Source organism: Dendrobates tinctorius, unplaced genomic scaffold (genome assembly GCF_039654945.1).
Source record: "Dendrobates tinctorius isolate UK_male_01 unplaced genomic scaffold, ASM3965494v1 ptg000005l, whole genome shotgun sequence".
Classification (NCBI taxonomy): Eukaryota; Metazoa; Chordata; class Amphibia; order Anura; family Dendrobatidae; genus Dendrobates; species Dendrobates tinctorius.
Window position 1 is genome coordinate 23,888,640 of NW_027361673.1, and position 1,138,926 is coordinate 25,027,565.

The following is a 1,138,926-nucleotide window of genomic DNA, read 5'->3' on the forward strand; positions in this document are numbered from 1 at the left end:
AAGAAATCTCACTGTAGTTGTCTTTCCCACGTCCACCGGTGAGTTTCCAATGTTGCTCAGTGTCTCTTATTTGTTGCAGCACTGACTTCATGTCAACATCTTGGTTGCCAATCCGTAACTGCAACCATTCCATCTGCACGGTAATGCCCTGATGAGCTATTGATTGGCTGCCATGTTGGGCATGACAGCACCGCTGCAGTCAATACCAGGCACTGAGAGTGTCGTAGACTTTCCGATAAACCCAGAGAGGCTGAGTACAGTGTGGCTTGTTTTTCATATATTTCTTTGCTTGTTTTTTTTTTTCGTAGCAAACTGCAGCCAGGAAAAATGTAATGTTGTATGTCACACTATGCACTTCATTTGTACCCTGTAGCCACTTTCCCACTTGTCCACATCAGTGTATTGCTACAGTATTTGTAGGCCAAATCCAGGAGTGGGCCAAAAACATGAATGATGTGCAGAGCAATACATTATAGGGGGTTTTGTTTGATGTAATTTATTTTTTATTTATTTTTTATTTTTTTTGCAAGGGTTTCATTCCTGGTTTTGGATTTTAAATACTGAAGCAAAATACTACTAGGAGTGGATGGACCATATTAATTTTGACTTCTTGATGTTTTTTGTTTTGTTTTTAAGGAATAGGCTGACTTATTGGTTGTGTGTTGGCAATTCTTTGTGTGACTTAATCATTCTCATTTTAGGACAAGAAACATCTTGGATGACTTTAGAGAAGCGTACTACTGGCTAAGGCAAAATACTGATGAACATGCTCGAGTGATGTCATGGTGGGATTACGGCTACCAGATAGCAGGAATGGCTAATCGGACGACACTAGTAGACAATAACACGTGGAATAATAGTCATATAGCATTGGTAAGCATACAGAAAAGTCTCTTGACATTAAATAATGTATGTGCAGGCTCCAATGTCTACATATTTCAGTGATATTTAAAGGGACGCTGTCATTAGAAAATTACCTATTTGTTTAAATCCAGTTTTTGTTTTTTATTTTTGTACATATATCTGTCATGAACATTTTTTAAAAACAAAATGAGTAATCTTGCAATTTTCACACAAGCCACTTAAGACTCTAAGGCTGCGTTCACACGTCACGGTTTTTTCGCGTTTTTGTGGTGGCTTAAGGCCTGTTTCACACTTGCTTTTTTTTGCAGCGCGTTTTTCCCGCAAAAAAACGCATTGAAAAACGCATACAAAAGCATACAACTGCTGCGTTTTTTTCAAGCATTTTTATGAGCATGCATGAAAAAAACGCAGCGTTTTTAGTGCGTTTTTACCGCGTTTGCGTTTTTTTCCAACATTAGGTGGCCACTCACACTAACCCAAACCATGACTTTACTAACCCTGACCCTAACCCTAATCCTAACCCTGACCCTAACCCTAACCCTTAACCAAACCATACTTAACCCTAACCCTTAACCAAACCATACTTAACCCTAACCCTGACCCTGACCCTAACCCTTAACCAAACCATACTTAACCCTAACCCTGACCCTAACCCTAAACCCCCTTAGCTAACCCTAACTTTACCCAAACCCCTAAATTCCATTGTCTAAACTAATGGTAAAAAAAAAAACGCATGTGCAAAAAAACGCATACATAAGCATGCCAATGCGCACATATGCTCACCATAGACTTATAATGGGTGTCTTGCTGTAAAAAAACGCATTGCGCGCGCATGCGTTTTTTTGAGGCAAATCGGACGCACAAAAAATGCAACAAGTTGCATTTTGTGCGCCCGAGCGCATACCGCAAAAAACGCATGCGCGGTAAAACGCGTACAAACGCATGTGTATGCGCACATAAGCGCATCCCATGCAAAGTATAGGGAAAAAAACGCATGCGCTATTTGGCGCTAAATTACCGCGAAAAAAAACGCAAATGTGAAACCAACCTTAAACACGCGATTTTGCCGTGAAAAATAAGCATCCCATGCAATCCTATGGGATTCCGCAATGCTGTGCTAATGCTGCGTTTTTTTCCATGGCGGAGTCGCTTCACAGTAAACGCAGCATGCTCATTAATTTAGCGGAATCGCGGCGATTCCGCCCACATAGGAATGCATTGTTCTGCTTACTTTCTGCATGTGGCTGTGCCCACCATGCGAAAAGTAAGCAGAAAATAGAATTAAATATTGTTATTCTCACCTTCCAGCGTCCCGCGCAGCCTTCCCGCCTCTCTCCACGCTCCCGGCATCTTCCGGTCCCAGTAATCCTTTGCAAGAATGACTGCGATGACGTCGCGGTCTCGTGGTCATTCGCGCAAAGGATTACTGGGACCGGAAGATGCCGGGAACGTGGAGAGAGGTGGGAAGGCTGCGCGGGACGCTGGAAGGTGAGAATAGCAATATTTTTAATTTTTTTTTATGTTTTACATCCTATCTTTTACTACTGATGCTGCATAGGCAGCATCAGTAGTAAAAAGTTGGTCACACTTGTCAAACATTGTGTTTGACGAGTGTGACCAACCTGTCAATCAGTTCTCCAAGCGATGCTACAGATCGCTTGGAAAACGCTAGCATTCTGCAAGCTAATTACGCTTGCAAATAGCTAGTTTTTCAGCGGGAAAATTGCGGGAATTTAAAATGCGATTTTCCCGCGGAATGAAATTCCGGAATTCTCGCAGTAATTTCCGCGAGAGTTCCGCTACGTGTGAACCCAGCCTTACTGCTAGTTCTATCATGAAGTATTTTCAGCAGCCTCCTTATGATCAGAGACAAAATTACAATGACAGGTAACGCCTGATGACACAGGATCTACCAAACGTAGTAGTTGATGCCACTGCTGACTGCTCCTCTTCCCTTCATAATGATCTTTACACAGACATACACGTGCATCTCACTAAATCTGAATATCATCAAGAAGTTAATTTCTGTTCCTCACTACAAAAAGTGAAGCTCATATATAGAGTCATTACAAACAGATCTATGTCAATTCTTTCTGCGGATTCTGCTGCGGTTTGCCATCTCCTCCATTGAGGAGATGAAAAACCGCAGGGCAAAACCGCAGAGCAATCCGCAGGTAAAACCGCAGGTATTTTGACCTGCGGATTTTACAAAATCCACGCGGATGAATCCGCACCTAGTCCGCAGCGTGTCCACACAGCCTTAAATTAACAATATTTATTAAATGACAAGAAAGACACAGTTTAAAAACAACTAAAAAACAAAAAAGGGGGCAATTGCCAAACTATAATTCTTCACTTGCTCTTGATAATGCTAATGTAAAAAGAAAAACTTCGATACGGTCGATGGAAAATAGACCACAGCTGTCCATTAAACCTCTATGTAAAGTAGTAGTGCATTGTAGAGATACATATAAAATAACAAATATTGTATCACTTCAATCTTGGGGCAAAACCAATGCGCATAAATGTGCAACAAAAATCGTGGAAACCTGATTTGTCTAATACAAGATGTACAGGATATGCATGAGCGAGAAACCTAAAAGATATGCGGTAATATCAAGACAATGTAGGAGAGTGAAAAATCATAGGCCTGGATGTAATTCATGGAAAAGTATTATCCATGTGAGGTTCAAGCAGGTAGTGGAGGTGGGAAGAAAAGCCCCACTCGTATCGCCACCGGCGTTTATGGCTTCCTCAGGGGTAATGGGATTATGCGATCCGTCCCAGATATAGATAGTGTTGAAAATGCACACTGCGCGTGCGCTTTGCACGTCTGAGTAAAGTAGTGGAGGCATAAGTGTGCATGCGCAAGAGTCAAATACGAGCACCGGATAGAGATGTTTATGCAAATGCGCAAAAAGATCAAAACACAGCTGCGCAAGATTGTATTAGTTGTCAATGCCACATATAGGAATGTGAAAGCGCAAGTGGGGACGCAGATTATGCATCCTAAGCGAAGACCAAGATAACTGTGTGTGAGCACAAGGACCTACAGGTGCAAGTCCCAAATCTTGAAGTATGGTCATATGTTTTTGAATACACCGAGATCTTCCAAATAAAACATAATGGTATATGGAACAGAGTAAAAGAGATACAATGGTACAAATACATAGGGGGCGAAGGTAAGTATGGTAAAAGTTGTGAGAACTCAAAGATGATAATCACACACACAATATAATTTTGACATTGGCTTTATCATGAGCAAGTCAAAAATTCTGTTTTGGTGATTTCCCCCCTCTTTTGTCTTTGTTGTTCATTCAATTATTAAATATTGTTAATTTAAGGTGATTCGCTTTTTGGTATGTCTCATTCCTCTTTTATGCATTTTTTTTTTTTTTAGTTTGATGCTCTTCATGGTGAACCCTTTTTGTATATTATTTGGTGACCTCTGTGGTTTTTCCTTGTATCTATACATTTTCTTGTAGGTAGGGAAAGCGATGTCTTCAAACGAGTCGGCAGCTTATGAAATCATGCGGAGCCTGGACGTAGATTATGTGCTAATTATCTTTGGAGGAGTGATTGGATACTCTGGCGATGACATCAACAAGTTTCTCTGGATGGTTAGGATAGCGGAAGGAGAGCATCCGAAGGATATCCGGGTAAGAAAATGGGAATGACAGGCCAGAGAAGCATTCAGAGTCTTGACTGTTAGAGGGACAATTATACCCAAGGATTTCAAAGGTCTAAAGACTGATGGGGACGTCCAATAAAGATTCTTATTATATTATGACTAGTATCTCCAATTTGAGGACATCTAGAAATCTTTCTATACAAATACCAGCTTTCGTTTTTTGTGTTTTTTTTTTTTTTTTTTGTTTTTTTACTTTGGGCAATTTTTATTATTGTGGTTGTCAATTGAAATTTGTTACGTCACTAAAGAAAGTGTAAAATAATCATAAATAGTTTAATTTTTCACTTTTGAATAGGAGAGTGATTATTTTACACCTCAAGGTGAATTTCGAGTGGACAAAGCCGGTTCTCCAACACTGCTCAACTGCCTCATGTACAAAATGTCATACTATCGGTTTGGTGAAATGCAGGTAAAGATCTACCACTTCTTTACTACACAAAGTATTTCTTTTTGAGCATATAAGTCTTTATTTTGGGTTGGAATAATTCTTTAGGTGGAAAGAATGTAATCATAGGTCTTCAAAAATGTGGGTTTTTTTTACCTTTGTCTGGCCCGGTGTGGGTCTGCATACAGTCTGTTTTACTGTATATGAAAGACCAGCAAAAAAACAAATATATATACAGTATATTATTGTACACAGTGGACAGATGCCTAGCCCTCTTGCCTATGGCCATTGTTGGGTGCTATCTCCTGAGTGTGTATGCCTGACAGTAGGCCTTCTGTGCATCTAGCACCAGGCACATTTGGGTAAGTAGAATATCTACCTGACCTTTAGCGTTTATTCTGCGATCTTTTGATCCACATATGCATATCTTGGGGTGAGATGGAAAATAAGTTGGGCCTCAATTTTTTCTTTGTCGATTTGGTTATTCACTACAAGTATGATAAATAAAAATAAACAATAATTTGTGACCTAGTTGACAGTGGTCGGTAGAGTAGCGAGCTGTGTGGTCTTTAATACAGAACTGCGATTTCCTGTTTATTAACGTATGGTTTGTTTGTTTTTTTGTTTTTTTCCTTGGCTTGCAGTTAGACTTTAGAACCCCGCCTGGATTTGACCGTACTCGTAATGCAGAAATTGGGAATAAAGACATCAAGTTCAAACACTTGGAAGAAGCTTTCACTTCAGAACACTGGCTTGTCAGAATATACAAAGTCAAACATCTAGAAAACAGAGAGGCCCTTGATCATAAACCAAGAATTACCAACATTGTCCCTAAACAGAAGTATTTATCTAAGAAGGTGAGTGCTCATGTCTCCATCTTCACATATTGATTGCTGCACGTCTAGCTTTATTCACTCTTTCACAAGCCATAACCCGAACACCCCAATTCCTCAAATGTGACCCGATATTGCAGGTCTGGAAGCACTGATGGCTCTTGCTGCTTTGCAGGTAGCAGAAGTGTCACTTGTGAAGAAAGTGATGATGGTAATCTAAGGGAATCACTTTTCAAAAACAACTCCCAAATCTATATCCGCTGTCTTCACGTTTGTCCTATGTATATTATGTGGATAGAATTCAGTTTCATGGCCACATCATAACAAATAGTACAGGTGGCGTATATGTGTGCGTATTGATATGAATCGACCTTTGCATTAAGGTTGAATTGTCCCTACTAGAAGGCAGGTTTGGCTGACTTTTTCCCCCTGGGCTCTAAGATGTAGGATTTCAGTATTCCAACTCCTACTACATCTCTTCCATAAGTTACAACTGCGGCCTATTAATAATTACCCATGAACAGAAGTTTAAAGGGAGATATGTCACCAGATTTTGCAATACATCTTTAGTCCTGATGAGACTGGTGTATTTATTATGAAAATCCATGTGAGCAGATATTTCCATCTTGCCCAAACTCATGCTGGAGATGGAGCAGTAAAACGAGGACATTTGCTCACTTTTTTTTGGATTGCAAGATAAACCAGCCTCTTTGTAAAGCCACTATTCATACCCGGATGCTTACCAAATTACAGATCTGGATCACGCATGCCACGGCCCTGCTCCTTAGATAGGAGAGCGCACCTGCACCGTCACTGCGGATGTGCAGGGCTGGCAACTCAGTTCAGGCTGCTCTGGGCAAGAGAGCGATTTCTGGTTAATGGGGGTGCACGTCATATCAATAGAGGTGTTGGAAATGTCTACTGAACCCTTGACTACACCAAGGACCCTCATTTGCGTATGCTATGAAACCACTTTTCTGTACAATTTAAAGAAGGAAAATGTATAGTGCAGGACAGGTATGGTAAAAATAAGTAAACCTGGGCAGTACAAATGCATAGAAAGGTTGGTATTCCTGGATTTAAAATATAATATACAGCTCAAAAAGCGATTCTGGTATGTGTTTTAAGATTAAGGATATTTGTGTATTACAGTAGCTTTTAACCTTGCTGGGTTTTTTGTTCTTTTCCTTTTCCTTTTCTTCTTGATTGATGCAAGACTTCTATATTCTGTGTGTAGGAAGAACTAGTGTCAGGTCCCGAAATATTTGGACAGTGACAGAAGTTTTGGCATTTTAGCGGTTTACCAAAACATAATCAAGATGTATAATCGTTACTAGCTATTGAAAACAAGCATGTAGACACCGGCACTAAACACAATGTGCATACCTTAATAGATCCACGGCAGACTGGCAGCGCATTAGCTTCACAGATACAGGCACAACATCTAAGACGTACAATGTCATAAGAAATCCAAACGAAGCACTGAAGAGGTGGCGCTCTGCTTTCTGGTATAAAATCTTGCTCATTCAATTCATCAAGATTTAAAATTGTGGAGTCGGTTCGTTGGTGAACCACAGAATAGACTCCCGCCTCCACAATTTAAATCTTGATGAATTGAATGAGCAAGATTTTATACCGGAAAGCAGAGCGCCACCTCTTCAGTGCTTCGTTTGGATTACTAGCTATTGAACCCGTTTCACGCCTGGGCGGTGAGCATTTTTATTGGTACATTTCCGGTGCCTTTTTATATATTTTTTTTTTAAGTGTGTCTGCAAATTTGCATATACAGTGTCTTCAATAAAATGGATAGCACGGTATGCACAGGCTCTGACTCTGGCGCCATTTTAATGAAGTAATGTAGTACAGCATCAGCATAACAGTGCATATTCGCCAGCCATAGGGATAATGGACATGGGCAGTGCATGCGCACTGCTATGTTGATGTGGTAGTGCATTACTTTAATTAAATGGTGCCTGAGTCAGCAAGTGTGCATACTACACTATGCAGCGCAATGTTATTGAAGACACTGTATATTCGAATTCCGCAATCAGAGTGTCTTAAAGAAATTACTTCAGATAGAGCGGTGTTTGCATGTGCTGACTCCTGCACCACTTTATTGAAGTATTGTACTACAAAAATTAAAGGGATCCTGTCATCAGAAATAACACTATTAATCTGCTGATTCGAGGTTAATCTGCAGATTAATAGTGTTATTATGCTGTCCAACACCTGCACACAGCCGAATGCAGCAGGGAGAAAATTAACTTTATTCTCCTCGCCAGCATTTGGTTTGTGATGGGGACACAGCACTGAGTATACAGAGCGGCCGCTGTAACCATGCTCCCTGCCCTTACTGACACTGGCTCTACATTGAAGCAGGCTGTCGGGGTCGGGGGCACTGTTACAGTGGCCACTCTGTATTCTCGGAGCGATGACTAACTGGCGCCGCCCCCGACGCCATGTCTGAAACCGAATGCTCCCCCCATCCGAGTCTACCATCCTGGAATATGCTCCGTAGGGTGACCGCAAAAAATCGATGTCGGAATTTTGTCCGTCTGGACCCCACAAAACGATTCCCCTTTCCAGATATTGAGATAGCCAAAATTTGAGCTCGATCAAACGACGTTAACCCGTGCCGCTCGTCGCTCAAAGTTTGAAAAAATCCAAATTGAGGTATTTTAAGATTTAGGTATTTTGCATAGTCTGTTAGACTATAAAGAATGTGACAACAACATTGCAGAAATAGCCCTGACCAAATTTTCGAACCATTTGTGGTATTTGAATGCAGAGTTGGTGGGATTATCGTTTTTTGATCCCACCATTACAGACAATGAAAAGTTGTTAATGGCTAATAAACTGCTCAGTAGCACAGATGAACCATCAGAGCACGCTAGGGTTGTAAATCCAGAAGTTAGGAAAGAAAAATTAAAAGAGGTAGGAAGTAACCGACTTTAACGACCTTCTGACAAAAGATGAAGAACAAAAGCAATATGTCCTGCAAGTTGTAAGCAAATGCCGAGCATTCTATTCTAACGTTTCAAAAGCTACTTTAACAAAAGCTCTAGAATAGATTAGATAACTATGTAAAATTATCAACTCGTAGGTTAGCGTGCTCTGATGGTTCATCTGTGCTACTGAGCAATTTATTAGCCATTAACAACTTTTCATTGTCTGTAATGGTGGGATCAAAAAACGATAATCCCACCAACTCTGCATTCAAATACCACAAATGGTTCGAAAATTTGGTCAGGGCTATTTCTGCAATGTTGTTGTCACATTCTTTATAGTCTAACAGACTATGCAAAATACCTAAATCTTAAAATACCTCAATTTGGATTTTTTCAAACTTTGAGCGACGAGCGGCACGGGTTAACGTCGTTTGATCGAGCTCAAATTTTGGCACTCTCAATATCTGGAAAGGGGAATCGTTTTGTGGGGTCCAGACGAACAAGATTCTGACATTTTTTTTCCCCCCCATATGAGATCCGGTCACCCTAATGCTCCCCCATCCTGGTTCCCAATCCTGGAATATACTCCCAAATCCTGGTCTTCCATCCTGGAATATGTTACTTGATCCTAGTCCCCCATCCTGGAATATGTTGCTCCATCCTGGTCCCCCAATCCTATTATATTCTTCCCATCCTGCTTTTGCTGCTGTTGATCTATACATTTCATACATACGTACATACATACATACATCACTCCGACTTGCCTCCCTCCCCCTGCAGCGTGTGATCTACGCTATTTAAATAAAATTGCGCTGAATTAGCGTATGCGCATACCACACTATCGGACGCCATTTTGTTGAAGACACACTGTAGATTTGTTGTCACGGATGTGTCAGAGGCTGCAGAACATTGCACTGCATCTGTTTGTAGAAAGTCTCAGCGGATGGCCTTGCAAACTAGTAGCAGCCTCCATTGGCCTTAATGGTGTCACCTGGATCTGAGTGTTTATAATTCCCAACTTCCTCTTGGGAGTTGCGGTTATGTTATGTTCTATTTGCACTTCCCTGTTGCGGCTTGGCGCTACTGCAGTCAGCTATCTTCCTCCTTGGTGGTTTTGGAGGATGTCTGTTTCTCTGAGTCTTCTCAAGCTAAGTGTTCCCTTGTTTTGTGTATCCTAGCTGTCTTTAGCGGTAGTGGGAATTGACTAGCCCCCATCCTGTCCTTCCTGATGCAGGGCTTATCGCCAGGTCAGGCAGGGATTAGATATCATGCTTGACAATAGGTGCAGATCCTATGTAGGGACAATAGGACAACCAGAGTGACATTAGATCTGTCTAGGTGTCTAAACTCCCCTCTTTCCTAGTGTTTGTTTCCCCTTCCCTTTATCCCTTTGCGTTGCATGTAGTCTGTCCTACACTGTGCATGACCTTTTTCTTCAACAAAATAACGCCAGAAATCGTACTATGTGCAGGCACTGACTCCGGTGCCACACTCCTCCCTCCTCATCCTCCTCCCTGTCACTGCTTGATGTGTCCTTCCAAGTCCGGCCACACTGCTCAGGCGCAGTCAATATGGGTTTCAGACAGGACGCATCCGTCATTATAGATAGGCTTAAAGTGCAGACTCTCAGCTTTAATTAGAGGGCTGAAGATCTGCGGCTGTGGGCTGTAATAAACACCTAGGCAGATTAACGATGTAATTATTAATTCTTACGTCCACGGTCTTAGAGCAATTCCGGGTAGATGGTCACAATGCAGTGTCCCCCAGTCCACACGATCCCATTCTGGGGCTGATAGTACCACTGTCCCTGTACCAGGAGATACCCACTGTATCCAAACTTTTGATTGGCCCACATGTTTTTGTATCTCCTGCCGGGATAGTCTGTAGTCACAGTCCATGCTCCTCCTCATGATTGTTATCACGACAGTAGCGCGAGGAGTACAGTCCTTAATATAGTTCCTCACATTCAGACGATGGCTATCATGACCATTTCACATCTACCCAGCTCCAGCCGACAACAGCATATAGTACAGTCCCAACCTGGGTTCTCCATATGTTTTTTTGGGTTCAGTGATTGGCAGAGGAGCAGACATGTATTCCACCAGATGGAGCCATGGTTCCTTGAGGTGTTCCTGAAGAATGTCTCTTTGCAGAGGGTGCCAGAGACTTTATATCCACAGATCCCATTCAGGACGTTCTTCCACAGGATTGCACAAAGGTTTAGGGAGGGTGATCCGTCATTGATTGTTCAAATAACCTGCATGTTTATCCTAAGTTGTGTAACTTCATAAACTGCAGTGGGCTGATGCAATATGTAATCAGCATGCATTCACAAATTAACATACGAGAGTCAAAGTATAGGTTCATATTTAACAATGGCTCCATTAAGGCCTCTGAGACACTAAACAGCGTTATTACCAATCTCGTGTCTGGCCGTATACATAAGATCCAGCCTGCACATCTTCCTCTGCTTACTTTTATTGAATGGAAACATTGATTCCTGAAGCTGAACGCTTTCCAGGTGAAATTAGTGCACTTAAACTGACACGCAACCAAATCTCTAATAAAATACAATAAGATGGACGTAAACAGTACTTCGTGCTGGAAAAAGCCTGCATCCCTTAGAACCGTGGGTAGTGATGAGCGAGTATACTCGTTGCTCAGGTTTTCCCGAGCATTTTGGCGTGCTCGGAGATTTAGTTTCTGTCGATGCAGCTGCATGATTTGTGGTTGCTGGACAGGCTGAATACATGTGAGGAATGCTTGTTTGTTAGGTAATTCCCACATGTATTCAGCTTGTCCAGCAGCCACAAATCATGCAGCTGAGGCGACAGAAACTAAATCTCCGAGCACGCCAAACTACTCGGAGATCACCTGAGCAACGAGTATACTCACTAATCACTAACCGTGGGTTCCGCTCTACGTTCATTGGTCCAATAGTCTAATCCGTAGCCAGCTCCTCACAAAGAGGGTGTATTCACATCCTAATTGGAGTAAGGGTTTAGGAATTTCAGCTCTTTAATATGTTGCGGACTCTTTTTCAAGTGACCAAGAGTAACTGGACAATTATCTAAAAAGGTCTTTAACGAACTGCATGGACTAGTCCCTCATCAATTCATAAGTTGATTCCAGGTTTGCTTTTTGTAGCTGTAGCTGGGAACCCACAACATGCAGTCAAAGGAACTCTTTTGGAGGAGAAACAGACCATGAATGGGCTGAAAAAGAAAAATCCATCAGAGAAATGGCAGATATGATCGGAGCAGCCAAACCAAACTTTGGAACATTCTGCAGAAGAAAAAAAAAGCGCACTGGTGAGATGAGGAACCCAAGAAGACCCGGACATCCACAGAAGACAACAGTGATGGATCGCAGAATCCTTTACATTGTGAAGAAAAACCCGTTCACAGCATTCACACAAGTGAAGAACAGTTTGCAGGAAGTAGGTTTTCAGTATCTAACTCTGCCAGAGATGATGTCATGGGTGCAAATATAGAGGGTGCAAACCGTTAATTAGCCTTAAAAATTGAAAGGCCAGGTTAGACTTTCCCAAAAAATAACATGACAAGAAGCCAGCCCAGTTCTGGAAAAATATTCTTTGGACAGATGAAACTAAGATGTGTACCAGAATTATGGGAACAGGTAAGTATGAAGAAAGCTTGGAATGGCTCATGATCCAAAGGACATCACATTCTCTGTAAAACCATGGTGGGGTAGTGTGATGGCATAGGCATGAATGATATCCAATGTCACTGGGTCTCTAGTGATTATTGGTGATCTAACTGATGACAGAAACATGCGGATGAATTCTGAAGTGTGTGTACAGGGCGATACTTTCTGCTCATATTTAACCTAATGCAGCAAAGTTGATTGGACAACGCTTCACAGTACAGATAGAGAATGACCCAAAACATACTGCGAAAGCAACACAGTAGTACTCTAAGGCAAAGAAGTGCTATATTCTGCAATGGCTGAGTCAATCACCAGATCTCAACCCCATTGAGCATGTATTTCACATGCTTAAGACAAGCAGAAATACCCACAAACAAGCAACAACTGAAGTCAGCTGCCTTAAAAGGCCTGGCAAAGCATCACAAAGAAGGAAATCAAGCATTCGGTGACATCCATGGCTTCCAGACTTCATGCAGTCATTGCCTGCAAATGATTCTCTACAAAGTATTAAAAATGGACATTTTATTTATGGTAAAGTTAATTTGTCCAATTACTGTACTTTTCAGCCCCTGAAATGAGGATACTTTGTAGAAAAATGGTTGGAATTCCTAAACGTTTCACAGGATATTTTTGTTCATTCCCTTTAATTAAGCCTGAAAGTCTCCACTTCAATTGCATCTTGGTTGTTTCATTTCATGTAAAAAAAAAAAAATAGTGGCCTGCAGAGCTGAAATCACAAAGATTTGGTCACTGTTCAAATATTTCTGGACCTAACTGTATATTCCCAGAACCTTCATCAGTGATATATTGATGACTGAAAGGCAGCACTTATAGCTGATTGTGACCCTACTATTCAGTTGTATACAATGTAACACTGCTGGAATTAAGCCTTGGAATTGAGCTAAACCTTTCGAGTGCAGCTATAGAATGAAATGGCTCATGAGTCTGAGAATATTTACTCTCTGCACACTCAGCCTGACTGACTGCTGCTGCATGTGGTGAGCAGTGTTAGATCTCATCAGCAAGGAGGAGCAACGCTGAGGAGCTGGCAGTCAGGCTAAGTGGGCAGAGATGGAGTTCATATTTCATAAAGGATTTTACAGCCATTCTGACATGGATTTTCAGAGTAATAACCCCAACCTGATCATGTTTGCGATCCTTTTAGTAATGTATGCAGCTTTTATTGGGAAATCTGGTGATAGATGCACTTTGATTCATGTTCATAATAGTTTGTCTTTGACGGAAATTGTGAAATAATGTAGTGGATGTAGCTCATTAGATGTGCTCCTCATGTAAGGATTTAATAAGTAAACTCATTTATCAAGTTTGGTGACAAATTTATCCGAAACTGCAGTCTTGATAGGTTGACAATAAGCCGTGAAAAGTGAAACATGACAGCGTTCGCACTACATTTTGGATCCAGTTGAAACGTGCTTTTCTTATTTTAAATCTATTTTCAGAATTAAACGTTGTACAGGGATACACACAATGCAGCTCCTATTGTTTTCCCTGTTAAAGTGGAGCGATTTTTCGCCTTAAGGGGCATTTACACCATGATTTTCATGAACGTGTGTTCCCAGGAATGCTAGTTCAATGTAATCATGCAATCTAAACTGGCTAAGGAATAAATAATTATTCAGTCCCAGGCGCATTAGACTTATAACTGGAGTGTGTATGGTATTATATTGCTTTTTATGCTTTTTATTGTAGACATCAAAGAGGAAGCGTGGTTATATAAAAAACAAGCTGGCTCTGAAGAAAGGCAAGAAACCCATGAAGAAGACCATTTAAACCATCTGATCTCGCAGGAAGGAGTTGTCCTTCAGAAATAACCAGTCTTTGCCTTTAGATGAGCTCATGTTCTTCAGTAGCATGAGAGTACAGAACCATCTTTGGTCCAGAATATTGTACAAAATTTTCAGGCAATGTCTGATTACAAAATATATATTTATTGGCTTATTAAGAACAGCTGTTTTAGATTTGTAACGTGAAGCCAGACAGACAGAGCTGCTGTCCTCTCTAGTAACAGCAGATGGTTTTTCTTTTGTTTTTTTGTTTTTCGATTGTGGGATTTTTTTATTTCACTTTTTTTTTTTTTTTTTTTTTTTTTTTGGGGGGGGGGGTAACAAATGATGAAATTGTTGACAATTTGGACTGTTTGCACCAAAGAGCCCTCCATTTTGGTTGCCATACATATGCATACTTGTCAATTTTTTTTTATAATCACAACAGGTATAAATACTTTATTAACATACAATGTCCATTCACAAGCGGGCACATATATAGTGGCAGACCACACTTGTTCTGCATATTCTTCTTCCCTTTAAGATGTTTTTTTTTCTTTTGGATGATTATATATATATATATATATAGGCTAGGGTGTGGGTGTCTTCTCTTATTGCTGCTGTGTTTTTATTGGGATGCTTCTATTTCAAACAATCATAAATGTATCCAAGACAATGTGATCAATCGGTCAGTCCAGCGGTCACCTGTCGACCGTGCAGGTAGCCGTGTTTGTACCGGGCCTTTTCTTTTTGGCCCATCCATTTGAGTGATGTTGCCTCAGTCCGAGGCGAGCATCTCTGTTATATTGGTTCCTTACCCCAATTCTAAATGTTTTGTTTTTGCACAATCCTAAAAAATGCAAACGGCCAAATCAGTTTGAATGTTTACATGTTTAATACATATAAAAAGTTGACAAGTATACAGACCTGTTGTGTTAAAGCTGACCTTACATAGAGGGTATCTGAGCTAGACCAGAATTTCTAATTGATTTGTAATTTTATTTTTCCTCTTGATAAAACAAGTGCAGTAAACTTACGATGGGTTATATATTTAACAATCGCTATCAGTTTTGTTTAGTTTTTTTTTTTGTTTTTTTTTAAGACAAAACTGTCATTGTCATGCACTAAAATGTATATTGGGTTGAACATTTGGGTGGATCTTAGTTTTTCGGGGGTTTTTTTGCATTGCTTTTGGCATAATGCAGACTTGAACGTTTCTTAGTTTGACAGATGTCAACATTTTTTGAGATTTCTTGCTAGCTGTTTTTTGTTGCGTTTTTTTTTTTTTTTTTTTGGTTACTGGATTACCACCACAGTTACTGGATTACCCTGTGTTAGGATGTCTTTTTATAATAAAATTAAGAGGTGAGGACCAGTGACATCTCGCATAAGGAATATCACTTTTTTTTCATTTTGTTTTTCAGGCTTGTGATATTTTTACATACCATGAAACTGCATCGCTGTTAAGCCTATGTTTGCGGTTCTAAGGCCACTAAAAAAAGAAATGCTGGCAATCTGTATACTGGATTAAAAACTTTGGAAATTGACAATAGAAAAAAAATAAAGATTTAATTAAGGTTTTATGTCAAGTGTCCTGTTTTCGTTTCTAAATAAAAGCGTAATATGGCCAATTTCTAAACATGCTGTCTTATGACAGCCAGCATTGGGGTGAATTAGACTTAATAGCTCTTTGGGATAGATTTCTTTTTGGTATAGGTTAAATGAACTTATTTTGAAATTGTTTATTGAAGAATTGATGTGTGAACAGAAATGCAGTAAAAACTTTTAATTTGAAATAAAAAAGGAAATAAGTTTTTTGTGTTTTTTGTTTTTTATTTATCTTTATTTATTTAGTTATTTGGATTGTCAGAGAATGGAATGGAATTTACGCTGTGGCCATCAGCTTTAATGTAAAAATAATAGGAAATATTTTGGTTGTAATAAAATAAAAAAATACAAATACATGGATGTGGGAACCCGGCCTAAATGGTAGATGGAGTTTTTGTAAATTTGTATTCTATGGAAGGGCTGTACCTGTAGCAGTTAGACTTGGCATTTCTTGACTTACTAGTACTCAGCAGTAGTGATGAGCAAGTATGCTCGGATAACACCTTATCTGAGCGCACTCGCTCAGCACCACTCGGCAGCTCTTTCAACAAGTTTTGGAAGATTGGGATTTTATGGTACATATTCATACAGCTTTGGTATGCCATGTTCTGCAATTTTTACTGGTGTCATCCCTGGCTATTTTTGTTGACATACCGGGAATTCTAGTAGCAGCACAAATGTGAATTGTACCTTCAGACATGCAGGAGTTGAAGGGGTTGGGTTTTTTTTACTTATTTTTTTACCATAGCTGGCCTTTGCATTAATATTTGGTAGGAGTGCAACACCCGGCAAGCTCACCGCTCAGTTGCCGCCACCGGGTACTGCACATCCGCCCTCTATTCGATTTTTTTTTTAGTGGGTGAATGCGCAGTACCCTGTTTTGGTCTCTATTTCGTTGACTGAGGTGTACATAAATTGATAACCTATACTAAGGCCACATTCAGACATTCCATATTTGGTCAGTATTTCACATCTGTATCACCCACTCCTGGTTGTGGCTTAGATACTGCTGTAAAATGCTGAATGTGTAAGGAGATAGCTTTAGGAGATAGGCCATCAATGTAAAAGTCCCAGACAACTCCTTCAGGGTATTTGAGTGCTAGCGATACATACGATGGCATAATAATCTTCCTTAGATTTTTTTTTTAAATCAGACAAAATATGGAAAGCAAAATTGCTGTAATTAATCCAAACTTTAAGAAAAGAGAACAAAAATGTGTTGCTCATTTCAACCAGTCAGCGCTCAGTTTTAATTTCCTAAACTGTTCTAGTAAAAATGAAAGCTGTGCTTTAGTTGGTTTCTATGGGCAACAGTATCTTCAAAGTGGTTGTTCACGCCTTAAAAAATATTTTTTTACATAATAAAACCTGTTTATTTTCCCAAACCCCTGCCTCTCCTCTTCCAATTCTGCCCATATCCCTAGCAGATCCCTGGAAGTGTCAGCAACTGCCTGCCTGTAAGAGCTTTGCTCCAAAGCAAAAAATAAGGAAAGTTCCAGATGACTCCTTTAAAAAAAAAAAAATCAATAATGTTCTAAAATTATGACTATTAAATACAAGATTTGTTAGACAGGCACCTATTTTATGCAAATTACTTTAACGGGAAATCCAACAAACAATTGAGTCTAGAAATATTGCTAAGTAGCTGAAGTGCCCGGCGTTGCCCGGGCATAGTAACTGACTGCCATCCCGCTCACTCCCACCGCCGTCCCGCGCTCCACTGGCCGTCCCGCGCTCCACTGGCCGTCCCGCGCTCCACTGGCCGTCCCGCGCTCCACTGGCCGTCCCGCGCTCCACTGGCCGTCCCGCGCTCCACTGGCCGTCCCGCGCTCCACTGGCCGTCCCGCGCTCCACTGGCCGTCCCGCGCTCCACTGGCCGTCCCGCGCTCCACTGGCCGTCCGGCGCTCCACTGGCCGTCCGGCGCTCCACTGGCCGTCCGGCGCTCCACTGGCCGTCCGGCGCTCCACTGGCCGTCCGGCGCTCCACTGGCCGTCCGGCGCTCCACTGGCCGTCCGGCGCTCCACTGGCCGTCCGGCGCTCCACTGGCCGTCCGGCGCTCCACTGGCCGTCCGGCGCTCCACTGGCCGTCCGGCGCTCCACTGGCCGTCCCGCGCTCCACTGGCCGTCCGGCGCTCCACTGGCCGTCCGGCGCTCCACTGGCCGTCCGGCGCTCCACTGGCCGTCCGGCGCTCCACTGGCCGTCCGGCGCTCCACTGGCCGTCCGGCGCTCCACTGGCCGTCCGGCGCTCCACTGGCCGTCCGGCGCTCCACTGGCCGTCCGGCGCTCCACTGGCCGTCCCGCGCTCCACTGGCCGTCCCGCGCTCCACTGGCCGTCCCGCGCTCCACTGGCCGTCCCGCGCTCCACTGGCCGTCCCGCGCTCCACTGGCCGTCCCGCGCTCCACTGGCCGTCCCGCGCTCCACTGGCCGTCCCGCGCTCCACTGGCCGTCCCGCGCTCCACTGGCCGTCCCGCGCTCCACTGGCCGTCCCGCGCTCCACTGGCCGTCCCGCGCTCCACTGGCCGTCCCGCGCTCCACTGGCCGTCCCGCGCTCCACTGGCCGTCCCGCGCTCCACTGGCCGTCCCGCGCTCCACTGGCCGTCTCGCGCTCCACTGGCCATCTCACTCCCTCAGCAGCCTGTCTCCACTGGCCATCCCGCGCTCTCGCTAGGCCATCCCGCGCTCTCGCTAGGCCATCCCGCGCTCTCGCTAGGCCATCCCGCGCTCTCGCTAGGCCATCCCGCGCTCTCGCTAGGCCATCCCGCGCTCTCGCTAGGCCATCCCGCGCTCTCGCTAGGCCATCCCGCGCTCTCGCTAGGCCATCCCGCGCTCTCGCTAGGCCATCCCGCGCTCTCGCTAGGCCATCCCGCGCTCTCGCTAGGCCATCCCGCGCTCTCGCTAGGCCATCCCGCGCTCTCGCTAGGCCATCCCGCGCTCTCGCTAGGCCATCCCGCGCTCTCGCTAGGCCATCCCGCGCTCTCGCTAGGCCATCCCGCGCTCTCGCTAGGCCATCCCGCGCTCTCGCTAGGCCATCCCGCGCTCTCGCTAGGCCATCCCGCGCTCTCGCTAGGCCATCCCGCGCTCTCGCTAGGCCATCCCGCGCTCTCGCTAGGCCATCCCGCGCTCTCGCTAGGCCATCCCGCGCTCTCGCTAGGCCATCCCGCGCTCTCGCTAGGCCATCCCGCGCTCTCGCTAGGCCATCCCGCGCTCTCGCTAGGCCATCCCGCGCTCTCCCTCAGCAGCTCCACGTTCCACCCACATCCCACACTTTCCCTCTACAACCCTGCTCTCCAGCTTCCAGTGGACGAAGCTATGTGGAGTGAGCGTGAATTGAGACACACACAGCTTTATGTGTGTACAGTATATAAATATATAGATGATCATTGTTTAGCCGCTACACCAGGTCAATGGATCAAATGGATGAAGATGTAATAAATCTACACTTCCTGCTTTTAATCCAAGGAGTTTAACAAAAAATATTATTTTAAAATTACTCATTTTCTCTAGTAAAACAATTAGTTTGTATCTATGACATGTCAGAAAATCATTTTTGCTGGATTTCCCTTTAATATCACTCGTTAAAGGTCGGCTGCTTTGAGTATGTTTGCAACATTGTGTAAAAAGGTAGAACATGGCCTCTGGGAGACATCAAGGAAATGGATTTTTTCTGCATCCTTGTCAGCATTTCACGACCATAATCTTTACCATTTTTTTTTTTTTCTTTTAATCATTATCCTGTATCCGTGCAATTGTGTATAAGCATAGTCCAAATCTTAGGTATTCCTACAGCTGTCCTGGGTCTTCTCACAAGCTATAAGAAGTTCAGTTTGCAGCAATTAGCAGTGATGGTTTCCATATAAAAATAAGGACAAGGAATATAAAAGAAAACTGGAATCTTTAATTAAATGTGGCGTGTCTGTTATTTGTTAATTGCAAAATGAATCATAACATTTTCCATCTAGTACACAATTTAACATTTTGTCTTATTACCCGTCATATGATGGACACGTGTGTCTTATTAATGTTCAACATTATCTACTTTTAGTAACATTTACATCTCCCAAAGTGTAAAATAAATCATTGTTTAATATAGAGCTAAAAAGAATAGACTGCAAAATGCAAAAAAAAGTAAATCATAAAGAATTGGCGCCTGAGTGCAATGCACGTATGGTTTATATAGACGACATGGAAGGATTGAGAACGTGTGAGACTGGAAATGAATGATGGAAGGTCAGCTCTACCAAAGGCGCGAGTATCGGTACGGCCTATCTCAGCCATCCGGTCTCCACTTGTGTTGTAGCCATGATTTTCATAGCTTTCTGTTCTATGGGGCTGGTCCCATACCTGAGTTTTGTTTTTTTTCTGTGAGCTGAATGTCTAAAATAAAAAACATAAAAAAATGTATCCAAGTCATGGATAAAAATCGCTGATTGAATTCAAGGAGTTCCTGAAGAAAAAAACAAACAAAACACAAGTATTTTTTAACCCCTTAATGTCCAATGACGGACACAGTCCGTCATCAGACGTCTCCCCTGATTTTGATAAGGGCTCCGGCGCTGAGCACGCATCAAAGCCGGGACATGTCAGCTGTTATGAACAGCTGACATGTGCCCGCAATAGGCGCGAGCGGAATCGCCGTCTGCCCGCGCCTATTAACTAGTTAAATCCTGCTGTCAAAGCTGACAGCGGGCATTTAAATAGCATTTCCGGCCGCCGGGCCGGAAATGACGTCATCCCCGACCCCCGTCACGTGATAGGGGGTCTGCGTCATGTTGCCTGGACAACCAGAGGTCTCTACGAGACATCTATGGTTGTTCCAGACATATGGCTTTCAGCGCCACCCGGTGATCGGCGCTGAAAGCACAGCAGTAAATCTGCTACATATGGGCGATCTGCTCATCGCCCATATGTAGCAGAGCCGATCGGGTTGCGCATGCTTCTAGCCTCCTATGGAGGCTATTGAAGCATGCCAAAAGTTTAAAAAAAAAAAAAGTAAGAATAAAAAAACCTAAAAGTTCAAATCCACCCCCCTTTCGCCCCAATCAAAATAAAACAGTAAAAAAAAATACCACACACACTAGTTATCGCCGTGTTCAGAATCGCCCGATCAATAAAAAAAAAAGCATAAACCCGATCGCTAAACGGCGTAGCGAGAAAAAAATTCAAAGCGCCAGAATTACCTTTTTTTCGGTCGCCACGACATTGCATTAAAATGCAATAACGGGCGAACAAAAGCTGTATCATTAAAAACGTCAGCCCGGCACGGAAAAAATAAGCCTTCACCCCACCCCAGGTCATGAAAAATGGAGACCCTACGGTTCTCGGAAAATTGCGCAAATTTATTGATTTTTTTTTTTGCAGACTTTAGAAATTTTTTTCACCACTTAGATAAAAGAGGACATAGACATGTTTGGTGTCTATGAGCTCGTAATGACCTGGAGAATCATAATCGCAGTTCAGATTTAGCTTCTAGTGAACCTAGCAAAAAAGCCAAACAAAAAACAAGTGTGGGATTGCACGTTTTTGGCAATTTCACCGCACTTGGAATTTTTTTTCCCGTTTTCGAGTACACGACATAGTAAAACCAATGGTGTCATTTAAAAGTAAAACTCGTCCCGCAAAAAATAAGCCCTCACATGGCCATATAGGTGGAAAAATAAAAAAGTTATGGCTCTGGAAAGAAGGGGAGGGAAAAATGAAAATGCAAAACCAAAAATACCCCTGGTCGTTAAGGGGTTAAAACCATTTAATGGCAAGAAGTTTGCAAAAAAAAAAAAAATTTATTTCTTTTTTCCACTTCAGAAAAACATGTCACACTGTTATTAAAAAGTGCACACATGGATAAACATAAAATCAGAATTAGTCCACGCATCCAGCCATGTGCTAGGTTTAAATCTAGCTTCTTTTTTTGTAATTGATGCCCCATTAACAAAAAAGCCCTACCATATACTGTTAAGAATAGCGCCACCTTTGCTAGCACAGAGCATCTGTAAACCAGGGCGAGAATTCCTGTAATTGTCTCCATATGCTATGCCAAATAACACCGAGACTTATTGCTGCAGGAACGTCTGCACTGTAGTAGCTAATATGCTTTACTGCCAACCGCACCAAGTGATCTTCTCTGCCCTAATCAGTCCGGCTGCTCCTAAATTCTTTTCAATCATTGATGTGATGGACAAAAGCTACTCCGGTTTGGGCCAGCCCACCCCACATACTTTTAGAGGTAAAAGGAAATATTTTTAACTACTTGACCAAGAACATTCCAGACAAGCAATTTACCACTGATGCCTCCCTGTGACAGCAAAAGTGACCACACCAACAGTTATATTTTAGGCAACTCATCATTACTTGTAGGATTTTCCAGTATTGCATACAGCCATATAAATTGGGCCTGATTTTATAGGATAGCAGTGCTAACCACAGTATTGCCGTCACGGTGGAGACCGGACAATCTGCCTATAAGGCTACGTGCCCATGATCAGGAATAGTTGCGTTTTGGGGCATATTTTTGCTGCGTTCTAATTATCCCACTAGTTTGTTACTACATGCGGATTTACTGCATCTAATGACCGTCTACTGGTCAAAATACGCAGCGGAGACTCGAGTCTCGCTACAGAAATTGACATGCTGCGGCTTGGAATTCGGCACTGCGGGTCAGTTTTTTAGGCAGCGTTAAAAAGGAGCACAGTGGGCATGGGATTTCTATCCATGCTATCCACTCTGCTTGTAATGTAGAACGCAAATGTACTGCGTCCAAAACACTACTATTCCTGATCGTGGGCACGTACCCTAAAATGTATAGACTTTTTCATGTACAAGAGTAGAAAACAATGTCAAAGTGAAACATTTCTACAAAGTAATTACAAAATAATTTTTTATAGAAATATCCTGTCAAGTCAGTCCCCCAAAAAAGTAATATACTTTATTTTATTTTTTTTATAGATTTTCACATATGGCCACTTAGTGTTCTCTGTTGTCTTAGGGCTCACTCAGAAATTGTGATTTTTCTGTGAAGCCAAAAAATTATCAGCGTTTGGTCAGCGTGGTACTTTTCACCAGTGTTTCTTGTACGCTGGGGAAAAAGTTTCTCTAGATTCTAGTAATCAGTAAAAAAAAAATGGGGCTGATTTCCCCTCAAGAAAACCATAAACTTGCATTGCTGAGTTTGATCCAGAACTGAAAAATACGTAGAAACGTCGTGTGTGTGTGTAAGGACCACTCGGTCTGCAAAAATACACAGACATGTGAACAACCCCATAGACTATAACAGATGCGAGATGTATCCATGTACATGAAAAACTGAAGTCTGAAAGATCTAATCACAAGTCCCAATCTGGAGCGGCCTGCAGCGGGTCTTCTTTATTGTAACTGTTGCCTTCACACCCACTCGCTGCCCACAGCAGAATGTTTAGATCACTAGCTCTAAGCCTCTTGGATAGATGGCTTCCTCCAAAAGCTGACTTTCCTCATTGTTCGTTCTTATAAATAACCTCACAAAGTTAATTTATCTTCATTACAGGTACATGTACGTTACATTTATCTTAGGAGAATTTATTTGCTCACTTGACAACAGGAATCGCACAACACAGTTGTAGGAAAACAATTTCTCCTGGAAAATGTAGTAGAAATTAACTCATTCTGATCCCTGTAGTAACAGCAGGGGATGTAGAGACCGGAACATCCAGTTATCAATTGATACGTTTTCAGGAGAAATAAAAAGGGAATAGCTCTATACAAAGTTTCTTTTTTTTTTTTTGGGAGGTGTGAGGGGGCAAGAAAAATAAGTATTTACGACAATAGAAATGGCAAAGCAACTCCGGTCGCCTGTAGACCTCGTTGGCTACACCTAAACGACCTCCACGTAACCATGATGTATAAACTGGCCAAAAAACTCCTGCCTCATAGCAATGGATTATGCTGTCAAGTTTGGGTCAGGAGAACCTCAGGCCGTGTTACATGGAAATCTGAAGGAGGCAATTAAAATGCCTTCAGTTTGATAATTAGTCACTTTGTAACAATATGTTGGCATTTTGACATTTGGGTATGAGCATGCGGCAGATTCATAGCCAACATTTAACAGTTGAAACCGCTTTTGGTCTTGTAAATTTTACTAGTTGCCGTATTAAAAGCATGCCATGCCGATGACATACAAATGAAAAATTGACTTTTTTTTTTTGGTCAAATATATATGTTCCTCACTCTACAACATCACTGAAGGGGAGCTTAATTGTCTCTTCTCCAAATCACACCTCACAGACTGTGCACTCGACCCCATCCCACCTCTCCAACCTCACCACCACTTATCGCATCCCTAACGTCCGGTACCTTCCCTTCTGCTTTCAAACATACCACAATCACGCCTATCCTTAAAAAGCCAACCCTCGACCCAACCACTATGTCCAGCTATTGCCCAATATCATTGCTCCCATTCGCTTCCAAACTCCAGGAACAGCACGTCCATGCTGAACTTTCCTCCCACCTATCTTCTAACTTGCTCTTTGACAATCTACAATCTGGTTTCCGCCCCATCACTCCACTGAGACAGCCCTGACCAAAATTACTAATGACCTACTTACAGCCAAGTCAAATGGACAATACTCTATACTCCTGCTTCTAGACTTGTCCTCTGCATTTGACACAGTAGACCACTGCCTCCTACTACAGATCCTCTCCTCCTTCGGCATCAAAGGCCTTGCCCTATCCTGGATCTCATACTTTTCCAACTGCACATTCAGCGTCTCCCACTCCCACACCACCTCCTCATCCCACCCTCTCTCTGTTGGAGTCCCCCAAGGCTCTTGTTTTAGGACCCCTACTCTTAATCTATACACTTTGGAGCAAATCATACGGATTCCACTACCACCTTTATGCTGATGACACTCAGATCTACCTCTCTGGCCCAGACGTCACCTCTCTGCTGTCCAGAATCCCAGAGTGTCTATCAGACATATCCTCCTTCTCCTCTCGCTTCCTCAAGCTCAATGTGAACAAATCTGAACTCATCATCTTTCCTCCATCTCACAGATCTTCCTTACCCGACCTAGCTCTAACAATTAATGACATCACACTTTCCCCAGTACCGGACGTCCGCTACCTCAGAGTAACCTTTGACTTTGCCCTGTCCTTCAAACTGCACATCCAAGCTCTTTCTACCTCCTGTCACCTCCAGCTCAAAAATATTTCCAGAATCCGTCCTTTCCTCAACCCTCAATCTACTAAAATGCTTGTGCACGCCCTCATCATCTCCCGCCTCGACTACTGCGACATCCTTTTCTCTGGTCTCCCTGCTAACATCCTCACACCTCTCCAGTCCATCCTTAACTCTGCCGCCTGACTAATTCATCTCTCTCTTCGCTGCTCCTCTGCTTCTTCCCTCTGCAAATCTCTTCACTGGCTCCCATTCCCTCAGCGTATCCAGTTCAAATTACTAATACTGACCTACAAGGCTATCTATAACCTGTCTCCCCATATGTCTCTGAACTAATCTCCCGATACCTTCCCTCACGTAATCTCCGGTCCTCCCAAGACCTCCTCTCCTCCACACTTATTTGCTCCTCACCCAACCGCCTCCAAGACTTCTCCCGAATAGCCCCTATTCTCTGGAATTCTTTGCCCCAACAAGTCCGACTATCAACCACATTTGGATCCTTCAGACGGAACCTGAAAACCCACCTCTTCAAGAAAGCCTGCAATGACCCGGCTACCTCATTCTCTCTCACCACTACCGGTGATAACACCTCAACCAACACCAGAACTGCTGCAACCCACCAGCCTACTGTCTCCTTCCCCACCATCCTGTAAGCCTGAAAGGGCAGGGTCCTCTCTCCCCTCTGTATCAGTCTGTCATTGTTAGTTTGTTTACTGTAAGTGATATCTGTAATTTGTATGAAACCCCTTCTCATGAACAGCACCATGGAACCAATGGTGCTATATAAATAATAAAATATATATAGTTGTATGACCATAACTGCAATATAGAACAAAGTTTCCAGTTCTGTTTTCTACCATCGTAGAAAAGGAAAAAAATTTTTCAATTTCGGTATATTTTTAAATTAATAGTAACATTCAACACTACAACTTTTCCAGAATCCAAAAACAATACGTCATCATAAAGCTATGTCGACAGAAAAAATGGAAATGACATGGCTCTTTGAAGGCGAGGAAAAATCTTAAGTGCAAAAATGAAAAGTAGCCCAGGCCTTAAGGGGTTAAAGAGAACTAGGCAGCAAGTATCAGACATGGGCTGCGTGTTTTCAGCCATATTTGTCCTCTGGAGTGACCAGTCTCTGTCTTTCTCTGAAACACCATTTCAAAGTTAGACATGTATGGCTGAAATCATGTAGCCAGCAACTGGTGCATGTTGCCTGTGGATCGGGCAGCGTGTATCAGCTCTCAGGTTCCCTTTACAATGTTTTGGATAAAAACTGGCATTTCTAAAATAAATCTACAGCATGTGAACCTACCCTAATGGGTCTTCTGTGAACCAGTATCAAAAACAAGTAATTCCTCAACATTGTTGGACATTTGACATGACAAGGTCCAGGAGGTGAGCGCTTTTATCTGCACTGTACCATCGCTACTGAAACATCTATTAATTGAGAAGAACCGTGAATTGTTTTCTGTCAATTAGACCGATTTAGAAAGTAATAAGAACGTAACTGTGAACCATGTGCTGGAGCAGATGAAACCTCCATTATTTATGTTCAGTGAGAACTGGTTCAATTGTCAGAAGACGCACGTTGGGTATCTTATATGTGCACGTGGTGCTAATAAATAATGCAGATACCTAATGCCAGAACAGATTACACTTGTACGTCTCTCATTACTTCTCCATATGCCACTACTGGAAGTCACCCAATGGAAACATCTGCCTGAAAGACTAACACACCAGAAGGATACGATGTACATGCTTTTTCTTCAGGTTTCTACCTTGCCAAGGTTCAGTGATATTCACAACTGCGGCAGCCAGGACACAAATGTCACCAGAATAAAAATAGGGATTCACCAATAGGCAGTTTACAACACTCACTACACTACAATAGTAAACTGGCGTAATCCAGCTTAGGCGTCTAAGGATGACCGTTACAGAAGAAGCTGATGATCATTTTATTTCTACAAAAACTATCAAGAATCGGCTATGACACCATTTCCATTATAGAACGATGACCTTAAGCACTCAATGAGTCAAATGTAGTTGTACTGCAAAAAATATTCAATTCACAGCTGACTTTATAGCACTTTACAGACATAAATCCATCCAACGTTTCGGCAAGATTGCCTTTATCAAGGATATCTGGAAAGAGTCCGTCAGCGAAGTCCCAGTGCATCAGTGCGGCAATACAGTTCCGATGCAGCGGGACTTCGCCGACGGACTCTTTCCACAGATATCCTTGATAAAGGCAATCTTGCCGAAACGTTGGATGGATTTATGTCTGTAATGTCCTATAAAGTCGACTGTGAATTAAATTGAATATTTTTTTAAATACAACTACATTTGGCTCATTGAGCGCCGAAGGTCATCGTTCTATACTGTTATTTACCTTCCTTCTGCACACCACCTTGTCACCTAGAGTGCACCACTTTTGATAATTTCTATCATCTCCATTTTAGCATAAATTGATCTGCAGATTTCATATCCGCAGCGCTACTCCATGTAGAATGCAAAAATCTCATGCACCATGCTGTTACTGTAAAATAGATTTTCCTTTTGGAGAAAATCTGCATATATACCATATGTGCACAGACTCTTGAAAGAAAATGTAGTTATAAGAGTACCACTCCGGCGCTGAAATTAAACACAAACGCTGGAGTGGTGGCACTAATCTAAGTTCCCTGACCCTAGTCTTATACTCAACAGATGTTGTGTTCAGCTTTTCCCAGTGCCATCAGCTTGTTAACGCAACTTCTGACCAAAAGTCAGAGGTTATTGTCACAAAATCTCAATGTAAGTGTGTAAGATCCTCGCTCTGACTCTCATAGACTGACTTTGCTGGGTGATACAGAAGTCACAACCTCCATAAGACCCGCCTGAAGCGGCACAGAGAACAGATGAAGATGGCAGCTGGTGAGTATAATACAAAAAAAAAAGCTGGAGTGGCGGTTTAAAGGGAGTCCGCACAGATGACTTAAAACCAAGTACAAGCACTCGGTGCATCCTTGCATAATAAATAAGGGCACCTTACCACTTGCTTGTTTTCCCTCACTCTCTACCACCCCCTCCCCTTATTTAATTGACAGCTCTGGCTTTATAGAGCCAAAGAAGGGCAGAGATAGAAAACAAGAAGGTGGAAAATTGCAGTTAAATAGAGATGAGAGAACCCCTGGATGTTTGGGTTCGGCGAACATTTAAAAAAAGGTACCTTCACTTGAATGGGGCTCCGGGACATCCAGCCAACCTCCGTGTAGAGCCTGTGTCAGTGAGGGCTGGCACGGTTACAGCAGCTGGTCTGTATACTCAGTGCGGTGACTGGACCGTTGCCTCCCCTGTCCCTATGACTGAATGCTGCCTGGGAAAATAAAGATTTTCTCCTCGCTGCATTCGGCTGCGTGCAGGCGCCGGAAAGCACCATAATGCTGTTAACCTGCAGATTAACCCCTTATCTGCAGGTTAACAGCATTATTCCAGGTGACAGGTTCCCTTTAAAGGGACTGTCAGCACAGAATGACTGTTCAAACCAAGTACAGGCGCTCGGTGCCTCATGGGGTGGCCAATCATTTATATACACCATACACCCTCCCGACGGCATGTTTTCCATCTACCTCCACCCTACTTTGGCTCTATGAAGTCAGAGCTGTCAATCAAAGAAGAGGAAAGTGCATATTGAGGGAAAATTAGCAGGTGGGAAGGTGTATAGAAATGATTGGCCCCGCTGTCTAGCCCCGTACAGTGGGACTTAGCTTGAACAGTCATTCTGTGCTGACAGAGTCCATTTAAATGAAAACATTAGAAAAAACATGTACTCGAGTAGAGATGAGCAAACCCACACTTTAAAGTTAGGGGATCTTACCGGGCACCTAGTGTCTGGTGCTGAACTCCGAACACGGACTTCTGGAAGAGAGTGGGATCTTCCTGCTCCAGATTACACGTTTCCATTGATTTCTATGAGGTTCAAGTTCAATTTCGGGTCAAGTTCTGATGCCGGACCTGAAGTTTAGACTAAAGGTAGGACAAACCTGAACTTCCATGGGTCCGCTCTTTGACTGAAGAGCAAGTAGACTTAGACCTAAAGCCGACAACTATGTGCATTTCAGCCCATAATACATTCTCCTTAATGCATTTCAAAGAGGCCACATAAGAGTGACACACGATAACTAATAAATTTAATATATTTAACGCCTTCCCACTGCGGGAAATATTTTTGTATTTTCAGTTTTTCTCCCCTTCTTCAAAAAGCGATAAATTTTTCTTTTTCCATCTACACAGGTGTATGCAGGACAAGTTATACTTTTCAATAACACCATCCATTTTACCACACAACTGGAAGACGGGAAAAAAATTCAATTGCGGTCAAATTGCGGAAAAAAATGCATTTTCAACATTGTTTTTAGGTTTCTTTTTTATGGCGTTCAGTTTGCAGTAAATGTAACCTGGTATGAATATTCTCCAGCTCAGTATGATTATGTAGATACCAAACTTGTCCAGTTTTTTTGTATTATATTACTGACTAGCTGAAGAGCCCGGCGTTGCCTGGGCATAGTAACCAACTGTGGTTAGTTATAACAAATTATAACGATTATATTGCACATAAAAACCGTGCATCTAATCCTATTCTGTGTGATACTGTCTGCTGAGCCATGTATCTAATACTATTGTGTGATACTGTGTGCTGAGCTGCGTATCTAATCCTATCCTGTGTGATACTGACTGCTGAGCTGTGTATCTAATCCTATCCTGTGTGATACTGTGTGCTGAGCTGCGTATCTAATCCTATCCAGTGTGATACTGACTGCTGAGCTGTGTATCTAATCCTATCCTGTGTGATACTGTCTGCTGAGCCGTGTATCTAATACTATTCTGTGTGATACTGTGTGCTGAGCTGCGTATCTAATGCTATCGTGTGTGATACTGACTGCTGAGCTGTGTATCTAATCCTATCCTGTGTGATACTGACTGCTGAGCCGTGTGCCTAATCCTCTCCTGTGTGATACTGACTGCTGAGCCGTGTATCTATTCCTATCCTGTGTGATACTGTCTGCTGAGCTGTGTATCTATTCCTATCCTGTGTGATACTGACTGCTGAGCCGTGTATCTACTCCTATCCTGTGTGATACTGACTGCTGAGCTGTGTAACTAATCCTATCCTGTGTGATACTGCCGGCTGAGCCATGTGTCTAATCCTCTCCTGTGTGATACTGACTGCTGAGCCGTGTATCTAATCCTCTCCTGTGTGATACTGACTGCTGAGCCGTGTATCTAATCCTATCCTGTGTGATACTGTCTGCTGAGCTGTGTAACTATTCCTATCCTGTGTGATACTGACTGCTGAGCTGTGTATCTAATCCTATCCTGTGTGATACTGACTGCTGAGCTGTGTATCTAATTCTATCCTGTGTGATACTGACTGCTGAGCCGTGTATCTAATCCTACTCTGTGTGATACTGTCTGCTGAGCCGTGTATCTAATACTATTCGGAGTGATACTGTGTTCTGAGCTGCGTATCTAATCCTATCCTGTGTGATACTGACTGCTGAGCTGTGTATCTAATCCTATCCTGTGTGATACTGCCGGGTGAGCCATGTGTCTAATCCTCTCCTGTGTGATACTGACTGCTGAGCCGTGTATCTAATCCTCTCCTGTGTGATACTGACTGCTGAGCCGTGTATCTAATCCTATCCTGTGTGATACTGTCTGCTGAGCTGTGTATCTATTCCTATCCTGTGTGATACTGTCTGCTGAGCCATGTATCTAATCCTATCCTGTGTGATACTGACTGCTGAGCCGTGTATCTAATCCTATCCTGTGTGATACTGACTGCTGAGCCGTGTATCTAATCCTATCCTGTGTGATACTGCCTGTTGAGCCGTGTATCTAATCCTATCCTGTGTGATACTGTCTGCTGAGCCATGTGTCTAATCCTCTCCTGTGTGATACTGACTGCTGAGCAGTGTATCTAATCCTATCCTGTGTGATACTGCCTGTTGAGCCGTGTATCTAATCCTATCCTGTGTGATACTGTCTGCTGAGCCATGTGTCTAATCCTCTCCTGTGTGATACTGACTGCTGAGCAGTGTATCTAATCCTATCCTGTGTGATACTGGGCTCCCGCTGCAGTCTGTGTCAGAGTGTGGTCTGTGTTGGCACAGTAATAAATTGTGTTATTTCCAGCTTTACAGAAGGACGATAACACCATAGAAATAAGAATAATAGGCCTCAGTTACCAGAACTGTCTACAAAGAAAACTGTTGCTGATAGCAACCAATCACAGCTCATTTTTCATCTTTTAAACAGCTCTGGGACAGCGTGGCGAGTTTTGAGTGGCGACTTTTGTGTTTCGACTTTTATGTGGCGAGGTTGGTGTATGTGTGGTGAAATGTGTGCTGAGGGTGGTATATGTGTTGAAGCACGTGGTAGTGTGTGGTGCATTTTGTGTGTGTGTTCATATCCCCGTGTGTAGTGAGTATCCCATGTCAGGGCCCCACCTTAGCAAATGTACGGTGTATATACTCTTTGGCGCCATCGCTCTCATTTTTTAAGTCCCCCTTGTTCACATCAGGCAGCTGTCAATTTGCCTCCAACACTTTTCCTTTCACTTTTTCCCCCATTATGTAGATAGGAGCAAAATTGTTTGGTGAATTGGAACGCGCAGGGTAAAATTTCGCCTCACGACATAGCATATGACGCTCTCGGGGTCCAGACGTGTGACTGTGCAAAGTTTTGTGGGTGCAGATGCCAATACATACACTTTTTCCCCATTATGTAGATAGGGGCAAAATTGTTTGGTGAATTGGAACGCGCGGGGTTAAAATTTTGCCTCACAACATAACCTATGACGCTCCCGGGGTCCAGACGTGTGACTGTGCCAAATTTTTTTGGCTGTAGCTGCGACGGTGCGGATGCCAAACCCGGACATACTGTACATACACACACACATCCACATTGAGCTTTATATATTAGATGACAAAAATTGACAATTTGTAAAAAAAAAGTTGCAAACATTTTTCTTTTGCTTCGCCATTTTCCAAAACCAGTAATATTTTCATTTTTTGGTTGATGAGAGGGCTCGTTTTTTAGCGCAGCAAAGGACATCTTTATTGATATTTTTTAGATGTGACATGTTGATCGCTTACGTAAATTTTCTTGCCACATTACAGCGACCAGGAAAATTAAATTTTGGAGTCTTGCATTTTTTTCTGGTTATGGGGTCTACCAGTTGGGTTCATTAATTTTATATTTTTAGAGCTTAGACTTTTAATGATGAAGCAATATCAAGTTTGTGTATTTTTGTAATACTTATTTTTAATAAGGGGAAAAGTTGGAGTGGTTTGAATTTTTTTTTTTTTACTTTTAATACTTTATTTGTTTCTTAATTCAGGTGACGAGAACTTGCGATTGTCTGCATACTATTTACATTATTGCTCTAAATATAATGGTATCCTTTGAAGCCATGCCAGAACTGTGTCCCAGCCATTATCTGCCGAGTATGGTGCGAGCTCAGCCTCTGTGCCTGCTCTATACACTCTCTCCCGACCTGCACTGTACATGTACAGGTGATGTCAGGAAGGGGTTAAGGCATTTTAGAATTCCCTTACATGTAAGAAAATGTAAAAGAAGTTTTCTACACTAGTGATTAAAATTGGTAAAACTGGACACAAGCAACTCAATTTGCAGAACCTTGTTCTAGTGGCCACATTGGTAGTCCGTGGCCACTGAACAGCAGCCCTGCAAACTGCCTCTTCTGATTTCTAGTCCGAGAACGTGATATAATTGTGGCCGCATGACGTTGGGCCAGACCTATTAATCAGGGATGCCAGCAGGTAGGTTGCGGTTCCGCAGGGATCCCCACCCGGTAGCCTCAGTAGCACTAGGAAGGAGAAAGTGCCTTTTGGAGGTTCTATGGCCCACGACACCAGTTTGTTTTGTAATAATTACATAAAACATAAAATTAAAGAGACAGTTTAATGTAGAATGTAATTCAGCACATATTATGAAAGAATGATTCATAGTACAGTAGCTACAGACAATGTGAATCAGATAATTCAAACTTCGCAATGTAGGTTAGCAATTAGTTTTGAAGCCTTTAGCCTCAATTAGAGGCAAAATTAGAGCCTTACAACCAGAGATGAGCAAATTTGTTCGGATTTTGGCCCTGAATCTGATTTTGACATATTCTAGCCATATTCGAACAATTTTCGTGCCGAATGTATGTCTTATGATCAGTTCCGAACATATTTGGTAATTTCTACTCCCATTGACTAATGACGTTTGGCTGTGTTCGACGAATATTGCAAAAAGAATATTCGATTCCTATCATATTTGGAACCGAATCCAAACAAATTCGCTCATCTCTACTTACAACGGATTCCATGGAGTGAACAAAGTTGTGGGGTTTTTTGTGTTTTTTTGTTTTTGTTTTTTTTACACTTTTCAGATGTTAGAATGTGAAACCAAAATTGTATTAGTTTGTCTATTTTTTTTTTCGAGTGGGTTAAGATCAGGGCTATTTTAGGGCCATTCTAGCAATATAATAGGATTATCCTGAAACCCCGTTTTGCATCACGATGTGGAGCTTGATAATTTTAAATATAAAAGCCTTCATTAGGATCCCATGCAGAAGGCAACAGTTTGGGCTAAAGTCTTGTATTTATGTATTACGAAGTATTTGCTCTACTATTAATCCTACAAATTCTGCCAACACCTTTTGCCGTTATAGATTTTTAACACTAAAGACCCAGTTGGCTGAACCTGACGATCTCCCCTGACAGATGATATTGGGGATGAGAAGGATATGGTCTGCTAAATTTCAGCCACCAATCCATTTATTCTCCACAGAGATAAACTTCTGCGAGAGTGCACAGGGACACTCAACCGAGCTGCGTGTTCCTGTTTATACGGGAGTCAGGAGAGATACCCGTCAGACAAAATATTGATCGGCTGACAGTTATCTAATGCATATAGGGGCTTTAGCAGGGTGCCTTATGGCAGGTATAATGCAATCTGCATAGAAACCTTCTCTATTCCTGTTGTTACATACTTTATGCTATTACTACCAAGTAGAGAGATTCTGGTCTGATCACTCCAGATGATTCTCTCCCATGATTCCTCGACCCAGCTGTTTTTAGCTCGCTGCAGTACTTTATATCTTTGAGTGTTAAACATGGCTTTTTTTTTGGAATTAAAGAGTTTAGATCAAAATCTTTCAGTCTGAGCGGAACATTCTTTACACTCAATTTCAAACCACCATGAGACAGTTCATGTCTATAAACTCAGATGGTTTTCTTCTGTTATGAGACAGTCTTTCTTTTAATGCTTTGATCACCACCAGCTGTTGTGCACCTCTACCAGTCTGGTTGTGTAGTGTCAGAGAGATTCTTCTTATATTCCTTCAGAAGTTGTGAAATATCTCATTAAGGCTATGTGCCCACGTAGCGTTTTAAAACGTACAATGAAAACCGGACTCCTTCCCAGAAATTGCGCGTTTTTTTCCGTGCGATTTCACCGCGATTTTGCCGCGATTTTCTCAAGCACTTTCCAAGCGATTTGAAGCATCGCTTGGAAAGTGATTGACAGGTTGGTCACACTCTCACACTCGTCAAACATAGTGTTTGACAAGTGTGACCAGCTTTTTACTATTGAGGCCGCCTATGCAAATGCACTTGTTTACTGAAAAAGGTTTCCACAATTTTGGTCACTACTTTGGACAATTCATGCTTGGTAAAAGCCAATCAGATGTTTTCATGGTGATAGACTCTCCCCAGCGATGAACTGTAATCTTTGTGTGATCTTGAGTAGAGTTGAGCAAATTTTTCAATATTCGGTTCGGATTACGATCGCAAGCGGATATTTTATTTGCAATATTTGCCGAACACAGCCGAATATCATTGGAGTCAATGGGAGTAGAAATGAGCGAATAAGATCGGGAACGATCGTCAAACATAAATTCGGCACGAATAGGGTCCCAATATGGCAAATTTGGATTCAATGATCTTTTCCGAACATATTCGCTCATCTCTAATCTTGAGAACAAGCGTTTTGTTCCTTTATTTTTTTTCACTATTTATTAATCCTTACAATGTTTTCACAACGCACAAATGTACAGATTGCCAACAGTGCCACCACCGGAGAAATGAAAGATTGCATACATTCTTATAGAAATCAATATGCTGTCCTTATAATACATGACTGAGCCACCGTGTGGGTAGCATGACGGCTCAGTGGTTAGCACTGCAGCCTTGCAGCGCTGGAGTCCTGGGTTCAAATCCCACCAAGGACAACATCTGCAAGGAGTTTGTATGTTCTTCCACATTCCAAAGACATACTGATAGGTAATTTAGATTGTGAGCCCCATTGGGGACAGTGATGATAATGTGTGTAAAAGTCCTGCGGAATATGTTAGCACTATAGAAAAATAAAGATTATTATTTATTATGACTGTGGCAGGTTCCTCAGAGAATCTCCAAATTCAATAATAGGGTATTTGAACAAGGGTTTTCTAAGCCAGAAAATCCAAACAAATCATTAAAACTTCTCCCAAAATAGTGATAACAGCTTCACAGATGTTGATTTTTAATTTGATAACTTTTTTCTATTTTTTGAGCCGTAAAGTCTCTTTAATCTACTTTGAGGTGCCTTGCACTTTTACTCTTTGAGCTTCTTCCATTTATAAAATGCAGGAGATAAATGAAGCAGATAGGACAACGGAGACAAAGCACGGAAACTGGCGTCTCTTTATATATAAGGCTGGAACTTGGAAATATCTACAGTGACTTTGATCGGATCTAACGCTGGGGCTATTTTGTTATTCTATCCATTCTCCGGTACTGTAGAAAGCAAGTTCACCAAATGTCACTTGTTAACATATCGCCTGCGGGACTCGGAGTTAACCTGTCACCACATGGGCTTATTCTGAGCTGACTTTCTCCATAGCATCAGACCACCTCCTCACTATAGCAGAACAGCGAGGCTCTACTTTTACAAGAATCTGGCCGGCCGCCATGAAACTCATGTCAAGGCCATGTAGTGTGATATTAACAAGGGAACAATGACAGGATTGTAACGTTTTAGCAGGTAGGATACATGACATTCTTCCTACTCCGAGATGCCTCCTTAGGATATTATTATCCTACAGCAAACTCCACAATAGACCAGCACTATTCTCATGAACGATCGGAGGGGGCTCTAATAGTCTCTTTCTGCAGCCAAAAGTGACAAGACTATGACAATAAAACTTTAGCAGATTTTGAAGTGAATCAGTGTACATAAGGCAATGTATGACTGAGCCAAGTCCGCTGTAACAGCCTAAATGGCAAAAATATGTTTATATTTGGCTAATAGACTGCCGAACATTATTCACTGGCAATGGTATTGTCGGGAAGCTTGAAGAAACTCGGCACGATCCCACCATGAATGCAGTGTAGATAACTAACGCGTAAATTCTTCAACAGGCTCTATTAAGCAAACTGCACCATATTTTAGAGTGCATCTTGGACTAACAGCACGGCAGACCTGTTTCTATACTATTCCTTACCTAAGCTGTGCACTATAGTATGGTAACAGATCCGCCCTAAAGGACCACCATCTTTATATGCAGGCAATGCAAGTTCTTTAGTGAATACTTTGTAGCAAACTAAAAACTGCTCAAGCTACTGTCGAAAACATTATTATTGAAACAGGGGGATAGCTATTGGCATGTATACGTGTCTCTAATGGGTTTCTGTGCTAAAATATTTGCAACGATTTCTAGTCACATTTTCACTATGCGCTATCCTTAAAAATAAAGGTTTCTTACCTCCTATAATTGATGTAGCAGGACTTCGATTTCTGCATTTATTGATGATTACGTTATAGAGTTTAGAATTGACCTTTTAGGTAATCATCTACATACTGTATATTGCTGATATTACAGTGGGGAATATAAGTATTTGATACGCTGCCGATTTTGCAAGTTTTCCCACCTTCAAAGAATTGCAATTGTAATTGGAAACAAAGGTTTCTGTTACAAATATTAAGTTCTGTTTTCCTATTGCATCAAAAAATTAATTAGCTTTTTTTTGCATGAAATATGTAAAAATCTTACAATGTGATTTTCTGGTTGTTCTTTTTAGATTCTGTCTCTCACAGTTGACGTGTACCTACAATAAAAATTACAGACCTCTCCATTCTCTGTAGGTGGGAAAACTTGCCAAATTGACAGTGTATCTATCAAATACTTATTTTCCCCACTGTATATGTCATTACTAGTGATGAGTGAGTATACTCGTTGCTCTGGTGTCCTCCGAGTATTTTGGCGTGCTCGGAGATTTAGTTTCTGTCGCTGTGACAAACAGGCATTCCTCTCATGTATTCAGCCTATGTAGCAGCCACAAATCATGCAGCTGCATCGACAGAAACTGAATCTCCAAGCACGCCAAAATACTCAGAGGCCACCTCAGCATGCGCGGGAAAACCCGAGCAACGAGTATATTCGATCATCACTAGTCATTACATATAGGCTAATGTCCATCTTCCTAACGTAAATTATACAGTGCACCACAGCTAACTTCCATGCGGTGACATAAAAAGATTCTGTGTTTAATTTTGTTTTTTGTTTTTTTATAAGGGTGGTCCGCTGCAGCTCGGGGGTAGCAGTCTCAATACCCCAAATAACAGTACTAGCCACACTTGCCCAGCAGAGCCACCCCCCATAAAAACTCCAAACAGTGCAAGCTGCAATACCCACCATATCCCCATATAGTGCCAACGACAAATACTACAGAACCACAAAAACAGCATCAGCCAGACTGGCACAATGTCCATCATACCCCAAGTAGGGCCAGCACAATATCTTCCATCCCAGTGTGAACCATAAACGCCCTTACAGTGCCAGCCATAAAAGATTAGAAGCAATATGCTGTAAGATATGTCATTTGGTGTCTCCATGAAAGAAAATCTCCCAATAAACCTTGTTACCTACACTAGTACTAATAGCCTCAGGAGTGACCTGTAAATCGGAGCAAGGAGAATTTCAATTTATTTCTGTTCAGTGTCTACAGTATATATGGTCGGCATTTTTTTATCCAACATGAAGATGTAACGCAATAGGCCCTAGGCCGAACTAAGATTGCTGTAAAGTGTCCATATATTAGTGACTCCATTATTACTTCATTCCTGGACCTTTGGTGGTTCTACCACGTCAAATGTTGATTACTAAGAAATGACAGTGATCCAAGTTCTGCTCAGTAAGCCTGCAGTTCCCTTTATTGTGGTAGTAATATGAATGCTAGTATAAAGCCATCAGGCACATGGTGGTATCACGGTCTCCAGTGACATTGCAGCAAAAGTGAATACAACCATAAACCTCATGGACATACATAGTAGTGGTGTACGGCCACCCAGAAAGTAGTATATATGGCATTTTGACATAATAACTTTTTGATAAGTTAATATAATCTGCATCAGAATCAAATACTCTATGAATTGAGTACACACATTTTATTAGCTATTTAAGGCGTTCCCTGACCAACATTTATTGCAGTCATTGATTCCAAATGTTGATTAGTTTATCATTTTATTTATTTCACCCTCAAAACTATGGGTTCTCCTGTCACATTTCATTGGGTCTCACCCATAGTCCTGTTTACCCTGATTTTCCTTTTATAGTGAATAGAATAGTAGAACTGCAGTAGGGACTGGTACATTGGCAGGGCAGTATGAAGATTGGGGGGGTCTCTGTGGTAGGCGCATACCTGAAAGGTTTTTCTGTCTTTTTCAATAACTAAAAGCGATTTGATTTTCCCTCTATGGTCATACTAAAAGCTAATAAAATTTGTCGTATTGAAGTGGCGGTAGCCGTGGTCTTTTTACCTGAAGAGTGCAAAATCATTTGGCAACTAAAATAGCAAAAGGGCATATAAAACCTGGATACTTGGTGTATATACATGTATTTATATGTAAGCATTGATACAGAGAGTTCATCAGTATATATATTTATATATCTACACACTTTGTGAAATAGAATGTAGACTGGCTTTTGAGTACACAGATAAGCTAGCAGCTGCAGAATTATGCTGACTGGTTTCTTCATCCACATGCACGCCGTCCGTATTGGGTGCATGTCCTTTCCATATGAAATACTGAAGAGCTGCCAGGGAGGCTTGAAATCCTGTAGTTAGTGAGTTTTCCAAAGAGGGTTCACATATACCCAGCCTTCACCCTAGAAAAGAATAAAAGGTGTTTTCTATAAGTAACAGATTTGTCTACGTATATAAGACGGTTGTGCAAGTTTCAAGTACAGGACCTTGATGCACCCTTTGTAGTGGCCGAACAGTTCCGTTCCCCTTCCCACCTAATGGTTTTCTCCACCTTTCTCTTCCTTGATTGACTGCTCTGGGATTCCAGAGGTAGAAAAATGGTAGCTGGGAAGGTGCACTTAACTATTTTGTCACCTAAATAGGGAGTGGACGGCCTGTGCTTGGTTTGAACACTTATTTTCTGCTGCCTTTACGGATATCCAGCATGTCAGGGTGAACTACAGAAGTCTTGAAAACTAAAGGGGGTTTTACACATAGCTATATCGCTATAACGTCACCGAATTTGTGACGTGCTAGCGATATTGCTAGCGATATCGCTATGTGTGATACTTACCTCCGACCGGCTCCCCTGCTGGTTATCGCTGATCGCGCGAGAATGTCCGGCTCCATTTCTCGTCGGGCGCTTCCTGCTGGGCTTCCTGCTGGCAGCGACGCGTGAAGGCGGGCGGGAGGACGTCAGGATCGCTGTGTGTGAAAGGTGAGTATCGTGCTCTGCGTCGCTGCTGCATCGCTGTGAGATCTGCCTGTGTGACAGCTCACTAGCGATCAATTAGTGATGCACCAGCGATCCTGACCGGGTCGGATCGCTGGTAGGATCGCTGGTGTATCGCTAAATGTAAAGGGGCCTTTAGGGTCAACACAGTAAATGTTGAGTCTTTTACATAAACTTGATGTATTTGTCAATAAAAGTTAAGAAACTTATGAATAGCTGACAATAAAAGCTACTGATTTACAGTTAACGTCTAGCTCATCAATGTTTATTTTGTGATGGTATAAAGACAAGATCTCAACCATGCCATTAACTTTATCACCTCCTGTGATCTGAATTGGGGGAGTGTGCTAAATAACTTATGATACAGTGAGAAAACGCAATGTATGCCATAGTATAAGGATAACCATATATCTGTAGGAAAAATAACTAACAATAAATATTTGATTATTCAATGCTAACCACAGTGGAGGACTCATAATGGGGGGCAATGCAGAGTCCTTGGCAGCTCTGGTCTTAACCTAAATCGGAGCAGCAGCATTTTACAACAGGCTTACTTCTTCAATTATAGGAATACATATGGGAATATTGGCGAGTTACCTCGGTGACTGTAGACAGCTGTTCCACATAATTTATTAATTTTTTCACGATTTTTCTAGTTTTACACTTTCAGGAAATCTGACATTCATACATCAGCTCAAATGTGTCATTCAGAATGGCTGGCATTCATTTTCATGCTATACAGAAGTGGAGCTCTCTGCTATACATACAGTATACAAAACATACAATAGTCAAATATAATAGCGTTTCACATGAATACTTTAGCATCCTGATATTTCAATATATTGCTGCATGTATTTGATAGAAGTCTACAGCAGGTGCTGGTAGTCAGAGATTACGGCAATCATTAACTAAAAAAACATACATAACAAATGTACCCGCCATGCAGAAATCTGCATAAACCGATTACAAGGCTCACAAAGAATAGCATGTGACTCTCAGTAAATGCAACATTAAACCTTTTATCATTTGCCTTTTCTGTGCTACACTAGTATAAAGGAATATCTGAGGAGCGCTGGTAAAGTGAGCAGAGTAACCCCGGCAGTGACAATCAGCGGTGTTACTTCTTATGCGGAGATATGCAGCCCCTCAAAGTTACAGAGGGTCTGTGAACATCTTTTATGTTGGTATTACCTTATCTTATGCAGTGATCATCAGTATATATCAGAAGAATGTTGGTCGTTTCCTGTCGGATGTGCATGGAATCCACATGGACTGGTAGTGCAATCATGTAGTGGCAAGTATGGGCTTTTCTTCAGAGATGTGTTGTGGAGATGCACAGCGGGATTTAACTGGATTTAGCTCCATCCATGGCTGTAGCACGGTCTGCTTGTAACAAGATTCCTTTCCTACACAACTACTTTCTGAACAACTCTCTTAATCTGTTGGCCCTCACTGAAACCTGGATTCAGGATTCTGACACTGTCTCTCCTGCTGCCATTTCCTACGGTGGCTTACAATTCTCTCACTCCCCGAGACCCACAAACAGACCTGGTGGTGGAGTTGGCATACTCCTGTCCCCACAATGCACTTTCCAGGTCATCCCCCCAGTCCCATCACTCTTATTCCCTTCTTTTGAGGTCCATACCATCAGGCTCTTCCGTCCCCTCTCCCTCAGGGTAGCGGTCATATACCGGCCCCCAGGCTCACCCACCCACTTCCTTGACCACTTTTCAGCCTGGCTGCCACACTTCATGTCCTCAGAACTACCAACCCTCATCCTGGGAGACTTCAACATCCCCATTAACAGCCCTAATTCCACATCTGCATCCCAGCTTCTATCACTAACCACCTCTCTAGGCCTCTCACAGCTTTCAACCTCTGAGACACATAAGGACGGTAACACCCTTGATCTGGTCTTCTGCCGGCTCTGTTCAATCTCCCACCTAAACAACTCACCGCTTCCACTCTCTGACCACAACATTCTCTCCTTCACGCTCACAAATCCTCGCCCACCCCAGCTCATTCCTACCTACCACACAGTCAGAAATCTACAAGCTATTAACCCTCAGACACTTTCAGATTCCCTACATTCATCTCTGTCCCCAATCTCCTATCTTTCCTGTCCTAATCTGGCTGTTCATCACTACAATGACACTCTTAGAAGCACCCTTGACCAAGTAGCTCCCCTCACCCTCAGAACCTCCAAACACAGAGTAAAACAGCCCTGGCTCACATCGCAAACTCAACTTCTCCAGCGATGCTCCAGGAGTGCTGAACGCCTATGGAGAAAAACCCGCACACCAGAAGACTTCATCCACTTCAAATTTATGTTAAGAACCTATAACGCTGCCCTTCACCTTGCCAAACAGACCTACTTCACCACCCTGATCTCCTCACTAGCCAACAACCCCAAGAAACTTTTTGACACTTTTCACTCCCTCCTCAGGCCAAAAGCACAAGCCCCTATCACAGACATTTGTGCTGATGACCTGGCCTCCCACTTTACAGAAAAAATAGATAATATCCGTCAAGAAATCTGCTCCCAACCACCAAGTGCTGTGACTCCCATCCCTTCCTACATCTCCCCTGGCTCACTCTCCACATTTGATCCCATCACAGAAGAAGAAGTCTCCAGACTCCTCTCTTCTTCTCGTCCGACTACATGCACTACCGACCCCATTCCCTCACATCTCCTCCAGTCTCTCTCTCCAGTCGTCACAACCCACCTAACTACAATCTTTAATCTCTCCCTCTCCTCGGGCATTTTCCCATCCTCCTTCAAACACGCCATCGTTACTCCATTACTAAAGAAACCTGCTCTCGACCCATCCTGCACAAACAACTACAGACCAGTCTCCAATCTCCCCTTCATCTCTAAACTTTTGGAACGCCTAGTTTACTCCTGCCTTACCCGTTACCTCTCCATTCACTCCCTTCTAGACCCTTCACAGTCCGGCTTCCGCCCCCTACATTCGACTGAAACTGCACTCATCAAAGTGACCAATGACCTTCTGACAGCAAAACGTAACGGTGACCACTCTCTGCTCATTCTTCTTGACCTATCTGCAGCTTTCGATACTGTTGACCACCATCTCCTACTCTCTAGGCTCCAGTCACTAGGCATTAAGGACACTGCACTCTCCTGGTTCTCTTCCTATTTCTCTGACCGCTCCTTCAGTGTTTTGTTCTCTGGCTCCACGTCATCTCCTCTTCCTCTTGCTGTCAGGGTACCTCAGGGCTCAGTCCTTGGCCCCCTTCTTTTCTCTCTCTACACAGCCCCAATTGGACAGACCATCAGCAGATTTGGCTTTCAGTACCATCTTTATGCTGATGACACACAACTATACACGTCTTCCCCCGACCTTACCCCCGCTGTACTACAGAACGCCAGTGACTGTCTGTCCGCAGTCTCCAATATCATGTCCGCTCTCTATTTGAAACTCAACCTCTCCAAAACTGAACTTCTTCTGCTCCCGCCGTCTACTAACCTCCCTAAATCTGACATTTCCCTCTCCGTGGGTGGTACCACAATAACACCCCGGCAGCAGGTGCGCTGTCTGGGTGTTATGTTTGACACCAATCTCTCCTTCACATCCCATATACAATCCCTTGCCCGCTCTTGCCGCTTACACCTAAAGAACATCTCTAGAATCCGCCCTTTTCTCACTATGGAAACAACAAAAACCCTCACTGTTGCATTGATCCACTCTCGCCTGGATTACTGCAACGCTCTATTAATTGGCCTCCCCGTCACTCGACTATCCCCTCTCCAGTCCATACTTAATGCAGCGGCCAGGATCGTCCATCTGGGTAATCGGTACTCGGACACGTCCGCTCTTCGCCAGTCCTTACATTGGCTGCCCATTCATTATAGGATCCAATTCAAAGTACTTGTTCTCACCCACAAAGCTCTCCACAGTGCGGCACCCCCTTACATCTCTTCTCTCATTTCTGTCTATCGGCCTAGCCGATCGCTGCGCTCTGCAAACGACTTTCGACTAACCTCTGCACTAATCCGTACCTCCCACTCCCGACTCCAAGACTTCTCCCGTGCTGCTCCTATCCTCTGGAATGCTCTACTCCAAGAAATCAGGACTATCCACAATTTGCATAGTTTTAGGCGCTCCCTCAAAACACACCTGTTCAGAGCGGCCTATCACATTCACTAATCAAAGTCATTCTCTGTGTAAGTGTGCGTGTGTAGCCCATTCACTATCTCATTCTCCATCCATCCTTCACTCCCGCAAGATGGCTGGACCTTCATTGTAAATACACCATTGTAAATACACACCTGTACTCTGTATCTCCCTCACCTCATTGTAGATTGTAAGCTCTCACGAGCAGGGTCGTCTTATTTTGCTTTAATTATTGTATTGTTAGCGTTGTTACTTATGACTTGTGTTTTGAAACTGTTAAACTGTAAAGCGCTGCGGAATATGTTGGCGCTATATAAATAAAGATTATTATTATTATTATTAGTTAGCACATTAATAAATCAGCTGTCATGTGCAGGGAAAGATGCGGGATAGGCATCAGAGCGCAGATCAAAGTCAGGGACATGACATATGTCGCTAAGGGGTTAAAGGAAGGACAGATACCAGAAAAAAAATGAAAGGTTAAATATTTTATTTACGTAGTGACAACTGGGGCGAGAGACTGATGGAGATATGAGGGAATAGCGTCAATGGCGCAGTTGTAGAGCAAGAAAAACTGAGGACCCTGGTAACTTCCTCTTCTGTGAAAGATTCAAAGGTGGAAAGTAAACTTGAGATGTGGGAGAGAAGGAGATCCAAGCTCTAAGGGGATTGGGTGAAAATGTCCTGACTGATATGGTTGATTTTTTTCTTGGAAATGGCCAGATCGGAAGCACTGAGTTTAGTGACGGAGGCCTGTGTTTTAGAGCTCAGAAGTGAGTGTAAAGTTTGGAAAAGTCAGTTTAGATTGTTGGCTAGTGATGTGAGGAGGATGGTGAATGAGGCTTGTTTGGCCAAATGGAGAGCAGAGTTATAAGTTTTTGAGGATGAACTTAGTGATTGAAGTTTTCTGCTGACAGTGATTTTCTCCCACAATGCGACAATGGAAAATGTATTCAAATCAAGCACTTCCATCAGAATTTTTATATGCTCTACTCAAAAAAAATAAAGGGAACACTAAAATACCACATCCTAGATATCACTGAATGAACTATTCTAGTTGCAAATCTTTATTCCTTACATAGTGTAATGCGTTGAGAATAAGAAAACATAAAAATGATCAATGTAAATCAAAATTAACATCCCATGGAGGCATTAATTTGGAATGATACTCAAAATCAAATTGGAAAATCAAATTTGTCTGATCCAACTTCAGTGGAAATGTCTCAAACAAGGAAAGGATGCTCAGTAGTGAGTGTAGCCTCCATGTGCCTGTATGACCTCCCTACAACACCTAGGTATGGCCCTGATGAAGCAGTGGATGTTCTAATGAGGGATCTCATCCCAGACCTGGATTAAAGCATCAGTCAACTCCTGGAAGTCTGTGTTGCAATGTGGTGTTGGTGGATGGAATGAGACATGATGTCCCAGATCGGCTCGATTTGATTCAGGTCTGGGCAACAGGCAGGCCAGTCCATAGCATCAATACCTTCATCATGCAGGAATTTCTGACACAGTTTAGCCACATGAGGACTAGCATTGTCATGCATCAGAAGGAACCCAACTGCACTTGCATATGGTCTCACAATGGGCCTGAGGATCTCATCCCAGTACCTAAAAGCAGTCAGGGTACCTCCCTCTGGCTAGCACATGGAGGGTTGTGCAGCCCTCCAAAGAAATGCCTTCCCACACCATTACTGACCCACTGCCGATCTGGTCATGCTGGAGTATGTTGCAGACAGCAGAATGTTCTCCACAGCATCTCCAAACTCTATCACATGTGCTCAGTGTGAACCTGCTCTCATCTGTGAAGCGCTAAATGCGCCAACGTCAAATCTGCCAATCTTGGTGTTCTCTGGCAAATGTCAATCACCCTGCACGGTGTTGGGCTGTAAGCACAACACCCACTTGTGGACGTCGAGCCCTCATTCCTCATTCCTCATGGAGACTGTTTCTGATAGTTTGAGCAGACACCTGGATGTTAGTTGCCTGCTGGAGGTCATTTTACAGGGCTCTGGTACTGGCTTCTCCTTGCACAAAAGAAGAGGTAGAGGTCCTGCTGCTGGGTTTTTGCTCTCCTATGGCCCCCCCTCCACACGTTCTGGTGTACTGGCCTGTCTCCTGGTATCTGCTCCATGCTCTGGACACTGTGCTGACAGACACAGCTACCCTTTTTGCTATCCTGGATGAGCTGAACTACTTGAGCAACTTCTGTGGGTTGAAGAAACCGTCTCATGCTACTGTATAGTACCTCTAAGAGTGAGAGCAGTGACAAAATTCAAAAGTCACCAAAACAGCCAAAAAAGATGAGAACATAGAAATGGTCTGTGGTCTTCCCCAGCAGAACCACTACTTTATAGGGGTTTTCTTGCTGATTGCCTATCCTTTCTACCTGTTGTCTGTTCCATTTGCACAGCACGATAAATTGATTCACAACTGGTGTTGCTTCACACCTGGACAGGTTTATTTCACAGAATTGTGATTGACTTGGAGTTACATTGTGTTGTTTTAGTGTTCCCTTTATTTTTTTGAGCAGTGTATATAAATATATTGTAGTTATATTATATAGCACTGTGTATTTACAATTGCTCACTTTGCCCTTCTACCCAGTTAAGTCTTCTGTTTTCAATTAGGTCTATGACATCATGTGATTAAAAACTGACTAGCTGAATCCTTCTGTCATGATCTCAGTGCGGGTTTGACTCGCAAACGTGGGGTTAATGTCTGGAACCAGTGCTGATGACTGGCATTTCTGGGGTTAAAGGTTGTGATCCCGGTGCAGGCTTACCTGCACACCTGGGGCTATGATTGTGGCCTCTCCATGGTTCTGGGAGAGGCTTCTTATAGCCTCAGGACGCTCCCATCCCTGTCAGCTATACTCTTGCCCTTGGCATAGTGTGGTGACCCCTGAGTGTGTTTTTGCTGTGTTCTGGTTGCTTGATTATCTGTGTATGACTCAGTCTGTTCTCTGGATATTGCTTTGGATTCTTCTTGGTATCTTCTATGTCTGTTTGGTTTTTGACTGCTGCTTGGCCCTGACTATCCGCTCTGTCTCATCCTTGGTATGTTACGGGGCTATCTCTGTGTATGAACCCCATTTTGCATGACTCTGAGTAATTCTGTATAGTGTCTTTCCATCTCACTAAGCAGGATGCTAAGCCCCGCCCCCTTGCAATCACATGACCGTAGGTCCCGTGTCTGCTTGCTAAACTTCAGCATCCACAGGTCCTGTGCATCGGTACTTTCTGGCTGTACCTGACCCCGGGCCCCCCTACAGTGCGGGTGAGTCCCTGCTCTGCGGAGGCTGCACGCCGGCGCTGACAGGATCCTGACACTCAGGACACGTGCACTGGCTCAGTGAGCAAGTACAATGCGGTGTTCCTGACACCTTCCAAGCTCTATGAGGCAACAGAAAGTCTCTTTTCCCTGCATGAGTCACCACCACAAAAGCCTCTGGCAACAGGGAGGAGAGAAGCAGGAGTTGAAGAGGAGGATAACTCTTACAGGAAAGAGACGTTTCTACATAGAGCAAAGAGATAATAATTCACTGCGTAGAAAGGCAAAAAGAGCAACTGTAAGTACACAGTGCTATATAATATGATGATTGCAATATATTAAGAGGATAAAAACTTTGATCGGAGTGTTGCTTTAAAGAGCTACTCCCATGTTAAGGTATAACTAAAGACTATGGTATATATATATATATATATACTAGCTGAAGAGCCCGGCGCTGCCCGGGCATAGTAACTAACTGTGGTTAGTTATAACAAATTATAATTATCCTCCATCCCATAGTCCCGTGCCCATATACCCATCATACATATCCACCATCCCATAGGCCCGTGCCCATATACCCATTATACATATTCTCCTTCCCATAGTCCCATGCCAATATACCCATCATACATATTCGCCATCCCATTGTCGAGTGCCCATATACCCATCACACATCCTTCATCTCATAGTCCCATGCCCATATACCCATCATACATATTCTCCATCCCATAGTCCCATGCCCATATACCCATCATACATATTCTCCATCCCATAGTCCCATGCCCATATACCCATCATACATATTCGCCATCCCATAGTCGAGTGCCCATATACCCATCACACATCCTCCATCCCATAGTCCCGTGCCCATATACCCATCATACATATCCGCCATCTCATAGTCCCGTGCCCATATACCCATCATACATATCCTCCATCCCATAATCCAGTGCCCATATACCCATCACACATCCTCCATCCCATAGTCCCGTGCCCATATACATATCTGCCATCCCATAGTCCCGTGCCCATATACCCATCAAACATATCCTCCATCCTATAGTCAAGTGCCCATATACCCATCACACATCCTCCATCCCATAGTCCCGTGCCCATATACATATCCTCCATCCCATAGTCCCGTGCCCATATACCCATCATACATATCCTCCATCCCATAGTCGAGTGCCCATATACCCGTCATACATATTCTCCATCCCATAGTCCCATGCCCATATACCCATCATACATATTCACCATCCCATAGTCGAGTGCCCATATACCCATCACACATCCTTCATCTCATAGACCCGTGCCCATATACCCGTCATACATATCTTCCATCCCATAGTCCCGTGCCCATATATCCATCATACATATCCGCCATCTCATAGTCCTGTGCCCATATACTCGTCATACATATCCTCCATCCCATAGTCCAGTGCCCATATACCCATCACTCATCCTCCATCCCATAGTCCCGTGCCCATATACATATCCGCCATCCCATGGTCCCGTGCCCTTATACCCGTCATACATATCCTCCATCCCATAGTCCGGTGCCCATATACCCATCACACATCCTCCATCCCATAGTCAACCATTATGACATCATAATGAGCGGCGGCAGGGCTTGCAACCTTTGATGACATCAGCGTCGCCATGGCAACCATTGTGACATCATAATGAGGGGCGGGGCTTGATACGCACACACTGCTTCCCCAGTATGCAAATAGGGGCATTGTGACATCACAATGAGGGGCGGGGCTTGACACGCACACACTTTTTCCCCCAGTATGTAGATAGGGGCAAAATTGTTTGGTGAATTGAAACGTGCGGGGTTAAAATTTCGCCTCACAACATAGCTTAGGACGCTCTCGGGGTCCAGACGTGTGACTGTGCCAAATTTTGTGGCTGTAGCTGTGACGGTGCAGATGCCTATCCCGGACATACAAACATACACACACACATACACACATACACACTTTGAGCTTTATATATTAGATATATATATGATAGATTTGGGTGCCCCGGGTGGGATCAGTACCCATCTCTAAAATAGTGTCTCCCTAGCCCCATCCTGTAAAACCAAGCAGCTGCTGAAGTCAAGGCAGAGATCGATTGGAAAGGTCTCAGAGACTATTGCCATATTGTGTTCTCTCTATCTCTATTTGTTTTTACAAATTACCATGCACGTAGCCAAACTGACTCCCACAGAAATTTTTTTTTTTGTTTGTTTTGTTTTATTTTTACAGATTATCCTTGGGTTGTGTCTATAATTACAGGAGTTCTAAAGGCTTTAGGAGGTGGAAGAGCAAGTTGTTTAATTATTTCCAAGCTATTTAACCTTTGACAGGTTACCTAGATGATGAAATACATAATATATTCCCTTTCAGATAAATAATTAAGAATAATTTGCTAAATCCTTTGAGTTGGAAACGTTTTCATCCTGGTAAACCTCTTCGTAGTCTCGTGTACATTTTAAAAGTTTGGCGTTTCCTAGATTGAGTGTCTTACAGCTCAACATGATGTAATAGGTTTTCTTTGACTTTGCACTTTACCTTAAGAAACTTTTTTTTTTCCTCAGGTATTCAATCAATACCGGTGAGAGAATGAAAGACTGTCCGTGCTGAATTCATGAATAAGTCATGAACTGGTATCCTGAGTAATATTTAATTTATTTCTCGCTCACCAAACACCGCAAATGAAAGGAATCTTGCTGCAATGACTTGACAGTGAATGGATATTACCATTTACAGTTTACCTAGGGCATTCATTGATTTTCTTTTTACAAATCCTGCCGATGGGAGTACAGCAAAATTAATACATATAAAAATGGTCTAAACACATACATTCATAAAGTGCGCATAAAATCTAGGCAAGCTCCATGAGAAATAATAATTGGAAGTGCTAATAAGGATGCCACTTCACCAAGTCACTGACTTAAGGTGGAAAACAAATTTAAATATCAAAGCGGTCGTGTTACAATGTTACAGACGGCTTCCAAAGAGAAGTGAATACCAATGAGTACCGGTAAAGAGGATTTTCATTTTCAACTACAAAGAGAAAAATGAAAGCAGTCTACTATATATCAGGCCAAAGTATAGTGTGAGAGTCATGAAGAGGGTCACAGCCAGCTTCACATCTGATCCGCCATCATTTTATATGAAATGATATGGTTATCCTACAGGAATTGGTTATAATATTCTGGATATGCTTCATTATGGCAACATTATTGACTTTACGCTAACTCTGAGTACCACTTACTTTCCTTGGAAGCTGCATTGACAGATGAACTTTGCTGCTCTACACTGGTTTCCTAGTGCCGACCTGTCTGCTCACAAGTTTCCTCATGTCGACCTGTCTGCTCACTGGTTTCCTCATGCCGACCTGTCTGCTCACTGGTTTCCTCGTGCCGACCTTTCTGCTCACTGGTTTCCTTGTGCCCACCTGTCTGCACACTGGTTTCTTCATGTCCACCTGTCTGCTCACTGGTTTCCTAGTGCCGACCAGTCTGCTCACAGGTTTCCTCGTGTCGACCTGTCTGCTCACTGGTTTCCTCGTGCCGACCTTTCTGCTCACTGGTTTCCTCGTGTCGACCTCTCTGCTCACTGGTTTCCTCGTGTCGACCTCTCTGCTCACTGGTTTCCTCGTGCCCACCTGTCTGCTCACTGGTTTCCTAGTGCCGACCTGTGTGGTGAATGGTTTCCTCGTGCCGACCTGTCTGCTCACTTGGTTCCTCGTGCCGACCTGTCTGCTCTCTGGTTTCCTCGTGGTGACTTGTCTGGTGTATAGGATATGTAGCATACTATTCTTAATTGTAAAAAGGGAAGGCTGAATAATGTGCACTGACATGATTAAAACCATCCTAAATACTCACTCTTACCAATTTTATAGCCTCTAAGAAGAACGGTTTCTATAACCCGTCAACAATATCCTGAAATGGTTATGTGCAAAGATTTGTGTGGATTTTTTTGTTCTAGTATGGTAGATATAAGGAAAAAAAAGAACAAAAATCAGCATTCAATTGTTTCTTTCCCAAGAGAATTTTAAAAGTAATCATAAGATTGCAAGGGCAAGAATGAATTACTCTCTGTGATTAAGCCACAGCCATAATAGACTATTGCAGACCTTATTTGTTGGGACAAAATAGATAAAATGACAAGGAACAAAAAACACTGATTAGAATATGTGAAAGTATTAACAGAATATACATTTCATATTAAGAAGTTCTTTAAATTGTTTCGAGACCAGTGACCATTTCTGAGAAAGACCAGATGTATGACGTGATACAGCCTCATATTTGTAGCCATAGTGGCCACATTAGGTTGCATTCACACATCCATGTGACAGGTCCGTGTCCGGTCATTTCTTTCTCAAACAGCACACAAACTCGTAAGGTTTCATTGATCGATACACATTTGCATTCTAAAAACGGATCTGTGCCTGAAGTCAGTGAGACTCTGAGCATGTCCTATTCTCATCCATTTTTCAGATCTGACTAGACCATTAAAATCTCTCTGGATCCATAAAAAATATATGAAATATGGAAGACATACTATGCACTTCAGTCTTCTATTGCTAAGAGTCAAAGGGTACAAAAAGTTCAGACTGTCTACCTTTTTCAGTGAAAAAAAAAATAGATGAGAAAAAAATGGAAGCAACTAGGGCATCACCGGAGGAAAAAAAAAACAAACAGTCAATTTCTCTTGGATAGTAATACTCACATAGATGTGTGAATGCAGCCTTAGGCAGATCCAGCACAGCTTGCATTAATCAAATTTATCTTACTTTAGAGTTGTAATGTAGAAACATTTTTTTAGATTATGATGTCTATTAGAAAATAAATAAGATTAAAAAAAACATTTTTGCTGGGTCATCAGTGAAGAAAATATAGCTGATGGCCAGATGTTATTTAGACATACAGCACGTGAAATAAGTACTGAACGCATCACCAATTTTCTAAGTAAATATATTTCTAAAAGGTGCTATTGACATATAATTCTCACCAAATGCCTGTAACAACCCATCCACTCCACACAGGCAAAGAAATGAGACCACAGATGTCCATAAATTAAGTTATGTGTAATAATGAAAGTATTCATTAAAGTATTAAATACATGAAGAAAGAGAGGTGCAAAAATCCATGGACAGTTATGACACCAGATTAAATCTATCAGTATTTAGAAAGCAATCTTGCCACTTAGCGGAAAATAATATCAGCTCCTTCAACTTCCGGTCTATAAAAAGGTGTCCTATTACCAAGGTGTCACACAACAAACATCTCATAATGGGTAAAACCAGGGAGCTGTTTCAAGACCTTCACAACCTTATTGTTGCAGAACAAACTGATGGCATTGGTTACAGAAGAATTTTTAAACTACTGAAGGTTCCAGTGAGCACTGTTGGGACGATAATCCGGAAGTGGAAAGATCATCATTTCATCATAAACAGGCCACAACCAGTTTCTCCCTGCAAGATTTCAGACAGAGAATTGAAAAGAATAATCAGAAAAATCGTCATCTGCCAAGGGCCACCTGTAGAGAGCTACAGGAAAATCCAGGAATCAGCAGGAACAACTGTTTCAAAGAAAATAATAAGTAATCCACTCAACCTACATGACTCCTTCCTGTACCATTTGAATAAACTATTGTGTCACATAGGCCCACAACCAATACAATGAATGACTGAATTAACTGTATGCAGATGCTCAAATATAATTAAGCAGGTCCATCAAGTTCAACCTTTCTTGATCAAGTATACATTATTTGTCACTAGATTATTTATAAGCCCTCATATTGATATGTGATAAGCATCTGGACCTTTTCAAATTACCGTATATACTCGTGTATAAGCCGACCCGTGTATAAGCTGACCCCCCTAATTTTGCCAGAAAAAACTGGGAAAATTTATTGACTCGCACACAAGCCTAGGGTGGAAAATGCAGCAGCTACTGGGAAATTTCAAAAATAAAAATAGATACCAATAAAAGTAAAATTAATTGAGACATCAGTAGGTTAAATATTTTTGAATATTCATATTGAATCAGGAGCCTCATATAATGCTCCATACAGTTCATGATGGCCCCATAAGATGCTCCATACAAAATACACCACATATAATGCTGCACAAAGGTTAATAATGGCCCCATAAGATGCTCCATAGAATAATATGCCCCATATGCTGCTCCATAAAGGTTATGGCACCATAAAATGCTCCACAGATTATGCCCCATAAGATGCTCCATACATTATGCCCCATAAGATTCGCCATACATTATGCCCCATTGAGATGCTCCATACATTATGCCCCCATAGGATGCTCCATACATTATGCCCCCATAAGAGGCTCCATACATTATGTCCCCATAAGATGCTCCATACATTATGCCCCCATAGAATAGGCCCCATATGCTGCTGCAAATAAAAAAAAATGACATAATCACCTCTCGTCGCTGGGGGCCAGGTGCCGTTGTCACCGCTGGATCAGGGCCCCGGCACCTGAGATACTCACCTGTCCCCGGTCCATTGCTGCGCGCCGCTGTCTTCCGGGTCCCTCTGCCAGTATTTGTGCAGGTAGAGGGCGCGGCACGCATTGACTAAATCACCACACCCTCTGACCTGAACATTACAGACAGAGGACACGGAGGACAGAGTGGCCGCAGCAGTGGACCGGGGACAGGTGAATATCGCATATACTTACCGCCTCCTGGCACGGTCTCTGCAGCCCCTCCTGGCGCGGACTTCCGGCAGCTCTTCCTTCCTTCAGCGGTCATGTGGTACCGCTCATTAAAGTCATGAATATGCACATATTCATTATTTTAATGAGCGGTACTACGTGACCACTGAAGGAGGGTGCCTGAGACCGTGGGAGAAGAAGCGGGGGGGCTGCAGAGACAGTATGATCTCTGACACCCCCGCTCCCCCTCCCCCGCCGACCCCCAGTATATGACACTTATAAGCCGAGAGGGGGACTTTCAGCCCCAAAAAATGCATCTGCATTTACTACATTCCACAGTGTGACTACTCTAACTGGAAAGAACCATTTCTTTTCAGCTGCCTGCTCCACACATTCTGAATGTTCTCTGGTCAGCTGTAAGATTCTTGGAAAGAATAAATCATGTGCCATCTCTAGGTGTTGACCACACATGTATTTATACATGTAAATGAGTTAATCTCTGAGGCAACATACTTCTAATCTCTCATTATGCAGTAAAAGATTGATCTCATATCCCTTTTAATTATCTAGTTGTCAAATCGACATAGATAGAGTTAAAGTCAGGACACACCCATAACCTCCAAGAACATAAGGAAATTGTCCAGCTGAAATCTGTGAAAGTAAGCTATTCTGTCATCTATCCCTAGTTTAATGTATATTGCTAAAAAAAATAAAGGGAACACTTAAACAACAGAATATAACTGTGAGCACAACCCCCATCTGTGGACCTCGGGCACTCAGACCATCCTCATGGAGTCGGTTTCTAACCGTTTGTGCAGACACATGCACATTTTGACCCTGCTGGAGGTCATTTTGCAGGGCTCTGGCAGTGCTCCTCCTGTTCCTCCTTGCACAAAGGCAGAGGTAGCGGTCCTGCTGCTGGGTTGTTGCCCTCCTATGGCCCCCTCCATGTCTCCTGGTGTACTGACCTGTCTCCTGGTAGTGCCTCCAGCCTCTGGACACTACGCTGACACAGCAAACCTTCTTGACACAGCTCGCATTGATGTGCCATTATGGATGAGCTGCACTACTTGAGCCACTTGTGTGGGTTGTAGAGTCCTTCTCATGCTACCACGAGTGTGAAAGCAGAACCAACATTCAAAAGTGACCAAAACATCAGAAAGTATTGGTACTGAGATGTGGTCTGTGGTCCCCACCTGCAGAACCACTCATTTATTGAGGGTGTCTTGATAATTACCAATAATTTCTATCTGTTGTCTATTCCATTTGCACAACAGCATGTGAAATTGATTGTCAATCAGCGTTGCTTCCTAAGTGGACCGTTTGATTTCAGAGAAGTTTGATTTATTTGGAGTTATATTCTGCTGTTTAAGTGTTCCCATTATTTTTTGAGCAGTGTATATGCAACAATATGATTACTGTGGCCTAGGTGCATTACTCTACATTTATCAACAATAACTTAATGTAATGGTCAACATGTGACTGGACACACCGCCTCCAGCAGGGCGAATTTATATGACACACGCGACCCTGGATACACCGCCTACAGTAGGGCGAATTTATATAATAAGACGTGCAGCCAGATACACCGCCTCCAGCAGGCGAATTTCAGAAATACACGTGAAATTGGATACACCGCCTCCAGCAGGGCGAATTTAAATAATAAGGGGAAACAATTACAATGGTGGGCCCTGCGATAGGGAATGGGGACGTGGAGACCTCCTGCACTCCCGAGTCAGTGTCTCTTCATTCCTACCGATCCCTAGGCCAGTTCCGCACTGGGCGCCGATCAGGATACCTTTAAACCCTAGCTCGCCCTGCACCTACCCCTTTCTAGTGAAATGGCCTGTGCAGAGACTAATCCCACCACTGCACTGATACACACATAAAGGAAAGGCACAAACAGGGAAACACCACTTAGCTTTGCTCTCTTGCTCTTGCTCCCAGCAACAGAGTCCACCACCAGAATGCAGCTTTCCTCCTGAATAGCTGCCACCAAGCTCTGTCAGAGCTGCAAGGAAATACCCTCTGACTTCTTCCACACCAGAACTCTGACTGTGCTGCAAGGAACTCTCTCTAGCTCCTTTCTCCCCCAAGGATGGTTGGAAATGAACACTATCACCAACACCAGTGAGAGCACATGACACATCTTTATAGTTAAGCCAGAGGAATCACACCTGTTAGTGATTCCCGTGTAATAACGCTAACCACCACCGGGGGCAATCTTGAACAAAATACACCACTGTGTAATAATCCTAATGGCCACCGGGGGCAAAACCAAACTTAAGCACACAGCTTAAGGAAAAAAAAAGGTTACATGTGCTTTTAACTGTAATCATCCAACCTGGATCATGACACTTAACCCCTTCACCCAAAGGCTGTTTGCACCTTCATGACCAGTCCAAATTTTAAAATTTTTACCACTGTCACTTTATAAAGTGATAACTCTAGAAAACTATAACGGATCCCAATGATACAGAGACTGTTTTTTCATGACATATTGTACTTTATGATAGTTGTAAAATTTATTAGATATGACTTGTGTTTATTAGTGAAAAAAACTGAAATTTGGCAAAAAATTTGAAAATGTTGCAATTTTCAAACTTTTAATTTTTATGCCCTAAAATCAGAGAGCTATATTACACAAAATAGTTAATAAATAATATTTCCCACATGTTGACTTAACATCTATTTTTTATTAGGAAGTTTTAAGGGTTAAAAGTTGACCAGCGATTTCTCATTTTTCAAATTTACAAAACCATTTTTTTAGGGACCACATGACATTTGAAGTGACTGAGGGGTGTATATAACAGAAAATACCCAAAAATGACACCATTCAAAAAAAAAATCCTTTTTTTCAGAGGTATACAAAACTATGGCCGACGGCACTTTTATGCACTCCAAATCAAAAGATAGACACCGCTGGATCACAGGTCAGACGGCGTCCACAGTGCCTCATTATAGGTAATCTTCCGCCGGGGACTCTGTCTGAGTTATTTCAGAGATTTACACGGAAACCTCAATGTAAGTGCTCAGCGTAGAGCGCAGGATAAATGTGTGTCGAGTCTTACTGCGATCTTTGGGAGACAGAATGAAAAAAAAAATCAACAGCAGGCAAAGAATTGGTTCTATTTTTTTTACACCGTTCCTCGTGCAGCATAAGTGATGAGGAGACTTTATTCTTTGGGTCGGTGCGATTACAGATATTCAAGATTTACTGCATATCGGGCTTTTATGTTTGGCTGCCGTCACACACTAAAGAGACGTTTTTTATTGCGCATCCCCATATTTTGAGAACTATAATTTTTTCCATATTTCTGATGACAAATTAATGTGACAGCTTGTTTTTGCGGGATGAGTTGACGTTTTTATTGGTACCATTTTTGGTCTCATCACATTTTTTGATCACTTTCTATTTCGATTTTTGGGAGGCAGAATAAACAAAAAAAATTCAGGAATTGTTTATTTTTTAAGGCATTCCATGTGTGGTAAAACTGATAAGGCAGCTTTATTCTTTGGGTCAGTATGATTGCAGCAATACCATATTTATATTTTTTATATGTTTTGGTGCCTTTACACAATAAAAACAATTTTATAGTAAAAATAATTATTTTTGCATCGCTTCATTCAAACAGCTATAACTTTTTAATTTTTTATGGAGCTGTATGGTGGCTTGTTTTTTGCAGGAAAAGATGATTTTTCAGCAGTACCATTTTTATTTACATTAGTCTTTTTGATCGCGTTTTAGTCCACTTTTTGTTCAGGAGTATGATGATAAAGCATTGTTTTTCTGTTTCTTTTTTATTATTATTATTATACAGTGTTCACTAAAGGGGTTGAATAGTGGGACAGAGTTATAGGTCGGGTTGGTCCGGACATGCAAAATTGCCAAGACGTATCCACACGTCCAAGGTCGGTAAGTACCAGCTGACCTGGACGTATGGAAACGTCTAAAGTCGTGAAGGGGTTAGTTTAACATGTTTTTGCCCACATGTTTTTTACCTTGCAAAGTGTTGTGTAATCAGCAAAAACTGACACTTTACTCTCAATCCCATCCACAAGTGTTGTGAGTTCATTTTCCCCTTCGTCACTGAGGTCTGGTGAACTCCCTATTCTGGTAAAGGAAGGTAATGAGCCTGATTATCAGGCACCTGAGCCTAATGAGGATGACTGGCTGAGTGGAGTCACTGACTGGATATAATGCTGCCGATGCCCTTCTGCCCTGCAGGTGATTTCTCTGTGGACTTCTAGGACACCAGTCTGATTCCTGCTTCCCTAAAGCTAAGTTTTCTGCTTTGCCTGTTTGCATTTATGTTTTGTTTCTGTTTTCCTTGCTTTTCTGGATTCTGCCATTCCCTGCTGGGATGAGCTGAATCTCCTTTTGCCGGTTGCTCTGTCTTCAGAATATGCCTGAGTACTGACATAGCTTTTTTGAAGCCTAGCGTCTTCAGGGCCTTTTTCACTGTCAGTCTGTTGGCTCTTATTTTCATAGGGTTTTTCACGGATTGCAGACAGCAGCCTTCCTGTCCTTTCCTATCTAGGTAGTTTGGGCCCCGTCTTTGCTCAGTCTATCTTTCTGTCTGTGTTAGTGTTTTCATCTTGCTTCACTGTCATTATATGTTGGGGGCTGCCTATTGCTTTGGGGTCTGCTCTAGGGCAGTTTAGATTTCCCCTTTCTTTCTTTAGGCCTATTTAATTCTCCGGCTGTGATCGAGGGGTCTAGGGCATCGTAGGAACCCCCCACGGCTACTGTTAGTTGTTGTGATAGGATCAGGGGTCTGCAATCCGATAGCTGCCAACCTCTCTGGTTTTCTGGACTTAGCTAGCATTTCTGTTTTTGCCTCCTACGGTGACTCAATCATAACAGAATCACCCGCCATACCGCAGATCCTAGGGTACTCAATAGCAGGAAAGAATTGTGTTTAAAAAAAAAAAAAAGTGTGTATATTCTTTCCTCTATATCTCTGAGGCCGTAGGGGGAATTTTTTTTTCTCTCAATGGAGATAAAGCAATTGTCTGATCGTGTGGAGCAGCTCGCTGCGGAAGTGCTGGGAATTTCCGCCTACCTTGCTCGTTCGCATGCTGTTGAACCAAAGATCCCTACACCTGATGTATTTTTTGGGCATCGATCTAAATTTTTGAGTTTCAAAAATAATTGTAAATTATTTTTTGCCTTGAAGCCTAACTCGTCAGGGAGCTCCGCGCAGCAGGTTAAAGTTGTCATCTCTTTGCTGCGTGGCGATCCCCAGGATTGGGCGTTTTCTTTGAAACCAGATGATCCTATTCTGAATAATGTGAACGCATTCTTTCAAGCTTTGGGGTTGTTGTATGACGAACCTAATGCTATTGATCAGGCTGAAAAGACTCTGTTGGCATTAAACCAGGGTCGAGATTCTGCAGAGTTGTACTGTCAAAATTTCCAAAAGTGGGCGATCCTCACTACCTGGAATGATAATGCCTTGGCTGCTCTCTTTCGGAAGGGTTTGTCAGAAGCCGTAAAAGATACTATGGTGGGATTTCCTGTTCCCTCTGGTCTGGACGATTCTAAGTCATTAGCCATTCAGGTTGATCGGCATTTACGTGAACGCAGGATTGCACGAGAGGTGTTGCCACCGGTTGAACAGACGTCTGAACCTATGCAATGTGATAGAGTTTTGTCTAAGGCGCAACGTCAGGAGTTCAGAAGGCGTAATAAGCTGTGTTTTCTCTGTGGAGATGCCTCGCATATTATTTCTGTTTGTCCTAAACGAGAGAAACGCTTTGCACACACGTTTTCTGTTGGTGGTGTTCAACCTAAGTTTCTTCTGGCAATTACTCTGATCTGCTCCCTGTCCACATTTTCCGCCAAGGCTTTTGTGGATTCGGGAGCAGCGCTAAACCTAATGGACTTGGATTTTGCTAAACGTTGTGGATTTCCGATGACACCTCTGCAGATGCCTATCCCTTTGAGGGGGATTGATGCTACTTCTTTGGCTAAAAATAAACCTCAGTTTTGGACCCAGGTGGTCATGCGGGTCGCCCCAGACCATCAAGAAAATTGCAGATTTTTGGTGTTGCATGGTCTGCATGATGCCGTTGTTCTGGGGTTTCCCTGGTTGCAAATTCATAATCCAGTTTTGGATTGGAAGTCTGTGTCTGTGGTGAGTTGGGGTTGTCGGTGTGCCTTTAGTGAGGCTCCGTTTTTTTCCACCTCTCCTCAGTCGCATGATGTTCCTGACTATTTGGCGGACTTTTATGATGTATTTAGTGAGAATGAGTCTGCGTCCTTGCCTCCTCATAGGAGTTATGACTGTGCTATTGAACTAAGCCCGGGGTGTAAATTTCCCAAGGGTCGGCTCTTCAATTTATCTGTACCCGAGCACGAGGCTATGCGGTCCTATATTAAGGAGGCGTTGGAGAAGGGTCATAGTAGACCATCCTCTTCACCCTTAGGTGCCGTTTTTTTTTTGTGGCCAAAAAGGATGGTTCTTTAAGGCCTTGTATTGATTATCGTGCCCTCAATAAAATTACTATTAAATATCAGTATCCGTTACCCCTGATTTCGGATCTATTCGAGTTAGAGGTGCTTGCTGGTTTACCAAGCTTGACCTCAGGGGGGCGTATAATCTTATCCACATTAAGCAGGGGGATGAATGGAAGATGGCGTTTAATACTCCGGAGGGACATTTTGAGTACCTGGTGATGCCTTTTGGGCTCACTAATGCCCCTTCTGTCTTCCAGTGCTTCATGAACGATATTTTCCGAGACTTTGTCGATAAATTTTTGATTATCTATCTGGATGATATTTTGATCTTCTCCAAGGATTGGGATCCTCATGTGGAACATATTCGGACTGTGTTCCGGATCTTGAGGGAGAATTCCCTGTATGTCAAAGGATCGAAATGCCTTTTTGGAGTACAGAGGATTTCATATTTGGGATTTATTTTGTCTCCGTCAACTATTGAAATGCACCCGGCCAAGGTACAGGCCATTTATGATTGGGTTCAGCCCACTTCTTTGAAGGCCCTCCAGAAGTTTTTGGGTTTTGCTAATTTTTATCGGAAATTTATAGCAAAATTTTCTAGCATTGCTCTGCATTGGCTGGTCATCCAGGTATTTTTGGTACTAGAGATCTGGTGAGTCGCTCTTTTTGGTGGCCCACCTTGTCTCATGATGTCAGGAATTTTGTGCAGTCCTGTGGGACTTGCTCCCAGTCTAAATCTTGTTCTCGCTCTAGTGGGTTGCTGATGCCTTTGCCGGTCCCCAGGAGGCCATGGACCCATATTTCAATGGATTTCATCTCTGATATGCCGGTCTCTCAAAGAATGACTGTTATTTGGGTGATTTGTGATAGGTTATCTAAGATGGTTCATCTTGTACCACTCCCTAAGTTGTCATTTTCCTCTGAGTTGGTGCCCCTGTTTTTGCAACAGGTGGTTCGCTTGCACGGGATTCCTGAGAACATTGTATCTGACAGAGGAGTTCAGTTTGTGTCTAGATTTTGGAGGACTTTCTGTTCCAAGCTGGGAATTCAGTTGTCCTTCTCCTCTGGTTTTCACCCTCAGACCAATGGGCAGACAGAGAGAACAAACCAGACCTTGGAGTTGTATTTGAGATGTTTTATTTCCGCTGATCAGGATGATTGGGTTTCATTTTTGCCCTTGGCCGAATTTGCTTTAAATAATAGAGCTAGTTCTGCCACTTTGATGTCACCTTTTTTTTGTAACTTTGGGTTTCATCCTCGATTTTCTTCAGGGCAGGTGGAGCCTTCTGCCTGCCCAGGTGTTGACACTGTGGTGGAGAGAATGCACCAGATCTGGGACCAAGTGGTGGATAAGTTATCTCTCTCCCAGGAAAAGGCCCAGCGGTTTTCCAATCGACATAGGACCATTGGTCCCCAGTTTAAGATTGGTGATATGGTGTGGTTATCATCAAAAAATATTGCTATGAAGGTGGCTTCTCCTAAGTTTAAGCCTAGATTTATTGGACCTTACAAGATTTTGGAGATTATTAATCCGGTCTCTTTTCGTTTGGCTCTTCCTGTCACATTTAAAATCCATAATGTGTCCCATAAGTCCTTGTTGAAGAGGTTTGTTGAACCAGTTGTTCGTGGGGTGGCACCTCCAGACCCTGTATTGGTTGAAGGTAACATGGAATATGAGGTAGAGAAAATACTGGATTCCCGTCTGGCTAGACGGAGACTCCAGTATTTGGTTAAGTGGAAGGGTTATGGTCAGGAGGATAATTCCTGGGTCTCTGCCTCTGATATTCATGCCAAAAGATTGGTGCGTGCCTTTCATCGGGCTCACCCTGATCGCCCTGGTGGCGTGGTTGAGGGTTCGGTGACCCCTCCTCAAGGGGGAGGTACTGTTGTGAGTTCATTTTCCCCTTTGTCACTGAGGTCTGGTGAACTCCCTATTCTGGTAAAGGAAGGTAATGAGCCTGATTATCAGGCACCTGAGCCTAATGAGGATGACTGGCTGAGTGGAGTCACTGACTGGATATAAGGCTGCCGACGCCCTTCTGCCCTGCGGGTGATTTCTCTGTGGACTTCTAGGACACCAGTCTTATTCCTGCTTCCCTAAAGCTAAGTTTTCTGCTTTGCCTGTTTGCATTTATGTTTTGTTTTTGTTTTCCTTGCTTTTCTGGATTCTGCCATTCCCTGCTGGGATGAGCTGAATCTCCTTTTGCCGGTTGCTCTGTCTTCAGAATATGCCTGAGTACTGACATAGCTTTTTTGAAGCCTAGCGTCTTCAGGGCCTTTTTCACTGTCAGTCTGTTGGCTCTTATTTTCATAGGGTTTTTCACGGATTGCAGACAGCAGCCTTCCTGTCCTTTCCTATCTAGGTAGTTTGGGCCCCGTCTTTGCTCAGTCTATCTTTCTGTCTGTGTTAGTGTTTTCATCTTGCTTCACTGTCATTATATGTTGGGGGCTGCCTATTGCTTTGGGGTCTGCTCTGGGGCAGTTTAGATTTCCCCTTTCTTTCTTTCGGCCTATTTAATTCTCCGGCTGTGATCGAGGGGTCTAGGGCATCGTAGGAACCCCCCACGGCTACTGTTAGTTGTTGTGATAGGATCAGGGGTCTGCAATCCGATAGCTGCCAACCTCTCTGGTTTTCTGGACTTAGCTAGCATTTCTGTTTTTGCCTCCTACGGTGACTCAATCATAACACACTGGGTCATTAAAGGAATTGTCCAAAACCTAACAGTGAATTTAATGTTTATATCTAGTTACGTAAATTAAAAAAATGGAAACTTTTCTAATGTACTTCTATTACGAATTCCCTACCATTCACTCTCTTCCTATTTGTGTTTTTTTTTCTTATTTCCAATGATGTTGAGCCTCCCAGAATGCACTGGAGAATCTCAAATGGGACATCATCGGGCCACCAGGGCTGCAGTCATCACCCTGAATGGGACGTCATAGGGGCATCAGGGCTGCAGTCATCACCCTGAAAGGGACATCATCGGGGCACCAGGGCTGCAGTCATTACCATGAATGGGACGTCATCGGGGCACTAGGGCTTCAGTCATTACCCTGAACGGGACGTCATCGGTGAACAAGGGCTGAAGTCATCGCCAAGACTGCGCTGGTTTTAATTCCGCAGCGTTTCTCAGTATGCACACCCTGCTCACTTGTGTATTACTTTCAAGGTGCACTGACATTGCACTCCCCTGCCGACAATGAAGATAAGAGACGAGACGGCAAAAATTGTGCCAACACTGATCCTTGTGTACCAACGCTTCTGACTTCAGCACAATCCATTGTATTTTCTCACAATTCAGCAGCAGCCTATTACATGGGCAGAAAACGGTTTGGTAGCTTTTTGCTTATACAAATAGAGGAAGGTTACAATGTTTCATGATGCTTCACACAGCAGCACTTTTATCTCCAAGAGCCATAGCCCTATATACCCGTGAAATAATAGCAGAGGAAGCCTCCATCCTCCGCCTCATTATCCTGTGAATACATTCGAGACAGAAGGTTTCATCACTGCATTGGTACAATACACTTTATCTAATAAACCTTAGATTAGACACACATTTGAATGCATTAGTCTATCCAGTGTAACATTATTATGTTATGCTGTAACATTGTGATGCTGAGTCTCTACTCACAGACAAGCTGTGAGACTGGGTAGTCAGGAGGCCGGAGGTCAGATACCAGGAGGGCTCGTAGTTCACAGGGGCAACACAAAGACATAGTCCAGTGGTCAAATGCCAGGGGGGTACGTCAAGATAAAAGGATGAGAAACGGATAGTCTGGGGTCAGGTATCTGTGGTCAGAGAGCATCAAGAGCAAAAGGGATAACACACAGTCAAAACAAAGGTCTAGCAACAAGATTAGGAAGCTAGATACAGAGCAAAGCCACAGCTGACAATGGTCTGCTCACACCCGGAGAAAGCCCAGAGGCTCGGCCAGATTGAGCAGCAGGGCTGTCAATCAAAATGCTGACAGAGCAGCAGACTCCCAATCCTATAGGACTGCTGAGCTGTCACTCATAGCGTCCCTAGGCCAGAGGAGTGATAAACTGTGATGAAGATGAGTTTGCCATCGAGTTAACTTCCACAAAGATAATCTGAAATAAAGACTACATAAATCACAGATTATAACAGACATGTCAGCATAAACTTGCCTCTTTGATAAAATATTTTGGCTTCCATGGTGTGTTAGCAGATGCCCTCTGCCGTGCTTCTGCCCTTTGTTTTTCTTCAAGTTGGTGTTTGTGCTCCGATGCTGCGTCAACATTATCTGTTTTTAGCGCATTGGTGACATTTTCCCAAATACGTCTGAAGAGAAACAATAAATAAATTTGTCACTGACTTGCATGGGACAGAATTACAAAAAGTGCAAACTCTTCCAAAATATTTATTTCAGGGAAGTGTGTAGAAGTTTTACAAAGAAGTTCTGCAGAAATATTTCAGTATAATGTGGTGCACAAGGCTGTATTACCAATCTGCATTTGATTTCACAAGAGACACGCAGAGGTATAGTATGGATCAACATTTTCTCAATTAGGGCAGGTGCACATGACTGTTTATATCGGACTGGTGCTATCCGTGGTTTAGGCGGATCACGCTCGTACCCAAGTTATTCCATGTGCACATCTGATTTTTGTAATAATAATAATAAAAAAAGATCTAATATTGATCTAAGTTTCGAATGAAAATAGACAATGCAAGTCTATGGGACTGTGTGGAAACCATGTGGTCTGATTTTCACGAACTGACTGAATGGAGAGGGTGGAGAAACATTTTTTTCTTTCCACCTCCGAGAAAAACTGATGCCACTCTGATCTATGTCTGGTTAGCATAATCGAACCATTTTTATCAAATGAAGAGAAAAACGGTCATGTGCACCTGACCTCACAACGGTATCACTAGGGAAAAATGAAGTGTTGTACAGAGGCGCCTTTGCTTGAGCCCACGCAGCTGCTTGTCTTGAGGCTGCTAAACAGCTTCAACACATGTAGGGATTGAGCAAAAAACAGGCATGTGTTGCGGCTGTTGAACAGCTGCAAGATATGCAAGTGTGGGGATGCGAACATATTTTTCAGGCACGCCAAAGACACTCGGTTAGGACCCGAGTATGCTCGTATAACACTTTATCCGGGCACGTGCACTCATCACTAGTAATTATATTATGTTACGTACACATCTAAGCACCCCTATGAGAGTTTGCAATACTGATTGCATCACTGCCGTAAATGATGCAGAGTAGAGCTCGAAAAACAAAAGCCATCTCACCAGCCATATTTAGACATCGTTACGGTCAAGTTTCCATATGGAATGGTCCAGTTGTAATGGCGTAGCTGTTGTAGATTTTTCCCAGTTCCCTTGGATAATGTGCCTCATACCACCACTATTCTACAGAAGTGTAGAGCACTGCTGAGTACGTGAAATACATGCTCGCTGCTTTTTTACAATGTTTACCATTCAATAACTTTGAAGCAATCATTAGCAACTTGTGCTACAAAAGCGCCAACCGCTGCTTCTCTACTGCTCCAAGAAAAGACGATTACAAAGAGGGGCTTTGATGTTCCCCTTGTTTACTCTAGACGCTTCCATTTCACTTAAATCTCACTATGATAATATGGCTGCTCTTAACTGCCTGCTGACGCTGCTCTATCGCTGGAGGCAGATTTTTCATATGAATGCGGAATATTGCGCACAGAAAACATTGCTGGGAGTTTGCTTTAATATTGAACGTTTTTCATTTTTTTATATAACATGAAAGCTTTGATGTATACAGACTTTTTTTTTCATAACAGAGTGAAAATAAAGATAGCTGTGGACAGATATTCTATGTGTATGGCCAGTTTAATGAGAGCTACTGTATCTAGTGAATACAGAAAGTGTCAATGTCACTGTCTCTAGTGGATCCAGTGACAAGGTGATCCCTGGGCACTTCCTGACACGGTCTTAGGGTCCCGTTATATTTAGCGATGCACTAGCGATCCCGACAACGATACGACCCGGTCAGGATCGCTGGTGCATCGTTAAATGGTCGCTAGTGAGCTGCCAAACAGGCAGATCTCACCAGCAACGCAGCAGCCCGTCGGCGGTCGTTACCTGTCACACGCAGCGATGATGACGACTTCCGCCTGCGTCCATGAGTCGCTAGTCGGCGCCAGCGGGACGCCAGCGAGAAGAAAATGGCCCAGGACGCTCGCGCGCGATCAGCGATATTCAGCAGGGGGCCGGGTTGCAGGTACGTGTCACATGTAGCGAGATTGCTATGTGTGAAGGGGGCTTTAGCAGATCACCAAACGTGGCTGCTTTCCCATGTAACTGGGACATGTATGTTCGTCACATCTAAGGAATCTGCACGCCGGAATGATAAAATCTCATCAGGGCACTACAAAAATCCGTAACATGACAATTTATGCTGTGGATTCCATCGCAGATTATAGTCTGTGCCCTGCAAATGGCGGTGAAATCCACAGCACAAAATTGACGTTACAGATTTGTAGCTCTGCTACATAAACACGTGAGCATGTATTCACAGCTCTCCTAGATAAACAACTCTGCTACATTCAGGCACAAAGATCTGCCACACATCCACACACACAGCTCTACTGCAGACTGTGCATTCATAACTACCACATTTTGAAGTATGTTCCATGCATGCGAATGATCACATAACCTGATAGAGCCCTCAGCTAAGACTTTTAGCAACCATGCAGGTTTGGTAATGTGCAGGTTTTGGTAGTTTTCCCTCCTGTCCTGCACAGATCCGACTGATCAGTGTAGGGCAGGAGGATAAAGAGCAGTTCTCTCAGTGACTGGGAATGATGCAGTGTCAGCGTTCTCCTCGATCATAGTCTGCTTCTAGACTACACACATTTTAGTAAGAGTTTTCTGGCTAAAACAATTGTCTTATGGTCCAAAAAATATGTTACTCTGGTTATATTCCTGCATTTTTCATTGCAGGAAAGAAAAAAAACATGCTGGCATTGGACTATACAATGAACATACCTTGATTCTGTAGGTCCTTGTTTTGCCAGGGGTCGAATCTTTTTCCTAATAACTGAGAGCTTTGTAGTATCAATGACTTTGGTTTCTCCACTGTTGTAAGTGAATTCTAGGGATCCATTCCACTCCCCCTGGGCCTTACAAACTATTACATTGGTGGGGTTGTGTTTAATCTCAGCTGTGATTCTACATATGAAAAATCAACATATACGCATATTAATATAGTTAATAGGTTTGACCAAGTAGCGTAGAAACATAATATATATATATTATTTCATTTCTTTCAACCTACTACCCTACATCCTGTTCATCCTGATGAAGAAAAGAGGCAGAAGACAATATTCCTCAAACTAAGAACAACAATTATTTATTGGAAGAATCCAAATGTGTACTATGCTTTATGTCATGCCTTGCTCTTCAAGAGCTGCATAGTTATTTGAAAGTGGCATTACTGGAAGGCTGAAATATATAGAAGCAAGAAAAACAGAAGTTTACATAACAAGACAATGTTCTCTACTTCCACTGAAAACATCAGCTCAGAAAATGTAAAACACTTTATAGATGAGGTTTGGCCATAAAGTACTAAAGCCCCCGTTACACATAACGATGTCCCAGCGATCCCACCAACGATCCAACATGGATGGGATCGCTGGGACACCGTTAGGCTGATCGCTTGGGAGCTGTCACATAGACAGCCCCAGCGATCAGGACCAGCGACGCTGGACGCTGGATTCTAAAGTAAACGTTGGGTATCCAGGAGCTGTGGCTCCTGGATACCCGACGTTTACATTAGAAACCAGCGTCCAGCGTCGCTGATTGCTGGTCTCTCGCTGCCACACGCAGCGCTGCATGCTGGGCAACAGGAGACCAGCGATCAAAAAACGGCCCAGGCCGCTCGAGCACGATCAGCGATAACCGACAGGGGGGCAGGTCGCTGATCCCCGTCACACACAGCGATGTCGCTAGCGAGATCGCTGTGTGTGGCGGGACCCTAAGGCTATGTAGCGCAATGCTAAGCTCACGGCCGTAAGGAGAACGTTCTCTTACATGATGAATCCTGCAGCATCAAGGACAATTCTGGGTTTCACAAGATGTCAGGAGTGTATTATCTATCAGAATGGACATTACCAATTGTAAGTTTGGAGGAGGGAGTAGAATATTAGTAAGAGTAGGTTTCATTGTTTTGATTCTACTGAAAATAATCTTAGAGTGGTGTTCTCTTAAAAAACTTTTTAGTAATTGCTTGACTAATTCCGAAAATGCAATTCCATGTCCACCAAGAGAGGTGGCAGAGCCTTCATAAACATGGAATGTATGTTTCCATAACACTCATTGAGTGGTAAAACCGCTTTCATTTTTTCTGAAAATTCAGTTCTTTTTAATTTTTTTATGGTATTTAATTTTATTATTTTTCTTGCCCTTTTGAATACAGCAAAGGTCAAATTATTGTAGAACAAAATCCTGTAGCGTCTAACATTACTCAGATTGGTGTACTAAAGCTTAGCGGCCGAAAATTGGAGATTTTCACAGCATTATTTCATATATATATATATATATATATATGCTTAGTGGCTCTCGTGTTATTCAAATTGTTTAGCTCCTGGTCTCACAGTCAGACATCTGCACAATACTCTACTGTGTCTTCGGTAGATGCTTTAGGTGGCTCTTAAGACTAATGTAGTAAAAGTGAATACAAAAATGATAACTTAGTAAAAATAACAAATAATGAAGATTTAATAGGAAAAGTTAGTAATTAGGGACCACCCTGATTGGGTACATGTTGTTGCGGTGGGATGGCTTTTAAGTACTTTTGATCAAAATAGTATCAATGAAGAACCCCATGTTGTTTATGTGTACTATCACTATTTAATTTATTCACTTTCTGCAGGGTATTTGCTCATTGGTTTTATTCTATTTTTTTTACATATTTTAAAAAACTATAAAAATGTTTTAAAGGAGTATTCTCAAATTGTCTTGAGCAGCTCGGAGCTATGCAGTTTCTTTACAGTCTCCTTACTTCCTAGTTTCTGGTGGAGTGGGCTCTCCTTAAGGCTGTGTGCACACGCTGCGGATTTTGCTGCGGTTCCGCAGCGGTTTTGGCCGCTGCGGACCCGCAGCAGTTTCTGCTGCGGTGTACAGTACAATGATTCCCTATGGGAATCAAAAAACGCAGTGCAGACGGTGCGGAATTTTCCGCGCGGATTATCTGCGGTTTTCAATCCGTAGAAAGAATTGACATGTCAATTCTTTCTGCGGATTCTCCTGCGGTTTGCCATCTCCTCCATTGAGGAGATGAAAAACCGCAGGGCAAAACCGCAGAGCAATCCGCAGGTAAAACCGCAGGTATTTTGACCTGCGGTTTCACCTGCGGATTTTACAAAATCCACGCGGATGAATCCGCACCTAATCCGCAGCGTGTGCACACAGCCTAAGTCACAGTTCTGGTGAGCAGCAGAACAGCAGTACTAGTAGAACTATAAAGCTGAGCACAAGTTCTGCTGTAACACATCCAGCTATTGATATTTGTTCTAGAGTGTACACTGCCATAACTATAATTACAAAAAGAGATTAAAGGGCATTTGAGCAAGCACACAGCTCACGAAAGTCAGAGTCATGATTTGAAGAACTGCTCTGGGAGAAGCCGATGCTGAAGGCTGATGATTTTGCAATATTTATGATAGCAGCTCATCAGGAGCTGAAAGAGATGTGAGCAGCTAACTGCTGTATAGAAATCAATGGTCTGGAGAGAACTGACTAGTGTGTTAAGAGTAAAACCTTCTACTGGAATGTAACTGCTGAGCATTCTCGGCCGTGGTCTGGGCAGACACTGGTGGCCGAGCTCCATGGAAACCAGCAGTACACTATGAAAGATAAAAACTCTCCTTGGAGAGAAATGACAGATTGATAATTCAATTGTAAATTTGTTTATTTTCATGATATCTAACTAAGGTAAGAAAGTGAAAGAACTGGGAGCGCAGGTGGTCTTCTCTTCCATCCTCCCAGTGGATGGCCATGGAACAAGGAGGTGGAATAAGATTCTGCAGGTGAACAACTGGCTATGTTGATGGTGCCGTCAGCAAGGATTTGGATTTCTGGATCACGGAGTGAATTACCTATACGATGGACTACTTGCTAGAGATGGGGTGCAACTTACGAAGACTGGAAAACATGTATTTGGAAGTCGCCTTGCTACACTTATAAGGAGAGCTTTAAACTAGAACAATGCGGGAAGGGAAGCAAAAGGCTAGAAAAAGCCATACACCTGACAAATGCTATTGAGAACTCTGCTATTAGAAATGGGAGGAAAGAACAAAGACAAAAAAATCTAAATAATAATAATATTGGAGAAAGAGAAACCAATCACAAACTAAAATGTTTCTATACTAATGCACAAAGCATGGGCAACAAACAAGGAGAATTGGAACTACTAACGCAGGAAAAGAAATATGATGTCATTGGAATCACAGAAACTTGGTGGGACAATACACATGATTGGAATATAAGGCTAGAAGGATGCAACTTATTTGCAAGAAACAGACTTGATAAACGAGGAGGAGGTGTCACATTGTATGTTAGAAACGTGTATATCTGCACAGAGATTGAAGCTTCAGAGACTGGGAGTTCTGTGGAAACTGTTTGGGTAAGAATACAAGGATAGAACAATGGATAGGACACCAATGTAGGCATTTACTACAGGCCGCCTGTGCAAGCTGAAGATATGGATGCACTCTTTATGCATCAAATGGCCGAGTTCTCCAAAAAATATGACGTAGTTGTCATGGGAGATTTCAACTCTCCAGACATTTGTTGGGAATCTCTCTCAGGCAAAACTAACAGGTCAAGGAAACTCTTATCCTCTCTTGCTGACAACTTTATCTTCCAAAAGGTAGGGGAGAAAACAAGGGGAACTGCTACCTTGGATCTAATCCTTATAAACGGAGGAAATGGTTGAGGAGGTAAAAGTGGCTGGGACCCTAGGAGGTAGCGACCATGCTATTTTAGAATTTTGGATAACTAGAGGAGGAAGACCTGCGAAGACTCAGACGTCAAGGTTAGATTTCAGAAAGGCAGATTTTAAGGGATTCAGAAAGAGAATTGGAGGGATCCAATGGCTGGATATCCCTAAGGACAAAAATGTCCAGGAAGGATGGGAAATCTTGAAAAATAAAATTCTCAAAGCACAATTGTTAACAATTCCGAAAAGAGTGAAGAATAGGAAGCGTTTAAGGAAACCAGGATGGATGAACACAGAACTTAAGCACATGCTAAAAAGGAAGAAAGAAATGTTTATAAAATGGAAAGAGGGAGGCACATCTAAAGAAGAATATAATGCTGTCTGCAGAACCTGCAGGGCACGAATCAGATTATTTAAAGCTGACAATGAATTGAGGCTTGCAAGAGACGTCAAAAGCAATAATAAAGGATATTGGGGATATGTCAAAAGTAAAAGAAAAGTCAAAGATGCTATAGGATTTTTACAGGATGAAAATTATGAAATGGTAAGACAGGATGTTGAGAAGGCCGAACTTTTAAATTCCTATTTTGCATCTGTTTTCTTTCAGAAAGGAAATGTAACATCAACTATTCTTCACTGTCCTATTAAGGGAATAGAATCCAGGATATCTATAAACAGAAATATAGTGAGGAAACACTTAGCTAACCTAAATGAATTCAAGTCTCCAGGTCAAGATGAATTACACCCCAGAGTACTGAAGGAGATAGTAGAAGAAATTTTTCAACCGCTCTCCATAATCTTTGAAAATTCGTGGAGAACAAAAAATTTTGGCTCATCTTTCATCGTTTTTAAGAAATCTCAAGATGGAAGAGGCCAGGAGCCATTTGGTGAGCTGCATTTCTTGCTACATGTTCACAGATTTACCAGTGGAAAAGCCAAACTTCACATGCCACAAATGCAAGCTTGTGTCCCTGTTGGAGGAAAAGTTGCAAAATCTCGAAGAGAGGTTAGCTACGTTGAAGATCATTAAGGAAGGTGAAGAGTTCTTGGACAGAGCAGAATTATCTCTTCATGTTACAGAAAGAGAAGAAATTCGAAGTGCACCTGAAGAAACAGAGGAATGGAGACATGTGACCCAGAGAAACAGGAGGATCAGGAGGCAGTCAGCACCCATACTGCTCAGAAACCAGTACCAGGCTCTCACGCAGGAAAACGATGAAGAAATACATCAGGATAAGACTTTGCCCACAAACAGCAACCTTGTACGCCTTCAGAGTCCTCCTGGATGGAGAAAGAAAAATGTTGTGAAGAAGAAACGGAGAGTGGTGGTCATGGGGGATTCCCTGTTGAGAGGAACAGAGGCCGCTATCTGCAGACCGGATATAACTTCAAGAGAAATGTGCTGTCTTCCAGGTGCAAAAATTAAAGATGTGTCTGACAGGATATCAGGACTCTTCAGACCTACAGATGACTACCCATTCCTGCTACTACATGTGGGGACAAATGACACCGCAAGAAATGACCTGGAAACCATCTGCAGAGACTTTGAAGACTTAGGCAAGAAAGTGAAAGAACTGGGAGCGCAGGTGGTCTTCTCTTCCATCCTCCCAGTGGATGGCCATGGAACAAGGAGGTGGAATAAGATTCTGCAGGTGAACAACTGGCTACGTCGATGGTGCCGTCAGGAACGATTTGGATTTCTGGATCACGGAGTGAACTACTTATACGATGGACTACTTGCTAGAGATGGGGTGCACCTTACGAAGACTTGAAAGCATTTATTTGGAAGTCGCCTTGCTACACTTGTAAGGAGAGCTTTAAACTAGAACAACATGGGAAGGGAAGCAAAAGACCAGAAAAAGCCATACACCTGACAAATGCTATTGAGAACTCTGCTATTAGAAGTGGAAAGGAAGAACAAAGACGAAAGAATCTAATTAATAAAAACATTGGAGAAAGAGAAACCAATCACAAACTAAAATGTTTCTATACTAATGCACAAAGCATGGGCAACAAACAAGGAGAATTGGAACTACTAACACAGGAAAAGAAATATGATGTCATTGGAATCACTGAAACTTGGTGGGACAATACACATGATTGGAATACAAGACTAGAAGGATACAACTTATTTGCAAGAAACAGACTTGATAAACGAGGAGGGGGTGTCGCATTGTATGTTAGAAACGCGTATATCTGCACAGAGATTGAAGCTTCAGAGACTGGGAGTTCTGTGGAAACTGTTTGGGTAAGAATACAAGGACAGAACAATGGAAAGGACACCATTGTAGGCATTTACTACAGGCCGCCTGTGCAAGCTGAAGATATGGATGAACTCTTTATGCATCAAATGGCCAAGTTCTCCAAAAAATATGACATAGTTGTCATGGGAGATTTCAACTATCCAGACATTTGTTGGGAATCTCTCTCAGGCAAAACTAACAGGTCAAGGAAATTCTTATCCTCTCTTGCTGACAACTTTATCTTCCAAAAGGTAAGGGAGAAAACAAGGGGAACTGCTACCTTGGATCTAATCCTTATAAACAGGGAGGAAATGGTTGAGGAGGTAAAAGTGGCTGGGACCCTAGGAGGTAGCGACCATGCTATTTTAGAATTTTGGATAACTAGAGGCGGAAGACCTGTGAAGACTCAGACATCAAGGTTAGATTTCAGAAAGGCAGATTTTAAAGGATTCAGAAAGAGAATTGGAGGGATCCAATGGCTGGATATCCTTAAAGACAAAAATGTCCAGGAAGGATGGGAAATCTTGAAAAATGAAATTCTCAAAGCACAGTTGTTAACAATTCCGAAAAGAGGGAAGAATAGGAAGCATTTAAGGAAACCAGAATGGATGAACACAGAACTTAAGCACATGCTAAAAAGGAAGAAAAAAATGTTTATAAAATGGAAAGAGGGAGGCATATCTAAAGAAGAATATAATGCTGTCTGCAGAACCTGCAGGGCACAAATCAGATTAGCTAAAGCTGAAAATGAATTGAGGCTTGCAAGAGATGTCAAAAGCAATAATAAAGGATTTTGGGGATATGTCAAAAGTAAAAGAAAAGTCAAAGATGCTATAGGATTTTTACAGGATGAAAATGATGAAATGGTAAGACAGGATGTTGAGAAGGCTGAACTTTTAAATTCCTATTTTGCATCTGTTTTCTCTCAGAAAGGAAATGTAACATCAACTGTTATTCACTGTCCTATTAAGGGAATAGAAGAATCCAGGATATCTATAAACAGAAAGATAGTGAGGAAACACTTAGCTAACCTAAATGAATTCAAGTCTCCAGGTCCAGATGAATTACACCCCAGAGTACTGAAGGAGATAGCAGAAGAAATTTTCGAACCCCTCTCCATAATCTTTGAAAATTCTTGGAGAACAGGAGAAGTGCCAGAAGACTGGAGAAGAGCAAATGTTGTTCCTATCTTCAAAAAGGGGAAGAAGGTGGACCCAGGCAACTATAGGCCGGTGAGTCTGACTTCTATACCAGGAAAGATCTTTGAACAAATTATTAAACAACATGTATGTCAGTACCTGGATAAGAATGAAGTGATTAAACAGAGTCAGCATGGGTTTGTAACTAATAAGTCATGTCAGACTAACTTAATTTCCTTCTATGATGGTATCACTGATTGGGTGGATCAAGGAAATGCTGTAGATATAGTATATCTTGACTTCAGCAAAGCATTTGACAAAGTCTCTCATACAATCCTTATTGAAAAAATGACTAAGTATGGAATGGACAAGGCAACTGTTAGGTGGATTCATAACTGGCTTAGTGATCGGACACAAAGAGTGGTTGTAAATGGCTGCACATCCAGTTGGAAGAATGTCTCAAGTGGGGTACCACAGGGCTCTGTCCTGGGCCCTGTATTGTTCAACATCTTTATCAACGATTTAGATGAAGGAATTGAGGGTAAACTGATTAAATTTGCTGATGACACAAAGCTAGGAGGGATAGCTAATACTAGAGAAGAGAGAGAGAGGATTCAAAAAGATTTAAATAAACTGGAGCAGTGGGCAGCAACTAACAGAATGGTTTTTAACAGGGAGAAATGCAAAGTACTACATCTGGGCAATAAAAATGAAAAAAGCATATATAGAATGGGAGGAATAGGGCTAAGTGACAGCACATGTGAAAAAGACTTGGGTATACTAATAGATAACAGACTGAATATGAGTCAACAGTGTGATGCAGCAGCAAAAAAGGCAAATGCAATTCTAGGATGTATTAACAGAAGCATACAGTCTAGATCACGTGAAGTCATTATTTCCCTCTACTCCTCTTTGGTCAGACCTCATCTGGAATATTGTGTCCAGTTTTGGGCACCACATTTTAAAAAAGACATCAACAAACTGGAGCAAGTTCAGAAAAGAGCGACCAGAATGGTGACCGGTCTGCAAACCCTGTCTTATGAGGAAAGGTTGCAGGATTTGGGAATGTTTAGTTTGCAAAAGAGAAGACTGAGAGGAGACTTAATAGCTGTCTACAAATATCTAAAGGGCTGTCACATTGTTGAAGGATCATCTTTATTCTCATTTGCACAAGGAAAGACTAGAAGCAATGGGATGAAACTGAATGGGAGGAGACACAGATTAGATATTAGAAAAAACTTTTTGACAGTTAGAGTGATCAATGAGTGGAACAGGCTGCCACGAGAAGTGGTGAGTTCTCCTTCAATGGAAGTCTTCAAACAGATGCTGGACAGACATCTGACTGGGATGATTTAGCGAATCCTGCTTTGAGCAGGGGGTTGGACCAGATGGCCCAGGAGGTCCCTTCCAACTCTAAGATTCTATGATTCTATGATTCTATGATTCTAAGTCCCAGAAGACTGGAGAAGAGCAAATGTTGTTCCTATCTTCAAAAAGGGGAAGAATGTGGACCCAGGCAACTATAGCCGGTGAGTCTGACTTCTATACCAGGAAAGATCTTTGAACAAATTATTAAACAACATGAATGTCAGTACCTGGATAAGAATGAAGTGATTAAACAGAGTCAGCATGGGTTTGTAACTAATAAGTCATGTCAGACTAACTTAATTTCCTTCTATGACAGAATCACTGATTGGGCGGATGAGGGAAATGCTGTAGATATAGTATATCTTGACTTCAGCAAAGCATTTGACAAAGTATCTCACACAATCCTTATTGAAAAAATGACTAAGTATGAAATGGACAAGGCAACTGTTAGGTGGATTCATAACTAGCTTAGTGATCGGACCCAAAGAGTGGTAGTAAATGGATGCACATCCAGATGGAAGAATGTCTCAAGTGGGGTACCACAGGGCTCTGTCCTGGGCCCTGTATTGTTCAACATCTTTATCAACGATTTAGATGAAGTAATTGAGGGTAAACTGATTAAATTTGCTGATGACACAAAGCGAGGAGGGATAGCTAATACTAGAGAAGACAGAGAGAAGATTCAAAAAGATATAAACAAACTGGAGCAGTGGGCAGCAACTAACAGAATTGTTTTTAACAGAGAAAAATGCAAAGTACTACATCTGCTCAATAAAAATGAAAAAAGCATATACAGAATGGGGGGAATAGGGCTAAGCAACAGCACAAGTGAAAAAGACTTGGGTATACTAATAGATCACAGACTGAATATGAGTCAACAGTGTAATGCAGCAGCAAAAAAGGCAAATGCAATTCTAGGATGTATTGACAGAAGCATACAGTCTAGTTCACGTGAAGTCATTATTGCCCTCTACTCCTCTTTGGTCAAACCTCATCTGGAATACTGTGTCCAGTTTTGGGTGCCACATTTTAAAAAAGACATCAACAAACTGGAGCAAGTTCAGAAAAGAGTGACCAGAATGGTGACTGGTCTGCAAACCCTGTCTTATGAGGAAAGGTTGCAGGATTTGGGAATGTTTAGCTTGCAAAAGAGAAGACTAAGAGGAGACTTAATAACTGTCTACAAATATCTCAAGATCACGAAACAATCACTGACCTCAGGGAGACCAGTCAAAGAAAAGCGCCTTTGCCGGCTGCCGCAGTGTTTTCTTTAACTGGTCTCCCTGAGGTCAGTGATTGTTTCGTGATGTTGGTCTGCTAGGCATTGCTCCCACCTAGCCAGAATCCTACTCCACACTGATGAGGGGCAACACCCCGAAACAGCTGTCTGTGGATGGATACCTGACCTTGGTATTTCCCTTGTCATATCTGTAAACTCGTAAAGAGCTGGATATTGACTTAAAGGGCCACTTAATATGGTGGTAATGGTGGTTTTCAAAAGGAGCCACCCCTTGGCTGGGTCCTTCCCTGGAGGAAGATCTGGCTAGTCCCGTGTTTGAGACCCTTAAATGAGGCTTCACAGACTTTATTTGCATATACAAATATCTCAACGGCTGTCACATTGCAGAAGGATCATCTTTATTCTCATTTGCACAAGGAAAGACTAGAAGCAATGGGATGAAACTGAATGGGAGGAGACACAGATTAGATATTAGAAAACTTTTTGACAGTTAGAGTGATCAATGAGTGGAACAGGCTGCCACAAGAGGTGGTGAGTTCTCCTTCAATAGAAGTCTTCAAACAGAGGCTGGACAGACATCTGACTGGGATGATTTAACGAATCCTGCTTTGAGCAGGGGGTTGGACCAGATGGCCCAGGAGGTCCCTTCCAACTCTTCGATTCTATGATTCTAATTAAAGCACTTTAATAACTTGAGAATTTCCCTTTAAGCAATAGACTACTATTGTTAATAAATGAAAATAAAATCTTTTCAAATGTAACGTTTTCCTCAAAATTGTATATGATTATTTTTTTATTACATTGGAAGTTGAGTGCTATTTCAAAACATCCTTTCTTACCTGTGCACTTTTCCTCCATAGAAAGGCTTGGTGTGAAACGTAACTGTAGCCGCATATCCTGTCTTGGCACAGGTAATGTTCACTTTACCTCCTAATTCCACCCAGGGAACAGTGAGTATAGAACGAGCGTAGGCACTGGGAAGAGTAAATACATATTCCTCTCCATACTCCATCAGCTTGAGTACCCCTGAGTGATTAGAAAATTACATAAAGGAACATGTAAGTAAGCTGTACAATACACTTAAAAATGTATTACTGCTATAATAAAATGAGATAAATCAATTACATAGTGTTAAATAGGGTTTTTGCAATAAAGGTATTGTGCTTTTTTCTCAAAAAGGCTTACCATTGTCAGATTACTGTGGACTTTTCCAGATTTTTTTCTAATCAAGTGAAAAAAATAGTGTAGAATACAGTAGCATAAAATTACAGCATCACTTTATGGTCAAGTAGGAAAGGACACCAACTTTCAGAATTAGATTCATTTAGCAAAATCATTTACCACTATCACATGCTGAGTTGCCAGTTGAGTTCATGGTCAGGTGTATACAAAGAAATCATGAGGCCCCATAGCAAAAAGGTCAATTTGCACCCCACCCCCTAAAAAAAAAAAATCATAGCAGTTATCGGTCAACTGTCTGTGTAAAACGGCCAGCACCTGTCTTGTACAGAGGGGGATACATTAAAGTTATCCCTACTTCTGCCATACATATAAAGCAGATTTTATAAAGCAGATTTCAGAAAGAGCTTAAAATGTAAGAGGTTGACCAGGAACATCAGAATACATTGCTGCCAATAAGCAGAGCGTCTCTATGCGTAATGGCCAGCTTTATCTACTCTGTTTCTGGCCATTGGTTTGTGAGAGGTTTGATGTACCTACTTAATTTATCTTCTACCCCAACCTTAGACATTTCAAATGTAAAATATATATTAATATAGGTGGTGCTTTTTTGTTTTGCTTTTATAGAAGACACTTTAGCAGTATGCACAGTTCTTTGGTTCCATCACCAAATCCCAAGTGAGGAGTGGTGGAGAGGAGAGCACAAACAGCTTTTTTCCTGTTAACTGGGTTGTTAACTCTCTGATAGGTTTATCACAGATAACAGCTGTGAAATCCCATCATAGCTTCCTCCATGTTCCATCGGAAAATTGTATGGAAATTTCAGCACGGCTTGTAATGAGATCTTATTCTAAATCGTATTGCAATCGGAAGTGAGGCCACCAATTCACAGGCTCCATAAGAGTTAAACCACTTCACGACCTTCACGACCTTAAGGTTTTCTGTATGAGTTTTTTGCTTCTCAGAGCCATAACTCTTATTTTTTTAGTCAATATGGCTATATGAGTGCTTGTTTTTTGAGAGACGAGTTGTACTTTTGAACAACATCATTGGGTTTCCCATATAGTGTACTAGAAACGGAAAAAAAATTGCAAGTGTGGTGAAACTTCAAAAAACATGCAATTCTACAATTTTATTTTTTACCATGTTCACTAAATGCTAAAAGCAACCTGCCATTACCATTCTCCAGGTCATTGTGAGTTCATAGATACCAAACATTTAAAAGTTCTTTTTATTTTAAGTGGAGAAAGTTTTTTTAAGCTTATTAAAGAAGTTGTCCACTACTTGGACAACTTCTTCTCATAGCCCTTGCTTGGACCCCATAAAATAATAAAGCTTATTCTCAACTCCTGTGTCGGCGCTGTTCCCACGGTGTTGGCACTCCGTCTCCCGGGGCTTGCATGCTGTTGTTCTGACAGGCAACGCCAGAGCCCAAGCAGCGCTGTCATCACTTTCCTTGCCTCCTGTCGAATTGAGCAGGAAGAGGAAGTCTGAGTTCAGCTGCAGCCTGGACTTCATGTTCGATTTGTCCAAAGGCATGGACAGTTACGCCAGCGCTGATTGGGCGCTGAGGTCACGTGTCACAATAATCACACAAGAGCTCAGGGAGAGCGAGTGCTAACACCGCGGGAACAACGCCTGAGCCGGAGGTGAGCATAGGCTTTATTATTTTATTGGCGGAAAACATTTTGATCAAGGAGTTCTCCTAGTAGTGGACAAGCTCTTTAAAATATAAAGTAAAATGGCACCATTTTTCAAGATCAGTAGCACCTCCATTTTTTCAGGAGCAAGGAATGAGTGAGCGCTTATTTTTTGGGCGCTGAGCAGCCGTTTTTATTGATACCATTTTGGAGTAAATACAATGTTTTGATCGCCTGTTATTGCATTTTATTGCAATGTTGTGTTAACCAAAAAAAGTAATTCTGACCTTTTTTTATTCTTACATCATTTAACAATTGTGTTATTTTAGTTTATATTTTGATAGATTGGGCGTTTCTGAAAGCAGTGATACAAAATGTGTATTTTTTGGTGAACTTTTATATTTTCTAAATTTTATATTTTTTTAAAACATTCTTTTTTTTTACTTGCTTCAATAGTCTTCTTAGAAGACATAAAGCTGTGATCATCCGATCGCTTGTGCTACACATAGCAGGACTTCAGCAAATTATCATCTTCTTTTAACATTGGCAAAGGGGAGTCATTCATAGTGCAGCTGCAAAGACAGGCACAGGGGTCTTCTGCAAAAACCCGGCTGTCGTGACAACTGTCACGTGGACCCGTCCTGTGTGACACGGCTCGCAGGCCGGTAACTAAAACAACAAGATGCGGCACGTGATACTGTCTTCTGTGACACGGCTCGCAGGCCGGTAACTAGAACAACAAGACAAGGGGAAGGGAAAACAGTTACAACGGTGGGCCCTGCGATAGGGAAAGGAGATGTGGAGACCTCCTGCACTCCCCTGAGTCAGTGTCCCTAACGCTCCTAACATTCCCTAGGCCGGTTCCGCACCGGGCGCCGCTCAGGATACCTGTCACCCTACACCTATCCCTTGCTAGGGAGCTGAGTGGCGCAGGCACTGGCCCCACCGCTGTAGTAATACACACTAAGGAAAAACACAAATAGGGAAACACCACTTAGCTTTACTCTGTTGCACTTGCTCCTGGCAACAGAGTCCACCACCAGAATGCAGCTCTCCTCCTGAAACGCTGCCACCAAGCTCTGTCAGAGCTACAAGGAAATCCCCTATGACTACTTCCACACCAGGGCTAAGACAGTGCTGCAAGGAACGTTCTCCAGCTCCTTCCTCCACCAAGGATGGTTGAAATGAATACTATCACCAACGCTGATTGCAACACCTGTGACTCTTTTATAGCAGAGCCAGCAATCACACCTGCATTATAAACATGTGCACTTAACTAAAGAAACAGAGTGCAATGACGCTCACCACCACCGGGTGCAAACTTAGAACAAACGACACCACAGTGCAATAATCCTAATGGCCACCGGGGGCAAAAACCACACTTAAGCACAGCTTAAGAAAAAAAAGGTTACCTGTGCTTTATATCAGTCCTGATCCAGCATGGATCATGACAACAACCCATCGGCACCTCACGATCATGTGACAGGGGCACGGATGTACAAGGTTTGTGAAGTGCTTCCAGTTCGTGCGAGTTAAATGCTGCTGTCAGAAATTGGCAGCGGAATTTAACACGTTGATCGCAATTCCACCCTCAGGGGTTAGGGAATCAAATCAGCTGTCATGTGCCTGAAAAGATGCAGGCCCGCATCAAAGGGAGGGAGGCGACCTATGACGTACTTATAAGTCATAGGCCATAAAGGGGTTAAAGGATTATATATTGATTAGATTACCCCTTCAATATCAGGAAAAATATTTAAAATTGAGAGTCCTCAGTGGTTGATACCTTTTAATGGCTAACTGAAAAAATGGTAGCAAATTGCAAGCTTTCGAGACTACTAAGGTCTCTTCATCAGGCAAAGACTAATACAACATCTGAAGAATCACATATTTATGCACAAAACAGCACAGACACATTCATTCCTGCACTGAGTGTGTCAAAGGTTGTCATAAATTTATACTTTCAGACCTTCCTGTCTCTCTGAGACTTGAAGTTACCTTTAAATACAAGTAATTTAAAGTCCATCATGCTATGACCGGGGATCCAAAAATATTTTGCCACAGGTAGATCCATTCTTTTTTCTCTTATTGTGTGGCGATGAGAATTCATCTTTGTTCTTAGTTTTTGCCCATTCTCCTCCACATACAGACCCCCAGGTGGACATTTAGTACAAATAATTAGGTACACCACATTAGATGTGATGCAGCTGAAAGTACCTGGGATCTTGTAGTCCTGATGTGAGTTGGGGTTCTTTATCTTGTCCGTGGTCATTATAAATGGACAGGTTTTACATTTTTTTCTAGTTGCAAGGAAAGGTTTCTGCAGCTGTTGGAGAGGACAGGGAGCTTCTGACAATGGTGCTTCTTAAATTTGGGGGCTGCCTAAAACACAGCAGTGGGGGGTCTGGAAATATGGATTGTAATCAGGCATCTTTTTGTAGTAAACGCTGTAATGTCCGTGCAGCTCCTCTTAGCACATCCAGATTTGAATTGTAGGTGACCACTAGAGGCACCCGGTTATTTTCTTCTTTAGCTTTGTAATGTAGCTGGTGATTCCTTGATATTCTGGTGGCTCTTGTAATTTGGTTTTCAATTACAAGAGCCATCAGAATATTAAGGAATCACCTTGAAGCTAAAGATGAAATTAACCGGGTGCGAGAGTGGTCATCTACAATCCAAATCCGGAGGTGCTAAGAGGAGCTGCATGGAAATTAGTAGTAGTAGTCTCGAAAGCTTGCAATTTGTTACTATTCTTTCAGTTAGCCATTAAAAGGTATCAACCACTGAGGACACTCAATTCTAAATATTTTTTTATCTACTGGCTAACAAGATACAAAGATATATATCTTTCCTGTATCAATATCAGGAAGCACTGTGTTGTTGTCACACTATGACTGTCTTTGGTAAGGAAGGGGGCCTCAAGCTGTCCCTGGTACTGGGACTCTAACTATCCCTGTCTCAGGGGTACTCTTGAAGGTAGAGAGGCCCAAGTCCTCGACTTTACTATGCTCCTACTAAACCCTGATCTGTCCTCTCCCCCACCCCATGAGGCATGCATGGAACAGAAATGTAAGGTAAACAAAACACAAAGAACAGGAAGAACAGAAAACCTCTATTATACAAAAGCACTAATCAACAGTACGGATGAGGATAGGAATGTAATAACCGAATGGGAATAGGACAATGAGGAAAGCATAAACCCAAAAACAAATATAAGGAAGAAGTGGTACAGGCACTCACCGTCCCATCTATGTCCTTTATTTGGAAATCACATAAAAACAGCAAGGAACTGTGAAGAGGAGATGCAAAGGACGACGGCCATAGGAGAAGCGCACACCGGTGAGTGCCTGTACCACTTCTACCTCATATTTGTTTTTGGGTTTCCTCATATTTGCATTTGGAGTTTTACTGTTGGACTTTATGTGGAGTGGCATCTGAGGTCTCAAAGCCAGGATCTATTCACAGTCCAGGAGCAGTACACCTGTGCCTGGCCGTTCTGACCACTCCTAATCTTGATTTATAAACCCAAAAACAGCACACAACAATCTCCAGTAGCAACAACGATCTCCAATTCAGCACAGTGTCTCCAAGATGCTAGGAAGCAAAGCTTTCACTGGCAAGGAAGAGACAGTCTGGCAAGATTTTATAGGGAGAGGAAATGACCAGATCAGGAACAGCTGTGAGAGAGGATGTTGCAAGTTTCCAAGCAGCATAGAAAGGGTCAATAACCTTTCCAGCACCAAAGGAAACGGAATCCATTTAATATGAAGCACAAACACATAGGCTGAATCAAAGATCTGCAATTCATAACACGTAGTGATTTTCTAACCCCACATCTCCTAGGAGGACGTGACCCACTCATGACAGTTGCTCTGGATTCCTTGAGCTTCAACCTACAGTATGCTAATTGATTGTGCTGTTGTATATGTTGGATGATTGGTAGTAGATGGACTTTAAATCAAATGTATCATCATAATATAATTTATTTTAAATCAGATTTCTATGTTTAATATACGGTAGTTTTAAAACTATTTAATTTTTTTAATCTTTTATAGCAATATCTAAGTTAAAATAAATTCAGAAATTGCCATTTGAAAATTGAATTTTTTACACAGGCTGCTACATTCCATACTTCCTGTTTTGAACAGATAACTTCTATACAAATCAATAAGGTCAAAGTCAACCTATTGCTACTTATGTTAATGTGAAGCTCAGCGATTATGTGTTGTGAGAATGCTGCAGACACTGGGAAAGCTGGGCTACAACTCAACAATATTATGTTCTGAGACTGCTGCTGATGTTGGTAAAACTGGGTTAAAGATGGGGAGAGTGAAGGCAGTGCTAAATGGCCGCAGGGATCATGTAACATAATGTCACGTGATCCCCGGGAAAGCCAGTGCCAACAATGCTGTAACGACGTAGACGTCGGAGGCGAGTATAATTATTATTTACAAAGGTAAACATACAAATTTCGAAGGGGTTGTCCAAGTAGACATGTGTGTCCTGAGAGAATGTAGACTTGTCATACCAGCTGTTGATTAATGTTACTGCTTTTGAGGGTTCCTACCAGACCCCTTCCGCCGGGAGCTCCCCCAAGGCCAGTTTTAATGAAATTACTCCACTACAAAGACCGGGATGCCATCCTGAGGGCGGCCAGAAATAAAAATTCTATAATGGTAGATGGCCACAGAATATCATTTTTTCCTGATTACTCCGTTGAAATCCCAAAAGGAGAGCTCAATTTACGTATGTGAAAAGGCGCCTGAAGAACCTCCAAGTTTCATACTCTATGCTGTATCCGGCTAGGCTCAGAGTGGTAGCTTGGAATGAAACATTCTTTTTTGAAAATCCTAAAGATGCTTCACATTGGCTGGACATGAATCATCAACGGCTTAGGCAAGAACAGCGACCCTGTAATATATTTGTTACGGCATGTGTCATCTAGGATCATTAGTTCGGCCATTGTCACTATAACATAACCACTATGGCCCAGTGGACTGTCCACTTTGTTATCCATTATTCGGTCCCGGTGGATCTCTTTTAAATTTCATATTGCTTCATTTTCTGTTTTCAGAGCTGTAGGCTCGGCTCCATTCTGCGGCTTCAGGATGGAATGGTGCTCTTACATTGACTTTTTTGTCATGTTGCGGTTGCAGTTTGTAGGGTGGGAAGGGGTATGGTGGTGGCTGTTCTAAATGGGGGTTTTCGTTTTCATAATTTTTATGTGCTGCTGATCTTAGTGCTGCTCTCAGATGCTAGAACAGGTGGGATCCACCTGATAGTCATATTTGTTTATTCCATTTATCTGTCTCACTGTAATGACGGGTAAAGTCAACTTTCTTTCATGGAATGTTCGCGGTCTGAGGGATGCTACTAAAAGGGTGGCAGTTATGGATTATATTAGACCCCATTTTCCTGCAACAGTGTGCCTACAGGAGACTCATCTGGAACAAGATAAAATATCATTCTTGACTCGTGCATGGATGAGCTGTGGATATCACTCAACATATTCGGGTTATTCTAGCGGAGTCAGTATTTTGGTCCATAGGTCTATCCCTTTTATATTGATTGCAACTACGAGTATAATAGATCAAGACGGTAGATATGTATGTATTCACTGTAAAGTTTTTAATACGGAATTGTTATTGATAATTGTATATATTCCTCCCCCTTTCAATAATACTGTCATGAATATTATAGCTGGTATTATTGGAAGGACCCCTGGGGTTCCGGTGATATGCATGGGGTATTTTAATAACATCATTCACCCATATCTGGATAAGCACAATGCGGATGCAAGCCTACAACATCATCCTATTTCTAGATTTGGGGAGATGGTGGCTGAGCTCTCATTGTTAGATCTGTGGAGAATTAAATATCCTAAGTCCAAGCAGTTTTCGTGCTATTCTAAAACGCATAATACTCTATCTAGAATAGACTTGGCCCTGGGTTCGGAAGAAATATTGCACATGATGGACAAAATTGCATACTTACCCAGAGTACTATCTGATCACTCTCCCATACTAACTAGTCTTAACCTCCAACCAGGTTTGAGTCTATCTTGTAATTTGTGGTCATTCAACCCTTTTTGGTTACAGATTGTAGAGATAGAGCTGATCTCGCTTGCCCTCAAACATTATTTTCGTGAAAATGGCACTGGTGAGGTATCGCTTAATATGATATGGGATGCTATGAAAGCCTGTTTGAGGGGGACTTTAATTCAGGGGGTCAGCAGGTCCAAGACTAAATCTAATCAGTTTGGAGTATTTCTTAGGGAACGCATCCAGGCGACAGAGCATAAATACATATCTACAGGGGAATCACAAGATTTGTTGGAGTGGAAGGAGGTACAAAAGGCGTATGACTCTCACATTAAAGAAAGAGCTAATACCAAAAGATTATTTTCACAGCACAGATTTTTTGAAGAAGAGGAGAAGGCAGGCCACCTCTTAGCAGTAATTTCTAGGGCACAGAGGGGGAATTTATTTATTGGAGCACTCAGGGATCAAAATGGGGTATTGGTTAATTGTCCTGACAAAAACTTAACAATTTTCTCTGAATTTTATAAAGAGCTTAACAGCTCTAAGTTACAATTTAACAAAGAACAAATAATGTCTTACTTGGATGGTATTTCATTGCCCACACTTTCAGACACGGACAGGATTTACTTAAATAGCCCATTACAGTTGGAAGAATTACAAGATGCGGTTGCATCTATGCCCAATAATAAATCACCGGGTTCAGATGGCATACCTGCGGAAATTTATAAAAAGTTTGGAGATGTTTTACTTCCCCAGCTCCTTAAGACCTTTCAGGGAGGGGCTGGGACTGGCTCTCTACCCTCATCAATGCAGGAGGCTCTAGTTGTAGTTATCCTTAAACCAGACAAAGATCCTTTATTGCCTGATTCCTACAGACCTATCTCTCTGTTGCCTACAACTGTTAAAATTATTGCCAAAGTATTAGCCACCAGACTGAACAGAGTGATATCTTCCCTAATGCATACAGATCAATCTGGATTTATGCCCTCCAGATCAACAGCGGTAAATATTCAACGGTTATATCTTAATTTACAATTACCGTCCGACAACTCGGGAGACAGGGTTGTCTGCTCTCTTGATACAGCCAAGGCCTTTGATTCTGTTGAGTGGGAATTTCTCTGGGCTGTACTATGTACATAAATTTGGGCTGGGGGATTTATTTATCTCGGGTAAAGCTCCTATATTGCTCTCCTAAAGCAAGAATTAAAGTTTATGGCCGTCTCACTACTCCATTTCATTTGGGCAGGGGTACCCGACAGGGGTGTCCCTTGTCTTCATTGTTATTCGCTATGGCCATTGAACCCATGGCAGCAATGATTAGATCTAATCCAAAAATAACGGAGTTTCAATGAGGAGGACTAGAGGAAAAGGTTGCCTTAAGGGCCCATTACACACAGCAATCTCTCTGGCGAGATCGCTGATTTTGTGACACATCAGCGATCTCTCCAGCGAGATCACTGTTTGTGACATCCAGCAGCGATCGGCCCCCCTGCGGGGTATTGCTGATCGTGCTGAATCGTCATAGCCCGATAGCAGATAGCAGAGCTACGCCGGTCTGTCTGCGCGCTCTGCCTCCACCTCCCGCCCTGCCTGCAGTGCACGCTGGTATCTAGGGTAAACATCTGGTTTCTAAGGGCCCCGCAGCCCTTAGAAACCCGATGTTTACGTTGGTAACCAGCATGATCGCTGGTCCTGATCGCTGGAGGGGCTGTCTATGTGACAGCTCACCAGCGATCAGCTAACAATGTCCCAGCGATCCCATCCACGTCGGATCATTGGTGGGATCGCTGGGACATCGTTATGTGTAACGGTACCCTTATATGCCGATGACACATTGCTTTTTCTGGCTAATGCATCTCATGCGCTGCCAGAGGCCATGAGGGTGATTCAGGAATTTGGGCAATATTCAGGTTGAGGATCAACTGGGGCAAATCAGCACTTCTACCAGTGGATAATACGGCTAATACATCCAATTATAATTTTTCAGGCCTACGGGTGGTCTCACAACTTAAATATTTGGGGGTACAAATTACACCGCGGGTCAGTGATTATGAGAGCCTTAATCTCCTCCCCATTCTTTCTAAGTTTAAGCTTAAGAAAGATATCTGGCTATGTTTGCCTTTATCGGTGGTGGGACGAACTAACCTAGTCAAAATGATCTGGATGCCCCAATTACTATATATGCTACACAATTCACCACAATGGATCCCGCAGTGATTTTTCCATAAGATAAATTCACTATTTAGAGAGCTAATATGGGGTAAAGGACCTCCACGGATCAGATTGGAACTTTTGCAAAGAGAAAAAAGTAATGGGGTTTGGCTGTCCCTAACCCATGGGTTTACTACACAGCAGCACAGTTACAACACATACGCGGTTGGGATGATCCTGGGGGAGGGTGAGCTCAACGTCAATTTTTGCAACAATACATTGACTCAGATAGTCTGTACGAGGTATTGGACTTGGGGGGTTTTGGTACAAAAACACATGAATTCCCTACTCTGCTGTTAATACACAAACTATGGGAAAAAGTTAAAAAAATGCAGGATATCCATGGGGTGTCTCAGTATACTTCTATATGGAATACCACTTCCCTTTCTAATCTCAGCCACTTGGAGGGTTTTGAGAGCTGGGCCCGAAGAGGGAAACGTAGATTTAAACATATATTGGAGGGAGATAGAATTAGAGATTTTACTTATTTGCGTGTGGAATTTGGGATCCAGAATTCAGAATTTTACAAGTATTTACAACTTAGACACACGTACCAAGCAGAAAGTCTCATTGCAGGAAAACCCATGCAACAGAATAAGATTATACAGCGTATTCAAAAATCCACAGGAACAGCTGGGATGATTTCTCATTTATATTGGGACATACTGCATTTGGTGCTTCTGAATCATCCAGTACGTGCAAAGGTGAGGTGGGAGTGAGATATTGGTCCTATTGAGGACAATTTATGGTCAGAAATATTAGAAAGAGTTCCCGGACCCTCGCTGGGAGAAGCCCACGGTTTGTCACATTTATATGTAATTCATCAAGTTTATCGCACTCCCAAGTTTTTGTTCAATATTGGAGTTAGGCTCGATCCTCTTTGTCCAAGGTGTCGAACAAACACAGCCACCCTACTACACATGTTATGGTTGTGTCCAAATCTTGAAGCGTTCTGGACTGGAGTAATAGGGGTAATTAATAGAGTATATTCGGTTGAGCTGAGCAGAACTCCCTACATATGTATCCTAGGATATATAGAAGACTTGCCAACTGAAGAGGTCGGGAAGTTAGCTGTATCTAGAATGCTTTTTATGGCCAGAAAATTTATAGCCCAGTATTGGATCTCCCACCAAACCCCCTCAATTGCAGAATATGTAATACAAATTAACTGGTTAGTTAATTTGGAAAGAGGTATATATCGCCATAGAGATTCTATTTCCAAATTTGAAAAAATATTGGCATGTTGGATTGATCATTCTGGTCTTGCGTCGAGAGAGCTGACCAGGTTCAGGTTGGGTCTATCCTGATACGACGATATAAAGGTGGAACAAGATTTGACTCTGACAGAGATTATTACATTATAATTTGATTTGGCTTACAATAAGGAGACTCCAGATATGTAGCTCTTTAACTGAGACTTATATTAACCTGTTCTCATCTTCCTTTGTACTATTGTAACAATTTTGGGAGCGGCACTATATGTAATCAGCTATTCCATTTTACCATTAAAATATTGTTTTCATTGGGGTTGTAAACTGGGGGGAAGGGGGGAGCGGGGTTAGAGGTGTATGTACCTCTATTGCAGGTTGTTGTTTTCTTCTTTGTTTTTCCTTTTTGTATTAAAAATTTCAATAAAAATTACTTTAATTAAAAATAAATGTTACTGCTTTTGGGTTTTCTGCAATAAATGTCAGGTCTATGTCCAAGGAAGACTTCATGTGAGTAAGTCATCTATATAAGCCAGGGGAAGGTTTCTCTTACACCCTGTATTTGTCTTGCATACATTGATCAGGTCTTTGAAAGCCTGAAGTTGGGTGTTGGTCGTTATATAATTATTTCACTCGTGGTTTGTACTAAAATTTGGAGTTGAAACACTTTCAGGAACTAAGACCACTCTACGAGCATTTGCCAGATCAGTTAGATAAGTCTACCAAAGCTGACAATGGCCCCATACATATTAAACAAAAATTGGGAAATTGGCTAATATCGGTGATTTTGGCAGAAAGTCTTTTGTTTATAGAGGCATCCCAACTCTTCCCTGGCATATAATGCTCAAGAAAAGAAGAATCCAGCCACTGAATTTAGACAAGCAATCCTTTTGTTTGGTGGTGAGATGAGGTGAGCCAAGAATGAGTTGGAAGATATTTTGTTTCACAGTTATTTAATGTCTATCAGTGTCAATATACAGATTTTTGAACATGTTTCAAAGTCTCCTAGCTGGCAGTATAGATGGTTCAATAGGCATGAACCACAATGTCTTTAAACATTTACATACATCATTCAAAAGAGGGCTTGATACTGAAAGTATGTACGGTACTTATAAAATAAGGCCTACATTTACAGTACTTAATTGTCAAGCTCTTTAGAAACGGGACATAAAGACATGTTGGTTGTACATTTTTCTGTGTTGAGAAGTCATCTTTGCAGTGTTTGGAAAGTGATCAGGAGCAATTAGACTAATGCAGTTCATCTTGACTCGGCAAAACTTTGCAGCACAGTGAACAAGGTTCTCAGTCGTGACAATAAATGTACTATTTTTCTGACAAGGCATGCATAATAGTTTAAGCCCAAGGGAAGAAATACATTTAATACTTTGTTCCTTAAATCAACTTGACATTAAAGAAAAATGGTATTCTCTGGCTCAAAGTTTTAATATATTTAAGAAACCAAACAAGATTTCACCCCAGTAAATCAAGTTAGTAATTTAAAGTCCACAGGAAAAATATTCCATACTTACTACCAATATTATGGAAGGGAGAGTAATGCTTTAATATATAGGCATTTGACATCTACACTTCAAGGCTCCGCTTACATTTCCATTATACAGTGGGGGAAATAAGTATTTGATTTCTTGCTGATTTTGTAAGTTTGCCCACTGATAAAGACATGAACAGTCTATAATTTTAAGGGTAGGTTAATTTTAACACTGAAATCCTAGGTGCATTGCTCCCTGGGAATACGAATATGCAAATAAAGTCCGTGGAGCCTCATTTAAGTCCCGTGTTTGAGACTCTTAAATGAGGCTCCACGGACTTTATTTGCATATTCGTATTTCCCAGGGAGCAATGCACCTAGGATTTCACTGTGATTGAGCGCCTTTGCCTGCTGCCGCAGTGTTTTCTCTGACTGGTCTCCCTGAGGTCAGTGATTGTTTCGTGATGTTGGTCTACTAGGCATTGCTCCCACCTAGCCAGAATCCTACTCCACACTGATGAGGGGCAACACCCCAAAACAGCTGTCTGTGGATGGATACCTGGCCTTGGTATTTCCCTTGTCATATCTGTAAACTCGTAAAGAGCTGGATATTAACTTAAAGGGCCATTTAATATGGTGGTAATGGTGGTTTCCGAAAGGAGCCACTCCTTGCCTGGGTCCTTCCCTGGAGGAAGATCTGGCTAGTCCCATGTTTGAGACTCTTAAATGAGGCTCCATGGATATAAATTTAAGATAAACAAGACACAAAGACAAAACAGAGATAACAGAAAACCATGATCAAACAAAAGCACTCACCAACAATAGGGAGAAGGATAGGGACAGGGAGGAATAAAGGAATAGGGACCATGAGATAAACTGTCACGTACAACAGCAAAGAATAGATCACTACTGCAACTCCACTCCAACTACTCAGCTTTAGCACTAGCACAGGAAGGTAAATATTTTATCGTCAAGAACTAAACGGCCAGAGCCAGTATGTATAAAGGGAGTAAATGAAGCATTTGCAGCTGAGAATAACCATGTTGTACGGTATCAGCCAGCATTGAAAGAGTCCTTAACCCTCTCAGCACTGAAGGAAAGGAAATCCATTTAAAATAGGACATAAATCACACCATCTCAAAAGAGGACTGAGATTAATTATCCAACATGACATTCTAATTCCAGATTTTCCATTGGGATGTGACATACTCATGGCATTATGAATAAGAGTTTCAATATGTTGAGGGGTGCAGTTTTTAACATAGGGTCTTGTTTGGGGATTTTCTGACCTACAGGCCCTACAAAGTAATTTCAAAAGTCAACTGGTCCCTAGAAAATCAGGTTTTTCAAATTTAATTGAAAAAAAGAAAAGAAAAATTGCTGCTAAACTTTAGCCTTTTAACACATTTTAAAAGTGATACTGACGTAAAGTAGACATATGGTAAATGTTATTTAGTAACAATTTTGTGTAGTATCACTGTTTTAAGTAAATAAAAGTTAAAAGTTTAAAAATTGCAAATTACTCTAAATTGCAAACAAAACAAATCTCACAAACACACGACCCCTGAATAAGCATGGTGAAACACGCGTTGGGACTCTGGATAGTACTGTAGTACTTGGTAAGCTTACTCTCTCTCTAGGTGTATATGGAACCCTTTTTACACTTGTGCCCATAGTATAACCTTGTAAAATATATAGACTATCTTGTTTTATATCATGTTACTTTGGACTTTGTGATTAGTTACTTTACAAGTTCACTATTGTTTTTTCTGTGACTTCTCTTCTTTCTGACAGTGCATTTAATGAACACTTTGCACCTGTGCAATGGGAATTTCTACGTTTGGACGTAAATGATCAATTTCATTACTGTCCACTTTAGCATGTATGGGGGATAGTATGATATTCACCGCTATGATAACACACACCTGGGGGGGAATATTACTAACACTCTGAATTATTCTACACTTCATGAGTTTGTAACACTAAAAACCCTGTCCATGTGTTGTTATACCAATATATATCTGGTGGAAAGTATCATATTCTATGAATTGTTCAATAAATTGAGATATTATAATATCATTAGCCCTGTTCATATATTGTTTGGTTTAATTGTTTTCTTTAATTTGCTACCAATCGACATCAAGATTTTGTAATTCTCTCAAGTATGGGCTTTTTACTCAGTGTTTATCCTTGAGGCAATCTTCCTTTTTATGCATGTTTGTTATTTCTAGTTTTACAAACATCTAAATAAAAAGTGATTTAATTAATAGTTGCATTGTAATTTGCACCAGTCTTTTATCCCTATGACCATGGTCTATGGGATTTGCTTTGTTTGCTATTGAATGAGTGCACCCCATACTAATGACATAGGTTGATTTAAGAAATGTTGGTGGTATAAATTGTTCTAAATGTTCACTAAATTTATGTTATTTTCATAAGTAAAGTCAAATTTTATTGATCTTAACCATTAATAAAAAAATACAACTTTTCCAAAGAAAATAAATCTCAGAGTCACTGGGATATGTACTGTAGAAGCATAAAATGACACGTCACACGTCAGCTTTAAAAACTTTGGTCTTGTCAGGAAGGTGAAAACAGGCTTTGAAGGGGATAAAACACAAGGGGTAAAGATACAATTATTACCCTCAATAGTGCTTTAATAAGACCTTTGATGTTTTATTATATCAATATATAAATTAAAGGGAATCGGTCAGCCAATAGTATAAACTCACATTGACCGCCGACGTCATTAATGCCCCCAATCAGCGACTATCTGCTGAAGACATTAATGAGATGCTAAGGAAAGTCCCAAGGACGCTAATATTGTTCATAAAATACTGTATCAGTTTGATTCATTGGGGTACCTATATACAGAGGGCACGGAAAGTTTTCAGACCCCTTTAAATTTTTCACTCTTTCATTGCAGCCATTTGGTAAATTCAATAAAGTTCATTTCTTTTCTCATTAATGTACACTCTGCACTCCATATTGACTGGAAAAAAATCAGAAATGTAAAAATGTCTACATTTCTGTTTTTTTTCTCAGTCGAGATGGGGTGCAGAGTGTACATTAATGAGAAAAAAAACATGAACTTTTTTGAATTTACCAAATGGCTGCAATGAAACAGAGTGAAAAATTTAAAGGGGTCTGAAAACTTTCCATACCCACTGTATCAGTAGGCAGCGCTGAAAGAATAAACTGAGCTACTGATATATAAAAGGGCAGTGGCCAATGTGTTAAGCCATCTATATGGGCATGTAGGTCATAAGAAGGTGAATAAAATCATACCTTGATAACTAAAATAGGATGTTTTAATCCAGAGAAATCCTTGTTATTCTTAATATGTAGAAGAGCTGTTAAGATCTATTGGCCAGACAAAGATCTCCCAAAAACTGGCCTCCAGAGTTTATTTTAAATGAAAGGTCAGATCAGTGTAAGACAAGTAGATCAGGAGAGCGGACTGTCAGTCATTGCTTGGTTCACACTGGTAACTCCCCTTTTCATTTAAAATAATCTTTGAAGGAAGATTCTTATGGAGATTTCTGTCCAGCCCACAGATCTTAACAGCTCATTTACAAAGAAAAACGAGGATTTCCCTGGACTAAGATCGTATCACAGATATCAAGGTATCATTTAATTCAGCTTCCTATGACCTACATGCCCAAATAGACCTCTTATGAGGGATGATCCCACTGACCTAATCAGAGCACAGAAGCAATGTGCTACAATGAGATGCTTCTGACCTCCAATACTCAACATGGAAACAGAAAAAAACACAATGTTTTGGCTGTGACAACCTTTCACAACTAAAATCTTTAAGCATTTATAAAAGGAGGAAAGTAACTACAGGGACCTTATAGCCTTTAGATCCAGATTATTTGATAAGCGATTAGCCACATTGACCAAAAAGCGTAACACATGTGACTGCTGCAGCCGATCACTGGGCTCTGTGGCTTGGGCCATCCACATCAACACTGGGCCCAGACATTGGCTGCAGTGGTCATGTGTGCTGTAGCCTTTATGGCGCTGTTGCAGCCTGTCAACAAGATCAGGGGCAGCAGTGGAGAAGCGTCGCTGGACCTGCGGAGGATAAGTCCCTCTCATTTTACTATTCATAGTGCAAGTCAATGGGCATAAATTGTTTTTCTTTAAATAGAAAACAGCTTTAAAGTGTCATTTTAAGTGCTTGGCACTGCTAAAAACTATGCTTTTCTATTATGTCAAGATGCTGGAAGGGGTTAATTTATTTGTACTGCATAAGCAGCTCCAAAATCTGGATTATGCATAAAGCTCTTGGTGCAGTTGTATCCCCATGACAAATCTACAGTCTTTAGTACTTTTAATATACAGTAAAAGGTTATCTGTCGGTCAGCCTGAACTGCAACACACACAAAACAACAGAAATAGTCCCTACTTGGTTTTAGCACAATCCACCCACATGTTTGACAGTACATAAGAGGAGAAGGGGGGTTATGTACCAGGGTACTGTATGAATCATTTACATAAATGTAATAATAGGTGAATGATAAATAACAGATTAAGGAATATTACAAATAGTCAGTATAAGATTAAATTATTCATTTTCTGCCAAAAAGTTCATTTTCTGTGAAATCCAAAACATGCAGGATAGTGGCGATAATAGATTACAGCATTGGATGATGGAAGAGGAGAATTCTGCAGCTAAGTGACATTACACGGTTTGTGTTTTTCTGTGACGCTGCGTATATTCTCCTTTACCTTCTCCTCCTCGCTCCTCACTTGATATAGCCGTTTACGACATAGCTGAAGTGACCTAAAATGGTCACCAGTAGAAAAAAAAGCCGACTTTCCTAATATTCTTAAAGTGCCCTCTTGTGAGCTTACTTGTGAAAAGAAAGCAGTACTTAGGAAAAGTCCACTTACCCGGCTCCAAAACATTTAGCCGGCGAATGTAAGACTGCTCAGTAAACTGGGATTCAGGTGCTCGGCTTTATTGAAGTTTCTTTCAGCATAAAACAAACATTATTCTAAGGGCCGTATCTTGGTTTGAGGAGTCCTCCCAGCACTGGGAATATACTGGTAATGCCTTTGTGGACTTATAGTGCTTTAGTATATAAAAAGCAAACACAAGCCCTCGAGAACTCTGTTTTTTCCGGAAAACGGCAATTTGTTAGCTCATATCGCGGCCTCTCCAGCAGCAGCTGTTGCAGAGAACTGCCCATGACATGTGGAACACATTTAAGAGAGGGTGCCGCTCTTTGTGTATGAACCCTCCTTTCCATACCAGACAGGACAGGTTACTTCTGTAATTACTTACTACTCTAATATTGTGGAGGTGACCAAACTAAGTTTGCATTGCAGAATGCTGTAGATAAGCCCCTGATGGCGGTGGCCGCAGCTTATACTCGAAAAAATAGATGACAGATTCCCTTTAAAGTCTAGTTGGTTTATTTCATTCCTCATAAACCACATCACAAGAAAACTTACATACAGCCCTTGTTCGGCATAAAGTAAACCATAAAGTAAAGAGCTCATACAATAGTGCCCACTAGGGTTACAGTCAAGCTTCTCTGGCCTTTAGCAAAGGCACACAACCCTTGAGCTTTGCACACCTCCACACACAGAACATGTGTGAGACAAACCTGACCCAATTTACAATGTGAACCACAAACATGGGTGGAGATATGGTGAGCAGCTGTCCTGCCCAACTCTTCAGGTGCTCACATTAGACCCGGCCCTGTCATGGCCGATTAACCCCTGTTAGTACTAAGTGTACTAGAGCATTACTCCAGGTTTACATCACAGAGGACATCCACTATGTGTCCTGCAACCCACTTACAATATTATATATATAAAATCAATTAGCAAGTAAAATTAACTTAATGCTCACATTGCAATTGGTCCCATCAGTGGCTCTGTTTAAGCCTAAAGACACAGAAAGTGAGATTTGGGCATATGTTTTGAAATAGCCAATGACATTAATGATGCAGAGGGAGTCATTGTGTGCAGTGAGACGGGCACCATTTTTTTTAATAGGCAGATACGGCTGATAATGATATCTGAACACACTGTGATTATGTCTACATCATAACAAATAATAGACCCATCAGCAAAAAGGTCCAAATGCCGTTTTCTAGGGCTTCAGACGCAAGACCTGGCAGAGCCACAAACACAGTATGAACATAGTCTTATACAACAACTTAAACGCTTCCACTAGCAGATTACTAAAGTCTAAATGTCAATTTCTTAAGGCAGTTAAAATAATAAGGCAGTTAAAGGCAATTTGTAACTGGGTTTTTGCTAACCCATCTGAACGATAGAGAACCGGATTGCAGGGAAGTGTTACATATTGGGATGCTTGCTGCAATTTTGATAATAATCAATGTTTTCTCTGCTATGATCTAGCAGTGGTTCTCTTAATGTGGAGAACTTTATAACTCCGCCCACATCACGGTTTGGCAGCTTTTCTGTAAACACTGTGCATAAACAGAAAGCTGCTAATCAGTGGAGGGGCGGAGCTATACAGAGCAGAAAGATTACCTGGCATGAGGCAACTAATCCTCTAGTGATAATCTCCTGCTGATAAAACAATGATTTTATTGAAACTACAACAAGCAGCCCAGTAAGTGACATCTCTGGAACCAGAGTCCGTGCCCCTACATAATGCTGCTCTCAGAATAAATAGCAAAACCTGCTGACAGATTCCATTAAACAAGTTGTGGTAAACATGCACATTTACAAGTCAACTTATTGCTTTTACAAAGTGAGCCAAAATATTTTACATCGACACAAAAAAAAGTAAAAACTAAGGTGCGTGCCCTACAGTTGATGCAATTTGTGTGATAAACAGCAGATCCAAGTGAAAGCGTGCGCACTTCTGAACGCTTCAATAAGTTATCTTCCTACAGATAAACATACTAACAATGAACAAAGAAGAACGGTGCACGATTGTTCAGGAGATACATCTAATTTATCATTATGAGGACTGACAGCAGTGGATGTTACAAAGGAAGAGAATAAAACCCTGTTCTACAGCAAACGCAATGGGAGACTCCGGCTTCTTCTAGTTAAGAAAAACCCATCACCATGCATTGGGCAGCAGGGTGACAGCACTGTAAGTACTTCAAGCTGCCTACAGGCAAGGAGCTCTGCTTCCGCAGCATGGCAAGCAATGTCAAGAGCAAAAAGATGGGGAGTCACAGGACGAGGCAAAGTGATCATAAAACAAACTCATTTCCTCATTTAAGCGCCGCCGCTTTCCTACACTCCCGTGTATAGTTTCACAGCAGCTGCTTAAAGATTATGTTCTGTATAAATTATTTAGCAAACACTAGAGGTAGGGGACTCTTATGACTCAAGACGCCGATGCATAGATGTCAGCCATAACAGGGAATGTATGCATTCAGGTGCATGGATTATAATCAATAATTAATCCAATTAGTACCGTTGCTGCGTCCCAGTGTCAATGTGACATATGTGTCCTTGAAACGGAGAAGTTCAAGCAAACTTCTGGAGACGTGTTTGATCCTGGAGACACGAGCAGATGGACTTAATGAGCAGATCACAGCAGTTTGCTGTCCTAATGTACACGGAGGGATTTTACTATGACGCAACACTTAAGAATGAGCTACTACCTGTGGCTGCGAGATCCCGAAATCCACCACCCCATCCCTCTATGTGGGCGTTTAACAGCTGTAGCATTAAGGCACCTCTCCACACTGCAGAATTAGCCGCATTTGCTTATTATGGCGGGAGCAGCAGTTTATCGGCGCTTGGTGTTTTTTTTTGGATTGCTGCTGCAAGCACCGAGTTTCATCTCCGTTAAGGCACATAAGGAAGTTTATAGACAGCTGTGCCCGATACATCCGTATGGATGACAGGCTCTTATAGGCAAAATATTAATGATGACTTATGCTCCGATACAACAGCAGTCACATTTGGGGTAAAAGTGGTGGTATGGGATCTCTGGGACAAAAAAATTGCAATAATAATAAATAAAAATATAACAAAATGGCCACAAATGGTTTTTAGGAAATGCCTATATGATAGATCGAGCAAATATTTTACAGGAGAAATTAAAATTATGCAACCCCCACTGTACATCAGGTTTATTAGTAAGATGTACAAACGTTCTGCTGTTTGCAATAAACTAATCAAAGAAGAGCAATTTAAAATCGCACAGTGCAAAACAAGTGGTTTCTCTTAATTCTTTACAAAATATCAGTTTTAATGACTACTCCAGTCTTAAAACTAGTCGACCTTTTCGTGGCATGTGTCTATAGCACTTATGGCCCCCATACACAGAGCAAAGGCGACTGAACCCACTAATAATGGCGAGACCTGTTTCATGTGTATGGAGGCGTCCAGAATCTCCCACGACATAAGAGGTTGGTGGAAAGAATTTTGCCTGTTGAAATTATTATTTTTTTCTTCCTGTAGAATAAAAGTCTTAGCCAAGCAATGATTTATTATGGAGTAGCCTTTAGTACAGTAGGCTTTGGCTGTCACAACCTCTTGTAAATGTGATATATAGCCAGACACCAGTTTCTGGCAGTGTTCCTGAGGTCCTTAGCCATTTTTTATGGGCAATAAGCTCCAATTTGCAGTTACTCTTGATGTCACGGGGCAGTAGTGGGAAGACAGGGGATGAGGAACCAGGGCCCCTGAACTGCCCCTCAGGCTAAAGGGGGTGCCCTGACTTTCCTTAGCTTGGGGGTACACTTGATGGTAGTGAGGCCCACATCTCCGACCTGTCCCTATGTCCTGTTTAGCCCTAAGCTAAACCCCTCCCCAGGAGGTGAGACAGGGAATAAAGTGAACTGCACTAAAAACACAAAAGGAAAGATAATACAGATACCTCAGGGTTAAATAAACTAAAAAAACAAAACTTAGCTTTCTCTGCTGCAATGCCCCAAGCAGCAGAGTAAGGCTCCAGATCAGTATTCAGCTGCAGCTCCACTGCACACAGCCAGCTCCTGATAAGCTGAAGCACCACTGCACCAGGTAGGTCCAGTCTTCACCACGGTTGGTAGCAAAGGGAAGAGTATCACCAACGGTGAGTGGCAGCACCAGGTGGCCTAATAAAGGGAGGTGGGAGTGGCACCCACCTGCAAAGATAATTAATCACAATGCAGTAACTCCAGCGGCCACCGGGGGGAAAAACCCACCAGCAGACTAACTAAAGCTGTAGTAACACCAGCGGCCACCGGGGGGGGGGAACTGACATTAATCCCCGATGGCCAAAAAGGAAAAAAAGTTTTAATTTGAGCAGCCCAAATGACAGATCCAAAAATGGATCGTTAGTCGTGACACTTGAGTTTGTGTTCTGCAAGCACCTTCTTCATGTCCTACCAAAGATTTTCTATGATATTTAAAGAGGTAGTCCAAGGGCAAAGTAATTGACCTCTCCCAGAAATGAAGCTTGACACTTGTTTCAGGGATTAGCTAGTCCCTGCATACTGTGCACAATGACAGTGCACTCTGTGTTTTGTGTTTTTGGCTCAGACAAGTGGTAACGAGCTAGCAATAGAATGATGTCAGAATACCTGGCGTCCAGAAGTCATTGACGTCAGCTGTGGGGGCGGCGCTAGCAGCCTCTGCCACCTGATAACATTTCGTTTGAGTATCTCAGCTTACAGTTAGATCATGTAGTTAGTGAAGGATAGGGAATATTTAATGCAAGTATATTAGAAAATAGTATAGATTATGGCACTAAATAAAGAGAGAGGGGGCTTTAGAAAGAAAATTACTTTGGAATTCAGACCCTCCAGAATCTTTCAGGACTTTTACTGAAAACAAAGCCTTATTAGATTTCAAAGCATGTATTGGGATCATTGTACTGTAGCAGGATCCATTGATGCCCAAGTTTCAGCTTCATCACAGAAGGCATAATGCTTTCTCCTAGGATTTCTTGATATTTGATTGAATCCATCTTTGCCTTCACACGCTGTAGGCTTTGTTAACAAAATAACAGCCCAAAAGCATCACTGAGCCACCATTATGCTTCACTGCAGGCAGAATGTTCTTTTCAGTGTATGCTTCCTTCATTCATTCATTCATTCATTCATTCTCTTGCGGACATACTGCTAATCCATAGGCCTGACAAGTTCCAGTTTTGTTTCTTGTGTCAACTTGTTTGACTTATTTATATGGTTAGAGTATATTAGAGCCATTTATTCTTATGCTTATAGGTAAGTGTTTGGTAAGCACTTTCCTGTGCACACTGAAATCACAGTACATGCTGACACCAATTTTTGATGCAGAATTTCTGCAGTCGAGAACTTTTGACTCTTGCCTCCTCAGGAACCTGGTGGAAGACGGTAGAGGAGAAGACCGACCGGGCAGTGGGTGCTGATAGGGCACCGGATCCGGAACTGCTAGTGCCAAACCTACTGTTGCAGGGGGGAAGGAAATTGGAGACGGAGCAAACCCTTAGCCTGTGTAGAAGGGGCGTGGTGAGCCAGAGAGTTATAAAAAGGGTTTGTGCAGGAAAGGAAGGGGGCTTAGTGCCAGAGAGAAGAGTCAGAGAGGACCGGCGCTGAGCTGCGGGGAAAGATCAAGGCCGGGGTCAGCGAGGACTCCCAGGTTTCAGCAGGCATGCGGAGGAATGCATGCCGAGTGGAGGATTGCGGTGAACACCACTTTTCTGTGATACAGCATAATGGACTAGGGGATCAGTGGGTAAGACCGGTGACCGCCCGCTGCCGCCAGAAGTGAGGACAACTTGTTAGGTGGGGAAGCCAGAAGAACTCAGCAACGGCCTCAGATGGCAGTCGACCAACCATCTGACTCAGTAGAAGAGACAGACAACAGAGTCACGCTAAGTGGAATATATAGACGGCCATTTTGAAATACTCTTTCCCCTGTTTACCTTTCATCCTTTATCTGTTTATTTCCTGTTGCTCCCTGCAAGGAGGTTACCCCTGTATTGATAAAATAAGTAATTATTAAGCTGTGCTCTGTGCTTCTGTGTAACTGTATCCAAATATCTGTGTTACAGTTGGTGTAGTTGGCAGGATGTCTGCCCTTGTTCACACATTGAGGTCAACTTTGACACAAGGCAAGGTTTTTAATATTAGACAGTGTAGGACTATCCCGAACAGAGTTACCGTGTCATGGTGGGATGGCTTTCATGGTACTTTTGATCAAAAACAGTATTGCTAAAAACTCTGTATTATTTAGATGCACTTTTGCTTTTATTTATTTAGTTACAGCAGTGTTTTTGCTCATTTTGTCTTTTACAGGTTTTATATTTTAAGGCCAATGTCAACATGCATTTATATGCTGCATGTGTATCAACTCAAACCAAGCTCAATTTTTGTGGGGGTTTTTTGTGTGTTATACTTTAAAGAAGACAATTCAAGATTTGAAAGGCTGAATAAAATATAGTTTGCTTGTTTGTTTTTTTTATTTCTACTCGAATCATTTAGGTAGCCATGTAAAAAAGTAACATGCAAAAAACTAATGTGCAAAAAGTGGTGAAAGGTCCTCTGCAACTGCCAAGGGAAATGTCTTGAGAAAATACAAAAGATAAGAAATGCTAATGCTTAAGATTTTTATGCCGCCAAAGGATTAGGATTTTTATAAAACCAAAGATCCGGATCCTTAGAAAGGGTCCATGAATTTAAATCCTACAACAATAATAGAAGTTGTGAACACAAGACAACATGCCGCCAGATGAGATTATACAACAGGAAATCAAATTCTATTTTCATTTTGAATCATTTTCACTGCAAACCTAGAAGATACTTGTTCTTCCAGATTATAATATTCAGATTTTACAGTTTAAGAGGATTTTTAGAATTTATAGGTCATTTACTCTGATAGATTATTGTAAATGACCGTTCCTAAAAATGCTTGCTTCATAGTAGTGCAGTCTAAATGGCTACCGATCACCAGATGAGCTAGGAAAATGCTCGTTCATGAAGTGAAATGATTTTTTGGTTTGCCAAAAAGGTCATTGTTCCCTGCAGCGTATCATTATGGATCAAAAGAACTTGTGCTGTTGAGAACAATAGCCGTCTATGGGCACTCAGAAATATATTACAGATCTAGCAAATACTGTATATACTTGTGCTTAAGCTGAGTTTTTCAGCACATTTTTTGAGATGAAAACGCCCCCTCGGCTTATACACGAGTCATTGTCCCAGAAGACGGCAGGTGAGGGGTAGCAGCAGGTCACAGGAGACAGGAGCTGGCGGCTGCAGCTAACTCCTGTGCCTGCTGCTAAAGAGAAATGAATATTCACTGTTCGTCCTGTTTCTTGCCTGCATGCTTGCACTTATCCTGCCCTCATAAACCTTGTCCATGTATGCTTTTCTGAAATAAAGGACTTAGGTTTTTTATGATACGGTAAACGGAGTGTGCTGCTTTTTTTCCTTATTTTTTGAATATTCACTGCACTGACAATGAATATCCATTTCTCTTATAGCGCGCACAGTTACAGCCGCAGCCGCCGGCTTCCAGCAGCTGCCGGGCTATCATGGGTGCCTGCTCACTAATGTAATGAATATTCACCTCTCTCCATTCCCACACGTGATTGCTCGGCTGCAAGAGCTGCTGACACCGTAAAAAGTTGCTGCGAGGGCGCTCAGGGAAGGTAAGTAGGATTTTTTTTATGCTTTTCTCATGGGGGCCACGCATGCAAGGATTGGGGATAAAGAGCCACGCATACAAGGATGGGGATAAGGAGTCATACAGTAAGGATGGGAATAAGGAGCCATGCAGACAAGGATGGGAATAGGGAGCCATGAAGACAAGGATGGGAATAAGAAGCCACGCAGACAAGGATGGGAATAAAGAGCCATGCAGACAAGGATGGAGGTAAGGAGCCATACAGACAAGGATGGAGATAAGGAGTCATGCAGACAATGATGGGGATGAGAAGCCATGCAGACAAGGATGGGGATGAGGAACCATGCATACCAGGATTGGGATGAAGCGACAATGCATATCAGGATGGGGATGAAGGGGCAATGCATACCTGGCTTATACTCAAGTCAATAAGTTTTCCCATTTTTTTATGGCAAAATTAGGTGCCTCAGCTTATACTCGGGTCGACTCACACATGAGTATATACAGTATTTTGAGGTTGAAAGTTGCACATCATGTAATATGTAATGTACATGCATCCTTAGACTAGATATGGGCAGCACGGTGGCTCAGTGGTTAGCGCTGCAAGGCTGCAGCGCTGGGGTCCTGGGTTCGAATCCTACCAAGGACAACATCTGCAAGGAGTTTGTATGTTCTCCCCGTGTTTGCGTGGCTTTCCTCCGGGCACTCCGGTTTCCTCCCACACTCCAAAAACATACTGATAGGGAATTTAGATTGTGAGCCCCATCGGGGACAGTGCTAAAAATGTGTGCAAACTGTGAAGCGCTGCGGAATATGTTAGCGCTATATAAAAATAAAGATTAAAGATTATTATCATCAACGTCAGATTATTGTGGTTCTGACTCATCAGCTGTTTGAAGAGGCAGTAGTACTCTGCGGAGGCGGAGCCCAACTCTGTACATTACATTTTGTACATATGTGCCTTGTTTTGCAGGTCGGATAAGAGGGAATGTGCTAATATTGTTGGAGACTAATTACTATATTTTAGAGCCACATAAGAAAATGCGTCCAAAGACATAAGCATTTTGGCATTGATCATTTTACTGCTGTGCTTTAAAAACATTTGATCTGTTGATCACAATACTGTATAAAAAAACCCTGAACAATAGGGACAGGATACATACATTATATAGCATACATGCCAGATAGAAGCTGCACTGTTGATTTAGAATCATCCAGCAACTATACAGTTAAAATGGTTATAGCAGACAGGGAGTGGTTAGCTCAGCACCAGGGGATACTGGGACAGTTGTTATTATGCCCTGGACATCCAAGTGTCATGGTTTGAACAGGGTTCTTGCCCTGCACTCACAGGGTTAAGTGTTCGTGGCCTCTTCTGGATCTGGGAGGGGTATTTATACTCACTCTTTACCAGGGTTCTCTGTCAGCTATACTGTTGTTCTGGTGTGTCTGACCCCTGGTGTGCGTGTATTCTGCGTTGTTTGCTTCCCGTGTATGACCTGGTCCATTCCCTCACTCTGTACTCCGTCTCTCGTTTTGGTACTATTGTCTTTTCTGGTTCTGACCTCCTAGCTTGGCTATGGTTACTCCGTTACAGTTTGTCCCTATTGTACCGTCTAATGCCCGTTCTGGTTTTCTGATCTATTGCTACGTCCTGACTATCCATTCTGTCTAACCCTTTGGTACTGTATTGCTAACTCGTGCTTTGACCCGGCTTGATCTGGTTTCTGTCTCTGTCTATGACCCTTGGTAACATTGCCCTGTTGTTACCTTTCTAGGAGTTTCCCTGCAGCTCCTGGCTCTGTGGTGCTGAGGCCACGCCCCCAGCAGTCACGTGCTTCAGGTCCTGTGAGCTTGGAGCATGCATCGTCACCACTGAGACCCCGCTCCGCCGGTATCTTTGTGCACAGTCTTTGTACTCAGGACACGCGCACTGGCTCAGTGAGCAAGTGCAGTGCGGTGTTCTTGACATTATAGCTGACCATTTCAGGGGTTTTTTTTCTCTGAAGAGAAAAAAAAAAAAGTGTTATCCTCATGGATCCCATGCAAGCTTTGGCTGATCAGGTCAAGCACCTGACCCAAATGTTCCACAAACTTAATGTGGAACAGCGCACGATGGCCCATACCCAGCAACAGTTGGTGGATACTGTGCACGGGGCTGTCGCTGCAGGGGCTCCTAGTGCTGGGGATAGAGATGTGTCATTGGCATCCCCCGTATCTCCGGTCAAATTGCCCGACCCTTTCTCAGGGGATAAAAGGGAGTTCAGGTTGTTTAGAGAAGGATGCAAGCTTTTTTTTTCTCTGAGGTCCCGCTCCTCCGGGGATGAGTTCCAGAGGGTGGGGGTCGTCATTTCCCTACTTCGGGGGGCTCCATAGGCATGGGATTTCTCTCTTCCTCTGCTCCTGAACGTATGTTTGTGAATTTGTTCTTTGAGGCTCTGGGGCACATTTATGATGAGCCTGATAGAGTGCGTCTGGGAGAGGATATGTTGATGAGTGTGACACAGGGGAGGCACTCTGCTGATGGTTCTGCTCTGAGTTCAGACGCTGGGCAGCGGAGGTCTCCTGGGATGATGCTGCCCTCCGGGGTTTGTTCTGTAGAGGCCTGTCCGAACGTTTGAAAGATGCCCTATCCCTTCATCCTCCACCGGATTCTTTGGAGAATGCTATGATCCAGGCTGTCCGCATGGACCGTAGGCTGCGGGCAAGAGGGGTCATGCTGCAGGAGACCCCTTTATTCTCCAATCTGAGAGACTCTGCATCTAGTCCTGAGCCCATGGAGGTTGGTGCCACGTCATTGGAGGAAAAAGAGAGGAGACGCCGTAAAAACAACCAATTGTGCTTTCACTGTGGATCCGCTGGGCATTGGAGAAGTAACTGACCTTCTTGCCCTTCTTCAGTGAAGCCGTCAGGAAAACGACTGAGTCTGGGTAACAATCGAGGAGGTTGTCCAGACTCCCAGGTACCCTTTTCCTCACTTACTAAAATTCTGCTTCCGGTGGAACTAGAACTTACATGCGGTCCTGTTGGGTCTACCGCCTTTGTTGACTGTGGCTCTTCTATTAATCTGATCGATGCCAAAGTTGTGACATTTCATAAGATAGGGACGGTCAGGTAAAAAGATCCTGTTAAAATTGTGGCAATTGATTCTTCTCCTATCACCCAGGAGGGAATTTCTTTCATGACTGATACCTTTTCGCTGAAAATGGGTTCCACTCACATGGAAAAATTAAGGTGTTTTGTTCTAAATAATCTGCCGGCTGGGCTAGTACTGGGTATGCCTTGGCTTCAACATCACAATCCTACTATTGACTGGGTTACAGGGCAGATCATTCAGTGGGGTTGTATGGCTAATGGTCTATGTTGTAACTTGACAACTCTTGTCACCCAGTAAAATCTGTGTCAGTGTCATCTGTCGATCTGGAAGGTATTCTGGAGTACCTGAAAGATTTTGAAGACATATTTTCTGAAAGTGAGGCGGAGGTGCTACCACCACATAGACCCTCTGATTGTGCCATTAATCTAGTCCCTGGAGCCAAGTTACCCAAGGCTCGCCTGTTCAATTTGTCCGGGCCCGAACGTCTAGCCATGAAGGAGTACATTACTGAGAGTCTCCGCAAAGGGCATATTAGGCCTTCTGTTTCACCTGTGACAGCGGGCTTCTTTTTTGTTAAGAAAAAAGATGGTGGTTTGCGGCCGTGCCTCAACTTTTGGGAATTAAACAAAATTACTGTGAAAAATACATACCCTCTCCCCCAATTCCTGATCTATGTAACCAACTCACCGGGGCCAAGTGATTCTCTAAACTGGATTTACGTGGGGCATACAACCTTATAAGAGTCCGGGAAGGAGAAGAATGGAAAAGAGCATTCCTGACGACTGAAGGGCTGTTCGAAAACTTGGTTATGCCCTTTGGTCTCACCAACGCTCTTGCTGTTTTTCAGAATTTTATTAATGTAATTTTCTCTGATTTAATTGGTCGTTTTGTGGCCATCTATTTGGATGACATTCTGGTGTACTCGGTGGACAGTCAATCTCACTTGCACCATTTGCGGATGGTTCTCCTGAGACTGAGGGAGAATCTTGTACGCCAAGTTGCAAAAATGCTCATTTTTCATGCAAGAAGTATCCTTTCTGCGGTTGATTGTGTCAGGGGAGGGGTTCCGCATGGATCCTAAGAAGGTCCAGGCTGTTACACATTGGGTGCAGCCTCCAGCCTCATGACTTGAAAGGGTTGCAGTGATTTTTAGGCTTTGCTAACTTTTATAGGAAATTTATTAAGGGCGTCTCGCAGGTGGTAAAGCCTCTAACGGACCTCACTCTCAAGGGAGCTGATGTAAAAAATTTGTCTGTAGCTGCAAAAAATTCTTTCATGACATTAAAAAAGTGCTTTTCTTCAGCCCCTGTATTGGTACAACCCGACCCGTCAAGACCTTTTATCGTGGAGGTTGACACCTCGGAAGTAGGGGTAGGGGTAGTTTTGTCTCAGGGCCCTCCTACCCTTACTAATCTGAGGCCTTGCGCCTTCTTCTCTAAAAAATTTTCCTCTGCCGAGAGAAATTACGATGTCGGCAGTAGAGAGTTGTTGGCGGTAAAGTTGGCTTTAGAAGAATGGAGGCATTTCCTGGAGGGGGCTATTCATCCCATTACAGTCATCAATGATCACAAAAATTTGGCCTATATCGAGTCTGCCAAGAGACTGACCCCCAGACAGGCTCGGTGGGCGCTTTTTTTTTCTCGATTTCAGTTTACCATCACATTCCGCCCGGGATCTAAAAACATCAAGGCTGATGCCTTATCCCTAAGCTTTGATTCGGTGTCCCCTCCTGAACCTCCTTCCTCCATTCTTTAGCCAGAAGTAGTGGTGGCCGAAATCTCATCTGAGTTACAGAGAGAGATTTTGGAGGCCCAGGCTCGGGCTCCGGGTGGTAAACCCCCAGGTAAATTGTTTTTACCAGAACGTTTCCGTCTCGGACTTATGCAGGAATTTCACGATTCTATGTTGAGTGCTCACCCAGGGATTGCAGCTACCCGGGGGGCAATTGCGAGAGGTTTCTAGTGGCCCTCTATGGTAACAGATATTAAAAAGTTTGTGACTGCATGTGGGGTGTGCGCTCGTTCTAAAAGTTCTCAGGTTCGGCCGGCCGGGGAGTTGGTGCCTTTGCCAATTCCGGATAGACCATGGACACATTTGTCCATGGATTTTATCACAAATCTTCCTCCTTCCAGGGGCAACTCGGTGATATGGGTGGTGGTGGATATGTTTTCAAAACAAGCCCACTTTGTACCTCTCCCCGCGATACCATCTGCTGAAACCCTGGCCTGCTTATTTATGCAGCATATAATTCGGTTGCATGGAGTGCCTATGAATGTGGTGTCAGACAGAGGGGTACAGTTTGTAGCCAGGTTCTGGAGGGCTTTTTGCAAAAAGCTGGGGATTTCGTTGTCCTTCTCCTCTGCCTACCATCCAGAGTCTAATGGACAGACGGAGCGCACGAACCAATCGTTGGAGCAGATTCTGAGATGCTTGGCCTCTTCCAGGCAGGAGGACTGGTGTGAGGTATTGCCCATGGCAGAGTTTGCATTCAACGGTCGTGTGAGTCAATCTGCTGGGAAGTCTCCCTTTCAGATCAACTATGGGTTTAACCCACATTTTAGAGAGTTTTCCCGCATGGATTCAGGTTGTCCTGGAGCTGAGGGTGCGACACGTCTTAGAATTCTTTGGAGGGAGGTTCAGAGGAATAGTTCCAAGGCCCAGGAAAACTATAAGCGGTTTGCTGACAGGATGAGGGGGTCAGGTACAGCATTTGCAGTAGGGGAGAAGGTGTGGCTATCCACCTGCAATATCAAGCTTAAGATACCATCTATAAAGCTGGGCTCCAAGTTTATTGGCCCATACAAAGTTGTGGAGGTTGTTAACCTAGTAGCCTACCGACTGCAGCTGCCCACCTCCTTTAAAATTTCTGATGTCTTCCACAGGTCCCTGTTAAAACCTGTGGGGACGGTGAGAGAGGATCCCTCATCAAATGCTCCACCAGTGCTGGTAGAGGGGCAGCTGGAGTAAGAAGTAGGGCGCATTGTCGACTCCCGGTGGGTGCACCGGAGACTCCAGTATCTGATACACTGGTAGGGGTACTCTCTGGAGGATCGGTCATGGGTTCTGGCCAGTTCGGTGCATGCCGATCGTCTGGTGCGGGCTTTCCACGCCAGATACCCAGACAAGCCTGGGGGTCCAGTGGCCCCCCGTTAAGAGGGGGGTACTGTCATGGTTTGAACAGGGTTCTTGCCCTGCACTCACAGGGTTAAGTGTTCGTGGCCTCTTTCTGGATCTGGGAGGGGTATTTATACTCACTCTTTATAAGGGTTCTCTGTCAGCTATACTGTTGTTCTGGTGTGTCTGACCCCTGGTGTGCGTGTATTCTGTGTTGCTTGTTTGCTTCCCATGTATGACCCAGTCCATTCCCTCACTCTGTACTCCGTCTCTCGTTTTGGTACTATTGTCTTTTCTGGTTCTGACCTCCTGGCTTGGCTATCGTTACTTCGTTACAGTTTGTCCCTATTGTACCGTCTATTGCCCGCTCTGGTTTTCTGATCTATTGCTACATCCTGACTATCCATTCTGTCTAACCCTTTGGCACTGTAATGCTATATCGTGCTTTGACCCGGCTTGATCTGGTTTCTGTCTATGCCCCTTGGTAACATTGCCCTGTAGTTACCTTTCTAGAAGTTTCCCTGCAGCTCCTGGCTCTGTGGCGCTGAGGCCACGCCCCAAGCAGTCATGTGCTTCAGGTCCTGTGAGCTTGGAGCATGCATCGTCACCACTGAGACCCCGCTCCGCAGGTATCTTTGTGCACAGTCTTTGTACTCAGGACACACGCACTGGCTCAGTGACCAAGTGCAGTGCGGTGTTCTTGACATCAAGAGTAAGGTGTGTGCTAGAGAATCAGACAAGCTGTATAGACCAGTTCTTCCTGGGAAGAAATTGCTCTAATCATAGAAGCAGTCAGGAAAGCCAGAAGCATCTTTATTACCTCAATATAGAAGTTAGAGAGCTACAGCACCAGACTCATCCCCATCCTCCCACCTCTCTGTATGAGCAAGGTACAATTCTGCTTAAGTTAAAATACTGTGTGAAGAGAAGTTATCTGTGAAGAGAAGTTATCTGTGAAGAGACTTTCATATACATTGATGAACTATTACATGAAGAGAAGTGATTCTGTGTGATGAAAAGAAGCTTGAATAAAACCCCTGTGATCAACTTCAGCTCAGATCTGTGATAGCTGTGTGCCTGTAAACCGTTACTTCACCCTTCTTTGTGAAGAATTATAATTAATGGTCGCCCTGAGAAAGATTTCCCCAGGATTCTAAAAAGAACTAATCTTTCATTTGTATTGCCTTCATATACTGACTGGCAGACATGCAACACATAGGTCACCAATACCAAGGTCCCAGAAAACCCACTTAAATTCTTTTACACAAAAATATTAATTTTGTATTTGCCACAAAGAACTCTACTTTGCTTTTATTTCTGACACCTTACATTTATTAGTTAGCTATAGTACCAGTTTGATTTGAAGTAGCTAGAGGTTCGCACTTGGTATTTTTACATATATCCAAAGACCCCCATAAACATTAGGCTAACATTGGCAGAAACCCGCTAATATTAGGTTAGTCTAGTCTAATGTACATATACCGGAGCCTCCCACTCTCTTCAGACAGATCATGTTGGAGTTTAGAAGGATCCCTTCCTGCTGAACTTCAACAGCCAATACATTTGTCATCCATGAAGATAAGCTACTGATTTGAGTGTTAGTGTATGGGAAGTCAAAGGAAATTGAGGACAACTCATTTACAATTCGGTTAACAGCCATCTAATGTTTATGGGGGCCTTAACTGTTGAGAACTCTTCATGGCAGTGTTTTGCTAAATCACTCTTCCTTCACCAATACTTCATTCATTACTTTATTAGTATTAGCTATCAAGCAGTGAAATTAGCATCAGCTAATGGCATGAGTTGAGACTCACAAATCCTTTAATAATTCAGAAATAATTGAACCAAACCTATCAACTTATGAAGATGCATTTTTCCACCAGCAGATCAGACTTGTGACCTAACATCAAGATATTCTGGTCTTCAATCTGAGGATTAATGTGACGACTCCTGGAGTGGAACCTCTGGGTCGTGACACCAACCCTCCCAGGGCGAGCTGACCTAGTGAAGACCACCCCCTATACAGGGAGTGTCAGGGGCAAGCCCCAGGGGGTGGGGCACCACGACTGCTGGCACCAGGCGGCCGGCTCACAGGAGACACGAGTGGGTGAGTGTGTCTGCAGGAACGTGTAAAGCGTGGACACGGGATCACGTGGTATACAGAGACTTCGTTCGTCTGGGTGTGAGTGAAGCAGGATGCGTGCAAGGAGCATGTCAGAGCAGAGTCAGGCAGCAGGTGTGCCAGGAGGTGTAACAGAGTACAGGAGCAGGGTGTGTGCCAGAGGGCACAACTGAGCATAAGACAGAGCGCAGGATTGGTACGTGTGCCAGGAGGCACAACAGAGTAAGAGACTGAGTACAGGATCAGAGCATGTGCCAGGAGGCACAACTGAGTATGAGACCAAGCACAGGGTTCGAGTGTGTGCCAGGAGGCACAACTGAGTATAAGACAGAGCACGGAATCAGAGTGTGTGCCAGGAGGCACAACTGAGGACAAGGCAGAGTGCAGATTCAGAGCGTGTGCCAAGAGGCACAACAATGTGGGAGAATAAATTGTTTCAAAGTAGACTATAAAAAACACACAGTAGGGCGAGTGAAATAATGGCTGTACTTTGCTTAAAGGAGAATTAGTCTAATACAAAGAAACATATCTATTAATAGTGAACCTTCATGCGCCTTTCATTTATTTTCACATATCCAACATAGCAAACAAAAAATATCACGAATTTACAGATGTCAAGAACAAAATATGACGGTAAAAATACAGTGCGTCCTCTAGGATTTATACACTTCGTAAGAGACAATTCTAAAATCAGCACATTGGAGAGAGAGCACAACCATGGACCAGACCTCAATCAGTGAAGAATAAAACTTTCACACTCTTTATCTATAAACTGCTCCAATAATTACTGCCACAACTGTGTTCTCCCCTTCCATACTATCTAAATATGTGACTACAGATATTGTATATACTATGCCTGATGAAAATACCTTGAAAGCTTGCTATTTGTCATCATCCTTTAAGTTAGCGTTTAAATGTATCAACCAGTGAGCACTCAATTATTCTTAGGGTATGTTTCCACGTAGCGTATGTTTTCAGGATTTGCTGCGGATTGAACGCTTTGTACAGCCGTAGTGTTCAATCCGCAGCATCCAGATGTTACAGCATAGTGGAGGGGATTTTATGAAATCCCATCTCCACTCTACGGGCAGGGACGCGGGTGACACACCCGAAATTACGGACATGCGGCACATCTTTACAGACCGCAGCATGTCTATTTATCTTGCGGAGACGTACGTCGGGTGTCGTTGCATGGGCCTTCACCTCCTCTGCTCCCCGGTAAGCAGCCTGCCTTTACTTGTTTCCACACTTCGGTCATTTGGACCGCTGGGCGGGTCGTCTCCCGGGTTCTCTCTGGCACAATTGCGCAGTTTTGATATGCTGATACATATGTTATTTACTATGTAAGAATCCTTCCACATGTCATTGATTCATTTATGTTCAGTGTCCATTGGACTTGCACATTGACCCCTCTGGATGGTTTTTTTTTTTTTGCGCTCTAGACATGTACAACTATGTACAATACACATTTAATTGAGTATGCCATATTTGACTATCTTTTACCATTAGACACATGTCTGTTATGTGCAATGCCCATGGGCTGACTGAACGTTGTGCCATGTAGATTTCGAGCACTGGTATCATTTTATTTACCCTGTCCTTGTCTGTCCTGATTGTTGTATCATTGGGGCTTATCCCCCCTATTTTAGTCAACTTGTATACTTGTCAGCACTTGATGTGAGTATTAATAAAATTTATACTTTTGCATATATTTTGTATCCGTTACTCCGTTTTCTCCTTTTTAAGATTAGCATATGGAGTGGTAATCCATGCACAAGGCGTTTTTGGACCATGGTCACCGCCTTGTCTCGTTCTATGATACTGGGCATTATCATATATGTAAAGATAAATAACCCAGTCTATGGATAGGATGCGGTGATTCTGCATGTGTTCAATGAACACATGCTCTATAACTGCGCGTACAACAGGGTGTGGCACTTTGGGCGGAGCAAGGTTTCCGCTGCATCCAAAGCGCTGCAAGTAAGCAGCGTGGAGACATACCCTAATATTTTCACTTTGGACAGAAGAATTTGCCCATTTCCAGATTTGCAAGGACCGTGCTTTAGAATTGAGGAAAAAGATTTGAAGAACCCTACATTGGCAGCCATGTCAGAAAGTCATGGACATTGTCAGAGCCCTGTGAACCTCCTTCATCTTAGCGGCATACCCAACATCTTTTCTGATTAAAAAGTCCAGCACCAGTAAAGGTACTACTGATGTGGCCATTGGACTAGGGTTCCATGAATATTTTTACTGCGCATTGAAACCTCAGCAGACAGCACTAGCGGTGTGAGGAGTGCGACCACATGTGTGACCTCTACTCTGTTCATTGTCTATGGGACTGATGAAGATGGCCCGAGCACTATACTCAACTATCTCTGTCACTCCCATAGATAGTAAATGAACTAGAGACCATGCGTGTGCACCACTATGCAATTCACACAGGAAATTCAGGGGGCGCCATTCCCAAGTTCAATAAGGGTTTTAATAGTCAGACCAACAATGTTTAGACTTATTAGGCTGGATTCACACTAGCGTTGAGGAGGGCTGCGGATGGCAGCCCGCTTCCTCCTTCCTTCCTCCGTGAAGCTCCGTCTACTGCCGCATGTGTCCAGCGTTTCCCTCCGTACCTATCTATAACATTGGGTACGCAGGGACATGCGTTGTATGCGGATGCATCTGCATGCGGCGATTTGATGTGTGCGGCGACCGGTAGGCAGCGAAACGCTTGACGAATGCTGCAGTAGGTGGAGCGTAGGCAGAGCTTCACAGAGGAAAGGAGGAAGTAGGCTGCCATCTGCAGCCCTACTGAACGCTAGTGTGAAAGTAGCCTTACCTATTCACAGAATACACTGCAAACCCATTTAAGATGATGATGCTACATACCTTCTCCAACCATTGAAACTCCAACAGACATTCCAAGAAATTTACTTTTGGTCCATACATGAGTATTTACACACATCATCTTCTCTTTGCATTCACAATAAAAACAAGATACAGGTGGGTGATGAGATACTTGCTCGGCCACAAAACGCACTTTGTAGGATTCATTTTCAGATCCCTGGGATGTGTTAGTTTCTTTGGCTTGTACACAAGAACCATGAGTTCTACAAGGCTTCACTTTATTCTTGGGAACATTCCAACTGCAGTGAAATGTTTCACCTATAATTGGATTATAGGGTTTCTTGGCAACTGCTCCCTTACGACCTTCATGGAAGGCTGTCAAATAATATTCCACAAAGCTGATCATGCGTTCCTCAGGGTTTGTCCCAGCTGAAATGGACAAAAACAGGTCTGGATGTGCCAAGAAGTTTGCATACATTTCCAGTAGGGATCTTTTCTCCAAAATAAAGGTTGGTAGCACTACCTGTTGTGGAAGTAGTGAAGTAAGAAGCTTTAATAAATTATTACAGGATTATTATAATATAAGTAATAAAACATTCCATCTCAAATCTGTGAAAATGACATGCTTTTTTACTGGTTAGAAGTTTTGTGTAGTGATATACACACTATCGATGTATATGAATGAAAACACTATTATACCAAGAAGAGGCATTTCCACATATAACATTAATTGTCATAACAAAGAGCAAATATTACACTGAGTCTTAATAGTGTAGAACTGGGAAAGTTTGCTTGGGATTGGCAGGTCATATGTTATACCTAGAGCTGCTCTTGCAACTTCTTCCTTTGTCTCCAGAAACCACCACAGTCACTGCATCATTGGTAATGAAGTAGGTGATGTTGCATCCTGCTGGGAGTTGCCAATTATATTATTTGGTTTCCTCAGTAGCGGACACAGACAGAAAAGGGCCCATGTGAAAAAACTGTATATGTGCCCTTTGCAGTCCAATAGTTCTGTCTATGACAGAAGATCATTGCTGCTTTGGAGTTGGTAGTGGGCTCCCTTACCTATTGGGCCTCTGTGCGCTGCATAGGCTACACCAGTTATATGTCCGCCCCTGGGTTTCCCTTTAGTTCTGGTGTGCTCTTGAATTATTCAGTTCCTAATCCTAACCTAGCTTGTGAACCCAAATTCTCTTTTCTGTGCTTTCACCCTTATCCTGACAACAGCTAGTTTTGCCTTGCTTTGACTGACTTTCTCGTACCTGACTAGCTGTTTTCCTGACTTTTTTCCCCTAATGGTTATGTCTCCCAATTCTATCCCTGGTTCTGTCCCTCCAACTACTGACCCAGCTAGTTCAAGTAGTCTTGCCTCAGGCCTACGACTGCCATCAGCAACTCTACAAGGAGGCCCAACTGTAAGTCAAGATTCATGTATAGGAATTATAGGGTGAATGAAGGAGTCTTTCTGCGACCTATTAGACAGAATGACTAGCACTAACTTTCTCTGAGGTCGCAATTTTTCCGCCAACAGCCACAGACATTACAGTATCACTGGCATACTACCTGCATACAGTTATGGCCTTTAACTTTATTATTTCAGAGTCCACTGCTCATTATATTTGACTTTATTTTTACAAATTTAACATGAAAAAGTGTATTTATTACTTCACTTACAGAACAATTTTGAGGTTTCATATCTTTGTTTTAATCTTATTTGCAGAATGTCTACAATTCAGAAACAATGTGTGAATTTTTGTGAATCTTGCCATATAAACAAAATTATTTATACATCTCCACATAGTGGGCTTCATAGTTACTGGAGCAGTGTATTGGTGTCTTGTTGAAATACCTGTGTAGCAAGTAGCAAATTCTCACTTTATTTCTACTTGCAGAGAAGTGAAACTGACCTATCACCTCCTGGAAAATTTCATGAAGCAAAAGAAAACCACTTTATAGAACCTTTCTAAAATATATATAATTAGGAAAACTAAAATAAAATTCCTGTGTAATTTACTGAAAAAAGAACTGGCCCCTTAAAAAAGAACAACTGAAATCAGTTGAAGTGTGTGTGTGTGGGGGGGGGGGGGGGTTCTCCACTGTCTTACTAATTTTGTGGCTTAGTGACACTTCCTGCTTCTGAGCTGGGAGATAAAATGGTGAATATTGTGTAGAGATAGACGGAGTGTAGTGCATATCAAGACAGTGGAGATGTGATGTGTTGTCTTCATGCTGAATGTAGGTATGTAAAAAGAGATTTAAGAAGGAGCAGCAGGAGGAAGAGGCGGAGAAGCCTAGAAGAAGCAACAAGGGTAAACCTGTCAAAACATCTCCACAGTGTGCTGTGGTTGTCTATGAGCATCATATAGTGGTAAACTCAGATGAATCAGCATTCTATATCTGCCTTTCAAAGAGTAGCTCATTACAAGTAGCTATATATTCTTCTAGTAGATTGACCCTTTATATGAATCAGATTCTTCCTCCTTTATATGGGCCTTCTTATTTATTGGCTGATAACAACAATTTTCATTACATAGTGGTAGATATACAGGTAGACTAGGATGAATCAGCATTCTATATAATCCTTTAATAGATTAGCCCATTACAAGTAGCTATATACTCTTTTAGTATATTAACTCTTTATATGCAGCTGCATCCTCCTCCTTTATCTAGGCATTCTTATTACACAACTGATAAATGACAATATCCAATACATAGTCGTAGACTCAAATGAATAAGCATTCTAAAGCCTCCTCTAAAATATTAGCCCATTACAAGTAGCTATAAATATATATATATATATTAAGGTAGCGCTGTCATTCAAGGTTGGGGACACTCGCTTGGCAGCGAATAAATCACATCCGGCACAGGTTTCTTAACATAACTCCAACAGTCCACGCGGTTTATTAGGCATCATAAACCATGACCAGCAACAGAAAGTTCATATAAACAGCATAGCGTCCATGACAGAGCTTCACTCTGCTTATCCTGTGGTCACACAGGTTGTGCAATGTCCAGTACACAGGCTCTCTAGCCTCAGAGATATCTCACCCCGTCAAGGTTTACCTCATGGCCGCTTCTCAGTGCAGACATTCATTCCCTCCAGGGAACTCTCACACACACGTCTCACGTGTACAGGAAGGCAGACCCATCTTCCTTCAGTCGGTCTCATGTCAGCCCAGACGAGACCTTTCATACGGACCAACCGGGTCCAAGCATTCACTCATGTGACCTACCCTGGCCACCTTATATGGTCCGTAGCCACGCCCACCGGGTCACATGGCTATGACCTCATCACAGGTCCTACAAGCATTCATACATTCTTTAGTATGGCGTTCTAGACACACCCCTGGGTGGATTTGTAGGTAGCTCTCCCTAACACATTGGCACGAAAGATCAGCTCTGCTGATCAGCACATAATCCAGCCTTCATCCCGAGGCCACCCACCTTGAAATACATTACGATCATTCAGCATCCTACTCCTATCAGGACACTGGAAATGCTTATACGCCTGTCCTGGGACACCCACACAGCGCCCCCTAGCGGACACAGTGGTCACTACACCACAGTATATATATATACAGTATATATATTCTTGTAGTAAATTAACCCTTTACATGCAGCTGATTCCTCCTTTATCTGGGTCTTCTTGTTTTATGACTGATAAACTACAATATCCAGTATATAGTGGCAGTCTCAGATAAATCAGCATTCTATATCATCATTTATAAGATTAGCCCATTACAAATAGCTATATGCTCTTTTATTAGGTTAACCCTTTATATGCAGCTGCATCCTCCTCCTTTATCTGGGCCTTCTTATTAAATGGCTGATAAATAATATCCAGTTCATAGTGGAAGACTCAGATGAATCAACATTCTAAAGTCTCCTCTAAAATATTAGCTCATTACAAGTAGCTATATATATTATTTTAGTGGATTAACCGTTTATGTGCAGCTGCTTCCTCCATGTTTATCTGGGCCTTCTTCTTTAATGGCTGATAAATAGCAATATCCATTATATTGTGGATGAATCCGCATTCTATATCATCCATTAAAATCATTATCATCTATATCATCCTTTAAAAGATTATCCTATTACAAGTAGCTATGCACTCTCTTAGTAGATTAACCCTTTATATGCAGCTGTATCCTTCTCCTTTATCTGGGCCTTATTATTTATTACATGACTGAAAAATAATAATATTCTGCATGACGTTCAGACTTCTGGTTGTAGTTGAGGAAAAGTGATGCTTAATTCACAGATTGTTGATTCACTGTCCATTGGGATACATTGAGTTAATTGTTTGCGATTCTCTTTTACGAAATTTGAAAAATGGGTGAACCAATTCTCCCATTGTATTCTTTGGATTAGTGACTTGCCAAGTGAAAAAGCACGCTGAATCCTACCACATCAAAGCACTTGGTTCTTCTGTACCATTCAGATGCTGAAGAGAATTAACTCTCCCCTCTCACAGCTGGTATCTGCCTTTGAGCTCACTGTGATAAAGTGAAAATAAAATTGGTATCCATTTATGCTAGCTGAATAATGTAAAACAGCGTTCCTAGAAATGCTCATTTTCCAATAATTAGTGAGCATAAAGAATACAGAAATCATCATTCTTGTAAGTGTAGGCAGGCTGACCGGACCGCGGGTACCTGCATGCCGTGTCCGGAACTGAAAAGGCTGCATCTCCTGTTCCCGGGGGGGAGCCTGAGTGAGGCGGACCTTCCCCTGCTATCTTGGGGAAGCCTGAATGAGACGGAGCTTCCTGCCATCGAAGGAGGGCGGGGAGTGCTGAAAAAGGACACGCAGCATCGGGAGGATAAGAGAGAAAAGCGCGCGAAGCAGGGCAGTCTGGCGCCGGCACAGAGCAGCACAGAGAGCAGCGCACAGAGCGTTAAGCTGTGCTTCCCCCACCTGAGAGGACTGACTTGGCGACGGGCAGTGAGAGCCATGCAGAGCTGAGCTGTGCCAGCAGAGCAGAACTGTGTCAGCAGAGAGAGCCGTGTCCAGCAGAGCCATGTCAGCAGGGCAGAGCTGTGCCAGCAGTGAGAGCTGTGCGGAACAGAGCCATACATAGCCGTGCATCCAGAGTGGTGCTGAGTCGGGTGTTGCAGTAGACCAAGAGAGGATTACTCCGGCCGGGAGTACCAGCATCAAGCAGACCAGCGTCGCCTGCCGCCAACAGCAGGGATCAGGGAGAGCGGGACGTGCGGTGTGTGTGTCCAGTGACAGCCAGAGAGTACCAGGTGCCGTACAAGATGTGACCGTGAGTACCGCACATGCGCTGCCCTAGACAGACCACATAGGACTAACACTCACGCCCTAACGTGGACAAAGAATAGTTGTCCTGACCTTTGTGACCTCACTAAATCAGTTAAGACAGTAAAGGAGCCACGTTGGCTTGTACTGGTCTGTGGTCCGTGCCTTTAATAGCCACAGCAGTATATAGATAAGGGGCAGTGGAAAGTACCAGAGACTGACCACTGCCACCAGAAGACGGACCGTCGTGTAACTGTGTTTTCCTGGAAAGGACACCACACCAGCCGTTGTCCTCCTTATTGAGTTTGCAGCAGGAGTTGCGGTTTTAGGACTTCCTGACACAAGTTCTAACGAACTGCTTTTTTCTGAAATGTTATTCTTCACCTCATCATATCCTTTGCCACTTATACCATCTTATCCACTGTTTAACCCTTCACCTCCCTGCGTGGAGTATTCCCTGTTAATAAATCTGTTTAACCCTTGCTCTCCTGCCTGCATACCGTCACTGCATCCCGCGTTCCTGCATAACCCTACATAGCATCTTATCGTGAGTAAAGAGGACATGTGCTGCCAGTTACCCTATGGCAAAGATCACACGAGACGTTTTTTCAGACTTTTTTTGCGTGTAGCAAAACCTGATCTCTTGTTAGGAAAGAAGCTGCAGAAAAAAAAAGCAGGTTTTGCTTGTTTTTCTTGCGATTATTGCAGAATTTTTTGCATGCTAGATTTGTCTTTTCTGCATGCTGATAAAGTTTAGAGCAAAAAAAACTCCCATTCTATAGAATCAGGTTTGGGCACAAGAAAAAAGAAGCAAAACCTGATACCTGCATTTTTACTGCGGATTTTCAGCATTTTTTTTCCACCTCCCATTCATGTCAAAGGGTGAAAAATGCTGAAAAAACGCTGAAAAATCCATAAAAGAAGTGACATGCTCTATTGTTCAAACAGGCAAAGCAAAAAATACTGATGACGAAAAAAACAAACTGGGTACATGAGATTTCTAAAATCTCAGACATAGCTAGTACTGTAAAACAAAGCTGAAAATTTGCATTAAAAAAGAGCTAAAATAAAGCCTGTGAATTTACCCTAAGGCCACATGCACACATTCATTATTTGGTGAGTTTTATACCTACGTATTTGTAAGCCAAAACCAGGATTGGGTGAAAAATGCAGAAGTGGTGAAAATGTTTCTATTATGCTTTTCCTCTGATTGTTCCTCTCCTGGTTTTGGCTTACACATACTGAGGTAAAAAACTCACCAAATACTGAATGTGTGCACATGGCCTAAGTCTGGAGACACACTAGCGATTTAAAAAATGGGTCCGATTTTGATGCAGGAGAGTCGGGCGAATGTCAAGCGAGTATCATGCGTTTTTTTCTATGAGTACAATTCGATTTTTCACACCTAGTATCCGATTTACATCAGAATGCAGTGCGATTGCAATCTGATTGCAATGCGATTTTAACATGAGCATTTACATACAGCAATTCTGTCATTTACACCTCATTTCACACAAAATATTCTTCAAAACACACACATATATATCTATATACATATATATACAGTATATATATATATTTAATTTTAGATAGATATATATAGATTAAAAGGTGGCAAATGATCCGCCGTGTAGATAGAATAGACATATACACATAGAATATATATATATATATATATATATATATATATATACACACACACACACACACACATCTATTCTATGTCAGTGATATATATATATATATATATATATATACACACACACATTTATATTTCATAGAGAGCTAGATAGAAGAATAGTCAGTAATTCATTTGTCGGCTTCTGTAAAATCACTGCAGTAGCTGACAGAATAGAATAGAAGACATGGATTACATACACTAAATAGATGCAGAATAGTTAGCTGTCAGTGACCAATACAATTTGTAGTGTTTGTGTGCAAATTAAGGACATGTATGTAATTAATAAACAATTTTTTTTTTGGGGGGGGAATGGCGTGGGCATATATATAGATATATAGATATATATATACACACCTATATGTGTGTCACCTATTTTATGTGTATTCTATCTTTTCTATTCTAACATGTCAGGGTGTTTTTACAGTAGCCGCCTATGAATTGCCGGCTTTCCAAACGACACCAGTGCGTAAAAATCGGACAGCACTCGTATGTTGCGAGTGCTGTGCGATTTTTTTCTAGCACCCATTGACTTCTATTGCGGGATGCGATCCGATTTCTGATTGCAATTGCAGCATGCTGCGATTTTTTTCCAGCCCGATCGTGATCCGATCCAAGCTGGAAAAAAACGCAGATGAACGTACAATCATAGATTAACATTGGTCCGAATTCAATCCGATTTTTTATCAGATTGAATTCGTCCGATATCATCGCAAGTGGGCATAAGCCCTAGGTCTAACCTTCTGTGCCAATTAATTAGCTTTACTGTTGTATGGCTCCATTTTTATTATACAGAGCTCCAAATGTCTTGTGGTTCCATCTAAAGATGAGCAAACTTGTTCGGAAAACGTTCGCCAATTTCAAATTCGGCATGAACGTAGCACATTCGGATTTGTGTTCAGATTCCCGAGCATTTTTCTCAAAAGAGGGGGACGTATTTGATGAGGGGAGGGGGTGGGGAGAGGTCAGAGGAGCGTCAGACTGTTCTTTATTTTAACCCCTTTACCCCCAAGGTTGGTTTGCATGTTAATGACCAGGCCAATTTTTACAATTTTGACCACTGTCCCTTTATGTGGTAATAACTCTGGAACGTTTCAATGGATCCTGGCGATTCTGACATTGTTTTCTTGTGACATAATGTACTTCGTGTTAGTGGTTAAATTTCTTTGATATGATTTGCGTTTATGTGTGAAAAAACGGAAATTTGGCAAAAATTTTGAAAATTTTGCAATTTTCCAACTTTGAATTTTCATGCCCTTAAATCACAGAGATATGTCACAAGAAATACTTAATAAGTAAAAATGTCCACATGTTTACATCAGCACAATTTTGGAACCAAAATTTTTTTTTTTTAGGAAGTTATAAGGGTTAAAAGTTAAACAGCAATTTCTCATTTTTACAACACTATTTTTTTTTAGGGACCACATCACATTTGATGTCACTTTGAGGTTTCTATATGATAGAAAATACCCAAAAGTGACATCATTCTAAAAACTGCACCCCTGAAGGTGCTCAACCAACATTCAAGAAGTTTATTAACCCTTCGGGTGCTTCACTGGAATTTTTGGAATGTTTAAAAAAAATGAACATTTAACTTTTTTCACAAAAAAATTATTTAATATCCAATTTGTTTTATTTTACCAAGGGTAACAGGAGAAATTGAACCCAAAAGTTGTTGCAAAATTTGTCCTGAGTATGCTGATACCCCAAATGTTGGGGTAAACTACTGTTTGGGCGCATGGCAGAGCTCGGAAGGGAAGGAGCACCATTTTCCTTTTTTAATGCAAAATTGGCTGGAATTAAAATCAGATGCCAAGTTGCGTTTCGAGAGCCCCAGATGAGTCTAAACAGTGGAATTCCCCCCACAAGTGACATCATTTTAGAAATCAGACCCCCTAAGGAACTTATCTAGATCTGTGGTGAGCACTTTGAATCCCCAAGTGATTCACAGAAGTTTATAATGCAGAGCTGTAAAAATAAAAAATCATATTTTTTTCACAAAAATGATCTTTTCGCCCCCAATTTTTATTTTCACAAGGGTAACAGGAGAAATTGGACCCCAAAGTTGTTGTTCAATTTCTCCTGAGTATGCCGATACCCCATATGTTGGGGGTAAATCACTATTTGGGCGCACAGCAGAGCTCGGAAGGGAAGGTGCACCGTTTGACTTTTTCAACGCAGAATTGGCTGGAATTGAGATCAGACGCCATATTGCATTTGGAGAGCCCCTGATGTGCCTAAACAGTGGAAATCCTCCAAATCTAACTCAAACCCTAACCCTAATCTCAACCCTAACCCTAATCCCAACTCTAACCAAACTCTAACCCCAACTATATCCCCAACCCTAACCCTAACTTTAGCCCAAACCCTAACTTTAGCCCCAACCCTAACTTTAGCCTCAACCCTAACCCTAACTTTAGCCCCAGCCCTAACTGTAACTTTAGCCCCAATCCTAACCCTAACTTTAGCCCCAACTCTAAACCCTAACTTTAGCCCCAACTCACTCTAATCCTAATGGGAAAATGGAAATAAATACTTTTTTTTTATTTTATTATTTTTCCCTAACTAAGCGAGTGATAAAGGAGGGTTTGATTTACAATTTTTTTTTATTTTGATCTAGGGTTGATCACAGTTGCCAGGTGCTGGCCGGAAGATCCTGACGGGCACACTGCGCATGCGCCCGCCATTTTCTCCTGGAGGAAGAAGCCCGGTGGACCCTACTTCTTTCTCCTCTGATGTGCGATCACATCAGAGGAGAGAGAAATTAAATGGAAAATCTGACTTTTTTTCGGTCGCCGTTATACCATTACTAACCGCGATCGCAACACTGGGGTCGGTAAAAACCGACCTGAATCATGTTCTCTGGGGTCTCGGCTACCCCTGGCAACCGAGACCCTGGAGAAATTCCGACGCTGGGGGTGCTATAACATTAAACCTCAGCACTGTTAAAAAGTACCCTTAACTGCCGCCATTAAAAGGCATATCAGCATTTAAGGGGTTAAATGTTGTTTGTCGGCAGAGCAGGGGAGAATGATGAGAGCCGTGTTCAGCACCCGGCGCCAGGGAACAGCGCTTACTTTACCGCTTCTTCCCTGGCGCCCTTGTGTTACTGATGCAGCACACACATGCCAAACTTGTGCCGCAAGTATTACACACATGGACATCTCCGGCACCATAAATATGAGGATGTGTGAAAGAGGCGATTTAGTGGGTTTTTCTGTAATTTTCAGGTACATTACTTTTTTTTATCACTTTCTATTCCGATTTTTGAGAGACAGAGTGAGCAAAAACCAGCAATTCCTGAATTTCTTTTTTTTTTCGGGGGGAGGGCGTTTATGCCGTTCCGTGTGTGGTAAAATTGAAATGGCAGTTTTATTCTTTGGGTCAGTACAATTACAGCGATGCCTCATTAATTTTTTTTTATGCTTTGGCGCTTTTATATAATAAAAACTATTCTATAAAAAAATTTATTTTTTTTTGCATCAGCTTATTCTGCCATCTTTAACGTTTTTTATTTTTCCGGTGATGGAGATTTATGGTGGCTTAATTTTTGAGGGACAAGATGATGTTTTCATCGGCATCATGTTTATTTGTATCTGTCTTTTTGATCACGTGTTATTCCACTTTTTGTTCGGTGGTATGATGATAAAGCATTGTTTTTTGCCTTTTTTAGGGTGTTCACTAAAGGTGTTAACTAGTGGGACAGTTTTATAGATCGGGTCATTACGGATGCGGCAATACCAAATATGTGTACTTTTATTGTTTAGATTTTTTTTCATTCAAATATTTATCTAGTGATAGAATAAATATTGATTTTTTCTATTATTATTTTGGGACAATTATTTTTTGCAGGTTCATCGCTTCTATAGCATGCAGATAAAGCAGCATCTGCATGCTATAGAAGCTGTCAGCGCTGCAATCGGTGAACACTGACCCGAGAGACTTCCTGACATGCACTGCCCATGACAGGAAGTTTCTCAGCTCTGGTAACCTGGATGTCGTCATGACGACATAGGGTTACAATGGCAGTGACTGGGACCCGGTGTCATGCCGCCATGTCTCTGATCCAAAGACAGAGGGGTTGTCAGCCCTCTGCCTGCTCCCGGAATGCTGCCATTGCAGTATTCTGGGGGTTGAAGTGCCAGGAGCGGTTTGTGACGGCTCCTGGCACTTAGTGCCGGGTGTCAGCCGTGAGAATCAGCTGACACCCGGCCACGATGACGTACTATACCGTCCATGGTCAAATTGTGCCGTGTCACATGGACGGTATAATATGTCTGATGACAGAAAGGGGTTAATTAGCTTGATGTGTTGAGATTCTGGCAGCCAATCAGGGTGCAGAAACTATCCACATCATCCAGACACAAGGGCTTGTGTCATTGGTTGCCAAAGTCACATGTCCCTTCTCCATATAAAAAATGGACAAGTTGTTTTTGTGCCTTTTTGTCAGTGTAACAGTGCAGAGGGGCTGCTCCTGCTGCTGCAATTAGTCAGATAGCTAGGTGGTTTATTGTCAGCTAGTTCAGATGGATAGGATCTTGTGTCAAATCGACTTTCCAGCATCTATATCTGTAGTGCTAATTCTGTGGTGCAGCCACAAGTTGCCACTTTAGCATATAAACCCATAGTGCTGCTGATTCGTATCTATCCATATATCTGTATTTATCTGTCTATCTAAAATATATATATATATATATATATATATATATATATATATACAGAGAGAGAGAGAGGTATATTTCCTTGGAAATCTGTGTGCATATGACAGAGATACTCTATGTAAAAGCTCATGTTAAAATCGCATTGCAATTGGATCGCATTTGCATGTAACTCGGGTGTAGTTCGGATGCTAGGTGCTAAAAATCCCATTGCACTCGCAAGTAAATCGCACGACACTTGTGCAACTTTTCTGGACCAATAACGGGCTGTTTTGGGTTTTTTTTTAACAGAGATGGACATGAGCACTTACAGTTAATTTCCTCTCAGTAGTCAGATTCTCAGTTTGGCAACCGCACAGCTTTAGAACACTATTAATCTTCAGACTAACCCTATAATCCTGCAGATTAACCCCGTAACTTTAAGGTTAATAGTGTTTCTTTACATGACCAGTTCTCTTTAAAAGATTTTTTTCTTGAAAGAAAAAAATTTCTTATTTCTGCTGTAAAGGTTTTACGATTTTGTATTTATCAAAAAAATATTAAAATAATACAATGCAACATATCTAGCAAAGAATAATCCCTATGTTTCATGTCAAAGGTGTAATAGTTCTAGGTAGCCTGAGTGGCAAGATTTGTTCTACTAAGGTATTATTAATGCCAGCCACTACTATAAACCCTCTCTAATCCTCCCACGTACATCAAAACATAATGATGTTGGTATTAGAACTTCATTAAAAACTAATTGCTAGGCATGTAATCTATATATAAACTTGTAGAAACAAATGTAGAAGCAATAAATTGTACACAAATGCATGGCATGAAAGACTCTGCTATCCATAATGCAAGAAATACTCCAGGAGAAAACTGCCTCCATCAATAAACTACAAAGAGCAACAAAGTTGTAGTTTGCTGAAAAATAAGAAACAATCTTGTTCTGCTACATGAAAGGACATTATTCTGAAATTCTACTTGTAGTCAAACATCTGCTTTTTGAAGTTTTAAGCTGAAGGCATCAAGCTATACTAGAGAATAACCTTTGTTTTTTATACTGTAACTCTTATGTAGTATTGTAAGAGGTTGTAAAGTATGGTATTTCTCCTTAACCCCTTTAACCCCTTAATGTCCAATGACGGACACAGTCCGTCATCAGACATTTCCCCTGCTTTGATGAGGGCTCTGGCGCTGAGCCCGCATCAAAGCCGGGACATGTCAGCTGTTATGAACAGCTGACATGTGCCCGCAATAGGCATGAGCGGAATCGCCGTCCACCCGCGCCTATTAACTAGTTAAATGCCGCTGTCAAAGCTGACAGCGGGCATTTAAATAGAATTTCCGGCCGCCGGGCCGGAAATGACGTCATCGCCGACCCCCCGTCACGTGATCGGGGGTCGGCGTCACATTGCCTCGACAACCAGAGGTCTCTATGAGACCTCTATGGTTGTTCCAGGCATAAGGCTTTCAGCGCCACCCGGTGGTCGGCGCTGAAAGCACAGCAGTAAATCTGCTACATATGGGCGATCTGCTCATCGCCCATATGTAGCAGAGCCAATCGGGTTGCGCATGCTTCTAGCCTCCTATGGAGGCTATTGAAGCATGCCAAAAGTAAAAAAAAAAAAATGTTTAAAAATAAAAAAAATTAAAAAAAACCTAAAAGTTCAAATCACCCCCCTTTCGCCCCAATCAAAATAAAACAGTAAAAAAAAAAACCACATACACATATTAGGTATCGCCGCATTCAGAATCGCCCGATCTATTAATAAAAAAAAAGCATTAACCCGATCGCTAAACGGCGTAGCGAGAAAAAAATTAAAAACGCCAGAATTACGTTTTTTTGGTCACCAAGACATTGCATTAAAATGCAATAACGGGCGAATAAAAGAACGTATCTGCACAAAAGTGGTGTCATTAAAAATGTCAGTCCGGCACGGAAAAAATAAGCCCTCACCCGACCCCAGATCATGAAAAATGGAGACGCTACGGGTCTCGGAAAATTGCGCAAATTTTTTTTTTTTTTTTTTTTTTAGCAAACTTTGGAATTTTTTTTCACCACTTAGATAAAAGAGGACATAGACATGTTTGGTGTCTATGAACTCGTAATGACCTGAAGAATCATAATGGTAGGTCAGATTTAGCATCTAGTGAACCTAACAAAAAAGCCAAGCAAAAAACAAGTGTGGGATTGCACTTTTTTTGCAATTTCACCGCACTTGGAATTTTTTTCCCGTTTTCGAGTACATGAAATGGTAAAACCAATGATGTCATTTAAAAGTACAACTCGTCCCGCAAAAAATAAACCCTCACATGGCCATATAAATGGAAAATTAAAAAAGTTATGGCTCTGGAAAGAAGGGGAGGGAAAAATGAAAATGTAAAACCAAAAATACCCCTGGTCGTTAAGGGGTTAAGTTCACTATACATGTTTACCTCAGTGTATATACCGCTGTATATAATGTACCTGATTGTGTAAGTTGTTTTGGCTTATTGTGCTGCTATGTATGTTGTATTATTGCTAGGGAAAGTGAGTTGCCCCGGGTCGGCCACTAGATTGGGGTATAATGCTAATGGGGAGTATTACCTCAGATTGGCCAATAGATGGGGGAACTATAGTCAGGGAACAATGTTGGGAGTGTAGATAGTTAATATAGGAGGGGCACGGTGGGTTAAGATAGAGAAATTCCTGACAGTAGTCAGTCGGGGCGAGAGCACCCATAGCTCAGGAGGGCCGGCTAGCCCTGGGCAACACCGTGCCATGCAACGTTATTAAGGCACAGAACCCAGCAGATATTCATTACCTGGATTGTCACAGGAAGGAGATACAGCAGCAGTGCAGTTTAAGTGGGTCTGCAGTTGCTAGTAAAGACTAAGCAGTAAGGGCAGAACTTTCAACATGTGGCAGCTTATCTCATGCGCTGATGCCTTCGTTTCTGGGGCGAAACAGGCAAGGGAACACCTGACTGGAGTAAGGCTGGGCACTGAAGATGCTGTTGGACCGTTTGGTAAGGTCCACCCCAGAAGCGGGCTTGGTGAGAGAAATAGTGAAAGGGACAGAAGAGGAGTTGTAAGCTGTGAACCCTGATGATGATGATGCTGGAAAGAATATGAATATGCTGTGTACAAATTTCAGTAAAGTTGCTCTGTTTAAAGTTGAACTGGACTGTGATTCCGTTATTTCTAAAGTGGATCCTGAAGTCCTCCAGAAACATACCGAGGACCCTGATGGAGCTGTGAAAGGTGCTGCAGTTATGCTGAGTGATGGGCAATGTGTTTACATGATGGAAGACCAGGGCACACTGTTGCTGATGTTGGTGGCCACGACTACAGTCCTGGCAGTCCCAAAGTTATCACCTTGCCACAAGATTTATAAGAATTTGCTAGTTGATGGGGGATCCAACTACAACAGCACATGTGGATACCATGATTGGTGCCCCGAATAGGGCTCCTGAGATGACATAAGCTGCAGCCACTATCTGTCAGTGAAGATGTACTTCACTATCCCTCACATATTTCTATTCAGTCGCTGCACCAATGCCACCCCCCCTGTGCCAGTCATTGCACTAGTTGCCCATCATCTTCAGAATACAATATAAACTTAACATACTCACCCACAAAACTGCAAAATGCTGCATCAGCTTACATCAATTATGATAACAGGGGGATTTTCAAATAAAATCTAACATCCAAAATCCCCATAAAAATTATAACTTTTATTAGCTATGCAATAAAAATTTCCCTCATAAAAACACAAAAAACTAAAAACCCACTAGATCCCTAATTAATAAGAGAGTGTCAAGCAGGATAATGAAACAGCTAAAACTGCACCCTAATAATCCCTGTAGGTGGTACTACCTGGCAGTGGAGGTTGGCAGCCTAATTGTATGTGCAAATGGCACCCCCACTCACCGATGGCTGCCCTGAAAGTGCCCCAGAAACCCCTAATAGGATGTAATAAATATATAGGTGTCACAGGTAGGAGTCACTGTTTGTTCTCCCCAGGATGCACACGGAGGCGTATTGAGGCCACGGGGGTCATTGCAGTCGCAGGTGTAGCTGTGATTGCAGCGGCCTAAAGTTACCAGTGTCACAGGTAGGGGGTCACTGTTTGTTCTCCCCAGGAGGTGCACGAAGGCATATGAAGGTCATAGGAGTACATGGCAGTCACGGGCGTAACTGTGACTGCAATGCAGACTAAAAATAAAATAAGTGTTAGCCTTGGACATGCTAGTGTCCAAGGCAGATGTAGGGAAAACCTGCTCTGGGATGTTGTGTGGTGAAACAGACAGCAGGATGATAGTCATGCAGTCCATTTCATTCCAGGCCCAGGTTTTCCAAGTGGCTAAAGGCCAGAGGTTCCTTTGTTAAAAGCCCTGTAGCAAAGGGTATGCGTGTGTCAGGTCCAGTGTGTCAGTCTGGTGTATGCTTTTGTGCGGAGCAGTCGGCTTTGCAGAGCTATCCCTGTGTGAGGCAACACAGGCCAGCAGAGCCAGCAGCCAGGGTAGCTGAATAGCCTAGCACCCGCAACGTACACAGCGGTGCCGTCGTAAAAGGTAACTGGTCAGAGGAGGACTGGCGTGCGTAATGGCTGCAAACAGGAGGATATGGTTCTCAGTTGTGATCCGGAGGATATCAAGGACTGTGTATGGCTGTGTGAGTAAAAAGGTATTAACAGTGTTGTGGTCGCCCGCGGTAACTGGTCTCGGATGTGGACAGGTCTTGTGCCTGTCCTGTGCCCGAAGGAGGACTGGCATGTGTAGTGATTGCAAACTAAACGAGTAAAGCTGTGCGTAAAGAGACTTTAATACAGTGCTGCGGTCACCCACGGTAACTGGACAAAGGGAGGGCCAGCTTGTTTAGGGACTGCAATCTAAAGCCGTGCAGTATGTAGTGCTATGAAATTGACACTAATATTATATGCACTTGTGTTAACGAAACATGAAGTCTATGCACTTGGGTGAAATGGACATTTAATGTGTGAAGTAACACATTAAAGAGACTTTGTGTTTGAACTTTGTGGGTCTCTGCCTCCTCACTGCATAAGTGTGCTACCACTGCACTATCGTACAAATAATATAATATAAACAGGGAAAGTAAAATAATTCACAATAACTGTGTGCGTTTGCTGTACTTAGCCATCCACATACTGCGCTTCAAAATGCAATATCACCCTACACCTCTTCTCTCATCTCTGTCTACCAAGCTTTCTGTGCTCTCCATTACGTTACTGACCTAAGACTAACATGATCCATAGAGCAAATGTCCCATTCCCTTCTCCAGGACGTCTCATGTGCTGGACCAGTTTTTTGGAATCCACTACCTCAATCAGGCTAATTCCCAGGCAAGCATATCATACCAACCCATTAATCTAACATGTCTCAGTTCTTACAAATTTTCTTCAGAATTTGGTTCTGTCATGTCTGCCACATTCTCCTTGCTCTCATAGTAGTTTGTATTTGGACATATATAGATACTGGCTGGTGACTGGTTCTTGCAGTTTCACAGGAATATCCTTATTTATTGCTAAAAATGGCAAAATTAAGGATTTTTTTTTCACTTTTCCTTGTTAAAAAAAACTTGCATGCAGATCCATCATTCCACTTGTTTGGAATGTTGAATAAGGCCGGGTTCTCACTGCGCTATGGCAGTCCGTTTAATGGACTGCGTTACACCGCAGGATAACGTGGTGTAACGCAGTCCGTTAACACTGCCATACATCACCATTATGTGGCGCATCGCGACATATGCCGTAAAGCGGCACGCGTTTGTGATGTGCCATTAAGCACTGACGGAGCCTCGGACACGGCCTGCAGCGTCTGAGGCTCTGTCACAGCTAGCACTGATGATTCATCAGCGCTAGCGGTATAGCATGCCACCGCTAGCGCTGATGAATCATCAGCACTAGCGGTATAGCATAACGCATATCGCTATAGCATTAATGCAGCCCGTCAACGCTATGCATTGATAGGGCTGGTTAACGCTATGTGAACCTGGCCTTATGGGTTACTCTGTAATGGCTGATATTGTTTCTACATGTCCCCTTTGAATTGTAAAGTGTGAGGAATATGTTGGGAGTATATAAATATAAATTATTATCATCTCTGATATACAGTATGTGAACACATATCAATATGTTAGCTGCATCCCTTTAAGATTTGTAAGAATTTTCGACTGTTCAGTTAGTTAAATCTATTTTTGGTCCATTTTGCTTGAGGAAATAAAGCTGCCTAATAATTGTGCACATCTTAATAAAGTGTGATGATGCTCTTAGGCCTAACACTCCCTCACTACACAAATACCTGATTTACTTCAGCCAATATGCATTAAAGGTTATACAGTTTGTAGTTGGAAAATATTCATAAAAATTATGATATTATTATATTGATATTGTCAATATACTCACTTGTCTAATAATTCTGTACACAGTGTACTCGTAAATTTCCCCGATAGTGTCGATGGCAACCACTACAATGTACCACAATTTAGAAAACCAGCCATTCGAAATCTGCTTGTCACCACCAGTGTTTCTCCATTGCATGATTTATGTGCTTTGTCAAGTGTTGGGAGCAAAGGTCTTTCATGTGCTCCGTTTCCGCCCATTATTAAGGATATAAAAACTAAACTGACAACATCTTACCTGCAGCAGATAATGCAGCCTTTTTTTTGTAAGACAGTCTAATGGGTTATGTTTATAGTGAGACTTTTTATAGATTTCATTATACAAAGCAGTGAGCCATGATTGAAAAAAATGTTTTTTAGGGATTTTTTTTTTTTTTTTTACACAAAAAGAAAATAGTAGAAGCAATTGCTGGTGAACGTCTGCGTTACTGAAATACGTTTATTATTAATCCTGTGGCTGATTTACATTCACACGGCACACACTGATATCTACCTAAATGTTACACATTAAATTGTATCTGCTGGATTTAATGACATGCGAACCAAACCATTTCAAGACTTAATTTTTCCCAACATTCAGACAGATTTTTTTTAAAACAAATAGTCACTAAATATCAATTGTTAGAGTGAAACAACACACATTATATACACATTTTTATAATATATATATATATATATATATATATACACATACATACATACACACTCGAGTAGAGTTGAGCAACTTTGGTCGGATCGGGTTTCATGAAACAAAATTTGTTTCAGATGAAACTGGTCCGACTAGGGCAAAAAAAAGTCGGAGTTTCGTCCGAAACCCGACCCCAATGCAAGTCAATGGGAAATAAAAGTCGGAATTGAGTGGATGAATGTCATCCGCTCAATGCCGACTTTTATTTCCCATTGACTTGGATTGGGGTCGGGTTTCGGACGAAACTCTGACTTTTTTTGCCCGATCTGACCAAAGTCACTCAACTCTACACTTGAGTATAAGCCGAGAAATTCAGCGCATTTTTTAAGGCTGAAAGTGCCACTCTCGGCTTATACTCGAGTCATTGTCCCAGGGGTTGGCGGAGGGGGAGCGCGGCTGTCAGATTATACTCACCCCTTTCTTGCACGGTCTCTGCAATCCCTGCTTCTCAGATAGTCTCCAGCGCCGCAGTTCTTCCTGTGTACAGCGATTACGTGGTACCGCTCATTAAAGTAAAGAATATGTGCATATTCATTATTTTAATGAGCGGTAACACGTGACCGCTGAACACTGGAAGGAGCTGCCGGCATCGGAGAAGCAGGCACTGCAGAGACGCGCCAGGAGGGAGTGAGTATAATGGGAGAGCATATGCGATATTCACCTGTCCCCGTTCCACCACCGCACGCCGCTCTGTCCTCCGTGCGCTCTGGCTGTGATGTTCAGGTCAGAGGGCGCGATGACGTGGTTAGTGCACGCCCTCTGCCTGAACAGTCACTGCAGAGACTGGACGACAGAGCGGCGTGTGGCGGTGGATTGGGGACAGGTGAATATCGCAGATGCTGGGACCCTGAGCAAGCGGTGACACCGGCACCTGGCCCCCATAGCGCGCTGGTGTCCCCGCCTGCTCAGGACACCAGCACCTGGTCCCCAGTGATGAGAGGTGAGTATGCCTTTTTTTTATTCGCAGCAGCATATGGGGCATATACTATGGAGCATCTAATGGGGCTATCATCCTTTATGGAGCAGCATATGGGGCATATTATTCTATGGAGCATCTTATGGGGCCATTATTAACCTTTGTGCAGCATTATATGGGGCGTATTTTGTATGGAGCATCTTATGGGGCCATCATGAACTGTGTGGAGCATTATATGGGGCTCCTGATTCAGTATGGATATTCAAAAAAATTTAACCTACTGATGTCTCAATTAATTTTACTTTTATTGGTATCTATTTTTATGTTTGAAATTTATCAGTAGCTGCTGCATTTTCCACCCTAGGCTTATACTTGAGTTAATAAGTTTTCCCAGTTTTTGTGGCAAAATTAGGAGCCTCAGCGAATACTTGGCTCGGCTTATACTCAAGTATATACGGAGTGTGTGTATGTATGTATATATATATATATATATATATACACATACTGTATATATATAAATATATATATATACAGTGGGGCAAAAAAGTATTTAGTCAGTCAGCAATAGTGCAAGTTCCACCACTTAAAAAGATGAGAGGTGTCTGTAATTTACATCATAGGTAGACCTCAACTATGGGAGACAAACTGAGAAAAAAAAATCCAGAAAATCACATTGTCTGGTTTTTTTTCATTTTATTTGCATATTATGGTGGAAAATAAGTATTTGGTCAGAAACAAGCAATCAAGATTTCTGGCTCTCACAGATCTGTAACTTCTTCTTTAAGAGTCTCCTCTTTCCTCCACTCATTACCTGTAGTAATGGCACCTGTTTAAACTTGTTATCAGTATAAAAAGACACCTGTGCACACCCTCAAACAGTCTGACTCCAAACTCCACTATGGTGAAGACCAAAGAGCTGTCAAAGGACACCAGAAACAAAATTGTAGCCCTGTACCAGGCTGGGAAGACTGAATCTGCAATAGCCAACCAGCTTGGAGTGAAGAAATCAACTGTGGGAGCAATAATTAGAAAATGGAAGACATACAAGACCACTGATAATCTCCCTCGATCTGGTGCTCCACGCAAAATCCCACCCCGTGGGGTCAGAATGATCACAAGAACGGTGAGCAAAAATCCCAGAACCACGCGGGGGGACCTAGTGAATGAACTGCAGAGAGCTGGGACCAATGTAACAAGGCCTACCATAAGTAACACACTACGCCACCATGGACTCAGATCCTGCAGTGCCAGACGTGTCCCACTGCTTAAGCCTGTACATGTCCGGGCCCGTCTGAAGTTTGCTAGAGAGCATTTGGATGATCCAGAGGAGTTTTGGGAGAATGTCCTATGGTCTGATGAAACCAAACTGGAACTGTTTGGTAGAAACACAACTTGTCGTGTTTGGAGGAAAAAGAATACTGAGTTGCATCCATCAAACACCATACCTACTGTAAAGCATGGTGGTGGAAACATCATGCTTTGGGGCTGTTTCTCTGCAAAGGGGCCAGGACGACTGATCCGGGTACATGAAAGAATGAATGGGGCCATGTATCGTGAGATTTTGAGTGCAAACCTCCTTCCATCAGCAAGGGCATTGAAGATGAAACGTGGCTGGGTCTTTCAACATGACAATGATCCAAAGCACACCGCCAGGGCAACGAAGGAGTGGCTTCGTAAGAAGCATTTCAAGGTCATGGAGTGGCCTAGCCAGTCTCCAGATCTCAACCCTATAGAAAACCTTTGGAGGGAGTTGAAAGTCCGTGTTGCCAAGCGAAAAGCCAAAAACATCACTGCTCTAGAGGAGATCTGCATGGAGGAATGGGCCAACATACCAACAACAGTGTGTGGCAACCTTGTGAAGACTTACAGAAAACGTTTGACCTCTGTCATTGCCAACAAAGGATATATCACAAAGTATTGAGATGAAATTTTGTTTCTGACCAAATACTTATTTTCCACCATAATATGCAAATAAAATGAAAAAAAAAACAGACAATGTGATTTTCTGGATTTTTTTTTCTCAGTTTGTCTCCCATAGTTGAGGTCTACCTATGATGTAAATTACAGACGCCTCTCATTTTTTTAAGTGGTGGAACTTGCACTATTGCTGACTGACTAAATACTTTTTTGCCCCACTGTATATATATTATGGGAGAGTCTCACGGAGCCGCGTGTGAACAAGATGTGCGGAGTGGAGACGCGTGTGTATGAGGTGTGCTGAGCGGAGCTGCATGTGTGCGAGGTGTGCGGAGCGGAGCCACGTGTGTACGGGGTGTGCAGAGTGGAGATGTGCGTGTATTTTGGCATGGGGCCCCCATTTGAAAGTTCGCACCGGGGCCCATAACTTTGTAGTTACGCCACTGCAAGGAAGGGGGCTCAGTCAGGGGTGATACAGGGGAAGGGGTAGTCAGGGCGATTCAGGGGCAATATGGGGGAGGGGGTACTGTCAGGGTGATTCAGGGGGAGGAGTGCAGTCAGTCAGGAGTAAAAGGAGAGATGAGGTAATGGGGCCCTGATTTATCCCTAAGTAACTTAGCCCCTCCCCCTCTGTCACCCCAGACTAAAGGCCCCCCATTTACACTTACTTTTAGGCTGGCAGGGGGCACTCCTTCAACCATTGCAGCTGCAGCACTGAGTCCTCTATCTCCCTCTGCTGCTTACACTGTGGGGGAGGGGTGTTATAGGTGACAGCAGCTCATTATCTGAGCTGTGCTGTATGACTGGGGAGAAGACAAAAACAAAGCTAACACTGATTGGCTACACTGTGGCCAATCAGTGTTAGCCTTATCAAGAGCTGCTCCACTCTCCCTGCTTGCTCATCACAGGGAAGAGTGGTGACACAAAAAGTCATCACTTAACAAGAGCGCTGTATTATTTACAAATAGTGCTCCGCAGTCTGCAGCAGCCGAAAATGTGAGCTGTTAGTGAGGCCCGCACTGCTCTCTCAGGAGCTCTGAGCAGGAGCCGGGAGTAGTGGTGATGTCACGCTGGGAGGAGTCCTGCTCTCGGCTCCTCCCACAGAGCAGTGAATATTAATTTTTCTTTAGCAGCGGGGACAGCAACAGCCGGCTTCTGCTTCCTGTCACCCCGTGCTGCTCCGCTGGCACCGGAGGCCCCCATAGCAGCTGCCCACTGGCTGGGGGCCCCTGGAGCAGTGGCTGGGGGCCCCTGGAGCAGTGGGGGCCCTAGGCAGCTGCCTATGCTTGGGCCCACTGGAGAATCCTCCGGTTCTCGGTGGACTATGACCCTGAGCACACAATTCAAAAATTTTGCCCTAAATCAAAGACGCTTTTAGTCTGTAAATTGTTTTGTGGCTTTTTAGCTCAAAAAGTCACCTCTTGCTAAAGTTTCAGGTGTACATACAGGAAAATCACTCATAAAATAAATAGTATGGTATCAACATTAGTATCTCATATCTTGTGGTATGCTAGATAATAGGTATAGATAAACAATTACTTTATGAGTAACTTAAAGGGAATTTGTCAGCAGGTTTTGCTATGTAATCTGACAGCATCACAAGATAGAGACGGAGATCATTATTACCGTGATACATAATCTTACAGGGCATATAATATTTTTTGAATGCTTTCTATTGCGATTTTTGGGAGACGGAATGACTAAAAACCAGCAATTCAGAATTTTTTTTTCATGCCATTCACCTTATGGTAAAAGTGATTAGACAGCTTTATTCTGCGGGTCAGTATGATTACAGTGATATCACATTTATATCAATTTGTTTATGTTTTGTCACTTTTACACAATAAAAACTGTTTTATAGAAAAGAGAATTGTTTTTGCATCGCTGTATTCTGAGAGCTATAACTTTTATTTATCTGCTGACGAAGCTGTATGGTGGCTTGTTTTATTGCGGGACAAGATGACGTTTTTAGCAGCACCATTATTATTTACACTTAACTTTTTGATTGAGTTTTATGCCAATGTTTTGGCTCTATGATGAAAAATCCTAGTTTTGTTTGTTAATTTTATTACAGTGATCCCTGAAGGGGTTAAACGGTGTGACAGTCTTATAGATTGGGTTGCTCCAATCTCATAGATCGACAATACCAAATGTGTAATTTTTTTTTTCCATAAACATATGTATTTACTGGTATAATATTTTTTTTCATGCAGTGGGTAGCAAAAGTACAACCCCTGGCAAAAATTATGGAATCACCGGCCTTGGAGGATGTTCATTCAGTTGTTTAATTTTGTAGAAAAAAAGCAGATCACAGATATGGCAAAAAACTAAAGTCAATTCAAATGGCAACTTTCTGGCTTTAAGAAACACTAAAAGAAATCAAGAACAAAAAATGTGGTAGTCAGTAATGGTTACTTTTTTAAACCAAGCATAGGGAAAAAATTATGGAATCACTCAATTCTGAGGGAAAAAAATATGGAATCACCCTGTAAATTTTCATTCCCAAAACTAACACCTGCATCAAATTAGATCAGCTTGTTAGTCTGCATCTAAAAAGTAGTGATCACACTTTGGAGAGCTTTTACACCAAATGGACTGACATGAATCATGGCTCCAACACGAGAGATGACAATTGAAACAAAGGAGAGGATTATCAAACTCTTAAAAGAGGGTAAATCATCAAGCAATGTTGCAAAAGATGTTGGTTGTTCACAGTGAGCTGTGTCTAAAATCTGGACCAAATACAAACATGGGAAGGTTGTTAAAGGCAAACATACTGGTAGAAAGACATCAAAGTGTCAAGACCGGAAACTTAAAGCAATATGTCTCCAAAACAGGAAATGCACAACAAAATAAATGAGGAACGAATGGGAGGAAACTGGAGTCAATGTCTGTGACCGAACTGTAAGAAACCGCCTAAAGGAAATGGGATTTACATACAGAAAAGCTAAACAAAAGCCATCATTAACACCTAAACAGAAAAAAACAAGGTTACAATGGGATAAAGAAAAGCAATCGTGGACTGTGGATGACTGGATGAAAGTCATATTCAGTGATGAATCGCAAATCTGCATTGGGCAAGGTGATGATGCTGGAACTTTTCTTTGGTGCCGTTCCAATGAGACTTATAAAGATGACTGCCTGAAGAGAACATGCAAATTTCCACAGTCATTGATGATATGAGGCTGCATGTCTGCTAAAGGCACTGGGGAGATGGCTATTATTACATCTTCAATAAATGCACAAGTTTATGTTGATATTTTGGACACTTTTCTTATCCCATCAATTGAAAGGATGTTTGAGGATGATGACATCATTTTTCAAGATGATAATGCATCTTGCCATAGAGCAAAAACTATGAAAACATTCCTTGAAAAAAGACACTTAAGGTCAATGTCATGGCCTGCAAATAGTCTGGATCAAAAATCCAATTGAAAATCTTTGGTGGAAGTTGAAGAAAATGGTCCATGACAAGGCTCCAACCTGCAAAGCTGATCTGGCAACAGCAAACAGAGAAAGTTGGAGCAAGATTGATGAAGAGTACTGTTTGACACTCATTTAGTCCATGCCTCAGAGACTGCAAGCTGCTATAAAAGCCAGAGGAGGTGCAACAAACTACTAGTGATGTGTTGGAGTGTTTTTTGTTGGTTTGTTTTCATGATTCCATAATTTTTTCCCTCAGAATTGAGTGATTCCATAATTTTTCCCCTATGCTTGGTTTAAAAAAGTAATCATTACTGACTACCACATTTTTTGTTCTTGATTTCTTTTAGTGTTTCTTAAAGCCAGAAAGTTGCCATTTGAATTGACTTTAGTTTTGTGCCATGTCTGTGATCTGCTTTTTTTCAACAAAATTAAACAACTGAATGAACATCCTCTAAGGCAGGTGATTCCATAATTTTTGCCAGGGGTTGTATTTTCTCCTCTTGGAATTTTTTTGTGTTTTGCTACCTCACAACCTGGAATTTTACAGGTTTTTTTTTTTTTTTGAGGGTTTACATCAGTTCATGTAAAGAACATGCCTACAACTGTGAACATTTGGCTCTCATTTTATTGTGAAGCAAACAACAAATAGGACAAGATAACTGAAAACATCAGTGTGCATAAGTATTCACCCCCCTTAAGGCAGTACTTTGTAGAGCCTCCGTTTGTGGCAATTGCAGCTGCGCATCGCTTTGGATAAGTCTCCGTGAGCTTTCCACTAAGATTTTTGCCCATTCCTCAAGGGAAAACTGCTCCAACTCCTTCAAGTTAGATTTTTTTCCTCTGGTCAACATCAATCTTCAAATCTGATCACAGATTCTTAAATAGATTAAGGTCTTGGGTTGATTAGGTTACTCCAAAACATTTACATGTTTCCCCCTAAACCACTCTAGTGTTGCTTTAGCAGTATGCTTTGGGAGGTGAATCTCGTCCCCAGTCTAAAATCACTAACAGATTGAAACAGGTTTGGCTTAAGAATATCCCTGTATTTCGCACCATTCATCTTCCCCTTGACTCAGACCATTTTTCCAGTCCCTGCTGCCAAAAAGCATCCCCACACCATGGTGCTCCAACCACTATGTTTTACTGTAGGGATGGTATTCTTGGGGTTATAAGCTGTGTTGGTTTGTTGCCAGAACTTGGTGGCCAAAAAATTTAATTGTGGTCTCATTTGATCACAGCACATTCCTCCATACATTTGGGAAGTCTCCAATATGTCTTTCTGCAAACTCAAAATGAGCCTTTCAATTTTTGTGTGTGAGGCTTTTTTCTGCCCACTCTTCTATAAAAGCCACTTCTATAGAATGTATGGCTTATTGAAGTCGTATGGACTGATACTCCAGTTTTTGCTTGGGCACTCTGCAGCTCCTTCAGGATTACCTTTGGTATCTGTGCGGCCTTTCTGATTTATGCCCTCTTTGCTTGTGCTGAGAGTGTTGATGGGTGGCCCGTACTTGGCAGGTTTGTTGTGGTACTATATTCTTTCCATTTGATGATAATAGACTTCATGGTGCCCCAGGGGATCATCAGAGATTGGGATATTTTTTTCTTTTAACAACCCAATCCTGACTTGGATTTCTCAACAACTTGGTCTCTGACTTGTTTTTAGATCTCCTTGGTCTTCATGGTGGTATTTAGTTAGTGTTACTTCTTGCTGGATGGTGTTGCGGCCTTTGTGGCCTTTCAGAAAAAGTGTGTATATACTGACAGACCATGTGACTCTTACATTGCGCACAGGTGGATTTCCTTTCACTAAGCATGTGAGATATGAAGGTAATTGCTTGCACAAGATTTGTTTAGGAGCGTCATAGCAAAAGGGATTTATACATACTGTATGCACATGCCATTTTGTAGTTATTTGATCCAATAAATTTAACTTATGCCTATATTTTTCTCACTTCACCAATTTCGACTATAGGTTTTGCAAGCCACTGTACTTTATTTATGTTTGGATTTTTTTTTACAATTTTATTTGACTTCTTTACTTAGTCCCTCTATGTGACTAACTTTTGTTACTGCGATCACTGGTATAATGCATTGCAATGCACCAGCACTACAATGCATTATATATGTCAGTGTTACACTGATAGAACTCCTTTTGGTCCATGCTGGTAGCATGGTCTGAAAGGGCCACTGCAGCTGCCATACCAGGAGGCCGTCATAACAACCTCGGGTTGCCATAGCAACAATTGGGTCCTCATGATGATGTCGCATGGGGTGCCAATATTAAAGGAGTGGGAGTCACCTACCGATCCCAGTCTTCTAAATACTGCGATCACTATTGATCGCAGAACTTAGGGAGTTAAATGACCCAGGGCTGTGCTGGTACCACTCCTAGCTATCACAGCCGTGGCTTGGCTTTCACTTAAGTCAAGCTCCTTGCGATGATCGTGTGGGTATTGCTCCTGTGCCCGCCATGACATAAATTTACGTCATTTTGCAGGTACCCCTTCCCAACCATGACATAAACTTATGTCAAATGTCGTGAAGGGGTTAAGGCTCCCATTTTAAAGTCCTGTGGGTGCATAAGAATCAGGCAATAGGTATTCAATTGTCTGGTTGTTTTGTCCGGTGGAGAGATAAGCCGCTGCCAGATGATTCTGGCATTGGCCTCTTCATAGAGAACACAAGAACGTTTGACCAAGTCAAGCTTTCCTGATTCTACAGAGGAGTGAAGAAAAATAACTGGCAGTAGAACATTTGTTCAGCCAACAGTTATATAATGTGTATTTAGTCAGTTTGTCACCCATAAAGAGGAGATAGAACTGATTAAGACACCCCAACTACAAGAAGCATTTACTTTATTCTGCAGGGCTGGTATTGTAGAAACCACCTTTTACCTCAAGCATTTTTGAGAGCAAGATTTTAAGCTTAGCTCTACTTAGAACAGTCTTCCTTCTCTCACAAATGGACAGCAAAAACATCACCAGACGTTACCTCCTGGCATATTCCATACCCAGAGACTCACAGTGGCATGCCACACATAGGAACTGAGTCAGGCCAGTGAGTCCTATGGCTCTGCCAACTTGACTTGACGAGTTCAACATGCAGTAAGGCAAAACTCCCAACAGTGGGAGCAGATAACGTCTCCATAGCCAAGAAGGGACCGAAACCAACTGAGATGTGAGGAAAGGAGGAGAAAGGCCAGTCAGCTGACTAAAGATGCCTGGTGAGTGCAGTAGCTAAAACAGAAAACATTTCACCAGCCACAGGGCCATGATGAAAAAGCCTATTGTGGAGGAAGACATCTCTTATTTAACCTCCTTTTTTTCCCATTGCTATCAATGTGTGGAGTCAACCTCATGTGGTGCTGTCATGGAGTGCGATTTGAGAAAATGTAGAAATTGAGCCGACGCATATCAGCAGCATAAAATAATGAATATACTTTTAATTCACAAGGCGCACAAAAAATATGGAATGCTTTCAAAATGAAAATGGAAATATTGCACAAATTGGAATATGCTAAAATGTCTTGTTAATCAGCTTATTATGTGGTGAGAGACCAAAATAATATTAAATTACCACAATATTTTCCCAATATCTGCTTACAACTTTCTCGAATGCCTTCATTTATTATTTCCTGGGATTAAAAGCGCAATCATTACTTTTCCCTGTTGGGTTACAATGCAGCGTGTATCAATTTGTAAGTTGCAAGCAGAGCAATTAAAGTTTGTCTGGTGCTAAAACAACAGTTGCCATGGTAACCATTTACCTGCTTTGCTGCGGAGTATGAAAAGCTAAAACCAACCACCATGTGCATCTTTGAAGGTGTTCTCTGGTCTGATGAAAACTCTGCAGTCACCATGAGACTGCCAAATCATGTTAGTGTGCGATGCCCACACGGTCACGATTTATTGTCATGAATAACATTCATAATAATCTTTATAATAAGCTTTATTTTTATATAGCGCTAACATATTCTGCAGTGCTTTACAGTTTGCACACATTTTCATCACTGTCCCCGATGGGGCTCACAATCTAAATTCCCTATCAGTATGTCTTTAGAATGTGGGAGGAAACCGGAGTGCCCGCAGGAAACCCACGCAAACACGGGGAGAACATACAAACTCCTTGCAGATGTTGTCCTTGGTGGGATTTGAACCCAGGACCCCAGCGCTGCAATGCTGCAGCGCTAACCACTGAGCCACCGTGCTGCCCATTCATATGATTGTATGCTTGCGATTTGCATACTTCCAAGCACATGTCGACTAGTCTCATCCAGCTTCTCTCAATAGAAGTGAATTGATGGAAGTGCAGGAGTCTAGTCTGCACATGACCACAAATATGCAAATCCCCATCATGATTTGGAAGTCTGCAGCCCCAAAGGGTGACTGGACTTTTCTTCTTAGCTCAGTCATCCACTATAAAGACAGTAGCACAAAACATACACAGGCAAATAAATGAAGGAACAAAAAAAGGTTCTATGAGGACACATATATGCACTACAAACCTCAAATTAAAGTCATTGTCCACTACTTGGACAACCCCTTCTTAAAAACTAAACTCCTCAGTGTAGAATAACAGACACTCATCATCCACACGGGGATGTTCCAGAGATGTTGGTGCCAAGTCACCCAGTGCTCCCATGCCTTATGCCGCATGAGTAAATGGCTGCTAAAGAGTGGCAGCCAAAACAACAGCCACTAATGGGCTGCAGTTCTCACGCTTCCTTTGGATGTCTGAGGTTTGTCCGAAGGGAGTGTGAACATACCAGTCCACGGTTACAGTGCCCACGTGGCACTACAATGTCACATGAGTCCTATGTGACCTAGTGCCAATGTCGCTGGAACATTTTACACTAGGAAAAATAGCAACTGAAAAGAGGTCGCCTGAGAAGTGGGCAAACCCCCTTACATTGCTGACCCAATACAGTATGAAAATTCCATATGGGTTTCTATCATGGACCAACAGCCACTCTGTATGGTGCAGCATGGTAACTGCCTAAGGCACTATATTCCACTGTATGTAACATGGCATGTGATGAATCTGGTCTCCATTTTTTAAGCTTATATACCCTTTATGAATCCATCGTAAAAAAAAAAAAACACAACCGGCATATGTTCAGCAGCATGGGAGTGCAGAGACCGGCAGAAGACCTTGTAGGTGAGCACAACTTCTTTTTCATTTTATGGAATTCTAAGCTTTTTCAGATTTTTTTTTAATGGCTGAACAAACTCAAATGCAAGCAGCTGCCTGTGTATAGGATTCTAATGTCCTGAGTGCAGTGTCATGGAAGCAGCTTGTGTGTAGAACTGTATTGCTGTGTTGGCTGCTCACTGAACAGTTAGATCATACACATGTGTGGCGTCCTACGTCTTTAGCGCCACAAAAGGGTTAAATATGTACTGTTTTGTATGTGTTTTGTGAGCAATGGGAGTTGTGCTTTCTCTGCTAGAGACCACAACACACACACACAATTTACCTCACTCCCTTCAGACAAGAAGCTTAGAGCTTTGCAGACATGCCCGAACTGGGAGGGGGAGGAGTCGAGAGTTGTTGTTCAGTGAAGATGGAGGAGAAGAAGAATGCTCCTGGAAGCCATGATGACATGTGGTCCCTCCAGGAGTAAAGCTAATAAAATGCATCAGGGAATCAGCCCCTAGGCCATCCATGCTTTTAGAGCAGGGTGGTAAACTGAGATCTGTGTGGGTTTATACAACCAACATCAGAGTGTTTTCCATGGGAAGACTGCAGTGAACTAGGATCAGTGAAGGATTGTGCAAGAAGGAACTTGAGCTGCTTCACACAGGACCCAAGCTGCAAGTTGCCAAAGCGGAAATACACAGTGAGTAGTGCTATACTAGAAGTTTCTAAACTCTGGGAAGCCTTGGTCCCTGAAGGGATTAGAATAGCAGGAAGCATACACTGAGTCACAGCAGAGCGAAGGATAATTCCCATTCTGCAGAACAGACTAACATGGTGAGAGTTGTAATATATCCTCTGAACTGCACCTGAACTACAGTAAATGATAAAGTGACTTTCCTTGTCTCCTGCCTTATTACGCCATGCCTTCTACTTCCATCACAATCTCTGGGGGTCAGCCCTGGTTGGAGAGGGTTAAACATCTGCACTGCCATCACCATCTACTCCCCCAGGGATCATCTGCAGTGACGGCTATACTACAGTTGAACACTCCAACTTGCAACACGAATCACTACATAAACTTTATCCCTAATCAATACTCCCCTTTTACATGACCGCCTGGGGCCATGGACCAGGTCACTGCCACTGTGATACATCCCTTTAAGACGACCGACCCGGTACCGAGTATCCCATGGCCTCTGGGGAGCATCACATGGGAGGTAAAATATGACCTTCAGTGATCAGATAAAACATATATTTTTTATACATACTGCAAAGTAAATCTGTGCAGTTTCTTCTTTGCAAAGATCTTCCCTGTTATGAATAGGAACATTAATGAGAGAGTGGCTTCATCGCCATTAACTTCTTTCTCTACACACCTGAGCTCAAGGGACGTAGTGGGGTAATGGCATTATCACTGGAAATATGATGTGGCCCTGAGGCTAGCAATGTGTTGCGGCACTGTGGTGCACACAGTGGAGGGGCACGGTGGTATAGTATCTGTAGCGTAACATTTAATTCCAAAGTAAATGTACAGTAAATAAATTTTTCTCTTCTTTTTTAGGATCAATTTATGAGCACGTTGTTGTTCATTGTGACTGACTGACTTTCCTACACATGGTAAAACATTGATTAGTCAAGCTACATTTTTTTCAGCCTCAGCTACTCATTACTAGTGTTGAGCGACTTTTGATTTTTTAGGGTCGAGTTTCGCTTCATGAAACCCGACTTTTCCAAAAGTCGGGTCGAGCAAAATCGGCCGACTATAGGGAAAAGTCGGGGTCGTCCCGAAACATGAAACCCAATGTAAGTCAATGGAGAATTAAAGTTGGCAGTGAGAGGAGGACAGGAAACACACCAACAGTGCCCATTTGAATGCCAAAAGCCTAAATTCTTGTTACTGAAGCTTGTCAACCTTAATTAACTTCATAATACTAGTTACGCACTGAAAAATGGGGGTTATTTGGCTACAGTTTGGGGGGGGGGGGAGGGCTGGCTCCAGGTTTTCGTGGGCCCAGGGCCAAAGAGCGCCCCTTTAACACATACCACAACTCATGATGCTCCGATACGGCAGAGAAATAGCAGTATAGTACAATGAAAAATACTTCACTTCTTACATCTCATGACTGATATCCATTTTAAATTCTCCAATACCTCCAAAAACAGACAGTATATAATTCCATACAGTATTATGGCCAGCGCTTAGTGCGCTATACAGAATAATGAGGCCCATATATTTCTCCATACGGAATCATTATTCCCATATAATGTTTCAAACCGTATATGATGAGCTCCACATAATGCTACAGTATATGTTGGTCCCAATGGATGAAGCTCCACTGTCTTATGGGCCCAAATAATGCTCCATATATAATGGGCCCCATTTCTACTGCTCTAGTGTATAATGGGCCCTGTAAATGCTGCTCCAGTGTCTAATGTCCACCTTTGGAATGCTCCAGTGTATGGTGGGCCCCATATATCATTCACCAGAGTATAGTGCTCCCCAAAAATTGCTGTCCCAACATTGAAAACAATTACATAAGTCTCCTTGCTAGGGAATCCCTGCACTACTCTGAACTCCTTGTCGTCCCCATCTTCCATCTCACTGCACTTGGCTGTTTAGGCCCTCCCACCGGCAGAGACACTTTTGCGTACTATGCGGTGCCCTGTGCCAGTGCCATCGCCCATGAGTATGCCCCCCCACGTGCTCAAGGAACCTGCACTTTCATCTGCACCTTCCTCTTTGTCACCGTGTAAGGTGGTATAGTATGCGGGAAGGGGAACCTGAGTTTCCTCTGGGTCAGATTCTGGCTGTGTAGAGTGTGAGGGGAATGTAGTGGTCTGGGTCAATGTACCAGCAGCATCATCCAGCAGTGGCTGGGCCTCAGTGCACTTGTGGCGTCCCCAAGAGTACGGTCGCCACTGTGGCATTGCCTTCCTCCTAGGGAGTGTGTTGTCAAGCTTGAGAGCAACGAAGGATCTCTCTAGCAGTGAAACCAACACACAACACATTTCCCACTCCAGGCCAGCAGGGAGACCTCTGAACCTGACTGCTGAGGAGCTGCTCTCTGTGGCCGGGAGGAGGTAAGTTAGGGCACTCTGTGCAGGGAAAGGGAAGTGTGTGGACATGAGAAGGGGAGCTGGAGGATAAGCAGAGTTAAGGCTCACTCCTAGCTGGAGCGCATGGTCCGGATTCCGGTCTCCGAGTTTGTAGGGACACTGACGTTCCTGCAGCTGAAACCGGGGGAAGTAGCAGCTATAAATGCTCTGTACCCAACTAAGGCTCGGAGGCCCCAGCATCGACGTGTGCGAGGCAGAAGGAAAAGGCTACAGCTGTCTGCCATACAAGTAAAGTCTGAGGAACATCTGTTAGACAGAAGGCGTTTCAGTGAACCACTGTCCTGTGAGTGCTTCCCCCACAAGCGCTAGAAAGGAGACGTTCAGGAAGGTACATGTTGGCGGAGTGTTGGAAGGGAGCTTTCCATTCTGGTCCCGGAGGTTGGCAGAGGTCCTGACCTGGAGGACACAGCACGGAGGCAGGCATCTGTGTAACCTGCAGACTGTGAGTAAAGCTTTGGAACTGCACGCTCTGGTGTCCTACAGTTATTCCAGCACCGCTACATCTGGGTACCAGCACCTACACCGCCTGTGCCTTTCCCCCCATCACTACATCTACACTTCCCTGGGACTCCAGCTCCACCTGTGGGGAGCTTCACCATCTTTGCTGCACAACATCATCAGTCCCAGAGGATCTGCATGCAGCGTCGGCCTAACATCTATGTTGCCGAACACCACAGGTGGCGTCAAACTATCTATATAAACTCTTTACCATTATACCACGCCATTTACATGGGCGCCCAGGGCCACCGTCCGGGTCACCGCTGCTGTGACACATCCCACTGACACCGGCCCGGTACCGAGTACCCCACAGCCCTGGGAGGGCGACCCATATGCCGACAGCTGATCGGGCGGCGTTATTCCCACGAACCTCCAAACAGCGTCCCTGAAGGCAAAGTTTTTGGTTTCCGGGGGCAGTATGATTGCAAAGCTTAACCTTAAAGGAATGTCCAAAAGGGCACCACCAGGAGTGGAGCCTGTGGCTTAATTGGACTGCACCCGGGAAACCACTACCATACAAGCTACAGAAAAGATGGACATATTGCAAGCTTTGTCGATTCTGTGTGTGGTGTGGTATGTCCGTTTGTAGTTGTGCTAGCGATTTCTCAGCTTTATTCCGTTAACGACTGAGACTCCGGCATGGCCCCGCGGTACGCGTCAAGCTTACTAGAGGGATACGCGAGGCTGTGGCACGTGAGATCGAGCAATAACAGGTCTAGCATTCCAGTACATGTCAGGGGCTGCATGCACGCTACACTGAAAGGGCCAGCTTTTGTCGCTTACAGGTGCAGATAACCTGCTGAACTCCGTTAGTTATGGGGATCTGGGATTCAGATTATTCCCCGCGAACGATGATTTCCCAGTAAGTTCAGGTCAACCGCAATTCCGGAGTTAGGCCTAACCGTCATTCCTGAAAAAATTACGTGTCCAAACCACAGGTGCTGTAGCTTGCTTAACAGCTCGGCAGCCGTTCTCAGGTCCAGTATGGATTCAACAACATTGTAGAAAGTTGATAAAGGGTACAGTTTCACCGGATAACACGTATATATGTAGCCTAGTTTACACATTAAAAATATATGTCTATAGATCAGGAGGCAGACTCAGATGTTCTCAGGCCCAGTATGGATTTGACCAGATTGTACAAAGTTGAGAAAGGGTACTTTATCACTGGATAGCAGGTATATATAGCATAGTTTAAACATGTAAAATCTCTGTGTTCTCAGCATGGATTACACAGCAATCTAAAAAGTGGAAAAAAGGAAATGCATTTGAGGCGTACACAACTATATACTTTTGGTGTTATTTTTAAATCTTCATATATATTTCTGTCTCAGTAATACAGTCCAGCCTCTCCGCAATAGGAAATGAGATGCATACAATTAGTGACATAAAGGCTATTGATTGCAGAAATCTAGGAATTACTATTCACGGGAAAAACTTCCGTCACAATTCTCATAGGCGATGCTGACCCTCAATTAATTTGTGTGTTGAGACAGTGAAAACATTTTTTTGTGAATAAAGTCTTGCTGTATCGCACTTCCGTTGATTCCATCACTGTTACTCATCTCAATCCAATTTTTATCACAGGGAGCGATGTAAACATGGTGCTCACTGGCTATCATGATCTGTCACGTAACTTTGGAGTGCAAAAGACAGAAGCCACAGGCCGTAGGCGATTCTATTTGATTATCATAGTAGAAAAAGACAGCAGGATGGCACTCACCGTTCTCTTGAAATGATTCACTTTATTTCATGTTAATAAAGCATAGGCATCGGCACGGGAGAAATGCAAAAAGACGGACGACAGCCGTTTCGTGCACAATGCACTTCAACAGGTCCCATGCTCAGGCTCAAGGAAACACTAATTTATACCACATGTGTGAACAAAAGAAACTCCACCCTTTACCTGAACGTGTCTTAAAAAAAACCCAAAATAAAAAAATAAAAATAAAAACAAGCATAATTCATTTTAATGAAGGTTAGATCATCCACATTTTGGGTTGACAGATGGGTCCTTTTTTCTGTCAGGATTGATCCAGCTGCACTGAAGACTCTTTCCGATAGAAAACTTGCAGCTGGGCAAGCGAGCTCCTGTAAGGCATATTGTGCCAATTCAGGCCAGGTGTCCAGTTTAGCGGCCCAATAGAAAAAGGGGAATGACCTGTGCGGGAGAACATCGATATGGGAGGAAAAGTAGTTGTTAACCATAGTTGACAACTGCTGTCTCCTGTCACTTTCCATCGATGCAGTATTACCAGTTGTGTGAGCGGTCCGTGAAAAATCAGTCCACAACATTGTCATGAAACCCCTGTCTCCAACGCCACTTCTGCTGTGTGCACCATGAACACCTCTGCCAAGCTGCCCCCGGCCCGTACGGCTCGTGTGAGAACCATCACCGCTGCTGTGTGCTGGGAATGCCTCAACCAACCGGTTAACCAGAGTTGCTTGTTTAGTAGCCAATATTAGGTCAAGGTTCTCCTGTGGCATGATGTTTTGTAATTTGCCTTTATAGCGTGGATCCAGGATGCTGACCAACCAGTAGTCGTCATCGTTCATCATTTTGGCAATGTGTGGGTCCCTTTTTAGGATCTGCAAGGCATAATCTGACATGTGGGCCAATGTTCCCGGTGTCAATGATGCACTGCGAGTGCTGGGTGGAGGAGCACTTTCTGGCAAATCCACATCCCTCCAGTCACGCACAAACCCTGTACCAGACATTTTGCCACGCCAACATTTTCACTTGCCCCACGAGATGCATCCTCCTCCCCTAAGTAATCATCCCCATCATCATCATCCTCCTCCTCTTCTTCCTCCATCTTGTCCAGGAGAGGTCCCTGAGCAGACAATGGCTGAATGTCATCAATGATTCCCTCCACCTCTTCCTCCTCGTCAACATTGGCTGCAGATGCCTGCTCCTTAAGGTGCGTCAAAGTTTGCATGAGCAGACGCATAAGTGGGATGCTCTTGCTTAGGATGGCGTCGTCTGCGCTTACCAGCCGTGTGCATTCCTCAAAACACTGAAGGACTTTACAGAGGTCTTTCAGCTTCGGCCACTGCACACCTGTCAACTCCATGTCTGCTCTCAAAGTGCCTGGCCGTGTATCCTCCCACAAATGCATTATGGCCTGCCTCTACTCGCACAGCCGCTCAACCATGTGAAGGGTGGAGTTCCACCTTGTTGCAATGTCGATAATGAGGCGGTGGTTGGGAAGGTGGAGCAATCGCTGCAGCTTCTGCATACGAATGGAGTGTACAGGCGACCGGCGGATGTGCGCGCACAGTCTTCGCACCTTCTGGAGCAGGGCTGTTAACTCCGGATAATTATTGAGGAAGCACTGCACTACCAGGGTCAAGATGTGAGCCAAGCAAGGTATGTGGCTGAGTTTTGAAAGGGCTATGGCTGCCACAAAATTACGGCCGTTATCACTAACTACCTTGCCTGCCTCAAGATGTACACTGCCCAGCCATGACTCAGTTTGTCGCTTCAAGTACTCGGCCAGCACCTCGGCGGTGTGTCTGTCGCCCAAATACATCATCTGCAACACAGCCTGCTGACGCTTTCCACTAGCTGCTCGATAGGGGGACACCTCGTGTGCAACAGTGGCAGCTGCAGATGGAGTGCTCGTACGACTGCGCTCTGTGGACGAGCTTTCGCTTCTGGAGGAGGAGGAGGAGGAGGGTCGAACGCCTACAGCCAACTGTTTCCTATACCGTGGGCTAGGCAGCACTGTCCCACCACCGCTGTCCCCTGTGGACCCTGCATCCACCACATTAACCCAGTGCGCAATGATGGACACGTAATGGCCCTGGCCATGCCGACTGGACCATGCATCAGTTGTGAGGTGCACCTTTCCACTCACTGACCGCTTGAGTGCATGGACAATGCGGTCTTTCACATGATGGTGGAGGGCTGGGATGGCTTTGCGAGAGAAGAAGTGGCGACTGGGTAGGTCATAGCGTGGTACTGCATAGGCCATGAGTTCGCGGAAAGCTGCGCTTTCCACCAACCGATAGGGCATCATCTCTAACGAGATTAGTTTGGCAATGTGGGCGTTCAAACCCAGTGTACGCGGATGAGAGACTGAGTACTTTCTTGACCTACTCATAGTGTCTGGGAGGGTGAGCTGGACTTGAGAGCTGCATATGGTGGAAGTAGCGGTGGACAGGGCGGACTGAGAGAGGGTTGATGTTGGTGATGGAGTTGGTGTTCTTTCTGATGGCCTAGATTCAGTCTTTCGTTGATATAACAGTGGGATTCCCTGACTGCTGTGGCCTTGCAACGACACCTCAACATTTGCTGCTGTGCTAACCGGTGGGCTTACAGTGGGGGAAACAATGTAGCGTTGCTGACTACCTTCTTTGTGATCAGTTGCACATGTGGTACTTGAGGTTTGGTGTTGTGTCCACGCTTGCAAGTGCATGCTGGTTAAATGTCTAAGCATGCAACTGGTATTCAAATTTTTCAGATTTTTCCCTTGGCTAAAGGTCTTTGCGCACTTCTTACAGATAACCTTGGCCTGATCATGAGAATTTTGTTCAAAAAAGTGCCACACTGCACTCTTCCTACTTTGGCAGACATTTTGCGGCCTAGCACGCTGTGATATTTTGACCCTCTGGACAAGCTGTCCAGCAAATCTTTTGATTTTTTGGAACCTGTATTTGGAGTGCTCCGGGCCTGCCAGATAACAGCTGTTGCGATGTCGATGTCTGCTGTGGATGCTCCTCCTCCTCATCTGAGCTATTGGAAGCAGCACCCTCTTCCCCCAATGGATGCCAATCTGGGTCAACAACTGGGTCATCCATCACCTCCTCTTCAATGTCATGTGCACCTTCCTCTGTGTCACCGTGTATGGTGGTATAGTGTGCGGGAAGGGGCACCTGAGTCTCATCAGGGTCAGAATCTGGCTCTGTACACTGCGAGGACAATGTAGTGCTCTGAGTGAATGTACCAGCAGAATCATCTATCAGTGGCTGTGCATCAGTGCACTCCATGTCAGATTCATCTTGGCCTGGGTAATTCACCATTTCACTTGATAATCCAGGCATGGTATGTGAAAACAGCTCCATGGAGTAATCAGTAGTATGGCCTGCGTCATCCTTCAATCTTGGTTGAGGTGAAGGACACAAGGAAAGGTGTGGTTCATGAACATGAGCCTCCAATGACGACTCAGTGCTTTTATTTTTTACAACTTCAGAAGAGGAGGCGATAGAGCTGGAGGCTGAGTCAGCAATGTAAGACAAAACTTTTTCCTGAAGCTCTGGCTTTTTTGCCAACTCCTAGAAAACTAAGCCTTCAAGGCCTTGTGGAGCCAGACGATGACGTAGGCTCAACACCTCCTGCATTCGGTCCTATTTTGCTTTTGCCACTACCATCAGATCCACCACAAACACCATCATTACCAGCTGCCAACCCCCGCCCAATTCCACGGCCACTTCCACCAGCCTTCCTCATTTTTGGTAGAAATGTAGACAAAATCCAACAAACTATATAGTAATGTAAAACAAGGTACAAGGTGTCTATAGGACAGGGGAGATTTTGAATTTCTGCACACACTTGTGGACACTGGACACTTTTTGGATTGTGTGAGGCCCACTGAATATCACAGCGCTATGTCACAGGCTCGATGTTGCAGGTGTGAAAAATGTCACTAGAGGATAACGGAGGTTTTGAATTTCTGCACACACTTGTGGACACTGGACACATTTGGATTGTGTGAGGCCCACTGAATATCATAGCGCTATGTCACAGGCTCGATGTCGCAGGTGTGAAAAATGTCACTAGAGGATAACGGAGATTTTGAATTTCTGCACACACTTGTGGACACTTTTGGATTGTGTGAGGCCCACTGAATATCACAGCGCTATGTCACAGGCTCGATGTCGTAGGTGTGAAAAATGTCACTAGAGGATAACGGAGATTTTGAATTTCTGCACACACTTGTGGACACTGGACACTTTTGGATTGTGTGAGGCCCACTGAATATCACAGCGCTATGTCACAGGCTTGATGTCGCAGGTGTGAAAAATGTCACTAGAGGATAACGGAGATTTTGAATTTCTGCACACACTTGTGGACACTGGACACTTTTGGATTGTGTGAGGCCCACTGAATATCACAGCGCTATGTCACAGGCTTGATGTCGCAGGTGTGAAAAATGTCACTAGAGGATAATGGAGATTTTGAATTTCTGCACACACTTGTGGACACTGGACACTTTTGGATTGTGTGAGGCCCACTGAATATCACAGTGCTATGTCACAGGCTTAATGTCGCAGGTGTGAAAAATGTGACTAGAGGATAAAGGAGATTTTGAATTTCAGCACACACTTGTGGACACTGGACACTTTTGGATTGTGTGAGGCCCACTGAATATCACAGCGCTATGTCACAGGCAGAAATTGGCTAGTGTATGACAAACTACAAGGTGTATATAGAATTGGGCAGAATAGGAATCTCCCTAGAGTGTAGGTCTGTAAGAACGGAACAAGTCCTCGAATTATCCTTACAGAGCGACACACAGATAGCTTCACTGTGGCTGTGATAACAGCCGTTACATGGTACTGAGAGAGGAACGTGCACGTACACGGCTGTCCGGTGTACGTAAAATTGTCAAGCTCCGTGTCTTTTAAGTATACGGACTGACACACGCTGTCTCTCTATAGTTTTGAATGTGATCAAACAGCAAATATATTTAACTGTTTGAAAACTAGACAAAACTAGAAGGTGCAGGTCGGTAAGAACGGAACATGTCCTCGACTTATCCTTACAGAGCGACACACAGATAGCTTCACTGTGGCCGTGATAACAGCCGTTACACGGTACGGAGAGAGGAGCGTGCACGTACCCGGCTGTCCGATGTACATAAAATTATCAAGCTCCGTGTTTTTAAGTATACGGACTGACACGCTGTCTGTCTATAGTTTTGAATGTGATCAAACAGCAAATATATTTAACTGTTTGAAAGCTAGACAAAACTAGAAGGTGCAGGTCTGAACGGAACATGTCCTCGACTTATCCTTACAGAGTGACACACAGATAGCTTCACTGTGGCTGTGATAACAGCAGTTACACGGTACTGTGTGAGGAGTGTGCACCGCTGTATGGTGTGAAAAAATGCACACTCAGTACCTCACCAGGACAAAAAAAAAGCAGTTTGCAGAGCAGTGGGTAAACAGCAATGCAGCCATCAGGAAGCCTTAGAAGGCAGCCTAACAACCAACACCGCTGATCCAGCAAATTATAGCCTCCACTTGCACTGCACACACAGTGACTGGTGTGTTGTACAGGCAAAATCGCTAGCAGCAGAAGCAGTTTTTAGTGTCTTCTTCCCTGCCTAACGCTCTCCCTACAAAATCAGCAGGAGCAGCAGCTCTCCCTATTCTGAGGTCAGCATGAGTAACATGGCGGTCGGCGTGCACGCCCTTTTATACCCCCTGTGACGCCCACCAAAGCAAGCCAATCACTTGCATGCCCTTCTGAAAGATGGTGGTGACCCCTGCCTATGTCATCACGTTGCCACACAGTGTCCGTGGATCCTGATTGGCTGAAAAAGAGCGCAAAACAAACATTTGAAACGTGACTTTGGCACTTAAGTCGCCGACTTCGTGGCCAACCTCATCCTAGGGTCGGGTTTCGTTTCATGAAACCCGACTTTGCCAAAAGTCGGCGACTTTTGAAATTTTTCGACCCTTTTCGCTCAATTCTACTCATTACTATTATTGTCCATGGAATCAACTTGTAGGCTTGGTCTAACCTTCTCTCTTTGTGCATTATTTTTGATAGAAACCAATGTGAACCCACATGATTAACTATGAAGAGATGAATCAATGGCAGATTTAGTTACGTCTTTGTAACAGTAGCAAGATTTTGCGGAGATCACAATAGCTACAGTAAAAACAAAGTCCCAACTTTAAAGCAAATCAATACTTTGATAATAAGTTTTCTTAGTTAGAAAGCATGAAAATAAGCAAGTTTGCAACTGAAGTGCTTCTTTTAGCTGCTGTTATAATCATGCAATGAGGGCTCTTCTCTTACATAGCTAATAACTAGTTTCCACGGAGCTCCTTCAATACTGCCTGCCAAAACAATGACCAATGCAGTAGTTACAATCCAGGAGTGAAGTTAATGCCTAATATCCCAGCCATCTCTCTCCATCCCATTTATTTCTATACAGCAGTTATTTGCTCCACTACTTCTCAGATCCTAACAAGCTGCTGTTAAAATCTTACAAAATCACCAGCCCACAGCATCGACTTCTCCCATAGTAGTTTTAATCATGGCTCTTGGCTATTACTATCCCATGCTATGTGTTTGTCTAAATGCCCAGTTCGCTTTATATGTAAATAAATTGATAGCAGTGTAGTAGGGTTGGGGAAGTTGTCCTGAACCCCTAAACATGTCCCAATGTAAAATGTATATAATGTATATTTCATGCTGCTATGTATATTTATGTATAAAGTTGCTTCGTAATGTCGTTAAGATGACTATTGTATGTCCCCCTAAAATGCGTATATAATGTCCATACTTGTGTGTTTTATATAGGGAGAATGCAGTATTAGTAACTGGCCACTAGTTTGTGATAAATTAGTGCACATAGGATAGCATAGGAGTTCAGTAGTGTAGATAGTTAATGTAGGAGGGGTCACATAGGTTAGAGGAAGGGATCTTCCTTATTTAGAGTAGAAGGAGCTGAGTGCGCATAGGGCTCAGATGGGCTTAAGTGCCCTTGGAAGGAATGGATACCCCGCAACGTTTAAGTACGTGCCCAACTATCCAGGGGTTCAGGGGAGAAGATCTATGGCAGCAGCTTCCACAGACAGAGCAGCAACACAAAAGGAAGAAAGCAGAGAGAACACAGAAAGGTCGCAGTAGCAGTGTGCAGAAGGTTCGCTCACAATGTGGCGGATCACCTCCTGGGCTGAATCTCTCCTGACCAGGGCAAAACGGGCAGGGGAGCGCTTCACTGAGGTGACGCTGAAAGTGGAGGACTCTGAGAGGCCGTCAGGGACGTGCCATCCCGTACAATTGTTAAGTGGCTCAGGGAAGAGAGAAGAGAAAGACTAAAGGAAGTGTGTTGTGAATTCGCTTTCTGGCCTATCTCTGGTTACTAGTGAAGGTAGTGGAGCTGGTCATATTGACAGAGGAGTCGCGAGTTCTCTATCAGGGCTCCCTCTGGAGGTTACTGGAGGTAATGGAGCTGATCTGATTAACAGAGGCTTGCCACCTGATAATGAGGAGGACGATTGGAGATCTGTGGTTTCAGACTGGATTTAAGACAGCCGACTCCCTCTCTCCCTGCTGGTGATTTTTTCCTGACTCCTGAGGTCTTAGTTTCCAGCTCAGTCCCTGCATGCTCAGCTAAGTGTTCTTTTGGTATTGTTCACATTTGATCTGGTTTTGTCTATTTCAGTTTTGTGTGGTTAGCCAGCTCTGGCTGGGGCAGTGCTGAATCTCCATCCATATGTTACTGCTTGTGCCAGTTTGTTTTTGTTGTCCCTTATTAGATTGGCCTCTTTTTGCTCTGCTTTCAGAATATACCAGAGTGCTGATATAGTGGGCGAAGTCGTGCGACTTCAGTATTTTTCTATCGAACGTGTTGGACATTTTTTGCAGGTTTTTTTTGCGTGATTGCAGACAGCGTCTTTCCTTTCCTGTCCTGTCTAGTTAGTGTGGGCCCCATCGTTTGCTCAGTCTATTTTCCTACCTGCGTTTGTGTTTTCATCTTGTCTCACCGACAATATATGTTTGGGGGCTATCTATTCCTTTGGGGTCTGCTCTGGGGCAGTTTAGATTTCCCCTTTCTTGCTTTAGGCTTATTTAGCTCTCCGGCTGTGCCGAGGTGTCTAGGCTCATCGTAGGTACGCTCCACGGCTACTGCTAGTTGTGTGGATAGGATCAGAGGTCTGCAATCCGCTTAGTTACCAACCTCTCTGGTTTTCTGTGGCTTAGCATGGTCTTGCTCTCCTCCTCGGTGACCCATTCATAACAGAATCACCAGCCTAAACCGCAGACTTTAGGGTACTCAAAAGAAGGAAAGAATTGTAAAAAAAAAAAAAAAAAAAAAAAGTGTCAGAAATTTTTTTATATATTTGTTCCTCTTTTTCTCTGGGGCCGTAGGAGGATTTTTTCTTTAATGGAGATTAAGCAATTGTCTGATCATGTTGAGCAGCTCGCTGCTGAAGTGCGGGGAATTTCCGCCTATCTCGCTCAATCATCTGCTGTTGAACCAAAAATCCCTACTCCTGATGTGTTTTCTGGGAATCGGTCTAAATTTTTGAATTTTAAGAATAATTGTAAACTATTTCTTGCCTTGAAGCCTAACTCATCAGGGAGCTCTGTACAGCAGGTTAAAATTGTCATCTCCTTGCTGCGCGGCGATCCCCATGATTGGGCCTTTTCTTTGACACCTGGAGATCCTATTCTGACTAATGTGGATGCATTTTTTCAAGCTTTGGAGTTGTTGTAGATGAACCTAATGCTATTGATCAAGCTGAGAAAACCTTATTGGCATAGAACCAGGGTCAGGATTCTGCAGAGTTATACTGTCAAAAATTCCGAAAGTGGGCGGTCCTTACTAAAAGGAATGACGATGCTCTAGCAGCTCTCTTTCGGAAGGGTTTGGCAGAAACCGTAAAAGATATTATGGTGGGATTTCCTGTTCCCTCTGGTCTTGACGATTTCATGTCATTGGCCATTCAAGTTGATCGGCGTTTACGTGAACTTAAAACTACACGAGAGGCATTGCCGCCTTTTGAACGAACGTCTGGACCCATGCAATGTGATAGGGTTTTGTCTAGAACGCAACGTCAGGAGTTTAGAAGGCGTAATAAGCTGTGTTTTTTCTGTGGAGATGCCTTTCATACTATTTCTGTCTGCCCTAAACGAGAAAAACGTTTTGCGCACATATTTGCCGTGGGCAGTGTACAGCTTAAGTTCCTTTTGGCAATTACTCTGATCTGCTCTTTGTCTACATTTTCCGCTAAGGCTTTTGTAGATTCAGGAGCAGCTTTGAATCTGATGGATTTAAACTTTGCTAAATGTTGTGGTTTTCCCATGATACCCCTGTGGACTCCTATCCCTTTGAGGGGTATTGATGCTACTCCTTTGGCGGAGAATAGACCAGAGTTCTGGACCCAGGTGATAATGCGGGTCGCCCCGGACCACCAAGAAAATTGTAAATTTTTGGTGTTGCACAATTTGCATGATACTATTGTTCTGGGTTTTCCCTGGTTGCAAACTCATAATCCTGTTTTGGATTGAAAATCTGTGTCTGTGGTGAGTTGGGGTTGTCAGTGTGTTCTTAGTGACCCTCCTGTTTTCTCCACCTCTCCCCAGTCTCATGATATTCCTGATTATTTGGCTGATTTTTCTGATGTATTTAGTGAGAGTAAGTCTGCGTCTTTGCCTCCTCATAGGAGTTATGACTGTGCAATTGAGTTAATGCCCGGGTGTAAATTTCCCAAGGGTCGGCTTTTCAACTTATCGGTATCCGAACATGATGCTATGCGATCTTATGTCAAGGAGTCATTGGAGAAGGGTCATATTAGACCATCCTCTTCACCTTTAGGTGCTGGGTTTTTTTTTGTGGCCAAGAAAGATGGTTCATTAAGGCCTTGTATTGACTATCGTACCCTTAACAAAATCATTGTTAAATATCAGTACCCATTACCCCTGATTTCTGATTTATTTTCCAGATTTAAAAGTGCCTGCTGGTTTACCAAGCTTGACCTCAGGGGGCGTATAATCTTATTCGCATCAAGCATGGGGATGAATGGAAGACGGCGTTTAATACTCCGGAGGGCCTTTTTGAGTACCTGGTGATGCCTTTTGGGCTTACTAATGCCACTTCTGTCTTCCAATCTTTTATGAACGATATTTTCCGGGACTTTGTGGATAAGTTTTTGATCTTTTATCTGGATAATATTTTGATCTTTTCCAGTGATTGGGATTCTCATGTGGAACATCTCCGGACTGTGTTCCGGATTTTGAGGGAAAATTCCCTGTATGTTAAGGGATCGAAGTGCCTCTTTGGTGTACAGAGGATTTCATTTTTGGGATTCATTTTGTCCCCGTCGGCTATTGAAATGGACCCGGCGAAGGTACAGGCCATTTATGAATGGGTTCAGCCCACTTCTTTGAAGGCTCTCCAGAAGTTTTGGGATTTTGCTAATTTCTATCGTAAATTTATAAGTAATTTTTCTGGTATTGTCAAACCACTGCCTGATCTGACCAAAAAGACAGTCAAAAGCAGAAAAGAATAGGCCACAAATCGGGGATCACCCTGAGTAGGAATTAGCAAAAATATTACAATTTTTATTTTATTAAATTGAGCACAGCAAACAACAACAGATTAAAAACATTTAAAAATGGTCACACATGTGACACATTCAAAAGATATACATATCTCATACTAGAGAACCATGTCACCCGATTTGAGACGTGCCCTGGAGGAATTTCAGGAGGACAAACCTGAACGTTGCCCTATGGGAAAATTGTATGTCCCTGACCAGTAGAGGAAGAGAGTAATGTCTGAAATTCATTGCTCCGCATTGGCTGGTCATCCAGGTATTTTTGGTACCAGAGATTTGGTGAGTCTGTCTTTTTGGTGGCCTGCCTTATCTCGTGATGTCAGGAATTTTGTGCAGTCCTGTGGGACCCTGTTCTCGTTCTAGTGGGTTGTTGTTGCCCCTGCTGGTGCCCAAGAGGCCATGGACCCATACAGTGGCGGATTATAATGAGGTCAATTTGGGCAGTTGCCCCGGGCCCAGTGGGGTTAAGGGGCCCACAGCCCAGGCCAGTAAATTGCCCCATTATAATCCGCCACCGCGCAGGGCCGGATTATAGGCAGGGCAGGCGGGGCTTCAGCCCGGGGGCCCCCACCACAAGAGCTTCTAAGGGGGCCCCCACCACATTCCTGCTGGCTGCTGCAATGGCACTCCATCTTCTCCCCACCTAAAAGTGAGTGACCGTGGGGGCGGCATTATGTGCTCTGCTACCAGCAGCATCTACAAGTAGCGTGAACACTGATGCTGCTGGTAGCGTGCAAAGGCTTGTGATGAGATCACAGGAGGTAAGGTATCAGGGCCCCGATCATGTGACCCCTGTCTCCTCCCCTCCTGTGACCTCATCACAGGTCCTGTGCGCACAGCACAGAGCACTGAGAGCAACCATGTATGTGGAGTGCGGCTCTGCGGGTGGAGGCCGGTGCTGGAGGCCCCATTATTCTCTGTGGAGTGCGGCTCTGCGGGTGGAGGTCGGTGCCGGAGGCTCCATTATTCTCTATGTGGAGTGCGGCTCTGCGGGTGGAGGTCGGTGCCGGAGGCTCCATTATTCTCTATGTAGAGTGTGGCTCTGCGGGTGGAGGTCGGTGCTGGAGGCCCCATTATTCTCTATGTGGAGTGCGGCTCTGCGGGTGGAGGTCGGTGCTGGAGGCTCCATTATTCTCTATGTGGAGTGCGGCTCTGCGGGTGGAGGTCGGTGCCGGAGGCTCCATTATTCTCTATGTAGAGTGTGGCTCTGCAGGTGGAGGTCGGTGCTGGAGGCCCCATTATTCTCTATGTGGAGTGTGGCTCTGCGGGTGGAGGTCGGTGCTGGAGGCCCCATTATTCTCTATGTGGAGTGCGGCTCTGCGGGTGGAGGTCGGTGCTGGAGGCCCCATTATTCTCTATGTGGAGTGCGGCTCTGCGGGTGGAGGTAGGTGCTGGAGGCCCCATTATTCTCTATGTGGAGTGCGGCTCTGCGGGTGGAGGTCGGTGCTGGAGGCTCCATTATTCTCTATGTGAAGTGCGGCTCTGCGGGTGGAGGTCGGTGCTGGAGGCTCCATTATTCTCTATGTGGAGTGCGGCTCTGCGGGTGGAGGTAGGTGCTGGAGGCTCCATTATTCTCTATGTGGAGTGTGGCTCTGCGGGTGGAGGTCGGTGCTGGAGGCCCCATTATTCTCTATGTGGAGTGCGGCTCTGCGGGTGGAGGTCGGTGCTGGAGGCTCCATTATTCTCTATGTAGAGTGTGGCTCTGCGGGTGGAGGTCGGTGCTGGAGGCCCCATTATTCTCTATGTGGAGTGCGGCTCTGCGGGTGGAGGTAGGTGCTGGAGGCCCCATTATTCTCTATGTGGAGTGCGGCTCTGCGGGTGGAGGTCGGTGCTGGAGGCTCCATTATTCTCTATGTGGAGTGCGGCTCTGCGGGTGGAGGTCGGTGCTGGAGGCTCCATTATTCTCTATGTAGAGTGTGGCTCTGCGGGTGGAGGTCGGTGCTGGAGGCCCCATTATTCTCTATGTGGAGTGCGGCTCTGCGGGTGGAGGTAGGTGCTGGAGGCCCCATTATTCTCTATGTGGAGTGCGGCTCTGCGGGTGGAGGTCGGTGCTGGAGGCCCCATTATTCTCTATGTGGAGTGTGGCTCTGTAGGTGGAGGTCGGTGATGGAGGCTCCATTATTCTCTATGTGGAGTGCGGCTCTGCGAGTGGAGGTCTGTGCTGGAGGATCCATTATTCTCTATGTGGAGTGTGGCTCTGCGGGTGGAGGTCGGTGCTGGAGGCCCCATTATTCTCTATGTAGAGTGTGGCTCTGCGGGTGGAGGTCGGTGCTGGAGGCTCCATTATTCTCTATGTGGAGTGTGGCTCTGAGGATGGAGGTCGGTGCTGGAGGCTCCATTATTCTCTATGTGGAGTGCGGCTCTGCGAGTGGAGGTCGGTGCTGGAGGATCCATTATTCTCTATGTGGAGTGTGGCTCTGCGGGTGGAGGTCGGTGCTGGAGGCCCCATTATTCTCTATGTAGAGAGTGGCTCTGCGGGTGGAGGTCGGTGCTGGAGGCCCCATTATTCTCTATGTAGAGTGTGGCTCTACGATTCGTGACCCCCGTCACGTGACGAGGGGGGCCCACAGAGTCTGAACTGCCCCGGGCCCTGGCTACCCTTAATCCACCCCTGGACCCATATCTCAATGGATTTTATTTCCGATCTTCCTGTCTCTCAGAGAATGACTGTTATCTTGGTGATTTGTTATAGATTTTCTAAGATGATCCATCTTGTATCACTCCCAAAGTTGCCATCTTCTTCAGAGTTGGTGCCCTTGTTTTTACAACAGGTGGTTCAGTTGCATGGGATTCCTGAGAACATTGTGTTGGACAGAAGAGTCCAGTTTGTTTTCAGATTTTGGAGAGCATTTTGTTCCAAACTGGGAATTCAGTTATCTTTCTCCTCTGCATTTCATCCTCGACCAATGGGCAGACTGAGAGAACAAACCAGACTTTGGAGTCCTATTTGAGATGTTTTATATCTGCTGATCAGGATGACTGGGTCTCATTTTTGCCCTTGGCCGAATTCGCGCTAAACAATAGAGCTAGTTCTGCCACTTTGATGTCGCCCTTTTTCTGTAACTTTGGGTTTCATCCTCGATTTTCTTCAGGGCAAGTGGAATCTTCGACCTGCCCAAGTGTGGACACTATGGTAGAGAGAATGCAGCAGATTTGGGACCAAGTGGTGGATAAGTTGTCCCTCTCTCAGGAAAAAAGCCCAACGGTTTTCCAACCGGCATAGGACCATTGGTCCCCGGTTTAAAGTGGGTGATATGGTTTGGTTGCCGTCAAAGAATATTCCTATGAAGGTTGCATCTCCAAAATTCAAGCCAAGATTCATTGGACCTTTTAAGATTTTTGAGATTCTTAAATCCTGTTTCTTTTCGATTGGCTCTTCCAGTTACGTTTAAGATCCATAACGTGTTTCATAAATCTCTGTTGAAGAGGTTTGTGGAGCCAGTAGTACCTATGGCGGCGTCTCCTGACCCTGTATTGGTTAAAGGCAATGTGGAATATGAGGTAGAAAAAATATTGGATTCTCGTTTGGCTAGACGGAGACTCCAGCACTTGATCAAATGGAAGGGTTATGGCCAGGAGGATAATTCTTGGGTCTCTGCTTCTGACATTCATGCCCAATAGACTAGTTCGTGCTTTTCACCAGGCCCATCCTGATCGGCCTGGTGGCGTGGATGAGGGTTCGGTGACCCCTCCTCAAGGGGGGGTACTGTTGTGAATTCACTTTCTGGCCTACCTCTGGTTACTAGTGAAGGTAGTGGAGCTGGTCATATTGACAGAGGGGTTGCGAGTTCTCTTTTTGGGCTCCCTCTGGAGGTTACTGGAGATAATGGAGCTGATCTGATTAACAGAGGCTTGCCACCTGATAATGAGGAGGACGATTGGAGATCTGTGGTTTCAGACTGGATTTAAGACAGCCGACTCCCTCTCTCCCTGCTGGTGATTTTTTCCTGACTCCTGAGGTCTTAGTTTCCAGCTCAGTCCCTGCATGCTCAGCTAAGTGTTCTTTTGGTATTGTTCACATTTGATCTGGTTTTGTCTATTTCAGTTTTGTGTGGTCAGCCAGCTCTGGCTGAGGCTGTTCTGAATCTCCATCCATATGTTACTGCTTGTGCCAGTTTGTGTTTGTCCCTTATTAGATTGGCCTCTTTTTGCTCTGCTTTCAGAATATACCAGAGTGCTGATATAGTGGGCGAAGTCGTGCGACTTCAGTATTTTTCTATCGGACGTGTTGGACATTTTTTGCAGGGTTTTTTGCGTGATTGCAGACAGTGTCTTTCCTTTCCTGTCCTGTCTAGTTAGTGTGGGCCCCATCGTTTGCTCAGTCTATTTTCCTACCTGCATTTGTGTTTTCACCTTGTCTCACCGACAATATATGCTTGGGGGCTATCTATTCCTTTGGGCTCTGCTCTGGAGCAGTTTAGATTTCCCCTTTCTTGCTTTAGGCTTATTTAGCTCTCCAGCTGTGCCGAGGTGTCTAGGATCATCGTATCATCGTAGGTACGCTCCACGGCTACTGCTAGTTGTGTGGCTAGGATCAGGGGTCTGCTATCCGCTTAGTCACCAACCTCTCTGGTATTCTGTGGCTTAGCTTGGTCTTGCTCTCCTTCTCGGTGACCCAATCATAACAGATGTGCTGCGTAAACTGTGAACCAAATGCCGTGTCAGAAATGGATGTGCTGTGTCCTGAAGCAATAAAAGTTGTTCAGTTAAGATTTGCACTGGACTTGTATGTTCATTCAACAGAAATCAGGACTCTACCGAGGAGTGGACTCTACCAGCACCGTGAGTTCAGATTGTGCCATGCAGAATGAGAGTCAACCTATTTATGTAGAAGGAGGTCAGGGTATACAAAGCCAGTTAAGCTCAGTCACGACTACTGCCCTGGCCGACTCCTACAGCAGTGTAAACTCTAAAACAAATCACTAATTACTGAATGTGTTACAGCAGAACTTGTGCTGGGCTTAATAGCTCTACTAATATTACAGTTCTACTATCACCAGAACTGTCACTAAAAGGAGGGAGTGTCCATCCTGCCGGAAACCAGATGTAAGAAGAATGTAAAGCTATACTGCATAGCTCTGAGCTGCTCAAGAAACAAATTTGAGCATACCTCTTAATGTCTCGCTTGGAAACTATAAGAAAAAGTACCGTGATTTCAAAATGGAGCTTTTTAACAAAAATTCCTTTTATACATAATTTTTTAAATTTGTCAAAGTAGTAAAGGCCTCCATACATATTAAACTATTTGACCATCAAATCTGTATGGGGGGGCTTACTCACTTGCCAAGTGCTTTACTTTCCACTTTCCTCTGACGCATGATGTTGGAAGAAAGAAGGATTAGGAATTTTGATTTTAAAGACCTGATCATTTTGTTATCCCTGGAGATGGAAAGCTGCCCGTGGTTAATTGGTGCAGCTTTCGTCTCTTTCCCCATACAGAACATATGCGATTTGCCCGAGCATGCATGTCTATAGAAAGTTGGGAGCGATAGCTGTCAGCTGAACATTGTCAGCTGTAATGACTTCTCAGTTTCCTATGAATTAATTTTAGTAGTACGGAACTACAATAATATCTACCTATGGCATATGGCTACCTTAAAAAATTAATTTAAAAAAGCCTCGTAAAATTTGTTTTGCTCAGTAATCTATGCCTGGATAATATTGCCTTATGTAATATTGACTAATGCTAAACAAGAGACATTCAAGCACTCATATAAGCAGAAAGGTAGATTTTATGAGTTTTTTCAGAACTCTCAAACCATATTTACAGCTTAATGTGTCACTAATTGTATTGAGGCTGCATAACAATTCCTCTCCAATTTCTGTTAGTGGATAATAAATAAAAGCAGTATTCGGTGTCTTAATATCCTTTTTTAATGTATTTTAATGGTAGATATATGTGGTAGTATTACACTTCCTGAGCTATAAAGATATGGGATATCAGTTGTCATTGTCCAGAATAGTTGAAAACAAATCAAGTTACCGTAGTTAAATCTACTTCTCATGTGCTGTGATCGCCAATATTTCATATAAGAGTTTGTTAATTCTGTTACAAGGAAAAAAATACTAAAATATAATCACTCAGGTAGTTGACGAAGTAAATTGAACCAAGGCATTGAGACAATAAAGAAGAATCCTCTCTGCGTACCTTGGTGAGATCCATTCCAAGCTTGAGCTGTGAGATAAGGTGGAGGATTACACTGCGCTGATCATCCATGACGCCTAAATCTTTTTCCTCATTATCTTCTGAGTCTGTCAGCTCATCTTCAGCCTCCGGAGGACCAGCCTACAAAAATGAGGATGAAAAAGCAAATTGCTCCATTATCACTTCCAAACTTCAGGAATGTATTTATTTATTTATTTTTTTATGTCTACCGCTTTTGTAATAGAACAAAGTTTCAACCACGGCTTAAAAAAAAAAGGTGTTCCAAAAGCACAAAAGAGCTAACAACCACCAAAAAATATGTATGGTGGAGGACTAACTCTAAAAATTCTATTTATTCATATTTCAATCTATTAATTACAATCCAGACATTTACAAAGACAAGTCATTTGGGTGAATCAGAGATGACCAAGTTAACACAGCCATCAAATTACAAAATAAATAAAACATATTGGATGTTTATTAGGCATACTGTAGGACTGAAATACCCAATTATTATTATTATAGCACCATTTATTCCATGGCACTTTACATGTGAGGAGGGGTATACATGATAAAAAAACAAGTACAGTAATCTTAAACAATACAAGTCACGACTGGTACAGGAGGAGAGAGGACCCTGCCCGCGAGGGCTCACAGTCTACAATTGATGGGGAGGATACAGTAGGGGAGGGTAAAGCTGGTTGTGAAGTGGTTTGGTGGATCGGTGGTTACTGCAGGTTGTAGGCTTGTCGGAAGAGGTAGGTCTTCAGGGTCCTTTTGAAGGTTTCCATGGTAAGCAAGAGTCTGATATGTTGTGGTAGAGAGTTCCAGAGTACGGGAGATGAGGGGAGTAGAGAAGGAGATCTTGTGAGGATTGGAGGTTGCATGCAGGTAAATACTGGGAGAAGAGGTCACAGATATATGGAGGACCCAGACTGTGGATGGCTTTGCATGCCATGGTTAGAGTTTTGAACAGGAGTCTCTGGTGGATTAGTAGGGCATCAGAGTTTAGACTAGACTGGAGGTGTACAAGAGAGTTAGAGGGGAGGCAAAGCAGACCAGCACACGGCCAGCGTACCCACAGCTAAATAAAGGGTACGCCGTTCGCGTGCAGCGTCATGCGCCCATAGTAGGAACTGACCGGAGGAGGCGCATCCGGGGGCGGAGCTTAGTGGCGGCCCTGCACTGCGCCTCATAAAGCAAGTCTGAAAGTAGCCTTAGTCCTTAAAAATTTGAACCTAAAGGAGCTTCTGTGCAACAAGGAAAATATTATTTTAGATTCTATCACAGGGATGGAATATTATTATAATTAATGGTTGCAGGCTGCAGTTCCCTCCGCAGACCAGGATCACTCAAGTGCAAAGAAAACCAGAAAAGCGGACGCTGAGCTAAATAATAAAGTGGAACATGTGAAATCTCATTATAAGTCAATGGAGATCATTAGGGTCTGTGTGTTATGGTTCACACTGATAATGGCAACCATGACAAGGATGTAAACTCAAGCCTTATTCGTAAAAAAAAAAAATAAATATCAGAAGTGCATAAAAAACACCTAATTAATGTGGTTATATCAATTGTTTCTCAAAATGCATATCTGCAAAATATCATGCACAAAGCCAATTTCTGCTTTTCTAATCAATGTGTAGCCATTTACACTGGCACGAAATGCTAACAAATACTAACAGCATACTAGCTTACCACTTCCTCAAGAGCCCAAATGGAGTATTATAAATGTCAAATCATAAAACATTGTTTTTCTCATAATTGTCTCCTATTCCAATTTTGCTGAGCGTGCTACATCTCTCCAGATTGTCTAGTCAAGTACCTAACTCAAAGCAAATTTCCTACAATTATAACTTTTTGGGAGGTTGCATTTTACCCTGAACTCATCGAGATACCAATTAGCAATGTCCTCAACTGCATCAAGGAACATTTTCTGTTTCTATATAAATTACAATAAGCGTTGTCCTCCAAATATTTAGCAAACTTCAAAGTAAAAAAAAGAAGCATCAAGAAATACGGTAGAAGGAAAATTCCTAAAGTCTGTGAAAAATGAAAGAAGTCACAGTACAGAATGTGCTCCTAGTAGAGAGGTGTACCGTATACAGTATGGCCTAGATATGCTGATAATAATGTGCAGAATGTCAATGTTATCCATGCGCAGGGAGCACAGGCAACTAAGAAAATCCTTTTATTTTCCTTCTTCTGTGGATGTGGCCTGATGCAGGTCCAGAACTAGGGACGTGGGACCAGGGGCCAGCACAACCGACATGGGGGATGTCCTATTACTGTGCAGGGTGGCACTGTGTCGTCTTTTTATTTCATCTGGCGAAGTGTATAAGTAAGTGGGGAATGTGCTCTAGAAGCAATCAGCTATTGATAACTGTGTTTTATTTTCTGCAGGGAGGAGTCCTAGCTGTAAGAAGGAATGGCAGTCTGTGCCAGATGACAAGAAAAGTGAAGATGAAGGACTTCAAATAGAGACTTCACTGAAAAGTCAATGGGTTACCTGTACACTTACACTATAAACTATATGCTATATGCAGAGCTCCTGTGCATAATGTCACTGGTGATCACTGTAGGACCTGTACACTATATACAGAGCTCCTGTGTATAATGTCACTGATGATCACTGAATTACATGTACACTATATATCGTGCTACTGTGTATATTGTCTTTGGTGAGTCACTGTATTACCTGTACACTTACACTACACACTGTATATTATATACAAAGCTCCTGTGTATAATCTAACCGGAGGTTATAACAGTGTTGTTAAGTATTATGGCTATTATTAATGATCAGCATTGTAATATTTGGTCACTATGTCATAATATGTATTCCAGTCATGGTGTGGTGGTATTTGTTCCTTGTATGTAGTATAGTATTATTAGGCCACTAAGTGGTGGTAATATGTGGTCTGGTAACGGTGTGGTGGTATTTCTCCCTTGTACAGTATGTGATATTATTCTGTCATGATGTGGTGGTAATATATAGTCAAGTCATGATGTACTGTATTTGTTCTTTGTACGGGGTATTTTTCTATCCTATGTGGTGATAGTATGTAGTCCAGAAATGATGTGGTAGTATTTTTCCCAACCTACTGTCTCCTTCCCCACCATCCTGTAGAAAGTAAGCCCAAAAGGGCAGGGTCCTCTCCCCTCTGTATCAGTCTGTGATTGTTAGTTTGTTTACTGTAAGTGATATCTGTAATTTGTATGTAACCCCTTCTCATGTACAGCACCATGGAATAAATGGCGCTATATAAATATTAATAATAATAATCTATGTGGAATTATTTGGTTGCCATATGCTGGTAATATCTGGTCTGGTCACAGTGTGGCAGTATTTCTCCCTTGTACAGTATGTGGTATTATTTTGTCACTATGTTGTGATAATATTTGGTCTGGTCACAGTGTGGCGGTAGTTCTACCTTGTATGTGAAATTATTTGGTTGCTTTATGCAGGTAAAATGTGGTCTAGTCACGGTGTGATGGTATTTATCCCATGTATGTGGTACTATTGGTCTTGGAATAGTGGATTGTGTTGTCTATGCTGGTCAATTGTTCTCTCTGATATTAATTAGGAGAAGATTCTTTATTCCCATTAGTTTAAATACTAGGAACGAGATGCACTTTCAGTGGTTCTCCGGTGAAAAGATGTAATCACCTCTCCACAGGATAAGTGATAACTTATTGATTGGAGGGGGTCCGACTGCTGGGACATGCACCGATCGGCAAAACGTGGAACTTTGATCCCCATTAGACTGGAGCAGCATGTGTGACTTGACCACTGATCTATTCAATCCCTCAGTGGCTGTGAGCCCCAAAGAGAATGAACTGAGCTATGGTCAGACATCCCTCCTGCCGCTACATTTTAAAATGGGGATAAAAGTGTCCTCTCAGGGATAAAAGTTCTCCATTCTTCCAATTGGTTCGGTTTCCAATTGTTCGATTCAAACAATCAATGAATTATCATCTATCCTGTGGAGCCCATGGATTGGTCTGTTTTAACCAAAGAACCCTTTAATGTAAACTACCATAATTGTACATCCCAGTTATGGTGGTGCACAGTAGCTGTGCAGGAGCCACACCTATGTTTTACAGTCAATGCTCCACTATAACAGGGATAACAGCTAAAAGTTATTTGCTTACAGCTGTAGGGTAGGACCCTAGGGTCAATTCCTCCTGTGGGCCCCAGACACAAAAGCGTGACACTCCGGCTGCCATTTTCCCGAAACACAACCCAGGGAAAGTAAATGGGAAAGGAGACTACGCTCTCCGGCACCATCTAATGAGTGCCCAGGCACCACAGCATTGCCACACTCCTGCAGCCACCAGCCTCCTGTAGCAGCGACCCTGCCTCCTGTGACTCCTCTCCACCGCCCCATAGGTAAGCTACCGTTAAGATGGATTATAATACACACCTTTTTCTATCAAACTTTTTTTTCCTATTTTTCACCCCAAAATTTGGGGTGCGTCTTATAATTTGCAAAGTATGGTACATAGCTCAACACAACTAATATAACAAGTGGTTTCTCCAAATTCAACACCAAATCCCACTTTTGTCAATACTGCAGGCTCAGGATTATTCAAACCCTGTCAACACAATGTTTTTGATACTTGGAAGAGCACTCTTTGGGTGTTACCTGTGGATGAAAAGGAAAAAGTACAGTGTGAATACTGGGAGCCAAATACAGCTCCTGCCGCATGGTATTCACGCTGCACTTTTTCCTTTTTAACCAAGCATACACTTCTGAAGGGACTGAATTGGACCCTGGTTTACAGCTGGGAAGAGCAACCTGGAGCAAATATTACACATCCCATTGAGTTATGTCAAGAAAAAAAAAAAAAAAAACAGAACTACCCCAAAAGGTGAGAAAATGACATGAAAGTCTTAATTCCACATTGGTTAGGGACATACTACCTTAAGGAAGCGATGATGTCTTTTTTCTTTTTATTTAGCCTACTTTGAATGTTAGAAAAAGGAAGTTGCAGAATGTAAATCCAAGAATATTAGTGAACAGGAGGCCACTGTTGGAATAGGCTAAAAATTCCCAGGAAGGATGCCAGAGGCTGGTGTCTGGCTAGGCATCATGTGTGCAGCTAATCATAACAGCCAAAGATTCTCTACTAAGTACTAAAGACATTTGTCAAGAAGTGGGTTGAATAATTCTGAGTCTGCAGTATTCAGTAAAAGTGACATTTTGTGATGAATTTGGAGAAACATCTTATTATATTAGTTGTGTTGAGCTACTGAAATTGTTCTTGTTTGCTTGATTGGTTTATTTCAAACAGCAGAAAGATTGTAAATTGTACTAATAAACTTAATTTGCAATGAATTTTGAATCATTTTGACTAATTGTAAATCCAACCTCCAGAATGCATGTAAAATAACAGAAACACCAGTAAAAGTAACACTTTTCAATGGGCTTTGCATAAGACGTATTTTTGGCTGAGTTACAGGTCATTACAAATGCTTCCAGATCTAACCTCACAGTGCTGTCAGCTCTGGCCCTCACCCCCACATTGCCTGCCATGAGATGAAATCTGGAAGGGTTTGTAATAATACATACCGTAACTCAGTTCTGATGAGTTTCTACATCAATGCGGAGAGGAGGGCGTGTTCTTTTTTTTTTCCTCCTGTGTTGCAGCCTACTTACGATTGGTCAGCATCAAGTAGGGGAGAAGTGCACGCCCCCAGATTAATATTTCTGTTAGCACGCAGTTTAACTATAACATAGAATATAACAAACTTTACAATCTAAATTCTCAATAAAGGACAGGAGAATTAAAAAAAATATATATTTTTTTTACTCAGCTCTGCAGTCACTATTCCATGATGTGGCCAGTTTAACATGCTACGACTGGTGAAATGTCCTCTTTAAGTCGAAAAATGAGCAAAAAAGCAGATTTCACTGATACTACACAGTTTCTTATTTGTATGTGTACTATTGATTTCTGAAATAACGGTTAGTCTTTAAACTTTTTGATTGCTACATGTCCACATTTTTCAAAGCATTGGCAGTACGTATATATCACTCTCCTGCCTCACTTGTTACAGTCTCCTCTCATTTATAGCATAGATTAAATGAATATGATGATAAATCAGTACAAAATGCATTAGTTATACTTCTGATTTAGTGATGTCATTAGTGAGCATAGCAACAATCAAGTGAATAGGCAACTGCTGAATCTAATGCTTGGGTGAAGGATGGATTTCCCAGTCTGGTGCAGTATTCTTACGTCAAAGGTACAAAGTGACTCGTAGGTGGATAGCTATATGAAAAAAACTGCTAATTATTTCCAAAATTTAATGCAGAAGGTTAAATAAATCTACAAAGTATGAGTTACCTGATCTACTTTTGCAGCAAATTACACAACTGTGAAGCTTCGACTGCAACTTGATGTTTATGAAAAGTATTTCTCGAGCGTCTCAGCAAAGAACATGATTTTGCCTACGGACGGTGTTTTTATTTTACTTCATTTATTGAAAGTGAATGCAAATAATGAATGAGTTAGAAGGGTTCCACCGTTTTCACAATTAATAGTGGAGTAGCTTTTATGGGATTCCTACAGAGGCAGCAACTATAGAACTGTAGGTTATTACAGATCATTGCAGTAAAATTATTAGGATTTCCAGCAAATCAGAAAATTGCAACCAGATATGGATTACTCTGAAATGCTATAGAATTTCACTGAAAATATAGTTTGAAAGCCAACCGGGGAAACTAGATTTGACTAGTTTGGCAGCTCCCAGCTCTGATTGGTTGATTAGAAGGTATCACCTATGTGTGTACATAGGGAAATAAATGTCAATTATATAAAGTGGGGCAGAAGACAGCTGGAGACATCAACAGTCAAGTTTAATTTTTCCCTATAGTCCACTGCCAGTTTATCAAACTAAAGGACCAATTCAGCAAAGCTTTTCAGCCACAATAATGGCGTAAAAACTTTGAAAGGTCAAAAAATGTTGCCGGAACTCAGAGTTGTTCCAAAACTGGGTAACTCCAGGTGTTTTCACACCCGTTTCTCCCACCTCCGTCAAATGGGTCAGAGCTAGGGTGAAACTGAGACAGGGTTTGGAAAGGGTGGCATACCACAGCTTGTTTAAGGCTGGAGTCACACTAGCGTATAAAAAAAATTTCCGATGTTGATCTAGAAAAGTAAGACGAGTGTCATGTGATTATAGTGTGAACTAGCATCTCTATGACATCCGTATGCAATGCATTTTTATCATCTTACACATACTGTAATTCTATATGTAAATTAAAGCTAGTTTTCAAACTAATAACGCAGTCTTACATACAAATATAGATAGAATTGATAGATGTCCATGTAATACATAATTAGTGCTGTGCATGGGTATTTTACTGTACATTATTTAGCTAATTAAAAAAAAATGAAAAAAATGAAGTGAGGTCCTCCCTATTTTTAATGAAGAAAGATCCCGGGACTCAAATGTAGAATAATTGCATATTTAATCCAGTGAAGAGAAACCAAAATAAATACAGTGTGTCCATAAAGTCATGGTGCACTTTTGACCAGTCACAAGAAAGTATACAAGTATACCACGATCACCAGATATGACGCCCTTACTGTAGACTTTTACTTTTGGGGTTATGTGAAGCAACATGTGTACAATGAACGTATCAACGACATCACTTAAAACAGAGAATCACAGACATTATTCAATCTGTTACACCAGATGTCCTTACCCGTGTGTGGCAAGAACTTCACTATCGTTTGGATGTATGTAGGGCAACAAATGGAGCCCACATCGAACTGCACGGAATAGGTATGAAACTGGGAGTGTTTTTCTTTTAATTGCAGTAGATTTCACATTTCTATCGTTTTTTGTTGCTTTCCAGTGACTGGTCAAAAGTACACCATGACTTTACGGATGCACTGTAGAGACGTTTCAGCCCATCCCAGGCTTTTGTCAATAATGGAGCAAAGTTACAGTACAATGGGGATTTATATAAGGTAACACCAAGGAAATGACATCATGATGATTAACATGAAAAAAGCTTGCAAATAATAAAAATGTGATCATATTTAATACCAATAGTAATACCCAAACCACAATCCAATAAATACATAAATTATTTATGAAATATACATAAATATATATACATTATATAAATCCTATTGCATAAACATGTTATAATTCTCTCAATGGGTACAAACAAAATTGTAAGCAAAGTGGAATAATTTTCATGTGAAATTGAAAAACTCTATTTCTCAAAAATAATCATGAGGTCAAAGGCAATGTCAAAAATTGAGGTCCCACGACGATCCAGTCTTCTTTGTTCAGTGTACAAAGCCCCGGTCAGAGAAGGAAGCTCCATAGGCAGGAGCAGCACCCACTGATGGCTCTCACACTGTGCTCCACAAGAACCCGGCTCCTGCGACAAGCAGTGATGTCAGTAAGGTTACTGCAGTGCACAGTTTCTGTGTCTCGCGCTGCGCAGCCAGAATGATGAACGGTGACATCACTACTCATCATTCCAGCTGTCACGCTGCACTTTATGTGACCCGGCAGCTGTGAACTGTGGTAACCTTACTCATGTCAGTAGCAAAGACCATAAATTGGACACGACCAATACCGTAGAGGGAGATTAACCCAAACCATATAAAAGGGACATAAGGGAAAATGAGGAAAAGATATGCAGAAATAGAATATTTATTTTTTATTAGCACATATTATATAAAGACAACAAACCAATTAAAAACATTTAAAATTGGCCACAGGCCATATAATCACAACCTATGGCCTCCAAATAGGGAGCCATGGAATACCCAAGCTAACATTTAAAAACAAGTAGAAAGAGGTAAAAAATGCCCTGATAAGTTAATATATTAATATTATTATTAATATTAATAATTTTACATGATCTGAGATCTCAATGGATGGAGAGATCGGCTAACCCAAGGTTTTGCTCAAAAAATATATACATAACCACAAATAAGGTGCATAATATAAAACAGTGGTTAGTTATAACAGATTATAATGATTATATTGCACATAAAAACATTTCACATCATATATTCAACACTACAGATTCACAGCCTCCACCTGCAGTGCCTCACTCCTCTCTGTACACAGCCTCATACTGCAGCAGCACCTCACTTCTCTTATTTTTCCATCACACCTCTCATTTTCCCCCCTCACTCCTCTCATTTTCCCATCACGCCTCTCATTTTCACCCTCACACCTGTCATTTTCTCCCTCACACCTGTCATTTTCCGATCACTCCTCTCATTTTTCCCCCTCATACCTCTCATTTTCCGATCACTCCAATATTTTTCCACTCATACCACTATTTTCCCCTCACACCACTATTTTCCCCTCACACGTGCACAGCAACTTCCTGTTATGAGCACAGCAGTGTAATCCAGGAGGCTCCTCTCTTTCCCTTGACGTCATGCCTCACAGGATCTACTTCATTCTAGACATGGCGGAGCTAAATGTGGCCTGTGCCTGCCGTGTACTGAGACTCTGAAAGCAGTAGCCTTGATTGTAGCTCGCAGTGGCTGGGACGTCGCAGCTGGTGAATTTTGCAGGGTGGCTTTCGAGGTGAATGTGTCTCCGTCTGTGTGTGCTAACAACGTGGGCCGTGGGGCCGGGCTTTACATGTGGAGTAAGTGTGGCTATGTGGAGTGGGCGGGGATATGTGCAGTGGGTGTGGCTTGATACATACACACACATACATACGCTCAGCTTTATATATATAGACTTAAGGATAGGGTGCAAGTGTATGGTGATTATGTCGGCTCATGAGTTGAGTGTCAAATCTACCAAAGTGCCATGAATAAACCCAATGGTAGCATGAAATACATTGCTTAATATGGCCTTTAAACCATCCTAGAGACAAAGATAAATATCTGGCATGGAATACAATAGACCCTATGTTCTGGAGGATACACAGAGCAAATAAGAGTATAGACTTCAGTATACTATTGCCCCTGGAGAAGCTGCACCTACTTGCAGCGATACACGTGGGGTTACTTTCCCCTCTCTAACCTCTATCATCATGCAGGTTTTGTATTTAGCTCACTTTGCATAATGGCTGTTTGCAGTCTATACTCTTATTTGCTCTGTGCATCCCCCAGAACAATGTTCCTATGCGGAATATTTATCTTTGCCTCTGGGATGGTTTAAAAACCATATTAGGCTATATTATATACAGTTGTATGAAAAAGTGTTTGCCCCCTTTCCAGATTTCCTCTTCTTTTGCAGGTTTGTCACACTTAAATGTTTCAGATCACCAAACATATGTAAATATTAGACAAAGATAACATAAGGAAAGGCAAAATGCAGTTTTTAAATGAAGGTCTTTATTAAGAGAAATAGAAATCCAAACCTACAGGGAAAACCATTTATAAAACCAATTATAAATACACACAGGAATAAAAACTTAAAAAAAATAAACACTAGGGCATAACAGAGACTTTTGACTGTATAACAATCACAGTAACACAATAGGCTTCAGCCCTGATTTTCTACATCAGTGTTTCTCTTTGTAAGAAAAGAATATAGGAGAAAACGTGGTCTTAAATGGGTTGTCCACTACATTTATAATGCCTCCATTGATTTAAACCTTGAAATAAGTCTTTTTGTAAATACATACTACTGCCATATGTACCTCTGAGCAGCGCTATCACTGACCGCTCAGTCCGCATCACATGACGCCTGACTGCAGCCTCCGCTGATGTCACATCATGTTACAGAACCCGGCAACACCCAGGCGTGACCCAGTCGCAGACACCCTCGCTGATTGACTGGGATGGGTGGAGTTTCACAGCACATCACAACCCAGTATCCAGCACGTGCTTGTGGCCAATGAAAGCGGAAGGAAAGCGCGCACTGGATACTGGGCTGTGACGTGCGGTGAAACTCGGTGATGCAGAGTCAGCTTTCAATTCCAGAAGTTGACGTGACATCACTGGACATCAGAGTCAGCTGCAACTGGAGGTCATGAGATAGTTATGAGCAAACAGTGGTAGCTCAACTCTCAGGCATATTTGGAAACGCAAGGTATTTGAACAAAACCTTATATTCAAGGTTTAAATTGATTTGCCCAATACACATTGTAGTGGACAACCTCTTTAATTACAAAAGTTGGCATGATTCCCTAAGAAAATAAACAGTTTGTTAGGAAGACCCAATGTTGTCAAGTTTTGTGGGTGAATCAAGGTGTATGTACCATTAGAAGCCACCGTTTCAAGACATAGATGTAAATATTCCTTTTTTAATTAAATCTTGAAATGTTGATATGACTTCATATATTGGAAACATTATCACTAATATTCATGGAAAGTTTTGACTTTTGTGATGCAGTGACCCCTGTGACAGCTAGGGGGCGCTGTATGGCCTTCCCAGGACATGCATGCAGACGTTTCCTTTATTGTGATGGGGAAATGGTGAGCGGCAGGATTGTAAATGGACGATATGTATCACAAGGGTGGGTGCCTTGTAATGGAAGCTGGAACGTGTATTGATCAGCAGAGGTACTGCTGAGGGTTTGTTACTGTGTATAAGGGAAGCTTCCAGGTGACTTGGTGAGATGGGTGGGACCAGTCACCTACAAACCCACCCAGGGGTGTGTGTCTGAATGCCAAAAGTAAAGCCTGTATGTGTATAGCTGGGTGTGTGTAATAGGACCTGTAGTGAGGTCATGACCATGTGATCCATACCTCACCTGTGGGTGTGGTTATGTACCATATAAAGTGCCTGAGGTCTGGTCACATGAGAGAGAGTGTGTACCTGAATGGTTCAGGGTGCAAGGTCCTGGAGGGTCAGTGTTTGGAGATTCTGGGAGAAGAATCGGATCCCTGGAGCACGTGCTACGACCTTGGACCTGGTGAGGCATGATTGTTGGACGGTCACAGGAGGGGACAGACGTCCTGAATAGCACCCGCTGAGGCCCTGGACCTGCTGGCCGGTGTGTTGGGAGACTCTGGGAGGAGGGTTGGATCCCTGAATAGCACCCGGTGAGGCCTGTGTGTTGGACGGTTCCAAAGTGGGGACGGACGTCCTGAATAGCACACAGACAGGCTGCGTGTGTTTGCAGAGTCAGTGACAGCACTGCATTGGGGGAGCTACTGTCCGTCTGTGGATCTGGACTGTCAGGTGGCCTAGTGAGCAAGGCAGTGTCCGGGATGGTGATCCCAGTTCGGCAGCTTTCCTGAGAGAGAGGACTACCCAAAAGTCGGCATCTGGAGCAGGAGCTCCTGCGAGATAACCCCGACATGGGGATATAACTGTTGGTGCTTGTGAGGTTCTATGAACGTTAATGAACTGTTTGGCGTGCGGTCGCCCACGGTCACTGGACAGAGAGGTCCAGTGTATTTAGGGACTGCAAGGAAAAGCCATAACCTGTAAATGTCCTGGACTATGTGTTAAGCCTGTGAAGTGCACAAATAACTACAGACCAGTCTCCAATCTCCCCTACATCTCTAAACTTTTGGAGTGCCTAGTTTACTCTCGCCTTACCCATTACCTCTCCACTCATTCCCTTCTAGACCCTTCACAGTCCGACTTCTGCCCCCTACATTCGACTGAAACTGCACTCATCAAAGTGATCAATGACCTTCTGACAGCAAAACGTAACGGTGACCACTCTTTGCTCATTCTTCTCGACCTATCTGCAGCTTTCGACACTGTTGACCACCATCTCCTACTCTCTAGGCTCCAGTCACTAGGCATTAAGGACAGTGCTCTCTCCTGGTTCTCTTCCTATCTTTCTGACCGCTCCTTCAGTGTTCTGTTCTCTGGCTCCACGTCATCTCCTCTTCCTCTCGCTGTCGGGGTACCTCAGGGCGCAGTCCTTGGCCCCCTTCTCTTCTCTCTCTACACAGCCCCAATTGGACAGACAATCAGCAGATTTGGCTTTCAGTATCATCTTTATGCTGATGACACACAACTATATAGGTTATTCCCCGACCTTACCCCCGCTGTACTACAGAACGCCAGTGGCTGTCTGTCTGCAGTCTCCAACATCATGTCCGCTCTCTATCTGAAACTCAACCTCTCCAAAACTGGACTACTTCTGCTCCCGCCGTCTACTAACCTCCCTAAGTCTGACATTTCCCTCTCCTTGGGTGGCACCACAATAACACTCCGGCAGCAGGTGCACTGTCTGGGTGTTAAGTTTGACACCAATCTCTCCTTCACATCCCATATACAATCTCTTGCCTGCTCTTACCCCTAAAGAACATCTCTATAATCCGCCCTTTTCTAACCATGGAAACAACAAAAACCCTCACCCTAGCATTGATCCACTCTCGCCTGGATTACTGCAATGCTCTATTAATTGGCATCCCCGCTACTCGACTATCCCCTCTCCAGTCCATACTTAATGCAGCAGCCAGGGTCATCTATCTGGCTAGTCGGTACTCGGACACGTCCGCTCTTCGCCTGTACTTACATTGGCTGCCCATTCATTATAGGATCCAATTCAAAGTACTTGTTTTCACCCACAAAGCTCTCCACAGTGCGGCACCCCCTACATCTCCTCCCTCATTTCTGTCTATCGGCCTAACAGACCGCTGTGCTCTGCAAAAAACTTTCGACTAACCTCTGCACTAATCCGTACCTCCCACTCCCGACTCCAAGACTTCTCCCGCGCTGCGCCAATCCTCTTGAATGCTCTACCCCAAGAAATTAGGACTATCCACAATTTGCATAGTTTCAGGTGCTCCCTCAAAACACATTTGTTCAGAGCGGCCTATCACGTTCACTAATCAAAGTCATTCTACGTGTAAGTGTGCATGTGTAGCCCATTCACAATCTCCATCCATCCCTCACTCCCTCAAGATGGCTGGAACATCATTGTAAATACACCATTGTAAATACACACCTGTACTTTGTATCTCCCCCACCTCATTGTAGATTGTAAGCTCTCACGAGCAGGGTCATCTTATTTTGCTTTAATTATTGTATTGTTAATGTTGTTACTTATGACTTGTGTTTTGAAACTGTTAAACTGTAAAGCGCTGCGGAATATGTTGGCGCTATATAAAGATTATTATTACTATTATTATTAAGTGTAACATGGCCTACAGTGGTTTATGATGTTGGAATAAACCAAAATGGACTGTTTATGTGGAAAAACCTGTGCCTGACCCTATTAATCTGCTGCCAAGTGAGTGTCCCCCAACACTAACAATAAGCGCTACCTTACACTTTATAATATATTAATAAAAGAAGGGTAACAATGTGAGAATAATTAACTGCTATTCAAAGACCTAAAAAAGTCAATAAAAAGATTTTAAAAGATCTAGACGTGTACGTAAAGCCAATGACTCGAGTGAGACACATTGGAGTCACTCATCAACTTCCGAATGTTAGGTTAGGCATGTAGGTCCAGCACAAAAGTACAAGTCTTAGCACCCCCTTGTTTCCTCTCTACTATGATTGCCCACTTTTTGGGTCAAGACAGGACAGTGGAAGATTTGGGCTGACTTTCTCTACTTCAAAGTACCAGCCTTCTCTTGGTCACATTTATTGATGGTATGCCAACGCAACAGTAGAAATAAGACTTTCTGGGTCACGTGGGTGTGTGTAGACACGCCATGAAAGCTACAAGAACTACAGCACTTCCGAAAACATATGAGTATGTTACGAATAAGGCATTAGGGCACATTAAAGAAATGCATTAGAATATTATTTTTTCGTGCTAAATAACCAATAAGTAAATCAGGGCTATTTTCTACCAGAATACAGCATATGGTTTATTTTATTGAGAATGGAGAAAACGTACACACTTAAGCGGGAAGTTTTAGCCATTTAGATTAATGCCGTGCGGACATTATAGCAACCTGGAGGCTTTTAAGACACTATGAAATGAAGAAAATGTAATCAGACATATCCAGAGAAGCAGAGAGCATTAAGAGAGAAGCTTCTTACAAATGCGTACAAGCATGGTTTGCATTCTAAATCTAGGCCTGTAGAAAAACGGTCTTTATAGGGTTTTTCTTCCTTTATATACACACAGTTTCATTATAATAGCATAAAACATTATACAGTATTCTTGTATATGTTGTGTCTCAATTATTCGCCGAGATTTGTGATTGCTACAGTATAATTGAAGAGAAACATTTTGGTGCTGATCAAAAAGCCGTACAGAAACCTGTGTACCTAGGTTTGTTCACATGGTTTTATTGTGCAGATTTTGGCATGGAAAATTGCAAAGTCCATGGGAAAAATGCTTACAAAATAAGCTACATTGTGATCAATGCAAAAACCACATTGTATTTCGTAAGGCATGCTTTTCAACAGTCATATTTTGGATGCAAATTCCTAGCGAAATCGGCATCTAAAGCACATTGAAGTCAATGGAAGGCTGCAAAAACCTCACAAAAACCACAGGGAAAAGACTGAAAACAGCATAAACTGTGACTAAGAACAATTTCACACATCTGGCATTCATGGTCCATGTACATGCCAAAATGTCTGCACCAGGTGCAGGTTTCCTGATCCAAACTCAACAGTTGTACATGAAGTTGCTGAGTTTGTGTCAGGAGAAACATGACCAGTATAGACATAAGGTCCATAATTTGACAATGAATTTCGGACATGTGAAACTGGCCTAAAAGTGTGGGGTTCTCTATTTAAAATAAATAAATAATACATTGGGTAAGGCCTCTTTCACACATCAGTTTTTTGCTGTCAGGTGCGATCTGGCTTTTTTTTGTAAAACCGGATCCGGCAAAATGCAATGCCGGATCCAGTTTTTCCCCATTGACTTGCATTAGCGCCGGATGGCATTGCGTTTCATCCGTTTTTTGCCGGATCCGGCTACTTGTCTCATTCCGGCGTCTGGAAAAAACGGCTACTGTAACGTTTTTTGTCTCCAGCGAAAAAGCCGGAAGCGCCGGATCCGACGCTTCCGGCTTTTTGCCACAATGAAAGTCTATGGGCGCCGGAATGCGCCGGATCCAGAAAAAGACGGATCCAGCCACCGGATCCGTTTTTTTAAGTCTGCGCATGCTCAGATCCAATTGGCCAGCCCCCAGGAAACAGATATAACCTGCTAGACGGATCCGGCAGAAAAACGGATCCGTTTCTACAGTTCTCCAAAATTTATGCCGGATCCGTTTTTTCTAAAAATAGCCGGATCCTGCCTGACGGCAAAAAACTGATGTGTGAAAGTAGCCTAATTCATCACTGTTTTTTTGCCTGGTTGCTGGGGTTTAAAAGGTTGCAAAATTTTGCGCAAAGCATAGTGGCGTCTTTCTGCATTTTTTACGCCAGTCTTGCCACTTTTCTTTAAAGTGGGAAAGGTTCTGCAGAAGACAGATTTCCTAGAGTTTCTGAAGATAATCGAAATGGGCTGGGAAAAAATGGAAATGGAAAATCTTAATTATTAAGATTGGTACAATCGACAATCTTACAATTTATCCTCTGGATATTTTTAGTTTAGGTAATCCTCTATATAGCAGGAACAGCAAAGTTGAGAAAATTAAGCTCTGTTCACACATCTATGTTATAGAATGCATTGCAAATCCAGCAAAAAAATTTTTTAAAAAAATAATTGTTTTGAAAAATCTATTTTTTCACATGCACATGTGACAGGCAGAACAGGACACATCAGGGAACTGGCGCTGAACAGGATAAATTGTGTGAGAGACCATGGAAGTATTTATATTATTCTAAACAAAATTCTAGTATAATAGGTGTCAATAACTGCAGAAGCGAGGGGACAAAGATGTCGGCATGTATGATGGGACAGAACAACTTCATACAATGTATAGCTGCTGCTAGGTAAGAGAATAGGAGCAGAGCTGCAGTTTTCAGCAGCAGCCACTTCAGACAAAATGGACCTGAGCTGTTCAGGTCCATGTGATCACTGCCAGAGACAATAATACCTGAATGGGAAGAATGGTGGGTATTGGACACCCCCTGGCTTATATTGGTGACCTTTCCTGAGGATTAGTCTTTAATATTATATTCTTGGACAAGTCCTTCAATAATTTGTCCATCTGCATGGTAGGTGTATCTGATCACAATATAATCTCTGTGGTCATTCAGTATGGTGGAAATTTAGGTTGAGAATTTAACTGAGCATCAGTATGTTGGTATTTTCCATTTACTGTATGGGGGTGTTATTCAATAATGCTATAATTTTGTGATCCATTCGCAGTATGATGGTGACCACTCATCATCATTATTATTATTATTTATTTATATAGCGCTATTAATTCCATGGTGCTGTACATGAGAAGGGGGGTTACATACAAAGTTATAGATATCGTTAACAGTAAACAAATTTACAATGACAGACTGGTACAGAGGGGAGAGGACCCTGTCCTTGCGGACTTACATTCATCATAATCTGTTATTATACAATCAAAAGGACAATTAGATTTTCCATTAACGTTATGTTGGTTTTATCAAATCATGGTTATATATATAATAAATGTATGGTGGGGTTACTGTTATGAATGAGTCACCGTAGGAGGCAAAAGCAGAAATACAAGCTAAGTCCAGAAAACCAGAGAAGTTGGCAACTATCAGATTGCAGACCCCTGAACCTATCAACACAACTAGCAGTAGCCGTGGGGGGTTCCTACGATGCCCTAGACCCCTCGATCACAGCCGGAGAAATACATAGGCCTAAAGAAAGAAAGGGGAAATCTAAACTGCCCCAGAGCAGACCCCAAAGCAATAGGCAGCCCCCAACATATAATGACGGTGAAGCAAGATGAAAATACTAACACAGACAGAAAGATAGACTGAGCAAAGACGGGGCCCCAAAACTACCTAGATAGGAAAGGAAGGCTGCTGTCTGCAATCTGCCAAAACCCTATCAAAGACATAAGCCAACCAGCTGATAAGAAAAAGGCCCTGAAGCAGCTAGGCTTCAAAAACTGAAGCAGCACTCAGGTATTTTCAGAAGACAGAGCTAAATGAATTCAGCACACCCCAGCAGGGAATGGCAGAAATCCAGAAAAACAAAGCAAAAACAAAGTCAAAGCACAAAAGCAAAAGGCTGAGCAGCAAACTTAGCTTTGGAGGAGCAGGAATTCAGACTGGTCTCCAAGGATCCCACAGAGAAATCACCCACAGGGCAGAAGGGCGTCGGCAGCATTATATCCAGTCCGTAACTCCACTCAGCCAGTCACAATCATCAGCCTCAGGTGTTTGACAATCAGGCTCACTACCTTTCTTTACCAGAAGAGGGAGTTCCTCGGGCCTCAGTAATGAAGGGGAAAATGAACTCACAATAGTACCTCCCCCTTGAGGAGGGGTCACCGAACCCTCAACTATGCCACCAGGGCGATCAGGGTGAGCCCGATGAAAGGCACGCACGAATCGTTTGGCATGAATATCAGAGGCGGAGACCCAGGAATTATCCTCCTGACCATAACCCTTCCACTTAACCAAATACTGGAGTCTCCGTCTAGCCAGACGGGAATCCAGTACTTTCTCTACCTCATACTCCATGTTACCTTCAACCAATACAGGGTCTGGAGGTGCCACCCCCGGAACAACAAGTTCAACAAACCTCTTCAACAAAGATTTATGGAACACATTATGGATTTTAAATGTGACAGGAAGAGCCAAACGAAAAGAGACCGGATTAAAAATCTCCACAATCTTGTAAGGTCCAATAAATCTAGGCTTAAACTTAGGAGAAGCCACCTTCATAGCAATATTTTTTGATGATAACCACACCATATCACCAACCTTAAACTGGGGACCAATGGTCCTATGTCGGTTGGAAAACCGCTGGGCCTTCTCCTGGGAGAGAGATAATTTATCCACCACTTGGTCCCAGATCTGGTGCATTCTCTCCACCACAGTGTCAACCCCTGGGCAGGCAGAAGGCTCCACCTGCCCTGAAGAAAATCGAGGATGAAACCCAAAGTTACAAAAAAAAGGTGACATCAAAGTGGCAGAACTAGCTCTATTATTCAAAGCAAATTCGGCCAAGGGCAAAAATGAAACCCAATCATCCTGATCAGCAGAAACAAAACATCTCAAATATGACTCCAAGGTCTGGTTTGTTCTCTCTGTCTGCCCATTGGTCTGAGGGTGAAAAGCAGAGGAGAAGGACAACTGAATTCCCAGCCTGGAACAGAAAGTTCTCCAAAACCTAGACACAAACTGCACTCCTCTGTCAGATACAATGTTCTCAGGAATCCCGTGCAAACGAACCACCTGTTGTAAAAACAGGGGCACCAACTCAGAGGAAGACGGCAACTTAGGGAGTGGTATAAGATGAACCATCTTAGAGAACCTATCACAAATCACCCAAATAACAGTCATCCTCTGAGAGACAGGCATATCAGAGATGAAATCCATTGAAATATGGGTCCATGGCCTCTTGGGGACAGGCAAAGGCATCAACCACCCACTAGAGCGAGAACACGATTTAGACCGGGAGCACGTCCCACAGGACTGCACAAAATTCCTGACATCACGAGACAAGGAGGGCCACCAAAAAAACCGACTCACCAGATCTCTAGTACCAAAAATACCTGGATGACCAGCCAAAGCAGAGCAATGAACTTCAGACATCACTCTCTTCTTCCACTGGTCAGGAACATACAACTTTCCACTGGGACAACGCTCAGGTTTGTCCTCCTGGAACTCTTCCAGAGCACGTCTCAAATCGGGCGAGATGGCAGAAAGAACTACCCCTTCGCCTAAGATGGTAGCAGGCTTGGTCACCACAGGAGAATCAGCAAGGAAGCTCCTAGAGAGGGCGTCTGCCTTGACATTCTTTGTTCCAGGAAGAAAAGAAACCACAAAATCAAAACGTGTAAAAAACAAGGCCCACCTAGCCTGTCTAGTGGTCAAGCGCTTAGCCGACTCTAGGTAAATCAAATTCTTGTGGTCAGTGAGGACCACGACTTGATGCTTAGCTCCCTCCAACCAATGTCTCCACTCCTCAAATGCCCATTTCATGGCCAACAGTTCCCTATTCCCCACATCATAGTTACGTTCAGATGGAGAGAACTTTCGGGAAAAGAAAGCACAGGGATTCATTTTAGATGTTACAGGATCCTTTTTGGACAAAACAGCTCCTGCACCAATCTCAGAAGCATCCACCTCTACCTGGAATGGAAGTGAGACATCAGGTTGCCGCAAAACCGGGGCGGAGGTGAATCTTCGCTTCAACTCCTGAAAGGAAGAAACAGCCTCCGGAGACCAATTTAACACATCAGCACCCTTTTTAGTCAAATCAGTCAATGGCTTGGCAATACTAGAACATTTTGCTATAAATTTCCGATAAAAATTAGCAAAACCCAAAAACTTCTGGAGGGCCTTCAAAGAAGTGGGCTGAACCCAATCGTGAATGGCCTGTACCTTGGCCGGGTCCATTTCAATAGTTGACGGGGACAAAATAAATCCCAAAAAAGAAATCCTCTGTACTCCAAAAAGGCATTTAGATCCCTTGACATACAGGGAATTCTCCCTCAAGATCCGGAACACAGTCCGAATATGTTCCACATGAGAATCCCAATCCTTGGAGAAGATCAAAATATCATCCAGATAGATAATCAAAAATTTATCGACAAAATCTCGGAAAATATCGTTCATGAAGCACTGGAAGACAGAAGGGGCATTAGTGAGCCCAAAAGGCATCACCAGGTACTCAAAATGTCCCTCCGGAGTATTAAACACCGTCTTCCATTCATCCCCATGCATAATGCGAATAAGATTATACGCCCCCCTGAGGTCAAGCTTGGTAAACCAGCAAGCACCTTTAACTCTGGAGAATAGATCAGAAATCAGGGGTAACGGATACTGATATTTAACAGTAATTTTGTTGAGGGCACGATAATCAATACAAGGTCTTAATGATGCATCCTTTTTGGCTGCAAAAAAAAAACCGGCACCCAAGGGTGACGAGGATGGTCTAATATGACCCTTCTCCAACGCCTCCTTAATATAGGATCGCATAGCCTCGTGCTCGGGTACAGATAAATTGAAGAGCCGACCCTTGGGAAATTTACACCCCGGGCTCAGTTCAATTGCACAGTCATAACTCCTATGAGGAGGCAGAGACGCAGACTCATTCTCACTAAATACATCATAAAAGTCCGCCAAATAATCAGGAACATCATGCGACTGAGGAGAGGTGGAAAACACCGGAGCCTCACTAAAGGCACACCGACAACCCCAACTCACCACAGACACAGATTTCCAATCCAAAACTGGATTATGAATCTGTAACCAGGGAAACCCCAGAACAACAGTATCATGCAGATTATGCAACACCAGAAATCTTCAATTTTCTTGATGGTCTGGGGCGACCCGCATTACCACCTGGGTCCAAAACTGTGGTTTATTTTTAGCCAAAGGAGTAGCATCAATTCCCCTCAAAGGGATAGGCGTCTACAGAGGTGTCATCGGAAATCCACAACGTTTAGCAAAATCCAAGTCCATTAGGTTTAGGGCTGCTCCCGAATCCACAAACGCCTTGGCGGAAAATGTGGACAGGGAGCAGATCAGAGTAATAGCCAGAAGAAACTTAGGTTGAACACCCCCAACAGAAAACGTGTGTGCAAAGCGTTTCTCTCGTTTGGGACAGACAGAAATAATATGCGAGGCATCTCCACAGAAAAAACACAACTTATTACGCCTTCTGAACTCCTGACGCTGCTCTCTGGAAAAAACTCTATCACATTGCATAGGTTCAGACATCTGTTCAACAGGTGGCAACACCTCTCGAGCAGCTTTGCGTTCACGCAAACGCCGATCAACCTGAATGGCTAATGACATAGAATCGTCAAGACCAGAGGGAACAGGAAATCCCACCATAGTATCTTTTACGGCTTCTGACAACCCCTTCCGAAAGAGAGCAGCCAAGGCATTATCATTCCAGGTAGTAAGTACTGCCCACTTTCGGAATTTTTGACAGTACAATTCTGCAGAATCACGACCCTGGCTCAATGCCAGCAGGGTCTTTTCAGCCTGATCAATGGCATTAGGTTCGTCATACAACAACCCCAAAGCTTGAAAGAATGCGTTCACATTAGTCAGAATAGGATCATCTGGTTTCAAAGAAAACGCCCAATCCTGGGGATCGCCACGCAGCAAAGAGATGACAATTTTAACCTGCTGCGCGGAGCTCCCTGACGAGTTAGGCTTCAAGGCAAAAAATAATTTACAATCATTTTTGAAATTTAAAAATTTAGACCGATCCCCAAAAAATACATCAGGTGTAGGAATCTTTGGTTCAGCAGCATGTGAATGAGCAAGGTAGGCGGAAATTCCCCGCACTTCCGCAGCGAGCTGCTCCACACGATCAGACAATTGCTTTATCTCCATTGAGAGAAAAAAAATTCCCCCTACGGCCTCAGAGATATAGAGGAAAAAATATGCAATTTTTTTTTTTTTTAACAATTCTTTCCTGCTATTGAGTACCCTAGAATCTGCGGTTTGGCGGGTGATTCTGTTATGAATGAGTCACCGTAGGAGGCAAAAGCAGAAATACAAACTAAGTCCAGAAAACCAGAGAAGTTGGCAACTATCAGATTGCAGACCCCTGAACCTATCAACACAACTAGCAGTAGCCGTGGGGGGTTCCTACGATGCCCTAGACCCCTCGATCACAGCTGGAGAAATACATAGGCCTAAAGAAAGAAAGGGGAAATCTAAACTGCCCCAGAGCAGACCCCAAAGCAATAGGCAGCCCCCAACATATAATGACGGTCAAGCAAGATGAAAATACTAACACAGACAGAAAGATAGACTGAGCAAAGACGGGGCCCCAAAACTACCTAGATAGGAAAGGAAAGGAAGGCTGCTGTCTGCAATCTGCCAAAACCCTATCAAAGACATAAGCCAACCAGCTGATAAGAAAAAGGCCCTGAAGCAGCTAGGCTTCAAAAACTGAAGCAGCACTCAGGTATTTTCAGAAGACAGAGCTAAATGAATTCAGCACACCCCAGCAGGGAATGGCAGAAATCCAGAAAAACAAAGCAAAAACAAATTCAAAGCACAAAAGCAAAAGGCTGAGCAGCAAACTTAGCTTTGGAGGAGCAGGAATTCAGACTGGTCTCCAAGGATCCCACAGAGAAATCACCCGCACGGCAGAAGGGTGTCGGCAGCATTATATCCAGTCCGTAACTCCACTCAGCCAGTCACAATCATCAGCCTCAGGTGTTTGACAATCAGGCTCACTACCTTTCTTTACCAGAAGAGGGAGTTCCTCGGGCCTCAGTAATGAAGGGGAAAATGAACTCACAACAGGTTACTCAATCACTGTATGGGGTGTAAGGTAGCGCTTGTTATTTGGGTTGGGGATACTCGCTTTGCAGCCAAATAACCAGGTCCGGCACGGGTTTTTCATAAAACATCAACATAGTCCATGCGGTTTATTCATCATCATAAACGAAAGCAGCAAGCAACAGTCTTACAGCAGACAACAGGGAATCTTCATAGTGGAGCTCTGCTCCCCTTAGCACTCTGGTCAGACAGGCTGTGCTTTATGCAGCCAATAGGCTATACAGTCTCTTAGTTATACTCCCGTGTCCGGGTTACCTCTTAGCTGCTTCACCACACTGCAGACGTCCGTTCCCTCCAGGGAACTGTCAGACTCATGTTGCCATGACACACAGCATCTACACGTGCCCTCAGGAAGGCAGCCACATCTTCCAGCACGTCAGCCAGACGAGACCTTCCATACGGACCAATCGGGTCCAAGCATTCACTCATGTGACCTACCCTGGTCACCTTATATGGTCCATAGCCACGCCCACCGGATCACATGGCTATGACCTCATTGCAGGTCCTACAACCATTCACACACATACTGTTCACTATGGGCGTTTTAGTCACACGCCCCTGGGTGGATTTGTAGGTGGTTGGTCCCACCCTTCTCATCAACCACCTAAAGGCTTCCCTAACACATTGGAACAGAACATCACCAGTAGCCCTGCTGATCAACACATAATCAAGCCTTCATCCCAAGGCCACCCACCTTGGGATACATAACGGTCATTTAGGATCCTGCTCCTATTACCACCCTGGATATGGCTATACGCCCATCCTGAGACACCCACACAACGCCCCCTAGCAGACACAGTGGACACTACACCACAGGGGGTAATGTGCACTCACAGTGTTTATCACTATTTGAGTAGTAGGGCAGATGTATTTATTATGATTCCAGATTCTGGGTGCCCTATGTTACCCAATAGAATACTGTGGTCTTGGGGTACATTGTCCCAACTCCTAAATACCAGGATCTAGTTGTGCATTGAATTGCAATACCTTGCGTAACTCTCACTTTACATTACACTTATTAATCATGACTCCAACAATTATTGTTAAGCAATCACAAGTAACCAACTATAAACTACAATTTAATTTGTTATAGTATCCTTTTTTTCAACACTGGCCAATTCTAATCAGAGTAAGAAAGTTGATCCAGCACTTCAAAAATACAACCATAACCAGGTAATCAGGTTATGATTAAGAAGTATCACTTTGAAACTCATCAACCAGGACTCTGAAATTTTTTATTGGCTCTTTCACCTTGGATAATACATTTATCCATTTCAAGAATGTGGATTTTCTCTTGAATTATGTTTAATACTGATGGAACACAAATGGAATAAAATTTAGCATTTTTCAAGTGCTGGATTAACTATCTTCTTCTTATAAACTTCCTTTCCCTGATTTTGGGATGCTGTGCACTCGTGTGTGTGTGAGCTGATCACATTTTTTTTATTATTACCAATTGTCATCACCATTACTCAAAAAGGGTGAATCGTGACGAAAATAGGCAACTGGAAATTGAACTTTGAAGAGGGCATATTCAGGCTCAGCGCCTGGGGCTGTAAATATGACGCTGGCTAAAGATGCATGATACAACTGACAATGTGGAACTGACCTCTTTTCACCATCCCTTGAGAACAACAGATCCTATTGGCTATCACATCTATATATCCTGGATTCTGCCTATTTAGTCTCGTTTTCAACTGCAAAAGGTATCCATTTATAGACACACATTGCTCATCGATGAGAACATAAAGCCTGTGCTATAAATGACAGTGTTTTTCTGGACTGGTCTCTCTCTAGCAAATAAAATGAATCAATCATAATTATATGTTCCTTTGTACAGTATATAAAGGAGTACACCAAGCTAGTGCTTGAAATAAAGCCCAGGCTGCATGAGATGTAAGGTGATCTATCATACTTTGAAAAAACAATTTGGTGTTAAGATGTTGGAATAGGGTATAAATCTTACAGGAGCATTGTATTTCTATTTGCCGACAACCACGCAATATCTGCAGTTTCAGTAAATGTTAGGACACAACACACAGGTTGCTGCAATAACTATAAAAGGAGTATATACACAGATATTTTATGGTTACTCTGACTTATTCTAGATTTGTGCCTTGGTTAAACGAATACAGCCAAAAGAGTTCATGTCTTCAGCACAGTCAGTTAGACATATAACAATAAATTATATACAGTATCTATAGTAATTGGTGTCTAGAAAAACGAGGAAGAGTTTATGGTTATAGAAGGAAAAAACTAGACTGCGTGGCACATTTCTATAATTTGTTATTTCATAAGTCAGGTGAAAATACAGACTTGTCATTGGGATGATAAACTCCACTTGCTTTACAAATAACCTGGCAAGTAAAGCTCCAGTTGCAGACCACGTATTTGATATATTTCCAGCTTTGGAAGTAGGGGCCTGGCCTGTATTTCAGCTTAGTTCACTGGTAGGATCACATTTACATGATTTCATATTATTTTATATTTAACGCAATAAAAGGAATAATTAGACACTGTGATTTATACTAGTGCAATGGTTTCATTTTCAGATTTACCACTCTCAGGGGCCCCAATATAAGTAAGGCTAAGTGCACACGTAGCAGAAAATTTCTGCTGGAAAACCTGACTCCCTTCCCAGAAACCGCGGGTTTTTACCGCGATTTTTGCGCGCGATTTCTAAACCCATAGAAATAATCAGAAACGCGGAAAAATCCGCGAAATTAATGAGCAAGCTGCGTTTTTTTACCGCGATGCAGTTTTTTCGCGGTAAAAAACGCATCAATATGCACAAAAAGTGGAAAATGTATAGAAATGAATGGGAAGCTTATTTTTCGCGGTTTTATAGAGGATTTATTGGAAAATCCGTGGTAAAAAAAAGCGAAAAAAACGCTACGTGTGAACACAGCCTAAACTTTAAGTGACCCTTCATCCTGGCAATGAGAATTGACCATTCATTTGAGATATATACACACGTGGTCAAATTTGCTGATACCCCTTGTTTAATGACAGAAAAACCCACAATGGTTGAATAACTTGAATCTGATAAAAGTAATAATAAATAAAAAAATCTATTAAAATCTATTAAAATGAACAAATTAAAGTCAGACACTGCTTTTCAGCCATGCTTCCACGGGATTTTTTTTAAAAATAAAACTCATGAAATAGGCCTGGACAGAAATGATGGTACCCTTAACTTAATATTTTGTTGCACAACCTTCTGAGGCAATCACTGCAATCAGATTACTGTTACTGTCAATGAGACTTCTAAACCTCTCAACGGGTATTTAGACCCACTCCTCAAGAGCAAACTGCTCCAGTTGTCTCTCGTGTTTGAAGATTGCCTTTTCTAGACGGCATGTTTCAGCTCTTTCCAAAGATGCTCAATAAGATTTAGGTCATGGCTCATAGAAGGCCACTTCAGAATAGTCCAGTGTTCTTCTCTTAGCCATTCTTGGGTGTTTTTAGCTGTGTTTTTGGTCATTATCCTTTTGCAAGACCCATGAACTGCAACTGAAACCAAGCTTTGGGACTCTCCTATGTAGCGGAGAAGTGATTGGGAAACAAATGGAGGGCATAAAAGTCACCTTTCAATGCCAGGGTAGTGTTTCTCTTTAAAGGAGTAAATCTAAGTTTAAACATATCAACACTGCATCAACACTGCATCCTATAAAGAAAGGGTCATTTTATAGAACTTCCACTTTTGTGGAGATTGGGCATCTGTGGATTCCCTCTAGATAAAATGCAATGGAAAAGGAGTTGAGGTAGTGGTGAAGGGATGCAAAACTACACAAGCATTATGTCCTCATCATTCTCTAGCTCACTATGGGTTCCAGGAATGAGATCCCTACTGATCATAACAGTGATGGCATATTCTAGAAAATGCAATCATAGATGAGAAAATAACCCCTTTATGTTTTTTTCAGAGACTTATCTACTGATATATAAAATAAGGCTACACAAAGACTTCCTGTAGTACAATCGATTGATTTAGACTACTAAGTAACAGCTGTACTCCACAAGACAGCATGGAAATCCATGTATTAATGTGAACTTCAGCCATTACTCAATAGGTTAAATCACTCTAGTGCTACAAAAAGTATGTGTGTCCCAGGTTTATTACTTGAAAACCCTAAAAGGAAAAGTATGCACAAGATATCACTAAGAAATCATAAAACCTTCATTAAAAGGAATCTGTTAAACTATATTGACTCCCAAACAACCCACCCCCTGAAAGAACACGTGACTGTGTAGGTCTTTGAAAATGCAAGCAAACGGAGACCTGTATGGCTGAATGCATCGCTCCAGCGCTGAGAAATCCTGTTCTGAACGTATATTCTAATGAGGTTGCAAACATATTGGAGCAGATGGCGGACTGTGGACTGATGTACATTTGGTCAGTGGAAGGCAGAGCTTTCAAAATGAGGAAGGAGGATTTGGATAAGGAGTACTAAAGAAGACTTATGACCTTGCCATACATTGGTGTGCTCCAAATGCATATCCAGCCTCGTTTGTACAAGAAGTGGATTTCTCAACGCTGCAGTAGGGTCTTTGGGCTATAAAGGTATACATGCCTTAAACTTCAAGACCTACATGGCCATATATTGGGTTGGGAGGTATAAACTTGACGACAGATTCCTATTAAGAAGTTTAAAGCCCAAACAGGAGACACTCCTTATATTGCAGCTAGACAAAGTCAACCTGATGGACACTTTTGTTATCAATAACCTTCCGAGTTTTTGTACTCAACTAAGCCATATGTTCATTCAATCTCTCATTGGAAAATGTTACTTGCAGCAAGATATTATCCCATCACTGATAATTCTAAGCTTTGAAAACTTTTCACTGCTCAAGCAAAGAGACAATATTGAGTTCTACTTTAAAGCTCCATAGAGTCTACTTTCTATATTCCATGCTAATACCACAGATTTCTCCAGCAATCGCAGACAGCGTGTTTTTCTTTTATTTGGAATCAGAGACTTTACTTGGCTCTTCCTGTTCCAAGTGCTGCTAGACAATTTCAAGACGTATAATTACAGAGGAATAATTGAATTTTTCTATTGTACATTTAAAGGCATTGAGGGAAAGCATCTTATGCCTAACAGCTTGATAAAAAAGAACAATTATTATCTTACAATTACCTACCCTGCTATGTCGCACTCTATAATGCTTTTTACTCCATGACTACATAAACTCAATCTGTTACTGATCACACAAGTATGACTTTACCGTTTTGTAACTGCACATCTCACACTATTCTAGTAAGTTTAGGTGTGTATGATACAAATAATATTAGTTGTTGGTAAAAAAAATCTGGTGTTTTTCTGAGCAATTTGTCTTTAAGCTATTTTTGTTCTACATAAGAATTCAATTGAAAAATGCACTGAAATCTTTTTGGGTGGAAAACGAAAAATAAAGAGCTAAAATATAGAGGTTGCAGAAATATGCACACCTCTAAACTAATACTTTGTTGAAACACAATTTGAATTTATGCCAGTATTCAGTCTTTGGTAGGCACATCTAGAATTGTCAATCTTTGCCCACTCTTTTTTTGCAGCAGCTCTTTAAATCTGTCAGATTGTGAGGGCGTCTCCTGTGTACAGCCCTATTTTGTTGATTTGGAGGTATGCTTAGGATCGATGTCAAGGTAAAATTCACCTTCAGCTTTTGTCAGGGGCCTAAGGATGCTTTCACATAGCACTTTTCTTCAAGATCAAACGGCAGTCTAGTATGTCTGTGTGTCCACCTCCACTAGGAGTATAGAAGAAACCGTGTGCACTACCGAGAAGGTGCCATAGTAGGATCCCACACCATATATCATACAGTAAAAAACTAGGCACTCAACTTATGGATCAACTTTTGGAGGTTTTTTTAATGCAATCCAAAAAAACGTTTCGGCCACATCCGGCCTTTATCAATTACTACATTTAAGACAAAAAATATCAAATGACACCATTATTATAGTCGTAACGGACATAATCATTAAAACAAAATAAAGTATATACAAGTATATGTAATGGTCATAGGAAAATCTGTATAATAATAATAACATCCGCTGGTGGGTCCAAATATATTGCTCAAGAAACTGATTTCATGCTACTTAAAGGATGAAAAATAAAATTTGAAAGGGAGTAAAGATATTAAGGAACATACCAGACTGATTAAGTGCTGTGGATTTGTGGGAATCTTTATTACTAAGGCAGGACACGTCTCTATGAAGGATAAATGGGTGTAATTAACCTAATACTGAAGGCAGTGGAAAGGTTAATAGCAGAAAAAAGAGAAAAGGTGCCTACCGGTAAATGTGAACATTTAATCACGGGGATATTGTTGCTTAAATTCCATGGATAGGAAGTCCTAGTGTGATAAATAAAAGTAAAGCAAAGTGGCTTACTGATAAATAAAGTGAGGCCAAACTACATTGGAGTGGAACTTACCCAGGGCTTCAGTGTTTCAGCATGCCTGTAATCAGACGCGGTTTCCACCGCTCGTCTATGTCCATATGGGGCAAAAGGAAATGCTTATGAAGACAACGGGCGGGGCTAGAACGCTGGCGTGCAGCCTATCAATCCCCGTGATTAAATGTTCACATTTACCGGTAGGCACCTTTTCTCTTTTTTCTGCTATTAACCTTTTCACTGCCTTCAGTATTAGGTTAATTACACCCATTTATCCTTCATAGAGACGTGTCCTGCCTTAGTAATAAAGATTCCCACGAATCCACAGAGCTTAATCAGTCTGCTATGTTCCTTAATATCTTTACTCCCTTTCAAATTTTATTTTTCATCCTTTAAGTAGCATGAAATCAGTTTCTGGAGCAATATATTTGGACCCTCCAGCAGATGTTATTAATATTATACAGATTTTCCTATGACCATTACGTATACTTGTATATACTTTATTTTGTTTTATTGATTATGTCCATTATGACTATAATAATGGTGTCATTTGATATTTTTTATCTTAAATGAAGTAATTGATAAAGGCCGGATGTGGCCGAAACGTTTTTTGGCCTGCATTAAAAAAACCTCCAAAAGTTGATCAATGAGTTGAGTGCCTAGCTTTTTACTATATGAAAATGATGCAGGGCAGAGCGCACGTTTGCTCTACAGGCACCATTATAGTCTATGGCCCCATTGGCGCATACTCCCGAATCTCATTTTGCGCGGGAGGGGTGAGGTGGGGGGGATGTTCAGACGCACACCTGATGGGACTCATGAACATGAAGATAAGTGCAATGTCAAAGCACCCTTAAGGTTTTGTTACAAAATTGACTGATATTTGGAACTTTTCAGAATTCCCTGCAGCTTGACTAAAGTTCCAGCTCCTGATGACAGAAAACAACCCCAGAGCATAATACTGTGTCCACCATGCTTCACTGTGGGTATGGTGTTCTTTTTGATTTTTATGCAGTGTTGGATTACCACCAAACATACTTTTTGGAGTTATGGCCAAAAAGTTCAACCTTAATCTTATCTAATCATAACACATTTTCACACAGGCTTTTGCGAGCTTGATATAGATTTTGGCAAGACATATCTGGGCTTAAATGTTTTTCCCTGCAATAATAGGCTCCCCTCTAGTCATCTTTCCCCACATGCCAGGCAGCAGGCATATGAAGAATGGGATAATGTTGTCAAATGTAATACACAATCAGTAATTGGAAGAAATATCCTGCACCTCCTTTAATGTTGCTGCAGGCCTCTTGGCAGCCTATCAGTCCAATTTTCTTCTTGCCTTTTTCATCAATTTTTGAGAGACGTCCAGTTCTAGGTATTGTCTCTGTTGTGCCAAATTTATGCCGTGTCTTGATCTTTACAGTGTTCCATGGTATATCTAATGCCTTTGAAAAAAAATTGTACCCTTATCCTGATATAACTTAACAATGAGATTCCTTTATTGTTTTGTAAGCTGATTACAGACTGTTGTTTTTGCTGTAAAAAGCAACAAAAAAATGTCAGGAAAATCATACAAAAACAGCTAAACTTTATAGGAGGTTAATCAAAATCACTTTATATGATGGCAGCTGAGAACTTACCAATTATAGGAGGGTGTTCACTCTTATGCAACCACATTATTTTAGTTTTGTTATTTTTATTTCCCCTCTAAAAATAATTTCAGTTTATTTCTCAATTTATTTGTACAGTTTATGGGTGGCATTAAAAGTGGAACAAGTTCTGAAATTATTCTTCTTTGTATGATTTTTTTACATCACAAAAACATGGCAATTTAATGGAGGTGTTCAGAATTTTTGATAAAGGAATCAGGAATTAGGCTTGTGGCTAGCAGCTAAGTATGCATTAGCCTAAGGCTCCTGTTTCACATAGCGATGCACCAGCGATCCTGACTGAGATACGACCTGGTAAGGATCGTTGGTGAGTCGTTACATGGTCACTAGTAAGCTGCCAAATAGGCAGATCTCTTCAACGACGCAGCAACGATACGGCAATCCGTATAATGACCTCGGCGGTTGTTGGGACCTTGTCACACAGCAGCTATTCTGACGATTCACGCCTGCGTCCCTGAGTTCTGCGTCGCCAGCGAGGTCGCTCGTCGGTGTCAAACACAGCGATGCATGCTGGCCAGCAGGACGCCAACAATCAAAAATGGCCCAGGACATTCGAGAACGATCAGGGATATCCAGCGGGGATCTGGTCGCCGCTATGTGTCACACATAGCGATATCGCTGGCGAGGTCGCTGTTGCATCACAAAATCCGGTGTGCGCCCCGATAATATGCTCTCTTCACTTCCTCCCTGCACAGTCATCGCTAGGAACCATGTGTACATGGCGATGACTATGCAGAGAGGAAATGGGGAGAGCACCTTATCGGCGTGCACTCCAGAGGTCACTGGAGCAGAAGTCACCGGCGCCTGCGCAGGAAATACCTGAGTGCAGTGCCCACAGAAGTGGGGATGAGGTATGTATTTCTGAGGGAGTGAAGGGCGCAGGCGCAGGATTCCGGGGCCATAACTAACGCTAACGGGAGGGGGGTAGTATTGTATTGAGGAGAGGAGGCAGGGATTTCTTCCAGACACCGCACGCACCAGAGCCTGGAAGAATTCATAAACACAAAGACAGAAAGTAACATTTCTCAGCATCAAGACCATGAATATGAGGCATACAGGTAGTACTAGTGTAACATTTCTATTACCTGTATGCTCATATTAATAGTTCATACACGTCCCGAGGGTGACAGATTCTCTTTAATGGATAAATAGGTGACAGGGGTTGCACAGCAGATGTACCCCAGAGCTGAACAACAAAGATAAGCTGGCAAAGCTTCTTCTTCTATATATATTTCCTACAGAAGAATAACATACTTGATCTAAAATCTAACATAGGAAAAAAACATTGAAAAGGACTTATAAACCTACTTATACCTAGTTTGGGGGTTGAATTATTAAGCTGTGTTACTTTAAAAAATAGTTATTTTAGATTTATATTATGATTCAGCAGGACTGGAAAAAAAAACTGTAAAATACCAGCCTTGCTGGAAAAAAAATTAACCTTTCTTAGCGGTAGGAATATTGTAAAGAAATATATCGTACTTATTCACATAAGTTTGTGCACCAAATATGTGCTTACAATGTCATTCAAGTCTACCGTGGTAAATGAAAGTTTATTATAAATCATCAACGTGACTAAACATTGTTTTACGGATTTTGTCCTTGTATGGGGTAGTTTAGTAAGATACTGTGTATAAATTAGAAGGAACCATCCTGGCCACCATGGATGTGGAATCTTTGTACTCTAATATCCCACACCAAGATGGCTTAAATGCCTGCAAATTCTTCATGGAAAACACAGGGACTGATGCTGATGCTGTGGTGAAACTTCATCCTCACCCACAATTACTTTGAATTTGACAACAGGATCTATCTACAGGAGACTGGCACAGCTATGGGAAGTAAAATGGCTCCACAGTATGCCAGTCTTTTCATGGCCAAGCTTGAAAGCGATTTTTTGTCCTCATGCCCCATCAGGCCCCTGGCCTACTACCGCTTCATTGATGATATTTTAATCATCTGGACGGAGTCTGAGCAACAGCTAAAGACGTTCCACGAACAGTTTAATCAATTTCATCCCACCATCAATTTAACACTCAACTACTCCAGTACTGAGATTAATTTTTTGGACACCATCATTAAGCTAAAAAACAATGAAATAGAGACATCCCTGTATCAGAAGCCAATCGACCATCCAACATACCTTAAATGGGACAGTTTCCATCCAAAACACATAAAGAACTCTATTATCTATAGCCAAGCCATCAGATACAATCGTATATGTTCCAACCCCATGGATAGAGACAAACACCTTGGTCGCCTCAAAAAGACCTTTTTGAATCAGGGTTACCATCCAAGAACAATTGAAAACCAAATTACAAGAGCCACCAGATTGTCAAGGAATCACCTGCTACATTACAAAGCTAAAGAAGAAAATAACCGAGTGCCTCTAGTAGTCACCTACAACCCAAATCTGGAGGTGCTAAGGGGAGCTGCACGGAAATTACAACCTTTACTACAAAAAGATGCCCGATTAAAATCCATTTTTCCAGACCCCCCACTGCTGTGTTTTAGGCAGCCCCCAAATTTAAGAAGCATCATTGTCAGAAGCTCCCTGTCCTCTCCAATAGCTGCCGGAACCTTTCCTTGCAACCAGAAAAAATGTAAAACCTGTCCATTTATAATGACCACGGACAAGATAAAGATCCCCAACTCACATCAGGACTACAAGATCCCAGGTACTTTCACCTACATTACATCTAATGTGGTGTACTTAATTATTTGTACTAAATGTCCAACTGGGGGTCTGTATGTGGGGGAGACAGGGCAAAAGCTTAGAACAAGGATGAATGCTCATCTTCACACAATAAGAGAAAAAAGAATGGATCTACCTGTGGCAAAACATTTCTGTATCCCTGATCACAGCAACGTGGATATGAAATTACTGGTATTGAAAGGTAACTTCAATTCTCAGAGAGAGAGACGAGTTTGGGAGTACAAATTTATGACGAACTTTGACACTCTCAGTGCTGGAATGAATGTGTCGCATGGATTTATGTCTTTTTACATCAATTAAGGAATTTCCTTTTAAAACCTTGTGGGGGCATTACAACACAGAACTAGACCCCAATCAGAGGACCATAAAACATCCGGACTCCTTATCTATGAACTGGTCCAATGTTTATATTTATGTTTCTCCCTCTCCCATATTGATAGTTCTGCTTCACGTCACTTGTCTTATCTATTGCATTTTTTCTAGGCTGTATTGTGCATAAATATGTGACTTCAGATTTTGTATTAGTCTAGCCTGATGAAGAGACCTGAGTAGTCTCGAAAGCTTGCAATGTGTTACCATCTTTTCAGTTAGCCATTAAAAGGTATCAACTACTGAGGACTCTCAATCCTGAATATTTTATTAAATTAACTACGGTAATTTCTATTTTTGCTCACGACTTTCTCAATATGTGATAACTTACATAAAACTACTTTAGTGAAGCAATAAAAAGTGTGATTTTAGATCATAAAATTGCTGTATGTACAGGCAATCAATCAACGCTCTTGAACTTTCCAAAACCATCAGTTAAATAATTTGGCAGTAGCTAAATAAATGTTTTTCCAAATAAAAATATTCCTTTCCGTAGCCCGATGCTAGATATCATGAGAGTCCCTATGATTAAGCTGTCACATTTCCAAATACAAACATAAACTCTGCTTTCATAACCTAAAAGGATAAATGCCAAAAACACAGCACCTAGTTCAACTCATAACATAAAAAAATTCTTATGAAGTTGTGAATCCTTAACCCCTTAGTGACGGGGCCAAATTTTTGAAATCCGACTAGTGTCATTTTATCTGGTAATAACTCTGGAGCGCTTCAACAAATCCCGGTGATTTTCAGAATGTTTTTTCGTGGCGCATTATAATTTATGATAATGGTAAATTTAGGGTGATTTGTTTTGTGTTTATTCATAAAAAATTTTTTTGACAAAAATGTAAAAAAATGTGCAATTTTAAAACTTTGAATGACTATCCCTTTAATCCAGATAGTCAGACCACAAAAAAACATTAATAAATAACATTTCCCACATGTCTGCCTTACCTCAGCACCATTTGTAAAATGTTATTTTATTTTGTTAGAATTTTAGGAGGTTTGAAAATGTAGCAGTAATTTTTCATTTTTTCAAGGAAATTTACAACATTTATTTTTTAGGGACCTATCCAGGTTTGAAGTGACTTTGGGGGTCCTATATATTGGAAAACCCCCAAAAGTGATACCATTTTAAAAACTGCACCCCTCAACATATTGAAAACTGCTGTCAGGTAGTTTATTAACCCTTCAGGTGATTTTCAGGAATTAATGCAAAGTTGCATAACAGAAACAAAAAAGTGTATTTTTACTACCTAAATGTCGCTAACTTCTGAACAGGCCATTATGGTCAGCAGTCTCTAAGGCCGTTATTAGGCCGTGAAATGCCATGGCAAACATCAAGATCACACATTTATGATGTTTGGGTGCCGATGAGGTTAAATTGGAAGCCCCCACACTCTGTTAACCATTTATATGATGTAGTGACTTTTGACAGCAGCATTGAAAGGGTTAAACAAAGATGGACGGAGCCAACGCTGATCATGGCTAATACACCAAGTTATGTGATAGGAAATGTAGACTAAAATCTTTACTGCACTCATGATACACATTTACAGCCCCACAGACACATAGAAGCTATTACATATTTTACATGTTAAACATTTTTCAAAGATTTTAAATTCAGTACAAATTTTCCATAATTAAAAAAGACTACCGTATTTTTCGGACAATAAGACGCACCAGACCATAAGATGCACCTCAAATTTTCAGAAGGAAAATAGGGAAAAAAAATTAATGCGTCAAATGGGGGATCTGTCTTACAGCCCGAATTCAGCTTACCAGGGGGAGAATCAGCAGCGCTGGGGGAACAGGCTCACAGGGGGTGTTCGGTGGTCTGGCAATAATCTGACTCCCATCCCAGACTGGTGCGGCAGATTCGGCGGTGCGGGCGCTACGCCGACATCTTGTGAAAGCCTGGAGCCCCCACACACCATTGCTGCAATGCGATGGCCTCCGAAAAAAGACCACCAGGGGCGGCGCATGCAGATTGAGATCTCGGCACCGAGATCTAGTCTCCCAAGATCTCAGGACAAGATCTCATTGCTGAGATCTCAATCTGCACATGCGCCGCTTCCGCCAACGATTTTCCCAGAGGCCACCGAATTGCAGAGCATTGGAAGTGCGGGGGCTCTGGTCTTTGACAAAATGTCGGCGGAGCCCCCGTACCACCGTATTTTGCCACACCAGCCTGGTATGGGAGTCAGATCATTGCCCTACAGCATCAGACCACTGAACATCCCCTTTCCAGCCCAGGGTCGGCAGAATAGCCCGACTCCTGCTGCCACCACACTCCTGGTAAGTACATTCCAACTATATGGCTAAGTTCAAATTAGCGCTCAGGGGCTCTGCCGACGACTGTGTACTTCCTCCCTGAAGCTCCGCCCACTTCCGCACTTCAACAACATGTTGCATTCCCGTGCGGTCAGCAGGTGCATCAAAACGACACATCCGCATGTCCTGTGTACCCAATGTTAAAGATAGGTATGCAGAAGTAAGCGGACCTAAACGGAAGAAGTGTGGAAGTGGGCGGAGCTTCAGGGAGGAAGTACGCAGCCGTCCACAGAGCCCCCGAACGCTAATGTGAAACCAGCCTTAGACACACTTTTCTCCCAAAATTTTTGGGGAAAGAAGTGTGGCTTATAGTCCGAAAAATACAGTAGTTTACATCAATCTAGAAGTGGGTTATCACGACACAATGTCAAGAACATATTACCAGATATACAGTATGTGGATTAAGTTGTTATTTCACCTGAAGGTTATGAAATGATCAACTGATATTATTTTGGGCTGTTGCTATATTCTTTCTGCTTCTCCCTATTGTATTTGTACATTTTTGCCTGTGTATAGATTGTATAGACAAATGATTCTACAGGGGGTTGGACCAGATGGCCCAGGACGTCCCTTCCAACTCTACGATTCTATGATTCTATAATGGTATTGCAAGTGTGCATCTGATCAGTGACCAGTCTGGAACTTGGGATGGGTAGCGTCATCTCCAGTCCTGCAGAGACCTTTGCCCACCCATTTCACTCTTAGTCTCTGCGTGTTAAGTCAGTAAAATAGAAATGTCATTCAGTCTTCAATTCACAATCTGTTTTGGCACAAGATTTTCCAATTTATTTTTGCGAGACTAAACACAAAACATAGGTGCAAAATAAAAAAAAAAACTTTAAAAATGGTGCAAGTTTCTAAAAGTCTACCTACCAGAAAAAGGAAACAGTCCATTTACTTTCTGGTTTCGTAAGTCTCTATAAGGAACTGACAAAATACCTCTGCTAGGTCACCTTTATAAACAGTTCCAAATAAAAAGTAAAAGGGATAATTTAACATTTAGGTTATGTTCCCACGATTAGTGTTTGCTGAGTTTTTGATGCAACTGAATTTCCGCATCAATCCCGCACCTTTGTTCACTCGCATTTATCCTTGCAGTTTTGTGTGCGTTTTTGTCTCTCTTTGGTATGTAAGATTTAATTAAAACTATGATAATGTTTTGTTAACGGGAAGCTATCAGAAAATTACTGTATAGATTAAATCAGGTTTTTAAATTAAAAACAGACACTAGAAATCTTGCAATTGTCACTGTTTTTTAGGCTCATGCTTCCGTTTGTTTCCGGAAAAAACACATGTACACTATCCACAATAGTTCTATCCCAAACCTATCTTTTGTATTGAGGTGTCTAATAAGCATGTACAAAAGTCATTGTAAAGGCAGAAGGGTCAGCTGTGGCATCATTATTGTGAGTGGAGAACTTCACAAACAAAGAAAAAGAGTGGCACATCCAAATATTAAAGAAATCATTATTGCATAATTAAAATGGATAAAAAACTTCTGAAATGGAAAATATTTACATGATAGACATCAAACACTGACGCGTTTCCAGGCGTAACAATAACTCCCTTGTTCAGTCTAAATCAAGGTGTCATGGGAGAGTATATAAAACAAAGGCGGGTCAATCACATGAGCACTTAATAAACAATTATTTCAAGCTATGGTATAAATCGGCATGAATACAATACATTGAGTTATGCATATTTTGCAATTATACAAACAGTAATTGTTACATATATGGAGACCACGCAAGAAATATTTGCGCTAAATTTTTTCTCCCTTCCTTTCTCCTTCCGCTCTGTTGCATCTTTATTTGTATGCTTTCCTCATTGTCCTATTCCCATTTGGTTGGTACATTCTTATCCTTCCCTATATACCTCTCTACCTTTAGTGAGTGTTTGTATGTGTGGCACCCCAGGAGTCCTGTTTCCACAGTGGTATTGCCTCCCTTCCAGGGGGTGATGTCATGCCTTGAAGCAAGGAGGGTTTCCTTAGCCTGGTAATACCAACAACCAACACTTTTCCTACTCCAGACCAGAAGGGGGAGCTCTAAACCCAGTTTCAGGGGAGCTTTCCTATAAGTTCTGGGCTGGAGGTGGAGTTAGGTAGTTGCAGTCTGTACAAGAGACAGGAGCTGTGAAGAGCTCGTCCCAAGAGCAGAGTAAAGAGAGAGGAAAGTGGAAGTTTAGAAAAGCCTGGGGATTGGAGCTATGACAAAGCTCACCCCAGGGAAGAGCGCTTGACACCGAACGCTGGAGTCCGTGGCTGCACGGGTACAACAGTCCCAGCAGCCAAATCCGGAGGCCCTATCACACACCTGAAGGCACAGCAGCATACCAGAGCCGGAGCCACCATGAAGGAGTGACACCTGTAAAAGGCTCTAGCTGCCTGCCATACAGGCAAGGACTAAAAAACAGTAAGGAACAGAGAACTGAGCATAGCTTCAGGCAGCAAGGAGGTCAGAGAACAGCGCAGTAAGGAGGCCTCCAACACCATCTGGCTTAGGGGGTCTTAAATTGCTTCCAGGCTGCCCGGATCTCCATTTCCACCTGTACCAGTGCTCCAGTCTGCACCTCATAACATCCAGTAAAGGAAACTGTTCCCCTGCTGTGTCCTCAGAGTTATTTACTGCATTACCTGCCCTGAATTACATCCATCATCACCATCTTTTATAATATAATTGCCCTGGGACTTAGCTCTACCTGTGGAGACTTGTACCAAATCTACGGCATCACCATCAGCCCCAGAGGTCTCTTCAAGCAGCGTCGGCCAACACCTCATTGCTGAGTACCTTATAAACTTTATTTCCCCTTTTATCATTTTCATGGCCACAGACCGGGTCACTGCAGCCGTGACACATCCTCTTAAGAACCGACCCAGTACCGAGTATCCCCGAGGCCCTGTCGGGCGCTCCATATGTTTGTTGCTTTCTGTTATTCCGGTATGTCTTACGTGTTGATACACTAGCATTTCTGTTCCGCGCCTCCTGGGTGAGGGGCATGGGACAGCTTAGGGAATAAAGGACAACGGTAAGGCTGGTGGCCCAAACCTCCTCATCTTTACAGCTACTTTTCGGAGCAGGGATAGTCAGGGCCCCAGCCTTAGGGACGGTTCAGGGCCCCTTTCCCTAATCACGAACAGTTACAGCGTTACAATGTCGTATGGGTTATATATTAATGATTTCTAAAAGATAAGTTTTATTATCCTTTCCAGTGACAATTCATTATCTGTAGGTTACTAGGGTTTTTTTTACATGACAGGTTCCCTTTAATCGTCCAATTCAAATGTTATTTTTCGATTTAATGACAGCATATTCAACTAATTCTTCATCTAATTTAATCTACCAAATAAAATATGGACTTAAAAAGCAAAAAAGATTTCCCTCAGAGATTTCAAATGTGAAGAACTTCAGGATAATAAGTGCCGGTATATCAATGGTTTTGAGCTGCATTTAAAAGTTAAAATACAGTATTTTTTATCACAGATTTTTCCTGTAAATGGAATTTACATAATCTAGGCTTCAAAATATGGTGATGATATATCAATTTTTTAAAGTTATTGGTAAAAAATTGAAAATAAACATGGTATAAATTTGGTATCACCATAAAAGTACTGATCCATAGATTACCCTCACAGTAGTACGAAGATATTTCAGCAAGCTCCCGGCTGCCATGGCAATTCATCGGCACGAAACGGCACGCCCCAGGGATTAAAAGCCGTTATTGAAGATTTACAGTGGCATTTAAGGAGTAATCTGAGGCTAGCAACGATCACTGCAGTTAGTGATGGATCCCGGCTGTATAACACAGGTTCAGCTCCAGCACCTGGCAGTAAACGTATCACTACGACTAATTGCGGAAAGAACTCTCATATAACTACGCTAAAAATAAAAAAAAAGACATAAAAAAGACATAAAACATGGTACTCACCGTAAAATCCTTTTCTCCGAGACGCTCATTGGGGGACACAGATACTGTGGGTGTATGCTTCTGCTGTTAGGAGGCTGACACTAAGTGAAAAAAAGAGGTTAGCTCCTCCTCCGCAGTATACACCCTCACCCCTATTGCAGGCGGAAATCAGTTTGGTGCCAAAGCAGTAGGAGGACAACAAATCAGCCTTAATACAGGTACATGTCAAAAAACACCACCCTTATCTCAAATTAGTAAATGCACATAAATTTAAACAAAACAAGAGCCAACTGGCTATTAGGGTGGGTGCTGTGTCCCCCAATGAGCGTCTAGGAGAAAAGGATTTTACGGTGAGTACTCACAAAAATCCATGTTTCTCCTTCACCTCATTGGGGGACACAGATACTGTGGTACGTCCTAAAGCAGTCCCTGGGTGGGAGATCGACTCACCGATCCAAGCTATATGCCTCTTTTGTTTAAAGGTGTGCCACCGCTGCTTGGAGAATCCTTCTACCCAGGCTTGCATCCGCCAAAGCCTGAGTATGACTATTACAATGTCTGGCAAATGTGTGCAGGCTGGACCAGGTTGCTGCTTTGCAAGTCTGTTCTGTCGAAGCCTGATGCCGAAGCACCCAAGAGGCGCCCACTGCCCAAGTAGAGTGCGCGCTGATCCCTGCTGGAATCGGCGTGCCTCTAATGCAGTAGGACTCCTAAAAAGTCAAACAAAAAAACATCTGGCTATGGTCGATTTTGAGGCAGCGAGTCCCTTTCTGCACCCTTCGGGGAGCACGAACAGCGTGTTCGTCTGACGAAAGAGAGCCGTCCTCGACCCGTACCCCCGGAGGGCTCTTACCAGGTCTAACGTGTGACAAGCCTCTTCCACACGGTGCACCGGTGCTGGACAAAATGAAGGCAAAACAACATCTTCATTAATGTGAAAAGAGGACACGACCTTCGGCAGAAAAGGAGGGGTTGATCTGAGCACCCCTTATCCTTATGGAAAGTGAGGAATGGAAGTCGGCCGGATAGTGCCGTGAGCTATGAAAAACCGCCTGACAAAAGTGATGGCCACTAGGAACGCCACTTTCCAGGAAAGGAACTTCAAAGAAACCTTCTGAAGCGGTCCCAAAAAGGAGCTTCTTGCAGAACCCTTAGGACCAGGTCAAGGTCCCAGGCATCCATAGGCGTCTTATAGGGAGGTACCAAGTGGGAGACTCCCTGGATGAAAGACTTACCCTGTAACCTGGTAGCCATTCCGCACTGGACCAGGACGGATAAAGCCAATATGTGTCTCCTGAGGGAACTTGGGCCAGGCCCAAGTCTAGGCGCGACTGGAGAAAAATCAAGATGTTGGGGATCGAGAATCTCAGCGGAGAAACACCGCGTCCTCGAAGCCAAGCGAAGAACACCCTCCAGGTGTGGTGGTAAATTCGTGCTGAGGTCGACTTCCGGGCGCTAACTATTGTAGAGACCACCTTCCTCCCAAACCCTGCCTGGGTTAGAATCCAAGATTAACTGGCCATGCTGTCAAACACAGGGCCACTGAGCTCAAGTGGCAAATTGGCCCTTGAGAAAGTAGCTCTGGGTGCTCTGGCAGTCACCAAGGAATGTCGGCGAGCAGTTGCATTAGATCTGCATACCACACTCAATAGGACCAGTCTGGGGCCAGCCGGATAGCCGGAACCCCTTCCCTCTTGATCCTTTTGATGACTCTCGGCAGTAGCGACAGCAGGGGAAATAGATATGGGCGGCGACACTGGTTCCATGTCAGAACCACTGCGTCCACCGATTGCCTGCGGATCCCTGGCCCGAGCGCCACATGTGGGCACCTTGGCATTCACTCCAGAAGCCAACAGATCCACATCTGGTGTTCCCCGTAGTTAAAAAAAAAAAAAAAAATCTGCTGGAAGACTTCGGGATGTAGAGATCACTCTCCGGACACAGGACCCTGAGAAAGTCTGCCGCCCAATTTTCCACGCCCGGGATGTGAGCCGCCGAGATCACCGAGTGGTTTGTCTGACCCACTGAAGAATGTGCCCCACCCCCCGCATGGTTGCTCTGCTGCGGGTGCACCCTTGATGGTCTATATAGACCACCGCTGTGGCTTTGTCTGATTGAATTCAGACAAGGCGGCCTGCTAGATGAAACAGTTGCAGAGCCAGCCAAATTGCCCGTATCTCGACTAGCTTGGTCGGGAGGAGAGCCTCCTGCGGGGAACACCGCCCCTGGGTCGTGTGGTGGCGAAAACCCTGCTCTCCAGTCGAGGAGACTGGCTTTGGTTGTCATCACCAACCAATGGTCTGGGCATAAAGGGCTTCCCCTGGGACAGAGAGGGACTGGTTATCCACCATTCGAGCGACTCCCCGACTTGACAGGATCGCCGGCCCCGCTGAACGAACGTGAACGGAATTCTTGTCCCAAGCTGACAAGAGGGCGAGCTGCAGGGGGTGAAGATGGAACTGGCGAATGGTAACACTTCTATTGCCGCCACCATTTCTCTTAGAATCCTCATCCTGAACCAGATGGAATGAGGGACTGGTTGGCTAAGTCCAGACTCCCTCCTAAGAGTAAGCGCCTCTTCCTGACGAGAATTACCAGCCCCCGGCAAGTGTCGAGGATCCTTCCTAAGAAGAAAAAACCTCTGAGCTGGCACAAGAGATGACTACCTCGCACCGACCAACAACTCTAAGCGGCCAAAAGTATCCAGCGTGATGTTGACATTTTCCTCGCATGCCCGTATTGAAGGGCCCTTAACTAAGAGGTCGTCCAGGTAAGGAAAAATGACTACGCCTCAAGAATGTAGCATGGCCATGACAACTGTCTTAACCTTTGTGAACACTCTGGGAGCCTTGGCTAGCCCGAAGGGTAGTGCTATGAACTGAAATTGTCGACCATTGATGTCGAAGCGCAGATACCTCTAATGAGCAGGAAAAATTGGCTCGCCACCTGATGAATGCACTCATGCTCAACCTAGAATGGCCGGTGGCAATGTGCAGATATGCGTTCTGGATATCTATTGAGGCCAAGTATTCTCTCCACTCCATGGCCGATATGACTGACTGGAGAGACTCCATCCGGAAATGTCTGATGCTGACGAACCTGTTCAGAAGCCTCAGGTCCAAGACAGGTCTGACAGACCCATTCCCTTTTTGTGAACCGCAAACAGCTTGGAATCGAAACCCTGAGCTCTTTCGTGTTCTGGCACGGAAACAATGACTCCGTTGTGCAGGAGCGATTCAATGGCCCCTAATAGAGCCCTTGCCTAGGTATCCACCCTGGGAAGACGAGAAAAGGAAAACCGTCTTGGAGGGCATCTGACAAATTCTATTTTGTAAACCTGAGGCCACCAACTCCTTTAGGCTAGTTTCACACTAGCGTTCTGGAGAGCAGCGACGGCCTGCGCACGGCCGCCGCTAAGCCCCGCCCCCTGCCGCGCCTCCGCCGGTAGTTCCGCCTACCGGCGCATGACGCTGCATGCGTCCTGCGTCCCCTATCTTTATTACTGGTGATGCAGGCCGTGCGCAGTATGCGTTTGGCGGCGCATGCGCCTTTTTCACGGTGCGCCGGTGCAACCAAACTGCAGCAGGTTGCGTTTGGCGCAGGTCGGCGCACCGTCAAAAGGACGCATGCGCCGCCAAATGCATACTGCGCACGGCCTGCACCCCCAATGATAAAGATAGGGGACGCAGGGCGCATGCAGCGTCATGCGCCGGTAGGCGGAGCTACCGGCGGAGGCGCGGCAGGGGGTGGGGCTTAGCGGCGGCCGTGCGCAGGCCGTCGCTGCGCTCAAAAACACTAGTGTGAAACTAGCCTTACCCACGTGTCGCGTGCAACACTAAACCAGACGTGGCGGAATCAGAGTAGATGGCCGCCCACCTTGCCGGTGTCGTCTGGCAAACGCCTCGAGTCATTTAGCTGACTATCTTTTGGGATCTGGATCCCCTTGATCTGGGCTGCTGAGTCTGCATTCCCCCAATGGGTTGGATCTAAATGCTATCTGCCACTCCCTATCCTGGTTGGGGCGGCCTGAAGCGGCGGAATTGGCCGCTGTGGTCCACCCGGGATTGCGAAAAGATCGAAAAGGTGCCTGAAAAGGGTGCGAAAAAAGCGATTCGACCCTTTGTTGAGGGAGAAAAAACGCTCTTCCCTCCTGCGGAGTCAGAGATAAGCTTATCCAACTTCTCTCCAATAAACGGATGCACTGATCATAAGGCAGAGAAGTCAAGGACTTCTTGAAAGCAGAATCGGCCCGCCGTCCATAGCGCTCTTCTGATAGAAATTGTGTTAGCGCAGCAAGTGCCGAGCAATTAGCCGCATGCAAGGACGCATTGATTACATAGTCCCAGGTCCATCACCATCTGCCTCACGATCTCCGATATCTCGGCAGGTAGCTCTCGCTTCTGCGTGACCCTGCTTAACGATCCTGACCATGAAATCATGGCCTTGGCTGCCCAAGTTGCTGCGAACGAGGGAGAGAGCGCTGATCCTGACACCTCACTTACAGAGCAAGAAGCTCTTTATGAGGCGATCCATGGAATCCTTAATAGAGGAACCACTAGAAATGAAACAACAGGGTTTTAGTGGCTAGACGCGACACCGGTGGAACCACCATCGGAGACTTCATCCATTTCTTACGGATGTCCGGCAAATGGATACCTTACTTCGAGTGCCTATTGACCCGAGAAACCCCTGTCTGGTCATTCCCTGGGTCGCTGCACCATGCCCTCAAACTCAGGATAAGGGGAACCACTTCCGTGCCCGCTTCATTCGCTTAAACGCCACCTTATGGCCTAAAAGCCGCGGTGGAACCATCCTCAATCCTCAAGGTCTGACCGACGGCTTCTATGAGCCTGTCCACTATCTCACAAGACCCCGGAGCATCCAGGTCAAGGTGTCTGTCTGAGTCGACTTGAGGTCTGCTCGCTATCAACCCTAGTGACGGGGAGCGAGAAGCAGGACTTACGGACGCCACAGCACCGGATGGACTGGGCGACACCGCAAAAATTCCTTCCACCGGGTCTGCCTGAAGTACGAGTGGCCCCTGCAGGCCGAAGGCTCTAGTGAGGTGGAGGTCCCCTCTAAGGCCGATTAGTTACTGTCCCTGCCCCTATCTGGGGCCTGACAGAACTCGATTGCCCTCGTACTGTGACAGAGATAGGGCCCACTCCAGGCGGCTTGCACATTGGTCGTGTCGCAGGGGAGGGCTCCTGGGCGCGATCGGGCTCACAGGCTTCGCATAATTTTTGGCTCTGGCATGTGGCAAAAAAATTAACCCCTCCAGAAATGCTTGCGGCATAAGGGAACGCGATTTACCTTTTCCAATCATATTGCAGCCAGGCCTAAACCAAATGAGGGTTGAAGGGAAGGGAGGAGGGGAAAAAATGCCACCTTTAATCGTAGCGAGCCTCCAAGATCGGAGTCACACTTACCACGTGCTCCTGTCGCTGCCTCTGCGCTGCCCCGCACTCCTGTCCTCCGGGTAGGGCAGGCCGTTCCTCTCCCGGCCGCGGCCTACCTGCCATGAAGCCGGGGGCTCAATTTGTTCGGCGTCCACTCTAGCCAGGGGGCGGCGCCAGGAATTATGTCACGCTGGAGGCGGGACATCCGCCCGCGGCCCAATCACGGCCGAAGCCGCGGACTAAATTTTGCCTGCCCACCCGCCGCGGGAGGGGAGAAGGGGGGGCGGCGGCCTGAAGGAGGGAGGAGAGAGGAGAGGGAAGGAGGATTGCCCTACACTTCCTAAGATGCCTGGAGCTTCCCGGAATGCTGCCGCAGGCCCTCCCCAACCCTTCATACCTGACTCCAGCTCTAACCTGTTGCCACCAGGTAGAGGGCATGGGGTTAGTTCCTGGACGGTGCAGACACCCTAACTCAATCTAACCCCTTCAGGGGGTGAGGAGAGGGATCGTCCGCCGCCTTGCAACACCGACGTCTAGCGTTGGTGGAGCAGAGGGGGCCGCACAGACTAGTCTTGTGCCTCTGTGCAAGCCCATGGTTTCATTACCTAGGGGTGGACAGGGCTAAATCCGGCATCGTGTCCCACATCGCGGAAGAGGATACGTGGAGGGACACTCGCACGTGCTCGCCCGTTGTTGGTTTGGGGAAATCGGACCCTTTCAATAGGATCCGTTGCCCCTGTCTCTTCTTCATAAAATAACAAACAAAAATAGATGTCTGGAGAAAAAAGCCCAGATATGTCCCTCGGTGCGGGAAAGGATACGTGGAGACAATAATCAACACGTGCTCGCCCGTTGTTGGTTTGGGGAGATCGGACCCTTCTTATCTTCATGGAAAAAAAGAGAGAAAAAAAAAAAGTCTGGAGACAACCAGACACGTGTGCCTCCCAAGACACTAAGCAAAAAACTGATTTCCGCCCGCAATAGGGGCGAGGGTGTATACTGCGGAGGAGGAGCTAACCTCTTTTTTTCACTTAGTGTCAGCCTCCTAACGGCAGAAGCATACACCCACAGTATCTGTGTCCCCCAATGAGGCGAAGGAGAAAATAGTATGGCTTTAAGAACACAGAGACAAAATTAAACAAATGAGTGTCCTCCTGAAACAAATTAGGCCATGTATGTCTTCAAGGGTGTAAGCTTCCAAAGCTAGCGGTCATTTTTATTTTTTTGGCCTTGATATATTTAGAATTTATTGTAGCTTATTTAATTAATTTTTCATCTCATTCAATCTATTAAATAAAATACAGAGTTAAAGAGAGTATTTTAGTATGTTTTTTCATAGTTTCCAGATGTGAGAGGCCTCAGGATAATATGTGTCTGTATTTCAATGGTTTCATTAATTTATTCTAAGAATTATTTCACTAATTAGCATTTTAACCTAGAATAAAAATCTAGACGCCACAACAGCCTTTTATACATGCAAATTTTTCCAGCTACTCAAGGGGCAGTCACAGATGGCATAGAACCCCTGTGCCAAGACGGTGCATGGGTGCTAATTACTTATATGAAAGCAACTGTGGAGAAATATGATGGGGTTTAGTGGAAATGTCCATTGACTAATGAAGGTTTTGGGGTTTTTTTGCAGCATTTGAGAAGTATTACTTGCTTCACGCATCAGTATGATGTACATATGCATCTATTTTCCCCCCCAACACTGGCAATATTTTCTATAAGCTGTTCATAGGTCTGGTATTTTTTACTGTATATAATGGTTCTTTCAAAAACAGACATGTCTGACCCTGGTCCATTTTGCAGACACAATTCTTTCATTCAAATGAATGGGCCAGTGAAAAATAACAGGCAGCACAAGGATGGTGTCTTTATCTTCTCCTTTTTACTAACTAGATGAAAGAAAACCTCTAAAAGATTTTTTTTTGTGTACAAGAAAAATTGATGATGGACACAAGGGCCAAAAACACATAAAAAGTGGACTTTTTAAATTTTGTGGACATGAGGAAAACAATGATATGTGATTAAAGGCTGTAAGTATTATAAATACTCCTAAGCTGTCTACACACGTGGTCAAATTTGTTGGTACCCCTCGCTTAATGACAGAAAAACCCACAATGGTGACAGAAATAACTTGAATCTGACAAAAGTAATAATAAATCAAAAATTTATGGAAATGAATAAATGAAAGTCAGACATTGCTTTTCAACCATGCTTCCACAGAATTTTAAGAAAAATTAAAGTCATGAAATAGATCTGGACAGAACTGATGGTACCCAAATAATATACAGTACGTGACTCTTTGATTAGGGCTGATATAGGCATGACCAAAAGAGGTTCCACTCAAAGGTTTTTACAGAAACCAAAAATGGGCACCTACCCTTGTCTACAATGTACACAATGTAGCAACGTACTGCAGGGCAATTCTTTCTATCATCCTCACTCGGGCAAGAAATACTTAAGGACTATGCCACCTGTGACACAAACCATGTAGTATATCTCATTAAGTGCCCCTGTGGACTCCTCTACATAGGCGAGTCATCTCAAGCCATTAAAGATAGAATAAGCAAGCAAAAATCCACCATCAGGTGTAAAAATATGCTTCTCCCGATACCACATCACTTCCATACAGCTGGCCACAAAGTTTCACAATTAAAATTTCAAGTAATCGAGCATGTCTCATTACCAAGACGTGGGGGTGATCACATCAGTATCCTTAACCCCTTTAACCCCAAGGGTGGTTTACACGTTCATGACCGAGCCAATTTTTACAATTCTGACCACTGTCCCTTTATGAGGTTATAACTCTGGAACGCTTCAACGGATCTAGGCGATTCTGAGATTGTTTTCTCGTGACATATTGTACTTCACTTTAGTGGTAAAATTTTTTCGCTATAACTTGCGTTTATTTATGAAAAAAACAGAAATATGGCGAAAATTTTGAAAATTTTGCAATTTTCAAACTTTGAATTTTTATGCCCTTAAAACAGAGAAATATGTGACACTAAATAGTTACTAAATAACATTTCCCACATGTCTAATTTTCATCAGCACAATTTGGGAAACAAAATTTTTTTTGTTAGGAAGTTATAAGGGTTAAAAGTTGACCAGCGAATTCTCATTTTTACAACAAAACTTACAAAACCATTTTTTTAGGAACCACCTCACATTTGAAGTCACTTTGAGGGGTCTATATGGCAGAAAATACCCAAAAGTGACACCATTCTAAAAACTGCACCCCTGTGGCTACTCAAAACTACATTCAAGAAGTTTATTAACACTTCAGGTGCTTCACAGGAGCAGAAGCAACGTGGAAGGAAAAAATGAACATTTAACTTTTTAGTCACAAAAATGATATTAGCAACAATTTTTTTATTTTCCCAAGGGTAACAGGAGAAATTGGACCCCAAAAGTTCTTGTCCAATTTGTCCTGAATACGCTGATACCAAATATGTGGGGGGGAACCACTGTTTGGGCACATGGCAGGGCTCAGAAGGGAAGGAGACCAGTTTGACTTTTTCAACCTAAAATTGGCTGGAATTGAGATCAGACGCCATGTCGCGCTTGACGAGTGTCTCATGTGCCTAAACAGTGGAAACCTCCCACAAGTGACCCAATTTTGGAAAGTAGACCCCCTAAGGAACTTATCTAGATGTGTGGTGAGCACTTTGAACCCCTAAGGGCTTCACAGAAGTTTATAACGCCCGGGCGTGAAAATAAAAAATCATATTTTTTCCACAAACATGATCATTTAGTCCCCAATATTTTGTTTTTCCAAGGGTAACAGGAGAAATTGGACCACAAAAGTTGTCATCCAATTTGTCCTGAGTACGCTGATACCCAATATGTGGGGGGGAACCACTGTTTGGGCACATGGCAGGGCTCAGAAGGGAAGGAACCCCGTTTGACTTTTTCAACCTAAAATTGGCTGGAATTGAGATCGGACGTCATGTCGCATTTGACGAGAATCTGATGTGCCTAAACAGTGGAAACCCCCCACAAGTGACCCCATTTTGGAAATTAGACCCCCTAAGGAACTTATCTAGATGTGTGGTGAGCACTTTGAACCCCCAAGTGTTTCACTAAAGATTATAATGCCGGGCGTGAAAATATAAAATTCTGTTTTGTTCCCACATAAATGATCATTTAGTCCCCAATTTTTAATTTTCCCAAGAGTAACAGGAGAAATTGGACCCCATAAGTCGTTGTCCAATTTGTCCTGAGTACTCTGGTATCCCACATGTGGGAAAAAACTGTTTAGGCACATGTCGGGGCCCGAAAGGGAAGTAGTGTCGTTTTGGAATGCAGACTTTGATGGTCTGCTGGCGTCATGTTCCGTTTGCAGAGCCCCTGATGTGCCTAAACAGGAAAAAACCCACATGTGACATCATTTTGGATACTAGACCCCCAAAGAACAAATCTAGATGTGCCCCCAACTAATCTAATGTAAATTAGTAGTGCATGGAGGTGTGGTACAATTTGAAGCAATCCTTCATACACAGGCCAGGCTTTTCGAGGCAGGTGTCGAATTGATAAGTGGTGTCCCTGCGTATTCCTTTTTTGTAACACACTCGACACCTTTTTTGCGGCTTACCTTTTCTTGGGGTTGGCGGGACCACCCCCGGAAAATGCTGACCTGGTACAATACGAGCACCTTCAGTTCCAGAAGTACTGGGGTCCGCTCCTTCCTGAGCGCCAAACATCAGGGCCTTAACCACTACCTCCTGGAACTGAAGGTACGACGTATCCTTGGGGCATGTACATTGTGACAGCAGGAATGAGTTGAGCATTGCCATTTGGACGATGTGCACGGCCATTTTTTTATACCACACCTCGGCCTTCCTCAATGCATTGTACGGTTGGAGGAGTTGATCGGAGAGATCAACGCCCCCCAATGTTTTTGTTGTACCCCACTAAACATGTCGGTTTGCGGACCTGTGTAGAGGTACCCCGTACAGTGCAGAGAGTACTGCCATCACCGTGTATGGTGATCAAGAGATGGAGATCTCTCTTGTCCTTGTACTTGACCACCAGCAGGTGGTCGCTACATTGGGCTCTGCTCTCACCTTTGCGGAGCATCTGCTCAAGTAGCGTCTTTGGGAGGCCTCTCTGATTTTTGCGGACAGTACCGCAGGCTGCGGTATGTCGCTCAGAGAGGGATTTGTAGAGTGGGATGCTGGTATAAAAGTTATCAGTGTAAAGGTGATAACCTTTATCCAGCAGTGGGTGCACCAAATCCCACACAATTTTCCCACTCACTCCCAGGAAAGGAGGACACTCAGGGGGTTCAATCCGGGTGTCCTTCCCTTTGTAAACTCTAAACTTGTGGATGTACCCTGAGGTACTCTCACACAGCTTATAGAGTTTGATTCCGTACCTGGTCCTCTTACTGGGCAGGTATTGACGGAATCGCAGCCTTCCCTTGAAGTGAACCAAGGACTCATCCACGCAGATGTCCCTTTGGGGCACGTACACTTCAGCAAACTTTTTGTTGAAGTGTTCGATGACTGGCCGAACTTTCAAAAGATGGTGAACGTTGGGGTCATCTCGTGCGGGACACTGTGCGTTATCAGTATAATGCAGAAACTTGTGGATGGCCTCAAAGCGCGTCCGGGCCATGACCATTTGGAACACTGGAGTGTTGTATAAAATATCAACACTCCAATATTGCCGAATTTCCGGCTTCTTCAGTATCCCCATATGGAGGACCAGGCCCCAAAACTGCGTCATTTCAACTGCGTCTACAGGAATCCAGTTTGAAAATGATGAACGCGGGTTTTGCTCCAAAAATTGACTAGCGTACAAATTAGTTAGCTCCACCATGAGGTTAACAAAATCCTCAGAGAAAAAGACTTTGAAAAAGTCAATTTCTGTGAGGCCGGTGGTGTCAAACTTGATTCCTGATTCTGCCACAAAATCAGGAATCAGTGGCTCGTAATTTTCGGGGGGCGAGGTCCATACGGGGAGCACTGGGTCAGCTGTGGGCATGGTGGGTGCTGCCTCATCTTCTGCCCTGGAGCGTCTGCGTGGCGGTTCCGCAGGACCCGAGGAGGAAGATGAGGAGGAGGAAGAGGAAGAGGATGAAGAACCCAAAAAATAAAGAAAAGTGGGATCGCCATCCTCACTATCAGTGTCGGAGGCAAGTATAGCATATGCCTCCTCCATTGAATAGCGCTGTTGGGATGAATTTGATGACATTTTTGTGTAAATATGGTGCTTGGGTGTACAATTTATTGAAAACTGTATGTGTACGTGAGTGGGGGAAGTGATTGGTGTAAACTTTCTGTAAAGAAAAAGCTGTGGAAAAAAAGTCTAAAACAGCAGGCCCTAGCTGATAAGTGTCACTTATCAAAATTAGGCTGCTGGATGTGCGCACGGGGTGGCGCAAGGGGGGGGTGAAAAAAAAAGGAAAACGGCAGGCACAAACTCTGATAAGTGAACTGTGTCACTTATCAAAGTTTGCCAGCTGGGGGATGTGTGTGCGGAGTTGGCGCTAAGGGGGCTGAGAAAAAAAAGGGAGCACGAGTGTTGCTTGATGAACTGTGTCACCAATCAACGCTCGGTGGCTGCGCAAAGGTGGGTGGAGGGGGGGTACGAAAAAGGGGGGATGGGGGATTGGGGTAGATGAAGAGAGATCGGGCAGGGATCAACAGTTAGGGTTGTAGTTAGGTGGCACAAAGGGGGGTGAAAAAAATGAAAAACGGCAGGCACAAGCTTGGATAAGTGACGTGTGTCACTTATCCAAGTTTTGCGGCTGCGGGATGTGTGTACGGAGGTGGCGCTAAGGGGGCTAAGGAAAAAAAAGCGAGCACGAGTGTTGATCGGTGAACTGCATCACCGATCAACGCTCGGCGGCTCCACACGGAGGTGGCGCAAAAGTGGGGTGGAGGGGGGTAAAAATAGGGGGAAGGGGGATGGGGGGATTAGGGTGGATGAAGAGAGATTGGGCAGGGATCAGATAGGGTTGTAGTTAGGTGGCACAAAGGGGGGTGAAAAAAATGAAAAACGGCAGGCACAAGCTTGAATAAGTGAAGTGTGTCACTTATCCAAGTTTTGCGGCTGTGGGATGTGTGTACAGAGGTGGTGCAAAGGGGGCTAAGGAAAAAAAAAGCGAGCACAAGTGTTGATCGGTGAACTGCGTCACCGATCAACGCTCGGCGGCTGCGTGCGGAGGCGGCGCAAAAGTGGGTTGGAGGGGGGTAAAAACAGGGGGAAGGGGGATGGGGGGATTAGGGAGGATGAAGAGAGATTGGGCAGGGATCAGTTAGGATTGTAGTTAGGTGGCACAAAGGGGGGTGAAAAAAATGAAAAACGGCAGGCACAAGCTTGGATAAGTGAAGTGTGTCACTTATCCAAGTTTTGCGGCTGCGGGATGTGTGTACGGAGGTGGCGCAAAGGGGGCTAAGGAAAAAAAAGTGAGCACGAGTGTTGATCGGTGAACTGCGTCACCGATCAACGCTCGGCGGCTGCGCACGGAGGGGGCGCAAAAGTGGGGTGGAGGGGGGTAAAAATAGGGGGAAGGGGATGGGGGGATTGGGGTGAATGAAGAGAGATTGGACAGGGATCAGTTAGGATTGTAGTTAGGTGGCACAAAGGGGGGTGAAAAAAATGAAGGGGGGTGGAGGGGGGTAAAAAGGGGGTAAAAAGAGGGGGAAGGAGGGATGGGGGGTATGAAGATAGATGGGGGGGTTAAGATAGAATGGGCAGGGTATCATAGATCAGGAACACTTATGGTTGGCGTTTTTTCTCTCTCTTCTTTCTTCTTTCTGCAGGGATTGTGATGCTACACGTTGTGGCACCACAATACCCAGCACAGGAGCTCTTGCTGCGTCCGACCTCTCTGCAGGAATCCTCAGCTAGAGTGAGGACCCCTGCAGACAGGTCAGAGGCAGGTCAGGGGCAGGTCACAGAGCGGTCACATCGCTGCTGTGACCTGTCATTGGTGGGATCGAATGATTACATCGATCCACCAATCCCTGATCTGCCTGGTGACCATGGCAACTGCCTAGGATCGGAGCTCACAGCTCCGATTCCTAGGCAGGTCATGCCCAGGTCACCAGCAGGGCACAGAGAGGTCGCATGTGACCACAGCTGTGCCCTGTGGTTGGCGCGATCGCCGATCTAATCGATCGCGCCAGCCAGCTCCTGCAGGCCCTGCTGGGCCTGCACCAGGCTGCAGCCTAAGATCAGCGCTAATATAGCACCGATCCGCGCCGGTACCGGCAGGGCACAGCAACGGTATAGCGCCGCTGTGCGCTGCGATTGGCGCGATCGATTAGATCGGCGATCGCGCCAATCCGGGGGCACCCGGCTCTAGGATCGAGTACATCGGTACTCCGATCCTAGCCTAGGACATCATTGTTTCAGCCAAGCTGATTGGCTGAAACAATGAGAAACGCTGCGATTGGCTGTTCAGAATTGAACAGCCAATCACAGCACTCTGGATACCGGGGGGGGGCGAGATCGCAGCCCGGGAGGCCGACGCCATCTTCTGTAAGGTGAGATGGCGTCGGAATTTTAATGCGATCACCACGACTTTAGTCGCGGTATCGCATTAAAGGGCCCGATGTACTATCCCGTCCACGGTCATACGGGCCCGGGTACCGTGGACAGGATAGTACGTCAGATGTCAGAAAGGGGTTAAAAGTCGTGAATCATATTGGATTCATGAATTACAAAACCTATCCCCCAAAGGTCTAAACAGGACTATGATCTGTTGTCTATCATTTAATTATTCAACATCTGCAAGATACTCATTATGACTACTTTTTTGCTCAGTTAAGTTGTATATCATATGCTGTTATCATTTTGACAACAATTGTATGGTTTTACAGTTATGCTTGCCATATATGATATGGATGTATATATAAGTATATATTAGTGTAATATTTCGTTTTGCTTGCACATGTATTAGACTGGATCACTAATGCGATTTATTCTTTATTACAGAGCCGCCTATACTGAGCACATCTGGCTTCCCTTTTTATGTTCCTTCCCCTTGGATCCATCCATCTCTCCCACTCGACTGCATCAAACCATCGGCTATATACTCCTATCATTATCTGTCTCTATTTCTATTTCCTGCCCTTGGTAAATATAGGCATATATAGATTTTATTTCACCATAACCTACCATATCCCTGTTATACCCTGTTATGCTTTATATCCAACTATCTCATTCACCACATGGGGCCACCTTAACGCTATCTGTACAAAACAAACAATATTATTATTTCCCCTTTTTTATTCTCTCGTTGTCACCGTGCTATTCAATCCCAGTGGAACGCATACAATGTGATTTCCTATACAGTGGGGAAAAAAAGTATTTAGTCAGTCAGCAATAGTGCAAGTTCCACCACTTAAAAAGTTGAGAGGCGTCTGTAATTTACATCATAGGTAGACCTCAACTATGGGAGACAAACTGAGAAAAAAAAATCCAGAAAATCACATTGTCTGTTTTTTTTTCATTTTATTTGCACATTATGGTGGAAAATAAGTATTTGGTCAGAAACAAAATTTCATCTCAATACTTTGTGATATATCGTTTGTTGGCAATGACAGAGGTCAAACGTTTTCTGTAAGTCTTCACAAGGTTGCCACACACTGTTGTTGGTATGTTGGCCCATTCCTCCATGCAGATCTCCTCTAGAGCAGTGATGTTTTTGGCTTTTCGCTTGGCAACACGGACTTTCAACTCCCTCCAAAGGTTTTCTATAGGGTTGAGATCTGGAGACTGGCTAGGCCACTCCAGGACCTTGAAATGCTTCTTACGAAGCCACTCCTTCGTTGCCCTGGCGGTGTGCTTTGGATCATTGTCATGTTGAAAGACCCAGCCACGTTTCATCTTTAATGCCCTTGCTGATGGAAGGAGGTTTGCACTCAAAATCTCACGATACATGGCCCCATTCATTCTTTCATGTACCCGGATCAGTCGTCCTGGCCCCTTTGCAGAGAAACAGCCCCAAAGCATGATGTTTCCACCACCATGCTTTACAGTAGGTATGGTGTTTGATGGATGCAACTCAATATTCTTTTTCCTCCAAACACGACAAGTTGTGTTTCTACCAAACAGTTCCAGTTTGTTTTCATCAGACCATAGGACATTCTCCCAAAACTCCTCTGGATCATCCAAATGCTCTCTAGCAAACTTCAGACGGGCCCGGACATGTACAGGCTTAAGCAGTGGGACACGTCTGGCACTGCAGGATCTGAGTCCATGGTGGCGTAGTGTGTTACTTATGGTAGGCCTTGTTACATTGGTCCCAGCTCTCTGCAGTTCATTCACTAGGTCCCCCCGCATGGTTCTGGGATTTTTGCTCACCGTTCTTGTGATCATTCTGACCCCACGGGGTGGGATTTTGCGTGGAGCACCAGATCGAGGGAGATTATCAGTGGTCTTGTATGTCTTCCATTTTCTAATTATTGCTCCCACAGTTGATTTCTTCACTCCAAGCTGGTTGGCTATTGCAGATTCAGTCTTCCCAGCCTGGTGCAGGGCTACAATTTTGTTTCTGGTGTCCTTTGACAGCTCTTTGGTCTTCACCATAGTGGAGTTTGGAGTCAGACTGTTTGAGGGTGTGCACAGGTGTCTTTTTATACTGATAACAAGTTTAAACGGGTGCCATTACTACAGGTAATGAGTGGAGGAAAGAGGAGACTCTTAAAGAAGAAGTTACAGGTCTGTGAGAGCCAGAAACCTTGATTGCTTGTTTCTGACCAAATACTTATTTTCCACCATAATATGCAAATAAAATGAAAAAAAAACAGACAATGTGATTTTCTGGATTTTTTTTTCTCAGTTTGTCTCCCATAGTTGAGGTCTACCTATGATATAAATTACAGACGCCTCTCATCTTTTTAAGTGGTGGAACTTGCACTATTGCTGACTGACTAAATACTTTTTTTCCCCACTGTATGTGGAACGCTATTTTTCGTCACAACCAGGAAGTAGACTTCCTGTCAATGGAACACAAGTTAAGCGCTAGTTCCGGTTGGAGACTTCTGGTGAGCGTGACATTACTCCCGCTCCTCGGATACTTAAACCACGCAGTCTAGTCATCATACCCACATGACAAGCGATGGATACTGCTTCTTGCATGACACTCCTAACCCCTGACCACCACTGGTAAGTGCACTGATTTTTTTGAGCGACATAAGTCTACAACTTACAAAATAAGGCCTAATTTCTCCTCTTTACCTACAGTTATAAACGGATGCGTTAGACAAGCCGCGCGACTCCTGGATACCCGCTGTTTACCTTGGAAACCAGCGTGTACGCCGGTTTCCAAGGTAAACAGAGGGTATCCAGGATCCGCGGCTCCTGGATACCCGACGTTTACATTAGCAGCCAACGTCCAGCGTCGCTGATCGCTGGTCTCTCGCTGCCACACGCAGCGATGTGCGCTGTGCAGCGGGAGACCAGCGATCGAAAAATGGCCCAGGCCGCTCGATCATGATCAGCGATAACCGGCAGGGGGGGCCCGTCACTGATCCCCGTCACACACAGCGATCTCGCTGGCGAGATCGCTGATGTGTCACAAAATCAGCGATCTTGCTAGCGAGATCGCTTAGCGTGACGGGGCCTTTACATATGTTACTCTCCCTATTATACCCCTACTTGGAACGGTTATATATCTTGGACTACAACAGACATTTATTAATCTGATACAGGTAGCCCATTCTTTATACCACTATCTCACCTCACCTGTTTTGTCTCTATTATCACCGCACATTAGGTGGACCATACCATTATAACCATCAAACGCCCTTTTTTCTCTATTAACCAACAGAAGATCTAAAACCAATATTGTGCATATTCACCTCATTCCCTGCAAAACAGCAGTCAGGAAGGTTTTCCTATTCCTCCCACCCCTACCCCTCTCCCCTCACCATCTGATCATGATATCTGACTTATAATGTGTTGAATTTTTGCACATCATTGATTTTCTATACAAGTTTGGCTGCATTTGTATTAATTGACCATTGGACTATGTGAGGATTTATTATGTATTCATTTTTATTCTATAGTCTGTCGCAGACTGATGAAGGTCTTTGTTAGACTGAAACGTTTTTGCAGACTGCTTTAATAAATATCTTCTGAAAAGATACCTATAAAGTTGAGTGCCAAGTTTTGTATTTATTACAGATTGGAAAGCACTGCACTGGCACGATGAGAAGACCGAATGGAGCGTGTGAGATTTTTTGCACACAGACATGATCTAAAAAAACCAACGATTTGTCAACCAACCACATAATGGGTTCACTAGGTGGGGAATACAGTGGTGGCTGAGCTTAAACTCTATCAAAATATGTAAGTCCGCAAGGACAGGGTCCTCTCCCCTCTGTACCAGTCTGTTATTGTAAATTTGTTTACTGTTAATGATATCTATAACTTTGTATGTAACGATATCTATAACTTTGTATGCAACCCCCCTCCTCATGTACAGCACCATGGAATTAATGGTGCTATATAAATAAAAAATAATAATAATATAAAATTATTCAGCAAAAGCTTTTGGAACTGTTTGAGAAATCTACATAAACTCAACTCTTACCGAATGTCAACCTCTACAACAGATGCAAATTTATACACAAAGCACACAAGCAAATGCAGGAGAGTTGCAAGTCCTCATTTGCACTACATTCAGTTGCTTTAAAGAGATTTGTGCTATTTAAAATGGAAAGGACATATTACTATCAGCCAAACATTTTATAAAACAATCTATCCTCCTATGTAATCAGCTATTCGGAATTCAGAAAGCATGACACTGACTTCAGCAGGTCAATTACCTGAGGTCAGTGTTCAGTTCCCTGGTTCCCATTATAAAATACAATGATAATCAAGAAGGCATATATTTTCATAAATATTTGACTTTGAGCTATGAAATATATTGGTAGTTCTTTCTATCTTCGGTATCATAGCTAAAAGGAATTAAAGGGGTCGCCAAGGACAGGAAAGGTCGTCAATATGAAATCGGTGGGGGTCTGACATCTGCTCCCCACCTATCAGCTGAAATATGCTCTGGCTGGATATAAGTTATGTATGAGGTTAAACATTCCAGCTTCACAGAAGACCTTTCACTGGATTTTTACATTTAAACTGCGCACTGTACCTCCCTTCAATTTGCGCTGCTTCAATGATTCTGGAACAGTTTTTGATATATGACCAATTGCTTGAAGGGAAACCTTGCATATTTATTTCCAGGGGGCATAACTTTGGAATTGAGGGGCACAGAAAAAAAAAAGAATGGAGTGGAATCAATTTGATGAGGTTCTCAATTTAAAGAAAACCAATTAAAGTCAGAGGTCCGCTTCTTAGTGGCTGCAGCCACTAAACAATGTATGGTGGTGCCGTGCTTCGCGCAATGCTTCAATTACATCTGGCCACTGATGGTGCGAATTTCAGTTGAGGGGAAGGGTGTAAAGCGACCTATCAAACAGATTATCAAATTTAGAGTCCTTGACAGCCACATTAAAGATATTGTATTTTTTGTACCGTATTATTCGGATTATAAGACTCATTTTTTTCCCAAAAATTTTTTGTGGAAAATGGGGGGGTGTCTTATAGTCAGAATATACTTACAAATACTGTGGCGGCAGCAGGAGTCAGGCGATTCTGCAGCAGTCCGACTCTGCTGAGTGACGATCACACTCCCTTCTCATGCTGGTGTGGCTGGTGCAGCAGATTCAGCGGTGGTGCTCTGTGGTGCAAGGGTGCTCCGCCAGCATTTTGTGAAAACCCGTTGGCACCGCACATCCATTGCTGCGATGCGGTGGCCTCCAGGAAAATGGCTGCCGGGGGGCAGTGCATGCTCAGATTGAGATCTCGGCAACAAGATCTTATCTCCTGAGGAGATCTCGTTGCCGAGACCTCAATCTGAGCACGTGCTGCCCCCGGCGGCCATTTCCCCGGAGGCCACCGCATCGCAGCAATGGATATGCAGGGCCTCCAGGCTTTCACAAGATGCCGGTGGAGCCACCTGCACCACAGAGCACCACCGCCGAACCTGTTGCACCAGCCTGGGCTGGGATTTCCCGAAGCCCACTGCATCGCAGCAATAGATATGCGGGGCCTCCAGGCTTTCACAAGATGCCGGCGGCGCCCTGAGCACCACCGCCGAACCTGCCACACCAGCCTGAGATGGGATCTCCCAGTCATATCGCCGGTCCACTAAACATCTCCTGGTACCCTGCTCCACCAGCGCTGCTGATTCCCTCCATGGGTAAGCTGAATTTGGACTGTAAGACAGAGCCCCATTTGACATGTTAATTTTTTTTCCCTATTTTCCTTCCGAAAATTTGGGGTGTGACTTATGGTTCGGTGCATCTTATAGTCCGAAAAATACGGTACTTATTATGGCTCTATGCATACATATATAGATGTATAAAGCCCTTTATACATACCAAAATTCAAAAGCTTACCTCGATATCTTGATCTAGTATTTGATAGTCTTGAGGCATGCTTGGCAGTATTGGCCATGTGAGGTTGGCAGTAGCAGTTGGCAGAGAGCTAAAGCTTCCATTTTTGAGATTTTCCGTAGAACGTGACTTTGTTCCTTGCCATCCCAAAATGCTTTCTGAAAATTCAGAATCCATAAGTAATGCATACAAATATAAATCACATTTATAACTTGCTATGTGTGGATTATTTCCAAAATCTTACAGAGTGCTCTCGAATGTGAAAAAGTGGGTGCTCACAACAGTTCCAAATAAAAAGCAATAGACAATGTCCAAGCTTGGGTGAGGCAAATTTGACAAAGACTTACCGTACATTTAGTCGAAACATTGCACCTTGTATGGCAGAATAAAAGATTTATTTGCCTCCCCCAAGCCTGGACACTGTCTATTTTTACTGTGCATTTTTTCAAGAGAGCTCCTTGGAGTTTGGAACAACGGGTCTTCTTATGGGTATGGATAACCTGGTTCCTGTTTATCCAAAATGAGTGCTGCGGGCAATCTTTTTATTATCTGACAGTTCCAAATAAGTTTTTTGATGATATTAAAGTGAACCTGACAATTGATACATTCTGCCAAATCCAAGGTCCGCATATATCAGTCACTCCTTCAACCATGGAGTGACTGGTCTCTCCATATATTTGCATGTTTGGTGAGATCTGTCACTTATGAGGAGCAGGCGAGGAGTAGATGCTGTGGACTGGCCTAGTCTTTATGAGGTTTGGTCTCTGGCGGCTTTTAAAGCAAAAAACTGCATTTCTTGAGGAATTCGACTAGGGGTGTTTTGAGCATTTTTAACTCTCAGGCAATTCACAGAATTGTATACCAGTGGGCTAATTCATTGGTAAATTACTATTTTTTCCACTGAAATGTTACTTTGGTGCCAAATTTTAAATTTCCATAAGGGATAATAGGAGAAAATGGACCATACAATTTGTGATGCAATTTTTCCTAAGTACATCAATGCCCCATATGTGGTCAAAAACTACTACTGTGAAAAGCTCAGAAGGGAAATATTGATGTTCAGATTTTGTTAAAATGGTTTGAGAGTGCCATGTCATACTGGCAGAGCCCCTGAGGTGCCACAACAGCAGAAACCCCCCATAAGAGACTCCATTTTACAAACTACATCTCTCGATTAATCTAAGGGTTTAATGATCATATTGACAACTTGGCTGTGTCACAGAATTTTACACCATTGGGCAGTGAAGAAAAATAATTACGTTTTTACCACAAAAATTTTGTTCTAGCCCCAGATTTTACATTTTCACTATTTTTGCTGAATTTGGCAATACCCCATACGTGGCTATAAAGTACTATTAGGTCACACGCCGAGACTCGGGAGGGAAGGAGCGCTATTTGACTCTCTGAGAATAAAATTATATATTGTAGAATAGTTTGCGGACTCCATATACAGAGCTCCTAAGTGCCAGGGGGGCAGAATCACACCTCAAGTGACCCCACTTTGGAACTTACACCTCTCAGGGAATTAATCTACAGGTGTAGTGACAATTTTGAAGAGGATGTTGCTGAGGGAAAATTGCAAATCTGCCACTTTAGTGCCCAGTACATTGTAGTGTCCAGTATGTTTAAGTGTACATACATTATATTATGCCCAGCTCTTGCTTAGGCATGCACCCATAAATTAGGCATGCTCTCTTTGCTACAGAAAAGCCAAATGTGGATGCTAAATGTGGTTTAGGCACATTGAAGCTCAGAAGGGAGAGGTGCACTTGGATTTGAGAGCGCAGAATTCGCAGGATTTCTTTTGGGAGGTGAGAAGCCATAGTGCTTTTCCAGAGCCTTTGTGTTACCAGAAACGTGGAAGTGCCCTAGATTTCCATTGACAGATTATGGACTTGAGTGAGGGCTTTTTTGTCGATTGAGTTGAAGCTTCTATTGGGAATATTTCACATAACATTTGGGATCACATTTATCCTGTGCCCTACGTTGAGCACTTACATCGGAGTTTCCATCTAAATCTCCGAATGATGTGACTCAGATGAAACCCCTGAGGGATCCAATCACTATAATGGGGCAGCACAGTTACTCTGGAGTCTGTCTGATCCTGTTCAGAGATTTCTTTTTCAGAGATGAACAAAACTGTGGCGTGGCCTCGCTTTTATTGCATGCTTAAAAAGATGGACACTGCTGGAACATAGCACAGACTGCTTCCATAGTGCCTCTATCTGCCTCATTATATGGAATTTTCCGTTGTGGCTTCTGTCCGAATCACATATTTCAGAGATTTACATGGAAACCCCGGTGTAAGTGCTCAGTGCAGAGTGCAGAATAAATGTGCGCCGAGCCTTACTGCGATCTTTAGAAGATACAATGAACAAATCAACAGCAGGTCAAGAATAAGTTTTATTTATTATTTACGCCATTCCTTATGTGGTAGATGACTTTATTCTTTGGGTCGTTGCGATTACAGCGATACCAGACTTATATAATTTCTTTTACATTTTGCCGCTTTTACACAATAACATTTTTTACAGAAAGAAAATTATATTCTGAGAGCTATAGCTTCTTTATCCACTGATGGAGCTGTAAGCTGGCTTATTTTTTTGCAGGACAAGATAACGTTTTCAACTAAACCATTTTATTTCCATTCAACTTTTTATTCCACTTTATGTTCAGCAGTATGATGAAAAAGTATAGCTTTTTTCCAGTTTTTTTTCAGAGTTTACCGAAGGGGTTAACTAGTGTGACAGTTTTATAGCTTGTAACGCTCTGGACATGTGTACTTTTTTTGCCTATTTATTGATATATTATTTTTTATATTGAGATATTTTTTACAATTTTTTTTTTTTTTACTTCATCCCTCTATGGGACTTAAACTTTTAGTCGTGTAATCACTGATATAATGCATTTCAATGCACCAGCATTACAATATATTATACCTGTCAGTATTACAGTGACAGAAGCCTCTTAGACCATGCTCTGGGCATCGTTTAACAGGCTTGCCATAGCTTGCTGACCTGGAGGTCGTCATAACAACGATTAGGACGTCATGGTGGCGCTGATCGGAAGCCATCTCCCTCTTCTAGCCTCCTAAATGCTGTGATTGATATAGATCGTGGCATTAAAGTGGATAAACAGCGGAGAGAGGTGCAGGCACAACTCCTAGCAGTGAAAATCAGGGATTGGCGATCACATAAGCAGAGCTCCCAGCGGTGGCGAATGCACGGGCACAGCTCCTATGCTCCGCACCATTGCCATGACATACCTATACATTAAGGGTCGGGAACCCATACCCAACCATGATGTATGAATACGTCAAAGGTCGTAAAGGGGTTACTATCACCCACAGACTTATTTGGAATGGTGTCATGAGCTCCCACTTTTTTGACAAATCGGAAAGACTCTGTAAAACTTAGGATACAACAGGGTTTCAGAGTCAAACATACCTGTGTGAAATCATACAGCCACTGCCTGATACATGCTGAAGGTAGATCGGGCAGCATGTCTGAAATCATATAGCCAGTACCTGATACATGCTGAACGTGGATGGGCAGCATTTTTGAAATCATATAGCCAGTGCCTGATACATGATGAACGTGGATCGGGAAGCATGTCTGAAATCATATAGCCAGAGTCTGATGTACGCTAAACGTGGATTGGGCAGCAAGTCTGAAATCATATAGTCAGTGCCTGATACATGCTGATTGTGGACGTGGACGGGCAGCATGTCTGAAATCATATTGTTATACCGTGATGACTCCGGAGTGGTCCCTCTGGGTCATGGCACCCACCTTTCCTGGGCGAGCAGGCCTAGTGAGGACCACCCCCTATACAGGGAGTGTCAGTGGCAAGTCCAAGGGGTAAGATACCACAACTGCTGGAACCAGGTGGCCGGCTCACAGGAGACAGGAATGAGTGTGTTTGCAGGATGCAACGGAGAGTGAAGCGTGGTCACAGGAGTATGCAGGGTATAGGACCATACAGAGCGTGTACATGGGAGTGCGCTAGATACTGAACCGTGCAAGGCGGGTGTACGATAGCACATGTGGTGCGTACGGGCGAGCACGTCCGGGAGCGGGCAAAGCAGGATGCGTGAAAGGAAGCACACCAAAGTAAGGGACAGACAGGGCACAGAGCAGAGCGTAGGTACGGAGCATGTGCCAGGAGGCATGGCAGAGCAACGCACAGGGACAGGGCAAAAGGCAGAGGACCCGAATACAGCGTGCAGCCAAGCAAGGACCGAACCGACCAAGCCAGGAAGCACAACAATAATCAGGCAGCCTGATATAGCACATGATCGCCTGGACTTCCAGGTCAAGTACTCCAGGACATGGAGAGGATGAGACCAGAGACAGAGCTGAGAAGAGCGCGCGTGCGCACAGGAGCGCAGCGCAACCACGGGACTAGGTGCGAGAGGTGCGCGTGCGCACCCGAAGAGACCCCGGAGTGGGCGCAGCACTGGAAGAGGTGATGTCGGACCCGAGGCCCCGCCCCCATGTGAGAGCGGCATGACACATATAGCCAGTGCCTGATACATGCTGAACGTGGATCGGGCAAGCATGTCTGAAATCATATAGCCAGTACCTGATACATGCTGAACGTGGATTGGGCAGCATGTCTGAAATCATATAGCCAGTACCTGATACATGCTGAACATGGATGTGCAGCATGTCTGAAATCATATAGCCAGCGCCTGATACATGCTGAACTTGGATTGGGCAGCATTCATCAGCTATTAGGTTAGTTTGTAAATATCACACAAGATATGGAAATCTCTGATCTGAAAGTTTATGGGCTTTTTTCTATAAATCATTGACAATCTCAGCTAATGGATGATATAAAAGTTTTAAAAACTTTAGGTACACTTTTTCTCATCAAGATAACCACTGTCCATATGCTCATCTGATTTTCACCCAGAAAACTAGGACGATTTTCATGTGTATTGTCATGCTTGTTGTGACCTTCGTGTCTGTACTTTACGCCTATATGACGTCCGAATTTATACTTGAACAATTTAAAAAGTACACGATCAAATATAGTTTCCTATGTTACTAGTGGCAATGTATGCATAGAAATTAGATGCCATATGGATGTTTCCCATGGGATCTGCTTTTGTTTTTTTTTTTTTGCTTACTCAAAGACTTGAATGGTTATGTCTCATCTGATACTCAGAAGCGAATAGTGTGTGCTGCATTATGTGCATACAGATACTTGGTCCATATGAAAAATGGTCATCTGAACGGTCCTATTAAAATACACTGGTCCATGGGCCATCTGATTTATACGCGGACCCGACATGTCTGTACAACAGGCTCATCTGAACAAGCCCTTAAGGAATAAGGGCAGCATATACAAGTGTCCACTTTTATCTTTCTACAGGAACTGCAAATGCCCATGAAAATAAATATATTTTCACAATATGATAGCAAAACCTTAGGCAAGCTACAATTCACATTACATCTGAGTGGCCATATGTGGATGCATATAGTGCAAACCTTTCCAGACAGAAAATCATTAAATCATAGTTATTTAGAAAGGTGTCACCCCATGACACTCGGGATACATCGCACCAAGAGCAAAGGATAAGGAGGACACATGGGGTCCCTTGATCAATACCTACTCTGTGAGCAAGAATGGAAAAGAACTATGTAAATGTTAAACTTCCTGCACAAGAGCGATTTCCATCAAGAGATGAAAACAGATGATCACTTCAGTTACCACGTTGACACCAATTTACTCAAAGTGGGGCTGTCATCATGCGATAACCACTTTGAGAATAACTTCAATATATAGAATGGGTTATTTGTAAGTGAAATAATATATACTGAAAAAAAATATAGATGCAACACTTGTGTTTTTGCTGCCATTTTTCAAGATCTGAACTCAAAGATCAAAGACTTTTTCTATATGCACAAAAGGCCTTTCTGTCAAATATTGTTCACAAATTTGCCTAAATATGTATTACTGAGCACTGCTCCTTTGCCAAGATTGTTTTGTTCACATTTGAGAAGTGGATTGATATTCAAGATGCGGAGTAGACAGCATGATTATTGCACTGGTGCCTTAAACTGGCCTCAATAAAAGGCCACTCTAAAATGTGCAGTTTTAGCACGCAGCACAATGCCGCAAGTTTTGAAGGAGCGTGCAATTGGCATGCTGACTGCGGGAGTTTCCACCAGCGCCATTTCCCGTGAATTGAATGTTCATTTCTCTACCATTACCATAAGCTGTCTCCAAAGGAGTTTCAGAGAATTTGGCAATACATACAACCAGCCTCAGCAGACCACATGTAACCCTCCCGGCCCAGGATCTCATTATCCAGCATTTTCACCTGCAAGATTGTCTGAGACCAGCCACCCGGAGAGCTGCTGCAACAATCGGTTTGTATAACCAAAGAATTTCTGCACAAACTGTCAGAAACCGTCTCAGGGAAGCTCCTCTGTATGCTCGTTGTCCTCATCGGGGTCTCCACCTGACTGCAGGTAGTCGTCGTGACTCGTAACCAACTTGACTGGGCAAATGCTCACATTCGATGGCCTCTGGCACGTTGGAGAGGTGTTCTTTTCACGGATGGAATCCTGGATTTCACTGTACAGGGCAGACAGCAGACTGCATGTATGGTAACGTGTGGGTAAGCAGTTTGTGGATTTCAACGTTGCAAATCGAGTGGCCTATGGTGGCGGTAGGGTTATGGTATGGGCAATGAACACAGGTGCATTTTCTTGATACCTTTTTGAATGTACAGAAATATCGTGATGCGATCCTGAGGCCCATTGTTTGGGCCATTCAAGCACAACCATCACCTCATGTTGCAGCATGGTAATACATTGATCTGTACACAATTCCTGGGAGCTGAATACATGCCAGTTCTTGCATGACCAGCATACTCACCGGAAGAGTAACCCACTGAGCATGTTTGGGATGCTCTGGATCGGCGTATACGAGAGTGTATTCAAGTTTCTGCCAATATCCAGCAACTTTGTACAGCTATTGAAAAGGATAAGAGTCCCGTTTCACTTAGCGACGCACCAGCGATCCCGACAACGATACGACCTGGTAGGGATCGCTGGTGCATCGCTAAATGATCGCTAGTAAGATGCCAAACAGTCAGATCTCTTCAGCGACGCAGCAACGATCCAGCGATCAAACACCGCGATGTGGGCTGGCCAGCGGGACACCGACAACGAAAAAGTGGCCCAGGACAATCCTGCACGATCAGCGATATCCAGAAGGGGGTCGGTCACTGCTGCATGTCCCATGTAGCAAGGTCGCAGGCGAGATCGCTGTTGCATCACAAAATCGGTGACGCATTAGCGATCTCGCTAGTGATCTGCTATGTGAGATGGGTCCTTTAGACCAACATTCCACAGGCCACAATCAACAACCTGATCAACTCTATGTGAAGTAAATGTGTTGTACTGCCTGAGGCAAATGATGGTCACACCAGATACTGACTGATGATCTGACACCCCCCCACACACCTCCAGACCCACCCAATACTGTGAAACTGCACATTTTACTGTGGCCAGCCTAATGCAAACCTGTGCAATAATCACATGGTCTATTCAGCATCCGGATATACTACATGTGTGAGGTGGATGGATTACCTCGGCAAAGAAGAAGTGCTCACTAACACAGATTTTGACAAATTTGTGAACAACATTTGAGAGAAAAAGGCCTTTTATGTACATAGAAAAAGTCATAGATCTTTGAGGTCAGCTAATGAAAAATGGAATCAGAAACAAGTGTTACATTTATTTTTGTTCAGTGTAATTTCTATTTTTTTTATATTATAAAACAGCTCTCACCTGACATCACAGGCTTGTTGTTCTGTCCTGCCTGATAGACACTCTGCTGTAGTAAATGGAGGCATTCGCCAAGGCAGCAGAGGGTGGCAGCTGAGGTAGCTTTCAGGAGGAGAAAATCCTGATCCAAGGCAGAAAGTGGGCCAGAGCCTGAAAGGGATTCAATGGCATGTACCAGATTCTTTTGCTGCCCCTCCACATCGGCCATAACCTATAGAAATGAAAAGAACAGATATATTACAATAAATAATATTAAAAAAGTGGAAATTGGCCACAGTAAACTATGCAGTTCCCATGAAGGCAGGAGCAAGATTTTTTTTATTATTATTAAAAAAATTGGCTGCCTAAAAATGTAATCCATAGATTTTCTGATATGGTACTGGTTCAGTATCACAACGCTACCAGTACACGTAACAGAACTGTAAAGATATCCGCATAAATGAGCTCATATTACAATTTATTAACATAGACAAATGAAATTATGCACACACCAAAACATCACATTATAACGTGCCAGTTATATGGATCACCACACCCCACAATTTTTTTTTCACAAATACGTATAACACAAAAACTCGATTTAAACAATAGTTCATTTCTGATGATATATTAGATTTAAAGAGATGGTGCACCCTTTATACATGAACCCATAATGGTCCTTTAAAAAAAAACAACAAAAAAAACCAACATTTACCTACTGGACCACTACTGCCATCTATCGCCATTATTCTCCTGGTTTCCTTTTCTGGTGTAAGCAGTTGGGTGCCTGCCATGGCCAATCCACTACAGCAGGCATGGTATTTTTCATGGAAGAAGTGAGATGACAAAGAATTTTACCAGGACGTTGATAATGATGACGCATCATTTGGATTAGTTATCAAAAACAGATCGATTGCATCCGACACTTCTGATCTCACTTCCCATTAAAGTGAATAAGAACCGAGCTGGAGTACCTGGCACCAGACGCTACACAGTGTATGGAGCTGTGTGGTTATGGCTCTGTATATTGTGGGCAAACGGTTTCCAATAAAAGTATAGGCCATCAATATCCAAGTCATGGAAAAGCGTTTTAATATCTAATTTTGTCACAGAGATCAAATCAAGGAGCGCTAACATTCTTTAAGATTAAGAAATCTTTTTGATTCTGTGAATGTATGCTGGAAAAAGTTGGAAATAATTTTAGAAAGGTCTTTTGGATGGGACTAAAGGAGATACATAATAAAGTCCAGTAGGAGCAAAATCAGGACCTGCGATACTATAGCCTAAGTAATGCCCACAGTACACAGTTCTCCCAATTATACACGTGCATACAATTTATACCAAGGGTCTCAAACACGCGGCCGGTGGGCCACATGCGGCCCCTGAGGCTGCTTCATGCGGCCCGCAGGCACTGTAGACCACTTGGCGATCCCTACCCAGATCAGGGGGCCGCCGACGGCCGCTTTTTAGACGCACATTCACTTGAAATGTACCATATTTTACCTGCTGTGGGGAGCGGCAGCGGTGGAGCTGCTGGTTGCAGGAGGCGGGAGCCAGCTGCCACGACTAACACCTGTGCCCACTGCTAGAGAGAAATGAATATTCACTGCTCTCCACGCCCATTCATTTCTCATTCATTTAATAGCGGACACACTGTTAGCCACAGCCGCCGGCTTCCTGCAGCGGCTGGGCTTTGAAGTGTGCTTCTAAGTGAACTAAAATTCGCTGCTCTCCACTCCCATGGGCATGGAGAGCAATGAATATTCATTGATCTTTAATAGCGAGCACAATAGCCTCAGCCGGCGGCTTCCTGCAGCTGCCGGGCAATCACATGTGTCTGCTATTAAAGAGAATGAATACACACAATGTCAGACTTTAATGTGTTCATTATCATTGATTTTTCATTTATTATTACTTTTGTCAGATTCAAGCTATTTCTGCCACCATTGTGGGTTTTTCTGTTATTTAATGAGGGGTACCAACATATATATATATATATATATATATATATATATATATATATATATTATATATATATTACATATAATATATATATTACAAAATACATTATTTTATGCATATGACAAAAGTGCTTTTGTACACCACAGGGATGCTATAATGCTGAATTACTATCATTACTGGCAAAGTGGCATTGATACATCTCGACAAGATGAAAGCTTCCATCAGGTGAATGAGCGAGCTATCATTGCCCTGTCTTGCACCCATTCCCTTTGATTGTATGCCCATGCAGGCAATGAGATGTGGCAGATGGGGTATGGCAAAGCAAGAGCTGCAAAAAACTATGATGAAAGGACAGCTGTGATCTGCGTCCTCATTATTACAAGAGCACATTAAGGAAGCAGCTTTTTGCTATGAGCTCCTGTAGAGTAGAGCATAATAATGAGAAAGACGTGTATTTCTGGCCAAGGCTCCGCTCGCGTGGACATCAGACCTGTTCAGCTAATTAACATTTCTTGCTACTTTGCACTTTCATTTGACAGAACAATATCTCATCTGAAGGATTGTGTAACAATGCTCAGCAGCTAAAAGTGCTCAGGTTAGCAATTATAAGCTGAGCATAGCTGTTGTAACGCTGCACGCTACTAAAATACCACTTGTATCATTGGTTAAGTACAGGTGTACAGCAAATGCCCTGAGGAGTAATCTAGAAGTATCAAAAAGCCTCAGAAATACATCTTATTCCGGGAAAACCAAATGAACGTACCTGCTAGATAACAAACTGCTGCTAATGAAGACACTTCATTAAGTCGACCTTGACGTTACTTATTAAAAGCTTCTAAATATAAAATAATGAACAGGCAGATAGATCAAAATGGAATCGGCCAAATTGTAAAAGAACAGCTAAAGTAAAGGAAACGCAATTTGCTTATTAGAAAAAGAGGTCAAGAACATTTGACCAAGGGCCACAAAGTAATCCTGTCCTTTCCAGAAACAAAGCCATTTTCAATACATGTTCTTTAGAGAGATTACCGCAACAGCATACAATGTAATGCCGCAATATGACTGCAACAGAGAACTCATCCTAATAGGTCAGGGATGTCAAAGTCAAATACACAGAGGGCCAAAATTAAAAGCTTGGATAAAGTCGCGGGCCAACCTAGATATTTAGTTAAAAAAAAGTTTACAATTGAAAACATTTTTCCTTATCATTAAATATAACAATTAACTTTTTCATATGGAAACAAACTTAAAATGGGATGTACATTTAATTAATAGATCTAAGAATAAAATATTGGAATAATATGATATGTAAGAGCAGTAAAAAGCATATGGCCCAATGGCCTAATTTAAATATGTAATAACAAAGGATAAAAAAAACCTTGAATAAAACAGATAATAAAGTATGATGCAAACAAAGGTGCTCCCAAACACAGTATGATACCCCACAGTGAACTCCTCCACATGCACATAATGATGACCCTACTGTACCCCCCTCCCTCAGTTCCCCTAACAAAATATAGTGACCCCATCACAGTATAATTCTCCAACTGTAAACCCCACACAGCCCTGCATACAGTATAACAGGTACATAAAGTCCTCCATACAGTACAATGGCTCCACATAGTCCTCCATAAAGTATAATGGCTCCACATAGTCCTCCATAAAGTGTAATGGCCCCCACAGAGTGCTTCATAAAGTACAATGACCCCACATAGTGTTCCATACAGTATAAAAACTGAAGCAGCAAAATAAAAATGCATGTTAAAAATGTACAATAAAATACCGCAGGTAACCTACGGTAATTTAAATAATAGGTGCAAAAATGGTGCAGAAATTCTGCAACATCAAAAATTCAGCAAAAGCTCATTGTGGGAATGTAGCCTTAGGCTGCGTTCACACGTTGCGCTTTTTTCGCAACGGTTTTTAACACGCGACGCTGCGAAAACGCAAAAAAGCAGCATCCCATGCAATCCTATGGGATTCCGCAATGATGTGCTAATGCTGCGGATTTTCCCGTGGCGGAATCGCATCACGGAAAAATACGCAGCATGCTCATTAATTTTGCGGAATCACGGCGATTCCGCCCACGTAAGAATGCATTGTTCTGCTTACTTTCCGCATGTGGCTATGCTCACCATGCGAAAAGTAAGCAGAACATTTGCGGATGGTACCCAGGGGGTGGAGGAGAGGAGACTGTCCTCTGGGCTCTGGGTACCATATCCCTGTAAAATATAGAATCAAAATAAAAAATCGGGTTATATTCACCTTCCGCCGTCCCGCGCAGCCTTACCGATGCTCCCGCCAACACCCGTTCCCAGTAATGCCTTGCGGCAAGGACCTGTGATGATGTAACGGTCTCGCGAGACCGCTACAATATCGTGAGACCACTATGTCATCAAAGGTCTCGCAAGGCATTACTGGGAACGGGAGCATCGCGATGATCGGGAACGCTGTGCGGGACGTCGGAAGGTGAGAAAAACATGATTTTTTAATTTTTTTTATTATTTTTAACATTAGATCTTTTAACTACTGACGCTGCATAGGGAGCCTCAATAGCAAAAAGTTGGTCACACTAGTCAAACACTGTTTGACGAGTGCGACCAATCTGTCAATCAGTTCTCCAAGCGATGCTCCAGATCATTTGGAAAACGCTAGCATTCTGCAAGCTAATTACGCTTGCAAATCGCTAGTTCCGGAATTCCATTCCGCGGGAAAACTGCATTTTAAATTTCCGCGATTTTCCCGCGGAATGGAATTCCGGAATTCCCGTGGTAACTTCCGCGGGAGCTCCGCAACGTGTGCACATAGCCTAAGGAAGATGAAACCTCGCTTACACTTTCTTAAATATTCAGGTTTATTAACCTTTTGGGTTAACCGAGAGCACTGTAGTTGTTCAATTATAAAATAAATCAAAAATATAAAATTGCCCAATAGTGCACACACTGTAAGTCTTAACAACGGGAGCCTGGTTTTACCAAACACATTAACTACTACTAAGATGTAACTGCAATACATTCCCTGTAATTGAGACATACAATCCACCTTACAGCTACATCATGTGGATGCTGAGGGCTCAGAAGTAATCTTACCACGAGTTGCTAATGCACCGTTACGGCAGCCGCCCTAACAGTGGTCTCAATGGCTGCCTTCTTCCAACTTCTGTCAGCCTGAATATATTTCTACATAATATAATATTTTGTAAACAATTTGACTATAGCACGTTTAAATCCCTCAAAAGTCTAAAAAAAAAAAAAAACTGCTAAAATACTTTACTAAAATGATTAAAAAGAAAAAAAGAAAATAAAAATGACAAAAACTACCCTTTTCACATAAACTATTTATGTACCAAATTTAAAATGTCAGATTCATCAGTATAAAAAAAAAGTTAGTTCTCAGAATATGACAACAAAAGAAAATATTTTTTATATTGTAATAGTAGTAAAATATAGATAAACTGTAAAAAAAAAAGAAAAAAGTACACTGCATGGAGAATGCAATGAAAACCCCAAATTAAGCAGAACTGCAGTTGTCTAGAATAAAACAAAAAGTCAATACATTATATACAACAAAAAAATAATTAAAAGATGCCCTTCATTCTGCAAAAAACAAGCCCTCATAATAAAATGGCTACAGAAATGTAAAACAAATGATGGTTCTCAGGAAGTTGTGATAGCAAAAAATAATGCCTCATCTTAAAGGCCAAAACCGGTTGCGGTAAAGTCAACAAAACTTCAATTTATACTAGGTGGGAAGTAGATTACAGTATTTGGTCTATGCAATGTCCTGAAAGTGAACACTAATTGGGAATCGAGAAAGGAACATGTCAACCGTACTATTAGTTGAACTGGCTTTGGACTTGAAATCTTCATGTCTCAAAATTGTAAGATATTAAATCATCCAAAATTTTTCTTAATTTTTTTAGCAAATCTCCACAGAAATAAGTACTAAAAGATCTTAGAATAAAAAGCAGCAGCCCACTCCACATTGTATTATCTTAGAAGAAGCCATTCGATAAAGATGCAGATCTGCCATTTATCCCCTATGATAAGTTAAAGAGAATATGTGATCAAATTTTCCCTTTTATAAGCAGTGCTACCTCATTAGGGTTTGCCATAACTCTCCAACAAACCCTCTATTGCATGGTTTTAGATGTCCCAATAAGCATCTTTAAATGAAACTAAGTGACCCCCTTTGTGACTGCCTATGCTGCCCCTCAAACTCTGATGTGGATGACTTCTCCTACATAATCCACACAGCTTCTGAAATCTTGCGGCACAGTCAATGGACACCACTATCTCCTGATAAATGCACCAGTATAAGATTTTGAAGGCTGAATGGGTGACATTAGCTACATCAAAGGTAGAGGAGCGGCATTAGCAAGCACAAAGGGGATGCTACGAAGAGTCTGGAGATGCCTACAAGACATTGGTAATGACTACACAGGGCAGAACAACCGCAAAGTGTTTGTTTCTTTTTCACAAGATATGTGGGGCTGCAGGGCTGTAATAAAGGGCCTATTAGGAAGTTATTACAAATCATTCCACTGACATAGTACTGGACCTGAAAGAGAAAACCTAATGACAGATTCCCGAGTACATGGCAGAAGACATAAGCCTTATAAGACACATCACATGTACATCAGTATTGTGTGAGGTTAAAGGAAACCTGTGTGACTGATTTATGCTGCCCAATAGCAGGTATAGGGAATTATAACCTGACTGCTCAATTATAGCCGGGTATATTTTTCTCTAAAACACGCCACCACTAGAGGAAACAGACATTTTCCACATAGAAGAGTTAGCGGCAAAGGTAAATCACAATGCTATTAACTTTCAAGACGCTTGGAAGCACTGGATCCACTTTGGGACTCAACCATCCTTCTACTCAACAATTGCACCATAATTTTATTCTATACACATATCTCAAGGTGCTACCCCCCTCCTTTTCCAACTTCATTCCCTTCTCTCCCACTCACCCTCCTCCCCCTCTCTACAATCCCCCCCTTCCACTTTTCCATTTTGATTGTTCATTCCTCTTCGTTATATTGAATATTGAACTTTTCTATATTCTCTGGACCTGAAGTGATTGAGTTTTACATACAAAACTTAAGTATATCTTGACTGGAAATATTTGTTAAAAGCTACTGTTATTGCTATCAGTCATATCCCACTTCATTGTTTTCTTCATTTTAATCTGTTCAATAAAAAGAACATTGAAAGAAAGAAAGAGACCTATCAGGTACCTTGAAAGGCTGTATTACAGCTCTCATCATGGCTGACAAACACTAAAATGCCACTGTCAGTGATTTTGATGTTGCGATTGCTTGCGTACAGGCTCCTATTAGCCAACAGTTACACAATTGCATAGAGTGACGGGTTACAATGCCAACTGTGGGCCTTCCGTAGCTTCCACATTAAGTCCTCCAGCGAAGCCAATCCTGTCATTTTGTCACACAATCAACACCATAAAAATAAAATCCTCAAAACAATGGCAGAATTCTGTTTTTTTTCACAATGTCACTCGACTTTTTCTGTTATTCTTTACATTGTATGGTAAAATGAATGCTGTAATTCCAAGCCACAACAGGCCCTTAAACCGTAATGTCAACGGAAAAAAAAAAAAGCTAAAAAAAAGCCACACTTGACCATTGGCACATGCTGACCGATTCACGGGAAGCATGCATCAGACACTAGATTTAGGATTTCGGCTAAGAATGTTTACCTCTGAAACACTGAGTCGTTTTCACAAGAGACACAGCCGCACAAGAGACTAGTCAGACAGGCGGGTCCTCGGAGGCTTCTCTGTTATGAATGGGTCACCGAGGAGGATAGCAGGCCCAGGCTAAGCCACAGAAAACCAGAGAGGGTGGTAACTAAGCGGATGCAGACCCCTGATCGTGTCCACACAACTAGCAGTAGCCGTGGATCATACCTACGATGATCCTAGGCACAGCCGGAGAGCTAACTAAGCCTAAAGCAAGAAAGGGGAAATCTAAACTGCCCCAGAGCAAACCCCAAAGGAATAGATAGCCCCCAAACATATACTGTCGGTGAGACAAGATGAAAACACAAATGCAGACAGAAAAATAGACTGAGCAAACGATGGGGCCCACACTGACTAGACAGGACAGGAAAGGAAAGAGACTGTCTGCAGTCACGCAAAAAACCCTGCAAAAAGTCCATTCTTTGACTAAAAATCAACTTGAGGTTTTGAGTCTGGGTCTGAATTTTGTTCCTACTAATGATTTTAACTTTTTTTCAGCTATGAAGGACATACAATTATTCCTAAGAAAAGTCTTACTACGCAAACTTCACACGAAATCGGTTGATAGTACCACCTTATGCTCGTCGGCAGAACAGGAAGCTTTGGGCATATTGGAGGAATTAGAACAGGAGGGATCACTCAACCCCTCAGGTATTTTTCCTACTTCTGTTGTGCCAAAGTCCACCACATTCCCCCCTTTTTCCCTCTGTCCATCGATCGAGATATTCAATAAATTGGTAGTTGAGGATATAAAAGCTTTGACAAGGACACATAAGGGGGATAATTTGACAAGGGCCCATAGAGTTGCCCTAAAAGAGCTTAAATCCTTAAAGGATATTGTTATAAAATCAGCAGATAAAGGGGGGAATGTGGTCATTTGGCCAACATCAAAGTACGAAAAAGAAGCCTTTCGGCAGTTGAGAGATCAAGAGTCGTATGCCATTCTTCCGTATAATCCCACTAGTTCATTCAGTGCAGCCATTTATGATATTTTGGATCTTGCACTTCACCAGGGTATTATTCCTAAAAAAATTTTTGACGGATTGTTAGTCAAGAATCCAGTGGTCCCCACCTTCTATCTTCTGCCGAAGATACATAAGGATCCAGTGGATCCCCCTGGACGTCCGATTGTCTCTGGCATGGGAGGGCTTTGCGATCCCATTTGTAAGTTTATTGAATATTATCTTCACCCTTTAGTGGAGACGCTGCCCTCCTATGTCAGAGACACTACGGACGTCCTGAAGAAATTAGATGGTCTCCATCTTGAATCAGATATGCTGTTCGCTACAAATGATGTAGAATCTCTGTATACATGTATTGGACATAAAGATGGATTGGAAGCTGTGGGGTTCTTCCTTGGCATGAGTAATTTAGACCCGGCTCTACGATCATTTATCCTAGAACTGCTTGAGTTTATTTTAACTCACAACTATTTCACCTTCAAAGACAAATTCTATCTACAGCGACGCGGCACTGCAATGGGCGCGGCCTGTGCGCCATCTTACGCTAACCTCTTCCTGGGACACTGGGAGCGGGAGGTTTTCGGAGATGGTGCATGCGCCGCGTCCCATGTGCAGTGCTGGTATCGCTATATCGACGATGTCTTTATAATCTGGCAGGGAACCGAGTCTGGCCTCCTCGATTTCATCGGTGGTTTAAACCAAAATTGTCGTAATATTAAACTGACCCACAGGGTGGCGGCGGGTGAGATTGATTTTTTGGATGTTAAGATCAAATTATGTGGGGATGGTGCAATTCAAACTGATGTATTTCGGAAGGACACGTCTGTCAATTCCTTACTACATGCATCATCTGCCCATGATATTTCAACCATTCGAGCCATTCCTGTGGGTCAGTTTTTGAGAATGAAGCGAATATGCTCCACTGATGGGATCTTTGAGGATCAGGCTCGGGACCTTGCCCAGCGATTCAGAGATCGTGGATATAGTATGAGAAACATTAAGTCGGGCTATTCTCGTGCCAGGAGGACCCCCCGCCAACAACTCCTTGATTCTAAACAGCGTGCCAATACATCTAGAGAACAACCACTGAGGTGCATCATGACTTATAATAATCAGTGGCACAGGATTAGAGAGATCATGGGTAAACACTGGTCTGTCTTACAAACAGACATGACATTAAAGGGAATTCTACCTGAAAGACCCCTTTTGAGTGCTAGAAGGGGCAGGAATTTGAAAGACTTTCTTGTGAGAAGTCATTATGTGGCTAAACCCACTAACCCTTTCGGTGCTAGGCCCCAGAGGTGGGGGTGTTACCCATGTGGCTCATGTGTGGCTTGCCAAAACATCGTTAGGGCAACCACCTTCAAGGCGGCTGATGGTAGTATGGAATACCACATTACAAATTATATCTCCTGCAGCACCACTTATGTGGTGTACTATGCTGTATGTGGATGTAACCTGATCTACGTGGGCCTCACCTCCAGGGAGCTTCGTACTAGAGTTAGGGAACATGTTAGGGATATAAGGGTGGCTAAGGAGACTTTGGATGTTACAACATTGAAGACTATCCCTCGGCACTTCAAGCAAGTCCATAATTGTGACCCACGGTCATTTAAAGTCAAGGGGATCGATCGAGTACACTTGGGGACTAGGGGTGGAGATTACAAGAAGATCTTAGCCCAACTTGAATGCCGATGGATAGTCACTTTGGGTTCCATGACACCTCATGGACTCAATGAAAAGCTATCTTTTGCCCCCTTTCTTTAGTCTCATTATGTCCTTCTGCTGCCATATACACTTTCGTGTATAAATTGTTTTTGTTCTTGTTTTTAATTTTTGTTTTTATTCATCCTTCCTCAGTGTACAGTCAGTTTGAGCTATTGGATGCTCTATGCGGGGTTACTCTTGACCATATGTCCTTATCAAGCTTATCTGGAATGTTGGAGGAAATTGTGGATATTCAATTGCGTGGAACCTTATTTTCCTGCGCGGAAGGATATGTTATCGTTATTTTTCCTTGCTCGTTATATAAATTTTGGAATTATATTTCAATGTTGTATTTCTTTGATTTTACAAATTATCTTAGTTTTGTAATCTTCTGTCCAGTTCTATAATACATTAAGTGAGATTTTTGATAGCAGGATATATTGCACCCCTTAGATACTATGATCTATGATTGACTGACTATTATGTTTAATCTTAAGTGGGCTGTGTCCTAGTTTAATGATGTCATTACATTGAAAGAATAAGAGGGTGCTATAATCACTATCAGACATTATCTATACAGAAGTTCCGCTTAGATATTTTTGTGTTTTCATTTTTCCATATTGCGCTTGTTCCGCGCTTTTATCCCCACCTGCCCTCTCTTCTGGCCAGTACTTAAAATGGCCGCTGCGTGGTTGCGCATGCGCGGCTGGTCCCATGGTTAGTGGGCGTCTCTGAAGGCGTCAGCTCTGCCTGGGGCGGGACAATGACGTCAGGAGAGCTGTTTCTCTCCCTGTCCCTCCCGCAGGCAATGACGGCCGGATGTGACGCGCCGCGATCGGGGCCCGCCTCTCATGCGCTCACTTCCTCCCGCAGTGATGCTAATTTCGGACACCTGGTCTTTAGTCATTTATACCCCGCACCTCTAGCAGTACCACACATGCCCCCCGATGAAGCCTAGCGCGAAACGTGCGTAGGGGCTTTGGGGCTGGACGCCACGCACATGCACTTTCTTTATGGGTAAGCATGATCACTTTTCTGCAAAATCCCCCATGCTTTTTTTGCACATAGCACTTTATTGTAAAGTATTTGCATGAATTCCCCATGCCTTGTGCCATGCACTTTATTCCGACAGCAACACTAGATGTTTAAGTGTGAGACTTTTTTGCGTGGGTACTAGTTTTCATGCATTTTCTTGGGGCTTTGAAAACTCATTTTTTGTACTATTGCATTTACCATACATGTGCGGTGCATCCATCCCCTTCTCTTTGTAGTGTCATATCCGACATCTGATCATATAATTGCATCATGTAATGTACACTTTTTATGCACCTGTATTAATAAAGAGCGAATACTTTCTGACATTAACTAATTATTGTTTATTGACTCCATGGCGTCATACTCCGTCTTCTATGTAGGTCCATATATTTCTAAGGGAGTTGCCTTTTTGTTCATTCCATTTTGAACTTCCTTTTTTCTAGATAGGAAAAAGTACTATGTTCATTGCTATGTTGGACCATGTTAAAAAGTCCAACACGTCTGATGCACAAAAACACTGAAGTCGCACGACTTCGCCCCCACTATATCAGCACTCTGGTATATTCTGAAAGCAAAGCAAAAAGAGACCAATATAACAGGGGACAAAACAAACTGGTACAAGCAGTAACATATGGGCGGTGATTCAGCACAGCCCCAGCCGGAGCTGGCTGACCCGCACAAAGCAGAGATAGACAAAACCAGATCAAATGCAAACAGAATAGCAAATGAACCACTTAGCTGAACCATGCAGGGAAAGAGCAGGAGACATCAGACCTCAGAAGGCACAGGAAGAAAATCACCAGCAGGGATAGAGGGAGTCAGCTGTCTTAAATCCCAATCAGAAACCCCAGATCTCCAATCGTCTTCCTCATTATCAGGTGGCAAGCCTCTGTCAATCAGATCAGCTCCACTACCTCCAGTAACCACCAGAGGGAGCCCAGAAAGAGAACTCTCAACCCCTCTGTCAATCTGACCAGCTCCACTACCTTCAGTAATCACCAGAGGGAAGCCAGAGAGAGAATTCACAACACTTCTCCCTGCCTGTTGCTAGTGAATGACAGGTCTCTTCCTATACACTCACGCAGGGAAGGATCTGTCCACAACAGGACAGTGTGTGGGGAGAATCCATTGGGGACCCACCTGTCCCACTAGTCGGTAGCTTGTAAAGTATGCCATTCTCAGTCAAACATACGTGACTAAAATCATACAACCAGAAAAGTGTTTTTGGCAGAGAACTGGTATAAAATAGTTTGAAAAGTCACATTTCTGTGCAATGCAGAGTTGGGTAAAAATGTTGTGACCGTCACCATTTTCCGCCAGTGTGAAGCGGCTCTGCCCAAATACATAAAGTGGAGGTGACCAGCCAGTTACGCTCAACTGTCAAGTTCAGTTAAAAAGTGACAGCATATTTTTATGCCAGAAATGGTACTCCAGTTTCTGACCATAGTAGTATTTCTGGGGAGGTGCACGCCACAGAGATGATGCACTCAATGAAGTGGTGTGCGCCTCTTAAAGGAAATCTGCAAGGTGATTTTTTAATACAGCGCACTAATAGTATCCTTAAGCAGTGGTGGGATTCAAATTTTTAACAACAGGTTCTGTGTTTGTGTGTAGGAAAGCCACACCCATTTTTAAGCCACACCCATTGTTAAGCCACACCCATTTACATGCACCTTTTCCTCAAACATATACAAGTAGGGGCGCAGTCAAACAGTTAAAAAAAAATAATAAATTGGAAGAGATCAGAACAGTGCACAGGTCCCAAAAAGGCAGCACAGGTCCCTAATAGACAGCATAGGTCCCTAATAGGCAGCATTGTTCCCAAATAGGCAGCACAGGTCCCCAATAGGCAGGCACAGGTCCCCAATAGGCAGGCACAGGTCCCCAATAGGCAAGCACAGGTCCCCAATAGGCAGCATTGTTCCCTATAGGCAGCACAGGTCCCCAAAAGGCAGCACAGGTCCCCAAAAGGCAGCACAGGTCCCCAAAAGGCAGCACAGGTCTCCAATAGGCAGCACAGGTCCCCAATAGGCAGCATTGTTCCCTATAGGCAGCACAGGTCCCCAATAGGCAGCACAGGTCCCCAATAGGCAGCACAGGTCCCCAATAGGCAGCACAAGTCCCCAATAGGCAGCACACGTCCCCAATAGGCAGCACAGGTCACCATTAGGCAGCACACCTCCCCAATAGGCAGCACAGGTCACCAATATGCAGCACACGTCCCCATTAGGCAGCACAGGTCCCCAATATGCAGCACACATCCGCAATATGCAGCACACATCCCCATTAGGCAGCACACATCCCCATTAGGCAGCACACGTCCCCATTAGGCAGCACAGGTCCCCATTAGGCAGCACAGGTCCCCATTAGGCAGCACAGGTCCCCATTAGACAGCACAGGTCCCCAATATGCAGCACACATCCCCATTAGGCAGCACAGGTCCCCAATATGCAGCACATGTCCCCAATATGCAGCACATGTCCCCAATATGCAGCACACGTCCCCATTAGGCAGCACACGTCCCCAATAGGCAGCACACGTCCCCAATAGGCAGCACACGTCCCCAATAGGCAGCACACATCCCCATTAGGCAGCACACGTCCCCAATAGGCAGCACACGTCCCCAATAGGCAGCACAGGTCCCCAATATGCAGCACACATCCCCAATATGCAGCACAGGTTCCTATTAGGCAGAACACATCCCCAATAGGCAGCACACATCCCCATTAGGCAGCACACATCCCCAGTATGCAGCACAGGTCCCCAATATGCAGCACAGGTCCCCATTAGGCAGCACAGGTCCCCAATATGCAGAAAACGTCCCCATTAGGCAGCACTCGTCCCCATTAGGCTGCACACATTCCCATTAGGCAGCACACGTCCCCAATATTCAGGACACGTCCCCATTAGGCAGCACACGTCCCCAATATGCAGCACATGTCCCCATTAGGCAGCACACGTCCCCATTAGGCAGCACAGGTCCCCATTAGGCAGCACAGGTCCCCATTAGGCAGCACACGTCCCCAATAGGCAGCACAGGTCCCTATTAGGCAGCACACGTCCTCATTAGGCAGGACAGGTCCCCATTACGCAGCACACGTCCCCAATATGCAGCACATGTCCCCATTAGGCAGCACACGTCCCCATTAGGCAGCACACGTCCCCATTAGGCAGCACACGTCCCCAATATGCAGCACACGTCCCCAATATGCAGCACACGTCCCCAATATGCAGCACATGTCCCCATTAGGCAGGACAGGTCCCCATAAGGCAGGACAGGTCCCCAATATGCAGCCAGCACATGCCCCCATTAGGCAGCACAACAGGTCCCCATTAGGCAGCAGCAGCACATACTGACCTGACACAGCAGCACCGGTGTGACCAGTCCAGGATGATGAAGATGGCAGGCCGGGCCCGGGGTGACTAGGAAGGCAGGCCGCAGACCACGCGCAGCTCACACTGGGTAGCGGCGCGCGGTTCATCCTGGTTAGTATCAGTGCGCGGGGGCCGCTGGGGTCCGGCGGGGTGTGCTCAGTCCCTGTGGCTGGCCGGCTGCACGTATCAGTGCGCGGTATCCGGCGCGGCGGGCGGGACTAGGAAGCAGAGCAAGAGTCCTCCTCTGCTCCTGCTCCTTGTCGGCTGCTGCAGGAACATCAAAGTACCGGATCGCGGCTGTGAATCTCCCCGGTTCGGGGAATCGGCTGCTTTTTTAACAACCGGTTCCACCGAACCGGGGAGAACCCGCTGAATCCCACCCCTGTCCTTAAGTAGGGCTTGGGCAGCCCTTTCTGAATATGTAATGCTTATTACTGTACCATGCCCCATTGTCTTGCTGTAAGCACCGCACAATTCAGAGTCACGCATTGGCCAGTCAAGCTTATGTAAATCAACAGTAAATCATGGGTATTACCCCCTTCCCAGGCTATAAACATCGGCCCCCAGCCGTTGGCTTTCCCTCTGCCGGTTAAAAAAATTATGCGGGAGCCCACGCAATTTTTTTCAGAAAAATAATCTTTATATCTATGTATTCTTTGTATATATATCTATTCTATTCTAACCTGTTATTTTACTGTATGCGGCAGAGGAATTGACGACTTTTCAAAGGACAACGGTGCACAAAAATCAGACAGCATTCCCATGGTCCGAGTGATGTACGATTTTTTTCTGGCACCCATAGGCTTAAATTGGCAAGTCTCGGTGCCAATCGCAGCATGCTGCGATTTTATATGCACATCGAATACACCTGAGAAAAAAAAACGCTGCTATGAGCTGCCCCATAGATTAATACTGGGCCGAGAGCTATGCCATGTTTTTTTGCATAGTGCTCGGCCATATTCTACGGTACTGTGACTCCGGCCCAAGTACACCAATCTCATCAGGTCTAGGAGGATCTATTAATTATATATGCTGTTTGTATATTGAACAGTATACACTAGCACATGCAGGTTAGAGAAGAAAAGCTTTACAGTCCTGTACATAAAAAGAAAAGTAGGCAGTTCAACAGCTTTCTGCCAGCACTATGAATGTTAGAACTTCCCTTCCCAGCATGGATTGCCCCTTGTTATTTTACAACGAAATGCCTGCCTCAAATTCAAAGCTCACCCTCACCAGCTAAGCCTGAAAGTAAACTGACAAACATAAGAGAAGGAGCAGAGTGACGAACATGAAGACCCACTGTAATTTGTGTCAGTTTCTCTGACTGGTGACAGCAAAATAAACAGAAGGGGGACACCTAGCAGCATTCTGGACCAATTTTTCAAGTGTAAAAAGGTCACTTCAGGTTAAAGGGAATCTGTCACCTATTTTTTCGACTATCAGCTGCCGACACCGCCATCAGGGGCTTATCTACAGCATTCTGCAATGCTGTAGATAAGCCCCCGATGTAACCTGAAAGAGAAGAAAAACGAGTTATATTATACTCACCCAGGGGCGGTCCGGGTCCGGTCTTGGCCAGGAGGGTGTTGCAGTCTGGTCCGGCGCCTTCCATCCTCTAGCGGTGATGTCCTCTTTGCTTCCCGTCATGGTTCCTGCGCAGGTGAACTGATCTCCCCTGTTGAGGGCAGACCAGGGTACTGCAGTGCGCAGGCGCTGGACCTCTCTGACATTTCCCGCGACAAGAAGCAAAGAAGAGGACATCATCACTAGAAGATGGGAGGCGCCGGACTGGATCGCGACACCCTACGGATCAAGATCGGACCCGGACCACCCCTGGGTGAGTATAATATAGCTCGTTTTTCCTCTCTTTCAGGTTACATCAGAGGCTTATCTAAAGCATTACAGAATGCTGTAGATACAGTTGTGGCCAAAAGTATTGACACCCCTGCAATTCTGTCTGATAATATTCAGTTTCTTCCTGAAAATGACTGCAAATACAAATTCTTTGGTATTATTATCTTCATTTAATTTGTCTTAAATCAAAAAACACAAAAAGAATTGTCCTAAAGCCAAACTGGGTATAATTCCACACCAAACATAAAAAAGAGGGTGGACAAAAGTATTGGCACTGTTTGAAAAATCATGTGATGCTTCTCTAATTTGTGTAATTAACAGCACCTGTAACTTACCTGTGGCACCTAACAGGTGTTGGCAATAACTAAATCACACTTGCAGCCAGTTGACATGGATTAAAGTTGACTCAACCTCTGTCCTGTGTCCTTGTGTGTACCACATTGAGCATGGAGAAATGAAAGAAGACCAAAGAACTGTCTGAGGACTTGAGAAACCAAATTGTTAGGAAGCATGAGGAATCTCAAGGCTACAAGTCCATCTCCAAAGACCTGAATGTTCCTGTGTCTACCGTGCGCAGTGTCATCAAGAAGTTTAAAGCCCATGGCACTGTGGCTAACCTCCCTAGATGTGGACGGAAAAGAAAAATTGACAAGAGATTTCAACGCAAGATTGTGTGGATGTTGGATAAAGAACCTCAACTAACATCCAAACAAGTTCAAGCTGCCCTGCAGTCCGAGGGTACAACAGTGTCAACCCGTACTATCCGTCGGCGTCTGAATGAAAAGGGACTGTATGTAGGAGACCCAGGAAGACCCCACTTCTTACCCCGAGACATAAAAAAGTCAGGCCGGAGTTTTCCAAAACTTACCTGAAAAAGCCTAAAACGTTTTGTAAGAATGTTCTCTTGTCAGATTAGACAAAAGTAGAGTTTTTTGGGCAAAGGCGTCAACATAGAGTTTACAGGAGTAAAAAAGAGGCATTCAAAGAAAAGAACACGGTCCCTACAGTCAAACATGGCGGATGTTCCCTGATGTTTTGGGGTTGCTTTGCTGCCTCTGGCACTGGACTGCTTGACCGTGTGCATGGCATTATGAAGTCTGAAGACTACCAACAAATTTTGCAGCATAATATAGGGCCCAGTGTGAGAAAGCTGGGTCTCCCTCAGAGGTCACGGGTCTTCCAGCAGGACAATGACCCAAAACACACTTCAAAAAGCACTAGAAAATGGTTTGAGAGAAAGCACTGGAGACTTCTAAGGTGGCCAGCAATGAGTCCAGACCTGAATCCCATAGAACACCTGTGGAGAGATCTAAAAATGGCAGTTTGGAGAAGGCACCCTTCAAATATCAGGGACCTGGAGCAGTTTGCCAAAGAAGAATGGTCTAAAATTCCAGCAGAGCATTGTAAGAAACTCATTGATGGTTACCGGAAGCGGTTGGTCACAGTTACTTTGGCTAAAGGTTGTGTAACCAAGTATTAGGCTGAGGGTGCTAATACTTTTGTCTGACTCATTTTTGGAGTTGTGTGTGAAATGATCAATGTTTTGCTTTTTGCTTCATTCTCTTTTGTGTTTTTTCATTTAAGACAAATTAAATGAAGATAATAATACCAAAGAATTTGTGTTTGCAATCATTTTCAGGAAGAAACTGAGTATTATCTGACAGAATTGCAGGGGTGTCAATACTTTTGGCCACAACTGTAAGCCCCTGATGGCGGTGCCACCAGCTGATACTCGAAAAAATAGGTGACAGATTCCCTTTAATAAAGTATTTTGAAATTAGATGGTCACCACATGGGTATTGTATAAATAATATACTTTCAAAGTGAAAACATTTTTTTTTTCTCATTTACTGACAGGAATTGTTTGTAAACTTCCTTGAGTGATCATAGCCAAAGAGTATGTGCACGATTAGCACAAATTAAGTGTTTCTACGAAGCTGGCATCCCAGTACTGCATTGCCTCCTATACTTTTTGGCCTTCATTGACTTGCAGTAAGTATCTGCTAAGTGGATTCTGAATTATTTTCCACAGATATGGATCTGTTCCAGCACTTAGGAAATGAATTTCTATCGTAACGTTTTCTCTTTTTATTAAAGTGCAGTTGTGCATCTGGAATATTTGAGATTTACTTCAGTAACGGCTGAACTACCGGGACAATATTTATTTCCAGAACCGAATTACAAGCCTCGCTTTAGTAATATCCAAAAGCTCTTCTCTGTTTGATTAGCAGGTCGCACGGAGATCACAGAATGACAGCACCTGCTAATTTACTGTAATTGCAGATTTGCTAATTTATATATTTTTTTTTTACTAATGGGAATATATGAATTAAACAGGGACAATATTTTGCTTATGTCAATTTTAAAAAAAAAATATTTTGGATTAGTGGAAATAAAGGGTCTGTCTACTTTCTAAAGCACTTAAAACATTAAACATGCGAAGTGCTGCATAAAAACAATTGAAGTTGTATACGTTATTTATTATGCTGAAGCAATTATGAAGGGTCATTATTTTTGATGAGCACAAATAATGGGATAATCACAAAGCCTGTAGTTAAAGGTTTGTCCCACGAGGCACATTTTAATCAATAGACAATATAATAATAATAACTTCCACAATTGGATGTGTTAAATAAAATGTTCCTGTGCTGAGATAATCTTATAAATGTGCCCCTGCTGTGTACTGTGTAAGGGCTGTGTCTGACCGTGCAGGAATATGGTCGGTACAAACCACAATTTTTGACAAGAGGAGGAAGAATTAGGCCATGTTCACACATTGAGCATTTGGTCAGTATTTTACATTAGTATTCGTAATCCAAAATCAAGAGTGAAACAATCAGAGAAAAAGTTTAATAGAAACACGTCGCCACTTCTGCAATTTTGACCCACTCCTGGTTGTAGCTTATAAATACTGATAAGAAATACTGGGGCAAAATACTGCTGTGTGAACATGGCCAATGTGTGAGTTGTATACAAGAAATACAAAGATACAAGTTGGGAAAACTGAAGAATCAATAAAGCCCAAGTGGCACGCTCCGGTCCGAGTGACGGCGGCAGTGCCAGTTCTCGCATGAGAATCGTGCTTGTCTCTCACAAAGTGAGTATGAGCCCTTAACATAACTCTCATTTAATCCTCTCAACACGCAGTGCTGGAGAAAACTACTCTGGTTTTACATCACTGATGCCATCATGCGCAGTGACACGTATCTCCACTCCATCACTACACCAGTGACTCTGTCACAACAGTGAGAGTCGAAAGTGTTGGCACCATTGACATTGTTCCTGAAAATGAAGTATTTCTCCCAGAAAATTATACAAATGTTTTGTTATACACATTCCAAAGGGTGTGCAACCAAATATTACATTGAGGGTACCAACAATTTTGTGCAGACCATATTTGGGCGCTTGTATGAAATTTGTCCAATTTGTCTTTTATTATCTGTTTTTTTCTTTATGTTGTTTCCAAACACACCATGGAAATAAACATGTCTAATTGCAATAATTTTCTGGGAGAAATATTTCATTTTTCTGGAACAATTTCAAGGGTGCCAACACTTGTATAATCTGCACATTCCATAGATACCAATATATATAGGTATATAATAAAAAAGCAACAATCCTTCCAATAGATGCTATACAAAGAAATATTTTCACAAGCACATTGAAGCACACAGATGGCTGGTTGGAAAATGCCTCAAGCGGTTATATTAAAAAATGGTCGATAATTCATCAGAAGCCCAGCATTGTCCTTATCAAAAGCTAAACGCAGTGGTATATACAAAGGCCAATAAAAACCTACATTACTATTGTGTTCATGCTCATTATTTTTTATGAATGCTTACATTTTATTGAAAAGAAGCAAGTAAGAACACCTCTATTTTCTTAGGAGTAAGGAAAGCTACTTCCATACTACATATTTTGTGTAAATGACCTGAATTTTTCCCCCAAAATGTATTACTGTAATAAGTAAAAGGGACATTTTAGAAAAACATTTATATACATTGGGGGCTGTGACCCCCCCCCCCCTCTAGCCGAGGACCCTTATCCACCCCATTGTTCCCAAACAAGGTTTTAATCACAATCTATGCCTGGTGCCCTTTCACTTCCGCAGTTCAGATGAGGCCTAGGGAAGATAGGCGCCATCCATTTTTAGGGACACCTTGACATGGTTGGATGGCTTTTGCACTTTTTGATAAAGAAATGTTACAGAGTATCCTACGTCCTTAACGTGCATAGTAATGGTGGAATTCATAGATTCATTTAAGTGTGCCAACACAAAGTGTTTATATGTTAAAGAAAATGTCTCTCATCACTGGATCTGTCAGTAACCAAGATAATTTAGGTTATTTGTAAGGTGGTTTCACACATAGAATTTTAGGGGAAAATGCAGCACCTTTTGCAGTGTTTTTTCCTGGCTTTTTTTAATGTTTTGGTTTTTTTTTTCTTTTTTTATGTGCGGTGGCAACATCTGTGAACAGATAAATTCTATAACCAAACATAAAATTCAGTGCAACAACAAAAAAAGGTCACAACTGCTCAACACCCTTGTGTGGAATCCTCCCGCTGCATGGACAGTTGGTGATATCGCAAAAATCTCACAGTGAGGCATAGAAAAATCCAACATCAATAGTCTGTCTCAATAAGAAAAAATGTAAGGAACCCACCCTTTTCTCGGATGTGTTTCTTCTCTTTCCTGACAATGCTCCTCGTCGATCCGTGCCTGGCTGCACTATGTATGGTTTGTATTGGATTTTAGTAACCTCATAATTGGAAAATTGATGGCTTAAAATGTTCCTTTCTCTCCTTTTTCTTCCTATAACTTTCTTTCAATAAAAACTGAGTTGTGAAAAATTTAAGAAAATAATTAAAAACAAAAAACAAAAACATCTTAACTCGCTCAACGTGTAGGTGAGAGATATGATCCACCGGGCAGATGAGCTACAAGTAAAGCAGGCTGCACCATGACCGCTACGAACTGGTCGTAAGAAACTGCAATGGGTGACAAGACAGAGCACAAGGTGCCCCACGTGGCACGGTATCAATGGACGCCCAGAATTAAAGAGAAAATTTTGAAGAAAACAAATGTAATTTGTATCAATATTTAACCCAAACATTTGTGTCCTGAAGAATCATAAAAAAACGACAACTCAAATAAGTAAAGCAAAGGGTTATTGATAGCACGTAAAGCAGCATAAAAAAATATAAATGATTTAGATGTGGCCAATTCTATAGAAAACGAAAAGTACGATCCAGCTCACCGTGATTGTTTCAGGTAGTGATCTCTGGCACGGATAAAAAAAACACTCCTGCTTGATGCGGTAGAAGACATAGTAGAAAAGGGAGAAATCCAGCCGTTTTCAGACAAAAATATGCAAAAGGCTATATTCCAATTGAGACAAATCATTTCAAACTAGACCTTAGTCCATACTCATTCAGAACCCATGGATAACCCTTGAGCAAGGACTAGGTTATGGGTAGGAATTTCACGCATTTTTGTGGTACCAGCTTTGTCTCATGTTATCTCAATTGGAATAAAGCTTTTTGTATATTTTTACCCCCAAATAGCTGGATTTTTCCCTTTTCTACATTCTATAGAAGGCAAGAGCTTTTCTCCTTTTGTCACGAAAAGTAGATGTGTACAAGAATTAAGCTGGAGTCACACCAGTGTATTCGATGCGATACGCTAATGACCCTCGTATCCTGCTCTGCTGCGATTGTGATCCGACTGTCAGTGTCTGTGTTCCAATCCTCTCACATGACAGGATCGGAGCACAGATGTGGAGGAGACGGAGAAAGTAATTTCTCCATCTTCTCTGCTACCGGTGTCGGCAGGAATCACACTGCACTAGGTGATATCCAAGCGCAGTGCGATGTTTCCCTCACACCCAAGCACTTGTATGGGTGAGAGTGAGCCGGTCCGAGTCTCACTGCCAATTGAAGCATGCTACGATTGCTCTCTCATGCTGAATCGGCATGAAAAAATAATCGCAGATCTGAGCTGCCCCATAGAGTAACACTGGGCCAAGTGCTATGCCATGTTTTATCACATTGCAAAATGATTGGGAAGGAGATGTCACTCCTGCGTTGCTAATGATGAATCCACGAGTTTCCGTCTATGATCTCCTCCACTCATTGCTTGACGCACGGTTTCAATGTCAGGAAAAGAAAAGCTGGATACAACACCTTCAATTTCCCAAGTAGAATTATATGACAGCAAGAAAATAGTTACTGAATTTTGCAACTTTTTTCTTCAAAAAAGAGTTTCCAACTTTTTATTGTCAGAGCTTAGTGTCACCCAACAGTCAAATAATTTAGGCAACAAAATGGCAAAAAAAATAGCCCACGACTGGAGCCTTTTTCTGACGCTGATACACAAGCACCTGAAATATAGAACACATTCATTAAGAACCTTATGCCCCTCAATTAATATGGTGCATGTTACTCCAGTGGACTCTGGATCAATAAAACACCAGTCTTCATGAATTCCTCCCTATGTGTGAAGAAAACATAAAAAAGGTAATTATTTATATCCTATTGTATGACTACATACAGGCTTCATTCATTGGAGGCCTGATCGATACAGGATTGTAAGGCCCTGTGCACACGGTGCAGATTCTGTGCAGTTCTGCAGCAGATTTGGCCCTGCAGAACTGCAGCAGAACTGCACGCGATGTACAGTACCATTTAAGGCTATGTAAAACAAAAAACGCTGTGCACATGCTGCAGATTTTTCCGCGCAGATTTGGTGCGGAATAAAAGAAGCAACATGTCGCTTCTTTTGTGCGGTTTTGCTGCAGTTTTCCACCTGCTCCATTATAGAAAACTGCAGGGGAAATCCGTACAAAAACTGCACTAAATTTGCACTAAAACTGCAGGTAAAACGCAGGTCATTTTACCTGCAGATTTAGCAAAATCTGCGTGGAAAATTCCACAGCAGAATCCGCACCATGTGCACATAGCCTAAAGGTGATTTCACATTGTGAATGGCATTGCCATTATATACTTATGTTTCCTGTAGGAAACCTGTGACCAAAAACCATACTGCAAAACTGCAGTATTTCACAGTAAGGCTATATTCACACGTTGCGTTTTTTTCCTTTCTCGGCAGTTAAGAAGCTGCTTACAAAAAGCAGGTTTTATTGAGTTTTTGCTGCTTTTTTTCTGTGTTTTTGTTGTCTCTTGTAAATGCTGATACAGTTTAGTGGCACAAAAAAGCATGATTTAAAAGGGTATTCACATCTCCAAGTTCCTATCCCAATATGTAGTAGGTGTAATAATAATAATATTACCAAATGCTTTAAATTAGAGATGTGGTATAGTTTTCTCTGATTCGCTCTCTTTCCTCATGAGCAAGCATTGCAGGATCTTAGGGGTTTTTTTATCCCTCTTCTGTCGCTGTTGATGCGGCATGATGCTGGAGCCAGGCATAGAGACCAAGGGGGCACACACAGTTCCAAAGCTCAATGTCCCTTGGCTCTGGCTGTGCCCCCAGGTCCCTTGGCCCTGGCTGTGGTCCCTTGGCACTGGCTGTGCCCCCTAGGAACCTTGGCTTTGGCTGTGCCCCCTTGGCACCTTGGTCCTGGCTGTGCCCCCTTGGCCCTGGCTGTACCCCCTAAGAACCTTGGCCCTGGCTGTGCCCCCTTGACCCTGGCTGTGTCCCCCCCAGCCCTTTCCCTGCCGTCCCATGTCCCTTGGCCCTGGCTGGGCCCCCTAAGTCCCTTGGCCCTGGCTGTGGTCCCTTGGCCCTGGCTGTGCCCCCTAGGTTACTTGGCCCTGGCTGTGCCCCCTTGGCTCTGGCTGTGGGTCCTAGATTGCTTGGCCCTAGCTATGCCTGACACAGCGATACGCGGGAGTTTTCCCCTTGCTTCACCATGCTCTGCTATGTTATCTAACTCTCTCCAGGCTGAAGAGTTTCTAGGTTCTAGGTGCCAGTAGGTATATTACATATTTTCCACAGTCTCCCTTATGCTCTATGTGCCACTGTGTGACTGAGCTTTTCACCACAGCACATGATCTTATCATCTACCTCTATAGTGGGGCACACATGAATAACAATGTATTTTCTGTACTATTGGACACACATTTGTTAATGGGGTTTTCATGTGATCAGTAGTATCTTGTGACAATTGTTCAGCATTTCAAATATGCCATCTAGGGAGCATATAATTTTACCACTCTTTATAGTATCTCGAGCTCTACATTTTCTTTTGAGATTTGATATATTACTCCATCTCGTAATCCTTGTTACATCCTTGGAGTGATTGGCATAAAACTTTTTTTGATACTATTTTTTGGGGGATTAATTTATCATATATCCTTACTGTGATTGCATTTTTGTATTTTAGTGTCTTTGATACCGGGACTGTACTGTATAATTGTGGTACTTTTTTGTACATTATTCTTGTACCATTAGGGTTTATTTGGTTTATGAGAGCCGGATGAGCTGTGATTTTGGCATGCACTATCGTTAAAAGTTTTTAATGTTTTTCTATTTTCCCAATAAAGAATTATATACACATTTTATGAATTTTCAGGTGTGCTCATTGTTATATAGTGCTTTCTTTCTCTTTTTTATGTAAGATAATGCGTATAATGTGTATAATGTCACTGGTGATCCCTGTATTACCTGTACACTAACACTATATGCAGAGCGCCTGTGTATAATGTCACTGGTGATCACTGTATTACCTGTACACTATATACAGAGCTCCTGTGTATAATGTCACTGGTGATCACTGTATTACCTGTACACTACACAATATATGCAGAGCTCCCATGTAAAATGTCACTGGTGATCACTGTATTACCTGTACACTATATACAAAGCTCCTGTGTATAATGTCACAGGTGATCACTGTATTACCTGTACACGGACACTATATACAGAGCTCCTCTGTATAATGTCACTGGTGATCACTGTATTACCTGTACACTATACACTATATGCAGAGCTCCCATGTAAAATGTCACTGGTGATCACTGTATTACCTGTACACTATATACAAAGCTCCTGTGTATAATGTCACTGGTGATCACTGTATTACCTGTACACTATATACAAAGCTCCTGTGTATAATGTCCCTGGTGATCACTGTATTACCTGTACATGGACACTATATACAGAGCTCCTGTGTATAATGTCACTGGTGATCCCTGTATTACCTGTACACGGACACTATATACAGAGCTCCTGTGTAAAATGTCACTGGTGATCACCGCATTACCTGTACACTATATACAATGTTCCTGTGTATAATGCCACTGGTGATCACGGTTTTACCTGTACACTGACACTATATACATAGCTCCTGTGTAAAATGTCACTGGTGATCACTGTATTACCTGTACACTATACACTATATGCAGAGCTCCTGTGTAAAATGTAACTGGTGATCACTGTATTACCTGTACATTATATACAAAGCTCCTGTGTACAATGTCACTGGGGATCACTGTATTACCTATACACAGACTACTATATACAGAGCTCCTCTGTATAATGTCACTGGTGATCCCTGTATTACCTGTACACTATACACTATATCCATAGCTCCTATTTACGTCACTGGTGATCACTGTATTACCTGTACACTATATACAAAGCTCCTGTGTATAATGTCACTGGTGATTACTGTTTTACCTGTATACTGACACTATGTACAGATCTCCTGTGTATAATGCCACTGGTGATCACTGTATTACCTGTACACGGAAACTATAAACAGAGGTCCTGTGTATAATGTCACTGGTATTCACTGTATTACCTGTACACTATATGCAGAGCTCCTGTGTAAAATGTCACTGGTGATCACTGTATTACCTGTAACTGACACTATACACAGAGCTCCTGTGTATAATGTCACTGGTGATCACTGCATTACCTGTACACTGAAACTATATACAGAGCTCTGTTGTGAGTTCATTTTCCCCTTCACTACTGAGGCCCGAGGAACTCCCTCTTCTGGTGAAGAAAGGTAGTGAGCCTGATTGTCAAACACCTGGGGCTGATGATGATGATTGGCTGAGTGGAGTTAATGACTGGATATAAGGCTGCCGACGCCCTTCTGGCCTGCGGGTGATTTCTCTGTGGACTTCTAGGAAACCAGTCTGATTCCTGCTCATCTAAAGCTAAGATTTCTGCTTTGCCTTTTTGCATTAGTGTTTTGTTTTCCTTGCTTTTCTGGATTCTGCCATTCCCTTCTGGGGTGAGCTGAATCTCCTTTTGCCTGTTGCTCTGTCTTCAGAATATTCCTGAGTACTGACATAGCTTTTTTGAAGCCTAGCGTCTTCAGGGCCTTTTTTACTGTCAGTTTGTTGGCTCTTATTTTCATAGGGTTTTTCACGGATTGCAGACAGCAGCCTTCCTGTCCTTTCCTAGCTAAGCTAGCGTGGGCCCCATCTTTGCTCAGTCTATCTTTCTGTCTGTGTTTTGTTCTTTCTTCTTGCTTCACCGTCATTATATGTGGGGGGCTGCCTTTTACTTTGGGGTCTGCTCTGGGGCAGTTTAGATTTCCCTTTCTGTCTTTAGGCTATGTAGTCCTCCGGCTGTGATCGAGGGGCCTAGGGCATCGTAGGAGCCCCCCACGGCTACTGCCAGTTGTGTTGATAGGTTCAGGGGTCTGCAATCCGATAGCTGCCAACTTCTCTGGTTTTCTGGACTTAGCTAACATTTCTATTTTTGCCTCCTACGGTGACTCAATCATAACAGAATCACCCGCCATACCGCAGATTCTAGGGTACTCAATAGCAGGAAAGAATTGTATAAAAAAAAAAAAAAAGTGTGTATATTTTTTCCTCTATATCTCTGAGGCCGTAGGGGGAATTTTTTTTTTCTCTCAATGGAGATAAAGCAATTGTCTGATCGTGTGGAGCAGCTCGCTGCGGAAGTGCGGGGAATTTCCGCCTACCTTGCTCATTCACATGCTGCTGAACCAAAGATTCCTACACCTGATGTATTTTTTGGGGATTGGTCTAAATTTTTTAATTTCAAAAATAATTGTAAATTATTTTTTGCCTTGAAGCCTAACTCGTCAGGGAGCTCCGCGCAGCAGGTTAAAATTGTCATCTCTTTGCTGCGTGGCGATCCCCAGGATTGGGCGTTTTCTTTGAAACCAGATGATCCTATTCTGACTAATGTGAACGCATTTTTTCAGGCCTTGGGGTTGTTGTATGACGAACCTAATGCCATTGATCAGGCTGAAAAGACCCTGCTGGCATTGAACCAGGGTCGTGATTCTGCAGAATTGTACTGTCAAAAATTCCGAAAGTGGGCAGTACTTACTACCTGGAATGATAATGCCTTGGCTGCTCTCTTTCGGAAGGAGTTGTCAGAAGCCGTAAAAGATACTATGGTGGGATTTCCTGTTCCCTCTGGTCTTGACGATTCTATGTCTTTAGCCATTCAGGTTGATCGGCGTTTACGCGAACGCAGAGCTGCACGAGAGGTGTTGCCACCTGTTGAACAGATGTCCGAACCTATGCAATGTGATAGAGTTTTTTCCAGAGAGCAGCGTCAGGAGTTCAGAAGGCGTAATAAGTTGTGTTTTTTCTGTGGAGATGCCTCGCATATTATTTCTGTCTGTCCTAAACGCGAGAAACACTTTGCACACATGTTTTCTGTTGGTGGTGTTCAACCTAAGTTTCTTCTGGCTATTACTCTGATCTGCTCCCTGTCCACATTTTCCGCCAAGGCTTTTGTGGATTCGGGAGCAGCTCTAAACCTAATGGACTTGGATTTTGCTAAACGTTGTGGGTTTCCGATGACACCTCTGCAGACGCCTATCCCTTTGAGGGGGATTGATGCTACTCCTTTGGCTAAAAATAAACCTCAGTTTTGGACCCAGGTGGTAATGCGGGTCGCCCCAGACCATCAAGAAAATTGCAGGTTTTTGGTGTTACATAATCTGCATGATACTATTGTTCTGGGGTTTTCCTGGTTACAAATTCATAATCCCGTTTTGGATTGGAAATCTGTGTCTGTGGTGAGTTGGGGTTGTCGGTGTGCCTTTAGTGAGGTTCCGGTTTTTTCCACCTCTCCTCAGTCGCACGATGTTCCTGATTATTTGGCGGACTTTTATGATGTATTTAGTGAGAATGAGTCTGCGTCTCTGCCTCCTCATAGGAGTTATGACTGTGCTATTGAACTGAGCCCGGGGTGTAAATTTCCCAAGGGTCGGCTCTTCAATTTATCTGTACCCGAGCACGAGGCTATGCGATCCTATATTAAGGAGGCGTTGGAGAAGGGTCATATTAGACCATCCTCGTCACCCTTAGGTGCCGGGGTTTTTTTTGCAGCCAAAAAGGATGGATCATTAAGACCTTGTATTGATTATCGTGCTCTCAACAAAATTACTATTAAATATCAGTATCCGTTACCCCTGATTTCTGATCTATTCTCCAGAGTTAAAGGTGCTTGCTGGTTTACCAAGCTTGACCTCAGGGGGGCGTATAATCTTATTCGCATTAAGCATGGGGATGAATGGAAGACGGCGTTTAATACTCCGGAGGGACATTTTGAGTACCTGGTGATGCCTTTTGGGCTCACTAATGCCCCTTCTGTCTTCCAGTGCTTCATGAACGATATTTTCCGAGACTTTGTCGATAAATTTTTGATTATCTATCTGGATGATATTTTGATCTTCTCCAAGGATTGGGATTCTCATGTGGAACATATTCGGACTGTGTTCCAGATCTTGAGGGAGAATTCCCTGTATGTCAAAGGATCTAAATGCCTTTTTGGAGTACAGAGGATTTCTTTTTTGGGATTTATTTTGTCCCCGTCAACTATTGAAATGGACCCGGCCAAGGTACAGGCCATTTACGATTGGGTTCAGCCCACTTCTTTGAAGGCCCTCCAGAAGTTTTTGGGTTTTGCTAATTTTTATCGGAAATTTATAGCAAAATTTTCTAGTATTGCCAAGCCATTGACTGATTTGACTAAGAAGGGTGCTGATTAGAGTTGAGCGATACCGTCCGATACTTCAAAGTATCGGATCGGAATGGATCGGCCGATCTTTAAAAAAAGTATCGGTATCGCCGATTCCGATACCGGAAGTCCCATTCAAGTCTATGGGACTTCCGGTATCGGAATAAGAAAAACCCTGTTTTTGCCTTGTACAGCCTCTCTGGGGTCTGTACGGGCCTTTCGGGGGGCTGTGCCGGCCTGCCAGGGGGTCTGTGCAGGCTCCGGTGGTCTGTGCCGGCCTGCCGGGGGGCTGTGCCGGCCTGCCGGTGGTCTGTGCAGGCTCCGGTGGGCTGTGCCGGCCTGCCGGGGGGCTGTGCCGGCCTGCCGGTGGTCTGTGCAGGCTCCGGGGGGCTGTGCCGGCCTGCCGGGGGGCTGTGCCGGCCTGCCGGTGGTCTGTGCAGGCTTCGGGGGTCTGTGCAGGCATCGTCCGATGGGACTACAAGTCCCATCGGGCGATGCCTGCTACCATGACAGTGATTGACACATTAGCCAATGATGGGACAGTAGTAGTCCCATCATCCGGCTAATGTGTTAAATGTTAAAAAAAAAAAAAAAAAAAAAAATTACTACATACATACTTCATGCTACATACATACTACATGCTACATACATACTACATGCTACATACATACTACATGCTACATACATACTACATATATACTACATGCATGCTACATACATACTACATGCTACATACATACTACATGCTACATACATACTACATATATACTACATACATACTACATACATACTGCATGCTACATACATACTACATACATACTGCATGCTACATACATACTACATACATACTACATGCATGCTACATGCATGCTACATACATACTGCATGCTACATACATACTACATACATACTACATACATACTACATGCATGCTATATGCATGCTACATACATGCTACATGCATGCTACATACATACTACATGCTACATACATACTACATGCATGCTACATACATACTACATACATACTACATACATACTACATACATACTACATGCATGCTACATACATACTACATGCATGCTACATGCATGCTACATACATACTACATGCTACATACATACCACATACATACTACATACATACTACATGCTACATACATACTACATGCTACATACATACTACATGCTACATACATACTACATGCTACATACATACTACATATATACTACATGCATGCTACATACATACTACATGCTACATACATACTACATGCTACATACATACTACATATATACTACATACATACTACATACATACTGCATGCTACATACATACTACATACATACTGCATGCTACATACATACTACATACATACTACATACATACTACATGCATGCTACATGCATGCTACATGCATACTGCATGCTACATACATACTACATACATACTACATACATACTACATGCATGCTATATGCATGCTACATACATGCTACATGCATGCTACATACATACTACATGCTACATACATACTACATACATACTACATGCATGCTACATACATACTACATACATACTACATACATACTACATACATACTACATGCATGCTACATACATACTACATGCATGCTACATGCATGCTACATACATACTACATGCTACATACATACCACATACATACTACATACATACTACATGCTACATACATACTACATATATACTACATGCATGCTACATACATACTGCATGCTACATGCATGCTACATACATACTACATACATACTACATGCTACATACATACCACATATATACTACATACATACAATACATTCATACAATACATACATAGACATACAGTACATATAACATAGCGTAACATACTTACCAATACTTGTCACATTGTTCCCCGAAGCCATTGTCTTTTCCGGAATAAATATTAACATAACAAACCACAAAAATACTCACCCACGATCCGAAGCAGTCCACGAGTGTGTCCCACGACGATCTTGGGTAGAGAACTGCAGCATCAGATGATGCTGCCGTTCTCTACGGGCTGCAGGAATCCAATGACGGAAGGTAGGTATCCTTCCGCACTGTATTCCTCCGCCACTTAAAAAAAAAAAGTCCCTAGTCTCACTTTATGCCATTGCTGTGTGGGAAATTCCCACGCAGCAATGGCATAAAGTGAGACTAGGGACTTTTTTTTTTTTAAGTGGCGGAGGAATACAGTGCGGAAGGATACCTACCTTCCGTCATTGGATTCCTGCAGCCCGTAGAGAACGGCAGCATCATCTGATGCTGCAGTTCTCTACCCAAGATCGTCGTGGGACACACTCGTGGACTGCTTCGGATCGTGGGTGAGTATTTTTGTGGTTTGTTATGTTAATATTTATTCCGGAAAAGACAATGGCTTCGGGGAACAATGTGACAAGTATTGGTAAGTATGTTACTCTATGTTATATGTACTGTATGTCTATGTATGTATTGTATGAATGTATTGTATGTATGTAGTATATATGTGGTATGTATGTAGCATGTAGTATGTATGTAGTATGTATGTAGCATGCATGTAGCATGCAGTATGTATGTAGCATGCATGTAGTATATATGTAGTATGTATGTAGCATGCATGTAGTATATATGTAGTATGTATGTAGCATGTAGCATGTATGTAGTATGTATGTAGTATGTATGTGGTATGTATGTAGCATGTAGTATGTATGTAGCATGCATGTAGCATGCATGTAGTATGTATGTAGCATGCATGTAGTATGTATGTAGTATGTATGTAGTATGTATGTAGCATGCATGTAGTATGTATGTAGTATGTATGTAGCATGTAGCATGTATGTAGTATGTATGTGGTATGTATGTAGCATGTAGTATGTATGTAGCATGCATGTAGCATGCATGTAGTATGTATGTAGCATGCATGTAGTATGTATGTATGTAGTATGTATGTAGCATGCATGTAGTATGTATGTAGTATGTATGTAGTATGTATGTAGTATGTATGTAGCATGCAGTATGTATGTAGCATGTATGTAGCATGTATGTAGTATGTATGTAGTATATATGTAGTATGTATGTAGCATGTAGTATGTATGTAGCATGCATGTAGTATATATGTAGTATGTATGTAGCATGTAGTATGTATGTAGCATGCATGTAGTATATATGTAGTATGTATGTAGCATGTATGTAGTATGTATGTGGTATGTATGTAGCATGTAGTATGTATGTAGCATGCATGTAGCATGCATGTAGTATGTATGTAGCATGCATGTAGTATATATGTAGTATGTATGTAGCATGTAGTATGTATGTAGTATGTATGTGGTATGTATGTAGCATGTAGTATGTATGTAGCATGCATGTAGCATGCATGTAGTATGTATGTAGCATGCATGTAGTATGTATGTATGTAGTATGTATGTAGCATGCATGTAGTATGTATGTAGTATGTATGTAGTATGTATGTAGTATGTATGTAGCATGCAGTATGTATGTAGCATGTATGTAGCATGTATGTAGTATGTATGTAGTATATATGTAGTATGTATGTAGCATGTAGTATGTATGTAGCATGCATGTAGTATATATGTAGTATGTATGTAGCATGTAGTATGTATGTAGCATGCATGTAGTATATATGTAGTATGTATGTAGCATGTAGTATGTATGTAGCATGCATGTAGTATATATGTAGTATGTATGTAGCATGTAGTATGTATGTAGCATGCATGTAGTATATATGTAGTATGTATGTAGCATGTAGTATGTATGTAGCATGCATGTAGTATATATGTAGTATGTATGTAGCATGTAGTATGTATGTAGCATGCATGTAGTATATATGTAGTATGTATGTAGCATGTAGTATGTATGTAGTATGTATGTAGTATTTTTTTTTTTTTTTAACATTTAACACATTAGCCGGATGATGGGACTACTACTGTCCCATCATTGGCTAATGTGTCAATCACTGTCATGGTAGCAGGCATCGCCAGATGGGACTTGTAGTCCCATCGGACGATGCTTGCACAGACCCCCGGACATCAGCACAGCCCCCCGGCAGGCCGGCACAGCCCCCCGGCAGGCCGGTACAGACCCCCACAGGGTGCACAGACCACCGGCAGGCCGGCACAGCCCCCCGGCAGGCCGGTACAGACCCCCACAGGGTGCACAGACCACCGGCAGGCCGGCACAGCCCCCCGGCAGGCCGGTACAGACCCCAGGCAGTCCACACAGCCCCCCGGCAGGCCGGCACAGCCCCCCGGCAGGCCGGTACAGACCCCCACAGGGTGCACAGACCACCGGCAGGCCGGCACAGCCCCCCGGCAGGCCGGTACAGACCCCCACAGGGTGCACAGACCACCGGCAGGCCGGCACAGCCCCCCGGCAGGCCGGTACCGACCCCGGGCAGTCCACACAGCCCCCCGGCAGGCTGGCAGAGACCCCCGGAAGGCCCGAAATGACGGCGCATCATGATGCGCACACACCGCGCATCATGATGACGTCAGGCCGTCAATCAACTTTGAACTTCCGATTCCGATGCCGAATTCCGATATTGAAAAAATATCGGAAGTCGGTATCGGAATTCCGATACAGCAAGTATCGGCCGATACCCGATACTTGCGGTATCGGAATGCTCAACACTAGTGCTGATGTGTTAAATTGGTCTCAGGAGGCTGTTTCTTCCTTTCAGGAGCTGAAGCGAAGATTCACCTCCGCCCCGGTTTTGCGGCAACCTGATGTCTCACTTCCGTTCCAGGTAGAGGTGGATGCTTCTGAGATTGGTGCAGGAGCTGTTTTGTCCCAAAAGGATCCTGTAACATCTAAAATGAATCCCTGTGCTTTCTTTTCCCGAAAGTTCTCTCCATCTGAACGTAACTATGATGTGGGGAATCGGGAACTGTTAGCCATGAAATGGGCATTTGAGGAGTGGAGACATTAGTTGGAGGGAGCTAAGCATCAAGTCGTGGTCCTCACTGACCACAAGAATTTGATTTACCTAGAGTCGGCTAAGCGCTTGAACCCTAGACAGGCTAGGTGGGCCTTGTTTTTTACACGTTTTGATTTTGTGGTTTCTTTTCTTCCTGGAACTAAGAATGTCAAGGCTGACGCCCTCTCTAGGAGCTTCTTTGCTGATTCTCCTGTGGTGACCATGCCTGCTACCATCTTAGGCGAAGGGGTAGTTCTTTCTGCCATCTCGCCCGATTTGAGACGTGCTCTGGAAGAGTTCCAGGAGGACAAACCTGAGCGTTGTCCCAGTGGAAAGTTGTATGTTCCTGACCAGTGGAAGAAGAGAGTGATGTCTGAAGTTCATTGCTCTGCTTTGGCTGGTCATCCAGATATTTTTGGTACTAGAGATCTGGTGAGTCGGTCTTTTTGGTGGCCCTCCTTGTCTCATGATGTCAGGAATTTTGTGCAGTCCTGTGGGACGTGCTCCCGGTCTAAATGGTGTTCTCGCTCTAGTGGGTTGTTGATGCCTTTGCCTGTACCCAAGAGGCCATGGACCCATATTTCAATGGATTTCATCTCTGATATGCCTGTCTCTCAAAGGATGACTGTTATTTGGGTGATTTGTGATAGGTTCTCTAAGATGGTTCATCTTGTACCACTCCCTAAGTTGCCGTCTTCCTGTGAATTGGTGCCCCTGTTTTTACAACAGGTGGTTCGCTTGCACGGGATTCCTGAGAACATTGTATCTGACAGAGGAGTCCAGTTTGTGTCTAGATTTTGGAGAACTTTCTGTTCCAAGCTGGGAATTCAGTTGTCCTTCTCCTCTGCTTTTCACCCTCAGACCAATGGGCAGACAGAGAGAACAAACCAGACCTTGGAGTCATATTTGAGATGTTTTATTTCTGCTGATCAGGATGATTGGGTTTCATTTTTGCCCTTGGCCGAATTTGCTTTAAATAATAGAGCTAGTTCTGCCTCTTTGATGTCTCCTTTTTTTTGTAACTTTGGGTTTCATCCTCGATTTTCTTCAGGGTAGGTGGAGCCCTCTGCCTGCCCAGGGGTTGACACTGTGGTGGAGAGAATGCACCAGATCTGGGACCAAGTGGTGGATAAGTTATCTCTCTCCCAGGAAAAGGCCCAGCGGTTTTCCAACTGACATAGGACCATTGGTCCCCAATTTAAGGTTGGTCATATGGTGTGGTTATCATCAAAAAATATTGCTATGAAGGTGGCTTCTCCTAAGTTTAAGCCTAGATTTATTGGACCTTACAAGATTTTGGAGATTATTAATCCGGTCTCTTTTCGTTTGACTCTTCCTGTCACATTTAAAATCCATAATGTGTTCCATAAATCTTTGTTGAAGAGGTTTGTTGAACCTGTTGTTCCGGGGGTTGCACCTCCAGACCCTGTATTGGTTGAAGGTAACATGGAATATGAGGTAGAGAAAGTGCTGGATTCCCGTCTGGCTAGACGGAGACTCCAGTATTTGGTTAAGTGGAAGGGTTATGGTCAGGAGGATAATTCCTGGGTCTCTGCCTCTGATATTCATGCCAAAAGATTGGTGCGTGCCTTTCATCGGGCTCACCCTGATCGCCCTGGTGGCGTGGTTGAGGGTTCGGTGACCCCTCCTCAAGTGGGAGGTACTGTTGTGAGTTCATTTTCCCCTTCACTACTGAGGCCCGAGGAACTCCCTCTTCTGGTGAAGAAAGGTAGTGAGCCTGATTGTCAAACACCTGGGGCTGATGATGATGATTGGCTGAGTGGAGTTAATGACTGGATATAAGGCTGCCGACGCCCTTCTGGCCTGCGGGTGATTTCTCTGTGGACTTCTAGGAAACCAGTCTGATTCCTGCTCATCTAAAGCTAAGATTTCTGCTTTGCCTTTTTGCATTAGTGTTTTGTTTTCCTTGCTTTTCTGGATTCTGCCATTCCCTTCTGGGGTGAGCTGAATCTCCTTTTGCCTGTTGCTCTGTCTTCAGAATATTCCTGAGTGCTGACATAGCTTTTTTGAAGCCTAGCGTCTTCAGGGCCTTTTTTACTGTCAGTTTGGTGGCTCTTATTTTCATAGGGTTTTTCACGGATTGCAGACAGCAGCCTTCCTGTCCTTTCCTATCTAAGCTAGCGTGGGCCCCATCTTTGCTCAGTCTATCTTTCTGTCTGTGTTTTGTTCTTTCTTCTTGCTTCACCGTCATTATATGTGGGGGGCTGCCTTTTACTTTGGGGTCTGCTCTGGGGCAGTTTAGATTTCCCTTTCTGTCTTTAGGCTATGTAGTCCTCCGGCTGTGATCGAGGGGCCTAGGGCATCGTAGGAGCCCCCCACGGCTACTGCTAGTTGTGTTGATAGGTTCAGGGGTCTGCAATCCGATAGCTGCCAACTTCTCTGGTTTTCTGGACTTAGATAGCATTTCTATTTTTGCCTCCTACAGTGACTCAATCATAACAGAGCTCCTATACTCTTGTGTATAAATATCACTGGTTTTAGTATTGTGGTTTTTAATTCATGATCAGTATTGTAGTATTCGGTCTCTATGTGGTGGTAATATGTGATCTGGTCACGGTGTTGTGGTATTTGTCTCTGTATGTGATATTATTTGGTTATTATGTGGAAGAATATGTAGTCCAATCATGGTGTGGTGGTATTTCTCTCTTGAATGTGTTATTATAATAAGTTCTTTTAACCAAAGAAGCCTAATAATGCAAATTACCATAATTGTACATCCCAGTTATAGTGTGTGCACAGTAGATGTGCTGGAGTCTCTTCTATTTAACAGTCAATGTTCCACTATAATGGGGATAATGGATAAGAGGTATTCGCATATAGCTGTAAGGTGGGCCCCTAGGGTCAAATCCTCCTATGGGCCCCAAAAACCCCAGTCAGACCCTGTATGGAAGTCAATATTAACAATAAAATCATCCATTTTTTTCTGAATGACACGCGGACGATTATTTATATTCTAGTGTGAACTAAATCTAAAAAGAATTGCATTGATGTTACAAAGGCGTTTATGGTGGCACAGCTTCTACAGGTGTGACAAGTTGACAGCGCTTATTTGCTGCAAGCACTAACCCTCTGCCCACCTGCCCTCATGCTGAGCCATGTGCATCCACATGCATAGCTTTACATAGAAACAAAATAAAAATCACAAGAAGAAATGGCGATGTCCTTATATGAAAACAAAAATCAATGGTACGCTAGGACAGAAAGTATTTTAATTCAATTGTAGCTTCAGGGGAGCAAATCAATGGGACTTCTGCCTCCCCAAGGATAGGAAACTGATCAAAGAAAAGCACTAGCCAAGATCAAACAATATCACATTGATTGTAATTAAGAGAAAAGCATGCCGGGGAGAGAGCGCACATGCCAGGGTAAATACATTTCTCTCATCTTGTTTGTCTGCATATGAATGGCTCAAATGTAATCAAAATGTACACTTTATGTTATCTGAAATGAGAACAATAAATGTAAATCCACGTGCTAACAATTTAGTGTTGCCCAGAGGTTTTGCAGCTTCTCGTCTCTACCACACATGCTCACATAAGAGTAACTTTAATCAAATTGCATCAGGGTACCAAATTAAGATTTGGGAAAGGGAAGGCCCAGAAAGCATAAGACCCCTTGTACAAGAAGAGTATTTGGAGCCCCGAGTTTTCCACTTGCTCATTATATAACCCCAACCCTGTATGTTAGGGGCAGCATTGTGGCTCAGTGGTTAGCATTGCTTCCTTGTAGCACTGGCGTCCTGGGTTCAAATCCCACCAAGGACAACATCTGCAAGGAGTTTGCATGTACTCCCCGTGTTTGTGGGTTTCTGATAGGGAATCTAGATTGTGAGCCCCAATGGGGACAGAAATAATGTATGTAAAGCGTTGCGGAATAAGACAGTACTATATAAAGCAAAGCAGCATAATAATTATTCTCTTATTCGATTAGTAGTTGTAAGATAAGTTCAGCAGCTCAGTCCTTTACATGTAATCTAACAATCTAAAGACAGCCTGAAGTTTGTACAGGTGGGCGTAGACCGCATTTCTCAGCTCCAGGTCAGTGCTGGCTGTAATTATGGTGTGATAACCCTTGTTCTTTTCTTTTTAAGGCTATATTCTCACAATGAGTTATTGGTGAGTTTTTGCCGCTGTGTAATTTTGAAAAAATTTACGTATCCCATCTTAGGCTATGTTTCCACGTTAAGGAAACTCTGCGGAGGGGACGCAGCTCCGCCCAAAGCACTGCCCCCTTTTGTACGCAAGGTGATTCCACATATGTTCATTGAAAACATGCAGAATCACCGCATCCTATACATAGACTGTTATTTATCTTGTGGAGACTGAGGGTCTCCGCAAGATAAATAGACATGCTGCAGTCTATAAAGACGTGTCACATGTCCGGTTACACAGGTGTGCCACCTACATGTTTGCACTCATATTGGAGATGGGATTACATAAAATCCCCTCCACTATGCTGTAACATCCGAACACTGTGGATTGGAGTACTCAGCGTCCAATACGCAGCGTTTCCTGGCAACATACCCTTATTCAATAGGTGCAGAAATCCTGCATAAAATCTGCAACATCAAAAACTCACCATAAAGCTCCTCAGATTTCCTTCTACGTTATCTGCCTTCAATTCCACTGCTAGTCCTAATTTTATTTTTAAAATGACTATTTACAGATAAAATATCAAATTAATTAATGATATACTAACAATTAGTTGATCTACAGATAATTGCTTATTGAAAACTGCTCAAAAAGAGAGGGACTCGTTCATAATTCACATTTCTTAAGATGACAAACCTTCTTACTATGTACACCCCCAAATGACTTGGAATGGTAGAGCAGTAACAGCAAGCAGGCACTTTTAGATCAGTGAGGCAAATTAGGCAAGTCAAGCTGGGTTATTGGAGGGTAAACGGTACAGAAGACCAGGAACATTGCAGTGGCATGGATGATCAACTACCTTATTACTCAGGGGGCATCCCAGAATACCATGGTAACCCGAACTAACGATTCTCTTTTCCTAAACTCTTCCAGGTGATCCATAATAGTCTGGTAATAGCTGGAAGGTGATGGAGATCCAGTGTCTGTAGAATGATGATTCCTATCCCCCAACATGCCTGGGTCTAGGTTAGTCCTGCTGTCTTCAGTGAGTAAACATCACCGTTACAATCACGTGGAAATACATTTCTCAAATTACTCTGCGTAACTTGCACTGTTCTGAATAGCTGCAAAAAAAGGTAAAGAAACTGAGCATAATTGCCATGTGCAAAGAGGAACAAATGCACTGACTGCAGAAGGGAGAGAATGCCCGGTTTGCCATACTGTCTGTTCAAGACATATGCAGAAGCGAAAGGGAAAAAAAAACAAAACACCTCGTCAATTAGTTTAGGTCGAAACTTAATGAAACTTATTCTGCCAAAACACACAGAGATTTACTAATTCCAACGTGCCCAAAAGTTATTAACAGTATGGCATTGTTTTCTACCAGTGCAAACGTAGCCTAAAACACCTTACTGACTGTTTTTTTCTAACACATTTCCAGGGGCTTTCCCAATTAGTGGCTGCCGATTGGGAGCAGCACCGACATCACTGTGGTAGAACGCTTTCCCATAGATTTTTGTGCAGAAAAAAAAAAATCTTCATTATAATCCCACCCAAATGAACAAAAACAGCTTAATATGGTAACCACTGGGATGTTTCATAAATATCCAGTATAAGGCCTAGAAATGGCAATATTTTCTCATCTGAACATTGGTCATGTATTTAATTATATATTGGGATTACAAAGTAGCAGCATTAGTAAAATAATAGAACAAAACATATTTCACATGTACTGCTGTGTATAAAGCAACAACTATATCTGTGTGTCTAAAAGCCAAGACCTGCCAAAGAAGAAGAACACAAGCCTCCCATGGCGTGGAACCCATTCTGCTTATTGGCTTCTATATTCCCTCTGCAAGTTAACAATTTATGGCTCAATTCTCGGCAGCATTTTTCATCCCAGCGCAGGTAACAGCCACCGCTGTCCAACAAGGACGCTCTTTTTATGTCTTTCCAATGAATTGTGGAGACGCCTGCACACGTATTTCCTCAAGCCGAAAGGATAATAACACAAGACGTTGGGAGTTTGATTTAAAAACTCCTATATTTGATCTCTGTAATGGTCGCTTCTAAATTACTATCACAGATATCAAGCTAACAAATGGGATGCGTCTCCGGCTTATCAATACGAAATGACACATATAATGCCTCAGGCAGATGATTCTCAGGAAGAGAGGCCAAAATATTATCTCTGCCCTCGTTTTAAATCTAAAATGTAACGTTCTCGACATCACTGATTTAGTACACCAATCTGCCTGGTTATGTGGCTGCCAATCCTGGCATACCAAACCACGAATGCAGGGCTTTTGAGAATTTATGGCCGTCTGTTAACTCCTGCATACCCTACGGCAAAAGCTCAACGGCTTATGTTATATCATACATGTATAAATCTAAGCAGCGGTGGAGTTTACAGCTCTTGCAGATTAATCCTCCAGAGTTGGAAGTCTCAGAACAATCTCTTGGTCAGTGACAATTTGCAAATTTGCCCTCCTTAAGCTCATTTAAGGAAAGAGATGAAGCCCGATACTTCATATCCTCCTTATTTGTAACAAGTTGATAAAATCCATATCAGACTGCTCAGTTGCTTACACATTTTTCACCGCATGAATCCTTCATCAATAGATCCATACTGCGGTAGGCATGTGTCTAAGGTAGCACAATTCAGGTTGCAGGCTGTAAGGAGAATTACTGTATGTGATTCTTATTCCATTCTCTTTACTCATGAATGTATATAATGACTTTGTGAAAGTTACTGTGTGCCTGATTGAAGTGGATCTGTCACTAGACTGCACAATACAAACTGCATACATTATAAATAGACCTCTTAGGCCTGATGAAGATAATGTATTTACTTTGAAACCCATATCAGTAACACTAAGAGCATTATATTTAAAGAGTATTCAGTCTCAAACTGACTGACAGCTCTAGCTTGTACTGAGTAGTGTGAGATTTCAGCAACAACAGGGAAGAGGGAACCTGAGGGCATGTTAATTCAGTTAGGTGGGTGGAGCATCAGCAGCAGGAAGAAGGGAAGATGGCGAGCTATAGGGCCAGATGGGTGGAGATTCAGCAGCAGGAAGAAGGAAAGATGGTGAGCTATAAGGCCAGATGGGTGGAGAATCAGCAGCAGGAAGAAGGAAAGATGGCAAGCTATAAGGTCAGGTTGGTGGATAATCAGCAGCAGGAAGAAGGGAAGATGACAAGCTATAAGGCCAGATGGGTGGAGATTCAGCAGCAGGAAGAAGGAAAGATGGCAATCTATAAGGCCAGGTGGGTGGAGAATCAGCAGCAGGAAGAAGGAAAGATGGTGAGCTATAAGGCCAGATGGGTGGAGATTCAGCAGCAGGAAGAAGGAAAGATGATGATCTATAAGGCCAGGTGGGTGGAGAATCAGCAGCAGGAAGAAGGGAAGATGACAAGCTATAAGGCCAGATGGGTGGAGATTCAGCAGCAGGAAGAAGGAAAGATGGCAATCTATAAGGCCAGGTGGGTGGATCCTTTATGAGGATCCTTCAAGATCAGCACTGTTCTACCTTGTGTTAGCCAAGCTGGATGGTGCCCTTCTTCTAGCAGTTGGTTCATCTGCTTTGCCACGCATTCATGCACCACTGTTAATTTCTTTAGCCAGTAGGTGTGGATCACGTCTGGGCCAGGTGCTGTCCAGCTCTTCATGTTCTTGACCCGATGTTGGATGTCTGCTTCTGTAATGGTGTCTGGTTCTTGCTCTAGGTGGTTGCTGAGTTTCATTCTCAGACCTTGCAGCCACATTGCACTGGTGTTGTGTGTTTTTTCCTTCTCCCATATGTCGCTCCAGTATAGTTCAGTCTCTGCTATTGGTGAAGTTGCTGCCTTTGTGCTGTTGTTCTGCAGTTGGGAGCAGTGGCGGATTATAATGAGGTCAATTTGGGCAGTTGCCCCGGGCCCAGTGGGGTTAAGGGGCCCACAGCCCAGGCCAGTAAATTGCCCCATTATAATCCGCCACCGCGCAGGGCCGGATTATAGGCAGGGCAGGCGGGGCTTCAGCCCCGGGGCCCCCACCACAAGAGCTTCTAAGAGGGCCCCCACCACATTCCTGCTGGCTGCTGCAATGGCACTCCATCTTCTCCCCACCTAAAAGTGAGTGACCGTGGGGGCGGCATTATGTGCTCTGCTACCAGCAGCATCTACAAGTAGCGTGAACGCTGATGCTGCTGGTAGCGTGCAAAGGCTTGTGATGAGATCACAGGAGGGAAGGTGTCAGGGCCCCGATCATGTGACCCCTGTCTCCTCCCCTCCTGTGACCTCATCACAGGTCCTGTGCGCACAGCACAGAGAGCAGCCATGTATGTGGAGTGCGGCTCTGCGGGTGGAGGTCGGTGCTGGAGGCTCCATTATTCTCTATGTGGAGTGCAGGTGGAGGTAGGTGCTGGAGGCTCCATTATTCTCTATGTGGAGTGCGGCTCTGCGGGTGGAGGTCGGTGCTGGAGGCTCCATTATTCTCTATGTGGAGTGTGGCTCTGTGGGTGGAGGTCAGTGCTGGAGGCTCCATTATTCTCTATGTGGAGTGCGGCTCTGCGGGTGGAGGTCGGTGCTGGAGGCTCCATTATTCTCTATGTGTAGTGCGGCTCTGCGGGTGGAGGTCAGTGCTGGAGGCTCCATTATTCTCTATGTGGAGTGCGGCTCTGCGGGTGGAGGTCGGTGCTGGAGGCTCCATTATTCTCTATGTGGAGTGCGGCTCTGCGGGTGGAGGTCAGTGCTGGAGGCTCCATTATTCTCTATGTGTAGTGCGGCTCTGCGGGTGGAGGTCAGTGCTGGAGGCTCCATTATTCTCTATGTGGAGTGCGGCTCTGCGGGTGGAGGTCGGTGCTGGAGGCTCCATTATTCTCTATGTGGAGTGCGGCTCTGCGGGTGGAGGTCGGGCTCCATTATTCTCTATGTGGAGTGCGGCTCTGCGGGTGGAGGTCGGGCTCCATTATTCTCTATGTGGAGTGCGGCTCTGCGGGTGGAGGTCGGTGCTGGAGGCTCCATTATTCTCTATGTGTAGTGCGGGTGGAGGTAGGTGCTGGAGGCTCCATTATTCTCTATGTGGAGTGGGGCTCTGCGGGTGGAGGTCGGTGCTGGAGGCCCCATTATTCTCTATGTGGAGTGTGGCTCTGCGGGTGGAGGTCGGTGCTGGAGGCCCCATTATTCTCTATGTGGAGTGCGGGTGGAGGTCGGTGCCGGAGGCTCCATTATTCTCTATGTGGAGTGCGGCTCTGCGGGTGGAGGTCGGTGCTGGAGGCGCCATTATTCTCTATGTGGAGTGCGGCTCTGGGGGTGGAGGTCGGTGCCGGAGGCTCCATTATTCTCTATGTGGAGTGCGGGTCTGCGGGTGGAGGTCGGTGCTGGAGGCTCCATTATTCTCTATGTGGAGTGGGGCTCTGCAGGTGGAGGTCGGTGCTGGAGGCTCCATTATTCTCTATGTGGAGTGGGGCTCTGCAGGTGGAGGTCGGTGCTGGAGGCTCCATTATTCTCTATGTGGAGTGCGGCTCTGCGGGTGGAGGTCCGTGCTGGAGGCCCCATTATTCTCTATGTAGAGTGTGGCTCTGCGGGTGGAGGTCGGTGCTGGAGGCCCCATTATTCTCTATGTAGAGTGTGGCTCTACGATTCGTGACCCCCGTCACGTGACGAGGGGGGCCCACAGAGTCTGAACTGCCCCGGGCCCTGGCTACCCTTAATCCACCCCTGGTTGGGAGTACACTTTGGATGGTTCTTTGGAGAACAGGGCATTTATCTTCTTGGCCTCAGCTTCTCTACTGTATTTCCCTAGTCTTGCAGTGAGTGCTGTGAGCCTTTGCTTAGCAGTTTCTAGGGCTTCAGCTGGGGTCATGTATTTGTACTTGTCCAGCTTGGTCTTATTGTTGATCTTTACACCTTTCTTTATTTCTGTTAGTTGGCTGACTTCCCTTCATGTCACCTTGATTTTTGTCTCCAGCCTTCTTTTCCAAGGGGGCACATACTTCTGTTGTTCTTCTGTTGTTCTTGCTGGTTGTATAGTCGAGCATTTCCATGCCTCAGCAATTATATAAAGCTCAATGTGGATGTGTGTGTATGTAAGTATGTATTGTCCGGGATTGGCATCCGCACTGTCGCAGCTACAGCCACAAAATTTGGCACAGTCACACGTCTGGACCCCGAGAGCATCATAGGCTATGTTGTGAGGCGAAATTTTAACCCCATGCATTCCAATTCACCAAACAATTTTGCCCCTATCTACATAATGGGGAAAAAGTGTGTGTATGTATTGGCATCAGCAACATCATAGCTACAGCCACAAAATTTTGCATAGTCACATGACTGGACCCCGAGAGCGTCATAGGCTATGTTGTGAGGCGAAATTTTAACCCCGCGCGATCCAATTCACCAAACAATTTTGCCCCTATCTACATAATGGGGAAAAAGTGAAAGGAAAAGTGTTGGAGGCAAATTGACAGCTGCCCGATGTGAACAAGGGGAACTTAAAGAATGAGAGCGATGGCGCCAAAAAGTATATTCCGTACAGTTGCTAAGGTGGGGCCCTGACATGGGATACTCACCACACACGGGGATATGAACACACACACAAAATGCGTCACACACTACCACGTGCTTCAACACATATACCACCCTCAGCACACATTTCACCACACATACACCACCTTGCCACATAAAAGTCGAAACACAAAAGTCGCCACGCTGTCCCAGAGCTGTTTAAAACATGAAAAATGAGCTGTGATTGGTTGCTATCAGCAACAGTTTTCTTTGTAGACAGTTATGGTAACTGAGGCCTATTATTCTTATCATTTCTATGGTGTTATCGTCCTTCTGTAAAGCTGGAAATAACACAATTTATTACCGTGCCAACACAGACCACCCTCTGACACAGACTGCAGGGGGAGCCCAGTATCACACAGGATAGGATTAGATACACGGCTCAGCAGTCAGTATCACACAGGATAGGATTAGATACACGGCTCGCCAGTATCACACAGGAGAGGATTAGAGACATGGCTCAGCAGGCAGTATCACACAGGATAGGATTAGATACACGGCTCAGCAGTCAGTATCAGACAGGATAGGAATAGATACACGGCTCAGCAGTCAGTATCAGACAGGATAGGAATAGATACACGGCTCAGCAGATAGTATCACACAGGATAGGATTAGATACACGGCTCAGCAGTCAGTATCAGACAGGATAGGAATAGATACACGGCTCAGCAGATAGTATCACACAGGATAGGAATAGATACACGGCTCAGCAGATAGTATCACACAGGATAGGATTAGATACACGGCTCAGCAGTCAGTATCAGACAGGATAGGATTAGATACACGGCTCAACACACAGTATCACATAGAATAGTATTATATACACGGCCCAGCAGACAGTATCACACAGAATAGGATTAGATACATGGCTCAGCAGTCAGTATCACACAGGATAGGATTAGATGCATGGTCTTTATGTGCAATATAATCATTATAATTTGTTATAACTAACCACAGTTGGTTACTATGCCCAGGCAACGCCGGGCTCTTCAGCTAGCATATATATATATATATATATATATATATATATATGAAACAACGGTATGTTGTTAAACTAGTAGTTTCCTATTAGTATCAGCGCAGTCACTCCGGTGGTCCCAACTGCATCTGCAATGATGATATATTGTTCATGTGGCCCTAGAGGTCACGTTTGCAAGTGATTGGCTGCAGTGGTCAAGTGAATAATGAATGAGATGCAATTAGTGATGAGTGCGCATGCTTGTTACTCGAGATTTCCAGAGCATGCTCGGGTGATCTCTGAGTATTTTTATGTGCTCGGAGATTTAGTTTTTGACGCCTCAGCTGCACGACTTGCAGCTGCTAGACAGGCTGAATATGTGTGGGAATTTCCTAACAAATAGGCAATCCCCACATGTATTCAGGCTGGCTAGCAGCCGCAAACCATGCAGCTACGTCGACAGAAACTAAATCTCCAAGCACATCCAAATACTCAGAGATCACCTGAGCATGCTCGGGAAATCTCGAGTAACGAATATACTTGCTCATCACTAGATGCCACCATTGCAGGATGAGGAGTTCTTTGAGTAGTAGCACGGAACTCAACAGAAAAAGAATGGTTATTTATTTTATAACCGTCCCAATTCTCTGACAACTTTTCTAGAATCTGTTCAATCCCGTCTATTTTATTGCATTCCACAAAGAAGGAAAGACACTGTTAAAATGTTACAGGAATCTACTGCTGCAAAGCAAAAAAAGTGACAATATCACCTCTGCTACAGATGTACTTACATTTGAAATGTGTAGTTGTAGGGACACCCACATAACAGCCCACACGCCTGGAAATTACAGGAAACAAATACATAAGAATGCACTTTACAGAAATGAGACTCTGGCATCCATCCAACATAAATCTCTACATATATAAGATTTGTTTAGGGTTTGAGCATCAGAAATGTCAGCCCCCCCCGTAATAAAGAATAAAATATAAAGGGGGGGTCCCATGACCATACAGGCCACAGATGGAGTATTCAAATTATTTATTTTAGTCAGATTTTCTCCTCATAAAGTTATAATTTTATTGTGGTAATCGAATTTTATTCAAGGTTTCTGAGAGGAATTCTTGGTGCCGTTTTTACAGGCCTTGATTGGTGGATTCAGATTTCAGGTGTATTTTCATTGGTTGATTTTGCTTTGACAGCTGTGGTGGTAATATATAAATCCCTGTTTGGCAGTTTTTTCTCACACAGCATTTCTCTGAAGAAAAAGAAGATTCCCCTCCCTCCCCTTCTGTTCGAATCGAATGTCGTGAGGCTTATTTGTGGGAAAATCGCCCGTTAAGGGGCGGATTGTTTCTTCTGTGTAACTATTTTGGGTATTTAATATGGATTTATTTATGAATGGATTGGTTAATATTTATTTATTTAACCCAAAATCCGCAGGACAGTTTTTCAACACTTGCATATAATGGGCTATTAATACGCATTTTCACTCCTTACTGGAGAGTGGTAGCGTTCGTTCGCCATGAGATAAGCCTGAGCGATTTTTAAGAGGGATTTATAGAGCTGCATTCTTTTGACACAGCTGTTTTTTGGCCGACAGGCATAGCGTACTCACATTCATATTACTGCATGACAAATTCCTCGCTGGCATGGCATTAAGTAAATCAATACAAATGAGTCCATTAACACCAGATTAAGAAGCTAATGGCACCAGCTATACATTATGCCAAGCAGCGCAAATAACTGTGGTCTTATGGGATGTTCTACTCAAGCCAAACTGCTGCGGCTTAAAACAGCAGCGCCGATATAAACCCTCCCCCCCCGACTGAAGCTGGAAGTTAGATTATGCTCTTAGCATAACTTCAATTATTTTAAGAAACGAAAGACGGGCTCAAGGTTACCCAGATTAAGAAGCCGTTCCTCATCACACGCTTCCTGTGTCACTCAAAAAGACTACCAAGATTTTATAAACCAAACTATTAAAATGCGTGAAAAGCGGACCACTAAAATGAACCCAGACACTTTTCTAAAGCCATAAATCCTTCTGACATATTGTTCTAGAGTTCCAGGAAAAAAAAAATCACAGTATACATCATTTGTTACTAGAATTGTTCTTCTACATGGATGCCCCACTTTCTTCATAATTACCAGGCCCAATTGTCACAGTGAATCAATATAAATTGGTGTTTCAGAATCTGTAATTATACCATACCTATTAGCAATGTACAGTACATTTCTTGGGCCATTTATACCATAGCATACGCCTATACATTCTAGAGTCCTTGGTGGGATTCGAACCCAGGACTCCAGCGCTGCAGGGCTGCAGTGCTAACCACTGAGCCACCTTGCTGCCCATATCAATGTATAGTACTAATTCATGCAGCTCTTCTAATCTACTTTTTGCTTTACACCACATTTTCAGAATGATCTTTATTTTTATTTTCAACTAGTAGAATACCAGAGGCTTCGCTCGCGGAAAATTTGTTAAATTGTTGGTTAAGGTAGCTAAAGTAAAATTTTCAGTGCCACCCTGAATTTGACATTTTCGGTGCTTAAGTATTTTTTTTCACACTTTAAATTTTTATTATTTTGGCATTTTATGAATTTTCGTAACATAGATGTGAACAACTTTTTTTTCAACATTTTTAATGATTTTACATATTCAATACATATTATGTAAAGGGTGGGGCATTTATATGGATACACCTAAATTAAATGAGAATGGTTGGTGATATCAACTTCCTGTTTGTGGCACATTAGTATATAGGAGGGGGGGAAACTTTTGAAGATGGGTGGTGACCATGGCAGCCATTTTGAAGTCAGCCATTTTGGATCCAACTTTTTTTTTTTCAATGGGAAGAGGGTCATGTGACACATCAAACTTATTGAGAATTTCACAAGAAAAAGAATGGTGTGCTTGGTTTTAACATAACTTTCATGAGTTATTTATAAGTTTATGACCTCTTATAAAATGTGTTCAAAGTGCTGCCCATTGTGTTAAATTGTCAATGCAACCCTCTTCTCCCACTCTTGACACACTGATAGCAACACTGCAGAAGAAATGCTAGCACAGGCTTCCAGTATGCGTTGTTTCAGATGCTGCACATCTCATCTCTTCACAGCATAGACAATTGCCTTCAGATGAACCCAATGATAAAAGTCTAAGGGGGTCAGATCAGGAGACCTTGGTGGCCATTCAACTGGCCCATGACGACCAATCCACTTTCCAGGAAACTGTTCATGTAGGAATGCTCGGACCAGACACCCATAATTGATGGTATGGTGTGGTATATGGGGTACAAAGATAGTGAGGCCATTCTTCATCAGTGGAAACCTCAATGCCACTGGATATCTGAAATTGCTACATGATGATGTGTTGCCCTCTTTACGCACTGAAGATGGCACGTTCCCTGAGTTTTTCCAGCAAGATGGTGCACCACCACATTATGGGTGTCAGGTCTGAGCATTCCTACAAGGAATCCGACCCCCTTAAACTAGCATTTCTTCTGTGGTGTTGCTATCAGTGTGTCAAGAGTGGGAAAAGAGGGTTGCGTTGACAATCCAACACAATGGGCAGCACTTTGAACACATTTTATAAGTGGTCATAAATTTGTAAATAACTCATGAAAGAATAAAGTTACGTTAAAACCAAGCACATCATTGTTTTTCTTGTGAAATTCTCAAATTCTGTAGTATAAACTATTACAACTATTTTTTGAACTATTTTTTTTATCAAAAATGAATATTTAGGTACCTAAAAAGTGGTTAGAAGACCCATGTCTGATCATTATTTGGTAGGCATAAAAGTCCATAGCTAATATTTTTTTATTGGTTGGCCTAGCAGTCTTGGGATCAGTCAGTGTTAGATTAAAGTGATAGCCATCTTGGCAATTCCAAAATATTATCGGATATTGCAGAGCATCATATGATCTACAGTGTGTGTTTCTGCAATACGTTGAATATCGTCGCTTCATCGCTGAATAATTATATCTCGGCTTTGAAAGTCCTGTCCAACCATTACAATAGCTACTTCGTTAACAGTGGGCGAATTAAATTGCCTTTAATGCTCGCCAACTCGTGTCTTGTCTGCTCTTATTACAACCTGATATTCACCACTTGGCATTCTTTCTAAGGTTATTTTGAAAAGGGTTACTGATTGTGCTGATGGAAAAATCTTTGCAAATTCAACACAATCTCTATCAGCTTGCATTTGTTCATCTCCCAAAAAATATATTGAACCGATTTTGTGATATATTTGGCCCTGGACTTTAAAAGTTGGCATAAATCCTGCTTCCTGGAGTACAGCTGTCGTACCAAAGGATGCCATCTGGAAAGATGAATTGTGTCTCCTAATAATTTGCAGAAAATGCTTGGACTCAGGAGTTGTTCCTGACATGTATGAAAGAAGTGGTTCAGGAGGTAGATCTAAAGATGGCAAACTGACTTTGCCATTTGAGCAGTACATACCAGGCGATTCCAAGTTATACTTCTTTGCTTGACAATGTTTGCAGATTATGTCCATTTTTCCAATTATGACTTTCTGATGTGACCTATAGTCTTGAATTGGGTTGTAGTGAAATGCTTCCAAACTCAAATCAGCCTGCCTACATCTTTGCACACGTTGCATATGTCGTATGCGGTAATTTTCACAACGTTCATCCTTATCTTCAGATGTTTCCATATTCCTTGGTTCAGCCTGCTTTATCCAATTCTTGTGAAGACAATATTCCCTTTGGGCTGATGTCTCAGGTGCCTTACATTTAGCCTGTCCCATCCGTTTCTTTTCAAGCTGTGAGTCACGTTGTTCACTTCTATCAGCTCTTTGACACAATTTTACTTTCTTACCTTTTGGATGAACTTGCCCAATAGATGGTCGTTTTTGGGCGGCATTTTAAAAAACGGTCCTTAGTATTATGACCCTTTAGTATTCACCTGACACTGATAAGAGATGTAATAGGATGAATAGTAAATACAGAACAGCCCTAACACAGCATTACTATGACCTGAAGGAGCTCACATATCCGTATTGAAAACCGCCTCACAGGCAGACTTGTTTAATTGTCCATAGCAACCAATCAGAGCTCAGCTTTCACTTTACCTCAGCAGCTTCAGTGATGAAAGCTCCCTGTATAAGTAAGCTATAATGATAATCTTACTATGAGGCATTTTTCGCCTGACCAATATTGCTAGTAATGTTCGTCTGTGTGCGTGCGTAGGGTGCATCCATCTGAGTGTGTTTGCATGCATGTGTGGTCCTTGCATGCGTGTGTCTGTGTGGTGTGCATATGGTATTTATGGGGTGGTGTTGTGGTATTTGTGTTGTGTATGTCTAGAGTGGTCTGTTGCTTGTGTGGTGTGTTGTGGTATTTGTGTGGTGTTGTGCTTGTGGGTTGGTGTATGTGTGCTGGCTGTGTGATGTTTGGATGGTGTTTGTGAAATGTTTGTGTGTTGTGGTGCGGCCCCTTTAGCAGTGACTCTTTGGCGCCATCGCTATAATCCGTCCCTGTCAGTCATAACTGTTGTTTTTCCCTCAGCACTTTTACTTTCAACTTCACATTTCCCCATTATATCTATAGGGCTTAACTTCGGGGGCCCCAATCTCATGAGAGGGGGCGCTAGCGAGATGTAACATGCGCAGTATTCTGCTCCTGTGGGTGGAGAGGGGGCATGCCAAATTTCACCCAAATCGGGCGAGAACTATGGATTTGTATAGAGTGGACTGCTACAGATTTTGAGTTTTATATATAGATGTGAGCATTCATTGGCTGATGATGACGAATACAGATATATCACACTTACCACGTAACCTTCTGGGAATGGCCTTTTTTAGGGTGGTATTATGGGTACTAGAGAATCCTTAGTAGTTAATTTGTGTTACTGCAAGTCCAGAATCAGATCTAACACCCTTCAGCTTTCCATGCTTATGCTACGAAATGTTCTAGAACTAAAAGTTATCCCCTATCCACAGCATAGAGGAGAGGCTGCTGATAGCTAGGACTCCGACCACTGGGGTGCCCAGTGATCCTGAGAACAGCGCTCAGCAACCCGGAATATAATTCACCTCAACACCATTTATTTTCTATGGGACTTTTGGGAGCCAAGGCATGAACAAACACACCTCCATTCAGTTCAAGACCAAGCCCTGAGGAGCACTGCTTTCGAGACTGGTGGGGATCCCAGTGACTGGACCACCAGTGATTAGCAAGTTATCCATTACCTGCGATTTTGGGATTTCTGTTGTGAACTAATTTTCTGGTTTACCTCTGGCTTCTGGTGAGGGTGGTGGAGCTGGCTGTGTTGACAGAGGAGTCGTGAGTTCTCCATCCGAGCTCCCTCTGGTAGGGACAGTAGGTAATGAAGCTGATCTAAATGGCAGAGACCTGCCACCTGAGGAGGAGAACTGCGATTGGACATCAGGCATCTCTGACTGGATTTAAGACAGCCGACTCCCTAATTTTGTGCTGGTGATTTTCCTGCTCTGAGGTTCTAGTTTCCAGTTCTGTTCCTGCCTTCTCAAGCTAAGTGTGCTCTGCTATTTTTTTTAATCTTGAGATTTGGTCTGATTTACTCAGTTTTTGTGGTCAGCCAGCCCCCGCTGGGGCTGTGCTGAATTTCCATTCTTATGTCTGTTTATGCCAGTTTGCTTTTTGTCCCTGATCAGTTTGGTCTCTTTTTGCTCTGTCTTCAGAATATACCAGAGTGCTGATATAGGGAATTGAAGTCAAGCGACTTCAGGCTTTTTGTTATCAGAAAGTGTTGGACATTTTTTGGCAGGGTTTTTGTGCATGATTGCAGACAGCATCTTTCCTTTCCTGTCCTTTCTAGTTAGTGTGGGCCCCATCGTTTGCTCAGCCTTTTTTTCTATCTGTGTTTGTGTTTTCATCTTGTCTCACCGACAATATGTTTGGGGGCTGTCTATTGCTTTGGGGTCTGCTCTGGGGTAGTTCAGATTTCCCCTTTTCTTGCTTCAGGCTTATTTAGTTCTCCGGCTGTGACGAGGCATCTAGGATCATCGTAGGTACGCTCCACGGCTACTGCTAGTTGTGTGGATAGGATCAGGGGTCTGCAATCCGCTTAGTTACCAACCTCTCTGGTTTTCTGTGGCTTAGCTTGTTTTTCCTCCTCGGTGACTCAATCATAACAGATTTCCCTTTTAAGTAGGAAAATGAATCTTTTAGAATAGCAGCAGTCTACAAAACTATTTATTGTACTCACAACTAGAGATGAGAGAGGGAGATATTCCAGCTCCAAAGTTTGGGGGTATTCGGGTTCAAGTTCGGGTATAGCTCTGGACTTTAGCCGAACTTTGGACTTCAATTCGGTCAGGTACCAGAATCCGAATTTCTATGGGTCCACTCAACCCTAGTAACGGCCTTAGAAGAGTATGATAGGGTAGCACACCTTATCTTATATAACTAATTTAAGAGCAACATCCCTCTCTAATGATGAGCGAACATGCTCGGATAAGGTGTTATCTGAGCATGCGCGGGTGCTAACCGAGTGTCTTCGGTGTGCTCGAAAAACATGTTCGAGGGCCCAGCCATGAGACATGCAGGCACGGAGACTCTAACATACTTTTCTAGAATGCCTAAGACACTTGGTTATCACCCGAGCATGATCAGATAACACCTTTTCCAAGCACTTTCGCTCATCACTAATAGCATCGCCTACCAAAATAATAGTTGTGAAGGTGATTGAAATCTGAAAGCATGTTTTGTAATCTACATGTTGAGAGAGACACTTTCTTTTTTGGCGCATAGAATTGTTTCATAGACTGACCTTCTATCCAGGGTCCATGTTCTAATGTATTCCCACATTTCTTCAAATAAACTCTATGCATATAGTTATAGAGAAAGCTGGAACAAGCTAAACTTTGACTAAGATCAATCAGCCTTGCAGAACCAATGTCCTATTTCTATCAATATAATACAGCAGCTGAACTTTAACATTGCCGTATGGATCTTTCACGAAGCCCAGTAAGTGGAGTACTTGTCAAATTAAAAATTAAGCTCAATATTTTCCTTGTACTTATCTTAAAGATGATATTGATCACACAAGCCTGGTACAAATAAACTTCTTACCAGCATCTGTAAATAACGGGTAAAGCCTGAGTTAACCTATTCGGTGACAATTCTTACAGCAAACACCATGTATCATCCCAGTGATGGAATTTTCCAACAATTTTCTAAAATTTTCAAAAGGAACTGTCCGAATTATACACATGGGAATAAAGCCCTCCTAAAGATCTCTTTTTATGTAGAATATTTAATGAACTAACCAGATCCCTGTAGACTGTGAGCCCTCGCGGGCAGGGTCCTCTCTCCTTCTTTACTTGTGTGTCCCTTGTCTTGCACGTTTATTGTACTTTCCCCTTTTCACATGTAAAGCGCCATGGAATCAATGGTGCTATATAAATGTATAACAATAATAATAATAATAATTTACAGTAGAGTAAAATGTATAAGCAGGGCGGCAACACCAGACGCACCCACTCGGGCCCTGAGCAGGCGAGGGGGGCAACTCGCCATTGGGGACACCGGCACGCTATGGGGGCCCAGTGCCTGTGCCAGCGCCCGCGTGTGTTCCCAGCACTTGCGATACTTGCCTCTCCCCTGCTCCACTGCTGTGGCATCTTCCGGCTCTCTGCACTCTGAAGTTCAAGTCAAAGGGCGCTATGACGTCAGGTGTGTGAGTCTTCTGCTTGACCAGTCACAGTGCAGAGAGCTGGAAAATGGCGACACAATTGAGCGTGAAGAGTCCGGAGCAAAGCATCGGCCAGCGAGCAGAGGTGAGTATTTATTTTTTATGTTTGGAGCAATATATGGGGACCATTATACTCTGGAGCATCATATACAATGGGGAAAACATTGTTTAGTCAGCCACCAATTGTGCAAGTTCTCCCACTTAAAAAGATGAGAGAGGCCTGTAATTGACAACATAGGTAGACCACAATGATGAGAGTCAACATGAGAAAACAAATTCAGAAAATCATCTTATCTGATTTGGCATGATTTATTTTGCAAATTATGGTGGAAAATAAGTACTGTATTTTTCTGATTATAAGACGCACTTTTTTTTCACCTAAATTTGGGGGGAAAATGGGGGTGCATCTTATAATTCGAATATACCTTACCAGCCGCGGTGGAGCAGGGTCCCAGGGTCGCTGCTGGAGGCGGCAAGAGTGGTGCGTTGCTACAGGCCGCAGGCGGGGATGAGGGGGTTTCGTAATGGAAACATTTTTTTCTCTTCCTCACATCCGAGAAAATCATATCACATTCGGAAAAAACTCTGATCATAGAATGATTGGACCGATTTATCTCAGGTGAGAACAAAAATGATTGTGTGACCCTAGCCTTAGCGTTATAGAAGCCCACCCACTCATTCTTTACTCTCCTTTGTTCATTCTCCTACTCAATATCCTCCTTGCTATGGTGTCACGACTCCGTTGTCGGGTGAGCTGGGACCAAGGGCTCCTTCCCTGTCACTAACGCTAGGGGGCGCCCTAGCTCGCCCTATTCCCCGGGTTACTTCTGAAGGTGAAGATGCTGGGGCCATGTAACTTGCCTTATCTCCTGTATCCACCCTCTGTCTGTACCCATCCCTCACCCGTGGAAGAGGGGAGTCACCGTGTACTGCATTACACCAACAAGACAGACAAGGCAACACGAACAGGGGCAGCTGAAAATACCAGGCATACAAATATTCACTCACATATAACAGAGGAATGCATCGGTGAGTGGAGGATGGGGAAAAAGCAAAGTAGGAAGTAGGAGAAGAAAAGAGGATTATCACACTTACTAAACCCACCATACATCTTCTCAAATAACCACCAACTCCTATCCTCCCAGCCATACTGAATAAGCTAGCTCTGACAGTGTGTGTCAGTCAGGATATATAGGGGATAGGAGTGGTTAACTGTGATCAGCTGAGACCACAGACTCCCAGATCTCTCAACCCACCTGACGCTGCGGTTTTCGAGCTCCTCTCTGTTGTGATAACCTCATGACATATGCTTGGAGAAAGATTGAACTTCACATGCTCAGATACCCTGGAAGTGATGTCAGCAATGACATTCATCACACTGACTTGACTGCAAGACATCAAGGAAAGGCTGGTTTACATCACTTGATCCATGCCAAGATCAAGCAACACGCAGTTAACTAAATGCAAGTCAATTGAAAAGTGACTGGGATTATCAGCAAAATGTCAGTGGACGCTCGATGATTAGTCCTGGAAAACCCCTTTAAAGGAAGCAATTATGTTTGTCAGTTTCTAATTTGATTTAACCACTCTTCTGATGCATGTGAATAGTTCCTCTGAAATATTCTGACTTATAAATATGAAATTGCTGAACTGTGACCTTCTCTCTTGGAAGATAATACATTTCCGCTGTCATCATTTCTATGACTTATAGCATCGATTTATATGAAGGCTAGTTTATGCTTTAGAAATGTCGGCCTAAAATTATACTACCGCCATCACGCAAACAACTCAAGAATTTTAAAGCACTGAAATGCAGATAAATCCCAAACTGTCAGATTTTCACTTGTGAGCCACGCAGGCAATTATGTAAAAAGACAAATTACTGTCTTTGTCTTTTTATTTAAGCCCATTTAGAACTAGAACGCATTCTTTTTCAGCATTTCTTATTGAGACATTACAAAAATGTATCGCCAAAATCAATATTTGGAAGAAAAAATACTAAGGATTGGAAAGCAGTATGTCATATTCTGTAAGGCACCATTGCTCAATGTCCAGACAACCGGGTACGCTAGGAAAAGACAAAATACCCATGATTTAAGCTTTTATCGAAATATGAAGTCTACAAAAAATCTATTTGCAACATTAGCTTTTTAATGCCATTACTCTTACCACGCATGGATAAATCAAATATAACTACGTGATAATAAATATGTTTAACCCCTTATCAGCTGGACTTTTTTTTATTTTTATGTTCAATCTGTTTTATTAAGGATTTTCTACAAACACAAGAGGCATAACTTTTTTATTACTCCACTGACATAGCCATATGAGGGCTTGAATTTTTGGGCTGAGTTGTACTTTGGAATGATATCATTCACTTTACTATAGAGTTTACTGAAAAATGTAAAAAAAAAAAAAATCAAGTCGAATGAAATTGTGAAGAAAAAAAAATGCAATTCTGCAACAGTTTTGCTTCGACTTTTTAGGAAGTGCGGTTCCTGAAAAAAACGCAATCCTGGCGTTTGTCTCTTTACGGTGTGATCTGTACGAATTGATCAATTTTACATTTTGAATGACCTGATTACATTAATTGTTTTCATATATTTATTTTTACTGTGGAAAAGGGGGACACATTTTTAGTTTTTATATTAACTTTCTTATATTTTGGACACTTACTTTTTACTACCCTAAGGGAACTTGAATCTGCGATCATCTGATCACTTATACTACAAAATGGAATGCTACGGTATTACAGTATACAGTGAAAATCTTGGTTTCATTTGACGCTCTTTGTGTGGCTGACCTTCATAGAGAAGCACAAAGATGGCAGCAATTAGGACCTTCAGCAGGGCCTTGGCTGCCATGTTAACTTATCAGTTCCCCATGATCATGTTGCAGGGATCTGATGGAAGCTGGGACGCTACAGCATTGATATGTGTTCCATTTAAATGCTGTGGTCAGATAATGGCAACAGCCGCTAAAACAGTTAACAGCAGTAATTGGGGTTCAGCTCTGGCAACGGCTGTTAGACACCGATACTATTTATTTTAGCCGGCATCTGCTGCATGTGGTGCAGGCTCAGCTCTTGAGCCTACACCACTTACCACGACCTGCTCAGCAACCAATATGCCTATCATGAAATAAGAAATTAAATTAAACTTTCTATAATGCTTCAGGACTTCATTATTGTCTTCATGATAGTATAGTTTAGAGCAGTTACAGGTATGTAAAGATGGAGTTTTTAGAGCGGATCTACTCCAAAACTGCCACAAAAATCACCTAAGATGCTTGAAAGACTCTTCATATTTTATTCTTTTTTATTAGGGATTCACTGAAGATGACAAATTAGAGCAATATTTAATTTGCTTTTCTGTAGTGTCCATTTTAGGTTGTTTGCGCAGATTGTCTCTCTTAGCTAGGGAAGGATCGTATGACCTCAGGAGTGGCCTGGCGGGTTTCCCCATAATGCCTTGCAGCCATTACATCACATGGTATGGCACAACCAACCAAGAGGGACTATCAATACAGAATCAAGAAATACAGTAGCCTTTTTGTGGTGAATCTGGTCAGTGGGATGCTATGACAGCTTAGCCATAGAGACAGGGCGCTAAAGCCATAAAACACTGAAGAAACTGTACAGATAGTGTGTGATAAAACAGCAGGGAAATGTTAAGGTGCCGTCACACTAAACGATGCACCAGCGATCCCGACAACGATACGACCTTGTCAGGATCGCTGGTGCCTGGCTACATGATCGCTGGTGAGCTGCCAAACAGGCAGATTTCACCAGCGATCAGGACCAGCGAGGACACTGGTATCCAAGGTAAATATCGGGTAACTAAGCGAGCGCGTCACTTAGTTACCCGCTGTGTACCTTGGATACCTGCGTGCTCGCGCTGGGAGCTGGTATCCAAGGTAAATATCGGGTAACTAACTGTGTGCATCGCTTAGTTACCAGCTGTGTACCTTGGATACCTGCGTGCTCGCGCTGGGAGCTGGTATCCAAGGTAAATATCGGGTAACTAAGCACGCGTCACTTAGTTACCCGATATTTACCTTGGATACCAGCTCCCAGCGTCAGCACGCAGGTATCCAAGGTACACAGCTGGTAACTAAGCGACACACACACTTAGTTACCCGATATTTACCTTGGATACCAGCTCCCAGCATCTGCTTACAGTGCTGGGAACTCGCTGATCGTTGCTCTCCCGCTGCCACACGCAAAAAACGATCAAAAAACGGCCCAGGACATTCGTGCACGATCAGCGATACCCGGCGGGGGGCCTGTCGCTGATGTGTGTCACACACAGTGAGATCACTGGCGCATTACAAAATCAGCGATCTCTCTGTGTGTGACGGGGCCTTTACTGTGTGAGGAGAAGAGAATAATACTGATTGAACTGATAGGGAGCGAGACCTAGGGGAGTCACTGTGTCTGTGATGTGTGGCCTGGCAGGTCCACATATCTAGCAGTTGTCTGCCTCACAAGTGTGCACTGATTTTTTGTGCACCTGTTATGTGCCTAATTTGACATACGTACACGGCAAACCAATCCTGCCGACTTCGGCCTCGGTGCCGCTGTTATTCTTTTGGTGCTCGCCTAACATTTTATGGATGCTGCTTTTTGTAAAAGGGGAAAAAGATGGGTTAACAAAAGAAAGAGTATTAAAATAATAAAAAAAGGATAAAAAGATTGACAGCATAGTGTGTGATCAGGAGTCGCAATGGTTAGATAGAAAACAAGATGTCGAGATAATGTCTGCATCTGACACAGGCACATTCAGCTTAGATTGGCTGTTTTCTTCGCAGAGAAGAGAGAAAATGCAGAGAAAAAGAAATGAGCAAGAAAAGGTAGGAGATGATAAAAAAATGAAGTAGACCAGGGTGAATATGGCACCTGTGCTCTGTAAAAAGATATAAAGATGTGGAAATTGTTAGAGTAACTAAACATTTATAAGATTGTCTTTAATATTTCAGTGTCCTTATAATTATGAGCAGATTGGTGGGAGTTTGGTCCTAGGACCCCCCACGAGAGGTGTAAGTACATTTGATTTTTTTGTTCTTATGGAACAAACAGAATTGCTGACGAGTTAAAACTATTAACAGGGTGGTAAAAAATTATGTTCCATGGAAAACAGGGAAACCCACTACGCTATCCTGTGAACGCCGGTGCATACTCAAGAATATTTCTTTCTACGGGTTTCTCCTATTTATTTAAATGGAAAATGAAAAAATTTACAGAAGAAAAAACATGCAGGGAAAAGCAACCCTAGGGCTATGTTCACACGTTGCTTTTTGGCTGCTGTTTTCTGCAGCTAAAACCCGATCTCTTGGTAGTAAAAAAGCTGCAGACAAACAGCAGGTTTTGCCGACTTTTTTGCTGCTTTTCTTGCTGCGTTATTTAAGATCCCAAAGTTTACTTTTGCTTCCAGCATACAAGCAGGAATGCTACAAGGTGTTGGGCCATCAATGCAAGACATATATGAAACCATATATGAAACCATAAAACATTTTTGGAATAAAGGGCAATTTGATCAAATTATTTAGTGGAAAAAAGCTTTTCATGTCTGAAGAAAAAGGTGATTATTCTGAGCAAAAAAATTCTTGAAAAAATACACAATTACAAATGTAACAGCGGCCCTTGAGTTGGTCAGGCATTGTTCAATCTCACACATTGGTCAGGCATTATTTACTTTAACACACATCTTTAATTTAATTAAATTGTACTAATCCTAACTGCCACTCTGAAGTGAGACCAAGACATTGTGGTTTAAACTTGAGAAAATCACAAAAATACATGGGGTTCACATCCTGCCCTATCTGCTTTTTTTTTTTTCAAGCAGCAAAAACTAATGGCAACATTTTTGCTGCTTTTTTACATTTACTCATTTCTTTCTATGGGTGAAAAAACGCTGTAAAAAAGCTGAAAGAAGTGACATGCTGCAGTTACTTCTTGTTACTTAATGTTGATAAAAACTTTATTGATAAAGCCATGTGTGGACACTGTATGCATGTTTTTTTATCTGGATATTTTCCTCATCTCATTAAAGTTCATGGGGAAAATATACAAATATAATGCATATTTGCAGCAAGAGAAAGTGACATTTTGCGGATGTTAATAAAGAACCGCAGGTCAGTTTACCATCAGGACAAAAAAATCACAATGGGGATGAGATTTCAATAAATGCCGTTCACGTTGCTGGAACTGTAAGATGCTGCGCTTTTTGCACAATTAAAATACGCAGTGTAAAAATGCAGCAAATACTCATTGTGGGAACTTCGCCTAAGAAGCCAGAGCACTACTAAAATATGACATTGGCAAAATGTTGTAAGCTTTATAAGACATCTTGATATTTTTAGTAGAAATAAAAACAGCAGTAAACCTCTATATATACAGAGCACATTCGCTTACTACAGCTCCTTTAATGGCATGATCACGCATAACCATTTGGGTGCAGAAATTGCTGCCACTGAAAATTGGTTCAATACATCTAAATTGGGTTACGAGGGGCGCCTGAAAACTTCAAGGCCCACCCATGAAATCTTTTTTGCATGGTCTTGTTTTGCAATGCAATATGTTATGTAGTTAGTTGAATGGTCTCATGAGCAATCTGGATTTATTTTGATTTTTTTTTTTTGGTTCCGTTACAGCATTTTAAAGTTGGGTCGTAAGGCTGAAATATGGAAATGGTGAAGTTGGCAAAGTTCACACATTGGCTGCTGCAATGGCTGCAATTCCACCTTCCACCAAGGTGCTTTTTCATCTGTGGGAATAGGTGATAGTCCGAGGGAGCCAAATCAGGGGAATAGGGTGGGTGCTGAAGCAGTTGGAAACCACAGGAGTGAATTGCAGCAGCCGATGTGTGAACTTTGCCAACTTCTCCATTTCCATATTTCAGCCTTGCGACCCAACTTTAAAATGCTGTAACGGAAACAAAAAAAAAAATAAAAATAAATCCAGATTGCTCATGAGACCATTCAACTAACTAAATAACATATTGCATTGCAAAACAAGACCATTCAAAAAGATTTCATGGGTGGACCTCGAAGCTTTCAGACGCCCCTCGTATGTTTTCAGTAGGAACATTGATTTTGTGCAAGCCCTATTCTGACAAATTGTTCAGTCACAGAAATGCTTGCAGCAACCTGATTAGTGTGAATATACCATAAACCTGCACTGCAGCACAGTTCATGGTAAAGTCACTGGAAGAACATATGTAACACTGTTGTGCTTCAGATCTGGTAATAGCGCAGCTTTCTGAGATACCAGACACTTTCTAAAATAATTATTCCAATACATGAATACAAAGCAAAATTCCAACATAAATGATTTCGCAAATATTACAGCTGGAAATGACCAGTATGCATCATTGCTACTTTGCAGCGTAATATAGGTGAATGATCGTACTATGACCACCACTTGCAAGTCTGAAAATATTCAATTAGGTCTGACTTATTAGCACATAGAGATGTTTGGCCATGTGGCCGGTGTCAGCGCCTAAGTCGCCATGTGGCCCCAACCTACTAGCATTTTATTCATAGCTGAACTAAAAGTCTGAAGATTGAGCTACAGATCCTTTGCTGGAGTTTTATGGAATGTATGAAGATGGTTTCTCTGCTTAAAATGTAAAAAAATTGCAAAAAATTAATGTTATATGCTTACTTTAGTGAGTCTGCACTATGGATGAGTGACCCGTGGAAGTTCAGGTTCATCTGGTTCGACTGAACTTTTGTCCAAAGTTGCGGTTCCAGTACCAGAGCTGTACCCAAACATTAACCTGAACACCACAGAAATCAATAGAGACCTGAATTTTGGAGCTGGAAAATTTCTCTCTCCTCCCTGGACTCCCAAACTTCTCAGTCGGTCTTTGGAGTTCAGCTGACTTTACAGTTTAGGATCGCTCATCTCTAGTCTGCATTCCTCCAGCACTGCTACGTTCCCACAATGAGCTTTTGGTGCGTTTTTGAAATTGCAGAATTTCTGCACCTATCATTTAAATTAGGGTACTTACTTTTTCCTTGTACTTTTAACTTGCATTTTTGACACTACAAAATTTGCATCTTTAGATAAAGCTGCTTGTTTTGAAACTTTCTGGTATTTTGATTTGACTAAACTTTACTGACATAAGTAGGTGCGGATTATATGCGTTTTTGATGCATTTCCGCAGCTGAACTATTTACCTGCGGAGTTTCCACATCTAATTTAAGCCTATGGGGAAAATCCACAGATAAAGCTCAGTGTACCCACAAGAGAAATTGACACGTTGCGGATATGAAAAACACACCGTAGGTCAATTTATGCAGCTTAGATAGGGAATACAGTGGACACGAGATTTCTATATATCCCATCCACTTCGTTGGAACTGTAAGACGCTGCGTGTTTTGACATGGGAAAAACACGCAGCGTCAAAAAACAAGATAAAAACTAATTTTGGGAACATAGTATTAATCCTGGCTGATCCTTGCCGCTTTATAAATTATAAGCAGTAAAATCATGTGTTGCAGTCATGGCGGTCAGTGTCATGTGAATTCTGTGATTTTACCATGTACCAGATGTCTAAGGTGCAGATCTACGGGGGTCACTTGTGAGAGAGAGCAGAATCAATAAATAAATTACTAATTTACAATGTTTTTTATTTTTATGAGTAAGTATAAAAAGATGTGCAAAGCATCCAGGAAAGTAGAGATTTTAAGCTTTTTCCTGTGTCAATCAACCTTTTATATGTACATCAACATAGCAGTAAAAGAGTGGATTCATTTTGTAGCACACTGGCTACACTTGTTAAATGGGCTGTCCGGGTGTTGTCTGGTGCACATGAGGGACAGCACATGGGTTGAAAATAGGCTCTTCTGAACAAGCCTTTAGATTTAAGAATTAAACGCCTGGGACTGGAGCTTTCGCTGACACAATCTGTAAGGCTATGTGCACACGCTGCGGTTTTGGCCGCTGCGGATCTGCAGCAGTTCTGCAGACAGTGTACAGTAGTATGCAAGTCTATGTGATTTACATTCTGCTGTGCACATGCTATGGATTTTTAACTGCGGAAAAACTGCGGTTTTGAATCCGCAGAAAGAAATGACATGTCACTTCTTTTCTGCGGATTCTGCTGCGGTTTACCATCTCCTCCATTGTAGAGGTGATAAACCGCAGGCCAATCCGCAGGGAAAACCGCAGGTCATTTTACCTGCGGTTCCGCAGATACAAATCCGCAGACCAATCCGCAGCGTGTGCACATAGCCTAAGGCCTCGCTCACACTTGTATATAAATAAATCGATCCCATTCTCATCCCGGAAAGTGGGTCAATTTATTTCTCACTTATCATCCGTATATAATCAGCTTATTTACTATTTTTTTACAGGACCATTTACAGTTCCCTATGTCACAGAATTGTAATGAATCCGTAACAAATCAGATGTCATACCGACAGTCCGTATAGCATGCAATTTTTTATCGCACCCATCAGATTTTGGAGTGAAATTTGAGCACACTGCAATTTTTTTCTCATGCCGAATACAGCTGAAAAAATACACAGATCTGCACTGCTTCATTGAATAACATTGGTCCAATGGCAATCCGATTTTTTTATCGGACTGCGCTAGTCCGATTTACATGCAAGTGTGAGCAAACCCTTACCTGTACACTGTGTAATCAATAGGCTGAAAATTATGTCTGTGTGCAGAGACTTCGTCCCGATACTAACGTAAATTTCCGTTCTGGTTTGCAAATGCATAATAAAATAGACATAACTGTCTAAAAGATAATTATGGGATGCTGTCCTTACAAAGTCAGCTGTTGAAATAATGCATATAAATAAATTGACTATCAGGTCTCAAAAGTACCTAAAAAAGTCCTCCTTGAACATTTTTTTGCCCTAAACATGAGTATACTGTAATGTGTGCTAATATACTCAGAGGCGTATCCAGGGGGGGCATCCGGGGCAGTTGCCCCGGACGCAGCCAGCAGGGGGGCGCAGTCGGGCCGCCTAATGCAGCGGTCCGCAGTGCCTCCACCCAGCGGCTGCTGTTCTCTGTGACAGCTGTCAAGCTGTCAGCCGGCGCAGAGGAGGCCGCGCCGGCTCCCAGGCAACAATTGTACTGGCGTCTATACAGACGCCAGTACAATTGAAGCTCTGACCGCCGGGTCAGAGTGACGTCAGCAGCGTGATCAGGTCATGTGATCAAGCTGCTGACGTCACTCCCCATGCGCCCAGAGCGAACGCTGGTGGTAAGTGTGCTCCTCTGTGGAGCTGAAGAAACCAGCGAAGATGGGAGATGGGGGGTGTTAATGAGTGGGGGGGTTAATGAGTGGAGATGGGGGTTAATGTGGAGATGGGGGTTAATGTGTGGGGGGTGTACCAATATGTTATATGTTGATGTGGCCTCTAGGGGTCTCACTTCTTTGATGTGTGTACTATAGAGTGTAAGAACTTGTTGGTTAGTTATTGTTAGGAGACCTCTTGTAATGGAGGAATGTATCACAAGTCTCATGTAATAAACAAGCCTGGAGATATCCAAGGAGTTTGATCCTTGACCGAAAACACATAACAGAACATGGTGGCAGCTGGGCACAGAACCTGCAAATCCTCAGAGCTTGTGTGAGGCTGGGACTGTACAGAGGATCAGAGAATCACAGCACCTGTAAGTACAGACTCCCTGACATTACTGCAAAATGGAGACTGGTCTGAAGCCCCCTCAGGGACTGGATGTGACTTCATGTAATCTGTCCCAGACTTGGAGACATTGGAAGGAAGAGTTTACACTGTATGTGGATCTCACAGTGGCCCCCAGTGATGACAAACGAAAAGTGAAGCTGTTTTATTACCTTATTGGGGAAAATGGCAGAGAATTAGCCCACACCTTACTCCCAGACACAGACAACCTCCTTCTAGCAGATATTGTGCAGGCATTTGATAAACACTGTGACCCAAAGAAGAATGAGACAGTGGAAAGATATAACTTTTTCACAAGACATCAGGAGGATGGTGAAAATGTGGACAGATATGTGACAGAGCTGAGGAGGCTGGCAACAACATGTGGTTTTCGAGAGATCAGGGACAGTCTAATCAAAGACAGAATGGTGTGTGGCATAAGAGACAGTCATCTCAAAGAAAGATTACTGAGAGAGGACGACATGACTTTAGAGAAATGCATGCAAATCTGCAGGGCTGCTGAACTGACAAAACACAGCCTGAAGATGATGGCAGGCACCAGTGATAATGATGATGATAAGGTACATGCAGTATCTATGAAAGGAAAGACAAGACCAAGCTCCCCTATAAGCACTGTCCACTGCAAGTATTGTGGGAAAAGACATGAGAGAGGCAAAACCAAGTGTTCAGCATATGGTGAAACCTGCAGATTGTGTGGAAAGAAGAATCATTTCTCAGCTGTCTGCAGGCAAGGAACAGGCAAACAGTACAGACAGCTCCACACTGTGACACCAGACACTGACAGTGCAGAGGACATTACATGGCTACAACTGCAGCCTGCAGCAGAGAAAGTCAATGTAGTCAGGAAGTCAGCAAGCAGCTTTATATAACATTCTTGTTGGATGAGAAGTCCATTAGATTTCAGCTGGATTGTGGAGCAAGCTGCAATGTAATTCCATCTGCTCTGCTGAACAAACAGGTTTCTATTGAGCCAACTGACAAGGTACTGGTGATGTACAACAAAAGTGTTCTGAAACCGATGGGGACATGTAAGCTCAAAATACGGAACCCATGTAACAGAAAGAGTTATAGAGTTAAATTTACCGTGTTGCGTGGTGGTAACCATGTACCATTATTGGGAGTAAAAGCTGTTCAGGCAATGGACTTAATAAAAGTACAGTCACAGAATATTATGTCTGTTGAAGTTTCCCAGGATATACCAAATCCCAAACTAAATGCAGAGCACAACTTGGATATTCAGAAAATAAAAACAAAGTATGCTGATTTATTTGAAGGTGATGGGTGCTTTGAAGGTAAACATAGGCTAGAAATTGACAACACCGTGCAGCCTACCAGATTACCTACAAGGAGAGTGCCTGTAGTTTTATTGCAACCGCTGAAAGTAGAACTGCAAGATTTACAGAGAAGAGGCATGATAGCACCAGTCCACAAGAGCACAGATTGGATCAGCAGTTTGGTCATAGTGCCGAAACCATCTGGCAAGTTAAGAATATGCATTGATTCTAAGCCACTCAACAAGGCGCTGAAAATAAATCATTACCCCATGCCGACATTAGATGATGTTCTACCAGATCTATCAAAAGCTAAAATATTTTCTGTATGTGATGTGAAAAATGGATTTTGGCATGTGGCACTGACTGAAGTTTATTGACAATATTTTCTTCACCATTTGGATGTTTTAAATGGCTGAGAATGCCCATGGGACTAAAACCTGCTCCAGAGGTGTTCCAGCAGACATTAATGCAGGCTTTGGAAGGACATCCTGGAGTGAAGACAATAGCAGATGATATACTAATATTGGGAGAAGGTGAAGATATGGAATCTGCAATCAAGGATCACGATCAGAAGATGATACAATTTTTGGACAGATGCAGAGCAAAACACATAAAGCTGAACTTGAACAAATTCAAACTGAAAATGACAGAAGTGGCCTATATTGGACATCGTCTGACTTCAAACGGTGTAAAAGTGGATCCTGAAAAGGTGAGAGCAATACAAGATTTGCCTACCCCTACTGATGTTTGTGGAGTGCAACGATTTTTGGGCATGGTAAATTATCTCTCCAAATTTTGCAGTCATCTGTCAGACATGTGTGAGCCACTGAGACAGATAACCCACAAAGATGTACTCTGGGAATGGATGGAAATCCAGGAAACTGCTTTCCAATCAGTAAAGAAAGCTATTGCAGATGCAGCAACCCTAAAGTATTTCGATCCAGATCAAGAAGTAGTGGTACAATGTGATGCTTCAGAAAAAGGCCTTGGAGCTACATTAATGCAGAAGAAACAGCCACTCACATTTGCAAGCAGAGCCCTTACAACAGAGCAGGGATATGCTCAGATTGAGAAGGAACTACTGGCTGTGGTATTTGGGTTGAAGTTTCACCAATACACCTATGGTCGACGGGTAAGAGTACAGTCGGATCACAAACCTTTGGAGAGCATTACAAAGAAACCACTACTGAATGCCCCAAAGAGACTACAGCGCATGCTGTTACGACTTCAGAAATATGATTTTGACATTGGGTACTGTCCAGGAAAAGACTTACTGATTGCAGATACGCTAAGCAGAGCTTACCTTCCTATCACAAATGATGAGGAGAGACATTGAAACCATCAATATGTGTAACTATCTTGCAGTGTCAAAAGAAAAGTTGAAGAAAATCCAGACTTTCACAGAGAAGGATAAAAGTCTCCAGAGTTTAAAGACTGTCATCTTGCAGGGCTGGCCAAAATACAAGCAACATGCTCCAAAGGAAGTTTCACCATTCTTCCACATAAGAGATGAATTGTCAGTGCAGCAAGGAATCATCTTTAAAGGAGACAGGGCGGTTATACCAGTAGTTCTCAGAAGAGACATACTGAAAACATTGCACTTCTCTCACTTAGACATGGAAGGATGTCTACGTCGAGCGCGAGAATCTGTTTATTGGCCAGGTATGAATGACCACATTAAAAATTATATAGCACAATGTGAAATATGTGCATCCTGCAGTGATAAACAACCAAAGGTGACATTGCAACCACATGAAATTCCACATAGGCCATGGTCAAAAATAGGAACGGACTTGTTCACATGGAATGACAAAGAATACCTGATTACAGTGGACTATTTGTCTAACTTCTGGGAGGTTGATTTGTTGCTGGACACAAGGGCGGGAACAGTGAGTAAAAAACTCAAGGCCCATTTTGCCAGGTATGGCATTCCAGATGTCGTTTTCTCGGACAATGCGGCGCAGTTTACTTCGGAAGAGTTCAAAACCTTCATCAAGAAATGGGAATTTGAACACCGGACGTCTTCTCCCAGATATCCTCAGAGTAATGGGAAAGCAGAGTCAGCAGTAAAAACAGCCAAAAGACTCATGCAGAAAGCAAAACAAGCAGGTACTGATGTATATCTCTCTATACTGGATCATAGAAACACACCCACCCAAGGCCTAGACAGCAGTCCAGCACAGAGGCTCATGAGTAGGCGTACAAAGACACTCTTACCAACTGCTAGTCATCTGTTAAAGCCAAAGTTGCTGGGAAACATCAAAGCTAAATTACAGAAGAATCAAGATAGGCAAGCTTTCCATTACAATAAATTTGCAAAGGATCTTCCTGAGCTCCAGAGAAATGACAACATTCGGCTGCAGCCAAGCAGCTCGTTTGACAAACACTGGCAAAAGGCAAAAGTTGTCCAGAAACTAGGACCTCGGTCCTACGAAATTCTAACAGAGGAAGGAAGAAGACTAAGGAGAAATCGGAGAAATCTGAGGAAATCACAAGAAAGAGATAATTAATTTTCATGGCCTTTTGATCAGTATCCTGACACCCAAGACAACGAGGCAGCAAGTACAAGTCAAGTACCAACAGTGACAGCTGACCATCAGGGTGAGGATTCTGGCCAGAGACAGATAATATCAGAAGGCATATTACCAGAATCAGAAGAACTACCAGATGTAGGCAGTGACACATCTTATGTTACTAGAGCTGGCAAAATTATCAGAAAGCCGGCGCACCTCAAGGATTATATCTAACTGGACTTATTATGTTATAGCTATAACTTGGTCATGGTATACATTGTTTATTAATTTTATTGTTCTTTCAGTTAAAAGAGAAAGTATGTAGCAATATGTTATATGTTGATGTGGCCTCTAGGGGTCTCACTACTTTGATGTGTGTACTATAGAGTGTAAGAACTTGTTGGTTAGTTGTTGTTAGGAGACATCTTGTAATGGAGGAATGTATCACAAGTCTCATGTAATAAACAAGCCTGGAGATATCCAAGGAGTTTGATCCTTGACCGAAAACACATAACAGAACAGGGGGTTAATGAGTGGAGATGGGGGTTAATGTGGGGATGTGGGTTAATGGGTGGAGGGGTTAATGAGTGGAGATGGGGGTTAATGTGTGGTGGTTAATGAGTGGAGATGGGGGTTAATGAGTGGGGGGTTAATGAGTGGAGATGGGGGTTAATGAGTGGAGATGGGGGTTAATGTGGGGATTGGGGATAATGTGGGGATGGGGGTTAATGAGTGGAGGGGTTAATGAGTGGAGATGGGGTAAATGTGTGGGGGGATTTGGGAGTAGGGACCGGGGTTATTGAGTGGGGATGGGGGATACTTAATGTGTGGGGGGATTTGGAGTGGGGATAGGGGGGTTATTTAATGTGTGTGAGGGATTTGGAGTGGGGATGGGGGATTTAATGTGTGTGGGGAGATTTGGAGTGGGGATGGGGGATACTTAATGTGTGTGGGGAGATTTGAGGACACAAAATGAAGAGTATGTATGAGGGCATGTATGAGGAAACAGTCTGCGGGATGGGTGCAGACAGTAAGGGGAGCGAATGGGTAAATATATGTGGACACAGTATGAGTAGCGATGGGAAAAATGTATGTGGACACAGTATGGGGAGTGAGGGTGATAGCATGTGTGCAGACACAGTATGGGGAGTCGGGGGTATGTGTGAGCAGACAGTATAGAGAGTGAGAGGGTAAATATATGAGGAGACAGTATGGTGAACAGGTGGGATGTTAGAGAAGACAGTTTGAGGATGGAGGGGAATAGTGTGAGGAGACACTATATTGCAGATATTTTTATTTAGGATCATTATAATGACACTTCTATCTTTAAGGGCATCGTGTCCGGAGAAGATGGAAGCCTGCAGAGACGGCTGTGGATGAGAAAACTCATCATGGCGTCTGGACAAGAAGAAGAAAAGAAGGAGACTGACTCCAGAGACGACGTCATCTATAAGGTACCTGGATGTAAATATTATTTGTGATACTGACTTATTCTCATGTTTTTATTTATGTTAGGAACATTAAGGGTATGTGCACACGCTGCAGATTCTGTTGCGGATCCGCAGCGGTTTTGGCCGTGCGGATCCGTAGCAGTTTCTGCTGCGGTGTACAGTACCATTATAATCAATGAAAAACAAAAAATGCTGTGCACATGCTGCGGATTTTTCCGCTCAGATTTTCTGCGGTTTCTAATCCGCAGCATGTCAATTCTTTGTGCGGATTCTGCAGCGGTTTTACACCTGCTCCATTACCAGGTGTCAAACCGCAGGGGAAAACCGCAGGCTAATCCGCAGATAAACTGCAGGTCTTTTGACCTGCGGATATGGGTCGCCCTCCCAGGGCTGTGGGGTACTCGGTACCGGGCCCGATGAACTTCAATGGGAGATGTCACGGCAACTGGGACCCGGCCCGTGGCCCTGGGCGCCCATTGTAAAAGGGGAATGTTCAGTGTGCTTATGATGAGTGATTCGTGACGCCACCTGTGGTGTTCGGCAATAGAGATGTAAGCCGACGCTGCAGACAGATCCTCTGGGACAGATGGTGTGGTGCAGCAGGGATGTTATAGCCCTCCACAGGCAGGGCTGTAGTCCCAGGGCAGTGTAGGTGAAGTGACACTTAGATGGTGTACTGTCAGGCGCAAGGGATGTAGCCGTGCTGGAGAGGTTGGCGCAGGAATAAGTGGAGGACACCAGGGCATGTAGTTCCAAAGCTTTACTCACAGTCTGTTGCAGGTACATGTGCCCACATCCGTGCCGTGTCATCCGGGTCAGGAGCTCAGCCAACTTCCAGGTAAGATAAAGTACTCCTTTCCAACACTCCGCCAACATATGTGCCTTTTCTGAACGTCTCCTCTTATAGCGCCTTTGAATGAAGTACTCCTAGTACTGAGTTACACTGGAGTTCCTCCTGTCAGATGTTCCTATGAACTTTACTTGTACGGCAGACAGCTGTAGCCTGCTTCGAGGACTCCTTGCTACTAAGTCACGGCTCACTAATATGTTGCTGTTGTGCCCCCAAGTCTTGTGTGGGAATAAAGTGGTCACTACTTCTATTCCTCATGTGTCTGCTGCAGGACCATTAGTATCCGTACAACCTCGGGGACCAGACCCCTGCCTTGCGCTTAGAACTTGAAAAGGGTTCTCCTTTAATCCTGGTCCTTGTTCTCTTATTCTCCTTATGTTCCGTGCTATTCCTTCTTCCCAATGGAGAATCAAGCTTCCTTTCTCTGTCTCTTTCCTGTGCCAGCAGACCCAGATCACTGTGGCCTGCTGCAGCACTTCCTTCTTCCATCCCTCTCCCGGGGATCTTCTCTTTCTCACTCTCTGTCCTTCTACATTCTTACTCACTGACTGAATAAAAGGACTGACTGACTGACTCAACTCTTCCCGCTCTTTTATGTGAACTAAACCCCACCCACCTCCGAGCACGTTTCGTGTTCCAAGCAGGGAGCCACCAAGGGGTGCTATGCTACACTCCAAGCAGGGAGCCGCCGAAGGTGCTTTGCTACACTACTTTGTGGTGTGGGGTGCAGATGTTGGAGTGTGGTCATGTGTCTCCACCTTACCTGGATGGTGGGGTACCACACCTCAGGAGGAGGTGAAGTACCTCTGTGGCAACTGAACCCTCAGTGGCGCCACAGATATACCTGCGGATTTTGCAAAATCCGCAGCAGAATCCGCAAAGTGTGCACTTACCCTAAAGGGGTTGTTTAGGTTTGTGCTGAGTCTGCTGTCATTCTATGTGACTGCAGACTTCTGAATTCTCACAGTGCTCACTGAAAGCTGTTGGGATTCTCTCGTGCCGGTGATTTACATACATACGGTTGCATGCTGACTAGACATGTTTGACCTCACTCAATGAAAACGAACACAGCGAGGCCGGGCACGTCTAGTCGGAATGTGGCCAGAAGTATATAAATCACATACTTGTGCTGACATGACTGTGCATCGGCAAGGGAGAATCCTAAAAGTGTGCAGTGCATTCGTTGTGAGAATTCAGAAGCCTGCAATGTCAGGATTCAGCTCTGCAGGTTCCAGTGCCATCACATAGACACTTCACTCATATGCGATTTTCATAGTTATGGTCCTGTGACAACGAGCATCTCATCCTGCTTTCAGTTTTTTACTGACCATTGAGAGCATTAGGGAGAGCTGCTCGTGGGTACATGGCTAAGTGTGCAAGTCTCATATGTACTTGGGGGGGGCGCCAAAACAAATTCTTGCCCCGGGTGCCAGAAAGCCTAGATACGCCTCTGAATATACTGCCCTACTGCTGTCTTGTCTGGTGTCATGCACCGTTCCAATGCTGCACTGAGCGATGTCACCACTCTACTACACCTCTGTGACAAAGGAGTAAGTTTTACAATGTAAGTCTATGGAGTGTCAGATTGAGGGTCCATAGACTACCGACTCGCATAGAGCATAGTGTGATCCGGAGAGTCTGAAGAGCAGTGACGTCACTAAGAAGAGGAGCAGAACAGTGATGGATACAGGAGAAGGCAGTGGTGGAGGAGTAAATTAAAACACTGACAATACAGTACAAATACAGATTTACAGGGAGGAAAAAAGTTTGTATGAGGACTTCTGTAATTAACTTAAAGGAAAACATGTATACAATAGGAACCATAAAATGATGTCTACTTAAAGGGAATCTGTCAGCAGGTTTTTGCTATCTCATCTGAGAGCAGCATGATTTACACAAAGAGACCCCCAAATCCAATGGTGTATCACAGCCACAGCCATTCTGACACAATCAGAGTTGATAGATGCAGAATGCAGCAGAGCTGAGAAAGCTAACCCCGCCCGCACCAGGCTATATACAATTGCTATAGACCTTGAGCTGCATATCACAGCTGGAGGGGACTTGGTTGGACTAGAGTAGTCCGGCAATGACGATCAGAAGTGACAAAACTTTCACTATAAGTAAACTCCACACAGAATAATAAATGACACATTATTGACATCATTGTATTCTGTGTCTCGGCCTCTAGCTCCGGCTTTCTTCAGATTACATAGTAAAAACCTGTTGATAGATTTCCTTTAAAAAAAATATAATTACCAAGAACCAAACAAATGGGGATGTTACAAAACTAAATGTATCAGAATTCTGGTGCAATTGGGCCTTAATATTATCTTGCATCCTTTGCACCACACCGGGTTCTAGACCGATAATGATTGCGGCTCAAGATGGGAAAGTGGCACTGGTTAGTTAGAAGGGCATGAATTCCAATGCAACATTGTAAATCAAGGTTTTAGGACAAAGTGAGCCACCCATTTGTGGTATAAATTTAGACAAATGTTTAAAGATGCACCAGATTAATCATCCAACAAAAGCCGTAAGATAAATTTACAGCATTTTAAAGCTGCCTTGTCTAGAACGTTAATTTAGTAAATCTGCTCCAAAATCTTTAATGACACGCCACCATTTTAAGTAACTACGTTCTGTTGGAGTATCAGCTCTTAATTTTAGAGAACAAATAATTTTTAATTTTTTTTTTTTATTAGACTGTTTGATTCTGATATTGTTAGATCTTCATTCTAATAACCAGTGTATTTCAAATGACATTACCAAAATAACTCTAAAATATGATCTTGTATGGACAACTAGTAATCAGAAGAAGTTACACTGACCCTAAAGCCTTAGCTCGTAAAACACAGTATTTCTGACCTCTTTAACTTCATGCAGATGGGCAGGATTCTGGATCTTGGATCTTCGGGCAGCAGCAGGGGACTTGTGATGTGTGATGGTGACAACACTCGGGCCGCCTTGTGTCAGGTGCCTTTGGCTCCCAGGGGATGAGGAATTGGTAGTTCCATGGGGAAGCAATGAAAAGCTTCTGGCTCTCTGAGACAATGAGAAGAAGAATAGAGCAATGACATGTTATTATGAAGAGTAAACTTGAGAGCTGAGATCAATGGCTTGATGTTTTCAGAGCCCCATGATACATCAGGATTGACATTCTAGATTGATTCTCACAATTTTCTCCAGTAATTGTACATGGTTTTACAGAAGACAAATATAATGATGTGACAGTGGGGAACACAAATTTTCTTTCCGCCTGCACATATATTAATCTTTCAGGAGGGAAAGTCATAATAAGTATGAAAGTCAGCCTATATCTTCAATAATTTGATTCAATGATTGTCATATCTTGAAAGTTCAAAGTAGAGGAACAGGAGCAGAAAAATGTTATCCAAAAAAAGAAAGCCAAACAAATGCAGAGAAGTTTTCGCAACATTTAAAAAAAAGTGTAATTGTCCTTTAGATAATGTTCCTTTGTTTTCTCCTGAGGCCTCATTCAAACATGTTGTATCTGCAGGACCTAGACCCCTTTGAGGTTCAAGTGAAATGATCTTAGCACAAACGCTGTAAAGTATTACAGGTGTCTGAATGAGGTTTTAATCTTGGGTCTAGATTGATTTTGAGCTCTGCTCTGTTAAACCAGAGACACGATGAGTGACTTCTGTACCGCTATAACGTCCAGTTGTCTCACAACATTTCTATAGATGTCATAAAGCAAACTGCTGTTCCATCTTTGCTTCTTTTCCTTCCTAATGCTTTACAGAGTAATTGTGCTTATTCAGATTGTTGCATATAAGCAAAATGTCCTGCAAACTATATCAACGTAGCACAATATTTTCACACTATGGCTCAGATTCAAAAAGCTACTTCAATAGAATTTTGGAGTCAATTGCTTTGAAAAGCCACAAATTTTTTTCGCAACTCGGGGTTGTGCAAAAATGTAACTTTTGGAGTTTTCGCGACAGATTCTCCCAGCTCCATCGAAAAGGGCTGAGCTTAGGTAGGAGAGAGTCTATACGGGGCATAACGCCACAGCTGGTCTAATTCACGGCATGCTGTGGCATTCTTTAAACCTGAAATGTTACTCCAATCAGAAAATGGAGTAAGATTTCTGACATGGTGCCCGAGGCGCACTCTTCAGACACTTCTGATTTATTAAGAGGCATTAATCTGACATCTACATGCCCCCTCATTAACATCGGCGAGAACATCTATATGACAATTCAAGAAGGAGTAGAAAGCAAGATAGATGGAAGAAAAATGAGGACGGAGGAGAGAAAAATGTTTGTGCATAAAACATGTGTAAGGCTAGTTTCACACTTGCTTTTTTTTGCAGCGCGTTTTTCCCGCAAAAAAACGCATTGAAAAAACGCATACAAAAGCATACAACTGCTGCGTTTTTTTCAAGCATTTTTATGAGCATGCATGAAAAAAACGCAGCGTTTTTATGCGTTTGTATGCGTTTTTAGTGCGTTTTTACCGCGTTTGCGTTTTTTTCCAACATTAGGTGGCCCCTCACACTAACCCAAACCATGACTTTACTAACCCTAACCCTGACCCTAACCCTAACCCTTAACCAAACCATACTTAACCCTAACCCAAACCCTAAACCCTAACTAACCCTAACCCTATCCCTGACCCTGACCCTAACCCTAACCCTGACCCTAACCCTAACCCTGACCCTAACCCTTAACCAAACCATACTTAACCCTAACCCAAACCCTAAACCCTAACTAACCCTAACCCTAACCCTAACCCTGACCCTAACCCTAACCCTGACCCTAACCCTTAACCAAACCATACTTAACCCTAACCCATACCCTAACCCTAACCCTGACCCTAACCCTTAACCAAACCATACTTAACCCTAACCCAAACCCTAAACCCTAACTAACCCTAACCCTAACTAACCCTAACCCTAACCCTGACCCTGACCCTGACCCTAACCCTAACCCTGACCCTAACCCTTAACCAAACCATACTTAACCCTAACCCAAACCCTAAACCCTAACTAACCCTGACCCTGACCCTAACCCCAACCCTGACCCTGACCCTAACCCTAACCCTAAACCCCCTTAACTAACCCTAACTCTAACCCAAACCCCTAAATTCCATGGTTAACAAAAAAAACGCATGTGCAAAAAAACGCATACATAAGCATGCCAATGCGCACATATGCGCACCCATAGACTTATATTGGGTGTCTTGCTGTAAAAAAACGCATTGCGCGCGCATGCGTTTTTTTGAGGCAAGTCGGACGCACAAAAAATGCAACAGGTTGCATTTTGTGCGCCCGAGCGCATACCGCAAAAAAACGCATGCGCGGTAAAACGCGTACAAACGCATGTGTATGCGCACATAAGCGCATCCCATGCAAAGTATAGGGAAAAAAAACGCATGCGCTATTTAGCGCTAAATTACCGCGAAAAAAAAAACGCAAATGTGAAACCAGCCTAAGAGGACCATCCTAAAGCCTCAAAAATGGCTAAGTAGAAAATGCAAGTTTGTGCTCCTTTGCTTTACCCTCGGGAGAGGAGCAGAGCGACACAATAGCTTTTCTACCAAGTCAAATGCAATTCATACAAAATGTATATGACACTTTTAGGGCACAAAAACATTTCTGTACATTAATTTTACTCAATATATAACGATAAAAACTTATCCATGAACCAAGTGACATTGACTGCTCTATAAAGATGGACCTCTAAATCAGTTTCCACTAGGGACTCACCGGCCAGAACATACTGATGCCTGTACTTCACAAATGGTTATACTTCATGTTAACATTTTTGAAAGTTGCCTCAATTTATTCTATTGCTGATCTGTCACCAGTTTTTACAAAAGAAACTGCATAAATTACTAACTAGAACTCTTAGACCTGGTGAAGCAAATATACTTATTTTGATATTCACATCAAAACGTTTGAGTAATCCTTTTTGAAAGTTTTTCAGCTTAATATGAAAAATCTCATTTTAACATCATGAGGTAAAAAAAGCAGGAGCCAGCAGCTAACTGTTGTGCCTGCTGCTAAATAGAAATGAAAATTCACTGCATTCCACGCTCATGGGCGTGGAGGGAAGTGAATATTCATTTTTCTTTAATAGTGGGCACAGTAGTCGCAGTGGCCAGCTTCCTGCAGCTGCAGGACGTTCGCGTGTGCCGCTACTTAAAGCAATGAATATTCAATGCTCTCTACTCACATAGGCGTAGAATGCAGTGAATATTCATTCCCTTTAGTAGCGACATACATAAACGCCCAGCAGCTGCAGGAAGCCAGCAGCTGCGGCTGACACTGTGCCTGCTATTAAAGAACAATGAATACTCACTGCTCTCCACGTACATAGTCCCGGCATGGAGAGCAGCGAGTATTCTGGCAGCTGTCCTTGGTTTGTAAGCAGCGCATGTCGTCACTACCATGTGTTACAAGCATAAAGCAGCTGCTGGCATCGGAACAAGATGCTGCGAGGGAGCACAGGAAGATAAGTATAATGGTTTATGGGTTTTTTTTATGTTTTTCTGCTGAGGGTCATGCATGCCAGGATAGGGATGAGGGGGCCATGCATACCAAGATGGGCTTGAGGGGACCAAATACACCAGGATAGAGGATATTTATACACAACTGACCACATTTTTTGTCATTTTTCTAATTTTCTCCTCTTAAACCTAGATGCATCTTACGGTCCAGTGCGTCTTATAATCCGAAAATACGGTATATGCAGAATTGTTGGAGTATTACATTAATTTCTAAGCTAAATGATTTAAAAATCATTATTTTCTTAAAGACAATCACAAAATAAAAAGAAAATAATAAAACGGTCATGAATCTAATATCAAGAGGCCTGAAGATTGACAGCAGGGGGATAATGATGGCAGGGGAACTGAAAAGGGAGAAAAATGTAATGTATCACTTCAGGTGATGTAAGAGAAGATTAGATGTTCAAAAGTCAGGTAAAAACAATAATGTGACCGCTGCGGGCGTTACGCAATCTCACACAATAAGTATATGGCGCTTTGAGTATTTTGATTGAGTGACTAAACTTGGAAAAGAGAAGTACAACAAAAGAAAATGTGATAACAGACATTCATAAAACATTTATATAACAATGAATGTAAAATAGTGCAGCATATCCAAGGATAAGGATTTTCAATATTGTTATAAAGCTGTCATACTGAAATATTCAAAAGAGAACAAGGTTCACAAGAGTGAATATTAAAAATGTAATGCACATTCTTAAATGTATGACATTTTCTTAAAGGTTAACTATATATATATATATATATATATATATATATATATATATATATATCTAATATATAAAGCTCAAAGTGTGTGTGTATGTATGTGTGTATGTATGTATGTGTGTGTGTGTATGTGTGTATGTCCGGGATAGGCATCCGCACCGTCGCAGCTACAGCCACAAAATTTGGCACAGTCACACGTCTGGACCCCAAGAGCGTCCTAAGCTATGTTGTGAGGCGAAATTTTAACCCCGCACGTTCCAATTCACCAAACAATTTTGCCCCTATCTACATACTGGGGGGAAAAGTGTGTGCGTGTCAAGCCCCGCCCCTCATTATGATGTCACAATGCCCCTATTTGCATACTGGGAAGCAGTGTGTGCGTGTCAAGCCCCGCCCCTCATTATGATGTCACAATGGTTGCCATGGCGACGCTGATGTCATCAAAGGTTGCAAGCCCCGCCGCCGCTCATTATGATGTCATAATGGTTGACTATGGATTGGAGGATGTGTGTGAGTATATGGGCACCGGACTATGGGATGGAGGATATGTATGATGGGTATATGGGAACGGGACTATGGGATGGAGGATGTGTGATGGGTATATTTTTGCACTGGACTATGGGATGGCGGATATGTATATGGGCACGGGACTATGGGATGGAGGATGTGTGATGAGTATATGGGCATTGGACTATGGGATGGAGGATGTTTGATGGGTATATGGGCACGGGACTATGGGATGGCGGATATGTATATGGTCATGGGACTATGGAATGGAGGATGTGTGATGGGTATATGGTCACTGGACTATAGGATGGAGGATATGTATGACGGGTATATGGGCATGGGACTATGGGATGGCGGATATGTATGATGGGTATATGGGCACAGGACTATGGGATGGAGGATATGTATGATGGGTATATGGGCATGGGACTATGGGATGGAGGATATGTATGATGGGTATATAGGCACGGGACTATGGGATGGAGGATATATATGATGGGTATATGGGCATGGGACTATGAGATGGAGAATATGTATGATGGGTATATGGGCATGGGACTATGGGATGGAGGATATGTGTGATGGGTATATGGGCATGGGACTATGGGATGAAGAATATGTATGATGGGTATATGGGCATGGGACTATGGGATGGAGGATATGTATGATGGGTATATGGGCATGGGCCTATTGAATGGTGGATATGTATGATGGGTATATGGGCATGGGACTATGGGATGGAGGATAATTATAATTTGCTATAACTAACCACAGTTAGTTACTATGCCCGGGCAGCGCCGGGCTCTTCAGCTAGTATATATATATATATATATATATACATATATATAGTGGCCCCTAACCAGGTAATCACGATTATAACTATGGTGGTATAGGGGAAGCTTTGGAGATGACCGCACTGTTATTGAAAATAAAAATCTATATGTGGCACCCCAGGAGTCTGGTTGCCACAGTGGCATTGCCTCCCTCACAGGGGGGTGATGACATGCCTGGAGGGGTCACTTAGCCAGGTGATACCAACATCCAACACTTTTCCTACTCCAGACCAGAAGGGGGAACTCTAAACCCAGTTTCAGGGGAGCTTTCCTATAATTTCTGGGCTGGAGGTGGAGTTAGTTAGTTGCAGTCTCTGAGAGTCTGTACAAGGGACAGGAGCTGTGAGGAACTCGTCCCAAGAGCAGAGTAAAGAGAGAGGAAAGGAGAAGTTTAGGGAACCCTGGGGATTGGAGCTGTGACCAAGCTCACCCCAGGGCAGAGTGCTTGAAACCGTACGCCGGAGTCCGTGGCTGCACAGTTACAACAGTCCCAGCAGCCAAATCCGGAGAGCAGGAGACTGGAGGCCTCCTGGCCCCATTATACGCCTGAAGGCACAGCAGCAGATCAGAGCCCGGAGCCGCCATAGAAGAGAGACACCTGCAGTAGGCTCAAGCTGCCTGCCATACGGACAGTAAGGAACAGGGGACCAAGCATAGCTGTACACAGCAAGGACCTCATAGGACTGTGCAGAAAGGAGGCCTCCAACCCATCTAGCTTAGTGGATCCTAAGTTGCTTCCAGGCTGCCTGGATCTCCATTACCATCTGTAATCAGTGCCCTGGACTGCACTACAAACCATGAGTAAAAGTGTGAAGACTGCACCCTGCTGTGGCCTCAGAGTTATTTACTTCAGGATCCACACCACAACAACCATCACCACAATCTTTCACATCATAAGTGCCCAGGGGCTTAGCTCTACCTGTGGAGAGCTGTAACAACTCTGTTGCATCATCATCAGCCCCAGCGGTCTCTTCAAGCAGCGTCGGCTAACATCTAATTGCCAAATACCAGAGGTGGCATCACAAACTTTCATAAACTTTATCATCCCCTTATCATCATTTTCATTGGACGTCCAGGACCACGGAACGGGTCACTGCTGCCGTGACACATCCCCTTAAGAACCAACCCGGTACCGAGTACTCCCTGGCAGGCGCTCCATATACAAAGACCAGCACTGATATTACCGCCTTATAGTGACATATAGTGGTAGATACCAGTCCTGCAGGACATATAGAGATTACTGCACAATTATGAATGGTGACTTACAGATGACGATCTTTCTGGTGGAGTCGTTCACTTTTCCCGTCTTTTCCATCTGGCCCAGGCCGACATGTCGACTTCTCCAGCCAGGACTTAAATGCAGAGATTACAACAAAGGCACATCTGTCTTCTCACATTTCCAGCACCGTTCACATGTAGAATCATAAAATCCTAGAATGTTTGAGTTGGAAGGGACCTCCAGGGTCATCGTGTCCAACCCCCTGCTCAATGCAGCAATGCAGGACTCACTAAACCACCTCAGACAGATGTCTGTTCAGCCGCTTGTGTGAACAATTCCATTGAAGGAGAACTCGCCACCTCTCGCGGCCGCCTGTTCCACTCATTGCTCACCATCACTGTCAAAAAGTTTTTTCTAATATCTAATCTTTATCTTCTCCCTTTCAGTTATATCTCATTGCTTCTCGTGTTTCCATGTGCAAATTTATTCCCAACCTGCACAAACTCTTCATCCTGCCGATATCCCAATATTGAGCCACTGCTGCCGTATGTGTCCCTATTACTGCACCTGCTGTGTGGTAAAAAAAAACAGAGCTCCTCTTACTGCCCCACATAGTAATGCCACCACTGTGCCCCTTACATTGTAATAATGCCTCCTTTGTGCTCTCTAGATGGTAAAATTGCCCCCTAGAAAATATTAATTTCCTGTGCATGTGCCCTCCAAATTTTGTCCCTAGAAAATAATACTACATGTGCAACTTTGATGGTCACAATACTGAGAGCCCCTATAACAATAATGTTTAAGTGTCCACTTAACATTTTATAATGTCCCCTGAATTCCCCATGTACAACTCCTCTATACACAGTATGCTGGGCCCACAGCTCCACTATACACCGTATGAGGATCCCACAGCTCCCCTATACACCGTGTGACGATCCCACAGCTCCCCTAAACACACTATGATGGTCACACAGCTCCCGTACATACAGTATGATGGGCCCGCAGTTCCCCTATACACCGTATGATGATCCCAAAGCTCCCTTATATACAGTATGTTAGGCCCACAGTTCTCTTATATACAGTATGATGGGCCCGCAGTTCCCATACATACAGTATGATGTCCCCCAGAGTTCCCCTATACATATAATGTCCCCACTGATCCTCCAATACACAGTATAATAGTTAATAGCGTTCTGACACCTTGTGATGCCCACACTGAGAGCCCCTCTGCAGGGAGGAAATTACCTTAATTCCTCCTGGAAGCCTTGTTCTGCCAGCCATAAGGGTTGCACTGGCACGGTTTCAGTCACCGCTCTGTGTATAGAGAGTGGCGGCTGTAACTGCATCCCGACACTGACTGACAGCCGCCTCAGCATCGTCTACCACCCGGTAGGTACCCTACTGGTGCCCCTATAAATAATAATGCTTCTTAAGTGCCCACTTAATATTTAACTGAGTCCCCCTATGTACAGTAGTAATGACCCCAGCATCGCTAATGTGAGCAGGGGGTCGTGTGAGGACTTTTTCGGCTTCTCCCAATTATCTTCTATTGAGTCAAGTCAAACTTATTTAGTGACACACGCAAATAGCAAACGTGAGAGAGGTGGCAAGCCAGTCTGAGGATTGCAATGCGATACTCGCATGAGTTATACAGCTGACTGTCTGTGCCCTTGTTATACTAATACTGAAATATTAATTATTAAAGTATTAACAAGCTCACAAGTAAAAAAAAAGCCCCCTACCTCCCCCTTGTCCCCCTCCCACACCCCAACAGCCCATTCTCTCACATGCACCCCTCAGTGCTCTGTCCCCCCTCTCCCACAATACCCCCATCCTCTCACATTAACCCCCCAGTGCCCTAGCACCCACAATATCCCCATCCTCACATTCACCCCCCAGTGCACTGTACCCCCTCCCCCACAATTCTCCCATCCTCTCACATTCACCCCCAGTGCACTGTACCCCCTCCCCCACAATACCCCATCCTCTCACATTCACCCCCAGTGCGCTCTCCCCCTGCCTCACAATACCCCCATCCTCTCACATTCACCCCTCGTGCCCTGTCCCTCCTGCCTCACAATACCCAATCCTCTCACATTCACCCCAAGTGCTCTGTCCCCTTCGCCTCACAATACACCCATCTTCTCACATTGACCCCCAATGCCCTGTCCCCCCTAACTCACAATACCCCATCCTCACATTCACCCCCAATGCCCTGTCCCCCCTCCCACACGGCAACACCCACAATACCTCCATCCTCACATTCACCCCCAGTGCCCTGTTGCCCCTCCCCACTTCAGCCCCCACAATATCCCATCCTCTCACATTAATCCCCTCCAGTGCCCTAGCCCCCACAATTATCCACATCCTCTCACATTCATCCCCAGTGCGCTGTACCCCCTTTCCCACAATACCCCCATCCTCTCACATTCACCCCCAGTGCTCTGTCCCTCCTGCCTCACAATAACCCCATCCTCTCACATTCACCCCCAGTGCACTGTCCCCCCACCTCACAATAACCCCATCCTCTCACATTCACCCCACAGTGACCATGACATGCCTAAGCTGAATGAATTTAATAAATTCCATCCCCACTTACCGATGAAGCTTGCAGGAGGTGACTGAAGAAGGACCAGGAAGTGTCTGGTTTAATGCACACAGAGGGCACTAGGACCCAGCGTGGCTGAGACAACCAGAGCCTGCACGGCAGAAACTGCAGCTGCTGCCAGCCAGGAAGGAGCTCCTAGAGTGAGACATAAGCACCGTACACTGCACAGATAAGCTCTGCAACCTGCCTCTGTGCAGTCTGTCAGACAGGGGAGCCGGCATTGTGCTGCTCTCACTCTGACATCTCAGATACTGGCCATGTCTCCCAGTGAGCCCCTGCCTGTGACTGGGCCCAGGACAATGGCCCCTTCTGCCCCCCCAGTAGCTACACTACTGAGCTAAGTGTATCTGCTCATTCGTTCACCCTCTCTGTCTTTAGTTGCAGTGGGAGCCGACTAGCGCTCATCCAGTCCCTGTCCTATCCAGGGCCTATTGCTAGGGTCAGGCAAGGATGAGGTTCTTGCTCAGCAATAGGTGCGGAACCTATTTAGGTACGATTAGGGCAGACAGGGTGTTAGATCTGCCTAGGTATCTCCACTACCCACTTCCATAGTGTCTGGGCTTCCTCCTCCCTCTCCCCATTGTTGTACACTTTACTTCTTCCTCACCCAGCGTGACACCAAAGTTCTTTTCCTGACTATTCTTCAGTCTTGTGATTTTGTACCTTGATAGCCCTCGTGCTTTTTACCTGGCTACCTGACATCTGTCAGTCTGCATCATATGCCAACAGCTAACTCCGCGATGATAACCCCTCCCACACGGCAATAGCCACAATACCTCCATCCTCACATTCACCCCCAGTGCCCTGTTGCCCCTCTCCACTTCAGCCCCCACAATATCCCAATCCTCTCACATTAACCCACTCCAGTGCCCTAGCACCCACAATTATCCACATTCTCTCACATTCACTCCCAGTGCGCTGTACCCCCTTTCCCACAATACCCCCATCCTCTCACATTCACCCCCAGTGCACTGTCCCCCCCCCTGCCTCACAATACCCTCATCCTCTCACATTCACCCCACAGTGACCATGACATGCCTAAGCTGAATGAATTTAATAAATTCCATCCCAACTTACCGATGAAGCTTGCAGGCAGTGACTGAAGAAAGACCAGGAAGTGTCTGGTTTAATGCACACAGAGGGCACTAGGACCCAGCGTGGCTGAGACAACCAGAGCCTGCACGGCAGAAACTGTAGCTGCTGACGGCCAGGAAGGAGTTCCTCTGGTGAGACATAAGCACTGTACACTGCACAGATAGGCTCTGCAACCTGCCTCTGTGCAGTCTGTCAGACAGGGGAGCCGGCATTGTGCTGCTCTCACCATGACATCTCAGATACTGGCCATGTCTCCCAGTGGGCCCCTGTTTGTGACTGGGCCCAGGGCAATGGCCCCCTCTGCCCCCCCAGTAGCTATGCTACTGAGCTAAGTGTATCTGCTCATTTGTCCACCCTCTCTGTCTTTAGTTGAAGTGGGGGCTGACTAGCGCTTATCTAGTCACTGCCCTATCCAGGGCCTATTGCTAGGGTCGGGCAGGGATGAGGTTCCTGCTCAGCAATAGGTGCGGAACCTCTTTAAGGACGACTAGGGCAGACAGGGTGTTAGATCTGCCTAGGTATCTCCACTACCATAGTGTCTGGGCTTCCTCCTCCCTCTCCCCATTGTTGTACACTTTACTTCTTCCTCACCCAGCATGACACCAAAGTTATTTTCCTGACTATTCTTCAGTCTTGTGATTTTGTACCTTGATAGCCCTCGTGCTTTTTACCTGGCTACCTGACATCTGTCAGTCTGCATCATATGCCAACAGCTAACTCCGCAATGATAACCAAGAATTCCCTGTGGAAGACCACATCAGTGAACAAGGATTAGGTTGAAGGCCATGGCAACCCCTGGAATTTGGTAAACAGAGTGACTTGCACAGTATGTTCATGGAAGCCATTTATAGAGCTTCTAGACCACCACTGACAGAGCCACATATTTCTTTTACATGGCATCTCATAAGCAATTTACATGTCACTGGTATATTGAAGAAAACATCAGGGTTTGAAGGGATTGTCTAATTTAGAGGACTCAATGTTATCCACCATCTAAAACAACACTAAAGTTATACACGTAGAAAAAAAATTGTTGCCATCTTTTTGTTAACCTCTTAGTGACCGAGCCAATTTTGACCTTAATGACCAAGCCAGTTTTTACAATTCTGACCACTGTCACTTTATGAGGTTATAGCTCTGGAACGCTTCAACATATCCCACTGATTCAGAGAATGTTTTTTCAGGACATATTGTACTTCATGTTAGTGGTAAAATTTCTTTGATAAGACTTGCATTTATTTATGAAAAAAGTGGAAATTTGGCAAAAAATTTTGAAAATTTTGCGATTTTCAAACTTTGAATTTTTGTGCCCTTAAATCAATCATGTTACTAGTTAATAAACATTTCCCACATGTCTACTTACATCAGCACAATTTTGGAAACAATTTTTTGTTGTTAGGGAGTTATAAGGGTTTAAAGTCGACCAGTGATTTCTCATTTTTCCAACAAAATTTACAAAACCATTTTTCAAGGGACCACATCACATTTGAAATTGAAGGGTCAATATGACAGAAAATACCCAAAAGTGACACCTTTATAAAAACTGTACCCCTCAAGGTGCTCAAAACTACATTCAAGAAGTTTATTAACCCTTCAGGTGGTTCATGAGAACTAAAGCAACATGAAAGAAAAAAATTAATATTTAACTTTTTTCACAAAAAAATTATTTTTGACCCAAACTTTTTTATTTTCACAAGAGTATCAGGAGAAAATGTACCACAAAATTTGTCATGCAATTTCTCCTGACTACACCAATACCCTATATGTGGGGGAAATCCACTGTTTGGGCTTTTTGAATGCAAAATTGGCTGGAATCGATGGTGTGCACCATGTTGCGTTTGGAGCCCCCCTGATGTACCTAAACAGTGGAAAACCCCCAATTCTAACTGCAACCCCAACACAGCCCTAAACCCAACCCTAACCCCAATACAGCCGTAAACCCTAACCCCAACACAGCCCTAAACCCTAACCCCAACACAGTCCTAAACCCTAACCCCAACACAGCCCTAAGCCCTAACCCCAACACAGCCCTAAGCCCTAATACAGCCCTAAACCCTAACCTCAACACAACCCTAACCCAAATCCCACACACAACACTAACCCTAACACAACCCTAACTCCAACCCTAACTGCAAAAAATAGAAAAAGTTACAATTTTTTTATTTTATTATTCTTATCTAACTAAGTGGGTGACAAAGAGGGGTTTGATTTACTTTTTTTTTTTTGATCACTGTGATAGGGTCTATCACAGTGATTAAAATGAACCAATAGGAAAAATCTCCTATTGTTGCCAGGTATCAGCCATCAGATCTCGGCAGGCGCCCGCCATTTTCTTCCAGGAAGATGACGTGGAGGGCCGGGGAATGGAGCAGGAGGATTCGGGAATGGTGGAAGTACCGGGGGGTCAGAGGACCCCATATCTCCCTCCTCTGGTATGTTAGATCATATTAGAGGAGAGAGAAATGCATTTAAAACCGGACTTTTTTTTGCGGTCACCCTTATTCAGTGAATAACGGCAATCACGTGACAGGGGACGCTAAAAACTTACCCGAATCATGTTCTCCGAGGTCTCAGCTACCACCGGTAGCTGAGACCCCGGAGATTTTCCGATGTCTGGGGGCGCTATACACTTATTTCTCAGCGCCATTAAAAAGCCGCAATGTGCAGTAAGTACCCTTACCTGCTGCCATTAAAAGGCGTATCGGCGGCAGATGAAATCACTGTTGAAAGCAAGTCATAAAAAAAGGCAGGAAATTTCCAAAATGTATTGAATGAACACCAGGGGGAATAAGGAGGGATGCAGCAATCTAGAGTCAGAGTGTGAGGCCGCAGCTACGTGCGAGCTGCACGAGAGCAGGACCTGAGATATGTGACCACCGGGGTAATGGCCGGAGGTGGAGCTGACTCCCGTATGGGAGAGAAAATGAAAGCGGGAGCCGGCGGAGCCGGCTGTGAGGCCAGACAAGCCGAGTACAGTTACCAGAGGGTAATGCAGTGTTCTTGGGATTAGGCAGAAGAATGGTGCAATACAAGCTGAAGTTAGAAACCAGACAGGAACGCGGTAACCAGGGCCGTAGACAGGAGGGAATTCAGAGAACTTAGCCAAAAGGTCAGAACGGGAGATATAACAGAAGTACAGAATCACTAAGCAGACACAAAATGTTGGAAAAGCCGAATCATACACAGGACAAGCACACAGAGGAACAAACGATATACACTAGAGTCACTTAGGTCAGCTGCTCAGCCAAGAACGGAAGTATCCCTGACAAAGAGCCAGCACCAGAGCGGGTTAAAATAGCCCTTCCCTAACCAAAGGGAGGCCATGCAGAGTTAACCCCCACAAGCCCAGAATGGAAAAGGAAATCCCGTCCTGAGCCATGACAATGTATAATGACAAGCCAAAAAATACTTGGAGAATGTTCTTTGGACATATGAGACGAAACTGGCGCCTTTTAGCAAGTCACATCAGCTCTATATTCACAGATGCAAAAATGAAGCATGCAAAAAAAAGAACACTGTACCCACTGTGAAACATGGAGGAGGCTCCATGGGGTTTTGGGCCTACTTAAATGCATCAGGTATAGAGTGTGAATTAATGCAAGGTACAATGAAATTACATGAATATCAAAGCATCCTGGAGCAAAATCTGCTGCCTAGTGTCAGAAAGCTTGGTCTGAGTCGCACGTCACTTGGCTCTCCAACACGATAATGACCCAAAACACATAACATCTAAGACTGGCTAACAGCAAAGCATTAAGGGCCTGTTACACTAAGCGATATCGCTAGCAATATCGCTATAACGTCACTGGTTTTGTGACGCAGCAGCAATATTGCTAGCGATATCGCTATGTGTGATACTTACCTCCGACCGGCTCCCCCGCAGGTTATTGCTGATCGCACGAGAAAGTCCTGGGCCGTTTCTCGTCGTCTGCTTCCTGCTGGGCTTCCTGCTGTGCCGACGAGCGGCGCATGGACGCGGGCGGGAGGACGTCCTCATCGCCTCGTCTGACAGGTAAGTAGCGACCGCTGCTATGTCGCTGGTGAGATCTGCCTGTTTGGCAGCTCACTAGCGACCACTTAGCGATGCACCAGCGATCCTGACCTGGTCATATCGTTATCGGGATCGCTGGTGCATCGCTAAGTGTAACGGTACCCTTAGATTCATCTGAAGTGGCCTCCTATGAGCCATTATCTAAATTTTTTTGAACATCTGTTTAAGGAGCTAAAACATTCAGTCTCAAGAAGGAATCTTCAAACCTGAGAAAGCTGGCGAAGTTGGCTCACATGGAGTGGGCCTAAATACCTATGGACAGGTGCAGAAGTATCATCCAGAGTCACAAAATTTGCTGTAAGTGAAGGTCTCAGAAGGTTGGGCAACAAAATATTAGGTTAGAGGCACCATTATTTTTGTCCAGGCCATTTTCATTAATTAGTTTTTTATTTTATTTTTCTGTTGAACCGCAATTCAAATGCAATGTCTGATCTTCATTAATTGATATTCAGTAAATTTTAAATTGAAAATTACTTTGGTCATTTTCAAGTTACTTCAGTGACTGAGTTTTACTTGCTTTAACAGAAGGGTATTAAAAATTTTGCCCATGTGTGTATTAGAGGGGATCCTCTAATCTAGTGATAAGGATCCTGAACTCCTGAACAGAGGGTGAGTCGTTTCATGGAGCGATTCTCACAGTGGAGGACATGTCCTATCCTGCATTATCCAGAAAATTCATTCATTACAATAGGTGCTGTGTAACACCTATGTAATTTTCACTGTGGTGCCACTGCCTGAAAAATCGAACTCATGTGTCCTCACAGTATACACCACAGAGACACTTTGTGATCTGCTTGTTGTCAAGAGTGCTGTCTTAAGGCCCCATACACATTATATCTTCTGTATGCTGAATGATGCTTTGCCAGACAACTATCTCAGCCATCTCTCCCATACACAGGAGTACTTGTTCGACTGAGCGCTTTTGTATCCTCTCTGAGAAAGCCGTCGACAGACATCTCTGCAGGCGCTTATCTAAGAACAAAGTGATCGGCAGTCCAAAATAGTACATGCCCAATTAACATCATCTACAACATTTAGTTAGCTGGCACCCCCATACATTTATTTTTATTTCTTTTACTCACTTATACAGCACCATTTATTCCACAGCACTTTACAGACATTATCTAAACTTACTGCCCCACATAGTAATGCCACCACTGTGCCCCTTACATTGTAATAATGCCTCCTTTGTGCTCTCTAGATGGTAAAATTGCCCCCTAGAAAATATTAATTTCCTGTGCATGTGCCCTCCAAATTTTGTCCCTAGAAAATAATACTACATGTGCAACTTTGATGGTCACAATACTGAGAGCCCCTATAACAATAATGTTTAAGTGTCCACTTAACATTTTATAATGTCCCCTGAATTCCCCATGTACAACTCCTCTATACACAGTATGCTGGGCCCACAGCTCCACTATACACCGTATGAGGATCCCACAGCTCCCCTATACACCGTGTGACGATCCCACAGCTCCCCTAAACACACTATGATGGTCACACAGCTCCCGTACATACAGTATGATGGGCCCGCAGTTCCCCTATACACCGTATGATGATCCCAAAGCTCCCTTATATACAGTATGTTAGGCCCACAGTTCTCTTATATACAGTATGATGGGCCCGCAGTTCCCATACATACAGTATGATGTCCCCCAGAGTTCCCCTATACATATAATGTCCCCACTGATCCTCCAATACACAGTATAATAGTTAATAGCGTTCTGACACCTTGTGATGCCCACACTGAGAGCCCCTCTGCAGGGAGGAAATTACCTTAATTCCTCCTGGAAGCCTTGTTCTGCCAGCCATAAGGGTTGCACTGGCACGGTTTCAGTCACCGCTCTGTGTATAGAGAGTGGCGGCTGTAACTGCATCCCGACACTGACTGACAGCCGCCTCAGCATCGTCTACCACCCGGTAGGTACCCTACTGGTGCCCCTATAAATAATAATGCTTCTTAAGTGCCCACTTAATATTTAACTGAGTCCCCCTATGTACAGTAGTAATGACCCCAGCATCGCTAATGTGAGCAGGGGGTCGTGTGAGGACTTTTTCGGCTTCTCCCAATTATCTTCTATTGAGTCAAGTCAAACTTATTTAGTGACACACGCAAATAGCAAACGTGAGAGAGGTGGCAAGCCAGTCTGAGGATTGCAATGCGATACTCGCATGAGTTATACAGCTGACTGTCTGTGCCCTTGTTATACTAATACTGAAATATTAATTATTAAAGTATTAACAAGCTCACAAGTAAAAAAAAGCCCCCTACCTCCCCCTTGTCCCCCTCCCACACCCCAACAGCCCATTCTCTCACATGCACCCCTCAGTGCTCTGTCCCCCCTCTCCCACAATACCCCCATCCTCTCACATTAACCCCCCAGTGCCCTAGCACCCACAATATCCCCATCCTCACATTCACCCCCCAGTGCACTGTACCCCCTCCCCCACAATTCTCCCATCCTCTCACATTCACCCCCAGTGCACTGTACCCCCTCCCCCACAATACCCCATCCTCTCACATTCACCCCCAGTGCGCTCTCCCCCTGCCTCACAATACCCCCATCCTCTCACATTCACCCCTCGTGCCCTGTTCCTCCTGCCTCACAATACCCAATCCTCTCACATTCACCCCAAGTGCTCTGTCCCCTTCGCCTCACAATACACCCATCTTCTCACATTGACCCCCAATGCCCTGTCCCCCCTAACTCACAATACCCCATCCTCACATTCACCCCCAATGCCCTGTCCCCCCTCCCACACGGCAACACCCACAATACCTCCATCCTCACATTCACCCCCAGTGCCCTGTTGCCCCTCCCCACTTCAGCCCCCACAATATCCCATCCTCTCACATTAATCCCCTCCAGTGCCCTAGCCCCCACAATTATCCACATCCTCTCACATTCATCCCCAGTGCGCTGTACCCCCTTTCCCACAATACCCCCATCCTCTCACATTCACCCCCAGTGCTCTGTCCCTCCTGCCTCACAATAACCCCATCCTCTCACATTCACCCCCAGTGCACTGTCCCCCCACCTCACAATAACCCCATCCTCTCACATTCACCCCACAGTGACCATGACATGCCTAAGCTGAATGAATTTAATAAATTCCATCCCCACTTACCGATGAAGCTTGCAGGAGGTGACTGAAGAAGGACCAGGAAGTGTCTGGTTTAATGCACACAGAGGGCACTAGGACCCAGCGTGGCTGAGACAACCAGAGCCTGCACGGCAGAAACTGCAGCTGCTGCCAGCCAGGAAGGAGCTCCTAGAGTGAGACATAAGCACCGTACACTGCACAGATAAGCTCTGCAACCTGCCTCTGTGCAGTCTGTCAGACAGGGGAGCCGGCATTGTGCTGCTCTCACTCTGACATCTCAGATACTGGCCATGTCTCCCAGTGAGCCCCTGCCTGTGACTGGGCCCAGGACAATGGCCCCTTCTGCCCCCCCAGTAGCTACACTACTGAGCTAAGTGTATCTGCTCATTCGTTCACCCTCTCTGTCTTTAGTTGCAGTGGGAGCCGACTAGCGCTCATCCAGTCCCTGTCCTATCCAGGGCCTATTGCTAGGGTCAGGCAAGGATGAGGTTCTTGCTCAGCAATAGGTGCGGAACCTATTTAGGTACGATTAGGGCAGACAGGGTGTTAGATCTGCCTAGGTATCTCCACTACCCACTTCCATAGTGTCTGGGCTTCCTCCTCCCTCTCCCCATTGTTGTACACTTTACTTCTTCCTCACCCAGCGTGACACCAAAGTTCTTTTCCTGACTATTCTTCAGTCTTGTGATTTTGTACCTTGATAGCCCTCGTGCTTTTTACCTGGCTACCTGACATCTGTCAGTCTGCATCATATGCCAACAGCTAACTCCGCGATGATAACCCCTCCCACACGGCAATAGCCACAATACCTCCATCCTCACATTCACCCCCAGTGCCCTGTTGCCCCTCCCCACTTCAGCCCCCACAATATCCCAATCCTCTCACATTAACCCACTCCAGTGCCCTAGCACCCACAATTATCCACATTCTCTCACATTCACTCCCAGTGCGCTGTACCCCCTTTCCCACAATACCCCCATCCTCTCACATTCACCCCCAGTGCACTGTCCCCCCCCTGCCTCACAATACCCTCATCCTCTCACATTCACCCCACAGTGACCATGACATGCCTAAGCTGAATGAATTTAATAAATTCCATCCCAACTTACCGATGAAGCTTGCAGGCAGTGACTGAAGAAAGACCAGGAAGTGTCTGGTTTAATGCACACAGAGGGCACTAGGACCCAGCGTGGCTGAGACAACCAGAGCCTGCACGGCAGAAACTGTAGCTGCTGACGGCCAGGAAGGAGTTCCTCTGGTGAGACATAAGCACTGTACACTGCACAGATAGGCTCTGCAACCTGCCTCTGTGCAGTCTGTCAGACAGGGGAGCCGGCATTGTGCTGCTCTCACCATGACATCTCAGATACTGGCCATGTCTCCCAGTGGGCCCCTGTTTGTGACTGGGCCCAGGGCAATGGCCCCCTCTGCCCCCCCAGTAGCTATGCTACTGAGCTAAGTGTATCTGCTCATTTGTCCACCCTCTCTGTCTTTAGTTGAAGTGGGGGCTGACTAGCGCTTATCTAGTCACTGCCCTATCCAGGGCCTATTGCTAGGGTCGGGCAGGGATGAGGTTCCTGCTCAGCAATAGGTGCGGAACCTCTTTAAGGACGACTAGGGCAGACAGGGTGTTAGATCTGCCTAGGTATCTCCACTACCATAGTGTCTGGGCTTCCTCCTCCCTCTCCCCATTGTTGTACACTTTACTTCTTCCTCACCCAGCATGACACCAAAGTTATTTTCCTGACTATTCTTCAGTCTTGTGATTTTGTACCTTGATAGCCCTCGTGCTTTTTACCTGGCTACCTGACATCTGTCAGTCTGCATCATATGCCAACAGCTAACTCCGCAATGATAACCAAGAATTCCCTGTGGAAGACCACATCAGTGAACAAGGATTAGGTTGAAGGCCATGGCAACCCCTGGAATTTGGTAAACAGAGTGACTTGCACAGTATGTTCATGGAAGCCATTTATAGAGCTTCTAGACCACCACTGACAGAGCCACATATTTCTTTTACATGGCATCTCATAAGCAATTTACATGTCACTGGTATATTGAAGAAAACATCAGGGTTTGAAGGGATTGTCTAATTTAGAGGACTCAATGTTATCCACCATCTAAAACAACACTAAAGTTATACACGTAGAAAAAAAATTGTTGCCATCTTTTTGTTAACCTCTTAGTGACCGAGCCAATTTTGACCTTAATGACCAAGCCAGTTTTTACAATTCTGACCACTGTCACTTTATGAGGTTATAGCTCTGGAACGCTTCAACATATCCCACTGATTCAGAGAATGTTTTTTCAGGACATATTGTACTTCATGTTAGTGGTAAAATTTCTTTGATAAGACTTGCATTTATTTATGAAAAAAGTGGAAATTTGGCAAAAAATTTTGAAAATTTTGCGATTTTCAAACTTTGAATTTTTGTGCCCTTAAATCAATCATGTTACTAGTTAATAAACATTTCCCACATGTCTACTTACATCAGCACAATTTTGGAAACAATTTTTTGTTGTTAGGGAGTTATAAGGGTTTAAAGTCGACCAGTGATTTCTCATTTTTCCAACAAAATTTACAAAACCATTTTTCAAGGGACCACATCACATTTGAAATTGAAGGGTCAATATGACAGAAAATACCCAAAAGTGACACCTTTATAAAAACTGTACCCCTCAAGGTGCTCAAAACTACATTCAAGAAGTTTATTAACCCTTCAGGTGGTTCATGAGAACTAAAGCAACATGAAAGAAAAAAATTAATATTTAACTTTTTTCACAAAAAAATTATTTTTGACCCAAACTTTTTTATTTTCACAAGAGTATCAGGAGAAAATGTACCACAAAATTTGTCATGCAATTTCTCCTGACTACACCAATACCCTATATGTGGGGGAAATCCACTGTTTGGGCTTTTTGAATGCAAAATTGGCTGGAATCGATGGTGTGCACCATGTTGCGTTTGGAGCCCCCCTGATGTACCTAAACAGTGGAAAACCCCCAATTCTAACTGCAACCCCAACACAGCCCTAAACCCAACCCTAACCCCAATACAGCCGTAAACCCTAACCCCAACACAGCCCTAAACCCTAACCCCAACACAGTCCTAAACCCTAACCCCAACACAGCCCTAAGCCCTAACCCCAACACAGCCCTAAGCCCTAATACAGCCCTAAACCCTAACCTCAACACAACCCTAACCCAAATCCCACACACAACACTAACCCTAACACAACCCTAACTCCAACCCTAACTGCAAAAAATAGAAAAAGTTACAATTTTTTTATTTTATTATTCTTATCTAACTAAGTGGGTGACAAAGAGGGGTTTGATTTACTTTTTTTTTTTTTGATCACTGTGACAGGGGATGCTAAAAACTCACCCGAATCATGTTCTCCGAGGTCTCAGCTACCACCGGTAGCTGAGACCCCGGAGATTTTCCGATGTCTGGGGGTGCTATACACTTATTTCTCAGCGCCATTAAAAAGCCACAATGTGCAGTAAGTACCCTTACCTGCTGCCATTAAAAGGCGTATCGGCGGCAGATGAAATCACTGTTGAAAGCAAGTCATAAAAAAAGGCAGGAAATTTCCAAAATGTATTGAATGAACACCAGGGGGAATAAGGAGGGATGCAGCAATCTAGAGTCAGAGTGTGAGGCCGCAGCTACGTGCGAGCTGCACGAGAGCAGGACCTGAGATATGTGACCACCGGGGTAATGGCCGGAGGTGGAGCTGACTCCCGTATGGGAGAGAAAATGAAAGCGGGAGGCGGCGGAGCCGGCTGTGAGGCCAGACAAGCCGAGTACAGTTACCAGAGGGTAATGCAGTGTTCTTGGGATTAGGCAGAAGAATGGTGCAATACAAGCTGAAGTTAGAAACCAGACAGGAACGCGGTAACCAGGGCCGTAGACAGGAGGGAATTCAGAGAACTTAGCCAAAAGGTCAGAACGGGAGATATAACAGAAGTACAGAATCACTAAGCAGACACAAAATGTTGGAAAAGCCGAATCATACACAGGACAAGCACACAGAGGAACAAACGATATACACTAGAGTCACTTAGGTCAGCTGCTCAGCCAAGAACGGAAGTATCCCTGACAAAGAGCCAGCACCAGAGCGGGTTAAAATAGCCCTTCCCTAACCAAAGGGAGGCCATGCAGAGTTAACCCCCACAAGCCCAGAATGGAAAAGGAAATCCCGTCCTGAGCCATGACAATGTATAATGACAAGCCAAAAAATACTTGGAGAATGTTCTTTGGACATATGAGACGAAACTGGCGCCTTTTAGCAAGTCACATCAGCTCTATATTCACAGATGCAAAAATGAAGCATGCAAAAAAAAGAACACTGTACCCACTGTGAAACATGGAGGAGGCTCCATGGGGTTTTGGGCCTACTTAAATGCATCAGGTATAGAGTGTGAATTAATGCAAGGTACAATGAAATTACATGAATATCAAAGCATCCTGGAGCAAAATCTGCTGCCTAGTGTCAGAAAGCTTGGTCTGAGTCGCACGTCACTTGGCTCTCCAACACGATAATGACCCAAAACACATAACATCTAAGACTGGCTAACAGCAAAGCATTAAGGGCCTGTTACACTAAGCGATATCGCTAGCAATATCGCTATAACGTCACTGGTTTTGTGACGCAGCAGCAATATTGCTAGCGATATCGCTATGTGTGATACTTACCTCCGACCGGCTCCCCCGCAGGTTATTGCTGATCGCACGAGAAAGTCCTGGGCCGTTTCTCGTCGTCTGCTTCCTGCTGGGCTTCCTGCTGTGCCGACGAGCGGCGCATGGACGCGGGCGGGAGGACGTCCTCATCGCCTCGTCTGACAGGTAAGTAGCGACCGCTGCTATGTCGCTGGTGAGATCTGCCTGTTTGGCAGCTCACTAGCGACCACTTAGCGATGCACCAGCGATCCTGACCTGGTCATATCGTTATCGGGATCGCTGGTGCATCGCTAAGTGTAACGGTACCCTTAGATTCATCTGAAGTGGCCTCCTATGAGCCATTATCTAAATTTTTTTGAACATCTGTTTAAGGAGCTAAAACATTCAGTCTCAAGAAGGAATCTTCAAACCTGAGAAAGCTGGCGAAGTTGGCTCACATGGAGTGGGCCTAAATACCTATGGACAGGTGCAGAAGTATCATCCAGAGTCACAAAATTTGCTGTAAGTGAAGGTCTCAGAAGGTTGGGCAACAAAATATTAGGTTAGAGGCACCATTATTTTTGTCCAGGCCATTTTCATTAATTAGTTTTTTATTTTATTTTTCTGTTGAACCGCAATTCAAATGCAATGTCTGATCTTCATTAATTGATATTCAGTAAATTTTAAATTGAAAATTACTTTGGTCATTTTCAAGTTACTTCAGTGACTGAGTTTTACTTGCTTTAACAGAAGGGTATTAAAAATTTTGCCCATGTGTGTATTAGAGGGGATCCTCTAATCTAGTGATAAGGATCCTGAACTCCTGAACAGAGGGTGAGTCGTTTCATGGAGCGATTCTCACAGTGGAGGACATGTCCTATCCTGCATTATCCAGAAAATTCATTCATTACAATAGGTGCTGTGTAACACCTATGTAATTTTCACTGTGGTGCCACTGCCTGAAAAATCGAACTCATGTGTCCTCACAGTATACACCACAGAGACACTTTGTGATCTGCTTGTTGTCAAGAGTGCTGTCTTAAGGCCCCATACACATTATATCTTCTGTATGCTGAATGATGCTTTGCCAGACAACTATCTCAGCCATCTCTCCCATACACAGGAGTACTTGTTCGACTGAGCGCTTTTGTATCCTCTCTGAGAAAGCCGTCGACAGACATCTCTGCAGGCGCTTATCTAAGAACAAAGTGATCGGCAGTCCAAAATAGTACATGCCCAATTAACATCATCTACAACATTTAGTTAGCTGGCACCCCCATACATTTATTTTTATTTCTTTTACTCACTTATACAGCACCATTTATTCCACAGCACTTTACAGACATTATCTAAACTTACTGCCCCACATAGTAATGCCACCACTGTGCCCCTTACATTGTAATAATGCCTCCTTTGTGCTCTCTAGATGGTAAAATTGCCCCCTAGAAAATATTAATTTCCTGTGCATGTGCCCTCCAAATTTTGTCCCTAGAAAATAATACTACATGTGCAACTTTGATGGTCACAATACTGAGAGCCCCTATAACAATAATGTTTAAGTGTCCACTTAACATTTTATAATGTCCCCTGAATTCCCCATGTACAACTCCTCTATACACAGTATGCTGGGCCCACAGCTCCACTATACACCGTATGAGGATCCCACAGCTCCCCTATACACCGTGTGACGATCCCACAGCTCCCCTAAACACACTATGATGGTCACACAGCTCCCGTACATACAGTATGATGGGCCCGCAGTTCCCCTATACACCGTATGATGATCCCAAAGCTCCCTTATATACAGTATGTTAGGCCCACAGTTCTCTTATATACAGTATGATGGGCCCGCAGTTCCCATACATACAGTATGATGTCCCCCAGAGTTCCCCTATACATATAATGTCCCCACTGATCCTCCAATACACAGTATAATAGTTAATAGCGTTCTGACACCTTGTGATGCCCACACTGAGAGCCCCTCTGCAGGGAGGAAATTACCTTAATTCCTCCTGGAAGCCTTGTTCTGCCAGCCATAAGGGTTGCACTGGCACGGTTTCAGTCACCGCTCTGTGTATAGAGAGTGGCAGCTGTAACTGCATCCCGACACTGACTGACAGCCGCCTCAGCATCGTCTACCACCCAGTAGGTACCCTACTGGTGCCCCTATAAATAATAATGCTTCTTAAGTGCCCACTTAATATTTAACTGAGTCCCCCTATGTACAGTAGTAATGACCCCAGCATCGCTAATGTGAGCAGGGGGTCGTGTGAGGACTTTTTCGGCTTCTCCCAATTATCTTCTATTGAGTCAAGTCAAACTTATTTAGTGACACACGCAAATAGCAAACGTGAGAGAGGTGGCAAGCCAGTCTGAGGATTGCAATGCGATACTCGCATGAGTTATACAGCTGACTGTCTGTGCCCTTGTTATACTAATACTGAAATATTAATTATTAAAGTATTAACAAGCTCACAAGTAAAAAAAAGCCCCCTACCTCCCCCTTGTCCCCCTCCCACACCCCAACAGCCCATTCTCTCACATGCACCCCTCAGTGCTCTGTCCCCCCTCTCCCACAATACCCCCATCCTCTCACATTAACCCCCCAGTGCCCTAGCACCCACAATATCCCCATCCTCACATTCACCCCCCAGTGCACTGTACCCCCTCCCCCACAATTCTCCCATCCTCTCACATTCACCCCCAGTGCACTGTACCCCCTCCCCCACAATACCCCATCCTCTCACATTCACCCCCAGTGCGCTCTCCCCCTGCCTCACAATACCCCCATCCTCTCACATTCACCCCTCGTGCCCTGTCCCTCCTGCCTCACAATACCCAATCCTCTCACATTCACCCCAAGTGCTCTGTCCCCTTCGCCTCACAATACACCCATCTTCTCACATTGACCCCCAATGCCCTGTCCCCCCTAACTCACAATACCCCATCCTCACATTCACCCCCAATGCCCTGTCCCCCCTCCCACACGGCAACACCCACAATACCTCCATCCTCACATTCACCCCCAGTGCCCTGTTGCCCCTCCCCACTTCAGCCCCCACAATATCCCATCCTCTCACATTAATCCCCTCCAGTGCCCTAGCCCCCACAATTATCCACATCCTCTCACATTCATCCCCAGTGCGCTGTACCCCCTTTCCCACAATACCCCCATCCTCTCACATTCACCCCCAGTGCTCTGTCCCTCCTGCCTCACAATAACCCCATCCTCTCACATTCACCCCCAGTGCACTGTCCCCCCACCTCACAATAACCCCATCCTCTCACATTCACCCCACAGTGACCATGACATGCCTAAGCTGAATGAATTTAATAAATTCCATCCCCACTTACCGATGAAGCTTGCAGGAGGTGACTGAAGAAGGACCAGGAAGTGTCTGGTTTAATGCACACAGAGGGCACTAGGACCCAGCGTGGCTGAGACAACCAGAGCCTGCACGGCAGAAACTGCAGCTGCTGCCAGCCAGGAAGGAGCTCCTAGAGTGAGACATAAGCACCGTACACTGCACAGATAAGCTCTGCAACCTGCCTCTGTGCAGTCTGTCAGACAGGGGAGCCGGCATTGTGCTGCTCTCACTCTGACATCTCAGATACTGGCCATGTCTCCCAGTGAGCCCCTGCCTGTGACTGGGCCCAGGACAATGGCCCCTTCTGCCCCCCCAGTAGCTACACTACTGAGCTAAGTGTATCTGCTCATTCGTTCACCCTCTCTGTCTTTAGTTGCAGTGGGAGCCGACTAGCGCTCATCCAGTCCCTGTCCTATCCAGGGCCTATTGCTAGGGTCAGGCAAGGATGAGGTTCTTGCTCAGCAATAGGTGCGGAACCTATTTAGGTACGATTAGGGCAGACAGGGTGTTAGATCTGCCTAGGTATCTCCACTACCCACTTCCATAGTGTCTGGGCTTCCTCCTCCCTCTCCCCATTGTTGTACACTTTACTTCTTCCTCACCCAGCGTGACACCAAAGTTCTTTTCCTGACTATTCTTCAGTCTTGTGATTTTGTACCTTGATAGCCCTCGTGCTTTTTACCTGGCTACCTGACATCTGTCAGTCTGCATCATATGCCAACAGCTAACTCCGCGATGATAACCCCTCCCACACGGCAATAGCCACAATACCTCCATCCTCACATTCACCCCCAGTGCCCTGTTGCCCCTCCCCACTTCAGCCCCCACAATATCCCAATCCTCTCACATTAACCCACTCCAGTGCCCTAGCACCCACAATTATCCACATTCTCTCACATTCACTCCCAGTGCGCTGTACCCCCTTTCCCACAATACCCCCATCCTCTCACATTCACCCCCAGTGCACTGTCCCCCCCCTGCCTCACAATACCCTCATCCTCTCACATTCACCCCACAGTGACCATGACATGCCTAAGCTGAATGAATTTAATAAATTCCATCCCAACTTACCGATGAAGCTTGCAGGCAGTGACTGAAGAAAGACCAGGAAGTGTCTGGTTTAATGCACACAGAGGGCACTAGGACCCAGCGTGGCTGAGACAACCAGAGCCTGCACGGCAGAAACTGTAGCTGCTGACGGCCAGGAAGGAGTTCCTCTGGTGAGACATAAGCACTGTACACTGCACAGATAGGCTCTGCAACCTGCCTCTGTGCAGTCTGTCAGACAGGGGAGCCGGCATTGTGCTGCTCTCACCATGACATCTCAGATACTGGCCATGTCTCCCAGTGGGCCCCTGTTTGTGACTGGGCCCAGGGCAATGGCCCCCTCTGCCCCCCCAGTAGCTATGCTACTGAGCTAAGTGTATCTGCTCATTTGTCCACCCTCTCTGTCTTTAGTTGAAGTGGGGGCTGACTAGCGCTTATCACTGCCCTATCCAGGGCCTATTGCTAGGGTCGGGCAGGGATGAGGTTCCTGCTCAGCAATAGGTGCGGAACCTCTTTAAGGACGACTAGGGCAGACAGGGTGTTAGATCTGCCTAGGTATCTCCACTACCATAGTGTCTGGGCTTCCTCCTCCCTCTCCCCATTGTTGTACACTTTACTTCTTCCTCACCCAGCATGACACCAAAGTTATTTTCCTGACTATTCTTCAGTCTTGTGATTTTGTACCTTGATAGCCCTCGTGCTTTTTACCTGGCTACCTGACATCTGTCAGTCTGCATCATATGCCAACAGCTAACTCCGCAATGATAACCAAGAATTCCCTGTGGAAGACCACATCAGTGAACAAGGATTAGGTTGAAGGCCATGGCAACCCCTGGAATTTGGTAAACAGAGTGACTTGCACAGTATGTTCATGGAAGCCATTTATAGAGCTTCTAGACCACCACTGACAGAGCCACATATTTCTTTTACATGGCATCTCATAAGCAATTTACATGTCACTGGTATATTGAAGAAAACATCAGGGTTTGAAGGGATTGTCTAATTTAGAGGACTCAATGTTATCCACCATCTAAAACAACACTAAAGTTATACACGTAGAAAAAAAATTGTTGCCATCTTTTTGTTAACCTCTTAGTGACCGAGCCAATTTTGACCTTAATGACCAAGCCAGTTTTTACAATTCTGACCACTGTCACTTTATGAGGTTATAGCTCTGGAACGCTTCAACATATCCCACTGATTCAGAGAATGTTTTTTCAGGACATATTGTACTTCATGTTAGTGGTAAAATTTCTTTGATAAGACTTGCATTTATTTATGAAAAAAGTGGAAATTTGGCAAAAAATTTTGAAAATTTTGCGATTTTCAAACTTTGAATTTTTGTGCCCTTAAATCAATCATGTTACTAGTTAATAAACATTTCCCACATGTCTACTTACATCAGCACAATTTTGGAAACAATTTTTTGTTGTTAGGGAGTTATAAGGGTTTAAAGTCGACCAGTGATTTCTCATTTTTCCAACAAAATTTACAAAACCATTTTTCAAGGGACCACATCACATTTGAAATTGAAGGGTCAATATGACAGAAAATACCCAAAAGTGACACCTTTATAAAAACTGTACCCCTCAAGGTGCTCAAAACTACATTCAAGAAGTTTATTAACCCTTCAGGTGGTTCATGAGAACTAAAGCAACATGAAAGAAAAAAATTAATATTTAACTTTTTTCACAAAAAAATTATTTTTGACCCAAACTTTTTTATTTTCACAAGAGTATCAGGAGAAAATGTACCACAAAATTTGTCATGCAATTTCTCCTGACTACACCAATACCCTATATGTGGGGGAAATCCACTGTTTGGGCTTTTTGAATGCAAAATTGGCTGGAATCGATGGTGTGCACCATGTTGCGTTTGGAGCCCCCCTGATGTACCTAAACAGTGGAAAACCCCCAATTCTAACTGCAACCCCAACACAGCCCTAAACCCAACCCTAACCCCAATACAGCCGTAAACCCTAACCCCAACACAGTCCTAAACCCTAACCCCAACACAGCCCTAAGCCCTAACCCCAACACAGCCCTAAGCCCTAATACAGCCCTAAACCCTAACCTCAACACAACCCTAACCCAAATCCCACACACAACACTAACCCTAACACAACCCTAACTCCAACCCTAACTGCAAAAAATAGAAAAAGTTACAATTTTTTTATTTTATTATTCTTATCTAACTAAGTGGGTGACAAAGAGGGGTTTGATTTACTTTTTTTTTTTTTGATCACTGTGATAGGGTCTATCACAGTGATTAAAATGAACCAATAGGAAAAATCTCCTATTGTTGCCAGGTATCAGCCATCAGATCTCGGCAGGCGCCCGCCATTTTCTTCCAGGAAGATGACGTGGAGGGCCGGGGAATGGAGCAGGAGGATTCGGGAATGGTGGAAGTACCGGGGGGTCAGAGGACCCCATATCTCCCTCCTCTGGTATGTTAGATCATATTAGAGGAGAGAGAAATGCATTTAAAACCGGACTTTTTTTTGCGGTCACCCTTATTCAGTGAATAACGGCAATCACGTGACAGGGGATGCTAAAAACTCACCCGAATCATGTTCTCCGAGGTCTCAGCTACCACCGGTAGCTGAGACCCCGGAGATTTTCTGATGTCTGGGGGTGCTATACACTTATTTCTCAGCGCCATTAAAAAGCCGCAATGTGCAGTAAGTACCCTTACCTGCTGCCATTAAAAGGCGTATCGGCGGCAGATGAAATCACTGTTGAAAGCAAGTCATAAAAAAAGGCAGGAAATTTCCAAAATGTATTGAATGAACACCAGGGGGAATAAGGAGGGATGCAGCAATCTAGAGTCAGAGTGTGAGGCCGCAGCTACGTGCGAGCTGCACGAGAGCAGGACCTGAGATATGTGACCACCGGGGTAATGGCCGGAGGTGGAGCTGACTCCCGTATGGGAGAGAAAATGAAAGCGGGAGCCGGCGGAGCCGGCTGTGAGGCCAGACAAGCCGAGTACAGTTACCAGAGGGTAATGCAGTGTTCTTGGGATTAGGCAGAAGAATGGTGCAATACAAGCTGAAGTTAGAAACCAGACAGGAACGCGGTAACCAGGGCCGTAGACAGGAGGGAATTCAGAGAACTTAGCCAAAAGGTCAGAACGGGAGATATAACAGAAGTACAGAATCACTAAGCAGACACAAAATGTTGGAAAAGCCGAATCATACACAGGACAAGCACACAGAGGAACAAACGATATACACTAGAGTCACTTAGGTCAGCTGCTCAGCCAAGAACGGAAGTATCCCTGACAAAGAGCCAGCACCAGAGCGGGTTAAAATAGCCCTTCCCTAACCAAAGGGAGGCCATGCAGAGTTAACCCCCACAAGCCCAGAATGGAAAAGGAAATCCCGTCCTGAGCCATGACAATGTATAATGACAAGCCAAAAAATACTTGGAGAATGTTCTTTGGACATATGAGACGAAACTGGCGCCTTTTAGCAAGTCACATCAGCTCTATATTCACAGATGCAAAAATGAAGCATGCAAAAAAAAGAACACTGTACCCACTGTGAAACATGGAGGAGGCTCCATGGGGTTTTGGGCCTACTTAAATGCATCAGGTATAGAGTGTGAATTAATGCAAGGTACAATGAAATTACATGAATATCAAAGCATCCTGGAGAAAAATCTGCTGCCTAGTGTCAGAAAGCTTGGTCTGAGTCGCACGTCACTTGGCTCTCCAACACGATAATGACCCAAAACACATAACATCTAAGACTGGCTAACAGCAAAGCATTAAGGGCCTGTTACACTAAGCGATATCGCTAGCAATATCGCTATAACGTCACTGGTTTTGTGACGCAGCAGCAATATTGCTAGCGATATCGCTATGTGTGATACTTACCTCCGACCGGCTCCCCCGCAGGTTATTGCTGATCGCACGAGAAAGTCCTGGGCCGTTTCTCGTCGTCTGCTTCCTGCTGGGCTTCCTGCTGTGCCGACGAGCGGCGCATGGACGCGGGCGGGAGGACGTCCTCATCGCCTCGTCTGACAGGTAAGTAGCGACCGCTGCTATGTCGCTGGTGAGATCTGCCTGTTTGGCAGCTCACTAGCGACCACTTAGCGATGCACCAGCGATCCTGACCTGGTCATATCGTTATCGGGATCGCTGGTGCATCGCTAAGTGTAACGGTACCCTTAGATTCATCTGAAGTGGCCTCCTATGAGCCATTATCTAAATTTTTTTGAACATCTGTTTAAGGAGCTAAAACATTCAGTCTCAAGAAGGAATCTTCAAACCTGAGAAAGCTGGCGAAGTTGGCTCACATGGAGTGGGCCTAAATACCTATGGACAGGTGCAGAAGTATCATCCAGAGTCACAAAATTTGCTGTAAGTGAAGGTCTCAGAAGGTTGGGCAACAAAATATTAGGTTAGAGGCACCATTATTTTTGTCCAGGCCATTTTCATTAATTAGTTTTTTATTTTATTTTTCTGTTGAACCGCAATTCAAATGCAATGTCTGATCTTCATTAATTGATATTCAGTAAATTTTAAATTGAAAATTACTTTGGTCATTTTCAAGTTACTTCATTGACTGAGTTTTACTTGCTTTAACAGAAGGGTATTAAAAATTTTGCCCATGTGTGTATTAGAGGGGATCCTCTAATCTAGTGATAAGGATCCTGAACTCCTGAACAGAGGGTGAGTCGTTTCATGGAGCGATTCTCACAGTGGAGGACATGTCCTATCCTGCATTATCCAGAAAATTCATTCATTACAATAGGTGCTGTGTAACACCTATGTAATTTTCACTGTGGTGCCACTGCCTGAAAAATCGAACTCATGTGTCCTCACAGTATACACCACAGAGACACTTTGTGATCTGCTTGTTGTCAAGAGTGCTGTCTTAAGGCCCCATACACATTATATCTTCTGTATGCTGAATGATGCTTTGCCAGACAACTATCTCAGCCATCTCTCCCATACACAGGAGTACTTGTTCGACTGAGCGCTTTTGTATCCTCTCTGAGAAAGCCGTCGACAGACATCTCTGCAGGCGCTTATCTAAGAACAAAGTGATCGGCAGTCCAAAATAGTACATGCCCAATTAACATCATCTACAACATTTAGTTAGCTGGCACCCCCATACATTTATTTTTATTTCTTTTACTCACTTATACAGCACCATTTATTCCACAGCACTTTACAGACATTATCGGAACTGTCCCCATTGGGGCTCACAATCTAGATTCCTTATCAGTATGTCTTTGGAGTGTAGGAGGCGACCAAAGAAGCCGGAGGAAACCCACACAAACACGGGGAGAACATACAAACTCCTTGCAGATGTTGTCTTTGGTGGGATTTGAACCCAGGACTCCAACACTGCAAGGCTGAAGTGCTAACCACTGAACCACCATGATGCCCGTTAAAGTGTCGGCTGAACCAATCAGTATCAGCCCGTGCAGCGAACATTAGTGTATTGCGTATGGGTGCTTTACAAGTTGGGACTTCCCGCAAGTTCAACACACGTGTAATTTTATTTTCCAGGTAAATGCACTGAACAAAAAAGTTCAAATGCAATGTGAACAAATTTTATTGTATGAAGCTGCAATTCATTTACTTAGCTAGTACTCCAAAAACTAATAAGGCTATGTAGACTTTGCTGAAGTTACCAGTAGGAAGACAAAAGCATTTAATTACCGTACATGTTTTAATAGATGTCATTTAGCAGACAAGTCAACTGAGGTTATTGCTGATTCTACCAACATGGGAAAAAATGTGACGGAACGTTTTTTTTTAGAAATTATTCATTCATTTGAAATACTAACAGTGTCGCTGGCAGTCAAAAACGTTGTCTGAAGAAGACCTAGGATTTTTATTAAAAAAAAAAGCAGACAAAGGAACATCTTGAAACAACTCTGATAGTAGTTGTAAGAAACATTAAAGGCTCAAAATATTTTAGGACTGAATTATACAGAAAAGCTATATGCAGGATAAAATTACAAAGCGTTCTGCACTTGAGTTTCTAGCATTCAATGGAGAATGAACATTATTTAAAACTAGGGATGGGAAAAAAACACTCTAAAATTTAGATTAATGGAGGCTACCAAAACATAGAATTTTTTGTTGCTGAAAAGTCAATTACGATCGTTTGCAAAGATTATTTTCTAATTAGAAAGCAGAAAAAACACCCATGACCTTATTGGGCAGGTTGTCTGAAAAGTGATTTGTTCTCACTCAAAGATTTTAGGCTTAATGCTAATCTGTAACATCTGGGCTGGCTCCTGTCACCTCAGCTTCTGCTACAAGACAGCGCTGAGCCTTTGTTGCAGGACACATATGCGGCAGTCCTGTTTTATTCCTGAGACTTTTGATGCCGCGGAGATAACAGGTTAATTGTTTTGTGTTGATTACTCCTTTCTGGGAGCCCTAGGAGGGGCTGTCTACTATTTAAACCTCTACATTACTCAGGTGTGCTTCAGGTTGAATTTATGAATGGTAGTGATGATGCTTATGGAAATAAAACGTTACATAATGCATCATGAGTTCTGAAGCAGGAATTGCTGTTAAATTCTTTACATTATTTGAGAAAAGAAAGTTTTAGCTCATTTAAATCACTTATGCAACAGAATGGCCCAAACTCTATGGAGAGCTTATTAGTATTTGTGAACCCAACATGATACCTTTTTTCCTGATCTAGTATCGGGGTTTTTTTTATTAGACATTGTTATATTGACTACACATTATGTTAGGTTTAAAAACACATGTGACATGCATAAATGTGAACAAGTCGGTTGAACAGTGTTCACACCACCCACTGACTGAAACCCAAAAAGAAAGCACCGAATAACAAATGTGCAAAAATACCCTGCAGTAAAAAATATGACAATAATCAGCAACTGCTGGTAAAAAGATGACAACAAACACAGGGTATTTAGTCGATAAGTTTTTTGCAAAAAACTTAATACCAAGCCACTCCACCTCGTCAAGGTAACCCTTAATGGAGCAGTCCTATCTAATGTATTTAAAACCTGAACATATGAACAGTGTCTAAATGAACAGGATTAAGACAGGCGCTTCCTGGTATGGGCACGTGGTGTAAGATGGCTCTTTATGTGCATGTCACACAAGAGAGGGGTGAGGTCTCTCAAACCATGCAAAAGCAAGGAAAAAAATGGATTAAAAACACATGTGACATGCACAAATGTGAACAAGTCAGTCGGACAGTGTTCACACCACCCACTGGCTGAAACACAAAAAGAAAGCACAGAATAACAAATGTACAAAAATACCCTGCAGTAAAAAATATGACAATAATCAGCAAGTCGAAGATCCCTTCGGGATCCAAAATGGCTGACTTCCAAATGGCCACCATGGTCACCACCCATCTTGAAAAGTTTTCCCCCTCCCATATACAAATGTGCCACAAACAGGAAGTTGATATCACCAACCATTCCCATTTTATTTAGGTGTATCCATATACATGGCCCACCCTGTATACACTGTGATTATTAACCTATGAATCTGTTTAATCATTTAAATTTTACAATGTTCATATATAAAAATGAATGCCACCAAGGACAACATCTGCAAGGAGTTTGCACGTTTTCCCCGTGTTTGCTCGGGTACTCTGGTTTCCTCCCCCGTCATGAAGATATACTGGCAATTTAGATTGTGAGCACCACTGGGGACAGCGATGATGTATGTGAGCAAACAAATAATAATAAATAGATGTTAAAAAATGGACACCTGGATGGTTCATAGATTGCATACAGATAACAAAATGGGTGAAAATCGTAAAAATTTTCTGGATGACACTTGGATGACTTTTTATTCACTGCTCTGCCCTTAGCCTCAGATGGTCTGTCCTGCATTTTGTTTTGTATGTAGTAAAAAGTCTGGTAGCAAGCATATTTTACATATCCAGGCTTTTCAGCAGCTTTTTAGTTATCTGGCAACAAGTGAAGGAAAATAAGTAGATAATAAATAGTTTTCAGTGAAGGAATTTTTTCCGTTTGATACATCAGCATGTTGTTGGTAGTTTTCACATTAGGAAGTCTAACTCTGTGAGACAAGCTTTTGGCAAATCCTTTTAACTCAACAGTAAAAAATCATTGTAAAAACTACAGCACAAAAAAACAACACATTGACGCCGTGCCCTCTTTGCTGTTTTATAATGTAAGGGATTCAATCACAGGTAGCCAAAACCAGAACCGAATCCCACATGACATCTCTGAACTTCCAATGCTTTTGTAAAGGTCATCTTTTTTTACATTTTTCTGTCTTTTCTATTTTTTTCTAAATTATAAGTCAAAGTAGCATTATATATATATTTTTACCATATGGCAGGATTACGGTAAGTTGTTAATGTGTTTGAATATATGTATAATCTTAGTGGGTTCCAAACTTTTTCAAGGGGTAAGGTTTTCTCCCTGTGTTTATGTCTTCCCATACTGGCATGCCAGACCTAGCATGCAAATTATCTCTTCAGAGAGGAAGAGGACTAGAACTCTAGTGCCACCTATTGGAAGTAGCAATCCTAAAAGTCAATGTCGACTCTTTAACAAGCCTTGTTACATGACTTAGGATAAAAACCAAAACCAGAATCTCAATTTGCAGACACTGTGTTTCGGGGTACTGCCCCTCGTCAGTGCAAAGTGTGAGATCTGGTTTGGCTGTGTGAGAGGCGTCTGATCGATATCCAAGAAGTATCATTTCTCCTTGCGGAGAATGACATGCTAAGCATGTCGAGATGAGGAGACTTAAAGCTGAAATGCTCCTCTGGGAAATATGCAAATTGTCTCTTCAGAGAGGAAGAGGACTAGAACTCTAGTACCACCTTTTGGAAGTAGCAATCCTCAAAGTCACTGGGTTTCGGGGTAGACCTAGCATGTCACTCTCCACTACAAGAAGCCTTCATTAGAGTTCCAGTCCTCTTCACTGAAGAGACAATCTGCATAATAAACTTTTTCCAAGGATTCACTTTCTTTGCTAATACAAATAACCTGATATTCAAAAATAAAAAAAAAAGACATATTACCCTGCAGTCCACAGTGGTAATCTGCAGGGAAATACTGATTTAAACATGTTTAATAGTCTATGGGTATGTTCCCACGGTCAGTAAACGCTGTGGGTTGTACGCTGCATACTTGCACCAAATTTGATGTATTTTATTCACAATGCGACGTATGACATATGACTTGAAGAAAGCCATACACTTTCAAAATGCATTGCCCATTATATTTGCTCTTGAAAAAAATTGTTTTATCCCATGAAATCACAGATTGGTGACTGCTATATCCATAGGACTATGTCGTGCTATTCAGCGTTTTACATTTTTTTTCTAATTATCTGACATGGCCATCTGATTATCACTGCAGGGTTTACTGAGTAGGAGAAGCCCCTACATGCTAGTGTTGTGCCCAATCTTATACACACGTGGTCAAAATTTTTGGTACCGCTCGTTTAATGACAGAAAAACCCACAATGGTCTCAGAAATAACGTGAATCTGACAAAAGTAATAATAAAATAAAAAATCTATGAATCCCATCTGGAAAAGGCAACCTTCAAACACGAGACAACTGGAGCAGTTTGCTCTTGAGGAGTGGGCCATAATATCTGTCCAGAGGTGCAGAAGTCTCATTGACAGTTACAGAAATCATTCGACTGCAGTGATTGCCTCAAAAGGTTTTCAAGAGTAAAGGGAGACACGAAGCGCAAGATAGGGTCTTATCCCACAAAATAAACAGCGATTTTTCAAAGAACTGCTCACCTGGTGTTCAATAATCAAAGAACACGTAGTAGGCAAGGGCTGCCGCAGAACCACAAGTCGGTCACCGACTAAATGATACAGTATACTGCAAAAAGGATGTGGCTTTGGAACTTGATCATTTGGGCAGCACGGACGAAAGACACATCCTTTTTGCAGTATACTGCCTCAAAAGGTTGTGCAACAAAATATTAAGTTAAGGGTACCATCATTTCTGTCGAGGTCTATTCCATGAGTTTTATTTTTTTTTAAATTATGTGGAAGCATGGTTGAAAAGCAATGTCTGACTTTAATTTGTTCATTTTCATAGATTTTTGATCTATTATTACTTTTGTCAGATTCAAGTTATTTCTGTCACCATTGTGGGTTTTTCTGTCATTAAACGAAGGGTACCAACAATTTTGACCACATGTGTATCAACTCAAAGAAAGCATATAAAACTTCGATACAGTATATTCAGAATTTTTTACTTTTGTTAGACCCCACAACTTTAGTGGAGCACTGCTATGCTTTAGTTTTTCCTATAGAACCCCAACTGGAAGTTCCTAAGCTACGATCTCCCTGAAGGTGCTTGCTTCCAGTCATTGGGACGGTGCGGGGGGGGCTTTTAACAGTCAGCGCTCATTACTCAGTGAGAGCATTTAAAAATCCCACTCACAGCTCCTTGACCAACATCCTACCCAGCACATACATTGCAGAAGAGTTTGCCAAGGGGTAGGGGGAATGATTACTGCAATCTCACTGTACACAGAGCACAGACTGCTCAAAGTGCTGGTGCTGACCCAATGGCTCCTGCAGTGGAAACTTTACCTTTTCACCCTTCGCCATGACAGCACCCACTGGAGGTAGCAGGATCCGCCCCACAGGAACAGGAAACCTACAGAAAGATAAAAGGAGGCGGTCCGCCTCTCCTCCTCAGTTTTGGTTTCCTGTTCCCAGGGGAACCTCAGGAAGAATCCTTCAGAAATACATACCTGGGCCAATGCATGCCGCCTGTGCAGTATCCGTGAGAACGGCAGGGGCTGCGGTCGAGAAGCAGAGTCGGGGGAGTTTCCGTTAGACGGCTCCCCCCTTGTCTGGTGGATGGACTGGAGTGATGACCGGGTCCGGGGAGGGCCGCCCGGTCTCACTCAGGAGCACTCCGGGTGTGCTGCTTGGAGCGCCGGTACAGCCGCCAGAAGAGCCGCCTCAGTAGGAGCAGTAAGAGCGCCTGTGGCGCAGAGAGAAAAAAAAACGAGGCAGCGGCAGCTTTCCGGGACCGGGGGACGCGGCCCGGCGTACAGAGCGGGGCCTGCGCATGCGCCGCCCGACGTAGAGGCTCCGGGCCCCGGAAGTAATGGGTGAACTTCCGGGGCATAATGGCTGAGGTGCAGGACGCCTACAAGCGCTACTGCGCAGGCGCGAAGCGCGCGATTTGACCCAGAATTAGAGGGGACTTCCAGGTCGGAAAAAAAAAAAAAAAGAGAGAGGAAGGTCCTATTTTAACAAACGCCACAGAGCAGTCGGCGAGGAATCATGTCATCTCCAGGAGATGAGTACCTCCTGAGACCGCTTTGGCAAAGGATCTTCGGACACCTCTCGCTGAAGTGACACAGGAGAATCAAGATGCGAGGACTGGACCTCAGCCATCTGATCCGGTACCATAAGCTTCACTGGGTGAGTGCGCAAACAAAAGATACTCTGCCTATTAAGCTGACACCTCCTTTTTTTACCCCCCTCTTTCGAGGCCAAGAAAAAAGACAAATCTAAACACAAAGAATGCGCTTTATGCGCTCAGTCTCTCCCTGACTCCTACCCAAAAAAAAAAAAAAAAAAAAAAGGACCTCTGCAAGCAATGCATTATGGAGACCAGGCAGGGAGCTGCAATGTCATCTAGGAACATACAGACCATCATTATGGAGGTACTACAGGCTATCGCCCGTGCTAGTACTCCCTCAGAGGTTAGGAGCAAAAAACAAGTAACTCTCAGCTCTGGTTTGAAGGAGGAACAAGAGATAGTCTCAGACTCCTCACTCACGTCGTCATCATCGTCATCAAAAATTGAGGGATGATCATGGTTTCCCCTGGATAGTGTAGATAACGTGGTTAAATCCGTAAGTAACACTATGGGGTGGGAGGAGACAAAGAGCGCCCAAACCACGCAAGATTTAACGTTTGCGGGTTTGGGGAGAGAAAAAGGAGAGCTTTTCCAGTAATACTGGCGATTAAGGCCCTAATAAAGAGAGAATGGGAAAAACATGATCAGAGAAGGTTTCTCCCATCGGCCTCAAAAAGGTAATTCCCATTTAGCGACGACGAGCTACTAAAATGGATGAAAATTCCTAAGGTTCACGCTGCTGTAGCCTCCACCTCTAAACAATCTACTCTTCCGGTAGAGGATGCGGGTTTACTGTCCGACCCACTAGACCGTAAAGCGGAGTCATCATTAAAAGGGTCATGGGAAGCAACTACGGGTTTTTTTAATCCAGCAGTAGCCAGCACATGCACCGCCAGATCAATGGTCGTATGGTTAGACCAATTGGACCAACAAATTGAGCAGAAAGTGTCTAGGGAAAAGCTACGTGCTGCTATTCCATTCATTAGAGGAGCAGCAGCCTTTATGGTCAATGCGTCTGCAGACACCCTACGCCTAGCAGCAAGATCAGTGGGTCTTGTAAACTATGCCAGGCGGGCACTATGGATGAAAAGCTGGAAGCGGGACGTACAATCAAAATCTAAGATCTGCGCGATCCAATGCGATGGTGAGTTTCTCTTTGGGAAAGCCCTAGACGACATACTCACCAAAGCTAAAGAAGGGAAGAAAGCTTTCCCTGACTCTTCTATTCCTTTTTACAGGAGAGCCCTTAAAAGGCAGCCATTTGGGAGGGCCCACTAAAGGGAAGAAAACAAATACTGAACGATCAGTCCCCCCAGTAGGGGTTAGACTGAAACTTTATTTTCTAAAATGGAAAACAATAAAATCAAGCTTGTGGATTCTAAATATAATCAGAGAAAGAATACGATTAGAATTCCTTCATATTCCCCACTACTCATTTATTATAACCTCCCTTAACTCAACAATACAACAAAAAGCCCTTGAGATGGAAATTCGGAGTCTACTATCCAAGAGGGTCTTAGTAAAAGTCCCAGAGGGAAAAGAGAGGTAGAGGGTTCTACTCTCCTTTAGTTTTAGTTCCCAAACCTGAGAGTATGTTTAGAACAATTATAAATCTGAAAAAAGCTTAATACGCTTATCAAAATTAAAATTTAAAATGGAATCAATCAGGTCCTCCATTAGACTTCTCTTCCCGAACTATGTAATGGCAGGCATTGACTTAAAAGATGCTTACTATCATCTCCCTATTCATGACAGATACCAAAGGTACCTAAGGGTCACAGTAGCATTCAAAGGCAAGATCCATCACCTTAAGTATACGGCCATGCCCTTCGGTCTCTCTATAGCACCGAGAATCTTTACCAAAGTGATGTTGGAGGTGATGGCCGATCTGCGTCAAAAAGACACCTTGATTGTGCCTTACCTTGATGACTTCTTAGTTATCGGGAACTCGATCACCTAATGTGCTAGACATATGGCTGATACGGTCTCATCTTTACAGGATCTAGGTTGGATCATCAACCTCTAGAAGTCCAGACTTGTTCCACTCTCCCTCCAGACATTTTAGGGTTCCAATTAGACCCTACGACCCAGAGATATCTACTCCCTCACATAAAAATTATGCTCATTAAGAGTAAGGTTAGAGCAGCAATGGATAGACCACGCATGTCTCTGAGAGAGGCAATGTCGTTTATGGGGGTCGCTCACCTCTTGTACCCCGGCAGTTCAGTGGGCCCACTTTCACATCCGCACACTGCAACATCACATCCTCTAAGAGGACAGATGGCATGGTAGTCACCTCGAGAACAAGATAACCCTATCCAGGAAGTCTTGACTTCTCTAGAATGGTGGCTAGATAGTAATCATTTGACCGTGGGAGTTCCATGGGTAATATTACCATCCCATACTTTAACCACCGACATTAGCCCCCAACGGCTGGGGAGCCCATATGGGGAATAGCTTCTATCAGGGAAGGTGGAGTAAGGAGTAACTACAGTACTCATCTAACTTAAAGGAGCTGACGGCAGTAGATTATGCATTGCATCATTTTCTTCCACAGCTCCAGTAGAAGGATGTCAGGATCCTATCGGACAACACCGCCACAGTGGCATATTTAAACAGACAGGGAGGTACTCGATCAGAGACTCTGATGCCTTCTGCGGCAAGAATCTTAAGCTTAGCCGAGAATGATTTGTTGTCCCTTTCTGCCCTCCACATCAAGGGAGAGAACAACCATAAAAGCAGACTTCTTAAGCCGACACACACTTCGGCAAGGGGAGTGGCGCCTCAACCACCGCATCTTCAAGGACATAATAGCTCTATGGGGCAACCTCAAGTGGACCTCCTTACCACGAAAGAGAACAGGCAAGTAAAAAACATTTGCCTCACTGTCCTTGTCGGATCATCCAGACATAATAGACGCCCTCCAGGCCTCGTGGAAATTCGACCTAGTATATGCCTTCCCTCCAATAATCCTTCTACCACAGGTCATTCGGAAGACCAGAGGGGATAAGGTGAGGGTAATTCTAATAGCACCGTTCTGGCCCAAGAGACCATGGTTCTCATGGCTACGAACCATGTCGATATCAGATCCTTGGGTCCTCCCTTTGATCCCCAACCTACTCTTCCAAGACCCTTTTTTCCATCCCCAAGTGGACAGCTTACACTTGACTGTGTGGAATTTGAGGAGCAGCTACTAAAATCAAGAGGTTTTTCCGAAACACTAATTGCTACGCTCCTACAGAGCAGGAAGCAGTCCACTACTCAGATTTACATGAGAATATGGAAGAAATTTCTGCAGTTCCATACAGCCTCTCATTCCACAGAAATCCCGATAGTTCCTATTCTGGAATTTCTACAAAAGGAAAGAAGATCTGGGGCTGGCAGTAAATACATTAAAAGTCCAAGTGTCCGCATTAGGGGCACTTTACAGCCATAATATAGCAGGGAATGAGAGGGTGTCCAGATTTACTACAGCTTGCGAACGAACGGCCCCTGTTCACATACCTAGAATCCCTCCTTTCGACTTAAACTTGGTCCTAGATGCCCTAACGGAAGCCCCTTATAAACCAATAGACACTGTATCTCCAAGATACTTGTCACTCAAGACGGCTCTCCTTGTAGCTCTAACGACTGCTAGGAGAGTTAGCAACATTCAAGCCATATACATAGATCCACCCTTTATTCAGACATATCAGGATAGGTTGATTTTGAAACCAAACCCCTCATACCTTCCTAAGGTATCAGCAAAATTCCATAGATCACAAGAGATAGTTCTCCCGACTTTCTTCAGGGACCCCTCCAAGCCTGAAGAACAGAAATTTCACATCCTGGACGTTAGCAGAACTGTCCTAAAATACATTGAAAGATCCAGGAGCTGGAGGCAGTGTAGGGCTCTGTTCATATCTTTTCAGGGCTGAAAAAAGGGGTACGGAGTCACGAAGAGCACCTCATCCCGATGGATCAGGGATGCCATCCGACTACCATACTCCGTGGGAAGTAAAGATTCTCCGGAGAGCATCAGAGCTCATTCTACCAGAGCAATGGTATCTTCTGGGGTTGAGAGGGGAGACGTTCCAATCAAAGCCACATGTAAGGCGGCAATTTGGTCAACCCCTTCTACCTTCTATAATCACTATAGATTTGACCTTTCATCAACTTCCGACCTAAGCTTCGGCAATTTGCTCATCTCTATTAAAATGGTATTTGCACGCAGCTTACCACTAAGAAAATTTGCTTGGTTGTTTTTATTTTTATTAGGACAGTTTCCCTTTAATATCATACGTAGCTTGAGCTTATCCCATAGATTAGTCACAATTAGTCTCTGGTGCAAAACCACAGCGCAATCTTATTTTACCAACATTGACATTCTTGCCTCATTTGTATGTAAATTTGCAGCTCTCTGTAACATAATCAAGACAACATTTCCTCATAAATCTGCTTTTGTAAAGCGCTATAATTAGTGCAACAAAGTGAATGTCAGACACAACTAGATGCCTCAGAATGATGGCAAGAGTCCATCTCAGAGCGCCAAATAAATTACACCAACAAAACATTTTTATACTCTCTGTGGATCATGTCGCTAACAGTAAGAAATACTGATAAATCGCTACTGAACAACAGTAAAAACAATCTCCTCCATACCAAGAACACTGAATAATTGAAAGTTGCTGTAAACCAAGTAGCGAGATAGCTGTTCTAGTATGTGCACGAGTAACAGCTTTGCACAATACACTCACACGTTCATGGAGGATAAAAGAGAATATGCAGATTGGTTACACTAATATAAAATAGATGGGTGATTACTTTATGGAAATTACTAACTAAACTTAATCAAGTGTTAGAATCTGTTTAGTTTGTGACTATCCGCCATTTTCTTGTAGTGTTCTGGCTGCTGGTCTTTTTCCTCTGGTGCTGGGTTTGTCTTTGGTCAGGTGATTGTATCACCCTTTATTAACCTGCACCTGTCTCCCAGTCCTTGCTGGACAACACTGTTAATCCGCTTGAGTTCTTGCTTGGAGCTTTGCTTTGCCTTTTGTGTGTTGAATTAGTTCAGTGCTGGGACCTCTGGTTCTGCTAGTCTTAGTTTCTGTTTTCAGTTTGTTTCTGCAGCCTTCTCTTTGCTTTCAATTATGAGGTTACCCGTTTTTTGTACCCAGACCTTAGATCTTTCAGGGACCCCCTTCCCCCTATCCTTAGGTCTTCGCTTGAGAGTAACCTAGGATCGTCGGTGGGTCTATTCGCAAGGAATGGGTCGCCCACTCCATCTTAGGGTATCAGCCTAGTTGTCGTGCAGGGTCTGGTTTCCCCCTTCTTCCCTAGTTCTGTGCTGTAGATCCGTAACATCAAGAAGCGCCTGTGTGCTCATCTGCTCAAGTTTACTAAGCCTCCACATACATCGTCGGTGTAGGTTTTTTTAAAAACACTTTGTGAATCGCTTTATGATCACACAACGCTTTGCTTAATTTATTGGGGCACTAATTTTTTAGGCATCAAGACATAAACATAGTAATGATCTCTTTTGACCTCTGCCAAAAAAAAAAAAAATCACATTGCATTTTGCCTCCTGCCATCTTTAGGCAGGGGAGCAGCATTGGGGTCTACAAAATAACAATTGTACCAGGGTTTTTATACCTGAGACGGCATAAAGGAGCCTCTGTAACAGGTCTGATGCCAGTATTACAATTATATTTAATCAACCGGAGTGAATGTATTACATAAATCACAGAAGTGGGGCTTCCTCTGTAATGAATTTTGCAGTGGGGTCCAGGAGATCCAAGTTATACCTTTGTCCTTATGGAATCGCACACTTAGGCTGTGTGCCCACTAGGAGTTTTTGATGCTGCATATTTCCACTGCATCAAATACGCATCGTCTTACAGTTCCAGCAAAGTGCATGGGATTTATAGACATCTCATGTCCACTGGGCTTTTTTTCAACTCAGCGTAAAGTAATCAGCGGTGCAAGTTTCAAATTCGTAACATGTCAATTTCCCTTGTGGGTACGCTGAGTTTTCGATGCAGATTTTCCCCATAGACTTAAAAAATGCAAGTGCGTCTTTAGTGTGTTTCCAATGCGGAAACATGTAAAAAATGCAAGTAATTCGCACCTGACTATCAAAGTTTTGTCAAAGTCAAAAAACAGGAAATAACAAAAACAAAGCAGCTTTATTTAAAACATGACATACCAACTAGAGACAGAACATGCAATGTTAAAAATGCAGTCAAAACTTGTAAAAAAAATGCACCCAAAAATACAAAGAAAAATAAGTAACCTAATTTACTTAATAGGTGCAAAAATTCTGTAACATCAAAAAGTCGCCAAAACCTCATTGTGGGAACATAACCTTATATCCCAAGCGCTTTTTAAGTTTTATGTCTTTATATGTTTTATTTTTAAAGTGGTCCAGTGTCTTTCCAGCGTTCCCTGCCAGTCATCGTTGGTAGATTAAGCAAGTGACCGGTGAGGGGAGCAGAACACCAGGGGATCAGTGGTTGAGTTTTCATTATGTTTTGCACTGGGCAACATTTGGGGAGGTTGGTACTTTTTATTGCAGGCTTGGTGTGCAGTATAACTCCCCCAGTCCCAACATTGTTGGATATAACAATCTGCCCTGTTCTAGAATACTTTTTCTGCTAGATCTTGTATTATCTAGAAGAGAATATTTTTGTGCAGAAAATTCGGTACTTTGTGACACTATTCCACAGATAATAAAGAGAAAATAGGCCCTCCAAAAAATAATTCCTAGCATAAGTCATGTAAACCTTTATGAGGCACCAGTGTTAACATCTTTTACCCTCAGTTGTCATAATCTAAGCATAAAAAAGCAGATCTGAGAATCGCTTTAAAAAATGAGAGACTCACTTAAAGCATTTCAGATTCGTTAGAATGTGAATTTTTTCACGCAAATCCAGCAATATATCAATTAATTGCCTTTTAGCTAGAAAAGGGGTATAAGAAACAATTTACAAAACTCCAATACTAATTCTGACCCTTTCAGGTTTTCATCAGTCCAGTCTTCACTGGGCCATTTTTGGCATCTCCACTCCCCATTGTCCTGGTGCTTAGAGCAGTGACTATTTCGGCATCTGTCCTCTGCTTGTAAGAAGTGCATGACGTCCCTACCATGCGCAGATTACAAGCAGAAATAAGCTGCTGGCATCGTAACAAGACACTGCAAGGTACCGCAGGAAGGTAAGTAGGATGTTTTATTTTTTAACCCCTTTACTCCCAAGGGTGGTTTGCACGTTCATGACCGGGCCAATTTTTACAATTCTGAGCACTGTCCTTTATGAGGTAATAACTCTGAAACGCTTCCATGGATCCTGGTGATTCTGACATTGTTTTCTCGTGACATATTGTGCTTCATGTTAGTGGTAAAATTTCATTCAAATAACTTGCGTTTATTTGTGAAAAAAATGGAAAGTTGGTGAAAATTTTGAAAATGTTGCAATTTTCCAACTTTGAATTTTTATGCCCTTAAATCACAGAGATATAGCACACAAAAAAATTAATAAGTAACATTTCCCACATGTTTACTTTACATCAGCACAATTTTGGAACCAAAATTTTTTTTTTGTTAGGAACTTATAAGGGTTAAAAATTGACCAGCAATTTCTCATTTTTGCAACACCATTTTATTTTTACAGACCACATCACATTTGAAGTCACTATGGGGGGTCTATATGATAGAAAATCCCCAAAAGTGACACCATTCTAAAAACTGCACCCCTCAAGGTGCTCAAAACCACATTCAAGAAGTTTATTAACCCTTCAGGTGCTTTACAGGATTTTTTTGAATGTTTAAAAAAAATAACATTTAACTTTTTTCACAAAAAAAATTATTCAGGTTCAATTTTTTTTATTTTACCAAGGGTAACAGGAGAAATTAGATTGCAAAACTTATTGTGCAATTTGTCCTGAATACGCTGATACCTGTGGGGGGGGGAACCACTGTTTTGGCGCATGGCAGAGCTAAGAAGGGAAGGAGCGCCGTTTGACTTTTTCAATGCAAAATTGGCTGGAATTCAGATCGGACGCCATGTCACGTTTGGAGAGCCCCTGATGTACCTAAACAGTGGAAACCCCCCACAAGTGACCCCATTTTGGAAACTAGACCCCCCCCAAGGAACTTATCTAGATATGTGGGGAGAACTTTGTACTCACAAGAGCTTCACAGAAGTTTATAACGTACAGCCGTACAATTAAAAAATCATATTTTTTCCACAAAAATGATCTTTTCACCCTCAATTTTTATTTTTCCAAGGGAAACAGGACCCCAAAAGTTATTGTGCAATTTGTCCTGAGTACGCTGATACCCCATATGTGGGTGTAAACGACTATTTCGGCGCATGGCAGAGCTCGGAAGGGAAGCAGCGCCATTTGAATTTTTGGGCTGGAATTGAGATCGGACGCCATGCCGCGTTTGAAAAGCCCCTGATGTGCCTAAACAGTGGATACCCCCCACAAATGACACCATTTTGGAAACTATACCCCCTAAGGAACTTATCTAGATGTGTGGTGAGCACTTTGAACCCCCCAGTGCTTCATAGAAGCTTATAACGCCCGGGCGTGAAAATAAAAAAATAATATTTTTTCCACAAACAATCTTTTAGTCCCCAATTTTTTTATTTTCCCAAGGGTAACAGGAGAAATTGGACCCCAAAAGTTGTTGTCCAATTTGTCCTGAGTCCGCTGATACCCCATATGTGGGAGAAAACTACTGTATGGGCACACGTTGGGGCTCGGAAGGGAAGTAGTGACGTTTTGGAATGCAGACTTTGATGGAATGGTTTGCGGGTGTCATGTCGCGTTTGGAGAGCCTCTGATGTGCCTAAACTGTTGAAACTCCCCACAAGTGACCCCATATTGGAAACTAGACCCCCCCACAGAACTTATCTAGATATGTGTTAAGCACTTTGAACCTCCCAGTGCTACACAGAAGTTTATAACGCCCGGGCGTGAAAATAAAAAAATCATATTTTTTCCACAAACATGATCTTTTAGTCCCCAATTTTTTTATTTTCCCAAGGGTAACAGGAGAAATTGGAACCCAAAAGTTGTTGTCCAATTTGTCCTGAGTACGCTGATATCCCATATGTGGGAGAAAACTACTGTAAGGGCGCATGGCAGAGCTCGGAAGGGAAGGAGCACCATTTGACTTTTTCAACGCAGAATTGGCTGGAATTGAGATCAGACGCCATGTTGCGTTTGGAGAGCACCTGATGTGCCCAAACAGTGGAAACCCTCCAATTCTAACTCCAAAACTAACCCCAACACACCCCTAGCCCTAACCCTAATGGGAAAATGGAAGTAAATACATTTTTTATAATTTTATTATTTTTCCCTAACTAAGGGGGTGATAATGGGGGGTTTGATTTACTATTTATGGTGGGTTTTTATTTTTAGCAGCTATCGCATGCTAAAAGACGCTTTTTATTGTAAAATTAGTTTTTGCATCACCACATTTTGAGACCCATAATATTTCCGTATTTTGACCCACAGAGTCATGTGAGGTCATATTTTTGCGGGACGAGTTGACGTTTTTATTGGTACCATTTTCGGGCGCGTGACATTTTGTGATCGCTTTTTATTCCGATTTTTGGGACGCAGAATGAACAAAAACCAGCATTTCAAGAATTTCTATTGGGGGATGCGTTTACACCATACCGTGTGCGGTAAAATTGATAAAGCGGCTTTATTCTTCGGGTCAGTACGGTTACAGCGATACCTCATTTGTCTTTTTTTATGTTTTGGCGCTTTTATGCAATGAAAACAATTTTATATAAAAAATAATTATTTTTGCATCGCTTTATTCTGCGAGCTATAACTTTTTAATTTTTTCGCTGATGACGCTGTGTGGTGGCTCGTTTCTTGCGGGACAAGATGACGTTTTCAGCAGTACCATGGATATTAATATACGTCTTTTTGATCGCGTGTTATTGCACATTTTGTTCAGCAGCATGATAATAAGTCATTATTTTTTGCTTCGTTTTTTATTTTTATTTTTTAAGGGCTTCGTTAAAGGGGTTAACTAATGGGACAGTTTTATAGGGCAGGTCGTTACGGACACGATGATACCAAATATGTGCACTTTTATTGTTTGTTTGTTTTTATTTCCAAAAAATGAATTTATTAGGGAATTTTTTTTTTTTTTTATTTATTTAGCAATTTTTTAAAAATTATTTTTACACTTTTTTTTAACTTTATTACATTGTCCCAGGGGGGACAGAGCTGTCATGCGCTTTGCAGGCACTGAGGAAGCCAGCTCCCTGCAGGCCCCCGAAGGTCCCCGTCGCCATCTTGGATCCGGGGACCTGCAGGGAAGGAGACCCCGGCACCAGCGCTGCACATTGCGCTGCTGTGGGGGGCTCAGGGAAGCACGGAGGGAGCCTCTCCCTGCCGATGCTTCCCTTTAACCCCTGGTACACCATGATCGTGTTTGATCGCGGTATGCAAGGGGTTAACGTGTCGGGGGCGGTCCGTGACCGCCCCAGACACATAGTGCCGGGTGTCAGCTGTGATAATCAGATGACACCCGGCCGCGATCAGCTGCGCTCCCCCCGTGAGCGCAGCTGATCGCGCTAGACGTACTATCCCGTCCATGCGCATAAGGGCCCAGATCCCATGGACGGGATAGTACATCTGAAGTCAGAAAGGGGTTAAATGATTTTCTGATGGGGTCATGTATACAAGGATGGGGATGAGAAGTCCCTCCATACCGGGATAGGAATGAGGGTGACATGCATACCAGGATAGGGATGATGAGGCCATGCACATCAGGATAGGGATGGGGGAGCCATGCATACCAGGATAGGGATGAGGGGGCCATACATACCAGGATAGGGATGATGAGGACATGCACACCAGGATACGGATGAGGGGACCATGTATACCAGGATAAGAATGAGGGGGCCATGCATACCAGGATGGGGATGAGGGGGATCATGCATACCAGGATAGGGATGAGGAGACCTGTTATGAATGGGAAACCGAGGAGGAAAAAAAGACAACAAGCTAAGTCTCAGAAAACCAGAGAAGTTGGTAACTATGCAGATTGCAGATCCCTGATCTTAACCGCACAACTAGCAGCAGTCGTGGAGCGTTCCTACGTTGGTCCTAGACGCCTCGTCACAACCGGAGAACTACATAAGCCTAAAGCAAAAAAAGAGGAAAACTAACTGCCCCAGAGCAGACCCCAAAGGAAAGACAGCCCCCACATGTATTGGTTGGTGATGAAAATACAAACAAAAGGCAGGAAAATAGGCTGAGCATACGATGGGGCCCGGCTAACTAAAAAGGACAGAAAAGGAAAGACACTGTCTGCAATCTGCCAAAAAAAAACTACAAAAATATTGTCCAACACTTCTGATAGCAAAATTAACCCTGAAGTTACTAGACTTCTAAACCTATATCAGCACTCTGAAATATTCTGAGACAGAGCAAAAAAGAGGCCAATCTAAAAAGGGACAAAAAGCAGATTGGCAAATACTGATTAATAGGAGTGGAATTTCAGCATAGCCCCAGCAGGGGCAGGCTGAATACACAAAAAAACTGAATTGACCAACAAGCGCAAGTGTGAACAATAGCAAAAAACAAACTTAACTTGAGAAGACTGGAAGAGAGCTGAAGTCCAGGACCTGAGAAGCAGACTGAATCACCAGCACCCGGATAGGGCGTCGGCTGTCTTATATCCAGTCTGATACTCCAGAGATCCAATCGTTATCTTCCTCATCAGGTGGCAGATCACTACCACTTAAACCAACTGCACTACCTCCTGTCACCACCAGAGGGAGAACGGAAGGGGAACTCAACTGGTGGAGCAGAACATGAGTTCATGACAGTACCGCCCCCTTGAGGAGGGGTCACCGAACCCTCATCCATGCCATCAGGCCGATCAGGATGGGCCTGGTGAAAAGCACGAACCAATTTATTGGCATGAATATCAGAGGCAGAGACCCAAGAATTATCCTCCTGGCCATAGCCTTTCCATTTGACCAAATACTGGATCTCCGTCTAACCAAACGAGAATCCAATATTTTCTCTACCTCATATTCCACATTGCCTTTAACCAATACAGGATCAGGAGGTGCCGCCACAGGAACTACTGGCTCAACAAACCTCTTCAACAGTGACTTGTGAAATACGTTATGGATTTTGAACGTAACTGGAAGAGCCAATTGAAAAGAAACAGGATTAAGAATCTCCAAAATCTTATAAGGTCCAATAAATCTTGGCTTAAATTTTGGAGATGCAACCTTCATAGGAATATTCTTAGATGACAGCCAAACCAAATCACCCACTTTAAATCGGGGACCAATGGTCCTACGCCGGTTGGAAAAACGCTGGGCCTTTTCCTGAGAGAGTGACAACTTATCCACCACTTGGTCCCATATCTGCTGCATTCTCACAACCACAGTGTCCACACCTGGGCAGGACGAAGATTCCACTTGCCCTGAAGAGAATCGAGGATGAAACCCAAAATTACAGAAAAAGGGTGACATCAGAGTGTCAGAACTAGCTCTATTGTTCAGCGCAAATTCGGCCAAGGGCAAAAATGAGACCCAATCATCTTGATCAGCAGATATAAAACATCTTAAATAAGACTCCAGGGTCTGGTTTGTTCTCTCAGTCTGACCATTGGACTGGGGATGAAACGCGGAGAAGGATAACTGAATTTCCAGATTGGAACAAAAGGCTTCACAGAATCTGGAAACAAACTGGACCCCTCTATCGGACACAATGTTCTCAGGAATCCCGTGTAACCGAACCACCTGTTGTAAAAACAAGGGCACCAACTCAGCGGAAGATGGCAACTTTGGAAGTGGTACAAGATGGACCATCTTCGAAAATCTATCACAAATCACCCAGATAACAGTCATTCTCTGAGAGACAGGAAGATCAGAAATAAAATCCATTGAGATATGGGTCCATGGCCTCTTGGGCACTGGCAGGGGCATCAGCAACCCTCTAGAACGAGAACAGGGTTTAGACCGAGAACAAGTCCCACAGGACTGTACAAAATTTCTGACATCACGAGATAAGGCAGGCCACCAAAACAACCGACTCACCAAATCTCTGGTACCAAAAATACCCGGATGACCAGCCAATGCGGAGCAATGGACTTCAGACATCACTCTCTTTCTCCACTGGTCAGGAACATACAATCTTCCCATAGGGCAACGCTCAGGTTTATCCTCCTGAAATTCCTCCAGGGCGCGTCTCAAATCGGGCGAAATGGCAGAAAGAACTACCCTCTCACCTAGGATAGTAGTAGGCTCGGCCACATTAAGAGAATCAGCAAAGAAACTCCTAGAAAGGGCGTCTGCCTTAACATTCTTAGTGCCTGGAAGAAAAGAGACCACAAAATTAAAACGAGTGAAAAACAAGGCCCATCTAGCCTGTCTAGGATTCAAGCGTTTGACCGACTCCAGATAAATCAGATTCTTGTGATCGATGAGGACCACAAATTGATGTCTAGCTCCCTCCAACCAATGTCTCCACTCCTCAAATGCCCATTTCATGGCCAACAATTCCCGATTCCCCACGTCATAGTTGCGTTCAGATGGGGAAAACTTTCGAGAAAAGAAGGCATAGGAATTCATCTTAGAAGTCACAGGGTCTTTTTGGGACAACACAGCTCCTGCACCAATCTCAGAAGCGTCCACCTCCACTTGAAATGGAAGTGAGACGTCAGGTTGCCGTAAAACTGGAGCTGAAGTAAATCTCCGCTTAAGCTCCTGAAATGCTGAGACAGCCTCAGGAGACCAATTCAGCACATCAGCTCCCTTCTTGGTCAGATCAGTCAGTGGTTTGACAATACTAGAAAAATTACCTATAAATTTACGATAGAAATTAGAAAAACCCAAAAACTTCTGGAGAGCCTTCAAAGAAGTAGGCTGAACCCAATCATAAATGGCCTGTACCTTGGCCGGGTCCATTTCAATAGTCGATGGAGACAAGATAAATCCCAAAAATGAAATTCTCTGTACACCAAAGAGGCACTTTGATCCCTTAACAAACAGGGAATTCTCCCTCAAAATCCGGAACACAGTCCGGACATGTTCCACATGGAAATCCCAATCACTAGAAAAGTTCAAAATATCATCTAGATAGATGATCAAAAACTTATCCACAAAGTCTCGGAAAATATCATTCATAAAGGATTGGAAGACAGAAGGGGCATTAGAGAGCCCAAAAGGCATCATCAGGTACTCAAAATGTCCCTCCGGAGTATTACACGCCATCTTCCATTCATCCCCATGCTTAATGCGAATAAGATTATACGCCCCCCTGAGGTCAAGCTTAGTAAACCAGCAGGCACTTTTAACTCTGGAGAATAAATCAGACATCAGAGGTAACAGGTACTGATATTTAACCGTCATCTTGTTCAGGGAACAATAATCAATACACAGTCTTAATGAACCATCTTTCTTGGCCACAAAAAAAAACCCAGCACCTAACGGTGACAAGGATGGTCTAATATGACCCTTCTCCAACGACTCCTTAATATAGGATCATATAGCATCATGTTCGGGTACTGATAAGTTGAAAAGCCGACCCTTGGGAAATTTACACCCAGGCATCAACTCAATTGCACCGTCATAACTCCTATGAGGAGGCAAAGACGCAAACTTACTCTCACTAAAAACATCAGACAAATCAGCCAGATAATCAGGAATATCATGAGACTGAGGAGAGGTTGAGAAAACAGGAGCGTCCCTAAGAACACCCTGACAACCCCAACTCACCACAGACACAGATTTCCAATCCAAAACTGGGTTATGAGTTTGCAACCAGGGGAACCCCAGGACAATAATATCATGCAAATTATGCAACACCAAAAATTTACAATTTTCTTGGTGGTCTGGGGCAACTCGCATTATCACCTGGGTCCAAAACTGAGGTTTATTCTCCGCCAAAGGAGTGGCATCAATACCCCTCAAAGGAATGGGCGTCTGCAGAGGCGTCATGGACAAACCACAACGTTTAGCAAAGTCCAAATCCATCAGATTCAGAGCTGCTCCTGAATCCACAAAAGCCTTAGTGGAAAATGTGGACAAGGAGCAGATCAGAGTAATTGCCAAAAGGAACTTAGGTTGTATACTGCCCACAGCAAATGTGTGTGCAAAACGTTTCTCTCATTTATGGCAGACAGAAATAGTATGAGAGGCGTCTCCACAGAAAAAACACAGCTTATTACGCCTTCTAAACTCCCGACAAAACCCCATCACATTGCATAGGTTCAGACATTTGTTCCAAAGGTTGCAGCGCCTCCCGTGTAGTTTTACGCTCACGTAAACGCTGATCAACTTGAACAGCTTATGACATAGAGCCATCCAGACAAGAGGGAACAGGAAATCCCACCATAACATCTTTTACGGTCTCTGACAAACCTTTCCGAAAGAGAGCTGCCAATGCACTATCATTCCATGTAGTAAAGACCGCCCACTTTCTGAATTTTTGACAGTACAACTCTGCAGGATCCTGACCCTGGTTTAATGCCAACAGGGTTCTCTCAGCTTGATCAACGGCATTAGGTTCATCATACAACAACCCCAAGGCCTGAAAAATGCATCCACATTAGTCAGAATAGGATTTTCTGGTGTCAGAGAAAAAGCCCAATCTTGGGGATCGCCGCGCAGCAAGGAGATGACAATTTTAACCTGCTGCACAGAGCTCCCCGATGAGTTAGGCTTCAAAGCAAGAAATAATTTACAATTATTCTTAAAATTCAGAAATTTAGACCGATCCCCAGAAAACACATCAGGAGTAGGAATCTTGGGTTCAGCAGCATGTGACTGAATAAGGTAGGTGGAAATTCCCTGTACTTCAGCAGCAAGCTGCTCCACACGATCAGACAGTCGCTTAATCTCCATTAGGGAAAAAATCCTCCTACGGCCCCAGAGAAAAAGAGGAAAAAATACATAATAAAAAAAAAAATTCTGACACTTTTTTTTTTCTTTCTTTCTCTAACAATTCTTTCCTGCTTTTGAGTACCCTAGAATCTGCTGGATGGCTGGTGATTCTGTTATGAATGGGAAACCGAGGAGGAAAAAATGACAACAAGCTAAGTCTCAGAAAACCAGAGAAGTTGGAAACTATGCAGATTGCAGATCCCTGATCTTAACCACACAACTAGCAGCAGTCGTGGAGCGTTCCTACGTTGGTCCTAGACGCCTCGTCACAACCGGAGAACTACATAAGCCTAAAGCAGGAAAAGAGGAAAACTAACTGCCCCAGAGCAGACCCCAAAGGAAAGACAGCCCCCCACATGTATTGACGGTGAAACAAGATGAAAATACAAACAAAGGCAGGAAAATAGGCTGAGCAAACGATGGGGCCCGGCTAACTAAAAAGGACAGAAAAGGAAAGACACTGTCTGCAATCTACAAAAAAAAACCTACAAAAATATTGTCCAACACCTCTGATAGCAAAATTAACCCTGAAGTCACTAGACTTCTAAACCTTTATCAGCACTCTAAAATATTCTGAGACAGAGCAAAAAAGAGGCCAATCTAAAAAGGGACAAAAAGCAGATTGGCAAATACTGATTAATAGGAGTGGAATTTCAGCATAGCCCCAGCAGGGGCAGGCTGAATACACAAAAAAACTGAATTGACCAACAAGCGCAAGTGTGAACAATAGCAAAAAAACAAACTTAATTTGAGAAGACTGGAAGAGAGCTGAAGTCCAGGACCTGAGAAGCAGACTGAATCACCAGCACCCGGATAGGGCGTCGGCTGTCTTATATCCAGTCTGATACTCCAGAGATCCAATCGTTATCTTCCTCATCAGGTGGCAGATCACTACCACTTAAACCAACCGCACTACCTTCTGTCACCACCAGAGGGAGAACGGAAGGGGACAGAGACCCATGCATACCAGGATAGGGATGAGGGGGGCATGCATACCAGGATAGGGATGAGGGGGTCATGCATACCAGGATATGGATGAGGGGGCCATGTATACCAGGATAAGTATGAGGAGTCAAGCATACCAGGATAGGGATGATGAGGCCATGCACACCAGGATAAGGATGAGGGGGCCATGTATAACAGGATACGAATGAGGGGGCCATGCATACCAGGATGGGAATGAGGGGGATCATGCATACCAGGATAGGGATGATAAGACCATGCATACCAGGATAGGGATGAGGGGGCCATGCATGCCAAGATAGGGATGAGGGGGTCATGCATACCAGGATAGGGATGAGGGGGCCATGCATACCAGGATAAGTATGAGGAGTCATGCATACCAGGATGGGGATGAGGGGACAATGTATACCAGGATAGGGATGAGGGGGGCATGCATACCAGGATAGGGATGAGGGGGCCATGTATACCAGGATAAGTATGAGGAGTCATGCATACCAGGATGGGGATGAGGGGACAATGTATACCCGGCTTATACTCGAGTCAATAAGTTTTCCCAGTTTTTTGTTGTAAAATTAGATGCCTCAGTTTATACTAGAGTATATATGGTAGTTAGTTAATGGAAACTTTTTAAGAGCTTTTCCAACTTACCAGAGTTATTTTAGTGCTACCTAACTAGCTCTTAAAATATATACCGTATATAAATGAATAAAAGCAACAGATGAAAAAGAACTTTCCTTTGTGTGAATCTCAAGTGTGTATTATTAGCAGACAATTCTGACTTTTATTTAGTGCCTAACCACCCAAATCTAATCCCTTGTGCATTTTAAAGGGCCAATTAATTCTCTCTCATCAATGTGTCACTTTTTCTCAGCAGATCACATCTCTGGTGATTGCCACAGTAATATAGAAATAAATATTGTCATTCAGATGAACATAATCTCAAAGTCTTCTTTTTAAAAAAAAATAATATATCAATGCGCAAAAAATCTCCACATATTCACATTAATATACGATGCTAAAAATGCTAATGATTTTGTAACATCTAGTATAATAAAGTTTAATTATGAAAATGTGAAAAATATTTCAAGCGTACTTACTCTGAATATTTCTTGCAGAAATACCCTTTTGGGTGGACTATTTAAACCATAAATGTTTCTTCAGTAAATGCTAAAGAGTTTTATTATTTTGTTCCAGAAATTTAAATGAGGATGAGCGACAAGTCCGGACACAACCATAAACCAGATTGGCGCGGTTTCTGGAAGAATAACAGCAAACCTTTTTTACTACCGGAACTTTACTGTAGACAAAAAGACATGGAGCGCACATTGAAATATTGTACATTGGTCTATTTTGGCCAAGTAAAATAAATTAGGTTTTTAGCTATCACTACGATCAGAAATGAATTAAGCCCTCTATCACAACAAACATCTTAGTGGGTCTTTAACCTGACAAGCAATCACTGCCACCATGACACTGCCAGCAGGCTGAACTACTCAGGGCACCCCACAGCATCCATGCTCCAGGACAAAGCCTCCATGGCTTCAGTTCATACCACCCCACAAGTACAGCACCAACACCAAGCAATCAAATAAAAAAACTCATCTTCCAGGTGGTCTCAAGATGGTGAGGGTTTTTATTTTTTACAGCTATTCATTTGGTGCTGGACTTCTTTATGGCAATTGTTTCTGTGTATGTGGGGTGGTGCCACCTTGAGTAATGAAGCCTATGCTTTGCAGCGTCGGCCTAGGCTGTTTCCCCATGTTTGCATGGTGTTACTGTAGTGGTGGTCGCCGCACAGCACTAAAAACTAAAAGGCTTGACATGATGTGGCAGTGGGCTTTATACATTCTGATCACAATGTTAACTAAGAACCTCGTGTTCAGCTTTGTACATTTTGCTTAGCTCAAATATGTGACATCCAAGACTTTATTTCTACAGCTAATAATGTAATAATTATTTTATTTATATAGCGCCAACATATTCCTCAGCACTTTACAACTGAGGACGGCACACATACGGACAAAGACAATACAAAGTAACATAATTCAACAGTGTTGTAAATAAAATTCCAGACTTATAACCCATCTCAGAGTTACAATAGTGAATGTTGAAGCAAGGTTAGCAACAGACAAGCCTACAGCCTGCAATGATCCCCGGTCTACTGAACCACCGCACGACCTGCTCTACCTTCTCCTACTATATCCTCACCCATCCCTGTAGACTGTGAGCCCTCGCGGGCAGGGTCCCCTCTCCTTATGTACTTGTGTGTCCCATGTCTTACACATGTTTATTTTACTTGTCTATATTTCCACTTTTCACATGTAAAGCGCCATAGAATAAATGGCGCTATATAAATGCATAATAATAATAATATATTAAACTTTACATGACTCTCAGCTGTGACTGGAACCTTCTAGCCACCTCCACTGCAAACAGATAATTAAAGAGGATTAGCTATAGATAACAGACAGGAATTTCATCCTGAACTTGCAGAAGAATGTGGAAGGTGACAGATTTAAGGCCTTAAGGCCCCGTCACACAAAGCGATCTCGGTAGCGAGATCGCTGCTGAGTCACAACTTTTGTGACGTAACAGCGATCTCACCAGCGAGATCGTTGTGTGTGACAGCGATCAGCGAGCGGCCCCCCTGGCGGTATCGCTGATCGCTGGAAGAAACCTCTGGACATTTCTTTGGTCGCTGGTCTCCCACTGGCCAGCACGCATTGCTGTGTGTGACAGGCGGGAGACCAGCAATCAGGTGTAAAAAATAATAAAAAAAATAAAAAATATTACTATTCTCACCTTCCGATGTCCCGCGCAGCCATCCCGCCTCTCTCCACGCTGCGGTCCCAGTGATCCTTTGCACGAATGACCGCAAGACTTTGTTATCCCTCGAGACCGTGACATCTCGCGGTCATTCTCGCAAAGGATCACTGAGAACGGAGCGTGGAGAGAGGCAGGATGGCTGTACGGGACGTCGGAAGGTGAGAATAACCATATTTTTTATTTTGATTCTATTTTCAGGGATGGCCAGCGATGCCGGGCGCTTGGGATCGCTGTGCTGATCGCTGGTGAAGCTGTCTGTTTGACAGCTCACCAGCGATCACATAGCGACTTAGATGACATAGCGACTTACTAGCGATCCTGACACCTTGATATCGGTGTCGGGATCGCTGGTAAGTCGCTTAGTGTTTCGGGGCCTTTAGTCTCAGCCACAACTGGCAGGCAAACTACATTAAGCTGCTTTGTTCTATTCCAGTTATGAATATTGAGGGTTTTTTTTATGAACAAAGGGTTCTACAGCTATGAAAGTCATACGCACTGTTTTACATGACTGTGCGGTGACCATATACTTTCAAATGAAATATCGCACGGATAGATGATGCTATCCACACCATGTTTCCGAGCTATGTAAAGGTAAAATCGTGGTAGGAAACATGACCGTAATATCTCCAACCTGGGACCTCCACGGAAGAAGATATTGCAGAATGTAGGAATCCCTTAATTTGTTAAAGAATGAGGGCCCCATCACACATAGTGACGCACCAGCGATCCCGATAATGATATGACCTTGTCAGGATCGCTGGTGTGTCGCGATATGATCGCTGGTGAGCTGCCAAACAGGCAGCTTCACCAACGATCAGCATCAGCGAAACGCAGGTAAAAAGCGACGCACATTGCTTAGTTACCCGTTGTGTATGTTAGAAACCAGCGCGCTGGTGCAGGGAGCTGGTAACCAAGGTAAACATCGGGTTTCTAAGCGCCGCGCGCCTTCTAATACATCCAATTGCGCAATTGTCTTGACGATTGGAGGCGGCGGAGTGCTTGATTGTGCGCATCTGGTAAAGGCAGAGAGATATCTGCGGGATCTCCCATCTGTTCCCTAACAAACAATTGTTGGAGGAGTGAAAGTCCTGTTTGCAAGCTTAAAATCTATAAGGAAAAGTTTAATTTTACTAATCTAATCCATCCCTTGAAATTATTTCATGGAAATACAGTGTATTATAATTCCTCAATACAATTGTATTGCCATAGATAGTTTCTTTAGCCATGACCATAAAAGTTTTAAAATAAGCTGAAATGCTGCAAAGACCTTAAAGTCTGCAAAGGTAGAATTTGATTGTTTTTAATTTTCAAGTTGAAAATCAATACTATGTACTAACTACAAAGTATCTAGAGAGACTCTGGCGGGATGCTGTGACCTAACGGTTTCAGCCTTCCTCCGTGTTTTCTGAAATATACTACAGCTTTAACCATAATCTGAAATTCAGACATCAGTAGGAGAATGGTTCTGCCTTGGAGATATATCTGATCGTGGATTATATTTGAGAGAGCATGCTGTCATAAATAAAACATTTCATCATTCACATTAAGACTATATCTGGCTTTCCAAGACTTTTGAATTGAACTTTGTCCCACATCTACGGTAATAGCATTTTTTTTTTTTTTTTTTAGAAAAACTAGCTACATGCTATTTTGATATAAAGGAAAGAGATACTCTTCCCTTTTTAACTTATTCATCTCTGCGATAAGGAAAGGAAAATCAAGATAATATATCCACATTGAGGTGAATTACTCTAAACGATTCTCAGTTGTAAAAAGTTGCATCTCCAGAGATTTGAACATAAAGTGTTTACAGTCTGTGTTTCACGGTTTTCTATAAATCTGCTCCACGCGTGTTAAGGTCCCGTTTCACTTAGCGACGCACCAGCGATCCCCACAACGATACGACCTGGTAGGGATCACTGGTGCGTCGCTAAATGATCACTAGTAAGCTGCCAAACAGGCAGATCTCTTCAGCGACGTAGCAACGATCCAGCGATCAAACACAGCGATGCGCGCTGGCCAGCGGGACGCCGACGACGAAAAAATGGCCCAGGACATTCCTGCACAATCAGCGATATCCAGCAGGGGGGCCAGTCGCTGCTGTGTGTCACATGTAGCGAGATCGTAGGCGAGATCGCAGTTGTGTCACAAAATCGGTGACGCATTAGCGATCACGCTAGCTATCTCGCTATGTGAGACGGGGCCTTTAGGTATAACTTCAACTTTCTTTTCATGACATCTCATCACAAAATGCCAGCAGGACCTATTTTCATAAGGGGCAAATAGGAGTTTAAAAAGTAACCATTTTTTATGCAAATGCTGAAAAAAAGATTTCCAGAATTTCTTGGTTTCCAAATTATTTAAATAGAAAAAAAAAAATCAATAAGTGTTCTGCCCATTAGAGCAAAAGACAAAGTTAAATTACTGTTATCACTTTAATAAGCTCTAATAGTTTGCTAGTGATGTATAATGTGGCAATAGCACCATCTGGTGATATTTAATTGTATTGCAAGTTGTTTTTCTGTAAAGTTGTCAATTGCATTGTGGGAGAATCCAATGTGTTTTGGGTAAGAAGCATTCATTTTGTAAGAAGCACTCAGGCAGAACAGTTGGGTAAAACATTCTCCTGCATTTTGTTACTAAAACTAAATTACTCTGGATAAAGTATATCTGGAAAGAGAACAAGCTCTGCTCTGTGGTATTCTGTATTCAGAACTGTTGTTAAATTAGACCATAATTGTTACTAGGTCAAGTGTTCACATGTACAAGCTCAATCTTGCTGTGTGCTTGCACTGCTAATTGTAAATGTCATTTTTATGTGATATTCTAAGCTCAATACTTATACCAGTTATTTGTATTCTTGCTGCTTTATCACATTAAATTAATGAATATTAAACTGGATAAACTGTATATATGACAATTATGTGGAATCTCTTCCTAACGTAATGAATGTTTCCAAAATTCCAGTCTTCACGGTCCCCAACACTGATGTAAGGTGTATGGACAGCTCCAAAAAATGGTAAAACAGAAATTAATTTGTACATGCCTCAACCCATAGAAACTAACAGCGCTCCATGCTGAGCGCTTACGCTGGAATGTGCGTAAATCTCTGAAATATTTGCAATTCAGATGCAACCTCTGGTGGAAGGTTCCCTATAATGAGGCAGATGGAGAGGCTGTGGACGTAGTCTGGCCTATTAATAATAATAATCTTTATATAGCGCCAACATATTCCGCAGCGCTTTACAGTGTAACAGTTTCAAAACACAAGTCATAAGTAACAACGTTAACAATACAATAATTAAAGCAAAATAAGACGACCCTGCTCGTGAGAGCTTACAATCTACAATGAGGTGGGGGAGATACAAAGTACAGGTGTGTATTTAGTGATATATTTACAATGATGGTCCAGCCATCTTGAATGGAGTGAGGGATAGATGGAGATAGTGAAGGGCCTACACACGCACAATTGCACATAAAATGACTTTGATTAGTGAACGTGATAGGCCGCTCTGAACAGATGCGTTTTGAGGGAGCGCCTAAAACTGTGCAAATTGTGGATAGTCCTAATTTCTTGGGGTAGAGCATTCTAGAGGATTGGCGCAGCGTGGGAGAAGTCTTGGAGTCGGAAGTGGGAGGTAGGGATTAGTGCAGAGGTTAGACGAAGGTCGTTTGCAGAGTGCAGCGGTCGGTTAGGCCGATAGACAGAAATGAGGGAGATGTAGGGGGGTGCCGCACTGTGGAGAGCTTTATGGGTGAGAACAAGTACTTTGAATTGGATCCTATATTGAATGGGCAGCCATTGTAATGATTGGCGAAGAGCGGACACGTCCGAGTACCGATTAGCCAGATGGATGACCCTGGCTGCTGCATTAAGTATGTAGAGGGGAAAGTTGAGTCAGGGTATGTGCACACAGTGCGGATTCTGCTGCGGTTCCGCAGCGTTTCTGCAGCTGCGGGTCCGCAGCAGATTCTGCTGCGTTGTACAGTACCTTTATTTCCTATGGAAATTAAAAAAAGCTGTGCACATGCTGCAGATTTTTCCGCACGGTTTTGCTGTGGTTTACAATCCGCAGCATGTCAATTGTTTGGTGCAGAAACGTTGCAGTTTTACAGCTCATCCATTATGAGGTGTAAAACCGCAGGGCAAAACCGCAGGCAAAACCACAGATAAACCGCAGGACTTTTGTCACACAGTTACTGGTGTTCTGTAGTACCGTGGCGTTAAGGTTCGGTGGATGATGTTTATAGTTGTGTTTCATACCGCATATAGAATGTATTTAAAGACTAATCTGCCGATTGTCTGTGTAATTGTCGCTGTGTAGAGAGTGAAGATTACGGGGCTAAGGACTGAGCCCTGAAGTACCCCAACAGCGAGAGGAAGAGGAGATGACGTGGAGCGAGCGTACAAAACACTAAAGGAGCGGTTGGAAAGATAGGAAGAGAACCAGGAGAGAGCGGTGTCCTTAATGCCTAGTGACTGGAGCCTAGAGAGTAGGAGACCGTGGTCAACAGTGTCGAAAGCTGCAGAAAGGTCGAGAAGAATGAGCAGAGTGTTCACCGTTACATTTTGCTGTCAGAAGGTCATTGGTAACTTTGATGAGTGCAGTTTCAGTCGAATGGAGGGGGCGGAAGCCAGACAGTGAAGGGTCTAGGAGGGAGTGAGTGGAGAGGTAACGGGTAAGGCGGGAGTAGACTAGGTGCTCCAAAAGTTTAGAGATGAAGGGGAGATTGGAGCCTGGTCTGTAGTTGTTTGTGCAGGATGGGTCGAGAGCAGATTTCTTTAGTAATGGCTAATGGGGTAACGATAGAGTGTTTTTAAGTGTGCAAAAAACTGTGGTCGGCCACCGTTTTGTGCACCTTTGAAAAAAAAGGACACCACTGACCAGAGGCCAGATGGAGTCTAGAGTATCTTTGCTGCGTCACTATAGTGAATGGATCCCTCAAGGGTTTCATCTGAATTACGTCATTTGGAGATTTAGATTGAAACACTGATGTAAGTGCACAGTTTAGAGCGCAGGATAAATGTGATCCCAAATATGTAAAATGGTGTCAATAATACCTTCAACTCAATCCACAAAAAAAAATCCTCAGGTCTGTCATCTGTCAATGGAAATATAGGGGACTTCCATGTTACTGGCAGCACAAAGGCTCTGGATAGGCGCTATAACACCTCGCACCCCCTAAAGAAATCCAGCAAATTCTGAGCTCTCAATTCAAAAACACCCCCCCTTTGAGCCCCAGTGTTCCTAAACCACATTTAGCATCCGCAGCGATGAGAGCCCACCTAATTTACTGGGTCCAGCACAAGCTGAGCTTAATGTACGGGCACTACAATGGCAGATTTGCAATTTTCACTTAGCAACATGGACACTGACATGAGGGTTGTAACTTCCAAAATAGAGTCACTTGAGGGGGGATTCTGCTCTTCTGGCACTTAGGGACTCTGTATATGGAGTCTGCAAACTATTCTACAATAATTTGTCCTCAAACAGCGCTCCTTCTCTCTCGAGTCGTCCTGTACTGCCACTTTCAGAAAAAAATGGGTGACAAATTTTGGGGCAATTTTTACTCATTTCCCCATGTGAAAATGTAAAATCTAGGGCTAAAACAAATTTTTTTGTGGTAAAAATGTAATTATTTTTTCTTCACTGCCCTGTGGTATAAAATTCTGTGAAACACAAGTGGTGTCAATATGATCACTGCACCCTTAGATGAATTCATTGAGAGGTGTCGTTTGTAAAATGGGGTCATTTATGAGGGTGTTCAGCTGTTCTGGCAACTCAGGGGCTCTTACTGTGGGTGAAGGCAATCGCAAACAATAACCGCAAAATCTGAACTCCAATATGGCACGCTCCTTCTCTTCTGAGCTTTGTACTGTGCCTCAAAAGAACTTTTTGACCACATGTGGGGTATTGGCGTACTCAGGAGGAATCGGGTAACAAATGGTCCATTTTCTCCTATAATCACTTGAGAATTTGAGAATTGAAAACTTGGGGCCAAAGCAGCATTATAGTGTAAAAAACAATTGTACATTTCTATTGACTCTGTCCAAAGCTAATCAATTCTGTGAATCCTGAGGGTTAAAAATGCTCACTACACTCCTAGATGAATTTCTCAAGAGATGTAGTTTTCAAAATGAGGTCACTTGTTGGGTGGGAGGCTATCTGCTCTTTTGGCATATCAGCGGCTCTTCATATATGATATGTCATTGGCAATCTATTCCTGCCAAAATTGCTCTTCAGACTTCAATTTACGCTACTTCCCTTCCGAGCCCTGTCGTGTGCCCAAACTGTAGTTTTCCACCCCATATAATAAGAAAACTACAGTATGTACTCAGGAGAAAATACTCAACAAATTGTAGCTTTCATTTTCTCCTGTTACCCTTATGAAAATGAAAAATTTGGGGTTAATGCAACATTTTTTGGGGGAAAAATGCGATTTTTTTATCTTCATGGCTCAACGTTAAAATTATTTTAACTGGAGATACATATAAGGTCTCAAATCCAAAAAAATCATATATAATCCCTATTAAAATTATACTTTATTAGATATAAAATTAAAATAACAAAAAATTGGTTCACACCAAAAACTGTGACAACACAAAAACACTACTTTGAAAATCCAATTTGGAATAGAATGGCTCTATAATTCTGATATTAGGATGAGTCCAGTTGCAGAATAAAAAAATCTCCTGCCTCAAGTGCATTGAGGCTCTAGACTCCCAGCCTGACAGACAGATGCAGCTTGCTCATTTTGGTTGAAATCGGCCATTTTGTCTACCATTGGTTCAATGTGTTACATTACTGGGATAGAAGATGACAGTTTCAACTGATAACATTCTATATAAAGTAGATGAGGTTAGGAGGAAGAAGAAGAAGGAGCTAGAGGCAGAGCTCCGTCCCCCTCCCCATGACATATAATCTAAGCAGTAGTAACTGCCATCTCCTATCTAAGCAATGGGAAAGTGTCTTCACCGAATACAGATTTTACCCGAAAATTGAGAATTATGAGAACAAGGAGTCCAGGAGGTAAAAAAAAACAGATTTCCCTGATCAGATCAATTATAAAGTTGCTTATTTTTATGTGTAATATTGATTTATGAAATAAAAATGTAAACAATTACAATTTAAGTTGAAAGTACAAACAATTTTTTAGCATCAGATAACACTCTGTGACCAGCTAATCACTACATATAAAATAGCATCAGTGACACGCTAATTTCACTGTCTCACTAATCTCTCCCAGTAAAGTAACCGTGAATGTGACAAATGTAACCATTTCACAAACGCCTTAAAAACAGAATGTAGAAGTCAAACATTGTAAGTAGAACCTGAAACCTGACAGCAGCAGGCGACATCAGTGGTATCAGTGCTTAAACTGTTCTCAGAAGACTTATGCAAAACATAGATGAAATTGAACATGAGTTTTAGAACTAAATCCCACGCAGGTTTGAATTATTCCCACAAACATCTACATACCGATATAGAGACAAAGATGCAATACCAAGCATAATAGCTATGAAAAGTACAGTGTGTGAATGATCAAACATGTGCAAAACCCACACTAGATGAAGAAGCTGCAGTACTTACATAAGTGACACAGGTGCTTGGAGTCAGATCTCCCACTCAAGGTCGGATTGGCCTGGCGGGGTACAGGTGAAATGCAAGGTGGGCTCGAGAGAAGAAAAAAATGTTTTTAGGGGCAAGGGCCCTTTAAAAGCACAGGCAGAGGTGAGCGCACGCAGGGTTCATTACCTGACTCGCCTAACGACCAGTGCCTGGCGTCACCACCTGGCGCACCCTGGACGAACAGAAGGGGCCCACTTAGCATTGGGAAAACAGATGCTATGGGGCCTATGAGTCGGGGGAGCCCAGTGGCAGCGCCCATGAGTGGGCTCCCCACTTAATCAGGGCCCCGGCACATACAATACTTGACCCCCCTCAAATACTCACCTCTCTTCACTTCCCACAGCTCCAGTGTCTTCAGAGTCTTCTGACTCTGTGATATCTCAGGGCAGAGGGCCCGATGATGTCAAAACAGCGAGCCCTCTGTGCTGAGCACTGCAGAGTCAGAAGACCCAAAGGAGACCGAAGAAGTGAGGAAAGGGAGAGGCGAGTATCTTTTTTTTAAAAAAATGTATGGACCATTATATGGGGCAATATACCTAATATACTGTATGGGGCAATATCTATTGTATGGAGCAATATACGGGGCCCATTATACAATGCATGGAGAAATATATGGGGGTCATTATATACTGTATGGAGCAATATATGGGGTCATTATATACTGTATGGAGCAATATATGGGGACTATTATACTGCATGGAGCATTATATGGGGTTCATTATACTGTATGTAGCAATATAAGGGGCCCATTATACTGTATGGAGCAATATATGGGGCCATTATACTGTATGGAGCCCTATATGGTGACTATTATACTGCACGGAGCATTATATGGGGTCCATTATACCGCATGCAGCAATATATGGGACCCATTATACTGTATGGAACATTATATGGGGCCATTATATACTGTATGGAGAAATATATGGGGCCATTATACACTGTATGGAGCAATATATGGGGCTATTGTTTACTGTATGGAGAAATATATGGGACCATTAAACTGTATGGAACACTATGTGAGGTCATTATACTGCATGGAGAACTATGAGGCCCATTATATTGCATGGAGTAATATATGGGGCCCATTATACTGTATGGATCATTATATGGGGCCCATTATACTATATGGAGCAATACATGGGGCCCACTGTGTATGGAGCATTATATGGTGCCAAAATACTGTATGGAGAATTATATGGAGCCCATTATACTGTATGAAGCAATATATGGGGTCCATTATACTGTATGGAGCATTACATGGGGCCCATGATACTGTATTGAGCAATATATAAGCCCCATTATATGGTTTGGAGCACTGTGTGGGGCCATAATACTGTATGGAGCACTACATGGGACCAGTGTCAGACTGGAGGGCCAAGGGCCCACCAGTAACATTGACATGGGGGGGCACTTTTCACCTGCATACAAATATTACACTACTCTAGTTTACAAATGTACCTATATCTCTATGTAATATAAAACTGGGTAATTTTGTTAATGAATGTTGAGATGCTACTTTTTTCTGTACAGAGTGAAGCAAGTGAATTATGCCAAATACTACCCATGCAGTGGGGTTGGGGACCATATCTGCATGAGGGCCCACCAGGAGATTCCCTTGTTACCCAATGGGCCAGTCTGAGCCTGTGTTGGAACCATTATACTGTTTGGAATAATACATGGGGCCCATTATAATGTATGGAGTAATATATGGAGCCCATTATACCGTATGGGGACATTATACTGTATAGAGCAACATATGGGGCCCATCATACTGTGCAGAGCAAATATATCGGGCTCCTTGTACTGTATGGAACAATGTATGGGGCCCATTATAATGTATGGAGCAATATATGGGATCCATTATAATGTATGGAGTAATATATGGGTCCATTATACTATATGGAGCAATATATGGGGCCACTATTCTGCTTGTAACACTATGTAGGGCCCATCATATTGTATGGAGCATTATATGGGGCCCATTATACTATATGGAGCAATACATGGGTCCCACTGTGTATGGAGCATTAAATGGTGCCAATGAACTGTATGGCGCATTATATAAGGCCCATTATACTGTATGGAGCAATATATGGGACTCATAATACTGTATGGAGGACTATGTGGTGCCCATTATACTGTATGGAGGACCATGCTGTGTCCATAATTCTGTATGGAGGACTATGTGGTGCCCACAATACTGTTTGGAGGACTATGTGTACAAATATCAGAAGACCTACGGCCACTTCCTAAATAAAAAACAGGTGTGTACAGGTGCTTACTAAGAGTAGCCATCTCCATATATAACCAACAAATAAAGTAGCACTCTGTAGTGTTATAGCATGCAAACATGAAATATCTGAAATTTGAACTGCATTACTGCTCCAGAAAATTGGAAAAATTGAGAATACTTAGCGCATAAATTGGCCAATTCATGTATACCTGGCAGCCATATTTGTTGGTTATATACAGCTCTGGCAAAAATTAAGAGACCACTGCAAAATTTTCAGTTTGTCTGATTTTTCTCTTTATAGGCATATTTTTGAGTAAAATGTAAATAGCTTTTTATTCTATAAACTACTGACAACATGTCTTCGAATTTCCAAGCACTAAATTTTGTATTTATTTTCAGAAATTGAGAAATGGTCAAAATAGCAAAAAATGCAGTGCTTACAAACCTCAAATACGTAATGCTAAGAAAACAAGTTCATAATCATGTGTGGAATGGCGCATTGTCCTGCTGGAAAAACCAGTCCTCAGAGTTGGGGAACATTGCCTGAGTAGAAGGAATCAACTGTTTTTCCAGGAAAACCTTGTATGTGGCTTGACGTCCTTTGCAAAGATTAACCTGCCCAATTCCAGCCTTGCTGAAGCATCCCCAGATCATCACCGATCCTCCAAAAAATTTCACAGTGGGTGCAAGACAGTGTGGCTTGTACGCCTCTCCAGGTCTCTGTCTAACCATTAGACGACCAGATGTTGGGCAAAGCTGAAAATTAGACTCATCAGAAAAGATTACCTTACTCCAGTCCTCTATGGTCCAATCCTTATGGTCTTTGGCAAACATCAGCCTGGCTCCCCTTTGCTTCTCATTCATGAAAGACTTTTTTCAAGCTTTACATGACTTGAGCCTGCCTCTAGGAGCCTGTTACGAACTGTTCTTGCCGTGCACTTCACCCCAGCTGCTATTCCTTTTGTAGGTCACTTGATGTCATCCTGTGGTTGCTGAGTGACATTCGAATAAGATCACGGTCATCCCGGTCAGTGGAGAGTCGTTTTCGCCCTCTGCCGGTCTGTAGTTTTGTTGTCCCCAATGCCTGCTGCTTGATCTTGCTGTAATGGACTACCGTCTTAGAAATTTTAAGGATGGAGGCAACATAACGCTCACTGTATCCCTTTGCTAGTAAAGCCAGAATTGAGCCCTTCTTTTACTCACTCAATACTTTTTGTTTTCAACTCCTTTAGCATGGTTAAAAGTTATTTTTTCATTCCTATTACTTTTGGGATATTACTAGCACTTGTTTTGCCATCAAGGTTGTCCCATTGCAAGAGGATTGTGAACACCACAGCAGGGTTTTTTATACTTTCTTTCGTTAAATAAGATTTGGTTCAGGTGATCACCTGATCAAAAGCACATTAAGTAGAATGAGGTGTACTCTGGTTGGAATTCAACTGACACTGGAATAGAATGGCTGTCAGACATGTAGAGAAGCTGATTTTTATAAAACTGTGCAGTGGTCTCTTAATAATGTATATACAGCTCTGGCAAAAATTAAGTACCTGTACACACCTCTTTTTTGTTTAGGAAGTGACAGTCTTGATATTTTTAAACACAGGTTCTCTGAGCACTCCACCCCTCATCCTCAGGAGTTTTTAAATACAGCAGGATCCTACCTTCCCATATAAATGTAGGCTTTAGCCTAAAGGTACTGTCACACTTAGCGATGTACCAGCGATCCTGACCAGCAATATGACGCGATATCGCTATGCCTGATACTTACCTACAACCCGCTCCCCCGCTGCTTATCGCTGATCGTGCGAGAGCGTCCAGGACTGTTTCTCGTCGTCAGCTTCCTGCGGCGCTTCCTGCTGTGACGACGAGTGATGCGTGGATGCGGGCGGGAGGACGCAGGATCGCCTGGTGTGACAGGTAAGTAGCGACCCCCGTCCCCAGCGATGTCGCTAGTGAGATCTGCCTGTGTGGCAGCTCACTAGCGACCACTCAGCGATGCACCAGTGATCCTGACCGCGTCATATCGCTGGTCGGGATCGCTGGTACATCGCTAAGTGTGAAAGTACCTTTATAGCGATATTGCTAGCGATATCTCTAAGTGTGACAGTACCTTAAGAGAGGATTCACATTAGGCAGGTTCCCAGCAACAAGAATTGCCTTATCATGGCTGCCGGGTACACATGAATTGGCCAATTTATACGTTAAGTAAATTTTTCACATTTTCTAGAGCAGTACTTCAATTCAAATTTAGTATATTTCATGTTTGCATGCTATAGAGCTACAGAGTGCTACTTTATTTGTTGGAGGACAACATGGTGCCCATATTGTATGGAGGATTTTATGATTTCCATAGTGGTATTGTCACTATGTGGTGGTAATATGTGATCTGGTCATTGTGTGGTGGTAGTTCTCTCTTGCATGTGATTTTAATATGTGGTACTGTCATGGTTTGACTGTATTTATCCCCTGTATGTGGTATTATTCAGTCACTATGTGGTAGTAATATGTGGTCCAACCATGGTGTAGTGGTATTTGTCCCCTGTATGTGGTATTATTTGGTCACTATGTGGTCATAATATTTAGTTTGGTCATGGTGTGGTGATATTTGTCCCTTGTATGTGGTATTACTGGTTTTGGTATAAGGGATTGTGTTGTGTATGGAGGTCACTTGTTCTCTCTGATATCAATAAGAAGCTTCTTGATTTCTAATACAGATTAAATAAATAGTTGGACATTTAACCCCTCCCTGTCCTGTGACTATTACACATTAGTAAATATGCACTTACAGGGGTTCTGTAGTGAAAACAAGGCCATGTTCACCCATTCAGTGTTTGGTCAGTATTTTATATCAGTATCTGTAAGCCAAAACCAGGAATGGGCGATATATGCAGACGTTGTACATGTATTTCTATTATATTTTTCCTCTGATTGTTCCACTCCTGGATTTGGCTTACAAATACTGATGTAAAATACTGACCAAATACTGAACATGTGAACATGGACAAGGGATAAGTGATAACATATTTATTGGTGGGGGTCCCACTGATGGGACCTGCACCGATCTGCAGAATGTGAAACTTTTATCCCCATTAGTATGGAGCGGCATGTACGACTCGACCACTGATCCATTCATTCCCTAAATGGCTGCACTTGGCTTTTTCTTGAAGCCCTCAAAGAAAATGAATGGAGATGTGGTCAGACATCCCACCTGCCGCTCCATTTTAGAATGGGGATAAAAGTGCCCGCTCTGTCAGGGATAAAAGTTCTGCATTACTCCTATTGGTGAAGTTTCCAATGGCTGGAGTCCACCGATCAACAAAGTTATCACCTACCTAACCTGTGGATCGGTGATAATTTGTTTTAACCAAAGAACCCTTTAACACAACCTACTGCAACTGTACATCCCAGTTATGGCGGCACACAGTAGATGTGCAGGAGCCGCCTATACAGTCCATGCTCCATTATAACGAGGACAACTGCTAACAGGTATTTGCATTTAGCTGCAGGGTGAGCCCCTAGATTCAATTCTCCCTGTGGGCCCCAGACACACCAGTCCGACCCTGCTCGCACCGATCTAAGGTTGCTGACAAATTATAAGTACAAAAGTCTGAATAATTTTAATGTAATACAATACAAATTTAATAAACAGATTTATTCTAAAATGGGTTTGTCCTGATGGGACTACCGCTTTACAGGCTTGGTTCAACCCTTGATGGTAAAAATTGGCCAATAAAAAAAAGCCAAACTGCACTAAAGATCCTGAGTTGTCTCCTTGCTTCATTTTCTGGACATATGACTGCTGCAACCAATCAGATGGTATTTGTTGCAGGCAATGATTGGCTACAGATGTCACATGTCATTACAACCAGAACAGAATGCACAGAGCTAGTCTCTGGAAATATCGCTGTGGATGTATGGACCAGCCAATCAGTGGCCTTATTGGTCACATGCTCCTCTGCAGGAGACCAGGACACTGGAAGGGGTTGGTGGATGAGTGCTTCATTATTTTATTTTAATACCATGATGAACCACTTTTGAACAAAAAAAAGGGTTGCAACCCTTTAAGCAACTTTTATGCAGTTTTTACTTTAAAGTTGCCTAGAACTTGTTCTAAACATTTAGAACTTGCTGATGTTCTTCTGCAGAGTTTGGCTCTCTTACTTATGTCTTCAAATATCATACAGCTTTGAGAATATTCAGGTCAGGGTTCTTGGGGTCCTACTATTTGATGTAGAATTCCTTATTCTTCTGTTCGCTGAAAATAGTTCTTTAAGACCTACAGTAGGTTTTTGGCAGTCATTGCAGAATAAAGTCGGGATTGATCAGTCGCTTCCATCCTAGTATTTCCTAGTATTCTGAGATGGAGGTGAATACGTTTGTACTCGATATAGAGGATTCTAAAAATTATGAGTAGAGTTGAGCGATACCGTCCGATACTTCAAAGTATCGTATCGGATGGTATCGGCCGATCTTTAAAAAAAGTATCGGTATCGCCGATTCCGATACCGGAAGTCCCATTCAAGTCTATGGGACTTCCGGTATCGGAATAAGAAAAACCCTTTCCTGCCCTTGTACAGCCTCTCTGGGGTCTGTACGGGCCTTTCGGGGGGCTGTGCCGGCCTGCCAGGGGGTCTGTGCAGGCTCCGGTGGTCTGTGCCGGCCTGCCGGTGGTCTGTGCAGGCTCCGGGGGGCTGTGCCGGCCTGCCGGGGGGCTGTGCCGGCCTGCCGGGGGGCTGTGCAGGCTCCGGGGGGCTGTGCCGGCCTGCCGGGGGGCTGTGCCGGCCTGCCGGTGGTCTGTGCAGGCTCCGGGGGTCTGTGCAGGCATCGTCCGATGGGACTACAAGTCCCATCGGGCGATGCCTGCTACCATGACAGTGATTGACACATTAGCCAATGATGGGACAGTAGTAGTCCCATCATCCGGCTAATGTGTTAAATGTAAAAAAAAAAAAAAATTACATGCTACATACATACAACATGCATACTACATACATGCTACATTCATACTACATAAATACTACATGCAACATACATACTACATATATACTACATGCATGCTACATACATACTGCATGCTACATACATACCACATATATACTACATACATACTACATGCATGCTACATGCTACATACATAACACATATATACTACATGCATGCTACATACATACTACATGCTACATACTACATATATACTACATGCATGCTACATACTACATGCTAAATACATACTACATATATACTACATGCATGCTACATACATACTACATGCATGCTACATACATACTACATGCTACATACATACCACATATATACTACATACATACTACATGCATGCTACATGCATGCTACATGCTACATACATAACACATATATACTACATGCATGCTACATACATACTACATGCTACATACTACATATATACTACATGCATGCTACATACTACATGCTACATACATACTACATATATACTACATGCATGCTACATACATACTACATGCATGCTACATACATACTGCATGCTACATACATACCACATATATACTACATACATACTACATGCATGCTACATGCATGCTACATACATAACACATATATACTACATGCATGCTACATACATACTACATGCTACATACTACATATATACTACATGCATGCTACATACTACATGCTACATACATACTACATATATACTACATGCATGCTACATACTACATGCTACATACATACTACATATATACTACATGCATGCTACATACTACATGCTACATACATACTACATATATACTACATGCATGCTACATACATACTACATGCTACATACATACTACATATATACTACATGCATGCTACATACTACATGCTACATACATACTACATATATACTACATGCATGCTACATACATACTACATGCTACATACATACTACATATATACTACATGCATGCTACATACTACATGCTACATACATACTACATATATACTACATGCATGCTACATACATACTACATGCATGCTACATACATACTACATGCATGCTACATACATACCACATATATACTACATACATACAATACATTCATACAATACATACATAGACATACAGTACATATAACATAGAGTAACATACTTACCAATACTTGTCACATTGTTCCCCGAAGCCATTGTCTTTTCCGGGATAAATATTAACATAACAAACCACAAAAATACTCACCCACGATCCGAAGCAGTCCACGAGTGTGTCCCACGACGATCTTGGGTAGAGAACTGCAGCATCAGATGATGCTGCCGTTCTCTACGGGCTGCAGGAATCCAATGACGGAAGGTAGGTATCCTTCCGCACTGTATTCCTCCGCCACTTAAAAAAAAAAAAGTCCCTAGTCTCACTTTATGCCATTGCTGTGTGGGAAATTCCCACACAGCAATGGCATAAAGTGAGACTAGGGACTTTTTTTTTTTAAGTGGCGGAGGAATACAGTGCGGAAGGATACCTACCTTCCGTCATTGGATTCCTGCAGCCCGTAGAGAACGGCAGCATCATCTGATGCTGCAGTTCTCTACCCAAGATCGTCGTGGGACACACTCGTGGACTGCTTCGGATCGTGGGTGAGTATTTTTGTGGTTTGTTATGTTAATATTTATCCCGGAAAAGACAATGGCTTCGGGGAACAATGTGACAAGTATTGGTAAGTATGTTACTCTATGTTATATGTACTGTATGTCTATGTATGTATTGTATGAATGTATTGTATGTATGTAGTATATATGTGGTATGTATGTAGCATGTAGTATGTATGTAGCATGCATGTAGCATGCATGTAGTATGTATGTAGCATGCATGTAGTATGTATGTAGTATGTATGTAGTATGTATGTAGCATGCAGTATGTATGTAGCATGTATGTAGTATGTATGTAGTATATATGTAGTATGTATGTAGCATGTAGTATGTATGTAGCATGCATGTAGTATATATGTAGTATGTATGTAGCATGCATGTAGTATGTATGTAGTATGTATGTAGTATGTATGTAGCATGCAGTATGTATGTAGCATGTATGTAGTATGTATGTAGTATATATGTAGTATGTATGTAGCATGCATGTAGTATGTATGTAGTATGTATGTAGCATGCAGTATGTATGTAGCATGTATGTAGTATGTATGTAGTATATATGTAGTATGTATGTAGCATGCATGTAGTATGTATGTAGTATGTATGTAGCATGCAGTATGTATGTAGCATGTATGTAGTATGTATGTAGTATATATGTAGTATGTATGTAGCATGCATGTAGTATGTATGTAGCATGCATGTAGTATGTATGTAGTGTTTTTTTTTTTTGTTTTTTTTTGTTTTTTTTTTACATTTAACACATTAGCCGGATGATGGGACTACTACTGTCCCATCATTGGCTAATGTGTCAATCACTGTCATGGTAGCAGGCATCGCCCGATGGGACTTGTAGTCCCATCGGACGATGCTTGCACAGACCCCCGGACATCAGCACAGCCCCCCGGCAGGCCGGCACAGCCCCCCGGCAAGCCGGTACAGACCCCCACAGGGTGCACAGACCACCGGCAGGCCGGCACAGCCCCCCGGCAGGCCGGTACAGACCCCGGGCAGTCCACACAGCCCCCCGGCAGGCCGGCACAGCCCCCCGGCAGGCCGGCAGAGACCCCCGGAAGGCCCGAAATGACGGCGCATCATGATGCGCACACACCGCGCATCATGATGACGACAAGGCCGTCAATCAACTGAACTTCCGATTCCGATGCCGAATTCCGATATTGAAAAAATATCGGAAGTCGGTATCGGAATTCCGATACAGCAAGTATCGGCCGATACCCGATACTTGCGGTATCGGAATGCTCAACACTAATTATGAGCAAACACAGTTCCAAATCGGCAGGGAACATTCAACATATAGCACTTTCCAGATCTTCTGACGAAGACCTTCTGTTCAAGCTAAAATTGATAATACCTATCAGTTCAGAGCATTTGTTGCCATTGTTCAGCACATCAGTCCCTGCCTGTTAGCATACCTGGACACCCGTGGAGAAAGAACTTCTACTTGGTAGAGGTATTATTGATACTGGATGACTGCCTAATCTCTTGTTGGTCTGCTACTTCTTCCCGTTGAGGAGTAATAAATGATTTGAACCTTAAAAGAAAGTTGTGCTCATTAAACAACATGCTTTGTTAGAAGAGTCCTTTAAGGTTACTGTGAGATTTCAGGTTGTCTTGTGGCCAAATGCCGCTATAATCTGTAGAACAACTTGTCAGAAAGTGGTCAATGTAGGCATTTGGAGAGTCTACCAAGGCTACTTTCCCTACTAGAGGACCTGAAACTATTTGCCATAATTCCACCAAGTCTGGGATTAGTTTAGCAGATTGGTGACTCCATTTCCATTTTTTTCCAAGGTCTCACAGTTGGTAACTTGACCTGCTGGTCAATATTTTTAGTGATACTTGCCAATCTTAAGGTGCTGTACTGTTTTCCTACAAAATCTCTTTTAAATATTTCATTTAGAAATAAAACTTAATTTTTGATTTTTAAAAGTTCATCATTTATATTTTTATTGCTTTATGTTTCCATATATCAGAAAAAAAGCTTCAGTCCTGACGGAAATATTTAAACATTACCAATGTAAAGCAATGATTTTATTCTTCAGTGCGGCAATAACTGCGCCGTGTGGATTAATAAAATTATTGTTCTTCTAATTTATATAGAACAATTTACTGTAGTCAAATCAATCTCACTGGGGTCTGTCTGCCTAGAAAACATATTGGTCTGAGTTTACAAAGTGAGGAAAAAAAAAAGATTATTTTTCTTATAATGCTTAGTAGCAACAGAGATTAGCTTTGGAGAAAGTCATAACGGTAAGAAGCCAAAAACAGTAAATATTTCCCATTAGTTATACTAGATCAGTCTCCTTAGAGGAGACTTCTTAAAAGTATTAAGGTACATTCAGAAGAGCTAAAAAAACACTAGTTCACGGAAACAAACTGGTGATCTGTCTTAAAGGAATTGTCCGGTAAATACAAGTTAAAGTTATCACCTATCCATAACATAGATCATGGGGATCCGACCACTGGGACCCACACCGATCAGCATTTTTACCCCATTAGAATAGAGGTGCAGTGAGTGCTCGACAGCCACATAGGGGAATTGAAGGGAGCATGTTTTGCCAATTGGTGCAGGTCACAGAGGTCAGTAAGTTATCACTTATTCGGAAAATACAACCCTTTTTAAGGATTATATCACGAAAACGCTATTAATCTGCAGATGTGGGGTCATTCTGCAGGTCAATAGAGTCCTAAAGCTGTGCGGCCACTATACTGGAAACCCGACTGCCAGGAGGAAATTAAATTGATTCCTCCCAAGAGCCACAATCTTTCAATCATAATGGTGTGGCCAGCAAGGCTTCAGTCACTGCTCAGTAAATAGTGAGCAACGGAGGACGGTCTGGTGGAGAGGAGTCCTGCACGAGGATGACGCGCAGGAGACAGAAGGAGCTGGCAGCGTCAGGAAGCGCTCAGGCCCAAGATGGCGCCGAGGCTGCAGAGGAGGCGGCAAGGGCGAGCGCGGCATATCAAAGACGGATGGAGGTGATCGCTCGGCTGGAACGCTTTGCGAGGTCAGAGGAGGCTGCTAATGAGAGGTCAGCGGCTGAAGGTGAGAGACCTGACACAACGCAGATCCCTGGGAAACAGCAGGAAGGAGGGGGCCAGCCACAGAGTGGTGGGGAGGAACAGAGATCCCCTGTTGTGGCTGCACGCGCTAGCCAGCTTGAACAGCCGGACACATTAGATATAGCAGAGCCGACGCTCAAAGATATATTTTCTGTGGTAATTTACAACAAGTCTGCCCTTGCGGCTTTGAACAGTCGTGTGGATGATTTAAAGCGAGAGATGGCTGCGATTAATGCTGCAGTGCGCAAAGTTGAACAGAGAATGGAGGTGGTGGAAGAACGTGTGGGGAGCGCTGAAGACCAGGTTAATGATCTGTTGAAAAGGGAAAAAAAGTATGTGCAGCGTATAGCTGAACTGGAATTTAAAACCGATGATCTGGAGAACCGCTCCCGTAGGAGCAATCTGAGGATTGTGGGGGTACCAGAAAAAGCGGAAGGAAATAACCCCACTGAGTACATTGAGTCATGGCTGAAAAATACTGTAGGAGGGGATGGTCTCACTAAAATGTTTTCCGTTGAAAGAGCACATCGTGTGCCCACTAGACCCCTGCCCCCAGGATCAGCCCCAAGAGTCATCTTGGCCAAAGTTCTGAACTATCGGGACCGGGATACTCTGCTGCGGAAAGCCAGGACCGGTGCGGAACTTACTATAGATGGCAATCGCATCTCCATCTACCCAGACTATTCTGCAGCGGTTCAGAAGCTCCGGATGACGTTTGGAGAAGTTAAAAGACAACTACGAGATATGGATGTGCGCTATTCAATGATTTACCCAGCTAAGCTGAGAGTTGTAGCTTTGGATCGAGTACACTTTTTTCAAAATCCAGAGGAGGCGACACTCTGGCTTGACTCTAACATAAAGAATATCAGAGCGGGACAGTCCCATTGAAGCATACTCTGAGTGATGTTGAAATAGTGACTAACTGTGATTTAGTTTGAATTTGACAAGTTAATGGTCATCTCTGAGATGAAGTAATGCCATGTTGGATTATGTGGGTTGTGTTCGGCGGCGCAACGATTATTGCAGTTTGATAAATGTGGACGGGAGAGTAGTTGGAGTGCAGAGCTTGTATTGTTAGGCTGTAAAAACGCCCTCCTAGATCTCAAATAGAGAGGGAGAGAGAATTCTTTTCGGCTTAAATGTTGTGGGAGATAGCTGTTTTTTTCGGGTGGGGGAGAAGGATGAGAGTTATTTCAGTTGGAAGGTTGAGACAGGAGGTAAAGGCGGGAAAGGGGGGGTGGGGGGGAGGGATGGGGGGAGGATCGAGACTTCAGGTATAACATGTCAAATGTTTGGTATTGCAACATATCATGGGGGGTAGAATTAAAATTTTAAGCTGGAACGTTAGGGGTCTCGCTAATGTCTCAAAACGGGCCGCAATTTTACAATATCTGCTGAAGCTGAGGCCCTCAGTGATTTGCCTCCAAGAAACACATCTGGTAAAAGACAAAGTAGCTATGTTACAAAAAAGGTGGGTGAGGAAGGCTTATCACTCGACGTACTCAGCCTATGCTAGGGGAGTGTCGGTGTTGATCCACACTTCTACTCCATATGAAGAAGTGGAGGCTATAATAGACAAGGATGGGCAATATGTGTTTATTGTATGTAAGATATTGAATAGACTATTATGTATTGTGTCTTTGTATATCCCTCCACCATTTTCTGGAAAGAAGATACAGGAAATTCTGGACTTATCCGGGAAATGGACTGGGGTCCCGTTGCTTGTAATAGGTGATGTGAATAATATTGCAAATGATCATTGGGATAAGGGTAAACATGCGGGGAGCAGAGAGGGAGGGAACGTGACACCTTTTGGAAATTACATGAGGGAAATTGGTTGGATAGACTTGTGGAGAGTTCGGAATATGGAGAACTGCACTTACTCGTGCTACTCGGCGACGCATGGCTCCCTATCTCGCATTGATGTGGCTTTGGGAAATGAGGGGATGGATAACTTGGTACAGGAAGTGGAATATTTGCCCATAGTCCTATCGGATCATTGTTCACTGGTGATATCTCTACAATTGGGAGAACGGGGGAGGTTGACAGGTATGGGTTGGAAAATTCATCCCTTTTGGCTACGGTTGCTGGATATGGGAAAGATAGGAGAGGAACTGGGAGAATTCTTTAGGATTAACGAAGGTAGTGCAGAGGGTCATGTAGTCTGGGATACTATGAAAGCGTTTTTGAGAGGGATTTTATTCAGAGAAGTGTCTCGATATAAGACTAGGTCTCAAAATCTAGATGAAGCAGTGATGGGGGAATTAAGGGCGGCGGAGGAAGCATTGGGTGCGCAGTGTACTAAAGGTACGCAGACCCGCATGAGAGCGGCCCAGTCGGAAGTTAATAAACTTCACATCCGTAAGGCGGAGAGACGGCGGGCATTTCAGAATGAGGCATTCTATGCGGAGGGTGAAAAAGTGGGGCACCTGCTCTCTGTGATAGCTTCGGCACAACGGGAATCCTCACATGTGTATGCAATTAAATCTAAGGAAGGTAATGTGGTTACAAAGGGGGACCAAATTTTGGATGTATTTAAACAATTTTATAGTGAGCTATACTCCTCAAAGATACATAAAGGTCAAGAGGAGATGGATAGGTATCTGAGGGTGATTATGCTTCCTAGACTAGGGGATGAAGACAGAGACTGGATGGATAGGCCGCTTGCAGCGGAGGAGTTGAGGGTGGCACTGGCGGACATGGCGGGAAATAAGGCCCCGGGGGCGGATGGCATTCCGGCAGAGGTGTATAAAATTTTTAATGAAGAAGTAATAACCAAATTGGAGAAGGTATTTAATGAGTCGTTGGAGAGGGGAATGTTACCTACATCTATGAGAGAGGCCATTGTGGTGGTCATTCCTAAAGCTGATAAGGACCCATTGAATCCGGAGTCCTACAGACCAATTTCACTCCTTACGGCAGATGTAAAGATTCTGGCGAAGGCCTTGGCCAACAGACTGACCCATGTGATTGATAAAGTAATCCACCCAGATCAATCGGGATTTATGCCCAATAAATCTACAGCAATCAATTTAAGGAGGCTATATTTAAATATGCAAATACCAGCCGAAAATGCTGGAAAGAGAGTAGTAGTGTCTTTGGATGCCCATAAGGCCTTTGATTGTGTAGAATGGAAGTACTTATGGTCGGTTTTGATGGGCCTTGGGTTTGGGCCCAAGTTTATATCGTGGGTGGGGTTGCTATACTCCTCTCCAACGGCAAAAATTAGAGTGAATAATGAATCATCTGATAGTTTCTCATTACATAGGGGTACGAGGCAGGGATGCCCGTTGTCTCCGTTGCTGTTTGCCCTCGCCGTGGAACCTCTGGCCACTAAAATAAGGGATGCACAAGAGATAAAAGGATTTGTCTATGGAGTGAAGGAGGAGAGGGTGTCTTTGTATGCCGACGATATTTTGCTATTTTTGGAGGACTCAGGGGAGAATTTGGATAACGCGGTGGCATTAATTGAGGAATTCGGGGAATTTTCCGGAGTCAAAATCAATTGGGACAAATCGTGCATAATGCCCATTGATGAGGTAGATGGGGATATGGGGGAGGTGGGAAGGTCTGCAAAATTGAAGGTAGTTTCGAAATTTAAATATTTGGGGATACAAATCGCCCTTCCTTTGACTAGGTTTGAAGAACTTAATCTAAGCCCTTTGCTACAAAAAATTTGTTCCAAAATATCAGCATGGAATAAATTACATCTTTCGGTAATTGGAAGGGTGAACCTTTTAAAAATGATTGTGATGCCACAGCTGTTATATGTACTGCATAATTCTCCAATTTTGATCTCGCAGAGTAGGTTCCACAAAATTAAATCGCTGTTTGGTGAACTAATATGGGGGAGGAAAAGCCCACGGTTTAAACAAGAAACTTTGCAGAGGCCGAAGGAGGAAGGAGGTTTGGCACTTCCCAACCCCTGGGTATATTTTTTATCAGCACAATGCCAGCATATCGGAGGATGGGGGGTGGAGACGGGACAGGGACAATCGCCCAGTAGTTTGAGATATTTGTTTGGAAAATGGCCTCTGGGAGAGAGTTTAGAAGGGGGGCAGTTTTTAAAATTAGGCTCTCGGTTTCCTACTGTTCTCCTAATTCATAAGGTATGGGAAAAAGTTAAACAGATAAGGGGTGTCACGGGTCTTACCAAATACTCTCCTGTATGGGATAATATAAATTTGCCAGAATTCGGGCAAATGGAAGGATTTGGGCCCTGGAGAGAGGCAGGAATCAGAAGGATGGGACAGCTAATGGGTCAGGGAAGACTTAAGTCATTTATGGAGCTGCAGACAGAATTCCAGTTACCGCATTCAAATTTGTTTCATTATAAAAGAATTCAGCATGCGTGTCGGAGAAAACTTATTGAGATCCAGTTTGATATCACGCTGGCCTCCATTTTGGAGAACAGCATGACAAGGGGGGCAATCTCAGAAGTGTATAGAGATTTATTGTTCACTTTTCTAGTCAAACATCCCATCAAGTCTAGAGCGAAATGGGAGGTTGAATTGGGAGAGATAAATGACGATAGATGGGAATCTATTTTAGAATATGTGCCTAAGATTTCTATGAGCGAACCTGGGAGGATGTCTCAGTTATACGTAATTCATAGAGCTTACAGAACTCCTGATAGACTGTTCAAGATGGGTTTGAGGTCCGATTCCGAGTGTCCACGATGTTCGCAGGAACGGGCAGACATGCTGCACATGCTGTGGCATTGCCCTAGATTGTCTACGCACTGGACAGTCGTATTGAGTCGGATTGAATTGATATATAGTTGTGCAGTCCCCAGAGACCCTTTGGTCTGTATATTAGGGTATGTAGAGGAATTAGTAGCAGTATCCATGGTCAAACTGGCGATTGCTAGACTGTTGTTCATAGCAAGGAAGTTGATCGCTCGGTTCTGGATCAGAGAAGAGCCTCCGACTAGACGAGACTTTCTTACGCAAGTGGAGCATATAATTTCATTGGAAAAAAGTATTTATACTAAAAGAAATAAACTCGATGTATTTCATAAGATATGGCAGCCATGGGTAGAATGGAGTTAGATTTGTGGGGAGGATGTATTATGATATAGATGATGTTCATAATAAACAAGTATATATGGAGGTGGGAAAGAGGATCGGAATAGAAATGAGGAAGATACTGAAGGGGTCTCGGAGGGGGGGGGGAGGGGGGGAGTTTTGTTAATAAAAATTTATGATTATATGTGAACAACTGCTTGATGTCATATGATATACTTGTTATCATTTAATAAAAATGTATCTGATTAAAAAAAAAAACATAGTGAGCAGCGATTTTACATAGCTCATTTGTAGACAGAGAAGGGGTCTGGCTTAGCTATTGGAATGGGCAAGTCAAACAGCCCTATTTACACCTAAGCTGCAGACACAGGGAGATCTGCTTTTTAGAACTCCAACTGTAAGTGGAAAAGCCAGGATCTAGGACATACTCATGTCTGAACTTTAGGACATATTTGGTCAGACAACTATATTAGTACATTTTAGGGCTATGTTCACTGTATTTTTTATGCCAAGTTTAAGCAGCATACAAAAAAGCATGTTTTGCTTAGGTTTTGCTGTGTTTTTGGTGCTTCTTTTTACTGCGTTTTTCTCAGGATACATCTGTCTGCTGTGCACACTGATAAAATGTAGTGCTTTTTAAAAAATCTTATTCAACTTCATTAGGTTTTGGCACCAAAAACGCAGCAAAACCTGAAACCGCCTTGATGGGTAAGAATAGCCAATTTTGCAATTTTTAACACCCCCCTCCCTCAAGTCCATAGAAAATAGAAATGTAATCATGAGAATCCCCTTTAAGCCACACAATTATAACCTCACCTTCTTGCTTTAATAATATTACATTGCAGTGAAACCTATTTGACTAATTTAATGTCAATCTTTAATAATAGTTTGGTACTAATCAATAACTACAATGCTATCAATGCAATTTAGTATAATCATTTTGCAGATTTGTATTATTTCAAATTACCTGTTCAGAATCTCTAACTATGACAAGAGTACAGGGCTGGACTGGCCATCTGTCAATTCTGGCAAATGCCAGAAGGGCTTGTCTGGTTGTGGGCTGCTTTGTCTGCTACATTGTTAACAGAATCCATGTCTACAGACACCCATACTGTTAAGAGTTGTGATGGAGCGCAAAGTCGCCGACTCCATCACTTATCCCAGCCGTCCACGGGAATCATTAGAAATATTGGTCTTGTAGTAAATCTTGCTTTCCTCCATCCAGGGTAATATTAGTAATATATCCCATCTGGTGCTTGGGCCAGGGGACAGCATGGGCCTGTGTGATCAGCCCCAGTCCGTACCTGCAAGAGTACCCCAATAAGTGTACACAAATGGGTGCAATACCACCTCCTGAGGTTTGCTTGTTTGTTCGTGAACACCTGTTTGCAGATTATCAGATCCTTGGGGTTATTTAATGGTCATAATTCAGGAGCAAACTGCTCCCCTGCTCCCCCGGCTTTCCTAATTGCTGTTGGGCATTGCGGACCTGAATGACTTACAGTTCTAACAGGTGGCATGGTTGCAATTTTACCTCTGCAGCATCAGAGGTGTGGAGGGGCACCTAAAGGGAACCTGTCAGCAGGACACTAACCTACAGATAGTGCCAGGTCGGCACCGTTATACTGATTATCATAGAATCGTAGAGTTGGAAGGGACCTCCTGGGCCATCTGGTCCAACCCCCTGCTCAAAGCAGGATTCGCTAAATCATCCCAGTCAGATGTCTGTCCAGCCTCTGTTTGAAGACTTCCATTGAAGGAGAACTCACCACTTCTCGTGGCAGCCTGTTCCACTCATTGATCACTCTAACTGTCAAAAAGTTTTTTCTAATATCTAATCTGTGTCTCTTCCCATTCAGTTTCATCCCATTGCTTCTAGTCTTTCCTTGTGCAAATGAGAATAAAGTTGATCCTTCTACAATGTGACAGCCCTTTAGATATTTGTAGACAGCTATTAAGTCTCCTCTCAGTCTTCTCTTTTGCAAACTAAACATTCCCAAATCCTGCAACCTTTCCTCATAAGACAGGGTTTGCAGACCGGTCACCGATTACAATGATACCTTGGTTGATTAAATCTGTCTTGTGGTTGTTTAATCTTTATTTTCAGTTTTAAGTTAATGATATGCTCGTGCTCTGGGGCGGGGCTGTGGGGAGGTCTTCATGTGGTGTTCTGATTAGGTATTCATAATGCAAAGTGCTGACAGGTCACTGATCCCTCACTGACCTGCCCCCTAGTTTACATAATGAATACCTATATATATATAAAGCTGAGTGTATGTATGTGTGTGTGTATGTAACAAAGCAACACCACTTCACATAGCCCCGCCCACTCCGCATAGCCACATTCACTCCACACGCAAAGCCCCATCCACACGGCCCACGTTGTTAGCACACACGGGTGTAGGCACATTCACCTCGAAAGCCACCCTGCTAAACTCACCGGCTGCGATGTCCCAGCCGCTGCGAGCTACAATCAGGGACACCGCCTTCAGAGTATCAGTGAACGGCAGGCACAGGACACATCTAGCTCCGTTGTGTCTAGAATGGAGTTGCTCCTGTGAGGCATGATGTCATGGGAAAGGGAGGAGCCTAATGGATTACACCGCTGTGCTCATAACAGTAAGTTGCTGTGCACGTGTGAGGGGAAGAGAGGAGTGAGGTGAAAATGAGAGGAGCAAGGGGAAAATGAGAGGTGTGAGATGAAAATGAAGAGGTGTGAGGAGGAAAACGAGAGATGTGAGGGGGAAAACGAGACGTGTGATTGGAAAATGAGAGGCGTGATGGGAAAATGAGAGAAGTGAGGTGCTGCTGCAGTATGAGGCTGTGTATAAGGCCACATTCACACGTTAAGTATTTGGTCAGTATTTTACCTCAGTATTTATAAGCCAAAACCACGAGTGGGAGAAAAATACAGAAGTGGTGACGTGTTTCTATTATACTTTTCCTCTGATTGTTTTACTCCAGGTTTAGCTTACAAAAACTGAGGTAAAAATATTGACCAAATAACGTGTGAACTAGGTCTAAAGGAGAAAAGTGTGGTGCTGTAGAAGAAGTAGGCTGTGTATATGATACACAGGTCCGCTCGTGATTCGCTCTCGGACCACAACCTTCTTTCCTTCTCTGTTAAGGATTGTCTCCTCACCCGGGACACCCCCACTTACCACACTTATCGGAATACATGTACCATTAATACCCAGCAGATTATGGACAATCTCCACACATCTTTAGCCCCCATCTCCTCCCTCTCCTATCCAGACTTAGCATTGTCACACTTCAATAATACACTGAAGAATGCCCAAGATGAAGCAGCACCTTATACACGCAGAAAGACCCGACACAGAAAACGGCAGCCCTGGCTCACAATGCAAACACGCTTTCTTCAGCGCTGCTCAAGGTGTGCAGAGTGGCAGTGGAGAAAATCTCCCTTAGGCCTCTTTCACACTTCAGTTTTTTGCATCAGTCAAAATCCGCCAAAAGGACGGATGGCGGATCCGTTGTAGTACTGATGAGAGAGAATTTTTTTTTTTTGTCCGGCACCCAGAAAGAATTTCGGTTTAAATTAGTGTCTGGAGGATCCGCCAGAGAAAAAAACGTTGCAAGCTCCGTTTTGAAATCTTTGAGGATGGTGACGGACAGGAACTTTTGGCGGATCCGCAAAAAAAACGGATGCAACGGACGGCAATCCGTCACAATCCGCCATTAATGGAAGTCAATGGGGAAAAAAAACGGATCCTCAAAAGAAAATTGAGGATCCGTTTTTTTCAAAACCTGGCGGATTGTGACTGATTGTAAAAAACTGAAGTGTGAAAGAGGCCTTAGCAGAAGACTACGTCCACTATAAGTTCATGCTCAAAACCTATAACTCTGCCCTTCATCTGGCCAAACAATCCTACTTCACCACCCTCATCACCTCACTATCCAACAACCCAAAATGACTTTTTGAAACCTTAAACTCCCTCCTGAAACCTAAAGTACAGGCCCCCATCACCAACCTCAGCGGTGAGGATCTGGCCACTTATTTCCTAGAAAAAAATCAACCGCATCCATCAGGATATCTCAGCCCAATCTCCTCAGTGCCTGGATCCCCTTCCCTGCCGCACCTCAAGCTCACTAGACATCTTTGAGCCTGTTTCAGAAGAAGAAGTTTCCAAGCTCCTCGCTTCTGCTCGTCCTACAACCTGCAACAGTGACCCCATTCCTTCACATCTCCTGCGGTCTATCTCACCAGTGGTCATCACTCACCTGACTAAAATATTTAGCCTCTCTCTTTCTTCAGGTATATTTACCTCCTCATTTAAAGGGAATCTGTCACCCCTTTTTTGAGATATCATATAATGATATCATTGAATTGTGTGTCACATAAAAATTCTCTTAGTACTTTTGCTTCCCCCTGACCCCGCACCTTTCATGCATAAATACCTTTTTTATATCGGTTCAGATGTATGTAAACTGCCGCTGTCCGGTCAACTGGGCGGGGCTTATTCAACTGCTCCCCCCCTCCCTGTCTTGCTCTATGTATTTCTTCTTGTGTAGGGCAAGATGGGGGGGAGCAGTTGAATAAGCCCTGCCCAACGGACCGGACCGTGGCAGTTTACATACATCTGAACCGATATAAAAAAAGGTATTTATGCATGAAAGGTGCGGGGTCAGTGGAAAGCAAAAGTACTAAGAGAATCCTTATGTGACACACAATTGAATGATATTATTATATGATATCTCAAAAAAGGGGTGACAGATTCCCTTTAAACATGCCATCATAACCCCTTTATTTAAAAAGCCATCCCTGGACCAGAACTGCTAACTACAGACCTGTCTCTAACCTTTCCTTCATCTCTAAACTCCTGGAACGCTTGGTCCACTCCCGTCTAATCCGCTATCTCTCGGATAACTCTCTTCTCGACCCCTTAGGCTGGTTTCACATTAGCGCATTTTCAGCGCGCGCACGGCCGGGGGTAGCTCCGCCCCCGAGCCGGCTCTCTGCCCGGCGTGCCCGCCCCTTGCTTGTAGCGCCGCCTACTAGCGGACAGCGGCGCCTGCGATCGGCGCACCCTATCTTTAGCATAGGGTGCGCAGATCGTGCGCAGGCCGTGCGCTAGTTGCGCTTTGACCTGCGCTGCGCACTTTTGACGGTGCGCCGTGCGCGCCAAAATCCGAAAAGTTTGATTTTGGCGCGCACGGCGCACCGTCAAAAGTGCGCAGCACAGGTCAAAGCGCAACTAGCGCACGGCCTGCGCACGATCTGCGCACCCTATGCTAAAGATAGGGTGCGCCGATCGCAGGCGCCGCTGTCCGCTAGTAGGCGGCGCTACAAGCAAGGGGCGGGCACACCGGGCAGAGAGCCGGCTCGGGGGCGGAGCTACCCCCGGCCGTGTGCGCGCTGAAAATGCGCTAATGTGAAACCAGCCTTACAATCTGGTTTCCGCTATTTACACTCCAACTGCCTTCACTAAAGTCTCTAATGATCAAATAACAGCTAAATCGAAAGGTCATTGCTCCCTGCTGATTCTCCTGGATCTCTCTGCCGCATTTGACACTGTGGATCACCAGCTCCTCCTCACTATGCTCCGCTCTATAGGCCTCAAGGACACAGCCCTCTCCTGGTTCTCCTCCTACCTCTCTGACCGCTCCTACACTGTATCTTTTGCCAGCTCCTCTTCCTCTCCTCATCCCCTTAATATCGGGGTCCCGCAGGGCTCAGTCCTAGACCCCCTCCTCTTCCCTCTATACACTGCCCCTATCGGACAAACAATCAGCAGATTTGGGTTCCAGTATCATCTCTATGCTGATGACACCCAATTATACACTTCTTCCCCTGACATCACCCCTACCCTAATTCAAAATACCAAGGATTGTCTGTCTGCTCTCTCTAACATCATGTCCTCCCTCTATCTGAAACTAAATCTCTCCAAAACTGAACTTCTTGTGTTTCTCCCCTCTACTAACCTCACTCTGCCTAACGTCGAAATAACCCTGGAGGGTTCAACCATAACTCCCAAGCAGCATGCCCGCTGTCTTGGGGTCATATTCGACACCGAACTTTCCTTTACTCCCTATCGGATGATCAGATCGGATGATCACTCACTCGCTCTTGCCACTTGCACCTTTAAAACATCTCCAGAATCCGACCTTTTCTCACCTTTGAAACTGCTAAGACACTTACTGTCGCTCTTATTCATTCTCGTCTGGACTATTGCAACTCTCTTCTGATCGGTCTCCCTCTTACCAAACTTTCTCCTCTCCAATCCATCTTGAATGCGGCAGCCAGGGTCATATTTCTGTCCAGCTGCTTCACCGATGCCTTCATCTTGTGCCAGTCATTACACTGGCTACCTATTCGCTAAAGGGGCCAGTATAAACTCTCTCACCCACAAAGCTCTCCACTGTTCTGCACCGCCTTATATCTCCTCTCTCATCTCTGTCTATCGCCCTACACGTGCTCTCCGTTCTACAAATGACCTAAGACTAACATCCCCCGTAATCTGAACCTCGCAACTCCGTCTCCAAGACTTCTCTCGTGCTGCGCCAGCTCTCTCGAATGCACTTCCCCAGACGATCAGACTGATACCTATCCCTGACCTATTCAAGCGCGCTTTGAAAACCCATCTCTTCAAACAAGCCTACCACATCAACTACTCAGTAAACTAACTTTGCCCTGTTCCCTCCTTCCAAATATTATTCTGAATTTGCACCCTACTATTCATCTGTCTCCACACCCTCCATGCACACGATAACTGCACTTGATACTTGAAAATTGCACTTAAACACATGGGCTGATGACCACATCATGCAGCTTTATATGAAAATCCCTATTTATTATAATTGCCAGACCTGAAATAACAAGCACTTTTCACCTACTGTGTCCCCCCCCCCATTTCCTTGTAGATTGTAAGCTTGATAGCAGGGACGTCACTCCTAATGTAACTGTTTAAATTGTCTTAACTTGTATTGAGTTTATTGTCCGTACATGTCCCTGCTTAATTGTAAAGTGCTGCGTAATATGTTGGCTCTATATAAATAAAAAATATTATTATTATTATTATTGCAATTAGTGAAATTTCACTCACTTTACTATCAATACTTGGGTAATCATTTAGTTAATTTGTGTTGCAAATATGTCGGTGTTGAATATATGATGTGAAACGATTTTATGTGCAATATAATCATTATAATTTGTTATAATTAACCACAGTTAGTTACTATGCTGGGGCAACACCAGGCTCTTCAGCTAGATATATATGAGTATATGTATTATCTAGTTTAAGATTATATATTATTGGAAGTCAACTCAAGACCTATCCATTCTTTTTCCACCATGGATCTCCTGAGGTTGTCACCCTGTGTACACATGTTTGTATCTTTTTGATCCCTGTTCAGACTCTGCTTTGATAATTTTGGGCTTCCTGTGTATTAGTGATTGTCCAAGCCCGAGGCGTCATGCTTCCGATTTATTGAGGTATGCCGATAGTGAGAATATGCACATAGTATGATGGCTTATGAAAAGATCACGATTTTGCAATTTTTTTCTCTGTTCCTCCCCCGCCGATGCCTATGCACATTCTGAGAGGTTTTGGTGCATTTATATTGGGGTTTTGGAGGATTTATAGTTCCGTGTCTTTAATGAGCTTGAAGATGAATTACTGTGGTCACTGCTTGTATAAGCACGGCAATCTGACGGAACGCGCATGCGCAGTAAGTCTGTTTGCGTTCTAGTGCGTTCCATAGAGCGGAACTACTTTTTTGCTGCAGGACATGAGGCAGGAAAATACCTGGACTTAACCGGTAATGTATTCAGCGGCGAGTGCATTATGAGATGAACGCCGAGAGCGCCTCAGAGATGGCAATTTGACCGAAGCAACAGATCATGTAATTTTTTCCTGAGACTCCCCTGATGAATGAAAATGAAACGCGTCGGGAGAAAGGGAGGCACTTGATGTTATGGGGTCCGCTGTAAATCAACAGTCTGGTGAGACCGTTCCAAGCAATCTTGACAGTCGCATAAACTGATTATTTTGTGGCGAGAAATATATGGAAGTCTTTAAGGGCGCATATATGCATAATGTATTAAGTGCTTGTGTGATTAATGTATTTATGGACTCATCGCTTTCTTCCTTTGCCATGTTTCAATGGTAGTTGACTATTGGTCCCCCCAGAGGGAATTTAGTTTGACATGAGCCCGGTCACGATGTTTCTATTTAATATGCCTTTGTGATATATGAAAACTGGCTAATGTATGTGTATGCTGTGGTTTTCTATTAATTCTTTATTAACCTTTTAGGCTGCACAATGCATGATGAATAGTGACTGAGGCTGACTTAGTCTTTCCCTACTGCACAAGTAAACTGAATTTATAATTACAGTGCTAAACAATTATTTTGAAAATAATTGGTTGGTATTCTGGGTCATTCAATATACCTGTGTTGGTCTATTTGAGTCGAACAACTCATGTCACTGTGTACTGTCTGAAAACGGCACCGGCTGTGCCTGCGCAGTAGCAGTTTTCGAATGGCCGATAGCTGCTACTGCGCAGGCAGCGCCATCTTGGAGGAGGAATTTTGCTTTTATTCTCTAGCAAGATGGCACCGCTGGCAACTGAGCAGTAGCAGCTATCGGATCGCCGATAGCTGCTACTGCACAGGCACGGAAGTCATTTTCACGGGATTCCGGAGCCACAACTGCACTTCACAGGTCAGTGTGACATGCATGGGAGGGGGGTGATAGTGTAATGAAAAGTGGAGGTAGGGATTTATTCCAGGCACCGCACGGCCTGGAGCCTCGAAGAAACCATTAACATAATGAAATAAAAGTTTATTTCTCCACATTTAGACAACAACTATGAGGCATAGAGGTAAGACGAGATTAACATTTCTATAACCTGTATAACCATAGTAATAGCTGTAAAGTGTTCCAGGGGGTGACAGATTCCCTTTAAAAAATACAATACGTTATCCAGTCCACAAACTCCAGAAGGCAAATATTACACAGGGCGAAACACAATGCCTACTCACCCAAATTAATAACCTATAAAACAGAAATAGGAGGAGCAACATAAGTGTCAGAGGACACCCAGAATTCACCACTTCTCCAGATCTCCTGTCAACACATAGGGCCATTTTCAATATGAAAAAAAACATAGGGCTTCAACAAAAATCTGAACCTTTTTCAAACAAACAAAAAAAACAGAAGAAACTAGTGCAGACTCGGACCGTGAAAAACATCGCTCATCTATACGGCATTGAGTAAAATTGATTAGCGTGCTGCCTATTTTTTCACAGACCGCACTCAGACCAAAAATACAGTTGTGCGACCCTACCCTGAAACTGATAGAGTACAGAGAACTCCAAGCATAAAAAGCCTTGGTCTTGCTTTTCCTCGAGATGTCATCTGACAAATATTACAGTGAAGAGTTGTGGGTTCCCCCTGCAAGAGGCAATAACCCTGTGAGGGTGAAATATCATAAAAGTACAGTGATCAAATGTGCCTGGCAAAGATTACAACATAGATCTAGAAGAGCTGGATACACATAACTATGGACCCTACACCGCAATTACGCCTACCCCAGGTAAACTAGAGCTTTCAAGTACTTAGGAGTGCAGATTTTAGGGGATCGAGCAAAAACATTTTGCTTATATTATGCATCTCTCATTTCTACTATCAATTCAGGCATTTTTAAATTTGGAACACAAAGACTTGTTTGTTCGGGAGAATCAAAATATTAAAAATGAACATTTTCTCATGTCTCCTCTATTTATTTCAAACAATTCCAAATGTCCCAACTATGCATTTAACTACATTCATGTGGGAATCAAAACCGCCAAGAGTTGCCAAAACAGCCCTCACAAAAAAAAAATGAAAATTAAAAAAAAATAAATAAAAGTGGAGGCCTAGCCTACCTAGGTCCCTTATTCTACTTCATGCTAGCTGTTTTTGACAGTGCATACTAGTTCCACCAACAAAACTCAAAAACATGTGTCAAGCTAGAAAACTTACTCTGGCATTTGAATTCTGCTTAGGTTGACCTGTCCTGAGTGGGTACTGCTCAATGACGATTCCTTACATGGACAACATCACTGTACACGGATGTCAATTATCTCTTTCCAAGTCAAAACATTTTTCACCCGATATTCCTCTTATTCCAGTCATATATAGTCCACAGTTTCCCCCCAACTGTCTATCTTCCCACATTTGACCCCTTCCTCCTGACATTCCAGATAATTCCGAAACCCTACCTAGAATTGGTGCCAGAGTCTGACCGCTCCATGGTCAGACTCTTCGAGAACCTTCAATTACAACACTTTTATGAGACGAACAAAGTGTGACTTTCTCTGCACAAAGAGCTGACCCCTTCTGAGAAACTAGAATGACTCCAGTGAAGGCGATCTCATTTATTTATAATTTATCCCTTGATACTTTAACCGAGGCTTCACTGACCTTTCTAGTAATCTGTGGGAAAAAATACTCAATTGCACACCTCAACTCTACAGAGTGGGCTAATGAGTTCACGCTGTCACAAGCTCTCTGTATCTTGCAAAGCGCAAGAAAAGAACTATAAAATCAGCTGAGCGATGGGCATCCCGCAAATTTATTAGGCATCAGATCGTCTATGCTTGTTTTACTACTTCCCTAGTTTAGTGCACATTGTGCTTCCTTTTCTTTGCCCTCCCTTTCTTTTTTCATTTAAAATGCCTAAAGAGCTGAAGAGAGAAAATGTATAGAAAATTATAGCTGTCTTGGCTATTTCTTTGCAAGCTCATTCGTTTCAGAGTGAAAAGAAAGATAACCAAGAAGCCTAAAGTACTTGATTAATGTGATTTATATGGGATTGTTATAGATCTTTCAAGCTCTTTAGGTGCATTTACACTGCAAGCTCACTGGAAATGAGCATACCTTGGAATGCTTGTTTCTTTACAAAATGCAGTGAAAACAGATTGGCAAATCACCAGAAAAAAAATAGCCAAATGCTTGTTCATCAGGTGAAATTTTTTGTAAGCGTGCTTAGAAGGCATCCTTCTTATCGGTGCAATATCCTGTGTAAACAAAACTTGTGCTGCCGGAAACAGTGGCAGCATATGTGTATCGAATAATAATAATAATAATCATCATCTTTATTTTTATATAGCGCTAACATACTCCGCAGCGCTTTACAGTTTGCACACATTTTCAATCTATTACAGATTATTTAGCATGGAGCGTGGAAAAAGGCATTAAACCATTGGTGGTCAATAAATATTTACTGATGATCGACAGTCGTGACACCACTCAATTCTTATAAGCAAATCCTTATTGTCTGTCCTGTTCATTTACTTTGCAACCTTAACAAAACTTGAAATAAAAATAAAAAAAAACTTATAATAATAAATTATTATGGAGATGGAAACAGAGTTCACTGATTGGAAGAACAGCTCTATAAACTGCCGATGCTGGAAAATTATGATTATGCAGGACCAATAAGGGAGGGATGTAAGCAGGTAGCTGCTGTACGGAAATTAATTGGCTAGATACTGCGGACTGGGATGTCAGGATGATGATGGAACATAGAAAAAGCAAGCCAAATTGCAAACATACATATTCAAGTTGTCTAAGTAACTAAAGCAACTTTATAAAATGAGAATATCCCTTTAATGAACTTAAATATAATCCTTTAATGCAGGGGTGGGTAACCTATTTTCTACTAAGGGCCATTTTGAATATTTATACCATCGTTCATGGGCCATACAAAATTATTAGCTATAGGGTTCACTCACACGAGAGTATAACACGGCCAAGTGCTATCCCATGTTATATCGGATAGCACTCAGCCCAATGTTATACTACTGGGCAGTGCATATCTATGACTATTTTCTCATGCTAATTTGACGTTAGAGAACAAGTGCAGCATGCTGTGAGTGTATCCAATAATTGTATTACACTCACACATTCAAGTCTCTGGGTGCGTGTGAAACATCGGACTGCTCTCGGATGTCACCCGAGTTCAGTCCAATGTATGTGTGCAAAGACAATGGAGAATATGGAGAAATTAAGATCTCCATCTTCCCGTCCCCTACGCTGCGAATCTCTAGTGCAAGATAATTGGATCACACTAAAGTGACATTTGGATTAATCTCTGACAGAGTGTGACCACCGATCTAAACATTATTATTCAATATTTGATCAAACATTTAACCCCTTAAGGACCGGGGTTATCTTCGTTTTTGTTTTTCGCTCCCTTTCTTCCCAGAGCCATAACTTTTGTATTTTTCCGTCAATATGGCCATGTGAGGGCTTATTTTTTGCGGGACGAGTTGTACTTTTGAACAACACCATTGATTTTACCATGTCGTGTACTACAAAACAGGAAAAAAATTCCAAGTGCGGTGAAATTGCAAAAAAAAGTGCAATCCCACACTTGTTTTTTGCTTGGCTTTTTTGCAAGGTTCACTAAATGCGAAAACTGACCCACCGTTATGATTTGCCAGGTCATTACGAGTTCATAGACACCAAACATGTCTAGGTTCTTTTTTATCTAAGTGGTGAAAAAAAAATCCAAAGTTTGCTAAAAAAAAACCAAAAAAAAACAACACCATTTTCCGAGACCCGTGCCTATTGCGGGCACATGTCAGCTGTTCAAAACAGCTGACATGTCCCGGCTTTGATGCGGGCTCAGCGCCAGAGCCCTCATCAAAGCAGGGGAGATGTCTAATGACGGTCTGTGTCCGTCATTGGACATTAAGGGGTTAATTACCATACCTAAAGTGATGATTGAAATTGCTCTTTGGTGAGGCTTGTGAGGTTAGGTGGTATTGATGATGTTGCTACTTGCAAATGCTTTTCCAGGTTCAGTCAAGAGCGCAGTGGACACTTTGCGATGATAAGCTTTGAAAACAACTGCCTGCAGCAGCAAATTGTTCTGAACACAGATGCATATTTCAATGCATATCTCCACAAAGTGGTAAATTCTTCACTTCTCACATAACATTTAAAGAACTCAAGCAAAAAGAAGCCTGAAGTATACACATCATATATGATACACTGAGAAAGCTGAATGTACATCATATGCCATGTTGCAATTGCTGTACAAATCACATAAACAATGAGACTGCTGTATGTGCATCACATGGGAAACAATGAGGCTGCTGTATACATCACATAAGAAACAGACTGCTATATGCAAATCCCATAGGAGACACGGAGACTTCTGTGTACATCCCACAGGACGCAGAGACTGCTGCACACATCCTATAGGAAACATGAAGACTGCTGTATGCATCCCATAGGAGACACGAAACTGCTGTATACATCCCATAGGAGACATAGAGACTGCGATGTACACCATAAAGGATATACTGAGAATCTGTCGGATACATTAAATAGGATACCCAGACTTTGTTGTACATAGTTAGGTCTAGAAATATGAACAGTGACACAAATTTTGGCATTTTATCTGTTTATCAAAACATACAGTTATATAATTAATGTGAGCTTAAAATTCAGTCTTGGTTTTAATTTGAGTGGATTCACATCTTAATTTAGAGCAAGAGTTTGAGAATTACAGCTCTTTAGCCCCTTCACGCCATGGCCATTTTCCGTTTTTGTTTTTTTTCTCTTTTCGATTTTTCCTCCCCTTCTTCCAAGAGCAAAAAACTTTTACGTTTGTCACCATTTTCGGAGACACGTAGCATTTCCATTTTTCAGGATCTAGGAGTGTTTGATGGCTTATTTTTTGCACCCTGACCTAACGTTTTTATTGATACCATTTTGGGGTAGGTACGATGTTTTGATTGCCCCTTATAACATTTTATTGCAATGTTGCGGTGGCCATAAAAAATAAGATTCCGGTGTTATAATTTTTTTTGTCATTACACCGTTTGACGATCAGATTTATTTACTTTATATTTAGATAGATCGGACATTTCAAAACACAGCGATACCAATTTTTTTTATTGTTTTATTTTTAATCGGGCAATTGGGGGTGATTTGAAATTGAACTTTTGTGCTCTTCATTTTTTAAACTTTTTTTTCCCACTTTTTACTTTAAATACTCTCCATAGCAGACTTGAAGCTGCGATATAGCAGAAATCATGATCTCCTATGAACGCTGGCCACAAGCTCGCATTCACAGCAGCATCAAAATGACAGGCACTGTGATCTTCAGCAGACCCCCAGCTGACATGACAACCCATCGGCACCCCCGATCACGTGACAGGGGCATGAATGGGCGGCATTTATGACGCACATCCGGCTGACCCATGTTAAATCCTGCTGTCAGAGATCGACAGGGGAAGAGTCCTGAGGAGAGAATTTGCATATTCCCATTGCCTTCTGGGATAAGTGAAGAGTCTCCGTAAGCTCAACAATCACTGGATTTTGGCTGTTGCAGCTGAAAAGAGGAAATCGGTAAACCAGGGGAAGAGTCCTGAGGAGAGAATTTGCATATTCCCAGTGCCTTCTGGGATAAGTGAAGAGTCTCCGCAAGCTCAACGATCACTGGATTTTGGCTGTTGCAGCTGAAAAGAGGAAAATTTGCCTCATTTTTCATCACTTTAACAATAACAATATGGAAGAGGTCAGGAGCCATTTGGTGAGCTGCATTTCTTGCTACATGTTCACAGACTTACCAGTGGAAAAGCCAAACTTCACATGCCACAAATGCAAGCTTGTGTGTTGTGAGTTCATTTTCCCCTTCACCATTGAGGTCTGATGAACTCCCTCTTCTGGTGAAGGAAGGTAGTGAGGCTGATTACAAAGCACCTGAGCAGAATGATGATGACTAGGTGACTGGGATTGCTGACTGGATATAAGGCAGCTGCCGCGCTTCTGCCTTGCGGGTGATTACTCTGAGGGATTCTTGGAGACCAGTCTGATTCCTGCTCCTCAAAAGTTTTCTGCTCTACTTTTTGCATTAGTGTTTTGGTTTTGTTTTGCCTTGTTTTTCTGGATTTCTGCCTTTCCCTGCTGGGTGAGCTGAATTCCTTTTTGCTCTGTCTTCAGATAATACCTGAGTACTGATATAGTCTTTTTGAAGCCTAGCATCTTCGGGGCTTTTTTCCCTATCAGTCTGTTGGCTCTTGTTTTTGAGAGGGTTTTGGCGGATTGCAGACAGCAGCTTTTCTATTCTGTCCTATTTAGTTAGCTTGGGCCCCATCATTTGCTCAGCCTATCTTTCTATCTGTGTGAGTGTTTTTTCATCTTGCTTCACCGTTATTATATTTTGGGGGCTGCCTATTGCTTTGGGGTCTGCTCTGGGGCAGTTTAGATTTCCCTTTCTGTCTTTAGGCTATGTAGTTCTCCGGCTGTGATCGAGGGTCTAGGGCACTGTAGGAACCCCCCACGGCTACTGCTAGTTGTTGTTGTTAGGTTCAGGGGTCTGCAATCCGATAGCTGCCAACTTTTCTGGTTTTCTGGACTTAGCTAGTATTTGTTTTTGCCTCCTACGGTAACTCATTTATAACACTTGTGTCTCTGTTGGAGGAAAAGTTGCAAAATCTCGAAGAGAGGATAGCTACATTGAAGATCATTAAGGAAGGTGAAGAGTTCTTAGACAGAGCAGAATTATCTCTTCATGTCACATAAAGAGAAGAAATTCGAAGTGCACCTGAAGAAACGGAGGAATGGAACATGTGACCCAGAGAAGCAGGAGGATCGGGAGGCTGTCAGCACCCATAGTGCTAAGGAACCAGTATCAGGCTCTTACACAGGAGAACGATGAAGAAATACATCAGGATAAGACTTTGCCCACAAACAGCAACCTTGTACACCTTCAGAATCCTCCTGGATGGAGAAAGAAAAATGTTATGAAGAAGAAACGGAGAGCGATTGATGAACACTCTCATCCGCTGCTCCTGCTCTCACTGTTATTAGCAGCAGCAGGTATGAGCTCAGGGGAGCAGTAGTCCCATCAGCTGACACCAGTGACTGGAGGTAAACTTTATACCTCCTATCACAGCTGAGTGCTCACGCTGTCTTCTGACAGCATGGGAACCGCAGCTCTCTGACTGGCGGGGATGATTTCACCACCGATCAGAACGGCTATGCCGGTGTTTCCCACGCTGTCACACAGCTTGGGAAACACCGGCTTTTGTGCTGTGTATGTTCGGCTATATTCGGCGATTTAATAGACGATTAAATTGGCAAATATTGCAAATTCTGCGATCATGAGCTGAACCGAACATTGAAATATTTGCTCATTTCTACTTCCAAAGCAGGTGGAATTGTTTGTTATGGTGAACTATGGACTGCAAAGTGCCCAAATACAGTTCTTGCCCAGGGACAACTTTTTTGTGCATACATCCCTGCCTACCAATCTATGGTCATGGGCTAGGGTCATGGGCAGTGTTTCAAAGTAAAACATACACAGCTGCTACAATGTGCAGCATGAATAAGCTGTCAGGTATCCCTTAGTTTACCACTTGGTAAATTCTTCATAGGAAACTTTAGAATCGCAGTTAAATATGTACATTATTGCTCATATTCTAATTCTTTAACACAGTCTTCCTATTAATTTCCAGGTGGTATGATTACAAATAAACAGATGATTCTAGATTCTCCATTTTCTCCATTGTGTGTAGGAAAGCAATTTGATGCAGTCATGGATATAGGTTTTTCATTTAAATGTCTTCATATTGAATATGACATGGATTTAAACTAGAACAATGTGGGAAAGGAAGCAAAAGGCCAGAAAAAGCCATACACCTGACAAATGCTATTGAGAACTCTGCTATTGGAAGTGGAAAGGAAGAACAAAGACAAAAGACTCTAAATAATAAAAGTAGAAAGAGAAACCAATCACAAACTAAAATGTTTCTATACTAATGCACAAAGCATGGGCAACAAACAAGGAGAATTGGAACTACTAACGCAGGAAAAGAAATATGATGTCATTGGAATCACAGAAACTTGGTGGGACAATACACATGATTGGAATACAAGGCTAGAAGGATACAACTTATTTGCTAGAAACAGACTTGATAAACAAGGAGGAGGTGTCGCCTTGTATGTTAGAAACGCGTATATCTGCACAGAGATTGAAGCTTCAGAGACTGGGAGTTCTGTGGAAACTGTTTGGGTAAGAATACAAGGACAGAACAATGGAAAGGACACCATTGTAGGCATTTACTACAGGCCGCCTGTGCAAGCTGAAGATATGGATGAACTCTTTATGCATCAAATGGCCAAGTTCTCCAAAAAATATGACATAGTTGTCATGGGAGATTTCAACTATCCTGACATTTGTTGGGAATCTCTCTCAGGCAAAACTAACAGGTCAAGGAAATTCTTAACCTCCCTTGCTGACAACTTTATCTTCCAAAAGGTAAGGGAGAAAACAAGGGGAACTACTACCTTGGATCTAATCCTTATAAACAGGGAGGAAATGGTTGAGGAGGTAAAAGTGGCTGGGACCCTAGGAGGAAGCGACCATGCTATTTTAGAATTTTGGATAACTAGAGGAGGAAGACCTGTGAAGACTCAGATGTCAAGGTTAGATTTCAGAAAGGCAGATTTTAAGGGATTCAGAAAGAGAATTAAAGGGATCCAATGGCTGGATATCCTTAAGGACAAAAATGTCAAGGAAGGATGGGAAATCTTGAAAAATGAAATTCTCGAAGCACAATCGTTATCAATTCTGAAAAGAGGGAAGAATAGGAAGCGTTTAAGGAAACAAGGATGGATGAACACAGAACTTAAGCACATGCTAAAACGGAAGAAAGAAATGTTTATAAAATGGAAAGAGGGAATCATATCTAAAGAAGAATATAATGCTGTCTGCAGAAATTGCAGGGCACAAATCAGATTACTAAAGCTGACAATGAATTGAGGCTTGCAAGAGATGTCAAAAGCAATAATAAAGGATTTTGGGGATATGTCAAAAGTAAAAGAAAAGTCAAAGATGCTATAGGATTTTTACAGGATGAAAATTATGAAATGGTAAGACAGGATGTTGAGAAGGCTGAACTTTTAAATTCCTATTTTGCATCTGTTTTCTCTCAGAAAGGAAAAGTAACATCAACGGTTCTTTACTGTCCTATTAAGGGAATAGAAGAATCCAGGATATCTATAAACAGAAAGTTAGTGAGGAAACACTTAGCTAACCTAAATGAAATCAAGTCTCCAGGTCCAGATGAATTACACCCCAGAGTTCTGAAGGAGATAGCAGAAGAAATTTTTGAACCCGTCTCCATAATCTTTAAAAATTCTTGGAGAACAGGAGAAGTCCCAGAAGACTGGAGAAGAGCAAATGTTGTTCCTATCTTCAAAAAGGGGAAGAAGGTGGACCCAGGCAACTATAGGCCGGTGAGTCTGACTTCTATACCAGGAAAGATCTTTGAGCAAATTATTAAACAACATGTATGTAAGTACCTGGACAAGAATGAAGTGATTAAACAGAGTCAGCATGGGTTTGTAACTAATAAGTCATGTCAGACTAACTTAATTTCCTTCTATGACAGAATCACTGATTGGGTGGATCAGGGAAATGCTGTAGATATAGTATATCTTGACTTCAGCAAAGCATTTGACAAAGTATCTCACACAATCCTTATTGAAAAAATGACTAGGTATGGAATGGACAAGGCAACTTTTAGGTGGATTCATAACTGGCTTAGTGATCGGACCCAAAGAGTGGTCGTAAATGGCTGCACATCCAGTTGAAAGAATATCTCAAGTGGGGCACCACAGGGCTCTGTCCTGGGCCCTGTATTGTTCATCTTTATCAACGATTTAGATGAAGGAATTGAGGGTAATCTGATTAAATTTGCTGATGACACAAAGCTAGGAGGGTGTTATGAATGGGTCACCGAGGAGGAAAAAACCTAAACATGCTAAGCCCAGAAAAACCAGAGAGGTTGGTAACTATGCAGATTGCAGATCCCTGATCCTACCACACAACTAGCAGCAGCCGTGGAGCGTGCCTACGATGAACCTAGACGCCTCGTCACGGCCAGAGGAATAAATAAGCCTAAAGCAAGAAAATGGAAACTAACTGCCCCAGAGCAGACCCCAAAGGAATAGACAGCCCCCACACATGTATTGATGGTGAAATAAGATGAAAACACAAACACAGGTAGGAAAATAGGCTGAGCAAACGATGGGGCGCAAACTAACTAGGAAGGAGAGGAAAGGACAGACACTGTCTGCAATCTGCCTAAAACCCTACAAAATAATGTCCAACATGTCTGATAACAAAATTAACCCTGAAGTCACTAGACTTCTCCCACTATATCAGCACTCTGAAATATTCTGAGACAGAGCAAAAAGAGGCCAATCTAATAAGGGACAAAAAGCAAATTGGCAAACACAGATAAATAAGAGTGGAAATTCAGCACAGCCCAAGCCGGGGCTGGCTGACTACACAAAAAACTGAATAGAACAACAAAATCAAGTGTGAACATTAACAGAGAAACTTAGCTTGAGCTGACTGGAACAGAGCTGAGAACCAAGACCTGACAAGCAGAAGGAATCACCAGCAACTGAATAGGGCGTCGGCTGTCTTAAATCCAATCTGAGACTCCTGAGATCCAATCGTCATCCTCATTCTCAGGTGGCAGATCTCCACCGATCAAATCAGCCTCACTACCTCCCGTTACCACCAGAGGGAGTCAGGAAGGATAACTCACAACTGGTAAACCAGAGAATGAACTCACAACAGTAGGGATAGCTAATACTAGAGAAGAGAGAGAGAGGATTCAAAAAGATATAAATAAACTGGAGCAGTGGGCAGCAACTAACAGAATGGTTTTTAACAGGGAAAAATGCAAAGTACTACATCTGGGCAATAAAAATGAAAAAAGCATATACAAAATGGGAGGAATAGGGCTAAGCAACAGCACATGTGAAAAAGACTTGGTATACTAATTGATCACAGACTGAATATGAGTCAACAGTGTGATGCAGCAGCAAAAAAGGCAAATGCAATTCTAGGATGTATAAACAGAAGCATACAGTCTAGATCACGTGAAGTCATTATTGCCCTCTATTCCTCTTTGGTCAGACCTCATCTGGAATACTGTGTTCAGTTTTGGGCTCCACATTTTAAAAAAGACATCAACAAACTGGAGCAAGTTCAGAAAAGAGCGACCAGAATGGTGACCGGTCTGCAAACCCTGTCTTATGAGGAAAGGTTGCAGGATTTGGGAATGTTTAGCTTGCAAAACAGAAGACTGAGAGGAGACTTAATAGCTGTCAACAAATATCTGAAGGGCTGTCACATTGTAGAAGGATCAACTTTATTCTCATCTGCACAAGGAAAGACTAGAAGCAATGGGATGAAACTGAATGGGAGGAGACACAGATTAGATATTAGAAAAAACTTTTTGACCGTTAGAGTGATCAATGAATGGAACAGGCTGCCATGAGAAGTGGCAAGTTCTCCTTCAATAGAAGTCTTCAAACAGAGGCTGGACAGACATCTGTCTGGAATGATTTAGCGAATCCTGCTTTGAGCAGATGGCCCAGGAGGTCCCTTCCAACTCTACGATTCTATGATTCTATGACAGCGGGCTATAACTAGTTAACAGCAGTCATGTGCGGTGAAAAATGTAGGTGAAAGGTGTAGGCTCAGCGACAGAGCTCACATAAAAGTCAGGGACACAACATATGATGTAAATAAATGTCGTGAAGCGGTTAATATGCGGCTGACTTTTACAAGGGAGCAAACGTAATTGGATATTTATCTCAAAAGCGCTTTTCCTTCACTAATACATAACCAATTAAGCAAGTAAAAGGTCTGGAGTAGTTTCCAGGTGTGGCATTCTCAATTGGAAGCCGTGGCTGTGAACCCACAACATGGGGTCAAAGGAGCTCTCAATGGAAGTTAAACAGACAATCATTAGGCTCAAAAAAAGAAGAAATCCAATGGAGTGATAGCTGAATTGTTAGTAGTGGCCAAATCAACAGTTTGGTCCATTCTGCAAAAAAAAACGCTTGGGAACTCAAAAAAGCCTAAACGTCCATGAAAGAAACAGTGGTGGATGATTGCAGAATACTTTTTATGGTGATGAAATACCACTTCACAACAACCAGACCACAGGCTGGAGGTTTTCCACCTCTGCTTTAATGCAATCACACTAATTAGATATTTTCCATTTCCGCTAATCTAATTATTTGAAGAAGGTGGGCAACTACAGACAACATAGATAGATATGGCAGAATTAAAACACACACATATAATATGTGTCTAATATGGCATTCCCCATGACAGTTTCTCAAAATAACAAAATGCCATTTTTAAAAATATGAACACACAAATTATTTCTTATTTGCAGAATTATCTAAAACAAAAATTGAATGTATAAGTCAATCCATTTTATAGTCCTGAATGTTTGCTTCCTAGGGCCTGTCACACTAAGCGATATCGCTAGCAATATCGCTATAACGTCACTGATTTTGTTATTTTGTTGATTTTGTGATTGCTATGTCTGATACTTACCTCCGACCGGCTCCCCCGCTGATTATCGCTGATCGCGCAAGAACGTCCTGGACCGTTTCTCATCGTCAGCTTCCGGCTGGGCTTCCTGTTGCGCCGACGAGCGACGCGTGGACGCAGGCGGGAGGACGTCTTCATCACCTCATCTGACAGGTAAGTAACGACCCCCGACCGCTGCTATGTCGCTGGTGAGATCTGCCTGTGTGGCAGCTCACTAGCGACCACTTAGCAATGCACCAGCGATCCTGACCGCGTCATATCGCTGGTCGGGATCGCTGGTGCATCGCTAAGTGTGACAGTACCTTAAATGACCATCAAAATGCGTAATAATTCTGAATAATATAAAATGAAATAAGTGAGTTAGTGCGTGCCTGTGTACTCTATAAAATGAGGGGCCATATCTAGCACATTTTTGTAATGCATGAACATTTAATTGGAAAATAGATTAAAACATTGCATCCGGCATCACATTAATCTTTGTTCCGTCCTGTGCATTGAAGAATGAAGAAAGCCTGTACTTGGTATTTAATCAATCACTTGTCAGCTGGGCATTCATTTACAGGGAGTACTTGTCTAGAAACCATCTAGTGTCAGCTACAATCTGAAGAAAATATCTAAGGAGAAATATTAAAATAGCAGAAAAGTTTCTCATTTGTGTAGACGGAATTTATAATACAGATATGACAGTGGTATTAAATTCATCACCACAGGTGCAGCTGTAATTGCGGGCCCAGGCAAGCGAGTACTAAAAGGAAAAAATATATAAAGTTCTCTCAGTGAGAGAAACAAAATAGGAATCTTGTGGGTATGATGTGTTGCAGAAGTTCCAGTGTTGGTTGAGGTGATATCTCCAGTAGTGGTGAGGAGGTAGCGGGGTCATTGCAGGCTGTAGGCTTTCTTGAAGAGGTGGGTTTTCATGTTCCGTCTGAAGGATCCAAATGTGGTTGATAGTGGGACATGTTGGGGTAAAGAATTCCAGAGGATGGGGGCTATTCGGGAGAAGTCTTAGAGGCGGTTGGGTGAGGAGCGAATAAGTGTGGAGGAGAGAAGGAGGTCTTGGGATGATCGAAGATTACGTGAGGGAAGGTATCGGGAGATTAGTTCAGAGACATATGGAGGAGACAGGTTATAGATGGCCTTGTAGGTCAGTATTAGTAATTTGAACTGGATATGCTGAGGGAATGGAAGCCAGTGATGAGATTTGCAAAGGGGAGAATCGGAGGAGTAGTGAGGAGAGAGATGAATTAGTCGGGCAGCAGAGTTAAGGATGGACTGGAGAGGTGCGAGGGTGTTAGCAGGGAGACCACAGAAAAGGATGTTGCAGTAGTCGAGGCGGGAGATGATGAGGGCGTGCACAAGCATTTTAGTAGATTGAGGGTTGAGGAAAGGATGGATTCTGGAAATATTCTTGAGCTGGAGGCGACAGGAGGTAGAAAGAGCTTGGATATCCGGTTTGAAGGACAGGGCAGAATCAAGGGTTACTCCGAGGCAGCGGACTTCCGGTACTGGGGTAAGTGTGATGTCATTAATTGTGATAGATAGGTCAGGTAAGGAAGATCTGTGAGGTGGAGGAAAGATGATGAGTTCAGATTTGTCCACATTGAGCTTGAGGAAGCGAGAGGAGAAGAAGGAGGATAGACACTCCGGGATTCTGGACAGCAGAGAGGTGAGGTCTGGGCCAGAGAGCTAGATCTGAGTGTCATCAGCATAAAGGTGGTACTGGAATCCATGGGACTTTATGAGTTGACCCAGGCTAAGGGTATAAATTGAGAAGAGTAGGGGTCCTAGAAAAGAACCATGGGGGACTCCAACAGAGAGAGGGTGGGATGAGGAGGTAGTGTGGGAGTGGGAGACGCTGAATATGCGGTTTGAAAGGTATGAGGAGATCCAGGATAGGGCGAGGTCTTTGATGCCAGAGGCGGAGAGGATCTGTAGTAGGAGGCAGTGGTCAACTGTGTCGAATGCAGAGGACAGGTCTAGAAGGAAGAGTATAGAGTATTGTCCGTGTCATGCTAGCCATGTCTGTCATGTCCGCCATGTCTGTTTTGCCTCAAGAACCCCTGGAGCGATGTGCACGCACATATCATGTCTGCTATCCTGCGTGATCTCTGGTGCAGTGTGCACACTTACCTTGTGACTGCTGGGCTGCTAGATGCCTGAGTTTCTGCTCTGTCTTCTGCAATCATCTCTGCATGTCTGAAACCCCTGATCATGTGACCTTTCCTAGGATCCAGCACTGTCCGGTGCTGCAATCATCTCTGCATGTCTAAAACCTCTGATCATGTGACCCTTCCTAGGTTCCAGCATTGTCTGGTTATGCAATCCTCTCTGCATGCCTGGAATCCTGATCATGTGACTGCTCTCTGTTATCCTGAGGATCTGAACCAGAAGTTCTCCCCTGGTCCTGACCCGGAAGTGGAGGTGGCAATGCCCTATATCAGACCGCCCCTCCCTATGGTCAGGGCCTGAGTATTGTGTTGCTTCCCTGCATGGCTGCTTGGTCACTCCCTCTATTCTGTGCCCCTGCACTCTGCCCTGTCGTGCGTCTCTGCACACACTCTGTGCTTGTACTCCGTCTCTTGTCTCGTGCCATGTCTAGTGTTTGTCTTTTGTGCCATGTTTTGTCTCTGCTCTGCTTTGCTTGTAGTCCTTCCTTGCTCTGATTCCGTTTTGTGCTTCTGTCTAGCTTCCGTTCCTTGTTCCATACCTTGCCTTGCTCTGCCTTGTTCCTCCCTATGGTCTCTGTCTTTGCTTGCTCTGCCCCGCTCTCTCCTATGGTGCTCTGTAGTGCTCCCTGGCACACGCACCATTCCTCCTCTCTTTCCTTTTGTTTTTTTTTTAAATTCATTTATTGAACCAAAGGCAGGGTACACAATATGCAAACTGACAATGATGAAAATATCATGTAATACACATACATTTCGCAGAGCATTAATGTCAAACAGTGTATGTATACCAGCTGTACATAGAATAAATCATACCGTCAATTGCCTTACATTAGTCTGTGTGTTATTATTCAAATAGCAAAGCCTGCCAAACCTCTAAAACATTACTACTACTACAAAATAACTATTTGCAGCCTATGTCTATATAATTAGCTCTTTATCATGCGGTATCTCCGTCCTACAGTGTGAGGTGAGAGGAATTCCACCTCTCCCATATCTTCTCAAATTTATCCAGGTACCCTCTGTTTTGATAGAGCGTACGCTCGTATGGTATAATCGAGTTCACCAATTCTATCCAGGCCCTAAGGGAGGGATCCGAACCCCCCATCCACCGCAGTGCCAACACCTTCCGTGCCATGAACAATGTCTCTCGTAAGAAAATTCCCGTATAATGTCCCCATGTCTCATCATCCCACACCCCAAACAGACAAACCAATGGCTCAAGGGGAACAGGAATCTGTGCCAGGGAGGTTAATAATGACGTTACCTCTTTCCAATAGTGTATTATAATTGGACATTGCCAAATCATGTGGATAAAATCTGTATCGGATGTATGGCATCTCAGACACTCCGAAAATTGAAAACGGCCCATCTTAACCCCTTCACTACCAAGGGTGGTTTGCACGTTAACTACCCGGCCAATTTTTACAATTCCGACCACTGTCCCCTTTATGAGGTCATAACTCTGAAACGCTTCCGTGGATCCCGGTGATTCTGACATTGTTTTCTCGTGACATATTGTACTTCATGTTAGTGGTAAAATTTCATTCATATAACTTGCGTTTATTTATGAGAAAAACGGAAATTTGGTGAAAATTTTGAAAATTCCGCAATTTTCCAACTTTGAATTTTTATGCCCTTAAATCACAGAGATATGGCACACAAAAAAGTTAATAAGTAACATTTGCCACATGTTTACTTTACATCAGCACAATTTTGGAACCAAAATTTTTATTTGTTAGTAAGATATAAGGGTTAAAAGTTGACCAGCGATCTCTCATTTTTGCAACACCATTTTATTTTTACGGACCCCTTAAGGTGCTTAAAACCACATTCAAGGAGTTTATTAACCCTTCAGGTGCGTCACAGGAATTTTTTTAATATTTAAAAAAAATTAACATTTAACTTTTTTTCACAAAAAAAATTACTTCAGGTTCAATTTTTTTTATTTTACCAAGTGTAACAGAAGAAATTGGACGGCAAAAATTATTGTGCAATTTGTCCTGAGCACGCTGATACCTGATATGTGGGGGGAACCACTGTTTCGGCGCATGGCAGAGCTCAGAAGGGAAGGAGCGCCGTTTGACTTTTTCAATGCAAAATTGGCTGGAATTCTGATCGGACGCCATGTCGTGTTTGGAGAGCCCCTGATGTACCTAAACAGTGGAAACCCCCCACAAGTGACCCCATTTTTGAAACTAGACCCCCTAAGGAACTTATCTAGCTATGTGGTGAGAACTTTGAACCCACAAGGGCTTCACAGAAGTTTATAATGTACAGCGGTACAATTAAAAAATCATAGTTTTTGCACAAAATGATCTTTTCACCCCCAATTTTTATTTTCCCAAGGGTAACAGGACCCTAAAAGTTATTGTGCAATTTGTCCTGAGTACACTGATACCCCATATGTGGGTGTAAATGACTATTTGGGCACATGGCAGAGCTCGGAAGGCAAGCAGCGCCATTTGACTTTTTTGGCTGGAATTGAGATCAGACACCATGTAGCGTTTGGAAAGCCCCTGATGTACCAAAACAGTGGAAACCCCCCACAAATGACCCCATTTTGGAAACTAGACCCCCCAAGGAACTTATCTAGATGTGTGGTGAGAACTTTGAACCCCCAAGTGCTTCACAGAAGTTTATAACGCCCAGGCGTGAAAATAACAAAAAAATTTTTTTCCACAAAAATGATATTTTTGCCCCAAAATTTTTATTTTCCTAAGGGCAACAGGAGAAATAGGACCCCAAAAGTTGTTTTGCAAATTGTCCTGAGTAGGCTGATACCCCATATGAGGGGGTAAAACACTGTTTGGGTGCATGGCAGAGCTTGGAAGGGAAGGAGCACCATTTGACTTTTTCAACGCAGAATTGGCTGGAATTGAGATCAGATGCCATTTGGAGAGTTTGGAGAGCACCTGATGTGCGCAAATAGTGGAAACCCCCAATTCTAACCCTAACCCTAGCCCTAACCCTAACCCTAACCCTAGCCCTAACCCTAGCCCTAACCCTAACCCTAGCCCTAACCCTAATGGGAAAATGGAAATAAATACATTTTTTTAATTTTATTATTTTTCCCTAACTAAGGGGGTGATAACGGGGGGTTTGATTTACTATTTATGGCGGTTTTTATGTTTGACAGCTGTCGCACGCTAAAAGACGCTTTTTATTGTAAAAATAGTTTTTGCATCACCACATATTGAGAGCTATAATTTTTCCATATTTTGACCCACCGAGTCATGTGAGGTCTTATTTTTTGCGGGACAAGTTGACGCTTTTATTGGTATCATGTTCGGGCATGTGACATTTTTTGATCGCTTTTTATTTCGTTTTTTGTGACGCAGAATTTACAAAAACCAGCGTTTCATGAATTTCTTTTGGGTGGTGCGTTTACGCCGTTCCGGGTGCGGTAAAATTTATAAGGCGGTTTTATTCTTCGGGTCAGTGCGGTTACAGCGATAAATCATTTAGGTCGTTTTTTTATGTTTTGGCGCTTTTATGCAATGAAAACAATTTTATATAAAAAATAATTATTTTTGCATCACTTTCTTCTGCGAGCTATAACTTTTTTATTTTTTCGCTGATGATGCTGTATGGTGGCTCGTTTTTTGCGGGACAAGATGACGTTTTCAGCGGTACCATGGATATTTATATGCATCTTTTTGATCGCGCGTTATTGCACTTTTTGTTCGGCTGTATGATAATAAATCATTATTTTTTGCTTCGTTTTTTATTTTTATTTTTTAAGGGGTTCGCTTAAGGGGTTAACTATTGGGACAGTTTTATAGGGTGGGTCGTTACGGACACGGCGATACCTAATATGTGTACTTTTATTGTTTTTTTGTTTTTTTTATTTCCAAAGAATGAATTTATTGGGGAATATTTTTTTTTTTTTTTAATTTATTTGGCGATTTTTTTTTAATTATTTTTACACTTTTTTTTAATTTTTTTTTTACTTTATTACAATGTCCCAGGGGGGACATCACTGTCCTGTGACAGATCGCTGATCTGTCACATCACAGATCACTGTGACAGATCAGCAATCTGTCACAGGCACTGCACAGGCTTCCTCATGCCTGCGCTTTGCAGGCACTGAGGAAGCCAGCTTCCTGCAGGCCCCCAGAGGTCCCCGTCGCCATATTGGATCCGGGGACCTGCAGGAAAGGAGTCCCCCGCAGCAGCGCTGCACATTGCGCTGCCGTGGGGGGCTCAGGGAAGCAAGGAGGGAGCCCCCTCCCTGCCGATGCTTCCCTTTAACCTCCGGTACACAGCGATCGTGTTTGATCGCGGTGTGCAAGGGGTTAACGTGTCGGGGGCGGTCCGTGACCGCCCCTGACACATTGTGCCGGGTGTCAGCTATGATAATTAACTGACACTCGGCCACGATCAGCAGCGCTCACCACGTGGGCGCCGCTGATCGCGATGACGTAACATTCCATCCATGGTAATTAGGTCCATGGTCACATGGACGGAATATTACGTCAATTGTTGGTAAGGGGTTAAAGAGTCGAGTCGGAGTTAAATATGATTGGTTTATAATATAAAGTTGTATCATTCTATTGTTAATTGACGGAGACACCTTAGTTGGTGACTCCAGGATTTCCTCCCACTACTCTCCCTGCGCACCAGGGATGAGCCTTTCCCATTTCCCCCTAACCAAGCATATGGCAGATTCTGTCCCCACCGATAGCATGTGTGTGCACAGAGAGGAGATGAGACCCTGGGGACCTTGTGATTTAAGAATGCCTATCAAGGGTAGAGACGAAATGGCATTATTCATACCGACATATCTCATGTGCGATGGAAGGGCTGATCTTAATTGCAAATATCAGAAGAATTGTGACCTTGGGACATTGCACTTAACTTGTAATTGTTCAAAAGATAATAATGTACCACATTCATATATATCCCCCATCGTTGAGACATTGCACTGAGGCCAGAATTCATCAGATGGGTGGGCAAGCAGTGTCGGAAAATAACTATTATTCCATAAGGGCATTTCAGATATGATATCACTAAATCCAACCACCCTCTTAATCTGTCGCCACACTAATCTTGCCAGACGAAGCATGGGTAGCAGACGTGAAACTTTTACTTTTTCCAACTCCAAAAACCCCAGCGGGCAATCAGCATGTGCGGCATGAAGCAAATGACTCTCAGAATTAGGAAGATGATTACCGGGCATCCACTTATTTATAGCTCTTGCCTGCCCCGCCAAATAATATAGAAAAAAATCCGATAGTGCTACCCCCCCCCCCTTTTTTGGCCTTTGTAGAGTGGATAGCTTAAGTTTTGGCCTTGTTTTCCACCATATGAAAGACGTAATCTGGGAATTCAAATTAGTGAAAAAAGACTTAGGCACCACCACAGCACTATGTTGGAGAAAATAGCTGATCTTAGGGAGTAGTATCATTTTAATTAAATTAATGCGTCCAGCTACAGACAGCGGGAGTTTGCGCCAAATCGCAAATTTGACTTTAACCATCTCCAGTAATGGATATATATTAAGCTGCAGATCAAGTGTGCTGGATTGAGAAATATGAACACCCAAATATTTAAAATGTAGTACAATAGGCAACAAGGAGAGAGTCCCAAGTCGCGGCATGAGAAAGAGGCATCAGAGCAGACTTCTCCCAATTTATATACAGGCCGGAATATCTACTGAATTCATTTATAGTGGCAATCACTCCTGTCAGCGTCTCCTCCGCCCTATCCATGAATATTATCATATCGTCGGCATATAGGCCTATAGTGTCTACCCGATCTGCTATCTCTATAGCCATAATATTAGAAGTTCTCATGCGAATTGCCAAAGCCTCTATTGCAAGAGCAAAGAGGGCCGGTGAGAGGGGACACCTTTGACGAGTCCCCCTGTGCAGAGAAAAGGACTCGGAAGTGGAACCATTTACAACAACACTGGCTTTAGGTTTCATATACAATGTATTGACCCATTTTAAAAACCTATCTCCAAAACCGTATTTCTGCAAGCATGCGTGGAGGAAAGGCCACTCAAGAGAGTCAAAGGCCTTAGCTGCATTCAACGACGCCAATGCCCACCTATTGTCCGGCATCAGGGAACTACACTCACTGGCCACTTTATTAGGTACACCTGTCCAACTGTGTGTTAAGACTTCATTTCTAATCAGCCAATCACATGGCGGCAACTCAGTGCATTTAGGCATGTAGACATGGTCAAGACAATCTCCTGCAGTTCCAACCGAGCATCAGTATGGGGAAGAAAGGTGATTTGAGTGCCTTTGAACGTGGCATGATTGTTGGTGCCAGAAGGGCTGGTCTGAGAATTTCAGAAACTGCTGATCTACTGGGATTTTCACGCACAACCATCTCTAGGGTTTACAGAGAATGGTCCGAAAAAGAAAAAAAATCCAGTGAGCGGCAGTTCTGTGGCCGGAAATGCCATGTTGATGCCAGAGGTCAGAGGAGAATGGGCAGACTGGTTCGAGCTGATAGAAAGGCAACAGTGACTCAAATTGCCACCCGTTACAACCAAGGTAGGCAGAAGAGCATCTCTGAACGCACAGTGCGTTGAACTTTGAGGCAGATGGGCTACAGCAGCAGAAGACCACACTGGGTACCACTCCTCTCAGCTAAGAACTGGAAACTGAGGCTACAATTTGCACAAGCTCATCGAAATTGGACAGTAGAAGATTGGAAAAACGTTGCCTGGTCTGATGAGTCTCGATTTCTGCTGCGACATTCGGATGGTCGGGTCAGAATTTGGCGTAAACAACATGAAAGCATGGATCCATCCTGCTTTGTATCAACGGTTCAGGCTGGTGGTGGTGGTGTCATGGTGTGGGGAATTTTTTCTGGGCACTCTTTGGGCCCCTTGGTACCAATTGAGCATCGTTGCAACGCCACAGCCTACCTGAGTATTGTTGCTGACCATGTCCATCCCTTTATGACCACAATGTACCCAACATCTGATGGCTACTTTCAGCAGGATAATGCGCCATGTCATAAAGCTCGAATCATCTCAGATTGGTTTCTTGAACATGACAATGAGTTTACTGTACTCAAATGGCCTCCTCAGTCACCAGATCTCAATCCAATAGAGCATCTTTGGGATGTGGTGGAACGGGAGATTCGCATCAGGGATGTGCAGCCGACAAATCTGCGCCAACTGTGTGATGCCATCATGTCAATATGGTCCAAAATCTCTGAGGAATGCTTCCAGCACCTTGTTGAATCTCTGCCACGAAGAATTGAGGCAGTTCTGAAGGCAAAAGGGGGTCCAACCCCTTACTAGCATGGCGTACCTAATAAAGTGGCCAGTGAGTGTATATTGAACCACTGATTGAACCCGTCTGATATTAATGGAGGTGCTTTTCCCAGGCATAAAGCCAGTCTGGTCCGGATGTATAAGTTTCAAAATAACTGAATTCAGCCTAGTAGCCAAAATCTTCGTAAAAATTTTGTAATCCACATTTACTAAAGATATGGGGCGATAAGATCCACAGTCCAGAGGGTCTTTCCCTTCTTTCTTAAGCACTATTATATTAGCTTCATAGGACTCCGGCATGACCCCCCCCCAAATCCACCGGAACACCGACAACAAAAGTGGCGCTAAAATCTCCCGGTATTTCCTGTACAGCTCAATAGGAAACCCATCCGGCCCAGGGGCTTTTCCAGAGGCCATATCCCTCATGACATCTTCTATCTCTTCCAGAGTGAACTCAGCGTCCATAAAGGCCCGCTGAGAAGCACTTAGTGTGGGAAACGTTATATCTGATAAATAGTCTAGACACCCCTGGCTATCAATGTCATTTTTTGAGCTGTACAGTGAGCTATCATAATCATGGAAACATCCCATTATTTCTTCTGTCGAGGACACCATTGTACCATCTGAGCTGTGGATCTGTAATATTGTGTTAGTTGTATTGTGCTGACGCACCAAATAGGTCAGAAATTTACTAGACTGGTTCCCTAGTTCAAAGTAGGATTGGCGAGTAAAAAATAATTTACATTTGGACTTGGAGTCTATATGTTGAGTATATTATCTTTGGGCCGTCAACCACTCCACTCTATTAACACTAGTTTGATTGGATATGTAAGCGGCCTCTGAATCTTTCAATCGTTGCTCTATTTTGTCATCATCCCCCGACGTCACCCGTTTGATGTAGGAGATCGTGGAAGATAGAAAGCCCCTCAAGTACGCCTTAAGGGTGTCCCAAAATAAATTAACACTCTGGGGTTTGGGGTGGGAGGACACGAAGACATGTAATTGGTCGGTTGTTCTATCACGTGACTTAATCAATTTCAGCCAGAAAGGGTTTAATTTCCATGTTATTCTACCCCTTGGTGGGCCATACCTGAGTTTGAGGATGATTGGGCTATGATCTGAAATCCCTCTACTTCCATGTTCAATACTGTCCACCCACATTGCCAAACCACTAGATCCAAAGATGTAATCTATACGTGATAAGGAACGTCTAGTGGAGGAATGGCAAGTATACTCTCTTGTTTCTGGGTGACGTGTTCTCCATAGGTCTAACCATCCACTACCCTCTATAAACTGAGATAATTGGGATGTAGCTGCTGCCGGGGTCCCATCCTGTGTCCCGTCATCTAGTCTCAATCTGTCGAGGCAATTATTCATCACCAGATTAAAGTCTCCCATGCAAATGACATCCGCATCTGGGTAATTCAAAGCAAAACTCAATGCTTTCTGGAGAATTGACGTACCCGCTGGAGTGGGATTATAAACACACAAAATAACATATTTCTTAGAGTTGATCAGTGCATACACAAATATGAAGCGCCCTTCAGAATCTCTCCGGGCCTCCCGGACCTCCCATCTAACGTCCTTGTGTATTAGTAATGAGACCCCCCTGGAGTAGCTGGTGTGAAATGCATGTATAGACCACTGAACCCACGGTTTTTGTACAGTCCGAGCTGTATCTCTGGTCAAGTGTGTTTCGACCAGAGCCACAATGTGAGGGTGATAGTGCCTAATTTGTGAAAATACTTTAACCTTTTTTCAGGGGGTCTTGATACCCCTCGCATTCCATGTCATGCATATTAAATAAGAACCCATCTCCACTTATCTGGACATGTTGCGCATCGGCGCCTAAGTAGAACTTAAGAGACACCACATAAATAGCAAGATTTCCATTGGCTGCAACTTCTACCTAAATAACACTTAAAGCTAAAACTAAAGCTTTGGAAGAAAAAACAAAATATAGACTTTGTAACACAGGAGCAAAGTCCCGCTCCTCTAACAGAAAACAAACAAGGGGATACCATCACTAAACGTAGTGTCCGGTATTGTAGATATCTGGGTGCCCGCCAGGAGAGCTCCGACTAGGCCTGCAGTAAAAGGATCCAGATGAAGTATACCCTCTAGGATTCCTTTGCAGGAGATCCTTTATGGGACCGCAGCCACTCGGTAGCCTCCGCCGGATCCGTGAAAAACACGGAGGAGCCCCCGTGGACAACCCGAAGCCGAGCCGGATAGACCATCGAGTATACAATGTTCTTTTCCCTGAGCCGCTTCTTGATGTCGATGAATTGCGCACATTGCTTCTGGAGTTCCATGGAGAAATCCGGGAAGATTGAGATCACGGCACTGTTGAACTTGATAGGGCTCTTTTGTCGCGCGAGGCGCAGAATGGCGTCTCTATCTTTACAGTTGAGGAGACGTGCCAGGAAGGGTCTAAGTGGGGCTCCCAGAGGCAAAGGCTTGGTAGGTCCCTGTGGGCTCTCTCAACGGCGAACACCGAGGAAAATTCATCTCCCAGAGAGGTCTTAAGCCAGCCTTCTAAGAATTGCTCAGGTTGCTGACCTTCAGAGCGCTTAGGCAGACCGATGATACGGATGTTATTTCACCGCATTCTGTTTTCTAGGTCGTCTGCCTTTTGCCTCCAGGCGTTCATAGATCCCACTACCTTGGTTAACTTAGCCTCCATTGGCGTATTGGTGTCTTTCACCTGGGACACTCTCGTCTCGCCCTCGCATGGCCTGCATATTGTGACGGAGTCTCCCCACCTCAGTGTAGACATCCTCTATTTTCTCCGTCAGAGATGTCCTAGTGAGGGAGATAGCCTGCATCAGCTGTTCAGATGCCTGTTTAAGGGTCATTTCCTCCTGTTCAACCTCCTCTCTACTCCCTGAGGGACGATTTTTACGCTGATATTGTGGGGGGGCGTTTCGTAGAGTACGTGTACTCTTAGAAGGGTCGGGCCTGGTAAATTCCTTCAATTTTTCTGCTGCCATCGATCCCTTAGATCGGTTCATGATTAAGAGCAGTGAAATACCCCGGTATAGCTGAAGTTGTACAGTCTATAAATCTTCCCGTTGCAGTTATATATGCACAGTAGGGACCACACTCATTAATTGCAGCCTGGGAGCAGAGTCTGTGTGAATGAGGGCAGAATGTCACCAAGGCTCCTAAGGCGGGGGGGGAGGGATATCCACCCTCAGAGATAGTAGCAATGGGAGGGGGAGCAGTGTAACGGTACTAGCAGGCCAGCAGTTCAGTTGGGAAAGAGGGAATCATGCAGGGCCCGTCTTTCAGGGCACTCACTGCACTCCTCCTGGATCCTGCAGGATGTGGATCGCTGTCCCCGCAGCGCTGGAGACTGGACGCCGCGCTCCCTCTGATAGAGCGTGAGTCCAAGATGGCCGCCACTCCCCACAGGCCCCGCTGTCCACCCCGTCCTCCAAGGCTCCCGCTCACCGGAGCCGTTCTGCCCCTCTCCTCCGAGCTCCCTGGGGCTCCCGACACCAGCGGGCACCAAGTGCTGCCACGTTCTGTGCTCAATACAGGCGGTAAGTGCAGGATATACTGAGGATTAATGGGAGCTCCCGCAGCGTGCGTCCTTCTCTCACCGCTACATAGCCATGCCCCCCTCTCTTTCCTTTTGTGCTCTTTTCCATGTCTAGTCCCAAGGCTTTGCCTTGGCCCGGCTCTGGGCTTCGGCCTACGCTCCGCTGCTAGACTCTGTCCTATTGTGCTCTTTTCCATGGCTAGTCCCAAGGCTCTGCCTTGGCCCGGCTCTGGGCTTCGGCCTACTCTCCGCTGCTAGCTCTGTTCTTGCTCTGTCCTGACTCCGTGTTTCTGCCTATGCTTCCGTTCCTGGTTCAGTACTCTGCCTAAGCTCAGCCTGGTTTCCTGTCTTACCTTGTTTTGCACCCTGTCCCTGACATGTCTCTCTACACGTGCAGGCCTCGCCTTGAACCTGTCCCTGGCATGCCCCTCGGCACGCACAGGCCCCGCCTTGTACTTTGCCCCTGGCATGCCCTCTGCATGCGCAGGACTCTAAACACAAACAAAAAGCACAGAATGACAAATGTGCAAAAATACCTTGCAATAAGACATATAACAGTAGTCAGCAAGTGCTGATAAAAGGTAATAACAAAAACAGGGTATTTAGTCTATACGTTTTTTTGCAAAAAAATGTATAACAAGCTGCCTCACCAACGTCAAGGTAACCCGTATTGAAGCAGTCCCTATCTAATGTATTTAATACCTGAACATATGAACTGTATCTAAATGAGCAGGATTAAGACAGGCGCTTTCCGGTATGGGCACGTGATGCAAGACAGCTCCTTATGTGCATGTCACACAAGAGAGGGGTGGGGTCTCTCAAATCATGCATAAGCACGAAAAAACCGGATTAAAAACACACATGTGACATGCACAATGTGAACAAGTCGGTTGGACCATGTTCACTCCACCCTGACTGAAACACAAACAAAAAGCACAGAATGACAAATGTGCAAAAATACCTTGCAATAAGACATATAACAGTAGTCAGCAAGTGCTGATAAAAGGTAATAACAAAAACAGGGTATTTAGTCTATACGTTTTTTTGCAAAAAAATGTATAACAAGCTGCCTCACCAACGTCAAGGTAACCCGTATTGAAGCAGTCCCTATCTAATGTATTTAATACCTGAACATATGAACTGTATCTAAATGAGCAGGATTAAGACAGGCGCTTTCCGGTATGGGCACGTGATGCAAGACAGCTCCTTATGTGCATGTCACACAAGAGAGGGGTGGGGTCTCTCAAATCATGCATAAGCACGAAAAAAACTGGATTAAAAACACACATGTGACATGCACAATGTGAACAAGTCGGTTGGACCATGTTCACTCCACCCTGACTGAAACACAAACAAAAAGCACAGAATGACAAATGTGCAAAAATACCTTGCAATAAGACATATAACAGTAGTCAGCAAGTGCTGATAAAAGGTAATAACAAAAACAGGGTATTTAGTCTATACGTTTTTTTGCAAAAAAATGTATAACAAGCTGCCTCACCAACGTCAAGGTAACCCGTATTGAAGCAGTCCCTATCTAATGTATTTAATACCTGAACATATGAACTGTATCTAAATGAGCAGGATTAAGACAGGCGCTTTCCGGTATGGGCACGTGATGCAAGACAGCTCCTTATGTGCATGTCACACAAGAGAGGGGTGGGGTCTCTCAAATCATGCATAAGCACGAAAAAAACTGGATTAAAAACACACATGTGACATGCACAATGTGAACAAGTCGGTTGGACCATGTTCACTCCACCCTGACTGAAACACAAACAAAAAGCACAGAATGACAAATGTGCAAAAATACCTTGCAATAAGACATATAACAGTAGTCAGCAAGTGCTGATAAAAGGTAATAACAAAAACAGGGTATTTAGTCTATACGTTTTTTTGCAAAAAAATGTATAACAAGCTGCCTCACCAACGTCAAGGTAACCCGTATTGAAGCAGTCCCTATCTAATGTATTTAATACCTGAACATATGAACTGTATCTAAATGAGCAGGATTAAGACAGGCGCTTTCCGGTATGGGCACGTGATGCAAGACAGCTCCTTATGTGCATGTCACACAAGAGAGGGGTGGGGTCTCTCAAATCATGCATAAGCACGAAAAAAACTGGATTAAAAACACACATGTGACATGCACAATGTGAACAAGTCGGTTGGACCATGTTCACTCCACCCTGACTGAAACACAAACAAAAAGCACAGAATGACAAATGTGCAAAAATACCTTGCAATAAGACATATAACAGTAGTCAGCAAGTGCTGATAAAAGGTAATAACAAAAACAGGGTATTTAGTCTATACGTTTTTTTGCAAAAAAATGTATAACAAGCTGCCTCACCAACGTCAAGGTAACCCGTATTGAAGCAGTCCCTATCTAATGTATTTAACACCTGAACATATGAACTGTATCTAAATGAGCAGGATTAAGACAGGCGCTTTCCGGTATGGGCACGTGATGCAAGACAGCTCCTTATGTGCATGTCACACAAGAGAGGGGTGGGGTCTCTCAAATCATGCATAAGCACGAAAAAAACTGGATTAAAAACACACATGTGACATGCACAATGTGAACAAGTCGGTTGGACCATGTTCACTCCACCCTGACTGAAACACAAACAAAAAGCACAGAATGACAAATGTGCAAAAATACCTTGCAATAAGACATATAACAGTAGTCAGCAAGTGCTGATAAAAGGTAATAACAAAAACAGGGTATTTAGTCTATACGTTTTTTTGCAAAAAAATGTATAACAAGCTGCCTCACCAACGTCAAGGTAACCCGTATTGAAGCAGTCCCTATCTAATGTATTTAATACCTGAACATATGAACTGTATCTAAATGAGCAGGATTAAGACAGGCGCTTTCCGGTATGGGCACGTGATGCAAGACAGCTCCTTATGTGCATGTCACACAAGAGAGGGGTGGGGTCTCTCAAATCATGCATAAGCACGAAAAAAACTGGATTAAAAACACACATGTGACATGCACAATGTGAACAAGTCGGTTGGACCATGTTCACTCCACCCTGACTGAAACACAAACAAAAAGCACAGAATGACAAATGTGCAAAAATACCTTGCAATAAGACATATAACAGTAGTCAGCAAGTGCTGATAAAAGGTAATAACAAAAACAGGGTATTTAGTCTCACGTGCCCATACCGGAAAGCGCCTGTCTTAATCCTGCTCATTTAGATACAGTTCATATGTTCAGGTATTAAATACATTAGATAGGGACTGCTTCAATACGGGTTACCTTGACGTTGGTGAGGCAGCTTGTTATACATTTTTTTGCAAAAAAACGTATAGACTAAATACCCTGTTTTTGTTATTACCTTTTATCAGCACTTGCTGACTACTGTTATATGTCTTATTGCAAGGTATTTTTGCACATTTGTCATTCTGTGCTTTTTGTTTGTGTTTCAGTCAGGGTGGAGTGAACATGGTCCAACCGACTTGTTCACATTGTGCATGTCACATGTGTGTTTTTAATCCAGTTTTTTTCGTGCTTATGCATGATTTGAGAGACCCCACCCCTCTCTTGTGTGACATGCACATAAGGAGCTGTCTTGCATCACGTGCCCATACCGGAAAGCGCCTGTCTTAATCCTGCTCATTTAGATACAGTTCATATGTTCAGGTATTAAATACATTAGATAGGGACTGCTTCAATACGGGTTACCTTGACGTTGGTGAGGCAGCTTGTTATACATTTTTTTGCAAAAAAACGTATAGACTAAATACCCTGTTTTTGTTATTACCTTTTATCAGCACTTGCTGACTACTGTTATATGTCTTATTGCAAGGTATTTTTGCACATTTGTCATTCTGTGCTTTTTGTTTGTGTTTCAGTCAGGGTGGAGTGAACATGGTCCAACCGACTTGTTCACATTGTGCATGTCACATGTGTGTTTTTAATCCAGTTTTTTTCGTGCTTATGCATGATTTGAGAGACCCCACCCCTCTCTTGTGTGACATGCACATAAGGAGCTGTCTTGCATCACGTGCCCATACCGGAAAGCGCCTGTCTTAATCCTGCTCATTTAGATACAGTTCATATGTTCAGGTATTAAATACATTAGATAGGGACTGCTTCAATACGGGTTACCTTGACGTTGGTGAGGCAGCTTGTTATACATTTTTTTGCAAAAAAACGTATAGACTAAATACCCTGTTTTTGTTATTACCTTTTATCAGCACTTGCTGACTACTGTTATATGTCTTATTGCAAGGTATTTTTGCACATTTGTCATTCTGTGCTTTTTGTTTGTGTTTCAGTCAGGGTGGAGTGAACATGGTCCAACCGACTTGTTCACATTGTGCATGTCACATGTGTGTTTTTAATCCAGTTTTTTTCGTGCTTATGCATGATTTGAGAGACCCCACCCCTCTCTTGTGTGACATGCACATAAGGAGCTGTCTTGCATCACGTGCCCATACCGGAAAGCGCCTGTCTTAATCCTGCTCATTTAGATACAGTTCATATGTTCAGGTATTAAATACATTAGATAGGGACTGCTTCAATACGGGTTACCTTGACGTTGGTGAGGCAGCTTGTTATACATTTTTTTGCAAAAAAACGTATAGACTAAATACCCTGTTTTTGTTATTACCTTTTATCAGCACTTGCTGACTACTGTTATATGTCTTATTGCAAGGTATTTTTGCACATTTGTCATTCTGTGCTTTTTGTTTGTGTTTCAGTCAGGGTGGAGTGAACATGGTCCAACCGACTTGTTCACATTGTGCATGTCACATGTGTGTTTTTAATCCAGTTTTTTTCGTGCTTATGCATGATTTGAGAGACCCCACCCCTCTCTTGTGTGACATGCACATAAGGAGCTGTCTTGCATCACGTGCCCATACCGGAAAGCGCCTGTCTTAATCCTGCTCATTTAGATACAGTTCATATGTTCAGGTATTAAATACATTAGATAGGGACTGCTTCAATACGGGTTACCTTGACGTTGGTGAGGCAGCTTGTTATACATTTTTTTGCAAAAAAACGTATAGACTAAATACCCTGTTTTTGTTATTACCTTTTATCAGCACTTGCTGACTACTGTTATATGTCTTATTGCAAGGTATTTTTGCACATTTGTCATTCTGTGCTTTTTGTTTGTGTTTCAGTCAGGGTGGAGTGAACATGGTCCAACCGACTTGTTCACATTGTGCATGTCACATGTGTGTTTTTAATGCGCAGGACTCTGCCTCGTACTCTATGCCTTGTCTCTGATTTTTCGTGCACTCTTGCACCTCTCGTACTAGGCTTTGCTGTGCTGTCTCGCACGCGTCTCTGTCCTGTACCTTTGCCTAGCCCTGCCTTGTGGCTCCGTGCCCTCTTGCACGTGCCTGGTCATCCGTTGCCTGCCTGTTGCTCCTCATTCGGGCCGCTCTTGTCATGCCCGCCTGTGTGCCTCAACCGTGCCCACCGTCTAGTGCTATAGTGGTTACCGCCTGTGTGTGCCTCAGCCGTGCCGCCTCTAGTCGTGCCCGCCTGCCTGTGCCACCCGCCGATACCGCATGCCGGTGCCCCAGCCATGGTTTCCGTGCACCCTTGCACTCACGCTGGTTCTCGCACTGTGCGTTTTCATGCTACTCTTGCACAAGTCTTTTGCTTACTTTGCTCTGCTTTGAATCCTGTCCTGCTTGCCGGATTCCGTAACCTGCCGACCGATGCCAGAGGTCCGGACCTAGATGACTGTGGCCTGATGTCCGAAGCTGACTTCCGCAGCCTGATTCCAGGATCCTGTCGGTCGATGCCAGCACTCCGGATCCCGATGCCACCGCACCCTATCCTGGACCCTGGCGTGTTTCTTGACACGCATCACGTCTCTAACTTTTTCTTGTCTCCTTGCATGGAACACTTGTCTGCTTACCGAATGCCCGGATCCTGCCGATCGCCATCAGAGCTACAGAACCTGATGTCCCGGTTGATCGCTGCTTGCACGTACCATGCTTTGGACTTTGGCGTGCCCTTGCACGCACTTTGCTATGTGTTCCCTGTGTATTTACGTTTGGCACCTGTTATTACCCTGAAGTGTTCCTTAATGAAGTTACTTTGAATTAACGTCTTGTCTCGCCTTGTCTTGTTTCCCTGAGCCAGCCGTCTGGTCCAGCTGCCGTGGTGGCTCACCCCCTTGGTCTTGCTCCTGACACTCCCTGTATAGGGGGTGGCTCCTCACTAGGTCAGCTCGCCCTAGGTGGGTGGGTGCCACGGCCCAGAGGGTCCACTCATTCAAGAAACACGACTCAGTGTAAGCTGACGCTCATCACAGTCCATTTGCTTTGGCTGTAAATAGGTAGTTAGTAATTTTAGTCAGGGCTGTCTCCATGGAGTGATGAGGCGGAAACCAGATTGTAAATTGTCAAAGAGCAAGTTAGATGAAATGTGGGAGGAAAGTTCAGCATGGACATGCAGCTCGAGGAGTTTGGAAGCGAATGGGAGCAGTTATATTGGGCGATAGCTGGACATAGCCATTGGGTCGAGGGTTGGCTTTTTAAGGATAGGCGTGATTGTGGCATGTTTAAAAGCAGAAGGGAAGGAACCGGATGTTAGCAATAGGTTGAAGAGGTGGGTTAGGGATGGGATAAGTGTGGTGGTGAGGTTGGGGAGGAGGTGGGATGGGATGGGGTAAAGTGCACAGGTTGTGAGGTGCGATTTGGAGAAGAGGTGATTAAGCTCCTCTTCAGTGATGTTGGGGAGGGAGGTTATGGGGTTTGGGCATTGGTCTGGTATACAAAAGGGTTGTGGTGGTTGAACATTGAAGACTTGCCTTGTTTGGTCAATCGTATTTTTGAAGTGTGTGGCAAAGTCCTCAGCAGAGATGAGGGAGGTTGGAGGGGACAGTGGTGGGCGGAGGAGGGAGTTGAAAGTTTTGAATAACTGTTTGGGAATGTAGGATAGGGAAGATACGAGGGTTGTGAAGTAGGCCTGTTTAGCAGAGGTGAGGGCAGATTTGAAAGCGAGTGTTGCCTGTTTGAATGCAGTGAAGTCATCTTGCGAATTTGTTTTCTTCCAACGCCACTCTGCAGCCCTGGACACTTGCCGGAGCTTTTTAGTGGTGTTATTGTGCCAGGGTTGTCTGTTGGTACGTCGCATTCTGCCATGAACGAAAGGGACGACCTTGTCAATAGCTGATGTGAGAGTGGCATTGTAGAAAGCAGTGGCACTGTCTGTGTCTTGGAGTGAGGATATGGATGCCAGTGGTAGAATAGAGTCAGAGAGCGCATGGGTGTCTAGGTGTGCAAGGTTTCTGCGGGGGTGCACATGTTGCTGGATATGGGTGCCAGGAGAGGAGGACAGGGATGAGAAAGTGAGTAGATGGTGGTCAGAGAGAGGGAGAGGGGAGGTGGTGAAGTTAGAAAGAGAGCAGAGGTGCGTGAAGACCAGGTCTAATGTGTGTCCGTCTGTGTGGGTGGCTGAGGAGGACCACTGAGTAAGTCCAAAGGATGAAGTAAGGGACAGGAGTTTGGAGGCTGCTGACTGAAGGGTATCAGTGGGATTGTGGGATTGTTGAAGTCACCCATGATGATAGTGGGGATGTCAGTTGAAAGAACGTGAAGAAGCCAGGTAGAGAATTAGTCAATGAAGGCAGTGGTCGGGCCTGGAGGTCAGTATATGACGGCCACTTGGAGGTTGGAGGGAGAGTAGATGCGGACAGAGTGGACTTCAAAAGAGGGGAGGATTAGGGAGGGAAGAGGTGGGATTGGGTTAAAGGTGCAGTTGGAAGAAAGGAGAAGACCCACTTCTCCACTGTGTCTGTTGCCAGGGCGCGGAGTGTGGGTGAAGTGGAGGCCGCCGTAACACAGCACAGCAGGGGAGGCGGTGTCAGAGGGTGTCAGCCAGGTTTCTGTGAGGCCGAGAAAGGCAAGATTGCGAGAGAGACAGAGGTCATGAATCACATGAAGCTTATTGCAGATGGAGCGGGCATTCCAAAGTGCCCAAGAGAGAGGGAGCAGGGGGTTGGGTGTCAATGGCACTGGTTTTAAGCTGGAAAGATTGCGGTAGTTCTTATTAGACAGGGAGCAGTAGGAAGGGGTAGTAATGGGAGGTATGAGCTGTGGGGGTCCAGGATTGGGAGATATGTCGCCAGCAGTGAGGAGAAGCAGAGAAAGGGAGAGCAGGTGGGAGGAGAGTGGGCAACTTGTTTTATGTTTAATTAGGACAGATTTGAGGTTGAGGAGCAGTTCAGCAGAGGAGGTCAGGTGGGGAGGAAAGAGGGAAGGCGAGATGATTATTTGGTTAGAGGGTGCTGGGGTTTGGGGATAGTGAAGGAGAGTGAGGATTAAAGGAGCAAACACTGTGAGGGCATATGTAAGCATGGTGAAGGAGTAGGAGGGTTAATAGAAAAGCAAGATACAAGTAATAAGAAGTGCTTACTGAGCAGACATACCCGAAAGAGACAGGTGCATAGTGTGGGGTCCTGACTCCTGCCGTGACTAACTGCCGTAGTAATAACTGAATTATCTTGGACAGCAGACAAAAAAACATTATTAGGGGCTGGCTGCTACTCGAAACTGGGAGCAGGCCACGTCCCCTAATCTTAGACTGCAGTGAAAGACATTATCAGGGGACTGGCTGCTACTAGAAGACAGGAGCAGGTCACGGCTCCACGCCACGGCCCCATCTCAGACTGCAGACAAGATGACATTATCAGGGGGCTGGCTGCTACTAGAAGCCAGGAGCATGCCATACCCCTTATGTCAGACTGCAGCGAATGAAATATTATCAGAGACTAGCTGCTACTAGAAGCCAGAAACAAGCCATGCCCCACACACCCCCATCACCCTCATAACCCCTCATCTCAGAAAAGAGAGGGGGAGCAGTGAGGAGCAGCTCCAGTATCACCCTGAATTACAGGTACAGTGAGGGTTAAAATCAGCATTATTCATGTTAAATTTATTGTTTATGAAGACATGGCCATTAGAATATTTTTTTTATCTCCCCGTAGTATCCCTTTAAGAAATTAATAGACAATAATGTACTTAGACCTGTTATCATTTGACCACTTCACCATACTAAATGTATGGAATGGCCATAAAAGATGCATAAAGGCCATAAAAGACCCACACAGAAATGTGAAAAGTATCTCAGGGTGTCCTGACTATTTTATTGCATTAAGCCCGGATACTAGTGATTTGAATTGTTCTCCGTCTACAGCCTAAGAGGAACCTCACCAAAGTTCTCACCTAACAAAGTTTATTTGAAAAGGTGTTAGGCTCACTTGGTGAGGTGGATCCTTCAAGCACAAGGTCTAGGTGGGCATATGGGCTGCATACTGGAAACCGCTGCCAGACAGGAGCAGTGCACTAAAAGTGAAAGTCTTAGGAACACTGAAGTCTTAAAAAAGTTGTCCAGTAATTGAACAACCCCTTCTCATACTGTTCACTTGGCCCCCACAAAATAATAAAGCTTATTCTCACCTCCTCTAACAGTGTGGTTCCTTTGGTGTTGGTATTCGCTCTCCCTGGGGATCTCGTGCAGTGTTGTGACAAGGGCACCCAATCAGCGCTGGCGTCACTGTCCCCACTTTCGTACGAATTGAGCATGAAAAGGAAGCCATGGATCAGCTTCAGCCCAGACTTCCTCTTCATGTTCGATTGGTCCAAATGCGGGGACAGTAACACCGGCACTGACTGGGCTCCGGTGTTAAGTGTCACAACATCACACCATAGCCCCGGGACCACGAGTGCCGACACCGATGGAAAGGCGCCAGCATGGGAGGCGAGTATAGGTTTTATTATTTTATCGGGTCCAAACATTTTGATCAAGAAGGAGTTGTCCTAGTAGTGGACAACACTTTTAACCCCTTCACCCCCAAGGGTGGTTTGCACGTTCCAATTTTTACAATTCTTACCACTGTCCCTTTATGAGGTAATAACTCAGAAATGCTTCCATGGATCCCGGTGATTCTGACAATGTTTTCTCATGACATATTGTACTTCATGATAGTGGTAAAATTTAATTCAAATAATTTTCCAACTTTGAATTTTTATGCCCTTAAATCACAGATATATGGCACAAAAAACTTATAAGTAACATTTCACATATGTTTACTTTACATCAGCACAATTTTGGAGCCAAAATTTTTTTTTGTTAGGAAGTTATAAGGGTTAAAAGTTGACCAGCGATTTCTCATTTTTATAACACCATTTTATTTTTACAGACCACATCACATTTGAAGTCACTTTGAGGGGTCTATAAGATAGAAAATACCCAAAAGTGACACCATTCTAAAAACTGCACCCATCAAGGTGCTCAAAACCACATTCAAGAAGTTTATTAACCCTTCAGGTGCTTCACAGGAATTTCTTGAATGTTTAAAAAAAATGAACATTTAACTTTTTTTCACAAAAAAATTACTTCAGGTCCAATTTTTTTTATTTTACCAAGGGTAACAGGAGAAATTGGACTGCAAACGTTATTGTGCAATTTCTCCTGAGTACGCTGATACCTGATATATGGGGGGAACCACTGTTTCGGCGCATGGCAGAGCTCAGAAGGGAAGGAGCGCTGTTTGACTTTTTCAATGCAAAATTGGCTGGAATTCAGATCAGACGCCATGTCACGTTTGGAGAGCTCCTGATGTGCCTAAACAGTGGAAACCCCCCACAAGTGACCTCATTTTGGAAACTAGACCCCCCACGGAACTTATCTAGATATGTGGTGAGAACTTTGAACCCACAAGGGCTTCACAGAAGTGAATTGTACATCCGTACAATTAAAAATTATTTTTTCCACAAAAATGATAATTTCAACCCCAATTTTTATTTTCCCAAGGGTAACAGGACCCTAAAAGTTATTAGGCAATTTGTCCTAAGTATGCTGATACCCCATATGTGGGTGTAAACGACTATTTGGGCGCATGGCAGAGCTCGGAAGGGAAGCAGCGCCATTTGACTTTTTTGGATGGAATTGAGATCGGACACCATGTCGCATTTGGAAAGCCCCTGATGTGCCAAAACAGTAGAAACACCCCACAAATGACCCCATTTTGGAAACTAGACCCCCTAAGGAACTTATCTAGATGTGTGGTGAGCACTTTCAATCCCCAAGGGCTTCACAGAAGTTTATAACGCCCCGGCGTGAAAATAAAAAAATCATATTTTTTCCACAAACATGATCTTTTAGTCCCCAATTTTTTTTATTTTCCCAAGGGTAACAGGAGAAATTGGACCCCAAAAGTTGTTGTCCAATTCGTTCTGAGTACGCTGATACCCCATATGTGGGAGACAACTACTGTAGGGGCACACGTCGGGGCTCGGAAGGGAAGTAGTGACGTTTTGGAATGCAGACTTTGAAGGAATGGTCTGCGGGTGTCATGTCACGTTTGGAGAGCCCCTGATGTACCTAAACAGTGGAAACCCCCCACAAGTGACCCCATTTTGGAAACTAGACCCCTTAAGGAACTTATCTAGATGTGTGGTGAGCACTTTTAAACCCCCAAGGGCTTCACAGAAGTTTATAACGCCCGGGCATGAAAATGAAAAAATCATATTTTTTTTCCACAAAAATGATGTTTTTGCCCCCAATTTTCCTAAGGGTAACAGGAGAAATTGGACCCCAAAAGTTGTTTTGCAATTTGTCCTGAGTAGACTGATACCCCATATGTGGGGGTAAAACACTGTTCGGGCGCATGGCAGAACTTGTAAGAGAAGGAGCACCGTTTGACTTTTTCAACGCAGAATTGGCTGGAATTGAGATCAGACGCCATGTTGCGCTTGGAGAGCACCTGATGTGCCCAAACAGTGGAAACCCCCCAATTCTAACTCCATCCCTAACCCCAACACATCCCTAACCCTAATCTCAGCCCTAACCCTAGCCCTAACCCTAGCCATTTTCCTAATGGGAAAATGGAAATAAATTTTTTCATTGTATTATTTTTCCCTAACTAAGGGGGTGATAAAGGGGGGTATGATTTACTATATATGGCGGGTTTTTATGTTTGGCAGCTGTCGCACGCTAAAAGACGCTTTTTATTGTAAAAATAGTTTTTGCATCACCACATTTTGAGAGCTTTAATTTTTCCATATTTTGACCCACCAAGTCATGTGAGGTCTTACTTTTGCGGGACGAGTTGACGCTTTTATTGGTACCATTTTCGGGCACGTGACTTTTTTGATCACTTTCTTTTCCGATTTTTGGTACGCAGAATGAACAAAAACCAGCATTTTAAGAATTTCTTTTGGGGGGGTGCGTTTACACCGTTCCGCGTGCAGTAAAATTGATAAGGCGGTTTTATTCTTTGGGTCAGTACGATTACAGCGATACCTCATTTATGTCTTTTTTTATGTTTTGGCGCGTTTATGCAATAAAAACAATTTATATAAAAAATAATTACTTTTTTCATCGCTTTATTCTGCGAGCTATAACTTTTATTTTATCATTGATGACAATGTATGGTGGCTCGTTTTTTGCGGGACAAGATGACGTTTTCAGCAGTACCAAGGTTATTTATAGCCGTCTTTTTAATCGCGCGTTATTGCACTTTTTGTTCGGCGGTATGATAATAAAGCATTATTTTTTGCTTTGTTTTTTATTTTTATTTTTTAAGGGGTTCGCTAAAGGGGTTAACTAATGGGATAGTTTTATAGGGCGGGTCGTTATGGACGTGGCGATACTAAATATGTGTACTTTTATTGTTTTGGGGGGGTTTTATTTCCAAAAAATGAATTTATTAGGGAATATTTTTTTTTTTAATTTATTTAGCGATTTTTTTTATAAATTATTTTTACACTTTTTTTTTTTTTAACTTTATTACAATGCCCCAGGGGGGACATAACTGTCATGTGTCAGCGATCTGTCACAGACAGTGCTGCAGGCTTCCTCATGCGGGCGCTTTGCAGGCATGAGGAAGCCGGCTCCCTGCAGGCCCAGGTAGGTCCCCGCCTCCATTTTGGATCTGGGGACCTGCAGGGAAGGAGGTCCCCGCAGCAGTGCTGCACATTGCGCTGCTGCGAGGGTCTCAGGGAAGCACGGAGGGAGCCCCCTCCCTGCCGATGCTTCCCTAAACCCCCGGTACACTGCGATCGTGTTTGATCGCAATGTGCCAGGGGTTAACATGTCGGGGCGGTCTGTGACCGCCTCTGACACATAGCGCTGGGTGTCAGCTGTGATAATCAGCTGACACCTGGCCGCGATCAGCGGCGCTCACTACGTGAGCGCCGCTGATCGCTATGACGTACTATCCCGTCCATGGGCATAGGGGCCCGGGTCCCATGGATGGGATAGTACGTCAGATAGGGGTTAATGAAAAGACACAGGTGTGTGACTTGCTGAGGCTTATACAGTCCAAGGCAAAAGATCACTTGGGAGCACACTGGCTACTTACAAAGCAAGAAATGAAGCACAAGAAAGTTTAGCGGACTGGTGTGAAGGGAGCAGAGCCCAGAGTCGGGACAGGTGTGTAATAAAAGGTTAAATCTAAGGCCTCATCCAACTAATTTGAAATCAGACAAGAGCACGTATATCGTTAAATCCCTTGCCTCTGCAGCCTATTTTCCAATTTTATATTTCCATTTTTTTTTCCCTTTCCCTATCAACACAGCCGCCTTATAAGGGCTTGACTTTTTGCAGGACAAGTTATAGTTATGAATGGAAACGTTCATATTAGCATACAATGACTGAAAAAATGGGAAAAAAATCCAAGTTGGGTGAAATTGTGAAAAAATTGAATTTCACAATCATTCTTTTGGTTTGGTTGAGATGCAATTCCGTGTAAGGTAAAAGTTGACTTGGAATATGATTTTTCAAGATCAGTATGATTACAGCGATACCAAACCAGATAGTTATTTTTCCCCCAAAGTTAGTAAAAAATATAAATGTTGGTTTGTACTACCAACTTCCAACATTTTTCCATCAATGGAGCTATGCGAGGGCTTGCTTTTTTTCAAGGTGTGCTAATTGCTTTATTTCTACCAATATGGTGTACATTTGTCAAAATTATATTTTTTTTGCGTTTTTTTTAGGGAAGTATGGTGACAGAAAAACCACAATTCTGTAATTTGTTTTTTTCTATTCACTGCATTTACCAATTGAATTAATTCATTTTATATTTTGATGGACTAGGCATCCATGAACAACCAAACAGATTTATTCATTCTTTTTTGGGAAAAAATACCTACGGGAAATAAGAAATGGAACCTGACTGGCTGTTTGGATAACTACTCGAGGCTTTGATTGAAGGTGTCATGATCCAGGATGGGGTTTGTTTTTGGCCCGTCCTGGTCAGACAGGGGTTAATTGTTTCTGCCTCTCTCTGGCAGAGGGCGGCTATTTAATGCTCACTTGACCTAGGTCCGGTGTCAGTTATACTCCTGCCCTCGGCTGAGTTAGTTGACCTCGTGCGTACGTGTGCCTTGTGCCTGATAACTTGCTTGCTTGTTTGGTTTTGATCCGGTTCTGTCCCTATTACGAGTTCTGCCTGTCCCTCTTGTACTGCGCTACCTCTCTGTGTATGACCCTCTGCCTGTGACTTGACTATTTTCTGCTCGTCCCTCTGGTACTGCACAGCCCTCTCCGTGTACGAACCCTCGCTTGTCTGACCTGCGTTTTCCTTTCCTCTACTACAGTTTCCCTGCAGTAGGTACATTACATCATCTGCAGCAGTAGGACGCTAAGCCCCGCCCCCTGCAGTCACATGATAGTAGGTCCTGGGACTCCTTACTATTTTCAGTGCCGCAGGTCCTGTCTGCTTGAACCCTTACTACAGTATTGGACCCCGCGCTCTCCCATAGTGTGGGTAAGTCACCCTGCTCTGCGTATTAGTCCTGACAGAAGGAAGTATTTAGTTTCCAGTAAGGATTATATCAGACAGTTATTTCTGTTTTATTCCTCTTAATCTCTGTAGAAACGGATGATGTATAATAATGAGGCATAACTACAGTATTATTTTTTTCTCTCTAAGATCAGTTTTTAAAATTGCCTGGAATTTTACTATTTAATGCATTTTGAACATGGGGAAAAAAGTTATTATTACTATTTTTTTTTTTATTTTTTAAGAGATTAATCTGACCTTAAAGGCAATTATATACAGTGTTTAGGAGAAATGAGTACACCTCCCTTTTAAAAGATTTGAATCAATATCTCAAGAATACAAGAACAATTTGCAAATTTTTTACAAGACTGAGTGACACAGAACATTTTGTAAAGGTTAATATAAATTTAATTAAAAAAATCTTGAGCTAATTTGTGTAAAACTGATGCAAAAATGAATACACCCCAAAAACTACTACATCATGAAATTTGTATTCCCTCCATGATTTCAAAGGACAGCACCAAGTCTCATAGGCATGGAATAAACAAGTTAGCGACATAATGCAACATCTATCTTTTCCATTCTTCAAGAACGACCTCTTTTAGAGCCTGGATGCAGGATGGAGTGATGCTGAACTTGCCTCTTCAGAACTCCCAATAGGTGTTTTATTGGGTTCAGATGAGGAGACATACAGTGGCTTGTGAAAATATTCGTCCCACCCCCTGATGGAATTTTTCGATTTTTTTTACTACCTCACAACTTGGAATTTTACTTTTTTTAGGGTTTGCATCAGTTCATGTAAAGAAAATGCCTATAACTGTGAACATTTGGTTTTCTTTTTATTGAGACGAAAATAACAAATAGGACAAAATAACAAAACTTCAGAGTGCACAACTATTCACCTCCCTAAAGTCAGTACTTTGTAGAGCCTCCATTTGTGCCAATTACAGCTGCAAGTCACGTTGGATAAGTCTCTGTGAGATTTCCACATCTTGTCAATAAGATTTTTGCCCATTCCTAAAGGCAAAACTGCTCCAGCTCCTTCAAGTTAGATGGTTTCCTCTGGTAACCAGCAATTATCAAGTCTGACCACAGATTCTCAATTGGATTAAGGTCTAGCCTTTGACTAGGCCACTGCAAAACATTTACATGTTTCCCCTTAAACCACTCGTGAACCTCAGTCCCAGTCTCAAATCAGTGACTCAACTTGAACCATTTTCTCTGTCCCTGCTGCCGAAAAACATCCCCACATGTGGTTATATCCAGAGGAAGAAGTGTGTCAACTTCAAAACTACATCTACAGGGGTTGGACAAAATAATGGAAACCCCTGGAAACATCAACAAAAGTTAGTTTAATATGGTGTAGGTCCACCTTTTGCGGTGATTACAGCCTCAATTCTCCGAGGTATGGATTCATACATGGTGTGAATTGTTTCCAAAGGAATTGTAGCCCATTCTTCAGTTAAAACACCCTCCAGTTCTTTGAGCGACGATGGCGGTGGAAATCGACGTCTAACTTGAATCTCTAAAATCGGCCATAAATGTTCAATAATGTTGAGGTCTGGGGATTGTGGGGTCCAGATGAGATGCTCAACATCATTATACTGTTCCTCGTGCCATGCTTTAATGATTCTAGCTGTATGAATTGGTGCATTATCATCCTGAAAGATGGCGTTCCCCTCCAGGAACAGTGCTTGAACCATAGGATGCACTTGGTCGCCCAAAATGCCTAAATAATTGTGGCTGTTAATTCTTCCATGAAAAGATATCATTGGCCTGGCAGAGCTCCACGAAATTGCACCCCAGATCATCACAGAACCTCCGCCATGTTTTATGGTTGGGAGAACGCAGTCTGGATGGAATGCTTCTTTCGGCTGTCTCCAAACATACACTCGGCCGGAGGTCGGAAATAGGGTAAACGATGATTCGTCTGAGAATATCACATGTTTCCACTGCTCGAGAGACCTATTCTGGAGGTTTCTACACCACTCTAAACGCTTGGAAACATTTGTCATTGAGAGTAGCGGTTTTCGAATTGCAGCTCTTCCGTGGAATCCAGATTTGTGCAGCTCCCAACAAACATTTTTCGTGGAAACTGGGTTCTGTAGGTGTTCATTGAGCTCAGCAGTGATTTTCAGAGCTGTGGTCTTGCGATCCTCTCTCACAATTCGCTTTAGAGTCCAACGGTCTCTCTCAGTCACTTTCGACTTTCGGCCGGACCTGTGCTTTGCTGCGGATGTTTTTCCTTTTCTTTCAAACGCAGTCATTACTTTGGAGTCAGTACATCTTGACACGCCAAGCATTTGGGCACTTTCTGTTACACTAGCGCCTGCCATACAAGCACCAACAATTTGGCCTCTTTGAAAATCCGAGAGGTCTGCCATTGGTATCAGGTTTTCATCAATGTTCTTACAATTCTGCAAAACAAACAGTTAATTTACATACACATATCACATAACACAAATAATGAACTACAAAACATTAACATATGTCACGGTTTGTATGTTTATAACATGTTCGAAGATTATGATGCCAAAACGTTAGGTGTTTCCATTATTTTGTCCAACCCCTGGTATATATATAAAGCTGAGTGCATGTATGTGTGTGTGTATGTATAAAGCCACTCCCACTCCACATAGCCCTGCCCACTTCACACAGCCACACTCACTTCACACGCAATGCCCCGTCTATTCGGCCCACATCATTGGCGTACACAGTCGAAGACACATTCACCTCGAAAGCCACCCTGCAAAACTCACCGGATGTGACATTCCAGCTGCTCTGAGCTACAATCAGTGACGCCGCCTTCAGAGTATCAGTGCTTGGCAGGCACAGGCCACATCTACAGTTGTGGCCAAAAGTATTGACACCCTGCAATTCTGTCAGATAATACTCAGTTTCTTCCTGAAAATGATTGAAAACACAAATTCTTTGGTATTATCTTCATTTAATTTGTCTTAAATGAAAAAACACAAAAAGAATGAAGCAAAAAGCAAAACATTGATTATTTCACACAAAACTCCAAAAATGGGCCAGAAAAAAGTATTGGCTCCCTCATCCTAATACTTGGTTGCACAACCTTTAGCCAAAATAACTGCGACCAACCGCTTCCGGTAACCATCAATGAGTTTCTTACAATGCTCTGCTGGAATTTTAGACCATTCTTCTTTGGAAAACTGCTCCAGGTCCCTAATATTTGAAGGGTGCCTTCTCCAAACTGCCATTTTTAGATCTCTCCACAGGTGTTCTATGGGATTCAGGTCTGGACTCATTGCTGGCCACCTTAGAAGTCTCCAGTGCTTTCTCTCAATCCATTAAAGGTTGTGCAACCAAGTATTAGGCTGAGGGTGCCAATACTTTTGTATGGCCCAATTTTGGAGTTTTGTGTGAATTGATCAATGTTTTGCTTTTTGCTTCATTCTCTTGTGTGCTTTTTCATTTAAGGCAAATTAAATGAAGATAATAATACCAAAGAATTTGTGTTTGCAATCATTTTCAGGAAGAAACTGAGCATTATTTGACAGAATTGCAGGGGTCTCAATACTTTTGGCCACAACTGTAGAATTGTCGTGTCTAGAATGGAGCTGCCACTGTGAGGCATGACCTCAAGGGAAAGGGAGGAGCCTCATGGATTACACCGCTGTGCTTATAACAGGAAGTTGCTGTGTGGTGCTGCAGAAGAAGTACAAGGTGGGCCATTTACATGAATGGCCACCATGGTCTCCCGATCTGACCCCCTTAGAATTTTATCTTTGGGGTCATCTGAAGGCGATTGTCTATGCTGTGAAGATACAAGATGTGCAGGATCTGAAACAACGGATACTGGAAGCCTGTGCTAGCATTTCTTTTGAGGTGTTGCTATCAGTGTGTCAAGAGTCGGAGAAGAGGGTTGCATTGACAATCCAACACAATGGGTAGCACTTAAAAAACACATTTTATAAGTGGTCATAAACTTTTAAATAACTCATGAAAGAATAAAGTTACGTTAAAACCAAGCACACCATTGTTTTTCTTGCGAAAATCTCAATAAGTTTGATGTGTCACATGACCTTCTTCCCATTGGAAAAAATAACGTTGGATCCAAAATGGCTGACTTCAAAATGTCTGCCATGGTCACCACCCATCTTGAAAAGTTTCTTCCCTCCCATATACTAATGTGCCACAAACAAGAAGTTAATATCACCAACCATTCCCATTTTATTCAGGTGTATCCATATAAATGGCCCACCCTGTAGACTGTGTATACGATATGCTTTATTGCAATTAGTGCCATTTCTCTCGGGATCAAGTGTTTCCAATTGTATATGGAAGAGGAGTGTGAGGTGCTGCCGGAGGAGGCGACTATAAAGGAGAAAAGCTGTGCTGCATAAAAATGCTGTGTATAAAGGAGGAGCGTGAGGTGTAGGAGGAGGCTGTGTAAAAAGCAGGAGCATAAGGTGCAGGAGTAATAAGGCCCCTTAACTGCTGCCATTAAAAGTCGTATTGGCAGTCGCTAAGGGGGTGATATTGTGTTCACAAAAAAATTTGCTTCAACAAAATGGCGCCGTTGTGTTCTGTGTACCAGCGTGGGAGCATTGCTATATTCAACAGCGACAATTTCTTTTCCTTCTGCGCATTCCCACACTTGTCCTTGTGATCCTCGGAACACAGTGGGCTGCGCATGTGCAGATTGAGAGCATTGCTTGCCGAAAGATGTTATTGCGCATGCGCCAGCACCGTTTTGTTGAAGCAAAATTTTTCTTTTTTTGAAGACCACAATATTAAATGCGCAGGCGCAGTTTTTAAAATAGTAAGCACATCACTGAAGGTTCAATGACCTGTCATTTATGCCCAGAATGATCATGATGAGGCCAGACCACCAAAAAAGATCTGTATACCGGCACGCCCTGGAGCACTAGCATCTCATTAACTTAAAACTTCAAACACAGATTAAAAAAGAAATACGAGATGGATTTCTCCAACCTAGGTAATATTTTAATCCACGTAACAGCGCCAACCTGACAATGCTTGACGATTTTTATGTGCAATTTTGTCATTATAATTTGTTATAACTAACCACAGTTAGTTACTATGCTTGGGCAATGCCGGGCTTCTTCAGCTAGTAGATTATACAACCGCATTCTTTACAGTCTGTGTATCCTGGATCTTATTACAATCCAACAGCAGGGCGGAAAATCCACAAATTTTTCCTGTATCTATTGAACCAGTCGGACAATCTGTGGATCTGCAGCAGCTGTATACCTATGTCTTCCAACTTATCAGGTTAGCAGAACCTTTTAAAATTAACCAATTTTATACCCTATAGGGCTTTTTTTGTTCTCCAGCTCCTGTACTACATTAAAACAGAAGATGGTACCATAACTTTGTGCCTTTGATAGACGTGCACTTTTCCAACATGACAATAATTCAAAACAAACATCTTGGTCTCGGTTGCAATTCTGAAGAACAGGGTGAAATTGATTCAGTGGCCAAGTATTTCTCCTGATCTTAAAACAAAAAACACCTACGGGGAAGTCTGAAGAGATAAGTTGAGCATTACTCACAATTCCAGATTCTAAAAGAGGTAGCTTACGAAGAATTGAAAAAGGCAGATGTTACAATATGGAGCCAACTGGTTCATACCATGCCTAGAAGACTTGGTGCTGTCCTTAAAAATCAAGGAGGTCACATACAAAATAATAGATGTAGTTTATGTTGTGGGGTGAATTCATTTTTGCATTCTTTTTTGAGTAAAACTGAAGATTTTGTAAAAAAAAAAAAAAAAATAGTATTGACCTTACTCTCACGATATTGATTAAAAAAAGTGTTCCGTGAATCTCAGTCTTGCCAACGTTTTGGAAATTGTTCTTGTGTTCAGTGAGATATTGATTTCAATATGACCTCTCAAAGGGGGTGTACTCATTTATGCTGAGCAATGTATATGAGAGAAGGTGATGTCAAACACTCTTTCATCCAACAGCTCTCTCCTAACTTCACCGTAAACTTGCAAACTCCTGAAAGCACAAATTTATCACTACGAAAAGAGAGAATGAGTGACTTATTGTAACACCCGGTCCCTGTCCTGGCTCTGCGCCTCGGTCTGCCGCTGCTCCCCGTTCAGGGCACTCGCCTCATGCCTTGCACGCTGTGCCTGTGCAGCAGCCGGCTCCCTGTGTGTCCCATCCTGCTTCTCAGCGTTCAGTTCTCTCCCCTTCCCCCACCTCCTGGCATCCTGTCGGCAGGTCTTCAGCCAGAGCAGTTAGGGCACGCGCGCACGCCCCCCTGGTTTCTTAAAGGGACAGCGTGCATTTTTCAAAATAAGCAATTATCCAAAGGCAGCGCACTGGCTGCTATTTCTGGCCTCTCCTCCATAGGGAGAGCGCCGGAGCAATGAGTATCAATCATTGCTACACCCGGTTCTGTTACTAACCTAGCCATCCGAGTCCAAGAACTGAGTCAAGGTTACTGGAGCCAGCTACACACCATCTACCCGGATCGAGGACCCGTCTTATTACGAACTCTGCTGTCATTTCTGTTATCCCTTTTGATCCCGCTGGGACAGCTGCCACGTGTCCGGGGTCTAACTGGAGGTGGCACCTGTGTCCGCCGGGTATTCCATTTTGGTCCTGTCTGAGGGGCTTTACTACGGGTACCCGGGGCTCACTAGTTACGCCCCCTTTGGAGCCCCCCGGACCGGGGTCCCGAGGTTCCACTTTATAAATAAAAAACAAATATGAACGTCACCATCTCTGCCTCCGCTTCCTTTCGTTACACTTATGTACCATGTTAAAGACGAATTGAGCATGGTGAATTCATACTTTTTTACCCTTGACATTTGCACTAATGAGGCAATAAGAGGCAACAATATTAATCAGATTGTCTGTCAATCCTCTGAAAATTGACAATTTCATACTTTTACCTGATATGAATAACAGCCTAAAGAAATTTTACAAATTATCTCTGAACATAACTATATTACCTACTTTGCCCTAATTTAAACATTTAGGTAATTCTTGCTTTTCTATGTAAACTAAATATATATCACTATTTGTAGGGTCATAAATCATAACTGGAAAAATGCAGCAAGATCCACCAACTCTTTCCTTCCATGGGCGATTTTTCATTTTTGCGCTTGTTTTCTCCTCTTTTTACAAGAGCTATCACGGTTTTATTTTTCCATTGACGTAGCCATATGAGGGCTTGTTTTTTTGCAAGACAAGTAGTCATTTTGAATAACACCATTCACTTTGCCATGCAATGTACAGAAAATTGGGTTAAAGGTGGAATGAAATAGTGAAAAAAAATGCAATTCTACTGTAGTTTTTTGGGTTTCATTTTTACAGCATTCATTGTGCTTAAAAAATAACTCAGCAATATGATTAATACCAAAATCATACAGTTTTTTTCTATTATTTTAGTGGTCAAAAAAAAAAATCTAAACAAATTAATACCATTTTGGGGTACATAAAACATTTTTATTGCTTTTCATTGCATTTTTTGAAAGAAGTTGGGCAAGTAATAAACAGTAATTCTGGAGTTTCAAATTTTTTCTCTTTGCGCAGCTTACCATACGAGTTAAATATTTTTATATTTATAGAGATAGGCAATTCCTGAATTTTTTTTTATTTACTTTTAAACTAGGAAAAGGGAGGCGATTTTTATTTCTTTTAAAAATTATATTGTCTTTTTGTTTAGTCACCTTAGGAGACATGAACCTGCAATCCTTCGATCACTTGCTCTATATACTTTAATACAATATTAATGCAGTAGATAGCGTAAATAATGGTCTTCTCAGGACTAACAAGGCTGCAGAAGTGGAAGCAATCAGCAGGTTCCCCGACTGTCACTGTAACCCATCGATTCTTCACAATCATGTAGCAGGGGGCAATAGTGTACTGGCGATCACTCCATTTACATGCTGCTGACAGTGATTTATGGTAGCATCTAAATGGCTAAACAGCAGCGATCGGAGCTTCCTCCAGTTGCTACTGTTACAGGCAGATGTTGGCTGTGAAACACAGGTGATATTCACCATGTGTTTAGCAGGCTCTGCTCCTGAGACCGCTCCATACATGTGGACCCAGCTCCTGAGCCAGCTCCATACATGTGGACCCTGGTACAGTTTTATCTATACTAGATGGTGGCCCGATTCTAACGCATCGGGTATTCTAGAATACGTATGTAGTTTATTTATGAAGATTTAAGAATAATGCAATGAATACACAGGATTTTCCAAGTAAAATATATACATGAGTGAACTATGTCGCACTGTGAGTGAGGGTTAAATTCCACGCCAATATAGAGGAGTGAACTATGTTGCACTGTGAGTGAGGGTTAAATTCTGCGCCAATATCGCTGATTGGTCACTGGGCGTGACCAATCAGAAAATCGTGGTTCAAATCTCGCAGCAATTCGCGGGCGGACTGCACCTGTCGCTGATTGGTCATGGCCGGCCGGGAGCGACCAATCAGGCTAGCGCTGGTTATCTCCTGGCTGCGTCGCCGCTGACCTCCATGTGTCAGGAGATGACCCGAGGTAACCGTCAGGAGATCAGCAGCTAGCGCCACAGATCTCCCAACGGTAGGGGTGGCGTGCGTCGTTCGAATTCCGCGCCAATTCGCGGCCGGACTGTGCCGGTCGCTGATTGGATGCAGCCGGCCGGGCATGACCTTTCTGCCTTAACCAAACTGTCCTTAGTTTAGATAAAGTTCTACAACATTTGCAAATGTTTGAATTCAATTAAATGGAGCAATACAAACTTATCTAGAAGGTTATCTCCAGAATTGTAAGCTTCCAGACGCCAATTAGTGAAACATTAATCAAATATCTTGCTTAAAAGCATCTAACAAAGCTTTAGTGCATAACAGCATAAATCGCTATATTACGATTATTGAATAAAGGCTACTTACCGTGGACTCTGAATGATTCTTGGCACATGCTTGAAGCTGAGTCAACCAGAACTGTCGTTCCTTGGAATCAGCAGCTGCAACATTAATATAAAATAATACGCCATAATTACTTTTTCATGAAACCAGATCCTTTTTCCTAAAGCTGCCGACTGATATAATTTGATCAACTGTAAAACGTCGAGGTGTACAAACCACAGGGCAAGTAATACTAATAATATAAATGGGTCAGAATGACAAAAACGTAGGGCTAAAAGGACGGCTAATAAATGGGGAGGCATGAAGATTAATCCTAAAGAGGCCTAATCATCCAAGAAATCAAAAGGGAATCCTGTAGTCATTTTATAAATTTCAATGCATTATTTAGATATAGAAGCCAAAAATGAATGGTTATAAAGAGTAAAGGATGGGCTAAAGAACAAACTTTTTTGAAAGATCCTCTCTCCTTGTTGAGCATGCATAGACTGAATTTTTTACAAAAATTATTTTTATTTTTTTAAATAGGGATTGCAGTATATCATGTAAGCTATTGTAAAACTGACAAGCATCCATACTGTGCATGGCAGGCCTGGAGGCTACTGTTAGGTCTAAAGTTGCCATTTAGAAGAGAGGTCCGTGACTGAAACGCTACAAAGCACCACCCCGATGACTGAAAGAGAAGGTATATGATGCATTTGTGAGGGGTGCCAGGGCCGTAGTCGTGGCTGACAAAGATTGCTCAATCGCCCTGGTCTCCAACCACATGCACACATTGTCCCCTTTGCAGCATATCTTTCTTTCCATTTTCGGATCCATCCGGATCCTCTCTGATATGCTGAGGTTTGCTTTCAGTCGGAATCACACAAAGAAAGACAAAGTCCAGTTCCAACTTAACATAAACAACTTTACTTGGTTCCATTCTCAGTACGTCCAGATCAGTCACAGTTACATCCCAGGATCATCACAGAGAACATTCTTTGCCTTTCCTGTGCTTTCCCTCACTTCTTCCAGAATGCTCCAGGATCGTACCGACTCGTCCAGTACTGCAGCATTCCTTCGGGTCAGCCTAACTATCTTCAGGTGTTCCCCTGTCCATTTCGCCCCAGACAAAAGGGCATCAGCCAACTTAGTAAGGCTACTTTCACACATCCGTTTTTTTATATCCGGCACGATGCGGCGAAAATTGTGAAAGCCGGATCCGGAATTGGATCCGGTTTTTTCACATAGAATGTAATGATCGCCGCATCGTGCCGGATGGACATGCGGCGGCTCCGGGTTTTGCCGGATACAGCAAACAGGCACCGTCCGGCGTCTGCAAAAAACGTTGGCTGCAACGTTTTTTTGTAGCGCCGGACCGGCTTTTTCAACAGCGCATGCCCGGGCACTGTGAGTTTTAACCCCATAAGTGCCCGGCGCGCATCTCTCTCTCTCTCCCCCTCCCCGTCTCTCTCTCCCTCTCTCTCTCCATACACTCCATACCTTTCTTTGGCTGGCTCTCTCGTCCCCCGCTGTCTCTCTAGCTGCTCTCTCGTCCCCCGCTCTCTCTTTGGCTGCTCTCTCGTCCCCCACTGTCTCTCTGGCTGCTCTCGTCCCCAGCTGTCTCTCTGGCTGCTCTCTCGTCCCCGCTCTCTCTTTGGCTGCTCTCTCGTCCCCCGCTGTCTCTCTGGCTGCTCTCTCGCCTCCCGATCTCTCTCTGGCTGGCTCTCTCGACCCCCGGTGCTGCGGCTCCTTTAAATGTCCTCCAAGCCACATCAGGCGCCGCATGTACATCCGGTGTCACCGCTGCAGGCCGGATCCGGCGGCCCGGCTTTTCCCGCACACCGCCGGACCCCTGACACCAGATGTGTGAAAGAGGCCTTAGCTGCCACATATTGGAGCTGCCCTGCATTTTCTCACTGTTGTAACCTTCTGCCACCAGGCCGCGGACAACAGGGCTCCTTTTGTAACGTTAGGGGGTCCACTGCCCTGTCCGGGCTCCCAGGCCCTACTGGCTAGAATTCAGGAAATCCTACAACTTACCCTCATTCCGCTTGGTATTTGTTATAATCTATGTGATTATTGTTATGCTGTAATGTCTATTGTCTGTACAAATCCCCTCTGAAATGTAAAGTGCTGCGGAACCTGTCGGCGCTATAGAAATAAAATGTATTATTATTATTATTATTACTACCCACAGTTGGCCCCTCTTAATTTAACTAGTTGCTATCCTTTTACTATTTAGTCCTAATGTGCCCCCTCTAGTGGGCTAACTTGAGTACTGCACTCTCCCTATATACAATGGATACATAGCAGCATTATGATACATAACCATATGTACAGAGTAGAACATTTACATTTACCAATGTTTAACAGGGACAAGTGTGAGGCGTAAAACAGTCATTGTAACTCCTTACACATTCACCTAATGATAAAGTGTTTTTTTTAGATATAGACTGGGACCTTTTCTTTGCAAAGACCATGTTACTGATGCACATTGAATCAATAACAAGACATTGGGGCAGTTTAATACAGAAAAATGACTTGACAGGTTCCATTTAAATGCTATATCTGATTACAGTTGTATGTATATATGACTGGTGTAGTCAATCACTGGAGAAAGTGGTGATGGATTGCTCACATAATGTTCCCTTTGAAGAAGTGTTGGAGCCCAGCAAGGGATATTTAAAGGGAATGAGTCATCAGGTTTTTGCCTCTTCATCTGAGAGAAGCATAATATAGGAAAAGAGACCACGAATCCAATAATGTATCACTTAGTTTTCTCGGTGCAGCCGTTCTGACGCAATCAGAGCTTTTAGATGTAGCATTGCAGCAGAGCTGAAAAGCTAGCCCCACCCACACCAGGTTATAAATATACAATGTCTATAGACATTAAACTGTTTATCACAGGAGGCGTGGTTAGACTAGTGCAATCTGCCAATGCTAATCACAAGTGATAAAACCTTCACTATGAGTAAACAACAGATGGTAATAAATGACACATCCTTGAACTCAGTGTCTCAGGCTGTATCTCCTGTCATCTTCAGATTACATAGTAAGAACATGCTGATAGATTCCCTTTAGACAGTGTGAGGAAATTCTCCAGGTCAGTTTGTTTTTTCATTTTTTAAAACAAAAAATGGACTGGACAACCCATCCAACAACAAACATTTGTTCTGTGCTTTTTCTCACAATGGTCTCTAGGGGCACTTAACATATATTCTTATATTCATTAGAATAACAGTATTAAATAATATTAAATCACAAAAAATGCAGACGGAAACATAGGAATACACACATACGCTAAACTAGGTTGAATCTATGATGCCAACATGCTCTTCACTATTTATGTTTGCAGGAAAATAGCTGAAAACCAGTTGCAGAAATCTGCTAGAAATGCCATGGCAAAATGGATAACACAGCGTTAATGTCCTACTGTGCTAGTGTAGCATGGCGCAGGGCGGCAGCCGTGGGCAAGGCACTCGTCTCTTACACCCTGGCATGTTACAGGAGGTTGAGGGTGCAGGCTGGGTGTATGAACTTGTGCTATGGGGCCGCAAACCCCTGTAGGCCGCATGTTACCAATGAATTTTGTTAGCCAGGACCAGATGTTGAGGACATCAAAAAGGCAGACAACAAGTTGAAAATAAACTTTTTACTGAACGATAACCTTGTGGGAATTCTGGCTGATTATTGCAAAACTTTTGTCGATAATTAGCTAGTGTAAATGCATCGTAAGTAATCTTCGGCAGTTCTAAGCTGTGCATACTTCATGCGAGCCAGGACAGGCATGCATAGCCCCATAGCAGGCATAGTGGTAGTTATGCCCTTCTTTAGATGCAGTGGTATATATTTATTTGATACAAAGAAAACACTGCTCACATAGCCGTAACGGCACTACTTGCTATCAAGTCTTTCACACCCAAAAGATGATGGGAGATTCATCAAGACTGGCACTTTGTACACCAGTCTGGATGCAAAGTCTGCTGGAGGAAGCCAAGCCAAATCCTTAACCCTCCGTCAGGCGCAATATAGATTCTCCTCAGTTCATGCGCAATGTGCCTGACAAGCACAGGTCAGAAAACCACCTATAGTAGCTACATATTTCAATTTCAGGACTATAGAAGTAGTCAGTGACCTTCATAGGAATGTATTAAAAGAGATTACACCAAATCAGATGCAAAAAAAAACATTTATTAACCATAAACTTATTAAAACTAAAAGTACCACTTTTCGGTAGTACCGCCAAATAGGCTCCAGTTATCTTTACTTAACTATTGCTTAAATATAAAATTATGGAAAAAAACTTAAAGGATATTGCACTTAGATGTTACTTAATTATTTTCTACTCATCTTCAGTAGTTTCAATTGCAGCAGAAGATCATCGAAACTGAGGCAACGGATCAGGACTTTGAATCGTTTCAGATTCATCACAAGGCTGAATTTTTCGATGCCATCACCGTCTGTCCCCCACAGCTCCTCCAAACTTTGCCTATTTGCTCTGAAAGCACCAGCTAGGTATAACAAGCCAATAAATGCCTTGAGTTCAATCACATCAGTGTTTTTGATGTCCCTCTCTCTGGAGAATTGCTCTTTGATTGTGTCAATATACTGGTTAGTGAACCGAACAATAGTTTCCAACATGCTATCTGTAATTAGATTACTCCAACATTCCACTGCAGTTTTAGCTTTTCTAGCACTTCCAATAACTCCAGGAAGGTGTGTAATAATATTGTGGGATTCTCTGCGCTGTTTGTTCTTGGGTGCCTTTTTGTTCCACTTTGTATTTTTATCTTTGCCCAAATAATAAGCTAGATCTGTGTCTGTTTCCTCTGTATCAGTGTCATCACCATCCTGCTCTGTTCCAGAATCAGTGTTACATTCTGCTACCTCATCTTCAGATGAAATGTCACTAGATTCCTCTAAATCCTCAGTTACTGCTGGTTCTTCCTCATCATCTTCTAACAAAAAAATCTTCATTTCTTCTAAATGAAGGGGTTTAGATGAATCATACTGTTTTCTGGCCATTGCAGCAGAAAATCTGAAGCAAGAGAGAAAGAGTATGTGTTAGGGCGCAATGTGCCTTAGAAGCCACCCTCCTTTTGTCTAAGAAAACAGTACTTATGTACACTAACTTAGCATTAATCCTTCATAAAACAAGCTAAATACACAATCGTGATGAATAGAAAAAGAAAATACTAACCTTTCAATTTGTGTTGAAATCAGGCGCAATGTGCCTGAGAAGCCAAAGTGTTGATATCTGCTCACTAGAAGGTCTGCTGAGTCACTGTGATATCAGGTTTCACAGAGCCTGTAGAGTCAGGAGATAACTAGGAGGGGTGGGGTTTTCTGATAAGTGGGCAAGGAGAGAGAAGTGAAACTAATTACTGTGTGCCTGTCAGATCTATTGCGCCTGACGGAGGGTTAATGAATTTGGCTCCAGTATCAGCTGCAGACTCTGCATCATTAAGAGGAGTACATGTCTGCTATAATTTACTGTATACCTCTTTTTTGGCATAAATTATAATGAATTTGTCCGGCAACGCTAAGACATTCTCCTTTTCGCTACACTCCACCCACTTTCAAAAAATTTAGTAAAGCTGATGTAAAAATTAAAAAGCGCGAACGTGATTTTGTCAGATAGCTTGAACTCGACTGTAGGAGGCGCGTATGAAGATTCCAGAAGAAAGATAATTTTCCAGCAACTAAATAGCATAATATAACACAATGATCATACAATACAAAGTCCTCAAATTATGTACAAAGCATAATTCATTACAAAGTACATTCCTGCTCATCGTTATTGGCACCCATGAACTTTAAGTACATAATGTGGAATATCTACTAAAAAAAAATGAATCACGTGAAAGTTTTTTTGTATAGAGCCACTCAAGTTAAGCACAAAAGAGCAAATGATAAACAATAATTTAAAACAAAAACCAATGGAAGGGAAATTGTTGTCGGGATCGCTGGTGCATCGCTAAGTGTAACGGTACCCTTAGCGATGCACCAGCGATCCTGACAACGATATGGATCACTGGTGCATCACTAAGTGGTCGCTAGTGAGCTGCCACACAGGCAGATCTCACCAGCGACATAGCAGTGGTCGGGGGTCGCTACTTACCTGTCAGACGCGGCGATCCTGACGTCCTCCCGCCCGCGTCCACGCCTCGCTCGTCGGCGCCACAGGAAGCCCAGCAGGAAGCTGGTGATGAGAAACAGCCCAGGAAGTTCTTGCGCGATCAGCGATAATCAGCGGGGGAGCCGGTCGGAGGTAAGTATCACACATAGCGATATCGCTGATGCGTCACAAAACCAGTGACGTTACAGCGATATTGCTAGCGATATCGCTTAATGTGACGGGGCCTTTAGGGTATTTTTCGGGTGTTTATATGTGTGTGTTTGTGTTTATGTGTATCCCACTCTGTTTGTTTATAGGGTGTTCTAGGGTTCCTAGGGTTACCGACGTTGAGTGGGGGCGCCACATCGTCAACAACTAGGGTTCCAACCTCCGCAGTCAGGTAGGGCCAGTGTCAGGGCCCAGCAGGGTGAGACCAGTTCCCCTTCTTTGATCTGTGTATCTATTTAGATTTTTTGGACTAGAATCTGCCCTACCCTAGCACTCTTTTGTTTTTTAATATTGAATTCTGATATTTTAATCATTAAATTAAAAAGTATTTTTAGGGGTTTTCCTCTCTTTGGTTTGTTTTTTTTGTGATTTTCTCACCCCATTTAATTTTCTTGAGGTTGTGCATCAAATAAGCTGCTCAGGTAGCAAGGTAACATAGCGAAGCAAACCATGGTCAGTATGCACTTATAACTGAAAACTCCCAGCAATATGCTGGTGTGGTACTACCACATTTACCATGACAGGGAGGTGAATAATCCAGCTGGGCAGCTGACTGGGTGGGATCACAGGTCCTAGCCACACCAGTATTTCCCTCAGGAAAGTTATTGTGCCGTCCAGAGCTATTGGACATGACATCTCCAACAGCATCAGCCCCGCCTGCAGAATGAATATGGCAGCACCTGTGACAGAAGCAGATGTCACCAGTCCAGATAGAGATAGGACATAGGACAGTGGGGCAATGCAACCGCCAGAAACAATAATGAGAAAGGAGGTGTAATCTTAGACTACTTCAGACTCGTCTAAGATATCCGGCAAAGTGTGTCCGAGAAGAGGACAGATGACAATAATAAACTTTACAATATACATGTGTAGGCGGCTACTCCTTAAGGCTCACTTGCCTCAGTATATCGCGGCAGTAGCCAAATAATCACCTATTTCTCACTTGTATTTAGTAAATTGTACTTTACCACCATTCTGACCTTGCTAAATTAGACATTAGTTTTCATCTGCTCATGAGGCAGTGCTGGGAGTTTGTTTACACAAAGCAGCCAATCTGAAGTTACAGAGCTGCAGTGGGCAGGACCAAGCAGCAGCTGGAACCAATGAAGAGAGAGGAGGTGTGTCTCAGACTACCATAGATTCCCTGCACGCACTGTAGCTAAACTGAAGTCATAAATCAATGTAAAAAGCACGGATGGTAATAAGAAAAAAAATATTTATAACAGTCAATTTTTTTTCTTCATCTCACAAGCATGAATGCAAAGAGCTAAATCAGATCTCAGATTTGACGGTTCTACAAAAACCCTCCTCTTATCCAAGTCTCTGGGACATGTTAGTATGTGCTACAATTGGGAAAGGGAATTTTATAATAGTTTCTTCCAAACTAATGCTTGCCATTAAAATAATAGTAAGCTAATTGCTATGGGTCTGGCCCTCAGCAAACGGCTTTGAAGAAGAAGTCTAAATTGGCTAATGAGTGGATGTAAAATAATACCTGATAAATACAGTGGGGCAAAAAAGTATTTAGTCAGTCAGCAATAGTGCAAGTTCCACCACTTAAAAAGATGAGAGGCGTCTGTAATTTACATCATAGGTAGACCTTAACTATGGGAGACAAACTGAGAAAAAAAAATCCAGAAAATCACATTGTCTGTTTTTTTTTCATTTTATTTGCATATTATGGTGGAAAATAAGTATTTGGTCAGAAACAAAATTTCATCTCAATACTTTGTGATATATCCTTTGTTGGCAATGACAGAGGTCAAACGTTTTCTGTAAGTCTTCACAAGGTTGCCACACACTGTTGTTGGTATGTTGGCCCATTCCTCCATGCAGATCTCCTCTAGAGCAGTGATGTTTTTGGCTTTTCGCTTGGCAACACGGACTTTCAACTCCCTCCAAAGGTTTTCTATAGGCTTGAGATCTGGAGACTGGCTAGGCCACTCCAGGACCTTGAAATGCTTCTTACGAAGCCACTCCTTCGTTGCCCTGGCGGTGTGCTTTGGATCATTGTCATGTTGAAAGACTCAGCCACGTTTCATCATCAATGCCCTTGCTGATGGAAGGAGGTTTGCACTCAAAATCTCACGATACATGGCCCCATTCATTCTTTCATGTACCCGGATCAGTCGTCCTGGCCCCTTTGCAGAGAAACAGCCCCAAAGCATGATGTTTCCACCACCATGCTTTACAGTAGGTATGGTGTTTGATGGATGCAACTCAGTATTCTTTTTCCTCCAAACACGACAAGTTGTGTTTCTACCAAACAGTTCCAGTTTGGTTTCATCAGACCATAGGACATTCTCCCAAAACTCCTCTGGATCATCCAAATGCTCTCTAGCAAACTTCAGACGGGCCCGGACATGTACAGGCTTAAGCAGTGGGACACGTCTGGCACTGCAGGATCATGGTGGCATAGTGTGTTACTTATGGTAGGCCTTGTTACATTGGTCCCAGCTCTCTGCAGTTCATTCACTAGGTCCCCCCGCGTGGTTCTGGGATTTTTGCTCACCGTTCTTGTGATCATTCTGACCCCACGGGGTGGGATTTTGCATGGAGCACCAGATCGAGGGAGATTATCAGTGGTCTTGTATGTCTTCCATTTTCTAATTATTGCTCCCACAGTTGATTTCTTCACTCCAAGCTGGTTGGCTATTGCAGATTCAGTCTTCCTAGCCTGGTGCAGGGCTACAATTTTGTTTCTGGTGTCCTTTGACAGCTCTTTGGTCTTCACCATAGTGGAGTTTGGAGTCAGACTGTTTGAGGGTGTGCACAGGTGTCTTTTTATACTGATAACAAGTTTAAACAGGTGCCATTACTACAGGTAATGAGTGGAGGAAAGAGGAGACTCTTAAAGAAGAAGTTACAGGTCTGTGAGAACCAGAAATCTTGATTGCTTGTTTCTGACCAAATACTTATTTTCCACCATAATATGCAAATAAAATGAAAAAAAAACAGACAATGTGATTTTCTGGATTTTTTTTTCTCAGTTTGTCTCCCATAGTTGAGGTCTACCTATGATGTAAATTACAGACGCCTCTCATCTTTTTAAGTGGTGGAACTTGCACTATTGCTGACTGACTAAATACTTTTTTGCCCCACTGTATATGGTGGTCCATTTATTATTTTGATATCATCAGTCAGTCAGTGCAGGAGGTGCTATTTGCTATCAACTCTACATTCTGGCTCTTAGCATGGGATCCCCTCTATGATATCCTTATGCCCTAATAGGCCAATGGAACAGCCTTTGCAATTATTACAATATAGAAAAAATTCAAGAACATTTAATCTATGTGTGGTGGCAGTTGGAAGACGTATGGTGTCTTCAGCGGATATGCCATAAATGTAGGAGTTCAAATAAACCCTTTTTGCTAAAAGTAATGAAAAATTTCTTTGCAAGAGAATAAATATTTAGACTGACCACAAAAGCACGCTAATGAAACTTGCTGTACGGTTTTCTCCATCTCAATGTGCTTCTAAAATAAAATTATGATTTCAATTACCAGCCTCTTACAGTGGCTTAGTTTACATATGATAAAAAGCCAATCACAACTCCCGAGAGAAGCCAGCTCTGCCGAAGTCCTATAGTTAACATGCTAATTGTTAACTAGACGTTTGATGTGATATTTCATCTTGAGGACCTTGCAATCGTTTGTTACTGTTGGTACTAGTAAGATATAAAGTACAATCCAATAGGATAACTGCAGTAAGCAGAGCTTATCTCAAAGCCATCTCCTCATTATTGATATATGCATCCTTAAACAAAGTGCCTTCACTAAGCGCTTATGTTGTACTCTTGTAGGACAACCAAGATAACGTCTAGTTGCACTGCTCCTGTACTCTCTCAGTTCTACATCAATGTCGGTGTGTAACTTGCTCTAATGCACATTTTATCAAGGTGTATTAAAGAGAAGCTCTATAAATTCATGAGCTTTACTATCTTGTTTAAACATGTTAAATTTACTTTATGAAGCATGGAATCCTCCCAGGTCCAAGGGACAGCGGGTTTTCTAGTTACAAACATCAAAGTATTCAAATTCCAGAACAAAGCTTGGATCTTCAACTATTACTATTCACACAAGCGTATAAAAACAGTTCAATTTCCATTCAGAAAAAAACACACAATTTTCCATCTGAATTGTCATCTATACGGCTATATTATACACTACCGTTCAAAAGCTTGGGGTCACCCAGACAATTTTGTGTTTGTCATGAAAATGCATTCTTTTATTAATCAAATGAGTTGCCAAATGAATTTAAAATCTAGTCCGGACATTGACAATTTAAAAAAAAAGATTTTTATTTGAAATAATAATTTTCTCCTTCAAACTTTGCTTTCGTCAAAGAATGCTCCCTTTGCAGCAATTACAGCATTGCAAACCTTTGGCATTGTAGCAGTTAATTTGCTGAGGTTATCTGGAGAAATTTCACCCCATGCTTCCAGAAGCCCCTCCCACAAGTCGGTTTGGCTTGATGGACGCTTTTTGTGTACCACACGGTCAAGCTGCTCCCACAACAGCTCAATGGGGTTGAGATCTGGTGACTGCACTGGCCACTCCATTACAGATAGAATACCAGCTCCCTGCTTCTTCCCTAAATAGTTTGTGCATAATTTGGAGGTGTGCTTTGGGTCATTTTCCTGTTGTAGGATGAAATTGGCTCCAATCAAGCTCTGTCCACAGGGTATGGCATGGCGTTGCAAAATGGAGTGATAGCCTTCCTTATTCAAAATCCCTTTTACCTTGTACAAATCTCCCACTTTTCCAGGACCAAAGCAACCCCAGAATATCATATTACCGCCACCATGCTTGACAGATGGTGTCAGGCACTCTTCCAGCATCTCTTCAGTTGTTCTGTGTCTCACAAATGTTCTTCTGTGTGATACAATCACATCAAACTTGGATTCGTCTGTCCATAACACTTTTTTCCAATTTTCCTCTGTCCAATGTCTGTGTTATTTTGCCCATATTAATCTTTTCCTTTTATTAGCCAGTCTCAGATATGGCTTTTTCTGTGCCACTCTGCCCTGAAGGCCAGCATCCCGGAGTCGCCTCTTCACTGTAGACGTTGACACTGGTGTTTTGCGTGTACTATTTAATTAAGCTGCCAGTTGAGGACCTGTGAGGCATCGATTTCTCAAACTACAAACTCTAATGCACTTGTCTTGTTGCTCAGTTGTGCAGCGGGGCCTCCTACTTCTCTTTCTACTCTGGTTAGAGCCTGTTTGTGCTCTCCTCTGAAGGGAGTAGTACACATTATTGTAGGAAATCTTCAGTTTCTTGGCAATTTCTCGCATGGAATTGACTTCATTTCTAAGAACAAGAATAGACTGTCAAGTTTCACATGAAAGTTCTTTTTTTCTGGCCATTTTGAGAGTTTAATGGAACCAACAAATGTAATGCTCCAGATTCTGAACTAGCTCAAAGGAAGGTCAGGTTTATAGCTTCTCTTATCAGCCAAACTGTTTTCAGCTGTGCTAACATACTTGCACAAGGATTTTCAAGGGTATTCCAACCATCCATTAGCCTTCTTACACAGTTAGCAAACACAAAGTACCATAAGAACACTGGAGTGATGGTTGTTGGAAATAGGCCTCTATATACCTATGAAGATATTACATTACAAACCAGACGTTTGCAGCTAGAATAGTCATTTACCTCATTAACAATGTATAGAGTGTATTTCTGAATCATTTAATGTTAGCTTCATTGGAAAAAACTGTGCTTTAATTTAAAAAAATAAGGACATTTCTAAGTGACCCTAAACTTTTGAACGATAGTGTATGTACACATACACACAGATTAGTGCAAACCTTTTAGGCAGATGTGGAGAAAAAAACACAACAAAGTTAGGATGCTGTCAAAAGTAAGAGGACTAATATTTTGCTTTTATGGATTAATAAAATGCAAAGTTAGCAAATAAAAGATCAATCCAAATCAAATCAATATTGGGTGAGACAGCCCTTTGTTTTCAAAACAGAATCAAACCATCAATTTTTCTAGGCACACTTGCACAAATTTTCTGAAGGAACTCAGCAGGGAGGCTGTTCCAAACATCTTGGAGAACTAATCACAGATCTTGTATGCATGAAGGCTTGGGGGCATATCAGAATATCCAGGACTCCTTGTTACGATCCATCATATAATTCCATCAGATCGACTCTAAATTTATCCTGCAGCAGGACAAGGACCCCTAACATACAACCAATCTAATTAAGAACCATCTTCAGCCTCAAGAAGAACAATGAGTCAATGAGTCCTGGGAATAATGTTATGGCCCCCACAGAGCTCTGATCTCAGCATCATCTGACTGGGATTACACAAAGACACAAAAATATTTATGCAAGCCTACATCCACAGAAGATCTGTGATTAGTTCTCCAAAATGTTTGGAAAAACCTCCCTTCAGAGTTCTTCAAAACTTTGTGCAAGTATACCTATAAGTATTGATGTTTTGATGTAGTTTTGAAAGCTGAAAGAGTATTCAAACGAAATACTGACTGAATTTAGATTTCTGTTTTGTTTATTCACTTTCTATTTTGTGAATTGATAAAAATAAACTTTTAACTCTTCTACTTTAGAATATATATATATATATATATATATATATATATATATACACACAATGTGTATGAATACAGCATGGAAACATTTGCAGGTAAAGTTTAGGCTCCTATTTGAAAGTGAGGTAAATTTTTGTCCGATTTATGCTTTGTTGATTTAACTTTGGTGATTTTATGAAAAACTAAAATGAAATTGTCATTAGAAATACATTTCTACATATACCGTATATACTCGTGTATAAGCCGAGATTTTCAGCACATTTTTTGTGCTGAAAATGCCCCTTCGGCTTATACATGAGTCATTCAGCAGAAACCAGCGGGGGAGGGGGAGCTGCGGCAGGAGGCGGTAGCTGGGAAGTCATACTCACCCCTCCCGTGCCTCCCTGAACGTCCCATGCATCCTCCTTGTCCCAGCTCCGACAGCTTCTTCCTGCTTTCAGCAGTCACATGGTACCGCTCATTAAGCTCATGAATATGGATGCCCATGGGTGTGGAAGCATATTCATGAGCTTAATGAGCGGTACCATGTGATCGCTGAAGGTAGGAAGAAGCTATCAGCACTGGACAATGGAGGATGCAGGAAAGTTTAGCGATGGCACAGCAGGGTGAGTATGAAGGAGGAGGATGGAAGCAGCACAGGGGAGGACTGGGGCAGCACAAGGGAGGATGAGGGCTGCACGGAGGACAAGGGCAGCACAGAGGACTGGGGAAGGACAGGGGAAGCATGGAGGATGGAGGCTGCACAGAGGGCATTGGAAGCATGGAGGAGGCCGGGGGGCTGCACAGAGGGAATTGAAAGCACGGAGGAGGACAGGGGCTGCACAGAGGGCATTGTAAGCACAGAGGAGCACAGGGGAGGACAGGGAGCTGAGCCATACATAGAAGGGGGAGCCGAGCCACGCATACTGGGAGGGGGGAGAGCCACACAGAGCAGGACAGGGATGAGGGGACAATGTACACCCAGCTTATACTCGAGTCATTAAGCTTAGCCAGTTTTCCGTGGTAAAATTAGGGGCCTCGGCTTATAGTCAGGTCGGCTTATACTCAAGTATATACGGTAATTAGTATATCACATTTTTTAGTCTAGGTTAGTAATCTTTATAGGATATTATTAAAATGACCAAGGTCTTGTTACACTCTCCTCTTTTCAACTGGCTGCAGTTGTTTAAAAAGTCAGAAGTTCAAAAATCATAATGCTCCTATAAGAAAAATTCTTAAAAGAACTGGTAGCCTGTGAGCATGTGCAGTCGGAAGCTCTGCCACTGTAACCTGGAGATGGCCTGTACCACATTCTTTAAAGCTACCCCCAGGTCACAGCAGCAGAGCCTCCTTCTGCACATGCTCACAGGCACCTGACCGGTATTTAATCCTTCTATGAAAAGTTTATGATCGGGTAAAAAGATGGCAGCTTTTTTATTGTACTAAAATTGTGAATTGCTTATTAAAGGAATTAAGTGATTTAGTCATAATGACATCTTGATTTTTTTCTATTCCCAGAGTCCCCCTTTTATGTCAACCAATGCAGGAAGAAACATACAGATCTGAAGCAGATTGCTACCCTCAAAAGTTTTATTCACCACTGTAACTCCTTGATTATAATGTAGATCTGAAACTAATCCGATTTTCAGCCACTTTTTTTGTACACTAGAAACTTATGAAGACGACATTCTGAGAGAAAACTACCATATTTAGTTAGAGTTTTTTTAGGCTATTGTATAATAGGATATTGGAAGATAAAGAACCCTTTGTGTTTTATCATCCCAGATGGAAGAATCCCAAAATAGTTTCTTACAAAGTATTGTTCGCATAGGAACATAATGGTTTTGGAACTTCTGACTTTTTAAATAATTACAGCCTGTTTCAAAGCAGATACTGCATATGTTAGGTGATAAACGCTGATCTTTTTGTTATACACATTGTCGGGATCTATGCTCTCAGGTAGGCATTATGTAGTGTTCACAAAGGCACTGGATTCTTCGGTCAAAACAATGTGACGTTTATTTCCACTGGTTGCACGGTACCAAAGCCAAACCCATAAACAAAATCCTGAGCCTTGTCCATGAGTTATCTAAACAAAATAGACCCTGGCTACTAACACATGGCTGAGCTAGTCCCAGTTAGGTCCAGCAAAACAGCTATTGTTCATAGCAGCCATTGATACCTGCCGTTTGGTGCAGATGGCCTGTGCAGTCTTACTCTCTGGCTTCTCTCTCTAATTCCAATACAATCCACTTTGGTCAGCTCCTCCCAGCTGACTTACTAAGATGAACACCTAGCCTGATTATATGCAGAGCCAGACATGAGCAAATAATCAGAGCCTGCTGAGCTAGGATTTAACCCTAGCCTACCTGTCAAGAATTTATCCAACTTTTAGGACAAGAAATAGGAGGCATTTCTTTAAAATGCAGATTGGTAAAATTATCGCATTATCTCACACCATAACACAAATGTTTCCTCATCTGTTACCCATCAGTAATGTATGGTCACTGTATGCATTAAAATACTTACCGGTCACTATCTTCTACCATTTCTAGCGGTGCTGCAGTCCTCTCCTGGATCATGTGACCGCAGCTGTTTCTTGGCGGCTCTTACAATTGACCTTACTTCCTTTCTTAATATAAGTCTATGAGAGCCTCATTCCGAAACTCAGATACTTATAGGGGACCTGACACATGAAAAAAACGTTATTAAACTTCAGATGTGGTGTTAATCTGAAGGTTAACAGCATTCTGAACCTGCCTAGTGCCCGCACTGAGCTCTACTGCCGCTACGAAATTAACTTTATTCCCCCCGGCAGCGTTTAGTTATGGGGGTGGTACCGGCGCGGGTTTAGTCTCTGCTCTGTGTATAGAGAACGGCAGCTGTAACTGAGCCTCCAGCACTGACTGATAGCAGCTCATCATTAGGGACGGCTGTACTGACAGCCAGGGGTGGGGTCATAACCGCAGCTCTCTATACAGAAAGTAATGACTGAACCCGCGCCGCCCCTGTAACTGGATACTGAACATTGTCGGGGGGAATTAAGTTAATTTCCTCTCGGCAGCGGGGCTCAAAGTGTGGGCATTGGGCAGGTTCAGAATGCTGTTAACCTTCAGATTAACCCCACATCTGAAGGTTAATAGCGTTTTTCAAGTGACAGGTTCCCTTAACATCGAGAAAGTGATCTCCAGTCCACACAAACCCTGGAGTGAGCTGCGATCACATGATGCAGAAGACAGACCGGAGCAGTGCTGGGCATGGCAGAAGACAGTGACAGGTAAAATGCATACACTGTACATAAATTACTGATAGCTAACAGAAAAAAAACCCACACACTGTAGTGGTACTTTAACCTGTTGTATTCTTAATTGATATAAATTGCATAGCTGTTTACAATTAAACATTGATGGATTTAAAAAAATGCAAATGTGACACATTTTATAAAGTACAGCTATAGCTCCACATATCTAATTTCTTGCTAGGTGATGCGATTTGTGTTCCACTTCAGAAAACTTCCAAATGTCATTTGCCCTGCATGGTCTCATTTTTGTGATTTCATAAATGACTGTTACTGTCACAATATGCAGAAATGTCTAGCCAACCACAAACTAGCACATTATGAGATTGCCTGTTACTCGGGCCAAACATTATTTCATTTGAAGCTCAATAATAATCACAAAAGCTTCAGGTGTAAAGTTGGACAGGCCAAGCTGTTCCAAAGTGCAGACTGCACTAATTCTAATTTTCAGCTTCTCTTTAGGACACTTTAATCTGGAAGATAGAGCAGCACAGAGGTAATTTGGGATATTCAGATCAGATGCGTGATACTTAAAGATTTTGCTCGTTTTTTTAAAGCTTCTTACTTGGTCACTTTTAATAATTAGGATGCAATGTGTATTGCCTTGCAAACCCAAGAATATCGCTAGACAGGAAAATCAAATGCTCTATCAATCTAATATATAAAGCTCAATGTGGGTGTGTGTGTATGTATGTATGTGTGTATGTATGTATGTCTGGGATTGGCATCTGCACCGTCGCAGCTACAGCCACAAAATTTGTCACAGTCACACGTCTGGACCCTGAGAGCGTCATAGGCTATGTTGTGAGGCAAAATTTTAACCCTGAGCGTTCCAATTCACCAAACAATTTTGCCCCTATCTACATAATGGGGAAAAAGTGAAAGGAAAAGTGTTGGAGGCAAATTGACAGCTGCCAGATGTGAACAAGGGGGACTTAAAGAATGATAGCGATGGCGCCAAAGAGTATATACACCGTACAGTTGCTAAGGTGGGGCCCTGACATGGGATACTCACCACACACGGAGATATGAACACATACACAAAATGCGCCACACACTACCATGTGCTTCAACACATATACCACCCTCAGCACACATTTCACCACACATACACCAACCTCGCCACATAAAAGTCGAAACACAAAAGTCGCCACTCAAAACTCGCCACGCTGTCCCAGAGCTGTTTAAAAGATGAAAAATGAGCTGTGATTGGTTGCTATCAGCAACAGTTTTCTTTGTAGACAGTTGTGGTAACTGAGGCCTATTATTCTTATCATTTCTATGGTGTTATCGTCCTTCTGTAAAGCTGGAAATAACACAATTTATTACTGTGCCAACACAGACCACACTCTGCCACAGACTGCAGGGGGAGCCCAGTATCACACAGGATAGGATTAGACACACTGCTCAGCAGTCAGTATCACACAGGATAGGTGTCAGAGACACCGCACTGCACTTGCTCATAGAGCCAGTGCGCGTGTCCTGAGTACAGAAGCAGTGCTAAAAGATACCTGTGGAGACGGGCAGCAGAGGTGACCATGCGTGCTTCAGGCTAATAGTGTCAGGGTCCAATCAGCGCTGGAAGGTAAGGAGGCACGGGACCTGCGGACACTGAAACTGAATAATCTGGCACGGGACCTATGGTCATGTGACAGCAAGGGGGTGGGGCTTAGCGTCCTGTATTCAGATAAGACAGGACACTATACAACAACTCAGAGTCAGGCAAAACAGAGGTCACAGCAGTACAGGCAAACGAGGTACAGGAGGGACAAACAGACGGGTAGTCAGACAAAGCCAAAGGTCATACACAAGAGGGCGACGTGGTACCAAGGGGACAAGCAGAGAGAAGTTGGGTCACAAGCAGAGAGTCATACACGAGAGGTAGTGAAGTACAAGAGGGTCAGGCAGAACTCGTAACAGGGACAGAACCAGATCACAACCGAACAAGCAAGCAAGATATCAAGCACAAGGCACACGTATACAAGAGGTCACTTAACTCAGCCGAGGGCAGGAGTATAACTGACACCGGACCCAGGTCCAGTGAGCACTAAATAGCCTCCTGCTGCCAGAGAGAGGCAGCACAATTAACCCATAGTCTAACCAGGACGGGTCAAAGCGAAATCCCGTCCTGGATCATGACAATAGGTTTAGATACACAGCTCAGCAGACAGTATCACACAGGATACGATTAGACACATGGCTCAGCAGTCAGTATCACACAGGATAGGATTAGATACGCAGCTCAGCACACAGTATCACACAGAATAGTATTAGATACACGGCTCAGCAGTCAATATCACACAGGATAGGATTAGATACACAGCTCAGCAGTCAGTATCACACAGGAGAGGATTAGATGCATGGTTTTTATGTGCAATATAATCATTATAGTTTGTTATAACTAACCACAGTTGGTTACTATGCCCAGGCAACGCCGGGCTCTTCAGCTAGTTTGTCATATATACGGTACTCTACAAATGTAATTACTTCATTTCATCTTTGATCCTAATAATAATGAATGAATTCAATCGCACACAGGCTCTAAATATCAATACTATTGGAATACATTTTGTAAAGAAATATGATTATAAATTTTTTATATTTATAATTACTTCTCTATCCCACAGAACATAGCATTGTATCTTGCGTTATGTAATTAATTGGAAAATAAAAGGTTTTCACATTGGAGTGGATACTCAGTGGTAACTATACCTTTCAATGAGTACTTATTGGGTAGGGGTGCAGATACAATTTAGAAGGAGCAAATGTAGCAATAGCATTCTGACTTTGGTGCCAGAAGATGTTCAATGGTCATCCTGCCACATAGGAAGACACCTGCATTCTAAAACGGCAGAGATGGCAGAGTTATGCACTGGTGATAAAGGAACTTTAAATTACAGCTCTGATTCACATAAACCTGCACATGAAATATAGAAATACACATTTTTTAAATATTCAACACGTTGGACCACTGTGTGCAGTGGCATAACTAGAGCATGATGGGCCCCTGTGCAAGATTTGTACTACCCTCTCCCTTCATCTGGAATATTATACATATACATGCCTTCCATCCTGGTATATTTGTCCCTTATCCTAGTATATGTGTCCTCATACTTGCCCCATCCTGGCATATATTTCCCCCATCCTGATATATGTACCTTATCCTGGGCCCCATCATGGTATGTATATCCAATATATTGGTATATGTCCCCCATTCTGCTGCTGTTCTTTAACCCCTTAAGCCCCAAGGGTGGTTTGCACGTTCATGACCGGGCCAATTTTTACAATTCTGACCACTGTCCCTTTATGAGGTAATAACTCTGAAACGCTTCCATGGATCCCGGTGATTCTGACATTGTTTTCTCGTGACATATTGTACTTCATGCTAGCGGTAAAATTTCATTCAAATAACTTGTGTTTATTTGTGAAAAAAACGGAAATTTGGCGAAAATTTAGAAAATTTCACAATTTTCCAACTTTGAATTTTTATGCCCCTAAATCACAGAGATACGGCACACAAAAAACTTAATAAGTAACATTTCCCACATGTTTACTTTACATCAGCACAATTTTGGAACCAAATTTTTTTTTGTTAGGAATATATAAGGGTTAAAAATTGACCAGCGATTTCTCATTTTTGCAACACCATTTTATTTTTACGGACCACATCACATTTGAAGCCACTTTGAGGGGTCTATATGATAGAAAATACCCAAAAGTGACACCATTCTAAAAACTGCACCCCTTAAGATGCTCAAAACCACATTCAAGATGTTTATTAACCCTTTAGGTGTGTCACAGGAATTTTTTGAATATTTAAAAAAAAATGAACATTTCAGGTTCAATTTTTTTTATTTTACCAAGGGTAACAGGAGAAATTAGACTGCAAAATTTATTGTGCAATTTGTCCTGAGTATGCTGATACCTGATATGTGGGGGGAACCACTGTTTCAGCGCATGGCTGAGCTCAGAAGGGAAGGAGCGCCGTTTGACTTTTTCAATGCAAAATTGCCTGGAATTCAGATCGGACGCCATGTCACGTTTGGAGAGCCCCTGATGTACCTAAACAATGGAAACCCCCCACAAGTGACCCCATTTTGGAAACTAGACCCCCCCCCAAGGAACTTATCTAGATATGTGGTGAGAACTTTGAACCCACAAGGGCTTCACAGAAGTTTATAATGTACAGCGGTACAATTAAAAAATCATATTTTTTCCACAAAAATGATCTTTTCACCCTCAATTCTTATTTTTCCAAGGGTAACAGGACCCTAAAAGTTATTGTGCAATTCGGCCTGACTATGCTGACACCCCACATGTGGGGGTAAACCACTATTTGGGCGCATGGCAGAGCTCCGAAGGGAAGCAGCACCATTTGACGTTTTTGGCTGGAATTGAGATCGGACACCATTTCGCGTTTGGAAAGCCCCTGATGTACCAAAACAGTGAAACCCCCCCACAAATTACACCATTTTGGAAACTAGACCCCCAAGGAACTTATCTAGATGTGTGTTGAGCACTTTGACCCCTCCAGTGCTTCACAGAAGTTTATAACGCCCGGGCGTGAAAATAAAAAAATCGTATTTTTTCCACAAACATGATCTTTTAGTCACCAATCTTTTTATTTTCCCAAGGGTACCAGGAGAAATTGGACCCCAAAAGTTGTTGTCCAATTTGTCCTGAGTACGCTGATGCCCCATATGTGGGAGAAAACTACTGTATGGGCACACATCGGGTCTCGGAAGGGAAGTAGTGACGTTTTGGAATGCAGACTTTGATGGAATGGTCTGCGGGTGTCATGTTGCTTTTGGAGAGCCCCTGATGTACCTAAACAGTGGAAACCCCCCACAAGTGATCCCATTTTGGAAACTAGACCCCCTAAGGAACTTATCTAGATGTATGGTGAGCACTTTGAACCCCCCGTGCTTCACAGAAGTTTATAATGCCCAGGCATGAAAATAAAATAATCGTATTTTTTCCACAAACATGATCAATTAGTCCCCAATTTTTTATTTTCCCAAGGGTAACAGGAGAAATTGGACCCCAAAAGTTGTTGTCCAATTTGTCCTGAGTACGCTGATACCCCATATGTGGGAGAAAACTACTGTATGGGCACACGTCGGGTCTCGGAAGCGAAGTAGTGACGTTTTGGAATGCAGACTTTGATGGAATGATCTGCGGGTGTCATGTGCGTTTGGAGATCCCCTGATATACCTAAACTATTGAAACTCCCCACAAGTGACCACATTTTGGAAACTAGACCCTCCACGGAACTTATCTAGATGTGTTGAGCACTTTGAACCCCCAAGTGCTTCACAGAAGTTTATAACGCCCGGGCGTGAAAATAAAAAAATCTTTTTTTTCCACAAAAATGATATTTTTGCCCTCAATTTTTAATTTTCCTAAGGGTAACAGGAGAAATTGGACCCCAAAAGTTGTATTGAAATTTGTCCTGAGTAGGCTGATACCCCATATGTGGGGGTAAAACACTGTTTGGGCGCATGGCAGAGCTTGTAAGGGAAGGACCACCATTTGACTTTTTCAACTCAGAATTGGCTGGAATTGAGATCAGACGCCATGTTGCATTTGGAGAGCACCTGATGTGCCCAAACAGTGGAAACCCCCCAATTATAACTCCAACCCTAACCCCAACACACCCCTAACCCTAATCTCAGCCCTAACCCTAGCCCTAACCCTAGCCCTAACCCTAGTCCTAACCCTAACCCTAATGGGAAAATGGAAATAATTACATTTTCTTTTAATTTTATTATTTTTCCCTAACTAAGGGGGTGATAACGGGGGGTTTGATTTACTATTTATGACGGGTTTTTATGTTTGGCAGCTGTCACACGCTAAAAGACGCTTTTTATTGTAAAAATAGTTTTTGCATCACCACATATTGAGAGCTATAATTTTTCCGTATTTTGACCCACCGAGTCATGTGAGGTCTTATTTTTTGCGGGACAAGGTGACGTTTTATTGGTACCATTTTCGGGCACGTGACATTTTTTGATCGCTTTTTATTCCGATTTTTGGGACGCAGAATGAACAAAAACCAGCGTTTCATGAATTTCTTTTGGGGGGGTGCGTTTACACCGTTCTGCGTGCGATAAAATTGATAAATATTGATAAAAAAAATTGATAAAATATTCTTCGGGTCAGTATGGTTACAGCGATACCTCATTTATGTCTTTTTTTATGTTTTGTCGGTTTTATGCAATGAAAACTATTTTATATAAATAATAATTATTTTTTTCATCGCTTTATTCTTTTTTATTTTTTCGCTGATGATGCTGTATGGTGGCTCGTTTTTTGCGGGACAAGATGACGTTTTCAGCGGTACCATGGATATTTATATGCGTCTTTTTGATTGCGTGTTATTGCACTTTTTGTTCGGCGGTATGATAATAAATCATTATTTTTTGCTTTGTTTTTTATTTTTATTTTTTAAGGGGTTCGCTAAAGGGGTTAACTAATGGGACAGTTTTATGGGGCAGGTCGTTACGGACGCGGTGATAACAAATATGTGTACTTTTATTGTGTTTTTTTTTTATTTCCAAAAAATGAATTTATTGGGGGAATATTTTTTTTTTTTTCTAATTTATTTGGCGATTTTTTTTTTTAAATTATTTTAACGCTTTTTTTTTTTTAAACTTTATTACATTGTCCCAGGTGGGACATCACTGTCCTGTGACAGATCGCTGATCTGTCACATCACAGATCACTGTGACAGATCAGCAATCTGTCACAGGCACTATACAGGCTTCCTCCTTGCCTGCGCTTTGCAGGCACTGAGGAAGCCGGCTCCCTGCAGGCCCCCGAAGGTCCCCGTCGCAATCTTGGATTCGGGGGCCTGCATGGAAGGAGCCCCCCGCAGCAGCGCTGCACATTGCGTTGCCGTGGGGGGGCTCAGGGAAGCACGGAGGGAGCCCCCTCCCTGCCGATGCTTCCCTTTAACCCCCGGTACACCGTGATCGTGTTTGATCGCGGGGTGCAAGGGGTTAACATGTCGGGGGCGGTCTGTGACCGCCCCTGACACATTGTGCCGGGTGTCAGCTGTCATAATCAGCTGACACCCGGCCGCGATCAGCGGCGCTCACCATGTGGGCGCCGCTGATCGCTATGACGTACTATCCCGTCCCTGGGAATTAAGTCCCAGGGCACATGGACAGGATAGTACGTCATATGGGATTAAGGGGTTAATGTATAGAAAAAAATAAACCATTATACTAACCAGGGGCGTACATAGAAGTCATGGGACTCCAAAGCAGACTTATAATGCACTTCCCGTAGTCGTCCAATTAATATTCTGCACAGTCCATATTCATCCATGTAGTATAATGCATTCCCCACAGTTCTCCATATTAGTATAAAATACAGCCCATATCCTTCATATAATATAATGCACTCCCCATAGTCATCCATAAAGTATTATGCACCCCATACTTATCCATAAAGTAAATGCATGCCCAAAGTCATCCATGTACTGGTATGGCCACTGATTTAAAATATCCATCTTCTGTTCGCACCCCCGCCGCGCATCGTCATCTTGTGTAACCGGCAGCTGACTTCTGTGGGTGACGGGAACTTATGACATCACTGCCATGAGCCCCGTCAAAAACACACCAATGTCAGCTTCTAGCCTCTGGCCAGCATTGTGTATTGTTTCGCACGGTGGTCCATGCGTCGTAAGTCACTTACACTGGATGTGCGTCCGAGGACTGTGTGATTTCGACTGAATGAATGGAATGGAGCTTTTTGCACTTTATTTCATAATACACTTTTTTTAATCACATAGTATTTTGTATGTTGTTTATACATTGTATACACATGTGTACAAAATTTTTGAGACCCTTCTGTTAAAGGAAGAAAAACCCACAATGGTCAATGAAATAACTTCAAAATTACAAATGTCATTTTCAATTTTACTCAGACCAGCCTTTCTGACACTGGGCAACACATTGCGCTCCACAATGCCTTGATACTCCTGAGATTTCATGGTAACCTGCACAGATTCAAGACACCCTGTGTGAATGTGGCACAGTATCCCTAAAACTTAACAGAGCCTTCTCCATGTTGTACAGTAGGTACAATGTTCTCTTCTTTGTATGCTTCATTTTTGCATCTGTGAACATAAAACTTATGTGACTTGCCAAAAAGCTTCAGTTTTGTCTCATCTGTTCAAAATACATTCCCACATGAGCTGTGGCTTGTCAATACGCATTTTAACCAATTCCTGTCTACTTTTTTACGTTTTGCTTTCAACAGTGCTTTCCTCCTTGGTTGTCTTCCAGGAAGTCCACTTTGCCGGACCTGGTTTATCTGCAGCCAAGTGAGTGTCCCCAATACACTCAGTGAGCGCTACCTTACAACCCTTAAAGACAACAACTGGAGGGCCTCATTCAAATATTGAAGATTAAAAACAGTTTATGTGCTGCTGTCATCTGGTGGCATGGAAATGTTGGGACTAATCCAGGTTTTGTTCTTTTTTGTCAGAGTGAGCCTTTCTGCATTTTCTGTTGACAGGCGATAGCACCTGTCTGTTATAACCCCCCTGTGGCAGTAAATACCAGCTCATACAAGATGCTATTGGAAGGGCAGCAAAACATATCCAGCTAATGCCAGGTGTCAAGCTTTGAAACGCAATAGTTGAAGATTGCAGAGGAATATGGTACACTAGTTTTTTCGGACAGGTGCTAAGGCGCTGAACCTCTCTGACCTTTCCCGGCGCCTGCACACTGCTGTACTTTGCTCTGCCCTCAACAGGGCAGATCAGTATGCCTGTGTAGGAGCCACAACACGAAGCTAGGAAGAGAACGTCATCACTAGAAAATGGGAGGCGCCAGACCCAGACCTGCGACGTCCATGGGACCGGACCACTCTCCCGGGTGAGTATAATAAAACCGGATAAACTCAACTTCACTGCCACAAAATGGCCTGCTTTGATCAAATCAGTGATATTCTTGTTGACTCAGGAGAAAGCGTTAACTATGACAAGGCCAATGATATCACTCTATCATGCTGATTGAATTACAAGAAGACTGGTTGCTTTAAAATGGTGGTACATGAAATCATAGTCTTCTGTTAACCAAGGAACCATGTATAGTCATGATTGCTTTGCATCGAAAGAGGTTTACAGGCAAGGATATTGCTTGATGTAAGATTGGTTTAGTGGCAATCATTTATTGCATCATCAAAAACTTCAAAGCGTACAACTGCCATGAAGAAAGCTTCAGGGTGAGCAAGTGAGATCAGAGTGCCAGGACCGATGCATAGAGAGCATTCAGTGACTTAACATCAGTCCAGGGCTTGCCCAGAAATGGCAGCAGGCAGCTGTCAGTGCATCTGCACGCACAGTAAGCTGAAGGCCTTAGAACTCTGGCCTGATGTCAAGAAAGGCAGTACAAAACTACCTAATCTCCAGGAAACATACCGGAACTGATGCAATGTAACAAAGTATATATTCCCTAACAAAGGATACTCTCCACAGATTATAAAGAGTGAATAAGAGACAAGAGAGTTTAAATATTATTGTAACTGCATAGATTAACCTCAAAAGAGTGAATCTAAATTGAAGATGAAACGCACGTGGGGGCTTCAGCGTAAAGGTTTAGCATACTAATCATGGGTAAGAGGCTCTCTCATCATTCCTTTACATGCACATGTGGCGCTTTGTAATTATTCAATAATGTGTTTGGCAATATCCCCATACCTATACACTGACTAGGTTATATTTATAAGGATTGGAATTTGTCAAACTTCACATTACTTTCTCTTTTCTCATTTTAGGAAATTTTGTGAGGTAACCTTAGTACATGTATATATTATTGCGTTCAGCAACAAGTATTGTGATATAAACTCTGACCCGGGTGTCTAGGGTTTTCCCACTTGTCCTTTTATACTGTATGCCCCCCGTTACTCCATGGTTGCACTGCTGCAAGCCTATTTTTTACTATGAATATTTTGATGTATGGATTTGTTCACACTACTATTGTCTTGATTACCGTATGTGTATTTATTGATTAATAAAAATAATTTTGTACCTTTTAACATGTTTTTAATTTAGATACACTCTGATGAGGTTAATCCATACTATTACAAGGATATTTAAACTCTCTATGTCTCTTACTCTCCAATAAATAATCAAGGACATTCTGCAGGAAGTACAAGGACTGGACTGCAGAGGAGTAGGGCAGCATTATTATCATTGATTAAACCCTCTTTAGACTCTGGGACATCTGGAAGAATGATTGTCTAGAGAAGAAAAGGTGAGCACTACCATAAGTCTTGTGTCATGAGAACAATAAATCATCCTGGGACCATTCATGTGTTGAGTTGCTTTTCATCTAGCAGAGTGGGCTCACTCACAATTTTGCCTAAGAACACTGCCATGAATAAAGAATGACATCTAAACATCTTCCAAAAGCAACTTCTTCCAACATCCAGGAGCAATTTGGTGATGGCCAAATGTTTTTTTCCAGCGTGATGGAGCACCATGTCACAAAAGAAAAAAAAAGATAACCAAATGACTTGGTGAATAAAACAATTAAATTTTGAGTGTATAGCGAGGAATCTCTGCAGATCTTAATCTCATTGAAAACCTGTGGTCAATTCTCAAAAGAGGAAGGACAAAAAAAACACAGAAATTATGATAAACTCCAAGTGCTGATTAGGCAAGAATGGGTTACCATCAGTCAGGATTTTGCCCAGAAGCTGACATCCAGCATGTCAGGGCAAATTGCAGAAATTTTGAAAAATAAAGGTCAACAATGAGTGTTTGCATAAACTTGATATATTTGTGAAAAGTTTAAAAAAACTTATGAAATGCTTATAATTGTACTTTAGTTACCATAAAAACATTTCACTAAAAGACAAAACTTTCTGAAAACAAAAATTTGTGTTAGTCCCAAAACTATAGTGTCAGTCACAAAATTAAACACCTTGACAATGCATTATTCCAAAGCACATTATACCCTGTGATCTTAAAGTGTTAATATCCAGTATGTGCATTTTTTCCAAATGATATAAATGGATGAAAAAAAAAAAGTTTATACAGTTAAACAAAATAGATTAAAATATATACATAGAACATGTGTCAATTTACAGTACATTTATTTTGCTATAAAATACTAAAATGAAAGCATACTTTCCAAAGCAACAGAATTTCCTTGGAATAAAAAACTTTTTTTTTTTAACTTTAGTTTCTTAATAACTTTCTTTTCATTCGCTGTGACAGTGGGATCACTTCCAGAAGTTAATGGAGACAAGAGAAAAGAAATATACACCTCTATCTAGCATGGACATATGACAGCCTTGTCTGTGCCAGGCAAAATTACATCTCACCGGGGAGCCGTAAAGATACATTGGGATGCTTATCTAAACCTAAAAGTGGAGGAATCAAGTAAGTGGAGAGAAAACAAAATCTATCATGATAAAGATGAGAAAAAAAAGGTCCTGGGAATAAAAAAAAAGGCCAATATCCAGTACAGCAAAATTATCCTTACTAAACATTTAAGTGCTGAAATTTACACTTACCAGAAATAATGTAATTTCTAATAGTGTGCATAATTTAGAGACTTGTCAGGAGTCACAAAATTAAGACACAGCTCTTAATTTCGCCAGAATTCTAACGTAAAAGCTTTGATGCATCGGGCACCAAATGTTAATATCCATATAGTATATTTTGTATTGCACTATTCCTGGTAACTACCGCTACTCCAGAAAGAAGAAAGCTATATTATTACCCATGTAATAATTTTTTAAGGGTCATTTTTATCACTGTTTGTTATATATTAATATTTGGTGTAATAAAATTATACATTTTTTATAATCTATTGTATGGAACTCCATTTTTTGGTCTTTTGCATTACTAGCATAGCCTTTGGGTAGCCAACCTGTCAGTTAATATCCAACCCATTTGACACCCTTGAAACATTACTTGGAATATCGGCCATACCAGAACGTCTGGACAGTTGGCAACCATAAACTGGGGGATAGCAATGGTGCAGCAGGGGGTCAGTAAGGCTCATATTTATATAAATCAAACCAAGGAAGGAAAAAAGTAAGCCTGGAAAACCCCTTAAAAGATACTGTGAACATGACTAAGTGTTAGAATCTGTTCAGTTTGTGACTATCCGCCATTTTCTTGTAGTGTTCTGGCTGCTGTTCTTTTTCCCCTGGTGCTGGGTTTGTCTTGGGTCAGGTGATTGTATCATCCTTTATTAACCTGCACTTGTCTCCCATTCCTTGCTGGACAACACTGTTAATCCGCTCGAAGTCTGGCTTAGAGCCTTGCTTTGCCTTCTGTGTGTTTATTTAGTGCAGTGCTGGGACCTCTGGTTCTGCTAGTCTTAGTTTCTGTTTTCAGTTTGTTTCTGCAGCCTTCTCTTTGTTTTCTATTAGGAGGTTACCTGTTTTTTGTACCCAGTCCTTGGATCTTTCCGGGACCCCCTTCCCCCTATCTATAGGTCTTCGCTTGAGATTAGCCTAGGATCGTCGGTGGGTCTATTCACAAGGAATGGGTTGCCCACTCCATCGTAGGGTATCAGCCTAGTCGCAGTGCAGAGTCAGTTTTCCCCCTTCTACACTAGTCCTGTGCTGCAGAACAATAACACTAAGGATATCAGCCAAGCCAGACACACCCATCTGTAGACTGCTGTTTCAGAGTTCTTGCTCCTCATCAGTACAGCACAGGGTATTGTTTGTTTAGATGAAATGCTGTACTAGTCTTGCAAAGTCTAGTCCTTGATGACTGAATAGCATAATCTCCAATGTTTTTTTTCTTACTGACAGAAATTAAAAGTGATCCATCTTTCAGGGTGACTGCACGGACCTTCTTTTCTTCAGAGATCTTAGTTGGAGCAAAATTAGGAGTGTAGCAACGATTATTGCATGTGAGAAAACAGGGTTACGTAACAGTAGATCTATCACTTTGATTGGCTGAATACACTTTAATGAGCACACCTGGCAAATTATATTTAAGTGGATCCATGAGTGTAAGTGCTGTAGGTACCCTGCCTCTCACCTATAGGCACCTTCGCTGAATTACAAGGAGCAGTGACACTATTCTAGTGAGATACAATTAACCGTATCTGAGACCACTGGTGAGATCACAGTGCCCTGGAAGGTCATATAATGCATGTGAACAAAAAGGCAGCACCGGAAAAAGCATTGAATGAACTCCATAATATACGAGACATCATCCAAGGATTTCATTATATAGCCTACTCCTTATTCATTTTTACAGCTGAATAGCTCCTAAGAGCATGAGAATATCTCACATTTTACAGTATGGCGTATTTCAATGTCTCACCTCTGAGTTTATAGACTTCTCCACTGGCAGAAGATAGAACTATCATGTAGGGGGCCTCATCGCTCATTGAAATCACAGATCCAGCAAGAGACAAAAATCCTCGTGGCTTCTGAGTTTTGCTTGCCTCAGTGACAAAATATTGCAGAATTCCAGAGTCAAAGTCCAATATAAAGTATCTGTAAACCAGAACATGAGAAAGAACATTATTCTACATCACTAATATATTAGTAATGCTGATACATGTGAAAGCACATTATATTATGGCCGTAGAATCCCAAAGAGACCCTTCAGTCAAAATTGAAAATTTGAATATGCATGGGAAAAGACAATTGGGCTAATTCATTAATGATTTTATGTCACAAAAGTGGTGTAAATGCTATAAAGAGTCTCAAAAAATTTGCACTCAGCAGAATTGCGCAAAAATTTGTGACTTTTGGCCCTTTAACGCCGCTTTTGATCAGATCTCTAAAAAAAATGATGAAGCTGGGGAGGAGCCTGTATGGGACGGGCTGTAGCTACACCTACCCGGCCAAGTCATCAAATCTGCTTGCATTTTCTGCTCCACAAATGCTACTCTAGTCAATGACCGGTGTAGCATATCTAATATTAAAATATGGTAGGCACTAAATAATATAATAGATGTAGAGAGAGAACCAAGTACTCCAATTCTAATTTTATATATTTCTTATATTATGGGCAGCATGGTGGCTCAGTGGTTAGCACTGCAGCCTTGCAGCGCTGAAGTCCGGGGTTCGAATCCCACCAAGGACAACATCTGCAAGGAGTTTGTATGTTTTCCCCCAAAGACATACTGATAGGGAATTTAGATTGTGAGCCCCATCAGGGACAGTGATGATAAAGCGCTGGGGAATTTGTTAGCGCTATATAAAAAAATTAAGATTATTATATTTTGTATTTTATTCTGAAATACATATGTACACAAATATTTTGAAGGACGTGCTTAAGCTCATGTGACAGAAACGTATGTATTAGATAGATAGATTCACAGCTAACTTATTCTGCAGCAAGAAATGTCCAGAGAAACAGAGCCTATAAAAGCCAATATGTGCAAAAAGTTGAAAACCCAAATGTAAAAATTATTTTTAGCTTAAAATCCATATGTTTAAATACGTACGGTATGTCTTACATCATCCACATAGCATCCCCCCAATTGCGCAAATGCAGGTGTACTTCACTCTGCCCTGCTGAGGTCAGAACAAAGTACTGTAATGTATAAGCACAAGGGGAGGCCAAAGTGTGCCGACCTGGAAGTAAAGCTGACGCTTGCGCATTACACTACTTTGCTCTGACCTTTAAGAAAAAAGAATAATTGCCCAGAAATGTGTCTATATATCTATTGATAAATAGATATGTATTAATCTACAAAAATGGTCTCTAAATGCCTTAAAATATTCCAAACTACTTTCAAATGTCTTATTTTTATATTTTCCACAGCCCTCTGCTGGCTAAACATCACTGCTTCAGTAGCTGCCTTAAATTGCATTTATTGGTGTAACAGAAAAATCAAAGATAGATGTGCTGTCCCAAAAACCTACCGCATTCCTAGCTTATGTTTGTTGCACAATGATTCCCAATTGTTGATTTTTAATTTTTGTTTTTTCCTCCCCTTCTTCCAAGAGTCATACATTTTTACTTCTCTATTGAAGTACAGTACAGACCAAAAGTTTGGACACTCCTTCTCATTCAAAGAGTTTTCTTTTTCATGACTATGAAAATTGTAGATTCACTCTGAAGGCATCAAAACTATGAATTAACACATGTGGAATTATATAATTAGCAAAAAAAGTGTGAAACAACTGAAAATATGTCTTATATTCTAGGTTCATCAAAGTAGCCACCTTTTGCTTTGATTACTGCTGTCAGAGACACCGCACTGCACTTGCTCATAGAGCCAGTGCACGTGTCCTGAGTACAGAAGCAGTGCTAAGAGTTACCTGGGGAGCAGGGCAGCAGAGGTGACCATGCGTGCTTCAGGCTAATAGTGTCAGGGTCCAGTCAGCGCTGGCAGGTAAAGAAGCATAGGACCTGCGGACACTGAAACTGAATAGTCTGCACGGGACCTATGGTCATGTGACTGCAAGGGGGCGGGGCTTAGCGTCCTGTATTCAGATAGGACAGGACACCATACAACAACTCAGAGTCAGGCAAAACAGTGGTCACAGCAGTACGGGCAAACGAGGCACAGGAGCGACAAACAGACGGGTAGTCAGACAGAGCCAAAGGTCATACACAAGAGGGCGACGTGGTACCAAGGGGACGAGCAGAGAGGAGTCGGGTCACAAGCAGAGAGTCATACACGAGAGGTAGCGCAGTACAAGAGGGTCAGGCAGAACTCGTAACAGGGACAGAACCAGATCACAACCGAACAAGCAAGCAAGATATCAGGCACAAGGCACACGTATACAAGAGGTCACTTAACTCAGCCGAGGGCAGGAGTATAACTGACACCGGACCCAGGTCCAGTGAGCACTAAATAGCCTCCTGCTGCCAGAGAGAGGCAGCACAATTAACCCATAGTCTAACCAGGACGGGTCAAAGCGAAATCCCGTCCTGGATCATGACAGTACCCTCCTCTCAATGGGGGGCCACCGGACCCCCAGGTCTCTCAGGGTACTTGGCGTGAAAGGCTCGGATCAACCGATCCGCATGAACTGATTGAGCAGGAACCAACGAGCGTTCCTCAGGACCATAGCCCTTCCAATGTATCAGATACTGAAGGGCGCGACGGACCAACCTGGAGTCGACAATTCGTTCCACCTCGTACTCAGCCTGCCCATCTACCAGAACCGGTGTCGGGGAAGATGATGATCCCTCCCCACTGGACCTCACAGGTTTCAAAAGGGCCTTAAGGAAAACATTAGGGATCCTTAGAGATGGCGGAAGACTCAACCGAAAAGCCACCGGGTTAACTGCTTCGGTAATTACATAGGGACCTATAAACTTGGGTCCAAGCTTCGCAGAGGGGACCTTGAGCCTTATATTTTTGGTGGATAACCATACCTTATCTCCGACCTGAAACACTGGACCCACGGATCGTTTTTTGTCCGCAAAAAATTTAAATTTGTCCTGGGCCTTCGTAATGTTATTCTGGACCTCCCGCCATACCTCCCCCAACCACTGGATCGTCTCGTCCGCCCCAAGACACCCAGAATTCAAGCGGGAGAATTCTCCAAAATGAGGATGAAACCCATAATTGCAAAAAAAAGGAGATGTACCCGTAGACTGGTTAGTGCGGTTGTTAAATGCAAACTCAGCCAATGGTAACACAGAACACCAATCATCCTGTCGGGCTGAGGTCAAACAATGCAGAATTTGCTCCAGAGACTGATTGGTCCGCTCAGTCTGCCCATTAGTCTCTGGATGGTAGGCGGATGAAAAGGACAGACCAATACCCAACCTCCTACAAAAAGCTCTCCAAAATCTGGACACAAATTGCACTCCCCTATCAGACACCACATTCAGGGGTACCAAATACAACCGCACCACATGCTCCACAAACAATCTGGACAATGTTTCCGCATTAGGTAGAGCTGCCAAAGGTACAAAATGTGCCTGCTTACTAAACCTGTCCACTACGACCCAGACCACGGTATTACCCTTGGAAGGGGGAAGGTTGGTGATGAAATCCATGGACAGATGAGTCCATGGTCTCTCAGGAATTGGCAGTGGTACCAATTCCCCGGCCGGCCGGTTATGGGGAGTTTTCGCACGGGCACAAACCTCACACGCAGACACATACTCCCCAACATCAGAGGCTAAAGAAGACCACCAGAATATTCTAGCAATGGCCTTCCGGGTCGCTGAGATCCCTGGATGTCCACCCAGAACTGAGTCATGGAACTCCTGGAGGACCTTGAGACGAAACTGAGCTGGCACAAAAAGTTTATCCAACGGCTTAGCTGGAGGTGCAAGAGCCTGGGCTTCACGAATCTCCCGTTCCAACACATTAGAAACCTCTGCCACCACCACCCCAGGCTGAAGAATGGAGGATGGAGGTTCCGGGGGGGACACCGGATCAAGACTGCGTGACAATGCATCCGCTCTGATATTCTTGGATCCTGGTCGAAAAGTGATCGAGAAGTTGAATCGGGAAAAAAAAAGTGACCATCTAGCCTGTCTGGGAGTCAACCTTTTAGCTGACTCAATGTAAGCTAGGTTTTTGTGGTCCGTGATTACCGTTATAGGATGAACAGCCCCCTCCAAAAAATGCCTCCATTCTGCAAAAGCCAATTTTACGGCCAGAAGTTCCCGATTCCCCACATCATAGTTTCTCTCCGCAGGGGAGAACTTCTTTGAGAAAAAGGCGCAAGGTCTTAAATTGGTCAAAGTGGCGGGTCCCTGGGACAATACCGCCCCCACGCCCACCTCTGAGGCATCTACCTCAACAATAAATGGTTCAGAGGGGTCCGGTTGGATAAGAACCGGGGCCGACATGAAACATTTTTTCAAAAACTGAAATGCCGCTACCGCTGCGGTTGACCAATTCTTGATATCGGCCCCCTTTTGAGTCATGTCTGTGAGGGGTTTAACCACCTGTGAGAACCCCCTTATAAATTTCCGATAATAATTAGCGAACCCTAGGAAACGTTGCAGACCCTTCAAATCACACGGTTGAACCCACTCGAGAATGGCCTGCACCTTATTAGGATCCATGCAATACCCTTCAGCAGACACGATGAACCCCAGAAAGGACAGTTCCTGAACAAAAAATAAACATTTTTCAAGTTTAGCAAACAGACAGTTCTCCCTGAGCCTTTGGAGAACTGCCCGAACATGTGACCAATGTGAGTCTGTTTATCAGGCGAGTAGATTAAAATGTCATCCAAATACACCACCATAAAACGTCCAATCAAATCGGAGAACACATGATTTATGAAATTTTGGAAGACCGCTGGAGCGTTGGTCAGGCCGAAGGGCATGACCAAATTTTCAAACAACCCTTCAGTAGTGAGAAAAGCGGTCTTCCATTCATCTCCGTCCCGGACTCGGATAAGGTTATACGCTCCACGTAGATCTAATTTCGAAAACCACTTAGCTCCGGACAACTGATTGTATAAATCAGGAATAAGTGGAAGGGGATAAGTATTCCTCACAGTTATTTTATTTAACTCACGAAAATCGAGGCATGGGCGCAAACCACCGTCTTTTTTTTTTACAAAAAAGAACCCTGCCGCCACAGGAGAAACAGAAGGACGAATATGTCCCTTACGGAGGCTCTCGGAAATATATTCCTTCATCGCAGCCCGTTCCGGACCCGAGAGGTTATACAGGCGGGCTTTGGGCAATTTAGCACCTGGAACCAGGTCAATGGCACAATCAAATGGGTGGTGTGGTGGTAAAACCTCAGCCTCTTTTTCAGAGAAAACGTCAGTATAATCTATCAGGCACTCCGGAATGCCTTCTAGACCCACGGACGACACAGACACAGAAACAAGACATTTCTCAGAGCAATAGGGACCCCATTTAACAATGTCCCGAGATTCCCAATTAATCACAGGATTATGCAGCTGTAACCAGGGGAACCCCAACACCAGTCCCGCAGGCAGGTTGTTCATTACAAAACATGAAATATGTTCCTGGTGTAAGGAACTCACTTTAAGGAGAAACTCTTCAGTACAAAACACAATGTCATTCTTAACCAGTGGTGTTTTGTCAATAGCAACAAGGTGAATCGGAGTTTCCAACCTAACTGTCCCTAACTTACACCTGGCCACCAAGTCAGAGTCAATAAAGTTCAATGATGAACCGCAATCCACGAAGGCAGAAGTGGATGTGGAGACACCCCCACAACAAAGTTCCACTTGAAATGACATTTTAGAAAATGCAGAAAAGGGTACCTGAGAGCCTGGGTGATCTCCACGATAATCACCCGGGCTCACTCGCTTGCTGGTTAGTGGCCGGGAGGGGCAATCCTTTTTCCAATGTCCAGACTCGCCACTGTGAACACAGCATTTTCTCACGTGCCGTTGTCTCCTTTCTTCCTCCTTAAGGTTGATGGTTCCCATCGCCGTGATTTTCAATGAAGAACTGGCTCCCCTTCCTTGGGAGAATAATGATGTCTCGGTTTGTATCACTCCCCTTGCCCGTAACCTGCGATCCATTCGGACGGCCTGTGTCATAGCTTCCTCCAGGGCATCAGGTGGGGGGTGGAGAGCCAAGGCGTCTTTCAGATGCTCAGACAGGCCTCTACGGAACAACCCCCAGAGAGCGGCGTCGTTCCAGCAGACCTCAGCAGCCCAGCGTCTGAACTCTGAGCAAAACCACTCGGCTGAGTGTTTCCCCTGACAAACATTCATCAGCCTGTCCTCAGCCATACGCACCCGATCAGGCTCATCATAAATATGCCCCAGGGCCTCAAAAAATGCATCCACAGTCAAACGCTCAGGGGCCGTGGTAGGAAGGGAGAAAGCCCAAGCTTGGGGGGCTCCCCTTAACAGAGACATAATGACCCCCACTCTCTGACTTTCATCCCCAGAAGAGTGTGGTCTTAAGGAAAAAAAAAGCTTACAGCTCTCCTTGAAAACTCTGAAGTCATTTTTATCTCCAGAAAAGGTATCTGGTAACTTCACTGGAGACTCAGGGGAAATTAATGTAACATCCCGAGCCCCCAATGAAAGAACCCCCTGCACCGTGTCAGCGATCAGCTGCTGAGACTGAGCCAGGACTCTTTGTTCTCCAAAGAGTTTCTGAGACATCTGCGTCAGATGCTTAACCTGCTCAGAAAGAGTGCGCACAGGATCCATCACACACACAGGTGAATGGGAGCAGAGAAAAAAAAATGGTATGGGTCAGTTATAATGTCAGAGACACCGCACTGCACTTGCTCATAGAGCCAGTGCACGTGTCCTGAGTACAGAAGCAGTGCTAAGAGTTACCTGGGGAGCAGGGCAGCAGAGGTGACCATGCGTGCTTCAGGCTAATAGTGTCAGGGTCCAGTCAGCGCTGGCAGGTAAAGAAGCATAGGACCTGCGGACACTGAAACTGAATAGTCTGCACGGGACCTATGGTCATGTGACTGCAAGGGGGTGGGGCTTAGCGTCCTGTATTCAGATAGGACAGGACACCATACAACAACTCAGAGTCAGGCAAAACAGTGGTCACAGCAGTACGGGCAAACGAGGCACAGGAGCGACAAACAGACGGGTAGTCAGACAGAGCCAAAGGTCATACACAAGAGGGCGACGTGGTACCAAGGGGACGAGCAGAGAGGAGTCGGGTCTCAAGCAGAGAGTCATACACGAGAGGTAGCGCAGTACAAGAGGGTCAGGCAGAACTCGTAACAGGGACAGAACCAGATCACAACCGAACAAGCAAGCAAGATATCAGGCACAAGGCACACGTATACAAGAGGTCACTTAACTCAGCCGAGGGCAGGAGTATAACTGACACCGGACCCAGGTCCAGTGAGCACTAAATAGCCTCCTGCTGCCAGAGAGAGGCAGCACAATTAACCCATAGTCTAACCAGGACGGGTCAAAGCGAAATCCCGTCCTGGATCATGACAACTGCTTTGCACACTCTTGGCATTCTCTTGATGAGCTTCAATAGGTAGCCACCAGAAATGGTTTTCACTTCACAGGTGTGCCCTGTCAGGTTTAATAAGTGGGATTTCTTTCCTTATAAATGGAGTTGGGACCATCAGTTGTGTTGTGCAGAAGTCTGGTGGATACACAGCTGATAGTCCTATTGAATAGACTGTTAGAATGTGTATTATGGCAAGAAAAAAGCAGCTAAGTAAAGAAAAATGAGTGGCCATCATTACTTTAAGAAATGAAGGTCAGTCAGTCCAAAAAATTGGGAAAACTTTGAAAGTGTCCCCAAGTGCAGTAGCAAAAACCATCAAGCGCTACAAAGAAACTGGCTCACATGAGGACCACCCCAGGAAAGGAAGACCAAGAGTCATCTCTGCTGCGGAGGATAAGTTCATCCGAGTCACCAGCCTCAGAAATCGCAGGTTAACAGTAGCTCAGATTAGAGACCATGCAACAGAGTTCTAGCAGCAGACACATCTCTACAACTGTTAAGATGAGACTTTGTGCAGCAGGCCTTCATGGTAAAATAGCTGCTAGCAAACCACTGCTAAGGACAGAGCAGACAATAAGCAGAAGAGACTTGTTTGGGCTAAAGAACACAAGGAATGGACATTAGACCAGTGGAAATCTGTGCTTTGGTTTGATGAGTCCAAATTTGAGATCTTTGGTTCCAACCACCGTGTCTTTGTGCGACGCAGAAAAGGGGAACGCATGGACTCTACATGCCTGGTTCCCACCGTGAAGCGTGGAGGAGGAGGTGTGATGGTGCTTTGCTGGTGACACTGTTGGGGATTTATTCAAAATTGAAGACATACTGAACCAGCATGGCTACCACAGCATCTTGCAGCGGCATGCTATTCCATCCGGTTTGCGTTTAGTTGGACCATCATTTATTTTTCAACAGGACAATGACCCCAAACACACCACCAGGCTGTGTAAGGGCTATTTGACCAAGAAGGAGAGTGATGGGGTGCTACGCCAGATGACCTGGCCTCCACAGTCACCAGACCTGAACCCAATCGAGATGGTTTGTGGTGAGCTGGACCGCAGAGTGAAGGCAAAAGGGCCAACAAGTGCTAAGCATCTCTGGGAACTCCTTCAAGACTGTTGGAAAACCATTTCTGGTGACTACCTCTTGAAGCTCATCAAGAGAATGCCAAGAGTGTGCAAAGCAGTAATCAAAGCAAAAGGTGGCTACTGTGAAGAACCTAGAATATAAGACATATTTTCAGCTGTTTTACACTTTTTTGTTAATTATATAATTCCACATGTGTTAATTCATAGTTTTGATGTCTTCAGAGTGAATCTACAATTTTCATAGTCATGAAAAGAAAGAAAACTCTTTGAATGAGGTGTGTTCAAACTTTTGGTCTGTACTCTAGATATATGAGGTTTACGGTATATACTCATGTATAAGCCGACCCGAGTATAAGCCGACCCCCCCACTAATTTTGCCACAAAAAAACTGGGAAAACTTATTGACTCGTGTATTAGCCTAGGGTGGAAAATGCAGCAGCTACTGGTAGATTTCAAAAATAAAAATAGATACCAATAAAAATAAAATTAATTAATTGAGACATCAGTAGGATAAATGTTTTTGAATATCCATATTGAATCAGGAGCCCCATATAATGCTCCATATAGTTCATGATGGCCCCATAAGATGCTCCATACAAAATACACCCCATATAATGCTGCACAAAGGTTACTGATGGCCCCATAAGATGCTCCATATAATAATATGCCCCCATAAGATGCTCCATATAACAATAGGCCCCATATAATGCTCCATAAAGGTTATGGCCCCATAAGATGGTCCATAGAATATGCCCCATAAGATGCTCCATAGATTATTCCCCTATAAGATGCTCCATAAAATGCTCCACAGATTATTCCCCATAAGATGCTCCATAGATTAGGCCCCCAAATGCTGCTCCATAGAATATGCCCCCATATGCTGCCCCATAGAATATGCCCCCATATGCTGTCCCATAGAATATGCCCCCATATGCTGCTCCATAGAATATGCCCCCATATGCTGCCCCATAGAATATGCCCCCATATGCTGCCCCATAGAATATGCCCCTATATGCTGCTCCATAGAATATGCCCCCGTATGTTGCCCCACAAGATGCTCCATAGAATATGCCCCATAAGATGCTCCATAGATTATTCCCCCATAAGATGCTCCATAAAATGCTCCACAGAGTATTCCCCATAAGATGCTCCATAGATTATGCCCCCATATGCTGCCCCATAGAAAATGCCCCCATATGCTGCCCCATAGAATATGCCCCCATATGCTGCCCCATAGACTATGCCCCCATATGCTGCCCCATAAAATATGCCCCCATATGCTGCCCCATAGAATATGCCCCCATATGCTGCTCCATAGAATATGCCCCCATATGCTGCCCCATAGAATATGCCCCCATATGCTGCCCCATAGAATATGCCCCTATATGCTGCTCCACAGAATATGCCCCCATATGCTGCCCCACAAGATGCTCCATAGAATATGCACCATAAGATGCTCCATAGATTTTGCCCCGATAAGATGCTCCATAGATTATTCCCCTATAAGATGCTCCATAAAATGCTCCAGATTATTCCCCATAAGATGCTCCATAGATTATGCCCCCATATGCTGCTCCATAGAATATGCCCCCATATGCTGCCCCATAGAATATGCCCCCATATGCTGCCCCATAGAATATTCCCCCATGTGCTGCCCCATAGAATATGCCCCCATATGCTGCCCCATAGAATATGCCCCCATATGCTGCCCCATAGAATATGCCCCCATATGCTGCCCCATAGAATATTCCCCCATGTGCTGTCACATAGAATATGCACCCATATGCTGCCCCATAGAATAGCGCGCACTAATCATGTCATCACGCCCTCTGCTGGCTAAACGTCACTGACACAGGACGCAGCAGGCAGAGGTGAGCATTGTGGGAACGGGGACAGGTGAATATTGAATATACTTACCCCTTTTGGCGTGGTCTCTGCAGCCCAGCTTCTCCTACGGTCTCCCTTCCTTCCTTCAGCGGTCACGTGGTACCGCTCATTAAACTCATAAATATTCGCATATTCATGCCCAAAAAAAGCTATGTGTGGACACGGCCTCAGCATTACAGCTTTATTACATTTTTTATGGGTTTAATAGAGAGATATCAATCACGCCATTTTTTTACGTCATTTGCCGATCCCCGTAAATAATCTTATTGCTGTGTTGTGTGAGTCGTTATGATTACAGGGACACCAAATATGACCGTGTTATTTGCAGATTTGAGATGTTTATTTATTTATTTATTTATTTATTTATTTTAATTACCGGTACAATATTTTTTTCATTATCAAGTCTTTCTAATAGACAAAAATAGAGCGAATTACCGTACATTTTTCTAATTGCTGCTTATTATTTTTACTACTTTCGTAGGATCAAAAATAAATAAATCTTTCTTCACTTCAGTATACAGGGACTAGAGAAATACATACAGTAGTTATATATGCAATGTATTTCTATGGACTTGTAGAATCTGCTCCTGGGTTCACGGCCTGCAACAGAGGTCAATATTACCTAATTCTGCTCTCTAAAACATTATAAGCTGCAGCTTATGAATATTGAGACGAGAGTTTGAGTCCTGGTGAGTCCTTATCACAGGAGAAGAAGCAGTGAGTACATAGCTTAATTTATGCACTGAACAGAAATGCGGCCCTGTCCCCGAGGAGGAGCTACAGAGCGATGAAGATGTCGGAGAGCGGCAAGTATCAGAAGCTGGGAAAAAAAGCTGACGTGAAAAAGCTCTCTCAATTTGGGACAGTCCCGCTACATCTGGGACGGTTGGGATCTATGCTGTTGTGACTAAGTTGGTCAGCTTTCATCTGCCTCCATCTGCTGGGAAAGATGCAGTCTGAGGGAACCCGGCCGGGATATGCGGGGGGCCAATGACTGGACATAACGAGCAAAGGAGTGAGTTTATAATAATTTCCCTGGGAGCGCAGTTAAGGGTTAAAGAATCTGTTTGCTGGGCTTACCTGAATATGTGCGTGGTTGGTGGAGAATTACTGCTTCCGGGGCTGGTTCATCCTGGAAGGGGTATAAAGGGGAGGGCCGGATGTCGCTCGGCCTCTTTGTCCTCAGGATCGAGAGCGGAGGTGCCACTGTGAGGTGGGTGCAGTAATGGCAGCGTGGGAGGCTGAGATTACAGAAAGAATAGGCAAGGAAGGACTGGGCTGGATAGCAGCGCTAATGCAGGCGCCGGGGGTAACGCAGCAGAACGCGGCAGCAGGTCGGCGTTCAGTGCGGGGGGTTAAACCCAGGAGCCGTTGGAGCCCTGGGACTGGTAAGAGTGGCCATGCGCGCGGCACAGATGTGCCTGTGAGGGAGACACAGGCAGCTTCACAAGAAGGAAGCGAGTCTGTAGCCCCGCCCCCTGTGAAGGAGAGGAAAAAGAGGGGCGGGAAAATTAAGGAGCACGGCCGCCCAGTGCTGCAGCGCTCTGTGAGGAAAGGTGTTCTGTCACCTCAGCAGATGACAACTGATAGCGGGCTCTGTGGAGGGAATAAAGGGAGGGCAGGGATTAATGAACTGTCAGTAGGACATAAGACAGTTACAGAAATGGGGGGTGGTCAGAGCAATAATTCCTCAGCTAGTGAGGAGGTGAGAGATGTGAGGTCTGAGGACCGGCAAGGCACTGCTACGCAAGAACAAAGTGAGAAACGGGCAGCAGAGAATAGTGCAAGTAAAATGACACAAGGAATAGGTAGTCAGCAGGAGACTTTGAGTATGACAGTGATGGACACATTAGCTAGTCAGTCAACCCAGCCACAAGGGAGGCAGAACTTGCAGCCGCAGTTTTTTCTCCCTATGGCCGTTACATCGCAGGCTGTTGCCCTCCCTCAGGAAATGGTGGCACCTCCAATAGTGGCGGGTTCGGTGGTTACCTCACAAACAGGTGGGGTGATTTTGAACCCGTCACAGAGTCAGTCCCAGTTAGGTCTGTCATTGACGGATGTTACAGTTAACCCAGCCATGACTAGCTATTTGGGAGCCTGGAATATACCTCAACAGCAGGTTCCGTTGGCTTCATCCTTTGGGGGTATTGCTCCTGCAGGCGTAGCTAGCGGGGATATTTCTGTAGAAACAACGAGGCGTAGGAGCTTGGAAAAAAGGAGACGCAGAAGGTCTTCGTCCTCTTCTTCTGACTCACGTAAAGGGTCGGCTAGCTGTCATAGCCGACACAGTCGTCGCAGGAGGAGGAGGTCTGGGTCCAGGTGCAGTCGCTATTCAAGATCGTCACGACATCACTCATCATCCTCATCTGGGTCACGGGGCAGGAGTCGGGTTTCGGCTCGACAGGCTGAGCAGACCCGGCAGGAGAGCAAAGGAGGACATGCAGTAGAAGAGGTGTCAAGTCAGTCCGCAATTGTCGGTCGGGAGGAGTCGAGTGGTGAGTTTAATTACGCGGGAGCCTGGGGGGGTGTGGGTGAGAGATTTGTGACCATGGAAAATTTAAGGAGTATTTTGGAAGGAAGAAAATTGGTATTGAACCCAAAAGTGGTGCTAGGAGAGAAGGTTTCCAAGCAATCTGAGCCGGCGCCAAGAGCAGATATACATAAGGATGTATTTTATTGTGGTATAGCCCCACTAGGTTCCCATTTGGAGCAGGAGACAATAGAGAAAATTTGGTCGAATGATTATGTGGATATTTGGTCGCTGGTGACGCCGGATCAAAATACGGTGGACCAAGAGAGGCGGCACCTGGACAGGCCTTATGAACGAAGGCCAAAAGTTGCAAAGACAATTAATAACTGGCTGCAAGCCTTTTTCGTGTTAGGATGTGTGATGGGTAAGAAGCATCCGGAGCGTTGCTCAGAGTTGTTTTTATATATGGATAGCATATATAATTCGTATAAGACACATGGGGGTTCAGCGTGGTGGAGATATGACGAGGATTTTAGGAGGAGGTTGGCCATTAACCCACAATTGGGTTGGGGGGTTAAGGCTACGGATTCTTGGCTGAGGCTAATGATGTCGCAAAAAGGAAGTCATCCCTTTCATTCGGGGGCCCCTAGCCAGCAATCCGGCTCGGGGCCAGCAGCCAACCGGAGACCGGGAACGTGTTGGTTGTTTAACGATGGTCACTGCAGGTTCTTTGGGCTATGCAAATATAAGCATGAATGTGCATCATGTGGCGGACCACATGCTGTCACAAAATGTACACGAGGATTCTCAAAAGTCCCAGTTCCCAGGGCATTTGTCCAACAAGATAGCAAGGACTCCGGTGAAAATAACCGAGATGGAGCCTTGGTTAAGCAGGTATCCCAATAAGGCAGCAGCAGCACAGTTGAGAGTGGGTTTCAAATATGGTTTTTTCATACCTTTCAAGTTTTCAGAATGCCCATCGTTCTCGTTAAATTTAAAGTCTGCTAGGGAGCTTCCGTTAGTTTTGTCCCAAAAAATCAAGAAGGAAGTGGTATTGGGAAGGATGAGGGGGCCTTTTGTTTCGCCACCATTCACGAATATGAGGGTTTCGCCTTTAGGAATTGTTCCAAAAAAAGAGCCTGGTGAGTTCAGATTAATTCAGCACCTATCACACCCAAAGGGTTCATCGGTGAATGATGGAATCAGCGCTGAAGAGTCTTCAGTGGTATATGTGTCTTTTGACAAGGCCGTAAAATTGGTTCGACAAGCAGGGCCAGGGGCGCTATTGGCTAAGTCGGATATTTCTTCGGCTTTCCGATTGTTGCCTGTTCATCCTGATTGCCATCATTTATTGGGTTGTTTTGTTGATGGGGCCTATTATTATGACACCTGTCTTACTATGGGCTGCGCTATTTCTTGCAGATATTTTGAACTATTCAGTAGTTTTTTAGAATGGGTGACAAAATTGGAAACTGGATCACAGTGGATTACCCATTATTTGGATGATTTTTTGTTTTTAGGACCAGCTGAATCTGATGTTTGTGGGAAAGTTTTGAAAAAATTTAGGGAGATCATGGGTGCTTTTGGAGTTCCATTAAACGAAGAAAAAACGGTTGGCCCAGTATCTTGTTTGTCATTTTTAGGGATAGAGATTGATATGGTGGAAATGGTCTTTCGTTTACCGGGGGAAAAAATTTCTAAGATATTGGATTTGATAGATGGTTTTTTGGCACGAAAGAAAGTGACGTTAGTGCAAATGCAATCGTTGTTGGGGTTGCTGTCTTTCGCATGTAGGGTTATGCCTATGGGTAGAATTTTTTCCCGTCGATTGTCTATGGCTACACGGGGTGTTAAACTACCTCATCACAGGGTTCGTTTAGGTCTTCCGTTGTTAGAAGATTTGAAGATTTGGAAAACATTTTTGCAGGTATACAACGGTCGTACTTGTTTTCAGGATGAAGAAAAGTCATGTCAGGAGATATCATTGTTTGCGGACGCGGCTGGTTCGGTAGGTTTTGGTGTGATTTTTCATAGCCAGTGGTGTGCGGAAAAATGGCCAGAAATATGGGTTAGGAATGAGTGGACAAAGAATCTTACCCTTCTGGAGCTTTTTCCATTGGTTGTGGCTGTTGAGTTATGGGGAATGCAGCTTCGGAACTCTCGGATTTGTTTTTGGGGCGACAATGAAAGTGTGGTTCACGCGATTAATCATTTGTCGTCTTCTTCCATTCCAGTGATAAAGCTTATTCGCTTTCTGGTTTTGAAGTGCTTACAGCTTAATATTTGTGTACGTTCTCGGCACGTGCCGGGCAAGGAAAATGCCATGGCTGACTCATTATCACGTTTTAATTTTCAGAAGTTTCGGGAGCTTGCCCCAGAGGCCAATCGGATAGGAGCGCAATGCCCAGGATACCTGTGGACAATACCAGAGACCTCTTAATGCCGTTAATTAGGGCATCATTAGCACCATCGACATGGAACGCATATGGTAAGGCCTGGCAGGATTGGTTAAAGTTTGTAGGAGGTCGTCCAGTGGGCTCGTCGAAGGAGGCAAGGTTGGAAGTGACTTTGGGATATATTCAACATTTGCATTCCATTGGGGCGGCGGCTACGCTGGCAAGAAATAGATTAACGGGATTAGCATTCCATTTTAAGCTTCGTGGTTGGGAGGATGTAACAAAATCTTTTGTTCTGCAGCAAGCGCTAAAAGGTTGGAAAAAAATTAGTATACCAAAAAATTCAAAGCGACCTATTTCCTTTTCCTTGTTAGCCAGGATCATAGAAGGTACAAATGCGGTTTGCAGCTCTTCTTTTGAAGCGATAATGTTTTCCGCAGCGTTTGCGGTGGTGTTTTTTGGGGCATTGCGGGTGAGTGAGTTAGTTGCCCCGTCATCTAGGGTTATTGGGGGCTTGCAGCACAATGACGTGATTTTGTGTAATGGCGGGGTTCGGATTCGGCGATCAAAAACGGATACCATGGGTTGCGGTCTATGGTTTTCACTTTTTTCCATTCCGGGCCGAGTATGCCCAATTATCCTGGTGAACAGGTATTTGGAGGTCAGGTCTAACGAGAGTATAACGTTTTTTGCACATGCAAACGGGGCCCCGTTAACTAGATTCCAGTTCTCGACGTTGATGCGTCGTATTTTAGTAGTTCTGGGTCTTCCCGCTGGTGAATTCGGAACGCATTCATTCAGAATTGGCGCAGCGACAGAGGCAGCTCGCGCAGGCTTTAGAGAAGAGGAAATAATGAGAGTAGGCAGATGGCGGTCGTCGTGTTTTTTCAGGTATATCAGACCGGAGCTGTTAATTGCATAAGAAGTGAAGTGTGATGTAATTTTAAGTTTCTTTTCATTTCAGGTCAAGCCAGGCCAAGTGTGTGGATCTTGGGACATTCATATGTCTTTTGGGCTGAGCGGAGGGCAGAGTTGTGTCCTGGCGGGAAGGTTCTGGGGTTTTACAATATTGAAGTGAATTGGAGAGGTATACGGGGTTTGTTGTGGTCTCAAGTGCTCTGTGAAGTGGTGCAAATTTCAAGAATGGTAAACACCCCTGTCATCCTGGTAGTCCATGCAGGAGGAAACGATTTGGGGTCTATACAGTTGACAGAGCTGTTAACATTAATGCAAGCGGATATAGACAAGTTTTCGCGGTTTTTTAATCAGTTGGTTATGGTTTGGTCAGAGATTATTCCGAGGCTCGTATGGAGTGGAGCTAGAGATTGGGCTGGGATTGAGAGGGCGAGAAGAGTCGTGAATCAACGCATAGCTCGTTTTGTGCAATTTAAGCGAGGCGTCGTTGTTAGGCACAGGCAGCTTGAGGGTAATAATGCCAGGTTTATGCGGGCGGACGGGGTTCATTTAACTGAAATAGGGTTGGATTTTTTTTTGGCGGGTTTGCGTGAAGGTATTGAGGAGGCGTTGTTTACACTTGGGGGGGGTCGTAGCTCCGTTGAGGCGTAGCTACTCCGTGGCGGAAGTACAAGGCTGGGTAACATGTGCCGGGAGTCCGGTGACATAACCCCACAATCTTTCAATGGTTAATACGAGAGCTGCGACCTTACCCCTCCAACAATGGGTGTTATATATAAAAGAAGAGAGTTGTTGTTAAAAGGTTACTCTCCAATAAAATTGTTTTCTGAATTGTTTTGTTGCTGTTTTCGTTGCAAAGGGAAATTGGGAAGGGTTAAGTTTATAAGGTATGGGCAGTCTGAGGGAACCCGGCCGGGATATGCGGGGGGCCAATGACTGGACATAACGAGCAAAGGAGTGAGTTTATAATAATTTCCCTGGGAGCGCAGTTAAGGGTTAAAGAATCTGTTTGCTGGGCTTACCTGAATATGTGCGTGGTTGGTGGAGAATTACTGCTTCCGGGGCTGGTTCATCCTGGAAGGGGTATAAAGGGGAGGGCCGGATGTCGCTCGGCCTCTTTGTCCTCAGGATCGAGAGCGGCCCACCCTCCCTCCCATGTTTTGATGATTTGCTATTAATGTTCATTCTGTATAATTTACGTTGAAGTCGCAGTGATGGCGGAAGTACAAGGCTGGGTAACATGTGCCGGGAGTCCAGTGACATAACCCCACAATCTTTCAATGGTTAATACGAGAGCTGCGACCTTACCCCTCCAACAATGGGTGTTATATATAAAAGAAGAGAGTTGTTGTTAAAAGGTTACTCTCCAATAAAATTGTTTTCTGAATTGTTTTGTTGCTGTTTTCGTTGCAAAGGGAAATTGGGAAGGGTTAAGTTTATAAGGTATGGGCAGTCTCATCTCCTGAGCCTGGACATATGATGCACCAATTTGTCATATGTAAGGAAGAGGTTAATTTGTGTTTGCCGTTATCTACTAGTCATTATAATATTAGGTTTTGCATTTTATTTGCAGCTATTAATTACCATGATGACTTTCTTCCTTTCACTATTCCCAGATTGTTAGCTTGTCTTCTGCATTGCCCTCTTGTATGTTAGAAATAGGCATCAGGGCTGGAGAGAAGATTTTCCTTTGACCGTTATCATGTAATTTCTCGAGATCAAATCTATAATTTCCCAATAACTCCATCCATTGCAAGCTTTGCTAAAGAAGTGATAATAGGGAGTTCGATATCTTCCAGTGCTTGTACACAAGATTGTTGCTCACATCCCTCTGAGAAATCTGCGACATACATCAGTGGCATCTGTCTAGTTAAGGATACAAAAACCTCCAAAAAGGGGCCACATTCTCCATAACTGGGTCCATTTGGTTTTTGTTTATGAGGCCACCTTATCATTCTATCATAAAAAAGGTGTAACTTCTGAATACCACCTGCTCACCTGTCTTTTTGTGTTTTTTATGTTCGGCATTATGGGCAGGGTTTGGGGTTTTCAATGGGTTTCAGCATGTACACCAAGATCGGATATTTTGGTGCAAATGTTGTCACGTTATTCTACTTTTACACTTGCCGTGTTTTTTCGCAGCCGCCGTTTTTCAGTTTTCCAATACTATGGAAGAAGTATTGGGAACAAAACGGCGTTCTGCAAAAGCGGAAGTGGCGGTGCACCGCAAAAACAACGGAAGTTGTTTTTGCGGCCCCCACTGATTTTCAATGGGGGCCGTGTCTGTATGCCGTGAGAAAGATCGAGCAGGCTTGATCTTTTTTCACTGCCGCAAATACAGCCCTCGCGGCCATACGGTACACACCGCACCGTGGAATTTTTGCTGGCCCATTTTGTGGCCCCATAGAAATCTATTGGGGCCGCAAAAACGGCCAGCAAAAACACGGTATGTGTAAAAGTAGCCTTAACTGAACATGTTACTTTTTGTACTAAGAAGTTACAAAAACAAAGACAAAAGCTAAAGCATTTTTTAATTTTGCGCAAAATTCAAGAATCACCTACACTATTGTGAAGAAAACAACAAATATCACAAGAGAAAAAGAAGAGGACTTAAAAAAAATGCAAAACGATGAGTAGTTTATACATTTAGGCCCTGATTCATCAAACAGCTTTCACCAGAAATGTTGCATACAATTGTGTAAAATGTCTAAAGGCCCCTTTACATTTAGCGATGCACCAGCGATCCCGACCACGATATGACCCGGTCAGGAACGCTGGTGCATCGCTAAATGGTCGCTAGTGAGCTGCCACACAGGCAGATCTGACAGCGATGTAGCGATGCAGCAGCGGTCGTTACTTACCTTTCAGACGCGGCGATCCTGACGTCCTCCGCCCGCATCCACACGTCGCTTGTCGGCGCCAGCAGGAAGCGCCCAACGAGAAATGGAGCTGCGCGATCAACGACAGACAGCGGGGGAGCCGGTCGGTGGTATCACACATAACGATATCGCTAGCGATATCGCTGCTGCGTCACAAAATTGGTGACGCTTTAGCGATATCGCTATGTGTAAAGGCCCCTTAAAAATTTATGTCAAATTATTTTTGTCATTTTTTACATCAGCTCCTATCAGCTTTGACAACACGTTGAGAAGTGGGGAGAGGGAATGACTAAGTGCAGTCAACAAATTCATCAAAATTTAAGCCACAAAGGTGAAGTGAATTCTGTAGAATTGTACTATACTTCCTAAATGGAGAATAGTTATTAGGGCAGATGAAAAATGCACCAAATTCATTAAGAGACACAGGCCTTGTAATGACAAATGGTCACTAAGTTTATGTTATCTTATCTGAGAGCAACAGGATGTAGGGGTAGAAAGGCAAAGTCCAACAATGTGTCACTTACTGGGCTGTTTGCTGCAGTTTCGATAAAATCACTTTTTTTATCTTCTCTGAATGCTGAGCTGTGTATAACCCCACCCACACTGCTGATTGACAGCTTTCTGTTTACACTGTGCATAGGCAGAAAACTGCCAAATCAGTGGTGAGGATGTGGTAATACAGACCTCATGAATATGGAGGACTACATGACAGCACGTTTACTAGTCCTCTAGTGATAATCTCCTGCTGATAAAACTGTGATTTTATCAAAACTACAACAAGCAGCCCAGTAAGTGACACATTGTTGGAATTAGAGTCTCTGTCTCTTCATTATGCAGATCTGTTGAGTAGCAAAAACCTGGTAATAAATTCCCTTTAATAAACTTAGTGCATCTTATTCCAGAACACCCTTCAGTAACTCTGGCATGCAAAATACCAACTCTTGATGAATCAGTGTCTTAAAGTTGAATCAGCAGTCAATATTCATCACTGGTGTTAGTTTATCTGACACTTTATCTGGTGTTGCCAGATAAATGATGCATAGTGTATAGGATAGCTTGCGACTTTGGGAAAACAAATTTAAAAAGATTAAAAATAATACAATAATACATAAGGTACCTAGTACATTTTCTTAAATATAGGTCCCGTAACAAATTATATAAACCTATTTGAGAACATTAGGACCATAACAACGCGTGCTACAAATAAATTAGAAACTCACATTATTCCATCAAAAGGAGGAAGAAAAAAAAAGGAAATAAAAAACAAACAAACAAAGCTTCTTAAAGCCAAGTCACTCAAATCTTTAGTTTTATTTATTTTTTTGCTTTAAATGTATGACTGCCGGAAGGCAAAAAGCAAAAATATAAAAAATGAATTTCAAATTTAGACTGGTCTTCAGGGGGGTTCAAATCCGAGTAACTATCTCTCACACATTTTCTTTTCATGCTGATTTCATTGTCTTTTTTTTTACCTGCGTTTGTATTATTTGTGCAGTATGTTGGATCCAAGAAAAGCAAACCCGTCATATCTGTATCAGGTTTTATTTTTACTTTTGACAAACCATTAAAACTTTAGAATTCATCTCTAAAGCTGCCTGATGTATGTCGAGATGTTCTCACACAAATGGCCTTTTTCCTTGTACTTTAGATTTGAAATAATTGTAAAAATGGTCTTGACAAGGCTCTCGCCTTCTCACTCTGGCACAACCGCGGAATGAAAGCCTATCATGAGCATTACCTTGTCATGGTTAGCTGAACAAGCAAAGCAAATGTACCTTCACAATAGCACCATCAGGCGAAAAAGGCAGGCAATCACGAAGGAGAGCCCTGGTTGTAATGTTAATACTGGGTCTATGCAGGTAATCAGACACGTATTCAAGAAGAACAAAAATGAAAATGGAGGGATGAAAGCTTCTTACAATATCAATGGGATCGTTTCATATTGTTACATCCCGGTGCTCCTGTGATCCGTTAGAGATTAAACTTGAAATATCAGCCGCTATCACTGCGGCTCCCGTGGGGCAAGTCAACATTTGTAGACTTTAGTAATGTAAAAAGTAAATGCGAGTCATTCCCCCATTTTCCCATAACCAAGCAGATTTTACAGCTGTAGCTCTAGTTCATTAACTCTCCACCATTGAGTGACAGCTGCAGTCCATAAGATTGCATACAACTCCATGTAATCAGCTGGACTGCAGCTGTCACTCAAAATCTCTCAGTAGTCCCAGAAAAGCCCCCGATGATAACCTGAAAGAGAAAAAGGAGTTATATTATACTCACCGGCGGGCGGTCCGATCTTGGTCTGATGGGTGTTGCGGTCCGGCGCCTCCCATCTTCTAACGGTGACATCCTCTTCTTTGCTGACTGTCGTGGGTCCGGCGCAGGTGCACTGCTCTGCCCTGTTGAGGGCAGAGCAGAATACTGCAGTGCGCAAGCACCGGACCTCTCCCGGCGCCTGCGCACTGCAGGACTCTGCTCTACCCTCAACAGGGCAGAGCAGTGCGCTTGCGCCGGTGCCATGACAGGCAGCAAAGAAGACGTCATCGCTGCAAGATGGGAGGCGCCGGACCGCAACACCCATCAGACCAAAACCGGACCGCCCCCGGTGAGTATAATATAACTCATTTTTCTTCTCTTTCATGTTACTTCGGGGGCTTATCTACAGCATTACAGAGTTGCCTTATAAATTCTAGCCAGCAGAGGGGGTTGGTGAGTCAGCTAGAAGTCAGCTGAGGGAGTTGTCATGGAAACGAAGCAGCTGTGAGCTGTGAGGAAAAATGACAGTTAAGGCTACTTTCACACATCAGGTTTTCGGCGTCAGGCGCGATCCGGCGTCGTGCCGGAACGCCGGATCCGGCAAATGCTTAGTAAAACCGGATCTGACGGATCCGGTTTTCTGCCGGATCCGTCTTTTTCTTGACAGACAAAACCGGATCCGTCTCATCCGGTTCATCCGTTTTTCTATCCGTTTTTCTACGGATTACGCCGGATCCGGTTTTTAAAATTGACCCTTGTGGCCTTCCGAACGGGATTGGCTACTGGAAAACTATATATAGAGTGTTCCTACAGCCCTTCTTTGACAGGTTGTCGAGGAGAAAGTGCAGGTTGGAGAGAAGAGCAAGTTACTGGCGAAGATGGATGTTGTCATTGGAAATATTTTGAAGAATTTGGCGGATTTTATAGCGGAGGCGAATCGTTTGAGGGTGATTGTTCTGGAGAAGGAGAGAGCGAGACAGCAGCGCATCAGGCATCGTAGACGACGTTTGTGGATCCACCCCATCACAGCCAAGAGAATGACGCGTGGGGTCTATTCTACACTCTGCATGGACCTTCGACGAAACCCGGATACATTTTTTGGATATGTGCGGATGAAAATGGAGAATTTTGATTACTTGGTGGAGCGCATTGCACACCTCATAAGAAAAGTGGACACCTATTGCCGCTTCTCTGTTTCACCCGCAGAGCGTCTGATGGTGACTTTAAGGTAAGCCACATTTATTGGATGTGATCGCATCAGAGCACACTTTCACTGCAATCTTGTTGGTGGTAGTTTGTATCTCCAAGTGTTATAGCTCAGTTTTGGTATGTAATGCTGTGATTTAAAACTAATTTATTGTTTTTTAATTCCCCACAGATTTCTTGCAACTGGAGAATCCCTTTCGTCACTGCATTTCCAGTACAGACTCGGGATTTCCACCATATCTGGAATTGTGAAGTACACATGCCGTGCACTGTGGGACTCCTTAGCTGAAGAGTTTTTACCAGAGCCCACAACAGGGAGGTGGATTGAAATTGCTGACAAGTTTCAACAGATATGTCAGTTTCCCAACTGCTTGGGCGCTGTGGACGGGAAACATATCCGCATTGTAAAGCCAGCTGGATCGGGATCGGAATATTTAAATTACAAGAAATATTTTTCAATTGTCCTCATGGCCATCGCTGACGCGGAATACAAATTTATTGCGGTTGATATTGGGGCCTATGGCCGCTCCAATGACTCTCAAGTTTTCAAACTGTCTGCCATGGGGCGTAAACTGTATGGAAACACCTTCCAGTTCCCACCACCTAGACCGCTGCCGCAAACATCTGGTCCACCTATGCCATTTGTCTGTGTAAGGGATGAAGCCTTCCAGCTGTCAGAACACCTTTTGAAACCGTACTCTAGCAGAGGATTGACAAGACCAAAACGCATTTTTAATTACCGCCTCACAAGAGCAAGAAGAATGGTTGAATGTACCTTTGGTATTCTGACAGCCAAATGGCGGGTCCTATTGACTGCGATTAACCTCAAGACAGAAACTGTGGACGAGGTGATCAAAGCGTGCGTGGTACTCCACAATTTTGTTATCTGCAAGGAACCCATTTCCATTGAGGACACCTCTGAAGAAACCACCTTGCAAGATTACCATGACATTACCACTAGAAGTTCTGTGACGGTTTCAGTAATGAGGGACAATTTTGCACTATACTTTATGTCACCTCAAGGCAGAGTACACTGGCAGGATGACAGAGTGTGAAAGATATGTGCCCTAACCAAACTTGTGTACCTTCTGTACCAACAGTATATACCTTTGCCAACCAAAGTTGGCTATCTTGTCATGGTCTCTATTTTTAGCTTTAGGCCACAGGTGTGTACCTGGTTGTGTTTTATGCAAAGTATTTCACCTTTTAACAAAAGTTGTGTACATTGTTAGGAAATCACCAACAATAAACACAACTTTTTAGGTGAAATACTTTGCTTCAAACACAACCAGGAACACAACTGTGGCAAAAAGCTAAAATTTACCCACAGTTATTTACCTAGTTTTGAATACCATTTCACCTTTTAAATACCCTGTATTTAACCTTTTTCGCCGCAGAAAGAAATGACAGACAACCAGTGTAAAATAATTTAACTTTTATTGAAAAATGTTTTTTTTAGTAAACTTTTTTAAAATTTTAATAAACTTGTTTAATAAAGCTTTGAAACCATAAAACTGGTCATTTTTATTTAAATACACACATTATAAATCTGTGTAGTGTGTGGTGGAAATACTGCTGGAGGGGCTGCGGGACACTTCGACACTGGGAGTGTGGAGAGAGGACTGGGATCGTGGTGGGGAAGGAACAGTTAGAGGTGAAGGTGTGGAAAAAACTACAGAATGGGTGGACATGTGGGAAGCAGAAGAGGTGGTGGGTGGTGGAGTGGAGGGTTGGGCAGGGACTGTAGGAGCAGATGATGTTGATGGCAAGTTGTATGGGGAAGGAGTTTGGTACGGGGCAGGTTGCTGGAAGTGGGGAGATGTCTGGTACGGGGCAGGTTGCTGGAAGTGGGGAGATGTCTGGTACGGGGCAGGTTGCTGGAAGTGGGGAGATGTCTGGTACTGGGGAGGTTGCTGGTACTGGGGAGGTTGCTGGTACTGGGGAGGTTGCTGGTGCTGGGGAGGTTGCTGGTACTGGGGAGGTTGCTGGTGCTGGGGAGGTTGCTGGTGCTGGGGAGGTGGATGGTATGTAATAGGAGGGGGAGGATGGAAAGTGGCTGGAGGGGGTGTAGATGTAATAGGAGGGGGAGGATGGAAAGTGGCTGGAGGGGGTGTAGATGTAATAGGAGGGGGAGGATGGAAAGTGGCTGGAGGGGGTGCAGGTGGAGGAACTACTGTGGTGGGAGGAGGAGGTTGGGAGGTAACTTGCTGGAGAGCAGCGTGGCATGAATGCATTACATGCATCTGCTGGGCAGGAGAGAGCGTTTCCATGCGCTCCACAACAGACCTGAAAAAGGTGTGGTTTGGCGAAGATCTTGCTTCTGAATGCATGGTTTGCAGAAGTGTCTTCACCTCCAGAATGCTGGAGTTGATCTGCTGATAGCCTGCGGAGATTTGCTCTGACAAGACTTTTAGACAGTTCTGGAAAGATGCATTCAGATGCAAGAACTCTGGCGCATAAGTCTTTTCCTGACCCCTCTGCCGCTGCCGCCCAGTACCCGCAGGTGTACTAGAGGTGGCAGGGGCAGAAGGGTGGGGTAAAGGGAAAGCGATCTCCTCACCAGCAGCTTCATGTAATGTAGGCGGCCACGATGCTCCTGTGCTGGTGGATGGAACAGATGGGTCGAATGTGTGGGAAGGCTGGGAAGGTGCAGATGTACCGGGGCGGTCGAAGTGTCCCTCGGTGCCGGTCTCCTCAGGGATCGCCTCAGAAGGGTCCAATCGTGCAGGCTCCCGAGTGCTGCTCACCGTGCTGTGGAATAAAGAGAAAAAAAAACAATTAAAATAGTGACATGGTATGGCCCTGGCTGAAAAAAAAAGTTACATCTAAACATTTTTTGTCACATGTGGTGTGTAATATTTACCTTCTGGTGAGCATTGTCTCCCGGAGGAACGACAGGGCTCGTGCGTACTTGTACTTGCTCCTGCGTCCTCCAGATCCACTCGGGGCCCGCATCTCTTTATTGAACTCCTTCTTGAAACGATCCCTCACAGACCGCCACCGCTTCACAATTCTCTCCCCTGAAACGAGAAAGGACAAAGTGGTTAGTATACAACATCAGTGTTTCCCAAAATCCAGTCCTCATGGTCCCCAGGGGTCATGTTTTCAGGATTTCCAAAGTAAATAGAAATCCTGAACACATGATCCGTGGGGACCACGAGGACTGGAGTTCGGGAAACACTGGTTTAAATCAAGCAACCGGTACTGAATATACTTACGCTCTTTAATCTGGGCCCGAGCTTCGAGGTCCTCCCAGCGGTCCACAAGGAGCGAACAGATTTCCTCCCAGAGTCGTCGGGTAACGATCAGGTCAGCGTGGCGGCGGTCAGCCATATTCCAGAGCGGCTCCCTTTCTCTGACGAGATTGATGAGGCGGTCCACATCAATCCCTCCATCCTCACCGTCAGAGTCGGGAGCACGCTGTGAAGGCTGTTAAAGAAAAAGACAAAAATAACATAATTAGCCTCCACAAAAGAAATGAAATAAAAAGTGCAAAAAAAACAAAGCAAAAATATTTATACTTACACGCTGGTGACCGCCGCGTTGCTGTCGCCGACGACCCTGGGAGGCACTGCGAGGACCTCTTGGCCGAGCACCAGATTGGGAAGACTAGAGAAGAAAACAAAAAATGTTATGTCTTTGGATGTAGGCATTTGTTTGCTGTGTGTGGTCTGCAGAACATTGTTTTCTATGTGTTGTGTGTAGTGTGATGTTGTGTTTCTGCGTTTGATGCAAAAAACTTACCAATTGTGAGCCCACTCCAAGTGTCTGTCCACCCCTTCCTTCTTCTTCTGGGAGCTCCTCTTCATCTTGTGATTCCTGTTTTGAAATAAAAGGCAATGAATACACATATATTACAGAGATGATGGATTTTGGAAATAAAAACTTACCGTCAAACGCTGACGATGCGAGGGAGGGCTCCCAGAAGATGTGCTGTCTTCCTCATGGCCAGACTACATGGCTGTGGGTGGTGTTTTTGCTGCTGCCATTGCTGCTGCTGCTGCATCTATTGGGCGGCTGTTGAATAAAGAGAAACAAAGGGCCAATGAATATCTTGATATTCCATAGCCCTAGTTTGGAGGAATGGGGGATTTGATAATTACCGTCTCTCATCTGCTGCTGGACTCCCCTCCCGTTGTTCAGCATGCTGCTCCATTTGGGGTGGTGCTGATGGTGCTGCTGCTGCAGATGTCTGCTGCCTTCTCCTGCTCCTGGTTCTTGGCTTGGGTGGCATGTTGGGTGTGGCTGAGGGTCCCATTGTCTTGCTTTTATATATGTCCTGTGGGCAGAGCTACTGAGCATGCTCAGACCAAAGAAACCGGATCCGGCGCATTGCGGCGCTCATAGGCTTTCATTGTATGAAAAAGCCGGACATGCCGGATCCGGCGTGTCCGGCTTTTTCGCCAGAGACAAAAAACGTTACAGTAGCCGTTTTTTCCAGACGCCGGATCGCGTCACATTGCCAGATCCGGCGAAAATCGGATGAAACGCATGGCCATCCGGCTCGATCCGGCTCTAATGCAAGTCAATGGGGGGGAAACCGGATCCGGCATTGCATTTCGCCGGATCCGGTTTTAGTCAAAAGCGCCGGATCGCGCCTGACGCCGAAAACCTGATGTGTGAAAGAGGCCTAAACGTGAGGACGTGAGGTAAAGAGATCTTTCTGGAAGATCCTGTCAGTTCAAGACAGGCAGCTGATCTGTGAAGAGGGAAAGGACAAGAGCAGAGACTGAGAGACTCTAGGGAAGCTAAAATACTGCATATAGCAGACCCCTGAGTGAAGCACTAATAAAGAGAAAAGGGACATCAGAGTCCTAGGTTGACAGGAGCTGTAGGTCCTGATAGCCGAATCTGAAAGTACAGGGGATTGTAAATTCCTGTGCACATTAATCACCTGAGGGCACGGCAGCGGATAAGGAGCCCGGGGCCGACGGTGAAGAGAACGGTACCAGTGGAATAGGCTCACGGTGACAGCCGTACAGGTTAGTGAAACCATCACGAATAGAGGGTTGCAGCATAGTTATATACAGGGGAGACCCACACACATAGCGCAGAAAGGAAGGTCCTAAATCCCCACCTGGCAAGGTGGATCCCCTGAATGCCTCCAGGCGAGCCGGACTCATTCCATCACCTGTATGTGGTACTCCGGACTACAACCTATTACCAGTAAAAGGTAAAGAAACTGCACCTCTCTGTGTCTTTCTCTCATTTCTCTGCACCCCAACGTTCACAGCCATTTTTACTATTTATTTAACATCTTTGCCCTGGGACTACAGCCCTACCTGTGGAGGGCTACAACATCATAGCTGCGCCCAACATCCATCCCAGAGAAGCAACACCCCAGCGCTGGTCAACTCTGACTAGAATACCACAGGTGGCGTCACGTATTTCATCATCTAATAACTTTATTTTCATTTGTACCACATAAATACCACATAACTTTCCCCTATTTTATTACTGGACGCCTCTGGGCCACGGACCGGGTCACCGCCGCCGTGACACCGCCCCCCATGGAAGTCGACGGGCCCGGTACCGAGTACCCCAAGGCCCCGCGGGGCGCTCCAGGTGCCGGCAGCGCATAGTCTAAAAATGGGGTGACAGATTCCCTTTAAAGGTTTTATAAATCAGGTATCTTATACTGTATGTGTATCGAAAACCCTTTCCGATTATGGATATACCAATATTTTTAATTTTCCTTCTATCCCTTTAATTCTTTCTTTTTTCAGATTTTCCTTAAGATATCATATATTTCCTTCCCTCATCTCATCCTTAACACTTTCTACCCTTTATTTTGCCTATATCTTTCATCCCATTAAATGTTGCTTTTTTGCTTTTATTTTGCTCGTTTGTGTCTATTACTGTGTATTCATAACATGTCTCCCACCTTTTTCTTTACCCAATTCATGTAAAAAATCCTTACTAAAAACTACTTTAACAAAAAAGGTGCCTGCTGTGCACCCAAGGACACTGCTGAACTGTGCGGTGTTGGTGCTTTTTTGTTCCTGTCTTCCACGTGGAGCCTAAAAAAATGCAGTTACTTTATTAAGTGCAGAATCAAAGCTTTGTTATACTATAAAAAACACATTAAAAAATGTGGCTTCACATCTGCACCAGAAACACATCAAGATAAAGATGAGAAAATTCTCCTGGCTGCGATTGTGAATGAAGGAACAAAAAATAAATCCACAGGTCCAAACTGGAGATGAGCAGGATGCACAGATGATGCCGCACCAGCCCTAGATAATCAAAGCAGTGCCGGGGATGAATAAAGGTTAGAGATTCGTGGCCTCCTGTCCAGCTGCCAGGTACCACTGACCTGGACGCTGGACCAGACACCCTTTGTCATGATCCAGGTTGCCTCAACTAGAGGGTCCATATACGGCTTTGGCGAGGATGTGCCGTGGAGTCCCTGCTGGGGAGCAGTACTTGCTTATACAGGCGGACTTACCCAGGCAGGTGGGTGGAGTCAGTGTCCCCATGGTGCTGCCTGGTGTTCCCCAAGGTGAAGGGGTACGTCCCTGTAGTGAGCCGACTAATGATTTAGTCCTTGGCACTGACGCCGAAATTTCTGTACTATCAGAGAAGCCGTGCCCCCCTGGCCATGTGGAGGAAGATGACCTGGGAGGGTATATTTCCTCCTCGCCCTCAGAAGGTACTATGTCAGCAGAGGTGATGGTTGGTGAGGTACCTGAGGGAATACTGGTGCTTGTTAACAGTGGAGCAGAAGTCAGTCTGGTGGATGCTCAGTTTGTCTAGACTCATGGTCTGAGGTGTGAGACGCCAGACAAACCCATAAGCGTCCAGGCCATTAACTCTGTCCCACTGAGCCGGGGGGGGTTAAACCAAGTTGTAGAGGACATTGTGCTGCATAGTGGACATCAACATGAGTCCCAGTCATACTACGCCTTGGAGGGAAAGCTAGCACCTATCGTTTTGGACCCCCCTTGATCTAAAAAATACAACCCGGTCTTAGATTGGAGGACTAGGGAAGTAGTCAGCTGGGAGCAGTCGTGTGAGGGCTGCTGCCTAGGTGCTACTTTCACTGCCGTCTCTCTACAATCATCCCCTTCCTCTCCAGTGAGAGCAGCGGAGATGCTGCAGGAGTAGGGGCAAGGCTCAATTCTCACCATTAGCCAATCCTGAGAGGCGCAGACCTCGTAGTAGGAGGGGTTGGGGGGTGGTGTTTCCCTTGGTGAATTGCGGGGGGGGTGAGTGTGGTGACACAGGGGGATGCCTCTGTTGTCAGTTCCAGAATGAGTTCACCGAATTTTGACAAACGAATGTGTGGCAATAAACGTTGAGGTCCGGACCTGTGTGTGAACGAGCATATATGGGTGGCCACCAAAAACATCCAGTGGAAGTGTGTTGCGGGGGGTCTGGAATTCTCAGGTGATCGGGCCGTATCTGGTGTCGGCTGTCCAGGGCCCGGAGATTTACCAGCTGGAGTTACCCACATACTTGCCCATACACCTCTCGTTCCCCAGATCGGCGCTTTGGAGATGGGTGATGCCTCCGGAACATACATTGCCAATACCAGCGGTGCTCATTTGTCATAAACCTGAAGTGCAGGTAGTTGCAGGTGTGAACTCTGGATCTGGGCGTCCCTGCTGTAGGTGGTTCCCTGATGAGGAGCGGTCTTGAGGGTCCAGAGGCCCCTCATTGAGGGAGGGTACTGTCATGATCCAGGTTGGATTATGACAGATAAATGCACTAGTAACCTTTTTTTTCCTTCAAGCCTTTGGCTTTAAAGTAGTTTTGCCCCCGGTGGCCATTAGGGTCATTGCACTCTGGTTACTTTAGTTTAGTGCACGTGATGAAGCAGGTGTGATTGCTGGCTCTTACCTATAAAAGAGTGTCAGGTGGTTGCAATCACTGTTGGTGATATTGCTCATTTCCAACCAAGTCTGGTGGAGGAAGGAACTGCAGAGATGAGTTCCTTGCAGCTCAGTCAGAGCTCTGGTGAAGTAGCTTCAGGTGGAAGCTGAATTCTGGTGGTGGACTCTTGCTGGGAGCAAGAGCAACAGAGCAAAGCTAAGTGGTGTTACCCCTGTTTTAAAACTTTCCTTTTGTGTGTTTCAGTGCAGTGGTGGGATTAGTTTCTGCACCGTCCATTTCACTAGAAAGGGCTAGGTGCAGGGCGAGCTAGGGTTTTTAGGTTCCTGATCGGCGCCCAGTGCGGAACCGGCCTAGGGATCGTTAGGAGTGTAGAGACACTGACTCAGGGGAGTGCAGGAGGTCTCCATGTGCCCGTTCCCTATTGCAGGGCCCTCCATTGTATCAGATTCCCTGGTGTTTCCCTTTATTATTTAAATTTGCCCTGCTGGAGGCGGTGTATCCAGTTATACGTGTAATTCTGAAATTCGCCTGCTGGAGCCGGTGTATCCGGCTGCACGTTATATTAGTTAAATTCGCCCTGCTGGTGCCATAGAAATTCGCTCTGCTGGAGGCGGTGTGTCCAGTCACACGTTGACCATCACACCCATGAGTCCATCTGCTCATCTCTACTCCCAACTCTTCCAGATACAGAGGACAGTCCTGGATTTGGGTCTACCAACTGCAGTCTCAGGCGTCTGCTGAATTTCTCTCATTACCACCGCCCCTCTAACATCTCCTCCTGCCAGGGTAGAAAGAAATGGTAAATGGGTGTGGATTGGGCTGTGGGCAGAGGCATGGACAAAATGTGCCACATGATCTATCCCTTACTATTCTTCAAAAGTTAGGAGGTATGATATAACACTAGAGTTTTATGTTATTTATTGGTCTTTAAGAGTATGTTCACATTTCATCATTTATTAAAGTTTCAAAGCAAAAGACGCTTTAGTAATCGTTCTTTTTTTCTCACGAGTTTTGAAAATTTAGGCCACAATTCATCAAATAAACCAGGGACTGTGACATGAACAACACCGACCTTGAGGAATCGAGTCCTCGAATAGTCTTTTTTTGCATTTCTTGGATGTTTCCTGAGGTTTCTTTTTTTGCTGGCTTCTTTATTTAGCATTCCCATTGATTTCTACTATAAAGTACTGAATGTCTTCCTAGCAAAATATGCCTGAAGAATGGACATGTTACTTCTTTTCAACTCTTGGCGCCTTTTGAAAACCTGAGTGTTTAAAAGAGGCCCAAAAGCTTGAACATATAGTATCTGTGACGATCGTCAGCTTACGCGGAGTCATTTTTCCTTTTAAAGTGGACTCTCTTGGCCGTGGCACCCACCCACCTAGGGCGAGCTGACCTAGTGAGAACCCACTCCCTGTACAGGGAGTGTCAGGGGCAAGACCAAGGGGGCGAGCCACCACGGCAGTTGGACCAGACGGCCGGCTCAGGGAGACACTATTGAGTGTCTAGTAACAGGACGAACAGGATACGAAACATAAAGCGAGGTTGCAGGGTTTCTTCAACAAACGTGGTTTCACACTTTAACCCCTTAACCCCAAGGGTGGTTTGCACATTCATGACCGGGCCAATTTTTACAATTCTGACCACTATTCCTTTATGAGGTAATAACTCTGAAACGCTTCCATGGATCCTGGTGATTCTGACATTGTTTTCTCGTGACATACTGTACTTCATGCTAGTGGTAAAATTTCATTCATATAACTTGCGTTTATTTGTGAAAAAAACGGAAATTTGGCGAAAATTTTGAAAATTTTCCAACTTTGAATTTTTATGCCCTTAAATCACAGAGATACGGCACACAAAAAACTTAAGTAACATTTCCCACATGTTTACTTTACATCAGCACAATTTTGGAACCCAAATTTTTTTTCTTAGGAAGTTATAAGGGTTAAAAGTTGACCAGCGATTTCTCATTTTTGCAACACCATTTTATTTTTACGGACCACATCACATTTGAAGCCACTTTGAGGGGTCTATATGATAGAAAATACCCAACAGTGACACCATTCTAAAAACTGCACCCCTTAAAGTGCTCAAAACCACATTCAAGAAGTTTATTCACCCTTCAGGTGCTTCACAGGAATTTTTTGAATATTTAAAAAAAAATGAACATTTAACTTTTTTTCACACAAAAAATACTTCGGGTTCAATTTTTTTTATTTTACCAAGGGTAACAGGAGAAGTTGCACTGCAAAAGTTATTGTGCAGTTTGTCCTGAGTACGCTGATACCTGATATGTGGGGGGAACCACTGTTTCGGTGCATGAAAGAGCTCAGAAGGGAAGGAGCGCCGTTTGACTTTTTCAATGCAAAATTGGCTAGAATTCAGATCGGACGCCATGTCACGTTTGGAGAGCCCCTGATGTACCTAAACAGTGGAAACCCCCCACAAGTGACCCCATTTTGGAAACTAGACCCCCAAGGAACTTATCTAGATATGTGGTGAGAACTTTGAACCCACAAGGGCTTCACAGAAGTTTATAACGTACAGCGGTACAATTAAAAAATCATATTTTTTCCACAAAAATGATCTTTTCAGCCCCTATTTTTATTTTCCCAAGGGTAACAGGACCCTAAAAGTTATTGTGCAATTTGTCCTGAGTATGCTGATACCCCATATGTGGGTGTAAATGACTATTTGGGCGCATGGCAGAGCTCAGAAGGGAAGCAGCGCCATTTGACTTTTTTGGCTGGAATTGAGATCGGACACCATGTCGCGATTGGAAAACCCCTGATGTACCAAAACAGTGGAAACCCCCCACAAATGACACGATTTTGGAAACTAGACCCCCCAAGGAACTTATCTAGCTGTGTGGTGAGAACTTTGAACCCGCAAGGGCTTCACAGAAGTTTATAACGTACAGCCGTACAATTAAAAAATCATATTTTTTCCACAAAAAATGATCTTTTCACCCTCAATTCTTATTTTTCCAAGGGTAACAGGACCCTAAAAGTTATTGTGCAATTTGGCCTGACTATGCTGACACCCCACATGTGGGGGTAAACTACTATTTGGGTGCATGGCAGAGCTCGGAAGGGAAGCAGCACCATTTGACGTTTTTGGCTGGAATTGAGATCGGACACCATTTCGCGTTTGGAAAGCCCCTGATGTACCAAAACAGTGAAACCCCCCACAAATTACACCATTTTGGAAACTAGACCCCCCAAGGAACTTATCTAGATGTGTGGTGAGCACTTTGAACCCCCCAGTGCTTTACAGATGTTTATAACGCCTGGGTGTGAAAATAAAAAATTCGTATTTTTTCCACAAACATGATCGTTTAGTCACCAATTTTTTTATTTTCCCAAGGGTACCAGGAGAAATTGGACCCCAAAAGTTGTTGACCATTTTGTCCTGAGTACGCTGATACCCCATATGTGGGAGAAAACTACTGTATGGGCACACGTCATGGCTCGGAAGGGAAGTAGTGACGTTTTGGAATGCAGACTTTGATGGAATGGTCTGCGGGTGTCATGTTTGCTTTTGGAGAGTCCCTGATGTACCTAAAAAGTGGAAACCCCCCACAAGTGGCCCCATTTTGGAAAGTAGACCCCCTAAGGAACTTATCTAGATGTGTGGTGAGCACTTTGAACCCCCCCAGTGGTTCACAGACGTTTATAACGACCGGGCGTGAAAATAAAAAAATCGTATTTTTTCCACAAACATGATCTTTTAGTCCCCATTTTTTTGATTTTCCCAAGGGTACCAGGAGAAATTGGACCCCAAAAGTTGTTGTCCAATTTCTCCTGAGTACGCTGATAACCCAAATGTGGGAGAAAACTACTGTATGGGCACACGTCGGGTCTCGGAAGGGAAGTAATGACGTTTTGGAATGCAGACTTTGATGGAATGGTCTGCGGGTGTTATGTTGCTTTTGGAGAGCCCCTGATATACCTAAACAGTGGAAATCCCCCACAAGTGGCCCCATTTTGGAAACTAGATCCCCTAAGGAACTTATCTAGATGTGAGGTGAGCACTTTGAACCCCCCAGTGCTTCACAGAAGTTTATAACGACCGGGCGTGAAAATAAAAAAATCGTATTTTTTCAACAAACATGATCTTTTAGTCCCCATTTTTTTTACTTTCCCAAGGGTACCAGGAGAAATTGGACCCCAAAAGTTGATGTCCAATTTATCCTGAGTACGCTGATACCCCAAATGTGGGAGAAAACTACTGTATGGGCACACGTCGGGGCTCGCAAGGGTAATAGTGACGTTTTGGAATGCAGACTTTGATGGAATGCTCTGCGGGTGTCATGTGCGTTTGGAGAGCCCCTGATGTACCTAAACTATTGAAACTCCCAACAAGTGACCCCATTTGGGAAACTGGACCCCCCACGGAACTTATCTAAATGTGTGGTGAGCACTTTGAACACCCAAGTGCTTCACAGAAGTTTATAACGCCCGGGCGTGAAAATAAAAAAAAACATTTTTTTCCACAAAAATGATATTTTTGCCCCCAATTTTTTATTTTTCTAAGGGTAACAGGAGAAATTGGACCCCAAAAGTTGTTTTGCAGTTTGTCCTGAGTACGCTGATACCCTACGTGGGGGTAAAACACTGTTTGGGCGCATGGCAGAGCTTGGAAGGGAAGGAGCACCATTTGACTTTTTCAACGCAGAATTGGCTGGAATTGAGATCAGACGCCATGTTGCATATGGAGAGCACCTGATGTGCCCAAACAGTGGAAACCCCCCAATTCTAACTCCAACCTTAACCCCAACACACCCTTAACCCTAATCTCAGCCCTAGCCCTAACACTAGCCCTAACCCTAGCCATAACCCTAGCCCTAACCCTAATGGGAAAATGGAAATAAATACATTTTTTTTATTTTTTTATTTTTCCCTTACTAAGGAGGTGATAACGGGGGGGTTTGATTTACTATTTATGGCGGTTTTTATGTTTGGCAGCTGTCACACGCTAAAAGACGCTTTTTATAGTAAAAATAGTTTTTGCATCACCACATATTGAGAGCTGTAATTTTTCCATATTTTGACCCACTGAGTCATGTGAGGTCTTATTTTTTGCGGGACAAGTTGACGCTTGTATTGGTATCATGTTCGGGCACGTCACATCTTTTGATCGCTTTTTATTCCGAGTTTTGGGACGCAGAATGAACAAAAACCAGCGTTTCATGAATTTCTTTTGGGGGGGTGCGTTTACACCGTTCCGCCTGCGGTAAAATTGATAAAGCCCTTTTATTCTTCGGGTCAGTACGGTAACAGCGATACCTCATTTAGGTCTTTTTTTATGTTTTGGCTCTTTTATGCAATGAAAACAGTTTTATATAAAAAATAATTATTTTTGCATCGCTTTATTCTGCGAGCTATAACTTTTTTATGTTTTCACTGATGACGTTGTATGGCAGCTCGTTTTTTGCAGGACAAGATGACGTTTTCAGCAGTACCATGCATATTTATATGCGTCTTTTTGATCGCGCGTTATTGCACTTTTTGTTCAGCAGTATGATAATAAATCATTATTTTTTGCTTCGTTTTTTATTTTTATTTTTTAAGGGGTTCGCTAAAGGGGTTAACTAATGGGACAGTTTTATAGGGTGGGTCGCTATGGATGCGACAATACCAAATATGTGTACTTTTATTGTTTTTGGGGGTTTTTTTCCAAAAAATGAATTTATTAGGGAATTTTTTTTTTTTTAATTTATTTAGCGATTTTTTTTAAATTATGTTTCCTTTTTTTTTTTTAAACTTTATTAATTACATTGTTCCAGGTGGGACATCACTGTCCTGTGCCAGATCGCTGATCTGTCACATCACAGATCACTGTGACAGATCAGCAATCTGTCACAGGCAGTGTGCAGGTTTCCTCCTTGCCTGTGCTTTGCAGGCACTGAGGAAGCCAGCTTCCTGCAGGCCCCCGAAGGTCCCCGTCGCCATCTTGGATCCGGGGACCTGCAGGGAAAGAGCCCCCCGCAGCAGCGCAGCACATTGCGCTGCTGTGGGGGGCTCAGGGAAGCATGGAGGGAGCCCCCTCCCTGCCGATGCTTTCCTTTAACCCCCGGTACACTGCGATCGTGTTTGATCGAGGTGTGCAAGGGGTTAATGTGTCGGGGGCGGTCCGTGACCGCCCCTGACACATTGTGCCGGGTGTCAGCTGTGATAATCAGCTGACACCTGGCCGCGATGGGCGCCGCTGATCGCTGTGACGTACTATCCCATCCCTGGGAATTAAGTCCCAGGGGACATGGACGGGATAGTACGTCACATGACAGAAAGGGGTTAATCAGGTGCAAGGCATAAACAGAGAATCAGGTGCAGGGCACAAACAGTGAAACACGGCAAGGCGCGTGCAAGGGCATGCCAAATGTTCCAAATATAACACGTGCTAGAAAACATACCAGGGTCCAGGGCAGGGTATGTGTTAGGGGGTCACACCAGAGTTCCTAGGAAGGCTGCGTGCTAGGGCACGCCAAAGTCCAAGAGCAGGTGCGTGCTAGGAGACACACCAGAGTCCAAGGCAGGGTGCGTGCTAGAAGACACGCCAGGGTCCACGGCAGGTGTGAAGGCATCGGACTCCGAAAGACTGGCAAGGACTGACAGGATCCAGGCATCAGGATGTAGTCATCTGGTTCCGGACCTCTGGCAGCGGTCGGCAGGCTTCGGGAATCCGGCAGACAAACCAGGATACGAGGCAGGGTGCGTGCTAGGAGACACGCCAGGGTCAGGTTCAAGGATGGAGACCTGTGCGTGCAGTGGGCACGCCAGGGACAGCTACAAGGAAGGAGGCCAGTGTGTGTAGAGGGACAAGCCAGGGACAGGTACAAGGACAGAAGCCTGCGCGTGCAGAGGGCACGCCAGGGACAGGTTCAACATACAAACAAGGTGTGTGTATAGAGACACGCCAAGGTCAGAGTTCATGGCAGAGTCCTGCGCATGCCGAGGGGCATGCCAGGGTCAGGTTCAAGGCAGAGTCCTGCGCGTGCAGAGGGACACGCCAGGATCAGGTTCAAGGCAGAGTCCTGCGTGTGCAGAGAGACACGCCAGGATCAGGTTCAAGGCAGAGTCCTGCGCGTGCAGAGGGACTCGCCAGGGTCAGGTTCCGAGACAGAGTGCGTGCTAAGAGACACGCCAGGGTTCAGACTAAGGAAAGAACCTGCGCGTGCAAGGGACATGCCAGGGAAAAGGATAGGGCCTGTGCGTGCAAGAGGGAACGTCAGGTTACATGGCAAAACCTGCGCATACTTTTACAGAAGCACGGGGAGGTATGCCAAGGAGCAGGCGAGGGCCTGCGCGTGCTTTAGAGAGCACGTAGAGCACAGTGCAGAAACAGCGTGAGGTGCAAGGAAGCACAGAGAGCACGGCTGGGGCACTGGCTAGCTGATCGGGCTGCGGCACTGACAGACGGGCAAGACTCCAGTGAACCCGGCTGAGGCATGGCAGGCGACACAGCTGTCACTGACCGACGAGCACGGCTGAGGCACAAGCAGGCGGGCACGGCTAGGGCGGGCACGGCTGAGGCACAAGCAGGAGGCTAGGAAGGCCAGGCGCATGCAAAGGGCACACGGAGAAACAAGGCAAGGCAAAGCAAGAAACAAGGCAAGGCTAAGCGAGAAACAAGGCAAGACAGGGTATGGAACACGGAGCGGAACATAGGCAGAAACAGAGCCAGGTCAGAGCGAGAACAGAGCTAGCTGCGGAGCGTAGGCTGAAGCCCAGAGCCGGGCCAAGGCAGAGCCTTGGGACTAGCGTGGAAATGTGCAAGAGAGCACGATAGGACAGAGTCTAGCAGCGGAGCGTAGGCCGAAGCCCAGAGCGGGGTCAAGGGAGCACCTTGAGACTAGACATGGAAATATGCAAGAGAGCACCATAGGGCAGAGTATGGAAAACCAGGCAGAGACAAGAAACATGAGAAGTACTACAAGGCTCAGAATAGCAAAGACCAGACATGTCAAAACAGGCTAAGGCAGAGAACAGCGGAAGTAGTACAATGCAAAGCAAGGCAAGGACAAACATGGCACGAGAGACAACACAAGACATGGCACGAGACAAGAGGCAGAGTACAAGCACAGAGCATGTGCAGAGATGCACGACAGGGCAGAGTGCAGGGGCACAGAATACAGGGAGCGACCGAGCAGCCATGCAGGGAAGCAACACAATAATCAGGCCCTCACCATAAGGAGGGGTGGTCTGATATAGCACCATAGCACCAGTACTTCTGGTTCAGGACCAGGGAGGGACTTTGGGTTCAGATCCTCCAGGATCATAGAGAGCATCGCTAGAACAGCCTAGGTAGAACCATAGAGGAGGTCACATGATCAGGGGTTTCCAGGAATACAGCGGATTGCAGAATCAGAGCAGGGCTGGAACATAGGAAAGGTCACATGATCAGGGGTTTCCAGAAATACAGCAGATTGCAGAATCAGAGCAGGACTGGAACATAGGAAGGGTCACATGATCAGGGGTTTCCAGGAATACAGTGAATTGCAGAATCAGAGCAGGGCTGGAACATAGGAAAGGTCACATGATCAGAGGTTTCCAGAAATACAGCAGATTGCAGAATCAGAGCAGGACTGGAACATAGGAAGGGTCACATGATCAGGGGTTTCCAGGAATACAGCGGATTGCAGAATCAGAGCAGAACTGGAACATAGGAAGGGTCACATGATCAGGGGTTTCCAGGAATACAGCGGATTGCAGAGTCAGACAGACGGATGGTTACCCAGCAACAGCGTGCAGCCATGAGGTAAAGCACGCGTGCACACTGCTCCAGGCATCTTGCGGCATGACAGACATGGCAGACATGACAGACATGGCAGACATGACTATCATAGTTTTCAAGGTTGAAGGTAGACTTAAAGGGGTATTCCCAGCTCCAAGATCCTATCCAAATATGTAGGTTTAATAATAATAATAATAATAACAGCAAATGCCTCCAATTAAAAATGTAGTATAGTTCTTTTGATCCACTAAGTCTCTTTCCTCATGCGCAGGCATTGCAGGACCTTAGATATCCATAGTTCTGACTAGAGATTAGCAAACCTTTCAAGGTTCGGTTCGGCTAACGTCATGATGTTCACCTAACAGTTCGCCGAACATACCCGAACCCCATTGAATTCAATGGGAGGCAAAACCAAACAGCTAGACAACAATTTAAAGCGGGCAAAAAGCTTTTAAAACAGCTCAAATTAGGCGCAGACACAAGGAAAAATGGAATCATTTGACCCAGAGTACAAATCGTATAACTGCACAGCATGGATGCATGGGACAGGGCTTAAACCAGCAATTCTATATGAGACATTGACCAGTAACAGGTGGATAAGTGACAGGTATAGGCCTGGTGCTCTGAGAGTTCTGCCAAATTCCGGTAACACACATGAAGGAGACCCAACAAAACTGTGTTCCAAATTATTATGCAAAAAGAGTTTAGGAGTGATAAGGTTAGAATTTTTTGTTTCTCATTTAAACTCATTGATGGTGATGTGTGTCAGGGCTCTTTATATCACTGAAAGCAATTGCAGATACCTGTGCAACTTAGATTGGCAGGTGTGTCCAAATAAAGGCAAGACTACTTAAGAAGGCTGTTCCACATTATTAAGCAGCCTACATTTTTTGCCAAAATGGGAAAGAAAAAGGATGTGTCGGCTGCTGAGAAGCAACAAATTGTGGAGTATTTAGGTCAAGGCATGACTACAATCAACATTGCCAAGACACTTCATCGTAATCATCGCACAATCAAGAAGTATGTAGCTGATTCCCAGCACACACGTGTGCGTGCTGATAAGGAAAAATTGAGGACTCTTTCCAACAGGCAATTGCGTCAGGTTAAAAGAGCAGCTGCAAAAATGCCTTGTCATAGCAGCAGACAAGTTTTTGAAGCTGCTGGTGCCTCCAACGTCCCCCGAACAACAAGATGCAGGGTCCTTCAGAGGTTTGCAGCTGTGCGTAAGCCATCCTGTCGACCACCTCTATCCACTGCACATAAGCAGAAACAGCTCCAGTGGGCCAAACGATACATGAAGACTGACTTCCAAACTGTTTTGTTCACCGATGAGTGCCGTGCAACGCTCGATGGTCCAGATGGATGGAGTGGAGGATGGCTGGTTGATGGACACCCCATGAAAACACGGCTAAGGCGCCAACAAGGAGGAGGTGGAGTAATGTTTTGGGCTGGAATCATGGGGAGAGAGAGATTGTCGGCCCCTTTAGGATCTCTGAAGGGGTAAAGATGAACTCCATAATCTATGTTGAGTTTCTAAAACAGCACTTCCTGCCATGGTTCAAGAGGAAGAACCGTGCTTTCCGCAGCAAGATCATTTTCATGCATGATAATGCACCGTCTCATGCTGCAAATAACACATCTGCATCTCTGGCTGCTATGGGCATAAAAGAGGACAAACTTGTGGTGTGGCCACCATCTTCCCTTGATCTCAACCCCATTGAGAACCTCTGGAGCATCATCAAAAGGAGTGTCTATGATGGCGGGAGGCAGTTCACATCTAAGCAACAGCTCTGGGAGGGTATTCTGTCCACATGCAAAACAATTGAAGCACAAACCATCCAAAAACTGACAAATTCAATGGACAAGAGAGTTCAGAAGCTTCTTTCGAACAAGGGGTCCTATGTGCAAATGTAGCATCACCTAGAATAAAGTTTTGACTTGAAAACTGTTTGATTTCATTTTGTAATAAGCTGATAATGCTTATAATTTCACAATTGACCATTTTTTTTGTTCAAAATAAAAATAAAAAGGTTGAAAACTCTGCTGTGCATAATAATTTGGAACATGCATTTTGAGTGTTTCTTATTTTTAAAAATATACTGTTTTCATAGGCAGTTTGTTCAAAAACATTTCAATTATACTAGAATATTAGATGACTGGAAAATAACAATGACTGCAATTCATATAGGTAATTTAGAGAAAATATGAGGAAATATTTTTTGCATAATAATTTGGAACACAGTGTAGGAGTCCAAAAATTTCCAAAAGTTAGTGGCAGACCAGGGGAAAAGTGGCATCAATTGACCCACAGTAGAAATTTTATAATGGCAAAGCAGCAGTCACACATGGGCCATGCATGATGTATCAGGGTCTGGGCCAACATTTAGAGCTTTGATTCGAAGTTTCAGTTAAGACGAGGTGGAAGAGGGAGCGATGTAAGCCTGCTTTGCTGGGAGCTCTGATACCTCAAGCGACAGCTCAAACTGGATTTTTGCTCAGCCATACTCAGGTGGCACAAATATGAGCTTGGAAGACTACAAATGTTATCAAAATTTAAGGATAGTAACAGGTAGCTGACTGAAAATAACTGCAGGCCTGTCGGTCTGGGAGCCCTAAATGCTACAGGCAACACACATGAAGGAGACCCAACTTGGGGTCTCCACATTTAAAAAAAATATTGTCACACACCACTAAAATGGCATCAATGTCCCCAGAGTAGAAATTGTATAATGGGTTTCTGACAACCCTTCCACTACAGCTAACCCAACAGATGGATGGAGACCCCACTTGGAGTCTCCACATTTCAAAAAAATTGTTTGTAGCATCATCAGCAGGAGCAACAGCAGGCACAGAAGCCACAAAAAGGTGTCACACACTGCAATAATGCAAGATCAATGCATGACAATAAAAACATCATCGCCTAGTCTGCCCAGTCTACAATTGGGGTGCAAAAATCATTGGAGTTCCATGACTTGTTCATCTTTAGGAAAGTTAGGCGGTCTACACTTTCAGGGGACAGCTGGATACACTTATCTGTCAGGACACCACCAGCAGCACTGAAGACACACACTGACAAAATGCTGGCTGACGGACATGACAAAACCTCCAAAGGTGTGAAAGGCGAGCTCAGGCCACTCTTCCATTATTGAAGACCAAAATGCAAAAGGGTCCAAATTCACCCTGATGGCATTGATATTGAGCTTAAGATATTCCTGCACTATCCTCTCCAGTCATTCAAAATGGGTCAGACTAATATTCTGTTCTGCTGGTGCATGGGCTGGTGTAAAAAAATGTGTGAAAGGCCTCACAGAAATTGATTCTGCCACTTACACTGCTGCTAATATTTTTGCGTTGACGACTCAACGTTCCCAGGGTTGGAAGTCTATAACTGTGATGCACACTGTGTGCCTCACTGCTGTCTTGGAGAAAAACACTCTTAAGATTGTCTACAAGTGTATTTCAATACTCCAGCATGCCTGCTTACCTTTCCAGGGAGGGGAGAAAGCATCTGCAACATTTACTCTTGTACCGTGGATCTAACAGAGTGGCAACCCAGTAGTCAGCACTATTTTTAATCCTACCAATACGGCATCATGTTTCAAATAGTGCAGCAAGAAGATGCTCGTGTGTCGGATGCTTCCATAAGGTCCAAGTCCATGGTGTGTCGGTGGAGGGGTAACACTGATATTTGCTTTCTTCATCCCAACCCGCCAACCACAAACAGAGAGCGGATCATTATCCTCTTCATCTCCTGACTGATGCACAACCATCACCTCTTCCTCCTCCATTTGTTCCTCAGCTCATGCACCTTCACTAACAGTTTGCCTGGTACCATGAGCCCCCCTTGATCACTGTAGTCCACCCTCCCATGGCACCCAGCTGTGTGATGACAGTCCGGAACTTTAAAAATATTGTTATCCCTTCCGCATTATCCTCTGCTTCCACCTTTTCCTCTAGGACCAACACCACCTCCCGCAGGCTATTTAAAGTGTACTTTAGCATGTAGGATGACCGTAATAGTGATGCTGATGGCAGAATCGTCAGCGCTAACCATCTTAGCAGCCATTTCAAAACTGTGCAGGAGGTTCTTCATCTGTGCTCACTCTGCAAGTGTGATTTGCACCACGTTCATACTGTGTTAGCCCAAGCTATCTAAAAGGACGTACTGCATCACTGTCGCTGCAACATGTGCAGAGTGGAATTCGACCTTGTTGGCACATTGCCTATCAAACAGTTAACTGGTAGGCCAAAAGACCTCTGTAACTATGAAAATCGATGACCTGTGGGGTGCGAACAGCAGAAATAAGCACACAGCGACTGTGCTTTCTGCAGCAGCGCATTCAGGCTGGGATAGAGGTGGAGAAATTGCTGTACCACTAGGTTGAGGATGTGAGCCATGCAAGGCATGTGTGTGAGGTTGCCCCGGCATAGGGCCACCAGCAGGTTTGCACCACTCTCAAACACGGCTTTCCTTGGCTCCAGGTTCAGTGGAGACAGCCATTGCTCAAACTCGCCCTGGATAGCTGTCCACAACTCTTGAGCTGTGTGACTGCGATCTCCAAGGCATATTAATTTAAAAATTGCCTGATTGTGGTGAGTCCTGGCTGCGCACTACAGAGGTGGGGGATTCTCTCTGCACTGTTGGCACATGTTTCTCATTAGGGAGAGGTTGAGGGCGCAGGTGGAGGCCCTAGAGGAGGTGGAATAGCCAGAAGCAGTAGAGGAAGCGTTAGATATTGAGGTTTGTCCCACAAGCCTTGAGGATTCCAAGACATGTGGAGCAGCCCCTTGCCCGCCTGCTCCAACAGCCATGGTCACCAAGTGCCCTTGCCCATGTTTGCTTGTCCACGTGTCGGTGGTGAAATGAAGACTGGCATACAGATTTTATTTGAGGAACAGGAGATGTTGTCTGTGACATGCTGGTGTAGCGCAGGCCCAGCTTTTGTAATGGCGACTGGGCAACTGGAACTGGGGGGCTGCGATGGCCCTCAACTTTCATAAACCATTTCAATCCACCAGGCAGAAAGGCAGCATTTCCGTGGCCAACAGATTGGAGATGGTGGAGTTCAAGCCCTTATCTTTCGCATGTGTAGGAATAAACATTCTTTTAATTTACCACAGCTGTGGGAACTAGGACTGGCTGCTGAGCTGAGAGAGGGTGGAGTAGGGTGAACACAACAAACTGCTGGACTGTGAGCGAGTTACAGGCGGAGAGGTTATAGCGGATTGAGAAAGATGTGGCGTGCTCAATGAAACAAAAACAATGCTAAATTGCAGACTAGTGGGCCTCGCCATCCACTGGATGTCCCGTCAACTGCATCTGCTGCTTCTTCATTCTCCATCACCATGGCAAGTGTTCTCACACAGGCAGCAGAACCTCCACTTCTTTACCCCCCACAGTCGCAGTGAGAGCCAGTCAACTGTTATAGAAATGGAGATGCGATAAAACATCGCATAGCACTCGATCCAATGTTTTACTATGGGGCAGCTCAGATCTGCGATTATTTTATCATGCCGATTTGGCATGAGAGAACAATCGCATCATGCTCTGATTGGCTGTGAGACTTGGCTCACTCACACCCATACAAGTCTATGGGTGCAAGTGAAACATCGGACTGCACTCGGATATCACTCATGTGCAGTGCAATTGTCACAGACGCCGGCAGCAGAGGAGATGGAGAAATTAATTTCTCCATCTCCTCTGTACCTGTGCTCCTATCCTGTCATGTGAGAAGATCGGAGCACAGAGCACTAAAGGGGGCTTTACCCATAGTGATATCGCTAGCAATATCACTAAAAGCGTCACCGATTTTGTGATGCAGCAGCGATATTGCTAGCGATATCACTACATGTGACACTTACTTCCGACCGGCTCCCCCGCTGGCTATCGCTGATCGCGCGAGAACATCCTGGGCCGATGCGTGGACGTGGGCGGAGGACGTCATCATCGACGCGCCTGACAGGTAAGTAATGACCACTGCTGCGTCGCTGCTGAGATCTGCCAGTTTGGCAGCTCACTAGCGACCATTTAGTGATGCACCAGCGATCCTGACCGGGTCATATCGTTGTCGGGATCGCTGGTGCATCGCTAAATGTAACGGGGCCCTTATACTCGGGATCACACTCGCAGCAGAGCAGGAGCCGAGGGTTATTAGCATATCGCATCCGGTGCTATTCGTTGGTGTGACTCTGGCTTTAGGAAGAGCAACACAGTCTGGATTGTCAGTCTGGATGTAGAAAAGGGGTCGTATAATGCTATTTAAACTGCTGCAGGATGACTTCATTCTCATTGAAATGTCAAGTGTCTGCACCACTGCTTTCTGCATATTTAAGACAATTCCTACAGATGAAATGTAAAATCTGTTGCAAATTCAGACAGGAAATGGCAGGAAATGTCTTTGCCAATCATTGTGCCTCAGATGAGATGTTCTACCGTGAATACTGAGCCGTAAATATATACACTATATGGCTGCTTATTATGGGAGCTTATTTATTTCTGCTGGAAGCAATGGAATACATTGCAGCTATAGACATTCAGATGTCGACTAACATATGAGAAAGGATACAGCTGACAATAGTATTAGTTGTCCACAAAGAGGGTCTAAATATCACGGAAAAAGGAGGCTTCATTTTTTAATCTAATACAGAAGTGATGCACTAGATACGATCCAAGATCTGTGTGAATAATGAGATTGTGACTAGTCTGGTGGGTATACAGATATAACACTTGTGTGTATAAGGCATATAGTGCACACGACTGAGCAATGCCAGGCTTTACTTTACCACCCACTGGTAAAGGCTTTGTAAATCAGCTGTACTGGAAAGACACCTAGTTTATATGGACATTTTAAAAAAAAGCTGTGGATGTAAAAGAAAAAAAATAGTAGCAGGGGAACCTGAGAAATAAGCATTCACGCAGAACCCATAAAACTGCAGTCATTGATTAAATAAATCAGATTGTTTCCAATCCGAGGTTCTGCAACTGATCTACACTGACATCCGTTTCTATTGACTTTTTAATCATTCTTACATTGACCTCAATGTCAAGAAGATCATGACAGGTCCTGTAGAGAAAAAACTCAATCATGACAGAACTAATAACAGAATTAAGATCTGTTGGCGGACCCATGGACATCTTTGAAGTTTAAAGGCTGCCGTACACGAGACAGCTGTCAGCCGAATGATGCGGCCAAGCACTCCCGTGTGCTCTGTGACAGAGCCACCAATAGACATGTGAAAAAGATCGACAGTCCGAAATCTGACATGCCGGATCGATATCTCCCCTGTCAAATTGTCCAGAGCTACACCTCCCCCTATACACATTAGACAGTCAAACAAACTTGTCGATACTGGCGGGTTCAGTCCAATGTAGATGGGTGCTTAAGGGTGCCCATAAACATAAGAGAGTCAGCCCAGGGGCGTAACTACCGGGGTAGCAGCCGAAGCGGTTGCTTTGGGGCCCGGCCCATATAGGGGCCCGGATCCCCGGCTTCGATTGGCGCTATCCATTAGTGCAATTTAATTACCCCAACCACCGGTCCACGGCCCAGCACCGGGCCGTTGCAGTGCTCTTGCTGGAAAGCAGACACAAGGGGAGCCGGTGGCTGTGTAGCAGCTGATACCCACCCTGCATAGCGGTCCCTGTCAGCATGGCGGCTTCATCCAGCGCTGAGCTGTCAAGTGTACCGCTCATTTAAGGTCATGAATATGGACGCCACTCCTCTCCCATAGGCGTGGCGTCCATATTCATACACCTTAATGAGCGGTAGCACGTGACCACTCCGCAGAGGAAGAAGCTGAAGCACCGCGAGATGCAGGGAGGGAAGTTCAGCGACGGGAGGGAAGTTCAGCGACGTGAGGGAAAGTATGATGGGGGAGGATGGGGGAGCCGAGCGGAGCCATATATTCAAGGGAGGGAGATTGGGAGTGGAGCCATATATACAAGGGAGGTCGGGAGAGTGGAAGCAGAGCCATATATACAAGGGAGGGAGAGTGGGAGCGGAACCATATATACAAGGAAGGGAGAGTGGAAGCAGAGCCATGCATACAGGATGGGACAGGGGAGCCATGCATACAGGATGGGACAGGGGAGCCATGTATACAGGATGGGAGGGTGGGAGCAGAGCCATGTATACAGGATGGGAAGTTGGGAGCAGAGCTATGTATACAGGATGGGAGAGTGGGAGCAGAGCCATGTATACAGGATGGGAGAGTGGGAGCAGAGCCATGCATACAGGATGGGAGAGTGGGAGCAGAGCCATGTATACAGGATGGGAGAGTGGGAGCAGAGCCATGTATACAGGATGGGAAAGTGGGAGCAGAGCCATGTATACAGGATGGGAGGGTGGGAGCGGAGCCATGTATACAAGGATGGGAGCAGAGACATGTATACAGGATGAGAGAGTAAGAGCAGAGCCATGTATACAGAATGGGAGAGTGGGAGCAGAGCCATGCATACAGGATGGGATAGTGGGATCAGAGCCATGTATACAGGATGGGAGAGTGGGAGCAGAGCCATGTATACAGGATGAGAGAGTGGGAGCAGAGCCATGTATACAGGATAGGAGAGTGGGAGCAGAGCCATGCATACAGGATGGGAGAGTGGGAGCAGAGCCATGTATACAGGATGGGAGGGTGGGAGCGGAGCCATGTAAACAAGGATGGGAGGATGGGAGCAGAGACATGTATACAGCATGGGAGAGTGGGAGCAGAGCCATGTATACAGGATGGGAGGGTGGGAGCGGAGCCATGTATACAGGATGGGAGCAGAGCCATGTATACAGGATGGGAGAGTGGGAGCAGAGCCATGTATACAAGGATGGGACAGGGAGCCATGCATACAACAGGGGAAGCCACACAGAGCTGGACAGGACGGGGGGAACCACACATACATTTTCTGATGATTAGAAAATAATCAGCATGTACAGTACTCCAGTACAATTTTTCTTAAGTGCTCAATTCTCCATTTCCTTGTAGGTTCCAATCATCATTAGCAGTGACGGTCATCAGTAGAAGAAGCCCAGTGCTCCGACTGAAACAGAGAAACAAACCATCCAGGTGCTTCCACTCATTCAAAACCTATGGTGAGTTGAGTCTCATTATAAATGTTATAATTAAATGATAAGTATGCACTGCTAAACTACAACCGCGTCCATAGCCACACACCCTTATGACCAAAGCCCTGCCCCTGTCACATCTCCATCCCCGCCCTGTTGGGCCAAGGAAGAATGGTCTTGCTTGAAGCCGGTCCCTGGTGCAAAAAAGGTTGGGGACCACTGGTGTAGGGGATCCGGGGCCCCGGCGGAAAAAAATATACACTATTATTTTGCAGCCTACGCTGCATTTCTGTGCCTGCTGTGTGGAGCGAAGCACAAATTGGGGCCGCCTCCCTGCCTGCAGCCAGTCACAGAGTGTATTGCTTCAGACTAGTTCTGTTAGTCATCAGATTTCTGGCTCTGCACAGCGGGAATCTAGAGCCATACATCCAGCGGTCTCCCATTCTCCTTCGGCCGCTCAAGGACCTGTACAGCAATCCCGGCGAGCCAGGTGCCCTGCCCAGGCTCGCTCTCAGAGTCTGGATGTTGCTGCCACCTCTGGTCCAGCAATGGTAGCGCAACTTGCTTTGCAGGGAACCGCTCCAGAGGCTAAGTCCTCTCGCCGTGCTACTGAGCATGCCCGCAGGACGGCCTCTCAGTGGAGATCTGGGGTCACGTGTTCAGGTCCTGCTTCGGATCTGATTGGTTCTTCCCAGAGCAATGGAAGGTCCCGGAATCGCATGGCTATAAAAAGCCCGCATGGCGGCTCGGCCATGCGCTAGTGTAGATTATGATGCTGTGTGTGAAAGGTGATGGATGCATGTGCTGGTGACTGACTTATTTGAAACCCCTTCCCTCTGATAATACGAATGGTGACAGAGTGTTGGTCTTAGTCAGCGCCAGGTAGTGGCAGTCTATTCGCCACTGAGCTTACCATGCCATACACTAGCGTCCGACGATGTCCGGCCCCTCCGGCATTGTCGTTAAGCGGCTTCAGTTGCTGCCGCGCTGCAGTAGCGGCATCTATTGGCGTTCGCGGCTGCGACGTCACACGCTGGCTGGACCAGTGTAGTGAACAGGCCCAGCGTTTATTCTTAAGTTTACTCTAGGGCGTCTCTGTGTCCTTAACAGAGCCGCTTCTAGCACCTCGGGTGACGCTAACCGATTGCAGTGCTTCGCTTCCTAGCAAGTCTGCTATTATCCAGCAGCGGTCTTTAAATCTACCGCACGGTGGACGCCGGGCAGCGAAGCACCTCTTATTATTTATATTTGGTGCGTTCCGCCGTCCCTAACATTACACTAGCGCCAGGGTCTGGCTGGTAATGGCAGACGTGCAGCTGTTGCAGCGCTATATTGGGCAGCTGGAGAGCAGGTTGGCGGCTATAGAGAGCACCAACTCAGCTGCGAATGCTGCGCTAGCTGCTGCTCAGACACTCGCTGAGGCTGTCTCACGTGTGCCCGGACTTTTGCCCACGCTGACAATTTCTCGCCTCCCGCTTCCCGACAAGTTTTCGGGTGACAGCGCCACCTGTAGCGGATTCGTGAGCCTGTGCTCAATTCAGCTTGAGTTACTGGCTGCACGGTTTCCTACAGAGCGGGCTAAGGTGGGGTTTATTGTGTCACTCTTGTCTGGCCGGGCATTACAGTGGGCTACACCATTGTGGGAACGTGATGATCCCGTGGTTCAGGGCACTGCTCAATTACTCGCGGCCCTGAAGCAGGTCTTTTTGGGACCACAGATCACGCATGACACCTCTCTCCAATTATTATCCCTAACTCAGGGGTCGCTCTCGGTCAGCCATTATGCCGTCCGATTCCGGACATTGGCTTCCGAATTAGAGTGGCCAGACAAAGCATTAGTCCCGGTGTTTTGGAGAGGGTTAGCTGAGCATGTCAAAGACGCTCTAGCTACCAGAGAGGTTCCCACAAGACTGGAGGAATTGATTGCCGTCTCCACCCACATTGATCTCCGGTTTATGGAGGGCTGGAATGTGCACAATCCAGACGTAGGGTTAACTTGGCTCCCACATTCACCGAGCCGCTAACATACCCCGCACAGGAGCTTTCACCCTTCGAACCTATGGAGGTGTCTCGCACCAGCTCAAAGCCACGTCCGATGCGAAGCTCTGTACATTGCTATCAGTGCCGACAGTTTGGTCACCCGGCTAGCACGTGTCCTCTGCGGGCGAAAAAACGTCCACGTCCAGTGGCCGTAGGTGGTGGTCAGTCCAATATGAAACCCTTCTCACCCAAACTGGTATTCCGGGGCATCTTAGACAGTGGGTCCTCCACCTGGGAGGCAGAGGTCACCGTGGATTCCGGGGCCGAGGGGAACTTTATGTCCTCTACCTTAGCCCAGAAACACGCCATCCCCCTGGTATTACTACCACAGCCTCTGACCATCAGGGTGGTTAACGGAGTACCGTTACCCTCTCAGGTGACCCATCAGACAGCTCCACTCGGGCTCTCTATCTCACCCTCTCATCGTGAGATTCGGTCCTTGCTCATCTTGCCAGATGGCATCGATCAGGTGCTTCTCGGGGTTCCCTGGCTCCGTTGCCATTCCCCTCATATTGATTGGGCTACGGGGAATATACTGGGTTGGATCAAGGACTGTGAGGGAAGGTGCCTGAGGGGCAGTGTTCAGGTGGTTTCCACTGAAGTGCCTGCGGATCTCTCTGCGCTCCCTAAGCCCTACCACCAGTACGCGGACGTCTTCTTAAGAAGTCTGCGGAGTCGCTCCCGCCGCACCGCTCCTACGATTGCCCGATTGATCTCCTGCCAGGCACAGAACCTCCTAGAGGCTGTGTGTATCCGTTATCACTCCCTGAGACAGAGGCTATGTCTCAATATATTCGGGAGAACTTGGCTAGAGGTTTTATCAGGAAATCAGTGTCACCGGCTGGTGGAGGGTTCTTTTTCGTACAGAAGAAGAATGGAGAGTTACGTCCCTGCATTGACTACAGAGGTCTCAACGCTATAACAGTTAAAAACAAATACCCTCTACCGTTGATCTCTGAGTTACAGTATTTGACAGGTTGCGAGGGGCCCGGATCTTTACTAAATTAGATCTACGGGGGGCATACAACCTGATCCGCATTCGCGAGGGAGACGAGTGGAAGACAGCTTTTAACACCAGGGATGGCCATTACGAATATCTGGTCATGCCCTTTGGCCTTTGTAATGCGCCTGCTGTCTTCCAGGACTTCGCCAACGACGTCTTCTGCGACATGCTCTCCACCTCGGTGGTGGTCTACCTGGATGACATACTCATCTTCTCGCCAGATTTGACCACCCACCGGAGAGACATCTGCAGGGTCTTCGACCGTCTGCGGGCGAATTCTTTTTTTGCCAAGCTGGAGAAGTGCCAGTTTGAGCAGGAGTCTTTGCCGTTCCTGGGCTATATCATCTCGGCCCAGGGATTGGCTATGGATCCTGCAAAACTACAAGCGGTAATGGACTGGCAGGAACCCCATTCACTCAAAGCAGTGCAGCGCTTTTTAGGGTTTGTGAATTATTACCGCCAGTTTATACCGCACTTTTCCACACTGGTGGCTCCTTTGGTTGCTCTCACCAAGAAAGGAGCTAACCCCAACACTTGGTCTGAACAGGTCTCCAAGGCCTTCACGGCTATAAAATCTCATTTTGCTGGCGCTCCCATCTTACATCGTCCCGATGTGAATAAACCATTTATTCTGGAGGTTGATGCCTCTTCCGTTGGTGCAGGAGCAGGCCTTTTCCAGAAGGATGCTCAAGGTCGGAAGCATCCCTGCTTCTTCTTCTCAAAGACCTTCTCACCGACGGAGAAGAATTACTCCATCGGTGACAGGGAGTTGCTAGCCGTGAAATTGGCCTTTTCTGAGTGGAGACATCTCCTGGAGGGAGCACGGTTTCCCTTTCAGGTATATACGGACCATAAAAATCTGGTCTACTTACAGACGGCCCAGCGCTTGAACTCTCGTCAGGCTAGGTGGTCGCTCTTTTCCCGCTTCCGCTTCACCCTGCATTACCTCTCAGGAGAGAATGTCCGTGCGGATGCTCTCTCACGCTCGGTGGTTTCTGCGGAAGAGGGAGAGGCTGAGCCTCGGCTAATTCTCCCGCCGGAGAGTTTTACGACCGTGGCCCCAGTTGCACTCGAGTCAGTGCCACCGGGCAAGACCTTGGTGCCTCCTCAGCTACGTCCGGAGGTCCTCGCCTGGGCACATGCCTCCAGGGTGGGTGGTCATTTTGGCAATAAACGGACCACCGAACTCCTGGCAAGGTCATATTGGTGGCCGCATATGGCTCGAGATGTTAAGGAATACGTGCAAGCATGCGTCTCGTGTGCTCGGAACAGACCCTCTAGACAGAGGCCGGCGGGGCTGTTGTTTCCCCTGCCAGTGGCGGATAGACCTTGGGAGATGGTTGGCATGGACTTCGTGGTGGCCTGCCCAAGTCTGGTGGCAGTACGGTCATCTGGGTGGTCACCGACCATTTTTTTAAAATGGTGCATCTGGTGCCACTCGCATGGTTGCCTTCCGCTCGTGGTCTTGCCACACTGTTCATTAAACATGTATTCCAACTTCATGGCATGCCAGACAAAATTGTGAGTGACCGAGGGCCCCAGTTTGCATCTCGGTTTTGGAGTGAGCTCTGCAGTCTACTCAGCATCGAGCTAAATCTGTCCTCCGCTTACCATCCCGAGACGAACGGCTTGGTTGAGAGAGCCAATCAGACCTTGGTCACGTACCTGCGGCATTTTGCCTCTGCCAGGCAGGATGGCTGGGCATCCTTGCTACCATGGGCTGAATTTGCCCTAAACAATGCAGTGGCTGATTCCACTGGTCAGACGCCCTTTCTCCTAAACTACGGCCAACATCCACGCATCCCTGTCCCAATGCCAGTGTGCTCCGCTGACTCCAGGGTGGCAGACTGGGCAGTGGAGGCCCGCGATATTTAGGATCGCACTCAGGATGCTATCCATGCCTCTAAAGAATGGATGAGGGCGTCCGCCGACACGCATCGGCGACCCGCTCCAAGCTTCTCCCCTGGCGACATGGTGTGGCTCTCTACCCGAAATATCAAACTGCAGGTCGAGTCCCCCAAGTTCGCGCTGCGATACACAGGACCTTTCAAGGTCCTCGAGCGAATTAGCTCGGTGGTCTACCACCTGGCTCTTCCTCCACATTTAGCCATTTCGGACGTGTTCCATGTGTCCCTCCTCAAACCAGTTCACATGGCCCGGTTTTCTGAGTCATCTGCCGAGGCGTCAGACGAGTTTGAGGTTAACGCCATCGTGGGGCGCAGAATTGTCCGTGGCAAAAAGTTTTATTTGGTGGATTGGAAGGGTCATGGGCCCGAGGCTCTGACCTGGGAGCCGGTGGAAAACATCCATGCACTGCTCTTGATCGTGGCCTTTGAGCACAGTGAAGCGCAGAGGGGGGGCCGTGTTAGGCGTCGGAGTTCTGGCTCTGCACAACGGGAATCCAGAGCTGTACATCCAGCGGTCTCCCATTCTCCTTCGGCCGCTCAGGGACCTGCACAGCAATCCCGGCGAGCCAGGCGTCCGGCCCAGGCTCGCTCTCAGGGTCTGGATGTTGCTGCCACCTCTGGTCCAGCAATGGTAGCGCAACTTGCTTTGCAGGGAACCGCTCCAGAGGCTAAGTCCTCTCGCCGTGCTACTGAGCATGCCCGCAGGACGACCTCTCAGTGGAGATCTGGGGTCACGTGTTCAGGTCCTGCTTCGGCTCTGATTGGTTCTTCCCAGAGCAATGGAAGGTCCCAGAAGCGCATGGCTATAAAAAGCCCGCATGGCGGCTCGGCCATGCGCTAGTGTAGACTATGATGCTGTGTGTGAAAGGTGATGGATGCATGTGCTGGTGACTGACTTATTTGAAACCCCTTCCCTCTGATAATACAAATGGTGACAGAGTCTTGGTCTTAGTCAGTGCCAGGTAGTGGCAGTCTATTCGCCACTGAGCTTACCACGCCATACACTAGCGTCCGGCGCCTCCGGCACTGTCGTTAAGCGGCTTCAGTTGCTGCCGCGCTGCAGTAGCGGCATCTATTGGCGTTCGCGACTGCGACGTCACACGCTGGCTGGACCCATGTAGTGAACAGGCCCAGCATTTATTCTTAAGTTTACTCTAGGGCGTCTCTGTGTCCTTAACAGAGCCGCTTCTAGCACCTCGGGTGACGCTAACCCGAGTGCAGTGCTTCGCTTCCTAGCAAGTCTGCTATTATCCAGCAGCGGTCTTTACATCTACCGCACGGTGGACCCCGGGCGGCTAATGCACCTCCTATTATTTATATTTGGTGCGTTCTGCCGTCCCTAACATGTTCAGTCCCGCCCCTTCCCTGAGCCCTCGCTGTCTATTAGCTCTCTGCAGAGCTGAATGCCGCATGGACCTCTGGGAAATGTAGTTCCTGGAGGGGTGTGTCTTTGAGGGGGTGTGTCTTTGAGGGGGCCCCGTTTAAAAATTTGCCATGGGGCCCAATCAGTTCTAGTTACACCCCTGAGTCAGCCAAACCCATGACCAGCTGACTAATGTGTATGTGGCCTCCTGACTCCCCTGACAAATTACGTCAGGAAAACAATGGGTGGACATGATGAACATTAACGCTGGATCATTTTGTCAGAAATGAAAATAAGCCGCCAACACTGCCCCCAATCGGATTCTGCATGCTGCCTGCGAGCATAGCATCTAGTCATAATCTTTTTTATTAGATTTTATATTTTTGTTTTTCATTATAGTTCTATATACACTGATTATCACCATCGCTTGTAACATAACCGCTGATTCTCCAAAGGCAGAAGAAAAACATGATTAAACAAAGTGCTTCCAAACATTTACAAAGAACCACATAAAACTGTGAACCCACGGCAAAAACTCTATAAACAATTGCTAGGATGAAAACCATTTTAATCCCATATTTTGTTCAACGGGAAAGTGTATTTCAGTCCATTATACAGTCCATTAAATATGGGCACAGTCTTAGCAATTGTTTTAGCCAATGATATGAAATAATAGCTATCTTCAGAACAAGCAAGACCAGAAAATAAAAAAGGTTTGCTGAAATAGATGGAGAACTGCCTGGAACACACATCCGGAACGTGTAAATTGAATAAAAATATATTTAGTCATCGCACAGGTGGAAGCAATCACACGCAATTTCATTCTCTTATTTTAGGTTGTTGACTGTTTAAACGATCGTCTGCAGCAAATCTGCTCTTTCCATAAAGAGAAAAGATGATTTTAATAACTCTGTCATTTTTAATATTTAAATGAAGTTGAAATGCTCCACATCATTACAATAAACACCTGGGGATAGCAGATGGTCGTATAAAACTAATCAGCCATGTAAAATCACAATACCCGCTGCATTCACTTGAAAAATTACATTAATTTCCGCAGTATTTTTTACCATTATAATTTACTTTTTAAGAGTACGGCTGGAGCCTCCCAAATCTGTGCGCCTCTCATTAAGCCTTCGTCCGGTGGGCTCCATATCAATACCAACACATTCATCAAACTACATGAATATGGAAGATTATCTCAAGCATCAAAGCAGTTTATGACTACTTTTACCGTTCCTCCTACGAATGTGCCGCCTGCTGAGACTTATCATGCCAGCGTGCTACCAACAATGCGGATATTAAAAGAGAAAACGAAACAGCAACATGTTAGTGTTCACAGCTCCTCCTGCTCTAATATATAGTTTTGTATTTTATTCTTTTAAATCCCAACACTTCTTGGCTCAGAGGTTGTTTTCAACGTCAATCACATACTGAGCACCATCTAAAGTATGTACGTATTCTCCCCCCGTAGCCCGCCCTCTGGACCTCTAAACTAAAAATGGACAAGGATTTAAAATGAATAAAATGCAAGTTATATTGAATCCTTTTCCCAGAAAACTACACATCAAACGGCTCAACTCTGTCTACTCTATAACACAAAGCCCAGAGGACTAGATATCATTTCATTGTGACCGATTCCTTCAAACTTTTGCACAGTATTATCCTCTACAAAGGATATAACCTGAAGGCCGGGGTCACACTAACCGACGCAAAATACGGTCCGTAGTTTACAGGCGTAATACAAATGAATGACCCCTAAATAGTGCTCCGTATGTCATCCGTAAGCAAGGTGTGGTCGCGTATTTTGCGCATGTCAGCATCCGTATGTAATCCGTATGGCATCCGTAATCCGTATGCAATCCGTATGGCGAGATTTTCTCGCCGCCTTGCAAAATGGACATATAATGGAGCCCTATGACAGGGTTTCTAAAAGAAACGAAATAATAGATATAGACACATAGAATGCATATATATATATATATATATATATATATATATATACACACACACACAAGTCATTGAGATAAACATACATATATATATATATATATATATATATATATATATATATATTTCACAGAGTTCTTCATAGCAGAATAGCCGCTAATTAAATTGCCGGCTTCTATGAAATCATTCCCCAACCCGACATGGAATGACACACGGTTTACATTCAGTAAAGCATTTCATTTCATGTTTTTTTTATATGTCCTTGACTAATAATTAGATGCGGGTTTGTGTGCAAAATTTGGGAGTTGTAGTTGTTATTTTAAGGGGTTAATTCGTTGTTAAAAAATGCGTGGGCTTCCCATTGCCCTGCAGCGGTGGCGAATGGGTTAATCTAACAAAGGGTTAATGTCACTTTACAATCGAATGGTGACATTAACCCTTTGTTAGATTAACCCACTCGCCACCACTATAGGGCAATGGGAAGCCCACGCATTTTGTAACAACGAATTAACCCCTTAAAATAACAACTACAACTCCCAAATGTTGCACACAAACCCTCATCTAATTATTAGTCAGGGTCATATTAAAAAACATGAAATAAAATGCTTTACTGAATGCAAACCATGTGTCATTTCATGTCGGGTTGGGGAATGATTTCATAGAAGCCGGCAATTTAATTAGCGGCTATTCTGCTATGAAGAACTCTGTGAAATATAAATATACACTCACTGGCCACTTTATTAGGTACACCTGTCCAACTGTGTGTTAAGACTTAATTTCTAATCAGCCAATCACATAGCGGCAACTCAGTGCATTTAGGCATGTAGACATGGTCAAGACAATCTCCTGCAGTTCAAACCGAGCATCAGTATGGGGAAGAAAGGTGATTTGAGTGCCTTTGAACGTGGCATGATTGTTGGTGCCAGAAGGGCTGGTCTGAGAATTTCAGAAACTGCTGATCTACTGGGATTTTCACGCACAACCATCTCTAGGGTTTACAGAGAATGGTCCGAAAAAGAAAAAAAATCCAGTGAGCGGCAGTTCTGTGGCCGGAAATGCCATGTTGATGCCAGAGGTCAGAGGAGAATGGGCAGACTGGTTCGAGCTGATAGAAAGGCAACAGTGACTCAAATTGCCACCCGTTACAACCAAGGTAGGCAGAAGAGCATCTCTGAACGCACAGTGCGTCGAACTTTGAGGCAGATGGGCTACAGCAGCAGAAGACCACACTGGGTACCACTCCTCTCAGCTAAGAACAGGAAACTGAGGCTACAATTTGCACAAGCTCATCGAAATTGGACAGTAGAAGATTGGAAAAACGTTGCCTGGTCTGATGAGTCTCGATTTCTGCTGCGACATTCGGATGGTAGGGTCAGAATTTGGCGTAAACAACATGAAAGCATGGATCCATCCTGCCTTGTATCAACGGTTCAGGCTGGTGGTGGTGGTGTCATGGCGTGGGGAATTTTTTCTGGGCACTCTTTGGGCCCCTTGGTACCAATTGAGCATCGTTGCAACGCCACAGCCTACCTGAGTATTGTTGCTGACCATGTCCATCCCTTTATGACCACAATGTACCCAACATCTGATGGCTACTTTCAGCAGGATAATGCGCCATGTCATAAAGCTCGAATCATCTCAGATTGGTTTCTTGAACATGACAATGAGTTTACTGTACTCAAATGGCCTCCTCAGTCACCAGATCTCAATCCAATAGAGCATCTTTGGGATGTGGTGGAACGGGAGATTCGCATCAGGGATGTGCAGCCGACAAATCTGCGCCAACTGTGTGATGCCATCATGTCAATATGGTCCAAAATCTCTGAGGAATGCTTCCAGCACCTTGTTGAATCTCTGCCACGAAGAATTGAGGCAGTTCTGAAGGCAAAAGGGGGTCCAACCCCTTACTAGCATGGTGTACCTAATAAAGTGGCCAGTGAGTGTATATATATATATATGTTTGTCACAATGACATGTATGTATATATATATGTATTCTATGTGTATATATCTATTCTTTCGTTTCTTTATTAAACCTGTCAGTGTGATTTTACTGTATAGCGCACTGAATTGCCGGCTTTTCTAAAAGACACCGGGTGCGTATTTCTCGCAAATTACATGTGTGGTCTGTGTGTAATGAGTATTTTTTGCGCACCCATAGACTTGCATTGGCGTACTACGGCCGAAGTACGCTGACAATCGCAGCATGCTGCAATTGGCACGGACCGTAGAATACGCCCAAGAAATATACGGCTGTTGGGAGCAAACCCATAGAGAATAATTTGTCCGTGTGTAATGCGTGCTTTTAACGCCTCTCACTCGTCCGTATTCCTCGCCAGTGTGACCCCGACCGAATACTCTAATCAGCAGGGCTCTTACTGTAGAAACCACTCACTGACAATAAAACATAGGGATTATCGTGCGTTTCCGAGCAACAAAAGAACAAAAAAGAACAAGGATTAATAATAGGTAATAATGTTTATAACTGTTTCAACAGCTAGATATTTTAATTGTTTGGTTTGTTTGGGGTTTTTTTAGAAAAAAATGGACTATACAGCATTTACTCCTGTTTTTATTCTAGATTTGGATATACCCATTCATTTACCCTTCTAATTTCCCCTCCTCAATAAAATTTACTGTTGTCCTTCTTGCCCTTCTCCTGCCCATCTCTCCAATTACAATAAATAGTGTCTTAAGTATAGTAAAATATTGAGAGAAGTGATATGCCACATGCACAGCTCTTTATTGTTGTTAAAAAAAAGTTTGTGTTTTTTTTTGTAAAAATAAATAAAAATCTACTGAAACAAAAAGAGCTGGGAAAAAAAAAGAAAATTGAGTCCAACACACTAAGTTACTGATTAGAGGTAAAAAATACCAAAATCTTATTTCATTTTGCAAATGTGATCATTAATTAACTACCATATATACTCGTGTATACGCTGAGATTTTCAGCACTTTTTTGTGTGCTGAAAACGCCCTCTCGGCTTATACACGAGTCATTGCCGGCAGGGGAGGGGGAATGGGGGAGCAGAAGACATCATACTCACCCTCCTGGCTCTGCTACATCTCCTCAGTTGCTGCATCTCTGGGCACAGGCATCTCTCTTCCTGTGCTGAGCGGTCACTTGGCACCGCTCTTTAAAGTAATGAATATGCACGCGACTCCACTCCCATAGGCGTGGAGCGCATATTCATTACTTTAATGAGCGGTACCATTTGACCGCTCAGCAAAGGAAGAAGACAGGAAGAGAGATGCCGGTGCCCAGAGATGTAGGGACTGAGGAGATGTAGCAGAGCCAGGAGGGTGAGTAGCACTGGGGGAGGGTGAGCCATGCGATATTTACCTGTCATCGTTCCACCACCGCGCTGTGTCTTCCACGTCCTCTGGCTGTGACGTTCAGGTTAGAGGGTGAGATGACATGTTTAGTGCGCACCCTCTGCCTGAACAGTCACTCCAGAGAGCCGGAAGACAGAGAGTTGCACGGCGATGGAACAGGGACAGGTGAATATTGCAAGTGCCAGGGGCCTGAGCCAGCGGCGACACCGGCTCCTGGCCCCCATAGCGAGCCAGTGTCCCCGTCTGCTCAGGACACCGACACCTGGCCCCAGCAACGAGATGTGAGTATGTAATTTTTTTTATCGCAGCAGCATTATATGGGGCATATTATAATATGGAGCATCTTATGAGACCATCATTAACCTTTATGGAGCATATTTTTCTATGGGGAATATTATTCTATGGAGCATCTTATGGGGCCCATCATGAACTGTATGGAGCATTATGTGGGGCTCCTGATTCAATACGGATATTCAAAAACATTTAACCTACTAATGTCTCAATTAATTTTTCTTTTATTGGTATTTATTTTTATTTTTGAAATTTACCAGTAGCTGCTGCATTTCCTACCCTAGGCTTATACTCGAGTCAATAAGTTTTCCCAGTTTTTTTGTGGCAAAATTAGGGGCCTCGGCTTATACTCGTGTCGGCTTATACTCAAGTATATACAGTAATTTTAAGACTGCTTCCATGATTTTTGAAAAACCTGCAACGTGACCGCAAAGTGTGAATGCAGTCTTTAGACAGAGTTATTAATAGAATAAAAAAAATGAAATGCAGAGTTAGCTCCACCCATACTATACCAGCAACTACCCACAGTTTACATGCAGCAACCAGTAGTACTACACTGACAAACTAGTCTGTCCATTCTCATGGCCGCTACTTAGGCCTCTGCTTTCCATGTTTTTATCCTGCAGTGGAGTGCAGAGTGCCATTGACGTATTCTTACTGTAATAATTACTTACATCTTGTAACTATAACATTAGCTTTTAGCATGCAGCTTTAGCTTTTTAAATAGCGTCTAATTACCTACACTAAATGTTACTTCTACTAATCTTCTGAATTGCCCAGAAATACTCCACCAGGGGCAATTTCCAGTAGCTCGAGTCACACAAAGAAAATTAATACAGGTGCATCTCACAAAATTAGAATATCATCAAAAAGTTAATTTATTTCAGTTATTCAATACAAAAAGTGAAACTCATATTATATAGTCATTACAGAGCGATCTATTTCAAGTGTTTATTTCTGTTAAAGTTGCAGATTATGGCTTACAGCCAATGAAAACCCAAAAATCACTGAGTAAAATAGAATAATTAACAAGAAACACCTGCAAAGGCTTCCTAAGCATTTAAAAAGGTCCTTTAGTCTGTTTCAGTAGGCTCCACAATCATGGGGAAGACTGCTGACTTTACAGATATCCAGAAGGCAGTCATTAAGACACTCCACAAAGAAAGTAAATTTTGCATTTCATTTGGAAATCAAGGCCCCAGAGTCTGGAGGAAGAGTGGAGAGGCCACAATCCAAGTTGCTTGAGGTCTAGTGTGACGTTTCCACAATCAAAGATGGTTTGGGGAGCCATGTCATCTGCTGGTGGAGGTCCACTGTGTTTTATCAAGACCAAAGTCAGTGCAGTCGTCTACCAAGAAATTTTAGAGCACTTCATGCTTCCCTCTGCTGACAAGATATTTGGAGATGGGGAAATTTCATTCTCCAGCAGAACTTGGCACCTGTCCACACTGCCAAACGTATCAATACATGGTTTAAAAACAGCAGTATCACTGTGCTTGATTGGCCAGCAAACTCGCCTGACCTTCGCCCATAGGGAATCTATGGGGTATTGTCAAGAGGAAGATAAGAGACACAAGACCCAACAATGCAGACGACCTGAAGGCTGCTATCAAAGCAACCTGGGCTTCCATCAAAGCAACCTGTGCTTCCATAACACCTCAGCAGTGCCACAGGCTGATCACCTCCATGCCATGACACATTGATGAAGTAATTGATGCAAAAGGACCCCCGAACAAGCACTGAGTGCATTTACTAAGCATACATTTAAAGGAAACTGTCACCGTTCTCTCTGTATCTGCTTGTCGGCGTGACAATGCATGTTTTTGCTTTAACCTTTTGCTCCTTTCCCCCTAATTGAGCTGGGATGCTGTTACCTGTATGGATACCTACTCAAAAAAATGAATAAACCAAAAAAGTCCAGTTGAATAAAGACTTTAAAAATATTTTATTCAATTACACAGTAAAAGGGAAACCAAGCAAATGGACACAGTACAATACCACAATCTATCAAGATTTCCTTGAGAAAGCCACGGTAGGCAAAACGTACGTTGGAGGGAGCTGGAGACACACTGAGCCACTTACCATGGGTATTTATGATCTGATTACATTATCTATGCACTTTATTTGGGTACACAGACTTTAGGTCTGTTAACTATATGCACTTTATATTGTTCATGGATTTTTTTATGATCACAGTATTTACTTATGGCCCATGTGTTCACTATGTAATTATTTCCTCATTATGATAGATCATGGTATTGTACTATGTCCATTTGCTTGGTTTCCCTTTTACTGTGTAATTGAATAAGATATTTTTTAAGTCTTTATTCAACTGAACTTTTTTGGTTTATTCATTTTTTTGAGTAGGTATATATTGTCTTCCATGAATATCCTCATATGTTATTTGTATGATTAGTAAGCTAACCTCACTAGGTTGTTGGTCTGTTACCTGTATGGAGCCTACTCAGTTCCCTGCAGCATAGCTGTACATGTGTTAGGTCTTTGCTCTGCTGCATTACCATCTGCATATGCGGTCCCTGGTTGCCGCTGTGGAAACTGTCCACGGGTTGTGAGGTCATTTGCACCTGGTGCATGACTTTCCATATGTGTCTGGGCTTGCAGCCGCTGCCAGGTGCCCTGAGCCTCAGTTCCTGCACTGACTCTGCTGTAATGGTTTCTGTTTGTGCTTAGGATGTGCGCGGCCACACCTTCCCTGCTTTTATCAGGGTTAGTATGTACTTGAAATGCTGTCCCCAGCCCATTATGCTGATTAAAATGATACCTTGGTTGATGAAATCCGTCTTGTGGTTGTTGTGTAATCTTTATTTTCAGTTTTTGGTTAATAATATGCCCGCGCCCCAGGGCAACCTATAGGGGGGGATCTTCATGTGGTGATCTGAATAGGTATTCATAATGAAGACTGCTGACAGGTCATTGATCCCTCACTGACCTTCCCCCTAGTTTGCATATTGAATATTTGTACATACTTTAAAAAAAAAAAACCTTCTGCAGGCAGGTGACAGCCGTGGCACCTGCTCTGCAGCATAATCGCATGTTTCATGTGCCAATAACATATGTTCTTCATGTTATTCAGCTAGAGAAAAAAAAAAAAATCAATTTGAAAATGGTTCGCAGTAGCAGCTATCGGTGTATACCTGTGATCCGATAGCTGCTACTGTGCATGCGCCGCTGGTGCCATCTTGCTGGAGAAGAAAAACAAATCCTCCTCTAAGATGGTGCCGTAGCAGCTCTTGGAGATAGCCGAGCGCTACTACTGCGCAGGCGGTGCTATCTTGGAGGAGGAATTTTTTTTTTCTTCTCCAGCAAGAGTATACTTGGGACTACAGAAAGGAGGACGGGTAGCCTGGTTACAAGTAAGCTGAACAGTGGTACTCAATGTCAAGCAGCAGCCGCAAAAAGAAACAAGATTTTAGGGTGTATAAATAGAGAGATAAAATCCTGCAATCTCAACGTATTATTATCCCTTTACAAATCGCTTGTGAGGCCACATCTAGATTATGGGATCCAGTTTTGGGCCCCACAGTTAAAGGACATTCAAAAATTAGAGTCAGTAAAAAGGCAGGCAACTAGATTAATACAAGGGATGGAAGTCCTCTCATATGAAGAGGTTGGAAAAGTTGGGCTTGTTTAAATTAGAAAAAAAGATGACTCAAAGGGGATCTCATTTATATGTATAAATATATGTGTGGTCAATACAAAGGATTGGTGCATGATTTATTCCTTCCAAGGACTACACTAAGGACAAGGGGCACTCATTACGGGTTGAATAAAGGAGATTCCAGCAGCTAAATAGGAAAGGGATCTTTACTGTTAGAGCAGTCAGAATGTGGAATGCCATATCACAAGAGGTAGTAATGGCAGACACTATAGCAGTTTTTTAAAAAAAAAGGGCTGGACGATTTCCTTGATACACATAACATTCCGGCCTATAGCTAAATTAGTGACGAAATGTATAATTGGTGGCGAATGGTTGAACTTGATGGACCTAGGTCTTTAGTCAACCTACGTAACTATATAACCAAAAAAAATAATCTGTCAGTTGTTATTAAAGGGAATCTGCCAGCAGCTTTTTACTATGTAACGAGAAGACAGCATGCTGTAGGAATTAAAAGACAGATTCAAGGATGCCTCTCTTATCAAGCTCTGTGGTTTTGCTTACTTGCAATGATTGTTTTATCACCAGGAGCTTAGCATTGCTGGACTAAAGCAGCAGGTCATGCTAGCATGCTAGTCCGACACACCTCCCTCCTGTGATAAGCAGCTCAGGGTCTCTAGACATTGTACATACAGAACCTGGTGTGGGTGGGGCTAGCTTTCTCAGCTCTGCTTCATTCTAAATCTAACAGCTCTGATTGTGTCAGAATGGCTTCACCCAGTAATCTAAGTAATACATGGTTGGATTCAGGGTGTCTTTGCCTACATCAGGCTGCTCTGCTGACAGATTCCCTTTAATATGTCATTGTTTTATGTGGTCTAAATGCCGCTGTTCTCCTGAATGTGTGTTGGTTTTCTTTTGTTCTTGTGCCTCATCCCTGTATGTAAATCCAGTCTTGTTAGCCAAGGGGCAGGATTCTCCTGTAGACCCCCACAGAGAAGAGTTAAGCCCCACTAAACTAACAAGACTAGATTTACCTACAGAGTGAGGGCCCATATCTCAGGAGAGGCGCATGAGCAAAAATATATAAAAACAACCATACCATCTTTAGAACAGCAGCATTTACACCAGGTAAAGAAAATACACATCTATGGCAAGTGACAGGTCATCTTTAAGTGCATAATAAAACAAGAACGCCATTGTCAGGTTTACAAATTTCTTACTATTCTGTATAATTGGAAAAACTAAAAAAAAATACAATAAATGAAAGCAGTAGCCTCACAAGCTTGTTTCAGTCGGTGAGTCTGACATGTAACCTCTCATTCTGATAAGCACGGAAGGGGTGTACCTGACAGAAATTAACATTTTCATGTATAAACATTGTCAACCATGCGTCAGCAAGATGAAAGCTCTGTAAGCAATGCAACATATCCATTCTTCCCACGCAACGCTTTCTCTCTGCTCGGATGAATAAAAATAAACTGGAATATATTACAACGTTTAGTGCACTGAAGTTATTGGTGCTCTAATTTTGAGCAATACAATATACAAACACTCAATAACGAACCCATCCTAAACATTAGAGGTCTAGAAAAAAATAATGCTTAGAGAAAAAGGAATTGGCTCTAATGGGAAGAAATCTGAAAATAAGCCTTTCTATACATCAAGCATCTGGTGTTAAATGTATTTTTTTTATTTTAACAATGCTTTTTTTCTAATGTCACAATCTGTATTAAAAATAAAAAAAAAAATAGAAATCTTGCAAATTTCACAATGGCCAACATTTGCGATTTATTAAAATCACTTTAATTCAAAATGGTGCACGTGGTTCATGTATTTTAATGGAAAATTAAAAATGCTCTTTATTTCTGTCTTTTAGCTATTTCTTCGAGCCAAAAGTCACAAATCCTGTAAAAAGTTGCACGTTAGTCTAAAAAATTAAAAACTTCACTGGAAACCTACTTCAGGCAGTGACTGCAGTGAGGTGCACAAAAAAAAAGTGACAGATGGTAAAAGTCACATCTCATGAATCGGTCTAAACCATATGGGGTAAGCAAAGTTGTTGGCGACAGATTAAAAAAAAAATTTTTTAGAGAGAATGAGGCGCAAATACTAAAATAAGAGCAACAAACCCCAGAAAACTAGAGAAACAACAATGGTGAATTCGGGCCTTTATGTTTATTTGGTACTGTTTCTGAGCATTTTAAAGGGGATGTCCTCTACTAGAAAAAATCCTTCTGGATCTGAATTTTTGCCCAGTGAAAATAAAAAAAACTTGCATGTGGGCCAGCCACAGCTGACACCTTCTCTTGATTACGTATACATTTGAAGGCAGGGACAGTGACACCAGCACTGATTGGTCGCACGGCTCATGTGTCATAACTGCACGTGACCTTGGGAAAGCACTTATTTTTAAGTGCCAACAGTGCTAGCAGGGCTGCAAGGGAGGAGAGTATTAAGGCCCCTTTACATTTAGCGATGCACCAGCGATCCTGACCACGATACGACCCGGTCAGGATCGCTGGTGCATCGCTAAATGGTCGCTAGTGAGCTGCCAAACAGGCAGATCTCACCAGCGATGTAGCGATGCTCGGAGGTCGTACTTACCTTTCAGACGAAGCGATGACCGCCGTCTTCCGCCCGCGTCCATAGCTCGCTCGTCGGCGCCAGCAGGAAGCCAACGACGAGAAATGGACGTGGACGATCTCGCGCGATCAGCGATAACCAGCGGATGAGCCGGTCGGAGGTAAGTATCACATGTAGCGATATCGCTGTTGCGTCACAAAATCGGTGACGCTTTTGCGATATCGCTATGTGTAAAGCCCCCTTTAGTGTTTTTATTTTCATGGGGCAAACATTCAGATCGAGAAGAGGTTGCCCTAGTAGTGAACAACCCCTTTAATGAACAGAAATAAAACTGAAAGTTTTCATATAACTGGTAATTAGCTGGCATATTGATGCCCTTTTTTTTGCTGTATTACAATAATGACAGGATAGATCTAATAGACGAAAATATGCAAATATTTTAAGACTATTTTCATCAAAATGTCACAGTGATTCTCTGGGAATTAGGAACTTGTCAAATCGTAAAAAGAAAAATGACTTCTAGAATCAGCCGCATCTGTCATAAAGCTTGATTGGCGGGGACCTGATGTTAGACACTGCAACACTGAAATAATATTTTCTTGTGGGAAAGTGATGTGAGGATCCAACCAGTGATGAGGAAAATGTGCTACATCAAAGAAGCCTCAGTCAAGTCCAAATTATTACAGTCAGTGTGTGTGCACAATGGGTGAGGCAGAGTTAAACATATACTAATATATACTAACATTACTATATACTGTTTGTAACTTTGTATATAATAGTCAAGATTTTTTTAAGATATAGACCACACTTCTGTTGAGTTAACCCATTTCTTTTTTATAGAAAAAAAGAAGTTCTCCAGCAATGATGGAAACAGAAGTATAAAAATTCACATTTATTAGATCAGTAAAAGTCCAACATGTCTAGAGATAGGTTCCCTTAAAGTATTGATGACAAACTGGACCTAGGTATATTGGGCATCAGTTTGTCATTTATATTCCCTCTATGACAGTGTTTCTCAACTCCAGTCCTCAAGACCCACCAAGAAGCCATGCTTTCAGGATTTCGTTAGCATTGCATAGGTGATGGAATTATTGCTTGAGCAGGTGATGAAATTATCACTTGTGCAATACTAATGAAATGAAAACTTGACATGTTGGTAGGTCTTGGCGTTGAGAAACACTGCTCTAAGCCAAGCTCCATTAATAACTATGTACACTCTTAAAAAGAACTTGTGAGCACAAATGTATAATACCATGTAAGGACATGGCCTGTAATGGTGTATAATACAGATTACATGGACACTTTTGGTTAAGAAATCTACTTTGTGGTTTTTCTGTAATCAGAATTTCAAGTTTGCTACTAATTAGGTCTTCTCCTTCCTTTGTGTGATTCACCAAATCCCTCCGCCTGCCACCGATCTGATTCCCCGACCCCTCTTCCTGCCACGGGTCTATGAATGACAGGTCACTGCTGAAAGTTCACAATGAGGAAGAAGGTCATTCATAGGCTATAGACAGCGGAAGGGTCGGGGAATCACACACAGGGAGGAGAAGACACCATGCACAGTCCCGCCCCGTGAACCAAAATCTAACTTGCAGAAAACTTCAAAGGGTGATTAAAGAAGAAACACAAAGGGGATTTCTTCACCAAAAGTGTCTAGGTACTCAGTTTTACATCACCATTACAGCCATGTTTTTACTTTACATTACAAAACTGTGCTGATAGGGGCTTGCCCTGGCTTGGGACAAAAGTCTGTAGTCACGCTGTGATTCCCGGTTGGTGCAAGCAAGCAGTCACGTGACACATCTATGCGATTGTATACTTGCAATCAAGTGCTGACTAGAAGCGCTTGTCTTCTTTCCATAGAAGTGAATTGAAAGAAACTGGATACGTCTAGATGGCACATGTCAAGTATACAAATTGTGACTAACTGCCAGCACTGGCAATACTAGAGAGTTGTGACAGCATGTGCTCACAATTTGCCAGTCTGAAGTCACTGAGTGACTTCCATCTTTTGTCCCAGCTAGATAACTAACCCCCTTTAATAACATAGTATTTAAATAGGGCTGTTCAACATAAGACAATCTAATGCTTAAGGGCATTACATCAATAAAAGTCATGGGAAGCTGAAGCATATGTTATCTCCACTCCACCCTGAATAATATGGTGATCGATGCAGAACTAATCATAGTTTTTGTTGTTAGCAAAGCTTTTAAACTAATGTACCATGGCACATTATATAAACTGCTGGCTGCCATTTATACCCAGATAGCTGGACGGCCACAGCGTCCAAAGAAGAAAACACAAATACACGTGTCCAAATGCTGGTACAGTGCCAAGTAAATGAATGAAAATACATTAGAGGACTTTCTTCATTATGGAGACAGATACCTTGTGTGCTACCGAGCTGATGTACAATCCTGTAATTAGCGGGATTTACACACGATGGGGCCGTGAACATAACAGATCTTGGCTCCAATACTCTCCAATGATTTTATAAAAGCATAGTATTTTATTCTCACGTTAGTTACTGTGACAAATGCAAAGCTTGCAGATCAATGAAGAAATAAACAGACTAATTAGTAAATGCAAAACCAATGACAAATGCTAATCCGACAACACTTGTGCTTAAATTTAGCAGCGTTCTCTAAAAAGCACTTAAATCACAGCAAAATAGCTAAAGATGTCAGATTGGTAATCTGCTGTCTTCCTAATTGGTCATACGCTACAATAAGAAGGGGTTATTGAAAAGAACGGACTAGAGCAGAGTTCTGCAACCGTCAGCAAAAGGTTCCTGATCCCTACTTTAGAGTTAAGCCGCGATTTATCAGTAACTTTAGCAATACATAACAAGCAAATGTAGGTAAGAAAACATTCAGTATCTGGAATTCATGTCATGCTTGTGAAGGATATTATTCTTATCATGTGTCTTTATAGAGTGCTTAAAGGGGTTGTCCTAAGATAAATCTTCTGCACCCGTTCCCCAGTTTCCCGATTTGCGGGGGCGATGTTCTCCTGAAGATTAACAGTTCAGACAAGCCGTATGGACATGCAATTTGTCAGAATTTGTGAATAAGTGAGAAAACCCAGGACAATGGACGGTTATGTAGTTGCATGAAGCCAAAATCAGGTAAGCCAGAACGCTTCCAAAAAAAGGTAAAACGAGTATGGACAAGCAGGGGAGAGAAAACAGACACAAGACACAAGTCAAGCAAAACATCAGGAACTAATGAAAAACCTTGTCATATATCACAGGAATCATAATAGACCAGTATTTCAATAGGGCGCACACTAGTGTCGAGGTTCTTAATAGGTTAGAGGACCAGTACATTGGCTTCATCCTGTCTCAGACTAATATCATTGTATTAGTAAATGCAGCTAGAACGAAGGGACTATGCAAGTGATCATCCGAATGAAGATAGCCCGTTTATGGTTGCATTACAGGCTATACAGTACTAGAAGCAAGATGACAAACCCTAAAGCAGCCAGCCTGACATGGACAGGCTCTTAATAAAAATTGCTAAAGAGGAAAATAAAGAAATTAAAAGGTGTTGCCTGGGACAGACATATTGTTCATCTAACCTTAGGATGGGTCATTTTGAGATCGATGGAGGTCCTATACCTCGCACACCCACCAATGAAAGCTGTCAGAACTAAGCGTTGCATTGGCTGAACAAAGCAACTCCATACACAGATTAGTGGCTGCTGCCGAGTACTTCAATTCATCTCCAATTCAAGTGAATTATAGCAATAGAGGGCCTGTCCTGTACATTTATATTGATCGCCTATCCTTAGGAAAAGTAGTCCATATAAAATTGGTGGAGGTGGAACACCAGGCACCCCCTCAGATCAGATGTTCCCGAATTTGAATGAATAGGGGTGGATCTGCAGCATCCTGATGACGGAGCTGTGCCATTCCGCAACTGATAATATCTGGTTGGCGACGGCATGGGGAATATCTGCTTGGAGGGAGTGCCAAGTGTCACACCCCCAATGATCTCATATTAATGGCCTATCCTAAGGATAGGCAATCAATATAAAGTACCAGGCAACCACTTTAAGCTACGAATATATATACAAGATAAGTCTGATGAGCCTTTTCTATTTAGGGAGAACCAGCCAACTATATAACATGTGTGAAGGCCTCAAAACACTCACCCGTAAGAGAGTTATGGAGAAAAACAGATCATGCATGTTGAATTTTAACATGCACAATCCTTTGTTTTCACAAGAAATTTCAGTCAGCTATTTATTCTCGTCTCCCCACTGACAATACTATTGACAGCGTATGGTACTGTCTAGATAACACAACTTATAATCTATCATGGCAGCATACTGATAATTATTTACACATGTAAAATGCAATGTAAAACTTGCAATCAAAATAATTATGTACATTATGGTCAGGAGAGCGGAATTGTATTTTCAGACAGGAAATTAATTAATGGGTAGGATTAATACGGTACGTTTTCTTCAAGGCTTCCATTTTAACTATGGAAGGTGTGTGTTGATCTTCGGAGAGTATTTTTATTTAAAGAGTCAGCTATGAATTCTCCAATAATAAAAAGTTATGTTCAAAACTGTTGCAGAATAAAATTGTGAAAGAATCCAATTTGTATTTAAATCAAAGATTCCAGCAAAGTGGTAAAAATGCAAAGTAATAGTCAGAGAGAATAATGTAACTACCCTAGTTTTACATGCAATTCCTCATGGCAATCTTAATTAGGCCAATGTACGTATAATGGAAGTTGACACCTGAGTGAAGTGATAGGACCAGCTACTCGGCATGCTGAAAATGTCTCCATTAAATGATGCTTAAAACATTCACAAATGGGAAATCTAAATTAACGTCAATTTAAATGAGACAGTGATCTGTGACTTTCTTTCCAAGTCACGCTGAAAATTATGTGGTGTGACAATTTTAATGTCCAGGAAACTTGTAAGATTAAAATGAAATATAATAATGTAATTATTTAATACTTCTATTATAAATCAGCAGTCAGTCTTATATTGGAAGAACTCTGCAATGGAACAGAGTGTGCATGTGAAACAACGGGACTTCCTCCGTTAGTACTGGAAAGAGTTCTTTACAGTTAGAGTAGACAACTTTGGAATTTACTACTGAGAATGTAAAAAAAACATGACAATCTAAAAATGGTCTAATAATAAAGGGGTTGTCTTCTCTAGTTTTTTTCTCTCATTCAAATATTTTATTGTGTTTTATCAATGTGATAAAGTGTGAAATCTGGCATACAACTATGGGATGTGGAAAGGAAGAGGCACATGAAAAATGAGAAGAAAGGGGCTAGGAGTTGATGCAGATATCATGCAGTCAGGTATTAGCCAAAAGGGCAGGCCACACGGGTCCCAGATTTTGAAGAATTTAGCCCAAGTTTTACTTAAGACACTTGTTGGTCGTAAAGTGATCTATACAAGCTAAAACTTCTAGGCATAAGTTGAGAGGTTCTTCCAACCTTGGGCCAACATTTGCTTTGCTGCTAGACATAGAAAAATAATAATAATAATAATCTTTATTTATATAGCGCCAACATATTCCGCCGCACTTTACAGTTTAACAGTTACAAACATAAGTCATAAGTAACAACGTTAACAATACAATAATTAAAGCAAAATAAGACGACCCTGCTCATGAGAGATTACAATCTACAATGAGGTGGGGGAGATACAAAGTACAGGTGTGTATTTACAATGGTGTATTTACAATGATGGTCCAGCCATCTTGAGGGAGTGAGGGATGGATGGAGATAGTCAATGGCCTACACACGCACACTTACACATAGAATGACTGTGATTAGTGAATGTGATAGGCCGCTCTGAACAAATGTGTTTTGAGGGAGCGCCTGAAATTATGCAAATTGTGGATAGTCCTAATTTCTTGGGGTAGAGCATTCCAGAGGATTGGCGCAGCATGGGAGAAGTCTTGGAGTCGGGAGTGGGAGGTTGGGATTAGTACAGAGGTTAGCCGAATGTCGTTTGCAGAGCGCAGTGGTCGGTTAGGCCAATAGACAGAAATGAGGGAGGAGATGTAGGGAGGTGCTGCACTGTGGAGAGCTTTGTGGGTGAGAACAAGTGCTTTGAATAGGATCCTATAATGAATGGGCAGCCAATGTAAGGACTGGCGAAGAGCGGACGTGTCCGAGTACCGATTAGCCAGATGGACGATCCTGGCCGCTGCATTAAGTATGGACTGGAGAGGGGATAGTCGAGTAAAATAAGTTTACACTGAGACTAAATGAATGTTTAAGATTTATGGCACAACAAAGCTTCCCGGGGATCACTAATGAGGGAGATATGAAAGATAGTTTGGGCCAAATAGTATACTCGAGACCAGAAGAGATACCCACAGACAAGTGAACCCAAACTCGCAGCATATCACCTTTGGAAGCAAACTCCCTGAAAACAATAATTAGCAAGAAAATCAGTAACCATGTGTTCTGTTCACACAGAGGCCATGTCTCAGTGCATGAGGATTTTGTAAGTAGATCGCTTCTCATTGATGTATATGGAGCAGGAAGAAACCAGGACCCGTGCATTATTCCAGAAGGATCTGACATGTGTGCCCACCAAGTCCATCTCCCATCTGCATACACAATGGAGTATGGTACAATGAAGAACACTATTCAATAATGAGTAGATAACGGAAATCAGATCTCTGGAGTGTGGAGATGATTGGAAAATATGTTCAATTGATGTAAATGCATATAGAGGATCAAAAACAAGCACATAGCTCGACAACCAATGTTTTATTTGCAAATATCTCACATTTTGTGAAGGAAATTAGTATTTCTCTCATTACATCAAAGGGGACAAGGCAAGAAGAGCAGAAAAATGGAAAAACTCTCAAAGCCATTTGCCCACCATCACAAGAACGTGTAGCTGTCCTAGAAAGAAAAGAAAATCCACAAGACAGCTCTGGAGACGGGACATATCTCCCTCACATAGAACATATGAGATTAATTATAGCTGGGGAAGAGAGACACTAATTCTAACCAGGACTGTGGAGTCGGAGTCATGGAGTCAGAGTTGGAGCCAGTATAAAATGGACCGACTCTTAAAATATATATAAAAAAAGGTACAGTAGTACAATTTAGTATATGCTGTAAATGTTATCATAACAATTTGGGAAAGTTATGAAATGTCCTATAAATGTCTGTTCTATTCCTGATCTAAGGCTTTAAGTTGAGGTGAATCTGTGCTGCATTTTATGTACATGCTCAGAAGTGAGGCAGTGCTGTGCAGTCGAAAGTCAGGGAAATTGAGTCGTCGGAGATTTGGCTTAGCGACTCTACAGCCCTGATTATAACTGGGGAAGTGAGAGAGCTGAAGTCAACCTAAATGGAAGTGGGGATCTCTTGCAGTGATCAGGTAATTAAAACTGGAAGATTTGCTTTGGAAACCAGATACCAAAATTGTGATTTGTTTATTCAAATCCTTTGATCAAAGGATTTTTCTGAGATATTTTGAAGCCATTGGCCAGTGATGAATATTGGAATTTGAATTGATCCAATATTTATTGAGATATATTTTTGCATCATAGCGAAGGGACGAACATAATGCATTCACTCACATCAAGGTAAAGCTATTCTAACAACTTCAACTTAACGGACGAATGGCTGATGCCATCCAGACCATGTTTCATACTATATGAAAGGTAAAATCGAAATATTAAAACATAACGATAATATCTACCGCCTGGGATCTCCAGAGGCAAATATATCCTGTAAGTTAGAGATCTCATAAATTCTAAAAGACCCATCAGATACTGCAACCAGCCCCCTCATGAGCTCACAAAGGGGAGGTATTTGGGTGTAACCTTGATATAATAAAAATCAGAATTTGGGAATGGTCGTTTCTCAGTCATGGAAGGTAATGCTTGCTATGGGTTCTGTCCGTTTCCCTAAGGACTACCTCCCTCCACTTAGCTCTGAGCCATTTTCTTGAAAATCCCTACTGTAGTTTGTGAAATCTTGGACAAAAACTACAGGAAACGTCTGACCTCTGTAACTGTAAACAAAGGTTTCTGTAACAAATATTAAGTTCTGAGTTTCTATTGTATCAAATACTTATTTCATGCACTAAAATGTAATTTAATTATTTCAGAATCATACAATGTGATTTTCTGCTTTTTAGATTCTGCCTCTCACAGTTGATATGTACCTACGATAAAAATTACAGACCTCTCTATTCTTTGTAGGTGGGAAAACTTGCAATGAGCAATCAAATACTTCTTTTCCCCACTGTATATTAGAGCCGTGTGTGTGTGCCCGCATCGGGCCCCGTCTCTTCTGCTGATCAGGCCCCAGTGGCAGGATTTTGCCGATGCGCAGGGTTCAGTTATTCTATTGCCATGCAGGCCCAGGCCTGCATGGCGATATTTAAAGTCTCCAGTCAATTGGAGGCTGGCAGCTGACGTCAGCGTGCACGTCGCCGGCATCTGACGTCATTCCTATTTGCAGGCGAGTGCGTGCTTTCAGCCTGGAGGGAAGATGATGAAAGATATGGGGGCATGATTGGAGACACAGAGCAGAATGAAAGATATGGGGGCAGGATTGGAGACATGGTGGCATGATGAAAGATGGGGGCAGGATCGGAGACACGGGGCCGGATTGGAGGCACAGGGGGCAGGATGGGAGACATGGTGGCAGGATGGGAGACATGGTGGCAGGATTGGAGATATGGGGGCAGGATTGGAGACACGGGGGCAGGATTGGAGACACAGGGGTCAGGAATATGGGGCAGGATGGAGACAGATGGGGCAGGATGGAGACAGATGGGGCAGGATCATGGGACAGATGGGGCAGGATCATGTGACAGATCGGGCAGGATGTGGAGATCATACGGGGGCAGGATGGATACTCATGAGGGCAGGATGGGAGAACATATGGCTGTAGCCAAGAATGAGACACACGGGGGCCAGGATGGGGGATATTATTACCATAGGGGCTAATTAAGGGATATTATTACTGCAGTGATGTATTTATTTTATTTTTTGAGTATACTGTTTTAAATGGGGAGGCGGTCCTGTTACTGTGCAGAGTGATACCATGTTGCCTTTTTTTCTTCATTTGGTGTTGTATAGAAGTTGTGAAAAAAATAAGTAATGTGTTCTGCAAGCGGTGCTCTAGATAACTGTTATTTCCTGCAGAGACAAGCCCTGGCTGGAAGTGACGTCGATTTGTGCTGGATGAAGATGAAAGACTTCACCTACAGGCGTCACTGGTGAGTCAGTGTGTTACATATACACTGATACTGTATGCTATATACAGCAGTCCTTGGTAAAATGTCACCAGTGATCACTGAATTACCTTTACACTGACACTGCATACTAAGTAGAGATCTCCTGTGTATAATGGCACATATGGTGATATTAGTATTGTGTTTTTTATTACTGATCAGTATTGTAGTATTCAGTCACAAAGTGGTGGTAATATGTGGTCCGGACATGGTGTGGTGGTATTTGTTCCTTGTATGTGGTATTATTGGTCACCATGTGGTGGTAATATTTGGTCTGGTCATGGTATGGCGGTATTTGCCCCTTGTATGTGATATTATTCGGTCACTGTCGTTTTAACATGTGGTCTGGACATGGTGTGGCAGTATTTGTTCTTTGCATGTGATATTATAGGTTACTATTTGGTGGCAACATGGTGTCTGGTCATGGTACGGTGGGATTTGTCCCTTGTGTGATATTTTTGGTCATTTTAAAAATTTAAAAATATACCTAAATTGTATTGCACATTTTAACAAATGTTTAATAGGTTAGAGTAGAATAAGCATACAAAACCTACAAAAGACAAAATGAAAAAAACCCTGCTCTAATTAAATAAATAAAAAGCAAAAGTGCATTTAAATCATACAGAGTTCTTAGTAATACGGTATTTGATCAAACATAGCAAAAAAGCCGTTCCACCATCGACAAGGTGACTCTGTGGTCGGGGCGGTCCTACACTGTCTAATATTAATAACCTTATCATGTGTCAAAGTTGACGTCTGTGTGAATAAGGGCAGACAAGGATCGGGTTCCAACCACTGGACACCAGTCAGGGGAAGCCTCTAAACACAATTTCCAGCTTAGGAGAGGGAGGCCACACCCCAGCTTGCACAAAATGCAAAACTACAAAGAAAAAAAACACAAAAATTGAGCTTGGTTTGAGTTGGTACACATGCAGCATGTAAATGCATGTTCACATGGCCAAAAAGCATACAAAACCCACAAAAGACAAAATGAAATAAACCCTGCTGTAATTAGAGTAGAATAAGGCCCGGTAAAAAGAGTCTACCGTGTCGTGGTGGCAGCTTAAAAAATCTTTCGGCCTAAACAAAGGCTGCTGGTTATATGTGTGATCTGGTAATGGGAACTGTTAATGTATGATTGATAAGTGGAGTTTTTCCAAGAGAGAGCGGTGGAGCTGTGGACAGTTCAAGGGGTGGAGGCGGGGATGGGTGGAGCCTGGGCGGAATCTCAAGGGGGTCCCGAAAATTTTCCAGTATGGGGCCCCAAAATTCCAAGTGGCAGCCCAGGTAAATGTGCTTATTTAGCAGAGCAATGTGCATATGTAGCAGAGCTGCGGGTACATGTAGAAGAGCTGAGTGTGCATGTACTGTCAATGCAGCATTACTGTGAATATACAGTGGGTATGGAAAGTATTCAAACCCATTTTAACATTTTTCACCCTGTTTCATTGCAGCCATTTGGTAAATTCAAAAAAGTTCTTTTTTTTCTCATTAATGTACACACTGCACTCCATCTTGACTGAAAAAAAAAACAGAAATGTAGACAATTTTGCAAATTTATTAAAAAGAAAAACTGAAATAGCACATGGTCATAAGTATTCAGACCCTTTGCTCAGACACTCACAATTAAGTCACATGCTGTCCATTTCCTTGTGATCATCCTTGAGATGGTTCTACGCCTTCATTGGAATCCAACTGTGTTTAATTAAACTGATAGGACTTGATTTGTAACGGCACACACCTGTCTATATAAGACCTCACAGTTCACAGTGCATGTCAGACCAAATAAAAATAAAGATTATCATGAGGTCAAAGGAACTGGCCATGGAGCTCAGAAACAATTGTGGCAAGGCACAGATCTGGCCAAGCTTACAAAATTTCTGCAGTACTCAAGGTTCCCAAGAGCACAGTGGCCTCCATAATCCTTAAATGGAAGAAGTTTGGGACCACCAGAAGTCTTACTGGGCCTGGCCGTCCAGCCAAACTGAGCAATCGTGGGAGAAGAGCCTTGGTGAGAGAGGTAAAGAGTAACCCCAAGATCATTGAGGCTGAGCTCCACAGATGCAGTAGGGAGAAGGGGGAAAGTTCCACAAAGTCAACTATCACTGCAACCCTCCACCAGTCAGGCATTTATGGCAGAGTGGCCCGATGGAAGCCTCTCCTCAGTGACAGACATATGAAAGCCGGCATAGAGTTTGCAAAAAGAAAAAAACACATGAAAGACTCCAAGACTATGAGAAATTAGATTCTCTAGTCTGATGAGACAAAGATAGAACTTTTTGATGATAATTCTAAGGTTTGTGTTGAGAAAACCAGGCACTGCTCATCACCTGCCCAATACAATCCCAACAGTAAAACATGGTGGTGGCAGCATCATGCTATGGGGGTGTTTTTCAGCTGCAGGGACAGGACTGGTTGCAATTGAAGGAAACATGAATGCAGCCAAGTACAGAGATATCCTGGATGAAAACCTCTTCCACAGTGCTCTGGACCTCAGACTTGGCCGAAGCTTCACTTTCCAACAAGTCAATGACCCCAAGCACACAACTAAAATAACAAAGGAGTGGATTTTAAACAACTTTTTTACCATTCTTGACTGGCCCAGCCAGAGTCCTGACCTTAACCCAATTGAACATCTCTGAAGAGACCTGAAAATGGCTGTTCACCAACGTTCACCATCAAACCTGATGGAACTGGAGTGGATCTGCAAGGAAGAATTGCCGAGGATCCCCAAATCCAAGTGTGAAAAACTTGTTGCATCATTCCCAAGAAGACTCATGGCTGTACTAACGCAAAAGGGTGCTTCTACTCAATACTGAGCAAAGCGTCTGAATACTTATGACCAAGTGATATTTGTCAAGGTCAGGTGTGTCTGGATGCAGCGAGTACCGCAAGGTGAACCCATATGACACACGTGACCCTGGACACACCACCTCCAGTTGGGCGAATTTAAATAATAAGACGTGCAGCTGGATACACCGCCTCCAACTGGCGAATTTAGGTATTACACGTATTTATACAATAGTCTGGAAACCCTGCCTCCAGTAAGGTGAATTTAAATAATAAAGGGGAACCTGGGTAACATTAACAATGGTGGGTCCTGTGATAGGGAATAGGGACGTGGAGACCTCCTGCACTCCCCTTAACCAGAGTCCCTGCACTCCTAACGTTCCCTATGCCGGTTCCGCACCGGGCGACGCACAGGAACCTTAAAACCCTGACTCGCCCTGACCCTAAACCCTCTCACTAGGGAATTGGTCGGTGCGGAAACTAATCCCACCACTGCACTAAACACACACAAGGGAAAAATGACAATACAGGGGGAACACCACTTAGCTTTGCTCTGTTGCGTACGCTCCTAGCAACAGAGCCCACCACCTGCGTGCATCTTCCCCTCCACCCGGATCCATGACCATAGTGCAGCCTTGGAGCAGAGTCCACCACCAGTTGCAGCTGCCCAGTAAACAGAGTCCCAAAGATGAGTCCAGCTTCTGCCAAAAAGTCCAGCATGCTTGAGTCCAGTTTTCAGCAACCAAGTCCAGCATGCTGAGTGCAACTCTCACCATCATCACCACTCCACCAAGCCATGCAAGCACCTCCTGCTGACACCATAAACTGCGATTCCACCACGCCATGCCAGCCCTCCATGCAGACTCCATAGCTGACTCAACCCCTCTGGGGTATTAAAGGATACATGAAAACTTATTAATTTGTGATCACTATTACCCAAGTGACCCTCAACCCTTACATTTGATATGCGGTCTGGCCTGTTGGTTAATATTAGGTCTAGCAGTGCCCCCCTCTTGTTGGGTCCTGAACCAGTTGTGAAAGGTAATTGTCTCTCATCGTTGTCAGAAACCTATTACCCTTGCTGGAACTGCAGGTTTCGGTTCCCCAATGTATTTCAGGGTAGTTGAAGTCCCCCATAATAATGACTTCTCCTTGAGTCGCTGCTTCATCTATTTGCTTTATGAGGATATTCTCTGTAGCTTCCATTATTTTTGGAGATTTATAACAAACCCCTATCAGTAATTTATTATTTTTCCCCCCTCCCCTTATCTCTACCCACAGGGACTCTAAATTTTCATTAGATTCATATATATTATCACGAAGGATGGGTTTTAAGGATGATTTTACATATAAACACACGCCTCCCCCTCGCTTATTTGTACGGTCATTTCTGAACAGACTATAGCCCTGTAAATTAACAGCCCAGTCATGGCTCTCATCCAGCCATGTCTCAGATATCCCCACCATGTCATAATTATGTTCCAACAACATTAACTCCAATTCCTCCATTTTGTTGGCGAGACTTCTGGCATTAGTATACAGTACATGCACTTTATGTATCTCTCTGTACCTCTATTCTTTCTTAAATTATTAACTGTTCTAACCCCACCCCCATGCCACCTCCACCCCCAATGTCATTATTTGTGCCCAGGTCTCTATCTGCACTGTCTTCCCCTCCTATAAAAGGAATACCCTCCCCCCGTCCCTAGTTTAAACACTCCTCCAACCTTCTAGCCATTTTCTCCCCCAGCACAGCTGCACCCTCCCCATTGAGGTGCAGCCCGTCCCTAGCATAGAACCTGTAGCCAACTGAGAAGTCGGCCCAGTTCTGCAGGAACCCAAACCCCTCCTTCCTACACCAATTCCTGAGCCACTTATTAACCTCCCTAATCTCCCGTTACCTCTCTGGCGTGGCACATGGTACAGGAAGTATTTCCGAAAATACCACCTTGGAGGTCCTTGCTTTAAGCTTACAGCCTAATTCCCTGAAATCATCTTTAAGGACCTTCCACCTACCTCTAACTTTGTCATTTGTGCCAATGTGCACCATGACCGCTGGATCCTCTCCAGCCCCTCCCAGTAATCTGTCAACCCGATCAGCGATGTGTCGGACTCGAGCGCCAGGTAGGCAGCACACCGTTCGACGATCCCTGTCTTTGTGACAGATTGCCCTATCTGTTCCCCTAATAATTGAGTCTCCCACTACCAGAACCTGTCTGGCATGCCCTGCTCTCCTATTTCCCCCCTTACTGGAGCAGACACTCCTCCGGCTTTCAGAGGACATGCCTTGCTGCAGCAGTGCTACTCCCCTCATCTGCCAACTTAGCAAACTTATTGGGGTGTGCCAGATCAGGACTAGCCTCCCTGGTGCTCTTCCCTCTACCCCGCCTTCTAACTGTCACCCAGCTAGCTGCAAAATACTTTCTGTACCCACTGTATGTGCACTGCAGTGTTCAATAATGCACATGCTGTGACGCTTTATGTGTATAATGCACATGGTGTAGAGAAGCACTAACAATAGATTTATTTCTTCCCTTTTCTAACTTAGAGCATTAAAATTAGTGATAATGGAGTGTGAACTAGTGTTTAGAGTTCGGTTCTAGACATCACATAAAAGGAAGCCACCAGTCACTTCCCGAAGAATAGATATAGAGGAGGGAAATGTGAACCGGGCTTTGGCATCTGATGGCTGACACGTCAAAACCACATAAGGAAGTGAAGAAACATAGTGAGCAGCTACCAGTTCAACATGAAATAAGAGGGCTACTGCCCAGAAATGAAATAATGTCAGAAACTTATACCTCTTGATTGCTATAGAACAAATAGTCTCCTAGATGGGTGAGCAAACATTGCCTTTTTCTTAGGTGGCCCGTGTTCACTCCGGTTAAAAGGCACAATTTTTCACAATTGATACAAAAAACAAAAAAACAATTAAGAATGCTTGAAAATTAAAAACTATAAAGTATACTTCTCTTACCAATTCTCAACACTGGTCAGATTCCGCCGTCAGTCTCCATGCTACCTTTTCTAGCTGGATAGACAGTGACCTCTACAGCCAATCACAGCAGTAAACAATGTGTTGTTGCTTTAGCAGTCACAGGACCGTATGGCTAAAGGATGTAGTAGAAGGAGCAGTTGAGGATAAGTAAGGTAAATATATATACGGTATTTTTTTACTTTCTGGTAGGTTTATAAAAAAATTCAGGTGTGGACAATCCCTTTAAATTGAGTGACATGTCTTTTCCATGCAACTGTAATTCCCATCTGTAATCATGAATGCCGTTTCTATACTTGGTTATAGTTGATTAAATTTAATTCTAAGATTGCTGGAATTTATTACTTTTCTGTAAATTGGTGAAGAAAACCGACAGATTTCCGAAACGCGTTGGATTTTGGTCATACTCGATTATATCACCGTCACGTGACCGAAGACTGCAAGTACCCTCAGTGCTATCATGGGTACCGTCCGACCTCATGCATGAGCATTTGTCACCGGCTGGGACAGTGCTCCAACTTGACACAGCTTCTACTACCGCAGCACGGCTGCGCGCTCTCTGCTCTCTGGCTCAGGGAGCTCCAAGTGTACCAGCAAACTTCACAAAGGACTCAGCTAGAACCCTATAGGAGCATGAACCTCCATACAGCACTCCAGGTAACTCCTGCTATCTCATATTATAGTGTGTTCTTCGTGTATCATTACCAGTCCGGTCTTCACCTTTTGGTACAGTGCAGTATATTCACCTTTTGGTACAGTGCAGTATATTCACCTTTTGGTACAGTGCAGTATATTAACCTATGAACCCTTATTAACCCCTCTTAACCCATCCTTGTTACAACTTATACCATTCACCACTAAGCACAATTAACCTTAGCGCAAACTATATTTACCTTTTTTCGATAATGCCTATAAGGCTTAAAAAAAACAAAACATTTTTACCAAATAAATTAAAATGGCACATGTGGTTCATGAATTTTGTACAAATTTTTTTAAAAAAATGCTTGTTATGTTTTACTTTACCTTTTGGTGATTTGTTAACGTATAAAAATTTGCTCGTTCTGCTAAAATGGCACAAAATTTGCACCAAAATAGCTGTTTTACATAAAATCACTCAAGGAGGAACTGGAGTACATTTGCACCAAATTATACATTATTTTAAAACGTCCCAATTGTTGAATCAGTCAAAAACCCCAAAACCTACCCACAGTTCTGAGCATAACAAACAAAAACAGCTGAATACATATAATATAAAACAGACTTCAGAAACCAGAGCAAAAGAAAAAAGCAGATGAAAACACCAAAAATCTAGTTAAAAAAAATAGAGAAATGCAGTAACAAATCAGCCCAAAAAGTGTTAATGTTTGTGAATGATTATACTGGTAGTATATGGACTGTCCACATCACTACTTTCTCATTCTTTTTGTTTGATCTTTAATCATTTTTTTATACTCCTACTTGAAATGTTGAGATTGAAAATGTAGCATTTAGGACTGTGCAATAACTAAGGTATAACCTGTGTGCTTTGAGATGGCAAAAGCATTTTTTTTTCCACATTTCTGTCACAACCTTCACAAACTCTTAAAAGCTGGAAACTTTTCTAACAATCTAATGGCTGAGGTAATCATCTCTTGGAGTCCAGTCAGGGGGTCGGCAGCAACAAGCTTCACTGTAAGTGCCGGGAAATGTAAGTTCATGCCCGCTATGGTTTGGACAAAATATTCAACAATTCGGAGCCATTAAATCCTTTTTTCCCTTATTCCCATTGTGCCGAAATAGCAGAAATACACATTTTGCTGCACTTGGCCAAATGTTCCAAATGAATAAGGCTACTTTCACACATCAGTATTTTGCCGTCAGGCAGGATCCGGCTTTTTTTAGAAAAAACGGATCCGGCATAAATTTTGGAGAACTGTAGAAACGGATCCGTTTTTTTGCTGGATCCGTCTCTGTTCCTGGCGGCTGGCCAATTGGATCTGAGCATGCGCAGACTTAAAAAAACCGGATCCGGTGGCTGGATCCATCTTTTTCTGGATCCGGCGCATTCCGGCGCCCATAGACTTTCATTGTAGCAAAAAGCTGGAAGCGCCGGATCCGGCGCTTCCGGCTTTTTCGCCGGAGACAAAAAACGTTACAGTAGCCGTTTTTTCCAGACGCCGGAATGAGACAAGTTGCCGGATCCGGCAAAAAACGGATGAAACGCAATGCCATCCGGCACGATCCGGCGCTAATGCAAGTCAATGGGGAAAAACCGGATCCGGCATTGCATTTTGCCGGATCCGGTTTTACAAAAAAAAGCCGGATCGCGCCTGAAGGCAAAAAACTGATGTGTGAAAGAGGCCTAACAAGGACTAGAAGTGTTGGCGTTCTGTCCATGCAGCCGGGCTTTTTTTTTCATGTGTTTCCAGTGTGACTAATTACTGTTAATTGGGCAAAAATATTTTTAATCACTAAACTAAGAAGAGGTTTATTGCATATTGTTAATCTTTCCCTACATGTCGACTGGGTAACTATTGCGATGATAGTCTAGAAATTACATTTTTCAATCATTGTTGGCCTCATGTGAATGAGCCTTTAGAAATGACAGGCTGCTCAGATCTCCATCATCCTGAACCTACCTAAGGTTTCATTCAGACCTCCACGTTTCATTTTAAAACACCAGTCCATTGTTTGCTTTTTTTTTTTTAATTGCAGTATTGTATAGGGTGGGCCATTTATTAGGTTAGACCTGGGTGGGCCATTTATATGGATACACCTAAATTGAATGGGAATGGTTAGTGATATCAACTTCCTGTTTGTGGCACATTAGTATACGGGAGGGGGAACACTTTTCAAGATGGGTGGTGACCACGGCCGCCATTTTGAAGTCAGCACACGCAGGTGTATCCATATAACTGGCCCACCCAGGTGTATCCACTTAAATGGCCCACTGTTGTGAATTCGCTTTCTGGCCTACCTCTGGTTACTGCTGAAGGTGGTGGAGCTGGTCAGGTTGACGGAGGGGTTGCGAGTTCTCTTTCTGGTCTCTCTCTGTTGGTTACTGGAGGTAATGGAGCTGATCTGATTAACAGAGGCTTGCCACCTGATAATGAGGACGATTGGAGATCTGGGGTTTCAGACTGGATTTAAGACAGCCGACTCCCTCTATCCCTGCTGGTGATTTTTTCCTGCCTCCTGAGGTCTTAGTTTCCAGCTCAGTCCCTGCATGCTCAGCTAAGTGTTCTTTTGCTATTGTTCACATTTGATCTGGTTTTGTCTATTTCAGTTTTGTGTGGGTCAGCCAGCTCCGGCTGGGGCTGTGCTGAATCACCATCCATATGTTACTGCTTGTGCCAGTTTGTTTTTGTCCCTTATTAGAGTGGCCTCTTTTTGCTCTGCTTTCAGAATATACCAGAGTGCTGATATAGTGGGCGAAGTCGTGCGACTTCAGCATTTTTGCATCAGACGTGTTGGACCTTTTTGCAGGGTTTTTTGCGTGATTGCAGACAGTGTCTTTCCTTTTCTGTCCTGCCCCATCATTTGCTCAGTTTATTTTCCTACCTGCGTTTGTGTTTTCATCTTGTCTCACCGACAATATACAGTATGTTTGGGGGCTATCTATTCCTTTGGGGTCTGCTCTGGGGCAGTTTAGATTTCCCCTTTCTTGCTTTAGGCTTAGTTAGCTCTCTGCCTGTGCCGTGGCATCTAGGATCATCGTAGGCACGCTCCACGGCTACTGCTAGTTGTGTGGATAGGATCAGGGGTCTGCAATCCGCTTAGTTACCAACCTCTCTGGTTTTCTGTGGCTTAGCTTGGGCTTGCTCTCCTCCTTGGTGACCCAATCATAACAGCCCACCCTGTAGTGGTGCTACTAATGTAAGGTCTCTGCACTTAGTCTCAGACCACTTTCACACATTCAGTATTTGGTCAATATTTTACCTCAGTATTTGTAAGTCAAAACCAGGAGTGGAACAATCAGAGGAAAAGTATAATAGAAACACGTCACCACTAATGGTTTTGGATTACAAATACTGAGGTAAAATACTGACCAAATACTGAACGTGTGAATGTGGATTTACACTTACCAGTCGACGTCTTCTGCTATTATCCACACCACTCCGTTAGGTCTCCAGAAGTTTGTGACCTGCCATATCTCTCCAGAGGCCACTTTTCAATGCAGGTCAATGACAGCCTAGTTCTGGCTCTCAGACTTATATTGAGAGCTTGTCACCATTACATTACATCTGAATTCCGGCAAGTCAGAAGTTTGGTAACAAGATGGAAAAGCGGAAGACAGCGGGTGGAGAGAGTCTAGCATTAGTAGGGATCTTTTGTTAGTAGCACCACTTGAAAACTGCATTAAAAAAAAAAAATGCTGGAGTGGTGCTTTAAGGCCAGGTTAACGTCACATTTTTTCAACACGTCAGTGGCACCATCAGGGATTTCACCAGAAGCCCTTGAGAAACAGGATTCACGCGTATTCGCCGACAGGGCTATTTACTTTTATGAAGCAGACGGAGTGACTGAGTTCTGCATGACCTCATTTTCGGTAATATATGCCTTAGTCAGGCCAGAACTAAAACCTGATAGCTGGACAGCAGATACTGCCGAAAAAATGCTGTTTGGACACATGGCATGGCTCGAGAAGGAAACAGCACTATTTGATTTTTTAGAGTACAAATTGGTCTGGAATAGATTGTAAATGCCATGTCACATTTGCAGTGTCCCTGACATGACAAAACAGCAGAACCCCCCCAAAATGTACCCCCTATTGGAAACTAAACCCCACAAGGAATTCATCTAGGGGTGTAGTGAACATTTTTAACCTACATGTGACTTACAACATTTTGCAACATTTAGATGTGAAAACAATTTTTTGTCAACAAACTGCTTTAGCACAAAAATTAATAATTTACACTAGTTACAATAGTAGAAAATGGACCCAATAATTTGTTATGCAATTTTACCTAACATGGCAGTAACTCATACTGTATGTGTTTGCACACTACAGTTTGAGCACACAGCAGGGATCAGATGGGACAGAGGGCTATTTGGCTTTTAGAACTCAGATTCCGTTTGAACAGATTGTGGGTGCAATTAGCCGAGTCCTTGAGGTGCCAGTTCAGCAGAAACCCTCACATTTGACCCCATATTGGAAACTTCACAAATTTAGAATTTCATTTGGGGGCATAGTGAGTATTTTGAACCCACAGGTGCATCACAAAATTTTATAACATTAGGAAGGTAAAATATAACATTTCAGTGGTAAAAATGTAATTTTTTACTTGCTGCAAATTGTCAGTTACACAAGGGTTAACAGGTGAAAGTGACTACCGCATTTTATTGTGCAATTTCTCCCAAATGCAGTCATGCCCCATACCTCCTTGGAAACTATTGTTCAGCCACACATTAGGCTTATAAGAAAGGAGAATTATTTGGCTTTTGTAGCATAGATTGTACTGGAATAGTTTGCAGGCAACATTTGCAGAACCCCTAAGGTGCCAGAACAGCAGAAAAAACCCAAAAGTGACCTCAGTGTAGAAATTGCACCTCTCAATTCATCTACAGCTGAGGTGGTTATTTTGTAACATCAACATCATGCTTATTTTATTGAATTGCAAGTCTGCCAGTTTAGTGCCCATACATTGGGCCCTCATACAGTGTAGAGCCCCTATATATTGTAGCCCCCCCCATATATTGTGCTCAGTTTGTGCTTCTGGAGACACGCACCCTGTGAATTTTTAATTGAGCTTTCTTCATTAAAATAATGCCAAACATATGGTGGCTTACTGTGGTTTAGACACAGTGGGGCTCAGAAGGGGGGGATTTCCATTTGGAAGTGCAGAGTTCACCGGATTTTTGTTTGAGAGGGTGGGTGCCATGTCGCTTTTCCAGAGTCTTTGTTCTACCAGTAAAGTGGGAATCCCCTATATTTACAGAGACAGATAATGGACTTGAGTGGGAGTTGGTTTTGTGCTAGATAAATTAGGGTTGCTATTGGTAACGTTTTGGGGTACATACCATTTTTTTCATCGCTTCCAAAATAAGACTGGTATCACAATCTTGTATTCTATACTGAGCACTTACTTACCTCAGAGTTTCCGTGTAAATCCCACAAAAATGTGATTCAGAGGAAACCCTCGATGGAACCACTCACTCCATGAGGCAGATGAAGAGACTTTGGACTCTGTCTGGTCTCTGTTCCGGTAGTATCCATCTTTTTAGATGTGAAAAGAACTATGGTCAACCACACTTGTGCACTAAAAACTAAACTGATGGGACGCCACCGAAGCAGAGACCAAACAAAGTCCATAGTGTCTCCATGTGCTTCATAAGCGTGTGGTATAGTCGGGGATTTTGTCTCAATATTTTGGGGGATTTACATAGAAACTCCAATGTAAGCACTCAGCGGAGAGCACAGGATAAATGTGAACCAAGCAGTGTTCCAATTTTTGGAAGGCAGAATGAACAAATAGAGAACAGGACAAGAACAGTTCTTATTTTTATATTTGCAATGCTCATCGAGCGGTACAAGTGATGAGGCGGTTTTATTCTTTGGGTCGGTGAGATTACAGTGATATCGGATATATATCTTTTTTTAGGTTTTACTGCCATCACACAGTAAAAATGCTTTTCTATTAAAAAAAAGTTATTTCAGCGCCATATTCTGAGAGCTGTAACTTTTATTTTTTGGCTAATAGAGTTGTATGAGGGCTTATTTTTTTGTGTGTTGAGCTGGATTTTTTTGTTACCATATTGAGATACATAACATTTTTTGATCGTTTTTTTTTTTTCAGATATTTCAGCCACACAATGGACAAAAACCAGCAATTCGGTTATTGCTTTTAGATTTTTTTGCACAGTTCACCGTGCGGTAAATGTGATTAGACCAATTAATTCTTCAGGACAGTATGGTTACAGTCATACCAATTTTATATTCTTTTATGTTTTGCTACTTTTACAGACTAAAAACAATAATTTACAAAAATGAATTTATTCTTGCATCGCCATATTCTGAGAGCTGTAGCTTTTTTATTTTGTTTCCGAATGAGCTATATTTTTTGCCGAATTACCTTTTTTTTTTACAGGATGCTTTGTTTTGATTTGTACCATTTATATTTACACACAATTGCTTTTTTGTTTTTTATTCATTTTTTTGTGTTTAAATATGATGAAAAAGTGACATTTTTGTAGTTTTTTTATGGTATTGGCCATACAAAATAAATAATGTGACAGATTTATAGATCAGGTTGTTCCGGATGCAGCAATACCAATCATGTGCACTTTGTTTTATTTATTTTTGTTTTATTAGATAGGCTTCATTTTTAGTGGCGAATGGGCTTTTTGCGATTTGTGTGCGCTTTTTATTTTTTACATATTTTGTTCACCTTTAACTTTTTTTTTTACATTTTCACTTAGTCCCACCGAGGGACATGTATTTTTTTTACTTTGATAGCTGGTCTCATGAATTACATTACTCGCGTACATGAGTTCATAAGACCAGTCAGTGAGTCACTGACAGATCCTTTAAAATCCTGCTTATAGCAGGATCGCACAGGCTTCTGTACTGTGGGGTCATCAGATGACCTCAGGGTACCACCGCAACGATCGGCACCAGTGATTACGAACGCGGGTGTTCAATCCTGTTAAAGGGAGTCTTAACCCCCTTTTAACCACTTAAATGCCGCAACAGCAGTTTCTAAGAGGATAAAGCAGCCAGGGCCGATACTGCAGGGTGTCAGCTGTTATGTACAGTTATCAGCCGAGGAAATTCACTATTTACTTATGCTGATCTCAGTTTTAAAAACGAGATGAGTGAATAAGGCCTCTGAACAACAGATGGTTTAATGCGTATCGGCAGTTACTAAAGATATAAAGAGTAATCATCATTTTAAAAAAATATTGCAGAAATCAAGAGTACACAAGAAAAAAGCAACTTTGTAATTTATCTGATCAGATAAATCTGCTTTTTTCTCCTCCTGGACAGATTATTCATTTTCAAACTTCTCAATTCAAAATCTGTATTCAGTTTTGACAGATTTTGACAATATTGAGATTGAGCAGATGGCAGTTGGTGCCGATAAGAGTCTATGTAGAGAGGAGGAGGTGGGCCCTCTGACTTCAAATTCTCTCTCCTCAGTCCTCCTCTTCTCTCCCTCCTACAATACAATCCTGCCAGCAGTAACCGCCATCTCCTATCTCAGCAATGTGACAATCTGTCAGGACCAAATACAGTTTTTACGCGAGATTTGAGAATTTTGAAATTGAATGATCAGTCCTGACAGAGAAAGCAGCAGATGAGATCAATTACAAATTTTATTTTATTTCCATGCATACTACTGATTTAATAAACAAAAAGTAAAAATAACAGTTACTCTAAGTTGGCAGCACTAAGTATATGATGTTCATAATTCTGCTTCAAATATCATAAATCTTTGGGTCCCAGCAGCTGAGTTGAACCACTGAGCCTGCTGCTCCTCTAAGATAGTTCTCTGTCCATCGGTGCCCACCACAGCAAAAAAAGAAGTGACTGCACAGATTATCTCGGGTGTTACACTTATTCAGTTGAATTTCCATCAAATGCGTTCAAGTCATGTCATCCACTATACTTGTCAGTACAAATCCCAGCTGCATGTCACTCCACTGAGTAGAGACTGCTGCCTCTGCATATTTTGTTATTTTTACTACTAATGCCTGGGGGATTTCATTTTCATTTCCTCTGAATGTACACAATTGTTCATTTCAGCAAGGCAGCTTTTATGTTATTTTGCTTTCAGCAAACTTACTGCATGTTTTACTATATGCTTCACGGTTTCTACATTTAGGAACACAACTGATCATTGCAGAGGTTAGTTCAACATGTGTATCCTTAGCGATAGGAAGCTCATTGAACCGATACATCTGCACAAACCTGCTCATTTCTACTGTTGTGCTAAAGAACATCCTCACCGCCACTAACTGCTAGAGTTAAAGGGCTAAGGCACTAATCCAAGGGAGGTGCTCCTCCAGATCAAAGATTTCGGTATCTTAAAAGACTCTTAGGGCAAGTTATTGCTGACTTATCCTTAGCATAGGTCATCAATATTAGATCGGTGGAGGCCTACTACTGGCTCCCCCACCAAATAGCTGCTATTCGCTCCAGTAGAGGGTGAATGCACACACTGAAGTGAGCAAAAGAGTAGACAGACGGGTCAAAAAGAGTGGACAGACGGGACAAAAAGAGTAGACAGAACAAAAATATGTGAACCCAGCCTAAGGGCTCATTCAGCTGTGCGTATTACACAGAGGTGTGCTGTCCATGTGCGCTAAAGACTGCACATGGAGAGCACACACACCCATTCTAACCAATATGCCAGTGCACATGTCCAATTTTCCACAAGATACAATTGTCTGTGTTAAAAAAAAATCAAAATATGCACAACTATGGCCTGGTTTACAGACCAGACAAGTGCATGCAAATAACTGGCAGCTCCTGCACTCATTTGCTATGTTGACAAGCACACTGAGCAATTTGCGAACAAATTATGTGAACTCGGCCTAAGGGCTCATTATGGGCGTCACTTTACTGCTTATTAAACTTTCTAATATATAATAATGTATTCCTAAAGATCCAATCATCTGAAAGATATTTGCTTTCAGAGAGTGAAAAGCTAGGCTCTTAACAGCAGCTATGCTCTCTTTGACATCAATATGCTTAAAAAAAGCATATGCAAAGAAGCACTCCACAAGAGGCAATATCTTTAAAAGGGGGTGAGACTTTCAAATAAAACAAACAGTTGAGTATTGTGACGGAGAACTGTACAATCCTTCACTCCTTACCCCAATCTTTCACTTCAAAGCCCCCTGCTGCCCAATGACTGCATAATGGACATGGCAGTCTCCGTGTCTGTAGGACTCAAGTTGGTGGCAGACCCATACTTTGTCCACTTTTGCACAGATTTGTACAGTTACAAACAGCAAAATCTCTTACAGCCACAACTGGCAGAAGTGGAAACAGCTAGAGAACATGGTGGTCAAAAGTCGAGAAATTGCTTGACATTCCGTAAAAATAGGGTACTTTTTCCCTGTCTATAAAATTTTTTTGGAGGTGTCTGATTTATTTGAAACTGAACAAATTCATAATATTTTGGCTGTAATTATTTTAACAGTGAATGCAGCAGATTTCTTTATATAAAAATTATGTATTGTAGGCATATATAACTTTATTATGGTTTTCCAAAATGTCCATAAAAATATTGTCAGTCTGTGATTTTTTTTTACAAGGTGCTGTGGTGTAATGACTACTGTGTCCACTAGGGGGCGCTGTGTGGATGTCCCAAGAGAGAGGATGAGTGGCAGAATACTGAGTGGCCGTTGTGTATCTCAAAGTGGGTGGCTTTGAGATGAAGGCTTGGTTATGTGCTGATAAGCAGAGCTGATCTTTCGTGCCTATGTGTTAGGGAGAAGCCTTCAGGCAGCTGGAGAGATGGGCGGGTTCTAGCTGCTTACAAATCCAACCAGGGGTGTGTCTGATAACACCTATTGTAAAAGGCTATGTGAGTATGTGAAGGACCTGTGATGAGGTCATAGTCACGTGATCCGGTGGGCATGGCTATAGACCATATAATGTGGCCAGGGTAGGTCACATGTGGTGAATGCAGGGACCTGGTTGGTCTAGAGCGGAAGGTCCCGTGCGCAGGATTGTCTCCTGGCGAACAGCCTGTGTGTGGCTGTGTCTGTAATGGCTGCCAGAGCTTGAGAGTTCCCTGGAGGGATATGGACGTCTGCAGCCTGAATGAAGGAACCATGTGGAGACCCTGACGTGGGTGAGATAAATGAGGCTAGAAAGCCTCCTAAGCATAACCTGTATGATCACAGGCTTAACAGAGGGAAGCTCTGTAATGGACGCTATGCTGTGGTGAACTTTATGTTAATTGCTTTGGATTATGCTACGGATACGAGCTGTATAGTGCTGCTGTGGCTCTATGATGATGAATAAACCGCAAGGACTATAATATGGTTTTATGGAAAACCCGTACCGGATAAGGTTTATTTGCTGCCAAGCGAGTGTCCCCCAACCTTGAATGACAGCGCTACCTCACAGTGCCTAAAAAAAAATTAAAACGTCAAGTTGGCATCCGTGCTATTGAAATAACCAAAGAAGTGCTCATGTTGGACAAAGACCACCACATCCATTGTTCAAGCATGCTACCTGTGAAGGAGGGGACCTACCCATAACTGTTTAGAGAATTTTTACATTTTACCAGATAGTGGCGAACCCATTTAAGTTTCTACATGTAGAAAATTTGTTTCTTTTTTTTATCTGATAAAACCATGTTAAACATAGGCTTTTATGACAACTAATGACTTATCCATTGTGACGTTTCTGGAGCGGACAACGTCCAGGAGTGGACCCTCTGGATCGCGGATCTGGAGCCCCTGGGCCGAGCACGCCAGGTGAAAACCGACCCCTATACAGGGATCGTTAGGGGCAGGACCACAGGGGTCAGAACGGCGACAGCCGGAACCAAGAGGGACGGCTCAAGGACAGATAAGGATACAGGTGGACTGGAATGCAGGACAAGGACTAGGGTACCTGAGCAGAGGGTACCGGAGGAGGAGGGATACCAAAAGGGCAGCAGGAGGAAGGCACGGAAGGTGAGGAAAGGCAGGCGTAGAGAACCCAGAAGCAGGAATAACAACGGTCGGACAGAGGACGGGAACCAGCAAGACAGGGACCAGGCAAGGGACTATAACACCAGACGACAGACAGGAGGTAGCAGGGACTGGACTAGGAGAGGACAGACCGGAGGGATGGCAAGGAACGGAGACAGGAACAAGGCAGACAGGGACCAGGAAAAGACACAGCTGGAGAACTATAGAAGCACTATAGCGGCCATAATAGTGCAGGAGCACCACATAATTACCAGGCGTCTTCCCCTTAAGGAAGATGCCTGAAATACCTTATACCCGGAAGTAGATCACCACGGCCCTGCCCCTCAGCGACGCCCCCCGCCGTGTGAAGACAGCGGTCGGGCACGCGTCCGGGGCCTAAGGGTGGCGCACAGGACCGCAGCAGTACGGGAGGAAGGACGGGAGAGCGCCCAGGAGGAGAAGCGCAGGTGAGACGGAGCTGCGGCAGGTGCCGCCGCTGATCGAATATCGGCAGGCACGGCCGCCGATGTTACAGTACCCCCCTCTTTATGTCCCCCCCCCCCTCTGAGATTGGCCAAAAAATTTTTCAGGATAAGAGGGGCATTAACATTCTCTCGAGGCTCCCAGGACCTTTCCTCGGGCCCAAATCCTTTCCAATCGATAAGAAAAAATGTCTTTCCCCTGACTCTTTTCATGGACAAAATGTCCTTTACTTCAAAAACGTCATCAGACCCAACTGGCGAAGGAGAAGCGATGGGAGCTGATTGGAACCGATTCAGAATCACAGGTTTCAGGAGCGAGACATGGAAGGTGTTAGGGACCCGGAGTGAAGCCGGCAACCTCAATTTATAAGCCACCTCATTGATGCGTCCAAGTACTTCGAAAGGCCCGATGTATCGGGGACTCAACTTGTAAGAAGGGACCTTCAGGCGGATATGCTTGGTTGAAAGCCAGACTTTGTCACCAGGATGGTATGGAGGAAGGTCCTTCCGTCTTTTGTCCGCATGTTTCTTAATCCGGGCACTGGCATTCACGAGGGCCTCCCTGGTCTCTTTCCAGACTTGCGAAAATTCCATGGTGACAGCATCTGCTGCGGGGACTCCGGAAAATGTGGAAAAAGGCAGCGGCACACAAGGGTTCTGACCTGAGACCACAAAAAATGGCGACTTGGTGGTTGATTCACTGGAATGATTATTATGGGCAAATTCAGCCCAAGGTAAGCGTGAGACCCAATTGTCTTGATGGGCGTTGGAAAAGAGACGTAAGTAGTTCGTCAGAACTTGATTAATCCGTTCTGTTATGAATGAGTCACCGGAGGAGGAAAAAACAAAAAGGCAAGCTAAGTCCAGAAAACCGGAGAGGTTGGTAACTAGCGGATTGCAGACCCCTGATCCTATTCACAACAACTAACAGTAGCCATGGAGAGTTCCTACTATGATCCTAGATGCCTCGTCACAGCCGGAGAGCTAAATAAGCCTAAAGAAAGAAAGGGAAAATCTAAACTGCCCCAGAGCAGACCCCAAAACAATAGACAGCCCCCAACATGTATTGTCGGTGAAAAAAGATGAAAACACAAACACAGACAGAAAGATAGGCAGAGCAAACGATGGGGCCCAACTAACTAGATAGGACAGGACAGAAAAGATGCTGGCTGCAATCCGCAAAAACTCTACCAAAAATGTCCCAACACGTCTGATAGGAAAAACGGCCCTGAAGTCACTAGACTTCAAAATCCCTATATCAGCACTCCAATATATTCTGAGGACAGAGCAAAAGAGATTAAACCGATCAGGGGGGACAAAAATGGAAATTCAGCACAGCCCCAGCCGAGGCTGGCTGAACACGAAACTAAGTAAATCAGACAAAATCTCATGGAACAATAGCAGAGCAAAACTTAGCTTTAGAAGACAGGAACTGAACTGGAGGCCAGACCTCAGAGCAGGAGAAAATCACCAGCAACCCTACAGGGCGTCGGCTGCCTTATATCCACTCAGAGATTCCTGATGTCCAATCGCAATCCACCTGTTCAGGTTGCAGGTCTCTCCCATCCAAATCAGCTTCACCACCTCCTTTCACCAGCAGAGGGAGTTCATCGGACACCAAAGGTGAACCAGAAAATGAGCTCACAACAGTACCTTCCCCTTGAGGAGGGGTCACCGAACCCTCATCCACGCCACCAGGCCGATCTGGATGGGCCCGATGAAAAGCACAAACCAATCTTTCGGCATGAATATCAGATGCAGAGACCCAAGAATTATCCTCCTGGCCATAACCCTTCCACTTAACCAAATACTGGAGTCTCCATCTAGCCAGACGAGAATCTAGTATCTTCTCTACCTCATATTCCACATTACCTTTAACCAATACAGGGTCAGGAGGTGCCACCATAGGAACTACTGGCTCAACAAACCTCTTTAACAGAGACTTATGAAACACGTTATGGATCTTAAATGTAACAGGAAGAGCCAATTGAAGAGACCGGATTAAGAATCTCCAAAATCTTGTAAGGTCCAATAAATCTAGGTTTAAACTTTGGAGAAGCCACCTTCATAGAGATATTCTTTGATGACAACCAAACCATATCACCCACCTTAAACCGGGGACCAATGGTCCTATGCCGGTTGGAAAACCGCTGGGCCTTTTCCTGGGAGAGAGACAACTTATCCACCACTTGGTCCCAAATCTGCTGCATTCTCTCCACCACAGTGTCAACACCTGGGCAGGCAGAAGACTCCACCTGCCCTGAAGAGAATCGAGGATGAAACCCAAAGTTACAGAAAAAGGGTGACATCAAAGTGGCAGAACTAGCTTTATTATTTAAAGCAAATTTGGCCAAGGGCAAAAATGAGACCCAATCATCCTGATCAGCAGATATAAAACATCTCAAATAAGACTCCAAAGTCTGGTTTGTTCTCTCCATCTGCCCATTGGTCTGAGGGTGAAACGCAGAGGAGAAGGACAACTGAATTCCCAGCTTGGAACAAAAAGTCCTCCAGAATCTAGAGACAAACTGAACTCCTCTGTCCAATACAATGTTCTCAGGAATCCCATGCAAGCGAACCACCTGTTGCAAAAACAAGGGCACCAACTCTGAGGAAGATGGCAACTTAGGGAGTGGTATAAGATGGACCATCTTAGAGAATCTATCACAAATCACCCAGATAACAGTCATTCTCTGAGAGACAGGCAGATCAGAAATAAAATCCATTGAAATATGGGTCCATGGCCTCCTGGGCACCGGCAAAGGCATCAACAACCCACTAGAGCGAGAACAAGGTTTAGACCGGGAGCAAGTCCCACAGGACTGCACAAAATTCCTGACATCACGAGATAAGGCGGGCCACCAAAAAGACCGACTCACCAAATCTCTAGTACCAAAAATACCTGGATGACCAGCCAATGCGGAGCAATGAACTTCAGACATCACTCTCTCCACTGGTCAGGAACATACAATTTTCCAATTGGACAACGCTCAGGTTTGTCCTTCTGAAACTCTTCCAGAACACGTCACAAATCGGGCGAGATGGCAGAAAGAACTACCCCCTCACCTAAGATGGTAGCAGGCTTGGTCACAATAGGAGAATCAGCAAAGAAATTCCTAGAGAGGGCATCTGCCTTAACATTCTTAGTGCCCGGAAGAAAAGAGACCACAAAATCAAAACGTGTGAAAAACAAGGCCCACCTAGCCTGTCTAGGATTCAAGCGTTTGGCCGACTCAAGGTAAATCAAATTCTTGTGGTCAGTGAGGACCACGACTTGATGTCTAGCTCCCTCCAACCAATGTCTCCACTCCTCAAATGCCCATTTCATGGCTAACAGTTCCCGATTCCCCACATCATAGTTGCATTCAGATGGGGAGAACTTTCGGGAAAAGAAGGCACAGGGATTCATTTTAGATGTCACCGGATCTTTTTGGGACAAAACAGCTCCTGCACCAATCTCTGAAGCGCCCACCTCTACCTGAAACGGAAGTGAAAAATCAGGTTGCCGCAAAACCGGAGCAGAAGTGAACCTCCGCTTCAGCTCCTGAAAAGAAGAAACAGCCTCTGGAGACCAATTCAGCGCATCAGCACCCTTCTTAGTCAAATCAGTCAATGGTTTGGCAATACCAGAAAAATTAGCTATAAATTTACGATAAAAATTAGCAAAACCCAAAAACTTCTGGAGAGCCTTCAAAGAAGTGGGCTGAACCCAATCATAAATGGCCTGTACCTTGACCGGGTCCATTTCAATAGTTGACGGAGACAAAATAAATCCCAAAAATGAAATCCTCTGTACACCAAAGAGGCATTTCGATCCCTTAACATACAGGGAATTCTCCCTCAAAATCCGGAACACAGTCCGAACATGTTCCACATGAGAGTCCCAATCCCTGGAAATGATCAAAATATCATCCAGATAGATGATCAAAAACTTATCCACAAAGTCCCGGAAAATATAATTCATGAAGCACTGGAAGACAGAAGGGGCATTAGTGAGCCCAAAAGGCATCACCAGGTACTCAAAATGAAACTCCGGAGTATTAAACGCCGTCTTCCATTCATCCCCATGCTTAATGCGAATAAGATTATACGCCCCCCTGAGGTCAAGCTTGGTAAACCAGCAAGCACCTTTAACTCTGGAGAATAAATCAGAAATCAGGGATAACGGATACTGATATTTAACAGTAATTTTGTTGAGGGAATGATAGTCAATACAAGGCCTTAATGAACCATCTTTCTTGGCCACGAAAAAAAAACCCAGCACCCAAGGGTGAAGAGGATGGTCTAATATGACCCTTCTCCAACGACTCCTTAATATAAGATCGCATAGCCTCGTGTTCGGGTACAGATAAATTGAAAAGTCAACCCTTGGGAAATTTACACCCAGGACTCAGCTCAATTGCACAGTCATAACTCCTATGAGGAGGCAAAGACGCAGACTTATTCTCACTAAATATATCATAAAAATCAGCCAAATAGTCAGGAACATCATGCAACTGGGGAGAGGTGGAGAAAACAGGAGCATCACTAAGAGCACACCGACAACCCCAACTCACCACAGACACAGATTTCCAATCCAAAACTGGATTATGGATTTGCAACCAGGGAAACCCCAGAACAATGGTATCATGCAAATTATGCAACACCAAAAATCTGCAATTTTCTTGATGGTCTGGGGCGACCCGCATTACCACCTGGGTCCAAAACTGAGGTTTATTCTCCGCCAAAGGAGTAGCATCAATACCCCTCAAAGGAATAGGCGTCCGCAGAGGTGTCATAGGAAAACCACAATGTTTAGCAAAATCCAAGTCCATCAGGTTCAGAGCCGCTCCTGAATCCACAGAAGCCTTAGCGGAAAATGTGGACAGGGAGCAGATCAGAGTAATTGCCAGAAGAAACTTAGGTTGTACACCACCTACAGCAAATGTGTGTGCAAAACGTTTCTCTCGTTTAGGGCAGACAGAAATCATATGAGAGGCATCTCCACAGAAAAAACACAGCTTATTACGCCTTCTGAACTCCTGATGTTGCGCCCTAGACAAAACTATATCACATTGCATAGGTTCAGACATTTGTTCAACAGGTGGCAGCATTTCTCGTGTAATTTTACGTTCACGTAAACGCCGGTCAACCTGAATGGCTAATGACATAGAATTGTCAAGACCAGAGGGAACAGGAGATCCCACCATAGTATCTTTTACGGTTTCTGACAAACATTTCCGAAAGAGAGCTGCCAAGGCACCATCATTCCAAGTAGTAAGGACCGCCCACTTTCGGAATTTTTGACAATACAACTCTGCAGAATCTGACCCTGGCTCAATGCCAACAGGGCTTTTTCAGCTTGATCAATAGCATTAGGTGCATCATACAACAACCCCAAGGCTTGAAAAAATGCGTCCACATTAGTTAGAATAGGATCATCAAGTGTCAAAGAAAACGCCCAATCCTGGGGATCGCCGCGCAGCAAAGAGATAACAATTTTAACCTGCTGTGCAGAGCTCCCCGATGAGTTAGGCTTCAAGGCAAGAAATAATTTACAATTATTCTTAAAATTTAGACCGATCCCCAAAAAACACATCAGGAGTAGGGATCTTTGGTTCAGCAGCATGTGAATGAGCAAGATAGGTGGAAATTACCCGCACTTCAGCAGTGAGCTGCTCCACACGATCAGACAATTGCTTAATCTCCATTAAGAAAAAATTCCTCCTACGGCCCCAGAGAAAAAGAGGAAAAAATATACATACAACAGAAAAAAAATTCTGACACTTTTTTTACAATTCTTTCCTGCTATTGAGTACCCTAGAATGGCTGGTGATTCTGTTATGAATGAGTCACCGGAGGAGGAAAAAACAAAATGGCAAGCTAAGTCCAGAAAACCGGAGAGGTTGGTAACTAGCGGATTGCAGACCCCTGATCATATTCACAACAACTAACAGTAGCCATGGAGAGTTCCTACGATGATCCTAGACGCCTTGTCACAGCCAGAGAGATAAATAAGCCTAAAGAAAGAAAGGGGAAATCTAAACTGCCCAGAGCAGACCCCAAAGCAATAGACAACCCCCAACGTGTATTGTCGGTGAAAAAAGATGAAAACACAGACAGAAAGACAGGCAGAGCAAACGATAGGGCCCAACTAACTAGATAGGACAGGACAGAAAAGATGCTGGCTGCAATCTGCAAAAACTCTACCAAAAATGTCCCAACACATCTGATAGGAAAAACGGCCCTGAAGTCACTAGACTTCAAAATCCCTATATCAGCACTCCAATATATTCTGAGGACAGAGCAAAAGAGCTTAAACCGATCAGGGACAAAAATAAAAATTCAGCACAGCCCAAGCCGGGGCTGGCTGAGCACGAAACTAAGTAAATCAGACAAAATCTCATGGAACAATAGCAGAGCAAAACTTAGCTTTAGAAGACGGAACTGAACTGGAGGCCAGACCTCAGAGCAGGAGAAAATCACCAGCAACCCTACAGGGCGTCGGCTGCCTTATATCCACTCAGAGATTCCTGATGTCCAATCGCAATCCACCTGTTCAGGTGGCAGGTCTCTCCCATCCAAATCAGCTTCACCACCTCCTTTCACCAGCAGAGGGAGTTCATCGGACACCAAAGGTGAACCAGAAAATGAGCTCACAACACCGTTCCACTTGCCCATTGGTCTGTGGATGATAAGCGGAGGAGAAATCGAGAGACGTGCCCATAAGCCGACAGAGCCCTCCAGAATCGAGAGGTAAACTGAACTCCACGATCTGAAACAATCTGTTGAGGAAGACCGCGCAGCCTGAAGATCTGGTGGATGAAGATCTCGGCCAACCTCGGGGCAGACGGCAATCCGGGCAAGGGTATGAAATGGGCCATCTTGGAGAAGCGATCTGCTATGACTAGGATGGTAGTGCATCCAGCTGAGCAAGGCAGATCCGTCATGAAATCCATTGCGATTTGCTGCCAAGAAGCCTCCGCAGCAGGTAACGGGTGAAGAAGACCAGCAGGCATGCCTCTCGGTACCTTGTTCTGAGCACAGATCATGCAAGAGGCTACAAAGTCCATCATGTCTCGGTGAAGGGAGGGCCACCAATAGTAACGGGAGAGAAGCAGGAGGGTCGTCTTGGTCCCAACGTGCCCGGCAACCTTGGAGGAATGCCCCCAGTGAAGCACCTCCGAGTGTTTGTTCTGAGGAACGAAGGTTTTACCTGGCGGAGGAGTAGAGAAATTTAGAGGAGCCACGGGGATAACTTTGGTAGGCTCGATGATATATGATGGACCCTCATCCCCCTCAGGCGACTGCAAAGACCTGGAGAGTGCATCTGCTTTGATGTTCTTATTCCCGGGTCGGAAATGAAGCTTGAAATCAAAACGAGAGAAATACAGAGCCCATCTGGCTTGTCTGGAATTGAGTCTTTGAGCGGACTGCAGATAAGCCAAATTTTTGTGGTCCATGAAGATAGTAAAGGGGTGTACTGCCCCTTCGAGCAGATACCGCCATTCTTCCAGAGCCATCTTAATGGCCAGCAACTCCCGGTCCCCAATGGAGTAATTACACTCAGCAGGCGAAAAGGATCTAGAAAAAAAACCGCAGGGAACCAGACGCCCAGATGGTGCCTGCTGGGAAAGGACCGCCTCAGCTCCGGTGGAGGAGGCATCCACCTCTAGGATAAAGGGTCTACTGGCCACTGGGCGATGTAAGATCGGCGCTGATGCAAAGGATCGTTTCAGGGCAAGGAAGGCGTCCTCGGCCTCGGGAGACCAGCTGTTAGGCTTAGTTCCTTTACGGGTCAGGGCCGTGCTGGGTTTGGTCACTGAGGAAAAGTGAGGAACAAACTGTCGGTAGTAATTAGCGAATCCGAGGAAGCGCTGGATGGCTTTTATACCAACGGGCCGGGGCCACTTGATTACCGCAGAAAGCTTCTCTGAATCCATCTTCAGACCAGAATCTGTGATTATATAACCCTAAAAGGGTAACGAAGTTTGCTCCATGAGACACTTTTTAATCTTTGCATAGAGTCGATTCTCCCGAAGCCGATGCAGGACCACGCGTACACTTCTCCGATGAGAGGATAAATAGGGCAAGAAGATGAGAATATCGTCTAAGTATACCACCATGCAGGAATACAGTAGATCCCGAAACACCTCGTTAACAAATTCCTGAAACACAGCCGGAGCATTACAGAGACCAAACGGCATGACCAAATATTCATAGTGACCATCGCGGGTATTGAAGGCAGTTTTCCACTCGTCCCCTGCGCGAATCCTGATTAAATTGTAAGCGCCCTGCAGATCCAACTTCATGAAGATCCGGGCTCCCCTCAGCCAATCAAAGAGTTCAGGGATAAGTGGAAACGGATACTGATTTTTAACGGTGATGTTGTTCAGGCCCCGGTAGTCAATACATGGACGAAGTGATCCGTCTTTCTTCCGAACAAAGAAAAACCCTGCACCTGCAGGGGACGAGGATTTCAGGATGAAACCCTTGGCCAAGTTTTCCTGGATATATTCTGTCATGGCCGTGGTCTCTGCTGGGGATAGAGGATACGTTCTCCCTCTGGGAGGGGTGGCTCCGGGGATCAGGTCGATAGGACAGTCATAGGCCCGATGCGGTGGTAGGGAGTCCGCTTCCTTTTTGATGAAAACATTGGCATACGCGTGATACGACGCAGGAAGGCCCGGGAGACCGACTGGCCTAGGCAAAGAACGAGGATGGACGATGGCCCGCAGACAGCATTCATGGCAGGAGTCACCCCAACGCAGGATCTCCCCTGAGCGCCAGTTGATAACTGGCTCGTGCAGCCTGAGCCAGGGTAATCCAAGGAGAACTGCATGGGATAATCAAGGCAGGATGTAAAAAGCTATTTTCTCGAGATGGAGCGCTCCAATTTGTAGGTCACCTTCGGCAGTCACCATGGTGATGAGTTCAGGCAGTGGTTTACCATCGACGGAGGAGATAGCAAGCGGGTTTTTTAGGATGAGCACTGGGATTTGGAGTTTATCAACCTCTTCTTGACGAATGAAATTACCAGCCGCACCCGAGTCCACATACACCTCCACAGACCTACGCTCCCGACCTGCAATAATTAAAGCTGAAAGGGTAAGGGGCAGAGAGGAATTATGATCACCTAGGGAGACCTCTCTTACCTGGCCTAGGTGAAGGCGTTTCCCAGTTTCTCAGGACAGGTGCGCACAAAGTGGTTGGCTCCATCGCAGTACAGTCAGAGACCATTCGTCATCCTCTCCCTGCGCCGCTGCTCGGATAACCTGATACGATCTATCTGCATGGCCTCGGGAGTGGCGCTAGCAGAGGGTGCAGAAGAACGGGGAATGGGAGCTTAATACAGCCTAAAGGGCCTTTTCTCCCTAGCTGACTCTCGAGCGCGTTCCAGAAAGCGAAGGTCTATACGAGTAGCCAGGGATATGAGGTCCTCCAGGGTGGAGGGGGTGTCTTGCCCGGCAAGCTCGTCCTTGATTTTGCTAGAGAGACCTCTCCAAAAGGCGCCCACTAATGCCTCGTTATTCCATCCCAGCTCCGAAGACAATGTCCGAAAGCAGGTGGCGTACTGTCCTACAGTAAGGGAACCCTGGCGGAGGTTAAAAAGGGCCTCCGTAGTAGAAGCTAGGCGACAAGGTTCATCAAAAACTTTGCGGAACATCTCCAGAAAATTCTGGATACTAGAAACTACGGGATCATCCCGTTCCCATAAAGGATTCACCCAGGCCAAAGCCTCTCACTCGAGGTGGGACACTATAAACGCCACCTTGGCGCGATCGGTGGGGTACTGCTGGGGCAGAAGCTCAAAGTGTAGTCTACACTGGTTTAAAAAACCCCGACATAACTTAGGATCCCCGCAATACCTGGGAGGCTTTCCCAGACGGGGAGGCGGAGACGAAACTGAGTCCCGGGGGAGGGTTGAAGCGGCCGCAGAGGACTGCAAAGCAAGCAGTCAATCATCTATGGATGCCATATAACTCAGGATGTGAGATTGAGCGTCACGCTGCTGCGCGAGCTCCTGCTGGAGACTGGCTAAGAGAGGAGCCTGCCCTGGGTCAGTGGTTTGCAGGGCAGAAAGCTGGGTGTCCATGGATTTCATAAAGGACATAATCCGGGTCTGATTTTCTCATAAGAAAAGCAGTTCCTTCTGCGTGGCAGCTGTGGCACCGGCAGGGTCTATGGCCTGGTAATAGTGTGACGTTTCTGGAGCAGACAACGTCCAGGAGTGGACCCTCTGGATTGCGGATCTGGAGACCCTGGGCCGAGCACGCCAGGTGGAAACCGACCCCTATACAGGGATCGTTAGGGGCAGGACCACAGGGGTCAGAACGGCGACAGCCGGAACCAAGAGGGACGGCTCAAGGACAGATAAGGATACAGGCGGATTGGAATGCAGGACAAGGACTAGGGTACCTGAGCAGAGGGTACCGGAGGAGGAGGGATACCAAAAGGGCAGCAGGAGGAAGGCACAGAAGGTGAGGAAAGGCAGGCGTAGAGAACCCAGAAGCAGAAATAACAACGGGCGGACAAAAGATGGGAACCAGCAAGACAGGGACCAGGCAAGGGACTATAACACCAGACGATAGACAGGAGGTAGCAGGGACTGGACTAGGAGAGGACAGACCGGAGGGATGGCAAGGAACGGAGACAGGAACAAGGCAGACAGGGACCAGGAAAAGACACAGCTAGAGAACTATAGAAGCACTATAGCGGCCAGAATAGTGCAGGAGCACCACATAATTACCAGGCGTCTTCCCCTTAAGGAAGACGCCTGAAATACCTTATACCCGGAAGTAGATCACCATGGCCCTGCCCCTCAGCGAAGCCCCCCGCCGTGTGAAGACAGCGGTCGGGCGCGCGCCCGCGGCCTAAGGGTGGCGCACGGGACCGCAGCAGTCCGGGAGGAAGGACAGGAGAGCGCCCGAGAGGAGAAGCGCAGGTGAGACGGAGCTGCGGCGGGTGCCGCCGCTGATGGAATATCGGCAGGCACGGCCGCCGATGTTACAACCATAGTCTACGCACGTGATAACTAATATGACTCCAAATAAGTTCCAATACATATACATAATATGGAAAACAGTACTTGGGTGGGCACCTGACTATGACACGTTTATGAACTTGTTGAACATCATATTCCAAAAGATGATGGAGTTGGGTCCCTATTTGAAGCTAGATCATCTTTTACTCTTCTGTTAAATTACGTGATTTTTGCACTCAAAAGGAAAAAAAGGAAAAAAATCCATTTGAGATTAGACAACGATGTTGGACGGGAAGGTCTGCAGGTTGGCATTCTAATTTCCCACAAAGGTGCTCAATGCTGAAAAAGGCAGGACAACACACACAACTCACAAGGTCAACCACACAAATATGGTCTTTGAATCTTGGTTTGAGCTCTGGGGAACACTTATGTGCCAAGAGTAAAGGGCCTTTCATGAACTTCCGAAATAAACTTAACGCATGTTGTATGCTTTTAGAGAGTAATATGCTTCCATGATTAACATTATCCTTCACTGATCGTAAGGGACCGAGCCCAAACAATAAAGAAATAGTCTATTTCACCTTCACTTGTCCAAAGTTCCCCAGACAGCTGTCAAATCCAGATCAAACAGGCAGATAGAAGCACAGGATTTCCCATAGCAGAGAACAAATTTCCGCGGCTTTAACCCCTTTACCCCAATTTATTTGTGAAAAAAACTGAAATTTGGCGAAAATTATGAAAATGTCGCACTTTTCCAAACTTGAATTTTCATGCCCTTAAAAAATAGAAATATGTTGCACAAAATAGATATTAAATAACATTTCCCACATGTCTACTTTACATCAGCACAATTTTGGAACCAAAATTTCTTTTGTCACGAAGTTATAAGGGTTAAAAGTTGACCAGTGATTTCTAATTTTTACAACAAAATTTACAAAACCATTTTTTTAGGGAGCACATCACATTTGAAGTCACTTTGAGGTATCTACATGATAGAATGGTGTCAATTTAGGGTGTTTTCTAAAAACTGCACCCCTCAAAGTGATCAAAAACACATTCAAGAACTTTATTAACCCTTCAGGTGTTTCACAGGAATTTTTTGAATGTTTTTTTAAAAAAAATGAACATTTAACTTTTTGTCACAAAAAATTTACTTCAGATCGAATTTGTTTTATTTTACCAAGGGTAACAGGAGAAATTGGACCCTAAAAGTTGTACAATTTGTCCTGAGTACGCTGATACCCCATATATGCAAATAATCCATTGTTTGGGCGCATGGCAGAGCTCGGAAGGGAAGGAGCGCCGTTTGACTTTTCAATGCAAAATTGGCTGGAATTGAAATCGGACGCCATGTCTTGTTTGGAGAGCCCCTGATGTGCCTAAACCGTGGAAACCCCCACAAGTGACACCATTTTGGAAAGTAGACCCCTAAGGAACTTATCTTGATGTGTGGTGAGCACTTTGAACCCCCAAGTGCTTCACAGAAGTTTATAATGTAGAGCCGTAAAAATAAAAAATCATTTTTTTTCCACAAAAATTATCTTTTCGCCCACAATTTTTTATTTTCCCAAGAGTAACAGGTGAAATTGGCCCCCAAAAGTTGTTGTTCAATTTGTCCTGAGTATGCTGATACCCTATATGTGGGGGTAAACCACTGTTTGGGCGCATGGCAGAGGTCGTAAGAGAAGGAGCACCGTTTGACTTTTCAATGCAAAATAGGCTGGAATTTAGCCCGAACCCTAACTCTAACTTTAGCCCCAACTCCAACAATAACCTCAACCTTAACCCAAACCTAAGCCCTAAGGGGGTGGTAAAGGGGGGTTTAATTTACTATTTATAGTGGGCCATTATAGTGGGTTTTTATGTTTGGCAGCTGTCACACACTAAAAGACGCTTTTTATTTCAAAAAACAGTTTTTGCATCACCACATTTGAGAGCTATAATTTTTCCATATTTTGGCCGACAGAGTCATGTGAGGTCTTATTTTTTGCGGGACGAGTTGACGTTTTTATTGGTCCCATTTTCGGCATGTGACATTTTTTGATCGCTTTTTATTCCGATTTTTGGGGATGCAGAATGAACAAAAACCAGCGTTTCATGAATTTCTTTTGGGGGGGGGCGTTTATAGCGTTCTGCGTGTTGTAAAATTGATAAAGCAGTTTTATTCTTCGGGTCAGTACGATTACAGCAAAACCTCATTTATATCATTTTTTATGTTTTGGCGCTTATATAGAATAAAAACTATTTTATATAAAAAAATATTTTTGCATCACTTTATTTTGAGAGCTATAACTATTATTTTTTCGCTGATGACGCGGTGTGGGGGTTTCTTTTTTGCAGGACAAGATGACGTTTTTAGCGGTACCACGTTTATTTATATCCGTCTTTTTCATCGCGTGTTGTTATTCCACTTTTTGTTGAGTGGTATGATAAAGCATTGCTTTTTGCCTTGTTTCTTTTTTTGGTGTTCATTAAAGGGGTTAACTAGTGGAATAGTTTTATAGGGCAGGTCGCAATGGAAGCAGCGATACTAAATATGTGTACTTTTATTGTGCACTTTATTTGAATATTTATTTTTTGATTGAATAAATATTGATTTTTTTATTATTATTTTTTATTATTTTTAAAATTACTATGAATTTATTTATTTTTTTAAATTCTTACTTTAAGGCTACTTTTTCACTTCCCGTGTTTTTGCGGGTCGTTTTTGGGGTCCAAATAGATTTCTATGGAGCCGCAAAAACGGCCTGCATAAATACATCGGAGTGACGTGTGCCGTATGGCAGTGATGGCCATATATGCGCCTTGAAAAAATATCAAGCTTGCTCGATATTTTTCACGGCTCACGACCTCCATTTAAATCAATGGTACTGCAAAAACAAAGGTAGCTTGTTTTTGCGGTACATCGTATTTGTATCCGAGAAGGTAAAAACGGGCTGCAAAAAACACGGCATGTGTAAAAATAGCCCTACACTGTGTCCCACTATGGGAAACTCATTTTGTGCAGGCTGATCACTTCTATAGCATGCAGATCTGCATGCTATAGAAGCTGTCAGCGCCACACAAAGTTGCCCACTGACCTGACAGACTTCCTGGTCATCACTGCATATGACCGGAAGTCTCTCAGCAGTGGAGTCCCGGATGTTGTCGTGACAACATCGGGTCTCCATGGCAGCGATTGGGACCCCACTTCATGCCGCGTGGTCTCTGATCCAAAGGCAGAGGGGCTTGTCACAGCAAACAGCCCCTCTGCCGGCTCCCGGAAAACTGCAATCATGTTTGATCTCAGTGTCGGGGGATAAAGTGCTGGGAGCTGTCCGTGACTGCTCCTGGAACTTATGTCGGGTATCAGCTGTGATAATCAGCTGACACCCGGCCGCAATCAGCCACGCTCCCCCCCCCCCCTGTGAGCGCGAATGATCGCATATGACGTACTATTCCATTCCTGGTAATTAAGTTCCAGGGCACATGGACAAAATAGAACGTCATATGGCAGAAAGGGGTTAACGTCCAGTTGCATTTTGCTTTAGATAATTCCAGCCAATGCACATGGTGGACCTATGCTTGTGTGCAGTTACTTGAATATAGAAACTCATGTCCTGAAGCTTCTGATGCACAGTGTTTGCAACCGGGGACGGACTGGCACTGAAATTCAGCCCTGGCATTTGAAATCACAGAGGCCCATGGTGTCCCCACCCCCGAACCCTAGATGGGAAAATATTACTATTACCCTTCCTGGAGGAAATCAAGGTTACAAGACAAATAATTCTAATAATACCAATAATATTGCTATATAAGATTAAATAATTATATATCAAAATAATAATATTGCAACATTACAAAGAAATACGAACAAACCATAACCAAATATTATCGCATATACCGTTATAATAATACCACCATACTGATCGTTATAGCGCACACGGTGAGGAATCTCGGGTAAAGGTATTGAGAGCACACCATCATAGCTTTGCTAATTTCACTTGTATTGAGCGAAGCCGTGCACATCTAGTCAGCACCTGACTGCATGTATGCAAATCATATACTTATGATAAAATGATCAGGGGCGAAACTACAGTAGGTGCAAGGGTTGCAATCGCACCCGGTCCCTGGAGCCTAGGGGGCCCCAAAAGTCCCTTTGGCCTATATAGAAAGACTAATGCTACTAAAGAAGTGCAATAATTGGGGACCCCATTAACAATGTTGCTGTTTTTGGCCCAGGAGAGGTGACATTTCAGGACAGGGACCCAACTTAAATAGAACCTACCATTGAGGCTATGTGCCCACGTATGCAGAAAATTTCTGCTTCAAAACCGGACACCTTCCCAGAAAACGCGCGGAAATAAAACGCACGTTTTTGCGTGTTTTCAGCGCGTCTTCTGGACTCATAGGAAATAGCTAAAAGGGCGGACGCAAAATTAATGAACATGCTGCGTTTTTAACCGCTAAGCGTTTCGTTTGCGGAAAAAAACGCATCAATTGGCACAAAAAGGGAAAAATGCATTAAAATGAATGGGATGCTTATTTTAAGCGTTTGTGAACCGTTTTGACCGGGACAAACACTTCAAAAACGCTTACATGGGCACACAGCCTTAATCCTCTTCTTTGCAATGATATGTGCTATGTCTCATCTAGTTCAGATGATCTGCTGTAATGAAGCACCGACAGATGAGGGTGGCGCAGCAGGATGGCTAAGCAGAACCAATGGAGAACGTAGTAGCTTGATGGCAGCAGGAGGACCAGAACTGGAACCACAGGATATCATGAGCAGAATTGATTAAAAGGCAACGGGGTAATAGAGTTACAGACTTTGATTAAACTCAGTTTTTCTCGGACGTGGAGAGGGGAAAACAAGGTTTCTCCACCTTCTCCATCATGTCAGTCTGTGAAAATCGGATCGCACTCAGATGTCATCCAAACGGGGTCCAATTTTTTCACGAGCCCATAGACTTGCATTGCCGATTTTGGTTTGGCACTGGGATCAAAATCAGACTACAATTTTTTCCGTGGACCACTGGGACCAAGGAAAAAATCAAACATTTGCACAGCCCCATAGAATATCATAGGTACGAGTACTATCCGTCAAAACCACAAATAGCATTCAGATGACAAAATTGGTCGTGTGTACGTACCCTTATGTGTAGTGGATCAGTGGGCGACTGGGTCCTGAGAAACCCACTGATTGCCCCCAACAGCTGCTCTATAGCATGCTGTTCAACAAACAGAAGAACAGAGCTTCTGCCTTAGCAAGCTCGAATCTATGTACAGGCTCGATAGAAAAGTCTATTAGGCAGGGGTCACACTTGCAAGAAACTCGCACGAGTCTCGCGTCTCAATACCCGGCACTGCCACCAGCACTCGTACCGGAGCACTCAGCTGCACAGAAATACATGCGGTCCCGAGTGCCGGCGGCAGTGCCGTGTATTGAGACGCCAGACTCGTGCGAGTATCTCGCAAGTGTGACCCCGGCCTTAGCCTGTATTCTACTCTGTGCACAGGCTTATAGAATTGCACAAAATACATAAAAACAAATATATATATATATATATATATTTATTTTACTCGCTTACATAGCGCAATTAATTCCACAGCGGTTATGTATACATACTATATATAAATACATTAAAAATATATAAATATACTTATACATATATATTTACATTTTCTCTCCGATTTTCACAGACTGACAAACGGAGAAACTTTTTTTTCCCCTCTACCTCCGAGAGACTGATGCCACTCTGATCACATTCTGATCCAAGCCTGATCAGAGTTTGCAAATATACATATATATATATATATATAAGCTATGAATCCGTTCTACGCCCGGGTGTCGAGCATTTTTATTGGTATATGGTCTCCCATTCTGGTATGTGCTGCCCCCTCCTATCCTGTTATGCCTGGCACCCCTCATCCCTATCTTGGTGTGCATAGCCCCCTCATCCCTATCCTGGTATGCATGGTACCCCTCATCCCTATCCTGGTATGTATGGTACCCCTCATCCCTATCCTGCTATGCATGGCCCCCTCATCCCTATCCTGCTATGCATGCCTCCCCAATCCTGGTATGCATGGCACCACATACCTCATCCTGGTATGCATGGTCCCCTCACCTCCCAATCCTGGTATGCATTGTACCCCCTCATCCATATCATGGTATTCATGGTTCCCTTACCCCCCAATCCTGGTATGCATGGTCCCCTCACCCCCGAATCCTGGTATGCATGGTACTCCATCATCCCTATCATGGTATGCATGGTCCCCTCACCCCCTAATCCTGGTATGCATGGTACTCCCTCATCCCTATCATTGTATGTATGGTCCCCTCACCCCCCAATTCTGGAATGCATGGTCCCCTCACCCCCCAATCCTGGAATGCATGGTCCCCTCACCATCCAATCCTAGAATGCATGGTCCCCTCACCCCCCCAATCCTGGTATGCATGGTACCCCCTCATCCATACCATGGTATTCATGGTTCTCTTACCCCCCAATCCTGGTATGCATGGTCCCCTCACCCCCGAATCCTGGTATGCATGGTACTCCCTCATCCATATCATGGTATGCATGGTCCCCTCACCCCCTAATCTGGTATGCATGGTACTCCCTCATCCCTATCATGGTATGTATGGTCCCCTCAACCCCCAATTCTGGAATGCATGGTCCCCTCACCCCCCAATCCTGGAATGCATGGTCCCCTCACCATCCAATCCTGGAATGCATGGTCCCCTCACCCCCCAATCCTGGTATGCATGGTCCCTTCACCCCCTATCCTGGTATGCATGGTCCCCTCACCCCCCTATCCTGATATGCATGGTCCTCTCACCCCCCTTTCCTGGTATGCATGGTCCCCTCACCCCCCCAATCCTGTCCTGGTATGCATGGTCCCCTTACCCCCCCTTTCCTGGTATGCATGGTCCCCTCACCCCCCAATCCTGATATGCATGCTATCCCTCACCCCCCTATCCTGGTATACATGGCACCCCTTACATCCCAATTCTGGTATGCATGGTACCCCTCATCCCCCAATCCTGGTGTTGCCGCAGGGTCTCGCCGTGATGTCAGGAGAGGGCGGGATTGTGCTGCCGAAATCGGCGCCTGATTCCAATGCCACAACCCGCCCTCTCCTGACATCACGGCGAGACCCCGCGGCAATACCAGATCGGTATGTTGTTGTGCCGTGATGTCAAGAGAGGGTGGGATTGTGCCGGCGAAATCGGCACCTGCGCAGTCATCGCTTTCCGGCGCCATTTTCTTGAAGACACACTGCAGTATGTATTCCACAAAATGGAGCCAGAAAACGCGGACTGGGCATGCGCCGATTCCGGCGCCACAAACCACCCTTTCCTGACATCCCAGCAAGACCCCGTGGCAACACCGGATCGGTAAGGTGTTGTGCCAGAGATCGTGGTATGCTTTCAGTGTATGCGTTCAGTCTCCTGGGCCATCCTCCTCATCCCCAGGTGTGTAACTCTGCCCAGACTGCGCAGGCGCATCGCGCTTGCGCAGTCTATAAAGGCTTTAGACAGAATGATGCTCTCAGCGTTATTATATATATATATATATATATATATATACACACACACACACACATACACTGTGTGTATATATATATATACAGTGGGGCAAAAAAGTATTTAGTCAGTCAGCAATAGTGCAAGTTCCGCCACTTAAAAAGATGAGAGGCGTCTGTAATTTACATCATAGGTAGACCTCAACTATGGGAGACAAACTGAGAAAAAAAATCCAGAAAATCACATTGTCTGTTTTTTTTTCATTTTATTTGCATATTATGGTGGAAAATAAGTATTTGGTCAGAAACAAAATTTCATCTCAATACTTTGTGATACATCCTTTGTTGGCAATGACAGAGGTCAATCGTTTTCTGTAAGTCTTCACAAGGTTGCCACACACTGTTGTTGGTATGTTGGCCCATTCCTCCATGCAGATCTCCTCTAGAGCAGTGATGTTTTTGGCTTTTCGCTTGGCAACACGGACTTTCAACTCCCTCCAAAGGTTTTCTATAGGGTTGAGATCTGGAGACTGGCTAGGCCACTCCAGGACCTTGAAATGCTTCTTATGAAGCCACTCCTTCGTTGCCCTGGCGGTGTGCTTTGGATCATTGTCATGTTGAAAGACCCAGCCACGTTTCATCTTCAATGCCCTTGCTGATGGAAGGAGGTTTGCACTCAAAATCTCACGATACATGGCCCCATTCATTCTTTCATGTACCCGGATCAGTCGTCCTGGCCCCTTTGCAGAGAAACAGCCCCAAAGCATGATGTTTCCACCACCATGCTTTACAGTAGGTATGGTGTTTGATGGATGCAACTCAGTATTCTTTTTCCTCCAAACACAACAAGTTGTGTTTCTACCAAACAGTTCCAGTTTGGTTTCATCAGACCATAGGACATTCTCCCAAAACTCCTCTGGATCATCCAAATGCTCTCTAGCAAACTTCAGACGGGCCCGGACATGTACAGGCTTAAGCAGTGGGACACGTCTGGCACTGCAGGATCTGAGTCCATGGTGGCGTAGTGTGTTACTTATGGTAGGCCTTGTTACATTGGTCCCAGCTCTCTGCAGTTAATTCACTAGGTCCCCCCCCGCGTGGTTCTGGGATTTTTGCTCACCGTTCTTGTGATCATTCTGACCCCACGGGGTGGGATTTTGCGTGGAGCACCAGATCGAGGGAGATTATCAGTGGTCTTGTATGTCTTCCATTTTCTAATTATTGCTCCCACAGTTGATTTCTTCACTCCAAGCTGGTTGGCTATTGCAGATTCAGTCTTCCCAGCCTGGTGCAGGGCTACAATTTTGTTCCTGGTGTCCTTTGACAGCTCTTTGGTCTTCACCATAGTGGAGTTTGGAGTCAGACTGTTTGAGGGTGTGCACAGGTGTCTTTTTATACTGATAACAAGTTTAAACAGGTGCCATTACTACAGGTAATGAGTGGAGGAAAGAGGAGACTCTTAAAGAAGAAGTTACAGGTCTGTGAGAGCCAGAAATCTTGATTGCTTGTTTCTGACAAAACACTTATTTTCCACCATAATATGCAAATAAAATGAAAAAAAAACAGACAATGTGATTTTCTGGATTTTTTTTTCTGTTTGTCTCCCATAGTTGAGGTCTACCTATGATGTAAATTACAGACGCCTCTCATCTTTTTAAGTGGTGGAACTTGCACTATTGCTGACTGACTAAATACTTTTTTGCCCCACTGTATATTGTAGGGCAGCGGTAGCACCGTACACAGTGATGAGGCAGTGACCCACAAAGTTCAAACATAAGTCTCTTTAATGTTATCTTCACACAGAAAGGTTCCAATCCACGCAATTGCATTTAACTTCAATGCATATAACTTCAGTGCATATTATCAGTGTTCAATTCACACCAGTTCATAGCATCACATAGTGCACGACTTTGTATCACAGTCCCTAAACATGCCAGACTTCACGCCGTGCTACTGTCTCTCACATACAGCCTCCTTTAGTCTCTTTACTCACGCACACAGTCGTACACAGTATTTCATATCCTCCGGATCACAGCCGGGCACGATATCCATCTGTTTGCAGCCATTAAACATGTCAGTCTTTCTTTGGGCACAGGAAATGTCTACCTCCTGTTCACCTCTGGGCACAAGACATCCACATCCGATACCAGTCAGTGTGGACGGCAGCACCACTGTGTACGCTGTGGGTTGCCAGGCCTCACTCTGGCCCTAACACACCTGAGACTCCTTAGACTCACTCAGACCTCTAGTAACCCTTTCCTGCTGGACTTTTATCACAGAAATCTGTGGCTTTCAGCCACATTGAAAACCTGGGTCCAGAATGAAACAGACTGCAACACTATCATACTGCCTTCTGTTTCAAACACAACATCCAAAGCAGGTTTTCCGTACCTCTGCCTTGGACACTAACGTGTCGAAGACAAACACTTTTATTAACAGTCTGTATTGCAGCCACCGTTATGTCTGTGACTGCCATGCACACCTATGGCCTTCATACACCTCGTGCATATCCTGGGGAGACTACACAGCGACCCACTGTGACATCGGTCACTGCTTCACCATTGCAATTCCAGTTATGCCTGTGATGGCAATGCATTCCCATAGCCTCAATACGCCTCGGTGCATATCCTGGAGAGAACATGCAGCTCCCCCTAGCTGTAACAGGGGTCACTGCCTCACATATATCCCTCCTCTGTTCAAACCTGTGGGGTTCAACACTTGTCACCCCACATGGGCGTGAGACAGGGCATCCGCATTGCCCCTGCGATATCCCCACCCGACACTGCACTAAGAAACAAAAGTAGGGTCCGGATCCATCAATCAGCACATGAATTCCTCCCCTTTGCGTTTCTCCTCCATACTTCATTACGAGACCACCCACCACGCCGTTCTCCATTGCAGACGCCACGCTCACTTTCACGTTTAACCGTAGATTTGTGCTGATTTTGGACGGTCTCGACCTTGTTTATTTTGGGTTCAGTAACCCCGCATCTCATCCTGTCACCTAAGTACTCACCTTCAGGCCCCTGGTACCAGTTCTTCCGTAGCCTTACCTGTGCCTCAGTGACTATATCACACTGAAACGCCACAGTCTGCCCTGGCAACTCCGAGCATCCATCTTTATTATGCCGCACCCGAATCTGAGCCTCCGGACACTGCTGTCTAGCAAGCGCTCTATATATTATACCCTGAACCCCGGCCACATCCTTGGCCGGTGCCAGAGGGTTCCTCGTGCATATGTCCTCAGTCACCTCTGCGACTCCCGATTCTTCCTGTATTGCAGCCACTCTTATGCCAGTGACTGTCATGCACACCTATGGCCATCATACACCTCCGTGCATATCCTGGGGAGACTACACAGCAACCCCTACCTGTGACAAAGGTCACTGCTTCACCATTGCGATTCCAGCCATGCTTGTGACCACAATGCATTCCCTTAGCCTCAATACACCTCCATGCGTATCGTGGAGAGAACATACAGCGCCCCCTAGCAGTAACAGGGGTCACTGCCTCACAGTAAGCATGTATGTGTGTGTCTATATATGTGTATATATATATATATATATATATATATATCTATATATATATATATAGATATATATATATATATATATATATACACACACACAAACATACAGGGGTTAGACAAAATAATGGAAACACCTAACGTTTTGGCATCATAATCTTCGATCATGTTATAAACATGCAAACCGTGACATATGGTAATGTTTTGTAGTTGATTATTTGTGTTATGTGATATGTGTATGTAAATTAACTGTTTGTTTTGCAGAATTGTAAGAACATTGATGAGAACCTGATACCAATGGCAGACCTCTCGGATTTTCAAAGAGGCCAAATTGTTGGTGCTCGTATGGCAGGCGCTAGTGTAACAGAAAGTGCTAGAATGCTTGGCGTGTCAAGAGGTACTGTCTCCAAAGTAATGACTGCATTTGAAAGAGAAGGAAAAACGTCCACAGCAAAGCACAGGTCCGGCCGAAAGTCGAAGTTGACTGAGAGAGACCGTCGGACTCTAAAGCGAATTGTGAGAGAGGATCGCAAGACCACGGCTCCGAAAATCACTGCTGAGCTCAATGAACACTTACAGAACCCAGTTTCCACGAAAACTGTTCGTCTGGAGCTGCACAAATCTGGATTCCACGGAAGAGCTGCAATTAGAAAACCGCTGCTCTCAATGACAAATGTTTCCAAGCGTTTAGAGTGGTGTAGAAACCTCCAGAATTGGTCCCTCGAGCAGTGGAAACATGTGATATTCTCAGAAGAATCATCGTTTACCCTATTTCCGACCTCCGGCCGAGTGTACATTTGGAGACAGCTGAAAGAAGCATTCCATCCAGACTGCTTTCTCCCAACCGTAAAACATGGCGGAGGTTCTGTGATGATCTGGGGTGCTGTTTCGTGGAGATCCGCCGGGCCAATGATATCTCTTCATGGAAGAATTAACAGCCGCGATTATTTAGGCATTTTGGGCGACCAAGTGCATCCTATGGTTCAAGCACTGTTCCCGGAGAGGAACGCCATCTTTCAGGATGATAATGCACCAATTCATACAGCTAGAATCGTTAAAACATGGCACGAGGAACATTTGAATGAAGTTGAGTATTTCATCTGGCCCCCACAATCCCCAGACCTCAACATTATTTATAATTTATGGCCGATTTTAGAGATTCAATTTAGACGTCGATTTCCGCCACCATCGTCGCTCAAAGAACTGGAGGGTGTTTTAACTGAAGAATGGGCTATAATTCCTTTGGAAACAATTCACACCTTGTATGAATCCACGCCTCAGAGAACTGAGGCTGTAATTGCCGCGAAAGGTGGACCTACACCATATTAAACTAACTTTTGATGATGCTTCCAGGTGTTTCCATTATATTGTCCAACCCCTGTATATACAGTATATATATATATATATATATATATATATACATACATACATACACACACATACAGCTCTAGCAAAAATTAAGATGCCACTGCAAAATTTTCAGTTTGTCTGATTTTTCTCTTTATAGGTATATTTTTGAGTAAAATGTAAATTGCTCCTTTATTCTATAAGCTACTGACAACATGTTTTCGAATTTCCAAGCACTAAATTTTGTATTTATTTTCAGAAAATAAGAAATAGTCAAAATAACAAAAAAATGCAGTGCTTTCAGACCTCAAATAATGCTAAGAAAACAAGTTCATAATCATTTAGAAACGATAATACTAATGTTTTAACTTGGGAAGAATTCAGAAATCAATATTTTGTGGAATAACCATGATTTTTAATCACAGCTTTCATGCGTCTTGGCATGCTTGCCACCAGTCTTTCACACTGCTTTTGGTTGACCTTATGCCACTACTGGTACAAAAATGTAAGCAGTTCTTCTTAGTTTGATGGCTTATGACTATCCATCTTCCTCTTGATTACATTCCAGAGTTTTCAATGGGGTTCAGGTCTGGAGATTGGGCTGGCCATGATAGGGATTTAATGTGGTGGTCCTTCATTAACACATTGAATGACCTAGCTGTGTGGCATGGCGCATTGTCCTGCTGGAAAAACCAGTCCTCAGAGTTGGAGAACTTTGTCTGAGCACAAGGAATCAACTGTTTTTCCAGGATAACCTTGTATGTGGCTTGATTCACACGTCCTTCGCAAAGATTAATCTGCCCAATTCCAGCCTTGCTGAAGCATCCCAAGATCATCACCGATCCACCAAATTTCACAGTGGGTGCAAGACACTGTGGCTTGTACGCCTCTCCAGGTCTCCGTCTAACCATTAGACGACCAGGTGTTGGGCAACACTGAAAATTGGACTCATCAGAGATTACCTTACTCCAGTCGTCTATGGTCCAATCCTTATGGTATTTGGTAAACTTCAGCCTGGCTCTCTTTTGCTTCTCATCGATGAAAGGCATTTTTCTAGCATTACATGACTTGAGCCCTGCTTCTAGGAGCCTGTTACGAACTGTTCTTGCCTTGCACTTCACCCCAGCTGCCATTTGCCATTTCTTTTGTAGGTCACTTGATGTCATCCTGCGGATGCTGAGTGACATTCGAATAAGATGACGGTCATCCTGGTCAGCGGACAGTCATTTTCGCCCTCTGCCGGTCTGTAGCTTTGTTGTCCCCAATGTCTGCTGCTTGACCTTGTTGTAATGGACTGCCATCTTAGAAATTTTAAGGATGGAGGCAACATGATGCTCACTTTATCTCTCTGCTAGTAAATCCAGAATTGAGCCCTTCTTTTCCTCACTCAAGACTTTTCTTTTCAACTCCTTTGGCATGGTTAAAAGTTATTTTTTCATTCCTATTACTTTTGGGATATTACTAGCACTTGTTTTGCCAGTTGTCCTAATGCAAGAGGATTGTGAATACCACAGCAGGGTTTTTTATACTTTCATTCGTTAAATAAAATTTGGTTCAGGTTATCACCTAGTCAGAAGCACATTAAATAGAATGAGGTGTACTCTGGTTGGAATTCAACTGACACTGGAATGGCTGTCAGACATGTAGAGAAGCTGATTTTTATAAAACTGTGCAGTGGTCTCTTAATTTTTGCCAGAGCTGTTATATATGTGTAAAATAGGAAAAGAAAATATTTTGAAATAACATGGGGATGCATCTTCCAGTCTTGTTTAATGGTAGCTTGCCGGGGGGGTGGAGTCACAGGAGGCAGGGTCACTGCTTCCGGAAGCTAGCAGCATCAGGAGTGAGGCAATGTTGCGGGCCCTGGGCTCTCATAACACGTTTGCGACGGTAAGTGGAGTCTCCTTTCCCATTGATTTCCCTGTGGTGCGCTTTGGGAAAATCGCCGCCGGAGGCCGCACATGCATGAATTGAGATCTTGGGAGACGAGATCTTGGAAGTCGAGATCTCAATCTGCGCATGCGCCCCCTCTGGCAGCCTTTTTCCGAAGCCTACCATAGGGTAGGGAAAATCAATGGAAAAGGAGACTGCTCATCGGCGCCGACATCTCAGGAGAGCCCAATATACCTGCATGTATACTGTATATTGGATTGTAAGCTCCTAGGAGCAGGGTGTATATTGTATATTAGATTAATCCCATAATCCTATTAAATTTAGGCTGACTGCACTTGAATAATTAAATAACACATGAACTGCCATAGTGGAAAACCTTGGCAGAAAAAAGTGACCAGAAAGTGGAAAATAAAATTAAATTAATCTTTATTAAATACACAAAGTTAAAATGGGTTAAAAAGACAAAAAGGGTAATACCTCCAACAGAAAAAAAAAGGGGAGAGGACACAGCGATACTCAATTGAAATAATTAAGCCTGCACTGCTAAATAAGAGAAAAACAAGAGAAAAACAACCTGCTATAGGGGAACATGTAGATAATTGGAAGACAAAAAATGAATAAAGCTGATATTATATAACCATATGAACTGGTATTATCAAACACTTCCTAAGTCCAAGAGATGTAATTTTATATATGCAAATGCAAAAAAAGGGAAGAAAAATTCATAACAGGAAGTAATGATCCAGTGAATAAAGTAATATGGCTAAAAGCGTCACAGCGTCTCGTGTCAGATTAATGCAATGTACAGTCCAAACAAACAGCAGAGAAAGGGAGAAACTCCTCTGACATTAGGATGAAAAGAGGTTTTTACTTGATGCAGGTGTTGAAGGAAGCTAATGTAAAGTGTAGCAGAAGAGGAAAGGAAAGCTGTGGCCATCCCTGTGCCCGACGAGCGCCGTTTCGTTAAGCAGCTTCTTCATACTGGGGCTGAAAGTAGGTATTAAGGTAGGAAGTTTTATAATAAAGATAAACGGGTGCCGACTAGGACAAGGTGGGTAGCGTGACCGGATGTATCGTGCGTTGCCATGGCGCATGAAGGTGGAGGAGAGCTCCCGAGGCTAAAGTAAGTAATGTTTAAGGCTGTGTGCCCACGTTGCATTTTTTTAAGCATTTCCGCAGCATTTGTGCCGGATGAGACGCTGCAGAAACGCTTAAAAGCTTCCAATTAAATTTAATACATTTTTGGCTTCTTGTGCCAATGCATGTGTTTTTAAACGCTTAGAAAACGCTTAGCCATTTTTAGCCATTTTTAGCCATTTCCAATGTTCCCAGAAACCGCGCAGAAAAAAACGCATCAAAAACGCACGTTTCTGGGAAGGAGTCCGGTTTTCTAAGCGTTTATAAACGCTAACGTCGGCATATAGCCTAAAAATTAGTGTGGTGAGGAAGAAAAAGGGGGTGGGAAGGGAAAAGTACAATAAAAACATGGATAAAACCTAAAAACCTCGGAAACAAAGAAAATAGGTACAAAAAGGAAAGAATTACAAAAATGAGTTGAAACCAAGACTTTCATTGAGGCCAGAAGGGGCCATGGTGTTTAAATGGTATATCCATCTGCTTTCCTGTTTGGCTAAAATTTTGGCTAAGTCACCACCATGTATGCCCAGATCAATCTGATCAATGAGACCTTTAGGCTGGGAGTTATGGTAGATTTTAAAATGACGGGGAAATGTTTTGAGGTGTGATATCTTAAATGGTTTTAGATTTTTCAATGTCCCTAATGTGCTCTCTAACTCTGATCTTAAGCTCCCGTGTTGTTAGGCCGATATAAAATAGGTTACAGGGACATGTAGTATGGTAAATTACTCCTCATGATTACCATGTAAGGTGTTTTCTGATTGTATAAGACCTTGGTCCATTTCAATTAGAGAAAACATGATTTTCTTAAGTTAGAGCAAGCTTTGCACCTACTGTAAGGAAAAAAGCCTGGTGATGGAGATTGGTGAGGCAAAGTGGTGGGGGAATCATAATGACTATAAACTAGAAGGTCTTTAAGATTTTGGCTTCTTTTAGACACAACTGATGGATATGGAGGAAATACATTGTCGAAGTATGGGGTCCATCATTAGAATTTGCCAATGTTTTTGTAAGAGCCATTTTACGTCTTCCCATTGGGAGTTATTGGTAGAGATAAATCTTACCTGTCCATCCTGTGATCCTGTATTTTTTTGAACAGAATATATCAGTTGTTCTCTGGAAACCTTCTGAGCTTTTTTGTAACCCTGTTTTATAGAGCATTTACTGTAACCTCTATTTTTGAATTTCATAGTCATATCCAGGGCCTGTTTTTCAAAGGGACTGTTCTCAGAGCAAATTATTTTTGCCCTTAAAAACTGGCCAGAGGGAATGCCTTTTATGGTTGCCAGAGGGTGGGAGGAAGTTGCATGCAAAAGAGTAAAAGAGTGTTGGTAGCTGTCGGTTTTCTAAACAGGTCAGTGATAATTGTGCCAGTTTTCCAGTGATGGAAAAACTCTTAAATCCAGGAACTCCAGATGTTTGCCAAATTTATACGTTAGTTTGATGTTGCGGTCATTTTGATTCAACTTGTCCATCAGGATTTGTAAGATTTTGTATACCTTACAAAATACCTTAATACCTACCCTCAGCCCCAGTGTGAAGAAGCTGCTTAGCGAAACGCACTCGTCGGGCACAGGGATGGCCACAGCTTTCCTTTCCTTTTTTGCCGCACTTTACATTAGCTTCCTCAAACACCAGCATCAGGTAAAAACCTCTTTTCATCCTAATGTCAGATGAGTTTCTCCCTTTCTCTGCTGATTGTTTGGAATGTACATTGCATTAATCTGACACGGGACACTGTGACATTTTTAGCCATATTACTTTAGCCACTGGATCATTATTTCCTGTTAGGAATTTTTCTTCCCTTTTTTTGCATTTGCATATATAAAATTACATCTCTTGGACTTAGGAAGTGTTTGATAATACCAGTTCATATGGTTATATATCAGCTTTATTCATCATTATTATTATTTACTAGCTGAAGAGCCCAGCACTGCCCGGGCATAGTAACTAACTACGGCTAGTTATAACAAATTATAATGATTATCTCTCTCTCTCTCTCTCTATATATATATATAAAGCTGAGTGTAGAGCCCCGCCCACTCCGCATAGCCACATTCACTATAGGTTCCCACATCATCCCGTCAGCCAGAGCTACCGGACAACTACCCCTAATATCCCACATCATCGAGCCACTGGACTACTACCCCTAATATCCCACATCATCCCGTCAGCCAGAGCCACCGGACAACTACCACTAATATCCCACATCATCCCGTCAGCCAGAGCTACCGGACAACTACCACTAATATCCCACATCATCCCGTCAGCCTGGAGTCAGAACCAGAGCGCTGAGTGGAACGGTCCTAACTTCCATACCAGGGATCCCTTTAAGAGAGGCCTGGCGTCAGAACCAGAGCGCTGAGTGGATTTGCCCTGACTTCCATACCAATGATCCCTTTAATAAAAGAAGGAAACCATGTGTCATAAAAACAGTAGAATTTTATTATAAATAAATTTCTAAAAGCATTATAATAAATTCTCTGAACAATGTGTATATACATTAATGCCACTCCATGAGTATGGCTTTTGTGGGCTTTAGATGCTAATGATATTTGATATAGTCCCTCATTATTCTCATATTTTATTTTGGGAATTACATTTTTTCTGGAAGCTGTTGTAGCTCCATATGGACTATTGAATTGCACATAATTTATTGTACCTGTTGTATAGACCGTTGTTCTGTTGCATTCATTGTCTCCTTACATGATTGCATTGTACTTCAATGCTTTTATAAATTTATTTATAATAAAATTCTACTGTTTTCATGGCACATGGTTTTCCTTCTTCTTTTGTATGATTTATGTATTTATTGGAAAAGCTGCCTTTATTAGGCAATATATAATATTATGATATTTCCCGTTAATAAAAGCCTGGGGTGAGAATCAGAGCGCTGAGGGATTTACCCTAACTTCCATACTGGAGATCCCTTTAAGAGAGGCCTGGGGTCAGTACCAAACCGCAGAGTGGATTTTCCCTTACTTCCGTACCGAGGATCTCTTTAAGAGGGGACTTGGGTCAGAACCAGAGCGCTGAGTGGATTTGCCCTAACTTCCATACCGGGGATCCCTTTAAGAGAGCCTGGGGTCAGAACCAGAGCGCTTAGTGGATTTGCCCTGACTTGCATACCAATGATCCCTTTAATATAACCCTGAGGTAAGAATCAGAGCGCCGAGGGATTTGCCCTAACTTCCATACAGGAGATCCCTTTAAGAGAGCCTGGGGTCAGTACCAGAGCATTTGAAGGCAATTGCCCTGACTTCCATACCGGGGATCCCTTTAAGAGAGGCCTAGGGTCAGAATTAAAGCGCTGGATGGATTTGCCCTGACTTCCATACCGGAGATCCCTTTAAGAAGTGCCTTGGGTCAGTACCAAAGCGCAGAGTGGATATGCCCTAAATTCCATACCAATGATCCCTTTAAGAGACCCTGGAGTCAGAACCACATAGCTGAGTGGAACGGTCCTAACTTCCATACCGGTGATCCCTTTAAGAGAGGCCTGGGGTCAAACCAAAGGACTGGATGGATTTGCTCTGACTTCCATACCAATGATCCCTTTAAGGCTGCATTCACACGTTCAGGTTTTTTCGCGTTTTCCCAGCAGTTTTTACCACGCGATTTTGCCGCGAAAACGCAAAAAAAACAGCATCCCATGCATTCCTATGGGATTCCGCAATGCTGTGCTAATGATGTGGATTTTCCCACGGTGGAATCGCATCCCGGAAAAATACACAGCATGCTCATTAATTTGCAGAATTGCGGCAATTCCGCCCACATAGGAATGCATTGTTCTGCTTACTTTCCGCATGAGGCGACGCCCACCATGCGAAAAGTAAGAAGAACATTTGCGGATGATACCCACGGTCCGGAGGAGAGGAGACTGTCCTCCGGGCTGTGGGTACCATATCCCTGTAAAAAATAGAATTAAAATAAAAAAATTGGGTTATATTCACCTTCTGACGTCCCACGCAGCATCCCCAGGCTTCAGTGATACACGCGGCAGGTGCCGTTCCCAGTAATGCATTGCGATGACCTCTGCTGACGTCGCGTCTCGCAATGCTGCAGCGGTCTCACGAGACCGCAACGTCAAAGGTCATTGCCACAATGCATCACTGGGAACGGGACCTGCCGGAGCATCGCGGAGGCCTGGGGACGCTGCGCGGGACGTCAGAAGGTGAATATAACATGATTTTTTATTTTTTTTTAATTATTTTTAACATTAGATCTTTTTACTACTGACGCTGCATAGGCAGCCTCAACAGTAAAAGGTTGGTCACACTCGTCAAACACTATGTTTGATGAGTGTGACCAACCTGTCAATCAGTTCTCCAAGCGATGCTACAGATCGCTTGGAAAACGCTAGCATTCTGCAAGCTAATTACGCTTGCAAATCGCTAGCTTTTCCGCTGGAAAATTGCGGGAATTTAAAATGCGATTTTCCCGCGGAATGGAATTCTGGAATTCTCGAGGTAACTTCCGTGGGAATTCCGCTACGTGTGAACCCAGCCTAAGAGGGAAGATGTGCCTACAGGAAGGAGGATGTGTAATGGGTATATGGGCACGGGAGGGGGTGATTCATTTCTGTCATGTGCTCTCTGCTCCTTTCAGGGGGGCAGACAATGGCTGGGAGCTTATGTTCCCGAAGATGCTAGATTTCTCCCACCATGTCAGTGTCTGCTGAGGTGTTGTCAAGTGGGAAAACTGTTGGTCATAGCAACCAATCACAGCTCAGCTTCTTTTAACCAGCTCTGGTGAAATGAGAGTTGCTTAGTGATTGTTTGCAAGGAAAACTGTTGCTCATAGCAACCAATCACAGCTCAGCTTCTTTTGAACAGCTCTGGTGAAATGAAAGATGCTTCGTGATTGGTTGGTGATACACACACATTCATTTTTATATATAAAGATTATTATAGCACCATTTATTCCATGGCGCTTTACATGTGAGGAGGGGTATACATAATACATACAAGTACAGTAATCTTAAACAATACAAGTCACGACTGGTACAGGATGAGAGAGGACCCTGCCCGCGAGGGCTCACAATCTACAAGGAATTGGTGAGGATACAGTAGGTGAGGGTAGAGCAGCGGTTTGGTGGATCGGTGGTTACTGCAGGTTGTAGGCTTGTCATTTTTTGTCTTCCAATTATCTACTGGTTCCCCTATAGCAGGTTGCTTTTCTCCTGTTTTTCTCTTATTTAGCAATGCAGGCTTAATTATTTCAATTGAATATCGCTGTGTCCTCACCCTTCTTTTTCTGTTGGAGATGTTCCCCCTTTTGTCTTTTTAACCCATTTTAACTTTGTGCCACTGAGCTTTTCTTACTCTAAGATGCTTCAACTTTACAATAAGGAGTGAGGCTGAAACTCAAAAAATAAGATCGCTGATGTACAATAGATTTACACAACACATCAGTATAATTTGTATAGCACCAACACATTGCGTCCTTTACAATTCAAAGAACACAGTTGTAAAACGAATGTGTGCATGTGCCTTATGAGATACACCCCATTTAATTTTTTATCGATTTTTAGAAGAAAAAAAAATTATGTATTGCGCCTGTAATCTGGTAATTTTTGCATTATGCCAATGTATGGGGCAAACAGCTGAACTGTCTGGATTTCAAGCTGGCTGAGGCTTTCAAGGTGCACCTTTACCATGTGCTTGATGAGTCCATCTGGAGTTTAATGTCTGAATATTTCAGCTGTGTTTTCATGTATCGCTGCATCCTACAAAAGCTAATATTTTCTAACGAAGCCTGGCACACTAAGGGGATGGATCCTAACCACTGTTACATTTATTGATGTGCTTTACAGTAGAGTTCTACCTACATCAGTGCAATAAGGAAAGGTTTGCCTCTATTACATAACTTTTACCTTGAAATATCATCACTATCTAGAATTACCAACCGTTTAAGAGTCTTCATTTAATTTATTGCCTCCTCTGATTTAACCCTAGTTTAAGTCAGAAATATGAAATAGAGGGGTGCACTCACCATGATGCTATGACCCCAACGATCTATGAATAGATCCCCAATATATTTGTCCCGAAGACCTTTCTTTAAGGCCATGACAGTTGTCAAATAGTCAAACGTACAAACTTATGAGAGTACATGCTCATGGGTCACTTCCAAGTCAGACCTCTTGCACTAGTAATGCCACAGCAAAATACAGTTGCATAAATGGTTCATTAACGATAATCACAGCTGACAAATTTTCAAAAATCGTCAATCTATCCCAAGGATATCTCATACACCTTGCCTCTACTGGAAAAACAGCAGATTTTTCGCCTTCTGCCTTTGAACCTTGGGGGAATTTACCGTTAGATATTTATAAAAAACCGTCTGACATTTTACAGGCCAGATTAAGATGCTAAGACACAAAGAAAATACTACATATTCCACAGATTTGTGCACAAAACATAGTGACTTACATCACTGGACTCGTAAATCATTCTGACAATACTTATTCGGCCTCTTTTTTTATTCTTGGCTATCACAGCATAATACATTATTTTTGCTCACGTCATCTAAATCCCATGGATATGTTTACTGCAGAAACAACAAGGGATCCCGCTCGCAATATATCATGATAAATGACATATAAACCAAGAGTAGATCATCCACATCATGCATCACAATTTATACCGTAACATACCCTGAAACACCGTGCGAGGGTATTGTCAGGAAAGTGTAGCCGGCATCAATCACATTGTATGAGACAAATGCTGGAGTAAAGGAACAGGGATAATCAGTGCCGTTACACGATTGCAACATATCTTTTGGAAATGAAAATCAAAGAAAAGCGATGTGAAATCTGCCTCTCAGCCCGTCAGTATCGTCTCATTACTCACTTTTTCTAACCGGCATATGCTGAACTTTCTGTGAACCTGGATACTTTTTCCAGTGCTGGCAGCAAATTAGAGTACTTTTGTCCTATCATTTGAGGTTTTCCTCGTACATGTAGTTACCTACATTACAGATGTAAAAAAGGCCCATTAAGCATTTTGTGGCCATATATATGGCACAGATCTAACCCCCTTATGCCACACTCATGGAATCGTTGTGCGGGCACACAGAATTTCTGCACCTACTGCCAACATCCTTAATTAAACTGATTGTATAATAGTTTCCACTGTCTTACTTACAGAAGTGCAAGGACATTAAAATACTCAAAATAAATATTTTTTTTATCAAGGTGACTATTATACAGCTAAAGGCATATCACATAAAAACTAGCACTGCTCCGAATGTAAATAAAAAGGAGAAAAATGCTATCAACACCTCAACAGCCTGTGATGCAATCCCATAGTAAGTGCTTAAATAAAAAAATTGGTAATAACTTGTCATTTTTCCCCCCTTCTATTCCTACTAGCATTCATGGCTCTTTTTCTGATGCTCTCACCACCTTATTAATGGCTTCAAGCCACAGGCTGCCTCCTTCTGTTATTCCACATGAATTGGTTTGGTCTTTGATTTGATTATTGGTACTTATAATGTATTTCCTTGTGGTTACTTAGTGGGCCAGCCTATTATACCTCTATTGTGATATGAGCACACATTAAGTAATCTCTTAGTTTATGTTTTGCTCTAATTTATATTTATCCATATGGTGTTGTGATCAAGCATTTTTGAGCGTATACAGATACTCTTTTGTTCTACTCTGTTCCTTGCTCTTACATTTATGCAATCATTCACATGGTGTTGTGAATAGGTTCATCAGTCGTACAATAGAGTGGTTCCATTGCATATTACATCATTTTGTATTTCTACCCATATGTATTTGTCATTTGTTTCAGATCCTTATTTTGTATGATCTTATGCTATGTGGGATTTAGTGTGGGCAAATCATTGCCACACCTTGGGCATGACTAGCTCATGTTTCACCGTCTGTTTTTAATTGTTTTATTACATTGTGTGTTTTTTTTCTTTGTATGTGTTTTGAGACTTGTAAGGGATTGTCACCGCTTTTTACTGTAGGTGTTCCCAACTTTGTGGACATGCTGCTTTCCTCTTTTTTTGTATTGGTACCCATTAGAATGTCCTTGGAAAACTCAGCATTTTCCCAGTATAATTATCAGATATAGAACAAATTGTATATACAATTTTTTGTCAAGCACTATTTCAAATAAGATCCTATAAAAAAAATTGTGCATTGAAGACAATATAAAAATAGAATATAAATATATTTATTAGTGATTACATATACAGAAAAAAAAATATTATTAAAAATAGCTGAATAAATCGGAGCACGTACAAAAAAAATAGAAAAAAAATAGTAATATTACATCAAATCAATTAAATTTAAATATCCAAAGTGTATAGCCCAAAGAAATTTTAAATAGTTAACAGCATAGCAGTACAATACCATAAATAGCACAAAAATTAATAAATAATAACCCCCCCAATTTTTTTTTATATTTTATATGTAAAACCAGAATTTTACTGCATAATTTAATAGTGCATCAATATAAACTATAATAAAATTGCAAAAACACCACCACAATTAAAGTTAATTGCATAGAAACATACTATAAAGTGCTGTAGTGCAATATATCAATCCACCCAATAAAAATATGTGCAACTTATGAAAATAGTGTAAAGGGTGTAAAAAATATATAATATGAAATATATTATAATAAAACTATAAAAAGTGCAACAGTGAAATCATACATAGAGCACTAAAAAATACAAATGAATGTTGAAAATCACAACACAAATGAAAGTGCTGCAGTGCAATAGTCAGAACAAAGGGAAGTGTATAAAAAATAGAATTACTGCAGTGAAAAGAAAGTGCTGGTGTGCAATGTTCGAAAGCACCGTAGTGCCAAATACAAATAGGTATAAGGCTGCAATCAAATAACTAATATAAGGGCATAATTTACCAGGATAAACACGTTCTGCCGGATCCCTACGCATGTTTCGGCGCTTATTAGCCTTCTTCCGGGGGCATAGATCAGAAGAAGGCTAAGCACTATTGCTTTTTTCTGCAATCACAATTCCAAAACAGTAGAGACACTGAAAATGTCAAGAAAACAAAAATACAATCATTTGGAAATCTTATACATATACTTTATTCACAACAGAATACAGAATACACATCAGAAGGAAAGTTAGACTATTTTTTTCAGATGAAATGGAAATAACATTTAGAAATTGATGTAACTACCAAAAACATGGAGCATATCACCACAAGAGAATGATAAAAAATAAATTATATTTCACAATAAATTATAACAAATAGTAAATTCAAGTCACAGAGTAATCATTTCAAAACAGAGCAATTTGACTACGGTTAGGGGTGCACCAAAATGAAAGGGTATTACCCCATAAACACAAACAAGGGGAGAAAATATCTCACAAAACCAAAGAAACCCCTGCTTAGATTCAAAGTGTAAAGTGTCAGTGCACTAAATTCTATCTAAGCTACATAGTCCTAATTGGGGTGGGCCACATTACTACTAGCAAAAGTATAATCATAAGGGTTATCGCTGGTCAGTGACCATTTAGCTATTAAAGCCTAAGTAATAGAGAGAAGCATGGTCCCAAGTATTAGTTCTTACCCATATTAAGGTTCATGGGGATAAACACACGCCCCTACGTGCGTTTTGCGTCAGCTATCTCGGGCTCTCAGGCGGCTTTGCATTAAAGGGTCTGTCAGCACAGAATGACTGTGCAAACCAAGTAGAGGCGCTCAATGCATCATGGCAGAGCCAATTATTTATATACACTTTCCCACCTGTTTTCCCTCTATCTTCACCTGTCTCTTTAATTGACAGCGATAGATGGAAACGAAACAAGTGGAAAGGTGCAGAAGAAAGATAGGCCGCACGACGGAGTGCCTGTACTTAGTTTGAACAGTCATTCTGTGCTGACAGAGAGTCATGCAATCCACAAATGCAAGTTAAAGCTCCATCAAGCGAAGAGGTATTACATGGGAACACAACTCAGAAACACTGCCGTCTTCTCTAGGTCAAAGATCATTTAAAATAGATTGAGGCAAATTTGAAAACTGTCCTGGCTAAATGAATCAAAATAAGAAATCATTTATGAAAACCATGGATGCCTCGCCATGTCCTGCAGACTCTGGTGGAGAAGGACCATCCAGCTTTATATTAACACAATGTTCTGCATCTGTGATATTATGGAGCTGCATTAGTGCCTATGGCGTGGGCAGCTTACATATCTTGGAATGCACAATCAATACTGAGCATTATATAGAGGGCTTACAGCAACATGTGTTCCCCATTCAGACTTTGTCTATTTCAGGGAAGGTCTCACATATTTCAGCAAAACAATGCAGAACCACAAACTGCATCCATCACTATAGCATGGCTTCACAGAAGAAGAGTGGAGGTGATGAACTGGCGATCTACAATCCAGATGTTTCACCAACAGGAAACATTTGGCATGATATGAAACAAAAAAATCTGGCAAATCCCAAAACTGTTGAGCAGCTAGAATCCAAAATGAGGCAGGAATAGGACAATATTCCTCACCAAATACTCCACTAATTGGCCTCCTTATTTCCCAGATGTTTACAGACCGTGGGTACTACACAATGGTCGGAGTGGACCTGTTCCAACTATTTGGAGATGTGTTGGTGCCATCAATTTCTAAGCGAGTTAGTTTTTTCAAATGAAATGGAAAAATGTCTAATGATGTTCATTTTCTGATTTGTGCGAAACGTTCTGTTGTGAATAAAATATGGCCATTTAAATATTTAGAGAGATTTCCAAATGATTGCATTCTTGTTTTCTTTACATTTTACAATGCGTCCCAACTTTTTTTTTTTTAATTGCGGTTATATCTCCCTCCAAAAAAGATTAAAGAAATACATGTAACCCTACATATAAATTAGCCCTCATTCAGCTACATAAACAGGGAAATAAAAACGATGGTTTGTTGGGTCTCTCTTGATCAACAGCCTTCTCCAGAAATGCTGTGGTTAGAAGTGAGTATAAAAAGTTTGCAGAAAACATTTTTTAATACAAAGCATTTTCATCTTTAACAATTCTGGGGTCACTTGGAAAGTGTTTTTCTTTTGAGCATTTTTCACATACACTTCTTTATTACCAAGAAAAATGTGCGAAGAAAATGACTCTAAACAGAAAAATGCCAACAAAAAAGCAGTTATGTTATAAAAAAATAAAACGTAAGCAATCTAAAACATTACATAAACGGCTAAACCAGACACTATTATCCAGCATTTTAGGAGGGTACGGACCTGAAAAACGGACCCACACAATGTTATTCTGCATCTGGTGTGTTTATTTTACACGAAAGAAAGTCTTTTTTTTTTTGCTTCTGGGGAGAAAATGCAGCAGCGCATGGGAGTGTGTAGTATCCCACAATATGGACCTTAAGGCTATGTGCACACGATGCATTTTTGATGCGTTTTTGCAGTATTTTTTTACAAGCGTAAATGGTCCAAAAACGCAATGGAATACTTATGCAAGGTAAATCAATGATAATCCTGAAGTGTTGCGCACATGATCAGTACATTTCTGTCAGTATTTGCAGCATTTTAGTTTCTGAGGCATGTCAATTCTTTTTGCGCTTCTGCTGGGTTTTTAACTCATTGACATCAATTGAATTAGTCAAATCTGCAGCAAAAACACAAGTGTAAAAAGGTTTGCGTTTTTGCTGCAGATTTGCTGCTAAAAACGCTGCGAATTGTCAAAGGAAATGTCAGAAGGAGGAAGAGTGTGTGGGCGGAGAATGTGTGTGTGAGCAAAGAGTAGGTGTGGGTGTGTCTGTTTGTACCCATGGGATGAACAGCCCATTGTGATTGTAGATAGGTGTCGTCTGGTGGGAGTACTACTCCCACCCGGCTACGTCTTTTGTCACATATAACAGAGACCACATGAGTTGATGATGGGAGAATAGTCTCATCATCCAGCGCCTGTTTTCAATTGTAAAAAATAAATAAAAAATTTACATAATTCCATACATATTCACATACAAAATTCATACTCACCGAAGACCAAATCCCCGACGCCAGCGTCTCCTGCAAACAATCAAAAATAATAAACCAAGATATACTCTATGTCCGCCATAGTCCATTTAATAATGAGAGTCTGGAGATGTGACTGCTCTACCCAGCCACTGGCGATACACTGACAGGAGGTGATCTCTCCCGCAGTGTGTCACTGTGCTGCTGTGAGAGTTCACCAGCTCCGGTGCTCACACTCATGGCACCACTGCGTGAGAATCGGAGCTGATCAGCTGATGAACTCCGTGGGACACGATTAAATAGACTATGTCAGACAGGATAGTATTATATGTTGGTTTAATATTTTTTGATTGTTTACAGGAGACGACGGCATCAGGGATTAGGTGTTCAGTAAGTATGGTAAATTTAGATTCAATAAATGACTTTATACTGGGTGTCTGTCTTTTATACAATATAACTATGGGGTTAGTAATGGATACTTGTCATATAGACGCCTCTCCATTACTAAACTGTGGGCTTGATGGGGGCGTGGCCTGGATCGCTTGTGGGGAGAACGTGTGTTGCTGTTGCTCCCGCTGCCAGCCACGAAGGGAGCCCTATTTCGACCCTATCGGGGGTGTTTGTGTGCCCCCCAGAGAGAGCTGGACCAGGAGAGAGTGGTGGAGGATTGATTGGAGGAAACCGCGGCTCTCGGGGAGGAGAGCGGCCGCGGGGAACGGGTCTCGGCGCCGGAGGTGGACGGGCGCCATCTTTGCCGCGTCTTCCTGCTTCTTCCTGAGTGGCGTGGGCCAGAAGACTGCGGAGAGCCGTTGGAGGAGGTGGAGGGCCGCGGCCTATGTTAGAGGGGAGACCGCTGACCGCTACAGGAAGGGAGGAGAAGGTCTGCTTACCGGAGGAGAGGGAGGTGAGCTGGACGCAGAAGCCTGGCTGGTGATCAGAGGTTGGCCGCAGTGCTGGGTGCTCCTGGTGGCTGGGTCGGGAGCTCCTTGCTGTGTATAGTGACTGGAGGTTTGGGGGTACTGCTCCCCCTTTCCAGAGACGCCAAGACCGGCCTGATCCCATTCTACAGCAGTGAGAAACACTATATATAGGGCACCATATCAGGGCCTTATTTACTAATGCCAGCGCTCCACCTTTTAAGAAGCATGAGGTCATTTTCATCTATGAACATGTATTAATAGACTTTCCCTAAATGCACGAGTAGTGACTTTAAATGCACGCTTCAATTCAACACTATGGTCAAATCTAATAAAGAGCGTGCAAAATCGCTGGATACTGGGGTACATCGGGGCAGGCAAAGCGAAATGGAGAAATTTTTGAAAAATAAACCTGGGTCGGCTAGGCCCACACCAAAAAAGCTACACACTAATGCTGAGGTAGAGGAACGGGTCGAGGACTCGGACTCAAGTGAAGATGTCTCAGGCAGTGACATTACCCACTCAGACTCTGGGAAGTTCTCTAGATCAGTATTTAAAAAACTTCTGACCCAAGCATTAAAACCTTTGGTTACAGAGATATCCGGTATGAGAGCTGATTTGTCACATATTGGTAACAGAGTGGAGTCCCTTGAAGCATCTCAGTCCTCTCTCATTAGCCACTCTAATGCCATGAGGGACCATTTGGAATACCACAGAGAACAGCTTAATAACTCTCTTCTGGCCTTAGAAGATCAAGAGAACAGAAGCCGCAGAAAAAATATAAGGATTAAGGGATTGTCTGAAAGTGTTTCTGCAGAAATATTGGAAAAATCCACGAAAGAAATCTTTGCCCTCCTAATTCCACAAGAAAAATGCGACCAAATTGTGATTGAGAGGGTCCATAGATCGCTCAGACCCAGGCCTAAGTCCTCTGAACCCCCGAGGGATGTGATCTGCGGCTTGTTGAGTTATGTGGACACCAATGTTATTCTGTCTGCTGCAAGGGATGCTAAAAATCTCGCTTACGAAGGATCTGCCATACAACTCTACCAGGACATTGCGCCGTCGACCCTTGCAAAGAGAAGAATCCTGAGACCCTTATTGGAAATACTACGCTCGCGTAAAATTCTCTATAAATGGCTGTTTCCGTTTGGAATATCGGTGAATGGAGACGGCAAACAAGTAACAGTGAGAAGTCCTGAAGACTTAAGCAAAATATGGGACACTTTTGGCATTGCTTCTATTGATATCCCCTCATGGCTACCTTTGGATATGGATCTTCGCACGCCTCCTCCTATCAACGCTTATACAGGAGGTCAAGGGGAGTGGGCCTCAGTGAAGAGACGCATGCCCCCTAAGCGAGGGAAATCTGGGGCAAGAAGAGATGCCCCCCTGAATATTGTTTTATTGGGTCTAGTCGCATTTTCTTACATTTGGACTCAGTAGTTTTTTGGTTTAACTTTACAATGGCTTGGATCACTTTAGTTTGCCTTGATTGGCACCTGCCTAGGTGTTGACGCTTTCATTTAACTGCTATACAAGCTAATGTGTGCTACTCGTGTGTTGGGGATGTGATTCCCTGATCTGTCATGGGGGGTACGTTGGTCCCCCTGCTCCTGCCACAGGCAGGTAGTTGGTTATTGTTATCTATTGGTTACTGTTACTGTTATTTCACCTTGCATTTTGTGGTCTGTCGGCATGTGACACTTTATTATTTATTTTTTCTTTTGTTACATCTAATTTACTATGGGTGACAAGGAAAAATTTGCCACTATAGTAGTGGCTTCGTATAATGTAAAGGGGTTACGCTCCCCGTGTAAGAGAAATCAGATATTGAACCTTTTGCATACAAAAAAGGCTAGTGTGATCTTTCTACAGGAGACACATTTTAAAGCGGGGAGAGTACCAGACATGTCCAGCTCTCGTTACCCGACCTGGTATCATAGTACAGGTGGGTCGGCATCTAGAGGAGTGAGTATTGCTATTGAAAAAGGTGTTCCTTTTGTCTTGCATGATTGCCTTTCAGATTCTGAAGGAAGGTATATTATACTGAAGGGCCTTACTGCTAACACCAAAGTTACCTTATGTAACCTATATGCCCCAAACAAGGGTCAGATTGGATGGTTGTGCAGGACGATGGATACTTTAAAACTATTTACTGAAGGTTTACTACTGATGGGGGGAGATTTTAATGTACCACTCAATCCATCTTTAGATACTTCCACGGGCAAGTCTGCCCTTTCCCAAAAGGCACTGAGAAAATTACACCTTTCTTTCCAGGAGTTGCATTTGATAGACCCCTGGAGGACACTCTCTCCTTCGGACAGAGACTACACTTTTTATTCCCATCCGTGTGGCAGCTACCATAGAATTGATTATATATTGACACAGACAACCAACCTCTCATTAGTCAAAAATGCGACCATAGACGCTATCACACTATCGGACAATGCTCCTATTTTCCTCGATATGGGCATAAAAACCCTTCCGCGACCAGCCGGGTCTTGGTCGCTTAATGAGACATTATTAGATTCAGATTCCCACGTTACGAAACTGACTGACACTCTGGAATTCTTTTTCCAGACAAATCTGCACTCTGGCCCATCCACACCTGTGGTGTGGGAATCACATAAAGCGGTTATGAGGGGAGAATTTATAGCTTTGAGTTCCTATCTCAAAAAAGAAAGGACAAAACAGGTTATGTCTATTTTGCACCAAATTAATTCTTTGGAAAGATTGCATAAGAGATCTCAAGTAACTAAGACACTAACTGAACTAACGGACCTAAGAAATTCGCTAAAAAATCTTTTGAATATCCAATCGGCCAAAACCTATATGAGATGTAAACAGAGGTTTTATCTCCATGGCAATAAAAGTAGCAGGCTTAAGTCTTCATTGCTTAAAAAGCAGCAAGAAAGGACGTTTGTTAGGCAACTCAAGACTCTGGATGGCTCCTCAATTTTCGAGACTGCTGATATTGCCGAGGAGTTTAGATCCTTTTATGGCAGCTTATATAATCTAAATATACCAGATAGCATGCGAGACCCAATAACAGCTATAGAAAAAATTAGAGAGTTCCTGACTCCACTAGTTTTACCTAAAATAACCCTGGAGGGCCAAGCTTTGTTAACCGCTCCAGTTACCCCTAAAGAAATTTTGGATACTCTTTCCACCATTCCAAATGGAAAGGCCCCGGGCCCGGATGGTCTCCCTATTATATACTATAAAAAGTTTATAAAATCACTCTTACCTCAATTGGTGACCTTGTTTAACTCCTATTTGAAAGGCCAGCTTCCCCCTAAGCAATCATTAGAGGCATATATTACGGTTCTCCCGAAGGAGGGTAAGGACCCAAACTTGTGCGCCAGCTATAGACCAATTTCATTACTTAATGCAGACATAAAACTGTGGGCTAAAATACTAGCGGGCAGAATAGGTAATTTTTTACCCAAATTGATTCATGCGGATCAGGCGGGCTTTGTGAGGGGTAGGGAAGGGAAAGATAACTCCACTAAGGTCATACAGTCTATAATGTTTGCTAAAACCCGGCAGGTCCCCTTGGTTCTCTTGTCAACTGATGCCGAGAAGGCTTTTGACAGAGTGTGTTGGAGATTCATGGAGCAGGTGTTGATTAAGTTCGGCTTTCCTCCTCAATATATAACAGCAGTCCTTTCCCTCTACTCCCAACCGACGGCCAGGGTCAGGATAAACGGCACCTTATCAAAAAGTTTGGAGATTCACAACGGGACTAGGCAGGGATGCCCTCTGTCCCCATCTTTGTTCATTTTGGTTATAGAAACTTTGATACAACGCATCAGACAAGAACAACACATAAAGGGGTTGACGGTGGGCCCGGGGACATTTAAAACGCTAGCTTTCGCAGATGATTTGCTTTTCCTCATATCCAATCCACCTCAGGCATTCCCGATCATCCTCCAAATTTTTCAACAATTTGGCTCCCTCTCCAATTTTAAAATTAACCTAGCCAAATCTGAAGCGTTAAATATCACTCTCCCTCATTCCCAACTTTCCATTCTTCGTACGCAGACTCCCTTCTCTTGGGCTAATGGCTCTATCAAATACTTAGGAATATTCATAACTAGGCACCCTACTAACTTATTTCAAAGTAATTTCATACCCTTATTGAAGAAAGTTACTAACCTGATGCATAAATATAACCTACCTACTTTATCTTGGTTGGGTCGCATAAACGTGTTTAAGGCATATATTATGCCTATCATTTTGTATGCCATGAATATGGTACCGATTCAGATACCCCTGACCTTTTTTGGGTCATTAAAGTCACTGATAGGAAAATTCAACTGGAAATCAAAACCGGCTAGGTTACCTTATAGGCTTCTTACTTACCCAGTTGCCTCTGGTGGATTGGGAGTTCCAGACCCCCTGGTATATTATAAAGCAATTCACCTTGTCAGATGGTTAAAGGTAGTATCTTGCACTGAAGGAGGGGAGGGAGCTTGTGTCGACCTGACTTTGTTGGGTCCGAGGGGCTTGCCTTATCTATGGACTAGGGCTAAACCACCGGCTACCCTTAGACTGGATGAGATAACATCTACTACATTACGTACCAGGAGATTGATGTTGGGGGAATTACCGGAGGACACTTTCCCTTCGACATTTACGCCGATTAGCTCAATACCGTTTTTATTGGATTCTGATTTTCAGGATCCCTATAATCTGTGGTTTACCCTCCCTAGAGATACATTGAATAGCTTTTACGGTAATAAAATTACAGGGAGGAGTTTGGCCATCAAATGCAACGAGTCAACCAACTAATTTTCTCCAGTGCCAGCACATTCGACGTACGCTCCTACAGTTTAGAAAGAAATTCCCGATCAAATCGAACTGGTCCTGGTTAGATATTATGATCAAACTCCCGCTTCCACGGCTAAAAATCTTGTCCCGTATTTACTCACATCTGATCTCTCCGGGAGTACATTTTAAGCCCTCATTTATTTACTCCTGGGAAATGGAACTTAATATTACGTTCACAGGGGAACAAGTATCTAGGATGCTATCTAGTGCACGGGGATTCTCCAGGTGTGTTCTTTTGCAAGAAAACTCTTATAAAATTTTGACCAGGTGGCATTGGACTCCCGCGAAGCTCTTTCAGAGGGGTCTTGCTGATAATGATGCTTGTTGGAGATGCCTTAACCCTGGAGGGCATCATACACACATATTTTGGGATTGTCCCAAATTGAGACATTTTTGGGACGGTGTCGAGCTAGTTCTCAAGAATTTACAGCTAATAAAGACCAATCTCAGAGCTACGGAGGTTCTTCTTTCGTGCCCATCAAAGGATTTTTTACCAAAAAAACATGGCCTACTCCCTTTGATGCTAAGTGCTGCAAAACAACTGATAGCTGTTCATTGGAAAGATGTCGCTCCCCCCACATTGGAGGAGTGGCGTGACAAGATAAAACAGATTTCTCGTCTGGAGGAGCTGTCTAGCTGGGAGGTCTTTAGTCACAAATCTTATGTGTTGACTTGGGCCCCGTGGACTAGATATTTGAGGGATAATCCTCGAGGAGAGGGATCAGATACTATTTGAACCTCACTTAGACTTGATGGCCTTGATTTTTGGGGTAGCTGGTTCCAAGGTTACGTATAAAACTGTTCACCTGCTCTAATTTTATAATACATTCACTTATTGCTAGTGTCGATGCCGACGACTACTTTGTTTTGATGTTATTGTTATTGTTTGCTATTATATATCCCTCTTTTCCCTTCCCTTCTTCTTTTTCCTTTTTCCTGCCCACTTTTCCCTCCCCCCTTGTTTTTTCCCCCCTTTATTATTTTCTAACACCTTGGACGGACGCCTAAGCAATCTTTAACCATATGTATTTGTAAAGTGATGTTCTGTCTTATGGTGTGGTTGAAACTTGAAAATAAAGTATTTAAACTGTGGGCTTGATGTCACCTGACAATACAAAGGTGACATCAACCCCACAAATATGAACTCCACTTGCCACCGCTACAGGGCAAGTGGGAAGAGCGAGGCTAAGTGCCAGAACTGGCGCATCTATAAGATGCGCTATTTCTGGGGAGGCTGAGAGCTGATGTTTTTAGCCTGGGAGTGCCAAAATCCACGGTTAAAATTTCACCTCACAACATAGCCTATGTCGCTCTCGGGGTCCAGACATGTGACTGTGCCAAATTTTGTGGCTGTGGCTGCGATGGTGCAGATGCCAATGCTGGACATACGTACATACAAACATACTGTTAGGGCTGGCGGAACGCACCAAATTATAAAATAATAGTAGGTGCGTTCACAGCCCGGGGTCCACCGTGCAGAGGTGGTACACTGCTCCTAAGTAATGGCGGAAGAAATAAGAGGTGTGAAACCAGTCACACGTGGGTTACGTCACCCAATGTGAACAGGGGCGAACTCTGTTAATGCACAGAGCCGCACAACCGATGAACGTAGATGCCGGAGCCTGTTAAGCTCACAGAGCCTGGCCAAAAGAGCGCACAGTGTACGGCCACAGAACTCTACCCCAAGGACACGGGGTTAGAGTCCTTCTAATGTAGGCCCACTGAAGGCGCGCTGTCGCTGCCGCGAACGCTGCTATAGACGCTGGCTATGGAGCACGTGCACTGAGGCGTGCCAAGTCCCTAGTGAGGACTGATGCCTGACTTAACCTCTGTCCTACCTACGCCTAAGCCTGGGCGCTAGCAGGCTAGGCTGCACAACACAGGCGTACCAAGGGTAGGGGTTTCTTAATGAGTCATTCACCAGAGACATTCAAGCGTGCATACATCACTCACTCCACATAGTCTGTAAATACAGTCTTTTCCTAGCGTATGGTCGAGCGGCCATGCGAACCTTTTATAGCCATGAGCGTCAGGGACCTTCCTGGCTTCTCGGATGGGCCAATCCGAACAGGAGCCTGAGAACGTGACCTTCGATCTTCAATGGGAGATCACTCCACGGGCATGCTCAGTGGCCCGACATGGGGACTTAGTCCTTGGAGAATCTCGCTGCTGAGCAGCATGTATTGTCATAGCTGCGCAAGAGGTGGCAGCAGCAAGCAAACCCACGGAGCTGGTCTGGGCAGAGTGCCTGGACCGACGAGTTTGCTGAGCAACCTCCTCTGCGGCTGGAGAGGAATGGGAGACCGCTGGAAGTAAGGCTTGGGATTCTCGCTGTGCAGCGACAGAAATCCGACGCCTAACATCACCCCCCCTCCTAGGGCCCCCTCCCCTCTGAGCCTTGCTGCGCTCAAACTCCGCAATGATAAGAGTAGCGTGGATGTTCTTCACCAGGTCCTAGCCTCAGGACCATGACTGTTGTGAGCTCATCTGTTCATTCATCTTTTGTGTCCGAGGATCTCCCTCTTCTGGTGAAGGAAGGTAGTGAGGCTGATTTGGATGAAAGAAACCAAACACCTGATCAGGTGGATTGTAACTGGGTAACGGGAACTTCAGACTGGATATAAGGCAGCCGACGCCCTTCTGAGTCGCTGGTGACAGCTCTTCTGGATTCTTGGAGACCAGTCTGATTCCTGCTTCCCAAAGATAAGTTTTTGCTCTGCTATTGAACTTATTAGTTTTGGTTTTGTTTACCTTGTTTTTTGAGTTCAGCCATCCCCGGCCGGGGGTGTGCTGGATTCTTTTTCCTTGATCAGTGTTCTCTTTTGCTCTGCTTCCAGAATATTCTGAGTGCTGATATAGGGTTTGAAGTCTAGTGACTTCAGGGTCCTTTTTGCTTATCAGTTGTGTTGGGTAATATTTTTGGCAGGGTTTTCTCGGATTGCAGACAGCAGCTTTTCTGTCCTGTCCTTTTTAGTTAGCTTGGGCCCCATCGTTTGCTCAGCCTATCTTTCTATCTGTGTTAGTGTTTTCATCTTGCTTCACCGTCATTATATGTTGGGGGCTGCCTATTGCTTTGGGGCCTGCTCTGGGGCAGTCAGTTTTTCCCTTTTCTCTCTTTGGGCATATTTAGATCTCCGGCTGTGACGGGGTGTCTAGGATCACCGTAGGAACACTCCACGGTTACTGCTAGTTGTGTGATAGGATTAGGGGTCTGCAACCCGCTAGTTTCCAACCTCTCTGATTTTCTGGGCTGGGCTTGTGTTTTGTTTTTTCTTCCTCGGTGACTCAATCATAACACATGACCATTCCAATCCACCAAGTAAAACTTTTTGCCCCGCATCACCTTGCATCCCACGATGGCATTGACCTCAAACTCGTCAGACGACAGGTCTGATGTCCCGACAGATGACTCAGAAAACCGGGACATGTGAGCCGGCTTAAGGAGAGACACATGAAACGTGTCCGAGATAGCCAAGTGTGGTGGAAGGGCCAGACGGTAGACCACAGGGTTAATCTGCTTGAGGACCTTGAAAGGGCCAATATAGCACGGTGCAAACTTTGCGGATTCCGCCCGCAGCCTGATGCTTCGAGCGGAGAGCCACACTAAGTCGCCAGGGGCGAAGATCAGAGCAAGGCGCCGGCGAGTATCAGCGGAGGACCTCATTCTCTCCTTGGAAGCCCGGATAGCATCCTGCGTGCGATCCCAAATGTCATGTGCCTCCACCGCCCAGTCTGCCACCCTAGAGTCGGTGGACGACACGGGCATGGGCACGGGGACGCGCGGACGCTGACCGTAATTTAGGAGGAATGGGGTCTGACCGGTGGAGTCAGCCACAGCGTTGTTCAAGGCGAACTCCGCCCACGGCAGCAAAGATGCCCAATCATCCTGCCTTGCCGAGACAAAATGTCGCAGGTATGTCACCAGGGTCTGGTTGGCTCTCTCAACCAACCCATTTGTCTCGGGATGATAGGCCGAGGAGAGATTTAGCTCAATGCTGAGCAGAGAACAGAGCTTTCTCCAGAACCGAGACGCAAACTGAGGACCCCGGTCGCTGACAATCTTATCTGGTATGCCGTGTAGGCGGAAACCATGTTTAAAAAACAACGCTGCCAGGCCCCGTGCCGAAGGTAGCCGAGAGAGTGGTACCAGATGTACCATCTTGGAGAAATGATGGGTGACCACCCAAATGACAGTGCTGCCACTGGACTTGGGCAGACTCACCACAAAGTCCATACCGACCATCTCCCAGGGCCTGTCCGCAACCGGCAGGGGATAGAGTAACTCAGCGGGCCACTGCCGAGAGGACCGATTCTGGGCGCAGGAGACGCACGCCTGAATATAGTCCCTGATGTCACGAGCCATATGCGGCCACCAGTACGTCCTCGCCAGGAGATCAGAGGTTCGTTTTGGTCCCAAAATGTCCCCCCACCCTGGACGAATGAGCCCAAGAGAAGACCTCCGGTCGCAGGTGGGCAGGGACAAAAGTCTTGCCCGGAGGTACCGACTCGAGAGCAACCGGAGCCACGGTCCTCAGACTCTCCGATGGAAGTATCAGCCGAGGCTCCTCCTCCTCCGATGACACCACGGAGCGAGAAAGAGCGTCGGCTCAGACGTTCTTCTCCCCGGAGAGAAAATGCAGGGTGAAATGGAATCGGGCCTGGCGAGAATTCAGCCGCTGGGCAGTCTGTAGATGGACCAAATTTTTGGGGTCAGTGAACACCTGGAAAGGATGGCGAGCCCCCTCCAGGAGGTGTCTCCACTCTGAGAAGGCCAGCCTCATTGCTAGCAACTCCCTGTCCCTGATGGAATAATTCCTCTCCGCCGGTGTGAAGGTCTTAGAGAAGAAGCATGGGTGCTTCCGACCTTGCGAGTCCTTCTGGAACAGGACCGCTCCAGCACTGACGGAAGAGGCATCCACTTCCAGAATGAAGGGCTTATCTACATCGGGGCGATGTAGAATGGGAGCGCTAGTGAAGTGGGATTTAATAGCGGCGAACGCCTTGGAGACAGTTTACGACCACAGTTTGGGGTTTGCACCCTTCTTGGTGAGGGCTACCAAGGGCGCAACCAAAGTTGAGAAATGGGGGATGAATTGGCGATAATAATTTATGAACCCCATAAAGTGCTGCACCGATTTGAGAGAATGGGGCTCCTGCCAATCCATCACTGCCTGTAATTTGGCAGGATCCATGGCCAACCCCTGGGCCGAGATGATATAGCACAGGAAAGGCAAGGACTCCTGCTCAAACACACATTTCTCCAACTTGGCGTAAAGGGAGTTTGCCCGCAGGAGATCGAAAACTTTGCGAACATCTCTCCGGTGGGAGTCAATATCTGGAGAGTAAATGAGAATATCGTCCAGATAGACTACTACCGAGGTTGTAAGCATATCCCGGAAGATATTGTTCACAAAGTCTTGGAAGACGGCTGGCGCATTACATAGCCTGAAGGGCATCACCAGGTATTCATAGTGCCCATCTCTGGTGTTAAATGCCGTCTTCCATTCATCCCCCTCACGGATGCGAATCAGGTTATAGGCTCCTCGCAGATCAAGCTTAGTAAACACTCTCGCTCCCCGTAGCCTATCGAACAGTTCCAATATCAGGGGTAGAGGATACTTGTTCTTAACGGTTATGGCGTTAAGACCCCTGTAATCGATGCACGGATGTAATTCTCCATTCTTCTTTTGGACAAAGAAGAATCCCGCTCCCGCCGGAGACACCGACTTCCTAATGAATCCTCTTGCCAGATTCTCCCTGATATACTGAGACATGGCTTCTGTCCCTAGGAGAGATAGGGGGTAGACTCGACCCAGGGGAGGCTCAGCACCAGGCAAGAGGTCAATAGGACAGCCATAAGGGCGGTGCGGCGAAGGGTCTCCGCCACCTTCTTGGAGAAAACGTCTGCATACTGCTGGTAAGGCTTGGGAAGTGAGGAGAGATCTGCGGGAACCTCAGAGGTAGCGACCTGTACGCAGTCCCTCAAACACCTACCCTCGCAGGACTTGCTCCAACAGAGGATCTTTCCCGAGGACCACTCTATGTGAGGAGAGTGAGCTCGTAACCAGGGAACTCCTAGGAGGACCTGGTCGATACCTTCAGGCATGACCAGAAGAGACAGCATCTCCTGATGGGAAGGAATCATAGAATCATAGAATCGTAGAGTTGGAAGGGACCTCCTGGGCCATCTGGTCCAACCCCCTGCTCAAAGCAGGATTCGCTAAATCATCCCAGTCAGATGTCTGTCCAGCCTCTGTTTGAAGACTTCCATTGAAGGAGAACTCACCACTTCTCGTGGCAGCCTGTTCCACTCATTGATCACTCTAACTGTCAAAAAGTTTTTTCTAATATCTAATCTGTGTCTCCTCCCATTCAGTTTCATCTCATTGCTTCTAGTCTTTCCTTGTGCAAATGAGAATCAAGTTGATCCTTCTACAATGTGACAGCCCTTTAGATATTTGTAGACAGCTATTAAGTCTCCTCTCAGTCTTCTCTTTTGCAAACTAAACATTCCCAAATCCTGCAACCTTTCCTCATAAGACAGGGTTTGCAGACCGGTCACCATTCTGGTCGCTCTTTTCTGAACTTGCTCCAGTTTGTTGATGTCTAATTAAAAATGTGGTGCCCAAAACTGGACACAATATTCCAGATGAGGTCTGACCAAAGAGGAGTAGAGGGAAATAATGACTTCACGTGATCTAGACTGTATGCTTCTGTTAATACATCCTAGAATTGCATTTGCCTTTTTTGCTGCTGCATCACACTGCTGACTCATATTCAGCCTGTGATCTATTAGTGAGAGTCTCAGTGGAGCCGTCTGGTGGGTGATTTGGGATGGAAGTGTCGCACCATTCACCACTCTGATAGTGACTGGCTGAGGTAGCAGGACCAGGGGGGATTGCGTGTTATAGGGCGAAGGCAAATGACATGAAATTGCCCTCCGCTCCAGAGTCCACACAAACCTCCACCACCAGAGTGGAAGAATTAAATTCTAATGCCCCTTTAAACAGGAGCTTGGAGGAGAAAGTCGCTGTGTCTAGTAGGCCCCCTCCGATCACTACTAGACGGGAGCGTTTCCCGGACGCTGTGGGCACTGGTTAGCTAGGTGCCCAGTCTGCCGACAATGGAAGCAAACTGAAGGTACCCGCGCGGACCGGGTCCTGGACCCCGTGCGAGACACCTCCATGGCCTCTGGAGGCTCAGGCAGCTGACTGAGGGGTTCCAGCGGCCTAACAAAGTTTGGAACCAATCTACATTGTTGGCGGGACTTGGAGCGCTCCAGCCCTCGCTCAGTGAAGCGAATATTAATCCGGGTGGAGACCATAATGAGCTCCTCCAAGGTGGTGGGCACCTCCCTGGTGGCCAGGGCGTCTTTGACATGATCAGCCAGGCCTCTCCAGAAAATGGGTATGAGAACCTTATCCGGCCACTCAAGTTCTGAGGCCAGAGTTCTGAAGAGGATGGCATACTGACTGACCAGAGACGAACCCTGGGTAAGGGCCAACAACTGCAGTGCGGTGTCGTGCGTGACCCGAGGCCCCAGGAACACCTGCTTCAAAGTGACCAGAAAATGGGTGGCACTCTGTACCAGGGGATCCCCACGCTCCCACAGTGGGGTGGCCCACTCCAAGGCCCTGCCCGACAGAAGGGAGATGATAAATCAAACCTTGGCCCGCTCAGAGGGAAATCGTGTGGCCAGCAACTCCTCGTGAATGGAGCACTGACTCACGAAACCCCTGCATGAATCACTATCACCCGCAAACTTTTCGGGCAGCAGGAGGCGAGACAAGGTCAGGGCAGGACTAGCCGTAGAGGCACGGGCGACAGCCTCTGTAGCTGCTTGAACAGCGACCGAAGTAACATCCGCAGCTGAGGTGGAACTCTCTAGCGCTGCCAACCTACCCTCCAGCTGCTGGATGTATCTATGCAGTCGTTGTTCGTCCGCCATTAGCCAGAACCTGGCGCTAGGATAATGTAAGGGCTGGCGGAACGCACCAAATTATAAAATAATAGTAGGTGCGTTCGCAGCCCGGGGTCCACCGTGCAGAGGTGGTACACTGCTGCTAAGTAATGGCGGAAGAATTAAGCGGTGTGAAACCAGTCACACGTGGGTTACGTCGCCCAATGTGAACAGGGGTGAACTCTGTTAATGCACAGAGCCGCACAACCGCTGAATGTAGATGCCAGAACCTGTTAAGCTCACAGAGCCCGGCCAAAAGAGCGCACAGTGTACGGCCACAGAACTCTACCCCAAGGACACGGGGTTAGAGTCCTTCTAGGCCCACTGAACGCGCGGCGTCGCTGCCGCGAACGCCGCTATAGATGCTGGCTATGGAGCATGTGCACTGAGGCATGCCAAGTCCCTGGTGAGGACTGATGCCTGACTCAACCTCTGTCCTACCTACGCCTAAGCCTGGGCGCTAGCAGGCTAGGCTGCACAACACATGCGTACCAAGGGTAGGGGTTTCTTAATGAGTCATTCACCAGAGACATTCATGCGTGCATACATCACTCACTCCACATAGTCTGTAAATACAGTCTTATCCTAGCGCATGGCCGAGCGGCCATGCGAACCTTTTATAGCCGTGAGCATCCGGGACCTTCCTGGCTTCTCAGATGGGCCAATCCGAACAGGAGCAGGACCTTAGCACGTGACCTTTGATTTCCAATGGGAGATCACTCCACGGGCATGCTCAGTGGCCCGACATGGGGACTTAGTCCCTGGAGAATCTCGCTGCTGAGCAGCATGTATTGTCATAGCTGCGCCAGAGGTGGCAGCAGCAAGCAAACCCACGGAGCTGGTCTGGGCAGAGCGCCTGGACCGACGTGTTTGCAGAGCAACCTCCTCTGCGGCTGGAGAGGAATGGGAGACCGCTGGAAGTAAGGCTCTGGATTCTCGCTGTGCAGCGACAGAAATCTGACGCTTAACACATACATACACACCCACATTGAGCTTAATATATATGATTGATTACGTATTCGAAATAAGTATTCATTTTTTCTGTTTTTGATTACGGTTCATAAAATAATTTGATCGGCAATGCTGAATGGGTGTGGTGGTTGGGGGGTGTGGTGGTTGGGGGGCGTGGGCATGGGTGTGGTTAGGGGCACGGTCTAAAAATTTGCTGTGGGGTGCTACGTGCGCCACAGACTTTGTCACTCTTTCTTTCACAGAAATGTTGGGAGATATGGATTAATGACCACACACAATATCAAAGTTCAACTGAACTTATATGATCATAGATCAGCTGAGAGGAGTAAAATATAAGACAGATGAGGGCCATAGACCATCAACAGAAGGTGCTGCACAGGGCAATATCTAAGGAATCCTGGTTTCAATAGCAAAAAAAAGCAACATTAAAGAAGTCATTTAGTTTTCTCATTTCTGGCTATGAGCTTTCAATATTCATTTAAAGTGCCCATTTGTGCAAGGTAATGAACTTTTCGCTTAATGTTTTGGATCACTCTTTTTACAACCTTAAATATTAGTGAAATGGAGGCCATTCTTCATATAGGATTCCTCAAACACTGCCAAAAGCTGGTGTCTCGCTATGCATTATGTTTGCAGCAGGTCATAACAGCCAAAGGGGCTCTACTAAGTACTAAAGATGCTTCTCTGAGTAATTCGAAGACTGCAGTGGTCATTAAAAGTGGCATTTTGTGTAGAGATTGGGGAAACAACTTTATATATTTGTTGTGTTAATTTATTTAAATTATTCTTATTTGGTTTATTGCAAACAGCAGTAAGTTTGTAAATTTTGCTAATAAACCTAATTTGCAATTGGGGTTGAACAATTTTATCTGCAACTGAACTCCAACAGAGTTGAACTAAGGGCCCTGTTACATGTAACAATGTCCCAGCGATCCCACCAACGAGCCGACGTGGATGGGATCGCTGGGACATAGCTGATCGCTGGTGAGCTGTCACATAGACAGACCCACCAGCGATCAGGACCAGCGAATAAGCTGGTATCCAAGGTAAACAGCAGGTTTCTAAGAGTCGCGCAGCTCTTAGATACCCGCTGTTTACCTTGGAAACCAGCTCCGAGCATCGCTGATCGTTGGTCTCTCGCTGCCACACGCAGCGATGCGCGCTGGCCAGCGGGAGACCAACGATCAAAAAACGGCCCAGTACGTTCGAGCGCGATCAGCGATACCCGGCAGGGGGGCCGGTTGCTGATGTGTGTCACACACAGTGATATCGCTGGCGAGATCACTGTGGCGTCACAAAATCAGCGATCTCGCTAGCGATCTCTCTGTGTGTGACAGGGCCTTAAAAGATTGAAATAACCCTTGTCCAGCAGAGACATCAGTAACCTGAGGCCGCCAGAGCAGAGCACTGCAAACCTACAGCTACTTGCAAAATCCCTGATGGGTTGTTCACGACTGACAGAACCCGCTCCTTGATGGCAACCATGGGAGCCGGCATCCCAGTGTGAGCCGCTAAATTCTCTGAATGTATCTCACTGGGGCTAAATTGGTGGTGTTCGGCGACCAAATCCAAACCAAACCCCATCCACTCATAGATTTAATTGGCTGGCTGCAAGTACAGACAGTGTTTTGGCCAGGGCTGTGGAGTCTGTGCCCATTTTGGAGTATGAGTTGGAATAAAATAGACCGACTCTGAAAATATACTGTATAATAAATTGGCACAGTAGTACATTGCAGTATGTGCTGTAAACATTTTCATAAGAATTTGGGAAAGTTATTAAATGTCCTATAAATGTCAGTGTGGGGTACAGCACGCAAGCATCCCATAAGCAAAGCATCACAGAAGATAAGCATCCAGCAAAATGGCAGTTATACATGGCATGGAATTAACATTCATCTTCTCTCTTCACACAGGTAATCAACTGAGCCACCCTGCATGTATTTACTCCATTCACTGCTAGCAAGCAGCCTGAATGATACAACTTCCCACCTCTGCTGCCTCTATTCTCTGCTGTAATATATCCAAATGGTAATCAACTGAGCCACCCTGCATGTATTTACTCCATTCACTGCTAGCAAGCAGCCTGAATGATACAACTTCCCACCTCTGCTGCCTCTATTCTCTGCTGTAATATATCCAAATGGTACAACTCCATACTTCTGCTGCTTTACCATTTTGCTGCATATTTAAATGTGCTTGCTAAAGCTTTGGTATAATTCATTTGTTGCACTGTATGTAATACTTACTGCTTTAGATCTGTGACTGGGGCCTTTCTAGATCTTATCAGGTGGAAGGTGCTATAGCATATTGCCACATCTTGGTCTAGTGCCTTTGATCATCTAACCATCCCCTGGTGTGCTGGCCCCAGCTGTCAAATTATACCCAACCAGCTCCCACAATCCCTCTCTCCTGACCCTGTAGTGTGGCCTATATACAGTGGGGAAAAAAAGTATTTAGTCAGTCAGCAATAGTGCAAGTTCCACCACTTAAAAAGATGAGAGGCGTCTGTAATTTACATCATAGGTAGACCTCAACAATGGGAGACAAACTGAGAAAAAAAAATCCAGAAAATCACATTGTCTGTTTTTTTTTCATTTTATTTGCATATTATGGTGGAAAATAAGTATTTGGTCAGAAACAAGCAATCAAGATTTCTGGCTCTCACAGACCTGTAACTTCTTCTTTAAGAGTCTCCTCTTTCCTCCACTCATTACCTGTAGTAATGGCACCTGTTTAAACTTGTTATCAGTATAAAAAGACACCTGTGCACACCCTCAAACAGTATGAGTCCAAACTCCACTATGGTGAAGACCAAAGAGCTGTCAAAGGACACCAGAAACAAAATTGTAGCCCTGCACCAGGCTGGGAAGACTGAATCTGCAATAGCCAACCAGCTTGGAGTGAAGAAATCAACTGTGGGAGCAATAATTAGAAAATGGAAGACATACAAGACCACTGATAATCTCCCTCGATCTGGTGCTCCACGCAAAATCCCACCCCGTGGGGTCAGAATGATCACAAGAACGGTGAGCAAAAATCCCAGAACCACGCGGGGGGACCTAGTGAATGAACTGCAGAGAGCTGGGACCAATGTAACAAGGCCTACCATAAGTAACACACTACGCCACCATGGACTCAGATCCTGCAGTGCCAGACGTGTCCCACTGCTTAAGCCTGTACATGTCCGGGCCCGTCTGAAGTTTGCTAGAGAGCATTTGGATGATCCAGAGGAGTTTTGGGAGAATGTCCTATGGTCTGATGAAACCAAACTGGAACTGTTTGGTAGAAACACAACTTGTCGTGTTTGGAGGAAAAAGAATACTGAGTTGCATCCATCAAACACCATACCTACTGTAAAGCATGGTGGTGGAAACATCATGCTTTGGGGCTGTTTCTCTGCAAAGGGGCCAGGACGACTGATCCGGGTACATGAAAGAATGAATGGGGCCATGTATCGTGAGATTTTGAGTGCAAACCTCCTTCCATCAGCAAGGGCATTGAAGATGAAACGTGGCTGGGTCTTTCAACATGACAATGATCCAAAGCACACCGCCAGGGCAACGAAGGAGTGGCTTCGTAAGAAGCATTCCAAGGTCCTGGAGTGGCCTAGCCAGTCTCCAGATCTCAACCCTATAGAAAACCTTTGGAGGGAGTTGAAAGTCCGTGTTGCCAAGCGAAAAGCCAAAAACATCACTGCTCTAGAGGAGATCTGCATGGAGGAATGGGCCAACATACCAACAACAGTGTGTGGCAACCTTGTGAAGACTTACAGAAAACGTTTGACCTCTGTCATTGCCAACAAAGGATATATCACAAAATATTGAGATGAAATTTTGGTTCTGACCAAATACTTATTTTCCACCATAATATGCAAATAAAATGAAAAAAAAAACAGACAATGTGATTTTCTGGATTTTTTTTTCTCAGTTTGTCTCCCATAGTTGAGGTCTACCTATGATGTAAATTACAGACGCCTCTCATCTTTTTAAGTGGTGGAACTTGCACTATTGCTGACTGACTAAATACTTTTTTTCCCCACTGTATGTAGTAGTTGCTAAGGGGAAGCACGCAGTGTGGGGTACGGCACGCAAGCATCCCATAAGCAAAGCATCACAGAAGATAAGCATCCAGCAAAACGGCAGTTATACATGGCATCACAGAAGATAAGCATCCAGCAAAACGGCAGTTATACATGGCATCACAGAAGATAAGCATCCAGCAAAACGGCAGTTATACATGGCAGTTAGTCAGGGCAGGAGTCAGGTAACCCACACTTTGCCTTCCTCTTTAACCATGTGCTTTATTTTTATCCTCCTGTGTTCCCTTGCCATCCACATTCATCACCCTATCCCCCCTCCATCACGACTCATACACATCAGCCCCTCTATACTTCCTTCTCCCATGTACAGCTCCCACACACTCCTCACCTTCCTGAGAAACCTCAGCCCATCTTGCCCAAACACATCGCAGAACAAAACTACTTAGAATTCCGACAACTATTGGCTCTTTATCTTCCTTCTCCTACTGATTTCAGGGGACATCTCCCCCAACCCTGGTCCACCATCCCCCAACCTCAACCCTTACCCTACCTCATATCGAAACCACAATAATCTGATTAACATTACTTGCACTCCCTCATCTCAATCTTTTAATTGTGCCCTCTGGAATCCACGGTCTGCTTGTAACAAGCTTCCTTTCCTACACAACTACTTTCTGAACAACTCTCTTAATCTGTTGGCCCTCACTGAAACCTGGATTCAGGATTCTGACACTGTCTCTCCTGCTGCCATTTCCTACGGTGGCTTACAATTCTCTCACTCCCCGAGACCCACAAACAGACCTGGTGGTGGAGTTGGCATACTCCTGTCCCCACAATGCACTTTCCAGGTCATCCCCCCAGTCCCATCACTCTTATTCCCTTCTTTTGAGGTCCACACCATCAGGATCTTCCGTCCCCTCTCCCTCAGGGTAGCGGTCATATACCAGCCCCCAGGCTCACCCACCCACTTCCTTGACCACTTTTCAGCCTGGCTGCCACACTTCATGTCCTCAGAACTACCAACCCTCATCCTGGGAGACTTCAACATCCCCATTAACAGCCCTAATTCCACATCTGCATCCCAGCTTCTATCACTAACCACCTCTCTAGGCCTCTCACAGCTTTCAACCTCTGAGACACATAAGGACGGTAACACCCTTGATCTGGTCTTCTGCCGGCTCTGTTCAATCTCCCACCTAAACAACTCACCGCTTCCACTCTCTGACCACAACATTCTCTCCTTCACGCTCACAAATCCTCGCTCACCCCAGCTCATTCCTACCTACCACACAGTCAGAAATCTACAAGCTATTAACCCTCAGACACTTTCAGATTCCCTACACTCATCTCTGTCCCCAATCTCCTCTCTTTCCTGTCCTAATCTGGCTGTTCATCACTACAATGACACTCTTAGAAGCACCCTTGACCAAGTAGCTCCCCTCACCCTCAGAACCTCCAAACACAGAGTAAAACAGCCCTGGCTCACATCGCAAACTCAACTTCTCCAGCGATGCCTATGGAGAAAAACCCGCACACCAGAAGACTTCATCCACTTCAAATTTATGTTAAGAACCTATAACGCTGCCCTTCACCTTGCCAAACAGACCTACTTCACCACCCTGATCTCCTCACTAGCCAACAACCCCAAGAAACTTTTTGACACTTTTCACTCCCTCCTCAGGCCAAAAGCACAAGCCCCTATCACAGACATTTGTGCTGATGACCTGGCCTCCCACTTTACAGAAAAAATAGATAATATCCATCAAGAAATCTGCTCCCAACCACCAAGTGCTGTGACTCCCATCCCTTCCTGCATCTCCCCTGGCTCACTCTCCACATTTGATCCCATCACAGAAGAATAAGTCTCCAGACTCCTCTCTTCTTCTCGTCCGACTACATGCACTACCGACCCCATTCCCTCACATCTCCTCCAGTCTCTCTCTCCAGTCGTCACAACCCACCTAACTACAATCTTTAATCTCTCCCTCTCCTCGGGCATTTTCCCATCCTCCTTCAAACACGCCATCGTTACTCCATTACTAAAGAAACCTGCTCTCGACCCATCCTGCACAAACAACTACAGACCAGTCTCCAATCTCCCCTTCATCTCTAAACTTTTGGAACGCCTAGTTTACTCCCGCCTTACCCGTTACCTCTCCATTCACTCCCTTCTAGACCCTTCACAGTCCGGCTTCCGCCCCCTACATTCGACTGAAACTGCACTCATCAAAGTGACCAATGACCTTCTGACAGCAAAACATAACGGTGACCACTCTCTGCTCATTCTTCTTGACCTATCTGCAGCTTTCGATACTGTTGACCACCATCTCCTACTCTCTAGGCTCCAGTCACTAGGCATTAAGGACACTGCACTCTCCTGGTTCTCTTCCTATCTCTCTGACCGCTCCTTCAGTGTTTTGTTCTCTGGCTCCACGTCATCTCCTCTTCCTCTTGCTGTCGGGGTACCTCAGGGCTCAGTCCTTGGCCCTCTTCTTTTCTCTCTCTACACGGCCCCAATTGGACAGACCATCAGCAGATTTGGCTTTCAGTACCATCTTTATGCTGATGACACACAACTATACACGTCTTCCCCCGACCTTACCCCCGCTGTACTACAGAACGCCAGTGACTGTCTGTCCGCAGTCTCCAATATCATGTCCGCTCTCTATCTGAAACTCAACCTCTCCAAAACTGAACTTCTTCTGCTCCCGCCGTCTACTAACCTCCCTAAATCTGACATTTCCCGCTCCGTGGGTGGTACCACAATAACACCCCGGCAGCAGGCGCGCTGTCTGGGTGTTATGTTTGACACCAATCTCTCCTTCACATCCCATATACAATCCCTTGCCCGCTCTTGCCGCTTACACCTAAAGAACATCTCTAGAATCCGCCCTTTTCTCACTATGGAAACAACAAAAACCCTCACTGTTGCATTGATCCACTCTCGCCTGGATTACTGCAACACTCTATTAATTGGCCTCCCCGTCACTCGACTATCCCCTCTCCAGTCCATACTAAGGCTACTTTCACACATCAGGTTTTCGGCGTCAGGCGCGATCCGGCGTCGTGCCGGAGCGCCGGATCCGGCAAATATTTCGTAAAACCAGATGTGACAGATCCGTTTTTCTGCCGGATCCGTCTTGTTGTTCACAGACAAAACCGGATCCGTCTCATCCGGTTCATCCGGTTTTTGTTCCGTTTTTCGACGGATTACGCCGGATCCGGTTTTTAAAATTGACCCTTGTGGCCTTCTGAACGGGATTGGCTACTGAAAAACTATATATAGCGTGTTCCTACAGCCCTTCTTTGACAGGTTGGAGAGGAGAAAGTGCAGGTTGGAGAGAAGAGCAAGTTACTGGCGAAGATGGATGTTGTCATTGGAAATATTTTGAAGAATTTGGCGGATTTTACAGCGGAGGCGAATCGTTTGAGGGTGATTGTTCTGGAGGAGAGCGAGACAGCAGCGCATCAGGCATCGTAGACGACGTTTGTGGATCCACCCCATCACAGCCAAGAGAATGACGCGTGGGGTCTATTCTACACTCTGCATGGACCTTAGACGAAACCCGGATAAATTTTTTGGATATGTTAGGATGAAAATGGAGAATTTTGATTACTTGGTGGAGCGCATTGCACACCTCATAAGAAAAGCGGACACCTATTGCCGCTTCTCCGTTTCACCCGCAGAGCGTCTGATGGTGACTTTAAGGTAAGCCACATTTATTGGATATGCTCGCATCAGAGCACACTTTCACTGCAATCTTGTTGGTGGTAGTTTGTATCTCCAAGTGTTATAGCTGAGTTTTGGTATGTAATGCTGTGATTTTAAACTAATTGATTGTTTTTTAATTCCCCACAGATTTCTTGCAACTGGAGAATCCCTTTCGTCACTGCATTTCCAGTACAGACTCGGGATTTCCACCATATCTGGAATAGTGAAGTACACATGCCGTGCACTGTGTGACTCCTTAGCTGAAGAGTTTTTACCAGAGCCCACAACAGAGAGGTGGATTGAAATTTCAGAAAAGTTTCTACAGATACAGTGGGGCAAAAAAGTATTTAGTCAGTCAGCAATAGTGCAAGTTCCACCACTTAAAAAGATGAGAGGCGTCTGTAATTTACATCATAGGTAGTCCTCAACTATGGGAGACAAACTGAGAAAAAAAAATCCAGAAAATCACATTGTCTGTTTTTTTTTCCTTTTATTTGCATATTATGGTGGAAAATAAGTATTTGGTCAGAAACAAGCAATCAAGATTTCTGGCTCTCACAGACCTGTAACTTCTTCTTTAAGAGTCTCCTCTTTCCTCCACTCATTACCTGTAGTAATGGCACCTGTTTAAACTTGTTATCAGTATAAAAAGACACCTGTGCACACCCTCAAACAGTCTGACTCCAAACTCCACTATGGTGAAGACCAAAGAGCTGTCAAAGGACACCAGAAACAAAATTGTAGCCCTGCACCAGGCTGGGAAGACTGAATCTGCAATAGCCAACCAGCTTGGAGTGAAGAAATCAACTGTGGGAGCAATAATTAGAAAATGGAAGACATACAAGACCACTGATAATCTCCCTCGATCTGGTGCTTCACGCAAAATCCCACCCCGTGGGGTCAGAATGATCACAAGAACGGTGAGCAAAAATCCCAGAACCACGCGGGGGGACCTAGTGAATGAACTGCAGAGAGCTGGGACCAATGTAACAAGGCCTACCATAAGTAACACACTACGCCACCATGGACTCAGATCCTGCAGTGCCAGACGTGTCCCACTGCTTAAGCCTGTACATGTCTGGGCCCGTCTGAAGTTTGCTAGAGAGCATTTGGATGATCCAGAGGAGTTTTGGGAGAATGTCCTATGGTCTGATGAAACCAAACTGGAACTGTTTGGTAGAAACACAACTTGTCGTGTTTGGAGGAAAAAGAATACTGAGTTGCATCCATCAAACACCATACCTACTGTAAAGCATGGTGGTGGAAACATCATGCTTTGGGGCTGTTTCTCTGCAAAGGGGCCAGGACGACTGATCCGGGTACATGAAAGAATGAATGGGGCCATGTATCGTGAGATTTTGAGTGCAAACCTCCTTCCATCAGCAAGGGCATTGATGATGAAACGTGGCTGGGTCTTTCAAAATGACAATGATCCAAAGCACACCGCCAGGGCAACGAAGGAGTGGCTTCATAAGAAGCATTTCAAGGTCCTGGAGTGGCCTAGCCAGTCTCCAGATCTCAACCCTATAGAAAACCTTTGGAGGGAGTTGAAAGTCCGTGTTGCCAAGCGAAAAGCCAAAAACATCACTGCTCTAGAGGAGATCTGCATGGAGGAATGGGCCAACATACCAACAACAGTGTGTGGCAACCTTGTGAAGACTTACAGAAAACGTTTGACCTCTGTCATTGCCAACAAAGGATATATCACAAAGTATTGAGATGAAATTTTGTTTCTGACCAAATACTTATTTTCCACCATAATATGCAAATAAAATGAAAAAAAAACAGACAATGTGATTTTCTGGATTTTTTTTTCTCAGTTTGTCTCCCATAGTTGAGGTCTACCTATGATGTAAATTACAGACGCCTCTCATCTTTTTAAGTGGTGGAACTTGCACTATTGCTGACTGACTAAATACTTTTTTGCCCCACTGTATGTCAGTTTCCCAACTGCTTGGGCGCTGTGGACGGGAAACATATCCGCATTGTAAAGCCAGCCGGATCGGGATCGGAATATTTCAATTACAAGAAATATTTTTCCATTGTCCTCATGGCCATCGCTGACGCGGAATACAAATTTATTGCTGTTGATATTGGGGCCTATGGCCGCTCCAATGACTCTCAAGATTTCAAACTGTCTGCCATGGGGCGTAAACTGTATGGAAACACCTTCCAGTTCCCACCCCCTAGACCATTGCCACAAACATCTGGTCCACCTATGCCATTTGTCTGTGTAGGGGATGAAGCCTTCCAGCTGTCAGAACACCTTTTGAAACCGTACTCTAGCAGAGGATTGTCAAGAACAAAACGCATTTTTAATTACCGCCTCACAAGAGCAAGAAGAATGGTTGAATGTACCTTTGGTATTCTGACAGCCAAATGGCGGGTCCTATTGACTGCGATCAACCTCAAGACAGAAACTGTGGACGAGGTGATCAAAGCTTGCGTGGTACTCCACAATTTTGTTATCTGCAAGGAACCCATTTCCATTGAGGACACCTCTGAAGAAACCACCTTGCAAGATTACCATGACATTACCACTAGAAGTTCTGTGACGGTTTCAGTAATGAAGGACAATTTTGCACTATACTTTATGTCACCTCAAGGCAGAGTACACTGGCAGGATGACAGAGTGTGAAAGATTTGTGCCCTTAACCAAACTTGTGTACCAACAGTATATACCTTTGCCAACCAAAGTTGGCTATCTTGTCATGGTCTTACTATTTTTACTTTCAGGCCACAGGTGTGTACCTGGTTGTGTTTTATGCAAAGTATTTCACCTTTTAACAAAAGTTGTGTACATTGTTAGGAAATCACCAACAATAAACACAACTTTTTAGGTGAAATACTTTGCTTCCAACACAACCAGGAACACAACTGTGGCAAAAAGGTAAAATTTACCCACAGTTATATACCAGGTTTTGAATACCTTTTGACCTTTGAAATTATTTAACCTTTTTTTGTAAACATATTTCGCCGCAGAAAGAAATGAGAGACAACCATTGTAAAAGTAATTTAACTTTTATTTGAAATTTTTTTTTTTTTTGTAAAATGTTTTTAAAGTTAGTTAAAAAAACTTTTTGAATAAATGTTTGAAAACAAACAAATGGGCATTTTTATTAAAAAAAACATTACAACTCGGTGTAGTGTGGGGTGGAAATACTGCTGGAGGGGCTGCGGGACACCGACACTGGCAGTGTGGAGAGAGGACTGGGATCGTGGTGGGGAAGGAACAGTTAGAGGTGAAGGTGTGGAAAAAGCTACAGAATGGGTGGACATGTGGGAGGCAGAAGAAGTGGTGGGCGATGGAGTGGAGGGTTGGGCAGGGACTGTAGGAGCAGATGATGTTGATGGCAAGTTGTATGGGGAAGGAGTTTGGTACGGGGAAGGAGTTTGGTACGGGGCAGGTTGCTGGAAGTGGGGAGATGTCTGGTACGGGGGATGTTGCTGGTACTGGGGAGGTTGCTGGTACTGGGGAGGTTGCTGGTACTGGGGTGGTGGCTGGTGCTGGGGAGGTGGCTGGTGCTGGGGAAGTGGATGGTATGTTATAGGAGGGGGAGGATGGAAAGTGGCTGGAGGGGGTGCAGGTGGAGGAACTACTGTGGTGGGAGGAGGAGGTTGGGAGGTAACTTGCTGGAGAGCACCGTGGCATGAATGCATTACATGCATCTGCTGGGTAGGAGAGAGCGTTTCCATGCGCTCCACAACAGACCTGAAAAAGGTGTGGTTTGGCGAAGATCTTGCTTCTGAATGCATGGTTTGCAGAAGTGTCTTCACCTCCAGAATGCTGGAGTTGATCTGCTGAAAGCCTGCGGAGATTTGCTCTGACAAGACTTTTAGACAGTTCTGGAAAGATGCATTCAGATGCAAGAACTCTGGCGCATAAGTCTTTTCCTGACCCCTCTGCCACTGCCGCCCAGTACCCGCAGGTGTACTAGAGGTGGCAGGGGCAGAAGGGTGGGGTAAAGGGAAAGCAATCTCCTCACCAGCAGCTTCATGTAATGTAGGCGGCCACGATGCTCCTGTGCTGGTGGATGGGACAGATGGGTCGAATGTGTGGGAAGGCTGGGAAGGTGCAGATGTACCGGGGCGGTCGAAGTGTCCCTCGGTGCCGGTCTCCTCAGGGATCGCCTCAGAAGGGTCCAACCGTGCAGGCTCCCGAGTGCTGCTCACCGTGCTGTGGAATAAAGAGAAAAAAAAACAATTAAAATAGTGACATGGTATGGCCCTGGCTGAAAAAAAAAAGTTACATCTAAACATTTTTTTGTCACATGTGGTGTGTAATATTTACCTTCTGGTGACCATTGTATCCCGGAGGAACGACAGGGCTCGTGCGTACTTGTACTTGCTCCTGCGTCCTCCAGATCCACTCAGGGCCCGCATCTCTTTATTGAACTCCTTCTTGAAACGATCCCTCACAGACCGCCACCGATTCACAATTCTCTCCCCTGAAACGAGAAAGGACAAAGTGGTTAGTATACAACATCAGTGTTTCCCAAACTCCAGTCCTCATGGTCCACAGGGGTCATGTTTTCAGGATTTCCAAAGTAAATAGAAATCCTGAACACATGATCCGTGGGGACCACGAGGACTGGAGTTCGGGAAACACTGGTTTACATCAAGCAACCGGTACTGTATATACTTACGCTCTTTAATCTGGGCCCGAGCATCGAGGTCCTCCCAGCGGTCCACAAGGAGCGAACAGATTTCCTCCCAGAGTCGTCGGGTAATCGATAAGGTCAGCATGGCGGCGGTCAGCCATATTCCAGAACGGCTCCCTTTCTCTGACGAGATCGATGAGGTGGTCCACATCGATTCCTCCATCCTCACCGTCAGAGTCGGGAGCACGCTGTGAAGGCTGTTAAAGAATAGGACAAAAATAACATAATTAGCCTCCACAAAAGAAATGAAATAAAAAGTGCAAAAAAACAAAGCAAAAATATTTATACTTACACGCTGGTGACCGCCGCGTTGCTGTCGCCGACGACCCTGGGAGGCACTGCGAGGACCTCTTGGCCGAGCACCAGATTGGGAAGACTAGAGAAGAAAACAAAAAATGTTATGTCTTTGGATGTAGGCATTTGTTTGCTGTGTGTGGTCTGCAGAACATTGTTTTCTATGTGTTGTGTGTAGTGTGATGTTGTGTTTCTGCGTTTGATGCAAAAATCTTACCAATTGTGAGCCCACTCCAGGTGTCTGTCCACCCCTTCCTTCTTCTTCTGGGAGCTCCTCTTCATCTTGTGATTCCTGTTTTGAAATAAAAGGCAATGAATAGACATATATTACAGAGATGATGGATTTTGGAAAAAAAAACTTACCGTTAAACGCTGACGATGCGAGGGAGGACTCCCAGAAGAAGATGTGCTGTCTTCCTGCTGGCCAGACTCCATGGCTGTGGGTGGTGTTGCTGCTGCCAGTGCTGCCATTGCTGCTGCTGCTGCTGCTGCATCTCTTGGGCGGCTGTTGAATAAAGAGAAACAAAGGGGCAATGAATATCTTGATATTCCATGGCCCTAGTTTGGAGGAATGGGGGATTTGATAATTACCATCTCTCATCTGCTGCTGGACTCCCCTCCTCAGCATGTTCCATTTGCTGCTCCATTTGGCATGGTGGTGGTGCTGATGGTGCTGCTGCAGATGTCTCCTGCCTTCTCCTGCTCCTGGTTCTTGGCTTGGGTGGCATGTTGGGTGTGGCTGAGGGTCCCACTGTCTTGCTTTTATATATGTCTTGTGGGCAGAGCTACTGAGCATGCTCAGACCAAAAAAACCGGATCCGGCCACCGGATCCGGCTGTCGCCGGATCAGGCGCATTGCGGCGCTCATAGCCTTTCATTGTGTGAAAAAGCCGGACACGCCGGATCCGGCGTGTCCGGCTTTTTCGCCGGAGACAAAAAACGTTACAGTAGCCGTTTTTTCCAGACGCCAGATCGCGACACATTGCCGGATCCGGCGAAAACCGGATGAAACGCATGGCCATCCGGCTCGATCCGGCTCTAATGCAAGTCAATGGTGGGGAAACCGGATCCGGCATTGCATTTCGCCGGATCCGGCTTTTGTCAAAAGCGCCGGATCGCGCCTGACGGCGAAAACCTGATGTGTGAAAGAGGCCTTAATGCAGCGGCCAGGATCGTCCATCTGGGTAATCGGTACTCGGACGCGTCCGCTCTTCGCCAGTCCTTACATTGGCTGCCCATTCATTATAGGATCCAATTCAAAGTACTTGTTCTCACCCACAAAGCTCTCCACAGTGCGGCACCCCGTTACATCTCTTCTCTCATTTCTGTCTATCGGCCTAGCCGATCGCTGCGCTCTGCAAACGACTTTCGACTAACCTCTGCACTAATCCGTACCTCCCACTCCCGACTCCAAGACTTCTCCCGTGCTGCTCCTATCCTCTGGAATGCTCTACCCCAAGAAATCAGGACTATCCACAATTTGCATAGTTTTAGGCGCTCCCTCAAAACACACCTGTTCAGAGCGGCCTATCACATTCACTAATCAAAGTCATTCTCTGTGTAAGTGTGCGTGTGTAGCCCATTCACTATCTCCATCCATCCTTCACTCCCGCAAGATGGCTGGACCTACATTGTAAATACACCATTGTAAAAACACACCTGTACTCTGTATCTCCCTCACCTCATTGTAGATTGTAAGCTCTCACGAGCAGGGTCGTCTTATTTCGTCTTATTTTGCTTTAATTATTGTATTGTTAGCGTTGTTACTTATGACTTGTGTTTTGAAACTGTTAAACTGTAAAGCGCTGCGGAATATGTTGGCGCTATATAAATAAAGATTATTATTATTATTGTTCTGTTCCTGATCTAAAGATATGGGCTTTTAGTTCAAATGAATCTGTGCTGCACTTTAAATGCTTGTTGGTGGTTTGGCTTACCGACTCCACAGCCCTAGTTTTGGCTGCATTAAATTTAATCTTAAAAGTGGGTTCACCTCGGGGCAACACATTTAATAGGGATCCAATTAGGATCCAAAAGAGCTGAATCTTTTTGGTGAGGGGAGCCAAGTGATCCAGATCACCAAAAAGAGCAGGGCTGCCCATCACTTCCTAGCACCTCTTCTGATCAGTAGGCGACTGTGACATCATTACAGGGCAGCGAGACAAGCATGTTAATGTGGTGGCCTAGCAATCAGAAGAGATGATGGGGATGTTGCAGGTATTAAGAGTTTTGCAGTGTTCTGGTCTGGCGGCCACGGACTTCTGATGTAGCTGCTGGTCCAGGGTCATGCAAATTTTTTCAATCTACTCTGTATACTACACCAAGGGAGAATCTGTTGCTCACTGGGGCAGAACCAGACCCAATTTCAGTAACCATTCCACCACCAAAAAAAACAAAAAAGAAAAACAGGTCCAATGGCTGTAAGATTGGCTTCACTCAGCTAAAATGCTAGATTGCATGCTGTGATGTATGGCACTGTTAGAGCATACTCTACACTATTACAATGCATCCATTTGTGCGAAGCACTGCAGAATATGATAGTAGTATATAAATAACTTATAATAAATAATATATTTTTCTGTTTGCTTTGTAGCATTACAGGAACACAAATAAATAAATGACTGACGAAGAAAGCACATTTTCCACTCTGCCGAATTGAAGAAGTTAATGCACACACGTCCTCAAAATGGCACGAAATGCCAAAATCAGCACCGGAGAACAAGCAACAACACCCCTTTCTGTTGTGGATTTGAAGTTAGAACGGTTACACTTCAGCAAATGGATTTCAACAAAATATTCAACAAAATCCGTGGGAAATCCGTTTTTTTTTGGCATAAACATAATCTTTAGCAATGGCGTTACATAAATGCCTACGCTTTTCAATATATTTTTCATCAGATCTTAACGATAAAAATGTATATTTTGTCGAATGTGATTCCCTTTTGTGAATGCCCAGATATGTGTATGTATTCTGCTTTATTTATACAGTATTCTAAATAGTTTTAGAAGTCAAAAATGTGGAGCAGACAAAATTCTGTTATTACTGGAAAAGAAAGCAGGAAAACGATCTGATAGAAAACCAAGGCAGGAAAAAACAGGAGTGGACGGCATCGACCGGCTATGTACTTTGAACCTCAGTGTTGGTCACACTCACTTGTACAGAGCTGATAACAAAAGGAAAGAAATGTGAGTTATCCTATTTGTTCTATAAATAAAAGCTAACACTGGTCACACTGGCAGTATTAATCAGATTTAATATTCCACAGCTATGAGGAGTCACGTGACTGCAGACAACATAAGTCACTGGCAGGAAATCTGGACCAGGGGATGTCTGGCCTTAGGCTACAAGTCTGCAGTCACTCTGTGACTTGAGAATCCTCACATCGGACGCTCTGCACACTGACGGTTTTACCATGCTGGGAGTGGCAGGCGCATGACCACAAGTATGCAATTTGCATACATTTGGTCATGTGCCAACTAGACTTGTGTGCCTTGGTCAATGCAAGTGTATCCAGCGAGGCCAGACACGTCTAGTGGACATGTAGCCTGAAGAATGCAAAACGTATACTTGCAGTCACATGATCGCCACTACCGGCGTCAGAGAATCCTCACAGCGAGCAGTGTGCATGATATGAAAATTCACAAGTCTGCAGTCACCTCGAGTTACTACTAACATGTAGGCTAAGGCCGAACAACCCCTTTAAAGGCATGCTTTCACATACAGATGTAGTGGTATAGCTATAAAGATGCTTGACCCACAATAACATTTTTTTTTTTTTCTAGAGATCTGATGCACCAACAAAAGTAATCTAGTGAACAAGCCTAATACAAATCAGGCTTGGAAGTGAAAGAGGAGTGTGTCAAGAAGCAGTCCAAGTGCATTGACACCACCTTGGCACATTAAGCAGGATTTATTGGGGACAAACTACACCACTACTTCCATATGTAAAAATGAGATGATTGTCTCCCTCTTAGCTGTTTTGTGCGTACGAGTATTAACCCCTTCACGTCATGGCCATCTTCCGGTTTCTTTTTTTCTCCCCTTCTTCCAAGAGGCATAACTTTTTTGTTTTTCTGTCAATATAGCGTATGAGGGCTTGTTTTTCGCAGGATGAGTTGTATTTTTGAAAGACACCATTGATTTTACATGTATTATATTCGAAAATGGGGGGGGGGGGGATGCCAAAAAAGTGCAATTCCACAATTGTTTTTTGGGTTTTTGTATTTACCATGTTAGCTATATGGTAAAATCTTTATGTAGAAATTTTCTCTGTATTAAACAGAAGTCACTGCAAAAGTCCCTGGCAGGGGGGAGGAGGGAGCAGCTGGGTCAAGAGTTGAAGAGGGGAATGATAAATGCAGAGACAAGAGACTTCCTGTTTCTACATACAGCAGAGAAGAGACAAGAATTAGCTGACTAGAAAGGAAAATGAGCAACTGTAAGTACACAGTGCCATATAATATGACGATTGCAATATAGTAGGAGGATAAAACTGTGCTCCTTTAAAGGAAATCTATCATCACAAAGTTACAATGTAAGCCTATGGAGCAGCAGTGTGATCTGGATAGTCTGAATTGTCATCACGTGACTCAAAATAAGACCAGAGCAGCGCTGTGTACAGGAAACAATGAGGAGAGGCAAGTACAGTGCTGTGCAAATTAATTGGGACAAACCATTTTTTTTTTAAGTAAAATTGTAAGTTGGTTACCAGTCAGTGATTCAAACCAGTTTTAACTGCTTTGAACAGGTGTGAGTTGCCTGTTCAAAGCAGTTAAAACTGGTTTGAATCACTGACTGGTAACCAACTTACGATTTTACTTAAAAAAATGCTTTGTCCCAATTAATTTGCACAGCACTGTACATTAACACACAGAAATCATACATAGGTTTAAAGCTAACTTGTCAGCAGGATTTTGCAAAGAAAACTCCAGGCATTGTCAGGTTGCCGTTGTTAAACTGATTAAAATGATATGTGGGGTGAAGACATACGTCTTGTGATTCTTGTGTAATCAGTGTTAGAAGTGTTCAGTTAATGATATGTCCGTGCTCTGCCGCCCCGAAGCACAAACATGCTCCCCATCATACAGAGAGCGAACAACAGTTTGTGCTTCTGGGCGGACTTGTGGGCATGTCTCTTCTTTGTTTCTCTGGCTTAGAGTAGGAAGATAAGATACTGCCTGCAGTCCCGCTCCCGGGCATATCATTAACTGAAAACTTCTAACACAGATTACACAGGAAACACAAGATGGATTTCTTCACCCCAGGTATCATTTTAATCAGTTTAACAGCACCAACCTGAGAATGCCTGTAGTTTACTTAGCAAAATCCTGCTGACAGGTTCGCTTTGAGGAAAAAAGTTAATGCTAATGCTCCTTTAAGAAGGCATTTACAGACCATCTGTTCTCCCCATTCATTCCTAGCTTTAGGGTCCCTTTATTGCTATACAACAATAAATTACCTCTCTGTAATTGGTATTCTGGTTAAGTGTATTTACATTCCCTCCAATCTCATCAAATATAACACCAGATTCTTCCTTTATAAGGCCAAAAGACTACAATATTTATAGAGACTCAGTGAAGCATAGATCATTGATGCATTATTCAGACATTTTGGGCTCTGTGCTAGCAGTGTAGTTTCTCTGCTCATAAAAACACATGTGCAGATTTATGGCTGCCTACTTGGGTTTGCTATAATAACGTCACATCCAAGACAAACTCCGAGGAAGGACGATGTCAGTGCTGTGCAAACGTTTTCTGCTGGTATGGCTGAAAGATAGCACCATAATAGCAAATAAACCACATGAAGACGACATATTAAGTGCAAACAAACAAGAAGACCCTTCATTGTGCATCTAGGTCAAGGTTGTATAATAAATTAATAAATCTCAACTATGACCAAAACTGTATATCCTTTACCAGTGAGCAACGTAAAAAACTCCTACATACATTCTGCATTAATGCTTCATCTTCTGGTCACTTTTTTCCCCTTGTGACCTTATTGTGTGTATATATAGTTTTTCTTTCAAATTAAAAAGGGGCTATCAAGTCTGTTTTTGATGAGAGTCATAGAACAAAATTACTTATACAAGATGGCATCTGTGTATAGTCCGTGATGAACGTTGTAACGGATAGGTGATTCAGATGTGAATATCACTGATCAAACACTGATGGTAAAAAAAGATCTCACTGACCAAATACTAATGAAACTATGTGAAAATTCACGGATGACTGAATGATGTCTTAGGCTAGTTTCACATTAGCGTTTACGGCTGCAGCGTCGAGCTGCGCACGGCAGCCGCTAAGCCCCGCCCCTGACACACCTCCACCGGTAGCTCCGCCTACAGACGCATGACGCTACATGCGTCCTGCGTCCCCTATCTTTAGCACTGGGGACGCAGGCCGTGAGCAGTATGCGTTTGGCGGCGCATGCATCCTTTTGACGCTGCGCTGACCAGCGCCAAACGCAACAGGTTGCAATTTGGTGCGCTCGGCGCAGCGTCAAAAGGACGCACGGCCTGCGTCCCCAGTGCTAAAGATAGGGGACGCAGGACGCATGCAGCGTCATGCGTCCGTAGGCGGAGCTACCGGCAGAGGGCAGGGCTTAGCGGCGGCCGCACGCAGCCCGACGCTGCGGCCTTAAACGCTAATGTGAAACTAGCCTAATACAAGGATTGAGCAATATTTTATTTCTTACATTTATTTTTTCAGTGACCATAATTTTTTCTTAAACACATTCTTGTAATTTGGATTTAGTTCCTAAATAAGAACCATTGTTCATGCTTAAGTGGTAGGAAAAGTGTGTGCTACTACCACTGAAAGGAAAGTGCTGCACAACATGACAAGAAAGCTGACCTCGCCGTACTGACCATCAATCATGGTATTACAGTATATATACACTATGTAAGCAGAACAGGCTATGTTTCCTGATGGGAAGTCAATACACAGCTAAAACAGAAAAGACCTGCTGACACAAGAACCAAGAAAATAAACAAAATAATCACAGACTCCCTACTTGGACCCAACAAAAGCTATTGGACTATCTGCACGTCTTGTCTTGGTCCGTTGCATGAGTTGATGACTTCACAACATATGGCACGTGTAATCCCAGACATACAGTGCCTTGAAAAAGTGTTCATGCCCCGTGAAGGTTTCCACGTTTTTCACATGAAACCCACAAACTGAAATGTATTTTATTTGGATTTTATGTGATATACCAACCCAAAGTAGCAAGTATTTGTGAAGTGTAAAGGAAATGATACATGATTTTCTAAATATTTTAAAAATATAAATGCATTTGTATTCAGCCCTCTGTAGTCTGGTACCCCAAAGTAAAATCTGTCTGAGATGATTTAGTGAATCCTGCATTGAGCAGGGGGGTTGGACACGATGACCCAGGAGGTCCCTTCCAACTCTAACAATCCATGATTCTATGAAAATCCCGAGTGACCAATAGTCTCCAGAAGTCACATACTTAGTAAATTGAGTAATTTGTTACCACTATAATTCTAGCTGTTCTGTAAAGGACTCAGAGGTTTGTTTGAGAACATTAGGGATCAAACAGCACCATAAAAATCAAAGAACACCACCAGACAGGTTAGTGATAAAGTTGTGGAGAAGAGCAAGGCTATAAAGACTTAGGCATCTTAGTCAATAAGAAGCTAAATTGGAGTGCCCAGTGTCAGGCAGCTGCCACCAAAGCAAATAGGGTCATGGGATGCATTAGAAGAGGTCTGGGGACACGAGATGAAAACATAATTCTCCCTCTGTACAAATCACTCGTCAGACCACACTTGGAGTATTGTGTGCAAATTTGGACGCCGGTGCTCAAGAAAGACATTACTGAACTTGAAAGGGTTCAAAGGCGGGCTACTAAAATGATAAATGGAGTTGGTTCACTACAATACCCAGAAAGGTTATCAAAATTAGGTCTATTTACTCTAGAAAAGAGAAGACTTAGGGGAGACCTAATATATATGTACAAGTATATCAGAGGGCAATACAGAGATCTCTCCAATGAACTGTTTGTACCAAGGACTGTGACAAGGACAAGGGGGCATTCTCTTCGTTTGGAGGAAAGACAATTTCTGCACCAGCATAGAAGAGGGTTCTTCACGGTAAGAGCAGTGAGGCTCTGGAATTCTCTTCCTGAGGAAGTGGTGATGGCCAACTCACTGAATGAATTTAAGAAAGGAATGGATGCTTTTCTTGTGAGTAACAGTATAGAAGGTTACGAATAACACATATTGGTTTTAATTTTCCTGACTGATTTGGAAAACTGCCGCATTTTTGCAAACTGCAGCATGTCACTTCTTTCAGCGGTTTTTCACTCATAGCAAACAATGCATACTTGCTACTTTTTGTTGGTATATCACCTAAAATCCCAATAAAAAATATTTATTTAAGTTTGTGGGTGTAACGGGAAAATAAATTTGGAAATGCTCAGAAGGTATGAATACTTTTTTAAGGCACTGCATGTTCAATAAGTGTTGCAAGAAGAATTTTTGTTTTTAATTAACAGACACTAAAGAAGTTGTCCACTACTTTAGCATTGATGACTAGGGTTGCACGAGCGTGCTCAGATATTGCGTTATCCGAGCATGCTCGAGTGTTATCCGAGAATCCCAGGTGTGCTCGAGTAATATATTCGAGTCCTCGTGGCTGCATTCACGGATGTTAGACAGCTGCAACACATGCAGAGATTGCCTACCAAACAGGCAAATCCCGCATGTGTTGCGGCTGTCTAACAGCCGCGAATCATGCAGCCGTGGGGACTCTAATATATTACTCGAGCACACCTGGGATTCTTTGATAACACAAGATTTCCGAGAACCTTCTCTCATCACCATTGATGACCTATGCTTAGGTCATCAAGGTCTGATTGGTTGGGGTCCGACAAATGACTAAGGAGTGAGGGACGGTGCTGGCACCAGCCCTGAAACTTGCTGCAGGTACTCAATTGTCGGCAGCGATCCTGTGCTCACAATATCAATATGATGTAGAATGTAAGTCAAAGAATGGAAAGAGGTAAGCAATGACTGTTCATGTGTTTCTAGTGTCAGTGCAGGGCTACAACCATGTAGTTTTGAATATTTTTAAGATGTTTCTTGTTGTAGAGAAAAATTAAATATCCATAAAGACATCTCCAGAGAGGGGGCATATCACCCTCACATTAAAGGGAACCTGTCAGCAGGATTGGGCACAGTAACCTACAGACAGTGTCAGGTCGGCGCCGTCTCAATTTGAAAATGGTGCAGTGGCTGCTATCGGTGTAGCTGTGATCCGAGAGCTGCTACTGCTCATGTGCCGGCATCCTACTAGAGAAGACAAAAAATTCCTTCTCAAGTAAGATGGCGCTGCCTGTGCAGGCACCAGCCAGCAGAAGGGGTTTTTTATGTATGTACAGATATTCATTACGCAAACTAGTGGGCAGGTCACTGAGGGAGCAGTGACTTGTCAGCAGTCTGCACTATGAATACCTAATCAGAGCACCACATATCCCAGCCCCGCCTTATGTCACGAGAATCTCATTAGCACAAAACTAAAAATAAAGATTAAAGAACAACACAACACGGATTTCATCAACCCAAGTATCACTTTAATCAGTATAACGGTGCCGACCTGAAACTGTGTGTAGGTTACTGTGCACAATCCTGCTGACAGGTTCCCTTTAAACACATGGGATTAATTATAACTGGGGGAGTGAGAGTGTGGACACTAAAACTTCCATTACAGTAGGACCTCCTGCAGGGACCAGGTAATTACATCAGGAGATCTGCTCTGGGAACTAGCCACTAAGATTGAGATTTGTTTACAAAGCGGTGGCGAAAGACACTTCCTATGCAAGAGTTTCTGCAGTTCAAAGGGCTTGTCTGAGACAGTTTGGAGCCAGCGGTCAATGATGATTATTGGGGTTTGCATCGATTCAATATTTATATAGATATATTTTCTGCATCGTACTGAAGGGACGAAAATTACGCATTCACTCACATCACAGTAAGGCCATTCTAACCCCTCCTATACATGCCATATTTCATCTCTCTAGAAAGGTAAAATCGCAATAGGAAACATGATGACAATATCAACCGCCTGGGACCTCAGGGGCGAAGATATCCTGAAAGTTGGGGGATCTCAAACTTCTCAAAGACCTTGCACATCCCACAACCAACCCCCAGATGAGCTCACCAAGGAGAGATATGTGGGCGGAACCTTGATCCAATAAAAAGCAGAATTTTGTTGTTTTCTATTTTGTCAGTCCTGGAAGGTACAGCTTGGTGTAGTTCTGTCCATTTTCCTAAGGAGTACCTTTCTCTGTTAAGCTTTGAGCCATTTCTGTGACAGAGGTTTAGTAATCTTCTTTTGTTATCCCTTTTATTTTATGTAATTGTATATATAGTATTGTTTTGTTCCCATTTTGTATCATCTTTTTATATTTTTTGTTTATCAACACTGCCTACCTTCCGGGATTTAATATATAAAATGTAAAAGCTCTGTTCCTCTTGTTCTGTAAACAGCACCCCTGAAGCCATACGCTACCTGTAACGGGTGTCCAATTGGCCTGTATAAACGATTGGTGGAGGCAGCTAGTATTTCCCTGTTGTTATTGTGGAGTTGGTCAGTGACCCTACCGCGGTATATATGTTGTATTCCACGAGCTGGAAAAGGAGGTGTGTATACCATGTGCTCACTGAGTTCCCCAATAACTGACCTAGTAGTGGAAGCAGCCACCACCACTATCACTAGTCAGTCAATTGCCTAATTGTCCTGACGATTGGAGGCAGCGGAGGTGCGTCTCCTTGACAAACTGGTGAGGGCGGTGGGACCTGTGTAATCTCCTCTGCTTCGTTCCTTGACAAAACTGGTGGCAACGGTGGGATCTGCGTGATTTCCCGTGTGTTATTTTTGACATTTCGCTTAAACATCTTTTTGATCATTTTGAAAAGAGAACGTTATATACAAGAGAACCAACCCTGAAGGTGTCTTCATAACAAAAACTTCCCCTCCAAACTTTTCCATTGCATATAAAGCATGACCAGTGTGAAGATCCTGGAAACTATTGTATCCTTCGGGGGTTTTGAACGCCATCTGCTACTTTATTTGTTTAACGCTAAGTAAACACGTCTTAACTTTCCTTTGGTGCGCAAAAGAAATATTCTTGCAGCGCTGAAGTCAACTCTGTCTGTGTTTATTCATTATGTCCTGTAAACAAACTAAAGAGCCATTCACACTGCGCATCGCACAGTGTTAAACTACCGGCCATCTGCAACATGTTTGCCGGTCACCAGTCGTTTAATAACATGCAAAACACAAGCCGCGGAGACACCATCACATGTTTCTCAACGCAAACAATGACCAGCCAGGTCTTTTTATTTCACAGTCTTCTACTAGGCATTGCTCCTACTAGCCAGTTTCCTACTCCACACTGATGAGGGGCAATACCCCGAAACAGCTGTCTGTGGATGGATACCATGTTTTGGCATAGGTGGTCTCCTTCATTGGAGACTGCCCTTCCCGTGGTTGTTCCTTCCAGGGGAAAGATCTGGCTAGTCATTGCTTGCGTTGAGAAACATGTGATGGTGTCGCTGCGGCTTGTGTTTTGCATGTGCCTTGCAGGTTCTGCAGACAGCATTATATTCTTCTTTAGATATGCCTCCTTCTTTCCATTTTATAAACATTTTTTGCTTCCTTTTTAGCATGTGCTTAAGTTCTGTGTTCAATTCATCCATCCTGGTTTCCTTAAATGCTTCCTATTCTTCATTCTTTTCGGAATTGTTAACAACTGTGCTTTGAGAATTTCATTTTTCAAGATTTCCCATCCTTCCTGGACATTTTTGTCTTTAAGGATATCCAGCCATTGGATCCCTCCAATTCTCTTTCTGAATCCCTTAAAATCTGTCTTTCTGAAATCTAACCTTGACGTCTGAGTCTTCACAGGTCTTCCGCCTCTAGTTATCCAAAATTCTAAAATAGCATGGTCGCTACCTCCTAGGGTCCCAGCCACTTTTACCTCCTTCAATGGAAGTCTTCAAACAGAGGCTGGACAGACATCTAACTGGGATGATTTAGCGAATCCTGCTTTGAGCAGGGGGTTGGACCAGATGGCCCAGGAGGTCCCTTCCAACTCTACGATTCTATGATTCTATGATTCTATGTTTTTACATATTTCCCATAAGGGATGGGGGCAGTGCTCTAGAATCACTGCGTTGAGAAACATGTGATGGTGTCTCCGCAGTGTTGGATGTTGATCTCCATGAGTTCATTCATCCTCATTTTTCACCAGTCCTTTAATAGCCTGTTTACTCAGCTTCGGAAGCGCACTGGACAATCCATAATAGATTGCTCACTGTGTATAGACTGCCATCATTCAAGCAATTTTCTACAGTTACTTGATAAAAAAGGGAGCCATATGTTGGTAGAAAATAACATTTTTTATGGTTACAATTTCTAAAAAGTTCTAAAAATTCCTCTAAAGGTAAAAATGCAACATGCAATGCATTTAAAAAGTGAAATGCACAATAATAATATTTTATAAAATATTTAGTATTTTTATTTTGAAGCTAGAGATGACACTTACATTTTTCTACTGACTCTACCACCACCCAGCACTGACTCCACAGCCCACATTATAATAAACATGGCCACCATACTTGTTATAGTCCTGCCTGATATTTACTAACAAACAACCATCTTAACGTTCTCTTCTATTCCGATTTCCGAGAAGAAACCATTTGGTCTACAGAGTATAACATTTTCAGAAATTGCCTAAAACAAATGTTGCTCAGATTTTTGTTATGTTTCCAGTCTTCTCCTAACAGCTGTAATTTGAACCATTATGGAAGTCTTCGCAGCGTGGTACATGCAGTTTTTATTTTAGCAGGCGCAGTGGAAAATGGAATCAATTCCTTATGTTTCCAGGAAAAAAAAATCATGCTGAACTAAAATAGAAAAGCAAAATGCCCAGTAAAGTGAACGCTGTATTTTTACGGCCAAGTTTGTCAAATTAGGAACGGATGGATGAAATGTTGAATTTAGAGTTATTTAGATTAATCTGTTTTCTCTTCCGCTGCAGCAACAATTAAGACTGAAGACAATATTAAAATTAAAAAGGAACAAAGCAAAATTCACAAAGAATAATCACAGCTTTCTACTCCATTTACTTCACATATCCAGAAGTACACAGGTCAGTGAATCGTCTTCCTTCTCGAAATTCAATATATCGTCAAGTGACCACTCGCTCACAATGGGAATACTGCTGACATGACTCGGCAGTCCGCAGTCAGAGTAGCTACAGACTTTTGCCCCAATTCTAGAAAACCCTTTTAAAAATAATGCAAGCAACCTTGAACCTTTAAAGGGAATCTGTCAACATTTTTTGCTACCTTATCTGAGAGCAGTATGATGTAGGCAAAGAGACCTTGAATCCAACGACGTATCACTTAGTTTACTGGGTGCAGTCGCTCTGACACAATCAGAGCTTTTAGATTTAGTGTGCAGCAGAGCTGAGAAAGCTAACCCCGCCCACACCAGGCTCAGCATGTACATAGCTGTAACAGTGGGGAGGCGACAGTTCAATCACCGCTCTGTAACCACGACCGCTGTAACCGCGTCCCTAGCCATGACTGACAGCTGGCCCCAATGCAGAGGTAGCGTCAGTCAGGTCCAGAGGATGGGTTACAGCGGCCGCTCAGTATACTCAGAGGGAAATCTGAACGGTCACCTCCCCCCACCCCTATGACTGATTACTGAATGCTGGCGGAGACAATAGAGATAATTTTCTCCCCGCTGCATTCGGCTGCGTGCAGGTGCTGGACAGCATCATAATGCTGTTAACCTGCAGATTAACCCGATATCGGTACGTTAACAGCGTTATTCCTGGTGACAGGATCCCTTTAAGGTCAGATAAACTTTTTGTTCAATCAGACATTTCCTATATATGTGACCTAACTGTTGATGAACTTACAGGTGACACAACAAATATTAATAAGTGACTGATTACAGTGATCACAGCACAGCACAATGTGCTGATCCTGCAGTAAGAAGTGCTCCGCAGAGAGGTACCGTATGTTACTGCTAACAAGAAAGCATGTGAACGGGATACTATAAAGGTAAGAGTAAGCAGCAATTCTCCCACACACTACTGTAAAGCAGGAAATCCACAGAAAAATACCTAGATATGATAAACTTCCACAATACTTTCCAATTTACCAGGGTTTTTTTTCAGAAATGTAATCTGACTCATGAAATAGTTGCATTAAACATTGTTTTTTTGTATACACCTTGGATATTTTTTTTTTTAATTACCAAAACACAAAAGTTAGTAATTGTTTGGATACAAGGCTGAATATTAAGCTGACACTTCCCTTTCTGTACTGTAGAAAAGACTTTTCAGTATGTACCTAGTTATCATCAAAGTCAGGATTACAATGAGAGGCAATGCTTATACATAGATAACAGAGGATAATAGTAGTTACAGCTCACCGCTTCTCCCTCTCTGCAGAATGACCTCTGCCCAGATTACAGAGCATGCCTAGAAAATTGTCCCTAAATGTCACATACCTCCAGATTATAATATCCTATGTCTGTGTAGCTACTTTCTAAAAACATCATTGCTAAAATAGTCATCTGCCAAAAACAGAACAAAAAAAAACATTTAATAATTATTTTCTTATTTGGTTTAATGATTGCAAAAATCGCATAACTGATCAGGGCTGTGGAGACGGTAAGCCAAACCTCCAACTCCTCAATTTCCTGACTCCCGAAGCAGACTTCACAGCACTGATCATTACTGAGCATGTGCATAAAGTGCAGCACAGATTCATCTCCACAGCACTGCCTCACTACTGAGCATGGGCATAAAGAGCAGCACAGATTCATCTCCACAGCTCTGCCTCACTACTGAGCATGTACATAAAGTGCAGCACAGATTCATCTCCACAGCACTGCCTCACTACTGAGCATGTACATAAAGTGCAGCACAGATTCATCTCCACAGCACTGCCTCACTACTGAGCCTGTACATAAAGTGCAGAACAGATTCATCTCCATAGCACTGCCTCACTACTGAGCCTGTACATAAAGCGCAGCACAGATTCATCTCCACAGCACTGCCTCACTACTGAGCCTGTACATAAAGTGCAGCACAGATTCATATCCACAGCACTGCCTCACTACTGAGCCTGTACATAAAGTGCAGAACAGATTCATATCCACAGCACTGCCTCACTACTGAGCATGTACATAAAGTGCAGAACAGATTCATCTCCACAGCACTGCCTCACTACTGAGCCTGTACATAAAGCGCAGCACAGATTCATCTCCACAGCACTGCCTCACTACTGAGCCTGTACATAAAGTGCAGAACAGATTCATCTCCATAGCACTGCCTCACTACTGAGCCTGTACATAAAGCGCAGCACAGATTCATCTCCACAGCACTGCCTCACTACTGAGCCTGTACATAAAGTGCAGCACAGATTCATATCCACAGCACTGCCTCACTACTGAGCCTGTACATAAAGTGCAGAACAGATTCATATCCACAGCACTGCCTCACTACTGAGCCTGTACATAAAGTGCAGAACAGATTCATCTCCACAGCACTGCCTCACTACTGAGCCTGTACATAAAGCGCAGCACAGATTCATCTCCACAGCACTGCCTCACTACTGAGCCTGTACATAAAGTGCAGCACAGATTCATCTCCACAGCACTGCCTCACTATTGAGCCTGTACATAAAGTGCAGAAGAGATTCATCTCCACAGCACTGCCTCACTACTGAGCCTGTACATAAAGCGCAGCACAGATTCATCTCCACAGCACTGCCTCACTACTGAGCCTGTACATAAAGTGCAGCACAGATTCATCTCCACAGCACTGCCTCACTATTGAGCCTGTACATAAAGTGCAGAAGAGATTCATCTCCACAGCACTGCCTCACTACTGAGCCTGTACATAAAGCGCAGCACAGATTCATCTCCACAGCACTGCCTCACTACTGAGCCTGTACATAAAGTGCAGCACAGATTCATCTCCACAGCACTGCCTCACTATTGAGCCTGTACATAAAGTGCAGAACAGATTCATCTCCACAGCACTGCCTCACTACTGAGCCTGTACATAAAGTGCAGAACAGATTCATCTCCACAGCACTGCCTCACTACTGAGCCTGTACATAAAGCGCAGCACAGATTCATCTCCACAGCACTGCCTCACTACTGAGCCTGTACATAAAGTGCAGCACAGATTCATATCCACAGCACTGCCTCACTACTGAGCCTGTACATAAAGTGCAGAACAGATTCATCTCCACAGCACTGCCTCACTACTGAGCCTGTACATAAAGTGCAGCACAGATTCATCTCCACAGCACTGCCTCACTACTGAGCATGGGCATAAAGAGCAGCACAGATTCATCTCCACAGCACTGCCTCACTACTGAGCATGTACATAAAGTGCAGCACAGATTCATCTCCACAGCACTGCCTCACTACTGAGCATGTACATAAAGAGCAGCACAGATTCATCTCCACAGCACTGCCTCACTACTGAGGATGTACATAAAGTGCAGCACAGATTCATCTCCACAGCACTGCCTCACTACTGAGCCTGTACATAAAGTGCAGCACAGATTCATCTCCACAGCACTGCCTCACTACTGAGCCTGTACATAAAGTGCAGAACAGATTCATCTCCACAGCACTGCCTCACTACTGAGCCTGTACATAAAGCGCAGAACAGATTCATCTCCACAGCACTGCCTCACTACTGAGCCTGTACATAAAGCGCAGCACAGATTCATCTCCACAGCACTGCCTCACTACTGAGCCTGTACATAAACTGCAGCACAGATTCATATCCACAGCACTGCCTCACTACTGAGCCTGTACATAAAGTGCAGAACAGATTCATCTCCACAGCACTGCCTCACTACTGAGCCTGTACATAAAGCGCAGCACAGATTCATCTCCACAGCACTGCCTCACTACTGAGCCTGTACATAAACTGCAGCACAGATTCATATCCACAGCACTGCCTCACTACTGAGCCTGTACATAAAGTGCAGAACAGATTCATCTCCACAGCACTGCCTCACTACTGACCATGTACATAAAGTGCAGCACAGATTCATCTCCACAGCCCTGCCTCACTACTGAGCATGTACATAAAGTGCAGCACAGATTCATCTCCACAGCACTGCCTCACTACTGAGCATGTACATAAAGTGCAGCAGTTTCATCTCCACAGCACTGCCTCACTACTGAGCCTGTACATAAAGCGCAGCACAGATTCATCTCCACAGCACTGCCTCACTACTGAGCCTGTACATAAACTGCAGCACAGATTCATATCCACAGCACTGCTTCACTACTGAGCCTGTACATAAAGTGCAGAACAGATTCATCTCCACAGCACTGCCTCACTACTGAGCATGTACATAAAGTGCAGCACAGATTCATCTCCACAGCACTGCCTCACTACTGAGCCTGTACATAAAGCGCAGCACAGATTCATCTCCACAGCACTGCCTCACTACTGAGCATGTACATAAAGTGTGTAAGAGAATGGTGAGCCATAATATACTGAGCGGCCATGTTGTCTCTAGCAGCCATTTTGTTGAAAGTTAGAGAAGATTCAACTTTTACAAAAGAGCTGATAAAATGTACTAAATGGAGGATGGAAAATGAGATCATGTCTCCTAGCAACCTCAGCCGATGTGCGTAGAGGAAGATTGGATCAATAGGGGAATAGGGTCACCAAATATATGGTCAGTATGCTTATACGTGATAGTGTGGTAGCGAAGTGTGGAGTAGTTAAAATGTCAGGATGTTAGAATTTATGGACATAGATTGGAGACAATGATAAGATTTTAGGACAGTAGCCATAGATACCAATGACTTATGGGTTTTAGTGTTGCTTGGAGAAATGTTAATTAATATCTTTGTATTATGTCATTATATTCTCTGTTCTAAACCACGTTTCTGTAGATTACATGAAAACGCCTTAGAATTATAATGTTAACGCCCTCTGCGGCAAAATGCAGCTTTCTTTGTTCTGGTAATGTATAAGAAGCCCCTGTTACTGTCGATCGGGGCCATTCCATCGCCATCATGCCACTGTGCCTCACCATGGCCAGGGCACAGAGCCTTACCATCGCCAGACTTCCTAGCGAATCTCTACCTGTCTGCATTCCTGTTTTTGCCCGCATATTCCAACTCCTCTGTTATTCTGTATCTGTTTTGCCGTGTATCTCCGTATAAACCTTCAACCTCAGCTTGATAAGAGATCGTCTGTGGAACTTCTTCCCGACTCTTCCAGCTCTCAGTAGTACTTTTTCTTACAAGTGGCGATTGCCAGCCAGGAGGAGCGGCTCCGGAGAGCTGCCTCCAGAAGAACCACTGGAAGAAGCTGCAGATGAGGGCTTGGAGGTTGGAAGACAGAAGAGAAAAAAATTAAAGAAACGCGTGTGGCCACACGTGAAACCGATCAAAGGAAGCCAGCCTGAAGGAGAACCTCTCGTGATCGCTCCCAGACCGCCTGCCCGATTTTTTTATAAGAAAACCACGGACAAATAAAAAGACTATAAAAAAGATGAGTAACTAAGAAGAAGCTATCTACAAGGACGTGAGAATTTTTTTGTGTGCCCGGTAGCAAGAAGCTTTAAAAGGGCGTGGGGAGACACCTGGCAAGCTAACGAGTGAGGCTGGAATCACGGCTGCACCTCTTTTGATTTCTGGTCGACCCCCAAACAGCCGGCAGGAGGTCTTCCATTCGAGAGAGGTGTGAGTATCTAACGTTGCTTAAATTGCATTTGTTGATACTAGAACAGAGTAAAATTCGTCCTTGTAGACCACTGTAAATATGGAGTGGTTACGGAAGCAGGCAGAGAAATATGCTGGCACACCCCAGCTGGAGGGGGTTAATGTGGAAACCACGTGGTTAAATTGTATGCGTTGGTTTACCACAGAGAACAGGGAACTAGATAGAAAAAATTCGCTAGTTTAAGCTTATAGCCAAGTAGTGGCTTTGTGTAAGACAGTCATAACTTTTGATCAGGCTCTTGATAGGTAGCTTACACAGCAATATGTTAACATGATCACCCGGGGAGGGGAAGCGTATAGGGAGAGATTAGAAAAGCTGAGTGAGATGCTGGAGCTAGCACAGAAGGACAGAGAGGAGGGGTGCGAGCAGCAGCAGCAGCTGAGAGCAGTTATGTCACAGATGGACACTGCAGCTTCGAGACACAGTGCTGATGTAAATACAGGTGTTGAATGGAGAAGAGTTAGGAGAATGAGTGAAGTAGTACATAAGATACAGTGTCCCAACAGCTCCAGCTTATGCAGACACAGTTGAGGAAAGATATATTGTCCCAACAGCTCCAGCACATGCAGACCCTAGGTTAGGTGTGATGCTGCTTTACCCCGAAAAAAAAAAATCCCTGGCCAAATGTTCCTGATCCATCTTAAATTTATTAAAAAATGTTGCCTAATTGGGAGAAAAGTGTTTTGTTAGGACGATGCAATCCGAGGTGAAGGGTGATGAGCCTAATGTTTTTGCGTACCATTCTCCTCGGGGTGTATCTGCTGATTCAGGGAGGCCAGGAGTTCCGGTGGGGTATGCGCAGCTGCCGAGAATGGGCAGGTCCCGTTCGGCAGAGCCCCCACGGGATCCCATGAGAGGTCCTCCCTTGTGTTATTTTTGAGGACAGTTGGGACACTTTAAACGTTTTTTGTCCCAACTTTGTGCCAGGGCATATATCCCGAGAACCCCGGGAGCACTTTAACCCCCAATGGCCCCGGGAGTTTTCTAGACCACCTTTTGGAGTTAGACCTCCGTATCCAGCAGTGAATGACCCTAGGCAGTATCAGCAGTATAACGGTCTTCAAATGGTTAACCCAGTCTCACAGGAGCCTTCTGCTCCTGCTCCCTCCCCAATAGCTTTCACTCATCCGCGCCCGGAGGTCCATGCTATTCAGGGAGGGGTCACTCCTCCTCGTCCCTATGCTCCGCTGATTAGGGAGCTACGGGAACATGGGGACCGGACCCTGACTAAGGATCTCTTTGGGGCGGAGGTGGCGGCTGTTGGACGGAAGCCGTGTCCAGATGGGGATGATGGATTTTTCGGGCTTCCCACGGCAGGTAACACTGATGGAGTGCTCCCCCTGTTCCCCTCACCCTCCTTGTTCCCCTTTCCCTGGGCAGGGACGGTAGACCTTATGTCAGAGGGAGAATAGAGGGGCTGCCTTGGGAAGACATCCTCATCGATACAGGAGCCTCAGTTTCAATAACACGACACAAATTGCAGTCACCCCCTGGACTGCCTGAGACTACCATTTTGGGTATAATTTGGGAGGCTCCTGTATTCAAGCAGTAAAAAGTCGTCCAGTAAACCTGAGATTTCAGGACACAGGGGGATCGAAGCAAAGGGGTCTTCGATGCGCTTTTTGGGAACTGATGTTTTGGGAGCAATGGGAATTGTTGTTGATTTATGTAACAAAGTCTTGTGGCGGAACAAAGAAGCCACTATCTGTTCTGTAATTGTCCCTGTGGAGGAGGAGGAGGAGAGTCATAAATTACCCATTGCTAGTTTCAGAGTATGTACTGGTGAAAATGTTGAAAATGCTGACAATGATGCTTTAACCCCTTCACCCCCAAGGGTGGTTTGCACGTTCATGACCGGGCCAATTTTTACAATTCTGACCACTGTACCTTTATGAGGTCATAACTCTCGAACGCTTCCATGGATCCCGGTGATTCTGACATTGTTTTCTCGTGACATATTGTACTTCATGTTAGTGGTAAAATTTCATTCAAATAACTTGCGTTTATTTGTGAGAAAAACGGAAATTTGGCAAAAATTTTGAAAATTTCGCAATTTTCCAACTTTGAATTTTTATGCCCTTAAATCACAGAGATAAGGCACACAAAAAACTTGATAACTAACATTTCCCACATGTTTACTTTACATCAGCACAATTTTGGAACCAAAATTTTTTTTTGTTAGGAAGTTATAAGGGTTAAAAGTTGACCAGCGATTTCTCATTTTTACAACACCATTTTATTTTTAGGACCACATCACATTTGAAGCCACTTTGAGGGGTCTATATGATAGAAAATACACAAAAGTGACACCATTCTAAAAACTGCACCCCTTAAGGTGCTCAAAACCACATTCAAGAAGTTTATTAACCCTTTAGGTGCGTCACAGGAATTTTTTTGAATATTTAAAAAAAAATGAACATCTAACTTTTTTTCATAAAAAAAATACTTCAGGTTCAATTTTTTTTATTTTACCAAGGGTAACAGGAGAAATTGAACTGCAAAAGTTATTGTGCAATTTGTCCTGAGTACGCAGATACCTGATATGTGGGGTGGAACGACTGTTTCGGCGCATGGCAGAGCTCAGAATGGAAGGAGCGCCGTTTGACTTTTTCAATGCAAAATTGGCTGGAATTCAGATTGGACGCCATGTCACGTTTGGAGAGTCCCTGATGTACCTAAACAGTGGAAACCCCCTACAAGTGACCCCATTTTGGAAACTAGACCCCCCAAGGAACTTATCTAGATATGTGGTGAGAACTTTGAACCCCCAAGCCTTTCATTCAAGTTTATAATGTAGAATCCTGAAAATAAAAATCACAGAATTTACAGAAGTTTATAACGTACAGCGGTACAATTAAAAAATCATATTTTTTCCACAAAAATGATCTTTTCACCCCAATTTTTATTTTCCCAAGGGTAACAGGACCCTAAAAGTTATTGTGCAATTTGTCCTGAGTACGCTGATACCCCACATGTGGGGGTAAACCACTATTTGGGCGCATGGCAGAGCTCGGAAGGGAAGCAGCGCCATTTGACGTTTTTGGCTGGAATTGAGATCGGACACCATGTCGCGTTTGGAAAACCCCTGATGTACCAAAACAGTGGAAACCCCCCACAAATGACACCATTTTGGAAACTAGACCCCCTAAGGAACTTATCTAGATGTGTGGTGAGAACTTTGAACCCCCATGGGCTTCACAGAAGTTTATAACATAAAGCCATACAATTAAAAAATCATATTTTCTAAACAAAAATGATCTTTTCACCCTCAATTCTTATTTTTCCAAGGGTAACAGGACCCTAAAAGTTATTGTGCAATTTGTCCTGAGTACGCTGATACCCCACATGTGGGGGTAAACCACTATTTGGGCGCATGGCAGAGCTCGGAAGGGAAGCAGCGCCATTTGACGTTTTTGGCTGGAATTGAGATCGGACACCATGTCGCGTTTGGAAAACCCCTGATGTACCAAAACAGTGGAAACCCCCCACAAATGACACCATTTTGGAAACTAGACACCCTAAGGAACTTATCTAGATGTGTGGTGAGAACTTTGAACCCCCATGGGCTTCACAGAAGTTTATAACATAAAGCCATACAATTAAAAAATCATATTTTTTCCACAAAAATGATCTTTTCACCCTCAATTCTTATTTTTCCAAGGGTAACAGGACCCTAAAAGTTATTGTGCAATTTGTCCTGAGTACGCTGATACCCCACATGTGGGGGTAAACCACTATTTGGGGGCATGGCAGAGCTCGGAAGGGAAGCAGCGCCATTTGACGTTTTTGGCTGGAATTGAGATCGGACACCATGTCGCGTTTGGAAAACTCCTGATGTACCAAAACAGTGGAACCCCCCACAAATGACACCATTTTGGAAACTAGACCCCCTAAGGAACTTATCTAGATGTGTGGTGAGCACTTTGACCCCCCCAGTGCTTCACAGAAGTTTACAACGCCCGGGCGTGAAAATAAAAAATTCGTATTTTTTCCACAAACATGATCTTTTAGTCACCATTTTTTTATTTTCCCAAGGGTACCAGGAGAAATTGGACCCCAAAAGTTGTTGTCCAATTTGTCCTGAGTATGCTGATACCCCATATGTGGGAGAAAACTACTGTATGGGCACACGTCGGGGCTCGGAAGGGAAGTAGTGACGTTTTGGAATGCAGACTTTGATGGAATGGTCTGCGGGTGTGATATTGCCTTTGGAGAGCCCCTAATGTACCTAAACAGTGGAAACCCCCCACAAATGACACCATTTTGTAAACTAGACCCCCCAAGGAACTTATCTAGATGTGTGGTGAGCACTTTGACCCCCCCAGTGCTTCACAGAAGTTTACAACGCCCGGGCGTGAAAATAAAAAATTCGTATTTTTTCCACAAACATGATCTTTTAGTCACCATTTTTTTATTTTCCCAAGGGTACCAGCAGAAATTGGACCCCAAAAGTTGTTTTCCAATTTGTCCTGAGTACGCTGCTACCCCATATGTGGGAGAAAACTACTGTATGGGCACACGTCAGGGCTCGGAAGGGAAGTAGTGACGTTTTGGAATGCAGACTTTGATGGAATGGTCTGCGGGTGTCATGTTGCCTTTGGAGAGCCCCTAATGTACCTAAACAGTGGAAACCCCCCACAAATGACACCATTTTGTAAACTAGACCCCCCAAGGAACTTATCTAGATGTGTGGTGAGCACTTTGACCCCCCCAGTGCTTCACAGAAGTTTACAACGCCCGGGCGTGAAAATAAAAAATTCGTATTTTTTCCACAAACATGATCTTTTAGTCACCATTTTTTTTATTTTCCCAAGGGTACCAGGAGAAATTGGACCCCAAAAGTTGTTTTCCAATTTGTCCTGAGTACGCTGCTACCCCATATGTGGGAGAAAACTACTGTATGGGCACACGTCAGGGCTCGGAAGGGAAGTAGTGACGTTTTGGAATGCAGACTTTGATGGAATGGTCTGCGGGTGTCATGTTGCCTTTGGAGAGCCCCTAATGTACCTAAACAGTGGAAACCCCCCACAAATGACACCATTTTGTAAACTAGACCCCCCAAGGAACTTATCTAGATGTGTGGTGAGCACTTTGACCCCCCCAGTGCTTCACAGAAGTTTACAACGCCCGGGCGTGAAAATAAAAAATTCGTATTTTTTCCACAAACATGATCTTTTAGTCACCATTTTTTTTATTTTCCCAAGGGTACCAGGAGAAATTGGACCCCAAAAGTTGTTGTCCAATTTGTCCTGAGTACGCTGACACCCCATATGTGGGAGAAAACTACTGTATGGACACACGTCGGGGCTCGGAAGGGAAGCAGTGACGTTTTGGAACGCAGACTTTGATGGAATGGTCTGCGGTTGTCATGTGCGTTTGGAGAGCCCCTGATGTACCTAAACTATTGAAACTCCCCACAAGTGACCCCATTTTGGACACTAGACCCCCCACGGAACTTATCTAGATGTGTGGTGAGCACTTTGAACCCCCAAGTGCTTCACAGAAGTTTATAACACTCGGACGTGAAAATAAAAAAATCATTTTTTTTCCACAAAAATGATATTTTTGCCCCCAATTTTTTATTTTCCTAAGGGTAACAGGAGAAATTGGACCCCAAAAATTGTTTTGCAATTTGTCCTGAGTAGGCTGATACCCTACATGAGGGGGTAAAACACTGTTTGGGCGCATAGCAGAGCTTGGAAGGGAAGGAGCACCATTTGACTTTTTCAACTCAGAATTGGCTGGAATTGAGATCAGACGCCATGTTGCATTTGGAGAGCCCCTGATGTGCCCAAACAGTGGAAACCCCCAATTCTAACTCCAACCCGAACCCCAACACGCCCCTAACCCTAGCCCTAACCCTAGCCCTAACCCTAGCCCTAGCCCTAACCCTAACCCTAGCCCTAACCCTAACCCTAGCCCTAACCCTAACCTAACCCTACCCCAACACACCCCTAGCCCTAACCCTAGCCCTAACCCTAATGGAAAAATGGAAATAAATACATTTTTTTTATTTTATTATTTTTCCCTAACTAAAGGGGTGATAACGGGGGGTTTGATTTACTATTTATGGCGGTTTTTATGTTTGGCGGCTGTCGCACGCTAAAAGACGCTTTTTATTGTAAAAATAGTTTTTGCATCACCACATATTGAGAGCTATAATTTTTCCGTATTTTGACCCACCGAGTCATGTGAGGTCTTATTTTTTGCGGGACGAGTTGACGTTTTTATTGGTACCATTTTCGGGCACGTGAAATTTTTTGATCGCTTTTTATTCCGATTTTTGGGACGCAGAATGAACAAAAACCAGCGATTCATGAATTTCTTTTGGGGGGGGTGCGTTTACACCGTTCCGCGTGCGGTAAAATTGATAAAGCGCTTTTATTCTTCGGGTCAGTACGGTTACAGCGATACCTCATTTAGGTCTTTTTTTATGTTTTTGTCGGTTTTATGCAATGAAAACTATTTAATATAAAAAATAATTATTTTTGCATCGCTTTATTCTGCGAGTTATAACTTTTTTATTTTTTTGCTGATGATGCTGTGTGGCGGCTTGTTTTTTGCGGGACAAGATGACGTTTTCAGCGGTACCATGGATATTTATATGCGTCTTTTTGATCTCGCGTTATTGCACTTTTTGTTTGGCGGTATGATAATAAATCATTATTTTTTGCTTCGTTTTTTATTTTTATTTTTTAAGGGGTTCGCTAAAGGGGTTAACTAATGGGACAGTTTTATAGGGCAGGTCGTTACGGACGCGGCGATACCTAATATGTGTACATTTATTGTTTTTTTTTTTTATTATTTTAAAAAAATGAATTTATTGGGGAATATTTTTTTTTTTTTTTACTAATTTATTTGGCGATTTTTTTTAATTTATTTTTACACTTTTTTTTAAATTTTTTTTTACTTTATTACATAGTCCCAGGTGGGACATCACTGTCCTGTGACAGATCGCTGATCTGTCACATCACAGATCACTGTGACAGATCAGCAATCTGTCACAGACAGTGCACAAGGCTTCCTCATGCCTGCGCTTTGCAGGCACTGAGGAAGCCAGCTTCCCCAGGCCCCCGAAGGCCCCCGTCGCCATCTTGGATTCGGGGGCCTGGAGGATAGGAGTCCCCCGCAGCAGCGCTGCACATTGCGCTGCCGTAGGGGGCTCAGGGAAGCACGGAGGGAGCCCCCTCCCTGCCGATGCTTCCCTTTAACTCCCGGTACACCGCGATCGCGTTTGATCGCGGTGTGCAAGGGGTTAATGTGTCGGGGGCGGTCCGTGACCGCCCCTGACACATTGTGCCGGGTGTCAGCTGTGATAATCAGCTGACACCCGGCCGCGATCAGCGGCGCTCACCACGTGGGCGCCGCTGATCGCGGTAGACGTACTATCCCGTCCCCGGTCATACGGGCCCGGGTACCGTGGACGGGATAGTACGTCTCATGTCAGGAAGGGGTTAAAGAATGAATTGAAGCAAAAGTTCCCTGAATTGTGGATCTTAAAGAAAACTGATTGTGGGTTAATGCAAACTCAGGTTAAAATTGATGGTGAAAAACTGCCACCTTTCCAGCGTCAGTACCATATTCCAGAGGACGCAATCCCTTACATAAGGGTAGCAGTCAGTGAATTGGAGAAACAAGGTGTTGTTGTGAAAGGTAATTCTCCATGTAACAGTCCTATTCTACCTGTAAAAAAGGAAGATGGCAGTTTTCGAATGGTAGTAGACCTGAGACTTGTAAATAAGTACACTCCCTCAGCTGCTCACCTTGTTGCATCTGTCCCTGAAGTTATGTCGCAGCTGAGGAGTGATTGTAAAGTATTTTCTTGTTTGGATATTGCAAATGGCTTTTTCTCAGTACCCCTAACACCTGAATCTGCACTCCGCTTCGCATTCACTTTTGAAAATGTGCAATACTTGTTCACGCGGCTACCCATGGGATTTCACAGTTCTCCTGTGTATTTCCATCAGGCATTGGCTCAGATGTTAGAACCCCTCGGGTATGGAGACAAAGTCTTACAGTATGTGGATGATTTATTGATTCAAACTGTCGATGAAGGTGAACACAGAGAAACCCTTGAAAATGTTTGTCAGGCTTTACAAGAGGCAGGACTCAAAATGAGTCTAGATAAAGTACAATTGATGAAATCAGAGGTTAAATTTCTGGGTGTGTCTGTCTCAGCAGAAGGAAAGAAGCCCATGCATGATAGGGTTAAAGCTATTCAAGCTGTTCCCCTACCAACTAATATTACTGAACTCAGAACATTTTTGGGTCTTATTAATTTTTCCAGAGAATTCATTGAAGATTTTGCTTATTTGGCTAAACCACTGTATGATTTATTGAAAAATGTTGATAATGACTTTGACCTTGTTAATGTAGAGGGAACCGCCTTACAGGCTTTTGAGGGATTGAAGCGCGCCCTTACGGCAGCTGCTGCATTGATTAACCCTGACCCTTCCCAGCCTTTCTACGTTCAGACTCACACCGGTGATATCTCTATTTCTTCTGTGCTCCTACAAAAATGGCCCAAAGAAAGCCCAGAAGTGTCTAGTCAGTTGTATGCCCTAGGTTATTACTCCAGGTTGCTGACCCCCGTGGAAAAAGGATTCACTCAGTGCATGAAGCACCTACTGGGCGTGCACTGGACTATGAATCAAGTGAAGCATATAGTGGGATTTGCTCCTTTAATTCTACAAACCCTGCATGTCACTTTAAAAACTTTGCTGAAGGGAAAAGCTTCAGGTATTAATTCACAGAGAATGGCCCAATGGATCATTGATTTTGAGACTAGAGACTTACAATTCGAAGTGGGTGAGAAATATCACTTAGCCCAGATGATGCAATATGCAGGAAAAAGTCACGATTGTCAAATTGAACAGGCTAATGTTACTCCCTCTCCCTTCCGAGCAGACTTTCAAGAGGGAATCCCCTGTGCCTATATTGACGGAGCTCGCTATTGGCATGAGGGGCATTACGTCACAGGCTTCGCTGTGTGGTTTCCAGCTAAGCCATTGCTGCTGCAGTATAAACTCCCTGGTCATTTCTCCGCTCAAAGAGCTGAGTTGGAAGCAGCTCTACAGGTCATTCTCGTGTGTCCAGAGCCAATGAATATCTTCAGTGATAGCGCATATGTCGTGTCGTCACTCACTCTATATCTTAATGTATGGGCCCTTAGGGGGATGGTTGATTCTCAGAACAAGCCCTTGCAGCATGCAGACATTCTAAAACAAATTGAGCAACGGGGTAAAGAATTCCCAAAATTATGGTCCTTCTGCAAAATTAAAGGACACCAGAGGCTAATTCCTGACCCTCACATCCTTGGCAATGCATATGTAGATCACGCAGCCAGGGAAGCTGCACTCACAGGCGAGGACAAATATCCCCAAGAAGTCATCGCTGCAGTTACTAAAAAAACCCCGAGAGCCCCCCCTTGTTTATTCTTCTCTTCAAGATCTCGTAAAAGAGAAGGATGGAGACTCATCTCTGTTCAATTCCCTTGAGTCCCTGCCCATTGAGGGGGAGTGCTTGTACTACAAACGGGTTAATGATAGACTAGTGCTTTACATCCCAACAACAATGATTAAGTCTTTGCTCAAATTTTCAAGCTAAAAAGGTGATTAAAATGGTTCATATCAATCAGTGTAGACTTCTTAATTATTTTACGGAAATTTCTGGTAAGGACTGATACTCCACTCTTTTTTTCTATTTTCTCCAGGTCCGCTGAAGATTTTCATATTGGACTCCTGGGACCATGAACCTATTGGATGATCAGGAGAAGATGTTTCACACTATACAGTGGGACTCTGATAGTGTGAGAGGGGGAGAAGATCAGGAAAATCCAGAAGACAAAGAATGAGAAGAAAAAGACCAAAAGACTTGACTATTGTGCAACTTATTTTTTTCGGGACTATTTGAATTATTTTTTTATTATGTGTTTGTTCTATTTTTAGGGACTTTTGCCTTACACACACACGTGCATAAAGTGCTGAATTACCTCAATATTCTTATTTTCAGTAATTCACCAATGAATATTACAGTCCTGTATGTTGTACTCTGGATAGAGTACAAGAGGGGGACTTGTAAGAGAATGGTCAGCCATAATATACTGAGCGGCCATGTTGTCTCTAGCAGCCATTTTGTTGAAAGTTAGAGAAGATTCAACTTTTACAAAAGAGCTGATAAAATGTACTAAATGGAGGATGGAAAATGAGATCATGTCTCCTAGCAACCTCAGCCGATGTGCGTAGAGGAAGATTGGATCAATAGGGGAATAGGGTCACCAAATATATGGTCAGTATGCTTATACGTGATAGTGTGGTAGCGAAGTGTGGAGTAGTTAAAATGTCAGGATGTAAGAATTTGTGGACATAGATTGGAGACAATGATAAGATTTTAGGACAGTAGCCATAGATACCAATGACTTATGGGTTTTAGTGTTGCTTGGAGAAATGTTAATTAATATCTTTGTATTATGTCATTATATTCTCTGTTCTAAACCACGTTTCTGTAGATTACATGAAAACGCCTTAGAATTATAATGTTAACGCCCTCTGCGGCAAAATGCAGCTTTCTTTGTTCTGGTAATGTATAAGAAGCCCCTGTTACTGTCGATCGGGGCCATTCCATCGCCATCATGCCACTGTGCCTCACCATGGCCAGGGCACAGAGCCTTACCATCGCCAGACTTCCTAGCGAATCTCTACCTGTCTGCATTCCTGTTTTTGCCCGCATATTCCAACTCCTCTGTTATTCTGTATCTGTTTTGCCGTGTATCTCCGAATAAACCTTCAACCTCAGCTTGATAAGAGATCATCTGTGGAACTTCTTCCCGACTCTTCCAGCTCTCAGTAGGACTTTTTCTTACAAAGTGCAGCACAGATTCATATCCACAGCACTGCCTCACTACTGAGCCTGTACATAAAGTGCAGAACAGATACATCTCCACAGCACTGCCTCACTACTGAGCCTGTACATAAAGAGCAGCACAGATTCATCTCCACAGCACTGCCTCACCTTTGAGCCTGTACATAAAGTGCAGCACAGATTCATCTCCACAGCACTGCCTCACTACTGAGCCTGTACATAAAGTGCAGCACAGATTCATCTCCACAGCCCTGCCTCACTTCTGAGCATGTACATAAAGTGCAGCACAGATTCATCTCCACAGCACTGCCTCACTACTGAGCATGTACATAAAGTGCAGCACGGATTCATCTCCACAGCACTGCCTCACTACTGAGCCTGTACATAAAGTGCAGCACAGGTTCATCTCCACAGCACTGCCTCACCTTTGAGCATGTACATAACGTGCAGCACAGATTCATCTCCACAGCACTGGTCACTACTGAGCATGTACATAAAGTGCAGCACAGATTCATCTCTCCACAGCACTGCCTCACTACTGAGCCTGTACATAAAGTGCAGCACAGATTCATCTCCACAGCACTGCCTCACTACTGAGCATGTATATAAAGTGCAGCACAGATTCATCTCCACAGCACTGCCTCACTACTGAGCCTGTACATAAAGTGCAGCACAGATTCATCTCCACAGCACTGCCTCACTACTGAGCATGTACATAAAGTGCAGCACAGATCCATCTCCACAGCACTGCCTCACTACTGAGCATGTACATAAAGTGCAGCACAGATTCATCTCCACAGCACTGCCTCACTACTGAGCATGTACATAAAGTGCAGTACAGATTCATCTCCACAGCCCTGCCTCACTACTGAGCATGTACATAAAGTGCAGCACAGATTCATCTCCACAACACTGCCTCACTACTGAGCATGTACATAAAGTGCTGCACAGATTCATCCCCACAGTACTGCCTCACTACTGAGCATGTACATAAAGTGCAGCACAGATTCATCTCCACAGCACTGCCTCACTACTGAGCATGTACATAAAGTGCAGCACAGATTCATCTCCACAGCACTGCCTCACTACTGAGCCTGTACATAAAGTGCTGCACAGATTCATACCCACAGTACTGCCTCACTACTGAGCATGTACATAAAGTGTAGCACAGATTCATCTCCACAGCACTGCCTCACTACTGAGCATGTACATAAAGTGCAGCACAGATTCATCTCCACAGCCCTGCCTCACTACTGAGCATGTACATAAAGTGCAGCACAGATTCATCTCCACAGCACTGCCTCACTACTGAGCCTGTACATAAAGTGCTGCACAGATTCATCTCCACAGCACTGCCTCACTACTGAGCCTGTACATAAAGTGCAGCACAGATTCATCTCCACAGCACTGCCTCACTACTGAGCATGTACATAAAGTGCAGCACAGATTCATCTCCACAGCACTGCCTCACTACTGAGCCTGTACATAAAGGGCAGCACAGATTCATCTCCACAGCACTGCCTCACTACTGAGCCTGTACATAAAGAGCAGCACAGATTCATCTCCACAGCACTGCCTCACTACTGAGCCTGTACATAAAGGGCAGCACAGATTCATCTCCACAGCACTGCCTCACTACTGAGCATGTACATAAAGAGCAGCACAGATTCATCTCCACAGCACTGCCTCACTACTGAGCATGTACATAAAGTGCAGCACAGATTCATCTCCACAGCACTGCCTCACTACTGAGCATGTATATAAAGTGCAGCACAGATTCATCTCCACAGCACTGCCTCACTACTGAGCATGTACATAAAGTGCAGCACAGATTCATCTCCACAGCACTGCCTCACTACTGAGCATGTACATAAAGTGCAGCACAGATTCATCTCCACAGCACTGCCTCACTACTGAGCATGTACATAAAGTGCAGCACAGATTCATCTCCACAGCACTGCCTCACTACTGAGCATGTACATAAAGCGCAGCACAGATTCATCTCCACAGCACTGCCTCACTACTGAGCATGTACATATAGTGCAGCACAGATTCATCTCCACAGCACTGCCTCACTACTGAGCATGTACATAAAGAGCAGCACAGATTCACCTCCACAGCACTGCCTCACTACTGAGCATGTACATATAGTGCAGCACAGATTCATCTCCACAGCACTGCCTCACTACTGAGCATGTACATATAGTGCAGCACAGATTCATCTCCACAGCACTGCCTCACTACTGAGCATGTACATAAAGAGCAGCACAGATTCACCTCCACAGCACTGCCTCACTACTGAGCATGTACATATAGTGCAGCACAGATTCATCTCCACAGCACTGCCTCACTACTGAGCATGTACATAAAGAGCAGCACAGATTCACCTCCACAGCACTGGCTCACTACTGAGCATGTACATATAGTGCAGCACAGATTCATCTCCACAGCACTGCCTCACTACTGAGCATGTACATATAGTGCAGCACAGATTCATCTCCACAGCACTGCCTCGCTACTGAGCATGTACATAAAGAGCAGCACAGATTCACCTCCACAGCACTGCCTCACTACTGAGCATGTACATATAGTGCAGCACAGATTCATCTCCACAGCACTGCCTCACTACTGAGCATGTACATAAAGAGCAGCACAGATTCACCTCCACAGCACTGCCTCACTACTGAGCATGTACATATAGTGCAGCACAGATTCATCTCCACAGCACTGCCTCACTACTGAGCATGTACATAAAGTGCAGCACAGATTCATCTCCACAGCACTGCCTCACTACTGAGCATGTACATAAAGAGCAGCACAGATTCACCTCCACAGCACTGCCTCACTACTGAGCATGTACATATAGTGCAGCACAGATTCATCTCCACAGCACTGCCTCACTACTGAGCATGTACATAAAGAGCAGCACAGATTCACCTCCACAGCACTGCCTCACTACTGAGCATGTACATATAGTGCAGCACAGATTCATCTCCACAGCACTGCCTCACTACTGAGCATGTACATAAAGTGCAGCACAGATTCATCTCCACAGCCCTGCCTCACTACTGAGCATGTACATAAAGTGCAGCACAGATTCATCTCCACAGCACTGCCTCACTACTGAGCATGTACATATAGTGCAGCACAGATTCATCTCCACAGCACTGCCTCACTACTGAGCATGTACATAAAGTGCAGCACAGATTCATCTCCACAGCACTGCCTCACTACTGAGCATGTACATATAGTGCAGCACAGATTCATCTCCACAGCACTGCCTCACTACTGAGCATGTACATAAAGTGCAGCACAGATTCATCTCCACAGCACTGCCTCACTACTGAGCATGTACATATAGTGCAGCACAGATTCATCTCCACAGCACTGCCTCACTACTGAGCATGTACATATAGTGCAGCACAGATTCATCTCCACAGCACTGCCTCACTACTGAGCCTGTACATAAAGTGTACATGTACATAAAGTCTCCTCCACCACATCTATCCACTAGTGAAGCATCCTAAGGAAACAAGACAACATGCGTGGAAGATCTTTTCTAAGATCAACTTACAGTGCTTGATTATCGTGAACAAGCATTCCTATAATCGAGCAGTGTAAACAGGCAGCTGATCACCAGATGAACGAGGAAAAGATTCATCATTTAGGTGAAATGATCTTTTGTTCGGCACAAAAGACCATCTTTCTCGGCAGCACATCATCCTGTGTAAAAAAGAAATTTCGCTGCCGAAAAAAAAAAAAATGGCAGTCTAAGTGCACTGAGCGATCTATTACTGATCCTTCCGTGCACACCTGAAACTCAGACTGCCAGTGTCAACCCGAGACTAAATGACAGCAAACAAGTAACTGATCAGCGGACACTTAGTGCCGTACATAGAGTAATGTAAATGGACTTTTAGGCCCATTACAATTTGCACATTTATCTTCCCTGCTAGCAGAATCCTACCAGTAATTTAGAAGAATAATATGAAGGATAAAAAGCTGAAAAATTGTCCATTGTTCATAGAACAATGTAGTTATTATCTCTTTCCATTTTTCAAAGCACTCATTCAAGCCATTCTTTTTCCCAAGTCCATTGAGCGGTCTGTATATTTGTACCATTGTGCCCTTTGTATTCTCACAGCAATATACAAAAAATTGACTAAGTCGTTTTCTTCCATCCTTAATACTTCTTTTTTTATATTGTGAAATAATTGTGTGTCTTACTTATAAATACGAGAAAGAAAATATTTGACAAGATAAAACTTATGCTGTATTTTCTCAAATGACCTAAATTTCAAATGCTTAATCATTGTACAATATATACGAGATAATGGCGGAAAGAAAAAATACCTCTGTTAACAACAAGTATGCAATTCTTATGCATAAGTATAATACAACAACATCTTATGTACTGTATGTTGCATACTTCCAGAAAACCTCTGAAAAGCTGGGATATATGCAAGGGTATGGGGGGGGGGTTCTTAAGAAGCAAAAAATAAAAACAAAACAAAACTGAATATCTACAGATGCGTTTCACAAAATTAGAATATCAAAAAGTTAATTTATTTCAGTTGTTCAATGCAAACAGTGAAACTCATATATTATACATAGTCATTACACACAGAGTGATCTGTTTATGTTAATGTTGATGATTATGGCTTACAGCCAATGAAAACCCAAAAGTCGATATCTCAGTAAATTAGAATACTTTATAACACCAGCTTGAAACATGATTTTAAAATCCGAAATGTTGGCCTACTGAAATGTATGTTCAGTAAATACACTCGATACTTGGTCGGGGCTCTGTTTGCATCAATTACTGCATCAGTGTGGCGTGGCATGGAGGCGATCAGCCTGTGGCACTGCTGAGGTGTTATGGAAGCCCAGGTTGCTTTGATAGCAGCCTTCAGCTTGTCTGCATTGTTGGGTCTGATGTCTCAAAATCTTACTCTTGACAATACCCCATAGATTCTCTATGGTGTTAAGGTCAGGCAAGTTTGCTGGCCAATCAAGCACAGTGATACTGTTGTTTTTAAACCAGGAATTGGTGCTTTTGGCAGTGTGGACAGGTGCCAAGTCCTGCTGGAGAATGAAATTTCCATCTCCAAAAAGCTTGTTGGCAGAGGGAAGCATGAAGTGCTTTAAAATTTCCTGGTAGATGGCTGTGCTGACTGTGGTCTTGATAAAACACAGTGGACCTACACCAGCAGATAATATGGATCTACAAACCATCACTGATTGTGGAAACTTCACACTAGACCTCAAGCAGCTTGGATTGTGTGACTCTCCACTCTTCCTCCAGACTCTGGGACCTGGATTTCCAAATGAAATACAACATTTACTTTCATCTGGAAACAACATCTTGGACCACTGAGCAACAGTTCAGTTCTTTTTCTCCTTGACCCAGGTAAGACACTTCTGGCGTTGTCTATTGGTCATGAGTGGCTTGACACAAGTAATGTGACACTTGTAGCCCATGTCCTGGATACGTCTGTGTGTGATGGCTCTTGAAATGATGTAGCAGTCCACTCCTTGTGAATCTCCCCCAAATTTTTGAATAGCCTTTTCTTAACACTCCTTTTAAGGCTGCGGTTATACCGGTTGCTTGTGCACCTTTTTTCTACCACACTATTTCCTTCCACTCAACTTTCGATTAATATGCTTGGATACAGCACTCTGAGCAGCCAGCTTCTTTAGCAACGACCTTTTGTGGCTTACCCTCCTTGTGGAGTGTGTCAATGACTGCCTTCTGGACATTTGTCAAGTCAGCAGTCTTCCCCATGATTGTGGAGCCTACTTAAACTAGGGACTAAAGGCCCCGTCACACTAAGCGATCTCGGTAGCGAGATCGCTGCTGAGTCACAACTTTTGTGACATAACAGCGATCTCACCAGCGAGATCGCTGTGTGTGACAGCGATCAGCGAGTGGCCCCCCTGCCGGTATCGCTGATCGGTGGAAGAAACCTCTGGACATTTCTTTGGTCGCTGGTCTCCCGCTGGCCAGCACGCATCGCTGTGTGTGACAGGCGGGAGACCAGCGATCAGGTGTAAAAAATAATAAAAAAAATAAAAAATAGAGTTATTCTCACCTTCCGACGTCCCGTTCAGCCATCCTGCCTCTCTCCACGCTCCGGTCCCAGTGATCCTTTGCACGAATGACCGCGAGACTTTGTTATCCCTCGGGACCGTGACATCTCGCGGTCATTCGTGCAAAGGATCACTAGGACCGGAGCGTGGAGAGAGGCAGGATGGCTGAACGGGACGTCGGAAGGTGAGAATAACTATATTTTTCATTTTGATTCTATTTTTTACAGGATGGCCAGCGATGTCGGGCGCTCGGCATCGCTGTGCTGATCGCTGGTGAAGCTGTCTGTGTGACAGCTCACCAGCGATCACATAGCGACTTACTAGCGATCCTGACACCTTGATATCGGTGTCGGGATCGCTGGTAAGTCGCTTAGTGTGACGGGGCCTTAAGGGACATTTTGAACGCTTAGGAAGCCTTTGCAGGTGTTTTTTGTTGATTATTCTAATTTACCGAGATAATAACTTTTGGGTTTTCACTGGCTGTAAGGCTAAGTGCACACGTACCGGAACTCTCGCGGAAATTACCGCGAGAATTCCGGAATTCCAGTCTGCGGGAAAATCGCATTTTAAATTCCCGCGATTTTCCCGCGGAAAAACTAGCATTTTGCAAGCGTATTTAGCTTGCAAAATGCTAGCGTTTTCCAAGCGATCTGTAGCATCGCTTGGAGAACTGATTGACAGATTGGTCACACTCGTCAAACATAATGTTTGACAAGTGTGACCAACTTTTTACTACTGAGGCTGCCTATGCGGCATCAGTAGTAAAAGATAGAATGTAAAAAAAAATAAAAAATGGTGTTATTCTTACCCTCCGACATCCCGCGCATCCGTTCCCAGTAATCTTTTGCGAAAATGCCCGCGATGACGTCAGTTCTCGCGGGATCGCGACGTCTCGCGGTCATTCGCGATGACGTCGCGCGAATGACCGCGAGACTTCGCGATCCCGCGAGAACGGACGCCATCGCGGGCATTTTCGCAAAGGACTACTGGGAACGAGAGCGTGAAGAGAAGCGGGAAGGCTGCGCGGGACGTCGGAGGGTGAGAATAACAATATTTTTTATTTTTAAATTCTTTTTTTTACAGGGATATGGTACCCAGAGCCCGGAGGACAGTCTCCTCTCCTCCGGACCGTGGGTACCATCCGCAAATGTTCTGCTTACTTTCCGCATGGTGTGCACAGCCACATGCGGGAAGTAAGCGGAACAATGCATTCCTATGGGTGCGGGATCGCCGCGATTCCACAAATTAATGAGCATGCTGCGGTTTTTACCGCGAAGCGATTCCGCCGCGGTAAAAACCGCAGCATTAGTACAGCATTGCGGAATCCCATAGGAATGCATGGGATGCTTATTTTTCGCGTTTTCGCGGCAAAATCGCGCGGTTAAAACCGCCGCGAAAACGCGAAAAAAACGCCACGTGTGAACTCAGCCTAAGCCATAATCATCAACATTAACATAAATAAACACTTGAAATATATATGATATTCTAATTTTGTGAGAAGCATCTGTATGTTTTGAAAAGAAACATGTGACAGAGTTTCCTATTGAAAGAATCACCAAGGTAAAATGGTTATCCCACTAACAAAATGTATGTTTTTTCAACAGAATTGGTAATAAATGTTTTATTGGCTCGGATTTTATTTTGATCCTGAAAACAGGGATGAATAGAGTGAAGTCCCGTGTGAGTCAGTAAATAGATGATGATATGTAGAGTTTGTGCAAATTGATTCACAGGACCTGATCCAGTGGCGACATCAGCATATGTGGATGCTTGATGTAAGGGTATGTGCCCACGATCCAGAGTTGCTGCAGGTTTGACGCTTGTATTTGTGCAGTGTCAAATCCGCACCTGCCAGCTGTTACAGAATAGTGGATCCACTATGCGTCCACAGACGCCCGCGGATCACCAACAGAGACCGACATGCATTGCGTCTTTCCAGACTGCAGGATGTCAACTTCTATTGCGGAGACACCAGTCTCCACAATAGAAATTTCACCCATAGAATGTATTGGATGCAGTGAATCCGCACGGTTCAGTGAACACATGTGGAGTCACCTGCGTTCAATAGATGGCATGGCATCACTTTGCACGCAGCCATCATGCGCTGTGTCCAGAGGACTGCCATTTCCAGATCATGTGAACTTGGCCTAACAGAAACCTTTAGGACTGCCTCCTACCAGATGGCATGTGAGGCTCTTCTTTTGATTATCTGGCCTGGCGGTATATCGCATGTGCATCATGCGGCAACGATGACATCAGGCCAGGCCAGCTAATCAACTGAAGAGTCAAAGTACTCAGGCCTGACTTCCAGTGGCCACAGATTACTGACATGATAGATCGACGTGGTCCTGCAAATCAATTCACACCGACTCTAGTGATAAAGGTTGTTTGCGAGATAATACATTTAAGAGGAGGAAAAAGTGTGCTGGATGGAGATTGTCTGAAGAGACAATCTGGATGGAGAAGGTATGTAAAACATGGAGAGATTCAGGAGAAAGTAAGGCTATAAAAGGACTGATACGGTAGTAGGTATCACAAAACAAAACAAATAAATATGCAATCAATTGTTTGCTGTTTGTGATAGCTATGGCTAGCTGGAGATCACATTATTTTTTCGGACTTTCATGCTGCAACTAATTTGTAATAAAAAAAAATACAAAAACAGCAATATGTTAGAAAAGCAAAACCAAACCCCTCCAGTCCATCCTTATTTCTACTGCCCGAATAATCGACCTCTCCCCTCGCTACCCTGCTGCCAATTCCTTCCCTGGCTCCCAATTCCCCAGCGAATTCAGCAGGGCTGTAGAGTCGGAGATGCAGAGTTGGAGTCTGTGTCCATTTTGGTGGGGTCGGAATTGGTATAAAATGGACCGACTCCAAAATTATATAATACATTGGGTTCAGTAGTACAATGCAGGCTGTGCTGTAAATTTTTTCATAAGAACTTGGGAAAGTTATGAAATGTCCTATAAATGTATGTTCTATTTTTCATCTAAGGATCTTGGCTTTAGTTGAGATGAATCTGTGCTGCACTTTATGTACATGGTCAGGAGTGACCAATGCTGTGGGGTCAGGAGACAGGGAAATACATGATAAACTACTGTCAATGTTACAAAGCCCTTCTTAATCTGTATCCTCCACAGAGCTCCAAAATCAATCTCCAGATACTTTCCCAGATCTCTGATCCTCACAAGATCTTCTTCCCCCCTCCATTCTCATACGTTCCTCACCCAAATCGCCTCCTAGATTTTTCCCGAACATCACCCATCCTCTGGAATTTAGTGCCTCAACATGTCTAACTGCTTTCCACATTTGGGACTTTCAGACACAACCTAAAAACTCATCTCTTCAGGAAAGCTTACAGACTGCAATAACCCTTGTGGCCACCTCACCACCACTGGAGATGCTCTATCCCTGTCTACTGCCTTCTCCATTACCCCATAGATTGTAAACCCATGAGAGAAGGGTCCTCTTCCACTCTATCAGTCTGTCAGTTTGATTACAATATTTTATGTATGTTTATCTAATATATACAGCACCCTGGAATTAATGGTGTAATAGTAAAAAGAACAAGTGCCAATGCCAAATGCTATTTTCTAGGACATTAGCACTGCTAAATTTGTCAGCACCAGCACTTTTTTTTGTCCGAGCCAGTTTTCCCACATGTGGTCCAATGTTCCTAGTTTCTGCAATGCTGTTTTATTCTGTCCACATATGGGAACAACTTTCATTTTAGTGACAGTATCTTACCATCATAGTTCTCTGGATTTGTGATCTGGGAATAGACTGAAATATTTGTTTTCAACCTGCTCCTCCAAATTACAGCGAACACATGCTACCATCACTAAATAAGTGACAGCGCAGTTGTCGACAAATATTTATTACTGTGTTTATCACTTGGCAGGTCACAACAAGATGTTGATAATTATCTGCAATCTCCGTCTATCCAGACAAAGATAATCAGGATCAAAGTTTGCATGGCAACATTATAGGAACACTGTTGCAATGTCACTTCACTTCCGATGACTTAACAATACAGGTGACAGAAAGGGACATTCCTGGTGAGGTGCGAGCCGCATTACATATTTCAAAAATTATTTCATTACAAGTTTTCAAAGGAGTCTGTCAGGTGCGGCACTAAAGCAATAATTGTGCTACGTAACGAAGACGAAACATACGTGCAAACTTATATTTTAGCAGGAAATAAGTACTGTAAATATTGTAGTGAAAAAAAATAACCTGTATCCATTAATATATGCGAATGAGCTGGTAAGTGCCCTGAAAGCAGTCCCTGGCAGGTGCTCCGGCTCCTCATAGTAAACCCTACCCCTTGGCCTTAATTACTCTTATGCTATGTCCTTCAATTCAGAACTGAAACCGAATGAAGTTCGCTGCATGTTCCTGGCCTGGCGCATGTATGGTACCCTTCCTTCTGTGGGCAACGACTTCAATGTTTTACTGTGTTGCAAGGTAGGCTGGACGAACAAAACGAGAACGCTGTAATGTCGGCCATAACAGTGGTCATCTAGCTTTCTCATAAGTATATACACTTAGTTTGGTATACTACTGTGTACTGTAAAAAAATCAACTGGATAACTAATTGCCCCATTTATTAGTCAATGAGATGCATCAAAATACATTAAGATCTTTTAGATAAAGGAATACCATATATACTCGAGTATAAGCTGAGTTTTTCAGCACTGTTTGTACTGAAAAAGCCCCCCTCGGCTTATACTAGAGTGAAGGTCCAGAAGATGGAGGGGGAGGGGGAGCGACAGTGGCGGAGCAGCGGGTAGCAGGAGACAGCTGCTGCAGCTAACTCCTGTGCCCGCTGCTAAAGAGAAATGAATAATCACTGCTCTGGCAGTGAATATTCATTTCTCTGTTTTAGAGCACACAGTGTCAGCCGCTTGCTTCCTGCACCAGCTGGGCGGTCACGTGTGCCCGCTACTTAAGAGAAATGAATAGTCACCTCTCTTCACTCCCTTGGGAGTGGAGAGAAGTGAATATTAATTTCTCTTAAGTAGTGGGTACAAGTGACTGCCCGGCTGCTGCTGCTGACACTGAGCGCGCTACTTAACAGCAATGAAAACGCACTGCCCTCCACACACATAGTTCCGGCGTGGGGAGCCGTGAGTATTCCGGCAGCTGTGCTCGGCTTGTAAGCAGAGCATGACCTCCCTGTCATGCGCTGCTTACAACCATAAACCAGCTGCTGGCACGGGAACAAGACACTGTGAGGGAGCGCAGGAAGGCAAGTATAATGGATGAGAAGGTCATGCATACAACGATAGGGATGAGAAGGTCATGCATACAATGATAGGGATGAGGAGCCATGCATACGAGGATGGGGATGAGGAGCCATGCATACGATAGGGATGAGGAGCCAGGCATACAACGATAGGGATGAGGAGCCATGCATACAAGGATAGGGATGAGAAGCCATGCAGCCCAGGATAGGGATGAGGAGCCACGCAGCCCAGGATAGGGATGAGGAGCCATGCATACGATAGGGATGAGGGGACCATGCATACGAGGATAGGGATGACGAGCCATGCATACAAGAATAGGGTTGAGAAGCCATGCAGCCCAGGATAGGGATGAGGGGTCATGCATATCAGGATGGGGATGAGGGGACAGTGCATACCCGTTTTATACTCTAGTCAATTAGTTTTCCCAGTTTTTTGTGTTAAAATTAGGTGCCTCGGCTTATACTCGAGTATATACGTTAATCATGTTCTTCATGTTGCTCATAATAGAAGATATCATGTTTCCAGTGTGAACGGAGCTTGGATACTAAATATGCAATTATTTTTTATCTTGGTAGTTGGTTAATTGCCCTTTGATTAAGTGTATGTAATTAAAATATGGGTCTTACTTTGACACTTTCTATAATTTTGTTACACATGTAGAGTGATATGAATTAATGGATGGCACCGTTTTACAGAATTATAAAAAAAATGGGAATATGATCATGCAAATCAGACACAAAATAGTGCATGCAATCAATTGAGAGACTAAGGGATAATCACACGGTCAGTACTGTCAGCAGAAAAGCCTGCTGCAAATATGAGTGTTGACAAGAAAAAACGCTATGTAAAATATGTGCTTTTTGGCTTACGTTTTTGATGCATTTTTTTTTCCTCTCATTCACTTGAATGGGTGAAAAACGCTCTAACAACTGACGTGCCGCAGATCTGAAACTACTTCAAATCTGCAAGGAAGAAATAAGCATGTGCAAGAGAATTCAGAAATCTCATTTATTTTGCTGATACAGTAAAATACCTTTTTTCCTTGAAAAAAGTGCAGTAAGAAAAAGTGTATAAAAATGATACGTGTGAACATACCTTCAGAAATAATCTAGAATCATAAGCTTTTAGGCATAATTGTTAGCTGGTTTCTAGCAAAGGTCAACTCTCCTGCGGTCGTCCACAACAAAGCTTATAAGTACTGGTACTAGGCAGTGGAGAGCCGTGTTCGTTGCCAGCATTTGAAGTCGCCTGTGTTTGTGGGACTTCAAATGCTGCTCAGATGATGCATATATCAGAAGACTTCTCTGTGACATGCTCCCCCACCCGCGATCTGGGGCAGTAAAGTTGTGACGACATTTGAAAAGTCACACTATAGATATGTACATGTGCCGCTCCCAGGAATGATGATGCTTGTGTGAGATCTCGGGTGGGGACGCATAGGAGAGCTATAATTGTGGGCTAAGGCCCAGCTCATGTGGCTCATTTGCATAAAAATTTGCATATTAATTTCTATAAAATGGAAATGCGGCCTTATAAAACTAAAGGTACAGATGTAATCACCATTACAGGGACTTTACATAGCTGTTGTTAGTTTCGGGTCTAAGAGCCTGCTGACAAGTTCCCTTTAATATGATACCACTGTCTCCCCCCCACCAAAAAAAAAAAAAAAAAAAAATCTATACATTTTGTGATTTTGTCAGAAAAGTGATGAAGCTGAGATGTCTGGATACTTTCTTGTTTCTTTTTTATGCCGATATACTTTCAACTCTATAGCCAAAGATGAAAAATGATAGATAAACATAGACATGATATGCAGTTTTATTTATAACACTAGTGGATAATAACCCTAACATTATTTTGGTCTAATGAATGAACTGTATCTAGAATTAGATTGCACAACTCCAAAATCTCCAGAGCTTACGAGAAGGAAATGTGACTGTCATAGATATTTCATCAGAGGAACCCTCATGGCATAACACCAAAGTCAGCGCTAAACGGACACTTATTTATGCCAGAAAGCAGCTGCACTAACATAAATTTGTGCAACGTCACAGTAATTCGTGAGGGATGATGATGGGAAGGGTCTCCGGGTGATTCTTCTGGATGAATCCAGTAATGCACAACTTGATTTGATTGATTTTTACTCATCATAGCTGCAAATTATTCATAAAAAACAATACCATCAGGGTAATCATGTCCTAACCAGAAAAGACCATACAAAATGGCCATGATAATTTATACAGGAAGGTCACCCACTCATGTACACTTGATAGCCTTGCTTAAAGGGAATGTCCATTTTATGTTATTGCAACAAATACAACTCAAAAAGACAGCCACTGCCAGAGGTTGGGTAAGCCATTCCACCTGGCAGACGTCTACGGCACTATAGCATTCAGGTCTTTACAAGAATTTGGCCTATGCTGCAGAGGTTGCATTGAGTTGTTGCTGCTGGCTGGCGGAGCGAATTAAGGGACGAGATGTCAAATACCTGAGTCAGAACCAAAGAGTTGGGGTCAACGGTAAAAAAAAAAGCACAACAAAAACTTGTTCAGAGGAAAAGTCAGGTTCAATTCCAAGTGGTCCAACAGGGAAGTCGGATAAAGGAGTAAGCAAATCAAGGAGAGCAAGACGATTCCCGTACAAAAGGAGCCAATAATACATTGCGCCAAGCCCAGCAAAGTCACAGAGCCGCATTGCCTCACAGCAGTGGCAGTCAGAGTTGGATTGTGGAAAGTGAAATTTGATTTTAACAAAGGTTTTGGAGAAATATAGTAATTTTATGAAACTTAATTTATAGGTGTAACAGGTTGAACAGGTAATCTCTTTGTGAAGGATTGTGCTTCTTCATGGACTACAAGTTGCTTCAGTTCTCACCCTGGCTGCTAATACAGGTCTGGTCATAAGACCCACAATCAACCGCTCTGCTGAGAACAGGAACAATGTGCAGTCCATAATAAAGGCTACACTTTAAGCCCATACACACTAACGTCAGCTGAACCCAACGATATTGAAAGGTTCAGCCAGCAGTCTAATGTGTATGAGATCCCCGACAGGATTAAAGCCCTGCTATGTGTAGCGCAATCGATCAGATGATCACAGCTTCAAGTCTCCTAAGGAGACTATTGAAGCCAATAAAAAATAGAAAAACTATGTTTTAAAAAACAAAAGTATATAATATTATATTATATTCATATCACTCATTTTTCCCCATTCAAAATAAAAAAACAACAAATATTTGGTATATCTGCGTTCAGAAAAGCCCGATCAGAATATGAAAAGAAATAATCCGATATGTAAATGGAATAAAGAGAATAAAAATCAGAACACCAGAATTACGCTACGGTATTGGAAAATGGCGATATTCTTTTTTTTTTTTTTACAAACTTTGTAATTTTATTTTTAACCACATAAATAAAAAAGAACCAATACATGTTTGGTATATGCAAACTCTCAATGATCCGGAGAATCATAATGGCATGTCAGTTTTAGCATTTTTAAATAAAAAAAACAAACAAAAACAATCAAACTGTTACGGTATGCTGTCACGGGGAGGAAAAGTGACGACAACCCGGAGTGGACCCTCTGGGTCACGGCCCCAGAGCCCCCGAGGGCGAGCGGACCTGGTGTTAGCACCCCCCATACAGGGAGCGTTAGGGGCAGGCCCACGGAGGATGGAACCGCGACAGCTGGAGCCAAAGGGACGACTGGGGCAAGACACTGGAAACGAGGCACAGCGGAATCAGAGCTGCTAGGGCACAGACGAAACACGGGGACCACAGAGCGAGGGCAGGACACAGAACCGAGGCACAGAGGATGGCGGAGGCTGGAGGCTGCAACAGAGAGAGAGCAGGGTACAGGTAAGGCAACAATGGAAGACTGAGGAGGGCTACAGGTGTGCACAGGGAATAGGAGGCACAGAACGGTAGGAAGGAGAGGTAGGACAGAGGGAGACACAGGAGCTAGGACGGGCTATTGAGCACAGCAGAAGGTACAGCGAGGAAGCGCAAACAAAGACAGGGCCTGAGTTAAAGCGGGGGCTGACAGGTAGAGCAGCATCACCGCAAATGATAGTCAGGCGCCTTACTTGGCCTGATGCTGAGCAGAAATGGCCGGTGGGCGCTGCCATGTTGGGGGCGGAGCCAACGCGTCATAGTTCCTAGGGGAGCATTGGAGTACTGCCGGAGGTAGGATGTTAAAGCCTGGTTGACTCGCTCTACTTGACCATTTGACTGGGGATGATAGGCTGAGGAAAAATCCAGAGATATCTTCAACAATCCGCAGAGAGCTCGCCAAAAACGGGAGGTAAACTGGACTCCTCGATCCGAGACAATATGCTGAGGGAAGCCATGGAGTCGGAAGACATGGAGCAGAAAAATCTTCGCCAACTCTGGAGCAGTAGGCAGGCTAGGCAAAGGAATGAAATGGGCCATTTTGGAAAACCGATCAACGACCACCAATATAACAGTACACCTTGAGGAAGGAGGCAGATCGGTGATGAAGTCTATAGCAATACGGGTCCATGGATTCGCAGACACAGGTAATGGATGTAGGAGTCCCGAAGGGGGGTGACAAGGGACTTTGTTCCTGGCACAAGAGGGACAGGAGGTGATGAAATCCTGGACGTCTTTGCGAAGCGAATGCCACCAATAATGACGGGAGACGAGAGAGAGAGTCTTTTTAAATCCTGCATGTCCAGAAAACTTAGATGAATGTCTCCAACATAGGACCTTCCGTCTATCTCTACTTCGAACCAAGGTTTTACCGGCCGGTGGGGAGACCACACTCAGTGGGGCCACGGTAAGGATTTTGGCAGGGTCGATGAGATATGCCGAGCCATCTTCCTTATCCACTGACAAAAATGACCGCGATAGGGCGTCAGCCTTGACGTTCTTATCCCCGGGTCGAAAGTGAAGTTCAAAATCAAAACGCCTGAAAAACAAGGACCACCTGGCTTGCTGTGGGTTGAGTCTTTGAGCGGATTGAATGTAGGCCAAATTCTTATGATCCGTGAATATGGTGAACGGATGGACGGCTCCCTTGAGAAGATGGTGCCACTCTTCGAGAGCCAATTTTATGGCCAGCAGCTCTCTGTCTCCAATGGAATAATTTCGTTCAGGAGCGGAGAAGGCCTTAGGAAAAAAAACGCAGGTGAGCAAACGGCCAGAGGAGGATTTTTGCAGAAGGATTGCTCCTGCTCCAACTGAAGATGCGTCCACCTCGAGAATGAATGGCCTATTGGTATCCGGGCGATGGAGCACAGGAGACTTCGCAAATTTCTGTTTCAGAGCCTCAAAGGCGACCTCCGCATCGGGAGGCCAAAGATTCGGGTTGACTCCTTTCCGGACGAGGGCATAAATAGGCTTAGTCAGAGAAGAAAAGTGGGGGATAAAATCCCTATAATAATTGGCAAATCCCAAGAAACGCTGGATTGCTTTTACTCCAAGGGGGCGTGGCCAATTGAGGGCAGCCGAGACTTTGTCAGGATCCATCTCCAACCCCGAGCTCGAGACGATATACCCAAGAAAAGGCAACGAAGCTTGCTCAAAGATGCACTTCTCCAACTTGGCAAAAAGGTGGTTCTCTCTGAGGCGTTGGAGGACTTGGCGAACATCTCGACGATGCGTGGACAGGTTGGGGGAGAAGACTAAGATGTCGTCTAAGTAGACCACTACACAGGAGTAGAGGAGATCTTGAAAGATGTCATTAACGAGCTCCTGGAAGACAGCAGGTGCGTTGCAGAGACCAAAAGGCATAACTAAATACTCGTAGTGGCCATCTCGTGTGTTGAACGCAGTCTTCCACTCATCCCCGGAACGTATGCGAACAAGATTGTAGGCTCCTCGTAGGTCGAGCTTGGTAAATACTCGTGCTCCCCTCAGGCGATCAAAGAGCTCAGAGATGAGTGGCAGTGGGTATTTGTTCTTCACCGTAATGCGATTTAGGCCATGATAGTTGATGCATGGGCGAAGAGACCCATCCTTCTTCACAAAAAAGAAGCCTGCTCCTGCAGGGGATGAAGATTTCCGAATGAAAATGCAAATGTGCAAAAATACCCTGGCCTAGGCGGAGAAGTTTTCCGGACGCTCGGGACAGGTTCGAAGCAAATGGGAACTGCTGCCACAATAAAAGCAAAGACCCTGGAGGCTCCTCTCCCTATGACGCTGGTCTGAGAGCTTAAGGCAGTCCACCTGCATTGGTTCGGGCGCAGAGGCGGGAGCGAAGGTCCTGGGTCGGGGACTGGGTGGTCTGCATGCTGAAGGCAACGGTTGAGAAAGCCTTCTCTCACGAGCCCGTTCCTGAAACCGGAGATCAATCAGGGTGGCTAGAGAAATGAGACCTTCTAGGGCCGTGGGAGTGTCCCGACCAGCAAGCTCATCTTTTATACGGCCTGAAAGACCCCGCCAAAAAGCGCCCACCAATGCTTCGTTGTTCCAGCCCAAATCAGAGGACAAGGTCTGGAACTGGATGGCATACTGGCCCACGGTTTGAGAACCTTGGCAAAGATTAAACAGAAGTGTTTAAAGCAATAACATATTTACCAAAATGAAAGAATCACCCAGGGTCCCCCTTAACGCGCGTTTCGATGAATATCTTCCTCAGAGGGGTGCTTAAATATGTTATTGCTTTAATTCTCTAGCCATGAGGTGTATTTCCCTTACTTGATCCCAACCCACATCTTTTATTTTTAGGAAGCTTTTTTTCCTTCTGAGGAGATCAGCTATGGGAAAACCAGCAATATCTGGGTTTCATCTATTGCATTGTGCATAATGTCGCTGCAGGCTTTATTTAACATGCTATTAGGCTCTAATATGTGAGATTATATCATTAATATTATCTATTTCTGCTTGCTGCACCAGCACTTTAAGAATTGTTTTATATTCCCTCATGTGCTACATTATTGTACCAGTCATTTTATAGTTCTTATGTTTGTCACCCAATGTCATGCTATTTTCCACTTTCCGTATGGTTTGCTGTTTCTTTTTATTTTTTGTGTTATTTAATAAAATTTGAATATTTTATATAATATCCTTGGAGGACCTTTTTTTTTCTCTATAGTGTTTATACTAGGTTTCCTTTAAGGACTGCCTGCGCATTCTTGTGGTTACTGTTTACAGGCCCTGAGTGGGTTGTAGAGTCCCACTACAAAGTAATAGTTAATGAAGGTACCAGGACCACAGAGAGGGACAACTTGTGAGGAACAGATTATGTGCAAGACATCTCTACTCACTTCAGAGAAGTTAAAAGTAGGGTTATAATAAGATAAGCCATCTCAAGTAAGGATTAGTATTTATTAAGTGCAAGATTTAGGGATTGAGAATGTAGAATCTTGTAAAGATGTTGTTCTTGCTCCCCAAACCCACCAAAAAGTTCCCAATAACTAATAAAGAACAATGGGCATAAGTGTTAAATTCTTCTTTTTCTTGTTTAAAAGGTAAAGTACCATATGTTGGATTTTGGTGATTATTATATGACATACCAGCCATTGTCAAAGTCAAATACAAGCGTCGATAGCCTTCAATAGGCAAAGGCTACAATTCCAAGCTACTAAAATCCACATATAAGGGAATAGATGCTAAGGTTGTTTGTTGTACCCCTTTATCAGGGTATTGGCGAGGGTTATGGCTCTAAGATAGCATCCATATACCTGATACATCAGTAAATACTACAGCTTCAAAGCCTGAGGAATTCAAGCTTATTTCTTCATCCAAGAACCTCAGGTCACTTCTTGGTGATGGTTATTAACTTTGATAAATGTGAAAAGAATTCATGTATCACAAATAATACAATCTGCGGAACAACATGTTCTCCATTTTATGGAGCGAGGGTGTCCAGATTTGAACTAGTATCTAAAATAGGGTTTATGTGTCCGCCCTAATACATTATTTACCATCCCATTATGTCTGTTAAATGATTAACAAGCTGCTTTGGATAGAAATACATTCACAAAATGATAATCAATTATGCATGGAGAAACAATAAATGAGTCCTGTCCTCGTAGAACGCAGCCAGTGCTTTAGATGGAGATTTGGCCTCCTTGCCAAAGGTAACCAGTCATATAGATGCACTCTGCATAGGCCAAGTTCACATCTCGGATTTGACATGGACTTCATCAGATTCTGCACCAAAAATCAGCTTCAGTTCTACTACCAATTCATGTTTGGATAATTACTACTGTTGAGGGACAGCGGAGTTCCAGTTGTATCAGTCAGGTAGGAACAGTTAACTAACCCTTAGGATGTGGCAGCATCTAAGAAGGCTTTGCTCTGTTAGAGCATTGGTGCCCCGTAAGCCACTCATGGGACATCAACAGGTTTCTATGGCATCTGGGATTTGATTTGTGCCAGCACAATTGAAACTGGATGGTCAGTCCATGTGGAAAATCATTCATGGGCAGCACATCAACTGAAATGACGTAGCCTAGGGTTAAGATCCTGACCTACTGTATGAAGTGTAGCATGTTTCTGTTTTCACCCCACAAAACTCAATAGTAAACTGTACAAGTTACGACTTTCACTGAGCTTGTGATGTGTAATATTGCACAATTGTGTTAGCAAGGGTGTAACTAAAAGGGAGCAGAGGTTGAAGTTGCACTTGGGCACTGGAGTCTTTGGGTCCCAAAAATCGCTTTGGCCTATATGAAAAGATTGAGACTATCAAAGACAGGTGATAGTTAGGAGCCCACTGGTTATTTTGCAGATAGCAATTTTGGAGGCTATGAGCTTCAAGTTACATCGCTGTAATATTAGTCATAAAAAAGTTCCATTGTGACCCATCCAAAACTGCTCCCTAGCCGTGCAAAAACGTCTACACTCCATGTCCAAAGTGTTTGCACAGTTGCATCAGGTTGTGTCACCGCCTTTCTAGATCTCTTGTGTAAATCTGTGCTATTTCTTTAATTCACTGCCAAATGTCCGACATGACAAATACATTACAGATCCTGGTTTTAGCTGCATTGCCAGGAAAGCGCAGAAACTGGTTATCATGGAAAGTTTATTTCTTCATGCAAGTTTTCTGGCTCTGAAAACTGTAAACCTTTTAACATCTCACACAATCTAGAAGTCTTCTGAGTGACTATAAACCACACGCATTTCCCAACAAATACATATTTTATCTCATTTTCCTGCAAAGATAAAATACTGACTGCAATATCCTCATACATAATAAATAATGAAAATATGACTGTAAAGAACTGGTTGTGCTGGGCCTTTCCCTTTTCACTGATCTCTTAAAGAGGTTGTCTATGACTATCATATCGATTAGCATCCAGCACTTACATGGGAGATGAACTCTGTACCCAGAGGCGATGCAGCCACTAAACAATGTACGGAACTGCTGAATTCCTCCATGTACAATGCTTACATCTGGTCACTGCCAGATGTGGATGACAGGTGATCAGTGGGGATCCCAGGTGTTGAATCTCCATAGGATAAGTCTCCAATATGTTAGTCCTGGATATGTTAGCACCTACCCTAAGTGTAATTCTTCCAGGCTTCATCCACAAATAGTGTAGTGTAATGTGTAGAGATGAGCAAATATCTTTGGCTCCCTCCTTATATGGCAAGCTATAGCGCTTACTGAATAAGCTGCAGCGGGAACCCGGATACCTGGAGCGCTCCTGCTGACCAGCGCCGTAGCTGCATGTGTCACAGCTGTGTGAAAGTCACAACGCACAGGCTTCCATGCATGTGTTGTGACTGTCACACAGCCGCAACACATGCAGCTGCGGGCGTCAAACAGCTGGTCAGCAGGAGCGCTCCAGGTATCTGGGTTCCCGCTGCAGCTTATTCGGTAAGGGCTGTAGCTTGCTGAATAAGGAGGGAGACGAAGATATTCGCTCATCTCTAGTAATGTGGAGTGAAATTTGGGAGGACATCCCCATATTTTACATGCAGATTTTAACCCCAGATAGTGAAATCTGCAGTGAAAATCCACAACAGAAATCAACAAGACTGCAAATTTAAAACATGCATTGTAGGTAATGTTTTGTTAATTTATGTCAAACAGCGTGTGGATGAGATCTGGTAAAAAATCTCATCCACTTTGCAGCTATTGTAACACACTATAGCTTTTCACATTGCAAATTTACAAGGAATAATATGCAGTTTATCCACTATATGGGAAAATACAAGGGGTTCTCTTGTCTATTATTTACTTTAGCAATGGGCCTTGGTGCTAAAATAATAGAAGATATATTCACCCCTGGAATGGGCTCCTGGCTGCAGCGCTGCTGCTTGGGCACTCTTCACTGGTAGCAATGATGTCTCAACCACCAGCTCACTGCTGACACCGATTAGCTGCAGGGCCAGATGACTGGTGGTCGAGATGTCATCACCTCCAGTCCTTTGGAGATTAGGCAAGCGGCAGCAATGAAGTTGGGACCAAATTCCATGAGTAATCATATCTTTTATTGATTAGCACTATGGATCCCCACTGTAATGTTAAAAATATGTCTGGGTCAGTCTCCACTGAGCTGTGGGGTAACGGCGGCCACCAGTCACAGTTGTCTCACCAGCTGGCAGGCCATTCTCAGCAGAATTAAAAGGGGAAAGTTGTGGAAGGGATGCAAGATCAGCCTGTCTCAATAATCAATGTCCAGACCTCAAGTGCAATGGGGAAGGGGGAGAAAAAAAAAAAAGATCGCTTTTAGTTGAACAGATGATGGTTACAGCTCTCCATGGTAATTCTGCACAATGAGCCAACAGCCCCTCATGGTGTGATGACCCCAGCTCTTTTCCGGAAATGTGTAGCAGCTCCTTACTTCCACTGCATATAACACTATACGTGCACTAAAACTTCTCCTCTCAGCCTGGACCTCGGCATCTGCGGCACCTCAGTCATATAGGAATGCACCTCAGCTCTCTTCCCACCGTTAACAACTAAGGATTAAATCAAGACATCTCTCCTCTGATCCCTAACTGACGTTGTCTGGTAGTTGGACACTTCTTGAATCGCACAGGACACTATGTCCCATGTGACTGCATAGATTTTGCTGGCGTCCCGGCAGCGACGACAGGGAAGGCAACGGCTGGCCTCCATGATCTCCAGCACCATCCAATCCATGGGGTGCAGGGTTGCTTCTCCTGGGCTTGGTAGTTCTGTTTCAGGGGCTGTTGCCCACCAGACTTCACAATAGCCCTTACACTAATTACATTTGTAAAAATGGCTGAAGAGCTGGCTTCTCACACCATCAGAGTTCACAGACATTTGTGATGCTTGACTTTGCAGGGCACCACAAATAGACTGGAGAACCCAAGTGTCCATCCAGACACTACTGCCCCATTTGAAATCAATATAGAGGACTTCAACATCGACATCACTAGCAGAGCTACTGGGGGAGGCAGAGGGTGTGGCTGCCCTGGGCCCCGAGCTCTTGTGGAACCACCTGTAGCTACACTACTTTCAACTGTATGGGTGTGCGCAGCACGCAGATACAGTTAAACTCTGTGGCAGAGCAGGGAGATGCGATCACCCTGCACTGCCGCGCGGCCGCTATGGGGACCCCTACAAGTTCAACTGTATCAGCATCTGCTGATACAGTTGAAAGCAATGATGGAGGAAGGAGCGTCAGTTGACGCTTCTTCCCCGATCATTCTTCCTCGGCGTCTGACGTCTCAGCGTGAAATCACTACATGGTGTCCTCTATGCTAAGATGTGAGATGCTTCAGAAAACAAGCTGTTGAGACAGGAACGAGGAGGAGAGGTGAGTATTGTATTCTATTTTTTTAGAACTTTGTGGTGGTCATAAAACTGTATTGAGACTATAGGGTGCATTATACTGTATTGAGGACTATGTGGGGGTTATTATAATATTTAAAGGCTTATGCGGGAGCCTTTATACTGTATGCAAGCAATTATTCAGTGTGAAGGATTGTGTGTGTTCCATCATACTGAGTGGAGGCCATTAAACAGTGTGGAGAGGTGTGGGGCATTATATTGTATGTACGCCAATTATACTGCATGGAGGGCTGTGTGGAAGATCATACTGTGATGGGGTCACCATACTTTTCAGGAGCAGTTGAAGGGTGGGGTACTGCGGAGAAATTCAGTGTAGGGGTATTCTAGTGTTTGTGGGGCATGTTTGTTGACATTATACTTTACGAGTGCAATGAAAGGGGAATATCTAGGGCTCCAGTAGGAGGAATATAAGAGGGCACACAGTATGACACAATAGGTGCAGTAATAGGGACACATATGGCGGCAGCATTAGGGTGACACCAGGAAGAGGAGTTTGTGTAAAGGGCCTGTCACACTAAGCGATATCGCTAGCAATAACGCTATAACGTCACTGGTTTTTGTGACGTTATAGCGATATTGCTAGCAATATCGCTATGTCTGATACTTACCTCCGACCGCTCCCCCGCTGGTTATCGCTGATCGCGCGAGAACGTCCTGGACCGTTTCTCGTCGTCAGCTTCCTGCTGGGACTTCCTGTTGTGGAGACGAGCGACGCGTGGACGCGGGCGGGAGGACGTCAGGATCGCCTCGTCTGACAGGTAGGTAGCGACCCCCGACCCCGCGATGTCGCTGGTGAGATCTGCCTGTGTGGCAGCTCACTAGCGACCACTTAGCAATGCACCAGCGATCCTGACCGCGTCATATCGCTGGTCGGGATCGCTGGTGCATCGCTAAGTGTGACAGTACCCTAAGTTGGGAATAGATGGGGCCGTTTTGGGAATGTGAGAAGTCAAGTGTGTCTTTGTTGTAATCTCTGCAGCCGAGTCTTGACTGGAAGAAGTTGCCTTGATGGGAAAAGTTAATGACTCCATCAGAAAGAACGTCCTCTGTAAGTCACCATCAATAACTGTACTGTAATCTCTTAAGACATTCTGCAGCACTGGCACCTACCACTATATGGTCTCCATTGGTCTCTGTATAGAGATTTTTTTAGTAACATCTCTGTCATCTGCTCAGGTTCTCCATAATCCACTAAGATGCGCCACCATATTTAGAATCAGGGTTACATAGTTAGGGGCCCACTCAGAAGTTTCACCTCCCCCCAAACCAAAACCCTAGCTTCGCCTCAGACTAACATAAAATAATAAGGTTATTCTTGCTTACAAAAAATAGATTTATTAACAGATCCGGCCCAAAAATAAGGGACAGAAAATGTCCAGGATTTCGACCTGCAAGAGGTCTTTGTCAAAGACATCAGCCAGTGTGCTGGCCAGACGTGCCGGTAAATGGCATCAGTATGGAGAGGTGTAACAGAACGCTGGGTAGTAAAGAGGTCCACGTTACTCCATCTCAAGTGATCCCAGAGTTATGTAGGGTAACACAGTCACTTTTCTTCTTGTTATCATCCCCCTTACCAATGAAGGAGTTGATCTCTGACATAGACTTTGTTCCCCTACTGAAGGTTGAGAAGATGAGCTGTAGCATATGCAGTCATCCCCTGCACCTAATCAGCTCTGTAATGCACATGTTTGTAATATATAGTTCCCAGAGATTTGTGTCCTGGTGAACAGGTAAAATTACAGGCACAAAGATGAAGTGTCACGTATAAACATTATGTTTGAAGTTTATGATTAGATGCAAAATTGCCCTAGGCTCCTGAAAGTGTAAAGTTCTGTGTGAAAATATATGAAAACGCGAAAATAATATGATTGTTTGGTTTTTTTTCACTTGCTCAGCAACAAGAATCAAAAGGCGGAGAGTTTTACTTTAATACAGATAGTATAAGTAAGGCCTTGCTATGGAGCAGAACAGACTGTCTATATTAACCCTTCATGCCCTCGGGATTCCGCTTTTTCCTTTTTGCTCCCTTTTTTTCCAGAGCCATAACTTTTTTATTTTTCCATAAATATGGCAGTGTGAGGGGGCTTGTTTTTTTTTGCGGAACGACGTGTACTTTTGAACAACTCCATTGATTTTACCATATAGTGTATTGGAAAATGGGAAGAAATTCCGAGTGTGATGAAATTGAAAAAAAAAAGTGCAACTCCACAATAGTTTTTTTTTTTCTCTCTCCACGTTCACTAAATGTTAAAATTGACTTGGCAAGACGATTCTCTAGGTCATTACGAGTTTGCAGATACCAAATATGTATAGGTTCTTTTTTTTTTACTTAAGGGGTGTCCCGTAGCGTCTCCATTTTTCGGGCTGTGGGGCTGGGCGAGGGCTTATGTTTTGAGCGCCGAGCTGACGTTTTTTCTAATACCATGTTTTGATTGCCTGTTCTTGCAATGTTGCAGCGACTAAAAGAACGTAAATCTGGAGTTTTGATTTTTTTTTTGGTTCTCGTTACAACATTTACCGATCGGATCAATTATTTTTATATATTTATTGGGCGCTTCTAAACGTAGCGATACCAAATATGTGTATTTTTTACTGTTTTATTTTGAATGGGGCAAAATGGGGGTGACTTGAACTTTATATTTTTAAATATTTTAAAGTTTATTTATTTAATTTTTTACACACTTTTTGCTTGCTTCAATAGTCCACTTAGGAGACTTGAAGCTGCAATCATTCGATCGCCTGAGCTACACATAGCAGAGTTGTTGGGGAATTGTTAATCATGGAGACCCCGTGTTGTCATGCCAACCCATCAGCACCCTGTGATCATGTGACAAGGGCGCCGATGGACGTGTCTTAAGACACGTATACGGTTTGCGTGAGTCATATCCCGCTGTCAGAGATTGACAGCGGCATTAAAACATGTTAACAGCCACGGGGGATCGCGATTCCACCCGCGGGGCTGTTCGGGGAACATGTCAGCTGATCAGATCAGCTGTCAAGTGCTTGAAAATATGCGGCCTCAACCTGCAGCAAAAGCCAGCACATGACTAGGGATGAGCGAATAGCTTCAGATAAGTGCTTACCCGAACAGTTTTAGCGGTTTACGAATAGCTGCATCGGGAACCCGGACACCTGGAGCGCTCCCAACAATCAGCGGTTCGGCGCCGCAGCTGCATGTGTCACGACTGTGTGACAGTCACAATACATGCATGGAGAGCCGGTTTGCTGGGCTCTCCACGCATGTGTTGTGACTGTCACACAGCCGCTATAGCTATTTGGATAAGCACTTATCCGAAGCTATTCACTCATCCCTAGACACGACCTATAACATACCTATACATCATAGGTTGTGAAGGGGTTAAAGGGATATACTAGGATAGGATCTTGGAGATGGGTATGTAGTAAGTGCACTATTAATAATATTAGCAAATACCTCCAATGAGAAATTTAATATAGTTCTTCAGATTCGCTATGTTGCTTACCTCATATGCAGGGAATTGCAGTAGTTTAAGTATCCATGGTGATATGGTGACCGTTAGTAATACAGCGCTTAGTGGTCATAACCATGGAGATACCTAAGCTACTGCAATACCCTGCATGATGTAAGTGACAGCGAATCTGAAGAACTATCTATATTTCTATTTGGAGGTAAATGATCCTATTATTATTATTACACCTACTACATATTGGGATAGGACCTTGGAGACGGGAATATCCCTTTAAGACCTCGAAGTGTAAACTTGGGGGGCAAATCTGCCAAGGGATTATTACATCCATATAGCCATGATGGCTCAGTGGTTAGCACTGCAGCCTTGCAGCGCTGGGGGTCTGGATCAAATCCCAACAAAGGACAATATCAAGTAGTATGCATGTTCTCCCCGTGTTTGCGTCTGTTTCCTCTAAGTTTCTCAGTTTCCTCCCACATTCCAAAGACATACTGATAGGGAATCTAGATTGTGAGCCCCAATGGGGACAGCAATGATAACGTCTGTAAAGCGCTGCGGAATATGACAGTGCAATATAAGCAAAGCATAATAAATATATCCAGTAATCTGATAATGTGTCATGTAGATTGTCCTTTATATATACTTCATGTCTACACATACGGCTGTTAGTATGGAGAAACAAACACATCCAAAACCTGCAGTCACAATCTTGGTAATTTAGACATATTTGGGGTCTGTATATAAAATGATACTTGTAGCCATAATATGTGAATATTTATATATATACCAGGCTCTCTCTCCCCCCAGGATGAGTATTTTGTGCACATCTGATGCTGTCCCAATTAAACTAACATTACTTGTGTGTTTTGGTTTCTGTTTCCTTTTTTATCATGTTTTCTTACTTTTTTTTTGTTTGTCATGTTTAAATCAGACTTTGTTTTGGAAACTACCTGTTACTTAGCTGTAATAAAACTTTCTTGGTTAATCCGCTCCTGACTTTTCATGTGCTTTTCTTTCAAATCTTCAAGTAAAATGTATATTTACCGCAAGAGAAGTGACTTGTTATGGATTTGTAAATCGTTCTGCACGCCATTTTCCGCAGTTTGAACAAAACAGTACAGTTGGCGTAAAATTGATAGAAATCCTATCCATTTTGCTATAACCGGAAGACGCTACATTTATTTGCGCATGAAAATACACAGCAGAAAAATGCACCAGATCCTCGTGGGTGGAGCTTAGCCTTATGATAGAAAAGTTAGTAGGGGAGTGGGAGAACGTTCTTTATACATGATCCCATAATGGTAGAGAGCCACTTTAAAGGGGTTGTCAGGAGAGATAACCTGTTGATCGGTGGGGGTCTGAGCACTGGGGTCAGCGCCGATCTGCAGAAAAGGGCACTTAAATCCCTGTTACAATGGAGGGGCAGTGACCATGCGCGACCACTCCTCCATTCAGTCTCCATGGGGCTGTGAAGTGCTGCGCTCGGATTTTCCAGCAGCCCCATAGAGAATGAAAGGAGCGGCGCTCTGCTGCTCAACAATCTGCGCCAACTTGTAACGAGGCCGTAAGTTCACAGATCTGCTAATTGGTGCAAGTCCCACTCTGATCTGCTAGTAATCACCTATCCTGGGGACATGGGAGAACTTCTTACAGGACAACCCCTTTAGTGTTCTGACATATACTAGAAAGTTTCCTAAATACACCGCCATATAGTGCCTGAGTGAACAGCTGTTACTATACTGTCGCTGCAAAATGTGAACTGTCCCAACAGAAGCAAACCTAAAGCCATAGACTGGTGTAACCTCCATGATGCCTTGGTAAAGGCCCCATCCAAGGACAAGGTAATGTTATCATGCCCATTGGTAGCCGCCCCCATTGCCATCACCCAGGCACCATGTTGTGCAGACTTTCCTCGCACATGGGCACCGTGCAGTTACCTGTTCTGCCAGCCCTGGATGAGGTTGGTGTACTTGCTCAGCACCCCCTCTAGGACTTGTTTCTGTTGCTGGTCCCTTCTTCCTCCATCCAGCCTCCCAGCCGCTGTCAGTGCCACAGCCTGCTGCTGGCTGAGTCTCCCGGGTCCTGCCAGCAGCCCCCGGGCACCAGATGAGGGCGAGGAGCCTGCAGAGGTGGCCCTGCTGCTGCTCCGGCTGCTGCTGTTACTGCTGCCCGCTCCGCTGTGCTGCTGTGCCGCCTTGTCCATGGCCTCCCGCACGGTGCAGAGTTCCTGGCTGTCTCCTATTTCATGCAGCTTCCTGCTGAGCTCTCGGCTCCGGGCTCTGCGTCCATGATAGGAGATACACCCGTCTGTCAGCTGCCGCACACGACCGCTACATGTGTGCCTGTCAGTTCCTGGTCGTGAATGAGCTGTGCCCGCCCTCCCTGAAGCAGAAGCATGGAAGGGTCGTCATTCAATTCTCACAGCTGACTTTGCTACTGTGTGTATGGAGGAAAACCCATCCCACCCCCTGCCCTCAGCGGCTGCCAGCACCACCCCCGGTGCCACACCTCCCTGCATCCGTGCACCTCAGTCCGTCCCACCATGACCATCGTGCAAACTCTATCATGTAGACTCTATATATCCCTCCGTGCACCTCCGTCCGTCCCGTCCCTCCACAGTGCTCTTCCATCCGTCCCATCCCTTCCTTCCACAATACACCTCCATCCGTCCCATTCCTCCACAGTGCACCTCCATCCGTCCTGTCCCTCCACAGTGCACCTCCATCCGTCCCGTCTCTCCACAGTGCACCTCCATCCGTCCCGTCTCTCCACAGAGCTCCTCCATCCGTCCCATTCCTCCACAGTGCACCTCCATCCGTCCCGTCTCTCCACAGAGCTCCTCCATCCGTCCCATTCCTCCACAGTGCACCTCCATCCGTCCTGTCCCTCCACAGTGCACCTCCATCCGTCCCGTCTCTCCACAGTGCACCTCCATCCGTCCCGTCTCTCCACAGAGCTCCTCCATCCGTCCCATTCCTCCACAGTGTACCTCAATTCGTCCCATCCCTTCCTTCCACAATAGACCTCCATCCGTCCCATTCCTCCACAGAGCGCCTCCATCCGTCCTGTCCCTCCACAGTGCACCTCCATCCGTCCCGTCTCTCCACAGTGCACCTCCATCCGTCCCGTCTCTCCACAGTGCACCTCCATCCGTCTCGTCTCTCCACAGTGCACCTCCATCCGTCCCATCCCTTCCTTCCACAATACACCTCCATCCGTCCCATTCCTCCACAGAGCGCCTCCATCAGTCCTGTCCCTTCACAGTGCACCTCCATCCGTCCCGTCTCTCCACAGTGCACCTCCATCCGTCCCATCTCTCCACAGTGCACCTCCATCCGTCCCGTCTCTCCACAGTGCACCTCCATCCGACCCGTCTCTCCACAGTGCACCTCCATCCGTCCCGTGCCCCCACAGTGTACCTTCATTTGTCCCATCCCTTCCTTCCACAATACGCCTCCATCTGTTCCGTCCCTCCACAATGCGCCTCCATCCGTCCTGTCCCTCCACAGAGCGCCTCCATCTGTCCCATCCCTCCACAGTGCACCGCCATTTGTCCCGTCTCTTCACAATGTGCCTCCATCCGTCCCGTCCTTCCTTCCACAGTACATCTTCATCCGTCTTTTTATTTGTAAAAAAATATTTTTTCTTAACGAGTTTAACCCCTTTACCACCTTGGGATTTTCAGTTTTTTGACATTTCCTGGGAGAATGTGGAACCATAACAGACAACCAGTGGATCCTGCAGACCATAGGTGATGGTTACAGGATAGACTTCTCCCACCCCAATAGTTTTGCACCACCAAACCCCAGTCCCTCTCCGCACAAAACAGACTCTGGACAGATGTCAGGAACCTCTTAGAGTTTGGAGCAGTCTATTCGGTATCTGTTTTAGAGATAGGTCAGGACCAATACTCTTCCCTGTTCTCCATAAAAAAAGCCTTTGGGCAAATATTAGACCATCAAAAATCTAAAGGCCCTGAATCAGTGGGTCAGGTACAAAAGATTCAAAATGGAGACAATAAAATCAAGCATCCAGCTAATATGGAGAGAAAACGCCATGTGCACTTTAGATCTGAGAGATGCATACTACCATGTGCCAATTCACCCAGACCACCGCCAATATCTGAGGTTCGCTTTAGACCTTCAGGGTTCGGGCCACCATTTCAAGTTTACGTACCTTCCATTTGATCTATCCTCAGCCCCTCTCATCTTTATGAAGATAATGACGGATTTGGCAGCTTTTCTGAGGAAGCAAGGGATTATCGTGGTCCCCTACCTGGACAACATCCTGCTGGTAGTAGACTCGGCTATCCGCCTCAATCAACAACTGGCCCAGACTATCAACATTCTAGAGGGCCTAGGTTGGCAAGTGAACTGGGAGACATCCGACCTACGTCCAGGGACACAGAAGGTGTTTTTAGGAGTCCTTTTCGATTCCCAGCGCAGGATGTCTTCCGTTTCCCTTGTGAAACAAGAAGAAACCAGAAGCAGGATCCGGGCGTTGCAGAGGAAGAGGATTATCTCCATCAGATACGCCATGAGGATCCTAGGCCTGATGACATCCTCTATTCCAAACATACGTTGGAGTCAGGCTCATTCAAGACGGCTTCAGAGTTCGGTCCTTACGTCCTGGAACAGGCATCACACGGGCCTGGACAGAAAGATGAGAATCGCCTGTCTGAGGAATTCCCTGTCATGGTGGACATCCAGGAACAATTTCGGAAAAGGAGTGCCATGGGTCCTCTCTCCCTGCGTCCATATTACCACTGACGCAAGTTTAAAGGGGATGGGGCGCAGAGGTGGAGGATTATGTCCTGCTGGGTACATGGTCCCCGGAAGACCAGAGAATATCCTCCAATTACAGAGAGCTAAAGGCAGTATGGGAGACTCTGCAACGTTGTTGGAATATGGTCAGAAATCCTCATGTGAAGGTCCTGTAGGACAACATGACAGCAGATGCCTTTCTGTGGCACCAGGGAGGTCCAAGGGGCCACCTCCTACAGACCTTAGCAGAAAGTATATTTTTGTGGCCAGAAAGGAACATTTGGTCCATCTCCGCGGTGCACTTGAAGGGCTCCGAGAACATAACAGCGGATTTTCTCAGCAGAGAAAAGCTTTGGTCCTCCAAGTAGGAACTAAACCCGGAAGTATTCCACCAGTTGACCTGGAGATGGGTAACACCGCATATAGATTTGTTTGCAACACGAAAGAATGCGAAGGTGGCAAGATTCTTTTCCATGAATCCAGGGGACAACCCAGAAGGCATAGATGCCCTATCTCAGAGTTGGGAAGAAGGTCTTCTGTATGCATTTCCCCCCTTTCCTCTCATACTGAGGGTCTTGAGGAAAATTGACGAACAAGCCACAGTGATATTGGTAGCTCCCTTCTGGCTCAAGAGGAGTTGGTTTCCAGTATTACACCGCATGACTTTCGAATATCCGGTTTCCCTTTCAGACCGATGTGACCAGCTGTCCCAGGGTTCCCTCTGGCACCAAGAACCTCGTCTTCTGCACCTGATGGCCTGGATCCTAAGCGGAAAATCCTATGCTCCAGGGGGTTATCAGACAAAGTGATAACTACCATGCAGGCAAGTAGGAAACCAGTGACATCAGCGATATATTCCAAAATATGGAAGAGGTTCTTTTCTTCTGTGAGGGAATCTACTTCAAGCGCAGCCCGCCTAGACTTTCCCAGAATATTGGACTTCCACCAGAGAGGATTTGAGATGGGCCTAAGGCCTAGCACACCAATTCTCTGCCCTTAGCGCCTTTATGGACTATCCTTTAGTGGACCACCCTTGGGTGGCAAGGTTCTCTTGAGCCATTACCAGGTTAAGACCCACAGTTAGAGAGACCATTCCACCTTGGGACCTAAACCTTGTGTTAGGTACGTTGTTTAGATCTCCCTATGAGCTCTAGTAAGAATCGAGCATCAACTTTCTCTCTATGAAGACGGCATTCCTCCTAGCAGTCACCTCGGCGAAACGTTTGGGTGAATTACAGGCACTGTCAGTTAGGGATCCTATTTGTAGATCAGTTAATATTTAGGCTTGACCCATCCTTTTTGCCAAAGGTAGTCTCAGGGACAAATTTGAGCCAAGAGATTGATCTTCCATCTTTTTGCCATCTTCCAAAGAATGAGAAAGAGAGGCTGTGTTACACACTAGACGCGAGAAGGGCAGTGATGTACTATGTAGAGGTCACAGCTACTAGGAGGCAGGACTCAAATCTATTCATACAATATGAAGGAAAGAATAAGGGTAAAAAAGCCTTGAAATTAACTTTTTCTAGGTGGATCACATCAACCATAGCACTAGCATACGAGTCGGAGGCAAAAAGATCCCCCCGCTTAAAATTAAAGCCCACTCCACAAGGACAATTTCTGTATCCTGGAACAAAAGAGCAGGGGCTTCCATAGACCAGATTTGCAGGGCTGCAACTTGGTCTAATATAATGACTTTTTGCAAACACTACAAGTTAGATGTGATGTCAGGTTAACAATTAGCTTATGGGCGAAAGGTTCTACAGGTAGTGGTCTCACCCTAGAATGCCATTTATTTGGTATTTCTCCTGTGATGCTGTCATGAGGGACGTCCTGAGGAAAATAAAAATTAGACCTACCGGTAATTGAACTTCCAGGAGTCCATCATGACAGCACCATTACATTGCATCCTCTGAATTCTGAAATTGATGTGAGTTTAACATTTGTATGTAAAAGTTCAATAAAGTAGAGTTGCATCCATCCTGGTGTAGTGATTGGTAAAAGATACTGGGGGTGAGGCGGAAGTGGGGGGCTTTTAGCCTCTTGTGTTTCCTGTCCCTAGAAGATAAATATAATTACCTCCTGTCGTGCTGTCATGATGGACTATTGGAAATAAAATTAACGGTAGGTCTAATTTCTATTTTTTTATTTAAGTGGTGAAAAAAATCCCCATTTTTTTTTTACAAAAAATTTGCCATATTCTGAGACCTGTTGCGTCTCCATTTTACGCCATCTGAGGTTGCGTGAGGGCTTATTTTTTGATCGCTGAGCTGACATTTTTATTGATAGCATTTTGAGGTAGATACGATGTTTTGGTCGCCTGTTATTGCAAATTATGTTGCGGCGACTAAAAATATTTACCATACATACTCGTGTATAAGCTGAGTTTTTCAGCACCTTTTTTTTGCTGAAAAAACCCCCTTTGACGTATACACGAGTCACGGTCCCACCTACCTCTTCTCTGATGCAGTGCGGAGGTCCCTGGTGTCTCCGGATCAGCTGTGCGCTCCCCTGCAGCCACAGTAAGCATTCCGGTGGCTGCTGACAGAGCCGGCGGTCGGCGTTGGCACCGGGGCAAATGTCCTGAGCAGGCGGGGACACCAGCGCGCTATGGGGGCCAGGTGCCTGTGCCGCCACTTGCTCAGGCCTCCGGCACTTGCAATATTCACCTGTCCACGTTCCAGCACAGCGCTGTGTCTTCCATGTCCTCTGACTGCGACATTCAGGTCAGAAGGCGCGATGACATGATTAGTGTGCGCCCTCTGCCTGAACAGTCACTGCAGAAAGCCTGTGACGCTGAGGAGCACCGGCCAGCGACGAGAGGTGAGTATATCATTTTTTTTTATGCAGCAGCAATATAGGGTATATGATCAGCATAAACTGCATTATTGAGCATTATATGAGCATCTTATGTGGCCATCATCAACTTTATGGAGCATTATATGGGGCATATTTTGTATGGAGCATCTTATGGGGCCCATCATCAACTTTATGGAGCATTATATAGGGCATATTTTTGTATGCAGCATCTTATGGGGCCCATCATCAACCTTATGGAGCATTATATGGGCATATTCTTGTATGGAGCATCTTATGGAACCCATCATCAACTTTATGGAGCACTAGCTGAAGAGCCCGGCCATTGTAACTAACTACGGTTAACTATAACAAATTATAATGATTATATTTATATATAAAGCTGAGTGTAGGGCCCCGCCCACTCCACTCCACATAGCTACATTCACTATAATATCCCACATCATCCCGTCAGCCAGAGCTACCAGACTACTACCCCTAATATCCCACATCGTCCTGTCAGCCAGAACCATTGAACTACTATCACTAATATCCCACATCATCCCATCACAGCCGCTGGACTACTAGCCTTAATATCCCACATCATTCCATCAGAGCCACCGGACTACTACCCATAATATCCCACATCATCCCATCAGTGGACTACTACCCCTAATATGCGACATCATTCCATCAGTCAGAGTCACCAGTCTACTAACCCTAATATCCCACATCATCCTGTCAGCCTGGGGTCAGAACCAGAGTGCAACGGTCCTAACTTCCATACTGGGGATCCCTTTAAGAGAGACCTGGCATCAGAAGCAGAGCACTGAGTGTTAGGCGTCGGGTTCCTGCCACTGCACAGCAGGAATCTAGAGCCTTGCACCCAGCGGTCTCCCATTCTTCTTCGGCCGCAATGGAGCCTGCTCAGCAGATTCGTCGGTCCCGGCGCTCTGCCCAGGCCAACTCTGTGGGTTTGCTTGCTGCTGCCACCTCTGGCACAGCTATGACAATGCATGCTGCTCAGCAGTGAGATTCTCCAGGGACTAAGTCCTCATGTCGGACCACTGAGCATGCCCGTGGAGTGATCTCCCATTGGAGATCGAGGGTCACGTGCTCATGTCCTGCTCATGTTCGGATTGGCCCATCCAAGAAGCCAGGATGGTCCCGGACGCCCGTGGCTATAAAAGGTTTGCATGGACGCTCGCCCATGCGCTAGGATAGACTGTATTTACAGATTATAAGGTGTGAGAGATGTATGCACGTATGACTGTGGTGACTGACTCATTATGAAACCCCTACCCTTGGTACGCATATGTTGTGCAGCCTAGCCTGCTAGCGCCCAGGCTTTAGGTGTAGGTAGGTAAGGGTTTTAGTCAGACATTGGTCTTCCACAGTGATCCAGCACGCCACAGTGCATGTGCTCCACACTCCATTGCCAGCGTCTTTAGCGGCGCTCGTGGCAGCGACGCCGCGCGCTCAATGGGCCTAGAGGGACTCTAACCCCGTGTCCTTGGGGTAGCGTTCTGTGGCCGTACACTCTGCGCTCTTTTAGCCGAGCTCTGTGAGCACAAACAGGCGTTTATGTTCAGTGGTAGTGCGGCTCTGTGAAGCAACAGAGTCCGCCCCCGTACACACCGGGTGACGATAACCCGCGTGTGTCTTTATAGTATACCGCCATATAGCATCCGCCATTACTGAGCAGCAGGTTACCACCCCTGCACGGTGGACCTCGGGCTGCGAAGGCACCTATTATCATCTTTATTATTTGGTGCTTTCCGCCAGCCCTAACATTATCCTAGCGCCAGGGTCTGGCTCTTAATGGCGGATGAACAGCAACTGCTGCAGTACATCCGGCAGCTGCAGGGCAGGTTGGCGGCTCTTGAGCGTTCAGCCCCAGCTGTGGATGTTACAGCGGTCGTTGTCCAGGCAGCCACAGAGGCTGTCTCCCGTGTGACCACAGCCATCCCTGCCCCGATCTTGTCCCGCCTCCCGCTGCCCGAGAAGTTCTCGGGTGATAGTGCTTCTTGTAGGGGTTTCGTAAGCCAGTGCTCTATACAGCTGGAGCTGCTGACCGCACGATTCCCCTCTGAGCGGGCTAAAGTGGGATTTATTTTTTCCCTCTTGTCGGGCAGGGCTTTGGAGTGGGCCACACCGCTGTGTGAGCGTGGTGATCATGTAGTGCAGAGTGTTATGATTGAGTCACCATAGGAGGCAAAAATAGTAATGCTAGCTAAGTCCAGAAAACCAGAGAAGTTGGCAGCTATCGGATTGCAGACCCCTGAACCTATCAACACAACTAGCAGTAGCCGTGGGGGGCTCCTACGATGCCCTAGGCCCCTCGATCACAGCCGGAGGACTACATAGCCTAAAGACAGAAAGGGAAATCTAAACTGCCCCAGAGCAGACCCCAAAGTAAAAGGCAGCCCCCCACATATAATGACGGTGAAGCAAGAAGAAAGAACAAAACACAGACAGAAAGATAGACTGAGCAAAGATGGGGCCCACGCTAGCTTAGATAGGAAAGGACAGGAAGGCTGCTGTCTGCAAGCCGTGAAAAACCCTATGAAAATAAGAGCCAACAAACTGACAGTAAAAAAGGCCCTGAAGACGCTAGGCTTCAAAAAAGCTATGTCAGTACTCAGGAATATTCTGAAGACAGAGCAACAGGCAAAAGGAGATTCAGCTAACCCCAGCAGGGAATGGCAGAATCCAGAAAAGCAAGGAAAACAAAACACTAATGCAAAAAGGCAAAGCAGAAATCTTAGCTTTAGATGAGCAGGAATCAGACTGGTTTCCTAGAAGTCCACAGAGAAATCACCCGCAGGCCAGAAGGGCGTCAGCAGCCTTATATCCAGTCATTAACTCCACTCAGCCAGTCATCATCATCAGCCCCAGGTGTTTGACAATCAGGCTCACTACCTTTCTTCACCAGAAGAGGGAGTTCCTCGGGCCTCAGTAGTGAAGGGGAAAATGAACTCACAACAGTACCTCCCCCTTGAGGAGGGGTCACCGAACCCTCAACCATGCCACCAGGGCGATCAGGGTGAGCCCGATGAAAGGCACGCACCAATCTTTTGGCATGAATATCAGAAGCAGAGACCCAGGAATTATCCTCCTGACCATAACCCTTCCACTTAACCAAATACTGGAGTCTCCGTCTAGCCAGATGGGAATCCAGTACTTTCTCTACCTCATATTCCATGTTACCTTCAACCAATACAGGGTCTGGAGGTGCAACCCCCGGAACAACAGGTTCAACAAACCTCTTCAACAAAGATTTATGGAACACATTATGGATTTTAAATGTGACAGGAAGAGCCAAATGAAAAGAGACCGGATTAATAATCTCCAAAATCTTGTAAGGTCCAATAAATCTAGGCTTAAACTTAGGAGAAGCCACCTTCATAGCAATATTTTTTGATGATAACCACACCATATCACCAACCTTAAATTGGGGACCAATGGTCCTATGTCGGTTGGAAAACCGCTGGGCCTTTTCCTGGGAGAGAGATAACTTATCCACCACTTGGTCCCAGATCTGGTGCATTCTCTCCACCACAGTGTCAACCCCTGGGCAGGCAGAGGGCTCCACCTGCCCTGAAGAAAATCGAGGATGAAACCCAAAGTTACAAAAAAAAGGAGACATCAAAGTGGCAGAACTAGCTCTATTATTTAAAGCAAATTCGGCCAAGGGCAAAAATGAAACCCAATCATCCTGATCAGCAGAAGTAAAACATCTCAAATATGACTCCAAGGTCTGGTTTGTTCTCTCTGTCTGCCCATTGGTCTGAGGGTGAAAAGCAGAGGAGAAGGACAACTGAATTCCCAGCTTGGAACAGAAAGTTCTCCAAAATCTAGACACAAACTGGACTCCTCTGTCAGATACAATGTTCTCAGGAATCCCGTGCAAGCGAACCACCTGTTGTAAAAACAGGGGCACCAATTCAGAGGAAGACGGCAACTTAGGGAGTGGTACATGATGAACCATCTTAGAGAACCTATCACAAATCACCCAAATAACAGTCATCCTTTGAGAGAAGGGCATATCAGAGATGAAATCCATTGAAATATGGGTCCATGGCCTCTTGGGGACAGGCAAAGGCATCAACAACCCACTAGAGCGAGAACACGATTTAGACCGGGAGCACGTCCCACAGGACTGCACAAAATTCCTGACATCATGAGACAAGGAGGGCCACCAAAAAGACCGACTCACCAGATCTCTAGTACCAAAAATACCTGGATGACCAGCCAAAGCAGAGCAATGAACTTCAGACATCACTCTCTTCTTCCACTGGTCAGGAACATACAACTTTCCACTGGGACAACGCTCAGGTTTGTCCTCCTGGAACTCTTCCAGAGCACGTCTCAAATCGGGCGAGATGGCAGAAAGAACTACCCCTTCGCCTAAGATGGTAGCAGGCTTGGTCACCACAGGAGAATCAGCAAAGAAGCTCCTAGAGAGGGCGTCAGCCTTGACATTCTTAGTTCCAGGAAGAAAAGAAACCACAAAATCAAAACGTGTAAAAAACAAGGCCCACCTAGCCTGTCTAGGGTTCAAGCGCTTAGCCGACTCTAGGTAAATCAAATTCTTGTGGTCAGTGAGGACCACGACTTGATGCTTAGCTCCCTCCAACCAATGTCTCCACTCCTCAAATGCCCATTTCATGGCTAACAGTTCCCGATTCCCCACATCATAGTTACGTTCAGATGGAGAGAACTTTCGGGAAAAGAAAGCACAGGGATTCATTTTAGATGTTACAGGATCCTTTTGGGGCAAAACAGCTCCTGCACCAATCTCAAAAGCATCCACCTCTACCTGGAACGAAAGTGAGACATCAGGTTGCCGCAAAACCGGGGCGGAGGTGAATCTTCGCTTCAGCTCCTGAAAGGAAGAAACAGCCTCCGGAGACCAATTTAACACATCAGCACCCTTCTTAGTCAAATCAGTCAATGGCTTGGCAATACTAGAAAATTTTGCTATAAATTTCCGATAAAAATTAGCAAAACCCAAAAACTTCTGGAGGGCCTTCAAAGAAGTGGGCTGAACCCAATCGTAAATGGCCTGTACCTTGGCCGGGTCCATTTCAATAGTTGACGGGGACAAAATAAATCCCAAAAAAGAAATCCTCTGTACTCCAAAAAGGCATTTAGATCCTATGACATACAGGGAATTCTCCCTTAAGATCCGGAACACAGTCCGAATATGTTCCACATGAGAATCCCAATCCTTGGAGAAGATCAAAATATCATCCAGATAGATAATCAAAAATTTATCGACAAAATCTCTGAAAATATCGTTCATGAAGCACTGGAAGACAGAAGGGGCATTAGTGAGCCCAAAAGGCATCACCAGGTACTCAAAATGTCCCTCCGGAGTATTAAACACCGTCTTCCATTCATCCCCATGCTTAATACGTATAAGATTATACGCCCCCCTGAGGTCAAGCTTGGTAAACCAGCAAGCACCTTTAACTCTGGAGAATAGATCAGAAATCAGGGGTAACGGATACTGATATTTAACAGTAATTTTGTTGAGAGCACGATAATCAATACAAGGTCTTAATGATCCATCCTTTTTGGCTACAAAAAAAAACCAGGCACCTAAGGGTGACGAGGATGGTCTAATATGACCCTTCTCCAACGCCTCCTTAATATAGGATCGCATAGCCTCCTTCTCGGGTACAGATAAATTGAAGAGCCGACTCTTGGGAAATTTACACCCCGGGCTCAGTTCAATAGCACAGTCATAACTCCTATGAGGAGGCAGAGACGCAAACTCATTCTCACTAAATACATCATAAAAGTCCGCCAAATAATCAGGAACATCATGCGACTGAGGAGAGGTGGAAAACACCGGAGCCTCACTAAAGGCACACCGACAACCCCAACTCACCACAGACACAGATTTCCAATCCAAAACTGGATTATGAATTTGTAACCAGGGAAACCCCAGAACAATAGTATCATGCAGATTATGTAACACCAAAAACCTGCAATTTTCTTGATGGTCTGGGTCGACCCGCATTACCACCTGGGTCCAAAACTGAGGTTTATTTTTAGCCAAAGGAGTAGCATCAATCCCCCTCAAAGGGATAGGCGTCTGCAGAGGTGTCATCGGAAATCCACAACGTTTAGCAAAATCCAAGTCCATTAGGTTTAGAGCTGCTCCCGAATCCACAAAAGCCTTGGCGAAAAATGTGGACAGGGAGCAGATCAGAGTAATAGCCAGAAGAAACTTAGGTTGAACACCACCAACAGAAAACGTGTGTGCAAAGCGTTTCTCGCGTTTAGGACAGACAGAAATAATATGCGAGGCATCTCCACAGAAAAAACACAACTTATTACGCCTTCTGAACTCCTGACGCTGCTCTCTGGAAAAAACTCTATCACACTGCATAGGTTCAGACATCTGTTCAACAGGTGGCAACACCTCTCGTGCAGCTCTGCGTTCGCGTAAACGCCGATCAACCTGAATGGCTAAAGACATAGAATCGTCAAGACCAGAGGGAACAGGAAATCCCACCATAGTATCTTTTACAGCTTCTGACAACCCTTTCCGAAAGAGAGCAGCCAAGGCACTATCATTCCAGGCAGTAAGTACCGCCCACTTTCGGAACTTTTGACAGTACAACTCTGCAGAATCAAGACCCTGGTTCAATGCCAGCAGGGTCTTTTCAGCCTGATCAATGGCATTAGGTTCGTCATACAACAGCCCTAAGGCCTGAAAAAATGCGTTCACATTAGTCAGAATAGGATCATCTGGTTTCAAAGAAAACGCGCAATCCTGGGGATCGCCACGCAGCAAAGAGATGACAATTTTAACCTGCTGCGCGGAGCTCCCTGACGAGTTAGGCTTCAAGGCAAAAAATAATTTACAATTATTTTTTAAATTCAAAAATTTAGACCGATCCCCAAAAAATACATCAGGTGTAGGAATCTTTGGTTCAGCAGCATGTGAATGAGCAAGGTAGGTGGAAATTCCCCGCACTTCCGCAGCGAGCTGCTCCACACGATCAGACAATTGCTTTATCTCCATTGAGAGAAAAAAAAGAAATTCCCCCTACGGCCTCAGAGATATAGAGGAAAAAATATACACCCTTTATTTTTTTTATTTTTTTTTTTATACAATTCTTTCCTGCTATTGAGTACCCTAGAATCTGCGGTATGGCGGGTGATTCTGTTATGATTGAGTCACCGTAGGAGGCAAAAATAGTAATGCTAGCTAAGTCCAGAAAACCAGAGAAGTTGGCAGCTATCGGATTGCAGACCCCTGAGCCTATCAACACAACTAGCAGTAGCCGTGGGGGGCTCCTACGATGCCCTAGGCCCCTCGATCACAGCCGGAGGACTACATAGCCTAAAGACAGAAAGGGAAATCTAAACTGCCCCAGAGCAGACCCCAAAGTAAAAGGCAGCCCCCCACATATAATGACGGTGAAGCAAGAAGAAAGAACAAAACACAGAAAGATAGACTGAGCAAAGATGGGGCCCACGCTAGCTTAGATAGGAAAGGACAGGAAGGCTGCTGTCTGCAAGCCGTGAAAAACCCTATGAAAATAAGAGCCAACAAACTGACAGTAGAAAAGGCCCTGAAGACGCTAGGCTTCAAAAAAGCTATGTCAGTACTCAGGAATATTCTGAAGACAGAGCAACAGGCAAAAGGAGATTCAGCTAACCCCAGCAGGGAATGGCAGAATCCAGAAAAGCAAGGAAAACAAAACACTAATGCAAAAAGGCAAAGCAGAAATCTTAGCTTTAGATGAGCAGGAATCAGACTGGTTTCCTAGAAGTCCACAGAGAAATCACCCGCAGGCCAGAAGGGCGTCGGCAGCCTTATATCCAGTCATTAACTCCACTCAGCCAGTCATCATCATCAGCCCCAGGTGTTTGACAATCAGGCTCACTACCTTTCTTCACCAGAAGAGGGAGTTCCTCGGGCCTCAGTAGTGAAGGGGAAAATGAACTCAGAACAGCAGAGTGTCTCGCGGTTCTTGGACACTCTGAAGCAGGTCTTCCTGGGACCACGAGTCACCCATGACACCGTGCTCCGGCTGCTGGCATTGTCACAGGGCTCGTCCATGGTCAGCCACTTTGCCATCCAGTTCCGGACGCTGGCCTCAGAGTTAGAGTGGCCAGATAAGGTCCTCATTCCGGCATTCTGGAGAAGTTTGTCTGGCCATGTGATGGACGCTCTGGCCACCAGGGAGATTCTCGCTACACTGGAGGAGCTTATCACTGTCTCCAGCCGTCTTGATCTTCGCTTCGCCGAGCAAAGGTTGGAGCGGGCCCAGTGTAGGCAAAGGTTTAGGTTGGCACCTAGTTTTGCTAAACCTCTGGAATCTTCCAATCGGGCGTCCGAGCGTCAGGGGGCTTCCCGTGAGGGATCCAGGCCCCGGTCCGCTCGAGCTCCTGTGAGCTGTCATGTTTGCCGGCAGTCCGGTCACCTTACCAACCGATGCCCACAGCAGCTGGGAGAACGCTCAAGCCTAGTGGCCGTAGGAGGCGGCACACTAGAATCAGCGGCACTTTCCTCCAAGCTGTCCTTTAAGGGGACACTTGAGTTTGATTCATCCACTATGGCAGTGGAGGTTTGCGTGGATTCCGGGGCAGAGGGCAATTTTATGTCTTCAGCCTTCGCTCAACGGCACGCTATACCCCTGGTTATGATGTCTACACCAGTCACCGTCAGAGTGATGAACGGCGCCACTCTACCCTCACAGATAACCCACCAGACCGCCCCCTTGTTACTCTCACTGGCTCCATCTCATCAGGAGATGATATCCCTCCTCATCATGCCCGAGGGTATTGACCAGGTACTGCTAGGGATCCCCTGGTTGCGGTACCACTCCCCCCATATAGAGTGGTCCTCAGGGCGGATTATTGGGTGGAGTAAATCATGTGAGGGTAGATGTCTGAGGGAGTGCGTTCAGGTTGCCTCCACCTAGGTTCCCGCGGATCTCTCCTCGCTCCCCAAACACTATCGACAGTATGCGGACGTGTTCTCCAAAAAGGCAGCGGAGACCCTTCCACCGCATCGCCCCTATGACTGTCCTATCGACCTCTTGCCTGGTGCTGAGCCTCCCCGGGGTCGAGTCTATCCCCTATCTCTCCCGGAGACAGAGGCCATGTCTCAATACATCAGGGAGAATCTGGCAAGAGCATTCATTAGGAAGTCAGTGTCACCAGCGGGGGCGGGATTCTTCTTCGTCCAGAAGAAGAGTGGGGAACTACGTCCTTGCATTGATTACAGGGGTCTTAACGCCATCACCATTAAGAATAAGTATCCTCTGCCCTGTTTGATAGGCTACGGGGAGTGAGGGTGTTTTCCAAACTTGATCTGCGGGGGGCTTACAACCTGATTCGCATCTGTGATGGGGATGAATGGAAGACGGCATTTAACACCAGGGATGGGAACTATGAATACCTGGTGATGCGCTTCGGCCTCTGGAATGCCCCTGCCGTCTTCCAAGGCTTTGTGAACGATATCTTCCGGGATATGCTTACCACCTCGGTTGTAGTCTATCTGGATGATATTCTCATCTACTCTCCAGATATTGATTCCCACCGGAGAGATGTTTGCAAAGTTTTCGATCACCTGTGGGCAAACTCCCTCTATGCCAAGTTGGAGAAGTGTGTGTTTGAGCAGGAGTCCGTGCCTTTCCTGGGCTACATCATCTCCGCCCGGGGATTGGCCATGGATCCTGCCAAGCTACAGGCGGTGATGGATTGGCAGGAACCTCACTCTCTCAAAGCGGTGCAGCGCTTTATGGGGTTCATAACTATCGCCAATTCATCCCCCACTTCTCGACTTTGGTAGCACCCTTGGTAGCCCTCACCAAGAATGGTGCATATCCCAAGTTGTGGTCGTAACCGGTCTCCAAGGCCTTCTCCATTAAGTCCCATTTCGCTAGCACTCCCATTCTACATCTCCCCGATGTAGATAAGCCCTTCATTCTGGAAGTGGATGCCTCTTCCGTCGGTGCTGGAGCCTTCCTGTTTCAGAAGGACATGCAAGGTCGGAAGCACCCATGCTTCTTTTTCTCCAAGACCTTCACACCAGCGGAGAGGAATTATGCCATCGGGGACAGGGAGTTGCTAGCGATGAAGTTGGCCTTCTCGGAGTGGAGACACCTCCTGGAGGGGGCTCGCCACCCTTTCCAGGTGTTCACCGACCACAAAAACTTGGTGTATCTGCAAACAGCCCAGCGGCTAAATTCTCGCCAGGCCAGATGGTCTTTGTTCTTTTCCCGGTTCCACTTCACCCTCCATTTTCTCTCTGGGGAGAAGAACGTTCGGGCCGATGCTCTCTCCCGCTCTGTGGTGTCATCGGAGGAGGAGGAGGAGCCTCGGCTGATCGTCCCATCCGAGAGCCTGAAGACTGTGGCTCCGGTTGCCCTTGAGTCAGTACCTCCGGGCAAGACATTAGTCCCTGCCCGTCTGCGACCGGAGGTTCTCTCTTGGGCTCATTCGTCCAGGGTGGGTGGCCATTTCGGGACAAAACGGACCTCTGAGCTTCTGGCGAGGACGTCCTGGTGGCTGCATATGGCCCGTGACTTCAGGGACTATATTCAGGCGTGCGTGCCCAGAATAGGTCCTCTCGGCAGCGGCCCGCTGGGCTTCTTTATCCTCTGCCGGTAGCGGACAGGCCCTGGGAGATGGTCGGTATGGACTTTGTGGTGGGGCTACCCAAGTCCAGTGGCAGCACGGTCATTTGGGTTGTCACCAACCATTTCTCTAAGATGGTGCACCTGGTACCTCTCTCCCGGTTACCTTCTGCGCGGGGCCTGGCAGTGTTGTTCATTAAGCACATTTTCCACCTGCATGGCATGCCGGACAAGATTGTCAGTGACTGGGGTCCTCAGTTTGCGTCCCGGTTTTGGAGAGAGCTTTGTTCCCTGCTCAGCATTGAGCTGAATCTCTCCTCGGCCTATCATCCCGAGACGAACGGGTTGGTAGAGAGAGCCAGCCAGACCCTGATCACATATCTTCAACATTTTGTCTCGGCCGGGCAGGACGACTGGGCATCCTTGCTGCTGTGGGCAGAGTTCGCTTTGAACAATGCTGTGGCCGACTCCACCGGTCAGACCCCATTCCTCCTAAATTACGGCCAGCATCCGCACGTCCCTGTGCCCATGCCCGTGTCATCCACCGACTCCAGGATGGCAGACTGGGCGGTGGAGGCACGCGACATTTGGGATCACAAAAAGGATGCTATCCGGGCTTCCAAGGAGAGAATGAGGACCTCCGCTGACGCACACTGGCGCCCTGCTCCGACTTTTGCCCCTGGCGACTTGGTGTGGCTCTCCGCCCGAAACATCAGGCTGCGGGTAGAGTCCGCTAAGTTCGCAACCCGCTACATTGGCCCCTTCAAGGTCCTCGAGCTGATCAGCTCTGTGGTCTACCGTTTGGCCCTTCCACCACACTTGACTATCTCTGATACATTCCACGTGTCCCTCCTTAAGCCTGTTCACTTGTCCCGATTCTCCGAGTCATCTGCCGGGACATCAGACTTGTCCTCGGACGAGTTTGAGGTCAATGCCATCGTGGGATGCAAGGTGATGCGGGGCAAAAAGTTTTATTTGGTGGATTGGAAGGGTCATGGTCCAGAGGCTCGGACCTGGGAGCCAGTGGAGAACATCCACGCTCTGCTCCTCATTGCGGCGTTTGAGCGTAGCGAGGCTCAGAGGGGAGGGGGCGTTATGTTAGGCGTCGGGTTCCTGCCACTGCACAGCAGGAATCCAGAGCCTTGCACCCAGAGGTCTCCCATTCTTCTTCGACCTCAGTGGAGCCTGCTCAGCAGATTCGTCGGTCCCGGCGCTCCGCCAAGGCCAACTCCATGGGTTTGCTTGCTGCTGCCACCTCTGGCACAGCTATGACAATGCATGCTGCTCAGCAGTGAGATTCTCCAGGGACTAAGTCCTCATGTCGGGCCACTGAGCATGCCCGTGGAGTGATCTCCCATTGGAGATCGAGGGTCACGTGCTCAGGTCCTGCTCGTGTTCGGATTGGCCCATCCGAGAAGCCAGGAAGGTCCTGGACGCCCGTGGCTATGAAAGGTTCGCATGGCCGCTCGCCCATGCGCTAGGATAGACTGTTTTTACAGACTATAAGGTGTGAGAGATGTATGCACGTATGAATGTATCTGGTGACTGACTCATTATGAAACCCCTACCCTTGGTACGCATGTGTTGTGCAGCCTAGCCTGCTAGCGCCCAGGCTTAGGTGTAGGCAGGTCAGGGTTTGAGTCAGACATTAGTCCTCCCCAGTGATCCAGCACGCCACAGTGCATGTGCTCCATACTCCATTGCCAGCATCTTTAGCGGCGCTCGTGGCAGCGACGCCGCGCGCTCAGTGGGCCTAGAGGGACTCTAACCCCGTGTCCTTGGGGTAGCGTTCTGTGGCCATACACTGTGCGCTCTTTTAGCCGAGCTCTGTGAGCACAAACAGGCTCCGGCATTTATGTTCAGCGGTAGTGCGGCTCTGTGAAGCAACAGAGTCCTCCCCCATACACACCGGGTGACGATAACCCGCGTGTGTCTTTATAGTATACCGCCATATAGCATCTGCCATTACTGAGCAGCAGGTTACCACCCCTGCACGGTGGACCTCGGGCTGCGAACGCACTTTATTACCATCTTTATTATTTGGTGCGTTCCGCCAGCCCTAACACTGAGTATATTTGCCCTGACTTCCATACCAATGATCCCTGTCATGAATGGGTCACCGAGGAGGAGAGCAGGTCCAGGCTAAGCCACAGAAAACCAGATGTTAGGAACGGCGGAACGCACTAAATAAAATAATAATAAAGTGCGTTCGCCGCTCGGGGTCCACCTTGCAGTAGGTGGTATAACTGCTGCTAAGTGGTGGCAGATAAGCAATATGGCGGTATGATGCACATGGGTTAAACTTCACCCGGAGTGCGCAGAGCGGCCTCTGTTCACACACAGAGGTGCCGCAACAAAAAACATACAAAACGCTGAACCTGTTAGTGACACAGGCTTCAGGTAGATGCACACACGGTATCTGGTCACAGGAGCAGAACCCAAGACAGAGGAGCTGCGCGCCTCTAGACCTACCGTGTGTGCGGCGTCGCTTCTGCGGACGCCAAGGAGGGCTGCAACTGCAGCGCAGCGTAGGACACTGCCGCTCGACGACAACGCCAGAAAGCAAGCGCGAAGTCGGACGCTAGCATAGCGGTGGGATGAGCACAGTGGCTTAAGGCTTGCCACTGACTGGCGCTGACTACTAAACTAATTCCCTATCCACATGCTTTTTATCAAAGGGAAGGGGTTTCAAATGAGTCAGTCACTAGAGTCATGCATCCATCACCATTCACACATAGCAAGTATAGTCTATACTAGCGCATGGCGGAACGGCCATGCGCGCTTTTTATAGCCATGTGGGACCTTCCAGATCTCCAAGATGGACCAATGAGAACTGGAACAGGACCTGGGCACATGACTCCCGATCTCCAATGAGAGATCGTCTCATGAGCATGCCCAGTAGGAGCACAGAGGGACTTAGTCTCTGGAGCGGTCTGTTGCAAAGTAATCTCTTCAGTAGAAAGACAGCAGGAGACCGCAGAATGTGAGGCTCTGGATTCCTGCAGAGCAGACGCAGAAACCTGACGCCTAACACCTGAGAGGTTGGTACCTAAGCGGATTGCAGACCCCTGATCCTATCCACACAACTAGCAGTAGCCGTGGGGCGTACCTACGATGATCCTAGACGCCTCGGCACAGCCGGAGAGCTAACTAAGCCTAAAGCAAGAAAGGAGAAATCTAAACTGCCCCAGAGCAGACCCCAAAGGAATAGATAGCCCCCAAACATATATTGTCGGTGAGACAAGATGAAAACACAAACACAGGCAGGAAAATAGACTGAACAAATGATGGGGCCCACACTGACTAGACAGGACAGGAAAGGAAAGACACTGCAATCACGCAAAAAACCCTGCAAAAAGTCCAACACGTCTGATGCAAAAAACACTGAAGTCACACGACTTCGCCCCCCACTATATCAGCACTCTGGTATATTCTGAAAGCTGGCTGACCCACAGCAAGAAGAGATAGACAAAACCAGATCAAATGCAAACAGAATAGCAAATAAACCACTTAGCTGAACATGCAGGGACAGAGCTGGAGAAATCAGACCTCAGGAGGAACAGGAAGCAAATCACCAGCAGGGATAGAAGGAGTCGGCTGTCTTAAATCCCAATCTGAAACCCCAGATCTCCAATCGTCATCATCATTATCAGGTGGCAAGCCTCTGTCAATCAGATCAGCTCCATTGCCTCCAGTAACCACCAGAGGGAGCCCAGAAAGAGAACTCGCAACCCCTCTGTCGATCTGACCAGCTCCACTACCTTCAGTAATAACCAGAGGGAGGCCAGAAAGCGAATTCACAACAGTAAACCCACTTGAGGAGGGGTCACCGAACCATCATCCACGCCACCAGGCCGATCAGGATGGGCCCGGTGGAATGCACAAACCAATCTTTCGGCATGAATGTCAGAAGCAGAGACCCAAGAATTATCCTCCTGGCCATAACCCTTCCATTTGACCAAGTACTGGAGTCTCCATCTAGCCAAACCTTCAGTAATAACCAGAGGGAGGCCAGAAAGTGAAGTCACAACAGATCCCTTTAATAGAAGCCTGGGGTGAGAATCAGAGTGCTGAGGGATTTACCCTAACTTCCATACCGGAGATCCTTTTAAGAGAGGCCTGGGGTCATTACCAAAGCGCAGAGTGGATTTGCCCTCACTTCCATACCAGGGATCCCTTTAAGAGGGGCCTGGGGTCAGAATCAGAGTGCAGTGTGGAATTGCCCTCACTTCCATACCAATGATCCCTTTAATACAGACTGGGGTCAGAACCAGAGCGCTGAGTGGATTTGCCCTCACTTCCATACAGGAGATCCCTTTAAGGGAGCCTGGGGTCAGTACCAGAGCATTTGAAGGCAATTGCCCTGACTTCCATACCGGAGATCCTTTTAAGAGAGCCTGGGGTCAGAACCAGAACGCTGAGTGGAATTGCCCTAACTTCCTTACCGGGGATCCCTTTAAGAGAGGCCTGGGGTCAGAACCAAAGCACTGGATGGATTTGCCCTGACTTCCATATCAGTGATCCCTTTAATAGAAGCCTAGGGTCAGAATCAGAGCACTGAGGGATTTGCCCTAACTTCCATACCGGAGATCCCAATAGGAGAGGTCTGGGGTCAGAACCAAAGTGCAGAGTGGATTTGCCCTCACTTCCGTACCGGGGATCCCTTTAAAAGGGGCCTGGGGTCAGAACCAGAGCGCAGAGTGGAATTGCCTTAACTTCCATACCAATGATCCCTTTAAGAGACCCTGGGGTCAGAACCATAGTGCTGAGTGGAACGGTCCTAACTTCCATACCGGGGATGCCTTTAAGAGAGGCCTGGGGTCAGAACCAGAGCGCTTAGTGAAATTGCCCTAACTTCCATACCAATGATCCCTTTAAGAGGGAAGATGTGCCTTTGGGATGGAGGATGTGTGATGGGAATATGGGCATGGGAGGGGGGATTCATTTCTGTCATGTGCTCTCTGTTCCTTTCTGGGGGGCAAACAGTGGCTGGGAGCTTATGTTCCCGGGGATGCTAAATTTCTTCCACCCAGTCAGTGTCTGCTGAGGTGTTGTGGAATGGGAAATCTGTTGCTCATAGCAACCAATCACAGCTCAGCTTCTTTTAAACAGCTCTGGTGAAATGAAAGATGCTTTGTGATTGGTTGGTGATACACATATACACACATACATTCATTTTTATATATATAGATTATATGGCGCATATTTTTGTATGGAGCATCTTATGGGACCAATCATCAACTGGATGGAGCATTATATGGGGCATATTTTTGTGTGGAGCATCTTATGGGGCCCATCAACAACGTTATTATTATTATTATGCATTTATATAGCGCCATTTATTCCATGGTGCTTTACATGTGAAAAGGGGAAATATAGACAAGTATAATAAACATGTGTAAGATAGAGGACACACAAGTACATAAGGAGAGGGGACCCTGCCCGCGAGGGCTCACAGTCTACAGGGATGGGTGAGGATACAGTAGGAGAGGGTAGAGCATGTCCTGCGGTGGTTCAGTAGACCGAGGATCATTGCAGGCTGCAGGTTTGTCGGAACAGGTGGGTCTTCAGGTTCTTCTTGAAGGTTTCCGTTGATGGTGAGAGTCTGATGTGTTGCGGCAGAGAGTTCCAGAGTATGGGGGAAGCACGGGAGAAGTCTTGTATGTGGTTGTGGGAAGAAGAGATAAGGGGGGAGTAGAGAAGGAGATCTTGAGATGATCGAAGGTTGCGTGCGGGTAGGTACCTAGAGACCATGTCACAGATGTATGGAGAAGACAGGTTGTGGATGGCTTTGTATGTCATGGTTAGGGTTTTGAATTGGAGCCTCTGGGCAATAGGAAGCCAGTGAAGGGCCTGGCATGGGGGGAGGCTGGGGAATAGCAGGGAGACAGGTGGATTAGTCGGGCAGCAGAGTGTAGGATGGACTGGAGCGAAGCCAGAGTGCTAGAGGGGAGGCCAGAGAGTAGCAGGTTGCAGTAGTCGAGGCGGGAGATGATAAGAGCATGCACTAGTGTTTTTGTGGTTTCGTGGTTGAGGAATGAGCGGATCCAGGAAATATTTTTGAGTTTGAGGCAGCAGGAGGAGGCGAGGGCTTGGATATGAGGTTTGAAAGAGAGCGCAGAGTCGAGGATCACTCCAAGGCACCGAGCGTGCGGGACTGGGGAAAGAAAGCAGCCATTGACATTGATGGATAGGTCTGGTGGAGGGGTAGACTGAGATGGGGGAAAGATGATGAATTCTGTTTTGTCCATGTTCAGTTTGAGAAAGCGAGCAGAGAAGAAGGCTGAGATAGCAGACAGACATTGTGGGATTTCAGTCAGTAAGGAGGCGAGGTTGGGTCCAGATAGGTAGATCTGCATGTCATCGGCATAGAGGTGATACTGCAAACCGTAGGATTCTATGAGCTGTCCCAAGCCAAAGGTGTAGATGGAGAATAGTAGGGGTCCTAGGACAGAGTCTTGAGGAACACCAACAGACAGGGGGCGAGGTGAGGAGGTGGTGTGTGAGAGGGAGACACTAAATGTTCGGTCTGTTAGGTATGATGAGATCAAGGATAGGGTCTAGTCTGTGATGACAATAGATGAGAGAGTCTGTAGCATGAGGGAATGGTCTACAGTGTCGAAGACAGAGGACAGGTCCAGGTGAAGGAGGACAGAGTAGTGTCGCTTGCTCTTGGCGGTTAGTATGTCGTTAGTGACTTTAGTTAGGGCAGTTTCAGTTGAGTGATGCCAGATTGTAACCGGTCAAAGAGGGAACAGGAGGAGAGGTGGGAGGACAGTTCAAGATATACATGCTGTTCCAGTAGTTTTGAGGCGTAAGGGAGAAGAGATATCGGGCGATAGTTAGACACAGAGGATGGATCAAGGGAGGGCTTTTTGAGGATGGGTGTGATTGAGGCATGTTTGAAGGATGAGGGAAAGACACTATTTGTAAGTGAAAGGTTGAAGAGGTGTGTTAGAGATGGGATGAAGACTGTGGCCAAGTTAGGGATGAGGTGAGACGGGAGTGGGTCGAGGGCACAAGTGGTGAAGTGTGATCTTGACAGAAGGGTGGAGAACTGATCTTCTGTCATGGTGGAGAAGCTGGCTTTTGCAGAACAGGGCTGAGTGGCTAAGAGGGGCATTGGGGGCTGCGGGCCAAAGCTTTGTCTGATGTGGTCAATCTTCTGCTTAAAGGAGGCAAAGTCTTCACCAGAAATGAGAGGAGGGGGAGGAGGTGCTGTGGGACGGAGTAGAGAATTGAAAGTGTTGAAGAGTTTATGGAGCATTATATGGGGCATATTTTGTATGGAACATCTTATGGGGCCTATGTCTTAATTAATGTAACTTTATTGGTATCTATTTTTATTTTTGAAATTTACCAGTAGCTGCTGCGTTTCTTACTTGAGTCAATAAGTTTTCCCAGTTTTTTGTGGTAAAATTAGGTGCCTTGGCTTCTGGTGTTTTGAATTTTTTTTCTCGTTGATCAGATCAGCTGTCATGTGCCTGAAAACTTGTGGGCTCAGTGCCAGATCCATATGAAAAGGAGGGAGACCCGAGATTTTGTTCTGTGTATTTTAAAAAAAATACAAGTAACCTTTTTTACCTAATGGGTGCAGAAAATCTCCGAGGTTGGTTTGTACTTTAATCATCAGGCCAGTTTTTGCAATTCTGACCACTGTCACTTTATGAGGTAATAACTGTTAGGCCGGGGTCACACTAACCGACGCAAAATACGGTCCATAGTTTACAGGCGTAATACGGATGAATGACCCCTAAATAGTGCTCCATATGTCATCCGTAAGCAAGGTGTGGTCGCGTATTTTGCGCATGTCAGCATCCGTATGTAATCCGTATGGCATCCGTATGGACTCCGTATGGCAAGATTTTCTCGCAGCCTTGCAAAATGGACATTTAACGGTTTTGAGGCCTGCTAACTATTTAAATCATTAGCCTGCACCCTATTTATTGGCTCAGGAACAGGTGGCTGCCTCCATTCTGTCCATTTGTGACCTTACCTTCACTAGGTGTGTTGGGGTTGTATGTGCAACATGGCAAACAGTCTGACTTTCAACACAACTGAGCAGGTTCTCTTCAACTGGCTTTTGTCACGCCACTTTGGCCAACCATACCCAGTGATAGTGGATCCGCGGAGGAGGAGACGCATGTGGGTACATCCACTTTTGAGGCAACGACTCACAAGAGGTCATTTTCACCGCCTCTATTCTTCTCTGCGGGAGCATCCGGCTAAATTCTACCAATACTGTCGCATGAGCCTTACAACATTTGATAGACTCTTGGAGACAGTGTGCCCTGGGATAACCTTTCAGGATACAAGGATGCGCAAAGCTATATCTGCACAACCATATTCTCTATGTTCATGATGTGTTGGCCAAAGTATGTATTTTTTGCTTCTTGGAGTAACTTTTATACCCTCATCTTAGTCCACATATGTGTCAACTTACAGACCAGAATGTTAAGTGTAATATGTACTGAATATCACTAACTCATTGTGCAAAGCAAGATGTGTGTGTTATTTGCTCTGAAATCCTACCAAGTTTGTTATGTATGGACCTGTTTGTTTTGTAAATGTGTGCATTCTAAAATATTCCTTTTCTGTTGTTCTTCAGCTTCCTGGCCACTGGCCTGTCTTATGCTGCCCTACACCATGAGTTTCTGATTGGAAGATCTACCATTTCTAGCATAGTCAGGTCAACATGTAGTGAAATCTGGACAAGACTACTTCAAGTCGTCATGCCCGAGCCCAGGATGGAAGACTGGTTGAGGATATCAAGGGACTTTGAGGAGGAATGCCAATTTCCAAATTGTATTGGGGCCCTTGATGGCAAACATATCCGGGTGCGTAAGCCGCCGAACTCTGGCTCCCAATTCTTCAATTATAAACAATACTTTTCTGTTGTATTGTTGGTTCTGGCCGACCCTCAATGCAAGTTTATAATTGTTGACATTGGGGCCTATGGAAGGACGGGAGACTCTAGAGTCTTCAATACTTCCATTATGGCTCGGCGGCTACGCACCAACCAGTTGGATCTACCACCACCATGCCAGCTACCAGGCTCCACTCAAGAATCTGTCCCTTATGTCCTTGTGGCAGATGAGGCGTTTCAGTTAACATGCAATGTCATGAGGCCATATCCCCGGCGCAACCTTGACCACAGGCGCAGAATTTTTAACTTGCGCCTATCACGTGCTCGGCGACTGGTGGAGTGTTCCTTTGGCATTCTTTGTGCCAAATGGCGTGTACTTCAGTCTGCCATTCAGCTGAGTGAACAAAATGTTAATGAAGTAGTGAAAGCCTGTGTGGTTCTTCATAACTTCACCAGGATACATGATTGTTCCTCCTCTGCTGGTGTTGTGCGTAGGCCGGACAATGTGCGTAGAGTGAGACCACCTGTCAACCCTCAACGTAGACTGCTCTCTGGCCTCAAAGTGCGTGATATTTTCACTAATTACTTTCTGGCGCCTGAGGGGGAAACATCTTGGCAAGAGCATGCTGTCTCTATGTTGTAAATTTTGGTTTGATGTGTGTCCAAAAATATATATTTCTACCCCTTCTGAATCTATGACTGTTTAATTGCATTGGTAAGCCTATGTTGATACGTTTTTTGAGAATTGAGACAGAGACGTAAAGTGTAGTAGACAAATTTTTACTTTTGCCTTTTTTTTAGGGGTTTTTTTCTTAAAGGCAAACATATTCTTGCCCTATGTAAAACTTGGGCAATGGGCCAAATTGGCCATTTTGCAGATTTGAACATTGTTGCAAAATAAACTTTACAAACATATCCAACAAAAGATATAATGCAATAACAACACTGCAACATTAGACAAATGGATTTCAAAGTCAAAAAGAGGAGGTCTCCATCATCAAAATGATATAAAAAATATAATACAAACATTTATTATGAATGTTTTCAAATCATATTAATAAGCCACCATGACAGGCAAGGCTATCTTACGCGTTTCTGAGACATATTACATGTCTGCAAAAAAGACAATATTTCAGCGCACTATACAGGGAAACTCAAAGGATCACATTACAATACTCACTTGATAATACATAGAGAGAGCGTGATGTTCTTGAGGTTGTTTGCCTTGATTTGGAAAGAAAGTTAGCTGCCCACAAATTTACGAATTTTATATGGACAGCACGCCTTTTCTATGTATTATCAAGTGACTAGTCTGTTTTGATCCTTTGACTTTACCAGTATAGCGTGGTGAAATATTGTATTTCTTACAGACATGTAATTTGTCTCAGAAACGCGTAAGTAGCCTTGCCTGTCATGGTGGTTTATTAATATGCTTTGAAAACCTACATAATAAATGTTCGTTTTATAGTTTTTACGTCATTTTGATGATGTAGAGCACCTCTTTTTTACTTAGGATTGTGATTTTTAGCACCAGTTGTAACACACTGGACATCTCCTGCCATCAGTCCGCTTATGGACACTGATGTACAGTATGCATCAACAATTTGCATGTTTGTAGCCACTTATAAATTGTGGAATGTTGGGGAAGGAGAAGGCGTAAGAGCAGCCTGTGGTTGCTGCTGACTATTTTGAGCAACATCGCCCTGTGTGGGGGCATACTGTTGCCCATGATGTTGGTACTGACCTTCCTCCTGTGATTGTTGGGGGTAGTGGCCAGAGTAATACTGCTGAGGGGCTTCTTGTTGGGGCGGGTAGGCCCGTGTCTCATACCCACCAATATAGCCATGTCGTCCCCAACCAGGTTGGGACCAGCCTCCAACACTGGGTGGGAAAAAGTTGCCATATTGGTGGGGTTGGCTAGAGGCAGACATATGTTGCTGCTGTAGGGAAGGTTGGGTAGGGGGAGGAAGGGGGTGAGGTGTAGGGCCACGTATTTGAGGATGTTCAGACCCTGCTTGAGCAAGCATCTGTGTGGGTGGTCTCATGCGGAAAGGTCTCTGGGGGAAAGCTGCCACCTCTCCAGATATTCAAAAAGCTCATATGGGGTATTGGGGGGTGTGCTTGCATCAAGCAGGATCTGAAAACATCCTCGAATACGGAGCCTCACCTCACGGGAAAGGGTACGGAGATAAAGGGCAAGGCTACGTGAGTAGGCCTCCTCCCCATCATCTGCATTGACTCTAGATAGGTAATTTAGGACCCCAGTGTCCACATTGGTCCTGGTATCTTGAACAGCCATCTGCCGCCTTCTTCGTCCTCGCCAGGATGTTACAGCAGCCTGTGGGGAGCCCCGGATCTGGGCAGTTGGGCTGCTGCTCATGTTGCCCTGCTCCTCCAGTGTGGGTGATGGGCCAGCAGCAGACGGTCCTGGTGGTGGTGTTTGTTGGGCAGGCAATGGGTTCTCGTGTGATGACTCTTCACCCATGCTTCTTGTTGGGGGAGAAGATGGGCCAGCCACCTCATCCCCTACAGGATCAATTATGGCCTCTGTCTCGGAGCCCGTTCCTCGATCCGTAAGGTTGGATTGAGTTCTGTTATGAAATAGAACAGAGCCAAAAATACATCAATATTTTTGGCCCTGTAAAGTATGGGTGCAATGTGGTGTGAGGTATCTACTTACGGTCTCAGATCCAGAATTGGGGCGAGGAAGGAGAGGCAGTCATAATATACGTATTTTCTTTTTACGTAGCCCACATCCCAACTCCTGGACCACTGCTGACGTTCCCGCCGGTACTGATCCCGGATGCTGCGCCAGCGTTTCATAACATCTTCCACTGCAATGTGACAGGAAATATTATCAATTTCACATATTTAATCGGTCACATTTGCTACCAGTAGTCTAGGCATATGGCCTTCTGGGGTGTGCTTTCTAGCCAGGGTGGCATATCTAATTGGCCCATCCAGGCCAGATACACAGGGTCTGAATAGTTCATGTATCAAGTAACTACACTTAATAACTTGGTTGGCTAAGAGGATGAGGAGCTTGTGGCCTGGGCAAAATTATGGCAGTGTGAAACTATGTGTCACATCAAAATCTACCCGCCTCATGAGGAAAAAAGTAGAAGCACAGGAAGGGGAGGGGGGCAGAATCTGTATGTATTTTTGGTTGTGAGGTAATTTTAATCATTTTTGGGCCTTGTACTTACTCAATTTCTGCTGCTCCTCACGTGGCCGATCACCAAAGTCATGGAACATCTGGCGACATATGTGCCTCCATGACGCCTCCTTTCTTGCCCGGTTTGCATAATTGGCATCCCTTTGGTCCCAGAGTTCTGGCCGCTCCTGTACCAGTACAATGAGCATCTCCACATTTAGGAAATATGGCGCCATGACGCTGCTGTACTCCGTGGAGGCTGACTTCCTGGATGTCTGGAGCGCTATTTGAGGTGATCTGCATGTCTAGGCTTCCTGATGATGGATTGGACCATTTCCTGTCACCAGCCGAAAGACCTGCGTATTTCTCGCAAGTCACACGTGTGGTCCGTGTGTAATCCGTATTTTTTGCGCACCCATAGACTTGCATTGGCGTAGTATGCTGACAATCGCAGCATGCTGCGATTGGCAAAGACCGTAGAATACGCCCGAGAAATATACGGTTGTTGGGAGCAAACCCATAGAGAATAATTTGCCCGTGTGTAATGCGTGCTTTTAACTCCTCTAACTCGTCCGTATTCCTCGCCAGTGTGACCCCGGCCTTAGGCGTCAGGTTTCTGCGTTTGCTCTGCAGGAATCCAGACCCTTACATTCTGCGGTATCTTGCTGTTTATCTATCGCAGAGGAGATTGCCTTGCAGAAAATCTCTCCAGGGGCAAAGTCCCTCTGTCCTCCTACTGAGCATGCTCATGAGACGATTTCCCATTGGAGATCGGGAGTCATGTGCTCAGGTCCTGCTCCAGATCTCATTGGTCCATCTCAGAGGCTTCCGGAAGGTCCCGGCTGCTATAAAAAGAGAGCATGGCCGTTACGCCATGCGCTAGTATAGTCTCTAGTTGCTACTGTGTGAATGATGATGGATGTATGATTCTGGTGAATGACTCATTTGAAACCCCTTCCCTCTGATATTACATATGTGGACAGGGACTAAGCTTAGAGCCAGCGCACCACTACTACATCATCCACAGTTGCTAGCTTCCGACATTGCGCTTGCGTACTAGCTTTGTCGTCTAGCGGCAGTGTCCTACGCCGCGCTGCAGTTGCAGCCCTCCTTGACGTCCGCAGTTGCGACGTCGCACGCATGGTAGGTCTAGACGGACTGTCTTTCGAACTGCTCTTGTGACCAGATACCGTGTGTGCATTTACTCTGAATACTGTGACTCCAACAGGCTCAGCCTTATTATATTTGTCTTTGTTGGCACCTCTGTGACTTAACCGAGATTGCTCTGCGCACCTGGGTGACGTTTAACCCACGTGCGCATTTCTGCTATATTGCTTGCCTGCCACCACTAAGCAGCAGTCATATCATCCACTGCACAGTGGACCCCGAGCGGCGAACGCACCTTATTATTATTTTTATTTAGTGCGTTCCGCCGTTCCTAACAATAACTGGAACATTTCAATGGATCCCGGTGATTCTGAGATTTTTTTTTGTGACATATTGTGCTTCATGATAGTGATAAAATTTCTTCGGTATGACACGTTTATTTGTGAAAAATTTGGCGAAAATTTTGAAAGTTTCGCAATTTTCAAAATTTTAATTTTCATACCCTTAAATCACAGAGATATGTCACACAAAAAACTTAATAAATAACATTTCTTACATGTAGAGTTGAGCGACTTTTGGTTTTTTAGGGTCGCGTTTCGTTTCGTGAAACCCGACTTTTCCAAAAGTCGGGTCGAGCAAGATCGTCCGATTATAGGGAAAAGTCGGGGTCGTCCCGAAACACGAAACCCAATGTAAGTCAATGGGGAATAAAAGTCGGCAGTGAGAGGAGGACAGGAAACACACCTACAGTGCCCATTTGAATGCCAAAAGCATCAATTCTTCTTACTTAAGCTTGTCAACCTTAATTAACTTCATAATACAAGTTACGCACTGAAAAATGGGGGTTATTTGGCTAAAGTTGTGGGGGGGGAGGGCTGGCTGCAGGTTTTCATGTGCCCTGGGCGAAAGAGCGCCCCTTTAACACATACCACAACTCATCATGCTCCGATACGGCAGAGAAATAGCGGTATAGTATAATGAAAAATACCTTACTTTTTACATCTCATGACGAGGCCCATCTATTTCTCCATACAGAATCATTGGTCCCATATAATGTTTGAAACAGTATATGATGAGCTCCACATAATGCTACAGTATATGTTGGTCCCCATGGATGAAGCTCCACTGTCTTATGGGCCCAAATAATGCTCCAAACATAATGGGCCCCATTTCTAATGCTCTAGTGTATAATGGGCCCTGTAAATGCTGCTCCAGTGTCTGATGTCCACCTTTGGAATGTTCCAGTGTATGGTGGGCCCCATCTATCATTCTCCAGAGTATAGTGCTCCCCAAAAATTGCTGTCCCAACATTGAAAACAATCAAATAAGTCTCCTCGCTAGGGAATCCCTGTACTTGTCTGGATTCCTCGTTGTCCCCATCTTCCATCTCACTGCACAGTATTTCAACTTTGCAAGTGCTGTGATCCTGGGCAAGCAGGGGGGGCCCACTCGTTGGCGACGGCACTGGCACAGGGCCCCTGATAGTACGGTGGTGTGTCTGATGGCGGGTGGGCCGAACCTGCACTTTCATCTGCAGCTTCCTCTTTGTCACCGTGTAAGATGGAACTGTATATGGGAAGGGTAACCTGAGTTTCATCAGGGTCAGATTCAGGTCGTGTAGCGTGCGAGGGGAATGTAGTGGTCTGGGTCAATGTACCTACAGATTCATCGAGCAGTGGCTGGGCATCAGAGCACTTGTGTCGCCCCCAGGAGTACGGTCGCCACAGTGGCATTACCTTCTTCCTAGGGAGTGTGATTTCATGCTTGGGAGCAACGAAGGATCTCTCTAGCAGGTTAACTGATTGGGCGGCATTATTCCCACGAGTCATGACCCTCCAAACAGCGTTCATGAAGGCAAAGTGTTTGTTTTACGTGGGCAGTATGGTTGCAAAGCTGAACCTTAAAGGAATGTCCTGAAGGGCACCACCAGGAGTGGAGCCTACGGTTAAATTCGACTCCACCTGGGAAACCTCAACCATGCCAGCTACAGAACAGATGCACACATTGCAAGCTTAATTCCGTTAACGAACGAGACTCCGTCATGCCCCGCGGTCCGAGTCCGGCTTACTAGAGGGACACGTGAGGCTCTGGCACATGAGATTGGCCAATAACTGGTGTGTCATGCCCTTACATGTCCGTGGCTGCATGTGCGCTACACTGAAAAGGCCAGCGTTTGTCGCTTACAGGTGCAGATAACCCGCTGAACAACGTTAGTGATGGGGATCACTGATTACAATTATTACCCGCGAACAATGATTTCCCAGTAAGTGCAGGTCAACCGCAGTTCCGGAATTAGGCCTAACCGTCATTCCTGAAAAAATGAAAAACTTACGTGTGCAAACCACAGGTGCTGTAGCTTGCTTAACAGCTCGCCAGCCGTTCTCACGCCCAGTATGGATTACACGTGATTGCACAAAGGTGAGAAAGGGTACCGTATCCCCAGATAACATGTATGGATAGCGTACACATTCAAAATATATGTCTATACATCAGGAGGCAGGCTCAGACGGTGTTAGGCCCAGTATGGATTGCACGTGATTGCACAAAGGTTAGAAAGGGTACCGTTTCCCCGGATAACATGTATGGATAGCGTACACATTCAAAATATATGTCTCAGGAGGCAGGCTCAGACGGTGTTAGGCCCAGTATGGATTGCACGTGATTGCACAAAGGTTAGAAAGGGTACCGTATCCCCGGATAACATGTATGGATAGCGTACACATTCAAAATATATGTCTCAGGAGGCAGGCTCAGACGGTGTTAGGCCCAGTATGGATTGCACGTGATTGCACAAAGGTTAGAAAGGGTACCGTATCCCCAGATAACATGTATGGATAGCGTACACATTCAAAATATATGTCTCAGGAGGCAGGCTCAGACGGTGTTAGGCCCAGTATGGATTGCACGTGATTGCACAAAGGTTAGAAAGGGTACCGTATCCCCGGATAACATGTATGGATAGCGTACACATTCAAAATATATGTCTCAGGAGGCAGGCTCAGACGGTGTTAGGCCCAGTATGGATTGCACGTGATTGCACAAAGGTTAGAAAGGGTACCGTATCCCCGGATAACATGTATGGATAGCGTACACATTCAAAATATATGTCTCAGGAGGCAGGCTCAGACGGTGTTAGGCCCAGTATGGATTGCACGTGATTGCACAAAGGTTAGAAAGGGTACCGTATCCCCAGATAACATGTATGGATAGCGTACACATTCAAAATATATGTCTCAGGAGGCAGGCTCAGATGGTGTTAGGCCCAGTATGGATTGCACGTGATTGCACAAAGGTTAGAAAGGGTACCGTATCCCCGGATAACATGTATGGATAGCGTACACATTCAAAATATATGTCTCAGGAGGCAGGCTCAGACGGTGTTAGGCCCAGTATGGATTGCACGTGATTGCACAAAGGTTAGAAAGGGTACCGTATCCCCGGATAACATGTATGGATAGCGTACACATTCAAAATATATGTCTCAGGAGGCAGGCTCAGACGGTGTTAGGCCCAGTATGGATTGCACGTGATTGCACAAAGGTTAGAAAGGGTACCGTATCCCCAGATAACATGTATGGATAGCGTACACATTCAAAATATATGTCTCAGGAGGCAGGCTCAGACGGTGTTAGGCCCAGTATGGATTGCACGTGATTGCACAAAGGTTAGAAAGGGTACCGTATCCCCGGATAACATGTATGGATAGCGTACACATTCAAAATATATGTCTCAGGAGGCAGGCTCAGACGGTGTTAGGCCCAGTATGGATTGCACGTGATTGCACAAAGGTTAGAAAGGGTACCGTATCCCCGGATAACATGTATGGATAGCGTACACATTCAAAATATATGTCTCAGGAGGCAGGCTCAGACGGTGTTAGGCCCAGTATGGATTGCACGTGATTGCACAAAGGTTAGAAAGGGTACCGTTTCCCCGGATAACATGTATGGATAGCGTACACATTCAAAATATATGTCTCAGGAGGCAGGCTCAGACGGTGTTAGGCCCAGTATGGATTGCACGTGATTGCACAAAGGTTAGAAAGGGTACCGTATCCCCGGATAACATGTATGGATAGCGTACACATTCAAAATATATGTCTCAGGAGGCAGGCTCAGACGGTGTTAGGCCCAGTATGGATTGCACGTGATTGCACAAAGGTTAGAAAGGGTACCATATCCCCGGATAACATGTATGGATAGCGTACACATTCAAAATATATGTCTCAGGAGGCAGGCTCAGACGGTGTTAGGCCCAGTATGGATTGCACGTGATTGCACAAAGGTTAGAAAGGGTACCGTTTCCCCGGATAACATGTATGGATAGCGTACACATTCAAAATATATGTCTCAGGAGGCAGGCTCAGACGGTGTTAGGCCCAGTATGGATTGCACGTGATTGCACAAAGGTTAGAAAGGGTACCGTATCCCCGGATAACATGTATGGATAGCGTACACATTCAAAATATATGTCTCAGGAGGCAGGCTCAGACGGTGTTAGGCCCAGTATGGATTGCACGTGATTGCACAAAGGTTAGAAAGGGTACCATATCCCCGGATAACATGTATGGATAGCGTACACATTCAAAATATATGTCTCAGGAGGCAGGCTCAGACGGTGTTAGGCCCAGTATGGATTGCACGTGATTGCACAAAGGTTAGAAAGGGTACCGTATCCCCGGATAACATGTATGGATAGCGTACACATTCAACATATATGTCTCAGGAGGCAGGCTCAGACGGTGTTAGGCCCAGTATGGATTGCACGTGATTGCACAAAGGTTAGAAAGGGTACCGTATCCCCGGATAACATGTATGGATAGCGTACACATTCAAAATATATGTCTATACATCAGGAGGCAGGCTCAGACGGTGTCAGGCACAGTATGGATTTGACGGCCCAGACTACACAGCGGAGGAGCAGGGAGAGGTAAAGATTGCAAATGCTGGGGCCCTGCCCAAGCAAGGGGGGCCCACTCGTGGGCGTCGGTACTGGCACTGGGCCCCTCATAGTACGGCGGTGTGTCTGACGGCGGGTATGCACCACCACCGTCAGAGACACTTGATTGCACTATGAAGGACCCTGTACCAGTGCCCGCGCCCAAGAGTCGGCCTACCCACCTGTCCAGGGCAACGGCACACGCACGGTGTCGTGCGCTAGGTGGTGACCCCGGCCATGGGGGGGGAGGCAGCACAGTTAGGGAGTTTTAGAAAGTGGCATATGTTGATGTTGGACATTCAGCTGATGCAAAAGGTGAAATAGGTCAAGTCCCAGGAAGAGGTGGAACAAAGCAAGCCATTTTTCTGTCACCCTATGTGTCATCAGAGGAAGGTGGGACAAAATCCTTGGAAACCCATGCGTGGTTCATTTTAATGAAGGTTAGATCATCCACATTTTGGGTTGACAGACGGGTCCTTTTTTCTGTCAGGATTGATCCAGCTGCACTGAAGACTCTTTCCGATAGCACACTTGCAGCTGGGCAAGCGAGCTCCTGTAAGGCATATTGTGCCAATTCAGGCCAGGTGTCCAGTTTAGCGGCCCAATAGTCAAAGGGGAATGACCTGTGTGGGAGAACATCGATATGGGAGGAAAAGTAGTTTGTAACCATAGTTGACAACTGCTGTCTCCTGTCACTTTCCATCGATGCAGTATTACCAGTTGTGTGAGCGGTACTTGAAAAATCAGTCCACAACATTGTCATGAAACCCCTGTCTCCAACGCCACTTCTGCTGTGTGTACCACGAACACCTCTGCCAAGCTGCCCCCGGCCCGTACGGCTCGTGTGAGAACCATTACCGCTGCTGTGTGCTGGGAATGCCTCAAGCAACCGATTTACAGAGTTGCTTGTTTATTAGCCAATATTAGGTCAAGGTTCTCCTGTGGCATGATGTTTTGTAATTTGCCTTTATAGCATGGATCCAGGATGCTGGCCAACCAGTAGTCGTCATCGTTAGTGTTGAGCATTCCGATACCGCAAGTATCGGGTATCGGCCGATACTTGCTGTATCGGAATTCCGATACCGACTTCCGATATTTTTTCAATATCGGAATTCGGCATCGGAATCGGAAGTTCAGTTGATTGACGGCCTGACGTCATCATGATGCGCGGTGTGTGCGCATCATGATGCGCCGTCATTTCGGGCCTTCCGGGGGTCTCTGCCGGCCTGCCGGGGGGCTGTGCCGGCCTGCCGGGGGGCTGTGCCGGCCTGCCGGTGGTCTGTGCACCCTGTGGGGGTCTGTACCGGCCTGCCGGGGGGCTGTGCCGGCCTGCCGGGGGGCTGTGCTGATGTCCGGGGGTCTGTGCAAGCATCGTCCGATGGGACTACAAGTCCCATCGGGCGATGCCTGCTACCATGACAGTGATTGACACATTAGCCAATGATGGGACAGTAGTAGTCCCATCATCCGGCTAATGTGTTAAATGTTAAAAAAAAAAAAAAAAAAAAAAAAAAATACTACATACATACTACATGCATGCTACATACATACTACATATATACTACATACATGCTACATACATACTACATGCATGCTACATACATACTACATATATACTACATACATACTACATACATACTGCATGCTACATACATACTACATACATACTACATGCATGCTACATACATACTGCATGCTACATACATACCACATACATACTACATATATACTACATGCATGCTACATACATACTACATGCTACATACATACCACATATATACTACATACATACTACATATATACTGCATGCTACATACATACTACATATATACTACATGCATGCTACATACATACTACATGCTACATACATACTACATATATACTACATGCATGCTACATACATACTACATATATACTACATGCATGCTACATACATACTACATGCTACATGCATGCTACATACATACTACATACATACTACATGCTACATACATACCACATATATACTACATACATACAATACATTCATACAATACATACATAGACATACAGTACATATAACATAGAGTAACATACTTACCAATACTTGTCACATTGTTCCCCGAAGCCATTGTCGTCTACGGAATAAATATTAACATAACAAACCACAAAAATACTCACCCACGATCCGAAGCAGTCCACGAGTGTGTCCCACGACGATCTTGGGTAGAGAACTGCAGCATCAGATGATGCTGCCGTTCTCTACGGGCTGCAGGAATCCAATGACGGAAGGTAGGTATCCTTCCGCACTGTATTCCTCCGCCACTTAAAAAAAAAAGTCCCTAGTCTCACTTTATGCCATTGCTGTGTGGGAAATTCCCACACAGCAATGGCATAAAGTGAGACTAGGGACTTTTTTTTTTTAAGTGGCGGAGGAATACAGTGCGGAAGGATACCTACCTTCCGTCATTGGATTCCTGCAGCCCGTAGAGAACGGCAGCATCATCTGATGCTGCAGTTCTCTACCCAAGATCGTCGTGGGACACACTCGTGGACTGCTTCGGATCGTGGGTGAGTATTTTTGTGGTTTGTTATGTTAATATTTATTCCGTAGACGACAATGGCTTCGGGGAACAATGTGACAAGTATTGGTAAGTATGTTACTCTATGTTATATGTACTGTATGTCTATGTATGTATTGTATGAATGTATTGTATGTATGTAGTATATATGTGGTATGTATGTAGCATGTAGTATGTATGTAGTATGTATGTAGCATGCATGTAGCATGTAGTATGTATGTAGCATGCATGTAGTATATATGTAGTATGTATGTAGCATGCATGTAGTATATATGTAGTATGTATGTAGTATGTATGTAGTATGTATGTGGTATGTATGTAGCATGTAGTATGTATGTAGCATGCATGTAGTATATATGTAGTATGTATGTAGCATGCAGTATATATGTAGTATGTATGTAGTATATATGTGGTATGTATGTAGCATGTAGTATGTATGTAGCATGCATGTAGTATATATGTAGTATGTATGTGGTATGTATGTAGCATGTAGTATGTATGTAGCATGCATGTAGTATATATGTAGTATGTATGTAGCATGCAGTATATATGTAGTATGTATGTAGTATATATGTGGTATGTATGTAGCATGTAGTATGTATGTAGCATGCATGTAGTATATATGTAGTATGTATGTGGTATGTATGTAGCATGTAGTATGTATGTAGCATGCATGTAGTATATATGTAGTATGTATGTAGTATGTATGTGGTATGTATGTAGCATGCAGTATGTATGTAGCATGCATGTAGTATATATGTAGTATGTATGTAGCATGTATGTAGTATGTAGTATGAATGTAGCATGTATGTAGTATGCATGTTGTATGTATGTAGCATGTAATTTTTTTTTTTTTTTTTTTTTTTTTTACATTTAACACATTAGCCGGATGATGGGACTACTACTGTCCCATCATTGGCTAATGTGTCAATCACTGTCATGGTAGCAGGCATCGCCCGATGGGACTTGTAGTCCCATCGGACGATGCCTGCACAGACCCCCGGAGCCTGCACAGCCCCCCGGCAGGCCGGCACAGCCCCCCGGAGCCGGCACAGCCCCCCGGCAGGCCGGCACAGCCCCCCGTCAGGCCGGCACAGCCCCCCGGAGCCTGCACAGACCACCGGCAGGCCGGCACAGACCACCGGAGCCTGCACAGACCCCCTGGCAGGCCGGCACAGCCCCCCGAAAGGCCCGTACAGACCCCAGAGAGGCTGTACAAGGGCAGGAAAGGGTTTTTCTTATTCCGATACCGGAAGTCCCATAGACTTGAATGGGACTTCCGGTATCGGAATCGGCGATACCGATACTTTTTTTAAATATCGGCCGATACCATCCGATACGATACTTTGAAGTATCGGACGGTATCGCTCAACTCTAGTCATCGTTCATCATTTTGGCAATGCGTGGGTCCCTTTTTAGGATCTGCAAGGCATAATCTGACATGTGGGCCAATGTTCCCGGTGTCAATGATGCACTGCGAGTGCTGGTTGGAGGAGCACTTTCTGGCAAATCCACATCCCTCCAGTCACGCACAAACCCTGTACCAGACCTTGCCACGCCAACATTTTCACTTGCCCCACGAGATGCATCCTCCTCCCCTAAGTAATCATCCCCATCATCCTCCTCCTCCTCCTCTTCTTTCTCCACCTCGTCCAGGAGAGGTCCCTGAGCAGACAATGGCTGAATGTCATCAAGAATTCCCTCCTCCTCTTCCTCCTCATCAACATTGGCTGCAGACGCCTGCTCCTTAAGGTGCGTCAAAGTTTGCATGAGCAGGAGCATAAGTGGGATGCTCATGCTTAGGATGGCGTCGTCTGCGCTTACCAGCCGTGTGCATTCCTCAAAACACTGAAGGACTTTACAGAGGTCTTTCAGCTTCGACCACTGCACACCTGTCAACTCCATGTCTGCTCTCAAAGTGCCTGGCCGTGTATCCTCCCACAAATGCATTATGGCCTGCCTCTGCTCGCACAGCCGCTCCACCATGTGCAGGGTGGAGTTCCACCTTGTTGCAATGTCGATAATGAGGCGGTGGTTGGGAAGGTGGAGCAATCGCTGCAGCTTCTGCATACGAACGGAGTGTACAGGCGACCGGCGGATGTGCGCGCACAGTCTTCGCACCTTCTGGAGCAGGGCTGTTAACTCCGGATAATTTTTGAGGAAGCACTGCACCACCAGATTCAAGGTGTGAGCCAAGCAAGGTATATGGCTGAGTTTTGAAAGGGCTATGGCTGCCACAAAATTACGGCCGTTATCACTAACTACCTTGCCTGCCTCAAGATGTACACTGCCCAGCCATGACTCAGTTTGTCGCTTCAAGTACTCGGCCAGCACCTCGGCGGTGTGTCTGTTGCCCAAACACATCATCTGCAACACAGCCTGCTGACGCTTTCCACTAGCTGCTCGATAGGGGGACACATCGTGTGCAACAGTGGCAGCTGCAGATAGAGTGCTCGTACAACTGCGCTCTGTGGACGAGCTTTCGCTTCTGGAGGAGGAGGAGGGTCGAACGCCTACAGCCAACTGTTTCCTATACCGTGGGCTAGGCAGCACTGTCCCACCACCGCTGTCCCCTGTGGACCCTGCATCCACCACATTAACCCAGTGCGCAGTGATGGACACGTAACGGCCCTGGCCATGCCGACTGGACCATGCATCAGTTGTGAGGTGCACCTTTCCGCTCACTGACTGCTTGAGTGCATGGACAATGCGGTCTTTCACATGATGGTGGAGGGCTGGGATGGCTTTGCGAGAGAAGAAGTGGCGACTGGGTAGGTCATAGCGTGGTACTGCATAGGCCATGAGTTCGCGGAAAGCTGTGCTTTCCACCAACCGAAAGGGCATCATCTCAAACGAGATTAGTTTGGCAATGTGGGCGTTCAAACCCAGTGTACGCGGATGAGAGACTGAGTACTTTCTTGACCTACTCATAGTGTCTGGGAGGGTGAGCTGGACTTGAGAGCTGCATATGGTGGAAGTAGCGGTGGACAGGGCGGACTGAGAGAGGGTTGATGATGGTGATGGAGTTGGTGTTCTTTCTGATGGCCTAGAATCAGTCTTTCGTTGATATAACAGTGGGATTCCCTGACTGCTGTGGCCTTGCAACGACACCTCAACATTTGCTGCTGTGCTAACCGGTGGGCTTACAGTGGGGGAAACAATGTAGCGTTGCTGACTACCTTCGTTGTGATCAGTTGCACATGTGGCACTTGAGGTTTGGTGTTGTGTCCACGCTTGCAAGTGCATGCTGGTTAAATGTCTAAGCATGCAACTGGTATTAAAATTTTTCAGATTTTTCCCTCGGCTAAAGGTCTTTGCGCACTTCTTACAGATAACCTTGGCCTGATCATGAGGATTTTGTTCAAAAAAGTGCCACACTGCACTCTTCCTACTTTGGCAGACATTTTGCGGCCTAGCACACTGTGATCTTTTGACCCTCTGGACAAGCTGTCCAGCAACTCTTTTGATGTTTGGAACCTGTCTTTGGAGTGCTCCGGGCCTGCCAGATAACAGCTGTTGCGATGTCGATGTCTGCTGTGGATGCTCCTCATCTGAGCTATTGGAAGCAGCACCCTCTTCCCCCAATGGATGCCAATCTGGGTCAACAACTGGGTCATCCATCACCTCCTCTTCTATGTCATGTGCACCTTCCTCTGTGTCACCGTGTATGGTGGTATAGTGTGCGGGAAGGGGCACCTGAGTCTCATCAGGGTCAGAATCTGGCTCTGTACACTGCGAGGACAATGTAGTGCTCTGAGTGAATGTACCAGCAGAATCATCCATCAGCGGCTGTGCATCAGTGCACTCCATGTCAGATTGATCTTGGCCTGGGTAATTCACCATTTCACTTGATAATCCAGGCATGGTATGTGAAAACAGCTCCATGGAGTAATCAGTAGTATGGCCTGCGTCATCCTTCAATCTTGGTTGGGGTGAAGGACACAAGGAAAGGTGTGGTTCATGAACATGAGCCTCCAATGACGACTCAGTGCTTTTACTTTTTACAACTGAAGAAGAGGAGGCGATAGAGCTGGAGGCTGAGTCAGCAATGTAAGACAAAACTTTTTCCTGATGCTCTGGCTTTAAAAGCGGTTTGCCAACTCCTAGAAAACTAAGCGTTCGAGGCCTTATGTAGCCAGACGATGACGCAGGCTCAACACCTCCTGCATTCGGTCCTATTTTGCTCTTGCCACTACCATCAGATCCACCACCAACACCATCATTACCAGCTGCCAACCCCCGCCCAATTCCACGGCCTCTTCCACCAGCCTTCCTCATTTTTGGTAGAAATGTAGACAAAATCCAACAAACTATATAGTAATGTAAAACAAGGTACAAGGTGTCTATAGGACAGGGGAGATTTTGAATTTCTGCAGACACTTGTGGACACTGGACACTTTTGGATTGTGTGAGGCCCAATGAATATCTGAGCGCTATGTGACAGGCTCGATGGCACAGCTGTGACCAAAGTGACTAGAGGATAAGGGAGATTTTGAATCTCTGAACACACTTTTGGACACTGGACACTTTTGGATTGCGTGAGGCCCAATGAATATCTGAGCGCTATGTGACAGGCTCGATGGCACAGCTGTGACCAAAGTGACTAGAGGATAAGGGAGATTTTGAATCTCTGCACACACTTTTGGACACTGGACACTTTTGGATTGTGTGAGGCCCAATGAATATCTGAGCGCTATGTGACAGGCTCGATGGCACAGCTGTGACCAAAGTGACTAGAGGATAAGGGAGATTTTGAATCTCTGCACACACTTTTGGACACTGGACACTTTTGGATTGTGTGAGGCCCAATGAATATCTGAGCGCTATGTGACAGGCTCGATGGCACAGCTGTGACCAAAGTGACTAGAGGATAAGGGAGATTTTGAATCTCTGCACACACTTGTGGACACTGGACACTTTTGGATTGTGTGAGGCCCAATGAATATCTGAGCGCTATGTGACAGGCTCGATGGCACAGCTGTGACCAAAGTGACTAGAGGATAAGGGAGATTTTGAATCTCTGAACACACTTTTGGACACTGGACACTTTTGGATTGCGTGAGGCCCAATGAATATCTGAGCGCTATGTGACAGGCTCGATGGCACAGCTGTGACCAAAGTGACTAGAGGATAAGGGAGATTTTGAATCTCTGCACACACTTTTGGACACTGGACACCTTTGTATTGTGTGAGGCCCAATGAATATCTGAGCGCTATGTGACAGGCTCGATGGCACAGCTGTGACCAAAGTGACTAGAGGATAAGGGAGATTTTGAATCTCTGCACACACTTTTGGACACTGGACACTTTTGGATTGTGTGAGGCCCAATGAATATCTGAGCGCTATGTGACAGGCTCGATGGCACAGCTGTGACCAAAGTGACTAGAGGATAAGGGAGATTTTGAATCTCTGCACACACTTTTGGACACTGGACACTTTTGGATTGTGTGAGGCCCAATGAATATCTGAGCGCTATGTGACAGGCTCGATGGCACAGCTGTGACCAAAGTGACTAGAGGATAAGGGAGATTTTGAATCTCTGCACACACTTTTGGACACTGGACACTTTTGGATTGTGTGAGGCCCAATGAATATCTGAGCGCTATGTGACAGGCTCGATAGCACAGCTGTGACCAAAGTGACTAGAGGATAAGGGAGATTTTGAATCTCTGCACACACTTTTGGACACTGGACACTTTTGGATTGTGTGAGGCCCAATGAATATCTGAGCGCTATGTGACAGGCTCGATGGCACAGCTGTGACCAAAGTGACTAGAGGATAAGGGAGATTTTGAATCTCTGAACACACTTTTGGACACTGGACACTTTTGGATTGTGTGAGGCCCAATGAATATCTGAGCGCTATGTGACAGGCTCAATGGCATCAGCTGTGACCAAAGTGACTAGAGGATAAGGGAGATTTTGAATCTCTGCACACACTTTTGGACACTGGACACTTTTGGATTGTGTGAGGCCCAATGAATATCTGAGCGCTATGTGACAGGCTCGATGGCACAGCTGTGACCAAATTGACTAGAGGATAAGGGAGATTTTGAATCTCTGAACACACTTTTGGACACTGGACACTTTTGGATTGTGTGAGGCCCAATGAATATCTGAGCGCTATGTGACAGGCTCGATGGCACAGCTGTGACCAAAGTGACTAGAGGATAAGGGAGATTTTGAATCTCTGCACACACTTTTGGACACTGGACACTTTTGGATTGTGTGAGGCCCAATGAATATCTGAGCGCTATGTGACAGGCTCGATGGCACAGCTGTGACCAAAGTGACTAGAGGATAAGGGAGATTTTGAATCTCTGCACACACTTTTGGACACTGGACACTTTTGAATTGTGTGAGGCCCAATGAATATCTGAGCGCTATGTGACAGGCTCGATGGCACAGCTGTGACAAAAGTGACTAGAGGATAAGGGAGATTGGATTGCTTTTAAAAAAGCAGTTTGCGGAGCAGTGGGTAAACAGCAATGCCAGCCTGTCAGGAAGCCTTAAAAGGCAGCCCAACAACCAACACCACTGATACACCACAATATAGCCTCCCCTTGCACTGCACACACAGTGACTGGTGTGTTGTGCAGGCCAAATTGCTAGCAGCAGAAGCAGTTTTTTTTTCTTCTCAGGACAAAAAAAAAAAATTGGGATTGCTTTTAAAAAAGCAGTTTGCGGAGCAGTGGGTAAACAGCAATGCAGGAATGTCAGGAAGCCTTAGAAGGCAGCCCAACAACCAACACCACTGATACACCACTATATAGCCTCCCCTTGCACTGCACACACAGTGACTGGTGTGTTGTGCAGGCCAAATCGCTAGCAGCAGAAGCAGTTTTTTTGTCTTCTTCCCTGCCTAACGCTCTCCCTACAGAATCAGCAGCAACCTCTCCCTATACTGAGATCGGCAGAAGTAAGATGGCGGTCGGCGTGCACGCCCTTTTATTCCCCCTGTGACGCCCACCAAAGCAAGCCAATCACTTGCATGCCCTTCTGAAAGATGGTGGTGACCCCTGCCTATGTCATCACGTTGCCCACAGTGTCCGTGGATCCTGATTGGCTGAAAAAGAGTGCAAAACAAACTTTTGAAACGCGACTTTGGCGCGTAAGTCGCCGACCTCGTGGCCGACCTCATCCTAGGGTCGGGTTTCGTTTCATGAAACCCGACTTTGCCAAAAGTCGGCGACTTTTGAAATTTTTCGACCCGTTTGGCTCAACTCTACTTACATGTCTACTCTACATCAGCACAATTTTGGAACTAATTTTTTTTGTGTTAGGAAGCTATAAGGGTTATAAGGGTAAGGCCACATGCACACATTCAGTATTTGGTGAGTTTTTTACCCCAGTATCTGTAAGCCAAAACCAGAAGTGGAACAGTCAGAGGAAAAGCATAATAGAAATATTTGCACCACTTCTGTATTTTTCACCCACTCCTGGCTTACAAATACTGGGGTAAAAAACTCACCAAATACTGAATGTGTGCATGTGGCCTTAGGCTGGAGACACACTAGCGATTTAAAAATCAGCGATTTTGATACAGGATAGTCGGATGAGTGTAATGTGAGTGTCATGTGTTTTTTATGCGAGTACAATCTGATTTTTCACATCTAGCATCCGATTTACAGTACATCCGAATGCAGTGCGATTGCTATCAGACTGCAATACGATTTTAACATGAACTTTTACATAGTGTAAGATAGGGCTCGCTGTTTGTGTTGAGGGACACTCACTTGGCTGCGATATTGAGGCACACAGGAACGCTTTCTTACTTAAACAGTCCAGTTAATTTACACTTCATAAACCACACCGTAGGTCATGTTGCACATCACAGACCTAACTCATAGTCCAGAGCACTTACAGGAAATGGCTTTTAATTCGCAGTCCCTAAACACGCTGGACCTCTCTGTCCAGTGACCGTGGGCGACTGCACGCAAAACAGTTCATTAATGTTCGTAGAACAATACAAGCACCAACAGTCTGTGGAGGTACCTTACAAGAGCTACTGCTCCAGATGCCAGTCCACTCTCCCGGGGGGAAGCTGCCTTGCTGGGATCACTGTCCTTGTGACCAGGGCACTCCTGACAGTCCCAACCCGCAGAAGGTCAGTAGCTCCCCCAACGCAGGCCGTCACAGACTGCTCACATATGGCCACTCTGGGTGCTATTCAGGACGTCTGGGACCGTCCAACACACAGGCCTCACCGGGTGCTATTCAGGACGTCCGTCCCCTCCTGGGACCGTCCCACACACAGGCCTCACCGGGTGCTATTCAGGGATCCGATCTTACTCCCAGGATCTCCCAACACACCGGCCTCACCAGGTCCAAAGCCTACACGTGTTCTTCAGGAAGGTAGCACACCTTCCAACATCTAGGCCTTCCACACATACCAATCAAGTCCGTGCATACTCCCCATGTGACCAGACCTCAGGCACTTTATATGGTACATAACCACACCCACAGGTGAGGTATGGATCACATGGTCATGACTTCACTGCAGGTCCTTTTACACACAGCCACACACATACAGGCTTTATCTTGTGTTCAGACACATGCCCTTGGGTGGGTTTGTAGGTGACTGGACCCACCCATCTCTCCAAGTCACCTGGAAGCCTCCAATGTAAAACAAAACCATCAGCAGTAGATCTGCTGATTAAAACACATTCAGGTTTCCATCACAGGGCACCCACCCCTGTGATACATATTGGCCATTTACCACCCTGCCACTCACCATTTCCCCTTCACAATAAAGGAAACGCCTGCATTCATAACCTGGGAAGCCCATACAGCACTCACTAGCTGTCACAGGGGTCACTGCATCACAAAAGAGAAATGTTCTAAGTCATTTACACATCATTTTAAAATGAAATATTCTTCAAAACATATACAGTTGTGGCCAAAAGTATTGACACCCCTGCAATTCTGTCAGCTAATACTCAGTTTCTTCCTGAAAATGATTGCAAACACAAATTCTTTGGTATTATTATCTTCATTTAATTTGTCTTAAATGAAAAAAACACAAAAAGAATTGTCATAAAGCCAAATTGGATATAATTCCACACCAAACATAAAAAAGAGGGTGGACAAAAGTATTGGCACTGTTCGAAAAATCATGTGATGCTTCTCTAATTTGTGTAATTAACAGCACCTGTAACTTACCTGTGGCACCTAACAGGTGTTGGCAATAACTAAATCACACTTGCAGCCAGTTGACATGGATTAAAGTGGACTCAACCTCTGTCCTGTGTCCTTGTGTGTACCACATTGAGCATGGAGAAAAGAAAGAAGACTAAAGAACTGTCTGAGGATTTGAGAAACCAAATTGTGAGGAAGCATGAGCAATCTCAAGGCTACAAGTCCATCTCCAAAGACCTGAATGTTCCTGTGTCTACTGTGCGCAGTGTCATCAAGAAGTTTAAAGCCCATGGCACTGTGGTTAACCTCCCTAGATGTGGACGGAAAAGAAAAACTGACAAGAGATTTCAACGCAAGATTGTGCGGATGTTGGATAAAGAACCTCGACTAACATCCAAACAAGTTCAAGCTGCCCTGCAGTCCGAGGGTACAACAGTGTCAACCCATACTATCCGTCGGCGTCTGAATGAAAAGGGACTGTATGGTAGGAGACCCAGGAAGACCCCACTTGTTACCCCGAGACATAAAAAAGCCAGGCTGGAGTTTGCCAGCTCCCTGATGTTTTGGGTCTGCTTTGCTGCCTCTGGCACTGGACTGCTTGACCGTGTGCATGGGATTATGAAGTCAGAAGACTACCAACAAATTTTTCAGCATAATGTAGAGCCCAGTGTGAGAAAGCTGGGTCTCCCTCAGAGGTCATGGGTCTTCCAGCAGGACAATGACCCAAAACACACTTCAAAAGGCACTAGAAAATGGTTTGAGAGAAAGCACTGGAGACTTATAAGGTGGCCAGCAATGAGTAGAGACCTGAATTCCATAGAACATCTGTGGAGAGATCTAAAAATGGCAGTTTGGAGAAGGCACCCTTCAAATATCAGGGACCTGGAGCAGTTTACCAAAGAAGAATGGTCTAAAATTCCAGCAGAGCATTGTAAGAAACTCATTGATGGTTACCGGAAGCGGTTGGTCGCAGTTATTTTGGCTAAAGGTTGTGCAACCAAGTACTAGGCTGAGGGGGCCAATACTTTTGTCTGGCCCATTTTTGGAGTTTTGTGTGAAATGATCAATGTTTTGCTTTTTGCTTCATTCTCTTTTGTGTTTTTTCATTTAAGACAAATTAAATGAAGATAATAATACCAAAGAATTTGTGTTTGCAATCATTTTCAGGAGGAAACTGAGTATTATCTGACAGAATTGCAGGGGTGTCAATACTTTTGGCCACAACTGTATATATCTGCATATATAATTGCCAGTTGGCCACTGTCACCAAATCCCATAAGGCACCACGGCAGTGTCACTTGCACAGGCGCAAGTGACATACGGTATATACTCGAGTATAAGCCAGCGGGGGGAGGGGGAGTGGCAGGAGAGAGCACCTGTCACAGCATACTCACCCACTCCTGGCGTGGTGGCTGCAACGTCCCTGCGTCTCTCTCTGTTTTCCCAGCTTCCAGCAGCACTTCCTGTATTCAGGAGTCACGTGGTACCGCTCATTAAAGAAATGAATATGGACGTGTCTCCACGCCCATAGGCGTGGAGCGCATACTCCTTACTTTAATGAGCGGTATCACCTGACCGCTGAATACAGGAAGTGTTGCTGGAAGTCGGGAAAACAGAGAGATGCAGGAATGTTGCAGCCACCACGTGAGGAGGACCAGGGAGGCTGGAGGAGGACCGGGGAGGATGAGTGAGTACTGGGGAGGACGAGTGAGGACCGGGAAGCCGAGCCAAGGCAAGCCATGCATACAGGATGGGACCAGGGAGACATACATACAGGATGGGACCAGGGAGCCATACATACAGGATGGGACCAGGGAGCCACACACATAGGAGGGGGAGCCACACATACCAGGACAGAGGGGACAATAAATACCAGAACAGGGATGGGGGGAGCCATACATACCAGGACAGGGACGGGGGAGCCACACATACCAGGACAGGGATGGGGGAGCCACACATACCAGGACAGGACAGGGAGAGTCACACATACAAGGACAGGACGGGGGGAGCCACACATACTAGGACAGGACGGAGGGAGCCACACATACCAGGACAGGGACAGGGGGAGCCACACACACCAGGACAGGGACGGGGCGAGCCACACATACCAGGACTTGGACAGGGGGAGCCACATACCAGGACAGGATGGGGGGGAGCCACACATAGCAGGACAGGGACGGGGGGAGCCACATATACCAGGACAGGGACGGGGGGAGCCACACATACCACGACAGGGACGGGGGGAACCACACAGCAGGACAGGGATGGGGGAGCCACACATAGCAGGACAGGGACGGGTGGAGCCACACATACCAGGACAGGATGGGGGGGAGCCACACATACCAGGACAGGACGGGGGGGCAATACATACCCGGCTTATACTCGAGTCAATAAGCTTACCCAGTTTTCCGTGGCAAAATTAGGTGTCTTGGCTTATACCTGGGTCAGCTTATACTCAAGTATATTTGGTACACATCTCCGCTATTCCCACGCAGGCACAGTAACAGCCGTGTCGTTACTACGCATGCACGGGAATAGCGGTGAGGCATATGTCACTTGCGCAGGCGCAGTTCGTGGCCGCAATTCCCATGCATGTACAGTAACAGCCACAACTGAGCGCTCTACCCGTGCTGCTCCTGTCAGCACCACTAAGCATACACAGATGTTAGTTTCACCGCACTCCTGATGCGATAGCATCGGGCCTATTTCTAGTATATATACTTCTAGTATGTATATATATATGTGTATGTGTATTGTGGTGTAGTGACCACTGTGTCCACTAGGGGACACTATGTGGATGTCCCAGGACGAGAGTATAAGCATTTCCAGTGTCCTGAATGATTGTAATGTGTCTCAAGCTGAATGACCGTTATGTATCTCAAGGTGGGTGGCCTTGAGATGGAGACATATGTGTGTGTTGATCAGCAGTGATACTGCTGAGGTGCTGTTTCAATGTGTCAGGGACTAGTGACCTACAAACCCACCCAGCGGGTGTGTTTAAGAACGCTAGTATAAAGTGTGTATGAGTGGTTCAAGGACCTGTGATGAGGTCATAGCCATGTGGCCCGGTGGGCGTGGCTACGGACCATATAAGGTGGCCAGGGTAGGTCACATGATGTGAATGCTAGGACCCGATTGGTCTGTTGTGGAAGGTCCCGCTGGGAGATGGGGTTTCCTTTGCTGACAGCACGTGAATGCTGTGTGTAATGGCTGCAAGCGTCTGAGAGGGAATGAACACCTGCAGTATGGAGAAGCAGCCATGAGGAGACCCTTACAGGGTGAGATAACTTGGTGGCTAGAAAGCCTGTGCCTTGAACATTGCAAGACCTGTGTGACTACAGGGTAAACAGAGGGAAGTTCTGTCATGGACGCTATGCTGCTGATATGAACTTTATCTTGCTGCTGTAGGTTTATGATGCCTAAATAAACCGCATGGAGTTATGATTTTGTGGAAAACACGTGCCGGACATGATTTATTGGCTGCCAAGCAAGTGATCCCCTATGTGTATGACTGCGCTACCTTACAATTGGTGGAGAATGCTATGGGCAATGTTGTAGCCTTGTTGCTAGGAGCAACGGAAGAGGACTGCAAAATTCGGTTGCTAATGGCAACGGTTTCCAAAGGCACATGGTGCAGTGCTGGCAATGCTGAGCCGGGAGAGTCGGTCAGTGGAAAAGACTTATAGGACACCTCTGCGGTAGAGGGGTCCGAGAACCTGCGCGGCCAGCAGGTGATGGTCATGAAAGCCGTGTTGTACTGACCAGGGTCAGTGAAAAAGAGACTGGTGATTGCTAGGGTGCCTCTGCGGGAAAGAGGTACCCGAGGACCTGTGTGGCCAGCACAGGTAACGGACAGGTGTTTGTGTTGTACTGAGCTGGGTCAGTGAGAAAAACTGTGTACCTGGACTGTTCAGTGAGCAAGGTCCTGGAGGGTCAGTGTTGGGAGGTTCTGGGAGAAGAATCGGATCCCTGGAGCACGTGGTATGACCTTGAACCTGGTGAGGCGTGAGTGTTGGGCAGACTCAGGAGGAGATGGATGTCCTGAAGAGCACCCGCTGAGCCCCTGGACCTGGTGAGGCCGGTGTGTTGGTAAACCCTGGGAGGAGGGTCGGCTCCCTGAATAGCACCCGGTGCGCCCTGTGTGTTGGATGGTATCAGGAGAGGAGACGGACATCCTGAAGAGCACACAGACAGGACACGTGAGTTTTGTGTGGTGTGTTTTTTTTTCTTTTCTCAACTCAGCCTGCGGTGGCTCAGTGGGAGTCACGAAGGGGACAAACGGCTTCCTGTAACTCGGCGGGGTTATGAAGGGGACAAGCGGCTTCCTGGAACTTGGCGGGGTTACGAAGAGGACACCAGCAGCTGTGTGTGAAGAGCAACCGGTGGTGTTGGTGATTGGTGACAGCAGGAGCTGTGGTGGTGCCAACAAGGACTTGTGTGGTATCGTAAGAGACAAACTGTGTGGTGTGAACTGTGGTCTGAGAAGACTGGTATAACGGGCATGGGGAGATCCCGAAAGGAGGCGGTAGCCCAAAAGAGGGTGGAGTCCCAGAGGGGGGCGGTGACCCAAATTGAGATGGTAACCCAAAAAGGGATGGAGTCCCAGAGGGGGGCGGTGACCCAAATTGGGATGGTGGTCCAGGAAGGGGCCGAGTTTGCAAAAGGGGCAGCACTGGGTATCTCAGTGGGTATGTCTGGGGAACCGCAGTGTGTGTGTATGTCTTTTGAGGAGTGCGGCATGTATTTTTCGGATAATGACGGGCCACAGGTGTGTACCGTGATGCTGCATCGGGAAGGAGTCTCGGGTAGACTGGACTCAGAGAGTCAGGTGACTCTGACAGGAACTCCTCTTGTTTTATCTCTGACCGAGAAGAACGCCAGGGTTCGCTGTAAACACGGGGTCACGGTGAACTATGCCGTAGACAGAGTAATGTTCGAGGGGACCAAAGTTGGTGAGTGCCAAGGGGGCGGGATACCACGGGACTTAGTCTATGCCTTGGAGAGGGGCCAGGACTTTGTTTTGCTTGATGACGTATGGTCGGATGATGGAGACGTTTCGACTGTGGGGCCAGCAGCTATTGAGACAGTGACGGCCCCTGACAAGGACAGGTCAGGGGTAGAATTGACCGGAAGAAGAGGTACATCTGCCCAACTTACGGACCTGACGTCTCGTGACATGACGGATGGTGGGCTGGGAGATGAGACGACTGGACTAGACACACGGTCAGAGGGTAACTGGAGGGTTCACTCGACGGACTGGACTGACCCAGTGGTACCCTTTGACAATATAATTAAAGAGATAGTGGTGCGACATGTGCTGGCCAAAAGAGAACAAGATCATGAGATACAGTTAATAAAGGAGACAGTGGAAGAACATGTCAAACGAGAAAGAGTCCTGAGACAAATGGCCGAGCACAGGGTGGAGGGGCTTGAGAAAGAAGTCTTGGAGCTCAGAGGTCACCTGTCCACCTGGCAAAGTTTGAACAAGACCCTTAGGGAAGAGATGGAAGAACTCAGAGGAGTAGTAAAAGGTCTTCTGCGGGAGAAGAGCTTGGACGAAGATGTACAGCGGCCAGGTCCAACTGGTGGTGGGACGGAGCTGCCGGTGCCCGTCTTGGCAGACGGTCGTGAAGAGATGAGATCTCCAGAAGTTGCGGAGCTGAGAACTGAAGAAGACAGTCACTCGGTCGGGTCAACTGTAGTGAGGGAAGTGTCCGTGGTAAAGCCAGAGCCTCCTTGTCACGTGCCCCGTCCTGAGTGACACGGCCAGCAGGCCGGTAACTGATACAACAGGACTGGCACGTGTAATTGTCCTATGTGACGCCGCCCGCTGGCCGGTAACTAATACAATAAGACAAGGGAATAGGGAAAACATGGGTAACAATAACAATGGTGGCCCTGCGATAGGGAATGGGGATGTGGAGACCTCCTGCAATCCCCTGAGTCAGTGTTTCTACACTCCTAACGTTCCCTAGGCCGGTTCCGCACCGGGCGCCGATCAGGAACCTCAAAACCCTGACTCGTCCTGCACCTAAACCCTCACTAGGGAATTGGTCAGTGCGGAAACTAATCCCACCACTGCACTAAACACACATAAGGAAAAGTGACAAAACAGGGGAACACCAATTAGCTTTGCTCTGTTACGTATGCTCCCAGCAACAGAGTCCACCACCTGCGTGCATCTTTTCCTCCACCATGTCCGACATCTGGGTGCACTGTCCAGAAACGGATCTTCTCAGCACCATAGTGCAGCCTTGGAGCAAACAGAGTCCACACCTGTGTGCAGCTGTCCAGAAACAGAGTCCCGCCAATGAGTCCAGCTTGCTTGAGTCCAGCTCTCAGCAACAACGTCCAGCATTTTGAGTGCAGCTCTACACCATAGCTGCCACTCCACTAATCCATGCACGAACTCCTTGCTGACACCATAACTGCGACTCCACCACGCCATGCCAGCCCTCTTTTTGCAGACACCATAGCTGACACTCCCGGACTCTCACTGAGCTGCCCGTGACTCTCCTTTAGCTCCATCCTTCACCCAGGCTTGCTTGCAAATGAGGAACTTGTCACCAACAGTGATTAACACACCTGAAACTCTCTTATAGAGCTATCACATCTGCTACATAATTACGTGCACAAACTAAGATAACCAGAGTGTAATGACCCTAATGGCCACCGGGGGGGAAAACTACAACTGAAACCTCCACAGTGCAATGACCCTAATGGCAACCGAGGTCAAAACCACCTTTGGCACACAGCCAAGGGAAAAAAAAGGTTGCTTTGTGTATTTACTCTGTCAGATCCAACCTGGATCATGACACTCCTGGCCTGGAAGAAAGCAAGGCCACGACCTTCGAGTTTGTGATTGATGTACCAGAAGACATGCAAGAAGCCTGTGCTGAGGAAGGTGTGCATGAGGCTTTCAAAGAGGCGGTCAAAGCGTGTAAGGTGCACTGGGCGCCTGTCACGCCGCTGCCTGCTCTGCCTGCCCCGCAGCTGCACGTGCCCGCGCCCCGTCATACTCACCGGGCCCGGCGCAGTCCCGTCTGCTCTTTTTCCCCTGCACCTGCTCCTGTCTCGGCTTCCTGTCAGGCGCGCGCACGCGACCGGCCCCACCGTGCACGCGCACACCCCTCTCTGTGAGACCGGCCTCTCTCCCCGGCTCACTATAGGTCCTGACCCGGAAGCACCTCTGCACCTGCCCTTATCAGGCCACCTCTTCCTCCCTGGCATTGCCTGATCATCACTCGTGTTTAGCTAAGTGACCCTGGCCCCTTGTCTGCCTGCCTTCCCAGTTCCTGCTGCGCTACTCCGCTTCCTATCTCGGTCATCCTACAGTATTTAACCTCTTCCTTTGTGTCTCTCCCAGTGCCTGCCATCCCGTGTCCACCTCCAGTCTGTGTCCCTGTGTTCCTGTCAGCCTGTGTCTTCATCCAGTCCGTATCTCAGCGCTCCTGTCGTGCCTGCCTGAATCTTCCTGTCCACATCCCTGTGTTCCAGTCCTGCTAGCCTGTGTCTCCGTCCCCTCTGTCCACCGTGGTTCCGGTCCTGCACGTCTGTCCGCCTGCCTCTCTCATCTCCTGCTGTGTCTCCTCCGTCCTCCTCGGGTACCGGCTGCCGCGGTGAGTAGTTTCCCACCTGGCCCGCTCGCCCAGGGGAGGTTCGCTTACCGCGGTCCAGTGGGTTCACCCTTGGGAACCATCACAGCGCCTGAGACTCGGCAGTTGGTGATAATATCAGCCAGAGAAGATACATCAAACCGAGTAGCTGTCCTGAAAAAAATGCATCTGCAATGTCTTCACGCCAAACAGCAGGTTAGGCAGAGTAACGTGAAAGCTGCTTGATGCCTAGAGTTAGCAAGGGAGGCTATGGATTGGCTGGGTTTGCGAAAAGATGTAGTTTCGGTACCCAAAGTTCTGATTGGAAGATTCGGGAAGGTAATGCAAGACCTTGTGAATAACTCCGGTGTGGTGAGGATGAGGATCCCTCCTGATGATGAAGACCAGGTATCTAGTGAAGAGGGTAGGATTCCCATCATGGTGGTTGGCTCCGTGGAAAGCCTGAGAAATTTTTGGATGCTCTTGGAGTATCGAGTGGGGTACCTGCAAGAGATTGAGCAGTTGAGGCTGGACCGTCGGCGAATCAATAAACAGGTATGAAACACCAGGTGGCGGCCACCTGCAACCCAAAATGTAAGGACCCGAAGGGTTCCTCCAAGAAGTGACATGGCAGATAGCCGAAGAATGTCAGCGAGTGGCAGTTTGACGGGCCGTACGAGACTGAGAGACCTTAGTTCCTGTGAGACGCTGAATGGGTCAGACTCAGGCCAGACAGTAGGCTCGATTAAGACTTATGACCGCACCAACCGGGAGAGCCGGTCAGTGAGAGAAAGGAGTGAGGTGACTAAACAGTGTCTGATGATGCAGACAAACTGCGACTGGAGGGACAAAGATCAGGGCCGATATTCTGCCCGCTGGGGACGGGGGAGGCCTAATGTAGAGATGAGGCCGTATGACGGACGGAGACGGTTCTCTGTTGTGAGCTCAAATGTTCATTCATCTTTCGTGTTCGAGGATCTCCCTCTTCTGGTGAGGGAAGGTAGTGAGGCTGATTTGGATGAAAGAAACCAAACACCTGATCAGGTGGATTGTGATTTGGTAACGGGAACTACAGACTGGATATAAGGCAGCCGACGGCCTTCTGAGTCGCTGGTGATTTCTCTGCTGGATTCTTGGAGACCAGTCTGATTCCTGCTTCCCAAAGATAAGTTTTTGCTCTGCTATTGAACTTATTAGTTTTGGTATTGTTTACCTTGTTTTTTGAGTTCAGCCATCCCCGGCCGGGGGTGTGCTGGATTCTTTTTCCTTGATCAGTGTTCTCTTTTGCTCTGCTTCCAGAATATTCTGAATGCTGATATAGGGTTTGAAGTCTAGTGACTTCAGGGTCCTTTTTGCTTATCAGTTGTGTTGGTAATATTTTTAGCAGGGTTTTCTCGGATTGCAGACAGCAGCTTTTCTGTCCTGTCCTTTTTAGTTAGCTTGGGCCCCAACGTTTGCTCAACCTATCTTTCTATCTGTGCTAGTGTTTTCATCTTGCTTCACCGTCATTATATGTTGGGGGCTGCCTATTGCTTTGGGGTCTGCTCTGGGGCAGTCAGTTTTTCCCTTTTCTCTCTTTAGGCTTATTTAGATCTCCGGCTGTGACGAGGTGTCTAGGATCACCGTAGGAACACTCCACGGCTACTGCTAGTTGTGTGATAGGATTAGGGGTCTGCAATCCGCTAGTTTCCAACCTCTCTGATTTTCTGGGCTGAGCTGGTGTTTTGTTTTTTCCTCCTCGGTGACTCAATCATAGCAGAATCACCAGCTATACCGCAGATTCTAGGGTACTCAAAAGCAGGAAGGAATTGTTAAAAAAAAAAAGGGAAAAGAAAATTTTCATATTTGTATATTTTTTCCTCTTTTTCTCTGAGGCCGTAGGAGGAATATTTTTTTTTCTGATGGAGTTTAAGCAATTGTCTGATCGTGTGGAGCAGCTTGCTGCTGAAGTGCGAGGAATTTCCGCCTATCTTTCTCATTCACACGCTGCTGAACCAAAAATCCCCACTCCTGATGTGTTTTTTGGGGATCGGTCTAAATTTTTGAATTATAAGAATAATTGTAAATTATTTCTTGCCTTGAAGCCTAACTCATCGGGAAGCTCTGCGCAGCAGGTTAAAATTCTCATCTCCTTGCTGCGCGGCGATCCCCAGGATTGGGCGTTTTCTATAGTACCAGATGATCCTATTCTAGCTAATGTGGACGCATTTTTTCAGGCCTTGGGATTGTTGTATGATGAACCTAATGCTATTGATCAAGCTGAAATGACCCTGTTGGCATTGAGCCAGGGTCAAGATTCTGCAGAACTGTACTGTCAAAAATTCCGAAAGTGGGCGGTCCTCACCACTTGGAATGATGGTGCCTTGGCAGCTCTCTTTCGGAAGGGTTTGTCGGAAACCGTAAAAGATACTATGGTGGGATTTCCTGTTCCCTCTGGTTTTGACGATTCTATGTCATTAGCCATTCAGGTTGATCGGCGTTTACGTGAACGTACACTTATACGGGAAACGCTGCCACCTGTTGAACAAATGTCTGAACCTATGCAATGTGATAGAGTTTTGTCTAGGGCGCAACGTCTGGAGTTTAGAAGACGTAATAAGTTATGTTTTTTCTGTGGAGATGCCTCTCACATTATTTCTGTCTGCCCTAAACGAGAGAAACGTTTTGCACACACATTTGCTGTAGGTGGTGTACAACCTAAGTTTCTTCTGGCAATTACTCTGATCTGCTCCCTGTCCACATTTTCTGCTAAAGCCGTTGTGGATTCAGGAGCGGCCTTGAACCTAATGGATTTAGATTTTGCTAAACGTTGTGGTTTCCCTATGACACCCCTGCGGACGCCTATTCCTTTGAGGGGTATTGATGCTACTCCTTTGGCGAAGAATAAACCTCAGTTTTGCACCCAGGTGGTAATGCGGGTCGCCCCAGACCATCAAGAAAATTGCAGATTTTTGGTGTTGCATAATTTGCATGATACCATCCTGCTGGGGTTCCCCTGGTTGCAAATCCATAACCCAGTTTTGGATTGGAAATCTGTGTCTGTGGTGAGTTGGGGTTGTCGGCGTGCTCTTAGTGACACTCCTGTTTTCTCCACCTCTCCCCAATTGCATGAGGTTCCTGACTATTTGGCTGATTTTTATGATGTGTTTAGTGAGAGTAAGTCTGCGCCTTTGCCTCCTCATAGGAGTTATGACTGTGCAATTGAGCTGAGTCCGGGGTGTAAATTTCCCAAGGGTCGACTTTTTAATTTATCTGTACCCGAACATGAGGCTATGCGTTCTTATATTAAGGAGTCGTTGGAGAAGGGTCATATTAGACCATCCTCTTCACCCTTGGGTGCTGGGTTTTTTTTTTGTGGCCAAGAAGGATGGTTCATTAAGGCCCTGTATTGACTATCGCTCCCTTAACAAAATTACTGTTAAATATCAGTATCCGTTACCTCTGATTTCTGACCTATTTTCTAGAGTTGAAGGTGCTTGCTGGTTTACCAAGCTTGACCTCAGGGGGGCGTATAATCTTATTCGCATTAAGCATGGGGATGAATGGAAGACAGCGTTTAATACTCCGGAGGGACATTTTGAGTACCTGGTGATGCCTTTTGGGCTCACTAACGCCCCTTCTGTCTTCCAGTGCTTCATGAATGATATTTTCCGGGACTTTGTGGATAAGTTTCTGATCATCCATTTGGAAGATATTTTGATCTTTTCCAGGGATTGGGACTCTCATTTGGAACATGTTCGGACTGTGTTCCGGAATTTGATGGAAAACTCCCTGTATGTTAAGGGATCGAAATGTCTTTTTGGTGTACAGAGGATTTCATTTTTGGGATTTATTTTGTCTCCGTCAACTATTGAAATGGACCCGGCCAAGGTACAGGCCATTTATGATTGGGTTCAGCCCACTTCTTTGAAGGCTCTCCAGAAGTTTTTGGGGTTTGCTAATTTTTATCGTAAGTTTATAGCCAATTTTTCTGTTATTGCCAAACCATTGACTGATTTGACTAAGAAGGGCGCTGATTTGCCCAATTGGTCTCCAGAGGCTGTTTCTTCTTTTCAGGAGCTGAAGCGGAGGTTCACTTCTTCTCCGCTTTTGCGACAACCCGATGTCTCACTTCCATTTCAGGTGGAGGTGGATGCTTCAGAGACTGGTGCAGGAGCTGTTTTGTCCCAAAAAGATCCTGTAACATCTAAAATGAACCCCTGTGCCTTATTTTCCCGAAAGTTCTCTCCTTCGGAACGCAACTATGATGTGGGGAATCGAAAACTGTTGGCCATGAAGTGGGCATTTGAGGAGTGGAGACATTGGTTGGAGGGAGCTAGACATCAAGTTGTGGTCCTCACTGACCACAAGAATTTGATCTACCTTGAGTCGGCTAAACGCTTGAATCCGAGACAGACCAGGTGGGCCTTGTTTTTCACACGTTTTGATTTTGTGGTCTCCTTTCTTCCGGGCACTAAGAACATTAAGGCCGATGCCCTCTCTAGGAGTTTTTTGGCCGATTCTCCTATTGTTACCAAGCCTGCTACCATCTTAGGTGAGGGGGTGGTTCTTTATGCCATCTCGCCTGATTTGAGACGTTCTCTGGAGAAGTTTCAGGAGGATAAGCCTGAGCGTTGTCCCAGTGGTAGGTTATATGTTCCTGACCAGTGGAGGAGGAAAGTGATGTCTGAGGTTCATTGCTCCGCGTTGGCTGGTCATCCAGGTATTTTTGGTACTAGAGATTTGGTGAGTCGGTCTTTTTGGTGGCCTGCCTTGTCTCGTGATGTCAGAAATTTTGGGCAGTCTTGTGGGACTTGCTCCCGATCTAAGCCTTGTTCTCGTTCTAGTGGGTTGTTGATGCCTTTGCCGGTGCCCAGGAGGCCATGGACCCATATTTCAATGGATTTTATTTCTGATCTGCCTGTCTCTCAGAGGATGACTATTATCTGGGTGATTTGTGATAGATTCTCTAAGATGGTCCATCTTGTACCACTCCCTAAGTTGCCATCTTCCTCAGAGTTGGTGCCCTTTTTTTTGCAACAGGTGGTTCGCTTGCACTGGATTCCTGAGAACATTGTATCGGACAGAGGAGTTCAGTTTGTCTCTAGATTCTGGAGGACCTTTTGTTCCAAGTTGGGAATTCAGTTGTCCTTCTCTGCATTTCACCCTCAGACCAATGGGCAGACGGAGAGAACAAACCATACTTTGGAGGCTTATTTGAGATGTTTTATATCTGCTGATCAGGATGATTGGGTCTCATTTTTACCCTTGGCCGAATTTGCTTTAAATAATGGAGCTAGTTCTGCCACTTTGATGTCGCCCTTTTTCTGTAACTTTGGGTTTCATCCTCGATTTTCTTCAGGGTAGGTGGAGTCTTCTGCCTGTCCAGGGGTTGACACTGTGGTGGAAAGAATTCAGCAGATTTGGGTCCAAGTGGTGGATAAGTTGTCTCTTTCCCAGGAAAAGGCCCAGTGGTTTTCTAACCGGTATAGGACCATTGGTCCCCAGTTTAAGGTGGGTGATATGGTCTGGTTGTCATCAAAGAATATCTCTATGAAAGTGGCTTCTCCAAAGTTTAAACCTAGATTTATTGGACCTTACAAGATTTTGGAGATTATTAATCCGGTCTCTTTTCGGTTGTCACATTTAAGATTTATAATGTGTTTCATAAGTCCTTCTTGAAGAGGTTTGCTGAACCAGTGGTTCCTATGGCGGCACCTCCTGACCCTGTGTTGGTTGAAGGTAACATGGAATATGAGGTAGAGAAGATACTGGATTCCCGTCTGGCTAGACGAAGACTCCAGTATTTGGTTAAGTGGAAGGGTTATGGTCAGGAGGATAATTCCTGGGTCTCTGCCTCTGATATTCATGCCGAAAGATTGGTGCGTGCTTTTCATCGGGCTCATCCTGATCGGCCTGGTGGTTTGGATGAGGGTTCAGTGACCCCTCCTCAAGGGGGAGGTACTGTTGTGAGCTCATCTGTTCATTCATCTTTTGTGTCCGAGGATCTCCCTCTTCTGGTGTAGGAATGTAGTGAGGCTGATTTGGATGAAAGAAACCAAACACCTGATCAGGTGGATTGTGACTGGGTAACGGGAACTACAGACTGGATATAAGGTAGCCGACGCCCTTCTGAGTCGCTGGTGATTTCTCTGCTGGATTCTTGGAGACCAGTCTGATTCCTGCTTCCCAAAGATAAGTTTTTGCTCTGCTATTGAACTTATTAGTTTTGGTTTTGTTTACCTTGTTTTTTGAGTTCAGCCATCCCTGGCCGGGGGTGTGCTGGATTCTTTTTCCTTGATCAGTGTTCTCTTTTGCTCTGCTTCCAGAATATTCTGAGTGCTGATATAGGGTTTGAAGTCTAGTGACTTCAGGGTCTTTTTTGCTTATCAGTTGTGTTGGTAATATTTTTAGCAGGGTTTTCTCAGATTGCAGACAGCAGCTTTTCTGTCCTGTCCTTTTTAGTTAGCTTGGGCCCCATCGTTTGCTCAACCTATCTTTCTATCTGTGTTAGTGTTTTCATCTTGCTTCACCGTCATTATAAGTTGGGTGCTGCCTATTGCTTTGGGGTCTGCTCTGGGGCAGTCAGTTTTTCCCTTTTCTCACTTTAGGCTTATTTAGATCTCCAGCTGTGACGAGGTGTCTAGGATCACCGTAGGAACACTCCATGGCTACTGCTAGTTGTGTGATAGGATTAGGGGTCTGCAATCCGCTAGTTTCCAACCTCTCTGATTTTCTGGGCTGCGCTTGTGTTTTGTTTTTTCCTCCTCGGTGACTCAATCATAACAGTTCTCTCGACCTGTGGGGCAAGGTGTAATGAGTGCCCGGTCGCGAGATCCTGGGGTAATGTTGTGTGTTCAACCCCACAAGTTTGAACAGAGGGGGAGGTATGTGGTGTAGTGACCACTGTGTCCGCTAGGGGGCGCTGTGTGGAAGTCCCAGGACGAGAGTATAAGCATTTCCAGTGTCCTGAATGATTGTAATGTGTCTCAAGCTGAATGACCGTTAAGTATCTCAAGGCGGGTAGCCTTGAGATGGAGACATATGTGTGTGTTGATCAGCAGTGATACTGCTGAGGTGCTGTTTCAATGTGTCAGGGACTAGTGACCTACAAACCCACCCAGCGGGTGTGTTTAAGAACGCTAGTATAAAGTGTGTATGAGTGGTTCAAGGACCTGTGATTAGGTCATAGCCATGTGACCCGGTGGGCGTGGCTACGGACCATATAAGGTGGCCAGGGAAGGTCACATGAGGTGAATGCTAGTACCCGGTTGGTCCGCTGTGGAAGGTCCCACTGGGAGATGGGGCTTCCTTTGCTGACAGCACGTGAATGCTGTGTGTAATGGCTGCAAGCATCTGAGAGCTCCCTGGAGGGAATGAACGCCTGCAGTATGGAGAAGCAGCCATGAGGAGAGCCTGACAGGGTGAGATAACTTGGTGGCTAGAAAACCTGCACATTGAACATTGCATGACCTGTGTGACTACAGGGTAAACAGAGGGAAGCTCTGTCATGGACTCTATGCTGCTGATATGAACTTTATGTTGCTGCTGTGGGTTTATGATGCCTAAATAAACCGCATGGAGTTATGATTTTGTGGAAAACGTGTGCTGGACCTGATTTATTGGCTGCCAAGCGAGTGATCCCCTATGTGAATGACAGCGCTACCTTACAGTATATACAGTTGTGGCCAAAAGTATTGACATCCCTGCAATTTTGTCAGATAATACTCAGTTTCTTCCTGAAAATGATTGCAAACACAAATTCTTTGGTATTATTATCTTCATTTAATTTGTCTTAAATGAAAAAACACAAAAAGAATTGTCCCAAAGCCAAATTGGATATAATTCCACACCATACATAAAAAAGAGGGTGGACAAAAGTATTGGCACTGTTCGAAAAAATCATGTGATGCTTCTCTAATTTGTGTAATTAACAGCACCTGTAACTTACCTGTGGCACCTAACAGGTGCTGGCAATAACTAAATCACACTTGCAGCCAGTTGACATGGATTAAAGTTGACTCAACCTCTGTCCTGTGTCCTTGTGTGTACCACATTGAGCATGGAGAAAAGAAAGAAGACTAAAGAACTGTCTGAGGACTTGAGAAACCAAATTGTGAGACAGCATGAGCAATCTCAAGGCTACAAGTCCATCTCCAAAGACCTGAATGTTCCTGTGTCTACCGTGCGCAGTGTCATCAAGAAGTTTATAGCCCATGGCACTGTGGCTAACCTCCCTAGATGTGGACGGAAAAGAAAAATTGACAAGAGATTTCAACGCAAGGTTGTGCGGATGTTGGATAAAGAACCTCGACTAACACCCAAACAAGTTCAAGCTGCCCTGCAGTCCGAGGGTACAACAGTGTCAACCCGTACTATCCGTCAGCGTCTGAATGAAAAAGGACTGTATGGTAGGAGACCCAGGAAGCCCCCATTTCTTACCCCGAGACATAAAAAAGCCAGGCTGGAGTTTGCCAAAACTTACCTGAAAAAGCCTAAAACGTTTTGGAAGAATGTTCTCTGGTCAGATGAGACAAAAGTAGAGCTTTTTGAGCAAAGGCATCACAATAGAGTTTACAGGAGAAAAAAGAGGCATTCAAAGAAAAGAACACGGTCCCTACAGTCAAACATGGCGGAGGTTCCCTGATGTTTTGGGGTTGCTTTGCTGCCTCTGGCACTGGACTGCCGTGTGCATGGCATTATGAAGTCAGAAGACTACCAACAAATTTTGCAGCATAATGTAGGGCCCAGTGTGAAAAAGCTGGGTCTCCCTCAGAAGTCATGGGTCTTCCAGCAGGACAATGACCCAAAACACACTTCAAAAAGCACTAGAAAATGGTTTGAGAGAAAGCACTGGAGACTTCTAAGTTGGCCAGCAATGAGTCCAGACCTGAATCCCATAGAACACCTGTGGAAAGATCTAAAAATGGCAGTTTAGAGAAGGCACCCTTCAAATATCAGGGACCTGGAGCAGTTTGCCAAAGAAGAATGGTCTAAAATTCCAGAAGAGCATTGTAAAAAACTCATTGATGGTAACCGGAAGTGGTAGGTCGCAGTTATTTTGGCTAAAGGTTGTGCAACCAAGTATTAGGCTGAGGGTGCCAATACTGGCCTATTTTTGGAGTTTTGTGTGAAATGATCAATGTTTTGCTTTTTGCTTCATTCTCTTTTGTGTTTTTTCATTTAAGACAAATTAAATAAAGATAATAATACCAAAGAATTTGTGCTTGCAATCATTTTCAGGAAGAAACTGAGTATTATCTGACAGAATTGCAGGGGTGTCAATACTTTTGGCCACAAATGTAGGTAACCAGGTCTGCCCATCTCCTAGTTACCTGGAGACTTCTCCCTGTCACATTAAAGCAGCACCTCAGCAGTATCACTGCTAATCAATACATAAGTTTCCATCTCAAAGCCACCCTGTTGTGAGTTCATTTTTCCCTTCACTATTGAGGTCTGATGAACTCCCTCCTCTGGTGAAGGAAGGTAGTGAGGCTGATTATCAGACACCTGGGCAGCTAGATGATGACTGGGTGGCTGGAATTGAGGACTGGATATAAGGCTGCCGACGCCCTTCTTCCTGGCTGGTGATTTTCCTGCTGGATTCTTGGAGACCAGTCTGATTCCTGCATCTCAAAGCTAAGTTTTTCTGCTCTGCTTTGTACTCTTCAGTTTTGTTTTTTGTTTTGCCTTGTTTTTTGGGAGTTCTGCCATCCCCGGCCGGGGGTGAGCTGAATTCCATTTTTGTCTCTGATCTGTTGATCTTTTGCTCTGTCTTCAGAATATACCTGAGTGCTGATATAGTCTTTTGAAGCCTAGCGACTTCAGGGCCTGTTTTTCCTATCAGTCGGTTGGCTCATTTTTATAGGGTTTTTGCGGATGGCAGACATCAGCTTTCCTATCCTGTCCTATGTAGTTAGCTTGGGCCCCATCATTTGCTCAACCTATCTTTCTATCTGTGTTAGTGTTTTCATCTTGCGTCACCGTCATTATATGTTGGGGGCTGCCTATTGCTTTGGGGTCTGCTCTGGGGCAGTTTAGTTTTATCCCTTTCTGTCTTTAGGCTATATAGTTCTCCGGCTGTGATCGAGGGGTCTAGGGCACCGTAGGAACCCCCACGGCTACTGCTAGTTGTTGTGGATAGGTTCAGGGGTCTACAATCCGATAGCTGCCAACCTCTCTGGTTTTTCTGGACTTAGCTGGTATTTTGTTTTTTCCTCCTTCGGTGACTCATCATAACAGAATCACCAGCCATACCGCAGATCCTAGGGTACTCAATAGCAGGAGAGAATTGTAAAAAAAAAAAAAAAAAGTGTCAGAATTTTTTTTTTTGTGTGCATATTTTTTCCTCTATATCTCTGAGGCCGTAGGGGGAATTTTTCTCTCAATGGAGATGAAGCAATTGTCTGATCGTGTGGAGCAGCTCGCTGCTGAAGTGTGGGGAATTTCCGCCTATCTTGCTCATTCACATGCTGCTAAACTAAAGATTCCCACTCCGGATGTGTTTTTTGGGGATCGGTCTAAATTCTTGAATTTCAAGAATAATTGTAAATTATTTTTGCCTTGAAGCCTAACTCGTCGGGGAACTCCGCGCAGCAGGTTAAAATTGTCATCTCTTTGCTGCGCGGCGATCCCCAGGATTGGGCGTTTTCTTTGAAACCTGATGATCCTATTCTGAATAATGTGAACGCATTTTTTCAGGCCTTGGGGTTGTTGTATGATGAACCTAATGCTATTGTTCAGGCTGAAAAGACCCTGTTGGCATTAAGCCAGGGTCGGGATTCGGCAGAGTTGTACTGTCAAAAATTCCGAAAGTGGGCGGTTCTTACTACCTGGAATGATGTTGCCTTGGCAGCCCTCTTTCGGAAGGGTTTGTCAGAAACTGTAAAAGATACTATGGTGGGATTTCCTGTTCCCTCTGGTCTTGACGATTCTATGTCATTAGCCATTCAGGTGGATCGGCGTTTACGTGAACGCAAAACTACATGAGAGATGTTGCCACCTGTTGAACAAATGTCTGAACCTATGCAATGTGATAGAGTTTTGTCTAGGGCGCAACATCAGGAGTTCAGAAGGCGTAATAAGCTGTGTCTTTTTTGTGGAGATGCCTCGCATATTATTTCTGTCTGCCCTAAACGAGAGAAACGTTGTGCACACACGTTTTCTGTGGGTGATGTTCAACCTAAGTTTCTTCTGGCAATTACTCTGATCTGCTCCCTGTCCACATTTTCCGCCAAGGCTTTTGTGGATTCAGGAGCAGCTCTTAACCTGATGGACTTGGATTTTGCTAAACGTTGTGGATTTCCTATGACACCTCTGCGGACGCCTATCCCTTTGAGGGGTATTGATGCTACTCCTTTGGCAAAGAATAAACCTCAGTTTTGGACCCAGGTGGTAATGCGGGTCGCCCCAGACCATCAAGAAAATTGCAGATTTTTGGTGTTGCATAATTTGCATGATACCATTGTTCTGGGGTTTCCCTGGTTGCAAATCCATAATCCAGTTCTGGATTGGAAATCTTTGTCTGTGGTGAGTTGGGGTTGTCGGTGTGCCCTTAGTGATGCTCCTGTTTTCTCCACCTCTCTCCAGTCGCATGATGTTCCTCACTATTTGGCTGACATTTATGATGTATTTAGTGAGAATGACTCTGCGTCTTTGCCTCCTCATAGGAGTTATGACTGTGCAATTGAGCTGAACCCGGGGTGTAAATTCCCCAAGGGTCAGCTTTTCAATTTATCTGTACCCGAGCACGAGGCTATGCGATCCTATATTAAGGAGGCATTGGAGAAGGGTCATATTAGACCATCCTCTTCACCCTTAGGTGCTGGGTTTTTTTTCGTGGCTAAAAAGGATGGTTCATTAAGGCCTTGTATTGACTATCGTGCCCTCAACAAAATTACTGTTAAATATCAGTATCCATTACCCCTGATTTCTGATCTATTCTCCAGAGTTAAAGGTGCTTGCTGGTTTACCAAGCTTGACCTCAGGGGGGCGTATAATCTTATTCGCATTAAGCATGGGGATGAATGGAAGACGGCGTTTAATACTCCGGAGGGACATTTTGAGTACCTGGTGATGCCTTTTGGGCTCACTAATGCTCCTTCTGTCTTCCAGTGCTTCATGAACGATATATTCCGAGACTTTGTGGATAAATTTTTGATTATCTATCTGGATGATATTTTGATCTTCTCCAAGAATTGGGACACTCATGTGGAACATATTCGGACTGTGTTCCGGATTTTGAGGGAGAATTCCCTGTATGTCAAAGGATCGAAATGCCTTTTTGGGGTACAGAGGATTTCATTTTTGGGATTTATTTTGTCTCCGTCAACTATTGAAAGGAACCCGGCCAAGGTACAGGCCATTTATGATTGGGTTCAGCCCACTTCTTTGAAGGCCCTCCAGAAGTTTTTGGGTTTTGCTAATTTTTATCGATAATTTATAGCTAATTTTTCTGGTATTGCCAAGCCATTGACGGATTTGACTAGGAAGGGTGCTGATGTGCTGAATTGGTCTCCGGAGGCTGTTTCTTCCTTTCAGGAGCTGAAGCAAAGATTCACTTCTGCTCGGGTTTTGCGGCAACCTGATGTCTCACTCCCGTTTCAGGTGGAGGTGGACGCTTCTGAGATTGGTGCAGGAGCGGTGTTGTCCCAAAAAGATCCTGTGACATCTAAAATGAATCCTTGTGCTTTCTTATCCCCGAAAGTTCTCTCCATCCGAATGTAACTATGATGTGGGGAATCGGGAACTGTTGGCCATGAAATGGGCATTTGAGGAGTGGAGACATTGGTTGGAGGGAGCCAAACACCAAGTCGTGGTCCTTACTGACCACAAGAATTTGATTTACCTGGAGTCGGCCAAGCGCTTGAATCCTAGACAGGCTAGGTGGGCCTTGTTTTTCACACGTTTTGATTTTGTGGTCTCTTTTCTTCCGGGCACTAAGAATGGCAAGGCAGACGCCCTCTCTAGGAGTTTCCTTGCTGATTCTCCTGTTGTGACTAAGCCTGCTACCATCTTAGGCGAGGGGGTAGTTCTTTCTGCCATCTCGCCCGATTTGAGACGTGCTCTGGAAGAGTTTCAGGAGGACAAACCTGAGCGTTGTCCCAGTGGAAAGTTGTATGTTCCTGACCAGTGGAGGAAGAGAGTGATGTCTGAAGTTCATTGCTCTGCATTGGCTGGTCATCCAGGTATTTTTGGTACTAGAGATCTGGTGAGTCGGTCTTTTTGGTGGCCCACCTTGTCTCATGATGTCAGGAATTTTGTGCAGTCCTGTGGGACTTGCTCCCGGTCTAAACCTTGTTCTCGCTCTAGTGGCTTGTTGATGCCTTTGCCGGTGCCCAGGAGGCCATGGATCCATATTTCAATGGATTTTATCTCTGATATGCCTGTCTCTCAGAGAATGACAGTTATTTGGGTGATTTGTGATAGATTCTCTAAGATGGTCCATCTTGTACCACTCCCTAAGTTGCCATCTTCCTCTGAGTTGGTGCCCTTGTTTTTGCAACAGGTGGTTCGCTTGCACGGGATTCCTGAGAACATTGTATCTGACAGAGGAGTTCAGTTTGTGTCTAGATTTTGGAGGACTTTCTGTTCCAAGCTGGGAATTCAGTTGTCCTTCTCCTCTGCGTTTCACCCTCAGACCAATGGGCAGGCGGAGAGAACAAACCAGACTTTGGAGTCGTATTTGAGATGTTTTATTTCTGCCGATCAGGATGATTGGGTTTCATCTTTGCCCTTGGCCGAATTTGCTTTAAATAATAGAGCTAGTTCTGCCACTTTGATGTCACCTTTTTTTTGTAACTTTGGTTTTCACCCTCGATTTTCTTCAGGGCAGGTGGAGCCTTCTGCCTGCCCAGGTGTTGACACTGTGGTGGAGAGAATGCACCAGATCTGGGACCAAGTAGTGGATAAGTTGTCTTTCTCCCAGGAAAAGGCCCAGCGGTTTTCCAACCGGCGTAGGACCGTTGGTCCCCAGTTTAAGGTGGGTGATCTGGTTTGGTTGTCATCAAAAAATATCGCTATGAAGGTGGCTTCTCCTAAGTTTAAGCCTAGATTTATTGGACCTTACAAGATTTTGGAGATTATTAATCCGGTCTCTTTTCGGTTGGCTCTTCCTGTCACATTTAAAATTCATAATGTGTTTCATAAGTCCTTGTTGAAGAGGTAGTTCCTGTGGTGGCACCTCCTGACCCTATATTGGTTGAAGGTAACATGGAATATGAGGTAGAGAAGATACTGGATTCCCGTCTGGCTAGACGGAGACTCCAGTATTTGGTTAAGTGGAAGGGTTATGGTCAGGAGGATAATTCCTGGGTCTCTGCCTCTGATATTCATGCCGAAAGATTGGTGCATGCCTTTCATCGGGCTCACCCGGATCGCCCTGGTGGCATGGATGAGGGTTCGGTGACCCCTCCTCAAGGGGGAGGTACTGTTGTGAGTTCATTTTTCCCTTCACTATCGAGGTCTGATGAACTCCCTCCTCTGGTGAAGGAAGGTAGTGAGGCTGATTATCAGACACCTGGGCAGCTAGATGATGACTGGGTGGCTGGAATTGAGGACTGGATATAAAGCTGCCGACGCCCTTCTTCCTGGCTGGTGATTTTCCTGCTGGATTCTTGGAGACCAGTCTGATTCCTGCATCTCAAAGCTAAGTTTTTCTGCTCTGCTTTGTACTCTTCAGTTTTGTTTTTTGTTTTGCCTTGTTTTTTGGGAGTTCTGCCATCCCCGGCCGGGGGTGAGCTGAATTCCATTTTTGTCTCTGATCTGTTGATCTTTTGCTCTGTCTTCAGAATATACCTGAGTGCTGATATAGTCTTTTGAAGCCTAGCGACTTCAGGGCCTGTTTTTCCTATCAGTCGGTTGGCTCATTTTTATAGGGTTTTTGCGGATGGCAGACATCAGCTTTCCTATCCTGTCCTATGTAGTTAGCTTGGGCCCCATCATTTGCTCAACCTATCTTTCTATCTGTGTTAGTGTTTTCATCTTGCTTCACCGTCATTATATGTTGGGGGCTGCCTATTGCTTTGGGGTCTGCTCTTGGGCAGTTTAGTTTTTCCCCTTTCTGTCTTTAGGCTATATAGTTCTCCGGCTGTGATCGAGGGGTCTAGGGCACCGTAGGAACCCGCACGGCTACTGCTAGTTGTTGTGGATAGGTTCAGGGGTCTGCAATCCGATAGCTGCCAACCTCTCTGGTTTTTCTGGACTTAGCTGGTATTTTGTTTTTTCCTCCTTCTGTGACTCATCATAACACACCCACTTTGAGATACATAATGGCCATTCAGTATTCTGCCATTCATCCTTTCTCTTGGGACATCCACACAGCGCCCCCTAGCGGACACAGTGGTTACTGCACCACATACCTCCCCGCTCTGTTCAAACTTGTGGGGTTGAACACACAACATTACATCAGGCTCTCGAGACCGGGCACTCATTGCTCCTTGCCCCACAGGTCGAGAGAACATCTCCTTCTATCATACGGCCTCATCTCTACGTTAGGCCTCCCCTGCCCCCAGAATATCGGCCCTGATCTTTGGCCCTCCAGTTACAGTCTGTCTGCATCATCAGACACTGTCTAGTCACCACATTCCTCCCTGTTTGTTCCGTTCCCCGACCAGCTCCCCCGGTTGGTACTGTCATCAGTCTGTCATGATACCAGTGCTGGGTGACCGACACTTCTGGGGTTAATGTTCTGATCGCAGTGCAGACTCTCACCTGCACACCTGGGACCTATTAGGGTGGCCTCTCATTGGTTCTGGGGAGGCTTCTTATAGCCTCAGGAAGCTCCCATCCCCGTCAGTTATACTTTCGCCCTTGGCATTGTGTGGTGACCCCTGAGTGTGTTAGTGCTGTGTTCTGGTTGCTTGATTCCCTGTGTATGACTCGGTCTGTTCTCTGGATATTGCTTTGGATTCTGCTTGGTACCTTCTATGTCCGTTTGGTTTTTGGTCTCTGCTTGGCCCTGACTGTCCATTCTGACTCATCCCTGGCACTGTATTGATATCTTGTGTATGACCTTTGGCTTTGTCTGACCTCCCGTCTGTTTATCCCTCCTGTACCTTGCTTGCCTGTATTGTGCCTGACCTCTGCTTTGCCCGACTCTGAGTTTTCTTCCTCCTCTGAAAGCAGGATGCTAAGCCCCACCCCCTTGCAGTCACATGACCGTTCACATGACCGTAGGTCCTGTGCCGGCTTTCTAATCTTCTACATTCAGGTCCCGTGCATCTTTATTGTCCGGCTGTTCTTGACCCCAGGGGTCCATACGGTGCGGGTGAGTCCCTGCTTAGCGGAGGCTGTACGCCGGCGCTGTCAGGACCCTGACACAGTCTTAATCAGGCCTACTGTCTGGCCTGAGTCTGACTCATTCAGGGACTCATAGGAACTATGGTCTCTCAACGTCATCCTGCCAGTCGAACTACCACTTGCTGACATTTTTCGGCCATCTGCCATGTCATTTCTTGGAGGAACCCTTCGGGTCCTTATATCTTGGTTTGAAGGCGGCCACCACCTGGTATTCTGTACCTCTTTACTGATTCGCTGACGGTCCAGCCTCAACTGCTCAATCTCTTGCAGGTACCCCACTCGATACTCCAAGAGCATCCGAAAGTTTCTCAGGCTTTGCATGGAGCCAACCACCAGGACGGGAATCCTACCCTCTTCACTGGAGCTATCTACAAGGTCTTGCATTACCTTCCCGAATCTTCCAATGATTCTCCCAATCAGACCTTTGGGAACCGGAACTACCTCTTTCCGCAAACCTAACCGACCCATAGCCTCTCTTGCTAAGTCTAGGCGTCAAGCAGCTTTCATATTACTCCGCCTAACCAACTGTTTGACATGGAGACACTGCAGATGCATGTTTTTCAGGACAGCCACCCGCTTTGTTGTGTCTTCCCTGGCTGACATTATCACCAACTGCCGAGTCTCAGGCGCCCAGTGCACCTTACACGCTTTGACCGCCTCTTTGAAAGCCTCATGCACACCTTCCTCAGCACAGGCCTCTTGCATGTCTTTTGGTACATCAATCACAAACTTGAAGGTTGTGGCCTTGCTCTCTTCCTGGCCAGGAGGCTCTGGCTTTACCACGGACACTTCCCTCACTACAGTTGACCCGACCGGGTGACTGTCTTCTTCAGTTCTTAGCTCCCCAACTTCACGAGATCTCATCTCTTCATGACTGTCTGCCAAGACGGGCACCAGCAGCTCCGTTCCACCACCAGTCGGACCCGGCCGCTGTTCATCACTGTCAATGTTCTTCTCCCGCAGAAGACCACTTACAGTTTCTTTGAGCTCCAAGACTTCTTTCTCGAGCTCCTCAACCCTGTGCTCGGCCAGTTGTCTCAGGACTCTTTCTTGTTCGAGATGCTATTCCATCTCTTCCCTAAGTGCCTTGTTCACGTTTTGCCACGTTGATAGGTGACCTCTGAGCTCAGAGACTTCCTTCTCTAGCCCTTCTATTCTGTGCTCTCTTTCTCTCTCAGAGCCACAGTCACCCCCAGAGTCTGAGTCACAGCGGCCTGTCGAGTAATTCTTCCAGTTACCCACTAACCGTTTTTTCCCCCCAATCGTCTCATCTCCCAGCCCAACATCCGTCATATCACGCGACGTCAGGTCCGTAAGTTGGGCAGATGTACTTCTTCCGGTCAATTCTACCTCTGACCTGTCCACGTCAGGAGCAGTCACCGTCTCAATATCTGTTAGCCTAACAGTAGAAACGTCTCCAACCTCCTGCCATATGCCATCAAACACGACAAAGTCCCGGCCCCTCTCCAAGGTGTCACGCGGCGGCTGCCGCGCGCTCCTCTCTCTGCCTCCTCCCGGCCGCAGCTTACCCTTCCTCCGGCATCCTGCTTCCCTCTGCGCCGGCGTCCTCGGTCCTCCCCGGCTCCTCTTCTCTGTCCGGCGGTCCCCTTCGTCCGGTCTTTCGGACCGCGCCGGGTGCACGCCCCCGCCCCTCCTGCTCGGCGGGCGTGCGCACATACTGTGCCTGGGCACGCGCGCTCCTCCTCCTCCTCCTCCTCCTGAGGACGCGCGCCTGCTCCTCCTCCACTTTAGGTCACGACCCGGAAGTCCTCCTACTAGCCCTTATATCTGGCCGCCTCTTCCTGCCAGCGGTGCCTGAGTATCACTGCTTTTCCCTAGTGATTCTGGCCGCCCTCTATGCACGCTATCGCGTCCTGTCTATCCATTGTTCGTTCACCTCTCCATTTTTCCTCTCTCCTAGGTCCTGTGTCTCCCTGCCGTGCCCACCTGTCCTGTGTCTCCCAGCCGTGCCCGCCTGTCCTGTGTCTCCAAGCCGTGCCCGCCTGTCCTGTGTCTCCCAGCCGTGCCCGCCTGTCCTGTGTCTCCCAGCCGTGCCCGCCTGTCCTGTGTCTCCCAGCCGTGCTCGCCTGTCCTGTGTCTCCAGGCCGGTACCGTCAGTCCTGTACCCCCAACTCGGCTCTAGCTGTCTGTCTGTCGTTACTCTCCAGGGTACCAGCTGCCGTGGTAATAGTTACCCGCGGGCTTGCCCCAAACGCTCCCTGTATAGGGGGTGGTCCACCTGGTCAGCTCGCCCCCGGGAGGTTCGTTGCCACGGTCTAGCGGGTCCACCCCAGGTGTACCTTACAGAATACTCAGGCCATGGATTCCGCTGGTACCCCGACCCCGACCCAAAAGGAACTTTTGTTCCTTCGTGAGAATCAGGCGAGGATCATGTCGTTACTCAAGTCTATGGAGTCCAGACTTTCATCTCTGCAAACCTCCGATCCGGGGATTGCCTCCCAAATCTCCGGCTTACAGCAGGAGCTTGCTCAGCAGCGCGACACCCAGGCCCATATTTTAAACTACATAGCCTCTGTAGATAACCGCCTTCTAGCTCTACAGACGGCGGCCGCTGTCCCTGTGCCTGCGGCAGCTTCCCAGTCCTCGCCCCGCTTGGCTAAACCCCCACGCTATAGTGGGGATCCCAAGCTCTGTCGGGGGTTCATTAACCAGTGTCAGTTGCACTTCGAGCTGGCACCCCTGCAGTATCCCTCCGACCGGGCCAAGGTGGCCTTTATGATTTCCCACTTAGAGGGTGAGGCTTTGGCTTGGGTGAATCCTTTGTGGGAGCGAGATGACCCGATAGTCTCCCAGCTCGCAACCTTCTTGGAGACATTCCGCAAGGTCTTTGATGAGCCCGGGCGTCTGGTCTCCGCTACCGAGTCCTTATTTTGCCTTCGCCAGGGTGCTCTCTCTGTGGGACAGTACGCCATCCAGTTCCGTACATTGTCTTCTGAACTAGGATGGAACAATGAGGCTTTAGTAGGGGCTTTTTGGCGTGGCTTGTCGCCCCGAATCAAAGATGAGTTGGCAGGCAGGGATACACCTACGTCTTTGGAAGATCTCATCTCGCTGGCAACGCGAATTGACCTGCGTTTCCGAGAGCGTTCCCGCGAGGCCGTCAGGGAGAGAAGACCCACTCGGTTCTCTCCTCCGATGCGCAGTCCTCCCCGCGCTCGGCCTTCCACCTCGGCGTCAGCCCCTGAACCCATGCAGGTTGACCGACTCAGGCCCGCAGAGCTACGCCGCCAGGAGAGACTCACTCATGGTCTCTGTCTCTATTGTGGCAGTGCCTCCCACCTTCTACGTTCCTGCCCTGTGAGGCCGGGAAACTCCTCCGCCTAGGACAGGTAAGAGAGGCCTCCCTAGGTGCCTTCGACACCTCTCTACCTTTGACCCTTCCTGTTTTGTTTATCCAGGGATCCAAACGTTTCTCGGAGCTAGCCTATATTGACTCAGGGGCTGCTGGTAATTTCATCCAACTCGAGGCGGTGAAGAGATTGGGGATACCTGTTAGGTCCTTGGAGGTTCCCCGGCAGTTAGCCTCAGTCGACGGGATTCCCTTGCGCGAGACCGTAACGTTGGTCACTGAAGAGCTGGAATTACAGATCGGGGTCCTGCACCGTGAGAGAATAACCTTCTTTGTGCTGCCGTCTCTATCCCACACCTTGCTCCTGGGCCTTCCGTGGTTGAGGATGCATGAACCTGTCCTAGATTGGCGGACCGGAGACATCCTTCGCTGGGGCTGCGTTTGCCAGACTAGATGTCTTCGTCCAGTACAACCCCTCAAATGCTCGTCTCCTGTCTCGGGTCCTGCGGATTTGCCCTCGGCCTATTGGGCTTTTTCAGATGTCTTTGATAAGAAAGAGGCAGAGGCTCTTCCACCGCACCGGCAATATGATTGCCCCATCGAGCTTGTACCCGGCTCGACTCCGCCCCGGGGGCGAATCTATCCGTTGAGTCCACTCGAGTCCCAGGCCATGTCTGAATATGTACAAGAGAATTTGGCCAAAGGCTTCATCCGAAAGTCTTCTTCTCCCGCTGGGGCTGGCTTCTTTTTTGTTAAGAAAAAGGACGGGTCTCTCCGCCCCTGTATTGACTATCGAGGTCTTAACCAGATTACCATCAAGAACAGATATCCTCTGCCTCTCATCCCCGAGCTGTTCGACCGGCTGCGAGGTGCGCGAATCTTCTCTAAATTGGATCTCCGTGGAGCCTATAATCTCGTCCGTATTCGCTCCGGAGATGAATGGAAGACCGCCTTCAACACCAGGGATGGACACTACGAGTACCTCGTCATGCCCTTCGGGTTGTGCAACGCTCCCGCAGTTTTTCAAGAATTCGTGAACGACATCTTCCGAGACCTTCTGTACTCCAGTGTGGTTGTATACCTTGACGATATCCTGATCTTCTCTCCCGATCTGTCCACCCACAGAAGAGATGTCCGCCGAGTGCTGTTCCGATTGAGGGAGAATCGCCTGTACGCCAAATTGGAGAAGTGCGTCTTTGAACAGTCCTCCCTTCCATTTTTGGGATATATCATCTCCGACTTCGGCCTGCGTATGGATCCGGTGAAGGTGTCTGCCGTGCTCAACTGGCCACGTCCCCAAGGGGTGAAAGCCGTTCAGCGATTTCTCGGCTTCGCAAATTATTATCGGCAGTTCATCCCTCGTTTTTCCTCATTGGCCGGCTCTATCTCATCTTTGATTCGTAAAGGAGCCAACCCGCACGTCTGGACCCCTGAAGCAGAGGAGGCCTTCCTATCTCTAAAACGAGCTTTTACCACGGCTTCCGTACTCCATCGTCCTGAGGTCAACAAACCGTTCGTCCTCGAAGTGGATGCATCAGCAACTGGAGCCGGAGCGGTTTTGTCTCAAAAATCTTCTTCCGGTAAACTCGTCACGTGCGGCTTCTTTTCCAAGTCCTTTTCCACCTCAGAGCGGAATTATTCCATAGGGGACCGAGAACTGCTGGCCATCAAGTTAGCTCTAGAAGAGTGGAGATACTTATTGGAGGGCGCTGCACATCCCTTCACAATCTTCACAGATCATAAGAATCTAGCTTACCTTCGGTCTGCGCAGAGACTCAACCCACGCCAGGCCAGGTGGTCTCTGTTCTTCGCTCGATTCGATTTTGATCTACATTTTCGCCCAGGCAACAAGAACCTCAAAGCTGACGCCTTGTCCAGGTCCTTCCTTCCCGCAGATGTCGAAGAAGAACCCACGCATATCTTGGATCCATCCCGGCTCATCACGGTGGCACCACTCTCTCTTCTCTCACCTCCACCTGGCAAGACTTTTGTGCCGGAGAAGGACCGAGGACGAATCCTTCACTGGGGACATGCTTCCAAGCTGGCTGGCCATCTCGGGATTAAGAAGACACTTCACCTGGTATCCCGCTACTACTGGTGGCCGACTCTTCCCCAGGATGTCCGGGATTTCGTCGCCTCCTGCCTCTCCTGTGCCAAGATCAAGGTGCCTAGGCAGCTGCCTTCTGGGCTTCTACACCCGCTTCCTATACCCTCGTCCCCCTGGCAACACATTGCCATGGACTTTATTACGGACCTACCCCACTCTGCCAACTGTACAGTCGTCCTAGTGGTGGTTGATAGGTTTTCTAAGATGGCACACTTTGTTCCCCTTTCCGGCTTACCATCAGCCCCAGCCTTGGCGAAGATCTTTGTTCAGCACATCTTCCGTCTTCATGGACTGCCCCAACATATTGTTTCTGACAGAGGAGTCCAATTTACCTCTCGCTTCTGGAGAGCCCTATGCAGATCAATGGATGTCACTCTCGACTTCTCCTCATCTTACCACCCCCAGTCCAACGGTCAGGCCGAACGGACAAATCAGTGCTTGGTGAACTACCTCCGGCATTTTTCCAATGTCTACCAGAACGACTGGGCTGAACTTCTCCCGTGGGCTGAGTTCGCCTATAATAACCACGCCAGCGAGTCTTCAGGCAAGTCCCCTTTCTTTATCGTCTATGGACAACATCCTGGTGTACCTCTACTGGTTCCTCCTGCCTCGGGTGTACCGGCGGCTGACCTTCTGACCGGGGAATTCTCCAGGATCTGGCAGGAGACCAAGGCCGCTCTCGAGTTGGTACGTAACAGAGTTAAGAGACACGCCGACAAAAGACGCCTGGATGCTCCGCCATATCACCCTGGTGATAAAGTTTGGCTGGCCTCCAAGTTTATTCGCCTCAAGGTCCCTTCCCATAAACTGGGTCCCCGTTATATTGGATCTTTTGAGATCTTGTCCCGTATTAATGATGTCTCCTATAAACTACGGCTTCCTGCCTCTCTCCGTATCCCTAATGCCTTTCATGTGTCCTTGCTAAAACCAGTCGTCTTCAATCGTTTCCTTTCTAAGGCCCCTCACTCACCTCCGCCTGTCTCCGCAGACGATGTATTTGAGGTTAAAGATATTTTGGCCATGAGGAAGCAAAAGGGGAGAACCTTTTTCTTGGTTGATTGGAAGGGCTTTGGTCCCGAGGAGAGGTCCTGGGAGCCCCAAGAGAACATCCAGGCCCCTCGAATCTTGGCCAAATTCTTTTCCGGACTGCGGAGGGGGGCGCGTAAGGAGGGGGGTACTGTCACGCGGCGGCTGCCGCGCGCTCCTCTCTCTGCCTCCTCCCGGCCACAGCTTACCCTTCCTCCGGCATCCTGCTTCCCTCTGCGCCGGCGTCCTCGGTCCTCCCCGGCTCCTCTTCTCTGTCCGGCGGTCCCCTTCGTCCGGTCTTCCGGACCGCGCCGGGTGCACGCCCCCGCCCCTCCTGCTCGGCGGGCGCGCGCACATACTGTGCCTGGGCACGCGCGCTCCTCCTCCTCCTCCTGAGGACGCGCGCCTGCTCCTCCTCCACTTTAGGTCACGACCCGGAAGTCCTCCTACTAGCCCCTATATCTGGCCGCCTCTTCCTGCCAGCGGTGCCTGAGTATCACTGCTTTTCCCTAGTGATTCTGGCCGCCCTCTATGCACGCTATCGCGTCCTGTCCATCCATTGTTCGTTCACCTCTCCATTTTTCCTCTCTCCTAGGTCATGTGTCTCCCTGCCGTGCCCACCTGTCCTGTGTCTCCCAGCCGTGCCCGCCTGTCCTGTGTCTCCAATCCGTGCCCGCCTGTCCTGTGTCTCCCAGCCGTGCCCGCCTGTCCTGTGTCTCCCAGCCGTGCCCGCCTGTCCTGTGTCTCCCAGCCGTGCTCGCCTGTCCTGTGTCTCCAGGCCGGTACCGTCAGTCCTGTACCCCCAACTCGGCTCTAGCTGTCTGTCTGTCGTTACTCTCCAGGGTACCAGCTGCCATGGTAATAGTTACCCGCGGGCTTGCCCCAAACGCTCCCTGTATAGGGGGTGGTCCACCTGGTCAGCTCGCCCCCGGGAGGTTCGTTGCCACGGTCTAGCGGGTCCACCCCAGGTGTACCTTACACAAGGCATAGACTAAGTCACGTGGTATCCCGCCCCCTTGGCACGCACCACCTATGGGCCCCTCAAACATCACTCTGTCTACCGTATAGTTCACCGTGACCCCATGTTTACAGCGAACCTGGACCATTCTCTCGGTCAGACAGAAAGTGAGAGGTGATCCTGTCAGAGTCACCTGACACTTTGAGTCCGGCCGACCTGAGACTCCTTCTCGGTGCTGCATTACGGTACACACCTGTGGCCCGTCATTATCCAGAAAGAATATTCCACATTCAGAAAACAACATAAACGAACATTGCTGTTCCTCTTTTGGCACACCAGCTCCTTTCTGGACCACCCCAATTTGGGTCACCGCCCCCTCCCAAGACCCCACCCCTTTTTGGGTTACCACCCAATTTGGGTCACCGCCCCCTTCTGGGACTCCACCCCCTTTTGGGCTACCACCCTGATTTGGGCCACCGCCCCCTTTCTGGACTTCCCCATGTCCATTATACCGGTCTTCTCAGACCACCGTTCACACAACACAGTTTATATCTTTTAGCGATACCACACAAGTCCTTGCTGGCACCACCACAGCTCCTGCTGTCACCGATCACCGACACCACTGGCTGCTGTTCACACACAGCGGCTGGTGTCCTCTTTGTAACCCCGCCGAGTTACAGGAAGCCGCTTGTCCCCTTCGTAACCCCGCCGAGTTACCGGAAGCCGCTTGTTCCCTTTGTAACCCCGCCGAGTTACAGGAAGCCACTTGTCCCCTTCGTAACCCCGCCAAGTTACAGGAAGCCGCTTGTCCCCTTCATAACCCCGCCGAGTTACAGCAAGCCGCTTGTCCCCTTCGTAACCCCGCTGAGTTACAGCAAGCCGCTTGTCACCTTCTTGACTCCCACTGAGCCACGGCAGGCTGAGTTGAGAAAAGAAAAAAAAACACCACACAAAAAACTCACGTGTCCTTTCTGTGTGCTATTCAGGACGTTCCGTCTCCTCTCCTGAGACCGTCCAACACACAGGGCGCACCGGGTGCTATTCAGGGAGCGACCCTCTACCCAGGGTTTCCCAACACACCGGCCACACCAACACACCACACAAAACTCATGTGTCCTGTCTGTGTGCTATTTAGGACGTTCCGTCTCCGCTTGAGACCGTCCAACACACAGGGCACACCGGGTGCTATTCAGGGAGTGGCCCTCCTCCCAGGGTTTCCCAACACACCGGCCTCACCAATTCCAGGGGCTTAGCGGGTGCTCTTCAGGACATCCATCTCCTCCTCAGACTGCCCAACACTCACGCCTCACCAGGTCCAAGGTCATACCACATGCTCCAGGGATCCGATTCTTCTCCTTGAATCTCCCAACACTGAACCTCCAGGACCTTGCTCACTGAACCCTCCAGGTACACAGTCTCTCTCACTGACCCAGGTCAGTACAACACGAACACCTGTCCCTTACCTGTGTCGGCCCCACAGGTCCTCGAATACCTCTTCTCCACAGAGACACCCTATCAATCACCAGTCTCTTTCTCACTGACCCCGGTCAGAACAACACGGTTTTCACGACCATCACCTGCTGGCCGCGCAGGTTTTCGGACCCCTCTACCACAGAGGTATCCTATAAGTCTCTTTCTCCTGGGGAAACGGCCACACTTTCTCCTTACTCACTAGGCCACCCCACGGTTCCAGAACCATAGCCGAGCAGTGGCTTCCCCAACCGTCAGCCTTCCTGGCTCAGCGTTGCCCTTAGCAACCGACTTTGCAGTCCTCTTTCGCTGCTCCTAGCAACAAGACTACAACAATGCCATAGCTTTCTCCACCAATTGTGAGGTAGCACTGTCATTTAAGTAGGGGATCAATCGCTTGGCAGCCACAAAATCTGATCCGGCACAGGTTTTCCATAAACCAGTATAGTCCATACAGTTTATTAAACATCATAAACCATGACCAGCAATATATAAACGGCATAGCGTCCATGACAGAGCTTCACTCTCTTAGCAATGTCCAATACACAGGCTTTTCAGCCTCACAGTTATATCTCACCCCATCAGGGTTCTCTCATGGCTGCTTCTCCATACTGCAGACATTCATTCCCTCCAGGGAACTCTCAGGCACTTGCAGCCATTACTCACAGCGTCCACACGTGCTGTCAGGCAGGAAGCCCCATCTCAGCGGGACCTTCCACACTGGACCAACCGGGTCCAAGCATTCACCACCTGTGACCTACCCTGGCCACATTATATGGTTAATAGCAACGCCCAACGGGTCACATGACTCTGACCTCATCACAGGTCCTTCAAGCATTTACACACTCTTTCCAACAGTGCTTTAAACACACACCCTGGGTGGGTTTGTAGGTAACCAGGTCTGCCCATCTCCCTAATTACCTGGAGACTTCTCCCTGTCACATTAAAGCAGCACCTCAGCAGTATCACTGCTGATCAACACATAAGTCTCCATCTCAAATCCACCCACTTTGAGATACATAATGGCCGTTCAGTATCCTGCCAGTCATCCTTTCTCCTGGGACATCCACACTGCGCCCCCTAGTGGACACAGTGGTTACTACACCACAACACGTACGTACACGCACACACACACACACGTACGCACACACACACACACGTACTCACATACACACACGTACTCACACACGTACTCACATACACACACGTACTCACATACACACACACACTTACTCACATATACACACGTACTCACATATTGTTAGGAGTCTGATTTCTCCCTTCTCTATGGTGAAATCTAGACCCGTACATGCTGCAGTCTCCTGCGGTTCATCTGCAGTAAAGGAGATTGCAGAGGAGAGTGCTTTGCGGCAACTCGCTCCAGAGGCTAAGTCCTCTGTTCCCTCCACTGAGCATGCTCATGGGACGAGCTCCCACTGGAGTTCGGGAGTCACATGCGCAGGTCCTGTGCCTAATCCTATTGGCTCCTCCTGGAGTTTGGGAGCTCTCTGGAAGGTCCCGTTTGGTATAAAAAGCGCGCTGTCATGTCGGACACTGTTCGCACCAGGGTGTCCGGCAGACAGCGGTAATACCCCATCCTACCACATGGTTCTCAGCGGCGCTGGTTGGTCTTCTGATCTGGCTTGGATTGGGTTAACCAGGTTGTCATTCTGGCTGTGGGCTTAGCCACTCCCTCTGTCTTTAAATTGCCCTGTGTGACTATGGGCATCGCCGACTATAGCTCTTGCCTTGTGCTAAGCGATACCAGTCTGAAGTGGTGGTCTAAGGAGCATACGGTTGCTGGTGTAGTATATTCCATTGTTGCCATTTTGCCTCCCTGTGTTGTATTATTTGGTTGCCCTTGCACATTACTGTATTCCCCTGTGTGTACGCAGTGTGGTGCATTTCCGTTATCCCTGTCTATACTTATTTGTGGGGTCTGGTGTTTGGTCTCCTCACTGGGTGGAGGGTGGTGGGTTCAGCTTAGGGCTGGACAGGAGACAAGGACAGGGTGGAGGCCCAGGCAGGCACACCTTCAGTGTAAACCCTGGGTTGAGGGACAGACAGGGTTTCCCCTAGTCTGAGTGACACCGCAGGGGCCCCGGGGTTTCAGCCTAAAGTTACCTAGGCTTCCCATGACACGCGCATGACTGTTCTGCCATGCGCTAGTATTTCATACTGCTGCTGTATGTATGGTGACGGATGCTTGGACTGGTGGCTGACTTATTATGAAACCCCTTTCCTCGGATAATTTGAATGTGTGAGTGATTGAGCAGCCGCCAGTAGCAGCACTTGCGCCAGCGTGCTCCAGCTATATCTGTCCCAGCAGCTAGCGTCCTGCATCGCGCCAGCGATATTGCGGAGTCTCTTCTTTGGCTTCGTTCACACAGCGCTGCGATTGCAGTTCTCCGAGCGTTCGCAGTTGCGACGCCATGCACCTCTGTGTCACGGTAGGTCCTGTTGGGAGTAGTCCTGACGTTTAAGGCTACTCCTGTGACTTTTTAATACCGTGTCTATATCGCTGTTGTTCTGTGAGTTAAACAGACACAGCGTTTTTGTGTGCTTTATGTTTGCAGCTCTGTGTCCTCAACAGAGCTTGCTTTGGTGCACTCTGGGTGCAGTTAACCCCGTGCATATTAACGCCACAGTGCTCTGCCTCTCTAGCAGCGGTCATATCACCTGCCGCACGGTTGACCCCGAGTGGCGAAGGCACTTTAATTATTTTTTTTTTTAGTGCCTTCCGCCACTCCTAACATATATACACACACACACACATACTCACACACACACATACATACGTATTCACACACACACATACTCACATACACACGTACTCACATGCACACACACGCGTACTCACATACACACACGCGTACTCACATACACACACGCGTACTCACATACACACACGCGTACTCAAATACACACACTCGTATTCAAGTACACACACGCGTACTCACATACACACACGCATACTCACATACACACGCGTACTCGCATACACACACACACGTACTCACATACACAACACGCATACTCACATACACAACACGCATACTCACATACACACACGCGTACTCACATACACACACGCGTACTCACATACACACACGCGTACTCGCATGTACACACGGGTACTCGCATGTACACACGGGTACTTGCATATACACACACACGTACTCGCATATACACACACGTACTCGCATATACACACACATGTACTCACATCTCCAGCACGGGCGGCAAACCACCCTCTTTCCTGCCGGCTGTGACTGTACGGAGGTGGGTGGGCAGGCAGCTGTGGGACACAGACACATACACACATGTACGTACACACACACATGTACTCACACACACACACACACGTACACACATATGTACTCACACACACACACACGTACACACACACACACGTACTCACACACACACACCCCCCAGACACACACTTCCCTCCCCATGCGATAGCATCGGGCACACCTCTAGTGTTATTATAATAATGACAATAACATTATTAGTTGGCTATTAAATTGGCCACCTTGATGCCAGCTTTATGCCTAGAATACATATTGGCTATCCTGTAGTGAACTGAATTTGATGCAGGGTATGCCATTCTATTGTATGTGTTAGCAGTGTGCACCAGAAAGAGATCAGTGGCCGAAACTTATTTAATCCTTTAAAAGCACCCGTTACATATTCAAATTATTAAAATATGACTGTATGTCCATACTGATGTCAGCGTTTATACATATAACCTGTCTGGACCAGCTTAGAGTGAACTGAATTTAACGTTGGTCTTCCCTACAGTATAATTCAATTTGCAGTGTATAATAAATAGCCCAAAGTCATTTAACCCTTACAAACTCCACTTACTTATTCAAACCTTTTAAAATTGGCCATTTGCCAAATTCAATGCCATCTGCTATGCCCAAAGCTCATTAGGGCCAGCCCGGAGTAAAATGAGTTTGATGAATGGCATCCTTATTTGTTTGTTTTCAGTTTGAGTTCAGTAGCCCAAAGTTATTTAATCCATTAACTAACACCCTTAATGCCCATTTTTGTGCCAGCTGTATATACTTTGTAGCTGTTTTCAAGTGTATTCACCTCAGTCTATAATTTTAAGGGTAGGTTAATTTTAATATTGAGAGATAGAATATCAAAAATAAAATCCAGAAAATCGCATTGTATGAATTATATAAATTTATTTGCATTTTGCAGTGAGAAATAAGTATTTGATCCCCTACCAATCATTAAGAGTTCTGGCTCATATAGACCAGTTAGACGCTCCTAATCAACTCGTTAGCTGCATTAAAGACAGCTGTCTTACATAGTCACTACTGATGAGCGAGTATACTTGTTACTCAAGATTTCCTGAGCATGCTTAGGTGATCTCCGAGTATTTGGATGTGCTCGGAGATTTAGTTTCGGTTGCCGTAGTTGCATGATTTGCGGCTGCTAGCCAGTGTAAATAGTATTTAGTCATAAATAGTAGTATAATTTACCCCATAGTCATATATAGTAGTGTAATGCACCCAATAGTCATACATAGTAGTATAAATCACCCCACAGTCATACCTAATAGTATAATGCACCCTATAGTCATATATAGTAGTATAGTAGACTCCCATTGACAGTGTAAGGGGTATACCGGGACCGTGTAATGCTCCACTCCTTTCCTTTGGTATTTAAATGTATATGTTGCTGTATGTATATTAATGCCTTTAATACGTTCTGATTATTATGTGATGTTCCTCATGCTGATAAATGTACTGCCATATGTAGGTATATAGTTATGAACGGAAGGTGCAGTGCTTAGTTCAGCCACTAGAGGGGGGCATGTTAGGATACTATAGCAACAAGTACATAGAACTAGGAACTAGTTAATTTATGAGGGGTCAACTGCAGCTAAGATAGGGAGGACTTTCTGATAGTGGTGCCCAAACCGCTTGCACGGGCTTAAGTGCACAGAATTGTAACAGTGACCACGCAAGGTTTAAGGGAGAAGCCCAGCCATCAATAGCTGCAGGCCAGAACAGCGGAGGATCACAGCAGGCTTAGAACAGAAGCTTAAGGCAGAAACAGAGGCAACACGGGGACGCAGGTGGCTCCAATATGTGGCAATTTATAGCATTGGCTGATGCCCCCAGATCTGAGGTGAAACAGCTGAGGGAACTTCCAGAAGCAGTGAATTTGTACCGGGAGGACACTGTGTCACCACAGTACAGAAGGGCAGGTCACTCACCATGTGGCAACTGACTTCGGGAACAGATGATCTTATGTCTGGGGCGAAACAGGCAGTGGAGTGTCTAACCGTGGCAGAGCTATACAGGGAGGACACTGAGGAACTGTTCCAGGCTGTCCGACCTGGGAACGTGTTGTGTGACAGTGAGAGAAATACAGGGAAAGAGGAACAGATGTGTAATGTGGAATATGTGATTAATGCTGTGAAAACCTTGGATGTGCTGCGAAACGAATACAGTAAAGTTGTCCTTTTGAAAGTTGAAATGGACTGTGACTCAATTCATGCGAATATGTTTGCAGACAGTCTTCAGTAGTGCAGAAGGGATCCTGATGATGCTGGACCTGAAGTCACAGGTATGCTGACTAATGGACATTGTTTTCATGTGATGGGAGGCCAGGGCACAGATGCACCAGTGTCCTCGGCCATGACTACGGCCCTGGCCATTCCTCACAAAGGCACACCGCCGAATTGCGCGTAGAGGTTGTGGCACCATTGCTGTTTACAGGTAAACCATCTTCATATTACTTGCAGCACTACATGCTACTCTAGCTAACACCTTGTACTTTTTGTCAACTATGGTAGCCTTATGCACTATACAAGCAATTTTGTTTGAACAGGCCCACAATTGGTCATTACATTTTGTCATATTTATGCAATCATATTTACGTACAACTTAATCTGCTGCTATAGTACTATATATAAAAATAGTTTTAGTGCTAAATCTTTAGGTGATGTCATTACATTGAAAATAACGTTAAAGGGGAGCTCTCATCTTCTTTCTGCAGGAGTGATGATTGACAGTCCTTGACAGCAGCATTTCTGAGCTGCTGGCATGAACTGTGTCTCTGTAGAATCAGAGGAGAGCAGTAACTGAGGCTAGCCAAATCCATCAATATATAGAGCTATAGACCTTGCAATGGTGTGTTCCTTTCCTGAGAAACTGTCCATCTCTAAGGTGGTCATTAACTTCGGTAAAGTGCTATAATGGAAATAAGATGGAAAATAAAAATCCCTCCATTCTTGAGAGATGATGTTTATACGTAATAAATTGATAAATTGCTTGTTTGTGAAGTTTTTTTCTTTGCATTTAGAAAGATTTTTTTTTTCAAAGAAATATTAGATGGCAAAGACCAAACACATTCTATCCATATATTACCCTGTTACCAAGAATAGGACAGATCATAAATATCAATGCAGTTCTGTTCTCCTGCCATCAGAATAAGTCACTTCACCTTTGATCACTGTTTTATACATCTAATTAATCTACATAAAAAGTTCAGTCACTTTGTAATTATATTTATTACTGGTCTTGAACGTACAATGATTTACAGCCTTTTTTATTGTTCCAAACGGCTTATTCTTTTGGATTCCGAGCTGTAATCTCCTAGTATCTGATGGCTTAATGTCGGCACAGAGCTGACTGTTGTGATCTCAATTGCAAGAAGTAAGAAGTACAAGAGGTCTGATGTAGGAAATACAACTGTCCTATCGTATTATCGGATCTTAGGATCCATTTACACGGACCGACTTTTGGCACCATACCACCACCAATCAGTAAACCTTTCTTGATCATTGGTCATTTCAATGCTTATTTATACAGGCAGACCAAAGTAAACAATGCACACAGATTGATCTACTCAGCCTACATAGGCCGTAATGGTTCTCAGCAGTGCCAGTCCCGATTACACACAACGATGCACAGAAAAAAACGATGATCTCTTATTGTTCTGCCTTCATACACGTTGACATGGTGTGCAATCTAGCATTCAGCATAAACCATTGCTATGTCTTCCAAATAAGCAGACTGTTCTTTGTAGTCTAACTTGTTTATTGGTGAAGAGTATAGAGCATGCAGTAAAACTATAAAGAATACAAACGACATGGGTAAGTATTGGGGAGATGATCACACAGCTAACACAATTACAGAAAGTATACAGTGTGATGCAAACTTTACATGGAATACACAGGTGTCTAATTACATCTACTGAGCACTGACTGCTATACGGTTAATAACATCTCTATACATCACTGCATTGCAAGAAAAGATATTAATCTTACCAGATATGCTTTACCAGGATAACGAACTCAAGTAGGGATGTTGCAAGAGGACAAATAAAAACATGTGTCCTATGAAATACACAGAAGAAAATGTCATCTTCCTCATCCTAGAATACATTGCTTCAATCCCACAATGCAACACTCTGTCTACATTTTCCATCTTGGAAAATGGCGGGCGCATGCGCAGTGCGCCCGCTCGAATCTGCAATGCTGCAGATTCATTCATTTATTTTGATCACTGTGATAAAGTCTCACAGTGATCAAAATAACAAAAAAAGTAAATCACCGCCCCCTATATCACCCCCATATGTAGGGACATATAATAAAGAATATATATTTTTTTTATTTTTCCATTAGGGTTACGGTTAAGATTAGGGGTGTGTGTTAGGCATCAGACTTCTGTCGCTGCACTGCAAGAATCCTGAGCCTTACTTCCTGCGGTCTCCCATTACTCTCCAGCAGCAAAGGAGGTTGCTCAGCAAACTCGTCAGTCCAGGTGCTCTGCCCAGACCAGCTCCGTGGGTTTCCTTGCTGCTGCCACCTCTGGCACAGCTATGACAATACATGCTGCACAGCAGCGAGATTCTCCAGTGACTAAGTCCCCATGTCGGGCCACTGAGCATGCCCATGGAGTGATCTCCCATTGGAGATCGAAGGTCACGTGCTCAGGTCCTGCTCCTGTTCGGATTGGCCCATCCGAGAAGCCAGGAAGGTCCCGGACGCTCGCGGATATAAAAGGTTGGCATGGCCGCTCGGCCATGCACTAGGATAAGACTGTATTTACAGACTATGTGGAGTGAGTGATGTATGCACACATGAATGTCTCTGGTGAATGACTCATTAAGAAACCCCTACCCTTGGTACGCATGTGTTGTGCAGCCTAGCCTGCTAGCGCCCAGGCTTAGGCGTAGGTAGGACAGAGGTTGAGTCAGGCATCAGTCCTCACCAGGGGCTCGGCACGCCTCAGTGCACGTGCTCCATAGCCAGCGTCTATAGCGGCGTTCGCGGCAGCAACGCCGCACGTTCAGTGGGCCTAGAAGGACTCTAACCCCGTGTCCTTGGGGTAGAGCTCTGTGGCCGTACACTGTGCGCTCTTTTGGCCGGGCTCTGTGAGCTTAACAGGCTCCGGCATTTACGTTCAGCGGTTGTGCGGCTCTGTACGTTAACAGAGTTCACCCCTGTTCACATTGGGTGACATAACCCACATGTGACTGGTTTCACACTGCTTAATTCTTCCGCCATTACTTAGCAGCAGTGTACCACCTCTGCACGGTGGACCCTGGGCTGCGAACGCACATAGTATTATTTTATAATTTGGTGCATTCCGCCAGCCCTAACCTTATCCTAGCGTCAGGATCTGGCTAGTAATGGCGGATGAACAGCGACTGCTGCAGTACATCCGGCAGCTGCAGGGCAGGTTGGCGGCTCTCTGGCGTTCAGCCTCAGCTGTGGATGTTACTGTGGTCGCTGTCCAGGCAGCCACAGAGGCTGTCTCCCGTGTGACCACAGCCATCCCTGCCCCGACTTTGTCCCACCTCCCGCTGCCCGAGAAGTTCTCGGGTGATAGTGCTTCTTGTAGGGGTTTCGCAAGCCAGTGCTCTATACAGCTGGAGCTGCTGGCCGCACGATTCCCCTCTGAGCAGGCTAAAGTGGGATTTATTATGTCCCTCTTGTCGGGCAGGGCTTTGGAGAGGGCCACACCGCTGTGGGAGCGTGGTGATCATGTGGTGCAGAGTGTCTCGCGGTTCTTGGACACGCTGAAGCAGGTCTTCCTGGGACCATGAGTCACCCATGACACCGCGCTCCGGCTGCTGGCATTGTCACAGGGCTCGTCCATGGTCAGCCACTTTGCCATCCAGTTCCGGACGCTGGCCTCAGAGTTAGAGTGGCCAGATAAGGTTCTCATTCCGGCATTCTGGAGAAGTTTGGCTGGCCATGTGAAGGACGCTCTGGCCACCAGGTAGATTCCCGCTACACTGGAGGAGCTTATCACTGTCTCCACACGTATTGATCTTCGCTTCGCCGAGCGAAGGTTGGAGCGGGACCAGTGTAGGCAGAGGTTTAGGTTGGCACCTAGTTTTACTAAACCTCTGGAATCTTCCGATCGGGTGTCCGAGCGTCAGGGGGCTTCCCGTGAGGGATCCAGGCCCCGGTCCGCTCGAGCTCCTGTGAGCTGTCATGTTTGCCAGCAGTCCGGTCACCTTGCCAACCGGTGCCCACAGCAGCTGGGAGAACGCTCGCGCCGAGTGGCCGTAGGAGGCGGAGCACTAGAATCAGCGACATTTTCCTCCAAGCTGTCCTTTAAGGGGACACTTGAGTTTGATTCTTCCTTTCTGGCGGTGGAGGTTTGTGTGGATTCCGGGGCAGAGGGCAATTTTATGTCGTCAGCCTTAGCTCAACGGCACGCTATACCCCTGGTTATGATGTCTACACCAGTCACCGTCAGAGTGATGAACAGCGCCACTCTACCCTCACAGATAACCCACCAGACCGTCCCTTTGTTACTGTCAGTGGCTTCATCTCATCAGGAGATGATATTCCTCCTCGTCATGCCCCAGGGTATTGACCAGGTACTTCTAGGGGTTCCCTGGCTGCGGTACCACTCCCCCCATATAGATTGGTCCTCAGGGAGGATTATTGAGTGGAGTAAATCATGTGAGGGTAGATGTCTGAGGGAGTGCATTCAGGTTGCCTCCACCGAGGTTCCCGCTGATCTCTCCTCGCTCCCTAAACACTATCGACAGTATGCGGACGTGTTCTCCAAAAAGGCGGTGGAGACCCTTCCACCGCATCGCCCCTATGACTGTCCTATTGACCTCTTGCCTGGTGCTGAGCCTCCCCGGGGTCGAGTCTATCCCCTATCTCTCCCGGAGACAGAGGTCATGTCTCAATACATCAGGGAGAATCTGGCAAGAGGATTCATTAGGAAGTCAGTGTCACCAGCGGGGGCGGGATTCTTCTTCGTCCAGAAGAGTGGGGAACTTCGTCCTTGCATTGATTACAGGGGTCTTAACGCCATCACCGTTAAGAATAAGTATCCTCTGCCACTGATATCAGAGCTGTTTGATAGGCTACGGGGAGCGAGGGTGTTTTCCAAACTTGATCTGTGGGGGGCTTACAACCTGATTCGCATCCGTGATGGGGACGAATGGAAGACGGCATTTAACACCAGGGATGGGAACTATGAATACCTGGTGATGCCCTTCGGCCTCTGTAATGCCCCGGCCGTCTTCCAAGACTTTGTGAACGATATCTTCCGGGATATGCTTACCACCTCGGTTGTAGTCTATCTGGATGATATTCTCATCTACTCTCCAGATATTGACTCCCACCGGAGAGATGTTTGCAGAGTTTTCGATCGCCTGCAGGCAAACTCCCTCTATGCCAAGTTGCAGAAGTGTGTGTTTGAGCAGGAGTCCTTGCCTTTCCTGGGCTATATCATCTCCGCCCGGGGATTGGCCATGGATCCTGCCAAGCTACAGGCGGTGATGGATTGGCAGGAACCTCATTCTCTCAAAGCGGTGCAGCGCTTTATGGGGTTCATAAATTATTATCGCAAATTCATCTCCCACTTCTCGACTTTGGTAGCACCCTTGGTAGCCCTCACCAAGAAAGGTGCAAATCCCAAGTTATGGTCGGAACCGGTCTCCAAGGCCTTCTCCTCCATTAAGTCCCATTTCGCTAGCGCTCCCATTCTACATCGCCTCGATGTAGATAAGCCCTTCATTCTGGAAGTGGATGCCTCTTCCGTCTGTGCTGGAGAGGTCCCGTTTCAGAAGGACACGCAAGGTCGGAAGCACCCATGCTTTTTCTCCAAGACCTTCACACCGGCGGAGAGGAATTATGCTATCGGGGACAAAGAGTTGCTAGCGATGAAGTTGGCCTTCTCGGAGTGGAGACACCTCCTGGAGGGGGCTCGCCACCCTTTACAGGTGTTCACCGACCACAAAAACTTGGTCTATTTGCAAACAGCCCAGCGGCTAAACTCTCGCCAGGCCAGATGGTCTTTGTTCTTTTCCCGGTTCCACTTCACCCTCCATTTTCTCTCCGGGGAGAAGAACATCCAGGCCGATGCTCTCTCCCGCTCTGTGGTGTCATTGGAGGAAGAGGAGGAGGAGCCTCGGCTGATCGTCCCATCCGAGAGCCTGAGGACTGTGGCTCCGGTTGCCCTTGAGTCAGTACCTCCGGGCACGACATTTGTCCCTGCCCGTCTGCGACCGGAGGTCCTTTCTTGGGCTCATTCGTCCAGATTGGGTGGACATTTCGGGACAAAATGGACCTCTGAGCTTTTGGCGAGGACGAACTGGTGGCCGCATATGGCCCGTGACGTCAGGGATTATATTCAGGCATGTGTCTCTTGCGCCCAGAATAGGTCCTCTCAGCAGCGGCCCGCTGGGCTTCTTTTTCCTCTGCCGGTAGCGGACAGGCCCTGGGAGATGGTCGGTATGGACTTTGTGGTGGGGCTACCCAAGTCCAGTGGCAGCACGGTCATTTGGTTGTCACCGACCATTTCTCTAAGATGGTGCACTTGGTACCTCTCTCCCGGTTACCTTCTGCACGGGGCCTCGCAGTGTTGTTCATTAAGCACGTTTTCCGCCTGCATGGCATGCCGGACAAGATTGTCAGTGACCGGGTCCTCAGTTTGCGTCCCGGTTTTGGAGAGAGCTTTGTTCCCTGCTCAGCATTGAGCTGAATCTCTCCTCGGCCTATCATCCCGAGACGAACGGGTTGGTAGAGATTCCTGTGCGTTAAAAGAGTTCGCCCCTGTTCACATTGGGTGATGTAACCCACGTGTGACTGGTTTCACACCGCTTAATTCTTCCGCCATTACTTAGCAGCAGTGTACCACCTCTGCACGGTGGACCCCGGGCTGCGAACGCACCTACTATTATTTTATAATTTGGTGCGTTCCGCCAGCCCTAACAGTGTGTTGGGGTTAGGGTTGTGGTTAGGGTTATAATTAGGGTTGGGATTAGGGATAGGGGTGTGTTGGGGTTAGGAGTGTGTTGGGGATAGGGTTGGAGATAGAATTGAGGGGTTTCCACTGTTTAGGCACATCAGGGGGTCTCCAAACGTGACATGGCGCCACCATTTATTCCAGCCAATTTTGCATTCAAAAAGTCAAACAGCGCTCCCTCCATTCCGAGCTCCGACGTGTGCCCAAACAGTGGTTTACCCCCACATATGAGGTATCAGCGTACTCCGGAAAAATTGCACAACATCTTTTGGGGTCTAATTTCTCCTGTTACGCTTGGAAAAATAAAAAATTGGGGGCTAAAAAAAATATTTTTGTTGAAAAAAAAATATTTTTTATTTTCACGGCTTTGCGTTATAAACTTCTGTGAAACACTTGGGGGTTCAAAGTGCTCACCACACATCTAGATTAGTTCCATGGTTGGTCTAGTTTCCAAAATGGGGTCACTTGTGGGGGATTTCCACTGTTTAGGTACTCAAGGGGCTCTGCAAACGTAACATGACGCCCGCAGACCATTCCATCAAGTCGGCATTTCAAAATGTCACTATTTCCCTTCCGAGCCCCGACGTGTGCCCAAACAGTGGTTCCTCCCTACATATTGGGTACCAGCATACTCAGGACAAACTGAACAACTTTTGGGGTCTAGTTTATCCTGTTACCCTTGTGAAAATAAAAAATAGTGGGCTTAAATTCATTTTTTGAGGAAAAAAAAAATTTTTTTTATTTTCACAGCTCTGCGTTATAAACTGCGAAGCACTTGGGGGTTCAAAGTGCTCACCACACATCTAGATTAGTTCCTTGGGTGGTCTAGTTTCCAAAATGGGGTCACTTGTGGGAGGTTTCCACTGTTTAGGTACATCAGGGGCTCTGCAAACGTAACATGATGCCCGCAGACCATTCCATCAAGTCGGCATTTCAAAACGTCACTACTACAATTTACCACTAACATGAAGCTCAATATGTCACGAAAAAACTTTCTTGGAATCGCTAGGATGCGTTGAAGCGTTCCTGAGTTATTACCTCATAAAGGGACACTGGTCAGAATTGCAAAAATTAAGGTCAAAATAGGCTTGGTCATGAAGGGATTAAAGGCACAGGCTATAAAAGCTATTTAAGACACAGCTATAAATTTAGCCACCACTAGATGGTGCTATAACTAAACCAGAACATAATACAAACATACACTCACTGGCCACTTTATTAGGTACACCATGCTAGTAAGGGGTTGGACCCCCTTTTGCCTTCAGAACTGCCTCAATTCTTCGTGGCAGAGATTCAACAAGGTGCTGGAAGCATTCCTCAGAGATTTTGGACCATATTGACATGATGGCATCACACAGTTGGCGCAGATTTGTCGGCTGCACATCCCTGATGCGAATCTCCCGTTCCACCACATCCCAAAGATGCTCTATTGGATTGAGATCTGGTGACTGAGGAGGCCATTTGAGTACAGTAAACTCATTGTCATGTTCAAGAAACCAATCTGAGATGATTCGAGCTTTATGACATGGCGCATTATCCTGCTGAAAGTAGCCATCAGATGTTGGGTACATTGTGGTCATAAAGGGATGGACATGGTCAGCAACAATACTCGGGTAGGCTGTGGCGTTGCAACGATGCTCAATTGGTACCAAGGGGCCCAAAGAGTGCCCAGAAAAAATTCCCCACACCATGACACCACCACCACCAGCCTGAACCGTTGATACAAGGCAGGATGGATCCATGCTTTCATGTTGTTTACGCCAAATTCTGACCCTACCATCCGAATGTCGCAGCAGAAATCGAGACTCATCAGACCAGGCAACGTTTTTCCAATCTTCTACTGTCCAATTTCGATGAGCTTGTGCAAATTGTAGCCTCAGTTTCCTGTTCTTAGCTGAGAGGAGTGGTACCCAGTGTGGTCTTCTGCTGCTGTAGCCCATCTGCCTCAAAGTTCGACGCACTGTGCGTTCAGAGATGCTCTTCTGCCTACCTTGGTTGTAACGGGTGGCAATTTGAGTCACTGTTGCCTTTCTATCAGCTCGAACCAGTCTGCCCATTCTCCTCTGACCTCTGGCATCAACATGGCATTTCCGGCCACAGAACTGCCGCTCACTGGATTTTTTTTCTTTTTCGGACCATTCTCTGTAAACCCTAGAGATGGTTGTGCGTGAAAATCCCAGTAGATCAGCAGTTTCTGAAATTCTCACCAGCCCATCTGGCACCAACAATCATGCCACGTTCAAAGGCACTCAAATCACCTTTCTTCCCCATACTGATGCTCGGTTTGAACTGCAGGAGATTGTCTTGACCATGTCTACATGCCTAAATGCACTGAGTTGCCGCCATGTGATTGGCTGATTAGAAATTAAGTCTTAACACACAGTTGGACAGGTGTACCTAATAAAGTGGCCAGTGAGTGTATTTGCCCTATACTCAGAGGGCAGAGCACTTATGCTGCATGAAAGATAATTTTATTAACCCCTTAACAACCAGGGGTATTTTTGGTTTTACATTTTCATTTTTCCCTCCCCTTCTTTCCAGAGCCATAACTTTTTTATTTTTCCGTTTATATGGCCATGTGAGGGCTTATTTTTTGCGGGACGAGTTGTACTTTTAAATGACATAATTGGTTTTACCATATCGTGTACTCGAAAACGGGAAAAAAATTCCAAGTGCGGTGAAATTGCAAAAAAAGTGCAATCCCACACTTGTTTTTTGCTTGGCTTTTTTGTTAGGTTCACTAGATGCTAAATCTGACCTGCCATTATGATTCTCCAGGTCATTACGAGTTCATAGACACCAAACATGTCTATGTCCTCTTTTATCTAAGTGGTGAAAAAAAATTCCAAAGTTTGCTAAAAAAAAAAAAAAAAAAAAATTTGCGCAATTTTCCGAGACCCGTAGCGTCTCCATTTTTCATGATCTGGGGTCGGGTGAGGGCTTATTTTTTCCGTGCCGGACTGACGTTTTTAATGATACCACCTTTGTGCAGATACGTTCTTTTGATCGCCCGTTATTGCATTTTAATGCAATGTCTTGGTGACCAAAAAAACGTAATTCTGGCGTTTTGAATTTTTTTCTCGCTACGCCGTTTAGCGATCGGGTCAATGCTTTTTTTTATTGATAGATCGGGCGATTCTGAACGCAGCAATACCTAATATGTGTATGTGGGATTTTTTTTTACTGTTTTATTTTGATTGGGGCGAAAGGGGGGTGATTTGAACTTTTAGGTTTTTTTAATTTTTTTTATTTTTAAACATTTTTTTTTTAACTTTTGGCATGCTTCAATATCCTCCATAGGAGGCTAGAAGCTTGCGCAACCCGATCGGCTCTGCTACATATGGGCGATGAGCAGATCGCCCATATGTAGCAGATTTACTGCTGTGCTTTCAGTGCCGACCACCGGGTGGCGCTGAAAGCCATATGCCTGGAACAACCATAGAGGTCTCATAGAGACCTCTGGTTGTCCAGGCAACATGACGCCGACCCCCGATCACGTGACGGGGGTCGGCGATGAGGTCATTTCCGGCCCGGCGGCAGGAAATGCTATTTAAATGCCCGCTGTCAGCTTTGACAGCGGCATTTAACTAGTTAATAGGCGCGAGCGGACGGCGATTCCGCTCGCGCCTATTGCGGGCACATGTCAGCTGTTCATAACAGCTGACATGTCCCGGCTTTGATGCAGGCTTAGCGCCGGATCCCTCATCAAAGCAGGGGAAATGTCTGATGACATACTGTGCACGTCATTGGACATTAAATGACCGAGTATTTTGCATGTTCATTGGGTGTTCAACAGCCTGTTTACAGAGCAAGTGGAATAACAGTGAAATGAGCATTTTTCACGATGCTTGCTCATGATTATCTTGTAGTGTAAATGACCCTATAGTCAAATCTCTTTTCACATTTTGCTTTGCCTATGTATTTTGCATTATAGTTTTTTTAGGGTTCTTTTACACTTAGGCCGGGGTCACACTGGCGAGGAATACGGCTGAGTGAGAGGCGCTAAAAGCATGCATTACACACGGACCAATGATTCTCTATGGGGTCCCTCGCACCAGCCGTATATTTCTCATCTGTATTCTACGCTCCGTGCCAATCGCAGCATGCTGCGATTGTCAGCGTACTACGCCCGTAGTGCGCCAATGCAAGTCTATGGGTGCGCAAAAAATACGGATTACACACGGACCACACATGTGACTTGCGGGAAATACGCACCCGGTGTCTTTTAGCAAAGCCGGCAATTCAGTTCGCTATACAGTAAACTCACCCTGACAGGTTTAATAAAGAAACGAAAGAATAGATATATACACATAGAATACATATATATATATACTGTACATGCATTCTATGTGTCTATATCTATTCTTTGGTTTCTGTTATAAACCCTGCCATAGGGCTCAATTATATGTCCATTTTGCAAGCCTGCAAGAAAATCTCGCCATATGGATTACATACGGATGCAGACATGCGCAAAATACGCGACCACACCTTGATTACGGATGACATACGGAGCACTGTTTAGGGGCCATGCTTCTGTATTACGCATGTAAAATACTGACCGTATTTTGCGCAGGTTAGTGTGACTCCAGCCTTACTGTTTTTTTTGCGGCCGGTTATTGCGGGCCGTATTGCTACAATTTTTAGGGTCAACCACAATAACGGACCGCAAAAAACTTGTGGATCGCCGTTTTTCAGGTTTTTATAGCATTGGAAAAAAAAGGCGTTCCGCAAAACCAGATGTGACGGTGCACCGCAAAAACAAACTTCTGTTGTTTTTGCGGTCCCATTGATTTTCAATGGGGGCTGTGTCCGTAAGCCGTGAAAAAGATCGAGTAGACTCAATCTTTTTTCACGGTCGCAAATACAGCCCTCACGGCCATACGGCAAACAGCGCACCGTGGAATTTTTGTGGGCCGATTTTACGGCCCCATAGAAATCTATTGGGACCACAGAAACAGCAGCAAAAACACGGTAAATGTAAAAGAAGCCTTATACTGTAAATCTCTGTATTGGAAAGCACGGCAGCCTAAAATAAAGATATAAAGACAGATACTGTTTCAGTTTATGTCAAAAAGACAATCTTTTGTTTGGCCTTAATTGTAGACCAGAAGTGAGCACAGCCTGTGAAATCTGGATACTGTCAAATAGCTGCTGAATTAACCACTTTACCCCCGAGGGTGGTTTGCACGTTAATGACAAGGACAATTTTTACAATTCTGACAACTGTCCCATTATGAGGTAATAAATCTGGAACACCTTAACGGATCTTGGCGATCATGAAATTGCTTTTTCATGACATATTGTACGTCACATTAGTGGTAAAATTTCTATGATATAATCTTGCGTTTATTTGTGTAAAAACGGAAATTTGATGAAAATTTGGAAAATTTTGCAATTTTCAAAATTTGAATTTTTATGCCCTTAAATCAGATAAATATGTCACACAAAATAGTTCATATATAACATTTCCCACATGTCTACTTTACATCAGCACAATTTTGGAAACAATTTTTTTTTTCATTAGGAAGTTATAAGGGTTAAAAGTTGACCATTAATTTCTCATTTTTACAGCCAAATTTAGAAAACCATTTTTTTTATGGACCACCTCACATTTGAAGTCACTGTACCCCTCAAGCTGACCAAAACCACATTCAAGAAGTTTATTAACCCTTCAGATGCTTCACAGGAATTAATGGAATGTGAAAGGAGAAAATTAACATTTAAATTTTTTTTACTAAAATGTAACTTTAGACTATTTTTTTTTATTTTTACAAGGGTAATAGGAAAAAATGAACCCGAAAATTTATAATGCAATTTCTCCTAAAAATGCTGATACCCAATATATGGGGAAAAAAACACTGCTTAGGCGCACAGCAGAACTCGGAAGAGAAGGAGCACCGTTTGACTTTTTCAACGCAGAATTGGCTGGAATTATTAATTATTTTCCCAAGGGTAACAGGAGAAATTGGACCCTAGAATTGTTGTGCAATTTGTCCTGAGTACACTGATACCCCATATGTGGGTGGGAACCACTGTTTGGGCGCATAACAGAGTTCGGAAGGGAAGGAGCGCCCTTTGACTTTTTCAAACCAAAATTTCCCCATTTTGGAAACTAGACACCCCAAGGAACTTATCTAGATGTGTGGTGAGAACTTTGAACCCCCAAGCCTTTCATTCAAGTTTATAATGTAGAATCCTGAAAATAAAAATCATATTTTTTTCCACAAAAAGGATATTTTAGCCCCCAGTTTTTTATTTTCACAAGGGTAACAGGAGAAATTGGACCCCCAAAAGTTGTTGTTCAATTTGTCCTGAGTACGCTGATACCCCATATGTGCGAGAAAACTACAATTTGGGCACACGTCGGGGCTCGAAAGGGAAGTAGTGATGTTTTGGAATGGTCTATGGGCATCATGTCCATTTGCAGAGCCCCTGATGTGCCTAAACAGTAGAAACCCCCCCAAGTGACCCCCATTTTGGAAACAAGACCACCTAAGGAACTTGTCTAGATGTGCCTAAACAGTAGCAATGCCCAACAAGTGCCCCTTTTTGGAACTAATCTACTGTTTCCTGCTATGTGAATTTCAAAATGTGGAACTAAGTGAGTTGTGTAGTGTTTGTAAGGTTGTTATGCATCAGTTGTGTAGTGTTCGTCAGTTAGTCATATGTCAGTTGTGTAATTCAGAAACGAATTTAGTAGTGCGTGGAAGTGTGGTACAGTCTGAAGCATTCTTTCATACACAGGCCAGGTTTCTTGGTGCAGATGTCGAGTTGATAAATGGTTTCCTTGCATAATCCCCTTTTGTAACACACTTGGCAGCTCTTTTGCGATTTACCTTTTTTTTTTCCACTTTGAGGGACCTCCCTCGGAAAATGTTGACCTGGTACAATACGAGCACCATCAGTTCCAGAAGTACTGGGGCCTGCTCCTTCCTGATCTCCAAAGATTAAGGCCTTATTCACTACCTCCTAGAACTGAAGGTATGACGTATCGGTATGGCCTGCACATCATGACAGCAGGAAAGCGTTGAGCATTGCCATCTGTACGATGTGCATGACCAGCTTCTTGTACAACACCTTGGCCTTTTTCAAAGCACTGTACGGCTGGAGGAGTAGATCAGAGAGATCAACGCCCCCCATGTTTTTGTTGTACCCCAGTATACAGTCCGATTTGCAGACCTGTGCAGAGATAGTAAGGACCGCCCACTTTTGGAATTTCTGACAGTATAACTCTGCAGGATCCTGACCCTGGTTCAATGCCAATAGGGCTCTCTCAGCTTGATCAATAGCATTAGGTTCATCATATAACAACCCCAAGGCTTGAAAAAATGCATCCACATTAGTCAAAACAGGGTCTTCAGGTGTCAAAGAAAATGCCCAATCCTGGGGATCGCCGCCCAGCAAGGAGATGACAATTTTAACCTGCTGCGCAGGGCTCCCCGATGAGTTAGGCTTCAAGGCAAGAAATAATTTACAATTATTCTTAAAATTCAAAAATTTAAACCGATCCCCAAAAAACACATCAGGAGTAGGGATCTTTGGTTCAACAGCATGTGAATGAGTGAGACAGGCGGAAATTCCCCGCACTTCAGCAGCAAGCTGTTCCACACGATCAGACAATTGCTTAATCTCCATCAAGGAGAAAGGAAAAAAAAAAAGAATCCTCCTACGGCCCCAGAGAAAAAGAGGAGAAAATATACATATAAAAAAAAAATTTTAACACATTTTTTTTTGTTTTTTTGTTTTTTTTTTTTTACAATTCTCTCCTGCTTCTGAGTACCCTAGGATCTGCGGTATGGCTGGTGATTCTGTTATGAATGAGTCACTAAGGAGGAAAAAACAAAAAGCAAGCTAAGCCCAGAAAACCGGAGAGGTTGGTAACTAGCGGATTGCAGACCCCTGATCCTATCCACACAACTAGCAGTAGCCGTGGAGCGTGCCTACGGTGGTCCTAGATGCCTCGTCACGGCCGGAGAACTAAATAAGCCTAAAGAAAGAAAGCAAAAATCTAAACTGCCCCAGAGCAGACCCCAAAGCAATAGACAACCCCCAACATGTATTGTCAGTGAAACAAGATGAAAACACAAACACAGATAGAAAGATAGGCTGAGCAAACGATGGGGCCCTCACTAACTAGAAAGGACAGGAAAGAAAAGCTGCTGTCTGCAATCACGCAAAAAACCCTGCCAAAAAATGTCCAACACGTCTGATAGAAAAAGGCCCTGAAGTCGCTAGACTTCAATTCCCTATATCAGCACTCAGGTATATTCTGAAGACAGAGCAAAAGAGATCAACTGATCAGAGACAAAATGGGGATTCAGCCCAGTCCCAGCCAGGGCTGGCTGAACACAAAAACTAAGCCAGACGAAAACTCATATGAACAAAAGCAGAGAAAACTTAGCTTTAAGAAGGCAAGAACCAAGCTGGAAGCCAGAAGCCACAGTCAGGAGAAATCACAAGCAGGAAACTAGGGAGTCGGCTGCCTTAAATCCAATCAGAGATTCCTGATGTCCAATCACAGTCCTCTTCCTCAGGTGGCCGGTCTCTGCCATTTAGATCAGCTTCATTACCTTCCTTCACCAACAGAGAGAGTCCAGATAGAGAACTCACTACTCCTCTGTCAGCACAGCCAGCTCCATAACCCTCACCAGAAGCCAGAGGCAAACCCGAAAATGAGCTCACAACACACTTCCATCAGTCCTCGTTTGCCAAAAACCTGAGAGTCAGGTGGTGGCTGAGGTGAACTCTGGTGGATCTAGGCGTACTCACTCTAGGTGGTTTTCCGGTGAGGTGCGGTGTTGAGGGTCCAGAGGCCCCTCATTGAAGGAGGGGTACTGTCACGATCCATTTTTGGATCTGTGTCAGAGTCTGGATTCTCTTTTATAAACCTTGTTCTTTTCAGGCCCTTGGGGGTTAATATGGGTTTTTGCCCCCAGTGGCCGCTGGTGTTACATGTTTAATTAGTCAGCAGGTGGTGACCACCCGCTCCTTCCTATAAAAGGTCATCAGGTGCTGTAGCTCTCTGTTGGTAATACAGGTCATTTGGAAGCCAATCGTTCTGAAGAGACAAGCTATCTTGAGCAGTGGTGTTTGCAGCAGATCTGGAGCAGTTGTTTTCCTGCTTACTCTGCGGTCCAGTGCATGACTGCAGAGGAAACTAAGTGTTGTTTGTTTTTACCTGTCTGTTATTTTCCTTGGTGTTTTATTAGTACAGCGGTGGGACCAGTGTCCGCACTTGCCAGTTTCCTAGTAAGGGATAGGTGCAGGGTAAGTGAGGAACTGAGGTACCCTGGTCGGCGACAGGTTGAAAGAACCTTTATAGGGAACATGAGGAGAGTTCAGGGCACTTCCTTAGGAGAGTGCAGGAGGTGTCCATTTCCCCGTTCCCTATTTGCAGGGCCCACCATTGTAATTGTGTCCCCGGTGTCCCCTTGTTTGTCTTCATTGGTTTTGTGACTGACCAATCGTCGGGTCGGGTCACACTGGGCAAGTCACTCCGTGACACATGTATTCTATCTATTCTATTTTAACCAGTCAGTGTGATTTTACAGTATAGCGCACTGAATTGCTGGCTTTTCTAAAGGACACCGGTGTGTATTTCTCGCAAGTCACACGCATGGTCCATGTGTAATCCGTTTTTTTCTTGCACCCATAGACCTGCATTGGCGAATCTCAGCCGTAATACGATGCACATTGCAGCATGCTGCGATTTCACCTGCACATATAATACGGACGAGAAAAAAACGGATGATGAGAACTGCCCCATAGATTAACATTGGTCTGAGTGCTATGCGATTTTTTTCTCGCATAGCACTCGTCTGTATTTCTCTCTAGTGTGACTCCGGCCTAAACAAGATCCAAGAATGCAATGGCACAGTAAAGATGACTCGCTGGTCGGTGATGACTCACAAACTTACAAATAACAAATGAGTTAGTAGTGATAAGAGAGGAACATGAAACCGTGCAGATGACTATCAACAGACAGATCGATACACAGTCAGTAATATACAAAGGATACAGTCAATATTTCTTTGTTCAACTATTTAAGACACTTATCATGCCGCTGCAATGTAGGTAAGTGCAGGCTCCACAAGATAGCAGTAGAGTGGAAGCAGGACTGTACCTAAACAGAGCTGGCCTGCAGTGCAGCAGCAAGACTGCCGCAGGTGGCAGTAGAATAGTCAAACAAGCCGGGTCAAATTCTAGACTGTAGCGCAGTACCAAAGGAATAAGCAAACTCACGGTCAGAGACAAGCCAGGGAATCAGCAACGGTAGGAAGCGGATAAGACGAAAGACAGGAGCAGGTCAGGATACACACCAAGTCAAATCCAGGGAGTCAGCACACTTAATGGAAACACTGAGTCAGGACGAGAACAGGAGATAACAGAGACACGTGATCAGATAGAAAGCGTAGCAGGACAAATCAGAGCAATCAGAGTCAGTCACAGCAGCCCTAGGCAAAAACTATAACTGACATCGCCTGCAGGAAGCAGCGGCAATAAATAGCAACCCTGAACCCACACTGAGGCTGAGAAAGGTTAATCCCTACATGACCAGACCAGGAAAAAGGAAAAACAGGACTCAAACCCTGGTCTGGATCATAAGAACACTAATTAACAAGTATTACCTAATGTTACTTAATACCGATCTCTCTGTCAGGGAAATGTCAGTGTCGCCCAAACTGTTCACCATTTTCCCTTATAGAAACAGTTCAATATACAAATAGATAATTTAAAATATCAAGTTACAGGGCCTACAGGGGCTATGGTACCATCTGCTAAGTCACAAGCCCAATTAAAGTTAGCAACTTTCCTCAATTAGTACCGTACGTCTGCACAGGAAGCAATGGCCTTACTTGGAACTGCTTTTAAAGACGACATGCATTCTTCTCTATTATGTAATCAGCGTCTGACTTTCGGTACCCGACCTGCGAAGTCTGGTCTGCGTTGCTTGGTCTTCGGTGTTTGGTCTTCGTTGCTTAATCTGCAAAGTCTAGTCTGCGGAGCTTGGCATTTGGTGTTTGGTTTTTGGACGGGGCATACATAGAAACCATGAGGCCCCAAAGCAGAAGCCCTATTTGGAACCCCCTACCTCCTACTGGACCCCTAGCTTCCCCTTTCATTGCACTCATGAAGTATAATTGAATTCCCCAACAGTACCCTCCATACGCACAGTATGATGACCCTACTGTACCCCAGCTATCAACTCCCCTGGAAAATTATGTTGATTTCAGCACAGTATGATACCCCAACTAAACCCCACAAAACCCTCCATTCAGTATAACGGGCCTACAGTACAATGGCCCCCTGTTACGCACAGTGTAGGAAAGACTAAGTGCCACAACAAGGGATAAGGGAAAGAGCCCAACACTAGGGAAGCAGGAAGAGGAGACCCCTAGGCAGATCTAACATCACCCTGTCTGCCCTAAGTGACCCTATATACAGTAGGTTCTGCACCTATCGCAGAGCAGGATATCTAATTGCTGCCAGACCCTAGCAGTAAGCCCTGTTTAGGGAATGACGGGGTAGCACTGGTCAATCCCCACTACAACTAAAGACAGATGGGATCGACAAACAAGGGAAACACTTAGCTTGAGTAGACTCAGAGAGAAACAGACGTCCTCCAAACACCAAAGAGGAAGATAGCCGACTGCTATTGCTCCTAGCCTCAACAGGGGGGAAAAGGAAATATCACCGTCAACACCCAGGTCCATGTGTACCAGTTAAAGCTGGGAGGAGGTTGCCACTGGGTCCTAGAGTCAGCAGGACTAGAAAGGAGTCTGCAAAGCCAACGACTGAGACCTTCTATAGCTTGATGCAGTGCAACTGTCTGCAGCCTCTGGCACACCCGTGAAGCCCCCACACAGACCTCCCCACTGTGTGATGTACCCACTCAAACCTTCACACTGTATAATTGCTTGCATACAGTGTAGAGGCTCTCACATAGCCCTCCAAATATTATAATAGCTCCCACATAGTCCTCCAAATAGTATAATGCACCCAATAGTTCTACATATATTTTAATGATCTCCTCATAGCACTCCCCTTAATACTTCATATGGTATAACATACACCACGTGCAGAATTATTAGGCAAGTTGTATTTGAGAGGATTCTTTTTATTATTGAACAACAACAATGTTCTCAATCAACCCAAAAGACTCATAAATATCAAAGCTTAATATTTTTGGAAGTTGGAGTGGTTTTTTTTTAGATTTGGCTATCTTAGGAGGATATCTGTTTGTGCAGGTAACTATTACTGTGCAGATTTATTAGGCAACTTAACCCTCCGTCAGGAACAATGGATCTGACAGGCGCAGCTCTTCTACTTTCATTTCTCCCTTCTCACCAGATTTTCAGGAAACCCCCTCCCTCGAGATAGTCTCCTGGCTCTAGCTGTTGTGTGAAACCTGATACCACAGTTGGTCTGCAGAGCTTCAGGAAGGAAGATATAGCTGTGCTGGCTTCTCAGGCTCATTGGTCCCGAACACATCACACTTTATAAGGTTGGTATGTAATGTTTTTAGTCATTACTATTGTTTATTTAGCTTGTTTTATGAATGGATAGAGAAAGGTTTGTGGATATTTCATATACCGTATTTTTCGGACTATAAGACGCACTGGACCATAAGACGCACCCCAATTTTCAGTAGGAAAATAGGGGGAAAAAAAATAATGTGTCAAATGGGGGTCTGTCTTACAGTCCGAATTCAGCTTACCTGGGAAGGGATCCGGCACAGGTGGAGAAGTAGTCACAGAGGTCATTCAGTGGTCCAGGCTTGTGCGGTGGTGGCTCTGTGCTGGGGCAGGTTGGTTGTGCTGGGGCAGCTGCGCTGAGGTAGGGGCAGCTGTGCTGGGGCTGGGGCAGCTGTGCTGGGGCAGGGGCAGCTGTGCTGGGGCAGGGGCAGCTGTGCTGGGGCAGGGGCAGCTGTGCTGGGGCAGCTGTGCTGGGGCAGGGGCAGCTGTGCTGGGGCAGCTGTGCTGAGGCAGGGGCAGCTGTGCTAGGGCAGGGGCAGCAGTGCTGGGGCAGCTGTGCTGAGGCAGGGGCAGCTGTGCTGGGGCAGCTGTGCTGAGGCAGGGGCAGCTGTGCTAGGGCAGGGGCAGCAGTGCTGGGGCAGCAGTGCTGGGGCAGCTGTGCTGGGGCAGGGGCAGCTGTGCTGGGGCAGGTGCAGCTGTGCTGGGGCAGGGGCAGCAGTGCTGGGGCAGCTGTGCTGAGGCAGGGGCAGCTGTGCTGGGGCAGGGGCAGCTGTGCTGGGGCAGGGGCAGCAGTTCTGGGGCAGGAGCAGCAGTTCTGGGGCAGGGGCAGCTGTGCTGGGGCAGGGGCAGCAGTGCTGGGGCAGCTGTGCTGGGGCAGGGGCAGCTGTGCTGGGGCAGGGGCAGCAGTGCTGGGGCAGGGGCAGCTGTGCTGAGGCAGGGGCAGCTGTGCTGGGGCTGGGGCAGGTGGGCTCTGCGGTGGTGGCAGCGGGCGGCGCTCTGCGGTGCGGTGGTGGCGGCGGCTCCGCCGGCATTTCTTCGCAGCCCGGAGGCCTCCGCACTTCCCTTGCTGGCTGCCGCCATGTTGCGGTGGCCTCCGAGAGCATGGACGCTGGGAATATGGCCGCCGGTCCAGGGACGGCGCATGCGCGGGATCAGATCTCATCCCGAGATCTCGGGGGACGAGATTCAAATCTCGGCAACGAGATCTCGTCCCCCGAGATCTCGGGACGAGATCTGAACCCGCGCATGCGCCATCCCCGGACCGGCGGCCATATTCCCGACATCCATGCTCTCGGAGGCCACCGCAACATGGCGGCGGCCAGCAAGGGAAGTGCGGAGGCCACCGGGCTGCGAAGAAATTCCGGCGGAGCCGCCGCCCCTGCACCGGAGCACAGCCCGCTGCCACCACCGCACCGCAGAGCCCCGCCTGCTGCCACCAGCCACCAGGTTAGCACCGTGTATTGCGACCATAAGACGCACCTCCCACTTTCCCCCAAAATTTGGGGGGAAAAAAGTGCATCTTATGGTCGGAAAAATACGGTAAATAAGGCAGATTTTCTTACAAATGAAATTGTACTTCTCAGGAGTTTTGAAATTTGTGTATATCAAAGTTATTACTTTTATGTTGAGTAAATGGGTTTGTTTTGCACCTGATAATGTGTAGTCTCTTTTATTACATCCCTATGAAGGTCGCTGATCACTTTTAGATCACTGAAATTGAGAAAATTAGATATTCTAGGCATTTTTCTAGCCTGCGCTTGACAGGCACATTGTTCCATTACGAGTTAGTGCGAATATTGTTCCTGACGGAGGGTTAATAAAAACCAAATATATACCCATCTCACTTGTTTATTTTCACCAGGTAAACCAATATAACAACACAAAATCTAGAAATAAACATTTCTGACATTCAAAAACTTAAAAAAAAAAAAATCAGTGACTAATATAGCCACCTTTCTTTACAATGACACTCAAAAGCCTTCCATCCATAGATTCTGTCAGTTGCTTGATCTATTTACGATCAACATTGCGTGCAGCTGCCACCACAGCCTCCCAGACACTGTTCTGAGAGGTGTACTGTTTTCCCTCCCTGTAGAGCTCACGTTTTATGAGGGACCACAGGTTCTCTATGGGGTTCAGATCAGGTGAACAAGGGGGCCATGTCATTATTTTTTCTTCTTTAAGACCTTTACTGGGCAGCCACGCTGTGGAGTATTTGGATGCATGTGATGGAGCATTGTCCTGCATGAAAATCATGTTTTTCTTGAACGATACCGACTTCTTCCTGTACAACTGCTTGAAGAAGGTGTCTTCCAGAAACTGGCAGTAGGTCTGGGAGTTGAGCTTCACTCCATCCTCAACCTGAAAAGGTCCCACAAGTTCATATTTGATGATACCAGCCCATACCAGTACCCCACCTCCACCTTACTGGTGTCTGAGTCGGAGTGGAGCTCTCTGCCCTTTACTGGTCCAGCCTCGGGCCCATCCATCTGGCCCATCAAGAGTCACTCTCACATCAGTCCATTAAACCTTAGAAAAATCAGTCTTAAGATATTTCTTGGCCCAGTCTTGATATTTTATCTTATGTTTCTTGTTCAAAGGAGGTCGTTTTTCAGCCTTGCTTACATTGGCCATGTCCATGAGTATGGCACATCTTGTGCTTTTTGATACTCCAGTAATGTTGTGTGACACCCCAGAGTCCAGTTGTCACAGTGACATTACCTCCCTCTAATGGGTAAAGTCATGCTTGGAGGCAGAAAGGGACCCCCATGCCAGGTAATAGATTAAAACACTATTCCTGCTGCAAGTCAGAAAAGGGAGCTGCCTTATAAATTCTGGCCAGCAGAGGGGGTTGGTGAGTTAGCTAGAAGTCAGCTGAGGGGGTTGTCATGGAAACGAAGCAGCTGTGAGCTGTGAGGAGAAATTACAGTTAAACGTAAGGATGTGAGGTAAAGAGATCTTCCTGGAAGATCCTGTCAGATAAAGACAGGCAGCTGATCTGTGAATAGGGAAAGGACAAGAGCAGAGACTGAGAGACTCTAGGGAAGCTAAAATACTGCATATAGCAGACCCCTGAGTGAAGCGCTAATAAAGAGAAAAGGGACATCAGAGTCCTAGGCTGACAGGAGTTGTACGCCCTTATAGCCGAATCTGAAAGTACAGGGAATTGTAAATTCCTGTGCACATTAATCACCTGAGGGCACGGCAGTGGATAAGGAGCCCGGGGCCGACGGTGAAGAGAACGGTACCCATTGAATAGGCTCACGCTGACAGCCGTACAGGTTAGTGAAACCATCACGAATAGAGGGTCACAGCATAGTTATATACAGCGGAGACACACACACATAGCGCAGAAAGGAAGGTCCTAAATCCCCACCTGGCAAGCTGGATCCCCTGAATGCCTCCAGGCGAGCCGGACTCATTCCATCACCTGTATATGGTACTACGGACTGCAACCTGTTACCAGTAAAAGGTAAAGAAAGTGCAACTCTGTGTTTTTCTCTCATTTATCTGCACCCCAACGTTTACAGCCATTTTTACTATTTATTTAACATCTTTGCCCTAGGACTACAGCCCTACCTGTGGAGGGCTACAACATCATAGCTGCACCCAACATCCATCCCAGAGAAGCAACACCGCAGTACGCTGGTCACCTCTGACTAGAATATCACAGGTGGAGTCACGTATTTCACCATCTAATAACTTTATTTTCATTTTTACCACATAAATACCACACAACTTTCCCCTATTCCATTTACTGGACGCCTCTGGGCCACAGACCGGGTCGCAGCCGCCGTGACACCGTCCCCCATTGAAGTCGACGGGCCCGGTACCAAGTACCCCCAGGCCTTGTGGGGCGCTCTAGTTGCAGCTCTGAAATATGGTAAAACTGGTGACAAATGGCATCTTGGCAGCTTCACGCTTAATTTTACTCAATTCATGGGCAGTTATTTTGCCCCTTTTTTTATCAACACGCTTCTTGCGACTCTGTTGGATATTTGCCATGAAACGCTTGATTGTTCGGTGATCACGCTCCAAAAGTTTCGCAATTTCAAGACTGCTGCATCCCTCTGCAAGGCATCTCACAATTTTTGACTTTTCAGAGTCCGTCAAATCTATCTTCTTACCCAGTTTGCCAAAGGAAAGGAAGTTGCCTAATAATTAAGCACACCTTATATAGGGTGTTGATATCATTAGACCACACCCCTCCTCATTACAGAGTTGCAAATCACCTGATTTACATATTTGGCAGTTGGCTTTCAAGTCTATACAGCTTGGAGTAGGACAACATGTATAAAAAGGATGATGTGATCAAAATACTCATTTGCCTAATAATTCTGCTCACAGTGTAGTCCTCCATACAGTATACTGCAGCCCCATAGTCCTCCATACAGTATACTGTACTCCTCACAGTCCTTGACACAGTATAGTTCCCTCCTCATAGTCCTCCATACAGTATTATGCCACCACAATGATGTTCTCATTGATTAAAAAAAAATACAATACTCACCGCTGCCCAGGTCTCTGATGCTAGCACTCTGAAGTGCCGCTGTCATGCCTCAGGATTACATCCGGCAGTCTTGCATTTGTCTGCTAGTGTCTCTAGCCGCTGAACAACTGGAGATCCTTTCCCTGTCTGGGTGCTGATTACCCTTTGCCGTTCGTCCACTCCTTTCTTACAGCTGCTGTTTTCTAATTGATATTTGGCCTATCCTATCATTCTGTAGGGGCTTCTATTTAACCTCACAGCTGCTTCTGTTTCCTGCTAGTGATAGCTTACAACTACCCAGTTTGGTGGTGAAGGAGCATTTCTTATTTGTGTCAGTTTGTTGGTGTCTTCTCTAGGAGTTATCTGTATGGTTTTGGTAGTGTGTTTTTCCTTATCCTCTCTCATTTGGTTGGTCGCTCCTACTGTTCCCTTGACTTACAGTTTGTTGTTTACTGAGCGTTTTTGTATATTTGCAATTTCCTTTCATCCCAGTTTGTTTCTCCTGTCTGGTTTGTGCTTTCCATTTCTCGTCTGTCCCATATCTCCCTAGGTGGGGAGGAAATAGTTCAGTGTGGATTAAGGAGCTTAGTAATGTTGGAGACCCAGGCCTCTCTACCATCAAGAGTACCCCTGGGACAGGGATAATGAGGGTCTCAGTTCCAAGGACAGTTTTAGGCCCCTCTCACTTCAGACAAGCATTCTGTGACAGCTGCAAGTCTCAGCACAGTGGGCACCATGTAGTGACGCCATTGCGACCACTGCACTGACAAGTCAGACACCGAGGAAGAATTATGGAGGAGGAAGCATGACTTGAAGCTCCATGTTTCATTATTGCTTTCAAATCTAAAGGCTTCCAGTTTCGATGACAGGTAGGGGCCCGGTGCCCCATAGCTGCCGCATGTCCTGCCGCCACTGGTCTTCAGTGCTTGACCTGCAAAGTCTGGTCTCCTCTGGGATCAGATCACTCTCAGGTACTTCTACTGCAGCAGTGGCTTCAAGCCCAGTCCGCTGTTCATGCATCCTTTTCCCCTGCATGACCAGCCCGGCTTTTTTTTACTTAGCAACTATGCCACAGTTGTCACCTGACCTGGCGTCCCTTTCAAATTCTTCCTTTGAGGAACACCTATACTTTCAGGGAACAGCCTGATGCGCTTATCCATCAGGACACCACCAGCATAGCTGAAGACACGTTCTGAGAGAACGCTGGCTGCCAAGCATGGCAAAATCTCCAAGGTGTGACAGGCGAGCTCAGGCCACTCTTCCATTTTTGAAGACCAAAATGCAAAAGCATCCAAATTACCCCTGATGGCATTGATATTGCGCTCGAGATACTCCTGCACCATCCTTTCCAGTCGTTCACAACATGTCAGAATTGTTCTTTGTTCTGCTGGTGCAAAGAAAGTGTGAAATGACACACAGAAATTGCTTACACCACTTTAACTGCTGCTGCTAATGTTTTTGTGTTGACGACTCGACGTTCTTGGGGTTGGATGTCTTTACCTGCGATGCACACTTTGTGCCTCACTGCTTTCTTGGGGAAAACCACTCCGGAACTTTGCGTTATTGTTATTCCTTCCACATCCTCCTCTGCTTCCACCTTTTCCTCTGGGACCACCATCTCCTCCTGCAGACTATTCAAAGTGTGACCCAGCATGTAGATGACCGGAATAGTCATGCTGACGATGGCATCGTCAGCAATAACTGTGCAGAAGGGTGACAAAGTCCTTCATCTGTGCCCACTCCGCAAGTGCGATTTCCACCACGTCCGTACTACGTTGGCTCAGGCTATGCAAAGGACATATTGCGCCAGGGCTCGTTGCTGCTGCCACAGTCGCTACAATATGTGGAGAGTTGATTTTCATCATTCAGCACATAGCATATCAAATGATTAACCGGCAGGCCAAAAGACCTCTGTAGTGATTCAAGTCGATGACCTGCTGAATTGAGAACACAGTGACCGTGCTTTGTGCAGCAGCGCATCCAGGCTGAGATAGTGTCAGAGAAATTGCTGTACCTCCAGGTTGAGGATGTGAGCCATGCAAGGCACGTGTGTGAGAATGCCCCAGCATATGGCCGCCACCAGGTTCGCACCGTTATCACACATGACCTTCCCTGCCTCTGTGACATTCTGGTGTAGCACAGGTACAGCTTTTTTACAGAAGTAATGGCAACTGGTACTGGGGGACTGCGATGGCCATCAGCTTTCGGAAACCGTCTGTATCCACCAGGTGGAAAGGCAGCATTTCCGTTGTCCAACAGATTGCAGATGGTGTAGTTCAAGCTCTTAGCTTTGGCATGTGTAGGAGAAAACATTTTTTACATGACAACAACTGTGGGACCGAGGGCTGACTGTGGTGCTGAGACAGGGTGGAGTAGGGTGAACATGACAAACTACTGGAATGTAAGTGTGGTGCAGGCGAAGATGTTATGATGGATTGAGAAAGATGTGGTGTGCTTCGTGAAATAAAAACAGCAGGCATCTCCACTTCCGTGACAGCTGATGGGCTCTTACACACCTCGACTGTAAGGAGTAAATAAGTGGAGGTTCTGCGGCCAGAGACCTGTGTGAGAACACAGTGATGGAGGAGTAAGAAGCAGCAGATGCGGTTGATGGGATGGCCGCTGGTTGCCAAGGCCCGCTAGTCTGCATTTTTGCGCAGTGATATTCCCGGAGTAACGCATGTTGATCGCGCATGTGTAAGGGGATTGAATAATGTTACTGCTTTACCTTTCCTCCTCAGGTGGTCCCGGTACCACATGTTTTAGTGTAATATAAAGTTGACGTACGTTTGTTGATATATTGTGGTACTGCTACACTTAAATGTGTATTACCATTGTGCTTTATTGGTATTGCTACACGTGAATGTGTATTACCATGATATGAACAGTGTATAATGTACAATAATGTGTTATTGTATTCTTACAATAGGGTAAGCGTAGTTCCTAATAGTGGCCACTAGATGGGAGGCATTATAGTGTTCAAGGCTCTCAGCTAGTGTACAGTGTGCTGTATAGGAATAGGGATAGGAAATAGTTAAGATAGGAGGGGCTGTTGTGTGGTAAGGCTAGAGCCAGAGGGCGAGGGATGTCCGAACCGTCCACAAGGGCTATAGACCCCTGACACCACAGCAGCCATGCAACATTGAAGGAGTAAAGCTCAGTCATCGACAGTATCGGGACATTTCAGCAGCGGGCAAATACAGTTGGGGGGCCAATAGTGGTTCCAGTATGTGGCAACTCATCGCATGGGCAGACACCCTCAGGGGCGGGGTGAAACGGCTGGAGGAACCTACACAAGAGCACTTTTTGGAGACTTTTTGATAAAGATTTATAACTACATGCATTATTTGTGGTTGTTACTAGTTTTGGTGATTGCAATAATTGGCCACAGTGAGATTTTGTTGTATCTAAGTAATTGTGGCTGTCTTTGACAACCACTAAAAAGCACGGATTATCATTGTTCAAGAGGCCATAAACTCATTCGAAGGCAGGAAGAACCTGCGAGTATTTTTTATCTGTATGTCTCTACGTCTTTGTGGTTTTTTTAGTTTTTTCACACGGGTGATGTTTGTCATTTTATCATTTTTGATTAAAAATTTAATTTTATCCATTGCAATTTTGAATCATACTTTTGGATACAATCCCACTACTTTAATAGGAACCTACACATGCAGTGAGTTTGGACAGAAAGGACATGGTACAAGTTCAGGGAACAACACAGAAGGTCAGGTTGCTCTCGCAGTGGCTTCTGACTTTGGGAAATAATGATCTTGCGTCTGTGGCGCAGCAGACCAAGGGATGCATATCTGTAGCAGAGCTGTGCAGAGAGGATGCTAAGGAATCACCAGGGATGGTCCGACCCGGGCCCTCGTTTTGTAATCACGAGAGTAGCGCAGGGAAAGAGAAGGAACATTGTGTTGTGAAGCCTGTTGTAAAAGCTGTGAAGACTTTGGATGTGCTGTGTAATGAACTCAGTAAAGATGTTCTTGTTAAAGTTGAAATGGACTGTGTCTCAGTTATTGCAAATCTGCCTGGAGAGGGTCCTCTGCGGCATAGGGAAGATCCTGAAGGAGACGGACCTGAAGACACAGGTATGCTGATAAGTGGAAGTTGTTTTCCTGTGAGGGGAGGCCAGGACACTAATGCCCACAACGTAACCTCCTCCTCCACCTCTTCTGCTGAACTACTCAGCTGCGTGACTCTGGGTTCACTCCAACTTGAATCTACTACCTCATTGTCATCCTTTGTTCTCCCATTCTTCGCCCTGGGAGTCACCCTCTTCCTCTTCCTGCCCTGACAGCAAAATATAGCCTGTGTGCACATCAGGTATTTAAGTCTAAGGCCGGGGTCACACTAGAGAGAAATACGGATGAGTGAGAGGCGTAAAAACCATGCATTGCACACGGTCCAATGTTAATCTATGGGCCAGCTCCCATCACCTGATTTTTTCTCTGCCGTATTCTATGTGCCAACAAAATTGCAGCATGCTGAGATTGTCAGCGTATTACGGCCGTATACGCCAATGCAAGTCTATGGTCACGAGAAAAATATGGATCACACATGGACCACATGTGTGACTTTCGAGAAATACGCACGACTTTGGCAGGTGACAGGAAATGGTCCAAGCAATTATCAGGAAGCTTAGACATGCTAATTAACTCAAAAAGCGCTCCAGACATCCCAGAAGAACGCCTCCATGGAGTCCAGCATCATGGCACCCTATCTTAATGTGGAGATGCTAATTGTGCTTGTGCAGGAGCGCCCAGAAATATGGGACCAACGGGATGCACATTATGCAGACCGGTCCAGAAAGGAGGCGGCATGGAGGTGCATCTGTCGCCAAATATTTCCCGATTTTGGTGATCGGCCACGTGAGGACCAGCAGCAAATGAGTAAGTGCAAATAAATTATGTCTAGAAAATTACCTGCCATAAAAAAAATTATTTTCCAAGTAGCCCCCCCCATCCTGTGCTTGTCATATTGGCCTCTTGTGGCCTGTAGATTCTGTTTGGACCCACTGTTTGACCCAGACAGAATTGGACCCTGTCCGCAAGCTCCTCATAATGCCTACGCAAACCAGTTTAAGAGTTGATACTTGCCCCCTGAGCAACTGTGACCCTGTGCATCTGGCCTGGTTGCACCAATGATATATGCCACCCTGGGTAGAACTGACACCCTAGTAGGCCACATGACTATGATACTTTTTCAAAAACTTGTTTGATCATAATTTTAAATTATGATTCTTTTATGTCACATTGCAGTTGAAGATGTGATGAGACGCTGGCGCAGCGTCCGCGACCAGTATCGCCGTGAGCGCCAGCAGCGTGCAAGAAGTGGTGATGAAGACCACAACAAGCGCAAATATGTCTGTTATGACCACCTCTCTTTCCTCGATCCAATTATGGATCTCAGACCATAAGTAGAAAACTCACACCACATTACACATATGCTTTAGAGGGCCCGATACCAATTTTTGTTTTTCTGCATTTTATATGTCTTAAGAGAACTCGGTCTAACCTCACTGAAAGGGAGACTGGGTCTGATTCTGAGGCCATCATCGATCCTGTGGGTGGAGGGGATGAGGTGGCTGGCCCATCTTGTGACCCTCCAAGGAGCATGGCCCAAGTGACTTCTCCTGCTCGATCTGAGCCTGCCTTAGGACCTGGACCTGCACCAGCACCACCACCACCAGGACCAGAGCGACAACCAGGACCGTCAGCTGCAGCACCACCTGCCATCCAGGATGAACAGGGCTACAGCAGCAGCCCAACTCTTCGCCTAGAGGGCTCCCCTCAGCCTGCTGTGCCATCCCGGCGAGGTAGACAAAGGTGCCAGATCCCTGCCACAGATACCTGGACCAATGTGTAAACAGGGGTACTAAATTATCTGTCACGCGTTGCCAATGATGATGGGGAGGAGGCGTACACACGCAGCCTGGCCCGTTATCTTCGTTCCCTTCCCCGTGAGGTGAGGCTCCGTGTGTGAGGATCCATTCAGATTCTCATTGATGCAAGCACACCTCCCAATACCCCATATGAGGTATTTGAGTTTCTGGAGAGGTGGCAGCTGTCACCCAGGAATCTTATGTGTCTTAACCCCCACCCCCAAGTGCTTGCTCAATCAGGGTCTGAGGATCCTCCTACACGTGGGCCTACACCTCACCCCCTTCCCCCCCCTACCCAACCTTGGCAACATCATTCACAAATGTCTGGGTATAACCCACCTCACCAATATGGCCACTTGTTCCCACCCAGTGTTGGAGGCTGGTCCCAACCTGGTTGGGAACGACATGGCCATTTTGGGGGGTATGTGCCATGGCCCTACCAGCCACAACTGGAGACTCCTCTACAATATCATACTGCCCAGTACCCACCACAATCCCATGATCCGGCCCACTACCTACATCATGTGCAAGAGTATGCCCCTACACAGGCCGAGGGACAAGTTGGGCAAACTAGCCAGCAGGCAACACAGGCTGGGCTGGTGCCTTCTCCACCCCCTACATACCACAATTTATAATTTTAAATTAATGGTTTGCTATTTTCGTTATTGAAGTTTGATTGTGTAATGCAAAAATGTTACATTTATACTTTTTTTTGTAAAAAGGTCACTTTGGGCCATTTAGGCAAAAACCATATGCCAAGAGTATGGTTTTACAACCAAACTAAAAAACATTTGGCAACATAAAAAGTTACCAAATTCAATTTTTCATCTATTTCTCAATGATGCACTTACATCACGACATGCTGACATATGCTTACCAATGGAATAACAAACAGATACAAACATAAGGGGTTGAAATATATATATTTTCAAAGAAAAAAAGCCACACAACATAGAGACAGCATGCTCTTGCCATGAAGTTTCCCCCTCAGGTGACAAAATAATTAGTGTAAATATCACGCACTTTGAGACCAGAGATCGGACGACAGTGAGGGTTGACATATGGTCTCGCCCTACACACACTGTCTGTCACACGCACCACACCATCAGAGGCTGAGCAATCGTGAATCCTGGTGAAATTATGTAGGACCACACATGCTTTGATAACCTCATTGACATTTTGGTCACTCAGCTAAATGGCTGACTGGAGAACCCGCCATTTGGCACAAAGAATGCCAAACCAAACTCCACCAGTCGCCGCGCACGTGATAGGCACTGTGAGGTAGCGCTGTCATTTAAGTAGGGGATCACTCGCTTGGCAGCCGCAAAAACAGATCCGGCACAGGTTTTCCATAAACTCAGAACGGTCCATGCGGTTTATTAAACATCATAAACCATGACCAGCAATATATAAATGGCATAGCGTCCGTGACAGAGCTTCACTCTGTTAGCAATGTCCAATACACAGGCTTTTCAGCCTCACAGTTATCTCTCACCCCGTCAGGGTTCTCTCATGGCTGCTTATCCATACTGCAGACATTCATTCCCTCCAGGGAACTCTCAGGCACTTGCAGCCATTACTCACAGCGTCCACACGTGCTGTCAGGCAGGAAGCCCCATCTCAGTGGGACCTTCCACACTGGACCAACCGGGTCCAAGCTTTCACCACCTGTGACCTACCCTGGCCACATTATATGGTTCATAGCCACGCCCACCGAGTCACATGACTCAGACCTCATCACAGGTCGTTCAAGCATTTACACACTCTTTCCAATAGTGCTTTAAACACACCCCCTGGGTGGGTTTGTAGGTAACTGGCCCGCCCATCTCCCTAATTACCTGGAGACTTCTCCCTGTCACATTAAAGCAGCACCTCAGCAGTATCACTGCTGATCAACACATAAGTCTCCATCTCAAAGCCACCCACTTTGAGATACATAAAGGCCATTCAGTATTCTACCATTCATCCTTTCTCCTGGGTCATACACACAGCGCCCCCTAGCGGACACAGTGGTTACTACACCACAGCACAAGTTAAATATTCTACTCTGGTGGTCCAGGTTGCGACGGGGATATGGACTCATTACTTGGCGCGTTAATTGAAAGGCCTCATTTGCCACAAGGACATAAGGGATAGATTCTTGATTAGTGCCTGGTAACTGGCGTGGTGGGGGTAGATCCAACTCATTGTTGGTAGCCGCCGACCCATAATGGAAGTATTGAAGACTCTAGGCCCCAATGTCTACAATTATAAACTTGTATTGACTGTCGGCCAGAGCCAACAAAACAACAGAAAAGTATTGTTTATAATTGAAGAATTGGGAGCCTGAGTTCGGCGGCTTACGCACGTGGATATGTTTCCCATCCAGAGCACCAATACAATTTGGAAACTGGCATTGCTCCTCAAAGTCCCTTAAGATCCTCAACCAGTCTTCCATCCTGGGCTCGGGCATGACGACTTGATGCAGTCTTGACCAGATTTCACTACATGTAGACCTGACTATGCCAGAAATGGTAGATCTTCCAATTAGAAACTCATGATGGAGTGCGGCATACGACAGGCCAGTGGACAGGAAGCTGAAAACCAAAACAATTGGAAAATGATTTACAAAAAAATAAGCTAAATAACAGCTCCATCAATAGAACACAGTATAATTTGAAATATCTACAAACACACACCTTTTTAAAAGAATAATGCCTACGTGATATATAGTTAATACTACATATAATATTCTGGTATATAAGTTTAAATATATCTGGGCTAAGATGAGGCCAACAAATGTTAAACAAAGAAGAAAAGAAACATACTTTGGGAGAGACATCATGAACATAGAGAATGTGGTTGAGGAATACATACTGTAATGTGAGTAGACGTCGCTCCTCTGCAGATATAGCTTTGCGCATCCTGGTGGCCTAAAAGTTGATCCCAGGGCGCACTGTCTCCAACAGTAGATCAAAGGAGGCCAGGCTCATGCGACAATATTGGAAGAATTTTTCTGGATGAGTCCGCAGAGAAGAATAGAGATGGTGGAAATGACCTTTTAAGAGGCGTTGCCTCAAAAGCGGATGGACCCACAATCGTCTCCTCCTCGGATCCACAATCACTGAGTATGGCTGCCCGAAGCGGCGTGACAAAACCCAGCTGAAGAGAACCTGCTCAGTTGGGTTGAAACTAAGTGTGTCTGTCATATTGGCCAAACAACACCAATTCACCAAGACAAGGCAAGGTAAAAAATGGACAGATTGGAGGTAGGCACCTGTTACAGAGCCAATAAATAGGGTGGAGGCTGATGATTTAAATCATTTGCAGGCCTCAAAACTGTTAAATGTCCATTTTGCAAGGTGGTGAGAAAATCTCGCCATACGGATGACATACGGATGCCATACGGATAACATACGGATGCTTCCATGCGCAAAAAACCTGACCACACCTTGATAACGGATTACATACGGATCACTATTTCGGGAACATTTCTTCGAACTACGCTTGTAAAATACGGACCGTATTTCTCATCGGTTAGTGTGACCCCGGCCTAATAAGAATCATCTCCACCCCCGAGGGTTATCGTCTGATGACGAAGGTTTTCTTTCTGCCCGGATCCCACTGAAAAAAAATTTGGACATCGGTGCAGATGCTTTTCTCCTCTGGATTCTGTGAGTCTTTGGAGCAGATCTATGATGCACATGGAATAGAATGTGTGAACAGCTCTGCAGACTCGCCCATTTGTGCATCATCAAAGCCAGTTGACTGGTTGGAGAGTTGTGACATGGGGGGAAACAAGGGTAAATGGGGAGCCACCTCTGAGATTTGTACTGTGTGTGATGTTAAGGTGGAAGAAGAGGAGAGGCCACTTGATGCAGCGCTTGCCATCCACTGGATCACATTCTTTTTCTGGCCATTATCTACAAGGTGTACCACTGTGTGGCTGCCAAAGAAAGGGAGTTGAGTAGCCCGTCCAGTAAGAGATGTTGTCAGTTGTCTTTGGATAGGACAAAACGGTGTACTGTATATTCAGTAGAGCCCAAATCATTTTGATAAGGAAATGGGGCCTGGTGCTTGCACAACAATATTAACCCAAACGATTTTGATTATGAAATTTTGCCTGATACCTGCACAACAATATTAGCCCAAACAATTTTGATTAGGAAATGGGGTCTGGTGCCTGCACCCCAATATTAGGTCAAATAATTTTGATCATGAAATGGGGCCTGTTACATGAAATCTCAATACTAGCCCAAATGATTTTGATTTGGAAATATGACCTCCTGACTGCAAGACATTATTAGTCCAAACTATTTTGATTAGGAAATTAGGCCTGTTACCTGCACCCCAATATTAGCCAAAGTGTTTTTGATTAGGAAATGGGCCATGGTTCATGCACTCCAATATTAGCCCAAATGATTTTGTTCAGGAAATTGAGCCTGGTACATGCAACCACCAATATTAGTCCAAACGATTTTGATGAGGAAATGGGGCCTGGTGCCTGCACAACAATATTAGCCCAAATGTGTCACAGTCTAATTCTTGGATCTGTGTCAGATTCTGAATTCCCTCATTTAAACCTTTTTTTTCCTTTCAGGCCTTGGGGGCTTAATATGGATTTTTGCCCGCCCCTGGTGGCCACAGGTGTTATTACATGACTGATAGGTTTTTTTGCGTTACCTTTTGCCCCTGGTGGCCACTGGGGTTATTACATGTCTTTGGTTTCCCTGCTGATGGTGACCACTCCTCCTTTGCTATAAGGTCACCTGGTGTATCAGCTGGTGTTGGTTATGGCAGGTCCTTAGTGGATTCCAACCACGGTGAAGTTAGCAGCTGGCTCTGAGGTGTTTAGCCACTGCTGAAAGCTGATCTGTTGCTGAACTCTGCTGCCTGGTGTTTGCAGCAGAGAAAGATGGTGAAGGTAGCAGCTGGCTCTTAGGTGTTGAGCCACTGCTGAAAGCTAATCTGGTGATGAACTCTGCTACCCGGTGACTGCAGCAGAGAAAGATAAGTGTTTTGTTGTTTTCCCCTGTTTTGTGTATTTTCCTTCGTGTGCATTAGTGCAGCAGTGGGACCAGTGTCCGCACTATCCAGTTCCCTAGTAAGGGATAGGTGCAGGGCTAGTGAGGGATTCAGGTATCCTGGTCAGCGACAGGTGAAGAGCCTGTATAGGGACCGTTAGGAGTGTTCAGGGACACTGCCTCAGGGGAGTGCAGGAGGTCTCCACATCCCCGTTCCTTATTGCAGGGCCCAACGTTGTAACTCTTTCCCTGGTGTTCCCCTTTTGTCTTGTTGTTTCAGTTACCGACCTGCAGGTCATGTCACACAGGACAGGTATATGTGACAGTTGTCAGGATCCTGTCAGCGCCGGCGTGCAGCCTCCGCTGAGCAGGGACTCACCCGCACTGTAGGGGGGCCCGAGGTCAGGTACAGCCAGAAAGTACAGATACACAGGACCTGTGGACGCTGAGTTTAGCAAGCAGTCACAGGACCTACGGTCATGTGACTGCAAGGGGGCAGGGCTTAGCGTCCTGCTTTCAGAAATGGCAGGACACTATACAGAAATACTCAGAGTCAGGCAAAACGGAGGTCATACACAGAGATATCAGTAAAGTACCAGGGATGAGACAGAGCGGATAGTCAGGGCCAAACAGAAGTCAAAACCAAACAGACATAGAAGGTACCAAGCAGAATCCAAAGCAATATCCAGAGAACAGACCGAGTCATACACAGAGAATCAAGCAACCAGAACACAGCACAAACACACTCAGGGGTCACCACACAATGCCAAGGGCGAAAGTGTAACCGACGGGGGATGGGAGCTTCCTGAGGCCACAAGAAGCCTTCCCAGAACCAATGAGAGGCCACCATAATAGGTCCCAGGTGTGCAGGTAAGAGTCTGCATTGAGATCAAAACATTAACCCCAGAAGTGCCGGTCACCCAGCACTGGTATCATGACAACAGTCTTGTTGTTTCAGTTACCGACCTGTGGGTTGTGTCACACAGGACAGGCACACATGTCAAAATGATTTTGATTAGGAAATGGGGCGTGGTGCCTGCACAAAAATATTAGAGTAAACAATTTTGATTAGGAAATGTTAACCCCTGACTGCAAGACAGTATTGTTACGGCTCGGAGAGGCAAGCCTCCTGGAGTGAACCCTCTGGATCGTGGTACCGAGAGGCCCCCAGGTGAGCGAACCAGGTGGTGCTGACCCCTATACAGGGATCGTTAGGAGCAAGCCCAGGGGTTCAAGTACCACGACAGCCGGTACCAAGAGGGGTGGCTCTTAGGGAAGCAGGAAGCCCCTCCACGGGACAAAGCACAGGATACCAGGATTGAGCAGGACACAGAAGACAGGACAGGAGTAAGACTGCAGGACCAGGAGAGGACCACGGGACAGCAGGACGGAGCGGGACACAGGAGACAGGACTGGAGTAGGACTGCAAAAAACAGTGTCAGCATCTGTGTCAGCATCTCCTTCACCCCTTGGTACATTTGCTTTGGGATTTATTGGTATCGTTCTCTTATGGGCATGGCATTTCCAGTTGGAATCTGGTGGGTGATTGCTGTAGCGCAGCCGAAATGTCCTCGTGACATGCAATTACATCCTGATATCGCCCTAATAGAGCTTCTACCTGCTGGACCTGTTGCGGTGTAAGTTCTGTTAATTTGGCCTGCATTTGCTCCAAAATACGGCACCCCTCCCACAGGTGCTGAAGTTCTGGTACCAAAAACGTGTCTAGAGCCACGGTCCAAGGATCTCCCTGTTTCACTGTCAATTGTACGGCCTGTGGTGGTATCAGCTCCTCTGGCATGCCCAGAATTTGAGCAACTTCACTATAGGGTGGGAGCTTGAGATTACCTTCTCCCAAATTAACACATCATACTAGGACCGCCCCATTGTGCACAGTAGCTAACGTCCGCACAACGAGGAGCCCTGCAGGTAGTTGCTCCATAAAAGCTGGCTCTATCTGTACCTCGACTCCTTCAGAAGGGTACAAGCCCGGACGGGCAGGGTAAGCACAGTTTGGCCTGGTGGCAGAACAAGGTTGGCTGCGGCTTGAACAACCACTTTTCCCAACATCTTCCCATCACTAGAGGTTTCTTGGGCTTGGGCCGTATGGATAAGCTGCTGGAACACTCTTCTCTGGGGAGTACGAGGGATCCACTGTTTCAGGAACACATCTGGGGACTCGTTGATGAGAAGACTTCCGAATTCTTTCAGTACGTTCATCCCTAGAGCGACAGCATGTCCGGTACCTGCATCTCTGGTGGTCAGCACCACTCCCTTCCGACCCAGATCTTTACCACAGATGGTGATTTGCATCCAGACCACCCCTGCGACCGGGATGGGTAAGTGATTAGCAGCCGTCAACTTTATCACCGGGCCTCATTCAGGCCGCATCGCTCCAGAGAAATGTCATCGCAAGTATCTTTCAGGCATCGTGGTCACCTGTGAGCTGGTGTCAACCAAACAACGAACGGCCCGACCATCTATTTCAGCCCAGACGAGAGGACACATGGAAACTAGACTTGTGGGACTTCTGATTCTCCTTCTTGAATGTTCAGGCTCCGGGCAGAGTCCACCAGCCTCGGAGCCTCTTAGTTTAATGGACGGCATTAAAGGGGCCGCCTTCGTCAAACACAAACCTGAGCCAAATGTCCAATCTCACTGCAGTTGTAGCATGTAGGGAGTTTTTCTCTGCGGGATGTTCTCACTTTGCGACGAGGTTCAGGACCAGTTCTACCCCCTGGCGGGATTGATGATGCTGCTGGTTTCTTCTTTGAATCAGACAACTCTTCTCGTATATCCTTGTTTTCTTTCCGCAACTCCTCCACCCATCTCGGTTTGGTGGCCATTGTCACAGATACCTCTCCGCTCAGGATCTTCCCTGCCGGGACTCTCATCCCCTGCTCCTGCTCGCGTGTGTGCGCTTCGCTCCTCACCTCAGAAAAGGTCATGTGTAGATTTACCCGCTGTCACGTGTACCTGTCCTGTGTGACACGACCTGCAGGTCGGTAACAAACAACAAGACAAAAGGGGAACACCGGGGAAACAGTTACAATGGTTGGCCCTGCAATAGGGAACGGGGACGTGGAGACCTCCTGCACTCCCCTGAGGCAGTGTCGCTGAACACTCCTAACATTACCTATACAGGCTCTTCACCTGTCGCCGACCAGGATACCTGAATCCCTCACTAGCCCTGCACCTTATCCCTTACTAGGGAACTGGATAGTGCGGACACTGGTCCCACCACGCTGCACTAATACACACGAAGGAAAATATACCAAACGGGGGAAAACAACAAAACACTTATCTTTCTCTGCTGCAGTCACTGGGCAGCAGAGTTCATCACGGATTAGTTTTCAGCAGTGGCTTGACACCTAAGAGCCAGCTGCTACCTTCACCATCTTCAGCAGTGGCTCGACACCTAAGAGCCAGCTGCTACCTTCACCATCTTTCTCTGCTGCAAACAACGGGCAGCAGAGTTCAGCAACAGATCAGCTTTCAGCAGTGGCTTAATACCTCAGAGCCAGGTACTAACTTCAGCACCAGGTCAGCTTTCAGCAGTGGCTAAACACCTCAGAGCCAGCTGCTAACTTCACCGTGGTTGGAATCCACTAAGGACCTGCTATAACCAACACCAGCTGATGCACCATGTGACCTTATATAGCAAAGGAGGAGTGGTCACATCAGCAGGGAAAGCAACAGACATGTAATAACCCCAGTGATCACCGGGGGCAAAAACCCATATTAAGGCCCCAAAGGCCTGAAAGGAAAAAAAACGTTTAAATGAGGGAATACAGAATCTGACACAGATCCAAGAATTGGACTGTGACACCCGCAAACGCTCTCACAAGGACTGTTTCAGCAGCATGTCTCACAAGCCTGTCACCAACTTATCCCGCAGTACTATGTCAGTAGACCCTATGCCTACGCCGTCTTTAATAGTAAAAGCAGTGTGGATCTCCTGTAGCACATTCATGTACTGGGTCACCATCTCCCCCTCCAGTATTTGTAACACCTTATTAAAACTGTCCGTTCTCGAGGGAGTCGTAGCATGACAAAATCCCTCGCCTCTCCATCTAAATCCATCATGCCAATCTCCATCTCTAATGCAGGGGTCATGGGGTGCATCCTCATCATTCCCCTGATCCGCTCAGTCCAGCTCCATAGCATGGTGTTATTCCCAGTAAAGTTCTTGAGGTTACTCAACAATGCCCCAAGGGATATGCTGGACCTTGGGCCCACCGCAACTACTTGGTCTGCCGCCTCCGTTCTGTTGGACTGCATCCTGCCGACCACGCCAAGTGTGAGCAGGTTGTAGGAAGGGAGTAATGGACAGGAGGCAAAGCAAGGGTTAACGTTAATTTTACTTGAACAGGGGGATACTCCACGCAGGGAGGAGAAAGGAGAGACAGGGGTATAGCAGGTAATATGAGCACAATAGATGTGCAGGGTGAGGTAACAATTGTAATAAGTATAGCAACTGTTCATTAAGGGATAATTTATCAGTCTGACGGTTTCCTGACTGCAGAATCCTAGGTTCAAACGGTGGCGCCAATGCAGTTAGCACGTGATGAGTCCGGTGTTATCCTGAAGGCGTCGATGATCCGGTTCCCGGCGGTGACGGTGAGTCCTCGACGTCCTGTGCAGGGTTCTGAAGCTAGGATTCGTGATGCAAAGTGAAGTGCAGTCTCCAACACTGCCGGAGCTTAATGTAGCTTGGCAGAAGTATGTGTGTGAGAAAGGGCACAGTTCTTAGGTGGCATGCGAGCGGTACTTACTGGCCCGGATCGTTTGGCACCTTCAGTTGCGGGAGCCAACGGGCATACGGCAGGTCTCTGGTCACATTCTCTGTAAGAGGCAGCAGGGATTCTATAATGCGGGCCTGGGCTGTCACGGTGCTCAGAGGACGGAGCACCAAACTTCCCCTGCTGCATGCCGCGTGTTCCTGCCAAGTCCCCTCGCTTTTTTGCGTGCTCTGGCCTTTTTAGCTTAGCTACGTCCCCTGCTGTCGAGTGAAAAGGTCGGTCCGTGTTTCTAAGCTTTCCCACAGACAACAAAGGTGACAGCCCCGACAGTTCCAGACCTGGCGCAAAAGAGGTACCCCTGTCCGGTCCTTCTTCTTACTTTACCATTATGAAAAGGCAATATTTTGTGTAAAAACATTTATATTTTTTTTATTTTTACGACTTAACGTTATATACTTCTGTGAAGCATCTGGGTGTTCAAAGTGCTCACCACACATCTAAATACATTCCTTGAGGGGTCTTGTTTCCAAAATAGGGTCGCTTGTGGGGGTTTCCACTGTTTAAGCACATCAGGGCCTCTCCAAATGGTACATGAAGCCTGCTAATGATTCCAGAAAATGTTACATTCAAAAAGTAAAATGGTACTCCTTCCCTTTTGAGCTCTGCCGTGCGTCTGAACAGTGGTTTTCTTCATCATATGGGGTATCAGCATGCTCTGGAGAAATTGCACAACACATTTTGGAGTCCTTTTTTTCCTGTTACCCTTATAAAAAATTAAAAAAAAATTGGATCTGAAGTAATTTTTTTGTGAAAAAAAGTAAAATGCTAATTTTATTCCCCACATTCCAAAATTTCCTGTGAAGCACCAGAAGGGTTAATAAACTTCTTTTAGGTGGTTTTGAGCACCTTTAGAATGGGGTCACTTTGTTTTTTTTTTTCTATCATGTAGACCTTTCAAAGTGACTTCAAATGTGTTGTGGTCCCTAAAATAATGGTTTTGTAAATTTTGTTGGAAAAATGAAAAATCACTGGTCAAATTTTAGCCCTTACAACGTCCTAACAAAAAAAATGTTGGTTTCAAAATTGTGCTTATGTAAAGAAGACGTGGGAAATGTTATTTATTAACTATTTTATGTGAATTAACTCTCTGATTTAAGGGCAAGAAAATTCAAAGTTTGAAAATTGCAAAATTTTCCAAATTTTCGCCAAATTTCCATTTTTTTCACAAATAAACCCAAGTCATATAGAAGAAATTTTACCACTATCTCAGAATCACCAGGATCTGTTGAAGCATTCCAGAGTTTAAACCTCAAAAAGTGACATTGTTCAGAATTGTAAAAATTGGCCTGGACATGAATGTGCAAACCACCCTCAGGGGTAAAGGAGTTAATCATATTTTTCTTTTAATTTTTGCAACTTTTACATAGCTCAATCTGTATTAAAAAAAAATCTTGAAATTTGTATACTGTTAACTGTGGCTTTTTCAGATTCAAATTTCCTTTTGTGTCAGGAAATAACACATGTACATAGGCACAAAGGTCAGCTCATAACCATATATTTTGTATTAAGCTGACAGCCCTTATATTATTATTTATTTTTAGAGCACCATTGATTCCATGATGCAGTACATGGCATCAATATAAATTACAGTGAACAAACTAACAATGACAGACTGGTACAGAAAGGAAAGGGTCCAGCTTGCAGGCGTACATTCTGTAGGGTAATAGGGAAGTAGCCATTAGGTTAGGGAATTGCAGAAGCTTCGGTGGTGTTGAGGTTAGTTAAACAATCCATGGCAGTTTCAGTACAGCACAAGTTCATGTTTTCAGCCTGAGTTTTATCTCTCAATGCCGCCTCCGAGATACTCTTCCTGGCTCGACGGTCCCATATTCAGCCAGAGTGTTACGGTCTGTACTGAATTGGAGTCTATATTACTGCAACCGCTAGGGGGCACAGAGGCAGATAACGTAGTCAGATGGCAGCCGTGGGTCGGTACACTGGAGAAGCAGTTCAGTAGCAGAGGATTAAGCAGATAAGGTAGTAAGATGGCAGCCGTGGGTCGGTACACTGGAGAAGCAGTTCGGTAGGAGAGGAATAAGCAGATAACGTAGTCAGATGGCAGCCGTGGGTCGGTACACTGGAGAAGCAGTTCGGTAGCAGAGGATTAAGCAGAAGGAAGAGCTTGACTAGAGGCTGGAAGCACAATAATCTCGCACTGCAACAATCACAAGGCCAGGTTTCTATAGGGCGTGTAATTAGCAATCAGAGGGTCAATTAGAGAACACAGGGTGGAGCCGATCAGGAACAACAGTCACTGGTATCTGGGTTTTAGCAAGGAACTGTGCAGCTGACTTGAATAGCTCAGGAGGTAGAGCTGCAGGGTCGTGGACAGGAGGTAGGGTTCGATTCCTGATACAGAGCTTTCCCTGTCAATGCTGGCTCCTCTAGCCTCTGAGATGCTCTTTCTGGCTCGGGGGTCCCATATTCAGCCTGAGCCTTCCCTCTCAATGCTGGCGCCTCTGAGATGCTTGTCCTGGCTCTGGGATCCTCATATTTTTGCGCCCACTTTTCCACTCCGGCTCCCCTTCACTGGGAGATGAAAAAGGTTCCTTTGTCCTGATTCGAGTCATAAGCTCTGGATTCTCTATGGGATACCATCGTACCAAGTGGCAGCCGACCGCATTCTTATTTTCCCAAGAGTTCTATGCTTTTCTGTACTGTGCGGCCTTCTGGCCTGTTCTGCCTTCTCCTAAATCACTCTCCAACACTTTCTTAACGTTACAACTATAATACATTACTGTACATCGCTCCCACTGATCCCCTTATTTCTTTAACTATTCCTATACTGACACCCTAGTTTTCCTAACTATTGTGCCCCACTATACTAAACCCAATCCTATCCTAATTTATAGCTACCCTCTTATGTTATCCTTCACATCTTTCCCTAATCACTATGCATAAATGACATTTAATCACTATATACAGGGGCGTAACATACCCGGTCGCAGGGGTCGCAGCTGCAACGGGGCCACTAAGCGCTTAGGGGCCCAGGCCCCATGGCCGCCAGTCAGGGCATTAATGCCCTGACTGGCGTATGGAGCCCCTATGAGCAGACGGGGCCCGCATCGGGCCCCAGCGGCGGGGGTCAGAGACGCACCATGTCAGCGCAGACTCCCCCTGCCGCATTGAACTATACCGGTGTCTATGATGCCAGAACAGTTCAAAGCAATAATGGATTAGAGAGCGTCAGCTGACGCTCCCTCTCCCATCATTCCCCGCTCTGCCTCTAACACAGCGGGTGCGCGATGACGTCATCGTGCTCTCATTGTGTATCAGGCAGAGCAGGAGCAGCCAGAAGAGCGGGCACGAGGAGAAGGTGAGGAGAGTTTTTTTTTCTTTATGCAACAGTGAGTACAGCCAGGACTGTGGGGCCATTCTTGGGGGGGCTGTATACCATGGTGCTGTATACCGTGGGGGGTGTACACCATGGGGGAGTCTGTACTGTATACCATGGGGGTGCTGTGCTGTATACCATGGGGGTGTATACCCATGGGGGTGCTGTGCTGTATGCCATGGGGGGTTGTATACCATGGGGGGTGCTGTGCTGTATACCATGCAATGCTGTATACCATGGGGGTGCTGTGCTGTATGCCATAGGGGGCTGTATACCATGGGGGGTTGCTTTGCTGTATACCATGGGGGTGCTGTGCTGTATACCATGCAGTGCTGTATGCCATGGGGGTGCTGTGCTGTACCATGGGGGGTGCTGTATACCATGGGTACTGTATACCATGGGGGGCTGTATACCATGCGGTGCAGTATACCATGGGGGGTGCTGTGCTGTTTACCATGGGGGGCTGTATACCATGCGGTGCTGTATACCATGGGGGCTGTATAGCATGGGGGCTGTGCTCTATACCATGCGGGGCTGTGCTCTATACCATGTGGTGCTGTGCTATATACTATGCGGCTGTGTTATATACCATGGGTCGTACATTATATTCTATGGGGGAGGCTGTGTTATATAATAAGGGGGGGCGACATTATATTCTATGGTGTAGCAAGTCAGACACCTGTCCTCCACTCCTTTCATTCTTTGTGGGGGTGGAGTTATGGGAGCGATGGGGCTGTGGACAGTTCCAGGGATGGAGTCTGGGCTGGTCTCAAGGGGGCCCCAAAACTTTTGCCAGTATGGGGCCCAAAATTCTTAGTGGCAGCCGGGGGTGGGGGGGCTCCCTTTTGAAAGTTTGCACCGGGACCCATAACTTTGTAGTTATGCCACTGACTATATAATAACTTTAAGCGAACACAGTAATGTTTATAAAATTCTATGCAGCAGTACATAGTATAACAGTGACTACCAGCACCCATTTAATACCTACACTGTTTAGAGAGGGGTAGGCACATGACAGCCTCTGTCACCCCCTTACACATTCATACCAAAAAATGCACCGATTCACCATGATTTTCACAAATTGTGGCAAAAACAATGCAGTTTTACCAGCAAAAACATGCACAGCTGCTGCAACATGTGTACAGAACTTTAGCGTATAGTCCAGGTAGGAGAACTATGGTTTCATGAATAATCAATGGGAATTAAATATATACAAAAAGTATACAGGCACCCATTAAGATCTTAGAAAAAGATATTAAAATTAGTGTACATTTTTTTTACTTAAAGGGAACCTGTCAGCAAGATTGTGCAGTGAGCGGAGCATCAGGGACAAGTGGTGACATCATTGAGCTAACCTCAGGCACTGAGGCTGCATTCCCAGCCGGGCCGCTGGACTGCAGTGTCCTCGGTGGGCTTAACACTGCACCATGAGACTTTCTCTGTGCTAGCGCAGATTGAGCAGGGGACAATGATGTTAGCTGTCTTCACTTCAGCACCAGTTGCCAGGGAACAGCGCTAACAGTACCGCTGATTCCCATGCGCTGGAACGTGTCACACTGATGACACAGGGATGTCATCTGCGGGTCATCAGCGTACACATGTTTTGCACCCCGTTCTGCTAACAAAAACACTGACACATGAAAGAGCCTAGTGAACGCAGCCATTTACCGAACTTTGGGCGACTTTTGCCTATTTTTAAGAAAATAGCTTGAGTATCCGAACATGACTCCGAATGTGCAACATTCGTGCTGAATTTGAGAGTGTCGAACGTTTTCCGAACAAGTTTGCTCACCTCTATTGAAGACTCCATTGTGAAAAATTCCACCATGTCTGAAGGTTGTTATTTTACTTTTTAGGGTATGTGCACACAATGTCTTTTTCAGGTGGGCAGTGTCTGGAACCCACCTGAAAAAAGCATCACAAAAAATGAATATAATTAGTCATGTAAAATGACATGGCTGTGCACATATTCCGCCTTTTGATACTTTTTTTAAACACTTCAGAGTTCGGAAACAGCAAAGCAGATACCAGAAGTGCCATACTCATTGGTCAGGTAGATTCCTCTAGGAAGCCACTTTCTAAATATACCATAGTTTAAATTACAGAAAAAAAGGTGTCACAAAAACTATAGCAAAACCGTCATTGAAGTAGCTTCAGGTAAAAGACTGCTGGCTTTTTCTGGAAGTGGTTTTGCTTAGGAAACATTGTCGGGTGTGCCAGAACCTTAAAGACGTTGTTTGATCAGTGTCTTTATACAGTCATGGCCAAAAGTATTGACACCCCTGCAATTCTGTTAGATAATACTCAGTTTCTTCCTGAAAATGATTGCAAACACAAATTCTTTGGTATTATTATCTTCATTTAATTTGTCTTAAATGAAAAAACACAACAGAGAATGAAGCAAAAAGCAAAACATTGATAATTTCACACAAAACTCCAAAAATGGGCCAGACAAAAGTATTGGCACCCTCAGGCTAATACTTGGTTGCACAACCTTTAGCCAAAATAACTGCGACCAACCGCTTCCGGTAACCATCAATGAGTTTCTTACAATGCTCTGCTGGAATTTTAGACCATTCTTCTTTGGCAAACTGCTCTAGGTCCCTGATATTTGAAGGGTGCCTTCTCCAAACTGCCATTTTTAGATCTCTCCACAGGTGTTCTATGGGATTCAGGTCTGGATTCATTGCTGGCCACCTTAGAAGTTTCCAGTGCTTTCTCTTAAACCATTTTCTAGTGCTTTTTGAAGTGTGTTTTGGGTCATTGTCCTGCTGGAAGACCCATGACCTCTGAGGGAGACCCAGCTTTCTCACACTGGGCCCTACATTATGCTGCAAAATTTGTTGGTAGTCTTCAGACTTAATAATGCCATGCACACGGTCAAGCAGTCCAGTGCCAGAGGCAGCAAAGCAACCCCAAAACATCAGGGAACCTCCGCCATGTTTGACTGTAGGGACCGTGTTTTTTCTTTGAGTGCCTTTTTTTTCTCCTGTAAACTCTATGTTGATGCCTTTGCCCCAAAAGCTCTACTTTTGTCTCATCTGACCAGAGAACATTCTTCCAAAACATTTTAGGCTTTTTCAGGTAAGTTTTGGCAAACTCCAGCCTGGCTTTTTTATGTCTCGGGGTAAGAAGTGGGGTCTTCCTGGGTCTCCTACCATACAGTCCCTTTTCATTCAGACGCCAACGGATAGTACGGGTTGACACTGTTGTACCCTCGGACTGCAGGGCAGCTTGAACTTGTTTGGATGTTAGTCGAGGTTCTTTATCCAACATCCGCACAATCTTGCATTGAAATCTCTTGTCAATTTTTCTTTTCCGTCCACATCTAGGGAGGTTAGCCACAGTGCCATGGGCTTTAAACTTCTTGATGAGACTGCGCACGGTAGACACAGGAACATTCAGGTCTTTGGAGATGGACTTGTAGCCTTGATATTGCTCATGCTTCCTCACAATTTGGTTTCTCAAGTCCTCAGACAGTTCTTTGGTCTTCTTTCTTTTCTCCATGCTCAATGTGGTACACACAAGGACACAGAACAGAGGTTGAGTCAACTTTAATCCATGTCAACTGGCTGCAAGTGTGATTTAGTTATTGCCAACACCTGTTAGGTGCCACAGGTAAGTTACAGGTGCTGTTAATTACACAAATTAGAGAAGCATCACATGATTTTTCGAACAGTGCCAATACTTTTGTCCACCCTCTTTTTTATGTTTGGTGTGGAATTATGTCCAATTTGGCTTTAGGACAATTCTTTTTGTGTTTTTTCATTTAAGACAAATTAAATGAAGATAATAATACCAAAGAATTTGTGTTTGCAATCATTTTCAGGAAGAAACTGAGTATTATCTGACAGAATTGCAGGGGTGTCATTACTTTTGGCCATGACTGTAAATGCACAGAATCATTTTTAGCTAGACTGCTAGAATTGATCTTTAACTGAGAGTTGTGGTGTAAGAAAAGCACAACTTCATATGTGATTGTATTGGGGAATTATCTAAATACAAGTATATTAAATAAAAACACTAGAAACCTGCAGAAAAATATAACGGCACAACATAATACTGCTGTGTCTCGACTATTTAATTGGACATCACCATGATAAATATATGCTTTTACTACAAAACTAGCTAATGAAGTATTAGTTTGTATGTATACAATTCTGTATACATCTTACTGCTGAGAAAATGAAAATCTCCTAAACGTTAAGGTAGAACAATAGCGCAGGGGCTGCATAATTCATTGTTGATTCCACATGGGAGCCCAAGCACTTCTTGTTAATAAACTGGAAAATGAAAAGCGGCAAATGCTTATTTATATGATAAAGAACATTTACAGCTTTTGGTAAAAAAGGGAAAGAATATACAGAAAGGAAACATAAAAAAAAAGCAATGAGTGAAGATATGTTTTATTGAGAACTGTAATGATTCTAAATAAAAAGCAAAATTACAATACTGGTCATGAAATTGAGCAAAGATAGGAATAAAAAAAATAACATTCAAAAAGATGTAAAAAAAAAAAAAAAGAATACATCCTGGGAAAGCAGTTCCTTTATATAAAAATCAGTTACCCTGTAGCCCAGGAGTTCTAGCTCTGCCTGGCTCATAGATCGGGGGGGGGCTTTTGGGGCCCATTTTTCGGTTTTCTATTTAGTAGTGAGTCTTTTCATAAATAGTGTATAGGTGATTCATATTAAGGCTATGTGCACACGTGCGGAATTGCCTCGGATTTTATGCGTTTTTGCCGTGTTTTTTCGCCGCGAAAACGCTGCAAAAACGCATACAATAAGCAACCCATTGTATTCAATGGCATCCCGCACATGCTGTGCTAATGCTGCGTATTTTTCCGCAGCGGAATCGCATCGCGGAAAAATACGCAGCATGCTCATTCTTTTTGCGGAATCGCGAGGGGTTCCGCACACATAGGAATGCATTGTTCCACTTACTTTCCGCATGTCGCTATGCCCACCATACGCAAAGTAAGAGGAAAATGTGCGGATGGTACCCTGGGTACTATATCCCTGTTAAAAAAAGAATTAAAATAAAAAATCATGATATTCTCACCTTCCGGCGGCCCACGCAGCCTTCCCAGGCCTCAGCGATGCTCCCGGCAAGTCCCATTCCCATCGATGCCTTGCGACAATGACCTGTGATGACGTAGCGGTCTCACATTATGCTACATCATCTGGGGTCATTGTCACAAGGCATCGCTGGGAACGGGACTTGCGAGGATCGGGAACACTGCGGGGGACGCCGGAAGGTGAGAATATCATGATTTTTTATTTTTTGTTATCATTTTTAACATTATATCTTTTTACCATTGATGCTGCATAGGCAGTCTCAATATTAAAAAGTTGGTCACACTTGTCAAACATTACGTTTGACGAGTGTGACCAACCTGTCAATCAGTTTTCCAAGCGATGCTACAGATCGCTTTGAAAACGCTAGCATTCTGCAAGCTAATTTTGCTTGCAAAACGCTAGTTTTTTGTGGGAATTCCGCATGTGGATTTCCCGCGAATTTCCCGCGGCAGGGAGTTGCGTAATTGCCGCGGAAATTTCCGCAGCAATTCCGCACGTGTGCACATAGCCTAAAGCAAGTGCTTCTTAGACTAATTGTGAAATGTGATTCATCTTAGAAGCTGGCTTTGAGATATTGAGTTTTCTTGAATTTTTAGAAAACTGATTTACTTGCAATCATACCCATACTAGGGTCTTGCTTACCTTGAACCTAAAAAAATCTGAGGGAGAATCCATTTATAATACTATACCTCAACACAGAAAGACCAAGTATTATCTCTGCCCAAACCATGGCCAAATATTTATGCTGCAGTTTTGAAATATTACCACCAAGTGCTGACAAAATAACCGTTGGATACTTTGGCATGAACATATATTCAGTTCAAGTACTGTACACGTAAAAACAGACTTCAAACAGATAGCACTAGGACTAATGTTATTCAATTTAGATGGTTTTTCACACGAAAAAAATGTCTGTGTGATAAAGATCTCAGCATTCACTAGTCTGTTCCGTATTTTGGATCAGACTCGTTTATTCAAGTCTATGGGAACATGTTCTAATATTTGATTTTTAGAGATACATTGTAATCCCTAACATAGGAAGCTGTATTTGGTCTTGTAAATTTTATTGACTACTGATGTATAAAAACGGATGCTATGCAGATTTAGAAAATGGACAAATGGATAGCATACCGATGACAATTCAGATGAGCAATTGTCCAATTTTTCCAGAAGAAAAACTTTTTGTATACTCAAGTGAACAAATAAAACAGGTTATTAGTAATGAAGATAACTATAGAGTCAACGTTCTCTTTACTTACTGGTGTTAAAAAAATGCAACAAAAAAATAAGGACAGGACTTCATATAATAAGTCTAAAGAGGACCTGTAAATAGGTCAGAAGTGGTCAGCATATGCTCTAATTTGATTCCTGCTTCTCTCTTGATTATTCTGTTTTGTTTGCTTTTTTTTTAAATTTCATGCTAATTTTTATGATCTTTAATGCCTTTACGACCTTTGACGTATCTATATGTCCAGGTCAGTAGGTACTTACCGACCTTGGGCCGTATGGATACATCAGATCTGTGGTACGTCACTGTGACCGCAGTTGCAAGATCGCGTTAAGGTGCCTGCTGATTTTTGTTCTCCCAGGGGGTGTCGACGCCCCCCCCATGAACTACAATCTCTATGATCTGCTGTTCAATTCATAACATTTATCAGTGTTTCAAGCAATGAAATTGCCTGACACTCTGGTGTCCAGCCTACGATCAGTGCTGTAAGAGCACCAATCATAGGCTGGAGCCTAGCAACCACTGGTCACCAAGACTAGCTCGGATTCGTGCAATCGCACCAATCAAAGTGCAGAGACGCGATCTGAACTCTCAGTGACAACTCTGCTCTCCCTCATTCTGGCTTCCAGATGTGAAGAGCTGTCACTGAGACATCAGTTGTGCTGTGCTGGGCCTTTGGTGACACATTCTTTTTCAAGCCTGTGCCATCACTGCTGGTGTTCCTACTGCTGCTGCTGAAGAATAAAGAAGATGTTCGTGATCCTTTCTTGATCTGTTCCTGATCCCTGATCTTGCCTAATCTGCCCCAATTCCTCCCTCCCCACCTTTTCCACCTCGCATTTCCTCCCCTTGCCTCCCTTTTGTCACCAAGTGCTGATCAGTATTGATCACTGCTCGTCTTTAGGCATATTTTCTTTTTTGTGTGACCTGCAGCCGCCGAGCGCTGATCAGTGACGCACATCACAACACTTGTGCTCACTTTTTTCCACATCTTTTTTTGTCCCTGTCTATTTTCTCCCCTTCTCCTTTGCATCACCTCCATGTGTGCGTCCTGCAGCCGCCGAGCACTGATCATTGACACATATCACTGATTGGCACTTGAGCTCCCTGTTATCCAGGCCTTTTTTTGTCCTTGTACAATTTTTCTCCCACCCCTCCCTTGCACCATGCTGTGTGTGCGTCCTACAGCCGCCGAGCTGCTGAATAGACACATATCGCAAATTAGCACCTGTGCTCACGTTTGGCAAGGATTTTTTTCTTGTCTATTTTTTTCCCCCCTTTTTGCACAACATCCATGCATGTGTCCAACAGCCGTTGAGCGTTGATTACTGACGCACATCAGTGATCGGCCTCCGGTTTTTCGGTTTTTTTGCATGAAAAAAGATTTGCATTAAAAATAATTTAGATTAGTTGATAGGACTAGATTAGGGACAGTAAAAATATACTGTAGTAATCTGTGTCTACTACAGTATATTTTACTGATTTTAGTTAGGGTTAGTGTCAGCGCAGAAAAAAAGAATCACATCCGTGCATGCGTCATAAAGTCGTCAAGCGCTGATCACTAATGAACATCACTGATCGGCCTCCGGTTGTTGCTTTTTTTTGAGCGTGAAAAAAGAATTTTTTTAAAAATTGTAGATTAGTTGATAGGACAAGATTAGCAACAGTAAAAATATACTGTAGCAATCGGTGTCTCTCCAAATGGGGAGGGTCAAAGGTGATTACAAAAAGCACAAAAATACCTTAATAGAGAAAATTACTTGATAATCTTTATTGCTATAAAAAATTATTACACACAAAAAAATGATAAAAAAAGATGCCTCCGATGCAAGGGACGCATCAGGCTAGGGACCCTGTTAAACAACTATGGCTGTCATAATGATGATTAATATAAACAATAAAATGCATCATGAAGAAATAAAGGTAGTACTATTGATTGCAGATATTCATGAATAACCATCTCAAAAATGGAATTGGCGAGTTATCAATTATAAACTGTGTGTGCAAATGAGGGTATATACAACGAATATAGGCAGACAATTTAAAAATCTTGATGTATGGTTTAGGAGCTAAATACTGATTACGCCTTGTGAAATATAGGAGTAAAAACAAAACCACGATCAAGTAGTCCAAAAAAAATTTCATCCACATCTGCCAGGAAAATTGTTCGGGATGCACAGAAAAACCCATAAATGACATCAGCTGAAATACTGGACTCTCTGAAAACTAGCGGTGTGGCTGTTTCAAGATGCACAATAAGGAGGTAGTTGAAGAAAAATGGGTTGCATGGTCAAGTCGCCAGAAGACAGACATTATTGCGCAAATGCCACAAAGTATCTCGCCTACAATATTCCAGTACCATCTCTATGCTGATGAAACCCAATTATACGCCTCTTCTACTGACATCACGCCAGCCTTTCTAGAAAATACCAGTGATTGTCTAAACGCTGTGTCTAACATCATGTCCTCACTATATCTGAAACTGAATCTGTCAAAGACTGAAACTCCTTGTGTTTCCTCCCTCTACTAATGTACCTATACCCGACTTTGCCATTTCCATGTGTGGTTCCACTATTACTCCCCAACAACATGCCCGCTGTCTTGGGGTCATACTTGACTCCGAGCTTTCCTTTGCCCCCCCACATCCGATCACTGGCTCGCTCTTGTTATCTGCACCTCAAAAACATTTCTAGAATTCGACCTTTTCTTACTTTTTACTCCGCAAAAACTCTTACTGTTTCTCTTATTCATTCTCGTCTCGACTATTGTAACTCTCTTCTGATTGGTCTCCCTCTTACCAAACTCTCCCCCCTCCAATCTGTCTTGAATGCGGCAGCCAGGATCATATTCCTCACTAATCGTTACACCTTGTGCCAGTCATTACAATGGCTACCCATCCACTCCAGAATTCAGTATAAACTTATTACCCTCACCCACAAAGCTCTCCATGGCTCAGCACCACCCTACATCTCCTCCCTTGTTTCAGTATACCACCCTACCCGCGCCCTCCGTTCTGCTGATGACCTGAGGTTAGCATCCTCAATAATCAGAACCTCCCACTCCCGTCTCCAAGACTTTACACATGCTGCGCCAATTCTTTGGAAGGCACTTCCCAGGTCAATACGATTAGTCCCCAATCCCCACAATTTTAAGCATGCCCTGAAAACGCATTTATTCAGACTGGCCTACCGCCTCAACACATTAACCTAATCTATCCCTGTGTGGCACAGCCAAAAGTTTTACCATAACCAGGTTCCCCGCATCATGTTCCCACATGCTTTATGAATCCATTAGCCCTCTGTGTCCGTACTGTTACACACTTAAAATTATGGCTGGTCCATACAATTAGGGCAATTGTTACCACCCACCTTTCGTGTCTACCTTTTTCCTCATAGATTGTAAATTTGCGAGCAGGGCCCTCATTCCTCTTGGTATCTGTTATGATCTATGTGATTGTTATACTGTAATGTCTATTGTATGTAGAAGTCCCCTCTGAAATGTAAAGTGCTGCTGAATATGTTGGCGCTATAGAAATAAAATTTATTATTATTAATACGAAAAACAGCACAGAGACAATCCTCAAAACTTCTGGAACAAGGTAATTTGGAGCGATGAGACCAAAAATTGAAATTTTCGGCCACAACCATAAACGTTACATTTGGAGAGAGGTCAACAAAGCTCATAATGAAAGGAGCACCATTCTTACTGTAAGGCACGGAGGTGGATCACTGATGTTTTGGGGATGTGTGAGCTACAAAGGCACAGGAAACTTGGTCAAAGTTGAAGGAAAGATGAATGCAGCATGTTATCAACAAATACTTCTTCGCATGGGACTGTAAGGGTTCCGGATGTTCCATGGAGCCTGTTTTGCCCTTGTCCAAGATGGAGTCTTGTACTTCACCCTGTCTTGAAACTTTCTGTCCGTCCTGCTATTTAAGTTTGGGACAGGAGATCCTCCTTGCCTGAGTATTTTGTTGGTGTCTGCTTCTGAGCTCCCTCCTGGCTTGTGTGACGTCTGCCTGCGGTCTGGACTGCAGCCAGACAGCACCCCGAGAAACACTGATACCCTTTACCCCTATACAGGGATCTGGATTTATAGCAGAGCCCAGGAGGCACTGTCTGAATAGGAGCAATGACCAGAGCAGGACGGTCGCCAGAAAGGTGTTCCAATACAGGACACAGAGGCAATGATATCCGAGACTAAACCAGTCAGGCAGCAACGGTACAAAAACAGTAGACAGTAGCAGAGTCAGATTCCAGGCCGAAGCCAGAGTCATAAACCAGGAAAGTCGCAGAGGTACAGAATCGTTAGGCAGAAGCAGAGTCAGAATCCAGGCCAAAGTCAGAGTCATAAACCAGGAGAGTCGCAGAGGTACAGAATCGTTAGGCAGAAGCAGAGTCAGAATCCAGGCCAAAGTCAGAGTCATAAACCAGGAGAGTCGCAGAGGTACAGAATCGTTAGGCAGAAGCAGAGTCAGAAGTCCAGGCAAAAGTCAGAGTCAGTCAACAGCAATTCACACAGTAACACGCAGGGGAACCAAGAATATATCCGGCGGCTTTCAAGCCCAGTCCAAAGGTATTTGAGGGATCAGGTCATCCCTCACAGGCTCCCGGGCTGATGATGTCATCAGGACCGCCCCCAGGACCAGACCTGATGACGATGCACCAACCCCTTCATGACTGACAGAGGAGCGGAGTCTGAGTCCACTAGACGCCTGCGCAGAAGCCCTTTCACTGTTGCCGCCATTACTCGGGCGCGAGCCACGGCGCCTCACAGTGGCTGAGGGCGGAACAGCAGGCCCTGAATTCGACGATGACATGTCAGTCCGGCGCCTCCTGGTAGCCGAGGCCTGGACAGCAGGCCCCGAGCCCGAGAGCGGCGTGACAGTCCGTCGCCTCCTAGTGGCTGAGGGCGGAACAGCAGGCCCCGAGTCTGACAGTGACGTGACAGTACCCCCCTCTCCAGGAGGGGCCTCCGGACCCTCAAAACCCGGTTTGTCAGGGTGAAGAAGATGAAATCTCCTAATTAATGCCTTGGCATGGACATTCCCTGCAGGAACCCAGGACCTTTCTTCTGGGCCGTAGCCCTTCCAGTGTACCAGATACTGTACTGAGCCCCTCACAAGGCGGGAGTCAAGGATACCCTGGACTTCATACTCCAGAGCTCCCCCGACCGAAACAGGAGGAGGAGGGGACTGAACAGGGTGAATGGGAGAACGATAAGGTTTGAGGAGAGACCTGTGGAATACGTTAGGCAATTTGAATGACTGTGGAAGTTTTAAGCGGAAGGCTACTGGGTTAACCACCTCGATAATTTCGTATGGGCCGATGAACCTGGGACCTAGTTTGGCGGACGGTACCTTAAGCTTGATATTTTTTGTAGAGAGCCAAACCTTGTCGCCAACTCCCAGGTGCGGCCCCTTAGATCGTCGTCTATTTGCAGCCGAAGCCTGTCTAACCTGAGCCCCTTTCAAATTTGAATTAACCTCAGACCAAATCGTTTTTAGCCGATGTATATTTTGCTCCACCCCAGGGAGCTCCGACATCCTGGCCGAAAACGACCCAAAGCGCGGATGTAGTCCAAGGTTACAAAAGAAAGGGGTAGTTTTAATGGAGTCTTGATATTGATTATTGAGGGCGAACTCAGCCAATGGCAGATGTTCCACCCAATCGGTCTGATGTCCTGACACATAACAGCGGAGGTATTGTTCCAGAGCTTGGTTAGTACGCTCAGTTTGACCATTAGTTTCGGGATGGTATGCCGAAGAAAAGGACAACTCCACACCAATGCGTCTACAGAATGCCCTCCAGAACTTCGAGACAAACTGGGTACCCCTGTCGGACACAATATTTGCCGGAACGCCGTGCAGACGTACAATGTGCAGGATAAACAACTTACTTAAAGTCTCAGAGTTAGGCAACCCAGGCAGGGGAATAAAATGTCCCTGCTTGCTTAACCTGTCTACCACCACCCAGATACAAGTTTTCCCATCTGATGGCGGCAGGTCTGTAATGAAATCCATGGAGATGTGGATCCATGGACTCTCAGGGGTGGGCAAGGACTGAAGCCAGCCGGCAGGGCGACTATGGAGGGACTTGGCGCGGGCACAGACTTCACACGCTGAAACATAGTCCTTACAGTCCTTGACCACCGTCGGCCACCAAAAGTTCCTAGTTACCAACCTGGTGGTATTATTGAGACCTGGATGGCCTGCCAGGACAGAGTCGTGTGATTCTTTTAGAACCTGCAGACGAAGGTTAGCCGGAACGAACAATTTTTTGGGGGGCGTAGTGTCAGGAACTTGCCCTGAAGACCTACGGATCTCCTCCAGAAGGTCCAAAGACACTGCCGACACGACGATTCCATTAGCCAATATTGGGACTGGTTCACAGTCCTCGGTCTGTGTGGGGCAGAAACTGCGAGAGAGGGCATCTGCCCTCACATTTTTAGTCCCGGGGCGGAAGGTGATTATAAAATCAAACCTGGAGAAAAACAAGGCCCACCTAGCCTGCCTGGGATTCAGTCTTTTGGCTGACTCTAGGTAGGTTAGGTTTTTGTGGTCTGTAATAACAGTGACCTTGTGTTTGGCACCTTCGAGGAAGTGGCGCCATTCCTTGAAGGCCCATTTGATCGCCAGTAATTCCCGATTACCGACGTCATAGTTTCCCTCCGTGGCAGAGAATTTGCGGGAGAAAAATGCACATGGGCGAAGCTGAGTGAGGGATGCAGAGCCTTGCGAGAGCACTGCTCCCACTCCGACTTCGGAGGCATCTACTTCAACAATAAAGGGGTGGTCCAAGTTTGGTTGAATCAACACCGGGTTGGCCACGAAGCACTCCTTTAGTGTAGAAAAAGCTTGGGTTGCCTCAGGATTCCAATTAGTCACGTCCGCCCCTTTTCGGGTAAGGTCCGTGAGTGGCTTGGCAATCTCAGAGAAACCCCTGATAAACTTGCGGTAATAATTCGCAAATCCCAAAAACCGCTGCAGCGCTTTCAGCGATTTGGGTTGCACCCAATCCTTAATGGGTTGAATCTTGGCAGGGTCCATGCGAAACCCCTTGCCTGAGACCATGTATCCTAAGAACTGTACCTCTTCAGCAAAAAAAACACATTTTTCTAATTTCGCATACAAGGAGTTTTTTCGCAGTCTCTGCAATACCGAACGGACGTGTTGAGCATGTGTCACAGGGTCAGCCGAATAAATCAAAATGTCATCCAGATACACGACGACATACACCCCACAAATGTCCCTGAAAATGTCATTGACAAAGTGTTGAAATACGGCAGGTGCGTTACTGAGTCCGAACGGCATTACAAGGTACTCAAAGTGACCAAGAGGTGTATTAAAGGCCGTTTTCCATTCGTCACCGCTTCTTATGCGGACCAGATTATATGCCCCCCGGAGGTCAAGTTTAGTAAACCAGCGGGCTCCCAGTAGCTGATTAAACAGATCAGGAATGAGTGGGAGCGAGTACTGATTTTTTACAGTAATTGCGTTCAGCTCACGATAATCGATGCATGGTCTGAGTCCACCATCTTTTTTTTCTACAAAGAAAAACCCAGCTCCTACAGGTGAGGTGGAAGGTCTAATAAAGCCTTTACGTAGGCTGTCTGCTATGTAGTCATTCATGGCTACACGCTCCGGACCCGAGAGGTTGAATATTCTCCCTTTAGGGAGACGGGCACCAGGGACCAAGTCTATAGGACAGTCGTACTCTCTATGAGGAGGTAGTTTCTCAGACTCCACTATGGAGAAGACATCTTCATAATCTCCGAATGCATATGGAATGGAGGGGTTTTTAATTTTAACTTGGTTCACTGACAGTGACATACAGTGATTCTGACACCGTGGACTCCAGCGCACGATATCACCTATGCGCCAGTCAATAACTGGATTATGCTGGTGCAACCATGGCATGCCTAACACAACTGGATCTGATAAATTGTGTATAACAAAAAATTTGTTCGTTATGTAATGTCCCCACTGACATAGAAATTTCGTCAGTAATGAATTCCACGCCTCCCTGGTCTATAGATGTACCATTAATTGTAATAGTCTGAATAGGCACTTTAAGCTTTAGCAGAGGTACACCCAGACTCTTAGCAAATAAAAAATCCATAAGGTTGCCGGCAGCACCACAATCCACATAAGCCTTCACACACAGACGTTTCTTAGCAAAAGAAAGGGAAACTGGTAACAACAGTTTGGCCGCTTTTGCCGGCAATACCTGACCCCCAGCGCTGTCCAGGGGGCGATGCTCCAGGAATGTGGATTTCCAACAGCCAGCATTTTCTTTGAAGCTTCCAGGCTGCAGCATGCTTGAGCCTGAGAGTGACCTTCCAGGCTGTGCAATGTAACAGGTGTTTGGGCCAGGAATCAGCTCAGTCAGGAGGAAGAAAAAAAAAAGGTAAGGAAAACTGCTTTTATATGTGTTAAGTATAGACACAAGAGCAGTTTTATTTTTTTGGGCCGGATATAATGTGACGTCTGCCTGCGGTCTGGACTGCAGCCAGACAGCACCCCGAGAAACACTGATATCCTTTACCCCTATACAGGGATCTGGATTTATAGCAGAGCCCAGGAGGCACTGTCTGAATAGGAGCAATGACCAGAGCAGGACGGTCGCCAGAAAGGTGTTCCAATACAGGACACAGAGGCAATGATATCCGAGACTAAACCAGTCAGGCAGCAACGGTACAAAAACAGTAGACAGTAGCAGAGTCAGATTCCAGGCCGAAGCCAGAGTCATAAACCAGGAGAGTCGCAGAGGTACAGAATCGTTAGGCAGAAGCAGAGTCAGAATCCAGGCCGAAGTCAGAGTCATAAACCAGGAGAGTCGCAGAGGTACAGAATCGTTAGGCAGAAGCAGAGTCAGAATCCAGGCCAAAGTCAGAGTCATAAACCAGGAGAGTCGCAGAGGTACAGAATCGTTAGGCAGAAGCAGAGTCAGAATCCAGGCCAAAGTCAGAGTCATAAACCAGGAGAGTCGCAGAGGTACAGAATCGTTAGGCAGAAGCAGAGTCAGAAGTCCAGGCAAAAGTCAGAGTCAGTCAACAGCAATTCACACAGTAACACGCAGGGGAACCAAGAATATATCCGGCGGCTTGCAAGCCCAGTCCAAAGGTATTTGAGGGATCAGGTCATCCCTCACAGGCTCCCGGGCTGATGATGTCATCAGGACCGCCCCCAGGACCAGACCTGATGACGATGCACCAACCCCTTCATGACTGACAGAGGAGCGGAGTCTGAGTCCACTAGACGCCTGCGCAGAAGCCCTTTCACTGTTGCCGCCATTACTCGGGCGCGAGCCACGGCGCCTCACAGTGGCTGAGGGCGGAACAGCAGGCCCTGAATTCGACGATGACATGTCAGTCCGGCGCCTCCTGGTAGCCGAGGCCTGGACAGCAGGCCCCGAGCCCAAGAGCGGCGTGACAGTCCGTCGCCTCCTAGTGGCTGAGGGCGGAACAGCAGGCCCCGAGTCTGACGGTGACGTGACAGCTTGCTTCTGAGTCCCTGCTGCTGCTCGTTACACAGTGCTCTGCCTCTCCACTACCAGTTGTCTTCAGTCCTCTGAGCTGCTTCCGGATCCTGCTGGGGGTTACCTACTGTCCTACTTCTAAGACTGTGTCTGTGCGGGCTGCTGTGCGGGACTTGAGCAGGACTTTTGTGCCCAAAAAGGTACTCTGAAGGATCTTCTCCTTGTTATCCTCCACTCGCCTTTTTCTGGACTTCCATGAAAGGTGTTGTCTCCTCTGTCTGCATAAAGTGCCGGTCGCACTCTTGCCTCTAATTACTGCTGGACTTCCACGTATAAGTGCCGTCGCATTATTGCTTCTTATTATTGCTGGACTTCCACACACGTTGTTCCCACTATTTCTTGACTTCCATGTATCAGTGCAGTTCACACTACATTATATTACTGCTGGACTTGTTTGCTTTAGTGGACGCACACCGCTATTACTTTTACTGGACATTTCTGTTTGTGCTGTGCATTTCTCCATATTTGCAGGAAAGCCTCTGTTAGTTTCTGTTGTATTCCTTACTATGTTAAAATACAATTTATTTGTCTCAACTTTGGTCATAGATCCATTTATCCCACGCTATCAGTTTCCATAGTACACTCCCTGACAGAAGTTATGTCGCTTATCCATGTTATATAAATAAAAGCTTATAACCTGACGTTAAATTCATCCATTGGTTATATAAATTATTCTTTTGATAGCTGGAACCCTCCGAAATGTGGTTTCGGTTAAGAAAATAAATTGGCATCAATGCAGAAATATTGATCATTTAATAGACACAGAATGGTCAGATTTTGGCAAGACAAAAGTTTTGTCGGCCACAGAAAACAATGTGATATTCAAAAAAATAATTAACTTAAAATACAAATATATGTTGCATAACATTGGTGAATGAAGTTGTGGTGCTATTAGAGTCATATTTAATATTTTGTGTGAAAATAAAGAACCTCATCCACAACTACCACAAAAGACTTCAAGCTATCATTGATGTTAGTGGGGGCAATGCACAGTATAAAGAAATGTAATGTAAACTTTTGATCAGGGTCATTTGGATGTTTTGGGTTGTCATTATGATTTAAAAAGAAAACACAGTAGTTGACAATAAATAGCTTCACCCAACCACTAACCATGAGTGGAGAAAAAGTTTTGTTGTTATCATTCATATTCTGTGAAAAAAAGCAAGAAAACAAAAATTCTGTTGGGGTATGTAAACTTTTGAACACAACTGTATACCGTCATTTGCACACGCACTTTATAATTGATAACTCATCAATTCCCTTTTTCAGATGGTTTTCATGAATATACAGTAGGGAAAAAAGTATTTAGTCAGCCACCAATTGTGCAAGTTCTCCCACTTAAAAAGATGAGAGAGGCCTGTAACTGACATCATAGGTAGACCACAACTATGAGAGTCAAAATGAGAAAACAAATCCAGAAATTCACCTTGTCGATTTGGCAAGATTTATTTAGCAAATTATGGTGGAAAATAAGTATTTGGTCATTAAAAAAAAAGTTCATCTCAATATTTTGTTATATCATTTGTTTGTTATGACACAGGTGAAATGTTTCTGTAAGTCTTCACAAGATTGGCACACACTGTTGGTGGTATGTTGGCCCATTCCTCCATGCAGAGCTCCTCTAGAGCAGTGATGTTTTGGGCCTGTCGCTGGGCAACACAGACTTTTAAATCCCTCCAAAGCTTTTCTGTGGGGTTGAGATCTGGAGACTGGCTAGGCCACTCTAGGACCTTCATATGCTTCTAACGAAGCTACTCCTTTGTTGCCTTGGTGGTGTGCTTGGGATCATTATCATGCTGAAAGACCCATCCATATTTCATCTTCAATGCCCTTGTTGATGGAAGGAAGATTGCACTAAAAATCTCACGATACATGGCCCCATTCATTCTTTCATGTACACGGATCAGTTGTCATGGTCCCTTTGCAGAGAGACAGCTCCAAAACATGATGTTGCCACCCCCATGCTTCACTGTAGGTATGGTGTTCTTTGGATGCAACTCAGCATTCTGTCTCCTCCAAACACGACGAGTTTTGTTTCTACCAAACAGTTCTACTTTGGTTTCATAAGACCATATGACATTCTCCAAATACTCTTCTGGATAATCCAAATGCTCTCTTGCAAACTTCAGATGAGCCCGGACATGTACTGACTTAAGCAAGGGGACACGTTTGGCACTACAGGATCTGAGTTCCTGGCGGCATAGTGTGTTATTGATGGTAGCCTTTGTTACAGTGGTCCCAGCTCTATGCAGGTCATTCACTATGTCCCCCTGTGTGGTTCTGGGATTTTTGCTCACTGTTCTTGTGATCATTTTGACCCCACGGGGTGAGGTCTTGCGTGGATAATCGAGGGAGATTATCAGTGGTCTTTTATGTCTTCCATTTTCTTATTATTGCTCCATACCATAGATGTTTAACAGGGTCCCTAGCCTGTTGCGTCCCTCGCATTAGAGGCAACTTTTTATCATATTTTTTGTGTGTAATAATTTTCTGTAACAATAAAGATTGTCAAGTAATTTCTTTCCATTAAGGTTTTTTTTGTGCTTTTTCTGATCACCTATGACCCCTCCCCATTTGTAGGGACTTGGTGATTAGGACTGGTTTACTACGTATTTAGAGCACAATTATATATGGATCACATTCCCTATTGATTTAAGCAATCAGTGTCTACTGCAGTATTTTTTACTGAATGTAGTCATGGTTATTGGAAAATATTTTTTTACAGATGTCCATTTAGTAAGTTTGTTTTTATTTTACAAAATTTTTATATTTTTATCTTTTTTCTCCGTATTGCAATCACCCCCACGAAGATTATATGAGCCACCTATTCCTGATTTTGCAACGCAATCAGGAATAAAATTTGACACCACCGGCCTCACAGAAATGGACTATTTAAAGTCTTTTTCTCTGAGGATTTTGAAACCTTATGGTAGCCCAAACAAATTTGTTCACCCAGTAATTTTTGGCACAAAACTACCCTTCATCATTTTCTAACTGAACGCCTGCAGACAGAGCAGAAATTATGACGTTTTGGGGCCTGGACCTTCACATGGGGTTAGTGAAGAAGCCAGAACTTCGGCAGTGTTGGAGTGTTGACGTTTTGTATAACACTCCACTGTTCCACTTGGCTATGACCCGTAAATGTTTTGAGGCAATCCAAAAAGTTTTGCATTACAATGATAATGCACAATATCTCCCCGAGATGACCCCAACTTTGACCGAATTTTGAAAGTTTGGCAGGTCATTGATTACTTCAGCAACAAATTTGCTGAGGTGTATGTGCCCCAAAGGAATATCTGCATGGATGAATCCCTAATCCATTTCAAGAGGAGGCTCAAATTCCAGCAATAACTGTCCAGTAAGAGGGCCAGGTACGGAATTAAACTCTACAAGCTGACAACGACCCTGGTACTGTGGTGCAATAAGAAAATGAGGGGATTTGATCTCTCTGATCGAGTCCTCTAGCCGTACAATGCAATTTGAAAAGCCGAGCTGTGGTATAAGAAGCTGGCTGTGCGTATCTTGCAGATGGCAATGTACAACACTTAAGTGCTATCACGATGTGCAAGCCAGACCGTTATGCAACTTCTCTTCAAGGAGGTAGTAATCAACACCCTAATCTTTGGATGTCAGAAAGGAGCGGGCCTCTGTACTTCCGGAACCGAAGGTGGTCGTATCGTACCAGGCCAACATTTCTCCGGGGAGGTCCTTCAAACCACTAAGAAAGGAAGGTCACAAAAGAGGTGCTGAGTGTGTTACAGAAAAAGGATACGCAAGGACACCATTTATCAATGCGACACCTGCCCTGACAAACCTGGCCTGTGTATAAAAGAGTGCTTCAAATTGTACCACACTTCCATGGACTACTAAATTTATTTCTGACTTATACGCTTCACATTTGCCAACTGGACGTACACTACACAACTCCCGTATGCCAACCTGATGCATTCTACAATATTTGCGTTTCCCACCACATTATAAAATTCATATACCAGGAAAACACTAGATTAATTCCAATATAGGGTCTTGTGGGGTGTTTATACTGTTTAGGCACATCAGGGGCTCACCATACATGACATGATGCCTGCATACCTTTCCATCAAAGTCTGCATTCCAAAACATCACTCCTTCCTTCCCAAACCCTGCTGTGCGCCCAAACAGTAGTTTTCCTCCGCATATGGGGAATCAGTGTACTCAGGAGAAATTGTACAAAAGATTTTGGGGCCATTTTCTCCTGTTAAACTTGTGAAAATAAAAAAATTGGGAATAAAATAAAATTTTTGTTGAAAAAATGTGATTTTTTTATTTTCACAACTCAACTTTATTATTTTCTGTGAAGCGCCTGGGGGATCCAGATGCTCACCACACATCTAGATAAATTCATTGGGAGGTCTAATTTCTAAAATGGGGTCAATTGTGGGGGATTTCCACTGTTTAGGCACATCAGGGGCATTCCAAACGCGACATGATGCCCGCAGACCATGCTATCAAGGTCTGCATTCCAAAACGTTACTCCTTCCCTTTAAAGCCCTGCTGTGCATCCCAAACAGTGGTTTTATCCCACAAATGGGGTATCTGCGTACTCAGAAGATATCGCACAACAATTTTTTTTGGTTCCTTTTAATCTTGTTACCCTTGTGAAAATAAACAATTTCGGGGCTAAAAGATTGTTTTTTGGAAAAAAAATAATTTTTTATTTTCACGGCTCTAAGTTATAATTTTCTGTGAATCACCTGGGGGTTCAAGATGCTCACCACACATCTAGATAAGTTCTTCAGGGGGGTTCTAATTTCCAAAATGGGGTCACTTGTGGGGGTTTCCACTGTTTAGGCACATCAGGGGCTCTCCAAACATAACATGGCGTCCATTCCCAATTCCAGCTAATTTGGAGTTCAAAAGTCAAGTGATGGTCGTTCCCTTCCAAACCCTGCCGTGCACACAAACAGTGGTTTTCGCCCACAAATGTGGTATCGGCATGCTCAGGAGAAATGGCACAACACATTTTGGGATCCATTTTTTCCTGTTACCCTTGCAAAAATAAACAAAAATTTAAAGTAAAGGGTCTAAAGTAAATTCTGGGAAATGTTATTTATTAACTATTTTGTGGGTCATAACTCTGATTTGATGGCATACAAATTAAAAGTTTGAAAATTGCAAAATTTTCCGCCAAACTTTGGATATTTTCACAAATAAATGCAAATCATATCGAATAAATTTTACCACTATAATGAAGTACAATATGTCACAAGAAACCAGTCTCAAAATCAGTGGGATCCGTTGAAGCGTTCCAAAGTTATTTTCTCATAAAATGATACTGGTCAGAACTGTAAAATTTGGCCTGGTCAGGAAGGTGAAAACAGGCTTCAGGGTTTAAGGTGTAACCGTCGTTTTAATTTTTCTTTGTTTCATAAATCAATACTACACATGAAAATAAACAACTTTATAATATATCCTATCAGAAAATTTTGCTTTTTTTCTTAAATAATTGATCAGTCATTCTCAAAATTCTGTATCTCAGTAACTGGAAAGTTTGTCAACACTGAATACAGATTTTACCTCAGAATTGAGAATTTTGAGAAAGACTGATCAACTCTGACAGGAGGATGTCAGGGTCAGCAAAGCACTTGTAGAGCCAGAAGAAAATGATGGTCTATGAGCAAATACATCTTTTGGGCACTGTAGGATTGCCTAATGGTTTGTCAACATGGCAGAGGACTTGCTGTGGAGACGTGTAGTTCTCCTCTATTTAGGATTCCATTGTCGGAATTTAGGGAACAATTCTTATTCATGAAACTTAATATACATGTGGGGTGTTCATTAAAGATATCCCCTGACCCACTTTATCACAGGATGCTGAAACTGCACATGTATAATGATATAAGTCTCTATAGGTTAAGTGCCAATTTGCAGCTCAGATCTGATAACGGTCTTGATTTTACAGGTGCTGAAGTGGTGTTAGGTTTGATAATGGACCCAGTGGAATACAGAGCAGTTATTAAGTACCTTTACTTGAAAGGCCGCACACCAAAACAGATGTTTGATGAGATGAAAGAGGTTTATGGTGATGAATCTCCATCATATGATGTGGTCAAAAACTGGCATCGTCAATTCAAATGTGGTCGAACTTCGGTACAAATAGCTCCAATTCCAGGGCAACCCCACTTTGCTATTGATGAACACAATATCCAGCAAGTGGAGGTCGCCATTTTGGAAAATCGCCACGTAACTATTCGCCACCTAATCCAAAATGTCAAGATTAGTGTGAGATCCATGGAAAAAAATCATCCAAAACCATCTTCACATGCATAAGGTATCTGCTCGATGGGTTCCCCGGCTGCTCACACCTTTCCAGAATTAGGAACGAGTCAAATGCTCTCAGGCTCTATTGACGATGTGCCATGGAAACCAGGAGGACTTTTACAGGAGGTCCATCATTATGATCCAGAGACTAAAGTCTAGTCAATGTAATGGAAGCATCATGACTCACCACCTCCAAAGAAGGCACATGCCCACCCAAGGCAAGGTCATGCTCACAGTATTTTGGGGCCAGCACGGAGTAGTATTGATGGATTTCCTAGCAAAAGGTACCATGATCACTGGGGCATACTATGCTTCACTGCTGCGGAAATTGTGGGAGGCCATCAAAACGAAGAGACGTTGCATGCTTACCAAAGGTGTTCTCCTTCTAAAAGACAGTGCACCAGTTCACAACTCACATGTTGCCCAAATGGAAGCATGCTCCTGTGATTTTGAAATTCTACCGCATCCCCCCTTTTCACCTTCGGACTTCCGCCTCTTTAAAACAATGAAGTTATTTTTGAAGGGCAAGCTTTTTCCAGATGATGAGACTCTGATTTCCGAAGTCAAAATGTGGCTTTTGGAGCCACCAGTCGACTTCTACAAGCAAGGTGTTTACAGTTGCTTAAAGAGATGGGAGAAGTGTGTGTCCTTAACATGTACCCTTAGGCCTCTTTCACAGTTCAGTTTTTTGCATCAGTCAAAATCCGCCAAAAGGACGGACGGTGGATCCGTTTTAGTACTGATGACAACGGATGCCACCCGTCCGTTTTTTTTTTGACGGATCCGACAAATGAAGAATTTTAAAGGAATCGCAGGAGAGAGAGAGAGAGACCCAGAAAGAATTTCGGGTTAAATGAGTGTCTGGAGGATCCGCCAGAGAAAAAAACGTTACAAGCTCCGTTTTGAAATCTTTGAGGATGATGGCGGACAGCAACTTTTGGCGGATCCGCAAAAAAACTGGATGCAACGGATGGCAATCCGCCAATAATAGAAGTCAATGGGGGAAAAAAACGGATCCTCAAAAGAAAATTGAGGATTCGTTTTTTCAAAACCTGGCGGATTGTGACTGATTGTAAAAAACTGAAGTGTGAAAGAGGCCTTAGAGTATGTGCACTGCACACGGCATCATTTTCAGGCTGATTTAAAACTACATTACTGTGCACATGTTCAGTTTTTTGACACTTCTCTTAACTGCTTCTCTTTTTTATGGGAGAGACCTGTCAATAATTTTTAGCAGTGCTGTGTAAAGCCAATTGGATATTTAAGCAATAGCTTCTCTGGAATGTCTGAGCGTTTCAGGGAAATATATACCTCTGAATCTTGCTGCCTGCGAATCCGCCAGCACGATACAGGTGACAGATTCCCTTTAAGAAAATAAATGTAATTATTGACATCAAGCCTTGATTGACATCCTACCAGTCACAATAAATTATTACAGGCTAGCTTTAATAGCATCTGCCACATGTGCAGTGCGCAAATGAAGTAGAGGCCAGTAATGGTAATTTTCATGTGATACATGCTATGCTCAAACTTTTCAGATAATGCAACAACTACCGTATTAAGGCAACAACTATTAATAGATAAAGATATAAAGAAATGTTAAAAAATGCATATCTTACAGTATATGACCTTTGGTGACTTTTTAGCACCGTAACCAGCATTGACAGGTTACATTTAAAATGAAACTACAAGAAATAGATCACTTAGTAATTGTTAGTAATCTTACTTAAACAGCAAAGAAGAAAGAGATGTGCTCCATCGATGAAAGATACCATGATTAAAGCTTGTTGCTGAAACGCTTGGGTTTCATATTGCTGGACTTTCTGTTTTTTGTTACCCACTCTGGTTTTTTCATGTTTTTAATGAATTGAATAAACTACTAATTTTATTCTAGTTCGCAAGTGGATTTTTCATCGCTGGAGCATATCTCTTTCTTCTTTGCTGTTTGATTACGCCTGATACGGAGGCAGCTACGTGCAACAAGGTGCACACACTACCGGAGAGCTGACTTTCGTGTCCCCCTCTTTCCCTTTTTCTTGTAAACTTACTTAACCCTTTCGCACCAGAGCCTGTTTTTGCCTTCGTGACCGGGCCAATTTTATCAATTCTGACCAGTGTCACTTTATGAGGTCGTAACTCTAGAAAGCTTCAACGAATCCTGCTGATTCTGACATTGTTTTCTCGCGACATATTGTACTTCATGATAGTGGTAACATTTCTTTCATATAACTTGCGTTTATTTGTGAAAAGAAACGGATATTTGGCGAAAATGTAGAAAATTTTGCAATTTTCCAAGTTTGAATTTTTATGCCCTTAAATCAGCGAGATGTGGCACACAAAAAAACTTAATAAGTAACATTTCCCACATGTTTACTTTACATCAGCACAATTTTGGAACCAAAATTTTTTTTGTTAGGAAGTTATAAGGGTTAAAAGTTGACCAGCGATTTCTCATTTTTACAACAAAATTTACAAAACCATTTTTTTAGGGACCACCTCACACTTGAAGTGAGTTTGGGGGGCCTATATGACAGAAAATACCCAAAAGTGACACCATTCTAAAAACTGCACCCCTCAAGGTACTCTAAACCACATTCAAGTAGTTTATTAACCCTTCAGGTGCTTCACATGAATGAATGGAATGTGGAGGGAAAAAATAAACATTTCCTTTTCTTTCACAAAACTTTTCCTTTAGACCTTTTTTTTTACTTTCACAAGGGTAACAGGAGAAAATGGACTATACATTTTGCTTTGCAATTTCTCCTGAGCATGCCGATACCCCATATGTGGGAGAATACTACTGTTTGGGCGCACGGCAGGGCTTGAAAGGGAAGGAGCGCCATTTAACTTTTGGAATGTAAAATTGGCTGGAATCGATAGTGGACGCCATGTTGCGTTTGGAGAGCCCCTGATATGCGTAAACCGTGGAAACCCCCAACAAGTGACCCCATTTTGGAAACTAGACCCCTTAGGGAACTTATCTAGATGTGTATTGAGCACCTTGAACCCACAGGTGCATCACAGAAGTTTATAACATAGAGCCGTGGAAGTAAAAAAAGCAACATTTTTCACAAGTAAATCGTTTTAGCTTCATATTTTGCATTTTCATAAGGGTAACAGGAGAAATTGCTCCATACAATTTGTTGAGCAATTTCTCCTGAGCACGTCGATACCTTATATGTGGGACAATACTAGTGTTTGGGCGCACGGCAGGGCTTGAAGGGGAAGGAGCACCATTTGACTTTTGGAATTCAAAATTGGCTGGAATCGACAGCAGAAGTCATGTTGCGTTTGGAGAGCCCCTGATGTGCCTAATCAGAGATTTACACAGAAACCATGGTGTAAGCGCTCAGCGCAGAGCGCAGGATAAATGTGCGCCAAGCCTTACTGCGATCTTTGGGAGGCAGAATGAAAAAACCAATAGCCTGTGTAGAAGTAGTTTTTTTATTTATTTTTTATGCCGTTCCTTGTGCGGTATTAGTGATTAGGTGACTTTATTCTTCGAGTCGGTGCGATTACAGCGATACTAGATTTATACCGGGTTTTTATGTTTGGCAGCTGTCACACACTAAAAAAATGCTTTTTATTGCGAAAACTAGTTTTAGCCTCACCACATTTTGAGAGCTATAATTTTTCCATATTTTGTCCCACAGAGTCATGTGATGGCTGTTTTTTTGCGGAATGAGCTGACGTTTTTATTGGTACCATTTTCGGGCACATGAAAATTTTTGATCGCTTTCTATTCTGATTTTTGGGAGACAGAATGATCAAACGCCAGGAATTCTGGATATTTTTTTTTTTATTATTTAATGACGTTCTGTAGGTAGTAAAATTAATATGGCAGCTTTATTCTTCAGGTCAGTACGATTGCAGTGATACCACATTTATATTTTTTTTTACGTTTTGCTGTTTTTGCACAATAAAAACTATTTTATAGAAAAAATAATTGTTTTTGCATCGCTTTATTCTGAAAGCTATAACTTTTATTTTTCCGCTGTTGGAGCTGGATGGCGGCTTGTTTTTTGCGGGACAAGATGACGTTTTCATTGCTACCATTTTTATTTTGATATGACTTTTTGATCGCGTCGTATTCTACTTTTTGTGTGGTGACATGATGAAAAAGCAAAGGTTTTTCCTCCTTTTTTTTTTTCTTTTTATGAAGTGCACTGAAGGCGTGAACAAGTGTGACCATTTTATAGGTTGGCTCCTTCCGGACACGGCGATACCAAATATGTGTACTTTTTTGTTTTTAAAAATATATATATGTATTTATTGGTTTAATATTTTTTTTATTTATTTATTTTGTGATTTAATAGTTTTAAACATTTTTTTTCTTTTTTTTTTAACTATTTTACTTAGTCCCTGTATGAGACTTCAATTTTCATTTGTCTGATCACTGGTCTCTTACAATGCAATACACATGTATTGCATTGCAAGAGACCTGTGAGTGCTGCAGAGGGAGATCGCTTGTTAGACTCAGCTGCTGGCTGAGCCTAACAAGCCACCATAGCTGACAGAGCCAGAGGACATCATGTGACCTCCGGCTGCCAGGCAACGCTGATCTGACTGCGGGGGGCGTCTGAGAGGTAACAATAGCAGGGGTCTCCTCCTGCTATCTTCTAAATGCCGCGATCGTGGCATCTAGAAGATAGCAAAGGGTTAACACCATTAGGACCTGATCTAATCAGGTCCTGATGATGTCACCTGTCAGAGCAACGGCTCTGCACAGGAATCGCAGCGCTTGCAGGCTCCTGGGGGTCCTGAGAGCTGCGAGACCACCCACCGTAGACAAACGTCGGCGCTGCACATAGCCCAGCTAGCGCCGACGTTTAACTACTGTGGGCGGTCGGGAAGCAGTTAAAGGGGTTTTCCACTGCTCTGGAACCCCTTCTTAATGGCTCATGTGCCCCATATAAGATAAAAAAATATATACTTAACTCACAGACTTACGCTGTTCCTTTCATGTTGCAATGGTCACATTGATCAGCTGCAGAATTTCAGCGTTCCTTTGGAGCAGACATCAGCATCAACATTGTAGGAGCCATGCCGGTCTGAAAAGAAAGTATATTTTTTTGATAAAACAAACAAAAAATTAGCCTCACCGTGTCCTATATTATGATTCAGTTCGTCTTGCAATGTAGTGGGTCTTCAGCCAAAAGTCGTGACTTGCGACTTATCATAAGAAAGAAATTTTGGCGAGTCCCAAAAATAGATAAAATCCTCAAATTTATTTCAAATATTTTAAAAGATCATATAGGTTGGGGATACATCTCAACGCGTTTCTGGCAAAAGCCCTTATTCACTGAGATACAGATTCCTTATGATACATGGTATAAAAACAAATGGTAACCAACCGTTGATCAATGAACACTCATGTTAGCAATCAATCACATTTTGAGAATAATTTGTATAATCAGCAAGCTAGATCCGAAAAAACAAAACCCCTCCATAATCAAACCACCGGAATTTAATATAGATAAAAAGTGTCATTTCTATCATTCATACCATTGGGGCATTTTGTGTCAAGTTTGATGATCCAAAATAGTTCTCTTCGGAGGAGTTTTTTCTTCCACTCACTGCCTCTAATAGGATTACTCACTCTTTCTATCCCATAGAATGAAAAATTAGTTAATTCCCCTTTATGGCTCTCTACAAAGTGTTTATATGCTCCTGAATAGGATGCATTTTTATTTTTGATGTTGGTAACACGTTCTGCCATCCTTTTCTTTAATTTACGAATTATGCAGCCGATGTATTTCATTTTACAGTCTTGGCAAAATATGCAATATACAACATGGTTCGTGTTACAATTAATGAATCTTTTGATATCATTGGCTGCATCAATCTTTTGCTTTTGCAGTGTATATTGACACATAGTGCATTTGGGACATGCACATTTAAAAAAACCTTTGCAGCTTAGCCAAGTTTTTTTTATCACTTTTTAGAGGCATGTATAGACTTGGGGAAAGAGTAGCACGTATTGATCTCCCTTTTCTCGGCACACATACTAATCCATTTTCTAGGTGTCAAGGTCACGTGTGTCTGGACGCAGCGAGTACCGCAAGGCGAACCCATATGACACACGTGACCCTGGATACACCGCCTCCAGTGGGGCGAATTTAAATAATAAGACGTGCAGCTGGATACACCACCTCCAACTGGCGAATTTAGATATTACACGTATATATAAAGTAGTCTGGAAACCCCGCCTCCAGTAAGGCGAATTTAAATAATAAAGGGGAACCTGGGTAACATTAACAATGGTGGGCCCTGCAATAGGGAATAGGGAAGTGGAGACCTCCTGAACTCCCCTGAGCCAGTGTCCCTGCACTCCTAACGTTCCCTATGCCGTTTCCGCACCGGGCAACGCACAGGAACCTAAAAACCCTAGCTCGCCCTGAACCTAAACCCTCACTAGGGAATTGGTCGGTGCGGAAACAAATCCCACCACTGCACTAAACACACATGAGGGAAAATGACAATACAGGGGAAACACCACTTAGCTTTGCTCTGCTGTGTACGCTCCTAGCAACAGAGCCCACCACCTGGGTGCATCGTCTCCTCCACCCGGATCCATCACCATAACTGGATCCTTCACCGTAGTGCAGCCTTGAAGCAGAGTCCACCACCAATTGCAGAAGTCCAGTAACAGAGTCCAAACATGAGTTCAGCTCCTGCCCAAAAAGTCAAGAATGCTTGAGTCCAGCTCTCAGCAACCAAGTCCCGCATGCTGAGTGCAACTCTCTCCATAGTCGCCACTCCACCAAGCCATGCAAGTCCTTCCTGCCGACGCCATAAACTGTGACTCCACCACGCCATGCCAGCCCTTCTTGCAGACCACATAGCTGCCACTCATCCCCTCTGGCTGGGCTGCGCAGGACTCATGTTCAGCTCCTTCCTCACCCAGGCTTGCTTCCCAAATGACGAACACAATATCACCCACAATCATCAAACCCACCTGAACTCTTTTAAAGAGCCTCACACCTGATTTATAATTACGTGCACTAAACCAAAGAAACTAAAGTGCACTACCACTCACCACCACCGGGGGCAACTTAGAATGAACGACATCACGTGTAATAATTCTAATGGCCACCGGGGGCAATCACATCACTTTGGCACCTAGCCAAAGGAAAAAAGTTCACTTATCCATTTAAACTGTCAGATGCACGCTGGGTCATGACACCAGGATTTTATATAAGTCCCGATCTTGGAATAATATAGGGACATATCTATGTACAATATTTTTTATTTCCTGAAATTGGCAACTATATGGAGTACTAAAAATGGTTTTATTTTTCATTTTGTTAAATTTTGTTGTTATTAGTTTGTTATTACTATTTATACTATCATCTCAAGTATTTCTTACAAGAACTTTTTTTTTATTGCTGTATCATTTTGTTTTTTCCTACACTGGGTGCAGAATTATTAGCCAAATGAGTATTTTGATTACATCATCCTTTTTATACATGTTGTCTTACTCCAAGCTGTATAGGCTTGAAAGCTAACTGCCAATTATGTAAATCAGGTGATTTGCAACTCTGTAATGAGGAGGGGTGTGGTCTAATGACATCAACACCCTATATAAGGTGTGCTTAATTATTAGGCAACTTCCTTTCCTTTGGCAAAATGGGTCAGAAGAAAGATTTGACAGACTCTGAAAAGTAAAAAATTGTGAGATGTCTTGCAGAGGGATGCAGCAGTCTTGAAATTGCCAAACTTTTGAAGCGTGATCACCGAACAATCAAGCGTTTCATGGCAAATATCCAACAGGGTCGCAAGAAGCGTGTTGATAAAAAAGGTGCAAAATAACTGCCCATGGATTGAGGAAAATCAAGCGTGAAGCTGCCAAGATGCCATTTGCCACCAGTTTTGCCATATTTCAGAGCTGCAACGTTACTGGAGTATCAAAAAGCTCAAGGTGTGCCATACTCAGGGACATGGCCAAGCTAAGGAAGGTTGAGAAATGACCACCTTTCAACAAGAAACATAAGATAAAATGTCAAGACTGGGCCAAGAACTATCTTAAGACTGATTTTTCTAAGGTTTTATTGACTGATGAAATGAGAGCGACTCTTGATTGGCCAGATGGATGGGCCGAAGGCAGGATCAGTAAAGGGCAGAGAGCTCCACTCCGACTCAGACGCCAGCAAGGTGGAGGTGGAGTACTGGTATGGGCTGGTATCATCAAAGATGAACTTGTGGGACTTTTTTGGGTTGAGGATCGAGTGAAGCTCAACTCCCAGACCTACTGCCAGTTTCTGGAAAGACACCTTCTTCAAGCAGTGATACAGGAAGAAGTCGGTATCGTTCAAGAAAAACATGATTTTCCTGCAGGACAATGCTCCATCACATGCATCCAAATACTCCACAGCGTGGCTGGCCAGTAAAGTTCTAAAAGAAGAAAAAATAGTGACATGGCCCCCTTGTTCACCTAATCTGAACCCCATAGAGAACCTGTGGTCCCTCATAAAATGTGATCTACAGGGAGTGAAAACAGTACACCTCTCCGAACAGTGTCTGGGAGGCTGTGGTGGCTGTGGCACGCAATGTTGATTGTAAACAGATCAAGCAACTGACAGAATCTATGGATGGAAGGCTTGTGAGTGTCATCGTAAAGAAAGGTGGCTATATTGGTCACTGATTTTTTTGTTTTGTTTTTGAATGTCAGAAATGTTTATTTCTAAATTTTGTGTTGCTCTATTGGTTTACCTGGTGAAAATAAACAAGTGAGATGGGTATGTATTTGGTTTTTATTAAGTTGCCTAATAATTCTGCACTGTAATAGTTACCTACACAAACAAATATCCTCCTAAGATAGCCAAATCTAAAAAAATCCACTCCAACTTCCAAAAATATTAAGCTATTATATCTATGAGTCTTTTGGGTTGATTGAGAACATAGTTGTTATTCAATAATAAAAAGAATCCTCTCAAATACAACTTGCCTAATAATTCTGCACACAGTGTATATCCCCTTTCCATTAGTCTCGATGTCGCTATCTCTGCTTGTTCATGGAATAGTGTGATATCAGAGCTGTTTCTATAGATTCTATTTAGTTCAATCCCTTGAATTCACAGTGTGTGCAGGGTGGCAGCTCTCTGCTCTAAGTGTGGTGTTCCCACTGATAGGTTTTCTATAGGTTTTCTATAGTTCCGATATCTGACTTTTTGTTGTTTTACATCTCCCATAAGAAACAAATCCAAGAAACTGATTTTATCCTGTGGTTCGGTATACGTAAATTTTAAATTTGCATCATTGGCATTGATATAGGATAAAAAATGTGGGATTTTCTCCCTCCCATATTTTTCCCTACCCATATTAATAAAACATCATCCAAATATCTCACATATAGTTCAATGCCATTTTTGAAGGAATTTTTGTCTGTAAAAATAATGTTTTCTTCCCACCACGATACAAAAAGTACTGCTAAAGATGGAGCAAAACATGAGCCCATTGGGCAACCTTTGATTTGGAAATAATATTCCTCATTGAACATAAAAAAAGTTATGCTCTAAAAGATATTCAATGCTACGGATAATAATTTCCTCTGTTTCATCCGTGTATCCGCTGTATTTTTGTAGGTGATGAAACACAGCTAAATTATGTGGAATAGATGAAAACAGGTTTACCACATCACACGACAGGAATTTAGATTTTTCAGACCATTTTACATTTTTTCACATAATCTATTACTGATGACGTATCTTTTAAATAACCTGGGGTTCTGGGAATTAATGGCTGTAGATAAAAATCTACCCATCGGCTTAAATTTTCATTCAAGAAAGAAATGCTCGATATAATGGGACGCAGGGGCGTAGGAAATTCTAATTTATGGGTTTTTTAGAAGCCCATGAAATATTGGTGTTATCGGATTATCAGGTATAATATTGCAACTTATTTTGTTAGGAAACACCCCCATTTTCTCTCCATCTTCAACCAATTTACCCAGGGTTTTTCTGCATGATTCTGTAGGGTTAAATTGAATCCTTTTGTAAGTTTCATTATCGTCCAGGATATCATAAACACATTTTTCATAAAGTTTCTTATTCATAAGGACAATGCAGCCTGCTTTATCAGATTTCTTAATCACCAGGTCATCTCTTTGGGATAAGCTGGTGATTGCTTTTTTTTTCCTCTATGGTTAGATTATTTCTTTTGAGTGATACCTTCTGTTCATTTTTTTGAGAAATTTCTATCAAATCTCTTTCAATTAAAGACTGAAAAGTTGAAATTCATTCTACCTTGGAATCTTTTGGGTAAAAAGATGGATTCAAAACACGGAAATCATTTGTATCAACATTAATTGAATCCACTTCACCTGATTCACCTTCTAAATCCTCCAAAGTAAGCCGCATACATTGTTCGTCAAACATCAGTTGTACAGAGTTTTCACAATTATCACCCTCCTCATACAATTCTCCAGGAACATTGAGATCATTATAGAAATGCTTTTTAACTGTCAACAATCTAGCTAATTTATTCACATCTAAAATAGTTTGAAATAAATCAAAATCCTGATTAGGAACAAAATTCATCCCTTTATTCAAAACACTAATCTCATGTTCAGAGAGAATTGGAGGTGTAAGAACAATTACACTGGACCACAAATTGTCTATTTTTTCTTGCCCCTAGTATTGGAGCTTGGGGGATCTGAATTTTTTTCTCCTCCTCCTTGGTTGTTTCTCCTGTCGTTTTTTGAAGCCAAAAAACCTCCAACTCCTCCAGTTTCCTCATTTGAGGATTCTGAGTTCTCTGCATTAGTATCTGATCTCCTCAGATGAAAAAGTTACATTTCTAGATGGAGTTTTATCACCCATGTTGTTTTTCAGGATAGATTTCAAATCAGTTTTATCCCACAGTTTTTTTGGATTTGTGGAAATAAATCCTTTATTCCTCTACCAGTCATAAACTTTACAATGCTTATAATCCAGTCTCTTTGGAATTTTTTCTTTTTTATTGTCATGATGTTATTTTCCATTTTATCCAAATTTTCTTTCATTTTAGGCTACTTTCACATGTCCATCGGTGGCATTCCAGCGCCGGGCGGCGAAAAGATGGAGTGCCGGATCAAGCCGTGAACGGAGGGACTGGAAGTATATGCGGCGCATCTTACGGCGCCTGACACGGCTATGTTGCAAAGGAGTCGCCGGGGAAGAAAAGGATCCACGAGCCGGTGAACGGGGTATGAAAGAGAGAGAGAGAGAACGGGGTATGAAAGAGAGAGAGAGAGACCGGGGTATGAAAGAGAGAGAGAACGGGGTATGAAAGAGAGAGACCGGGGTATGAAAGAGAGAGAGAGACCGGGGTATGAAAGAGAGAGAGAACGGGGTATGAAAGAGAGAGAGAACGGGGTATGAAAGCGAGAGAGAACGGGGTATGAAAGAGAGAGAGAACGGGGTATGAAAGAGAGAGAGAGAGATATCCGGGCATGCGCACAGGGTAAAACCGTGCATGCGGTGGCCGGATCAGGTAGAAGCCTGATCCGGCGGCCGGAATGTGCCATTGAGAAACATTGTCCCGCAGAGCCAGAAGGGCCGCATACGTCCATGTCTGGCTTTTTTCGCCGGACAAAAAAACGCTGCATCACCCATCCTGTCCGGCCGCCGGACAGAGGAATTCAGCCGGATCTGGTAAAAAACGGAACAAACGGAAGCACATGCGGCGCGATTAGGCGCATGTGCTTCTCAATGACAAAAAAACGCATCCGGCGGTAAAAAAAAACGGATCCGTTTTTTTACACACATGCCGGATTGTGCCTGACGGCACAAACCGGATGTGTGAAAGAGGCCTTAGAATGCAACAATTCATACTCCTGGGTTTTATTGAAACTGACAAGTGAGGATTTTATCTGTGCAATGTCCAAATTAATTTTTTGTAATTTTTTTTTCCTCCTCAGAGATAATCAACTTCATGAGGTCATTTGAGCATTGAGATAAAATGTCATTCCACTGTTTTAGAAATGTATCAGAGAAAATATATGTGGGTACCTTTTAATTCGCAGTCCTCTTGGAATCATCAGCTTTTCCACATACGTGCTAGGTATTGCGATCCCACCATGTTCTCAGCTCTTGATGAGAGATTTTCTCCAGCTTATGCATTAACTCTTTCAGGCTCGGGTCAGTATTCCTTTCTGAATCACTGAATACCTCTTGTAGTTTATCCTGGCGTGACTCCATGGAGGAGAAGATAATACTTCTCAGCAGAAAGAGTAGGAATAATAATAAAAAGGGAAGTAGCTTGTGAAGTATAATAAATCCAGACGAATTTCTTCAATCCATTGCATGTATTATGCTGGTACACGGGGCTAAAAAAGTCAACCACAAGGTAAAACAAACAAAAAAATAGCCTCACCGTGTCCTATATTATAATTCAGTTCGTCTTGCAATGTAGTGGGTCTCCAGCCAATAGTCGTGACTTGCGACTTATCATAAGAAAGAAATTTTGGTGAGTCCCAAAAATAGATAAAATCCTCAAATTTATTTCAAATATTTTAAAAGATCATATAGGTTGGGGGTACATCTCAATGCGTTTCTGGCAAAAACCCTTATTCACTGAGCTACAGATTCCTTATGATACATGGTATAAAAACAAATGGTAACCAACCATTGATCAATGAACACACATGTTAGCAATCAATCACATTTTGAGAATAATTTGCATAATCAGCAAGCTAGAAAAAAAACAAACCTCCTTAATCAAACCACCGGAATTTAATATAGATAAAAAGTGTCATTTCTATAATTCATACCATTGGGGCATTTTGTGTCAAGTTTGATGATCCAAAATAGTTCTCATAAGGGCCTGTCACACTAAGCGATATCGCTAGCAATATCGCTATAAGGTCACTGGTTTTGTGGCGTAGCAGCGACATCGCTATGTCTGATACTTACCTCCGACCGGCTCCTCCGCTGGCTATCGCTGATCGCGCGAGAAGCTCCTGGGCCGCTTCTCGTCGTCAGCTTCCTGCTGGGCTTCCTGTGGCGCCAACGAGCGACGCGTGGACGCGGGCGGGAGGACATCAGGATCGCCTCGTCTGACAGGTAAGTAGCGACCCCCAACCCCTGCTATGTCGCTGGTGAGATCTGCCTGTGTGGCAGCTCACTAGCGACCACATAGAGATGCACCAGCGATCCTGACCGCGTCATATCGCTGGTCGGGATCGCTGGTGCATCGCTAAGTGTGACAGTACCTTTGGGAGGAGTTTTTTCTTCCACTCACTGCCTCTAATAGGATTACCCACTCTTTCTATCCCATAGAATGAAAAATTAGTTAATTCCCCCTTATGTCTCTCTACAAAGTGTTTACATGCTCCTGAATAGGATGCATTTTTATTTTTGATGTTAGTAACACGTTCTGCCATCCTTTTCTTTAATTTACATATTGTGCAGCCGATGTATTTCATTTTACATTATTTGCAAAATATGCACTATACAACATGGTTGCATCAATCTTTTGCGTTTGCAGTGTATATTGACACATAGTGCATTTGGAACATGCACATTTAGAAAAACCTTTGCAGCTTAGCCAAGTTTTTTTATCACTTTTTGGAGGCATGTGTAGACTTGGGGAAAGAGTAGCACCTATTGATCTCCCTTTTCTCGGCACACATACTAATCCATTTTCCAGGATTTTATATAAGTTCCGATCTTGGAATAATATAGGGACATATCTATGTACAATATTTTTTATTTCCTGAAATTGGCAACTACCGTATTTTTCGCTTTATAAGACGCTCCGGATTATAAGACGCACCCCAAATTTTGAGGAGAAAAATAGGAAAAAAACCTTTTTTTTAATAAAATGGTGGTGCATCATATAATCCATGTGTCTTATTGCTTACCAGGGGTGGTGATGGAGGAGGCCGGAGTGGAACATTGCTGCTGGGATGAGGGGGTGTTTTGATGTGCAGCGTGCCGCTGCCAGTGTCTGATACTGCCGCCGCCCTCTGTCCCCTGATGCTTGCCACCACCGCCATTCTCTGTCCCCCGATGCCTGCTTGCCACCACCGCTGCACTCTGTCCCCCAGTGCTTGCCATCTGCGCATGCGCGGCGGCCATTTTCTAGGAAGAAAGACACAGGAAAGCAGGCATGGAGCGGCAGAGACCCCCACGCTGAACGGGACAGAGCGCGGCGGAAGAAACTACCGGGGGACAGGAGCGCGGAGGTGGTGGTAAGAACCGGCAGACAGCGCAGCGGCAGCATCAGGGCACAGAGTTCCGGGCAAGTACCCTCAGCAGCAGCGCAAAGGTATATCCTCTTTGTAAGACGCACCCCCTTTTTCCCCACAATTTTGGAGGAAAAAAAGTGTGTCTTACAAAGTGGAAAATACGGTATATGGAGTACTAAAAATGTACATATACCGAACCACAGGATAAAATCAGTTTCTTGGATTTGTTTCTTATGGGAGATGTAAAACAACAAAAAGTCAGATATCGGAACTATAGAAAACCTATCAGTGGGAACACCACACTTAGAGCAGACAGCTGCCATCCTGCACACACTGAGAATTCAATCCCTTATGGTGAACTAAACAGAATCTATAGAAACAGCTCTGATATCACACTATTCCATGAACAAGCAGAGACAGCGACATCGAGACTAATGGAAAGGGGATATAGGAAAAAACAAATTGATACAGCAATAAAAAAAGTTCTTGTAAGAAGTACTAGAGATGATGGTATAAATAGTAATAACAAACTATCAACAACAAAATTTAACAAAATTAAAAATAAAACCATTTTTAGTACTCCATATAGTTGCCAATTTCAGGAAATAAAAAATATTGTACATAGATATGTCCCTATATTATTCCAAGATCGGGACTTATAAAATCCTAGAAAATGGATTAGTATGTGTTCCCGAGAAAAGGGAGATCAATAGGTGCTACTCTTTCCCCAAGTCTATACATGCCTCCAAAAAGTGATAAAAAAAACTTGGCTAAGCTGCAAAGGTTATTTTAAATGTGCATGTCCCAAATGCACGATGTGTCAATATACACTGCAAACGCAAAAGATTGATGCAGCCAATGATATCAAAAGATTCATTAATTGTAACACGAACCATGTTGTATATTGCATATTTTGCAAAGACTGTAAAATGAAATACATCGGCTGCATAATACCTAAATGAAAGAAAAGGATGGTAGAACGTGTTACTAACATCAAAAATAAAAATGCATCCTATTCAGGAGCATGTAAACACTTTGTAGAGAGACATAAGGGGGAATTAACTAATTTTTCATTCTATGGGATAGAAAGAGTGGATAATCCTATTAGAGGCAGTGAGTGGAAGAAAAAACTCCTCCCAAGAGAACTATTTTCGATCATCAAACTTGACACAAAATGCCCCAATGGTATGAATTATAGAAATGACACTTTTTATCTATATTAAATTCTGGTGGTTTGATTATGGAGGTTTTTTTTTTCGGATCTAGCTTGCTGATTATGCAAATTATTCTCAAAATGTGATTGATTGCTAACATGTGTGTTCATTGATCAACGATTGGTTACCATTTGTTTTTATACCATGTATCATAAGGAATCTGTATCTCAGTGAATAAGGGCTTTTGCCAGAAACGCGTTGAGATGTATCCCCAACCGATATGATATTTTAAAATATTTGAAATAAATTTGAGGATTTTATCTATTTTTGGGACTCGTCAAAACTTCTTTCTTATTTTTTTTTATTTATTATGGAATTAAGTAGTTGTAGTGGACAATCCCTTTGTATCCTCCTGCAAGGACCTGAAATAAACTTCTTTTTAGCAACTCAACTCCATAAAGTTTCTTTACAAATGACAAGGAAAAGCGATCAACTGTAGGGATGTTTTTTTCTTATTAGAACTTGCTCTCTTACTTCTAGCTTGATGTGCTTATTCTCCCTAAATAGGTTTCAAGACAACATGCTGCATAGTACATTTAGCTTCTATAATTCACTTGAAAAACAGATGGATAATATGTACGCATGCATAGTCTAAACCTTCAAATTAACCTTACACATAGATAAGAAAGCTTCAGGCGCAGCAGCTTTTTCCTAAATTTTTCTTGATGCTGTCTTCCTTGTTGCTGGTGTTAGAACAGAATGGACTCCAAAAATAGATGTGTTCATGTTTGCCTGGCCTTCAGACCATCTGTCTTTGCATTAATTGTGCTATGATTTGGATGCTGCCTGCGGTGGATAAATAGTTTTGCTGTTTTAAAGGGGTATTCCCATCTCCAAGATCCTATTTCAATATGTAGTAAGTGTAATAATAATAACATTAGCAAAAACATACAATTAGAAATGTAGTATCGTTTTCCTGATTCGCTGTGTCTCTTTCCTCATGTGCAGGCATTGCTGGCCATTTGGTATCCATGATTTGAAGCATACCTCCACTAAAGATTGAAAATTGTGGTTTATGTCCACTACTTGGACAACTCCTTCTTAAGTACTACATCTCATTTTTATGTTACACTGGGGATTACTCATCTCTCACATTGACGCTGTTCCAGCTATATCGCTGCCAGATCTCCCAGGGATCAATGTCATGCCAGGTGAGCCAGTCAGTGTTCACTAATGGGCTGCTTCGCTCATACTTCCTTTGGATGAACCTTTTCTTAACAATCATTTCAAGGCTGCGGTTATCCCGGTTCCTTGTGCACCTTTTTCTACCACACCTTTTCCTTCCACTCAACTTTCCATTAATATGCTTGGATACAGTACTCTGAACAGGCAGCTTCTTCAGCAATGACATTTTGTAGCTTACCCTCCTTGTGGAGTATGTCAATGACTGCTGTTATGATTGAGTCACCGAGAAGGAAAAAACAAAACACAAGCTCAGCCCAGAAAATCAGAGAGGTTGGAAACAGGCGGATTGCAGACCCCTAATCCTATCACACAATTAGCAGTAGTGATCCTAGACACCTCGTCACAGCCGGAGATCTAAATAAGCCTAAAGAAAGAAAAGGGAAAAACTGACTGCCCCAGAGCAGATCCCAAAGCAATAGGCAGCCCCCAACATATAATGACAGTGAAACAAGATGAAACACTAACACAGATAGAAAGATAGGTTGAGCCAACGATGGGGCCCAAGCTAACGAAAAAGGACAGGACAGAAAAGCTGCTGTCTGCAATCTGAGAAAACCCTGCTAAAAATATTACCAGCACAACTGATAAGCAAAAAGGACCCTGAAGTCACTAGACTTCAAACCCTATATCAGCACTCAGAATATTCTGAAAGCAGAGCAAAAGAGAACACTGAACAAGGAATAAGAATCCAGCACACCCCCGGCTGGGGATGGCTGAACTCAAAAAACAAGGTAAACAAAACCAAAACTAATAAGTTCAATAGCAGAGCAAAAACTTATCTTTAGGAAGCAGGAATCAGACTGGTATCCAAGAATCCAGCAGAGAAATCACCAGCCACTCAGAAGGGCGTCGGCTGCCTTATATCCAGTCTGCAGTTCCTGTTACCCAGTCACAATCCACCTGATCAGGTGGTTGATTTATTTCATCCAAATCAGCCACACTACCTTCCTTCACCAGAAGAGGGAGATCCTCGGACACAAAAGATGAATGAACAGATGAGCTCACAACAGTACCTCCCCCTTGAGGAGGGGTCACTGAACCCTCATCCAAACCACCAGGCCGATCAGGATGAGCTCAATGAAAAGCATGCACCAATCTTTCAGCATGAATATCAGAGGCAGAGACCCAGGAATTATCCTCCTGACCATAACCCTTCCACTTAACCAAATACTGGAGTCTCCGTCTAGCCAGACGGGAATCCAGTATCTTCTCTACCTCGTATTCCATGTTACCTTCAACCAACACAGGGTCAGGAGGTTCCGCATAGGAACCACTGGTTCAACAAACCTCTTCAACAAGGACTTATGAAACACATTATGAATCTTAAATGTGACAGGAAAAGCCAACCGAAAAGAGACCGGATTAATAATCTCCAAAATCTTGTAAGGTCCAATAAATCTAGGTTTAAACTTTGGAGAAGCCACTTTCATAGAGATATTCTTTGATGACAACCAGACCATATCACCCACCTTAAACCGGGGACCAATGGTCCTATGCCTGTTAGAAAACCGCTGGGCCTTTTCCTGGGAAAGAGACAACTTATCCACCACTTGGTCCCAAATCTGCTGCATTCTTTCCACCACAGTGTCAACCCCTGGACAGGCAGAAGACTCCACCTGCCCTGAAGAAAATCAAGGATGAAACCCAAAGTTACAGAAAAAGGGTGACATCAAAGTGGCAGAACTAGCTCTATTATTTAAAGCAAATTCGGGCTAGGGTAAAAATGAGACCCAATCATCCTGATCAGCAGATATAAAACATCTCAAATAAGCCTCCAAAGTCTGGTTTGTTCTCTCCGTCTGCCCATTGGTCTGAGGTTGAAATGCAGAGGAGAAGGACAACTGAATTCCCAACTTGGAACAAAAGGTCCTCCAGAATCTAGAGACAAACTGAACTCCTTTGTCCGACACAATGTTCTCAGGAATCCCGTGCAAGCGAACCACCTGTTGCAAAAACAAGGGCACCAACTCTGAGGAAGATGGCAACTTAGGGAGTGGTACAAGATGGACCATCTTAGAGAATCTATTACAAATCACCCAGATAACAGTCATCCTCTGAGAGACAGGCAGATCAGAAATAAAATCCATTGAAATATGGGTCCATGGCCTCCTGGGCACCGGCAAAGGCATCAACAACCCACTAGAACGAGAACAAGGCTTAGATCGGGAGCAAGTCCCACAGGACTTCACAAAATTTCTGACATCATGAGACAAGGCAGGCCACCAAAAAGCCCGACTCACCAAATCTCTAGTACCAAAAATACCTGGATGACCAGCCAACGCGGAGCAATGAACCTCAGACATCACTTTCCTCCTCCACTGGTCAGGAACATACAAGCTACCACTGGGACAACGCTCAGGCTTATCCTCCTGAAACTTCTCCAGAGCACGTCTCAAATCAGGTGAGATGGCAGGAAGAACCACCCCCTCACCTAAGATGGTAGCAGGCTTGGTCACAATAGGAGAATCAGCCAAAAAACTCCTAGAGAGGGCATCAACCTTAACGTTCTTAGTGCCCGGAAGAAAGGAGACCACAAAATCAAAACGTGTGAAAAACAAGGCCCACCTGGTCTGTCTCGGATTCAAGCGTTTAGCCGACTCAAGGTAGATCAAATTCTTGTAGCCAGTGAGGACCACAACTTGATGTCTAGCTCCCTCCAACCAATGTCTCCACTCCTCAAATGCCCACTTCATGGCCAACAGTTCTTGATTCCCCACATCATAGTTGCGATCCGAAGGAGAGAACTTTCAGGAAAAGAAGGCACAGGGGTTCATTTTAGATGTTACAGGATCTTTTTGGGACAAAACAGCTCCTGCACCAGTCTCTGAAGCATCCACCTCCACCTGAAATGGAAGCGAGACATCGGGTTGTCGCAAAACCAGAGAAGAAGTGAACCTCCGCTTCAGCTCCTGAAAAGAAGAAACAGCCTCTGGAGACCAATTCAGCAAATCAGCGCCCTTCTTAGTCAAATCAGTCAATGGTTTGGCAATAACAGAAAAATTGGCTATAAACTTACGATAAAAATTAGCAAAACCCAAAAACTTCTGGAGAGCCTTCAAAGAAGTGGGCTGAACCCAATCATAAATGGCCTGTACCTTGGCTGGGTCCATTTCAATAGTTGACGGAGACAAAATAAATCCCAAAAATGAAATCCTCTGTACACCAAAAAGACATTTCGATCCCTTAACATACAGGGAGTTTTCCCTCAAAATCTGGAACACAGTCCGAACATGTTCCACATGAGAGTCACAATCCCTGGAAAAGATCAAAATATCATCCAAATAGATGATCAGAAGCTTATCCACAAAGTCCCGGAAAATATCATTCATGAAGCACTGGAAGACAGAAGGGGCGTTAATGAGCCCAAAAGGCATCACCAGGTACTCAAAATGTCCCTCCGGAGTATTAAACGCTGTCTTCCATTCATCCCCATGCTTAATGCGAATAAGATTATACGCCCCCCTGAGGTCATGCTTGGTAAACCAGCAAGCACCTTCAACTCTAGAAAATAGGTCAGAAATCAGGGGTAACAGATACTGATATTTAACAGTAATTTTGTTAAGGGAGCGATAGTCAATACAGGGCCTTAATGAACCATCCTTCTTGGCCCCCCAAAAAAACCCAGCACCCAAGGGTGAAGAAGATGGTCTAATATGACCCTTCTCCAACGACTCCTTAATATAAGAACGCATAGCCTCATGTTCGGGCACAGACAAATTAAAAAGTCGACCCTTGGGAAATTTACACCCCGGACTCAGCTCAATTGCACAGTCATAACTCCTATGAGGAGGCAACGACGCAGACTTACTCTCACTAAACACATCATAAAAATCAGCCAAATAGTCAGGAACCTCATGTGACTGGGGAGAGGTGGAGAAAACAGGAGTGTCACTAAGAGCACACCGACAACCCCAACTCACCACAGACACAGATTTCAAATCCAAAACTGGATTATGGATTTGCAACCAGGGGAACCCCAGCACGATGGAATCATGCAAATTACGCAACACCAAAAATCTGCAATTTTCTTGATGGTCTGGGGCGACCCGCATTACCACCTGAGTCCAAAACTGAGGTTTATTCTTCGCCAAAGGAGTGACATCAATACCCCTCAAACTGAATAGGCGTCCGCAGGGGTGTCATAGGGAAACCACAACGTTTAGCAAAATCCAAGTCCATTAGGTTCAAGGCCGCTCCTGAATCCACAAAGGCTTTAGCAGAAAATGTGGACAGGGAGCAGATCAGAGTAATTGCCAGAAGAAACTTTGGTTGTACACCACCTACAGCAAATGTGTGTGCAAAACATTTCTCTCGTTTAGGGCAGACGCCTTCTAAACTCCTGACATTGCGCCCTAGACAAAACTCTATCACATTGCATAGGTTCATACATTTGTCCAACAGGTGGCAGCATTTCCCGTGTAATTTTACGTTCACGTAAACGCCGATCAATCTGAATGGCTAATGACATAGAATCGTCAAGACCAGAGGGAACAGGAAATCCCACCATAGTATCTTTCACGGTTTCTGACAAACCCTTCCGAAAGAGAGCTGCCAAGACACCATCATTCCAAGTGGTGAGGACCGCCCACTTTTGGAATTTTTGACAGTACAGTTCTGCAGAATCTTGACCCTGGCTCAATGCCAACAGGGTCTTTTCAGCTTGATCAATCGCATTAGGTTCATCATACAACAACCCCAAGGCCTGAAAAAATGCATCCACATTAGCTAGAATAGGATCATCTGGTACTAAAGAAAACGCCCAATTCTGGGGATCGCCGCGCAGCAAGGAGATGACAATTTTAACCTGCTGCGCAAAGCTTCCCGATGAGTTAGGCTTCAAGGGAAGAAATAATTTACAATTATTATTAAAATTAAAAAATTTAGACCGATCCCCAAAAAGCACATCAGGAGTGGGGATTTTTGGTTCAACAGCATGTGAATGAGCAAGATAGGGGGAAATTCCTCGCACTTCAGTAGCAAGCTGCTCCACACGATCAGACAATTGCTTAAACTCCATCAGGAAAAAATATATATATATTCCTCCTACGGCCTCAAAGAAAAAGAGGAAAAAATATACACACACAAAAAAAAAATTCTGACACTTTTTCTTTTTTTTAACAATTCCTTCCTGCTTTTGAGTACCCTAGAATCTGCGGTATGGCTGGTGATTCTGTTATGATTGAGTCACCGAGGAGGAAAAAACAAAACACAAGCTCAGCCCAGAAAATCAGAGAGGTTGGAAACTAGCGGATTGCAGACCTCTAATCCTATCACACAACTAGCAGTAGCCGTGGAGTGTTCCTACGGTGATCCTAGACACCTCGTCACAGTCGGAGATCTAAATAAGCCTAAAGAAAGAAAAGGGAAAAACTGACTACCCCAGAGCAGACCTCAAAGCAATAGGCAGCCCCCAACATATATAGACGGTGAAACAAGATGAAACACTAACACAGATAGAAAGATAGGTTGAGCAAACGATGGGGCCCAAGCTAACGAAAAAGGACAGGACAGAAAAGCTGCTGTCTGCAATCTGAGAAAACCCTGCTAAAAATATTACCAGCACAACTGATAAGCAAAAAGGACCCTGAAGTCACTAGACTTCAAACCCTATATCAGCACTCAGAATATTCTGAAAGCAGAGCAAAAGAGAACACTGAACAAGGAATAAGAATCCAGCACACCCCCGGCCGGGGATGGCTGAACTCAAAAAACAAGGTAAACAAAACCAAAACTAACAAGTTCAATAGCAGAGCAAAAACTTATCTTTAGGAAGCAGGAATCAGACTGGTATCCAAGAATCCAGCAGAGAAATCACCAGCCACTCAGAAGGGCGTCGGCTGCCTTATATCCAGTCTGCAGTTCCTGTTACCCAGTCACAATCCACCTGATCAGGTGTTTGATTTCTTTCATCCAAATCAGCCTCACTACCTTCCTTCACCAGAAGAGGGAGATCCTCGGACACAAAAGGTGAATGAACAGATGAGCTCACAACAGACTGCCTTCTGGACATCGGTCAAGTCAGCAGTCTTCCCCATGATTGTGGAGCCTACTGAAACAGACTAAGGGACCTTTTCAAAGTCTTAGGAAGTGTCATGTTGACCCGTCCTGTGTGACGCGACCCGCAGGCCGGTAACTAAAACAATAAGATGCGGCTCGTGATACTGTCCTGTGTGACACGGCCCGCAGGCCATTAACTAAAACAACAAGACACGGAGAAAGGGGAAACAGTTACAACGGTGGGCCCTGCGATAGGGTAAGGGGACGTGGAGACCTCCTGCACTCCCCTGAGTCAGTATCCCTAACGCTCCTAACGTTCCCTATGCCGGTTCCGCATCAGGCGCCGATCAGGAACCTGTCGCCCTAGCACACCCTACACCTATCCCTTGCTAGGGAGCTGGGTGACGCAGGCACTGGCCCCACCGCTGTACTAATACACACTAAGGAAAAACACAAACAGGGAAACACCACTTAGCTTTACTCTGTTGCACTTGCTCCTGGCAACAGAGTCCACCACCAGAATGCAGCTCTCCTGATCCAGTCCTGATCCAGTATGGAGGTGTTTTTGTTAATTATTCAAATTTACCGAGATAATGACTTTTGGGTTTTCATTGGCTGTGAGCCATAATCATCAACATTAATAGAAATAAACACTTGAAATAGATCACACTATTTGTAATGACTCTATATAATATATGAGTTTCACTTTTTGTATTGAAGAACTGAAATAAATTAACTTTTTTATGATATTCTAATTTAGTGAAACACTTGTACATGTTGTTGGAAAAACAAAACGAATGTCTCTTAGAAGGAGGGAAAGAAGGAAAATAATAAATCACAAATATGAATAATTGGCTGCATTTTTAAGGGGTTAATGTATACTTTACATTAAGGAAATTCTTTTTGCAACAAAGTTGATGGTCAATAAGTATAAAACAAACGAAAAGCAATCAAGTATGAAATTGCACACAAGAAAAACAAGGGCATACTATTGTGAAGTTATCATAATGCGGAGAATGGAAAATGAAACTGTCTTCACCTAGAAAACTGTAGCTAGAGTCAGGGCCGTTTTTAGGGGGGGCGGGGGGTGCGATCGCCTGGGGCGCCACCCAAGCCACGGGGCGCCTGCCCAGAGCCGCCATCAGGGTTTGACAGCCCTTACTGCTGTATGGGGCCCGATGAACAGCAGTACAGAAGGGGGCCCCGCAGATCAGGGGCCCCGCTCCTGTGCTTACAGTCATCGGGCCCCAAGTGCTGGATGTCATGGGGCACCAGGCAGGCCCCAAGTGTGCACTGCAGCCGGGCCTGCAGCGCACACATCAGCAGAGCAGCCACAGCGGCCGACATCCAAAGCTACAGAAGAGCTGAAGTACCTGTGGTGACGTCATCATTACCACAGTCCTTCACCACTGATCAGCCTGCCCCCTGATCACATGACGATGACGTCACCACAGGTCCTTTCAGCTCAGCCTCACACAGCTGCAGCTCCAACTTCAACGCAGGAGCGAGGCCAGGTAAGAAAAAAGTTTTTATTTTATTATTGAAAGGGGCAATATGTTTCCCTGGCAGAATGGAGACTCGGGGGGCAGGACTGGAGACACACAGGGGCATATATGGAGAAATGGGGGCAGAATGCAAGACATGGGGGCAGAATGCAGACATGATGGGGCAGAATGCAGATATGATGGGGCAGAATGCAAGACATGATGGGGGCAGAATGCAAGACATGATGGGGGCAGAATGCAGACATGATGGGGGCAGAATGCAAGACATGATGGGGGCAGAATGCAGACATGATGGGGGCAGAATGCAAGACATGATGGGGGCAGAATGCAGACATGATGGGGGCAGAATGCAGACATGATGGGGGCAGAATGCAGACATGATGGGGGCAGAATGCAGACATGATGGGGCAGAATGCAAGACATGGGGGCAGAATGCAGACATGATGGCAGAATGCAGACATGATGGGGCAGAATGCAAGACATGATGGGGCAGAATGCAAGACATGATGGGGCAGAATGCAGACATGATGGGGCAGAATGCAGACATGATGGGGGCAGAATGCAAGACATGATGGGGGCAGAATGCAGACATGATGTGGGCAGAATGCAAGACATGATGGGGGTAGAATGCAAGACATGATGGGGCAGAATGCAAGACATGATGGGGCAGAATGCAAGACATGATGGGGGCAGAATGCAGACATGATGGGGGCAGAATGCAAGACATGGGGCAGAATGCAAGACATGATTGAGGCAGAATGCAAGACATGGGGCAGAATGCAAGACATGATGGGGGCAGAATGAAAGACATGATGAGGGCAGAATGCAAGACATGATGGGGGCAGAATGCAAGACATGATGGGGGCAGAATGCAAGACATGATGGGGGCAGAATGCAAGACATGGGGGCAGAATGCAGATATGATGGGGGCAGAATGCAGACATGGGGGCAGAATGTGCCAGTAAGACCGGATGGGGCAGAATGTGACAGTGAGACACAGGAGGGGGCAGAAAGTGAGACATGGGGGCAGAATGCAAGACATGGGGGCCGAATGTGACAGTAAGACACAGCAGGGGGCAGAATGTGACAGTGAGACACAGGAGGGGGCAGAATGCGAGACATGGGGGCAGAATGTGACAGTGAGACACAGGAGGGGGCAGAATGCAAGACATGGGGGCAGAATGTGACAGTGAGACACAGGAGGGGGCAGAATGTGAGACATGGGGCAGAATGTGACAGTGAGACACAGGAGGGGGCAGAATGTGACAATAATGACACAGGAGGGGGCAAAATGTGAGACATGGGGGCAGAATGGACATGGGGCAGAATGTGACAGTAAGACACAGGAGGGGGCAGAATGTGACAGTGAGACACAGTAGGGGGCAGAATGTCACAATAAGACACAGGAGGGGGGCAGAATGTGACAGTAAGACACAGGAGGGGGCAGAATGTGACAGTAATGACACAGGAGGGGGCAGAATGTGAGACACTGGGGCAGAATGGACATGGGGCAGAATGTGACAGTAAGACACAGGAGGGGGCAGAATGTGACAGTGAGACACAGGAGGGGGCAGAATGTGACAGTAAGACACAGGAGGGGGGCAGAATGTGACAGTGATACACAGGAGCGGCAGAATGTGAGGCACGGGGGCAGAATGTGACAGTAAGACACAGGACGGGGCAGAATGTGAGACACAGGGTGCAGGATCATGGGGCAGGATGGATACGATGTAGACGGGGCAGGATCGGGAGATCATATGGGGGCAGAATGGATACTCATGAGGGCAGGATGATAGAAAATATGGCTGAAGTCAGGAATGAGACACACAGGGGTCAGGATGGGGGATATTATTACCATAGGGGCTAATTAAGGGATATTATTACTGCAGTGATGTATTTATTTTATTTTTTTGAGGATACTGTGGTGCTTAGCCTGCTGTCTTTGTGTGTAATATCAGGGGGTGATGCCTTAGAGGATTGGATTGATGCAAAGGTAAGACCCGTTTATCCAAGTTTATCTAAAGTATTCAGCATGTTAATGTTTTTTTTTTTTGGGGGGGGGGCGCTTTTTGATGTTCGCCCTGTTGGCAAAATTCCCTAGGAACTGCCCTGGCTAGAGTTTACTATTTTTATGACTATCATTCAAAAAAAACTATTTACAAACCAACAATCACCATTGGCAAAATAAATTTGTATAAAACATTCAGGTTTTATCTCCACATGACTGCATTGGATTACACTTTGCATCATAATTTGACAGAAGCTTAAGGCCACGTTCGCACTATCAGTATTTGGTGAGTTTTTTACCTCAGTATTTGTAAACCAAAACCAGGAGTTGAACAATCAGAGTGAAAATATAATAGAAACACGTCACCAATTCTGTATTTATCACCTACTCCTGGTTTTGGCTTACACATACTGAGGTAAAATACTGACCAAATACTAAAAGAGTGAACATGGCCTTACATCTCAAATCTGCAAGGGGAATGTAGTAACTGGATTTGCACACAGACTACCGCATATACCTTTCATAAGTAACTATGGCTCTAGATCAGGGGTACACAACCTGCGTGTCACGATTAGTGTTGAGCATTCCGATACTGCAAATATCGGGTATCGGCCGATATTCGCTGTATCGGAATTCCGATACCGAGTACCGATATTTTTACAATATCGGATATCGGAATCGGAAGTTCCCATAATGCAAAGAGCCACTGCTGTGGCTCTGATTGGCTGCCGAAATGACGTCATCATGATGCGCAGTCTGTGCGCATCATGATGCGCCGTCAGTTCGGGCCTTCCGGAGGGGGGGTCTATGCCGACTGCCCGGGGTTCTGTACCGGCCTGCCGGGGGTCTGTGCCGACTGCCCGGGGGTCTGAGCGGACTGCCCGGGGGTCCGTACCGGCCTCCCGGTGGTCCGTGCCGGCCTCCCGGTGGTCTGTGCCGACTGCCCGGGGGTCTGTACCGGCCTGCCGGGGGGCTGTGCCGGCCTGCCGGTGGTCTGTACCGACTGCCCGGGGGTTTGTGCCGACTGCCCGGGGGTCTGTGCGGACTGCCGTGGGTCTGTACCGGCCTTCCGGGGGGCTGTGCCGACTGCCCGGGGGTCTGTGCGGACTGCCGTGGGTCTGTACCGGCCTGCCGGGGGGCTGTGCTGGCCTGCCGGGGGGCTGTGCCGACTGCCCGGGGGTCTGTACCGGCCTTCCGGGGGGCTGTGCCGGCCTGCCGGGGGGCTGTGCTGACTGCCCGGGGGTCTGTGCCGACTGCCCGGGGGTTTGTGCCGACTGCCCGGGGGTCTGTGCGGACTGCCGTGGGTCTGTACCGGCCTTCCGGGGGGGCTGTGCCGGCCTGCCGGTGGTCTGTGCCGACTGCCCGGGGGTCTGTGCGGACTGCCGTGGGTCTGTACCGGCCTGCCGGGGGGCTGTGCTGGCCTGCCGGGGGGCTGTGCCGACTGCCCGGGGGTCTGTACCGGCCTTCCGGGGGGCTGTGCCGGCCTGCCGGGGGTCTGTGCCGACTGCCCGGGGGTCTGTGCCGACTGCCCGGGGGTCTGTGCCGACTGCCCGGGGGTCTGTACCGGCCTGCTGGGGGGCTGTGCTGGCCTGCCGGGGGTCTGTACCGACTGTCCGGGGGTCTGAGCGGCCTGCCAGGGGTCTGTACTGGCCTGCCGGGGGTCTGTACCGGCCTGCCGGGGGGCTGTGCTGGCCTGCCGGTGGTCTATACCGACTGTCCGGGGGTCTGAGCAGGCTGCGGGGGTCTGTGCAGGATCGTCCGATGGGACTACAAGTCCCATCGGGCGATGCCTGCTACCATGACGGTGATTGACACATTAGCCAATGATGGGACAGTAGTAGTCCCATCATCCGGCCTATGTGTTGAATGTAAAAAAAAAAAAAATACATACTACATACATACTACATGCTACATACATACTACATACATACTACATACATGCTACATACATACTACATGCATGCAACATACATACATACTACATGCATACTACATGCATGCAACATACATATACTACATATATACTACATATACTACATATATACTACATGCATGCAATATACATACATACATAAAATACATACTACATACATACTACATGCTACATACATACTACATACATGCTACATACATACTACATGCATGCAACATACATACATACTACATGCATACTACATGCATGCAACATACATATACTACATATATACTACATATACTACATATATACTACATGCATGCAACATGCATACTACATATATACCACATATATACTACATGCATGCAACATACATACATACAACATATATACTACATGCATGCAACATGCATACTACATATATACCACATATATACTACATGCATGCAACATACATATATACTACATGCAACATGCATACTACATGCATGCAACATACATACTACATATATACCACATGCATGCAACATGCATACTATATATATACCACATATATACTACATGCATGCAACATACATATGTACTACATATATACCACATATATACAACATGCATGCAACATATATATAATACATATATACTACATGCAACATACATACTACATATATACCACATGCATGCAACATGCATACTACATATATACTACATGCAACATACATACTACATACATACTACATATATACTACATGCATACAACATACATACATACATACTACATATATACTACATGCATACAACATACATACATACATACTACATATATACAACATGCATGCAACATACATACATACTACATATATACCACATGCATGCAACATGCATACTATATATACCACATATATACTACATGCATGCAACATACATATATACTACATGCAACATGCATACTACATATATACTACATGCATGCAACATACATATATACTACATGCATGCAACATGCATACCACATATATACCACATATATACTTCATGCATGCAACATACATATATACTACATGCAACATGCATACTACATGCATGCAACATACATACTACATATATACCACATGCATGCAACATGCATACTATATATATACCATATATACTACATGCATGCAACATACATATATACTACATATATACTACATGCATGCAACATGCATACTATATATATACCACATATTTACTACATGCATGCAACATATATATAATACATATATACTACATGCAACATACATACTACATACATACTACATATATACCACATGCATGTAACATGCATACTACATATATACTACATGCATGCAACATATATATAATACATATATACTACATGCAACATACATACTACATATATACCACATGCATGCAACATGCATACTATATATATACCACATATATACTACATGCATGCAACATACATATATACTACATATATACCACATGCATACAACATGCATACTATATATATACACCACATATATACTACATGCATGCAACATACATATATACTACATATATACCACATATACACTACATGCATGCAACATATATAATACATATATACTACATGCAACATACATACTACATACATACTACATATATACCACATGCATGCAACATGCATACTACATGCATGCAACATACATACATACTACATATATACTACATGCATGCAACATACATACATACTACATATATACCACATGCATGCAACATGCATACTACATATATACTACATATATACTACATGCATGCAACATACATACATACTACATATATACTACATGCATGCAACATACATACTACATATATACCACATGCATGCAACATGCATACTACATATATACTACATATATACTACATGCATGCAACATACATATATACTACATACAATATACTACATACAATACAATACATACATATATACTACATACAATACGATAAAGATTAAAATAACAAAGCACAAATATACTCACCCCTGATCCGCAGAAGTCCACGGGTGTCCCACAACGATCTTGCGTGGAGAACAGCAGCATCAGCTGATGCTACCGTTCTCTACGGGCTCCAGGAAACCAGTGTCGGGAGGTAGGTATCCTTCCGCCCTGTATTCCTCCGCCACTGTAAAGAAAAAAAAAGTCCCTAGTCTCATTTCATGGCATTGCTGTGTGAAAAATTTCCCATGCAGCTTTTGCCATAAAGTGAGACTAGGGACTTTTTTTTTTTTTTACACTGGCGGAGGAATACAGGGCGGAAGGATACGTCCCTCCCGACAATGGTTTCCTAGGCCCCGTAGAGAACGGTAGCATCAGCTGATGCTGCAGTTCTCCACGCAAGATCGTTGTGGGACACCCGTGGACTTCTGCGGATCAGGGGTGAGTATATTTGTGCTTTGTTATTTTAATCTTTATTCCATAGACGACAATGGCTTCGGGGATCAAAGTGACAAGTGATGGTGAGTATGTACTCTATGTTATATGTACTGTATGTCTATATGCATGTATTGTATGAATGTATTGTATGTAGTATATATGTATGTTGCATGCATGTAGTATATATGTAGTATATATGTAGTATGCATGTTGCATGCATGTGGTATATATGTAGTATGTATGTATGTTGCATGCATGTAGTATATATGTAGTATGCATGTTGCATGCATGTGGTATATATGTAGTATGTATGTAGTATGTATGTTGCATGTAGTATATATGTATTAAACATATGTTGCATGCATGTAGTGTATATGTGGTATAGATTCAAGATTCAAGATTCAAAGAAGCTTTATTGGCAGGACTAAATACACATTAGTTTTGCCAAAGCAGGTGTACAAAAAGGGAATAGGGATAGGGACTGTAGGGATGTTGGGAAGGGGCTGTAGGAAAGGTGGATGGGGCAGATCCAGGATGAGGCTATAGAAGTCCATGGCATAGGGAAGGTGGATGGGGGATTGGGGCATATCCAGGGTGGGGGCAATAGAAGTCCATGGCATATCATAGTTCTCTTTCTCGCAGTCTATGGCATTCGCTCACATATTGCGCTGCTATCTCCACTGCTCTCTCTTCTTCCCCCAGCAGAATGTATGTTTTCTCTTCCTCCTTCATGGTGGTGAAATCCGGGAAGAGATGTGAGAGTCTCCTGAAGTGAGTGTCCCTCACTGCTGAGTACTTGGAGCAGTGTAGCAGGAAGTGGGTTTCATCCTCCAGGGCCTCCTGGTCACAGTGTTGGCACAGTCTTTCCTCCCTGGGCTTGTAGCTCTGCCTGTGTCGGCCGGATTCGATGGCCAGACTGTGGGCACTGAGTCTATACCGGCTCAGGATTTTGCGGTCTTTGGTGTCCGGGAGTTTCTCCAGGTATGGAGCCAGTCTGTAGTCTCTCTGTAGACTCTGGTACATGGTCAGTTTCTGTGAGCTGATGATGTCGTTCTTCCAGTCACTTACGTACCTCTCCTGGCCTTCGTCTACCATCTTCCTGATTCCGGCTTTTGTCAGGTTGTTGTGATTGGTTTTCTGGTCAGGTTGGGTTTGGGTGAGGTGTTCCGAGGGTCCTGGTTTTTCTGTTTCCCCTACATGTGTCAGGGCTTTGTGGTGATGGGAGCTTGGATTGCTCCTACGTAGGTGAGCCCAGAATGACAGTGCCCTCTTTAGAACCGTTAGGTGTAGAGGGAATCTGCCCAGCTCGGCCCGGCAAGCACTGTTGGAGGTGCTCCGATGGACTTGGAGAAGGTGCTTGCAGAATTCCAGGTGGAATATTTCTGTTGGGCTTGAATCCCACCTTGACCAGTCTGGGTAGGTGTGAGGACCCCAGACTTCGCTGCCATACAGGAGGATTGGGGCGATGATAGAGTCGAAGATTTTTAACCAGACCCTCACTGGTGGCTTTAGATGGTAGAGTTTCCTTCGGATGGCATAGAAGGTTTTGCATGCCTTGTCTTTCAGGGTCTCTATGGCTTGTTTGAAGCTCCCTGATCGGTGAATCTCTAGGCCCAGGTAGGTATATTTGTCCGTTCCTGTAAGGGCGCAGTTGTTGAGGATAAATGAAGGGTGCTGGTCTGATTTTCTCTTTCTCTTCTGGAACACCATGATGTTGGTTTTCTTTAGGTTGACCGGTAGAGCCCAGGTGGAGCTGAATTTCTCTAAGATTTTCAGGTTGTCTTGGAGGCATTTCTCGGTTGGTGACAGAAGCATATATATGTAGTATATATGTATGTTGCATGCATGTAGTATATATGTGGTATATACAGTGGGGCAAAAAAGTATTTAGTCAGTCAGCAATAGTGCAAGTTCCACCACTTAAAAAGATGAGAGGCGTCTGTAATTTACATCATAGGTAGACCTCAACAATGGGAGACAAACTGAGAAAAAAAAATCCAGAAAATCACATTGTCTGTTTTTTTTTCATTTTATTTGCATATTATGGTGGAAAATAAGTATTTGGTCAGAAACAAAATTTCATCTCAATACTTTGTGATATATCCTTTGTTGGCAATGACAGAGGTCAAACGTTTTCTGTAAGTCTTCACAAGGTTGCCACACACTGTTGTTGGTATGTTGGCCCATTCCTCCATGCAGATCTCCTCTAGAGCAGTGATGTTTTTGGCTTTTCGCTTGGCAACACGGACTTTCAACTCCCTCCAAAGGTTTTCTATAGGGTTGAGATCTGGAGACTGGCTAGGCCACTCCAGGACCTTGAAATGCTTCTTACGAAGCCACTCCTTCATTGCCCTGGCGGTGTGCTTTGGATCATTGTCATGTTGAAAGACCCAGCCACGTTTCATCTTCAATGCCCTTGCTGATGGAAGGAGGTTTTCACTCAAAATCTCATGATACATGGCCCCATTCATTCTTTCATGTACCCGGATCAGTCGTCCTGGCCCCATTGCAGAGAAACAGCCCCAAAGCATGATGTTTCCACCACCATGCTTTACAGTAGGTATGGTGTTTGATGGATGCAACTCAGTATTCTTTTTCCTCCAAACACGACAAGTTGTGTTTCTACCAAACAGTTCCAGTTTGGTTTCATCAGACCATAGAACATTCTCCCAAAACTCCTCTGGATCATCCAAATGCTCTCTAGCAAACTTCAGACGGGCCCGGACATGTACAGGCTTAAGCAGTGGGACACGTCTGGCACTGCAGGATCTGAGTCCATGGTCGCGTAGTGTGTTACTTATGGTAGGCCTTGTTACATTGGTCCCAGCTCTCTGCAGTTCATTCACTACGTCCCCCCGCGTGGTTCTGGGATTTTTGCTCACCGTTCTTGTGATCATTCTGACCCCACGGGGTGGGATTTTGCGTGGAGCACCAGATCGAGGGAGATTATCAGTGGTCTTGTATGTCTTCCATTTTCTAATTATTGCTCCCACAGTTGATTTCTTCACTCCAAGCTGGTTGGCTATTGCAGATTCAGTCTTCCCAGCCTGGTGCAGGGCTACAATTTTGTTTCTGGTGTCCTTTGACAGCTCTTTGGTCTTCACCATAGTGGAGTTTGGAGTCAGACTGTTTGAGGGTGTGCACAGGTGTCTTTTTATACTGATAACAAGTTTAAACAGGTGCCATTACTACAGGTAATGAGTGGAGGAAAGAGGAGACTCTTAAAGAAGAAGTTACAGGTCTGTGAGAGCCAGAAATCTTGATTGCTTGTTTCTGACCAAATACTTATTTTCCACCATAATATGCAAATAAAATGAAAAAAAAACAGACAATGTGATTTTCTGGATTTTTTTTTCTCAGTTTGTCTCCCATAGTTGAGGTCTACCTATGATGTAAATTACAGACGCCTCTCATCTTTTTAAGTGGTGGAACTTGCACTATTGCTGACTGACTAAATACTTTTTTGCCCCACTGTATATAGTATGCATATTGTATGCATGTGGTATATATGTAGTATGTATGTATGTTGCATGTAGTATATATGTATTATATATATGTTGCATGCATGTAGTATATATGTAGTATGCATGTTGCATGCATGTGGTATATATGTAGTATGTATGTAGTATGTATGTTGCATGTAGTATACATGTATTATATATATGTTGCATGCATGTAGTATATATGTGGTATATATGTAGTATATATGTATGTTGCATGCATGTAGTATATATGTGGTATATATATATATAGTATGTAGTAGAGAAACTCCCAGACCCCAAAGACCGCAAGATCCTGAGCCGGTATAGACTCAGTGCCCACAGTCTGGCCATCGAATCCGGCCGACACAGGCAGAGCTACAAGCCCAGGGAGGAAAGACTGTGCCAACACTGTGACCAGGAGGCCCTGGAGGATGAGACCCACTTCCTGCTACACTGCTCCAAGTACTCAGCAGTGAGGGACACTCACTTCAGAAGACTCTCACATCTCTTCCCGGATTTCACCACCATGAAGGAGGAAGAGAAAACATACATCCTGCTGGGGGAAGAAGAGAGAGCAGTGGAGATAGCAGCGCAATATGTGAGCGAATGCCATAGACTGCGAGAAAGAGAACTATGATATGCCATGGACTTCTATGGCACCCACCCTGGATATGCCCCAATCCCCCATCCACCTTCCCTATGCCATGGACTTCTATAGCCTCATCCTGGATCTGCCCCCATGCCCCCATCCACCTTCCCTATGCCATGGACTTCTATAGCCCCATCCTGGATCTGCCCCATCCACCTTTCCTACAGCCCCTTCCCAACATCCCTACAGTCCCTATCCCTATTCCCTTCTCTACACTTGCTTTGGCAAAACTAATGTGTATTTAGTCCTGCCAATAAAGCTTCTTTGAATCTTGAATCTTGAATCTAGTTTGCATGTTGCATGCATGTGGTATATACACTCACTGGCCACTTTATTAGGTACACCATGCTAGTAAGGGGTTGGACCCCCTTTTGCCTTCAGAACTGCCTCAATTCTTCGTGGCAGAGATTCAACAAGGTGCTGGAAGCATTCCTCAGAGATTTTGGACCATATTGACATGATGGCATCACACAGTTGGCGCAGATTTGTCGGCTGCACATCCCTGATGCGAATCTCCCGTTCCACCACATCCCAAAGATGCTCTATTGGATTGAGATCTGGTGACTGAGGAGGCCATTTGAGTACAGTGAACTCATTGTCATGTTCAAGAAACCAATCTGAGATGATTCGAGCTTTATGACATGGCGCATTATCCTGCTGAAAGTAGCCATCAGATGTTGGGTACATTGTGGTCATAAAGGGATGGACATGGTCAGCAACAATACTCAGGTAGGCTGTGGCGTTGCAACGATGCTCAATTGGTACCAAGGGGCCCAAAGAGTGCCAAGAAAAAATTCCCCACACCATGACACCACCACCACCAGCCTGAACCGTTGATACAAGGCAGGATGGATCCATGCTTTCATGTTGTTTACGCCAAATTCTGACCCTACCATCCGAATGTCGCAGCAGAAATCGAGACTCATCAGACCAGGCAACGTTTTTCCAATCTTCTACTGTCCAATTTCGATGAGCTTGTGCAAATTGTAGCCTCAGTTTCCTGTTCTTAGCTGAGAGGAGTGGTACCCAGTGTGGTCTTCTGCTGCTGTAGCCCATCTGCCTCAAAGTTCGACGCACTGTGCGTTCAGAGATGCTCTTCTGCCTACCTTGGTTGTAACGGGTGGCAATTTGAGTCACTGTTGCCTTTCTATCAGCTCGAACCAGTCTGCCCATTCTCCTCTGACCTCTGGCATCAACAAGGCATTTCCGGCCACAGAACTGCCGCTCACTGGATTTTTTTTCTTTTTCGGACCATTCTCTGTAAACCCTAGAGATGGTTGTGTGTGAAAATCCCAGTAGATCAGCAGTTTCTGAAATACTCAGACCAGCCCTTCTGGCACCAACAATCATGCCACGTTCAAAGGCACTCAAATCACCTTTCTTCCCCATACTGATGCTCGGTTTGAACTGCAGGAGATTGTCTTGACCATGTCTACATGCCTAAATGCACTGAGTTGCCGCCATGTGATTGGCTGATTAGAAATTAAGTCTTAACACACAGTTGGACAGGTGTACCTAATAAAGTGGCCAGTGAGTGTATGTAGTATGTATGTTGCATGCATGTAGTATGCATGTTGCATGTAGTATATACAGTATGTATGTTGCATGCATGTAGTATATATGTGGTATATATGTAGCATGCATGTAGTATATATGTTGTATGTATGTTGCATGCATGTAGTATATATGTGGTATATATTTAGTATGCATGTTGCATGCATGTAGTATATATGTAGTATATATGTATGTTGCATGCATGTAGTATGCATGTTGCATGTAGTATGTATGTTGCATGCATGTAGTATGTATGTAGTATGTATGTAGCATGTAGTATGTATGTAGTATGTATTTTTATTTTTTTTTACATTCAACACATATGCCGGATGATGGGACTACTACTGTCCCATCATTGGCTAATGTGTCAATCACCGTCATGGTAGCAGGCATCGCCCGATGGGACTTGTAGTCCCATCGGACGATCCTGCACAGACCCCCGCAGCCTGCTCAGACCCCCGGACAGTCGGTATAGACCACCGGCAGGCCAGCACAGCCCCCCGGCAGGCCAGTACAAACCCCCGGCAGGCCAGTACAGACCCCCGGCAGGCCGCTCAGACCCCCGGACAGTCGGTACAGACCACCGGCAGGCCAGCACAGCCCCCCGGCAAGCCGGTACAGACCCACGGCAGTCCGCAAAGACCCCCGGGAAGTCGGCACAGACCCACGGCAGTCCGCACAGACCCCCGGGCAGTCGGCACAGACCACCGGCAGGCCGGCACAGCCCCCCGGAAGGCCGGTACAGACCCCCGGGCAGTCGGCTCAGCCCCCCCGGCAGGCCGGTACAGACCCACGGCAGTCCGCACAGACCCCCGGGCAGTCGGCACAAACCCCCGGGCAGTCGGCACAGACCACCGGCAGGCCGGCACAGCCCCCCGGCAGGCCGGTACAGACCCCCGCAGCCTGCACAGACCCCCGGACAGTCGGTACAGACCACCGGCAGGCCGGCACAGCCCCCCGGCAGGCCGGTACAGACCCCCGGGCAGTCGGCACAGACCCCCGGACAGTCGGCACAGCCCCCCGGTATATGTGGTATATATGTAGTATGCATGCATGTAGTATATATGTGGTATATATGTAGTATGCATGCTGCATGCATGTGGTATATATGCAGTATGTATGTATGTTGCATGCATGTAGTATATATGTTGTATGTAGCATGTAGTATGTATGTAGTATGTATTTTTTTTTTTTTTTTTTTACATTCAACACATAGGCCGGATGATGGGACTACTACTGTCCCATCATTGGCTAATGTGTCAATCACCGTCATGGTAGCAGGCATCGCCCGATGGGACGATGCCTGCACAGACCCCCGCAACCTGCACAGCCCCCCGGCAGGCCGGTACAGACCACCAGTGGGCCGGTACAGACCCCCGGCAGGCCGCTCAGGCCCACGGACAGTCGGTACAGACCACCGGCAGGCCGGTACAGACCCACGGCAGTCCGCACAGACCCCCGGGCAGTTGGCACAAACCCCCAGGCAGACGGCACAGACCACCGGCAGGCCAGCACAGCCCCCCGGAAGGCCGGTACAGCCCCCCGGGCAGTCGGCACAGCCCCCCGGCAGGCCGGCACAGCCCCCCGGCAGGCCGGCACAGCCCCCCGGCAGGCCGGTACAGACACCCGGCAGTCGGCTCAGACCCCCGGACAGTCGGTACAGACCATCGGCAGGCCGGCACAGCCCCCCGGCAGGCCGGTACAGACCCCCGCAGCCTGCACAGACCCCCGGACAGTCGGCACAGCCCCCCGGCAGGCCGGTAGAGACCCACGGCAGTCCTCACAAACCCCCGGGCAGTCGGCACAGACCACCGGCAGGCCGGCACAGACCCGCGGCAGGCCGGTACAGACCCCCGGCAGTCCGCTCAGACCCCCGGACAGTCGGTACAGACCACCGGCAAGCCGGCACAGCCCACTGGCAGGCCGGTACAGACCCCCGCAGCCTGCACAGACCCCCGGACAGTCGGTACAGACCACCGGCAGGCCGGCACAGCCCCCCGGCAGGCCGGTACAGACCCTCGGACAGTCGGCACAGACCCCCGGTATATATGTAGTATGCATGTTGCATGCATGTAGTATATATGTGGTATATATGTAGTATGCATGTTGCATGCATGTGTTATATATGCAGTATGTATGTATGTTGCATGCATGTGGTATATATGCAGTATGTATGTATGTAGCATGTATGTAGCATGTAGTATGTATGTAGTATATATGTTGCATGTATGTAGCTTGTATGTAGTATGTATGTAGCATGTAGTATGTATGTAGCATGTATGTAGCATGTAGTATGTATGTAGCATGTATGTAGTAGGGATTTTTTTTTTTTTGTACATTCAACACATTAGCCGGATGATGGGACTACTACTGTCCCATCATTGGCTAATGTGTCAATCACCGTCATGGTAGCAGGCATCGTCCGATGGGACTTGTAGTCCCATCGGACAATCCTGCACAGACCCCCGCAGCCTGCTCAGACCCCCGGACAGTCGGCACAGCCCCCCGGCAGGCCGGCACAGCTCCCCGGTAGGCCGGTACAGACCCCCGGCAGTCCGCACAGACCCCCGGGCAGTTGGCACAGACCCCCGGCAGGCCAGCACAGCCCCCCGGTAGGCCGGTACAGACCCCCGGCAGTCCGGTACAGACCCCCGGCAGTCCGAACAGACCCCAGGGCAGTCGGCACAGACCCCCGGACAGTCGGCACAGCCCCCCGGCAGGCCGGCACAGCCCCCCGGCAGGCCAGCACAGCTCCCCGGTAGGCCGGTACAGACCCCCGGCAGTCCGCACAGACCCCCGGGCAGTCGGCATAGACCCCCGGACAGTCGGCACAGCCCCTCGGCAGGCCGGTACAGACCCCCGGCAGTCCGCTCAGACCCCCGGACAGTCGGTACAGACCACCGGCAGGCCGGTACAGACCCCCGGCAGTCCGCTCAGACCCCCGGACAGTCGGTACAGACCACCGGCAGGCCATTACAGACCCCCGCAGCCTGCACAGACCCCCAGACAGTCGGTACAGACCACCGGCAGGCCGGCACAGCCCCCCGGCAGGCCGGTACAGACCCTCGGACAGTCGGCACAGACCCCCAGTATATATGTAGTATGCATGTTGCATGCATGTATTATATATGTGGTATATATGTAGTATGCATGTTGCATGCATGTGGTATATATGCAGTATGTATGTATGTTGCATGTATGTAGCATGTATGTAGCATGTAGTATGTATGTAGTATATATGTTTAATGTATGTAGCATGTATGTAGCATGTAGTATGTATGTAGCATGTAGTATGTATGTAGCATGTAGTATGTATGTAGCATGTATGTATGTAGTAGGGATTTTTTTTTTTTTTGTACATTCAACACATTAGCCATCATTGGCTAATGTATCAATCACCGTCATGGTAGCAGGCATCGCCCGATGGGACTTGTAGTCCCATCAGACGATCCTGCACAGACCCCCGCAGTCTGCTCAGACCCCCGGACAGTCGGTATAGACCACCGGCAGGCCGGCACAGCCCCCCGGCAGTCCGCACAGACACCCGGGCAGTCGGAACAGACCACCCGCAGGCCGGCACAACCCCCCGGCAGTCGGTACAGACCCCCAGGCAGTCGGTACAGACCACCGGCAGGCCGGCACAGCCCCCCGCAGCCTGCACAGACCACCGGGAGGCCGGCACAGCCCCCCGCAGACTGCACAGACCACCGGGAGGCCGGCACAGCCCCCCGCAGACTGCACAGACACCCGGGCAGTCGGTACAGAGCCCCGGCAGTCCGCACAGACCCCCGGGTAGTCGGCACAGACCTCCGGAAGGTCCGTACACCCCCCCGAGAGGCTGTACAAGGAGAGAAAAGGGTTTTTCTTATTCCGATACCGGAAGTCCCATAGACTTGAATGGGACTTCCGGTATCGGAATCGGCGATACCCGATACTTTTTTCGTATCGGGCCGATACCATCCGATCCGATATTTTAGGGTATCGGATGGTATCGCTCAACACTAGTCACGATCCATTTTTGGATCTGTCAGATTCTGGATTCTCTGATACAGACTTTTTTCCTTTCAGGCCATCGGGGGTTAATATCAGTTTTGCCCCTGGTGGCCGCTGGTGTTACTACATGTTTAGTCTGCTAGTGGAGACCACTCCCGCCTTCCTATATAAGGTCACCTAGTACACCAGCTGATTGTTGGTAATAGCAGGCCCTTTGCAATCCAACCTTTGAGAAGAGAGGAGCTATATGGAGCAGTGCTTTATTCAGCCTATCTGGAGCAATGGTGTTTCTGCTGAAAGCTGAGTTCGGGTGCCTTACTCTGCTGCCTCGGAGCATTGGCAGCAGAGAAAGCTAAGTTGTTTGTTTCTCCCTGTCCGTCATTTTCCCTTGTGTTGTATTAGTGCACCGGTGGGACCAGTGTCCGCACTTACGAATTCCCTACTGAGGGATAGGTGTAGGGTGAGTAAGGGCTGAGGTATCCTGGTTGACGTTGGTTTGAAAGAAGCCGTATAGGGACGTCAGGCTAGTTCAGGGACACAGCCTCAGGAGAGTGCAGGAGGTGTCCCTTTCCCCGTTCCCTATTGCAGGGTCCACTGTTGTAATTGTGTCCCTGGTGTCCCCTTGTCTGTCTTGGTTTTTTTAGTGACCGACCGATCTTTGGGTCGCGTCACAAAGGGCCAAGTCACAGCGTGACATTGTGGACCATGAAGCACATGTGGCCTATGATGCCATTCTGTCTGGCTCCCAGTCATCTCTGACTCCTCTATGTTCTGAAACTCTTAGAAACTATGGGGAAAGCTGCGCTCCTTTTTTTTACTGGCATGCTAAATATGAGCGCAGAGGACCCTTTTCATCTACAATAGTGGCTGTCCCAGGAATGGATGCCTCCTTTATTAGATTATGACCAGTGATGAGCGAATATGCTTGAAAAAGGTGTTATCCGAGCCTGCTTGTCTGGATAACCGAGATCTTCGGCGTGGTTGAAAAATATGTTCGAGTCTCCGCGGCTGCATGTCGCACGGCTGTTCTACAGCCGCAACACATGCATAGATTCCCTGTATGTTAGGCAATCCCTGTATGTGTTGCGGCTGTCAAACAGCTGCGGAGACTCAAACATGTTTTTTGAGTATGTCGAAGACACTCGGTTAACACACAAGCATGCTCTGATAACGCCTGACGCAAGCACGTTCACTGAGTCATTACTAATTATGACATATATAGTACTGACGGTATACTTCAGATCAGAATATCGCTTAAAAAAAAGTCAGCCCTTGGGAGAGGTACAATTACAAAATTTGGCACTCACTAGAGCAATGGTTTCTTAGATAATGTGAGAAAACTTCTTTGCACCTTACATTTCCTTTAGTACCATGACTCTTACATTAGGAATGCGTATACCTGTTCTGCCGGTTATTTCGGAGCTGCAAGCTATTTTTTTTTTATAAGCCACACCTAAGGGTTGGCAAATAACAGACAGAAAGTCCTTGATTTAACACAGATATGACATTTTCATTAAACCCCTGGATATCTTCTGCAGCACTAAAATCCAATATTCATGCACTGCACATTCCCCACTCACCCACCATTAAATGCCTATACCTTGAGCATCAATACAAAAAATGGTGGGGGGAACAAGAGGCGCAATAGTGCCCTATCACTAGTGACACTTGAAGTATGAGCGGTATAATACAGTTCCACTCACCTATTCCAGTTGTGTAACCCACAACTGGCTTGAGAGCATATCACAGAATCAGCTGCTGCAGGACCTCCACCAACCACTCGCACGTGGAAAAACCTTCAGAAAGTTGTGGGAAGCAGGGTGTGTTGCAGTCCGCACTGCCGAGATTAACAAATCACCTGGGATGCAAGATGTTGTAGCAGTGTACTCCTTTATTTCCACCTACGCGTTTCCGCGCCCTTCCTGGCACCTTGATATCCCTGAGGAAGGTGCCAGGAAGGGCGCCGAAACACGTAGGAGGAAATAAAGGAGTACACTGCTACAACATCTTGCATCCCAGTTGATTTGTCAATCTCGGCAGCGCGGACTGCAACACACCCTGCTTCCCACAACTTTCTGAAGGTTATACCTTGAGCAGGAAGAAAGGTGTTAATCACACACACACAGCACCGCATCACTCTCTCACACACACACAAAGCACCGTACCACATACACACATGCAGACACACAGCACCACTCACCTCCTCGCAGCAGCAGCACATCCCGGCAGCCTCTTCCTCGCCGGCAGCTTTCTGCCTGAGACAGCGCGCTGGATGATGACATCATGCAGCTGGGCTGTCTCAGACAGGAAGCACCGGGCAGGAAGCCGGTGAGTTGGAGGACAGCACTCTCATCTGCAGACTGCAGTGTACACACAGGCACGCTGTGCACAGCTCAACGCTAGAAGCCAGCAGTAGCAGCAGGTGATGTGAAAGAGCTGCCGCGCAGCTGCACTGTTCACATCATTTGCATAGGTTACTCACTCCTGCCAGCTAAAGAATAGAGTGTACACGGCTTGGTGCACACTTTGCAGGGCAGGGACTAAAGAAGGAGGCAGGAGCTGGGGCTGGGATTCTCCGGTGTCCCGGTGCCTCAGTCCGACCCTGCTTCTCAGCACTTAGTGTGCTGGAGCCAACTTCTAGGTTTCAAATCACTGAACTAATAGCCTCAGTGAAATATATCCTTACTTCAGTACTTTGCCAGCGAATTTGTCACAAGATATACAAATATATATATAGATATATATATAGATATATATGCTGTTGCTTTCTGTTATCCCTGTTTTGTCTTTGTGTATTGTTTACCTTATATTTCGGACCCTTGCCTCATGGGTTGAGGGAGAGGACATATCAGGGTTTTACAGGAGCATAGTAAGGTCAGAGATTTGGGCCTCTCTACCTTCAAGAGTACCCCCAGTACAATGATAATTAGGGTTCCAGGTACAGTTTGAGGCCACCCTTCCTAACTGAAGACCATCACAGCAAGACAGTTACTTAATTTTTTACTCGGATCTGGTTACTCGTAATAGGAGCTATAAGTCATCTCCGCTCCACCGCACGTCCGTCCTGCCACAGGCCCAGACTCCTCCCCTTCACTGCCCTCCTGGACCTTTTATAATTAATAACTGCGCCACAGCTGTCAACTGACTTGGCGTCGCCTCCCATCTCTTCCTCTCAGGAACCATGTACTTCATCCTGCAGTTCCTGTTGAGGCAGTTCTTGCTACATTTTCTTGTAATGCAAAATTTGATCAGCAGATTACGGTGCTGTCATGGTATAGGACATGGTTAATGTCTTGTTCTCGCAGGGGTAACTTTTGCTGGCCTCCATTTGGATCTGGGAGGGGTATTTATACCCACTCCAGACTAGGATTCCCTGTCAGCTATACTGTTGTTCTGGCTGTTTGTATAACCCCCTGGTGTGCGAGTATACTGCATTGCTTCTTTGCTTGCCATGTATGACCCGGTCTGTCCCTTCACTCTGTTCTCTGTCTCACGTTTTGGTACCATTGTCTTCTCCAGTTCTGACCTCCCGGCTTGGCTATCGTTACTCCGTTACCGATTGCCCCAATTGTACCGTCTATTGCCCGTTCTGGTTTACTGATCTATTGCTTCATCCTGACTATCCGTTCTGTCTAATCCTTTGGTACTGTCGTGCTATCTCGTGCTTGGACCCTGGCCTGACCTGTTTTACGTCTCTTTCTATGCCCCTTGGTAACATTGTCCAGTAGTTACCCTTTTAGGAGTTTTCCTCAGCTCCTAGCTCTCTGGAGTTTAGACCACGCCCTCAGCAGTCACGTGCTTCAGGTCAATCCTGTTAGTCTGGAGCATGCATCTTCACTACTACTGCCCTGCTTCACAGGTATCTTTGTGCACAGTTTTTGTACTCAGGACATGTGTACTGGCTCAGTGAGCAAGTGCAGTGCAGTGTTCCTGACAGGCAGGGGCGTAACTACCAGGGTCGTAGGGGTCGCCACTGCGACTGGGCCCAGGGGGAGTGATGGGCCCAGGGGGAGTGAGGGGCCCGGCAGGTTAGACCGTGATATCTCCCAAACGTGACGATTCTCGCAGGATAGACCCGTTTTTTACCCCCCCGCGTCCCGCACTGAGCCGCTGCCACCTCCCCATGCACCCCATCTTCGCCCTCCTGCCTGCAATGAAGTCCTTTTCTGTGTGCACAGGACCTGTGATTAGGTCACAGGAAGGGAGGAGTCAGGGGTCACATGATCAGGAGCCTTGTCTGCAGGACTCTGCCGTGCTGGTTGTCATAATGCTGGAGGATGAGGTAAAGTTTCTGTGGGGTCAGGGGGGGTTTACAGGGTGGATGTAGCAGAGCTGTGTGTGTACGAGGTGTACGGAGTGAAGATGTGTGTGTATGGGATGTGCGGACCTGTGTGTGTATGGGGTGTACAGAGCAGAGCTGTGTGTGTATGAGGTGTATGGAGCGGAGCCGTGTGTGTACGAGGTGTGTGGAGCCATGTGTGTATGAGGTGTACGGAGCGAAGATGTGTATGTATGGGATGTGCGGAGCTGTGTGTGTATGGGTTGTACAGAGCGGAGCTGTGTGTGTACGAGGTGTACGGAGCGAAGATATGTGTGTATGGGGTGTGCAGAGCGGAGCTGTGTGTGTACATAGAGGAGCCGTGTGTGTACGAGGTGTACGGCGCGGAGCCGTGTGTGTACGAGGTGTACGGCGCGGAGCCGTGTGTGTACAAGGTGTACGGAGCGAAGATGTGTGTGTATGGGGTGTGCAGAGCGGAGCTGTGTGTGTACGTAGCAGAGCCGTGTGTGTACGAGGTGTACGGTGTGGAGCCGTGTGTGTACAAGGTGTGCGGAGCCGTGTGTGTACAAGGTGTACAGAGCGGAGACGTGTGTGTATGGGGTGTGCAGAGTGGAGCTGTGTGTGTGCAGATCAGAGCTGTGTGTGTACAGAGTGGAGCCGTGTGTGTATGGGGTGTGCAGAGCGGAGCCATGTGTGTATGGGGTGTGCAGAGCGGAGCCATGTGTGTATGAGGTGTACGGAGCGGATCCGCGTGGGTACGAGGTGTACGGAGCAGAGCCGCATGTGTTCGAGGTGTACGGAGCGGAGCTGCGTGGGTTCGAGGTGTACGGAGCGGAGCCGCGTGTGTACGAGGTGGATGGAGAGGAGCCGCGTGTGTACGAAGTGTACGGAACGGAGATGTGCGTGTATTTTAGCATGGGGGGGCCCCATTTGAAAGTTCGCACCAGGGCCCATAACTGTAGTTACGCCACTTCTGACAGGTGCCTGCTTTCTAGTACTATCATTTTTTCATCTCCGTACAATGATAAAAAAGATTGTGTTTTAACATGGCAGTCAATCTGAAAATGCAGAACTGCAGAGAGGAGGGAGACAGCAGCAACCTCAACCAGTGATGAGACAGTGGGGTCTCAGACTTCCGCAGACTCCCTGTAGACAAAATAGCTAAACTGTAGTCACAGCTCTGCCTAATGGAACCAAACTAAAAATCATCTGTATAAAAAAGTGCAAGAGACAAATTTGTACTAATTTATTTATAATTTTTAAGCTTCCAAATGATACTGTTTTAAAGGGAATCTGTCACCTCATTTTCGGCCTATAAACTGCGGCCACCGCCATCAGGGGTTTATCTACAGAATTCTGTAATGCTGTAGATAAGCCCCCGATGTAACCTGAAAGAGAAGAAAAACAAGTTATATTATACTGACCGGGGGGCAGGTTCGGTGGGTGTCGCTGTCCGGTCCGGCGCCTCCCATCTTCTAGAGATGACGTCCTCCTCCTTACTTCTGCCGCGGTTCCTGCGCAGGCGTACTTTATCTCTCCCGGCACCTGCGCACTGCAGGACTCTGCTCTGCCCTCAACAGGAGCCACGACAGGAAGGAAAGAAGAGGACGGCATCGTATGAAGATGGGAGGCGCCGGATCGGACCGCAACACCCATCGGACCGGACGCCGGGGTGAGGATAATCTAACTCTTTTTTCTTATCTTTCAGGTTACATCGTGGGTTTATCTACAGCATTACATAATGCTGTAGATAAGCCCCTGATGTCGGTACCGGCAGCTCATATTCGAAAAAAGGGGTGACAGATTCCCTTTAAGCAGACTGAAGAGATGCTGGAGAAAATACAAGTCATATTAGTTTTTGACAACTCATAGCTCAATGACAGACACAAGAAGCAAAGCTAAAGTGTTCAAGCTGTGTCACTCCTGGAACTATGTGGCGTCAAATACTTAAAGTGTATGGTGCAGTGTTTTTACGGCGCACGGTGTGTGTTGCCGGCGGCGAAATACACAAAGAACCAAACAGTATTGGGGCAAAAAAAATTACATTTATTTACAAAAATAAAAAATTAAATGCGGCTGCTTGGGGTAGAGTGACAGAACTGGGGGGTGTTGAGCTGGGACGCCTGACTGGGTAGAGACGACGCAGGGGTTGCAGGAGAAGGGGCGATTAAACTAGTGCGGTCAGGGAGGGTACTGGAGGCATGGGATGGGAGAGACACACTGGAAGGGAGAGACAAACCTGACATCACAGACACATTGGGAGGTGAGGGGGGAGGGAGTGCGAGAGTCCGCGTTTTTTTTTTTCCTTTTTTGGATCTGCGGTGGTGTCTGGGGAGCCTCAGTGTGGTGTCTTCTTGCGGTCTGGTGATGGTGGCCAGCCGGTCATGGTCCAGGGGCTGATGCATGCTGGTGGTGGTCGTGGTGGTGAAGGTCCTTCCAGGGTCCGGGTGCTGCTGCTGCTGGGACCTGGTGATGGTTGCCAGCCTGTCAAGGTCCGGGTGCTGCTGCTACATGCTGGTGCTAGGGGTGTAGGTCCTGCCAGGGTCCTGGTGCTACTGCTGCTGGGACCTGGTGCTGATGGCTGGCCTGTCAAGGTCCGGGTGCTGCTGCAGCATGCTGTTGGCAGTGGAGGATGTCCAAACAAGAGCAGCACTTGGCATGGTGGTGGCGGTGGGCTGTCCAACAGCACTCGGCATGGTGGTGGCGCTGTAGTGGTGTCCGGCAGGGCTTGGAATAGTGGTGACCGTGCAGTAGTATGCAGCAGAGCTCGGCTGTAACAACCCTGCTGGCATCACTGCATGGCCTCCCATCTCCCGCACACCAACTTACTCACTATATAGAATATAGAAGGTTACGAATAACATAATATTATAGGTAGATGGTTGACCCAGCTTAGGGGAAGGATTTTTTTTCTCTATGGAGAAAATTGACTTCTACTCTGTGGGTTTTTTGCCTTCCCCAGGATCAACAATGCAGAACAGCTGCACTAAAAATAGGCTGAACTAGATGGACATAAGGTCTTCCTTCAACCTTCAAAACTATGTTACTATGTATGTTACTGCTTCAGGTCATGCTGTGATTTCTCTCTGCCGCCAGCTCCTTGCCTTGTCTCCTGTCTGCTAGGTTCATGTTTCCTGACTGTGTGTATAGGGGGGCGGCGCCTGAACTCTCTGCTTCTTCAAAAAGGGGACAAAAACAGAACTTGGAAATTATAGGCCAGTTGTCATGATCTCAGTGCGGGTTTGACTCGCACACGTGGGGTTAATGTTTGGAACCAGTGCTGATGACTGGCATTTCTGGGGTTAAAGGTTGTGATCCTGGTGCAGGCTTACCTGCACACCTGGGGCTATGATTGTGGCCTCTCCCTGGTTCTGGGGGAGGATTCTTATAGCCTCAGGACGCTCCCATCCCTGTCAGTTACACTCTTGCCCTTGGCATTGTGTGGTGACCCCTGAGTGTGTTAGTGCTGTGTTCAGGTTACTTGATTCTCTGTGTATGACTCGGTCTGTTCCCTGGATATCGCTTTGGATTCTGCCTGGTACCTTATATGTCTGTTTGGTTTTGATCTCTGCTTGGCCCTGATTATCCGCTCTGTCTCCTCCCTGGTACTGTACTGTGATCCTGTGTATGACCTTTGGCTTTGTCTGACCTCCCATCTGTTTATCTCTCCTGTACCTCGCTGGTCTGTACTGTGCATGACTTCTACTTTGCCATAATCTGAGTTCTCTGGACCCTGACACTATTAGCTTGAAGCATGCTTTGTCACCTCTGCTGCCCTGCTCCCCAGGTAACTCTTAGCACTGCTTCTGTACTCAGGACACGTGCACTGGCTCTATGAGCAAGTGTAGTGCGGTGTCTTTGACACCAGTAAGTTTAACCTCAACTGTGGGTGAAATCCTGGAGGGTTTTCTAAGATATACTATACTGGAGTATCTGAAGAAGAATAACCTCATGACCCAACATCAACATGGGTTTACAAGGGACCGTTCCTGTCAGACTAATCTGATAAGCTTTTATGAAGAGGTAAGTTCCAGACTGGACCAAGGGAATGCAGTGGACGTGGTGTACATTGACTTTTCAAAAGCTTTTGATACGGTGCCACACAAAAGGTTGATACATAAAATGAGAACAATGGGGATAGGGGAAAATATGTGCAAGTGGGTTAAGAGCTGGCTCAGGGATAGGAAACAAAGGGTGGTTATTAATGGAGCACACTCGGACTGGGTCATGGTTAGCAGAGGGTACCACAGGGGTCAGTTTTGGGACCGCTTCTTTTTAACTTATTAATGACCTTGTAGGGGGCATAGAGAGTAGAATTTCAGTATTTGCAGATGACACTAAAGGGTTATCAATACAGAGGAGGACAATTTTATATTACAGGAGGATTTATGTAAACTAGAAGCTTGGGCTGATAAATGGCATATGAGCTTTAATGGGGATAAATGTAAGGTCATGCACTTGGGTAGAACGAACAAGATGTACAATTATGTGCTTAATTGTAAAACACTGGGCAAAACTGTCACTGAAAAAGACCTGGGTGTATGGGTGGACGACAAACTCACATTAGTGTCAGGCAGCTGCTGCAAAGGCAAATAAAATAAAGGGATGCATTAAAAGAGGCATAGATGCTTATGAGGAGAACATAATTTTACCTCTATATAAGTCACTAGTGCGACCACACTTAGAATACTGTGTACAGTTCTGGTCTCAGGTGTATAAGAAAGACATAGCTGAACTGGAGCGGGTGCAGAGAAGAGCGACCAAGGTTATTAGGGAACTAGGGGGTCTGCAATACCAAGACAGGTTATTACTAGAGTTGAGCGACTTTTGGTTTTTTAGGGTCGCGTTTCGTTTCGTGAAACCCGACTTTTCCAAAAGTCGGGTCGAGCAAGATCGTCCGATTATAGGGAAAAGTCGGGGTCGTCCCGAAACACGAAACCCAATGTAAGTCAATGGGGAATAAAAGTCGGCAGTGAGAGGACAGGAAACACACCTACAGTGCCCATTTGAATGCCAAAAGCATCAATTCTTCTTACTTAAGCTTGTCAACCTTAATTAACTTCATAATACAAGTTACGCACTGAAAAATGGGGGTTATTTGGATAAAGTTGTGGGGGGGGAGGGCTGGCTGCAGGTTTTCATGTGCCCTGGGCGAAAGAGCGCCCCTTTAACACATACCACAACTCATCATGCTCCGATACGGCAGATAAATAGCGGTATAGTACAATGAAAAATACCTCACTTTTTACATCTCATGACGAGGCCCATCTATTTCTCCATACAGAATCATTGGTCCCATATAATGTTTGAAACAGTATATGATGAGCTCCACATAATGCTACAGTATATGTTGGTCCCCATGGATGAAGCTCCACTGTCTTATGGGCCCAAATAATGCTCCAAACATAATGGGCCCCATTTCTAATGCTCTAGTGTATAATGGGCCCTGTAAATGCTGCTCCAGTGTCTGATGTCCACCTTTGGAATGTTCCAGTGTATGGTGGGCCCCATCTATCATTCTCCAGAGTATAGTGCTCCCCAAAAATTGCTGTCCCAACATTGAAAACAATCAAATAAGTCTCCTCGCTAGGGAATCCCTGTACTTGTCTGGACAGGTGCTGTAGCTTGCTTAACAGCTCGCCAGCCGTTCTCACGCCCAGTATGGATTGCACGTGATTGCACAAAGGTTAGAAAGGGTACCGTATCCCTGGATAACATGTATGGATAGCGTACACATTCAAAATATATGTCTCAGGAGGCAGGCTCAGACGGTGTTAGGCCCAGTATGGATTGCACGTGATTGCACAAAGGTTAGAAAGGGTACCGTATCCCTGGATAACATGTATGGATAGCGTACACATTCAAAATATATGTCTCAGGAGGCAGGCTCAGACGGTGTTAGGCCCAGTATGGATTGCACGTGATTGCACAAAGGTTAGAAAGGGTACCGTATCCCTGGATAACATGTATGGATAGCGTACACATTCAAAATATATGTCTATACAGCATGAGGCAGGCTCAGACGATGTTAGGCCCAGTATGGATTGCACGTGATTGCACAAAGGTTAGAAAGGGTACCGTATCCCTGGATAACATGTATGGATAGCGTACACATTCAAAATATATGTCTCAGGAGGCAGGCTCAGACGGTGTTAGGCCCAGTATGGATTGCACGTGATTGCACAAAGGTTAGAAAGGGTACCGTATCCCTGGATAACATGTATGGATAGCGTACACATTCAAAATATATGTCTATACAGCATGAGGCAGGCTCAGACGGTGTTAGGCCCAGTATGGATTGCACGTGATTGCACAAAGGTTAGAAAGGGTACCGTATCCCTGGATAACATGTATGGATAGCGTACACATTCAAAATATATGTCTATACAGCATGAGGCAGGCTCAGACGGTGTTAGACCCAGTATGGATTGCACGTGATTGCACAAAGGTTAGAAAGGGTACCGTATCCCCGGATAACATGTATGGATAGCGTACACATTCAAAATATATGTCTATACAGCATGAGGCAGGCTCAGACGGTGTTAGGCCCAGTATGGATTGCACGTGATTGCACAAAGGTTAGAAAGGGTACCGTATCCCTGGATAACATGTATGGATAGCGTACACATTCAAAATATATGTCTGAGGAGGCAGGCTCAGACGGTGTCAGGCCCAGTATGGATTTGACGGCCCAGATTACACAGCGGAGGAGCAGGGAGAGGTAAAGATTGCAAATGCTGGGGCCCTGCCCAAGCAAGGGGGGCTCACTCGTGGGCGTCGGTACTGGCACTGGGCCCCTCATAGTACAGCGGTGTGTCTGACGGCGGGTGTGCACCACCACCGTCAGAGACACTTGATTGCACTATGAGGGACCCTGTGCCAGTGCCCACGCCCAAGAGTCGGCCTACCCACCTGTCCAGGGCAATGGCACTCGCACGGTGTCGTGCGCTAGGTGTTGACCCCGGCCATGGGGGGGGAGGCAGCACAGTTAGGGAGTTTTAGAAAGTGGCATATGTTGATGTTGGACATTCAGCTGATGCAAAAGGCGAAATAAGTGAAGTACCAGGAAGAGGTGGACCAAAGCAAGCCATTTTTCTGTCACCCTATGTGTCATCAGCGGAAGGTGGGACAAAATCCTTGGAAACCCATGCGTGGTTCATTTTAATGAAGGTTAGATCATCCACATTTTGGGTTGACAGACGGTCCTTTTTTCTGTCAGGATTGATCCAGCTGCACTGAAGACTCTTTCCGATAGCACACTTGCAGCTGGGCAAGCGAGCTCCTGTAAGGCATATTGGGCCAATTCAGGCCAGGTGTCCAGTTTAGCAGCCCAATAGTCAAAGGGGAATGACCTGTGTGGGAGAACATCGATATGGGAGGAAAAGTAGTTTGTAACCATAGTTGACAACTGCTGTCTCCTGTCACTTTCCATCGATGCAGTATTACCAGTTGTGTGAGCGGTATTTGAAAAATCAGTCCACAACATTGTCATGAAACCCCTGTCTCCAACGCCACTTCTGCTGTGTGCACCACGAACACCTCTGCCAAGCTGCCCCCGGCCCGTACGGCTCGTGTGAGAACCATCACCGCTGCTGTGTGCTGGGAATGCCTCAAGCAACCGATTTACCAGAGTTGCTTGTTTATTAGCCAATATTAGGTCAAGGTTCTCCTGTGGCATGATGTTTTGTAATTTGCCTTTATAGCGTGGATCCAGGATGCTGGCCAACCAGTAGTCGTCATCGTTCATCATTTTGGCAATGCGGGGGTCCCTTTTTAGGATCCGCAAGGCATAATCTGACATGTGGGCCAATGTTCCCGGTGTTAATGATGCACTGCGAGTGCTGGGTGGAGGAGCACTTTCTGGCAAATCCACATCCCTCCAGTCACGCACAAACCCTGTACCAGACCTTGCCACGCCAACATTTTCACTTGCCCCACGAGATGCATCCTCCTCCCCTAAGTAATCATCCCCATCATCCTCCTCCTCCTCCTCTTCTTCCTCCACCTCGTCCAGGAGAGGTCCCTGAGCAGACAATGGCTGAATGTCATCAAGGATTCCCTCCTCCTCAACATTGGCTGCAGACGCCTGCTCCTTAAGGTGCGTCAAAGTTTGCATGAGCAGACGCATAAGTGGGATGCTCATGCTTAGGATGGCGTCGTCTGCGCTTACCAGCCGTGTACATTCCTCAAAACACTGAAGGACTTTACAAAGGTCTTTCAGCTTCGACCACTGCACGCCTGTCAACTCCATGTCTGCTCTCAAAGTGCCTGGCCGTGTATCCTCCCACAAATGCATTATGGCCTGCCTCTGCTCGCACAGCCGCTACACCATGTGCAGGGTGGAGTTCCACCTTGTTGCAATGTCGATAATGAGGCGGTGGTTGGGAAGGTGGAGCAATCGCTGCAGCTTCTGCATACGAACGGAGTGTACAGGCGACCGGCGGATGTGCGCGCACAGTCTTCGCACCTTCTGGAGCAGGGCTGTTAATTCCGGATAATTTTTGAGGAAGCACTGCACCACCAGGTTCAAGGTGTGAGCCAAGCAAGTTATGTGGCTGAGTTTTGAAAGGGCTATGGCTGCCACAAAATTACGGCCGTTATCACTAACTACCTTGCCTGCCTCAAGATGTACACTGCCCAGCCATGACTCAGTTTGTCGCTTCAAGTACTCGGCCAGCACCTCGGCGGTGTGTCTGTCGCCCAAACACATCATCTGCAACACAGCCTGCTGACGCTTTCCACTAGCTGCTCGATAGGGGGACACATCGTGTGCAACAGTGGCAGCTGCAGATGGAGTGCTCGTACGACTGCGCTCTGTGGACGAGCTTTCGCTTCTGGAGGAGGAGGAGGAGGAGGAGGAGGGTCGAACGCCTACAGCCAACTGTTTCCTATACCGTGGGCTAGGCAGCACTGTCCCACCACCGCTGTCCCCTGTGGGCCCTGCATCCACCACATTAACCCAGTGCGCAGTGATGGACACGTAACGGCCCTGGCCATACCGACTGGACCATGCATCAGTTGTGAGGTGCACCTTTCCGCTCACTGACTGCTTGAGTGCATGGACAATGCGGTCTTTCACATGATGGTGGAGGGCTGGGATGGCTTTGCGAGAGAAGAAGTGGCGACTGGGTAGGTCATAGCGTGGTACTGCATAGGCCATGAGTTCGCGGAAAGCTGTGCTTTCCACCAACCGAAAGGGCATCATCTCAAACGAGATTAGTTTGGCAATGTGGGCGTTCAAACCCAGTGTACACGGATGAGAGACTGAGTACTTTCTTGACCTACTCATAGTGTCTGGGAGGGTGAGCTGGACTTGAGAGCTGCATATGGTGGAAGTAGCGGTGGACAGGGCGGACTGAGAGAGGGTTGATGATGGTGATGGAGTTGGTGTTCTTTCTAATGGCCTAGAATCAGTCTTTCGTTGATATAACAGTGGGATTCCCTGACTGCTGTGGTCTTGCAACGACACCTCAACATTTGCTGCTGTGCTAACCGGTGGGCTTACAGTGGGGGAAACAATGTAGCGTTGCTGACTACCTTCGTTGTGATCAGTTGCACATGTGGCACTTGAGGTTTGGTGTTGTGTCCACGCTTGCAAGTGCATGCTGGTTAAATGTCTAAGCATGCAACTGGTATTAAAATTTTTCAGATTTTTCCCTTGGCTAAAGGTCTTTGCGCACTTCTTACAGATAACCTTGGCCTGATCATGAGGATTTTGTTCAAAAAAGTGCCACACTGCACTCTTCCTACTTTGGCAGACATTTTGCGGCCTAGCACGCTGTGATCTTTTGACCCTCTGGACAAGCTGTCCAGCAACTCTTTTGATGTTTGGAACCTGTCTTTGGAGTGCTCCGGGCCTGCCAGATAACAGCTGTTGCGATGTCGATGTCTGCTGTGGATGCTCCTCATCTGAGCTATTGGAAGCAGCACCCTCTTCCCCCAATGGATGCCAATCTGGGTCAACAACTGGGTCATCCATCACCTCCTCTTCTATGTCATGTGCACCTTCCTCTGTGTCACCGTGTATGGTGGTATAGTGTGCGGGAAGGGGCACCTGAGTCTCATCAGGGTCAGAATCTGGCTCTGTACACTGCGAGGACAATGTAGTGCTCTGAGTGAATGTACCAGCAGAATCATCCATCAGCGGCTGTGCATCAGTGCACTCCATGTCAGATTCATCTTGGCCTGGGTAATTCACCATTTCACTTGATAATCCAGGCATGGTATGTGAAAACAGCTCCATGGAGTAATCAGTAGTATGGCCTGCGTCATCCTTCAATCTTGGTTGGGGTGAAGGACACAAGGAAAGGTGTGGTTCATGAACATGAGCCTCCAATGACGACTCAGTGCTTTTACTTTTTACAACTGAAGAAGAGGAGGCGATAGAGCTGGAGGCTGAGTCAGCAATGTAAGACAAAACTTTTTCCTGATGCTCTGGCTTTAAAAGCGGTTTGCCAACTCCTAGAAAACTAAGCGTTCGAGGCCTTATGTAGCCAGACGATGACGCAGGGTCAGCACCTCCTGCATTTGGTCCTATTTTGCTCTTGCCACTACCATCAGATCCACCACCAACACCATCATTACCAGCTGCCAACCCCCGCCCAATTCCACGGCCTCTTCCACCAGCCTTCCTCATTTTTGGTAGAAATGTAGACAAAATCCAACAAACTATATAGTAATGTAAAACAAGGTACAAGGTGTCTATAGGACAGGGGAGATTTAGAATTTCTGCACACACTTGTGGACAGTGGACACTTTTGGATTGTGTGAGGCCCACTGATATCTGAGCGCTATGTGACAGGCTCAATGGCACAGCTGTGACCAAAGTGACGAGAGGATAAGGGAGATTTTGAATCTCTGCGCACACTTTTGGACACTGGACACTTGTGGATTGTGTGAGGCCCACTGATATCTGAGCGCTATGTGACAGGCTCAATGGCACAGCTGCCTGTGACAAAAGTGACGAGAGGATAATGGAGATTTTGAATCTCTGCGCACACTTTTGGACACTGGACACTTGTGGATTGTGTGAGGCCCACTCTTATCTGAGCGCTATGTGACAGGCTCGATGGCACAGCTGCCTGTGACAAAAGTGACGAGAGGATAATGGAGATTTTGAATCTCTGCACACACTTTTGGACACTGGACACTTGTGGATTGTGTGAGGCCCACTGATATCTGAGCGCTATGTGACAGGCTCGATGGCACAGCTGCCTGTGACAAAAGTGACAAGAGGATAATGGAGATTTTGAATCTCTGCGCACACTTTTGGACACTGGACACTTGTGGATTGTGTGAGGCCCACTGATATCTGACCGCTATGTGACAGGCTCGATGGCACAGCTGCCTGTGACAAAAGTGACGAGAGGATAATGGAGATTTTGAATCTCTGCGCACACTTTTGGACACTGGACACTTGTGGATTGTGTGAGGCCCACTGATATCTGAGCGCTATGTGACAGGCTCGATGGCACAGCTGTGACAAAAGTGACTAGAGGATAAGGGAGATTGGATTGCTTTTAAAAAAGCAGTTTGCGAAGCAGTGGGTAAACAGCAATGCCAGCGTGTCAGGAAGCCTTAAAAGGCAGCCCAACAACCAACACCACTGATACACCACTATATAGCCTCCCCTTGCACTGCACACACAGTGACTTGTGTGTTGTGCAGGCCAAATCGCTAGCAGCAGAAGCAGTTTTTTTGTCTTCTTCCCTGCCTAACGCTCTCCCTACAGAATCAGCAGCAACCTCTCCCTATACTAAGATCGGCAGAAGTAAGATGGCGGTCGGCGTGCACGCCCTTTTATACCCCCTGTGACGCCCACCAAAGCAAGCCAATCACTTGCATGCCCTTCTGAAAGATGGTGGTGACCCGTGCCTATGTCATCACGTTGCCCACAGTGTCCATGGATCCTGATTGGCTGAAAAAGAGCGCAAAACAAACTTTTGAAACGCGACTTTGGCGCGTAAGTCGCCGACCTCGTGGTCGACCTCATCCTAGGGTCGGGTTTCGTTTCATGAAACCCGACTTTGCCAAAAGTCGGCGACTTTTGAATTTTTTCGACCCGTTTCGCTCAACTCTAGTTATTACACTTGGGGTTATTTAGTTTGGAAAATGGAAGGCTTATGTATAAATGTATGCGGGGACAGTACAAAGACCTTTCTAATGATCTTTTTACTCTTAGACCTGTGACGGGGACAAGGGGGCATCCTCTACGTCTGGAGGAAAGAAGGTTTAAGCATACTCATAGACTCGGATTCTTTACTGTAAGAGCAGTGAGACTATGGAACTCTCTGCCATATGATGTTGTAATGAGTGATTCCCTACTAAAATTTAAGAAGGGACTGGATGCCTTTCTTGAAAAGTATATTACAGGGTATATACACTAGTTTCCTTAATATTGCGTTGATCCAGGGAGCTAGTCTGATTGCTGTATGTGGAGTCGGGAAGGAATTTTTTTCCCCAATGTGAAGCTTACTGTTTGCCACATGGGTTTTTTTTGCCTTCCTCTGGATCAACATGTTAGGGCAAGTTAGGAAAGGATATGGGTCGAACTAGATGGACTTCCTTCAACCTTAATAACTATGTTACTAAGTTATGTTATGGAGTCAGGGTGCACCTGGCTAATGTGTCCCTGACCAATTACCTAGAGCCCTCTACTATTTAGGGCTGCCCCACCCACTGGAACATTGCCTGAGCAATGTCTAAACTCAGTGTTTTGCTACTGAGTAAGCCAGGCCCTGTTCTGTGTTTCTCCATCTCTGGAGGCCACACTCCTAGCTTTGTCTTGTGCCTGTCTGTCTGCCCTCCAGGAGGCAGTATATCCTGGTCCTTGAGTCTTTGTCCTTGTACCTTGTCTGAACTATGTTCTACCCCTGCCTCCTTGTCTTTGGCTTCTTTCCCTGCTGTGTCTTTCCCTCTGCCTGCTCCGCACCCTTGCGGCCCCGCCTGCTCCGCACTCCTGCGGCCCCGCCTGCTCCGCACTCCTGCGGCCCCGCCTGCTCCGCACTCCTGCGGCTCCGCCTACTCCACACTCATGCCTGTATCCATACCTGCTCCTCCCGTGTGAACAGGTCCAACCCTGTCCCGTCATATTCCACTCCCTCCTATCAGTACCCGTACCTGCACCTCCTGTGTGAACAGGACCCTACCTGTTCATCCATATTCCATTCCTTTCGGCCAGTACCCGCTCCTGCTGTGTGAACAGGTCCCTTCCTGTTCCTTCGTACACCACACCTGCCTGCCCTGTGTCTCGTCTGTGCCAGCCTGCCCTGGGTCTTGTCCATGCCAGCCTGCCCTGTGTCTCATCCGTTCCAGCCTACCCTGTGTCTTAAAGCCGTGCCTGCTTGCCCTGTGTCTCAGCCGTGCCTGCTTGCCCTGTGTCTCAGCCGTGCCTGCTTGCCCTGTGTCTCAGCCGTGCCTGCTTGCCCTGTGTCTCGGCCGTGCCTGCTTGCCCTGTGTCTCGGCCGTGCCTGCCTGGGTACCAGCCGTGCCTACCTGCCTGATTGTAGCACCTGTCCAAGTGACTTGTCCCCAAGTGGGATCAGCAGCCACAGCCAGACACCACCCTGGAGTGGTACCCAGCAGCTACCTGCCGCACAAACCTGACCTCACCATCAGAGGCTCCAGCGAAGACCGAGGTAGCTGTCGTAGTCATGCCCCTTCCAGGGTAGTCTGGTTTGTGGCACAGTGGGGCCACAACCCCCCCCCCGGCTTGCGCCAATCAGCCAAGGCGCGAGCGTGACACTGAGGTCAAGCGTGTCAGTGTTGGCACAGGTGGAAATGCCACCACTGCCTGCTGAAAATACCGAGTCTGCTGCATAGCCTGCACGTAAGCAGCATTGCAGGCCTGCATGACATTCAGCTGGAGATCAGAAGTAAGGTGTTCCGACATGCCCTGTTCAATTTGATGGAAAAAATGATGTGCTGGCCTCTGGAGGTCGGCTTTCACTTGGTCAAGGCTTCGGTTGACATCCTGGATAAGTGTCTTCATAAGGGTGAAGCCACTATCCAGTCTGTCTCCCATCGCCTTGAGTCCATCAAGAAAGATCGAGCTCAAGTGCAGAAACTCGGGCATGAGTGTCCTGTCTGAGGCCGTTTGCCACTGGCGGGGATACGCTGAAAAAGAAATGGCAGAGGCCTGGGACAGGGGAACACCTGATGGACCAGCTTCCTGGTCTCCAGTCTGTGTTACTGACCCACTTGCTGCTTCGCTGATGGATGGCTGGGACGGGTCCGTGGCTGTTCGATGTAGGACCGCTCTGGAACCAGGGTCAAGGGTGCTGCTCCAGGTGCTGTGAAAAGAAAAGAAAAACATTAGTACAAAACATTTACAATAGTAAAAGCTCCAACTCCTGTGGAATAGAAAAATACAGATTAGGCAATAAAACACAATCCAATAGACCACAAAAATACTTACGTTCTCTGGGCAAGGACCGGTCTCAAAAATGCCAGCATGCGGTGATATTTATATTTTCTGAACCTTGATCCAGAACCACTGGGAACCCGGGTCTCCTGACGAAGGTCCTTATTGAAGCGATCCTTCATCGAACGCCAACGTGTTTTGACTTTGAGCACTGTAAAGAAAAAAAAAATGGTTAGACAATGCACTTTTAACCGGGATCACACAACTGTGTGTGATGAGAGAAACTCTCAGGATTTTCTCGCATCACACACAGTTGTGTGATTCCGGCCAAGGTCACTGCTGCATCACACAGCATTGCAATACTTACGAAATGCCTTGCGGACCCGAGACATGGCGTCGTCCCATCCATTCATCATACCTTGGGCCACCGCATTTCATAGTCACCGGATCGCCACGTTTTCCGAGTGCCCCACAAAGGGACTCGCTCACGGACCAAGGATATGAGGATGTCGTTGTCAATGAGGTCTTCATCCCGTTCTGGAACCTAGAAAAGAAAGAAAGACATTAATGTTGGAGGGATTAAAAAAAGGAAAAGAAAGAAAACAACAGAGACAGAAAACAGGCAAGAGTAAGTAAAGTCAAGAAAAAAAAACAACAGTAGTCAAGACCAAAAAGGTAAAGAAATAAGCAAAGTGAAGAAATGAACAGGCAAGAATAGTACAGTCAGGATACAATAAGTGTAGAGTCATGGCCAAAAGTTTTGAGAATGACACAAATATTTTTACAAAGTCTACTGCTTCATTTTTTCTAATGGCAATTTGCATATACTCCAGAATGTTATAAAGAGTGATCAGCTTAACAGCAATTACTTGCAAAGTCAATATTTGCTTAGAAAATTAACTTTATCCCCCAAAACACATTTCAACATTATTGCAGCCCTGCCTAGAAAGGACCAGTTAACATCGTTTCAGTGATTGCTCCATTAACAAAGGTGTGGGTGTTGATGAGGACAGGGCTGGAGATCAATCTGTCATGATTAATTAAGAATGACACCACTGGACACTTTAAAAGGAGGCTGGTGCTTGGCATCATTTTTTCTCTTCTGTTAACCATGGTTATCTCTAAAGAAACCCGTGCAGTCATCATTGCACGGCACAAAAATGGCCTAACAGGGAAGAGTATCGCAGCTAGAAAGATTGCACCTCAGTCAACAATCTATCGCATTATCAAGAACTTCAAGGAGAGAGGTTCCCTTGTTGCCAAAAAGGCTCCAGGGCGGCCAAGAAAGACCAGCAAGCGCCAGGACCGTCTCTTAAAAGTGTTTCAGCTGCGGGATCGGGCTACCAGCAGTGCAGAGCTTGCTCAGGAATGGCAGCAGGCAGGTGTGAGTGCATCTGCACGCACTGTGAGGCGGAGACTCTTGGAGCAAGGCCTGGTCTCAAGGAGGGCAACAAAGAAGCCACTTCTCTCCAGAAAAAACATCATGGACAGACTGATGTTCTGCAAGAGGTACAGGGAGTGGACTGCTGAGGACTGGGGTAAAGTCATTTTCTCTGATGAATCCCCTTTTCGATTGTTTGGGACATCTGGAAAACGGCTTATTCGGAGAAGACCAGGTGAGCGCTACCACCAGTCTTGTCTCATGCCAACTGTCAAGCATCCTGAAACCATTCATGTGTGGGGTGGCTTCTCAGCCAAGGGAATGGGCTCTCTCTCAGTCTTGTCTAAAAACACAGCCATGAATAAAGAATGGTACCAGAATGTCCTCCAAGAGCCACTTCTCCCAACCGTCCAAGAGCAGTTTGGCGATCAACAATGCCTTTTTCAACATGATGGAGCACCTTGCCATAAAGCAAAGGTGATAACTAAATGGCTCAGGGAACAAAACATAGAGATTTTGGGACCATGGCCTGGAAACTCCCCAGATCTTGATCCCATTGAGAACGTGTGGTCAATCATCAAGAGACGGGTGGACAAACAAAAACCTTCAAATTCAGACAAAATAAAAGCATTGATTTTGCAAGAATGGACTGCTATCAGTCAGGATTTGTTCCAGAAGTTGATTGAGAGCATGCCAGGGAGAATTGCTGAGGTCCTGAAGAAGAAGGGTCAACACTGCAAATATTGACTTGCTGCATTAACTCATTCTAACTGTCAATATAACATTTTGTTACTCATAATATGATTGCAATTATATTTCTGCATGTGATAAAAACATCTGACAAACACACATAAAAACCAGAGGGCAGCAGATCATGTGAAAATATAATATTTGTGTCATTCTCAAAACTTATGGCCATGACTGTACAATCAGTCAGGTAAACTTACACGCCGCCTTGCCACCCGAACTTGTCCTTGCTGCTCCTGCTCGGCCTCTGCTGCAGTTGAAGAACTGTTCTGAAAAAAAAAAAAAAATTTGACACGTGTAGATGTGACACAGAATACTTACCAATCTATAGAGGTGAGTACTCACTCCACTTTCCTGTCCAGCATGTTCAGGGCCAGGGCGCTCCTCACAAGATGAAGACATTCTGATGAATGCTGAAAGAAAAAAGAGACAGAAATTATTAGTGCATATAAAGAGAGAAGAAAGAAAAGACAGACATTGGCTTTTATACTCATACTAGATTATGGCCCGATGCTATCGCATCGGGAGGATGCGATAGCATCACACCTCTTGCCATGTTAACTCTCAACACACAGACTCCTCTCACCTTTCACTATCTCCACTCACTCTTTCACTCCACATACGACCCCTTCTCTCACTCCGTCTCTCATACTCACGCCGTCATCGCCGCTGCTCCACGATCCCCGACATCTTCTTCCGCCGGCGCCATCCTGGATCCAGACGTTGTCCACGCCGGCGACATGTTCTTGCGGCGACGCCATCTTGAGTATCGTGAAATCCCACGATAGTCAAGATGGCGTCGCCAGAAGAACATGTCGCCGGCGTGGACGACGTCGGGATCCAAAATGGCGTCGGCGAAATCTCGCGAGTTTTCACCGACGCCATTTTGGATCCCGACGTCGTCCTCGCCGGCGACATGTTCTTGCGGCGACGCCATCTTGACTATCGCGGGATTTCGCCAATCCAAAATGGCGTCACCGCAAGAACTTGTCGCCGGCGTGGAGGACGTCTGGATCCAGGATGGCGCCGGCGGAAGATGTCGGGGATCGTGGATCAGCGGCGATGACGGCGTGAGTATGAGAGACGGAGTGAGAGAAAGGGTCGTATGTGGAGTGAAAGAGTGAGTGGACGTGAGTGGAGATGGTGAAAGGTGAATGGAGTGTGTGTGTTGAGAGTTAACATGGAAAGAGGTGTGCGGTGACGTCACCGGTTACAACTGGACGGAAATTGTTACAACCGGAAGTTGCTTAGGGCATTTATTATTATAGATTGTCCATAGTGGATATTCTTCACAGGTTCAGAGCTTCTTCTTTTTTTGTTCCCAGTCTGCAGAGTTGTGGACTGCCAATGCCCACTCCCTTTTTTTATCCATCTTGTGTGGGGGTGGCTAATTAGTGTCTAGACAGGTTTATTCAGGAAAAACACATGCATTCACAAGCGCAAACAAACGCGTGTGCTTGTGAACGCATGTGTTCTCATAGACTGCAATGCATTGTTTCGACGCATTCCTTTCGCAAACAACGCCATACGTTTCTAGGCCGCAAATTGGCGCCTCCAAAATTGCAACATGTTGCGTTTACTGCGCCCAGCCGCAGACGACAAAACGATGCATGCGTCGTCAAACGCGGCAAAAAGCATTCAATCGCATCTACCTGCATCCCCAATGATAGGCTATGTGCACACGGTGCGGATTCTGCTGTGGAATTTTCCGCGCAGATTTTGCTAAATCTGCAGGGAAAATGACCTGCGTTTTACTTGCAGTTTTAGTGCAGATTTAGTGCAGTTTTTATGCGGATTTCCCTTGCAGTTTTCACCTGCAGATTTCTATAATGGAGCAGATGAAAAACTGCTGCAGAACTGCACAAAAGATGTGACATGCTGTAGTTTTAAATCTGCACCATATCTGCACGGAAAAATCTGCAGCATGTGCACTGCATTTTTTGTTTTACATAGCCTTAAATGGTACTGTACATTACGTGCAGTTCTGCTGCAGTTCTGCAGGGCCAAATCTGCTGCAGAACTGCACAGAATCTGCACCGTGTGCACATACCCTTAAAGATAGGAAAACACGACGCATGCAGAAACGCTGCGGACACAACCGCAAATGTGAAACCAGCCAAAAAGTCTTGGCTGATGTCAGAGGTGTTGGTCAAATTACCTCAGTAAATGTGCATGGTCTAGTACAAAGGAAGCCGGCCAAATGAGAAGGAAAGAAGGCCCGGCCCCTGAGCCAAGACAGGGAAGTAACAGTAATCCCAGCATCATCACAAACTTGTCTGTCTAATCACCCACCAGGTGGGCATTATTTCTGGATACACATTGCAGCCACATAGTAGGACCCACATGTGATTTCTTCTGCACATTGTGCAGTGCCTGTGCTTCACTAGGTCGTTTCATATGCTGTTTTGCCATCTGCAGTGCAGTTTTTATGAATGGATTTACATCTTACACAGCTCTTTAAATAATAGACTTTTCATGTTCCTGTGTAATCCATTATATTTTAATAAGCAGTGATGGAGGATTAGCATTGTGGAATCATGAATGCATGAACTCAAGCGCTGACAGCGTGTGCAAATTTGTCATACTGTAGAAAGACTACAACACAGAATCCAAACAAGCCAGCAGAGAAGATAATGTTGTTCTGCAGTGGAGAAGCAGCACATCAGGTTGCACCATGGTTGTCCAAAACTATGTGCTTGAGGTACATTGGACATCTGCTCTCCATACAGGTCAGTATCCACTACAATAATCACATTATGTTCCTGTGGTCCTCTCTGCATACAAAATAGGACAAAGTAGAGGCAAGACCCCTGATGCAGGCTAAATGCAAATCAGTACAAGGCCTAACCTCACTATTTAACCCAATCATGACCACTAGTATGTCTATTTTCACTAGTCATTAAAGAGTTTTATTTCTGCTCATTTTTAATGTGCTGCAAAACTACAGGGAATGCATGACTTTCATGTGCTATCTGCACACTGACCACACATGTATAGTTGGGTCGCCCTCCCAGGGCTGTGGGGTACTCGGTACCGGGCCCGATGAGCTTCAGTGGGAGTTGTCACGGCAGCTGGGACCCGGCCCGTGGCCCTGGGCGCCCATTGTAAAAGGGGAATGTTCAGTGTGCTTATGATGATTAGAAAGAATGAGTCGTGACGCCACCTGTGGTGTTCGGCAATGAAGATATTAAGCCGACGCTGCAGACAGATCCTCTGGGACAGATGGTGTGGTGCAGCAATGATGTTATTGCCCTCCACAGGCAGGGCTGGAGTCCCAGGGCAGAGTGGGTGAAGTGACACTTAGATGGTGTAGTGTCAGGCACAGGGGATGTAGCAGTGCCAGGCAGGTTGACGCAGGAATAAATGGAGGACACCAGGGCATATAGTTCCAAAACTTTACTCACAGTCTGTTGTGGCACAAGAGCCCGCATCCATGTCATGGCTCACCCACATTGCGGTTGTGCCCCCAAGTCTTGTGAGGGAATAAAGTGGTAACAACTTCTATTCCTCCGGTGTCTGCTGCAGGACCATTAGTATCCATACAACCTCGGGTACTGGACCCCGACCTTGCGCTTAGAACTTGGGAAGGGTTCTCCTCTAACCCTGATCCTTAGTTGTCTTCTCCTCACGTTCCGTACTAATCCTTTCCTTCTTATGGAGAGTCAGGCTTTCTATCAAATTTCCTTTCCTGTGCCAGCGGACCCAGGTCACTGAGGTTGGCTGCAGCACTTCCTTCATCCATCCCACTCCGGGGATCTCCTTTCACAGACTGACCTCGTCAGACTCCTGTGACAAACTGACTAAATCCTATCCTCTTCCCGCTCTTTTAGTGCAAACTAAACTCCACCCGCCTCCCAGCACGCTTCGTGTTCCAAGCAGGGAGCCACCAAAGGGTGCTTTGCTACACTACTATGTTGTGTGGGATGCAGGTGTTGGAGTGTGGTCAGGTGTTTCCACCTTACCTGAATTGTGGGGTACCACACCTCAGGAGGAGGTGCAGTACCTCTGTGGCGACTGAACCCTCAGGGGCGCCACATATCCACATAATACATGGGCACCAGTGCTATCTGCACACTGACCACACATGTATATCCACATAATACATGGGCACCAGTGCTATCTGCACACTGACCACACGTGTATATACACATAACACATGGGCACCAGTGCTATCTGCACACTGACCACATGTGTATATACACATAACACATGGGCACCAGTGCTATCTGCACACTGACCACACGTGTATATACACATAACACATGGGCACCAGTGCTATCTGTACACTGACCACACGTGTATATACACATAACACATGGGCACCAGTGCTATCTGCACACTGACCACACGTGTATATACACTTGATACATGGGCACCAGTGCTATCTGCACACTGACCACACGTGTATATACACATAATACATGTGTGGCGCCCCTGAGGCTCAGTAGCCACAGAGGTACTGCACCTTCTCCTAAGGTGTAGTGCCCCACCACCTGCGTAAGTTGGGGAACTCCTTTCCGCACTCCAACACCTGCATCCCACACACAGGATAGTTCAGCACTGATCACATTGCGGCTCATGCTTAGAGGGTAGCAGAGCACCTTTCGTGGTTCCTTGCTTCGTAACACGAGATGTTCTGGGAGGTGGGTGGAGTTTAGATCCATATAAAAGGTTGGGAAGGTTTAGAATTACAGGTCAGGTCAGTCTGACAGAAGGTCAGTCGGGTAGGAAGTCACTCAGTCAGAAGTGAGGATCCCTGGAAGAGGGATGGAGGAAGGAAGGAGTGCTGCAGCTGCCTCAGTGATCTGAGCCAGCTGGCACGGGGAAGGAACAGAAGGCGAAGGACGTAGAACTGCAACCTAAGCTTCCATAAGAAAGAGAAGGAACAGCGCGGAACGAAGGAGTAGAAGAACAGAGAGGATTTGTGGGTTGGAAAAGGAACCCTGCCTATAGGTTCTCAGAGCAAGGCCGGGGCCCGGTCCCCGAGGTTGTATGGACACTTACGGTTCTGCAGCAGACACCGGTGAAATAGTTGGCTGTAAATGCACTACTCCCATCTAAGACTTGGGACACAACAGCAACACGGATAGAGAGCCGGGAACCAGGAGGTCCCTCATCAGGCTAGAGCTGTCTGTCATACAAGTAGAGTTGTTAGGAACAGCTGACAGGAGGAACTTCAGAGAACCACGGTACTGGAGCTATTCACACTAAGAGGCGCAATAGAGGAGTCGTTCAGGAAAGGCACATGTTGGTGGAGTGTTGGAGAGGAATATCCTGACTTGCCCGGGAAGTTGATTGAGTCTTTACCCCGCAGGACACGGCGCAGAGTCGGGCACCAGTGTGTACCACGAACTGTGAGTAAAGCTTTGGAAGTACAAGCTCTGGTGTCTTCCATTCAATTGTGCGCCAACACCGCCAGCACTGCTACATCTGGGTACCAACACTCCTCACACCGCCTGCACCTATACACTGCCCTGGGGTTACAGCTTCACCTGTGGGGAGCTACACCATCTAAGCTGCGTTGGCTAACACCTCACTTGCCAAACACCACAGGTGGCGTCACGAACTATTCATATAAACTACATTAAACACCACCATTATTTGGGCGCCCAGGGCCACGGACCGAGTCACCGCTGCTGTGACACATCCCCCTGACACCGGCCCGGTACCGAGTACACTGCTGCCCTGGGTGTGAGGGCGACCCACATGGGCCCCAGTGGTATCTGCACACTGAACACAAGTGTATATAGACATAATACATGGGCACCAGTGCTATCTGTACACTGACCACCTGTGTGTATACACATAATACATGGGCACCAGTGCTATCTGTACACTGACCACAAGTGTATATACACACAATACATGGGCACCAGTGCTATCTGCACACCGGCCACACGTGTATATACACACAATACATGGGTACCAGTGCTATCTGCACACTGACCACACGTCTATATCCACACAATACATGGGTACCAGTGCTATCTGCACACTGACCACACGTGTATATCCACATAATACAAGGGGACCAGTGCTCTCTGCACACTGACCACACATGTATATCCACATAATACATGGGCACCAGTGCTATCTGCACACTGACCACACGTGTATATACACATAATACATGGGCACCAGTGTTACCTGCACACTGACCACACGTGTATATACACACAATACATGGGTACCAGTGCTATCTGCACACTGACCACACGTCTATATCCACACAATACATGGGTACCAGTGCTATCTGCACACTGACCACACGTGTATATCCACATAATACAAGGGGACCAGTGCTCTCTGCACACTGACCACACATGTATATCCACATAATACATGGGCACCAGTGCTATCTGCACACTGACCACACGTGTATATCCACATAATACATGGGCACCAGTGCTATCTGCACACTGACCACACGTGTATATACACATAATACATGTGTGGCGCCCCTGAGGCTCAGTAGCCACAGAGGTACTGCACCTTCTCCTAAGGTGTAGTGCCCCACCACCTGCGTAAGTTGGGGAACTCCTTTCCGCACTCCAACACCTGCATCCCACACACAGGATAGTTCAGCACTGATCACATTGCGGCTCATGCTTAGAGGGTAGCAGAGCACCTTTCGTGGTTCCTTGCTTCGTAACACGAGATGTTCTGGGAGGTGGGTGGAGTTTAGATCCATATAAAAGGTTGGGAAGGTTTAGAATTACAGGTCAGGTCAGTCTGACAGAAGGTCAGACGGGTAGGAAGTCACTCAGTCAGAAGTGAGGATCCCTGGAAGAGGGATGGAGGAAGGAAGGAGTGCTGCAGCTGCCTCAGTGATCTGAGCCAGCTGGCACGGGGACGGAACAGAAGGCGAAGGACGTAGAACTGCAACCTAAGCTTCCATAAGAAAGAGAAGGAACAGCGCGGAACGAAGGAGTAGAAGAACAGAGAGGATTTGTGGGTTGGAAAAGGAACCCTGCCTATAGGTTCTCAGAGCAAGGCCGGGGCCCGGTCCCCGAGGTTGTATGGACACTTACGGTTCTGCAGCAGACACCGGTGAAATAGTTGGCTGTAAATGCACTACTCCCATCTAAGACTTGGGACACAACAGCAACACGGATAGAGAGCCGGGAACCAGGAGGTCCCTCATCAGGCTAGAGCTGTCTGTCATACAAGTAGAGTTGTTAGGAACAGCTGACAGGAGGAACTTCAGAGAACCACGGTACTGGAGCTATTCACACTAAGAGGCGCAATAGAGGAGTCGTTCAGGAAAGGCACATGTTGGTGGAGTGTTGGAGAGGAATATCCTGACTTGCCCGGGAAGTTGATTGAGTCTTTACCCCGCAGGACACGGCGCAGAGTCGGGCACCAGTGTGTACCACGAACTGTGAGTAAAGCTTTGGAAGTACAAGCTCTGGTGTCTTCCATTCAATTGTGCGCCAACACCGCCAGCACTGCTACATCTGGGTACCAACACTCCTCACACCGCCTGCACCTATACACTGCCCTGGGGTTACAGCTTCACCTGTGGGGAGCTACACCATCTAAGCTGCGTTGGCTAACACCTCACTTGCCAAACACCACAGGTGGCGTCACGAACTATTCATATAAACTACATTAAACACCACCATTATTTGGGCGCCCAGGGCCACGGACCGGGTCACCGCTGCTGTGACACATCCCCCTGACACCGGCCCGGTACCGAGTACACTGCTGCCCTGGGTGTGAGGGCGACCCACATGGGCCCCAGTGGTATCTGCACACTGAACACAAGTGTATATAGACATAATACATGGGCACCAGTGCTATCTGTACACTGACCACCTGTGTGTATACACATAATACATGGGCACCAGTGCTATCTGTACACTGACCACAAGTGTATATACACACAATACATGGGCACCAGTGCTATCTGCACACCGGCCACACGTGTATATACACACAATACATGGGTACCAGTGCTATCTGCACACTGACCACACGTCTATATCCACACAATACATGGGTACCAGTGCTATCTGCACACTGACCACACGTGTATATCCACATAATACAAGGGGACCAGTGCTCTCTGCACACTGACCACACATGTATATCCACATAATACATGGGCACCAGTGCTATCTGCACACTGACCACACGTGTATATCCACATAATACATGGGCACCAGTGCTATCTGCACACTGACCACAAGTGTATGTACACATAATACACGGGCATCAGTGCTATCTGCACACTGACCACACGTGTATATCCACATAATACATGGGCAACAGTGCTATCTGCACACTGACCACACGTGTATATCCACATAATACAAGGGCACCAGTGCTATCTGCACACTGACCACACGTGTATATACACATAATACATGAGCACCAGTGCTATCTGCACACTGACCACACGTGTATATACACATAAAACATGGGCACCAGTGCTATCTGCACACTGACCACACGTGTATATACACATAATACACAGGCCCCAGTGCTATCTGCACACTGACCACACATGTATATACACATATTACCTGGGCCCCAGTGCTGTCTGCACACTGACCACACGTGTATATACACATAATACCTGGGCCCCAGTGCTGTCTGCACACTGACCACACGTGTATATACACATAATACATGGGCCCCAGTGCTATCTGCACACTGACCACACGTGTATATACACATAATACACGGGCACCAGTGCTATCTGCACACTGACCACACGTGTATATCCACATAATACAAGGGCACCAGTGCTATCTGCACACTGACCACACGTGTATTTCCACATGATACACGGGCACCAGTGCTACAGTATCTGCACACTGACCACACGTGTATATACACATAATACACGGGCACCAGTGTTATCTGCACACTGACCACACGTGTATATACACATAACACATGGGCACCAGTGTTATCTGCACACTGACCACACGTGTATATACTCATAATACATGGGCACCAGTGCTATCTGCACACTGACCACACGTGTATATCCACATAACACATGGGCACCAGTGCTATCTGCACACTGACCACATGTGTATATACACATAATACACGGGCACCAGTGCTATCTGCACACTGACCACACGTGTATATACACATAACACATGGGCACCAGTGTTATCTGCACACTGACCACACGTGTATTTCCACATGATATACGGGCACCAGTGCTATCTGCACACTGACCACACATGTATATACACATAATACACGGGCACCAGTGCTATCTGCACACTGACCACACGTGTATATACACATAACACATGGGCACCAGTGTTATCTGCACACTGACCACACGTGTATATACACATAATACACGGGCACCACTGCTATCTGCACACTGACCACACGTGTATATACACATAATACACGGGCACCAGTGTTATCTGCACACTGACCACACGTGTATATACACATAATACACGGGCACCAGTGCTATCTGCACACTGACCACAAGTGTATATACACATAATACATGGGAACCAGTGCTATCTGCACACTGACCACACGTGTATATACACATAACACATGGGCACCAGTGCTATCTGCACACTGACCACACGTGTATATACACATGATACACGGGCACCAGTGTTATCTGCACACTGACCACACGTGTATATACACATAATACACGGGCACCAGTGCTATCTGCACACTGACCACAAGTGTATATACACATAATACATGGGCACCAGTGCTATCTGCACACTGACCACACGTGTATATACACATAACACATGGGCACCAGTGCTATCTGCACACTGACCACACGTGTATATACACATGATACACGGGCACCAGTGCTATCTGCACACTGACCACACGTGTATATACACATAACACATGGGCACCAGTGCTATCTGCACACTGACCACACGTGTATATACACATGATACACGGGCACCAGTGCTATCTGCACACTGACCACACGTGTATATCCACATAATACATGGGCACCAGTGCTATCTGCACACTGACCACACGTGTATATACACATAACACATGGGCACCAGTGTTATCTGCACACTGACCATACATGTATATCCACATAACACATGGGCACCAGTGCTATCTGCACACTGACCACACGTGTATATACACATAATACATGGGCACCAGTGCTATCTGCACACTGACCACACGTGTATATACACATAACACATGGGCACCAGTGCTATCTGCACACTGACCACACGTGTATATACACATAATACACAGGCACCAGTGCTATCTGCACACTGACCACAAGTGTATATACAGTACACATGATACATGGGCACCAGTGCTATCTGCACACTGACCACACGTGTATATCCACATAGCACATGGGCACCAGTGCTATCTGCACACTGACCACACGTGTATATATACATAACACACGGGCCCCAGTGCTATCTGTACACTGACCACACGTGTATATACACATAATACATGGGCACCAGTGCTATCTGTACACTGACCACACGTGTATATCCACATAGCACATGGGCACAAGTGCTATCTGCACACTGACCACACGTGTATATACACATAATACACGGGCACCAGTGCTATCTGCACACTGACCACACGTGTATATACACATAACACACGGGCACGAGTGTTATCTGCACACTGACCACACGTGTATATACACATAATACACGGGCACCAGTGCTATCTGCACACTGACCACACATGTATATCCACATAATACATGGGCACCAGTGCTATCTGCACACTGACCACACGTGTATATCCACATAATACATGGGCACCAGTGCTATCTGCACACTGACCACACATGTATATCCACATAATACATGGGCATCAGTGCTATCTGCACACTGACCACACGTGTATATCCACATAATACAAGGGCACCAGTGCTATCTGCATACTGACCACACGTGTATATATACATAACACACGGGCCCCAGTGCTATCTGTACACTGACCACACGTGTATATACACATAATACATGGGCACCAGTGATATCTGTACACTGACCACACGTGTATATCCACATAGCACATGGGCACCAGTGCTATCTGCACACTGACCACACGTGTATATACACATAATACATGGGCACCAGTGCTATCTGCACACTGACCACACGTGTATATACACATAACACATGGGCACCAGTGTTATCTGCACACTGACCACACGTGTATATACACATAATACACGGGCACCAGTGTTATCTGCACACTGACCACACGTGTATATCCACATAACACATGGGCACCAGTGCTATCTGCACACTGACCACACGTGTATATACACATGATACACAGGCACCAGTGCTATCTGCACACTAACCACACGTGTATATCCACATAACACACGGGCACCAGTGCTATCTGCACACTGACCACACGTGTATATCCACATGATACATGGGCACCAGTGCTATCTGCACACTGACCACACGTGTATATACACATAATACAAGGGCACCAGTGCTATCTGCATACTGACCACACGTGTATATACACATGATACATGGGCACCAGTGCTATCTGCACACTGACCACACGTGTATATACACATAACACATGGGCACCAGTGCTATCTGCACACTGACCACACGTGTATATCCACATAATACATGGGCACCAGTGCTATCTGCACACTGACCTCACGTGTATATACACATAATACATGGGCACCAGTGCTATCTGCACACTGACCTCACGTGTATATACACATAATACATGGGCACCAGTGCTATCTGCACACTGACCACACGTGTATATCCACATAATACAAGGGCACCAGTGCTATCTGCACACTGACCACACGTGTATATACACATAATACATGAGCACCAGTGCTATCTGCACACTGACCACACGTGTATATACACATAAAACATGGGCACCAGTGCTATCTGCACACTGACCACACGTGTATATACACATAATACACAGGCCCCAGTGCTATCTGCACACTGACCACACGTGTATATACACATATTACCTGGGCCCCAGTGCTGTCTGCACACTGACCACACGTGTATATACACATAATACCTGGGCCCCAGTGCTGTCTGCACACTGACCACACGTGTATATACACATAATACATGGGCCCCAGTGCTATCTGCACACTGACCACACGTGTATATACACATAATACACGGGCACCAGTGCTATCTGCACACTGACCACACGTGTATATCCACATAATACAAGGGCACCAGTGCTATCTGCACACTGACCACACGTGTATTTCCACATGATACACGAGCACCAGTGCTATCTGCACACTGACCACAAGTGTATATACACATTATACACGGGCACCAGTGTTATCTGCACACTGACCACACGTGTATATACACATAACACATGGGCACCAGTGTTATCTGCACACTGACCACACGTGTATATACACATAATACACGGGCACCAGTGCTATCTGCACACTGACCACACGTGTATATACACATAACACATGGGCACCAGTGTTATCTGCACACTGACCACACGTGTATATACACATAATACACGGGCACCACTGCTATCTGCACACTGACCACACGTGTATATACACATAATACACGGGCACCAGTGTTATCTGCACACTGACCACACGTGTATATACACATAATACACGGGCACCAGTGCTATCTGCACACTGACCACACGTGTATATCCACATAACACATGGGCACCAGTGCTATCTGCACACTGACCACAAGTGTATATACACATAATACATGGGAACCAGTGCTATCTGCACACTGACGACACGTGTATATACACATAACACATGGGCACCAGTGCTATCTGCACACTGACCACACGTGTATATACACATGATACACGGGCACCAGTGCTATCTGCACACTGACCACACGTGTATATCCACATAATACATGGGCACCAGTGCTATCTGCACACTGACCACACGTGTATATACACATAACACATGGGCACCAGTGTTATCTGCACACTGACCATACGTGTATATCCACATAACACATGGGCACCAGTGCTATCTGCACACTGACCACACGTGTATATACACATAATACATGGGCACCAGTGCTATCTGCACACTGACCACACGTGTATATACACATAACACATGGGCACCAGTGCTATCTGCACACTGACCACACGTGTATATACACATAATACACAGGCACCAGTGCTATCTGCACACTGACCACAAGTGTATATATACATAACACACGGGCACCAGTGCTATCTGCACACTGACCACACGTGTATATACACATGATACATGGGCACGAGTGCTATCTGCACACTGACCACACGTGTATATCCACATAGCACATGGGCACCAGTGCTATCTGTACACTGACCACACGTGTATATACACATAATACATGGGCACCAGTGCTATCTGTACACTGACCACACGTGTATATCCACATAGCACATGGGCACCAGTGCTATCTGCACACTGACCACACGTGTATATACACATAATACACGGGCACCAGTGCTATCTGCACACTGACCACACGTGTATATACACATAACACACGGGCACCAGTGTTATCTGCACACTGACCACACGTGTATATACACATAATACACGGGCACCAGTGCTATCTGCACACTGACCACACGTGTATATACACATAACACATGGGCACCAGTGTTATCTGCACACTGACCACACGTGTATTTCCACATGATATACGGGCAGCAGTGCTATCTGCACACTGACCACACGTGTATATACACATAATACACGGGCACCAGTGCTATCTGCACACTGACCACACGTGTATATACACATAACACATGGGTACCAGTGTTATCTGCACACTGACCACACGTGTATATACACATAATACACGGGCACCAGTGCTATCTGCACACTGACCACACGTGAATATACACATAATACACGGGCACCAGTGTTATCTGCACACTTACCACACATGTATATCCACATAACACATGGGTACCAGTGCTATCTGCACACTGACCACACGTGTATATCCACATAACACATGGGCACCAGTGCTATCTGCACACTGACCACACGTGTATATACACATAACACATGGGCACCAGTGCTATCTGCACACTGACCACACGTGTATATACACATAACACATGGGCACCAGTGCTATCTGCACACTTACCACACGTGTATATACACATGATACACGGGCACCAGTGCTATCTGCACACTGACCATACGTGTATATCCACATAATACATGGGCACCAGTGCTATCTGCACACTGACCACACGTGTATATACACATAACACATGGGCACCAGTGTTATCTGCACACTGACCACACGTGTATATATACATAACACACGGGCCCCAGTGCTATCTGTACACTGACCACACGTGTATATACACATAATACATGGGCACCAGTGCTATCTGTACACTGACCACACGTGTATATCCACATAGCACATGGGCACCAGTGCTATCTGCACACTGACCACACGTGTATATACACATAATACACGGGCACCAGTGCTATCTGCACACTGACCACACGTGTATATACACATAACACATGGGCACCAGTGTTATCTGCACACTGACCACACGTGTATATCCACATAGTACATGGGCACCAGTGCTATCTGCACACTGACCACACGTGTATATATACATAACACACGGGCCCCAGTGCTATCTGTACACTGACCACACGTGTATATACACATAATACATGGGCACCAGTGCTATCTGTACACTGACCACACGTGTATATCCACATAGCACATGGGCACCAGTGCTATCTGCACACTGACCACACGTGTATATACACATAATACATGGGCACCAGTGCTATCTGCACACTGACCACACGTGTATATACACATAACACATGGGCACCAGTGTTATCTGCACACTGACCACACGTGTATATCCACATAACACATGGGCACCAGTGCTATCTGAACACTGACCACACGTGTATATACACATAATACACAGGCACCAGTGCTATCTGCACACTGACCACAAGTGTATATACACATGATACATGGGCACCAGTGCTATCTGCACACTGACCACACGTGTATATCCACATAGCACATGGGCACCAGTGCTATCTGCACACTGACCACACGTGTATATATACATAACACACGGGCCCCAGTGCTATCTGTACACTGACCACACGTGTATATCCACATAACACATGGGCACCAGTGTTATCTGCACACTGACCACACGTGTATATCCACATAGCACATGGGCACCAGTGCTATCTGCACACTGACCACACGTGTATATATACATAACACACGGGCCCCAGTGCTATCTGTACACTGACCACACGTGTATATACACATAATACATGGGCACCAGTGCTATCTGTACACTGACCACACGTGTATATCCACATAGCACATGGGCACCAGTGCTATCTGCACACTGACCACACGTGTATATACACATAATACATGGGCACCAGTGCTATCTGCACACTGACCACACGTGTATATACACATAACACATGGGCACCAGTGTTATCTGCACACTGACCACACGTGTATATACACATAATACACAGGCACCAGTGTTATCTGCACACTGACCACACGTGTATATACACATAACACATGGGCACCAGTGCTATCTGCACACTGACCACACGTGTATATACACATGATACACAGGCACCAGTGCTATCTGCACACTGACCACACGTGTATATCCACATAACACACGGGCACCAGTGCTATCTGCACACTGACCACACGTGTATATCCACATGATACATGGGCACCAGTGCTATCTGCACACTGACCACACGTGTATATACACATAATACATGGGCACCAGTGCTATCTGCACACTGACCACACATGTATATACACATAACACATGGGCACCAGTGCTATCTGCACACTGACCTCACGTGTATATACACATAATACATGGGCACCAGTGCTATCTGCACACTGACCACACATGTATATACACATAACACATGGGCACCAGTGCTATCTGCACACTGACCACATGTGTATATACACATGATACATGGGCACCAGTGCTATCTGCACACTGACCACACGTGTATATACACATAATACATGGGCACCAGTGCTATCTGCACACTGACCACACGTGTATATACACACATAACGCATGGGCACCAGTGCTATCTGCACACTGACCACACGTGTATATACACACGATACATGGGCACCAGTGCTATCTGTACACTGACCACACGTATATATACACATAACACATGGGCACCAGTGCTATCTGCACACTGACCACACGTGTATATACACATGATACACGGGCACCAGTGCTATCTGCACACTGACCACACGTGTATATCCACATAACACATGGGCACCAGTGCTATCTGCACACTGACCACAAGTGTATATACACATAATACATGGGAACCAGTGCTATCTGCACACTGACCACACGTGTATATACACATAACACATGGGCACCAGTGCTATCTGCACACTGACCACACGTGTATATACACATGATACACGGGCACCAGTGCTATCTGCACACTGACCACACGTGTATATCCACATAATACATGGGCACCAGTGCTATCTGCACACTGACCACACGTGTATATACACATAACACACGGGCCCCAGTGCCATCTGCACACTGACCACACGTGTATATACACATAACACATGGGCACCAGTGCTATCTGCACACTGACCACACGTGTATATACACATAACACATGGGCACCAGTGCTATCTGCACACTGACCACACGTGTATATACACATAATACATGGGCACCAGTGCCATCTGCACACTGACCACACGTGTATATACACATAATACATGGGAACCAGTGCTATCTGCACACTGACCACACGTGTATATACACATAACACATGGGCACCAGTGCTATCTGCACACTGACCACACGTGTATATACACATAACACATGGGCACCAGTGCTATCTGCACACTGACCACACGTGTATATACACATAATACACGGGCACCAGTGCTATCTGCACACTGACCACACGTGTATATACACATAACACATGGGCACCAGTGCTATCTGCACACTGACCACACGTGTATATACACATAATACACGGGCACCAGTGCTATCTGCACACTGACCACACGTGTATATACACATAATACACGGGCACCAGTGCTATCTGCACACTGACCACACGTGTATATACACATAACACATGGGCACCAGTGCTATCTGCACACTGACCACACGTGTATATACACATAATACATGGGCACCAGTGCCATCTGCACACTGACCACACGTGTATATACACATAATACACGGGCACCAGTGCTATCTGCACACTGACCACACGTGTATATACACATAACACATGGGCACCAGTGCTATCTGCACACTGACCACACGTGTATATACACATAATACACGGGCACCAGTGCCATCTGCACACTGACCACACGTGTATATACACATAACACACGGGCACCAGTGCTATCTGCACACTGACCACACGTGTATATACACATAACACATGGGCACCAGTGCTATCTGCACACTGACCACACGTGTATATACACATAATACACGGGCACCAGTGCTATCTGTACACTGACCACACGTGTATATACACATAACACACGGGCACCAGTGCTATCTGCACACTGACCACACGTGTATATACACATAACACACGGGCCCCAGTGCCATCTGCACACTGACCTCACGTGTATATACACATAACACATGGGCACCAGTGTTATCTGCACACTGACCACACGTGTACACTCACTGGCCACTTTATTAGGTACACCTGTCCAACTGTGTGTTAAGACTTAATTTCTAATCAGCCAATCACATGGCGGCAACTCAGTGCATTTAGGCATGTAGACATGGTCAAGACAATCTCCTGCAGTTCAAACCGAGCATCAGTATGGGGAAGAAAGGTGATTTGAGTGCCTTTGAACGTGGCATGATTGTTGGTGCCAGAAGGGCTGGTCTGAGTATTTCAGAAACTGCTGATCTACTGGGATTTTCACGCACAACCATCTCTAGGGTTTACAGAGAATGGTCCGAAAAAGAAAAAAAATCCAGTGAGCGGCAGTTCTGTGGCCGGAAATGCCTTGTTGATGCCAGAGGTCAGAGGAGAATGGGCAGACTGGTTCGAGCTGATAGAAAGGCAACAGTGACTCAAATTGCCACCCGTTACAACCAAGGTAGGCAGAAGAGCATCTCTGAACGCACAGTGCGTCGAACTTTGAGGCAGATGGGCTACAGCAGCAGAAGACCACACCGGGTACCACTCCTCTCAGCTAAGAACAGGAAACTGAGGCTACAATTTGCACAAGCTCATCGAAATTGGACAGTAGAAGATTGGAAAAACGTTGCCTGGTCTGATGAGTCTCGATTTCTGCTGCGACATTCGGATGGTAGGGTCAGAATTTGGCGTAAACAACATGAAAGCATGGATCCATCCTGCCTTGTATCAACGGTTCAGGCTGGTGGTGGTGGTGGTGTCATGGTGTGGGGAATTTTTTCTGGGCACTCTTTGGGCCCCTTGGTACCAATTGAGCATCGTTGCAACGCCACAGCCTACCTGAGTATTGTTGCTGACCATGTCCATCCCTTTATGACCACAATGTACCCAACATCTGATGGCTACTTTCAGCAGGATAATGCGCCATGTCATAAAGCTCGAATCATCTCAGATTGGTTTCTTGAACATGACAATGAGTTCACTGTACTCAAATGGCCTCCTCAGTCACCAGATCTCAATCCAATAGAGCATCTTTGGGATGTGGTGGAACGGGAGATTCGCATCAGGGATGTGCAGCCGACAAATCTGCGCCAACTGTGTGATGCCATCATGTCAATATGGTCCAAAATCTCTGAGGAATGCTTCCAGCACCTTGTTGAATCTCTGCCACGAAGAATTGAGGCAGTTCTGAAGGCAAAAGGGGGTCCAACCCGTTACTAGCATGGTGTACCTAATAAAGTGGCCAGTGAGTGTATATACACATAACACATGGGCACCAGTGCTATCTGCACACTGACCACACGTGTATATACACACGATACATGGGCACCAGTGCTATCTGCACACTGACCGCCCTACATGTCACCCCTGTTTATTGCAATGTGCCTCAACTAATAGGTTCTTGTGCCATGTCAGGGAGCTGGCAAAACTACAACTCCCATGATGCATTGCGGCTACGGTCGCGGAGCAGTGACATATGTTGGCCTGCAGGTGGTTACATACTCTGCAAAACAAGAAGCGGGCACGGGGATAACAAGGACGAAGCCTCCAACAAGAAGCCATGGCCGGTCCCCTCAGAGTGTGCATCGTGGGCTCCGGGAACTGGTGAGTGCAGCGCGGCTCCCTCATACAGGAGCTGGCACCACGCGTGTCCTGTGCTGCATCGTGGGGTGGATGAACAGCTATGTCTGTGGCAGCTCCTCAGGAGCCATAGTGTCCTGGGCGCTCTCCGTGATCATGGGACAGTAAGAAGACTGCAGACAGTGTGCCGGCGTTCACACACGGGGTGACAATGTGCGACCCCATAACTGTGTATGGCTGCAGTGCAGGCGGTGAGTGCTCAGGTCAGTCACTGCCATTAGTGCCACCATGTGTTGTGCAGCCCAGCCTGAGCAGCACCCCGTGTTCCCTGTGCTGGGCCTTTCTAAATGTGAAGGGTGCCCTAAGCAGGGGCCACACACAGATGGGGGCGCTCCTGTACATGTAGCTCCTTGTGCTGCCTGACTGGGAAGCATGCCCTCAGACCACTTTCAGTAACTGTAAGCCAAAACACAGAAGTGCTGACGGGTTTCTACCCTACTTTTCCTCTGATTGTTCCTCTCCTGCTTTTGGCTTACACATACTGACCGTGTGAACATGGGCTTACACCGCGCTATCATCAGTAAATCTACTGTATTAATCAGTTTGTTTGTTTTCTAAGCCTCATTCAAACTTCCGAGAAAAAGAGAGAAGGTACGGACCCGACACAGGTTTGCCCATCCGTAATCGCCAGCCTGGTATCTGCCAATGTGGCTGTGAGGGTCAGGTGGGGGCCGCGGGTGGTCCGTGCAGCACAGTCTGTACACGCTCTGTGTTTCTCAGATGTATGAATGAGGCTTTACATATTGTGTTACGTATTTTGATATATATATTAAAAAAAAAATGCAATTTTCACTCTGGGACTTTTTTAAACAACTAAATTAGTGATATTTTAAAGCAACAGTCCCAGGCCTTTCCTTCTGGCACATGTGTGTTCCATGATCAGATGGAAGTGGCTCATTATACTCCATACACTGCTCTCTGAGGAGGGGCGAAAAGGCTGCGCGCAGCAGAGCGTTGCTACTCTCCGAGGAGGGGCGAAAAGGCTGCGCGCAGCAGAGCGTTGCTACTCTCCGAGGAGGGGCGAAAAGGCTGCGCGCAGCAGAGCGTTGCTACTCTCCGAGGAGGGGCGAAAAGGCTGCGCGCAGCAGAGCGATGCTACTCTCCGAGGAGGGGCGAAAAGGCTGCGCGCAGCAGAGCGTTGCTACTCTCCGAGGAGGGGCGAAAAGGCTGCGCGCAGCAGAGCGTTGCTACTCTCCGAGGAGGGGCGAAAAGGCTGCGCGCAGCAGAGAGTTGCTATGTCTTCATTTTGCCACCTGTCACTTCATACTTCTAGGGACTGCTTCTTAAAGAAGCCCCAGTTCATGTAGACATCATATCATGTAAGTGGCCCCTGTTCTCTCTAAGAGCAGGAACCAAGTAAAACAGCTCAGTGTGGACATAGCCTAATACAAATTTTCCCTGCAGCGGTTACTGCAGGAAAACCACCTTATGTCCACTGTTTTTCCTGACAAAACTTGTAAAGGTGTCTGGATACTCTCCTGAGTAATGCTACAGCAAGTTTCCTCCTATTGTGATGAGCCCAGTAATGGCTGGTAATTGGGGGGGTTGGGGAGTAACTCTTAACTGCTACCTTCATGGTCTGGCTGTCATGTGTTGTCGGGGTACATGCGCATAACGTCTCTTCGGCCTGTTTCACACTTGCTTTTTTTTGCAGCGCGTTTTTCCCGCAAAAAAACGCATTGAAAAACGCATACAAAAGCATACAACTGCTGCGTTTTTTTCAAGCATTTTTATGAGCATGCATGAAAAAAACGCAGCGTTTTTAAGCGTTTGTATGCGTTTTTAGTGCGTTTTTACCGCGTTTGCGGTTTTTTCCAACATTAGGTGGCCACTCACACTAACCCAAACCATGACTTTACTAACCCTAACCCTGACCCTAACCCTTAACCAAACCATACTTAACCCTGACCCTAACCCTTAACCAAACCATACTTAACCCTGACCCTAACCCTTAACCAAACCATACTTAACCCTGACCCTAACCCTGACCCTAACCCTTAACCAAACATAAGCGCATCCCATGCAAAGTATAGGAAAAAAAAACGCATGCGCTATTTAGCGCTAAATTACCGCGAAAAAAGACGCAAATGTGAAACCAGCCTTCCAGATGGGCAAACTTGACAAGGTTTTCAGGCAGAAACTGTTTTGGGAAACGCCGGAGCTTTTTTTTTTTTTTCTTTATCTCATTTACAACAATTTTAACCAGTTTTATTTTTCTTAGTGCTTTTCTAGCATTTTGAGGGATCTTTGTGTAATGGCATTTTCCAGACTTTTTGTGTTATCTGTATGAAAATTAAGAAACTTTTAGCGACTTTTGAAGTAAAACGCTAGGATGTCTTTTGAGCCTTCCCATTGACTTGTATTGTTTGTAAGCAGGGCTGTGGAGGTGGAGTCGGAGTCGGTGCTCATTTTGGTGGAGTCGGAGTTGGAGTCGGTATAAAATGGACCGACTCCGACTCCTAAAATATATAATAAATTGGGTACAGTAGTTCAATGCAGGATGTGCTGAATATTTTTTCATAGGAGTTTGGGAAAGTTATGAAATGTCCTATAAATGGCTGTTATATTCCTGATCTAAGGCTACATTCACACACAGCATTTTTCCTGTGTTTTTTGAGGATACGTTTTTCAGCTGCAAAAGCTGATCATCTTTTTAAAAAAACTGCATCACCTGAAAGGTTTTTGAGCTCATAGATAATGTTTTCAATAGCAAAAGCAGATTAGAAATCTGCTCTATCTATATATCCATTTATCCATATCTGTCTATCCATATCGTATCTGTACCAAAAAGAATGAAAACCGGGTAGTACACCAATATATATTCTGTTCTATCTAAATATCTTGATTATTGGATCATAAAAATGATTAAATGTCTGAGGTTCACATTGTACTACAATAAATTTTTCACTTAAATATAAGCAATATGTGTGGGAGGTGGAGTCGGAGTTGGAGTCGGAGTCGGTGTAAGGGAAATTGAGGAGTCGGAGTCGCAGGTTTGGCTTACCGACTCCACAGCCCTGTTTGTAAGTACGGGATGGCTTCATAGCGGAAAACCTCTGCGGAGTCGTCCGCTCGCTACTTTTAATTGCTCTGCATTTTGGGAAACCAGAAGCCGTTAAGAGTCCTAAAACCCTGAACACATACAGTACTGGCAACAAAAAAATCTTTAAATGCATGTAAAATCCGCATCATGATTTCACTTCTTTAGAGATGATCACAAACTGTCTAGTAGCGAAATACTAATTCCTACTGATTGTAAAGAAATTCACAATAAAACACTTGACTGTCAAGATTTTGTAGTTTCGTTGAACTTGTAAAGATTTTTTATTTTTTGCTGGCACGGTCTATTCACAGCAAGTGTTTTTTAACATTGAAATGAATGTTTATTCTTTTAAACATTTTCTGCGTATTTTCAGATGTTTTTTTTGGAGCGGACCCAAATCCACCTGATAAAATGTTGTGTGAGCATGCCCTTAAGGGTACTTCACACATAGTGAGATCGCGGAAACATCACCGGTTTTGTGACGCAATAGCGATCTTGCTACATGTGACACATAGCGGCGACCGGCCCCCCGCTGTGATATCGCTGATCGTGCTCGAATGTCCTGGGCCATTTTTTTATTGTTGGTGTCCCGCTGGCCAGCGCACATCACTGTGTTTGACGCCATAACAACGACGAGCGACCTCATTGGCGACTCAAAACTCAGGGACGCAAGCGTGATTTTGCTTTGTCTCTTCAACGCCCCCTCAGCTCCGATTGGTGGTCTCAAATTAGGATCTTTGTAGCGTTTCCTTTTATAGGTCAGCTATCAATTATATGCAATCATAACATTTAACACGTACAGTTATAATAATCGCGTGTCCCCGTGTCAATGACTGGATCCACGAATAAATAGCGCACTAGCGACTCAGACAGGGACGCTGAAGCAAACCGCGTAGTGATAGCACAGTAGTGGCCACCAAGCGGAGCAGAGGGGCGTGGAAAAGGCAACGCTGAAGCATGCCTATCGAGGTCTGAGTCGTCAGAATAGCTGCTGTGTGACAAGGTCCCAACGACCGCCGAGGTCGTTATATGGATCGCCGTATCGTTGCTGAGTCGTTGAGTAGATCTGCCTGTTTGGCAGCTTACTAGTGACCATGTAGCGATGTACCAGCGATCATTACCAGGTCTTATCGTTGTCGGGATCGCTGGAGCGTCGCTATGTGTAACGGGACCCTTAGGCTCACTGACAAGGCCTCGGTTACGGCACTAAGCAAATACTAGTAATAGTTACAGTTGCCTCATTCATAAAACTACAAGAAACCTGTTTCACCATAGATAAGTGTTTGTGGCCAGGGTAAGCGGACGTTGCACATGGTTTCCTACAAATACCCTGACTGAAGGACATAGTGTTAACAAGGACAATAAGACGACAGATGTCTCCGCAGCTTTTGCTAATTAGACTGTTCTTCTCATTCCCTTTCTTGATTCCCAGTCAGGAAATGGGTTCGTCCCGAATTGAATTAATTCAATATTTATAAACTTAATGTCTTTCTCTTGTATCTATTCAGGGGCTCTGCTGTTGCCAAAATAATAGGAAACAACGTGAAAAAACTACAAAAATTTGCACCCACCGTCAATATGTGGGTGTTTGAAGAGATCATTAATGGAAGGAAGCTCACTGACATCATAAACACAGATCATGAGAACGTGAAATATCTTCCTGGTCATAAGCTACCGGAGAATGTGGTGAGAATTTATATTATTAAATCAGATCGAAATCTACATCTTAGCTGGATGCGTGAGGGGCCTTTGGAGTGTTTTAGCCTGGAGGTATAGAAAGCTTGTACTGTCCATAGCATGTTGGCACCATGTTGACAATGTCTTTATATACTTCACTTCTGCATACCAGATGTACAAGTTTAGTGCTTCAAAGGTGTGGTCGGACGGCTTTGGCTCAAGCACTGCAGACCCTTCAGGCAGCTGGTAATTAGTAGTGTTTGTGCAGGGTGTTATGGGACAATGCTGTAACGCCGGACACCATATTGCTAAGCAAGGCTGTGGAATCGGTAAGCCAAACCTCTGACTCCTCAATTTCCCTGACTCATGACCCCACAGCACTGCCTCACTACTGAGCATGTACATAAAGTGCAGCACAGATTCATCTCCACAGCACTGCCTCACTACTGAGCCTGTACATAAAGTGCAGCACAGATTCATCTCCACAGCACTGCCTCACTACTGAGCCTGTACATAAAGTGCAGCACAGATTCATCTCCACAGCACTGCCTCACTACTGAGCATGTACATAAAGTGCAGCACAGATTCATCTCCACAGCACTGCCTCACTACTGAGCCTGTACATAAAGTGCATGACAGATTCATCTCCACAGCACTGCCTCACTACTGAGCATGTACATAAAGTGCAGCACAGATTCATCTCCACAGCACTGCCTCACTACTGAGCATGTACATAAAGTGCAGCACAGATTCATCTCCACAGCACTGCCTCACTACTGAGCCTGTACATAAAGTGCAGCACAGATTCATCTCCACAGCACTGCCTCACTACTGAGCATGTACATAAAGTGCAGCACAGATTCATCTCCACAGCACTGCCTCACTACTGAGCCTGTACATAAAGTGCAGCACAGATTCATCTCCACAGCACTGCCTCACTACTGAGCATGTACATAAAGTGCAGCACAGATCCATCTCCACAGCACTGCCTCACTACTGAGCATGTGCATAAAGCGCAGCACAGATTCATCTCAACTAAAAGCCGAGATCCTTACATCAGGAACAGGACAGACATTTATAGGACATTTCACAACAACTTTTACCAATTCTTATGGAAACATTTACAGCACATCCTGCATTGTACTACTGTACCCAATTTGTTATGTATTTTAGGGTCGGTCCATTTTATACCGACTCCACCAAAATGGACACCAACTCCACGACTCTGACTCTACAGCTCTGCTAAGTATTCAGTATGCAGCTATACAGTGAAGTGCTAACATTGAACAGGATGAGTCCATCAGATTGGCAGGTTTGCTGTGAATGTTTGCAAAATCATATCTGCAATTTTTTTAGCTACATGTAGATGGGATTTGTCAGAATCTCACCTACTTAGTTTGTATTTTTTGCCAACAAATCATGTGAAAAATGTACAAGGTGCAGCTATGAACGTACCCTTATGACGGCTACCCACAGCTTGTAGGGTAGGAGGGTTATTCTCCATTTTTATGTGTAGCTGTTTTACGTCTGGTTTCTGTTCATACTACATAGGTTGCTGTTCCAAACCTGGTTGATGCCGTGAAAGGTGCCGACCTCCTCGTGTTTGTCATTCCTCATCAGTTCATACATAAAATCTGCCAGGAAATCTCTGGAAAAGTCAACTCCACAGCTCTTGGCATAACACTCATCAAGGTAACATATTTACGTTATTTGGGCTGCTAAAGAAAGAAAATGTCTCACATAAAACTTCTTTCCTGGTGGTACCTGCTACTTTGTTAGGCTTCCTTCAGTTCTACAGAATTACATGCTGATTGTGTGATTGATTGTATTTGATACTTTTTTTTTTTTTTTTTTTTTAAGACTTAATCATTGTTTATGTATTTAAATATAAATAATGGTCAAGATTCATTCAGTCATGCATAATGTATCATCAGCCTTACATTGAAATATAACATAAGCAGGTAAATCAAATCTAGATATGCCTCCTTGTATGGTATGTGGTAACGTAGGCATATGGATTGTGTGCAAGGTTAAGTTGCACACAACCAGTTCCATTTCAAACAGAAACCTAAATATACTGCTCATTCTTGCTAAGTAACACATTTGTACTGCATCCTTGTGCTGTCTGTATTTAACATTGCAAGGGATAGGAGAAGCTTTGTAATTTATATATCCATCCGTGAAAAACACTGATGGTAAAAACAGACACATGGACCAAACATTGTTGACACACTGACACTGGTACCATTTTTTTTTTTTTTCTTGTATGTATACCTGTTACTGGCATATGACGTACTGGAACATCATATGCTAGCTCCCTGACTTTGATGCTGGCTCTCAAGCCGAGCCCGCGGCTTTGTCGGAAGATTATGGTTATTATAATCAGCCATCATCTACCTCTAACAGCTACAGCTGTTAACCTGTTAAATGCTGCTGTCAGTCTGACAGCAGCATTTACAGTGGGTCAGCAGGGGGGCATGTCATTCTATGCGCCCATGACGTGATAGCTGGGCTCCGATGGGTTGCTATAATTGCCATAGGTTTGCCATTCATAGGAGATGGTGATTTTTGCTATGTACAGTTATGCTTTGTCATTGCTGTATATTGTACAAAACATCAGAGAGATGATCGCGGGTTTAAGTCCCCTAAGGGAACTAACAAGTACAGTGGAAAGTGCAGAAAAAAAGTTTTATAAAAATTAAAATCGCCCTCCTTTTCCCCCAATGAAAATTAAGAAATAATTTAAAATAAATACTCATATTGGATATTGCTTTTTTTTTTTAAACGTGTGATCTATTAAAATATAGAAAAATCCAATCGGTAAATGGTGCAGCAAGAAATAAAATCAAAACTCCAGAATTGTGGTTCTTCGGCTGTCACAACAACCCGTATCATGGTATGAGGCGATTAAAACATCATGTTTATAGCGCAATGATATCAACGCAAACGTCTGATTGGGGTCCAAAAAGCAAGCCGTGATAGAGCTCTATATCCTAGAAATGGAAAACTTTACAACTCCTAAAACATAGTCACAACAGCAATTTTATTTTTTTTTTTATTTTTTTTTTTTTTTTTTTTACAAATTTCAACATTTTTTGCACGTCTTAAATAAAACAAAAACTATGCTTGTTAGGTATCTCCGCTGTCTGGTAATTTTTAACCACAAAATAAATGCTGTTAATGAGAGAACCTAAAAAACAGTAATTGCAGAACATAGATGGTGTAATTGAAAAGTACAACTTGTCCCGCAAAAAACAAGCCCTCATATTTGGTATGTTGATCGGAAAATAAAAAGTTATGGCTTTGGACTAAGGGGAGGAAAAAATGAAAACCTAACAAAAATGGAAAATTAACAAGCGGTTATACACCAACATGGGAACAAGGCCTAAAATGTTGTAAATTACACTAGAAATGTACTCCAATCCCTGACAGGAGTAACATTTCTGACAGGTGAAGATGCACCAAATTCATAAAGAGGTGCTCAAATCTTAAAGGAGTTGTCACTACTAGGACAACCTCCTTCTCGATCAGAATGTTTTCCCCTATGAAAATAAAACCGCTCATACTCCTCACCCTCCTGTGCCAGTGGCGTTCCAGCAGTGTTGGCGCTCACGTTCTCAGGGATCACGGGGTTGTTGTGATGTGAGCCCTGGGCCCAATCAGTGCTGGCGTCACTGTCACCATCTTCGGCCATATATGTAATCAAGAGTAGGTGAGCGGCCAGCCGCGGCTCTCGCTTCTTTTTTCTCAGCACAAACCTGTAGTGATGTAGAAGTATATTACTATGCGGTACTTTCAGTGAATAGTGTCCTGATTTATTTCTCTTTCATAGTAGGGAATACAGAAGCTGACAGTGGCTGTAGATCCTCCTGACTCTATATGATCTGACAACAGCTCTGCTTGTCTTCAGGGTATTGATGAAGGCCCTCAGGGGCTGAAGTTAATTTCTGACATTATTCGTGAGAAAATGGACATTGACATCAGTGTGTTGATGGGAGCCAACATTGCAAATGAAGTGGCAGCGGAGAAGTTCTGTGAGACCACAATAGGTAATGTACGGTATATATGGAAACTGGCCTAATTTGTAGATCGTATTTATAGCTTTGTCTATAACCAGTTATTCTATCAAATGCCATCAATAAAATAAGGTGGGATACATGATAATGGAGATTGGATTTCTTCTCTGAATTCAAGATTATTTCCTATTTTGGTTTCTTATTGACAGAGCGAACGCAGTTTAGATGCTTATTAACCCCTTCCCGACCCAAGACGCCTACGTAGGCGTCATGAAAAGTCGTGCCCAAACGACCCATGACGCCCCCGTAGGCATCATGCTATAAATAGTGATCCTGCGGGTCAGGTGACCGGGGTCAATGAAAGGTCACCCGACCCGCACACAAAGGACCCTTTATGCTTCACCACAGGGGGGTGGCTTAGCCCCCACGTGGCTACGATCTCTCTGATTGGCTGTTTTCACTTTCAACAGTCAATCAGAGCGATAGTAATATTTCATCAATGAAATTTGATGAAATATTACAATCCAGCCATGGCCGATGCTGCAGTAGCATCGGACCTGGCTGGAGACACTAATTTAACCCCCCACACCGGCTGGCGGGGGCGATCGGTCCCTGCCACGGACTGACAGCGGCGATGGGCCGCTGCTGTCACGATCTGCCCCTTCCCTCTGATTCCCCCCGCAGTCCGATTTCAACACCCCCCCCCCCACCTCACCGCCCCCGGTGCCTGTCACGTCCCGGTGCCCCGCTGTCCCTCCTGCATGGGCGCCGCCATCTTTGAAAATGACGGGCGCATGTGCAGTACGTTTGTAATATTTCCCAAATAAATTACAATCGGTCCATGCTGGAGACAACAATCAGACCCCTCACCCACTGACTGATAGCGCCGATCGGCTGCCGCCACCGACTGACGGCAGCGATCGGACGCCGCAGTCATCAGGTCCCCCTCCCCCCAGCCTTCCGATCCTCCCCCCAGCCTTCCGGTACCTCCTGTCCCTCTGGCCGTCCCGGTGTCCTGCGTCATGGGCGCCGCCATCTTGGAAAATGGCGGACGCATGCGCAGTGCGCCGGCTACAGATTCATTCATTTATTTTGATCACCGTGAGAAACTCTCACAGTGATCAAAATAAAAAAAAAGTAAATAAACCCCCCCCCTTTATCACCCCCATAGGTAGGGACATATATTACAATAAAGAAAATATTTTTATGTTTCCAATGAGGGTTAGGGCTGGAATGAGGGTTAGGGCTGGAATGAGGGTTAGGGCTGGAATGAGGGTTAGGGCTGGAATGAGGGTTAGGGCTGGAATGAGGGTTAGGGCTGGAATGAGGGTTAGGGCTGGAATGAGGGTTAGGGTTAGGGGTGTGTTGGGGTTAGGGTTAGGGGTGTGTTGGGGTTAGGGGTGTGTTGGGGTTAGGGGTGTGTTGGGGTTAGGGTTGGAGTTAGAATTGAGGGGTTTCCACTGTTTAGGCATATCAGGGGGTCTCCAAACGCAACATGGCGCCACCATTTATTCCAGCCAATTTTGCGTTTAAAAAGTCAAACAGTGCTCCCTCCATTCCGAGCCCCGACGTGCCCAAACAGTGGTTTACCCCCACATATGGGGTATCAGCGTACTCAGGAAAAATTGCACAACAAATTTTGGGGTCTAATTTCTCCTGTTACCCTTGGGAAAATAAAAAATTGGGGGCTAAAATAATTATTTGTGTGGGGAAAAAATGATTTTTTATTTTCATGGCTCTGTGTTATAAACTTCTGTGAAGAACTTGGGGGTTCATATTGCTCACCACACATCTAGATTAGTTCCTTGGGTGGTCTAGTTTCCAAAATGGGGTCACTTGTGGGGGGTTTCCACTGTTTATCAGGGGCTCTGCAAACGTAACATGACGCCCACAGACCATTCCATGAAGTCGGCATTTTAAACGTCATTACTTCCCTTCCGAGCCCCGACGTGTGCCCAAACAGTGGTTCCTCCCCACATATGGGGTACCATCGTACTCGGGTCAAACTGAACAACAACTTTTGGAGTCCAATCTCTCCTGTTACCCTTGTGAAAATAAAAAATTGTGGGCTAAAAAATCATTTTTGGATGAAAAAAAAATATTTTTTATTTTCATGCCTTTGCGTTATAAACTTCTGTGAAGCACCTGAGGGTTCAATGTGCTCACTATGCATCTAGATAAGTTCCCTGGAGGGTCTAGTTTCCAAAATGGGGTCACTTGTGGGGGAGCTCCAATGTTTATCCAAGAAGTATCATTTCTCCTTGCGGAGAATAACATGCTAAGCATGTCGAGGTGAGGAGACTTAAAGCCGCAATGCTCCTCTGGGAAATATGCTAATTATGCAAATTGTCTCTTCAGAGAGGAAGAGGACTAGAGCTCTAGTGCCACCTATTGGAGGTAGCAATCCTAAAAGTCAATGTTGACCCTTTAACGAGCCTAGTTACATGACTTAGGATAAAAGCCGGTGGCACTAGAGTTCTAGTCCTCTTCCTCTCCAATGTTTAGGCACACAGGGACTCTCCAAACGTGACATGGCAACGCTAAATATTCCAGCATATTTTCCATTCAAAAAGTCAAATGCCGCTCCTTCCCTTCTGAGCCCTGCCATGCGCCTAAACAGTGGTTTATGACCACATATGAGGTATCAGTGTACTCAGGAGAAATTTCCCAACAAATTTTAGGATCCATTTTATCCTGTTACCCATGTGAAAATGAAAAACCTGAGGCTAAAACAAAATTTTTGTTGGAAAAATTAAATGTCCATTTTTTCCTTCCATGTTGCTTTAGTCCCTGTGAAGTACCTGAAGGGTTAATAATCTTCTTGAATGTAGTTTGAGTAGCTTGAGGGGTGCAGTTTTTAGAATGGTGTCACTTTTGGGTATTTTCTGCCATGTAGACCCCTCAAAGTGACTTCAAATGTGAGGTGGTCCCTAAAAAAAAAAAATGGTGTTGTAAAAATGAGAAATCGCTGGTCAACTTTTAACCCTTCCTAACAAAAAAAATATTTTGTTTCCAAAATTGTGCTGATGTAAAGTAGACATGTGGGAAATGTTATTTATTAACTATTTTGTGTCACATAACTCTCTGGTTTAACAGAATAAAAATTAAAAATTTGAAAATTGTGAAATTTTCGCCAAATTTCCATTTTTTTCACAAACGCAAAATTATCGACCTCAATTTACCACTAACATGAAGCCCAATATGTCACGAAAAAACAATCTCAGAATCACTAGGATGTGTTGAAGCGTTCCTGAGTTATTACCTCATAAAGGGACACTGGTCAGAGATGCAAAAAATGGCCAGGTCATTAAGGTCAAAATAGGCTGGGTCATGAAGGGGTTAAAGGCATATCAACGAGAGCTGTACTTTAATAGACTTGCGCACAATAAAGCATGTTAAGGGTAAAGCAGTATTCAATTATGTTTATACAGGTTGAATGCAATATTTTGTCTTTAAAATAAAAGTCAAGGGCGCTAAGCGCAATTAAAGGTACAAAGCTGCAGGTAACAAGACAAAACCACCCAGTTTGTCCAATAAAAATAATTAAAAAAATGTACAGTTTAGAACTTGCGCTATGAATGTACCCTAAAATAATAGATAAATACTATCCGCTATATAATAAAAGGCATAGTAATAAAAAGCTTAGTACTAAAAATAAGTGCCAATAAAGGGTTACCTTGGTATGAGTTCTGAAACTGAATAGATGAGTAGTAGCCTTTAGAGGAAGGTCCTGTAGGTAAAGCTGGGAGATCCTGCCAATAAAGAGTTACCGTAATGTGAGTTCTGAGACTGAATAGATGAGTGGTAGCCTTTAAAGGAAGGTCCTATAGGGAAAGCTGGATAATCCTCTTTTCAGAGCTAAAAAGAAAGGTGGTTGCCTTTTAAGGAAGGTCCTGTTAGAAAAGCTGGGTGATCCTGCTTTAGATGTAAAAAAGCTCAATACCTCCGTTCACAGTTAAACTCTCCAGATGGTGAAGTGCTGCAGGGAGATACAAATAGGACGCTGTCCCGGTCGGTGACAGACGCCCGTGATGTAAGATACCAGCGCCCCCTTGTGTTCAGTCCAAGCTCCGCGTTCAGAATCAAGCCGGCAAGGTGCATTCCGTAACGCGTAGGACAGCTTTTATGCCCCCTGTGCCACGTGACCGTGATGTCACGCAAGGTCGGTAAACCAGGGGAAGAGTCCTGAGGAGATCATTTGCATATTCCCAGTGCCTTCTGGGATAAGTGAAGAGTCTCTGCGAGCTCAACGATCACTGGATTTTGGCCGTTAAAGCTGAAAAGAGGAAATCGGTAAATCGTGTGCCTATCGGCGTGCAGTTTTTGGCTCATTTTTCATCGTTTTGAAATCTCCATAATAATATGGAAGAGGCCAGGAGCCATTTGGTGAACTGCATTTCTTGCTACATGTTCACAGACTTACCAGTGGAAAAGCCAAACTTCACATGCCACAAATGCAAGCTTATGTCCCTGTTGGAGGAAAAGTTGCAAAATCTCGAAGAGAGGTTAGCTACGTTGAAGATCATTAAGGAAGGTGAAGAGTTCTTAGACAGAACAGAATTATCTCTTCATGTTACAGAAAGAGAAGAAATTCGACGTGCACCTGAAGAAACAGAGCAATGGAAGCATGTGACCCAGAGAAGCAGGAGGATCGGGAGGCAGTCAGCACCCATACTGCTGAGGAACCAGTACCAGGCTCTCACGCAGGAAAACGATGAAGAAATACATCAGGATAAGACTTTGCCAACAAACAGCAACCTTGTACGCCTTCAGAATCCTCCTGGATGGTGAAAGAAAAATGTTGTGAAGAAACGGAGAGTGGTGGTCATGGGGGATTCCCTGTTGAGAGGAACAGAGGCCGCTATCTGCAGACCGGATATAACTTCAAGAGAAATGTGCTGTCTTCCAGGTGCAAAAATTAAAGATGTGTCTGACAGGATATCAGGACTCTTCAGACCTACAGATGACTACCCATTCCTGCTACTACATGTGGGGACAAATGACACCGCAAGAAACGACCTGGAAACCATCTGCAGAGACTTTGAAGACTTAGGCAAGAAAGTGAAAGAACTGGGAGCGCAGGTGGTCTTCTCTTCCATCCTCCCAGTGGATGGCCATGGAACAAGGAGGTGGAATAAGATTCTGCAGGTGAACAACTGGCTACGTCGATGGTGCCGTCAGCAAGGATTTGGATTTCTGGATCACGCAGTGAGTTACCTATACGATGGACTACTTGCTAGAGATGAGGTGCACCTTACGAAGACTGGAAAACATGTATTTGGAAGTCTCCTTGCTACACTCATCAAGAGAGCTTTAAACTAAAACAATGTGGGAAGGGAAGCAAAAGGCCAGAAAAAGCCATACACCTGGCAAACGCTATTGAGAACTCTGATATTAGAAGTGGAAAGGACGAACAAAGACATACAGTTGTGGCTAAAAGTATTGACACCCCTGCAATTCTGTCAGATAATACCTCGTTTCTTCCTGAAAATGATTGCAAACACAAATTCTTTGGTATTTTCTTCATTTAATTTGTCTTAAATGAAAAAACACAAAAAGAATTGTCCTAAAGCCAAATTGAATATAATTCCACACCAAACATAAGAGGGTGGACAAAAGTATTGGCACTGCTCGAAAAATCATGTGATGCTTCTCTAATTTGTGTAATTAACAGCACCTGTAACTTACCTGTGGCACCTAACAGGTGTTGGCAATAACTAAATCACACTTGCAGCCAGTTGACATGGATTAAAGTTGACTCAACCTCTGTCCTGTGTCCTTGTGTGTACCACATTGAGCTTGGAGAAAAGAAAGAAGACCAAAGAACTGCCTGAGGACTTGAGAAACCAAATTGTGAGGAAGCATGAGCAATCTCAAGGCTACAAGTCCATCTCCAAAGACCTGAATGTTCCTGTGTCTACCGTGCGCAGTGTCATCAAGAAGTTTAAAGCCCATGGCACTGTGGCTAACCTCCCTAGATGTGGATGGAAAAGAAAAATTGACAAGAGATTTCAACGCAAGATTGTGCGGATGTTGGATAAAGAACCTCGACTAACATCCAAACAAGTTCAAGCTGCCCTGCAGTCCGAGGGTACAACAGTGTCAACCTGTACTATCCATCGGCGTCTGAATGAAAAGGGACTGTATGGTAGGAGACCCAGGAAGACCCCACTTCTTACCCCGAGACCTAAAAAAGCCAGGCTGGAGTTTGCCAAAACTTACCTGAAAAAGCCTAAAACGTTTTGGAAGAATGTTCTCTGGTCAGATGAGACAAAAGTAGAACTTTTTGGGCAAAGGCATCAACATAGAGTTTACAGGAGAAAAAAAGAGGCATTCAAAGAAAAGAACACGGTCCCTACAGTCAAACATGATGTTTTGGGGTTGCTTTGCTGCCTCTGGCGCTGGACTGCTTGACTGTGTGCATGGCATTAGGAAGTCTGAAGACTCACAACAAATTTTGCAGCATAATGTAGGTCCCAGTGTGAAAAAGCTGGGTCTCCCTCAGAGATCATGGGTCTTCCAGCAGGACAATGACCCAAAACACCCTTCAAAAAGCACTAGAAAATGGTTTGAGAGAAAGCACTGGAGACTTCTAAGGTGGCCAGCAATGAGTCCAGACCTGAATCCCATAGAACACCTGTGGAGAGATATAAAAATGGCAGTTTGGAGAAGGCACCCTTCTAATATCCATTGATCCATTGATCTAATATCTAATAACCACCGATCGACCAAACCGCTGCACGACCAGCTCTACCCTCGCCTACTGTATTCTCACCCATCCCTTGTAGGTTGTGAGCCTTCGCGGGCAGGGTCCTCTCTCCTCCTGTACCAGTTATGACTTGTATTGTTTAACATTATTGTACTTGTTTTTATTATGTATACCCCTCCTCACATGTAAAGCGCCATGGAATAAATAGCGCTATAACAATAAGTAATATCAGGGACCTGGAGCAGTTTTCCAAAAAAGAATGGTCTAAAATTCCAGCAGAGCATTGTAAGAAACTCATTGATGGTTACCGGAAGCGGTTGGTCGCAGTTATTTTGGCTAAAGGTTGTGCAACCAAGTATTAGGCTGAGGGTGCCAATACTTTTTGTCTGGCCCATTTTTGAAGTTTTGTGTGAAATGATCAATGTTTTGCTTTTTGCTTCATTCTCTTTTGTGTGTTTTTTTTTTTTTTTTTTTTTGCTTTTCATTTAAAACAAATTAAATGAAGATAATACCAAAGAATTTGTGTTTGCAATCATTTTCAGGAAGAAACTGAGTATTATCTGACAGAATTGCAGGGGTGTCAATACTTTTGGCCACAACTGTAAGAATCTAAATAATAAAAATATTGGAGAAAGAGAAACCAATCACAAACTAAAATGTTTCTGTACTAATGCACAAAGCATGGGCAACGAACAAGGAGAACTGGAACTACTAACGCAGGAAAAGAAATATGATGTCATTAGAATCACTGAAACTTGGTGGGACGATACACATGATTGGAATACAAGGCTAGAAGGATACAACTTATTTGCAAGAAACAGACTTGATAAACGAGGAGGTGTCGCATTGTATGTTAGAAACGCGTATATCTGCACAGAGATTGAAGCTTCAGAGACTGGGAATACAGTGGAACTGTTTGGGTAAGAATACAAGGACAGAACACTGGAAAGGACACCATTGTAGGCATTTACTACAGGCCGCCTGTGCAAGCTGAAGGTAAGGATGAACTCTTTATGCATCAAATGGCCAAGTTCTCCAAAAAATGACACAGTTGTCATGGGAGATTTCAACTATCCAGATATTGGTTGGGAATCTCTCAGGCAAAACTAACAGGTCAAGGAAACTCTTATCCTCTCTTGCTGACAACTTTATCTTCCAAAAGGTAAGGGAGAAAACAAGGGGAACTGCTACCTTGGATCTAATCCTTATAAACAGGGAGGAAATGGTTGAGGAGGTAAAAGTGGCTGGGACCCTAGGAGATGGCAACCATGCTATTTTAGAATTTTGGATAACTAGAGGAGGAAGACCTGTGAAGACTCAGATGTCAAGGTTAGATTTCAGAAAGGCAGATTTTAAGGTATTCAGAAAGAGAATTGGCGGGATCCAATGGATGGATATCCTTAAGGACAAAAATGTCCAGGAAAGATGGGAAGTCTTGAAAAATTAAATTCTCAAAGCACAATTGTTAACAATTCTGAAAAGAGGGAAGAATAGGAAGCATTTAAGGAAACCAGGATGGATGAACAGAACTTAAGCACATGCTAAAAAGGAAGAAATGTTTATAAAATGGAAAGAGGGAGGCATATCTAAAGAAGAATATAATGCTGTCTGCAGAACCTGCAGGGCACAAATCAGATTAGCTGAAGCTGACAATGAATTGAGGCTTGCAAGAGATGTCAAAAGCAATAATAAAGGATTTTGAGGATATGTCAAAAATAAAAGTCAGATGCTATAGGATTTTTACAGGATGAAAATAATGAAATGGTAAGACAGGATATAGAGAAGGCTGAACTTTTAAATTCCTATTTTGCATCTGTTTTCTCTCAAAAAGGAAATGTAACATCAACTGTTCTTCACTGTCCAATTAAGGGAATAGAAGAATCCAGGATATCTATAAACGGAAAGATAGTGAGGAAACAATTAGCTAACTTAAATGAATTCAAGACTCCAGGTCCAGATGAATTACACCCCAGAGTACTGAAGGAGATAGCAGAAGAAATTTTTGAACCCCTCTCCGTAATCTTTGAAAATTCTTGGATAATAGGAGAAGTCCCAGAAGACTGGAGAAGAGCAAATGTTGTTCCTAACTTCAAAAAGGGGAAGAACGTGGACCCAGGCAACTATAGGCCGGTGAGTCTGACTTCTATACCAGGGAAGATCTTTGAACAAATTATTAAACTACATGTATGTCAGTACCTGGATAAGAATGAAGTGATTAAACAGAGTCAGCATGGGTCTGTAACTAATAAGTCATGTCAGACTAACTTAATTTCCTTCAATGACGGAATCACTGATTGGGTGGATCAGGGAAATGCTGTAGCTATAGTATATCTTGACTTCAGCAAAGCATTTGACAAAGTATCTTACACAATCCTTATTGAAAAAATGACTAGGTATGGAATGGCCAAGGCAACTGTTAGGTGGATTCATAACTGGCTTAGTGATCCGGCCCAAAGAGTGGTCGTAAATGGCTGCACATCCAGTTGGAAGAATGTCTCAAGTGGGGTACCACAGGGCTCTGTCCTGGGCCCTGTCTTGTTCATCTTTATCAACGATTTAGATGAAGGAATTGAGGGTAAACTGATTAAATTTGCTGATGACACAAACCTAGGAGGGATAGCTAATACTAGAGAAGACAGAGATAAGATTCAAAAAGATATAAATAAACTGGAGCAGTGAGCAGCAACTAACAGAATGGTTTAACTGGGAAAAATGCAAAGTAGTACATCTGGGCAATAAAAATGAAAAAGCATATACAGAATGGGAGGAATAGGGCTAAGCAACAGCACATGTGAAAAAGACTTGGGTATACTAATAGATCACAGACTGAATATGAGTCAACAGTGTGATGCAGCAGCAAAAAAGGCAAATGCAATTCTAGGATGTATTAACAGAAGCATACAGTCTAGATCACGTGAATTCATTATTGCCCTCTACTCCTCTTTGGTCAGACCTCATCTGGAATGCTGTGTCCAGTTTTGGGCTCCACATTTTAAAAAAGACATCAACAAACTGGAGCAAGTTCAGAAAAGAGCGACCAGAATGGTGACTGGTCTGCAAACCCTGTCCTACGAGGAAAGGTTGCATGATTTGGGAATGTTTTAGCTTGCAAAAGAGAAGACTGAGAAGAGACTTAATAGCTGTCTACAAATATCTCAAGGGCTGTCACATTGTAGAAGGATCATCTTTATTCTCGTTTGCACAAGGAAAGACTAGAAGCAAAGGGATGAAACTGGGAGGAGACACAGATTAGATATTAGAAAAAACTTTTTGACAGAGTGATCAATGAGTGGAACAGGCTGCCTCGAGAAGTGACGAGTTCTCCTTCAATGGAAGTCTTCAAACAGAGGCTGGACAGACATCTGTCTGGGATGATTTAGCGAATCCTGCTTTGAGCAGGGGATTGGGCCAGATGGCCCAGGAGGTCCCTTCCAACTCTACGATTCTATGATCTCTGCACCTTGCCGGCTTGATTCTGAACACGGCGCTTGGACTGTGAGCCAGTAGAGAAAATATCAAGTATTCAAAGAGAGACAATAAAAAGAGATTAGATAAAAGATACTATAACAAGCCAATGTCTGTATTTATTCATAATAGTTTGAATCATGAGATAACGTCTATATAAAAAATAAAAACCAAATATAAATAAAGCGAAGCATAAATGAATACACCACCCTTTTGAAAAGTAAGATTTTGAGCAATATTTCACTTAATACAAGAACAATTTCCAAATTTTGTCTAGATTGAGTTTCATAGAACGTTTTTAAACCCATAACAAAAACCTAAGGTTAATATAAGGTTCATTACAAAATCTTCTTCGGTTTTGCTCAAATTAGTTGATGCCAAAATGAGTAAACCCCACATAAAAAAAATTACTGCATCTAGTATTTTGTATGAAATCTATTATTTTTAAGGAATGAAAGGGACAAGATGGCAGCATTCTTCAAGAACATCCGTATAGAACCTGGAGATTGATGCTCAACTTGTCTCTTCAGAATTCCCTATAGGTTCTCAGTTGTGTTTAGATCAGGCGACATACTTGGCCACTGAATCACTTTCACCCTATTTTTCTTCAGAAATGCAACAAGTATGTGTTTTGGATCATTGTTCTGTTTGAAAAGTTTACATCTACCATGGGCAAGGAGTGATGATTGCATCTTCTATTTCCACATAGAACAGTACATCTGTGAATTCATGTCATCATTGAAATGTAGTTCTCGACACCACAGCAGCACTCGGGTAGCCCACATAAGGACACTGTCACCACCATGTTTTGCTGTAGTCACCATGCATCCATGGTGCCTATAATGAAACATGGTGGTGGCAGTGTACATATGTGGGGCTACCAGAGTACTGCACTCACGGCAGTGCACTACACATCTACCTCTTATTGACTTTGAATAAAGAACAATGACCAATGAAATGATTAAAGGAGGTAAGGGGATCTATGTAATGAATTGTAAAATAAAAATATAAAGTAATCACCCTGCGAACAAAGAAAGCCGGACCAAAATAGTGACTAGTGGACAGTCAGAAATTACAAAGAACAAAGAGCCGAAGACGAAGAACCGACCAGAAAGTCCTGTATTTTGCGATGTAAAAGATTCAATCATGTATTAATAGAACAGGTACACAAAAAAGGGGCAGGGAGAACTATCCAAGAAAATATGCACGATCCAATACCAACTAGTATAAAAATTGAATGTAAAAAGACAAAGTGCTTGTGCAAACAAAAAAAAAAATCTGAGTCACAGATATTACAAGTGCAAAGTGTGGATCATGAAACCCCCCAAAAGGGGGCTGAAAAACTCGACTTATACTTGAGTATATACGATATATATATACACATTCAGTTTTATATCACCAACCAATCACAAAGTATCTTTCATTTTACCAGAGCTGTTCAAAAGAAGCTGAGCTGTGATTGGTTGCTTTGACCAACAGTTTTCCTAGCAACCAATCACTAAGCATCTTTCATTTGACCAGAGCTGGTTAAAAGTAGCTGAGCTGTGATTGGTTGCTATGAGCAAGTTTTCCCACTTGACAACACCTCAGCAGACACTGACATGGTGGGAGAAATCTAGCATCTTCGGGAACATAAGCTCCCAGCCATTGTCTACCCCCCCCTGAAAGGAGCAGAGAGCACATGACAGAAATGAATTCACACATCTTCCCTCTTAAAGGGATCATTGGTATGGAGGTCAGAGCAAATCCATCCAGGGCTTTGGTTTTGACCCCCAGGCCTCTCTTAAAGGGATCCCTGGTATGGAAGTTAGGACCGTTCCACTCAGCTCTGTGGTTCTGACCCCAGGGTCTCTTAAAGGGATCATTGATATGGAAGTTAGGGCAAATCCACTCTGCGCTTTGGTACTGACCCCAGGCCTTTCTTAAAGGGATCTCCTGTATTGAAGTTAGGACAAATCCCTCAACGCTCTGATTCTGACCCCAGGGTTCTATTAAAGGGATCATTGGTATGCAAGTCAGGGCAAATCCACTCCGCTCTGGTTCTGATCCCAGTCTCTCTTAAAGGGATCCCCGGTATGGAAGTTAGGGCAGATCCACTCTGCGCTTTGGTACTGACCCCAGGCCTCTCAAAGGGATCCCCGATATGGAAGTTAGGACCGTTGCACTCAGCGCTGTAGTTCTGACCCCAGGCTGACTGAATGATGTGGGATATTAGTGGTAGTAGTCTGGTAGCTCTGACGGGATGAAGTGGAATATTAGGGGTAGTAGTCCGGTTGCACTGGCTGACGGGACGATGTGGAATATTTGGGGTAGTATTCCGGTGGCTCTGGCTGATGGGATGATGTGGTATATTATAGTGAATGTGGCTAATGGGACTGGGCGGGGCTCTACACATATATATTCATTATAATTTGTTATAACTAACCGTAGTTAGTTGCTATGCCCGGGCAGCGCCGGGCTCTTCAGCTAGTGTACTAATATTTTCTTGTTAATATATCTGTTAATAAATTATTGAGTCTTTACATTACAAAATACAGGACTTTCTGGTTGGTTCTTCTTTGGCTTCGGCTCTTTGTTTTCTTATTGACTGAATAGTTGCTGCATCTGGGTACTGCACAACCGTCTCCTATCAGAAGACTGGGCAGCTCCGCAATCCACTCGGGGAATAGCTGATTGGCGGGAGTGCCTGTTGTCGGACCTCGACCCATCAGAAGATGACTTACACTGAAGACCTATGTATATTCCTTTGAGGAAGGACAGTTTTTAATGGGTCCGATATGCTTAAGGACTATGGGGGGGTCCCCATGATGTTTTTTTATCACTGAAGATATTTAAATAAAGAGAGAATTTTTACTGAAAAAGGATTCCTGTGCCGGAAGTCTTCTATTTCTATTTGCTTACATGTGGTAGTCAGCCACTGATCTCCAGGCACTGACGATCTCTGGTATATTTTGGTGAGCAAAGTTTTCCCTTCTCTTTCCCCTTTTGCTATATTAACTAAATTTTCTGTGTGTCTCCGCTTTATCCTTCTATAAGCCTCACCCCCATACTAATCTGCAGAATTTTTTTTTATGTTTGTCAGTGTGCAAGATCCTGAAACGGTGTGAGCAACCATATGCTTAGTTTTATCATTTATTTCTAGGTTTAGTTTTCTTTATGTGATTATATTATGTAAAATAAAAGGAGTAACCTCGCCTTGACAGTCCCACTCCTGTGCCAAAACTGCCTGTCCCACTGGTCTCCGTTCTTCCTGCTTTTGTCTAGACACACGTGAACGCTGCTACCAATGTTTTACAACATTACGCAACCTTTTTTCAATGGAGTTAAGAAAAAAGAATTACAAAACCCCTGTCCAGAGGCCACATTAGTAATCGGCGGCTGCTGGAACAGAGCCTTGTGAACCTCCTGCTTCCTGCCGGCATCCTCTGTCTCTTCCAAACCACCCCTTACTAATTAAAAGCGCTGTTGATGCCCGCAGGTAGGAGGAGATTTGCAGGGCTTTGCTTTCTGCGAACTACTGATTTGACCTTAGTAGGGTCCAGCGGTACTTTTTGCTAAACCCTTCTTTTCAATATTCAGCTTCTTTATAGTTCTCACTTACTCATGGCCGATTCCATCCGACATTGAGTTGATTCTCTTGCAGATGCCGATATCTCATAGCAAAGATAACCTGTTCCCTACTATAAGAGGCAGACCTGGTACTGACCATGCTTCTCTTCAGGACTCCTCAACTGTGTTTTATTCTGGGAACCATTCTGTAGAATTTCTGTCCGTATCATAAAAAATACAATAAAGAAATGTCCTATAAAACATTTAAAGTAGATCATTCAGCAGACAGAATAAAAGCTATTTATATCTAATCAGGTAATACATTCCACATCATCAGACACAGGGTCTTCTTTTGGCAATGCATAATTTCATTATATCTTTCTAATGTCTCGAAAGGCGACAAATCCGAGACATAATGTTCTAGCTATCCAATTTCATGCTTTGGAGATCAGGTAATATGACACCCATAAAATCTACTTGGGTTTATTAATATGTATATTATGATGGTCATTATGAGCTGTTCTGGGTAGTTGATATATCTAAAAGCTTGGGCTCTTATCTCTCTTTGCTGCATGTTTGCTCCATATCATAATTGTGTCCTTCCTCTCTGATTAGTGTTAAGTTGAATGGTCTGTGGATTGAAAGATAAGATCGGCTTATGGGTCAGAGAAAAGTAACCAAAAGAAGCTAATTAATACCGTATAAATGATAGTGGAAGAATAGATACAAAATTTAAACTTTGGCTCTTCAGATTTTATACACCTATGGGTGCAGAAGACCTTGTCTGAAGAGGCAGTGAGTTTTTGTGTATACCATCTTTTAGTAGGAAGCAGTGACTTATAAATTCAGCTGTTGACATGCTCACCATTTAAAGTTTTGCTGAGATTTCTGCGTTGAAGAGTTTATTGGAGCTATTGTTGTTAGCGTGACGTTGGTCTAAGATTGTTCTGTTATTTTTAAGGAGAAATTGGATTGAAGTGGATCCTCTCCAAATCCACCATAAGGCTTTGCGCACGCAATATTTTAAGGAGTATTTTGAAACGGACTATGAGCGGAAACTCTTCAAAACTCCTCAAAAACTTGGAGTTTCTGCTTGGTTTACATTTCGAAAATTCAGCAAAAAGATTGTGTCCACATAGCCCAAGGGTATGTGCATAAGACTTTGTTTTAAGGCAGATTCCACCTGAAAAAACAATCAGAAAATGCTTAAAGGAATGAACCTATGTAATATTTCTTTATAAAAAACATTTGATGTGGGGGCGGGGCGATGTAGCAGAGCCGTGAGGATGCACCTTGGGAGAGCTCCTATAATCCGGGCAATTATCCTGACACAGAGCCTGCTGAGAGTGATATATTTATTTGCTTGCAGCACGGTCCCCCGGGCTCCTGACAACATCCAGCTTCCCGGGAGGTGCGTGGGTGGCATCAGTGAGGAGTGAGGCTTGTAGTGGACGGCGGCGGCCATTATTTCCTGTGTCTCCTGCAGAGACGAATGTCATCTGTCGGATCCCGCTCCTGAGGAGACCTGTGGGCTGACTTAACGATTTTAGGAGGTATTTGCAGGGGAACCACGGTGTGATCTCTGAGAAATGAGCCCCGCGCTCCCCTGGTCACAAACTAGCCCGCGGCTCCTGTTATTTCAGGGGTCTGTACATACAGACTGTGGCGCCCCCCCCCCCCCCCCCTGCAGGCACGGCAATACACCCTGTGCTGCGGGACCTGGGTGACAACCTCAGGCTGGTCATAAATCAACACTTCACCCTGTGACCCTATTCTGAGCACATATATATTATAGGTTAACACTAGCTGCTGGATTCGGAGGAAAGAGGGGATTTTGTGGGCACACGTTTATTCAGCTTGCCATTTGCATCACTGTTCAATATGAATCACTCAAAAAGGTCGGGGGCAGCTGACAAACTGAAAGAATTTGCAAGAACTGATCCATCCGACAGTGCACGATCTCTCAGGCACAATTCATCACATGCTAAAACTACAGATCAGCGTAAAAACCACGCTTCTGATAGTGAGGGAGGTGGGGACCAGGATGATCTGACTCTTAACAAGCATCCGAACAATTAATGCAGGCCATATCTTTAACTAGAGCATCCCTGACCGAAAAGATGGAGGATGTGCACTCTGAGGTGGGCCGTCTCCAACAGGATATGCAAACCATGAGGGGGCGCATTACAGAAGTGGAAAAGAGAGTATCCCACTTAGAAGATAATCTCCCACCCATGGAAATTATGTTAACAAGAGTGGGCGGCTCTATAAATGCCTGGAAGCAAAAAGCGGATGATCTTGAAAATAGATTGCGCCGAAGTAACATTTGGATTATAGGATTGTCGGAGCGCTCGGAGGGTCAGCAACCTGAGCAATTCTTAGAGGGCTGGCTTAAGGATAATCTTGGAGATGAATTCTCCTCCACGTTTTCTGTGGAAAGGGCTCACAGGGTCCCCACAAGGCCACTTCCACCGGGCAGTCCACCTAGACCATTCCTGGCGCGCCTCCTCAATTGTAAAGACATAGATGCTATATTACGTCTGGCACGTCAGAAAAGCCCTATTAAGTTTAACAATGCCACGATTTCGATCTCCCATGATTTTTCTATGGAACTCCAAAAGCAAAGGGCACAATTCACGGACATTAAGAAGCAACTCAGAGAAAAGAACATCTTGTATTCAATGGTATATCCAGCTCGTCTCCGCGTTGTCCATGAGGGCTCTTCCATGTTCTTTACAGATCTGGCAGAGGCAGCTGAGTGGTTACGCTCTCACACGGGATCTTGTGGAAATAAGTCCTGATATGTTTGCAGCTAATTGAGATTTATCCGAAGAACTGTACCATTGGAGCTCCTTCCACTGGTGTCTGACTTCACAACCATACCGGACACTGTTCCAAGGGACGGTATCCCCGTGTTGGATGTACGATGGGAGCGAAGAACTTTGCTCCCTTATTTTTGAACTTCTTATTGTTCTCTTTTTCTTGTTGGTTTTGTTTGTTGTAGTTTTTATAGATATTGCTGCCAAACATCTTTACGTGTTGCCTATAAACTCCACTCGTGTGATACAGTATCTCATCCCTAAATGAGGGGACATGGATTCTAAAATTGTCTGTATGACCTGGAATGTGAGGGGTCTTGGGATTCCTCGCAAGAGAATTAAGGTTTTTCCCAGATTAAGTGCCATCACCCCCACATCGTGGCTCTGATCGAGACGCACCTCACCAGGGATTCAGCCCGACATGTACAGAAGCCATGGGTACAGTGGTTTCTTCACGCATTTCATACTAGCTACTCGAGGGGGGTTTCATTGTTGATACACCGGGATGTGAGATGGGAGGTCAGGGAGGCTCGAAGAGACCCGGAAGGCCGCTTTGTTTTTGTATGCGCACTGATCAACTCCAAGACATATGTTATAACTATGTGTATACAATCTCCCCCCCCCCCCCCCCCCCCCCAGCCGGTATGTCAATTCTTCAGATGGCAATGAGCTTTGCTCTAAATTATCCTGACTCACACGTTATATGTATGGGGGACTTTAATCTAGTTATAGATGATTGTCTCATTGTCTCGATAGAAATAGACTGGATGGAGAGACTTCTGGAGGGTCCTCCTCTTTACCCTCATCTCCCTCTTCACTGGTGCTGGTCATGGAGGATAGTGGTTGGTTGGATCTGTGGAGGATGCGCCACCCCAGGGTAAAGGAATACACCTGTCACTGGTCTACTAAACATCCTCTATCCCGTATAGACTATATATTTGGTTCCAGTAGCTTATCGATGTGGGTGGATGACATAGAACATGGTAACAAAGGAATTTCAGATCAAAGCCCAATTAGACTTGGACTTAATTTTGGCCAATCAAAACACAATACTTTTTGGAAACTAAATCCATTTTGGCTGAAATTGATAGGCTCTAATGACAGAACTATAGACAAATTAGATTGTTTCATCTCGTCTCACCCTGAACCCCAGGATACTAATCTTTTTGGGATGCCTTTAAGGCGTATTTGAGAGGATGTTTGTCCTCTACGATCTCTTATATTAAAAAGATGACCTCGAGGAAGGATGACGAGATGGAACAATGACTTAAAGACTCCGAAGCAGCGTATCTGTCTACCCAGACTAATAAGAATAGAGTGGTATGGCTGACTTCCCATAGGCTATATACTCAGCACATGGACACCAAGTCTAAGCGCAAATTATTTTTTACTCGGCAATCCTAATTTGAACTAGGGAATCAGGCAGGTAAATTTTTGGCTTTTCTGGTGCATCAGCATAACACATCTAACACCATACTCCAGGTCTGAACATTGGATAATTCAACAGTGACCTCAACTGAAGATATACTTCACTGTTTTTATGAGTGTTATACAACATTATATAATTCAGCGAGTGGTCTTCATACTCCACAATGCCTAAATTACCTATCAGATATAGAATTCCCCACACTGGATGCTGCCCAGCGGGCCTTTTTGGATGCTGATTTTACTATAGAGGAAATTAAAAATGCTATGATGGCTATGGCCCCTGGAAAGGCCCCTGGGCCAGATGGTTTCCCTGTTGAAATGTATAGAAAATATCAAGATATTCTGGCACCACTTCTTCTAAAAGTATTTCAGGGGATCTTGAGGGGGGACTGCTTACCTGACTCCTTTCATGAAGCAAATATTATCATTCTCAAGAAAGAAGGGAAGGACCACCTTGAATGTGGATCTTATTGCCCCATATCACTGGTAAATGTAGATTATAAAATTTTCACTAAGATTCTGGCCACTAGATTAAACTCAGTAATATTAGATCTTATACACCCGGACTAGACGGGCTTTATGCCCGGTAAGAGCACCTCTATAAATATCAGGAGGGTCCAATCAGTGATTCAGTATAGCTCTCTGGTACCGGATAATAATTGGGCCCTGGCGTCGCTGGACGCAGCTAAAGCATTCGATTCCCTTGAATGGCCGTTCTTGTTTGCATGTTTACAAAGATATGGCTTAGGTGCTAAATTCCAAAAATGGATTGGTGAAATATACGCAAAACCTAAAGCTTGTATAGTTAGAAAAGGATTCTGATATGAAGTTATTTATCTTTCTAGGGGAGTGCGCCAGGGTTGCCCCCTCTCCCCGGCCCTCTTTGCCCTCGCTATAGAAGCGCTAGCAATACGTATGAGGGCCTCTCCGAATATTAGAGGTATAAAAATAGCGGATCGTCTAGATACTATTGGTTTATACGCTGACGACATGGTGGTGTTTATGGATAAAACGGACGAGACGTTGCCACATGTGATTACTACCATAGATAAATTTAGTAAATACTCCGGTCTATATATTAACTGGAGCAAGTCCGCTTTCATGCCCCTCTCTCGTGGCCCATCTTAGCTCTCTGTCCCCTTTGCCCGTAGTGTCTCACTTTTAAATATTTAGGAATTAATATATCTAAAAGCAGTGATCCTGACTTACAACTTAATATCTTGCCATTACTGGAACTGGTCAAACTCAAATTCGCCTCATGGAGTAAACTTCCCCTATCTGTTGCCAGCCGTATTAATCTAATTAAAATGATTCTACTTCCCAAACTTAGTTACTCCCTCAGCATAGTGCTGAGTGAAGCTTTAAGTGGATGCCGGAGAATAATCTACCTAACTCGGAACATCTCATTCATGCTGCAGAGACTGACTGCCCGCTAGGTTTTTTAGAAACAGATAAACTTAATGCCCCCCGATTGTTACCTCTACTCCGTTTAGCGAGGTCGATCTGGAGACCGATCAAAAAAGTGATCCACTTTGAGGGCATCATTGCTGAAATGCTAATCTAGAACAATAGCTATATTTCCCAGTGCTGCTGAACCACCCGTCCGCTGGCTTTTGGATCTCACATGGTGTTTCTTTAATAAAAGACCTATATGAAGGTAATATCTTTTGTCTTTTGAACAAATCCAACTTAAATATAATGTCCCTAGATCCCAATTCTTCGGTTATCTTCAACTCGGATCCAGCTGTTCATTCGCATTTACGGTATTCAAGTACGACCCAACCCATCTCATCTCTCCCTTTAATAGGAATCCTTAAATCCCAAGGCCCTCAGGGCCTTATCTCTACTCTTTACACATACATGTTGTCGCAGGAACTGGCTCTGCTATAGCGACAATTAGTGGAAAGTGGGAAGATCTCATTCCTGATGCTCAGGCTGAGGATTGGGAGGAGATTCTTGAATCTCCAACTAAAGTATCTCCATCTATCAATAATAGATTGACTCAATTATATATCGTACACCAGTTATATCTAACTCCATCGCGACTTTTCAGGATGGGTCGTCTCCAATCCTAGGAATGTTTGAGGTGTCATACAATGGAAGCAAACTTTGTACATATGGTGTGAGGATGCCCCATTGTCCTTTCATACTGGTCTGAAGTAACATCACTGCTAACATGCTTAGTGCAAATTCCTGTTCCTCTTAGTCCATCAGTTTGTTTATTCGGGGTGCTAGATGACAATTGGGACACTATGTTAGGATCTTTCTATGTGAAACACTTTTCTTGGCTAGGAAGGTGCTGGCGTTACGTTGGATGGGAGGGTCAGAACCCTCTCGCAGAGCCTGGATTGACCTGGTAAACTCGGTCATCCCATATGAGCGAACACTTTATCAAAACAGGGGCTGTATGGGGAAATTTGATAAAATCTGGGATAGATGGAATTCCTCTCATCTCACTATATCGGGGAGTGGAGGCTCGGCACCACCGTGACTGTTATAGTTGAAATCTATCGAGAAGTACTTATGGCATCACATCATTTTTTTTAAATATTATATAATGTACTAGGCAGCGTGTTAGGTTGTAGTTTAATTAGATTAGTAGTGCGTTTGTGTTATGTACTTTCAAAGATATAGACCTTGACAATGCTTCTGTTCACCTGTTTAATAATTCGTTATCTAAGCAATAACTCATAGACCTGTGAAACTAAATTGTATAAACAATTTAATGTGTGAATTGCTATTCACTCACAATTATTTTGGCAAAATGCATGTGTATTATTTTGGGGTATGCATAAATGTACATGTGGTTTCTCTTTCTTGGTTAATAAACAAATTTAAAAAAAAAAACAAAAAAACATTTGATGTGCGTCTGGTCAGGCTTTTGAACATCTCTTAACCACTTCAAGTGTGTTAAATTTAAGTCCGCCATCAAGTGCCTTTAACAGCTGTTAACCTGTTAAATCCAACTGTCAATCACTGACAGCAGGATTTAACACGTGTTGGCTGGAAGCACGTCATTAATTCTGCCCATCGGCACCCCGTCACATGTCATGACAGCTGGGGGTCTGCTGATGACCCCAGTGCTGGTCATTGGGAATCTCCTCTGGTAAGAGAGTTCATAGGAGATGGTCATTTCTGCTATACATTAGTGTGAAACAATCAAAACATCGTATGTACCCCAAAATGGTATCTATAAAAACGTCCGCACAGTCCACAAAAGTAAGCCATGGGAGCCCCAAATCACGAAAAATGAAAACATTACGGGTATCGGAAAATGGGAACATTAAGAAAAAATTCTTACAAATATCTGAATTTTTTTTTTTTTTCACCACTGTTCTATAAATCTACAAAGGTTATATAAAAAGGTGGTGTTTTTAATTCAATCTTTAAAGACGAGAGGTGATTAAAAAAAAAAATTTCATTCTGCATTCACACAGCCATGTGAGGCCTCATTCATATGGCCTTGTTACACGTACGTATTGTATCTGTTTATTTTACCGATACCACGCGTACCTATAACTTATGGTGCTATTTAGATGACCTTTTTTTTCATGGACTGTGTGTCCATGCTAAACACATGGAGACACATCAGTTTTTGTTTTTTTTCCAGCCGCACGAAAATAAAAAGGGAGAATGCCAAGCCTGTGAAAAATACATGCAGCTTCAGTGGAACAGGTAGTCTGTCTGAACTTTTTACTCTTAGCAATGGATTGATTAAAATCAGATGAGACATTGATGGAATCTGATAGTACCAAATCTGTCTTCCTAGTTTTATATCAATCCCCATAGATTTTACTGACCGTCATTTTCCCGGACACATGGATCTATTTCTTAAACTGATGAGTATGGATCAGTGAAACTATGGGTCAGTGTACAGTCACTGGAAAAAAAGGAGAACCCTAGGGTGTGCCACATTGGTGTGTGAATGCAGCCTAAAGAACTTTTTTTTTTTTTCTGTTAAATTAGGCTTCCATTCTTTGGCAGGCCACGTTACCAGTGAGTCTTCCAGCCATGGGATATGTGATTTATTTTATGAAGGATCTTATAAGATCGTGGGGTAATTTAGTATGTGCGGCGTGACGTGCCATGGTCCTTTTAGTTGCAAGTCCCATAACTCCCGCTGGATAGGACTGTAAATACACATTCATAAGGTCATTGGCACTAAGGGTATGTGCACACGCTGCGGATCCGCAGCGGTTTTGGCTCTGCGGGTCCGCAGCAGATTCTGCTGCGTTGTACAGTACCTTTATTTCCTATGGGAAAACAAAAACGCAGTGCACAAGCTGTGGATTTTTCCGCGGGTTACAATCCGCAGCATGTCAATTCTTTGTGCGGTTTCACACCTTATCATTATGAGGTGTGAAACTGCAGGCTAATCCGCAGATAAACCGCAGGACTTTTGTCCTGCGGATTTACCTGCAGATTTTCAAACAAAATCTGCACAACCTAAGAACTACGTGGGCACATAGCCTAAGATCTCGACATCTGCTATTTTTCAAGTACTCCCTCATAGTTGCCCACCTTGTTTGCTGCTTTGCTCCATCATCTGTTGTAATTTATTATTGCCAGTCCTTAGAATAGCTTCAGTAATCCCTTGTAAACTTTGCGCTTTTCACTAGTGTATATTTTATATTGATGGTATAGATTTATCATACAATGTTGGTGAATTGGGTGACTAGGCATAGCAGTGGGTATCGTGATAAATGAGCACAGTATAAAAGAAGCAGATGTATATTATGCAAGTAAGAATTGCAAAACTGATTTTATTTATTTATTTTTTTAACATATTTTCTTTTTTCTGTTCAGGAAGTAAAGTAATTGAACATGGCCTTTTGTTCAAAGAACTTCTACAGACCCCAAACTTCCGTATTACTGTAGTGGACGATGCTGATACTGTGGAACTGTGTGGTGCCTTAAAGGTAATATCTACAGAGACAAAAAAGTGACACATTCTATGTTTGTAGTCATTTACTCAGTAAAAAAAAAGGTTGGCTTTTCAAGTGTGATGTGCACAATGTGGTAGAAGGATAATCCTAATAAGCATTTATCGGCAGAATCTGGACCCGATCTACATCAGCAGAGCCGCTGAGCGATGGCGTCCTATCGGCAGCACACGTGACTGCTGGAGCTCTTGCGTAATGGCTCCATTTATTTTCTACATCTACAAGCCTTTGATTAAGGAAGTTTATCCCAAACAGCTGACTTTTGTGTGACTGAGATAAATACTTGGGTTAGCTAATTTGAAGCGTTTCTATTAAATATTGTACGGCCTGTAAAACCATTAGCCATACCTTTTAGAAAAGGAAATCCTGGGCATTAGATCTCCGTCTACAGAACATGGCCCCTGACAGATGCTGGGACTCTTGTCTGTAATACATGGTTCAGGTCTAAGCTGTTTTCTATCTAGAAATCGCTCTGCCGTGGCCGTACCCTGTCTGCTTGTGTTGATTTCCTGCAGCGAGACGTGACTCATCCACATCATTATGTCCATATGCCTTCAGTGTCTTGCCAGTGAAAGTGTTTGGACAGATTCAAATTAGATGTGTTTGGTTTTTTTTTTACTAAAGTTCATGAACCTGGTCCAATGTGCCATGATTTTGTTTTTTTTGTTTTTTTGTTTTTTTGTATTCTGTATATGTAATAGTTCTGCTAACAGACTGCCTAATTTGTTTAATCGCCTTCAAACATTGCAGTTTACATGTTGATAGTCTCCATTATAAATATGAGCAACTTTGAACACAGAGCAAATGTATTCACAGATCCTAACGCTGGCCACACACATTAGATGGCTGTTGGCCGAATGATACTTTCCCCATATACAGGAGTGCACATTAAACCGAGTGCGCCTGTGAGAAAGCTGCCTGTTTGACAGGCTGGCCGTCAACTTTTTTCCAGGAGAACAATGTGATCAACAGTCCGAAATGAGTCGTGTTATAACTAAAGTGGAGCGAATTCAGAGCCTGTTTGTTGGGCTCTCCGTGTGTGTGGTGTGACTGTGACACAGGCAGCTGTGGCGCTGATCAGCCGGAGCGATCCAGGAAGCTGGGTTGCCTCTGCAGCTTATTTGGTAAGCGCTATAGCTTGCCGAATAAGAGGGAACCTGAACAAATTTGCTCAACTCTAGTTATAACATCTCTCCCCACCATCACTCGGATAGTGCCCCCATACACATTACCCAATCGCTGAACCCATCAACAGCCCTCTCAGTAGGAATAGTAGAGTAATCCATCTCTAACTGAGTTTTATCTACTGGAGAGCAAATGGCAGCATCAAAAATACACTAAAAGCTTAACCTTACTGTCTCGTACACACTTATCAGCACATGACCTGGATTGTGACTGCAAGGATTAATTTATTTCCTCTCACTCAGTCCAACTCTCAACAGCTGTTCTAGGCCATAAAGCGATCATAAATCAAACCCAAAAACAGTCCACACACCCCAGCTACACAACACGCTGCCAATCACACAAGGCGATGAGTCCCCAAAATATGTGACTGTCTGACAATCAAAATAAAGTCCACCGATTCTTTAGTGTGTGTCCCACAAAAAACAAGTCGCCATACAGCTCAAATCAGCGGAAAAATAAGTTATAGCTCTCAGTATAAATAGATGCAAAGATAAATTTTTTTTCTATAAAAGTTTTTATTGTGTAAAAGCACCGAAACACAAAAAACGATGTGATATCGCTGTAATCGTACTGACCCAAAGAGTAAAATTACCTCATCAATTTTACCACACATTGAACGGCATTAACCCCTTAGTAAGTGAGCCAATTTTTACCTTAACCCCTTCACTCCCGGAGCTTTTTTAGATTTTCGTTTTTCGCTCCCCTTTTTCCAGAGCCATAACTTTTTTATTTTTCCATCAGTATGGCCATGTGAGGGCTTATTTTGTGTGGGACCAGTGGTTTTTAATGATTCCACTTTTGTGCAAATACGTTCTTTTGATCGCCCGTTATTGCATTTCAATGTAATGTCACGGCGACCAAAAAAAAGTAATTCTGGAGTTTTTTGAATTTTTTTCTCACTACGCCATTTAGCGATCAGGTTAATGCTTTTTTTAATTGATCGGGCGATTCTGAACTCGGCAATACCTAATGTGTGTGTGTGTGTGTGTGTGTGTGTGTGTGTGTGTGTGTGTGTGTGTGTTTTTTTTTTTTTTATTTTTTTTATTTTGATTGGGGCGAAAGGGGGGTGATTTGAACTTTTAGGGTGTTTTTTTTTTTTTTTTTTTTTTTTTAAAGATTTTTATTTATTTTTGTTTTTACTGTTGGCATGCTTCAACAGCCTCCATAGGAGGCTTGAAGCATGCACAATTCGATCAACTCTGCTACATATGGGCGATGAGCAGATCGCCCATATGTAGCAGATTTACTGCTGTGCTCTGGCCATCAGGCGGTGCTCAAAGCGATCTGCCTGCAACAACCATAGCGGTCTCTATGAGACCTCTGGTTGTCAGGGCAACGCGTCGCCAACCCCCGATCACATGACGGGGGTCGGCGATGAGCTCACTTCCGGCCCGGCGGCCGGAAGTGCTATTTAAATGCCCGCTGTCAGCTTTGACAGCGGGATTTAACTAGTTAATAGGCGTGGGCGGATGGCGATTCCACTCGCACCTATTGCGGGCACATGTCAGCTGTTTATAACAGCTGACATGTTGCAGCTTTGAGGTGGGCTCACCTCTGGAGCCAGCCTCAAAGCAGGGGATCCTTACCGATGACGTACTATTCAGTCATTGGTAAGGAAGGGGGTTAATGACCAAGCCAATTTTTACAATTCTGTCTAATGTCACTTTATGAGGTTCCAGCTCTGGAACGCTTCAACGGATTCCACTGATCCTGAGATTGTTGTGTTTTTTTTTTTGTTTTTTTTAAGGCACCAACGAGAGAGGGGATCCGCCCCTCAAGGGCAGGAAACCTTCAAGATAAAAAGGGAGGCTCCTCTCTCCGCATCAGTGGTTTCCTGTCCTGGACAGGGGAACTTTCACCTGCAAGACAGCGGCAGAAGAAAGAAGACCGGTCCCAGACCTGGGTCGGTCGGTAGTGGCAGGGCACCATCTCTGCCTCGGCTGACGCCAGAGGTACTGGAAGTGCTGCAGGGGGGGGCAGATGGGGTCTCGGCCGTTGGTCGTGCGGGACTCTGCAACGCCATCACCGCATGGCTAGCTGGCAGCACTGCGTCCCGACGTGGTCACAGAACACAACCGGAAATTGGAAGTCACGCTCTGACGCGGCCAGAAACTTTGGCCCGGAACACTTCCGGGGGTTGGTGCCGGAAGCTGCAGGAGACACTCTCAAGGGTAGATCGCCGGCCAGGCAGGGGTCCAGTGCAGCAATGCAGGCACAGCAACCCTCTCCTCTGCAGCAGAGTCTGCAGCCACAGCAGCAGCATTTGTAGCCAGAGGAGCCGCAGCGACCCTCAACACCAGCCTTATCAGGGTAGAAGTTCCAGACATTTCAGTGGGGCAAGCTACATAGGAGTCATCGGCAGGGGTGCTGAGACTGGCCATTGCGGCAACCTGCATGAGGTCCCTCATGGTCTGGCTGAGCACATTGGAAGACAAGCTGAGCGAAAATTTGTCCAGGGATTCCATTCTGGCCACGCTCCCAGAAATCAGGGCGGCCTTCTTGGCAGATGCATCGGCCGACTCAGGCTGGTTTCACATTTGCGTTTTTTTTCCGCTGTAATTTAGCGCTAAATAGCGCATGCGTTTTTTTTCCCTATACTTTGCATGGGATGCGCTTATGTGCGCTTACACATGCGTTTGTACGCGTTTTGCCGCGCATGCGTTTTTTTGCGGTATGCGCTCGGGCGCACAAAATGCAACTTGTTGCATTTTTTGTGCGTCCGATTTGCCTCAAAAAAACGCATGCACGCGCAATGCGTTTTTTTACAGCAAGACACCCATTATAAGTCTATGGTGAGCATATGTGCGCATTGGCATGCTTATGTATGCGTTTTTTTGCACATGCGGTTTTTTTTTTACCATTAGTTTAGACAATGGAATTTAGGGGTTTGGGTAAAGTTAGGGTTAGTTAAGGGGGTTTAGGGTCAGGGTTAGGGTCAGGGTTAGGGTTAAGTATGGTTTGGTTAAGGGTTAGGGTCAGGGTTAGGGTTAAGGCTGGTTTCACATTTGCGTTTTTTTTCGCGGTAATTTAGCGCTAAATAGCGCATGCGTTTTTTTTCCCTATACTTTGCATGGGATGCGCTTATGTGCGCATACACATGCGTTTGTACGCGTTTTACCGCGCATGCGTTTTTTTGCGGTATGCGCTCGGGCGCACAAAATGCAACTTGTTGCATTTTTTGTGCGTCCGATTTGCCTAAAAAAAAAAAAACCGCATGCGCGCGCAATGCATTTTTTTACAGCAAGACACCCATTATAAGTCTATGGTGAGCATATGTGCGCATTGGCATGCATGTGTACGCTTTTTGTTGCACATGCGTTTTTTTTTTACCATTAGTTTAGACAATGGAATTTAGGGGTTTGGGTAAAGTTAGGGTTAGTTAAGGGGGTTTAGGGTTAGGGTCAGGGTTAGGGTTAAGTATGGTTTGGTTAAGGGTTAGGGTCAGGGTTAGGGTTAAGTATGGTTTGGTTAAGGGTTAGGGTCAGGGTTAGGGTTAAGTATGGTTTGGTTAAGGGTTAGGGTCAGGGTTAGGGTAAGGGTTAGGGTTAAGTATGGTTTGGTTAAGGGTTAGGGTCAGGGTTAGGGTTAGGGTTAAGGTTAGTTAGGGTTTGGGTTAGGGTTAAGTATGGTTTGGTTAAGGGTTAGGGTCAGGGTTAGGGTTAAGTATGGTTTGCTTAAGGGTTAGGGTCAGGGTTAGGGTTAAGTATGGTTTGGTTAAGGGTTAGGGTCAGGGTTAGGGTTAAGGTTAGTTAGGGTTTGGGTTAGGGTTAAGTATGGTTTGGTTAAGGGTTAGGGTCAGGGTTAGGGTTAAGTATGGTTTGGTTAAGGGTTAGGGTCAGGGTTAGGGTTAGGGTTAGTAAAGTCATGGTTAGGGTTAGTAAAGTCATGGTTTGGGTTAGTGTGAGGGGCCACCTAATGTTGGAAAAAAACGCAAACGCGGTAAAAACGCACTAAAAACGCATACAAACGCATAAAAACGCTGCGTTTTTTTCATGCATGCTCATAAAAATGCTTGAAAAAAACGCAGCAGTTGTATGCTTTTGTATGCGTTTTTCAATGCGTTTTTTTGCGGGAAAAACGCGCTGCAAAAAAAAGCAAGTGTGAAACAGGCCTAAGTATGGTTTGGTTAAGGGTTAGGGTCAGGGTTAGGGTCAGGGTTAGGGTTAAGTATGGTTTGGTTAAGGGTTAGGGTCAGGGTTAGGGTCAGGGTTAAGTATGGTTTGGTTAGGGTTAGGGTCAGGGTTAGGGTTAAGTATGGTTTGGTTAAGGGTTAGGGTCAGGGTTAGGGTCAGGGTTAAGGTAAAGTATGGTTTGGTTAAGGGTTAGGGTCAGGGTCAGGGTTAGGGTTAAGTATGGTTTGGTTAAGGGTTAGGGTCAGGGTTAGGGTTAGGGTTAAGTATGGTTTGGTTAAGGGTTAGGGTCAGGGTTAGGGTCAGGGTTAGGGTTAAGTATGGTTTGGTTAAGGGTTAGGGTCAGGGTCAGGGTTAGGGTTAGGGTTAAGGTTAGTTAGGGTTTGGGTTAGGGTTAAGTATGGTTTGGTTAAGGGTTAGGGTCAGGGTTAGGGTTAAGTATGGTTTGGTTAAGGGTTAGGGTCAGGGTTAGGGTTAAGGCTGGTTTCACATTTGCGTTTTTTTTTGCGGTAATTTAGCGCTAAGTAGCGCATGCGTTTTTTTTCCCTATACTTTGCATGGGATGCGCTTATGTGCGCATACACATGCGTTTGTACGCGTTTTACCGCGCATGCGTTTTTTTGCGGTATGCGCTCGGGCGCACAAAATGCAACTTGTTGCATTTTTTGTGCGTCCGATTTGCCTCAAAAAAACGCATGCGCGCGCAATGCGTTTTTTTACAGCAAGACACCCATTATAAGTCTATGGTGAGCATATGTGCGCATTGGCATGCTTATGTATGCGTTTTTTTGCACATGCGTTTTTTTTTTTACCATTAGTTTAGACAATGGAATTTAGGGGTTTGGGTAAAGTTAGGGTTAGTTAAGGGGGTTTAGGGTTAGGGTCAGGGTCAGGGTTAGGGTTAAGTATGGTTTGGTTAAGGGTCAGGGTTAGGGTCAGGGTAAGGGTTAAGTATGGTTTGGTTAAGGGTTAGGGTCAGGGTTAGGGTTAGGGTTAAGGTTAGTTAGGGTTTGGGTTAGGGTTAAGTATGGTTTGGTTAAGGGTTAGGGTCAGGGTTAGGGTCAGGGTTAGGGTTAAGTATGGTTTGGTTAAGGGTTAGGGTCAGGGTTAGGGTCAGGGTTAGGGTCAGGGTTACGGTTAAGGTTAGTTAGGGTTTGGGTTAGGGTTAAGTATGGTTTGGTTAAGGGTTAGGGTCAGGGTTAGGGTTAAGTATGGTTAGGGTTAGGGTCAGGGTTAGGGTCAGGGTTAGGGTCAGGGTTAGGGTCAGGGTTAGGGTTAAGTATGGTTTGGTTAAGGGTTAGGGTCAGGGTTAGGGTCAGGGTTAGGGTTAAGTATGGTTTGGTTAAGGGTTAGGGTTAGGGTTAAGGTTAGTTAGGGTTTGGGTTGGGGTTAAGTATGGTTTGGTTAAGGGTTAGGGTCAGGGTTAGGGTTATGTATGGTTTGGTTAAGGGTTAGGGTCAGGGTTAGGGTCAGGGTTAGGGTTAGTAAAGTCATGGTTTGGGTTAGTGTGAGGGGCCACCTAATGTTGGAAAAAAACGCAAACGCGGTAAAAACGCACTAAAAACGCATAAAAACGCTGCGTTTTTTTCATGCATGCTCATAAAAATGCTTGAAAAAAACGCAGCAGTTGTATGCTTTTGTATGCGTTTTTCAATGCGTTTTTTTGCGGGAAAAACGCGCTGCAAAAAAAAGCAAGTGTGAAACAGGCCTAAGTATGGTTTGGTTAAGGGTTAGGGTTAAGTATGGTTTGGTTAAGGGTTAGGGTCAGGGTCAGGGTTAGGGTTAAGTATGGTTTGGTTAAGGGTTAGGGTCAGGGTTAGGGTTAAGTATGGTAGGGTTAGGGTCAGGGTTAGGGTCAGGGTTAGGGTCAGGGTTAGGGTTAAGTATGGTTTGGTTAAGGGTTAGGGTCAGGGTTAGGGTCAGGGTTAGGGTTAAGTATGGTTTGGTTAAGGGTTAGGGTCAGGGTTAGGGTTAGGGTCAGGGTTAGGGTTAAGTATGGTTTGGTTAAGGGTTAGGGTTAGGGTTAAGTATGGTTTGGTTAAGGGTTAGGGTCAGGGTTAGGGTCAGGGTTAGGGTTAAGTATGGTTTGGTTAAGGGTTAGGGTTAGGGTCAGGGTTAGGGTTAGTAAAGTCATGGTTTGGGTTAGTGTGAGGGGCCACCTAATGTTGGAAAAAAACGCAAACGCGGTAAAAACGCATACAAACGCATAAAAACGCTGCGTTTTTTTCATGCATGCTCATAAAAATGCTTGAAAAAAACGCAGCAGTTGTATGCTTTTGTATGCGTTTTTCAATGCGTTTTTTTGCGGGAAAAACGCGCTGCAAAAAAAAGCAAGTGTGAAACAGGCCTCAGCCAGACTGGCCGCGAGAGCTGCTGCATTGTCTAAAGTAGACTGTTGAGCAGTCTGGTTAAAAGTTGCCCAGGGGGACGTTCAGGTGAAAGGGAAAACTGTGTTCTCTCACCTGTGAAGGTCAATACTTATTCGGCTCAGCTTTGGATGACATCTTAGAAAAAGCGGCCGATAAGAAGGGGTTCCCAAATCCTCCCTTCTCATCCTTCAGACTGTCCTCTCGGGGGAAAGGATACAACCAAACGAGAATATCCACAGAATATAGGAGGTGGGAAGATAGACCAAGAAAGAGCAAGGGGTTCCTGTTCAGTACTTCTTCCTGAAGTGGTAGAAAGCCCTACAAATGACTCTTCACCCCAGGTGGGAGGAAGGCTCTCCCTCTTCTTTCCAGCCTGGGAGAAAATATCATTCAGTCCTTGGATTCTCAACCTGGTGAGGGCAGCGTCGAAGTTGGAGTTTGGGATCCCCCAAACAGGTTCGTTGTGATGGCCCCATGAGCGTCCGACTCGGAGCAAATAGCACTAGAGTCAGAGGTACAGTGCCTTTTGGAGAAAAAATTCTGCAGGATGTGCCAGCAGGAGAAGGGGAAGGTTTCAATTTTCCCCAGTTTCTAATAAAGAAACCTGCGGCTCGTACAGAACGATTTTCAACCTGAAGGGCCTGAACAAGTTCCTGAAGATTCCAAAAGTCAAGATGGAATCAATAAAATCAGCAATACAACTGCTCTTTCCTTGTTGCTATATGGCTGTCCTAGACCTGAAGGACGCATATTACCACGTGCCAATACACTTTCTGGAAGTCTCTGAGTGGTAGTACCAGTAGGGGGCACCACACACCACCTCCAGTGCAGAAATTTGTAGCGGAGGTTACGGCCCCCCTCAGGAAAAAGACTGGTCATCCCATACCTGGATGACTTCCTGATAGTAGGCCGTTCTTTCACTCATTGCCACAGTCAAGTGAGAGACATTGCCACCATCTTATAAAGCTTAGGGTGGTGGTTGAACCTAGAAAAATCAAGGTTAGACCCATAAAGGACACATCTTTCTAGGAATCTTACTCAACTCATGCCAGCAAGAGTGTCGCCTACCAGATCAAAAAAAAGAAAAAATTGCTGAGTCTCCTCTCCAGGTCAATACAAGATTCAGTGGTGTCCCTCATGAGTGCTCCCTGACCTCACACATCCCGGCAGTGAAGTGGGCCCAAATACACTCGAGAATTGTAGGGGTTCGTCTTGGAAAGACAACGTTTCTTGCAAGGGTATCTGGAGGGTAAACTGACTGCCTCGGGAGGTTATACATTCACTCAGCTGGTGGTTGGAGATAGAATCCCTTCAGGAGGGGTTCCCGTGGTTTCCTCACTTCACCAGGGTAGTTACCACAGACACCAGTCCCAAGGGGGTGGGGAGCACATCTGGACGACCATGTGGTTCAGGGAACGTGGTCAGCAGTAGAAAAGGAAGCCTCCTCAAATATGTGGAAGCTTCTGGCGGTAGAGAATGCGTTAGTCTCCTAGCATTCCTGCGAGGCCATCATGTGAAAATATTGTCGGACAAACAGGTCACAGTTACGTACCTGAATCATGAGGGGGGCACACGGTCCCATTCCCGAATGTATGCTACAAAGCATATTTTCAGCCTTGCTGAGAGAAACATCCTTTCACTATCTGCACTTCACATGAGAGGAAAGGACAGTATAACAGCAAATTTTTTTGAGCCACAGACCTCTTCTATAGGGCGACAGTTCCATCAAAAACGGCAATATTCAGACATTTGGTGGACATGTGGGGGTGGCTGGAAATCGACCTTTTTGCTACTCGACAGAACAGCAAAGTAGAGAGGTTCTGCTTCCTGGATCCAAAAGAAAGTCCTCAGGCGGTAGACTCCTTTCGGATCAAATGGGATTTCACCCTGGCCCTGGTAGGACCTGGGAAATAATTCTTGTCATCTTCAGGGTTTTCTCTGGAAGGAAAGGTGCGCCTAAAAGAAATCCTGGAGTTCCTTCGGGAGGGGCAGGAACAGGGCCTGGCAGTTAGTACCTTTTGAAAGTTCAGGTATCAGCCTTAGGGGCTCTGTATAATTGCAACCTCGAGGGAAGTCAGTGGGTGGCCAGGTATATTAAGGCATGCGCTAGATCCATACCAGTCCCGTGGCCAGGGTCTCTTCATGGGACTTGTACCTGGTCTTGAATGCTTTGACAGAACCCCCCCCCCTTTAAGCCTTTAACTTAAGGATCCATAAAAGTACTTAAAGACTATACTCTTAGTAGCCCTTACATCAGCACGGAGAGTAAGCGATATACAGACCCTGTCGGCAGATCCTCCTTTTACCATGGTAATGGACGATAGGCAGGGTCAGGTTTTAAATCTACTCTATCTGCCTAAAGTAGTATCTAGGGTCCATAAGTCATAGGAGAGATCTCTACCTTCCTTCTGTCCTTGCCTAAAGAATGATAGGGAAAAGAAGTTCCACATCCTAGATGTCAGGAGATGCCTTCTTTACTGTTTGTTGACATCAAAACCTTAGAAGAAAGATAGGGCTCTGTTTGTCTCCTTCCAGGGTTCTTGGAAGGGGACGGGAGTCTCGAAGGGTACCCTATCCAGATGGGTAAGAGAAGCTATGAGATTGGCCTATGTAGGCGCAGGAAGACTGGTCACTGACAACTTGAGGGCCCACTCTACAAGAGCGATGGCAACGTCTTGGACTGAAAGAGCAGACATGTCCATAGAACAGATCTGTAAGGCAGCTACGTGGTTGTCACCTTCCACATTTTTATGGTCCCTATAGACAAACTTTCTGCCCCTTCTGATCTCACATTTGGCAAAAGGCTGTGGTCGCTCCCTGATAGGGTAATTCTCTCGTTGGTGCTGTCATGGGTGACAGGAAAACACGCATATTACTTACCGGTAATGTGTTTTTACGGAACCCATGACAGCACCCCTATATTCCCTCCCGTTACTAAGCCATCAGCTTCTGGTTGGTGGGTTATTGTATATAGTTTACCAATTAAGGTGGGGTTAAGGATAATTTGTATAAATGTATATACATGTGTGTACACTAAGTTGGAGTTCCTCTCATTCTCTGTAATCCACTGATGCGGAGAGAGGAAGCCGCCCTTTTTATCTTGAAGGTTTCCTGTCCTTGAAGGGTGGATCCCTCATTGGTGTTGTCATGGGTTCAGAAAAAACACATTACTGGTAAGTAATATACGTGTTTTCGTGACATATTGCACTTCATATTTGTGGTAAAATTTCTTTGATATGACTTGCGTTTATTTATGGAAAAAAAAGGAAATTTGGCAAAAATTTTGCAATTTTCAAACTTTTAATTTTTGTTCCCTTAAATCAGAGAGTAATGTCACACAAGATAGTTAATAACATTTCCCACATGTCTACTTTATACCAGCACATTTTTGGAAGCATAATTTTTTTTGTTAGGACATTATAAGTGTTAAAAGTTGACCAGCGATTTCTCATTTCTCCAACAAAATTTACAAAACCATTTATTTTAGGAACCACCTCACATTTGAAGTGAGTTTAGGGGGTCTGTGTGTTAAAAAATACCCAAAAGTGACACCATTCAAAAAACTGCACCCCTCAAGGTGCTCAAAACCACATTCAAAAAGTTTAATAATCCTTCAGGTGCTTCACAAGAACTAAAGCTATGTGGAAGGAAAAAATGAACATTTTAACTTTTTTCACAAAAAATTTACTTTCGACCCAAACTTTTATTTTCACAAGGGTATCAGGAGAAAATGGACCACAATTTGTTGTGCAATTTCTCCTGAGTACGCTGATATCCCGTTTGTGGGGGAAAGCCACCTTTTGGGCGCATGGCTGGGCTCAGAAGGGAGGGAGCACCGTTTTGACTTTTTGAACACAAAATTGGCTGGAATGAATGGCAGGCGCCATGAAGCATTTGGAGACCCTCTGATGTACCTAAACAGTGGAAACCCCCCAATTCTAACTCCAATCCTAGCTCCAACCCTAACTGCAAAGAATGTAAAAAAATATATATATATATATTTTTTATTTTAGTATTTTTACCAAACTAAGGAGGAGACAAAGGGGGGTTTGATTTCCATTTTTTTTTTTTTTTTTTATCACTGTGATAGGGTCTATCATAGTGATCAAAATGAATCAATAGGAAAACCTATTCGTGAACCAATAGGAAAAATCTCCTATTATTGCCAGGTACCAGCCGGCAGATCTCGGGCGCACTGCCCATGTGCCTACCATTTTCTTCCAGGAAGAAGATGCAGAGTGTCGGGGACAGAGTCAGAGGGTCTAGGAATGGTGGAGTGCTATACCCCTATTTCTCAGCGCCGTTAAAAAGCGTCACTGCGGAATAAGACCCCTTAACTGCCACCATTAAAAGGCGTATCGGCGGTCATTAAGGGGTTAAAGGGTTCAAGGTGCTCACCACACGTCTAGATAAATTCCTTGAGGGTTTCTAGTTTCTAAAATTGGGTTACATGTTTAAGGTTTCCACCGTTTAGGCATATCAGAAGCTCTCTAAACCAAACATGACACTTGCAGACAATTCCATCAAAGTCTGCGTTCTAAAAAGACACTCCTTCCTTTCTGAGCCCTGCCGTGAGCCCAAACATTAGTTAGCCCCCACATATGGGGTATCTGCGTACCCAGGAGAAATTGCGGAACAAGTTGGGGTCCATTTTCTCATGTTACCCTTGTCAAAATAACAGTTTGGGTCTAAAGTAACCTTTTTGTAAAAAGTTCAATGTGTTTTTTTTTTTTTTTTTCACATTCTATTTATTCCTCTGAAGGGTTAATAAACTTCTTGAATGTGGTTTTGAGCACCTTGAGGGGTGCAGTTTTTAGAATGGTGTCACTTTTTAGTATTTTATTATAGACCCCTCAGTCACCTCAAATCTGATGCGGTCCCCCCCCCCCCCCCCCCCCAAAAAAAAAAAAAAATATTGCTGGTTAACTTTTAACCCTTCTAATTAAAAAAAAAAAAAAAAAAATACTGTATATACTCGTGTATAAGCCGACCCCCCCCCCCCCTAATTTTTCCACAAAAACCTGGGAAAACTTATTGACTCGCGTATAATGCTGCACGAGGGTTAATGCTGCTCCATAAGATGCTCCATAAATACCCCCCATATGCTGCTGCACAAGGTTTGATGCTGCTCCATAAGATGCTCCATAAATACCCCCCATATATTGCTGCACAAGGGTTCATGCTGCTCCATAAGATGCTCCATAAATACCCCCCATATATTGCTGCACAAGGGTTAATGCTGCCCCATAAGATGCTCCATAAATACCCCCCAAATGCTGCTGCAAAGGGTTAATGCTGCCCCATAAGATGCTCTATAAATACCCCCCATATGCTGCTGTGCAAGGGTTAATGCTGCCCCATAAGATGCTCCATAAATACCCCCCATATGCTGCTGCCCAATACGATGCTCCATAGATAAATACTCCTTATTTGCTGCTGCAATTTAAAAAAAAACAAAAAAAAAAAACGACCTACTCGCCCCTGTTCCATCGCCATCCACCGCTGTGTCTCCCAGGTCTCTGCAGTGCCGTTCATTCATCAGAGGGAGTGCACTGACTAAATCATCGCGCCCTCTGACCTGAATGTCTCATCAGGAAGACCCAGAGACACAGCGGTGCACGGCGATGGAACATGGACAGGTGAATATTGCTCTGCCCCCGTCATACTGACATCCCCGCTCCCCCGCCCACCCCCGGTATATGACTCTTGTATAAGCCGAGAGGGGGACTTTCAGCCCCCCCAAAAATGGGCTGAAAATCTAGGCTTATACACGAGTATATACGGTAGTTTTAAAAATTGTACTGATGTAAAGTAGACATGTGGGATATGTTCCGTATTAATTATTTTGTGTGACATAATTCTCCGATTTTAAGGGCAAAAAAATTCAAAGTTTGAAAAATTGCAAAATTTTAAAATTTTTTGCCACACTTCAAATTTTTTTTTTTTTTCACAAATAAATGCAAGTCATATCAAAGAAGTTTTACCACTATCATGAAGTACAGTATGTCACGAGAAAACATTCTCAGAATCAGATCCGTTGAAGCGTTATTACCACTGGTTAGAATTGTAAAATTTGGTCTGGTCAGGAAGGTGAAAACAAGCTCGGGGGTGAAGGAGATAAGGGCCACTTAGACAAAAATAAATTAATTTGATCATTGTCCTAACTATGTTGAGACGAAAAAATGCAAAATGAATATGCCTTATAGTTGTGAATAGAAGACTACCTCCATATACCACGATACGGTTTCAGAGGTAGAAAATCAATGTTCCAGCCTCTGTATTGCTTATTACACCTCTGCTGTATTCATCTACACTTATCTGATCCTAGCAGTACACATCCCTACACAATAATGGGGCCTTATTATTCCCGCGCCCGCTGTGCTCAGCTCACATCCTTCAGTCCTCTATTGTACTGACGCTTGGCAAACATTTTATTATTTCTAAGCCTTGCTTTTCCATTTAAATCCATAAACATCTAACGCTCTTATTACCTTTTAAAGCATTAAATTGCCCATTACCTAATGTGGCCTGATGTTCACTTTATCTGTGTGATTTTCCAGTGTGGTGTCCTTTTCTTGCCATGGACACTCATTACTTAAAAGGGCATTTATACTACGCTGACTTGTAGCTCTGCTGAACAGCAGAATTGCTTTTGCTTCATTTAAATGCAGCGTGTCTCTAGGAGCATGGAGACAAGATATGAATAGTTGGTGTTTTATTAAAAAAAGAAAAAACCTCATTTATTAAAGGAAATCTGTTCGTAGGATCAACCTTCCTAAGCAGTCTATATGGGCATGCAGGTCATAGAAAAGTGAATAAAATGACACCTTGCCGTGCGATATTTAAATCCTGAATAATATATTTTTCTTAATATGTAAATGACCTGTTAAGATCTATGGGAGGGACAGAAGCCTCCCTGAGAATCTGCCTTGAGACCTTATTTTAAATGCAAGGTGGCATCACCAATGTGAGACATATGACAATACTGAGGGCACCACCAATGTGATTCTGATCAGCCAAACGCATACTTTAAAAAATTAAGTACATATTCAAAAAAGAAGTATGCAAAAAAGCTATGGGATCAACAAGTAAAAAGAAATTCTTTATTATAAACCGCACATAAGAGACATGAAACACAAAAACATTTAAATGCCACTAGATGATAAATGCGCTAAGAGATGTGTCCAAATTAGGAGCGACACCTGTCCTCGACTGCCAGACAATATGACTACAAAAGAAATCTAAAAATGGCTATAAACATGCATGGTCCAAAAAATACAATAGTTTATGAAACCTAATAAATATGCCCAAAACTAGTAGTAATGCAGAACAATACTAAAAAAATGAGTAATATATAAAACACCAATGTCTGTAAGATCTATGCCACCAGAACAGAAGGAGAATTGGTTTAAGATGAAGACAAACAAGGGCAAATATAGGTGGTCACAGCAATCAATGATGGAACCAAAACCTCAAAATAAACCCCTTTAGTAAAATAACAAAGGGGAATATGAAGGAGGGAACATGAGAATAAATAAACCTGTATAGTCTGGCTGAAAAATAAATGAATAAGTGAGAAAGAAGCCCCGCACGTATTGCCACCAATGTGTGGCTTCAGTGTGACCATGAGACTCAAGTGCAGTAAACGAGATGAGTTAACAATTCCCAGGTGTGGAGTGCATTGTGATAAAACTCTCAGGAGATGTAAGTTGCGATTGCACAAACAAAGTTTATAAGTAAAGTTGTTTGACGAGTTGAGCACATGATGTGAGACAAAGTTATAAAGTACTTTGGGGAATACAAGCACAAGACATAATTTAAATTGGAAAATACAGTGCGTATGTGTAAACGCCAAGCATTCAATAAAGTTTTATGGAGACCATATATGTGCAAGCGCAGATAAAAATCACACCTTGTTCCAACGGGTTCCTTTTTTGCACCTGCGAAAACCTAATTATGGAAACAAATCAGTACTTCTGCTCAATTGGCTAAGAAATGGTCATCAAACAAAATGCATTACACTCGCTCATTTTAAATGAAAGGTGGCTTTACCAGTGTAGACATGTAGATCAGGAAAACAGGCTGTCAGTCATTACATATCATACACTGGTAATACTCCCTGTCATTTAAAATAAGCTCTGGATCCAGATTCTTAGGTGAGGTTTCTGTTTTGTCCCATAAATCTTAACAGATAATGACAAGATTGCCTTAAATAAAAATAAAGTACAGTGGCTTGCAAATGTATTCACCCCCTACCTCCATCCCTCTTTGACTTCACCTATTTTGTTACATTATAACCCGTGTTTAAATATTTGTGTAATCTGATATGTGTGATGCATCAGCACTGAATAGTCCAAGTTAGGCTGGTTTCAGATTTCCGGATGGCAGAGCTGCGGACTTCTCCATGAAGCTCCACCCACTACCGCACCTTCTCCGTTCAGCTACGTCTGCATGCATCCTGCGTATCTATCTTTAACATTGGGTACGCAGGCCATGTGGATGCTTCCGCATGCGTAGTTTTGACGATGCGGCGACCTGCGTCGAACGCAACGTGTTGCAATTTGTTGCGGTCACCGCATCGTCAAAATGACGCATGCGGAGGCATCCACATGGCCTGCGTACCCAATGTTAAAGATGGGTACGCAGGCATAGGCGGAGCTGAACGGAGGAGGTGCGGCAGTGGGCGGAGCTCAACGGAGGAAGTCCGCAGCTCTGCCATCCACAAATCTGAATCTAGCCTTAGTGAAATGAGCAAAAGTGTAGGTCCAAGATCTCCATCTGCATGCGCAGATGGAGATTTTGGCACCAAGATCTCAGGAGATGAGATCTCAGCGCTGACATAGATTTCATCTCCCGAGATCTTGGTGCCGAGATCTCCATATGTGCATGGGCCGCTCCCGGCGGTCATTTTCCTGGAGTCCACCACATAGGAAACCATGGAACTCCAGGGGCTCTGGCCTTTCGCAAAATGTCGGCAGAGCCCCCGCAACACCGGAGACACCCGCAGCAGCATCGGGCACCTCCGGACACTCCCTCATTCCAGCCTGTGGCCTGCAGCAACGGTGTCGGTAAGGTATAGCCACATTACAAGATGCACCCCCATTTTCCACCTAAACTTGGAGGAAAAATAGTGTCTCTTATAATCCGAAAAATACGGCACATAAAAGAAATATCCCAATCTCTGATGATCCCCCGGGGCACCATCAAATCCATTATCATTTGAAAAGATCACGGTAACACAACAAACCTGCCAAGAGTGGGTTGCCCACCAAAACTCTCAGCCTGGGCAAGGAGGGCATTAATCAGAGAGGCAGCACAGAGACCAAAGGTAACCCTGAAGGAGCTGCAGAATTTTCAAGCAGAGACTGGTATATCTATCAGCACAACCACAATAAGCCGTACACTCCATAGAGGAGGCCTTTATAGGAGAGTGGGCAGAAAAAAGCCTTAACTTATACACCAAAATTGTAAGGCTCATTTTGAGTTTGCTAACAGTGCCAACAGATGTGTGAGACTCCCCAGAATATATGGAGAAAGGTGCTGTGGTCAGATGAGACCAACATTTTTGGCCACCAAGGTGTAAATGATATGTCTGGTGCCAAACCAACACAGTTCATCACCCCAAGAACACCATCTTCACAGTGAAACTTGGTGGTTGGAGCATCATGCTGTGGGGATGGTTTTCAGCAGGAGGGACAGGGAAAATCGCCTGAGTCAAGGGGAAGATGAATGGTGCAAAATACAAGGATATTCTTGAGCAAAACCTATTTGTCAGTTTTTTGAGACTGCAATCGAGGTTCACCTTCCAACAAGACATTAACCCAAAGCATACTGCTAAATCAACACTCGAATGGTTTAATGGGAAACGTTTAAATGGTTTGTAGTGGCCTACTCATAGCCCAGACCATAATCCAGTTGAGAATCTGTGGTCAGACTTCACCAGAGGAAACTAACTTGAAGGAGTTGGAGCAGTTTTGCCTTGAGGAATGGGCAAAAATCCCAGTGGCCAGATGTGGAAATCTCATAGACTTATCCAAAGCTAAACAAAAATTAATATTGTGGTACCGTGTTGGCCAGAAAAATCGATGTAAATACTTATGTCCCAAAAAAAATGATGATACAAATAATACAGCCTGATGAATGGGCCTTTTGAGCCCTGAAAGCTTGCAAATATAATCTCTCTGGTTAGCCTATAAAGGTATCACTCCTTGAATACTTTTCTCATTTTTTAGGACATAAGTATTTACATCGTTTCTTCACAATAAAAAGAAAAGCAAATGTTCACAGTTGTAGGCATGTTCTTTACATGAACTGATGCAAACCCTCAAAAAAAAATTGAAATTTCAGATTGTGAGGCAGCAAAACCCGAAAGATGCCAAGGAAGGTGAATACTTTGGCAAGCCAATTTATAATATTAATAAGTAATGACTAGTTTAGTTTAAAAAAAAAAAAAAAAGCATACCATGTATACTGATGTATAAGTCAACCTGAATATAGGACGAGGTTACCACAAAAAACTGGGAAATCGTATTGACTCAAGTATAAGCCTGGTATGCATGGCCCCCTCATTCCCTATCCTGGTATACATAGCCCCCTCATCCCCTATCCTGGTATACATAGCCCCCTCATCCCCTATCCTGGTATACATAGCCCCCTCATCCCCTATCCTGGTATGCATAGCCCCCTCATCCCCTATCCTGGTATGCATGGCCTCCTCATCCCCATCCTGGTATGCATGGCCCCTACCAGAAAAACATAAAAAGATAGAGATAGAGAGATATATATATATATATATATATATATATATATATATATATATATATATATATATTTACCTTCACTGCGCTCCCTCGCAGCACCTTGTTCTGATGCAAGCAGCTGTTTTTTGCTTGTAAGCAGCGCATGGCAGTGACGTCATGTGCTGCTTACAAGCAGAGGTCAGCAGCCGGAATATTCACTGCTCTCCACGCCGGGATTATGTGCTTGGAGAGCAGTGAATATTCATTGCTCTTTAATAGCGGGCACAGTAACCTCAGCCGCTGGCTTTCTGCAGCGACCGGGTGAGCGCGTGTGCTCCCTACTAAAGAGAATACTCTCCACGCCTATATGGTGACTACTGTGCCTGCTATTAAAGAGAAATGAATATTCACTGCGGGCACAGTCAGTATTCATTTCTCTTCAGCTGCGGTCACAGGTGTTAGCCGCAGCAGCCGTCTCCTGCCTCGTGTGACCCGCTGCCGCTCCCCCTTCGTTTTGTGGGACCCTGACTTGAGTATAAGCTGGGGGGGGCTTTTTCAGTATAAAAAATGAACTGAAAAACTCTGCTTATACTCGAGTATATACGCTATGTATGTGTTTTATATGTAAAATAAACTTGGTTGCTAACACTTTTTTTTTTTTTTTTTTTTCCTTAACTGCACCAGACATTGATAAGTGCACTTAACTATTTTGGTATGACAATCCTGCAGTCCCCATTTTGTCTGAAAGAATCTACTGATTGCAGTCTTTGTGTTTATTTCTTTTTTTGCTTGTGAATGCAGTAAAACTTCTTGCATGTGTACGGTAATTGCCTGAATTGGGAGAGAATGCCTTTAAAGTTTATATTGGCAGATGACCGTACTGGAAACTCGAGACCGCATTTTTATTTTGGAGGACAAATAATTAAACCGGATGCTTCATGGAAAGCATCAAAAATGATCCCTGGTAAATATTATTGCCATGGGTGTATGAAACTGCTTAGCTGCTCTTTTTGCCTCTGACTTTAGCGTTAATCAAGGTTCTCTACCCAGCATGTCCTCATTAAATGTGCTTGTTAATACAGTTTTATGATCATAGAAATGCCTTGCATAAGAACCAATCTGCTTACGGTCTACAGCTATTAAAGGATAGTACGTGTATGATGTGAACAAAAACTTTTTATTTACATTTCTAAAATAATTCAGGCTATACTTCCCTTTTGTGTAACAATGTGTCAGGAACACCGCACTGAACTTGCTCACTGAGGCAGTGCGCGTGTCCTGAGTAAAGCGAACTGTGCTCAAAGATACCTGTGGAGCGGGCAGCAGCCGAGTAGGTGCGTACTTCAGAGCCGCAGGACCTAAAGTACGTGACTGCTGGGGGCGTGGCCTAAACTCCAGAGAGCTAGGAGCTGCAAGAGAACTCCTAGCAGGGTAACTGCGAGACAAAGTTACCAAGGGGCATAGACAGGGAGGATAGTCAGGACAAAGCCAATGAGTCATTCACAGAGATAGCGGCAAGGTACAAGAGGGGCGAGCAGAGAGTAGTCAGATTACAGGCAATGAGTCATACACAGGGAGGGTAGTGAAGTACAGAATCAACAGGCAAACTCACAAAGGGAAATAAAACCGGGTGAGAACCATATAAACAAGCTATAGCAACAAACAGGCACACAGGGGTCAGCACACTAGGCCAAAGGCAAAAGTATAACTGGCAGGGATTGGAGCTTCCCAGGGGTTTAAGAAGCTCTCCCAGAACCAAAAAGAGGCCACAATCATTAACCCCAGGTGTGCAGGTCAAAACCTGCACTGAGCTCCAGACATTAACCCCTGACGTGCAGCTCAAAAACCTGCACTGGGATCATGACACAATGACTGTAGATGCACTTTTGCTGTAATATACGGTATCTTACCAGTTTTTTTTTTTTTTTTTGCTTACTTTTTTTTTTTTTTTACAACTTTAACAAGCTGGCTAACTGCTCCTGCAACATATTATTCTAGCTGTCATTATTATCCTAATTCTAGCTTGTTGGTTATTCCCAAAAAAATCTTTGGTCTTAGGATAATGTACCCACACATTAATTTGTGTCAATGCAATTCATTTTGTAAATCTGCCCCATTTTTCACATATCACCCAAAGAATGCACCTCCATCATCTTCTTTTACTCTGCAGTTACTATAGTGCTCCTGGTTAAACATACACAACTTAATTACACAGTACCAAGGTCTTGGTATAGAGAAGTTTAGTTTCTATTCAGTGGAAAATTTTTAAATGATGCAAATATGAAATAATTTACAACATCTGTCAAATAGATTGCATGTAATCTTTATCTAGCTGCATCCTGCCTGACCGGATCTGTTTTAGTCCTACTTGTGAGAGGCCAGACTGTAGTTTAGGTTCCCATCTGAAGGGGTCGTTCACAGATGCAAGTTAAATTAAAGAAGTATAGTCTACATTGAATATATGAATTTCATTAGTAATCTGCACACATGTAACTTGGCATACTCTGTGTACAGTTATATCTGTGGCTACTTGTACACGTACTTTAATTTTATTTAGCTAAGATTTGCTGATCTGTTATTTTTTCAGAGATGTCTCGGAAAGCAAAAAAGCAGAACATTATATCTAAAATGCAAGGTTTTTGTCATGTGAAAAATCAAGTTAGAACATTTTCCATCTTTGTTGTCACCCATGATGTGTACAAGTCAATGGAAAAATAAAGAACTAAAATGTGGTTGCATAAATATGCACATCCTTAAACTAATACTTTATGGAGGTAATCTGAATTTGAGATTGAGTCTTTTTGGTAAGGAGTAGAGATGAGCAACTTTGCCTTTTTTAGGGTCGAGTTGGGTTTCATGAGACCTGACTTTCTCAAAAGTTGAGTCGAATGAAATCGGCCGACTATCATGAAAAGTCGGAGGCCGACTGAAACCCGAAACCCAATGCAAGTCAATGGGGAAGCAAAGTCAACAAGGAGTGGAGGACAGTAAACACACCTACATGCCGAACAGCTTTTTTAAAGTGCGCGAAAACTCACTCTCTCTCTCTCTCACTCCCTCCCTCTCCGATGCACGTCATTTCGTTGCCCACAGTGTGCGTCCTTGCTTGTTGGCTGAAAAAAAAAAAAAATCACGTGCAGGCATTCTGCGAAATCCAGCTTTGGCGCTCGGATCGCTGACCACATGGCCGACCTCACGCTGTGGTCGGGTTTCGCTTGGCGAAAGTCGGCGACTTTTGAATCTGACCGACCCTTTTCGCTCAGCTCTAGTAAGGAGTCTATCAGCAATGCACATCTACTAGAATTGGCAATCTTTGCACTCTTTTCCTTGCAAGAGTGATCCAAATCTGTCAGTGCAAGGGCGTCTCCTGTGTACAGCCCTCTGCAAGCCAACACACAGGTTTTTAATTGGATTCAGGTCCAGTCTCTAACTGGGATAGTCCAAAACCTTGATCTTCTGCTGGTGAAGCCATTCTTTTCTTGATTTGGAGATATGCTTAAGGCCTCGTCTCACTAAGCAATCTCGGTAGCGAGATCGCTGCTGAGTCACAACTTTTGTGACGTAACAGCGATCTCACCAGCGAGATCGCTGTGTGTGACAGCGATCAGCGAGCGACCCCCCCCCCCCCCCGCCGGTATCGCTGATCGCTGGAAGAAATCTCTGGACATTTCTTTGGTCGCTGGTCTCCCGCTGGCCAGCACGCATCACTGTGTGTGACAGGCGGGAGACCAGCGATCAGGTGTAAAAAATAATTAAAAAAATAAAAAATATAGTTATTCTCACCTTCCGACGTCGCGTTCAGCCATCCTGCCTCTCTCCACGCTCCGGTCCCAGTGATCCTTTGCACGAATGACCTCGAGACTTTGTTATCCCGCGAGACTGTGACATCTCGCGGTCATTCGTGCAAAGGATCACTGGGACCGGAGCGTGGAGAGAGGCAGGATGGCTGAACGCGACGTCGGAAGGTGAGAATAACTATATTTTTTATTTTGATTCTATTTTTTACAGGATGGCCAGCGATGCCGGGCGCTCGGCATCGCTGTTCTGATCGCTGGTGAAGCTGTCTGTGTGACAGCTCACCAGCGATCACATAGCGATTTACCAGCGATCCTGACACCTTGATATCGGTGTCGGGATCGCTGGTAAGTCGCTTAGTGTGACGGGGCCTTTAGAGTCATTTTCGTACTGAAAGACGAAATTCATTTTGTTTTGAAAGAAATTAACTGGGTTCCAAACTCTGGTGTGCATGAAGCATGTAATCGCACTTTCACACTGTCCACTTAATAGAAAAAACCCAAAGACAGAAACATAATAAGTAAATATCCCCTAGTAACAATAGTGCATGCAAATAATAAAAGGTACATGCTGCGTGCACACTAGTTTGTATCCCAGTTCGTTTCTTTAGTTTTTTTCCAGTCTGTCTGCATCATGTGCATGTAAGGGTGTGACCTGCCTTTTCATTGAGCTGGACATTATGCTGATGTGGTTCCCCATGGCTGTGTATCTACTAGCTGGGCCCAGTTTTTCTCAGCCCTTATCCACATGCATGTCACTTGACAAACCGTAAGGTTTTTAATATTCAAGTTAGGACTGTCCCAATCAGGGTCACCGTGAAATATGTTAACTAGGTACCCTTTATTATTTTTATGCACTATTGCTGTTTATTTACTGCATAGCATTTACTTATGTTTCTGTTTTTGTTTGTTTTTTATACAAATACTGATGTAAAATACTGAATGTGGCCTTTGTGATTTTTTTTTTGTTTGTTTGGTTCTCAGTGGAATAGTACAGATTGAGTGACATTGAAGGTGGAAATGATTCTTTGGAAATTATTCTTCTTGGTGTGTGTGGGTGGTTTTTTGTGTGATGTGTATATTGACGCAGAATCCTGTTTTCTTTCCCTCTTTTACACAGAACATTGTGGCTGTAGGTGCTGGCTTTTGTGATGGTCTCAAGTGTGGTGATAACACAAAAGCTGCTGTTATCCGTCTCGGACTCATGGAAATGATTGCATTTGCCAAGATCTTCTGTAAAGGTCAAGTTTCCACTTCTACATTTTTGGAGAGCTGTGGAGTTGCCGATCTCATTACCACTTGCTATGGAGGGCGTAATCGAAAAGTGGCCGAGGCATTTGTTAACACTTGCAAGGTATTGAATTGTGTGTAAAGTAAGCAGTGGGTTTTTTAAAAAAAAAAATACATACTGTATATAGATTTTATGAGCAGCCAGGTGAGTTTCCTATATATTTCAACCTCACAATTATAGCCTACACGGATGATGTGGTGGTGTAATTGAGCACTCTTGGACTTTTCATGAGAACCCTTCTCTTGCTTTCTTAGATCCCCGTCACACATAGCGACGCACCAGCGATCCCGACAACGATATGATCTTGTCAGGATTGCTGGTGTGTTGCTACATGATCGCTGGTGAGCTGCCAAACAGACAGATCTCAGCAGCGATCAGGACAGTGACGACGCGGGTAACAAGCGCGCACGTCGCTTAGTTACCCGCAGCATACCTTAGATACCAGCGTGCTGGTGCAGGGAGCTGGTATCCAAGGTAAACAGCAGGTTTCTAAGTGCCACACGGTGCTTAGAAACCCCTCGGTTTACCTTGGATACCAGCTCCAGATCGCTGGTCTCCCGCCTGCCACACGCAGCGATGCGTGCTGGCCAGCGGGAGACCAAGGATCAAAAAAATGTCCAGGGCTTTCCAGAATGATCAGCGATACCGGCAGGGTGGCCGGTTTCTGATACCTGTCACACACCGATCTCGCTGGTGAGATCGCTGTTGCGTCACAAAACTTGTGACTCAGCGGCGATCTCGCTGTGTGTGACGGGGGCTTTAGTCTATGATCTATGAGATACAATGGGAGAGGATCAAAGTTAAGCATTTGAGGTCCCACAGAGCCACTGTCAAACCTGTGTTAAGGATAGCTTGGTTTTGTTGCTATCTAAACAATTGTATTCTCTTTAGAGAATCAGTCTGTTTTTATTTCTTTGAAGCCTCTGTTCCTTTTTGTCTCATTTTACGTGAGACCACAGGTTCGGCATTGATACACTGAGTTTATGACCGAGAATAAATTGTCCTGTGGGAGGTCACTGCTTGAGCCGATGAGGTAGATTGTGTTTAAGAGAATCCGTCACGCCCCCAAAATGCATTTTAATTTTGGCTGTACAGTGTTGTAGAGAACTTTGCCTGTATAACTACCATACTAGCACTGTACCTGTTACTGGTACAGTGCCTGAGAAAATAACTTTGAATTCATATGCACATGAGGCTTCAGTGCACTCTTGGTGTGACCAAGAGTTTGGTGCACCATTATGCCGCCTCGTTTGCATATTGGGACTTTTCACCAGTTCTCATTGACGGTGCTTGCTTTCCAGAGCAAGCACTTTCTACATGTTGCCAACTTGCATGTCCCCACGAGCATTATATTCCCTGTCTCTTTTCTACTGATGCCATTCACTGCACTTCTTGGTTTATGCATGTACGTGTGGCCCCACTTACACCTGCAGCATTCAGACACTGCTTCTTCTGGGTAGCGAACACTGTACATCTGAAGCAGTATAAGGGGCCCAAGATGCAAATGAGATGGCATAATGGTGCCGCAAACTCTTGGCCATAACATTGGGGCACTGAAGCCTCCTGATTTGCGTATGAAGTGTTTCTCTCGCGCAAGGAACCAGTAACAAGTACAGTGCTAGTATGGTTGTTACAGGGCAGTGGCTGCAAACCTATGACACGCGTGCCAGAGAGGCACGCAGAGCCCTCCCGGTGGGCATGCTTGCCATCTCCTCAAGACTAGAAGATGGCGAGGGAGAGGGAAGCGGCAGAGCAGTGGATCACAGGAGGCAAGAGCTGGCAGCTGCGGCTAATTCCTGTGCTCGCTGCTGAAGAGAAATGAATATTCACTGCACTGGCATTGAGTATTCATTTCTCCTATAGCGTGCACAGTTTCAGCCGCAGCTGCCGGGCTATCATGGGTTCCCGCTTATTAAGGTAATGAATATTCACCTCTCTCCATTCCCATAGGCGTGGAGACAGGTATGAATATTCATTACCTCAATGGGGGACTTGTGATCGCTCAGCCGCAGATGCTACTGGCACAGGAACAAGATGCTGCGAGGGCACGCAGGGATGGTAAGTAAGATTTATTTTTTTAAATGCTTTTCTCATGGGGGACACACATACAAGGATGGGGATAAAGAACCATGCTTACAAGGATGGGGATAAGGAGCCATGAATCCAGGACAGGGATAAAGAGCCATGCGTACAAGGAGGGGTATAAGGAGCCATGCATACCAGGAATAGTGATGAGGAGCCATGCAAACAAGGGCGGGGATGAGGAGCCATGCATACCCGGTTTATACTCGAGTCAATAAGTTTTACCAGTTTTTCGTGTCAAAACTAGTTGCCTCGGCTTATACCCGAGTATATGCAGTATTTAATTTTCTTAATGTGAGGCCATTATACTGCATGGAGCACTGTGTGGCCCATTACACTTTATGCAGAACTATGTGGAGCCATAATACTTTATGGAGATCTATGTGGAGCCATTGTAGTGTATGGAGGATTTTGTGTCTGTTATACTGTATGCAGGGCTGTGTGGGTATTTACAGTTGGAGAATCATACTGTGATGGAGTCACCATTCTTCGTGGGGGGAACTTACGGAGGGGGGGTACAGTAGGGTCATCATACTGTGCATGTGGAGGAGTTCACTGTTGGGGTATCATACTGTGTTTGGGAGCACTTATATTTGCATTATACTTTATCTGTTTTATTCAAGTTTTTTTTAGCCATTGTTATTACATATTTAAATTAGGCCATTGGGCCATATGCTTTTTACTGCTGTTGCGTAACGTATATTATTCCACTATAGTTCCAAAAGTTAGTAATTTTATTTGGTAAGAAATAACTTCCTCAATTGTAGACTTTTTTTTTTTCTAACAAATATCAAGGTTGGCCTGCAACTTTCTGCAAGCTTTTAACTTTGGCCCTCTGTGTATTTGAGTTTGATATCGCTGCCTTAAAGGATTTGTTCTCATCATGATAAAGGGTTACAGTTGCAAAAATAAACAACTTTACAATTTTACTTTTGATTAAAAATCCTCTCCATTCTCAAGAACAGACCTTCACTACAATTGGTGGCTAGTATCTTAGGCTTGGAGTGCAGCGCTTATAAGCTCTTTGATATTGACTCTATAGCGCGCTAATGTACGAGTTGTCTTTCTAATCTAAAACCTCAGTATTCAGGGCACTTTGCGAAAAATAAGTGTGTTTTGGATTGCAGTTTAGGCACTCGGTCTCTAAAGGGTTCGACATCACTGTTGTAGGGTCTAGGTCCACTACAACACATTTAAAATCTATTTTGGGTAACAGGCTCTATTTTAATGTGGTTTAAAATTACTACAGTTGCTACAATTTCGCAACGTTTGGATTGTCATTAAGCCATATAGGCATAACTTCATGCAGTAACATTTGCCACCATTCTCAAACATATCCATGTTCTGTAAAAGTTTTGTTTTTAAATAAATCCTTCTGAATGTTGCCGCTAAGCCCACCTACGCATGGTGTTGGTAATCTCACAGCTTGCTTTGTATAATCAGCGCATATTGCTGCATGGGTTTCTAGACTTTTAAGTACAGAAGAGATTCATTTAATCTCTGTGCTGAAGCTGCATTTTCCCCTGTGATCATACATTTCTGTTAGTTTGAGTCTTATCAAAGCTTCCCAGCTGTGATACTGCTTGGGAAAAAATGGTGAAGCCCTTGGATCTAGCACCACACCTTGCATGTCGCAAAACAAATATTCATACTTCTTCAAAGTAAAGTTTAGTCAGTATGCCGGTCGTTGCATCTCTCTGTAACGTGCAGCTTTGTTTTTCATTACAGGTATAGATGTAATAAACCTGCGTTGAGAGCCTTTGAGAATAAACTAGAATTGTGTTTTTGTTCTGTAGAGTATAGAGGAACTTGAAAAGGAGATGCTGAATGGCCAAAAGCTACAAGGACCTCAGACTTCTGCAGAAGTGTACCGTATCCTACAGCAGAAGGGCTTGGTAGATAAGTAAGTGAGAAATCCCTCTTAATAGCAATATCTGTTTACAAGCAGGCGCAATCTTTTAGCATTACAAGCATGTAAGAAATTAGAATTTGTCAGTTTGTGTTTGCTTCTCCACAGTATGGCAGGCAATTCTACAATGGCTTACTTTTCTGTAAAGGCCTACAGGGTAGCTTCCGGGGGTTAGTATTTCCTATAGCTTTTCTACTTTCTATGTAGGAATGTTCTACTCATAAAAGGAGTAAAGCTAGCCATAAACACAAAGATTTCTGTAGACAACAGGTCAGGCAAATATTTGTTTGCAAAGAAAGCTAATACACGTCAGATTGCTGGTGACTTGGTCAGGTGACCCAACTTGTTTTATCTCATCTGTCTAATCCACCAAAATTTGCTAGTTTCCGATTTAACTCAAGTAGCTATGTAATGTGGCCATGTATATCTGGATAATTGTCAGCTGAATTCCAGATTTTCGTATAGTTTTACGTTTTTACTATCATAATCAATCGACATTGATTATTGTTGTAACCTTGTCAGCCTGTACATGTCAGACGGTCACCAAGGTTCTCCTTTATACCCAGGCAGAGGAGTCCTGCCAGTAGCATCCCAGAGCTGTACTTTGAGCATACCTGTTGGGCACATACCTGTACCGTAGACTTTCCATAAAACATGTTTGTATTCATATTGGACTGCCTTTTAAGTTATGGTAGTACATTCTACACTCCAACATTCAAATTGCAACACCAAGAAGGAAAAATATTGGAGTTATGAAAATCACAGTATGCATAGACCTGTTAATGATATGAAAATGATGAAAAAATGCAAAGTTTTCGAAGCAACTTGATAATAGATTGGTATTTAGCACAGAGCAAGATTCTACATCGGGGCAAATACAAACAAATTACATCTACAGAATGGGAGAAATAGAAGTAATCAACAGCACATGTGAAGAATTGAGTGTACTAATAAATCACAGACTGCACATGAGTCAACAGTGTGATACGTCAGCAAAAAAAGGCAAATCCAGTTCTGCAATGCATTAAGAGAAGCATAGAGTGTAGATCACGTGAAGTACCGTATATACTCGTGTATAAGTCGAGATTTCAGCCCATTTTTTGGGGGGCTGAAAGTCCCCCTCTCGGCTTATACATGAGTCATATACCTGGGGGTCGGCAGGGGTGTCAGAGATCATACTTACCCCCCCCCCCCCGGCGCGATCTCTGCAGCCCCTTCACTTCTCCAGGGTCTCCTTCCTGCCTTCAGCGGTCACGAACTGCTCATTAAACTCATGAATATGCGCATATTCATGAGTGTATTGAGCGGTATCACATGACCGCTGAAGGCAGAAAGGGAGACCGTGGAGAAGCAGGGCTGCAGAAACCGCGCCAGGAGGGGTAAGTATAGCAATATTCACCTGTCCGAGGTTCATCACTGCTCACCGCTGTCTGCTCTGCTGAGTCCTGTCAGTGACGTTTAGGCAGCAGGGGGCGCAGTGACATGGTTAGTGCGTGCGGCGCCCCCTGCTGGCTGAACAGTCACTGACACAGAAAGCGGCAGACAGCGGTGATCAGCGGTGAATATCTCAGGTGCCGGGTCCTGAGCAGGTGAGGTGAGTATGGCTTTTTTTTTTTGCAGCAGTAGCATATGGGGGCATATTCTATGGAGCAGCATATTGGGGGCATATTCTATGGAGCAGCATATGGGGGGCATATTCTATGGAGCAGCATATGGGGGGGCATATTCTATGGAGCAGCATATGGGGGGGCATATTCTATGGAGCAGTATATGGGGGGCATATTCTATGGAGCAGCATATGGGGGGCATATTCTATGGAGCAGCATATGGGGGGCATATTCTATGGAGCAGCATATGGGGGGCATATTCTATGGAGCAGCATATGGGGGGGCATATTCTATGGAGCAGTATATGGGGGGCATATTCTATGGAGCAGTATATGGGGGGCATATTCTATGGAGCAGCATATGGGGGGCATATTCTATGGAGCAGCATATGGGGGGCATATTCTATGGAGCAGCATATGGGGGGCATATTCTATGGAGCAGCATATGGGGGGCATATTCTATGGAGCAGCATATGGGGGGCATATTCTATGGAGCAGCATATTGGGGGGCATATTCTATGGAGCAGCATATGGGGGGCATATTCTATGGAGCAGCATATTGGGGGGCATATTCTATGGAGCAGCATATTGGGGGGCATATTCTATGGAGCAGCATATGGGGGGCATATTCTATGGAGCAGCATATGGGGGGCATATTCTATGGAGCAGCATATGGGGGGCATATTCTATGGAGCAGCATATGGGGGGCATATTCTATGGAGCAGCATATGGGGGGCATATTCTATGGAGCAGCATATGGGGGGCATAGTCTATGGAGCAGGGTTCCATGACAATTGTGTACAAGATAATTGTGTACGGACAATTGTGTACAGAAAATTGTGTACAGGCCAATTGTGTCCAAGGACAATTGTGTACAAGGACAATTGTGTACAGGGCAATCGCCTTGTACACAATTGCCTTGTACACAATTGTCATTGTACACAATTGGCCTGTACACAATTGTCTGTACACAATAGTCCGTACACAATTATCTTGTACACAATTGTCCTGTCACCATGGAGCAGCATATGGGGGGTATAGTCTATGGAGCAGCATATGGGGGGCATAGTCTATGGGGGCAGCATATGGGGGGCATAATCTGTGGAGCATCTTATGGGGCCATTATTAACCTTTGTGCATCATTATATGGGGTGTATTTTGTATGGAGCATCTTATGGGGCCCTTCATGAACTGTATGGAGCATTATATGGGGCTCCTGATTTTAATATGGATATTCAAAAACATTTAACCTACTGATGTCTCAATTAATTTTACTTTTATTGGTATCTATTTTTATTTTTGAAATTTACCAGTAGCTGCTGCGTTTTCCACCCTAGGCTTATACACGAGTCAATAAGTTTTCCCAGTTTTTTGTGGCAAAATTAGGGGGGTCGGCTTATACACGAGTATATACAGTAATTATCCCCCTCTACTCCTCCTTGGTCAGGCCTCATCTGGAATACTGTGTCCAGTTCTGGGCACCACCTTTTAAAAAAGATATTGAAAAACTGTAGCAAGCTCATTGAAGAGATACCAGGACGGTGAGCAGACTGCAAAGTATGTCCTACAAGGAACGGTTAAAGGATCTGGCAATGTTTAGCTTGCAAAAAAGAAGGCTAAGAGGAGACTTAATAGCAGTCTACAAATATCTGAAGGGATGTCAGTGTAGTGAGATCAGCTTTATTCTCATTTGCACATGGAAACACGAAAAGCAATGGAATGAAACTGAAAGGGAGAAGATACAGATTAGATATTAGAAAAAAAACTTTTTGACAGTGAGGGTGATCGAGTGAAACAGGCTGCCACGAGAGGTGGTGAGTTCTCCTTCAATGGAAGTTTTCAGACAGAGGTTGGACAGACATCTGTATGAGGTGGTTTAGTGAATCCTTCATTGAGCAGGGGGTTGGACATGATGACCGTGGAGGTCCCTTCCAACTATAACATTCTGTGTGATTAATTCAGTATAGAATGTGAGTACTGCATGCTGAAAACTGCACACGCATGCCTTGGCATCATATCAATAAGGTTAGTAATGGTAGTCTAAGGAATGTTCTGTCATACTGAATGCACTTGGATACCCAAATCCACAAGACCCGTTTCTGGCCGGTCACTTTTTAATTGCCGACAAATGACGTCCCAGATGTGCCCAATATGAAACAAGTCTGGTGTTGCTGAAAGTCATAGTAGCAGGTTTAGACCACACTGCTCACAGTAACATGAACAACATGCATCTTGGCATTGTTGGTTCCTTGGACATTCTTGTGTTTCCTCATAAAGGCCTCTTCATGGCATTGCCCACGTGGTCTTCAGACCAATTTCCGACTATCACTGTATGAAGGAAAAAGAGGGACACTTTGATGAGGATAGACCTCCATGTCAGCTTCTATTATCATTTTGCTTCGAAACATGAGGGAATGTCTCATGAGTCCTACTCCCGGAATTATAGTGCAGGGAGAAGTAATTTATAATGGCCAAATTCTTCTAGTCTTCATCCCAGGTACACTAACAGCTTGTATTGATTTGCTTATGGAACGGGTGTTACTGCCATTTCTCCAACACGTCCCAGGAGCTGTTTTTCAACATATCATCAGGCCTTGTGTTGCTTGTTTGTGCTACTTTAACCCCTTTACCCCCTAGGGTGGTTTGCTCGTTAATGACCAGGCCAATTTTTGTAATTCTGAACACTGTCACTTTATGAAGTTATAAATCTGGAATGCTTCAATGGATCCCGGTGATTCTGAGATTGACATATTATACATCTTGATAGTGCTAAAATTTCTTCGGTATGACTTGTGTTTAATTTGGGAAAAACATGTAAATTTGGTGACAATGCAAATTTTTCCAAAATCTTCAACCTTTGAATTTTCATGCCCTTAAATCACAGAGATATGTCACACAAAATAGTTAATAAATAACATTTCCATCATATCTACTTTACATCAGCACAATTTTGGAACCAAAATTTTTTTTGAGTTAGAAAGTTATAAGGATTAAAAGTTGACCAGCGATTTTTCATTTTTCCAACAAAATTTATAAAACCCATTTTTTGTAAGGGACCGCATCACATTTGAAGTCACATTGAGGGGTCTATATGAAGAAGATACCCAAAAGTGATACCTAAAAACTGCACCCTTCAAGGTGCTCAAAATCACATTCAAGAAGTTTATTAAGCCTTCAGGTGCTTCACAAGAACATTTAAGTTTTTTTTTACACAAAAATGACTTCAGATCCATTTTTTTTATTTATACAAGGGTAACAGGAAAAATAGACCCCAAAATGTGTTGTGTAATTTCTCCCAAGCATGTCGATACCCCATATGAGGAAGAAAACCACTGTTTGGGTGCACGGCAGAGCTCAGAAGGGAAGGAGCGCCATTTGACTTTTTGAATGCAAAATTTGCTGGAACAATCGGCGGATGCCATGTTGCCTCTGGAGAGCCTCTGATGTGCCTAAACAAGGAAAATCCCCCACAATTGACACCATTTTGGATACTAGACCCCTCAGGGGAACTGATCTAGATGTGTGGTGAGCATATTCAACCCTCAGGTGTTTCACAGAAGTTTATAATGTTGAGCCGCAAAAAAAAAAAATCAAATTTTCCCCACAAATGGTTTTAGCTCAAAATATTGTATTTTCATAAGGGTAACAGGAGAATTTGCACCATGCAATTTGTTGTGCAATTTCTCCTGAGTACGCCTATATCCCATATGTGGGGGAATACTACTTTTGAGGCACAGTGCAAAGCTCAGAAGGGAAGAGGCGCCATATTGGAGTTCAGATTTTGCTGGAATGGTTTGAGGGTGACATGTCACATTGGCAGAGCCCCTGAGGTGCCAGAACAACAGAAACCCCCTATATGTGAACTCATTTTACAAACTACACTCCTCAATGAATTCATCTAGTGGTGCAGTGATCATATTGACACCACATGTGCCTCACGGACTTTTATACCACTGAGCGGTGAAGAAAGAATAAATTACATTTTTACCACTAAAATATCGATTTAGCCCCAAGTTTTTCATTTTTTCTAAGGGCTAATAGGAATTTTTTTTTTTTTTTTAGAACAAACTGAGCTCCATTTTTTTTCTCAGTGCGCCACTACCCTACATGTATTTTCCTTCGGGAAATATTTTTCAGGCGCAGTGCAAAGCTCAGGAGGCAAGGAGCGCCAGATTTTACCGTTATGGTTTGCAGGTGCCATGACCCACTGGGAGAGCCCATGAGGTGCCTGAACAGTAGAGTTCCCCATAAGTGACCCCATTTTACAAACTACACCTCTCAGTGAAATCATCTAGGGGTTCAGTGATCATATTGACAGTACACCACGAGTGTGTCACAGAATTTTTATACCTTTGGGCAGTGAAGACAAAACTACAATTTTGTCACCAAAATTTAGTTTTAGCCACATATTTTGTATTTTCCACACAAGTGGGCAAAAATGGCACCAAAATTTGTTACATAATTGCTGCTGAATGTGGCAATACCCCATATGTGGCTGTACAGTGCTACTTAGCCATATGGAGAGACTCTGGAGGAACGGAGCGCTATTTGCCTCCTGGAACGCAGATTTTCCTAGAACAGTTTGCAGACTCCATATATACAGAGCCACTAATTGCTAGAAGAGCAGAATACCCCCTCAAGTGACCCCATTTGGGAAACTATACCCCTTGGGAAATTTATCTACAAGTCTAGTGACTATTTTGACTCCATGGGTACTTTCCATAAACAAGCAGCAATGAATGTTGCCGAGTGAAAATTACAAACTGCCGTTATAGTGACCAGTATGCTGTAGTAACCAGTACGTTATGTCCAGCCCGTGCTTCTGGAGGCATGCACCCGTAAGTTAGGCGGGCTCTCATCGCTTCAGAAATGCCAAACGTGGACACAGTATGTGGTTTAGGTATACTGTGGAGTTCAGAAGAGGGGGGCATTTGGATTTGGGAGCAGAGAATTTTGCGGAATTTCTTTTGGTGGGCAAGGAGCCATTTCGCTTTTCCAGAGTCTTTGTGCTACCAGTAACGTGAAAGCCCCCTATATTTCTGTTAACAGATGGCGGACCTGAGCCAGGGCTTTCATTTTTTGTGGATTGAGTTGAAGCTTTTATTGTGAACATTTTACATAACGTTTGGGATCACTTTTATCCGACGCTCAACATTGACCACTTACTTTGGGGTTTCCATCTAAATCTCTGAGTGAAGTGATTCAGATGAAACCCTTGAGGGATCCATTCACTATAATGAGGCAGTAGAGTTACTCTGGCCTCTGTTCAGCGTTGTCCTTCTTTTCAGAAGTGCACAAAACTGTGGCCAACGGCACTTTTATGCAATCCTAAAAAGACAGACACCGCCGGATCAAAGGTCCCACGGGGTCCACAGTGCCTCCATCTGCCTCATTATAGGGAATCTTCAGCCAAAGGTTCCGTCTAAATCATGTATCTTAGAGATTTACACGGAAACCCCGATATAAGAGCTCAACGCAGAGCACAGGATAATGAAAAAACAGCATGTGAAGAATTGATTTTATTTATTTTTTTTACGCCTTCCTCGTCCGGTATAAGTGATTAGGTGACTTTATTCTTTGGGTCAGTTCGGTTACAGCGATATCAGATTTATATCGGGTTTTTATGTTTGGTTGCAGTCGCTCACTAAAAGACACTTTTTATTGCAAAAAATAGTTTTTGCATCACCACATTTTGAGAGCTATAATTTTTACATATTTTGGCCCACAGAGTCATGTGAGGTCTTGGTTTTTGCTGGACGAGTTGGCGTTTATATTGGTACCATTTTCAGGCACATGACATTTTTTGTTAGCTTTCTGTTCTGATGTTTGTGACTCAGAATGAACAAAAGCAGCAATTCAGGAATACCTCATTTATTTCTTTTTTTATCTATATCTTTCTTTTTTTACTGCGTTTTATTACACTTTTTGTTCAGCGGTATGATAAAGCATTTTTTTTTGCCTTGTTTTTTTATGGTGTTAAGGGGTTAACTAGTGGGACAGTTTTATAGGTCGGGTCTTTGCAGACCTGGTGATACCAAATATGTGTACTTTTTTATTGTTTTTTTTGTTTCATTCAAATTTTTATTTATAGATACAATATCTTTTGATTTTTTTTTTCTTTAAAAAAAATATTTGTGCAAATTAATTTTTTACTTTTTTCTAACTTTTTTACTTTGTCACACTATGGGACAATAATTTTTTGCAAGCTGATCGCTTCTGCGGAATGGAGATGAAGCAGCATCTATATGCTGCAGAAACTGTCAGCTCTGCACTGACAGAGTTTTGCTGATCATGCACTGCGCATGATTAGCCTGTTTCCTAGCTGTGGTGACCCGGATGCCGTCATGATGACATCCGGTCACCATGGCAATGATCAGGACCCCGCGTAATGCCACGGGATCTCTGATCCTAAGCCTGCTCCCGAAATGGCAGCATTTCAGGGGCTAAAGTGCCGGGAGCAGTCTGTGACCCCTTCTGGCACTTAGTGCCCGGGTGTCAGCTGTCAGAATCAGCTGACACCCTGCGGCGATCGCCTGGACACCTGTGTGCGCGCGGGCAATTGCTCGGACGTTATATTCTGTCCATGGTCAAATAGGCCAAGGGCACATGGACTGAATATTACATCCGATGTCAGAAAGGGGTTATGCAGCCTACGTGGCCTAAACATGCTACCATGGCCTGCAGCATCTCTGGATTTGTCTCCAATTGAATACATCTGGGACATTATTAATCTGCATATCAAGCTGCCAGGAGCTGATCTTGATGATTTCTGTACCCATGTGCATGCGGTGTGACAGAATGTTCCTCTGACAACCATTAATACTCTCATTGATAAAATGCTAAATCATGCAAATGCAAGTATTTGCTCAAATAGCATTCATGCTGAATACTGAATAGTTGTTTAAAAATGTTTCCATTTTTTTATTATTTGCATATCGTTAACATCGATCTTGTGATTTCCAAAATGTCACGACTCTTCTTTCTTGGTTATGCAATTTCAATATTGAGTAGTGTAGTTAAAATATGCCCCCAAAAAGTTAAGTTCTTAAATATTTGGCTTTTAGACAAAAATACTAACCAAATACTGAACGTAGAAGTCCAGAATTATAGTCGTCACTGGGGAGCGCAGGGAAGTGACGTTAAGATGTTTTTGAATTAGTAGTCCAATGCAGCTCCAGCTGTAGACCTCCAATGGAGGGTGATAAGCTAGGACGATGTGAGTAAACGGTCAGAGGAGCGCCAGGAATAAGAGAAGAGAGCAGTAGTTTCTTTAGCCCACAACGCGTTTTGACAGTGAACCGTCACCTGATGAAAACAGTTCACCGTCGAAACGCGTTGTGGGCTAAAGAAACTGCTGCTCTCTTCTTATTACTGGCACTCCTCTGACCGTTCACTAAATCTGCTGCTGTGTGAAGACATCAGTGTCACAGAGCTGTCTCAGTCACACAGCAGAGGCTTTGTCACACAGCAGATTACATCAGTGACTGCCATCCCCTGTGCAGATTAGAAGCTGCAGACCCCCATCACTGGCCATCACACAGTCTGTTCTCACTGCTGCCAGCAGCCTGGGACAGTGAGGGAAGGAATTACTGATAATGAGTTATGTATTGTAATCATGGAGTGGCCCAGAATACAGGACGATTTTCCCTCCTCCTCCCTAGTTTCACTTTGCATAGATAACTGTTCAGTGTGTGTCTGGTGGAGGAGCAGCTCTCTGCACTGATGCTGCTGGAGGGGAAGAATTCCTTACTGTGTGAGGGCTGCTTCATGTGGACGGGGAGGGCCTGTAGCTATGGAGGGTGGGGTTGTTGCTATAGAGGGCATGTTTGGAGTAGAGTAGGAGGTTACGACTAGTTCTCATTTCAATGCCATAACACACGTTTGGATGTTCTGTTCAGAATTTCTAGAAAACCCTGCAAACTAGTGACAGAAAGTAAATTACTTATTGTCATAATTCTGCAGCCCAGATATGTACTGAGATTATGTGAAAAGCCCGGACAACCCCTTTAAGGAATGCCTATATGTTTATCACTTCATTTCATGATGTACAATAACAAATTATATTGTGGTACTGTGTTAGCCAGAAAAATCTATATGAATACTTTTCTGCCCAGTGATGACAAAAGTATTCTCAGATTGATATTTGAGTATCTATTGGTAATCTCGTCTGAAGAAGGAGCCTCTGTGCTCGGAATTCTTGCAAACATATTCTTTTCTGGTAAGCCAATAACAAGTATCACTCTGAGATTACTTTTGTCATCACTGAGCAGAAAAGTATTCACATCACTTCATTTCACCAACTTGGACTATTTAGTGCTGGTGCATCCCATACACATCGGATTACAGAAATATTTATGCACAGGTTGTAACAACATCTGCAAGGAGTCTGTATGTTCTCCCTGTGTTTGCGTGGGTTTCCTCCCACATTCCAAAGACATACTGGTAGAGAATCTAGATTGTGAGCCCCATTGGGGACGGTGCCAATAATGTCTGTAAAGAGCTGTGGAATTAATGGTGCTATATAAATGAGTAAAATAAAAAAAAATAGGTAAAAAGCCACGGGAGTGAGTACTTTTGCAAGTCACTGTAAACTGAGGGAAATCATCTGATATGCGAATAACATGTATTTGAGAAAAGCTGTAAAATGTCATCTGTCACTTTGCTTTCATATTGAGCCTTATTGTAACATGTACCAGCATTATTCCATCAGTGGGGTGGCATGGACCAGAAATTCATCACTGTACTCCCTTCTCTGCAGCCCCCACTCTTCTCCTATATCTTACGACAAAATAAGCTAAGCCAGTATTTCTAACTCTCTTTGCATTATAGATTTCCACTTTTTACTGCTGTGTATCGAATCTGCTATGAAGGTAAACCGGTGGAAGAAGTGATTTCCTGCCTGCAGAGCCATCCTGAGCATATGTTGAGCGGATAATGTGTCTATTTTTTTTAATACAATTCCTTTATGCTGCAAATTTTGGAGCCCAGCCTCCTCTAACGCACAAAATTAAGAATACGTAAAATCTGAATTGTGGAATCACTGCTACGTATTGGCACTAAAGAACCATTTTTTTGCACAGATCATGAGAGAAAATTGAGTGTAAGGGTATATTCACACATGATAGCTTTCCATTGCAGAAGATGTCAGTCTACATCTGAATGGCATTTGTGACAATGGCCTGTTCAAACTGCAGAGAAAACCATTCAGACGGAAGCTGCAACTGTAGCCTATTTCTTAAGCGTTTCTGCTGCATTTATTGGCATAGCTTATACATTTTCCACCATATATACATATCCTTAAAAATAATCCTAGTGTTACAGAAACCAGAAGCCATATTTTGGATGTACTGTATATGATGTATGACATGTCCATACCTGGAGATGGAAACTTCATTCTTTTAGTCTACAACGCATTCCATACTTCTTTTTACCTCTGTACAATGTGAGCGCTTGCATCTCTTCCAATCACACTGGCTACATTGCCTTTCTGTGGTTATCCGTTTATTTTTTGCTCTTGAACAACACAAATAATGGTGATTTTATACAATATTTTATTCCTGTAACAACCATTGTGATACCTTTGATTAGATTTTATTCTGTAGTTGCATATGGAAACTTGTTCTCATTTCAGGGCAAATAGGGATTAGATTTCTTGTCTAGGCTTTTTAACATGTACTGTGTTTTCTGGGTATTGGAACTTTGCAATACATGCATATTATACAAGGGCATTTAGTCTGTTACATTATGCCTTTCCTTTTTTTTTTGCTATGGAAGAATGTACCATTCCTAATCCTAAACTGGGCAACATGTTAACGCTATTGCACTATTAAACCCATGTGGAATAAATTGTATGTGTTTGTGTGATTTATTTTATCTGCATTAATCCTATGCATTTCCAATGGACAGATTATTGCATGTTTTGCTTAGTCATGTTCCTGTAGATACTTCAATTACATTTTTTTTTAAAGTCTTCCACTTTATACCTAGTATATGTCCAGTACAGCCATCCTTTTGTATGTTAACCCCTTTCTGACCTCGGACGGAATAGTACGTCCAAGATCAGATTCCCCCACTTTGATGAGGGCTCCGGCGGTGAGCCCGCATCAAAGCCGGGACATGTCTGCTGTTTTGAACAGCTGACGTGCCCGTAATAGGCACAGGTAGAATCACGATCCACCCGCGCCTATTAACTAGTTAAACGCCGCTGTCAAATGCTGACTGCGTCATTTAACCAGCGCTGCAGGGCCGCAAATACACGCATCGCCGACCCCCGTCACGTTATCGGGGGACAGTGATGCATTGGCATAACAACCAGAGGTCTCTTTGAGACCTCTATGGTTGCTGATGCCGGATTGCTATGAGCGCCACCCGGTGTTCGGCGCTTATAGCAATGCTGTAGTTCTGCTACATATAGGCGATCTGCTCATCGCCTGTATGTAGCAGAGCCGATCAAGTTGTGGCAGCTTCCAGCCTCCCATGGAGGCTATTGAAGAATTTCAAAATTTTAAAAAAATGTTTTAAAAAATATGAAAAAAAGTGTAAATCACCCCCCTTTCGCCCCATTCAAAATAAAACAAACAAAAAAAAATCACACATACACATATTAGGTAGCTCCGCGTTCAGAATTATCCGATCTATCAATAAAAAAAAATATTAACCGATCACTAAACGGCGTAGCGGGGAAAAAAATAAACGCCAGAATTATTTTTTTCGGTTGACGCAACATTGCTTTAAAATGCAATAACGGACGATCAAAAGATTGTATCTGCACATAAATGGTATGACTAAAAACATGAGCTCGGCACTCAAAAAATAAGCCCTCACCCAACCCCAGATCATGAAAAATGGAGGCGCTACGGGAATCGGAAAGTGGCGCAATATTTTTTTTATTTTTTTTTTTTTTAGCAAACTTTGGAATTTTTTTTTCACCACTTAGATTAAAAAAAAGAACCTAGACATGTTTGATGTCTATGAACTCATAATGACCTGGAGAATCATAACGGCAGGTCAGTTTTAGCATTTAGTGAACCTAGCAAAAAAGCCACACAAAAAAACATGTGATATTGCACTTTTTTTTGCAATTTCACCGCACTTGGAATTTTTTTTCCCGTTTTTGAGTACACGACATGCTAAAACCATTGATGTCGTTCAAAAATACAACTCGTCCAGCAAAAAATAAGCCCTTACATGGCCATATTGACGGAAAAATAAAAAAGTTATGGCTGTGGGAAGAAGGGGGGCGAAAAACGCAAAACTGAAAAAAGCTCCGGGGGTCATTAAGGGTTTAAACTTTACTAAAGACTTGAAATTAAAACAAAAAAACAGTGCTGCAGAAAAGGCCTCATTCACAACATCCGCGTTTCTGGTTTTGTTGCACGAGAAAGAGAAAAAAAACACAAAGCATCTTTCATTAGAGTGGTCTTTCATCCTTTGTCTATTACATTATGGCTTGTGTTAATTCTGCATTACACTCTATAAAATAATACTGAGCTTGCAGGATTAACTATTTTATGACCTTAGACTTAGCAATACGTCCAGGTTGCCTGCAACTAATGCACCTTGGACATATGGATACGTCATGGCGATTTTGCACGCACAGAGGCTTTGTGCACGATCGCCGTCAGGTGTTAGCTGATTCTGACAGCTGACAACCCAGCACTCAGTGCAGGACTAAATACTGCTATTGATATCATTGAAAAAAAACAAATGCTTTATCATCATACCGCTGAACAAAAAGCGGAATAAAACATGATAAAAAAAATGAATGTAACTAAAAATAGTATAGCTGAAAACGTCATCTTGTCCCCCAAAAAACAAGCTGCCATACTGCTCAGTCAGCAGAAATAGTTACAACTCTCAGAATAAAACGATGCAAATTATTTTGTCTATAAAATAGTTTTTTTGTGTAAATGCGCAAAAACACAAAAAAATATATAAATGTGGTATCGCTGTAATCGCAGTGACCCATAGAAAAAAAAGCTGCGTTATCAATCTTACCACACCTGGAATGGCATTAAAAAAAAAATAAATTCCTGAATTGTTGGATTTTGTTCATTCTTCCTCACAAAAATCGGAATAAAAAGAGATAGTCATGTGTCCAAAAATGGTACCAATAAAAACATCAACTTGTCATGCAAAATTAAAAAAAAAAAAAAAATTGGCCAAAATATGGAAAAATTATAGATCTCAAAATATGGCGATGCACAAAAAGATGCGTCTATTAGTGTGCGACAGCAGCCAGACATAAAAACTGATATAAATCTGGCATCCCTGTAATCGCACCGACCCGAAGAATAAAGTCGTCTAATCACTTATACCGCATGAGGAACGGCATGAAAAAAAAGAAAACCAATTCTTCATATGCTGTTGGTTTGTTCATTCTGCCTCCCAGAGATTGCAGTAAGGCTTGCTCATATTTAGGCTGAACCCTTACACCGGGGTTTCCGTAGCAATGTCTGAAATACGTGATTCAGACAGGACCCCCGGCGGCAGATGGCGACATTGTGGATGCACTCTGGCCTATGATCCAGCAGTGTCCGTCTTTTTAGGCGTGCATAAATACACGGTCTGCCACCGTTTTGTGCACGTCTGGGGAAAAAAAGGACATCGCTGAACATTGGTAACTCTGCTGCCTCATTAGAGTGAATGGATCCTTCAGGGGGTTTCTTTGAATCGTGTCACAGATTAAGATGGAAACCCCGATGTAAGTGCTCAGTGTAGAGCGCTGGATAAATGTGATCCCAAACGGTTTGTAAAATGTTCCCAATAAAAGCTTCAACTCAGTCAACAAAAAGTCTCCACTCAGGTCTGTCAATGGAAATTTAGGGGGCTTCCATGTTACTGGTAGCTCAAAGACTGGAAAAGTGAAATGATTCTTTGCCCTTCTCCACCCCCTGCCCAAAGAAATTCAGAAAATTCTGCATTCCCAAATGCCCCTTTCGTTTCTGAGCCCCAGTGTGCCTAGACCACATTTAGCATCCACACGTTTGGCATTTCTGTAGCGATGAGAGCCCTCCTAATTAAGGGTGTGTCTCTCCATAATCATGAGCTGGGCATAAAGTACTTGCCACTACAACAGCAATTTTGCAATTTTCATTGCTGCTTGTTTCTGGAAAACAGCTGTCGAATCAAAATTGGTACTACACCTGTAGATAAATTCCCAAAGAGAGCACAGACGAGGGAAGTCAGCACATGGGGAAAGAGAGAGTAGATGGGTGGGTGAGCACATGGTGGGGAGAGATTCTCAACGCTGCAAAGCCTGCCCCCATCGTGACATTACCGCCCTCCTGATGCGATAGCATCGTGCCTCCTTCTAGTGTGTATGTGTATTTATGTATATGTACACGGTGCTATTGGTCAAGCAATAAGGCTGCTAATCCTTTAATGTGGATATTTAAAAAAGTAAAAGTGAGGTTTTGTCTGAGGAAAATATCTATATTCCGATTTATTAGCCAATTATTAGTGTGCAGGATTATTATGTAACTAAATTAAAAATGTAAATTTTTCATCTCAATTGTTTATTTTTATGTTACGGCTCACTCACACCAGCGAATAAATCGGATGAGTGCAATCTGATTGGTCCGAATGCAATGTTATGCAATGGTCCAGTGCTCCTTTGCAATATTTTCATCAGATCGGATTGCGTTTGGACTGATAAATCACAGCATGCAACGAGGGATGCGAATTTGGGATCGCAGTCGCCAATGTAAGTCAATGGGTGCAAGCTAATAGTTGCCTGGGAAGCTCCATGTTTATTACCCCCTTCCCAGACTATAAACATCAGCCCCCAGCTGTTGACTTTCCCTCAGCTGGTTTAAGAAAAATATTAGGGACCCCACTCCATTTTTTTCTTTTATTAAACTAAATACATGTACAGTAAGCTACTTATTATATATCTCAATGACATCTATATCTGTATATAAGATTGTTTTATTAGTTAGTAAACTTGCCTGAAATGACACAGATTGTCATTGACGATCAACATTTTGGGCAGCACCAACCACAACCTCAATGTCACAACAGCTTTTGGATAGCCAGGGACTCCTACCCTGTCCCTAGCACTATGGGGCGACCCAGTTATCCCTGTTCCTTGGAATACATCTAATGGTAAAGACACCGGGTGGGGCCACGTACTTTGCTGAGCTCCTGAATCTGCCCTTAGTTTGTTCCCTCCCCCCACCCAGGCAAGCGTGGCGTAGTAGTGTATGGAAATACACCAGCCAGACTATCAAGGTAATACGTACAGGGATAAAGGCAAATGCCAATCATACAAATATACACTTATAAACAACAGAGGGGAACACCTGGTACTGAAGGAAGGGAAAAATCAAAGTAGGAGAAGATGATTTGCACACAACAAAACCATGCAACAGTCTTTAGATAAATGCACCAAATGCCTCCTGAAACTACGAAACTCCTCCAGCTCTTGAAGCTAACTCTGACAATCCCTGCTTGCCAGAGGCCAATATAACTAGGAAAGGGGAGTGGCCAACACTGAACAGTCAAGAGTATCAAGCAGGTAAGCTTCCAGGAGCGCTCAGCTGACTAGATTAATCCCTGCACTGCTGGAAGAAGCTTGCATTGTTTAATATGACAGTGAAGTGCTTCTAAACAGTGCAGGAGTAGGAGAAATTGGACAGCGCGGTCTTCTGATCCCTCTCTGTTGCAGTAAACCTGTGACACTCCCAGACACTGTTCTTAGAGGGGTACTATTTCATTCACCATAAATCTCCTATTTAAGAAGGGCCCAAAAGATCTCAATAGGGGGTAGGTCAGGTGAGGCAGGGGCCATGCCATTTATTCTTTCCTCTTTGAGTCCTTTCCTGGCAGCTAATCAGTGGAATTCTTTGATGTATGCGATGGAGCATTGTCCTGTATAGGAATGGTGGTTTTCTTGAAAGATCTTTTCGTGTACCACTGCTTGAAGTACAGTTGTGCTCAAAAGTTAATATACCATGGCAGAATTTTTGCTTTCTTGGCCTTTTTTCAGAGAATATAAATGATAACACCAAAACTTTTTCTCGTTAGTGGTTGGGTGAAGCCATTTATTGTCAAACTACTGTTTTCTCCTCTTAAATTATAATGACAACCCAAAACATCCAAATGACCCTGATCAAAAGTTTACATACCCTGTTGATTTTGGCTTGATAATATGCACAGAAGTTGACACAAATGGGTTTGAATTGCTACTAAAGGTAACATCCTCACCTGCGACGTGACAAATGCGAAGAAAACTGTTTGAGATGCAAAGAAAAAACCACAAATAACAGCTAAAATACTGGATTCTCTGAAAACTAGCAGTGTGGCTGTTTCAAGATTCACAATAAGGAGGTACTTGAAGAAAACTTGCTGATATTGTCCTTGATCTTTGATAAGGTGTAGATAGGTGCTGTGTATCACATTAACTTCCATAACAATGTCAAGACCCAAAGTTTCTGAGCAAAACATTGCCTAGAACACGGGTCTCAAACACGCAGGCCACATGCGGCCCCTGAGGCTGCTTCATGCGGCCCTCAGGCACTGTAGACTCCTTGGCATCCCTGCCCGTTTCAGGGGATCCGCAGACAGCAGCATTTTATTTTAGCTGAATGTACGCCCTTAGATGCACATTCAATTGAAATGATGTACCTGCTGTGGTGGGGAGGTGGGGCAGCGGCAGAGCTGCGGGTCACAGGAGGCAGGAGTCGGCTGGCGTGGTAAACCCTTGTGACGGCTGCTAAAGAAAAATTAATACTCGCGACTCTCCATGCCCATGGGAGTGGGGAGCAGTGAATATTAATTTCTCTTTAATAGCTGGCACAGTAAGCGCAGCTTTTGGCTTCCTGCAGTGGCTGTGAGATCACGTGTGCCTGCTACTAAAAATAACGAATATTCACTGCTCTCCATGCCTATGGGAGTGGAAAGCAGTGAATATTCATTCCCTTAAGTAGCGGGCACACGTGATCGCCCAGACGCAGGAAGCTAGTGTGCCCGATATTAAAGATCAATGAATATTCACTGTTCTCCACTGCTATAGTCCTGACGTAGAGAGTAGTGAGTATTACGGCAGCTGTCCTCTGCTTCTAAGCAGCGCATGGCGTCACTGCCATGTGCTGCTTACAAGCATAAATCAGCTGCTGGCATCAGAACAAAGCGTTGCGAGGGAGCGCAGGGAAGGTAAGTATAATGGTTTATTTTTTTTAATGTTTTTTCTGATAGGGGCCATGTATACCAGCATAGGGATAGGATGGGTGACATGCATAACAGTATGGGAATGGGGGCCATGCATATCAGAATAGGGATGAGGAGGCTATGCATACCAGGATAGAGATTAGGAGCCCATGCAGACGGCGTACACGCTGGTTTCCAAGGTAAACATTGGGTATTTAAGAGCCGCGCGACTCCTGGATACCCGCTGTTTACCTTTGTGTGGCGTTTTTCTAATCTGCTTTTGCTATTGAAAACATTATGAGCTCAAAAACCTTTCAGGTGATGGTTTTTTTTAAAAAGCTTATCTGCTTTTGCAACTGAAAAACGTATCCTCAAAAAACGCAGGAAAAACGCTGTGTGTGAATGTAGCCTTAGATCAGGAATAGAACAGTCATTTATAGGACATTTCATAACTTTCCCAAATTCCTATGAAAAAATATTCAGCACATTCTGCATTGAACTACTGTATCCAATTTATTATATATTTTAGGAGTCGGTCCATTTTATACCGACTCCACCAAAATGAGCACCGACTCCAACTCCACAGCCCTGGCGTGTACGACGATTTCCAAGGTAAACAGCGGGTATCCAGGAACCGCGGTTCCTGGATATTCGATGTTTACATTAGAAACCAGCGTCGCTGATCGCTGGTCTCTCGCTGCCACACGCAGCGATGCATGCTGGCCAGCGGGAGACCAGCGATCGAAAAACGGCCCAGGACGATCAGCGATACCCGGCAGGGGGGGAGTGTTGTGAGTTCATTTTTCCCTTCACCATTGAGGTCTGATGAACTCCCTCCTCTAGTGAAGGAAGGTAGTGAGACTGATTGCCAAACACCTGGGCAGCTAGATGATGACTGGGTGGCTGGAATTGAGGACTGGATATAAGGCTGCCGACGCCCTTCTTCCTGGCTGGTGATTTTCCTGCTGGATTCTTGGAGACCAGTCTGATTCCTTCATCTCAAAGCTAAGTTTTTCTGCTCTGCTTTGTACTCTTCTGTTTTGTTTTTGTTTTGCCTTGTTTTTTGGGAGTTCTGCCATCCCCGGCCGGGGGTGATCTGAATTTCATTTTTGTCTCTGATCTGTTGATATTTTGCTCTGTCTTCAGAATATACCTGAGTGCTGATATAGTCTTTTGAAGCCTAGCGACTTCAGGGCCTGTTTTTCCTATCAGTCGGTTGGCTCATTTTGATAGGGTTTTTGTGGATGGCAGACAGCAGCTTTCCTATCCTGTCCTATGTAGTTAGCTTGGGCCCCATCATTTGCTCAACCTATCTTTCTATCTGTGTTAGTGTTTTCATCTTGCTTCACCGTCATATGTTGGGGGCTGCCTATTGCTTTGGGGTCTGCTCTGGGGCAGTTTAGTTTTTCCCCTTTCTGTCTTTAGGCTATATAGTTCTCCGGCTGTGAGGCGAGGGGTGTAGGGCACCGTAGGAACCCCCCACGGCTACTGCTAGTTGTTGTGGATAGGTTCAGGGGTCTGCAATCCGATAGCTGCCAACCTCTCTGGTTTTTCTGGACTTAGCTGGTATTTTGTTTTTTCCTCCTTCGGTGACTCATCATAACAGAATCACCAGCCATACCGCAGATCCTAGGGTACTCAATAGCAGGAGAGAATTGTAAAAAAAAAAAAAAAAGGTGTCAGAATTTTTTTGTGTGCATATTTTTTCCTCTATATCTCTGAGGCCGTAGGGGGAATTTTTCTCTCAATGGAGATGAAGCAATTGTCTGATCGTGTGGAGCAGCTCGCTGCTGAAGTGCGGGGAATTTCCGCCTATCTTGCTCATTGACATGCTGCTGAACCAAAGATTCCTACTCCTGATGTATTTTTGGGGGATCGGTCTAAATTCTTGAATTTCAAGAATAATTGTAAATTATTTTTTGCCTTGAAGCCTAACTCGTCGGGGAACTCCGTGCAGCAGGTTAAAATTGTCATCTCTTTGCTGCGCGGCGATCCCCAGGATTGGGCGTTTTCTTTGAAACCTGATGATCCTATTCTGAATAATGTGAACGCATTTTTTCAAGCCTTGGGGTTGTTGTATGATGAACCTAATGCTATTGATCAGGCTGAAAAGACCCTGTTGGCATTAAGCCAGGGTCGGGATTCGGCAGAGTTGTACTGTCAAAAATTCTGAAAGTGGGCGGTCCTTACTACCTGGAATGATGGTGCCTTGGCAGCCCTCTTTCGGAAAGGTTTGTCAGAAACTGTAAAAGATACTATGGTGGGATTTCCTGTTCCCTCTGGTCTTGATGATTCTATGTCATTAGCCATTCAGGTGGATCGGCGTTTAAGTGAACGCAAAACTACACGAGAGATGTTACCACCTGTTGAACAAATGTCTGAACCTATGCTATGTGATAGAGTTTTATCTAGGACGCAACATGAGGAGTTCAGAAGGCGTAATAAGCTGTGTTTTTTTTTGTGGAGATGCCTCGCATATTATTTCTGTCTGCCCTAAACGAGAGAAACGTTGTGCACACACGTTTTCTGTGGGTGGTGTTCAACGTAAGTTTCTTCTGGCAATTACTCTGATCTGCTCCCTGTCCACATTTTCCGCCAAGGCTTTTGTGGATTCAGGAGCAGCTCTGAACCTGATGGACTTGGATTTTGCTAAACGTTGTGGATTTCCTATGACACCTCTGCGGACGCCTATCCCTTTGAGGGGTATTGATGCTACTCCTTTGGTGAAGAATAAACCTCAGTTTTGGACCCAGGTGGTAATGCGAGTCGCCCCAGACCATCAAGAAAATTGCAGATTTTTGGTGTTGCATAATTTGCATGATACCATTGTTCTGGGGTTTCCCTGGTTGCAAATCCATAATCCAGTTCTGGATTGGAAATCTTTGTCTGTGGTGAGTTGGGGTTGTCAGTGTGCCCTTAGTGATGCTCCTGTTTTCTCCACCTCTCTCCAGTCACATGATGTTCCTGACTATTTGGCTGACTTTTATGATGTATTTAGTGAGAATGAGTCGGCGCCTTTGCCTCCTCATAGGAGTTATGACTGTGCTATTGAGCTGAACCCGGGGTGTAAATTCCCCAAGGGTCGGCTTTTCAATTTATCTGTACCCGAGCACGAGGCTATGCGATCCTATATTAAGGAGTCGTTGGAGAAGGGTCATATTAGACCATCCTCTTCACCCTTAGGTGCTGTTTTTTTTTTCGTGGCTAAAAAGGATGGTTCATTAAGGCCTTGTATTGATTATCGTGCTCTCAACAAAATTACTGTTAAATATCAGTATCCGTTACCCCTGATTTCTGATCTATTCTCCAGAGTTAAAGGTGCTTGCTGGTTTACCAAGCTTGACCTCAGGGGGGCGTATAATCTTATTCGCATTAAGCATGGGGATGAATGGAAGACTGCGTTTAATACTCCGGAGGGACATTTTGAGTACCTGGTGATGCCTTTTGGGCTCACTAATGCCCCTTCTGTCTTCCAGTGCTTCATGAACGATATATTCCGAGACTTTGTGGATAAATTTTTGATTATCTATCTGGATAATATTTTGATCTTCTCCAAGAATTGGGACTCTCATGTGGAACATGTTCGGACTGTGTTCCGGATTTTGAGGGAGAATTCCCTGTATGTCAAGGGATCGAAATGCCTTTTTGGGGGTACAGAGGATTTCATTTTTGGGATTTATTTTGTCTCCGTCAACTATTGAAATGGACCCGGCCAAGGTACAGGCCATTTATGATTGGGTTCAGCCCACTTCTTTGAAGGCCCTCCAGAAGTTTTTGGGTTTTGCTAATTTTTATCGGAAATTTATAGCTAATTTTTCTGGTATTGCCAAGCCATTGACGGATTTGACTAGGAAGGGTGCTGATGTGCTGAATTGGTCTCCGGAGGCTGTTTCTTCCTTTCAGGAGCTGAAGCGAAGATTCACTTCTGCTCCGGTTTTGCGGCAACCTGATGTCTCACTCCCGTTTCAGGTGGAGGTGGACGCTTCTGAGATTGGTGCAGGAGCGGTGTTGTCCCAAAAAGATCCTGTGACATCTAAAATGAATCCTTGTGCTTTCTTTTCCCAAAAGTTTTCCCCATCCGAACGTAACTATGATGTGGGGAATCGGGAACTGTTGGCCATGAAATGGGCATTTGAGGAGTGGAGACATTGGTTGGAGGGAGCCAAACACCAAGTCGTGGTCCTTACTGACCACAAGAATTTGATTTACCTGGAGTCGGCCAAGCGCTTGAATCCTAGACAGGCTAGGTGGGCCTTGTTTTTCACACGTTTTGATTTTGTGGTCTCTTTTCTTCCGGGCACTAAGAATGTCAAGGCAGACGCCCTCTCTAGAAGTTTCCTTGCTGATTCTCCTGTTGTGACTAAGCCTGCTACCATCTTAGGCGAGGGGGTAGTTCTTTCTGCCATCTCGCCCGATTTGAGACGTGCTCTGGAAGAGTTTCAGGAGGACAAACCTGAGTGTTGTCCCAGTGGAAAGTTGTATGTTCCTGACCAGTGGAGGAAGAGAGTGATGTCTGAAGTTCATTGCTCTGCATTGGCTGGTCATCCAGGTATTTTTGGTACTAGAGATCTGGTGAGTCGATCTTTTTGGTGGCCCGCCTTGTCTCGTGATGTCAGGAATTTTGTGCAGTCCTGTGGGACTTGCTCCTGGTCTAAACCTTGTTCTCGCTCTAGTGGCTTGTTGATGCCTTTGCCGGTGCCCAGGAGGCCATGGACCCATATTTCAATGGATTTTCTCTGATATGCCTGTCTCTCAGAGAATGGCTGTTATTTGGGTGATTTGTGATAGATTCTCTAAGATGGTCCATCTTGTACCACTCCCTAAGTTGCCATCTTCCTCTGAGTTGGTGCCCTTGTTTTTGCAACAGGTGGTTCGCTTGCACGGGATTCCTGAGAACATTGTATCTGACAGAGGAGTTCAGTTTGTGTCTAGATTTTGGAGGACTTTCTGTTCCAAGCTGGGAATTCAGTTGTCCTTCTCCTCTGCGTTTCACCCTCAGACCAATGGGCAGACGGAGAGAACAAACCAGACTTTGGAGTCGTATTTGAGATGTTTTATTTCTGCCGATCAGGATGATTGGGTTTCATTTTTGCCCTTGGCCGAATTTGCTTTAAATAGAGCTAGTTCTGCCACTTTGATGTCACCTTTTTTTTGTAACTTTGGTTTTCACACTCGATTTTCTTCAGGGCAGGTGGAGCCTTCTGCCTGCCCAGGTGTTGACACTGTGGTGGAGAGAATGCACCAGATCTGGGACCAAGTAGTGGATAAGTTGTCTCTCTTCCAGGAAAAGGCCCAGCGGTTTTCCAACCGGCGTAGGACCGTTGGTCCCCAGTTTAAGGTGGGTGATATGGTTTGGTTGTCATCAAAAAATATCGCTATGAAGGTGGCTTCTCCTAAGTTTAAGCCTAGATTTATTGGACCTTACAAGATTTTGGAGATTATTAATCCGGTCTCTTTTCGGTTGGCTCTTCCTGTCACATTTAAAATTCATAATGTGTTTCATAAGTCCTTGTTGAAGAGGTTTGTTGAACCAGTAGTTCCTGTGGTGGCACCTCCTGACCCTATATTTGTTGTAGGTAACATGGAATATGAGGTAGAGAAGATACTGGATTCCCGTCTGGCTAGACGGAGACTCCAGTATTTGGTTAAGTGGAAGGGTTATGGTCAGGAGGATAATTCCTGGGTCTCTGCCTCTGATATTCATGCCGAAAGATTGGTGCGTGCCTTTCATCGGGCTCACCCGGATCGCCCTGGTGGCATGGATGAGGGTTCGGTGACCCCTCCTCAAGGGGGAAGTATTGTTGTGAGTTCATTTTTCCCTTCACCATTGAGGTCTGATGAACTCCCTCCTCTAGTGAAGGAAGGTAGTGAGACTGATTGCCAAACACCTGGGCAGCTAGATGATGACTGGGTGGCTGGAATTGAGGACTGGATATAAGGCTGCCGACGCCCTTCTTCCTGGCTGGTGATTTTCCTGCTGGATTCTTGGAGACCAGCCTGATTCCTGCATCTCAAAGCTAAGTTTTTCTGCTCTGCTTTGTACTCTTCAGTTTTGTTTTTGTTTTGCCTTGTTTTTTGGGAGTTCTGCCATCACCGGCCGGGTGTGATCTGAATTTCATTTTTGTCTCTGATCTGTTGATATTTTGCTCTGTCTTCAGAATATACCTGAGTGCTGATATAGTCTTTTGAAGCCTAGCGACTTCAGGGCCTGTTTTTCCTATCAGTCGGTTGGCTCATTTTGATAGGGTTTTTGCGGATGGCAGACAGCATCTTTCCTATCCTGTCCTATGTAGTTAGCTTGGGCCCCATCATTTGCTCAACCTATCTTTCTATCTGTGTTAGTGTTTTCATCTTGCTTCACCGTCATATGTTGGGGGCTGCCTATTGCTTTGGGGTCTGCTCTGGGGCAGTTTAGTTTTTCCCCTTTCTGTCTTTAGGCTATATAGTTCTCCGGCTGTGAGGCGAGGGGTGTAGGGCACTGTAGGAACCCCCCACGGCTACTGCTAGTTGTTGTGGATAGGTTCAGGGGTCTGCAATCCGATAGGTGCCAACCTCTCTGGTTTTTCTGGACTTAGCTGGTATTTTGTTTTTTCCTCCTTCGGTGACTCATCATAACAGGGGAGGCGGTCGCTGATCCCCGTCACACACAGCGATCTCGCTGGCGAGATCGCTGTGGCGTCACAAAATCATCGATCTCGCTAGCGAGATCGCTGTGTGGTCACAAAATCAGCGATCTCGCTAGCGAGATCGCTGTGTGTGACGGGGCCTTAAGGCACTCCATTGTGCGTTTTATCAGATATCTGTTTGAGTGTGAACAATTCCTTTGTCTAAACCAGGACTTTGCTGTACACAGGAACTCTTGGAGGAACAATACCATCATTTATTTACTAAGGTAACACTAAAGGGGGCTTTACACAAAGCGATATCGCTAAAGCGTCACCGATTTTGTGACGCAGCAGCGATATCGCTACATGTGATACTTACCTCCGACCGGCTCCCCCGCTGGCTATCGCTGATCGCGCGAGATCGTCCATGTCCATTTCTCGTCGTCGGCTTCCTGCTGGCGCTGACAAGCAAGCTATGGACGCGGGCGGAAGACTGCGGTCATCGCTTCGTCTGAAAGGCAAGTACGACCGCCGAGCATCCCTACATCGCTGGTGAGATCTGCCTGTGTGGCAGCTCACTAGCAACCATTTAGCAATGCACCAGCGATCCTGACCGGGTCGTATCGTGGTCGGGATCGCTGGTGCATCGCTAAATGTAAAGGGGCCTATAGGCACTCCATTGTGCGTTTTATCAGATATCTCTGTCTAGGTGTGAACATTGTGGTGTACTCTCCCCCTTTTCTTTACACCTAGGCTATAAGTGCGTTTCTCAGCATGTTATATTATTTTGAGTCGAGCTATCTATACTATTTCTTTAGGATATTTCTTTTAGCGCAAATATATAATATAATTCTCAGTTTTATTGCTGTATCGGACAAATAGGGTGGTATTGTCTGAATATTTGCTACTTTAATATCCTTTACCAAACTCTATATTTGCCTTCAGATCAAAAACAGAGCATTTGAATGGTAAAACATCATTTCTTTTATTAATTCAAATATCAAAATTTAAAAGGCATTCATGTTCACAAAATTAGTGCAAGAAAAAAGGGACAGACGACTCCCATTAGAATGTGTTTTTGCTGCATTGTATTGGACCTCATAGCTAATAAACATAAGACCAATAACCTCTTTAGATCAATTTATGTGCGCTAGTAGTGGCCCATACTAAAATATCTGCTGTTCAATTAGAAACATGCAGGGTGCACTCACTACACAGCTGGTATGACATAGGCTGAGAAACTCCAACCTAGGCTATCCTAATAGTGTATCTACGCACGAAGCTGACGACGAGAAACAGTCCAGCCTGTTCTCGCGCGATCAGCGATAAGCTGCGAGGGAGCTATACGTCACAAGTTATAGCGATATTGCTAGCGAAATCTCTTAGTGTGACAGGCCCTTAACAAGCAACCTGACCAACCACCTGTTTGTGTCCATGCAAGGTAGAATGCTCATGTAATGGGAAATGGTGTCATAGTAAAGTGCATGTGACTAAGAGTATAGTGATATAGGAAGAAAGTTTTTCTTTTTTGCCCACTACAAGTGACGTGGATGTTGGACTTTTTGCTGCTTGCATTATAGTTTTTGCTTCGAGATTCATTTATATAATTTTTTTTCTTCTCTGCTTACTGATCTCATCTGTCAGTTGAATATCAGCAGCCATGGATTTACGCAAAACTAACCCAGGTGTTCAATGATGATGTGGATACTCTTCCTGATACACCAGGATTAACAGAACTTTTTCAGAAATTGGATAAGCTTTCTCGTGAGGAATTGAAAACGTGGTGGGACCATAAGGCTGTGTGCACACGCTGCGGATTTTGCTGCGGTTCCGCAGCGGTTTTGGCCGCTGCGGACCCGCAGCAGTTTCTGCTGCGGTGTACAGTACAATGATTCCCTATGGGAATCAAAAACCGCAGTGCAGACGGTGCGGAATTTTCCGCGCGGATTATCTGCGGTTTTCAATCCGCAGAAAGAATTGACATGTCAATTCTTTATGCGGATTCTCCTGCGGTTTGCCATCTCCTCCATTGAGGAGATGAAAAACCGCAGGGCAAAACCGCAGAGCAATCCGCAGGTAAAACCGCAGGTCTTTTGACCTGCGGTTTTACCTGCGGATTGTACAAAATCCGCGCGGATGAATCCGCACCTTTTCCGCAGCGTGTGCACACAGCCTAATAATCTCAAGAAATATCTTGAGAAGGAAATTATTCCACGTGGACTACGGAATAAGAATATCCCTACATCTATCTTCTCAGATGAATTCCTATCATGGAACAAACTTTTTTGTCTGAATGTTCAATGAAATTGATAGAGCTGATTACGGTTCAAGAGGAACTAAGACTACAAACCTTGAAAATGGCCATCAACAAAATAAATGATGAGATTAATAAATTTAAGGAGTCCTCTGAACTTAACGAACTAAAGAAGAAATTGTATGATAATCTCAATAACATGCAAAATGCAATTATTAAGATCTAAAAATCCAAATTTCTCAGATTCCTATGATTACAAAAACAATAAAGTCTACAATTGGTCTACCAAGCCTACTGGTTCAGCTGGCGTAAAATCTATTTTGGAGAATCACACACCGAAACGCCCAGATACAACTGACAAATGTCTCATTTTCCTCATCGGATTTCACTTCTATGGATTATGATACTGATACTTCTGGGCATAGTTCTCACACTGCCAATGATTGCCCAATCTCACAGCCAAAAAGCGTAGTAGGAGGACGGGAGGCATGGAAAAGATACCCTCAATGCACAAAGAACAAAATGCAACGATTTTAGAAAACTCCTTACGCAGTGTCATTGTACTTACTCCCAACAGTTCTTACGACTACCCATATTAAAGTGCTTGCAAAGGGACTTGGGTACAAAATTAAGAGCAACTTCAACATTTTCAATACCATCAAAGACGTTAAGTTCACAAGACTTTTAACTGTTAAGCATTTTTTTAATGACAAACCAACCTACAAATGTTTCTAATGCAGGTGATGTTGAAGCCTTGTAATCTAATGCAGCTCGCTCTTCTGCTGAACAGAATGCACTGGTCACTTTATCTTCCCTGCAAAGTTCTTCTGACACACTGGATTTAATCCAGGATCATGATATTTCTGTCGCTCCAAGAAATGCTTCATTTTATCCAATTCATTCAAGCGTACCATCATTGGACACTTTTCAGACACAAGTCGAACATGACCTTAAGATCTTACATGAATCTATACCCTATTCTGAGCACAGAAACAATTTAACATTCAATCAATGCAAGGCATTGCATGAACTTCAACATAATACTAGCCTTATAATTAAACAATCTGATAAGGCGGGCTGTGTGGTGGTGATTAATTCCGCACTCTATTGTAAATCTGTGGCTGACATCTTGGAGGATACTCATACTTACAAGAAATTGACTTTTGATCCTACATCGTATTGCAAAAATATACTTACTCAATGTGTCCATGAAGGTGTCTCATCAGGCGTCATCAATTCCAAGATTCAGAGATGGCTTATTCCAGATCACCCTATTACAGCAATATTGCCCAAAACACATAAAAATATTTTTCCCCCGCCTCTCCATCCAATAATAGCTGGTATCCAGAACATTAAATGAGAATTTAAGTGAATGGCTCGATGGTCATCTTCAGGCACTAGTTATCAGGACTCCTTGGTACCTGCGTGATACTAATACTGTTTTACATGTGTTTGAATCATTTGTGTGGCAACCTGATTATATTTTTGTTACATTTGATGTGACTAATGTTTATTCATCTACTCCTCATGTCCTTGCTAAAACTGCCCTGCAGCACCACATCAATAATTTCTGTAATTATCCTTCAAATTTGAGAGAATTTTTTTTTTTTTGTCTTTGGATTATTTACTTAAAAATTTTTTTTTTGATGGTTAATTTTAATTACAGGTACTGGGAGCCTCAATGGGTTCAAAAATTTTCCCCAACCCTCGCCATTCTCATTATGGCTTGGTGGGAAGAAATGCTTATCTTTACTATTGATAATCCTTTTTTTTCATAACCTCGTCTGGATGGTCGTTAAGTGGATGACCTCCTCCTTGTTTGGAGGGGGGCACACAACCTGTATTGGGATTTCTGGATTATTTAAATAACAATTTTTGTAATTTAAAATTTACTCTTAAGGCCCCTTTACATTTAGCAATGCACCAGCGATCCCGACCACGATATGACCCGGTCAGGATCGCTGGTTCATCGCTAAATGGTCACTAGTGAGCTGCCAAACAAGCAGATCTCACTAGCGATGCAGCAGCGGTCGGCGGTCGCTCTTACCTTTCAGACGTGGCGAGGGTGTCCATCTTCCGCCTGCGTCCATGGTTCACTCGTCTGCGCCAGCAGGAAGCCGATGATGAGAAATGGGCCAGGCCGATCTTGCACGATCAACGATAGCCAGCAGGGGAGCCGATCGGAGGTTAGTATCACATGTAGCGATATTGCTAGCAATATCGCTGCTGCGTCACAAAATCAGTGACGCTTTAGCGATATTGCTATGTGTAAAGCCCCCTTTAATCAAGCATCTTAGCAGGTTAATTTTCTGGATGTCCTGCTGCATGGCAATTTAAAACTACAAAGGGTTAACACTTCTCTGTTCAGAAAGGAGAATGCATGCAATATCACTTTTAGCCTCTAGTTCACACCCAGCACACACACCATTAAAGTGATTCCACATGGTGAATTCATCAGAACCACACATATATGCTCTGATAACCAATCCTTTCTATCAGAAAGTCTCATCATCAAAGATAGACTAGAGAAAGAGGTTACAAAAACTTCAATATCATTCCAGCTTTTAATAAAGTTTACAATAAAAAACAAAAAAGCTGTACTTCATGAAAACAAAATAAAATCCTCATCTACTAATATTAAAAGAACTGAATCTGCGATCGTCTTCTCCGTGCCTTACAGTGCTCAGTTTAATGAAATTTTAAAAAAAATTATATTAAAATACTGCGAGAACTGGAGTGCATGTGACCGCCAGTGACTGATTTATATCCGGTCATCAGCGGTCATCATCTTCAAGCTCCGTTGTGCCTGGATGTCGGGCTGGATGGTGGATATAATGCCACCGTTCCGCCAAAGGCATCCAGCTGTAGCAGAGCTGGACTCGTCATGGGACAGTATGTATATCTTCTTAGCGGACAGGTATGGTATACTGTTGCTTTTTTATTTCTCTTACAGGAGAATGAGGGCATCAGTGGAATAGGCGATGCAATAAGTAAGGTTTAATTAAGAGCTATTAAAGGAGTCTCATTATTTCAATTAAACAACATTATTTTGACTGTGTATTTATTTACCATGTAACTATAGTATTAGTAATGGATAGGTGTCTTATAGACACTTCTCCATTATTAAGCCATGGGCTTGATGTCACCTGACAATACAAAGGTGACATCAATCCCACAAATATTACCCCACTTGCCACTGCTACAGGGCAAGTTGGAAGAGCCAAGTAAAGTGCCACAATTGGCGCATCTTTGGATGTGCCAATTGTGGGGCAGCTGCAGGCTGCTGTTTTTAGGCTGGTGAGGGCCAAAATTCATGGGCCTCACCAGCCTGAGAATAACAGGCTGCAGCTGTCTGCTTTTTCCTTGGCTGGTTAGCAAAAATAGGGGGACCCCACAATATTTTTTTTCTGGAGCGGATCCCACCACCCAAGAACTGCTGTGGCTTGGTGTTATCAGGCTGGTAAGGTTCATGGATATTGGATCCTTACCAGCCTGAAATACCAGCCCCAGTAGTTTATGCTGGCTGGTTAACAAACATAGGGGGACCACACGCCATTTTTTTTTTTTTTTAAGTGTATTTATTAAAAGGAGGGGACCTCTCGCTGTGCTTTCCTCCACTTTCTGTGTCATGTACTTGTGGCTGTGTCACAAGATCCACTATTATTTAAATTATTATACATGCATAGTAAGCTTCGTTCCCACACTTAATATGCATGTGACTTGGAAGATAATGCGGTTTTACCGCATCTAATGATAGTGAATGGGTAATTTGCGCAGCTACATAAATTGACATGCTGCGGTCTGGAAAGACGCACCGCATGTCTGTCTCTGCAGGGAAGCCACGGGCATCGGTGCACACATAGTGGGCGCAGGATTTCTTGAAATCCCATCCACTATGCTGTACCATCTGGCCGCTCTGGGTTGGACACTGCAGAGGTATGCAGCCTCCAATCCGCACCGTGGGAACATACCCCAATATATCTGGAAACAGGAAATCACTTTTTTCCTTCCCAGAAGCCAACTTTCAATTAGCTTTATTTCAAGTGACAAAAAAATCGCATGCAGTGAAAAAACGGATCAAAAACGCATGCTGAAAAACGCACCAAAAACGCATGTAAACAACGCATCAAAAACACAAGTGACATGTCAGTGACCTCAGATGCAGAGTTGGTGCAGATTTCACCTAATCCTGAGCAAATACTGAGACATTCCTGGTCGCGTGCATGTGGGGAGGTTGAACTGACGGACAGGTCTGCCTGTGGTGAGAGGCAGCGGGACATCACAGTATAGGTACAGGGAGGCTGAGATAAAGAGAAAGGGGTGCCGTGTTGCAGTTTGACCATTAGAGGGCAGTGGGGAGTGTAGGAGAGTGACTGTGTAACTGCCATTGGTCAAGGTAACTGTCAGGTGATAGTGGGCAGAGCTACCAGGACTGGGAGTATAAAGGCTGAGGGAAGGTCCAGTCAGCCAGGGGAGCTCACTAGTGAGGAGGATCTGCCGTAGAGAGAAAGACGGTAAAAAGCCTTCAGAGAGAAAATGACAGTTGAGACGGTCACGGGGGGTGGTCCAAAGGACAGTAGCCGCAGACGGAGACAGTCTGGGGGTACCAAGTGGATGGTGTACTGTGAATGATGAAGCGCTGTGCTGGATGTGCCTAGGGCAGCCACAGTGGGAAGAGCCATAAAGGACGCCACGACGGAGAAAATAAGAAGTGAAGGTACCCGGGTCTGTGAACAAAAGGACTGTGAAATTCCTGTGATGAATTGCGGTGGTCGTCAGAGAGGCGGCCACTAAAAACGGACCTGTTGAATATCACCCCTTTCTCAGTCTCGTGTCCCTCGGCGGCAAGCAGTGGGTCACCCCCCATTCCTGTTGGATCAGCACTCTCCTCGCCTATCCTACATGCACAAACCTTTAGTTTATTGCATAGAATGCAGCATCTGCAACAGGAGATATATAGGCTGCACCACAAGAACACTAAAGAAAAGAATTGCAGAGCACATTGCTAATATGAAGAGTAAAAACTGCACATACTCAGGGGCTGTGAAACATTTCACTTTATTACATCAGAGTGATTTTTCCAGTTTCTTTTTCTGGGGGTTGAAAGAATCATTAAACCTAATCCAGGGGGACACTGGCAAAAAGAACTGCGGGAAGTCTTCTGGATTCTCCATTTGGATACCAAGTATCCAAATGATATGAACCAGAAAAACGATCTTTTAAATTTATTGAAATTAATAGGCATATTTTTCAATATTAAATGCAAATAATATTTTCAAATTCTAGTATATGAATTAATTTCGTCTTACTACATCTTGCATTCCCTGAACACCTGCTTCTGCTACAAGCTGACAACTCAACACATCCAATTGCACATCAGTCCACACACCGCGTCATTTTCTATTCAATTATCGCTCAGTTACCATCACACTTGTGGGTTTCTTTCTATATACATACATATATACACATACATAACCATATTGGTATTATGATGTATCCTATGACTAAGGGCACTGACGTGCCAGAAACGTGTCAGGGTTTTTTTAATCATGTTTTTCACTTAAAATTTTTTTGAATTTTATTTACTGGAAGTTTGTGCTGAGCTTCATCTTCCCCTCCTGTTCTAATAGTATAGTGAATAGATCCTATCCTGCCACCCCTACTCGCGTTTTGCCATATTTCTTCATCAGGAGGCATAGATATAAATTTTTATATGGCTGTATTCTAAATAGCAAAGCCACAAAAAAAGGACTAAAAATCCTCAAAAAATACAAGAATTAATACAGCAGAAAAAGGGCAGCAGTGCTTACCTGCCCAGGTCTCCGAACAAATGCACTGTATTTTTAATTGAGTTTTTCGATTTTTTTTTTTTTTTTTTTTTTTCCTGCTCTTTGTAGCGTTACTCTGTTATTATACGTTTTAAAAATGTGTGTGCATTAATTTCAATAAAAATTTTTTAAAAAGTTTAAAATACTCTATGGCTCCCTGGATACTTTGTTTTTTCGGGATCTTGTTATTATAATGTCTTTTTTTGACCTACTATATGTATTATTATTATTATTATTATTATTATTATTATATGACTTCATTTGGAAAATCTTGTGCTTAATGACCTGAGTAAGGCCAGTTTCACATTTGCGCTTCAGGGCGCAGCGACAGCCTGCGCACGGCCGCCGCTAAGCCCCGCCCCCTGCCGCGCCTCCGCCGGTAGCTCCGCCTCCGGGCGCATGACGCTGCATGCGTCATGCGTCCCCTAGCTTTATCACTGAGGACGCAGGCCGTGCGCAGTATGCGTTTGGTGGCGCCTGCGTCCTTTTGACGGTGCGCCGAGCGCAACCAAATTGCAACAGGTTGCGTTTGGCGCTGGTCGGTGCACCGTCAAAAGGACGCAGGCGCCGCAAAAACGCATACTGTGCACGGCCTGCGTCCTCAGTGATAAAGCTAGGGGGCGCATGACGCATGCAGCATCATGCGCCTGGAGGCGTGGCAGGGGGGGGGCTTAGCGGCGGCCGTGCGCAGGCCGTCACGGCGCCCTGAAGTGCAAATATGAAACCGGCCTAAGAAATAATCAAAAATATAAGACAAAAAAAAAGTATGTGACATCCTTGCTTTTACCAGCATTCACCAAATATAGATAATAAATCATGGACTGGTCTATTACCTCAGGGTAAGCAGCAGTCCTTCTTCTGCAGAAATTCTTCAGCGGAAACGGGTGTTTTGGTAAGTAATGCCTGGCCAAAGCTCCTCCAATAGCTGGTCAAGGTTGTCGATGGTCATTCTGCAGTAAGAAAAACATTTTTCGGGGTGACTACATGGCTGGGCGTACATATAGGAAAGGTGTCCTCTTGTAGCACGTTCGCAGAGGAGAGGATGAACCTAGCATCTGCAATGTCTATTCGGAATATCAACGGGCGGATGCGTAGTCTACTGGCTATAGCTGCTGGTAAGATCTAAAAGTTATGGGAAAAATAGAGGATATGGGGATCCCCCAAAAATATGGAAGTGCTCAGTGTCTGACCTTTGCCAAGGGGTTTATATAGGGTTAGCATAGCAATCTGAAATGCCCTGCAATAATAGGCTTACAGATGCTACGCTAGACAAATATTGCAGTATCGCATTGCACACATGACACGTAGAATACCATACGGATTTCACTCATTTCACAGAACAGCATTGTAGCACTTTTTTATGCAGATATGAGCGATAGATTGTTCCTCTTTTGTGACTCAGCTGTCTGTCCTCAGAGTTATAAGACGGCTCTGTTCACATATGACTGTGACATATCCCATTACATAAGCTGTAAGCATACACATGGCACTAACGGGCTTAGTAGTAATGTTTTTCATATGGAATATTATGGTCTATTATTCTATTCCCTTCCGCAAAAATAACTACTGTCATCTAAAAGCCTAGCAAGACTGAAAGTAGACTTTATAAGCCTTCGTCTGGTGCATGGAGCCAGGAGCTTTTTCTGGTGTATATGCGTATTGCGAATTACTTCATTCTCCTAACTTAAATTAAAAGAAGTATTAAAAAAATTTATGTTTTCTGTAGAGCATTACATGGTCAGAAGAAAAAAAAACAGCCTAAATTCAAATCAAAATGACACATGGTAAGTGAAAAGGACAGTCTAACTGCTCTACGCCCACTAGGGGGCGCTCTACACTATTGTTTGTTTGCTCGTATTACTTTGCATTGAAAATTAAAGAGTAACTAAAGGTTTGTGATGAAATGTTATGTTTTTGTTTCCCTTTAAACATCTTGCAGATCAGTGGGGGTCCAGATCCTGAGACCCCGATAAATACACAGTTTAAGATATATCAAAACCCACTGAGCTCAGCATGTATTCATTACAAAGCTCATGATTTTCTATGGAATCCGTACACCACTCTGGGAGTGCTTCTGTCTATTGAACTGCACATTTTTTTGCTGTTTTTTTGTTACAGTCAGTGGGGGTCTCAGGACCTGTATCCCCATGATCTGCAGATGGTTAAAGGGACACAAAAATTTTACATTTTGTCACAAACAGTTACATTCAATTGGGTGAGGAATTAATTTTACTAAGGGGCCACATGATAGACCGTGACTGTTGTGAAGTGTGGAACCAACATGCTGAACTTAATTATGCTCAATATTATTTTTATTGTAGAATAATTTTTATCTCTCTATATTCAGAAGAATTAAGTATGTTGACTAGCTGATATTACTAATACGTGTTACAACAGATTGGCTGCTACTGATATAACCTATCAAAATCATATCATTTACAGCTTTTTATAAAGTTTCTAGAAATCAAGAAATTATACTACTCCTGCTATTCTGATTATATATATCAAAAATGAAGAGACCACTACATCAAATCCCTGTCATGGGCAGCACATTCTCCAGACCTGAACCCCATTGAAAACCTCTGGAATGTAATCAAGAGGATGATGGATAGTCACAAGCCATCAAACAAAGAACTTAAAGTTTTGCGCCAGAAGCAGTGTGAAAGACTGGTGGAAAGCATGCCAAGACGCATGAAAGTTGTGATTAAAAATTATGGTTATTCCACAAAAAATTGATTTCTGAACTCTTCCTGAGTTACAACATTAGTGTTGTTGTTTCTAAATGATTATGAACTTGTTTTCTTTGCATTATTTGAGGTCTATAAATACAAAATTTATTGCTTGGAAATTCAGAGACATGTTGTCAGAAGTTTATAGACTAAAATAAGAATTTACATTTTACTAAAAAATATACCTATTAAAAGAAAAATCAGACAAACTGAACATTTCAAAGTGGTCTCTTAATTTTTGCCAGATTTGTGTGTGTATATAAACTGTGTTCCAAATTATGCAAAAAGAGTTTAGGAGTGATAAGGTTAGAATTTATTTGTTTGTTATTTAAACTCATTGATGGTGATGTGTGTCAGGGCTCTTTATATCACTGAAAGCAATTGCAGATACCTGTGCAAATTAGTTTGGCAGGTGTGTCCAAATAAAGGCAAGACTACTTAAGAAGGCTGTTCCACATTATTAAGCAGCCTACATTTTTTGCCAAAATGGGAAAGAAACAGGATGTGTCGGCTGCTGAGAAGCAACAAATTGTGGAGTATTTAGGTCAAGGCATGACTACAATCAACATTGCCAAGACACTTCATCGTGATCATCGCACAATCAAGAAGTATGTAGCTGATTCCCAGCACACACGTGTTTGTGCTGATAAGGAAAAATTGAGGACTCTTTCCAACAGGCAATTGCGTCAGGTTAAAAGAGCAGCTGCAAAAATGCCTTGTCATAGCAGCAGACAAGTTTTTGAAGCTGCTGGTGCCTCCAACGTCCCCCGAACAACAAGATGCAGGGTCCTTCAGAGGTTTGCAGCTGTGGTAAACCATCCTGTCGACCACCTCTTTCCACTGCACACAAGCAGAAACGGCTCCAGTGGGCCAAACGATACATGAAGACTGACTTCCAAACTGTTTTGTTCACCGATGAGTGCCGTGCAACGCTCGATGGTCCAGATGGATGGAGTGAAGGATGGCTGGTTGATGGACACCCCATGAAAACACGGCTAAGGCGCCAACAAGGAGGAGGTAGAGTAATGTTTTGGGCTGGAATCATGGGGAGAGAGATTGTCGGCCCCTTTAGGATCCCTGAAGGGGTAAAGATGAACTCCATAATCTATGTGGAGTTTCTAAAACAGCACTTCCTGCCATGGTTCAAGAGGAAGAACTGTGCTTTCCGCAGCAAGATCATTTTCATGCATGATAATGCACCGTCTCATGCTGCAAATAACACATCTGCATCTCTGGCTGCTATGGGCATAAAAGAGGACAAACTTATGGTGTGGCCACCATCTTCCCCTGACCTCAACCCCATTGAGAACCTCTGGAGCATCATCAAAAGGAGTGTCTATGATGGCGGGAGGCAGTTCACATCTAAGCAACAGCTCTGGGAGGGTATTCTGTCCACATACAAAACAATTGACGCACAAACCATCCAAAAACTGACAAATTCAATGGACGAGAGAGTTCAGAAGCTTCTTTCGAACAAGCGGTCCTATGTGCAAATGTAACATCACCTAGAATAAAGTTTTGACTTGAAAACTGTTTGATTTCATTTTGTAATAAGCTGATAATGCTTATAATTTCACAATTGACCATTTTTTTGTTCAAAATAAAATGGTTGAAAACTCTGCTGTGCATAATAATTTGGAACATGCATTTTGAGTGTTTATTATTTTTAAAAATATACTGTTTTCATAGGCAGTTTGTTCAAAAACATTGCAATTATACTAGAATAGTAGATGACTGGAAAATAACAATGACTGCAATTCATATAGATAATTTAGAGAAAATATGAGGAAATATTTTTTGCATAATAATTTGGAACACAGTGTACACACATACGCAAAAAAGAACACAGCAGCACATGTGCATGAATCTAGGCCATGTGAAAACACAGAAAAACATTAAAAACATTCAATTTAGCAAAATTCATCCCCCCAAATTTTTTTTACTTACAGTAATAGATGAAAAAATGATTTTTTTCTTAGTGTACAAATTGGCCAATTCATGTATGCCCATCAACCGCGGCAAGGTGATCACCCTCTGATGGGTCCCTGCTCTACACTACAAGCCACTTCTGGGCCATCAGCCTACAATTTTGGACAAATATGTCACTACTGGGCTAAGCCTACAATTTATGGGCTGGTAGAGCTGATTACGGCACCTGCAAGGCCAATGGGAGGGGGGGCAAGATCGGACTGCAGGCAGCTAGCATCCAGTATTACTTAAATGAGCCAAAAAAAAAAATGATCATCACCTCCTAGTGTTACACAATTTTGCTAAATTGAAAGTTTTTAATGTTTTTCTGTGTTTTCAAATGGCCTAGATTCATGCACATGTGCTGCTGTGTTCTTTTTTGTCCATATTATGCAGTTTTCGCAGCTTGCACGTGTTCACACGAGGGGGTGCTGATCTTTTTTTTGATACTAGCTGAAGAGCCCGGCACTGCCTGGACATAGTAACTAACTGCGGTTAGTTATAACAAATTATAATCATTATATCTATATATATAAAGCTGAGTGTAGAGCCCCGCCCATTCCGCATAGCCACATTCACTATAATATCCCACATCATCCTGTCAGCCAGAGCTACCGGACTACTACCCATAATATCCCACATCATCCCGTCAGCCAGAGCCACTAGACTACTACCCCTAATATCCCACATTAGCCAGAGCCACCGGACAACTACCACTAATATCCCACATCATCCCATCAGCCAGAGCCACCGGACAACTACCATTAATATCCCACATCAGCCAGAGCTACAGGACTACAAACCATAATATCCCACATCATCTTGTCAGCCAGAGCCACCGTACAACTACCATTAATATCCCACATCATCCTGTCAGCCTGGAGTCAGAACCAGAGCGCTGAGTGGAACTGTCCTAACTTCCATACTGGGGATCCCTTTAAGAGAGGTCTGGCATCCGAACCAGAGCGCTGAGTGGATTTGCCCTGACTTCCATACCAATGATCCCTTTAATAAAAGCCTGGGGTGAGAATCAGAGCGCTGAGGGATTTACCCTAACTTCCATACCGGAGATCCCTTTATGAGAGGCCTGGGGTCAGTACCAAAGCGCAGAGTGGATTTTCCCTCACTTCAGTACCAAGGATCCTTTTAAGAGGGGACTTGGGTCAAAACCATAGCGCTGAGTGGATTTGCCCTAATTTCCATACTGGGGATCCCTTTAAGAGAGCCTGGGATCAGAACCAGAGCGCTGAGTGGATTTGCCCTGACTTGCATACCAATGATCCCTTTAATAGAACCCTGGGGTCAGAATCAGAGCGCCGAGGGATTTGTCCTAAATTCCATACAGGAGATCCCTTTAAGAGAGCCTGGGGTCAGTACCAGAGCATTTGAAAGCAATTGCCCTGACTTCCATACTGGGGATCCCTTTAAGAGAGGTCTGGGGTCAGAATTAAAGCGCTGGATGGATTTGCCCTGACTTCCATACCGAAGATCCCTTAAAGAAGGGCCTGGGGTCAGTACCAAAGTGCAGAGTGGATTTGCCCTAAATTCCATACCAATGATCTTTTTAAGAGACCCTGGGGCTAGAACCACAGAGCTGATTGGAATTGTCCTAACTTCCATACCGGGGATCCCTTTAACCCCTTAACCCCCAAGGGTGGTTTGCACGTTCATGACCGGGCCAATTTTTACAATTCTGACCACTGTCCCTTTATGAGGTAATAACTCTGGAACGCTTCCATGGATCCTGGTGATTCTGACATTGTTTTCTCGTGACATATTGTACATCATGCTAGTGGTAAAATTTCATTGATATAACTTGCATTTATTTGTGAAAAAAAACGGAAATTTGGCAAAAATTTCGCCATTTTCCAACTTTGAATTGTTATGCCCTTAAATCACAGAGATACGGCACACAAAAAACTTAATAAGTAACATTTCCCACATGTTTACTTTACATCAGCACACCCCTTAAGGTGCTCAAAACCACATTCAAGAAGTTTATTAACCCTTCAGGTGCTTCGCAGGAATTTTTGAATATTTTTTTAAAAAAAAAAGAACATTTAACTTTTTTTCACAAAAAAAATACTTCAGGTTCAATTTTTTTTTATTTTACCAAGGGTAACAGGAGAAGTTGGACTGCAAAAGTTATTGTGCAGTTAGTCCTGAGTACGCTGATACCTGATATGTGGGGGAGAACCACTGTTTCGGCGCATGGCAGAGCTCAGAATGGAAGGAGCGCTGTTTGACGTTTTCAATGCAAAATTGGCTAGAATTCAGATCGGACGCCATGTCACGTTTGGAGAGCCCCTGATGTACCTAAACAGTGGAAACCCCCCATAAGGGACCCCATTTTGGAAACTAGACCCCCCAAGGAACTTATCTAGATATGTGGTGAGAACTTTGAACCAACAAGGGCTTCACAGAAGTTTATATCGTACAGCGGTACAATTAAAAAATCATATTTTTTCCACAAAAATGATCTTTTCACCCCCAATTTTTATTTTTCCAAGGGTAACAGGACCCTAAAAGTTATTGTGCAATTTGTCCTGAGTATGCTGATACCCCACATGTGGGGGTAAACCACTATTTGGGCGCATGGCAGAGCTCGGAATGGAAGCAGCGCCATTTGACGTTTTTGGCTGGAATTGAGATCGGACACCATGTTGCATTTGGAAAGCCCCTGATGTACCAAAACAGTGAAAAAAAACACACAAATTACACCATTTTGGAAACGAGACCCCACCCAAGGAACTTATCTAGATGTGTGGTGAGCACTTTGAACCCCCCAGTGCTTCACAGAAGTTGATAATGCCTGGGCGTGAAAATAAAAAAATTGTATTTTTTCCACAAACATGATCTTTTAGTTACCAATTTTTTTTATTTTCCCATGGGTACCAGGAGAAATTGGACCCCAAAAGTTGTTGTCCAATTTGTCCTGAGTACGCTGATACCCCATATGTGGGAGAAAACTACTGTATGGGCACACGTCGGGGCTCGGAAGGGAAGTAGTGACTTTTTGGAATGCAGACTTTGATGGAATGGTCTGCGGGTGTCATGTTGGTTTTGGAGAGCCCCTGATATACCTAAACAGTGGAAACCGCCCCACAAGTGGCCCCATTTTGGAAACTAGACCCCCTAAGGAACTTATTTAGATGTGTGGTGAGCACTTTGAACCCCCCAGTGCTTCACAGAAGTTTATAACGACCGGGCGTGAAAATAAAAAAATCGTATTTTTTCCACAAACATGATCATTTAGTCCCCATTTTTTTTATTTTCCCAAGGGTAACAGGAGAAATTGGACCCCAAAAGTTGTTGTCCAATTTGTCCTGAGTACGCTGACACCCCATATGTGGGAGAAAACTACTGTATGGGCACACGTCGGGGCTCGGAAGGGAAGTAGTGACGTTTTGGAATGCAGACTTTGATGGAATGGTCTGCGGGTGTCATGTGCGTTTGGAGAGCCCCTGATGTACCTAAACTATTGAAACTCCCCACAAGTGACCCCATTTTGGAAACTAGACCCCCCCACGGAACTTATCTAGATGTGTGGTGAGCACTTTGAACCCCCAAGTGCTTCACAGAAGTTTATAACGCCCGGGCGTGAAAATAAAAAAAACATATTTTTCCACAAAAATTATATTTTTGCCCCGAATTTTTTATTTTCCTAAGGGTAACAGGAGAAATTGGACCCCAAAAGTTGTTTTGCAATTTGTCCTGAGTACGCTGATACCCTATATGTAGGGGTAAAACACTGTTTGGGCGCATGGCAGAGCTTGGAAGGGAAGGAGCACCATTTGACTTTTTCAAAGCAGAATTGGCTGGAATTGAGATCAGACGCCATGTTTCATTTGGAGAGCACCTGATGTGCCCAAACAGTGGAAACCCCCCAATTCTAACTCCAACCCTAACCCCCACACCCCTAACCCTAATCTCATCCCTAGCCCAGAGGCATATCTAGGCTTTCTGGCACCCGGGGCAAGAATTTGGTTTGGCGCCCCCCCAAGTACATATGCGACTTGCACAGTTAGTCATGTACCCATGAGCTGCTCTCCCTAATCCTCTCAATGTTTAGTAAAAAATTGAAAGCAGGAATAGAAGCTCATTTTCACAGGACTATGAAAATCGCATATGAGTGAAGTGTCTATGTGATGGCACTGGAACCTGCAGAGCTGAATCCTGACATTGCAGGCTTCTGAATTCTCACAACTAATGCACTGCACACTTTTAGGATTCTCCCTTGCCGATATACAGTCATGTCAGCACAAGTATGTGATTTGTATACTTCTGGCCACATTCCAACTAGACGTGCCCGGCCCCGCTCTGTTCATTTCATTGAGTGAGGCCACACACGTCTAGTCATCATGTGACCGCATGTATATAAATTACCGGCACGAGAGAATCCTGACAGCGTGCAGTGCGCACTGTGAGAATTCAGAAGTCTGCAGTCACATAGAATGACTGCAGACTCAGCACAAGCCTGGACAACCCCTTTAATGTTCCTAACAAATAAAAACATGAGAATTAGTCAGTATCACAAATAATATTTACATCCAGGTACCTTATAGATGACGTCGTCTCTGCAGTCGTTCTCCTTTTCTTCTTCTTGACCAGACCCCATGATGAGTTTTCTCTTCCACAGCTGTCTCTGTAGACGTCCATCTTCTCCGGTCTTCTGCAGCAAATCTCCACACGATGCCCTTAAAGATAGAAGTGTTATTATAATGCTCCTACATAAAAATGCAATATACTGTCACATCACACTATTCCCCTCCCTCCTCATACTGTCTCCTCTAACATCCCCTCTGTTCACCATACTGTCTCCTCATATATTTACCCCCTAACTCTCTATACTGTCTGCTCACACATACCCCCGACTCCCCATACTGTGTCTGCACACATCCCATCACCCTCACTCCCCATACTGTGTCCACATACATTAACCCGTTTGCTCCCCATACTGTCTGCACCCATACTGTTTCCTCATACATACTCTTCATTTTGTGTCCTCAAATCTCCCCACATACATTAAATCCCCCATCCCTCACACACATTAAATAACCCCCCCATCCCCACTCCAAATCCCCCATCCCCACTCCAAATCCCTCACACATTAAATAACCCCCATCCCCACTCCAAATCTCCCCACACATTAAATAACCCCCCAACCCCACTCCAAATCCCCCCACACATTAAATAACCCCCATCCCCACTCAATAGCCCCATCCCTACTCCCAAATCCCCCCACACATTATGTACCCCCCACTCCAAATCCCCCCCACACATTAAGTATCCACCACCCCCACTCATTAACCCCCCCACACATTAACCCCCATCCCCACTCATTAACCCCCCACACATTAACCCCCATCCCCACTCATTAACCCCATCCCCACACATTAACCCCCATCCCCACTCATTAACCCCCATCTCCATTCATTAGCCCCCACACATTAACCCCTCATCCCCACTCATTAACCCCCCACACACATTAAGCCCCCCACACATTAACCCCCATCCCCACTCATTAACCCCCAGCCCCACTCATTAACCCCCCACACATTAACCTCCATCCCCACACATTAACCCCAATCCCCACTCATTAACCCCCACACACATTAAGCCCCCCACACATTAACTCCCATCCCCACACATTAACCCCCATCCCCACTCATTAACCCCCCACACATTAACCCCCATCCCCACTTATTAACCCCCTTCCCCACATTAACACCCCCCATCTTCGGTGTCCTCAGCTCCACAGTGGAGCACTTACCACCAGCGTTCACTCTGGGCGCCGGGGAGTGACGTCAGCAGCGTGATCACATGACCTGATCACGGTGCTGACGTCGCTCTGGCCCGGCGGTCAGAGCTTCAATTGTACTGGCGTCTGTATAGATGCCAGTACAATTGTTCCCTGGGAGCCGGCACGCGCACCTTCTCTGCGCCAGCTGTCAGCTTGACAGCTGACACAGAGAACCGCCGACTCTCAGGCCGGGGGGGCGGCAGAACGCAGCCGCCAGGGAGGACACTGCGGACCGCTGCATTAGGCTGCCCCCCCTAGATACGCCCCTGCCCTAGCCCTAACTTAACCCTAATGGGAAAATGGAAATAAATACATTTTTTTATTTTATTATTTTTCTCTAACTAAGGGGGTGATAACGGGAGGTTTGATTTACTATTTATGGCGGTTTTTATGTTTGGCAGCTGTCACACGCTAAAAGACGCTTTTTATTGTAAAAATAGTTTTTGCATCACCACATATTGAGAGCTATAATTTTTCCATATTTTGACCCACTGAGTCATGTGAGGTCTTATTTTTTGCGGGATGAGTTGATGCTTTTATTGGTATCATGTTCGGGCACATGACATCTTTTGATCGCTTTTTATTCCGATTTTTGGGACGCAGAATGAACAAAAACCAGCGTTTCATGAATTTCTTTTGGGGGCTGCGTTTACACCGTTCTGCGTGCGGTAAAATTGATAAAGCCCTTTTATTCTTCGGGTCAGTACGGTTACAGCGATACCTCATTTAGGGTTTTTTTTATGTTTTGGCGCTTTTATGCAATGAAAACAATTTTATATAAAAAATAATTATTTTTGCATCACTTTATTCTGCGAGCTATAACTTTTTTATTTTTTAACTGATGATGCTGTATGGCAGCTCGTTTTCTTGCGGGACAAGATGACGTTTTCAGCGGTACATGCATATTTATATGCGTCTTTTTGATCGCGCGTTATTGCACTTTTTGTTCATTGGTATGATAATAAATCATTATTTTTTGCTTCGTTTTTTATTTTTATTTTTTAAGGAGTTCGCTAAAGGGGTTAACTAATGGGACAGTTTTATAGGGCGGGTCGTTACGGACGCAGCGATACCAAATATGTGTACTTTTATTGTTTTTTTTTTATTTCCAAAAAATGAATTTATAAGGGAATATTCTTTTTTTATTATTTATTTAGTGATTTTTTAAAAATTATTTTTACACTTTTTTTAACTTTGGTGGGACATCACTGTCCTGTGACAGATCGCTAATCTGTCACATCACAGATCACTGTGACAGATCAGCGATCTGTCACAGGCACTGCACAAGGCTTCCTCCTTGCCTGCGCTTTGCAGGCATGAGGAAGCCAGCTCCCTGCAGGCCCCCGAAGGTTCCCGTCGCCATCCTGGATTCGGGGACCTGCAGGGATGGAGCCCCCCGCAGCAGCGCTGCACATTGCGCTGCTGTGGGGGGCTCAGGGAAGCACGGAGGGAGCCCCCTCCCTGCCGATGCTTCCCTTTAACCCCCGGTACACCGCGATCGTGTTTGATCGCGTTGTGCAAGGGGTTAACGTGTCAGGGGCGGTCCGTGACCGCCCCTGACACGTTGTGCCAGTTGTCAGCTGTGATAATCAGCTGACACCCGGCCACGATCAGCGGCGCTCACCACGTGGGCGCCGCTGATCGCTGTGACGTACTATCCCGTCCCTGGGTATTAATTCCCAGGGCACATGGACGGGATAGTACGTCACATGACAGAAAGGGGTTAAGAGAGGTCTGGGGTCAAAACCAAAGCGCTTGATGGATTTGCTCTGACTTCCATACCAATGATTCCTTTAAGAGGGAAGATGTGCCTACGGGATGGAGGATGTGTGATGGGTATATGGCCACGGGAGGGGGGATTCATTTCTGTCATGTGCTCTCTGCTCATTTCAGGGGGGCAGACAATGGCTGGGAGCTTATGTTCCCGGGGATGCTATATTTCTCCCACCATGTCAGTGTCTGCTGAGGTGTTGTCAAGTGGGAAAACTGTTGGTCATAGCAACCAATCACAGCTCAGCTTCTTTTAACCAGCTATGGTGAAATGAGAGATGCTTAGTGATTGCAAGGAAAACTGTTGCTCATAGCAACCAATCACAGCTCAGCTTCTTTTGAACAGCTCTGGTGAAATGAAAGATGCTTCCTGATTGGTTGGTGATACACACACACATTCATTTATTTATATATATATATATATGTATATATATATACACACACAGTGTATATATAGGTGTAGCTTAATCAACACCCTCTATATAACAAGTTGCCCCTCGTGACGTGCACTGTAAATGCTGCAATCACAGTTTGACAGCAGCATATAGCAGGTTAATATCCATGAGCATAGTTAGAGGCAAATGATGGCTGTATAATGCAGTCATCATCTCCTGGCAAAGACTAGCATTAAGCCTCTGAGCCTGCATCAAGATCAGGGAGCCAACATATTATGTAACTATACATCACACAGTAAGGTGTTAATGGGACTGTCAGACATAGCCAAATACCACACTCGAGTGGCCTTCGACACTGCCATAAGAATGAATGGAGCATTAATGTGCATGACTGACCACCGCACCATTCTCACGTGGCTCTTCACAGCTCCAATTCGTTGGGATCCTTGCAAGGCACATTAGTCAGACCTCCAATGATCAGGAATTTATCCCCTATCCCATGGATAGGGGATAACTTCCAAACTTAAAAATACCCCTTCAATGTTATAGCATGATGTTTTTGAACCATATTTTATGTTGCTGCATATAAGGTATGTACTGCCATTTTAGTCAATGTGCATGCAAATGTCCAGGAATAATATAATTGTGGATAAATAAGACAGTACAAAGTTTAATAAGACAAAAACAAAGGGCATTCAAAACTTTGTAGGCCAAAAATACTAAAATGGCAGTTCAGGTGCATAAAGATTTCAATAAGAAAAGTAAAAGAGAAAACCAAGCTAGCAAAGTTATCTACAGAGAAACAAATTGCCAGCGACATTAACCCCTTAACGACTGCCAATATGCCTTTTAACAGCGGCAGTTAGGCCTGGATCACACTTCCGTTTTTTAAAATCCGTCCAAATCCGTCGTTTTCCGTTAAAAATGGATCCGCCATTTTTTTTTTGGAGGATCCGTTTTTTGGTCCCATAGACTTCCATTAGCGGTTACCGTGGATCTGTCAAAAAACGGATCCGTTTGCATCCATTTGCGGTAAAACGGAAACGGATCCGTTTTTTCACACAAAAATGGATGCAAAAAACGGATAGCGGATGCCAAAAAACGGATGTGTGAAGCAGGCCTTAAGGGTACTTATTCCTCCAGCTTGGGAAATTCTCCAGGGTCTCGGCTACCGGGGGTAGCTGAGACACCAGAGAACATGATTCAGGTCTGCTTTTACCAACCCCAGTGTTGCGAATTTTTTATTTTTTGCAGTCGCCATTATTCTGTGAATAATGGCGACTGCCAAAAAAAAAGTCCGATTTCCCATTTGATTTCCCCCCTCGGTACCTCCGGTGTCCCTGGACCCTCCTGCATCCTCCAGTGATGTCCCCTGGCTGGCGGCGTCTTCTTCCGGGAAGAAAATGGCGGGCACATGCGCAGTGTGCCAGCCGGGATCTGCCGGCCAGCACCCGGCAACAACAGGAAATTTTTCCTATTGGTTCATTTTGATCACTGTGATAAACCATATCACAGTGATCAAAATAAAATAAAATAGACCCCCCTTTATCACTCCCTTAGTTAGATAAAAATAATAAAATAAAAAAGATGTATTTCTTAACATTTTTCTATTAGGGTTTGGGTTGGGCTAGGGTTAGGGTTGGGGCTAGAGCTAGGACTAGGGTTGAGCTAGGGGAGACTAGAAGCTGCGATCATCTGATCGCTTGTGTTACACAGCAGGGCTTCAGCCCTGCTCTATGTAGCAGAACTGCTCACTTGCTATGAGCCCCAACCGCTGGGCGGGGCTCATAGCAATCCAGCAATGACAACCACAGGAGTGTGCTGCAGACCCCAGGTTGTAATGTCAACCCATTGGCGACCCACAATCAGTGACACGAGCGTCGATGGGCGGGATTAGTGACGCACTTACGGCACAATCATATTAAATGCCACTGTCAGAAATTGGCAGCAGCCTTTAACAGGTTAACAGCCACGGGTGGATCTCCATTTCACCAGCAGCTGTTAGGAGCACATGTCAGCTGTTCAAAACAGCTGACTTGTGCCAGGTAAGATGTGGGTTCAGCGCTGGAGCCCACATCAAAGGAAGAGACACGATATGTGCAGTATGTGTATGGCACATGTCGTGAAGGGTTGAATGGGAGTATACTCGGGACTGCAGAACAGGAGAAGGACTTGCGTATTTTGGTTACAAGTAAGCTGAGAAGCAGTACTCAATGTCAGCAGCTGCAAAAGCAAACAAGATTTTAGGGTGTATAACAAAAGAGTTAAAATCTTGTGATCCCGACATAGTTACCCCTCTGTAAATCGCTTGTGAGGCTACATCTGGAATATTGAGATCTAGTTTTGGGCTCCACATTTTAAAACAGTTCAAAGGGTGGGCAACTACATTATTACAAGGGATGGAAGGTCTCTCATATGATGAGAGGTTGGAAAAGTTGAGCTTGTTTAGCTTAGAAAAAAAGTCTCAGAGGAGATCTGTTATATGTATAATGTGGTCAATACAAAGTACTTGCACATGACTTATTCCTTCCAAAGACCATACTGAGGACTAGGGGGGACTCATTAAAGGGTGGAAGAAAGGCCATTCCAGCAGCAAAATAGGAAAGGGTTCTTTACAGTTAGAGCAGTCAGACTGTGGAATTCTCGACCACAGCAGGTAGTAAAGGCAGACACTATAACAGTTTTTAAAAACGGATTGGATGATTTCCTCAGTACAAATAACATTGTATATATATTTTAGTGAAAAAAATATATAATTGGCAGAGAAAGGTTGAAGTTGATGGACCCAAGTCTTTTTTCAACCTATGTAAGTATGTAACCTGCCTGCAGAAGTCCAACTTCTACCCAACTGAAAACAAAGGGAACCATCTAAATACTTTCATTGACTTGGTTTTCAAATTTAAATCCCTCACTGGAAAACCATGATTCTAAGGTAAAATCACTCAAAACCTAACAAAAATAGAAAAGGAAGCAATTCATTCACTGAGTAGTAAAAAGGAAATAGTCATCAGATCAGCAGATAAAGGAGGAGGGATTGTCATACAAATTTATAAATCAAGAAAGGCACATCCAGCCCATGAATGGCAGCGCTTCCCAGGACTCACATCCAAAGATGATATTTCATATTTTTTTATTTGATAAGTTAAAATAGAGAAAATACAATGCATTTCGGATACAGTATATATCCTTCTTCAGGTATCATAAAAACACAGTACAAATCCTACTAGTATAATATTCAATTACACATCTATAGTCTCAGAAACTTGATTTGGGGTGTGGACCAAGTTCAGGAACACACCCACTGATTGATCCAACCTTGACAACATAGATGCAAGAAGAAAAAAAAACAAAAAACAACATTTAAACTCTCTCTATGATATCACTCAATCTAGTAGCGTAGCTACCGGGGGGGCAGAGGGGGCGGTCGCCCTGGGCCCCGAGCTTTGAAGGGGCCCACCGAGCTACGCTACTGTAACTGTATCTGCGTGCACAGCGCGCCCATACAGTTACATTCTGAGGCAGAGCTGGGAGAATCGATCTCCCTACTCTGCCGCCCAGCCGCTATGGGCCCCTGAGAAGGCGGTGGGGGCTCCTGTGCCAGCAGTGGGCCCACCACCTCACAGCCAGCAATGTCGTCCTGGACTCCTGGGCTTTAATTTCTGTGTGTACAGGACCTGTGATGAGGTCACGGGAGAGGCGGAGTCAGGGGGTCACATGATCAGGGGCTTCAGCTGCTGCAGGGCTCTGCTGTGCTGGTTGTCGTGCTGGATGAGGTGAAGTAAGTTTCTGTATGGGGTCAGGATTGGTTTACAGGGTGGATGTAGCAGGGCTGTGTGTGTTTGAGGTGTACAGAGCGGAGCCGTGTGTGTAGAAGGTGTACGGAGCAGAGATATGCATGTATGAGTTGTACAGAGGAGTGGAGCCGTGTGTGTATGGGGTGAGCGGAGCCGTTTGTGTACAGAGTAGAGCCAAGTGTGTACGGGGTGTACAGAGCAGAGCCATGTGTGTACGGGGTGTACAGAGCAGAGCCATGTGTGTGCGGCGTGTACGGAGTGGAGCCGTGTGTGCAAGGTATACGGATTTGAGCCGTATGTGTACGAGATGTATGGTGCGGAGCCGCGTGTGTACGGGGTGTGCGGAGTAGAGCCGTAGGTGTAGAGAGCGGAGCCAGGTATCTACGGCGTGTACGGAGCGGAGCCGCATGTGTACAGTGTGTACAGAGCAGAGCCATGTGTGTATAGGGGGTGTGGAGCAGAGCCATGTGTGTATAGGTGGTATCAGGTGCAGTAATAGGGACACATAAGGCAGCAGAGGCTCAGTATTGGGGTATCAGGTGCCATAATAGGGACACATAAGGCAGCAGCGGCTAAGTATTGGGGAATCAGCTGCAGTAATAGGGACACATACGGCAGCAACGGCTCAGTATTGGGGTATCAGGTGCAGTAATAGGAACACATACGGCAGCAGCGGCTCAGTATTGGGGTATCAGGTGCAGTAATAGGCACACATAAGGCAGCAGCGGCTAAGTATTGGGATATCAGCTGCAGTAATAGGGACACATACGGCAGCAGCAGCTGAGTATTGGGGTATCAGGTGCAGTAATAGGAACACATACGGCAGCAGCGGCTCAGTATTGGGGTATCAGGTGCAGTAATAGGGACACATAAGGCAGCAGCGGCTAAGTATTGGGGTATCAGCTGCAGTAATAGGGACACATACGGCAGCAGCGGCTCAGTATTGGGGTATCAGGTGCAGTAAAAGGAACACATACGGCAGCAGCGGCTCAGTATTGGGGTATCAGGTGCAGTAATAGGGACACATGGCAGCGGCGGCTCAGCATTGGGGTATCAGGTGCAGTAATAGGATCACATATGGCAGCAGCGGCTCAGTATTGGGGTATCAGGTGTAGTAATAGGGACACATATGGCAGCAGCGGCTCAGCATTGGGGTATCAAGTGCAGTAATAGGAACACATACGGCAGCAGCGGCTCAGTATTGGGGTATCAGGTGCAGTAATAGGGACACATACGGCAGCAGCAGTGGCTCAGCATTGGGGTATCAGGTGCAGTAATAGGGACACATGCAGCAGCGGCTCAGTATTGGGGTATCAAGTGCAGTAATATGGACACATACGGAGGCAGCGGCTCAGCATTGGGGTATCAGGTGCAGTAATAGGGACACATACGGCAGCAGAGGCTCAGCATTGGGGTATCAGGTGCAGTAATAGGGACACATACGGCAGCAGCGGCTCAGCATTGGGGTATCAGGTGCAGTAATAGGGACACATACGGCAGCAGCGGCTCAGTATTAGGGTATCAGGTGCAGTAGTAAGGACACATAGGCAGCAGCGGCTCAGTATTGGGGTATCAGGTGCAGTAGTAAGGACACATACGGCAGCAGAGGCTCAGTATTGGGGTATCAGGTGCAGTAGTAAGGAAACATAAGGCAGCAGCGGCTCAGCATTGGGGTATCAGGTGCAGTAATAAGGACACATACGGCAGCAGCGGCTCAGCATTGGGGTATCAGCAGGATGAGGGGTTTGTGCAGGTTGGGGATACATGGTGATGGAGCTGGAATATGAGAAGTGAAATGTGTCGTTGTTGTATTCTCTGTAGCCGAGTCCTGGCTGGTGGAGTTGTCATGTCGGTCTGGGCCAGATGGAAAAGACGTGAAAAGTGACCCATTCCATCAGAAAGAACGTCAGCGGTAAGACACCAATTATACCTGTGCAGTAATCACATATGTTTTGTAGGACTGGTATTTACCACTGACCATATTGCGGTAATATCCATGTTGGTCTTTATATAGGGATTATTTTCAGTAACGGCGCAGTCATCTCCTACATCCACTATTAGGGTGCGTCACCGAGTTGTAATCAAAGTTACCTAGTTAGAGGCCCACTCAGAAGTTTCGCCCCCCCCCCTGAACCGAAACCCTAGCTATGCCTCTGACTCAATCCATTTGGATATAATGTTCCCAGACGATATATCCAAAACATTTCTTTACGGTTTAAAAGAGCATTCCTGTTTGCAGCACCAGAGGGTATCTGCTCCACCGAAGTTGCTTTTATGTTAAAAATTTTATGTTTAATTAGCAGATGCCTTGAGAGACTATGTTTTAAAATGCCGTTTTTTGCTCTATTTCTGTGACCATTAATGCGGGACCACAGTGTCTGCACAGTGCGTCCCACATATTGCAAACCGCAACTGCATGTGATGACATATACAACATAATCACTGCTACAGGTAAGTCTTTGTGAAATCTCAAAGACCTCACCAGTGTTATTACATTTGATAGTTTTAGCCCCGTGATCTAGAATCCCACAGGTACAACATTTTTGGAGTTGCATTTAAAAACTCCGGTTCCTTGAAAAACACCACATAAAATTTGATCCTTACTTTTTTTAATGTTTTTTCCTTTTGAATGTTTTTTTAATTTACTGGGGGCCACCAAATTTTTCAAAGTTTTCCCCCTCCTATATGTAATGCCTGGTTTATCAGGGAGTTGTTTTCCCAAAACAGGGTAACGATTCAAGATATAGCAATATTTTGAAAGCACAGTTCTTATGACTTTATTTCTACTATTGAATGTTGTGTAAAATGAGGATGATTGACCTCATGGAGATCAACATCCAACACTGCGGAGACACCATCACGTGTTTCTCAACGCAGTGATTCTAGAGCACTGCCCCCATCCCTTATGGGAAATATGCAAAATATGCAAAACAGAAGCCGCAGAGACACCATCACATGTGCTCTAGAATCACTGCGTTGAGAAACACGTGATGGTGTCTCCGCAGTGTTGGATGTTGATCTCCATGAGGTCAATCATCCTCATTTTACACAGTCTTCTACTAGGCATTGCTCCTACTAGCCAGTTTCCTACTCCACACTGATGAGGGGCAAATACCCCGAAACAGCTGTCTGTGGATGGATACCATGTTTTAGCATAGGTGGTTTCCTTCATTGGAGACTGCCCTTCCCGTGGTTGTTCCTTCCCGGGGAAAGACCTGGCTAGTCATTGCTTGCGTTGAGAAACATGTGATGGTGTCTCCGCGGCTTCTGTTTTGCATATTTTGCATATTTCCCATAAGGGATTGGGGCAGTGCTCTAGAATCACTACGTTGAGAAACACGTGATGGTGTCTCCGCAGTGTTGGATGTTGATCTCCATGAGGTCAATCATCCTCATTTTACACAGTCTTCTACTAGGCATTGCTCCTACTAGCCAGTTTCCTACTCCACACTGATGAGGGGCAAATACCCCGAAACAGCTGTCTGTGGATGGATACCATGTTTTGGCATAGGTGGTTTCCGTCATTGGAGACTGCCCTTCCCGTGGTTGTTCCTTCCCGGGGAAAGACCTGGCTAGTCATTGCTTGCGTTGAGAAACATGTGATGGTGTCTCCGCGGCTTCTGTTTTGCATATTTTGCATATTTCCCATAAGGGATGGGGGCAGTGCTCTAGAATCACTGCGTTGAGAAACACGTGATGGTGTCTCTGCAGTGTTGGATGTTGATCTCCATGAGGTCAATCATCCTCATTTTACACAGTCTTCTACTAGGCATTGCTCCTACTAGCCAGTTTCCTACTCCACACTGATGAGGGGCAAATACCCTGAAACAGCTGTCTGTGGATGGATACCATGTTTTGGCATAGGTGGTTTCCTTCATTGGAGACTGCCCTTCCCGTGGTTGTTCCTTCCCGGGGAAAGAGCTGGCTAGTCATTGCTTGCGTTGAGAAACATGTGATGGTGTCTCCGCGGCTTCTGTTTTGCATATTTTGCATATTTCCCATAAGGGATGGGGGCAGTGCTCTAGAATCACTGCGTTGAGAAACACGTGATGGCGTCTCTGCAGTGTTGGATGTTGATCTCCATGAGGTCAATCATCCTCATTTTACACAGTCTTCTACTAGGCATTGCTCCTACTAGCCAGTTTCCTACTCCACACTGATGAGAGGCAAATACCCCGAAACAGCTGTCTGTGGATGGATACCATGTTTTGGCATAGGTGGTTTCCTTCATTGGAGACTGCCCTTCCCGTGGTTGTTCCTTCCCGGGGAAAGACCTGGCTAGTCATTGCTTGCGTTGAGAAACATACTATTGAATGTTGTCACAAAATTCAATTTCCAGCGATCATCACTTTTTTCTTTACCAATAGTCAAATTATCCCTTGTTAGGGCCTGCGGAACGCACCTAATAATATAAGGCAGAGGTTAGATGCGTTCTCAGCCCGGGGTCCACCGTGCAGAGGTGGTAAAATGCTGCTAGTAATGGAGGACGTGATATGGCGATATACTAAAGGAACACACAGGGTTAACTTCACCCTGTGTGTACCGAAGCGGACTCTTACCTCACAGAGCCACACGGTCGCCAAACATAAATGCCGTGGCATGTTAGGCTCATAGAACACGGCAGTGTGAACACTAGTGTATAGTCACAGGACTCTATCCCTGAGACACTGGGTCAGAGTCCCTCTAGACACACTAGTGCTCAGCACCAGAACTGCAGTTCCAGGAGGAAATAATTAAATAGAAAAGCACACTATGTGCACACAGCGCCGCTCTGGCGAACGCCACTAACCACCCGGACTAGGGAGGAAAGCGCTAAACTTGCACACGGCGCCGCACAGGCGGTGACTGTAAGTTGCCGGGGTACGATAGTGCACTGCAGTGGGCGACACCATCGGACGCTAGTGTGTGCAGAGTCTCTGGAGCACAGTGGTGTGAGCACAGCCACCCTTTGGCACTGACTTTAACTCTGAATCCCTATAACAACAAGCACAACCAAGGGTAGGTGTTTCCAATGAGTCAGTCACCAGATACATGTATCCATCATCATACACACCATGAGTATTAGAGTCTATACTAGCGCATGGCTGTGCAGTTATGCGACTCTTTTATAGCAGCGTCCTTCCGGGAGCTTCCCAGTAGTGGACCAATCAGAGCAGGAACGGGACCTGCGCATGTGACCTCTGACCTCCAATGAGAAGTCGTCCCACGGGCATGCTCAGTAGGCAAAATACAGGACTTAGTCCCTGGAGCGTCTGCTTTCTGGTGATTCAAGCATGGTGTTACAGCAGTGCCTGGAGGAGCAACCAGACGCCTAGCATTAACCTGTGAAAGACACCTGGACTGATACCTCTGCTGAGCAGGAATCTCTGTGGCTGCAGAGGAATGGGAGACCACAGAGGACACGGCTTGAGATTCCCCCTGTGCATTAGGGGAAACTTGATGCCTAACATCGCCCTTCTTATTTTTTTTCCTTTTAAACATTCCTCCTGTGTTTTTGTTTTGTTATCCCTATATGCACCATTTATCAAATTTTTTGGGTATCTTTTTTCCTTAAATTTTCTTTTTTAGAATTTTAGACTGAGCTGCATAATCTGATCCTCTCGTACAATTCTTTCTTATACAAAAAAAATTGTCTGTGGGTATATTGACCTTCCACTTCTTGTAATGTGCACCGTTGAAATCTAAAAAGCCATTTGAATCGACTTTTGAAGTGGGTTTTTGTAATAATAGATCAAGAAACACCATTTTATATTTATTAATTTGTGATGTAAAGGGCAGCACGGTGGCTCAGTGGTTAGCGCTGCAGCCTTGCAGCGCTGGAGTCCTGGGTTCGAGTCCCACCAAGGACAACATCTGCAAGGAGTTTGTATGTTCTCCCCGTGTTTGTGTGGGTTTCCTCCGGGCACTCCGGTTTCCTCCCACACTCCAAAGACATACCGATAGGGAATCTAGATTGTGAGCCCCATCAGGGACAGTGATGAAAATGTGTGTAAACTGTAAAGCGCTGTGGAATATGTTAGCGCTATATAAAAATAAAGATTATTATTATTATTAAAGGTAATCTCCCAGGTGTTATTATTGAGCTCCTTTATTAATTGTGCCGCTTCCTCCTCTGTCCCCTTCCATATAATAATCAGATCATCTATGAAGCTCTTATAAAGACTTATTTTGTCATTGAAATCAGGCTTAGAGAATGATGATGAGGACTCGAATCGCCCCATAAATAAGTTTGCAAAACTTGGTGCGACCCGAGTCCCCATTGCGGTGCCGAGCAACTGTAAGTACAGTACGCCTTCAAAAATGAACACATTGTGTTCAAGAATGAATTTCAGACCCTTTAAGGCTAGGTTCACATTGTGTTAGGGCCGCTATGTAATGGATGCGTTAAACGCAGGGCCATAACGCGATGTGAACCCAACCTTACAGAAAATTTCTTTGTTCATGGAGCATCTCTGTATTTGCTAAATATTAATAATATTTATAATATTGTGTTTATGCACTTAGGGCGCCGCTATTTGTCTGTTCTTCTCTCCCAAACAGGGTTTTTTTGTATATAAAATTATAAGGATTATTGCAAAGAAGCACAATGAATCCTCTCAGACACTGACTCTTATGTCTCAGCATCCCCAGATAAAATACAGGCTATGACCCCAACCTATAATGAATTAATTCACAAAGCAACTACAGATATAAAAAAAAATCATGCACATATAAAATATTCTGTCAAAAACTGCTGCATTCCATTTTTTTTTATCATTTGCCTAAGATACATAAAAGCCTGACAGATTCACAAGGGAGACCTATAATTTCAGGGGTAGGATCACATACAGCCAATCTTTCTGAATACATCGATAAAATCATGCAAACCTATGTCCTCAGTTTAATCAGAGACTACCCAATTAATTCAGTTACTACAAACCATCAAATGGTAATCACCCTACTAATGATGAGCGAGTTTACTCGTTGCTCAGTTTTTTCCGAGCATGCTCAGGTGTCCTCCGAGTATTTTGGCGTGCTCGGAGATTTACAGTGCCTTGCGAAATTATTCGGCCCCCTGGAACTTTTCAGCCTTTTCCCACATATCATGCTTCAAACATAAAGATACCAAATGTAAATTTTTGGTGAAGAATCAACAACAAGTGGGACACAATTGTGAAGTTGAATGAAATTTATTGGTTATTTTAAATTTTTGTGGAGAGTCAAAAACTGAAAAGTGGGGCGTGCAATATTATTCAGCCCCTTTACTTTCAGTGCAGCAAACTCACTCCAAAAATTCATTGTGGATCTCTGAATGATCCAATGTTGTCCTAAATGACTAATGATGATAAATATAATCCACCTGTGTGCAATCAAGTCTTCGTAGAAATGCACCTGCTCTGTGATAGTCTCAGGGTTCTGTTTGAAGCACAGAGAGCATCATAAAGACCAAGGAAAACAACAGGCAGGTCCGTGATACTGTTGTGGAGAAGTTTAAAGCTGGATTTGAATACAAAATGATTTCCAAAACTTTACACATCCCAAGGAGCACTGTGCAAGCGATCATATTGAAATAGAAGGAGTATCAACCACTGCAAATCTACCAAGAACCGGCCGTCCCTCTAAATTTGCATTTCAAACAAGGAGAAGACTGATCAGAGATGCATCCAAGAGGTCCATAATGACTCTGGATGAACTGCAGAGATCTACAGCTGAGGTGGGACAGTCTGTCCATGGGACAACAATCAGTCGTACACTGCACAAATCTGGCCTTTATGGAAGAGTGGCAAGAAGAAAGCCTTTTCTCAAAGATATCCATAAAAAGTGTTGTTTAAAGTTTGCAACAAGCCACCTGGGAGACACACCAAACATGTGGAAGAAGGTGCTCTGGTTAAACCAAAATCGAACTTTTTGGCAACAATGCCAAACGATATGTTGGGCGTAAAGGCAACACAGCTCATCACCCTGAACACACCATCCCCACTGTCAAACATGGTAGTGGCAGCATCATGGTTTGGGCCTGATTTTCTTCAGCAGGGACAGGGAAGATGGTTAAAATTGATGGGAAGATGGATGGAGCCAAATACAGGACCATTCTTGAAGAAAACCTGTTGGAGTCTGCAAAAGATCTGAGACTGGGATGGAGATTGGTCTTCCAACAAGACAATGATCCCAAACATAAAGCAAAATATACAATGGAATGGTTCAAAAATAAACGTATCCAGGTGTTAGAATGGCCAAGTCAAAGTCCAGACATGAATCCAATCGAGAATCTGTGGAAAGAGCTGAAAACTGTTCAAAAACGATCTCCATCAAACCTCACTGAGCTTGAACTGTTAGCCAAGGAAGAATGGGCAAGAATTTCAGTCTCTCGATGTACAAAACTGATAGAGACATACCCCAAGCGACTTGCAGCTGTAATCGCAGCAAAAGGTGGCGCAACAAAGTATTAAGTTAAAGGGGCCGAATAATATTGCTCGCCCCACTTTTCAGTTTTTGAATTTCCACAAAAATGTAAAATAACCAATAAATTTCGTTCAACTTCACAATTGTGTCCCACTTGTTGCTGATTCTTCACCAAAAATTTACATTTGGTATCTTTATGTTTGAAGCATGATATGTGGGAAAAGGTTGAAAAGCTCCAGGGGCAGAATACTTTCGCAAAGCACTGTAGTTTTCGTTGTCTAATGTGCATGATTTGCGACTTGTAGACAGGTTGAAAACATGTGGGAATTCCCTAACAAACAGGCATTCCACACATGTATTCAAGCTGTCTAGCAGTCGCAAATCATGCAGATGAGACAGCGAAATCTAAATCACCAAGCAAGGCAAAATACTCGGACACCCGAGCATGCTCGGGAAAACCCGAGCAACGAGTATACTCGCTCATCACTACACCCTACATGTTTGTAACTCTTCATGTATCTTCTTTATACTTCAATATTTACCATTACATGGGCCTCCAGTGATTTTATAATTATTAGAGATGAGCGAGCATTAAAATGCTCGGATGCTCATTACTTGAACGAGTAATTCCTAATGCTCGAGTGCTCATTTCGAGTAACTAATATAATGGGAGTCAATGGGAAATCAGATCATTTTTCCGGCAGACCCTACAAAGAGGTCTGGGGGCAGTGAAAATGTTGAAATGGATGGAAAAAGTGCTGAATGGAAGGAGAACAGGATGAGAGAGACCCCTGGAAGCATCTCTGATTCCTAGATCGCTGCTGAGAACAATAGTGTCACAATTTTACTCCACTTTAAAGACAGACAAAAAAAATCAACAAGAAATTGGAGCTTAACAAGAAAAAAATGTTATGAAACATTTTTCCTGTATAATGACTTTTATATATACTCCTAGACTCATAAAAGCTATGCACAAAGTGCAAAGCCTGCCAAAAATTACAAGCAGTCATCCATACACCCTCGAAGGTACCAACTGTAGTGCCTCATTCCAATATTGTGAGCAAAGTATAGTTGTGGTACTCCTCCACTCATACAAGTTCTGCACAGTGCAAAGCCTGCAAAAATTACAAGCAGGGTCATCCATACGGCCTTCATGTCAAGAGGATGTCACATCCCCCTGGAAGTCCTGGAGTTAGTTGGTCACGTCGGGTAATGAATCACAGGTCCTCTTTAGAGATGGTGTGATTTGTGTCCCCTGTTAAATGGATTTAACTTCCTCTGGTGCTGAAGAGGTTAACAGCTCCTTTTAATGCTGGTCAGAAGCAAGCAGCTCCATTTCAGCTGCTTCTGATCTTATCATTACCTTTTCTTATTAAAACTGGTTAGACCTTCTTGTCCCTGCCCATGGAAAATTTGTCTTCCTATGCTATGTGCTAAAGCTAATAAGTGGTTGGAGTAGAGTTGTTGTAGTAGTGTTCTGTGGCTTGTTGTACTACGTGTGTGTTTATCTTTTGGTCCCTGTTCCCATTTATTTTAATCCTCCCTATCCCTATCTTCCTCCTTATTGTTGGTTAGTACTTTTGTATGATGGAAGTTCTCTGTTATCCCTGTTTTGGCTTTGTGTCTTGTTTGTCTTACATTTCTGTCCCATGCCTCATGGGGTGTGGGAGGGGACAGATCAGTGTTTACAGAAGCACAGCAAGGTGGGAGACTTGGGCATCTCTGCCTTCAAGAGTACCCTAGGAACAGGGATAGGTAAGGTCCCAGTTCCAGGGACAGTTTGAGGCCCCTCTTCCTAACTGAAAACCGTCACAAAGTGACATTTTCACCAGCCTCGCACTTTGTGTCTTGGAATGGATCCCAGTGCAGTCCTTGCCATATAATTACAGGGCCTGTCGCTGGAACTGTCGGACCTGCAATCTAAGTTCTCAAAGCAGCAGACTGTTGGTCTGGAGGGCAGTCAGGCTGAACCAGAACCTAAGGTGGTTTTTCTGGATAGGTTTTCTGGGGGACGGGATACATTTGTTGTGTTCTGTGAAGCCTGCAAGCTTTATTTTAGGCTTTGTTCTTCGTTCTTGTTCATCTGTGAGTGAGGACCAACGGGTTGGGATTGTTGTTTCTCTCCTTCAAGGAGATCCTCAATCCTGCGTCCTTTCACTTTCATCAGACTTATTGTCTCTCTGGTCAGTTGATTTTTTTTTTGAGGCTCTAGACCTCGTGTATGATTTTGCTGATCGTGTCTGCCTTGCTGAGTCTAAGCTACGTAAGCTCCAGCAGGAAGACCAGCCAGCAGAAGAATTCTGCTCAGAGTTTTGTAGATGGTCCACTGACACCCATGCACTAGCACTTTACGAAACTCCTGAGTCATTGGAGGCCACCATGTCAGTGGCCATATGCATAGATCGACTCCTCATGGATAGACCTTTTGTGACTCCGCCCCAATGGTGCTCCCTAGAACTGAGGTTCTCCCTGTGTGCTGTGAAGAACCAATGCAGTTAGGAGTGGCCTCCCCTCTGTATGAGTTTCTTGTGGTACGCCGCAAAATGGGTTTGTGTTTCTTCTGTGGTCAAAAGGGACATTTCATTGAGGTCTGTCTTTACCAAAGCAGAAAAAGCTGTAGGAAAACTTCTAACCCCAAGTTGTGTGGAGGATAACAACCTGGGTGTATATTTCTCCTCCGCATGTGTATCTATCTATCCTCTTAGATAGTGGGGAAGGAGCCACTGTGGTAGATGCTCGGTTTGCATAGGACCTTGGCCTTCCCTGTAATACTCTCGCAAAGCGCATTCCCCTAATTTTTAATTGACTCTGCTCCCCTTGGTCAGGGAAATTTTACTCAAGTAGTATGCTATGCACATAGGTGGCGCACGTGAATCATGGACCAACTGTTCCACAAACTGGACCTACCCTGGCGGGGCATGACTAAGTAGCTACTGTGGTGTTCACTGGAGCCTCTAGTGGTGAGGTCAGGCTTGTGCGGCAGGTAACTGCCAGGTGCTACTCCACTGCTACGTTCAGCAGTATCAGCTGACCCCAAAGGGTCTAAGCTGTTAATCCAGACTCCTGGACAGAGAAGGACTGTTAGGCGTCGGGTTCCTGCAGCTGCACAGCAGGAATCCAGAGCCATGCAGCCAGCGGTCTTCTATTCCCCTCCGACCTCTCACGGACCTGCACAGCAATCCAGACGCCCTGCTCAGACCAGTTCTCTGGGTCTGGATGTTGCTGCCACCTCTGGACCAGCAATAGTAGTGCAGCCTGCTCTGCAGCAAGCCACTCCAGAGGCTAAGTCCTCTCGCCGTGCTACTGGGCATGCTCACGAGACGATCTCCCTGTGGAGATCGGGAGTCACGTGCTCAGGTCCTTCTCCTGATCTGATTGGTCCATCTCAGAGATCTGGAAGGTCCCGGAAGCGCACGGCTATAAAAGGCCCGCATGGCCGCTCGGTCATGCGCTAGTATAGACACTAGATGCTAACTGTGTGTATGACGATGGATGTATGGACTTGCAAATGACTCATTATGATTCCCCTCCCTCTGATATTACGTATGTGGACAGGGAACTAGTGTCAGAGTCAGCGCCAGTCAGTGGCACATTACAGGCCACGATCTCCATCTTCACAGTGCTAGCGTCCGACGGTGCGCCTGTCCGGGCATTGTCGTATTGCGGCTAGTTTAGTCGTCGCGCTGCAGTCAGCAGCAATTGGGGCGTTCGCAGTAGCGACACCGCACACACGGTAGGTCAAGACGGACACTGACCCAGAGTCTAGGGCCTAGTCCTGTGACCGATTACCGTGTGTGTGTCCTGTGAGGTCAACATTCTCGGTATTCATGTCTATGTTTAAAGCGTCTCTGTGATTCAACAGAGTACGCTCCACGCACAACGGGTGACGTTCAAACCCAAGTGCGTTATAATGCCATATAGCGCATCTGCCATTAGCTAGCAGCGGTGTAACAGCTACTGCACGGTGGACCCCGGGCGGCGAACGCACTTATTATTTATTGATTTAGTGCGTTCCGCCGTCGTTAACATTATACTAGCTCCAGGGTCTAGCTAGTAATGGCGGGCCTGCAGCAGCTACCGAGGTACATTCGGCAGCTGGAGAGCAGGTTGGCGGCTATTGAGAGCTCCACCTCAGCTGCGAATGCTACAGTGGCCGCTGCTCAGGCAGTCGCAGAGGCTGTCTCGCGCGTGTCCACACCCACACCTATGCCGACAATAACCCGCCTCCCGTTGCCCGATAAGATTTCAGGTGACAGCACCGCCTGCGGGGGTTTCGTGAGTCAGTGCTCTATCCAGCTTGAGTTACTGGCCACGTGATTTCCAACAGAGCGGGCTAAGGTGGTGTTTATTGTTTCTCTTCTATCAAACAGGGCGTTACAGTGGGCTACGCCATTGTGGGAGCCCTGAAGCAGGTCTTCTTGGGACCACAGATCAAGCACGACACCTCTCTCCAATTATTGGCCCTAACACAGGGGTCTCTCTCGGTCAGCCATTATGCCGTCCGATTCCGGACATTGGCTTCCGAACTGGAGTGGCCTGATAAAGCACTCGTCCCTGTGTTTTGGAGAGGGTTAGCGGAGCATATCAAAGATGCTCTAGCAACCAGAGAGGTCCCCACAAGTCTGGAGGAATTGATTGCCATCTCCACCCACATTGATCTCCGGTTTACGGAGCGCAGGCTGGAACGTGCGCAATCCAGACGAAGGGTTAACTTGGCTCCCACCTTCTCCGAGCCGCTAAGATTTCCTGCTCAGGAGCTTACACCTTCTGAACCTATGGAGGTGTCTCGCGCCGGCCCCAAGCCATGTCCGGTGCGAAGCTCCGCACGTTGTTGCCAGTGCCGGCAGTTTGGTCACTCAGCTAGCACGTGTCCTATGCGGTCGAAAAAGCGATCACGTCCAGTGGTCGTAGGTGGTGGTCTAACTAATATGAAACCCTTTTCTCCCAAACCAGTATTCCGAGGGACCTTAGATAGTGGGGCTTCCACCTGGGAGGTAGAGGTCACGGTGGATTCTGGGGCAGAAGGGAACTTTATGTCCTCGAACTTCACCCTAAAGCACGCTATTCCTCTGGTGTTACTGCCCCAACCCCTGACCATCAGGGTGGTAAATGGTGCACCTTTACCATCTCAGGTGACCCACCAGACAGCACCACTCGGTCTTTCAATCTCACCATCCCACCGTGAGATTTTGTCCTTGTTCATTTTGCCTGATGGCATCGACCAGGTGCTTCTCGGAGTTCCATGGCTCCGTTGCCATTCCCCTCATATTGATTGGGCTTTGAGGAATATACTGGGTTGGAGCAAGGACTGTGAGGGAAGGTGCCTGAGGGGCAGTGTTCAGGTAGCTTCCACTGAAGTACCCGCGGGTCTCTCCGCGCTTCCCAAACCGTACCATCAGTACGCGGACGTCTTCTCTAAAAAATCTGCGGAGACGCTTCCGCCGCACCGTCCTTACGATTGTCCGATAGATCTATTGCCAGGCACGGAATCTCCTAGAGGCTGCGTGTATCTGCTATCACTCCCCGAGACGCAAGCTATGTCTCAATATATCCGGGAGAACCTGGCAAGAGGTTTTATCAGAAAGTCGGTGTCGCCGGCTGGTGCAGGGTTCTTCTTCGTGCAGAAGAAGAGCGGAGAGTTATGTCCCTGCATTGATTACAGAGGTCTCAACGCCATAACGGTTAAAAATAAGTACCCTCTTCCGTTGATCTCTGAGTTATTTGACAGGTTGCAAGGGGCCCGGATCTTTACAAAATTAGATCTGCGGGGGGCATACAGCCTGATCCGCATTTGCGAAGGAGACGAGTGGAAGACAGCATTTAACACCAGGGACGGCCATTATGAATATCTGGTCATGCCCTTCGGCCTCTGTAATGCGCCTGCTGTCTTCCAGGATTTTGTTAACGACGTCTTCCGCTATATGCTCTCTACTTCGGTGGTGGTCTATCTAGATGACATCCTCATCTTTTCGCCAGATTTGACCTCCCACCGGAGAGATGTCTGCAGGGTCTTCAACCGTCTGTGGGCAAACTCTCTCTTCGCCAAGCTGGAGAAGTGCCAGTTTGAGCAGGAGTCCTTGCCATTCCTGGGCTACATCATCTCGGCCCAGGGGTTGGCTATGGATCCTGCCAAATTGCAAGCGGTAATGGACTGGCAGGAACCCCATTCACTCAAAGGGGTGCAGAGCTTTTTGGGGTTCATCAACTATTACCACCAGTTCATACCCCACTTCTCCACACTGGTAGCTCCTCTGGTTGCCCTCGCTAAGAAAGGAGCTAATCCCAAGGCTTGGTCAGAACAGGTCTCCAAGGCCTTCTCGTCTCTGAAGACCCATTTTGCCGGCGCTCCCATCTTACACCGTCCCGATGTGGATAAACCTTTTATCCTAGAGGTGGATGGTTCTTCCGTCGGTGCAGGAGCAGTCCTTTTTCAGAATGATGCTCAAGGTCGGAAGCATCCCTGCTTTTTCTTCTCAAAGACCTTCTCACCGGCGGAGAAGAACTACTCCATCGGGGACAGGGAGCTACTAGCAATGAAGTTGGCCTTTTCTGAGTGGAGACATCTCCTGGAGGGAGCCCGGTTTCCCTTCCAGGTGTATACAGACCATAAAAACCTGGTCTATTTACAAACGGCTCAGCACTTGAACTCTCGTCAAGCTAGGTGGTTGCTCTTCTTCTTCCGCTTCACCTTGCACTATCTGTCTGGATAGAAGAACGTCCGTGTGGATGCTCTCTCTCGCATGGTGGTTTCAGCGGAGGAAGAGGAGGCTGAGCCACGGCTAATTATCCCTACTGAGAGTTTCAGGACCGTGGACCCAGTTGCTCTCAAGTCAGTTCCGCCGGGCAAGACCTTTGTCCCTCCTCAGCTACGGCCGGAGGTTCTCGCGTCGGCACACGCGTCCAGAGTGGTTGGTTACTTCGGCAATAAGCGGACCACAGAACTCCTGGCAAGCTCTTATTGGTGGCCACACATGGCTCGAGACACGAAGGAATACATACAGGTATGCGTCTCGTATGCGCGGAACAGGTCCTCTAGACCAGGGGTCCCCAACCACCGGTCCGCGGCCCAGCATCGGGCCGTTGCAGTGCCCTTGCCGGTCCGCGGACAGAAGGGGAGCCGGCGGCGGTGCAGCAACTGATACTCACCCTGCATCCCGCGGTGGCTTCATCCAGCGCTGAGCGGTCAAGTGTACCGCTCATTTAAGGTCATGAATATGGATGCCACTCCTCTCCCATAGGCGTGGCGTCCATATTCATGGGCCTTAATGAGCGGTAGCACGTGACCGCTCCGCACAGGAGCTGAAGCGCCGCGAGATGCAGGGAGGGAAGTTCAGTGACGGGAAGGAAGGTCAGCGATGTGAGGGTAAGTAGGATGGGGGAGGATGGGGGAGCTGAGTGGAGCCATATATACAAGGGAGGCCGGGAGACTGGGAGCGGAGCCGTATATACAAGGGAGGCCGGGAGACTGGGAGCAGAGCCATATATACAAGGGAGGCCGGGAGACTGGGAGCGGAGCCATATATACAAGGGAGGCCGGGAGACTGGGAGCGGAGCCGTATATACAAGGGAGGCCGGGAGACTGGGAGCAGAGCCATATATACAAGGGAGGGAGACTGGGAGCGGAGCCATATATACAAGGGAGGGAGACTGGGAGCGGAGCCGTATATACAAGGGAGGCCGGGAGACTGGGAGCGGAGTCGTATATACAATGGAGGCCAGGAGACTGGGAGCGGAGCCATATATACAAGGGAGGCCAGGAGACTGGGAGCGGAGCCATATATACAAGGGAGGGAGAGTGGGAGCGGAGCCATATATACAGGGGCGGCCTGGAGACTGGGAGCGGAGCCGTATATACAATGGAGGCCTGGAGACTGGGAGCTGAGCCATATATACAAGGGAGGCCGGGAGACTGGGAGCGGAGCCATATATACAAGGGAGGCCAGGAGACTGGGAGCGGAGCCATATATACAAGGGAGGCCGGGAGATTGGGAGCGGAGCCATATATACAAGGGAGGCCGGGAGACTGGGAGCGGAGCCATATATACAAGGGAAGCCGGGAGACTGGGAGCGGAGCCATATATACAAGGGAGGCCGGGAGACTGGGAGCGGAGCCATATATACAAGGGAGGGAGAGTGGGAGCGGAGCCATATATACAGGGGAGGCCGGGAGACTGGGAGCGGAGCCGTATATACAAGGGAGGCCGGGAGACTGGGAGCGGAGCCATATATACAAGGGAGGGAGAGTGGAAGCAGAGCCATATATACAAGGGAGGCCGGGAGACTGGGAGCGGAGCCATAGATACAAGGGAGGCCGGGAGACTGGGAGCGGAGCCGTATATACAAGGGAGGCCGGGAGACTGGGAGCAGAGCCATATACACAAGGGAGGCCGGGAGACTTGGAGCGGAGCCGTATATACAATGGAGGCCGGGAGACTGGGAGCGGAGCCATATATACAAGGGAGGCCGGGAGACTGGGAGCGGAGCCATATATACAAGGGAGGGAGACTGGGAGCGGAGCCGTATATACAAGGGAGGCCGGGAGACTGGGAGCGGAGCCGTATATACAAGGGAGGCCAGGAGACTGGGAGCGGAGCCATATATACAAGGGAGGCCGGGAGACTGGGAGCGGAGCCATATATACAAGGAAGGCCGGGAGACTGGGAGCGGAGCCATATATACAAGGGAGGCCGGGAGACTGGGAGCCGAGCCATATATACAAGGGAGGGAGAGTGGGAGCGGAGCCATATATACAGGGGAGGCCGGGAGACTGGGAGCGGAGCCATATATACAAGGGAGGCCGGGAGACTGGGAGCGGAGCCATATATACAAGGGAGGCCGGGAGACTGGGAGCGGAGCCATATATACAAGGGAGGCCGGGAGACTGGGAGCGGAGCCATATATACAAGGGAGGCTGGGAGACTGGGAGCGGAGCCATATATACAAGGGAGGGAGAGTGGGAGCGGAGCTATATATACAGGGGAGGCCGGGAGACTGGGAGCGGAGCCGTATATACAAGGGAGGCCGGGAGAGTGGGAGCGGAGCCATACATACAAGGGAGGGAGAGTGGAAGCAGAGCCATATATACAAGGGAGGCCGGGAGACTGGAAGCAGAGCCATATATACAAGGGAGGCCGGGAGACTGGGAGCGGAGCCATATATACAAGGGAGGCCGGGAGACTGGGAGCGGAGCCATATATACAAGGGAGGCCGGGAGACTGGGAGCGGAGCCATATATACAAGGGAGGCCGGGAGACTGGGAGCGGAGCCATATATACAAGGGAGGCCGGGAGACTGGGAGCGGAGCCATATATACAAGGGAGGCCGGGAGACTGGGAGCGGAGCCATATATACAACGGAGGCCGCGAGACTGGGAGCGGAGCCATATATACAGTCATATGTAAAAGTTTGGGCACCCCTATTAATGTTAACCTTTTTTCTTTATAACAATTTTGGTTTTTGCAACAGCTATTTCAGTTTCATATATCTAATAACTGATGGACTCAGTTATATTTCTGGATTCAAATGAGGTTTATTGTACTAACAGAAAATGTGCAATCTGCATTTAAACAAAATTTGACCGGTGTAAAAGTATGGGCACCCTTATCATTTTCTTGATTTGAACACTCCTAACTACTTTTTACTGACTTCCTGAAGCACTAAATTGGTTTTGTAACCTCATTGAGCTTTGAACTTCATAGCCAGGTGTATCAAATCATGAGAAAAGGTATTTAAAGTGGCCACTTGCAAGTAGTTCTCCTATTTGATTCTCCTATGAAGAGTGGCATCATGGGCTCCTCAAAACAACTCTCAAATGATCTGAAAACAAAGATTATTCAACATAGCTTTTCAGGGGAAGGATACAAAAAGTTGTCTCAGAGATTTAACCTGTCAGTTTCCACTGTGAGGAACATAGTAAGGAAATGGAAGAACACAGGTACAGTTCTTGTTAAGCCCAGAAGTGGCAGGCCAAGAAAAATATCAGAAAGGCAGAGAAGAAGAATGGTGAGAACAGTCAAGGACAATCCACAGACCTCCTCCAAAGACCTGCAGCATCATCTTGCTGCAGATGGTGTCACTGTGCATCGGTCAACAATACAGCGCATGCATAACGCCTTTTTGTATGACCAAACAACTCAATCTTTGTTTCATCAGTCCACAGGACCGTCTTCCAAAATGTAACTGGCTTGTTCTAATGTGCTTTTGCATACCTCAGGTGACTCTGTTTGTGGCGTGCTTGCAGAAACGGCTTCTTTCGCATCACTCTCCCATACAGCTTCTGCTTGTGCAAAGTGCGCTGTATTGTTGACCGATGCACAGTGACACCATCTGCAGCAAGATGATGCTGCAGGTCTTTGGAGGTGGTCTGTGGATTGTCCTTGACTGTTCTCACCATTCTTCTTCTCTGCCTTTCTGATATTTTTCTTGGCCTGCCACTTCTGGGCTTAACAAGAACTGTGTCATGATATGTATTTTTCCCCAATACTTTGCAATGTCTTGTGTATACCTGTAACAATATGTTTCCTTTCCCCATTGCCTGTGTCTCTGGGACTATAATGTAATTATGTAAGTAACCTGTCTCCTTTCCACAAGACTTGTGTATCTAGACCATAATTGAATTCAGGCTTGGGTCAACACAGCTATGGGAATCACCATTGTTCTCCTCAGCAGGGGGAGGACTCACAATACACATCCTCGTAGACACCTCGGAGCCATGCGATGGACCAAACCATTGACTAGGAGGTGGGAACTTCTACTCCCCTACACTTGGGCTGATCCCAGGAGCCCAAGACAATGGACTTATGTGTGACCCATCAGATGTGAGTTGGATGCTGAAAGAGAAGGGCGAGGCTGTCTGAGGAAGCCTCGGCCTTAGTGTGATCGTGGCGGATTTCTGGGACTCTAAAAGGACTATGGTTTTGTGATCTGGCACAAGGATTGTCAGGAGGTGCCCCCAAATCAGTTTCCTGTGGACTTATTTTGGGACTCTGCAAATTACCTTCGTGTTGTTCCTGTGTTCTGGTCAATAAATCTGTTGGATCGTTCCCAGGCCTGTTGTCCCTCCTTGCTCTGGAGAATACTCCCGTCACAAACTGGTTGGCAGCGGTGGGATCGGAGCAGAAGGAATGGAGGAGAACGGCCCATTAACATCGGGAACCTGCACCGCAGAGTACAAGAACTGGACTGCGGTGAACCTACAAACAAAGGCCCGTGAACTGGGAGTCAGCTACAAGGGACTCTCCAAGGAGCAGCTGATTGAGGCTTTGGAAGCAGTTCGCCTGCAAGATGATGCTGAGGAAGGATCCTCACAGCAAAGAGAGGAAAGACGGCAGCCGGAGGTGAATACCCAAAAAAGTCAGTGGGTTGTGTGGTACGAGGAGGAGATGGCCTTGCTGGGAGAAGAGGCTACCATAGAAGATAAGAGGGAGGTCATGCGCACAGCCAAGGAGAGGCAGCGCAGGATGGAGGAGAGGGCAATGCTGGAGAGGGAGATCGCTTTGGAGGCAGCGAGAAGCTCCAGACAGACTGTACCCACAGCATCCCCCATGAGGGAACTCCCCAGAGTGTCCCGCAAAGACTTCAAGCCGTTTAATGAGGCTTCCGGTGACATTGAGGGCTTCTTCCTGGACTTTGAGCATCAGTGTTGATTAATGGAAGTCCCGGAAAGGGAGCGCGTCCGACATCTTGTGGGGCTCTTAGAGGGTGGAGCTGCCGCAGCCTATAGAGCTATGGACCCTCAGTGGAACTGTGAGTATGCGGAGATTAAACAGACTATTCTAGAACATTATGCTGTGACCCCAGACACTTACAGGACTCAGTTCCGTACTTTAGCCTGTGATGAGGAAGTGTCCTTCAAGATGTATGCTCACAAACTCATACATATATGTAATCGCTGGCTGGAGGCAGAGGAGGCCATAACCTGGGAGACGTTCCTGCAGGTCATCCTAAAAGAGCAGTTTTATTTTAAGTGCCCCGCTGAGATACGGGAATGGGTGCGTGAAAGGAGACCAGCAACAGTGGAGGAAGCTGCAGCTCTAGCTGATGAGGCTCTCACCATCAAGCCTCAGTGGAAAAAATTACTACTCAGGGAGAAAAACACTACCAGCCCCCCAACGCTGGCGGCCCCTGGTCCTTCTGCCTCCAATATTCACCATCCCACTAGACCATCAACTCATGGTGACCTTCGTGTGACTGTGCCTCGCATTACTCCTGCTCCACCTTCGGGACTACGACGTGGAGGAAGAATCCCGGAGCGCAGATGCTATGGATGTGGGCAGCCCGGGCATATGCAATTCCAATGTCCAGGTGTACGGAGGCAGAACACCTACAGACCGCCTTTGCCTGTTCATTATCTACAGACCCCCTCACCTGGAGAAGAGATGGATTCAGTGCCTGATGACTTGCCAAGTGACTCTGATATCCTGGATTCCCTACCAGGAGTCTATGGGGTGCGAGCCCCAGCCACCTGTTCTTCTGATCTTCAGCACAAACATGTACAGGAGGTCGTGCTGGATGGTCAAAAAGTTGTTGGCTTCCGTGACACTGGGGCTTTTCTCACCATAGCCGATCCCCGAGTAATTCAACCAGAAGCAATTCAAAAGGGACCAGGAATTGCCATTGAATTGGCTGGAGGTACCCAGAGATATATTCCAAGAGCAAGTGTGACCCTGGATTATGGCTTTGGGGCCAAACAATGCGTGGTCGGTGTGATGAGCGGCCTCCCTGCAGACGTTCTTCTAGGAAATGATGTGGGGAATCTTCATTGCCACTTTGTCGGTGCGGTAACCCGAAGTCAAGCCAAGAGAGCAGCAAATGTGGACGTGTACAACCCATCCATGGAAATGAGGCCACCAGAACCGCCGTCACAGCCGGTGAGTGATTCTTCTTGTGGGGATAATATGAATGTTACCTGGGATAAAGTTCAGTTTAGACAAGAAGTGGAGACTGACCCCACCCTAGCTAGTTTTAGAGCTCGAGCTGAAATAGGGCAGCTAGTGGAGAATGGAGAAAGAATTATCAGAGAAAATGGACTTCTGTATCGGGTTACCAATGCTGACTCCCTAGATAAGCCCTGGACTTATAGCAAACAGCTGATTGTTCCTCAGAAATACAGAATTCCCCTATTACACCTTGCTCATGATATTCCTACTGCTGGCCATCAAGGCAAAACCCGCACCGAGAGACGATTGACTCAATCTTTCTATTGGCCTGGGATTTCCCAAGCAGTGGCGCATTTCTGCCGAACTTGCGACATATGTCAGCGCAGAGGGCGACCCGGAGATCACCCAAAGGCACCCCTGCAACCGCTCCCTATAATAGAAGAACCCTTTCAAAGAGTAGCTGTTGATATCATTGGACCTCTGGCTAAACCAAGTAAATCTGGAAAGCAGTACATTCTCACTGTTGTGGACTATGCCACCCGATATCCAGAAGCGGTGGCCTTGTCAAGTATTTCTGCAGCCAAGGTGGCCGAGGCCCTGGTTACCATTTTCACCAGAGTAGGATTTCCCAGTGAGATCTTGTCGGACCAAGGCTCCCAGTTCATGTCGGAGCTGGTCCAGTGTCTGTGGCGCACCTGTGGAGTACGAGCGATCCGCACGACCCCATATCATCCCCAAACAAATGGACTTTGTGAACGATTCAATGGCACTCTGAAGAATATGCTGAGGGCCTTCACTGACAGAGATTCAAACTGGGAGAAGTACCTACCCCATCTCTTGTTTGCCTATCGGGAAGTTCCCCAGGAGTCCACTGGGTTCTCCGCCTTTGAACTACTCTATGGAAGAAAGGTCCGAGGACCCTTAACCCTGCTCAATGAATACTGGGAGGGGCAAGTTGAAGATACAGGGGCCCCTGTTGTCCCTTATGTCCTAAAGCTGCGAGAAACCCTGGCCCAACTTGCTAGTTTTGCCCAGAGTCATGTGCGGATGGCTCAAACCAGACAGAAGACATGGTATGACCGTAAAGCACGCTACCGGGAGTTTGTAGAAGGACAACAGGTCTTAATGATTGTTCCCCATCGGCAGAATAAACTGCAGACAGCATGGGAGGGTCCCTTCCGGGTTCTCAGAAAACTGAATGACACCAATTACCTTCTTGCTTTAGATGATCAGGGGCTAAGATAAAAGACTGTCCATGTGAATATGATTAAGGAGTACCATGACCGGAACCTTCCAATGATAGCAAGCTGTCGGCTAGCTTCAGAGGACGGTCAAGAGGATGAGGACTCCCTACCTGATCTCGTGGAAGCAGCGAGAGCCCCATCCACTGTGGAACAGGTTCCTCTGGGAGATCACCTGGATTCCTTACAGAAAAACCAGATGCTGGGAGTGCTTCAACAGAGACGTGCTGCTTTCTCATCCCAACCAGGTCGAACCACCGTCACCCAACATCATGTGGACACTCAGGGCATCCGTCCCATACAACAGGCTCCTTACCGGGTACCTGAATCAGTTCGAAACACCATGCAGCACGAACTGGAGGAGATGTTACAGCTTGGGGTAATCCAGGCCTCCCATAGCCCTTGGGCCTCTCCTGTGGTGTTAGTACCCAAGAAGGATGGGAGTACTCGATTTTGTGTGGACTATCGACGACTAAACGACCATACCGTCAGTGATCCTTACCCAATGCCTCGTATTGACGAACTTCTAGACCGACTGGCTGGATCCCGATATGTCACTACCTTGGATCTCAGTAAGGGATACTGGCAAATCCCTCTCACGGAGGAAGGGAGAGAACGGTCCGCTTTTATAACCCCCTTTGGTCTGTATGAATTCCTAAATATGCCCTTTGGAATGAAGAATGCCCCGGCCACCTTCCAGAGAATGGTGGACCAGATCCTCCGGGGATGTGGTGACTTTGCTTGTGCCTACTTGGATGATATCGCCATCTTCAGCCAGACGTGGGAGGAACATCTGAACCAAGTAGCCGTTATTCTTGACCTGCTTCTTGCAGCAGGCCTAACCATTCGACCAGATAAATGCCAATTGGGGATGGGTGAAGTCCAGTACCTAGGGCATAGAGTAGGAGGAGGGAAGCTCCGTCCTGAACCTGCCAAAATCCAGGCTATTAGAGACTGGCCTGTACCCCAAACTAAGAAACAAGTTATGGCTTTTTTGGGCACTGCCAGTTATTACCGAAAATTTGTTTCTCATTTCAGCACTGTGGCCAAGCCTCTTACCGACCTGACCAAGAAAACGATGCCCCGGCTGGTGATCTGGACTCCAGCCTGTGATGAGGCTTTTAACCGGCTGAAGGACGCCCTGGTCTGCGACCCTGTTCTGGCTGCTCCAGATTACAAGAGGAGATTCATTGTGCAGACGGACGCCTCTGCTTATGGACTGGGGGCTGTCCTCAGCCAGGTGAATGCAGCTGGGGACGAACACCCCATTGCCTACCTTAGCAGGAAACTGCTGGACCGAGAAGTGGCCTATGCAACTGTTGAAAAAGAATGTCTGGCTGTAGTGTGGGCCCTTAGGAAACTAAGGCCGTATCTGTATGGACGAGAATTCACTGTGGTTACTGATCACAATCCCCTCACCTGGCTGAACAGAGTCTCTGGTGACAATGGACGCTTACTACGATGGAGCCTGGCTCTGCAGCCCTATAACTTTACCATACAGTATAGAAGAGGCAGCCAACACCAAAATGCAGATGGACTGTCCAGGCAAGAGGAGCCCTGAGTCCTGTCAGCCATGCCTGTGTGTACTTAACAAGCGACCTGTAGAGGTCCCTAGTACGTACACAAATTAGGAGGGGAAGGGATTGTCATGATATGTATTTTTCCCCAATACTTTGCAATGTCTTGTGTATACCTGTAACAATATGTTTCCTTTCCCCATTGCCTGTGTCTCTGGGACTATAATGTAATTATGTAAGTAACCTGTCTCCTTTCCACAAGACTTGTGTATCTAGACCATAATTGAATTCAGGCTTGGGTCAACACAGCTAGGGGAATCACCATTGTTCTCCTCAGCAGGGGGAGGACTCACAATACACATCCTCGTAGACACCTCGGAGCCATGCGATGGACCAAACCATTGACTAGGAGGTGGGAACTTCTACTCCCCTACACTTGGGCTGATCCCAGGAGCCCAAGACAATGGACTTATGTGTGACCCATCAGATGTGAGTTGGATGCTGAAAGAGAAGGGCGAGGCTGTCTGAGGAAGCCTCGGCCTTAGTGTGATCGTGGCGGATTTCTGGGACTCTAAAAGGACTATGGTTTTGTGATCTGGCACAAGGTTAGTCAGGAGGTGCCCCCGAATCAGTTTCCTGTGGACTTATTTTGGGACTCTGCAAATTACCTTCGTGTTGTTCCTGTGTTCTGGTCAATAAATCTGTTGGATCGTTCCCAGGCCTGTTGTCCCTCCTTGCTCTGGAGAATACTCCCGTCACAAACTGTACCTGTGTTCTTCCATTTCCTTACTATGTTCCTCACAGTGGAAACTGACAGGTTAAATCTCTGAGACAACTTTTTGTATCCTTCCCCTGAAAAGCTATGTTGAATAATCTTTGTTTTCAGATCATTTGAGAGTTGTTTTGAGGAGCCCATGATGCCACTCTTCATAGGAGAATCAAATAGGAGAACTACTTGCAAGTGGCCACTTTAAATACCTTTTCTCATGATTTGATACACCTGGCTATGAAGTTCAAAGCTCAATGAGGTTAAAAAACCAATTTAGTGCTTCAGGAAGTCAGTAAAAAGTAGTTAGGAGTGTTCAAATCAAGAAAATGATAAGGGTGCCCATACTTTTGCACCGGTCAAATTTTGTTTAAATGCAGATTGCACATTTTCTGTTAGTACAATAAACCTCATTTGAATCCAGAAATATAACTGAGTCCATCAGTTATTAGATATATGAAACTGAAATACCTGTTGCAAAAACCAAAATTGCTATTAAGAAAAAAGGTTAACATTAATAGGGGTGCCCAAACTTATACATATGACTGTACAAGGGAGGGAGAGTGGAAGCAGAGCCATATATACAAGGGAGGGAGAGTGGAAGCAGAGCCATATATACAAGGGAGGGAGAGTGGGAGCGGAGCCATATACAAGGGAGGCCGGGAGAGTGGGAGCGGAGCCGTATATACAAGGGAGGGAGAGTGGGAGCGGAGCCATATACAAGGGAGGCCGGGAGACTGGGAGCGGAGCCATATATACAAGGGAGGCCGGGAGACTGGGAGCGGAGTCATATATACAAGGGAGGCCGGGAGAGTGGGAGCGGAGCCGTATATACAAGGGAGGCCGGGAGACTGGGAGCGGAGCCATATATACAAGGGAGGCCGGGAGAGTGGGAGCGGAGCCATATATACAAGGGAGGGAGAGTGGGAGTGGTGCCATATACAAGGGAGGGAGAGTGGGAGCGGAGCCATATACAAGGGAGGCCGGGAGACTGGGAGCGGAGCCATATATACAAGGGAGGCCTGGAGAGTGGGAGCGGAGCCATATATACAAAGGAGGGAGAGTGGAAGCAGAGCCATATATACAAGGGAGGCCGGGAGAGTGGGAGCGGAGCCATATATACAAGGGAGGCCAGGAGAGTGGGAGCGGAGCCATATATACAAGGGAGGCCGGGAGAGTGGGAGCGAAGCCATATATACAAGGGAGGCCGGGAGAGTGGGAGTGGAGCCATATATACAAGGGAGGGAGAGTGGGAGCGGAGCCATATATACAAGGAAGGCCGGGAGAGTGGGAGCGGAGCCATATATACAAGGGAGGCCGGGAGAGTGGGAGCGGAGCCATATATACAAGGGAGGCCGGGAGAGTGGGAGCGGAGCCATATATACAAGGGAGGCCGGGAGAGTGGGAGCGGAGCCATGTATACAAGGGAGGGAGAGTGGGAGCGGAGCCATGTATACAGGATGGGACAGGGGAGCCATGTATACAGGATAGAAGAGTGGGAGCAGAGCCATGCATACAGGATGGGACAGGGGAGCCATGCATACAACAGGGGGAGCCACACAGAGCTGGACAGGACGGGGGGGACCACACATACATTTTCTGATGATTAGAAAATAATCAGCATGTACAGTACTCCAGTACAATTTTTCTTAAGTGCTCAATGCTCCATTTCCTTGTAGGTTCCAATCATCATTAGCAGTGACGGTCATCAGTAGAAGTAGCCGGTGCTCCCACTGAAACAGAGAAACAAGCCAGGTGCTCCCACTCATTCAAAACCTATGGTGAGTTGAGTCACATTAAAAATGTTATAATTAAATGATAAGTATGCACTGCTAAACTACAACTGCGTCCATAGCCCCGCCCCCTTATGACCAAAGCCCCCGCCCCTGTCACACCTCCATCCCCGCCCTGCCGGGCCATGGAAGAATGGTCTTGGTTCAAGCCGGTCCCTGGTGCAAAAAAGGTTGGGGACCACTGCTCTAGACAGAGGTCGGCTGGGTTATTGTATCCTCTGCCGGTGGCAAACAGACCTTGGGAGATGGTTGGCATGGATTTTGTGGTTGGTCTGCCCAAGTCTGGTGGCAGTACGGTCATCTGGGTAGTCACCAACCATTTTTCTAAAATGGTGCATCTGGTGCCACTTGCGCGGTTGCCTTCCGCTCGTGGTCTTGCCACACTGTTCATAAAACATGTATTCCGTTTGCATGGCATGCCGGACAAAATTGTCAGTGACCAAGGTCCCCAATTCGCGTCCCGGTTTTGGAGGGAGCTTTGCAGCCTACTCAGCATTGAGCTAAACCTGTCCTCCGCTTATCACCCCGAGACGAACGGGTTGGTTGAGAGAGCCAACCAAACCTTGGTCACGTACCTGCGGCATTTTGTCTCTGCCAGGCAGGATGACTGGGCATCCTTGCTACCATGGGCTGAATTTGCCCTGAATAATGCAGTGGCTGATTCCACTGGTCAGACGCCGTTCCTTCTTAATTACGGCCAGCATCCACACGTCCCTATCCCGATGCCAGTGTCCTCCACTGATTCCAGGGTGGCAGACTGGGCAGTGGAGGCTCGCAACATTTGGGATCGCACCCAGGATGCTATTCGAGCCTATAAAGAAAGAATGAGGGCGTCCGCCGACACGCATCGGCGTCCCGCTCCAACCTTTTCCCCCAGCGACTTGGTGTGGCTCTCTGCTCGAAATATCAAGCTGCGGGCCGAGTCTACCAAGTTCGCTCCGTGATACATCGGACCTTTTAAGGTTCTCGAGCGAATCAGCTTGGTGGTCTACCGCCTGACTCTTTCACCACATTTGGCCATCTCTGACATCTTCCACGTGTCCCTTCTCAAACCTGTTCACATGGCCCGGTTCTCCGAGTCATCTGCCGGCTCATCAGACTGGTCTTCGGATGAATTTGAGGTTAACGCCATTGTGGGACGCAGGATTGTGCGTGGCAAAAAAATTTATTTGGTGGACTGGAAGGGTCATGGCCCAGAAGCCCGGACTTGGGAGCCAGTGGAGAACATCCACGCTCCGCTCCTGATTGCGGACTTCGAGCGAGGTGAGGCTCAGGGGGGGCCCTAGGAGGAGGGGTAATGTTAGGCATCAGGTTCCTGCAGCTTCACAGCAGGAATCCAGAGCCATGCAGCCAGCGGTCTCCCATTCCCCTCCGACCTCTCAGGGACCTGCACAGCAATCTCGGCAATCCAGACGCCCTGCTCAGACCAGTTCTCTGGATCTGGTTGTTGCTGCCACTTCTGGACCAGCAAAAATAGTGCAGCCTACTCTGCAGCAAGCCACTCCAGAGGCTAAGTCCTCTCGCCGCGCTACTGGGCATGCTCACGAGACGATCTCCCAGTGGAGATCGGGAGTCACGTGCTCAGGTCCTTCTCCTGATCTGATTGGTCCATCTCAGGGATCTGGAAGGTCCCGGAAGCGCACGGCTATAAAAAGCCTGCATGGCCGCTCAGCCATGCGCTAGTATAGACACTAGATGCTAACTGGGTGTATGATGATGGATGTATGGACTTGCAAATGACTCATTATGATTCCCCTCCCTCTGATATTACGTATGTGGACAGGGAACTAGTGTCAGAGTCAGCGCCAGTCAGTGGCACATTACAGGCCACGATTTCCATCTTCACAGTGCTAGCGTCCGACAATGCGCCTGTCCGGGCATTGTCGTATTACGGCTAGTTTAGTCGTCGTGCTGCAGTCAGCAGCAATTGGGGCGTTCGCGGTAGCGACACCGCACGCACGGTAGGTTGAGACGGACTTTGACCCAGAGTCTAGGGCCTAGTCCTGTGACCGATTACCGTGTGTGCACACCGCCGAGTCCTGTGAGGTCAACAGTCTCGGTATTCATGTCTATGTCTAAAGCGTCTCTGTGATTCAACAGAGTACGCTCCGTGCACAATGGGTGACGTTCAACCCGCGTGCGTTATACCGTCATATAGCGTGTCTGCCATTAGCTAGCAGCGGTGTAACAGCTACTGCACGGTGGACCCCGGGCGGCGAACGCACTTATTATTATTTATTTATTTAGTGCGTTCCGCCGTCCTTAACAAGGGCATCCACTGGGACAAGTTCAGACAGTGTAGACAGGACAACCACTTGGAACAGGTTAACACTGTGCAGGCAGGATGTCCACTTTGAACGGATTCACACTGTGCAGGCAAGACAGCCACTGGGACAGGTTCAGACCGTGCAGTCTTTGGATAACAGACGGGACAGCCACAGGGACAGGTTCGGACTGTGCCAACAGGACGGCCACAGGGATAGGTTCAGATTATGCCGACACTACAGCCACAGGGGCAGGTTCAGACTGTGCAGTATCCGGATAGCAGATGAGATGGCCACTTTGGACTGGTTCAGACTATGCCGACAGCACGGCCATAGGGACAGATTCAGACTGTGCAGACATGATGGCAACAGGTACAGGTATAGACCCACTGGTCTCCGCAAACAGTTCAGGTACCACCAACACGGTTTCAGGGTACAGACACCGCCGAAGCAGTCACAGGAACAATGACTAACTATCCTAAACCAATGGGATAAAAAACATATGTGACATGCACAAGTGTGAACAAGTCGGTCAGACAATGCTCACACCACCCAATGGCTGAAACACAAGAAAACACAAAATGACAAATTTGCAAAAAATACTCTGCAGTAAAAAACATGACAGTAATCAGCAAGTGCTGTATAACGAATACAGGGTATTTAGTCAATACGTTTTTTGCAAAAAATGTATACCAAGCCGCTTCACCACGTCACGGTAACCCTTCACGAAGCAGTCCCTACAGTTGTGGCCAAAAGTATTGACACCCCTGCAATTTTGTCAGATAATACTCAGTTTCTTCCTGAAAATGTTTGCAAACACAAATTCTTTGGTATTATTATCTTCATTTAATTTGTCTTAAATGAAAAAACACAAAAAGACTTGTCCTAAAGCCAAATTGTATATAATTCCACACCAAACATAAAAAAGAGGGTGGACAAAAGTATTGGCACTGTTCAATCATGTGATGCTTCTCTAATTTGTGTAATTAACAGCACCTGTAACTTACCTGTGGCACCTAACAGGTGTTGACAATAACTAAATCACACTTGCAGCCAGTTGACATGGATTAAAGTTGACTCAACCTCTGTCCTGTGTCCTTGTGTGTACCACATTGAGCATGGAGAAAAGAAAGAAGACCAAAGAACTGTCTGAGGACTTGAGAAACCAAATTGTGAGGAAGCATGAGCAATCTCAAGGCTACAAGTCCATCTCCAAAGACCAGAATGTTCCTTTGTCTACCATGCACAGTGTCATCAAGAAGTATAAAGCCCATGGCACTGTGGCTAACCTCCCTAGATGTGGACGGAAAAGAAAAATTGACAAGAGATTTCAAAGCAAGATTGTGCAGATGTTGGATAAAGAACCTTGACTAACATCCAAACAAGTTCAAGCTGCCCTGCAGTCTGAGGGTACAACAGTGTCAACCCGTACTATCCGTCGGCATCTGAATGAAAAGGGACTGTATGGTAGGAGACCCAGGAAGACCCCACTTCTTACCCTGAGACATAAAAAAGCCAGGCTGGAGTTTGCCAAAACTTACCTGAAAAAGCCTAAAACGTTTTGGAAGAATGGTCTCTGGTCAGATGAGACAAAAGTAGAGCTTTTTGTGCAAAGGCATCAACATAGAGTTTACAGGAGAAAAAAAGAGGCATTCAAAGAAAAGAACACGGTCCCTACAGTCAGACATGGCGGAGGTTCCCTGATGTTTTGGAGTTGCTTTGCTGCCTCTGGCACTGGACTGCTTGACCGTGTGCATGGCATTATGAAGTCAGAAGACTACCAACAAATTTTGCAGCATAATGTAGGGCCCAGTGTGGGAAAGATGGGTCTCCCTCAGAGGTCATGGGTCTTCCAGCAGGACAATGACCCAAAACACACTTCAAAAAGCACTAGAAAATGGTTTGAGAGAAAGCACTGGAGACTTCTAAGGTGGCCAGCAATGAGTCCAGACCTGAATCCCATAGAACACCTGTGGAGAGATCTAAAAATGGCAGTTTGGAGAAGGCACCCTTCAAATATCAAGGACCTGGAGCAGTTTGCCAAAGAAGAATGGTCTAAAATTCCAGCAGAGCATTGTAAGAAACTCATTGATGGTTACCGGAAGCGGTTGGTCGCAGTTATTTTGGCTAAAGGTTGTGCAACCAAGTATTAGGCTGAGGGTGCCAATACTTTTGTCTGTCCCATTTTTGGTGTTTTGTGTGAAATGATCAATGTTTTGCTTTTTGCTTCATTCTCTTTTGTGTTTTTTCATTTAAGACAAATTAAATGAAGATAATAATACCAAAGAATTTGTGTTTGCAATCATTTTCAGGAAGAAACTGAATATTATCTGACACAATTGCAGGGGTGTCAATACTTTTGGCCATGACTGTATGTATGTGTGTGTGTATGTCCGGGTTTGGCATCCGCACCGTCGCAGCTACAGCCACAAAATTTGGCACAGTCACACGTCTGGACCCCGAGAGTGTCCTAAGCTATGTTGTGAGGCGAAATTTTAACCCTGCGCATTCCAATTCACCAATTTTGCCCCTATCTATTATCTGACAGAATTGCAGGGGTGTCAATACTTTTGGCCACAACTGTATCTAATGTATTTAAAACCTGAACATGTGAACAGTGTCTAAATGAACAGGATACAGACAGGCGCCTCCTAGCATATGGGCTTGTGGTGTAAGACAGCTCATTTATGTGCATGTCACACAGGAGAGGGGTGGGGTCTCCCAAACCATGCTGAGCAAGGAAAAAATGGATTAAAAACATATGTGACATGCACAAGTGTGAACAAGTCGGTCAGACTTATGTGCGGCTTGGTATACATTTTTTGCAAAAAACGTATCGACTAAATACCCTGTATTCGTTATACAGCACTTGCTGATAAGCACGTAAAACTCAATGGATCACACAATAAATTCATTTTTTTCACACACAAAAAAAGAATGGAAGACACATTCAGTGTCAAAACTTGTCGTCCACAAGGGATTGACTATTTGCAAAAATGTTACTATTATATATACAGTATATATAAAAGAAATAGTATGGTTTCTCCAGCGATCAGTCCAATGGTGGGGTAAAATATAACTTTTATTTTTCCATTAGAAAGGTTCCATGTTTCTTCAGTAACATTTTTGCAAATAGTCACTCCCTATCCATACGTATTTGTGTTTTTTCACTATTTATTTTGTCCTATTCTCTTTGTCATTTATATTTTTATTTTTAAACTTTCCTTTTGAAACCACTAGAGTTGGTTAAAATGGTCATGATGAACTTTGACATATCATGTGTTCTTTTTTTGGTGCCATGATTTGAATCCATCTGTATAAAATTAAACTGTACCCTGCGCCAACTTGCATAAGGTTTTTTGTCCTGATTAAGAAGTAAGGTACTTTGAAACGCGTACACATCAATAAAAACTGCAATTTTATGGCACAATTTTGGGTGCATTTGGCTTTATCCTTTCCTTTGTTAGCAGTGGGATTCTCCACAACATTTTACTTCTACGTATACCTCTCCGCAGAAACAGATTTTGAGAGCCCTGACTGCCTACCTGAGGTAGGAAACTTAATGACACTGGTATTGGCGAAGTTTCATGGGGATAAACCACTAACTCCTCCCCCCTTTAACCATACCACCCCATATAACAACCCCCTTAAATAAAGAACAGTGACAACAAATTCTTTGGATAATTATGGCCACAGCAGCCTTTATTTAAAACCAATAAACAATAAAACATTGGAAAATAAATCACATTTTATATGCTAGGAGGAGTCCTTGAAGCTCCCAAAAATCTGGTGATTACCAAATATAAAGTGAACACAAAATGCCAAAAATTTACTCCCAGCCGTTACCCCACTGGCTCAGGAGCACCATAACCACAAGGGTTCCAATGTTCACTCAAAACATCCTGGGGATCCGACAACCTTGCCGAACTTCCCTTCCCATTTCACCAGATCCAAACCATCTTAACCCCTTTCTGACAATGGACATACTATTCCGTCCATGTGCCCAGGGACTTAATGCCCATGGACGGAATAGTACGTCATGCACGATCAGCCGTGCTCATGTGGGGAGCGCGGCTGATCGTGGCCGGGTGTCAGCTGATTCTAACAGCTGTCACCCGGCACTAAGTGCCAGGAGTGGTCACAAACCGCTCCCGACAATTTAACCCCCGGCACACGGCGATCAAACATGATTGCAACGTTCCAGGAGCCGGCAGAGGGGCTCTTAGCTGTGACAGCCCCTCTGCCTTTGGATAGGAGACCCCGCGGTATGATGCAGGGTCCCGATCGCTCCCATGGTAACCCGATGTCATGACGACATCCGGGTTACCAGAGCTCAGAGACTTCCTGTCAAACGCAGTGCATGTCAGGAAGTCTCTGAGGTTAATGACAAATTAAGTGCTGACAGCTTATATGGCATGCAGATCTGCATGCCATATAAGAGAACAGCCTGTATAAAATGAGTGTCCCATAGTGGGACACAGTGTAAAACATAGAATGAAATAAAATAAAAAAAATAAAAAATATTTTAAAAAATAATAAAAATTAATAATAAAAAAATCAATATTTATTCTATCATTAAATCAATATTTGAATAAAAAAAAATCTAAACAATAAAAGTATACATATTTAGTATCGCCGCATCCGTAATAACCCGACCTATAAAACTGTCCCACTAGTTAGCCCCTTTAGTGAACACCAAAAAAAACAATGCCGAACAAAAAGTGGAATAACACGCGATCAAAAAGACGGATATAAATAAACATGGTACCACTGAAAACATCATTTTGTCCTGCAAAAAACAAGCCACCATATAGCTTCATCACCAGAAAAGTAAAAAAGATATAGATCTCAAGATAAAGCGATGCAAGAATAATTTTTTCTATAAAATAGTTTTTATTGCATAAAAGCGCCAAAACATAAAAAAAGATATAAATGAGGTATCGCTGTCATCATACTAACCCAAAGAATAAAACTGCTTTATCAATTTTACCACATGCGGAACGGTATAAACGCCCCCCCCAAAAAAAAAAAAAGAAATTCATGAACTGCTGGTTTTTGTTCATTCTGCCTCTCAAAAATCGTAATAAAAAGCGATCAAAAAATGTCATGTACCCGAAAATGGTATCAATAAAAATGTCAGCTCGTCCCACAAGAAACAAGACCTTACATGACTTTGTGGGCTAAAATATGGAAAAATTATAGCTCTCAAAATGTGATGGAAAAAACTAATTTATGGCTATAAAAAGCATCTTTTAGTGTGTGACAGCTGCCAAACATAAAAACCCACTTTAAATAGTAAATCAAACCACCCTTTATCACTCCCTTAGTGAGGGAAAAATAATTAAAAAAATATATTTATTTCCATTTTCCGATTAGGGTTAGGGATAGGGTTAGGGTTGGGGATAAGGTTAGGGTTGGGGCTAAAGTTAGGGTTGGGACTAAAGTTACGTTTAGGGTTGGGGCTAAAGTTAGGAGCCCGACTCTGACACTTTCAGAGAGATTGTCAACCCCTACAATCATACAGACATCAGATTAGATCTCTAAACCTGTTAATTCTCCAAACGAGGACCCTAAATTTACAGAACCACAAACCAGACCACTTTGAATTTTTTCAAACCCCTAAAATTTTACTGATTAGAGACATGGTCTTTGGTGCTGAAATGTATGTTGCAAATAATCAACAATTGCATGTACCCTTAGCGCCCCTGTAAGAGGATGAGATAGAATTACCTCCATGCTTCCCTTTCTTTAATTGTCTTTGATCTGTTAATGTTTACATATTGCTAATGCTGATAATGTCTATGATGAATGCTTGCGGTACTGCTACATAGGAACATGTATTACTGCGCACATTTTTGGTACTGCCACATTTATATATGTGTTACCATGCTTTGGAGACTGTGTTTCTTAGTGTTATTCTGTATATGATGTAATGTGATGTATACTGACATTCATGAATAGTTTAGGGTAAGTAAGTGCATCCTTTTGAGGACTTTAGATGAGGGCACTTTAGTATTTAGTTCTTATACATAGGGTAAGTGTAGTACTGTTGTGGGCCACTAGATGGGGGCATACTAGTGGGTATTGTAGGTATAGCTTATAGGATGTTTATAGAGGGATAAGTGTAGGAGGGGCTGCCGGGTAGTAAGAGAGAAGTTTCTAGGAAGTTAGGTCAGACAGGGCCAGGGTGCCCAAGTGTCCACATGGGCTATAGGCCCGGACAGCTCGGCAGCCACGTAATGTTAAAGTAATGCAGCCCACGTTACCCACGGCCACTGTGTGTCATAGCAGTGGGCCAGTACAGGACAGTAAAGATGTGGCAACTTATTGCCTGGGCAGATGCTTTTAGGGCAGGAGTTGGTTGGACAGAGGAGATAAAGGAAGTTGGAGCTTTGACGACATTGGTACAGATGGGCCGGATGCTTTACCAGAGGCAACCAAACCTGGTGACTGATGATTTCAAGTCTGGAGCAAAACAGGCGGAAGGAATTGTCATCATGGCGAGGTCAGGCCGAGAAGGAACTATGGAGCAGTCTATGATGGTCCAGTCTGGGCGTGTACTGCGCAGAAGTGACAGCCAAGCAGGGAAAGATGAGAAGCCAAGTGAATATCATGATGTGCCAATTGTGGATGTAACATGTGAAGTACTACGTAAAGTTCAAGCTAATCTGGACTGTGTCTCTGTTACTGGGGGTTGCCTGAAGGAGGGACCGTCGTCGCCTGGGAAGTGCCCAGGGAAGTGTGGATATGGAGATGCAGGTGTGCTGAAGAGAAGAATACAGTTTTCTGTAGGGGAAGGACTGGACATAGATGTTACAGTATCTCAGGTCACAACTACAGTCCTGTCCATCCCTTACATTTGGCGTAGTCGGCAGGATTCGACTACCTTGCAATGCGGAGAACCCACTGGAAGAAATGATGATGATGTGTGTGCGACTGCTGTGCCCCTGGAAGATGACCAGGAGAAAGAGTAAGTAGTTGCTGTATCTGAAGAAGAAATTATGAAAGAAACACAGGATTTGTCTACTACCGATTTTGTGACAACACCGGACTTGACTACTGAATTGCATTTGACCGATTGGAAAAGAAAATCTGACATTTCTACTGTGACTAAGATGGCAGCGGTGAGAATGGCGGGAGATGGTGAAGAAGCAAACAATGAAAACCGCGTCTTGTGTGGGCGTTGCCATCATCTCTTGGTGCCAAAACCTATCTGTCAGTATGCCCTGATCCGGCCCTGGTGGATGCGGATGAAGAGGAGAAAACCTCGCTCCCTGCCACTGACCAATGGATGGGAGGAGCAGTTAGAGGCAGTCTCACTGGGTAACGGGTGGGACTCAGAAGAAGACTCCGGAAGGAGCTGTGCAGCGCCATTTCGTGAACTCGAACCGGCCACGATGCAGCATTCATGCACCCGTAGCTGCCAAAGCATGGGCTGCATTGAGTGGAGGTAGCAGCAAGAAAGAGCGAGAGCCCAGCCTCCTGAGATCAGTGAGGAACCAGGGGAGCCCCTCATCTGTCCACCTGTGGAGTTGTCTTGGCCACGGAGTGTCCAGCTGACAGAGTTACCACCTTCACAGAGGTTGGATACTGTACGTCGGACCTGAGGATCTGGTTAACTGAAGCCCCCATTGTTTGCTCAGCGGGAACTGTAACTGGCGACTGCCCGGAAGGAACCGCGGCCGGAAGTCAAGAATGAACTGGCACTCCAGTCAACCACCAAGCTCACGGGTATTCCTGTGGAAGGAGCCAACGTTCCCGGGAGTGCCGCGTCCACCTCAGCCCCATTGGAGCGGGTGAGTGTGCCCTTGTCCCCGAACCCAGAAAGAAGGCCCTCCCCACAAAATCCCAGAGGCTGTCATCCGCCCTCGTGTTCCCCTGAGGGAGCCAGTCCCTTCGCTCCAGCCGTTGGGGGTCCGACCTGTCTCTCAGCCACAGCTCTGGGGGCCACACACTCCAACCTGGCAGCAGAGGATGCCTTCCCCATGCCCAGGCAGGCCGCCTGGGTGGAACGAGTGATCAATGATAAGAAGCAGCTGGAGAGGGAGGTTTGGAAGGAGCTGCAGCGGCCTGGTGGAGGTGCTCTGGCGGGGTGACGCCCCAGCGGATGGATGGTATATACCGACACCGACCGGGGCTACGGCTTCAGTCGGGAAGAAGGAACGGACGCCAAGGCAGGCCCGGATTGGCAATATAACCAACCGGGCATTTTCCCGCTGGGCCGCTGTCATGTGGGCCGCGGGCGGCAGCGCCCGATCATCTGGCCGCTTGCCAGCTGCTGCAGCCACTGTTGCTCTTGCCGCCGGCCCTCTGCGGGCATGGCGGTGATAGTTTCCAAGTTCCTCCCGCACTGCAGGGAGATAAGCCACCACGCCTCCCCCACGCACCCCATCCTCGCCGTAGCATGAGACCCCCCCCGCAGCCACTCACAGTGTCGCTTGTCTTCTCTGTTCGCAGGACCTGTGATGAGGTCACAGGAGGGGAGGAGTCAGGGGGTCACATGATCAGGAGTCTTTGTCCAGACCCCTGATCATGTGACCCCTGACTCCGCCCCTCCTGTGACCTCATCACAGGTCCTGTGCGCTCAGCCTTGCCTCTTGGTGTCTGCAAGACTCTGCTGTGCTGTTGTCATGGTGCTGGATGAGATAAGTATGTGTGGGGTCAGGAGGGGTTTACAGGGTAGATGTAGCAGAGCTGTATGTGTATGGGGTATACTGAGCGGAGCCGTGTGTGTATGAGGTGTACGGAGTGGAGCCGTGTGTGTATGAGGTGTACGGAGAGGAGCCGTGTATACGAGGTGTACGGAACAGAGCCACGTGTACGAGGTGTACGGAGCAGAGCCGTGTGTACGAGGTGTACGGAGCGGAGCAGTGTGTGTACGAGGTGTACGGAGCGAAGCTGCGTGAGTACGAGGTGTACGGAGCGGAGCCGTGTGTACGAGGTGTACGGAGCGGAGCCACGTTTGTATGAGGTGTACGGAGAAGAGCCGTGTGTGTACGAGGTGTACAGAACAGAGCCACGTGTACGAGGTGTACGGAGCAGAGCCGCGTGTACGAGGTGTACGGAGCGGAGCTGTGTGAGTACGAGGTGTACGGAGCGGAGCCGTGTGTACGAGGTGTACGGAGCGGAGCCGCGTGTGTACGAGGTGTACGAAACAGAGCCGCGTGTACGAGGTGTACGGAGCGGAGCCGTGTGTGTACTTGGTGTACGGAGCGGAGTCGCGTGTGTATGGGGTATACGGAGGGGAGCTGTGTGTGTACGGAGTGGAGCCATATGTGTACAGGATGTACGGAGCGGAGCCAAGTGTGTACGAAGCATACAAAGCGTGCTTTTCCCACGGACACTGGAGTACACGGCGGAGCCCCGAGGAGCATTTTAAAACACACACGTGATGTTCCACCTGAAGTGATGTGCTTGAAGCTGACCGGAAATGAGATAATTTCTTGAGGAGATTGTAACAGAACCAGGAATGCTTCAGATCCATCACCGTGTCTTCCTCCGACAGCGCAGACAGCAGGATCGCCTTGGAATCGGGGATGCCGGCCATGTGAGCGGATCATGATATGTCCTGCATCGGGAGGCTCAGGTGGGCACTACAGTGGGAGCCGGGCTGCTATAGTATCTTTATAGAATCTTTCTTTCTCTCTTTTTCTTTCTTTCTCTGTTCTTTCTTTCTCATTCTCTGTTCTGTCTTTCCCTCATTTTCTTTCTCTCTCTCTCTCTGTTCTTTCTTTCCCCTCTTTCTTTCTTTTTCTTTCCTCTCTTTCTTTCTCTCTGTTCTTTCTTTCTTTTCTTTACTTCTTTCTTTCTTTCTATTCTTTCTCTGTCTCTCTCTGTTCTTTCTTTCTTTCCCCTCTTTCTTTCTCTCTCTGTTCTTTCTCTGTCTCTCTCTATTCTTTCTTTCTTTTTTTCCCCTCTTTCTTTCTCTTTTTTCTCTCTCTCTCTCTCTGTTTTCTCTCTTCCTTAGTGCCAGTCAGTGTGCCCATAATGCCAGTCAGTGTGCCCTCAGTACCAGTCAGTGTGATCAGCAGTGCTAAATGGGTGCGATTAGGCGTGTACATGGGTGTGACTAGTTGCGCGCCGCAGTCTTTCTCCCTCTTTCCCTTCCTCAAAAGTTGGGAGGTATGATAGGGGCAGCTATGACCAGGGGGTCTGGTTGCCCAATGGATAGCAGTTCTGCCGGGAATTCTGTCACCGTGCATACAAAAGGGGACAGAGATTTGGGAGGAGTACTGTACCTAAAAGCAATAAATAGGACTGAGCTGAAATACTGGACACAGCTGTGACTACATGTTATAGAGTCGTGTTAAACTCCTCTCACTGCAACTTTACAAAAATATTATATAGTCACCATGTGACTAGTTGGCCTGTGTAACTTCAAATGCCAGGGCTGAATTTTAGTCCCAGTCCGGCCCTGCGCCAAGATGTACGTCAACGTGGAGTCCGTCAAGTTTGGGCGGTTGTTTCAAAAAGGTGACCGGGTCTCCTTCAAGGAGGACTGTCCTCGCGGGTATTATGCGGTTGCGGTTACCCACTACGACGAGGATGACATGGGCCTATTCCCAGAGTCAGTGCAGGCCCAGACATCAGCTGGCATCCGGGAGCCTAACGGCACTACTCTGGCACAATCTGCATCTTCTGCAGCTGCAAAGATGGCATCTGAAAGTGAAAGAGGAGCAAGCGGTGCGTGCCGTTCAAACTTGGAAAAGAAAAAATCTGTATTATGCTTGTTGCATCCCTGCTGGAGTTGCTGGGACTGTTCCGCTTCCCAGCAGGCACTGTAGCCCCTCCAGAAGAAACCCCCCACTCATGGTTAGTGGGTGAAGTTCGGCTTCTTACAACGCTGAAGGTGAAGTGTTGTCCGTGTCAGTTATGTTTTTTAAGGTATGTGATTTCTGCCTAGAGGACTGCGAGTTAGGCAGATTATATGGAGTCTGTGGACTCTTTTGTTTTGTTGTGCCTGTTGCGCCCATTCTGCTGGAAAAAGAAGAGACTGTCTTCCTGACCGGAGACCTCTGGAAAGACTGTACTCCCCTCAAGGGAAGGGGGAGCTCCTCTCCTAGGACTGCCTCCTCACTAATGGAAGGTGTAAATACAAACTGTCCACTGCTATTGATGAAAGTCTCTAACTCCTGGAGGACTGAGAACCAGGGATGACACCTGTGCGTCATGAACTGCGGTGCGTACCGGATGCGGCTTACATTAAGTCAAGTGACTTGCGTTTTTTTACGGTCAAAAAAGATTTAAAAAATTTTTGTATCATGCCTTGGTGAGCACAACCAAGTTCAAGGAGAAAAAGGCGTGTAAGGGGGTGAGATAGAATTACCTCTTTGCTTCCATTTCTTTAATTGTCTTTGCTCTGTTAATGTTTACATATTGCTAATGTTGATAATGTCTATGATGAATGCTTGCGGTACTGCTACATAGGAACATGTATTAACGCGCACATTTTTGGTACTGACACATTTATATATGTGTTACCATGCTTTGGAGACTGTGTTTCTTATTGTTATACTTTATATAATGTAATGTAAATACTGACATTCATGTATAGTTTAGGGTAAGTTCATCCTTTTGGGGACATTAGAGGAGGGCACTTTAGTTCTTATACATAGGGTAAGTGTAGTTCTGTTGTGGGCCACTAGATGGGGGTGTGGGGAAGGTGACTTGACGGACAGACTTGACTGGAAGTAGGAGGGGACGATTTGTGCACTACAGACGAAGATTGGCAATGACAGAAAGGTAACAGCAGGGAGAGACAGAAAAGGGAGTGCAGTACCGAAATTTGACCACAAGATGGCAAGGGGGAGTGTAGTTCAGGACTTAACATCAGTTTACGGCTATAGAATCTGCTTAGTCATGGGGGGGCGGGGAGATAGGAACCCAGGAGGGATATTCCCAGTGAGAGAGGGGATAAATAGGACTGGTTGGGGTTCCAGAGTTTAGTTTAGTCCCGGGAGGAGCTCAGCAGAGGAAGACTCAGGACAGAAGACAGAGAATGGTTAAGAGCTCGACCAGGGGACTGACAGGAGAAGACAGTCAGGGGGGTGGCCCTGACATGACGTACTGCAGGACAGACGAGGCCCCGGGGGTACCGATTGGATGACGACCTCGGGCAGGTGAAGCGCTGGCGGTAGATTGGTCTAGGACAGCCCCAGCGAAAGATCCACGAGGGACGTAATCACGACTAAAGGAAAGGTGAAAGGTACCCGGGCCTGGAAACGGAGAGCTGTAAAGGAACTGCGGTGCATGGCTAAGGTCGTCAGGAGGACGGCCAATAAACTCGGACCTATTTCAACTGAAGTCTGCCTCCGTCTCGTCTTTGCATCATCTGGTCGTGGTAAGCAGTGGACCACCCCCCAATCCGGCCCCCTACCACAGGGGCATACTAGTGGGCATCGTAGTTATAGCTTATAGGATGTTTATAGTGGGATAAGTGTAGGAGGGGCTGCCGGGTAGTAGGAGAGTAGTTTTTAGGAGGTTAGGTCAGATGGGGACAGGGTGCCCAAGTGTCCACATGGGCTATAGGCCCGGACAGCTCGGCAAGTGCTTAATGTTAAAGTGATGCAGCCCACGTTACCCACGGCCATTGTGTGTCATAGCAGTGGGCCAGTACAGGAAAGGAAAGATGTAGCAACTTATTGCCTGGGCAGATGCTTTTAGGGCAGGAGTCGGTTGGACTGAGGAGATAAAGGAAGTTGGAGCTTTGACGACATTGGTACAAATGGGCCGGATGCTTTACCAGAGGCAACCAAACCTGGTGACTGATGATTTCAAGTCTGGAGCAAAACAGGCGGAAGGAATTGTCATCATGGCGAGGTCAGGCCGAGAAGGAACTATGGAGCAGTCTATGATGGTCCAGTCTGGGCATGTACTGCGCACAAGTGACAGCCAAGCAGGGAAAGATGAGAAGCCAAGTGAATATCATGATGTGCCAATTGTGGATGTAACATGTGAAGTACTACGTAAAGTTCAAGCTAATCTGGACTGTGTCTCCGTTACTGGGGGTTGCCTGAAGGAGGGACCGTCGTCACGTGGGAAGTGCCCAGGGAAGTGTGGATATGGAGATGCAGGTATGCTGAAGAGAAGAATACAGTTTTCTGTAGGTGAAGGACTGAACATAGATGTTACAGTATCTCAGGTCACGACTGCAATCCTGTCCATCCCTTACACCCCCAATCTGAGTTTGAATTTTGTTCCTCCCATTGGGTGCTCCTGTGATAGTTTATCAAAAGTACAAAAAAAAAATCTAGATACTGTATGTCAGACTGATAGCAAATAACCTTTTAAAATTGCCAGAGTCAACATATAATGTACCATACAATAGACTTATTTTAGACGACTTCCCTCGGGTAACGTACAGCAGGATCTGCACTTTGAGGTTTATGTAGACAATACAATGGTATCTTGTATGTGTCACAAAGACTTTCTCTATGTCAGGACAGCTCCTTCTGCCACTGATGTGTTTGAAACCAAAACTGTGTGTTCTGTAAATGCATTTTTAGTGAGTCGTAATTTACCCTGTTGTACTTACAAACAGTTCCTGTTTGTTTAATGATAGGAGCTTCTATTGTGTTGTCATCATTCTCATCAGCCAGGGAAACAAGCTTTATTTGACTTTCAGCCTTCTTGGATGAGGTCCTAAATACTAATGACATCTCAAGACAGGAAATATCACTGGCGTTATCTAAATGAGATGAGATTCATTGTTGGATTTGTGTAAAATATAAACATTACCTCTTGATTCTCTGGGACAGATATAGTGGTGACTCTATTTGTTCAACGTACAACTCCATTGGAACCAGGTATGGACTGGGGCTGAAATTCAGTCCTGGCATTTGAAATCACACAGGCCCATGTGGTCCCAGTCCCCAAGCACCAGATGGGATATATTACTAATATTACCCTGGATGGAGGAAAGCAAGATTTACTACAAGACCAAGGTTTCTAATGATACGGTGGCCAGCTGGGATAAAGTGATGGAGTCCGTGACTTTGTGCTCCGTCACAACGCTTAACAGTATGGGTGCTGCGGAATATGTTGGCGCTATATAAATAAAAATTATTATTATTATTATTATTATGGGTGTCTTGAGAACACTGATTCTGTTAGCAATGTAGCAGACAAGGCAGCCCACATCCAGACAGGCCCTTCTGGCATTTGCCAGAATTGCCAGATGGCCAGTCCGGCCCTGATTGGCACTATTTGCATTGTATTCAGCTGTATGCAGGCAAAGTATGACCATGGCTATACATAACCAGATCATCATCAGGTCAGTATCGTGGTGAGAAAAAGGGCAATGCCTGACATCTCAATATGTAGTTTCAAAATTCTATAATGCTCGGGCAGCAAGGTTAACTACCCATGACAAATATCACTATATAATGCTGCTGCTTTGCAGCATAGTGTAAGTGAATGGGATTGCATTGGAACCCACAAGGTTCCCCAATGACAAGAATTTGCAAAAAAAACTCAACTTTTTGTCACTTGATTGTACCTCAGAGTGACACTGAGACACTTTGCACGGGTTTTACTTTGTGATTTAGCAGCAACATATGAGTATCTCTGGTCTTGTGACCACAGCTAAAGTCGCCATGTAGCCCCAAGTGACACTGTGAAGGGAGTTTTCTTCAATCAGGATGACCACTATTTTGTATACAATGGCATCGGACATTCCAGCACCGTCACCAACATCAGTTTTTACTTATCCTTAAGTAACGACACACTGTGAATGTACATGTGAAAGCCGCAGCAAATCATCATCAGTCTTGTGCCATACATGCAGCCAATTACACTGAGGCTAGTTATTGGCAGCAGCAATCATATGAGCATGCACAGCAAGGAATTGAGGGTAAACTGATTAAATTTGCTGATGACACAAAGCTAGGAGGGATAGCTAATACTAGAGAAGAGAGAGAGAGGATTCAAAAAGATATAAATAAACTGGAGAAGTGGGCAGCAACTAACAGAATGGTTTTTAACAGGGAGAAATGCAAAGTACTACATCTGGGCATTAAAAATGAAAAAAGCATATACAGAATGGGAGGAATAGGGCTAAGTGACAGCACATGTGAAAAAGACTTGGGTATACTAATAGATCACAGACTGAATATGAGTCAACAGTGTGATGCAGCAGGAAAAAAGGCAATTGCAATTCTAGGATGTATTAACAGAAGCATACAGTCTAGATCACGTGAAGTCATTATTTCCCTCTACTCCTCTTTGGTCAGACCTCATCTGGAATGTTGTGTCCAGTTTTGGGCACCACATTTTAAAAAAGACATCAACAAACTGGAGCAAGTTCAGAAAAGAGAGACCAGAATGGTGACCGGTCTGCAAACCCTGTCTTATGAGGAAAGGTTGCAGGATTTGGGAATGTTTAGTTTGCAAAAGAGGAGACTGAGAGGAGACTTAATAGCTGTCTACAAATATCTAAAGGGCTGTCACATTGTAGAAGGATCAACTTTATTCTCATTTGCACAAGGAAAGACTAGAAGCAATGGGATGAAACTGAATGGGAGGAGACACAGATTAGATATTAGAAAAAACTTTTTGACAGTTAGAGTGATCAATGAGTGGAACAGGCTGCCACGAGAAGTGGTGAGTTCTCCTTCAATGGAAGTCTTCAAACAGAGGCTGGACAGACATCTGACTGGGATGATTTAGCGAATCCTGCTTTGAGCAGGGGGTTGGACCAGATGGCCCAGGAGGTCCCTTCCAACTCTACGATTCTATGATTCTGTGATTCATGACTGCACGAGTGAAAGACTCTCCCTGCTGTGCTAAGCAGCTACTTAAAGGAGCCCTTGGATGCTGTTTTTTGGCACAAGGTTAGAGGAGGCTGGGTTTTTATAAAGCTTGGAAATTCGCATCACCTGGCCTTTCCTAACGAAGATAGTGAACAAGCCATAACCCTAATAGACTAATTAGAGTCTAAAACCTTGGTCAAAATTATCTGAGCATACAAATCTCCACGGGTGTCGGAAGTATATTCACTTATGCTTCTTCTCATGGTGAGACACAGCCATTACACAGTACATAGCAGTGACACATTTATAACTTTATCTCAGAAACTTAAAAAAACAAAGCATCTAAGAACCTATTAATACTACATGATCTATTGATTAAAATTTACTTTGGCCATGAGATAACCACTTTAAACGGTTGTCTGGTGAAAAACAAGTTATCAGCTATCCGCTGGTACCCGCACCTATCTGCAGAACGGTGAACATTTTATTCTCATAAGAATGGAGCAGCAGCGCATATACTTGACTTCAACTCCATTCCTCCCTTATGGGTCTCACGAGCCCTGTGCTCAGCTTTTTCCTACAGCTCCATGGAGAATGAATGGAACAATGAATCCTGCGAATAGGTCATAACTAGTGTTGAGCATTCCGATACCGCAAGTATCGGGTATCGGCCGATACTTGCTGTATCGGAATTCCGATACCGACTTCCGATATTTTTTCAATATCGGAATTCGGCATCGGAATTGGAAGTTCAAAATGATTGACAGCCTGACGTCATCATGACGCGCGGTGTGTGCGCATCATGATGCGCCGTCATTTCGGGCCTTCCGGGGGTCTCTGCCGGCCTGCCGGGGGGCTGTGCCGGCCTGCCGGGGGGCTGTGTGGACTGCCCGGGGTCTGTACCGGCCTGCCGGGGGGCTGTGCCGGCCTGCCGGTGGTCTGTGCACCCTGTGGGGGTCTGTACCGGCCTGCCGGGGGGCTGTGCCAGCCTGCCGGTGGTCTGTGCACCCTGTGGGGGTCTGTACCGGCCTGCCGGGGGGCTGTGCCGGCCTGCCGGGGGGCTGTGCTGATGTCCGGGGGTCTGTGCAAGCATCGTCCGATGGGACTACAAGTCCCATCTGGCGATGCCTGCTACCATGACAGTGATTGACACATTAGCCAATGATGGGACAGTAGTAGTCCCATCATCTGGCTAATGTGTTAAATGTTAAAAAAAAAAAAAAAAAAATACTACATACATACTACATACATACTACATGCATGCTACATACATACTACATGCTACATACATACTACATGCTACATACATACTACATGCATACTACATGCATGCTACATACATACTACATACATACTACATATACACTACATGCATACTACATACATACTACATGCTACATACATACTACATGCATGCTACATGCATGCTACATACATACTACATGCTACATACATACTACATGCATGCTACATGCATGCTACATACATACTACATGCTACATACATACCACATACATACTACATACATACTACATGCTACATACATACTACATATATACTACATGCATGCTACATACATACTACATGCTACATACATACCACATACATACTACATACATGCTACATGCTACATACATACTACATATATACTACATGCATACTACATACATACTACATACATACTACATGCATACTACATACATACTACATACATACTACATGCATGCTACATACATACTACATGCATGCTACATGCATGCTACATACATACTACATGCTACATACATACCACATACATACTACATACATACTACATACATACTACATGCTACATACATACTACATATATACTACATGCATGCTACATACATACTACATGCTACATACATACCACATACATACTACATACATGCTACATGCTACATACATACTACATATATACTACATGCATGCTACATACATACTACATATATACTACATGCATGCTACATACATACTGCATGCTACATGCATGCTACATACATACTACATACATACTACATGCTACATACATACCACATATATACTACATACATACAATACATTCATACAATACATACATAGACATACAGTACATATAACATAGAGTAACATACTTACCAATACTTGTCACATTGTTCCCCGAAGCCATTGTCTTTTCCGGAATAAATATTAACATAACAAACCACAAAAATACTCACCCACGATCCGAAGCAGTCCACGAGTGTGTCCCACGACGATCTTGGGTAGAGAACGGCAGCATCAGCTGTTGCTGCCGTTCTCTACGGGCTGCAGGAATCCAATGACGGAAGGTAGGTATCCTTCCGCACTGTATTCCTCCGCCACTTAAAAAAAAAAAAAGTCCCTAGTCTCACTTTATTCCATTGCTGCGTGGGAAATTCCCACACAGCAATGGCATAAAGTGAGACTAGGGACTTTTTTTTTTTTTTTTAAGTGGCGGAGGAATACAGTGCGGAAGGATACCTAGCTTCCGTCATTAGATTCCTGCAGCCCGTAGAGAACGGCAGCAACAGCTGATGCTGCAGTTCTCTACCCAAGATCGTCGTGGGACACACTCGTGGACTGCTTCGGATCGTGGGTGAGTATTTTTGTGGTTTGTTATGTTAATATTTATTCCGGAAAAGACAATGGCTTCGGGGAACAATGTGACAAGTATTGGTAAGTATGTTACTCTATGTTATATGTACTGTATGTCTATGTATGTATTGTATGAATGTATTGTATGTAGTATGTATGTAGTATATATGTGATATGTATGTAGCATGTAGTATGTATGTAGCATGTAGTATGTAGCATGCATGTAGTATATATGTAGTATGTATGTAGCATGTAGTATGTATGTAGCATGCATGTAGTATATATGTAGTATGTATGTAGTATGTATGTAGCATGCATGTAGTATATATGTAGTATGTATGTAGCATGTAGTATGTATGTAGCATGCATGTAGTATATATGTAGTATGTAGCATGTAGTATGTATGTAGCATGCATGTAGTATGTATGTAGCATGCATGTAGTATGTATGTGGTATGTATGTAGCATGTAGTATGTATGTAGTATATATGTGTTATGTATGTAGCATGTAGCATGCATGTAGCATGCATGTAGTATGTATGTAGTATGTATGTGGTATGTATGTAGCATGCATGTAGTATGTATGTAGCATGTAGTATGTATGTAGCATGCAGTATGTATGTAGCATGCATGTAGTATGTATGTAGTATATATGTAGTATGTATGTTGCATGTAGTATTTATGTAGTATGAATGTAGCATGTATGTAGTATGCATGTTGTATGTATGTAGCATGTATGTAGCATGTAATTTTTTTTTTATTTTTTTTTTTTTTTTTTAACATTTAACACATTAGCCGGATGATGGGACTACTACTGTCCCATCATTGGCTAATGTGTCAATCACTGTCATGGTAGCAGGCATCGCCCGATGGGACTTGTAGTCCCATCGGACGATGCCTGCACAGACCCCCGAAGCCTGCACAGACCACCGGCAGGCCGGCACAGCCCCCCGGAGCCTGCACAGACCACCGGCAGGCCGGCACAGCCCCCCGGCAGGCCGGCACAGCCCCCCGGAGCCTGCACAGCCCCCCGGCAGGCCGGCACAGCCCCCCGGCAGGCCGGCACAGCCCACCGGAGCCTGCACAGCCCCCCGGCAGGCCGGCACAGACCACCGGAGGCTGCACAGACCCCCTGGCAGGCCGGCACAGCCCCCCGAAAGGCCCGTACAGACCCCAGAGAGGCTGTACAAGGCAAAAACAGGGTTTTTCTTATTCCGATACCGGAAGTCCCATAGACTTGAATGGGACTTCCGGTATCGGAATCGGCAATACCGATACTTTTTTTAAAGATCGGCCGATCCATTCCGATCCGATACTTTGAAGTATCGGACGGTATCGCTCAACTCTAGTCATAACTTTGTTTCACTGGAAACCCCTTTAAACTATATAAAACATGTGGATTAAAGCTTGATATGTACTTCCAACTCTCTCAATTGTGTACAACCACTATTTGTCAGGAATGTACAGGCCATCTAAATCTCCCTCTTCTGTTGACTTCAATGTATCAGATAGTGATTCTAAAATGAAGTCAGAATGTCAACAATAGTATCAGCAGAACAAACTACACAAGTCTGACACAAATACAAAGAATTGTGCTTCTTGCTTAACTTATCAGACAGTTCTTCCCCTCCCTTGCCTCCTAAACTCCCCATCCTCTCTGGAAAAAAAAAACTCAAATCCATCTCATTTATTGAGCAAAATGGCCAACCAGCACAGTCCAACTTTGAGAATTTTCAAAGTGTAATATGCCAGAAAACTGGAGTCAAAAGTTTGATGTATCGGTTTCAGTATGTCATCCGAAGTCTGGTGGTCCATAGGGAGATGATGTTTTGGAAAAAAACAGCTCACAATTTGTTGTATTCAAATTCGAGAAATTGCTAAATTGTTCATCAATAGCAAATGTAAGACCCAAGTAACCATCCAGACTTCCCAGCAAATGAAAAATGTCATGTGACACAGACTGATCTATTCCCCTCCTCAATACCTTCAAAAAACAAACATTTTTTTTTGGTCCCATTAGTAATAAAAAGATGTTTTTTTCAGTGAAACTGTTGGAGACGCAGAAAAAAGCAGATGTAGACCGTTGCTTTGGAAATCAAGTACAAATTTCGGAGGAATAACTTAAAGCTTCCTGTGAACTGGATATAGTCCAGAGTCATGGCCTGCCAGCTCCTCCTTACAGTATCAAAGGTTTTATCAGCATTGTTTGTAAGTAAAGCTGGCTGGGCACCTCTCCAGATAGGTTTTTAGATCATCTAGCACACTTATCTGACATTTGATGTAGCTGACCTTCCATTTGCAAAACTAGCCTGTGTAGGGCAATCAAGTTGAATATATTCCAGGTACTCTGTCTGCAGTTAGTTTGGACATTATTTTAATATCCACATTTATCAATGAAATGGACGTTATGATCCCTGGCAGCATGAGATTGTTGCCCTGATTAGATAACACTTTGATAAATACTATAATGGCCATATCCGGGAGTGACTCACCCCGCATTCATTTCTTACACACTATTTGGCAGACATAAAGTCATCTGGAGTGTTTGCTTTACCAAAATATGTAATGGCCCCTGCTCCTACCTCTGGGTCTATTTAGGATCTCCCACTGATCAAGTTTCAAAGCAACAGTGCAAGAATACCTGACACCTGATGAAGGTCACGGCTCACTTGTGTGTAACATTTGACAAAAGGAAGGTAAAATGTTATGCGTGTTCACTTTATTAGACGAGTCCTTGAGTCTTATGATAAGGAAATTCCAAAAAGTGCTTTGGCCGACTGGGCTGAACACATGGCCGCTTGGTGGCTGACTGTGCAGTATTTTACTTGCTTATAGGACATTTCTAGGTTCTCACTATGATATAGCCATTATTTGTACACGTCTCTAGCTTCTATGCAAATTCCCATATAGGTGAACTGATAATAAGGTTAGCGTGTGTTTCTGGTTCCCTGCTAGATATCTCTTAGTTATTTCTTTTAACGTGTACTTTCTTTATACCTCCACATTTGGAATGCTCCATTTTATTTTGTTTCATATGTCATTTTTATTGTAAATTGTTTGTAACAAAAGATACAAAATAGAACAACCCCCCAGAAGTATACAGTTCAGTACCCAGTACTCAGACTGGGAAATTATCAGGAGTGCTTTGTATTCAGTCACGTTCTAAAACTTCTGTGTTTGGCCAGTATTTGACATCAGTATTTGTAAGCCAAAACCAGGATAGGGTGATAATACAGAAGTGGTGACGTGTTTCCATTTTCTTTTCCTCTGATTGTTCCGCTCTTGGTTCTGGCTTACAAATACTGATATATAATTACTAAACACTGAACGTGTCAATGTGGCCTTAGCTCTACTAATTATGCAGCTTGTGTATGTGCGCTTTATCAGGGCTGGTTTTAGGCAAAGTGGGGCCCTAGGCATAAGTTTAAAATGGGGCCTCAAATGCTAACATATTGCACATTACACAAGCATTTCGGTTGTATTTACGTGCACTGAGTTCAGGCCGCTAAATGAGTGTGATCGACAATATTGAAGTCGTTCAATGCTTGTTTCCCGGCCTCTTTACACCAACTGAGAAAGAATGATGGGAACAGAACAATCACTATTAGATCAATCTGTCCCCATACAGTATCAGGTTATCAGCAGCACATCTACAGTTTATACCGGCAATATGCTGCTGAGAACAATGATTTATCTTCCGGCACAATCCAATCACTCAATGAATAGCATTTTGCTTGTTTAGTATAATACACCCCATAGTCCTCCATATATTATAATGTGCACCATAGTCCTCCATATAGCATAATACATTCCCCATAGTCCTCCATACAGTATAATACACTCCCTATAGTCCTCCATATGTTAAAATACACTCCTCAGTCCTCCATATAGTATTATACACTTCCCATCATCCTCTATATAGTATAATACACTCCTCATAGTCCTCCATATATTAAAATACACTGCTCAGTCCTCCATATAGTATAATATACTATATAGAGGACTGAGGAGTGTATTATGCTATATGGAGGACTGAGGAGTGTAATACACTCCTCATTCCTCCATATAGTATAATACACTACTCAGTCCTCCATATAGTATAATACACTCCTCATAGTGCTCCATATAGGGTAATGCACCGCCATAGTCATCCATTTAGTACAATTCACTTCCCATAGTATAATGCACCCCATAGTCCTCGATACAGTATAATGCAGCCCACATATAGTATAATGCAGCCACCCCATAGAGCATAATGCAGCCACCCCACAGAGTATAATACAGCCCTGCCATACAATATAATGTAACCCCCCCATAGAATAGAGATTTCAGGGGTTTAGCAAAACTAGGTGCCAACCTAAACCTCTACCTACACTGGGGCTGCTCCAACCCTCGCTCGGTGAAGCAAAGGTCTATACGAGTGGAGACGGTGATAAGCTCCTCCAGTGTGGCAGTAATCTCCCTGGTGGCCAGGGGGTCCTTCACATGGTCAGCCAAGCCTCTCAAGAAAGCCGGAATGAGGGCCTTATCTGGCCACTCCAACTCAGAGGTCAGTGTCCGGAACTGGATGGCGAAGTGGCTGACCATGGACGAGCCCTGACACAAAGCCAGCAGCCGGAGTGCGGTGTCATGGGTGATTTGCAGTCCCAATAAGACATGCTTTAGAGTGGCCAAGAACAGAGAAGCACTGCACCACATGATCACCATGCTCCCACAGCGGTGTGGCCCACTCCAAAGCCCTGCCCGACAAGAGGGAAATGATAAATCCCACCTTAGCCCACCCGGGAGGGGAATCGTGCAGCCAGCAGCTCCAGCTGAATACTGCACTGGCTCACGAAACCCCTGCAGGCAGCACTATTACCCATGAACTTCTCGGGCAGCGGAAGGCAGGACAAAGTTGGGGCAGGGGTGGCAGTGGTCACACGGGAGACAACCTCTGTGGCTGCCTGAACAGCGACCGCGGTAACCGTAGCTGAGGCTGGATGCTCAAGAGCCAACAACCTGCCCTCCAGCTGCCAGATGTACGCACGGAGTCGCTGCTCGTCCTCCATTAAAGCCAGACTCTGGTGCAAATATAATGTTAGGTTTCGCGGATCGCACTAAATATAAAATATGAAAAAGTGCGATCGCAACCCAAAGTCCACCGTGCAGAGATGGTAAACTGCTGCTTGGTAATGGGGGACACTATATCGCAGTGTACTGACTGAACACCGGCGGGGTAACCGCTGACCTGGGGTGTACAAGAGCGAACTCTGTTACTGCTGCTGAAACAAACGCTGGAGCCTGTTAACCTCACAGGGCTCGGCAGGGTGAGCACTAGTACAAGGTCACAGGACTTCGCCCTAGAGACAGAGGAAAGAGTCCCTCTAGATCACCAGCGCTCGGCACCGCGGCTGCGATGCCAGCATGAGGGTATCAGAACTATAGTGCACTGAGTGCCCACTGCACCACTCTGACGAACGCCACTAACCACCCAGACTAGGGAGGAAAATGCTAGACTTACGCATGGCGCCGCACTGGTGGATGCAGCTGCTAAATGCGGTACTAATGTGCCTAGGACTGAATGGCACAAAATGGCTCTGAGTGAGGTCCTGTGACTGGATAGCACAGTGGCTCTAGACAATGCCACTAATATGCGCTGACTCTACACCCTAAACCCTGTAACAAGCACAACCAGAGGGATGGAGTCATAAGGAGTCAGTCACCAGTCTCATTCATCCATCATCACACATACCACTGACCATATGAGTCTATATTAGCGCATGGCCGAGCGGCCATGTAAGCCTTTTATAGCAGCATCCTTCCGGGAACTTCCTGAAGGTCCAATTTGAACTGCTTGAAGTCCTGAGCATGTGACCTCCAACCTCCAATGAGAGGTTGTCCCACGGGCATGCTCTATAGGCTGCAAAAAGGACTTAGCCTCCGGAGCTGCTCGCTGCTGATTAGTGCGGATTGCTAAAGCTGAACCAGAGGTGGTAGAAGCAACCAACCTGACAGCACTAGCCTGAGCAAGACGTCGGGATCGATGCCATTGCTGAGCAGCCTTCTCTGCAGTCGGGACTGAATGGGAGACCGCAGAAGGCAAGGCTCGGGATTCCTCCTGTGCAGAGGCAGGAACCCGACACCTAGCACCCATAGAATACAATGTAGCCTCCTCATATAGTATAATGTAGCCCCCTCATAGAGTATCACCCTCCATAGAATATAATAAATATAATACAGCCCCCATAGAATATAATGTAGCCCCAAATAGAATATAATACAGCCCACCTCCCCATAGAATATAATGTAGCCCCCCATATTATATATCACAGCCTCCCCCATAGAATAAAATGTACCCCCCATGGTATATAGCACAGTACCGCATAGAATATAGAGCACCACATGGTATATAGCTCAGCATGGTATATAGCACAGTACCACATGATATGTAGCCCAGCATGGTATATAGTCCCCCCCCTGAGAATGGCCTCACAGTCCAGTACTAACACTGATATATTAAAAAAAAACACTGTTATCCTAACCTTTTCTGCATGCCCACGCGCTCCCAGCTCCTGTCTCCTGGGGAATGATGGGAAAGGGAGCGTCAGCTGATGCTCTCTCCTCCATCATTGCTTTCAACTGTACTGGCGTCTATGACGCCGGTATAGTGCAATGCGGCGTCGGCCCTGGGGGCAGGCGGGACCCCCTGCCTCACGGGCCCCATAGCGGCTGTGTGATGTGCCGCTAGCTGGGGGCCCCTCAGGGAGCGGGGCCCTAGGCAGCTGCCTGGTCTGCCTGCCCCTAATGCCGGCATTGCACTTTATATTGGTGGCATATTTGGTATTTTGATCTTTTACTTATCTGTTCCATGTCATATCTCTGTGACGTCCGTCTGCAAGTCTGGGCTGCAGTAAGACAGCACCCTGAGCAACCCTGATACCCTTTACCCCTATACAGGGATCTAGATTTACAGCAGAGCCCAGGAGGCGCTGTCTGAATATGAGCAGCGGGCCAGAGCAGGACGGTCGAACAGAGAGGGGTTAAAAACGGACCAAAAACGAAGTCAGGTATCCGAGTCTCAACCAGGCGGGCAGCAAAAGTACAAAAGCGGCAGGCAATAGCGGAGTCAAATTCAGGCCGAAGTCAGAATCATAAAGCAGGAGGACGGCAGAGGTACAGAATCGTTAGGCAGTAGCAGAGTCAGAAATCCAGGCAAAGGTCAGAATCAACTACAGTAAATCACAAAGTAGCACGCAGGGGAACCAAGAATATATCTGGCGGCTTGCAAGCCCAGTCCCAAAGTATTTGAGGGATCAGGTCATCTCTCACAGGCTCCCGGCCTGCTGATGTCATCAGGACCGCCCCCAGGACCAGACCCGATGATGATGCACCAACCCCTTCATGACTGACAGAGGAGCGGAGTCTGCGTCCACTAGACGTCTGCGCAGAAGCCCTTTCACTGTTGCCGCCATCACTCGGGCGTGAACCACGGCGCCTCCCAGTGACCGAGGCAGGAACAGCAGGCCCTGAGTTCGACAGTGATGTGTCAGTCCGGCGCCTCCTGGTGGCCGAGGCCTGGACAGCATGCCCCGAGTCCGAGGGCGGCGTGACAGTCCGTCGCCTCCTGGTGGCTGAGGGCGGAACAGCAGGCCTCGCGTCGGACGGTGACTTGACAATCTCCAATATAAACATATACAGTGACTTGTGAAAGAATTCACCCCTTTGGCCTTTTTCGTGTTTTGCTACCGGACAACCTAGAATTTCACTGTTTTATTTTGAGTGCTTGCATCAGTTCATGTAAAGAACATGCCTAGAAATGTGAACATTTGGTTTTCTTTTTATTGTGAAGCAAACAACATATAGGACAAAATAACTTAAATCATCAGTGGGGAGAAAAAAGAAGATAAAAGCAGCACCAGTAAATGCAGGGTGCAGAGCCTCCCATGTACATACCAAGCCTTAAATACAGTCCAAAAAATGGAGGCAGCCCACCATATACAGATGAAAAATGTAAGTGTCATTTGATAGCCCATGTTTGGGTTCAGAAGTGTGAACCTTTTTCAAGCAATTCAATAGTGCAAGTGCAGAGTATTTAAGGCAACCAAATTTCCAAGATATTTAGCAGCAATTACATGAATTAAAAGTGTATCACAATAGTCAAAACATGATATACATAATACATGATTTTTACAATGTGATAAAGTACAATTTAGTGGTACCTAAGTTAGTGTAGTCATACAAACAGAAAAAATGATAAACTGATAAACAGGAACAGCTGTACATAATTAATACACAACATAACTCACCCCATTCATATTCAAAATATAACTCCAGAAATCAGCGTTTCATTAATAAAAATGTTCATGTCAGGAAGTATAGCCTAACAGATACAAAAAATGCAAATCCTTCCGCACCAGCACTGTCGCTTTCAGAATTATCCAGCACCCTCTTCATATAGGGAGCTAGATCAAGTGGGCATGCACTGGTGGGCATTGACAATGTCATCATACATTCTTTTCCACGCGTGCGCAGCTGCAACCTGAAGTATTCAGCACCATCTTGACAAATAAAAGATGTTGCACATATACCTACATCACAAATTTATTTGAGTCAACTGACAGTATATAAAAACCGCTGTAATACAACACATACACCTGTTGGAGTTGAATTTATTTTGAACCTATTGGAGGTGGTCCTAAGAAACAATTATTTTTTTTGTGATTAATTCTACATGCAACGAAGCGGGACAGCTATGGGCTCAAATATGGTCTATTCCTATGCGAACCTAACTATAATGACCATGGAGGAGCACCTTATCTATGTATCATATCACTTTGACAAGGTCCTTAGTTGGTTGAGGTATATAGATGATGTCTTCCTCCTAAGGATAGGGTCTCTAATAGACCTTGAGGATTTTCAGCGCTGCTTTTTAACGGCGCTGAGAAATAAGTGTTTAGCACCCCCAGTGTCGGAATATCTCCTGGGAGTAGCTGAGACCCCGCAGAAAATTATTCATGTCACATTTCACTGTCCCCAGTCAGCGATCAAAAAAAAATCCACTTTTCCATTCATTTCTCTCTCCTCTGAAATGATCTAGCATACCAGAGGAGACAGAAATGTCGTCCCCCTAGCCCACCCGGTACCTCTGCCCTCCCCGGACACTCAGGCTCGTCCCCCAGCCCTCCACATCATCTTCCTGGAAGAAAATGGCGGGTGCAAGCGCAGTGCGCCTGACAAGATCTCCCAGCCGGTACCCGGCAACTATAGGAGATTTTTCCTATTGGTTCATTTTGATAACTGTGATAGACCCTATCACAGTGATCAAAATAAAAACAAATAGTAAATCAAACCCCCCTTTGTCACCTCATTAGTTAGGTAAAAATAAAATTAAAAAAATGTATTTTTTCCATTCTTTACAGTTAGGATTAGGGTTGAGTCTAGGGTTAGGGTTGGGGTTAGCGCTTGGATTAGGGTTGGGCTAGGGTTAGGGTTGGGTGTTATGAATGGGTCACCGAGGAGAAAAAAGCAGAACAAGCTAAGCCACAGAAGCCAGAGTGGTTGGTAACTATGCAGATTGCAGATCCCTGATCTTATCACACAACTAGCAGTAGCCATGGAGCGTGCCTACGATGAACCTAGACGCCTCGTCACGGCCGGAGGACTACATAAGCCTAAAGCAAGAAAAGGGAAAGCTAACTGCCCCAGAGCAGACCCCAAAGGAATAGATAGCCCCCACACATGTATTGACGGTGAAACAAGATGAAGGCACAAACACAGGCAGGAAAATAGGCTGAGCAAATGATGGGGCCCAAACTAACTAGACAGGAAAGGAAAGGGAAGACACTGTCTGCAACCTGCAAAAAACCCTACAAAAATAATGTCCAACACTTCTGATAGCAAAATTAACCCTGAAGTCACTAAACTTCTCCCACTATATCAGCACTCTGAAATATTCTGAGACAGAGCAAAAAAGAGACCGAACTAGTAAGGGACAAAAAGCCAATTGGCAAAATACTGATAAATAAGAGTGGAAATTCAGCTCAGCCCCCAGCCGGGGCTGGCAGACCACACAAAAAACTGAATGGACCAACAAAATCAAGTGTGAACATTAGCAGAAAAACTTAGCTTTAGATGACTGGAACAGAGCTGAAAACCAAGAGCTGACAAGCCAGAAGGAAGCACCAGCAACTGAATAGGGCGTCGGCTGTCTTAAATCCAATCTGAGAATCCTGAGATCCAATCGTCATCCTCATTCTCAGGTGGCAGATCTCCACCGATCAAACCAGCCGCACCACCTCGCGTCACCACCAGAGGGAGTCCAGAAGGAGAACTCACAACTGGTGAACCCGAGAATGAACTCACAACAGTTGGGGCTAGTGTTAGGGTTGGGGCTAGATTTAGGGTTGGGGCTAAGGATAGGGTTGTGTTGGGGTGTGACTTGGCCCTGTGTGACGCGACCTGAAGATCGGTCGGTCAGTATAACAACCAAGACAGGCAAGGGGAAACCGGGGACACAATTACAATTGTGGGCCCTGCAAATAGGCAGCAGGGAAATGGACACCTTCTGCACTCTCCTAAGGAAGTGCCCTGAACTCTACTCACGTTCCTTATACAGGTTCTTTCAACCTGTCGCCGACCAGGATATCTCAGTCCCTCACTTGCCTGGCACCTATCCTTTACTAGGGAACTGGCAAGTGCGGACACTGGTCCCACTGCTGTACTAATAAAACACCAGGGAAAATAACTGACAGGGAAAAACAAATAACACTTAGCTTCCTCTGCACTGCAATCAAGTACTGGACCGCAGAGTAAGGCACCCGAACACAGCTTCCAACAGGAAAACCACTGCTCCAGATCTGCTGCAAACACCTCTGCTCAAGATAGCTTGTCTCTTCAGCACGGTTGGCTTCCAAATGACCAGTATTACCAACAGTGATCTGGAGCACCTGATAACCTTTTGTAGGAAGGAGGGGGGGTGGTCACCACCTGCTGGCTAATTAAACATGTAGTAACACCAGCGGCCACCGCGGGGGAAAGACCCAGCAGCCGACCAACTACAGTTGTAGTAACACCAGCGGCCACCGAGGGCAAAAACTGACATTAACCCCCCAGTGGCCTGAAAGGAAAAAAAAAGTTATAAATGAGGATCCAGATCTGACATCGATCCAAAAATGGATCATGATAGTACCCCCCTTACAATGAGGGGCCTCTGGATTCTCAACAATGCACCTCACCGGAAAACCACCTACAGTGAGGACGCCTAGATCCACCAGAGTTCACTTCAGCCAGTACCTGACTCTCAAGTTTATGGCAAACGTGGGCAGATGAAAGTGGCAATGTATGCTCCGGAGGCACCACAAATTTCCAGAGTACCGACCTGGGGAACAAGTTGTGCATTGGCATAATTGGGGGTAACTCCAGCTGGTAAGTCCCCAGGCCGAGAATGGCCGACACCCGATACGGCCCGATCACCCGAGAACTCCAGACCTCAGCAGCACACTTCCACCGGATATTTTTCGTGGCCACCCATACATACTTGTTCACACACAGGTCCAGACCTGAAGGTTTATTGCCACACACACGTATGCCACAAGACAGTGAACTCTTCAAGGAACTGTCAACAGAGGCATCCCCCTGTGTCACCACACTCACACCCCCACAATTCTGAATGGGAACCACCACCCTCCTCTGACCCCTCCTCCTACGAGGACTCTGACACTCAGGGTTAGCTTGTGGTGAGTGTTGAGACTTGCCCCTACACCCTGGCAGCACCTCTGCTGCCCCCACTGGCGAAGAAGGGGACGGCTGTAAAATGACGGCAGAGACAGTAGCCCCCAGGCAGCAGCCCTAATACGACTGACCCCAGCCGACTACTTCCCTAGACCGCCAATCTATTATCGGGTTGTGTTTTTTCAACCAAGGGAGGCCTAAAACAATAGGTGATGGCATTCCCCCCAAGACGTAGCATGACAGGGACTCTATATGATGAGTCCCTATACACAGATGTATATTTTCCACGACTTGGGTCAACCTCCCCTGGCTCAGTGGGAAAGAGTCAATGGCCTGGACGCTTAGGGGTTTGGCCAGCATCCTACACCTCAGGCCATTGGTCTGGACAAAGTGAGCGTCCACCAGATTGACTCCCGCTCCACTGTTCACAAACACCGATATGCCCTCAAGTATCCCTCCAACCACCACTTCTGCTGACAAAGTACACAGAGAGGGTAAAATGGAGGAACTATACACTCCCTGGTCGCCTCCCTCCACATGACCAGAAGGACGCAGCTTCTTAGATGGTAAAGAAGATTTGGCGTGCGCTGGGCAGACCCTAAAAAAATGGCCAGTCTGCCCACAGCTAAAACATGCTCCCACAGCATGACAAACCGCAGGCAACACCGCTGGGGAACCACCTCCTCCCACCTGCGTGGGCTCGTCCGCTTGCACCAGTGTGTCCTCCTCTGTTCTGAACTCTCTTAATCCGACTTTTGAGGCAAGGCTCCCTCTGGTGGATACTGCTGGTAGTGGAGCTGGTCAACATGATGTTAACCCAACAGCTGCAGAAGATAATTGGAGGAGTGGGGGTAGTGACTGGGAATACATAAGCAAGCAGACTTCTCTCAGTGGTTGCTGGTGATACTCCTTTCTTTGCTTATTGAGGATTTCTGTCTCCTGCCTGATCCTGCACTGCATTTTTCAGCTAAGTGTCATTTGCTAAACCCTTTGCATCTGATTTTGCCTTGCTGTCAGGGGTCAGCTTGCTCCCCCAGGGGCTGCTGGCTCCTGCCCTGTATTTTTGCATCTTGTGTTTGTTTGCTCAGTCCCCTGCTGTAGTAGCCTGTTGCTAGCCGCCAGTTCACACCTGAGTGCTGATATAGTGGGGGCGAGTTTTGTGCAAACCTCAGTATTTTTGTACATCAGTCGTGTTGGAATTGTTAGGGTTTTTGGGTGATTGCAGACAGTGCCTTTTCTGTCCTGTCCTATCTAGTCAGTGTGGGCACCATCATTTGCTCAGTCTATTTTCTGTCTGTGTTTGTGCTTCATCTTGTCTCACCGACAATATATGTTTGGGGGCTGTCTATTACTTTGGGGATCTGCTCCGGGGCAGTTTAGAATTCACCTTTCTGTCTTTAGGCTTAGTTAGTCCTCCAGCTGTGACGAAACATCTAGGGCAACGTAGGAACGCTCCACGGCTACTGCCAGTTGTGTTGTTAAGATCAGGGGACTGCAATCCGCTGAGCGACCAACCTCTCTGGTGTTCTGGTGGCATATCCTATTGCGCTCTCCTCCTCGGTGACCCATTCATAACAGAATCACCAGCCCAAACTGTAGATTCTAGGGTACTCAAAAGAAGGAAAGAATTGCGAAAAAAAAAAAAGTGTCAGAATTTTTTATATATTTTTTCCTCTTCTTTCTCTGGAGCCGTAGGAGCAATTGTCCGATCATGTTGAGCAGCTCGCTGCTGAAGTGCGGAGAATTTCTGCTTATCTCACCCAATCATCGGTTGTAGAAGCAAAGATCCCTACTCCTGATGTGTTTTCCTGGGATCGGTCTAAATTTCTGAACTTTAAGAATTATTGTAAACTATTTCTTGCTTTGAAGCCTAACTCCTCAGGGAGCTCAATGCAGCAGGTTAAAATTGTCATTTCCCTGCTGCGCGGCGATCCCCAGGACTGGGCCTTTTCTCTGACACCTGGAGATCCTATTCTGGCTAATGTAAATGCGTTTTTTCAAGCCCTGGGGTTATTGTATGATGAGCCTAATGCTATTGATCAAGCTGAGAAAACCTTATTGGCATTAAAACAGGGTCAAGATGCTGCTGAGTTATATTGTCAAAAATTCCGAAAGTGGGCGGTCCTTACTAAATGGACTGATGATGCCCTAGCAGCTCTCTTTCGGAAAGGTCTGGCAGAATACGTAAAGGATGTTATGGTGGGATTCCCTGTCCCTTCTGGTATTGACGACTAGTGTTGAGCATTCCGATACCGCAAGTATCGGGTATCGGCCGATACTTGCTGTATCGGAATTCCGATACCGACTTCCGATATTTTTTCAATATCGGAATTCGGCATCGGAATCGGAAGTTCAGTTGATTGACGGCCTGATGTCATCATGATGCGCGGTGTGTGCGCATCATGATGCGCCGTCATTTCGGGCCTTCCGGGGGTCTCTGCCGGCCTGCCGGGGGGCTGTGTGGACTGCCCGGGGTCTGTACCGGCCTGCCGGGGGGCTGTGCCGGCCTGCCGGTGGTCTGTGCACCCTGTGGGGGTCTGTACCGGCCTGCCGGGGGGCTGTGCCGGCCTGCCGGGGGGCTGTGCTGATGTCCGGGGGTCTGTGCAAGCATCGTCCGATGGGACTACAAGTCCCATCGGGCGATGCCTGCTACCATGACAGTGATTGACACATTAGCCAATGATGGGACAGTAGTAGTCCCATCATCCGGCTAATGTGTTAAATGTTAAAAAAAAAAAAAAAATACTACATACATACTACATGCATGCTACATACATACTACATGCTACATACATACTACATATATACTACATACATACTACATACATGCTACATACATACTACATGCATGCTACATACATACTACATGCTACATACATACTACATGCATGCTACATACATACTACATATATACTACATACATACTACATACATGCTACATACATACTGCATGCTACATACATACTACATACATACTACATGCATGCTACATACATACTACATATATACTACATGCATGCTACATACATACTACATGCTACATACATACTACATATATACTACATACATACTACATACATGCTACATACATACTGCATGCTACATACATACTACATACATACTACATACATACTACATGCATGCTACATACATACTACATGCATGCTACATACATACTACATGCATGCTACATGCATACTACATGCTACATACATACCACATACATACTACATACATACTACATGCATGCTACATACATACTACATGCTACATACATACCACATACATACTACATACATACTACATGCATGCTACATACATACTACATGCTACATACATACCACATACATACTACATACATACTACATACATACTACATGCTACATACATACTACATATATACTACATGCATGCTACATACATACTACATGCTACATACATACCACATACATACTACATACATACTACATGCTACATACATACTACATATATACTACATGCATGCTACATACATACTACATGCTACATACATACCACATACATACTACATACATACTACATACATACTACATGCTACATACATACTACATATATACTACATGCATGCTACATACATACTACATGCTACATACATACCACATACATACTACATACATGCTACATATATACTACATGCATGCTACATACATACTACATATATACTACATGCATGCTACATACATACTACATGCTACATGCATGCTACATACATACTACATACATAGTACATGCTACATACATACCACATATATACTACATACATACAATACATTCATACAATACATACATAGACATACAGTACATATAACATAGAGTAACATACTTACCAATACTTGTCACATTGTTCCCCGAAGCCATTGTCTTTTCCGGAATAAATATTAACATAACAAACCACAAAAATACTCACCCACGATCCGAAGCAGTCCACGAGTGTGTCCCACGACGATCTTGGGTAGAGAACTGCAGCATCAGATGATGCTGCCGTTCTCTATGGGCTGCAGGAATCCAATGACGGAAGGTAGGTATCCTTCCGCACTGTATTCCTCCGCCACTTAAAAAAAAAAAAGTCCCTAGTCTCACTTTATGCCATTGCTGCGTGGGAATTTCCCACACAGCAATGGCATAAAGTGAGACTAGGGACTTTTTTTTTTTTTAAGTGGCGGAGGAATACAGTGCGGAAGGATACCTACCTTCCGTCATTGGATTCCTGCAGCCCGTAGAGAACGGCAGCAACAGCTGATGCTGCAGTTCTCTACCCAAGATCGTCGTGGGACACACTCGTGGACTGCTTCGGATCGTGGGTGAGTATTTTTGTGGTTTGTTATGTTAATATTTATTCCGGAAAAGACAATGGCTTCGGGGAACAATGTGACAAGTATTGGTAAGTATGTTACTCTATGTTATATGTACTGTATGTCTATGTATGTATTGTATGAATGTATTGTATGTATGTAGTATATATGTGGTATGTATGTAGCATGTAGTATGTATGTAGTATGTATGTAGCATGCATGTAGCATGCAGTATGTATGTAGCATGCATGTAGTATATATGTAGTATGTATGTGGTATGTATGTAGCATGTAGTATGTATGTAGCATGCATGTAGTATGTATGTAGCATGCATGTAGTATATATGTAGTATGTATGTAGCATGTAGTATGTAGCATGCATGTAGTATATATGTAGTATGTATGTAGCATGTAGTATGTATGTAGCATGCATGTAGTATATATGTAGTATGTATGTAGCATGTAGTATGTATGTAGCATGCATGTAGTATGTATGTAGCATGCATGTAGTATGTATATGGTATGTATGTAGCATGTAGTATGTATGTAGCATGCATGTAGTATATATGTGTTATGTATGTGGTATGTATGTAGCATGCATGTAGCATGCATGTAGTATGTATGTAGTATGTATGTAGTATATATGTAGTATGTATGTAGCATGTAGTATGTATGTAGTATGTATGTAGCATGCATGTAGCATGCAGTATGTATGTAGCATGCATGTAGTATATATGTAGTATGTAGCATGTAGTATGTAGCATGCATGTAGTATATATGTAGTATGTAGCATGTAGTATGTATGTAGCATGCATGTAGTATATATGTGTTATGTATGTAGCATGCATGTAGCATGCATGTAGTATGTATGTAGTATATATGTGGTATGTATGTAGCATGCAGTATGTATGTAGCATGCATGTAGTATATATGTAGTATGTATGTTGCATGTAGTATTTATGTAGTATGAATGTAGCATGTATGTAGTATGTAGTATGAATGTAGCATGTATGTAGTATGCATGTTGTATGTATGTAGCATGTAATTTTTTTTTTTTTTTTTTTTACATTTAACACATTAGCCGGATGATGGGACTACTACTGTCCCATCATTGGCTAATGTGTCAATCACTGTCATGGTAGCAGGCATCGCCCGATGGGACTTGTAGTCCCATCGGACGATGCCTGCACAGACCCCCGGAGCCTGCACAGCCCCCCGGCAGGCCGGCACAGCCCCCCGGCAGGCCGGCACAGCCCCCCGGCAGGCCGGCACAGCCCCCCGGAGCCTACACAGCCCCCCGGCAGGCCGGCACAGCCCCCCGGCAGGCCGGCACAGCCCCCCGGAGCCTGCACAGCCCCCCGGCAGGCCGGCACAGCCCCCCAGAGCCTGCACAGACCACCGGCAGGCCAGCACAGACCACCGGAGCCTGCACAGACCCCCTGGCAGGCCGGCACAGCCCCCCGAAAGGCCCGTACAGACCCCAGAGAGGCTGTACAAGGGCAGGAAAGGGTTTTTCTTATTCCGATACCGGAAGTCCCATAGACTTGAATGGGACTTCCGGTATCGGAATCGGCGATACCGATACTTTTTTTAAAGATCGGCCGATACCATCCGATACGATACTTTGAAGTATCGGACGGTATCGCTCAACTCTATTGACGACTCTATGTCGTTGGCCATTCAAGTTGATCGACGTTTACGAGAACGTAAAACTACGCAAGAGGCGGTACCGCCTTTCGAACAAACCTCTGAAGCCAAGCAATGTGATAGGGTTTTGTCTAGGGCGCAACGTCAAGAGTTTAGAAGGCGTAATAAGTTATGCTTCTTTTGTGGAGATGCTTCTCATGCTATTTCAGCCTGCCCTAAGCGAGAGAAACGTTTTGCTCACTCATTTACGATGGGCAGTGTGCAGCCTAAGTTCCTTTTGGCTGTTACCTTGATCTGCTCCTTGTCCACATTTGCCGCTAAGGCATTTATGGATTCAGGAGCAACTTTGAATATGATGGATTTTGACTTCGCTAAGCACTGTGGTTTTCCTATGGTACCCCCTGCGGACCCCTATTCCTTTGAGGGGTATTGATGCTACCCCTTTGGCGGAGAGTAAGCCCCAGTTTTGGACCCAGGTGATTATGCAGGTCGCCCTGGACCACCAAGAGAATTGTAAATTTTTGGTGTTGCACAATTTACATGATATTATTGTACTAGGTTTTCCGTGGTTGCAGACCCATAATCCTGTGTTGGATTGGAAATCTGTGTCTGTGGTGAGTTGGGGTTATCAATGTGCTCTTGATGACACTCCTGCTTTCTCCACCTCTCCCTAGTCTCAAGATATTCCTGACTATTTGGCTGATTTTTCTGATGTATTTAGTGAGAGTAAGTCTGCGTCTTTCCCTCCTCATAGGAGTTATGATTGTGCAATTGAGTTGATGCCCGGGTGTAAATTTCCCAAAGGTCGGCTTTTCAACTTATCGGTACCTGAACATGATGCTATGCGATCTTATATCAAGGAGTCATTAGAGAAGGGTCATATAAGACCATCCTCTTCACCTTTGGTGCTGTTTTTTTTGTGGCCAAGAAAGATTGCTCATTAAGGCCATGTATTGACTATCGCTCCCTTAATAAGATCACTGTTAAATATCAGTACCCGTTGCCCATGATTTCTGATTTATTTTCCAGGGTCAAAAGTGCTTGTTGGTTTACCAAACTTGACCTTAGGGGGGCGTATAATCTTATTTGCATCAAGCACGGGGATGAATGGAAGACGGCTTTTAATACTCCGAAGGGACATTTTGAGTACCTGGTGATGTCTTTTGGGCTCACTAATGCCCCTTCCGTCTTCCAGTCTTTTATGAAGGATATTTTCCGGGACTTTGTGGATAAGTTTTTGATCATTTATCTGGATGATATTTTGATTTTTTCCAGTGATTGGGATTCTCATGTGGAACATGTTCAGACTGTGTTCTGGATCTTGAGAGGAAATACTCTGTATGTTAAGGGATCGAAATGTCTCTTTGGTGTACAGAGGATTTTTTGGGATTCATTTTGTCCCCGTCTGCTATTGAAATGGACCCGGCCAAGGTACAGGCCATCTATGATTGGGTTCAGCCCACTTCTCTGAAGGCTCTTCAGAAGTTTTTGGGTTTTTCTAATTTCTATCGTAAATGTATAAGTAATTTTCTGGTATTGTTAAACCACTGAAGGATTTGACCAAAAAAGGCGCTGATGTGGTGAATTGGCCTCCAGAGGCAGTCTTGGCGTTTCAGGAGCTTAAGCGGAGATTCACTTCTGCTCCGGTTCTGCGGCAACCTGATGTTTAACTCCCGTTTCAGGTGGAGGTAGATGCTTCTGAGATTGGTGCAGGAGCCGTTTTGTCTCAAAGGGATCCGGTAACCTCTAAGCTGAAGCCCTGTGTCTACTTTTCTCGAAAATTTTCCCCATCTGAACGTAACTATGACATGGGGAATCGGCAGTTGTTGGCCATGAAGTGGGCATTTGAAGAGTGGAGACATTGGTTGGAGGGAGCTAGACATCAAGTTGTGGTCCTTACCGACCACAAGAATTTGATTTATCTTGAATCAGCCAAGCGCTTGAATCCTAGACAAGCTAGGTGGGCCTTGTTTTTCATGCATTTTAATTTTGTCGTCACCTTTCTTCCTGGCATTAAGAATGTTAAGGCGGACGCCCTTTCTAGGAGTTTCTTTGCGGATTCTCTTGATTTGACCGAGCCTACTACCATTCTAGGTGAGGGTGTGGTTCTTTCCGCCATTTCACCCGATTTGAGACTTGCCCTGGAGGAATTTCAGGAGGGCAAACCTGAACGATGCCCTGTGGGGAAATTGTATGTCCCTGACCAGTGGAGGAAAAGAGTGATGGCTGAAACTCATTGCTCCGCGCTGGCTGGTCATCCGGGTATTTTGGTACCAGAGATTTGGTGAGTCGGTCTTTTTGGTGGCCTGCCTTATCGCGTGATGTCAGGAATTTTGTGCAGTCCTGTGGGACTTGTTCCAGGTCCAAGTCCTGTTCTCGTTCTAGTGGTTTGTTGATGCCCCTGCTGGTGCCCAACAGGCCATGGACCCATATTTCAATGGATTTTATTTCTGATCTCCCTGTCTCTCAGAGAAATACTGTTATCTGGGTGATTTGTGATAGATTTTCCAAGATGGTCCATCTTGTACCACTCCCGAAGTTGCCAGCTTCTTCTGAGTTGGTGCCCCTGTTTTTACAACAAGTGGTTCGTTTGCACGGGATTCCTGAGAACATTGTGTCAGACAGAGGAGTCCAGTTTGTTTCCAGATTTTGGAGGGCCTTTTGTTCTAAACTGGGAATTCAGTTATCTTTCTCCTCTGCATTTCATCCTCAGATCAATGGACAAACAGAGAACAAACCAGACTTTGGTATCCTATTTGAGATGTTTCATATCTGCTGATCAGGATGACTGGGTCTCATTTCTGCCATTGGTCAAATTCGCTCTAAACAATAGAGCTAGTTCTGCCACTCTGATGTCTCCCTTTTTCTGTAATTTTGGTTTTCATCCTCGATTTTCTTCGGGGCAGGTGGAGGCTTCTGCTTGCCCAAGTGTGGATTCTGTGGTGGACTGAATGCAGCAGATTTGGGACCAAGTAGTGGACAAGTTATCCCACTCTCAGGAAAAGGCCCAATGGTTTTCCAACCGGCATAGGACCTTTGGTCCCCGGTTCAAAGTGGGTGATATGGTTTGGTTGTCCTCAAAAAATATTCCAATGAAGGTTGTGTCTCCAAAATTCAAGCCAAGCTTCATTGGACCTTATAAGATTTTGGAAATCCTTAACCCCATTTCTTTCCATTTGGATCTTCCAGGTACGTTCAAGATTCATAATGTTTTTCACAAATCATTGTTGAAAAGGTTTGTGGAGCCAGTAGTTCCTGTGGCGGCGCCCCCTGACCCTGTATTGGTTGAGGGTAATTTGGAGTATGAGGTAGAGAAAATATTGGACTCTCGTCTGGCTAGACGGAGACTCCAGTACTTGGTCAAGTGGAAAGGTTATGGCCAGGAGGATAATTCTTGGGTCTCTGCTTCCGATATTCATGCCGAGAGATTGGTTCGTGCTTTTCAGCGGGCCCATCCTGATTGGCCTGGTGGCGTGGATGAGGGTTCGGTAACCCCTCCTCAAGGGGGGAGTACTGTTGTGAACTCTCTTAATCCAACTTTTGAGGCAAAGCTCCCTCTGCTGCATACTGCTGGTAGTGGAGTTGGTCAAAATGATGTTAACCCAACAGCTGCAGAAGATAATTGGAGGAGTGGGGGTAGTGATTGGGACTACATAAGTGAGCAGACTTCTCTCAGTGGCTGCCGGTGATATTCCTTTCTTTGCTTATTGAGGATTTCTGTCTCCTGCCTAATCCTGCATTTTTTCAGCTAAGGGCTGCTGGCTCCTGCCCTGTATTTTTGTATCTTGTGTTTGTTTGCTCAGTCCCCTGCTGTATTAGCCTGTTGCTAGCCGCCAGTTCATACCTGAGTGCTGATATAGTGGGGGCGAGTTTTGTGCAAACCTCAGTATTTTTGTACATCAGTCGTGTTGGAATTGTTAGGGTTTTTGCGTGATTGCAGACAGTGCCTTTTCTGTCCTGTCCTATCTAGTCAGTGTGGGCACCATCATTTGCTCAGTCTATTTTCTGTCTGTGTTTGTGCTTCATCTTGTCTCACCGACAATATATGTTTGGGGGCTGTCTATTCCTTTGGGGATCTGCTCCGGGGCAGTTTAGATTTCACCTTTCTGTCTTTAGGCTTAGTTAGTCCTCCGGCTGTGATGAAGCGTCTAGGGCAACATAGGAACGCTCCATGGCTACTGCTAGTTGTGTTGTTAAGATCAGTGGTCTGCAATCCGCTGAGCGACTAACCTCTCTGGTGTTCTGGTGGCATAGCCTATTGCGCTCTCCTCCTCGGTGACCCATTCATAACTCTCCTCCCTAGCAAGGACTACAGGGGGCATAGTCGCCAAAGTCGCAAAAAACTTGTTCACCAATGGTAGAGATGGTGAATCGGCCGGCAGGGAGAAGGCCCAGGATTGGGGATCAACTTCAAGGAGGGCTATAATGAATCCCACCCGCTGTTCCTCACTCCCTAATGAATGAGGGTGGAGCCTGAAGTGTAGCTTGCAGGCCTCCTGAAAAAAACAAAATATTCTTTCTCCCTCCAGAAAACCTGTCAGGGAGAGATAACTTGGGCTCTGGTTGAGCCTGCATCTGAGCTTAGGCCCCATACCCCTCCAACTGCTGCAGCTGCTGCTCCACCACACCACACAGCAACCCACGCTCCTCAGTGAGGGTCTGCAGCAATTGGACAAAGGTCTGCATTTGGGCCATGGCTCACCAGAAAAAAAGTGTTGGTTGGTAATAATGTCACGATGTGACTTGGCCTGAAGATCGGTCGGTCACTAAAACAACCAAGACAGACAAGGGGACACCGGGGACACAGTTACAACGGTGGGCCCTGCAAACAGGGAAATGGACACCCCCTGCACTCTCCTAAGGAAGTGCCCTGAACTCTCCTCACATTCCCTATACAGGTTCTTTCAACCTGTCGCCGACCAGGATACCTCAGTCCCTCACTTGCCTGGCACCTATCCCTTACTAGGGAACTAGCAAGTGCGGACACTGGTCCCACTGCTGTACTAATAAAACACCAGGGAAAATAACTGACAGGGAAAAGCAAACAACACTTAGCTTCCTCTGCACTGCAATCAAGCACTGGACCGCAGAGTAAGGCACCCGAATACAGCTTCCAGCAGGAAAACCACTGCTCCAGATCTGCTGCAAACACCTCTGCTCAAGATAGCTTGTCTCTTCAGCACGGTTGGCTTCCAAATAACCAGTATTACCAACAGTGATCTGGAGGACCTGATGACCTTTTGTAGGAAGGAGGAGGGGTGGTCACCACCTGCTGGCTAATTAAACATGTAGTAACACCAGCGGCCACCGGGGGGGAAAGACCCAGCAGCCGACCAACTACAGTTGTTGTAACACCAGCGGCCACCGGGGGCAAAAACTGACATTAACCCCCCAATGGCCTGAAAGGAAAAAAGGTTATATATGAGGATCCAGATTTGACATCGATCCAAAAATGGATCTTGACATGGGGTTATAGTTGTGTTGGGGTGACGGTTGGGGTTACGGTTGTGGTGTTAGGGTTAGGGTGGGGTTGGGGTTAGGGTGGGGTTGGGGTTGTGGTTAGGGTTGTGTTGGAGTTATGGTTGTGGCTAGGTTTGGGATTAGGGTTAGAGGTGAGTTGGAGTTAGGGTTGAGGTTAGGGCTGTGTTAGGGTTGGAGTTAGAATTTCTACTGTTTAGGTACATCAGATGGTCTCCAAACGCGACATGGCGCCCGCTATTGATTCCAACCAATTTTGCGTTCAAAATGTCAAACGGTGATCCCTCCCTTCTGAGCCCTGCTATGTGCCCAAACAGTGGCTTTCCCTCACATACGGGGTATCGGCGTACTCAGAAGAAATTGCACAACAAATTTTGTTGTCCATTTTCTCCTGATACCTTTGTGAAAATAAAAAAGTTTGGTTCCAAAGTAATTTTTTTGTGAAAAAAGTAAAACATTAGTTTTTTCCTTCCACATTGCTTTAGCTCTTGTGAAGCACCTGAAGGGTTAATAAACTTCTTAAATAAGTTTTTGAGCACCTTGAAGGGTTCAGTTTTTAGAATGGTGTCATATTTGGGTATTTTCTGTCATATTGACCCCCTAAACTCACTTCAAATGTGTGGTGGTCCCTAAAAAAATGGTTTTGTAAATTTTGTTGGAAAAGTTAGAAATTGCTGGTGAATTTTAAACCCTTATAACATCCTAACAAACAATTATGTTTCCAAAATTACGCTGATGTAAAGTTTACATGTGGGAAATGTTATTTATTAGCTAGGTTGTGTGATGCGACTCTCTAATTTAAGGGCACAAAAATAAAAAATAAAAATTTGCAACATTTTCAAAAATTTTGCTAAATTTCCTTTTTGTTTTAATAAATAAATGCAATTCATATCAAAGCGATTTTACCACTAACATGTAATACAATATGTCACACAAAAAAAACAGTCTCAGAATCAGTGGAATTTGTTGAAGCGTTCCAGAGCTATAACCTCATAAAGTGACAGTGTTCAGAATTGTAAAAATTGGCTTGGTCATTAAGGTAAACCTTTGCTTGGTCACTAAGGGGTTAAATAACTTTTGTCTTTTTCTCCTTTTATTTTGGAACAAGTTGTGCAAAAAATTCTTGGATAAGGTATCAGTTGGCATATATATGGTTTAAGAGCCAAATTGGAGTGGAGAATTGTGCTCTTCATGGGGTACATATCTCCCACTATTCCTTTGGTTAATGGGTTAGCAAACCCAGCTAATTGGGGATGTTCTTATACCAATTGGACGAAATCTGTAGCTGACTTAACCCCATATTTGGCTATAAGCCTAGGGTTAATAATATCCTTAAGCAAAATATGTACATGGATGAAGGGATTAATACATTTAAATTTATTTTGCTCAATAATGAATGTGTGTATGCACAGACTCTTGATGTCCAGATTCAATCTTCATCAAATTGAGTCAGCTGACTCAAAAAAATTTGTGATCTAGACAATGCATCCAGGACCTGAGGGCATTTTTTGTATATGTGCAACACCATTCCTTCTCAAGATGGCACCGAATACTTCAGGTTGCGGCTGCGCTTTCGCGGAAAAGAATGTAAGATGACATTGTCAGCGCCCTCCGGTGCATGCGCACTTGATCTCCCTCCCTATATCGAGAAGGCACTGGATACTTCTGAAAGCGACCATGCAGGTGTGGAAGGATTTGTTTTTGTTTATCTCTTAGGATCTACTTTCTGACATGTGCATTTTTGTTAATGAAATACCGATTTCTGGTGCTATATTTTGAATGTGAATGGGGTGAGCCATTATGTATAGTTGTCCCTGACAATCAATTGAAACATTTTTTCTGTTTGTATGACTACACTAACTTAAGTACTACTAAATTCATCTGTATATGGTGTGCTGCCTCTATTTTTTGGACTGAAAAATTCAGTGTGCATAACTATTCACTCCCCTAAAGTTAGTACTTTTGAGAGCCTTCTTTTGTGGCAATTACAGCTGCAAGTTGCTTTGGATAAGTCTTTATGAGCTTTCTACATCATGCCACTGGGACTTTTGCCCATTACTCAAGACAAAACTGCTCTAGATCCTTCAAGTTATATGGTTTCCTCTGGTGAACACCAATCTTCAAGTCTGACCTCAGGGTCTCAATTGGATTAAGGAATGGGCTTTGATTAGGCCACTCCAAAACATTTACACATACTGCTTTAGCAGTATCCTTTGGGTCATTGTCTTATTGGAAGGTGAACCTCCGTCCCAGTCTCAAATCATTGACAGAGTGAAACAGGTTTGGCTAAAAAACAATCCCTGTTTTTTGCACCATCTATCTTCCCCTCCACTCAAGCCATTTTTCCTCTACCTGCTGCTGAAAAACATCCCTACAATATGATTCGGACTCCACCATGTGGAGTGTACGGCTTATTTTGGTCATATGGACAGATACTCCAGTCTCTGCTTGGGAACTCTGCAGCTCCTTCATGGTTATCTTTGGTCTCTGTGCTGCCTCTCAGATTAATGTGCTACTTGCCCTGGCTGAGAGATTTGGTGGGTGGCCCTCTCTTGGCAGGTTTGTTGTGCTACCATGCACTTGTTTGGAGATCTCCTTGGTCTTCATGGTGTTGTTTGGTTGACCCCCATAGGGGCAGGGAAGGAGGTACGACCATGAACTGGTTAAATAGTGGATTTGCGGCTGGTAGACAGAACAGGTACTGGATCAGAAGCGACCAACATAGGTATAGGAACACAGGATGGACTCGGGTATAGGATCACAGGCGCAGGTTCAGACTGAACTGGTAAGGGTAGCGGTATAGGTGCAGACAAGACGGATCAGGTTCTGGACTTGGTAGAGGCAGGATGAAATCAAGGACAGATTACAGCAGGGCAGACAGGGTCAAGTTAAGACAGGGCAGGCAGGATCAGGTGCAGGCAGGATGGACAGGGTCAGACAGGGCAGGCAGGATGGATAGGATCAGATTCAGAGAGCACTGGTATAGGGACTTTACAACTAGGTAGCAGCAAACATACTGATTACTAAAGTCGCTAAGGCACCTCCCAATAGGGGAGGGTGCCTTAAATATCAGACGTCTCCTAGCTACTGGCTAGAATCGATCTCAAGTTCCTTTAAGAGGAATGGAGCATGAGCACCCCCTAAGCACACTCCCAGGAGATCTGTGTGCCCTGTTGGGAGCAAACAGACATTGAGGGACCATGGGGAGGTAAGCGAACATGCCGCAGTCGCTGCTGGGAGGAAGAAGGGGACTCGTGCACTGGTTCAGTGCTGTTCTAATACTTTATTTGATTGCAGATTGCCAAATTCTAACAATGTCAGAATTTTGTTCTGTTGCTAGCTCAAGAGTTCATCACTTGTCTGCTCATGCTATTTGTATTCTTGAGATCACGTGCTGATGAGCAACTTTTCCTTTCTTCAATGTTGAGAGGTTAACTGGAATGTGACTACAATCAAGCGAACTGCATAAGAGCAGACACACAACCGCTAGAGCTGGCAACAGACCGGAATTCTAATAGTGTGCATATTGCAGAACTCTATCTTTAACCCAAAAAAACTCCTTTATTGTTCGCTCACAATAGCATATAAATTGAACGAGTGCAGTATGATAAAAGATCAGATTGCACTTCGACTAATGTTAGTCAATGAGGCAGTGCAGATCTGCATATTTTTTCTCAGCTGTATTCAACATGAGAAAAGAATTGCAGCATGCTACGATTTCACTCTCAAATTGGATGGGTGCGAGAAAAAAATTGCATGCCATACTTAACAATAGTATGACAGCCGATATTTACGCATACATTACCATTCTGTAATATATTAAACTGTAAATGGTCCTCTAAAAGATTAAACAGACTGAGTAAAAAAACAGACTCTATATGGACAACACACAGATGACAAGAAAAAAAATCATCCCATTCTCCTGGATGAGAGCAAGAGCAATTATTTAAACGCACGTGTGAGAAAACCCGAAAAGTTTTAACTTGATTTAGTGTATTGAGACTGTGTTTATTTTCAAGACAATGAGCTACATGTGACTAAGGGTACCGTTACACCTAGCGATGCACCAGCGATCCCGACTAGCGATATGACGCGGTCAGGATCGCTGGTACATCGCTAGGTGGTCGCTAGTGAGCTGCCACACAGGCAGATCTCACCAGCGACATCGCAGGGGACGGGGATCGCTACTTGCCTGTCAGACGCGGCGATCCTGCGTCCTCCTGCCCACGTCCACGCGTCGCTCGTCAGCGCCACAGGAAGCGCCGCAGGTCACAAAATCGGTGACTTTACAGCGATATTGCTAGCGATATCGCAGTGTGTAACGGGGGCTTTAAGTCATCCCTTCAGCTCCACCTTTACAGCCTCCTGGTATAGGGTCAGACGTGCACTGGATATTCCTGGTAAATAAATGACCTGACTTTATGTTATCTGTATCACTTGGTGTAATAAGCGTATATCTGTATTGTTCGAAAGAAAACTAAAGTAACCTGAAATTCATTATTGGCTTGAGTTAATGCTGTCCTTCGCTATTGCTGGTCTGCTGGTTCAGATAGACTGCTGTGTTGAAAGCACAACCCCGCCTGAAGCTCCCCAGCAAGTTAATGCTTAGAGAGATGATTTCTATTACAGCTAATAAAGAATTCTTATAGTGAACAATTAAACCACCACTAAGAAAAAAGGCCACTGTATGCATAGCAATGTCAAAACGGCTTGATCTGCATATGTTCCATCTTTTCCAGCTTCTTTCAATCTCTTCAAAAACCGTGAAGTGGCTAAAAGTAAAGACCGATCCATTATGTTATATAAGGAATAACTTTTAAAAAATGCTGCAAAAGATGTTCAAAATATGCTACAAAAGATGCTTCAGGCTATGTACCCGCGTATGCAGAAAAAACGGACTCCTTCCCAGGAAAAAGGCGCATTTTTTATGCGTTGTTTTGCGCGTTTTTTGCGGTTTTTACAGGAGCATCCTCCTGCTCATAGAATATAGTTAGAAATGCAGATTTTTCCACATAATTAATGAACATGCTGCTTTTTTTCCGCAATGCGTTTTTTTTTTGGAAAAAAGCGCATCATGTGCACAAAAATTGCGGAGTTCATTTAAAAGAATGGGATATTGTATGCGATTTTGAAGCGTTTTTACCAGGAAAAACGCTTAAAAGCGTGAAAAAAACACTTACGTGGGTATACAGCCTCAGGTTAACCACAGCTGGCGTTTTAATGAAGCATCCTCTGCTTCAAAAACGGAGCAGGTACACCGGTATCTAAAAGTACTTTTTGTTAGTGGTATAAATAGGTTGATTTTTTTTAGCTTATTTGTGAAAATATCGTAAATTGATGAATTGGGGAAAAAAAAATATATGCAATTTTCAACCTTTCAATTTTTTAATCCTTAGACCAGTTAGTCATGCTGTACAAAACAATTAATAAATAACATTTCCCATATATCTACTTTACATCTGCATCATTTAACAAAAATCATTTTATTTTGTTAGGATGTTAACATGGGTTAAATGGGTTAAAAGTTTAGCAGCAATTTCTCTTTTTTTTTTTTTAAGAAATTTACTAAACCTGTTTCTTTAAGGATCTATTCAAATTTAACTGGACTTTGAGGGACCTATACATTGGAAAATCCTCAAAATGATACCATTTTAAAAAACGTGCCCTTCAAATACTTCAAAACTACCGTTAGATTTGTTTTAACCCTTCAGGTGCTGCACAGGAATTAATACAAAGTGGAATGAATAAAAAATTATTTAAATTTTATCTCTAAAATGTTGCTTGAGCCCCAATTTTTTCACTTTTACAAGCATTACAAAATGAACCATAAAATTTGTTACCCAGTTTCTTCTGAGCGCGCTGACATCTTACATGTGCTTAGAAATCTCTGTTTGGACAAACAGCAGGGCTCAGAAGGGAAGGTGCACCATTTGAATTTTGGAACACAAATTTGGCCGAATGAGATTGCGGCCGCCATGTCGCATTTGCACAGCCTCTAAGGTGCTTAAACAGCAGAAACACCCCTAAGTGACCCCATTTTGGAAACTGCACTCCTCAAGGATTTTATCCAGTGATATAGTGAGCATTTGGAAACCACAGGTACTATACAGAATTTGAAAACATTAGGTCTTCATATTGAAAGTTTTCATTGTTTTAATAAGGAATAAGGAAAGAAAACATCCGTAAATGTAATTTTTGTGAATTATACCCTCTAAAGCAGACCTAGGCTAACTGCGGCCCGCGGGCCACATCCGGCCCTCTGACTGCTCCAGTTTGGATCAAGACAGTCGAAGGGCTGAAACAGTGGACCACAGACTGTACCATGACTTCCCCAAACTGCCACCCATCCACTGCCACCGCTGCCACTACTATCTGCATCCTCAGGATGCAGACAGCGGTAATTACATTGGTGGAGGATAGCAGATGCGATTCCATCATTTCATCGAGCTGCTGCTCAGACTCAGTGCACAGGAGACATTAGCAGCACGCCAGGGGAACATGAGCAAGATGATTACGGTATATAGTGCTGTTTCTATCATGCATATGAAATATTTGCATGTATGTATGGAGGCTATATGGGGGGCTCGCACAGTATACTGTATATGGAGACTATGTGGGGCCTCATACTGAATATTGGAGGCTAAGTGGGGGGTTCATACTGTATATAGGTAGGCTATGTGGGTCACATGCTGTATATCAGAGGCTATGTTGTCCACATGCTGTATGTCAGAGGCTATGTGAGGCACATGCTGTATATAAGAGGCTATGTGGAGCTCACATTGTATATAGGAGGCTATGTGGGTTTTCAGACTGTATATAAGGAGGCTATGTGGGGGTTCACACTGTATATAGAGGGCTGTGTATGACCTCAAACTGTATACAGAGGGCTTTGTGTGGTGTCATACAGTATATTAGGGATGTCAGCATACTTAATTCTGCTCAATATTAAGTGGTACAATTAATATTAATATATATAATTAGAATTATTATGTTAATATTAACATTGAGCAGAATTAATTTTTGTTCCTCCACAACAGTCATGGTCTCCCATGTGGCCCCTCAGGAAAATTAATTGTCTACCCCTGCACTAATGTATATACAGTATCTAGGGAGGTAGTGAGTAGAAAAAAGGACAAAAAAACAGCACTAAATACCGTAGATTATTGGGTGCAAAAGCCTCCCAGGAATGTACCAAACTTTGTAAATAAATCTAAAAAATTGAATGCAGCACACCAGTAGATAAAGATTCCCGTGCTGTTTAATGGCCCATATGCGACGTTTCGGGCCAAGATGTGGACATTTTCCACGCAATCCAAAAGTGCAAGTGCATGATATTTATGGCAACCAAATTACATAAGTATTTATCAGCAATTACAACAGTTCTATGCTATATCTCAATCATATATACTGTACATAAGGCACAGACATGTGACAATCAATAATCCATAGAATGTGCTACAGTGCATAATTCATAAGACATACATACACATAAGTAAATATTAACATCAAAAACATAATTGGTGATCAGAGACAGCTGTAAACAATCGATCTAAAATGTGACTCACTCCATTCATATTTAAAAATTGCGCCGACAAACGGCGTCCTAATTACACAAATGCACATATCAGGAAGTGCTAAAAGAAAAGATGGGACTCACTGGTGTTTCCGCTCATGCGTGGATGTGCATTGAAGCCTTCAGCGCCATCTTGGTGAAGTTAATTCTATTGCGCAGGTGCCAGAAAGCGCCGGTAACAGAACCCTTTGCAACTTCAGCACACATGTTCAAAAGAGATCACAGACCTTAAGAATATCTGGCACGACTGCCCACAAGACATTTATATAGAGATAGAGCATAAATGCAGCTCACAAAGGAAAATACAAATAATCCATGTCTAGATTTATGAACTTATAGGTTTTAACTGGGGATATTAGGTTATGGCATAAACCCAATGGTTCTGGGAACACCCCCCATTAGCTGGGGCAGGTGACCCATACAACCTAAGAGCGATGGGAGAAATGAACCCCTGTAAGGGCACAACACTCAACCTTCACTCAATTGGGCAGAAATCCATAATTTGACAATATATAACCTTCAGGTGAGTATTCATAGGTAGTGAGTAGTTTGATACCACCATTTTCCTGCAGTTAATGCAACACAAGTTTGAAAAATTACAATCTGCATTTTTTCAAGATCTCTTTTATGAATCTTTTTTTACATTCTGACAAACATAACTCAAATGTTATTGCACTTTTATGGCACCAATGTGAGTACTGGACACATGGCTTTGCATATAATCGATGGTGCACCATTTGGTCCTTAAAGGTAAAATTAATTGAATTCCAGAACCCATTCAAAACTTACAGAGACTTTGAGCTACAAAACAAGAAAATCCTTTCAGGAATTATTATTCACAAGGGCAAGCCCCTAAAAACACATTTGGTCTTTTGTGGTCTTGCTCACAAAACAGCTGTTTGGGAAATGTGCATATTGTAGCAGGAAAAATATACTATTCTGTAGTAAAGGACAAAATGTTCAAAATGTGGAGGCAAATGCATCCAACTATATGGCAAACCTGAGTTTGACCTCAGATGAAAGAAACTCAGCAGGGCTAGAAAGACAAGTTTATGTTTCAGAGACTGGTCATACAACGTCCGCTTAGCTCCATCAATCTCTATATGAAAGAAAAATGTACCAATAGACATGGTACACCATAGCAGGCTCCCACCCGCCAAGGTAGGAACCTATATGTGCACAAAACAACCAATCCCCTACAGAATCCGTAATGTATTTACTGGAACAGGAGGTTCGGCAAGAACCATGCAGTAAAGCCCATAGTGTATAAGTACTGAACATCATCATTACTAGAGATCCTCCAATAAAATGATCATGCCCATATCACCAACATAAATATATAAGTAACATAAATGGAAACAAAAGTTTTGTGTAGCAAGACATAGTTGTAAAAACAGTCAACGTTAGATAAATGTTCAAAAACGTTTATGTGAGTAATCAAGTTCTAGAATTAATTGTCAGATGACCTGACTTTTCAAGAACATTTGTGGGCTCCACATTCTGGACCATAAGGCTGTGTGCCCACGTAGAGATTTTTAAGCGTTTTTGCCGCGATTTTCGGCGCGAAAACGGTTAAAAATCGTGTACTGAATACACCCCATGCATTCCTATGGCATTGCACACATGCTGTGCTAATGCTGCGCTTTTTTCCGCAGCGGAATCGCATCGCGGAAAAAAATCACAGCATGCTCATTCTTTTGTGCGGAATCGCAAAGAATTACCGCGATTCCGCACCCATAGGAATGCATGAGAATCGCTTACTTCCCGCATGTGGCATGCCCACCATGCGGGAAGTTAAGCGTCTCATGTGCGGTTGGTACCCACGGTGTGGAGGAGAGGAGACTGTCCTCCAGGCCCTGGGTACCATACCCCTGTAAAAAAAAGAATAAAAAATAAAAAATCGGGGTATATTTACCTTCCGGCGTCCCGCGCTGCATTCCCGGCCTAAGCGTTCCCAGTAATGCCTTGCGGCACGGTCCAGTGATGACGTAGTCTCGCGTGACTCTAGCGGTCTCGCGAGATCGCTATAGCAACGCGAGACTACGTCATCACAAGTCTCGCAAGGCATTACTGGGAACGCTGTGGCCCGGGAATGCAGCGCGGGACGTCGGAAGGTAAATATACACCGATTTTTTTATTATTTTTAGCATTTTAACATTCTATCTTTTACTATTGATGCCGCATAGGCGGCCTCAATAGTAAAAACCTGGTCACACTTGTCAAACACTATGTTTGACGAGTGTGACCAACCTGTCAATCACTTTCCAAGCGATGCTTCAATTCGCTTGGAAAGTACTTGAATATCGCACACGAAAATCGCTGCAAAATCGCAATCATAATCGCGGTAAAATCGCGGTGAAAAAACACGCGATTTCTGGGAAGGAGTCCGGTTTTTGGTGTGCGTTTTAACACGCATCGTGGGCACATAGCCTAAATACTTGGGCATGTGGACCAGAGTTTGTCTGAAGAATAGTTTGGTACAGGCGCATCTCACAGAATTAGAATATCATCAAAAAGTTAATTTATTTCAGTTCTTCAATACAAAAAGTGAAACTCATATATAGAGTCATTACAAACAGAGTGATCTATTTAAAGTGTTTATTTCTGTTAATCTTGATGATTATGGCTTACAGACAATGAAAACCCAAAAGGCATTATCTCAGTAAATTAGAATACTTGCTTGAAAAATGATTTTAAAATCAGAAATGTTGGCCTACTGAAGCGTATATTCATTAAATGCACTCAATACTTGGTCGGGGCTCCTTTTGCATCAATTACTGCATCAATGCGGCATGGCATGGAGGCGATCAGCCTGTGGCACTGCTGAGGTGTTATGGAAGCCCAGGTTGCTTTCATAGCAGCCTTCAGCTCATCTACATTGTTGGGTCTGGTGTCTCTCATTCTTCCTCTTGACAGTACACCATATATTCTCTATGGGGTTAAGGTCAGGAGAGTTTTCTGGCCAATCAAACACAGTGATACTGTTATTTTTAAACCAGGTATTGTTATTTTTGGCAGTGTGGACAGGTGCCAATTCCTGCTAGAGAATGAAATTTCCATCTCCAAAAAGCTTGTCGGCAGAGGGAAGCATGAAGTGCTCTAAAATTTCCTGGTAGAGGGCTGCACTGACTACACTTATTCAGTCTTACCATCTCTTGGACATTTCTCTTCGTTGTACTTCACATTTGACTCAGTGATAAAATTCCCCCCCTTTGAGGGGTTACCATTGTTTTATATTAGCAACTGGATAGTTTTTCCATCTAATTTTTGATCACAAATGCTGTTGGACCCTCTTTTGGTATTGTATACTCATTGTTAAATTTTGTCATTTGTCACTCTCTATATACAGTCATATGTAAAAGTTTGGGCACCCCTATTAATGTTAACCTTTTTTCTTTATAACAATTTTGGTTTTTGCAACAGCTATTTCAGTTTCATATATCTAATAACTGATGGACTCAGTTATATTTCTGGATTCAAATGAGGTTTATTGTACTAACAGAAAATGTGCAATCTGCATTTAAACAAAATTTGACCGGTGCAAAAGTATGGGCACCCTTATCATTTTCTTGATTTGAACACTCCTAACTACTTTTTACTGACTTCCTGAAGCACTAAATTGGTTTTGTAACCTCATTGAGCTTTGAACTTCATAGCCACGTGTATCAAATCATGAGAAATGGTATTTAAAGTGGCCACTTGCAAGTAGTTCTCCTATTTGATTCTCCTATGAAGAGTGGCATCATGGGCTCCTCAAAACAACTCTCAAATGATCTGAAAACAAAGATTATTCAACATAGCTTTTCAGGGGAAGGATACAAAAAGTTGTCTCAGAGATTTAACCAGTCAGTTTCCACTGTGAGGAACATAGTAAGGAAATGGAAGAACACAGGTACAGTTCTTGTTAAGCCCAGAAGTGGCAGGCCAAGAATAATATCAGAAAGGCAAAGAAGAAGAATGGTGAGAACAGTCAAGGACAATCCACAGACCACCTCCAAAGACCTGCAGCATCATCTTGCTGCAGATGGTGTCACTGTGCATCGGTCAACAATACAGCGCACTTTGCACAAGGAGAAGCTGTATGGGAGAGTGATGCGAAAGAAGCCGTTTGTGCAAGCACGCCACAAACAGAGTCGCCTGAGGTATGCAAAAGCACATTTGGACAAGCCAGTTACATTTTGGAAGAAGGTCCTGTGAACTGATGAAACAAAGATTGAGTTGTTTGGTCATACAAAAAGGCGTTATGCATGCGCTGTATTGTTGACCGATGCACAGTGACACCATCTGCAGCAAGATGATGCTGCAGGTCTTTGGAGGTGGTCTGTGGATTGTCCTTGACTGTTCTCACCATTCTTCTTCTCTGCCTTTCTGATATTTTTCTTGGCCTGACACTTCTGGGCTTAACAAGAACTGTACCTGTGTTCTTCCATTTCCTTACTATGTTCCTCACAGTGGAAACTGACTGGTTAAATCTCTGAGACAACTTTTTGTATCCTTCCCCTGAAAAGCTATGTTGAATAATCTTTGTTTTCAGATCATTTGAGAGTTGTTTTGAGGAGCCCATGATGCCACTCTTCATAGGAGAATCAAATAGGAGAACTACTTGCAAGTGGCCACCTTAAATACCTTTCCTCATGATTTGATACACCTGGCTATGAAGTTCAAAGCTCAATGAGGTTACAAAACCAATTTAGTGCTTCAGGAAGTCAGTAAAAAGTAGTTAGGAGTGTTCAAATCAAGAAAATGATAAGGGTGCCCATACTTTTGCACCGGTCAAATTTTGTTTAAATGCAGATTGCACATTTTCTGTTAGTACAATAAACCTCATTTGAATCCAGAAATATAACTGAGTCCATCAGTTATTAGATATATGAAACTGAAATAGCTGTTGCAAAAACCAAAATTGTTATAAAGAAAAAAGGTTAACATTAATAGGGGTGCCCAAACTTTTACATATGACTGTATGCAATTTTTTTTTGCACATATTATATTTATATAAGTTTTTTGTGATACATGCTTGTACATTTGTAGGCATACATTTCTAAAGCCAGTTATATTTATTAATTCAGCGCCTTTTACGGGAGCTTGCTGTGGTTTGCCATTGCCTTTATACTGAGGTGTGGCATTTGGTCTTGAGTCTCCTTTGCACACAGATGCAATTTTAATTGTTTTGATACTATGTGTTTTGTTCTGTCTCTGTATGTAGTTTTTTGGTGAATAATAAAAATTCAAATTTTGTATTACACATATATTTGGTATATATATATTTCATATGCAATTGAGGTGCTCCCATTTATGGGTTTGACTTTTTCTTTCTCTATTACATGTCTACTTGCATACCCTGGTGAGATCTCTTGCTCTTACATATAAATATAAATTTTTCTGGTGGTGCCCTCCATTTACTGTGTATACTTGGTTCGCTGTTCAGGCAGCCGCACAGGCAGTCTCCCGCGCCTCCACGTCCATCTTTGCCCCGACATTGTCCCGTCTCACGCTGCCTGAAAAATTCTCGGAAGATAGCGCCTCCTGTAGGGGTTTTGTGAGCCAGTGCTCTATTCAGCTTGAGCTGCTGGCTACGCGATTCCCCTCAGAGCGGGCTAAGGTGGGATTTATTATCTCCCTCCTGTCGGGCAGGGCTCTGGAGTGGGCCACTCCACTGTGGGAGCGTGGTGACCCCATGGTTCAGAGTGCTTCCCAGTTCCTGGTCTCCCTGAAACAGGTCTTTCTGGGGCCACAGGTTACACACGATACCGCTCTCCAGTTGTTGACATTGGCGCAGGGACCCTCCACAGTCAGCCATTATGCCGTCCGGTTCCCGCGTCTAGTGGTAATCGGAGGAGGCCTGCTAGACACCGGGACTTTCTCCTCCAAGCTGTCCTTCAAGGGGACGCTAGAGTTCGGTCCCTCCACTCTGGTGGTAGAGGTTTGCGTGGACTCCGGAGCGGAGGGTCATTTTATGTCCTCAGCCTTCGCTCCACAGCACGCAATCGCCTTGGTTTTATTACCTCATCCTGTTACCATCAGAGTGGTAAACGGCTTGACACTACCCTCACAGATCACCCATCAAACTGCTCCACTAAGGTTCTCGCTGTCTCCGTCCCACCACGAGACATTATCTCTCCTTATTATGCCCGAGGTTCTCTTAGGGGTTCCCTGGTTGCGTTGCCACTCTCCTCATATAGAGTGGTCCTCGGGGAGAATTCTTGGGTGTAGTAAGTCCTGTGAGAGTAGATGTCTGAGGGAATGCATACAGGTTGCCTCCACTGAGATCCCCGCAGCTCTTTCCTCGTGTTCTCCAAGAAAGCGGCAGATACTCTTCCGCCGCATCGCCCTATGACTGTCCTATTGACCTCTTGCCTGGTGCTGAGCCTCCCCAGGGTCGAGTCTACCCCCTCTCTCTCCCGGAGACAGAGGCCATATCACAATATATCAGGGAGAATCTGGCAAGAGGGTTCATTAGGAAGTCTATGTCACCAGCGGGGGCGGGATTCTTCTTCGTTCACAAGAAGAGTGGAGAGTTACGTCCTTGTATCGATTACAGGTGTCTTAACGCCATAATCGTTAAGAACAAATACCCTCTGCTCCTGATATCTGAACTGTTCGATAGGCTGCGTGGAGCAAGGATTTTCTCCAAGCTAGATCTGCGGGGGCCTACAACCTGATACGTATCCATGAGGGAGATGAATGGAAGATGGCTTTCAACACCAGGGATGGCCACTATGAGTACCTGGTCATGCCCTTCGGCCTTTGTAATGCCCCAGCAATCTTCCAAGACTTTGTAAATTATGTTTTTCGAGATATGCTCTCCACCTCGGTGGTGGTCTAACTGGATGACATTCTTATCTTCTCTCCAGATTTGGACTCCCACCGGAGAGAGGTTTGCAAGGTCTTCGACCACTTACGGGCAAACTGTCAGGTGTGGATCTATGGAACCACCCCCCAGATTATAGGGACACTGACAAGGGGTATATGGAGAACTCTTACCCGCAGCTGTGAGGGTCCGGTGTATAGCGTGGGTATGAGCAGACAGGATCCGGGACCTGCGGGAGGCAGAGGAATTGTGAATTGCTCGATACCCACAGGACCTGCAGTCATGTGACCGCGCATCAGGGAGAGGGGCGGGTTACCACCAAACCCCTCCGGGCGCCGACAGCAGTACTTGCAATACAGCGGCAAAGAGGAGTAAACAGTAGCCAGGTCAGACAAGCAATAAAGTCATGCACAGGGCGGGCGGCGAGGTACAGGCGGGATAATCAAAGGGAGGTCAAAACGTAGCCAAAGGTCATACACAGAGCGGGCGGCGAGGTACAGGAGGGATAATCAAAGGGAGGTGAGAACGTAACCATAAGTCATACACAGAGTGGGAATCAAAGTACAGAATCAGTAGACAAGAGACGTTAAGTGTGACGGGACCAGATCAAACACCAAGCAGACATACAACGATAGGCATGAAGCACAGACAGAACAGGGTCAGGCACACTCAGCTCAGAGTATAAACGACAGCGAACGGCTCCACCATGAGGCTATAAGAACCCTCCCCAGATCCATAGATAGGCTTTCCATGTTAACTCTTACACCACCTGGCCTGTAACCCCAGTAAACCATGACACAAACTCCCTCTACGCCAAGTTGGAGAAGTGCCTGTTTGAGCAGGAGTCCTTGCCTTTCCTGGGCTATATCATCTCGGCCCAGGGTTTGGCTATGGATCCTGCCAAATTGCAGGCGGTAATGGACTGACAGAAACCCCACTCCGTTAAAGCATTGCAGCGCTTTAAGGGGTTTGTTAACTACTATCACCAGTTCATTACCCACTTCTCCACCTTGGTAGCTCCCTTGGTTGCTCTCACCAAGAAGGGAGCCAACCCCAGGGTGTGGTCGGAACAGATCTCCAAGGCCTTCTCCTCCATCAAGACTCATTTTGCTGGCGCTCCCATCCTCCACCGTCCCGATGTGGATGAACCCTTTATCCTGGAGGGGGATGCCTCTTCCATCGGTACTGGAGCGGTCCTTTTTCAGAATGACGCTCAAGGTTGGAAGCACCCATGTTTTTTCTTCTCTAAGACCTTTTCACCAGCGGAAAGGAACTATTCCATCGGGGATAGGGAGTTACTGACAATGAAGTTGGCATTCTCAGAGTGGAGACATCTCCTGGAGGGGGCCCGGTTTCCCTTACAGGTGTTCGCTGACCACAAAAACCTAGTATACCTGTAAACGGCCCAGCGGCTAAATTCTCGCCAGGCCAGATGGTCACTATTTTTCTCCCGATTCCATTTCACCCTTCATTATCTGTCTGGTGAGAGGAACGTCTGGGTCGATGCTCTCTCTCGCTCCGTGGTGTCATTGTCGGAGGAGACTGAGCCTCGGCTGATCGTTCCATCCGAGAGCCTGAGGAACGTGGCTCTGGTCACTCGAGTCGGTGCCCCTGGGCAAGACTTTTGTCCCCGCCCGTCTGCGACCGAAGGTCCTCTCTTGGGCTCACGCATCCAGGGTGGGGAGTCACTTTGGTACGAAGCGGACAACTGAACTCCTGGCGAGAACATATTGGTGGCCGCATATGGCCCGGGACGTTGGAGACTACATTCTGGCGTGCGTCTCCTGCGCCCAGAACAGGTCTTCTCGGCAAAGGCCCGCTGGGCTACTTTACCCTGTGCTGGTGGCGGACAGGCCCTGGGAGATGGTCGGCATGGACTTCATGGTGGGCCTGCCCAAGTCCAGTGGCAGCACGGTTGTCTTGGTTGTCATATGCAGCATTGTTCATTAGGCATGTCTTTCGCTTGCATAGCATGCCAGATAAGATAGTCAGTGACCGGGGTCCCCAGTTTGCGTCTCGGTTCTGGAGAGAGCTTTGTAATCTGCTCAGCATTAAGCTAAATCTCTCCACGGCCTATCATCCCGAGATTAACAGGTTGGTAGAGAGAGCCAACCAGACCTTGGTCACATACCTATGACATTTTGTCTCGGCCAGGCAGGATGACTGGCCATCCTTGCTACCGTGGGCGGAGGTTGCTTTGAACAACACTGTGGCCAATTCCACCGGTCAGACCCATTTCCTCCTTATTTAGGGCCAGCATCTGTGCGTCCCTGTCCCTATGCCCATGTCGTACACCGATTCCAAGGTGGCAGACTGGGCGGTGGAGGCACATGACATTTGGGATCGCACTCAGGATGCCATCCGGGCCTCCAAGGAGAGAATGAGGGTCTCCGCCGACACGCACCGACACCCCGCTCCGACCTTTGCTCCTGGCGACAGTGTGACTCCTCCGCCCATAACATCAGGCTGCGGGTCGAGTCCACTAAATTCGCACCTCGCTACATTGGCCCCTTCAAGGTTCTTTAGCAGATCAACCCTGTGGTCTACCATCTGGCCCTTCCTCCACACTTGGCTATCACTGACACCTTCCACGTGTCCCTCTTTAAGCCTGTCCACATGTCCCGGTTCTCCGAGTCATCTACTGGGACATCAGACCTGTCCTCGGACGAGTTTGAGGTTAATGCCATCGTGGGATGCATGGTGGTACATGGAAAAAAGTTTTATTTGGTGGACTGGAAGGGTCATGGTCCAGAGGCTCGGACCTGGGAGCCAGTGGAGAACATCCGCGCTCCGCTTCTCATTGCGGTATTTGAGCGTAGCGAGGCTCAGAGAGGAGGGGGCCCTAGGAGGGGGGTAATGTTAGGCGTCGGGTTCCTGTCGCTGCACAGCAGGAATCCCGTGCCTTGCCTTCGGCAGTCTCCCATTCCTCTTCGTCCACAGAGGAGGCTGCTCAGCAGACTCGTCGATCCCGGCGCTCTGCTCAGACTAGCATTGTGGGTTTGGTTGCTGCTGCCACCTCTGGTCCAGCTATAGCAATGCATGCCGGTTAGCAGCGAACAACTCCAGGGACTAAGTCCTCCTTTCGGTCCACTGAGCATGCCCGTGGGACGATCTCTCATTGGAGATTGGAGGTCACATGCTCAGGTCCTGCTTCTGCTCTGATTGGATCATCAGGAAGGTCCCGGATGGTCGTGGCTATAAAAGCCTTGTATGGCCGCCCCGCCATGCGCTATGATAGACATTAGTTCTTATGTTTATAGTGGTGTGTGTGATGATGGATGTATGAGACAGGTGAATGACTCATTATGAAACCCCTTCCCTTTGATACGCGTGTTAGTAGGGTTTAGAGGTTAGAGTTAGCACTTAGTACTGGTACTGTCTAGCGCCACAGTGCATTCAGCTCACTCATCCGTTAGCGCCAGTGGGCGCCAATCAGCACAGGCATCACATCACAGTACCGTATATGTTGCAGCGTCCATTTGTACGGCGCCATGCACAGATAGGGTGCTTTCCAGCACTAAGCTCAGGCTGGTTAGTGGCGATCGCAAGTGCAGACGCAGCACACGCTCAGAGCGGTAGGCTAATGCTTGCTGCACCCTGTGCCATTTAACAAGGCACAGCGTTCCAGAGGGAACTTTCCCTGGCTCCGCAGTAGCGGTTCCAGGCGCTAGTGGGTCTAGAGGGGCACACTTCTCGTGTCTCAGAAGCAGTGTCCTGTGACCTCAGGCTAGCACTCCTCTAGCCGTAGCCTGTGAGGTTTAACAGGCTTCGGCATTGGTTTCTACGGACTTTGTGCAGTAACAGAGCCCGTTTCCTATCACACCGGGTCAGTGGTTACCCGCCAGTGTCAAGCAAGCATTTTACTACTCGCTGTCCGTTGTTGTATAGCAGCAGTATACTATCTCTGCACAGTGGACCCTGGGTTGGAATCGCACCTTTTCATCTAATATATAAAGCTCAAGTGTGTGTATGTACAGTCATGGCCAAAAGTATTGACACCCCTGCAATTCTGTCAGATAATACTCAGTTTCTTCCTGAAATGATTGCAAACACAAATTCTTTGGTATTATTATCTTCATTTACTTTGTCTTAAATGAAAAAACACAAAAAGAATTGTCCTAAAGCCAAATTGGATATAATTCCACACCAAACATAACAAAGAGGGTGGACAAAAGTATTGGCACTGTTCGAAAAATCATGTGATGCTTCTCTAATTTGTGTAATTAACAGCACCTATAACTTACCTGTGGCACCTAACAGGTGTTGGCAATAACTAAATCACACTTGCAGCCAGTTGACATGGATTAAAGTTGACTCAACCTCTGTCCTGTGTCCTTGTGTGTACCACATTGAGCATGGAGAAAAGAAAGAAGACCAAAGAACTGTCTGAGGACTTGAGAAACCAAATTGTGAGGAAGCATGAGCAATATCAAGGCTACAAGTCCATCTCCAAAGACCTGAATCTTCCTGTGTCTACCGTGCGCAGTGTCATCAAGAAGTTTAAAGCCCATGGCACTGTGGCTAACCTCTCTAGATGTGGCTGGAAAAGAAAAATTGACAAGAGATTTCAATGCAAGATTGTGCGGATGTTGGATAAAGAACCTCCACTAACATCCAAACAAGTTCAAGCTGCCCTGCAGTCCAATGGTACAACGGTGTCAACCCGTACTATCCGTCGGCATCTGAATGAAAAGGGACTGTATGGTTGGAGACCCAGGAAGACTCCACTTCTTACCCCGAGACATAAAAAAGCCAGGCTGGAGTTTGCCAAAACTTACCTGAAAAAGCATAAAACATTTTGGAAGAATGTTCTCTGGTCAGATGAGACAAAAGTAGAGCTTTTAGGGCAAAAGCATCAACATAGAGTTTACAGGAGAAAAAAGAGGCATTCAAAGAAAAGTACACGGTCCCTACAGTCAAACATGGCGGAGGTTCCCTGATGTTTTGGGGTTGCTTTGCTGCCTCTGGCACTGGACTGCTTGACCGTGTGCTTGCCATTATGAAGTCAGAAGACTACCAACAAATTTTGCAGCATAATATAGGGCCCAGTGTGAGAAAGCTGGGTCTTCCTCAGAGGTCATGGGTCTTCCAGCAGGACAATAACCCAAAACACACTTCAAAAAGCACTAGAAAATGGTTTGAGAGAAAGCACTGGAGACTTCTAAGGTGGCCAGCAATGAGTCCAGACCTGAATCCCATAGAACACCTGTGGAGAGATCTAAAAATGGCAGTTTGGAGAAGGCACCCTTCAAATATCAGGGACCTGGAGTAGTTTGCCAAAGAAGAATGGTCTAAAATTCCAGCAGAGCATTGTAAGAAACTCATTGATGGTTACCGGAAGCAGTTGGTCGCAGTTATTTTGGCTAAAGGTTGTGCAACCAAGTATTAGGCTGAGGGTGCCAATACTTTTGTCCGGCCCATTTTTGAAGTTTTGTGTGAAATGATCAATGTTTTGCTTTTTGCTTCATTCTCTTTTGTGTTTTTTCATTTAAGACAAATTAAATGAAGATAATAATACCAAAGAATTTGTGTTTGCAATCATTTTCAGGAAGAAACTGAATATTATCTGACACAATTGCAGGGGTGTCAATACTTTTGGCCATGACTGTATGTATGTGTGTGTGTATGTCCGGGTTTGGCATCCGCACCGTCGCAGCTACAGCCACAAAATTTGGCACAGTCACACGTCTGGACCCCGAGAGTGTCCTAAGCTATGTTGTGAGGCGAAATTTTAACCCTGCGCGTTCCAATTCACCAATTTTGCCCCTATCTACATAATGGGGAAAAAGTGTGTGTGTATCAAGCCCCGCCCCTCATTATGATGTCATAATGGTTGCCATGGTGATGCTGATGTCATCATAGGTTGCAAGCCCCTCCGCTCATTATGATGTCATAATGGTTGACTATGGGATGGAGGATGTGTGATGGGTATATGGGCACTGGACTATGGGATGGAGGATATGTATGACAGGTATATGGGCACAGGACTATGGGATGGAGGATGTGTGATGGGTATATGGGCACTGACTATGGGATGGAGGATATGTATGACGGGTATATTGGCACGGGACTATGGGATGGAGGATGTGTGATGGGTATATGGGCACTAGACTATGGGATGGAGGATATGTATGACGGGTATATGGGCACGGGACTATGGGATGGAGGATATGTATGATGGGTATATGGGCATGGGACTATGGGATGGAGGATGTGTGGTGGGTATATTGGCACTCGACTATGGGATGGAGGATATGTATGATGGGTATATGGGCACGGGACTATGGGATGGAGGATAATTATAATTTGTTATAACTAACCACAGTTAGTTACTATGCCTGGACAGCGCCGGGCTCTTCAGCTAGTAATTTATATTTGGTGCGATCCACAAACCCTAACAGGGGTACTGTCAAGAGGAAGATGTGAGACACCAGACTCAACAATGCAGACGAGCTGAAGGCTGCTATGAAAGCAACCTGGGCTTCCATAAGGGTACTGTCACACTTAGCGATGTACCAGCGATCCCGACCAGCGATATGACGCTGTCAGGATCGCTGGTACATCGCTAAGTGGTCGCTAGTGAGCTGCCACATAGGCAGATCTCACTAGCGACATCGCTGGGGACAGGGGTCGCTACTTACCTGTCACACCAGGCGATCCTGCGTCCTCCCGCCCGGCTCCACGCGTCGCTCGTCGTCACAGCAGGAGGCGCCGCAGGAAGCAGACGACGAGAAACATTCCAGCCTGTTCTCGCGCGATCAGCGATAACCAGCGGGGGAGCGGGTTGTAGGTAAGTATCACACACAGCGATATCGCTAGCAATATCGCTATAACGTCACAATTTAGAGCGATATTGCTAGCGATATCGCTTAGTGTGACATGCCGTTAACACCTCAGCAGTGCCACAGGCTGATCGCCTCCAAGCCGTGCAGCATTGATGCAGTAATTGATGATAAAGGATCCCCGACAAGTATTGAGTGCATCTACTGAGCATACATTTCAGTAGGCCAAAATTTCAGATTTTAAAATGATTTTTCAAGCTGGTGTTACAAAGTTTTCTAATTTCCTGAGATAATTACTTTTGGGTTTTCATTGGCTGTAAGCCATAATCATCAACATCAACAGAACTAAACACTTGAAATAGATCACTCTGTTTGTAATGACTCTATATGAGTTTCACTTTTTGTATTGAAGAACTGAAATAAATTAACTTTTTGATGATATTCTAATTTTGTGAGAAGCACCTGTATGTGAAGATCGTGGACTTGAATTAATTGTCAAATGGGGTAAAATGTGTTTTACTAATAAAAATATTCTTTTAATTACTTGTCCATTAACAATTTCTTTCTATTGGACCCACTAAACAGAAAATATAAATTATTTGGAAAAAAAAAGATGCTACCACACAATTTGTTGTCATTCATGTCAGTTTTAACAATAGGAAATTTTTTGGCAGATCTCAAAACAGGGGTTAAAGGCTTGGTTAAGATGGGCATATGGGGCAATTTCCTCGGGTAATAATTACCGATGTACACATGGTAACCTGGATGTAAAAATAGCATGCAAAGTGTCTGGGGCAGTTTGATGGATTTATTTGGCAAGCCTCTATCATCATAAATTAGAAAAGAGAACGTGTATCCTGTTGTGATCCCGCACATTTTGTACAATTTGACGCTGTATATGGCTAGCTTGGAGAGGATGAATTGGTGGATTGACAAACAAACTTTGAAACTCGTCAACTGCAAAATTTTGCTCAGTGGTATAGGAATGTAAAAATGAATCTTTTAGGAGGGAAATTAGGGGGTCTTAATTTATTAAGTCAGTCATAGTTGGGGTCATTTCTTGGGGGTGATGTGGCTTGGGAACTTCCCCTAAAATTAAGAAATCTCATTTTCATAACCGGCTCGGAACACGACAGCTACACATACAGATATATTGTGGACAGATTTTATTGACCAGTAGGGGCGGAGAGTGGGTTTTTTACTAAACCCATATTCAGAATAATACCTAAAAAAAAATTTATTTCAGTGACATTTGTGGAAATCCATGAACGGGAAAGAAAGGCATTAGTATTTTGGGAAATTTATTGTCAGGTATATAAACTTGTTTGGTAGGCAATTAATTGTAGGATTTCTTGGGTGACAAAAATTTGGAAAAATTCAAACGGGGTAAAATAACTTTTATACCAAGGGTTGATGAAAAAGAGGGAATTTGCAGGCAAAGGGAATGGTTGGGATACCAAATAGGAGGGGGAACTGCAGAAAGTGGCTCTGCCTGACATTTCAACAGTGACAGCTGACTCCGCTACCATCGGGCTGTGGGATCCTATGGAAGAAGAGGAGTTGTCACTGGCTGAAAAACAGTTCTTCTGTAGCAGCAGATTCAGTTTTATTCCCGGAACTGCCAGCGCAAAGCAGAGTTTACATTTGCCCGCAGTAAACACTCTGTGGGCCATTATTATATTTTACGTCTGCCTAACAAAACAAAAAAAATAAATAAATCTAAGGTAACATCAGTAACTTTTTTTTATTATTATTTTAGCTTTTTTTATTTATTTTTTTGCAACTTTTGAAAAAATTCTAACACTCACCCTAGCTGTATGCCTAATGGCCAAGAAAGTAAGAGATAAAAAAAAAAATAAATAAAGGATGTGGCTAGATAGAAGACACGGGAAGGGGGGATGATCAAGGGGAAAAAAATAAATAAATAACAAATTGATCTGTCTCCAAAGCAAAGAGAAAAAGTGAACGGCACTAGGGAACACAAATCACCACTTAACAGACAAGGAACCAAATAAATCTGAACACCGCACAAAGCATAGCTGGTATTGGTGCTTATTGGTATAGGGCCAATCACAGTGATCAAACATTAAGAACCAATGAAATTAGTTCCTGCTAGATCTTGACCGGAACACAGCGCATATGCCCGCCATTTTACATCCGGAAGAGGAGGAGGGGGCCTGGGGGATGGCATTACCAGTACCGAGGTACCATGGGGAGGTTTCGGGACACCATTTCTCCTTCCTCTGACATATTAGATCATTTCAGTGGAGAGAGAAATGATTTTTAATGTGGATGATCAGTCCTCTTTCCAGTTTCCATTTGAATATCACTGCCAACACTAGAGAGAAAGAAGAAGTTTATTAATCTCAACTTTATTAATCTCGGTATTGGATTTTCCAAAAGACACACTTATATTTAGCCAACACAGAATCAATAGCAAATGTTAATTGTTTTCATGTACCAAAATTACGTGTAAGAGAAGGTTGTTCCTTGTTAGATCCTTATGGCAAAGGACATGCCAGCTTCACGCACCATTTATTTATAACAATTGCAAATGTGTGTGATTGCTAACTGGCAGGATCCAAGGCCAGAACTCTTTCTGTTGTCAGATAAACAATTCTTGAAGAACCTGTTACCTGATGAGAGTTCTGATGTATGGGTGCTCTGTCGTCACTTATCATTAGTGCAGTACTGAATTAGGTTAAGGATCAAATTTGTGGAAACTTTTTTGGAAGTTTCATGCTACAGAGACAACTGTAACTTAGAGAACTATATGACAGGCCAAACCGGGGAAATGTTATCACACAGGTACCGTACAGGTCCCATATGAATTATTCACTGGCAGATATCTGGATTTTTTTCTACTACCTTGCTGGAGTCAATAATAACCTGCCGGACTGTAATGTGCAATGTCTGTTATTTACCTAGTAAATATGCTTGCCCTAACTCAGAGATCTCTAAGCTGATACTGTACCACAGGCCTATTGTAGCTGTGCAAATATTAGACTGTTAGGAAAGGCAAGGGACTCGATTACACATGTGCAGTGTCTGGCCAAACATGGTTCTCACTAGGTAGCTCTAATGCGTCTCTAAAAGTAACCCAGTAAAATTAATTTCAGTTTTCACAAGCTACCTATATCTACATCTATATTCTGTCTGATACCACTTATTAACTAAGACCACTTCATACACATAATATATGCAGGATTTTAAGCCTTAAAAAGGATGTTAACCTTTGTAGACAATATTTTATATTTATTACTTAAAAAAGCACTCCCATTAAAGATTTTATCCTCTTAATATATTGCAGTCATCATATTATATAGCACTGTGTACTTACAATTGCTTATTTTTCCTTTCTAACAAGCTAATTAATTTGCTCTGTGTAGAAACAGAAAGTCCATTGTCCCTGCAGTTATCATTTCCTTCCTCAACTCACTGATGCCAGCGCGAGCATGGTTATAACATTTCCCATGGAGCTCTCGCTGACATCAGTGATTTGAACTGAGTTCATTGGCTGTGAAAACACAGGACTTTTCTGATGGCACCACAGGCATGTGATCTTTCTTACACTCGCAGTGACATCAGTGAGGTGACAGGAGTTCACCGCAAGGCACTGAGCTGAGCAAGCACACAGAGCACAGTGTCTCTGCTGGATGACAGGCTGTATAGTTGCATCATACAACAATGCAGCCTGCCATATAGATGTAGCAGAGCTAGACGTGTCGCGGGACAAATGGATTACCTTCTTGGTGGTCAGGTGAAAAATATTGTTGTTTATTATTTTCATTCTGTTACAGGAGACATTGGCTTCAGTGGAATGGGCGATGACGTGAGTATGGTTTAATTTAGATTCATTAAAGGAGTCTGTGTCATTCATTCAACTAAAGAACTTTAGTCTGGGTGTGTTTTTTATACAATATTACTATGGGGTTAGTAATAGGGGCATCTTATAGATGCCTCTCAATTACTAACCTCTGTACTTGATATCACCTGACAATACAAAGGTGACCCCAACCCTATTACCCCACTTGCCACTGCACCAAGGCAAGTGGGAAGAGCAAGGCTAAGTGCCAGAATTGACGCATCTTATGGATGAGCCTTTTCTGGAGCGGCTAAGAGTGAATTTTTTTAGTCTGCGAGGGGGTCAATATCGATGGCCTCTTCCTAGGTTATTAACATCAGCCCACAGCTGTCTGCCATGCTTTTACTGGTTATTAAATATAAGGGGACCCTACATCATTTTTTGGGGGTAGGGTCCCCATTTTAATATCCAGGAAAGGCTAAGTATACAGCTGTGAGATAATATTAATAGCCTGGAAAATTCCATAGGTATTTTCCCTTCCCAGGCTATAAACATCTGCCCCAGCTGTCTGCTGGTTAATAAAATGTTGGGGGATCCCACATCATTTTTTTCAGAATTAATTTGTTATATAAAAAAATACATGTAGAGTAAGCTACGCAAGCACTGCCCTAATTATTTATGTGACTGACATTTATATCAACCTATTCTATGTGTATGTATCTATTCTACCTATTTTACTCTGTCGGGTCACGCTGTGATTTTACTGTACATGACAGATGGATTGCCAACTTTTCAAATGACATGGGGATCACACTCCTTTTTTTCTGAAAGAAATTTATTTAGTAAAACAAAACATGTTCAGTAAACTACAAACACAAAGCACTGATTAAATATCTCACTCACATATTTATATCTATCAATTTGTATCTATGTATCTATCTTCACTATTTGTTTCATTGCAGCCGTTTGGTAAATTCAAAAAAATTCATTTTTTTCTCATTAATGTACACTCTACACCCCATCTTGACTGAAAAACAGTAATGTAGAAATTTTTACAAATTTATTAAAAAAGAAAAACTGAAATATCACATGCTCATAAGTATTCAGACCCTTTGCTCAGACACTCATATTTAAGTGACATGATATCCATTTCCTTGTGATCCTCCTTGAGATGGTTCTACTTCTAATCCTGCTTTGAGCAGGGGGTTGGACCATATGACCCAGGAGGTCCCTTCCAACTCTACCATTCTATGATTCCTTCATTGGAGTCCAGCTGTGTTTAATTAAACTGATAGGACTTGATTTGTAAAGGCACACTTCTGTCTATATAAGAGCTTACAGTGCATGTCAGACCAAATGATAATCATGAGGTCTTAAGAACTGGCCAAGGAGCTCAGAGACAGAATTGTGGCAAAGCACACATCTGGCCAAGGTTACAAAAGAATTTCTGCAGTACTCAAGTTTCCGAAGAGCACAGTGGCCTCCATAATCCTTAAAAGGAAGAAGTTTGGGACCACCAGAAGTCTTCCTAGACCTGGCTGTCCAGCCAAACTGAGCAATCGTGGGAGAAAAGCCTTGGTGAGAGAGGTAAAGAAGAACCCCAAGATCACTGTGGCTGAGCTCCACAGATGCAGTAGGGAGATGGGAGAAAGTTCCACAAAGTCAACTATCACTGCAGCCCTCCACCAGTTGGGCTTTTAAAGCAGAGTCGCCAGATGGCAGCCTCTCCTTAGCGCCAGACATGAAAGCCCACATAAAGTTTGCTAAGAAAAACACATGAAGGACTCCCAGACTATGACAAATAGGATTCTCTGGTCTGGTGAGATGAAGATAGAACTTTTTAGTGATAATTCTAAGCAGTATGCGTGGAGAAAACCAGGCACTGCTCATCACCTGCCCAATACAATCCCAACAGTGAAACATGGCAGTGGCAGCTTCATGATATGTTGGTGTTTTTCAGCTGCAGGGACAGGATGACTGATTGCAATTGAAGGAAACATGAATGCGGCCAAGCTCAGAGATATCCTGGATGAAAACCTCTTCCAGAGTGCTCTGGACCTCAGACTTGGCTGAAGGTTTACCTTCAAACAAGACAATGACCCTAAGCACACAGCGAAAATAACAAAGGTGTGGTTTCAGCACAACTCTGACCATTTTTGACGAGCCCAGGCAGAGCTCTGACCTAAACCCAATTGAGCATCTCTGGAGAGACCTGAAAACGGCTGTCCACCAACGATCACCATCCAACCTGACGGAACGGGAGAGGATCTGCAAGGAAGAATGGCAGAGGATCCCCAAATGCAGGTGTAAAAAACTTGTTGCATCATTCCCAAGAAGACTCATGGCTGCACTAGCTCAAAAGGGTGCTTCTACTCAATACTGAGCAAAACATCTGAATACTTATGACCATGTGATATTTCAGTTTTTCTTTTTTAATAAATTTGCCAAAAATTCTACATTTCTTTTTTTTCAGTCAAGATGGGGTGCAGAGTGTACATTAATGAGAAACAATGAAACAAAGAGTGAAAAATTTAAACAGGACTGAATACTTTCCATACCCACTGTATAATATGCATATACAGTTGTGTGAAAAAGTGTTTGCCCCATCCTGATTACCTATATTTTTGCATGTTTGTCACACTTACATGTTTCAGATCACCACACAAATATAAATATTAGCCAAAGATAACACATTATTAAGGGAAAAAGATATCCAGCCAACAGGGCCCTGTGTGAAAAAGGGATTGCTTCTTAACCCTAATAACTGGTTGGGCCACCTTTTGCATCAATAACTGCAATCAATCGTTTTTGATAACTGGCAATGAGTCTTTTTCAGGAGGAATTTCGGCCCACTAATCCTTACAGAATTGCTGTAATTCAGCCAAATTGGAGTGTTTCTGAACATGAACTGCCCTTTTAAGGTCATGCCACAGCATCTCAGAGGTCAAGACTTTGACTAGGGCACTCCAAAGTCTTATTTTTTCTTAAGCCATTCAGGAGTGGACTTGCTTGTGTGTTTTGGATCACTGTCCTGCTGCATAACCCAAGTGTGCTTCAGCTTGAGTTCACAAACAGATGGCCAGGCATTCTCCTTTAGGATTTTTTGGGTAGACAGCAAAATTCATGGTTTTATTTACCACAGCAAGTCTTCCAGGTCCTGAAGCAGCAAAATAGCCTCAGACCGTCACACTACCACTACCATATTTTACTGTTGGTATAATGTTTCTTTTCTGAAATGCTGTGTTACTTCTATGCCAGATTTAATGAGACATACACCTACCAAAAAGTTAAACTTTTTTCTTGTCAGTCAACAGAGTGTTCTCTCAAAAGTCTTGCAGATCATCAAGATGTATTCTGGCAAAACTGAGACGAGCCTTAATATTCTTAATGCTCAGCAGTGGTTTTCATCTTGGAACTTTGCCATTCAGGCCATTTTTGCCCAGTCTCTTTCTTATAGTGGAGTCATGAACACTAACCTTAACTCAGGCAAGTGAGGCCTGCATTTTTTTATGTTATTGTTGGGTCTTTTGAGACCACATGGATGAGTCATTGCAGCGCTGTTGGGGTAATTTTGGTTGGCCTGCCACCCCTGGAAAGGTTCACCACTGTTCCATGTTTTCGCCATTTGTGATAATGGATTTCACTGTGGTTCAATGGAGTCCCAAAGCTTGAGAAATTGCTTTATAACCTTTTCCAGACTGAGAAATGTCAAATGTCTTGGTCACGTGTGACTGGACACACCGCCTCCAGCAGGGCGAATTTATATGACACGCGTGACCCTGGATACACCGCCTCCAGCAGGGCAAATTTAAACAATACAACGTGCAGCCGGATACACCGCCTCCAGCAGGCGAATTTCAGTAGTACACGTATGTCTGGATACACCGCCTCCAGCGGGGTGAAATTCAGAATAAAGGGGAAAACCAGGAAAACAATTACAATGGTGGCCCTGCGATAGGGAACGGGGACGTGGAGACCCCCTGCACTCCCGAGTCAGTGTCTCTACACTCCTAACAATCCCTAGGCCGGTTCCACATCGGGCGCCGATCAGGATACCTGAAATCCCTAGCTCGCCCTGAACCAATCCCTTACTAGTGAAGTGGACGGTGTAGAAACTAATCCCACCACTGCACTAAAACACACATTGAGGAAAGTGACAAACAGGGAAACACCACTTAGCTTTGCTCTGTTGCTAATGCTCCAAGCAACAGAGTCCGAAACCTGAGTGCATCTTTTCCTCCAACTGGATCCAAAACCTGAGTGCAGCTTTCCAGCAACAGAGTCCCGCATTTGAGTGCAGCTTTCCAGCAACAGAGTCCAGCAGCTGAGTTCAGCTTTCACCATAGCTGCCACTCCACCAAGCTTTGCAAGAACTCCTCGCTGACACCATAGCTGCCACTCCACCAAGCTTTGCAAGAACTCCTCGCTGACACCATAGCTGCCACTCCACCATGCTTTACAAGAACTCCTCGCTGACACCATAGCTGACACTCCTCCAAGCTTTGCCAGAACTCCTCGCTGACACCATAGCTGCCACTCCAGGATTCTGACTGAACTGCCAGGAACTCTCTCTAGCTCCTTCCTTCACCAAGGATGGTTGGAAAACACCAATATCACCAACAGTGAGTGAGAACACCTGACACACCTTTATAGTTAGGAGCCAGAGTCTCACACCTGTTAGAGATTCCCATGCAATAACGCTCACCACCACCGGGGGCAAACTAGAACAAAAGACACCACTGTGTAATAGCCCTAATGGCAACCGGGGGCAAAACCAACTCTAAGCAACCAGCTCAAAGAAAAAAAATGTTACTTATACAAAACCTGTCATATCCAACCTGGATTATGACAAATTACGCTGTTTCTCATTTTGTTCCAGAATTTCTTTGGATCGCAGCATGATGTCTAGCTTTTGAGGATCTTTTGATGTACTTTACTTTGTCAGGCAGGTTCTATTTAAGTGATTTCTTGATTGAGGACAGATGTGGCTGTTAGGGACGGCGGAATGCACTAAATATAATAGAAAGTGCGTTCGCCGCCCGGGGTCCACCGTGCAGTAGGTGTAACAACTGCTGCTGAGTAATGGCGGACTCGCTATATGGCGGTATACTTCGCTCGGGCTAAACGTCACCCGGGGTGCGCAGAGCAAACTCTGTTAAACTCACAGAGGCCCTAAAGCATAAACGCCGAGCCCGTTAGCTTCACAGGTCTCGGCTGGCGTGCACACATGGTATATGTTCACAAGACACGGCCCAAGACAGAGGTTGGTGCCCGTCTTGACCTACCGTGCATGCGGCGTCGCTACTGCAGACGCCGGTAAGTGCTGCTAACTGCAGCGCGGCGGTAACTACTGCCGCTATACGATAGTGCCGTGAGGTGTGACACCATCGGACGCTAGTGCAGAGGTGCGGTATGCACTGTGGCCTATAGCGTGCCACTGACTGGCGCTATCTCTCTAGTTCCCTATCCACATGCATAATATCAGAGGGAAGGGGTTTCAAATGAGTCAGTCACCAGAATCATACATCCGTCACCATTCACACATAGCAAGTATAGCCTATGTTAGCGCATGGGCGAGCGGCCATGCGGGCCTTTTATAGCCATGTGCTTCCGGGACCTTCCAGACCTCTGAGATGGGCCAATCAGATCAGGACAAGGACCTGAGCATCTGACCCCCGATCTCCACTGGGAGATTGTCTCGTGGGCATGCCCAGTAGCGCGGCGAGAGGACTTAGCCTCTGGAGTGGTTTCCTGCAAATCAGGATGCGCTACCATTGCTGGTCCAGAGGTGGCAGCAACATCTAGATCCAGAGAGCTGGTCTGAGCAGGGCGACTGGATCGCTGAGATTGCTGTGCAGGTCCCTGAGTGGTTGGAAAGGAATGTGAGACTGCTGGATGTATGGCTCTGGATTCCTGCTGTGCAGCTGCAGGAATCTGACGCCGAACATGTGGCAGTATGTTTTAAGGGGGGGGGCAATCACTTTTTCATACAAAGCCATGTAAGTTTGGATTTATTTTTCCCTTAATAATAAAGACCTTCATTTAAAAACTGCATTTCGTGTTTACTTGTGTTATCTTTGTCTTATAGTTAAATTTGTTTGGTGATCTGAAACATTTCCGTGTGACAAACATGCAAAAGAATAGGAAATCAGGACGTGGGAAAACATTTTTTTACACAACTGTAGATAGCAAGTATGGCAGTTCTTGTCCATATATAGATGCTTTTATTGTCAGTCTCTTTTTATTTTTTTATCCCGACTGTTTCATTTTTACATTTTATTAAATCAGTATTTTCTTCTGTATTATTAGTTTGATATGAACCCAAAAAGAATGATCATCATGGATGGCTCCATTTATTCACTTCCTGGCCTCCTATGCAAAAGAAAATGGCAAAAACCTTTCACAAAATATCTGGAAACATGCACACAATTCACGAAAAGTAAGAAAATATATCAGATCAATAGAGTGAAAAGTGTTGTAATACATCATGTAACGAAAATGAAGTTGGTGTATGGAAATGTGACTATGAGAAAACATCAATGGGGTTTGGATGCTGCTGTAAATTATGTTTTATGAATCCAGCTAGAACTGTAACAAATGCAAATCAAAAATGTCCTTGTCTGAGTGAGCTCTTAGGATAAGTGGACACGTGGCAGAAAAATCCACAAGTCTTTTGGTGAGGATTTTACCCCTCTGCATTGACAAGGGTAAATCCACAGTAAATTGATATTCTATCTCCATGCTGAAAAACTTCTCAGAAAAAGGAGGAAATGTGTCGTCTGCATGGCTGATACTGGAATTCGCTGCCGATTTTCCAAATGTAACTCCACAGTATTTTCTTTATGGGAGCGATGGGTGATGGCATCTGTCTTGACTTGAGCCTTACTCTTAGTGAGCATTTTACACTCTAAGGCCGGGGTTACACTTGCGAGAAACTCGCACGAGTCTTGCATCTCAATACCCGGCACTTCCGCCGGCACTCGGACCGGAGCGCTCAGCTCCATAGAAATACATGCAGCTGCACACTCCGGTCCCGAATGCCGGCGGCAGTGCCGGGTATTGAGGCGCGAGACTCGTGCGAGTTTCTCGCAAGTGTGACCCCGGCCTAAGGGTGCAGTCAGACGGTCGAATTACACGGACAACGATCACGTTACAATGCTCAGACTGGCAGGTGGCTCTCTTGACTCAAGCGTGACAACATGGATGTCTATACAGCTGTCACGCCCGGGTCAGGAGAACCGCCGGCCAGTCCGTGCACGGCGATGCAATCATCGTCCACTCAAAACGGCTGTCGGACTGGTCCTAAGGTTACATTTCCATAATGAATTTTTGAAGCTGAGTATATATGTGTCTGTACTGTTACACACTTAACATTATGGCTGGTCCGAACAATAAAGACAACTGTTACCACCCACTTTTCGTGTCTCTCTTTTTCCTCATAGATTGTAAGCTTGCGAGCAGGGCCCTCATTCCTCTTGGTATCTGTTATGATCTATGTGATTATTGTTATGCTGTAATGTCTATCGTCTGTACAAGTCCCCTCTGAAATGTAAAGTGCTGCGGAATATGTCGGCGCTATAGAAATAAAATTACTATCATTATTATTATTATCACTGTGCAAAAAACGCAGTCTTCCAATTCCGGCAAAGTGGATGGGATTTATAGAAATCTCAATCTCATGCCTACTGTGCTTTTTTTAAAGCTCTACTCCAACATTTTTTATTGCAGCACTGGAGTGATGCCATTAATCTAAGTTCCCTGCCCACAATATACTTACCAGCCGCCGTCTTCATCCGCTGCTCCGATAGTCTTCTGCAGTTTGTGGCCTGCCAGATCGCTCCAGTGTTTGTAGGGTGATCTGGATGTCATAACTCAATATAAGTCTATGAGAGCCAGAAATAGTCCAGAACGAGGCTCTGATAGGGCTGTAATGCACAGACTGGCCGGCAGTACTCCCGAACTGAGTGTGCCAGCTTCACATATTTGTGTGCAGGTGTCACACTGAGGTCAGGAGTGCTGCCGGCCAGTCTGTGCATTGCAGCCCGATGTCAGTCCAGTATTGCATTGCTGTCCGATTTATACGGCTCTCTGACTGCATCATTACATTATGAGCTTGGGATCATTACCTCTGATGGCCAGTCAGTCAGAAGTTGAGGTCCCTATATGGCGCTATGGGACCAGAGCAGCATCGGAACAGCTGAAGACAGCGGCTGGTAAGTATAAGGCTATGTGCACACGCTGCGGATTCTGCTGCGTTTCCGCAGCGGTTTTGGCCCTGCTGAAACGCAGCAGTTCCGCAGACATGGTACAGTACCATGTTAGCCTATGGCATTACAAATCCGCTGTGCTCACGCTGCGGTTTTTTCCGAGCGGTTTTGCTGCAGTTTACAAACCGCAGCATGTCAGTTGTTTGGGCGGATTCCGCAGCGGTTTCACACCTTTAACATAGTAGAAGTGTGAAACCGCAGGGCAAAACCGCAGGTCACTTTACCTGCGGTTTTACCTGCGGATCCGCGTGGAAAAATCCGCAGGTGAATCCGCAGCGTGTGCATGTAGCCTTAGACTAGGCTCAGGGAACTTAGCTTTGTGGAAGCGCTCCAGCGCTGTAATAAAGAAAACCACTTTTATTTCTGTATTTTCCCCATAGAATTGCATTAGACGAGTAAAATCCGCATGTAAAAAATCAACATGCATAATTAGAGCATTTCCGCTGCAGAAACACACTAAGGCTGTGTGCCCACGTAGCGATTTTTAAGCATTTTTGCTGCGATTTTCGGCGCGAAAACGTTTAAAAATCGTGTACAGAACGCCCCCATGCATTCCTATGGCATTCCACACATACTGTGCTAATGCTGCGCTTTTTTCCGCAGCGGAATCGCATCGCGGAAAAAATCACAGCATGGTCATTCTTTTGTGCGAAATCGCAAACAATTGCCGCAATTCCGCACCCATAGGAATGCATGAGAATCGCTTACTTCCCGCATGTGGCTATGCCCACCGTGCGTGAAGTTAAGCGTCTCATGTGCGGTTGGTACCCACAGTGTGGAGGAGAGGAGACTGTCCTCCAGGCCCTGGGAACCATACCCGTGAAAAAAAAAATAAAAAATTGGGGTATATTTACCTTCCAACGTCCTGCGCTGCATTCCCGGCCTAGCGTTCCCAGTAATGCCTTGCGGCAAGGTCCTGTGATGACGTGGTCTCGCGAGATCGCTATAGCAACGCGAGACCAACATCATCACAGGTCTCGCAAGGCATTACGGGGAACTCTGAGGCCCGGGAATGCAGCGCGGGACGCCGGAAGGT

The 1,138,926-nt window shown here is 44.5% G+C and overlaps 3 protein-coding genes across 3 annotated transcripts in view; 2 read left to right on the plus strand and 1 right to left on the minus strand.

The window, feature by feature from the left end:
* Positions 1-15,986, plus strand: part of STT3B (STT3 oligosaccharyltransferase complex catalytic subunit B) — a 136,343-nt gene extending 120,357 nt beyond the window's left edge. Inside the window, exons 12-16 of the mRNA XM_073568658.1 lie at positions 702-873; positions 4,350-4,523; positions 4,851-4,964; positions 5,585-5,797; positions 14,101-15,986. Of these exons, the coding sequence (XP_073424759.1) occupies positions 702-873; positions 4,350-4,523; positions 4,851-4,964; positions 5,585-5,797; positions 14,101-14,181 (754 nt within the window). The 3' untranslated portion in view covers positions 14,182-15,986. The remainder of the gene's footprint in view (positions 1-701; positions 874-4,349; positions 4,524-4,850; positions 4,965-5,584; positions 5,798-14,100) is intronic.
* A 16,893-nt stretch (positions 15,987-32,879) lies between these two features.
* On the minus strand, positions 32,880-697,404 carry OSBPL10 (oxysterol binding protein like 10). The gene is made up of 12 exons (XM_073568669.1): positions 696,894-697,404; positions 479,541-479,716; positions 450,090-450,163; positions 309,576-309,752; positions 235,122-235,329; positions 227,317-227,471; positions 166,851-166,988; positions 114,741-115,221; positions 78,047-78,233; positions 67,266-67,448; positions 64,424-64,577; positions 32,880-39,130 (listed from the first exon to the last, which is right to left on the minus strand). Exons 1-12 carry the CDS (start codon positions 697,157-697,159, stop codon positions 39,086-39,088), a joined length of 2,244 nt encoding a protein of 747 aa, XP_073424770.1. The 5' UTR covers positions 697,160-697,404; the 3' UTR covers positions 32,880-39,085.
* A 228,635-nt stretch (positions 697,405-926,039) lies between these two features.
* On the plus strand, positions 926,040-996,831 carry GPD1L (glycerol-3-phosphate dehydrogenase 1 like). The gene is made up of 8 exons (XM_073568683.1): positions 926,040-926,195; positions 930,783-930,960; positions 932,503-932,643; positions 934,862-935,000; positions 957,744-957,856; positions 981,218-981,451; positions 985,267-985,373; positions 995,815-996,831. The coding sequence occupies exons 1-8, from the start codon at positions 926,152-926,154 to the stop codon at positions 995,918-995,920; spliced, it is 1,062 nt and encodes a 353-aa protein (XP_073424784.1). The 5' UTR covers positions 926,040-926,151; the 3' UTR covers positions 995,921-996,831.
* The last annotated feature ends 142,095 nt before the right edge of the window (positions 996,832-1,138,926 follow it).

Coding starts and splice junctions, on each gene's coding strand:
- OSBPL10 (XM_073568669.1), bottom strand. CDS start 697,159: ATGGACAAGGCGGCACAGCAGCACAGCGGAGCGGGCAGCAGTAACAGC. Junction 64,578..67,265: donor CAAGGACCTACAGAATCAAG/GTATGTTCATTG, acceptor GTTTCTCTTCAG/ACGTATTTGGGAAAATGTCA. Junction 39,131..64,423: donor CAAAATATTTTATCAAAGAG/GCAAGTTTATGC, acceptor ATTCTTTTCTAG/GGTGAAGGCTGGGTATATGT.
- GPD1L (XM_073568683.1), top strand. CDS start 926,152: ATGGCCGGTCCCCTCAGAGTGTGCATCGTGGGCTCCGGGAACTG. Junction 926,196..930,782: donor ATCGTGGGCTCCGGGAACTG/GTGAGTGCAGCG, acceptor GTATCTATTCAG/GGGCTCTGCTGTTGCCAAAA. Junction 930,961..932,502: donor ATAAGCTACCGGAGAATGTG/GTGAGAATTTAT, acceptor CATACTACATAG/GTTGCTGTTCCAAACCTGGT.